Source organism: Geotrypetes seraphini, chromosome 9 (assembly GCF_902459505.1).
Source record: "Geotrypetes seraphini chromosome 9, aGeoSer1.1, whole genome shotgun sequence".
Lineage (NCBI taxonomy): Eukaryota > Metazoa > Chordata > Amphibia > Gymnophiona > Dermophiidae > Geotrypetes > Geotrypetes seraphini.
In genome coordinates this window covers 67,031,933-67,926,932 of record NC_047092.1, presented here as the reverse complement: position 1 = coordinate 67,926,932, position 895,000 = coordinate 67,031,933, and the positions used below count along the sequence as shown (strand labels likewise).

Sequence of the window (895,000 nt, the reverse complement as noted above, 5' to 3'; positions counted from 1 at the left end):
GACTTACCTTAGAAATGCCATCTTAGGGAGCAAGGTCAAACTGCAGAAACATCTGACATGGATACTGGAGAAAGTGCCGACACTGAGTGCTTTAGTAGGCAGTGAGGTGGACCTTCTCCTGAACAGCTGGGGTCCTTCCTCAGCATATAAAAGACATACAGCTCTGTGGTGTGCGGCTGCGGGGCATGGCCAAAGGAGTGTGCCTCTTTGGAGCTCCGTAGAAATCAGTGGAACAAATACAGGTCAGAATTTGTTTTTTCACCCCTTCCCCCCCTCTTTTTTTGTAGGTGGGATAGCAGTTTAACCATGGGTAAATGAAAAGGTAAAACCTAAAGTTTTTACTCCAAAAGTATGTACAATTGTTATACCAGGTCCCATGGATAGGCATGTAATCCCAGTAAATGTGGGTAATATAGATAGATCACAGGCGCTAATTTCATCAGAAGTTTTATTAAGTCCTCTAACTAGAACTCCACCCCCTCCTATAATTTCTCCAGAGGTAAGGGAATCCCAAGAGGTTTAAGAACATAAGAACATAAGAATTGCCACTGCTGAGTCAGACCAGTGGTCCATCATGCCCAGCAGTCCGCTCACGCGGCAGCCCTCTGGTCTAAGACCAGCACCCTAACCGAGACTAGCCCTATCAGCGCACGTTCTTGTTCAACAGAAACTTGTCTGACATAAATAGATTGCAACCTACCCTCTCTAACTGAATTCCATATGTATTTTTCATACAGTTCTTCACTGTCAGTTTAATTTCCATCCTATAAATTCACATAGAATTTTTCTTTTTTCAACCATCTTTATTTTCTCTTCTTTATTAATTTCCAGGTACTTTAGTTAGATTGTGAGCCTTCAGGACAGTAAGGGAATTTTTTAAGTACCTTCTTACTTCTCATTTATAATCTTAATGTATATTTTCTTCAAACCGCTTAGAACCTAACGGATGTAGCGGTATATAAGAAATAAATTACATTACATTGCATTACATTTGTCTTGAATCCTTGGAGGGTGTTTTCCCCTATAACAGCCTCTGGAAGGGCATTCCAGCTTTCTACCACTCTCTGGGTGAAGAAGAACTTCCTTACGTTTGTACGGAATCTATCCTCTTTCAACTTTAGTGAGTGCCCTCTTGTTCTCCCTACCTTGGAGAGGGTGAACAACCTGTCCTTATCTACTAAGTCTCTCAGGCTTTGCAAGGTAATCTTCCTAGTCATGTTACTCAATCTCAAATTGTTTCAATTTTGAAAATTCCTGAAAGAGTACATATCATTGTGGCTGGGAGTGAAACACCTAATATAGAGCCAACCAAGGAGACATTTGGAAATTAAATTTATCAATGGAGGCTATGCTTAGAAATGTAATATCTCAGACATCTACCTTCTCTAAGCAAGTATGAGAAAATTTGAAAATGAGGACTCAAATTTTATGTTACTTGATAAACATGTCTCAGTTATGGAGACTCAAGGTTACTAATCTTGAGAGCTACTTCCATCTCAGCAATTAAGGATTTTCAATCTATACATTTTTAATTGGAAATGATGAAAAATGATCGTAGATCTAAGAACCTTCATCTCCTTAATTTTCCCTCTACTTACTTATTATCTACAGAAATATTATTTAGAAATTGTTTAAAGGAAGTATTGGGATTAGTAAATTCTGATGAGATTCAACTGAGTAATTGTTACTATTTACCAATTAGAAAGAAGATAGTTGATACTTTGCAAAATATGGATTAATTGATAGCTACAGAAGTAGATCTAACAGAGTTTATGGAAGACTCTCAGGATAATATTACAACCAGATCCACTTTACTAGTTACATTTGCCCATGAACAAGATAGATCATTGGTAATGAAAACCTATTAAAAAAAAAAAAAAGATGTTCAATTTTGCGGAGGAAAAATAAATTTCTTCCCGGATGTTTCCAAAGCTACTCAGTTAAGATGTAAAGCATTTATGGCTGTAAAACCTTGAGTGTTAGCTCTGGGAGCTACTTTTTTTCTTAAGTATCCCTGCAAATGTCTTATTATTTTTCAAGAGAAGGAATATGTTTTTTGAGATTCATTGAATTTAGATGAATTTATCACTAGTCATGAGATAAAGATCTAAGCTAATTTGGAGTGGAAAAGATTATTGATCACATGAAAGTAGACAAGACTTTGTCTAGGGTTTCTTATTTTTGATTTCCTGTAACTGAGGCAAGATTTCTCTCCCAAGATGTGGGCTAATAGGCATTATTATTTGTTGATATAAGAATATTAATATATGTGTCTTTTGAATTGTCTATCCAGTCTCCGATGTGTAAATGGAAATGTTATAAAATTGTTACAAATAAATAATTGCCAACTTGTCATAACATTTAATATAGCATATACCTTCTAGACACCTTTTAGGTGAATTACTGGTCATTGCAACAGCTTTCTGCAGCATACAACGAGCACCTGAGTTTCATTAGTGCAAGGGCAAGGAAATGAGATTTTATTTAATAGACCACACCAGTTTCCTGTGTAAGCACAACTTTTGGGTTGCTGAAAAGCTGATTTAACTATAATTATACCTCTTGCATGAGGACTCTCCCTGATAAGCCTACTTTTCTAAAATACTTCTCTCCCTCACTCTATCACACTAGCTCCCAGGCAATTTTGACCACACCACCATTGTCTCACACCCCTGACTAGTCTCACCAATCTATGCTTAAGAAAATCTCTCGTATCCAGAATAAATCTTATTATCCACTAAGAGGATGCCTGGTGCTTTCCCTTCTCCCCCACCATGACTCCTGTACACCACTTCCCAGTCTCTCTCTTCACCCAAAACCATGTTACCCCCCACCACCACCACCTCACCCACTCTTTGAATTCCCTACTTTACCCTCCTGGAACATATGCAGGTAGGGCTGGTCTCAGTTAGGGCATTGGTCTTTGACCTAGGGGCCGCCGCGTGAGCGGACTGCTGGGCACAATGGACCACTGGTCTGACCCAGCAGCGGCAATTCTTATGTTCTGTCCTCCACTTTCTTCTCAGCCCTACAACTTCAACACTTTCTGCCTCTCATCCAGCCATCCCCACTCTTCCTGTGTACATCTAGACTGTGGCATGGCCTCCCCAATGCCTCTTCCACACTCATGCGTATTTTTCTACTTCTCTTGCTCTCTGCTGGGGACAGCAAGCCCAATCCTAGTGCTCCCAATCAACCCTCACCCTACTCATGGGGGTCACACAGCAATGTAACCAATCTCTGCCTTTCTCATGTGCCCTGTGGAATGCCTGCTCAGTCTCTAACAAGTTTGTCCTCATCCATGACTTCTTTATCTCTCGAACTCTTCACCTGCTGGCACTAACTGAAACCAAGGTCTGCCCTGAAGACTCTGTTTTAGCTGTCACCCTATATCATGGAGGCTACCTTTTCTCACATGCACCTTGCCCAGTTGGTCATGGAGGTGGTGTTGGGCTGTTACTCTCACCATCTTGTAGGTATCAACCCTTTCTCCCATCTCAATCCCACTGCTTTCCCTTTTTTGAAGTCCACTCCATTTATTTGCTCCTCTGCCTCTTCAGGTAGCAGCCATTTACCAGCCCCCTGATAAGTCCCTCTCTTCCTTCCTCACTGACTTTGACTCCTGGCTCTCCTTCTTTCTCAAACCCTCATCTCTTTTCCTCATCTGTGGTGATTTCAACATCCATTCTGATGATCCCTCTGACTCCTATACTTTCAGGTTACTCGCCCTAACATCCTCATACAATCTTCAGCTGTACTTCACCACCCCTGAACACCAAGATAGCCACTGCCTTGACCTTGTTTTCTCCTCCAACTGCTCTACCACCAGTTTCTGCACCTCAACTCCCTCTCTGACCCATCATCTGTTAATGTTCACAATTCATAATCTCCCCCCCCCCTCAGACCTAGCCAATCACTACCAATAAGTTTAGGAACCTTCAGGCTATTGATCCTGGTGTACTCTCCACCACTGTATCATCCCTCCCTTCAACCACTATGTCATTCAAGTCTATCAATTAAGCCATTCTCTCCTCTGCTCTAGATACCCTTGCTCCTCCCATCTCACATCCTGTAAAGCACGCCAAACCCCAGCCCTGGCTGATTTCCAACATCCGCTACCCATGCTCCTGTGCCTGATCTGCTGAACGTCTTTAGCTTAAATCCCACACACATGCTGACTTCATACACTTCAAATTCCTGCTGACATCCTTCCAGTCTGCCCTCTCACTTGCCAAACAAGAATACTATGCTCATTTAACTAAATCTCTTAGCTCTAACCTTCACCATCTCTCGCTACACTAAACTCTCTATTCCAATTGCTCTCACCTCCAATCCCCCCTTCACTTTCCCCCAGACTATGGCCAAGTTCTTCTATGACAAGGTTCAGAAAATTCACCTTGAGTTCTCAACCAGGTCACCTCTCCCCCTTTCATCTGTCCCCTCTGTCAACCTTCCTTCAACCCCTGCCACCTTTTCTGAAATCACTGAAGAGGAAACTGCACTTCTTTCTTCCTACAAACCCACTACCTGCTCCTCTGATCCAATTCCCACCAACCTATTCAGCGCTATCTCTCCCACTGTCATCCCTTCTATCTGTCACATCCTCAGCCTATCACTCTTCACTGCAACTGATCCCGATGTCTTCAAACATGTTTTAGTTACACCTCTCCTCAAAAAAATCCTCAATGGACCCCATGAAGTACATAATCGAAACAAAAATACGTCTAAAAACTTACCTAAATCAGCACTTGGATGATCAAAAAGACAGATCATCCAAGTGCCGATAATCAAAATGGGTTTTAGACATATCTAGAGGAAGGCTAGGCATTTTGACTACCGCTATGCGCCCAGAGCAAAAAGGGGCATTTTTGGAGGAGTGATTAGAGCAGGAGGTGGGCCGACCAAACTTAGCTGTCCTGCAGCAATAATTGAAAGTGTGATGGTTGCCTGGACAAAACTTATACGTTTTGATTTTGAGGAAGTCAAAACAGATATAAGTTCTGATAGGGTTGCCGCTGAGCTGATCGTGGCTGACGCGATCAGTTTAGTGGTCCAGGCAATCTGTCCCCCCCTCCCCCAAAGACTACCATCAGGAGGGATGCCCAGTCCTACTTGCCGGACATCCCCAAAGCTGCCTACAATGATCGCCAACAGGAGGGAAGCCCAGTCCCTTCTGCCGGACACCCCTGAAGACACCCGCAATGATCGCTTGCAGGAAGGATGCCCAGTCCCTCCTATCAGAACCTGCCGCGCCCCCCCCCCCCGTCAACAATCACCAGCAGTAAAGATGCCCAATCTCTTCTGCCGACACTCCCCACCCACAAAGTTCGCCGGCAGGAGGAATGCCCAGTCCCTTCTTCCAGACACCCCCACCCCCCAAAGGTAGCCCACTAAGACCCCTCAAGCCCACCCCCACCCGGACTCCCCAACATTTTTAGAAGGACGGATAGGTCCTTCCTGTGTCCAGCCGGCAGGCCCTCCCACTGAAATGGCAGGCTTGCCCCTTCCTGGTGCATCTTGGGATGCACCAGGGAGGGGCCTAAGTCCAGGGGGGTCCGGTGGGGGTGAGCTTTGGGGGGTCTGAGTGGGCTACTTTTTGGGGGGGGTGGTGTCTGGCAGGAGGGACTGGGCATACCTCCTGCCGACAAACTTTCAGGGGTGGGGGGTGTTGGCAGGAAAGATTGGGCATCCTCCTGCTGGTAATTGTGGGGTGGGGGTGTTGGCAGGAGAGATTGGGCATCTCTTCTGCCGACAATTATTGCAGGGGGGTTGCTGCGGGTTCCAGCAGGAGGGACTGGGCATCCCTCTTGCTGTGATCGTTGCGGGGAGGACGGATGGTTCCACGATTCTCTAACCGGCACTTATGACAGATGCTGGTTGGAGAATCATGGTTTTAGGAAAAGGACTGGCCCTCCCATGCCTAAAAGGTCTTGTTTTGGGCGTTTGGGACTTGGGTGAATTTTTGATCAGGAATAGGGCTTAAAGATAGATGTAGTGGCCGTCTGGATGATTAAATGCCTGAACGTACAAATAGGCGATTCTAAAAAACATTTTGGATGTTAAAAATGGACATTTCCCTGCTGCCTACTTTGGGCGCCTAGCACCTTAGGCCAAAAATAGACTTAGACTTTTTTTTTGATTATGCCCTTCCATGTATTCCTCCAATTATCACTCCATCTCCTTCCTCCCCTTCTTATCCAAGTTACTTGAGCATGCTGTATACCACCACTAGTTGTAGAAGAAAACAATAATTTGTTCAAACAAACAAAATCTGCATGTATCAGAGAACAAATTAATATCAAGTCAAATTAATTAACCAGACCTCAAATACCCAAGGCATTACTTAGTGAATTTTCATGCCCTTACTAGGGTGGTAATTCATTATTGGTCTTGGTAAGTGACAAGTGCTCAAATCTTTTAGATTCACTGACAATTAATAAATATAAAGTGCGTTTAGTGCTTAAGGTGCTAAAAAAAGGAAGGCACTTATCTTTTGTGCCTGACGGCTGCCCAACCATTTCACACTATGTTTCGTCAGGGGCTATGCCTCCTTTGGATATATGCACCAAAAATTATGTGAACTGCCCTGAATACACAAAAAATATATCCGGCACCCGCACAGCTTGTCTTATTAATTGTCAGTGAATCTAAAAGATTTGAGCACTTGTCACTTACCAAGACCAATGATGAATTACCACCCCAGTAAGGGCATGAAAATTCACTAAGTAGTGCCTTGGGTATTTGAGGACTGGTTAATTAATTTGACTTGATATTAATTTGTTCTCTGATACATGTATACCACCACTGCCTGGACTTCATTCATCTCAAGCTACTCAAACCACTTCAATCAGGCTTTAGCCCACTGCATTCCATGGAAACTGCCCTTACTAAAGTCTTCAAAGATCTGTTCCTGGCTAAATCCAAAGACCTCTACTCTATTCTCATCCATCTTGATCTATCTGCTGCTTTTGACACTGCTAATCACCACCTACTCCTTGATATGCTGCACTCACTGGGATTCCAGGGTTCTGTTCTCGCCTGGTTTTCTTCCTATCTCTCCCACTGCACTTTCAGTGTATGCTATGGTGGATCCTCCTCTGCTGTTAACCCACTATCAACTGGTGTACCTCAAGGCTCTATCATGGGACCTCTCCTTTTCTCCCTCTCTATCCGCTCCATCTGTGAACTGATCTTCTCACATGGTTTTCAGCATCATCTCTATGCTGATGACTTCCAGATCTACCTCTCTTAACCAGATATCTCTACAGGAATCCATACCCGTGTCTCAGCCTACCTGTCTGCCATTGCTGCCTGAATGTCTCTCAGTCACCTAAAATTGAATATGGCTAAGACCAAGCTTCTTATCTTTCCATCTAAATCCACTTCCCCCTCCCCCCATTCTCTATTTCTGTGGACAACATTCTCATCCTCCCTGTCTTATCTGCTCGTAACATTGGAGTCATCTTTGACTCCTCTCTTCTGCTCAGATCCAATGAACTGCTTAAGCCTTTCACTTCTTCCTGTATAATATTACCAAAATCCGACCTCTCCTCTCCAAGCACACTACCAAAATCCTTATCCAAACTCTCAGCACCTCTTGCTTAGATTACTGCAACTTGTTTCTCTCAGGTCTTCCATTCAACTATCTCTCTCCTTTTCAATTTGTCCAAAATTCTGCTGCACGACTTATACTCTGTGGAAGCCGCCATACACACATTACCCCTCACCTCAGATTACTTCATTGGCTCGCTGTCCAATGAGTGTTGGGTGGGTGTTGGGAAATGTTAGTTTGGGGGATCGATGGAGCCAGCAGCAGGAAGGAGTGGGCATCCCTCTTGCTGCAGACAGTGTCGGGGTGGCAACGGTTGGTAGTGGGCATCACTTCTGCCATGGACAGTGTTTGAGGGTTTGGGGATGGCAGCAGGAGGGAGTGAGCATGGGGGGAAGTTCCCTGTCACGACTGCTCAGCTGATTGCGGTAGTGAGATTTCTTTGCCGCAACCAGCATAGCGTCCGCGTCATTTGATATATAAACCAGCTTTTTGTTGGCCTATATTTCAGGTGCCTATCATTGCCCTAGGGCAGGGGTAGGGAACTCCGGTCCTCGAGAGCTGTATTCTAGTTGGGTTTTCAGGATTTCCTCAATGAATATGCATTGAAAGCAGTGCATGCAAATAGATCTCATGCATATTCATTGGGGAAATCCTGAAAACCCGACTGGAATACAGCTCTTGAGGACCGGAGTTCCCTACCCCTGCCCTAGGGAGACACCAAGGGCTGCTTAAGCTTACCCAAAGCCACTTCCAGGCGAAACCATACCCATGCCCAGCCTTGGGCAAGCTTAAGTGTCCCTACACATCTCCCTCAACCGCTACAGATGCCTACAGTGTAGGCGGCCTGCCTCGGGGTGCTTTATTTTATTTATTTATTTTTAAACATGCATTCCGATTGACTGGTTAAACAGTCGTAGGACACCTACCACCGCCTACAATCGGGAAACCATTTATAGAATTTGGTCCTTTAACGTCTATTTTAGCACACATTTTACATGCTAAAATTAATCACAAATGTTATAAACAAAAAAAAATCACTTTTAATGTACTTTCCATGCAAATGCATAGAAAACATATGAATCTGTTATTATTTCCATTACAGGAAAGTACAGTAAAGGCAATTTGTTTTATCTTCTGGTGGTGATTTAACTTCATCCCTACAGATGAAGTATAGCTTTAACTTCCATTCACTTCAGTGAAAGTAAACTAAAATTGGTTCTCCTGGGACCCAGTCATTATTTAGGGTTCCAATATCTCAATCTTGTGACCCTGAGCCAGAGGGAATCTGAAACAGGATCCTGAGCATTCAACTTGGACCCAAAACCCCCAATCTGGAGAGTCCCCCAGATGTGGCCTAGTGATTCCACATTGAGATGGATGAGTTGAGGTAATTAGTGGCTCACGAAGTTACCAAGAATTTCAGATCCATCTGGGGATCCCTAACTTAGAATTCATAGATTAGAAATGCTCTTGACCTTGGATTCCCAAGCCAGATAGGTACAGCTAGGGAGCATCAGATAAAGGATGAGGGAATAGTCTTAATGAGCCAAGTACTGTAAAAAAAAAAAAGTCTTCCAACACTTCCCAGATGTAAGCTTTGCTTTCATTTTTCAAAAATATGTTGTGTTCTGGTATCTTCCTGAGCTGCAACTATTAACTCACTGCAAATAGGCAAATATCTGGAGGGGCCAGGAGCAATCACAACTTTCCTAACCCACAGCAATATAAGTAGCTGAATGATATCACTTCTTCCCTCCTCTTTTTAAAAACAATAACAACACTTCTGCATAACAGTTTAATCTTTTTTAATTGCTACTTATGTGATAAATTAGTACACGTCTATCAATTAATGCTCTCTGAACGTGACTGTTAACTGACTGGCAACATTTTTCATTTATTAACTTTACAATAGGATTTTACTAAATTTATTTCAGGAAAGGTAAGAGAATTTTATATACAGTGGTACCTTGGATTACGAGCATAATCTGTTCCAGGAGCATGCTTGTAATCTAAAATGTTTATCAAAACGTTTATCAAAGCAAGTTTCCCCATAGGAAATAATGGAAACTCGCTTTGATACGTTCCCCCCCCCCCCAAGAGAACCGGCATTGCTCCACCCGAAGGCCCCCCTGCGATCCGGCACCCCCCCCCCTGCGATCTGGCAACCTCCCCCCGCGATCCAGCCCCCCCTCCCCCCGACGCGATCCGGCATCCCCCCTGCCACGATTGGGCACCCCCCCCCCCCACCGCTTCTTACAGTCATCTGGGCATCGGCATGTCCTGTGCTTGGTGCCGGTGCCCGAAGATCGTCCTCTTCCTCTGCTGGGCCTTGAGCATCTGCGCATGCTCAAGGCCTGCAAGTTCACGTTCAGAAAAGGAGCCCTATGATAAATTTATAATTTTATACTTATATATTTTTTGTTCAGGTTCTTTGTTTAAACTTCAAATATATTTTGTGGTCTATTTGTCCTAATTTTATATATAAAGAAATATACTCTGTTTCTGTAATTAATCAAATTTCTCTTTAGATTTGTTATACATAGGAGTCAGATTCTGAAATTTGGGGCCAAATTCTATAAACAGCATCCCAATTGTAGGCAGCAGTAGGTGTCCTACCATGGTCTAACCAGCCAATTGGGCTGCATGGGGTTTTTGGGGGGGATTTTAATACCTTGAGGCAGGTTGTTTATACTGTAGGTGTTTTTGCGAGCCTGGGGAGATGCGTAGAGCCGCTTAAGCTCACCCAAGGCTAGGCGTGGGCATGGTTTCACTTGGAAGTGGCCTTAGGTGAACTTAAGCAGCCCTAGGCATCTCCCTAGGGACACGATAGGTGCTTGAAATGTAGGCCAGCAAATAGATGCAGTCACTGAGCCAATTGCGGCAAGGGAATATCCCTGCTGTAATCAGTTTAGCAGCCGCAGCATGGAACATGTCCCCCCTCCTCCTATTTAGTTGGCTGGCAGGAGGGATGTCCACTCCCTCCTGCCAGAACCTCAAAAGTCCCCGTCCCCCCCGAATGTCTGTGGCAGGAGTGCCCAATTCCTCCTTCTGCGATCTCTCCCGACACAGTCTGCCACAGGAGGCATGCCCAATTCTGAAGATCACCGGTAGGAGGGATGCCTACTCCCTCCTGCCGGAACCCCCTCTCCTCCCCCGAAGACATGCTCCTACCCCGCCATCCCCAAGCCCACAAAATGGCGGGCCTTCACTTTCCCAGTTCTATATGAAAACTACAAGATAAAAAATAACTTCCATTGTGCAAAACAGATAATTATTCTTATGATTTATAAACCAATGCTGAAATCAAATATGCATTGATTATACTGTGTAAAAAGTATAACGAGTAGACTGTGCATAAAATATCCAAATGCAAGACCAAGATCAAGAAACCGTGGCTGTGAAACTTAAAATTAGATAAAAAATGATCTAAAGCCAAAAGGGTTACCATATTTAATAAGTGAAAAACAAAGGTTCAACGTGTCATAACTGAACAAGAATGCCAACAAATCTTGTGACTCTTGCCAGTTCTTAGCACTGAAATCAGTAACGAAAGATGCCACCAGTGTATTAAAAAAGGTGCTAAAAATTGGACATTGATATTAAAACAGAAATGTAAAGGTTATAACTGACTGAACAAAAACGCTCACAAATATAGTGACTCATGTTAGTTCACAGCACTAAAATCAAAATCAGAAAATTCCACTACTGCATAAAAACATCAGAAAATAAAATTTAAAGCTAAACCAAAACTCTGAATGTTTGAAAAATGTGTGAATCAAGTTAACCCTTTAATTGGCAGATGGTGAAACAGCTGCTTGATGTTGAACTTGCCACTTTCGTTAAGAAGCTTAGGCCCCTTCTTATCATTCAGAAAGGCTTTGAAGACAATTCTGTTTGTCAAGCACTTTGGAAATTAACTACTTCTACCTCTCTTGCTTTAGTTCTTTTCTCATCTAGTTCTTTGGTGTTTTTCCTTTTCTTAATGTTAACTCAGTCGAGCTCCAAATTAGCTGATGACCCGGTTTATAAAACTAAGTTTTAGTTTAGTTTAGTTTTGAACGAGAGAAACAGTGCCAAGTAACAGGCATTTAGAGATGCAGATCTCCCATAAAAACCATAGAAAACACATATTGCTTCTGAGCAACAATGCCAAATAAAGGGTTAAAAAAATGTAAAAATAAAACAACTAGTGAAACTTACAGCCAAAGTGACTCTGTTTAAAAAGCTTTCTTGTGTATCAGATTGTCAAAACGCTATGACTGATCATCAAAAAGAGAAACCATCATGGAGAAGCATTTTAAAATTATTGCCAAAGTGGGAGGAACTGACATCTATGACATCACTGACAAAACTTTAAGTGAAATCAGAAGATAGTCAAAAAAGTGATCCATTTGAAATGCTTTGTTCTAAAAAACAAACAGTACCGCCATGAAACATACTAGTATTGAAACATAATAGTATTGAAAAAAGTAAAAATGCATTATGAAGTAAAGAAGTGATTGTTAAAAATATATTGTGTGAAAAATTAAACTGGACCAGGAAGTGATGTCAGAAGGAGATCTGAGGCTGGTGTGGGCAGCAAGTTGGAGGTGCTGCTCATGCTACAACACCGCATGACAGTAGATATTTATGAGAACCCAACATTTGACACCTATTGTGGAAACCCAAATCTCTGAGAATAGATCAACTACTGAGGATATTACTGTAATCTAGCCAGGAAGAAGACACTGATATATAATTACTGGAAATATATTTTTCATGATTTTGTTGGTTCAGTGCAACTGTTTTTTATAAGAACATAAGAATATCCTTACTGGGTCAGACCAAAGGTCCATCAAGCCCAGTAGCCCATTCTCTTGGTGGCCAATCCAGGTCACCTGGCAAAAACCCAAAGAGTAGCAACATTCCATGCTACCGATCCAGGGCAAGCAGTGGCTTCCCCCATATCTTTCTCAATAACAGACTATGGACTTTTCCTCCAGGATATTGTCCAAACCTTTCTTAAAACCAGCTATGCTATCCGCTCTTACCACAAACTCTGGCAACGCGTTCCAGAGATTAACTATTCTCTGAGTGAAAAAATATTTCCTCTTATTGGTTTTAAAAATATTTCCTCTTATTGGTTTTAAAAGTATTTCCCTGTAATTTTGAGTGTCCTCTGGTCTTTGTAATTTTTGATGGAGTGAAAAATCAATCCACTTGTACCCGTTCTACTCCACTCAAGATTTTGTAGCCTTCAATCATATCTCCCCCTCAGCTTTCTCTTTTCCAAGCTGAAGAGCCCTAACCTTTTTAGTCTTTCCTCATACGAGAGGAGTTCATCCTCTTCATCATTTTGGTCGCTCTTCTTTGAACCTTTTCTAGTGCCACTATATTTTTCTTGAGATAAGGAGACCAGAAATGAACGCAATACTCCAGGTGAGGATGCACCATGGAGTGATACAGAGGCATTATAACTGAGAATCATTCAGAATGCTGCTGTCCGTCTCATTTATGGTCTCAAGAAATCGGATCATGTAAGCCCGTATTACAAAACATTACGCTGGCTGCCGGTGGAATATATATATGATGTAATTCTGTCATATTTAGAGATTGAAAAGGTTACCCTAACTGCAGGATTCTGTATTGTCTGTAGTCACTTCAACAGCCCCTTTGCACATCCCAGGTATACTATATTACAGTAATCCATCAAAGAAATTATAAGTGATTGAACTATAATTGCAAACACTCCTGTATCAAAATATTTACATACTACCCACAATTTCCATAAAAGGTCAAAAGCTTTCCTACTAACTAATTTAATCTGATGTTCCATAGTCAATAAATTATCCAATTGAGCTTTACTCTATATGTTAATTGTAAGCTGCAGCCCCTACCTATTTCCTATCCCATTCTACATTTTACAGTCAGTGCGGAAGATAGCATTTCACTGAGTGAGATATATGCTAATTCCCACATTAACTGCTTTCTAGTCTTTCTGGCCCTTAGATTGCAAGGGAAGCCATGAGAAAATGGTAATTTCTTTTTCTCTCCTGTAAAAGTTTAGATTTCCTCCCCCAGAAACCCCCATTAAAGACAAATACAGGAAAATCCTGTGGTAACTGTTGTATAAAACAACTTATGAAAGCAAGAATAAATTCTCATTAATCCCATGCTAGTTTATTTGGGATCCAGTAGCAGGAGCAGGCAAGATTCAGTAGGAGGAGCTGGTACGATGGCCCAGTGATTTGCACTATAGCCCTGATCTATAAAAGATGCCTACAGTTAGGCACCTAGATTGACACCTAATTTACACCCCCTCCCCTTTAAAAAACCACACAAGAGATTTTTAGCACCATATGGCACGCTGAATCCTCTGTGCTGCTCTGTCTCTCATAGGAACTCTATTACCGTTGGAGCAGCGCAAAGCATTCAGCGTGCCGGCCGGTGCTAAAAACCTCTTGCACGGTTTTGTAAAAGGGAGGTTAAGTTTTTTTAACTGGCTTAATCAGCACTGATGATTGAAAAAGCCAATTAAAAAAAGAATTGGCCAGTAGTCGCCTAACTCAGTAGGCGCCTACCCCGAGGCATCTGCCAGCAAGTAGACATGCTTAGGGGCAGATTCTGGGTGGAGTTTGGGTGTGGATTGACTAAGGCGCACTTACTTAGACCAAGAAAACCCTGGCCTAAATAGAGTGCACCTAAGGATTTTAATGCCTACTTGCAGTTAGACAGCCATGCCGGTTGATTGACGACCACACCAAGCGTTGCCTAGGAGTTAAGACACTGTTTATAGAATGAGGGCATGTGTATCTCTGTGTGCAGGAACCACATCAGGGAAGAGCTCATTGCACTTGCTTGGGTCAGCTGAGATTTCATTGCTTTGAGGAGAGTGTGGCATAGTGGTTAGAGCTACAGCCTCAGCACCCTGAGGTTGTGGGTTCAAACCCCATACTGCTCCCTGTGACCCTGGGCAAGTCACTTAATCCTCCACTCCCCCAGGTACATTAGATAGACTGTAAGCCTGCTGGGACAGATGAGAATACTTGATGTACCTAAATGTAAACCGCTTTGAGTGGTGTTGTATGAGGGATCTTCAAAAAGTTTCTGCACTTTTATTTTTTTTAAACACTATTAAATATCTCAAAAGCAAATTACATCACTACCTGCAAGGTGAGCCAACGTGCCTGACTGACTAGTCACATGACATTCTATGGCATGCCCTCTTACCACTTCTCCCGCCCCAACCATTTTGCGGGAAAATATGAAAGTATAGAAACTTTTTGAAGAACCCTCATATAACTACAAAAAAAGCTGAATCCAGCCCTAAATTCCAAACAACCATTTAATCTGGAATTGGGTGCAGCCATTCAAATTCTGGTCTGCAAGGACACCAGTAATGTACACCAAGCAACACATTCAGCACACAGAGCAACCTGTATTGAATATCAAAGGACAGCGCTTCACTTTTCCCCTTCACTTTTTGACATGGCACACTTTCAAGTTTGTTCTGTCCTTGTGACACACCAAACCAAATTTCACAATATTATGTTACTTTGTTTTGATTACAAATTATAACTAATGTAAGAGATCACACTACTGTGCTCATGCTGCATCTGTATTCTCCCCTGGCTGGCTTCACTCAAAAATGAAATAGGTAGGGCCCCATAACTTGTGCTGTGCCCTTATCCCTGTGCCCTTATCTGTCTCTTGCCTTTCTTTTCTGATCCTCTTCTTTTCACCTCCAACATTTTTCCTCCCTGCCCATATGATCCTTTGTTGTCTTTGGGTGGCAGAAGAGTGGTAGAGTGCCTTAGCTATATCTGCTTCCTTCACCAGCCAGCTTCACTCTGACATGTTGACAGGTGACACAAAGCTACGAGCCCTGCCTATTTTAGTTTTGAGTGAAGCCAGCCAGGGGAGGATACAAATGCAGCACGGAGCACCGTGCTTATCTCCTCTTAGCTGCAGAGAAAGGGAGAGAATCATGCAGCACACTGGCTGTGAAGTACTGTACAGCAATAAAGAACATTCAATACTGATTCCATAACATAGTAGATGACGGCAGATACTGACCTCTACAAGAAGGAAGGTTACCGTATTTTTCACTCCATAGGACACACTTTTTTCAGGTGCGTCTTATGGAGCGAAAAATACGGTATGTCCGCATCATTCAAAAATGTTTTCAGGCCTTTTCTGTAGTACAATTTAGGTATTAATTGCCTAAGTGCAACATCTTTCTTTTTCTTTATTATTGTTACATTCATTTGTTTCTAATTTTTTCCTTTCCTTTTATTATTGTCCTGCCTTTTGCTGTTTTATCATTCAAACAGTACTCCTACTATAGGTTTGCCATTATAAACACTAAGGGCTAGATTCTTAAAAACTTTGCGGCAAAAAAACGATGGGCCGCTGTTGCAGCTGTTATTGTAGCGATTTCAAAAAGGCGAGTCATTCTCTTTTTTTTTTTTTTTAATTCTTTATTTATAATTTTAATAATTGACAACAATTACAAGTCAATAAAAGAAAACATACAATGTAAGTTGAAATTAAATCAAATTTCCAAACAGCTAGAGGATATCAAACTATAAAACGCATTATTAGTCCACAATTTGGAGACGAAGCTGAAGAAAAAGACTGAAATAAATCAACCAAGAAATTTAGTATAAGGCAAACTAAAGAGGCGATTTGAGTGCTCTTGAACCAATCTTTAGAGCTTAACTAGAGAACAAAGAAGCTCATGAAGACCTTCCAAAGTACGTAGACAGTGGAGTGAATTCCCTAAACGAAGAAGTCAGACAAGAGAGTTCAGATGCATTCATGGATAAACTAGAAGGTGAAGAATGCACAGCTAACATGGTGTGAGCTGTTGAGAATTAAGAAGTGGTATGAGAACAAAAGTAAGGTATGCAGACTCTCTCTACTTTCTGGGGAAAAAATAAGGCTAAGCTAAGAGCTGTAATGTCCAAGATAGAAGTGGATAAGTATGTCACAGAACTCATTGGATTTGAGATGTTTACAGAGTCATGAGGGGTTTGATCTCTGCAAATAAGGTGGGAATAGTAATCTCTCTTAGGGCCAGATTCTCAGAACTTTTTGCATTGAACACGGTCACTAAACTGGTTCTAGTCAGTTTAGCATGCACGTACTGTATTTTAACAGCGGATTATCAAAACGGCTTACCATGGTTTTTCCCGAGCTTCCTAGCAGTCTCTGACATTGTCATGCAAATGGGCTCATCAATATTTAAATTAAATTTAAATTCTCAAATTAAATTTTCCACTACTACTGCCAATCCATTATGTACTTAAGACATTTATAGATCTTCTCTTCTTCCTTATCTGCTTTCCATAGTCATATCACACCTTTTAGAAGACTCCAACTTTGACCCTACTCTTGTATCTAATTATTGGCCAATCTCTACCTTTCCATTCAACTCTAAGGTAGTAGAAAAGATGGTCACCACTCCGTTTTATATCCTACCTTGAAAAGATCAAGGCCCTCCACCTAAGGCAGACTGGCTTTCATCCAGAATAATTCACACAGTGCTCTTCATGTATCCTGATGCATTATGCTAGAATCAATCTGGACAGAATCCAGGATGTTCTTTTGTTATGTTTATTATCATTTGTTATACTGCATATACCATATTAAAGACCTCAGTGGTTTACATTCTAAAGTACATCAAATACCAATCTCAGCGGTTTACATTCTAAATTATACTCCATATCAAAGAAAAATCAATTCCTAAAGAGAGATGAAGAAAATAAATGATAAAGACAAAAGAAATTACAAAATACAGCATCAAGGCACAAACAAAGAAGCAGCAAACAAAAGAAAGGACAAAATTAAGCCACCCCATCAAAGAAAGATATAATAAAACAAATCCCATTCAGCCTCCACAGTCTCATCTACCACCCTTCCCCCATTCCTGGCCAGTAGTTGGCAGTAGTGCTGCCCAATTCACGATTCGAATCGGTTCACCAATTCACTTCGGGTGAATTGATTTGAATCGATTTAAAACAAAAAAAAATCGGCTTCCCGATTCAGACCCTCCCCCCTCGCCCCCTAAAGCAGGAGTGGCAGTGCTGCTCTTGCTGGCCGGCCACTGCCGCACCTGCTTTAGAGGCCGAGGAGGGAGGGTCAGTCGGGAAGTGCTGCTGTGCTGCTGTCCGGCTTCATCCCCCCCCCTGGCGTCCGGTTTCCCACCCTGGCCTCCCCGCACCATTTACCTTATAGGTGCAGCCTGCAGAGAAGATCGCAGTTATAGCGTCTCTGCAAACTGCTTTGAGCTGTTTCCTCCGCCGCGATCCTGCCTCTGACGTCAGAGGAGGGGCAGGACCGCAGTAGAGGAAACAGCTCAAAGCAGTTTGCAAAGACGCTATAACCGTAATCTTCTCTGCAGGCTGCACCTATAAGATAAACGGTGCTGGGAGGCTAGGGGGAACACGGAGGCCTTCCCAGGGGGGTACGCCTAGGTGTAGGTCAGCCCACCTCCCGCCCACTGCCCGCCCTTTCCCCTCCTCTAAACACACCTCTTTTCTCTCTGTGCGTCTAGAGGCAGGGGAAAGGCCTAAGTTGGTTTTAGATACGTCTAAAAATCAGCTTTGGTTATGGGTACTTGGACGATCAGGCTTTTTGATCGTCCAAGTAGATACTTAGGACACTTTTTAGACGGTTTTTTTTTTTTATTATTACCCCCTTACTATTTTGATTTTGCATGCTGGGGTAGAAATTTGTTTTCCATAGTAATGCAAACATTTTCTTTTTATATTTTTGTATTTGTTAAAAAGGGGTTACTGTCACTTAGGGCCTCTTCTATCAAACTGTGCTAGCAGTTTGTAGCGTGGCGAGTCGCACTGAATGGCCCGCGCTGCTCCTGATGCTCATAGAGTTCCTATGAGCATCGGGAGCAGCACGGGCCATTCAGCATGGCTCTCTGCGCTGCAAACTGTTATCGCAGTTTGATAGAAGAGCGCAATTTGATAGTGAAAGACAGACATCCAATTTATGCCTTTTCATATATTTCTGAATATAAACACAGAGCTCTATTGTACTAAAGACACTTTTTGGAAAAGTGATCTACTGGGCTATGTCCCTAGTTTATCTCTGTAAATTTAAATGATTTACATTAGAATCAAATTTATAAAGCTGAAATCAAATGTGCGGTGGCAGCCAAAAAAGCAAACAGCATGCCAGGAATTATTAGGAAAGGGATGGTAAATAAGAGCAAGGATATTATAATGCCTCTGTATTGCTCCATGGTGCGATCTCACCTCGAGTATTGCATTCAGTTTTGATCGTCGTATCAAAAAAAAAAAAAAAGATATAGCAGAATTAGAGACGTTCAAAGAAGAGCGACTAAAATGCTAAAGGGAATTCCTCTCATGATGAAAAGCTAAAGAGTTTATGGCTCTTCAGCTTGGAAAAGAGGTAGCTGAGGGGGGGATATGATTGAGGTCTACAAAAGCCTGAGTGGTGTAGGACAAGTAAAAGTGAATTGATTTTTTTAAAATTACAAAGACACTCAATGAAGTTGCATGGAAATACCTTTAAAACAAATAGGAGGAAATATTTTTCACTCATTGAATAGTTAAGTTCTGGAACTCATTGCCATAACGACTAGCATTGCTGGGTTTAAAAAAAGGTTTGGACAAGTTTCTGGAGGAACAATTCATAGTTTGCTATTGAGACAGACCTGGATTAAGACACTGCTTGCCCTGGGATTGGTAGCATGGAATGTTGCCAATCCTGTTCAATATGTTTGTGAGTGACATTGCTGAAGGGTTAGAAGGAAAAGTGTGCCTTTTTGCAGATGATACCAAGATGTGTAACAGAGTAGACACCGAAGAGGGAGTGGAAAATATGAAAAAGGATCTGCAAAAGTTAGAGGAATGGTCTAATGCCTGGCAACTAAAATTCAATGCGAAGAAATGCAGAGTAATGCATTTGGGGATTAATAATCAGAAGGAACCGTATATGCTAGGAGGAGAGAAGCTGATATGCACGGATGGGGAGAGGGACCTTGGGGTGATAGTGTCCGAAGATCTAAAGGTGAAAAAACAGTGTGACAAGGCAGTGGCTGCTGCCAGAAGGATGCTGGGCTGTATAAAGAGAGGCGTAGCCAGTAGAAGGAAGAAGGTGTTGATGCCCCTGTACAGGTCATTGGAGTATTGTGTTCAGTTTTGGAGAAGGACGTATCTGGCGAAGGACGCAAGAAGACTTGAAGCGGTACAGAGGAGGGTGACAAAAATGATAGGAGGCTTGCGCCAGAAGACGTATGAGGAGAGACCGGAAGCCCTGAATATGTATACCCTAGAGGAAAGGAGAGGCAGGGGAGATATGATTCAGACGTTCAAGTACTTGAAGGGTATTAACGTAGAACATAATCTTTTCCAGAGAAAGGAAAATGGTAAAACCAGAGGACATAATTTGAGGTTGAGGGGTGGTAGATTCAAAGGCAATGTTAGGAAATTCTACTTTATGGAGAGGGTGGTGGATGCCTGGAATGCGCTCCCGAGAGAGGTGGTGGAGAGTAAAACTGTGACTGAGTTCAAAGAAGTTTGGGATGAACACAGAGGATCTAGAATCGGAAAATAATATTAAAAATTGAACTAAGGCCAGTACTGGGCAGACTTGCATGGTCTGTGTCTGTATATGGCCATTTGGTGGAGGATGGGCTGGGGAGGGCTCCAATGGCTGGAAGGGTATAGAGGGGCTGGAGTAGGTTTTAACGGAGATTTCGGCAGTAGGAACCCAAGCACAGTACCGGGTAGAGCTTTGGATTCTTGCCCAGAAATAGCTAAGAAGAAAAAATTTAAAAATTTAAATTGAATCAGGTTGGGCAGACTGGATGGACCATTCGGATCGTTATCTGCCGTCATCTACTATGTTACTATGTTACTATGTTCAGGTTTCTATCAGGTACTTGTGACCTAGATTGGCCACTGTAGAAACAGGATACTGGACCATTAGTCTGACTCAGTATGGCTATTCTTATGAACATAATATAGAAAGAGGGCCAACAACGACTCAAGTGTTTATGAGGGAAAGACTACAATTGAGCCTGTTCTGGTGCATGCCTATTTTCATGCTGATCTTAACCCCCTGAAACAGCCATTTCGTGAAACAGCCAAGTTAGGCTCTGTGTTTAAAACACTCCACTTTTGCTGCATAATAAAGGTGTACTGTTGCCTGAAAGTGTATTTATCAAGCTATATTCATGGTTCAGAGAGCTACACTGGACATGGTACAGCTTAATAAATATGCCCTGTAGTTTGACTAGTAGTTGCACAGTAGTAAACGAGTATATCCCATGAGAGAAAAGAAGCACACTTTTAAATCTCAGAATTGGAACTGGTTCAAGGGCATCAGGCACCCAAGGCAAGCCTTCAGCCTTCCACCTCACCCTTCATTTCAACTAACTTTCAGACTTATAAGCCACACTCTCTCCTTCAAGCTCAACTCCAACCCTTGGCAGAACAACCATAGAACAATTTATGCAGATCAAAGATCTTAATAAAAACTGCGCCCCCCCCCCTCCCCCTCCAAAAAAAAGGTATCTAAAGGCCAGTTTTATTTAAGTATGCTGGCTTTCAATAAAAGTGGAAGATTAAAGTTTTGAACACTCTTCAAATGTGTTTTTCAGCTGGCATCATCTTAAGTGGTCGATATGATTCAAGCCTATATTCTGAGATGCAGTCTGTTTTTCCAGTAGCATTTGCTTGAGATGCAGGCAGCTGGTTCTGCTAAGCTTTCAATTAAAGAAAATCAGCTTTCAGCTGTGTGGTACTTGCCCTTTAGAATAAGTTGCTATTGGAATTAAATCAGGATCATAATTTATTGATGCTTTGCAAGCAGCTTTAAGTCCTGGATGTTTAAGTGTTTTGGAATTTTGCTAAGTTGTTTCTGGTTTTATTTACTTTGGTTTTAAATTCTGCTTTATAAAGTTTAGATTTGTTTCAATCAATAGCAGTATTTTGTTAGTATTTATTTGGTAGACTACTGGATTTGTTTAGGTGGTATAACAGTTATAATAAAGTGCACACCGTTCAAAGGAAAACTGGTGCAAGGACCATAGGTAAAAGAAACTAGACTTTGCACCAAAATGCACAGTTCTGAAAATGACATCATTAAGGAAGTGACCATTAAGATCCGTTTTAGCAAAATGGCTTTAGTGATTTAATTTTTTGCAACAAAATAAGGCATATAGAGCAAAGCATTTGCTAAGGGAGTTTCCTAATAAAGGATGGACTAGTATATTTTCAAAGGTCATATTAAATGTTTAAACCAGAGGTCGCAAGGGCAACGCGAGTTCATCACGGGGCCCATCACGGGTTCTGCGATACACTTGCGTAGCCTTATCGTTCTCCTTGCTCCCCCGAAGCCACAAAAGCCAGGTTGGCCCGGAACTTCCTCTCCGACGCCAGAATTGACATCGGGGGAGGAGGCTTGTGGACCCGGCACTTGTGCAGTGGCTTCACCTGCCTGGCTTTTGCGGTGTTGGGGAAGCAGGAAGAAATAGGCAGCAGTAGTGGCTGAGGGAGGGGGCAGGCAGTGGTGGCTTGGGGGGACAAGGATAGAGAAAGAAAAATGATGGCTTGGAGGGGCAGGGAGAGAGAAAGAAAGACACAGAGCTTCATGCTTCCTAGAACTAAACAAGCAACTCTTCCTCTAATGACCAATTAACAGTGCTGCCTTCTCTGGAGAGAGACAAGGGAGAAAGACAGACAGAAAGAAAGAAAGGGGGCAGGGAGAGAGAGAGAGAGAAAAAAAGAAAAAAGACAGAAAGAAAGAAGGGGCAGAGAGAGAGAAAGAAAGAAAGGGGAGGAGGGACAGGGAGAGAGGAAGAAAAAGTTTGGACTCAGGAGGGAAAGAGAGATGGTTGGGGAATGGAATAAGGTCTGGAGGAGAGGAAGCATGCAGGAGGCAGAAAGAAGGGAAGAAATATTGAATGCAAAGTCTGAAGGAAGTGCAACCAGAGACTCATGAAATCACCAGACAATAAAGATAGGAAAATGATTTTATTTTCAATTTAGTGATCAAAATATGTCCATTTTTTAGAATTTATATCTGGTTCTATATTTTGCACTATGGCCCACTTTTACTAAACCGCAATAGTTGTTTTTAGCGCAGGGAACCTATGAGTGGCAGGAGCTGCGTGGGGCATTCAGCGCAGCTCCCTGTGCTACAAACCGCTATCGCAGTTTAGTAACAGGGGAGGGGGTATATTTGTCTATTTTTATATAGTTGTTACTGAGGTGACATTGCATATTTTAAAGTTATCTTCCTTGATCTCTTTGGGAAAAAAAACGAATATAAATTATAATTAACATTTTCTCTGCATACAGTGTGCTTTGTGTTTTTTTAAATTTATTTTGTTGGTAGATCATTTTGACTTGGTCATTTTAAAAGTAGCTCGCAAGCCAAAAAAGTGTGGGCACCCCCTGGTTTAAAACAATTGCAAAGTATTTAGAAACTATGTAAAGGGTCCCTTTTTCATGGACACCATGGGCCTGATTCTACAAATGGCACCTAATTCCTAGGTGCCATTTGGTGCGGTTGTCAATCAACTGCTAGGCGTTGTTTATAGAATCACACCTACTGGTGCCTAACTCAACTTAGGCATGAGTAGGCATCCTAATGTTAGGTGCCAGTATATTTTGCCAAGTTTTCCTTGGTCTAATTTACCAGCGCCTAACACAAGCTGCCTACCGACGCCTAGGTCATACAACACCTATTCTCCCCCAACCACACCTACTTTGTGGTTAGACGCACGTAGGTGCCTCATCTTAGGCAGTGTAGTTGTCTGGATGGTAATAAAGCTTTTTTTACCTTTCAAAAAGACGCCTCAGCCCCACCACTCCACCGCATATAGTGTTTCATACCGCGGGAAGCATATTGTGGTGCTTCATCATTGGTTGTCGATTTTTGAAAAAAGTTTTTACCTAAATTTTTTCTTTTTAGTATTATTGTGTAAATTATTTAGAAAATAAATGTTTCAAAATATTTTTAACTTGTTTCTCTTCGTCTGTGTCATCTTTGTAAGAAATAGATAGTACTTATCTCAGCCAAAAAACCCAGGGAGTCAGACCCGACATGTTTCACACGTCCTGGTGTTTTATCAAGGGTCTCCCAAGGGTGCCGCTGTCATCCGACTCCTATAGTTTATGAGAAAAAGGCCATATGGATCATACAAACAAGATAAAAAAGAAAAGTAAATATACATCTCAAATTGAGAAACAAAGGAAGTCCATCTAGCCCACAAAATGGGAGGAAACTTTCAATTTAGATAGGCAAATATCTGAGGTAATCAAAAAGAAAATAGATTCCTGTACTTTAAGAGCCGTGTCATATACTAAGTACCCCTTAATTTGAAAATAATAATATAAATTAACTAGGTTTTACTACCCTGCAAAAATGATTCTAGCTGCAATGGGTCCCAGAAAACATAATCTTTATCATGGATATGAAGGAGACACTTGCAAGGGAATTTAAAAAAATAAGTTGCTCCCAATTGCACTGCTTTAGGTTTTAACGCCAAAAAGGCCTTTCTCCTAAGCTGTGTAGCTCTCGATTCATCTGGGAAGATCAAAACTTTGTCTCTGCAGAATTTCTTCTCTCTATTCCTAAAATAAAGTTTCACGATAAGATCTTTATCTACTTCATTTAAACAGGTAATTAGGAGAGTAGCTCGTATTTGAATTATATCTTGGGAATCTTCGAGAAATTTAATTAAATCCAAATCTGTATTCACTAATTGATCAATTCCTTCTTCCAGAGGGAGCTTCTTTTTTTTGAGGAATATAATAATGATTGGAAAATATCATAGTATCAGCACTTACCACCTCCTAGTATCTCCTTGAGATACTTCCTAAGAAGGAGATAACAAGTGAGTGGAAAGAAAATTAACCAATCTTAAATTTTTAATTCTTAACTGGTTTTCCATCATTTCCAATTTATAATACAATTCAGTGAATCTTTAGCTGAAGTTACCGAAAAAGATTGTAAATTCACTGCCTGCTTCTCAATCACCATTAAACGTTTATCCAGTTTCCCAATATTTGAATCAACATTCGTCAATTTATCAACTACCTCTCTAGAAAAAACTGAAACCTGATTGGTAACATTTTTCAGCATTCCCTCCATCCTCATATTTAAACTCCATAGTCAAGTGTCTATCCATTGGTCCTGAAATTACCAGGGTTTAGACCCAAGATTTACCCTTTCGCTTTACCATATTTGATCAAAAACACTTGAACTGGGATATTTTATCAAACTTATCTTTAGACAGCAGTAGTCCCAATGCTTTTCTTGTCTCTTCATGGCTCTAAAGGGACTCTCAACGGGCATGACCTGCCCCTCAGGGCATACCCCTCAGGCCATGTGCCACAGGAGGGATTGCGTCTTTTCTCCCGGGCTCAGGACCCAATGTTAAGTGCAGTCCTTCCAGTGCCTGTTGGCAATTAGGCACTACAATCTCAAGGAAGCCCTCTGGGAGATAAGCAGGAAAAGTAATTGCAAGTAAGGTAATGTCAGAGCCACAACTCTCCAGCTCACTGCGCTCTCCCCAGAATGCATCCTACAAAGACTCCAGATTTGTATGTAACTCAGAACTTGCAGATTTTAAGATTCTTGCTGCATACCTCTGCTCCCAGCTGACAAAAGGGCCAGCTGCCCCTAACCAGTGTTCCCTCTAAGGTACAGCATGCACAACCGCATACTTTTTAATGCAGCCATGCATCATTCCTGACCTGCTACAGGAGAAGTATAGGAATCTATGCCACTGGAAATACTACTCAGTAAAATCAAAGCCACGACCACATTCTTAAGTATGAGTCGTACTTAAGTTGGGCGTCTGTAACTCGTGGACTGCCGGGTCTACCTAATAATTCTGTAAATCTGGAGAAGCTATTAGGGGCATCACTATATAGTGTTTTGAATCCTAGGCTGCAAAATTTGAATTCTGTTTGTTTTTCTAATCGGTAACCAGTGTGGTTTCATGAGATATCTGCTTCATTCTCATGAATGCTATTCAATTTCAGGCTTTTTTATTTTTTTAAAGTAAGAGTGTATTCATGTTTCAGTTTTATTTGTTTTGTGTGTGTTACAGATCTTTGTACCCCTGATGTTTAATATTTATGTTTGAGATTCTTGATATGCCGCTTTTCTGTGGTACAAACAAAGTAGTTTACATAATACATACAGGTACATGCAGGCAATACCTAAAACATGGCCATGTTGGGTCCTTTTGATATTTGATAAATTATACTGTGTTGGACTTCTCTTTGCGTACCAGCTCTTTTCTACTACTATAACAATAATGGCAGCACATTTACAGGGAATTTTGTGGTGGCATTATCCAGATAGTGCCATTGATATTTATGGATTGGGAACTTGTTTGTTTAGCAGCAGCTACTAATTCCATAAATCCTTTTGAACATTGAACTAAACATTTATAAATTAATGCTGGGTTTTACTAAATACAAAATTTTAAGAAAGTTCACTCTGTAAAGTCAAAATGGAATAACCAAAATGTGATTCATATCTACTCCTAATCGAACTCTGCTCAGAGACATGAAGGCAGATACCAGCATTAGTTTTTGACTCGCATTGAACACTGCAATGATTGGGTGGTAAGGCGGTGGTATCTGCCTTCATGTCTCTGAGCAGAGTTCGATTAAGAGTGGATATGAATCACATTTTGGTTATTCCATTTTGACTTTACAGAGTGACTTTTCTTAAAAATTTGCATGATCATTTTGAGTCACTTAACAGCCAAGAATCGTTGAGTCCATTGGTCATAAGAACATAAGAACATAAGCAGTGCCTCCGCCGGGTCAGACCACAGGTCCATCCTGCCCAGCAGTCCGCTCCCGCGGCGGCCCAAACAGGTCAAGACCTGTCTGAATCCCCAGAGGGGGTCCCCTTGCCACCCTGGTTTCCCATTTAAGTCCTAGCTTCCCATAGAAGTCCTAACCCTCCAGTCTTGCACATGCACGACCTGATTGGGTTTCTATACTTATTACCTGGTTAGCTTTCTATACCTGTGATACATCCCAGCACCTCTCTCAGTATCCCACGATCCCTTTATCCCTCAGGAATCCGTCCAATCCCTGTTTGAATCCTTGTATCGTACTCTGCCTGATCACTTCCTCCGGTAGCGCATTCCAAGTGTCCACGACCCTTTGGGTGAAAAAAAACTTCCTTGCATTTGTTTTGAACCTATCTCCCTTCAGTTTCTCCGAATGCCCCCTCGTACCTGTTGTCCTCTTCAGTCTGAAGAATCTGTCCCTATCCACCCTCTCCATGCCCCTCATGATCTTGAAGGTCTCTATCATATCTCCCCTGAGCCTCCTTTTTTCCAGAGAGAAGAGCCCCAGCCTATCCAACCTCTCGGCGTATGGGCAGTGTTCCAGCCCTCTTACCAGTTTGGTTGCTCTCCTTTGGACTCTCTCAAGTACCGCCATGTCCTTCTTGAGGTACGGCGACCAATACTGAACGCAGTATTCCAGATGTGGACGCACCATCGCTCAATACAATGGCATGATGACTTCCCGCGTCCTGGTTGTTATGCCTCTCTTTATGATGCCCAGCATCCTGTTGGCTTTTTTCGAGGCTTTAGTATTTTTTGACTGGGTTTTACTAAATGGCACTAGAGATTTTTAGTGTGAGCCAGTGAGGTAAATGCTCCGATGCTCATAGGAATTCTATGAGCATCAGAGCATTTACCTTGCCAGCCCATTCTAAAAACCTCTAGTGCTGTTTAGTAAAAGGAGCCCTAAAAGAAATCCATACTGCATTGGCTGAAGGTAGTCTCTGAAATGCTTGGCTGGCTGGGTTACACTAGGATATTTGCCCTTCTACTTATTCTGCAAAAAAAATCATCTTTTTTTTAATCTCCTATGTAACAGTGAAACAAATTCCCTCTATTATGAAAAACATTGCGAAGTAACTATAACCTTGCAAATAAGACATTCAAAACCCGTAAAGCAAACCTTCATGCCAAAAAACACTAACTTCTAAGACTCAAACATCAAATAAGCACATATTAGACCAGTCCCTAGAACAGTATTACTATTCTTCCCAGCAGAGAAAAGGAATTATCTAATTTAAAGCAACAGGATAAGCAACAAGAAAGGCAGTATTCAAATCCTACTGACATTCCATGTGACCTTGAACCACAGTGAGAACCATTACCTCCAAATAGAGAAGAGTGGAATAGTAGTGAATCTTCTGGGAGTGGCTGGCCTGCCAATATTACCCAATGAATGCAGCAATAATTCATCTGGGAAGTCATAAAACTCCCCCCCCCCAAAAAAAAAAAAAAATCCAAAGAACTGTAGGCCTCTCTAGCCTCAGCTAAGGTTCATGGCTCCACAATAAGAAAGAGACTGGGCAAAAATGGAATTCATAGGACATGTGATACCTATTCTGCTCATATCACTAGACCTTCCTGCAGCAGTTAACTTGATTGATCATTCTATTCTTCTTGCTTCTGGTACTGTGCAGAATTGGTTCAGATGATACAGTACTTGAACAATCGCAACTACATTGTCAACTTCAATAACTCTCTCTAGCCCATTCAGACCCATTTCAGGTATACCCTAATGATCTATCTTAACCCCTATACTGTTTAATATCTTTCTTGCCCCTTACTAACATTAGCATAGTCTCTATGTTCATTATGCAGATGCTATACAAATATTCCACACTATTGATGTAATAGACAACCATCAAAATTGAAATCATTAACACATATCTGGTTCAGATTACAAATTGGCTCAACAACAATCAACTCATATTGAACCCAGACAACCCTAAAGCTCTACTTTATATGATCAAAAATCCTTGCCTTCACCCATTCTTCTTTGTAACATACCAGTTCCTCAAGTAGACAGTAGACAACACATGAATTCTAGGAGTCATTATTGATGGAGACCTTGGTTTTAAATCTCAGATAGCCCAGGTTATCCAGCATTCCTTTTACAAGCTTCATCTAATCTGTTCCATCTGTTTCCTGTTACATGCCCTGGCACTCAGCTTCTTAATTCACTCCCTTGTAATCAGTCAACTGTACTATTGTAATTCTCTGTATAAGGGGCTTAGGGTGAAAAATCTTTGTCTTTTACAATAGATCCAGAACATTTCCTATAGGTTCATAAATAAGGCTAAGAAATATGTTCGTGTTACTCCCTACTTAAAGAATGTATATTGGCTACTTCCCTCGCACCATATCTCCTATAAAATTCTCCTGTTAGTATTTAAAATTCACACCTCTGGTGGATGGGCATATCTTTCTTGCTATCTTATACTCTACCAGCCATCCAGGTCACTTAGATGGCCAAGCAAAATTGCCTGGTTGTACCAGCTTGTAGAGAGATAGTCCACAAGGCTAATAGATGCTCTACCTTTGCAGTATAAGGCCAAGAATTGTGAAATAAGCTGCCCACATTCTTTGAATGCATTTAAAGCAGGCATTCATATTTTACTGCCTTGGCAGCAAGTCCTAACTGCACAGAGGCATATCTTGTGTAGTCTCCCCTTTTCCCCCACTATCCTATTTACATTTGTAGTTTATCCTCCTACCCAATCTTCAGCTTGTCTTATCGAAAATGGCACTTTCACCACTTCCCCTTTTTAGATTATAAACTGCCCAACAAGTTCATCTAATGGGTGGAATAGAAAGTCTCACATTTGCAGAAAAACATTCCTGGATGATCCACAAGCTGTTTGGGCTAATATTCTATGGACAGATGAGCCAATACTCTTTGGACAACATGGGTCCCATTATGTCCTTCTGTAATGCAAATACAGTATTCCACAGTTTAAAAAAAAAAAAAAATCATCATACCAACAGTCTAAAATTGTGGTGGTAGTATGATTTGCTGCCTCAGGACCTAAAAAGGAACTATTAATTCTTCACTGTACAAAAAATTGTTGAGAATGTCTGGTTATTTGTCTATGAGCTGAAGCTGAAGGCTAATTGGTTTATGCAGTAAGACAGTGATCCAGACTACAAAAGCAAATCTACATCTGAATGGCTAACGAGAAACAAAATTTTTGGATTGGCCTAGTCAGTCTTAACTTGAATCCAATAAAGAGGCTATGGCAGGGCCTCAAATGCACACAAACCTACAAGTCTGAATTAAGGCAGTTCTGCTAAGTGTGGGCTAAGATTCCTTAACAGTGATGTGAAGGACATCTATTAAACTATGGAAGACTTTGGTTGCGATTATTGCTTCTAAAGATGGTGGTGCAACCAGTTATTAAGTTTAGGGGATGGTTATTGTGACCATACCTCTCATAGCGGAAGCCCTGTCTTACTTTATCCCAGGACAAGCAGGCAGCCTATTCTCACATGTTGGTGAAGTCATCCATGGAGCCCAAATGCGGACAGCCTCGCAAGCAGACTTGCTTGAAGAAACTCAGAAGTTTCGAGTCTGCTGCACCACGCATGCGCGACTGTCTTCCCACCCAGCACAGGGTGCATCTCCTCAGTTCTCAGTTTTCCGCAGAGCCGAGAAGTCCATCTTTGATGCACTGCGCTGAGCTTAGTTCGCTTCGTGCCTTCTCTCACCGTGGCTCATATTTTATTTGTTTATTACCATGTCGCTGTGTTTTCTTTCGGTCATTGTTTTAAAAAAAAAAAAAAAGTTTAACTTTTTCGTCAAGTGACGGCGGGGCCTGTTGCGTACCCTCAGCCTGCGGATTTCGACTTTGCAGCGGCTGTTTTTCCTTCTATGTCCCAGCTGATCATGGGTTTTAAGAAATGTAGCCAGTGCCAGTGTGCAATATCCCTCACTGACCCACACCATTGGTGCCTTCAGTGTTTGAGCCCTGACCACTGCCTGGAGTCATGCGTTCGCTGTGCTATCCTTCAACCTCGAGCCCTCAAACGTTGTTGAGTTTAAGTGGACAAGATTTTCAATTTGGAAACCCCTCTCCAGCCTCAACCTCGACCTCTGATTCGGTCAAGCCTGCTACGGGGTGCCCTCCTGCCTCCTCGACCTTGACCTCGACTCTCATCAGACCTTCCTCATTTGGAACGTCCTCGAATAAATCTGCCAAGTTTTCTGAGCTTCCCTCAGGTCAGATACCTCAGCAGACAGTTCCAGCGGTGGTCCTCAAGCTACCTAAGCATCATTCCTCCAAATTGAAGCATTCTTCCTCTTCGTCCTCGAAGTATTTAGCCTCAGCAAGTGGTCCAGTTTCAGACTCGGAGCCACAATTGCATGCTACCATCCAGACCATTTTAGAGCAGGAATTTGTTCAGTTACTGACCAAATATAGTCCTGCCTCGACTCTGCTTCCTGCAGTCCAGCCTGGTCACTCAGCAGTCTCACAAGAGGTCGAGTCCTTGCCTGTGCCTCGAGATGAATCTACACACTCTATGCAAGGAGTCAAGTCTTTGCAAGTGTCTTGTCTGGAATCCTCACACTCCATACAAGGAGCCAAGTCTTTGGGAGTGCTTCGAGATTCCTCAATCCAAACCACTGAGTCTATGGGACTTCGATTTACAGCTTCCAACCCTATATCCTCACATAAGGCACTGCCTGTTTCAAGGCATAGGGCGAAGTCTCCTCAACCTTGCACAAGACCTGCTTCCAGGCAGCACTCTCATCGCCGGTCGAGGCACCCATCAAGGCACAGGTCCTCTTCAAGAGGCATTCCTCGTCCAGGCGTTCCAGCTCTTCAAGACCTCCAACTCCTCGATCCAGGACACCAATAGCAGAACCTGAGGGCTCCGCTTCTTCCAATGCCTCATCCCAGTCTGCTTATTCGCTGGGATATCAATACTCCAGAGAGGCCTCACCTTCGTTTTCCTCTCAAGGCCATCCTCTTGTGGATCAATTGTCCTTTTCCTCCTTCCTCTGTCAAATGGCTGAGGACCTGGATCTTAAATTGGACTCTGGTTCTAAGTACTCTAAGGAGTACTTAGAGGAAATGAGTATGCCTCGGCCTCTTGCGGAGTCTCTCAAACTTCCTCTTAACTGGCTTCTTTCTCAAACTTTCAGACGAAACCTGGAGACTCCTTATGCCATCCCTGCTGTTCCAGGCAAATTGGAATTGAGGTATAGAACTGTACTTTGCAAGGGCTTGGAATACTCTCATCAGTCCCTTCTTGTGGAATCTTCCTTAAACAGGAGTCATCCTTCCAGGGTCTATGTTACCACACCTCCTGGCAGAGAGGGCAGGACCATGGACAAGTTTGGCTGTCGTCATTATCAAAATTCGATGATGGCCTCCATGGTTTTGAATTATAATTTCATCTTTACTACTTATTTTAAGTATTTTATTGATATACTCCCTGGTTTTACTAAAGACCTTGCTCAGCACACACTTTTGGAGTTCCAGCAAGTCATTGCTACCTTAGCACAACTCCAGTTGCACCTTCTTCAGTCATCTTATGATGCCTTTGAACTTTCCTCGAGGGTCACTGCTTTCTCAGTAGCGATGCGCCGCCTTGCCTGGCAACGCACCATTGATATGGATCCCAACATTCAGGATCGTCTGGCCAATATTCCTTGTAATGGCAATGACCTCTTTGATGAATCTATAGAGGCCACCAACAAGAAGTTATCTGAGCATGAGAAATCTTTTGCTTCCATAGTCAGACCAAAGCCTAAGCTAGCTCCTGCCAAACTTTCTCGACCACTTCCATCCTATCAGAGGCATTATCCTCTGAGGGCAGTTCCTTACACTCGAGCACCTCCCAAGAAACTGAAACAACAGCAGAAGCAACAGACACCTCAGCCTTCTGTTGCACCAAAGGCTTCTCAGCCTTTTTGACTGTCTCAAATAGAGCATAACCTCCATCGTTCTGCCTCTGTCCTCTCCTCTTCCCATCAGAGGTCATCTCCATCATTTTTACCATCGATGGGAGACCATTACATTTGACCTCTGGGTGCTGTCAATAATCAGGGAAGGCTACTCTCTTTATTTCATGCAAATTCCACCAGAGCTTATCCCCATTCATCCGGCCTTCCGTCAGTACCTCAGATTTCGGGTGGGAAATCAGAATTTTCAGTACAGAGTGCTACCCTTGGCCTGGCATCATCTCCAAGAGTGTTCACCAAGTGCCTAGTGGTGGTTGCAGCAGCTCTGCGGAGCCATGGTCTTTAGGTGCTCCTCTACCTGGACGACTAGCTCATCAAAGATTCAACATCTCAGGGGTTACTGTAGCGACCCAACGGACTACATGGTTCCTACAAAACTTGGGATTCTAAATCAATTTTCCCAAATCCCACCTTCAGCCCTCTCAAAACCTACAGTTCATCAGAGCTGTTCTGGACGCTGTTCAACTCAGAGCATTCCTTCCTCAGCAGCATCTGGATGCTCTCCTTCAGTTCTGCCACAAAGTGTCTTCCGTTTCTTCACTCTCAGCGAGACACATGATGGTACTACTTGGTCACATGACCTCGACTGTTCACGTGACTCCTTTTGCCAGACTTCACCTCAGAATACCTCAGTGGACACTGGCATCTCAGTGGGCACAGGCTTGCGACCCACTCTCTCAACACATTACAGTCACTCCTTCGTTGATACAGTCTCTCCACTGGTGGATGCTCTCTTCCAATCTCTCCAGAGGTTTACTGTTTCAGACACCCCTCGTCAGAAGGTCCTCATGAAATATTCCTCGACCTACGCTTGGGGGGGGGGGCTCATCTCAATGGTCTCCGTACTCAAGGCCATTGGTCCAGCATGGATTGTCAGTGTCACATCAATCTGTTGGAACTCAGAGTGATCTTCAATGCTCTCAAAGCTTTTCAGCATCTTCTTCAGGACCAGGTAGTCCTTATTCAGAAAGACAATCAAGTCGCCATGTATTACGTCAACAAGCAGGGAGGAACAGGATCTCTCCCTGTTTGTCAAAAAGCTCAAAGGGTGTGAGACTGGGCGATCCATCACAACACCTTCCTGAAAGCAGTCTACATTCAAGGAGAGAAAAACTGCCTGGCGGACAAATTGAGTCATCTTCTGCAACCTCACAAATGGACACTCAATTCCTCGCCTCTTCAGCCGGTGCGGGTGGTTGCAGACACCGGGAAAGCGAGTGGAGAGGAGAGAGGAGCAGCGTGAGAGAAGGCAGGCAAGCTAGAAGGCAGGCGGACAGTGTGGGGTAGCGGCGAGAGGAAGCTCTGCCCACCCCCCAGCGTCACAGCAGCGTCAGCAAGCCCGGACTCCCCCTTAAAAGGGAGGAAATAGCAGAGCCTGGGAAGCTTTTTTTTAGCCGGTGCAGGTGGTTGCAGACACTGGGAAAGCGAGCAGAGAGGAGAGAGGAGCAGTGTGGGAGAAGGCAGGCAAGCTAGAAGGCAGGCGGACAGCGTGGGGTAGCGGTGATTGGAAGCTCCGCCCACCCCACCCCCAGCATCACAGCAGCGTCAACAAGCCCGGACTCCCCCTTAAAAGAGGGGGAGCCAACGGCGCGTTCGGGGCGCGGCGAAGGCGAGCAGCAAAGGCGCTCACCTTAGCGAGAGTGCCTTTGCGAAGGAGCCTTGAGAAGGAGCCAAGAGCCCAGGCTGCCTAGCAGCAAATTCAAACTACTAAAAAAAAAATTTAATTTAATATAATTTTTTAAAAAAAACAGGTACTTTTCTTCACTTCTCATTCTTTTCTTCTCTCTCTACTCTTTCAGCTAGCTACACGCTGGGTACACTCCAACACACCGAGGAACTTTAGGTAAGAGAAAAGATAAATGGAGGCAGCAGAAGCCCAGCGAAGCTTCCCAGTGTACTGCATCAAGTGTCATATGTATGACTACCTCCCCTACGGGAGACAGGCGTACATATGCAGTCAATGTCAGGAACTGGATAGCCAAAGAAGGAGGTCGGGAGACTGCAGGTCAAGGTCCAGGAGCTGGAGGGACTCCGCACCGTAGAGGAACCGTGGGCAACTGAAGCAACTGAGGATACCACCAGAGAGAGCCACATCAATGAGCAGGTTAGAGAGCTTGAGAGATTCATCGAGGCCTGCAAGATGGTAGAGGCACAGGATCACCAGCAATTCAGAAGGGAACCAACAGATGGAGGACAGAACCCACCAGACCCCAGGGGCGAAGGACCATGTGGAGGAACTGAGCAGGCAGAGGAGGCAGAGACCTATCAGAACCAGGAGGATGGATTGGAGGATCGAGTCACTGATACGGACCTGAGACCCAAGAGGAAGCTGAGAAAAGGGAAATCTGCAATCGTGGTGGGAGACTCAATCCTGAGAGAGGTGGACAGTCACATAGCAGGAGGCAGAGAAGACCGACTAGTGACATGTCTCCCATGGGCGAGGACAAAGGACATCTACAACAGAATCGAGAGAATCCTGAAAGGAACTGAGACAGAGGAGACAGCAGTGATAATCCACATTGGAACCAACGATGTCAGCAGAAGGAACTACAACAGGACTACACTGACCAAGCAGTTTAAGATCCTGGGGAGGAGACTGAAGCTAAGGACAAGGAAGATAGCCTTCTCAGAGATCCTGCCAGTACCGAGGACGGATGCAAGGATGCAGACCGAGCTGCAAGCAATAAACGGTTGGCTGAGGAGATGGTGCGATGAGGAGCGTTTCCACTTTGTACGGAACTGGACAACCTTCCTGGGGAAAAACAAGCTTTACAGGAGGGACGGACTGCACCTGAGCGCGGCTGGGACGAGGATGCTGGCACGCAACATCCAGACAGGCATAGACATGGCTTTAAACTGAGAACAAGGGGAAAGCCGACAGTCGATCTGACATCGACACATCGGACTACAGTATCAAACAAGGATACTGAACCGGGAAAAGGCGATAGAGGGCTTGAGACTGAGTGGACATTTAAAAAAAAAAAAAAAAAAACCATAGACGCAATGCAGGGGCCCAAGGAACTAATGAAACTAAAGAGCGGGAAAAGGAGGAAACAGCCGGAGCCAGAGGGACATCCAAAAATAGGGAAGCAGGTAGAGGATGAGATAGGCACACCACAGGAGGGGGATGAGGACGAAACAGACACACCACAGGAGGTGGATGAACGGAATGAGGCCCCAGAACTGGCAGCCCATGAAGGGGTCGGCAGGAGCACCAAACCATGAGGAAAACCAACAGAGAAGGTAAACAGCCGGGACTTAATTTGCCTATACACAAATGCTAGGAGCCTAAGAACCAAAATGGGAGAGCTAGAATTTATAACTAGTAAGGAGGACCTAGATATAATTGGAGTCACAGAAACATGGTGGTCTGAAGACAACAAATGGGATGTGGTCCTACCAGGGTACAAACTCTATAGGAGGGACAGGACACACAAGAAGGGTGGAGGAATAGCGCTATATATAAAGGACTCCATCCCTTCAACCAGGATGGAAACAACAGTAAGGGCGGACGGCTTGGAATCACTATGGGTTAAGCTGACAGGAGGAAATGGAGCAGACGTAAAATTGGGACTGTACTATCGCCCGCCAGGACAACCGGAAGCAAACAACCAGGACCTGGAGGCTGAACTGAGGCAGGTATGCAAAAGCGGAAGTGTGGTAGTAATGGGGGATTTCAACTACCCTGGAATAGACTGGAACATTGGACACTCAAATTGCACGAGAGAAACAAAATTCCTGGAGGCGACTGTTTCATGGAACAGCTGGTCACGGAACCAACACGAGGAGATGCCACTCTTGACCTAACCCTCAACGGGCTAGGGAGACCCGCAAAGGAGGTGGTAGTATTAGTGCCACTAGGAAACAGCGATCACAACATGATCCAGTGCAAGCTAAAAATAGGAACATCAAAGGTGAAAAGAACCACAACGACAGCACTCAATTTCAGAAAAGGAAATTACGAGGCTATGAGGAAAATGGTGGGAAAGAAGCTCAGCAACAGCTCAGGGAAGATGGAGACCGTAAAGGAAGCTTGGGTCCTACTCAAGGGCACGGTGCATGAAAAACAAAACCTGTACGTCCCCAGGTTTAGGAAAGGGTGCAAAAAGAATCGAACAAAATCCCGGCGTTGATAACAAATGCAGTGAAAAAGGCAATAAGGGACAAGAAAACATCTTTCAGAAAATGGAAAAGGACCCAACAAAGGACAACCAGAAGGAGCACAAAAGGTAACAAAAAGACTGTCACCGAGTGGTTAGGAAAGCAAAAAGAGAATATGAGAAGAGACTGGCGGGGGAAGCAAGAAACTTTAAACTATTTTTCAGGTATGTAAAGGGGAAACAACCAGCCAGGGAGGAAGTGGGACCATTGGACGATGGAGACAGGAAGGGAGTGGTAAAGGAGGAAAAGGAGATAGCTGACAGGTTAAACAAGTTCTTCTCGTCAGTCTTCACGAGAGAGGACACATCCAATATCCCAGAATCCGAGGAGATCATAAATGGAGACCATGATGAAAAGCTGGTCCAACTAGAGGTAAGCCGAGAGGATGTCCTCCGACAGGTAGACAGACTGAAGAGCGACAAATCACCTGGTCCAGACGGCATCCACCCAAGGGTACTAAAAGAACTGAAAAACGAAATAGCGGGAACACTTCGCCAAATATGTAACCTATCCTTAAAAACTGGGGAGATCCCAGAGGACTGGAAAATAGCAAACGTCACGCCCATCTTTAAGAAGGGATCAAGGGGTGACCCGGGAAACTACAGGCCGGTGAGCTTTACCTCGGTCCCGGGAAAGATGATGGAAGCACTGGTTAACGACACAATCTGCGAACACATAGAAAACAATGGACAACTGAAGGCGAGCCAGCACAGCTTCTGCAAGGGAAGGTCGTGGCTCACGAACCTACTGTAATAATAATAATAATAATTTATTTCTTATATACCGCTATACCATTTCTTATATACCGCTCGCACTGCAACTGACACCTCCAGGGCTCCCAGGCCACTTCTCTTCCTCCGGGGCTCGGCGTGTGAGCGAGCTCCGCCCCCCAGAAGCAGTCGGGAACCCTCCTGAACTGCGGCAGTTGAGCCGTTCGCCTTCTCCTGCCTTTTCCCTGTTCGCACCGCAACTGACACCTCCAGGGCTCCCAGGCCACCTCTCTTCCTACGGGGCTCGGCATGTGAGCGAGCTTCGCCCCCCAGAAGCAGCCGGGAACCCTCCTGAACTGCGGCAGTTGAGCCATTCACCTGCTCCTGCCTTTTGCCTGCTCCCACCGATACCGGCGAATCGCGCCATAACCGACTCATCCGGTACCAGCAGAGTAACTTTTAACTTTTACAGTTACCGCTCCAGCCGATTCAAGCTGAACAAACCCTTCGGGCAACCTGATTAGTACTCGCATGGTTATTCATTGCATGGTTAATTCATTGCATGGTTACTCTATACATGGTCATTCTATTACCTACTGTACCCAAGTCTAACCTTCCTACTCTCTGGCAATCTCCATCATTGCAGGATGGCTTCCCTTCACAATCACCTAACATAAGAACATAAGAAGTTGCCTCCGCTGAGGCAGACCAGAGGTCCATCTCGCCCAGCGGTCCGCTCCCGCGGCGGCCCATCAGGCCCATTGCCTAAGCAATGGTCCCAGACTATCCCTATAACCTACCGCTACTCTTATCTGTACCCCTCAATTCCTTTATCCTCTAGGAACCTATCCAAACCTTCTTTGAAGCCTTGTAACGTGCTCCGGCCTATCACAGCCTCCGGAAGCGCGTTCCATGTGTCCACCACCCTCTGGGTGAAAAAGAACTTTCTGGCATTTGTTTTAAACCTGTCTCCTTTTACTTTTTCCGAGTGCCCCCTTGTACTTGTGGTTCCCCGTAATCTGAAAAATCTGTCCCTGTCTACTTTTTCTATACCCTTCAGGATCTTGAAGGTTTCTATCATGTCTCCTCTAAGTCTCCGCTTTTCCAGGGAGAACAGCCCCAGCTTTTACAGTCTGTCAGTATATGAGAGGTTTTCCATACCTCTTATCAGTTTAGTTGCTCTTCTCTGGACTCTCTCAAGTACCGCCATGTCCTTTTTGAGGTACGGCGACCAATATTCCTCATGTTCTACTGGACCTATAGCAAATGCTGGTTAACCGAGGCCCTTCACGCCTCCCAGATTTCAATCCTCACAAGACCTCGCATCTTAAATCTAGACCCCTTTAGGCCAACCCAACGATTCTTTCTAAACTGCTCTGATCATGGCCCGTTCCAAATCCCAGTCATCCCCCCCTCAAGCAAAACAAAGAAACCTCGCAGTATAAAACACCGGTTGTTAAATAAAATCTCCCTCCCCTCCCCTATCGACACCCCTCTGCATAAAAAAGTACAAGGTTTCTACTTAAATATCTGATCTATCAGGAACAAAACCTAGCTGGTTAAAGATTGGCTAGAAGAGACTAAACCCGACTTTGTCCTCCTAACTGAAACGTGGTTGACCTCTGACACCGATATCTTAATTCGTGAGTGTCTCCCACCCGGGTTTAAAATCACATCACTACCCAGATCCTGGGGAAGAGGAGGAGGATTAGCCATCATAGTAAGAGATCCTTTCAAGACCACCATCCTAGCCTCGAAAACCTCCTCAGACCTTGAAATTCTCTCTTGCAAACTCCAATCTGATCAACTAGAAGATAGCCTAATTCTCACCCTATTCTACATTCCCCCCAAGAAATGGCCCACTGCTAAAGACAACTTCTCAGAATTCCTCCTCACCAAATCAATTACAGGTCCCTACAATCTTCTGATCGGGGATCTCAACATCCACCTAGATCAGATTGAACAGAATGACACAAAAGACCTACTATCCCTCATCTCCTCTCTAGACTTTTTCACTCCGACTCCGGTAAAAACCCACCACAAAGGTCACCATCTAGATCTAGTAACCTTTTTCTCCAAAGAACAATTTCATCCCAAGATTCTTTGGGAACAAGCTACCTGGACAGATTCACTATGGTCAGACCACAGACTAATAAATAAATTGGAGAAAAATTATATTCATAAATTCACCTAACTTATAATATATCAAAATAAAGTGAATGTAATTATAAATTATTCATCAAAAAATAAAAAATATATATAATAAAATATGTATTAGAGTGCTCAGTGTGAAATCTTATTCAAAACCAACAGGTTTAAGGAATAAAGATGTATTGTAACTACATCATTGCACTCACCTGCCTACCTACCCTTCAATACTGGTTAAATCAAATCTGACTCAAAAGATATCAAGCAGTGTAAAAAGTACTTAGCTGGATCTTGAAGAAGATGAGATCAGATGATAAATACAAAGTCCAATGTTGTTACACTCATCTTCACAAGATGGAAATATAAGTATGTGTACTTGTAGGTTGTTGCAGGTGCTAACAATCATGCAACGAACTAATCCATATTGGTAACGCTGGCTTTGAAAAAAGTATTATAAAAGTGAGTCCCCAAAACAAAAAAGTTGTTTTAACTGCTTCTACAAAAATCACCATGTATCCAAAAACTCCAAAACTCCACTACGTGAAAAGTTGAAATATCCAAAATCTCCTCAACACCGATCGTGTTTCACTATGAATTGCTTCATCAGGAGGAAACAATGTAAACTCCTAATGGAGGAAGCACGTCGCCATTAGGCCATTAGGCGACGTGCTTCCTCCATTAGGAGTTTACATTGTTTCCTCCTGATGAAGCAATTCATAGTGAAACACGATCGGTGTTGAGGAGATTTTGGATATTTCAACTTTTCACGTAGTGGAGTTTTGGAGTTTTTGGATACATGGTGATTTTTGTAGAAGCAGTTAAAACAACTTTTTTGTTTTGGGGACTCACTTTTATAATACTTTTTTCAAAGCCAGCGTTACCAATATGGATTAGTTCGTTGCATGATTGTTAGCACCTGCAACAACCTACAAGTACACATACTTATATTTCCATCTTGTGAAGATGAGTGTAACAACATTGGACTTTATATTTATCATCTGATCTCATCTTCTTCAGGATCCAGCTAAGTACTTTTTACACTGCTTGATATCTTTTGAGTCAGATTTGATTTAACCAGTATTGAAGGGTAGGTAGGCAGGTGAGTGCAATGATGTAGTTACAATACATTTTTATTCCTTAAACCTGTTGGTTTTGAATAAGATTTCACACTGAGTACTCTAATACATATTTTATTATATATATTTTTCATTTTTTGATGAATAATTTATAATTACATTCACTTTATTTTGATATACAGACCACAGACTATGCAACTTCCACCTCAACTGGCAAACAAGACGCCACCAACCCTACCCTAAGACAGCAAAAAGGCCTAAAAAGGTGATATCCACAAGAGGCTTTATCAACCCAGTGGAATTCTGGTCCCACTACGACATCACTTCCAACCCTGACCCTGACTCCTTTAATGTCGACGACTGGACAAACGCTAGCACACAGATCCTAAATTCATTGGCCCCCTTGAAAACAAAGAAAATGAGAAACAAAACTCTGGACGGCTGGTTTGATGCCGAACTTGGAGCAGTAAAACGAGAACTTCGAAAATTGGAAAGACTTTGGCTTAAATCCAATGACAACAAAGACAGATCCAACTGGAGAACAAAACTAAAAGATTACAAACATCTGATAACCACCAAACGCACTAACTTCTACGCCCAAAAAATCAGACCCCCTAACCCCGATATCAAAAACCTATTCAAAATAGTCAACCACCTCTACGATACTCAATCCCTTACCCGACCTTCCTCAGACTCACCCCCACCGGCCAATGACCTGGCCGCGTTCTTCAATAACAAAATCTCCAATCTCAGAACCACCCTACCTACTTCCTCCGACAACCATCTGAACTATCTGCACATTCAGTCCCATGACGACGAAACCAGGGCTGATTTTTACTGGAACAATTTCACCACCCCCACCTGGCAACAATTCTGCAAATTCTACTCAAAATACGCCAAATCCCACTGCAAACTAGATAGCTGTCCACCAAATGTAATGCAAGATGCCCCGATCTCTTTCAAAATCAAATTATATACTTGGCTCTCCTCCCAACTACAATTAGGCTCATTCCCTGTGGACCTAGGCCAGATTCTGATTACGTCTATCGTCAAAAACCCCAAAGATCCCATCTCCCTCATATCCTCATATCATTGCGAACATACCCTTCTTTACAAAGTTGATGGAAGGTCTGGTCAACCAAGATTTAACAACTTACTTGGAAAAATTCAACATCCTAAACGACAACCAGTCAGGTTTCCGCCCTGGACACAGCACTGAAACCGTCATCGCTTCTTTGGTAAATCACCTTCACAACCTGTTCAGCCAAGGCTCAAGTGCACTAGTCCTACAATTAGATCTTAGTAGCGCCTTTGACTTGGTTGATCATGCCATTCTTCTGGATTGTTTGGAGTCTCTCGGCCTCTCAGGCAACGTGTTAAAATGGTTCCAGGGTTTCCTAGGTCAACCTACCAAGTCTACCAAGTCTACAGCGACAACTCCCATTCCGCCAGCTGGGCCAACACCTAAGGAGTCCCACAGGGCTCCCCCCTGTCCCCCACGCTGTTCAGTATCAACCTGGTCGCCCTAGGGAATCTACTGCTAAACTTGAAGATCAAATTCTACATCTATGCTGACGACATCACCTTAGTCTTCCCCATCTCCAACATAACCCCCGAGATAAACAACCACCTAGCTTCAATCCTAACGCAAATCGAACTATGGATGGCCGACTTCAAACTGAAACTCAACTCAGATAAAACCAAATTCTTCCTGGCAAGCCCAAACGACAAAATCAAAGACACCTCAATCTCCCTGAATGGCCAAGACTTTCCCTTAACAAACTCCTTAAAAATACTCGGAGTGACTCTCGACCGCAACCTTACCTTCGAAGCTTACACCGACCTTCTGGACAAAAAAGGTTTCGCCACCTTATGGAAGCTAAGATCCATCAGAAAATACTTTGACGCCCCCTCATTCCGCATACTTGTGCAATCCTCCATCTTAAGTCTAATCGACTACTGCAACATCATCTACCTGGGATCTTTCAAAAAAACCACACAAAGATTGAGAATCATTCAAAACACGGCAATGCGACTGATCTTCGGACTAAAAAAATGGGAACACATAACTCCCTATTACCACAAACTTCACTGGCTACCCCTGGAAGCAAGAGTGCTATTCAAGTTCGCCTGTTTCTGCTACAAATCCATCCTTGGCTCGGCCCCCCTTTACTTAGTACCCCATTTTATCCTAGACCGCCCATCCAAACTCACACGTAGAACCCACCTGTTTAGCTACCCTACCCTAAGGACCTGCCGTTACAAAAGATATCTAAATAGAACTCTTGCCTTCCAAGCAGGTCAGCACAATAACTGGCTGGCCCACATCATCTCACGCACTTCATCCTACTTAAACTTCAGGAAACTACTAAAAACTAATCTTTTCACCCGATTCATACCCTAAGACCCCTATGCCCACCCTGGACCCTTCTATCTCTCTATGTCCTTTACGCAGATTGTCTTGACCTTCTTCCCTGTACCATTTCATTGCCATAATTGTACCCATCTTTGCTGACTGTACCATCCTTCGCTGATTGCACCACTGTTTTCTTTCTGTTTGTACCATTTTTTCTCTCTGTTGTACCATTTTTTTCTCTGATTGTAACATTGTACCATTTTCACTGATTGTCCAGCCCTTCTTCGTTGTAAACCGCCTCGAACTACTATGGCTTTGGCGGTGTATAAGAAATAAAATTATTATTATTATTATTATTATTCTATTATTCTATAAACCAGGGGTGTCCAACCTGCGGCCCCGGTCGAGGGCAATGTAGTGTTTTTCTCTGCTGCCCCTGGGTGTTTGCCGTCTTGCCGGTTCCCTCCTCTGTCTTGTTGCAGCATTTGCGTGTTTGTGTGGCCCCAGAAACACTTTTTCCGGCCAATGCGGCCCAGGGAAGCCAAAGGGTTGGACACCCCTGCTATAAACCACTCAGACTGCTCTATATAGTAGCAATCTTTCCTCCCTTCCTTTTACTTCCAAATATTATACCACAGGTGCCAGCAACCATAATACCACTTTACCTGTCCCTTAACTAACTCCTAACACAGAACTCCTACATAGATCTCTATGGCAACGCCAGCTTGGCTTATGCCACCAGACCCCTAGTGTCCAATCAATAAGAGAAACTCAGAAGTTACAGTTGCTGGAATCTCCACTTTGGCAGGTTCCAGGCTCCATTTTGGCCCATAGGCAATAACGGAGGGGAACATTTTGAGGATAATTTGGACAAATTTAAAGAAAAATGCTTCCCAGTTGGTGGATCAATTAAGCACAACTCTTTTTGATAACCCTGTGTTTTTAAAATTTTAAACCGTGCATTTTCCTGTGCGTCACACATTGTTCTTACCAAACTCTCCAAAAATCCAATAAAATTCCCAAATCATTGCATAAGTTATCTTAATAAATTTATTCTCTACCCACTTACACAGTCAGAACCATCAAATGCGTGCCCAAAACCCTCCAGGCCTTTGCAACTAGACCATTCCCTTACTGGACAAACTAAAACTTTTTACCCAACCATACCCCTCTTGATTCATCCTAAGGGACCCCCTAGGACCCCCTCTAAAATTGGACCCTGAAAAGGGCCCCAGCATGCTAGGATCTCCTGAGCTGCCCAGGAACCCTGAAGAACCCCCTTACAGACAGCAACCTCACAGGAGCCCAGAAGGCCTACCCCCACCCAAGAAGGTTAAAATTAATTTTAACCCCTGGTTACATTACTCTTTCACACTAGTATTGAATAACTTTGTCCCTTGAATGATGTAATAATTTAAAAGCTATTATATATTTACTTAGTTTCCCTTTCATATTATATAGTTTTAAAGCAGTGATAAGAGCAAAAACCTTTGCATTAATTCTATACTGCTGCTGAAAATTGACAATGAGTTTGTTTACAGCAGCTGCTGCTAAACATATTCAGACTTATAATTTAACTCTTAATACTTATTATGCACTATTTGGAGTTTATTTAAATTGGTAGTATAAAATTTGGATGTGACTAAACATTTTAAATAGAAAGATATAAACAAAATCTGAACTTTTTTTTCAGGGCTTACCCCTTCCCTTCCTATTCCTTTAAACCCCCTTTAAAGTGAGGGATGGGAATAAGATTCCAGGTCAGGTAGAAAAGTGGATAAAAACATAAGAATAGCCATACTGGGTTAGACCAATAGTTTATCATGTTTCCAACAGAAGCCAATCCAGGTCACAAATACCTGGCGGAAACCCAAATACCGTATATACTCGAATATAAACTGGGATTTTTGGGCCAAAAATGGGGGTCCTGGTTTATATTCGGGTCAATGCTCCCTCCCACAATTTTTTTTAAAGGCCGCCGCTGCCAGGATCGGCTCCCGTCTCCCTCCCTGCCCTAGCCTCATACGGTACCTCATCTTGGCGATTTGCGGTGGAGGTGCAGCGGGCAGGAGTGAACTTTCCAAGTTCCTGCCCTGCTGCTAACCAGCTGCCGCGAGTTCCTTCAGCCGCTGATTGGAATGAGCAGGAGCACGATTTGGCGCTGCTGCTCGGTACTGAGAGGCATCCTTACTGCCTCCTGCGAATTCTCAGGATAAGTGTATTAATTATTATGCACTTCTGTAGTTTAAAAATTGAATAAAGAATTAAAAAAAATAAAATAAAATCCAGTACCAAACAAGCCCATTTTTAAACTGCAAAACATCTATCGTGTTTTTTTGAAAATGACCATTTTTCAGATGTGCGTCTGTTTTTTAAACATTTTTTAACCTTCTTTATTCATTTTCAACATTACATTAAGTGTTAAAATATATTCATTCACAATAATAATAAATACATCACTTAAAAACAATCATTGATACATTTCATAAATTCTTATCCCCATCCCACCCCTTTCCCATCCCCCCTCCCATATATTCCATTATCATCTAAAACATGTAATAATCATTTCCCCCCTCCCTGCACCTAAATTGATAAATATAAGGGAAACAATTTCAAATTAATCTTTACAATACTTTGTTAATGGTTTCCATATATCCTGAAACTTCTTAAAATATCCCCGTTGCAATGCAATAAACATTTTTTAAAAAATAACCCAAACATATCCAGAAGAAAAAGGCACAAAACAAATTTCAAGTTTATTATGAATTTGATTAATCGTATATTCAAAATTCTAAGCGATGTACAAAAACAGTAAAATTACAAGTTTCTGGGGGAAACAAACCAAAAAAATAGGCTAACTTGACAAAACATATAATACAAAAGGAAAAAATGAGGAAAGAAATACAAGTTATTGATAGTAAATAAGACGAGTAAGGGAAAAAACAATAGGAGGGGGGAGAGCAGTGGGTTTTAAAAAAAATTGGGAACTAAGATTCAATTGAGGCTTCTAATCTAGATTTCTAGCTGTCAAATGCATCTTTAAAAACAAAGCATTTTAATTTGCTCTTGAATCTGTCTAAATTGCATTCTTCCCGTATGTAAATAGAGAGGGAATTCCATATTTGGGAAGCTGTGACAGAAAAGATGAATTGCCACCGTGTATTAATGTTTTTGAGTGAGGGAACTATTAATAGAAGTTGGTCGGTAGACCTGAGTAATCTTGGAGAAGTATGGGGAATCAATAATCTATGAATGAAGGCGGGAGTTTTATAAAGAAGAGATTTGAGAGTCAGCAGACTTAATTTATGTTATGCAGTGAGAACTGGGAGCCAATGCGCTTTATTAAGGAGAGGTGTCACATGGTCGAATTTCATGGCTTTCCTTATGAGTTTAATTGAAGCATTTTGAATGATCTGTAATCATCTGATTTCTTTTTGGGCAATTCCTTTAAATAGCGCATTGCAGTAGTCGATTTTTTAAATCACTAGCCATTTGGATGTGGAAGGGGCCAGCATTTTTAGTAGACTGGCTACACTGACATCCCAGCAGAGCAGTGAGGCACCTTAGGGGGCACTGCAATGAACTGCACATAAAAAGGCCTAGGTACACATAACCCCTTCATAGTGTATGGTGGACATCCTCCCAAAACAACCCAAAACCTACAACAGATGATGTGGAGGTAATGTGGTCAGCTCTGAAATCTACCCTACAGAAAGCAACCAACCTCTTTATAAGAACTGTGAATAAATGGCGGAGAAATAATAAACCCCAGTGGTTATCTGCGGAGATCTCGGAACTCGTACAACAGAAGAAAAGAGCATTTGTATCCTACAAACAATCACAATGACCAGAAGCCAAAGAAGCTTATCTAGAGAAATCTAGAACTGTTAAAACAGCGGTCAGAAACGCCAAACTCTGGATGGAAGAAAATTTAGCTAGGAATATTAAAAAAGGGGATAAATCCTTCTTCAGGTATGTTAGTGATAGAAAGAGGAATACAGACGGGATAGTGCGCCTGAGGAAACCCGACGGCAACTTTGCAGAATCGGACTCCGATAAAGCTGAACTACTGAACAAATACTTCTGCTCAGTCTTTACCTGTGAGGCACCGGTGAGTCTTTACCTGTGAGGCACAGCTGCAAACAAGGGAGAGCTCAGAAGACCCGTTCAGGAATTTTGAATTTTCTACCAGCAGCATCTACCAAGAATTGTCAAGGCTCAAAGTGAATAAAGCCATGGGACCGGATAAATTGCACCCCAGAGTGCTTAGAGAATTGAGATATGTCCTGGCAGAGCCGTTAGCCGCGCTCTTCAATCTTTCTCTGAGCACGGGAAAAGTTCCATTAGACTGGAAAACAGCTAACGTCATTCCGCTCCACAAAAAGGGATGCAGGTTAGAGACTGTAAATTACAGACCGGTAAGTCTCACGTCAATAGTGTGTAAACTTATGGAAACATTGATTAAACACAAATTAGACACGGTTCTGAATGATGAGAGACTGAGAGATCCCCACCAGCATGGATTTACAAAGGGGAGATCCTGCCAATCCAACCTGATCAGCTTCTTTGACTGGGTAACAAAAAAACTAGATAAGAGAGAGTCCCTAGATGTAGTGTATCTGGACTTCAGTAAGGCTTTTGATAGCATCCCACACCGTAGACTTTTGAACAAGATGAGTTCGTTGGGGCTAGGAGAAATATTAACTGCATAGGTTAAAGACTGGCTCAGTGGCAGACATCAAAGGGTGGTGGTAAACAGTACTCCCTCTGAAAAGTCGGAAGTGCACAGTGGAGTACCACAGGGCTCGGTCCTGGGTCCAATCCTATTTAATATCTTCATACGAGATCTGCCTCAGGGACTTCGGGGTAAAATTGCATTATTTGCCAATGATGCTAAATTATGCAACATAGTGGGCGGAGGTACCGTGCCTGACACTATGACACAGGACATACTTTTACTGGAGCACTGGTCTACCTTTTGGCAGCTGAATTTTAATGCCAAGAAGTGTAAAGTTATGCACCTTGGTAGCGGAAACCCATGCAGAACCTACACTGAATGGTGAGACCATAACTAGAACTGTTGCAGAATGGGACCTGGGAGTAATCATTGGTGAAGATATGAAGACAGTCAATCAAGTGGAGAAAGCCTCATCCAAGGCTAGACAAATACTGAGTTGCATCCGGAAAAGTTTTGTCAGCCGAAAGCCCAAAGTGGTAATGCCGCTATATAGGTCCATGGTGAGACCACATCTGGAATACTGTGTACAATTTTGGAGGCCACAATATCAGAAGGATGTGCTGAGAATAGAATCGGTTCAACGGTTGGCCACCAGGATGGTCTCGGGACTCAAGGATATCCCATATGAAGAACGTCTAGATAAGTTGCAGCTATACTCTCTCAAGGAACGCAGAGAGAGGCATGACATGATAGAGACGTTCAAATACGTTACTAGCCGTACTGAGGTGGAAGAAGACATCTTTTTCCTTACAGGACCTACTGTGACAAGAGGGAATCCGCTAAAAATCAGGGGCGGGAGATTTCATGGTGATACTAGGAAGTACTTCTTCACCAAAAGGGTGGTTGACCGTTGGAATGATCTTCCACTTCAGGTAGTTGAGGCCAATAACGTGACTGACTTTAAGAACAAATGGGATTAACATGTGGGTTCACTTCAAAGAAGAACTTAGGGGGGAGGGTTATTTGAGTGGGCAGACTTGTTGGGCCGAAGACCCTTTTCTGCCGTTATATTCTATGTTTCTACTGCACCCAACTGTACACCACACTGCCCATAACATCTGAAGCAAGCACATAGGCAGATATGTAATGTTTCATTTATATCTTTGGTGGATGGGAGGGTGTCAGTGATCACTGGAGGAGTTTGGGGGTCATGCCTACATCCCTCCAGTGATCATCTGGTCAGTTTGGGTACCTTTTTGGCACTTATTTGTTATTAAAACAGGTCTAGCCCTAAACATACAAATTGTACCCTGGACATATTCTTAAATGTTTGATCATGGCAGAAAAATATCCAAGTCATAAGCCCATCCTAGTTCTGCTCACATCACACCTCTAATGTACCCCCTTGAGATTTAGATGAACTATTAATCAACAGCATAGATGCCTGGCTAGAAAATAGGTTTTAAAAATAGTGAATTAGAAGGGTTTGGCAAGAAAAGCATCCATCTGCCACTTCTTGGATGTAATTCTTTTTTGAAAATGAACCCCTTTCTCTCTTCCTTTTCCTGAAACAGTGTTTACCAGAGAAACAGTCTTTGGCTCAGTCTTTAAACAAGATAGAAAGCTTTTTTTATTATTATTTAAAAGATTTATAATCTGAATTATCTAGAATGCCAAGCAAGGTACAGAAGAACAAATATAATAAAATCAAATACAGACTGAGATACCACAACTAACAACAAATACATAACAGAACTAGCACTGAGTATAATTGTATAATAAAATTCATTCTGCAATTTGATAAGCAGTCTGTGTCCTTCAAAAGCCTGTTGGAAAATAAATGTTTTCAAAAACTTCTTGAATGCTGTCAAGTTTTTAATTGCTGTCAAATATACTGGCAATGTGTTCCACAGTTCTGGTCCTGCAATATTAAAAAAAAACCTGCAGCTTCCCAAACAGTCTCACTCCATGAAGATGTTGGTGCAAAAAAAAGAAAAAAATACTAATCTTCCCCAAAATATCTATTTCAAATCTTCTGTTTGGCCCTTCTTACAAGCCTAGGCCAGGGGTAGGCAATTCTGGTCCTCGAGAGCCGGAGCCAGGTCAGGTTTTCAGGATATCCACAATAAATATGCATGAAATAGATTTGCATCTCAAGGAGGCAGTGCATGCAAATCCATCTCATACATATTCATTGTGGAGATCCTGAAAACCTGACCTGACTCTGGCTCTCGAGGACCGGAATTGCCCACCCCTGGCCTAGGGGGTCAAACAACTAACACATCCCTTGCACAATCACTCATAATAGAGAAAGCCTGACTTCTATTATGCTCTCCCCTCATCCGCTAGCCACAAAAAAAAACAAAAAACACTTTACTTACAAAGCAAGAGGTTGCTGAATTAACTTTCTGCTTTCATTTATCCAGGAGCAATACAATGATCTAACTGTTGGATACCATTCACAAGCCTTTCAGAGATCAGTTTCCTATTTACATTTCTTCAAGACAAAGTTAGACAAGTTCCTGCTGAACAAGAACATACGCTGGTAGGGCTAGTCTCAGTTAGGGCGCTGGTCTTTGACCAGAGGGCCAGACTGCTGGGCACAAAGGACCACTGGTCTGACCCAGCAGCGGCAATTCTTATGCTCAGATGTTATAGTGGCAGGGCTCTCAAACATGATGGGCTCCTCCCTTACTTCCTCCAGAGTATTTATTAGTTGCTTCCCTGTCCATGGGTTGGGGAGAATGTTCCTCCTTTCCCAGTGCCATGTTCTAGGGGTTTTAAAGCCTTTCCAATCTGTCTGGGTAACCAGGATTTTTCTCTGAACCTTTCTCCTCTTTTCTTGGGTGCCTAGTAACCTTTTACTAGAAGACTGTGGGCACTCTCCGTAAGTTCCAAGTTTATTTACATCTGGTTTTCCTATGCTGGCTTTATTCCATAAGGGGGGTAGGGAGTACTGGGCTTGAGGTGGCTGGTTCCTTACAATCCCTCTTCCATACAACTGACAGGGAGCCCCTGTTCAGGCAACCCCAGAAAGGTCCTTTAAGTTACTTTCAAATGCTGTAAGTGGCAGTGGCGTACCTAGGGTATGTGGCACCCGGGGCCCATCATTTTTTGACACCCTCTCCCATGTAAAAAATATTTTTTGTAATAACCACGAAACTGAATAAATGGTCAGAATAAAAACAGGCAATGAAAATTTTCTTTTGTTGTACTTCATATATGTAACCATTATTCCAAACAAAACACAATATAAATTAAGTCTGAATTGTCATGACATTAGAAGTACATATGGAGTAGTTGCAGGTGATGCTTGGGACAGTTCTGATTGTGTTAATTTTGTTTTATGTGTTTTTTGAATAGAAGGGTTTTTATTTCTTTTTTTGAAGGTTTTGTAGTCTGTGGTCGAGGTCAATAGGTTGTAGAGTTGGGGGGTCAAGTGTTGCAGCTCGAATGGCTAGGAGGTTGTCGAACAGTTTTTTTTTTTCTTTTGACGTTTTTGGTTGGAGGGTGTGTGAATGGTACATGAGTTCTCCTATGTCTGGTTGAGGTGGATTGAATTATTTAACTGAATAAATTAGTTACCCCCCCCCCATTCCACAAACATTAATTCTCTTCCATTTTTGTTCCCATTATAAAAAAAACACTGATAAGTTCCCAGAAAAAAATACATTAAAATATGAAGTGAAAACAAAGGCCCCTACAGATGAGAACATAACATAAGAATAGTCTAACTGGGTCAGACCAATGGTCCATCATGCCCAGTAGCCCATTCTCATGGCAGCCAATCCGGGTCACTAATATCTGGTCAAAACCCAAAGAGTAGCAACATTCCATGCTACTGATCCAGGGCAAGCAGACGCTACCCCCATGTCTTAATAACATACTATGGATTTTTCCTCCAGGAATTTGTCCACACCTTTCTTAAAACCAGCTACCATAACTTCTGGCCACTTCATTTTTAAGCTTAGATCTTTCCTTCCAAACAGAGACCTTGCTAGATGTCAAATACAGCAGAAGGTAACTTCACACGGATTTAGCTGTGCAGGAAATGTGAATCTCCTCATACACCCACCATAAAGTGCAAAAATGTGCAAAGGTCTGGTTTTTTCTTTCGATCAATACATAGCCTAATGCTATACAAGCAGCGCTGTTACAAACATATTCTGAAGGTCAATGCTAAGGTTAACAAAGTTTCCTTCCTTGGACCACAAGGAGATACTGACAAACCACTGGAAGAGATCCCAAAACAACTACCCAGGCACAACACCCAAAGACCCACTCAGTGTGTGAACCAGTTGAGTGGAGTGGACTAACTGGGAGGTGGAAATGGGCCCAGGGTTTGCTCAGCAGAATTTCCCAGACCACCTCTTCCTCTCAACACATTGACACGCTGCTGCCACCAAAACCACCACTAGGAACACCTCACCGGGTAGGCCAGCAATGCTTATAATAATAATAATAATAATTTTATTTCTTATATACCGCTATACCATAAGTTCAAAGCGTAAAACACATTATTATATTTTCTTATAAAACGCATATTTTAACTGAACTCTCTGACATCCTCAGTCTTGCCATTCACAAAACTAGAAGGAAGAAAAGTTCCCATTTCCTGCTGTCTCATGTCCCCGGCCCATACAATATTTTCCTACTGCAGACCCTTCAAAAGTCTAACCAAATTCTCATTTCACTTGCATTATAAAGTGCAGAGGATGCCATCTCTCCCCATTCCCAGGTCCTAAAGTCTAAGACAGTAGCGCAAACTAGTGCTGCCCGATTGAGAAAAAAAAATTTTTGATTCGATTCAGCCTATTGAATTGGTTTTTCGATTCGATTCGATTTTCCTGCCCAATTGGGTGTTTTTTTCAAATATCCTGATGGGTTTATTTTATAGCTCTTTCACCCCCTTTGGCTTCTCCTAACCACACTGGCACTGTGGTGTAAACAAAATAAAGAAATAAAAAGGACTTTTCCTCTCTCTGTTAAATCCTAGCTTACGTTTGCTAACATCAGCTCTGGCAAGATACACTTTTCAAATCTGATATATTGTAATCGCAAAACAGAAAATAAAATTATTTTTTCTACCTTTTGTTGTCTGGTCAATATTCAAATCTTGTTGGTCCTAGGCTCTGGTTGTCTTGCTTGCCAGGGACTCCTTCTTTCGCCGTGCTAACCATCCATCTGCCATCTCTGTCCTCCCCTTCCATTTCCCTTCCCTCCCCCGGAGGTCTGGCATCTTTCCTTTTTTCGTCTCCATCCACAGATTCACCTTTTCTCAACTCCCCACCACCCCAGGGTCCACCATCTCTCCCTTTCTCTTCCCAACTATCCTCCTATCCAGTATCTCTATCCCCCTCCACACCATCCCTTGTGTCCAACTTCTCTCCCTTTCTGTTCCTTCCCTCCCTAAATCCTATTATCCACCATTTTTCTCCCACTTCTCTGTTTTTAGACCCATTATTTCTTCCCCCAAAGTCTGGCATATGCACATATCTTTGAACCCCCCCTTCCCTCTCTCCTTCCGTGTACTTCTACACCAGGACCCCCTCCTCTGAAGGTCTGTCCCCCCCCAGACTGTACCTCCCCCTGAAGGTCTGTCCCCCTGAAGGCCTGCACCCCCCCGAAGGACTGCACCTCCCACCTGAAGGTCTGTCCCTCCCGAAGGCCTACCCCCCGAAGGCCTACACCCCACCCCTGAAAGACTGCACTCCCCCTGAAGGACTGTACCTCGACCCGAAGGTCTGTCCCCCCTGAAGGCCTGCACCCCCCCGAAGGACTGTACCTCCCACCCGAAGGCTTTTCCCATCTGAAGGCATACACCCCACTCCTGAAGGCCTGCACCCCCCGAAGGACTGTACCTCCCCCACCGAAAGGTCTGTCCCTCCCTGAAGGCCTACACCCCACCCCTGAAGGCCTGCACTCCCCCCCCTGAAGGACTGTACCTCCCCTGAACACCTACACCTTACCCCTGAAGGCCTGCCACCCCCCTCCCCCCCAAGGACTGTCTCTGCTGCAATCAGATAAAGGTGCGGGAGGCCACAGGAGAAGTCAGACACTGCCCGACTGACCCTCCCCCCTCGCCCCCTAAAGCAGGATTGGCAACGCTGCCTCTTGCTAGCTGGCTCCTGCTTTACAGGGCGAGGGAGGAGGGTCAGTTATAACACCACCAATGATACCTAACAAGCAGCTCAGCAGCAATACTTACGGTTCAGCTGAAACACTGCTACTCGCAGTCTCACACGCAGCTCGGGCTCCCTTTCCTGCTTCTGCCTCTGCCGCGATTCACCCCGCTGGAAACAGGAAGTTGGTGACAAAAGCGCGCCGTCAGAGTGCTATAAGCTCCGACGGGGGGTGTGGCCGTGGGGGAAGGAAGGTAAGGTAGAGAACTTAAAGCTCAGGGCAGGCTGGACCACGTCAGGGACTCGCGAAAGCCTTGGAATTGGGCCATAGGAAAGAAATTCCCGGGCCATGACTCCAAGGCCGGGAGCACCCCCCATGAGCTTGCACCTGGGGTGGACCGTCCCCCTCCCTGCTCCCCCTTGGTACGCCACTGGTAAGTGGCCTTTCTTTGGAAAAGATTGGAGATTTCTGCCTAAAAGATGATTTGCTGTGTTGGTAGCTGCTACTGCCAAAAAAGCCTTTAGTGTGAGTCATTTTGTCCTTCAGACAACAAACAGCATTGGGTAAACAGTTCTGTGTAGGATATAAAGAGTCTTGGGGTGGGAAGAAATAAAATAAGTAGCTAGTATAATCCATACCAGCATTTGTTCTCTCTTCTGCATTTCTCTGAGCACCCTCACTTCCTTCTTTTTTTATTACCAATCATAGTGAATGACTAATATGATTGCTTGCAGAAAGGATCCAGTATGACTTAAGATATCAGTTGGGTGCAGCAGCCCCAGGGCAGTCTGTATAACCTATTTTTTAAGGTTTTTCTAGCTGAAGGGCTAGTTTTCAATAAGGTGGCCAGCAGGGAAAGGATACACCTACGGTAATATTCAAAATTTAGGAAGTTGGTTGGGCTGAGAACTTTTCAGCACACCTCATACTGTTAACATCCCATCACATTGGCTTTAGGAGGCCCAATCAGGAACTCATTCAGTTAAACACTTCTGCCTTAAGCAAAACTATCTTAAATGCCTTGGGCTGCCAGCTTAGTGTTGTCATATTTTTCAATCTCCACCACTTCTGTATTCATAAATTTTGGTGGGCATTGTTCTCTATTTTCTAGCTTAGAAAGTATGTTTTGATGTGCTTGCTTTAATTTATCTGCATGGGTGTTAATTGCTGCCAGCTCCTCATCCTGCACTTCCAACAGCTGCTCTACTTCTTCTACTCAGTTCCCTCAAGTCTGCGATATCCTGCCATAGTTGTTAGGAGGTCTTTCACCACTGCCTCCAGTGCAGCCTTTAACTAATCTAATCTAATCTTTGGTTTATATCGGGTCATCTCCCAGTGCAGCTCGACTTGGTTCACATATAATTAAGCACTTTCATCTCTGCCGCTGTAACCAGGGTAGCCAGCAGGCCCACCTCACTGTCACAGTCACATTCTGAGACTGAATCTTGCATGTGTTCTGAGGCCTACACAGAAGCATACACAAGTCTCTTTAGCACGTCCCTTCCATGTATCTAAAAGAATGTTGTAAGATCAAACTCCACCTATTGGAAGAAGAAAAGAACTGTGGATGGACTCTCTGTAAAATATAAAGGATGGCTTCTGATGGAGTGCCACAATTAGCCTGCCATCTTGAAAATGAAATTGTTTTCTCCTCTTGAATATTGTATTTAAATATTAGCAATAAACAGATTTCTATACTAAAAAGCTTTCATTGTACCTCTTTTTAGTTGTTTTAACAATGAAGTTTGTTAAAATCTTGCATAGCTTTTCCATTGAATCTTATTTTCTTTCTCTTTTTAAGGTTAATCAAGATTTCAAGGCAGCTACAAGTGGTGATATCAACTGAACACTAACCTTGGACTTGTGGGAGTTCTTAAGCTAGTCAACAGCAATGCATTTCAAAAGTGGTTTGGAATTAACAGAGCTGCAGAATATGAACACACCTGAAGATGACAATATCAGTAATGATTCCAATGACTTGATAGAGGCAGACAATGGTCAGATAAGTAGGTGGGTGTTATTCTGCAGACTTCTTGCGTAGTGGAGATAGTGATGCTATGGTTCTTTCTCATCTCTCTCCAAAAAGTCATGATCTATTTGAGTTATTTAATGGTTTTCATAGCTGGCATCAGTGGATAAAGACTGGCATGGCAAATAAAGCTGCTTACAATGATCCTTTTTTTTTTTTTTTTGACAAGGCAGTTCAATCCTTAATCTTCATCTCTTCTAGCTCATCCAGTTAGGTCATTATGTTGGTAGACTTGAGCCAGAGGGCATGTAATATGGCTTCTTTGGTAACATTTAATCATCTGAGCTATGTGACTGGCCCTGAAGTGAGCTTGATATAATGGGTACAGAAAGTTCTTAACAATATCTGTCTGGGTATGAAAAGCAGAATGCATTTTAGTTGGACCTTTCTAAAGCAGATTCTAGGAACCATAAAAGAAATTACTAGTTTACCTTCATGCTTTAATCTGCTTCTGACCTGCAAAAATTATTAAACTTGGAGAGGCTTGGAGGAATAGCCAATTGGTTAGAGCAGTGGGCTAAGAACCTGGGAAGCCAGGGTTCAAATTTTACTGCTGCTGCTTGTGATTTAAACCTTCTATTTGCTAGAAGCACAAACTTAAAATGCAACAGGGAAATACATATCTTCTGTACCTGACTGCTAACTTGCCTTGAGCTATATTCAAGATTCCTTACAGGAAGATAATTACCGTAGAAGGTAAATATTGTCAATTATGAGGCAAGAGCCCAATTACATGACCTTTGTGAATCACTGAAGATCTGGCTTTTTGGTCAGGTATTTTCTTAGATTTATTTATGTGTGAGAAATGTAGTTTTAATATGTCAATGAATTTTTTATTTATGGTTACCTAGGGATGAATTTGTATTGATTTTTTTTATAGCTGGTCATGATGGTTTCACTTATCAAAATGATTGGATTTTGTTTTATTTTAACAGTGTTTCACCAGATGTTGGGATTCTGTAATGAGGGTTGTAGCAGATTGTGTGCTATTAAATTAATGTTGTATAGTTCTAGATATATTCTGTGCTTTTCAAAGGAGTTACAGTAAGTATAGTGTCTCATTTTCAGACCATGCACTGGATGCTTTGCACAGTAGTGTTTGACTAGGGTGACTATAATCTATATAGTTCTATGTCAAAGAAAACAGGCTGAGCTGCTTGGTTTCGTTCCATTGCATACATGGAGACGTAATTCTTATTTCTCAATTGGTTTTGATAAATCAAACAAATTTCTCTCCTTCTCAAACAGGATGGGACTCTGTCCCCTTGCCTCTGCTCACAAACCTACTCTCCCTCTCTGAAACAGAAAAGGGGCCTCCTGATTTCATCTGTCACCACCAAAACAGAATGGATTTTCTCCAAATTTCCTCTCCCATCCAATGTACCCTTTAGGAAAGAGCTTATAAATCTGTAACCTGCAGCTTCTTTGCTGACAATCATTTTTAGGTGTTTAACTCCATGATTAAATCCTTAGGGCTAGATTTGTAAGATACTAGCACGTTAATGCAAACTAACATGCATTAATGTGCATTATTTACTTCATGCCCCCTTTTTATGCTTTGAGACCTATTTACTACTGATTCACATTAACTGTTAGCACACATTAGTAAATCTAGACCTTAATGAATAAATCCTGATTGTGTGTACAAATCATCCAGAAAATACTCTCAAATTGTCCTCTTACCAAAAATATTTCTTTTATGTTCACTAGCTGTGAATTCTGCCACCTATAATGTATTTTCTTTTTAAAAAAGCATATTAGATTTGCCTAGTATAAGACAGTTTTCGAATCCGATGCAAAATATCACACATTGTCTTCTGATTTCCTTGTAGCAAATTCATTGCTGATCGTGAGAGCCGGAGAAGCCTTACCAACAGCCACCTGGAAAAAAGGAAATGTGATGATTATGTAAGTGTCTCTGTGGTTGAGAAAAATGAATATTTCGCATAAGTGCAAGGATAAATTATACCTTTTTGGTATGTTTTGCTAATACTGAAGGTCCTTGAATTAACTGGGCATGTAATAGTTTCAAATGCCAGTGTATTTATTTGAATGTGCTGATTATTTGAGTACATTTTTAAAGCCAGAAATCAGATTTATTTAAAGACTGGCCAAAACTAGCCACAAAAAAGTACAGATATTGAAGGTTCATTTAATAAAATACTGCTAGATCAGGGATCTCAAAGTCCCTCCTTGAGGGCCGCAATCCAGTCGGGTTTTCAGGATTTCTCCAATGAATATGCATTGAAAGCAGTGCATGCACATAGATCTCATGCATATTCATTGGGGAAATCCTGAAAACCCGACTGGATTGTGGTCCTCAAGGAGGGACTTTGAGATGCCTGTGCTAGATATTTTGCATAAAATGTCTTTTTATTAATGTATCATTGTTGAGTGTGAAAACATAAAAGTTATAGCTATAATACCAAGAAATTTGTTCCATTAAGCAAAAATAGAAAATTTTAAGAAAAATGTAGCTTTATGTATTCAATGACTTTGAGCTACCCCAGGATGGGCTTTCAAATTTATTTATTTTTTAATTTTCTAATCAAGCACAATCAAATTCAGGGGAAAAACAATTCGCACAATTTTTTCAACTTTGTTTTTTCTGGACAACTCTTTTGTTCATATTGGGTCTGATCCTAGAATGGCAATCTTATGAGACTGCTGCTGGAAGTTGTGGCAATCATTTTTACTACAGAGATGGCATGAGCAGAAGCAAATAGGGTTCACTTCTGCCCCAACATGCCACTAGACCACCAGAGCAGTATGATAGGCCTGGAGAGGGGTTCCTCTGTTGGGGAGATGGAGGGAGAAAGTAAGTAGCAGTTGTGTCAAGTGGGAGGGGGAGCAGGCAATGGTGGCGGCAACAGGACACCACAGGGAAGGAGAGAATGGGAAGGAAATAAATATAGGTCTCAAATATAAACCAAGATTCAATTTTTTGTGCCCCAAAATATTGCTTTATGTTCAAATTTATATTTTAGTCGGCAGAGCTAATATACAGTACATATTTACCGCTGACTGCAAGACATTATTTGTAGACTGAGATTCAGCCATTTCATGAGTAGCCTGTCCTCTAATTTAGTAGGCCTAAAACAAATGTATATGCTGTTCATGTATCAGCACTGTTTGAATTCATTTATGATTCCCACTCTACTCTACCCTAACTCCACCACAGCCTATTCAGGGATAATGGTACAGCAGTTATAATAGATTTTTATTCTGCTATTGTCCATACAAGGAGGTACTGAAAAGTTCTCAGCCCAACCAACTTTCTAAATTCTGAGCATTATTTTGCCACTTTAGCTAAAAAGAGAGTTACTTTATTTTGCAAAGTGCCAATTCGCAGAATCATAATGCTGTGTTTTGACATTGTTTCAGATCACTGATTAAACCATGTCAACAGAAAGTGTGGAATTTTTAAGTGTGGAACTTCAAGCCATCATGAAGTTCCTTTTCCTGCAGAAGAAACATGGAGGTATTATGCAAACATTGAGTGACAAATTCCCATCATACTCCACAGTGAATAAGTGGTGTGCAAACTTTCAGCTTCGAAATTCAAGATCGAAGATGCAGCAAGGTCTGGGAGGCCTCAAACGGTGTCAGTTCCTGAAATTGTTGGCCATGTCCATGACCCGATTTTGGCAGATCGGTGAATATCGGCTAAAACAATTGCTGAGACACTACAGATATCCAGGGAACATGTTGGTTGTATAGTCCACAAGCAACTGGGTATGCAGAAGCTGTCAGCCAAGTGGGTACCCAAATGATGGAATGCTGAAGATAAACGACTTTGAGTGGACACTTCCAAGCTGATTTTGTAGCATTTTCAGCCAACTGGTGCCAACCTTTTGGAACAACTAGATACTGTTGATGAAACATGGTTACCCCACTATGATCCTGAGACAAAAGAGCAGTCTATGCAATGGCAGCATTCAAGTTCTCCAAGGCCAAGGAAATTCAAGACCCAAAAGTCAGCAGGCAAGGTCATAGCCACAGTGTTTTGGGATCAGACAGGTATTGTAATGACTATCTTCCAAGAGGGCAGATAATTAATGCAGAATACTACTGTAACTTACTGTGCCGATTAAAAAAGGCATTGAAAGAAAAAAGGAGAGAGAAGCTCCAGAAAGGAGTTCTCTTTTTGCAAGACAATGCACCAGTTCACAAGGCTGGTAAAATGATGGATGTTATGACACAGTTGGGATTTCAGTACATAGACCATCCATCTTATTCACTAGACCTTGCTCCATCTGACTATTCTCTGTTTCCAAACCTTAAAAAGAATTTAAAGGGCAACAATTTCTGAGTGATTCAGAGGTGATTGCAGCAGCGGAGCAGTATTTCAGTGACCAGACATCAGAGTATTTTTTAGAAGGGCTATAGAAACTTGAAACACGATGTGCCAAGTGTGTTGAATTTAAGGGTGAATATGTGGAATAACTTGTAAGTTTCATGACTCCACTTCATTCCCTTCTTGGTTGGGCTAAGAACCTTTCAGCACCCCCTCATATATGGGCTGTTAATAATATACCAATAATGGATTTAGACAAATACTATTTAAATTGCTGGGGGTCCTTAGGGTCTGCATTAGGCATGATGGCGATGGCAGCATTGGAGAACAGTCCTCAGCACACACCATGTTCAGGCAAGGACCCAGAACTGGACCAGGAGGTTCAATCTGACATCAAGTAGGAGGATGGAAAGTCAGATTCCATGCCCCTTTTGTCCCAGGTTGCAGTTTCCCTGGCAGAGTCTGTTTCTCGGCATGAGAGGCAGTCAAGAAGCAGTAGTGGCCCTGGACCACAGAAAAGACTTCACGGCTGTTCAACGTATCCACATTCTAGGACTTAATTTCTAATTCTTTGTGAGAATTGAAGCTGGATATTCTGCTAGCCTCCGTGTCCCAATGCTCCATTATGAGCAGTTCAGTTATTCCAATCACATTCTTTCCCTCGCATACTAACATCACAAAGTTGGGAGTTGCCAGAGGGGTCCCTGTGAATGGCTATGACTCCGGATTTCCAACAGCTGTTTGTTCAGCTGAAGGTGGATTCGCTGATAATTCAGGTTACCAAATGAACTTCCTTGCCCAATGAAGGAGGTGTGATATTGAAGGATACTCAGGATCGCAAGGTAGATGTGGTCCTCAAGACAATATGAAGCTTTAGCCTTAGGAATCAAGGCGACAGTAGCAGCTTCCTTTGTGCCTGACTTGGGTTCCAGTCTTGGAAGAATACGAGGACCCTCAACTCATCCTTTCCTGGGTGAATTAACTTGTATATATAGTTGATGCTTTGTATGACATCATAAGTGTCATGAACAAAGTGTCAGCTTATTCTGTCTCCGCCCGACGGATGCTCTGGATCAGACAGTGGACTGGAAATTTGGCTTCTAAGGCCACATTTAGCAGGCTTCCTTTCCAGAGGCAGATGCTATTTGGAAAGGGTCTGGACGTCTTTTGGCTAATATTATGGACCATCACCTCGGGCGGCTTGGGGTTCAGGATGCTGGAATTTTTTAGGCTCTCAAAGATTTTGTTCTTACATAGGAGGCCAAGCAACATGGAGTTCCTTTCAGGGATCAAGGGAGAAGTTCAGAGAAGGCAAAAGGTAGCAAGCCTCTGGGTATTGCCCCTCTCCATCCTCCATGAAAGCACAGTGACGCCAGGTCAGTGGCCACATACCCCCAGATATAAGAGTAGGCTGTCTGCTTATTGGTCGGTCTGACCCACAGATAAGTGCAGATTATTGGGTCCTGGGGGTTGTTCAAGAAGATTAAAAAATTGTGCTCTGTGCCTCCCTCTTCGACCTTTTTGTAGATTCCCTGGCTGGCCAGAGAGCCCTCAGAGTCCCAGCAATGGTGCAAAGGCTCCTAGATCTTTGAGCCAGTTCCAGATGAAGAATTGGGCTTGAGAAGATACTCCATATACTTTATAGTGCAAAAGAAAGGCTCAGATGACTGGAGGCCAATTCTGGACCTCAAGTCAGTTAATGCTGCACTGAAAGTGTCATGCTTCCACACGGAGATCGTTTATGTGGTCATAGTGGCAGTGGTGCTGGGGGAATTTCTTGCTTCCCTTGATTTCACAGAAGTATGTCTCCACATTTCCTATTTTCTGACTCACAGGAAGTACTTGAGGTTCCTGGTGCTGGTGCAGCATTTCCAGTTTTCCACTCTCCCCTTCGGTCTAACAATGGTGCCTCGCACCTTTACCAAAGTAATGGTGGTGGTAGCAGCACACCTCCGCAAAGCTGGGATCGAGGTGCACCCATATTTGGACAATTGGATAATCAGGACCCCATCCAAAGAGGAGGGTGAATTGACAGTCTTGAGAGTGGTCCAATTCCTGCACGGCTTGGAATGGATTGTCAACTTCAAAAAGAGTCATTTGGAACTGACCCAGTGCCTGGAGTACCTGGGAGTTCTGTTTGATATGGACGTAGACCAGGTTTTTCTTTCACAGTCATGCAGGCAGAGACACCAGAAGCAGATATCAGACCTGCTACTGAGGCTGGCTCCTATGGCGTGACATTATATGCAGGTCCTGGGATCAATGGCGGTCTCCTCATACGAGCTTGTTTCATCATCCGCTTCCATGGACATGAATGAGGAACATCTTGCGGTGATAGTTGCAGATAGCTCCCCTCTCAAAGGGCATGCCACTCTGCATTTCTTCCTGTGAGATACTGATAACTGATGCCAGCCTTTATGGTTCAAGAAGTCTAGACGTAGCCAGAAAAGACTCTTATATGTGTTTCCCCCATGGCCCATGCTACTCTTTAGGTACTAGTGTCCTGGATTGGCTACCGTGAGGATGAGCTATTGGGCTTGATGGACCATTGGTCTGACCCAGTAAGGCTATTCTTATGTTCTTATTTGCAGGAACGCGAGTCATCTGGGGTTGGTAGTCTTAGTGACTCCCAATTATCCCCGCAGACTGTGGTATGTGGACCTAGTTCATCTACAGAGACACAAAGGCCTCAGATCGACAGTTTAGGTGGATCTCTTGACTTAGTTCCCATCGAGAATCCCGAACACTTTGGGCTTATGGCATGGCTCTTGAGCGGGCTGTCCTAGTAAGGAAGGGATACTCGGAGGTGATCGTTTCCACTCTTAGAGCCAAAAAGCCCTCAACAGTGCCGGCCTATGCTATGGCCTAGAACAGAGTTTCTCAACTTCTTCAAGCCAAGTACCTCCTAAGTCTAACAAATTTCAGCCAAGTGCCCCCACCCAATAATAGTGCTAATTGTAATGCAATTTCTTCCATCCATTTTTCATATACACATAATATAATATACCACATAATGGTAACCACAAAATTAAAAAAAAACACAAAGCACATTGTACACAGAGAAAATGTTAATTATCATTTATATTTGGTTTGGGGGTGGGTTCAAAGAGGTCAAGACAGATGACTTTCAAATATGCATTGTCACCTCAGTACCAACTATAGAAAAATAGACAAATATAGTACAAAATATAGACAGCAAATATAAATTCTCAAAACTAAATCACTAAATTGAAAATAAAATTATTTTTCCTACCTTTGGTGATTTCATGAGTTTCTGGTTGCACTTCCTTCTGACTGCATCCAATTTTTATTTCTTTCTGACTCCTGCATGCTTCCTCTCCTCTGGACTTCATTCCCTTCCCCAACCAACATCTCTCTCTGTCCCTCTATGAGTCCACTTTCCTTCCTCTCTCCTCCAGTCCCATTGGCAACATGTCTCCCTCTCTCTATCTGCCCTCTCATTCTCTCCCATGTTGCAAAGGGAGTGGGGAAAGAGAGAGAGAGATATAGGTACATTTCTCCCACTTCCTCTACTGCCAAATCCAACATTTCGCCCTCCTGGGGAAAGAGAGAGAGAGAGAGATAGGTACATTTCTCCTACTTCCTCTACTGCCAAATCCAACATTTCGCCCTCCTTTCCACCAGTTCAACATTTCTTTATTTCTGCCTCCTGCATGCTTTCTCTCCTCCAGTCCTCATTCCCTCCCCCAACCATCTCTCTCTCTCCCTCCATGAGTCCAACTTTTTACTCTCTGCCCTCTCCCCCTTCCCCTGAGTATGACATTTCTCCTTTCCTCCTTTCTACCCTTCCCATCCACATCTTCCTCTCCATGAGTCCAACACTTTCTGCCTCCTGCATACTTTCTCTTTCTCCTCGCCCCTTCCCTCAAGTGTGACATTCTTCCTTCCCACCTCCAATCCATCTCTCCCCAACCCTACTCACAACATAAGAATTGCCACTGCTGGGTCAGACCAGTGGTCCATCGCGCCCAGCAGTCTGCTCCCGCGGTGGCCTCCAGGTCAAAGACCAGAGCCCTTACTGAGATCAACCCTACCTACGTACGTTCCTGTTCAGCAGGAACTTGTCCAACCTTGTCTTTAATCCTTGGAGGGTGTTTTCCCCTATAACAACCTTCGGAAGACCGTTCCAGTTTTCCACCACTCTCTGGGTGAAGAAGAACTGGAACACTCTTCTGGAAGATTTATAAGGGAAAACACCCTCCATGGATTCAAGACAAGGTTGGACAAGTTCCTGCTGAACCGGAACGTACGGGGGTAGGGTTGATTTCAGTTAGGGCTCTGGTCTTTGACCTGCTCCCTCCCCATGCACCATTTCTTCCTCTCCACACCATGTCCTTTTCTCCCTTTATCACTCTCCCTCATCTTGTAACAATTTTCCTTCCTCCCCTCCCCCAACCCCGCTCACAATTAATATGCTCTCTCCCCTTGCATCATCTCACACTCCCCTCCAGCGTGCAGCACCTTTACCTTCCCCTCCCTTTCTGCCAGGTCCAGCAGCACCTCTTCTCCCTTCCCCTTCCCATTCCCTCTCCCTTGTCCAGCATCACCTCTCCCTCTTTCCATGTCCAGCAGTACCCCTTCTCCCTTCCCCCAGCCTTTCCCCATGTCCAACAGTACCTCTCCTCTCCCTTGTGGCAGCTCACTGTGTGCTTTTAACTACCCCACACAGTTGCCGCTAGCGTTAATTTAGCTGTGGTTCCATCAGGCAGCCTCAGGTCTTTACTAGGCTGGCCCGCTTCTGATGAAAGAGGAAGTTGCATCATCGGAGGCAGCCAGCTTAGCAAAGGCCTGAGGCTGCCTGATAGAATCGCCAGCTCAGCAGTAACTCTCCTCTATCTAGCGGCAGCTCACTGTATGCTTTTAACTTCCCCACACAGCTGTTGCTAGCATTAGTTTAGCCACGGTTCTATCAGGCAGCCTCGGGGCTTTTGTTAGGCCGGCCCTCCTCTGATGATGCAACTTCCTTTTTCATTGGAGGCAGGCTGGCATAGTAAAGGCCCAAGGCTGCCTGATGGAATCGCCGGTTAAACTAACGCTAGCAGTGTAAGGATTAGCAACTGCCCAAAATGTAAGGTTATGGAATGGAGGGTAATGTTGAAGCAAATAAGCCTCAATGATATAATGTGGCAGCCTTATAATCTGCCAGGCCCCGGGTTCGATATCCTCATTGAAGATTCAGTAGGAAGCACAATTACTGACAATGACAGCCCAGAATGATTGCATAAAAAATATATATTGTGCAGAAATAGGCTTAATGTTACAGAAAGGCAATGTTACAGAGAGGAAGAGTTATACATCTAGCATATACTCGGTTACTAATGTACAGAAAGAAATAGACATAAGCTTTACAAATACAGAGTGGATTCTGAGACTGCTTGGGGGGGGGTGAGAGAGAGAGCGAGAGAGAGGACAGTTTACCTGCATTAATGTGTGTTTGGATAGGTGAGAGGCTGTCTAAGAAGACAGGGAAAGTAAGCCAGGGTCCAAGTTCCAGAAAGAGAAAGAAAGGAGGGGGAATGGTCCAGGTTCCAGAGAGAGGGGAGGGTGTTGCAGAGAGGAAGCTTTTAGAGGTTGGAATCTTATTCTAAAAATAGAAACTATTGTATTTCCCAGTATCTTTCTGTTTATAATTTGTAAACTGTTTGAAATAATGGTTAGTTTAATTGATAAGGAAGGTGTAACACTTACAGGAATGGTAGATGGGATTAGTCTGTCTGGCTTCTTTGTCCCATTCAAGTAGCATACCTTCTTGATAAACAGTCCAGTCTGGCCTGATGCTTTATGTATGTGAATTCTGTGCAGGAGCTTTTAGCTGGGGCTAGTGTTCATTTTAAGTACCAGACCTTAGTACATTTTTAGAATCTCAGGAATGTTAATCATTGATACTTTAGATGTAATTTTCTGAGGCTGTCTGCACTGACATACCCCAAGGTCAGATATAACTGATATGATCTCCCATAGGCCTTTGCTGACATTGGTAAGGCCAGCAAGTTAAGGCTGGATAACTGATATGATCTCCCATAGGCCTTTGCTGACATTGGAAGGCCAGCAAATTAAGGCTGGGCTGACAAGCAGCAGCTGTGTGGGGAAGTTAAAAGCACACAGTGAGCTGCCGCTGCTGGTCCTGAGGGGGGAGGAGAGGGGGAGAAAAGACAAGGAAGATGGAAGATACGCGACAAAAGAAGAAAGTTGAGAAACATACTGCGCCGACGCCACATATATAAATTGGCAGAAGGAAGTTGGGAGACATACAGTGTGGGACGGTGTACCCCCTGTGGTATGCGTACCGCGTGTTGAGAATCTCTGGCCTAGAAGACTATCCAGCACTGGTACTCTAAGGTCAATGCAGAGCCCTTAGAAGCCTCATTAGTCCTGGAATTTTTGCAAGAGGGACTTGAGAAGGATATGTTTGTTGGATCGCTGAAAGTGCAGATAGTGGGTCTTTCATATTTCCGAGCTCAGAAGGTGGGAGTGTCTCTGGCCTCTCAAATGTCACCAGATTCCTTAAAGGGGATCTTAGGTTGTCCCCTCCAGTGCGTCTACCATTCCCATCCTGGAATCAATACCATCTTGTGAAGTCTCTTTAGAGCTCCATATGAGCCCTTACAAGAGGTTTCCCTTCTAGATACTGTTAAGATAAGGTTAAGCTGTTCCTGGTAGCTATTATGCCAGCAAGATGGGTCTCTGAGTTACAAGCGCTCTATTGCAGGGAGCCATTTCTAAAGATTACGGACACAGTGCTTTCCTTGCGCACAATTCCATCTTTCTTAATGAAAGTAGTCTCTGCCTTCCATGTCATTCAGGAAGTCTTTTTGCCCATCTTTCAGCCTATGGGGTTGAAGATAAAAGGACAATATATTACATTTGCTAGACATCAAGCGAGTGCTTCATTACCTTGAAGTTACCAATGAATTTTGGTTCTCTAATCACCTTATTATTCTGACCTGTCAGACTAAGAAAAGGAGATCTACATCTAAAACCTCGATCTTCAGATGGATTAAAATGGCAATTTCTTCCACATATGTAGAATGTGGTAAGCAGTTGCCAATCGCATTGAAAGTGCACTCCACCAGAGGGGTGGCTACCTCATAGGCAGAGGCTTGGGCAGTCATTCCTGAGGAGATTTGTAGAGCAGTTACATGGTCTACTCTTCATACCTTTTCCAGGTTCTATAGAGTGGTCATGGCAACCAGAAAGGACCCCGCCTTTGGGTTCTCTTTGTTAAAGGCAGGCTCAGTAGATCCGTCCTAGTTTCAGGGAACTGCTTTGGACTACTAGATACATTGCACTAGAATGAAAGATTAGTTTCTTACCTTGATAATCTTCTTTCTTGTAGATGTGTTTAGTAGCCCTGAAGCCCCGCCCCCATAGGTGGGCCACCTGTGTCTGAATTTGGAGAATTCTCTGTGCCTCAGCTAAGCTGAGTTGCAGAAAAAAAAAGAAAGAGAAATCAGATCTCAATTTCTGCCTGATAGTAGGACATGCGAGTAGCTTCAAGCTCCATCAATGTTAGTGTTGGTTGCATACAGTTTTTATATCAGTTTGTTACAGAGCAGAACAGAAGTGTTGTATTGGGGAGTTCCCCATTTCCCTCCTTCCGGCTATATCTTTCGTTACAGTGATGCTTGACTGTTTTTGTACAAACTGAGGAGGCAGGAGCAGCTGGCTGAGAAGGAGGCTGAATTGAAAAGATGACTGACAACATTCCTCAAGCAACTTGTGGGTTCAGACAGATAACCCTAGTGTTCAGGAGACATAGCTACAAGAAAGAAGATGATCATCAACACACGTCAAATAAACCAAAAGAGTGTTTATCACTTGGTATAATGTAAATATAAATTTTCCAAATATAAATAGTCCAAAGTGTACACTTATATGATGACAAACATCTCTGCTATCAGTGACTAAGCATGGATTTTGTCATGGCCCATGTTTAGCAAAAAATGCTTCTTCAGGGAACTGCTGAAAACAACCAGTTAAAGACTCAATAGTTTATAAGATACTGTAATCTCTCATCTTAAAATAATAGTCTTATGTTAGGAACATAAAACTCAGAAACTTTTTATTCTCTAAGGCTTCTTGTTTTAGGACTGGCAATGAAACACACGATCTTACTATGGTTACTCTGCATCAAGTATCATTTCTAATCAGAAGTGTGCAGTTATGGTCTCCCCCCCTCCCCCCTCTCCAAAAGAATATAGCACAACTAAACTAAAACAAAGTTGAGAAGGGTGACTGAAAATTATAAAGGGAGTATAATAACTCCCTTGAAGAGCCCTAACCTATTTAGCCTCTCCATCTTAGAGAAAAGTTGACTGAGGGAATAGGATAGAAGTTTATAAAATTGAGTAGAGTGGAATGGTTCACTAAGGAATGGTTCTTTTAACCTGTCAGACACAAAAATGGGAGGGCACTTTGTGAAACTAGACTGAAAATAATCATAGTTCTTTTTTTATTGCATAATTAAGCTGTTACTGGAAAATGTGGTTAAGAAGACCAATATAGCAGTATTAAAAAGAGATTGGAACAAGTGCTTGGAGGAAAAATTCATAAATTATTAGCCAGTTAGACTTAAGAATCATTTTTTTACCTGGAAATGAACTATGAAAAATAGGTCTACTTTTTAGAATCTGCTAGGTACTTGTGACCTGGACTGGCCTGTTTTGGAGATGGGTCACTAGGCTTGATCGGCCTTGGTATGACTCAGCATGGCTTTTCTGGTGCTATTTTATAGGTTAACATTTTGATCAATTTGTTTGTTTCTCAGATTCCAGGAACAACCTCCTTGGGTATGTCAATTTTTAACCTGAGCAATGCTATCATGGGCAGTGGGATTCTTGGGCTTGCCTTTGCCTTGGCTAATACTGGAATCTTTCTTTTTGTGTGAGTATCCACATTAACCTAATATTCATATTATGGTAGCAGAAAAGGTGAATGTAATGTAATGTAATGTAATTTATTTCTTATATACCGCTACATCCGTTAAGTTCTAAGCGGTTTACAGAAAATATACATTAAAATTATAAATGAGAAAGGTACTTAGAAATTCCCTAACTGTCCCGAAGGCTCACAATCTAACTGAATGAGGTGTTTAATTGAAATGTGCTTGTTTAGATTATACTTTCTATGCTTTATGAGAATTACAAAATAAACGTGGACAGAGCAGTTCCTGAGATTTGGGCCAACTTGTTGTATAGGAGCTAAAGTTTCCTAAAACCTCAATTTATGAGATGGACAAAGGTATCAGGGTAAGGAGCAGGCTACATAACGGAGGAAATTCTAAAACTGGCACCTATAATTAACTGAAACCGGCGCCTATAGTTAATTGGGAAGGCCTAGTTACCTGGGCCAATCATGGCCTTAGGTCCCTTCCTGATGTATCCTGGAATGGGCCTAATACTTTGATTGGTCCAGGCACCTATAGCCCCTCCCATAGGAGGGCCTTAGGCACCTGGACCAATCAGGACCTTAGGCCCTTCCCAGTGCCTCCCAGGGTGCACTGGGAAGGGGAAGGCCCACCATTTTGACTAAGCAGGCCTGCCGGCAGGAGGGAATGAGCATCCTTCCTGCCAATTTTTCATCAAAGGTACAAAGTGCTGTGTAGGGATTTCGGGCTCAGAGGAGGGCCTCTCAGAGGGCTATTGGATGGGGGATTACATAGTAACATAGTAAATGACAGCAGATAAAGACCCGAGTGGTCCATCCAGTCTACCCAACCATACATGCTCCATAAATTAATTTAGTTTAAATGGTCCTTTTTCTTAGATATTTCTGGGCCAGAAACCCAGAGCCCTGCCTAGTAGTGTGCTTAGGTTCCATCTACTGGAGTCTCCATCAAAGCTCACTCCAGCCCATCTTAACCATCCTAGCCATCGAAACCCTCTCCAGCCCATCCTCAACTGAATGTCCATATACGGGACACAGGCAGGGCAGGATTAACCAATAGGCCAAGTAGGCACTTGCCTAGGGCCCAAAATGGTCAGGGGGCCCGATGAAGGAGGGCATCAACATTGTTTTATCCAAACAGCGATGGGCCCCTCCAGCATCGATCGGCAACACGGCCCCCCCAATCGGCAACACAGGCCCACCCCGATCGGCAATGCGCCCTCTCCCCCCCCATCAACGGAAAGTAAGACAAGCAACAACGTGGGTAAGAAAGACAACAGGAACTGTAATTGTGCAAGCAGTGCTGCTTGCCCAAAGCTTCCCTCTGATGCAGCTTCCTGTTTCAGCCTGGGCGTATGGTGGGGTGGGGCAGGGCAGGGGGGGTCCAGTGTACTTGGGTGCCTAGGGGCCCTCGACGAATTAATCATGCCCTGGACACAGGACATGCAAGTGATGCAGGGTGCCACCGCCCTGGTGCCAACCTCCCTAGCTATGCCACTGCATCCAACAGAACAGTTAAACCAACTATGCCCAGGCCCATAATGTTACTTCCAGACTAGACTATATTATTGTGTCCCACAGTTGGTTTTCTTGTATATCTGGTGCACTAGAATTTCTGATCATTATGTTGAGAATAGAGTTAGCTATGAGTGTTCCCTCTACTGGACTTTCCTTAAATATATCTATCACGATGAGCACTTTTATAAAGGTTTCAGGTTTATTTAAAATTTGATATACCGTCTTATCAAAATTCAAAGCGGTTTTACATAGTATATATAAAAAAACAAGCAATTATAAAAATATATATTAAAAACAAATTTCATTAAAATAACATTAACAGACTGATACATTCAATGACATACTGGTACAAAAGGTGACTGGGCAGAAATACAAAATTTAAATTGGAAAGGCTGGGAAGAGGGTAAAAACAAGAAGAAAGGGAAAAGCAGGCAAATAATCTAAAATACAAAGTAAATGGAAGAGAACAAGTTTCCATCACCGTCATTATTTTATTTTATTTTATTTTTTTAAATATCCTTTTTATTAGAGTCAACCAGAGAAAGAGGTGAGTTACAGTAAAAACATATGCAGAAAGTAACAGTGCAATACAATCAGCAACAGCATATAATAGAGTGAGTGAACCAAAGACCATGATATCACAGAAATAGGAAGAGGGGCCCAATACCCACCACCGAGGACATACCAAGATAAACAAGTGCAATGGCCCAAGAGATTGTGGGGTACTGAGCAGAGCTATCTCTGCACGCCAAGAACGGAAAATCTATGATTACGCCAAGAAGCTTTTAAAGTGGAAATAGGCCTATTGTACTAACAAAGTCACTCTGGCAGACAGCTAAAGTAGTCTTAAGAGGGGACATTATTGCTGTCCACATACATAAAGAGTTGACTCAGGCCATTTTGCATTTAGAGAGATATCTGGTACAGGACTGTAGGTGATATGCCTGCCATCCTACTTCAATTGCTTGCAGTAAAGATGGCCTTAAATAATAAACTGCATGAAATGATAAGACTAATACATATTATAAATATAAACTTTATGACTATACCAATAAAGCTGATCAACTGCTCTCTAGATTAATTTTGGTTATGTCCAAGAAACAGGCTCAGTGTTGGATGAAAGGGAGCCATTATCCATTAAGGATTTTGCAGATTGCTTTAAAACTTATTTCAGTAAGCTTTATACTACACTACATGCGAGTCCAGATGTTACAACTTATGATTTACCTAGGCTCCAGCTCCCCATTTAACAGATTCTGAACTGGATTATTTAAAATGAGCTTATAACATCTGGAGAAATTCAACAAATTATTCAGTTCTATCTGCAGGACAAGATGGGTATTCTAGTGAGTTTTATCGTCTGATGGAACCACAGCTTGGATTCAAATTAGAGGCATGTTTTTTTCAGGTCATAGAACAAGGTGCTTTCCAAGAAGAAACCAACTCAACACTCATCCCAAAGCCTGGCAATGATCTCACTCAAGTTGCCTCATATAGACCCATCTCATGGCCTGCCAAGGCTTATTGATCCAGATCAAGTTGGCTTTGTAAGGCAGTGTTAGGCCATATTTAATGTCAGGAAATGCCTGGGAACATTGCATGTATAAGGGCATTGAAGTGTTGACTCTCAGCTGTGATGCAGAAAAGGCCTTTGGCCTAGTGTCTTGACCTTTTCTTTTCAATATATTAGATCACTATGGATTTAGTGGTCTTTATTTAGCAGCAGTTTGGGCAGTTTACAATATTTATTTATTTATAATTTATATTCTGCATATCCTACAATTCTATGCGGATTACAAATTATTCAGATACTCAAGCATTATTTCCTAACTGTCCCGGCGGGCTCCCACTCTATCTAATGTACCTGGGGCAATGGGAATTAAGTGACTTGCCCAGGGTCACAAGCAGCCATGCAGGATTTGAACCCACAACCTCAGGGTGCCAAGTTGTAGCTCTAACTACTGCACCACACACTCCCACAGTCCACATTTTTTGTTAACTAGGGCTATTTCTTCAGTATTTCTTATTAATAGAGGTACGAAGCAAGGCTGTCCGCTTTCACCTCTTTTGTTTGTCTTTTTTGGGGAGCATATTTTATATAGTATACAATAACAACCAGATATCCAAGATTTTAATATGCAGGATCAGACTGTCAAAATATTAGTATTTGCTGATGACATATTTTGTAATGCTCATACAACCGTATACTTCCATGCCAACCTAACTTTGTGCTTTAGACTCTTGTATGGTTTTAAATTAAACTATCACAAGACAGTTGCAATTCCTGTTATTACTCTGCTTGATATGCAAGCTATGAATTTTCCATTCCAGTGGGGCAGGAGTCTACCCTTTATTTTGGCATTCAACTGCCAAAAAAAAATCTTTCATCCTTTTATGAAGTCCATATTCAACCTTGACAACATTGTCTAGAACTTTGCTAAAAATAAAACTGGACTAACTTACCTCTTTCCATGTTAGGCTATCTTGCTTTGTATATGATGGCAATCTTGCCAAAATGGTTGTGTTTTCAAACAGCCCCACTTTTCTTAAATAGAAAGGATCATCTGTTATTACAACAAGAAATCCAGGCTTTTCTGTGGAAGGAAAGGTTCCAAAATCTTGTTTTTTCTCCATGTAATGGAGGCCTTGCACTATCTTAAGGCATGCCAAGACTGACAATTGAGTAATTGATTGGCTAAAAAGCTCAGATCATTATACTCAGATTTTGCACGAGCAAACATTTATTGCTCCTTTGACTCTTGCTTATAATTTATATATATTCCGCTTATGGTATATTCATGCTACCGAAATACAGCATATGAAGCGTAGTAATTTAATCAATCCTCTTAGAAGGATCTGGCAAGAACTTTGCAAAAGTAAAGATATTAACATACATGTTACAACATGGTTACCGTTGCATGGTAAGCTAGATTTTCCAGTGGGTATGTCTAGTAGAACCTTTTTACATTGGGCAGAGTATGGTATCAGCATGGAGGAACATTATGTTGATAAAGCATGTCAAATTCTCTCCTTGCTTCTTTGAAGAACCAATACAATATTTCCCCTTTCAACCAACTGGCTTTTTTTTTTTTGCAAACTACATAGCAACTTTACCACGGGATGCCCTTATTGAGGACATAATGGGCCACGTTGAATTGTTTTTGCTATGCAGTGAGCAAACCCCTTTTATCAAAAACTTTTATAGACCAGTCAGCCAGCTTTGAGTTATAAGAAATGGGGAGAGTCATGGTCTAGAGATTTGGGTATGATTATTTCAAAAGACAGTTTGAGACTTGATTTGTAAACCAATGGTAAAACTGACCATTTTAACATATGAACAGCAATATAAATTTGACTATAAAGCTTGTATTTCACAAAAAGGGTTACCTAATGGGGATCATACAATCAGACTGTTGTCTGAAGTGTGATGCAGAAATAGCAACTCTTGGTCATGTGTTTTGGTCTTGTACTGTGAGAACTGGTGGCAGCCATTCAGGGAGTGGCTCAAGGCCAGGCAGGAGCGCACAAAGCTCGCTCCTGCCTGGTACACTGCTGGACAGCCATTCAGGGAGGGAGGGGCTCAGTGCAGAAAGCTCGCTCCTGCCCGATACACCGCTGGGCCACTAGGGATTCAAAAAAGTGCATGGGAGGAGGCAGGAAGGAGGTAAAAAAAATTGTTAGAATCGGCCGGGACAGGAGACAGGAGGTCATATGGCAGGCTGGCGGAGGCCTTCAACAAGTCCTGGAGGGGGGCAGGTAAATGCTGACCTGAATATAAGACAAGACCCCCATTTTTGTGCCATTGTTTTGGCCAAAAAATCTCATCTTATATTCAAGTATATAAGGTAATTGAATATCTATGCCTCATCAAGCTCATAGTTGGCTTTTGATCTGTTACTCACTCGATCATTTTCTCCTTCAGATTTATCCAGAGTTGGATAAGAACCAACCAAGTCTTGTGTTTTGCCTTCAGATGGCTGGGGTACAGGTGGGTAGGGAGGAGGGTGGTTTCGGGGGGTAGAGAGGAGGGTGGCTTTTGGGGGGTAGGAGAACATGAGCCTCTGAATTTTTTTACTTTTGTAAATTGGTTATTTAGAGGCATCAAGATTATCTAAAGTAATTAAGTAGTGTTCATAAGCCCTCAGGTCACGATTTAGATTATAACCATATAACTGACCATATTTGCAGCATGTATTTTTAGCAGAAATTATAACTACTGCTTTGAAAATATACATATAAGTTCAGATGAGTAGTTACAGGTTTAGGAATTAGACATACTTTCCCATTAGCACTTTGATAAACAGTAATACTTTTGGAGGGTGATTTTATAACAGGCCAGCCAGGTTAATTAAATAGAAAAACAGTTATTTTCACCCTATTTTATAAAAACATTTAGACACATAAAATACTAGTAGCTCATAAAGATCACTTAGCTACTATTTGGGTGTCTGCCAGGTACTTGTGACCTGGATTAGCTACTGTGGAAACAGGATAATGAGCCCAGAGATGGTGTTAGCTTGAAATATGGTGTTTTCATGCTTAGATCTTTATTGCATGTTCCCAAAATATCTATTGCCAGAGAATGTGGTCAAGATGGTTAAGATAACAGAATTCAAAAGAGATTTAGATGATCTCTGGAGGAAATAGTTTTAAAAAACTATTAGCCATGTAGACTTAGGATGTACATTGCTTATCCCTAGAAATGAGCTATGAAAATTGGATTTACTTTTTGGCATATGCTGGGCACTTGTGGCCTAAATTGGCCACTGTCAGAGACAGGGTGTTAGATTCAACGGACTTTGTTTGTATCATACTGCACATAGGACAAGTACTATATAAGAGGTCTGCTGGAGGTCTAAGAATTTAACTCATTAGTAAAAATTAGACCATGGCAATATCAACTTGGTTTGTTAGGATCATTTCTCAGCGTCTTGTTCTCTTAAGATCAAACATGTGTTCTGAGCCCTGAGCCAAGGATGGTCCTTTCTTGGCTTTTTGGCTGAGACTAGGAACCCTGTACAGTACTTGGAAGGGGATAATTAAAATCCTTGCATCAATGATATTATTGTAACTTATAATATCATTGATGCAAGAAATGTTAAATGGATTGTGTCTTTGATAAGAATTTGAAACGATTCTGAGAGAGGTATTGGACTTAGAATTTGATTATCCTCTTTCTCATTCCTGCACTTGGGGTTTTTTGGTGATAATTAAAATCCTGCCATCTGATGCCTCTGGTGATGAAACTGTTGAGATTCTGACCAGCAGGGAAGGATTAAACAACATGTTTAAACAATTTGATTTATCAGGACTTAGGAAAATGGAGAAGAGTACTCATATGGATATGAATTTGAACGTCATTATTTGTATGTATGATACCTGTCTTGTAAGTCTTGATATTACATGTGATTTAGGCCACTGTTCTTCAACCGCCGGTCCGCGGACCGGTGTTGGTCCGCAGAAAATTTCTGCTGGTCCACGCAGGGCCGGCGAGATCAAGTCGGCAGTTAAATTTCCTGCCAACTGCGGTTCCTGCTGACTGCTGTTCCTCCCAGCCTCAGGCGATCAAGACAGGCTGCCGACGTCGGGGCCTTCCCTCTGTGAGTCTCGCCTGTTAGGAAACAGGAAGTTGAAACAAAATAGGCGGGACTCAGAGAGTGAAGGTCCCGACGTCGGCAGCCTGTCTTGATCGCCGCCCCTGCCGAGTTGTTGAAGAGGGCCGTGGGGAAGTTGCAAGTAGAACCGAAAGAACTGCAGATACAGTTGCAGGTGGAGGGAGATGGTCAGCATGTGTGAGCAAGATCCTGGGGAGCCTTCACAGTGGCTGTCTCCCCTCCCACCAGCTCTCCTACTTGCCAGGGCAGTGATTTACTGGCAACTTCCTGCAGGCAAGTACTGAGAGCTGCTGGAAGGGGAGGAAGCCACTGTAGGAGGCTGGGAAGCTGCTGGATAAAGGGAGAGCTGTTACTGGACTTGGAGGGAGTTAGAAGGAGAGATGCTGCTGAGAGGGGAGGAGGGAAAGAGATGGGAAGAGAGTTAATGTTGGATAGAGGGAGGAGGGAAGGGAGAAGGAAAAAAGGAAGGAGGGAAGGGAGAAAGAAAAAAGGAAGGAAACAGCTGGCAGGGAGATTACAGGAGGGGAAGGGGGTCAGGGTGGAATGGAGAGATAGATGAGGGAAAGGGGAGAAAGAGGAATGAGAAAGGGGGTCAGCAGAGAAATGAGAGAGGGATAAAGATGCTAGATCTGGTGTAGGAGAGATAAAAATGAAGAAAGCAGTGAAGCTGGAATGAATGATGTAAAAAGGAGAGAGGAGGCACAGGCTGGATGGACAGGGGAGAGGGGCATAGAAAGAAGTCAGATACATATGGAAGGGGGAGAGGGCAGACACTGAATGGAACGTGCAGATGCTGGATTGAAGAGACAGGGCAGACGCTGGAAGGAAAAGAGTGAAAAGAAGATGAAAGCAGAAACCAGAGACAACAAAAGGTAGAAAAAATTAATTTTATTTCTATTTTGTCATTAGAATATATCAGATTTGAAATATATATCCTGCTAGAGACATAACTGGGGACTGCAATATTCTGTTAACATGATATTTCTATGTAGCATTCTATAATAACTTGGCTTGTTCAGTTTTCTTGATAGTAGAGGGGATATATGTGAAGGGGAGGGGAGACAGGGGTTTTGTTGGTCCATGCTCTGTATATTTGTGTTTATAAAATCACAATTGTTCAGAATATTGTTTCTTTTTATACTTTAATAAAATACGTTCAATATAAAATCATAACTGCGGCTTGTGCAGATGGGATCAGATGGTTTGCGGGGACCGAGCTTGCGGAGATGGGGCGTAAATGGGGTTTTTTCATTTTAGTCCTAGTAGTCTGCCGGTCCACAAAATAATTATTTTATTTCTGCCGGTCCATGGGTGTAAAAAGGTTGTAAAACACTGATTTAGGCCTCTTTTATAAAACTGCAGTAGTGATTCTCCTGTGGCAAATGCACCAAAGCCCATAAGAATTGAATGGGATACGGTGCATTTGTCACAAGAGAATCACTACTATGGCTTTGTAAAAGAAGCTCTTAATCCTATATATAATGCTGCACTCACTGGTGTTGGAGCATGCTCCCAGATTGGCAAATGTATACATTTATGCTAAACAGTTCAATGCTTCTCTAGAGTCGGGAGTGGTACCAGAGAACTGGAGAAGGGTGGATGTGGTCCCTCTACACAAAAGTAGAAGTAAGGAATTAGGGAATTACAGGCCAGTAAGTCTGACGTCTGTGGTAAACAAATTAATGAAACGCTTTAAAAAACAGAGAATCGTGACGTTTCTGGAATCCGGTGGATTACAGGACCAAAGATAATATGGATTCACTAGAGGTAGGTCTTGTCAGCCAAATCTGTTGATTTCTTTGACTAAGTGACCAGAGAATTGGATAGAGGGAGTGCACTAGATGTGGTATATTTAGATTTTAGCAAAGCTTTTGACAGTGTTCCCCCACAGACGTCTAATAAATAAACCGAGTGCCTTCGGGATAGGCCCCAAAGTGACGGGCTGGGTCAGAAACTGATTGAGTGGAAGACGATAGAATGTAGTGGCCAATGGAGATTGCTCTTAGGAAAAAGATGTTACCAGTGGTGTGCTTCAAGGTTCTGTTCTTGGGCCGGTTCTTTTTAACATTTGTATAAACGATATTTCTGAAGGGCTATCAGGTAAGATTTCCCTCTTTGCGGATGATATCAAAATCTGCAATAGAATAGATATCCCGGATGGTGTGAATAACATGAAGAAAGACCTAGCGAAGCTTGAAGAATGATCTGAAATTTGGCAGCTAAAATTTAATGCTAAGAAATGCAAGGTCTTGCATTTGGGCTGCAAAAACCCAAAGGAACGGTACAGTTTAGGGGGTAAAGAACTTTTGTGCGCGTCAGAAGAGCGGGACTTGTGTGTCATTGTTTGTGATGATGCTAAGGTTGAAAAGGTGATGGCGAAAGCTATAAGGATGCTAGGGTACATAGGAAGAGGTATGGCCAGTAAGAAAAAGGAGGTATTGATGCCTCTGTATAAGACTTATGTTCTTATGACTCTGCTGAGATCTCATTTAGAATATTGTGTACAATTCTGGAGACCGCATCTTCAAAAAGATATAAAAAGGATGGAATCAGTCCAGAGGAAGGCTACTAAAATGGTGTGTGGTTTTCATCATAAGGTGTATGGGGACAGATTTAAAGATCTAATATGTATACTTTGGAGGAAATGCAGGAAAGGGGAGATATGATAGAGACATTTAAATACCTACATGGCGTAAATGCGCGTGAGTTGAGTCTCTTTATTTTGAAAGGAAGCTCTGGAATGAGAAGGCATAGGATGAAGTTAAGAGGTAATAGGCTCAGGAGTAATCTAAGTAAATACTTTTTTACAGAAAGGGTGGTAGATACATGGAACAGTCTCCCAGAAGAGGTGGTGGAGACAGAGACCGTGTGGGATAGGTATGTGGGATCTCATAGAGAGAGGAAGGTTACTGTGGATGGGCAGACTGGATGGGCTATTCGGCCTTTATCTGCCATCATATTTCTATGTAAATATTTTCTATGTAGATTGCTCTGCTATTGGCATAGCATGTTCTAAAAAAGAGAATGTTATCAAAGGCACCTCCTCCACTCCCAGGATACCCATCTGTCTGGATTGAATTTGTGCACAACTCACACTTACCGTAAGAGATTTTTTAAAATTTTAGACCCCCTTTTATCAAGCCGTGGTAGGGTTTTGGGTTTTTTTTTAATCACCAGCCGCTGCGGTAAAAGCTCCGACGCTCATAGAATTCCTATGAGCATTGGAGCTTTTACCACAGCAGCTGGCGATAAACAGTCCTAATGCAGCTTGATAAAAGGGGGCCTTAATCACATTTTTCACAAAATATATTCACTCAAACAAATTGTTCAGCATTTTATTTTTTTTTATAGGCCATGATCCACAGAGCCCTGAAGAAAGAAATAGGTATATGAAACACACAAAAACACATTCAGTTCTAGGGCAAAACCTAAAAAATGAATAAAAACAACATTATTTTATGTTAATAAATACGTATTTCACAGAATGCTTACTACTTCAGACCTGAGTCATCAATGCATTTTTTTCCCTAAGGCACGTAATGGCAAACCACTGATGAATCAGACCTTTATGTTTAAAGATTAAATAGTCTCAATTTATTCTAGTTCTGTGTTGCATTGCTGAAAATGAGCCCAAGTGAACAGGAGTAGAGCCAGGGAGCCTCCAGCTGCTCTATGGCTTTACTCTGGGTAGAGATGGAATACTCCGTCTGAATGTTGCCAGAGGCAGTGATGAACAGGGACATGGGCCAGTCATCTTATGAAAGGTACTAAGAATACTCTCCCCAGGCTACAGGGTGCAGTATATATAAAAATACTGTGACTAGTGACATGGAATGGGCACCTCAGCAGCACCTATGCTGCTTTAGGTGAAGCCATACCTCAAAATAGCACAACACACTTGTGATAATTTATACTGCTGATGATTTTGCAAATGATATATCATATTCTACTCCTTGCACCATTTGCATGTGATGTGTTTTGTGGCACTCCTTGACTTGTTACAGAATCATGCAGCATTTTCCTTTCAGATTATTTAAGAAACAGATACTATTACTCACTGTGTATAAATGTTTCAGTTAAAAGGTTATCTGTATGGTACAGTGCTATGACTGTTACTGTTGTACCTCATATACTTTGTGGTTACCCCAGAAGCGAATTAGTCACATATCAACCTGGGAAGGTTAGAGCAATCTCCCACCAAACAAACAGGAGCAAATGTGAGAACGAGAATGTACTACACCTCTGCCTTTATAGCAGCATTCAGCGGCTTTCTCCTTCCCATTGACAAATTTGTATCTTTGAGTGAACTATCACTGTCTAACCAGCCCACCAGATGTTGTCAATTTATTTAAAAATACAAAAGCCACTTAGCTTAGTATGTAATCATACAAGTCCATTAAAAAGAATAGTACTAGCTCTGAAGTATTTAGATGCTAAACAAGATTTCATGAGAATATTTATAATATGTAAATTAGATAGTTTTCTATGTATGGATCTTCAGAACGCCGTCGGGGACAAAATACTCCCAACTGCTTAGGTCTCCATCTTAATCTCTGGTTTCTCTTCAGATCGAATAAATCTTTCACTTAGGTCTCCATCAATCCAATTATTAATAAGTTTTTTTCTTTATATTTATCATTTCTTATTGTTGTACAGAAAATAATAAAACTTATACACTACTTGACTTGTTTGTTTTTTTTCAGTGCAATGTTTAATCTTCAGTTTACCACTAGAGAATGACAAGGTGACAAAATTCATCACCGTTCCCGTCCCCGCGGATAACCGCAGGAAACCATCTTCATGTCATTCTTTAAGGAGAGAGGGAAGAATCGGAGTATAATTGGGCACAACCACTGACCCGCAAGCTTTGCTTTGAAGAATGCTGGTGTAGAAGGAGTGAGGTTGAAATAGACACTAGAAAATGACATGGGATTATTTCCCGCGGTTATCTGCGGGGATGGGAATGGTGATGAATTTTGTCACCGTGTCATTCTCTATTTACCACCTCTCCCGACATGTATGTTTCAAAGGAACTTTCTTCAGGGTCAAGGGGATCTATAATGTCTGGGGGAGCATTAAACTTGGCAGTTACACAGTAGCCATCCCATTAAATAAAGTGCAATAATCACAGCTTAAAATTCTCATTAAATATGGCTCCCAAATAGTTAAAAAAAAAAGCCTCCACAAACAATTGTGTCTTCAACATCTTTCTAAATTGTAAACGGTCAGAACAGATCCTCAGGATACCAGGGAGGGAATTCCAAAATTTTACCCCTGCCACGGACAACATTGCCGCTCTGGATTTTGCATATCTGACAGTTTTCGCTGTCATGGAAGTTAATCTCATAGTACCTTCAGACCTTAGGTTAATCACCCACTGACACATCATAGGTTTCCCCTGCCAATCAGATCTGTTACTCACCGTAAAACAACAGTGCTACATGCTTGGATGAAATCTTTGAAACCAATTTTGTTGTAAATATAATTAAAGCAATAAAGAATATTATTCAGTTACTTAAAAAGATTTATAAAGCTAATGGTATACCACCATGTGATCAGTTAACTAATTCGATTAAATGTTGTGCTTCCCTTATTGTGTCGATTATGAATAAAAATTTTCTTAATAAAAACTTTAAAGGACCACTAAATGAATTTTGGCACAGAAGGTGAAATTATGTGTGTATGTGTTTTAATTATTGTTTGCAATTTTACATTTATCAATTTCTGATAAATGAATCAATGAATTTATTTAATAAAAAGGATTCCAATCAGTTCTCATTAAGTCCATTTGGATAAAACTAATTTAAATAAAAGATCCAATAAGATTTTCTTCTTTTCAAGACTAATTCCATTTTTTTGGACTCTTTTTAAAAAAACTGAAGTTCCAAAATGTGATTCATATATCAAAGATACTAAGGGGCTCATAATAAAAAAAAAACAAAAAAAAAAAACGTCTAGACAGTGGCCTAAATGGCTACTTGGACGATCAAAAAGCCTGATCGTCCAAGTACCCATAATCAAAGCTAGTTTTAGATGTATCTAAAACCAGCTTAGGCCTTTCCCCTGCCTCTAAACGCACAGAGAGAAAAGAGGCATTTTTAGAGGCGGGAGGTGGGCTGACCTAGACCTAGGCGTGCATCAGTTATAACCAAAACTTTAGGCAGGTTGCCTAGTCAGCACTTATACGTTTTGACTTAGACCAAGTCAAAACAAGTATAAGTGCTGAAAAAGGGCCGCTGAGCTGATCGTGGCTGCTGCGATCAGCTCAGCGGCCCCAGCAACCTGCCTACCCCCTACAGCAATGATCGCAGTAGGAGAGATGGCTCATCTCCCCTGCGCAATCCACCCTTCCCCCCAACGATCAGGGCAGGAGGGAGCCCAAGCCCTCTTGCCCCAGCGGCACCCCGATTACGTTTGGGGCAGGAGGGAGCCCAAGCCCTCCTGCCCCGAAATCCCCAACCCCCCCCTCAAGTCCAATGGGGCCAGGAGGGAGCCCAAGCCCTCCTGGCCACGTGACCTCCACCCCCTACAAGATTGGGCAGGAGGGAGCCCAACCCCTCCTGTCCAGGTAGACCCCCTACCCTCCACTCCCACTAAAATACGGGCAGGAGGGATCCCAGGCCCTCCTGCCCTCAAATCGAACCCCCCACGACCACCCCTCCCAAGCCCCCGATCGCCCCCCGCTGACCCACACCCCCCTCCCGGCTGACCCCATGACCCCCCCACCCCCAATCCCACCCCCCATATCTTGAAAACGGCTGAACAGAGGGGTGCCAAGCCCGCCCGTCCGGCAGGCCAGCCGGCTCTGGAATGGGGCCGGATTGGCCCAGGCGGCTCAAACCTCGCCCACAGGTGGGGCCTGAGGCACCTGGGCCAACCAGAATAGACCCGGGAGCCTTAGGCTTGTCCTGTGGGCAGGGCCTTAAGCACAAGGGCCGGGTTGGGTCCTCCTGCCCCATACGTAATCGGGGTATCACTGGGGCAAGAGGGCTTGGGCTCCCTCTTTCCCCGAATGTAGTCGGGGTGCCGCTGGGGCAAGAGGGCTTGGGCTCCCTCTTGCCCCCATCATTGTCGGTGGGGCCAGGAGGGCTTGGGTTCTCTCCTGGCCCGATCATTGTAAGGGGGGGAGATGGATTCTGTAACCGGTGTTGTTTTTGACAGACACCGGTTACAGAATCCAGCTTTTAGGCGAAGGACTGGCTCCTCCTTCACCTAAAAGCCCTTTTTTTGGACGTTTGGGGCTTAGGCTTTTTTTAGGTTGATTATAGGGTATAAGTTTAGACGTGGTGGTGGTCTGGGCGTTTAAACAGCTGAACGTAGAGGCAGGCCATTATCCTTTTGGATGTTTTTTTTTTTTATAATGGACATTTTCCCTGCTTCTACTTTCAATGTTTAAGGCCTTAGGCCAAAAGGGGACTTAGACGTTTTTTTGATTATGCCCCTCTAAGCATTTTTTATCAAAATTGAATATTGATATAAATGATGGTCCTTTTGTTTTGGTCACATACACATCCATTCCACAAGATGCATTGGAAATAATTAAAACGGTATTAAAACCACTAGACTTCATAACATACTCCGCGCCCCCATTCCAATCCAGATTCTACTTTCCTCTCTCCCCACCCCTCTAGGCCTATCTTGATACTGCCACTAGAAGTCACAGAAGCCTTTTTGAAGCAGAAGCTGTAACAGGAATGGGCATAGCTCCTGTCCATTCTCCGCTAGACTACAAGAGTTCAGCCAGGTGTTGGGGGAGGATCTACTGATATGTTGGGGAAAGGGTGGGAAGGAGGGTGGGGGTTCCTGAAGGGATCTGTTCATGTTCTGAGAGAGTGGGGGATCAGAACATTTCAGGCCACTATCTGGAAATTATGCCAGCCGATATTCAGTTCCATCACCCAGGTAGCTAAGCAGGCATAATTAAAACTGTTTTTTGGTGTGTGTGGGCTCCTATATGCCCACTTAACTATGCTAGCATCAGTTGTGTAGTAAAAGGGGGGCTGGGCCACCATGTGCGTCATCATGGTCGGGGCGCTGGCACCTCTCCTCCTCTCTTCCCCACCCCCGCTCCTTCCCATCCTTGCCTCATCACACATGTGCCTTCACTTTCCCTTCCCATACCTCTAACTGTTCGCCGATGCGAACAGCAGCTCCAAAATGCTGCTTGTGCTGGCCTTGGCTCTCCCTCTGATGTCATTTCCTGGACATCAGAGAGAAAGAGCCAAAGCCAGTGCGGGCAGCAAGTTGGAGATGCTACTCGCGCTGGGGAAATTAAGGAGGTATAGAGGAAGGGGCAGGGGCACGTGTGCGGCAGGAGGATGGGGAAGGATCAGGGGGACGGAGAAGAGGGCAGAGGGATGTCACCGCCCCGGGCGCCTCCCATCCTCGCCCACTGGCTAGCATCAGCACTGACTATTGCTAATACCCACATAACTGCAGATTCCTCTCCAAATCTGCCCCAGTATCAACTGTTAGGAAAGATTTATAAACTCTAAAGAGTTTTACCTCATGCAAAATTGTCATTTCTTTAATAAGATATTAACTATTTTTTCTGCGACCCTCACAGTTAAAGTTTAACATCTTTCTTTTCTCAAAACTGACACATTTCAATTACTATAGTGAAAATAAAATCATTTTCCCTACCTTTGTTGTCTGGTGACTTCATTTTTCTGTGCTTTTTATGTTTCCAGAGCCTTCTTGTCCTTTGACTGTTTTTCTCGCCGTCATCACTTTCTGCCTTGCATTCATGTTTGGCATTAACTTAACATTCACTTTTTCCATTTTCCTGCTTTCTTCTCAAAATCAACTTTTCCATGTCTTACCTTCCCTTCCTATTTCTCACCTTCCCTCCCTATTTCCATGGTCTGACATCTCTCTCCTTCCTTTCTCTCTCTCCCTCCTTCCTTCCTTTCCCCTGGTCTGGTATCTGTCTCCTTCACTCCCCCTCCCCCATGTCCTGGCATCTTTCCCTCCCCCATGCCCTGGTATGTATCCCTCCCCCTCCATGGTCTAGTATCTCTTTTCCTTTCCCTCCTTTGGACTTGGCATCCTTCATTCCTCTCCTCTCCCTTATCTTCCTTCTCTCTCCTTCCTTTTCTCTCCCCAGTTGGGTACAGCAGCAGCAGCATTTCCCTCCCCCCTTCCCTGTGCAGCAGCATTCTCCCCCCTTCCCTGTGCAGCAGAAGCAGCAGCATCCCCCTGTGCAGAAGCATTTCTCTTCCCCCCGTGCATCAGCAGCAGGATTTCTCTTCCCCCTCCCCCCTCTCCATGCAGCAGCAGCTGAATTTCTCCTTCCCCACACTTTCCCTAGACACGATGATCGAGTGTCGGCTCCCTTGCTGAAGTCTTTTTCCATTCAAATCTGCAGGTGGCTGCTTCTCATGCAATGCGCACCTACTTCGGAAGCCTTCTCCCTGACATCGTGACAGAGAGGCTTCCAACGAAGCCACGAGGAGCTGCCACCCATGGCTTTGAATGGAAAAAAGACCGCAGCAAGGGAGCCGACACTCGATCATCGCTTCCAGACCGCGGGCTGCAGAATAGTATCTGGGGGCTGCATGCAGCCTGCAGCCCACAAGTTTGAGACCGCTGGTATATGGTGAACTCTCCAAAACCTACTGGACCCACAGCTTCATAAAAGGGGGAGAATGTGTTTTTATCTAGTATACTTCCTATAGGTATTCCGTTTCTTGGTTATAGTTATTAATTAAGATCAGATTAATAACTAGCTACCCTCGCCCCCTTTATCAAACTGCACTGCCAAGCAGTGCAAGCTAAATGCCGAGCCACCCATAGGAATAGAATGGGCAGCATAACTTGATAAAAGAGGGGGTAGGTTTACTAAAACGCTCTTCCATGTTAGCATGCAATAATGTCATCAATGCACCTTATTTGTAAATATTCCCTATTGCATATCATTGGAACAGTGCATGTATTGTCATGGTAACCCAGTTTAATAAATCTAGATGCCAAATTGCAGAATTCTCAAAGTAACATAACATAACATTTTATTTATATCCCACAATACCTTGCAGTTCAATGCGGGTAATGAACAATAAAAGAAGCTGTTCATGTACAGCGAATTACAAGTATAACTCACACAATTAAGTAGGAATGAAGACAGTCTTTACTTCTAATTTTACATCTATTGTACTCATTCATTTTGCTGTGCTGCAGTATCATAGCTTGCTGAATGTTATAAAATAACGTGATGTGATATATTCATTATGTAGGACTTGTTAAATCTTCCCCCCATTCAGTTTTTTCCAACTGAAGGAGCAAATATTAAATGCACTGTAGAACTCGGAAGTGAAACTAATGAGATTACATACAGTGGAATATTTTTCATTAGCAAAATTGGTTCTGCAGAGTTGCACAGCTGAAGAATTTTGTTGTAGGGCAATTTCTTCTGGTTCTACTTTAAGTGAACGGTGACATAAGAACATAAGAATAGCCTTACTGGGTCAGACCAATGGTCCATCAAGCCCAGTAGCCCATTCTCACGGTGGCTAATCCAGGTCCCTAGTACCTGGCCAAAACCCAAACAGTAGCAACATTCCATGCAGAATCTCAAAGAATAGCAAGATTCCGGAACCCAAATGAGAGCAACATTCTAGAGCTGAGATTGTGATGTCATAATGCCTCATTCCACAGTGCCTCAGAGCCAACCTCATCAGTGATGTCACAATGACTTGCTTGTCCTATACTTGGCTCACATAAAAACAGCCATACTGGGTTAGACCAAAGGTACTTCAAGCCCAGTTGCCCGTTCTCATGGCCAATCCAAATCCCTAGTACCTGGCCAAAACCCCCAATAATTGCCATGTAGCTACCACCCTTCCTTCCCCTTCAATAAACCAAAAATTCTGTTAAACACTTCTAAAATTAATAGGATCTTTTCCCAATGATACCAATGATCACCAAATAGATAACATACAAGGAAATGAAATACCAGCAGACATGATCTGGAGTTCCTTTCACGATTCAGAATGGAATAATTATATCAAACTATATAACAAATAATCTAAATCATACTGCGCTCTGGACTCATGTCCCCCGGAAATTATGAAAGCGGCCCCATTAGACTTTAAACTATTTTTGCTGCATTACTTAACCCATAACCTAAAAAATGGAAAGTTCCTCACTAATAACGGTCACATAATAATAACCCCAATTCCAAAAAATAGTAAAGAATCACCAACACTGGTAACCAACTATAGACCAGTAGCATCCATTCCATTTATTGTAAAAATCATGGAAGGATTGGTACATACCCAACTGATGGAATATCTTGATCAGTTCTCTCTGTTACATGAAACTCAATCCGTTTTTAGACCTTTGTTCAGTACTGAGACAGTAATTGCGGCTATCTTAGATAATCTGCGTCTCTTGTTCAGCAAGGGCCTTAATGCCCTGATTATGCAATTTGATATGAGCTCTGCCTTTGACCTAGTGGATCATGGGAAAATGCTACAATGCCTGGATGCTATTGGTATTAGGGAAGAGATATTGAACTGGTTTTGAGGCTTCCTTATGTCCCGTACTTATCAAGTACGTTTCAATTATGATCTCTCCGATACCTGGAGCAATCCATCTGGCGTACCGCAAGGGTCACCACTATCCCCATTGCTTTTCAATGTATACATGTCCTCACTAGCTGCGCAATTGACCCAGCTGGGGATAAAATTATTCAGTTATGCAGATGACTTTACAATCAACATCCCATTAGTTAATTCTCTCTCGGAAGTTACTCCCAAGGCATCAGAAGCACTAAATTTGATGGAGCAATGGATGATTGAATTCAAAGTAAGACTTAATTCAGAAAAAAACAAAACTTTTTATAGCTTCGCCACATCCGATTGACACAAAACACCACTATGCATCAATAAACTTAGTTATCCTATTCAGACTACTATGAAAGTATTGGGTATAACATTAGATCAGTGCCTAACCACGGAAGACCAAGTAGACTCCTTAATCAGAAAGGGTTTTTTCACTCTCTGGAAACTTCGATCCATTAGAGCATATTTTGATATGTTAGCATTTAGAATTCTGGTACAATCCCTCGTACTGAGTCAACTTGATTACTGTAACATCGCCTATTTAGCAATTTCCCATAAGAATATGCGACGATTACAATTAATACAAAATGCAGCGGTCAAACTGATTTTCGGGCTAAAGAAGTTTGATCACGTGACACCTTACTACCGACAACTGCACTGGCTACCGATGGAGGCACGCAAAAAGTTTAAGTTCGCCTGTCTCTGCTTTAAAGTACTATACAGTCTAGCCCCTAAATAAATAACTGACCTTTTTTCCTTCTCAGCCAACAGACATAAGAGAAGTTCACACTTGAACTTCGTTTCCCCCCCAGTTAGAGGATATTAACTCAAAAGACACCATCAACACCTTCTTTCACACCAAGCAGCATTATGGGGTAAAGATCTAGAACAATTGCTCACACCTTCCACTTATGGGGAATTTAGGAAACACCTAAAAACATATCTGTTCCTGAAGTATCTAGACAGCTGACCGGTACAATTCTTTCTCTTCAATAACGGTTCCCTTGAGCCACTATCTTTCACCTCTGTTAAGTTCAATCAATTTGTATCATCTTTTAATCTTTGTAAACCGCATAGAACTTCACGGTCCTGCGGTATATAAACTGTTATTATTATTAAAGCTTAGCTTATGCTGACACTAGCATGCTTTAATTGTCATGTGGCCCACAAGTATAAGATAGGATGTGCAGCATTTAACATACGAAACTATTTGCTAGCATATGGTAAACTTTAGTAAAAAGGCCCTTAAGTTCTTTATTTTTACCATTATGGTGGAGAGCAAAGTGCCAATTTGGGTTAGCGCTTGGCTGAAATCAGTTTCTGAGGTCTGACTGGGCTCTATATGTATTCTGTATTAGTGTAGCGGTGAGAGAAAGCTCCGCCCAACCCCACTACGTCAGAGGTCGCTTCGGTGCCCAGGCTCCCCCTTAAAAGGGGGCGAGCCAACGGCGCGCAGCCGTTCGGCGCGCGGCAAAGGCGAGCGGTAAAGGCGCTCGCCTTAGCGAGGGCACCTTTGCGAAAGAGCCTTGAGAAGGAGCCAGGAGTCCAGGCTGCCCAGCAGCAAATTCAAACTTCTTAAATAACTACTTTAAAAAAAAAAAAAAAAAATTTTTACTTACTTTTCTTCTATTCTCATTCTTTTCTTTTCCCTACTCTTCCAGCTAGCTACATGCCGGGCACACTCCAATGCACCGAGGAACTTTAGGTACGAGAAAAGAGAAATGGAGGCAGCAGAAGCCCAGCGAAGCTTTCCAGTATACTGCATTGAGTGTCACATGAATGACTACCTCCCCTCCGGGAGGCAGGCGTACATATGCAGTCGATGTCATGAACTGGATAGCCTAAAGAAGGAGGTCGGGAGACTGCACATCAAGGTCTAGGAGCTGGAGGGACTCCGCGCCATAGAGAAACCGTGGGCAATTGAGGCAACTGAGGATACCACCTGAGAGAGCCACATCAACGAGCAGGTCAGAGAGCTCGAGAGATTCATCGAGGAGGCCTGCAAGATGGTAGAGACACAGGATCACCAGCACTTCAGAAGAGAACCAACAGATGGAAGACAGAACCCACCAGAAGCCAGGGGGGAAGGACCTTGCGGAGGAACCGAACAGGCAGAGGAAGGATTGGAGGATCGAATCACTGATACGGACCTGAGACCCAGGAGGAAGCTGAGAAAGGGGAAATCTGCAATCGTGGTGGGAGACTCAATCCTGAGAGAGGTGGACAGTCACATAGCAGGAGGCAGAGTGAACCGACTAGTGACATGTCTACCAGGTGCGAGGACAAAGGACATCTACGACAGAATCGAGAGAATCCTGGAGGGAGCTGAGACGGAGGAGACAGCAGTGATAATCCACGTTGGAACCAACGACGTCAGCAGAAGGAACTACACCAAGACTACACTGACTAAGCAGTTTAAGATCCTGGGGAGGAAACTGAAGCTGAGGACAAGGAAGATAGCTTTTCAGAAATCCTACCAGTACCGAGGGCGGATGCAAGGAGGCAGACCGAGCTGCAAGCAACAAACGGTTGGCTGAGGAGATGGTGCGATGAGGAGGGTTTCCACTTTGTACGGAACTGGACAACCTTCCTGGGGAAAAACAAGCTCTACAGGAGAGACGAACTGCACCTGAGCACGGCTGGGATGAGGATGCTGGCACGCAACATCCAGACCGGCATAGACATGATTTTAAACTGATGACAAGGAGAAAGCCAATAGTCGATCTGACCTCGACACATCGGACCACAGTATCAAACAAGGATACTGAATCGGGAAATGGCGATAGAGGGCTCGAGACTGAGTGGTCATTTTTTGGACAGAAACCCAAAGACGCATTGCAGGGACCCAAAAAACTAATAAAACTAAAGAGCGGGAAAAGGAGGAAACAGCCAGAACCAGAGGGATATCCAAAAACGGGGAAGCAGACAGAGGAGGGGATAGACACACCACAGGAGGGGGAGGAAGACAAAACAGACACACCACAGGAGGAGGATGAACAGAACGAGGCTCGAAGATAGGCAGGCTGTGAGGGGATCGGCAGGAGCACCAAACCACGAGGAGAACCTACAAAGAAGGTAACCAACCGGGACTTAAATTGCCTATACACAAATGCTAGGAACCTAAGGACCAAAATGGGAGAGCTAGAAGTTATAACCAGTAAGGAGGACCTAGACATAATAGGAGTCATAGAGACATGGTGGTCCGAGGATAACAAATGGGATGTGGCCCTACCAGGGTACAACTGTATAGGAGGGACAGGACACACAAGAAGGGTGGAGGAGTAGCGCTGTATATAAAGGACTCCATTCCTTCAACAAGGATGGAAACAAGAGTAAGGGCGGACAGCTTGGAATCACTATGGGTTAAGCTGACAGGAGGAAATGGAGCGGACATTAAATTGGGACTGTACTATCGCCCACCAGGACAACCAGAAGCAAACGACCAGGATCTGGAGGCCGAATTGAGGCAGGTATGCAAAAGTGGAAGTGTGGTGGTTATTGGGGATTTCAACTACCCTGGAATAGACTGGAGCATTGGACACTCAAATTGCACGAGAGAAACAAAATTCCCAGAGGCGATGAGGGACTGTTTCATGGAACAGCTGGTCACGGAACCAACACGAGGGGATGCCACTCTTGACCTAATCCTCAACGGGTAGGGGGTCCCGCAAAGGAGGTGGTAATACTAGCACCACTAGGAAACAGCAATCACAACATGATCCAGTACAAACTAAAAGTAGGAACATCAAAGGTGAAAAGAACCACAACGATAGCACTCAATTTCAGAAAAGAAAATTACGAGGCCATGAGGAAAATGGTGGGAAAAAAGCTCGGCAACAGCTCAAGGAAGATGAAGACCGTAGAGGAAGCCTGGGCCCTACTCAAGGACACGGTGCACAAGGCACAAGACCTGTACATCCCCAGGTTTAGGAAAGGGTGCAAAAAGAATCGACAAGAAACCCGGGGTGGATAACCAATGCAGTAAAAAAGGCGATAAGTGACAAGAAATCATCTTTCAGAAAATGGAAAAAGGACACAACAAAGGACAACCAGAAGGAGCACAAAAGGCACCAGAAAGAATGTCACTGAGTGGTTAGGAAAGCAAAAAGAGAGTATGAGGAGAGACTGGCAGGGGAAGCAAGAAACTTCAAACCATTCTTCAGGTATGTGAAGGGGAAGCAACCAGCCAGGGAGGAAGTGGGACAATTGGACGACGGAGACAGGAAAGGAGTGGTAAAGGAGGAAAAAGAGATAGCTGACAGGTTAAACAAGTTCTTCTCGTCAGTCTTCATGAGAGAGGACACATCCAATATCCCAGAACCTGAGAAGATCATAAACGGAGACCACGATGAAAAACTGATCCAACTAGAGGCGAGCCGAGAGGATGTCCTCCGACAGATAGACAGACTGAAGAGCGACAAATCACCAGGTCCGGATGGCATCCACCCAAGGGTACTAAGAGAACTGAGAAACGAAATAGCGGAAACACCGCCAAATATGTAATCTATCCTTTAAAACTGGGGAGATCCCAGAGGACTGGAAAATAGCAAATGTCACGCCCATCTTTAAGAAGGGATTAAGGAGAGACCCGGGAAATACAGGCCGGTGAGCTTGACCTCAGTCCCGGGAAAGATGATGGAAGCACTGGTTAAGGACACAATCTGCAAACACATAGAAAAAAATGGACAACTGAAGGCGAGCCAGCACGGCTTCTGCAAGGGTAGGTCGTGCCTCACGAACTTACTGTACTTCTTTGAGGGAATAAACAGCCAGATGGATAAAGGGGAAGCCATAGACATCATTTACCTTGACTTCCAAAAAGCCTTCGACAAGGTACCCCACGAAAGGCTGCTTAAGAAGCTGTGGAATCACGGGGTGCAAGGGAATGTCCACCGACGGATCAGACACTGGCTAGCAGGCAGGAAACAGAGGGTTGGAGTAAAAGGCCATTACTCAGACTGGCAATGGGTCACGAGCGGAGTTCCACAGGGATCGGTGTTGGGACCGCTCTGTTCAATATATTTATCAACCACCTGGAGACGGGGACGAAATGTGAGGTCATTAAATTTGCTGATGACACCAAACTCTGTAGCAGGGTCAAAACCACGGAAGACTGTGAAGACCTGCAAAGGGACCTGACAAGACTGGAGGAGTGGGCAAATGAGTTTCAACATAGAGAAATGCAAGGTCATGCATGTAGGGAAAAAGAACCCGATGTTCAGCTACAAAATGGGGGGAATATTGCTAGGGGTGAGCAACCTTGAAAGAGACCTGGGGGTGATGGTGGACACAACATTGAAACCATCGGCACAGTGTGCGAATGCCTCAAAGAAAGCAAATAGAATGCTGGGCATCATGAAAAAGGGTATCACAACCAGGACAAAGGAAGTCATTATGCCGCTGTATTGCGCAATGGTGCGCCCACACCTGGAGTACTGTGTCCAGTACTGGTCGCCGTACCTCAAGAAAGACATGGCAGTACTCGAGGGGGTCCAGAGAAGAGCGACTAAACTGATAAGAGGTATGGAAAATTTTTTATACGCTGACAGGTTGAAAATGCTGTGGCTGTTCTCCCTGGAGAAGAGGAGACTTAGAGGAGACATGATAGAAACCTTCAAAATCCTGAAGGGCATAGAGAAAGTGGATAAGGACAGATTCTTCAAACTGTGGGGAACCACAAGCACTAGGGGTCACTCGGAGAAATTGAAAAGGGACAGGTTTAGAACAAATGCTAGGAAGTTCTTTTTTACCCAGAGGGTGGTAGACACATGGAACGCACTTCCAGAGGTTTTGATAGGCCAGAGCACAGGTTCAAGGAAGGTTTGGATAGGTTCCTAAAGGATAAAGGGATTGAGGGGTACAGATAGAAGCAGAGGTAGGTTATAAGAATGGTCAAACCACTTCACAGGTCATGGACCTGATGGGCCACCGCGGGAGCGGACCGCTGGGCAGGATGGACTTCTGGTCTGACCCAGTGGAGGCAACTTCTTATGTTCTTATATATCACTGATAAAAGTCTCTCTGCAGTGTACAATAAAATAAAAAAAATACAATCAACATAAAACCAAGGCTTACAGTAGTGACACTGGTTTTTATTTTTTTCTAGTTTTAAAAAATAAAATCTGTAAATCATAAAAGTAGAGATAAAATAGACACAACATTCCTATAATTTAACCAGAAGGAAAAGCAAAAGCTTGTGATCTAAAAGAATAACCAAGGCGATGGTTTTTCTAACAATCAGCTCATTTCCCCCTAAACCCACCTCTCCTCTTCCCCATTCTCTATTTCTATGGATAACATTGTCATCCTCCAAGTCTCATCAACTCGCAACCTTGGGGTCATCTTTGACTCCTCTCTTTCTCTGCACAAATCCAACAGGCCACCAAAGCCTGTCATTTCTTTACCTATAATTCTGTCAAAATCTGTCTCCAAAACCCTTATCCACACTCTTCACCTCATACCTAGATTACTGCAACTTGCTTCTCACAGGTCTTCCACTAAACCAGCAGTCTCAAACAGAAAACTATTACTGTTGGGGGATTCCATCATCAGAGGCATTAACCTTGGAACACAGGGCGAGGAGACCAAAATAGTGAAATGTCTTCCAGGATCCTCAGCTACCAGGAGTTCCAGGCAAATACTGACTATAATTAAGGAAGAAACTAAGGATTTTAACACTGATGTTGTTATCCATCTGGGAACAAATGACCTGGCCAACAACTCCACACTTGCAGCACAGAAAGCTTTTCGGGAGCTTGGTGAGGGCGTGAAACCTTTTGTAAAGACTTTAGCTTTTTCTGAAATACTGCCTGCATATGGAAAGGGAGAGCAAAGAGTGAAAAACACAGAGGACTTTAATAGATGGCTCAGAGCCTGGTGTCATCAAGAAGGCTTCAGGTACATAGGAGGATGGGGAAATACATGGAAGGACAAGAAGCTATATTGCACTGATAGGCTACATATTACTACAGCAGGAAAAAGAAACCTTGCAGAGAAATTTAGACAATATTTTTCTAGGCATTTAAACTAGAAGGTGGGGGTGGTGTATGTACGAAGGACAATTATAGAGACCACCCCCGGCAAAAGAAAAGATGCGATAGTAGTAAAGGCTGCAACATAAGCAATATCAGCAACTCATTTCTTAGTATTGCAACGGAAAGTGAAACGACACAAAAATCCATACGAAAAATGAGATTATCGCTGAAAAATAGCTGGAAAGCGATGACCACAAATGCTCGCAGTCTAAGCAACAAAGTTCATGATCTGCAAGCCCTGATATTAGAGGCAGATCTAGATATTGTTGCTATCACAGAGACATGGTTCAGTGAATCACATGGATGGGATGCAAACATACCGGGATATAATCTTTTTAGGAAGGACAGAGATGGTCATAAAGGTGGAGGAGTAGCTCTCTATGTAAAGATCAATATCCAAGCGACCGAAATGCAAGGGACCTGGGGAGAGGAAGAAGCGATATGGATTGCTCTGAAAAGAGAAGATGGAACTTCTATCTACGTGGGTGTAGTCTACAGACCTCCAACTCAATCGCAGCAAATTGATAAGGATCTGATTGTGGATATCCAAAAGTTTGGAAGGAAAGAGGAGGTTCTGCTGTTGGGAGATTTCAACCTGCCGGATGCAGACTGGAATGTTCCGTCTGCGGAATCGGAAAGAAGTAGGGAGATTGTGGATGCCTTTCAAGAGGCTCTGCTCAGACAAATGGTGACGGAACCCACAAGGGAAAAAGCGATATTGGATCTGGTCCTCACAAATGGAGAGAGTATCTCTAATGTTCGAGTGGGTGCTCACCTGGGTAGTAGCGATCATCAAACGGTTTGGTTTGATATAACGGCTAAAGTGGAGAGCGGCCGCACGATACTTAAAGTCCTAGATTTCAAACGTACAGACTTTAATGCAATGGGAAAGTACCTGAAGAAAGAGCTGTTAGGATGGGAGGACATAAGAGAAATGGAAAAACAGTGGTCTAAGCTGAAAGGAGCGATAAAAATGGCTACGGACCTTTATGTGAAGAAAATCAATAAAAACAAGAGAAAAAGGAAGCCGATATGGTTCTCCAACCTAGTGGCTGAGAAAATAAAGGCGAAAGAGTTGGCATTCATGAAATATAAAAAAAACCAAGAAGATGAGAGCAGAAAGGACTACAGGGTGAAACTGAAAGAAGCCAAGAGAGAGATACGTTTGGCGAAGGCACAGGCGGAAGAACAAATGGCTAAAAATGTAAAAAAGGGAGATAAAAATTTTTTCAGATATATTAGTGAAAGGAGGAAGATAAAAAATGGAATTGCTAGGCTAAAAGATGCTGGGAACAAATATGTGGAGAGTGATGAGGAGAAAGCAAATGTGATAAACAAATACTTCTGTTCTGTGTTCACAGAAGAAAATCCTGGAGAAGGACCGAGATTGTCTGGCAAAGTTACACGAGAAAATGGAGTAGATTCTGCGCCGTTCACGGAGGAGGGTGTTTATGAGCAACTTGAAAAACTGAAGGTGGACAAAGCGATGGGACCAGACGGGATCCATCCCAGGATACTAAGAGAGCTCAGAGAGGTTCTGGCGAGTCCTATTAAAGATTTGTTCAACAAATCTCTGGAGACTGGAGTGATTCCTGGGGATTGGAGGAGAGCGGATGTGGTCCCTATTCATAAAAGTGGTCACAGGGATAAAGCAGGAAACTACAGGCGGTGAGCCTCACTTCAGTTGTTGGAAAAATAATGGAAGTGTTGCTGAAAGAAAGGATAGTGTACTTCCTTGAATCTAATGGGTTACAGGATCCGAGGCAACATGGCTTTACAAAAGGTAAATCGTGCCAAACGAACCTGATTGAATTTTTTGATTGGGTGACCAGAGAGCTGGATCGAGGACATATGCTAGATGTAATTTACTTGGATTTCAGCAAAGCCTTTGATACAGTTCCTCATAGGAGGCTGTTGAACAAACATGAAGGGCTGAAGTTAGGACCCAAAGTGGTGAACTGGGTCAGAAACTGGCTGTCGGACAGACGCCAGAGGGTGGTAGTTAATGGAAGTCGCTCGAAGGAAGGAAAGATGAGTAGTGGAGTCCCTCAGGGTTCGGTGCTGGGGCCAATCCTGTTCAATATGTATGTGAGTGACATTGCTGAAGGGTTAGAAGGAAAAGTGTGCCTTTTTGCAGATGATACCAAGATTTGTAACAAAGTAGAGGAATGGTCTAATGCCTGGCAACTAAAATTCAATGCAAAGAAATGCAGAGTAATACATTTGGGGATTAATAATAGGAAGGAACCGTATATGCTAGGAGGAGAGAAGCTGATATGCACGGACGGGGAGAAGGACCTTGGGGTGATAGTGTCCAAAGATCTAAAGGCGAAAAAACAGTGTGACAAGGCAGTGGCTGCTGCCAGAAGGATTCTGGGCTGTATAAAGAGAGGCGTAGTCAGTAGAAGGAAGAAGGTGTTGATGCCCCTGTACAGGTCATTGGTGAGGCCCCACTTGGAGTATTGTGTTCAGTTTTGGAGACCGTATCTGGCGAAAGACGTAAGAAAACGTGAGGCGGTCCAGAGGAGGGCGACGAAAATGATAGGAGGCTTGCGCCAGAAGACGTATGAGGAGAGACTGGAAGCCCTGAATATGTATACCCTAGAGGAAAGGAGAGACAGGGGAGATATGATTAAGACGTTCAAATACTTGAAGGGTATTAACGTAGAACAAAATCTTTTCCAGAGAAAGGAAAATGGTAAAACCAGAGGACATAATTTGAGGTTGAGGGGTGGTAGATTCAGGGGCAATGTTAGGAAATTCTACTTTACGGAGAGGGTAGTGGATGCCTGGAATGCGCTCCCGAGAGAGGTGGTGGAGAGTAAAACTGTGACTGAGTTCAAAGAAGCATGGGATGAACACAGAAGATTTAGAATCAGAAAATAATATTAAATATTGAACTAGGCCAGTTACTGGGCAGACTTGCATGGTCTGTGTCGGTGTATGGCCGTTTGGTGAAGGATGGGCAGGGGAGGGCTTCAATGGATGGGAGGGTGTAGATGGGCTGGAGTAAGTCTTAACAGAGATTTTGGCAGTTGGAACCCAAGCACAGTACCGGGTAAAGCTTTGGATTCTTGCCCAGAAATAGCTAAGAAGAAAAATTTTAAAAAAATTAAATTAAATTAAAAATTTTTTTAAATTGAATCAGGTTGGGCAGACTGGATGGACCATTCGGGTCTTTATCTGCCGTCATCTACTATGTTACTATGTTTACTATGTTACGCGGCCCACGGGCCGCATGTGGCTCTCCAGGTTTTATTTGCGGCCCGCAGTCTGGAGGCGATCATTCTCTTCCTTTTGGAGCAGCAGCCGGCTCGTTCGTTCAAAGCCGCGGGTTGGCGGCTCCTTGCGCTATCCACTCCTGCATCGGAAGCCTCTCTGATGTCACAACATCAGAGAGGCTTCAGACACAGGCACGGATCTCACAAGGAGCCGCCACCCGCAGCTTTGAACGAACGAGCCGGCCATACACGCTCTGCTCCAGTGGCGTACCAAGGGGGGGCGGTCCACTGTTCTCCCTAGAGTGCGGCTCGCAGCTCGTCTAGAGAAGTGGTGCCCAACCTGCTTCCCTTCCCTTCTCACTGCTGCCATCGGATATCAGGCCGGCACCGTGTTCTTTGATCTCCCTGTTTCTCTTCCCTGCGGGGCCGACCAACTCTCGCGGCCCAACGTCAATTCTGACATCAAGAGGACGTTCTGGCTAGCCAATCGCTGCCTGGCTGCCCGGAACTTCCTTTCCGACGTTAGAATTGACATCAGGCAGCGAGAGTTGGTCGGCCCCATGCAGAAGAGAAGCAGGGAGATCTTGGCCTGTTCCCGATAGCAGCAGCGGCAGCAGCCTATTCCGCGGCGGCGGTGGCATGGGGGAGGGCAGGAAGGAAAGAAGAAAGAAAGAAAGAAGGTGGGGTGGGGACAGGTAGCCAGAAAAAAAAAGCAAAAAATGGGGCACGGAGGAAGGAAGAAAGAAAGAAAGAAGGAGGGGGGACAGGGAACCAGAAACAAAGCAAAAAATGGGGCACGGAATCAGAGAAAGACAGACATAGAGAAAGAAAGAAAAAGTTGGGGGAGGTCTGGAGGAGAGGAAGCATACAGGAGGCTGAAAGAAGGGAAGAAGTATTAGATGCACAGTGAGAAGAATAAAGTGCAACCAGAGACTGATGAAATTACCAAACAAAGGTAAGAAAATGATTTTATTTTCAATTTAGTGATTGAAATGTGCCAGTTTTGAGAAAGAAAAGATATTGAACTTTAAATGTGAGTGCTGCAGAAAAAAATAGAGTAATTGGAGGGCCGCAGAAAAAATAGTTAATGTCTTATTAAAGAAATATCACAATAAAAACAAGTGGAATTGTCTTTCCTTTTAACTGTTAAAGGAAAGTTTTATAAACTATAAAGAGTTTTACCTCATGCAAAATTGTCATTTCTTTAATAAGACATTAACTATTTTTTTCTGCGGCCCTCCAAGTACCTACAAATCCAAAATGTGGCCCCGCAAAGGGTTTGAGCTTGAGAACACTGCACTAAACCATTACTCTCCCCTTCATTCTGTTCAAAATTCTGCTGCATGACTTATATTATGTTAGTGTCGCTATACTCATATTAGCCCTCTTCTCAAGTCACTTCATTGGCTCCCTATCCATATCCATATAAAGTTCACTCATTCACTCTGCAGCTCCTGCTTCTCCCCAGGAACTCCATTCATTGGGTAAAGCTCTCTTATGTGTACTCTTCTCCTCTACTGTCAACTCCAGACTCTGTATCTTCTATCTTGCTGCACTATTTACCTAGGATAGACTTGTCCCATTACATCTTTCGGTGTTACAGAGATTTATTGTAGTTTCTTTGATTCATCAGAATTAAAATACCATTTCTGGCGCTGGTATCTTCCCCACATCTTTCTCTGTGAAAACCGAAGCAAAGAATTAATTTACTCTCCACTGTGGCCTTGTCTTCCCTGAATGCCCCTTCTACTCCTCGGTCAGCTAACAGTCCTACTGATTATTTTCTTAGCTTCTTGCTTTTAATATGCCTAAAAATGTTTTTACTATATGTTTTTGCCTAAAATACAATCTTCTTTTCAAGGTCTCTCTTGGTCTTCTTCATCAGCACCTTGCATTTGGCTTGCCAAATGCTATTTCCTATTATGTTCAGTCTAGCTTCCTTTACCTTGCTTGTCAACCACACTGGCTGCTGTTTGGTCTTCCTTCTTCCTTTTTTAATACACAGAATATATCTGGTCTGAACTTCAAGAATGGTATTTTTAAATAACATAACATCCACGTCTCATATAAATTATTGACCTTTGCAGCTGCTCCTCTAAGTTTCTTTTTTACAATTCTCCTCATTTTATCATAGTTTCCTTTTTTAAAGTTAATTGCTATTGTATTGTATTTCCTGTGTGTACTTACTCCAGAGATTACCGGTATATCAAATCTGATCATGTTATGATCACTGTTATCAAGTGGCCTCAGCCAACTCTAAAATATACACAGGATAAAATGAGCAGCATGCAAAACACAGGGGAAACAAATCCACAAAAGATAGAACAATAAAAACAAGTGGAATTGTCCAATAAGAAAAGGTGCAACAAATAAAGATGTATTTTAACTCATCTGGACAATCAGGTTATTCTTTATTCTTCCCAAAATACTCGACCCGACATGTACATGTTTCGGCCCTACGGCCTGCGTCAGGAGTCTATAGATAATGTATAAAATTTATATAAACGCATATAGAGACATATGAACACTACAATAACATAATATATGCTAATAAGAATATTAAATACATACAAAATACTAGAAATATATTAAAAACATATTAAGAATATATTAAAAAAGAAACAACAATTTGCATATAAAAAATCTCATAAACCAATGCAAACAACCATATATTTAATATAAGTTTATCATATAAATATCATATAAATTTAAAATTAATCATAACAACACATAAAATTGAAATCAAACAATAATCTAGATGTCACAGCAAAACAATTTAGACATTTCATATATTAACGAATCAAAAATGAATAATCAAGTAATTAAAAGATAATAATTACTAATTAAGTAATTAAAAAATAATAAATACTAATTAAGTAATTAAAAATAATCAATGTATTATCCCATGTTTTGGCAGCTTCCACATGGAAGTGGCAATTACACAGCTTCATGTGAAAGTAGTGCTGTTTCCAAGTTTAGCTGTCCCATTATACAAGCGTATACAGTACATGTCAGTGCCACTGATTAAGTAGTGAGACTGCAATGGAGAATTAAATGGTGTGACTCCCTTAATTCCTTGTGTAAAGCTATAGCAAAAAAAAAAAAAAAAACACCACAACTACCAGAACTTTTTAAAAACCTTTGTGAGGCTTTGACCTGAAGTAAAACCCAATGGGGAAAGCAAAAGTACAATTTTGCCCTACAAAACCCCTGGCCAAACTACTCCTCCATCTCACTCTTGAAATCTTTTCATCATGTGGCTATCCACACCCAAATGGTGGCTTTCTAAAATTATTTACACACATAAATGCTGTGATCACAAGTAAATAATAGCCATTTACAGATGCTTCCAAAATAACCCCTAGACTTACAAGTAACAGCAACGCTCACAAAACTTAAAATGCTATTTTATTTCAAATGAACCTATGTAGAGCAAAGCATTATTCTATTAGATTAATGGTGTAACCTGTTCCCAGAAATAAATGGTTTGCTAATGTCAGCACTGACAACAACCTTTATCCTTCAAACAGCATAGCAAGTCTCATCAAGTCATTTATTCAGGAAATTTCATAGTTGAGTTGTTGAACAAGTAGGCATACTTGTTAGCTTTTATCAGTGTCCAAGAGACAGAGCTGCTTTGAGAGTGGGGGAAAAATCATCAGACCTTGAAGCCAGGTCTTCCTGTGACATGATTAAACAAAGCAAACATCTCCAAGAGCATGTAATACATGATTTTCTTAATGTGTCTTAATCTGATTTGCAACAGCGCAGTAGCAGAGGGGAATAGAGCATCATGGTATCTCTGATTTTTTTTTTTAATTATTATTATTTATTGAAATCTTTTTATACATGATAAGATAGATCCCCTGCAAAATAGAAAAAGGGGATAACATATTCTCCAACTACAACCACAATTATGGAGGAAGGAGCAAAGGAAAAGGCAGATAATAAATATTAAATTCTAAATAAAGGAACAAAGAAAACAGACAGAGCCCAAAGATGGACCTATTTTCTTTCATTGCGAAGACTATGCAGTTTCAAAAGAGTACGGTACTTGAAGAAGCTGCTACTTTTCCAGATATAAAATTAATTAATTGTGATGATTAAAAAAAAACCCTCAAAACAACATATCTAACTTCTTGAAGAGTAATCACACATTTACAAGGATACCTAAGCACAAATGTTGCTCCCAGTTGTAAGACCTGCAGTCTTAAAAGTTAAAATTACCCTCTCTTCTTCTGGGTAGCCCTTGATACAACCGGATACATGCAAATTTTATAAGTCATAAACAAAACATCTTAGTGGTTAAAAAACAATTTAAGCAACCAGTCTCTGTCAGAGTCTAATGCCAATTGTACTAGCAATGTGGCCAGAACCCATGCCTCTGTGTCAGATCTCTCTAGGAAATTAATCAAATCCAAACTGTCCAATGAAAGATGTTGTTGGTTAGAAACTGTTTTTCTTTTTCCCTTGAGGTAGGTAATAAATCTTGAAAAATCAGAGGATAGGTGGATTCTGAAACTTTTTGTACCTCAGATAAATATCTTTTTTTTTTTTTTTAAATCATTTTTATTAAATTTTCGGGTGTATAAATACAAGCAATACAACAACAAACCAACAACTAACAAGAGAAATAGCAGAAACAGTCAGGTCTTTCGTATCATTCCTTCACAAAGACCCACAGAAACCAAACACCCCCCCCCCCTGCATTCCAGCGCTCTAGGGGACAATCCCTCCCAAATGGGAGCCCATATTTTCCTGAATTTCCTCCATGGCCCAGGATCTCCCCTCCGAACATCCAGATATTCAAATTTCAACAAAGTAAACAATTCATTTCTTCACATAGTGAGGGTAGCACTTCAGCTTGGCGCCACATTTCTGATACATTTCTGGGCCAACAAGGAGGCCTTTTGCAATAACACATTGCTTCCTCTAGACAAATCCAAATGAACCCCCTGAGAAAAGAGCAGAACGTCTGCTCTCAAAGGACTCTGCTTGCACAGAGCAGACTGCAGGTATAGTGCTACAAAAGACCAGAATGTTTGAATGTGGTCACAAGACCAAAACATGTGAAGCAAGCCTGCAGGGGTGGACACCAAGCATGAGAGGCTTATCCAGAAACATAGGCCCGAAATGGTGAGATATGTAGCCGCAAAAGAAACTTGAAGTGCTGCTCCTGCAGCACAACAGAACGAGTCATCCAAGGAAGATATTTCATAAGAAGACGAACTCCGGGCCCGTGATATGTTTAGACGGGGAGAGATCCTGGTTCAATACAGCTGCCACCACCTCAGGATCCCAAGGTGCCACGAAGCAGCCCAAACTGACTTGATGAAAAGATAAGCTAGTCCGAATCAGGCGGGACAAAGTCAAAGTCTCGCACACCATATCCGCCCTGTCTTTGTTCAAAGTAGCAGCATCCAAAGAGTGGAGATAATGAGACACCTGGCGGTAGAAAAGCCAATCCCGGGCCTCCAAGAGACCCACCGCCTGTAGATCCTGGAAAGAACGAGGCACTCCCTCCTCCGACACCACATCTCGCACGTAGCATAGACCACAAGCACTCCAGTGCTGTAAGTATAATTTGGACGCATCAGGATCCAGGTCTCGATTACCCCACAAGGGCAACAGAACTGTGGAGGTAAATGCCTGCGTTTACACAACCATTGCCAACATTGTCTCATGGATCGCAGCAAAGGATGAGTCCTGGTGGGAAAAGTCCGGTGTGGGCGCTTAGTATGAAGATAGTACATCAAATGAGTAGGAGCCATCAACTGCTGCTCAAGAGTGACAGGTGTATAAAACTGAGTGTTTTTAATCCAGTCCACCAAGTGCCTAAGAAGGCAGGCTATGTTGTATCTCCTCAGGTCCGGAAGCGCCAGTCCACCCCATCCCACAGGTAGAGATAATTGAGCAAGTGTCATTCTGGGTTTTCTATTATTCCAAAGAAATTTACGTAAGATAGTGTGATACATATTAATATCCTTATTAGTCATGTACAATGGAAATGTCTGCATTACATAGACCCACTTAGGGAACAAAACCATTTTGTAAAGAGCAATTCGACCCCGTAAGGACAATGGAAAATGATCCCAAAGACTCAAAAGATCAATGGACCTGTTCAAGAACACTGTGAAATTTTCCTTATAGGCCCGGGATAAATTGCCAGTGATGTATACCCCCAAATATTTAAGTTTGTGTGCCACCTTTTGCAAAGGGTAGGGGATCGACCAATCCTCGTAAGTATACCCACATATAGCCAAAGCCTCAGATTTGTCCAAATGTAACTCCAAACCAGACACCCTGCCATGATCAACAACCAATTGTAACACCCTGGAAAGAGACCAACCTGGTTGGGTCAACAACAGCAAGATATCGTCTGCGAATGCCAGACAACGTACCTCCTCCCGCCCCACAGACAACCCAGAAACCAATTCATCCTCGCGAATCCACTGCAATAAGGGCTCCAAAGATAAAATAAATAATAAAGTGGAAAGAGGACAACCCTGACAGGTGCCATGCTGCACCAGAAAATAACCAGAAACTATACCATTAACTAATACTGCCGAGCTAGGAAGGTGATACAAAAGATGAACCATGGTCAGAAAAGAACCCCCCAACTCATAGCCCTCAAGCTCCGTGAACAAGTACTCCCAATCCACACAATCAAACGCTTTACTGCCATCAAGACTAAACAGTAGACCCGGGAGGGAGGGAGTAGCACTATGACCTAGAGCTGACATGACCTTCCGGACATTCCAAACTGCCTGTCTACCCCGAATGAACCCCACCTGGTCAGCCAAACGATTAGCCAGAATTTTAGCCAATAGTTTAAGCTCGAAATTAATCAAAGAAATGGGATGATAAGAATCCACAAAAGCCGGGTTCCTGTCAGGCTTGGGAATCACCACAATATGCGCCCAATTAACATGAGCATGGAAGGCTCCCGAGGACACCATCCTGGTAAAGTAAGCCTCCAAGGAACCAACTATGCGATCCTGTAAAATTTTATAAAACCATCGGGTCCCAGGGCCTTGGAAAGCGAAGAATCCTGAATGACCTGCTGGATTTCCAAAGCAGCAATGGGAGCATGCAAGACCTCAATCGTGGCCCCCAAAACCCGAGGTAATTGTAAGGAATCCAAGTAGGAAGCCACTGCACCCGGAGGCGAAGCTCTCCTAGAAAAGAACTCCTAAAAATGGTGGGGAAAAATATCAGTAAGACAATCCCTATCGGTGACTAAGGAAGTATGCTGCAAAAGCCCTTTACAAAATTGGGGGCCCTGTCAAGGATGAACCATACAGGCCAATAATTTACCAGACTGATTCCCATATCTATAGAATCTATGTTTGTAAAATTGGAAGGATTTTAAAGTGTGTTAATGAAGCTTAACCTGGAGCGCCACCCGAGCAGCCTGAAGGGACTCTCTGTCCGCCGGATTCCTAGAAGCGATCCACCAATGCTTACAGGTGTCAACCGCACGATGCAAATACAGTAGTTCCCGGGAATGTTCCTTCTGCTGTCTACTAATAATTTGTTTTGAGGCAAAAACGTGAGACTAATAATAAATATATTGAAAATACGTTTTGTCAAATTCAGTTATAAGCAGGGATTCATCCAGACCAAAAAACATATAGATAAAGCTGACATACTAAAAATCAAAAAGATGAAAAGGAGAAAAATAAACCTCAATTGAGGGTCGTTGGGACTACACAAGTACCCAACCATCCACTCATCATCACGGGTTTATAAAAAACTCCAAAACATGTATAAATAATCAATTCTCACATCTTTCATTCACACGAGGTCTTCTTTTTGTTATTTTTCACAGTCTTTTTTTATATATATAATTTCAGTTTAAATGTCAAGCAATGAAAAAGGCCCGAATCCCAAGCTTAACCACATTAATTGGCGAGGACTACAGCTGAATGTAATCAGTATAAGCAGTTTTTAGAGATATGCAGTATATATCTGAAATCGTGAAAAAATACACTCATCTGAAATCGCTGTCTAGCCATGTACGCTATAGTCTCCCCGCGAAGGACTGCCTTGGCAGCCTCCCACAACAATACTGAATCTGACATGGAGGCAGCGTTATCCAGCAGATATTGATTCCATTTCTGAAGAATGTACTCTCTGTAACACTTATCCCAATAAAGATATCTAGGGAATCTCCACTGACCAGGCATAGACCCCAATTGGACACCCTGGATTTCCACCTACACTAAAGCATGATTGGAAACAGTGGAGGTGCCAATCTCTGCACGAAACACCCTAGGGAGAAAAAAAGAAGACACCAGTATATAATCTATCTGAGACATAGTAGGATGAGCCTGAGCCACATGTGTGAAGTCCATATCTACAAGATGGTAAAGTCGCCAAATGTCCACAAAATACAGTACCTGGCAAAACTGGGTAAAGCCCCTCATCAGTGGAAGAAGCACCTCCCAGGCGATCCATATCTGGGTCAAGGACCACATTAAAGTTGCCAAACATCAGAATGGGGAACTGCTGAAAGGTGGCACACAAACCCATGATTTGTTTAAAAAGTTCCATGTTAAAAACATTTGGGGCATAGATATTCGCAATCACCATCTCCATCCCCTGCACCTCCAGATGGAGAAACAAATACTCCCCAACCCCCCCCCCCCGGGTCCTTAACCACTTTATGAACAATATAAGGAAGAAATTTACTTAAGAGGACTGTCACTCCGGCACTGTGAGTAGTGCCCGAGGAGTAGTGGACCTCCTTAACCCAACCCTTCACCAATTTATCATGCTCACTATCTGATAAATGGGTCTCCTGGAGACAGGCATTATGCATATGTTGTTTCTTTAAGGACTGTAAAATTTTGGAGAATTTGACAGGCGAATTTATACCCGCCACGGTCCATGAGCAGGCCCGTAGAGTGGACTCACCCAGTATCATACCACAAAGAAACAAATAGCAGGTTCAAGAGTGAAAACAAGAAGGTCCAGTGCCCAGCCCTTACCAGACCCCCAGCTAGCCACGGAATAAAAAATGATGCCACCAAGCCCCCCCTAAAGAAACTACCCCGACACTGGAGTGCATGCCCTGCCCTGCCCCACCCCCAAGACCCCAACCACCGAGGCCCCCCACCCCACTCTGAATACAAACCCCTGAAAAACCACTTCACAGCAAACATCCCAATCTTCTCCTCCAGGCAACAAAGAACAAAACAAACCCCCAGAAAACAATATTCAAAACCACCCCACTACCATCCAACAATCCACCACCCCAAATAGAACAAAACATAGTCATCTCAAACGACCCCCACTGACCAGCCAGTCTCCACTACACTCACCCCCCAGCCAAACCACATCCTCCCACCCTCCAGACTGTAGCCAGCAAGCTTCAGGCAAGGTGTCTGGGCTCACCGGTACATACGAACTCTTATGAGCCGCTGAGGGCTGCACAAGGAGGTAATAATATTGCGTATAATGTAAGAGATGCCATCAAATGTAATAGGCCCAGCTTCAATAAAAGCAGAAATTTTAATCTGCACAAAACAAACAGCTTCTTTGTCAGGGATCAATCTGTAGGAGCCTACTGGCTTCCAATACACATTTCAAAACTATCTCAAAACAAAATAGTCTCTGTGAGAGAAACCCAAAGAGTCCAAAATTACATAGCAGAATCTTTTCTTCACAGAGTTAAGTTTCCTTTCAGTTTATAATCCAACAAGAGTCCATAACAAAAGAAAAGAAAACTTCAAAACAAAAACAATACTTCCTGATCTGTAACCATCCAGCTCCAAGCTAGTACCGCTGTACTGACTTCTTCAGCAAGGAGCGCTGGAAAGACAGTGTGTGCCATGTGGTCTTTAAATTGCCAATAATTAGGCCCACTATCCCACCATGAAACACGGGGCAAACCCCACTGCCTCAGAGTACTACAGTTCACTTTCCCAACCAAGGAAAGAACAATATAATCTTTCAGCAAAAAGAAAAAAAAAATCACACTCCAAAATAAAGTCTTTGCCCAGTTCAACAACAGAGAAAATTCACTCATTGGCAGGAGTAAGAATTATTCAGCTCTTGAAAAAAAAACAGGCAAAACAAACTTGCAGTATTCTTTAAGCAAACCTTTAGTTAACTTGTTTTCAGGAAACAAACTTCCATGGGTGTACCTTCAGGAGCCAACACAGCACTAGTATCAGGACTCATTTCAAGATCCATGGCAAGCGGTTCCTCAACCAGATTGAGAGGCACTTCTTCCCCAGCCTCAATTAACTCCATAGATTCAGGAGTTTGGCTGCTATCAGGAGCTCCCAGCCCTGAGCGCTGTGACCTGTCCTGCTGCTGTTCCTCCACCCTCTGATTCTCCAGAAGCCTAGTTCTCAGGGGCAGAGCTTGCAGCCCCCCCCCAATCCTCAGGTGGAAAGGATTTCCAGTTAATCCCCTTGGGACATAGAGGGGGTGGGAACTTAGCACTCCTGCTCTCCTACTCCCTCTACAGGACCTAGAAGGAAATTCCGCTTCTGAGTCAGAAAATGGTTTACATGGAGGTGTATTTGAAGGGTCTGGATTAGAACTGCTACCTGCACTAGGGACACTCCTAGCAGGCATAGTCTGCCTATAACAAGACAGACCAACAACTCACACTAAACCAGACAAACCAAGGTTCAAGTGTCCCCAACAGAGAGGTCCCTGGGCCCCTGGCATGGTCGGGCATCTGCAGGCGGGACCACTATGATGCCCAGCGTAGTGACAAATGTGAGGGCTTCCGCAGGTGAATCAAAAGTCTGCATTCTGCCCTCCCGTTGGATCCGAAGGCACGCTGGGTAAAGGAGGGCAAATTTGACCTTATGATTAAACAAGGCAGAGCAGATGGGGGTAAACTCCCGCCATCGTGTGAGTAGTCCTTGAAGCACAGGATTTTTTTATTGTCATGATGCAGACCCCTGCCTTCCTGGACCGCCTGCAAAATGGTTGATTTGTGAGCAAAGTTCAAGATTTAAAATATTACCACTCGGGGTCTCGAGCCATCAGCCCCCTTAGGCCCCAAGCGGTGGGCACGCTCCACTCACAACTTGCCCAGGCGGGGATCCAGAGACAGGGACTCAGGAATCCATTGTTCCAGAAAGGCAACCAGGTCAGCCTCTGCAATCCGCTCCTGCAGCTCAACCAACCGGAGATTGTTTCTGCGGGCTCTATTTTCCATATCATCAACTTTCTCTGTCAGCTGGGCTAACTGCTTAGTCATCCGGGCCGGGCCAGACTCCAGCGGAGAGACTTTATCTTCCAAGGTATTCACGCGATTCTGGGCCTCATCCAGCTCCAGGCTCATGCTATCCAGTCGCTCATGAGCCGCATTGATTTTGTCAAAAAACAACTGTAGCTTTTTGTCGATGGCAGACTCAACAGCCGCCGTTATCTCTGCCAGGATTTCAGACGATCACATGGGGTTAGGAGGAGTGCTAGGGCTCACAGGGCTAGAAGCCGATGCCATTTTGGTGCCTGGGGGTTTGCTGCGCTCCCGCTCCTTACGTACCGGCCAGGTCACCATAAAGATCGCCAAACATCACCCCGCAGAGCTAGGTACCCGCAGGCAATGCTCCCTGTATGAAACAGACCACGACCCGGTCAAAATGCCGCTGTTTGCAGATGATAGGGGACTCGAGGACTGGAGCAGAGCCTCTCAGCATCTGCTCAACCGCATGACATCACCAGCAGTCATTAATATCTTTTAAACATATCAATAACAGAAACAGGAGAAGCTTTAAGAAAGTTTATTAATCTGAAGTTCTGGCACCTGACAGCATTCTCTAAGTTTTCCAGTTTTGAATGAATATTCCCACTACCTTTCATCCAGGTTTGACCCTGGGTTTTAATTGTTTCCAATCTGGTAACATAATCTGTAGTCTTAATTTCCAACTCTTTTATTTTATGTTTCAGAGTCAACGTATTAGTAAACACTGCATTACAGTGGGAAGATAAAGTTTATATTTGGGTTCCCAAAGAGACTTACAAAGTTGAAATAGCTTCTCAAATGGTGCAATTAAGATGCACCATCACCCCAATTATTAACTACTACAGTCCTAAGTAACTATATCAGCGGAGCCATGTTGTCCTATGGTGCTTTTAGAAAAGAAATCAAGACAATATTATTTGATAAATTTATTTCTTAATCTGTACTTTTATTTTTAAACATAACTAATCTTATTCCATCAATTTTAAACTTTTAGGGCCTGATTCTCCAAAGTGCGTCCCGATTTTAGGCAGCTGTAGACGTCCTACAGCTGTCTAATCAGCCAATCGGGATGCATGTTTTTTAAAAAATGCTCCCCAGGCAGGCCGCCTATATTGAAGGCGCCTCTGGGAGCCTAGGGAGACCCGCAAGAAGCCTAAGCTCGCCTATACTTATTGCGGCAAGGGATCTCTCTGCCGCTATAAGTATAGCGGGCCGCGGCCACCTGTCCAATCACTGGCAGGAGGGTGCCCAAACCCTCCTGCCAGAAGATGCCCCCCCCCCCCGACACTACCGACCGCCCCCACTGATACTACCGACCGCCACCGCCCCCGACATTACTAATCTCCCTCCCACCTCGACACTACCGATCGCTGGCAGGAGGGTGCCCAAACCCTCCTGCCAGAAGATGCCCCCCCGACAATATCGATCGCTGGCAGGAGGGTGCCCAATCCCTCCTGCCCGAAGACGCACCCTCCCCCCCCCGACAATATCGATCGCTGGCAAGAGGATGCCCAATCCCTCCTGCCCAAAGACACACCCTCCCCCCTGGCGCTAACAACCCCCAAACCTCCACCCCACCAAACTAACCTTTTCTTAAGGCCAGACGGGTCTTGCCCGTCCAGCTGGCAGGCCCGCCTCGTCGAAATGAGGCGGACCCGCCCCTTCCCGGCCCATCCCGCCGAAGCCTAAGGCCTGATTGGCCCAGGCTCTAGAAACCTGGACCAATTAGGCCTTAGGCATAGCGGGTCCGCCCATCCCCACTAAGTCTAAGGCCTGATTTTTTATCATTGTACTTTTTTAATTGAATTTTCAAGGTTTTATATATCAGTGTTTAATAAATTATCACAAGTATAAATGAATGCCATGTCTTACGCATGCCAATATTCTCTTTACAGTGGATGATAATGGATGCTTTGGGGGTATACAGTATTTACCACAGCTCACCTGATGGAAGGCTATACTTCCAGAGTGAACTGTCTTGCTGACTAGCTAGGTCTCTGATTACTGTATGTTTTTACTACATAAGCAAAACTATGACTTGCTGTATTTGACTTGATATGAAACACATTTGACATAAACTGCCTTTAAAATAACGCCACTGTTGCTGAATGATTTTTGCAAGCGTCTTATTCAACGACGTCCAACAGAATTGCTCAATATATTTAACATTGTAATACTTCCTGTTAGTGGGTCAAAAGATAATGATCTTGTTATAGAAATTATTACTGGACTGATAAGTAAACTTAAGTGAAACGATCTTTCTTCCTGGAAACACAGGCTTTAAAAAAAAAAAGTTTGTTAAAAATACATTCATATTGTGCCTGATATAAGATTACTTTGTTTTCTAAGTAACCCGGCCAAAAGTAGTTTATGGTTTGCCTGTCTCTGTTATCCTAAATATAACTAACTTGATAAATACAATTTTTAATGTACAAACTGTTTCTGCCTCACTAAGGGCTCCTTTTACGAAGGTGCGCTACCAGTTTTAGCGCATGCAGAAGCTGAAAATCTACCGCTTGCTTAAAAGGAGGCGGAAGCGGCTAGTGCGTGGCAATTTAGCGCGTGCTATGCCGCACGTTAAGGCCCTAATGCACCTTCGTAAAAGGAGCCCTAAGTTTTAAAAAGAATATGAGTATTGCTTAAGGACTTTTACACAAGTTGTTGGTTATTCTATCATTTCATCAAATCTATTTTGAAGACTCTTGAGCAAGAATTTTCTCGTTCCACTTTTCTGTTCTTGCACTCTCTGATTTGTTCCTCTGAAATTTGTCTGTCTTGTCACATACTTTTCCTAGTGCCGTGTTCCTACCCGTATTCTCTTCTGTTCTTCTTCATCTTTTCAATGCAGATCTCAGTTTTAACTTTCCTTCTCCTATCAGCTCTTTAACTTTTCCGTACTGTAATTTTCTCTGTTTCTGTCCCTCGGTGGATATCTTTCTCCAAAATATTGCTGAGAATGACATCTGCACTCTCTAATCCATGTTTTTGCACAATTCACCAACTTACCTTGACAAGTGAAGGGCTTCCCCCTACCACACAAGAAGCTGTTCTCTCCTTTCCCTTCCCCTGCCCTTCCTCCTCTACCTTTATCTAAATTAAGTTGTGAAGATTTAATATGTTTGAAGTAAAGCTTCCCAGATTAAAAATTAAAATCTAAACTCTAAAAAGATTTTTGTTGTAATCATACAATTGGAGAGGCCACCCTGATAATATGAGTGAACAAGTGGCATCTTGCCTCAGTGAGGTATTCTTCTTATATAATGTTCTTAACTTGAAAAAAGTGCCTTGCCAGAGTATAGTACTTGGAGTTTCAATACCAAATTTCTTCTTTTTTGTTAGGATTCTTTTGGTTTCAGTGACATTTCTATCAGTCTATTCAATCAATCTTCTGCTGACATGCTCAAAAGTAACAGGTAAATTTCATAAATCATGTTTTGCTTTTTTGAGGGTTGGGGAAAAGGTTTACAAGATAGGCTTTGGTTGGTTTCAGTTATATTTTGGGTAGTACATGATTATGGGAAACTATTAATGGTAGTATTCATACAATTTTTAGTAACATTGGTATGTTAAGTTTATTTTAGGGCTTATGTTTTGCTCTATATATGATTTTCAGCAAATAGCTAGTTTTTTAAGTAGATATTTTGAAATTTGTCTGACTGTTTGATGAAAGCCAATAGAGAGTGCAAGTAAAAGTATTGAACAGCAATCATTTGTTATTCAGCAGAAGATTGAGGATTTTATGTTGTCAGATTCTTTGTCTGTTTGAAACTTTAATTTTGTGTAGGAATTTGATTATCTTTTCCTTTAGCACTGGCAGAATACATAGCCCTTCGCTAGCAAATAACATTTCAGTCGAGTAGTCCCTGGTTTATAAAAATGTTATGCATAGGGTTACCATATAACTTCAAAAAAAGGAGGATGGATTGAAAGCAATGGAAGTAAAACCCGGATGTCTCAATCTGTCCTCTTTTTTTTCCTGGAGCCATATGGTAACTCTATGCATATGGAAAATATACAGAATTTGCATGTAGAGTGGCCCAGAGAAAAAGTAAAATCTTTGTTTCCTTTAATAACATATAGTATTGGGTGTAGTAATTTTCACTGATTTATAAATTGCCTGTCTCCCTATGTTCACCCCTAGCACCCAAGTAAATATTCATTTACTTTAAAAATGCAACAACTATCACTGCAGCAACAGCTTTCAACAAGTGAATGTATTAGAAACTGAGGGGGGAAATTCTTTAACCAGCGCCTAAATTTAGGTGTCGAAAGGCACCCTGCCAATGCCTAAGTAATTGAAAACTCAGAAACGGCAGTATCAAAGCGCCTCCCAACACCTAAATAAAATATGGCTGAAATGGCCACTGGAATCGCGGCTAGGTAGCCACTTTAGGCTGCAGAATGCCAAAGTAGGTGTGGCCAACACTGGAAGTGCCATTAGGTAGGCTAAAGTGGCTACCCAGCCACGATTCACGCCAAGATAGGCGGCTGAAATGTAGGCCCAGAAAACCCTGGCCTACATTCAGCCACCTATCTTTGCTGCTAGACCACAGCAGCCAATCCCGGCAGGGGAATTCTTCCCCTCCCCCATCAGCTGAGAGGCAGGGACTTCCCAAACTGGCGATTCTGTAGCCGGCACCCAAGTCGGATTGCCTGTCAATCATTCTATGGTGCCTGTTACAGAATCGCAGCTGCACAACTGATGGGGAGGGGGCAGGGAAACCCTGAACCATTCCACACTGTCTGCAGCAGGAGGGATGCCCACTCCCTCCTGCCAGAACCCCCCGCAACAATCCCCGGCAGGAGGAATGCCCAATTGCTCCTTCCAGCACCCCGCGTAACATCCGACTGGAAGGATGCCCACTCCCTCGGGCCAGCAGGCCCAGCTTTTCAGAATGGCAGGCCTTCCCCTTCCTGATGCATTCTGAGATGTACTGGGGAGGGACCTAAGGCCCCTCCCATAGGAGGGGCTTTAGGCGCCTGGACCAACTAGAGTTTTAGGCCTCCTTCCCAGTACATTCTGGGATGCATTGGGAGTGGCCTATGACTCTGACCAGATCCCTAAGGGGATGTTGCGCGGCATGCCAGCAGGAGGGATTGGGCATCCCTCCTGCTGGGGATTGTTGCGGGGTGCCGGCAAGAGGGAGTGAGCATCCCTCCTACCGCGGACAGTGTGAGGAGGGTTCGGGTGAATATATCCCCTAGGTGTTTGGAGTATTGAGGGTTCGGGTGTTCCCTGCGAGCCACCGACTTGGGTGCTGGTTACAGAATCCGGCCCTGAATGTGTTTCTCTTCCATTGTTGTTGCATTCTTACCTAATAATGTTTTTTGATCCCAAACTTAAGTTAACACACAGCTTTTAGAAAGGTGGAAAATTGAGCACTTTCACCTTTTTTTTTTTTTTTTAAATATAGTCCTACTGACTGGCATTAGCCAATCACATACTATTTGAACAGTAAGATCATGGCCAATTAAAAAATGTTTTTATCTTTCTAAAGAGCATTAATACAGTCCAGATTTTGTATCCTTCTATGAAACAGAATTTTAACAATTGCTAATCTGCCTGGCCTTTATTTCATAGCAGTGAATCCTGTCTTGAATTAAATCTTCCTTATATTATACCTGTTAAGTGTAAACTAAACTGTCAAAGTGCTGATTTTTGCGACCTTCATATGCAGGATGTTTTTTCGTTTCAAGAACATACATTCTAATGCCTAGTTATCAAATAATTGGCAGTTGCCTCAGGAGATATATTTTCAAATGTCTCTTCTAGAGCCCTGTGAATTTAAAGTAGGGTATAGGTCAATAAATGGAGGAATTGGAAATGGATGGACAAACTTCATGAATAAAGATGAATGTCATTGTTCTGTTTATTCCTGGCTTTCTTTTTCTTTCCTATGCATTTTTAGGCTGCATGGTATATGAAAAGCTTGGTGAACAGGCCTTTGATACCCCAGGAAAGCTGCTAGTTTTTGGATCTACATCTCTCCAGAATATTGGAGGTAAAATATGACATTTTATAAAAAGCCAAGAACAAGCTAGTTTATGCAGAGGTCTTGGTCCGGGGAAGAGCTGGAGTGAGTGTCTGTTTGCGTAAATGGTTAATGGGGTATGTCCTTGAAGAAGCATTAAGCGAAATATGTCAGATTATAGGACCCCTGACTGAGCGACATAATGTATCTAAAGCTAAGTGCTGTTTATATTTAACTTTAATGAAAGGATACTTAGAATATAAAAATATATATAAAAGAATAAGAAGATTTGAGAGGACCAGCGATGATTTGGCACATAAAGTTTTAGGGCTGCAAAAGCATTTGAGCCCTGAGTTGTCCTGGGAAGACTTACCGGTAGTGAAAATATAAAATAAGCTTGTGGAAATAGTGTGATTAATTACATACTGTAAATGCTGATATCCATACTCATGATTTCTGGCAGGATATAGAAACTTAGTTTAGGTTGGTGATGGCAAAGAAGGGTTGTTTTCCGTTCCTAGTATCGCATTTTGTAGTCCTGTAATATTGTTCAGTGAGCACATTTAGTCATAGCCAGTTGGACCGGTAGTGTCCACAATGTTCTAAGGATTAGAGAATGACACGGTGACACAATTCATCACCGTTCCTGTCCTTGTTGATAACTATGGGAAACCATCCCCATCTCATTCTTTAAGGAGAGAGGGAAGAATCAGAGTATGAATGGGCACAACCAGTGACCCTCAAGCCTATTAAAGAATGCTGGTATAGAAGGACTGAGGTTGAGATAGACACTAAAGAATGAGACGGGTTGGTTTCCCACGGTTTTCTGCGGGGTGGGAACAGTGATGAATTCTGTCATCGTGTCATTCTCTACTGAGCCATAGAACCCCTTTGAATGCAGTATTCTTACAATGGCACATCCAGTTCTACAGCAGATATAGTAACTACATATACATGTTTTAGCAATACCGTGTTTCCCCGAAAATAAGACCTAGCATGATTTTTGGGGTAGATCTTAATATAAGCCCTACCCCTGAAAGTAAGCCCTAGTTGTAGGCAGCCATGTTTCGCCCCCGCCATGCAGCAGAACCCCCCATTGACCCTCCATCCTTCCTTCCAACCAATCCCCGCCAACCGTGACCATAAATACCTTCCAGCAGAGGAGCATACACAGAAGGCCCCAATGAGAAGGCTGCAAAGCAGCCTGTGAGTGCTGCTGGCCCAACGCTCCTCTGCCGGAAGGTATTTATGGTCGCGGTCAGCGGGGATCGGTTGGGAGGGAAGGATGGAGGGTCAGTGGGGGTTCTGCGGTTCGGCTGCATGGTGGGGATGGCAGCAAGGGTTCTGCTACACAAGGGATGGTAGGAAGGAAAGGATAGAAGCTGGGCAAGGGTTCTGCTGCACAAGGGAAGGGAGGGAGGGAAGGATGGAAGCTGGGCAAGGGATGGAGAGAGAGAAAGATGCTGCAGAGGGAAGGCACAAGGGGATGGGTGAGAGGGGAGGAAAGATGTTGCACACGTGTGGGAAAAGAAAGAGGAAGAATTGAGGTGAAGGAGAGGAAGGGAGAGATGATCATGTACATGAAAAAAAATAAGCCCTACCCAAAAATAAGACCTAGTGCCTTTTTTGGGCCTCAAATGAATATATGACACAGTCTTATTTTCAGGGAAACACGATAGTTGATAACAAAAACAGCCTACAAGTCCTTCCATTTATACATTAGATGCTCTGTTTTTGCAATGTAGTGCTTTTCCATGGCATGGCATTTACTTGATTTAAAACTAAAACGTTGTATTATTCCGCAGCAATGTTAAGCTACCTCTTTATAGTCAAGAATGAGTTACCTTCTGCTATTAAGTTCCTTCTGGGAGAAGAAAATAATTCTTTGTAAGTTAAGCCTTTTATTTCCCATTATAACCTTTAATCGAAGTTCACTGAGTGGTTGATCATAGTCAAAATGTATGATAATAATCCAAGCTGAACTTGTCATTTGATATGTGGAACTAAGCAATGAAATGAAAATGAAAGCTGCTTTTCATGTAAGTTTTGTAAATAGCCCAAAAATAGGAAAACCAGGTGTAGCCCCAAGGTTTTTTTATGTCTATGGCAGAGACCATATTGTCCATGGCAGTGTCCAAAGGAAGAGTTGACACGGGGGGCTTTTTCAATAGTGCGTCTAAGTCTGACTTTGTTTCCCACAAGACTACCTATTTTTTAAACCAGTAGACATCAATTTTTTAATTATCCCTTAGGATGTCTAACTTTTTAGCCACTTTCAAATACAAAAACATCCATATTCAAAACATCCAAAATCAAGCCCATTTGGATGTGGGAGGAACCAGCATCTTACTGCACTGGCCAAGCAGACATCCCAACAAGGAAATGAGGCACCTTAGAGAGAGATCTGCTGTGAACTTCACATAAAGGGTACAAGGTACATATTTCACCAGAACCCCCATTTAATGTATAGTGAGTCCTCCAAAATTCCCCCAAATCTATCTTACCTACTTGTCTACCAATAGCCTTTATGGCTGCAGGTGTCACCTATATGGCAATAGAGTATGTATTGGGTCGGTTTGGGTGGGCTTATGCTTTCCACCATAAATTTAGTGGTTAGAGTAGCTTATGGGCCTGGGTTCTCCTCTCTATGGTTCACTAGCCCACCCACCAGGCTGCATCATACACTTGTGTGCTGCTGTACTAGGCTTTTCCATACCAGGTGCTCAGACATATATGTACTGTTTCACTTACATCTCTAGGGGGTGGAAGAGGGTCAGTGATTACTGGGAAAATGTGGGGGAGGGACATACTTTCATCTCTCCAGTGGTTATCTAGTCAGTTTGGGTACCTTTTTGGTGCTTATTCACTTTTTAAACAGGTCTAATTGTGAGCATCTAAATGACACCCTGAGCATCTTAAAAAATGTTTGATTATCCCTGCAAGATGTCCAAGAGTTAAGTCTGCCAAAATCCCACCCAAAACACACCTCTTACATGTCCGCTTAATATTTAGATGCCCTGCATGATGTCTAAATAAAACTAATTTCCAAAATCGGCACTTGGACATTTTGGCAATTAAAACATCCAAGTGCTGATTTATGCTGTTTTTTGGACATTTTTTTCTTTTGAAAATAAGCCCCACATTGTCCTTTTAATAGGATTATCTCATGAGCCAGGCAGCATCAGTGAGTAGAGAAAAAAATGTAGAGACATTCTATAAGTACTACTCTAGCCTGTCCTACCATAGAGTACCACCAGTAAATATAAAATGAAGACAAATTGTGAAATGTATTTAAAAGATTAAGAATTCTATGAGTCATCTTTGTCTTACTTTTTCTGAGAAGTTTTTGAGACTATTGTGCATATCTCTTTGTACTGCAGGGTATAAAGGCAAAAGGAAGTAATGTATAAATACTGTAATTTTAAAAGATTTTTAACTATTTGTTTCTTAAATTTTTTCCAGAGAATGGTATGTGGATGGTCGATTTCATGTGGTAATTGTGACTATTGGTATTATTTTCCCTCTCTGTCTTCTCAAGAATTTGGGTAAGAGTGTTAGAATTCTTACTAAATTAGATCATGTAAAAGCTAAACCTAAATACAAGCTATAACGTAGAATAAATCTATTATGAAAAAATATTGTTGTTAGTTTCACAAAACACAATCATACTTCCTAAACTCCTGAAAGTATTGTAATTACCCATTTAGAGTACCTTAGAGTACCAGGATTTTCTGAAAAAACATCAAAATTGTAACCTAATATAACATGAATACTAAGCTTTCTCCTAAAAACATGCAGTGAAAAACTGGTTTTCCTTGAGTTTTGGAAGAGATTTTTGGCTTTGTTTATAACCCATGGAAATGTTCAAGTAATGTTAAGAAGTACAGATCTCCCTCCATATTCGCAATTTTGGGATTTGCGAATTTGATTGTTAATGAGTCTCCAAACAGCCTCCTGCTTGCCTCTACAACTTACCTTTGGAAAAAGTCCTGGTAGTCTAGCAGTGAAGCGGGGCAGGAGCGATCTTCCTATACTCCTGCCTCATGGAGGTCTGCAATCAGAAATGGCTGCAAGTTCCTGCTTCACCACTAGACCACCCTTCTATGCTCCTCTCTCCTTCCAAACCAGCAAGGTCCCATGATGACTGCTTCTGCTTCTGCTGCCTCTGCTCCGGAAGACATAAGTGGGATGGCAGACGCAGGGAGTTACGGCAAGTTCCCGCGATGACTGCGGCTGCCAGTCCACCCCCTCCAACATCACTTACATCTTCCTCTCTTCCTCAGCAGAGCATGCAGACGCAATCATCGCGGTACCTTCCTGCACTTCAGCGCAGCTGCCGACTCTGCTTCGGAATAAGTACAGCAGCCGCGCTAAGGTGTAGGTGACATTTAGAGCAGTGCAGGAGGTTCCGGATCCGGCTGGCTGTGCACCCCCCTAGGGCTGGCACCCGGGGTGGTCCACACCCTGAGCATGGGACGCGCACTCATAAAGCAGCTCAAGGTGTGAAAAATAATTTAAAAATGCAAAATGGCGCTAACGTAAAGTTACCAAAGTAATTTTATTGTTTTAATTTTTCCAATCATGACACCAAAAGAATAAAGCATAATTGCATTCACAGTTACGTTAGCGGGAGATCGTTATAGTTGCCAAAATGCTGGCCTTCTGATAACGAGCTCAGTTTAAGATCTCAAGACACTCTATTATATACTTTTGGCTCAGTATGACATCATCAGTTTAACGGCCAATAAAAATCAACAAAGGAGGTGTTTAAAAGTTAGACAAAGAAAAAAGTTTCAAAAATCACTTTTGTTCTGTTGACATTCATTTCTGAATATACATTAACATTTTATAACATTTCCAATATTCCTTTTGTCCTTTCCAAAAAAGTATATTAAGAGAAATCTGCAAAAGTGCTGAAATGTTCTCAGCTTGCCTGTCAGCTAAGTTCCATATTACCTATAGTGCTGAAAATTTGTCAGCCTGCTTGTCATTACAATAAAGGCAAAGGAGGACGAGAAGGAGGGACTGTTTCCCCCTTTTCCCTGCTAGAGACTGCTAATTATTTCAAGATGTTGTATTCAGGATTTTTTTCTTAATATCCTTCCATTTCATTTTTAATACCAATTCTTTCATATCCACACATTCACATTTGCCTGGGCCCAAGCATTCCATACATTCATAACTTTTGATTCATATTTAATTCATATTTAATGCCTGTTATATCTTAGTTTAGGACACGTTATCCAATATGTTTTTCCTAGCCAGCCTAAAGCATATCTGGTATTAATTAACACCACGATGCTGAGAAGCGGGAACCTCTGAACAAAGACTTGACAGAAAGTCAATGGAGTCCATGCACATCCCGATTTCCTCCATGATCTAGCCCAATAGCAAAGTACACAAAAAGAATATTATTATACTTTCCCTTATATTAATCTGTAGTGTGTTTTTCTGGCCTTGGCCACATTTATATTCAGATTTTTATTTACCCGTTTTTCGTACGTTTCTATTGGGCGTGGCCTTAACTAACACATATGCTTGTATCTAACTAGAGTTACCCAGAATCATACGAAAAACCAGCACTTAATACTGCACTATCATATCCTAAGAACATAAGAACATAAGCAGTGCCTCCGCCGGGTCAGACCACAGGTCCATCCTGCCCAGCAGTCCGCTCCCGCGGTGGCCAAAAACAGGTCAAGGCCTGTCTGAATCATCAGAAGGGGCTCCCCTGCCACCTTGGTTTCCCATTTAAGTTCTGCCCTCCTATCGAAGTCCTAGCCCTCCGGTCTTGCACATGCACGACCAGGTTGGTTTACTCAGTACCCCACAATCCCTCTATCCCTCAGGAATCCATCCAATCCCTGCTTGAATCCCTGTACCGTACTCTGCCTGATCACTTCCTCCGGTAGCGCATTCCAAGTGTCCACTACCCTTTGGGTGAAAAAGAACTTCCTTGCATTTGTTTTGAACCTGTCTCCCTTCAGTTTCTCAGAATGCCCCCTCGTATTTGCTGTCCCCTTCAGTCTGAAGAATCTGTCCCTATCCACCCTCTCTATGCCCCTCATGATCTTAAAGGTCTCTATCATATCTCCCCTGAGTCTCCTTTTCTCCAGAGAGAAGAGCCCCAGCCTATCCAGCCTCTCGGCGTACGAGCAGTGTTCCAGCCCTTTTACCATTTTTGTTGCTCTCCTTTGGACTCTCTCAAGTACCGCCATGTCCTTCTTGAGGTGCGGTGACCAATACTGAACGCAGTATTCCAGATGCGGACGTACCATCGCTCGATACAATGGCATGATGACTTCCCGTGTTCTGGTTGTTATGCCCTTCTTTATGATGCCCAGCATCCTGTTGGCTTTTTTCGAGGCTGCTGCGCACTGTGCAGATGGCTTCAGTGATGCATCCACCAGCACACCCAAGTCTCTCTCGAGTCTGCTGTCTCCCAACAATACCCCCCCCCCAATTTGTAATTGAACAACGGGTTCTTTTTCCCTATATGCATGACCTTGCATTTGTCCACGTTGAAGCGCATTTGCCATTTGTTTGCCCAGTCTTCCAGCTTGTCCAGGTCCCTTTGTAGGTCCTCACACTCCTCCCTGGTCCTAACTCTGCCGCACATTTTGGTATCGTCTGCGAATTTTATAACCTCACACTTTGCCTCCTTTTCCAGGTCATTGATGAATATGTTAAAGAGTAAAGGCCCCAGCACCGATCCCTGTGGCACACCGCTCGTGACTCCCCGCCAGTCAGAATATTGGCCCTTTACTCCAACCCTCTGCAGTCTACCCGACAGCCAGTGCTTGATCCATCTGTGCACATCCCCTCCCACCCCGTGGCTCCATAGCTTCTTAAGTAGCCTTTCATGTGGCACCTTGTCGAAAGCCTTTTGAAAGTCGAGGTAAATGATGTCTATGGGCTCCCCATTGTCCATCCGACTGCTTATTCCCTCAAAGAAGTACAGAAGGTTCGTTAGGCACGACCTTCCCTTACAGAATCCGTGCTGGCTTGTTCTCAGTAGGCCATTCCTCTCGATGTGCTCACAAATGCCGTCCTTGATCATAGCTTCCACCATCTTCCCTATTATTGAAGTCAGGCTCACCGGCCTGTAGTTCCCGGGGTCACCCCTCGATCCCTTCTTGAAGATCGGTGTGACATTTGCCAATTTCCAGTCCTCTGGCACCTCACCAGTTTTCAAGGATAGGTTGCAAACATGTTGGATTGTGCCCGCTATTTCCTGTCTTAGTTCTTTCAGCACCCTTGGGTGGATCTCGTCCGGGCCCGGTGATTTGCCGCATTTTAACCTGTCTATCTGTTTGAGGACATCCTCCCTACTTACCTCTATGTGCTCTAATTTTTCAGCCTGTTCCCCACTCATGAGCTCCTCTGAGTCCGGTATATTAGATGTGTCTTCACTCGTGAAAACCGACGAGAAGAACGTGTTCAACCTCTCAGCTACCTCTTTATCCTCCTTAATCACTCCCTTCCTGTCCCCATCGTCCAACGGCCCTACCTCCTCTCTCGCTGGTCGCTTCCCTTTAACGTAACTGAAGAATGCCTTGAAGTTTTTCGCCTCCTTGGCCAGCCCCTCTTCGTATTTCTCTTTTGCTTTTCTAACCTCCCGGTGGCATTCCTTTTGGCATTTCCTGTGCGCCTGGCGATTTTCCTCTGTTGGGTCCTCTTTCCATCTCCGGAAAGATACTTTTTTGTCCTTTATCGCCCTCTTTACTTCTATTGACATCCAAACCGGGTCCTTTGATCGCTTGTTCTTGCAGCCTTTCCTGAAATTGGGGACGTACATTCTCTGTGCTTCCTGCAGGGTGTCCCTAAATAGGGTCCAGGCGCTTCCCACAGTCTCCATCCTAAAGATGTTTCTGAGCTTCCTCCCCACCATTTCCCTCATAGCAGCGTAGTTCCCTTTCTTGAAGTTCAACGCAGTTGTTGCGGTCCTCCTAACTATGGGTGTCCCTCTTTCTAATGTGAAACTGATCGTGTTATGATCACTGTTGCCTAGTGGTCCTCCCACTTCTACCCCTCTTGCAGGCCCCCCTAATCCGTTTAGGATGAGGTCAAGAGTAGCACCCCCTCGCGTCGGTTCTTTGACTAGTTGCTCCATGAAGCAGTCCTTCACAGCTTCTACAAATCCTGTCTCCCTAGTGCAGTTGGAGTGACCCGTACTCCAGTCTATCCCTGGGTAGTTGAAGTCCCCCATCACTGTTACACTTCCAGTCCTGCACTCCTGTCTCAATTCCGCTTCCAAGTCGTGTCCGACTCCCTCTGGCGTACCAGGTGGTCGATAGTACAGCCCCAGTTTAATGCTCGCACCCTTGTTTCCCGGTAATTTGACCCACAGCGATTCCAGCCCCTCTGCCTTCGTTGCCATATCCATTCCGACCGAGTGGATAGATTCCTTTATATATAGTGCTATGCCTCCCCCCTTTTTGTGGGTCCTGTCCCTCCTATAGAGCTTGTACCCTGGCAGCGCTATATCCCATTGATTTTCCTCTGTCCACCAGGTTTCTACAATTCCAATTATATCCAGGTCCTCCCCCTTGGCGACGACTTCTAGTTCACCCATCTTGGTCGTGAGGCTTCTTGCATTTGCGTATAAGCACCGCAGGTCCCGTCGTTTTTCTTCCACTTCTGCATTTACCTGGTCCACTTGCCCTTGGATTTCTGGCAGTTTTCCCGCTCTCTGTGTTTCTGTTTTACCCTCAGCCTTTACCCTCTTAGCTTTCAGCTTCCCCACATTCCTGCCACCCCACTTTCCTGCTTTTCCTCTGGGATTTTTAGCCCTACAGGCCCCCTCCTGGGCTGTCGTCCCTTGAGCCTCTGTTTGATCCCCCTTGCCTTGTGGTGCTTCTATATTACCCTTGGCTTTCGCCCTTGTGCCACCCAGTCCCCCTGTGTCCCCATGCCCCTTAGTCTTCTCCCAGCAAGCTCCCTTTACCTGATGATTCCCTCGCTGTCTGATCTGTAGATCTTCCGGTCCCTCTGTTTCCTCCCTGCAGTCATCCCGTTCAGCATCTGTTCTGGATGCTGTTGTCCGAAGCGTCAACATCAGATCTGCTGTCGGCTTTCCCCCTCTCTTCAGTTTAAAGCCCTCTCGATCTCCTTCCTCAAATTGGTTGCCAGTAGTCTGGTTCCCGCTGTGCTCAGGTGCAGGCCGTCCCGCCGGTAGAGCTTGCTCTTTCCCCAAAAGGACGTCCAGTTCCTCACAAAGCGGAAGCCCTCCTCCTGGCACCATCTCCTCAACCATGCATTCACAGCCTGGAGGTCTGCCTGTCTCTTTGCATCCGCTCTCGGTACAGGCAAGATCTCTGAGAATGCTATCCTCCGGGTACTCCGCTTCAGCTTTCGTCCCAGGACCCTGAACTGGTCAGTCAGTGCGTCCTTGCTGAAGTTCCTCCGGCTCACATCGTTTGTTCCGACGTGGATTATTACTGCAGTCTCCTCTGTCTCTGCTCCGTCCAGGATCCTCTCGATCCTATCAGTGATGTCTCGTGTCTTGGCCCCTGGGAGACAAGTCACTAGCCGGTCCTCCCTTCCTCCAGCTACGTGACTGTCTACCTCTCTCAAGATCGAGTCTCCCACCACAATAGCAGACTTCCCTTTCCTCGGCAACCTCCTCTGCCTCAGGTCCGTGTCCTCGGTGTAGTGTGGTGTCTCTCCCTCGGGGTCATGGTGAGTCGCGGTCTCCTCCTCTTGCGTTGTCCCTCCGCTAGGTCCTTCCCTGGTATCACCTTGTGGATCCTGGGTCTCGTCTACCGACATTCGTCTGTGCTGCTGCTGATCCCGTTCCTCCACCGTCCTATAGGCCTCCTCAATGAATCTCTCGAGGTCCCTCACCTGGTCCACAATGGGGCCTGCTCCGTCTGTGTTCTGGTTAGACCAGCTCGTCTCCTCCGTGGTGCGCAGTTCCTCCAGTCCCTCTAGCTCCTAGACCCTGACCCTCAATCTGCCGACCTCCATCCTCAGGCTTTCCAGTTCCTGACACCGACTGCATATGTACTCCCGCCTTCCCAAAGGGAGGTAGTCGTACATATTGCACTCTGTGCAGTATACTGGAAAGTACCTCTGGGATCCTGGGTCCTCCATCGCTCTCGTGAAGTGCTGGTGTGCTCCTGCTTTGGGTAAGAGAGAGAGTAAGGGAAAAGGAAAAAGAGAAAAGAAGAGAAAGGTGAATTGTGAATTACTGGGCGTTTCTGGCTCCCTCGCAAGGCTCCTTCGCAAAGGCGCTCTCGCTAAGGCGAGCGCCTTTGCCGCTCGCCTTCGCCGCGCGCCGAACGGCTGGGCGCCGTTGGCTCCCTTCTTAAAGGGGAGCCCGGGCGCCGACGCGACCTGTGACGCGGTGGGGGTGGGCGGAGCTACCTCTCGCTGCGACCCCGATTCCTCTTGCCTGCTCTGCCTTCCTCCCCTGGCTACCTCCTCGTGGCTTCCTCCTCCTGCCCTCCGCCGCTGAAAAAAAAAGACACAAGTCAAAGGAAAGGACCCTGCAACAGGTCTGCTTCGTGCCCTGGCTTCCCTTCTTAAAGGGGAGCCCGGGCGCCGACGCGACCTGTGACGCGGTGGGGGTGGGCGGAGCTACCTCTCGCCGCGACCCCGATTCCTCTTGCCTGCTCTGCCTTCCTCCCCTGGCTACCTCCTCGTGGCTTCCTCCTCCTGCCCTCCGCCGCTGAAAAAAAAAGACACAAGTCAAAGGAAAGGACCCTGCAACAGGTCTGCTTCGTGCCCTGGCTTCCCTTCTTAAAGGGGAGCCCGGACGCCGACGCGACCTGTGACGCGGTGGGGGTGGGCGGAGCTACCTCTCGCCGCGACCCCGATTCCTCTTGCCTGCTCTGCCTTCCTCCCCTGGCTACCTCCTCGTGGCTTCCTCCTCCTGCCCTCCGCCGCTGAAAAAAAAAGACACAAGTCAAAGGAAAGGACCCTGCAACAGGTCTGCTTCGTGCCCTGGCTTCCCTTCTTAAAGGGGAGCCCGGGCGCCGACGCGACCTGTGACGCAGTGGGGGTGGGCGGAGCTACCTCTCGCCGCGACCCCGATTCCTCTTGCCTGCTCTGCCTTCCTCCCCTGGCTACCTCCTCGTGGCTTCCTCCTCCTGCCCTCCGCCGCTGAAAAAAAAAGACACAAGTCAAAGGAAAGGACCCTGCAACAGGTCTGCTTCGTGCCCTGGCTTCCCTTCTTAAAGGGGAGCCCGGGCGCCGACGCGACCTGTGACGCGGTGGGGGTGGGCGGAGCTACCTCTCGCCGCGACCCCAATTCCTCTTGCCTGCTCTGCCTTCCTCCCCTGGCTACCTCCTCGTGGCTTCCTCCTCCTGCCCTCTGCCGCTGAAAAAAAAAGACACAAGTCAAAGGAAAGGACCCTGCAACTGACGTCCATTCCATTACCATCCCATAAACATCATCCCCTACTGGCCACAAGCCACTACTGCTCAACCCCCACCCCCGCCCTTGATACGCCACTGATGTGGATCACACATTTTCATTGATAAAAACACATAATGGAAACAAGAACACAAAATCAGATTATACATCTCAAAAACAAAAGAAGGCATATAAAAAACTTTAACAATTAAGAAAAAAAACCTGCATTGCAATGGAAATAGCACTCCGAACATTAAAGCTTTCCTAGGAAGAAAAACACTTGAAGAAAAATCAAATTTTACAGTATTCAGCTGAGCTCATATTTTGTTTGGTAATGAGTTCCATGGAATGGGCCCCTGTCAATAAAGAATGCTCAAGCGTGAACTGTAGCCTTCCTATAACTTTCAGCATTGACATATCAAGCAAGGTTTGATGAATTGATCACAAGATAAGAGAAGGTCGATAACAAGAATTTAAAAAAAATAAAATGGAGTTGACTGTTTTAATGCTTTAAAAATAACTTACAATCAAAATGAAGAGCTAAACACCTAAATATTCCCCAGTATCAGAGGGCCTTCAGATAGGTTTTCATTCAAATATGATCCATTCGTAATCTCTTTGGATCATCATTCACCTTAAATTTAAAATGTGCTGCACAGGAAGACAATGCAGCTGCTTCAAATATAGCATCATGTGCTCTTGACCCACATGTCATTGCCTGTCTCGAAGAATTATTTGCACTAGGTGTAGAGCTTTGATGGATGGACAATTGTAACAGAGTAAATTTGAATAATTCAGTAACTAGAAGGTCCATCAATTTCAAGGTGTTGCTAAAATTAACTTCAGATAAAAATGGTTTGTCTATTTTAGTAGTTGCTACTTGAATGCAGTTGAACATTTTTGCCATAAGTATTAGTTCTTAATTCTTAAATATTGCACTTTGTGATTAACAGCCATATCACCCAATGCTGATTTATCACTGGCACTTGGGGAGTAGAAATCCAAGGGAGATGTATGTACTGGGAAGTGAGAGGCTGATATACACAGATGGGGAGAGGGACCTTGGGGTGATCATGTCTGAGGATCTGAAGGTGACAAAGCAGTGTGGCATGGCAGTGACTAAAGCCAGGAGGATGCAAGTCTGTATAGAGGGAGGTGTAACTAGCAGAAGAAAAGGGTATTGATACCCCTGTTCAGGTCATTGCTAAGGCCCCTCTTGGAGTACTGTGTTCAGTTGTGGAGGCCATATCTGGCTTAGGATGTAAAAATACTTAAAGCGGTCCAGAAAAAGGCGACAAAAATGGTAGGGAGTTTGCACCAAAAGAAGTACAAGAAGAAACCAGAAGACATCAATATGTATACTCTGGAGGAGAGGAAGGAAAGGGGTGACATGATACAGACATTTAAATATTTGAAAGGTATTAATATAGGACCAAATCTTTTCCAGAGAGGGTAAAACTGGTAAAACTAGAGGACATAAATTGAAGTTGAGGGGTGGTAGACTTAAGAGTAATGTTAGGAAATTATTTTTCACGGAGAAGGTGATGGATTTCTAGAATGCCCTCCTGAGGAAGGTGGTGGAGAGGAAAACTGTAAGGGAATTCAAAAAAGCATGGGATGCACACAGAGGATCACTAATTAGAATATGAATGGGCAAGCTTTCACAGTCTGAATCCCGCAAAGTAGATGGTTTGGATAGACTGGAGTGAGCTTCAACAGCAACTCTAGTTGTTGGAACCTAAGGACAATACAGGGTAGACTTCTAAGGTCTATGGCCTAGAAATAAGAAAGAAAGTCATTTTAATTTAATCATGAAATTGTAATGCATGTGATTACAGGGTAGACTGGATGGACCATTCAGGTCTTTATCTGCCATAATCTACTATGTTACCCCATCAAAATGATCTTTTGATCCAATGAGCAGGATAGAAATGTTTTGATATAAAGGTACGAGGGGGTGATGAAAAGTTCTCAGCCCAACCAACCAACTTCATGTCACTGTAACTGAAAAGAATGTTATCTTATTTTGATAAGGGCCTGATTCTGGAAGTGGTGCCTGCCATGGCAGGTGCCTGCAAAACAGGTGCCTGCCACATGTTAATCACAATCAGACACCACATCCAGAATCGAATCTTTGTTTTAACATAGGCGCTTTAAATGTAAGCCAGCATTTTAGAGGCCTACACTTAAAGTGCCAGTCTCATGCCTACAGAAGCGCATAAGTATGCCTATGAATGCCTAAGGCCACTTCCGGTGAAAACCATGCCCATGCTGGCCTTAGCGTCTGTAGGCGTCCCTATGTGCATCTGTAGGCACGAGACAGGCACCTAAGAACAGCATATGCAATTGGTTGGGTTTTTTTTAAACATGTATCCCAATTGGTTCATTACACAGCGGTAGGCCTACCACTGCCTAACTTCAGGATGCCGTTTGAAGAATTTGGCCCTAAGTGCCAATTTGCAGAAATGAAATTCTATGTTTTGACATTGTTTCAGCCATAACTGGTGAGAATTACATCAACACAATGATCACTTTGCGGGAGTCAATCTAGGAGAAAAGATAAGGAAAACTCACAGCAGGCTTTCTGCTTCTTCATAACAATGCACTGGTACACATGTCATGACAATCACAGGCTGCCATCTGAGTACGTGGGTTTCAGCAGCTGAATCATCCACCCTACAGTCCTAACCTGGCTCCCACAAATTATTTCCTGTTCCAAGTTTTGAAGAAATCTCTCTGTGGACAGCAGTTTTCAAGTGATAAAGCCTTCAAGGAAGCTGTGATGTCCTGGTTTGAAGGTCAAACAGAATTCTTTTCAAAGGAGTTAAAGTCATTGCAGGAAAAGTGGATAAGAACATAAGAATTGCCGCTGCTGGGTCAGACCAGTGGTCCATCATGCCCAGCAGTCCGCTCCCGTGGCAGCCCTTAGGTCAAAGACCAGTGCCCTAACAGTCTAGCCTCACCTGCGTATGTTCTGGTTTAGTAGGAACTTGTCTAACTTTGTCTTGAATCCCTGGAGGGTGTTTTCCCCTATTACAGCCTCCGGAAGAGCGTTCCAGTTTTCTATCACTCTCTGGGTGAAGTACAACTTCCTTACGTTTGTACGGAATCGATCCCCTTTTAACTCTAGAGAGTGCCTCCCTACCTTGGAGAGGGTGAACAACCTGTCTTTATCTACTAAGTCTATTCCCTTCATTATCTTGAATGTTTCGATCATGTCCCCTCTCAGTCTCCTCTTTTCAAGGGAGAAGAGGCCCAGTTTCTCTAATCTCTCACTCTACAATAACTCCTTCAGAACCTTAACCATTTTAGTCGCTCTTCTCTGGACCCTTTTGAGTAGTACTGTGTCCTTCTTCAATTACGGCGACCAGTGCTGGAATGCAGTATTCCAGGTGGGGGCGTACCATGGCCCAGTACAGCGGCATGATAACCTTCTCCGATCTGTTTGTGATCCCCTTCTTAATCATTCCTAGCATTGTGTTCACCCTTTTCGCCGCCACCGCCATGCACGCCATTGCACAGACAGTTTCATCAACTTGTTGACCAGTACTCCCTAGTCTCTTTCCTGGAGAGTTTCTCCGAGTACTGCACTGGACATCCTGTACTCGTGTATAAAATTTTTGTTACCGACATGCATCACCTTACACTTATCCACGTTAAACCTCATTTACCATGTCGCAGCCCATTTCTTGAGCATGTTTATGTCACGTTGCAGGTTTTTGTAATCCTTCTGTGTCTTCACTACTCTAAATAACTTCGTATTGTCTGCAAATTTAATCATCTCGCTCATCGTACCAATTTCCAAGTCATTTATGAATATGTTGAAGACCGCTTACTGATTATTTTGCTTACATGCAAATTCACCATTATCTTAATTCTTTACCTCCTGGTTCTTTGCAGGCATCCTGCCAGGAGATACTGTCTACAGCTTTTACTACTGGCTCGCAGCTTTCAGTTCCCCTTAAATTTCATCATCGCCATTTGAAGGATGAGTCCCCCCTGTTTGATCATTCTAAATTGCGGGATGCTTGGGCTTGGGACCTAGCTGTAGAATTACCCGATGATGTGCTTTTGCAGGCTGTTCGTAGGTTACCTGCCTTTAGTAAATATACCACTTTTTGGGAACAACATTATAAGTTGATTTTCAGATTATACATTTCCCCTAAGAGGGCTTATTTTGCTGGGTTTCGTGAGTCTGCTGCTTGTATACGCTGCCAGGCACCTGAGGCGGGCTTGGGATATATGTTCTGGACTTGCCCTCATATTCGCATCTTTTGGACTGCTATTTTTCTCTTTGTAGAGCGCATTTGGCACATTACAATTCAACGCTCTCCTTTATTACTATTTGGAGCTATTCCCCATTATTCCCCTCGTCAAAGGGGGGCTGCTGCTTTCCTCAAGTGGACTATTCTTGTGGCCCTGAAATGTATTTTGCTGAAGTGGCTTGAGGGTGAAGCGCCGGATTACTCTCTCTGGCGGTGCCAGATGATTACCCTCCTGATGTGGAAATGAAGGGATGTGACGGACTTTTCCTCTCTCAGAGGGCGTGTTTTTCAACGCACCTGGGAACCATTTTGGTCTACCCTAACTCCCTTGGCTCGTAGTCGATTGCTTAACTGTTGATTTCATGCTTATTTGCATCCTTAAGTTTTTTGTTGGCCAGCCTATATCGTTTTTTATCATATCATTGCCTATATTTGTGATGTAATTGGACGGAGGACCTTGGGGGTAGGGGGACTGGGGGGAGAGTTGTGTGTGGGGGTTTGTATATCAAAAATTTGAGCTTGTTTGGGTTTCATCCTGTGTATTTGTTTAACTTTCTTGTTGAGCTCAATAAAATATATTTCAACATAAATATGTTGAAGAACATGGGTCCAAGCACCGAACCCTGCAGCACTCCATTCGTGACGCTTTTCCAGTCCTGAGTATTGTCTACTTACCCCCACTCTCTGTTTCCTATCTGCCAACCAGTTTTTAATCTATGTGAGTATTTCACCCTCAATTCCATGGCTCGCAATTTTTCGAACTAGTCGTTCATGCGGGACCTTGTCGAATGCCTTCTGAAAATCCAGATATACAATGTTGACTGGGTCACCCTTGTCTATCTGCCTGTTTACTCCCTCGAAGAAGTGCAGCAAGTTCGTCAAGCAAGATCTTCCTTTTCTGAAGCCGTGTTGGCTGGTCCTCATCAGATTGTGTCCGTCAAGGTGATCAATGATGCGGTCCTTTATCCTCTACTATCTTTCCCAGTACTGAGGTCAGACTCACCGGTCTATAGTTTCCTGGATCTCCCCTCAAAACTTTCTTGAAGATTGGCGTAACATTCGCCATTTTCCAGTCTTCTGGAATCCTTCCCGATTTGATTGACAGATTGGCTATTAGTTGAAGCAGTTCAGCTATAATCCCTTTCAGTTCCTTGATTACCCTTGGATGGATGCCATCTGGTCCAGGGGATTTATCATTTTTTAAGCCTATCAATTGGCCTGCATACCTCTTCTAGACTGACCGCCAACCCAGTCAGTTTCCCGTCTTTGTTTCCTGTGTATAGCCTGTCGGCTTCCGGTATATTGTGTATACCGTCTTCGGTAAATACAAATGCAAAAAATGTGTTCAGTTTGTCAGTTTGTTCAGTTTGTCCTCCTTTAGCACTTCCTTTATTCCATGGTCATCCAACAGCCCTACCGCTTCCTTTACGGGTCATTTCCCCTTAATATATCGAAAGAACGGCTTGAAGTTTTATGCCTCCTTGACTATTTTTTCCTCGTAGTCTTTTTGGCCCCTCTTACCGCCTTATGGCACCTGCGTTGATGTTGTTTGTGCTTTTTCCAGTTTTCATCCGTTTTTGACCTTTTCCATTCCTTAAACAAAGTCTTCTTGTCTCTGATCGCTTCTTTCACCGCTACAGTGAGCCATGCCGGTTCCTTGTTCTTTTTCCTCTTGGACCCCTTGTTGATACACGGTATATATAGATTTTGCGCCTTGGTGACTTTGTCCTTAAAAAGGGGCCATGCTTGCTCTAGCATTTTTATAGTGTTTATCCTCTTCTTAATCTTCTTCCCCACCATGAGTCTCATCCCTTCGTAATTCCCTTTTCGGAAGTTCAGTGCCATGGCCATCGTTCTGCTGACCACTGTGACCACTGCTGACCACTGTGACCACTGTTTCCCACTACTTCTATACCTTGCGCCGGTCCTCAAAGTTCATTTAGAATTAAGTCCAGAATTGCATTTCTTCTCATATTTTCCTTAACAAGTTGTTCTAGGAAGCAATCGCCTACAGCATCCAGGAACCTAGTCTTCCTACCACAGCCTAGGTTCCAGTCTATCCCCGGATAATTGAAGTCGCCCATGATAATTGCGTTGCCTCCTTTGCAGTTGCATTTAATCTCGTCCATCATTTCTCCATCAGTTTCTTTGGACTGCCCTGGGGGTCGGTAGTAGATGCCGATCTTCGTTTCCGTTCCATTTGTTCCCAGAATTTTGGCCCATAGAGATTCTACCTTTTACGTATAGGGCAATACCCCCATCTTTTTGGCCCACTCTGTCTCTGCGGTATTGCTTGTATCCCGGTAGCACAGTGTCCCAGACATTTTCCTCGTTCTACCATGTTTCCGTGATGCCGATGATGTCAAGGTTATCTTTTTGTGCTATAGCTTCCAATTCCCCCATCTTATTTTTTAGGCTCCTTTCGCTTGTGGTTTGTTACTTTCTTGCATTTCCTCCCCTCTTGTGTCCCTTTTGATCCATCAGGATTTCTGCCTTGCCTAAGATCCGGTGAGTCTTCTCTGCAATCTTCCTGCACGGTATCCTCTGGGTATACCATTTCCCAAACCATCGACTCTTGGTCGACTGTCGGCTTCCCCCTTCTTCCTAATTTAAAAACTTCTCAATTTCCCACTTGATGTTGCTTGCAAGTAGCCTCGTTCCTTCTCTGCTGAGGTGGAGTCCATCCTTCTTGTATAGCTTGCTCTTCCCCCAGAACGTCGTCCAGTTGCGCACAAAGTAGAATCCTTCTTCCTCACACCAGTGCCTCATCTACATGTTGACTACTTGCAGCTCCATCTGCCTCTTCTCATCGGCCTCGGGTATGAAGTGTATGGGCCCATGGGATGAAGTGTATGGAACTATCAAGGGACTATATTGAAAAATAAAAATTTTTTGAAAACTCTTTTCTTTCCTACCGAGATAGATAAATTATTGAATGCCACTTGTAGTTTACCCTTTCAATAAGAAAGATCTTTGTAAAAAGGTGCCCAGTTGTATATCTATTCATAGCAAAGAAAGATCTTTCTATCTGCAAAGAATTTGGAAGAAGTTTAGATACTTTAGGGTTGATGCAGAAAGTTTGCTTTAGTTGTGCTTTGATGGATTGACACACAGCTTTCTAATGCAATTTAAAAAGCTTATCAAATACATGTGCACATGGTTTTGCTGTAAAGGCAGCAGACCAGCACTCAGGTCTGAGCTCAAAAAATTATATCGCCACCCAGAGTTGCACAAACACACATCTGCACATGCACAACCACTGCCAATACGATTTTTTTGTATTCAGAGCTGTTTACAACCAGCACACTCCTCCTTTGTTTTTTGGGTTTGTTTGTTTTTTGTTTTTTTGTAAAAGTTGTGGTATTAAAGAAAAGTTGTGATATTAAAGAGAAGAAATTGGCAGGATATTGTACAAATGTGACCACAGAAGAGCAGGCTAACCTTTTATGCCTCTCCACACTTGGAGTTAAAACCCCAGTGCAGTGGCGTACCTAGGGTATGTGGCACCCGGGGCCCATCATTTTTTGACACCCCCCCCCCCCCCCCCCCATGTAAAAAAATTTTTTTTTTTTTTTTTTTTGCAATAACCATGAAATGGAATAAATGGTCAGAATAGAAACAGGCAGTGAAAATTTTCTTTTATTGAACCTCATATATGTAACCATTATTCCAAACATAACAAAACATAAATTATGTCTAAATTGTCATGACATTAGAAGTACATATGGAGTAGTTGCAGGCAGTGGCGTACTTAGAGTATGTGGCACCCAGGGCCCATCATTTTTTGACACCCCCCCCATCTATGTGAAAAATATGATTTTTAGTACCAATCTACATATCGCACCACAAGAGTGTACCTAGGAAAAGGCTGCATCTTAAACACTGCAGTGAGCACTAGAACACCAACACATACATTGTAAAACTAAACAAGCCAGATCCCGCACAGTCAATTGGTCCTGTAGTCAATGCCAACTGAAAACTATGTCTTTTTCATACACACAGAACAGAGATACACCCTCGCCCAAAATGGAATAATCACAAACTAAAAATAGAAATATGTAGACAAAAGTTAAACTGATCCGCCAAGAAACCAGACCCTGGATACAATGCAACACCACAAAAAACAGTAACACATGTCCTCTAATACAGTGCAAAATATAAAGACAGTAGATGTAAATTTGAAAAAACTGATACATAACAATCACCACTTTATAAATTAACAAATAAAAATAAAACAAATAATGAGATATAAAAAAATACAATTTTATTGGACTAATCCCCGTAAGCTCGGTCCCCATCCCCGCAAACCACCTGATTCCATCCACACAAGCCTTGAATTGTTTATATTAAAGTATAAAAGAAACAATATTCTGTACAATTGTCAATTTATAAATCAGCGTCTTCTCCCCACTCTCTTCCCCATTTCCCTTCAGCATCCTCAGCCCAGTCTCTCTCCACTTTCCTTCAGCGCACGCACATAAAAACAAGCAAGTAATTTTATATCATTTTCATTCTATTCATTCATAGAAATTAAAGTCTAGATCAGTGTTTTTCAACCTTTTTTGGGCAAAGGCACACTTGTTTCATGAAAAAAATCACGAGGCACACCACCATTAGAAAATGTTAAAAAATTTAACTCTCTGCCTATATTGACTATATATAAAGTAATTCTCTTGAATAGGAATCAAATAAACACAAAGAAAGTATTTTATAATTACTTTATTATGAAATAAAAATTATAAAAATTATAAAATACTTTATTCAGTGCGAAACCTGGGCCTGTTTGGCTGAACACAAAGCTGATATTCTGGCTGGAATGGAAGAAAGACACACACGTACCTCTTCGTCAACAGCTCTCAGTCTCTCTCTGTATTTGGTTTTTATAGCATACAAAAATAGACAAATATACCCTCCATCCTTTTTATTAAACCACAATAGCAGTTTTTAGCGCAGGGAGCTGCGCTGAATGCCCAGCGCTGCTCTTGACGCTCATAGGCTCCCTGCGCTAAAAACCACTATTGCGGTTTAGTAAAAGGTGACCATATTGTAAAATATAGACAGCAGATATAAATTCAGAACTGTGCATAGTAAGTGAAGGGAAGTTTTCATCTCTGGGAATTTACCCAGTTAACTATTAAGTTATTTGGGCAAATTCCTTTGAAAACTGTGGTAATACTGCCTCCACTTTGCTAAATTTAAAATAAAATCATTTTTCCTACCTTGTCTGGTGATTTCTGGTTGCACTTTCTTCTTCTGACTGTGCATCCAATCTTTCTTCCCTTCTATCAGCCTGTATGCTTTCTCTCCTCCACACCTCATTCCCTCCCCCAACTTTTTCTTCCTCTCTCCCTGACCTTTCTTTCTTTTTTTCTGTTTCTCTTCTTTCCTTCTGTTTCCCTGCCTGCCCCCTTTCTTTCTTTCTCCCTGCCGTTCCCCAAGCCACTGCCACTGCCGCTGCCATCGGGGAACAGGACCCACCAATGGATAACAGGCCCCAAAGCCGACGCATGCTCTCCCTGACGTCAATTCTGCAATCGGAGAGGAAGTTCCGCCCAGCCAGGCTGGTGATTTCTGGTTGCACTTTCTTCTTCTGACTGTGCATCCAATCTTTCTTCCCTTCTATCAGCCTGTATGCTTTCTCTCCTCCACACCTCATTCCCTCCCCCAACTTTTTCTTCCTCTCTCCCTGACCTTTCTTTCTTTTTTTCTGTTTCTCTTCTTTCCTTCTGTTTCCCTGCCTGTCCCCTTTCTTTCTTTCTCCCAGCCTCCTGTCCAGCAGTAACTCTCTTCCCTTCCTCCCCTCCCAGCAGCATCTCTCCGTCTCCCTCTCCAGTAGCAGCTGTCCTTTTTTTTCCTGGCCCAGCAGCTTCCCAGATTCCTTTCCCTCCTCCCCTCCCAGATGCATCTCTCCTTCTCCTTCTCCCTCTCCAGTAGCAGCTGTCCCTTTTTTTTCCTGGCCCAGCAGCTTCCCAGATTCCTTTCCCTCCTCCCCTCCCAGAAGCATCTCTCCTTCTTCTCCCTCTCCAGTAGCAGCTGTCCTTTTTTTTCCTGGCCCAGCAGCTTCCCAGATTCCTTTCCCTCCTCCCCTCCCAGATGCATCTCTCCTTCTCCTTCTCCCTCTCCAGTAGCAGCTGTCCCTTTTTTCCCCTGCCCAGCAGCTTCCCAGACTCTGATAGTGGTTTTCTCCCCTCCCAGCAGCTCTTCTTACTTCCCAGTGCAGCGATTAACGAAGGCAACCTCGGGTCCTTTGTTGGGTCGCGCCGCCTCTGAGGAAAGAGGAAGTTGCATCATCAGAGGCAGCCGCGACTCAGCAAAAGCCCCGAGGCTGCCTTCGTGAATCGCTGCGCTGGGAAGTAAAGGAGAGCTGCAGAGAGGGGAGAAAGCCACTGTCGGAGGCTCCCCAAGATCTCTCCGGCCCAGCGCACGCTTCCGATGCTGATCTTGCCGGTCCTGCGCGGACCGGCAGGAAGTTCAAATGAGTCAATCTTGCCGGTCCTGCGCGGACCGGCAAAAATTTCCTGCGGACCGGCGGTTGAAGAACTGTGGATTAGATCGCCAAGACAAAGTGAGTCCTGGGTGATCGACTCACTTTGCCTTGGCGAGCTACTGGCGCCCCTGCCTCGGGCCCCCTGTAAGCTCCGGGCCCGGCGGCCCTGCGGCACACCAGGCAACATCTCGCGGCACACTAGTGTGCCGCGGAACAGCGGTTGAAAAACACTGGTCTAGATAATGCCAGTCACATAACAAAACATGATTTTACAAAAATAATTCCCTGCAGTCAAGCCTGCAAGGATTATTAGATGTCTTTCAGCAGTTCCCCTCCCTCCCTCCCCCTTACCTTTGTGGCCAAGTCAAAATGATCTACCAACAATAAAATTTTAAAAACACAAAGCACGCTGTACGCAGAGAAAATGTTAATTATCATTTATATTCTGCGGGTTTTCAAAGAGGTCAAGGCAGATGACTTTATGCAATGTCACCTCAGTAACAACTATACAAAAATAGACAAATATTCCCCCTCCCTTTTTACTAAACTGCGATAGCGGTTTTTAGCGTAGGGAGCTGCGCTGAATGCCCCATGCTGCTCTCGACGCTCATAGGCTCCCTGCGCTAAAAAACTCTATTGCGGTTTAGTAAAAGGGGGCCATAGTGCAAAATATAGACAGCAGATATAAATTTTCAAAACGGACACATTTTGATCACTAAGTTGAAAATAAAATCATTTTTCCTACTTTTTTGTCTGGTGATTTCATGAGTCTCTGGTCCTTCTTCTGATCCTTCTTCTTTCTCTCTCCCCCTGGCTCCCCTCTTTATTTCTGCCTTTCTTTCTCTCTCCTCCTGGCCCCCCTCTTTCTTTCTGCCTTTCTTTCTCTCCCCCTTGACCCCCCTCTTTATTTCTGCCTTTCTTTCTCTCCCCCTTGACCCCCCTCTTTATTTCTGCCTTTCTTTCTCTCCCCTTGGTCCCCCTCTTTCTTTCTGCCTTTCTTTCTCTCTCCCCCTGGCCCTCCTCTTTCTTTCTGCCTTTCTTTCTCTCCCCCTTGACCCCCTCTTTATTTCTGCCTTTCTTTCTCTCCCCTTGGTCCCCCTCTTTATTTCTGCCTTTCTTTCTCTCCCCTTGGTCCCCCTCTTTCTTTCTGCCTTTCTTTCTCTCTCCCCCTGGCCCCCCCTCTTTATTTTTTCCTTTCTTTCTCTCTCCCCCTAGCCTGCACAAAGCCATCGTGCCGATTTCTCCACTTCCACGATTCTTTCCCTACCCTCACCCCCAAGCCAGCAGCCGATTTCTCCCTGCTCCTTCCCCGATGTCCTGATGTCCTGAACTTCATCGGGCAGCAGCAGCATTCACAATTCACTGATGTTGCCCGCTTCAGGCCTTCCTCTCTGTCGGGTCCTGTCTTCATGAAAACTGGAAGTAGGCAGGACCCGGCAGAGAACAAGGCCTGAAGCCGGCAACAGCAGCGAATTGTAAACGCTGCTGCTGCCCGAAGAAGGTAATGGAGCACCGAGGCAGTCCGCTTCTCCCCCCTCCCAGCCGAACCCCCGCTGACCCTCCTATCTCCCCCCCCCCCCCCCGTGAACCTTTCCGACCTTCCCAGCGAGAGCAGCAAACCTCCTTCGCGGCTTTCTCCTCCCTCTGCCGCGTTACTGATGACGTCATCAGTGATGCGGCAGAGGGAGGATAAAGCCGACGCTACTGGAGGGAGGTTTGCTGCTTTTGCTGGGAGGGTCAGAAAGGTTCACTTGGGGGGGGAGAGAGATAGGATGGTCAGCGGGGTTTCGGCTGGGAGAGGGGAGAAGCGGTCTGCCTTGGTGCTCCAAGGCCTGGCGCCATTACCTTTTTCGATAATGGCGCCGATGCTGCTTTCGCTGGGAGGGTAGGAGCGCGATAGGGACCGGGCCAGCTGTGCACCCCCCCCCTAAGGCGGCACCCGGGATGGACCTCCCCCTCGCCCCCCTTGGTACGCTACTGCCCTGGGGAAACAGCCTGCAACAAGATCGCGCGATGCCAGAGATCTTTGCCTGCTTCGGCTGTTTCCTCCGCCGCGGTCCCGCCCGGAGGGGCAGGACCGTGGCGGAGGAAACAGTCGAAGCAGGCAAAGATCTCTGGCATCGCGATCTTGCTGCAGGCTGTTTCCAGACGCGACACCCGGCGCAGGGGGGGGTAACTGGACCGGACCGGGAGCACCCCCTCAGGGCTTGGTACCCGGGGCGGACCTCCCCCCCCCCCCCCCCCCCCCCCCCCCCCCCCCCCCCTTGGTACGCCACTGCCCCAGTGAGATGTTCAGGCTTTTAGTCTTTTGTGCACTTCCCTCCTTCTGCACAGAATAGCAGCCTGCACAAAGGTTTGTACACTTTATTGCATCAGCTACTGTTTATTTAAATTGACAAGTACAAAATCTGGCATTGCAAATTATACTCTTTAAACGTTTTAAATTGACAACAAAAGCTAACTTGGATCATTTTAATTCTTTTAGGCTATCTGGGATATACCAGTGGATTTTCCTTGGCTTGTATGTTCTTTTTCCTCATAGTGGTAAGTTCTGCTTGTTGTATTAAATAGGGTAATGTTCTTCAATGTAAGGCCCAGTGGCCAGTGGTGATCACCAGAGACCTCTGGGGTGGTCACCATTGTCTTTCTGGTTTATTTCTGCTACTCTGCCTGTCTTCCCAGGCTCAGGACAGAAAGAGAAAATAAATGGGGAAGAGCCACTTGCTTGAAGGAGAAGGCATTTCTCAATCAACAAAAAAGACAATGCATTTGGAAATGCTCAAAACCTTGAAGATAACCCCAATGAAGTTTGAAGGTGAGCTGACAGAGATAGGTGTCATTGATTCACTGGTCAGCAGTTTTGTGGCACTGCATCCGGTGGCCCTTCAGCTCATTAGAATCCAAAGTAGCCCCAGCTTAAAAATCCCCTCTGAGACAGGGAATCATGCTCGATTTTAGTGATTTTTAGCTGTTGGTAAAAATAACAAATTGTTCTAAAATAGGCATCCAGCAATCAGAAGTAATAGGTGTACATCTGTACATAGAGGGGCAGATTCTATAAAAGGACGTGTGGACGTCCATTGACTTAGGCATCCAAATAAAGTGGATAATAAAGTCCAATTAATGACTTTAACAAGCATTAATTGGAACTTAGACGTCCAAACGCTGGACACAATTCTCAAAATAGACGTCCACAGTTTTGTGGATGCCCATCAGAAAAAAAGTCGCCCCTAACAGGATAGGTATGGGAGTGGCTACAGAATTGCATGCTGATGAGCACGCTAACATGTCTACCTAACGCCTAAAATGTAGGCATTGCAAAACCAGGTCTACTTTTGAGCGTGAGCTGGCGCTAGGTAGACTCAAGGTAGGTAGACGTGACTTAGGCATCCACATATAAGTGAACGGGGCTTTATTGTTTGGGCTAAAAGAGGACTCCAGTTTCATATAAAGGTCAAAATATGTTTAATAATGCGTTATTTAAGCAAAGTATAAAAAATATGAGATGTGGAGGTACTAATACTAATATCACAGCAAAAAAACCCACAACACTCCACAAAAAATCAAATCAGATTCAAACACCTGAGAAAATTGTTCGCATGAAAAAAAGCCTCAGAGCACAATTTTCTCAGATGTTTGAATCTGATTTGATTTTTTTGTGGAGCTTTGTGGGGTTTTTTTTTACTTACGCAAAGCACATGCAAAAAAAAAACAACAAAAAAAGTTTCAATGAGAGGCTTAACTAGCAGTGCTCATGCCTAGTTTTCATCCCTCAAAAACCAACCTGACAACATAAAGTAGTTAAATAGGAGGGACTTCTATAAATGACGCTCAAAATTCAGCAAACAAAGGGACCAGAAGAGTGGAGTAGCTGAACTGACAAGTCCCAGGTTTATTAACAGTAAATAAAACTAAAAACATAAAAACTTATTTTGAGCAATATTTTCCACCTTTATTGGACAAGTGATATTTATAACTGTGTTTACTGTTTGTATGTTTTAAGTTTTATTTACTGTTAATAAACCTAGAACTTGCTCGTTCTGCTACTCCACTCTTCCGGTCTCTTTGTTTGCCGGGATTGTTGTTACGCTCAAAATTCAGAACCAGAAAAAATAATCGCCAAGTGTGATTTTATAAAAAGTTTCAAGTTTTATTAAAATTTTTATGTATCACAATATCATAAATTCAAAGCGATTTACAATTAAAAACGGGGTCTCAGTTATTAACTATAACAAACACACAAACATTACGGACTTATACAAAGGGGAAGTGGGGAGAACTACAATAAGCATCGTAAAGTGAACACGAAAGGTAAGTACAATGGGAAGGTAAGAATTTTAAAAGTGTAATAAAAAAGGAAATTAAAAAGATTTTTTTTTTTTAATTTCTCGAGACCTGGAACAAAGGAAACAAAAGTTTCTGCAATGAATGGAGTCAAAAGAGAATCTGGCGATTATGTCTCAAACTAGAAAAAACAAGGAAGGCAACCAAGTCACATCAAGGTCTGTGAGGGGGAAGCTCAAAGTGCCTAACTTGGCTCACAACTTGCAAACCAAATATAGTGTAATATGTCAAAGAACATGTCACATTATATGATGTTATAGGGCGCTCTCAGTGTGAACCCTCAGTGATAGGAGCACAGCTCCGACACTTCACTTCTGGGCCAAGGCCATAAGCCTCCACCCGCACACCATCATCGAGCCCGCCCTCCAGCCTTCCTCTCTGCTTGTGTTCTGTTGGAGGCCAGGTTCCTGAAGAAGGGCTCCTCCCGAAACCAGCGCGGTTGAACCTCTCCTCCTGGCGCGGTTTTTCCGTTTGTGTGACAGTTTTGGATAAGTATTGTTTCTTTTGGACATGTTTTTCACTTTTTGGTATGGTTTTTGACTTTGTTTGTGATTTTGCGTGAGTTTTTTGAGGGGGTTTGGCTGGCAGGGTTTGTGTGGGGGTCGCTCAGGTTGCTTGTGTTGAGTTTCATTTACTCACTTTGATTGTTGATTGGTTTGATTTCTGCACACACAGGGCGCTCGATGATGGTGTGCGGGTGGAGGCTTATGGCCTTGGCCCAGAAGTGAAGTGTCGGAGCTGTGCTCCTATCACTGAGGGTTCACACTGAGAGCGCCCTATAACATCATATAATGTGACATGTTCTTTGACATATTACACTATATTTGGTTTGCAAGTTGTGAGCCAAGTTAGGCACTTTGAGCTTCCCCCTCACAGACCTTGATGTGACTTGGTTGCCTTCCTTGTTTTTTCTAGTTTAGGATTTGTTTGGCAAATTAGGAGTGTGTTGTTGTTGATTATGTCTCAAAGGCATCCTTATACAACCAGCATTTTAACAGTCCTTTAAATTTACTTAACAATTTTTCTTCCTTAATAAGTACACTTTATAGAATTATTCTTAGCAATGATTCCCATGCCTAAATTTAGACACCAGATTTACACCTGCTGAAACCTGGTGAAAATGCATCCAAGTTAGGTGAACAGATGACGTGTTCTATAACTACACATATGACTTGTCAGAATGCCCATGGCCATTCTCCCTTTGAGTTACATGCTATTAGATTGGCATCATGTCTTCTAGAACAGTGTGAAGCCAGATGCATGCACAAATTTTAATGAGCCCCAGTTAACTTCAATAATTTATTACCGCCTAATTATTCATAATTAAAGGCTCATTACTCAAATTAAATTATGTGAGCTTAAATTTGGGCACACACATCTGGGCACCGTATATAGAATCTGAGGAGGGGTACCCAATCCCTCACTTCCGGTTCACCACACGATTATTTCCTACGTATTCACCTTTATAGGACCCCCCCCCCCAGAGACCTCTGAAGAAGACTTTTTGTCGAAACGTGGACTGTGTTGGGTCCTGTATCCTTAGCTGACTAGGTCCTTTAAGGCTTTTATGTGGATAACAAGTTTCAAGTTTATTTGTTATTTGATTAATCGCCTATTCCAAATACTAAGCGATGTACACATAATAAAATAAATTTCTAAAATGTACATAAAATAGATAATAACGTTAACAAGGGTATAAAATCACCAAAACAAACTAATTGAAACAAACTAATTAAAACAAAACAAGCATACAATAGGACAGGAGGGGAAGAAATACAATTTTAGATAGGAAAGAATCAACAATTAAAGGTGAAACAAAATAGGAATGGGAGGACGAATAAGTAATTAGAGATAGGTGAACCTATTTTTATGTGGATTAATTTATTTTTATATGGATGAATTTATTTTAAGTGGATGATTTCAGTGTACCTTTGGAACTTTGACACTTTCAAATAAAGTCCATTTTGGAACATTGTCACTCCACAGAATTTTTTTGGTTTGCTCTGGATTTTCTTCTCTGTGGATATTTTGGGGTCAATTCTTTTTGTTTTTTGCCTATAACACACCAATAAATGGTACTCTAAAAATAAGTAAAAAATATCCCAACCCAAACCTCAGGCTATCCACAAAAATGGAAGGAAAACGCCTCATAGAGCTCCAGGCTTAAAAAGTCTTAAGAGATAGTAAACTCTTCATCGGCAGCATAAAAATCCTTCCATAGACTATTTATTTATATATACTCTTAAAATCTTAAAGTTCCTCTCTATTTTACTTTTTTTATATAAGTGGAAAAAGTACTTAGCTGACAACATGCTTTCTTCTTATGCAAAAATGTCCTCCATTCAACATAACCATAGCTCATGGCCAACGGTGGTCAGCATTTCGCTCTACTTCATCAGGGCCGGTGGACCATAACTATTATGTTTGCTCTTAATTTAATGGTGCTCCTTTGTAACTGGAGCTTCTGGTTCACATTCACAGAAAAATATGATGCAGCCTTATAACATGACTTTAGATGCCTAAGTTGTAACAGCCAATTTAAAGACAGCTCCCATTTGTATTCCATCTGGCTATCAAAAAAAAAGGGAACCCAAACAGACTCGATCAAAAAAAGTGACAGCACTCAATTATAGTATTCAGATTTAGGTTGAATTGTGCCTAGGTGAAAGATCCATTTTTGTTCTTGTTTTAGTATTAAAACAGGCGTTATCTGGATAAAACGTATGCACATACTTGAAGTTGTTTCAAATGATAAATGCACATCTACAATTTTGAAAACTAGGCATACATGCATAATTTTAACACTTTAGAAATATCCTCTGTAAGCCTCTAACATAGTTAGAAGAATGTGGGCTGCAAAAGCACAAACTTATTTTTGAGTGAAATAACCCTTATGTGAATTAGCCAGGCTCTGTAGCTCACTTTTTTCCCCTTGAGGATCCTAAGTCTCTAAAAACTTTCTACTCCCTTTCCCCGCAAAATATTATGATCTTGTATTTTTCCATCCTGTACAGTGTAGTCTTATGATTTTTCTAATGTCAACACTGTTCTATCCAAAAGAGAGCACTTAGTTTGTTATCATAATAAACCTCTAGACTGTCCTACCCTGCATGTTCTTTTCCTATTTCTCTTTTCTGTATGTCATTTAAATTGCATATACACAGCCCTTTGGCAGTATGAAGGTAGGGATGTCACTTTGCTAGCCTTTCCTCTTCTTTAATTTAGTTAAACTGCTCCAAAAGAATTTGTGAGGAGAATGTGTACATAGGAGGCAATTCTATAACAGGTTGACAAAATTTAGGCTTCAGTCATTGGGTAGTGAGCATTATACTCACCACCAATAGTGTTTTCCCAGATATTCAAAGCTAGGACCTGTGCAGGCTTCAGCTTTGAACATCCGGTTATATTTAAGCCAGTTAAGATATAGCCGATGTACACACACAACTTGATAAATAGCCACTGAACTGATCACAGCAAGGGAATCTCCCTGCCGCGATCAGTTTAGCGGCTGCAGCAGGGAACCTGTCCCACCGCGAAGTTGGCCAGCAGGAGGGGTGCCCAATCCCTCCTGCTGCAAACTCTGAAATAATCCCCAGATGGAGGGATGCCCACCCCCCGAGCCATCCCCCAGCACCCGACCTCCCCCCCCCTAAAGCCCACACAGCCCCTCAAGTACCTTTTTCAGTTGGCTGGCCAGAGGGATGTCTCCGGACCTTTCCCTTCTCGGTGCCTCAGGGGGGCCTGAGCCAACCGGAATCTTAGGCCTCTCTCCCAGTGCATTCTGGGATGCACTGGGAGTGGCCTGATTCCAGTTGGTCAGATCCCTCCTGCCAGAGGATGTCTCAGAGGATTTCCAGCAGGAGAGACTTGGCATCCCTCCTGCTGATGGATGTCTTGGGGGGGGGGGGGGGGTGGCAGGAGGAATTGGGCACTCTTCCTGCCGCGGACATTCGGGGGTGTGGGAGCAGCTTCGGGGGTTCTGCTAGTAGTCTTCATGGGTGGGACGGGTTCTCTGCCAAGGCCACTAAATTGATCGCAGCAGGGACATTCCCTTGCTGCAATCAGCTCAGCAGCAACTTGATTCTCTAACCGGCGCATTTGACATGGATGCCAGTTAGAGAATCGTAGTGTTAAGACGGGCTTAGGCGTGATTCTATATAGAACGCCCATGTGCGATTATCAAAAGCTGCTTAAGCAGCTTCTGAGACCAGTTGGCCTATACAGAATTAGTCCCTATATGTGTAGTAGTTGTGAATATGCATATTAATTTAAAGGCTGGAGTTTAAATTTTAAATTAAAATGCTTGCTACTGCTGAATATTACACCCTTACCCCCTCCAATATTTAGCTGGTGAAGTGCTAACAAAAAGGAGAGCAGAGATGAAGTTTACAGCACTTCCTCATTTCTGACTGTTTTTACTTAATAGAAAGAAAGGAAGAAGTAATCCCCCCCCCAAAAAAAAAAAATTCCTGGTTTATTTCTAATGTTTGTCTTTTTTGTTTTAGGTTATCTACAAGAAATTTTACATTTCCTGTTCCTTACCAGGACTCAATGAAACAATAGCAAATGTTACACATGATGAAATGTGTAAACCAAAGTATTTTACTATAAATTCCAAGGTAGGAGGATGTGTTTGTGTCACAGTGATATATGAGTAGATACTGTATATTAATTTACTGCCGGATTCTCTAAACTCTACCTTTGTTAACAGCTGCCTTAAAACCGGCTGACAATTGTGTGTTAATCATGCGACGGTGCTGTTTAGAGAATCGCACATCCGGCAAAGATAGCCACCGGAAATGTAAGCCAGGCTTTTCTAGGCCTACATTTCCGGCACCTACCTTTCATGTGAATCCTGCCTAATGCCACTTCCAGCGTTAGCAACACCTATAATGGCATTAGGCTCCAGACGCGCGATTCTGGCATGTTTGTTTAGTCGCTGGTAGGCGCTTCAAATTTTTCTTAAATACTGTTTAAAATGGTGTTTCCCTCTTAATTTAAAGTGCCCATAGGGTGCTATCGGCACCTAAGTTAAGTTTCAAGTTCAAGTTTCAAGTTTGACCTTTATTTGATGAATCGCTTATAACAATATCTAAGCGATGTACAGTGTTAAAAACCATCAGAATGTGGTAATACATTTAATTTACAAAAGTCACTCAAAAGACAAACAGAGTTGAACGAACAGGAGGGGGTGGGAGGGAGGGGGAAAAGTTACAATGTTATTCTTTGTTAGAAATTGACATCAAAGGGAAAGCACATTGGGTAATAATGGGAAGAGTATGAGAACCTAAAAAATGATGTTTCATATGTCAAACGCGTCTTGAAATAAGTATGTTTTTAGAATTTTCTTAAACGCAACGAGGTCTGATTCATTTTTAATGAAATTTGGAAGGGAGTTCCATAGTGTGGGGGCTTTTACAGAAAATATGTCGTTTCGTCTTGTACCTATGACTCTTAGTGAAGGGACTGAGAGCAATTGTGATGAAGAAGATCTTAAGGAGCGAGAAGCTTTGTGTGGGACAATCATTTTTGTAATATATTGAGGTTCATTGAAGGTCAATGTTTTGTAAACCAGAAATAAAATTTTAAAGGTAATTCGATGGGTTATAGGAAGCCAGTGTGATTTGATTAGTAAGGGGGTAACATGGTCAAATTTCTTTGCATTATGAATTAATTTGACTGCTGTATTTTGGATGATCTGGAGACGTCTATTTTCTTTTTGGGTTATGTTGATAAGGAGAGAATTACAGTAGTCTAGCTTGGGCACTTTTTATAGAATTTCCCCCTTACTGCCTAATATTAGGTTCTCTGAATGCATAATTTAGGGGTCCTTTTACTAAGGTGCGCTAAATACTAACGCATGGCAATGCATCCATTATATCCTATGGACATGTTGCCACGCGTTAGCATTTAGTACACCTTAGTAAAAGGACCCCTTAATGTTGACTGTAAAACCAAGGAGGCATTTATTCATTACAAATTTTTAATATACCGAAACATTTTAAAAAAACAACCAGATGTTATTAAGTTATACATGCTAAAAGTTGATTTTTGCCATAGAATACATAAGGATGATTTGCAATATCTTGCTTGGGTTTTTTTCCCCCCCCTTTTTTTACAATTTTCTTTAAATTATTTTCTTTTATTTCTTTGTCTATTCTTTATTTGTTTAGTACTATTTAAGCCTTCATTCTTTCACCAACCAGGAGAGGAGTTACCTCCCTGAGATTTAGGGCTCCTTTTATGAAGCCACAGTAGAGATTTCTACCACAGACCAGCAAGGTAAATGCTCTGACGCTCATAGGAATTCTGTGAGTATTGGAGCATTTACCTCACCGGCCCATGATAGAAACCTCTACCACAGCTTTATACGAGTAAAAGCCTGTGTTAGTGCTGCTGCCTCAGTTGACAGGGGCCAGCTCAGTGACCATAGTTACAGTATCTTCCTCCTTCCTCTAGGACTGAATCATCTCGCTCACAGAGCAGCTGGTCCCTAATCTATGATAAAAGAGCTTTATTTTTTTACTATTTTACTTCAGGTTATTTTCCATGGAGTTTCCTAAACTGTGCTATATTTGTCCTTCAGTTTAATAAATCACATGAGAATTTTACTTGCATTGTCACATCTGTGACAATCTCAGAGTCACATCTATGGAAATATACAATCATGCCTTGTGCTGTTTGATTTTAAAGGGATTGTAGCACCATGTCTCCCTTGTGACTAAAGGAAGAAAATTTTAAAGGGCATGGATTTGATATACCACATACACTCAAATATAAGACGATCCAAATATAAGTCGAGGTACCCTTTTCCCTAAAAAAAAGGAGGAAAAAAGGTTAACTCGAATATAAGCTGGGGGTTATTATTCATGTGCCCTGCCCTGACAGGCTCTGCACCCAGCCCCCATCACTCTCTGCCCTGCTAAGGTCTCCTCCCTGACACTCTTCCCGCCCTGTCCCTCTTCCCTCCCTGCCAAGCTCTACAACCTATCTCACCTCCCTGCCCTGTACCCTATACCCCCTGTCTCCTGATGTACCTGTCTCCCATCTCTCCCGATGTTCTGCAGGCCTCCACCGAGCCTACTGAATGACCTGGTGATCCAGTGGTAGGCCAGGACAGGAGGGATTCCTCCTGTCCCAGCCAACACTGACAATTTTTTTTACCTTCCTCCTGCATCACCTGTGTATATTTTTGAATCCCTGGTAGTTCAGTTGGGTACCAGGGAGGAGCGAGCTCTCTGCACTCCTGCCCCGTGCTGGATAGCTACCGCGTTCTCATGGGTCGCGCAAGAACTGATGGCAGCCATTCAGCAAGCGCCTCAGTGCCACGCAGGAGCGCAAAAAACTTGCTCCTGCCCAGTGCACCACTGGACCAACAGGGATTTAAAAAGGTACGTAGGGGGAGGCGGGAGGGAGATTTTAAAAATTGTCTGAGTCAGCCGGGACAGGAGATGGGCGGGATCCTTCCTGTCCCAGCCCACCAGGTCATACAGCAGGCTGGTGGAGGCCTGCAACAAGTCCAGGAGGGGGGAGCATATGGGTGCTGACCCGAATATAAGATGAAACATCCATTTTTGAGCCATTTTTTGGCTCTAAAATCTCGCCTTATTTTCGAGTACGGTATATATGGTACCACCTTTCTGTGGGAACAACGAAAATGGTATATTATGCTCTCTCCCTCCAATGCACAATACCCCCTTCTGGTTCAACCAAGCCCCACCCCAGTTGTAAACTCTTTATTAACCACTGTAAACATAAATGGAATAATAAATTGCCCACTTTCCAGTTAGACTAGATGCCCTACTGTACTGCATCTAGAAGCTGTGTTGATATTAGACAGCATATTATGCTCTAATGTGTATTATTTGAATTTATTTGACTATGCATACTGCTCTAATTGTTGCCTATATTTAGCTTATTTCTTGCTGTACACCGCCTTAGCTGAATTTCTTCAAGAAGGTGCTAAATCCAAATAAAATTATAATACTGATCTTGCCTTTTATTTTCTTGCAGACTGTTTATGCCTTGCCCACACTTGCTTTTGCATTCGTATGCCATCCATCCGTCCTTCCAATATACAGTGAACTTAAAAAGTAAGAAATTTCATGTTTTCTTTCAGTCTGATTGCTTATTTTGACCCCTAGTTTCTCACATTTAGCATGCAATAATGCTGCTGCAAAGGACATTTTATTCAGTGAGCTTTGCAGTGGATAATAAGCAATGAGATCTACTGCAATAACTATGTTGTGTCTTAAAGTTGAGTACTTCACCTTGAGGCTAAAATACTGAGTTGAGCTAAGTGGAGACCAATCTTTCAACTTGGTGGCAAGATCTGGATAAATTACAGCGATCTGATTGGGCTATACTTGCTGTCAGGAAAGCAGGCAGATAGTCTCATGCAGGAGGATGGTCCCCAACTTACATATGAGTGTATTGATTTCTAGTAGGGATGTGTATTGAAAAAAGAAGAATTTTGGTTCATTTTCAGAATTTTTCCTGTTTTTATACACATTTTTTGTCAATTTTATACCTCCTTAGCATCCAGCTACACTATTCTGCAGAAGTAAGTGTTATATCCTCCTGTCAGTAGATGTAAGTAGAGGATAAAAAAGACTAAGCTTTACCATTGACCTTACTTGTATTAGCTGATGGTATTCCCTGGAAAGATCCAATTTTTTGTCTAGCTCAGCAGATGCTGTCTGGTCATGCTGTCTGGAGCTCCTGGTCCCTGGCCTAGCTCTCCGCTCTGCTGGCCATGACCACACAGCTTGGTTAAGCCCAAGAATCGTTCCTATGTTATCTAGTCCCCAGATTGGGATTTGTCAAATGCAGAGTTTGGATCCACTATCCCCAGTCATGATTCCTAGCAGCCACTGGGTGAGGCTTGTGGCTCGGTCCATTGGAACCCTGCCTGAGGGGTGTAGATCTCCATCCCCCCACCCCCACCCCACTCCTCCTTGCATGCATATCCTGTTTTTGCTGTAATTCCCCAGGCTCCCCTACAGCTCCCAAGCATCAAAAAAAAATCCTAATTGGCTTTACCTGGCTTAACTTTATTCCCCAAAGCAGGACAAAGTTATTGCTGAAAATAAATAAAGCCAAGGCTCAAATAGCCTTGTTAAAAAAAAGAAAAGAATACAAAATGCACCCAAGAGAGCAGGGGGAGAGCAGAGATGCTAGAGCCCTGGACCCAAGTCAGCTAGAGCAATAGGGCAGGCCTACTCGTGCCGATAACATGGTCAGGCAGTGTTTGCAGGACCCAGCACATCTTCTGGCTGTTTGTCCCTCCTATGATGGCCTGTTTCTGACTTCAGAAACAGCCCCGGGAGGGCTGCCAGAGCTGCTGCTGCTTCTCCCTGTTCTGGCTCTTATGTTAGGGTATGGAAAGTTTTTGAAATTTAGTGTGTGGGATGGTCTCTGTCTCCTTTGAGGATTCAGGTTCCTAGTATTTTGGGCTTCTTGAAACAGAGTCTGGCGCTGATCTGTCTGAGTCCACGTGGCTGCTCTTTCCAGTTTTCAACCTGGCATGGGGAGGTTCCCATTTCCTGAGAGTCATGACGCTCTTGCGCACCCCCCACCCCCTCAAATGCATTCCTCTTTTCCCTCATGATACCTTAATCTGGTTCTCAGAATGCTTGCTAAGGCTCCATTTGAGCATCTGTGCTTAGCCTCTATTAAACCTCGCTCTCAACAGACTTTCTGGTAGCCTTCATCTTAACTCAGAGTTTCCAAGTTACAGGATTTGTCTTCTCAGTACCCATATCTCTCCATTGTAAAGGATTCAGTTTCTTTTCACACGTGCCCTTCCTTTTTCCCTAAGGTAGTTTCCCCATTCTGTCTGAATCAGGAATTTTACTTGTCCTCCTTTGTTTAGGAGAGCTCTATTCCTGTGGACCAGAGACTACAAATTAGATGTCCAGAGGACGTTGCTCCAACACATGAAAGAAATGAACAATTTTTGCGCCTCGAATCACCTCTTTGTTCTTTTTCATGGCCCTAGGAAGTATCAGGCAGCTTCTAAAGCCTCCATTGCAAGGTGGATCAAGGCAGCTATTGAGAATGCCTACATTTGCAAGAATTGCTTGATGCCTCAGGGTCTGAAAGTGTACTCGACATGGGCGCAAGCCACATCCTGGGCAGTGGCTTCTGAAGAGATTTTTAGAGTGGTGGTTGTTCCATTCATTTGTCAAGTACTTCAGATTGGACACGCCTGATGTTACAGTGAGTGATCATCTGGCATCCAGTGATCACTGCATGATATAGTTTAATATTAAGATGGGTATAGAGAGGGCTCATTCAAAAGTAAATGTTCTAGACTTTAAAAAAACTAACTTTGTTTGGATGGGGGATTACGTCAAGGAATTGTCTGGATGGGAACATCTGGAAGGAGTGGAAATGCAGTGGGCAAAACTGAAAGGAGTAATTGTAAGAGGCAAGTAAGTAAAAGTAAGAGGAAAAGAAGGCCACTTTGGTTCTCAAAAGTAGTAGCTGAGAAGTATACTACAAAAGATCAAAGAAAGAGGAAGACAAGCAAAAATTTCTGTAGTCAGGAAAGCAAGTTTCAAGTTTATTTAAAATTTCTTATACCGCCTAATCTGACTTCTAGGCAGTGTACAAAATCATAAAAACATACATTGGCAAAGATGCAAATGGAAGAAAAAATAGCTGACAGGGTAAAATGGGGAGACAAGACTTTTTTAGATATATTAGTGAAAGGAAGAAGTGCAAAAGTGGCATTGTGAGACTCAAAGATGAAGGGGAGAAATATGTAGAAGTTGATAAAGAAAAGGCTGAATTGCTTAACAAATATTTCTGTTCTGTGTTCACGGCTGAAGCACTGGGAGCGCAGAAGACAAACGTGAATAGGGATGGAGGAGTGGTAGACCCTGATCAATTTTGAGAGGGTGGTGTTCGTGAGGAGCTAGCTAAAATAAAGGTAGACAATGCGATGGGGCCGAAGGAACTTAGGGAAGTTCTGGTGGCTCCGCTGACTGACCTTTTTCAATGCTTCTCTAGAGTCAGGAGTAGTACCGGAGGATGGTAGATGTGATCCCTCTACACAAAAGTAGAAGTAAGGAAGAAGTAGGGAATTACAGGCCGGTAAGTCTGACTTCTGTGATAAGCAAATAAATGGAAACGCTTTTAAAACAGAGAATGGTGAAGTTTCTGAAATCCTGTGGATTGTAGGACCGGAAGCATCTACTAGAGGTAGATTTTGTCAGACAAATCTGATCAATTTCTTTGACTGGGTGACCAGAGAATTGGATAGAGGGAGTGCGCTAGATGTGGTATATTTTGATTTTAGCAAAGCCTTTGACAGTATTCCATATTGACTTCTAATAAATAAACTAAATGCCCTCACGGGCTAGGTCAATAACTGGTTGAGTCGAAGGTGACAGAGGGTAGTGATCAATGGAGATCGCTCTGAGGAAAGGGATATTGCCAGTAGTGTGCCTCAAGGTTTTGTTTTGGGGCCTGTTCTTTTTAACATTTTTATAAACGATATTGCTGAAGGACTGTCGGGTAATATTTGCCTCTATGCGGATGATATCAAATTTTGCAATAGAGTAGACACCCCGGATAGTGTGAAAGACCTAGCAAAGTTTGAAGAATGGTCTGAAATTTGGCAGCTAAAATTTAATGCTAAGAAATGCATGGTCAAGTATTTGGGCTGCAAAAATACGAGGGAACGGTACAGTTTAGGGGGTGAAAAACTTTTGTGCATGACAGAAGAGCTGGACTTGGGTGTGATTGTATGTGATAATCTTATGGTGGCCAAACAGGTTGAAAAGGTGACGGTGAAAGTTAGAAGGTTGCTAGGGTGCATAGGGAGAAGTATGGCCAGTAGGAAAAAGGAGGTATTGATGCCCCTGTATAAGACTTTGGTGAAACCTCATTTAGGCCACACCTTCAAAAAGATATAAAAAGGATGGAGTCGGTCCAGAGGAAGGCTACTAAAATGGTGCGCGGTCTTTTTCATAAGGCGTATGGGGACAGACTTAAAGATCTCAATCTGTATGCTTTGGAGGAAAGGCAGGAGAAAGGAAATATGATAAAGACGTTTAAATACTTATGTGATGACGGGGAAGTGACATCATAGCCCTTAATGGCCGCTTAGGTCTTGGGCTCCGCCGGACGTGACCTAATTTTTGCAAATATTAATGATCTTCTTGGCTCCTCCTGCCAGGTGTGTGGATGCCCTTTGCTTTAAAGAGTGCTTTGCTTTAAAGAATGCTTGGCGGGAGCATGCAAAGTAGAACCACTGCTTGCCCCGATTTGAAGATTTTTGCTTACCATCCCTCTTCTTCATTGCCACAGCTGAAATACTTGGCAGACATGCAGGAAAACCTCTCATTGGGATTGCAGCCGGTTGCAGGTTCTCCCACTCAACCTTTAATATCGGCGCTAAACGGACCCATTACAGGACTTTCACCTGTTGCTTGAAAAAATCAAAACTGACATCAAAGCAGTTCACTCTGAACTCACTGCTCTCTCTGCAGATTTCCGAGGGGGAATTGCTGAGTTGGGCGGTCGCAGAGAACTGTCTTGATGAACACCAGGAGGTTCTTGCTGCGTTGGATACATCATGGCAGGAATGTAAGACACTAATTCTTTTTTTTTTTTTTTTTTTTTTTCTTTATTTATTGGATTATTCATTACAATATCTCTGTAACAAACATACATGAATGAACACAAAAAAAATTACAAAAATACAAAATGTAAATTCCCAAATGGGAATTAACATAATATAAGAAAACTAATTCAACCGTATCCTAGTCCACATTAAAGCTGATCGCCAGTACAAATAAAACATCAAAGCAAATCTTTCTATCTACTTTCTAGGAACAGGCAAATGGCTATTATATATAATACACATCATCCTCCAAAAGTAAACCAAATTAAGGAATTAAACTTTCAACAAAGGTTTCTCTTTGATAAAATCTTCCACCTGGGCTGGATCAAAAAACACATATTTATCATTTCCATATGATATCAGGCATTTACATGGAAATTTTAAGAAGAAAGTAGCTCCGACTGCCAAGACCTTAGGCTTTAGCTGAAGGAACTGTTTCCTCTTAAACTGGGTTTGTCTAGAGACATCTGGAAAAATTATCACCCGTTGACCACAAAACATCTCTTGCTTTTTCAGGAAATATAATTTCAAAATATCTTGTTTCTCAAGTTCTGTCTTGAAGGTCACGAGAAGAGTTGCTCGTTTCTCAATTATGTCTTTAGAAGACTCCAAAAACTGTGATACATTCAGACTCTCTGGTGATACTATTCTATCCATTCCACCTTCCTCTACCTTTTCCTTGGAATCTCTTGAGATGTAATATAAATTATCGACCTCAAAGGTCTCCACTTTATTATAATGTAATATCTCCCTTAAATACATTTTCAAAAGTTCCATTGCAGAAAGGTAATGTGTGGTAGGAAAATTTAGTAAGCGAAGATTTTTAACTCTAATAGCATTTTCCATTTTTTCTAACTTAGTATGTAACATCATACTATCCTTTATATTAGAAACAGCACTAGCTTGTAAATTACCTACTGCCTGATCTAACTTTTCAACCTTTACAGCTGTTTCTCCAATTTTATTATTTTGTTCTTTAATTTTCACAGTTACATCAGATGAAAATTGACATAAATTCAAAACGGTTTTTTGCAAAGATGACTCTATTCTGTTAATACTAAGCCAAACATCATTTAGAGTGATCACCTTATCTCTGGGGAGAGCATCTGAGCTTTGCCCAGTACTCATCTGTACTGGGGTTAGTTCTTTAGCTTGCCCCAGGGACTGTTCTGAAACCTCCAGACCAGATACTGACAATGATTGAAGGGAAGAAGAAATTATTCCTTCCTTAAAAGGGGAAGGAGATTCTTCTAGCCGTAAGGAATATGATGGTTGAGGAGGTGGTGTTGGTTCCCCAGAAGATAAGGAGACAGCTTGAATATTAAATGTTACCTGTTCCTCAACAGGAGGCAAGATGGGAACCACAAGATGGCGATCCATTGGGCCTGTTGTTGCAGCAGATGGTATTGCCTTAGCTTTCCTCTTACCCATGCTGAAGAAATGGTAGTCCTGCTCCCTGCTCCTCTTAGGCTCCGAAGGGGCTCAAAAGGGGCGAGCCCCTTTAGCCACGCCCCTTCGGCTCGCGACCCGAGGCTCACGACCGCGGGCCGCGTACCGCGGCTGCTCCGAGTTTTAAGGCTCCCCGGAGGACCCAGAGGACCCTCTCAGCTGGCTGGGTCGGGCTGCTGCGGGACTGCCTGTCCCGATGAAGACAGTGCTAAACAGCACTAGCGACAGGCTCCCTCGGCGGCTGCTCCGAGTTTTAAGGCTCCCCGGAGGACCCAGAGGACCCTCTCAGCTGGCTGGGTCGGGCTGCTGCGGGACTGCCTGTCCCGATGAAGACAGTGCTAAACAGCACTAGCGACAGGCTCCCTCGGCGGCTGCTCCGAGTTTTAAGGCTCCCCGGAGGACCCAGAGGACCCTCTCAGCTGGCTGGGTCGGGCTGCTGCGGGACTGCCTGTCCCGATGAAGACAGTGCTAAACAGCACTAGCGACAGGCTCCCTCGGCGGCTGCTCCGAGTTTTAAGGCTCCCCGGAGGACCCAGAGGACCCTCTCAGCTGGCTGGGTCGGGCTGCTGCGGGACTGCCTGTCCCGATGAAGACAGTGCTAAACAGCACTAGCGACAGGCTCCCTCGGCGGCTGCTCCGAGTTTTAAGGCTCCCCGGAGGACCCAGAGGACCCTCTCAGCTGGCTGGGTCGGGCTGCTGCGGGACTGCCTGTCCCGATGAAGACAGTGCTAAACAGCACTAGCGACCAAGACACTAATTCTTATCTCATGGATAAAATTGAAGACCTGGAAAACAGGTCTCTGAGGAATAACCTGCGGATTCAGGGCTTACCAGAACTCCCTGAGTTTAATAATTGTAATTTGTTCCTTTTGGGAATTATATTTGCAATGGCATAATGTATGATTTTTCTTGAGTTTATAGGAGTGGGACGGGCTGGGAGGGGGTTTTTAGCTCTCTGATTTTCTCTATAGCATTTATTGTTAGTTGTTTGGGTTGGGAATGTTATTGACAAACTTTTTTCTGCCTTTTTTTGCATTGTTATCATGTGCTATTCTAAATAAAATCTATTTTAAAAAATACCTACGTGATGTAAATGCGCATTAGTCGAGTCTCTTTCATTTGAAAGGAAGCTCTGGAATGAGAGGGCATATAATGAAGTTAAGAGGTGATAGGCTCAGGAGTAATCTAAGGAAATACTTTTTTACAGAAAGGGTGGTAGATGTGTGGAACAGTCTCCCGAAAGAGGTGGTCGAGACAGAGACTGTGTCTGAATTCAAGAAGCCTGGGATAGGCACCTGGAATCTCTTAGAGAGAGGAAGAGATAATGGCAGACTGGATGGGCCATTTGGCCTATATCTGCTATCATGTTTCTATGTCAGCCAGGGTCCCTTCAGTGAGGAGAGGCTTGTCTTCCCCATACCCTGAATATCTCCTTTTGCACATCCCAATTGTGCAGAAAAGTGTAACTAGTCATGGATGGGCATAATAAAATTTTTTTTAAAAATCCCCTTTTGGCCTAAGGCCCTAAACATTGAAAGTAGAAGCAGGGAAAATGTCCATTATCAAAGAAACGTCCAAAAGTAAGTTTTTATTGATAATGGCCTGCCTTTACGTTCAGCTGTTTAAACGCCCAGACCACCACTGCGTCTACACTAACAACATATAATCAACCAAAAAAGCCTAAGTCCCAAACGCCCAACACACGAGCTTTTAGGTGGGACTTAGGGCCTGATTGGCTCAGGTGCCTCAAACCCCGCCCACAGGTGGGGCCTGAGGCACCTGGGCCAACCGGAATCGGCCCATAAACCTTAAGCCCCTCTTGTGGGCATCTTTCCTGCCATGGGTCGCAGCACATCAGGTAGAGGGGTGATCGTATTGTGGCAGGGGAGATGAGCCATCTCTTCTGCAGTGATGGTTGCAGTGCGGGGGTGGGTAGGATGCCGGGCCACTGAGTTGATCGTGCCAGCCGCCATCAGCTCAGCAAGCTGGCACTTATACCTGTTTTGACTTGGTCTAAGTCAAAATGTATAAGTGCCGACTAGGCAACCTGCCTAAAATTTTGGCTATACCTGCTGGATGCCTAGGTCTAGGTCGGCCCACCTCCTGCCCTTTCCCCGCCTCTAAAAACTCCTCTTTTTGCTCTATGCGTTTAGAGGCAGGGGAAAGGCCTAAGCTGGTTTTAGATAAGTCTAAAACCAGCTTTGGTTATGGGTACTTGGACGATCAGGCTTTTTGATCGTCCAAGTACCCATTTAGGCCACTTTTTAGACTTTTTTTTGGGGGGGGGGATTATTAGCCCTATAGCATATAAGTTTCAAGTTTATTTACAATTTGATTAATCGCTTATTCCAAATTCTAGGCGATGTACAAATCAGTAAAATACATAGTTAAAATGTACATAAAATAAACATACATAACTAACAAAGGGACTAAGTTTTGCAAAATATAATAAAAAACTAATTTACAGACACAATGAAACAGTAGGTAAGGCAAGGATAGAAATACAATTTATGTAATATAAGAGTCAGGAAGTTTCAAGTTTTATTTAAAATTTGATTAAATCACTTATAAAGCTTCTAAGTGATGTACAAAATTAAAAATAGTTACAAAAATTAGTATGTACAAACAATTTTGATAAAATCACAAACTAAATACAGACAAACAGAACCAATAGGTGAGAAGGGGAGAAGTACAATTGAGATAGGATAGAAAACAAAAAAGGGAAAACAATGTGAATGGGGCTAGGAAGTAAAGATAAAAAGATGAGATGAGAAGGCAAAGAATGTCTACTAAGTATTATTATTATTATTATTATTATTATTATTATTATTAGGTTCTTATATCCCGCCATACCCAAAGAGTTCTAGGCGGTTTACATTTGTTACATTAGGATCCGGTCTGAACCCGGATTTACAAAAGTTTTATCGGAATTGCAGGTAGCGCGGAAGGAGGCACAGGTTTATCGTAGTTGGGTTAGAGGGTAAAATGGAGGGAGTGGGAAACCAGAAGAGGGGGGGAGAGGGAGGTGGGGGTGGGGGGGGTTGGAGTGTGTGCGGGGAGTAAGGACTAAGGGTCTTGTTCGCGGAAGAGGTGTGTTTTGAGAAGTTTTCTGAAGTCTAGGTAGGTCGGGGCCTCTAGCATCATTTGGGCTAGCCAAGGGTTCAGCTTGGCCGCCTGGAAGGCGAAGGTTTTGTCGATGAATCTTTTGAGCTGGCATGATTTTATGGAGGGGAAGGTAAACAACTGGATTCTGCGGGATTTCTTGTTGGTGCAATACATATTGAAATGTGGGGAGAGGTATTTTGGTGAGAGACCAAATACTGTCTTGTAACAGATGCAGGCGAACTTGAAGAGGACTCGGGATTCAAAGGGTAGCCAGTGCAGTTGGTGGTAGAAGGGGGTGATGTGTTCCCATTTGTTCAGGCCGAAAATGAGGCGGACAGCTGTGTTTTGAATCAGTTTTAGTCTTCTGGTGATTTTCTTTGTGGAGCTTAGGTAAATGATATTGCAATAATCCACTTGAAGGAGTTATAAATCAAAGGCATCTTTAAATAAAAAACATTTTAAGTTACCCTTAAAGCAATCAAGAGAGCTTTCTCAACATTTTCTCTCTACCTCTATCTGTTGACCGATAGGGATAACACTCACTTGTACAGAACAGTGTAGCTGACTAAAGGAAAAAAAATTATCAGGTAAGACATAATTTCTCCATTCATGTTAATATGTTTATCAGCCAGTATTACAATTATTAATATGTTAATTAATGGGTTAATGTATGTTAAATTGATTTAGGGGCTCATTTTCAAAGCACTTAGATAAGCAACGTGCCATATAGATGCATTTTCAAAAAACTAAGACGTCTAAAAAAATGACATAAATGGGCATTTAGATGTCCAAGTGCCGATTTTCAAAACCATCTTACGAGGCATTCTACTCACTGTATATTCAAGACTAAAAGGGGTAAGGGGTTCTGGGCAGGCTTTAGTTAGACTTGAATGTCTTGTGGCAATAATCAAACATTTCCCTAGACATCCTAGATGGAACTTAGACGTCCGAGGCTAGACCTCTTTTAAAAGTGTCTAAGTGCTAAAAAGGTACCCAAACCAACCAGATGACAACTGGAGGGATTAAGTAATGACCCCCCACACTCCCCCAGTGGTCACTAACCCCCTCCCAATCCCCCCAAAACAAAATCTGAATGAAACAGTACATACCTGCCTCTAGAACAGCACCTGGTATGGAAAAGCCTAGTAGAATAGTACACAGGTGTCTTAAGTAGTCTGGTAGTGGGCTAGTGAGCCATAGAGAGGACACAGGTCCATAAGCCATTCTAACCTCTACATTTATGCTAGAAAGTGAGAGGCCACAAAAACCCTACTATACTGGGTATAGTAGGTTTGGGGGGGAGTTTTAGAAGGCTCAACATAAATTATAAGGATGTTATGGTGAGATGTACATCTGGAACCCTTTATGTGAAGTTCATAGCAGTGCCCTCTAAGGTATACCATTCCTTTGTTGGAATGCCTGTGTGGCCAGTCCATTACAATGTTGGCCCTTCCCACATCCAAATGGTCTGGATTTGGATGTTTTGCACTTGGATGTTTCTGTGGTTGAAAATGGTGAATAAAAGTTAGGCATCCTAAGGTTGGAGATCCTGTCAGCCAAGATGTCTAAATAGGTGATTTTTTTTAAAATGGGGGACGTCTGACAGTTTTGCCGGTTTCAAAAATGGACATTTTCTTGTGGGAAATGTCCAAAGTCAGAGTGAATCCATTGAGAATATTGGCATATAATTTGAGTGTGCAAAGTCAGACTTAGACATCCTGTCAAAAATGCCCCTCCACATAACCTATGGTACTTTGTGTGTCTACGTGTTTTGAAAATTAGCCCTTAAGTGTGCTAAATATTTTTAGGAATACTAATAAACTGAATGTAGATTATCAATCTTGATGTAGCCTAGAAAGGGTGACTTATTACAGGAATATAGGATAATAAACAGGGGATAAGTGGGTTTTAAAAAATATTTCTAAAACAAAGCAAATAATTTGCCCCCTTTTACCTCTTCTAAAACTCTTTAAACAAATGTGTTTATTAGGAGTCCATACATATAGGGGCAATTTTATATACGGCGTCCCAATTGTAGGTGGTGGTAGGCATCCTACCGCTGTCTAGTCAGCCAATTGGGATGCACATTTTCTTTATTTATAAAAAACCCCAAGGAGGGTTGCCTACATTGTAGGGATTTTTGCAAGCCTAGGGAAGCATGTAGGGCTGCCTAAGCTTTCCTAAGGCTAGGTGTGGTTTCTCCCAGAAGTGGCCTTAGGCGAGCTTAGGTGGCCCTAGGCGTTTCCCTAGGACCGCGTTAGGCGCCTGAAATGTAGGCCAGCAAAACGCAGCTGCTGATCTGATCGCAGCAGAGTAATATCGCTATCGTGATCATATTAGTGGCCGCAGCAGGGAACCCGTGCCCCCCGCAAAGACTACTGGTAGAAGGGATGCCCAGAACCTCCTGCCGGAACCCCCAAAGCCGCCCTCCCCTCCCCCAAATATCTGCAGCAAGAGGAGTGCCCAATTCCTCCTGCTGCCACCACCCCAAGACATCTCCCGGTAGGAGGGATGCCCAGTCCCTCCTGCCAGAACCCCCCCCCCCCACAAGACACCGGCACCTGACACCCCCCCCCCCCCCCGGATTCCATCAAGTACCTTATTGAGTTGGCCAGCCAGAGGGATGCCTACTCCTGCCGACGGGCAGGCCCGCCTCCACTGAGTGGCGGGCCTTCCCTTTCCCGGTGCATACTGGGATCCACCGGAGAGGGGCCTAAGGCCCTGATTGGCCCAGGCACTTAAGGCCCCTCCCTGGGCCAACCAGAATCTTAGGCCTCTCAGTGCATTCTGGGATGCACTGGGAGTGGCCTAACATTCCGATTGGTCAGATACCCCCCTATGGGAGTGGCCTAAGGTTCTGACCAATTGGAATGTTAGGCACTGAGAGGCCTAAGATGTTCCTAAGGCTCCTTCCCTCCTCGTGAAGGGGAAAGCCCACCATTCAGTGGAGGTGGGCCTGCTGGCTGGAGGGAGTAAGCATCCCTCTGGCCAGCCAACTCAATAAGGAACTTGAGCTGGTCTGGGTGGGGGTGGGGGTTCCATCAGGTGGGACTGGGCATCCCTCCTGCCGGTAGTCTTCTTGGGGTGGGGGGGGAACAGGTTCCCTACCACTAAACTGATCACAGCAGGGAGATTCCCTTGCCATGATCAGCTGGTTAGAGAATCATGGTGTTAGGTGGGCTTAGGCACGATTCTATATAGGACGCCTATGTGCAATTCTCAAAAGCCATGTAGTCGGCTTCTGAGACCAGGTGTCCTATACAGAATCTGGGCCATATGGTTGGTATTTGTCTGTAGTCATATTTCCAAGTACAGTGAGTTTCTAAAATTCATTTATAGCATTTGCCTATAAAATGTTATCTTTTTTTCTTGCCAGTCGCTCTCAGAAAAGAATGCGGATGGTATCGCACATTTCCTTTTTTGCTATGTTTGTCATGTATTTCTTGACTGCTCTTTTTGGCTATTTGACTTTCTATGGTAAGTTGGAAACTTTTTCTAACCTGTGTTGTCAGCCACATTTTGTTTTGCAAAATAAATGTAATTACTGTTTTGGTGCAGAATATGTATTCACTTATTTATGTGGATTTAGGACACACTTTTCTCAGTAGTACATTCAGATATTGTACGCCCTCCCTGTCCTCAGAGAGCTTACACTCTAATGCCGGCTTTTACAAAGCAGCAGTAGAGGTTTTTACAATGGGCCAGAAATCAAATGCTCCAATTCTCATAAAATTCTACTGCAGCTTTGTAAAAGAAGCCCTAACTTTGGGCCTGGGGCAATGGAGGATTAAGTGACTTACCCAAGATCACAAAGAGCTACAGTGGAATTTGAACCGTGCTTACCTGGTTATTAGCCCACTGCTTATGCTTTGCCCTGCTCCTTTAGGGCCCCTTTTACATAGCTGCAGTAGCAATGCTGCCGCAGTAAATGCACCAAAGCCCTTAGGAATTGAAAGCACAGTTACTTACCGTAACAGGTGTTATCCAGGGACAGCAGGCAGATATTCTCACATGTGGGTGACGTCATCTACGGAGCCCCGACGCAGACAGTTTTTTTTTTTTTTTTTTTTTTTTTGAAGTTTAAAATTTTTTATTAAACAAAATGAAAACAGTACACAGGCAGTATGCCAACAGCAAAAGTACAATGCCCATATGAAACAACAGAACCCCCCCCACCCCCCCCGCCGAGTGATACAATATAAGCCTAAAACAAAGGAAGATGCAAAAGAAAAATATATGAAGAGTTTCAAAGTAGACCTCGCCAGGAGCTATAACGAGACCACTGTCGATGAAACGTTCCACAGGAATCATTATTTAAAGCAGTCAATTTGGACATCAAATAAATTTGGTCAACCTTATGTAACAGTTCAGTACGAGAAGGCAAAGAGTCCCGTTTCCAATATGTAGCCACTAAAAGTCTGGCTGCCGTAGTAACCAGGGCCACAAAATGATTCTGATCCACATCCAAACTTCCCAAAGGATAGTTAAGTAAAAATGTTTCCATACGCAATAGGATGGGTAAGCGTAACACATCAATCAGCAATCGTTGAACCATCTTCCAAAAAGGTACAATCTTAATACAATCCCACCACACATGCCCAAAGGAGCCCAGACACCCACAATTGCGCCAACAGTGCCCGTTCCCACAGTGATAGAAACGATGCACCTTTTCTGGCGTGAGGTACCACTGAAATAGCATCTTATACCCCTGCTCCACTAAGGGAGATGCCAAGGAGACTCTCAGCAGTGTACCATAAAGACAGTCCCATTGTCGATAATCCAAAGCCCTCCCCAGCAAGAGTTCCCAACGATGTTCATATGTGTGAGCCTGTGGTCGAGTGTATAAAAGAGCCCTATAGAGACGGGAAATAAGGCCCACCCCAGATCCCATCCTAAAAACTTGTAAGAAAGCAGAGTCTGCCCCTTCCCACTCCGGGATCACCCTCTTCACCATAAAATCTCGAAGTTGGACATAGGCGAAAAAATCAGTCGAGGGGAGATCATATATAGATTGTAAGGCAGCAAAGGGTACCAGTTGTCCACCCACTACCAGCTGACCTAGGACCCTAAGACCCTCCATTTCCCAACGCCGAAAAATCCCAGTATCTTTAGCAGGCAGAAAATCAGGGGCAAATCTAATGGGAGTAGCATAAAAATAGCGCTGACGTGGGAACCAAGCTCGTCTAACCCGGCTCCATGCATGCAAAGTACATTCCATCCCATAAGATGTCTCAGTCTGCAGATCCCGAAGGATATCAAAAGACAGCCAGGGCACTGCTGCCAAAGGGTAAGTAGGCTGTAATGCCTGTTCTAATGAGACCCAGCGCTGGGAGGGATATGCCCAATGAAACAGTCCCTGCAGTTGGGATGCATAGTAATATGTAGAAAAATCAGGAACACCCATTCCCCCATGTAGTCTGTCCCAGTACATACGCTCCCTCCGCACCCTAGGGGGTTTACGTGTCCAGATATAAGCAAAGGCCCGCCTTTGTAGCCTAAGCAAGAACCGTTTAGGAATTGAGAGAGGTAGGCAGGAGAACAGATACAAAAAACGAGGCAGCACATTCATACGTAAAGCACTAATCCTACCCATCCAAGACAATCTCAATCCTTCCCATCGATCCAGATCAGCAAATACAGTTCTTAGCAACGGAGGGTAATTCAATTCAAAAAGGTCAGTAAGTCTTCTAGATATACGCACACCAAGGTATTTAATGGATTTAGCCGCCCATCGAAACGAGAACCTAGCACGTAAGTCCGTCACCAACAAGTCCGGAAGGGAAACGTTAAGCAATTCAGATTTTTCGATGTTAATTTTAAAGCCAGCCACCACACCAAATGTAGTCAAAACACGAAGCGCCTCCGTCAAAGAACGATGTGGGTGGGTCAAGGTAAACAAAATATCATCAGCATACAATAAAATCTTATGCTCTTCACCACCCACCACAATTCCCTGAATGTCAGCATTCGCACGTATAGAGGCTGCTAAAGGTTCCATGACCAGCGCGAAAATCAGTGGTGACAAAGGGCACCCTTGCCTAGTTCCTCTACGGATCATAAAGTTAGCAGTATATCTTCCATTAACTCTTAAACAAGCCTCCGGGGCAGCATATAGTAAAGTCACCCAATGTAGAAAAGCACCCGAAATGCCCATTTTCTTCAAGGCCGCTAACATAAACGGCCAATAAACCCTATCAAAGGCTTTTTCAGCGTCAACTGATAACAGGACTGCCGGAACAGAATTTTGATGGGCCACTCCAATGAGATCTAACACTCTTCGGATATTATCACCAGGTTGCCTCCCTGAAATAAAGCCACATTGATCTCCATGGACTAGGTAAGGCAGAAAACGTTGCAACCGGACTGCCAAAATACGAGTAAACAGCTTATAATCAACTCCTAACAATGAAATAGGGCGGTAAGACCCACAAAGGAGGGGATCTTTCCCAGGTTTAAGAAGAAGGGAGACCGCTGCCTGACGAAACGAATACGGCAGACAATCCCCCTCCAGAAAAGAATTAAACAATCTAGTCAGAGGATTGACTATATGGGCCTCCATTTTCTTGTAAAACAGGGGGGAAAAGCCATCAACACCCGGTGCCTTGGAAGCAGCCAAATGACGTATAGCCGCTACCACCTCAGCGGGTTGAATAGGGGAAGAGAGCCACTCCGCATCAACTTCCGCCAAACAAGGCAAGGTGACGCTAGATAGAAAAGCAGCAATCTCCCCCTCCGTGGATTCAATTTCCGGAGTGTACAGAGTCTGATAGAAGGATAAAAAAGCCTGATGGATGTCCCCATCATCCACACAAAGCTGACCCGAATCATTACGAATCCGGGTTATAGAGTGTTGTGCTTGAATTTGCTTGATCTGTGCGGCTAACAAGCGGCCTGCCCTACCACCCCATTCAAAAAACTGTTGTTTCCGCCTCTGCAGGGCCCAAGCCATGCCCTCTAAATCAAGTTCTTGTAAATCTCTCCGGCACTCCGTCAACGCAACCCCCCCCAGCCACCGACGGGGCTCTCTTGTGAGCATTCTCTAGGCGTCGAAGGCGAGACACTAGTTCTAATCTGCGTGCCACTCGACATTGATTTCTGTACGACCCCCTCGAGAGACAACAACCCCTAAGGGTAGCTTTAAAACTTTCCCAAAGAATTGTAACATCAATGCCTGCTATGTCGTTGAATACAAAAAATTCCTCGACATCAGTCTCTAAAAGAGTCAAGGTATTGGGATCTTTTAACAAAGAGTCATTCATACGCCACATGCGACGGCCGCCTCTAACCTGTCCAATCTGTAACTCCAGAGTCAAAGGAGCATGATCTGACCACACCCGGGGCTCAATACTGGAGGCCAGGGCTCGAGGCAAAGCAATACGAGGTAGCATCCACATATCAATTCTAGTATATGAATTATGTTTCGATGAATAAAATGTATAATCTCGCGTGCCTGGATGTAAATAACGCCACACATCTATCAAATCATGCCTACGCAGGAAGCGCAGCAAAGCTCTTCTGTCGCCTCTAGCGTAGCGAATGGAAGAATTTGAATTATCCTCCTGAGGATAGCAAGTAAGGTTAAAATCTCCACCCACAAGGAGAGTACCTTCTACATGATCCAACAGTACACGTTCTAGCAGTGTAAAGAAGGCCCCCTGACCAGCGTTGGGGGCATAGACATTCAGCAAACTATACAAGGTTCCATCCAGCTCAGCCTTGACCAATATGTAGCGGCCCTCAACATCCCGCACCACCTCTCTCAATACCACCTGGACACGTTTATGTATTAAAATACCCACCCCCTGGGTCTTTTTCCGGACCTTATTAGAAGAAAGGAAAACGTGTGGATAGTTGTGGTGTGTAAGCAATTTCTCATAATGAGATTGAAAATGGGTCTCCTGAATAAATCCAACCGCACTATTCAGGCGGCTCATTTCTTTAAATAACAAGCGTCGTTTTTGTGGAGAATTCAGTCCATGTACATTATAAGATAGCAAAGTGAGTTTATCCATTTGTACCAGAAAAGAAAAAGCACATCATTACCAAATCGACCATTAGTTCCAAAGCAGCCAAATCAACCAACCCCTGCAATCGTAACCTTAAGAGAAACATTATACAAACAGTCTTCCATACAATCATACAAGAAAGCACTCGGTCACCACTTTTCCCAGCACCAACACCCCCCCCTCCCCCCAACCCCCCAACAATACCCCACATGGTCCAGCCACCAAAGCACCTGGTAACCATGGTACAGGAAGTGTAGAGAAACAGCTCACAAAGGGACCCCCAGAACAAGCCCTATAAACAATCTTCGCGACAGATGCCGCTCAGCAAAGAGAAGAAAAAACAGTCACAGCATAAAATTTCTAAATCACAGTGCACAAATACAAATGTTCAAGTGAGTGAGGATGTAGCCGCCTCCAAAGGGCGACGAGCTGCAGCTGATCTAGCCACTCTCTGCCATCCCAGCCCTCTTCCTGGTTTGGGCACAGGTGACCTCTGAGGAAGGGGAGCCATTTCTGAGGCTGCCATCAAACTTGCTTCCACCATTCGAGCCTGAACATCCGCCACAGTTATTGCAGTGTAGGTCTTGCCTGCATGTGTAAAAGCCAGTCCGATGGGATAGATCCATCTATATCGAACACTGCGCTCCTGTAATATACGGGTACAGTCTCTATACGTGCGACGGCGGGCCAGGGTTGCTGGGGCCACATCAGGATAGACATCAATTTCTGCTTCTTCCCATTTGACGGTTCCCCCAGAGCGCCTCACCGCCCGAAGCACATGTTCCTTATCCATATAGCGATGGAAACAAGCCACAACATCTCGGGGGCGGTTCATATCACGCGGGCCAGGAATGCGGTGTGCCCTATCCAGCAAGGGTTTACCCACCTCCACAGGCAAGCCAGCAGTCTCCAGTGCCTGTATGCATATATGATCAATCACCTCCATACATCGTGGGTCAGAAACAGTGTCAGGCACTCCCCGAAAGCGAAGGTTGCACCGTCTGGAGCGGTTCTCCAGATCCTCCAGTTTTAGGGTGCTCACATCAGCTTTTTCCTCCAGCGCTGCAATTTTGTTTCTCAGCTGTGTCAATTCAGAGCCATGTGTCTCCACTACAGCTTCCGTCTCCCCCACCCGACTCCCGAGGTCACCCACCTCTCGTTTGAGCTCTGCAACTACTGCATGTATATCAGCTCGAACTGCTGTAATCTCAGTTTTTAATTCCTGGAACCAGCCACGCATTTCCAGTTGCAGATTCGGCAACGTTGCAGCATCAGGTGGGCCCTCCGCAGCCGCGGTCGGATCGGGCGCCATTTTCGGACCAGATTTAGGAGGCCCATTCGGGATCGGGGAGGAGAACGTTTTAATATCTGTCTGTTTTTTCCGCGTCGCCATCGAGACGCAGCAGTGTAGTTTCACAGACAAGTTGAGGAAGGCAGACAGTGCAGGCACTCGAGATCGCGCGAAGATCGCCAAATTTAGCCCGGGGGTCCGCGGAGCTATCGCTCTAGGCTGCCATCAGCCACGATGACGTCACTTCCTCGACGCAGACAGTTTTTTCAAGCAAACTTGATTGAAGATTCAAGTTTGCTGTGCTGCACCACGCATGAGTGCCTTCTTGCTCTACTAGAGGGCGCATCCCTTCCTTGTGGTCTCCAGTTCAGATAACCAGCTAAGAAGCCAACCTCGGGGAGGCGGGAGGGTTGCGAGAATATCTGCCTGCTGTCCCTGGATAACACCTGTTATGGTAAGTAACTGTGCTTTATCCCAGGACAAGCAGGCAGCATATTCTCACATGTGGGTGACCTCCAAGCTAACCAAAAAGGGACGGAGGGAAGTTGGCAAATCAAGAAAACAGATTACGCAAAACCGACTGGCCAAACCAGCCGTCGCTCCTGGACAGAGAATCCAGGCAGTAGTGTGAGGTGAAAGTGTGAACCGAAGACCAAGTGGCAGCTTTGCAAATCTCCTCAATAGGCGTAGACCTGAGGAAAGCGACAGAAGCCACCATCGCTCTGACTTTATGCCCCGTCACCCGACCATGCAGCGCGAGACCAGCCTGAGCGTAGCAAAAGGAAATACAAGCCGCCAACCAGTTGGACAAGGTGCGCTTGGAAACAGGACGTCCCAACCGATTAGGATCAAAGGACAAAAAAAATTGAGGAACCTTCCGATGAGACTGAGTGCGTTGAAGATAAAAAGCCAACGCCCTCTTGCAGCCAAGAGTATGAAGCACCACCTCCCCAGGATGGGAATGGGGCTTGGGAAAAAACACCGGAAGAACAATGGACTGATTGAGATGAAAATCAGACACAACCTTGGGCAAAAACTTGGGATGAGTACGGAGAACCACCTTGTCATGATGGAATACAGTAAAAGGCAGGTCCGCTACCAAGGCCTGCATCTCACTAACCCTTCGAGCAGAGGTGAGCGCAAGCAGGAAGATCACCTTCCAAGTGAGGAACTTTAGATGAGATTTATCCATGGGCTCAAGCGGAGCTTTCATAAGTTGAGCCAAAACCACATTGAGATCCCAAACCACCGGGGGAGGCTTGAGAGGAGGATGGACATTGAAGAGACCCCTTATGAAGCGAGACACCAAAGGATGGATAGAAAGGGACTTCCCATCAAGCTGCTGATGAAAGGCAGCAATCGCGCTAAGATGCACTCTAATAGAATTTGTTTTAAGACCGGACTGAGACAAATGAAGTAAATATTCCCGAACTGAGGACACGGGAGCCAACAAGGGCTCCAGATGATGCGACGAACACCAGGAAGAGAATCTAGTCCACTTTTGAGAATAGCAGAGTCTAGTCGAAACCTTACGAGAAGCCTCCAAAACCTCCCTGACCGACTGAGGTAACTGAAGAGAAGTCAGGTGGAAAGGTACCAAGCCGTCAGATGTAGGGACTGCAGATTGGGATGTAATAGTGAACCCCGACTCTGAGACAGCAGAGAGGAAAAAACCGGCAGAAGAAGAGGCTCCCTGACACTGAGTTGAAGAAGCAGGGAGAACCACAGCTGCCGAGGCCACCGAGGAGCAACCAGGATCAGAGTGGCATGCGTAGACTTGAGATGTACCAGCGTCCGCAAGATCAGAGGAAAGGGCGGAAACGCGTAAAGGAACTTCCCCTCCCAAGCGAGGAGGAAGGCTTCGGCCTCGAGGCGATCCGGGGAGTACATCCGGGAACAGAAGAGAGGCAGTTTGTGATTGAGGGGAGAAGCGAACAGATCTATCTGAGGAGTCCCCCACCGCTCGAACACCTGGCGCAAGATCTGGGAATGAAGAGACCACTCGTGCGGCTGCAGGAGGCGACTCAGCCTGTCCGCCAGACAGTTCCGCTCCCCCTGAATGTAAACCGCACAAAGAAAGATGTTGTGGGAAATCGCCCACTCCCAAAGACGAAGAGCCTCCCGACACAGGGACCAAGACCCCATGCCCCCCTGTTTGTTTACATAATACATCGCCACCTGATTGTCCGTGTGGACCAGAACCACGCGATCCTGAAGCAGATGGTGGAAAGCCACAATGGCCAAATAAATGGCCCGAAGCTCCAATACATTGATGTGACAGCAACGGTCCTCCTTCGACCACAGACCCTGAGTTCGCAGCCCGTCCAGATGAGCCCCCCAAGCATACTCGGAAGAGTCTATGGTGAGGACCTTGTGCTGTGGAGGGGCGAGAAAGAGCAAACCCCTGGAAAGATTGGAAGAGTTGGTCCACCAACGGAGCGAGCGTCTCAAAGAGGGAGTCACCACAACGGGACTGGAGACTGAGTCCCGGTCCTGACGCCACTGAGAGACCAATGTCCACTGAGGAATCCGCAGGTGCAACCGGACAAACAGTGTGACATGGACGGTGGAGGCCATGTGGCCCAAGAGAATCATCATGCGCCTCGCCGAGACCGAGGGCAGCAGAGAAACCTGTCTGCTCATATGGACGAGTGCCCCCAGCCGAAGCGGAGGGAGGAACGACCGAAGACGAACCGTGTCCAGCACAGCCCCGATGAATTGTAGAGATTGCGAGGGGCACAACTGGGATTTGGGGAAGTTTACCTCGAACCCCAGACTCTGAAGAAATATAATAGTCTGACGGGTCGCTGAGATAACCCCTTCCCTCGATGGAGCTTTGATCAACCAGTCGTCCAGATATGGGAACACCTGCAGGCCCCGCAACCGCAGGGCCGCCGCCACTACCACAAGACACTTCGTGAACACCCTCGGGGACGAAGCCAGCCCAAACAGAAGGACCCTGTACTGCAGATGGAGATCCCCCAACTGAAACCGAAGAAACCGACGATGAGCAGGGTGTACGGAACATGCGTGTAGATCTCCTTCAAATCGAGGGAGCAGAGCCAGTCCCCCTCATCCAGCAAAGGATAAAGAACCTTTAGGAGGAGTGTGTGGCGCAGTGGTTGGATCTACAGCCTCAGCACCCTGGGGTTGTGGGTTCAAACCCCGCGCTGCTCCTTGTGACCCTGGGCAAGTCACTTAATCCTCCATAGCCCCAGGTACGTTAGATAGATTGTGAGCCCACCAGGACAGATAGGGAAAATGCTTGAGTACCTGATTGTTAAAAAAACCCCGCTTAGATAACCTTGACAGGCGGTATATAAAATCCTAATAAACTTGAAACTTGAAACCTGAAGGGAAAGCATCCGGAACTTCTCCCGCACCAGGAATTTGTTGAGGCGACGCAAGTCCAGGATCGGGCGCAGGTCCCCTGTTTTCTTTGAAACTAAGAAGTAGCGGGAGTAAAACCCCCGCCCCTGTTGACAAGATGGGACTACCTCCACCACCCGCAGGCGAAGAAGAGCCTGAGCCTCCGAAAGAAGAAGGGATAACTGCGCCCGATTGGAAGGACACGCGCCTGGCGGACTGTCGGGAGGGACCTCCCGGAAGCTCAGAGAGTATCCGGAGGCAATCACGCCTAAGACCCATGCATCCGACGTGATGGTCGCCCAACGAGGGTAGAACGCTCTGAGGCGGCCCCCGATGGGAAGGAGGCCTGAGACCAGCGCGGAGGGGGCCCGCCCCCATCTGCCTGAGTCGTCAAAAAGACGGGGAAGGCTTGGCAGCGACTGGTGGCTGAGATTTGGGCAAAGCCCGAGGGTGCACCTGCTGACGTCTCGGTGGCGGACGCGAGAACGCCGGGGTCGTCTTCTGCGGATAACGCCTGGGAGGGGCCCGATAGGGCCTCAATGGAGTCGGCTTCATAAGAACATAAGCAATGCCTCCACTGGGTCAGACCCGAGGTCCATCATGCCCAGCAGTCCGCTCACGCGGCAGCCCAACAGGTCCAGGACCTGTGCAGTAGCCCTCTATCTATACCCTCACCAGGAAAGCAAAAGATCGTTCATGCTCCGAAAGGCGCTTAGTGGCAGCCTCTATGGAGTCGTCAAACAGTTCGTTCCCCATACAGGGCAAGTTGGCCAGGCGATCTTGGAGATTAGGATCCATGTCGACTAGCCGCAACCAGGCCAGCCGGCGCATGGCCACCGCAAAAGCGGAGACGCGGGACAAAAGTTCGAAAGCGTCATACGCCGCGTGAAACAGGTGGAGACGCAGTTGGGACAGATCCTCAATCAGCTGCCCAAATGCGACCTGGCGAGAGGAAGGCAAGTCCGCCTGGAACACGGGCAACGACTGCACCAGATGTTTAAGGTAGGAGGTAAAAGTGAACGAATAGTTCAACACCCTAGAGGCCATCATGGAATTTTGATACAGCCTGTGTCCAAATTTGTCGAGAGTCCTACCCTCCCTACCCGGCGGAACTGCCGCCGAGACCCAGGGTGAGATTTTTCGAGCAAAGACTCAACGAGTAAAGACTGATGAGATAGTTGAGCGCGCTCGAACCCCGGGCAGGGGACCGTCCAGTACTTGGACTCCATCTTCGAAGGAACCGCAGTGACCACATATGGGGTCTCAAGGTTGCGAATGAAAGCCTGCCGGAGCACTGGGTTCAGCAGAAGCCTGAGTGACTCACGAGGAATCAGACTGGAGGTCCAGGTGAAGCGCCCGCCCCATGTCCTGCACGAATCTCGTGAAGGACGAATGAGCCGCTCCTCTGCCCTCGGGGGGTGTCGCCGAACGGGACCGCCCCACCCCCAAAAAAGAGGGAGAAGCCTCCCGAAATATCGAGGCTCCCTCTCCGCACCATGCTCCGAGCCCCAGGAGGCACTCAAAGAGCGCACCGGGGTCGAGGACCTACTTTGTCTCGAGGAGCCCCTCGGGGACGACCCCGGGGTACGAGGCACCAACCGATGACGGGTTGGGGACCTGTCCCCGGACTCCCTCGGCAAAAGCCTGGAGCCCCGGCCTGGAGCCCCGGACCAAGGGGGAGTCCGTAACAACTGCAGGTTGGTGAGAGACAACTTGGAAACCCGCAGCGGTTCCACGGCGCGAGCCATGGGAGAACGGCCGCGCCTCGGAGGGGAATCCCGGGCGCGCTTGGCCAACCTCTGAACCGAAGTCGCCGCGGGCTTCGACCAGCGTTCTGCCCCCGGCGCCCCGAGGGCGAAGAACGCCCCAAGGCCCGGGGCGAGGACTCCGAGGAGGACGAGAGACGCCTGGATCAGCGCACCTTGCCCACAGGCGCCTCGATGCGAGGCTCAGGCTGGTCCAGCACATGCGAGGTCGGGGCCGGATGGAGATGGGCCAGCGCCGTGGACAGCTCCGAAGAGATCATCGCCCGGAGCATGTCCTGAAAAACAGGCACGGACAGCATCGAGAGCATGTCCGAGACCGTAGTGCACTCCACCGAGGTCGACCTCGACACGGAGTATTCCCGCGCGGTGGAGGCATGCCCTGCAGACTTAGAGGGCTTCGCCGGGGCTACAGGCAAGGAGCTCCCACCCTGCCCAGCCTGCGTCCCCGAGGATGGCTTCTTCGCTGGTGTGGAACCTGCTGGAGGAAGAGGGGACTTACCCGGAGCCGGCGCTTTCGACGAGGCCGAGGTCTTTGGGGCCGAGGCCATCCGAGGTGGGGCCGAGGTCAAGGCTGAGGTCAAGGCTGGGGCCAAAGCCGAGGCCGACGTCGAGGCCGAGACTGAGGGCTGGTCTACCGCGAAGAGGTCCGCCATTCGGGCCCAACAGCAGCGAAGAGCACGATGCTGGAATGTAGCACACCGGGGGCAGGACTCTGTCGGATGATCAGCCCCCAGACACAGGATGCACCACCGATGGGGGTCGGTGATCGACAGTAGCTGATCGCACTGGGTGCACTTTTTAAACCCAGACAAGGGCTGGGACATAAGAAGGAAAAACAGGCCGCGGCCGATGAGGCCACACAGCCACGACAACCCGGGAGCTCCCGGGTGTCAAAATACCGCGAACTTCGCACAGGTACAAGAAAAAGCAATAAAAGCAATCGAACAAAACGCGCACAGCGATTCACTGATAAAAAAACAATAAAGCCGCGGTGCTAGAAGGCACTTTCGGGCAGAGACCAAAAACAGGACTTTCTGGCTCCATGGAAACAAAAGAACTGGAGACCATGAGGAGGGGATGCGCCCTCTAGTGGAGCAAGAAGGCACACATGCGTGGTGCAGCACAGCAAACTTGAATCTTCAATCAAGTTTGCTTGAAAAAGCTGTCCGTGTCGGGGCTCCGTAGATGATGTCACCCACATGTGAGAATATGCTGCCTGCTTGTCCTGGGATAATAGGCTTTGGTGCATTTACCATGGCAGCATTGCTACCGCAGCTGTGTAAAAGGGGCCCTTTGTGACTTCTTGTCTGCTTCCCTTCTTCTGCCAGGAGGTGTGCAGTGCTTCTTACCTGTATCTGATGCCTCCTTTGACAGCTTCGATCTGACTTTACAAGGCTACTCACAAAGCTACAGGGTACCACAGATTTAGGCTTAAGCCATAAGGAAAAAGCAACTGGCAGTTAAACACTGCTCTCCTTCTGCCAGGGAAAAAAAGAGAAGACAGCACTGTAGAATGGGGAGAAATCAAATACATCTTGTGTGTAGGGAGGGGGAAGGAGCAAAACACATACTTTTCCCTGGACCCTAAAAACCTGATTCTGTATAGGACGCCTGGTCTCAGCAGCCACCTAAGCGGCTTTTGAGAATTACACATGAGCATCCTATATAGAATCGTGTCTGTCCACCTAACCACCTAGATTCTCTAACAGGCATCCATGTCACAGGCGCCACTTAAAGAATCGTGTTGCTGTTAAACTAATCGCGGCAAGGGAATCACCCTGCCATGATCAGTTTAGCGGCCGCAGCAGGGAACCCATCCCCTCCCCCCGCGATGTCGGATGCACTGGGAGTGGCTTAAGACCCCGATTGGCCAAGTACCTGTCAAAAGTTTGTTGGTTTTTGTTGTTGCTGTTTTTGGTTTTTGGGTTGTTGTTGTTTTTTTTTTTAAGTAATTTACATTTGCTGGTGAAACTTATTTTCTAGTATTAAACTACAGGAAAATAACATTTTACCCTTACACTTGGCATGTTCTAGAGCAGTGTCTCGCAAACTCTCCAGAGCCGTGGCATACCAAACTTGTGGCCACGGCTGGAAAGCATCCAGAAATGCACGGATGTCGATGTGATGACATCACACACATGCGTGATGACATTAAATCAACATCCACGCATGTATGGAGGCCCTCCAGAGAGGGTCCTGAGCCGCCTATGGGGGAGGGGTGCTGAAAGAGGAGAGGCACGGAGAAGTGGAGAGTTTCCGGCCGACTGCTTATAGGATGTACTTCTTGCCATGAGAGGCACATCCTGTAGGCAGTCAGCCGGTGCCTCTACTCCTTGCTGGTGTCTCGCAGCACACCAGGAATCTCGCTGCAGCATACTATCATGCTAATGCACACAGTTTGCGATACCCTGTTCTAGAGCAATGGTTCTCGACCGTTTTTCCTTCAACATATGCCTCATGGATGACACTTTTTATACATGACACTATATGTGTGACCAATGTTAATGGATAGCAAACAGAACTAAGGCTTTTTTCATAAAACTCAACCATAAAAAAAAAAAAAAACAAAGGTTGAAAAGTGTACACATTCAGGGGCAGTTTCAATATGATGTTTTAATCCAATTTTGGTTGTTTTGGGGAAAAAAAAAAAGTCCAAAACTCCAGTTAAGAAGATGACCATTTCAAAACAACAAAAAAAGTAAAAGACAGTTCCTCTACCATCAGGGGTTGCCTCACCAACTCCAGCAGTGGCGTCGGGGAACAGAACAAGCCACTCTGCCCCCCAACACTTAAGGCAACGTGCCTAGTGGAGCTGAGCCAGCGCAATGCCTAAGGCACAAGCCAAATGCACGCTTCTTTGCACAGTTCTGAAGGAGAAGCTGAAAAACACAGCAGCAATCAAGAAGAATGTGTTTATACCAAGGCCAGGACCAGCTCTATGTTGGCATAAACTCAGCCCTCATGCGCAAGCTACAACTGATACAAAACACAGCAAAAAGACTGATATTCAGACTAAAAAAAATGTGATCCCATCTCATCTTACTACCAATGTATGCCTCACATTCAAAAAATCATGTACCTAATTTTTTGCTCCATTAGACGCACTTTTTCCTCCCAAAAAAGTGGGTGGAAAAGTGGGTATGTCTTATGGAGCAAATATAATTTTATTAACACCTCCCCCCGCCCCTATACCATTTTTTAAACGCTGGTGGTCCAGCGCGGTCTCACCAGGAGCTTTCTGCGCTCCTGCTGGACAGCTGCCTCCTTTGTTGCTGCAGAGTGGCGAATAAGGCAGGAGTGCAAGCTTTTCGCTTCCTGCCTGGTCCCGCGCCGCACTGTGAATGGCTGCCGTCAGTTCTCGCAAATCATGTGACAATGCCTCCCTTCTTGACGAGTATGAATGCTGAAGTATTACTGTTAAGTAATAGAAGCAATTTAATTGTTCATAAAAAGGATGGTTTTGAATGCATAATGTGTCATCATTGGATTTGACTTTGAATTTAATGTGTTTATTAAAAGGATCTGAATGCTTTCCCCTTTTTCTTCCCTGTCTATAGGCAATGTCGATTCAGAGCTGCTCCACACATACCAGGATAAAAACGATATGCTCATTCTGACTGTACGCTTGGCTGTTATCATTGCTGTAATACTCACTGTACCAGTGCTATTCTTCACTGTAAGTAAAAGCTTCTAGTAGTTTGAAAAGAAAAGCAGACATGCTGTTTGTATGTATTGGTTGACCAGTCTGTTACTACGAGTTCAAATATACCGAGAAAGGACAGCCATGCCTTGTTAGAGTAGATGCAGTATGCTGAGGGCTTAGGCCCAGTTTTCTAGAAATCAACAAGAACTAAATCAGTGATTTTACCTATCTGACTTGGGATGTAGCATGGAGTTTTAGTAGCTGCTGTCGGTCCTATAAAAATCTACCCTTCCCTTTTATGAAGTCACATTAGGCTTTTGTATTGCCGGCCACAGCGGTATTAGCTCCAGTGCTCATAGGAATTCTATGAGCATCAGAGCTAATACCAGCTGGTGATAAAAAAAAAAAAAAGCCTAATGTGGCTTCGTAAATGGGAGGGAGGGTAGATTATTTTGTAGGTTACAGTATTGTTTGACCAGTGTAAGAATAACTTAACATTTGAAGAAGAAACTTGTATTCTTTCTTTGCGGTGTTCATTTTTTTTTTATCAGAACCTTTATAGACCATTTCCATTTAGTGAACTAATGAAGGGTATTGCTTTCATCTCAAACAGTATGGTTTATCTGATAACATAAAATCCTATCTAGTCACCAATATATCTACTAAAGTCCCTTAGGAATAGGCCAACTCAAGATCAAAAAGATCCTAGCTTGCTAGTATTGGGGATGAAGACTATAAATCTCAAGTGCCCGTGGCCAGTTACCAGAACTAATCTTGGTTGCTTGGCCTACATATGGGCATCATTGATAAAAGTCTCTCCCACTATGTGAACATTATTTGCATTAATAGTTTTATTATTGAAACAACTTGTTTATCCTTAATATGCAATAATGCTGTATGGTACTTAGCTCGGGTATTATGTATTGCCCGGCTTTCCTCCATGACGGAAGATCTCCGTTTCGCTCTCATATGAATATTGAAAGCTTCTTCAGAACAGCATTATATGTACTGATTTTTTTAATTACTGTAACCGCGAAGCGGTTCTTGCCGCATTCTGGCCATGGGCACTTGAGATTTATAGTCTTCATCCCCGATACTAGCAAGCTAGGATCTTTTTGATCTTGAGTTGGCCTATTCATAAGGGACTTTATCTAATAACATGACAAAACAAGGTTATGTAGTCTTAAATTTACATCTTGTATCACTTTTGGATTATTTGTACTGATCTGTGGAATTTCTCAGGTGCCATCTTATCTCTAAATATTCATGGGAAATGGTAAAGTTAACCCCCCCCCCCAAAAAAAAAAAATATATATATATATTTATTTATTTAAATCTTTATTCATTTTTAAAACTTTCAACAAGTGTAACATAAGATACAATCATTTTATACTTTAACTTCACTTAATATAATTTCCATGAAGATGACAGTTATCTAGTGTGGCTCTATAACCCCTGGATGTGAAGTATTGGTCATCAATATCTGCTGTTATCAGTAGCTTTTTCAGTACTGGGGCAGAGGTTATGCCAGTACCAAGGGTGCAAGAATCAAACCACACCCGAAGTGATCCAGGACAACCAGTGTAAGACTTGCTGATCTTGTTACCCCAGTAATCTTGTTGAACTGATGTAGGATGATGAACCCACTGTTAGTTCTGCAGTCAAAATTCTATTTTTAATTCTAGAAGCAGGCAGAAATGATGGCTGTAGTCTTGAATATAGTAGAATTACCATTTTAGGTATGTACTATTTATCTGAAAAAAAGCCTCTCGGAACAATTTCAAAAAAGTAGGGTTGTAAAAACATAAAAGAATTGGCAAGATGCATTTATTTCAGATGACTCAAACTGAACTTTAAGCAGCTCTGTTTGATGGTCTCTATCTTTGTAAACTTCAGCCAGTCAGTTCATTACATCCAGTTGCCCAGGAATCTAATGTAAAGGAATAAATCAGCCACATGGTAACTATAGAGTGATATTCTATAATAATACATGGCTGATTCTTTGATATTGCCTATATTTCATTAGTTAGATGAAAATAAAGATATTTTGCATGTTAATTAAAAAAAAATTATACCCCTACTGATCATAATTCTTGTTTCCCATGGAAATGAGATTTTCTAGAGGATAGTCAAAATTGCATCTCAGATTGAAAATGTAAAAATAATAAATATGTAAATTAAATAATATGTTAAAAAAAAAAAATAGTGTGGTAAGTAAGACACCCTACTGTCAGACTCAACTAATGTCCTTGGCATCTCCTGAGATTATAGAAGTAGATCTGGAGTCCAGGTCTGTGCCATGATCTACAATGTGAGCCAGACTAAAACTGAGAAGCCACCATAGACGACATGCACGTCTGCAATCTCCAGGACCATGGGCATACCTAGGGGAGGAAGGTTCCACAGTTTGGGCAGCAGTTCAAGGAGACCATGAAACATCTTCTCGGCCTACATTTGGTTTAATGAGATTTTCTATACCATCTTTTGAAATCACCAGCAAATCAGTTTATAAAATAACAATCAAAACAGGAACTCAGATGTAGGATAAGGAAGAACAAGAGTAATAATAATTTAAAAAACAGTAGATTTTGTTCATTCAGATGCAGCATATACTATCCTGGTATCCAAATTCACCCAGCATAGATACAAAAGAAGATTGGGGCTAAGTGGTAAATGCCAGTTTGATGGAATGAGTCTTTACAATACAACTTTACAGGTAGACTCAGTTCAGCAGGAAGAAGACAAGGAGTTCCAGAGAAAGGAGCCAGGTAATAAAAGGCAGATTGTCTAGTGCAGTGGTTCCCAACCCTGTCCTGGAGGAACACCAGGCCAATTGGGTTTTCAGGCTAGCCCTAATGAATATGCATGAAGCAAATTTGCATGCCTATCACTTCCATCATATGCAAATCTCTCTCATGCATATTCATTAGGGCTAGCCTGAAAACCCGATTGGCCTGGTGTTCCTCCAGGACAGGGTTGGGAATCACTGGTCTAGTGCATAGTGCAGGGGTAGGCAATTCTGATCCTCGAGAGCCACAACCAGGTCAGGTTTTCAGGATATCCACAATGAATATGTATGAGATGGAATTGCAAGCACTGCTTCCTTGAGATGCAAGTCTATCTCATGCATATTCATTGTGGATATCCTGAAAACCTGACCTGACTGCGGCTCTCGAGGACTGGAATTGCCTACCCCTGGTCTAGTGGAATCAAGACATGAATGTGCCACTGACGGAGCTATTAAAATTTTTCTACCTTGTGAGCAAAGAAGACATGAAGGGAATCAAAAAGGAGAGGTAGAATTGAATATCAATGTAAAAAACCTTTTCATTAAGAGAAGAATCTTATCCTGAAAGAAACAGGAAGTCAGTAACAGTATAACAGAACAATTTGATGGCAGTGTTTTAAATATTTTGTAAGTATCTAAGATTAGTTGCTGGATTTTACAAGTCAGAGCACCGATGTGATACAGTTATGAATCAGTTTGCCATGCATGCGACTCAGAGTTTGATGGTGCAAATTTGCCTCAGTGCTGAAAAGGAAGCACAAACTGAAGCAGAGGACCTTTGTGTCAAAACTTAGCTGATCATGAAGAATGCTGCCCAAATAGTTAAAGGAGGTTGTGGTAAGAGCGGATAGCATAGCTCGTTGTAAGAAAGGTTTGGATAATTTCCTGGAGGAAAAGTCCATAGTCTGTTATTGAGAAAGACATGGGGAAGCCACTGCTTGCCCTGGATCGGTAGCATGGAATGTTGCTACTCCTTGGGTTTTGGCCAGGTACTAGGGATCTGGATTGGCCATCATGAGAATGGGCTACTGGGCTATTCTTATGTTCTTAGGATAAGGGGGAAAACCATTAGAGAAGGAGAGCCATCTGGCTTAGAGAGCCTATCAATCTACACTGCCACTGTCCTGGATGAGTTAAATGTGAGATTATGCTTGGTTGGCCTTGAGGCACATCAAGGCAAGAGTTAAGACATCTGAGATCAGGAGGAGTCATGGGGTCAAGATAAGCAAGAAAGAGAATGTCATCAGCATTATAATAACCATTTATATTAGAATCTTAAATAACAGCAAGAGGGCATAGAAAGTGATTGACAAATAGAAGAGCAAGGATTGAACCCTGGAGGAACAGCCACAATAGATGGGGAAAGAAGTGCTGGAGGAACAAAGAACATGAAATGAACAACCTTGAAGAAATGAAGAAAAGTTGGCTGGCCAGGGTCTTCAGGGTGAGAGAGAAGCAGTGAGTAGTCAAGCAAATCAAAGATGAATAACTAAGTGAAACAAGAGCAGCCTTCCCTGTATCCAGAAAACTGGATTTTACCGAGTACAGCCACAGCAGTGGTCTCAGAGCTATGTCCCAGCCAAAAAATCCCTTGGCTAGGGTGGAGACCATTAGTCTTAGCAATAAAGTCACAAAGCTGGGAACAGAGGACTCTCACATAATTTGGAGAGAAAAGTGTGGGTTTGAAATCAGACAATTTGTGAGAGTAGAGGGATCCATGTTAAGTTTGAAATAAATACAATGTTTGTTTGTTTATCTTCTCTCACAGGTGCGTTCCTCTATTTTTGAGCTGGCTAGAAAAACAAAGTACAATACCTGGCAACATGTCACAGTCACTGTAGTTCTACTGGCTATTATCAACCTTTTGGTGATTTACATACCCTCCATGGAAGATATTTTTGGTGTTGTAGGTATGGCATACTGATTTATTTTCTTTTAGCAAACATAGTAGAAGAGCTCATGTAAACAAAGCGATAAAGAACTGTGTGATAGTTTTTAATGCAACAATTTGCCTTTTGCAGGTGTGACTTCTGCCAACATGCTGATTTTTATTCTCCCTGCATCTTTGTTTTTAAAAATCATGAAAGAAGATGAAACTAAATCAAAGCAGAGGATTTGGGTATGTATCCTCCCCGCACCCTTTAAATTGCAAATGCTAATACCCAGTGTATAGTTGCGAGGAATGCAATGCCTCATCTTATGATGCTTTTATATTAACAGATTAAGGGGGGTCTTTTGCTAAGGCACGCTAGCCAATTTAACGGACGCTAAATGCTAATGCATCCATACAATATAATAGGCGCGCTAGCATTTAACTCTGGAGTTATTTTTAAGTTTAAAGATGCTGCGGCGGCTCCGCTCACGATCCCCACCTGCATGGAAGCCTTCTCTAACGCAGGTACGGCTCGTGAGAGGAGCCGCAGCGGCAGCTTTGAACTTAAAAATAAACTTAAGGGATCCGGCCAGACCACAACATTATCTTGGTGTCCTCGAGTGTGGGGCCGTTGTAAGCGTGCATGCGTACACCTGCCGGCCACGGACCTAAGGATAATGGATCACGGAACACGCAGGTAGGAGTGTGCATGCGCGCTTAGCATTTTATTATGTTAGATAAGCACTTACACCAGTCAAAGAGCTGGTGTTAAGTGTGAGCACATAAGTGTAGCAGATACACATGCATAAATGGGAACCCCGCCTATGTCCAACCCATGTGCCACCTCTGTGTACACCCATTGTAAATATGCACTATTGTAAGTTAAGAAGGTATTTACAGACTAGTGCTTAAGGTAGCATGCTGGCATATGCACTTGTAAGTGCATACAAGAGGCCACTGAAAAGTTCTCAGCCCATCCAACAAAGCCCATTGAGGGCTATATACTTAGTCCAGTGATTTTCCTCTTTTTTTTTTTCGTTCAATTGGAAAAATTAGGAACAAAAGAAGTAGAAAATCACTGAACTATGGGGCTCATAATAAAAAAAACAAGCCCATCCAAAAAGTGGCCTTAATCGGTACTTGGACAATCAAAAAGCCAGATCGTCTAGGTATCCATAATCAAAACTGGTTTTAGATGTATCTATAACCAGCTTAGGCCTTTCTCCTGCCTCTAAATGCCTAGAGCGAAAAGAGGCGTTTGTAGAGGAAGGGAAAGGACGGGAGGTGGGCCGACCTAGACTTAGTCGTACAGTAAGTATAACCAAAAACTTGAGCAGGTTGCCCAGTCAGAACTTATACGTTTTGACTTAGACCAAGTCAAAACAGGTATAAGTTCCAAAGAGAGGCAACTGAGCTGATCGCGGCTGCCGCAGTCAGATCAGCGGCCCCAGCATTCTGCTCATCCCCCACCACAGCGATTGCGGCATGAGAAATGGCTCATCTCCCCTGCCACTATCACCCCCCAACTTGAACTGCCGTGACCCGCGGCAGGAGAAATGCCCAATCTCTCCTGCCGCGGTTTGTGGCAGTTCGGGGCAAGGGGTGATAGTGATCGCAGCAGGAGAGATTGCAATCCACCCCGCACCCCCAAACCAATACCGGCAGAAGGGAGCCCAACCCCTTCTCCTGAGATGCATGCCCCACGATCCCCCCCACCGCCTCTAAAATATGGGCAGGAGGGATCACAGGACCTCTTGCCCATAGTGACCCCCCACCCCCTCTAAAGTATGCGCAGAAAGTATCCCAGGCCCTCCTGACCACAACACGCCCCTGATTTCCAAACCCCCGATCGCCCCCCTGAACCCCCAACACCCCCTCACCCCCGACCCCCCCCCTTACTTACAGTCAGTTGGCTGGATGGACGGGTCCCAAGCCCGTCCGCCTGGCAAGCCTGCCATCCTCCAATTCCGATAGGCCCAGTTGCCTTAGGCCCCTCCTGTGGGCGGAACCTTAGGCACATGGGCTGGGTTGACCCCCATGTGCCTAAGGCCCTGCACACAGGAGGGGCCTAAGGCAACTGGGCCAATTTCAGTTGGCCCAGGCGCCTGAGGCCCCTCCTGTGGGTGGGACCTTAGATGCCTGGCCCAATCAGGCCCTAAAGCCTGCCATTCGGAGGATGGCGGGCCTGCAGGGCAGAAGGGCTTGGGACCCGGCCGGCCGGCCAACTGACTGTAAGTAAGGGGGTGTCAGGGGTTCGGGGGGTCACGGGGTTCAGGGGGCAATCAGGGGTTTGGGGGGCTGGTCGTGGGGGTGCATAGTGGGTAGGAGGGCCTGGGATCCCTTCTGCTCATATTTTAGAAGGGGGGATTGCCATGGGCAGGAGGGCCTAGGATCCCTCCTGCCCATATTTTAGAGGGAGTGGGGGAGGTCACCATGGGCAGGAGGGCCTGGGATCCCTTCTGCCCATATTTTAGAGGGAGTGGGGGAGGTCGCCATGGGCAGGAGGGCCTGGGATCCCTCCTGCCCGTATTTTAAGAGGGGGATCACGGGGCTCAGGCCTCGGCAGAAGGGGTTGGGCTCCCTCCTGCTGGTATTGGTTCAGGGTGGATCACGATCGCTGCAGGAGAGATTAGGCATCTCTCCTGTTGCGATTGCTATCACCTCTCCCCCTGAACTGCCCCGAACCGCAGCAGGAGAGATTCGGCATCTCTCCTGCCGCGGGTCACAGCAGTTTGGGGTGGGGGGCGATTCAGCAGGGGAGATGAGCCATCTCTCCTACCGCGATTGTTGCGGGGGGGGGGGAGGGGATTCTGTAACCGGTGTTGTTTTTGACAGATGCCGATTACAGAATCCAGCTTTTAGGCAAAGGACTGGCCCCTCCTTCACCTAAAAGGTCTTGTTTTGGGTGTTTGGGACTTAGGCTATTTTTTGGTTGATAACGTGTTGTAAGTTTAGACATAGTGGCTGTCTGGGCATTTAAACTGCTGAAAGTAGAGGTAGGCCATTCTCTTAAAAAAACCCCTCATTTTGGATGTTTTTTTTGAGAATAGACATTTTCCCTGCTTCTACTTTCAGCGTTTAGGGCCTTAGGCCAAAAGGGGACTTAGACCTTTTTTTTTAAATTATGCCCCTCTATGTGTATAGCCTTCGGTAGAGACTGCCCCAACTTTGTTGGTTGGGCTGAGAACTTTTCAGCGGCCCCTCTTATATATGCCCATTGTTGTTATTCATCATTTGTTATTATTTGAAAATTCTAATAAAAATTTATTGAACAAGGAAATTTAAAAAAATATATATATATATGCCCATGTATGCTAGTATTCAAAATATTTATGCACACCTAAGTCATAGAATTGCTCCCTTAACAGATGCGTTCCATATAATTGTGGTATGGGTAAGGGGCAAGGCAGAGGAAACCCTAAATATATCCATTTAGGGGCAGATTCTCAAAACTAAAATCTGCCTTTAACATGTTCGCTATACCGGTTCCAGCTGGTTGAGCATGCATGTATTTTAGCGGCGGATTATCAAAACAGCTTAACGAGGTCTTTTCCAAATTTTCTAGCAGCCTCTGATATTGCCATGCAAATGTAATACAACAAGGTCATTAATATTAAAATGATTACTCCAAGTAATTCTCTATAATTGCCGAGTGATTCTCTAACCTCACTGTGCCACATTTGCAGCCAAAATTTGCCAACAGGTCTGAGCTGTCATTGCCTTCTAATCAGTACCTGAGCGCTGATTGGCTCAGGCTCTGACAGGAAAGTAAGGTTTGGCAGCTCAGACACTCCCCCCCATGCAAATTAAAATAATTTAGAAAAAATTTTGAAGATCAGCAGGAGAAATATCCACTCTCTCCTGCGGCAATGCACAATCACCCAAAACTGCTACCCCCTCCAGCGGGAAAGATGCCCACTCCCACCGCCAAGCAACACCTCTGACACTCACCCCCACTGGCAGCAGGAGAGATGCCCACTCTCGCCACCGCTGTCAAGCAACCCGACCCCCCCCCCCCCCTGCGGGAGAGATGCCCACTCCCTCCTGCCACCAAGCAACGCATCCCCCAACACACATACCCCACCCCCCAAAGTGGGAGAAATGCCCACTCTCTATTGCTGCCACGCACGACGACCCACTGTCCCTCCTACTTATTTTATGATGACTGGCTGGAGGGATGCCTACTCCCTCCAGCCAGCAGTCCTACCTCTTCAAAATGGCGGGCCTTCCCCTATGGGATGCACCGGGGAGGGGCCTGAGGCTCTGATTGGCCCAGGTTGTTTAAGGCCCTTCCTATGAAAAGGACCTTAGGCATCTGGGTCAATCAGAGCCTAAGGCCCCTCCCATAGGAGAGGCCTTAAACAACTGGACCATTCAGAGTCTCGGGCCCTTCCCCGGTGCAGGATGAGCCAGGAAAGGGAAGGACCACCATTTTGAAGAGGCGAGCCTGCTGGCTGGAGGGAGTAGGCATCCCTCTGGCCAGCCATCATAAGAAAGGGAAGGGGAAGGGGGCATCTCTCCCGCTACCGAGGGTGTTGGAGCCGCTGAAGTCAAGCCATCTCCCACCCATTTGTTTTTTTTGTTTTTTTTTTTTGTCTTTTTTACATTTATTCTGCTCATGTGCCCATCACTATCACCAGCGATGGACACATGCAAATTTAGTGAACCTTCGCTACTCTCTGCAAACCTCATTTGCATGAGCGTTTTTTTGAGAATAACTCGCTTTTATAAATCACTACAATTACGGCTGCGACAGCGGCCCATTGGTTTTTAAAGCACAGTTACTTACCGTAACAGGTGTTATCCAGGGACAGCAGGCAGCTATTCTCACATATGGGTGACGTCATCGACGGAGCCTGGATGCGGATGCTTCACAAGCAGACTTGCTTGAAGAAACTCGAAGTTTCGAGTCGCCCGCACTGCGCATGCGCGAGTGCCTTCCCGCCCAGCACAGGGCACGTTTCCTCAGTTCAGATAGCTAGCAGAGAAGCCAATCAGGGGAGGGTGGGTGGGTTGTGAGAATAGCTGCCTGCTGTCCCCAGATAACACCTGCTACGGTAAGTAACTGTGCTTTATCCCAGGACAAGCAGGCAGGTATTCTCACATATGGGTGACCTCCAAGCTAACCAGAATGGGATGGTAGGAGTGTTAGCAATTTAGGAGAATAATAAAATAAAGGAAGAAGCGATTCGTGAGAAAAAGAAGTACAAACCGCGGTTCAGAGAAGGCATTAAGTAACAAAGTTCACGCAGAGAGTCAAAGACGGACTTCTCAGCTCCGCGGAAAACTGAGAACTGAGGAGACGCGCCCTGTGCTGGGCGGGAAGGCACTCATGCATGCGCGGTGTGGGCGACTCGAAACTTCGAGTTTCTTCAAGCAAGTCTGCTTGTGAGGCATCCGCATCCGGGCTCCGTCGATGACGTCATACAAATGTGAGAATACCTGCCTGCTTGTCCTGGGATAATGTGAATTTTTGAGAATCTAGTCCTTAGTGGCAATGTTCATCTGCTAAAAGGGAAAGAGCCATTTAAGCCTAAACTACACAGAGTGGACACTGAACTTACATATATGTTCGGCATAACTCTCTATACCAGTGTCTTCACTAATTCTTAAGTTGGGCCTCTTTGTGTTCTAAGGGGAGCCACCAAATATCTTCCCATTTGGAGCTGTGGCACTTCTGACTAGTGTCAGACATTCATTCCAATCTGTCCCTTTCCCTCAATCTTCTAATTTGGAGTATATTCAAAGAGGTGGGCATTTCCAAATGTATTCTCCATCTATTGAGAAATATCTTGTCTTTAAAAAAATGTGGCGCTTCCCTCTTTCTGTCCAGAGCTTGGGTAGAGAAGCAGAGATCAGTGGCGTAGTAAGGGGCGAACCTTCCCAGGCGCCATCATGGTGGGAGCACTGGCATCTCTCTGCCCCCCTCCCTGAAGCTCTTTATATCTACATCAGTGCGAGCAACTTCTCCTGCCCACTACTCGCACTGGACTTGTTCCCCTTTGAAATCACTTCTGGGTCATGGGGCCAGGAAGTGACATCAGAGGGAAAGCCAATGGTGGCACGAGCAGCAGACCAAAGAAGCTGCTTTTGCTGGGGAAGATTTAAAGAGGTATGGGGGAGGGAGGGCGCAAGTGTGGCATAAGGAGCAGGAAGGGCGGAGAGGCAGGCATGGGGGGGAGGGCGCCACCACCCCAGGCGCCTCCTACCCTCACAGTGCCACTGGTGGAGATAGAAAAAGAAAAAGCATAAAGACAACAGAGGCCACAGCTCCCAGGCCTTAAATTGAAGAACACAGATAAGAGTACATTCCTATTCTCCCTGTAACCTAAAACTTTAGAATATGGCACAATTTACTGAATCTTATTGGGAATATGCCTACTTCACTGGAAATGATTTGTGTATATTTTCTTGTTGCAGGCTTCTGCCTTTTTGGCCCTGGGAGTACTGTTTTCCTTAGTAAGCATTCCTCTGGTTATCTATGACTGGGCGAATCAAGCTAACAGCGGAAAAGGTCGCTAAATTCAAATTTAACAGAGAGAAGAATACATTCCTGCGTGCCCTCCACCAAAGTCACCGCTTTGTTCAATATTATCCAACCCTATCGTTTTGCCAGTTTACAGCAATAAAACCAAAATAAAGGGATAATGGTATGAGTACATAGTAAAACGGTAGGCCCAGTTAACAAACCAGTTTGTTTTTCTCACTTTGAGTGTGAGGTAACCCTAGAGTTAACCTTGGTCTTCGTAAAAGGACCTGTAAGGGATCAAATCTTGTAGTCTCACTGACAATTTCCAGTCAGAGACCTCAGGTTCCTAGGTAGCCTTGAGAGTTCAATATTTCAGAGCAGCAGAAGCTGGCATGGTAGAATTTGTAAACAACTCTGCCTTCAGCAGAGCTTAAATGTTGTCCCATGATCAGGTTATTTTATTGAGCTGTCACATAAATGTTTGATGTACACATAGCTATATGGAGCTAAAGCTGGAGGAAGTAGGAGGAACTCAGCTGATTTCCCTTTGGTTGCCTTTATTCTGTGTTTTTGAAGCAGGGACTCTAAGACGTATACAAAAATTCAGATTACCATGCTAAGTATTGCTCAGGTTTTCCAAAGGGGGCCTTCAGTACTAAAAAAAAAATTAGATTACAGGTCATTAAAATGCCACTGTATTCCCTTCCCTTTCTGGTGTACCAATAAAATATAAATATCATGAGGAAAGAACCAGTAGCATAGCCACTGGTGGGCCCAAGCCCATCCAATGACAGCACATCTATAAGGTAGTTAGTGGGGATCCCTAAGCCTCATCAACTAAAAAGTCTCCAAACTTCTCCTCCTGTTTACCTTTAAAGGGCCAATCACAGGAATCAAGCAACCTGATTGATACATGCTGCTTGTGCTGACCCCACAGCTTTTCTTCTAATGCACTTCACCTCTGTAGAACAGGGAGTTGCATCAGAAGAAAAGATGTAGGGCCTGTGCAAGCAGCATATATTATTCAAGCTGCTTGCTGCTGGTGAAGATCAGCTCCTTCAAAGATAGACAGCGGGGGGGGGGGGGGGGGGGGGGAGGGACCTGATCAGACCACCTTGCCTCACCTTGGTGGGAGAGGGAGAGATGGGATCTTCTGCCCACCTAACTGGGGTCGAGGCCCACACAAAATTGGATGTCTGGCTCCACCCCTGGAAAAAACAGCATGTTTAGAAGAAGCATAGTGATAAAACAAATATTTTTCTTATATACTGTAGATGCATCAGTATAATTTATACTTCTGTTTTCATATTGATAAGATGCAGCTTTAATGAATTTCTTCACTCAAAGTAATGAGTTTTAGAGCAGAAGTGATATGGAGGGGCATTTTTAATATGATGTCTAAACTGGATTACGCCATTTTCTAACCAGAAAAACATCCAACTTTTTGTTTCAAAAATGACCATTGGGATATAGGAGGAACCAGCATTCTTAGCAGACCCGCACAGACACCCCAGCAGTGCTCTAAGGGTTAGATTCATTAAGCCCAGGGATCCGATCCGATCCGTGGGCAGGGGGCTAATTCACGAAGTATCTCATGCAAATGAGGATGCTTGGAATCACGCCCCCCAACTGACTGCACAGATCGCTGAATAGTGATCCCAGCGTATGCGCAGACCAACTGTAAATGGTCTGCGCATGCTTACAAAGCAACAACCTTTTTTATTTTTATTTTTTACTTTTTATAGCGAGCCCATGGTTTAAACCCACTTTAAACCTGCGGGTTAAAACCACGGGTTCGCACTGCGAGGGAAAGCCAGGAGAGTCGGGACAGAAGCAGGGCGGCGATCGGGGCAGAGAGAGCTGGAAAGTCGGGGCAGAGAGAGCTGGAGAGTCGGGGCTGAAGCACGGCAGCGATCGGGGCAGAGAGCAGGAAAGTCGGGGCAGAGAGCAGGAGATGCAGTTGGAAATGATGTGAGCAACTGGTCCCCAGCAGTCGCTTGTTTGTTGATCGGCCAGCCCAGTCAGTGTTCAAGTTTTTTGTTATGGAATCGCTGCCTGCCTACTTTACATGCTGTTTCCCCTCATTTTTCATTCGCCGGTCAGATTGAATTGGAGGATGATTGGCCACGATGTTAGTGAAGTGGGTCAGAGGGAAATCGGGTCACTAAGTGGTCGCAAAGTGAACGGGACTTGATCGGTGGGCTTAGTGAATCTAGCCCTAAGTCAGAGGTATAAGCAGTCTGTGTGGAAACATAACACCCATAATCAGTTGACCCTGACCCACCCGTTTGTTTCCTGTGTCATTACTTTCTGAAACTGAAAAGGCAGCGTTCAAGGCTAAAGTTTCTCTGCCCACTTAGACAAATCTTTGTTTCACTGAGGAAGGTGACTCCCAATCACACTCTTGCCCTCCACCCACCCCCATCCCATCCAGCATAACTTCTGCCCTCCCAGCCCTGTTGTCATACACACACTTTCTATTTTAAACTTAACTCAGGATCAAAACAAACCCAAATACCAGCAAATTGTACTTTTTGTATATCATTCCTCCATGCCTTCCTCCTGCATCAAGCATTCCTGCTCAGGAGTGCAGTCCATCCCACACTCTGTGTCACCGGGGACAAAATCATATTAGTTTGTCTCCATGCAATCTGCTTCCTCACTTCCTGGTCCCCCAAAACCCTATCTGTAAGTTGAGGGGTTTCTTAGTGTTACCCCCTCCTTCTCAGACTGAGGTAAAAGGTATCCCTCTTGAAATAAGATTAATTTTGTAGTCATGCACACCGAGGGTTAAATTGATACCTTTCCCCAGGAGAAGGGGTGAATTACATAAACAAAATAATAATATATAATAATATGGTATAACCTTGGAATAAAAATAGTTATTAAACATATAATAAAATAAATATAAATAAGCACTAAAGATTCAAAATTGAATATAGAAATAAAATTTAATAAACAAATGCTATAAATCAAATCTAAACAAAGAAATTCTACTTCCCCTCTGTAAAGTTCTTCTTTTTCCCCAGATTTGAGTATTTGAGGCTTTATGTTCTTTCTATTTAGGGATACCACGTAGGCGCGCTGTTGATAGCAGAATCTCTTGCTAGTAGATTCTTTTGCTGGAACCAACCTACTACTCTGACTTAAACAAACCAATAAGGGAAAATCCTATCCTAATCTAATAACCCCAAAGTTTCCTAAAATACTTCCTAAGCTAAAAAACAAAACAGATAATTGATATACCTTAAGCTTTTTCCCTCCCAGAATTTCCTTTTTCTTAAATCACAAAAAAAAAAACAAATTCTCAATAAACTTTATAACAGATCTACTCAGAAATAGGTTTCCAAAGCAGTTTACAAAATTTCCTTTCAGCAATATTCTTTTACAACATTTCACAGGAATCTGTCACAGAATCTCTCATAAAATCTCCTCCAAAAATCAGCACCACAGAAGCCACTCAAAGATCCTCTCAAACATTTCCCAGAAGATTCTCACAGAATAGCAGATTGAAACTTTATTCAAAATCAGCACCATATATTTCTTAGTCAGGGAATCTCTCAAATATTTCCCAAAAGATTCTCACAGAACATCACAAAAAAATCTCTTCAGACTCTCAAACATTACCAGCATCAATACCAAACTTCAGACCTTAACCAGAATTTCACAATCCTTCACAAGCTCAAATAAAAACCACCATAATTACCTTCTCACCAGGCACAGAAACCAAAACACCTCCACACAAGATCCAAGTCACCCTCCCAACTGTCAAATCTGACAGTTAGAATGTTCATACAGCTGATGCTGATCTCTGCTTGAGGATAGCAAACCTGTGCAAGAGATCAGCAACAGAAAACTTCAAATCTGCACCAATACAAACAATACACAAACTAAACCTCTCAAAATAAGAAAAAATCAAAGTTCTTACATTCCAGATCCTCTCTGCTTCAAAAACCCTTCAAAATCTTCTTTAAACCCTGTTTTTTCACTCGGGTAACTATTAAACTTTTAACCCTGGTTACATTAGGGCTGGCCCCCGACTCCTCATTAGGGAAATATTCATCCCCTTCTTCTGAAGAGTTAAATTGCCAACTTAAATACCTGTATTTTCAGTCTGTCCTTTCCTGCCAGGAACTATGGAAACAATCCTGCTTGATAGTGGGGTCCATTTGCCTCTTGCTTGTGGAAGCTGCATGGGGTGGAGGTTTCTGACGGACTGCTCATCCCTGCTCTGCACAGCTGAGGGAAATTTATTCACCTGAAGCCCTGGTTCTCTCACACTATGTGCCTGAAATTTCCTGGGTCTGCTATCCCTTCTCCCTCCATTGGTTTTATATTTATCCAGCAGTGCTGCTGTAGAAACAGGCTCAATCCTATCCCAGGACATGGGAAAGGAATAATAGGGGGGGAAGTTAGTTTCTGGAGCCCTCTCCACTTGGATTCCCTGTGGCTGTGTTTTAAACATTTCTTCCTTTTCCCCAGGCTGTCCTGAAGTCCTTTTCCCCCCCTTTTAACAGAGGCTTACTTTTAGTATCACATCTGGATTTCCAGATGTGGCAGGTATTTGCCTGCCACAACATACAAGGTCCCAGGTACACATCTCAACATAACCCCCTTAAATTGTATGGTGAGCCCTAAAAAAATCACCCAAAACCCACTATACTCAACTGTATACCACCTTAATAGCTCTTATGCCTGCAGGTCTCACCTATATGTCATGTCAGTACAGTAGATTTTGGGTGAGTTTTGGAGACCTACTTCCTGCTCTAATAGGACTGGCCATAACATCTAAAGCTGTCATACAGGCTGTTTCATTCACATCTTTGAGGGAGTGGGGGGGGGGGGTCAGTGATCATTGAGGGAGTAAAGAGGGCCATACCTTCATGCCTCCAGTGGTCATCTAATCACCTTTTTAGCACTTATTAATTATTGAACCAGGACTAGCCTCAAACATCCAAGTTTTACCTTGGATGTTTTCTGCAATGTTCCATTATTGCAGAAAAATGGCCAAATCATAAGTCCATCCTAATCCCACCCAAAACACACACCCAACTTGTCCCCTCAAGATTTAGATGTACTGCAGACAAACAGCATAGAAAACCATCTAAAAAATGTATTTTGAAAATGCCATTTTTTGGGACATTTTTCTCTTTTGAATATGAGCTCCATGGGAACTTTCTCTATTGAGCTAACCCAGTTCATGTATGTTCCAAACAATTGGTACATTGCTACAAGTGATCTTGAAACCAAAGGAGTGCCTACTTCTGTCCAGGTTAGTTTGAGAAAGTCCAATGATAGTTTTCTTGGTATTTTGAAAGAAAATCATTACAAATCAAAATTTTGCCATATTTATTTATTTAAAATTTTTCTATACCGCTTAAGAACTAAATCAACAGGGGAGAATTATCTTTTCTTTTCCAAAGAACTGATAAGTCATAAGAATGCGGTGATAAACAATTGGGTTTTTAGCTGTTTCTTGAATTGAAACCAGTCAATATATTGTCGCAGCTGACCCACCAAAGCATTCCACATCTTAACACCAGCTATGCAGAATGTCATTGCTCTGGTGTCTGCATAGTAACTTTGCTTCCTTCAGGTTAATATATTTTTATTTCTAGATAGTAAAGATCTGCCTGGTTTATAGTTCGCAATGTTCACATTGATATATATATTTTTTTAATATTTATTTATAGAATTTTATAATATTACCAAGCATATATATCTTGTAGAGCAAAGAGCGCTCAAAACATAATAAACTGAGTCCAAAATTGAAATGTGAAATGTACAGTAATACACAATTAAATTTAAAAATAAAAATACATAAAGTAAAGATAATCTAATTTGATCGCACACTAGTCCTCAATAATTGAATCCAAGATTTAAAGAGTAGAACAAAATAAGTCAAATAAAGTTATCAGGAAAGCCATGTCTACTTCAGTACAGAGAGCTAATCTTCCTTAGGCGCAGTTATTCCCTTCTCAAGACGTTTCATTAAGAGAAAACTTATCAGATGAGATGGCTCTGTGAAAATGTACTTCAAGGATAAGTATCTAACGACACATTTACATGGATATCTCAAAAAGAAAATACCCCCTATTTGAGTCACTCCAGGTTTCAGAAGTAGAAATTCTTTTCTTCTCTTTTGAGTCTCTCTAGAGACATCAGGAAAGATCTGAATATGATGTCCCAGGAAGTCCTTGGATCTATTTTTAAAGAAAAGTTTTAATATCCAATCCTTGTCTGGAACCAAGGCCAAAGACAACAAGAGAGTGGCTGAAACAACCAATTCTCTATCCGATTGTTCCAGAATTGCGGAAATGTCCAATGGTCTATCCCGGGGTTCCTCAACTTTTTCTTCTTCTTAAAATGGGGATTTGGTGGGAAGATAGTACACTCTTGTAAGAGGAGGTAAAGAGCTTTCAGGAATTTCCACTATTTCCATAAAGTAACGTTTCACCATTTCTCTAGGGGAAGTTGACAAGATCTTAGGAAAATTTAGGAAAATTTATAAATCTCAAATTGTTAGCTCGACCATTGTTCTCCAGAGCTTCCAATTATATTATCTTTAACCAACAAGTCTTGATTTTGTTTTAGTGATATTAGCTCTTTACTTATATTTTGTGTCTCTGTTTTTAGCTGAAATATGTCCTGTTTTATCAATTTTATTTCTCCTTTCTGTTCTTTTAAATCTGTATCCAAACTTTTTATTTGAGGATTTAAGGAATTCCCCAAATTCACTACCAAGTCCCATAGTGCTTCAAGTGTGACTTTAGGAGGTTTGGTAGGAGAAAAAAGTTGTAATTGTGTAGTATCAGACTGTTCTGAAATTAGTTTTACCTCAGTGAGGTCTTGTACTCCCCTGACCTCAGTTGTCCCAGTCGCAGGTCCTGGCAGAGAGAGCAAGTCACTCTGAGTTGTTCCATTCGGCGAGCCTTCCATAGCACTAGCCTCTGGAGACGAGAAAGCTGCCTCTTCAGGTGCATTCTGGTCCCATGGAGAGCTGACTGCCTGCGGCGTCGGTTGAAGGGGTGGCGTCCTGACGTAAGGGCTAAGGGTGACATCAAGCCCTGAGGATTTCACCACCACACTACTCTCCGGCGGTGTCCCTAACGGGCTGGCTCCCAACATTTCCTGCTCCCGCTATAGATGCCAAAGAAAATCGTCGATAGTAACCGATGGGGCTATGGGTCGCCAGGAGGCTCCTCCAGCATTCCTGCCACGTCTTTCTGGCATTATTTTTGTAAGTAGATCTCGACGGCGTCCTCACTGCAGCAGAGATGCAGCGGACATCTTGGATCACATTGATATTTAACAAATACATCAATAGAAAAAATGGAGAAAAATGGTTTCTGCTGTACACATGGAGGGGCATAATCGAAAGGAATGTCTAAGTCCGTTTTTGTCTAAGTCGCAAGTCATCCAAAGTAAAAAACAGCTTAGGACACATTTTTGAAAAATACATCCAAATTTTTTTTTTTTTGAAAATCATCTAAGTACATGTCCTGCCAATCTGATCGTCCAAGTCGCTAAATCGTCCATCTTTATACCACATTTTCGGCCAACTTTTCGTCTAAGTCATAAACACCTAGAACAAGCCCTGTTGGACATGGGAGGAGTCTGCAAAGTGATGGACTGAACACCCAGACATGGCACCTAAATAGTGGGGTACCTTACAGGGCTCTGCTGTGACCTTCACAAAAAGGATGCCATGTCATCATCTCACTACAGCTCCCTTAGAGGTCATGGTGAGCCCCCCAAACCACCTCCAGAATCCCCTAGATCCACTTATCTACCACACCAAAAGCCCTTATGGCTGCAGGAGCCACTTATATGCCAGTAAAAAAGGGTTTTGGGGTGTATAGGGGAGTGCACGTTTCAGTATCAATGCAGTGATTACAGGGGCTTATGGGCATGGGTCCTCCTCTCCATGGGTCCCTAACCCACCCCCCAAGGTGGCTTAAGATGCCTCTTTGCAGTACGACTAGGCTTTCCTATGCCAGGCTGCCAGGTGATGATGTTCTGGAGGCACAATTTTCAAGTTGTGATTAATATTTTTATGGGGGTGGGAGTGAGTGGTCGGTGATCACTGGGGTAGTGTGTAGGGGTCTGTATTATGTGTTTGCAGTGCTTATCTGGTCACTTTAGGTGGGTTTTTGTGACTTTAAATGGTCTAAGTCACAACATCCAAGTTCCAACTATGCTGTGCTGTATAACTTTCGGTTATACATGCACTATGACTAAGTCTAAGCCTGCCCACGTCCTGCCCTCCACATTCCTCCTGACATGCCCAGTTTAGCTATGGTCATTCAGCGGCACTATGAAGGCCTAGATTGTTTATAAATACAGTGGTACCTTGGTTTACGAGCATAATTCGTTCCAGAAGCATGCTCGTAAACCAAAACACTCGTATATCAAAGCAACTTTTCCCATAAGTTAGTGTAAACTAGAAAAATTTGTTCCACATCCCCAAAAACTTAATTATCATTAGCGACGCCTCCACCGCTGCCTCTGCCACAGACCTATCCACGCGGCTCCTTCAGTTCTCCTCCTCTGCTGCTGTTCGCTGCCTCTCACTGCAGGTGGTGCTGGCTGTAAGCAAACCGCCGCTGCCGCGACAGAGCCCAACTGGACACTGTTGGCTCTGCTGCTCCCGTAGGCTGCTCCCCCCGGATGCCACTACCCCCTCTGCCGGGACTCTCAGGTGCTGGCTCACTCCTGCCGGACGCACCGCGACTCCCATGCTCCACCCGAGGCCAACAGTGCTGCTATCGCCTCTTCCTCCTGTCCTTACCCCTTCTGGATCTCACCTTCTCCGAGATTCTCATGAGATCTCGAGTCTCATGAGAATCTCGGTGAGAATGAGATCCAGAAGGCCTTGAGCACGTGCTGATGCTCAAGGCTCAGCAGCAGACTGGCGGTAGGCCCTTTCTAACTCTAGTGGCACACAGGTAAGGACAGGCCGGTCAGTAGATGGGGAGGAGACGATCGTGAAGGGAGGGAGCAGCGCCGGTGGCCTCGGGGGGAGCAATACTGTTGGTTCCCGCGGTTGGGTCGGGTCAGGTGGTGGCTCGCAAATCGAGTCAATGCTCGGTTTGTGAGTTACAGTTTGCTCGAGTGTTTTGCTCGTCTTGCAAAACACTCGCAAACCGGGTTACTCGTAAACCGAGGTTTGACTGTATGTTCAAAACACGGTTTTATTATTGGCACTTGGACGTTTTTGACTGATGATCGCCCAAGTGCCGACTTAGGCCTTCTCATCGATTATGAGCACCATAGCCTCACTTCCTGACAGCAGAAGTATACAACATGCAAACCTTTACTCCTTTCCTCTCCTGAATGTAGAACATTATATAGAAGCAACACTTATTCATGAGATACATCCGATTAAGTCAGGGAAATGGAATTTGTTCAGATTTGTTCAGATAAATTGTGAAATAACTCAGACATTTTTTTTGAGGGGGGATAGGAGAATATTGACCCTTGTCTGACATTGATTCCTTTGAGGCCCCACATCATCATACTATTCACTTCACTAGCCCTTCTGATGACTGTCATTTATCAACCCATTGATAAATCCTCCTCTTTCTTTCTTTTCTTCATTTATGAGGGTCTTTTAATATTCATATGCTGATGAACCCCTCCTCCCCCCGATTCTTATGCCTTGGAGCTCCTTGCTTTTAATCTCCTCATTGACTTACATTATTCTACTGTTTGTACACACCAGCATGGGTTCTGCCTTGCCTAGTCTTCTCAGACCAGCTGCTGTCTCTGTTGCCATCTCGTTACTTGTTTCCAGCCTTCACTAACTCTTTGCCACACTCGCCTCCCTCATCAAACTGTCTCTGCTCCCCATCCTCTTCACACGCTGCCCAAATATCTGATTATCTTTATGACAAATTTTACAGAATTAGTTTTGAATTTTCTGCAGACACAGGCATAAACTCCAAGAAGATGTCACTGATAGAGCCTGTGTGCCTGGAGCTCTCCCTTAGCTCAGATAAATCATTTTGATTTCTCCAAGCCTTTGTTAAGGTTACTGCACTGCCACAAGTCCCTCCCTCCCTAACCTCCAGTATTCAAATTCTCAACATATACAGACTGAGTCCCCTCTACCTTCACTCACCACACAAAAAAAGCCAAACAATAGATACACAAACAGCAGAGAAAGAAACTCATTACCACTATTCTCCATGGGGAACCTCCATGGATGTCGACGCAATGACATCATGTGCGCATGCATGTGACTTCATCACACTGACATCTGCGCATGCACAGAGGCCCTCCAGATGCAGCCCCGAGCTCGGGTCCTTCCAAAACCCAGACAAACTGCCAGGTTTTGGAAATTCCTCCAGGCACCTGGACAGACCTCTATAAAGAGGACATGTCTGGGTTTCCCCAGACATCTGTTAACCCTATTCATAGTGCTGCTTGTTTTTAAAGATCATTTCCATGCTTCTTAGCGCTGCTTATGTTTAGAAATCAATGCTGCCAGCGTTTCGCAGGCATTCAGCCACTGCATCAGGATGTTCTTCTTCTATTGGCTCCTTAAGTCCATATATCTGATATAACAAAAACAAAAAACAAACAATCCCAGGATGTTATCCACTGACTGTTAAAGAAATATAAATCATTCTGTTCCATATCTTCTACTCACTTTCACTTTCAAAAACTAACACACAAACGCTGATCTATTTGAAAAATGGTGATGCGTCTTTTACATTGAGCACCACAGAGAGGCCCCTTCTATCCCCATAGTTAGTGTGTCAGATAATCATTGGTTATACTCAATCAAATCTTCATTGTACTTAACATTATTATTTCAAACATTTCATAATATGTTAATAGAAATGCTGCCATTCTAAATTGATATTTAAACCCAGTGGTTCGACTGATTTCAAGCAATAGATCCATCTTTGTTCTTTTTGTGCTAGATATTTTTTTAAATCCCCAAATCGCCTCCCTCGGGGCAGCCAATCCAGAATTACAACTCTCAAATCCAAAATGTCATGATTAAATTGTCGACAATGACTTACTAAAGGAGCCCCTCGTATTTGCCTCATGATATTACTCTTGTGCTCTGTAAGTATAATATTCAACTTGCGTGATGTTTGCCCAACGTAGATCATATTACAGGGACAACCAATACAGTACACAACTCCCTTTGGATTTACAGTCCGTATTAAACTTCAAAACATACATCTTCTGATCAACTGGATTGCAAAATTCTTTGATAGTCAACATTACTCTACACATCTAGCAAGAGCCACAGCTTCTATGAATTGGGTAGGCTGCAGGTAAGACTGATGGACATAACATTTCTTTAAAATTTTTATTTCTATGGTAGGCTATCTTTAAGGATTTTCCTTGAAATATCTTAGTTGTTTCTAAAATCTGCCAGGGTTTCTGAAGAATTCTTACTGTCTGAAAACTGTTCTGTGGATGCGTAAGCAAACAAGTAGTAATTTTTTTCATCAGATTTTACTTTTGAATGTAACAGGAGATCTCTAATATTAAAGAAAGTCCTCCTATAGGCTTTTTGTACCACCTTTTCAGGATATCCATGAGAGTTAAATCTCTTGGTTGTTTCTTAAAATCTTCATCTGTAGAACAATTGTGTCATAGCCATAGAAATTGCAAGAAAGGTAAACTAGATTTTAATGGCAGTGAGTGGAAACTAGAGAAATATAACAAATGTTTCTGTCAGTTGATTTCCTGAAAACATTCATGAAAAGAAACTTTATTCACCAACCAAACTTTGACATCCAAAAAGGAGGTTTCTGAAGCACTGTATTCCATAGAAAGTTTGATCTATGACATGAATTCAGCCATTCTTTAAATGTAAATAGATGTTCTACTGAGCCATTCCCCGATTTAAAAAAAAACATTGACAATGAAGCGGACCCAAATAATAATATATTCCTTGTATTCAGAAGATTTAAAAATCCAACTTTTCTCATAGGTAGCCATACATAAGTTGGCTATCGACAGGGCCATGGTAATACCCATAGCCACTCCAGAGGTTTGGCGATACAATATATCCCCAAACAGAAAAAAAAACCTCTTTCATAGTCAATGTTACTAATTTCATAATGAACTCCATCGGTATTAGGTGCTTTTTTTAATATACCACCTATCAAGATTTTTATCTAAGCAGTTTTACAATCAGGTAATCAAGCATTTTCCCTATCTATCCCAGTGGGCTCACAATCTATCTGACATATCTGGGGCTATGGAGGACTGAGTGACTTGCCCAGGGTCACAAGGATTAGCAGAGTGCTGAGACTTTAGATCCAACCACCGCACCACACACTCCTCCTTCTGAGATTGAGGTCTCTCATCAAAACAACAGCCAGAGCCTTATCCTGAGGTATAACAGTATATAGAGAACGGACATCAAGTGTTGCCATAGAGATCTTATCCATCTCTACTTTACAACAGGATAACTTATTTAAAAAATAAGTAGTACCCCTTATGTAGGCTGGTATCTGTTGAACTATGGGATTTATAAATATATCCACATAAACTGAGATTCCAAAAAGAAACCTCTACTGGACACAATTGGACATCCTGGTGGTCTATTTATTGATTTATTCATTCTAGGAAGGATATAGAAAACTGGTATTTTTGAGTATAACACGTTTAAAAATCTATATTCCCTCCTAGTTAGAAAACCATCCTCCAAGGCTTTCTTAGTTATGCTTTGTTCTGTTTTTGTAGCTCATGAGTAGGATCCTTATCTAGTACTATATATCCTGTATTTGACAGTTGATTCAATGCCTCATCCATGTATATAGTTCAATCCATAAGTACTACACCTTTATCAGCTCTATGGATGACTAAGTTCCAATCTTTCTGTAAGAATGTATAAGCACATTTCTCTGATTTAGTCAGATTTTGTCCACATCTATAAGTGCCTCCTTCAGCAATCTATAGATCAGTTGGAACTAGCCTGTGAAATATCTCCAGAGGAGGATCCATTGGTCCTGGTGGTATCCATGTTGATTTAGGATAGACTAACAACTGATCTAAAATAAGCAAGGCTCTAAAAAGCTTTTCAAAATCAACTCTCTCTTGAAAAGGGTCACTCCTGGACATGGGTATAAAAGACAGTCCCTTTGATAATAACATATTTTGATAAATTAATTATGGGAATCGCTGATTCAGATTCCATTCAGATTGTGTTTGTACCTGAAAACTTTAAGATTAGTCTCTGGATTCTATCTGTCTCCATCTGCCTCTTCGACGTTCAAGATCTGCTGCCCCAAAAATTCCCTTCAGACAAACCCCCACTGCTGCTCATAGAATCAGAGGAATCTTCAAATGCAACTTTTCTGCTCTTTGTCTTGGCTCCTTTATCCCTCATTTCTTAGTTATCCAAGGGTAGACCCATTGATGAACATAGTTTTCTTCATATCATTTAAATTTTTTTAACTTTTCCCGTTGTTTCTCTGCACAAAATTGATCAACCTTATTCTTCATCTTAAGTTGTTGCTATTTAAAGTCATGCTCAGAATCAGATCTTTCAGCATTTTCAGTTTCTCCTCTATCTCCTCTTTCATTTTCATCCTCTGGAAAGTGGCAAATGTTTTTTTTTTATAATTTTATGTATGTAAATTATGTAAATCATTTAATGCTAAACGGTATAGAAATTATTAAAATAAATAAAAATTATTGCTTCAGGATGTCCAGGTGGAAGCCCGCCCTAATCCTGCCCATAACACACCTCCTAACATGCCCCTTTGACCTCTGGATGCACAGCAGCTTAGAAGTGCTGCTGAACGTCCAGAAAGTTTGTTTTGACTATCGACACTTGGGCATCCCTGCTATTAGTGTCAACAGGCAGGTTAAAGTTTTGATTATGCCCCTCAGTGTCTCCTTGGTGGTATGTACATCAATCTCATATTAGCAGGGCAGGTTTGGGAATCACTGTTGTAAGCTCTACAGAGCTGGTGTTGTATATTTTCAGTGGCACCATAGAAATAGTAGTAGTAGTAATAGTAGTAGAATTGATTTTTTTTTTTTTTTTTTTTTTTAGAAACTCTTAGTAAACTGTGCCTGCTTGTAGTTCCCAGACTTTCACTATCATGTCCTGATTTTTGTTGCCTATTGTACTGTAGCTGAGGATAATCAGCACCCTGTGCTAGAATCTAATGTAATCAATGCAGTTTTTTCATTTATTTATTTATTGTAAAGTACCAGAGATAGTTACTAATCCCTACCTTCACCCTTGGAATGGAACAATGGGGCGGTGGGGGAAACTTTGTGGCACGTATTTTAACTTTAAGGGCTCCTTTTACAAAGGCACGTTAGGGCCTTAACGCGCAGAATAGCGCACGCTACAATGCCACGTGAGCTAGCCTCTACCGCCTCCTCTTGAGCAGGCGGTAGTTTTTCGGCTAGCGCGCACTAATCCGGTGCGTGCACTAAAAACGCTAGCGCACCTTCATAAAAGGAGTCCTAAATCTTTTTAGAATGCAAAATGTAATTCCTAACACAGATTTTTTTTTTTTGTTAGATGATTTGAAAATTGTAAAATATAACACACAAATCACAACAGCAAAAAAAGACTTGAAAACTCCAAAGTCTAACATTTTCATTTAAACCCAATCTCCCCGAAACACCCTCCCCCCTTGCCCAGCATAGCAATCAAAATATGCGGGGTTTTAACTCTTAAACCCCACATGTGTGGCACTTATTTAAAATGAAGGGAACACTACCACCCCTTCTCTCACATTCACATTTCTACTTTAGTAAAATTTCTTCTCTAGTAAAATTCCAAATGCATGGGAAGGGGGTATACAGGACACTCCCACGAATAGCACAAATTAACTTCAAAAGAAGCAACAAGCTACATTATTTTATGTCTGTGATATTGAATATTTTTTTTAAAAAAGATAATTTTGTTGCCATACATTGGCAGAGGACTTGATCTAAAAGTATGATCTGAAAATAGCCAACCTCGATATCTCTCAAGGTAGAACTTTGGGTAATACTCGGATTGTTAAAGACTGACTTTGGAAATCAGCTAGCATATATCACAGGTTTTTGACAGGAATTTAAAGAACTCGTTAAATCATTATGAGAGTTCAACCGGTTGAATAACTAGATCCAATCCTGCACAATATTTTTTTTTAATAACTGGCGACTGCAAACTTTGTTATTGCAGTGACTTCTAAATGAGCCAAAATTGCATTCTAATTAGGAATCTCATATACCTGATTGCTTTTTAAATATTCCACAGAAGGTATCTTCACTACCTTACCGTGTGGCTCTCATCAGGGAACTGATTGCTGCTCTTTCTCAGAGCCACTCTACTAGTCTTAAACCAGGAACTACACAGTAGGTAGCTGATCAGACACACATTTTCAATTTGTCATTGTATGGTAGCACACCAGGGAGGGGTGTACAGAGAGAAGGGGATTTTTTTTCCCAGTTTTTGAACATTTGTTTCATTTTCTTCTAATATTTGGATTAATAAAATATTTTTAGCATGTGTTACAATTTTTCACATAGACAAATGAAATTTATATGCATTATTAGATGATACACATGAAATAGTTTTTACATGCACATTTTTAACTTTAAACAGGTCTTTTTGGTGAAACAACGGGGAAATACAAAACAAAGGCCTAAAAGAATCATATACAAAGATCCAGGTGAAATACAATATCAGGCCTTAGCCAACTGTAATACACTTTAGGCTCCTTTTACAAAGCTGTGGTATCGATTCCTGTGCAGCAAATATGACAAAGCCTATGCATTTCCTGTGGGCTTTGTCACATTTGCCGCACAGGAAACTACTACTGCAACTTTGTAAAAGGTGCCCTTTATTTTGTATTGATTAGCAAAGAAAATAAACTCTACCCCAACATGCCTTCCCCCCCACCTAAAAAAAAAAAATTAGCCCTAACCCTTATTTCCTAAAAATCCTCCTCCCTCTCAAAAAGAACTATACAAAAAAAAGACACCAATCAAAACTTGAAGGCAGCACATGTTTTTTAAAGCACATTAACAAATGCACATCCCAATTCCCTGCACAGGCACATTTAAGCTTCAAGAATTAAAAAAAAATTCCCATCAAACCACAATTTCAATGAGATTAAATTCTGTCAGCATGTGCTGTTTCACAGCTCTGGGGGATTTTCTTCACCAGTGAGTTTATATGTAGAGAAAGCTTTTTTTCATTGTGAAGATAGGTTGGTTTTTTAAGGGGGAGGGTTAAGAAATGATTAGGCAGCTGTAATAATGGCTTAATTTAGATCTTTGAACTAAATTGGAGATAAAAGAGAGTAAAATATTGAGCACAAATTTTAAATGTTTTCATTTCTAAATCACATAAAGGTTCTGCTAAATCCATAGAAATATAGCCCAGGATAAAGAACCAATGAAATCGTAATGGGCATTCAAGGTGAAAGTTCAAAGTTAATCAAAGACTGAATGTTTAGGGCCTTCCCCAGTATTTTGATAATTAAACTCAACAATCATGATCATCACAAAAGTCCTAGAGATATATAGGTTAAAGTATATGCTGACTGTCGGGATCTGTTATTTTTCTTTGATTGCAGCTGCTGTTTACTGCCCCCTCCCCCTCAAAAAAACAAAACAAAAACCAGAAGCTGCTGCTGCCCCAGGCAGCTGCCTAATCTTACCTAATGGTTGTATCATCCCTGCTAGAGTGTCATTTTGAAGTGTGTATACTACTAGAATGCTAACTAGGGTTACCATATGACTCCAGAAAAAGGAGGATGGATTGAGACATCTGGGTTTTACTTCCATTAATGGAAGTAAAACCCAGATGTCTCAATCCTTCCTCCTTTTTCTGGAGCCATATGGTAACCCTACTAATGTCTACGGCTGCTGCTGAGCAAAAGGTGTTCAGTGACTCACATGGGCCTATTTGTAAAACTAAGCCTCCAATGTAAAATGCAAGTACAGTGATATATTCTCACAAGGTCCTAAGTCTTTTCAGAATGTTTATGGAGACTTCTGGCTTGTCTGAGTTTCAGGGCCTATGTCAACTTTATGGCCAGGTACTTTCTAAAGACCTGGATTGGTCATGGATAGAGAGAATGCAGGGTTCAATCAATTTCTTGATCTGACCCAGCATGGTACATCTTATGTTCTTTGAGCTTTCAAGACCTCATACCTGAATCTGAAGAAAAAGTTTGTCTTAAGCTCAACACCTATTTTGTTGGTCTAAAAAACAGTGCAGCCTATAAGAACTCCCCCCCCCCCACACACACACACACCACACCACCACCACCACAAGGTTTCTTCTAGTTCAATATGGTTGCTGGAACTCTACACTACAGCCTTATGGTATGTATATCATCTTCTCAAAACTGTCAAGACTGGTTAAATGCTCTTGCTGTAGCCACTTTTTTCTGTTTTGGAAAATTCAGTAGCAAATCTTATGGTCACCAGGAAATGGTTCAGTCAGCATTATAAATCTCTATACAATTACACTTGAAAGCCTAATTATGTATGTATAGAGGAAAGAGGCATATGATAGAGAAACGTAAATACCGGAGAGGTAAAAATAGACAAGATGTAAGCATCCTTGATAGGTAAAGAAGTTCCAAACAAATGATTATGAAAGGAATACTCCTAGAGGAAAGAAAGCATTTCTTATTGTTTCTTGCATATACCATCTCCGAGTGAAGGCGGCACAATCAAAAATATGGGAATATGAGACAGGCACCATGGATCCTTAGTGGTGGGAAGTAAAGGTAAAGCCAGAGATCATATTGAAATAAGTAGGAATTTTAGTAATAGACCTTGCAGTCTTTATCTGCTGTAATATTCTGTTACATTTTACGCCTGTACAGCCAGGGGTGCACAAGTTCAGTTCTAGGGTACAGGATCGAATCCCAGTGCTGCTCCTTGTGACTCTGGGCAAGTCACTTAATCCTCCATTGTCCCGATTACAAAATAAGTACCTGTATATTTGTAAACTGATTTGAATGTGTACAAAATGGAGGTATACAAGTCCCATTCCCTTCCCCTTTCTCAAGGACCACAAAGAGGTCATGTTTTCAGGATACCCTTAATGAATATGCAGATAAGAGATTTGCCTATTACCACCTTTGTGTGTGGATCTCTCATGCATATTCATTGGGAATATCCTGTTTGTGGCCCTTCTGGACTGAACTTGTGCATCCCTGATTTAGAGGAAAAGACCACAGAAATATGTTTGTCCTTTTGTTGGTATCAATATATTTCTCAACACGCTGATGGCACCAGGAGCACTTTGTACACAATTTATCATATAACATAACATAACCCATATAAGAATCCTTTAAGTAATCAGGTAGCAAAATGTTCTTGACTGCAATCTTAGAGCCTAGTAAATGGCAAGGATCCTTGCACCTGTGCAGTATATTTCTTGCCTGATCTGGAAAACAAATTCACTGTACATATAACAGAATTTATTTGCTGTCTTATATTTTTAAAGACAGTTAAATCTATGCAGCTGTCATGCATCATGGAAAATATTCCATTATTATGTAAATATGTTGTAAGTACATAGCGCTCTGTATATTTTTGCAGTTGATAACCCTCACCCACTGTCATAGTAGTATCATGTGCATATTTAAGTATCTGTATGTCTGACTAATAGAAACATGGAAACTTTAGGTTTTGAACAAGTGAAAGGTACTTTTCCCCTCACTATAGTTGTCTTTTCAAAATTCATTATCCCACACTATGTAGATCCGTCCATTAGGGAATTATATTGTCTCAGAATATAAAGTTATGATTAAGAATACTTTTCAGTAGCAGGACACACAGAAGATATTTCCACATAGTGAAATATAGAAGACATCCTCCTGGTGTAATCCTCCTTTAGACAGTTGTGCACAAATTTAATCAAAAATATTTGACTCAATGTTCTTGTATTACAAACACTTAGATTTATTAAGCTACAACTAGAGATTGTCAAACGGGTTAAAAAATGATGCTGTGATCTGCATTTTCCAAACTTTTGTGGGTTTGGAAATGGTCAGGGCTTGAATTAACTGAATTGTCAACAAGAGCACAAACTTGATGGGTAAAATATATATTTTTAAGTGCTTTATTGTATGGTCAGTGTATTGGGTTAACCATGTTTGTCAGAGGGGTTTTTTCAGTGTTAACGTCAACAAAATGTAATAGATGTCTAAAAGTTATTTTTTCAAAAAAATAAAATAAAATCTTGAATTCAAGGTGGTTTATGAATACATAATATAGTGTTCAAATGTATTTTAGAATTCACTTGCCATGTAATACGGAAGTGTTCATGTTTTCTAGATGTATGCTTATTAAAGCAGAACTTGATTTTGGTTATTTAAACAAGTTGTGTGTAATAGTTTGCTTTAGTGATGTCACAATGTTTTCTGCTGTTCATAATAAAGGTGCTCAGCTAGAGCTGACATTATTCAGTTTTTGTGTGTGTAAAATGATTACATAAGAATGCATGTCTGACTTTAAAGATAGAGAATAAAAGGGCCTGATATTCAAAGTGATTTCAATGGCTATGAGAGGCTCCTGGCTGTTTAAATTGCTTATCCAGGGCTAAGCAACAATATTCAGTAGCAGTCAACCAGTCAGTGCCATTGAATATGCCTCTTAAAACCTAACCCTTAACTGGTGAGATTACAGGTGGGCTGGAGGCAGAGTTGAGGCAGAGCAACCACCAATTAGTGGTGATATTCAGCCCTCTAACCAGCTAGGAAACAGCATAAAGTTAGGACAGAAAAAATGCTGTCCTAACTTTTTACGGTGAAGGTAACCAGACACTGATCTGAATGTTGGCTGGTGCCTGGTTACTTTCCAGGTAGTGGCTCTGGCTATACCCTACCTCAGTTCCCCTCCCCCACTACCAAAGATATAAGATAGACCTAGGCCCCCTCCTCTTCCAGTCCTACCTTGCAGAATTCCTGGTGGTCCAATGGTGAATAGGTAGAAGTGATGCCTAGTTACTCCCCCCCAGATTTGAGGCCACCAGAAAATGGCTGCCATGACCTTCAGCAGCCTCATCCCTGGGCAGGAACGAGTGGGCATCGCTCCTACCCATTCACCACTGGACCACCAGGGATTCTGCAAGGTAGGCCCAGGGGAGATGACTTGGGGGGAATTGGGGCTCAGGCCTACCTTGAATCTGCAATAGTGGGAAGAAGGATGGAGGGGGGTTATTTCCATTCCAAGGATTGGAGGGGGGACCAGGATGGAGGGTGAGAACAATCTTGGCACAAATATCTTATGTACATCCTAGTTGATATTCAGAAGACCCTCATAAGCTCCAGGAGCCAAGGAACTGTGAGTTAGCCCTGGATATACAGTGTTGGTGCCCAGACATGGCCTGGCATTAATATCTGGGGCTAATTTAGCTGCTGACAGCATGGAAAAAAGAACCCCAGTGACCACCGCTGGCTGAATATTGACCAGAAGTTCTGTTTTTCTTTATTAGAAGGAAAATATCCTCTTAATCTCAGCCACTAAAAATATTTACAAAATAAGCATTAAAATACAAGTACAAGTACTATTAATTTGGGGGGTCAATGCACCACACTCCTATTTAGCCCTATTTCACAAAGTAGTGCTATGTATTTAAGATTATCCATACATCAACAATTAAAGAAAGGCTTATTTGGCGCAAGCCCTTTTAGTAAAAAATGTTTGGCATGCATGGGGACACAGAAGGTAGGGCAACAATCAACATTACACCAATGTCTTTGACTTCACCTCCATCCTACTGCACAAGGTGGTGTTTACTGCCCACATTTTGCAAATTTGTATTCACCTCCCAAAGACTTGTTCCAAATATATTTATTCCTGCATTGCGTAGGAGTAAGTCTAACTTGTTTTTTCAGCCTAGTTCCCAATGTAATTTGCCTTGGACTATTATTGAAAAGGCGAAAGCTAAATCAAATATGTTGGTAGCTGGGTCATATAACCTTAATGTCCTTTTTTACAAATTACATGTGAAAAGAATTAGATTTTAAAAAATCTCATAGAAGATTCTGAGGTACCATGTTAGGTCAGGTCCATCGCAAGTGCAGACAGCTTGGGTTAGATTTCCAAGTCAGGTCTGTTCTTTGACAGGCTGGGGTGCATCATGTTGTAGGGACAATGTTCACAGTCCCTGGAAGATGGACAGCCTCAGCTATTTCTCAATGGTATCACCTAGTAAAGGGTAAAGGGTAAAGGGTCATGGATTTGATATGCTGCCTTTCTGTGGTACAAGCAAAGGTCGATATAGAAACTGGACCTTCTACCTGGAATGTCCTTGGTGTGTCAATAACTGTATGCACCTACCCTGTGTTAACTACAACACAACACAACACAGGTAAATGCAAAGTTGTGTAGCACATACAGGAAATACAGGAAGTGTGCCCAGTATGTACTACACAAAGCATGTAGAGCCTCCGTAACCCTATATTCCATGATGGTGCTCCCTCTAAACCCATGTCCCCCCTCCCAGCAGATCATGACACCCCCCTCATGTCTCATCCCTCTCCTAATACCCCACCATGCCTTCCGATCCCTCCTTACATACAACTCTGACCCAGAACCAAGAGCCAGGTCCCCCAGAGCTTTACCCTCACCAACTCCCCCAACCCACAGAACCTATCTGCAAGGTAGATATCTGTTAGTGTCACTGGGCAGCAGCAGTCCCTCTCCACTGTTACCCAGGTGGGTGCCAGAATCCAAGATGGTGCCTCTGCCTTCAAGCATTATTAGAAGGCAGAGGTACTAACCCAGGAAGCAGTGGCAAGGAACCACTGCTGCCTAGGGGCAATGTAATGGGACTTCTCTCACACAGGTAGGCCCTGGTGAATTGGAGGGCAACAGTAGGGCTAGATGGTGCAGCACCAGGAGTGTGTGTAGGGGAAGTAGGAATGTGGCTCGGACACTGGGAGGAGGGAAAGGAGGTCAGGTGATACAAATATCAATATGACAACAGACATCTCCTGCTATTATGATGTTATCATATGTTCTACTCAACAATTCAATAAGCATGTGTTGGAAAAAATCAACATCTCCAATCAATGAGATGTATACATTAATTAAAGAATATGAGGGGGTGCTGAAAAGTTCTCAATACAACCAACCAACTTCCTAAATTCTGAGCATAGCTGAAAAGAGTGTTATCTTATTTCATTAAGTGCCAATTTGCAGAAATTAAATTCTATGTTTTTGACATTGTTTCAGATCATTGATTGAACCATATCCACGTCATTCTCTTCTTGGGTGGGCTAAGAACTTTTCAGCACTACCTCGCATTTAACATTACCAACAGAAAAATTAAATAGAACCCATCTATAATCAATATCATGAAGATACCTTCTGGATTAATTTTTTATGAATTGTTAATTAATATTACCACCCCTTTTCTTTTTTTCATTAATTGCAGGTACAAAGACACACTCCTTAAGCCAACCTCTAATCAATTTAGCAGATAGTGTTAAAGTGCATTTCATGCAGAAGATATAAATCTGAGTTCATTTTTTAAAGATATCTTGAAATCTATTATTTTTTTTCTTGATGGGGTGAATCAGACCATTAGTATTTAAAAAATATTTTAATACTAGCCATTATAACCAACTGGTGCTACCTTTGGGTTGTATATATTTAATACCTCACTCTTTCAGGGCATCATTCCCATACACTTGAAGTAGGCCATTCTGAAGCCACTTTTAAAAACAATCTCAGTTCTTTTTATCTCATCTCCAATTAACCTTTTGTGGAGAAAATAATAGGAAAGGTGGTATTTCAAAGACTGGTAGACTATTTTAAAGATAGAGGTGTCATCCATATGCTGTAATTAGTTTCAGAAAAGGTCATTACACCAAAACCGTTCTATTATGTTAGCTGAGCAATATTTGCATGGCTTCAGATGGGGGACTTTAACTCATTCATAGTGTTTTTGGACCTCTCCACTGCCTTCAATATAGTGGTACTTTTGGCTGTTGCATCAGTTAGGGGCAATAGGGATTCATGAACTTATATCATATGTTTCTGATTTAAGTCCAAAGTGTACTTTGATTAGAGATGAATCTGTTGAAATTGAACCTAGAAAAATGCATTATTGTGGTATAGAAAAACAGAGAGGGAAGTTAAGTATTTGTCCTTTTATAAATGATTGCTAGAGCTTCAGTTTGAAATCTGGATGAAGACTCTCGAGACTCCCATTTCTGCAGTAATACCAGCTATTTTTGCAAAATTTCACATTTTGAGGCATATACAGTACACTATTTTGTGCAGTCAGAAGATTTAGCCACACTAGTCCAAATATGTGTTAACTTCATATTAGACCCATTGTAATAGTCTGTATTGTGGATTACAAAAAAAGGAAACTTCAGTGGTTGCAGAAACTTCAGAATACCGCTGTTTGACTGCTTTTGGGTAAAAAAATGTCATGACCAATTGTGGTCTAAGAAAGGATATTAAGATATGGATATTATATGATTTTTACTTTGAATAATTTTTCTTTCCTGTGTTTCACTCAGCAAGAGTTATTCTTGTGAATTGTATTTGAAAGTAATAAATAAATTAATTTAAGAGAAAAAAAAAGTCATGACCAAATGACACCACTATTGAAAGATTTACTTTGCTAAATATGTATTATAGAATTCAGGTCAAATAACTTTATGTGACATTTAGGCTCATAACCATGAGATGCTAGATTACTTAAAGAATAAGCTTATCCCTTATGTCTTGATAAAGACTCTCCAGTCTTCTCAGCACGCCTACTTGCTTCTAAAGCCAACTTTAACTTGCAGTACCTGCATGAATTGGCATTTGGTAATATGGGACCCCACTTGAGAAATGCTGTCTCTGCTGAACTTTGGCTAGAGAAAAATTACCTAACATTATGTAAGAAAGCTAAGGTCTGTTTTTTTGGTGAGGCTTTTGGCACAGGAGCTGTGTGAAAAAAGAAGACTGTTGGGGGATTGGGATGTGAAAAGAGAGATTTTATGTTTCTGTGGGAACTGAGCTATTGCTCAATTCCCATGTACTATTGATTGTTCATTTAGGACTCCTTTTACTAAACCATGGGAGAGCTTCTATCCATGGACAGGCAAGGTAAATGCTTCGACGCTCATTCAGTTCCTAGGAGCATCAGAGCATTTACCTTGTCAGCTCACGTTAAGAAACTCTTCCACAGTCTAGTAAAACCAAGCATTAATTATGTCTGTACCTCACTCTAAACTCTTCAAGTGAATGCAATAAATATACTGCTCTCGGGCTTGAAGACAGGTGGTTGTTGGGATGTAATATTGGTTTGTTCAACCTGTAGGATTTGTATATTTGAACATTTTTGTTAACATATTTTGATGACGCTGTGTGTTATAGTACATTTACATTTAGAATAAAAATTAAAGGCAGTGGACGATTCTAACTTTGGTAGTTAGAGCTTCAGGTTGTGGCAAAACTTTAAACCAGCATGTCCTCTCTAAACAGAGGATCCCTTCAGGACCTAACAAGGAACTAGGCCACAGCCTAGGAGTGCATGTACAGGTAAGTAGCTTGTATTTCTTCTTTAAGAAACAAGAACCAACTCAGAATGTCCAAAACAAACTGAAGTTTATTTAGGCCGCCAGCCAAACTATATTTCAACAGGTTCAAAGATGCCTCATTGTCATAGCACAAAGCAAAAATAAGCAACAGAACATAACTTTCATGAACAAAAAGAAACAATTAAGTTCCTGTAATTTGGTCAGTCTGGATTATAATTCCAATAGTCCTTGGTCTGTGAATTGGCCAAGCCAGCTCAGTTTCCTTCACTAAGGTTGTCTGATGAAATCCTGACCACTGTTTTTCAATAGTGCAGAAATCATTTAAATTATAGATCAAAATAGTGCTGATACAAAAATAATTCTCAGCAAAAAAAAAAATAAACTGAGTGCCCTCGGGATGGGTCCCAAAGTGATGGGCTGGGTCAAAAACTGGTTGAGTGGAAGGCAACAGAGGGTAGTGATCAACAGAGATCACTCTGAGGAAAGGGATGTTACCAGTGGTGTGCCTCAAGGTTCTGTTCTTGGGCCTGTTCTTTTTAACATTTATATAAACCAGTGGTTCCAAAACCTGTCATGGGGGACCCCCAGCCAGTCAGGTTTTCAAGATATCCCTAATGAATATGCATGAGAGAGATTTGCATACCTGTCACTTCCATTATATGCAAATCTCTCTCATGCATATTCATTAGGGGTATCTTGAAAACCCGACTGGCTGGGGGTCCCCCAGGACAGGGTTTGGGAACCACCAATATAAACGATATTGCTGAAGAGTTGTTGGGTAAGATTTGCCTCTTTGTGGATGATACGAAAATCTGCAATAGAGTAGACACGCCGGATGCTGTGAATAGTATGAAGAAAGACCTGGCGATGAAGAATGGTCTGAAATTTGGCAGCTAAAATTTAATGCTAAGAAATGCAAGGTCATACATTTGGGCTGCAAAAACCCGAGGGAATGGTACAGATTAGGAAGTCAAGAGCGGGACTTGGGTGTGATTGTATGTGATGATCTTAAGGTGGCCAAACAAGTTGAAAAGGTGACGGCGAAAGCTAGAAGGTTGCATAGGTTGCTAGGTTGTATAGGAAGAGGTATAGCTAGTAGGAAAAAGGAGGTATTGATGCCCCTGTATAAGACTTTGGTGAGACCTCATTTAGAATATTGTGTACAATTCTGGAGACCACACCTTCAGAAAGATTTAAAAAGGATGGAGTCGGTCCAGAGGAAGGCTACTAAAATGGTATGTGGTCTTCATCATAAGGCATATGAGGTCAGTCTTAAATATCTCAATCTGTATACTTTGGAGGAAAAGCGGGATGTAAATGCGCATGAGTCAAATCTCTTTCATTTGAAAGGAAACTGCAATGAGAGGGCCTAGGATGAAGTTAAGAGGTGATAGGCTCAGGAGTAATCTGAACAAATACTTTTTTACAGAAAGGGTGATAGATGCATGGAACAATCTCCCAGAAGAGGTAGTGGAGCCAGAGACAGTGTCTGAATTCAAGAGGGCCTGGAATAGGCACGTGGGATCTCTCAGAGAGAGAAAGAGATCACGGTTACTGCAGATGGGCCAACCAGATGGGCCATTTGGCCTTTATCTGCCATCATGTTTCTATGTTTCTAAATTCCTGATTCTCTTAAATACTCTTGTGCCAGGGCAGTGCTTGAGCTGAGCTAGGGTAATGCTAGTTAGAAACTGTCAGACTTTGCCAACAATTAGCATTTCAACTAGGCAAACGGCAACTTGAGCAAAAATGGTTCAGCCACAGTTCTTTCCTTGAGCTAAATAACCACCTCATTAACATAGCAGAAAACTTCATCAGCACTGCTGCACTGAATGTCTTTGTTCCTAAACATACAGTTCATGAATAGTTCTTGGAAATAAGGGGCTTTCAAACAGAGAACTACAGATAAGCTCTTAGTAACCTTAGGGGTTAATTCTTTAGAAAGACAGCAAAGCTTAATCTCTACTATCTCCGTGACAACACCTGGAGCTGCCTCAGCTGGACAGAGTACAATGATTTGAAGCAAACAGAAAACAGGACTGCCTCAAACAAACACTATTTCATGTCATACACATTTCGAAAGATACAAAAAGAGAGGCAAAAATGTCAATAAGGACTCTATGAGTGGGTCTATCAGCCAATCACTTCTAGCAAACCAAACCACACTAATGTCAATTTAGAAATAGGGAAGCTCTCAGTGTGAGGTTATTAGCAACAGGAGAACAAACTCCAGCGCTTCCACTTACAAAGGCGAAGGTGAAGGCGAAGGCTCCTGCTTCCCTCCCAGCCGGTTCTGCTCCAGCCATATGATCCCGATGAAGGGTTCCATCCGAAACCGGTTGATCCAATGACTATTCTGGTCTCTTGCAATTTTCATTGACTTCATTTGGCTCGTTTTAAAAGCTAAGTTGGCTGTGGTTTCATTTTACATCTTGGGGATCAGGCTGGGGAGAACTCTATGAGTGGGTTTTCAGTTTGTTCACTCTCTCACTTGTTCACAGTTTGTGACTTATTTATTATATTAATTCTGCACTATTGATTTTGCACACTAGGGACGCCCGATGATGGTGTGCAGGCGGGGTGATTCACCTTTGCCTTTGTAAGTGGAAGCGCTGGAGTTTGTTCTCCCGTCACTAATAACCTCACACTGAGAGCGTCCCTATTTCTAAATTGACATTTATTATTAGTGTGGTTTGGTTTGCTAGAAGTGATTGGCTGATAGACCCACTCATAGAGTCCTTACTGACATTTTTGCCTCTCTTTTTGTATCTTTTTAAGCACCTTTTGGCAAACGTTGAGGAGTTTATAGTATTATACACATTTCGAAGACATTTCCCAAAAATGCTTTGGTTAAGTACACATGAAGAAAACTCAGCATTACAAAATCCCAGGTAAGTAAGTGTAACATGCAACACAAAAATCAACGTTCCTTTTGCAGTCAAACCAGGGCACCATTAAAGAGAGTGACACACAAAAAAATCACACTGGTTTAGTTGATCTGCATTTCCTCTGGGACATTACAAACTTCAGGCAAGCTCTCCTGGATTTCCATAGCCTCTGGCATCACAGACAAACCTTCTGCTGAGACAGGAGGAACTTCCTCCACCTCTTTCAATATCCAGTCTGAACTGTTTGAGTTGGATGCTCCTGGAGCGAGCTCCTTCTGTTTTCCAGCCTCTGCTGCTCTACCCTTTTCTCCTACTTCTGCACATCCCTGCTTATGATACCTGATCCTATCTTTAAGCAGCTGAGACCCCGCCCCCTAAGCAAGGGTGGGAGAAAAGGAAAAGGCTCTCTAGCATACTGAGCAGGCTTCAAACCCCTGCTTCTAACAGCTCTCTGCCTTAAAGGCACAGGCTCACAATTAGGTTCTAAACCCTTGGCTGAGTTTGGGCTTGCCCCAGCCAGGGCAAAGCTTTTTTGCCCCACATTCTCCTGATATTCTCCAGCATGATCTTCCTTGCTATTCAAGCAGCTCTTCCTGGGATCCAGGCACTAACCTGATCTGCCTTCCTTACAACAGGGCTTGGTGACAATCCTATCTTTACTTGGGACAAACCCTGAGCTGGCTATGGGTTTGTCACAATATAAAGAGGGTGTTGGAAAGCAGGAGGCCAGAAAGGTTCTGAGCAGAAGATGGAGAGAGAAAGAGATGAGGCAAAATAGTGCAAAGGAAGAAGTTATGTTCAGGCAGCTGAGCCCAGATGGTTATTATTATGGGGGTGGTAGTGTGTTGAGAGCTGCTGAGCTCCTTGTCCTCATCCACGAGGAGGCCATATTGTTTTGGGAGGCTGTCAAGCTCTGTCATTATCCTTGTTGACTGGTATTTGTTGTGTTGGAGCCCCCAAGCTGTCCATCATTTTTCTTCTGATCTCTTAGAGGTTCTTTTGCAAAGGTGTGCTAACTGCTTTAGTGCAAGCTAATGATCAGCACATGCTAAGTGCTAAGATACCCATCTTATCCCTTTGGGTATCTTAGCATTTAGTGCACACTAATTGTTAGCGCACCTTAGTAAAAGGAGCCCTTAGTTTGCATTTGGTGGTCTGTCTATGGTGTGACCAAGGCAGATATTTTGTGAGTGTATACTTTTCTTGTAAAAATCTGTAGCAATATTAGACTTCTCGGGTTTGGTGTAATATTACAGAGTTGCCTTTTCATAGGTCAGATTATTGATGTGTGAGTCATGGCAGTGCTCTTATGGTATGGCAGGTTTTCTACAGGATCTGAGCGTGCCTAGCTGTAAAAGGATTCTTTGTGGCTGTTAATTATGGATAATGTCCAACTATGTATTTTTTCAGGATCATTTGTGAGGAGGGAGGAGGTTGTGATCAGTGCTTTAGTACTCAGTAGCTTTATTTTAGAAATATAAATGCCACTATTTACATGTGGATATATGTGTATATAAAAAAAATAAAAATAAAAACACCAAATTGCTTGGCACTGCTCCTCCTATAGACCTCCAATACTCCCTACATACAAAGGCATTCCAATCTGACATTTGGCTGTCACCCACTCTTCCCATTTTTGTGCACTGGCTCTCTTCCACATTTTTTCTTCCACACATACATTCATGAATATTTCACTTGAATACACACATAATTTTAGTTATTCAAGGGGCACAGCTTATTTTTGTTACTTTACTCCGGTTTGCCATTTGCAATACACACAGTACTTTGTTTCATATCTTTCTGGCACATCCATCAGCATCCAGCCGCTGTGTATTTGTCGATATCACCTGGGACTGTAATTGTCCACGTCTTTCATTTTCAAACTTCAAGATCATGAGGGGCATGGAGAAGGTAGACAGGGATAGATTCTTCAAACTACAGGGAACCACAGGCACAAGAGGGCACTCGGAGAAACTGGAAGGGGACAAGTTTAGAACCAATGCAAGGAGGTTCTTCTTCACACAGAGGGTTGTGGACACATGGAACGCGCTCCCGGAGGAAGTGGTCGGGCAGAGTACGCTACGGGGATTCAAAGAGGGATTGGATGGATTCCTGAAGGATAGGGGGATTGAGGGATACAGATAAGGGTAGATAAGAGTAAAGATAAAAACAAGGGGCTATAGGGCTAAATCAAATTAACATGACAGGTCAAGGACCTGATGGACCGCCGCGGGTGCGGACTGCTGGGCGCGATGGACCTCTGGTCTGACCCAGCGGAGGCAAATTCTTATGTTCTTATGTCAGTTCCTTCATGCACTGTCTATATTTTTAAAGACACTCTTTGGACACTTTCTCCTTTTCACATTCAGTGATTGCTTTCAATTCGCTGGCTCCTAGAGTGTTTGTTGGCATATGGTTACTTTGACAGCAAGTTCGGTTTATATGGTTTTATATGAATCTTCTCTTTTATTCATTGGTTGGTTTATTCTGTTTCTTCTCAAGCACGTGTTGTAAAGATTATTTTCTGTGCTCACAAGCTGTTCTCTTGAGAATCACTGCAGTTTTAGCATTACTCTTGGTTCTCTTAGTCAATCGCTGTTTTGTTCATGGCCTCATAGTTTGTATACAATCTTGTTTTCTTTAGCACACCTTGTTTTCACTATCTCACCTTGTTTTTATTGCTATTTTCAATGTGCACAGTTCACATATAATGTCTCCTAGTTGTTTTGAAGCATTTTGAAGCATAGGAATTGAAAACACCTTAAAATCTATTTTAAAAATTAATTTTCCAGTAGATACTTAATGTAGACATCCAAGGTGACTACTGGCACCTACCCGAAAAGTAGGCATGGTTAGAGGAAGAGTTTGGGCAAGGATTGAGTTAGGTGTTGGAATTTTAGGCCAAGAAAACCCTGGCCTAATATACTGGTGCCTAGTTTTTTTATGCCTACCGGCATCTAACATGAGTTAGGCACCACTAGGTGTGATTCTATGAATGACACCTAACTTTGAATTACATCCAGTAAGTTCCATTTTCCTAAGCACCCTCCGATTTAGGCACCATTTATATAATCGGACTCTGCCTCCTAAATAATGCAGTAAGGACTCTCAAATTAACTTTTACAGGTACTGCACAATCACCATTAAAAAATGAAAAATGCCCTAAAAATGTGCCACTTTAAATCTGGGCTTAGTCCATTTGAAAGTTCCATGTTAGAATGCATTAAGCCCAAATATCAGCACACTTTAGTAGAAGGGCCTCAAAGTTAGGAATACCAAGCCAATAGCTGAACAAAACAGTGGTCCAAGTAAGGCTCTTTTTCAGCATACTTTTCCTTTCAGGCTCATATGCAAACAAACTTGCAGAATGACTCAAAAGAAAAATATGGCATCCCCTCTACCTGCTTGTCCACCCCTTGTGGTAGCTGTGAAAGTAATGATCTTGGATCCTATTTTTAGACATGTAGTATATTTTTATGTTCTTTTTGATGTCTTATTGTTGCTTGTGTAGAGGACATAGAGTCTGCTTGCTAGAGCCAACTTGGCAATAATCTACCTGCCTCTATTAAAGAAGTGTGAATTTTTGTCTTAGAAGATTCTGACATTTTCCACAGACAGCTAATGCTGCTCCTTCTAACTAACAATATCAGTAGAAGGAGACTCCTTTGGAGAGGGGAGGGAACTGCTTTTGGTTCAGATCCCTACCCACTGCACCATCATGCATTGACTCAAGAGTTCCACACCATTCCCTTAACATCCTTGTAAGGGGACTAAGATAACTTTTGACTTCCAACCTGCACCATCTTTTCACTACTAAAAGGGAGGTCATTGACTAGCAGAATCACTGACCCCAAAATGCAAGGGTTGGGAACCAGCCTCTTAACCTGAAAGGTTCATAGACAGTAACGCGGAAGACAAAGGCGCGCGCCGACAACTGAGCGCAAGACGGAGGTGTGCGCTGAAGAAAAAGACTGTTTTTAGGGACTGCGACGGGAGGTTTTGTTGGGGAGCCCCCCCACTTTACTTAATACAGATCGCGGCGGTGTTGTGGGGGGGGGGGTTGGGGGGTTGTAACCCCCCCATTTGAGTGAAAACGTAACTTTTTCCCTAAAAACAGAGAAAAAGTTAAGTTTTCAGTAAAATGTGGGGGGTTACAACCCCCCACAACGCCCCCACAATGCGGTGCGATCTGTATAAAGTAAAGTGGGGGGTTCCCCCCCCACACACCCCGTCGTAGCCCCTAAAAACAGTCTTTTTCTTTGGCACACGCCTCCGCACTGCGCTCAGTTGTCTGCTCGCGCCTTTGTCCCGGCGCGCTTTTGACCTGACACCAACCTGAAAAGCTGCTGCTGAAACATAAGCATGAGGATCCTCTCTTCTACCATAGTCTATGAATAATAATAATAACAATAATAACTTTATTTTTTCTATACCGCCATAATCTTGCGACTTCTAGGCGGTTTACAGTGAAAGAGAGCTGTACAATCAGCAAATTACAAGGTGAGAACAGGAGGAAGTCACTGAGTAATCAGTGTTTACAGGTTACAAATAGGTTACAGTATAATCTTAAACATTTTACATCAAAGGGGCTGGATGGTCAGCGAATTACAGAATACAGATGGTGAGGAAGACATTGAATAGTCAAGAAAAGAACAGAATACATTTGTGAAGAAGCGTAGTATCAGCATAAAGAGAAAGGTTTTAGGATGGGGGGCGTTGTCTGGCTGGGAAATAAATATATTGAATAGAGCGGTCTTGATTTCTTTCCGAAAGGCGCCATAGGTCTGCCTGGCTTTGTCGGTGAAGTTGCCTAGTCAGGTTTGCTGTCTGCCAGCATGAAACTTAAAAGTTCTATCCAGAAAGGTTCTGTCTTTGCAACCTATGATCTGCGGGTAGGCAAAGAGGTTGCGATTTCTGGTTGTCCTGATGGGGGTGTAAAGTTCGAAGTGAGGTAATAGGTAAATTGGGGCCATTCCCCACACCAGTTTATAGCAAAAGCAGGAAAACTTGAATAAAGTCCGTGCCTCAATTGGCAACCAGTGCAGCAGTTTGTAGTAGGGACTAATGTGGTCACTTTTCTTTAGTCCGAATATTAGTCGGACGGCCGTGTTTTGCACTATCCTTAATTTTATCAAGGTTTTTTGGGGTATACCCACATAGATGATATTGCAGTAGTCTAAGGTGGATAGGATCAGTGACTATACCAGTAGTCTAGATGGAGGGTCGAAATATTTTTTGATGGTTTTTAATTTCCAAAGTGTGTAGAAGCATTTTTTGGTCACCGAGTTTGTGTGTTCGATCAAGGTCAGGTGACTCCTAGTATTTTTATAGTTTTGGATATTGGATGATCATGACCATTTAAGTGTATTGTTGAACAGCAGAGGAAAAAGAGCTATATAATCCTTCTGGAGTAAAAACTTAACTACAGTAAAGGCTCTCACCAACAGGCATCCCTCTATACTAGCATTTCTCAACCCAGTCCTTAGGGAAACCCTAAAATAGTCTGGTTTTCATATCTGAAATTAATATGCATGAGGTACATTTGCATACAATGGAGACAGTGCCAGAAAATGTAACTCATACATATTCAATGTGGGTATCCTGAAAACCTGACTGACTTGAAGATCTCCAAGGATTAGGTTGAAAAAGAGTAGGGTTACCAGACATCCAGCTTTACTCAGACACGTCCTCTTTTTAGAGGACATCTCCAGACGGCTTTTCAAAACCCAGCACTTTGTCCGGGTTTTGAAAAGCTTCCACCTCAGGACTGTGTCAGAAAGGCATCTGTGCATGCGCGGATGTAACGCAGTCCTGAAGACGAGATCAGGTTGAGGAGGGTGGGCCTGGGGGTGGGACTATGTTACTGGATTTTACAGGAATAAAATCTGGTAACCTTAAAAAAAAGGGAACAGAAGGGAAAGGGTATGGGATATGAAATGCTTTTTCTGTGGTTACAATCAAAGCAATTTTTATATATTATATGGAGGTACTAAAACCCTGCTCTAGAGAGAAACAGCTTTACTCTAAGGCAGCCATTCCCAATACAGGAGCAGATGCACAAAACTTCAGCATTATAGAGGAACAGTGCCACAGAAACACCGGTCTGTGTTTAATGACCGAGGTTCAACACTAACAGCATGTAAATTTTATGCACTCTGTTAGTGTTAAGTATTGGTTAGTAAAGGAATTCAAGACTAACTGGCGCATGCCCATGAGCTGGGTTCATAGACAACCCCGCGAAAGACAAAGGCGCGCGCCGACAACTGAGCGCAAGATGGAGGCACGCGCCAAAGAAAATTACAGTTTTTAGGAGATCCGACGGGGGGGGGGGGGTTGTTGGGGAGCCCCCCCAGTTTACTTAATAGAGATGGCGCCGGCATTATGGGGGGTTTGGGGGGTTGTAACCGTCCACATTTTACTGTAAACTTAACTTTTTCCCTAAAAACAGGGAAAAAGTTAAGTTTTCAGTAAAATGTGGGGGGTTACAACCCCCCAAACCCCCCCACAACGCGGCACGATCTCTATTAAGTAAAGTGGGGGGTTCCCCCCCACACCCCCCCGTAAGAGCCCTAAAAACAGTAATTTTCTGTGGCACCCCCGCGCTGCACTCAATTGTCTGGGCGCGCCTTTGTCCCAGCGCGCTTTTGACCTGACACCCATGAGCTGTGCAGTAAGCATAGATGGTGTGCATACAAGGTCGTTCAATAATTTATCTACCTTAATATGAAAGAAGGTCTGTAACTTTATTTTTTTCATGTAAAATGATGTGGTTTGGACTGCTGCATTACAAATTGCTCTAACAGAATTCATTAAAACCTTTTTTTTCATGTGTCTGGTGGCTTTACTCACCTTTTCTCAAAGATAGTCACATATATCTAACTTTGTAGACTGCATATTGACTCTAAGGAGTGTGCTGAGAGTGTGACTAACCTCCTAGCTTTGCTAGTCCCAACTCTGCTTTCAAATAGTCCAAAAATATATTTGTGTGGCACATCTGATGTTCACCCAAAACATAGGGTTCCACTCGCCTAGAAATGTGTTTTAACTGGTAGGTTCTAAATGTTTTCTTAAACAGTCCTCCCCACTTTCTTATCTCTTTATGGTAACATTTAATTTCCAAGAATACTGCTGAAAGAGTACATGCACTTCCCTCTCCTTTATTCAGAGAAATTAATGCATTAGCACATCTTTTCACAACAGATCTTGTCTCTAACCACTTCTTCCTATTACTCATAAGCTTTGTCCTCCCTCTTCCAAACACATCTGACTTTGATATTCAGATCTAAAGAACAAATTTGTGTATTTCTAAAGCAGTGGGCTCCAACACGTTGCCCCCGGAGTCCATTTTTGTGGCCCTCATATCCAGTGACACCTCCCCCCCCCCCCCCCCCACACACACACTGCTTCTGCACTGTGAAGCTTTGCTGGGTTGCATGTGCCTGCATGGTCACACTGACATGCATGTACACACACGCAAGTGCTGGTCGACTTGCCTCTCCCTGTATATGCACACGTGTCTCAATGTGCCCATGCAGTCACACACAACCCAGAGAATGAAGCTTCTTGGGGCCTTTTCTCTACCTGCAGTAGGACAGTAGCAGCAAAACCTCCCAAAGGTGCACCTCTAATCAAAGTGGAATTACAGGTTCGCTGGTTGCTAGTAAACATATACCTCCCATTTTAATATTGTCTCGGTAGCTTTGAAAATTAGAGAAAAGGTCTGTGGTACTTTGAACCAAAGTGGGCTGATAGGCAGCAATGGAATGCAGTGGCTGTGTTATGTGCACCCTCATCGCTTGCACTTATTTACTTGATGTTGCACTTTTGGATGGCAGTATGCTTATAGAATCAAAATTAGTATTTAAAATTACATTTGTAAGCCTAAATTATTTTGATGACCTCCTGGATCTTTCTTGTATCCACATTGTGGTTCTTTACATAGAAAAAGTTGGAGACCACTGCTATAAAGCTTTTATACAACAGAGTTCAAACAAGCGTGGGATGAACACAGAAGATCTCTAATCAGAAAATAATGGGTATATATTGAAGGAACCAAGGCCAGTACTGGGCAGACTTGTATGGTCTGTGTCCCGTATATGGACATTCAGTTGAGGATGGGCTGGGGAGGGCTTCGATGGCTGGGGATGGTTAAGATGGGCTAGACTCTAGAGTGAGCTTTGATGGAGACCCCAGTAGATAGAACCTAAGCACACTACCGGGCAGGCCTCTGGGTTTCTGGCCCAGAAATATCTAAGAAAAAGGACCATTTAAATTAAATGATTTATGGAGCATGTATGGTTGGGCAGACTGAGTGGACTATTTAGGTCTTTATCTGCTGTCATTTATTATGTTACTATCTTAGCAATATTTCTCTGTCCATCCAGTAAAAAGGTAATAAAATTTATAAAGAACTCCATGTGCTTAGTAAACCCTACTCTACAAACAAATGCAGCAAACTTAACGTGCAATGCACTTATGGATTATTATATATTCAGAGCAAAATATGTAATTCACAATTTTATAGTAGTTTCGTTTTCATTATTTCATTCAACCAGATGCTTTTCATTTGAGCTCTTGAATAGCCCTGCAAATGAGCTGATCAAAACAGGAAGCTTGTGGTTCTCCCTTCAACAGTCACAAGCATGTATGCCCCAGCTTAAGCTCTTTATTTCAGTTAAAAAAAAAAAAAAAGAAGAAGAAGAGGTGGAGAAAAAGTGAAATCCAATCAGGGCTGTGTAAATCTTCAAGGCAAAATGTCTGCAGAGGAGCTCCCACAAATACTGATTCATTGACCCCTGATGCAGGCTCATTGAGCCGAAACACAGACTATGTTGGGTCCTAGGTTTCAACAGATCCTCATCAATAAAGATCTATTGAACGTTTGCACATCCCTGGTCGGATTTGACTTTTTCATCACTTCTTGGGGTTTTTTGTTCTATTTCCGTGGAGTTTAGTTTCCTTTCTTTGTCTGCTTTACTATCATTTAGAGCTGATACAGATTTCATTAGTGAAATAATAAGGCTTATGTTAATATATGTTTATTTAAAAGTTTTAATATACCGCCTTTCCAGTAAAATAAAACTCAAAGGGGTTCTTTTACTAAGGCGCGCTAGCTGTTTTAGTGTGCACTAAATCAGTGGTTCCCAACCCTGTCCTGGAGGAACACCAGGCCAATTGGGTTTTCAGGCTAGCCCTAATGAATATGCATGAAGCAAATTTGCATGCCTATCACTTCCATCATATGCAAATCTCTCTCATGCATATTCATTAGGGCTAGCCTGAAAACCCGATTGGCCTGGTGTTCCTCCAGGACAGGGTTGGGAATCACTGCACTAAATAGTAGTGCTCGCTAAATGCTAACGCATCCATTATATCCTATGGATGCATTAGTGTTTAGCATGTGCTAAAACAGCTAGCACACCTTAGTAAAAGGACCCCAAAGTGATTAACAATAAAAATTAATAATAATTAAAAAAAAAAAACAAAAACCTAATTGGAAAGGGATCACCAGATATCGACAGGACAGAATACAATCATACCCAGTATATTATTTACATAAAAACAGAAAGGGCACACACAAACACTTTCCCCCTCTTTTACTAAGGCTCGCTAGCCGATTTAGTGTACACTAAATCGGCTAGCACGCTTTACTAAAAGGACCCCAGTATTAGTAGTCTACTTCCTCTCAACCGTTAGTTGACTCTGTACCCCCAAACTCTAGCTGAAAAAAATGGTTATTTAATAGAATTTTAAACTTTGGAAATGAGAGCTTTGAGTGGAATACTGGGGACAAGTCATGTCATAGTTTTGGAGCAATGAAAAAAAAATAAAAGCAGAACCCCAAGTGGATTCATAATGTGCTTTTTTTCTTTTACTGAGGGAAGAACTAAACAGTAGGCATCCGAAGAATGGAGAGTGCAATTAGGCATTTAAGGGTTAATAACAGAGGAGAGATATAAAAGGGTTTCTACATGAAGTAATAATAACTTTATTTTTATATACTGCAATACCACAAACAGTTCAGAGCAGTTTACAGAGGAAGAGACTGTATACAGACAGCGATATTACAAAAAATAACTTTCAAAATTACATTAGCATGGTATAAGATTAATAAAATTTTACCTGGAAGCGTTTTAGAAGTACATCAAGGCAGAAATGGAGTCAGAGGAATTTATCAAAAAGATAAGTTTTGATTGACTTCCTAACAATTTGGTAAGAAAGTGCGTTTGAGATAAAGTTGGTTAAAAATTTATTCCATTTGCCTGCTTGGAATGGTAATGTTCGATTGAGGAATCTCTTGTAGATACAGCCCTTCAAGGATGAAAAAGCGAACAAGTAGGCACAATGGGGCTCATAATCGAAAGTGAAATACGTCCAAAAAATGGCCTAAGTCGGCACTTGGACGAACATAAATGAAAGACATCCAAGTGCTGATAATCAAACCGGGTTTTGGACGTGTTTACAAACAACCCAGGCTTTCACAGTGCTGCTGAACGACCAGAGCTAAACGGGGCGTTTCAGGAGGAGTGTCAAGGGTGGGATTTGGGCGGGACGTGGGCTGTGCTAGAATTAGGGCTCCTTTTACTAAGGTGCGCTAGCATTTTTAGTGCACGCGGGAAATTACCACGCACTACGCTTTCAGAACTAACACCAGCTCAATGCTGGTGTTAAGGTCTAGCGCGCATGGCACTATAGCGTGCGCTATTCCGCGCGTTAAAGCCCTAGAACACCTTAGTAAAAGAAGCCCTTAGTCGTGCTGCATGTATAACTGAAAGATTTATAACACAGCCTAGTAGATGGAACTTGGACGTAGTGACTTAGACCATTTAAAACATAGTCTAAGTCACAAAAACCAACCTAAAGTGACCAGATAAGCACTTCAAACACAAAGAACAGACCCCCACACACTACCCCAGTGATCACCGACCCCCCCACCCCCATAAAAATTGTAATAACAACTTTAAATATCTGTCTCCAGAACATCAGCACCTGGCAGCCTGGCATAGGAAAGCCTAGTCGAACTGCACAGAGGCGTCTTAAGTCATCTTGGGAGTGGGTTAGGGACCCATGGAGAGAAGGATTGAGGCCCATAAGCCACTGTAAGCACTTCATTCATGGTGAAACATGTGCACTCCCCAAAAAACCCCCAAACCCTTTTGTACTGCCCTATAAGTGGCTCCTGCAGACATAAGGGCTATTGGGGTGGTAGATAGGTGGGTCTAGGATATTCTGGGGGTGTTTTTGGGGGTTCACCATGACCTATAAGGTTTATAATGTGGCACCCTTTTTGTGAAGCTCACAGCAGTGCCCTGTAAGGCACCCACTATTTAGGTGCCATGTCTGGGTATCCAGTCCATCACTTTGCTGACCCCTCCCACGTCCCAAAGGTCTGTTTCTAGGCATTTTTGACTTGGACGAAAAGTTGGACGAAAATGTGGTATAAAGATGGACGATTTAGCGACTTGGACAATCATGCGGCTGGACGTATAGTTAGACAATTTTTGAAAAAAATTATTTTGGGGACATATTTTTTTAAATTGTGTCCTATGCTGTGTTTGACTTTGGACGACCTGCGACTTAGACAAAAACAGACTTATATGTTCCTTTTGATTATGCCCCTCCACGTGTACAAGTTGTGTCGGGGTGGGGGTGGGGATCGCGGCAGCAAAATACTGTAAGCAAAACACTGAAAATACTTTAAACCAAACACAGAAACTGACAGAAAGTCAATGTGGTCTATTAAGTAGAGAAGCGTGATCTCTTCAGGTATTGCAGAGGAAACTAGCAAATGTGGAAGTACATAGGCATGTTTAGTTTCTTATACTTTGCACCTGTCAGTTTGTACAGATGACCAAGGGAGGGTAAAATAACACATCTACATAGTCCCATGAACTAGACAATCCCCCATCCCCTCAAAATCAGGCAATAAGTATGTATCCAGTGGCAGCTCATGCATGCTGTTAGACATTTGGAGGAGGGTAGTTTTTATACAGGGAAATTAGGGTTCCCTTAATCCTTTTTAAAGAATGTGTTTTCTCTTAGGCTATGCTAAAGCATTTTAATGCTATCGTGTGATATCTTGATTTTCTAACACAGTGCTTTTCTACCTTCTCCTGGAGGCACAACCTCTCTTGAAGCCAGTCAGGGGTTCAGGATATTCAAAGTATGCATGAGAGACATTTGTATATATGCAGATGTTTCTCATGCATTTTCATGGTGGTAATTCTGAAAACTGGCTTGCCTCAACGAAACTGTTTGGGCACTGATGTGTTCAACAGCTTTGAAGCAATATCTTGATTTCTGTATAACAACATAAGAAGTGCCTCCGCCGGGTCAGACCATAGGTCCATCCTGCCCAGCAGTCCGCTCCCGCGGTGGCCCAAACAGGTCCGACCTGTCTGAATCACCAGAAGGGGCCCCCTTGCCACCTTGGTTTCCTATTGAGTCCTATCTTCCCATCGAAGTCCTAACCCTCCGGTCTTGCACATGCACGACCTGGTTGGGTTTCTATACTTATTACCTGGTTAGCTTTCTCAGTATCCCACGATCCCTTTATCCCTCAGGAATCCGTCCAGTCCCTGTTTGAATCCTTGTACCGTACTCTGCCTGATCACTTCCTCCGGTAGCGCATTCCAAGTGTCCACGACCCTTTGGGTGAAAAAAAACTTCCTTGCATTTGTTTTGAACCTATCTCCCTTCAGTTTCTCCGAATGCCCCCTCGTACCTGTTGTCCCCTTCAGCCTGAAGAATCTGTCCCTATCCACCCTCTCTATGCCCCTCATGATCTTGAAGGTCTCTATCATATCTCCGCTGAGCCTCCTTTTTTCCAGAGAGAAGAGCCCCAGCCTATCCAACCTCTCGGCGTATGGGCAGTATTTCAGCCCTCTTACCAGTTTCGTTGCTCTCCTTTGGACTCTCTCAAGTACTGCCATGTCCTTCTTGAGGTACGGCGACCAATATTGAACGCAGTATTCCAGATGTGGACCCACCATCGCTCGATACAATGGCATGATGACTTCCCGCGTCCTGGTTGTTATGCCCCTCTTTATGATGCCCAGCATCCTGTTGGCTTTTTTCGAGGCTGCTGCGCACTGTGCAGATGGCTTCAGTGATGCATCCACTAGCACACCCAAGTCTCTCTCAAGACTGCTGTCTCCCAACAATGTCCCCCCCAATTTGTAGTTGAACAACGGGTTCTTTTTCCCTATATGCATGACCTTGCATTTTTCCACGTTAAAGCGCATTTGCCATTTGTTTGCCCAGTCTTCCAGCTTGTCTAGGTCCCTTTGCAGGTCCTCACACTCCTCCCTGGACCTAACTCTGCCGCACAGTTTGGTATCGTCTGCAAATTTTATAACCTCGCACTTTGCCTCCTTTTCCAGGTCATTGATAAATATGTTGAAGAGTAACGGCCCCAGCATCGATCCCTGTGGCACACCGCTCGTGACTCCCCGCCAGTCAGAATATTGGCCCTTTACTCCAACCCTCTGCAGTCTACACGACAACCAGTGCTCGATCCATCTGTGCACATCCCCTCCCACCCCGTGGTTCCACAGCTTCCTAAGCAGCCTTTCATGTGGCACCTTGTCGAAAGCCTTTTGAAAATCGAGGTAAATGATGTCTATGGGTTCCCCATTGTCCGCCCGACTGCTTATTCCCTCAAAGAAGTACAGAAGGTTCGTTAAGCATGACCTTCCCTTACAGAATCCGTGCTGGCTTGTTCTCAGTAGGCCATTTCTCTCGATGTGCTCGCAAATGCCATCCTTGATCATAGCTTCCACCATCTTCCCTATAATTGAAGTCAGGCTCACCGGCCTGTAGTTCCCGGGGTCACCCCTCGATCCCTTCTTGAAGATAGGTGTGACATTCGCCAATTTCCAGTCCTCTGGTACCTCTCCAGTTTTCAAGGATAGGTTGCAGACATGCTGGATTGTGCCCGCTATTTCTTGTCTTAGTTCCTTCAGAACCCTTGGGTGGATCCCGTCCGGGCCCGGTGATTTGCTGCATTTTAACCTGTCTATCTGTTTGACGACATCCTCCTTACTTACCTCTATGTGCTCCAATTTTTCAGCCTGTTCCCCACTCATCAGCTCCTCTAAGTCCGGTATATTAGATATGTCTTCTCTCGTGAAGACCGACGAGAAGAACGTGTTCAACCTCTCAGCTACCTCTTTATCCTCCTTAATCACTCCCTTCCTATCACCATCGTCCAACGGCCCCACCTCCTCTCTCGCTGGTCTGCTTCCCCTTTACGTAACTGAAGAATGCCTTGAAGTTTTTCGCCTCCCTGGCCAGCCCCTCTTCGTATTTCCCTTTTGCTTTTCTAACCTCTCGGTGGCATTCCTTTTGGCATTTCCTGTGCGCCTGGTGATTTTCTTCCATTGGGTCCTTTTTCCATCTCCGGAAGGATACATTTTTGTCATTTATCACCCTCTTTACCTCAGTTGACATCCAAACCGGGTCCTTTGACCACTTGTTCTTGCAGCCTTTCCTGAAACTGGGGACGTACATTCTTTGTGCTTCCTGCAGGGTGTCCCTGAATAGGGTCCAGGCACTTCCTACAGTCTCCATCCTAAAGATGTTTCTGAGCTTCCTCCCCACCATTTCCCTCATAGCAACATAGTTCCCTTTCCTGAAGTTGAGCGCAGTTGTTGCGGTCCTCCTTACTATGGGTGTCCCCCTTTCTAATGTGAATCTGATCACATTGTGGTCACTGTTGCCTAGTGGTCCTCCCACTTCTACCCCTCTTGCAGGCCCCCCTAATCCGTTTAGGATGAGGTCAAGAGTAGCACTCCCTCGCGTCGGTTCCCTGACTAGTTGCTCCATGAAGCAGTCCCTCACAGCTTCTACAAATCCTGTTTCCCTAGTTCAGTTGGAGTGACCCGTACTCCACTCTATCCACGGGTAGTTGAAGTCCCCCATCACTGTTACACTTCCAGTCCTGCACTCCTGTCTCAGTTCAGCTTCCAAGTCGTGTCCGACTCCTTCCGGCGTACCAGGTGGGCGATAGTACAGCCCCAGTTTTATGCCTGCACCCTTGTTTCCCAGCAATTTGACCCATAGCGATTCCGGCCCCTCTGCCTTCGTTGCCATATCCATCCCGACTGAGTAGATAGAGTCCTTTATATATAGTGCTATGCCTCCCCCCTTCTTGTGGGTCCTGTCCCTCCTGTAGAGCTTGTACCCCGGCAGCACCACATCCCATTGATTCTCCTCTGTCCACCATGTTTCTGTAATTCCAATTATATACAGGTCTTCCCCCTTGGCCACGACCTCTAGTTCACCCATCTTGGCCATGAGGCTTCTTGCATTTGCGTATAAGCACCGCAGGTCCCGTCGTTTTTCCTCCACCTCTGCATTTACCTGGGCCGCCTCTCCTGTTCCCTGTGCTTCTGCTGTGCCCTCAGCCTTTACCCTCTTAGCTTTCAGCTTCCCCACATTCCCGCCACCCCACTTCCCCGCTTTTCCTCTGGGTTTTCTAGCCCCCTCCTGGGCCCTGGCCTCTGTTCGATCCCCCTCGCCTTGTGGCACCCCTATATTGCCCTCAGCTTTCGCCCTCGTGCCACCCAGTCCCCCTGTGTCTCCATGCCCCTTAGTCTCCTCCCAGCAAGCTCCCTTTACCTGATGTTTCCCTCGCTGTCTGATCATAAGATCCACCGGTCTCTCTACTTCCTCCTTGCAGTCAGCCCATTCAGCATCTGTTCTGGATACTGTTGTCCGAAGCGTCAACATCAGATCAGCTGTCGGCTTTCCCCCTCTCCTCAGTTTAAAGCCCTCTCGATTTCCTTCCTCACATTGGCTGCCAGTAGTCTAGTTCCCGCTGTGCTCAGGTGCAGGTCGTCCCGCCGGTAGAGCTTACTCTTTCCCCAGAAGGACGTCCAGTTCCTCACAAAGTGGAAGCCCTCCTCCTGGCACCATCTCCTCAACCATGCATTCACAACCTGGAGGTCTGCCTGCCTCTTTGCATCTGCTCTCGGTACAGGCAGGATCTCTGAGAATGCTATCCTCCGGGTACTCCGCTTCAGCTTTCGTCCCAGGACCCTGAACTGGTCAGTCAGTGTGGCCATGCTGAAGTTCCTCCGGCTCACATCATTCGTTCCAACGTGGATTATCACCGCAGTCTCCTCTGTCTCTGCTCCGTCCAGGATCCTCTCGATCCTATCAGTGACGTCTCATGTCTTGGCCCCTGGGAAACAAGTCACTAGCCGGTCCTCCCTTCCTCCAGCTACGTGACTATCTACCTCTCTCAAGATCGAGTCTCCCACCACAATAGCAGACTTCCCTTTCCTCAGCAACCTCCTCTGTCTCAGGTCCGTGTCCTCGGTGTAGTGCGGTGTCTCTCCCTCGGGGTCCCGGTGAGTCACGGTCTCCTCCTCCTGCGTGGTTCCTCCGCTAGGTCCTTCCCCGGTGTCGCCTTGTGGATCCTGGGTCTCGTCTGCCGACATCTGTCTGTGCAGCTTCTGGTCCTGTCCCTCCACCTTCCTATAGGCCTCCTCGATGAATCTCTCGAGATCCCTCACCTGGTCCATAATGGGGCCTGCTCCGTCTGTGTCCTTGGTTGACTAGCTCGTCTCCTCTGTGGTGCGCAGTCCCTCCAGTCCCTCCATTTCCTGGACCCTGACCCTCAATCTGCCGACCTCCATCCTCAGGCTTTCCAGTTCCTGACACCGACTGCATATGTACTCCCGCCTTCCCAAGGGGAGGTAGTCGTACATATTACACTCTGTGCAGTATACTGGAAAGTACCTCTGGGATCCTGGGTCCTCCATCGCTCTCGTGAAGTGCTGGTGTGTTCCTGCTGTGGGTAAGAGAGAGAGAAAAGAGAAAAGAAAGTGAATTACTTGGCGTTTCTGGCTCCCTCACAATGCTCCTTCGCAAAGGCGCTCTCGCTAAGGCGAGCACCTTTGCCGCTCGCCTTCGCCGCACGCCGAACGGCTGGGCGCCGTTGGCTCCCTTCTTCTTAAAGGGGAGCCCGGGCGCCGATGCGACCTATGACGCGGTGAGGGGGCAGAGCTATCTCTCGCCGGTCCTCCTGCCTGCTCTGGCTTACTCCCTCTCGGCCTCTCCTGCCCTCTCCGGCCCTGCAATGGAAAAAGAAAAAAAGCAAAAACAAAAGGCAGAAACCGCCAAGGTCTGCCTTGTGCCCTGGCTTCTCTTCTTCTTAAAGGGGAGCCCTGGCGCCGATGCGACCTATGACGCAGTGAGGGGGCGGAGCTATCTCTCGCCGGTCCTCCTGCCTGCTCTGGCTTCCTCCCTCTCGGCCTCTCCTGCCCTCTCCGGCCCTGCAATGGAAAAAGAAAAAAATCAAAAACAAAAGGCAGAAACATATGTCTAATGCCAGATTTACTTATATTTATATTTTTAATCTATGTCCATAGCAAAATGATACCATTATCACCTGTTTAGTGCAAAATTATCAGCCAATTTTAAGGGAAAAAAGGGATTTTGGTGGTGCTTATATTCATGGCTTTGAGCAACCCCAGGATGGGCCTAAAAAACTGTACAAAAATATTTTGTAATCAAGCACATATAAATTCATGGGAAAAACTTAAATTAGTAAAGTTTTTCCAACTTTACCCCCTCTTTTACTAAGGAGCCCTAACCGATTTAGTTTGCGCTACAGATTATCACATGCTAAATGCTAACGTGTCCATAGAATATAATGGGCATGTTAGCATTTAGCGTGCGCTAAATTGGCCAGGGCGCCTTAGTAAAAGACCCCCTTAGTTTTTTTCTGGCCAACCATGCTGTCCTTTCAACTTCACAAACTGGCATTCCTTTAAACTAAGCGTTCTAAAGCCAGTCTCATCTTTACGATAATGAAAGGGATTATAATATGGCAATCACCAGAAGAGTAGGCAAAAAATAAATAATAAATATTTTCTAAGATGAAAGAAAAATAAGATTGCTTCAAATAACTGAACCACTTGAGTATTAGAACAATCATCAGACCCTTGACTATAAACTGATGTCTTCTACAAGTAACAGAGCAACAGAATGTAGAATGCTTCATTTTAGTAGGATTTTATACTACTAAAAGAGTGTAAAAGCCTCCACATTGTTCTTCAGCACCCTAGTTGCACGTTTGAAGCTTCAGTCCACAGGTGTATGGAAACCAAACTGAAGTCATATCCATCTCAAAATAGGATTATTGTTGTAATTTAATTTACTCATCAGCTTTTTTGCAATATATACCAAAACCACAGAAGCATATCTGTAGAAATTAAGAGTGTCATGCAAATTATAGATGATATGATACCACCTAGTGGTCATACATATCATATTTTCTAGTCTCTAATCACAGAGTGTAAAGGAGGAAGTCAAGAATCCATCTTTTTTGTATAAGATGGACAAACTGAATGAAAGCAAAAGAAAATGGATGCCTTTTTACCTTGCCCATACTGATAATAAAACAAGCTAATCTTCAAAAATCTCTATAATTATAGAATGGGGGAATAGTCTAATGGTAGAGCACTGGGCTAACACCCGTGAGAAGCTCACTGCTTTGATATAAGCAAGTCAGTTAACCTTCTAGTGTCTCAGGTACAAACTTTGGGGGGGGGGGGGGGGTTATTCTATAACTTGGAACCTTAATTTAGACCCTATAATGGGTATACTTAGAGGGAAATTCTTGTAAGGACCACCTAGGTAGGCGCTGGAAGATGCCTAAAAATTGTTTTAATCAGCTTTAAGTGGTATGATAATTGATTATTGTAACATCATCTACTTGGGGATACCTAAAAAAACCGTAAGAAAACTGCGAATAGTTCAAAACACAGCCGTCCGCTTAATATTCGGACTAAAGAAAAGTGATCACGTTAGTCCCTTCTACAAACGGCTGCACTGGTTACCAATCGAAGAAATAATTCTATTCAAGTTCTCCTGCTTTTGCTATAAATTAATCTGGGGAATGGCCCCCAATTACCTTCTACCTCACTTCGAATTCTATTCCCCCATTAGATCTACCAGAAACCACAACCTGTTTGCATACCCGAAAATCGCTGGCTGCAGATATCAAACCTTCCTGGACAGAACTATCAAGTTTCAAGCTGGTAGACAGCAATCATGGCTAGGCTATCTCATCGATACAGCTAGGTTGACCTACAGCATCTTCTGGAAAGAACTAAAGACCACTTTGTTTAAGAAATTCTTGTCCTAGCCAGACACTCTCCCGCGAACATAACTTCCACACCTTATCCTGAATTTCTTCCTCACACTAGGTATCCACATTCCCTGTCTGCTAAAATTCCCTCTTCATAATTGTATCCTGATATTCGCTGGTGTCTGACTATTTTCAATTGTAAGATGAAAAATAGTTAATTTCTTATAATTCAACCTATGTATAATTTTCCTTTCAACCACCTTGTATTCATCTACTGTAATTCACTGATTGTACAGCTCTTCTTCTTTGTGAACCGCCTAGAAGTCGCAAGATTGTGGCGGTATAGAAAAACAAAAAGTTATTATTATTAAAAAAAACAATAAAAAAACACTAAAACCTAGACATCACTAGGCTCCTCCCAGGATTGGCGGCTAATACCCACATGCCTAACAGGGCTTAGTGATGCTGTACACCTAAGTAGGCATATTTAGGGGTGGAGCTGGCTTTAGGCATCATTAAGTGCTGCTAGCCGTGATTCTATTATGAACCTAGGTGCCAGAAATGCAGGCCTTTTTCCTTTTAACTAGTGGGAAGATAATCTTTATCACTGGTTTATTTTGCATAGGACCTATTTCCTTCTTTCCATCCCACAGCAGGTTTGTTTACCATGTGTTTTCTTCATTTGATTAGGACATTATTGCTATTATCCCACTGTCACACTTCTTTGGACATTCATATATATTTGTACTTTTATTTTTCACTTAATTTTTTCTAGTATACAGAACTTTGTGTGCTTCTTAGCATACCAAGACTTATGGTCAACAGTATACTGGTATGTTTATTTATTCACTTATGTTCCACATCCTTATTTGCACCACATCCCCACACTTTTTCTTATATATCTAGACACCATTTTCTTTCAGCAATATACATTTTAGTCTAATTCGCCTTATGCACCGTCACCACTCTTGTTAAAGAACATAAGAACATAAGCAGTGCCTCTGCTGGGTCAGACCAGAGGTCCATCCCGCCCAGCAGTCCGCCCCCGCGGCGGCCCAACAGGTCATGACCTGCCTTAATCACCAGAAGGGGCCCCCTTGCCCCCTAGGTTTCTCATCGAAGTCCTATCTTCCCATCAATGTCCTAATCCTCCGGCCTTGCACCTGCACGACCTGGTGAGCTGTCTATACTTATGCAACACCCCAGCACCTCCCTCAGTACCCCACGATCCCCTTTTCCCTCAGGAATCTGTCCAATCCCTGTTTGAATTCCTGTACTGTACTCTGCCGGATCACTTCCTCCGGGAGCGCATTCCATTTGTCCACGACCCTTTGGGTGAAGAAAAACTTCCTTGCATTTGATTTGAACCTATCTCCCTTCAGTTTCTCTGAGTGCCCCCTCGTACCTGTCGTCCCTTTTAGTCTGAAGAACCTGTCCCTGTCCACCCTCTCTATGCCCCTAAGTATTTTGAAGGTCTCTATCATATCCCCCCTGAGCCTCCTCTTTTCCAGAGAGAAGAGCACCAGTTTATCCAGCCTCTTGGCATATGGGCAGTTTTCCAGCCCTCTTACCAGTTTCGTTGCCCTCCTTTGGACTCTCTCAAGAACTGCCATGTCCTTCTTGAGGTGCGGTGACCAATATTGAACGCAGTATTCCAGATGTGGGCGCACCATCGCTCGATACAGCGGCATGATGACTTCCCGCGTCCTGGTTGATATGCCCCTCTTGATGATGCCCAGCATCCTGTTGGCTTTCTTCGAGGCTGCTGCACACTGTGCGGATGTTTCATGGATGGATCCACTAGCACACCCAAGTCTCTCTCAAGTCCGGTGTCTTCCAGCAATTTCCCCCCCATTTTATACTCGAATAACGGGTTCTTTTTCCCTATGTGCATGACCTTGCATTTATCTACGTTAAAGCGCATTTGCCATTTGTTTGCCCAGTCCTCCAGCTTATCGAGGTCCCTTTGCAGTTCCTCACACTCCTCCCTGGTCCTAACTCTGGCGCAGAGTTTGGTATCGTCTGCAAATTTTATAACCTCACACTGTGCCTCCGTTTCCAGGTCATTGATAAATATGTTGAAGAGTAGCGGCCCCAGCACCGATCCCTGCGGCACACCGCTCGTGACTCCCCGCCAGTCAGAATATTGGCCCTTTACTCCGACCCTCTGTAGTCTACCTGACAGCCAGTGCTTGATCCATCTGTGTACATCCCCGCCCACCCCATGGTTCCACAGCTTCCTAAGCAGCCTTTCATGTGGCACCTTGTCAAAGGCCTTTTGAAAATCGAGGTAAATGATGTCTATGGGTTCCCCTTTGTCCACCTGACTGCTTATTCCCTCAAAGAAGTACAGAAGGTTTGTCAGGCACAACCTTCCCTTACAGAATCCGTGCTGGCTTGTCTGCAGTAGGCCATTTTTCTCGATGTGCTTGCAAATGCTGTCCTTGATCATTGCTTCCACCATCTTCCCTATAACTGAAGTCAGGCTCACCGGCCTGTAGTTCCCGGGGTCACCTCTCGATCCCTTCTTAAAGATAGGTGTGACATTCGCCAGTTTCCAGTCCTCTGGTACCTCTCCAGTTTTCAAGGATAGGTTGCAAACATGCTGGATTGCGCCCCCTATTTCCTGACTTAGTTCCTTTAGAACCCTTGGGTGGATCCCGTCCGGTCCCGGTGATTTGCCGCTTTTCAGTCTGTCAATCTGCTTGAGGACATCCTCCCGACTTACCTCTATATGCCCCAATCTTTTGGCCTGCTCCCCACTCATGAGCTCCTCTGAGTCCGGTATATTGGACGTGTCCTCGCTCGTGAAGACCGACGAGAAGAACGTGTTCAACCTCTCAGCTACCTCTTTATCCTCCTTAATCACTCCCTTCCTATCCCCATCGTCCAATGGCCCCACCTCCTCTCTCACTGGTTGCTTCCCCTTTACGTAACTGAAGAATGCCTTGAAGTTTTTTGCCTCCCTGGCCAGCCCCTCCTCGTATTTCCCTTTTGCTTTTCTAACCTCTCGGTGGCATTCCTTTTGGCATTTCCTGTGCTCCTGGTGATTTTCCTCCGTTGGATCCCTCTTCCATTTCTGGAAGGACACTTTCTTGTCACTGATTGCCCTCTTTACTTCAGGTGTAATCCAAACTGGGTCTTTTGACCGCTTGTTCTTGCGGCCTTTCCTGAAACTGGGGATGTACAATTTTTGCGCTTCCTGCAGTGTGTCCCTGAGAAGGGTCCAGGCGCTCCCTACAGTCTCCATCCAAAGCCATTCCTGAGCTTCCTCCCCACCATTTTCCTCATAGCAACATAGTTCCCTTTCCTGAAGTTGAGCGCAGTCGTTGCGGTCCTCCCCATTATGGGTGACCCCCTTTCTAATGTGAATCTGATCACGTTGTGATCACTGTTGCCTAGTGTTCCTCCCACTTCTACCCCTCTTGCAGGCCCCCCTATCCGTTAAGGATGAGGTCAAGAGTAGCACCCCCTCTCGTCGGTTCCTTGACCAGTTGCTCCATGAAGCAGTCCCTCACAGCTTCTACGAATCCTGCTTCCCTCGTGGAGTTGGAGTGTCCCGTACTCCAGTCTATCCCCGGGCAGTATCATATAATCTCACAGTGTCTCCCACTTCATATTAGAATCACACTAGTCATAAAATATATATACATATCACTCTGCTCATTTCCACTTTATTTGTTGTATCCTTTCTCCTGGTTACTTACGACATATCCAGTGTTAGTTTTTTTCATACTTGTGTCACCTCTCTACTTACTATACACTTTCTTCGGTTTCCACCCTTTGCTTACACATATAGAAACATAGAAACATAAGAACATAAGAATTTGCCTCCGCTGGGTCAGACCAGAGGTCCATCCCGCCCAGCGGTCCGCTCACGCGGCGGCCTCTCAGGCCTATCACCTGTGCAGTGGTCCCTGACTATTCCTATAACCTAGCTCAACTCCTGCCTATACCCCTCAATCCCCTTATCCTCTAGGAACCTATCCAAACATGACGACAGATAAAGGCCAAATGGCCCATCTAGTCTGCCCATCCACAGTAACCATTATCTCTTTCTCTCTTAGAGTCCCACGAGCCTATCCCAGGCCCTCTTGAATCAGACACCACCTCTTCTGGGAGACTGTTCCACGCATCTACCACCCTTTCCGTAAAAAATTATTTCCTCAGATTACTCCGGAGCCTATCACCTCTTAACTTCATCCTATGCCCTCTCATTGCAGAGTTTCCTTTCAAATGAAAGAGACTCGACTCATGCACATTTATATTACGTAGGTATTTAAACATCTCTATCATATCTCCTCTCTCCTGCCTTTCCTCCAAAGATTGAGATCTTTAAGTCTGTCCCCATACTCATTATCACAAAGACCACACACCATTTTAGTAGCCTTCCTCTGGACCGACTCCATCCTTTTTATATCTTTTTGTAGGTGTGGCCTCCAGAATTGTACACAATATTTTAAATGAGGTCTCACCAGAGTCTTATAAAGAGGTATCAATATCTCCTTTTTCCTATTGGCTATACCTCTCCCTATGCAACCTAGCATCCTTCTAGCTTTTGCCCAGTGGCGTACCAAGGGGGGCCAGTCCTCCATGGGTGCACAGCTTTGGGAGGAGAGAAAGAGGGGAGCAGACGCTGGATGGAAGTGGACAGAGAGAGGAGAAGGTACTAGATGGAAGATTTGGAGAAAGAGGGTACATGATGGAAGGAGGGGATAAATAAAAGGAGGGCACATGATGGGGAGAAAAGGATTGAGTTAGGGAAACACTGGAGGGGTGAGGGAAAGAGGTGGCAAGCTTTAGGTAGACAGTAAAAAAGGACATTGATGAGAAGGTAGTAAGAACGTAATCTAGACAGATGCTGAAAAGGAAAATGACGTAAAAAGGAAACGGGATTGCAGAGGAGAGGTGTGGGAGAGGGAAGGAGAGGAGAGAGATGCCAGACCAATGGGGTGAAAGGAGAGATGGAAGGGGGAGGCATACAGTTTCTGGAAGGGGCATAGAAGGAGAGAAGATGCCATATAGGGGAAGAGAGAAGGCAGACAGTGGATGGAAGGAAGAGAGTTACAAGAAGATGAGGAAAGCAGAAACCACAGAAGACAAAGGTAAAAAAATTTTGTATTTATTTATTGCTTTAGGAGACATGTGTCACTGTTTCTGTGGTGCACTGTATGCAGAGTCCAGCTTCTTACTGGTTCAATTTAACCTTTGTCTGTGTATTTCTATTTTATTCCCCCTTTTACAAAACTGTGGAGCATTTTTTAGCGCCAGCCGTGGTGGTAGCAACTCTGATGCTCAGAATTCTATGAGTATCAGAGCTGTTACTACCATGGCTAAAATTCACACTACAGTTTTGTAAAAGGGGGAGGGGTTAGTTTGTGATGACATATTCCATACTAGGTGAAGGTGTTTTCTGTCTTCTGTGTGTTCAAAAGACATGGTTTTTTGTTAGGATTGACTGCAGGATTGATCTGTACTAGTCTGGCTTGTTTAGTTTTACAATGGGTATATTGATGTTGTACTGCTCACTGCATATGTATGATGCTGCCTTTTCCTAGGTACTCATATGTGACATGTGGCTTGTTACTAAAAATCATGTTTTTCGTACAGATGGGGGGAGGGGGTGTCAAAAAATGATGGGCCCCGGGTGTCACATATGCTAGGTACGCCACTGCTTTCGCCGTCACCTTTTCAACCTGTTTGGCCACCTTAAGATCATCACATACAATCACACCCAAGTCCCGCTCTTCTGTCGTGCACATAAAGTCAACTGACTAAACTGATAGAGAAACAATAAAGCTACTTCAAAACACTTTTAACCTTTGACGGTGCTCAGAATCCAAGGTGGAATTTAAGAACTCGGAGTGGGGACTGGACCCCTAACGAGACTCTTATGGTATCTATCATTGCACCATAGTGACTGTGAAAGGTAATTTGAAGTGCTTAATAAATAATTCATAGTATTCAATCATTGATAATTTGCAAGGTATACTCCAGCTTTAAAGTGACTTTCAACTAGTGAACTTCAAAAATAGTGACTTAACTGAAGATTGCAACTAATGTTGGTATAGCTGGGTCCTGACGCGTTTCGCCGCACTGGCTTCCTCAGAGAACCCGTTGACAATCTTCTATTAATACTTGTCCTGATGAAATAAACGAACATGATGCACATGAGTATAAATGTTATAAATATCCAAAATCATACCAAACTCTCGACGCTATCGGCGAAGTACCTGATTCAAATCAATGATTATTCTATTTCCTGTGACGTGAGCGCTCAGCTGAGCACCCGGTATTTATGCATAGGGAGAAATGTCAATCACCTAGTGGAGAAACGCCCACCACTCCACCTCTTTATTCAGACCAGAAGGAGATACTGTCTGCCAGTGAAAAATCCAGCTTTGTTCATGCTTCCATAACCACGCTTGAGAATCTCCCCCTCTTTTGCAGTGGGCCACCTCAAGGACCATAAATTGTAAATCCTGTACCTGATGCGGGATAGCTTGCCAGTGTTGTACCAAAGGGGCATTAATATCTCCCCTTCTAATTTTGCTCATGTGTTCGATAATACGAGTCTTGATGCTTCTGGTAGTATGTCCAATGTAGAGTAATTTACATGGACACAAGATCATGTAAATGACCCCTTGAGTGTCACAATCTGAGTACTGTTGTAAAACATGTTTCTTAGGTAACCTGGGATGATGAATACAAGTCGTTTCCAATACTTGCGCACATATAGTACAATGTCCACATTTATAATGTCCTTTAGATGGCAGACTCATAGTGTCCGCTGATGTACTCACAAAGTATGAAGTGGACAAACTGTCCCGTAAGTTCTTTCCTCTAGAGTAAGCAAAAAGAGGAGGTTGTACTAAACTCTGGTGTACCTGGAGAATATGCCAATACTTGTTAATGATTTGTTTGATGTTAAAGGCTTTGTACGAATAAGGGAGCGTACACACCATCCGGGGTTCAGATTGTTCAGAGGATTGTTGTAACAGATAGGTGCGATGGGCATATAAAGCCCGTCTGTAAGCTTTTTTGATAATACCATGAGGGTATCCACGATCCTTAAAACGATTCCACATGTCAACTGACCGGAGCTTAGTACTACACAATCGCCTGAGTCTTAAAAATTGGCCCACCGGTAAATTATTCCTCAAATGACGGGGGTGGTAACTATCATAATGCAGCAGAGTATTTCTATCTGTGGGCTTGCGATGTATAGATGTGACAAAAACTCCCTCATTGATGGTGATGTGGATATCCAAAAAGGCTATATGGATATACGAAGTACATGCAGTGAATTGTAAGTGTAAATTACATGTATTGAGCCAATGTAAAAATTGCTGAAACAACTCCAAGGTGTTGGTCCATATCAAAAAAACATCGTCTATATATCGTTTCCACACGTATATCTCTGAAGCATATGTGGATGAATAAACATATGTATCTTCAAAGTCAGATACATAAAGGCATGCTAGAGATGGGGCCATAGTGGCTCCCACCGCGGTCCCCTGTATTTGCAGATAAAATTGTGTATCAAACATAAAGTAATTGTGTTGCAACGCAATACTGGCAATAGTGACCAAAAAATCTTCTCTAGCTTTAGACAACTGGAGATTACCCAGATGTTTACGCACTGCTGCAATTGCACTGTTTTGAGGAATATTGGTGTATAAGGCTTGAATATCAAGAGTGACCAACAAGGCCCCCTGAGGAACGCAATGGGACTCCTGAAGCCAAGCAAGCATAGATGTAGTGTCTTTTATGTATGATCTAGCACCAGAAACTAAAGGTTTTAGATAAAAATCTACGAAGTCAGACAATGGCTCAAGCACAGAACCAATGCCTGAAACAATGGGGCGCCCTGGAGGAGTAATCGAGTTTTTATGGATTTTAGGGACAAAATAAATCACTGGGATAGTAGGATGATTTTGATGAAGAAACCGATACTCTCTATCTGTTATTGTCCCCTTCTCTAACGCTTGAAGAAGAATGTGCTGAATAAGGTCAGAAATGTCCACAGTGGGATCACAAGACAAAGCTTGATAATACTGCCTATCGCTGAGTTGTCTGCGGGCTTCAGTCACATAAGCTACTGTGTCCTGAACAACGATACCACCGCCCTTATCTGCTGCACGTATGACAATACTGGCATCTTGAGCCAGAGTACGTAACGATTGTGTCATATCAGATGTCATATTGCGTCTAATGCGCGAGGGTTGACGTTCTAAAGTGGCGATGTCCTGCTCTACTAGATTGTAAAAGACTTGTAAGTGCGGGTCCAGAATCCCCGGGGGGTTCCAAGTAGAGGGCTTACATAACCCCATAGGACCGGGGTCACTAGGCTTATCCTGAAAGAATAATTTGAGATTACATTTTCTAATGAGTTTATACAAACTAATTCTGGTATCCAAAGGGTTGTAATTCGTAAACGGGACAAATGACAACCCCTTGGACAGAACAGTCAACTTGCTTGCAGATAGACTCCTACTGGATAAGTTAAACACATTATTTACCCCCATCATGGTTTCGGAGGGCGTTTCCCTCTGGTGGTCCGAGGGCCTCCTGTTTTGTGGGAGGCTGCCCCTTGAAAATTTACAGAAGTAGACCGGGTTTGTACTGGGCCTGACGTGGTTGAGCTACTTGAATCAGAGCTAAGATCTTCCCCGCTTCTAGCACGGTCTCACTTTCAAACAGCCTGCAGAGATCGCCAGTGCTGTAGCAATCCTAAGGAGGCTGCTGTTGACGTCCGCAACACGTTCCCTCTGCACATTCCCTCTGCTGCAGTACTGCCCTTCTGTGTATATATATGATTTTTACCCCTGATTTCACTACAGTACCAGCGATCCTCTGCAGGCTGTTTGAAGGTGAGACCAGGATGGAGGGAGGGAAGAACAGAGGGCCAACTTGCGGGCCATATCTGGCCAGCGGGCCTGAATTTGACACCCCTGCCTTAGGTGATGCATTTTGAATAAAATTTTGCATCAAGATCATTGATTTGACAACTTTTGTTCTTTTTGCTGATTTCTCCTTGCTTTTCATGTGGAATTTTCTTGGTGAATTTTGTTGTTTTTCCTGTAGATTATTATAACATTTTGTATTAAGGTATTACTGTCAAACTGAGGAACAGGATACAACTATTGCAAAATATGGGTTCTCAAATGATATTTAGACAGGGTAAGTTCACTCAAGTGTCATCTTTGCTCACAGAGCTTCATTGGTTATCATTCCAAGCACGGATAGCATTTAAAACTTGCTGTTTTATTTTTAAGATTTTTTATGGGCTGACTTCACCACAGGTTTTTCAACTAATATCTTTTCCAATTAGATTGAATTCCAGGCAAACGTCTCATAGACTAGATATAGTTGCACCCTAGAAAATTAATTTAATTAATTAATTATCCTGTTCTCCTCAAAGAGCTCAGAACAGGTTACAGATTAAAGGAATTAGACTAAGAAAATATCTAGTATACTCTTTCTCTTATCATTCTGTGTAAATTTGGAACGCTTTATCTGAGTCATTGAAAAATCAGTTCTCATATATGCTCTTTCGGAAAGGTCTGAAGACATACAAAGGTGGCTTGAAAAGCTTGGTAAAAAAAGCAAGTTAAACAACATAGTCTATATCAAAGGACAAATTCTATAAACGACGTCCCGATTGTAGGCAGCGGCAGGCTTCCTACCGCTGTCTAACTAGCCCATTGGGATGGGACGCAAGTTTAAAAAAAAAAACCACCCTGAGGCAGGTCGCCTACACTGTAGGCATCTGTCACATCCCTTCTGCTGGCCAAGTTCGCGGGGTGTGTGTGTGTGTTTCATAGTTTCCCTTCTGTAGCCACTCAGTTGATTGCAGCAGGGGGATTTCCTTGCCTTGATCAGCTGATGGGAAGGGATCAGGCACGATTCTCTAACCGGTGCCTATGACTTGGGTGCTGGTTCGAGAATTGAGCCTGTTAGGCATCTATCCCTTTGGGCAGATGCGATTCTGTATAGGACGCTGGTGTGCAATTCTCATCTGTTTCTTAGGTGGCTGCAAAAACAGGCATCCTAAACAGAATTTCCCCCTTAGGCCTGGATTCTAAAACCAGTGCTGTTAGGAAGGCGCTGGTAGGTGCTCTACCGACTCCTTTGCATACTGATAACAGCTGTGTTTGAACCTTTGTATACTGATAATAGGCAAATTACTTATGTTTGGACATGTGCTATCCTGTGTGTTTTTAAAAGATAAACATTGCATGTAAAATATCACTATAATAGAAACCATTCAATGTTGTCAAGCTCATAGTAGCTCATCTGTGCAGTAAACATGTGCATTGCCCAGAAGCCCCTCCCATGGAAATGGCTCCTAGTCTGACCGTTAAAGGGTTACCTGTTTTGTGAGAGACTAAAGATGTGTCTTTTCTAATAAATATTATATGTACTGTAGTTTTAATAGAAGTTAGCGTGTGTTCTATTGTCTTTATAGCAATCGGTGGGTTGTCAAAAGTTTTGCACTGGCCTGTTGTAGAGTATGGATAGGTAGAACAATGACTACCCCCCCCCCCCCCATGAGACCAGACATACCTCCAGGCCTGCTAAAGCAGCAACAGTAGTAGTGGTGGTGGCCAGCACACAGAGGCAGCACTCTGAACAGGCTGCTTGTGGCCTGCCCCGCTGGGGCCTTTCTTCTGCCACGTCACTGATGACACAGCAGAGGGAAGGCCTGGCAGGGCAGGCCCCTAGCAGCCTGTTCATAGCGCTGCCTCTGACAGACAGCCACAGCCATCGCTGCTGCTGCTTTAGGAGGCCTGATAGCAGATAAAGATCTCACAGTGGGGGGAGGTGGAGGGAGTGGGGAGTCAGTCGGAAAGTGCTGCACAAGGGGATGGCAGGGATGGAAAGCTACTGCATAGGGTAGGAGAGAGGATGAATTGTTGGACATGGGGATGAAGAGAGGAAGGGATAGATGCAACAGAGAGGTGAAAAGGAGAAACACTGCATATGGTGGAGGGGAAGAAGATATGCATAGAGAAGAGCATGAGAAAAATGTTGGACATAGGGTGGAAGGTAGGGAGAGATGGTGCATGGGGAGAGAGAAAGAAATATTATACTTGATGGAGGGGGAGGAAGGGAGAGATTCTGCATGAAGAGGAATAGAGAGGTTTGACCCAGCACACAAGGGAGAGAGAGAGATAATGATAATCTTTATTTTTGTATACCGCCCAACCATAAGTGGTAGACAGTGCAGTGCGAAAGAAACAAAAATGTTGGATATGGCAGTTAAAGGGAAGGTACAACGATGGAAGATGGATGGTGAGCACAGAGAAAGAAGAAAATGTCAAATGGGAAGGAGACCCTTGTGAGTGAGTTAACAGAAGGCAAACAGAAACCAGAGCCTGATATCAACATGATCTGAATAATAAAATGAACACTCAACAAAAAAAAAAGAAAAAATAATTTTATTTTCTATTTGTGATTACAAATGTCAGATTTGAAATGTATATCCTGCCAGAGCTGGTGTTAAATAGCAAGCGGAGTCAGCATGAGTTCAGCCGAGGGAGATCTTGCCTCACCAATTTGCTTGACTTCTTTGAAGGTGTGAATAAACATGTGGATAAAAGTAAGCCAGTTGATGCAGACTGGAACACATTTTCAGCAACCACCAGTGGCAGCAAGAGGCTTTTGACCTCCATAAATGGTGCACAACTAAAACAGATGGTAATGGAGCCCACTAGGGCCCAGGCGATCCTTGACCTGGTACTCACCAACGGGGAAAGCGTCTCAGAGGTCTCGGTAGGAGATACGCTAGCCTCCAGCGACCATAATATGGTATGGTTCAACCTTAGGAAAGGATTCCCTAAATCAATCACAAAAACAAAGGTACTTAATTTCCGGGGCACCGACTTCACACACATGGGAGATTTCGTCCATCAGACGCTGCAGGACCAAGCAGAGACCGGTAATGTGGAAGCTATGTGGTCGTAATTGAAATCATCAATACACGAAGCTACTAATCGCTACATAAAATCGGTAGACAAACGGCAAAGAAACAATAAACCCCAATGGTTCACTGAGGAGATCTCGCACCTCATTAAGGAGAAGAAAACAGCATTTCTTTCCTACAAACGTACGCAGAGAAGGGAAACTAAAGTAGAATATAAAACCAGGTCTGCAGCGATCAAAACAGCAGTTAGGGAGGCCAAACTTCGAGTGGAAGAAACTTTGGCAAAAAACATTAAAAAAGGGGACAAGTCTTTCTTCAAGTATATTAGTGATAGGAAAAGGAACACAGACGGCATAGTACGCCTTAGAAGACCAGACGGAAACTACGCGGTGGCGGATTCCGAAAAAGCCGAAGTACTAAATGAATATTTCTGCTCAGTCTTCACCTGTGAGGCACCGGGACACGGACCACAGTTGAAGGCAAAACAAATTGCAGTAGACCCGTTTCAGAATTTTGAGTTCACACCTGAAGACGTCTACAGCGAGCTGACAAGGCTCAAGGAGAACAAGGCCATGGGACCGGACAATTTACACCCAAGAGTGCTTAGAGAATTGAGAGATGTTCTGGTGGAACCGTTGGCCGTGCTCTTCAATCTCTCACTAAGCACGGGGAAAGTTCCATTAGACTGGAAAACAGCCAACGTCGTTCCTCTGCATAAAAAAGTTGCAAGGCTGAGGCTGCGAACTGTAGACCGGTGAGTCTCACTTCAATAGTGTGTAAACTCATGGAAACACTAATTAAGCATAAATTAGATATGATCTTGAATGAGGGGAATCTCCGGGACCCCAGTCAACATGGATTCACCAAGGGTAGGTCCTGCCAGTCCAATCTTATCAGCTTCTTTGACTGGGAAACAAGAAGGCTGGACTCGGGAGAGTCCTTAGACGTCGTATACCTTGACTTCAGCAAAGCTTTTGACAGTGTCCCATACCGCAGACTGCTGAACAAGATGGAATCGATGGGGTTAGGAGTAACACTAACTACATGGGTTAAAGATTGGCTAAGTGGCAGACTTCAGAGGGTGATGGTTAATGGTACCCTCTCTAAAACGTCGGAAGTGACCAGCGGAGTGCTGCAGGGCTCAGTCCTGGGTCCACTTCTCTTCAACATATTCATTAGGGATTTGACTCAAGGGCTTCAAGGTAAGGTAACCTTATTCGCTGATGACGCCAAACTATGCAATATCGTAAACGGCTACAATCTACAGGATACTATGGAACAGGACCTCCGTACTTTAGAAAGTTGGTCCTCTATCTGGCAGCTGGGCTTCAACGCCAAGAAATGTAAGGTCATGCATCTCGGAAATGGAAATCCATGCAGAAAGTATACCTTGAATGGAGAAACTTTGACCAAGACTATGGCAGAACGAGACATGGGAGTGTTCATCAGTGCAGACATGAAGACTGCCAATCAGGTGGAGAAGGCTTCATCTAAGGCACGGCAGATGATGGGTTGTATCAAGAGAAGTTTCGTCAACAGGAAGCCTGAGGTCATGATGCCATTGTACAGAGCCATGGTGAGACCTCATCTAGAATACTGTGTGCAATTCTGGAGGCCACATTACCGTAAAGATGTGCTCAAAATTGAGTCGGTTCAGCGGATGGCCACCAGGATGGTCTCGGGGCTAAAAGGTCTCTCGTACGAAGAAAGACTGAACAAATTGCAGCTCTATACTCTCAAGGAGCGTAGGGAGAGGGGAGACATGATTGAGACATTTAAGTACATCACGGGACGGGTCATGGTGGAAGACGATATCTTTCTTCTCAAAGGACCTTCGAACACAAGAGGACATCCGCTCAAACTCAGGGGAGGGAAGTTTCATGGAGATGTCAGAAAGTACTTCTTCACGGAACGAGTGATAGAGCATTGGAACAAGCTTCCAGTACAGGTGATCGAGGTCCGCAGTATCCCAGACTTCAAGAATAAATGGGATACCTATGTGGGATCACTGCGAGGGTCATACCAATGAATAGAGTCGCTAGGATATTGACTTAATAGAGCAGGTCAGTAGAGTTAAGGGGGCCAGTAGAATTATAAGGGTGGGTCAATGGTGTGGGCAGACTTGATGGGCTGTAGCCCTTATCTGCCGTCATCTTTCTATGTTTCTATCATGATTTTCAGAAAGCTTTTGATAAAATTCCTCAAGAGAGGCTCCTGAAAAAATTAAAGTGTCATGGGATAGGTGGGATAGTTCGATTGTGGATTACAGTGTTTCCCCCAAAATAAGACAGTGTCTTATATTCATTTGGGGTCCAAAAAAGGTACTAGGTCTTATTTTCGGGTAGGGCTTATTTTTTTCATTCACATGATCATCTCTCCCTTCCTCTCCTTCATCACAATTCTTCTTCTTTCTTTCTCCCACATCTGCAACATCTTTCCTCCCCTCTCACCCATCCACTTGTGCCTTCCCTCTGCAGCATCTTTCTATCCCTCCATCCCTCCAATCCACCTATGCAGCAGAACTGTTGCCCAGCTTCTATCCTTCCTTCCCTCCCATCCCTCATGCAGCAGAACTCTTGCCCAGCTTCTATCCTTCCCTCCCTCCCATCCCTCATGCAGCAGAACCCTTGAGTACCCGCTAACATCGAACCCATGCTGACCCTCCATCCTTCTCTCCCAACCGATCCCTGCGACTGCGACCATAAGTACTTTCCAGCAGAGGAGCGTTGGGCCAGCAGCACTCACAGGCTGCTTCGCGGCCTTCTTGCTGGGGCCTTCTGTGTGCCACGTTACTGTTATTTTTAGGCTCAGCTTTTAGTTATTGATCTGCCGCCGCAAAGCGGTGGTGAAACGGGACTCCGCCCCCTTCAACTCAGGTCTGCCTTTATGCCCTTTAAAACAAGCTCCTTAGTGGTGCAAGCCTCACCAGTTGCCTTGAGCACCTCACCAACGCACTAAGCCAAAGTACTTTGTAGCAGTTGTTTATTTTATGCAAGTTTGAATTTGTTTTCTGCGGTTAACTAGGTGCTACTTGTTATTTTTAGGCTCAGCTCTTACCTATTGATCTGCTGCCGCGAAGCAGCAGCGAAATGGGACTCTGACCCCTTCAACTCAGGTCTGCCTTTATGCCCTTTAAAACAAGCTCCTTAACGGCGCATGCCGAAGGTGTGCGCCAAAAGAGCACGCTTAAGGAGCAGATTATGCTCCTTAATGCGCTCCTTTGTGCACAACTGAAGTGCGCAAATTTTGCAAACCCTAAACGTTTCACTAGAGAATGACACAGGGAAAAAATTTGTCCCAGTCACTGTACCGTCCCCGGCCCACTGTCCCCTTCACCGCCATTCCCTTCACCGCCCCGTTACCGTCATCCCATTAACCGCCCCGTTACCGTCCACGTAGCATCCATACAAGCCTCAGTACTGCAATATTTAGCTTATTCCTTCCTTATAAATCAAAGTTTTGGCTGCTGTACTGGAGAAAGTTCAGCTCACAGGGCTTTGTTTATAAATTTTTATCAACACAACTAATATACTACTTTATCCTGAAGCAAAAAAAAAAAAGGACTTTTCTACTATTCTCATTCTTCTCTCTCTCTCTCTCTACTCTTTCAGCTAGCTGCACGCCGGGCACCACTCTCAACCACCGAGGGACCATAGGAGCAAGGAGAAAGAAATGGAGGCTACAGGAACCCAGCGGAGCTACCCAGTATACTGCATCGAATGTCATATGTATGACTACCTCCCCTCCGGGAGGCGGTCATACATATGCAGTTGCTGTCAGGAACTGGATAGCCTGAAGAAGGAGGTCGGGAGACTGCAGGTTCGAGTACAGGAACTGGAGGGACTGTGCACCATAGAGGAACAGTGCTGGGCAACTGAGGACACCACCAGAGAGGACCACATCACAGAACAAGTTAGAGAGCTCGAGAAATTCATCGAGGAGGCCTGCAGGATGGTGGAGGCACAGGACCACCAGAGAGGACCACATCACGGAACAAGTTAGAGAGCTCGAGAAATTCATCGAGGTGGAGGCACAGGACCACCAGCACATCAGGGGAGAACTACCAGTCGGACGACAAAATCCACCAGACACCATGGGAGTAGGACCTTGCGGAAAATCTGGACAAGCTGATGAGGAGGAGACCCAACAGAACCCAGAGGAAGAACTAGCTGACTGCACCACTGACACAGACCTGAGACCAGAGAGATTAGCTGACTGCGCCACTGACACAGACCTGAGACCAGAGAGACAGTCGAGGAAGGGGAGATCTGTTATCGCAGTAGGAGACTCAATCCTGAGAGGAGTGGACAGTCACATAGCTGGAGGGAGAGAGGACCGACTAGTGACATGTCTCCCTGGGGCAAGAACGAAGTACGTCATCGACAGAATTGAGAGGATCCTGGAAGGGGCCGAGACGGAGGAGACAGCTGTAGTAATCCATGTTGGAACCAACGACGTCAGCAGGAGGGACTACAACAGGACTGCACTAACTGATCAGTTCAGGATCCTGGGGAGGAAACTGAAACTGAGGGCAAGAAAGATAGCCTTCTCAGAGATCCTGCCAGTTCCGAGAGTGGACGCACGGAGGCAGAGCGAACTACAAGCAATAAACGGTTGGCTCAGGAGATGGTGCGAGGAGGAGGGTTTCCTTTTTGTTCGGAACTGGACAACTTTTTTGGGAAAGAATAAGCTCTACAGGAGAGACGGACTGCACCTGAGCATGACTGGGACGAGGATGCTGGCACGCAACGTCCAGAGCGCCATAGACTTGGCTTTAAACTGAGGAAGAGGGGAAAGCCGACAGTCAATCTGACACATCGGACAAAATTATCAAATTAGGATACTGAGCAAGGACATTGTAAAAGAGGGATCGGGACTGAGTGGGAATTTTTGGAAAAAGGACCTAAGGAAGCATTACAAGGGCCCAGGGCCAAGGGCATTGAGCAAGGATGTTGTAAAAGAGGGCTCGGGACTGAAAGGAAATTTTTTGAAAAAGGACCTAAGGAAGCAATACAAAGGTCCGGGGCCAAGGACATTGAGCAAGGACATTGTAATAAAGGGATTGGGGCTGAGTGGGAATTTTTGGGAAAAGGACCTAAGGACGCAATGCAGATGCCCAGGACCAAGGACCTTGAACGAGGACACTGTAAAAGAGGGCTCAGGACTGAGTGGGAATTTTTTGAAGAAGGACCTAAGGACAAATTGCAGGGGTCTAGGACACAAATAAAACTGACAAACAGGACTAACAGAGAACAACGGAATCCAGAGGGACAACCAAAAATGAGGAAACAGGCTGAGGACGAAACAGACACACCACAGGAGGAGGATGACCGAGACGAGGCTTGGGGACTGGCAACTCACGAGGAGGTCGCCAGGAGCGCCAAACCACGAGGAAAACCAGCAAGAAAGGCGAACAACCGGGACTTACACTGCCTGTACACTAATGCTAGGAGCCTAAGGGCTAAAATGGGAGAGCTGGAAGTATTAGCCAGCACAAAGGGCCTAGACATAATTGGAGTCACAGAAACGTGGTGGACTGATGACAATGAATGGGATGTGGCTTTACCAGGGTTCAAACTCTACAGAAGAGATAGGTCACACAAAAAGGGAGGAGGAATAACGCTATATATAAAAGATTCCATACCTTCAACTAAAATGGAAACAACAATAAGGGCGGATGACTTGGAATCACTATGGGTTAAGCTACCAGGAGGAACAGGAGCGGACATAAAATTGGGTCTGTACTATCGCCCACCTGGCCAATCGGAAGAAATCGACCAGGACCTGGAGGCTGAACTGAGGCAGTTATGCAAAAGCAGAAGTGTGGTGGTGATGGGGGACTTCAAACACTCGGGAATAGACTGGAGCATCGGGCACGCGAACTGAATGAGGGAGACCAAATTCATGGAGGTCACGAGGGACTGTTTCATGGAACAGCTGGTCACGGAACCAACACGGGGAGATGCCACTCTTGACCTAATCTTCAACGGACTAGGGGGACCCACTAAGGAGGTGGCAGTACTAGCCCCATTAGGAAACAGCGATCACAACACGATCCAGTACAGGCTAGAAATTGGATCATCAAAGGTGAAAAGAACCACAACGACAGCACTCAACTTCAAAAAAGGAAATTATGATGCCATGAGGAAAATGGTGGGAAAGAAACTCAATGACACCGCAAGGAAGATGGAGTCCGTAGAAAAAGCCTGGACCCTACTCAAGGGCACGGTGCACGAAGCACAGAACCTGTGCGTCCCCAAGTTCAGGAAAGGGTGCAAAAAAAATAGAACAAAAAACCCAGTGTGGATAACAAATGCAGTGAAAAAGGCGATAAGTGATAAGAAGGCATCATTTAAAAAATGGAAAAAAGACCAGACAGAGGACAACCAAAAGGAGCATAAAAAACACCAAAAGGAGTGTCACCGAGTGGTTAGGAAAGCAAAAAGAGAGTATGAAGAGAGACTGGCAGGGGAAGCAACAAACTTCAAATCATTCTTCAGGTATGTCAAGGGGAAGCAACCAGCTAGGGAGGAAGTGGGACCCTTGGATGATGGAGACAGAAAGGGAGTGGTAAAAGAGGAAAAGGAGATAGCGGACAGGTTAAATGAGTTCTTCACGTCAGTTTTCACAAGAGAGGACACAACCAACATTCCGGAACCCGAGGAGATCGTAAAAGGAGATCAGGATGAAAATTCTGGTCCAACTAGAGGTGAGCAAGGTGGATGTCCTCAGGCAGATAGACAGGCTAAAGAGCGCCAAATTGCCAAATCCGGACGGCATTCACCCAAGGGTACTCAAGGAACTAAGGAATGAAATAGCTGAGCCACTTCGACAGATATGCAACCTATCCTTAAAAACTGGAGAGATTCCGGAGGACTGGAAAATAGCAAATGTCACGCCCATCTTCAAGAAAGGCTCAAGGGGAGACCCGGGAAACTACAGGCCGGTGAGCTTGACCTCCGTCCCGGGAAAGATGATGGAGGCGCTGATCAAGGACAGCATCTAGGAACACATCGAAAACAATGGGCAGCTAAAGTCGAGCCAGCATAGCTTCTGCAAGGGCAGATCATGCCTCACAAACTTATTATACTTCTTTGAGGGGGTAAACAGCCAGGTGGATAAAGGGGAATCCATAGACATAATTTACCTTGACTTCCAAAAAGCCTTCGACAAGGTACCACACGAAAGACTGCTAAGGAAGCTATGGAACCACGGGGTGCAAGGAGTGGTCCACCGATGGATCAAAAACTGGCTGGCGGACAGGAAACAGAGGGTTGGAGTAAAGGGCCATTACTCAGATTGGAAATGGGTCACGAGCGGAGTTCCACAAGGGTCGGTGCTGGGACCGCTTCTGTTCAATATATTTATTAACGACCTGGAGGCGGGAACAAAATGTGAGGTTATTAAATTTGCGGATGACACTAAATTATACAGCAGGGTCAAAACCAGGGAGGACTGCGAAGACCTCCAAAAAGATCTGACAACGCTGGAAGAGTGGGCCAAAAAGTGGCAGATGAGCTTCAATATAGGGAAATGCAAGGTCATGCATGCTGGGAAAAAGAACCCGATGATCACTTACAAGATGGGGGGATCACCGCTAGGGGTGAGCAACCTTGAAAGAGACCTGGGAGTGATGGTAGACACAACATTGAAGGCGTCGGCGCAGTGCGCCACAGCCTCAAGGAAAGCAAACAGAATGTTGGGTATCATTAAGAAAGGTATCACGACCAGGACGAAGGAAGTCATCCTGCCACTGTATCGTGCATTGGTGCGCCCACACCTGGAGTACTGTGTCCAGTACTGGTCGCCGTACCTCAAGAAGGACATGGCGGTACTTGAGAGAGTCCAGAGAAGAGCAACTAAGCTAATAAAGGGTATGGGGGACCTCTCATACACTGACAGATTGAAAAAGCTGGGGCTTTTCTCGCTGGAAAAGTGACGACTCAGAGGAGACATGATAGAAACCTTCAAGATCATGAAGGGCATAGAAAAAGTGGACAGGGACAGATTTTTCAAATTATGGGGAACCACAAGTACAAGGGGGCACTCAGAGAAATTGAGAGGGGAAAGGTTTAGAACAAATGCCAGGAAGTTCTTTTTCACCCAGAGGGTGGTAGATACATGGAACGCGTTACCGGAGGATGTGATAGGCAGAAGCACGCTACAGGGCTTCAAGGAGGATCTGGACAGGTACCTGGAGGACAAAGGGATTGAGGGGTACAGATAAGAGTAGAGGTAAGGTTAGAGGGATAGGATTAGAGGTAATTTGTAAAATTAGTCAGAGACCACTGTTCAGGCAGTGGGCCTGATGGGCCGCCGCGAGAGCAGACCGCTGGACGAGATGGAACTCTGGTCTGCCTCAGTGGAGGCAACTTTTTATTATGTTTGTCTTATAGATGCAGACACTGTACATCTCATCCTCCAAGTCCAGATTTTGATTAAAATAAAAGAAGACCTCTCTAATAAAAATATGGATGAGCAATTGTCTACTTGGGACAATGCAATTCAAGCATTCATCTTAAACACTGTTCCTGAGATAACAAAAGTTATCACACCTAAGATGCAAGAAAACCCTGGTTTACAAAGAAATTACAGCTCCTAAAATTACAACTCCGGAGTCTTGAACGAAGATGGAGAAAAAATAAAACTATAGATAACTTAAATAAATTTAATGCCCAAGCTTCCTTCTACAAAGCTATAATCAACCATTTCAAGAAATTATACTGTTCATCGTATATTAGTAAGACTAAAAACCCAGCCATCCTCTATATACAAAAATTTTTATCTCCCAACTCAAAGAAACAAGAATCAATTTCTACTAATCTTCCATCGGCCCAATCTTTGGCAAATTTCTTTCAACAGAATATCAAGAAAATCAGAAAACAAATAGTGTCCCAATCTAACAACAGCCTCAATATAAACACCACAGATCAACCCTTTTCTTCTAGTATTCATATACCGATGGCTAAATGTTCAACATTTAATCTTCCTACCTTACATGAAATTTGACGTATCTTTCAAGATATCAACATCAAGGAATCTAACACAGAGGTGATACCCCCTTTTATCTTAAAGAAATTTTTCTCCCAGTTTGGGATCCTTATACACACACTTGTAATCAATAGCTTAGAATCAGGAACTTTGGAAAACTTCTATCATTAACCCTATCATTAAGGATCAGAAAGTTAGTGCATCTGAAGAATATAACTACCGCCCAATAGTGAAAATTCTGTTTCTAGCAAAATTAACCGAAAAAATAGTTTTCAATCAGATTTCTGAATTTGTTGAATCTACTAACATTCTTCACCCACATCAAACGGGTTTTAGGATAAACCATTCAACTGAGCATTCACTATTAGGGATGACAACTACTTTACTTTATCATCTAGACCACTGTTCTTCAACCACCGGTCCGCGGACCGGTGCTGGCAGTTAAATTTCCTGCCAACTGCGGTTCCTGCCAGCCTCAGGCAATCAAGACAGGCTGCCGACGTTGGGGCCTTCCCTCTGTGAGTCTCGCCTGTTAGGAAACAGGAAGTTGAAACAAAATAGGCGGGACTCAGAGAGTGAAGGTCCCGACGTCGGTAGCCTGTCTTGATCGCCGCCCCTGCCAAGTTGCTGAAGAGGGCTGCGGGGGACTTGCAAGTAGAACGAGAGAGCTGCAGATACAGGTGCAGGTGGAGGGAGATGGTCAGCGTGTGCGAGCAAGATCCTAGGGAGCCTTCACAGTGGCTGTCTCCCCTCCCACTAGCTTTCCTACTTGCCAGGGCAGTGATTTACCGGCAACTTCCTGCAGGCAAATACTGAGACCTACTGGAAGGGGAGAAAGCCACTGTAGGAGGCTGGGAAGCTGCTGGATAAAGGGAGAGCTGTTACTGGACTTGGAGGGAGTTAGAAGGAGAGATGCTGCTGGGAGGGGAGGAGGGAAAGGGATGGGAAGAGAGTTAATCTTGGCTAGAGGGAGGAGGGAAGGGAGAAGGAGAGATGCTGCTAGGAGGGAAAGGGATGGGAAGAGAGTTAATGTTGGATAGAAGGAGGAGGGAAGGGAGAAGAAGGAGAGATGCTGCTGGGAGGGGAGGAGGGAAAGGGATGGGAAGAGAGTTAATGTTGGATAGGGAAGGGAGAAGGAAAAAAGGAAGGAGGGAAGGAAGAAAGAAAAAAGGAAGGAAACAGCTGGCAGGGAGATTACAGGAGGGGAAGGGGGTCAGGGTGGAATGGAGAGATCAGATGAGGGAAAGGGGAGAGAGAGGAATGAGAAAGTAGAGAGACATTGATGCTGGAAAGGGAGTCAGCAGAGAAATGAGAGAGGGATAAAGATGCTAGATCTGGTGTAGGAGAGATAAAAATGAAGAAAGCAGTGAAGCTGGAATGAATGATGTAAAAATGAGAGAGGAGGCACAGGCTGGATGGACAGGGGAGAGGGGCATAGAAAGAAGTCAGATACATTGGAAGGGGGAGAGGGCAGACATTGGATGGAACACGCAGATGCTGGATTGAAGAGACAGGGCAGACGCTGGAAGGAAAAGAATGAAAAGAAGATGAAAGCAGAAACCAGAGACAACAAAAGATAGAAAAAAATAATTTTATTTCTATTTTGTCATTAGAATATATCAGATTTGAAATATATATCCTGCTAGAGACATAACTGGGGACTGCAGTATTCTGTTAGCATGATATTTCTGTGTAGCATTCTATAATAACTTGGCTTGTTCATTTTTCTTGATATTAGAGGGAATATATGTGAAGGGGAGGGGAGACAGGGGTTTTGTTTGTCTGTGCTCTGTATATTTGTATTTATAAAATCACAATTGTTCAGAATATTGTTTCTTTTTATACTTTAATAAAATACTTTCAATATAAAATCATAACTGCGGCTTGTGCAGATGGGATCAGATGGTTTGCGGGGACCGAGCTCGCGGAGATGGGGTGTAAACGTGGTTTTTAAATCTTAGTCCTAGTAGTTTGCCGGTCCACAAAATAATTCTTTTATTTCTGCCGGTCCATGGGTGTAAAAAGGTTGAAAAACACTGATCTAGACCACCACAAATCGGTGGTCCTTATCTCCCTTGGCCTTTCTGTAGTCTTTGACACGGCAGATCACTTACTTCTCTTAGAAAGATTAGAATCCATTGGAATTACAGACCAGGTACTTAAACGGTTACAATTTTATTTTTCAAACCATCAATCTAAAGTCATTTTCAATAATACTTCATCGGATCTTTTTGCCAGTCAAAGCAGGGTACCATAAGGCTCTATTCTCTCTCCTTTATTGTTTAACATTTTCCTGTCCCCTCTGCTTACCCTCTGTCAGTCTATCGTTTTTTTAGCATTTGCTTATGCTGATGATATTCAATTATTATATCCACTAAATCCAGAAAACACTCATGAAATTATGGAGATTAACAACAAACTTAATCAGATCAGACTTTGGATGAAGGACAATATGTTAGCTTTAAATACATCAAAAACTCAAACATACTCACCATGGATGTCAAAAACTCAAACATACTCACCATGGACACCAATCCACTTCCTATTCCAGTCTTCTGGGGGAATTGACCCAGTCATCACTTTTCCTCGATTAGCCAATTCACTTCTATTCACAAGAATATCACTAAATGCTCCAAATTTTCTGGATAATTCTCCCCTTGACTGTGTTGCCTCTATAAAAATTTTAGGAGTTACCTTTGATTAAAAAAAATTGACATTCTACAATCATATAAGCTCTATAATTAAATCCTGTTTTTTTAAGCTCAATCTCTAAATTCCTAGAATGAAAATCTCTGAATATATTAGTTCACTCATTAATCATTGTAAAACTGGATTACTGCAACAGCCTATTCACAGGAATAACTCAGAAAGAACTAAGATGCCTTCAAATAATTCAAACGCTGCAATCAAACTAATAACAAAAACTAGGAAATATGACCATGTAACCCCATTAATTCAGAATGTCCATTGGTTACCAATCAATCAAAGAGTTTCTTATAAAATTTCATTAATAACGTTTAAGACGATACATTCCAAATCATCTCAATTCATCGATAAATATCTTATTCCATACGAGCCATCCCGGATTCTTAGATCATCCAACTGTAAATTGCTTACAGTCCCCTCCCTCCGAATAATAGGAACAAAAAGGCATGACATTTTTTTATTGGTGGCCCCACAACTTTGGAATACCCTTCCAGCTCCCGTAAGGGAGGAGAATAATCTACACAGGTGTTTGTTTTATACCTTTTTATTGTGGTTTATTTCACATCTTATCAACCATGGACCTCTGAAGAAGGCGTGAACCGAAACATGGACCGTGTCGGGTCCCTTGGTTTGTAATAAGGTGGTATCATTAACTGCATTAAATATTTGGTATAATAAACACTGCCTGCATCTTGTACATATCAGTCTGCAGTTTGTTTTTTGCTTTTTGCTCACTGTACTGCAGACCCTGTTGGATTCCTCTTGTTTGTAGGAGAATAACCTTGCCTATTTCAAGGGCATACTCAAGAGCCACCTATTTAAAGAAGCTTTCAACATTTGATTTTTCTTCACTCTTTTCATTTTTCAAATTCCTCTACAGAAACAAGTAGCAATGTTCCCCTTTCTTTTGTTTATTCTTTATTCGACTTTCTTTCCTATATAACTTGTAGTTCCAACCCAGCTTCCTTTCTGTCTCATGTTTGTCGTTCAATCTGTTAACCATTAGTACGCCATTTATTTGATGTTTCATTTACATTCTTTTAATTGTCCTGTTATTGGCGTTGTTTTTATTTTAGTCATGTTTTTTGTTTTCCCTATTATATTTTAACTAGTTTTTTAGCCCATTACATTAACGGGTGCTAGAATAGATGTGTAGACTTAGGCATTTCTTTCTTTCTTTCTTTATGTCTGTCTTTATTTCTCTCCCCCTACCCTCTGTCTGTCTGTCTTTCTTTCTGTCTCTCTCCCTGGCCCCCTGTCTGTCTGTCTTTCTTTCTGTCTATCCCCCCTGTCCAGCAGCAGCACTTCCCTGCTCCCCTTGTCCAGCAGCAACCCGTCTCCCTTCCTTTTACCTTCCCCCTGTCCAGCAACACCCCTTCCCTGCTCCCCCTGTCCAGCAGTAGCCCTTCTCCCTCCTTTTACTTCCCCCCTGTCCAGCAGCACCCCTTCCCTACTCCCCCTGTCCAGTGGTAGCCCTTCTCCCTTCCTTTTACCTCTCCCCTATCCAGCAGCACCCCTTCCCTGCTCCCCCTGTCCAGCAGTAGCCCTTCTCCCTGTCCAGCATCCGCTAGCCCGTGCAGCCTCAGGGCTTTTGCTAAGCCGACCCACCTTGCATTATCAAAGTAGGCTGGCCTAGCAAATGCCCCGCAGCTGCTACCTTTGCTGGTCCGGGGGCGAGAAGAGGCATCCCGGAAGTGCAGGAAGTCAGCCGGCGTTGGAGATCGGGGCAAAAGGCAGGCACTGCGCATGTGCGGCACGGAAGCATGGATCACGGATGCAGGGAGCATGAAGTTTGAAGTGCGCATGCACGCTAAGGGTTTATTATGATAGATTTGTATCTTGCTTAGAAATTGGATAAGCAGCTCAATCAAATTTTAATAAAAACTTGAAACTTCAATTACTAATTAATTCCATTTTTTTAAATTAATCTGTATCTCTGATGAATTTTCAGGGTCTAAGACATGAACTAATTGAATATCATCGGCATAGGCGTAGATTGAAAAGTCGATTGATTGTCCTAATGTTAACAGCGGTGCAAGGAAGATATTAAGGGGATAGAATTGACCCTACCGGAATCCCAAAAGAATTTTGGAACTGCTTAGATCAGGGGTGCTCACACTTTTTGGGCTTGCTTAAATGACCAAGTCAAAATGATCTACCAACAATAAAATTTTTAAAAACAAAGCACACTGTACGCAGAGAAAATGTTAATTATCATTTATATTCCGGTTTTTTTTCAAAGAGGTCAAGGTAGATGATTTTATTCAATGTCATCTCAGTTAACAACTATACAAAAGTAGACAAATATACCCCCTCCCTTGTTACTAAACCACAATAGCAGTTTTTAGCGTGGGGAGCTGCGCTGAATGCCCCCTGCTGCTCTCGACGCTCATAGGCTTCCTGTGCTAAAAACCGTTATTGCAGTTTAGTAAAAGGGAGCCATAGTGCAAAATATACACAGCAGATTTAAATTCTCAAAATGGACACATTTTGATCACTAAATTGAAAATGAAATCATTTTTCCTACCTTTGTTGTCTGGTGATTTCATGAGTCTTTGCTTGCACTTTTTTCTTCTGACTGTGCATCCAATATTTCTTCCCTTCTTTCAGCCTCCTGAATGCTTCCTCTCCTCCAGACCTTATTCCCTCCCCCAACTTTTTCTTCTTCTCTCCCTGCCCCCTCCCCTTTCTTTCTGTCTCCCTGCCACCTTTTTTTCTTTCTGTCTCTCTGCCCCTCCATTCTTTCTGTCTCCCTACCTGCCCCCTTTCTTATTTTGTCTTTCTTTCTCCCAGCCTTCCCCCAACCCACCACCGCCGCAATTGAGGAACAGGCCCCCAAGCCACCACCACCGAGTTCTGAGCTCTCCCTGCTTCCCGATGCCGTAAACAGGACGCAGAAGTGCCGGGCCAACCAGCCTTCCCCCCCCCCTCAAATCAATTCTGACGTCGGAGAGGAAGTTCTGGGCCAGCCAATCGCTGCTGGCTGGCCCGTAACTTCCTTTCTGATGTCAGAATTGACATCAAGGGGGAAGGCTGGTCGGCCCGGCGCTTCTGCATTCTGTTTATGGTGTTGGGAAGCAGGTAGAATGCGAAGGCAACGCGAGTCTATCACGAAGCCCGAGATGGGCTCCATGATCAACTTGCGTTGCATTCGCAATTTACTGGCACCTCTGGTTTAGATGATGTGTTGAGTAGCGGTGGTCTGCAAGACAAGAAGTAAACCAATCCAAAATCTGTTCTGTTATGCCAATTGATTGTAGAGGCTGCAAAAACCAAGCTGTAATCAATTAGAAACATAGAAAAAAGCGGCAGAAAAGGGCTATAGCCCACCAAGTCTGCCCATTCCAAGTATCCCCCCCCCCTGAATTATGTCGAATGCTGCAGAAAGATCAAACGAAATTAGGAAAACCAACTTATAATGGTCAAGATGATACAGAATGGAAGTTTTCAGACCTATGAGTTGAGTGGTGCTGTCTAAAACCTTAAGCTCCTGATTAGATCAGAGATATGAACAGCTACACAGTGGATGGTCTCTGAGCTCAAGAACTATAAAAGCAGGCTGGCTAGCTAGGTGTCTCCAAGGGCTGATCCTGTTAGCAGCAGACTTCCGCCGTGCAAGTCTGTGTCTTCTCCCAGACAGAGGTCTCACCAAGTAGGAACCTCTGGGCACCGAGCCTCCAAAGAACACTGAGAAAAAAATACCCCAAAATAATAAAACTGCAAAGCAGATCAAACACACTTCTGAGCAACTTGCTTTCAGAAAACAAACTTGAGGGGGCAGGAGCAGCTCTCTGGGAAGGAGATGAAGTGAAAACATGATTGACAATTTTCTGCAAGCAACTTGCTAGTTCAGATACAAGACCCTATCATTCAGGACCATAAGACACATTGCACTAGACGACTTGTTGTACCCACTAGTCTTACTTACCTCTGATACACAAAAGGGTTCTTAGGGGCTTCTACCAATTGTGGAAGCAGTTACCAAGAACCCTATGCAAATGCATTACAAAGAGCTCGTTAGCATTAAAATGACCACTTTATGTAATGCACAGCAGTGAATGCCTACCTTTTACTGTACAAAGTTTTCCAGCAGATCTGGAACTGTCAATGGCTAGAATTTTGCTTGAAGAGGAGCTGTTTGTGTGTGTGTTTTATGTGCATGTGTGGCCTGCCCCTAACAGCTTTGTTCTGACCATAGGCGCAAGACATACATGCACATAAAATAAGCACAACAGCTGCGTCCAAAAAAGTAAAAACTCTAGTGATACAGTGCTGCATTGTACTGGGCCTATGCAAAAGAGCTGTGCCTACCACTCAACTCTTGTGCACAGGTGCCAGGCACAGTTCCTCCCCCTTTCACTGGGAAAATATAACTTGCTCCCAACTCGGTGTTTCACCAGGTTGCCAGAGCTCTTCACATCTGGCCCCGAGTCAGTTCCCATTCCCTAGCTGTTCCAAGTGCTGCCTTTCAAGCACCCTTAGTGGACCTGGGAGCAGAAACCCAATCCAGGAATTGAACCCACATCTTCTGCATGGCAGGACACAGCACTTGCCACTTGATGCAATAGACCAGCCTTCAATAATACAAAGACTACAGGAGTTACTAAGTACGAAACTGAAAACAAATCAAATAAATTTTTTTTTTTCACTTAATGCATAACCTCTGGAATTGGGTGCCAGAGGATGTGGTAAAAGCATAGTTGGGTTTAAAAAAATGGTCTGAACAAAGTCCATACACTGCTATTAAGGTAAATCTGGGGAAAGCCACTTCTGCTTGGAATCATGCTTGTGTCCTGAATCTGCCACTGGTGGAAACAGGATGCTAAGCTAGACTATTGCTCTGACCCACTAGTACAGTTCTTCTGCTCTTATGAGCTGTGTATTTTTAAATATCCTGAACTTCTTATTCAAGTTGGACTCATTATCTAACTCTTCACCATCCCCAGCAGTGTAGCGAGGGTGAGAAGCGCCCAAGGTGGTGGCACCCCGTCCCCACCCTCTTCACCGTTCCCCCCCCCCAATGCCATGTACGCTTGCCCCTTCCCTTCCCCCATACCCCTTTAACTTCCCTGGTGTGAGCAGCATCACTAACTTGCTGCCCGCCCCAGCTTCGGCTCTCCCACTGACGTTATTTCCAGGACCCAGAAGTGACGTCAGAGGGAGAGCCGATGCTGGTGCGAGCAGGAGGTTGGAGTTCCTGCTCGCGTCAGTGAAGAGCCAGAGGTACGGTAGAGGGGAAGTGAAGGCATGTGTATGCAGCGGGGGAGGGGTGTAGAGGATGGGTGCCAGTGCCCCCACCAAAATGTCACCCAGGGTATACTGCCTCCCCGCCCCGCTTACTACACCATTGACCATCCCTTCATCTCCTGTTCTGCCCAGTTTCTCTACTTGCTTCTTTTTCAATTCTTACATCATCCACCCTCTCACTGACTTGAAAGCTATGCGCCTTGTAACCAGTATTATTTACAGGAGCTTAAACAAGTCAGGCTTTGAATACTATAAGCCCCAGTCACCTCTTCCACTTTCCTTTCTCTATATCTTCATGGTGATTGTTTTTATGGGCACTGTTTTAGACAATTGTTGGAGAAAATTTTATAAAATAGTAACATAGTAAATGACAGCAAATAACATAACATAAAAATAGTCTGCCCAACCGTACACACTCTATAAATTAATGATTTAATGTAAATTGTCCTTTTTCTTAGATATTTCTGGGCCAGAAACCCAGAGTTCTGCCTGGTACTGTAATTAGGTTCCATCTACTGGAGTCTCCGTCAAAGCTCACTCCAGCCCATCTAAACCATCCCAGTCATTAAAGCCCTCCCCAGCCCATCCTCAACTGAATGGTCATATACGGGACACACACTGTGCAAGTCTGTCCAGTACTGCTCTTAGGGCTCTTTTAACGAAGCTGTGTTAGCGGCTTTATCGCACGCAACTTTTTAGCGTGCGCTAACTCCCACGCTAGCCGAAAAACTACTGCCTGCTCAAGAGGAGGCGGTAGTGGCTAGCGCAGTCGGCAAATTACCGTGTACTATCACGCTCGTTAAACCACTAACGCGGCTTCGTAAAAGGAGCCCTTAGTTCTTCAATATATACCCATTATTTTCTGATTAGAGATCCTCTGTGTTCATCTCATGCTTTTTTGAACTCTGTCACCATTTTCCTCTCTACCACCTCCCTCGGGAGCACATTCCAGACATCAACTACCTTATCTGTAAAGAAGAATTTCCTAACATTACTCTTAAGTCTACCACCTCTTAACCTCAAATTATGCTCTCGGGTTTTATCATTTTTCTTTCTCTGGAAAATATTTTGTTCTATGTTAATACCTTTCAAGTATTTTAATGTCTGAATCATATCTCCTCTGTTCCTCTAAGGCAAGGGTTTCCAAACCTTTCACCACGAGGGCCACATTGGGTACTTCAGCACTTTTCAGCAGGCCGTAGTAAAAAAAAAAAAAGAAAGATAAATAACTCTAGATATATGAGTTTTATTGAAAGCAAAAATTTGTATAAATTAAATACAGTATGTGAGAGTAAATTATCATATATTAATGATGACATAAAGACATAAGAATAGCCTTACTGGGTCAGACCAATGGCCCATCAAGCTCAGTAGCCCTTTCTCATGGTGGCCAATTCAGGTCACTAATACCTGGCCAAAACCCAAGAAGTAGCAATATTCCATGCTACCAATCCAGGGCAAGCAGTGGCTTCCCCTATGTCTTTCTCAATAACAGACTATAGACTTTTTCTCCGGGAACTTGTCCAAACCTTTCTTAAAACCAGCTACGCTATCCGCTCTTACCACAACCTCTGGCAATGCATTCCAGAGCTTAACTAATCTCTGAGTGAAAAAATATTTCCTCCTATTGGTTTTAAAAGTATTTCCCTGTAACTTCATCGAGTGTCCCCTAGTCTTTGTAATTTTTGACAGAGTGAAAAATCAATCCACATGTACCCGTCCTACTCCACTCAGGATTTTGTAGATTTCAATCATATCTCCCCTCAGTAGTCTCTTTTTCAAGCTGAAGAGCCCTAACTGTTTTAGGGCTCCTTTTACTAAGGTGCGCTAGTGGTTTTAGCGTGTGCGACAATACCGCACGCACTAAACGCTAATGCCTCCATAAAGCTTGCGTTAGTATTTTTAATTTAGCGCGTGGTTAGCACACGCTAAAAAAGCTAGTGCACCTTAGTAAAAGGAGCCCTTAGTCTTTCCTCATATGAGAGGAGTTTCATCCCCTTTATCATCTTAGTTGCTCTTCTTTGAACCTTTTCTAGCGCCATTATATCTTTCTTATAAGGAGACTAGAACTGAATGCAATACTCCAGATGAAGTTGCACCAAGGAGCAATACAGGGGCATTATAACATTCTTAGGGCTCCTTTTACTAAGCTGCAGTAGCATTTTTAGTGCGCACTGCAGATTAGCGTGCGCTAACCCCCGCGCTACGCGGAGAAACTAACGCCAGCTCAATGGAGGCGTTAGCATCTAGTGCATGCTAAAACCGCTAGCGCAGCTTAGTAAAAGGAGCCCTTAGTCTTGTTAACCATCCCTTTTTTAATAATTTCCAGCATCCTGTTTGCTTTCTCATATTTTCATCACAAATTGTAATAAAACCATTAATGTGAATGATGGAACTGTTTTTGTGCTTTAAAAATCTTATTAAACTGAGGTTCGAATTTTGAAGCGCTATTTACAAGTAGAGACTTCAAATGTTCATCAGATAAATTTGCTCTGTATTTTGACTTGACATATTTCATTCGGAAAAAAGTTTGTTTGCAAAGATACGTTGTTCCAAAAAATGGAGAAAAATTTACATGCAAATTTCTTCAAATTTGGAAACTGCTCAGAGTTCAAAAATGTATAAAAATCAATCAAGTTTCCTTCCTTGTATTTATCTTGAATATGTTCATTAGCCTGAAGTTCAATAATTTCCATTTGAATTTGACTTGGGCCATCAGCAACATCATAGTCAAACGGATTTTGAAACAATCTAATTTCCCTAGCATCGGCATCCAAATCAGCATATTGCTTCTGAAATTGTTAAGATCTGAAATAACTAAATTTGTGAACGAGAAAGGAAATTCTGCTTTACCCTTTTTATGCAATTCTGCACAGTATGACATATGAACAAAGTTACAATCATATTAACTTTGCTCTGAATGCCTTGATATGAGTTAATAAATCACAAACTAACCCCCTCTTTTATGAACGCATAGCGCGGGTTTTAGCACCGGCAGCGGCGGTAACTGCTCGGTCGCTCACAGAATTCCTATGAGTGTTGGAGCAGTTACCACTGCTGCCGGCGCTAAAACCTGCACTATGGGCCTGTTTTACAAAGCCGCGCTAGCGGTTGCTGTGCGGCAACAACCCCGAAGCCCTTTAAATCTCTTTGGGCTTTGGGGCCGTTACCGCGCTGCAGCCGCTACCACAGCTTTGTAAAACAGGCCCTATACATTTGTAAAAGAAGGGGTAAGTTATTTTTACCCTGCAACTTTAATTTCAAATTGTTCATGTGGTTCACCAGATCTGCAAAAAAAAAAGCCAATTTCCAATGCCACTTAGTATCTGATAAAAGTGGTTCATAATGGTTTTTCTCAGTAAGAAATATATAAATTTCATTATTCAGATGAAAAAAGCATGAAAGAACCTTTCCACAGCTAAGCCAGATTCCTAAGGCCATTCCTTTGGGGCGTCCGGGCCAATCAGAGCCTTAGGTCCCTTCCCTGTGATCCAGGGAGGGGCCTGAGACTCTGATTGGCCCAGGTTGTAAAAGGCCCCTCCTATGGGAGGGGCCTTAATCAATCTGGGCCAATCAGAGCCTCAGGCCCTTCCCCGGTGCATTCCAGGATGCACGGGAGAGGGGAAGGCCCATTTTGGAAGAGGCAGGCCAGCTGACTGGAAGGAGTAGGCATCCCTCCGGTCAGTCATCTAAAGGTACAGGAGAAGAGTGGTTGGAGGTGGGGGGGGAGGGTTGTGATGCAGTGGGAGAGAATGGGCATCTCTCCTGCTGCTGAAGGGGGGTGGTCTTGGCGATGGGAGAGAGTGGGCATCTCTCCAGCTGTGGGTGCATGTGTGTGTTTGTTTGCAGAGGAGAGAATAGGCATCTTTCCTGCTGTGGGGGGGGGGGGAGTGGTTGTTTGGTGTTAGGAGAGAGTGGGCATCTCTCCCGCTGCAGGGGGGCATTTTGTGGCAGCGGGAGAGATTGAATATCTCTCCCGTTGTTGTGGTTTTTTTTGGGGGGGGGTTCGTGTTTTTAGCGAGTCTTCGCTACTCTCTGCCAACCTCATTTACATGAGCGTTTTTGGAGAATGACTCACGTTTTGAAATTTGCTATCAAAGCAGGAATAGTGGGAGAAGTAAACAGAGGCAGGGAAAAAGGAAGTACAACAGGTAACAGTTGATAAGTTGTCTAAGGCAGTGATTCCCAACCCTGTCCTGGAGGAACACCAGGCCAATCGGGTTTTCAGGCTAGCCCTAATGAATATGCATGAGAGAGATTTGCATATGATGGAAGTGATAGGCATGCAAATTTGCCTATCACTGGTCTAAGGATGTGAGCTACTTCTACCTTGACCAATGGATAAGTAGACAGGAGGGACCAGAATGAAAGCATAAACTAAATAATGTAAAGCTGCAGTCAGCTTTGTGTGCCTTCTCTGTGTGTATGACACCCATTCTTGCAAGAGAGTAAAATAAAACTATTTGCTATTTCACATTTGAGTTTGTCCTGAGTTCATCCAGAGAGAGATTGTTTCTCACACTCATAATCTATTTAATGTACCTGGGGCAGTAGAGGATTAAGTAGCTTGCCCAGGGTCACAAGGAACAGTGGAGGATTAAGTGGCTTGCAGAGGATCACAAGGAGCAGTGCAAGGTTTGAACTCACAACCTCAGGTAGCTCTAACCACTACATACTCTCCTCAGCATCTCATAGCACCATACAACTTTCAAAATAATAACAGAGATGCAGGCAGTGCTCATAGCTCCCTAGCAACCTAGTAGGAGCTCAGACAGTGAAATTCATGAGTCCTTTTGTGTTCAACAAAACCAATCAGATGTGAGAGACACAATTGGTGAAATAAAACTAGACAGAATAATTAAAACATTTCACAATGGCAGTGAAACAAATACCAGGTGTTTGTTTTTAAGAAATAAACCTTATTCTGAGTCTGAAGTAGAAATACAAGATGCAATGGTCAATCCCCACAAACTTTCATGGAGCATGGGGGGAGACTTGCTATTTTTGACGCTTGCAAGCGCCAAAAAAAAGACAGTGTAAAAGAAAACACAGATCCAGGGATCTTACATCATAGGTGGGGGGGGGGGGGGAGCAGGGATAGGCTTTTAAAGTGAACACTGGCGCTGGGAGTCACCCCCCCCTGTGACGCACACTGACGTCATATAGAGGCTCACAGAGGGGAAGGCTTTTAAGGTGGACACTGGAATGGAATTGCAGGAGACTCACTGAAGGAAAAATAATAATAATAAATTAAATTAAATATATCCATAGTCCACATATTTATAACAGTTAAGAAACAGCCAAAATTTATAGAGGATCCTTCCCCATACAACAGAAACACAGGTGAAAACGAAAATGGTACTTTTTAAATGGTCGTTTCCAAGTTTTTTTTTTTTTTTTTTTTTAATTATATAACCAGAACTTGCATTCTTTAGCGCGTCTCGGGCACCCTGGATAAAGTTGTGTGGTTTGCTCGTTTTTACTAATTACCGCGTTATCTGAAGCTTCGGTGATAGTACTACAGCTCCCAGGAAGCCGTTCCTCCCTCGATTTTTGGCAGGCGAAGTAGGCCTGCGCGCGTTAGTTCTCCTTGAACTATGTACCCTCGTTGAGTGCGTGAGATGAGCTCCATTTTGCAAACATTACGTTGATTCCGTTGGTACGCGCGACGCAAGCTGCAGTGTGTTAGAGCCGGTTATAGTAGCGCCATCGCCAGGTGTCTGCGAGCACATCCCCAGGAAAAACACAGCATGCGGCCGAGATCCTGAGAGAAGAGAAAACGGTGCCGAGGTGAAGCGAGGGCCGTAGCCTGCGCCTTAAATGTTTGGCTTCATCGCGTCTCTATCGCTGTGTAGGTGAGTCCTGGTGCGGTTACGACAGTTGACAAACTTGTTGGCAGAGAGATGGTTGTTGACCTGGAAATTTGTACTTAAGCTGGAGATAAAAAGGAGGTGGGTGTTTGGGGACTGAGGCGATGCGTGATCCGGAAAAATCATTTGCCCCCACCGCCGGCCCCTGCTTCAGCGGCTCTATCTGCCTTGGTTAGGATTTCTATTTCTCTTTCTTTGCGAAAGTTTCTAGTCGAGCCAGAAAGTTGTTTTTATTTTCTTAGGGTGGTCTGTCTGGAGGCCGCACGGCGGAAGTGCGGAGCCAATTGAGGCCTAGTTCGGCGTCTGAAGGCAGCGAGCAGGGAGCGGTTTCGGGAACGGAAACTGGGAAGAGAAAATTGGTTGTTAAGCTATCTCCACTCCTGCTCGTCCCGTCTTTTAAGCCAGTGCGGTGGAGGGACCCACTCACTTTCATTTACGGCCGGGTGTTACGAATACCCCTGTTATCGATCACTTTTGCCTCTTTACGGCAAGGTGGACTCTTTTGGTTGTTCCAAGTAGGATTCGGTTCTAGCAGCACATTTTGGTTTCTTGCTCTGTTTCATGCTTACAGTGCGTTGGCTTTCAGAGGGGATTTGTTTATTCATTTGTGCTCTTAGGGACAGAATAGAACCGAGGGGGAGGGGGCGGCGGCACATGTATGAGTAGACAACAAAGTCAGGTCTTTAATTTTTGCTGAGGTTTATTTTGTACATTTAGTCTTTCAGGGTTCTGGTTAATAACTTTTATTCTGTTTATTCTATCATTTACCTTGGTTGATATATGGTTTTGTCTAACTTTTACAATTGCACTTCTCTTTCTGCAGTAAGGGTTTATATGACGTTCCTAAAAATGTAAAGAAACAAAAAACAGCACCAAGGATCATCCAGATTCGGGAATAAACGTTTTATTCTTGGCACAGTTATAGGTGTTCTTTAACAAGCATAGTACCCCTTTATTTTATGTCTACAAGTGATTTGTACTTTTCATCAACTTGAATTGTCAACAATCTCAATTGACCCCTGAGGCAGTTGTTTTTACACTGAAACACTAGGATGGTGTCAGGTCTAAGAATATATCATTTATTCCTGAATCTGGATAGTCCTTGGTGCTGTTTTTTGTTTCTTTGTGTGTGCTGTACATCGACCTTATACACTTCTTCATTACTAAATATGTGCAATTCTCTGCTGCTTCTTTGGCATGTTCTTGGCAGCTGTCTTCTCATTATCCCAGGACAAGCAGGCAGCATATTCCCACACATGGGTGACGTCACCGACGGAGCCCCGCAGCGGACAGCCTCGAAAGCAAACTTGCTTGAAGATCTCGATCTTTCGAGCACTGTACCGCGCATGCGCGCGTGCCTTCCCGCCCGAACTAGGGGGCGCATCTCCTGAGAGGATCCTCAGTTCGTTTAATTCCGCGGAGACAAGAAGATACGTTTTTCTACATCTCTGCAGCATTGCCTTCTCTTCACCGCAGCTGTTTCTTTTCTTTCAGTTAAGTTCGGTCGCTGTGCTCTCCTATTTCTTTTTCGTTTTCTTTTCTTAAAAAAAATAAAAAAGTTTCAATTGTTTCTTTGATTTTGTGTCCGGCCGGTGAGCCTTGGGCCTAGGCCCATTTGCTCCTTTCGTTCTACACGGACTTTATTTTTTCCATGTCCCGGCCTCTTACCGGGTTCAAACGTTGTCGCCAGTGTAATCGTGTGATTTCGGTCACCGATCCCCACTGCTGCTGTCTACAGTGCCTGGGTCCCACTCATTCCCCAGAAGATTGTCACCGTTGTTTCACTCTTACTCCACGGGCTTTTCGACGCCGGTGCGCTCAATTTTTTCAACTTTTCGGAGACATGGAGCAACCTTCGGATTCTGCTTCGACCTCGGCGGCTGCCCCGGTGTCGAAGGCTTCGACCCAGGCTCCGGCTGGAGCTTCGGTCTCGAAGGCCTCGACCTTACCTGCTTCGGTTCCCTCGAAGACGGTGCCATCTGCGAAGTCTTCTATGGGGGGTAAGTCTCCGGGTTCTCTTTCAGGTACCGTACCCAAGAAGCCACCAGACTCCTCTGCACGTCCATCTTCCAAGCGTACCTCCAAGATAAGGGAATACTCACCTTCGAGGTCGCCCTCTTCGGAGCGTACTGCTGCACCTACGAGGTCAGAATCTTCTGTCTCGGTGCCGATGCTGGAGGGCATGCTGAAATCTATACTCGCCACTCAGATTTCCTCCTTAGTGGCTCAATTGGTCCCGTCCTCGACCTTGCCTCGGACTGATCAGCCTGTCACACAACCAGAGCTTCCAGTATCTCGAGGCCGATCCAGGACACCGAAGAAAATTTCTTCGTCTGATTCTTCTCCAGACTCGCCTCCTCCGAAGCACCGGTCGAAGCATTCGAGACCTATTGCTCCCAAGCTTCGGAGGGAGTCTTCGGCATTGGATACCGAGACTTCTCTGCCTCATTCTTCGAAGCAGAAGCACAGATCTCGACACCATCGCGCATCGACTCGAAGTCCTTCTCGACCGAAGACTCCACCATCAAAGCCACCCCGTCGAGACAGTTCACCACAGACCTCGACTCATTCTGTACCACGTACACCTGGTACTTCTCCATCCAGGAGCCTGAAGAGAAAACATTCTCTTACTCCACCTCACAGTGCAGCTTCTTCTGTGACTCTACGTCTAGACTCAGAACCACTTTCACCATATTCTAGAGAGGCTTCTCCCTCATACTCAGCTCTTCCTAAATCTCGCAGTGTATCTCCTGAGGAAGCGTCTGATTCCAAATCCATTTCTTTTGCCAAATTTATTTTTGATATGGGACAAGCTCTCAAACTGGATCTTCATTCAGATTCTAAATATACTCCTGAATATTTAGCAGATATGGAGCTTCCTCATCCACCGAAAGAGTCCCTCAGATTACCTATGACTCCTGTTCTGAAACAAACCTTTGTTCGTAATATGGAGACTCCTTATTCCATCACTGCCATTCCATCTAAATTGGAATCCCGTTATCGAACAGTTCCATGTAAAGGTTATGAAAAGTCTCAACTATCTCATCAATCCCTGGTAGTAGAATCCTCTTTAAAGAAAGCACATCCTTCCAAAATCTATGCTTCAGTTCCTCCAGGTAGAGAAGGTCGTACCATGGATAAGTTTGGTCGCCGTTTATACCAAAACTCTATGATGGCAAATAGAGTTCTTAATTACAGCTACATCTTTACGTCCTACTTCAACCATTTTCTGAAGATTTTACCATCTTTTTACCCGGATATCTCTACCACTCGTCTTTCAGAATTTAAACTCATCCTTAAGACTCTTTCTCAATTACGACTCTTCATGTTACAAGCCTCATATGATGCATTTGAACTCTCGTCTCGGGTATCGGCCTTTGCTGTAGCCATGCGTCGTTTAGCATGGTTACGTATTGTGGACATGGATCCCAACCTTCAAGATAGATTGGCAAATCTACCTTGTCAGGGAAATGAATTATTTGATGACTCTATTGAGGCAGCTGCCAAGCGTCTTTCAGAACATGAACGCTCTTTTGCTTCCCTCATTCGACCAAAACCTAAACCTGCACCAACTAGAGGTTTCAAACAGACTCCACGTCGTTATCCTCAGAAAACGACTCCTGCTTTTTCAAGACCTCCTCCTCGTCGTCCTCCTCAACAACAGCGACAACAAAAATCTCAGACTCCTGCTGCCACCAAGCCTGCTCAGTCTTTTTGACAATATCGACATGAGCATTCAAATTTCTCTGTTTCCAAATTCTCCCCTCCCCATAGGGGGTCGCCTTTCCACATTTTATCACCAGTGGGAGCTCATTACATCAGATCTCTGGGTGCTTACCATCCTACGAGAGGGATACTCTCTTCGGCTCCTTCAGGTGCCTCCAGATCGCCATCCAAGAGTGTCCTTCCAATCAGTCGCATCTTCCCCTTCTTCTCCAAGAAGCTCGAGCTCTGCTTCTCCTACGAGCTGTGGAGGAAGTTCCTCTTTCCCAAAGGAACTTGGGATTCTACTCCCGTTATTTTCTAGTTCCCAAAAAGACGGGGGATTTGCGACCGATCCTGGATCTCAGAGCTCTCAACAAATATCTAGTCAAAGAGAAATTTCGAATGCTCACACTGCCAACTTTATATTCCTTAATGGACCAAGGGGATTGGATGTGTTCCCTCGATCTCAAAGAGGCGTATACTCATATCCCTATTCATCCAGCATTTCGCAAGTACCTCAGATTCCAAGTAGGAAGCCTTCATCTGCAGTACCGAGTTCTCCCCTTCGGATTGGCTTCTTCTCCCAGGGTTTTCACAAAATGTCTCGTGGTCGTGGCTGCAGCTCTTCGCAACCAGGGTCTCCAAGTATTTCCATACCTAGACGACTGGCTCATCAAGGCTCCCTCTTTTTCAGGGGTTATTGCAGCGACCCAACAGACTATTCTTTTTCTACAAAGTTTGGGATTTCACATCAACTTTCCCAAATCTCAGTTGACTCCTTCTCAGTCTCTCCAATTCATAGGAGCAACTGTCTGGACACTATCAATCTGAGAGCATACCTTCCACAACCACGTCAGGCCGCCCTGCTTCAGATTTCTCAACAACTCTTCCAACTTTCAACTGTTCCAGCACGAAAGATGATGGTTCTGCTCGGTCACATGGCTTCTACAGTTCATGTGATTTCTTTTGCCAGACTTCACCTTCGTATTCCTCAATGGACACTGGCATCCCAATGGCAGCAATCAGTGGATCCACCAACTCGACTGATTTCCATAACTCCTTCATTGCGGAAGTCTCTCCTTGGATGCTCTCTTTAAATCTTTCCAGAGGCTTGCTGTTCCACCCTCTTCCTCATCAGAAAGTCCTCACAACCGAATCATCAATGTACGCATGGGGAACTCATGTGGACGGTCTTCGCACTCAGGGTCTCTGGACTCAAGCAGACCGTCGGTGTCATATCAATCTATTGGAACTCAGAGCGATATTCTATGCTCTCAAAGCTTTTCAACATCTCCTTCACGACATGGTGATTCTTGTACGTACCGACAACCAGGTAGCCATGTATTATGTCAACAAACAGGGAGGGACGGGCTCTCACTCCCTCTGTCAAGAAGCTCTGAAATTGTGGCATTGGGCAATTCTTCACAACATCTTCCTCAGAGCTGTTTATATTCAGGGTCAACACAATTATTTGGCGGACAAATTGAGTCGTCTTCTACAGCCTCACGAATGGACACTCAATTCTCCTACTCTTCGCCAAATCTTTGCCCGTTGGAGAACTCCACAGATAGATCTGTTTGCGTCACCTCTCAACTTCAAACTGCCTCAATTTTGCTCCCGCATCTATGCCCTCAACGTCTCGAAGCGGATGCGTTTCTACTGGACTGGAGGAATCAGTTCCTTTATGCTTTTCCTCCGTTTCCTCTGATTCTCAAGACTCTAGTCAAACTGAAGTCAGAACATGCCACCATGATTCTGATAGCTCCTCGGTGGCCCAGACAACCTTGGTTCTCCCTTCTACTTCAACTCGGCACCAGGGAGCCTCTACTTCTACCAGTATTTCCCTCTCTACTCACGCAGAGTCAAGGATCCTTGCTTCATCCCAATCTGCAGTCTCTACATTTAACAGCTTGGTACCTTTCTGCATAACAGACTTTTCTCAATTCTCTCCGTCTGTTCAAGATATCTTACTTGCTTCCAGAAAACCATCAACTAGACAATGTTATGGCCAGAAGTGGACTAGATTCTCTGCTTGGTGTTCTACACGTCACTTGCCACCCAGATCTTCCTCCTTGACATCCGTTCTGGACTACTTACTCCATTTATCACAATCTGGACTTCAAACTACATCTATTCGAGTCCATCTTAGTGCTATCGCTGCTTTTCATCAGCCTTTGGATGGAAAACCCCTTTCTGCACATCCTATCGTTTCTCGCTTTATGAAAGGACTTCTCAATCTCTATCCACCGCTTAAACCACCTCCAGTGGTTTGGGATCTCAATGTTGTTTTAGCTCAACTTATGAAACCTCCTTTTGAACCACTTGACAAAGCCCACCTCAAGTATCTCACTTGGAAAGCTGTGTTTTTGATTGCTCTCACTTCTGCTCGAAGAGTCAGTGAGCTACAAGCTTTAGTTGCAGATCCACCCTTCACAGTTTTTCACCATGACAAAGTGGTCCTCCGTACTCATCCTAAATTCTTACCTAAAGTTGTTTCAGAATTTCACATCAATCAGTCTATTGTTCTACCTGTGTTTTTTCCAAAGCCTCATTCTCATCCTGGAGAAGCCGCTCTTCATACCTTGGACTGTAAACGTGCTTTGGCTTTCTACCTCCAACGCACTCAACTTCACAGAACATCTCAACTTTTCATCTCATTTGATCCAAACAAGTTGGGACGTCCTATATCAAAATGCACAATCTCCAACTGGATGGCTGCTTGTATTTCTTTCTGCTACACTCAGGCTGGTCTTCCTCTGCAAGGTCGAGTGACGGGCCACAAAGTTAGAGCTATGGCGGCATCTGAAGCTTTCCTTCGATCAACTCCCATTGAGGAAATCTGCAAAGCTGCCACTTGGTCCTCGGTTCATACTTTCACCTCTCATTATTGTCTGGATTCCTTATCCAGGAGGGATGGCCACTTTGGCCAATCTGTTTTGCAAAATCTTTTTTCGTAAATTGCCAACTTCCCTCCATCCCTTTTTACTTAGCTTGGAGGTCACCCATGTGTGGGAATATGCTGCCTGCTTGTCCTGGGATAAAGCACAGTTACTTACCGTAACAGTTGTTATCCAGGGACAGCAGGCAGATATTCCCACAACCCTCCCACCTCCCCTGGTTGGCTTCTTGGCTAGGTATCTGAACTGAGGATCCTCTCAGGAGATGCGCCCCCTAGATCGGGCGGGAAGGCACGCGCGCATGCGCGGTACAGTGCTCGAAAGATCGAGATCTTCAAGCAAGTTTGCTTTCGAGGCTGTCCGCTGCGGGGCTCCGTCGGTGACGTCACCCATGTGTGGGAATATCTGCCTGCTGTCCCTGGATAACAACTGTTACGGTAAGTAACTGTGCTTTCTGGCTGATCGATTCAGTAAAGCTTGTCCATGCAAATGATCAAATCGTAAACACGCCCCCACGTCTCGCTGTAACATCGATCGACACGCGTGTGCACTGTCTCCTTGTTGATTTTGAAGCACATAATGCATGGGCTAGCTCTTTTGGACTTCACTGCTTAGAAATGGGGCGGGGTTTAATTGTGGACATCATTGGCGGGCTCCGTCCATTTCTCTCAGGAAAAGAACTATTAAGTTGCTAGAAGGCACAACAGTTAACAGCAGTTGAATGCGCTGGGATCACACACTGTTATATACAGCCTACGAATCCCAGGAGGCTGTGCGGCTCTTTCTGCAGTGAAGCACGAAGCAACCAAAGGCAACCCCGTGTCGTCAGATGCATGCGACAATCTACCTGGAAGAGAGGGGGGGGAGGGAAAGCTGGCCCTTAAAAATTATTTTTGATTTTTAATTTTTTAAAAAAATTTGGCATTGATATATGAAATGTACAATGCGCAAGGAGAGCACGGGGTTAATCCACGATTTTCTCACCATGCGTATTACAGATCCGAGATTCACTCCCGCGCTCGCTATGTGCATTCAAAAAAAAAAAAAATTAAATATTTCTAACGCTTATGTACATGAAAGTTTACATATATTTAAAGTTATTTTGGATTTTTTGTGGGGTAGATATATATTTTTAATGGGGTTCTTAACATGCACGTGGCAGTTGCTAGGCAGGAATAGTCGGTGAGGATGTAAAGCGACTGATCCTCAGCAATCAAAACTTTTTGGTACAGAAAGGCCAGTCATTTTGGACGAAATGGTTTCATGAATTGATGCCTTAAGAAATTTACATGCCTTTTTACTCATTTGCATGCGCAGATCGGTTAGGATGAGGATGGGGTCTGGAGGAAGGTTAGTGAAACAATTCCAGCTCTAGAGCTAAACTTGCAAGTGACGGTCAACTTTCAGTGGCATCCCCAGTGGGAGAGGAAGGAAGGCTCTCATTCTTGCAGTTACAGCCCCTTTGATTCCCCTACCACTAGCCACCCCAAGTGAAAGCTGACACATTTTGATCACTAAATTGAAAATAAAATCATTTTTCCTACCTTTGTTGTCTGCTGATTTCATGAGTCTCTGGTTGCACTTCTTCTGACTGTGCATCCAATATTTCTTTCTTTCTGCATGCTTCCTCTCCTCCAGACCTCATTCCATTCCTCAACCAACATCTCTCTCTGTCCCTCCATGAGTCCAACTTTTCTTCCTCTCTCCTCCGCCCCCATTGGCAGCATGTCTCCCTCTCTCTCTCTCATTTCCTCCTTTACTGCAAAGGGAGTAGGGAAAGAGAGAGAGAAATCCAGGTTTCATCTCTCCCACTCCCTCTACTGCCACATCCAACATTTCTCCCTCCTTTCTACCAGTCCAACATTAAGGCATGGGATCCCTGACGGTGGCGGCTTCTTTCAGCAGAGAGGGTTAGGCACCAGTGGCCATTAAGAAGGAAGGGGGCGGGAGAATTGCACAGTGTGTACCCCCAACAAGCGGCTCGTGTACCCTTATGTTAAATTCTTTTTTAGACTACTTAGAAAAAAAAGAGCTAATAGGCTTAACATACGAGGGGACCATGTCTGAAGCAGCTGATGGGGGCAAGTATTTTTGCCTTGCTGCTTTTTTTTTGTTTTTGCTGGGTTGTTGCTGCCCACAGTAGTTTACAATACAATAGAACTTGGTATGTAAACAATATAAAATGCATATATGTAAATGGGGATAGTAGATTCCCTACCTAATATCTGTAGATGCTACTGTTTTCATTCCATGAATAATCAAACAGTAAGCATCCAAAGTCCATTTGTAAAGCTGGATCTTTATTGTTTAAAGGATTTCATGTTTTTCTTGGGATTTCTTGTCATCCAGGTAATATTTTCTTCGCTGCCTTGCAGGAGCTGAAATGAGAGACGAATAACACAAAAGTGGAAAACATAAAAAAGAGAGCGAATTTGAGTCTTTTGAAGTGAACTGTAGTCCACAAAGTTCATGTCTCGTCTTTTATAGATGGCACCATCTGGGTACTTGAGTGTAGCGACAAGTTGCCACTGGTGATCCATGATTAAGCAGCATTGACAGCATTTTCTGTAAGTTATCTGCCTTGGAAAATGACAAGAGACCCCCTCTTCAGTTCAGCATGGGTGAGATGGCTACTAACTCTCAGGAGGCCACACTTGTCGATTTGAAATCCTTATAATTTAGCTGTTGATTCCCACTTTCCGCGAACTGCAGAAGGGTACCACTTTAAGGTCTTGGATTCCTCCTTTTCTGCAGTGGAGAACAGCTCCTTCAGTTTTTCCTTCTGCAAGCGAACTCAGAAGGTGTGTTCTGCTCTGCTTTTTGTTATTTTGGGGTATTTTTCCACTGTATGTTTGAATTTCTTCATGGCTTCGGTGCTCGGAGGTCCCCTTCTTGGGCTTACTCTGCCAGGGAAAGGACGCAGTCCTGCGTGGATGGAAAGATTTAAAAACTTAGTTGTTCTCACAATATCTTAAAAGTTCATCTGCTGAAGTGTTGTATTAATAGTATATTTTATTCTTTTAGTTTTAATTTTATTTCTTTAATTTTAAGTATTAATGCTGCTTCTGGAAATGATACACCAATAGCACTCTCTTTTATGCCTGCTATTATGTCTTTCTAATTTTAATCAATTGTGAACCGAGTCGAGCTCCTTCGGGAGATGACCAAGTATATAAACCGAAGATTAGATTAGATTTCATCAGAGGCTTGAGCACAAGCTGTGGAGCCCGTGTGTAACAAACCTCTGGGTATCAGGGAGATGGCTGCATAGTTTCTCCCCCCATTGCTGTGTGAGGATTCTCAGGGGTCCTGATCTGTCCGACCAACAGCCAGAAGAATTCCTTCGATGTGAAGTCTGACAATTTCTGAGGCAGAAATCCTTTTCCTGCAGACAGGTTGATTCAGACAAACAAGCACCATAAGTCACAGTGAGTACTCCCATTATTCCCTATGTTGAAAATAGGGGAGTTTGTAAATTACCATTTTAGAGGTTTCTGGGGTTAGGATTCAGTTCTCCTTCCTCTAAAACCCTAAAATTGCTATTTTAAAATTTTTGATCTAGCTCCAACAGCCCGTTTTTAACGCATTTTTCTTGAGGATGACCATCTTAGATTTTTAAGAGATTTTTTTAAACGCCATGTTTTCTGCTTCAAAACTGCTCATTTTTACTAGAGCCCACCTCTTGAATGCCCCAGGCCATTTTAGTCCCAGGTCCTGCGGGGTTTTTTTTTTTTTTTTGGTGTAGATTTGCTGGTTGAGGAGCGGCTGTTTTCGACATACCACAGGACGTGAGTGGAAGGGGCGGGAGCTTCAGGCTCAGCTCCCATTCAGTCCAAGGCCTTGGAACCCATGAAAATCCAGTCTAAGGGGAAGAGATCCTGATCAGATGACTCGAGCAGCGATGGGGCGAAATGCAATTGTGTGATGGCAGATGAACCTCCTCTTCCCCAGTCTGGTCTTCTGCAAGAAGTCTCAGGTCCCCTGATGTAAGGCTTCTCCAATTTTGTCAGTCTCTTATGGAAAGTCTAGACTTAACAGGACCAAGAAGCATCCCCACCTCGTACCACACCGGCTCCAAGTGTCAGTGACCCGTTGGAGCAGGACTGAAATGATTGGAGGTCCCTTTCCATGCCTTTAATAATCATAGGGCTCTCTTGTGATAGTGGATGACTTGGGATCCCTGATGGGGTCCAGTAGCCAGGGGGCAGGAGTGGCAACGGATCACAGTGATGATCCCTCAGTGCATCGCCTTTTCAGATCAGCTTCCGTTTCCCATGTCATATCTGATACCTTTTCTATGTTGAAGCTCGATGCCCAGCAGCCCTCCACCTTTCTGTGCTCTGTTGTGTGGTACTAATGCACAGACAAACTTTTTTCATCCTCATCCAGATATCACCTTAGTCACTGCCCAATAGGAAGCGCATGAAGGCTCTCTAAGGGTGGCCAAAGCTAAGCCTAGGCTCTATCCTATGGCTCTGGACTTCTAACAGTTGTTTGTTCAGCCAAAGGTGGACTCTAAAGTAGCACAAGTGACTAAACGCACCTCTCTTCCTAGTGAAAGTGGAGTAATGCTAAAGGGCGTACAGGACTGTAAGGTGGATGTGATCCTTAAAAGACAGTTTGAAGCGTCAGCTTTGGGTATCAAAGCTGCAGCAGTCTGGTTTCTTGGAGCTTGGGGATTCCTGTCCCCACATGTTTAAGGAGGGAGTGGATTATGTGGCCGGGTACATAGTTGAAAACGCGCAAGACAATCTAGCACCGACAATACCGAGCAGACAATCACGTGCAGAACATCAGCACGCCGGACTTAAACTTAATTTTAAAGTGCTCTGAGGGGGGGGGGGGTTGGGGAGGGAACCCCCACAGTTAAGTTAGTACTGTTTGTGCCGGTGTTGGGCGGGATCCCCTCATTATAGAGGGAAGAGGCGTTTTTCCATTTTTTTTAACAGAAAAACGTCGATTTCCTCTGTAATCGGGGGTTTTTCCCCTGCCCACACCCCCAATGGCAGCAGCAACAGTACTAACTTAAGGAGGGTTCCTCCCCCACATCCCCCTTCAAAGCACTTTAAAATTAAGTTTAAGTCCTGCGCGCTGATGTCCTGCATGCGATTGTCTGCTCGGTATTGTTGGTGCTCGATTGTCTTGCGTGCTTTTATCCCGTCACTATGTGGCAGATGCTCTTTATGACATCAGAGTCCTGAGTAAGGTTTTAGCGTACTCCATTTCTGCCTGCCGGTTGTTCTGGGTGGGCAACTCATCCTCCAAGGCCACTCTCAGTAGATTATCCTTCAAGGAGTAGATGCTGTTTGGCAAAGGTCTAGACGTCCTCATGGCTAGTGTAGCGGATCGCTGACCCAAATTCCTCCCAGCTGTTGATCTGCTGTGGGTGGCAAAGGCAATTTTCATGCCTCTAGGAGATCCTACCAATTTTCCTCCAGTTACTCTTTTCAGAGGCCCTTTCAAAGGTCCAGATAGAAATTTGGCATTTACAGGTGCCAGCAACCCATGGGTTTCCACAGTGGCTCATCCTCCAAAAAGCAATAGTGACACCAGGACAATGGCCACCTCTCATATCGGAGGGTGACTGTCAACATTCTGGGAGGAATGGGAACAGATTTCATCCGACCGCTGGTTCTGGACATTTGTGAGAGGCACAGGATCGCGTTTTCTCTGCCCCCTCCAGACTTGACTCTCCAGCCGTGTGGTTGGAGAAGGCGGCCAGAGTCTGAGCAACACCATAGAACTAGTTTCCGAAGAAGAATCAGGATCAGGCAGATACTCTTTATACTTCATAATGCCCAAGAAAAGCACAGAAGATTGGAGGCCCATTCTGGATGTGAAGTAGAGTTGCATGGGGACAGAAATCTCACCCATCCCCGCCCATCCCTGCCAGGATCCTCTCTGTCCCCACCCATCCCCGTCGGGATCCTCTCTGTCCCCACCCATCCCCGCAAGAAATTACCTCCATCCCCGCCCATCCCCATAAAAAGCAGCAATTACTTCTGACAGGATCATCAATTCCAGTGTTTGCATTGCTGTTTTCCTTGTGGAATCTCTTTGGTGGAACCCTTTTTTTGTTTTCTGTTCAGGTAATTAACTTATAAACCCCCTTTTTTACTAAAGCTGACGTGTCCATTATATTATATGGACGAACCCTGCTTCCAAAGCCTTCCATCCCCGTGGGAGTCCCATGGGCCAGAGGGGGGTCCCTGTGGGAGTCCCGTGGGCCAGAGGGGGGTCCCCGTGGGAGTCCCGTGGGTTAGGGGGGATTCCCGCGATCCCTGTTCCCGTGCAGACCTCTAATGTGAAGTCTATACAAGGCTCTAAAGTTCCTTGCTTTTGCATGGAGATAGTCTGCTCTGTCATAGCTGAGGTGGCTCCAGGAGAATTACTTTCCTCTCTGGATTTGATGGAAGTGTATCTCCACATACCCTTCTTTCTGGATCACAGGCGATATCTGAGATTTCTCGTTCTGCAGTGACGCTTCAAGTTTGTGGCATGCCCTTTGATTTGGCCATTGCTCTCCGCACCTTCACCAAGATGATGGTGGTTGTAGTGGCCCACCTGTGCAGGATGGGGATTCAGGTGCATCCTTAGACAATTGGCTAATCTGGATCCCCTCTAAAGGATGGCGAGCATGCGGTTAAGCAAGTGGGTGAATCTCTTACAGACCCTGGGCTGGTTAGTCAGCTTCCGCAAAAGTCAACTGCAGCTGACTCAGTGCTTGGAATATGTAGGAGTCTGGTTTAACACGGCACTGGACCGTGTTTTTCTTCCTGAGCTATGCAAACAGAAGTTCGGGAAGCAGATCATGGAGATCTTGACTCTACCAAGCCCCACAGTCTGGCATTATCTGCAGGTGCTGGGCTCGATGGTGGCCTCCTTGGAAGTGGTTCCCTGGATGATAGCTCACTCAAGTACTCCTTTCTGTCCAGATGGTGTCTTCATTGCCACTCTCTGCAGACACAGCTTCCCTAGACTGTGGAGGCAAAGTTCAACCTGCATTGGTGGCTCCAGGGGGAGGTCTTCGCGAGGTGTATGCCTCTCTGAATCAACAAGTGGGTGACACTCATGACCGACACCAGCCTCAGTGACTGGGAGGTTCTCTGTTGCGGTCGCCCCCTCTAGGGCATGTGGTCCCCATCGGAAAGCAAGTAGTTCATAAATTGTCTAGAACTGAGCCATTCAGTTGGCTTTGCTGGAGTTGCATTCTTTCTTGACCGAGAAGGCTGTCAGGGTGTTTTCAGACAATTCCATATGGCTTACTTGAACCAAGATGTTGTTCCAGTGGGCGGAACTTCACTTGCAGGCTCCCTCAGCTGCCCAAGTGGCAGGGATAGAGAACATCCAGCCCAACTTTCTCAGCAGACAGACTCAGGATCCTGGAGGGTGTATTCCCACATTGGGACAGACCGGATTTGGATCTCATGGCTATAGCCAAGAATGCAAAGGCAGTCCACTTCTACAGTTGAAGAGCCGAGTGGGGAAGCATAGGGCTAGATGCCCTAGTACAGCCCTGGCCAACAGAGCAGTTCCTCTATGTATTTCTGTGGTGGGCCACAGTGGGTTAGATCATCCACAGGATAGTGTCCCATCAGGGGCTTGGGATCCTTGTGGCCCTGGACTGGTCCTGCAGGCCTTGGTATGTGGATTTGGTGCATCTGCAGAGAGGCAAGTTCCTGAAACTGTCTGTTCATTCGGGGCTCCTCAAGTCAATGCCTGGTTCTGATGGAGAATCTGGAATGCTTTGGTATTACAGCTCTTGAGCATGTTGCCTTGATTTGGAAGGGTTATTCGGAGGATGTGTTTACGACTCACTTCAGAGCAAAGAAGCCTGCAATGGTTGCGTCTTACAGTAAGTCCTGGAAGACTTTCCAGTTATAGTGAACCAAAGAGTAGTTGGAGCTTGAGAGGGCTCCCGTTCTGGTGATCCTTGCTTTCCTACAAGCCTGTCTTGAAAAGGACCTTGCAGTTTCATCTCTCAAAGTGCAGATTGCCAGTATCTCATGCTTTCGAGCATGAAGTGGCCTGCGGTCTCTGGCTTCTCACCCAGATGTCACTTGGTTTGTGAGGGGTAGGGGCACTTGAACTGAGACACCTATTGCGTAGACCGTTCCCATTTTGGGACCTCAAAGGGCCTGGCCTGTGCTCCATAAGAGCCTCTTTCGGAAGCTTCCCTGTAAGACTTTACAGTTAAGACAGTGGTTTGGCGAGAAAGATCTCAGAATTGCAGGCCCTCTCATGTAGGGAGCCTTTTCTCAGTTACACAGATTCAGGTGTTTCTCTGCACACAGTTCTTTTGTTTCTTCCAAAGATGGTTTCTGCCTTCCATGTCAATCAGGAACTTCATTTGCCTGCCTTTCATCTTACAGGTTCAGCCAAACATCTCTATAGCAGCACATTTAACAAGAAGTGTAGTGACTTCCTGGGTGGAGTTACAGGCTGTCTTGCCTGATGAAATCTGTAGAGTAGCTACTTGGGCTACTCTTGATACCTTTGCAAAGTTCTACAGAGTGAATGTGGCAGCTCGAGAGGATACTGCTTTTGGGTCCTCAGTTCTGAGGGCAGGCTCATATGTTTCTCCCTAGATGTCTAGCACTGCTTTGGCATGGCTTTGCTCAGCTAAAGTACAGACTCCTCATTATTATTATTATATGTAACAAAATGACAGGTTCTTACCTCGATAATCTGGTTTCTGTTAAGATACACACTGCCCTCCCTGTGTGGACTTTTGATTCACCCGATTTCTGCCTCAAACATTGCCAGTATCCATCTTGGGACCTCTTCTACATTTCCTAAGATTAAGCAGAGACGATGTTACAGGATCAGGAGTCTTCCTATTCTCTTTCCCTTTGGAGGGTATTCTATCCCCTACTAGTTGCACTTAGCAGGTTGGGGCTTAGCTACTCATGTGCGTGATTTATTGTTCACTGTTTGCTTGTTAAATGTTTATTGATCATTATTCTCTGTTTACTAAGTTTCAGAGCAAAGCAGAATGTTTGTTGTCTGGGATTCCCTGTGTCCCTCCTTCTCTTTTTTTTCTGTTTCAGTGAAGCTTGATTACTTTGGTACTAACTGAAGAGGGAGAAGATCTCCACTGCAGAAAGGGAGGAGATCAAGATCTTAAAAGTGATACCCTTCTGCAGTTTTGCAGGAAGTGAGAATCAATAGCTAAAGTATGGACTCCTGCGTATCTGAACAGAACCCAGATTATTAAGGTAAGAACCTAATCTGTTGTTGTATGCCATGGTCACCAGAGCCCATCTTTTTAGTAGATTGACATGATAGATTTTTGCTTTGGTTCTCTTGTCTGGTTGGACCACCTTGTATTTAACAGGACCTGTCTTTTCTACTGTCACACAAGTTCTTTGCCACTTGTATAGTAGCTTAATTTCTGATGAGGGTAAGAGTACTAAGACTCGATCCCCCAGTTGAAAAGTTTTCTAGATGGTTGTGTTCCTCTGGCATCACTGGTGTGGATGTGGTCACAACAGATGCCAGCCTATCAGGTTGGGGAGCTCACTTCCTGCATTCTACTGCTCAGAGTTGCTAGTCCGCGATAGAATCCTCTCGGTCAATAAATTGTCGGTATCTCAGAGTGACTTGACTTGCATTGCTGTCTTTGAGCAGATGCTCTTAGGAAAGCTGGTGAGGATTCTGTCAGACCGACAATGTGACTGCAGTGGTCTATGTCAACAAACGGGGCGACACAAGAAGTGGTCTTCTGGCCAGGGAGGCCAGTTTGTTGTTTCGGTGGTTGGAGACTCATGTGCCCCTCATTTCAGTGGCTCATACAGCAGGGCTTTTGAATACTCAAGCGATCTTTGGATCCAGGGGAGTGGATGCTCTCATTGGAAGCATTCAAGCTCATCACTTCACAGTGGGGACTACCAGTTCAGGACCTCATGATGACAGGCTGCAGTGTTTAGGTTTGCAGATTCTTCAGCTACTGCAGGGACAGCAGGTTGGAGGGTCTGAATGCTTTGGTTCAGCCTTCACCAGTCATCTTTATATGTTCCCTCCATGGTCAGTGATAGGCTGTGTTCTTCAGTGCATCATTTATCATCCAGGTCTATTGGTTCTGGTGGTTCCAGATTGACCCAGGATGCCTTGGTATGAGGACTTAATTCAACTTCAGTTGGAGCCTCCCATTCATTTGCCATGTTGAAGGGGGCTTCTGTCTCAACGATCCATAGCTGGAGAATCCCTCACTCTTTAGTCTTACAGCTTGACTTCTGATAGACAAGATGGAGAAGGAAAGGGCATTCAGAAGAGGCAATTACTAGTCTTCAGTCATGCAAGCATTCAACATTGGCAGCATATGCCAGAGTACTGAGGGCCTTTGAACTTTGGTGTGATGTGAGAGCTAATTTTCCATTCAGTTCTTTTCTGGCAAAGATTCTGGTGTTTTTGCAGCATGGTCTTAGGAAAGGTTTAGCTCTCAATTCTCTTAAAGTTCAAGAAGCATCCTTTGGCTATTTCTGAGGACCAGGGCTGTGGAGTCAGTACATAAAACTTTTGACTCGGACTCCTTTATTTATGGTAACTCCACTCTGACTCCTTATTTATTTTTATTTATTGTATCTTTTAATGCTTTCATTTTTGTAAACTGCTTAGAAACCTCATGGTTATTAGCGGTATATAAGAATTAAATTAAATTAAAATTGTCGGTAACAAAAATCTTATACATGATTACAGGATGTCCGGTGCACTACTTGGAGAGACCCCCCCCAGGAAAGAGACTTGGGAATACTGGTAGACAAGTCAATGAAGCCGTCCGTGCAATGTGCGGCAACGGCGAAAAGGGCAAACAGAATGCTAGGAATGATTAAGAAGGGGATCACAAACAGATTGGAGAAGATTATCATGCCACTGTACCGGGCCATGGTATGCCCCCACCTGTAATACTGCGTCCAGCACTGGTCACCGTACATGAAGAGGGACATAATACTACTCGATAGGATCCAGAGAAGAGCGACTAAAATGGTTAAGGGGCTGGAGGAGTTGCCATACAGTGAGAGATTAGAGAAACTGGGCCTCTTCTCCCTCGAAAAGAGGAGACTGAGAGAGGACATGATCGGAACATTCAAGATACTGAAGGGAATAGACTTAATAGATAAAGACAGGTTGTTCACTCTCTCCAAGGTAGAGAGAACGAAAGGGCACTCCAAAGTTAAAAGGGGATAGATTCCGTACAAACGTAAGGAAGTTCTTCACCCAGAGAGTGGTAGAAAACTGGAACGCTCTTCCGGAGGCTGTTATAAGGGAAAAACACTCCAGGGATTCAAGACAAAGTTAGACAAGTTCCTGCTGAACCAGAACGTATGCAGGTAAGGCTAGTCTTAGTTAGTGCACTGGTCTTTGACCTAAGGGCCGCCGCATGAGCAGACTGCTGGGCACGATTGACCACTGGTCTGACCCAACAGCGACAATGTGTTTATACCAAGGCCAGGACCAGCTCTACGTTAGCATAAACTCAGACCTCATGCGCAAGCTACAACTGATACAAACACTGCAAAAAGACTGATATTCAGACTAAAAAAAATGTGATCCCATCTCATCTTACAACCGATGTATGCCTCGCATTAAAAAAAGCAATGTTACTTACCATAACAGTTGTTATCCAGGGACAGCAGGCAGCTATTCTCACTAGTGGGTGACATGATCCAACGGAGCCCCGATGTGGACGCCTCACAAGCAGTCTTGCTTGATGAAACTCGAAGTTTCGAGTCACCCGCACCGCACATGCGCGAGTGCCTTCCCGCCCAGCACAGGGCGCGTCTCCTTAGTTCAGATAGCTAGCAGAGAAGCCAACCCAGGGGAGGCGGGGTGGGACATGAGAATAGCTGCCTGCTGTCCTGGATGCTAAGGTCCACCTTGGGGATTTTATTTATTTATTTATTTCGATTTCCATCCCGTTCTCCTAGAAGCTCAGAGCAGGTTACCAGTAAACATTCACAATCGTTTGAAAACGGACTAGTCATGACAATAAATAGGTTACAGTAGACAATAACAGAGCTTATTCTAGAGACCAGACTGGTCATAGCGAAGAGTACTAGGAGAAGTATATTGAGGAGGCAGTTTTTAATGGCCCGATTGGCGGAAGAGGACAGTCTTTACTGCTTTGCGGTAGGTCATTAGTGAATCTAGTGTGTGGGTAGTCGATTCCATAGCTGAGGTAGGATTAGCGCCCAAGAAAAGGACCTCGGTGTCATCATAGACAATACGATGAAATCTTCCACCCAATGTGGAGCGGCGGCCAAAAAAAGTAAATAGAATGCTGGGAATTATTTAAAAAAGGATGATTAACAAGACTAAGAGCTCCTTTTACTAAGGTGCGCCAGTGTTTTTAGTGCACACAGGATATTACCACGTGCTACACCGCTTGCTACGCGGCTAGAACTAGCGCCAGTTCAATGCTAGCGTTAAGGTCTAGCGCGCAGGGCAATTCAGCGTGCGCAATTCCGCGTGTTAATGCCCTAACGCACCTTAGTAAAAGGAGCTCTAAGAATGTTATAATACCCCTGTATCGCTCCATGGTGCAACCTCATCTGGAGTATTGTGTTCATTTCTGGTCTCCTTATCTCAAGAAAGATATAGTGGCGCTAGAAAAGGTTCAAAGAAGAGCGACCAAGATGGTAAAGGGGATGGAACTCCTCTCGTATGAGGAAAGACTGAAACGGTTAGGGGTCTTCAGCTTGGAAAAGAGACGGCTGAGGGGAGATATGATTGAAGTCTACAAATTTCGGAGTGGAGTAGAATAGGTATAAGTGGATCTGTTTTTCACTCCATCAAAAATTACGAAGACTAGTGGACACTCGAAGTTACAGGGAAATACTTTTAAAACCAATAGGAGGAAATTTTTTTTCACTCAGAGAATAGTTAAGCTCTGGAATGCGTTGCCAGAGGATATGGTAAGAGCGGGTAGCGTAGCTAGTTTTAAGAAAGGTTTGGCCAAGTTCCTGGAGGAAAAGTCTATAGTCTGTTATTGAGAAGGACACTAGGGAAGGCACTGCTTGTCCTGGATCGGTAGCATGGAATATTGTTACACCTTGGATTTTGGCCAGGTACTAGTGACCTGGATTGGCCACCGTGAGAACGGGCTACTAGGCTTGATGAACCGTTTATGAGCAGTAGCATCAGCCCCCTTGCTGCCGATCTATTTTCCTAGGCCTGTTGAAGCTTTCCCTCTGCTGGAGTCCTTCCATCTAATGGTTCGCAAAATAGGAAGTTACTTCATAAGAAAGGACTTCGGGAAAGAGAATGCCTAAGCAGACCTGTGTGAGCAGATTGGCAGCAAGGTGAGCCCACATCTCCCGGGCTTCTTTTTTTACGCCTTATTTTTTTACTGGTTATTCCTTCCCAGAATCGATCTTATCACCCTTCTTCCCCCAACAGCGTTTATCTAATTTCCTGCTCCCACATCTACCTTTAATTCGATGCAAAAGTTGTTGCTGAGCGGCAGTAGCAAATGCGTTTCACAGAGCTACCCTGCTGCTAGTCCGGGTGTCTTCTCGCCATTGTGGCTGCCCCAGTGGAAGTTGTCGCTGAGGGCGGGCCGCAGTAGAGTGAAGACGGCAGGAGAGCTCTGTGGATCTCTAGATTCGCTACCACCATCGGCAACAAATTTTATAACAAAATAAAGGTAGATGCGGTGGGGGGGTGGCGGGGGAGATGATGGAGAGATGGTCTTGGGGGAGATAGGGGAGAGATGGTGGAGGAGGATAAAATAGGAAGAGGGAGAGATGAACAACACAGAGATAGCAGAGGGACGCAACAGCTGAAGGCAGTCCGCTAATGCCTGAATTCATATCAAGCCACATTTAGCAATTCAAGGGATTAGGGCAGTATATTGCAAACTGTATGCCTCCTGAGATTTCAGGTGTGCCACAGCATATTGGGGAGGAGGAGAGGAGCCGGTGCTGGTTGACTGCCTACAGCACATGCCTCTTGCTGTGAGGCATGTCCTGTAGGCCAGTGTTTTTCAACCTTTTTTGGGCAAAGGCACACTTGTTTCATGAAAAAAATCACGAGGCACACCACCATTAGAAAATGTTAAAAAATTTAACTCTGTGCCTATATTGACTATATATAAAGTAATTCTCTTGAATAGGAATCAAATAAACACAAAGGAAGTATTTTATAATGCTGCCACCGCCAACAACACCGTTGGCGGCGGTGGCACTCAAGTGGCTAAAGAGCCGCAGTTTGCCGGCCTAGGGACAACACTGGAGGGTGGCCAGCTGTGCACCCCCTTGGGACGTAAACCCGGGGTGGGGCAGACCGCCCCCCCCACCCTGGTATGCCACTATCTATACCTCACTCCCTCCCTATGACCAAAAATTCTCCTTTCTTCTATTCCCCTTGTACACAACCATCTCTTTCCCTCCCTTCCTCTCTCCAAAGTCCATGCCTTCTGTGTCCAAACACTCATTCCCTCCCTTCCTCTCTCCCAAGTCCATTTCTTCTGTGTCCAAAAACGCATTCCCTCCCCCACCTCAGCATCTCTTTCCCTCCCTTCCTCTCTCCCAAGTCCGTGCCTTCTGTGTCCAAAAACCCATTCCCTCCCCCACCTCAGCATCTCTTTCCCTCCCTTCCTCTCTCCCAAGTTCATGCCTTGTGTCCAAAACGCACTCCCTCCCCCCTTTTGTGTTCCGTGTTTGCCTCCCAGCCCATCTTTGCAACTTTCTCAGCAAAACGAAGCTCAAGCTGCAAGGCTTGTCTTCTGCTTCCTGCCTGCCCTGCCGCGCACAAATAGCCGAACGGAAGTATTCTCCGACGTCAGCGCTGACGTCGGAGGGCAGGCTTTGCTTAAGCCCTCCCTCCGACGTCAGCGCTGACATCGGGGAACGCTTGCGATCGGCTATATGTTAGCTGCAGGGCAGGCAGGAACAGAAGACGAGCCTCGCGGCTCGAGATGTATTGAACTCCGCGGGTCCCCCGTCCAGCTCTCTCCTGTCCACGTGGGGCGGACCGCCCCTCTCCCTAGACTGGTGGTACTGCCCTGATGGCGGCCCTGACCGTACGGCACACCAGGCAACATCTCGCGGCACACTAGTGTGCCGCGGAACAGCGGTTGAAAAACGCTGCTGTAGGCAATCAGCCAGCGCCTCTCCTCTCCGACCCTCTTCCCTGCTGGCACTACCCCATGTTTCAAATTAATTTTAAAACTATGTTATAGATTGGATGTTCTTATTTTTGACATGATGATATTTTTCCCTGTGTCGGTCAGCACTAGTGTCTGTCTGACCGGTGCCGGCTTTAGTGGCTACACCTGGGCCCTCTGAGGTCCCTTCGCCACCCTCCCCTGCAGTTGAGGGGTTCTGTGTTTCTCTGCCTGAATTTCATCTTTCCCATGTAAAAAAAAAAGAGACCAGCTTTTGGAAATGCAGTTGCTACACTGTCCTTTCCTGAACAACTGCAACTACCAGTGCTGACAGGGGTTGCCTAAGTAGTGCGTTTCACTTTAAATTTTTTATTGTTGTTGAGGGTTATTTTTAGATGCGGTTTCATTTTCGTGGCTGAAGTGGTTAAGTGGTGCTTGCAATGTGGGAAGCAGCGAACTCCGTCCAGGATTTTTGCAGTCAGCTGCTCTGACTTACCTGCTGAGAAGTTCATCATGGCGTAGGAGGGTGCTTCATTTTTTCCCGCAGTTGACACACATTCGTGTTCTCCTTCCCTCAGGCCTCTTCGCCGGGTGATGAGATAGTTGACTCATCGGCTGATTTTTCAGAGTTTAGGGTCGATGGTTGTACAGGTAACATCTGGCACGGATGTGTCTCAGTCAGCCAGCTTCCCTATGCTTTTTTCGCCTGAATTTGTGCTTTTGTTGCACAGAGCATTTTTGCTTCAAGGCTCTAAGCCTGCGACTGGTTTATTAGGAGTTCTTTCTCAACTCATTGCTAACCAGCCTTCTCTTAGCGCTGGACAGAGTCAGCAGGGGACTAAAGGCTGCAGGGTGGTCTCCACAGCTGAGGAGGACCCACTTTTGAGCCCAGTTCTCCCTGTATTTCCCAGGTCCTTAAATAATTTGGATGTGCAGAATTTGGATTTGGGGAGTTACTGGTGGGAAAGCCAGATGATCCCACTGCGCTGTGCCTGTTCCATAGGGAGGAATTGACCAGTTTTATTTCTAAGGCTTTGCATAGTCTTAATATTTCCAAACCTCGGTCATCTAAGGCTGCTAACCCTCTCATGGTGGACACGAGAAAACCTCCCAAGACATTCCCTGTCCATGAAGCCATGCAGGAACTCATTTCGGCCCAGTGGTCCACTCCGGGGTCTCTGAGTGGCTAAAGCTATGAGACAGTTATATCCTGTGGCTCAGTACGAGTTAGATAAGTTTAAGTTTCCAAAAGTGGATGCTCTGGTAGCTGCTGTCACTAAGAAAACCACCTTGCTCGTAGAGGGAGGGGTGGCGTTAAAGGATACCCAGGACAGAAATCTGGAGGCCTCTATGATGTTATCATTTGAGGTTGCGGCTTTAACTTTGCAGGCTGCTGTGTGTAGCTCTTATGCAGCACATGCTTGTCTTCAATGGATTCAACAGATTATGGATGGGATGGTGGACTCAGGGTTAGAGAGTTGCGCGGGGATAGAAATCCCACCCGTCCCCACCCGTCCCCGCGAGGAATCCCACCCGTCCCCGTGAGGAATCCCTCCGTCCCCACCCGTCCCCGCGAGGAATCCCCTCCGTCCCCACCCGTCCCTATAAACTTCAGAAATAGTTATTTCATTTAATTATGCTACTGAATTAAAGGCTCTGGTAGAATCCCATTTACAAATAAGCAAAAAGACTTTATTAATTTGAAAATATTAATTGGGAAGAATACATACTTTGTAAACAGGTTTCTACCAGAGCCTCTAATGTTTATAAATTTTTATCAACACAACTAATATACTACTTTATCCTGAAGCAAAAAAAAAAAGAAATAGAATTATTTTCCTACCTTTGTTCCTGGTTTTTGCTTTCCTCATGTTCTCATTCAATTCCTTCCATCCACTGTCTCTCTTCCTTCTGCATCTTCCATTTGCTCTGTTACTGTGCCTCTCCCTTTCTTCCCCCTTCCAAATTGGTCTGGCACCCATCTTCTTCTCTCCGCTCCCCCCATAGTCTGGCATCTGTCTTCTTCCCTGCCAGCGTCTTCTCCCTACTCTCTCTTCCTCATTTCCTTTCAGTGTCCTTCTCCCCCCCATCTTCCCCATGTCCTTTCAGCGTCCTTCTCCCTCTCTGTCTTTCCCATGGCCTTTCAGCGTCCTTCTCCACCCTTGTCTTCCCCATGTGCTTTCAGCATCCTTCTCCCCCCTCTGTCTTCCACAAGTGCTTTCAGAGTCCTTCCCCCCCCACCCTTCCCATGGCCTTTCAGCGTCCTTCTCCACCCCTTTGTATTCCCCCATGTGCTTTCAGCGTCCTTCTCCCTCCTCTGTCTTCAAGTGCTTTCAGAGTCCTTCCCCCTCCTCCTGTCTTCACCATGGCCTTTCAGCGTCCTTCTCCTCCCCCTCCTTCTCTACCGCCCCGGGTGCAGCACAGCCGGCCAGGTCCTCTTACTTTTGTGGCACTTCCCCGACCAACCGACAACAGCCCCGGTCTGACAAACCTCCCTGCCCTTAACCGCGAATCTAAATTACCTTCTTACAGCTGCTGTAAGAAGGTAATTTAGTTTCGCGGCTACAGGGCAGGGAGGATTGTCGGACCCGGGCTGTTATCGGTCGGTCGGGGAAGTGCCACAAAAGTAAGGGGACCTGGCCGGCTGTGCTGCAACCGGGGCGGGGCGGACCTCCCCCCTCCCTTGGTAGCCACTCGAACCGCGAGGCTACTCTCCTTCTCCTTACCTGCCCTGCCTGCAGCACAGAGCCGAACGGAAGTCTTCCTGACGTCAGCGCTGATGTCGGAGGAAGGGAGGGCTTTGTTTAAGCTTTGTTTAAGCCCTCCCTCCCCTCCGACGTCAGCGCTGACGTCGGGAATACTTCTGTTCGGCTCTGTGCTGCAAGCAGAGAAGGTAGGGAGAAGAAGAGCCGCGCGACTGAGTACATCCAGCCCCGCAGGAGTCCCGCGATCCTCGGAGGCGTCCCCATGGGATCCCCGCGACCCTAGGGGGCGTCCCCACGGGATCCCCGTGACCCGAAGGGGGAACCCGCGGGATGCCCGTCGTCCCCGTTCCCGTGCAGCTCTCTACTCAGGGTCTCATCTTCCTCCTGAATTTCCAGCTGTTGAGTCAGATCTGGCAGATGCCTTGTATGATATCTTTATGCCTTGGCTAAACAAATGTCTCTTACTGTGGTTTTTCGGAGATCATTATGGCTTCACCATTGGGTGGCGGATGCTGCTTCCAAACAATGTCTGGTACGGCTGCCTTTTAAGGGCCGCTTATTATTTGGAGAAAACTTGGAATGTTGGTTAAGGATATTGGTGATTCCAAATCACAGTGGCTGTTGGAAGACAAATTTAAGGGTCCCTTATACTCTACCTACCCGTACCCATTTCAGGGACACTCAGCGTTATAGACTAGGTAAACTGTCTTACAATTCCAAACCAAAGTTTTCGCAGAAAAATTCCTTTTGTCCTTCCAAAGCGGCTGCCTCTCAGCCAGTCTGTTCCCAGGCCTTGCAAGCCCCACAATGACGGGGTCCTGGCTCCCTCCACTGACTCTATTGGAGGACGGCTGTCTTCTTGGTGCATTGGGTCAAGATCACATCCAATCTGAGTTTTAGATATTATTTGAGAGGTTACAAGTTACAATTCTCCTCTCCCATCGCAGATTCTTCCTTGATTTCCCCATTTTCGGGAGTGGCCAAGGAGGAATCAGTAAGAAACACCCTCAATTCACTACTGGAGCGTGGGGTGATAGTCCCTGTTCCTCCAGTGCAAAGGGGCCAGGGCAGGTACTCCCATTTACTTCCTGGTGCCCAAGAAAGGGGGATCAGTCAAGCCCATTCTGGATCTCAAGAGGGTCAATCAGTTTTCAACGTCGGTACTTTCGGATGTAAGCGGTGAGATCAGTCATTGATGTGGTACAACTGGAAGAATTCCTCATGGCACTTGATCTCAAGGAAGCATATTTTGCGCATTCCCATCTGGCCACTGCATCAGCATTATCTTCGGTTTACCATTCTCGGATGGCATTTTCAGTTTTAGGCGACGCCTTTCGGCCTCGCAACAGCTCCACTTATGTTTTCTAAAGTGATGGTGGTGGTGGCGGCTTTCCTCTGGAGAGAGGGATTTCAGGCTTCACCCCTACTTGGATGATTGGTTGATTCAAGTGTCTTCTCGTCAAGAGAGTTATCAGGTAACTCAGAGTGATTTCTCTTCTGCAGTCTCTAGGTTGGGTCATCAAATTTCTCAAGAATTCTCTGATACTCTCTTAATCGTTACAACATCTGGGTATCCAATTCTATGTGGCCAAGGGGAAAGTTTTTCTACACAACTGCAGGGGTGAAAAGTTACAGTTTCAAATTCATCTCCTGCTTTATTGTCTAGTGCTGAGAGTTTGGGATTATGTGCAAGTTCTTGGCTCCATGGTAGTGGCTCTGGAAATGGTACCTTGGGCTCAATTTCACATGAGGCCATTGCAACAGTCTCTCCTTCCAGACGGTCACCGGTATCTCAGGATTACAATTGCCGACTTCGATGGACACCTCAAGCCTCTCTCATCATGTATTGGTGGCTGCACAGTCGCAATCTGTTCAGGAATGCCTCTCGTGTCCCTGGACTAGATAGTGATCACACGGGAGCGAGCCTGACAGGATGGGGGGGCTCAGTGCCTTCAGTCCTTAATGCAGGTATCTGGACTCTGGAAGAGGCTCAGTGATTCATATGACTGTTGGCATTCCAGACTGATACAGGGAAACCCAACCAGTGGTAGCATATATCAACAGGCAGGGAGGAGTGCACAAGGAGCCCTCAGCTGGCATAGGAATCACAAATATTTCTTCTTTGGGTAGAAGCTCATCTTTCTCTACTGTCTGTGGCTCACATTGTGGGAAAGTCCAATGTTCAAGTGGACTTCCTTAGCAGACATCTGTTAGATTCCGGGGAATGGGAGCTTTCGCATGAGGTATTCAGTCTCATTGTGCAAAAATGGGATCTCCTGGAGATAGCTCTCATGGCCTTGTCTCACAATGCCAAACTTCCTCACTTCTTTAGCAGGCACAAGGAATAAGATTCAGAGGGGGTAGACGCGTTAGTTCTTAGTCTTCTGTATGTTTTTCCCCCCGGCCGATGATAGGCATGGTGTTACATTGCATTGCTCACTTCCCAGGTACAGTAATCTTGGTTGCTCCGGACTGGCCATGTCCGTGGTATACATATCTGATGGAATGGGACTATCGGTGGACTATTCATTATGGTTTCCAGTAATGCCAGACTTACTCATACAGGGGCAAATTCGGAAGGAAGGACCCCTCCTGCTTTGATCTTGTGGCCTGGCTATTGAAAGGTCACGGCATAAGGGGTATTCCGAGCAGGTTATTTCTACGTCTGTGGCTTATGCCCATGTATGGAGAGTTTTCAATTCTTGATGTAGTCAACAGGGGTGTCTCACCGTTCTAGCTTCCCTGTCTCACATTCTCTCCTTCTTCCAGGATGGTGTGTCCAGAGGACTGGCGCATAATTCCCTTAAGGTTCAAGTGGCTTGTTACCGAGGCAGGGTGTCTCGCTCATCCTTGGCTTTTCAGCCATATGTGGTCCGGTTCATGAAGGAGGTTCAACATCTTTATCTGCCTTTGAAGAAACCCTATCTGGATTGGAATCTTTAGTTAGTACTTCACGGTTTGCAAACATCGCCCTTCGAACCTTTGCATAAAGCAACACTCTCAAGGGTGTTACCTTGAAAATGGTCTTTTTAGTAGCCATGGCATCAGCTCGACGGGTGTTGGAGTTGCAAGCTTTATCACGCAGAGATCCTTCTTACACTTCACGGAATCAGGGATCTCAGTTCAGATGGTACCTTCTTTTCTTCCTAAGGTGGTTTCGACTTTTCATGTCAATCAGTCTCTCTTCCGGGAGGAGGACTATGGGTCTTGATTTTGTTCCTTGCAGTTGCTCGAAGTGCATGAGCATTCTATGAACTATTTTAAGAGTACTAATGACTTTAGACGTTTGGATCACCTTTTTATGGTGGTCTCTGGATGCAACAAGGGTATGGCGGCATCCAAGGTGTTAGTAGCCCGATGGGGAAGAGAGGCTGTTGCTTCTGCTTATTTATTGCCGGCTGATCTCCATGCTCAAGCGACCAGAGCGGTAGCTACTTCATGGGCTAAGTCCAGGGGATTCTCCTTTGAAGAGATTTCTAGAGTAGAGACATAGTCCTCCGCGAACACATTTTCTAAACCAGTTGGATGTGGTGGTGCATGCAGAGGCATCTTTTGGCACTTCAGTTATTGTGGAGGCGGTGTTCACTTCCCACCCGGAATAGGGAATGCTTTGTTAAATCCCACTAGTCTCTGGATTCATCTGATGCTAAGGAAGGAAAAATTAAGTTCTTACCTGCTAATTTTCTTTCCTTTAGATGCAGCAGATGAATTCAGAGCCCCACTCATGCTTACTATCTGCTGTTGGTTCCCTCAAGGGGCATTCATGTGTCTTGTTACGGTTGGTAGTTGGTTTCATTTCTGGTGTTTTCTATTTGACATTGTTTATGGGAAAGAAGATTTTACTTGTGCAGCTTGGTTATTCCTGATGCTTTGGCAGAGTGATACTAGGCCAGGAGGAGTTCCACCCAAGAGGAGCACCTTCAAATCAGTTCTCTCTATCTTCATCTGCTGGTAGATGTGTGCTATCCCACTAGTCTCTGGATTCATCTGCTGCTTCTAAAGGAACTAAAATTAGCAGGTAAGAACATAATTTTTCTTGTATTCCCTATGGGGAAATTGGGAGGGTCTGAAAAGGCCAGATTTGAAGGTTTCTTGGTTTAGAGTCGGGTCTACTTCCAAAACCCTTTTTTCAACATTTTTTGTTTTTCAGTTAAGCTCCTACGGGCTGTTTTTGGTGAGATTTTTGTGGCAGTGGCCATCTTGGATTTTTAATGATTTTTTTTTTTCCCAAGTGCTTTTTTCTGACTCAAAACCCCTTCTAATCCCAAGCCATGTATTTTTGTGCGGATTTCCAAGATGAGGAGTGGATATGTTCCACTCGCCATGAGATGAAGGAGAAAGGGGTGAGAGCTTCTGGCTCAGCCTCTTGAGTCCTCCAGGCCGCTACCACCCCAGAAATCCCGGTCTTCAGTGAATTCCTGTCCAGAGGCCGCACACAACGAGGGGACGAAGCACAAGCGTGTGGAGGCAGAGGAGGCTCTACCATCCCAGTTGAGTGTCTTGCATGGGTCCTTGGGACCTCTGGTCCAAGGATTCTCAGATTTTACCAGTCTCCTGTGGAAAGCCTACTTAACGGGCCTGGGAAGTGCTGCACTGCCTGTGAGCGTGCCAGCTGTGATACATGGGAATTCATGTCCCATGCAGGCCTCTCCGCCTCAGAATATACTGGCTCCTAGGTGACCATTTGGAGCAGAACTGGGAGGACTGGAAGTCCTTTTCCATGCCTTTATTATTACAATGCTCCGCTGCATCCCTGGATGATTTTGGATCCCTTTTGGGGACAGGAGGTTAGGAGGCTGTGGATCATGGTGATGATCACTCAGTGAACCATCTTTTCAAATCAGTGTCTGGTTCATATGCCATTTCTGATATCCTCTGAGCGTTGAAGCTGGATCCCCAGCAACCCTCCACCTTCCAGTGTTCCATTATGAGCAGTACTAATGCACAGACTTACCTTTTTACCAGCTCATCCAGACATTACCTCCATAGTCACTGATCAATGGGAGTCACCTGAAGGCTCTCTGAAGGTGGCCAAAACTATCTCTAGGCTTTATCCTATGGCTCCTGTCTTCCAATAGCTGTTTTCACAGCCAAAAGTGGATTCCGCAGTATTGCAAGTGACTAAGCGCACCTCCCTTCCTAGTGAGGGAGGAGTGATGCTGAAAGACGCACAGGTCCTTGAAAGTTAGTTTGAAGCACTGGCTTTGGATATCAAAGCGGCAGCAGCTGCCTCCTTGGTGGCACGGGCCTGTCATACCAGATTGCGGAATAGTCTTTTGGAGCTGGGGGACGCCTATCCCCACATAATTATGGAAGGAGTGGATTATACGGCTGATGCTCTTTATGACATCATTAGAGTCATGAACAAGGTTTTGGCTTACTCTGTTTCTGCTTGCCGGATGCTCTGAATCAGGCAGTGAGCGGGCGATTCAGCTTCCAAGGACACTCTCAGCAGATTGCCCTTTAATGAAAAGGTTTAGAAGACCTTATGACCAGCATGGTGTATCACTTTCCCAAATCCCTCCTGGACAGCAAGGGTTGCCATTCCACCGGGAGTGGCAGGGGCAGTTTTCGTTCCTATTGGAGATCTCGCCAGTTTTCTTCTGGTTCCTCTTCCCAGAGGTCCTTCCAGGGGTCTAGTCAGTGATTTGACAATCACAGGTACCAGCAACCCTCAGGTTCACGCAGCAGTTCAGCCATCAAAAGGCCATGATGATGCCAGGTCAGAGGCCACCCCTCTCACATTGGTGGGCAATTGTCTGCTTTCTGGAGGGAATGGGAACAGATCTCATCAGACTGTTGGGTTCTGGACATTATTTTAATGGGGCATAACATAGAGTTTTCTTGCCCTCCTTCATATCTGTTTATTGATACCCCAGCAGATTTCCCAGATAGGAAGCCAAGATCCGAGTGATGGTACAACGTCTCTTGGACATACAGTACATGCTATGGAACCAGTCCCGAAGCAGAATCAAGCTCTGGCAGATACTCCAAATACTTCATAGTGCCCAAGAAAGGCGCAGAAGATTGGAGGCCTATCCTGGACCTCAAATCTGTGAACAGGGCACTAAAAATTCCCCGCTTTTGCATGGGGACGGTCTGCTCAGTCGTCACGTTGGTGGCTCCAGGGGATTTCCCAGCCTCCCTGGATTTAACGGAGGCATATCTTCACATTCCCATCTTTCCAGATCACAGAAAATACCTAAGATTCCATGTTCTCCAGTGACTCTTCCAGTTTGTGGTGCTCCTTTTTGGATTGACCACGGCACCACACACCTTTACCAAGGTGGTGGTATTGGTTCAACTCCACAGGATGGGCTTACAGGTGCATTCTTACCTAGACAGTTGGCTTATCTGGACCTATTCTTGTCAGGAAGACAGACACGCGGTATGGCAGGTGGTGGTTCTCCTCCAGAGACTTGGTTGGATAATTATCTTCTGAAAAAGTCAGCCACAGCTGACTCAGTGCTTGGAATATCTTGGAATCTGCTTTGACATAGTACTGGGCTGTGTCTTTCTTCCCGAGCCATACAATCAGAAGCTCAGGAAGCAGGTCTTAGAGATCCTGGCATTACCTTCAGGTGATAGGTTTGATGGTGGCTTCCTTGGAAGTTGTATTCTGGGTGAAGATCGTCTGAGCAGGCTGCGCTTATACTCGCTCGAGGAGCGCAGAGAAAGGGGGGACATGATAGAAACCTTCAAATACATAACGGGCCGCATCAAGGAGGAGGAGGAGGAAATCTTTACTCTTACGGGTCCCACGGTGACAAGAGGACATCCGCTAAAACTTAGGGGAGGAAGATTTCATGGGGACACCAGGAAATACTTCTTTACCGAGAGGGTGATTGATAGATGGAATGGTCTTCCACGTCAGGTAGTCGAGGCCAGTAGCACGCTAGGCTTCAAGAGACAATGGGACAAGCAGATTCGCTACAGAGGTATAATAGAGGATAGTTTCTCGAGGGTGGGAGGGATTTTGATTGGGAAGACTTGTTGGGCTGCCGGCCCTCTTCTGCCGTCATATTCTATGTTTCTATATGTGGCCACTCCAGGACTCTCCAGATTATCACTGCAATGGCACTCTCTACAGACACAGCTACCCTGATCATTGGGGGAAAAATGCAGCTTATGCCTTATCGAGGGCATGCCTATCAGAATCAACTCATGGTTGACCCTAATGACCGAAGCCAGCCTGAATGACTGGGGAGCCCACTGCTGCAGTTGCTGTCTTCAGATAAAATGGACTCTGTTGGAGAGTAAGTGGTCAATAACTCTCTAGAATTGAGAGCCTTTCGTTTGGCACTGAAGGAGTTGCAATTTTTCCTGACAGGGAAGGCAGACAGTGTTTTCAGACAATGCCACTACAGTAACTTATGTGAACAGACAAGGAGGCACCAGAAGCATTCCCCTATGCCTGGAAGCACAGATGTTGTTCCAGTGGGCGGAAGTTCACTTACAAGCCCCCTCAGCTGCCCATGTGGTGGGGTAGAGAACATCCAGGCTGATTTTCTCAGCAGGCAGACTCTGGACATGGGGGAGTGGTCTCTGTCCCAGAGGGTGTTCACCATAAGTATGCAGCGCTGCGGAAGACTGGAAATGGATCTCATGGTCTCGGTCAACAACGCAAAGGCATATCACTTCTACAGAGCCAAGCTGAGAAACACAGAGCTGGATGCTCTCATTCAGCCCTGGCCCACCAAATTCCTACTCTGTGTTTCCACTGTGGGCCATAGTGGGCCGGATCATGTGTAGTATAGCAAACCATCAGGGGCTGGTGATCCTGGTAGCTCCGGACTGGCCTTGGTATGTGGATCTAGTATGCCTCCGATGAGGTAGATCTCTCAGGCTGCCCGTTCATCCTGATTTTCTCAGCTAGTGTCCAGTTCTTATGGAGAATTCAGAGTGCTTTGGTCTTACGCATGGCTCTTAAGCGCATGGCCCTAATGTATAAGGGTTATTCAGAGGTAGTCTTTTCAACTCTCCTGAGAGCAAAGAAGCCATTGATGTTTGCAGCTTATGTGAAGTCCTGGAATGCTTTTCAGTTATGGTGCACCAAGGAGCAGGTGGAGCCTGAGAGGGTTCCCATTCCAGTGATTCTAGCATTCTTGCAAGTGGTTTAAAGTCTCAAGATATACAAGTAGCCAACCTCTCGTGCTTTAGTGTTCAGAGAGCTATGTAGTTGCTGGCATCTCACCCAGGCTTTACTCAGTTTTTGAGGGGCATCCCCTCTCCCCCTGCATAAGCCATTTCTGTCTTGAGTCTTTAATGTTGTTCTGAAGGGTCTCTCTCAGGCTTCGCATAAACCCATGCTAGACATGTTCTTCTTGAATCTTACGGTCAAGACTGTATTTTTGTATGCCATAGTCTCAGCGAGGTGGATGAGCAGAGTTACAGGCTCTAGTAGAGAATCGTTCCTCAGGTTTACGGAGTCTGGTATTTCGCTGTGGACATTTCCTTCATTTCTGCCAAAGGTGATTTCTGCCTTCCACATCAATTAAGAAAGTTGCTTACCTGTGTTTCACCCCACCAGTTCAGCAAACAGGACAGGATTATGCAGATGCTGGATGTGTGCAGAGTCCTACTTCGCTGCCTGGAACTAATGATTCTTGCCTCTCCGACCACCTTTTTGTTCTGACCAGTCAATCGAGATGGGGCAAGCTGGCTTCCAAGGCTAGATAGATTGTTATGACAATTTTTTCTTCCTATGTTGCTTGTGGATAACAGCCTCCTATCTCCCATTGCAACTCATTCGACTAGAGGTGTGGCTGCTTCCTCGGCGGAATCCTGGGCTGTTACTCCTAATGAAATCTGTAGAGCAGCTACTTGATCTACTCTCCATGCCTTTACAAGTGGATGTGGTGGCTTGAGAGGATAATACAAACCAAAAATCAGCTCTATCTTAATTAGTTATTGTAAGACTCACAATCCATCCAACTCAAAAAAAAAAAAAAAAAAAAAAAAAAAAAAGATAACACTAGAGTCTCTTTTAACTTTATAGACCTCAGCGGTACCACCTGTATGTATATAAATTTGTAAACATACAGAATTCGGGCACCCAAAATCGTCATTAGTCGCAACACTTTAGATACTTTCAATTCTTAAAATTATTTTATACTTATTGAAATAGTTTATAAACAAATACTCATCTTTGTCTACATGGGTGGGAGTAGGCACTCCGACATAGACCTATGTTTCGCCCATGAGGGCTTTATCAAGTAATTCCCCCTGCAAATATATAAAAATATAAATAATGTTGTGAACAACCATAATAATTTTAATAAATACTTTAAATATATCCTTAAATAATTTTAATCAGCACAGTTTTTAGTATCAAATACCTTTAATCAAATGACTCATGCTTCCCGCGTTCGTAGGTTTTAACCAGGAAACATGGCCGCGGCGTTCATGCAGTAAATAACCAAACCCTTGTAAACGTGATGACATCAATCTTAGCGTAACCATGCCCCCCCTCTCTGATTTAGCGAATGGGCTAATTCCTTTCTCTTAAATCAATGTCATCCATTCAATTTCAGCATTTAATCCCATTGGTGTAACAGAGTTCAAAGTATAAATCCATTTTTGTTCCCTGAAATTCAATCTCTCTTTATAGTTCCCACCCTCCCACCCAGCATGAACCTGATCTATGATCCGCCACTTCAAATCCGCAGGAAACATGAGTCGTATGATTTAAGGTATTTGATTCTAAAAACTGTGCTGATGGAGATTATTTAAGGATATATTTAAAGTATTTAAGATTATTATGGTTGTTCACAACATTATTTATATTTATATATATATTAACAGGGGGAATTCCTTGATAAAGCCCTCATGGGCGAAACATAGGTCTATGTCGGAGTGCCTACCCCCACCCGTGTAGATAAAGATGAGTATCTGTTTATAAACTATTTAAACAATAAGTATAAAATAATTGAAAGTATCTAAAGTGTTGAGACCAATGACGATTTTGGGTGCCCGAATTCTGTATGTTTAAAAGTTTATATACATACAGGTGGTACTGCTGAGGTCTATAAAGTTAAAAAAAGACTTTAGTGATATCTTTTTTTTTTTTGGGTTTGAGAGGATGCCATGTTTGGGTCCTCTACTGCAGGCAGGCTCATCTGTCCCTCACTAGACATCTGCCACTACTTTGGTATGTCAGCTACAATACAGAATCCTATGTCTTTGCAACAAAATGGAAGATTAGGTTCTTACCTTAATAGTCTTCTTTCTTTTTGGGGATCACAGGGAGGAGTAAGAGGTTGTGAGAAGAGGCCAGAACCTTTTCATTTTGTGTCATCTCCCATGATGACACAGGGGGAGGAGAGAACCTGTTCAAAACTGAAATAACACAAAACAAACATTTTCTGTTTGCCCATAAGAACATAAGAATTGCCACTGCTGGGTCAGACCATTGGTCCATCGCGCCCAGCAGTCCGCTCCCACGGCGGCCCTCTGGTCAAAGACCAGAGCCCTAATTGAAATCAACCCTACCTGCGTACGTTCCGGTTCAGCATGAACTTGTCCAAACTTGTCTTGAATCCTTGGAAGGTGTTTTCCCCTATAACAACCTCCGGAAGAGCATTCCAGTTTTTGACCACTCTGGGTGAAGAAGAAATTTCTTACGTTTGTATGGAATCTATCCCCTTTTAACTTTAGAGAGTGTCCTCTCATTCTTCCTACCTTGGAGAGGCTGAACAACCTGTCTTTATCTATTAAGTCTATTACCTTCAGTATCTTGAATGTTTCATAAGAACATAAGAATTGCCGCTGCTGGGTCAGACCAGTGGTCCATCGTGCCCAGCAGTCCGCTCACGCGGCGGCCCTCTGGTCAAAGACCAGCACCCTAACTGAGACTATACCTACCTGCATACGTTCTGGTTCAGCAGGAACTTGTCTAACTTTATCTTGAATCCCTGGAGGGTGTTTTCCCCTATGACAGACTCCGGAAGAGCGTTCCAGTTTTCTACCACTCTCTGGGTGAAGAAGAACTTCCTTACATTTGTACAGAATCTATCCCCCTTTCAATTTTAGAGCGTGCCTTCTCCCTACCTTGGAGAGGGTGAACAACCTGTCCTTATCTACTAAGTCTATTTCCTTCAGTACCTTGAATGTTTGTATCATGTCCCCTCTCAGCCTCTTTTCGAGGAAGAAGAGGCCCAATTTCTCTAATCTCTCACTGTATGGCAACTCCTCCAGCTCCTTAACCGTTTTAGTCGCTCTTCTCTGGACCCTTTCGAGTAGTACTGTGTCCTTCATGTACGACACCCAGTGCTTGATGCAGTATTCCAGGTGAGGGCATACCAAGGTATGATAACCTTCTCCGATCTGTACGTGATCCCCTTCTCAATCATTCCTAGCATTCTGTTTGCCCTCTTTGCTGCCGCGGCGCATTGCGCGGATGGCTTCATCGACTTGTCTACTAGTAAGTCCAATCTTTTTCCTGGGGGTCTCTCCAAGTACTGCCCCAGACATCCTGTATTCGTGTATAAGATTTTTGTTACTAACATGCACCACCTTACACTTATCAATGTTAAACCTCATTTGCCATGTTGCAGCCCATTTCTCGAGCGTGTTTATGTCCTGTTGCAGGTCTTCGCAATCCTTCTGCGTCTTCACTACGCTGAATAGCTTTGTATCGTCTGCAAATTTAATCACCTCGCTCGTCGTACCATTTTCCAGGTCATTTATAAATATGTTGCAGAGCATGGGTCCAAGCACCGAACGCTATGGCACTCTGCTCGTGACACTTTTCCAGTCTGAGTATTGTCCATTACCTCCCACTCTCTCTTTCCTATCCGCCAACCAGTTTTTTATCCACATGAGTATGTCAACCTCGATTCCATGGCTCACAATTTTTCATAGTACTCGTTAATGCGGGACCTTGTCAAACGCCTTCTGAAAATCCAGATATACAATGTCGACCAGCTCGCCCTTGTCTATCTGCCTGTTTACTCCCTTGAAGAAGTGCAACAAGTTTGTCAAGCAAGATCTCCCTTTGCGGAAGCCGTGCTGGCTGGTCCTCATCAGATTGTGTCCATCAAGGTGATCAGGTACCGAGGTCAGACTCACTGGTCTGTAGTTTCCCGGATCTCCTCTCGAAACTTTCTTGAAGATCGGCATAACATACGCCACTTTCCAGTCTTCCGGAATCCTTCCTGATTTGATCGACAGATTGGCTATCAGTTGAAGCAGTTTAGCTATAGTCCCTTTCAGTTCCTTGATTACCTTGGATGGATGCCATCCGGTCCCGGGGATTTATCATTTTTAAGCCTATCAATCTGCCTGCATACCTCTTCTAGACTGACCGTCAACCCTGTCAGTTTCCCGTCTTCGTTTCCCACGTATAGGCTGTCAGCTTCCGGTATGTTGTGTATATCCTCTTCGGTAAATACAGACGCAAAAAATGTGTTCAGTTTGTCGGCGATGGCTTTGTCCTCCTTTAGCACTCCCTTTATTCCATGGTCATCCAACGGCCCCACCACTTCCTTAGCGGGTTGTTTCCCCTTCGAAAGAACGGCTTGAAGTTTTTTGCCTCTTTGGCTATTTTTTCCTCATAGTCTCTTTTGGCCTCTCTTACCGCCTTATGGCACCTTCTTTGATGCTATTTGTGCTTTTTCCAGGTTTTGTCCGTTTTTGACCTTTTCCATTCCTTAAACAAAGTCTTCTTGTCTCTGATCGCTTCCATCACCGCTACAGTGAGCCATGCCGATTCCTTGTTCTTTTTCCTCTTGGATCCCTTGTTGATACTCAGTATATATATATATTTTGTACCTCGGTGGCTGTTTCCTTAAAAAGGGACCATGCTTGCTCTAGTGTTTTTACAGTGCTTATCCTCTTCTTAATCTTCCCCACCATGATTCTCATCCCTTCGTAATCCCCTTTTCGGAAGTTCAGTGCCGTGGCCGTTGTTCTGTCCAGGTCGAAGCGGATCATATTGTGATCACTGCTTCCCAGTGTCCCTTCTACTTCTACACCTTGCGCCGGTCCTCGTAGTCCATTTAGAATTAAGGCCAGAATTGCATTTCCACTTGTATTTTCCTTGACAAGTTTCAGGATGCAGTCGCCCACAGCATCCAGGAACTTGATCTCTCTACCGCAGCCGGAGGTGCCTAGGTTCCATTCTATCCCCGGATAATTGAAGTCACTCATGATAACTGCGTTGCCTCCCTTTCAGTTGCATTTAATCTCGTCTGTCATCTCTCCATCAATTTCTTTGGACTGCCCTTAGGGTCGGTAGTAGATGCCGATCATCGTTTCCGTTCCATTTGTTCCTGGAATTTTTACCCATAGAGACTCTTAACTTATTCTTTGTTTCCGGTGTGTTCTCTCCGGTAGACTCAAGTCCCTCTGTGACGTACATGCCCCCACCTTTTTGACCCACTCTGTCTCTGTCTCGGTATAGCTTGTATTCCAGCAGCACAGTGTCCCAGACGTTTTCCTCATTCCACCATGTTTCTGTGATGCCGATGATGTCAAGGTTATCGTTTTGTGCCATAGCTTCTAATTCACCCATCTTATTCCTTAGGCTCCTTGCGTTCATGTACATATACTTGAGTTTGTGGCCTGTTGCTTTCTTGCATTTCCTTCCCTCTTGTGTCCCTTTCGATCTGTCAGGATTTCTGTCTTGCGTATGATCCGATGAGTCTTCCCTGCTGTCTTCCTGCATGTTATCCTCTGGGAATACCGGTTCCTGAACCATTGACTCTTGGTCGACTGTTGTCTTTCCCCTTCTTCCTAGTTTAAAAACTTCTCAATTTCTCTCTTGATGTTGCTTGCAAGTAGCCTTGTTCCGTCTCCGCTGAGGTGGAGTCCATCCTTCCTGAATAGCTCTTTCCCCAGAATGTCGTCTAGTTGAGCACGAAGTGGAATCCTTCTTCACACCAGTGCCTCATCCACGCGTTGACTGCTTGCAGCTCCATCTGCCTCTTCTCACTGGCCCTGGGTACCGGCAGGATCTCTGAGAATGCTACCCTTGGCGTTCTGGTCTTCAGCTTCCTTCCTAGCATCCAGATCTGATCCTTCAGTCCTTGTTGTTTGTCCCCCACATGGATCACCACCGCCGTATCTTCCTCTTCCATGCTGTCGATGATCCTGTCGATGCGGCTCATTATGTCTTCTATCTTGGCTCCCAGTAGGCAAGTCACCAGCCAATCCTTTCTTCTTCCCATTATGTGGCTGTCGCCTTGTCTGATGATGGAGTCCCCCATGACGATTGCTGTCTTCTCTTGTCTTTTCATCCGCAAGTCCGTTTCCCTGGTGTATGTCCATATCGCCAGCCGTAGGTCTGTGTCCTCTGTACACTTCCTTCGTCCCTCTACCTGGTGTCGGCTTGCACTGGAGTCTTCTTCTTGTGGGTTCCCTCCGCTGTTTCCAGGAGTCACTGTCACCTATTTCTTCCATGTGGTTGTCCTCACTGTGGGTGTATCTTGGCAGTTCCACTGTTGCTTGTGATTTTCTATGGCCTCCCTGTATGCCTCCTCGATGAACTTCTCTAACTCACGGCCTTCTTCCTTAATGGTTTCCTCTGTCTTGAAGTTTTCAGCCTGTCTGTCCTCTTCCACTGCTCGAAGTGCTTCTAGTTCCAGTATTCTGCCTTCCAGGAGTCTAACTTGTTTCTTCAGGCCCTCCAGTTCCTCTCATCGAGTGCATACATCAGACCGAAGGGAGGTAGTCGTACATATGGCAAATGGTGCTGAAAACTGGGTAGCTCAACATCCTGCTTCTGTCTGCTGCTTCCATTGCTGTCTGCTTGTCAGTCTGCTCTCTGAAGTGGTTTCTCCCTGCGTGGTTGTTTCTTGTGTGTCCTCTGTGTCTGCTGCGGTTGCCCTCTGCTCCTTTTGCTTGCGTGTCCTCTGTGTCTGCTGCGGTTGCCCTCTGCTCTCTTTGCTTGTGTGTCCTCTGTGTCTGCTGCGGTTGCCCTCTGCTCTCTTTGCTTGTGTGTTCTCTGTGTCTGCTGCGGTTACCCTCTGCTCTGTTTGCTTGTGTGTCCTCTGTGTCTGCTGCGGTTGCCCTTTGCTCTGTTTCCTTGTGTGTCCTCTGTGTCTGCTGCGGTTGCCCTCTGCTCTGTTTGTTTGTGTGGCCTCTGTGTCTGTTGCGGTTGCCCTCTGCTCTGTTTGCTTGAGTGTCCTCTGTGTCTGCTGCGGCTGCCCTCTGCTCTTCTATGCAGTGACTCGTCCCTCCTTAAGGCCCTTCGTAAAGGCGCTCTCGCTAAGGCGAGCACCTTTAATGCTCGCCTTCGTGCACTGAACGGCTAAGCGCCATTGAACCCTCCCCTTTTAAGGGGGAGCTCTGGTAGAAGACGTCGGGGGTTGGTGGAGCTAACTTTCGCCGCTGCCCTTGCTCTCTCCTACCTGCTCTGCTCCTGGTTCCCTTCTCTCCTGCTACCCTTCCCTCCTGCTTTTCTCCTCTTCTGTCTTTTTAAACTGTACACCTAGGGTAGAATTCAGCAAAGTTCGCCTAAAGTTAATCACTGGGAAGCCACTGCTTGCCTTGGATTGGTAGCATGGAATATTGCTACTTTTTAGGTTTTTGTAAGATGCTAGTGACCTGGATTGGCCACCATGAGAACAGGCTACTGGACCATGAGAACTGGGCTTGATGGATTATTGCTCTGACCCAGTAAGGCTATTCTTATGTTCTTATGGTTCTGTGTGGACTTTTGATTCACCTGATTTCATAGAAACATAGAAAGATGACGGCAGAAAAGGGCTATAGCCCATCAAGTCTGCCCACTCTACTGACCCACCCCATTAAGTCTGAGTGCCTTACTAGACCTCTGTAGGGATCCCACGTAGATGTCCCATTTATTTTTAAAGTCAAGCATGCTGGTGGCCTTGGCCACCTGCTCCGGAAGCTTGTTCCAGTGACCTACCACTCTTTCCGTGAAGAAATACTTCCTGGTGTCACCCTTAAATTTCCCTCCTCTGAGTTTGAGCGGATGCCCTCTTGTGGCCAAGGGTCCCTTGAGAAGGAAGATGTCATTTTCCACCTCGACACGACCTGTGATGTATTTAAACGTCTCAATCATGTCCCCTCTCTCCCTGCGTTCCTCCAGAGTGTAGAGCTGCAGTTTGTTCAGTCTCTCTTCGTACAAGAGACCCTTTCGTCTCAGACTTTGACAGTGTCAGTTATAGAACTTCTCCTGTCTTTAAGATTAAGCAGAGATAAAACTACATGAGCATGAGGGCACCTATTCCCTTTATCCTTTGGGGGTTTTCTGGTTCCTCCTGGTTGCACTTAGCAGGTTGGTTTCTAGATATTCATGTGCTTACATTTGTTGTTCATTGATTGTTGTTAATCATTGTTTTTTTGTCATAAGTTACAGAGTAGAATAGAATATGGTTTTGCCACTGGGGAAGTTCCCCGTGCCCCTCCTCCTCTTATGTTTCAGTGGCATTTGATTGCTTTGGTACTGACTGAAGGGGGGAGCTATTCAAGGGGTGGAGTTGGAGGATTTGAGTGACACCCTTCTGCAAAGTTTGTGACTAAGGGGAAGTAGAAGCTACAGTACAGAATCCTGTGTCTTATAACAGAAAGAACATTAAAGAGGTAATAACTTAAACTTTCATTACTAATGGCAGACGGGCAGTGCACTCGTCTACCTACCCCTGGAAGCTGTAAACACTTTGGAATAAGGCAAAACCTGGTAAAAGCACTTATGAATCTATGTAGCAAACCTGCTAAACTAAAATAGCATTAAGTCCTAGGTTTTACACAGCACTAATTCTACCTATGAAAAGCAGCACTGCATATATTAATTACATCAGATCCTAGAACATCAGTACACCTTCGACTGGGAAAACAGGATTCATGACACAATTAAATTTTTCACTAAAAAAGTAAACAATAGTAAAAACATCTCACTTCTGACATGTAAACATAACATGCAGGTCCTCACCTAGAACAAATTAGAACAGGGGTGTCAAACTCAAATCACATAAGGGGCTGGAATCTAAAACACAGGCTGAATTTTTTTATTAAGATACTTAGGGCCTGTTTTACAAAGCCACATTAGCGGCTGCCGCACGGCAATAGCCCCGAAGCCCTTTAAATCTGTATGGGCTTCAGGGCCCTTACCATGCTGCAACCGCTAGCGCGGCTTTGTAAAACAGGCCCCTAGTCTTAATAGAAGTATAAGGATACAACCTCTCCAACCCCACGCCACTGTGGTATAAACAAAATAAATTAAAAAAGACTTTTCCTCTCTCTTTTAGGTCCTAGTTAACGCTTGCTGTCTAACACCAGCTCTGACAGGATACACATTTCAAATCTGACATTGTAATCACAAAATAGAAAATAAAATTATTTTTTTCTACCTTTTGTTTGTCTGGTCATTTTGCTTTTCCATTATCTTGGTCCCAGTTTCTCTTTCTGCTTTTTGTCTCTTCTAATTTTCTTTCCAGTGTCTGCTGTCCATTTTTCTCCTCTCTTATTCCATTCCCTACTTATGCCTGTCTCCAAATGATTTTTCCTATTCAGCTTTCAGAGGCTGCTAATTACAGACCAGTGAGTCTCGCATCAATAGTGTGTAAACTCATGGAAACTTTACTTAAAGGTAAATTGGACACGATATTGGATGAGGGAAATTTGAGGGATCCCTGTCAACATGGATTCACTAGGGGCAGGTCATGCCAATCCAATCTTATCAGCTTCTTTGACTGGGTGACAGGAAAGCTAGACTCGGGAGAGTCTCTGGACGTGGTGTACTTGGATTTCAGTAAAGCTTTTGACAGTGTCTCGCACCGTAGACTATTAAACAAGATGAAATCGATGGGGTTAGGTGAGAAACTAACTGCATGGGTCAATGATTGGCTGAGTGGAAGACTTCAGAGGGTGGTGGTCAACGGCACCCTCTCTGAGACATCGGAGGTGACTAGCGGAGTGCCGCAAGGATCAGTCCTGGGACCATCTCTTTTCAACATATTCATAAGGGATTTAACCCGGGGGCTTCAGGGTAAAGTAGCACTGTTCGCCGACGACGCCAAATTGTGTAATATAGTAAGTGAAAGCAGTCTCAAGGGTAGTATGACGCAGGATCTGATCATGTTGGAAAAATGGTCCTCAACATGGCAGCTGGGCTTCAACGCTAAGAAGTGTAAGGTCATGCATCTCGGCAGCAGAAATCCATGCAGAACATACACCTTGAATGGAGAAGCACTAGCTAGGACTTCAGAAGAACGGGACTTGGGAGTAATCATCAGTGCAGACATGAAGGCTGCCAAACAAGTAGAGAAGGCCGCATCCAATGCAAGGCAAATGATGGGATGTATCAAGAGAAGCTTCGTCAGCCGCAAGCCTGAAGTCATAATGCCACTTTACAGAACCATGGTGAGACCTCATCTGGAGTACTGTGTGCAATTCTGGAGGCCACATTACCGTAAAGATGTGCTTCGAGCCGAGTCGGTCCAGTGGATGGCCACTAGAATGGTCTCCGGACTCAAGGGTCTCTCATACAAAGAAAGACTAGGCAAATTGCAGCTCTATACTCTAGAGGAGCGCAGGGAAAGGGGGGACATGATTGAGACATTTAAATATGTCACAGGACGTGTCGAGGTGGAAGACGACATCTTCCTTCCCAAAGGACCCTCAGTCACAAGGGGGCACGCGCTCAAACTCAGAGGAGGGAACTTTAATGGTGACACCAGGAAGTACTTCTTCACAGAAAGGGTGGTGGATCACTGGAACAAACTTCCGGTGCAGGTGATCAAGGCCACCAGCATGCTAGACTTTAAGAATAAATGGGACATCCACGTGGGATCACTACGAGGGTCGAGCTAAGGAACTATGTCATCAGCACCCAAACTTAATGGGGTGGGTCAGTAGAGTGGGCAGACTTGATGGGCTGTAGCCCTTTTCTGCCGTCATCTTTCTATGTTTCTTAACTTTTTCTTTTCTTTTTTGCCTCTGCCCCCTCAAATCTTGCCCTCTTTCTCATCCTTTTTAAATTTTCAGCTACCTCTCAATTCTCCATCTCCTCTCAGTCCCTAGTTCTCCCATTTCCCATCTCACTCCTTTCCCAGCCTCCTATTGTCTTCTATCTACTCCCCATTACCACATCACTCCTCTCTCCCCTTGGTCCAATATTTTGCTCCCTCTCTTTTCGCTTGTTCTTCTTCCCTCCCCCCCTTGATGCTGAACAATGAGATGGAAGGGAAAAAAAAAAAAGAGATGCTGCATCTTTCTTTCCCTTCCACATTCAGGCCTAACATTTCTCCCTCTGTCTGTTTGCCTGCCTCCCTCCCTCCTCCCAGGTCTATCATTTCTCCCTTTATCCCAGGACAAGTAGGCAGCATATTCTCACGTATGGATGACATCACCAAAGGAGCCCAGTGCGGACCACTTTAAAAGTGCATTGCCACTGTAAGTCTTTGGAAAGTTCATGATAGCCCATACTGCACATGTGTGAGTGCCTTCCCGCCTGACGTAGGTGTGCGGTTCCTCAGTTTCTTAGTTTCTGCAGAGCTAAGAAGACACGTTTTTTCAATGGCTGTTGAAATTTTTTCTTCCGCTGCCTTCCCGCTCTTGCGGACCTTTGACTTTTCAGTCATTTTCTTTTTTCTTTTGTTTGTTCAGTTGAATTCAGTAAAAAAAAAAAAAGTAACAAGAATCCTTCCCCTACTCCTTCTGGGCCTCAGATCAAAGCAGCAGTGAGCCAAGTCCTGCCAACCTCAAAGAGGACCAAGAAGCACTCTGCTCCAATTTCGGTGAGTGCCTCGACATTGGCCTCATTGCCGGAGTGTAGAGCTGTACCAAAGGTACCACCGAAGAAACCAGTGGTACTGGTGCTTACTCTTAAGCAGAAAATAGACAATTTGCTAAGAGAGGAATTGGGTAAGCATTTTCAAATGCTGGTGCTGATCCAACTTCTGCCCACGTCGATATCGACTCTTCTGGTGCCAGTCCAATCTCAGCCCTCAACACTGGTTGCACTTGCAGTGGATCTCCATCGTTGACGCTGTTTCTTGTCAAGGAATCGACACCTATGGCTCGCCAGCACTGGTCATCTTCAACACAGACGTCACCTGAATCGACGCTGGTGCGGTCTGGATAAGCACTGCAGAAATTCAAATGTCTTGAGCCATCGACACCGAGTTCTTGGTACCGATCCTAGACTGTAAAGGATTCAGACCTATGGGGGGACTCTGAAAAAGATCCTATCCTGTCTGAAGATGAGGGTTCCCATCTCAAGAGGCTCCTCCATTGTCTGAGAAATCTTCATTCTCCAAGTTTCTTCGGGAGATGTCAGAGACTTTGTCCATTCCTCTGGAAGCTGATTCTAAAAGATCTAAGCAGTTCCTGGATGCCTTGGATTACGATCAACCACCCAAGTAACTTCTTAAGCTTCAACTTCATGACATCTTACGAGAAACTTTTTCCAAAATTTTGAGACACCACTTACTATTCCTGTGGCCCCTCATAAGTTAGATTCTTTGTATAGGGTGGTACCTATTTGGGTTTGACAAACCCCAACTTCCACACGAGTCTCTCCTGGTAGAATCTACATTGAAGAAATCCTCAGGAGCTAGTGTGTATGCCTCTGTACCTCCTGGCAGAGAGGGCAAAGCCATGGATCGGTTTGGTAAATGATTATACCAAAATGCTATGTTAGCCAACCGGTCTGGCATTTACAATTTCTATTTCTCTTTCTACCTTAAACATTTGGTCAAACAAGTTGCTACTTTCCAGAAATATCTTCCAGAATGTAAGCTTCCTGCTTTCCAGCATTTTATTTCTGACCTTTTCCAACTTCAAAAGTATATGGTTTGTTCCACATATAATACCTTTGAACTCACTTCACGTGCTGCAGCAATATCGGTGGCCATGAGACGCCAGGCTGGCTTCGGGTTTCTGAGCTAGATGTCAACTATCAAGACAGGCTAGCAAATCCACCTTATCTAGGAGACTAGTTTTTGATCCCTCCATGGGCACAGCTACCCAGAAGTTGTCTGCTCATAAGACCAGATGGAAAACTCTAGTCAAACCCAAAAAGAAGCCTCTACCTTCTCGTCCCTTCAGACCAGCTTCTTCCTATCAGAGAAGGTTTGCTGCTAAACCTGCGACTCCTGCTCAGTGTCAACCCAGGAGACAGAAACAACAACCATGTCAGCAGCAAAATCCACAGGCTGCCCCACAAAAACCAACACAGCCTTTTTGATATGTTTTTTCAGAGCATAACCAACGTCAACATTCTGCAGACTTTGCCTCAGCCCTTTCTAAGTCTTCTCCAAATTTTCATCGATCGCTGGGAGCTCATAACATCAGACCTCTGGGTCTTAATCATTATATGTCAGGGTTACACTCAATTTTCACACCCTGCCACCAGACCATCCTCCAAGAGAGACTACTTTGGACCCTATACAGTCCTCCCTTCTTCTCTAGGAGGTTCAATCCCTTCTGCTGAATGCCATTGAGGAAGTTCCTCTGAATCAGCAGAAGCAGGGATTCTACTCTCATTACTTCTTAGTTCCAAAGAACTAAGTTCCTTTTTGGGAGGAATGAGACCCATTCTGGATCTCAGAGCTATCAACAAATTTCTAGTCAAGGAGAAATTCTGGATGCTCTCCCTCGCCTTGCTTTATCTTCTCAATCAGAACGACTGGCTATGCTCTATGGATCTCGAGGAAGCCTACACACATTCCAATTCATCCAGCTTCCAGGAAGTACCTCTGTTTTCAAATCAATCAGTTTCATTACCAGTACAAGGTCCTTCCCTTCGGACTGGCATCTTCTCCCAGAATCTTCACGAAGTGTCTCATTGTAGTGGCCGCATCTCTCCGATCACATGGCCTCCAAGTCTTCCCTTACCTGGACGACTGGTTGATCAAGACTGTATTCTTTCAGGAAGTGGTCCAAGCAACATCTCTGACAATTTCTTTTCTTCAGGTTCTAGGATTCAAAGTCAACTTCCCCAAATCACATCATCTTCCAACTCAACGTCTGCAGTTCACTAGGGCAATCCTAGACACCACCCTCCGGATCGCCTTCAGGCTCTCGTCAGCAACTGTTTCTTCTTCAGTCCATCTCGGCAAGGCACATGATGGTTATTCTTGGCCACATGGCTTCCATTGTCCATGTGACACCACTGGCAAGACTACACCTTCGCACTCCTCAGTGGACCATTGCTGCTCAGTGGTCTCGCGCGATGGATCGTCTCTCACAACAAATCTGTAACATCATCTCTTCTGCAGTCGCTTCAATGGTGGATGACCTCTTCCAATCTCTCCAGAGGTCTCCTTTTTCACTTACCCCCTCATCACAAGGCCATCATGATGGATGTATCCCCTTATGCCTGGGGGACTCATATGGACGATATTCAGACTCAGGGTCTTTGGACCATCAAGGAGCGGAAATTTCACATCAATTTCCTGGAATTCAGAGCATCTATTATGCCCTCAAGGCCTTCCATCATCTACTCTGCCCCCAAGTCCTCCTCCTTCACACGGACAATCAAGTAGCAATGTACTACATTAACAAGCAATGAGGCCCAGGCTCTCTCCTGTTATGCCAGCAGACCCAAAAATTTGGACTTGGGCAACGGCTCGCAACCTTTTCGTAAAGGCTGTCTACATTCAAGGGGAGAAGAATTCCTTAGCAGACAACCTGAGCAGAATTCTTCAGCCTCACAAATGGACTCTGTACTCTGCAACCCTCCAGTCCATTTTTGCTCAATGGGGCACTCCTCAAGTGGACTTGTTTGTGGCTCCTCAAAATCATCAGTTGCCCCAATTTTGCTCCAGGTTTTACTCTTCGTCTGGAAGCCGAAGCCTTTCTCCTGGATTGGACGGGCCTCTTTCTTTATGCATTCCCTCCAATCCCTCTCATGTTGAGAACTCTATTCAAGCTCAAATGAGAGACAGCAACCATGATCCTTATTGCTCCATGGTGGCCCAGGCAGCATTGGTTCTCCCTTCTACTTCAACTCAGCTCCAGGGATCCCATATCTCTTCCAATATTTCCTGCTCTGCTTACTCAGAATTGGGACTCTTTTCTACATCCCAGCCTGCAATCACTACACCTGACAGCTTGGCTTCTCTCAGGCTGGACCCATCTGCCGTACATATTTCTCAGCCTGTTCGACATATTCTTGATGCCTCCATCTGCTTCATCTATCTGACTGGCCTCAAATCTACATCTGTCAGAGTTCATCTCAGTGCTATTACAGTTTTTTACGTACCTGTTGAGGGAAAACCTCTCACTGCTCATCCTTTGGTCTCCAGATTCATGAAAGGACTTTTCAATGTTAAACCACCTCTCAAGCCTCCGCCTGTCGTCTGGGACCTTAATGTGTTTCTTTCAAGCTTGATGAAGCCACCTTTTGAACCAGTGGCCACAGCTCATCTCAAATATCTCACCTGGAAAGTTGTCTTCCTCATTGCTTTCACCTCTGCCAGGAGGGTCAGTGAGTTACAAGCATTGGTGGCAGATCCATCCTTCACAGTTTTTCATCATGTCAAAGTGGTTCTGCGCACGGATCCAAAGTTTCTACCGAAAGTTGTCTCGGAGTTTCATCTCAATCGATCGATTGTTCTACCAGTGTTTTTTCTTAAACCTCATTCTCATCCAGGAGAAATCACTTTACACACTTTGGACTGTAAATGGGCTTTGGCCTATTACATTGACCAGCCAAAGCCACATCGAACATCTCCCCAACTGTTTGTCTCTTTTGATCCAAACAAGTTGGGGCATCCTGTTTCTAAGAGAACGATTTCCAACTGGCTAGCGACTTTTATCTCATTCTGTTATGCTCAGTCTGGACTGGCACTGGAGAGTCGTGTCACAGCCCACAAAATTAGAGCTATGGCAGCTTCTGTTGCTTTCTTTAGATCTGCTCCCATTGAGGACATCTATAAAGTTGCCACCTGGTCCTCAGTTCATACATTCATTTCTCACTACTGTTTGGAGACCTTCTCCAGACGGGATGGGCACTTCGGCCAATCTATATTGCAAAATTAATTTTCCTAAAAGCCAACACTCCCACCATCCCATTTGTTAGCTTGGAGGTCACCCATATGTGAGAATATGCTGCCTTCTTGTCTTGGGATAAAGCACTGTTACTTACCGTAACAGGTGTTATCCAGGGAGAGCAGACAGATATTCTCAAAACCCACCCACCTCCCCTGGTTGGCTTCTTAGCTGTCTTATCTTAACTGAGGGACCACGCGCCTACGTCAGGCTGGAAGGCACTCGCGCATGCGCAGTGCAGGCTATTACGAACTTTCCAAAGACTTAAAGTGGTGATGCACTTTTAAAGTAGTCCATACTGGGGCTCCATACCGGGGCTCCATCGGTGACGTCACCCATACGTGAGAATATCTGCCTGCTATCCCTAGATGATAACATGTGTTATTGTAAGTAACTGTGCTTTCTCTTACCAACAGTTCTACCTTCAAGTATCTCTCCCTCTTCCTCGACATCACTCTAGGTCAGGCGTCTCAAAGTCCCTCCTTGAGGGCCGCAATCCAGTCTATGTGCATGCACTGCTTTCAATGCATATTCATTGGGGAAATCCTGAAAACCTGAATGGATTGCTGCCCTCGAGGAGGGACTTTGAGATCCCTGCTCTAGGTCCATCCTCTCTCCCTTCATCTCTCTCTCTCTTCACAGCCCAGCATATCTTCCCTCATGTGCTCTCCTGCACCGGTCCGATGTCACCGTCAAGCTGAAAAATCTGCCCGCATTGGCAGTGATTCAGCAACATTATCCGTGGCTCCCCTTCCCCGCTTTCCGTGTGCTTTGGTCTGTCTCCAATGACATGCAACTTCCTGTTTCCGCCCAGACGGAAAGCAGGAAGGGGAGCTAAGGACTACATTGTTGAATTGCTGCTGAGGCCAGCAGATTTTTCAGTGTGATGGTGACATCAGACTGGCGTGGGAGGGAAGACATGCTGGTTTGTGAGAAGGGGAATTTCGGGAGCACTGTTGCGGGCCACGTAAAAAGCCAGGTGGTCTGGATTGTGTTTGACACATGTGAGTTAGAACCCTTGAAGTCATAATCCACATACAATGAAACACTGAATTTAAAAAAAAAAGGCAAAAACAACCCCCCGGTAATACATTTCATCATTGTGTTGAAATACAGATATCAGAAATGTGTAGTCTCAAAGCAGACATGTTCTAATTACAAAATGTAACCTGTATTCTTGGTTTTTCCCTTTGTTATGAAAGGAAATTTTAAATAAAGATTGCCATTTGAAAATGTTTTTATACAAAATAAAGTGCATTGTTTTTTTTTTCTGCCTTCAGTGTGTTCCTCTCTCCCATTTTTTCAAAACTTTCTTTTTCTATTTCTTCTCTCTCCCTGTTTGCTTCACTTTCTCCTCTAGGTTTGGCTGACATATATTTTCCCTAGGTGGGGAAGTAGATGTGTGTCCCATGGATATCAACTTCTCTCTAAAACACTAACTATTCTCTGTACTCTTTTTAAATCTCTAATCTTATAAAGCTATATGGTGCTTCTTTACATATTGTGGCTCCATATACACTGTAAAGAGATTATTGGTCTAATACTAACGTACACTTCATTATATATGTTTATATACATATTAATTCTTTATTTTTTTCATTTGTATGGACCTTCAGATATCATCTGGACCATAAATAGTGCCCAGCAATATCTTGTCTTCATCAGTCCACTTTTATTGTTTATTTACTCAAAACTCTAAAATTCATTTAATTTCATACTTATTCTTAATTTCATAACTCCATAACTATTTCTTCATTGTATTTCATTTTGGTTTATTTCATTTCCTTACTTAATGTCTTTTTCTTCTAATTAAATCTTATTAATTAGCTACTTAGCTTCGAGGTTAGCTCTCAAACGTTCAATGTCACCTCTCTGGGAAGTGTATGTTAATATTAGATCAATAATCTCTTTACAGTGTATATGGAGCCGCAATATGTAAACAGGCACCATATAGCTTTATAAGATTAGAGATTTAAAAAGAGTACAGAGAATAGTGTTTTAGAGAGAAGTGACTAAGGACTACACTAATTGGTTAAGATTTACCATGGATATCAACAACATAAAAAAAGAAGAGAGATACAAGTCAGGATTAAATGCATAGCCTTTATTCTTAATCAGTCATGGAAGTTGTGAATAGGAGACTTGCCACAAGCCATGTTTTGGCTGGTCAGCTTTGCATCAGGAGTCAATCAAACCGTACGCCAATAGACAACTCTAAAGAAATTGTCACTAAGGAAAATTAACACACAGATGTGGATTTTCTGAAACATCTAGAATATTATCAGAATAAAGTGGTGTTACCACTATGGTGATGACATCGCTAAGATAAGGAGAGGCTCAGCTTGGAATTCGCGTTTCCCTGCCTCCATTAGATAGTGCAGATTGGAGTAATGCAACAGAATCCTTCAGGCCTAGCTCCAGATTGGAGTAGTGCAACAGAATCCTTCTTCAGGCCTAGCTCTCATGGTTGATACTCTGCCCAGGTGGTACTGTCAGGTAGTAGTCTATGGACCTTTTCCCTGAGGGAGAGGACATCTCTTCCTTAGTCCCAAGCCTTGGACCCATGGGTTCTAGCTTAGTGAATCCAATCTGCCAAGGGTCCCATAGGTCCCCCTCCCCCCAGGACTCCAACATACTGATCCCAGTCTGACAAGTAGGGGTGCTTGAGACAGTTTTGGTCCACAGAGTCACTGCAAGCAGGACTCAGGCTGTCGCTCACATGTCTCTGTTCTATTTGTATCCTCTTGAGAGTGGTTCCTCTGTGGGTCCTAAGCCCCAAGACAGTGATCCTGTTTTTTTACTTAAGATTCTTTCCCAAATGAGTGACTCCTGATTCAAATTCCTTCAGATGAAGGAAACTATTTTGTCTTAGAACATAAGAATTGCCAAACTGGGCAGACTGAAGGTCCACCAAGCACAGTATCCTGTTTCTAACAGTGGCCAACCCAGGTACCAAGTATTTAGCTAGATCATAAGTAGTAAAACAGATTTTATGCTGCTTATCCTAGGAATAAACAGTGAATTTTCCCAATCCATCTCAATAATAGAAACATAGAAACATGATGGCAGATAAAGGCCAAATGGCCCATCTAGTCTGCCCATCTAGAGTAATCTCTCTCTGAGAGATCCCATGTGCCTATCCCAGGCCCTCTTGAATTCAGACACAGTCTCTGTTTCCACCACCTCTTCTGGGAGACTGTTCCACGCGTCTACCACCCTTTCCGTAAAAAAAGTATTTCCTCAGATTACTCCGGAGCCTATCACCTCTTAACTTCATCCTATGCCCTCATTGCAGAGTTTCCTTTGAAATGAAAGAGATTCGACTCATGCACATTTATATTATGTAGGTATTTAAACGACTCGATCATATCTCCCCTATCCTGCCTTTCCTCCAAAGTATACAGATTGAGATCTTTAAGTCTGTCCCCATATGCTTTATTATGAAGACCACACACCACTTTAGTAGCCTTCCTCTGGACCGACTTCATCCTTTTTATATTTTTTAAGGTGCGGCCTCCACAGAATTGTACACAATATTCTAAATGAGATCTCACCAGAGTCTTATACAGAGGCATCAATATCTCCTTTTTCCTACTGGTCATACCTCTCCCTATGCAACCCAGCATCCTTCTAGCTTTCGCCGTCACCTTTTCAACCTGTTTGGCCACCTTAAGATCATCACACACAATCACACCCAAGTCTTGCTCTTCCATCATTCACCCCCTAAACCAATGGTCTCAAACTCAAACCCTTTGCAGGACCACATTTTGGATTTGTAGGTACTTGGAGGGCTGCAGAAAAAATAGTTAATGTTTTATTAAAGAAATGACAATTTTGCATGAGGTAAAACTCTTTATAGTTTATAAATCTTTCCTTTAACATGATTTATAAACTATAAAGAGTTTTACCTCATGCAAAATTGTCATTTCTTTAATAAAACATTAACTATTTTTTTCTAGGCCCTCACAGTTAAAGTTTAACATCTTTCCTTTATCAGAATTGACACATTTCAATCACTATATTGAAAATAAAATCATTTTCCCTACCTTTGTTGTCTGGTGACGATAAAATAACTGCACAATCACTTCATTTAAACGGTCATGATTACCCAATTTCAAAAAAGATCAAAATTTTAGGAGTCTCTTTAGACTCCCACCTAACAATGGTAGAACACACAAATTTAGTGGTTAAAAAAAAAAAATGCTTTGTTTGCCCTATGGAAATTAAAAACCATCAAAAATTATTTTGACCCTCCATCCTTTAGACTATTGGTGCAAGCACTAGTATTATCTATAGTGGACTATTGCAACATAGTGTATCTGGGAGCACCAAAGAAACTATTGAGAAAACTGAGAATAGTGCAAAATATGGCTGTCCGCCTGATATTTGGGCTGAGGAAAAATGATCAAGTCAGTCCCTATTATCGATTATTACACTGGTTGCCAGTAGAAGCACGAGTAATATTTAAGTTCTCTTGTATTTGTTTTAAATTGGTCTGGGGACTGACCCCTAGCTACCTCATTTCGTGCTAGTAAACCCTACCAGGATAACTAGGAGCTGTAATTTATTTACCTACCCCAGGATCATTGGCTGTAAATACAAATCTTTTTTGGACAGGATGCTAGCATTCCAAGCAAATAAACAACAATCCTGGTTGGGCAATTATATCAACGGAACCATGCAATCTTACAGCGCATTTCGAAAAGGGATTAAGACTGCACTATTTGATAAATTAATTTCTTAACTGAAGTTTCATTATAACAATACTTTTAATCTGCCTGTATTTTAGATAACATGCTGTATTTCTATTCTCAATACTTTGTACTTCGCTGATTGACCAGTTTCTCTTCTGTGTAAACCGCCTAGAAGTCATTTGATTGTTGGCGGTATAGAAGAATAAAGTTATTATTATGTTTCCAGGGCCTTCTTGTCCATAGACTGTTTTTCTCTCTGTCTTCTTTCTGCCTTGCATCCATCTTTCCTTCTGAAATCACGGGGATAATCTAGTAAAGACTAGAAGTCAGGAAATGCTTTAGTCAAAAATATATGAACTGACCTCACTTTACAATAGTGTGATCAAGATTTTTCAAGTCACTCAGAGGCATGAAACTGTGTTCTTCCTGGCAGATTGAAAACAAGTTTGTGAAGTGAGAGCGTCTTCTAGCAGCGGTATGTACACTGTAAATCTCCTCCTGTAGTTTAGCCCTATAAGTTATTATAAGTTTTGTCACAGTGTGGGTTGTGGCTTTTTTCTCTCAAACCCGACTTTGTGATATTTTTGTTTTGTAGGAGTACTTACACATCACCAATTCTAATATTATTCATAGTTTTAAAGGACTTTTATTAAATTTATGATTGGGTCTCCTGAAAAAGAAAGCGAAACGGGGCCACGTTGGGACCCCAAACCCTTCATAAAGTTAAGTTATTATTTTACAATTCATCCAGTTTCAGTGATGTCAATTTGATAAAGTCTGTGACACATTTTCATTTATTTTTTAATTTTTTTTTTGTATCCTATCTTGAAGTGTGATCTTTATTGAAACAGTTACAATGATTGGAAGGTAAACTCTGTATCATCCTTGGGAGGGTATATCCCTTCCTTGTAGAGTTTCATACCTCTGAGTGACTTGAAAAATCTTGATCACACCATAGATAGGTTACTATTGTAAAAGTGAGGTCAGTTCATATATTTTTGCATCCATCTTTGGCATTAACTTAACATTCAGTTTTTTCAATTTATCTGCTTTCTTCTCAAAATCTACTTTGCCATGTCTTACCTTCCCTTCCTATCTCTCTCTTCTTCCCTCCCTATTTCCATGGTCAGACATCTCTCTCCTTCTCCCCCCCCAGTGTAACATTTCTCTTTCCCTTCCTCCTTTCTGGCCCCCTCCCAGTCCAACATTCTTCCCTCCTTTCCACCAGTCCAACATTTTTTCTCTTCCTCCTGCATGCTTCTCTAGTCCTCCTTCCCTCAACCAAACAACATCTCTCTCTCTCTCTCCCTCCATGAGTCCCACTTTTCACTCTCTGCCCTCTCCCCTTTCCCCAGTGTAACATTTCTCCTTCCCTCCTTTCTGTCCTCCCAATCCATCCATGAGTCCAACACTTTCTGCCTCCTGCACGCTTTCTCTCTGTCCTTGCCATCCCTCCTTCCAACCCGCAACCCAACATGCTCTCTTTCCCATGCACCATCTCACCCTCCCCTCCAATGTGTAGCACCTTTCCTTTCCCTCCTTTTCTGCCAGGTCCAGCAGCACCTCTTCTCCCTTCCTTTTACCTCCCCCCTGTCCAGCAGTACCCCTTCTCCCTTCCCTGCTCCCCTTGTCCAGCAGTCAGCAGTACCCCTTCTCCGTTCCCTGCTCCTTTTGTCCAGCAGCACCTCTTCCCCCCATCCAGCGGTACCCCTTCTCCCTTCCTTCCTCCCCTCCCCAGCAATACCTTTATTTTGCGGCCCGCAGTCTTTACGCGATCTCACACACTGGGCAGGAAGAGAGGCTCCAGCGCCAGCATCAGCTGACTTGAAACTTCCTGCTGCCGTCGTGTGTGCTGGAACTCCTGCCTTCAAGCATCTGCCGGGACTCATTACCTCCTTTCTCTAGCCTACTTCTGCTGGTCCAGGGGTGCAGAGACAAGATGAAGGCAGGAGTCCTGGCATATGCGACGGCAGCAGGAAGTTTCATGTCATCTGACGCCGACGCCTCTCTTCCTGCCCAGTGTGTGAGATCACGTACAGACCGTGGGCTGCAAAATAGGACCTGGGGGGGCTGCATGTGGCCCGTGAGTTTGAGACTGCTGCCCTAAACTGTACTGTTCCCTTGGGTTTTTACAGCCAAAATGCATGACTTTGCATTTCTTAGCATTAAATTTTAGTAATCAAATTTCATACCATTCTTCAAGCTTCGCCAGGTCTCTCTTCATGTTATTCACACCATCTGGCGTGTCTACTCTTGCAGATTTTGGTATCATCTGCAAAGAGGCAAATCTTACCCGACAACTCTTCAGCAATATCATTTATAAAAATGTTAAAAAGAACAGAACCTTGAGGTACCTCACTGGTAATATCCCTTTCATCAGAGCGATCTCCATTGATCACTACCCTCTCTTGCCTCCACTCAACCAGTTCCTGACCCAGCCTGTCACTTTGGGACCCATCCCAAGGGCACTCAATTTATTTATTAGATGTCTGTGTGGAACATTAACATAACATCATACTTCTTAACCGCGTAACCATGAGTTCTACGCGGTTTACAAAAGATTATAAACTAAAAACAATTTAAGAATGATCTAAAAAAAATGTATTTGACCAAGTATTTTGAAAAGAGATAACAATCGAAATTCTCTGTTGTGTGAAGTTGCTTGAAATGCTAAAGTATGGTCCAGAAATTTCTTACTTTTATAGCCCTGTACTGACGGAAAGGTGAATAGGTCATGAGACTTTCTACTATTTTTATACGATGCTAGAGAATATCTATTATCCATATAAAATGGAGCAGTACCATACATAACCTTATAGCAAAAGCAACCCAACTTAAGCAAAACACGAGCCTCCATTGGCAGCAATACAATTCACCATAAAATGGAGTCATATGATCATATTTTTTAAGACCGTAGATCATTCTAAACGTTGTATTCTGAATCAATATGAGTCGAACCATGTCTTTCTTGGGAATTGTTAAATACACGATATTACAATAATCCAAAAGACTCAATAATAAAGATTGTACCAGAAGTTTAAAAGCAAAAACTAAAAAAAAAAGCGTGTAATAACCCTTACATACCACAGCATCTATTTGTTTTTTCATGGTCAGATGCTGGTCCAAAATAACTCCCAATATTTTAATTGTTGGTTGAATTGTATACAAGGTAGAATTTATACTAATCGATGGCTCATGAATAATCTTATTTGATAAAACTTTGTCTTATCAGGGTTAAGCTTGAGTTTGAAATCCTGCATCCAAGAGTTCATCAATTGCAACACAGACTCAATTTTGTGAGAGATATGAGATAGACTTGTAGCACAATATATGACAATTGTAATATCGTCAGCATAGCTGAACTGTTCTATACCTAGGTTACTCAAACTGTAGCCCAAGGAGGAGAGATATACATTAAATAATGTAGGTGAGAGTGGGGAATCCTGGGAATACACCACTTGGATTTTTCCAGTTAAAGGAAAACTGATTGTTAAAGTTAACCTGATATTGTTTGAATTCCAAAAACCCTTTAAACCACAGCAGAACATTATCCTGTAGGCCAAAAGCATCCAAACAAGCCAATAATTTGGTGTGATCTACCAAATCAAAGGCGCTACTTAGGTCAAACTGAAGCACCAGCGCACTGTAACCCTTACTCAGTAGGCTATTTAAATGGTCTAATAATGTAGCCAGCACTGTCTCAGTGCTAAAATAGGTTCTGAAACCTGATTGAGAATCGTGCAGTAGGGAATGTTGCTCAATATATTTAGTGAGCTGAATTTGAACAAGACCCTCCATAATTTTTGCAAAAAAGGGAATGGATGCAATAGGTCTGTAGTTAGATGGTAATGAAATGGATTCTTTGATGTTTTTAATTATTGGCATAATAATTATATTACCTTCCTCATGTGGAAATATTCCTGCTTCTGGCCATTCAAATAATTTCAATTTAAAGCTCAAAGGGGCAACTGTCATAAGGTTAGGAGTGCAGGAATCGAGATAATATGATTTAGCATATTTACATAATTTGGAAAAATCGTCCCATTCTGGATAGTCAAATGTAGACCAATATAGATCTGCGTGAACTTCTTCTGTCATATTAAGATGATAGCCAAAAATTTGTCAAAGGCTTTATAAACTCTAAATACACCACATCTAACACACATCCTCTATCCAATTCTCTGGTCACCCAGTCAAAGAAATTGATCAGATTTGTCTGGCAAGACCTACCTCTAGTGAATCCATGTTGCCTCCAGTCCTGTAATCCACAGGATTCGGAAACTTGACCATTCTCTGTTTTAAAAGTGTTTGTTTCCATTAATTTGCTTACCATAGAAGTCAGACTTACCGGCCTGTAATTCCCTACTTCTTCCTTACTTCCACTTTTGTGGAGAGGGCCCACATCTGCCCTTCTCCAGTCCTCCGGTACCACTCCCAACTCTTAGAGACTCATTGAAAAGGTCAGTCAGCGGAGCTACCAGAACTTCCCTAAGTTCCTTCAGCACCCTTGAATGTACACCTTTGGCCTTCCCTAAGTTCCTTCAGCACCCTCGGATATACACCTTTGGCCTTCCCTAAGTTCCTTCAGCACCCTCGGATGTACACCTATGGCCTTCCCTCTTAGGAAATTGTTCAAACCTTTTTTAAACCCCACTAAGCTAACTGATTTCACTACATTCTCTGGCAGTGAATTCCAGAGTTTAATTATATGTTGTATGATATTTTCTCCGGTTTGTTTTAAATCTACTACTTAGTAGTCTCCTCGCATGTCCCTTAGTCCTACCCTTTCCACTCCACTCATTATTTTATAGACCTCTATCATATCACCCCTGAGTCGTCTCTTCTCCAAACTGTAGAGTTCTAGCCTTGGGGTGTTTAGCCACTGGTTTCAGTAGTAGAAAAGCACACAGCTCCAGTGTTACAATGTGGGTCTGGATATGTCCACAGTACTCTCTTTAGGTTGGGCAGTTGTGTTGGAGAGATCCCTTTGGGGTCTGATTAAGGCTTTCTTAAGCTCATGATCAAGTGCTTGGTGTGGTCCAGTCAAGGCAGCAGTTGGTTTTAAACTATGCCCTGTTTTGGGATTTGGTCTGTTTTCCTATTCAGCTTTGCAGTTAGCCAAAGTCTCTAGGTGCATGAGCAATAGTGCCAGTTTAGCAGAAGGCACACATCCTATGTCTCCCCTAGTTGTAGGGTGTGGTTTAATGGAGAGCTTTGGTTTCCCCCAGCCTTTTGTGGGGCCGTCTCCTCTGTCCTTTTTTTCTCGTCACTAGTCTATAGTCAACAAGCATCAGTGGTGCTGACGATCTTCCTCTGGTGAGGTTTGCATTTTACGGGCCATTCATCTTGTGGTTGTCAGTGTTGGTTTTCCTACCCAGAGTTCCTCCCTAGACAGTTTGTTCCCATAGGGTTTTGTAGTAGTTCTAGAAGTTATTTTTGAAGTTTTTATTTTTAGACTGGCTTTCCTAGTCCTTACTTATGGTCATGGTTCAGTAGTAAGCTATTTATCTGCTGGATCCTTGTAATTCTTGTGTAGAAGCCATCTCAAGTTCCTAGAGGTCCGTTTCCTTCTTACTTAGGCTATACATCATTGTCCTGCTCAGCAGACTTTAATGAAATGGAGCAGTAACAATTGTTTAGATGAGGCGGACTAGGGTAGCTGTGGAACTGTGGCTGTCTGGATTCTTTGAGAAGTCCCACAATTTGACCCCTCCATGGTAGCATGGTCGCAACCTTTGCGTGAAGTTCTGGACAGTATTTTCTTAGATGTCACTGTGCCTGTATTGGATCATTAGTGTGAATACTCCATAAAATGTGCTAGTTTACAAGACACCCCCCCCCCCTCCACTCAAGATCCAGATTTTGACACCAAAGAATCTGTTTGACTTTTACAACAAAAGTGTCTGGTATCAAATTTTTCTTTATGCCATCAGAGGAATATGATGCTTTATTGCATAAACATCAGATAAAACAGATTATATATATATATATATATATATATATATATATATATATATATATATATAGACAAACATCACCATGGCTGCCATGTCTGTCCCTCACAATCGGGAATCCTTTCAATTGATGGGTTGGCATAGTCCACGGGCCCCTTGGTTGCAACAATGGATTCAAAGTCTAGGATGTGACTTTCAGTCTTATATAGCATGAAAAATGCTGAATTCACAGTTAACAAGTTGTTTTGCAAGTCTGTCTCACATGCAGGTGGTTTTCAGATTCTGTGTCCTTAGTTTCAACTATAGCAGGATATACTCTTGATAACAGAGTTGAGACAAAGTTGAACACAGACATGAAACAGTACAGGATGCGCCCACGTATGTTCTCGGTATAACAGAGTTGAAACAAAGTTAAATCAGAGTTGAAGCAGGCATGAAGATTCATACAGACTGTTATGTACGCTATACCCTGGCCATAGTGTTCTGGAACAAGAACATTTTCCTGTCCTTCAAGTATCAAGCCTCCAACCTGGTCAGTATTCAGCTTGTATGTATAACAATTCTTGGTAGATTGGCCACATATGTGAGATCAGGAATGTGATGTGTTATCAGTGTTTTGCACCCCCAAGGCTCTGCCAGATTATATTATTGTTCACCCTGTAGAAACACCTGTTGGGTTCCAAAAGAGTGTGTTATTGTTACCCTTGATGCACTCACAACTAGAGAATGACACGGTGACAAAATTAATCACCATTCCCGTCCCCACGGATAACCGCGGGAAATAATCCCATGTCATTTTCTAGTGTCTATTTCAACCTCAGTCCTTCTACACCAGCATTCTTCAAAGCAAAGCTTGTGGGTCAGTGGTTGTGGCCATTCATACTCTGATTCTTCCCTCTCTCTTTAAAGAATGACATGAAGATGGTTAGATGGTTTCCCGCGGTTATCTGCGGGGACGGGAACGGTGATGAATTTTGTCACTGTGTCATTCTCTACTCATAACAACTTTATCAGGCAGGTAGTACATTTCTTCACAAGCCACTTTATCAGCCATTGATGGGATGTTCAAAAGCATTTGCAAGTCTGGTAAAAAAACAAAGTGAATTTTTGTAAAATCTGCAGTTTAAGCAGTTCTGTTACACTGTGCTTATTCTTTGTTTTGTGCTTAAATAAAGCTTGACAACCCATGGCTGGTACCTTGTCTGGATATTGGGGGAGGCCTGTAGGCAATGGGATTGGCAAATTTGCTGAATTGCCAGTGGCTCAGCCACCACTGACTAATTAGCATACCACAGTTTTGCAACAACTTTGATGACTAATTTATGAAAATACATCTGAGCAAAAATGTGTCTTAAGGTTAAAGCATGGTAAGCACAACAGATGCATTATAAAGTGTCACATTTTTAGCTCATTTGCTTGTTACACAATAGAGCACCAAAGATGGCTCTATATAACATCGTGTATTCATGTATGTAAATGATGTATGTCTTTGGAACCTTAATTCTGACCAAAGCAAGTTTGGATCTAAAATGCAGGGTGGCTTTGCAGCAAAAAAGATGTTCTTTCAAATGACAAAAAAAACCAAGCCTACATAATAGAGATAAAAAAATGGCAAAAGTTTGCATAAAAAGTGACATGTCATTATATCTTTGCTTTCAATTGGCTGCAAAGCCTCCTAGTGCAAATCCTAGACATACATCATGGGGGAAGCCACTGCTTGCCTTGTGTTGGTAGCATGGACTATTGCTACTCCTTGGGTTTTGGCCAGGTACTAGTGACCTGGATTGGCCACTGTGAGAATGGGCTACTGGGCTTGATGTACCATTGGTCTGACACAGTAAGGGTATTCTTATGTTCTTATCATGGGCTACTGGTCTAGTCATGGCCTGAATCAAAGTATAGGTCAGGAGTAGAGAATGACAAGGGGAAAAAAATTATCACCGTTCCCGCCCCATCTCTATGAGCTCGTCCTCATCTCTGCCCTGTCCCCATGAGCTCAGTCCCCATTCCCGCCTTGCAAGCTCAGTCCCAGTCCCTGCCCTGCAAACTGTCAGATCCCACACTCACAAGCCTCGAATAGTTATGATTTTATACTGAACTTATTTTATTGAAATATAAAAAGAGACTATTTTGTACAATTGTTATTTTATATACACAAATAAAATAATACAGAGTAAGGATCAACAAAACCCCTGTCTCTCCTCCATTATTGTGAAAACTGAACAAACCAAATTATTACAGAATGCTACATAGAAAAATCAAGCTGACAGAATATTTCAGTCCCACATGGCAGAAATAGTGTTAGGGGAGTGCAACTGCCCCCTGGTCAGAGAGAGAGAGCTCTAAGCCAGCTGGAAGCTAAAGAAGCACAGCCTGGGCTTTGTGGTCCCCAATTATGTCTAATACCAGCTCTAGCAGGATACATATTTCAAATCTGAAATATTCTAATCAGAAAATATAACATAATTTTTTTTCTAACTTTTGTTGTCTGGTAATTTTATTATTCAAATCACATTGGTCTCAGGCTTTGGTTTGAGTTCTTCTGTCTTCATCGTGGCATGGCTAGCTACTGAAGGTAAAATAGGTCCAAGAAGAGCTGGGGAGGAGATGCCGAGTCTGACACAGGCGCAATTTTTTTTACCACAGGAGAAAGACTTTTCACCACTCCCGTGGGGCGGTAATAGGTCTTGTTCCCATTCCTGCGGGGTGGTGAAAGGTCTTGTCCCCATTCCTGCGGTAAACCAGTTGCAAATATCCCCTTTACTGCAGTGACCACGATTTACCGTGGTAAATGGTCCCCTTGTCATTCTCTAGTCAGGAGCAATGAAGAATCAAAGTAGGCCTTAAGTTTCTTATTGCAATATTTTTCACATAGTTTGTTAGCCCATAAAAAGGAAGGCAAACTCGTGTTAGGTTCCAAACTTTGCAGAGGAAGTTAGTACCAAGGGTTTGTACTAATCCAGCAAATTTCAGTCTCCTACAAGTTTTGTTGGGCTGCATTGCCTGGACAAAGTGGCTGTTTTGTGCTATGAGGAGTATGACATTCTGAAGGTGACCTCCATTCAGCTGCTTGTAAGTCTCAAACTAATAGATATCCAACAAAAAAAGTGCATGATTTAGTTTGAGACCCTAGTGAATGTCCACACAAAAGTTAATTGAATTTGGAGAAGGTTGAGCATGGAAGGTTTTCAAAATGAGTCTACTTGACATGGAATGACCCTGTGGGCTGTTGCACTAGCTCACAAAATAAGTAAGTTACACCACTTGGCTGTGATGATTTTTTTCAGCAATGTAGTTCCTTGTCAGCAGCAGATGAAGCCAGAGACTTGTGAGTTATGACCACCTACCAGCAGGTGGAGATAGAGGGCACGAAACAGTACTCGTGTATAGGACTATATGCCCTTTAGTTAGACAGTATTCTCTTTCCAACAGACAGTTTTCGGTCTCTCTAAGCTCTTGGTGTCTGCTGTTTCTGAGGCTCCTGTCCCGGGTTTCCTGGTTCAAGAGAGGCATGTAGGTTGAGCTTGGGGATGTCTAGGCCAGTAGAAGTGCCTGATTGGGGTACACTTGGTAGTGCCAGGTCCCTCCCCTTCCTGTTCCTCCTCTCCTGCTGCCGCCTCCTCACAAGAAAAACAGAACAACACAAAGGGGACATACAGAGAGGTTGCTTCTATGAAAATGCAGTTTAGGTTTGTATGGCATTCTAGTGGAGGCGATGCTTCTGCCTCTGGCAGCAGTTGGTTTTATTTACCTTACTGGTGTCTTAAAAAATAAAATCCCTGAGGAAACAAAGACAGGTATACTCCGTAGGTAAGATTTTTGTACAGTGCAGCTCCCTCTCTGTCTTTGCAGTCTACATGTCTCTCTGTTTGTGAAGCTTATGTCCATCTCTGGTTGTGCAGCATAGCTTCATCGTTGATTGGGGAGCTCATCTCCATTCTGTCTTTGACCAGCTCTTTTTGTGCAGCATAGCTCCATCTCTGATGTGGAGCACATCTCCACCCTTCACAATCTCTTTCTGACAGTGGAGCATAATGTCACCTCTATCCAGCACAGATCCATTTTTGGTTGTGGAGTGCATTGACATCTGTCCAGCACAGCTCCATCTCTGTAAGTATAGCCAGCTCCATCTGTCTTTCCGGCTCAGCTGCTTCTCGGGAGGAGTCGGTACAGCACAGCTCCCTCTTTGGATGTGGAGCACTTTTGTACAGCTTGGTTTTCTCTCTGACTGTGAAGCATGACTTCACCGTTCTGTCCTGTGGGGCTCTGTCCCTGTATGTAGTGTGCAACTCCACCTATCTGCAGTGCGGTTCCATCTCTGCATGTGGAGCTCAGTTATGTTTGTCAGTACAGCACAGCGCCATTTCCACAGGTAGAGTGCATGTTCCCTGTTAATTCAGCATAGTTCCACTTTTGGATGTAGGGCACGCTTTCCTCGCTGTCTGGATAGCATGGCTCCATCAATAAAAGACATAGAGTGCAACTTGTATCATTCTATACTTCCAGTCCTGTGTCATTGTGGAGCACTTGTGCCTTTCTGAAGGTAGCCTGCAGTTCCTCCTTTGTCGGGGTAGCTGTATCTTTCTCAGCATAGGGAGCTCGGCTTCTTGAGGCACAGGGCAATTTTTTTCCATCAAGGTAAGTGGACCACTTCACTTTGTTCCACCTCTGCTTGTGCATTGCTCTATCTTTGATTATGGAGCATTTTGCCCCATCTCTGCATGTAATGCACATGTGAGTATATACCTCTTTCTATGGATGCAGATCATGTTCCAGTTTGGGATGTGTACCACTTTGCTCCATTTTTGAATATGGGGCATTTTGCTCGCTCTCTCACTAGGATCTCAAACTAAATCATGCAAAATTTTTTTGCTGGATATTTATTATTATCCCAGGACAAGCAGGCAGCATATTCTCACATGTGGGTGACGTCATCCACGGAGCCCCAGCGCGGACAGCTTTTCAAGCAAACTTGATTGAAGTTTCAAGTTTGCACACTGCACCACGCATGTGTGTGCCTTCCTGATCCACTAGAGGGCGCATACCCTCCTCATGGTCCTCAGTTCTTAGTTTTCCGCTGAGCCAGAAAGACCCTGTCTCTCTTCTCTGCGTTCTTCTAAGTGCCTTTCTGGCACCGCGGCTTCTTTATTTTGTTAAGGAGTCGCTGTGCGTTTGTTAATTGATCGTGTATTTCTTTGTTTCAAAAAAAAAAAGGACTTTTTATTGTGTTTTTCCTCCGGCAGGCCTTTCTGGGGCCTCAGCCATGCGGCTAGGCCTCATTTGCCTGCAGCTGTATTTTCTTCTTCCCTGGCCTCTCTCTGGGCTCACCTTGTGTGAGCAGAATGGCCGGGACCCTCTTCCTTCATTGGAATCGGACTGTGCAGCTTCGATCCCCGGTAAGTTTTTCTTTCTTTCCTTCTTCTAGGTGCGTTACCTTGGTAACGCCACCGGCTGAGTCTCAGGCATTCCAGGCATCGAGTGCGATCGTGCCCGCCTCGACGAGACCTCCGATGCGTGCCTCCTTTCATGGGAATACTCTTCACGAGGTTGCCCTTATGGAGCGTACTGCTGCACCTTTCTTACCAGTTTCATTGGTACGGTGCCGACTTCTGAACCTCGACTTCGGTGTGCCTCGACGTCGACTGGGGCTTCGTGCCTCGACGTCGACTGAGGCTGCGTTCGTCGACGGAGGCTTTGTGCCTCGACGTCGACTGAGGTTTGGTGCCTCGACGTCGACGGAGGCTTTGTGCCTCGACGTCGACAGAGGCTTGGTGCCTCGACGTCGACGGAGGCTTGGTGCCTCGACGTCGACGGAGGCTTGGTGCCTCGACGTCGACGGAGGCTTCGTGCCTCGACGTCGACGGAGGCTTCGTGCCTCGACGTCGACGGAGGCTTCGTGCCTCGACGTCGACGGAGGCTTCGTGCCTCGACGTCGACGGAGGCTTCGTGCCTCGACGTCGACGGAGGCTTCGTGCCTCGACGTCGACGGAGGCTTCGTGCCTCGACGTCGACGGAGGCTTCGTGCCTCGACGTCGGCTGAGGCTTCGTGCCTCGACGTCGGCTGAAGCTTCGTGCGTCGGCTGAGGTTTTTTGCCTCGACGTCGACTGGGGCTTTGTGCCTCGACGTCGACTGGGGCTTTGTGCCTCGACGTCGACGGGGGCTTTGTGCCTCGACGCCGACTGAGTCTTTCTGCCTCGACGTCGACTGAGGCTTTGTGCCTCGACGTCATCTGAGGCTTTGTGCCTGGACGTCGACGGCGGCTTTGTGCCTGGACGTCGACGGGGGCTTTGTGCCTCGACGTCGACGGAGGCTTTGTGCCGCGACGTCGACCGGGGCTTTGTGCCTCGACATCGGCTGAGTCTTCTGCCTCGACGTCGACTGAGGCTTTGTGCCTCGACGTCGTCTGAGGCTTTGTGCCTCGACGTCGACTGAGGCTTTCTGCCTTGACGTCGCCGGAGGCTTGTGCCTCGAGGTCGACTGAGGTTTTGTGCCTCGTCGTCGCCTGAGGCTTGTGCCTCGAGGTCGACTGAGGCTTTGTGCCTCGCCGTCGACTGAGGCTTTCTGCCTCGACGTCGCCTGAGGCTTGTGCCTCGAGGTCGACTGAGGCTTTGTGCCTCGCCGTCGACTGAGGCTTTCTGCCTCGACGTCGCCTGAGGCTTGTGCCTCGAGGTCGACTGAGGCTTTGTGCCTCGTCGTCGCCTGAGGCTTGTGCCTCGAGGTCGACTGAGGCTTTGTGCCTCGCCGTCGACTGAGGCTTTCTGCCTCGACGTTGCCTGAGGCTTGTGCCTCGAGGTCGACTGAGGCTTTGTGCCTCACCGTCGACTGAGGCTGTGTGCCTCGACGTCGACGACGTCGACTGAGGCTGGGTGCCTCGGCGTCGTCGGAGGCTTGGTGCCTCGGCGTCGACTGAGGCTTTGTGCCTCGAAGTCGTCTGAGGCTGGGTGCCTCGACGTCGTCTGAGGCTGGGTGCCTCGGCGTCGACTGAGGCTTGGTGCCTCGGCGTCGACTGAGGCTTGGTGCCTCGAAGTCGTCTGAGGCTTGGGGCCTCGATATCGTCTGAGGCTTTGTATCTCGGCGGCGTCGGAGGCTTGGGCGCCGGCGCGACGTCTCCTGAGACTTGTGCCTCGACATCGTCTGAGGCTTTGTGCCTTGATGTCGACTGCGGCTGAGGTTTGCTGCCTCGATGTCAACCGGGGCTTGGTGTCTCGGCATCGATGGATGCTTTGTACCTTCGACGTCGGCTGAGCCGATTGCTCCGCGTCGCCTGATGCTTGTGCTTCGGCGTCGACTGAGGCTGGGGGGCCTCATCGTCGGCTGGCGACCGAGGCTTCGTGCCTCGCCGTTAACTGAAGCTTTGTGACTGGGCGTCGCTTGGGGCTTTGTGCCTTGGGTTGACTGTGGCCTTGTGCCTCGGAGTCGACTGGGGTTTTGGGCCTCGGCGTCGACTGCGGGGTTGCGCCCCGGTTTCGACAGGGGCTTCGTGCCTCGACTTCGTCTGTGGCTCTGTCCCTCGGCGTCTCCGGCTCCTATTTGGTTGTGGTGCGGAGTTTGGTTTCCGGGTGGAGACTCTCTCCCTGCTCCCGCTCTATTGCTCCCGCCATGCGTCATCTCGCTTGGGGCAGAGTGGAGCTGTGAACCCTCCAGGTTCGTCTCACCACCCTTCCTTGCGTGAGTACTGCGTTCCTTGAGGCCTCTCTTGCCGAAGCCACTAACCACCTTTCAGACCGCGACCGGTCCTTCGCCTATCGGGACGCCTTCAGCTGAATCCCTTCTTCCTTGGTGGTTTTGACTCTTTCTCCGGAGGGGCCCTCCGGATACCTTTCTTGGGTTATCTCGGCCTCCTGCGAGGCAGTCGCTATAGCTGCAGCGGCTTCGGGTTGGGGTCCAGCCGGCTTCGGCGACTCCTGGCCGTCTTTTGGACTATTCTCGCATAGCCTCCGGGCTGCTCTCTTCTGGGGATTCCTCCCCTCCCTTCGGGAGGGGTGTCACCGTGTCTCCGCACTGGGAGTTTAGCCTCGCCTCTGTCGGTTGGGCTTTCCCATCCTCCGGGCTACGTCTGGTCCGGGCCCTTCGGGACCTGCACTAGTTTCTGATCTAGGAGCGTTTCAGTCTCTGTCCGCCCCGGTCTCAGGAGTCCGTCTGGGCGGACCTGGACCCAGTTTGTCTGCGCTCCTTCTTGTCTCGACCTCATGGAGAGGGCCTTGTCTGTTTATACCGGACGATGGTCCCTCTGTCCTCGGTCCGCCTCCGGTCTTTTCGGCCGCTGCCTCGGCAGGCCGCCTGTCTGCGCCTGAGTCAGCTGGTGACTCAGCGGTTTTCGACCTCGGCCGAGCTGATGCTTTGGGATCTTGGGTCTCCACGGTTCATGTCCCGATGTTCGCCTGGTTTCCTCTTCGTGTTCCCCACTGCACCCGAGCATTTCAGTGATGGCAGGATAGGGATCCCGCTTCCCAGCGCTTGGATCGGATTCTTTGGTCGGGTGCGGACCGTCGCAGCCGCATCAATCTGCTGCAGCTCCGGGCCATTTTCAATGCCGGGAAGGATTTTCGTTATTGGTCGATGGATTGCGGGGTCCTGGTGAGTCCCGTCATCCCGGGGGCAATGTATCCTGTGACCAAGCCAGGGTGGACAAGGTTCCCTGTTACTTTGCAGGCGAGCCCTTCGTCTTTGGCAGGGGGCGTCACCCCGCTACTTCTTTCTTTGGGCGGTGTGTTTTCGGGGCGTGCAGCATTGTCTGGTGGACACGTTGCGTCACCCCTTTTTAGCCGCATGAATGGTCGCTCCATTCTCAGACTCTGCGGCATGTGGTTGCCTGGTGGGGAACCCCACAGGTAGTTCTGTTCGCTTTGCCCCTCACTCACTGGTTGCCTCGATCTTGCTCGAGGATGTTCTCCCAGGGTTCGCATCGAGGTGGATGCTTTCCTTCTCGATTGGATAGGCAGGTTCCTCTATGGGTTCCCTTCCCTTACTTTGTTACTCCTCCTGTCGGTCTGCGCCACCATGATCTTGATGGCTCCTCGGTGGCCCTGGCAGCTGCGGTTCTCCCGGCTCCTCCAGCATGTCAGGGAGCCTCTGTTCCTACCTCTGCTCACTTCTCTGCTGTCTCAGAGTTGAGGTTTCTATTGCATTCCATTCTGCAGTCTCTACTCTTATCAGCTTCGTTCCTCGCAACGTGCCTCCCTCCTTCTGTTTCAAGTCGGTGGGGGTGTTTTCGAGGCCTCTCGAAAGATCTCCACTCGGCAATGCTATTCCCAGAAATGGTCCTGAGCACCGCATGGATCCGCTCTCTGTCTCCTTGCCTTCAGTGCTGGTTTATCTGTTTCTCTTGTCTCGGTCTGGTCTCGAATTGACATCTATTCGAGCCCACCTCTGTGCTTTTGCTGCCGGTCATCGGCCGCTTGATGGGACGCTGCTCTCCGTCCATCCGACGGTTCCCCGCTTTATGAAGGATCTCTTCAATGTACATCCTCCGCTCCGCTCCGGTGGTTTGGGATCTTTGTGTGTCCTGACTTAATGGGTGCTACCTCTATTGATTCCATTGCTAGAGCTCTTTGAATTATTTCACCAGGCAGGTGGTATTCCTGGTTGCTCTCACGTCTGCTCGCGAGTCAGTGAGCTACAAGCTTTGCTTGCGGACCCGTCTTTTCCTGTATTTTTTCATGCACGGTGGTTCTGTGTACTCAACCCCAGTTCTTGCCCAAGGTGGTTTCGGACTTTCCGCTCCCTCATTTCATTGTTCTTCTGGTCTCTTTCCTGTAGCCGCACTCGCCTCCGGGCGAGGTGGCGCTTTACACACTTGACTGTAAGAGGGCGTTGACTTTTTATCTTCAACGCGCTCAGTCTCCTCAGACGGTTCCTCAATTGTTTTTGTCCCTCGACCCTAATCGGTTGGGACGCCCAGTTCCAAGCGCAACTTGTCCTACTGGTTGGCTGCTTGTATTTCCTTTTGCTACGCTCAGGCTGGTCTCGAGCTGCATGGTCAAGTTGCGGGACATATGTCCGAGCGATGGCGGCTTCTGTAGCTTTCCTCAGGTCGACGCCTATCGAGGAGATTTGCAAGGCTGCCCCTTGGTCTTCGGTTCATATTTTCACCTCCCACTACTGCCTGGATACTCTGTCCAGGAGCGATGGCCGGTTTGGCCAGTCGGTTTTGAGTAATCTGTTTTCTTGAATTGCCAACTTCCCTCCATCCCTTTTTTGGTTAGCTTGGAGGTCACCCACATGTGAGAATATGCTGCCTGCTTGTCCTGGGATAAAGCACAGTTACTTACCGTAACAGGTGTTATCCAGGGACAGCAGGCAGATATTCTCACAACCCGCCCGCCTCCCCGAGGTTGGCTTCTTTGCTAGCTATCTGAACTGAGGACCATGAGGAGGGTATGCGCCCTCTAGTGGATCAGGAAGGCACACACATGCGTGGTGCAGTGTGCAAACTTGAAACTTCAATCAAGTTTGCTTGAAAAGCTGTCCGCGCTGGGGCTCCGTGGATGACGTCACCCACATGTGAGAATATCTGCCTGCTGTCCCTGGATAACACCTGTTACGGTAAGTAACTGTGCTGTTTGAGACTTACAAGCAGCTGAATGGAGATCACCTTCAGAATGTCATACTCCACATAACACAGAACAGCCACTTTGTCCAGGTAATGCAGTCCAACAAAACTTGTAGGAGACTGAAATTTGCTGGATTAGTACAAACCCTTGGTACTAACTTCCTCTGCAAAGTTTGGAACCTAACATGAGTTTGCCTTCATTTTTATGGGCCAGCAAACTATGTGAAAATATGGAATAATAATTTTAATTTTTATATACTGCCAAAGCCATGATAGTTAGAGGCGGTTTACAGCAAGAGGCGCTGGACAATCAGCGAAGTAGTTACAATACAAAGAGATCGAAGTAGTTACAATAAAAATTTGAAGTTACAAAGCTTTTGGTTACATAAAGTCATAATGTGGGGATATCGAGTACATGTGGATAAGAGTTCAGGAGAAGGTTTAAGAGTTCTAGGTTACAAATCAGTTAAACAGTTTGGTTTTAACTTGTTTTCTGAAGTTAAGATAGGATGAGGAGTGCTTGATGATGATGCCTAGCCAGCCGTTTTGTTGACTTGCTTGGAAGGCTAGTGTTCTGTCAAGGAATCTTTTGTATTGGCAGATTTTTATTATAGGGTGGCTGAACATATGAATTCTGCGTGAAGGCCTGATGGTGCAATCCAATTTAAAATGGGAGGCCAGATATAGGGGGGGCCATACCGAGAATAGATTTGAAACAAAGGCAGGCAAATTTGAATAGCACTCTTGCTTCTAGAGGCAGCCAATGGAGTTTTTGATAGTAGGGGGTTATGTGATCCCATTTTTTTTTTTGCCAAAAATCAGTCATACTGCTGAATTTTGTATGATTCGGAGTCTTTGAATGGTTTTTTTGAGGGACCCCAGAAAGATGATGTTACAGTAGTTGAGCAGGCTTAAGATGGAGGATTGTACCAGTAGGCGAAAGGAAGCTGCGTCGAAGAATTTTCTGATGGTTCTAAGTTTCCATAGTGTCGAGAAGCCTTTTTTGATCAATGACTCTGTGTGGATGTCTAGAGTGAGGTAACGGTCTAGTGTCACTCCCAGGATTTTTATGGAATCGATGATAGGGAAGACCTGTCTGTTCATGGAGATGGAGGTATCTTTGATTTTGTCATTCGGGCTCACCAGGAAGAATTTGGTTTTTTACGCGTTGAGTGCTCCTTCCTGTTTTTTCACCAGGTCTTTGTCAATGCATATGGTTTGAAGTGCCATGTTGGTATGTGGAGCATCTAGTCTTTCCTGCTTCTTTGTGCCGATCCAGGTTAGTTGATCCATCTCAGTCTATGGGATAAGTTCTAGGGTTGGGTTCGGCTTGTCCTATGTTTTTTCAGCTCACTGCCTCTTGTAGGCGAGGGGTGGGTTTTCTGTACGGGAGGAGGACTGTTTTCTCCCTCTGGGTTTAAATTGTGGTTACATCTATGTAGACAGTTTGTTGTCTGGCCCTAAAGATGGCTCCATCTCTAGCTGTGGAGCGCTGCTCCTTTAATGGGGATGGTAGTGCACCCATTGTCCTTTATCTTACTCTAAAATGGCTTTGTCCTTGTCATTTGTGGCCTTTCCCCTCTTTCTTATGGAGAACACGAGTCAGAGATCTGGTAGAGCATTGGTCTTCTGTAGAACACAGTTCAGCCCTTTTTGGGGGGCTCTGTTCCTAGCTAATGTTGAATTTCCACAATGTCTGAGACTCAGCCATATGGGGCAGTGAAGTCCACTTCAGCAGCTCTCTCGCTGCCTGCTCTCCCGTTTCAGATCGGCATTTTATCCCAGGACAAGCAGACAGCATATTCTCAACATGTGGGTGACGTCACTGACGGAGCCCCCTAGCAGACGTTTTTGCAAGCAGACTTGCTTGAAGACCTTCAGGCTTGCGATTGGCCCACGCATGCCCCTCCCGCCCGACCTAGGGCATGCGTCTCCTGAGCGTGGCCTCAGTTCTATGTTTTCCACGGAGCCAGAAGCACTGCTCCCTTGCTGCAAGCGATCTCGTTGTCCCTCTTGCACCGCAGCTTTCTTTGTTGTTTTCGTTTGAGTCGCTGTGCTCGCGTCTTTGTTGTTCTTTTCTTTCGTGTCTTTTTGACCGGGTCTCCGGTCTTTCTCTGGCCACCTGGCCTCATGGGGCTGCGGCCATCTTTTTTCTTATGTCCTGGCCTCACACCGGGTTCAAGAACTGCACTAAGTGCAACCGGGTTATCTCCATCACTGATCCCCATCGTTGGTGTGTGGAGTGCCTGGGTGTGGAGCACTGCGCTGAGTTGTGTCCGCGTTGTGCGACTCTGCAACCACAAACGGGCTCTTTGTCGAAGGGTGGCCAAGATTCTTCAACTTTTTGGCCTGATGGATCCTGAGGGACAGGCCTCGAGCTCGGCCTCGGCACCGGTGTTGGGTGCCTCGGCCTCGAGGTCCCCCTCATCCTCCAAGGCCCTGGCCTCGGCTCCTCCTGCTACTCCGGCCTCGGGTAAGTCTCCTCTTTCCTCCTCAGGTGTGCCGGCAAAGAAGCCTACCTCTGAGTCTCATGCGAGTGCCGCCTCGTCGGCATCTTCGAGACCTCATTCTAAGCATGCCTCCTCACGTAGGGAATACTCTTCCTCGAGGTTGCCCCCAAAGGAAACATAGAAACATAGAAATAGACGGCAGATAAGGGCCCACGGCCCATCTAGTCTGCCCACCTTAATGTCCCTCCCCTACCTTTGCCCTGTGAATAGATCCCATGTGCCGATCCCATTTGGCCTTAAAATCAGGCACGCTGCTGGCCTCAATCACCTGTAGTGGAAGACTATTCCAGCGATCAACCACTCTTTCAGTGAAAAAGAATTTCCTGGTGTCACTCGTAGTTTCCCGCCCCTGATTTTCAACGGATGCCCTCTTGTTGTCGTGGGACCCTTGAAAAAGAAGATATCTTCCTCCGCCTCGATGCGGCCCGTAAGATACTTGAACGTCTCGATCATGTCCCCCCTCTCTCTGCGCTCCTCGAGCGAGTATAGCTGTAATTTGTCAAGCCGTTTTTCGTATGGTAGATCCTTGAGTCCTGAGACCATCCGGGTGGCCATTCTTTGCACCGACTCCAGTCTCAGCACATCCTTGCGATAATGCGGCCTCCAGAATTGCACACAGTATTCCAGGTGGGGCCTCACCATGGATCTATACAATGGCATAATGACTTCTGCCTTACGACTGACGAAACCCCTTCGTATGCAGCCCATGATTTGTCTTGCCTTGGACGAAGCCTGCTCCACTTGATTGGCAGACTTCATGTCCACAGGAGCGCACTTCTGCACCTGTGACCCAGCATCCTTTGGTCTCGGTGCCTTTGTTCGAGGACATGCTTAAGGCTATCCTTACATCACAGCTTTCCTCGGTGGTGAGCCAACTGGTTCTGACCTCGACGTCTCTGACCTCAGTCTCGACCCAGCCCCGGTCTGACCAGCCTGAGCGTCCTTCTCTTGTGTCTCGGGGCTGTGCCCGCAATACTCGCAGGGTTCCCTCGAGCGATTCTTCATCTCCGGAATCGGGGCCTGTGACGTTCCAAGGACCCATGACAGGGACTCGCTTTTCACCTGCTACTTTGCCGCGGTTTGTCCCTTCTAAAAAGCTGCGGTCTGCAGGTCTCCAACCGCGAAACCTTCCAGGCACACCCTTGTCCTCAAGTGCATTCCCTCTCAGGGGTCTTCTTCAAAGCCGGTGGAGGAGTTTTCCTTTGCCCCGTCTTATCCGCGGCTCCACAAGATGGTCCCTCGGACTCCGGGATCCTCCCTGGCCCACCCTATACGGGGTTGTTCCTCGATGCCCCCGAGGTGCTTTAGTCGAACCTCCTCGATCTCCCATTCGCGGGACTCCGTTGCTCCGGCATGCTATTCGAGGGAAATTTCTCCCTCTTTCTCTGCTGACTCCAGATCTCGCTCGGGGTCTCCTCAGGAGGATGAGTCTTCTTCTCGAAACTCCTCCTTCACTCGTTTCATTTCTGACATGGGCAGGGCCTTGAACCTAGACCTCCAGTCTGAGTCCCGTTATACCTAGAAATTCCTGACGGAAATGGGTGTTGTTATCTGCCCCGTGAGGCACTGCGCTTGCCGTTGCACCAGGTTCTCTGGCAAACATTTCTACAGAACCTGGAGACCCCTTATGCGGTCCCGGCTATTCCCTCCAAATTGGAGTCCCGTTACTGGACGATCCCGGTCAAGGGGTTTGAAAGTTCTCAGCTTTTGCACCAATCCTTGGTGGTTGAACCTTCCTTGAAGAAATACAACCCCTCGAAGGTATACGCAACCGTCCCTCTGGATCGGGAGGGCCGTACGATGGACAAGTTTGGTCGCCGTCTTTATCAAAACTCGATGATGGCGAACCGTGTCCTCAACTATAACTTTATCTTCACGTCCTATCTCCGGTTCTGTATGGAAGCCCTCCACTCGTTCCGGGCAGACGTGCTGGATTCTCGACGTCAGGAGTTTCGTCTACTCAAGGAGACGCTCTCCCAGCTCCGCCTCTATATGTTTCAGGCAGCCTATGACGCCTTCGATTTGTCCTCAAGGGTCACGGCCTTTGCAATCGCCATGTGTCGCCTCGCTTGGCTCAGGATTGTGGATATGGATCCGAATCTCCAGGATCGTCTGGCCAATCTCCCTTGCGTGGGTCATGAGCTATTTGATGATTCCATTGAGGCGGCCACTAAGCGCCTCTCGGAACACGAACGGTCCTTCGCCTCTCTGGTGAGACTTAAGCCGAAGACCCCTCCGTCTCAGCAATACAAAATTCCTCCCCGGAGGCATCCGCAGAAATCTACCCCTGCGTTCTTTTGGCCTCCTTCGAAGTGGCCACAGCAACAGTAGCAGCGTCAGGCTAAGGCCCAGCCACTGGCTCCGGCAAAGCCTGGGCCGTCTTTGACAATTCCAGTCTGAGCCTTCGGGCTCCCTTCCTCCTGGAGCCTTCCCCCCTCCCCATTGGGGGTCATCTCCATCATTTCCAGTGGGACATACCCAGTGGGAAAGTCTTACCACCGACAGTTGGGTGCTTTCCATCATCCGGGAGGAATACTCCCTTCACTTCAGTCACGTGCCCCCGTACCTTCCTCCAAGAGAGTTTCCTTCTGCCCAGTCTCAGCTGCCTCTGCTTCTGCAGGAAGCTCAGGCCCTTCTTCGCCTTCGGGCGGTCGAGGAGGTTCCTCAGGCCAATGGAATACTGGATTTAATTCCCGGTACTTTCTGGTACCCAAGAAGACGGGAGATCTGCGTCTGATCTTGAACTTCTGTGCTCTGAACAAGTTTCTGGTTAAGGAACGGTTCAGAATGCTCACCCTTCCTACGTTGTACCCCCTCTTGGACGAGGGGGACTGGCTGTGCTCGCTGGACCTCAAAGAGGCGTACATGCACATTCCAATACACCCGGCCTCTCGCTGGTATCTGAGATTCCGGGTGGGGGATCTCCATCTCCAGTATCGTGTTCTTCCCTTCGGCCTGGCGGCATCTCCGAGGATGTTCACGAAATGTCTCGTTGTGGTAGCTGCGGCCCTGCGTCTCTGCGGCCTTCAGGTGTTTCCCTACCTCGACGACTGGTGGATCAAAGCGTTCTCTCGCCACAGTTCTGCGAGCGACAAATCAAACCATCTGGCTCCTTCAGTGTCTAGGTTTCAAGGTGAACTTCCCCAAGTCTCACCTCTGTCCGTCCCAGTCTCGAGTTCATCGGAGCGGTCCTGAACGCGGTTCGTCTCTGCTCCTTCTTGCCTCGGCCTCATCTGGAGGCCCTTGTTCTTTTATGCCAGCGGGTGGCCCATCTGTCTTCGGCCCCGGCTCTGCTCCTGATGGTCCTCCTAGAGCGCATGGCCTCCACGGTTCACGTGATTCCTTTTGCCAGACTTCACCTCCGTATTCCTCAATGGACTCTAGCATCCCAATGGAACCAGGATCGGGACCCTGTCTCTCGACTCATTGTCGTGTCTCCTTTGTTGAAGCAGTCTCTCTGTTGATGGATGCTCTCTTCCAATCTTTCCAGAGGTTTTCTGTTTCATGCTCCTCCTCCACAGACGGTCCTGCCGACGGACTTGTCGGCCTATGCTTGGGGGACTCATCTGGACGGTCTTCGCACTCAGGGTCTTTGGTCCAGTGCCGACCGCCTTTGTCACATCAATCTGCTGGAGCTTCGAGCGATTTTCCTCGCCCTGAAAGCTTTTTGTCACCTGCTTTGCGACCGAGTGGTGCTGATCCGCACGGACAACCAGGTCGCCATGTATTATATCAACAAACAAAGGGGCACGGGGTCCCTGTTGCTGTGCCAAGAGGTGATGCGGCTTTGGGATTGGACCATCCGTCGCAACATATTTCTTCGAGCGGTCTACATTCAGGGCCAGCGCAATTGTCTGGTGGACAAGTTAAATTGTCTTCTGCAGCCTCACGAGTGGCCCATCCATTCCTTGACCCTGTGTCAGGTGTTTGCTGGTTGGGGGACTCCGGATGTCGATCTGTTTGCGTCCCCTCTCAATCACAAGTTGCTCCGCTTCTGCTCCAGGGTTTACACCCCTCTCAGGCTCGAGGCGGATGCTTTTCTGTTGGATTGGACAAACCTGTTTCTGTATGTGTTCCCTCCATTCCCTCTGATTCTGAAGACTCTCGTCAGGCTCAAGTCCATGCGTGCCACCATGATTCTGATAGCTCCTCGGTGGCCCCGACAGCCATTGTTCTCCCTTCTGTTGCAATTCAGTTCCAGGGAGCCTCTTCTTCTGCCTGTTTTTCCTTCTCTGCTTACGCAGAGTTGAGGTTCTCTACTTCATCCCAACCTACAGTCTCTGCACTTAACAACTTGGTTCCTCGAGACTTAGTGCCCTCGTTCCAGTTCTCACAGCCTGTGCAGGATGTCCTGGAGGCGTCTCGGAAGGAGTCCACTCGCCAATGTTACCATCAGAAGTGGACCTGCTTTTCTTCCTGGTGTGCTACTCGGCAGTAGGAGCGCTATCTGCCTCCTTATCTGCTGTCCTGGATTATCTATTGCACTTGTCTGGCGCTGGACTCAAGTCCTCTTTGGTTCGAGTCCACCTTAGTGCCATTGCTGCTTTTCATCAGCCGATTGACGGGAAGCCTATCTCTGTTCATCCTGTGGTTTCCCGCTTCATGAAAGGCCTTTTCCACGTTCATCCGCCCCTTAAACCTCCTCCTGTGGTTTGGGATCTTAACGTGGTCCTTGCTCGCTTGATGAAACCCCCCTTCGAGCCGCTAGCGCGGGCTCACTTGAAGTATCTTACTTGGAAGGTTGTGTTTCTGATTGCTTCAAACCTTGGTAGCGGACCCACCTTTCACTGTCATCCATCATGATAAGGTGGTTCTCTGTACCCATCCTAAGTTCTTGCCTAAGGTTGTTTCTGAGTTTCACATCAACTAATCCATTGTTCTTCCTGTGTTTTTTCCGAAGCCCCATTCTCACCCTGGAGAGGTTGCTCTGCATTCTCTTGATTGTAAGCGTGCGCTGGCCATCTACTTGAAGCGCACCGCTCCTCATCGTTCTGATCCCCAGCTGTTTCTCTCTTTCGATCCAAATCGCTTGGGTCACTCTGTTTCTAAGCGGACCATTTCTAACTGGTTGGCCGCTTGTATCTCTTTCTGTTATGCTCAGGTTGGTCTCTCCCTGCCGGGTCGAGTCACAGGCCACAAGGTCAGAGCGATGGCGGCGTCTGTTGCTTTCCTCCGCTCAACTCCGCTTGAGGAAATCTGTAAGGCTGCCACTTGGTCCTCAGTTCATACGTTTACCTCGCACTACTGTCTGGATACTTTCTCCAGGCGTGATGGCCATTTTGGCCAGTCCGTTTTGCAAAATCTGTTCTCCTAAATTGCCAACTCTCCCTCCATCCCATTCTGGTTGGCTTGAGAATATGCTGCCTGCTTGTCGTGGGATAAAGCACAGTTACTTACTGTAACAGGTGTTATCCAGGGACAGCAGGCAGATATTCTCGCAACCCACCCACCTCCCCGTGGTTGGCCTCTTTGCTAGCTATCTGAACTGAGGCCATGCTGAGGAGATGCATGCCCTAGGTCGAGCGGGAGAGGCACGCGCTCATGTGTGGGCCAATCGCAAGCTTGAGGGTCTTCAAGCAAGTCTGCTTGCGAAAACGTCTGCTAGGGGGCTCCGTCGGTGATGTCACCCACATGTTGAGACTATCTGCCTGCTGTCCCTGGATAACACCTGTTACGGTAAGTAACTGCTTTTTTCACTGGCTCTACTTGCTACCTCAGTATTCTGACAGAGGTCTCTGCAGGTTCCCTTTTTTGGTGGTCTTGGGGTTAGGAGTATGTCCTTCATATCTCATTGTGGGAGTGTTTTGAGGTCAATGCAGGTCTTTCAGGTTCCTTCTGGCTAACAGTAGATGTCAAGGGCTCAATCTTTTGGCATGCAATTGCTCATTTTCATTTTGGGCAGAAGAGTCTATCCATATGTCTATGGTTGCTGGCTTCGGGTGGCGATTGCTATGATGGGTGCCCTCCGGGCGCATCTTCTATTCTTAGGTTTCTCAGGGGGTTCTCCTGTGAGATTTTCACCTCCTGCATTGCTTGGACCTTGTTTTGGCCTGGTTTTGACTAGGTCAAGCCTTCCTTAGGGTGTCCCTCCTTTTTATGCTTATTTCTGATTCCCTCTCTATTAATGAACTGCTTTGCTATATCCCACAAGTCTCTGGATTAGTCTACTGCTAATGACAAGGAAGGAAAAATTGAGGGCTGCATTTCTGAAGTAGGCTCTGAAAACACATTCTATTTTAGATTCTTTAATTTATAACTTATCAGCTTGTATTTCTTAACTTGTCATTACTTTTTATTCTTACTTTATTTAGGGCTTTATTTTGATTAAATTTGTACAATTAAAGGTGTTTGTTATTTTTGTTCCCACAGCAGCTCCTTGTAACTCTGGGCAATGGAGGGTTAAGTGACTTGCCCAGAGTCATAAGGAGCTGCTGTGGGGAACAAAATAAATAAAAATGATCAAAATGCAGCCCTAGAAAAATTCTTACCTGATAATTTTTTTTTCTTTTAGTTATAGCAGACTGCCCTTTTCAAGAGAGGGTCCTGCCCTTTCATAGGGTTTGCAATGTCATTTCACTTCTTCTTTCCCTAGTCGCCTGTAGATATGTTGCTGACGGGGATATACCTCTTGTCTGTGAGGAGGGGAAAATGTTGCCTTATTCTTCCTTCTACTTTGCTACAAGAAATACCGTCTGACCAAGGAGCATATTGTATATATAGAGTTCAGTTTGGTGCTCTCATCTCTACCTACTGATAGAAGGTCATAACCCAGAAGCCACTGGATTTGTCTGCTGTGACTAAAGGAAAATTATCAAATAAGACATAATTTTAACTTTTAACTTGTCTAGACCATGGATATCCAACCTTAGTCATTGAGGGCCACAATCCAGTTGGGTTTTAAGGATTTCTCTAATGAATATGCATGATCTATTTAGATGCATTGCCTCAATTGTATGCAAATGTCACGCATATTCATTGTGGAAATCAAGGCTGGCCTGGACAGGATTAAAGCTTATCAGGTTATCTTTTAAATATATTGTAATTCTTTCCCATCTCCTCCCTTATGTTTCTTGTCTTATCAAATTTGTTAATAATTTTGTCAGTCTTATTTATTGTATTATTCCCCTTACATTGTAATTTTATCAATATGTTAATCGCTTAGAATTTGGATTAAGCGATAAATCAAATCATTATTAAACTTGAAACTTGAAACTTGTTAGAGCAGCAGCCACACATCAGTGGCTCATTCCATTCAGTATCCATGAAAGAAATTTATAAGACTGCAACTTGGTCTTCCATTCACATTTTCACTTTGCACTACTGTTTAAATAATGTAATTTGGAGAAAGTTTTGACAAATGGCCCTTCTGTAGTCTATTAAAATACTATAATGGCTTCAGCTCAACATGCTGTTTCACTTTACTGCCCTTTTTTTACTTAGCAAAAAGCAGCATTCAAAGAATAAAACTATTACAGTATGTCTGTCTTATACAAAGTCTGTTTTCTGTTTCTCGTGACATATTTTCTCTGCATGTGTTAAATATCTTCCTGTGTGGTGATGGAGAATACAAAGGTGCTTACCTGTAATGGAGTACTCTGCATAGCAGGACAAATCAGATAAAATTTTTTCTACCTCTGATCTTGAAGCTAATCTACTTATTAAACAGAGATTTGTATGGAAGTGGCTGCATGGGAACTCCCATGCATGCTTTGAAAGCTTTCTAGGATTAGAGTGTAGGAGTAGCGTAATTGTTAGCGCAGTGGCCTGAGAACCAGGGGAACCATGTTCAATTCTCACTGCAGCTCCTTGTAACTTTGAGCAAATTACTCAATTTTCCATTGCTTCAGGTACAAAAGTGCCTATATAAAAATTATAAACCCACATTGATCTTAGCCATAGAAAAATGGTATATCAAATCTCATTCCTTTTCCCTATATATGGAGCTCTGTTGAACTATTCTGTTTCATTGCTGTCAAATGATTTCATCCATTTGTATAGCGGATCTAATCTGCTGTAAACCAGTAATCAACTTCATCTTTTATATATTTTTTGTGCAGTCTTAGAAAATTCAAGTACTGTATCTATATGGAGATAATTTGTTCTATAATACCTTCCAAACAGGCATTGCATTGTCTGTATTTCTTGTTACAGGTAGAGCATTGTAAGTAGAAATGAAGAACAAACGATTGTGTTGGACAGAAGAACATGGCGACAGAGAAGGTAAGAATGTAGATGGCAGTTCAGAGAAAGTTCTTCAGGTATAAAAATTAATAATAAATATTCTCTGGCAATAGGTAAAAGAAATATGGAGTTGGAAGGAGGTGTTCTAAATATAGTACTAGTTATGGACAAGTTTGGTTCTGCTGTATTTATTATGGTGGTGGTCAACTAAGCAGAATGTTAGGAAATTAATTAGAAAAGAATGGTGGAATAAAACTGAGAATATTATACACTCCTCCCTCCATATTCATGGGGGTTAGGTGCAAAGCCAGTCCGTGAATAAGAAAAATTTGGGAATAACTGTAGGGCTGACTCTGACCCACCCTTGCCGAGCCCAGACCTCTCCAAACCTTACTTTTAAAGCGTGGTGGTCTAGCGGTGACGCAGGGCAGGAGCAATCTTCCTATGATCCTGCCTCGTGCAGTGCCTTGAACAAAAATGGTTGCTGTGAGACCACAGGAATTCACGGCAGCCATCTTTGTTTGTTGCTCTGCATGGGGCAGGAGTGCAGGAATATTGATCTTGCCCCACTTCACCGTTAGACCACTGGGCTTTAAAAGTAAGGTGTGGAGAGGTCTGGGAGGTGGGAGTAGGGGTGGGTCAGGGTTAGAAACTCGCGAATAACTGAAGTCGTGAGTCCTAAATCCGTGAATATGGAGGGGGACCTATAATGCTGTGTGCTGGTCACTCCATCTCAACAAAAAGATAGTGGAATTGAAAAGATACAAAGAAGGGCAACAACCATGATAAAGGGGGTAGCTTCATTATAAAAAAAAATCTGTCTAACTTGGAGAGGAGATGACTCAGAAGTCGGGGATATGATGAAGTTGGCATTGACAAATTCTCTTTCAATCTAGGAGCCAGTCCCAAAACTTAGGAGACACAATCTGAGACATCTCATTCCTCCCTCAATTCTCTGTTACCTTGATCCAAGCTCCAGAGCAGGACGACAGTCCTCTGAGAGGTTTGCTGTAGCTCCTTTGGAGCCTAATTTACTAAGATTTTCTCATTATCACCAAAGGAAAATAAAGTTTAGTAAATTAGGCTCTTAATATACCAGTGCACAGTGCTGCCAGAAGCCAGCAGTCCTCCTCCTTTAAGTGTTGACAACATTCCATGGCCCTCTAATTGCTGTATCACTATAACGAAGACTTGTGTTTAAAGAACATTCAGGTGCTTAACTGACTCTCAGATGCCTGCTCGGGTGAATCATCAAAGATTTCTATCCCGATCTGCAGGAGAAGGTATCATTCATCGAGTACAGTTATAAGCAAAAATTATATAGTGCTCAAAAGGACTCAATAATCAAACAATATAAATGTGCCAGTGAAAGTCAAAAAATCACACTTATCTTGACTTTAAAGCAAAAGCATTGCAGTATGCTGTTAGCCCTACGGGGACCCGTTTCACCAATAACGGCTTCATCAGGGGTCAAAATCTGCAATGAAAAATCATAATATAAAGTGAATTAATTCAATGATCTAAACTCTATATTAAAACACCTTAAAAATATCTAAAATAGTATTAACTATCTGGCACTCGGATGGAAAACTTACTGTGCCGGTTAACTCTGTTGAAGAGACAAAATGGCGCTGGCATTCGACAAACGCCAGCGCATGCCCTTTTAACCTTTTGAAAAACTCAAAGTTCATTAGAGCGAACATGCGCAAAACAACTCCTCTGAAAAAAATCAGAGAACTTAAAGTGACAGTTCATTTAAGATATAGTTACTACAAAATGCTTTTTCAAAGAAATGAAGTCCACTCCACAGAGGCGTTCAAACCTATAGGTTGTAAGGTGTTTAATTTAAATATCCAGCGTGTTTCTCTTTGTAGAAGTCTTCTTTTTCTGTCACCTCCTCTAATGTTCTGTGTTTCTCTATCGATGATAAAACATTTCAAATCTTCAAACTTGTGGTGTGACAGTATGCAATGTTCTTCTAAAGGTGCATTAGTTTTTTTATTCTTAAGGTTCGATCTATGCTCAATCATCCTTGTTCGAAACATTCTTGTGGACATTCCAACGTACAGTTTCTCACAGGGACAGGAGATGACATACACAACAAAATCTGTTGAACATGTGAAAAATTATTTTATTGGATACTTTTTTCCATCATAAGGATTTACAAATTGTTTCTGTGATATAGTTATATTACAAATACTACATTTGCCGCATTTATGAAATCCAGAAGGCAAAAGTATGTTCTTGTTACTGTATGAATCACTCACCGTGGGAGTCAATATTTCTTTTAAATTTCTCTCCCTTGAAAATGCAATCCTTAAATCCACATTTTCAAAGATTTTATTTGTTTTAATTATCCTCCAGTTGTTCTTAAAAATTGAGGCTACCTCATTACTTTGACTGGAATATTTTAATACACAGGTCATTTTGTCATCATACAAGTCATCCCTTTTCTTAGATTCAGAGTTTTCCGTTTCCGGATGACAACGGTGCGCTAGGTTGTAGCGGCAGTTGCACCTGGGGAATTCTTGGCTTTACTGGATCTCACGGAAGCATACCTCCACGTTCCCATTATTTCAGAACAGGAGGTTATCCCAGGACAAGCAGGCAGGTATTCTCACATATGGGTGACATCATCCGACGGAGCCCCGATGCGGACGCTTCACAAGCAGACTTGCTTGAAGAAACCAGAAGTTTTGAGTCTCCCGCACCGCGCATGCGCGAGTGCCTTCCTGCCCAGCACAGGGTGCGTCTCCTCAGTTCTTAGCTCTTAGTTTTCCACGGAGTCGAGAAGTCCGTCTTTGACTCTCTGCGTTCAACTTCGTTCACTTTTGCCTTCTGTACAACCGCGGTTGGTGTATTTTCTTCATGAATCGGTTTTATTTTGTTTATCTAGTTAAAAAAAAAAAAAAAAAATTTTTCGTCTTCCGTTCATTCTCCGGGACGGGCCGCTCAGCCGCAGCCCACGAGCTTCGACTTTGCAGCAGCTATTTTTCGGCCTATGTCCCGGCCTGCTACAGGTTTTAAGAAGTGTAGCAAGTGTTGGCGCGCCCTCATAGACGCTGCCTCAAGTGCCTTGGGCCTACACATCATCCCAGGTCGTGCCTGCCTTGCCAAACACTTCAGCCTTGTGCTTTTAAGCATTGTTGCATTCTGGTGGACAAACTCTTCGAGATGGAGTCTTCGACTGATCCCTCGACTTCGAAGGCGTCTTCGGCCTCGACTTCCATCGAGCCTCCTTCTGCGCCTCCTGCTTCTACCTCGAGCCTCATCAAACCTTCATCGTATGCAGCGGCTCTTGCTTCGACGTCATCTGCTGTATCTTCCCCTGTTTCCTCGGTCAGATACTCAGCAGTCGGTTCCGCCGGTGGTGATTACTAAGTCGAAGCACACTCACACTGCCTCGAACGAACCTCCAGCCAAGACAGGTGGTCCGTTTTCAGACGCGGATCCCACTTTGCCGGCTTCTTTCCAGACTATATTAGAGAAGCAGTTTCTTCAGTACCTTACTATTATAGGTCCTAAACTGCTTCCTATTATTCTGCCTGGGCATTTTGCAGACTCCGTGAGGTCGAGCTGCTTCCTATGTCCCAGTTGGAGTCACACTCTTTGCAGGGAGCAAAGTCTCTGCGAGTGTCTGGTCTACTATCCAAGCATGAAAAGCAAGGAGTAGATTCTTTGCGAGTGCATCGACAGGACTCCTCACACTCTCAGCAAGGAGCAGAGTCTTTGCGAGTGCATCGAGGTTCCTCCTCCAAGCCTCTGGAGCTTCGATCTACAGCCTCTAGTCCTATTCATACATTGGCATCAGCTGTTTCCTTCTCTGAGGTGAAATCTCCTCGAGGTCTGGTTCTAGACACAGTTCTCACCATTGTTCGAGGCCTTCATCGAGACATTCTTCCAGGCATCGTTCTTCGCAGGATAAACCATCTTCCTTGAAGCCTCGCTCTACTCCAACCTCGACCAGATCACCGACTCCTCATTTGAGTTATCCGATGCCGGACCTTGAGGATATTCCGGTCTCGATTACCTCGTCCAAGTCACCAGGTTCCTATGAGACTTTTTTCCATGCCGAAGCTTCTTCTTCGATACATGCTGCCTCGACGTCCTCGAATCCTCGAGACAAGGCATCGCCAGATCAACTATCTTTCTCATCTTTCCTTCGACAGATGGCTGTAGACTTGGATGTACAATTGGATACTGGCTCCAAATATTCTAAGGAATATCTCGAAGTTATACGTTTTCCTCAGCCTCCGGCAGAGTGTCTCAAGCTTCCACTTCACAAGCTTTTGGACCAGACTTTTGCTCGATGCATGGAGACTCCCTTTTCCATACCAGCAGTTCCAGGAAAATTGGACTCGAGGTATAAGACGGTGCATCGCAAGGGATTTGACAACTCAGTTATCTCATCAATCCCTGCTAGTTGAATCTTCCTTGAAGAGATCCCATCCTTCCAAGATCTATGCCACAGTTCCTCCTGGAAGGGAGGGGAAAACTATGGACAAATTTGGACATCGCATCTACCAGAATGCTATGATGTCCTCTAAAGTCCTTAATTATAATTTTTATTTCATCACTTATTTTGAATTTCTTCTTTCTCTTCTACCGAAGTTTTGACTTATATGGATAACCACATGCATTTTGAGTTTCAAGAAGTCATTGCTTTTTTTTCTCAGTTACGTCGCCATCTCCTGCAATCATCTTACGATGCCTTTGAGTTATCTGCCCGAGTGACTGCTTGCTCTGTGGCTATGCGTCGTTTTGCATGGCTTCATACCATTGACATGGACCCTAACCTTCAAGACTGCCTGGCTAACATTCCTTGTCAAGGCAACAACCTCTTTGACGAGTCAGTCGAGGCAGCCACTAAAAAATTATCTGACCATGAAAAATCATTTGCTTCAATCGTCAGACCTAAACCAAAGCCAGCTCCTGCCAAGCCTGCATGCCCTGCTGTTATCTATCAAAGGCATTTTTCTCCAAAACCAGCTCCTTATACTCGCCCTCCTCTGAAAAAACAGCCACCTCAGAAGCAACAGAAATCTCAATCTTCTGCTACACCAGAGATCTCAAAATCCCTCCTCGAGGGCCGCAATCCAGTCGGGTTTTCAGGATTTCCCCAATGAATATGCATTGAAAGCATTGCATGCACATAGATCTCATGCATATTCATTGGAGAAATCCTGAAAATCCAACTGGATTGCGGCCCTCAAGGAGGGACTTTGAGACCCCTGTGCTACACCTAAGGCTTCTCAGCCTTTTTGACTGTTTAAAACAGAGCATAACCTCCACCGTTCTGTCTCTGTCTCCCTTTCCCCCTATAGGAGGTCGTCTTCATCATTTTTACAACAGATGGACTATAATTACCTCTGACCTCTGGGTGCTTACCATCATCAGGGAAGGATACTCTCTTCATTTCACTCAGGTTCCTCCAGAGCTTCCTCCAAGAGAGTATCCTTCCAATCCATCCCAGACTGCCCTTCTTCTTCAGGAAGCTCAAGCTCTGCTTCATCTCCATGCCATCAAACCAGTTCCCCTGGAGCAGCAGAACAGGGGGTTTTACTCCCGTTACATCCTTGTTCCGAAGAAGACGGGCGATCTGCGACCAATTTTGGATCTCGGGGCTCTCAACAAATTTCTAGTCAAAGAAAAGTTTCGAATGTTGTTCCTGGCATCCTTTTATCCCCTTCTCGAGCAGAACGACTGGTTATGCTCTCTGGAACTCAAGGAGGCCTACACTCGTATTCCCATCCATCCGGCCTCCCGTCAATACCTCAGATATCAGGTGGGGAATCTGCATTACCAATACAGAGTTCTACCCTTCGGCCTGGCCTCTTCTCCCAGATTGTTCACCAAGTGCCTGGTAGTGGTAGCAGTAGCTCTACGGAATCATGGTCTTCAGGTATTTCCCTACCTAGATGACTGGCTCATCAAAAATTCCACATCTCAAGGGGTTATTGTAGCGACCCAACGGACTACCTGGTTCCTACAAAGTTTGGGATTCGAGATGAACTTTCCCAAATCTCAACTTCAGCCCTCTCAGAATCTACAATTCATTGGAGCTGTTCTGGACATTGTCCAACTCAGAGCATTCCTTCCACAACAACGTCTGGAAGCTCTTCTTAAACTCTTGTCACACAGTGTCTTCCCACTCATCCATCTCAGCGAGACACATGATGGTACTTCTGAGTCACATGGCCTCCACAGTACACGTGACTCCTTTTGCCAGACTTCACCTCAGAATTCCTCAGTGGACCCTGGCATCTCAGTGGACGCAGATTTGCGATCCTCTTTCACGACACATCACAGTCGCTCCTTCTTTGAAGCAGTCTCTCCGTTGGTGGATGCTCTCTTCCAATCTTTCCAAAGGCTTGCTTTTTCACACACCCCCTCATCAGAAGGTCCTCACGACAGACTCTTCCACCTACGCTTGGGGCGTTAATCTCGATGGTCTCCATACTCAAGACCTCTGGACCAGTACGGATCATCAGTGTCATATCAATCAGTTGGAACTCAGAACGATCCTCAAAGCTCTCCATGCTTTTCAACATCACGACACAGAAATCCTCATTCGCACGGACAACCAAGTCGCCATGTATTACGTCAACAAACAGGGAGGAAGAGGGTCTGCCTCTCTTTGTCAGGAAGCTCTTGAAGTTTGGGACTGGGCAATCTGCCACAACATCTTCCTCAAAGCTGTCTATATTCAAGGGGCACAGAATTGCTTGGCGGACAACTTGATTCGTCTCCTGCAACCTCACGAATGGTCTCTCCATTCCTCGCCTCTTCATCACATTTTCTCACAATGGGGAACGCCTCAGATAGACCTCTTTGCAGCTCCCCACAACTACAAACTGCCTCAGTTCTGCTCCAGGATATACTCTCCTCACCGCCTCAAGGCAGATGCTTTTATTCTGGAATGGACGAATATTTTCCTCTACGCATTTCCTCCATTCCCTCTCATTCTTAAGACTCTGATCAAGCTGAAGAACGATCATGCCACCATGATTCTAATCGCTCCTCGGTGGCCGAGACAACCCTGGTACTCCTTTCTACTTCAACTCAGCAGCAGGGAGCCTTATCTTCTACCAGTTTTTCCTTCTCTGCTTACACAGAGTCAGGGATCTCTACTTCATCCCAACCTACAATCTCTACACCTGACAGCCTGGTACCTCTCAAGATAATCCCTCTTCAGTTTTCTCAATCTGTAAGAGACATTTTAGAAGCTTCTAGAAAGCTTACAACTAGACAATGGACTAGATTTTCTACATGGTGTTTTTCTCATCATAAGGAGCCTCAGCATTCCTCCTTATCTTCTGTTTTGGACTATCTTTTGCACTTATCCAATTCTGGCCTCAAGTCTACATCCATACGAGTCCATCTCAGTGCAATTGCGGCTTTTCATCAGCCTATTGAAGGGAAATCCCTCTCTGCTCATCCAGTGGTTTCCAGATTCATGAAAGGATTTTTCAATGTCAAACCTCCTCTCAAACTGCCTCCTGTGGTTTGGGACCTCAATGTTGTCTTTTCTCAACTCATGAAGCCTCCATTTGAACCAATTGATAAGGCTCATCTGAAGTATCTCACTTGGAAAATTATATTTCTCATTGCTCTCACTTCTGCTCGATGAGTCAGTGAGCTACAAGCTTTAGTTATCCCAGGACAAGCAGGCAGGTATTCTCACAAGTGGGTGACGTGATCCAACGGAGCCTCGATGCAGACGCCTCACAAGCAGTCTTGCTTGAAGAAACTCGAAGTTTTGAGTCGCCCGCACTGCGCATGCGCGAGTGCCTTCCCGCCCAGCGCAGGGCGCATCTCCTCAGTTCTTACTTTTCCGTGGAGCCGAGAAGTCCATCTTCGACTCTCTGCGTGAAGTATTTTCACTTGTGCCTTCTAAAGTCCGTGGTCTTGGGTTCTTTTTCTCTTAATCGCTGATTTTCGTCGTCCTTTTCTTGTTTTTTGTTTTTTTTTTTAAATTTTCTTCCATCCGTTCGACCGGGCACGCCACATGGCCGCAGCCCCGCGACTTCGGTCTTGCGGTGGAGCTTTTCCAGCCTATGTCCCGGCCTGCTACCGGTTTTAAAAAGTGTTCCAAGTGCCAGAGCACGATTTCACTGCTGTCTTCGTTGTCCCGGGCCTCAACACCTTCCGAAATCGTGCCGGCCTTGCTCAACACTTATAGCCCGTGCTTTCAAGCGTCGTTGCATCTTGTGGGAGCAGCTTTTCAGCATGGAGTCTTCGATGGAGCTTTCGTCATCAAAGGGTGCTTCACCATCGCCCTCACCCGAGGCTCTGCAGGCTTCCACGTCTTCTACTCCGAGCCTCATCAAACCTGCCTCGTTTGTACCGACTCCGGCTTCGACGCAGGCTGTGGTGCCTTCCTCTCTCTCTTCAGGTCAGATAGCGCAGCAGCCCATTTCCCCGGTAGTGCTTAAAGTGCCCAAGGCTTCTAAGTCCAAGCACTCTCACACTGCCTCGAGGGAACACGAAGCCCGCACAGGTGGGCCCGTTGGTGACGCGGATCCATCCTTGCCGGCTTCGTTCCAGACCTTACTTGAGAAGCAATTCATTCAGCTCTTTTCCACGATGGAGCCGAAGCTTCTCTCTCAAATCCAGCCTGGGCACGCAGAGGTCTCCCGCGAAGTCGAGCTGCCTCCGGTGCCTCAGCAGTACACACACTCTCTACAGGGAGCAGAGTCTCTGTGAGTGTCTGGTTTGGCATCGATGCATGCATCGCAAGGAGCAGAGTCTTTGCCCATGCCTTTTTTGGAACTGATTCACTCGATGCAAGGAGTAGAGTCTTTGCGAGTGCCTCCATTGGAACCTATCCACTCGATGCAAGGGCTCGAGTCTTTGCAAGTGCCTCATGGTTCTTCCAGCCAACCACTTCTGCTTCAATCCACTGCTTCCAGCCCCATCCACTCTCTGGGGGCCTCAGCGAAGACACATTCGCCTTGTTTGTCGAGGCCTGCTTTGAGGCACAGCTCGCATCATCACTCGAGGCATTCTTCGAAGCACTCATCCAGGCATGTCTCATCGGAAGCAGCCTTTTCTTCAGTATTCCCCACCGGCTACTTCGCCTCTTCCACTGCCGGATCTCGAGGACACGGTGGGGTCTTTTTCTCCATCCAGATCCCCGTCCTCGTTGGATCAAGAGGCCTCAACGTCCTCGAGTCCCTCTCGAGGCCAGGCTTTGGCTGACCAACTGTCTTTTTCTTCTTTTCTCCGTCAGATGGCAGCTAATTTGGACATTCAACTGGACACTGGGTCCAAATTTTCAAAGGAGTATCTCGAGACCATGCATCTCCCTCAACCTCCTACTGAATCCCTCAAGCTTTCTCTTCATAAGCTGCTGGATTAGACCTTTGTCCGCTGTCTGGAAACCCCCTATTCCATCCCCGCTGTTCCGGAAAAATTGGATTCCAGATATCTCACGGTTCATCATAAGGGTTTTGATGGTGCCCAGCTATCCCACCAATTCCTTTTGGTGGAATCTTCATTGAAGCGATCTCACCCCTCCCAGGTATATGCCACTGTTCTACCTGGCAGGGAGGGCAAGACGATGGACAGGTTTGGCAGGCGCATTTACCAGAACTCTATGATGACGTCCAGAGTTCTCAATTATAATTTTCATTTTATTATCTATTTTGAATTTTTCCTGTCTGTCCTTCCCAAGTTTATGCCCTACTTGGATTCTCGAGCTCACTTTGAATACCAGGAAATCCTGGCTTCTTTGTCCCAACTCCTGTTGCAAATGATGCAGTCCTCGTACGATGCCTTTGAGTTGTCTGCTCGAGCTACTGCTTGCTCAGTAGCCATGCGACGCCTTGCGTGGCTACGGACCATCGACATGGACCCCAATCTGCAGGACAGGCTGGCTAATGTGCTGTGCGCTGGTACTGACCTCTTCGATGAGTCCATTGAGGCAGCGACCAAGAAGCTTTCAGACCACGAGAAGTCTTTCCAATCTATTCTCCGTCCGAAGCCCAAGCCAGCTCCTCCTCGTCCTTCACGCCCGCCTTTGATTTACCAGCGGCGTTTTCCACCTAAACAGGCTCCTGCCATCCGTCAGCCTGTTAAGAGGCAGCATCCGCAGAAGCAGCAACAGAAGCCTCAGCCATCTGCTGTCCCCAAGGCTCCTCAGCCTTTTTGACTGTCTCTTTCAAAGTATAACGTCAGTTGTTCTGCCTTTCCCTGTTTTTCCCCCTATCGGAGGTCGTTTCCATCATTTTTACCACCGATGGACAACTATCACCTCCGACCTCTGGGTCCTTTCCATCATAAGGGAGGGATACTCTCTTCAGTTCCTTCGGAACATCCTCCAAGAGAGTATCCTTCCTCTGCCCAGACCGCCCTTCTTCTTCAGGAAGCTCAGGCTTTGCTGCAGCTCCGGGCTGTCGAGCCGGTTCCTTTGGCTCAACAGAACAAGGGTTTTTACTACCGGTACTTCCTTGTTCCGAAGAAGACAGGCGATCTGCGTCCTATTTTGGATATCAGAGTGCTCAATAAATATCTGGTCAAAGAAAAGTTTTGCATGCTGACCATTGCATCTCTGTATTCCCTCCTCGAGAACGACTGGTTATGCTCTCTGGATACAGCAACAGGTTGATAATAGTAGATAAATAAACCTAAATGGAAGAAAAGATCTCAGATACACCATTAAGGGAACATGTAAGTTTTCTCCCTTTAATCATGTGGTGATAGGTTTCTTTCATCGATCAAAAAACCCCCATTTTTATATATTTTTGTTTATATTTTAATTTATTCAAATAAAACTTGTAAAGTATGTGGTTCAATAAATATAACTAATACGCAGAAAAGAAAACATTACTTATCTGCAGCTGAAGACAGGTTAAAGTGCTCAGGTGCTCCAATCAAAAAAGTGCAAAAAGCCAAAGCTGAAAAAGATATTGCACAGAAAAGATTAAAGTGCTTAGTGCTCACCACATTGCACAATATTCAAAGATAATTTGCAGAAAAGCTACTTATCTGCTGATTGGAGAAGTAGAATAAAGTGCTATAAAGTGCTGATGCTTAATCATTAATTATGCACTTCACATGCACTCTGCGATTTAAAGTATTGCACAACCCCATCTCAGTTCATTAAACTAGCTCTCAACGGGTCCCGTTTCACCCTAAAAAGGTCTTTCCCGCAGAAGCACTCGTTTCCTTATGAAGGCCTTTTTAGGGTGAAACGGGACCCGTTGAGAGCGAGTTTAATGAACTGAGACAGGGTTGTGCAATACTTTGAATCGCAGAGTGCATGTGAAGTGCATAATTAATGATTAAGCATCAGCACTTTACACTATAGCACTTTATTCTACTTCTCCAGTCAGCAGATAAGTAGCTTTTCTGCAAATTATCTTTGAATATTGTGCAATGTGGTGAGCACTAAGCACTTTAATCTTTTCTGTGCAATATCTTTTTCAGCTTTGGCTTTTTGCACTTTTTTGATTGGAGCACCTGAGCACTTTAACCTGTCTTCAGCTGCAGATAAGTAATGTTTTCTTTTCTGCGTATTAGTTATATTTATTGAACCACATACTTTACAAGTTTTATTTGAATAAATTAAAATATAAACAAAAATATATAAAAATGGGGGTTTTTTGATCGATGAAAGAAACCTATCACCACATGATTAAAGGGAGAAAACTTACATGTTCCCTTAGTGGTGTATCTGAGATCATTTCCTCCATTTAGGTTTATTTATCTACTATTATCAACCTGTTGCTGTATCTGATTACATTGAATAGTTGATATACATCTTTTACTATCCCGTTTGATATGCTCTCTGGATCTCAAGGAGGCCTACACTCACATTCCCATTCATCCGGCCTCCCGTCAATACCTCAGATTTCGGATGGGACATCTTCATCTTCAATACTGAGTGCTCCCTTTTGGCCTGGCCTCGTCACCCAGAGTCTTCACCAAGTGTCTGGTTGTGGTGGCTGCAGCGCTCAGTGGTCTTCAGGTGTTTCCCTACCTGGACGACTGGCTCATAAAGGATTTAACGTCTCAGGGAGCCGTCCTGGCGACTCAGCGCACCATCTGGTTCCTGCTGAGGCTGGGGTTCGAGATCAACTTTCCAAAATCACATCTGCAACCTTCCCAGACTCTTCCCTTCATCGGAGCTAGTCTGAATACTATCCAACTCGGAGCGTTCCTCCCTCCACAACGTCTGGACGCTCTTCTCCATCTTTGTCAGTCAGTGTCTTCTTGCCCATCCATCTCGGCGAGACTCATGATGGTTCTTCTGGGCCACATGGCCTCTACAGTACACATGACTCCTTTTGCCAGACTTCACCTCAGAATTCCTCAGTGGACTCTGACATCTCAGTGGACGCAGGTTTCCGACCCTCTGACTCGACACATCTAGGTCACTCCTGCTCTGGCACAGTCTCTTCGCTGGTGGATGCTCTCTTCCAATCTATGCAGAGGCTTACTTTTTCACACGCCCCCCCATCAGAAGGTGCTCACGACTGACTCTTCGACTTAGGCTTGGGGGGCTCATCTGGATGGTCTCCCTACTCAAGGCTATTGGACCAGTATGGATCGACAGTGTCACATCAATCTCCTGGAACTCAGGGCGTTCTTCAATGCTCTCAATGCTTTTCAACATCTGCTTGACGACCGTGTGGTCCTCATTCACACGGACAACCAAGTCGCCATGTATTATGTCAACAAACAGGGAGGCACGGGATCAGCCTCCCTCTGTCAAGAAGCTCTGAAAGTTTGGGATTGGGCGATTCGCCACAACACCTTCCTCAAAGCTGTCTACATTCAGGGGGCGGACAATGCCTTAGCAGACAACTTGAGTTGTCTTCTCCAACGTCATGAATGGTCTCTCCATTCCACGCCCCTTCAACACATTTTCTCTCTGTGGGGAACGCCTCAGATAGACCACTTCGCAGCCCCCCACAACTTCAAGCTGCCTCAGTTCTGCTCCAGGATCTACACTCCACATCTCGAGGCAGATGCTTTTCTTCTGGTCTGGACGAATCTCCTTCTGTATGCGTTTCCTCCATTTCCTCTCATTCAAAAGACTCTGTTCAAGCTGAGGTCCGACCATGCCATCATGATTCTTGGTACTCTCTTCTACTTCAACTCAGCAGCAGAGAGTCCTTCCTTCTACCAGTGTTTCCATCGCTGCTTACATAGCATCAGGGATCTCTGCTTCATCCCAACCTGCAGTCTACACCTGACAGCTTGGTTCCTCTCAACGTAAATCCTCTCCAGTTTTCGCAAGCTGTGAGGGATGTTTTGGAAGCTTCACGGAAGCCTGCTACTAGACAATGCTATCACTAAAAATGGACTAGATTTTCTACTTGGTGTTTTTCTCATCATCAGGAGCCTCAACATTCCTCCTTATCTTCTGTCTTGGACTATCTTTTGCATCTTTCTCATTCTGGCCTCAAGTCTACATCGATACGAGTCCATCTGAGTGCAATTGCTGCTTTCCATCAGCCGCTTCAAGGGAAACCTCTCTCTGCTCATCCTGTGGTTTCCAGATTCATGAAAGGACTTTTCCATGACAATCCTCCTCTCAAACCGCCTCCAGTGGTTTGGGATCTCAATATGGTTCTTTCTCAGCTTACGAAACCTCCATTTGAACCTATTGACAAGGCTCATCTGAAGTATCTCACTTGGAAAGTTATGTTTCTCATTGGCCTCACTTCTGCTCGTCAAGTTAGTGAGCTTCAGGCATTGGTTGCGGATCCACCTTTTACAGTGTTCCATCATGACAAGGTGGTTCTTCGCACTCATCCAAAATTCCTTCCTAGAGTTGTTTCGGAATTTCATCTCAATCAATCCATTGTTCTTCCAGTGTTTTTTCCAAAGCCTCATTCTCATCCTGGAGAATCAGCTCTTCATACTCTGGACTGTAAGCATGCTTTGGCTTTCTATCTGGAACGCACCAAACTGCACAGAACTGCTCCTCAACTTTTCATCTCCTTTGATCCTAACAAGTTGGGACATCCTATCTCTAAGCGTACCATCTCCAACTGGATGGCGGCTTGTATCTCTTTCTGCTATGCCCAGGCTGGATTACCCATTCACAATAAAGTCACAGCCGATAAGGTCAGAGCAATGGCAGCTTCTGTAGCTTTCCTCAGATCTACACCTATTGAGGAAATTTGTAGAGCTGCTACATGGTCCTCGGTTCATACCTTCACTTCTCACTATTGTCTGGATGCTTTCTCCAGACGGGATGGACAGTTTGGCCAAACAATATTGCAAAATTTATTCTCCTAAGTTGCCACTCTCCCACCATCCCACTTTGGTTAGCTTGGAGGTCACCCACTTGTGAGAATACCTGCCTGCTTGTCCTGGGATAAAGCACAGTTACTTACCGTAACAGTTGTTATCCAGGAAGAGCAGGCAGATATTCTCACATCCTACCCTCCTCCCCTGGGTTGACTTCTCTGCTAGCTATCTGAACTAAGGAGACGCGCCGTGTGCTAGGCGGGAAGGCACTCGCGCAAGCGTGGTGCGGGCGACTCGAAACTTTGAAACTGCGACTCGAAACTGCTTGTGAAACGTCTGCATCGGGGCTCCGTTGGATCACGTCACCCACTTGTGAGAATAGCTGCCTACTGTCCCTGGATAACAACTGTTACAGTAAGTAACTGTGCTTTACTGACCCAACATTCACTGTGTTCCATCCTGATAAGGTGGTTCTTCGTACTCATCCGAAATTCCTTCCTAAAGGGGTCTCAGAATTTCATCTCAACCAATCCATCGTACTTCCAGTGTTTTTTCCAAAGCCTCATTCTCACCCTGGAGCTCTTCATACTCTGGACTGTAAACGTGCTTTGGCCTTCTACTTGGAACGCACCAAACCACACAGATGTGCTTCTCAACTTTTTGTCTTCTATGATCCAAATAAATTGGGACATCCAATTGGATGGCAGCTTGTATCTCTTTCTGCTATGCCCAGGCTGGATTACCCCTTCACAGTAAAGTCACAGCCCATAAAGTCAGAGCAATGGCAGCTTCAGTAGCTTTCCTCAGATCTATATTAGCAACGGCAGAGTGTATTGGAAACACCAGCGGTTCACATAAAAGATAAGTGCCGCTGAGCTATATATGCACATTTTGTATTTCAAGTCACGTATAATATATTGACTATAATAGAAAAAGTTTTATTGTATTCAAAAAGAAAAAAGCTTAATAACAAAATATGAACACCCAATGAATGAGAACTGCCCACCTGCTATTGGCTGTTATAGTAATCATACTAAACAGCGCAGGAATCTGAGGGGTTCATATTATATACTCGACTCGGGAAAGTTGTTTAACCAAGTCTTACAAGTTCTGTATAGTTGTGAACGATTCAAATTGGAACTTGACACCATTGTATTGATAGTAGTGATTCAACCTGAAGAAGAGCCACCTCGAACTGATGCAGGAATTGGAGTCCCTGGGAGTCTGGTTTCACTCGGCCAGGAACCAGGTGTTCCTGTTGGATCCCAGGAAGATCAAGTTACTGCGTTCCATTCAGGCCATGTTAATGGTTCTGGCTTCTACGGCCTGGCAATATCTGCAAGTACTGGGTCTCGGAGTGGCATCTATAGATGTGATCCAGTGGGCCAGAGCGAGGCTTTGACCTCTTCAGCAGTCTCTTTTGTTTCGGTGAAATCCCCAGCGGGATTCTCTTGAGTGTGCCACCTCCTTGGACGGTGGCAACCTGCAGCAGCATGCGGTGGTGGTTGAGTCCTGCGACCCTGGACAGAGGTCTTCATTTGTGTGACTCTTACAATGGACGTGAGTCTTTCCGGATGGGGGGGCAGATTGCAAGTTTGTCCAGGCGCTGGGTTGATGGACTACCTTGGAGAGCAGTTGGTTGATCAATTGCCTAGAACTTCAGGCATTCCGACTGGCTCTTTGGCGCTTGTACAGGTGCCTCCATCGTCCAGCTGTCTGAGTGTTCTCAGACAATGCAACGGCAGTAACCTATGTCAGCAGACAGGGGGACACAGAGTCCTCTACTGAGCCTTTAAGCTCGGATGCTTTCTTCCTGGGCGGAAAAACATCTGGTGGTCTTGTCCGTCGCTCATGTGGTGGGCATAGACGAAGTTCAGGTAGACTTTCTGAGTCGGCCGTCCAACTTTTGAACTGATGGCGCCCTCCGAATACCGAAAGGCAGACGGATTCTTCAGCCACCGTAGAGAGGTCGGCAGCGAAGGTTTGGACACCCTGGTTAAGCCTTGGCCTCCGGGGGAGCTTCTCTATGCCTTTCCTCTGTGGCCCATGATAGGGTGCGTGCTGCGCCAGGTGGCTTCTCTCATGGGCCAGGTGATCCTACTGGCCCCAGCCTAGCCCAGAAGCCCTTGGTACGCAGACCTGGTGCAGTTGAACGCAGAGAGGAGTCTACAGATTCCCTGTCTTCCGCGGCTGCTCATGCAGGGCCCCATAGCGCTCCAAGTTCTGGACCGCTTTGGTCTTGTGGCTTGGCTCTTGAGCGCGTGGCACTGATGGCTAGGGGCTATTTGTCTGCGGACATCGCTACGCTGCTCCAGAGTAAGCTGAAGTCCACTGTGACAGCCTAGACAATAGCCTGGTAGTAGTTTCGGCTTGGTGTGAGAGGGTTCAGGTGGATCTCTCAGCCCCTTCGGTGGCACAGGTCCTGGACTTCTTGCAAGTTGGCATCAGGATAGGGCTTGCGATTTCTTTGTTTCGTGTTCAGGTTGCGGGTCTTTCATGTTTGAGTCCCACTGCTCTCAGGGGTTCTATGGCATCTACCCAGACTTGGTCTATTTTTTTGCTCAGGGCCTTTGCGGCTGCCTTGTCCTACGAACCTCTGGATCAGATCTCTCTGAAAGATCTTACCATTAAAACCATTTTCCTTGTAACGGTCACTTCTGCACGTGGAGTATTGGAGCTGCAAGCTCTTTCGTGCAGAGATCCTTTTCTCCACATCACAGGTTCTGCGGTCCTCTTGAAGACGGTGCCTTCTTTTCTTCTGAAAGTGGTTTCAGCGTTCCATGTCAATGAGGAAATTCAGCTACCTGCCTTTGTTCCATCGGGCTCTAAATCCAAGGACAGTGTTTTGCGGCCTCTGGATGTGCCCCGTCTCCTGCTGAAATACCTGGAGGCCACGAATGACTTCCATCTTTCGGACCATCTGTTTGTACTGATGGACTAGGCCTTTGTCTAAGGCTACCATATCTCAATGGATTTGTGCAGCAATTGCCGCTGCCTATGTGTCGGTGGGGAAGAAGCCTCCCCTTGGGGTGAAGGCTCACTCTACCAAAAAAATGGCTTCCTCTTGGGCAGAATCTACAGCGGTTTTCAGAGGAGATTTTCAGGGTGGCCACTTGGACCTCTCTACATACTTTTACAAAGTTCTACAGACCTGATGTGGTGGCAAAGCAAGATGCAGCTTTTGGGCTTCAGTCCTGGTGGCGGGCTCATTGGGCCCCCCATGATGTGCTGAGACTGCTCTGATGTAGACTCCAGAGGTATTGTACAAGAACAAAAAATTAGGTTTCTTACCTCTACTAATCTTCTTTCTTGTAAATATCCTCTGGAGTCTACATACCCGCCTGTTTTTCTGTCCGATTCGCAGGTTGCCTGACCAGTAAGCTGGATTTCTGTCTTTGACCAGCCTCGTTGAGAAACCCATACTTTTTCCTTAACATAGGGTTTGAGTAGTTCCTGAGTAGTGGCCCCTTCTGAAACCTCAGGCTATGTCTCCTTTATCCAAATTTATACTGTTTTCAGTTTATTTACTGTTCAGATTTGATGTTTATGCAAAGTTTGGCCTTATGGCGCAAATGGTTTTGAAATTGTTTTTCATGAGCAGTATTGATATGTATCGGGTAGGCCCCACACCCCCTCTCTCTTTTTTTTGTGTTTCTATTTTTACTGTAGATCTACCTAGCTTGTGTATTTACTGGAAGTCCAGGGTTGAGTAACAGGAGATGACCACAGGAGGAGGGGCTAGAATTTGATTTTGAGTTTCCTACAGTTTAAGGCTGGAAGAGATAAACAACCTTCTAGCTGGTCAGGCAACCTGCGAATCGGACAGAAAAATGGACGGGTGTGTAGACTTCAGAGGATATTTACAAGAAAGAAGATTAGCAAAGGTAAGAAATTTAATCTTTCGTACTTCCTTCAGTCTCCCCTTCTCTCTTGTCTCCATCCCTCTTTTTTTTAAATTATCTCACCCTGTCCACTCTCAGCTGATATTGGCGATTATGAGTCCTATACTTTGAAATTCTTTGGGTATAAATCAGTATCTGAAACAGAGAAATAAGTATTTTCAAGAAAGAATATGTGCTGTAGTGAATAGACCTAAAGAATTGTTTCAAACAATAAATATTTTTGTAAATGATCAAAGGAATAGAAAAGGCTTATAGTGGTCCTAGAGGCTGAAGAATATGGAGAAGGTTGATGAAGAGGATGAGTGATACTAATAGAGTTGTCACATTCTCCTTTTGCTAGTGTGGGTTTGAGGGAAATTGTGGACATTTTATGGGAGGCATTTCATTTTTTTGGATATGAGCAGTGTAGTTGATATACTTAAGAATTGTCAACCAAGGGCAATTTAAGATCCTTGTTCTACTGCTGTAATCCAATGCAATGGTTTCAATGCTGGAGTAATATATGTGCTGCTCTAGATGTACCAAGAATTAATCTTGCAGCTAAGTTTGGATTGCCTGTAATGCCTGAAATCAAGAAGAAGCAATTCCCAAGAACAGCATGTTACAATAATCCAGTCACAATAAAACAACATTGAACTACTATTCAAAAATTAACAGCAGAAGGCATAGGTTTCAATTTACTCAAAAGCTGTAACTGGTAAAAGGAAGAAACAACTTGCTATACTTGGGATTGCATTGTCAAGCTTGCATTCAACATAATACCCAAACACTTAGCTTCTTGCTTCACAGTCAACAAGACATCCTGATATTTTATCACAGATGGCAAATTGGCATCTAAAAGTCCAACATAACTTCAGTTTTTGAAAGATTCAGTGTTAACTTATTCCCCCTCAACCAAGAATTCACCGCATCCAAAAAATGAGTCAAATATCTAAATCACTGTTATCAGCTACCGAAAGAGAAAAAAAAAAGCTGAATGTCAGTTACATAAATTAGAAGGACACCTGCAATTTCCAAAATACCTTGCCCAAAGATTTTGCATAAAAATTAAACAATAAAACGGATAGACTTCCCTCCCCCGTCATGTCCTCTGTAGCCTAAGTTAGGTGTTCTCTTGGAAAACGTAACTACATTAACACATAGTTAAACCTTGGCCTTGATGCACATGCAGAAAGTCCTTATAAATTTTATGAAATATTCTTTATTGAACAGTGAGTAAATGTACTCACATTTGGTAGATTTTCTCAGGGATTTGTGGTTCCTGGGCACAGGCTTTGTAGTTTCAGTAGGTAAAGTAAAAGATTAGAAAGGCAGAAATTTCTAGCAGAATAATAGTTGGTAAGATGAGATGATTCCAGAGGCTGGATGAAAGATCATACAAGTGTGTGAGTGGCTCAAGGTGAAAAAGGCAGTCCTCTATTTAGGGAGACCAGCCATGTGCTGCTAATGGAGGCAAGAGAGAAAGAAAGCTCTGAACAAACGGTTTGGAAAGAGCACCCACATGGCAGGGGTTGGATGCATGAGTGACCAATGGGAGCAGTGCTTGGCCAGAGGTGGCAAGGAAAGGTTCCATCTTAACTGACCTCTCAGGGCACAGGACTGTAAATGAAAGCAAGAGGCACAGAAGTAAAACCTAAGATTCAGGTTTAGCTGAGAGAAAGGGAGGAGAAAGATATGCAAGAGTGGCTGCAGTGGGTATGAGACTACAATAACCACAATACTTAGTTTACATACCATAACAGTGACTGTAGCATTAAGGAAGTGACTAGCATTAAGGTTCCATAAATGAGAATATCATTAAACACATCTTAGAGCTGAGTCATAAAACTATTGCGAGGGGGGGGGGGGGGGGCGGGCCGCGGCAGAATACTCCCTGCCTGGTATCTGTAGATACCACTGTTACTATTATTAACAACACATTATCAATATGCAAAGTTTGTTCAAAGTCTTTATATAACTGGAGCTTGAAGGCTGGCTCGCTGACTCCTGGCTTCTTTTGACCTCATAGGAGCTGAAACCAGTGGCGTACCTATATGAATGCAGATGAGGTCCATGCAGATTTGTATTGGTCCACATTCGAAAATCCAGATGAATAATTTTTCTAAATTATTTTGTAGATATGCTAAATCATACTGCATGTTGGATTCTTCCCCTTCAGACCTTATGATAGCGGCACCTTTAAGTTTCAAACTAAAATTATTAGAATAGCTATCTGACTTTTTGAATGCAGGGAAATTTCCACATGAGGAGAGCAACTTAATTATTACTACAATAATTAAAAATAAGAAAGAATCTATATCTTCGCCATCTAATTATAGACCTGTCGCATCAATCCCTTTTTTTGTAAATATTATGGAGGGATTGGTTCAAATCCAGCTAACAAAATATCTTGAACAACATTCTTTACTTCAAGATTCTCAATCTGGTTTTAGAACACATTATAGTACAGAAACAGTGTTAGCTACAATGCTAGATCATTTAAACAGTTTATTGAGTAAGGGTAGCAGTGCATTGGTTCTCCAGTTTGATCTAAGTAGTGCCTTTGATTTGGTGGATCACCCCAAACTATTGGCCTCAGTGTTCTCCCTAGAAATTTTTTCAAGCCAGGTGGGGCAGGATGGGTAAATTTGGTGGTGGGGAAAATTAAATGTGTACTATTTTTATTAGTTAATTATTATTTTCCAATGCTCAATATTACTTCCTTTTTTAAGGGTTGACACTTGTGCGAGAATATTTTTACTAAATTTAAGAAGTATCCAATTCTAGAAGTGAATAATTAGATATGCGCCCTCTTTCAAATGGTATAGAGGTTTTAAAAAAGGGAAATGCGTAAATGAAGTCATTAGGTTCAATCTAGCCATTATTTCTGCATGAATTTAAATAACTAAATAAAAAGATAAATATAGCTCATCCAGTCATAAAGAAATGGCTCTACAGCACCTCTAATAATGTTTTGATCACTAGGTTCCTTCCTGAGGTCTCACTGAGGATATGAAATAGATGTGATCCCCACTTCCAGACCTCTTCCACATAATTTAAGGAGAGGTGTTACTGAGCCTTGAAGGAGACCTATGTAATTGCACTACAGCAAAATAAAAAAGTAGCAGATAAAGATCATAGTGAAAGCTAGGCCAAAACAGTTTAGGTAAAGTTGCAGGTAATAATTAGCAATGTATTAAAAATATTTTATTTTTATTTGCTTATGTCATTTGAAAGCTGCTTGATGTTAATACAACTTTAATTTAATTCTTTATAGTGTGTGTGTGTGTGTGTGTTAGGGGGGGGGGCGGAAACACCTATGTAAACAGTAAAGTTAGAAAAGGGTCATTAAATCCAGTGGCATACCTAGTATATATGACAGCCAGTGCTGATCATTTTTTAACAACCCCGTCCTCTATATAAAAAAGATATTCTTAGTAATAATCCATGAGTTACACAATAAGGGTGCACCTAGGAAAAGGCAGCATCTTAAACACTGCAATGAGCACTAGAACACCAACACACGCATTGTAAAACTAAACAAGCCAAATCCTACACAGTCAATTGATCCTGAACAATTGATGCTAACAGAAAGCCATGTCCTTTTCATACACATAGAACACAGATACACCCTCGCCCTATATGGAATAATCACAAACTAAAAATTGAAATATGTAGACAAAAGTTAAACTGAACCAAGAAACCAGACTCTGCATACAATGCAACCCCACAGAAACAGTGACACGTCCCCTAATACTGTGCAAAATATAAAGATAGTAGATGTAAATTTGAAAAAAACTGCTACATAACAATCACCACTTTACAAATTAACAAATAGAAATAAAACAAATAATGAGAAATAAGAAAATACCATTTTATTGGACTAATACATTTTTCAGTTAGCTTTCAGAGACCAAATCTTTCTTCAAGACAGTACAGTATACAGCTGTTAGGGTATCCTGTCCTGACCTGAGGAAAGGGGTTTAGCCCCCCCCAAATTGTCTTATTTCCATTTCCTATTTATAAACTTTAATCAATACAGTTACGATACTATTTGATTCTACGTAAAGCAACAAAAACTTTTTTCTACCTTTTGTCATTTCTGCTTTAATCATCTTCTCTTCGCTCTCTTCTTTCTATTCAGCGTTTGTTCTCGCTCCCTTCCTTGCACCATCTGTTCTCTCTCTTTGCCCCTTCCACCCAGCCTCTGCCCTCTCTCTCTCTACTCCTTCCATCCACTGTCCACCCTCTCGCCCCTTTCCATCCAGTGTCCGCCCTCTCTCTGTTCCATATGGCATCTTCCCTCTTTCTATGTTCTTTCAATAAACTGTATATCCTGTGCCCTTTCTCTCCTTTGTATATGATTCATTTTAGCTTCACCCCCTCTCCATTTTTTTGTCTCCACCCCCTCCCCTATACTCTGACATCTCTCTCTTCTCCTTTCCTTCCTTCCTCCCTTCCCACTCTACCCCATGGTCTGGCATTTCTATCTCCTTCCCTTCTCTCCCCCATGCCCTGGCATATCTCTCCTATCCTATCTCTCCCTCCTTCTCTTGCACATCATCTCCTTTTTTTCCTCTAGTCTGGCATTTTATGTCTCCTTAGTTTCCCTTCCCTCCCCCCATGCCCTGGCATCTCTCTCCTCTCCTTCCATCTCCCCCTCCAACTCCATTATCCAGAATCTCTTCTTCCTTCCTTCCTCCCTCCTGGTCTGGCATCTGTCTCCTACCCCTCCCCCCATATACCCTGACATCTCCCCCCATCAGTGGTCTGGTAGTTCATTTCCTTTCTCTCCGTCCCATGGTCTTGGCATCTCTTTCCTCTCCTCTCCCTTCCCTAATCTTCCTTCCCCCCTCTCTCTCCTCAATTTGATACATCAGCAGCACTTCTCTTCCCCTATCCCCTCCCCAATTGGGTTCAACAGCAGCACTTCTCTTCCTCTCCCCCCTCCCCAATTGGGTGCAGCAGTAGCATTTCTCTTCTCATCCCTCCCATCGGCAGAGTCGCAAGCTACCCTCCATCGCTGACCTATCTTCCATAGGTCAGTGACTGAGGGAAGCTTACAACTTGCTGCTCTTGCTTGCTTCGGGCTTTCCTTGTTGCCAGGTCCTGTCTTTGCGGAAACAGAAATTAGGCAGGACCTGGAATGAAGAAGGCCTGAAGCAAGTAAAAGCAGCAAGTTGTAAGCTTCCCTCTGGGGCTCTAACGTGTGCGTGCCGGCTTCCCTTCTCTTCTCTCCCCACATGGGATATAACTTCTGGTTTCGGAGGGAAGAGAAGGGAAGCCGGCACGCACACATTAGAGCCCTGGAGCGTGGGCTCAATTCGCATGCTGGCAAAAAAAAAGACAGGAGTTAAACACAATTTTTGGTGGCGAGTCAGCCCAGGAAGGAGCATCGGCAGCAGCAGCAGGATTCATCGGGCGGTCATCTAAATAAACCGGGCAGAGCGCCCAGCTAAAAGGCCCTAGGGAGAACACTGGGCCTGCTTAGATGTTCCTTTGTGGTTTAAAGGGTTTCTTGAATCTAGATTTTATCAGGTTAAGTCTAATAATTAGCTTTCTGCGGTTTGGAAAAACCCATGTGCTGTCCTCAGGGCTCCCCACTTTCACCTACATTATTTAATGTGTATCTCTCCTCTTTGGGTTTTTATTTGAGTGAACTGGGCTCAAAGCTATTTAGTTATGCTGACGATATTACGATCATCATTCCTTGTAATACAGCTCTGCCCCATATCACCCAGATGATTGAGTCCGTATTGATTCATGGATGCAGGAATTTAAACTTAAATTAAATCATGATAAGACCAAGTTCTTTTTTGCTTCTCTGCACAAAATTTCACATGAACATAAGCATTGCCTCTGCCGGGTCAGACCAGGTGTCCATCGTGCCCAGCAGTCCGCTCCCGCGGTGGCCCCCCAGATCCTTGACCTTTAAGTTCCCACCACCTACATTGTTTATGCCCTAATCCTGAAGTACCCTGTATAGTAACCCTCTTATCTATACCCTGTAATCCCTTTCTCCTTCAAGAAGTCACCCAAGCCCTTTTTGAAACCCAACATTGTACTCTGTCCTATCACCTCTCTTGGAAGCGCATTCCAGGTGTCCACCACCCTCTGAGTGAAGAAGAACTTCCTAGCATTCGTCTTGAATCTGTCTCCTTTCAGTTTTTCTGAATGCCCTCTTGTTTTTGATGTCTCCGCTAGCCTGAAGAATCTGTCCCTCTCCACCTTCTCTATGCCTTTCATGATTTTATAAGTCTCTATCATGTCCCCTCTTAAGTCTCCACTTTTCCAGGATAAAGAGCCCCAGCTTCTCTAGCCTTTCGGTATATTCAAGGTTTTCCATGCCCTTAATCATCTTTATTGCTCTTCTCTGGATCCTCTTGAGCATCGCCATATCCTTCTTAAGGTGCGGCGACCAGTATTGGACGCAGTACTCCAGATGCGGGCGCACCATCGCTCGATACAGCGGCAGGATAACTTCTTTCGTTCTGGTAGTGATACCTTTTTTGATAATGCCCAACATTCTGTTCGCCTTTTTTGAGGCCGCTGCACATTGTGCCGCTGGCTTCATTGTAGTATACACCAATACCCCCAAGTCCTTTTCTAGGTTGCCTCCCTCCCTTCGTATAGCTGTACATTGGGTTCCCTTTCCCTATGTGCAAGACTTTACATTTCTCTACATTGAAGCTCATCTGCCATCTTTTTGCCCACTCACCCAGCTTGTTCAGGTCACTTTGTAGTTCTTTGCATTCCTCAACAGTTCTGACCCTACTGGAGAGTTTTGTGTCGTCTGCAAATTTTATAACTTCGCATTTCGTCCCTGTTTCCAGGTCATTAATGAATATATTGAACAGCAACGGCCCCAGCACTGACCCCTGTGGGACACCACTCGTGACCCCTTTCCAGTCAGAGTAGTGTGCCTTTACTCTTATCCTCTGCTTCCTGTTTGCCAGCCAATTTTTGACCCATCTGTGCACGTCCCCTTCTACCCCGTGGCTCCACAGCTTCTTTAGTAGGCGCTCGTGGGGTACTTTGTCGAAAGCTTTTTGGAAGTCCAGATATACGATGTCTATAAGGTCTCCTTTGTTCAGTTGTTTGCTTATCCCCTCAAAGAATTACAGTAGTTCGTTTGGCATGATCTTCCTTTACAGAAACCATGCTGGCTTGTTCTCAACAGATTATTTTTTTCTATGTGCTCACTGATACTTTCCTTGATCAATGATTCAGCCATCTTCCCCGGAACTGAGGTTAAGCTCACCGGTCTGTAGTTCCCCGGGTCGCCTCTCAATCCTTTTTTGAAGATAGGTGTAACATTTACTATCCTCCAGTCCTCTGGGATTACCCCTGTTCTCAAGCATAGATTACAAATCTGCCGCAGTAATTCCGATATTTTGTCTCTGAGCTCTTTCAGTATTCTTGGGTGGATTCCGTCTAGGCTTGGAGATTTGACAGTTTTTAATCTATCTTTCTGCTTGAGCACGTCTTCGAGGCTTACTTCCAAGTATGATAATTTTCCCTCTTGATCCCCCTTGAAGATTTTTTCCGATTCAGGCACGTTGGATGTGTCTTCTTTCGTAAAGACCGACGAGAAGAACGTGTTTAGTCTATCAGCCACCTCTTTTTCCTCCTTCACCACTCCCTTCCTGTCTCCCTCGTCCAAAGGTCCCACCTCCTCCCTCGCCGGCTGCTTTCCTTTCACATATCGGAAAAATAGTTTAAAATTTTGTGCTTCCTTGGCTAGTCTCTCTTCGTATTCTTTCTTTGCTTTTCTGACCACTCGGTGACATTCTTTTTGCTGCTTCCTGTGCTCCTTCCAATTTTCATCAGTTTTGTCCTTTTTCCACTTCCGAAATGATTTTTTCTTGTCTCCTATTACTTTTTTTACTTCATTGGTTATCCAAGCTGGGTTTTTTTGTTTGATTCTTCCTGCATCCTTTCCTAAATCTGGGTATATACAGATTTTGCGCCTCGTTTACCGTGTCTTTGAATAAAGACCAGGCTTGCTCCACAGTCTGAGCTTTTTTGGTGCTGTTTCTGAATTTCTTCCTCACCATTTGTCTCATGGCATCATAGTTCCCTTTCTTGAGTTAAACGCTGTTGCATTGGTTCTCTTCCCTTTGGGTAACCCCATTTCTACTTTGAACTGGATCATGTTGTGGTCACTGGTTCCTAGTGGTCCCACGACCTCCACTCCCCTTGCGGGTCCTTTCAGCCTGTTGAGGATTAGATCCAGAATCGCTGACCCTCTCGTTGGTTTCTTGACAAGATGTTCCATGAAGCAGTCCCGTACAGCCTACAGGAACTCCATTTTCTTTGTACATTTTGAATTTCCAAGACTCCAGTCTATCCCGGGATAGTTGAAATCTCCCATAACTATGGTGTTAGTATGCTTGCATTCCCGCCTCAACTAGGCTTCCATTTCTGTATCAGTTGCTTCATTTTGCCCCATCTTTATCTCGGATCCATTTCTACCTGGTATTTTAACCCATAGTGATTCCAGTTGGACATTTGTCGCTGCTACTGCGTCCACTCTGGCCGAGTGAATGGTGTCCTTTATGTATAGTGCTATTCCTCCTCCTTTCTGATACGTCCTGTCTTTTCGGTAGAGCTTGTACCCTGGCAGTACTATGTCCCATTTGTTTTCCTCGTTTCACCATGTTTCCGTAATCCATATGATGTCTAGGCTCTCATTTTTTGGCCATGACTTCCAATTCCCTCATTTTGTTTTTTAGGCTCCTTGCATTAGTGTACATGCAGTTCAAGTCCTGGTATTTTTTCGTCCTTGCTATGTTTCCTTGTGTTTCATTCTCCTTTCTGTTCCCTGCCTGATCTGCCGACTCCCCCTTGTGGTATGTTCCTGTTGTCCTTCCCTTCATCCAGTTCCAATTTGACTCCCCATGTAGTATGTTCCTCAAGTCCTCCTCTCCTTTGTCTTTCCCTTGTGATATGTTCCTACTTTCCTCCTCATGTTCCTTCCCATTCAATTCCATTTTGACTTCCCTTTGCAGTATGTTCCTCCTGACCTCTTCTTGCTTCTTCCGTCTCCCTTGTTTTTTCTGCTTCTGTTGCTTGCCATTTGTGTCTTCCCAGTGTTTTTCCCACTCAGTATCTTCGCGGGATACTGTCTTCTGAACCGTCAACACCAGGTCAACTGTCGGCTTTCCCCTTCTACTTAGTTTAAAGCTTGCTCTATTGCTCTTCTGATGTTATTTACTAGTTGTCTAGTTACCGCCGTGCTCAGGTGTAGTCCGAATTTCTTGAAGAGCTAGTTCTTACCCCAGAATGATGTCCAGTTCCTCACGAAGATAAATCCCTCTTCTTCACACCATCTCCTCATCCACGCATTTATTGATTGTAGCTCCGCCTATCTCTTCGGTTCTGCCCTCGGTACTGGTAGGATCTCTGAGAAGGCTATCCTCTGAGTCCTCATCTTCAGTTTCCTTCCTAAGATCTTGAACTGTTCAGTCAGTGCATTCTTGCTGTAGTCTTTCCTGGTGACATCGTTCGTCCCGACATGGACTCTCAATCACTATAGACTCAACACAGTATAGAATTCATCCGACTATTAAAATACTAGGAGTTGTTATTGATCAACATCTGACCATGAAAAAGCAAATAGATGCAGTGGTACAAAAGGGCTATTATACGTTATGGAAGTTACGAACCATAAAACTGTATTTTGAGTTTTTTGCTTTCAAACTTCTAGTTCAGTCGTTGTTGAGTCTTCTGGACTATTGCAATATAGTCTATTTAACATTCACCAAGAAAGAGATGGCTAGACTTAGACTAATTCAGAACATGCAGTTGAATTGATTTATGGTTTGAGTAAATATGACCATGTGATGCCCTTCTATCGTGAGTTGCACTGGCTTCCAGTGGAGGCTCGTGTTTTGTTTAAGTTGGGTTGTCTTTGTTATAAAGTTGTGTATGGTACTGCTCCAATCTATATGATTGATAGATTTCTTATAAACATAGAAGAGAATCACATGCTTTGTTTGTTTTTCCATCTGTTCAGAGTAGGAAAAGCAAGAAATCTTTGGATCATACGTTAGCATTTCAGGCTGCTTTCTTTGATAAGGAATCTCGATCTTTGTTACTTAGCGCTTGCTATTACAAACATTTTAAAACCCAACTGAAAACTTATCTTTTCTCAAAGTATTTGGCAAAATATTTTTATGTGTTTCTTATGTTATTTTTGTTATTAATCTTTTGTTAACTGCGTTGAACTTACGGTTACATGGTTTATAAGTACGATGTTATGTTTCACTCTATCTGAGTGTAGAGCATCCTTGAATTCATCTTCCCATGCTCTGTAATGTTCAGGTCTGTCATTTGAACTGGGTGAGCCCTGTAGCTCTCAGGTCCATTCAAGCCTGATGACTTGCTAAGTCTTCTTTGGAGCTTTGGGCTGAACAGTTGGGACTGCTTCTGGCTGCCGTGGGATCTGTACTAGAGAGCTGCACGGGAACGGGGACGACGGGAATCCCGCGGGACCTGCGGGTTCCCCCTTCAGGTCACGGGGATCCCGTGGGGACGCCCCCTAGGGTCGCGGGAATCCCGTGGGGACGCCTCCAAGGGTCACGGGGTTCCTGCGGGGCTGGATGTACTCAGTCGCGCGGCTCCTCTTCTCCCTACCTGCTCTGCTTGCAGCACAGAGCCAAACGGAAGTCTTCCCGACGTCAGCGCTGACGTCGGGAAGACTTCCGTTCGGCTCTGTGCTGCAGGCAGGGCAGGTAAGGAGAAGGAGAGTAGCCTCGTGGCTTGAGTGGCTACCAAGGGAGGGGGGCGGTCCGCCCCGGATGCAGCACAGCCAGCCAGGTTCCTTACTTTTGTGGCGCTTCCCCAACCGACCGACCGACAACAGCCCCGGTCTGACAAACCTCCCTGCCCTTAACCGCGAATCTAAATTACCTTCTTACAGCAGATGGGGGAGAAGGACACTGACAGGACATGGGGAAGACGGGGGGGAGAAAGACGCTGAAAGGCCATGGGGAAGACAGACAGGGAGAAGGACGCTGAAAGGACATGGGGAAGACAGAGGGGGGAGAAGGACACTGAAAGCACATGTGGAAGACAGAGGGGGGAGAAGGACGCTGACAGGACATGGGGAAGATGGGGGGGGGAGAAGGACGCTGAAAAGAAATGGGGAAGAGAGAGTGGGGAGAAGACGCTGGCAGGGAAGAAGACAGAGATTCCAGACTATGGGTGGAGCGGAGGGAAGAAGATGGGTGCCAGACCAATTTGGAAGGGGGGAGAAAGGGAGAGGCACAGTAACAGAGCAAATGGAAGACGCAGAAGGAAGAGAGACAGTGGATGGAAAGAATTGAACGAGAACATGAGGAAAGCAGAAACCAGGCAACAAAGGTAGGAAAAGAATTCTATTTCTTTTTTTTTTTTCTTCAGGATAAAGTAGTTTATTAGTTGTGTTGATAAAAATTTATAAACATTAGAGGTTCTGGTAGAAACCCATTTACAAAGTATGTATTCTTCCCAATTAATATTTCCAAATTAATAAAGTCTTTTTGCTTATTTGTAAATGGGTTTCTACCAGAGCCTTTAATTCAGTAGCATAATTAAATGAAATAACTATTTCTGAAGTTTATAGGGACGACCGGGGACGGAGGGGATTCCTCGCGGGGACGGGTGGGGATGGAGGGATTCCTCCCGGGGACGGGTGGGATTCCTCACGGGGATGGGTGGGACTTTGGCGGGGACGGGTGGGATTTCTGTCCCCGCGCAACTCTCTAATCTGTACCATGGCTGGTTGTTTGCTGTGCCTCCTTCTGAGGGCTGGTTCAGAGTGTGGCTGCTCAGGAGGCTCCTGCCTAAACAGAGGATGCTCAGCTGGTGTCCTCTGTGGGAGCAGCTACTCAACTTTTTCTTGTGCTTCATCTCTGTATAGTGCCGAACTCTAGCTGAAGCGAAGTGTCTTCCTTGATATGTATACCTGGAGCTTGAGCCGAGGGTTGTGCATCTGTATGCATCCAAGAGTGTGGAGCAATGTGGTAGCTGGTTGCCTCTAGGGTACATAGTACCATGGGTTTACTTCTTGTAGGCACTGGTGAAGATGAACGTGCAAACTTTGAATCCAAGGACTCTTCTGGTTTGGGCTGCACCTGTGTGCTGGTAGATGTTGCACTTTGCAGCTTAAGTGAAGCGTCTTCCTTGTTGTGTATGACTGGAGCGCGAGTCGAGGATAGTGCATCTGTAGGCATCTGAGCATGTGGAGCACTGTAGTGGTTGGCTGCCTCCGAGGCATGTCATACCTTAGGTTTGCTTCCTTTAGGCACTGGTGAGGATGGACCTGCATCATGCAAATCCAAAGAATCTTCAGGTTTGGGCTGCGCCTATACACTAGTAGGTACCTCAATCTGCAGCTGAAGCGAAGCATCTTCTTGGTGTGTATGACTGGAGCATTGACCAAGGGTAGTGCATCCGTATGCATCTGAGCGTGTGGAACATCATAATGACCGGTTGCCTCCGAGGCATGTTCTACCTTGGGTTTGTTTCCTTCATGCGCTGTTGAAGGATGAGCATCCTTTGAACTCAAGAACCCCTTGAGTCCATGCTGTGCCTATGCGCTACTGTTAGTTTGGCTTGACTGTATTCTATAGCAGGTTTGTTGTTTGTTTGTCTGTGCAGGGTTAAATTCTGTCATTTTGTGCTTACCTATCTTCCTTTGATGTGTAGGGAATTATTTCTTGTATTAGAGGGAGCTAGTATCGCAGGCAGGAAGGCTGGAGCAATCTTCACTAACTTCCAGGGTAGATGTGCTTTGCAGTCTGCTAGAGGAGTACTGACTCAAATTACATCAGCTTCAAAAGCCAGAAGAGTGGCGAGGGGGGATTATTCTGAGCCAGGAACCTTCCTTCTAAATCTGTCTCCTAGCAACTGGATAGTTCTCCACCCTCCTAAGCAGAGAGGGTTCTGTCTTTCCTTTGTCACATAGCAATACTTTGAGCACAGAGGGGAAGGTATTGTTCTAGTAGAGCAGGGTACTTAAGAAAACAATAACCTAACAGTCCTCCGGACTGTGGTGGAGGGGTACCTGGCCACGATATCCTGGAATGCTGGCTTTAACTTTAACATTAGCAAACATTTAAAAAGATTGCTTTAAGGCAGAAGATGCAGCTTTTCCTGGCTGCTTCTATCAAACATGTAGAAACGCCTTTTAAAGCACAATGTCTTTCAGACTGCTTTGTTGACACACACAATGCTGACTGAAAATCCCTTTTTCACTGTTGTGTCCTCTGTAGCAGTAGCCTCAGGAGCTCTCTTGGCAAACATGACTACATTAAATGTAGTTAAACCTTGGCCTCAATGCATACGCATAAAGTCCTTACAAATTTTATGGCATCTTCTTTATTGAACAGTAAGCAAATGTATTCACATTTGGTAGATTTTCTCAGGGGTTTGTGGTTCCTGGACACAGGCTTTGTATAGTTTCAGTAGTAAAGAAGGAGATTGGAAAGGAAGAAGTTTGCAGCAGACTTTTAAGAATGGTTGGTAAGGTGAGATGATTCCAGAGGCTGGATGAAGGATCATACAGGTGTGTGACGAATGGCTCAAGGTAAAAAAGGCAGTCTTCTATTCAGAGAGACCAGCCATGTGCTGCTGATGGAGGCAGGAGAGAGAGATGGAAAGAACACTCAATTGGCAGGAGGAGGATGTAGGAGAGACTAATGGGAACAGATCTTGGCCAGAGGTGGCAAGGAAAGGTTCCACCTTAACTGACCTCTCAGTGTAGAGGGCTATAAAGGAGAGCAAAGTTTGGCCAAATTCCTGGAGGAAAAGTCCATAAACTGCTGTTGAGACAGACATAGGAGAAGCCACTGCTTTCCCTGGATCAGAGGCATGAAATGCTGTTACTGTTTGGGATTTTGCTATGTATTTGTGACCTGGATTGGCCTCCGTGAAGAGGGGATTCTGAGCTAGATGGGCCATTGGTCTAATCCAGTAAGGCTATTCTTATGTTCTAAGTAAGACAAAGGATTCCAGTTTAGCAGAGAGAAAGGGGCAAGGTCTTACAGGAGAAAGACCACAAGAAAACAGAGCTTATTTGGATATACAAGAGAGCCTGCAGTGGATATGAGACTACAATGCCCAGTTTACACAGCATAACAGGAAGTGACTGTAGCATTAAGGTTCCATAAATGAGAATAACATTAAACAGATCTTATGCCTGTTCACACCTCTCTGTCTACTGGAGCAAAGTTTGGGAAACCATCTCTTCAATCCTGAATATACAGAGCCCATAAAACTGCGGATCATCATGGCCTCCGACAACTGTTGTCGGACCATAATGTGAGATTGCTTAACATATTCCAATATCTTACATTGTTGGAAGGATCTATCCCAGACAGATTATACCACTTGGTGGAGTACGGTATGCCTCAGCAAAATATGAAAGCGTTTTACCAGAAAAACAGAAGGTCCATGAGTTCCTATTTTAAGATTTGTAATCCGGTCAACTCCTATTGCAACACTGGTTGATGGCATTCAGTTATTGAGCTAGGACTTGGTTATTTGCAACAGAAATTATCTCACATCATGGCTCATGTCTCGATCTGTTACTAGATTATAGTCCTGTTGTATCTCTGTACTTTGGATATTCTAGATGCTTATGGCTGCGAATTGTGTTGATGTTCTTCTAAATAGGCTTGGAACAGCTTGTTGTATTTCATGGATTGTATTTCATGGATATTATTGTCTGTTCCTTTTTCCTTTGTACAACTTGTCTGTATTGTGTCCCATTAACATTTCTCTGTTTGTAATTCTTGTATATTAAAATCAATAAAATATTTGAACTAAACAGATCTTAGAGCTGAGTCATAAAACTAGTGCAGGGCTGCTGGGGGCAGAACACCCACCATACATTGGATACATTCTTGAAGCCATCTTTTGAACATTGCACATATACCTGAAAACTACATAAGAACATAAGAATTGCTGCTGCAGGATCAGACCGGTGGTCCATCATGCCCAGCAGTCCGCTCATGCGGCGGCCCTCTGGTCAAAGACCAGCGCCCTAACTTAGACTAGCCCTACTTGCATACGTTCTGGTTCTGTCTAACTTTGTCTTGAATCCCTGGAGGGTGTTCTCCCCTATGACAGACTCTGGAAGAGCGTTCCAGTTTTCTACCACTCTCTGGGTGAAAAAGAACTTTCTTGTGTTCGTACAGAATCTATCACCTTTCAATTTTAGAGTGTGCCCTCTCATTCCTTCTACCTTGGAGAGGGTGAACAACCTGTCCTTATCTACCAAGTCTATTCCCTTCAGTATCTTGAATGTTTCGATCATGTCCCCTCTCAGTCTCCTCTGTTCGAGAAGAGAACCAGTTTCTCTAATCTTTCACTGTACGACAACTCCTCCAGTCCCTTAACCATCTTAGTCGCTCTTCTCTGAATCCTTTCGAGTAGTACCGTGTCCTTCTTCATGTTCGGCGACCAGTGCTGGATGCAGTACTCCAGGTAAGGGTGCATCATAGCCCGGTACAATGGCATGATAACCTTTTCCGATCTGTTCGTGATCCCCTTCTTTATCATTCCTAGCATTCTGTTTGCCCTTTTTGCCACTGCCGCCGCACACTGCGTGAACATCTTCATCGACTTGTTGATCAGAACTCCCAAGTCTCATTCCTGGGAGGTCTCTCCAAGTACCGCCCCAGACTTCTTGTATTCGTGCATAAGATTTTTGTTACCTACATGCATCACTTTACACTTATCCACGTTGAACCTCATCTGCATGTCGATGCCCATTCCTCGAACCTGATTATGTCACGTTGCAGATCTTCGCAATCCCCCTGCATCTTCAGTACTCCTTGAGCGTGTTTATGTCACGTTGCAGGTCTTCACAATCCTTCTATGTCTTCACTACTCTGAATAACTTTGTATTGTCTGCAAATTTAATCACCTCACTCATCGTACCAATGTCCAGATTGTTTATAAAGATGTTGAAGAGCACGGGTCCAAGCACCGAGCCCTGCGGCACCCTACTGGTGACGCTCTTCCAGTCCACCCCTTCATATAGGGGACAAGTACTGGCTTGATTTACCTCCTGAGCCCCATCCCATACAACTTATCCAATAAAATATTAGTATCAGTATCAATCATATCAAAAGTTGAAGTCACATCTAATTGCAATCCAAATCACACATTATTTCATTAGTAGGATTCAACATACACATCTCCCTCGTTATTCGCGGGGGATAGGGGTAGAGCCGGACGGTGAATAGGGAAATACCGTGAATATCCTGCTCTGACCCACCCCCGCCTCCCTCCCGCCTTCCCCCGGCATCCCGGCCTTACCTGGTGGTCTGGCGGGCTTTTGGGGCAGGAGCAATCTTCCTACGCTCCTGCCCCGTGCAGATCGCCAATAGGAAATGACTGCCGTGAGTTCCCGTAGTCTTTCGAGACTACGGCGGGAGCTCATGGCAGCCATTTGTTATTGGCGATCTGCACAGGGCAGGAGCGTAGGAAGATCACTCCTGCCCCGAAAGCCCGCTAGACCACTAGGTAAGGCTGGGATGCCGGGGTTAAGGCAAAAATATGGGTTTTTTTTCCCCTTCCCCCCAAAAAAATCATGATTATGTGAAATCGCGAATGCGGAAACCGCGAATGGGAAGGGGGAAGTGTACAGAAACTCATCCAACAAATTTGCAACTTCATGATCCTGAAGCTGTTGTCATACTGTTTTCTCAGTCACTTTTGCCAAAAATGGTAGCACAGAAATTGGTCTGTAACTACCAGGCAAAGAAACATCTTGTACACTATTTCAATAATGGCTTAACTGTAGACCTTTTTAAAGCATCTGGAAGCATCCCTTCTTGCAATGATTTGTGCTCCCACGGTAAAAATGTGATTGCTGCAAATCGACCACTCTATGCCTGCCTCCCCACCTCCCCTCCTACCCAGTGCTATTAGAGCTTCAGTGACTGAAGAAAGAACTTTGAAAGCCTGCTCTGGGGTCTTTATTCGGCCGAGTCCCTCCTTCCAATGTAACTTCCAGCTGCTAGTTTTTTAAATTATCCCTGAATATTGAATGCTAGTGCCGGGACATGGCTTGGCACTGAATATCCAGGTCTAATTCTACAGGACCAGCAAAGTCATCAGTGGTGTAACTGATGGCCACTTCATGCCTTTATGCCAATTTTTATCCCTGGGAAGTGGCTACACTGGGGTAGGGGAAGGGAATGAAAGAAGATGTTGGACTGGAGGGGGCCCTGTACTTAGGGCTACTTTTACTTCTGGGACCTTTGTTAGGTTGGTTACTGGAGGGGGCCCTGTACTTAGGGCTACTTTTTCTTCTGGGACCTTTGTTAGGTTGGTTACATTACATTGCATTACATTAGTGGCTTTTATTCCACCTTAACCTTGCAATTCTAAATGGATTACAAAAGAGGTAAGCTGTACATTACCAGGAGAGTTACAAAATTAGGTACTAATTAGAGGACTTTGACATTCAGAAATTTTCAAGTTTGGGTATAATTTAAAGTACTGCATTAATTTGTCTTGACAAATTTTCTGAATAGCAGGGTTTTTGTTTCTTTATGGAGGGTTTTGCAATCAGGCATTATCAGTAAGTTGGAGAGGTGGTGGTCAGGTTTTGCTGCTTGAGTTGCTAGTAATAATAATAATAATAATAACTTTATTTTTATATACCGCCATACCACAAACAGTTCAAAATGGTTTACAGGGAAAGAGAATATATAGAAACATAGAAGATGACGGCAGAAAAGGGCTATAGCCCATCAAGTCTGCCCACTCTGCTTATCCACCCCCTGTCTATGCCCTAATGACCCAATTTCCTTATCTTGACCCTCATAGGGATCCCACATGGGTATCCCATTTATTCTTAAAGTCTGGCACGCTGTCTGCCTCGATCACCTGCACTGGAAGCTTGTTCAATGATCAACCACACTCTCTGTGAAGAAATACTTTCTGGTGTCGCCATTAAATTTTCCGCCCCTGAGTTTGAGTGGGTGCCCTCTTGTGGCCGAGGGTCCCTTGAGAAAGAAAATATCATCTTCCACTTCGACACGTCCCGTGAGGTACTTAAATGTTTCGATCATATCTCCCCTCTCCCTACGTTCCTCAAGAGTGAAGAGCTGCAATTTGTTCAGTCTCTCTTCGTACGAGAGACCCTTGAGCCCCGAGATCATCCTGGTGGCCATCCGTTGAACCGATTCAATTCTGCGCACATCTTTACTGTAATGTGGCCTCCAGAATTGCACACAGTACTCCAGATGAGGTCTCACCATGGCCCTGTACAACGGCATTATGACTTCAGGCTTTCGGCTGACGAAACTTCTATTGATACAACCCAATATCTGCCTTGCCTTAGATGAAGCCTTCTCCACTTGATTGGCAGTTTTCATGTCTGCACTGATGATTACTCCTAAATCTCGTTCTGCTGAAGTCCTAGTTAAAGTTTCTCCGTTCAAGAAGTACGTCCTGCATGGATTTCCGCTTCCGAGGTGCATGACCTTACATTTCTTAGCATTGAAGCCTAGCTGCCAGGTTGAGGACCAACTTTCCAATGTAAGCAGGTCCTGTGCCATATAATTCTGTAAACTGCATTCACTTACTATATTACATAGTTTGGCGTCATCGGCGAATAGTGTTATTTTACCTTGAAGCCCTTGAGTCAGATCCCCTATGAATATGTTGAAAAGGAGTGGACCCAGGACCGAGCCCTGCGGCACTCCACTGGTCACCTCCGATGTTTTAGAGAGGGTACCATTAACCACCACCCTCTGAAGTCTGCCACTCAGCCAATCATTGACCCATGCAGTTAGTGTCTCTCCTAACCCCATCGATTCCATCTTGCTTAGCAGCCTGCGGTGTGGGTCACTGTCAAAAGCTTTACTGAAGTCCAGGTACACGACGTCCAAAGACTCTCCCAAGTCCAACTTTCTTGTTACCCAGTCAAAGAAGCTGATGAGATTGGATTGGCAGGACCTACCCTTGGTGAATCCATGCTGACTGGGATCCCGAAGATTCCCTTCATTCAAGATCGTGTCCAATTTGCTTTTAATTAGTGTTTCCATGAGTTTGCACACTATTGATGTGAGACTCACCGGTCTATAATTCGCAGCCTCTGCCCTGCAACTCTTTTTATGCAGAGGAACGACATTAGCTAATTTCCAGTCCAGGGGAACTTTCCCCTTACTTAGGGAGAGATTGAATAGCTCAGCCAACGGTTTCGCCAGGACATCGCTCAATTCTCTGAGCATTCTTGGGTGCAAATTGTCTGGTCCCATGGCTTTGTTCACCTTGAGTCTTGCCAGTTCACTGTAAAACTTCACCTGGTGTGAACTCAAAATTCTGAAACGGGTCTTCTGTGCTTTGTGTTGCCTTCAACTGCGGACCGTGTCCCGGTGCCTCACAGGTGAAGACTGAGCAGAAGTAGTCATTCAGTAGTTCGGCTTTATCGGAATCTGTTTCCACGTAACTTCCGTCCGGTCTTCTAAGGCGTACTATCCCGCCTGTGTTCCTTTTTCTGTCACTAATATACCTGAAGAAGGATTTGTCCCCCTTTTTAATGTTTTTTGCCAGAATTTCTTCCACTCGAAGTTTTGCCTCCCTAACTGCCATTTTGACCGCTGTAGACCTGGTCCTATATTCTACTTTTGCCTCTCTTTTCTCCATGCGCTTGTAGGAGAGAAACGCTTTTTTCTTCTCCTTAATGAGGTGCGAGATCTCCGCAGTGAACCATTGGGGTTTATTGTTTCTTTGTCGTTTATTTACTGATTTTATGAAGCGGCTAGTTGCTTCATGTATGGTTGATTTCAGTGTTAACCACTTAGCTTCTACATCATCGGTCTCCACTTGGTCCTGCAGCGTCTGATGGACGAAATCTCCCATGCGTGCGAAGTCTGTGCCCCGGAAATTGAGTATCTTTGTTTTCGTGTTTGATCTAGGGAAGCCTTTCCTAAGGTTGAACCATACTATGTTGTGGTCGCTGGAGGCTAGCGTATCTCCTACTGAGACCTCTGAGACGCTTTCCCTGTTGGTGAGTACCAGGTCGAGGATCGCCTGGGCCCTAGTGGGCTCCGTTACCATTTGTTTGAGATGTGCTCCCTTTATGGAGGTTAAGAGCCTCCTGCTACCGCTGGTTGTCGCTGAAAATGAGTTCCAGTCTGCATCAGGCATATTGAAGTCCCCTAGCAGTACAGCTTCTCCTCGTAGAGTGATATTCTCTGTCTTCAATTAATTCTGCGTCCATGTCTTCCAGTTGTCTTGGGGGTCTGTATACCACACCTAGATACAGGCATTTTTCTCTGCCTCTTGCCAGGTTTACCCAGAGGGACTCCCCGGTGTACTTGACATCTGTGATCCTGGTGGTTTTGATGTCCTCTTTAATGTATAGAGCTACCCCCCCTCCTAACCTGCCCTCTCTGTCCTGACGAAGTAGATTGTAGCCCAGTATAGCCATATCCCACCCATGTGAGTCTGTGAACCAAGTTTCAGATATTGCCACCACATCTAGGTCTGCATTCCTTATTTCAGCCTCCAATTCTAGAATTTTGTTACCTAAACTGTGTGCATTGACATACATGGCCCTCCATATCTTGTGTTTGCTAAGTCCCTGTGAGGCGTATCCTACCCAAGTCGGTGTGACTCCCAAAGAACTGTTTGCAATGTGGGTACTTACCTTGGACATGGAAGCGGAGTTTCGACTCACCTCATCAGGATAATTCCTTTCTGCACTAATATGTGAATGGGTACCCTCCCCCGACTTACCTAGTTTAAAGCCCTGTGAAGCAGGCGGGCTAGTCGGTGTCCGAAGACGTTCTTACCCCTACTGGTCAGATGGAGTCCGTCTGGTCCCTGAAGTCCTTGTAGCGCTTCCCCATGGTTTAGGAATCCGAAGTTCATATCCCGGCACTATCCCTGTAGCCATTCGTTCGTCCTCAGCAATATTACAGAGAACTTTCAAAATTACATTGGCATGTTAAGTTTAGTCGAGTTTATTTGGAAGTTTTTTGGAAGTACATCAAGGTTGAAGTGAGGTCAGAGAAATTTGTCAGAGATAAGTTTTGATTGACTTCCTAAATGTTTGGTACGAAAATGTGTTGGGGAATGAGTAAATGGAGTCTGGGTTTTCCTTGGCCTGATTGATTTATTCCGGATAAGCCGATTGTTCAGGTAGGTGGGAGTAGCACCATTTAGGGCTTTGAATAGGAGACAGTAAAATTTGAATAATATTCTTGCTTGCATTGGGAGCTAGTGTGTGTCTAGGTATGCAGTGGTGATGTTATCATATTTGCTTAGTGAGTAGATCAGTCTGAGGGCTGTGTTGTGTACGGTCTGTAATTGTTTTATCATACCTGGGGGGCATGACAGGTAAAGGATGTTGCAGTAGAAGTCCCAGAACTAGGGATTGGACCAGGAGTTGGAATAGCTCCCCATCGAAGAATTTTCAAATTTGTCATAGGTTGCACATGACTGCAAATGACTTCTGGATGGTCTTGTTGATTTGTAGTTGCATGGTGCAGCATCTGTCTGTAATCACCCCAAGAAGTTTTAGGGCGGGTTGTATAGAGCATTTGATAGATTTTATTTCTATTTCTGTTATGATTGGAGTTTTGTCTTTTTTCGAGCAGTAGGAATTTTGTTTTGTCCGTGTTCAACTTTAGTTTGTGGTCTTTCACCCATTTTTCAACTGTTTCTAATGTCTTTTGCAGTTTTTCTGTTATGGTGGGAGCTAGTTTGTCGAAAGAAAAGAGTGATGGTGATGTCATCTGCATAGCTGTATGTTGTTATACTTAGTTTATCCAAGCTGGTACCAAGGGAGGCGGCGATGAGGTTGAAAAGCATTGGAGAGAGTTTTAACCTTGGGGTACACTGCAGGGATTGGACCAGGATTCTGATTTTTCTCTGTTTGTCTTGATTCTGTAGGTTCTAGATTGCAGGAATCCTTATGTGTACCCTGCCTGTGATTCCTGAAGCTTCCTGTATTTGTAATCGGTTGTCATGATCTACCAGGTCAAATGCTGCAGAGAGATCGAGTTGTATGACCAGCATCCTCTTGTGTTTGTTTAAGTGCTCTCGGGCTGTGTCCAGGAGAGACCCTAGAAGTGTCTCTGTGCTGTAGTTGGTCCTGAATCCAGATTGTGAGGGATGAAGTAGGCTGTAGCCTTCTAGGTAGTTTGTGAGGTATTGTGCCACTAGACCTTCCATTAGTTTAATGTATATTGGTATTGAGGCTATGGGTTTTTAATTGGAAGGAAGATCTAATGCGCCTTTTGGGTCTTTCTTGATTGGAGTGATGATTATTTCACTAAGTTCCAGTGGAAATTGGCCCTCTGCGAGCAGTGATTGTATCCATTTCATGAGGTGAGTCTGGAATTTTGGAGTGGAGGATTTTAGCAGGTAAGGGGAGCAGTTGTTAAGGTCGCATGCTGCTTGACAATATATTTTTTAGTCTGTTCAGGTCAGGCCATTGTATTATTAGAAAGTCAGACAATGTCCTATCTGCTTCAATGGATTCTACTTCTGTGGGGTTTAAGGTTACCACAGGAGGCTTGGGGTGCCATTAAAGGTGGTTCTGACAGCTGTGATCTTGTTTTTGGAGAATTCTGCTAATTTGATAGCTGAGGAAGGGGGAAGGGGGGTTGTTCCATTGGTGACCAGGTAGGGTTTGCTGTCAGTGAGGTCTCTTAATAGTTTGAATAGTTTTTTTTTGTGTCTAGAGCTTCCAAACCTATCTGTTTGGAGTAGAATGATTTCCAAGAACATAAGAATAATCATACTGGATCAGACCAATGGTCCATCAAGCCCAGTAGCCCATTCTCATAGTGGCCAATCCAGGTCACTAGTACCTAGACAAAACCCAAGGAGTAGCAATATTCCATGCTACTGATCCAGGGCAAGCAGTGGCTTCCCCATGTCTTTCTCAATAATGGACTATGGACTTTTCCTCCAGGAAAAAACTAGCTACATTGTCTGCTCTTACCACAGCCTCCAGCAATACGTTCCAGAGTTTAACTATTCTCCTTTAGTTTAACTTTGCATTGTTTGATCAGGCTTTGACATGCTGTTTTTGTATTGTCCTGGTTCTTTTTTCCCCATTCTCTTTCAAGCTGTCTGCATTGCCTTTTGAGTAGGAGAAGTTTGCTGTTGAACCTCTTGTCAGCTTGCCTGCTGATTCTATTCTTTGTATGTACTGGTGCCAACTCATCCAGATTGTTTCATTTAGCGTGCGCCATTGAGATATAAATTCTTTGGGATCTCAGGTTTTGATCATGGAATCTGCTTTGTTCCAGAATTTGAGGGGGTCGATAATTTGATGAGTTTTGTAGGTTGATCTATGGGTTTCTTGTTTGATTTTGCCTTTTACCCAGTTGATGATGAAGGTGTACATGTAGTAGTCTGACCAGAGGGAGCAGAGCCAAGCCCTGTTTGAAATGGGTTATTGGGTCATGAAAGCTGCTATTTCAAGTTGGTGACTACTTCAATCAGAGTTCATCTCAGTGCAATTAGTGCTTTTCATTCACCATTGGACAAGAAACCATTATCTGTACATCATTTAGTTTCCAGATTCATGAAAGGCTTTTACCATACCAAGCCTCTTCTTGGGCCTCCTGTTGTTGCCCGTGACCTTTAAGGTAGTACTTTCTACTCTGATGACGTTGCCCTTTGAATCACTCTTGACTTAATCCCTCAAGCATTTCACTTGGAAAGTGGTCTTCCCCATAGTTGTTAGGTTTGCATGCTGGATCAGTGAACTTCAAGTGATTGTGTCAGATCAACCTATACAACATTCTACCATGACAGCATAGTTTTTTGCAAGTTCCTTCCTGAACATATTTCCTCCTTGTTGGTGCCCCTTTCTGATTATTCTGGTGGCCCCAAACTGGTTTCTGAGGCTTTGATATGCAGACTTATCAAGAGGTCAAGGCCTCCTCCAGCAGGAGCTTGTGGAAATGGAGGATCTGTATTCCTTCTGGCCCTTAATGCAAGGGCTGTCAGCCATGGTAATTTCCATTCTTCTTAGGGTCTATAAGTCTTCTACCTCCCTGGCTTATGTTTAGGTCTTGAAGCATTGGAATGCTTGAAGTATAGAGTGATCTCTTTCTCCTTGGTGAGTATAGGTCCTGGCTGTGCTAGATTTCTTGCAGGAGGGTTTTCAGCCAGGGCTGGCCCTAAGCTCCCTGAAGGTTCAGATGGCTATACTTTTCTGTTACAGAGAGAAAGCGGATAGCCTTTCCTTGGTGGAACAGCTAGATCAGTGGTTCTTAACCTGGGTTCGACCGAACCCCAGGGGTTCGGTGAGTCAGTCTCGCAGGTTCGGCGGAGGTCAAAACACACCTCCGACTCATATAGCGCTTCGGTCACGTTCAATCATAAAAACGAAGAAAAGGAACAGATTTTGTTGCGAAAATGACATGAGAGTGGCACTTGCCAAGGTAAAGCCGCGCATTTCTGAACTGGTCTCTGAGAGGCAACAGCAGAAGTCACACTGATTTGCAGTAAATTTCATTATTATGTTATTATTATTCAAAATATAGGAGAACTTTTTTGTTTTCAAAATTGATATTATTTTTTCCCTCACTGTATACCTATGTTTTGAACTTGTAAAAATCATATTTTATTTTTCCAATAAAGAAGGGTTCGGTGAACATGCATATGAAACTGGTGGGGTTCAGTACCTCCAACAAGGTTAAGAACCACTGAGCTAGATATTTCACAGCTATTGAAGGGAATGTCACAGCTGTGGCTCCCCCTTCCTCTGTTTTTCCCTTCTCACTCATCATGGGACTTGAACCTAATACTGAATGTTCTTGCGGGCCTCCCTTGGAGCCATTGAGGGGGAACCCTCTCTAAAAGATCTTATACTGAAGACAGTTGTCCTGATTGCTATTGCCCCAATGCAGGATTTCAGAATTGCAGACTTTTTTTTTTTGGTGGATCCACACTTATGTCCATCTCAGATGACTCCGTCTCCATCTGTAGAGTTCCAGCCTTTATGCTAAAGTTGATTTCCCCAATCCATGATAATCAAGATTTTTGCCTCTCTGTGCTTGAGGACTGGGGAATGGGTGCTCAGCCCAGAAAGCTTCATAAATTGAATGTGCAGAGAGTATTGGTCCTTTACTTACAGAAAACAAATGATTTTCACCTCTTGGACCATATGTTTGTACTATTCTATGGGCCACACAATTGTATAGCAGATTCCAAGATAACAATAGCATGTTGGCTCGAGGTGGATTTTTAAAAAAATTTTTATAATTTAAGATAACATATTACAAGTAAATGCATGTTTAAGGAAAACAGAATAAATATGTATTTAAGGAAAATTCAAAGGAAAAAATAATAATTCTCTTCCTTAGACCAAAACATTGGAGGAGAGTGGACGGTATAATATTAGGAGATCAAAGCAAAAAATTAAAGGAAAGGCTATAACGTGAATTCTCCCATCTCTATTTCAAGAAAGCCTTCAGCTGCTTGGGAGCAAAGAAAACATACTGTATCCCCAAATATTTTATTATATATTTGCAAGGGTACGCGAAGTGCCTAATGTTACTTCTTGTCTTAAGACCAAAAAAAAAAAAGCTTTATTGTTTTCCTGCGTTTGCTTGGTCACATCCAAATCTTCTTATAGAATAAGGATATATCCAAATCTGTTTCCTAAAATTTCATCAAAGTATTTAAATCCTGTTCAAACACAAACGACACTAGTAACGTTGCCCTTTCAGATTCCAATGAAAGTGGTCTCCATGATTGCTGAAATATTTAAATTAGCTTTTTGTTCTTGATTTCACTGTCCTTGCTGGTTCCCAACCTTTCTAGCAACAAAAGGAATATAATATACTTCATTTAATGGAGGAATAGTTTTAGAACCTCTACAAATACCTCTTGAAAGCCTTGATAGGAGAGATTGACAGGAAAGTTTTAAAAGATGGAGATTGTCTTCTACTGACATTTTCATTCTGTTTCACCTTTTTGTCTTATTTTCCAGTTAAGTCCTTGAAGATATTTGTCATCCTCTTGAGTAGTCTTAATTTGAACTGAAAAGTCCGATTTAACCTTTCCAAACTTTTTGATATCACATCAACTTTACTTACGAGCGATGAGAGTTCTCTAGCAGACTTGCTAACAGTAGTGTCCAGCTTCTGAAGAGCAAACAAATGCTCTCTAAAGAGACCGTCATGGGTGCTTCCTCTTGAGCCAAAGTCCCTGACTGAGCTCCATTGCTCTCAGCGATGCTCTCAACATCTGTGCCTCTGGTAGAAATTTTCCGAGGAGCTTCCTTTCACATGAGTTCACCCTCTGTAGTAGCTGAGGTTGATGGGCATGGCAGTGGGTTATGAACCAGAGGATATGGCGCACTCAAGGCTTTAGGATTGGTTGTTACTCTTTCACTCGAGGTTACAGCAGGACTTCTCCGGGTCTGAACGGCATACTGGGTCAGCGTCTGCTATATTTGGGAAAAAAATGAGACTTGCCAGGGGAGTATTCTTGACTACCTCCTTCCTCTTAGTGTGAGGCATGTTGACGGATTCGTTATTGAAGAAACAGCAGTAGGTAAGCAAAACCAGGACAGTGTTAGATTCTTGGCTGCCATCTTAGCCATGCCCCTCAGATCAAGGTAGTTTTTGAGGCAGGCATACATTTGTTGGAACCAACTGGTGCCTTGGGGCCTATTCTACTCATGCACGATCAGCCTTAGGTGGAGGCATATGTGGTTGTGCCCAAATACATTTTTTGGTGATCTCTTCACTCCTTTGTGAAGCATTAGTCTTGATGTTTTAGCCAGGGGCTTCTCGACCTTTGGTTAGACAGTTATTTAGGGGTCTTGTCTTCCGTTTTCCATTGAGATTCTGCTTAGTTATATCCCACTTTTCCAGACTGGGTTGTTTGTGATGCTATGGAAGGTGAAATTTAGTTATAACTGTTCATTTTCTTTCCAGTGAGGTAAGATATTCTAGACCAGGGGTTTCAAACTTAAATCCTTTGCAGGGCCACATTTTGGATTTGTAGGTACTTGGAGGGCCTCAGAAAAAAATAGTTAATGTCTTATTAAAGAAATGACAATTTTGCATGAGGTAAAACTCTTTATAGTTTATAAATCTTTCTTTTTGGCTAAGTCTTAATAATAATATTGTAATTTATAGCTAAAAAGATATATGATCAAGAAACTGTTTTATTTTATTTTTGTGATTATGATAAATATACCGAGAGCCTCAAAATAGTACCTGGTGGGCCGTATGTGGCCCCCGGGCCGCGAGTTTGAGCCCACTGTTCTAGACAGATGGTTATATCCCCATAGCCACATGCATCTGCAGAAGGATCCACTCTGGATTTTTCCTCTTGCCTCTGCTGCACTTCACTGGGCTCCTTAGCTCCAGTTCTTTCTTTCTGCATGTGTGCCTGCAAGAGTGTTTATTCTGCCCTCCCAATTATTATTATTTTATTCGGTGTATTTTTTGTCATTGTTTGGGGATTCCAGTGCTTGGAGCGTTTTTCCAGCTCTGCCTTCTTTGAGTACACACAGACTTTGGTCTGTAGCTGACAGGCCGATCTCACTGGGTACCTGTTAACCAGCCTGCATAGTTTTCTCTGGAGCTCAGGACTGTCCCTGATGTGGTCTCACATACTGTTAAACAGGGGTCGAATGCAGGTTGTTGGATGCCCTTAGGAGACTCCGTGGTGTCTCACAGGGTACCAGTTATGTCTTCTCACCTCCACCTGTCCCGGTAGACATTTGTTGGTCCGCAGGGGTGGAGGTGCAGTCATAAGAACATAAGAATAGCCTTACTGGGTCAGACCAATGGCCCATCAAGCCCAGTAGCCCATTCTCACGGTGGCCAATCCAGGTCACTAGTACCTGGCCAAACCCAAGGTGTAGTAATATTCCATGCTACCAATACAGGGCAAGCAGTGGCTTCCTCCATGTCTTTCTCAATAAAAGACTGGAGTTTTCCTCCAGGAACTTGTCCAAACCTTTATTAAAACCAGCTATGCTATCCGCTCTTACCACATTCTCTGGCAATGCATTCCAGAGCTTAACTATTCTCTGAGTGAAAAAAAAATTTCCTCCTATTGGTTTTAAGAGTATTTCCCTGTAACTTCATCGAGTGTCCTCTAGTCTTTGTAATTTTTGATGGCATGAAAAATGGATTCACTTGTACCCATTCTATTCCGCTCAGGATTTTGTAGACTTCAATCATATCTCCCCTCAGCCGTCTCTTTTCCAAGCTGAAGAGCCCTAACCGGTTTAGTCTTTCCTCATATGAGAGGAGTTCCAGCCCCTTTACCATCTTGATTGCTCTTCTTTGAACTTTTTCTAGTGCCACTATACCTTTCTTGAGATAAGGAGACTAGAATTGAATGCAATACTCCAAATGAGGTCGCACCATGGAGCGATACAGGGGCATTATGACATTAGTCTTGTTAACCATCTCTTTTTTTAATAATTCTTAGCATCCTGTTTGCTTTTTTGGCCGCCGCCACAGATTGGCGGAAGGTTTCGTCGTATTGTCTACAATGATACCCAGATCCTTTTCTAGGGTGCTAACCCCCAAGGTGGACCCTAGCATCCAGTAATTGATTCGGGATATTCTTCCCAATGTGCATCACTTTGCATTTGTCCACATTAAATTTCATCTGCCATTTGGATACTCGGTCTTCCAATTTCCTAAGATCCGCCTGCAATTTTTCACAATCCATATGTGTTTTAATAACTTTGAATAGTTTAGTGTCACTTCAATTTCCAGATCATTTATAAATAAGTTAAATAGTACCGGTTGCAGTACAGACCCCTGCAGCACTCCACTGTTTACTCTCTTCCATTGAGAAAAATGACCATTTAACCCTACCCTCTGTTTTCTATCTGATAACCAATTCCTAATCCACAACTGAACTTTACCACCTATTCCATGACTCTTTAATTTTCTCAGAAGCCTCTCATGTGGAACTTGATTAAAAAGCTTTCTGAGAATCTAAATCAGGCATGCCCAAAAAGTCGATTGTGATTTTTGATGGTTCACCCGGGGTAGATCCTGCCAATCTAATCTGATTAGCTTTTTTGACTGGGTTACTAGACAACTGGACGCCGGAGAGTCACTGAACGTGGTATATTTGGACTTCAGTAAAGCATTTGATAGCGTCCCTCATCGAAGATTACTGAACAAGCTGAAATCGATGGGATTAGGAATTTAGGAGACATTCTAACTACATGGGTTGGGGATTGGCTGAGCGGTAGAAATCGAAATCACCAACTTCCTAATGTCACTGGACTTTCCAAATCCAGACGCAGAAATAACCCATGAAAAAGGACACAAACTAGACTTAATCACCTTCTCCCACAAAGAAACAACAGCCCCCAAAATACAATACTACCCAGGACCCTGGGAAAAATGCATCTGGTCAGACCACTACATTGGCAAATTCAACCTACACTGGCTAAAACAGAACACACAACAAAAACACAAAAACCTAAACACAAACACAATAACCAGCCGCGGCACCATCAACCCAACCGAATTCTGGACCCACTACGAGTTACATCCCATAACCAAAGAAATTCAGGATTTCCCTACAAGATGGGAAACCTACAGCAAAGAACTCCTAGACCAAATAGCACCATACAAAACATACAAAAAGAAAAATAGACCACCAAATGAATGGTTTGACTGCGAACTACTATCCACCAAACAGGAACTAAGAAAATTGGAGAGAATCTGGCTAAAAACAAACAACGAATCAGACAAGACAAGCTGGAAACAAAAAATGAAAATATACAAAAATCTGATCAAAGAAAAACGCACTAAGCACTACGCAAAAAAAATTGGTACTTCAAAAATAAACAGCAAAGAATTGTTCAAACTAGTAAAAACTATAACCGATACAACACAAATACTGAAAAAGGACAACGAGCCCACTCCATCTACACAAACCCTAGCCAACTTCTTTCAAAACAAAATCACTGAGCTAAGAGCAACTCTACCCGCAACCACAACAAATGCTCTTCAATACCTCGAACCCCACGACCAAGACACCAGAGTTGACATGATATGGAACCACCTCGAATACCCAAACTGGCATCAGTTCCTAAATTTATACAACAAGTACACCAAATCAAACTGTCTACTTGACGCATGTTCCCCAAAAATCATGACAGTTGCCCCTCTAGAATTTAAAAAGGAACTTTTCGCATGGCTAACAACCGCCCTTACAAGCGGAACATTAAACAACAATATGGGACACATACTAATCACTCCAATACCTAAAGATCAGAAAACCTCCTCAGCACTGACATCCAATTTCAGACCCATAGCAAGCATTCCCCTTTTCACAAAGATACAGGAAGGATTGGTCAACCTTCAACTAGTAAACTACCTGGACAAATTTAACATCCTTAGTGAACACCAATCAGGATTCAGGAAAGGATACAACACAGAAACTGTCTTAGCCTCCTTATTGAACCACCTCTATGATCTCTTTAGCAAAGGCAAAAGCGCACTGATTCTACAATTAGACCTCAGCAGTGCGTTCGACCTGGTAGACCATGAAATCATGCTACTGTGCCTTGAAGTAATGGGAATTTCTAGTAAGGCAAAGAAATGGTTCCAAGAATTCCTAACAAACAGATCCTACCGAGTAATCAGCAATGGAAACTACTCCAAACCATGGAAAAACCCGTCAGGCGTGCCCCAAGGATCCCCCCTATCGCCCACCCTGTTCAATATCTATATAGCCTCCTTAGGTCACCTCCTACAAAAACTAAACTTAATACACTACATTTATGCAGACGACATATCCATTCTAATTCCCCTAGACGACATCACAAATGAAATTGTAGACAACCTCTCAAACATAATGACGAAATCAATAAATGGACCACCAATTTCAAATTGAAACTAAACGCAGAGAAAACAAAAGTCTTTCTGGCCAGTCCTAACGACAAAATTACGAGAACTTCGATAAAAATAAACAATCACGAATACCCAATATCCAAAAACATAAAAATACTCGGTATCACTCTAGACACACACCTAACTATGACTGACCACACGAACTTGATAGTGAAAAAATGTTTTTACACGCTATGGAAACTAAGGACCATAAAAAAATACTTTGACCCTACATCTTTCAGGTTGCTGGTACAGGCGCAGATCCTATCCATTCTTGACTACTGCAACATCATCTACCTGGGCATCCCACAAAAAACAATAAAAAAACTGAGATTAATACAAAACACCGCCGTTCGCCTAATTTTCGGACTGAAAAAAAATGACCACATCAGCCCCTACTATAAAAAGCTGCATTGGCTGCCAATGGAAGCGCGGATATTATTCAAATTTGCGTGCACCTGTTTCAGGCAAGTCTGGGGACTAGCACCTTCTTACCTGCAAACTCACTTCATCCTACATAACCCCACGCGAGCAACCAGAAACAAATATTTCTTCACTTACCCAAAAATTACAGGCTGCAGATATAAATCATTCCTGGACAGAACCTTTAAGTTCCAAGTGAACAGACAGCAAGCCTGGCTGAAAAATTACATAAACGAACCCAATCTGACGTACAGTGCATTCCGAAAATCGATCAAAACCGCCCTTTACGTCAAATTCATTGACTAAAACAGTCCCCTTCCTCTCTAGAACTTCCCCCCTGTAACCACCTTTCTTTCTCTTAAGAAGTTCCCTTCCACGTATTAGGTACTCTCTACCCATAGAACTCCAATTAATATGTTAATACTAAAGTATTCAGATATTCATAATCCATAGAACTCCAAGTAGAGCGTAAGTTTCCCATTTAGTTTATTGTAAAATATTTAGACTCATTGTATTGTATTGTATTTAGACTCATTGTATTGTATTGTATTGTATTGTACTGTATTCAGACTCATTGTATTGTATAGTATGCAGAATTATTGTATTGCATTAAGACCTCTTGTAATTCGCTGAATGTCCAGCCTTCTTACCATGTTAACCGCCTAGAAGTTGCCTGACTATGGCGGTATAGAAAAATAAAGTTATTATTCAGAAGGTGGTGGTAAACGGTATCCCATCCAAAGCATCGGACGTGATCAGTGGAGTGCCGCAGGGATCGGTCCTGGGTCTGATTCTATTCAATTTATTCATAAGAGATATGACGAAAGGACTTAGAGGAAGGGTATCACTGTTCGCCGACGATGCCAAACTTTGTAACATAGTAGGCAGTGGCTTATCACCTAATAATATGACATACGACCTACTGCTGCTGGAACAATGGTCAAAAACTTGGCAGCTAGTCTTCAATGCTAAAAAATGCAAGATAATGCACTTGGGCAGGAGAATCCCACGTAGAACTTATGTACTAAATGGTGAGACCTTGGTTAGGACTACGGCGGAACGCGATCTAGGAGTGATCATTAGCGAGGACATGAAGGTTGCCAATCAAGTGGAGAAGGCTTCCTCCAGGGCAAGACAAATGATGGGGTGTATCCATAGAGGTTTCGTCAGCAGGAGACCTGAGGTTATGATGCCGTTGTACAGAGCCATGGTGAGGCCTCACTTAGAGTACTGTGTTCAGTTTTGGAGCCCACACTACCGAAAGGATGTGCTGAGGATCGAGTCGGTTCAACGAACGGCCACCAGGATGGTCATGGGGCTCAAGGATCTCACGTATGAAGAAAGACTAAAGAAGTTGCGGCTGTACTCACTTGAGGAAAGAAGAGAACGGGGAGATATGATTGAAACATATAAGTACATCACGGGACGCATCGAGTCAGAAGATGATATCTTCTGGCTCATGGGACCCTCAACCACCAGAGGGCATCCGCTGAAAATCAGGGGAGGGAAGTTTCATGGCGATCCCAGGAAGTACTTCTTCACCGAAAGAGTGGTGGATCATTGGAACAGACTCCCATCCCAGGTGATAAAGGCCAGCAGCGTAACGGATTTTAAGAAAAAATGGGATACTCACGTGGTATCTTTAAGGGAGTAAATTCAGGGGGGGGGATACTTGGAATGGGCAGACTTGGTGGGCTATGGCCCTTTTCTGCCGCTTTTTCTATGTTTCTATGTGATCGAAAAGTAGATCGCGAAGGCAACGCGAGACGATTGCAGAGCCCATCCTGGGCTCCATGATCTCGCGTTGCCTTCGTGATTTACCAGGCCAATCAGCCTTACTCTCCCCGACGTCAATTCTGGCGTCAAAGAGGAAGTTCCGGGCCTGCCAATTGCTGCCTGGCTGGCCCGAAACTTCCTCTCCAATGTCAGAATTGATGTCAGGGAGAGGAATGCTGATCGGCCCAACACTTGGGAAGCAGGGAGAGCTTGGGGCGGTGGCGGCTTGGGGGCCTGTTCCCCAATGGTGGCGACAGTGGCTTGGGGGATGGCAGGGAGAAAGAAAGCGGGGCAGGCGGGAGACAGAAAGAAAGAAAGGGGAGACAGAAAGAAGGGAAATGGAAAGAAAGAAAGGGGGACAGGGAGACAAAGAAAGAAGGGGGCAGGGAGACAGAAAGAAAGAAGGGGGGCAGGGAGAAAGAAAGGGGAGTGGGCAGGGAGAGAGGAAGAAAAAGTTGGGGGAGAGAATGAGGTCTGGAGGAGAGGAAGCATACAGTAGACTGAAAGAAGGGAAGAAATATTGGATGCACTGTCAGAAGACGAAAGTGCAACTAGAGACTCACGAAATTACCAGACAACAAAAGTAGGAAAAATGATTTTATTTTCAATTTAGTGATCAAAATGTGTCCATTTTGAGAATTTATATCTGCTGTCTATAATTTGCACTATGGCCCCCTTTTACTAAATCGCAATAGTGGTTTTTAGTGTAGGAAGCCTATGAGCGTCGAGAGCAGCACAGGGAATTCAGCGTAGCTCCCTGCGCTAAAAACTGCTATCACAGTTTAGTAAAAAGGGAGGGGGGTATATGTGTCTATTTTTGTATAGTTGTTACTGAGGTTACATTGCATAGAGTCATCTGTCTTGACCTCTTTGAAAAAAAAAAACGGAATATAAATGATAATTAACATTTTCTTTGCGTACAGTGTGCTTTGTGTTTTTTTAATTTTTTTTATTTTATTGCTGGTAGATCATTTTGACTTGGTCATTTTAAAAGTAGCTTGCAAGCCCAAAAAGTGTGGGCACCCCTGATCTAGATACACTATATCAACCGGCTCACCTTTATCCACATGTTTATTCACACCTTCAAAGAAGTCAAGCAAATTTATGAGGCAAGATTTCCCTCGGCTGAACCCATGCTGACTCCATCTCATTAAATCATGTTTGTCTGCGTGTTCCACAATTTTATTTTTTATAATTGTTTCTATCATTTTGCCCGGCACTGAAGTGTGTAATTTCCTGGATCTCCCCGGAGCCCTTTTTAAAAATTGGCATAATGTTGGCCATCCTCCAATTTTCAGGTACTACAGATGATTTTATCACTAACAGCAGAACAGCAATTTCATGTTTGAGTTCTTTTAGTATCCTGGGATGTATACCATCCGATCCTGGCGATTTATCACTTTTTAACTTGTCGATTTGGTTCAGCACATCTTCCAGATTCACCAAGATTTCTTTCAGTTCCTCCGCATCACCCTTGAAAACCATTTCCAGTTCAGGTAGATCTCTTACATCTTCTTCCCTAAAGATCGAAGCAAAGAATTCATTCAGTCTTTCCACTATGGCCTTATCCTCCCTGAGCACTCCTTTTTGCTCCTTGATCATCCAACAATCTCACAGATTCCCTCAAAGGTTTTTTGCTTCTGATGTACCTAAAAGAATTGCTATGAGTTTTTGCCTCTTTTGCAAGTTTCTTTTCATATTCGTTCTTAGCTGTCTTTATAAATGGGGTCTGACTGGCAGCCTGAAGATCACCTTTGCAGAAGCATTTCTAGCATTGAGGCAGTGAGTTTCTCATCCAGCTACTGTGAGAGAGCTGAGGCAGGCTACAACACAGACCTTCAGACAGGTCACAGTGAGTAAAGGATGTCAGCCTGTAAGATGAATAGGGGGAGGTTGGAAAAGTAGGGTTTTAAGTGTTTTCTGCATGTTCTACTGTGTTTTCCCCTCCCTCCTGAAAATCCTAAAATCATTGTTTTTTTGCTTTTGGAAAGTGTGAAAAAAATCACGATTTTGGCACAAATTTCATTATACCATCTTGGAATTTTTGTGATTTTCTTTCTTTTTTTTTATTCTTAAAGCTCCCTGCTTCTCTAAAACTGCACATTTTGTCTAGAAACTTGTTGGTATAGAGTCATTGAGTTCTCATGTAGATTTTTGCCAGGATTGTGTAAATTTAGCACTTTTAGAGCATCCTTGTGCCACTTGGTGCAGCTGGGGGAGGCAGCAGCAGATGACTAAACTCTCAGCTAGTCTGGTGGGGCGGCCTTTGCTTTTGGGGCTTGGCACAGCTGTTAGTTCCATCCACCTGGTTGTGGACCCTCCGCATCCTGAGAAACGCAAATTTAAGTCATCCAAGGGTGACTTTACGCCCCAGGAGCTGGACACTTTTTCAGATTTTATGAAATTTTTATGGACTGAGTTTCATATCAGGCATTCTCCCTCTGTACAGTCTCAATTCACTTCCGTGGCGGACTGACCCAGCAGCAGCAATTCTTATATTCTTTTGTTCTTTGTGGCACCATTCTTATGGGCTTGTCCTCACCTCAGCCTGCCGCTGCTTTGGTGCTACCTGACCCTGATCTGTGGGGACCCTGATGCACATATCATGCTTGCTGACCCCTTATTCGCAGGTGCAGCACTTCCAGGGCGGGAGATTAGGGACTGTGTGCTGGATCTGTGGATCCTTCTGGGGTTTTGGATCCTGGGGATGATTCCACAGTCCTGTGCTTTACTGGACCTTATTTCTGAATCTTTGCAGGAGCTGAATTTGGTCACTCATCCAGCTCCTTCCTCCTGGCTTTGTGGTATGTGCTTGCAGTCTGCTATATTTCCCTGGCACCCTGATATGAGCATTCTGGTTTCAGAGCAGTTTGACTCTCTGGAAGGTGCTCTCAAAATTACTAGAGCCATGTCACGCTTGTATCCTCTGGCACAGGAGTGTCATCAGCTTTTGGGTCAGCCTAGGGTGGATTCTTTGGTTGCACATGTGACTAAACGCACCTCTACCCAGTCAAGATGGTGTGGTGTTGAAGGATATGCAGGACTGCCGTGTGGGATGTGGTCCTTTGAAAACTTTGATGCAGCTGCTGTAAGCATCAAAGCTGCTTTGGCAATGTCCTTTGTTGCATACCTCTCTCTCTCTTGACTGCACACACTGGAGAGTAAGGTGGTGGTTACTCCTCCTCAATTTCTTTTGGCTGGGACAGATTATATTGCTGACACATTGTATGACCTTATATGAGTTTTGGCAAAGGTGTTAGCGTACTCCATCTCCGCTCACAGGATGCTCTGGATCAGACAATAGGCTGGTGATTCCACTTCCAAGGCTACTTTGCCAAGACTGCCCTTTAAATGGCAGTTATTGTTTGGCAAAGGTCTGGATGACCTTATGGATTCTGTGATGAACCATCACCCTAAGACTGCCTGATAGCAGACCCAGGACCTCTAGAGGTTCTGATTGCTCTGTTTTTCATGGTTCATAGCCACGTTGCAGAGATTTTCACAGGGCTCCCGACGGCAGTATGCTGGCTACAGGCGTTCTCAGCCTTCCACCTCTCGTTCTGTGCCCTCTGCGAAAAAGGCACAATGATGCCAGGTCGACGGATGCCCCTCTTTGGATAGGGGGCTGACTCTCAGCATTTCTTCATGCCTGGATTTGCATTACGTCCAACCATAGAAACATAGAAGATGACGGCAGAAAAGGGCTACAGCCCATCAAGTCTGCCCACTCTGCTTACCCACCCCCTGTGGGTCTTGGACATTATTTGGTAGGGCTACAAACTTGAATTTGCCCAGCCTCTGACAGATTGGTTTGTGGTCTTTCCTACAGATCACCTGGACAAAGTGCTCAAGGTTCAAGCCACCGTTCAGCGCTTGATGGATAGTCAGGCTATAGAGTCGGTGTCACCCGACCTCTGGAGCTGAGGCAGACATTTTATCGTGCCAAAGGAAAGGCTGAAAATTGGAGGCTTATTCTGGATCTTCAGGACATGAATGCTGCTCTCAATGTTCCATGCTTTCGCATGAAAACTTTGCATTTGGTCATTGCAGCAGTGGCACCAGGAGAGTTTCTTGCCTCTCTGGATCTCACAGAGGTGTTCTGTCACATTCCTGTTTTTCCATCCCACAACAAATTTTTGCGGTTTCATGTTCTGGAACAGCATTACCAATTCTTGGCTATGCCTTTTGGGCTTGCAACAGTGCCTCAGACTTTCACCAAGGTGATGGTGGTTGTGGCAGCTTACCTGCGGAGAATAGGTCTCTAGGTTCACCCTTACTTAGACGACTGGTTAATCAGAGCTCCCTCGTTGTCCGAGGGATGGCACTTGGTAGAGCAAGTGCTCCAGATGCTGGAGGACCTGGGTTGAATTGTCAACTTCAGAAAGAGCAATCTGATGCCCATGCAGTCGCTGGAATATCTGGGAGTCCTAGTCGACACAGTTGTGGGCTGTGTCTGTCTACCAGAAGCCTGAAGGCTGAAACTATGTGCCTAGACTTCTTCCTTTCTAGAGCAGCCAGCTCCTTCAGCATGGGACTATCTTCAAGTTCTGGATGTTCTTTGGGCGAGAACACACGTGTTCTCTTCAGCATGCTTTGCTGTCTCACTGGACTTCCTTGGACTCTGGAAGCTCGAGCAAGCATGGACTGGTGGCTTCTCCTGCAATCGCTCCACAGGGGCATACTGCTAGATATTGCCTCCTGGATTGTGGTGATACAGATGCCAGCCTTCAGGGCTGGGGAGCCCACTGCAATTATTGTCCTGTTCAGGGGTGTTGGACGCCCTCTCAGCGGAAATGGTCAATCAACCAGCTGGAGCTCAGAGCGATTGCGGAAGACTCTGGAGGGCCAAGCGGTCAGGGTCTTATCTGACAATATGGCAACAGTAGCCTATGTCAATCGCCAGGGAGAGACCAAAAACACTCCTCTGGCTCAGGAAGCCTACCTTTTTATTATTTGGGTGGAAAGTCACCTCCTAGCACTTAACAGCAGCACATGTAGCAGGAGTCGATAATGTTCAGGCAGATTTCCTCAGCAGACAGACTCTGGATCCAAGTGAGTGGACTATGTCCTCAGTGGTATTCCGAACCATAGTGCGATGATGTGGTCGGTCATGTTTCAACCTCATGGCCATGGTAAGAAAAAAGAAATTGGATCATTAAGCGAGTGGCTCAACACTCTGGTGCAATCATGGCCTCAAGAGATTCTCCTGTATGTTTTTCCTCCTTGGTCGATGATAGGCCTGGCCATTTGGCGGATCAAGGTCCATCTGGGCTGCGTCATTCTGATGGCTCCTGATTGGCCTTCGGCTGAGCACCCATCCGGACCTACTCACGCAGGGTCCGATCTCCATGGAGGATCCAAGTCACTTTGCTCTTAAGGCATGGCTCTTGAGTGAGCGGCTTTAGAACACAAGGGTTATTCTGATGTGGTTACCACTCTTCTTAAGTCTAAGAAGTCATCCACAGTTTCTGCTTGTGCTAAGGTGTGGAAGGCCTTCCAAAATTGGTGCGCCCAGGGTCAGGTGGACCCTTATTCAGCTCTGATATCTCTGATTCTCACCTTTCTTCAGGCTGGCCTGGATAAAGACCTCACTGTGGCATCTCTTAGGGTTCAGGTGGCCAGGCTTTCTTGTTTTAGATCCCGGGATTGTCGGTCCTCGTTTCCATCTCATTCTGATGTTGCTAGATATATGAAGGGGGCTTTTCATGTTAGACTGCCGGTTAAACAACTGTTCCTTTCCTGGGACCTTAATCTGGTGCTGTCTAGCCTTACCAAGGCTCTTTTTGAGCCACTTAGAGAGGCTTCCCTTTTGGATTTGACACTCAAGACCTGTTTTCTAGTTGCCATTACTTCAGCACGATGTGCAGAGAACCATTTCTCCGCATCTTGGAGACTGCATACAATTCTCTCCTTGCCAAAGGTAGTTTCGGTTTTCCATGTTAATCAGGAAGTGTGTTTGCCTGCCTTTCAGCCTACTGGTTCCAGGACACAAGATAATAATAATAATAATAATAACTTTATTCTTATATACCGCCAACAATCTTGCGACTTCTAGGCGGTTTATAGTGAGGTGAAACTGTACAGTCAGCGAATTACAGAGTATAACAGTGACCATCTGATATTAACAACATTAATAATAACAACAGTTTATATACTGCCGGACCGGGAAGTTCCGTGCTATTTACAATGAGTTAGAAAAGTTTCATTAATTGATTGGGACATTCATAGTTTAGAGATTAGAGGTTAACAGTTTGCAAGATCAGATATGGGTGGAATTACGAAGGGGGCTATTGTCCTTGTTCGTTACCTATGTAATTCAAGAACAGGTATGTTTTTAGGTGTCTCCTAAATTCGCTATAGTTGTTTGAGTGTGTGATTAGTTTTCCTAGGTCTTTGCCCCATAAGGCTGCTTGGTACGATAAAAGTTGTTGATGATGTCTCTTATATCTGCATCCTCTAGCCGGTGGGGAAACAAATTTCAGGTGTGTGCTTCTCTCATGTCTGTTAGTTGAGAATGAGAAGAGGTCTATTATATATTTAGGGGCTAGACCTGATAATACCTTAAAGCAGAGACATCCTAGCTTGAACTTCGTGCGAGCCTCCATTAGCATGCTAGTGCAGGAGTCGGTAGGAAGGGGTTATGTGATCGGACTTCTTCAACCCGAAGATCAACCGATGGATCAGAAACTGGTTGGAGGGTAGAAAACACAGGGTAGGAGTGAAGGGTCACTACTCCGACTGGAGGAGGGTCACGAGTGGTGTCCCGCAGGGCTCGGTGCTCGGGCCGCTGCTATTTAATATCTTCATAAATGATCTAGAAACAGGAACGAAGTGCGAGATAATAAAATTTGCAGACGACACCAAACTATTTAATGGAGCTCGGACTACAGAGGACTGCGAAAAGTTGCAAAGGGACTTGAACAAATTAGAAGAATGGGCGGCGAAATGGCAGATGAAGTTCAACATTGAAAAATGTAAAGTATTACATGTGGGGAGCAGAAACTCGAGGTACAACTATACAATGGGAGGGATGTTATTGAATAAGAGTACCCAGGAAAGGGACTTGGGGGTAATGGTGGACATGACAATGAAGCCGTCGGCACAGTGTGCAGCAGCCGCTAAGAGAGCGAATAGAATGCTTGGTATAATCAAAAAGGGTATTACAGCCAGAACGAAAGAAGTTATCCTGCCATTGTATCGGGCGATGGTGCGCCCGCATTTGGAGTACTGCGTCCAATATTGGTCGCCGTATCTTAAGAAGGATATGGCGTTAGTCGAGAGGGTTCAAAGGAGAGCAACACGTCTGATAATAGGTATGGAAAACCTGACATATTCTGAGAGATTGGAGAAGCTGGGTCTCTTTTCCCTGGAGAAGAGGAGACTTAGAGGGGATATGATAGAGACTTACAAGATCATGAAGGGCATAGAGAGAGTAGAGAGGGACAGATTCTTTGAACTTTCGAAAAATAAGAGAACAAGAGGGCATTCGGAAAAGTTGAAAGGGGACAGATTCAAAACGAATGCTAGGAAGTTCTTCTTTACCCAACTTGTGGTGGACACCTGGAATGCGCTTCCAGAGGACGTTATAAGGCAGAGTACGGTACTGGGGTTCAAGAAAGGATTGGACAAATTCCTACTGGAAATGGGGATAGAGGGGTATAGATAGAGGATTACTGCACAGGTCCTGGACTTGTTGGGCCGCCGCGTGAGCGGACTGCTGGGCACGATGGACCTCGGGTCTGACCCAGCAGAGGCATTTCTTATGTTCTTATGTTCAACCTGACTTCTGCAAGATCACCTGTTGAAGAAACTGGATATGCGCAGAGTGCTTCTGCGTTATCTTGAGGCCATTAACGAGTTTCACCTCTCTGTTTGTGATGTTTCATTTGCTTAAGCAGGGCGCTCCCGCTTCCAAGGCCACGATTTCCAGATGGATCCATAGGGCCATTTGGTCAGCCTACATTCTTTCTGGGAAACAGTCCCCTGTTTCCATCAAGCCTCATTATACTAGGAATGCGGCTTCTTCATGGGTTGAAGCTCGAACTGTCTCCTCTGAAGAGATTTGTAGCAACGTGGTCTTCACACTTTTGCAAAGTTTAACAGAGTAGATGTGGCAGCAAGACAGGACTCTGCCTTTGGGTCCTTGGTATTAAGGGTTGGAGCAGCAAGCCTTCCCTAGCTTTTTGGGGACTGCTTTTGTATGTTCCATCTGTCAAGAATGTCTCACCTATTGCACCTGGTAAGCTCTTTCTCAGTAGATAGGTGAAACATTCTAGACTCCCATCCAGCCGAGGAAGGAGAGAGGCAGCTAGCAGAGGGAGAAAAGCAAAGGGGAAAGTCAGCAGAGAAAGAGAGCTAGGGGAGGCGGCGAGAATTAGCTCCGCCCACCCTGTCATCCACCGGGCTCCGACTCATAAGGGGAGGAGCCAATGGCATTCGGCAGGCTCGGGCAAACGAGCAGGAGAAGCAGGGAGCCGAGGAAGGAGAGAAGCGGCTAGCAGAGGGAGAAAAGCAAAGGGGAAAGTCAGCAGAGAGGAGCAGAGGGCAGAGAGAGAGCTAGGGGAGGCAGCGAGAGTTAGCTCTGCCCACCTCCTGACGTCATCCACTGGGCTCTGACTCATAAGGGGAGGAGTCAATGGCGCTCAGCTGTTCGGTGCGCAATGAAGGCGAGCGTTAAAGGCGCTCGCCTTAGCGAGAGCATCTTTGCGATGGGCCTTGAGAAGGGACGAACCACCGCTAAAGGAGAAGCAGAATGAGACCAAAGCAGGTACAGAGGGCACACAACCGACACAGAGGAGAAGCAGAAGGAGACCAAAGCAGGTACAGAGGGCACACTACTGACACGGAGGAGAAGCAGAAGGAGACTGAAGCAGGTACAGAGGGCACACAACTTACACAGAGGACAGCCAGCAGACGCAGAAGACATCCACATCAGACCGGCAAGCAGATAGAAGTGGAAGCAGCAGACAGAAGCAGGAAGTTGAGCTACCCAGTTTTCTGTACCGTCTGCCATATGTATGACTACCTCCCCTCTGGGAGGAGGTCTTACATATGCACTCGATGCGGAGAACTGGAGAATCTGAAGAAGCAAGCCAGACTCCATACTGGAACTCGAGGCACTTCAAGTAATGGAGGAGGAAGGCAGAGATGCGTAGACATAGAGATGCAGAGAACTCCAAGCGGTGGAGGAGGAAGATAGAGATGCAGAGAACATCGAGACAGAGAACACCATCGAGGAAGAATTCTGAGAGCTGGAGAAGTTCATAGAGGAGGCGTACAGGGAGGCCGTGGAAAATCACCAGCAACAGTGGAACTGCCGAGACTCATCTGCAGAGAGTGTGGACCATCCGACGGACAACCACCACAAAAGAATAGGTGACACAGCAGCGAGAACGAAGGACACAGACCTATAGCTGGAGAAATGGACGTACACCAGGGACACGGACCTGCGGCTGGAGAATCAAGAGAAGATAGAGAGGACAGCAATCGTTGTGGGAGACTTCATCATTAGACAAGTCGACAGCCACATAGCGGGAGGAAGACTGGATCGGCTGGTGACCTACCTATCCAGAGCCAAGGTAGAAGACATATTGAGCCGCATCGACAGCGTGGAAGAAGAAGATACGGCAGTGGTGATCCATGTGGGGACGAACAACGTGAGCAACAGGAACTACAACAGGGAAGTACTGAAGGACCAGTTCTGGATGCTAGGAAGGAAGCCGAAGACCAGAACACAGAGGATAGCATTCTTGGAGATCCTGCCGGTACCCAGGGCCAACAAGAAGAGGCAGATGAAGCTGCAAGCAGTCAATGTGTGGATGCGGCGCAGGTATGAGGAATAAGGATTCCACTTCGTGCGCAACTGGACAACGTTCTGGGGGAAGAGCAAGCTATTCAGGAAGGACGGACTCTACCTCAGCAGAGACGGAACGAGGCTACTTGCAAGCAACATCAAGAGAGAAGTTGAGAAGTTTTTCAACTAGAAAGAAGGGGAAAACTGACAGTCGACCAAGAGAGAGAGTCGATGGTTTGGTAACCGGTATACCCGGAGGATACCGTGCAGGATGATAGAGGGGAGGACTCACCAGAGGATACCATGCAGGAAGATAGAGGGAAAGACTCGCCAGAGGATGCCGTGCAGGAAGATAGAGGAGAGGATTCACTGGATCACAGGCAAGACAGACCGAAAGAGACACAAGAGGGAAGGAAATGCAAGAAAAGAACAGGCAGAAAACTCGAGTGTATGTACATGAACGCAAGGAGCCTAAGGAATAAGATGGGTGAATTAGAAACTATGGCACAAAAAATAACGTGAACATCATCGGCATCATGGAAACATTGTGGACTGAGGAAACCGTCTGGGACACTATGCTACTGGGATACAAACTATACCTCAGAGATAGAGTGGCTCAAAAAAGTGAGGGCGTTGCCATATACGTCAAAGAGGGAATCTGCTGACGGATAAGTTAGAGTCTCTATGGGTCAAAATTCCAGGAACAAATGGAAATAAAGATTGGCATCTACTACCGACCCCCAGAGCAGTCAGAAGAAATTGATGGAGATGTGATGGACGAGATTAAGTGCAACTGCAAGGGAGGCAACACAGTTATCATGGGTGACTTCAACTATCTGGGGATAGACTGGAATCTAGGCACCTCTGGCTGCGCTAGGGAGACCAAGTTCCTGGATACTGTAGGCAACTGCTTCATGGAACAGCTTGTAAAAGAAAATACAAGAGGAAATGCAATTCTGGACTTAATTCTAAATAGACTGTGAAGACCAGCACAAGATGTAGAAGTAGAAGGGACACTGGGAGGCAGCGATCACAATATGATCCACTTCGATCTGGATGCAGGGGAGAAACATCAGTCCAGAACAAAGGCCACAGTGCTGAACTTCCAAAAAGGAAATTACGAAGGGATGAGACTCATGGTAGGGAAGAAGAAGAGGGATAAGCACTGTAAAAACGCTAGAATAAGCTTGGTCCCTTTTTAAGGACACAGTCACCGAGGCGCAAAATCTATATATACCGCGTATCAACAAAGAATCCAAGAGGAAAAAGAACAAAGGACCAGCGTGGCTCACTGTAGAGGTGAAGGAAGCAATCAGAGACAAGAAAACTTCATTTAAGGAATGGAAAAGGTCAAAAACAGACAAAAACTGGAATAAGCACTAACAGCATCAACGCAGGTGCCACAAGGCGATAAAAGGGGCTAAAAGAGACTACGAGGAAAAAATAGCTAAGCAGGCGAAAAACTTCAAGCCGTCCTTTCGATATATTAAGGGGAAACGACCCGCAAAGGAGGCTGTGGGACCTCTGGATGACTATGGCATAAAGGGAGTGCTAAAGGAGGACAAAGTAATCGCAGACAAACTGAACACATTTTTTTGTGTCTGTATTTACCAAAGAGGATCTACACAGCATACCGAAACCCATCAGGCTATATGGAGGAAACGAAGATGGGAAACTGATAGGGTTGACGGTCAGTCTAGAAGAGGTATGCAGGCAGATTGATAGGCTTAAGAGTGATAAATCCAGGGACCGGATGGCATCCATCCGAGGGTCATCAAGGAACTGAAAGGGACTATAGCCAAACTGCTTCAACTAATAGCCAATCTGTCGATCAAATCAGGAAAGATTCCAGAAGACTGGAAAGTGGCGAATGTTACGCCGATCTTCAAAAAAGATTCAAGGGGAGATCTGGGAAACTACAGACCGGTGAGTCTGACCTCGGTACCGGGAAAGATGGTAGAGGGCGCTGATAAAGGACCGCTTTATTGATCACTTTGATGAACACAGTTTAATGAGGACCAGCCAGCACGGTTTCAGCAAAGGCAGATCTTGCCTGGCAAACTTGCTGCACTTCTTTGAGGGAGTAAACCGACGGATAGACAAGGGTGACCCGGTCAACATTGTATATCGTGATTTTCAGAAGGCGTTCAATAAGGTTCCGCATAGTGCTGCCTGATTCAGGAAAAAAAAATTCGATTCGATTCAGCCTATTGAATCGATTTTCCAGTTTGATTCAATTTGATTCGATTTTCCTTCCCAATTTGGTGTTTTTTTTCCAAACATTCTGGTGGGTTTATTTTATAGCCTCTTTTCCTTTGCCCTCTCCTAATCACACTGGTCCTGTGGTGTAAACAAAACAAACAAAAATACTTTTCCTCTCTCTGTTAAATCCTAGCTCACGTTCGCGGTCTAACACCAGCTCTAGAAGGATACACATTTAAAATCTGACACATTGTAATCACAAAACAGAAAATAAAATTATTTTTCCTACCTTTTGTTGTCTGGTCATTTTTCCTCAGAAGTCATCATGCCGCTGTATCGTGCGATGGTGCGCCCGCATCTGGAGTACTGTGTCCAATATTGGTCACCGTACCTTAAGAAGGACATGGCGATACTTGAGAGGGTTCAAAGAAGAGCGACAAGAATGATAAAAGGTATGGAAAACCTTTCATACGCAGACAAGTTAGAAAGGCTGGAGCTCTTCTCCCTGGAGAAGCGGAGACTCAGAGGAAACATGATAGAGACTTACAAGATCATGAAGGGCATAGAGAAGGTGGAGAAGGACAGATTCTTCAGCCTATTGGGAACCACAAGAATAAGGGGACACTCGGAGAAATTGAAAGGGGACAGGTTTAGAACCAATGCTAGGAAATTCTTTTTCACTCAAGAGGGTGGTGGGCACCTGCAATGCGCTTCCGGAGGTTGTGATAGGACAGAGTACATTATGGGGTTTCAAAGAAGGATTGGATAAATTCCTGAAGGATTCGGGGACTGAGGTAGACATAGGATTATGAAAGGGTATAGATAGAAGGATAAAGGGGATTGAAGGGTTTTAGACAAAGGATCACCTTACAGGTCATGGACCTGATGGGCCGCCGCGGGAGCGGACTGCTGGGCGCGATGGACCTCTGGTCTGACCCAGTGGAGGCAACTTCTTATGTTCTTATGTTGGTCCCATGATGGTCTGGTTGTCTTCTGATCAGGCTCTTATTCTTTCTCTGTGCTAACCATCCATCTTCCATCTCTGTCCTTCCCTTCTGTTTCCCTTTCCACCACCCGAGGTCTGGCATCTTTCCTTTTGTTCATCTCCATCCCCCCGCAGCTGCAGCAATGGACCCTACCATCGCCAGATCCACCATCTCTCCATTTCTCAACTACCCTTTCATCCAGCATCTCTCTTCTGTATCCCTGTCCCTATGCTCCCTCCATGCCCAGCATCTTATCTCTCCCCATATCCAGCTTCTTCTTTCTCCTTTACCTCCTATATCCACTTCCCCAGGTACAGGCTTTCTCCTACTATCTCTCCTGCCATCCTGCATCCTAACCATCTACTTTGGAGCAGTATCTGTCCCTCTTGTACCCTTCCCCTTGTGGTCTTACATTTCTCTCTCCCTCTCCCTATCTCCATTAGTCCAGCACCTCTCCTCTCCTTTCCTCCCCCTCTTTTTGGTTTGGTCTCTCTCTTCCCTTCACTTCACCCCAGGTCTGGCATCTCCCCTCCCCTCTCTTACTCCTTCCTCCTCCCTCTGTACAGGTCTGTCTCCCCACTGTGAAGGCACTCTTCCTCCTGCTTCCTCTGCACAGGCCTGCTTCCTCTGCACAGGCCTGCCTCCAGCACTGGTCGCCGTACATGAAGAAAGACACGGTACTACTCGAAGGGGTCCAGAAAAGAGCGACTAAAATGGTTAAGGGGCTGGAGGAGTTGCCATACAGTGAAAGATTAGAGAAACTGGGCCTCTTCTCCCTTGAAGAGAGGAGACATGATCAAAACATTCAAAATACTGAATGGAATAGACTTAGTAGATAAAGACAGACTCTTCACACTCTCCAAGGTAGGGAGAATGAGAGGGCACTCTCTAAAGTTGAAAGGGGATAGATTCCATACAACGTAAGGAAGTTCTTCTTCACACAGAGAGTGGTGGAGAGCTGGAACGCTCTTCCGAGTCTGTTGTAGGGGGAAAACACCCTCCAGGGTTTCAAGACCAAGCTGGACAAGTTCCTGCTAAACTGGGATTTACACAGGTGAGGCTGGACTCATTTTAGAACACTGGTCTTTGACCCGGGGGCTGCCGCGTGAGCGGACTGCTGGGCACGATGGACCACTGGACTGACCCAGCAGTGGCATTTCTTATTTTCAGTCCTTCCTGTGCCTGTCTACTCTTTCTGTTTGTTTATGCTTCTCCAAGCTGATTCTTGGATGCCTGTCAGCCCTTGGGGGCTGGGAAGAGTACTGCATATTTGTTTCCGTTTTCTATGGGAGTAGTTTCTGAGTAGAGAATGACACGGTGACAAAATTCATCACCGTTCCCGTCCCTGCGGATAACCGTGGGAAACCATCTTCATGTTATTCTTTAAGGAGAGAGGGAAGAATCAGAGTATGAATGGCCACAACCAATGACCCTCAAGCTTTGCTTTGAAGAATGCTTGAGTAGAACAACCTGAGGTTGAAATAGACACTAAAAAATGACATGGGATTATTTCCCGCGGTTATCTGTGGGAACGGTGATGAATTTTGTCACCGTGTCATTCTCTATTTCTGAGCTCCTTTGATGCCTTTGTTGCCGAGTTAACATTAACATAGAAACATAGAGTATGACAGCAGAAAATGGCCATCGGCCCAACAAGTCTGCCCACTCAAAGAACCCTCCCCCTAAAAGAACCCTCCCCTTAAGCATTTCCCCGGAATGTACCCACATGCTTATCCCATCGTCTCTTGAAGTCGAGCACATTGTTGGCCTCGGCAACCTGACGTGGAAGACCATTCCAACAATCAACCACCCTTTCGGTGAAGAAGTACTTCCTGATGTCGCCATGAAGTCTCCCACCCTTGAGTTTGAGCAGATGCCCTCTTGTTGCCGTGGGACCTGTAAGGAAAAAGATATCTTCCTCCATCTCAGCATGGCCTGTAATATATTTGAACGTCTCTATCATGTCTCCCCTCTCTCTACATTCTTCGAGAGAATATAACTGCAGCCTGCTTAGACGTTCTTCATATGGGAGTTCCTTGAGTCCTGAGCCATCTTAGTGGCCATTCGCTGAACCGACTCCATCCTCTTGACATCCTTCTGATAATGCGGCCTCCAAAACTGAACACAGTACTCCAGATGAGGTCTCACCATGGACCTGTACAATGGCATTATAACTTCAGACTTTCGGCTGACAAAACTTCTTTGGATGCAACCCAGCATTTGTCTAGCTTTGGTTGAAGCTTTCTCCACTTGATTGGTAGTCTTTATATCTTCACTAATGATTACAACCAGGTCCCGTTCTGCGACAGTTCTTGTTAAGGTTTCATCTTTCAGGGTGTATGTTCTGCAAGGGTTACTGCTACCTTACACTTTTTGGCATTAAATCTCAGTTGCCAAGTACTAGACCATTTTTCCTGTAAAAGTAGGTCTGCCTCATATTGTTGAGCACGGTTGCACTGTCCACTATGTTGCATAGCTTAGCGTCATCGGCAAATAATGTAATTTGACCTTGAAGTCCCTGGGGCAGGTCTTGTTCAAAGATATTAAACAGTATTGGACCCAAGTATTGGACCCAAGACCGAGCCCTGCGGCACTCCGACGTTTCTGAGGGAGTACCATTTACCATCACCCTCTGAAGTCTACCACTGAGCCAGTCTTTAACCCATGGTTTGGCGGTTTATAAAAATAAACTACTATTATTATTATTATTCCTAGTCCCATTGCATTCATTTTGTTCAATAACCTACAGTGTGGGACACTATCAAAGGCTTTCCTGAAATCCAAATACACCACATCCAGGGACTCTCCCCTATCCAGTTGTTTCGTTACCCAGTCAAAGAAGCTTATCAGATTGGATTGACAAGACCTTCCCTTTGTAAAACCATGCTGGTGGGAATCCCTCAGCCTTTCGTCATCCAGAATCATTTCCAATCTGTTTTTAATCAACGTCTCCATAAGTTTACACACTATTAATGTTTCCAAGTTTATTATATATTTGATTAATCGCTTATATCAACTTCTAAGCGATGAACAAAAGATAAAAATATTGCGTTACAATAATCAAAGCAAAACAAATTATATAAATATGACTGACAAGACAAAATTAATTGATACAGAAGGAAGGGGGAGGTGAGACTCACCGGTCTGTAATTTTCAGCCTCTGACCTGCATCCCTTTTTGTGGAGCGGAATGAAATTAACAGTCTTCCAATCCAAGGGAACTTTTCCGTTTTTTAGGGAAAGATTGAAAAGTGCAGCTAACGGTTCTTCCAGGACATCTCTCAATTCCCAAAGTACCCTGAGGTGTAGATTATCCGGTCCCATGGCTTTGTTCACTTTTAGCCTCGATAGCTCATGGTAGACGCTGCTTGCGGTAAATTCGAAATCCCGAAACGGGTCCTCCGAGCACTCCCTTGTTTGTAGCTGCTGTCCAGATCTCGGCGCCTCACAGGTAAAGACCAAGCAGAAGTAGCCATTGAGTAGTTCTGCTTTATCTGTGTCTGAGTCTACATAGTTACCATCAGGTTTCCTGAGGCGCACAATCCTGTCTGTGTTCTTTTTTCTGTCACTAACATACCTGAAAAATGATTTGTCCCCTTTTTTAACATGCTTAGCTATTTTTTCTTCCATCTGGAGTTTGGCATCTCTGACTGCTGTTTTAACAGTTCTAGATTTCACAAGATAGGCTTCTTTAGTTTCTGGTCGTTGTGATTGTTTGTAGGATACAAATGCTCTTTTCTTCTGCTTTTACTAGTTCCGAGATCTCTGCGGAGAACCACTGGGGTCTATTATTTCTCCTTCGTTTACTCATGGTTTTTATGTAGAGGTTGGTTGCTTCCTGCAGGGTAGATTTCAGAGCCGACCACAGTACCTCCACATTGTCCGTCGTGTCCTGATTTTGCAGCGCCTCATAGACAAAATCTCCCATGCTCTAGAAGTTAGCTCCCTTAAAGTTAAGGACCTTTGTCAATGTATTTGACCTAGTGACTCCCTTCCTGAGATGAAATCGACCATTGGAGGCCAAAACATCTCCTACAGAAACCTCTGTGACACTGTCTCCATTGGTGAGTAAAAGGTCCAGAATCGCCTGAACTCTGGTGGGCTCCAATACCATCTGTTTGAGGCATGCTCCCTGTATGGAGGCTAGGAGCCTTCTGCCGCCACTGGTTGTAGCGTTAAGTTTGTTCCAGTCTACATCAGGCATATTGAAGTCTCCCAATAGCACAGTGTCTCCACGCAGAGTGATGGTCTCTATGTCTTCGATTAATCTTTTGTCTATATCAGCGGTCTCAAACACACGGGCCGCGGGCCGCATGTGGCTCTCCAGGTTTTATTTGCGGCCCGCAGTCTGGACACGATCAACAGCATTTCTCTTCCCCTTCTTTTGGAGCAGCAGCGTGTGTGGCCGGCTCGTTCCGTTCAAAGCCGCGGGTTGGCGGCTCCTCACGCTATCCACTCCTGCATCGGAAGCCTCTCTGACGTCACAACATCGGAGAGGCTTCAGACTCAGGCGCGGATCTCGCAAGGAGCTGCCACCCGTGGCTTTGAACGGAACGAGCCGGCCAGACACGCTGCTGCTCCACAAGGAAGAGAACGGAAGGGGAGGGGAAAGAGAAATGCTTCTGCTACATAAGAAAGGGGGACCCTAGGGAAATGCTGCTGCTGCTGTACAGGGAAAGGGAGAGGGAGGGAAAGAGGAAGAGAAATGCCTCTCCTGCACAGGAAAGGGGGAAGGGAAATGCTGCTTCTGTTGCTGCTGCACCCAATTGGGGAAAGAGGGAAGGAAGGAGAAGGGAGAGGAGAGGAACAAGAGAAGAAGCCAAGTTCATGGGAGGGAGGGAAGGAAAGGAGATATCAGACCATGGAGGGGAGGGAGAGATGCCAGGGCATGGGGGAAGGGAAGGAGACAGATGCCAGACCAGGGGAAAGGAAAGAAGGAGGGAGGGAGAGAAAGGAAGGAAAGAGATGCCAGACCATGGAAATAGGACGGAAGAAGAGAGAGATAGGAAGGGAAGGTAAGACATGGAAACGTAGATTTTGAAAAGAAAGCAGAAAAATTGAACATTAAGTTAATGCCAAAGATGGATGCAAGGCAGAAAGTGAAGATGGAGAGAAAAACAGTCAAAGGACAAGAAGGCCCTGGAAACATAGTTGAAAGCACAGAAAAATAAAGTCACCAGACAACAAAGGTATGGAAAATGATTTTATTTTCAATATAGTGATTGAAATGTGCCAGTTTTGAGAAAGAAAAGATATTAAACTTTAAATATGAGGGCTACAGAAAAAATAGAGTACTTGGAGGGCCGCAGAAAAAATAGTTAATGTCTTATTAAAGAAATGACAATTTTGCACGAGGTAAAACTCTTTATAGTTTATATATTTTTCCTTTTAACTGTTAAAGGAAAGTTTTATAAACTATAAAGAGTTTTACCTTATGCAAAATTGTCATTTCTTTAATAAGACATTAACTATTTTTTCTGCGGCCCTCCAAGTACCTACAAATCCAAAATGTGGCCCCGCAAAGGGTTTGAGACCACTGGTCTATATTGTCTTGTTGTCTTGGAGGTCTGTACACAACACCAAGATACAGGCATTTGTCATTGCCCCTGGCAAGGTTCACCCAGAAGGATTCCCCCGTATACTTGACGTCTATTACCCTGGTAACTTTGATGTCCTCTCTGATGTATATGGTTCCTTCTTTTCATACAGCTCACTGGGAACCCATCACACTTCAACTATTTCCAACATTGCTTACACAAAACGCAAGCTCTCTCATTAACACTCACATGGTATCTTTCTCTGACCGAGTAGACACTTTCACTTTATCTGTACTAGTGTCAGTTATCATGGAAGCTTCCAGAAAACCTTCCACACAGTACTGCTACAAATTTAAATGGATTCACTTCACCATTTGGTGTGACCATTTGTTAGATCCTATCACTTGTCCTCTACTGTTCGTCCTGGACTACCTTCTTCACCTCCCCAGTTCTGGTCTAAAACAACTTTAGTACAAGTTCATCTCAGCACAATCAGTGCATTTCACTCTCCATTGGATCACACCAAGCCTCCTACCATTTCCTGAGACCTTAATGTCATCCTATCTATATTGAAGTTTCCTTTTGAACTACTCAACTCCCTCACTAAACATCTCACTTGGAAAGTGGTCTTCATCATAGCCTTCACATCTGCACTCTGGATCAATGAGCTTCACTGTATACAAGATTCTATCATGAAAGGGTTGTACTCCGCACTCATCCAGAGTTCCTCTTAAAAGTTGTCTCTGAATTCCACATCAATCAGTCCATGGTCTACCTGTCTTTGCAAGGCCATATTCTCACCTTCTGAAGCATCTCTTCACATCTTGGACAGTAAACGTGCTTTTGCTTAATATTTGGATCGCATGAAGCTTCACAGAGGTGTACCACTCAACTATTTGTGTCATTTAATCCTAACAGACTAGGAGTTCCTATCACCAAGAGAACCATCTCTGTTTGGCTTGCGGACTGTATCTCCTTTGCATATACTCGGGCTGGGATAATGCTAGAAGGCCCTGTCATTGCTCATAAGGTTTGAACTATGGCGACTTCAGTAGCCCATTTTTGCTCTACAACCATTGAGGACATTTGTAAAGCAGCCACTTGGTCCTCAGTTTATACCTTCATTTCTGTTTGGAGCACCATTCCAGATGGGCTAGTCAATTTTGGACAAGCAGTTTTACAAAATTTATTCTCTCCTTAAATGCCAGCTCTTCCTCCAATCCTTTCAATTCTCCATGTGCATGTTTGTTAACTATAACCCTCTTCCTAGAGGCATGATCCTGGCAGCTTAGGAGCCCAATATGTGAGAAAATATGCAAATTACTTATCTTCGGAGAAAGTGGTGTTACTCACCTGTAGCAGATGTTCTCAAGGACAGCAGATAGATATTCTCACAATCTGACCACCTCCCCTAGTTGGCTTCTTTGGTTTCTTACTGACCTGCAGCTCCCTCATGCTGATGTTGGGCAGTAAGGCACCAGTACATGTGTGGTATGGGCAGTGCTAAAAAATGTAACGTGACTATACTTTTTCATTGTCCGTACCAGGTTCTGTGGATGAAATCACCCCCATGTGTGAGAATATATACTTGCTATCCTTGGCGAACACCTGCTACAAGTGAGTAATTTTGTTTTATACCTGCAGAAATGGTATAAAATTAGTATGCATACAACTATTTGTGCTGATGAAAGTATACTTCCTTTCATGTGGTCTGTGTGTAATTTGGGCAGATTTGCAATGCACACATACTGTATTTTATAAAATATGCCTGTAGAAGTTAGTGTAACAAGGGTGGTGCGGTCCACTCCAAGTGTGCAAGCAATGTGGGTATGGGGGTGTAGATGGAGTGGTTTCAGGGCCGCGGTATGCATGTGTGTTGCTGTTGGCTATGCTGGCTCCAGCCCCTCTGATGTCAATTTCCTATTCCAGGGCAGGGAACTGGCAGAGCTGACGACTGTGCATATGCAGACTTCTGCCATGGGACCACTCCACACATACCTGCCCCCACTGCCTGGAGGAGAGAGAGTGCTCCAGCTGAAGGAGGAGGTGTTCTACCTCGGCTGGCCGCCAAGTGAGATATGTCATTGCTGTTTACACTGAGAATTTCCATGATTCTACAGTCACGTCTTTATACTGTAGATCTTTAGTATGATTGATTGAATCAAGTCACTCTCGAGCCCCCCAGTTTGTCTATTAATTACCATATTTTTCGCTCATTAAGACGCATCTGACCATAAGACGCACCTACATGTAGAGGAGGAAAAATCAAGAAAAAAAATTATTCTGAACCAAATGGTATACCCTGTCTCACCGCCCTACCCTGTACCCTGTCTCCCCTCTGGTGGTCTAGTGGTAGGCCAGGACAGGGTACAGGGCAGGTCTGGTGGTAGGCATCCCCCCCAGTACCTTTTTTAAAATTCTAGTGGTTCAGTGCTGTATCAGCAGGAGCTTTCCGTGCTCCTGCCCCTCCCTTGCTGGACGGCTGCATCCTCATCTCTTGCGGCACAAAAGGCAGGCGCAAGCTTTTCGCGCTTCTGCCTGGTAACGCTTCGCTCCCTGAATGGCTGCTGTCAGTTTTCGCAACCAGGCAGGAGCACGAAAAGCTCTACCGCTCTGCAGCAAGAGATGAAGAGGCAGCTGCCAGCGAAGGAGGGGCAGGAGCACGGAAAGATCCTGCCGATACAGTGGACCACCAGAATTGTTTTTTAAAAAGTACTGGGGGGGAAGGGTATTCACTCCATAAGATGCACCTACATTTCCACTCACATTTGTGTGTGTGTGTGTGTGTGTGTGTGTGGAGGGGGGGGGGGGGGAGTGCGTCTTATGGAGCAAAAAATACAGTACATAAACTTCAGCAGAAACATTCAGCTATACAGCCTTGATTCTGTAATTGGAGATGAGGTAGCTGTCTATTCTAACACTTAAGAGTACAGTATAGTTAGAAGCTCCTGCTGTGAATGACATCTGCCTCACCACCTTTCTTTGAAGAGGGCAGCAGGGTTGCATAGTCTTCAGTAGACCAAAAAGTAACAATTTCTGGTTTGCTTTAGGATGAATAAAACCTGGCTACTTTTGCACAATTATCTGTAGCTGTTTCAGCACCGCTGCTTTATTCTCTAATGGCTCTAGCATAAAATAAGAGAAATACTGTATATACTTAAATATAAACAGAGATTTTTGGGCCCAGAAATGGGGGTCTCGGTTTATATTTGGGTCAGCGCTGATCTGCCCCCCCTTCCCAAACCTGTTTTCAGGCCTCTGCTGGGCCTGCCATGAGACCTGGTGGTCCAGTGGTGGCCAGGACAGGAGGGATCCCTACCGCCTCCTGTTCCAGCCCAGCTCTAATTATTTTTATTTCGTTCCCGCCTTCTCTGCATACGTTAAGTATCTCTGGTGGTCCAGCGGTGGCTGGGATAGAAGGGATCCCTCCAGCATCCTATCTCAGCCCATTTCTAATTATTTTTATCTCCTTCCTGCCTTCCCCGCGTACCTTAAGTATCCCTGGTGATCCAGTGGTGAATCTCAGCTGGAGCGACATTCCTTCGCTCCTGCCAGTGCAGAACCGCTAGCTAATTGGCTGCTGCGAGTTCTCATGTGACCATGAGAACTCGAGGCAGCGGCTCTGCACAGGCAGGAGCGACCTTCCTTCGCTGTCCCTCCTACCCTGGCCACCGCTTGACCATCAGGTCTCAAGGCAGTCCCGATATAGACCTGCAAGGCATTGGGAGGGAGTGGGAAAGGATACAGAACCAGGGAGGGAGGAGGGCTGGGTGTAGAGACTGGCAGGGGAGTGAGGGGGCTAGATGCAGAGCCTGCCAGAGCAGTGAACAAGGGGGAACAGGATGTAGAATCAGGCAAGGCACTGCACTTGAATATTAAACTCCCCCGGTTTATATTTGAGTCAACCTATTTCCCTCTTATTTTTTGGGAAAAAAAGGTTGCCTTGATTTATATTCGAGTCGGTTTATATTCCAGTATATACGTTAAGTAAAAGGCTGCTTCATGTAGAATACACTCAAGATTTCTTTCAGAACCTAGAAATCCTCTAAAATAACCTCCTTTTATAGCAGAATACTTTTGCTACAGTCATCCTTATCTTATTAAGAATTATCTTCATGGAGAAGCAGTCTCTGACAGTGCCCACACTGTAAAGCTTTTTCAGCTTAGTATTTATTATAAGCTTTTTAGTTTTTTCATCAAAAGTGCTCACCAGTTTTGTCTGTTGCTATCATGCGAGACCAGTTCAGTTTATATCTTTCTGTGGAGGCGGTTGGATACATGTCACTAGAGTTTCCTTGAGACATACATTTTGCCACTAAATATTTTTGTAAGTTTCTTGTGTAGTCCTGTCGCTGTCTTGAGTACTTTTTCTCAATAATTTCTTAGGCTTTTTGCTATTTTTTTAAATGAAATTCTGTTTTGTTTATTTTGTCTAATTATAATAAAGCATTCAAGGCAATATAGAACAACATATAGTCAAAATTTATACTGTATTTCTTATCCCTACAATTATATTTCCCTATACCAGCACACCTATATCTCCCTCCTGAGACCAAACTCAATCCATGAAATTACATGTTCAAGGTCACACTTGCTCTGTGAGGTAATAAATCTTAAAAATCTGTGAGGTAATAAATCTTAAAAATTGCCATTGTGCTATCTTTGCTCTGATTTTTCTCTATCTCCATCAGATCATGGAGTCCCAATCACTACTGCATAATTGATGGATTAAGGGCTTACTTAACCAGTTGGTTAAAATAATTGTATATTTCCTTTTCATCCTGCCAGAGCAATGGGTTCTTTCCCCTAGTAGGAATGCAGGCCTTCAGGGATGGTGCAGGCAGGCAGGCCTTCAGAGGTGGGGACAGGCCTACAGGGGGAACAGTGCAGGTCTTCAGGAGGGGGCTAGGCCTTCAGGGGGGACAGGCCTTTGGGGGAGGGGGGCCCTGGTGTAGAAGTACACTGAGGGAGGGAGGGAAGAGGGGTTCAAAGAGACGTGGATATGCCAGACTGGGGGGAGAAATAATGGGTCTAAAAACAGAGGAGAGGGTGGACAATGGAATTTAGGGAGGGAAGGAAGGAGCAGAAAGGGAGAGAAGTTGGACACAAGGGATGGTGTGGAGGGGGATAGAGATACTGGATAGGAGGGTAGTTGTGAAGAGAAAGAGAGAGATGGTGGACCCTGGGATGGTGGGGAAGGAGGGAAAGATGCTGGATGAAAGGGTAGTTGAGAAAAGGAAGATCTGGGGATGGAGACGAAATAAAGGAAAGATGCCAGACCTCCGGGGGAGGGAAGGGAAACGGAAGGGGAGGACAGAGATGGAAGATGGATTGTTAGCACCGAGAAAGAAGAAAAGAACAAATGGGCAGGAGACCCTGGCAAGCAAGTTATCAGAAGACAACCAGAGCCTGGAACCAATATGATTTGAATAATGATCAGACAACAAAAGGTAGAAAAATAATTTATTTTCTGTTTTGTGATTGTAATATGTCAGATTTGAAATGTGTATCCTGCCAGAGGTGGTGTTAGACCGCAAATGTGAGCTAGGATTTAACAGAGAGAGGAAAAGTCTTTTTTCTTTGTTTATTTTGTTTACACCACAGTGCCAGTCTGGGTAGGAGAGGGCAAAGGGGGTGAAGAGGCTATAAAATAAACCCACCAGGATGTTTGATAAAAATACCCAATTGGGCAAGAAAATCGAATCAATTTGAAAAATCGATTCAATAGGCTGAATCAAATCAAAACTTTTTTTTCCTGAATCAGGCAGCATTAGTGTTAGATACAAGGTCAGAAGGAAGGGGGTGGGGCTGCAACCAGTTCTACCCATGTCTTAGATCCAGGGAAGTGGAAGCTGAGTCCCCTGTCTTCCAGCTTCCTGCTGATATACTTCTGGACTACCAGAATTTAAAAATGTACCGGATGGGGTAAAAATAGTTATATTCACTATATAAGATGCACAGACATTCCCACCTACTTTTGAGGGAAAAAAGTGCGTCTTATGGAGTGAAAAATATGGCATATGGAAAATAAGCAGAGAAGGAATAATCTGAGGTTGCTGAATTTTCCAAGTCTCCATTAATTTCTGGAGTGGAAATGGTCCAGAGATATTTGAAAGAGACTTTGTCAATAGCAGTGGAAAGGTTACCACCAATAATTAGTGCTCAATATATATCCTCAGGGAATAAATGGGATAGTTCTACCCCTATGAACCAGTGGAAACTGAAAAAAGCAGAATTAATTTAACAAACTGTCTGGAGAACTCACTGGAAGTGATAACTGATAGATCTACACTTATAGTGAGTGACATTCGCATTGGAGTTTGATAGAGATTTAATTCTTTGAACTTACTTTAGGCATATGAATGATACTTTTTCAGTTCAATAATTTGAGTATTTCCTGACATGTACTGTCTATCGTTTATATGTTTCAAGATGCCTATTTTTATATTGTAAATAGCTTGGAAATTACTTATAAGCATTTTAATCAAATTTTAATAAAACTTGAAGAGAAGAAAAAGACTTCTTGGTTTATAGACCAAGGGTCTTCACTTTGGGTGCATCTTTTATTTTGAAATTTTCTTCTAAATGCTGTGTCTCATTAGAGGGGAAAATTTTTCTTTTCTTTGAACCAAAACAATTGATGGAGTTTATTGTGGCTAAAGAAGGGGGGGGGAGGGAGAGTGATTATTGGTTCAATAGTGTCACCTGCAGTTTAACGAACTGGCTGTCAGGGTTTTTTTTCTCCTAATCTGTCCTAATGATATATCTGTAATTCTTTTCTGGGGTTTTTTTTTAATTTGTTTGTTCTTGGATCATATAATTTGTTTACTAAATAATAATTAATGATTTCTTAGAATGTTTAAGGTTTTGTACTATATTGGCTATGCGTAAAAACATAAGAATTGCTGCTGCTGGGTCAGACCAGTGGTCCATCGTGCCAAGGAGTCTACTCACACGGTGGCCCTTAGGTCAAAGACCAGTGCACTAACTGAGACTAGTCTTACCTGTGTATGTTCTGGTTCAGCAGGAACTTGTCTAACTTTGTCTTGATTCCCTGAAGGGTTTTTCCCCTATAGTAGCCTTCGGAAGAGCGTTCCAGTTTTCTACCACTCTCTGGGTAAAGAAGAACTTCCTTACGTTTGTACGAAATCTATCCCCTTTTAACTTTAGAGAGTGCCCTCTCATTCTCTCTACCTTGGAGAGGGTGAACAATCTGTCTTTATCTACTAAGTCTATTCCCTTTATTATCTTGAATGTTTAGATCATGTCCCCTCTGTCTCCTCTTTTCAAGGGAGAAGAGTCCCAGTTTCACTACTCTCACGCTGTACGACAACTCCTTCAGCCCCTTAACCATTTTAGTCTCTCTTCTCTGGACCCTTTCGAGTAGTACTGTGACCTCCTTCATGTACGGCGACCAGAGCTGGTCGCAGTACCGTATTTTCGCGGATATAACGCGCGCGTTATACGTGATTTTACGTACCGCGCATACCCCTCGCGCGTTATATGCCTGAGCGCGGTATACAAAAGTTTTTAAACATAGTTCCCACCCCGCCCGACGCCCGATTCACCCCCCCAGCAGGACCGCTCGCACCCCCACCCCGAACGACCGCTCGCACGCGCTCCCACCCGCACCCGCATCCACGATCGGAGCAAGAGGGAGCCCAAGCCCTCTTGCCCGGCCGACTCCCCGACGTCCGATACATCCCCCCCCCGGCAGGACCACTCGCACCCTCACCCCGAAGGACCGCCGACTCCCCAACAATATCGGGCCAGGAGGGAGCCCAAACCCTCCTGGCCACGGCGACCCCCTAACCCCACCCCGCACTACATTACGGGCAGGAGGGATCCCAGGCCCTCCTGCCCTCGACGCAAACCCCCTCCCCCCAACGACCGCCCTCCCCAAGAACCTCCGCCCGTCCCCCAGCCGACCCGCGACCCCCCTGGCCGACCCCCACGACACCCCCACCCGCCTTCCCCGTACTTTGTGTAGTTGGGCCAGAAGGGAGCCCAAACCCTCCTGGCCACGGCGACCCCCTAACCCCACCCCGCACTACATTACGGGCAGGAGGGATCCCAGGCCCTCCTGCCCTCGACGCAAACCCCCCTCCCTCCAACGACCGCCCCCCCCCAAGAACCTCCGACCGACCCGCGACCCCCCTGGCCGACCCCCCCACCCCCCTTCCCCGTACCTTTGGAAGTTGGCCGGACAGACGGGAGCCAAACCCGCCTGTCCGGCAGGCAGCCAACGAAGGAATGAGGCCGGATTGGCCCATCCGTCCTAAAGCTCCGCCTACTGGTGGGGCCTAAGGCGCGTGGGCCAATCAGAATAGGCCCTGGAGCCTTAGGTCCCACCTGGGGGCGCGGCCTGAGGCACATGGGCCAAACCCGACCATGTGTCTCAGGCCGCGCCCCCAGGTGGGACCTAAGGCTCCAGGGCCTATTCTGATTGGCCCACGCGCCTTAGGCCCCACCAGTAGGCGGAGCTTTAGGACGGATGGGCCAATCCGGCCTCATTCCTTCGTTGGCTGCCTGCCGGACAGGCGGGTTTGGCTCCCGTCTGTCCGGCCAACTTCCAAAGGTACGGGGAAGGGGGGTGGGGGGGTCGGCCAGGGGGGTCGCGGGTCGGTCGGAGGTTCTTGGGGGGGGGCGGTCGTTGGAGGGAGGGGGGTTTGCGTCGAGGGCAGGAGGGCCTGGGATCCCTCCTGCCCGTAATGTAGTGCGGGGTGGGGTTAGGGGGTCGCCGTGGCCAGGAGGGTTTGGGCTCCCTTCTGGCCCAACTACACAAAGTACGGGGAAGGCGGGTGGGGGTGTCGTGGGGGTCGGCCAGGGGGGTCGCGGGTCGGCTGGGGGACGGGCGGAGGTTCTTGGGGGGGGGCGGTCGTTGGGGGGAGGGGGTTTGCGTCGAGGGCAGGAGGGCCTGGGATCCCTCCTGCCCGTAATGTAGTGCGGGGTGGGGTTAGGGGGTCGCCGTGGCCAGGAGGATTTGGGCTCCCTCCTGGCCCAATATTGTCGGGGAGTCGGCGGTCCTTCGGGGTGGGGGTGCGAGTGGTCCTGCCGAGGGGGGAGAAGAATCGGACGTCGAGGGGGGGCATCAGGCTTTCAGAATGGGGACAGGACTTCAAGGGGGGACAGGCAGATCTTCAAGGGGGACAGGCAGACCTTCAAGGGGGACAGGACTTCAAGGGGGGACAGGCAGACCTTCAAGGGGGGACAGGACTTCAAGGGGGACAGGCACGGAGAGGCGGGGCAGTGCACCGAAAGTCAGGGGGGTGAACGGTGAGTCGGGGCAACCAGAGGAGAGTCGGGGCAGTGCACCGAAAGTCAGGGTGAGTCGGGGCAACCAGATGAGAGTCGGGGAGGGCGAAAGGAGAGTCGGGGTGGCCAGAGGAGAGTCGGGGAGAGCGAAAGGAGAGTCGGGGTGGCCAGAGGAGAGTCGGGCAGCATGCGCGTTATATGCCTGAGCGCGGTATAGAAAAGTTTTTGTACATATCGTGATTTCTGCGCGCTATACCCCTGTGCGCGTTTTACAATGGTGCGCGTTATATCCGCGAAAATACGGTATTCCAGGTGAGGGTATACCATGGCCCGGTACAGCAGCATGACAACCTTCTCCGATCTGTTTGTGATCCCCTTCTTAATCATTCCTAGCATTCTGTTTGCCCTTTTGCTGCCGCCGTGCATTGCACGGACAGCTTCATTGACTTGTTGACCAGTACTCCCAAGTCTCTTTTCGGGGGGGGGGAGGGGGGGAAGTCTCCAAGTACTGCACCGGACATCCTGTAATCGTGTAAAAGATTTTTGTTAGCAACATGCATCACCTTACACTTATCCACGTTAAAACTCATTTGCCCTGTCGCTGTCCATTTCTCGAGCGTGTTTGTCACGTTGCAGGTCTTCGCAATCCTCCTGCTTCTTCACTACTCTGAATAACTTTGTATCATCTGCAAATTTAATCACTTTACTCGTACCAATTTCCAGGTCGTTTATAAATATGTTGAAGAGCACAGGCCCAAGCACCAAACCCTGCGGAACTCCACTTGTGATGCTTTTCCAGTCCGAGTATTGTCCATTTACCCCCACTCTCGTTTCCTATCCGCCAGCCAGTTTTTAATCCACATGAGTATTTCACCCTCGATTCCAAGGCTCACAATTTTTCGAAGTAGTCGTTCATGCGGAACCTTGTCAAATGCCTTCTGAAAATCCAGATATACAGTGTCGACCGGGTCACACTTGTCTATCTGCCTGTTTACTCCCTCGAAGAAGTGCAGCAAGTTCATCAAGCAAGATCTTCCTTTGCTGAAGCCGTGTTGGCTGGTCCTCATCAGATTGTGTCCGTCAAGGTGATCAATGATGCGGTCCTTTATCAGTGCCTCTACTTTCTTTCCCGGTACCTAGGTCAGACTCACCAGTCTGTAGTTTCTCGGATCTCCCCTCAAACATTTATTGAAGATCAGCGTAACATTCTCCATTTTCCAGTCTTCCGGTATCCTTCCTGATTTGATTGACAGATTGGCTATTAGTTGAAGCAGTTCAGCTATAGCCTCTTTCAGTTCCTTGATTACCCTTGCATGGATGCCATCCGGTCCCGGGGATTTATCATTTTTAAGCCTATCAATCTGCCTGCATACCTCTTCTAGACTGACTGACAACCCTGTCAGTTTCCCGTCTTCGTTTCCTGCGTACAGCCTGTCAGCCCTCCGGTATGTTGTATATATCCTCTTCGGTAAATGAAAAAAAAATGTGTTCAGTTTGTCGGTGATGGCTTTGTCCTCCTTTAGCACTCTCTTTATTCCATGGTCATCCAACGACCCCACCATTTCCTTCGTGGGTCGTTTCCCCTTAATATATCGAAAGAACGGCTGGAAGTTTTTTGCCTCCTGGCTATTTTTTCCTCGTAGTCTCTTTTGGCCCCCCCTTACCGCCTTATGGCACTTACTTTGATGTTGTTTGTGCTTTTTCCAGTTTTTGTACGTTTTTGCCCTTTTCCATTCCTTAAACGAAGTCTTCTTGTCTCTGATCGCTTCCTTCACCTCTACAGTGAGCCACGCCGGTTCCTTGTTCCTTTTCCTCTTGGATCCCTTGTTGATAATCGGTATATATAGATTTTGCGGCTTGGTGACTGTGCCCTTAAAAAGGGTCCAAGCTTTCTCTAGTGTTTTTACAGTGCTTATCCTCTTCTTTATCTTCTTCCCCACCATGAGTCTCATCCCTTTGTAATTCCCTTTTTGGAAGTTCAGTGCCATGGCCGTCGTTCTGAATCGACGTTTTGCCCCTGTGTCCTGGTTGAAGTGGATCATATTGTGATCACTGCTTCCCAGCGTCCCTTCTACTTCTACACCTTGTGCCGGTCCTCGTAGTCCATTTAGAATTAAGTCCAGAATTGCATTTCCTCTTGTATTTTCCTTGACAAGTTTTTCCAGGAAGCAATCGCCTACAGCATCCAGGAACTTGTTTTCCCTACTGCAGCCGGAGGTGTCTAGGTTCTAATCTATTCCTGGATAATTGAAGTCACCCATGATAACTGCGTTGCCTCCCTTGCAGTTGCGTTTAATTTTGTCCGTCATTTCTCCATCAATTTCTTCATACTGCCTTGGGGGTTGGTAGTAGATGCTGATCTTCATTTCCACTCCATTTGTTCCCGGAATTTTGACCCATAGAGATTCTACCTTATTTTCCGTTTTCAGCGTGTTCTCTCCAGTAGACTCAATTCTCTCTTTGACGTATAGGGCAATACCCCACCTTTTTGACCCACTCTTTCTCTGCGGTATAGCTTGTATCCCAGTAGCACAGTGTCCCAGATGTTTTCCTCGTTCCACCATGTTTCCGTGATGCCAATGATGTCAAGGTTATCTTTTTGTGCCATAGCTTTTAATTCCCCCATCTTATTCCTTAGTCTCTTTGCGTTTGTGTACATACACTTGAGTTTGCGGCCTGTTACTTTCTTGCATTTTCTTCCCTCTTGTGTCCGTTTCAATCCGTCAGGATTTCTGTCTTGGCTATGATCCGGTGAGTCTTTCCCGCTATCTTCCTGCACAGTATCCTCTGGGTATACCAGTTCCTGAACCATCGACTCTTGGTCGACTGGCAGCTTTCCCCTTCTTCCTAGTTTAAAAACTTCTCAATTTCTCTCTGGCCAAGAGTGGTATATTTCATTTCTAATCTGTATGCAGGTAGATTTACTTGTTTATATTTTGAAAATATATATATATTTTGAAAATATATATATATATTTAAATACTACTTTTCCTTTTTGTTCCTCAGTTGGCCCTTTGGGCCCCATTATTTTTCCACTTTGCTTGTCGTGTATTTTGTGTCAACCATTCAGTCCTTTGACTTTGCTGCCAAGATTTTTCCGTCCAAGTCTAAACCTTCAAGCAGTTTTAAAAAGTGCTGTCGGTGCCAGAGCCCTATTTTCATCACTGACCCGCACAATTGGTGCATACAGTGTTTGGGGCTGAGCATCGAATAGACACTTGTGCTTGGTATTCTACACTGCAGAAATGCTCATTAAAGGCAGGTCGTATATAGCAAGAAAAGCTGTTTGGATTGGTCAGGGACTACAATGATAAATCTGAGCCATTGATACTGGCGGTACCGGCATCGTCACCACCATCAATATCGGATGGCATTCCTCCATTCGGCAAGCCTGCTAAGAAGGCATCCTCTTCCCAGCAAGCGTCGCAGGCCTCTAAAGCATTGAGTCCCTCGATACCAGCTCTCCTCCTCCTTGACATGTCAAGAATTTGGCTGATTTTCAACAATACACACCATCTGAGAAACTTGCTGCATTCCAAGAGTCCACTCTTGTCTTCTTCAAACACAAATGTTTATGGCCTGATCAGCTTTTGATGTGGTATCCAAAGCATCAGCTATGTCAATTGCTATGAGAAGTCTTGCATGGTTAAGAGACTTTGACATGGACATGTTTAGCAAACATTCTTTATTTGGGTGAAGAACTTTTTGGAGACAAGGTCGAAGATGCTATTCAAAGACTAACCCTTCATGAACAGAGCTGGACCAAGTTGATGGGACTAAAGCTCAGTCATTTAAACCTTCACAACAGCTTCCTTCCTATACATAAAAGAGGTGCTATCCAACGACCTCCTTTTCTTTGAAACCTCCTCCTCAGAAGAGACAAGACACAAAGGCCTCAGAAGACTCAGCTTTCGGCTCCTCAAAAGCCTGCTCAGTCTTTTTGACATGCTTATAGAAAGCATAGCTGCAGTTATCCATTTTGGCCACCACCCCAACCCATTGGAGGCCTACTTCTGTTGTACCACAGACTCCTGGATCCTCAAAATCTTACAGGAGGGTTACTCTCTTCATTTCACCACCATTTCTACGAACAACCCTCCAAGAGAGTGTTCTTTCACATCTCAACAGATGTCCCTTCTTCTTTAGGAAATCAAAGCTGTACTTCAACTAAATGACATAGGAGTAGTATCCCCTTCCCAGAAAAATCAGGGGTTCTACTCCAGGTATTTCCTAATTCCAAAGACGACAAGAGGTCTTTGTCCCATTCTCAACCTACTGGGCTCTCAACAAATATCTTGTAAAAGAAATGTTTTGCATTCTATCTCTGGGTACCCTATACCCACTTCTAGAACAAAATGATTGGCTATGCTCTCTAGACCTCAAAGAGGCCTACACACATATATCCGTACATCCCGACCACAGAAGGTTTCTGCATTTTTGGATTGCTCATCAAAACTTCCAATACAAAGTTCTGCCATTTGGACTTGCTTCCTCTCCAAGATTATTCACCAAGTGCCTAGTAGTGGTGGCAGCAAACCTGAGTACACATGGGTTTCAAGTGTTTCCATATCCGGATGATTGGTTGATAAACGCTACATCTCCTCAAGTAGTGCACTCTGCAACACAGCTAATGATAACTTTCCTCTAGCTTCTAGAGTTCGAAACCAACTTCCCAAGTCTCATCTTCAACCCTCTCAAGTGCTGGAATTCATAGGAGCCCTACTTGACACCACTCTTCTATGGGCTTTCCTACCTCAACAAAGACAAAACACCTTGCTTCAACTTTCCAACCGTGTGTCCACTCTGCAAATCTTCTCAGCAAGATAAATGATTCATCTCATGGGTCACATGACATCCACAGCTCATGTAACTCCCCTTGCTCAATTTCAGTTGTCTCAGGCCATGGATTCCTTATCCCAAAGGATCAAAGTCACCTTGCCTCTTTGTCAATCTCTCCAGTGGTGGTTGAATCCAACAAATCTCTCTAGAGGTTTACTGTTTCACATCCCCCTCACATCAGAGGGTACTCACGATGGACATGTCCATGTGTGCTAGGGGATCCCACCTGGATGGTCTCAGGACTTGAGGTTTGTGGACCTCTCAAGTAAAGAAATTTCACATCAATGTGTTAGAGCTACAGGTGATTCGCAAAGCTTTCTTCACATTTCAAAATCATCTTTCCAACCAAGTCTTCCTTGTTCGTACAGACAATCAAGTGGTGATGTACTATATCAACAAACAGGGTGGCATGGGCTCTCTTCCTCTCTGTCAAGAAGCCAAGCGCATTTGAGATTGGGCAATTCCTTGCAACATATTTCTCAAAGCCATATATGCAAGGCAAATAGAATATCCTGGCAGACAATCTCAGCAGATTTCTCCATCCACACGAGTGGTCTCTCCACTCCACAGTCTTGCACCACATCTTCTGTCTTTGAGGGATTCCTCAGATAGATTTGTTTGTGTCTCCTACAATCATAAGCTGCCTCAGTTCTTCTCCAGACAGTACTTTCCTTATTGTCTCGAAGCAGATGCCTTTCTTCTAGATTGGACGAACAAGTTCCTTTATGCATTTCCACCAGTCCTTCTTATCATGAAGACTTTAAGCTCAAGCAAGAGTCAGCCACCATGATCCTGATAGCTCCTTGGTGGCCCAGGCAACCTTGGTTCTCCATTCTACTTCAACTGAGTGCCAAGGATCCAATTCCATTACAGATCTTTCCATCACTGCTCACTTTTGCATCACAATCTGCAATCTCTGCACCTAACAGTTTGGTACCTCTTGGTCTGACTTCAGCAGATTTTAATATTTCTGACTCGGTACAAGCCATTATAGCTGCTTCTAGAAAGCCTTCAACACAGCAGTGCTATCAACAGAAATAGACATGCTTCATTTTTTTGTGTAATCTCCATGACTTGGATGCTTCTTCCTCTTCTCTTCCATCAGTGTTGGACTATCTTCTTCATTTATCCAACTCTGGACTAAAACAACTTTAGTCAGAGTTCACCTCATTGCTGTTAGTGCTTACCATGCTCTTCTCAACAATAAACCTCTGGCCACTCATGTCCTAGTTACCTGGTTTATGAAAGGACTCATGAATTTCAAACCTCCACTCAAATCACTTCCAGTTGTCTGGGATTTTAATGTAATCCTAGCCAGTCTGATGAAGCCACCATCTGAATCACTAGCAACTACTCATCTTAAATTTCTCACTTAGAAAGTGGTCTTTTTGATCTCATCGAGTGAGTGAACTTCAAGCACTGGTTTGCAGCCAACCTTTCACAGTATTTAATCATGATAGGGTGGTTCTCAGGACTCATTCTAAATTCCTCCAAAAAGCAGTCTCAGAATTTCACCTGAAACAATCTATTGTTTTTCCAGTATTTTTCCCAAAGCCTCATTCTCACCCTGGAGAAACAGTTCTTCATACATTGGACTATAAGCATGCTCTGGCCTACTACATACAAAGGACTAAGCCACACAGATCTTCAACAGTTCATCTCCTTTGACCCTAACAGATTGGGCCTACCTGTCACCAAATGAACTATTTGCTTATGGTTGGCGACCTGCTTTTCCTTTTGCTATGCTCAGGCTGGGCTGCAGCTCGAGGGACGTGTTAAAACTCACAAGATTTGAGCTATGGCAGCATCAGTCACATCTTACTACTGTCAAGATTCCTATTCCAGACGAAATGGTCATTTCGGCCAAGCATTATTATAGAATTTATTTCCTTCCTAATGGCCAATTCTCTCTCCATCCCATTTTAGTAAGCTAGGGAGTCCAACTTGTGAGAATATGCTGCCTGCTTGTCCTAGGATAAAGCACAGTTACTTACTGTAATAGGTGTTATCTGGGGACAGCAGGCAGATATTCTCACATCCCTCCCACCTCCCCTGGTTGGCTTCTTAGCTTGCTTATGGCATCGTGAGCTGACATTGGATAAGAAAGCGTGTGTAAGCAGTCTCGAAGCTTCGCAAAGCTTAAAGTAATGGTAAACTTTTTACTGTCCGTACTGGGCTCTATGGATGACATCATCTGCATGTGAAAACATCTGCCTGCTGTCCCTGGATAACACTTGTTATAGTAAGTAACTGTGATTTATTGAATATAAGTCATACTGAATGATTTCTGATCTTTAAACAAAAAATATTAGTCAAAGGGAACCGGAGTAAACATATAACACAGATTTTATATTATTACATAATTTATTTAAGGAAGAAAGTTATCCAATGCGCACACATCACCCATGTGAAAAAGTGACTGCTCCTTAAATTAATAGCTGGTTGTACCATCTTTAACAGCAATAATTGGTTATCAGTCTTTTATATCACTGTTTAGAAATATTAGCCTACTCTTTGCAGAACTTCTTTAATTCAGATACATTTATAGGTTTTGTGCATGAACTGCTTGTGTTAGGTCCTACCACAGCATCTCTATTGGGTTCAAGTCAGTATTTTTAGTATTCCAGTCCAAAACACTAATTTTGTTTCTCAGTCATTTAGATGTAGACTTGTGTTTGTGTTTTGGATCATTGTCTTGCTGTATAACCCAATTTTGCTTCAGCTTCAGCTCATGGGCAGATGACTGGACAATCTCCTTTAGAATATTCTGGTACAGTGCAGAATTCGAGGTTCCTTCAATAATGGCAAGTTTTCGAGGTCCAGACAGCAAAGCATCCCCACACCACCATATTTGATTGTTGGTAGGATGTTCTTATTGTGGAATGCTCTATTTGCCAGACATAATGGATCCTGTGTTGCTCTAAGAATTCTATTTTTGACTCATCTCTCCATAGAATATCATCCCAGAAAGTTTGGTGATCAGCCAGGTGTGTTTTTGCAAATGTGACACAAAAACAGAAAATGGATCTCACTAACATGAAGCATATAAAACATTTATATAAGAGAAAAAGGTGCTCAGTAAACGATATAAACCATCTCACCAGGTAATGGTTACATCTGCCACATCATAGTACCACCCCCTGCCATGAGTGAAAATAATGAAAGAAAATAAGGTACAGCTGAGGGTGGTGACCACTGCTTGGGGATTGAAGAATTTGGTAATGGTGTGGTCACCATCCTCAGCTGTACCTTGTTTGAAGAGCGTCCTTTGAACATCAGCATGAGAAATATTTTTTTTCATTATTTTCACTCATGAACTAGGTTGGTTGGGGGTAGTGCTAGGATGTGACAGATGCAACCATTACCTGGTGAGATGGTTTATATCATTTACTGAGCACCTTTTACTCTTATATAAATTTTTGATATGTTTCATGTTAGTGAGATCCATTGTTTCATATTTTTATGGATCTAGAGTAGTTTCCTTTGAATTTTCTTGGTTTTCTTTGGATTTTGCAAATATGAGACAAACGTCGATATTTCTCTTGGATAGCAGCAGTTGCCACCTTACTACTCTCCCTGAAATCTATCCTCTTTCTTACTGTGAAATCATGAACGCTGATCTTACTTGATGTTAGAGCCGACTACAGGTTCTGGAATATTTTTTTCCAGATGAGTTGTTTCTGTGTTCTTGGAGTAATTTTGGCAGGCCAACCTTTCTTGGGAAGATTCAGCACTGTTGCAAGTCCTCTCCATTTGGAGATAGTGACTTTGTATCCTTTTCCACACTGATATATTTCACAACATGTTTTATTTATTTAAAAGCTTGATTATATAGCCATTTCCAGAAAACAGGTCAAAAGTGGTGTACAGTACAAAGTAATATTAAAATCAAATAATTGAAACAGGATAGAGAAAGGAAAAGAACACTGTTCATTTCTTCTCAAATTTCCTTTAATTGTGGCATAGTATTATTGTAGAAACTTTGTGGTGACAACTTCACTTTCACAGTGAGGTTCTGTATATGGTGAGGTCTAGACTCAAAAGAGCTGGCTATAATCAAGCCTGGATGTGTTCAATCAGCTGAATCCAATTATCAATTAAATTTGGTCCATTGTGTGACTAAGTATAGGAACATTTACTTTTTTATGTGAGTGATATTGGTATTGGATAATGTTACTATTAAGTGATCAGCTCTTAAGTAAACGACATAATTTAAAAATTGTGTTTTGTGTGTGTGTTCAGGTTCTCTTTGTCTAATATAAAATTTTGTTTAAAATCAGAAACCGTTCAATGTGACATATATACAATAATAGGGGAGATGAAGAAGAGGGGGAAGAATCTTTCACAACACTAAAAGTTTTCTAGTTCTGACATTATTACGTTGCCAAAGTGATTTGACAATCCAGTCCTCAAGTATCCCCAAGAGGTCTGATATTTGTGGTAAATATAAAAGATCTTATGTTTGTGGTAAAAATATAGTAGATGACTGCAGATAGACCAAAATGGCCCATCCAGCCTGCCTGGTAAAGTGGTTGGTTAGGGGTGTAACAGCATCTCCATGCAGCTTATCACCTTTCCCCCACTCTTTGTCACCTTGAATTTCAGTGCTGTTTGATGTACTGTTTTGAGGTGCTCAATATTTCGTTTCTAGTCTTCTTGATTTTAGGAATCGTCTGTGTATTCCCATTTCTTTTTGAATTCCATTACTATTTGTCTCCTCCGCCTTCTTTGGGAGAGCATTCTACGCATTCATTGCCTTTTTTATTTTTTTTTAATTATAGAAAAGTTAATTGACATTGTTTGAATCCACCTCCCTGTAGTTTTTAGATTAGTTCTGCAGCTTCTTTTCCTTTGGAAAATGTTTGCTTCTTTGTTCATTAATGCTTTTCAAGTATTTAAATATCTTTATCATATCTCCCTGTCCCTCCTCTTCTCTAGGATTTGCATATTTAAATCTTCAAGTATCTTCTCGTATGTCTTCTGGCACAGATCGGCACCATTTTGGTCACTTTCTTCTGAACCATCTCCAGCCACTTTATATCCTTCATGAGATATGGCCTCCAAACGTGAACACAGTATTCCAGGTGAGGCCTCACCAATAATTTGTACACTAGTATTAATGCCTCTTTTTTTTTCCTGCTGGCTATTACTCTCTATACAGCCCAGCATATCCTGGCTTTGGGTACCTCCATATCGCATCGCATTGTTTTGTTACCTTGAAATAATCAGTTATCATCCCAAGATCTCTCTTCGTGTACATGCACATCAGCCTTTTCAAACCCTCCACCCTAATACATGGAGTTCCTTTTGGATTTCTGTACAGATTCATCACTCTTCATTTCTTCACAGGAAAGCTTAACTGCTAAAAATTTAACGTGTCTTCTAGGTTTTGTAGATTAATTATTAAATTATCTTCTCCTTCCAAGATGTCTGCTCTGTTACAGATCTTCATATATTCCATAAAAATTCAAACTGTTCCTTCTGATTCTTCGGTTCATAGACAAACCCGCTGAAGACAAAGGCGCGTGCCGACAACTGAGCGCAAGACGGAAGCGCGCGCCGAAGAAAAAGAGTTTTTTTAGGGGCTCCGACAGGGGTTTTTGTTGGGGAACCCCCACACCACTTTACTTAATACAGATCGCGGCGGTGTTGTGGGAGGTTTGGGGGGTTGTAACCGCCCTCATTATACTGGAAACTTAACTGTTTCCCTGTTTTTTAGGGAAAAAGTGAAGTTTTTAGTAAAATGTGGGGGGTTACAACCCCCCAAACGCCCCCACAACGCGGCGCGATCTGTATAAAGTAAAGTGGGGGGTTCCCCTCCCACAACCCCTGTCGGAGCCCTTTAAAACAGTCATTTTCTTCGGTGCGCGCCTCCGCATCGCGCTCAGTTGTCTGCACGCGCCTTTGTCCCGGCGCACTTTTGACCTGACACCGATTCTTCAGCAGTATTGCTTTACAAAAATGTGGAATGGTGTTAGCCCCAGGATCATTCACCTTTCTTCTGAGTGAATTCCATTTACCAGTATCTTCTGTCAATCAACTATTTCTAGCTCAGTTTGCCATCTTGGGACCTGCCTCTAGGGCACTAAGCTTATTTATGAACCACATCCAGTGCAAGCCTTCAGTCTTTTTTTCTGGTCATCAAACTGAAGAAGCCAATTAGATTTATTAGGCACACCCTGCCTTTGGTTACAAAGTAATATTGCCTTGGATTTCTAACCTACTGGCTTGTATTGTTGATAATTTGCTATTCTTACCTAGCTTCCCACCTCTCTTCTGTTATCACTTCTGTTAAGAAGGGACCACAGCTGCTCTTTTCTAGTCCTGTGGAACCTCGCCCATTTCTAAAGAGTTATTAACGAAAAATATCCTTCAGCAGACTTGTTAAGACCTCTCCAAGTTTCATTATTAGTATCCTAGGATGTATCTCATCTAGCTCCATGGCTTTGTCTACTTTTAAGTTTAGCAAGTTGCTTATGAATGGTGAAATATCTACTCCATTTTTTTTTTTTTTTTTTTTTTATTAAAAGCTTTTATTGAATAGTAAAATAAACACAGTCATCATCAAACAAGGACAATACAAAGTCACAGTAAGTCCAGAAAGGGGGCATCCCCCAAAACAGAAACCAGAACAAATGAACAAACAGGTCAACCCAGGCTGAAGAACCACAGAAATGAGAACAGCAATTTACATACACCCCTCCCCCTGTGACAGATCGCAGACCCCAAATGAGAAGATCCCAGCAGAGCAAAAAACAAAACAAAACAAGCATTCTACACTGCAATAAGAAAACATCTCCAGGGGCTTCCACTAATCCCAGTCCCCCCAACCCACAGTTAAGTATGCAGATGAAAATTTTGCCAAATGTGTGCATAACCATGCGCCTACCATGTTGGAGAGCAGTGAGATGAAACATCAGCTACCTTTGATGTAACCTCTGTACCACCAATGGCCAAGTAAGAGAAGCCAGTTGGTTTCATTGGGAGGCTAATATCAACCAGGCAGCTGTGATGGCCAATTTGCAAAAAGTGGATTCTCCCCTCTCCATATTCAACTCATGCCAGAACAATAAGGCATGTCGCCAATCAGCAGGCACCTGTTTACCCAAAATGCAGGAAATTTCCCCAAAGACCAAGTATCTATTTCATTTCAATAGGTATTCTTGTTAGCGTAGATTTGCTTGCTCAGATTGTGGTCATTCCTGGAAGGAGACAGTTGGTTAGCTCTGATTTTCTTTCATTTCTTAGCTTAGCTAGACAAATCTAGGTGCTAAATTACATTACATTACATTAGAGATTTCTATTCCGCCATTACCTTGCGGTTCAAGGGGGATTACAAAAGAATTATAAACGGTGGGTTACAATGGAAGATCATTTGTCCTTTTTAGAGAGGTAAAGAGAAGTCCAGTAGATTCAATGTGGCGGGAAGAGGGAGGGAGGAAGGATGGTATATGTGATGTTAGGACTGTTTCAGGAATTTCTTGAAGAGTATAGTTTTTATTTCTTTTCTGAACATCTTGTAGTCTGGGGTAGTTATCAGTAGATTGGAAATCTGGTTAAATATGGCTATCTGGTGCTTTCCTATAGAGAATGACACAGGGACATTTTGTCCGCGTCCCCAATCTCCATCCCCATTGGTTCTGTCCCTGCCCCATCCATGCAAGCTCTGTCTTCATCTGTACAAGCCTCGATGTGACAAGGACAGAACTTGCGGGGATGGTACAGGGATGGAGATAGATCCCCGTGTCATTCTCTACAACCCATCATGAACCTCCAATTTGATACCCAGCATTTAAAAACAAAAAACCAAACCCTGCATCGCGTCTCAAAATTTATTTTTTTCCTCATCACTCTGCCTTCAGAAATTTAAACAAATAACATGCAGGCACAAGCCACCACCTTTCTTATCTCAAAAGTATTCTTCCCCCTCCCCTCTTAAGTGCCTCCATAGTCTCCCTAAGCCAAGCTTGCAAAAGAACTCAGTCTTCCCTTTTACATGTCTACCTATTATCAGAGCAGTGTTGCATGATAAGATCAAGTGGTCTAGCCAATTGAACTTGGGATGGATTTTTTTATTTTGGGGGGGGAGAAGGGACAAGTAGTTGGGGCAATATTTTTTGAGATTAGGGTTCAGATGTTTGGCTGATTTTAAATTTTTAGAGTAGAGGATCTTTGGTTTTTGGATATGAGAGAATTGGGGTTTGGGGGTACATTTTTATATTGTTGAAAGGGGAGGGATTGTCAGCTTTTAAATCTTTGGCATGCAGGGTCTAATCAACCTAATTTTAGCAGCCTTTTTTTTTTTTTTTTTTTACCTGTAAACCCTGTCAGCTGGATTTATTTGGCCATCCAAAACTTGATCATTTAAAATCTCAATCATTTTTTGTAACTAAATTCTCTTACAAATGAAAGGTAATACTAGAAACTCTTTTCTGCTAAACAACATTATAAGACCATCATTTATGTATGGATTATATGACAAATTTTGACTTATTTTAAAGTAGGTTTGCAGTGAAGCAATTAGTAGATAGAGTTGTAATATATATGAATCTTTATGCCAACAGGTGAAAAAACCCAAGAGCATGCTCGTACCAGTTCTACGTTGTACAGCGAAGCTGATAGGTGCCTGATTTGTTTTGATTGCCTTTTGGAGCAGGAAGTTGGATTCCTTGAAAACTGTTGTCATGTCTTCTGTCTGAGCTGTATACTGAAATGGGCAAAAGTGAGTATTGAACATAAAATGACTTTCTGTGCACCCTAATCAAAGATAGAGCTTAGAGCAAGGGTTCTTGGTGGAGTTCTTGGGACACATAAGAACATAAGAAGTTGCCTCTGCTGGGTCAGACCAGAGGTCCATCGCGCCCAGCAGTCCGCACCTGCGGCGGCCCATCAGGCCCATGACCTGTACGGTGATCTTTGTCTGAACCCTTAAATCCCCCTTGGTCTCTATCTATACTCTCTCTATATCCCATCTCTACCTCTGTCTGTATCCCTCAATCCCCCTATCTTTCAGGAATTTATCCAATCCTTCTTTAAAACCCCGTAGTGTACTCTGTCCTATCACAACCTCCGGCAGCACGTTCCAGGTGTCCACCACCCTCTGAGTGAAAAATAATTTCCTAGCATTGGTTCTAAACCTGTCCCCTTTCAGCTTCTCCGAGTGCCCCCTTGTACTTGTGGTCCCCAATAGTCTGAAGAATCTGTCCCTGTCTACCTTCTCGATGCCTTTCATGATCTTGAAAGTCACTATCATGTCTCCTCTGAGTCTCCGCTTTTCCAGGGAGAAGAGCCCAGCCTTTCTATCCTGTCTTCGTATGGAAGGTTTTCCATACCTTTTATCATTTTCGTCACTCTTCTCTGGACCCTCTCAAGCATCGCCATGTCCTTCTTGAGGTACGGCGACCAATACTGGACACAGTACTCCAGGTGCGGGCGCACCATCGCCCGATACAGCGGCATGATGACTTCCTTCGTCCTGGTTGTGATACCCTTCTTAATAATACCTAACATTCTATTTGCTTTCTTTGAGGCTGCTGCACATTGTGCCGTTGATTTCATTGTTGTATCCACTAGCACACCCAAGTCCTTTTCAAGGTTGCTTTCACCTAGCACCGATGCCCCCATTTTGTAGCTGAACATCGGGTTCTTTTTACCTATATGCATGACCTTGCATTTCTCTATATTAAATCGCATTTGCCATTTATTTGCCCACTCTTCCAGTTTGTTTAGGTCCCTTTGTAGGTCTTCGCATTCCTCAGCGGTTCTAACCTTGCTGCAGAGTTTGGTGTCATCCGCAAATTTTATAACTTCACACTTCGTCCCCGTTTCCAGGTCGTTTATAAATACATTGAACAGCAGTGGTCCGAGCACCGACCCCTGCGGAACACTGCTCGTGACCCTCCGCCAGTCCGAGTATTGGCCCTTCACCCCAACCCTTTGTTTTCTGCCTGCCAACCAGTGTTTAAGCCATCTGTATATGTCCCCTTCCACCCCGTGGTTACGCAGCTTCCTAAGTAGTTGCTCATGGGGTACCTTGTCAAAGGCTTTTTGGAAGTCGAGGTAAATGATGTCTATGGGTTCCCTTTTGTCCATCTGGCTGCTTATTCCTTCAAAGAAGTGCAGTAAGTTTGTTTGGCACGACCTTCCCTTGCAGAACGCTTTCAGTTGTCCGTTTGTTTCTATGTGCTCACAGATGCTGTCCTTTATCAGTGCTTCCATCATCTTGCCCGGAACTGAAGTCAAGCTTACCGGCCAGTCAGGTTTTCAGAATACTCACAATGAATATGCATGAGAGAGATTTGCATACATTGGAAGCAATGCAAGCAGATTAGTATCTTGCATATTAATTGTGGATATTTTGAAAACCAGGTTAGCTTTGTGTGTCCCAAGTACTGGGTTGAGGCCCTCTGGTCTAGAATGATACATAACTGCAAATTCCAACTTCCTCAGTCTCTCAGAGAAGTGTTCCAATTTGTGAAATATATGCAGATGCCAGAGAGAACTACAAAGAAAGCCATGAATAACAGCTAAACTGTTGTCAGAAGAAAAGTAATCCGAATTATCATAGTAATTTAATTTCAACATCATCTAAAAGTTAAAAAAAGGGAAATCCCTATGCACCCCTCCCCCCCCCCCCGAGATATCCCCTGGCAGGAGGGATCCAGTAGATATATATCTCCAGTCCTTATGAGGATAAATAGACACAAAGGGCCGGCTTCTGTATGGGACGCCCGGTCTCGGAAGCTGCCCAAGCGGCTTTTGAGAATTGCACATGGGCGTCTTATATAGAATTGCATCTGTCCTCATTGTCAGACACCTAAGCCTGCCTAACACCACGATTCTCTAACTGGCATCCATGTCACAGGCTCTGGTTAGAGAATCTGGTTGCCGCTGAGCTGATCATGGCAAGGGAATCTCCCTGCTGCAGTCAGTTTAGCGCCACAGCAAGGAGCCCATCCATCCCCCCATGAAGATGACCAGCAAGAGGAATGCCCACTCCCTTCTTCTGGAACCCCCAATGCCCCCCCACCCCCTAATGTCCGTGGTAGGAAGAATGCTGAATTCCTCCTGCCGCCACCATCCTGATACATAGGAGGGGCCTTAGGCACCTGGGCCAATTGAAATCTTAGGCCTCCCTCCCAGTGCATTCTGGGATGCCCTGGGAGTAGCCTAGGACTCCGTTTGGCCAGATCCCTTATGCTGCCATGGGAGTGGCCTAAGGGATCAGGCCATCATACATTGTGGCTGTGAACATTCGGGGGTGGGAGAGGCTTCATGGGGAGACAGACGGGATCCCTGCTACGGCCACTAAACGGATCATGGCAGGGAGATTCCATTGCCGTGATTAGTTTAGCGGCCGCATCTATTTGAAATTTCAGGCGCCTATCACGGCCCTAGGGCTGCCTAAGCTCACCTAAGGCCACTTCCAGGTGAGCCCACGCCTAGCCTTGGGGGAGCTTAGGAGGCCCTGCGCGCCTCCCTAGGCTTGCAAAAATGCCTACAATGTAGGCAGTCTGCTTTGAGGTGTTTTTAAAAAAAATGTGCATCTGATTGGCTGGTTAGACAGCAGTAGTATGCCTACTGCTGCATACAATCAAGGCGCCATTTTATAGAATTTGCCCCAGAACATATAATTTTACAAAAGGTCACCCAGGTAAGGAAGGCATATAGGTGCATATGCTGTTCCTATTTTATAGAAGCTGCATATGCACGTGTGCTTTTATAATATAGTCACGTGAAAGCTTCCCCACAGTCACACATACTCTGAGACATAAATAGCTTTTTATCCCAGGACAAGCAGGCAGCATATTCTCACATATGGGTGACGTCACCGACAGAGCCCCGCAGCGGACAGCCTCGAAAGCAGACTTGCTTGAAGATCTTTATAGAACTTTCGAGTGCTGCACCGCGCATGCGCGTGTGCCTTCCCACCCAAACTAGGGGGCACATCTCCTGTGAAGATCCTCAGTTCGTTTTCCGCGGAGCCAAGAAGTCCTCTTCGTCTTAGCTCTTCACCGCGGCTGTTTTCAGTTTTATTTAATTTCGGTCGCTGTGTTTCGGTTTATTTCTCAAAAACAAAAAAATGTTTACTTTATTTCTCTTTTTTCGTCCGGTCAACGGGCCTTGGGCCTAGGCCCAACCGCTCGCTTCATTCATCACGAGCTTTATTTTTTCTATATCCCGGCCTTTGACCGGGTTTAAGCGCTGTAGTCAGTGCAGTCGGACGCTTTCCATCACTGACCCTCACTGTCGGTGTTTGCATTGTTTGGGTCCAGGTCATTGTCCTCAAGACTGTCACCGCTGCTGGACTCTCAAATCTAGGGCCTTTCATCGTCGGTGTGCCCAATTTCAGCAACTCTTTGGCGGTATGGAGCAGCCCTCAGACAAGGCCTCGACCTCGGCTCCGAAGGCCTCGACCCCGCTTTTGACTGGGGCCTCGGTCTCCAAGGCCTCGACCTCGACTCCGGCTTCCCTTCCGGCTAAGTCCTCATCCTCGTCGGTCTCGAAGGCTTCCACGGTGCCTCCTGTGAAGACATCCTCCAGGGGTAAGTCTCCTGTCTCTCCCTCAGGTACCGTCCCTAGGAAGCTACCAGAGTCTCATTCTCAGCCAGTTCTTCCGGTCTGGTCTTCCTCTTTGAGACCTCCTCCTAAGCGTGCCTCCAAGAGTAGGGAATGCTTATCTTTGAGGTCGCCCTCTTTGAAGCGCACTACTGCACCTACGAGACTGGATCCTTTTGTCTCGGTGCCCATGTTCGAGAACATGTTAAAGGCCATCTTAACGACGCAGATTTCCTCGATAGTGGCTAACCTTGTTCCGTCCTCGACCCTGTCTCCTGGGGACCAGCCTGGGCATCAGATTTGCCTCGGCCACTGAAGCGGCTCTCTTCAAGTGACTCTTCACCTGAGCCTCCGTCAAGGTCTCCCTGGCCTCGCTCGAAGAATCGCTCGAAGCACTCAAGGCATCGTGCTTCCAAGCTTCGTCGGGAGCCGCCTGTTGTCCCTTCTACTTCCATGGATGACGAGGCTTCTATTCCTCGTTCTTCCAGAGCGAAGCACAGGTCTCGACCTCTGGATATCTCGACTCGAAGCCTATCTGGATCGAGGACTCCTCCATCGAAGCCAGCTTTACGAGACCTTTCAGCTCCTGCTTCGACACATTCGGTGCCTCCCACTCTGAGGACCTCGCCGTCGAGGAGCTTGAAGCGTAGACACTCACTGACTCCGCCTCATGCAGATAGTGCGGCTTCTTCCTTTACCATGCGTCTTGAATCAGAACCTCTCTCTCAATACTCTAGAGAGGCTTCTCCCTCCTACTCGGTGGCTCCACAGTCTCGCACTCCTTCTCCAGATGAGGCCTCATCCTCGAAGTCTACTTCCTTTGCTAAATTTGTCTTTGACATGGGACAAGTCCTTCAACTGGATCTGCATTCTGATTCCAAGTACACTCCAGAATACTTGGCTGACATGGAGCTCGCTCATCCACCTAAAGAGACTATGAGACTACCTATGACTCCAGTCCTTAAACAAACTTTCATGAGAAATATGGAAACTCCTTATTCCATTACTGCCATCCCATCAAAATTGGAATCTCGCTACCGCACAGTTCCCTGTAAGGGATTCGAGAAGTCTCAATTATCCCATCAGTCCTTGGTGGTGGAATCCTCCTTTAAAAAGGCTCATCCAGCCAAGCTGTATGCTGCAGTAGGTCCAGGCAGGGAGGGCCGTACCATGGATAAGTTTGGCCGCAGGCTCTATCAGAATTCAATGATGGCTAACAGAATTCTGAATTATAACTACATCTTTACCACCTATTTCAACCATTTTTTTGAAACTGTTGCCTTCTTTTTATCCGGATCTCTCCAAACCACGTCTTCAGGAGTTCAAACAGATCCTCAAGACTCTTTCTCAATTACGACTCTTTATGTTGCAAGCCTCTTATAATGCTTTCGAATTATCTTCCCGAGTCTCTGCCTTCGCTGTAGCCATGCATAGATTGGCTTGGCTACGTATCGTTGATATGGATCCCAATCTTCAGGATCGTTTGGCCAACTTACCTTGTCTGGGCAATGAACTGTTTGATGATTCCATTGAAGCTGCTACTAAGCGCCTCTCTGAACATGAGCGCTCTTTTGCTTCTCTAGTTCGACAGAAGCCCAAGCCTCCTCCGGTTCGGACATACAAGCAACCACAGCGTCGTTATCCTCAGAAAACGACTCCTGCTTTTTCCAGGCCTCTGCCTCGACGTCCTCAACAGCAGCAACGGCAACAAAAATCTCAAACTCCCGCTGCCATTAAACCAGCTCAGTCTTTTTGACGTTCCCAGTCTGAGCATTCCAACCTCCCTGCATCAGAATTCTCTTCTGCCCATAGGAGGTCGTCTTATTTTTATCACCAGTGGGAGACGATCACCTCAGATCTCTGGGTTCTTACTATCCTGCGAGAGGGATACTCTCTTTGCTTCCTTCAGGTACCTCCAGATCGCCCCCCCCCCCAAGAGAGTGTCTTTCCAATCAGTCGCAACTTCCTCTTCTTCTTCAGGCGGCTCAGGCTCTCTTTCGCCTTCAAGCTGTGGAGGAGATTCCTCTGTCTCAACGGAATCTTGGGTTCTATTCCCGCTAATTTCTTGCTCTGAAGAAGACAGGGGACTTGCGACCCATTCTGGACCTCAGAGCTCTCAACAAGTTCCTGGTTAAAGAGAAATTTCGGATGCTTTCGTTGCCGACCTTGTACTCCCTGATGGATCAGGGAGATTGGATGTGCTCGCTGGATCTCAAAGAGGCTTATACGCATATCCCCATCCATCCAGCCTCTCGCAAATATCTCTGATTCAAGGTGGGGACTCTTCATCTACAATACAGGGTTCTTCCTTTCGGATTGGCCTCTTCCCCCAGGGTGTTTACAAAATGTCTGGTGGTGGTGGCGGCAGCTCTTCTCTTCCAGGGTCTTCAAGTATTTCCATACCTGGACGACTGGCTTATCAAGGACCCCTCTCTTTAAGGAGTTATTTCAGCGACCCAATAGACTATTATATCTCTACAAAGTCTGGGGTTCGCAATCAACTTCCCGAAGTCTCAGCTGACCCCGTCTCAGTCTCTCCAGTTCATTGGAGCCACCCTGGATACTGTCCGTCTGAGAGCATTTCTTCCTTTACCATGTCAGGACACCCATGTCCTGCCATCTCTCTGCCCATTCCCCTAGTTTGTCCAAGTCTCTTTGCAATTCTTCGCAGTCCTCCTTTGTCCGAGCTCTACTAAATAGTTTGGTGTCGTCCGCAAATTTTATTATCTCACACTTCGTCCCTGTTTCTAGATCATTTATGAATATGTTAAAAAGCAGTGGCCCGAGCACCGAGCCCTGCGGAGCACCACTCGTGACCTTTCTCCAGTCTGAGTAGTGGCCCTTCACCCCTACCCTCTGTTTCCTACCTTCTAACCAGTTTCTGATCCATCTATGCACGTCTCCGTCCACCCCATGGTTCTTCAGTTTCCGGAGTAGACGTTCATGAGGCACCTTGTCAAAGGCTTTCTGGAAATCTAGGTATATGATGTCTATGGGGTCTCCTCTGTCCATTTGTTTGTTAATTCCTTCGAAGAAGTGCAGTAAGTTAGTCAGGCACGATCTTCCCCTGCAGAAACCATGTTGGCTGGTTTTCAGAAGTTCGTTTCTTTCAAAATGTTTATCGATGTTTTCTTTTATCAGTGCTTCCGCCATTTTCCCCGGAACCGAGGTCAGACTCACCGGTCTGTAGTTTCCCGGGTCCCCTCTTGATCCCTTTTTAAAGATGGGCGTTACGTTGGCTATCTTCCAATCCTCCGGAATCACACCTGTTTTCAGAGATAGGTTGCAAATTTGCTGCAGTAGTTCTGCTATTTCCTCCTTTAGTTCCTTCAGAACCCTTGGATGGATTCCATCCGGACCCGGCGATTTGTCAGTTTTTAGTTTTTCTATCTGCCTGCGCACCTCATCAAGGCTCACTTCCATGGATGTTAACTTTTGTGCTTGATTTCCCTTGAAGATTTGTTCAGGTTCCGGTATGTTGGTTGTGTCTTCGCTTGTAAATACCGATGAAAAGAACATGTTAAGTCTTTCTGCGACCTCTTTCTCTTCCTTCACCGCTCCCTTCCGGTCTCCGTCGTCCAGTGGTCCCACCTCTTCCCTAGCCGGCTGTTTCCCTTTAATATATCTAAAGAACGGCTTGAAATTTCGTGCTTCCCTGGCTAGCCTCTCTTCATACTCTTTTTTGGCTTTTCGAACCACACGATGACATTCTTTTTGATACTTTCTGTGATCTTTCCAGTTTCCCTCAGATTTGTCCTTCTTCCATTTTCTGAATGAGTTTTTCTTATTGCCTATCGCTTCCTTCACTATTTTAGTTATCCACGCCGGGTCTTTTGTTCGACTCTTGTTGCACCCTTTTCTGAATTTGGGGATATACAGATTTTGCGCCTCGCTCACTGTATTCCACATAAGGAATTGTGGTGTGGCTATCTTTCATTGATCAAAAAACCTTCATGATTATTATGTGACTTAATTCGTCATAAATCTTAATATTTACTACTCATCATAATTTAGATAAAATAGTCAAAAAAATTATTTTATCCTATCATTAATATATATTTTTTTACCAAAATTTATCTTACACTTTTTTTCTTTTTCAAAGAACTGTGCAAATTTGCAAATTATAACAAGTGCAAAACGGCAACTGCCAAATAGTAATTTTAACTGTGCAAATAAGCAATAGTTTTAACTGTGCAAATTAGCAAAGCACAGAAATTGCAGCAAAACTGCTGCTTTGGTGCAAATAGGCAAAATACAGCAAAGACATATCAATAAGCCAAAAGGCACTTATCTTGTGATTTAGTAGTACAAGATATATTGCTTAGTTCCCATGAGCTGTATCCACGGGAACCCATTTCGCCGCAGTCATGCGGCTTCCTCAGGGTTTTAATTTATTTACGGGCTGGAAAAAAGCACAAGAACGAAAAAATAAAGTTATAAAAGATATGTCATATTCACCAAAACATTTAAGAAGTGTAGTACTTACTTAGAGCATTTGTCGTTTGAGTTGTTATCACACAAACCTGCACTCAAAAATGGCACTTATAAGCATAAGACGCAGTAGGCAAAAAACCATTGGGACATTTTGATTGGATAAGGAATGCCCAGCATAGAAAGAACATCAGAATTTGCCACAAAGATAAACATTATATAAATACTGACCAATCTACTACAGTATTAAGCCCCATAGGGTGCATGCTGTTAAGTAAATAAATCCATCTGAGTTCACGTTGTCTTAATCTTTTGGTTCTATCACCTCCTCGTAACGTCCTGGGTTCATGATCTATCGCCAGGCAACGTAAGTTATTGAAAGTGTGTTTCAGTAGAGCACAATGTTCAACTATAACCTCTGAACTCCTATTGCGTTTAAGATTGGATTTATGCTCACAAATTCTAGTTTTTAAATCCCTTGTGGTCATACCGATATACAGCAGATTGCATGGGCAAATAACATAAATAACGAACCGACTTATGCAGTTTGTAAAATGTCTCAAAGTATATTGTTTGTTGTCTTGTGGATTAGTGAAAATCTTGGTTTGCAGTGTGATTTCACATATACTGCAAGATTGACATTTAAAATGACCAATCAAATTTTGTGACGTTGCCATAGAACTAATATTTGAAGGACATAAGATTTCTTTAAGATTGGAATTCCTAGAAAAGGCAATCCTGAGATTCTTCTTTTCAAAAATGGGATGAAGTCGCATAATTTCCCAATTGTCTCTGATGATCTGTGCTATTTTGGTGCTATTAGAAATTTAGATGAGTTATTGTAGCGACCCAACGGACTACCTGGTTCCTACAAAGTTTGGGGTTCAAAATCAATTTTCCCAAATCCCAACTTCAGCCCTCACAGAATCTACAGTTCATAGGAGCTCTTCTGGACACTGTCCAACTCAGAGCATTCCTTCCTCAACAACGTCTGGAAGCTCTTCTTCAACTCTGTCATACAATGTCTTCCCGCTCTTCCATCTCAGCGAGACACATGAAGGTACTCCTAGGTCACATGGCCTCCACAGTACACATAACTCTTTTTGCCAGACTTCACCTCAGAATTCCTCAGATGTCCCTGGCATCTCAATGGACGCAGGTTTGCGATCCACTTTCTCGACACATAACAGTCACTCCTTCATTGAAGCAGTCTCTCCGTTGGTGGATGCTCTCTTCCAATCTCTCCAGAGGCTTGCTTTTTCAAACGCCCTCCCCCCCATCAGAAGGCTCTCACGACAGATTCTTCGACCTACGCTTGGGGCGCTCATGTCGATGGTCTCCGTACCCAAGGCCACTGGACCAGTATGGATCGTCAATTTCACATCAATCTGTTGGAATTTGGAGCAATCTTCAAGGCTCTCAACGCTTTTCAACATCTTCTTCACAACCAAGTAATCCTCATTCGGACGGACAACCAAGTCGCCATGTATTATGTCAACAAACAGGGAGGGACGGGATCTTCCTCCCTTTGTCAAGAAGCTCTGAAGGTTTGGGATTGGGCATTCCGCCACAACACCTTCCTCAAAGCTGTCTACATTGAAGGGGCAAAAAATTGCTTGGCGGACAACTTGAGTCGTCTTCTGCAACCTCACGAATGGACACTCCATTCCTCGCCTCTTCATCACATTTTTTCACAGTGGGAAATGCCTCAGATAGACCTATTTGCAGCTCCCCACAACCACAAACTGCCTCAGTTCTCTTCCAGGATATATTCTCCTCATCGCCTCGAGCAGATGCTTTTCTTCTGGAATGGACGAATCTCTTCCTCTATGCATTCCCTCCATTCCCTCTCATTCTCAAGACTCTGGTCAAGTTGAAGAACGATTGTGCCACCATGATTCTGATTGCTCCTCTGGACTCTGAGTATTCAGCAATTAGCAACCCTGATTCCTCTGTCACCCAAGGTCAAGGCTTCTCTTTCTTGGGGAGCCACTCTCCGTCCGTCAGACAAGGATGTCCATTCCAGTCTCCACCTCCTGTACTCACCATCACCACAGATGCCTCAAACAAGATTAAGGAAGCACACCTCAATCACCTACAGACCCAAGGTCAGTGGTTAGACAGATCAACTTTCATATAAATCTTCTGGAACTTCGAGCAATTTACTATGCGCTATGAGCATTCAGTCCTTGGATTTGCAACACACGACTGTTGATTCAAACAGATAACCAGGGGGCAGTGTTCTATCTGAACAAACAAGGAGGCTCAGGGTCCTTATCCCTTTGCAGATCCATAAAAGGGCTTTTCCATGTCAAACCACCTCCAATAGTTTGGGATCTCAATGTTGTTCTCTCTAGACTTATGAAGCCTTCTTTTGAACCAATGTCTTCGGTTCATCTTAATTACCTCACTTGGAAAGTGGTCTTTCTCATCTCCTTTACCTCTGCTTGCAGAGTAAGTGAACTTCAAGCGCTAGTGGCAGACCTACCTTTTACAGTGTTACACCATGACAAAGTAGAGCTTCACACCCATCCAAAGTTCCTTCCAAAAGTAGTCACTGAATTCCATCTCAATCAATCCATCCTCCAGTTTTTTTTTTCCCAAGCCTCATTCTCATCCTCATCCTGGAGTATCAGCTCTTCATACTTTGGACTGTAAACAAGCTTTGGTTTATTACTTACAGCGTACTCAGTCACATAGAACATCTCCTCAACTTTTCACTGGGCTGCAACTTAGGAGTTGCGCCACAGCCCACAAAGTCTGAACTATGGCAGCTTCAGTTGTTTTCCTACGCTCTACTCCTATTGATGAAATCTGTAAAGCTGCTACTTGGTCCTCAGTTCATACATTCATATCACTATTTTCTGGAATCTTTTTCCATACAGGATGTTCACTTTGGCCAAGCAGTATTCCAAAATTTATTCTGTTAATGGCCAACACTCCCTCCATACCATTGTACTAAGCTAGGGAGTCCTACATGTGAGAATATGCTGCCTGCTTGACCTGGGATAAAGCACAGTTACTTACCGTAACAGGTGTTATCCAGGGACAGCAGGTAGATATTCTTACAACCCACCCTCCTCCCCTAGTTGGCTTTATAGCTTGCTTACGGAACTGAGGAACCACGAGCCTGCATCAGGCGGGAAGGCACTTCCGCATGCGCGGTGCAGGCAGTTTGCAAACTTTCTTAAGTTCTTAAAGCTGTCCGTACCGTGGCTCCATGGATGACATCACCCACATGTAAAAATATCTGCCTGCTGTTCCTGGATAACACCTGTTATGGTACGTAACTGTGCTATTTTAGAAAAAAAAAAATCAGCAATTAAAGTCAGACAAGAACTTTTTTAGATTTTACACCTGCTGTCCAACTAGGAGGAAATATTTGTTGGATAAGTGTCTTTTAATTATAATATGGCAGCTCACCCTTAAAAGCTGAAAGGAAAGGGAAGAGGTTTTAAAATGACATGAATAATAAGTGTTAATGAATAATAAGTGTTAATAAATAACAAGTGTTAATAATTCTTTCTCAGACAGTTGCTTCTTGTCCGATTGACCGCAAACCTTTTCAAGCAGTATATAAATTTGGTGTGTCACAGGAGTTTGTCAAGGTAGGTTCCAAATGTTATTTCTGTATATAGCACAAATTTCAACTGAATCTTTGGGATCAGTATTTGAAAAACTTGTTCAGTTAACTTTTGAAATTTCAATTACAACTGTTTTCTGACTATGTGATGTTCAGCCAAAAAATAACCATTTAAAGAGAGGAGGGTGGACTAAAGTTAACTTTAGTCTGGATGATAAATTTGCTATGCTAAAGTAAACTAACTGGTCCACTTTAGACTCACATTTCAGTGACCTAACTTTAAGTGGAAATTCAAAGAATGTAACTGGTTAAAAAAAATGGATAAGTTGTCCATAAATCTTCTAACCAGATAATCCCACCACTGAATGTTGACTTCTTGTTTTTTAAAACATACCCTAGTCACTAAATAGAAAAGATTGTTTTTCTTATGTTCTTTTAATTTGCTAAATATTATTTACTGGTAAATCTGTCTCTGTTTTGATGAGTTCTGATGTGGTACTCCATTTGATTTGATAAAATGCTATTAAACGTAGAGTGTACAAATGGCTGTTTGAGTATATAGCCAATGTTTACTTAATTCATAATCTTAACTACTAAAGTCATGTTTTATTTGAGGACAAGACTAAAATAAGACTGAGATGGTTAGTATTTTCACAGGAAGCTTCAATGTGATGGTTGTTCAAAATGTATAAAGCAGTTGGTTTTTATAGTCATAAAAATCTGTTGATTATATACTTTTTGTACATCCAGATGTTAAGATTACCAGTTTACCGTATTTTTCGCTCCATAAGACGCACCTTAGATTTAGAGGAGAAAAACAAGAAAAAAAACATTCTGAACCAAATTCTCCCTACCAGGCTCTGCACCCAACCCCACACTCCTTGCCAAGCTCTGCACCCTGTCCCCCCTCTGGTGGTCTAGTGCAGTGTTTTTCAACCTTTTTTGGGCAAAGGCACACTTGTTTCATGAAAAAAATCACGAGGCACACCACCATTAGAAAATGTTAAAAAATTTAACTCTGTGCCTATATTGACTATATATAAAGTAATTCTCTTGAATAGGAATCAAATAAACACAAAGAAAGTATTTTATAATGCTGCCACCGCCAACAACACCGTTGGCGGCAGTGGCACTCAAGTGGCTAAAGAGTTTGCCGGCCTAGGGACAACACTGGAGGGTGGCCAGCTGTGCACCCCCTTGGGACGTAAACCCGGGGTGGGGCAGACCGCCCTCCCCCCACCCTGGTATGCCACTATCTGTACCTCACTCACTCCCTATGATCAAAAATTCTCCTTTCTTCTATTCCCCGTGTACACAACCATCTCTTTCCCTCCCTTCCTCTTTCCAAAGTCCATGCCTTCTGTGTCCAAACACTCATTCCCTCCCCCACCTCAGCATCTCTTTCCCTCCCTTCCTCTCTCCCAAGTCCATTTCTTCTGTGTCCAAAAACGCATTCCCTCCCCCACCTCAGCATCTCTTTCCCTCCCTTCCTCTCTCCCTCCCTTCCTCTCTCCCAAGTCCATTTCTTCTGTGTCCAAAAACGCATTCCCTCCCCCACCTCAGCATCTCTTTCCCTCCCTTCCTCTCTCCCAAGTTCATGCCTTGTGTCCAAAATGCACTCCCTCCCCCCTTTTGTGTTCCGTGTTTGCCTCCCAGCCCATCTTTGCAACTTTCTCAGCAAAACGAAGCTCAAGCCGCGAGGCTTGTCTTCTGCTTCCTGCCTGCCCTGCCGCGCACAAATAGCCAAACGGAAGTATTCTCCGACGTCAGCGCTGACGTCGGAGGGCAGGCTTTGCTTAAGCCCTCCCTCCGACGTCAGCGCTGACATCGGGGAACGCTTGCGATCGGCTATATGTTAGCTGCAGGGCAGGCAGGAACAGAAGACGAGCCTCGCGGCTCGAGATGTATTGAACTCCGCGGGTCCCCCTTCCAGCTCTCTCCTGTCCACGTGGGACGGACCGCCCCTCTCCCTAGACTGGTGGTACTGCCCTGATGGCGGCCCTGACCGTACGGCACACCAGGCAACATCTCGTGTGCCGCGGAACTGCGGTTGAAAAACACTGGTCTAGTGGTAGGACGGGATAGGGCAGGCAGGGACAGGGCATGCAGGCCTAGTAGCTGGCAGGCAGGTAGGGACAGAGCACGCAGGCGGGCAGCCCTCCCCCTCCCAGACCTCTCCCCAGGCAGGCAGGCCCAACCTCCCCCCTCCAGGCCTCCCAGGCCCGGCCTCTCCCTCCCTATTTTTAATTCTGCAGGGCAGGCAGGCCCCGGCCTCTCCCCTCGTACCTATTTTTAATTCATCAGGGCAGCTCCTGACTTCCCTTTCCCGCCCCGTCGTTACCTTTTTTCAATTCACTGGACGCGGCTGCCTGTGTGATCCCCGCTGGTTCCCACGAGCACTGATAGCTGACGCGGCTGCCTCCAAGTCCTCTTCTTTTCCCTTGCAGCAGAATAGCGCACAAGGCTGCCCGCCTGGTCCTGCACACATGGTCTTGCATTTGGGAACAGTACAGTTTAGGGCAGGGTCTCTCAAATTGTTTTAGCTCCGGCACACTAAATGGAGCAAATGTTTTTCGTGGCACATTATATTTGAAATTACAAAATTGCAAAACCAACAAAAAATTTAATTTGAGAGTTATTTATTTAAAGTTCTTTAAGTTATTTTATGTATGGGTAATCAGTGTTCTCCCTAGCGCTTTTTAGCCGGGCGTTCCGCCCAGTTAATTTAAATGAGTTAAACCGCTTAGAAACCTCATGGTTATTAGCGGTATATAAGAATTAAATTAAATTAAAATTCCCGGCTGTCACTTAGCCGGTGCAGAGCCCTCCTCTCAAGCATAGGCTCTGCACTTTCGACCTCTTCCCGGCGCCTTGGAGCCTGTATTTTTTAGTTCCCTCTCTCCTCTCACTTTTCTGGTCCTCTCTTCCTCTTCTCACCTCCCCTGCAATTCTCCAAACTTGCTGTGGATCGCCAGCAGCAATTGTAAACAATCCAATAACGGCTGCCCCGTAGCCTTCCTTCTCCAAGCCTGCCTCCTCTGACGCAAATTCCTTTGGATGGAAACACTTCGGAGGAGCGTGGGCTGGTGGGAAGGGCTTATTACCTCTCAGGGATGCCAAAGCTCTAGTCCCAGATCTGTTTTCATTCCAGCGGTAGGAAGCAATGTAATCCAGGTTGCAAGGAGGTCAGGAAGAGAAGACGGTTCACTGGTCTAGGCATGGAGGAGCTGCCTTACTGCACACTTTAAGAGGAAAATAAGCTTTTAAATCCTAGGGATTTTTTTGTTTCGGGGTTAAGTTTGGTGATTTTAAGCATTTCCAAAATTTGTTGTAAGCACCAAAGAGATGGTTGTCTTTTTTTTGGGGGGGGGGGAAAGATTCAAAGCAATTTCACTGTCCCTAAATGGCTCCGGGTAACTGAAAACCAGGTATGTTACGGACATTCTGGGGCCGGAGTGAGCATTTAGCTAGTAAAGGACTGATATTCAAGACTGATACTGATAAGATGTTCAAGTGGTCTATTTAATATTGTTAATATAAATTTTGTACACTTGATGAAAGCTTAAAAATGAATAAAGAATTAAAAAAAAAAAAGACTTAACTTGCCAAAGTCAATTGGACTGTGTTTAAAACTCAATCCTTCCTTTATGACATTCGCCATGGTATGTTAAATACTGAATATCACACTTAACCTAGAGTTTAGCTGACTGTAAACCCATAGAGACACTGGATCTGGACATGGGGGCAAGGGAGAGGAGGAGAGAGAGGCAGAAAAGGACCTTGAGGAGGGGCGGGAAAGCAGACTTGAACCAAAAAGGAGGGGGAAGACAGAGCAGATGCTGGACTAGAGGGGGTAGAGAGGGGAAACACACTGAACCAAGGAGAGAGATATGCCAGGCCCTAGGGAGAGGGAGGACAAAGAGAGTGAGACAGATGGAAAGACCTGGAACAAAGGTGGGAGGACTTGAAATGTTAGCAGAAGGAAGATAGAGAGAGAAACCTGAAACAAAGGGAAGGCAGAAGAGGGGGGGGGAGGCAGGGCGTGCCTGCCTGGTGGGGGGGGGGGGCTGCCTAGTAGGGGGGCTGGGATCTCTGGGATCTTAAAGCTTCTCTTAGATCAAAATGATTAGCTATGCTCTCTAGATAGCACAGATATCCACATATCAGTTATTTCTGTGCCTGGACTACTTCTGTGTTTTTGATTAACCCATCAACATTTTTTACTTTAAAGTTATACCCTTTGGCCTGACATCTTCTCTTAGACTGTTTACCAGGTGCCTGATAGTTTTAGCACCAACTTTATGAGCCCAAGAGTTCCACAGACCAATTGCTATTTTATTCAATACTGAGAGATCGAAGTTGTTTTTTTCAAAAATCCCAACTTGAACCCTCTCAGGCTCTAAACTTCATGGGGGCCCTGCTCGACATGATTTACCTCAGGGCGATCCTAACTCAGCAACAAGTTAATTTGTTTCTTTTTTGCAATCAAGTTTTATTATCTTCCATCCATATAAGAAGGTAGAAAGATGTTACTATTACCTCAATCAAGCCTTAAGAGTGGTTTAGCAGTCAGTGCAATGGACATTAAATCAAGAGACATGTGTTCCAGTCCCACTTTAAACATGGTGTCTCCAATCCTTGTTTTTCTCTTCACAAATCTTCCTTGTAGATCATCTCAGTGATTCTTGACGCATTTCTAGTTTCCAGTTTGTCAACTTTTAAGTGGAAGCTATACTCCTCGTTCTTTTCTACAGGGCGGCTGTTGCAAATTCCTTCACATCTGAAAGTTCTGACCATGAACTCTTCAAATATACTTGTGAAGTTCACCTGGCCAATCTTCACACACATGGTCATATGAGGCTCTACTTAGGTGCAGAAGTTCCACTTGCACTCCTTGGACTCAAAGTGATGTTCAATACTTTGCAGATTTTTCTCTACTGTATTTTTCCTTCAAATCCTCCTAGTATACACCAAGGAGAACGTACGGGGTCTCTGATTCCTTTGTGAGAGACCGAAAGGATTGGAACTGAGCAGTTGCTCCAAACATATTTCAAAAGCTCTGTGTCCAAAGAGCACAGAATATTCTGGTGACAACTCAGCACATTTCTTCACCCACATCAGTGGACGCTTTATTTTCACAAATTGATGTCGGGTGTTCTCTCTTCTGGAGAACTCCTCTTTTTTCCCCACAATTTCACACTGCCTCTTTTCGATTCCAGACGATCCTCTCTTTATCATCTAGAGCTAGATGCCTTTCTACTGGGGTTTTTCCCAATCTGCAGTCTTTGTACTTGACAGCTTGGTACCTCCTGGGATAGCCTCAGCATTTGCTGATCTTCAAATTCTGTCAGAATCATTTTGGATACATCTGGAAAATCGTCTACTTAGTAGTGCTATTCTAAGAAGCGGATACTGTTTTCATCGTAGTGTACTTGCCATTATCAGGATGCTTCATCCTTCTCCATATATTCAGTGTTGGACATCCTTCTCCTCTTATCCAATTCAAGTCTTAAAACCTTTTCAATCACAGTTCACCTTATTGCCATCAGTGCTTTTCACATGCCAGTCAATGAAAACTCTCTGACTGCTCATTATCCCAGGACAAGCAGGCAGGTATTCTCACTAGTGGGTGATGTCATCCGACAGAGCCCGATGCAGACGTCTCACAAGCATACTTGCTTGAAGAAACTTCAGAAGTTTCGAGAAGCCCGCACAGCGCATGCGCGACTGCCTTCCCGCCCGATGCACCGGGCGTGTCTCCTCAGTTCTTTTCTTTCCGCGGAGCTGAGAAGTTTGCTTCAACTCTCTGCGTCGAGTGAACCCGTGTTCTTGCCTTCTAGTGCCGCGGTTTAGAGTTATTTTTCTCATTATCGTGTGTTTTCGTTCTGTCATTTATTATTTAAAAAAAAAATTTCTTCCAGTGATTCGACCGGGTCGGCCGCGTGGCTGAGGCCCCGCTCCTTCGATCTAGCGGCGGAGCTTTTTCAGCCTATGTCCCGGCCGATTACTGGTTTTAAAAAGTGCATCAAGTGCCAGCGCACGATTTCGTTGACGGACCAGAATTGAAGCTGCCTGCAGTGTCTTGGTCCAGAACATCTTCCGAAATCGTGCCGGCTTTGTTCCACTCTAACAGCACGTCCTTTTAAGCGTCGCTGTTTCCTGTGGGAGTCGATGTTCAAGATGGAAGCTGCTAAGGAACCTTCGGCTTCGACTTCAACTGCCGCTTCGCCTGTACCTGCGAAGTCGTCTTCTACTCCTGCTGCATCGGGTCTCTTGAAGCCGGCCTCCTTCGTCCCGGCTTCAACCCCGCCTCCTGCTCTGGTGCCTCCTTCGGTCTCCTCGGATCAGGTACCTCCTCAGACCATTCCCCCGGTGGTTATTAAAGTGCCGAAAGCTTCTAAGCCTAAGCACTCGACCACTCGGGACTGCGAAGACCGTTCAGGAGGTCCCACTTCGAGTGCAGCTCCCTCCTTGTCGGCTTCGCTGCGGTCGATCATGGAGGCCCAATTCATTGATATTATGACCACCATGGGGTCCAAGTGGCTTGCCATGATCCAGTCTGGGCAGGCAGTCCCTCCTCGAGAGGGCGAGCCGCCTCCTCCTCCTCCCCCTCGCCGCTCGCTCTCGCTGCTTGGGGAGGAAGAGCGGCGCTTGGCCACCAGTTCATCGAGGCGTGCTTCGTTTAGTGACATGCCGCCTCTGGAACCCATCCCTCCTCCAGGCGAAGACATTTGGGATGTGCCTTCAGGTGGTCGAAGCCCTGGGCATCGTCAGGAGAAATTCTTCCGCAGTCCCTTCCAGGCATGGAATGCGGCTTGAGAGGCATCGGCCCATCTTCCTCTTCGCTCTACGGCCTCCAGCCCCATCTGTTCCTTGGAGGCCTCTGGGGAACCATCTAGGCATCGCCGGTCCAGATCTCCTTCAAGACACAGGGAGGGGCATTTTTCCAGGCATTCCTCTAGGCCACAGGTGTCAAAGTCGGTCCTCGAGGGCCGGAATCCAGTCGGGTTTTCAGGATTTCCCCAATGAATATGCATGAGATCTATGTGCATGCACTGCTTTCAATGCATATTCATTGGGGAAATCCTGAAAACCCGACTGGATTACGGCCCTCGAGGAGGGACTTTGACACCCCTGCTCTAGGCATTCTACAGTCTCGCCTCAGAAGAAACTTCCTCGTGTGGGGTATTCATCTTTGGATATCTCCCCTCCTCCGGGCCCGGAGTACGAGGATGCCTATGGCTCTTTCTCTCCTTGTCGATCCCAAGTCTCCTTGGATCCGGAGGCATCGACTTCATCCAGCCCATCCCACAGGCCTGTGTTGGCGGACCAGTTGTCGTTTTCATCTTTTCTAAGGCAGATGGCGGATGATCTCGACATCACCTTGGACTCGGGTTCCCGATACTCCAAGGAATACCTGGACACCATGCATCTGCCTCATCCCCCTGCCGAGTCTCTTCGCCTGCCTCTGCTCAAGCTCCTCGACCAAACTTTCATGCGATGTTTTGAAACACCGTACTCTATTCCTGCCGTTCCTGGCAAACTGGATGCCAGGTACCGCACGGTGCATCATAAGGAATTTGAGGGCTCCCAGCTCTCCCATCAGTCCCTGTTGGTCGAGTCCTCCATCAAACGTTCTCATCCGTCCCAGGTGTATGCCTCGGTGCCACTGGGCAAAGAGGGTCGGACCATGGATAAGTTTGGGTGGCGCATCTACCAGAACTCGATGATGGCGTCCCGAGTTCTCAATTACACCTTCCATTTTGCCACCTATTTGGAGTTCTTCCTGCCCGTGCTTCGGAAGTTTACACCTTACATCGAATCTCAGGCTTGTTTTGAGTTCAAGGAGGTCATCGCCTCGCTGTCCCAGCTGCGTCTTCAACTGATGCAATCCTCCTATGATGCCTTTGAGCTCTCGGCACGGGCTGCCGCCTGTTCCGTGGCCATGCATCTCTTAGCCTGGCTTTGAACCATTGACATGGACCCGAACCTCCAGGACAGGCTTGCCAACGTCCCCTGTGCGGGTGCTGATTTGTTTGATGAATCTATTGAGACAGTGACGAAGAAGCTGTCGGACCATGAAAAATCTTTCCAGTCCATCCTTCGTCCCAAGCCTAAACCTGCTCAGTCTCGCCCTTCTCGACCACCCTTGATCTATCAGCGGCGTTATACTCCCAGGCAGGCTCCTGCTGCGAGACAACCAGCGAAGAGACAGCCACCACAGAAGGCTCAGCAAAAACCTCAGCCTTCTGCTGTTCCTAAGGCTCCTCAGCCTTTTTGATTCTCTGGTAGGGAGCATAACCAACACCGTTCTGCTATCCCCTGTCTTTCCAATTGGGAGTCACCTCCATCATTTATATCATCGATGGACGGCTATTACCACCGACCTTTGGGTCCTTACCATCATCAGGGAAGGATATTCTCTTCAGTTCCATCGGGTCTCCCCGGCCACCCTCCAAGAGAGTATCCTTCCAACTTGACCCAGACCGCCCTTCTTCTTCAGGAAGCTCAGGCTTTGCTCCGGCTTCGGGCCGTGGAGCCGGTCCCGACGGACCAACTGAACCAGGGGTTTTACTCCCGGTACTTCCTTGTTCCGAAGAAGACGGGCGACCTGCGTCCTATTCTGGATCTCAGGGTCCTGAACAAGTTCCTGGTCAAGGAGAGATTTTGCATGCTGACCCTTGCTTCTCTCTACCCCCTCCTCGAGCAGAACGACTGGTTATGCTCTCTGGATCTCAAGGAGGCCTACACTCACATTCCCATTCATCCGGCCTCTCGCAAGTTCCTCAGATTTCGGGTGGGACATCTACATCTGCAGTATCGAGTGCTTCCATTCGGTCTGTCCTCGTCTCCCAGAGTCTTCACAAAGTGTCTGGTGGTAGTGGCCGCTGCACTCCGGAACCAGGGTCTTCAGGTATTTCCCTACCTCGACGACTGACTCATCAAGGCCACCTTAGCGACCCTAAAATGATCTGGTTCCTGCAGAGTTTGGGCTTCGAGATCAACTTCCCAAAATCTCATCTGCAGCCTACCCAGGCTCTTCCCTTCATCGGGGCGGTTCTGGATACTATTCGACTCAGAGCATTCCTTCCTCCACAGCGCCTGGATGCTCTTCTTCATCTCTGCCAGTCGGTGTCTTCTCGCCAGTCCATCTCAGCGAGACACATGATGGTTCTCCTGGGCCACATGGCCTCTACAGTTCATGTGACTCCTTTTGCCAGACTTCACCTCAGAATTCCTCAGTGGACCCTAGCTTCTCAATGGACACAAGTGTCAGATCCTTTGACTCGTCACATCCTAGTCACTCCTGCTCTTCAGCAGTCTCTACATTGGTGGATGACCTCTTCAAATCTATCCAGAGGTTTGCTGTTTCACACTCCTCCCCACCAGAAGGTTCTCACAACCGATTCCTCGACCTATGCATGGGGAGCTCATCTGGACGGTCTTCGCACTCAAGGCTTCTGGACCAGTGCGGACCGGCTGTGCCATATCAATCTTCTGGAACTCAGGGCAATTTTCAATGCTCTTCAAGCTTTTCAACATCTGCTTCACGACCTGGTGGTCCTCATTCGCACGGACAATCAGGTCGCCATGTATTATGTCAACAAGCAGGGGGGCACGGGCTCGGCCTCCCTCTGCCAGGAAGCTCTCAGAGTCTGGGATTGGGCGATTTGCCACAACACCTTCCTCAAAGCTGTCTACATTCAGGGAAAGGACAATGCCTTGGCGGACAACTTAAGTCGTCTCCTCCAGCCTCACGAATGGACTCTCCATTCCAGGCCCCTTCATCAGATCTTCTCTCAGTGGGGGACGCCTCAGATAGACCTCTTTGCTGCCCCCCACAACTTCAAACTGCCTCAATTCTGCTCCAGGATCTACACTCCTCATCGCCTCGAGGCAGATGCCTTTCTGCTGGATTGGGGGAATCGCTTTCTGTATGCGTTTCCTCCATTTCCTCTCATTCAAAAGACTCTGGTCAAATTGAAATCCGACCATGCCACCATGATTCTGATAGCTCCTCGGTGGCCCAGACAGCCTTGGTACTCCCTTCTACTTCAACTCAGCAGCAGGGAGCCATTCCTTCTTCCAGTGTTTCCTTGACTGCTTACTCAGCATCAAGGATCTCTACTCCATCCCAACCTGCAGTCTCTCCACCTGACAGCTTGGTTCCTCTCAACGTGACTCCCCGCCAGTTTTCCAAAGCGGTGAGGGATGTGTTAGAGGCTTCGAGGAAGCCTGCTACTAGACAATGCTACTCCCAAAAATGGACTAGATTTTCTACCTGGTGTGTTTCTAATCGTAAGGAGCCTCAACGAGCCTCCCTGTCTTCTGTTTTGGACTATCTTTTGCACTTATCTCATTCTGGCCTCAAGTCTACATCGATACAAGTCCATCTGAGTGCAATTGCGGCTTTCCATCAGCCTCTGCAAGGGAAATCTCTCTCTGCTCATCCTGTGGTTTCCAGATTTATGAAAGGACTTTTTCATGTCAATCCTCCTCTCAAACCTTCTCCAGTGGTTTGGGATCTCAACGTTGTCCTTTTTCAACTTATGAAACCTTCTTTTGAGCCTCTCAACAAGGCTCCGCTGAAGTTTCTCACTTGGAAAGTGGTTTTTCTTGTTGCCCTCACTTCTGCTCGCAGGGTCAGTGAGCTTCAGGCCTTAGTGGCATATCCACCTTTCACAGTATTCCATCATGACAAGGTGGTCCTTCGCACTCATCCGAAATTCCTGCCTAAAGTGGTCTCTGAATTTCATCTCAACCAATCCATTGTTCTTCCTGTGTTTTTTTCAAAGCCTCATTCTCATCCTGGAGAATCAGCTCTTCACACTGTAAACGTGCTTTGGCTTTCTACCTGGATCGCACCAAACCACACAGAACTGCTCCTCAACTTTTTGTCTCCTTTGATCCGCACAATTTGGGACGCCCTGTCTCGAAGCTTACCATCTCCAACTGGATGGCGGCTTGCATTTCTTTCTGCTATGCCCAGGCTGGATTACCCCTTCCCTGTAAAGTCACAGCCCATAAGGTCAGAGCAATGGTGGCCTCTGTAGCCTTCCTCAGATCGACACAGATTGAGGAGATTTGTAAGGCTGCCACTTGGTCCTCGGTTCATGCATTCACCTCTCATTATTGTCTGGATACTTTCTCCAGACGGGATGGACAGTTTGGCCTAACAGTATTACAAAATTTATTCTCCTAAGTTGCCAACTCTCCCACCATCCCATTGAGGTTAGCTTGGAGGTCACCCACTAGTGAGAATACCTGCCTGCTTGTCCTGAGATAAAGCAATGTTACTTACCGTAACAGTTGTTATCCAGGGACAGCAGGCAGCTATTCTCACATCCCACCCACCTCCCCTGGGTTGGCTTCTCTGCTAGCTACCTGAACCGAGGAGACATGCCTGGTGCATCGGGCGGGAAGGCACTCGCGCATGCGCGGTGCGGGCCTCTCGAAACTTCTGAAGTTTCTTCAAGCAAGTATGCTTGTGAGACGTCCGCATCGGGGCTCTGTCGGATGACATCACCCACTAGTGAGAATAGCTGCTGCTGTCCCTAGATAACAACTGTTACAGTAAGTAACATTGCTTTCTTGTGTTCAAACGGTTATGCAGAAGTTTTCAATATCTAACCACCTCTCAACTGTTTTCACTGGTTTGGTGTCTTACTGTTGTTCTCACCAGACTGATGAAACCTCCATTTCAGTCAGTGTCTCATCTTGCCTATCTTACTTTCACAGTGATATTTCTTAATCCCCATCTCTCGTGCACGTCAAGTGAGTGAGCTTCAAGCATTGGTGTCGGCCCCATCTTTTAAGCTTTCTACCAGAATATTGTAGTTCTCTGCTCCTACCCTGGATTCCTACTGAAAGTAGTTACAGCATTTCATTGAAATCAATCATTTGTGCTTCCAGTTTCTTCCTAAGCCTCATTCTCACCCTGGAGAAACAACTTTTTGTACCTTACACTGTAAATGATCCGTTGGATTATCACTTTCAATGGGCTAAGCCATATACAACATCTCAACTGTTCCTCTTCTTTGATCTTCACAGTTTGGGTTGACCTGTAACTAAGAGAACTTGTTCCACATGGTTGGAAGCTTGTGTTGCCTTCTGCTGTGTTCAGGCTGGGCTGCAGCTTGTGGGTCGTGTACCAACATATGGTCCCAGCTATGACAGTTTTAGTTGCTTTTTTGCATTCCATTCCCATAGATGAAATCTGTAAAGCAGCTACTTGGTCCTCGGTTCACATCTCACTACTGTCTGGAATCCTTTCCAGATGGGATGTTCACTTTGGCCAAGCAGTATTCCAAAATTTATTCTCTTAATGGCCAACACTCCCTCCATTGTACTAAGCTAGGGAGTCCCACATGTGAGAATATTGTACCTGCTTGTCCTGGGATAGAGCACAGTTAGTTACCGTAACAGGTGTTATCCAGGGACAGCAGGCAGATATTCTTACAACCTACCCACCTCTCCTGGTTGGCTTGCGTACAGAACTGAGGTACCGTGAGCCAATGTCGGGCAGGAAGGCACTTGTGCATGCACGTTGCGGGCAGTCACAAAGTTTCTTAAAACTTAAAGTGACAGTGCACTTTTAATATTGTCCATAACGGGGCTCCGAGGATGACATCACCCATATGTGAGAATATTTGCCTGCTGTCCCTGGATAACACCTGTTACGGTTAGTAACTGCTATTTCATCTCTAGTTTTTCTTTTCTGATGCTTTGTATACTGCTGAATTATACTCGTAGCTGATCTGTACAATGTTTCATGTAACCTTTTTACTCAAATTCTGAATGGCTGTTTCCTTTTTTAGATCCAGATAAAAAGGAGCACTATAGGAAAAGAAAATTGTAGCTGCAATAAATCTATAAAACAGACTTCATGCATCCATGCAGAAAATAAATCCTGTACCAGGTCAGTCATTCAGTATAATTGAAATATGACTCCTTTATCTTTGTAGTTAAAGCTTAAGGGTTTTCATACTTTGTATTTTGGCCTCTCATTGCCTAGATTATGGAAATAATTTAGTAATAAAAATGGTTATTAGGGAACCAGACAGATTTATAGGCTGTAAAATGTAAAGCAAAAGATGAGACTTGGATGGTTGGTTCTCCAGATTTTAGGTTGAAATGCAGGCTGTGGTGATGAGCTATTTGGAAAAGTAAAAGCTGGTGAATAAAATAAATTGAGGTTGAAACTAGAGAATGACACGGTGACTGTTACCCGCAGCTAGCCCGCTGAAACGGTGAAAAAAAAACAACTGGTCCCTGCTTATACAGGGACAAGGCCATTCAGCATCCTGTGGAGCGGTGAATGGGCTTGTCTCCGCAGTAAAGTATCTGCCGTGTTGCTTGCCTTCCTACCCCTCTTAGTTAGCAGCCCTCCTTGCGATCACAACACTCGCTCTCTCCCGCCAGCAGCAAAAAACAAAACCCCAAAACATCTGGGCATCTCTTCCCCTTGTCTAGCCACCTTCTTCCCTTCCCCTCACCTTCGTGGGCACTCTTCAGAATGTTCTCTTTCTGAGGTATCCGGATATGGTAACCGTTCTCACAAGTCCCGTGCGACTGCCCCAAAGCTTCTCTTCTGACTCAAGCCGCCCAGGCAGAAATGGGAAGTACGTCAGAGGAGAAGCTTTGTGGCAGTCGCGTGGGACTTGTGAGAACTGTTACCACGTCCGGGCACCTCAGAAAGAGAACATTCTGGAGAGTGCCTGCAAAGGTGAGGGGAAGGGAGAGAGGTGGCTAGACGATGGGAAAAGGTTGAGTGGTGCTTGAAGGGAAGTGGAGGGGAGGGGGGAAGGGTAACAGATGCTGAAGGGAAGTGAAGAGAGGAGCAGATACTGGGTTGGAAGTGGGGAGAGAGAGGGGAGCAGATGCTGGTTGGAAGAGGAGAATGTGATAGGGGAACAGATGCTGAAAGTAGAGAGAGAGGGATAAGACACTAGAAGGGAGTAGGGAGGAGAGAAAGGGAAGCAGATGCTGGAGGAGAGAGAGAGAGAGGGGAACAGACCCTGGAAGGAAGTGGAGAGAAGAGAGAGACTGCATATTGGATGGAAGGAGGGGGATAAAAAAAAAAGAGCACATGCTGGATTGAGGGAAGAGGATAGATTTAGTGAGATACTGGAAAGGGTGAGGGAAAGAGTTGGTAAGCTGTAGGTAGACACAATGAAAGGGAAATTGAGGACTAGAAAATAGACAAGAGGTAGAAAACAAATTGAGAAGGAAGAGCAGAAAAGAAAAGGAAGGGAGAGGAGAGAGAGATACTAGAGCATTGGGGGAGGGAGATGAAACAGATAACAGATCTGAAGGGAGGAAAGAAGGAGAGAGATGCTAAAAACCACCTGGGGATGAGAGTGAGAGATGGAAGGGAAGAAGACAGAGATTCCAGATCATGGGGGGAGGGGAAGGAAGAAGATGGGTGCCAGACCATTGGGGGAGGGGAGGAAAACAGAGATGGAAGGGAGAGGTGGACAGTTTCTGGTAGAGGCATAGAAATAGAGCAGATGCCAGAGGCAGAGATATGGCCATGGATAGAAGGAAGAGAATGATGAGAAGATGAGGAAAGCAGAAATCAGACAAATGTAGAAAAAATTTCTATTTTTTCTTTTCTTTTTTTTTTTTTTTTTGCTTTAAGATAAAGTAGTATTGTAGCTGTGTTAATAAACCTTTATTAATTAAAAAAAAAAAAAAAAAAGCCTGCTAGCTGAAGATCTCTTCCTCTAGTTGGGCAGCCAGAACTCTGATTTATAAAATGACAATTGTACAAAATATTGTTTCTTTCTATACTTTAATAAAATTAATTCAGTATAAAACTATTCGAGGCTTGTGCGGATGGGATCAGATGGTTTGTGGGAACGGGGTGGAAATGGGGACAAAGTTCGTGGGGTCATGGTGGGGACGACAATGTTTTCCCTAGCGTCTTTTAGCTGAGCGCTCCGCTCGGCTAATTTAGGTGAGCGGCCGGCTGCTTTCCTCCAATGACATGTTTCACCTGAGGAGTAAGTAACTTTTTTTTTTTCCACAATGAAGACTTTCATGACGAGGAAACCTGATTGCCTGCCTACTGCAGCATGTCCTACTGCTGCTCCCTAACACACGCTCCCAGCTCAGGTAGCACTGTGAAAGAAACGCCCAACCTACATCTGTATACAAATATATGCAACCTTAACCTGCCCTCTGCATTACATACACGCCGCTCAGCTGGAGCAAACGAAGCAGTTTTGTTTGCTTTTAATCCCTCTTTGCAACCCAGTAGAGGATGGGTTGCTGTAGGGATGGGTAATATGCTGAGCAGTGCTCGTGTCCCTTTCCTATACCTAACCCTCGTTGGTGCGCACACCTTGCCGGCCGGTTTCTGACTAGACTAAGCAGGAATCCCCCAGCAACCCGCAGATATTCCATCACCAACCATCCACCTCTTCCCCTACCTCGTCAGCCATGCAAAGACAGAAAGAAAGCTCTATGTCCTGTCTCCCCCCACCTACAAAAAAACAAACAAGCTGCTCTCGTGGCTTGCTGCTACTGCTTCCTTGCCTGCCCAAACCTCCAGGAACCTAACAAAGCCTCCGAGAGAAACAGGAAGGAAACTTAAAAGCCTCATTATCTTCTTGAGATAGATGCACAAATGAAACCCGTACGGCCTGAAGAATGTCTACATACAGCTGTAAATAAAATGTCGAAAAGCGTGTGTTTTTTTTTTAAGCAATTTCTTCAAAATAAAAATGGAAATTCTAAAACAGTTCCCTTTGGTGCCGCAGATTCTATTCTAAACTAGTAAAATTGTTTGTCCTTTTAGAGTAGAAAGAGAAGCATCTGGCGTGCTAAATGAGAAGAGACTTCAAGATGCTTCCTTCATTCACCTCTTGCCCTCCTCTGTGCATGTGCAGGGTTCCGGTGGTGACAACAGAGAGAAGGCGGATTCAGAAATGCTTGGCCCCTTCAATTTGCCCCTGGGCATCCCCTAACATCAGCCTCTGGCTACACCCCTGCCTGTTTCAAGCTTCGAGGTGTGTGAGCACCGCTCCGCCCCTCCCCCGAGCCAGCGGAGTACATAAACATAAGAACATAAGAAGTGCCTTCACCGAATCAGACCTTAGGTCCATCTAGTCCGGTGACCCGCACACGCGGAGGCTAAGCTAAGTGTTCCCTGATGAAGACCCTGTTTTCCCGTATCTCTCAATGTGATTTGCAAGAAGGTGTGCATCCAACTTGCCCTTGAATCCCAGAATGGTGGTCTCCGTCACAACCTCCTCCGGGAGAGCACTCCAAGCGTCCACCACCGCTCCGCCCCTCCCCCGAGCCAGCGGGATAAAGATTTAAAGATTTCCATCGGGCCGCACCAGCTGTTTCGGGAGTCCGCTCCGAGGCGTGTGAACACCTCTCCGCCCCTCCCCCGAGTCAGCGGGGTAAAGATTTAAACAACAGTGCCAACGGCGCGCAGCCTTAGTGCATGCCTTTGTGAAGCGTCCTCAGTGAAGCGACCTGACAAATCGAACCCAGCACACAACAAGTCCAAGCAGACGAAGAGCCTTACGGATTTCATACTTTTCCAAGATATTCTGCAGGGCAGTCGGTTCTCCCTCCTGTCCCCACCATCTCCAACGTTCCACGTCGAGCCCAGCAATTTCAGGGCTCCCAAGCCGCCTCCCTCCTTACTAGGCCAGGCGTCTGAGCTTGCTCCATCCCCCAGAACCAACCCGGAAACCCTAGTCCCGCAGCAACTAAAGCTAACCACCTGCTACAGTCTTGCCTACTACCACCAATACCGACAGCCAGCTAAGGTTTTCACTAAGGTTTACCCATTAAGATTTCTGCCAAACTTTGCTGCCCATGCTATATCTGCCAGATTTTTAGATGCATGTTTAATTGTCAGAGGCATATGTAATTGCTAGATGCCTATGTAACTGTTAGAGGCATGTGTAACTGTTAGAGGCATGTGTAACTGTTAGAGGCATGACTGGATTGCGGCCCTCGAGGAGGGACTTTGAGATCCCTGTGCTAGAGGCATGTGTAACTGCGTAGAGGCATGTGTAACGGTTAGAGGCATGTATAACTGTTAGAGGCTTATGTAATTACCAGAGACAGGTGTAGTCATTAGAGGCATGGTAACCGTCAGAGACAGGGGTAATTGTTAAGATGCATGTGTAATTGTTAAGATGCATATATAATTGTCAAACACATCAATAAATGGCTATGGTGTCTTAACTTATATATCAGTCCAAATAATGAAGTAGTATACCACCAAGCAAGGACTAGATATTCAAAACCTCTTAACGAATTCTTCAATAACTGTATGTGGAAGACTCAGTCCCACCACTCCACCGCTTTTACCATTTGCACCTGCGGGGAGAATTACGTGGTAACCTTCATCATTGGCTATTCCGCATTCATAAATATTTGAAGCATAAATAATTTTAAATATATTTCAATGTGCGTTTAAAGTGCTATGTGCCATTCTCTTTTTATTTACTTATTTGTAATACTGTGTACTTATCTCTGCGTCCGCCAACCTGGGAGCCAGACCCTGTCATCTCACCTGGTGTCACGATATCTGGTCTGACCATTTTACCTATTATTTCAAGTTAATCTGGTCTCATCGAAAATCTAAAACACGTCCGATGACAAAAAAAGAACATCACACAAGAGGTTATATTAATCCAGAAGAATACTGGTCACAATATGAACGGCAAGCGAAGATAGATGAAGGAGTCGATTTCTGGGATCACTGGACGACATTTTAGACAAATTGCCCCTAAACGTAATAGCAAAAGCAGTACAAATAAATATAAGAAATGGTTTGATACCCAACTCCTAAAAATGAAACAACAAGCTAGACGACTGGAAAGAATTTGGAAAAAAACAGGTGAATTGGCAGACCATAAATGAAGAGCCAACATAAAAAGCTAAAAACAACTAATAAAAGACAAACATAAAGCATTCTACTCTACTAAAATCAACTTAGCTTGCAGTGGTTCACAAGGAATCAATACAAAAGAGCTGTTCAACCTGATCACAAACTTATTCGACACCACTCGCTACACTCTACCCTTACACAACATTAAGTTACCCTCTGCGAATGACTTAGCACTGCATTTCGATTCAAAAATCAAAAACCTAAGAAATAACTTTTCAACAAATGACCCCAGTGATCATCAAATAGCTAACATACAAGGAAATGAAATACCAGCAGATATGATCTGGAGTTTCTTTCAAGACTTAGAATGGAATAATTATACCAAACTATATAACAAATACTCTTAAGTCATATTGCGTTCTGGACCCATGTCCCCTGGAAATTATGAAAATGGCGCCATTAAAATTTAAACTATCGCTGCTGCACTACTTAGCCCATAACCTAAAAAATGGGAAGTTCCTCACTAACAACAGTCACATAATAACCCCAATTCTAAAAAATAGTAAAGAATCATCAGCTCTAGTAACCAATTACAGACCTGTAGCATCCATTCCATTTATTGTAAAAATCATGGAGGGATTACACACCCAACTGATGGAATATCTTAACCAGTTCTCTCTCCTACATGAAACTCAATCTGGTTTTAGACCTTTATTCAGTACGGAGATAGTAATTGCGGCTACCTTAGATAACTTGCTTCTATTGTTTAGCAAGGGCCTCAATGCTCTGATCATGCAATTTGACATGAGCTCTGCCTTTGATATAGTAGACCATGGGAAAATGCTACAATGTTTCAGGTATCAGGAATGAGGTGTTAAACTGGTTTTGTGGCTTCCTCGTGTCCCGTACCTATCAGGTACGGTTCAATTATGATCTCTCCGATACCTGGAGCAATCCATCCGGTGTGCCGCAGGGTTCACCACTGTCCCCATTGCTCTTCAATGTCTACATGTCCTCACTGGGCGCGCAATTAACCCAGCTGGGAATAAAATTATTCAGTTACGCTGATGACTTTACGATCATCATCCCATTTGCTAACTCTATCTCGGAAACCATTCCCAAGGCATCAGAAGCTGTAAATTTGATGGAGCAATGGATGACTGACTTCAAGCTCAAACTTAATTCAGAAAAAACGAAATTCTTTGTTGCTTCGCCACATCCGCTTAACAACAAAAAACCTCTATGCATCAATAACCTTAGTTACCTACCTACCTACCTACGAGGAATTCAGAAAACGCCTAAAAACTTATTTGTTCCTAAAGTATCTAGACAACTGACCCATTCATCTCTTTCTCCTTAACGGTTCTTTTGTCCTATTACCACTTTCTTTCCTTTACCTCTTTTAAATTCAATCTACTTGTACCTCTTTTAGTATTTTGTAAACCGCATAGAACTTCACGGTACTGCGGTATATAAACTGTTATTATTATTATTTCCCTCTAACCCGCACCTCTGTCATGATGGAACCCGGCAACCGCCTTCCCCTTTCTTCGCCATAGCACCAGCAGCTGCTGCAGGCGCCCTTCAATGCTGATAGAGGATGAGGGTTCTCTCCAGGAGTAAGTAACATTTTGAAAAAAAAAAGTTCCATGCTGGCATTTTCTCTTATGATACATCCCCTTCTCTCAAGGTGTCTCTCCCACATTCCCTTTTCAACACAATAAAGGGCCCTGCTTCGGGGTCTGTACGGCTGACTTGCTTCCGTGGTGCGGCACCAGCACTGCCCGATTCCCCCAAAGGCTTGCATGTTTCCCCTGGTCTCACCTTTATTTTATTTTATTTTTTTTCTATTTTTTATTTATTTATAAATTTATTGATTTGTTACAACAAATAATAATTTAGGCAATGAACAAATTAAAAAAAAAATACATCAAACTAAAAAATAATCTTATAATGTCAACATTATTATGGGGGCTGATTGTCCTATAGGAGTCACCAGGAAAGCAAAGGAAAAGACAAATAGTATACCATACCATAATCTCCTAAATCAGGCAAATAAACATTCTATTTTCACTCGAACTCAGCCTCTGTGTTAGTTAAAGGCAATATGTCTAATTTAGGTTTATCTTGAAGAAAAGTTTCTAAATGAGCTGGATCAACAAAAATATATCTAGTATTCTGATATGTCACTAAACACTTACATGGGAACTTAAAAAAAAATAAAGCTCCCTCAGCCAAGACATGAATCTTGAGTTGCAGGAACTGCTTTCTCCTGTATTGCGTCTGTTTAAAGACATCTGGAAAAATATTTATCTGTTGACCACAAAACAAGGCATTTTTATTTATAAAATATAATTTAAGAATGGCTTGTTTTTCTATTTCAGTCCTAAAGGTGACCAACAATGTTGCTCTTTTGGCTATAAAATCTTTCAATGACTCTAGGAATTGAGAAATATTTAAATTATCGGGTGACACTAATTGATTTTTCCCCCCTCTTCTGAAACCATTTTGGAACCACTAGGTATATAGTAAAGATTATCCAGAAAAAAAGTTTCTAACTGAGTGTAACAAAGTTTATCCCAGGACAAGCAGGCAGGTATTCTCACTAGTGGGTGACGTGATCCAACGAAGCCCCGATGCGGATGCCTCACAAGCAGTGTTGCTTGAAGAAACTCGAAGTTTTGAGTCGCCCGCACAGCGCATGCGCGAGTGCCTTCCCGCACAGCGTAGGGCGCGTCTCCTAAGTTCTTACTTTTCCACGGAGCCGAGAAGTCCGTCTTCGACTCTCTGCGTGAAGTATTTTCACTTGTGCCTTCTAAAGTCCGCGGTTTTGGGTTATTTTTCTCTTAATCGCTGATTTTCGTTGTACTTTTCTTGTTTAAAAAAAAAAATTTCTTCCATCTGTTCTACCGGGCAGGCCACGTGGCCGCAGCCCCGTGGCTTCGATCTTGCGGCGGAGCTTTTTCAGCCTATATCCCGGCCTGCGACCGGTTTTAAAAAGTGTTCCAAGTGCCAGCGCGCGATTTCACTGACGGACCCTCATCGACGCTGTCTTCGGTGTCTTGGGCCTCAACACCTCCCGAAATCGTGCCGGCCTTGCTCAGCACTTACAGCCCGTGCTTTCAAGCATCATTGCATCTTGTGGGAGCAGCTTTACAGCATGGAGTCTTCGAAGGAGCTTTCGTCATCGAAGGGTGCTTCACCTTCGACCTCATCCGAAGCTCTCCATCCTTCCACGTCTACTGCTCTGAGCCTCATCAAACCTGCTTCGTTTGTACCGGCTCAGCCTTCGACGCCGGCTGCGGTGCCTTCCTCTGTCTCTTCAGGTCAGATAGCGCAGCAGCCCATTCCCCCGGTAGTGCTCAAAGTGCCCAAGGCTTCTAAGTCCAAGCACTATCAAACTGCCTCAAGGGAGCATGAAGCCCGTGCAGGTGGTCCTGTTGCTGACGCGGATCCATCCTTGCCGGCTTCGTTCCAGACCTTACTTGAGAAGCAATTCATTCAGCTCTTTACCACAATGGGGCCGAAGCTTCTCTCTCAACTCCAGCCTGGGCATACGGAAGTCTCCCGCGAGGTCGAGCTGCCTCCTGTGCCTCAGCCGTACGTACACTCTCTACAGAGAGCAGAGTCTCTGCGAGTGTCTGGTCTGGCATCGATGCATGCATCGCAAGGAGCAGAGTCTTTGCACATGCCTCCATTGGAACCGATTCACTCGATGCAAGGAGTAGAGTCTTTGCGAGTGCCTCCTTTGGAACCTATCCACTTGATGCAAGGACTCGAGTCTTTGCGAGTGCCTCATGGTTCTTCCAGCAAACCACCTCTGCTTCGATCCACCGCTTCCAGCCCCATCCACTCTCTGGGAGCCTTGGCGAAGACACATTCGCCTCGTTTGACGAGGCCTGCTTCGAGACACAGCTCGCATCATCGATTGAAACATTCTTCGAAGCACTCATCCAGGCATGCCTCGCCTCATCGGAAGCAGCCTTTTCTTCAGTATTCTCCACTGGCTACTTCGCCTCCATTACCGGATCTTGAGGACACGGTGAGGTCTTTTTCCCCATCCAGATCCCCGTCCTCATTGGATCCGGAAGCCTCGACGTCCTCGAGTCCCTCTCGAGGCCCGGCTTTGGCTGACCAGCTGTCTTTTTCTTCCTTTTTGCGTCAGATGGCAGCTGATTTGGACATTCAACTGGACACTGGGTCCAAATTTTCCAAGGAGTATCTCGAGACCATACATCTCCCTCAACCTCCTGCTGAATCCCTCAAGCTTCCTCTTCATAAGCTACTGGATCAGACCTTTGTCCAATGTCTGGAAACTCCCTATTCCATCCCAGCTGTTCCGGGGAAATTGGACTCCAGGTACCAGACGGTTCATCATAAGGGGTTTGATGGTGCTCAACTATCCCATCAATCCCTTCTCGTGGAATCTTCGTTGAAGAGGTCTCACCCTTCTCAAGTATATGCCACTGTTCCACTGGGCAGAGAGGGCAAGACGATGGACAGATTTGGTCATCGAATTTACCAGAACTCCATGATGACCTCCAGAGTCCTCAACTATAATTTTCCATCCTCTCCAAGTTCATGATCTACTTGGATCCTCGGGCACATTTTGAATTCCAGGAAGTTCTGGCCTCATTGTCCCAACTTCGGCTACAATTGCTTCAGTCCTCATATGATGCCTTTGAGCTGTCTGCTCGGGCTACTGCTTGCTCGGTGGCCATGCGACGCCTGGTGTGGCTTAGGACCATCGACATGGACCCCAATCTACAGGACCGGCTGGCTAATGTCCCTTGTGCTGGCACTGATCTCTTTGATGAGTCCACAGAGGCAGCAACCAAGAAGCTTTCGGACCACGAGAAGTCCTTCCAGTCTATTCTCCGTCCTAAGCCTAAGCCTGCTCCTCCTCGTCCTTCACGCCCGCCTCTGATTTATCAACGGCGTTTTCCACCAAAACAGTCTCCTGCCACTCATCAGCCTGTCAAGAGGCAGCATCCCCAGAAGCAGCAGAAGCCTCAACCACCTGCTGTGCCCAAGACTCCTCAGCCTTTTTGACTGTCTTCTGGAGAGCATAACATCAGTCGTTCTGCCATTCCCAGTTTTTCCCCCTATCGGAAGTCGTCTCCATCATTTTTACCATCGATGGATGACTATTACCACCGACCTCTGGGTCCTTTCCATTGTGTGGGAGGGATACTCTCTTCAATTCCACCAAGTTCCTCCAGAACATCCTCCAAGAGAGTATCCTTCCACCTGTTTTTTCTCAGCTTATGAAACCTCCATTTGAACCCATTGACAAGGCTCATCTGAAGTAGCTCACTTGGAAAGTGGTGTTTCTCTTTGGCCTCACTTCTGTTCGTCGAGTCAGTTAGCTCCAGGCATTGGTTGCGGATCCACCTTTTACTGTGTTCCATCATGACAAGGTGGTTCTTCGCACTCATCCGAAGTTCCTTCCTAAAGTTGTCTCAGAATTTCATCTCAACCAATCCATTGTTCTTCCAGTGTTCTTTCCAAAGCCTCATTCTCATCCTGGAGAATCAGCTTTTCATAGTCTGGACTGTAAACGTGCTTTGGCTTTCTATTTGGAACGCACCAAACCACACAGAACTGCTCCTCAACTTTTTGTCTCCTTTGATCTGAATAAGTTGGGACGTCCTATCTCTAAGCATACCATTGCCAATTGGATGGCAGCTTGTATCTCTTTCTGCTATGCCCAGGCTGGATTGCCCCTTCACAGTAAAGTCACAGCCCATAAGGTCAGAGCAATGGCAGCCTCTGTAGCTTTCCTCAGATCGACACCGATTGAGGAGATTTGTAAAGCTGCCACTTGGTCCTCGGTTCATACCTTCACTTCTCATTATTGTCTGGATTCTTTCTCCAGACGGGATGGTCAGTTTGGCCAAACAGTATTGCAAAATTTATTCTCCTAAGTTGCCAACTCTCCCACCATCCCACTTGGGTTAGCTTGGAGGTCACTCACTTGTGAGAATACCTGTCTGCTTGTCCTGGGATAAAGCACAGTTACTTACCATAATAGTTGTTATCCAGGGACAGCAGGCAGTTATTCTCACATCCCACCCAACTCCCCTGGGTTGGCTTCTCTGCTAGCTATCTGAACTGAGGAGACGCGCCCTACGCTGGGCGGGAAGGCACGCGCGCATGCACGGTGCGGGCGACTCGAAACTTCGAGTTTCTTCAAGCAAGACTGCTTGTGAGGCGTCCACATCGGGGCTCCATTGGATCACGTCACCCACTTGTGAGAATACCTGCCTGCTGTCCCTGGATAACAACTGTTACGGTAAGTAACTGCTATATCCTTCAAATACATTTTAACATAGTTGATGACGGCAGATAGTAATTCCAAAGGAGAAAGATAATGAGAGATAGGAAAATTCAGAAATCTGAGGTTCCTAGATCTCATAGCATTTTCCATTACAGAGACTGATGCTTCTACTTTGTCCAATTTCTTTTCCATTTCAGCCAATTGAGAATCATGCTCAGCCACCTTATTTGTTATTTCAGATGAAAATTGACAAAGCTTTATTATTGTGTCCTGTAATGAGTTCTCAATTCTATTCACTACAGTCCAGACGTCTTGGAGCGTAACAGTTTTATCGCCCAACTCGGCCTAGTGATAGGTCCTGTAGGCATTGAAACAGGAGACACAGAAACAAATTGTTTTCCCATTAAATAATTTTTTGGATTCAGCTCAAAACATTGTGGAGACGGAATCATCCGTCTCTAATAAAGATAAGACGGGTTGAGGTGGAGGCGTGGGTTCGCCAGATGAAAGAGAGGCAGATTGGGATTGTAAATCAATTTTACTTTCAAAGGATGTTCCAGAATCTGGGCAAAGGTGGCGATCCATTGGTCCTGTTATGTTAGAAGAGGGAATAATCTTAGCCTTCCGTTTGCCCATACTTTCTCCCAGCTGTTCCTCACTCCTCCTGGCTCTGAAGAGGCTCAAAAGGGGCATGCGGCCTCAGCCATGCATCCACGTTCCGCAGCTCACTCAGGTTTAAATCCTGGGAGAGAGAACCTCCCCCCACCCGAACGGCAGATGCTGGGTGGTGGCTGCAGGGGTGCCTGACTGAGGGACGGAAACACCGTCATGCTCAGCCAGCCCTGTTCTCCACTGCTCACTCGGGTTTTAATCTTGGGAGAGAGGACCTCCCTTCCCGAATGGCAGATGCCGGGTGGTGGCTGCAGGGGTGTTTGACTGAAGGAAGGAAACACCGGCAGGCTCAGTCAGCCCACTGTTCTTCGCGGCTCACTCGGGTTTTAATCCTGGGAAAGAGGACCTCCCCTCCTGAATGGCAGATGCCGGGTGGTAGCTGCAGTGGTGCCTGGCTGAGGGAAGGAAACACCGGCAGGCTCAGTCAGCCCTCCTGGTCTCACCTTTACAAAAGGTAATTATGGTAGCCTCCAGAGGATTGCCGGTGCTGTAGCGAACCTAGCAGGCTGCCGATGGCCTTCCCAGCACGTTCTTATGTCGCGGACTCGCCCCCTGACATCAGAGGAGGGGCAGAACCGCGGCAGAGGGAACATGCTATGGAGGCCGCCGGCAACCTGCTAGGTTTGCTACAGCACCGGCGATCTTCTATTTGCTGCTGTAATTACCTGTTAAAGGTTGGTCCTCGACAAGTGGCGGTCACAGCGCAGAAGATGATCTCTCTCGCTGGGTGCGGGAAGCAGTGGAGGTATGGCCACGCCCGTAGCGAGGGCCCCGGCAGGATTGCCATAGAGACGCTTGATCTGGACACCGCAGGGGAGAGACAGAAAAGGACCTTGAGGAGGGGCAGGAATTAGACTTGAACCAAAAGACAAGGCAGATGCTGGACTAGAGGGGGGTAGAGAGGGGAAATACACTGAACCGAGAAGATTGAGCTGCCAGGCCCTGGGGAGGGGAAGACAAAGCGAGTGAGAGACAGAAAGACCTGAAACAAAGATGGAGGACTCAAAATGTTAGCAGAAGGTAGATAGAGAGAGAAACCTGAAACAAAGGGGAGGCAGAAGAGAAGGGGGCAGATGTTGGATTTGGTGGTGTATAGAGGGAAGAGAGAGAAAGAGACTGCAGAGGTGGAAATATTCTGGACCAAGGAGGGAGGATGGAAGGAAGGAGAGAGAGAGAGGCAGGCAGAGAAAGACCTGGAAGAAAGGAGAACAAATGCTGGACATGGGGGGGGGGTAAGCAGAAGAAAGACAGAGAGAGAGGCCTGGACCAAAGGGGAAAGACAGGAGGCAGATGCTGGACTATGGGAGGTGCAGACAGAGGGGGAGAGACCCTGAGAAAGAACAAGGGGTGGGGGGTTGTAAGCAGATGAAAGACAGAAAGAGAGGCCTGGACCAAAGGGGAAAGACAGGAGGCAGATTCTGGACTATGGGAGGTGAAGACAGAAGAGGCAGAGGGGGAGAGGCCCTGAGGAAGAACAGAGAGATGCAAGATCTAACAGAGGAGGGAGACATGTTGCCAGTAGGAGGAGAGAGGAAGAAAAGTTGGACTCATGGAGGGACAGAGAGAGATGTTATTTGGGGAGGGAATGAGGTCTGGAGGAGAGGAAGCATGCAAGAGGCAGAAAGAAAAAAAATGTTGGATGCAGTCAGAAGGAAGTTCAACGCTCCACAGTTTTGTAAAAGGGGGGATAAAATAGAAATACACAGCTTCAACGCTCTAGCTCAGGGGTGCCCAAACTTTTTGGGCTTGCGAGCTACTTTAAAATGACCAAGTCAAAATGATCTACCAACAATAAAATTAAAAAACACAAAGCACACTATACGCTGAGAAAATGTTAATTATTATTCCTATTCTGTTTTTTTTTTCAAAGAGGTCAAGGCAGATGACTCTGTGTATTGTCACCTCAGTAACAACCATACAAAAATAGACAAATACACCCCCTTCCTTTTTATTAGACCACAATAGCAGTTTTTAGTGCAGGGAACTGCGCTAAATGCCCAGCGCTGCTCTCGACGCTCGTAGGCTCCCTGCGCTAAAAAACATTATTGCGGTTTAGTAAAAGGGGGCCATAGTGCAAAATATAGACAGCATATATAAATTCAGACACATTTTGATCACTAAATTTAAAATAAAATCATTTTTCCTACCTTGTCTGGTGATTTCATGAGTCTCTGGTTGCACTTTCATCTTCTGACTGTGCATCCAATCTTTCTTCCCTTCTTTCAGCCTGTATGCTTCCTCTCCTCCAGACCTCATTCCCTCCCCTAACTTTTTCTTCCTCTCTCCCTGCCCTTTCTTTATTTTTTCTCTCTTGATGCCCCCTTTCTTTTTTTCTGTTTCCCTTCTGTCTCCCTGCCTGCCCCCTTTCTTTCTTTCTTTCTCCCTACCCTCCACAAAGCCACTGCTGCCACCATCGGGGGAAACAGGCCCCAAAGCCACCGCCGCGGCTGCCCCAAGCTCTCTCTGCTTCCCACCGTTGGGCCGACCAGCATTCCCCCGAATTCAATTCTGCCGTTGGAGAGGAAGTTCTGCCCAGCCAGGCAGCGATTGGCTGGCCTGAACTTCCTCTCCGACGGCAGCCTTAGGGAGGGTGCACAGCCGGCCAGATCCGGACCTTGCCGGCTGTGCGCCCCACCCTCCGCCCCCCCCTTGGTACGCCACTGAAGACGTGGAGGCGGCTCCTCTCACGATCCCCACCTGCGTCAGAAGTGTGTCGGGGATCTTACTCTGCAATCCTCAGTTTCTCACTGCAGTATTTTAGTGAGCAACACGAGAAAAATTATGAGCGACGCCAATGAAAATAGTGAGCGATCGCTCATGCGCTCAGCTTAGAGGGAACATTGGTCTGCACTAGTGGCAGCTATGTCTTGTGCAAAAAAATTGAATTAGCACTTGGTTAGGCTGGGCTACTGTTCTGTGCATAAAATACCAATATGCACAGATGTATTTGTATGTAGTCCGATAAGTGCCGATACCCATTTGCCAACAGACCAAGTGCTTTCCTTCTTTACTCTCTTTGTTCAACACACCTCTCTTCATCTCTTTTTTTTTTACCCATTATTTTCATGGAATCCATCAAAGCTGTGAATCCTTATGCTCCCAGTAAATGGAAGAATCAGACATGAAATCCTTACTAATGCTACTGTAGAAAATTGAGCCAACCTGTCATTCTTCCTCAAATCTATTAAAGCATGGGCATTGCGCTCTGTTTTCTTGTCGTCTGCCCATATCTCTATCTGCATATACCTTCCATCTTAGATAAAATGGTGTGGCAGATGTGTTAGTCCACTTTTGAAGGTAATAAATAGAAATAAAATACAGGAAAAAAAGATGATACCTCTTTTTTTGGACTACATTAGCTTTCAAAGCCAATATCTTATTCACATCAGAAATGAGCAAATGATGATAAATATCAGAATATGTAAGTGGCGCATTCCTTCCGCTGACAGTCTTATTGGTGGGGGTGGGAGAGGTAAGAAACCGAGAGAAATGGATGGGTTATCAGAGTGACAAAGTAGTATAATTTTATAGTGTATAATGTGATAAGAAACCCAGATCTTTGAGTCCTGTCTAGTGGGTGTCAAAAGTATTTTAGAATTTTATTTTCAAAGGTCTTAATGTTCCTAGGTTGTTTTAAAATGTCCTTTTTATCTGTGATGTTTAATATGGTGCCTGTGTAAGGTGATTCTTTTTTTAAAACAAGGGTTCCTAAATGTGTCCTAGGGCAGTGGTCCCCAACGTTTTTAACACCAAGGACCGCTTTTAGAGATGCAAATTTTTCCAGGGACTGGTAGGGGGGTAGGATTCGGAAGAAAGTTCTTAGGGCAGCTTTATACACAATATACATTGCATTTCTATTATTATTGTTATAATATCGTAATAGAAATTATACAACTTACCATAATGCAGAATCAGTTGGAGCCCTGAACTTGTTTTCCTTCACCCAAAAGATCCCATCTGGGGACTATGGAAGACAGTAACACGCGTGCAGAAGAACCCCGATGACCCCTCCAACCCATCTCCCTGCGCAGCATCTTTCCATCTCTCCCTCCCATCCCCCATGTGCAGCAGAACCCCGACGACCCTGCCAACCCATCTCCCTACACAGCACCTTTCCATCTCTCTCTCCCATCCCCTACGTGCAGCAGTACCCCAGTGATCCTCTGACTGCAAGGCCGACATACCTCCGTTCTGAAAAGCAACAGTGGCGGTAACAATGAACAGGCTTTCCCTCTGCCACTGCGTCACTGTGAAGCAGCGGGAGAGGGAAGGCTCCGGCAGCAAAGCAGCCTGTTCAGTGCTGCCGCTGCTGCTTTTTTTCAGCACAGAGGTATGTCGACCTTGCAGTCAGAGGATCATCTTGGTACTGCTGCATGTAGGGGTGGGAGCAGTGGTGTACCTAGCATATGTGACACCCGGGGCCCATCATTTTTTGACACCCTCCCATCTGTACGAAAAACATGATTTTTAGTAACAAGCCACATGTCACACATGAGTACCTAGGAAAAGGCAGCATCTTACATACTGCAGTGATCAGTACAACATCAATACACCCATTGTAAAACTAAACAAGCCAAACTAGTACAGATCAATCCTGCAGTCAAGCCTAACAAAAAACCATGTCTTTCGAACACACAGAACACAGAAAACACCTTCGCCTAGTATAGAATATGTAATCACAACCTAACCCCTCCCTCTTTTACAAAACTGTAGTGTGGATTTTAGCCATGGTGGTAACAGCTCTGACGCTCACAGAATTCTGAGCATCAGAGCTGCTAACACCACGGCTGGCGCTAAAAAACGCTCCACAGTTTTGTAAAAGGGGGGATAAAATAGAAATACATAGACAAAGGTTAAATTGAACCAGTAAGAAGCTGGACTCTGCATACAGTGCACCACAGAAACAGTGACACATGTCTCCTAAAGCAATAAATAAATAGAAAATTTTTTTCTACCTTTGTCTTCTGTGGTTTCTGCTTTCCTCATCTTCTTGTAACTCTCTTCCTTCCATCCACTGTCTGCCGTCTCTCTTCCCCTATATGGCATCTTCTCTCCTTCTATTCCCCTTCCAGAAACTGTATGCCTCCCCCTTCCATCTCTCCTTTCACCCCCATTGGTCTGGCATCTCTCTCCTCTCCTTCCCTCTCCCACACCTTTCTTCTGGAATCCCTTTCCCTTTTTTCCCCTCATTTTCCTTGTCTGCATCTGTCTAGATTACGTTCTTACTACCCTCTCATCAATGTCCTTTTTTACTATCTACCTAAAGCTTGCCACCTCTTTCCCTCACCCTTCCAGTGTTTCCCTAACTCAGTCCTTTTCTCCCCATCATGTGCCCACCTTTTATTTATCCCCTCCTTCCATCATGTACTCTTTCTCCAACCCTTCCATCTAGTACCTTCTCCTCTCTCTGTCCACTTCCATCCAGCGTCTGCTCCCCTCTTTCTCTCCTTCCATTTCCTTCCTGCATTTGCTCCCTTATCTCTCCCATCTGCACTTCCATCCACATAGGCTCCCCACTACCATCCAATGTCTGCCCTTTCTCTCGCCATCCACCCCTCTTCAATCAGCATCTGCCCCCTTTCTTTCCCTCCAATATCCTTCCCCCTTGTGTCTCTCCCCTTTCTCTGTACATCAATTCTATCAGCACCACCCTTCCATACCACCCTGCCCCCTTTCTTTCCCTCCACCACTCTTCCATTCCAGCAATCCTGCTCCTTTTCTCCCTTCATGCAGCAAGGTCGCACGATTACTGTAGCTGCCGGCTGCCAGTCCACCCCACTCCGACGTACTTGCTCTGGAGTGGACTCGGCAGCCACATGCTGGAAGGTCCTGCGATGACTCGTCTGCTGGCTCTGCTCCAGAAGAAGTAAGTTACGTCGGAGGGCGTGGACACGGCAGACGCAGGGATTTGTGGCAGAGTCTCACAATGACTGCGTCTGCTGGGTCCACCCCCTCCGACGTAACTTACTTCTTCCGGAGCAGAGCCGGCAGACGAGTCATCGTGGGACCTTTCTGCACCTCAGCGCGGCTGCCAACTCTGCTGCAGAGAAAGTAAGTCAGAAGTAACGTGACCATTTATTTTTTTTCATCAAAAGGGGACATCTATTAATTGACTGTGTATCCTTTTTTTCATTTCTTTCTTTCTGCACTCAGGCCCAACAATTGTCCCTTTCTATTCCCTCCCTCCTTCCTTCCCATGTCCTTAGTGCCCCCAGTGCCTCCGTCCTTGGTCCTTAGTGCCCCCAGTGCCTCCTTCTCATGTCCTTAGTGCCTCCATCCTGTGTCCATATGCCCCCAGTGCCCCTGCCCGTGTCCATACTGCCCCCAGTGCCTCCTTCCCGTGTCCATAGTGGCCCCAGTGCCTCCGTCCCGTGTCCAGGTTTCCTCCAATGCCTCCTTCCCGTGTCCAGGGTGCCATCAGTGCCTCCTTCCTGTGTCCAGGGTGCCCCCAGTGCCTCCTTCCCGTGTCCATACTGCCCCCAGTGCCTCCTTCCCGTGTCCATAGTGGCCCAAGTGCCTCCGTCCCGTGTCGAGGTTTCCTCCAATGCCTCCTTCCCGTGTCCAGGGTGCCATCAGTGCCTCCTTCCTGTGTCCATGGTGCCCCCAGTGCCTCCGTCCCGTACCCAGGGTGTCCCCAGTGCCTCCGCCTCGTGTCCATGGTGCCCCCAGTGCTTCTGTCCGGTGTCCATGGTGCCCCCAGTGCCTCCGTCCCGTGTCCATGGTGCCCCCAGTGCTTCCGTCCCGTGTCCATGGTGCCTCCAGTGCCTCTGTCTCGTGTCCATGGTGCCTCCAGTGCCTCCGTCTCGTGTCCATGGTGCCCCCAGTGCTTCCGTCCGGTGTCCATGGTGCCCCCAGTGCTTCCGTCCCGTGTCCATGGTGCCTCCAGTGCCTCTGTCTCGTGTCCATGGTGCCTCCAGTGCCTCCGTCTCGTGTCCATGGTGCCCCCAGTGCTTCCGTCCGGTGTCCATGGTGCCCCCAGTGCCTCCGTCCCGTGTCCATGGTGCCCCCAGTGCCTCCGTCCCGTGTCCTTAATGCCCCCTTCCCATGTCCTTGGTGCCCCCAGTGCCTCCTTATGTCCCCCCACTACCTTCCAGATTTTGTCCACCCCCAAAGACAGCCTGCCTGCCTGCCTACCTATCTCCCTCTCTTCCTGCTGCTCTAAAGCCAGCCAGCTTGCCTGCCTACATCCTTCCCTCCCTGCCGCGGAAAAAAAAAAAGCGCGTCTCGCCTTCCTTTTCCCCAGCCCGCGCCTGCAATCTTACCTCCCCCCCACCGACAAGAAGTCTTTCCGACGTCAATTCTGACGTCGGAGAAGATGTTCTGGGCCAGCCAATCACTGCCTGGCTGGCCCGGAACATCCTCTCCGACGTCAGAATTGACGTCGGAAAGACTTCTTGTCGGTGGGGGGAGGTAAGATTGTAGCGGCATGGCCGGGGGAAAGGAAGGGCAGGAGAACCTGGCCGGCTGTGCACCCCCCCAAGCCGTGCACCCGGGGCGGACTGCCCCCCCCTCCCCCGCCCCCTCCTTGGTACGCCACTGGGTGGGAGGAAATGATGGAAAAGTGCTGTGCAGGGAGATGGGTTGGCAGGGTAATCGAGGTTCTGCTGCACATGGGGGATGGGAGGGTCACAATATGCATGAGAGAGATTTGCATGCTGGCTGGGGTTCCCCTGGGACAGGTTTGGTAATCACTTCTTTAGCATCTGGCCTCTCTTTCCAATATAGTACACTTCTTCATATTTTTTTTTTTTTGCACTGGATGGTATTTACTGCATTTGGAAGATGAGCATGTGTAAGATGTTATGGTGAATACATTTCCCATGTGAATGACTGTGGGGTCCTGTGATATGTTTTAGCACAGTTTGCATGGATGTGTGCTATTTTCTTCTTTTCCATGCTCTCTTGAGAGTTTGCTTTTTACAAATTTTTGCTTCAGATTAGGTGGTGGTTGGAAGGGTAGCATTGGTAGAGCTGGGAAATACCTCTGTCAGTAATTCATCCTCATGGAATAGTGACTGTAGGTCTTTAATATTCTCCAAGGACAGGCATTATATACTCACATGTGGGTGACATCATCTATGAAATCCGGTATGGACATCCAAGTGTGCTGTCACTTTAAATCTTTTGAGGCAGTGCCCCCACTGCTTGCATGCAGGTGCCTTCCTGTCCGATGTTGTTGCAGGGATCCTCAGTCTCTAGTTTTCCACGGAGCGGAGAAACTGTGTGTTCATTCTCTCTCAGCTTGTCAAACTTTAGATATTTTGTGCCTTCCACTACTTTACTTTTTTTTTTCTTTTCTTCATAATTTCTCATTCTGTTACATCCACTCCAGATTATGTATGATAGGGATCCGAACCCAAAAACCTAGTCTTAAAGTTACACTCAAAGCTTTCTGCACCTCTCACATAGCAGTGGAATATAGTGCCCCCTTCGGTTTTTCCCTTCTGTAAGCAAACCGTGCAGAGAGGTTTCTGATCTGCTCTGATTTCTTTTTCTTCTTTTTCTCTTTTTTTAAATGAAAGTTTGATTTTTTTTTTCTTTTTCTTTCCCCTGGTGGCTTCAGTGCCCTGAGACCCCTTATGTAGGGGATTTCTGCCTGGGAAAGGAAGTAGATCCTACGGAACTGGACTGCAGCTTCACAGGGCAAGCCTTCAAGTGGCGCTTCACCTTGGAGCTCAGGATCTGTTCCCCTGGGAGCAAGCATGCGTTCTGATACTCTGAGGCTTAAGCTCAGGCTGTGGGCACCCTGAGTAAGAGCCATTGGGGTATCAGGGTGCCGCCTGCATATTTTCTTACCCCTGCCGCGCTTCGACGTTCCAAGGGAGTAGAGGTATTGGTTGGGGTCCGTCTGACTGGCAGCCCAAACATGCCAAAGATTAGACTGTTTGGACAACTTCTGAGGCAGAAAATCATTTCCCTTCACTTCAGCTTCAGGGAAAAAAGCTGACAGGTAGACACTGCACAGAACTGTGAATACAGTCCCATTATTTTCTTTGAGAAAATTGGGGGGGGGGAGGAGGTGTTTAAAATAAAGTTGTTTTTAGGGCTTCTGAGGGTAGAGATCACCTTTAAAACCCCTATTTCTGTTTTTTTTTGTTTGTTTTTTCTTTTAAGTCTCCATGGGCGGCTTTTGACACGATGTTTCTGGTGGCGGCCATTTTGGATTTCTTTTTGTGAATTGGGTCTGGATTGTCACGGCACAACATCCAGCAGTAGTCGGTCATCATACTCTCATTCCAGAAACCTTGGTAACGATGCTCCATTAACTGAATGTCCTGGTGAAAACATTCTCCTTGCTCGTCACTCACCATACCAAACTTTTCCTGAAAAAGTTAAGATGCGAGTGTAAAAAGTGTATTTTTAATGACATGTGACAGCCAAGTTTCTGATATGAATTGAGGAGATTCTGAACTCCTTCCTTGTATGAAGGAGACTTATGGTTGCCCAGAAAGTTTTCCACTAACCACTTGAATGCCTTCCAAGCTTCAAGCTCAACTGCTGAGAATGATTGGAACAACTGGTACAGATGATATGTGGAGCCCAAGACTTATCCTGGTCACCCCGAGGACAGCCAAAGTTCAATTTGTATACCTTATTCAGATCTACGGTAATTGGGCGATGACATGCTTTCATCGTGAATGAACCACAGACACTATCTTGATGATTAGTACAATGTCTTGGCATGATAAGACTGATATTAATCACCGTCTGTAGCATAAAAAAAACAGACTACTGTCATTAACCCTCCTTATACATTTATCCTATAAAAGCATAATATATTGCCCAGTTAACATTTATAATTATATATAATGATCCTCATTACAAAAATGTGAAATGCTAGTGAAAAACTAAACACATATTTGAAATCAGCATGAAAAATACTACAAAACCCACCCAACATTAACTCTGATGAAAATGATGTGTTGACCTGTGTAATTTTTCACATTTCCTCAATTGACATTGTTCATATCATAGGTACTTTTTACTTAAGACTCCATGAGGGCAGGGAGTCATATACAACCCTCCCCCACCACATAACACATTTTTCTGTGAAACATTTTAGCAAACTGAAGGTAGTTGATTGTGTCCCTTCCTCACTTCCTTTTTTTGGTTTACTTATGTGTATAAAGCAGAGGCAGGAGTGAATGCTATATGGACAGGTGTACAGGCTTGCTTCTGTTTACTTACAGCCAAATAATTGCTTCTGTTTACTTACAGCCAAATAAATAAATAACTATGGGAAATGTCATCATTACATTACTGTGTACTAGCATATCCAGAGTGCAAGCAATAGATTCTAGGATATTCTATTGAACAATCTGACCCTGAGAATGTCTGCAGATTGAGTGAATACCGTTTCCTGTGCTTGGAGATCAAACCATATATCTCCAAACTGGACCTAACTCAACTCCTTTACGCCTATGTTCTCTCCAAGATGGGTTACTGTAACTCCATCTTTAATGGAGTAACCAAAAAGGAACTCAAACACCTCAGTGAGTCCAAAATGCAGCGATCAGCCTCCTATACAACCTCAATTATCACGACCCCATCTCCCCAGCCCTCCACACAGAACACTGGCTACCAATCAACAGACGCTGCACATTCAAGGCTCTTGTAATAGCGCATAAAAGATTCCACGCCACCACCCCAGCCTACATAAGTTCCAAGCTACACCTGTATACCCCTACCCGCCCCGTCCGCTTTAGAGCAGAGAGCCAACTGTGCATCCCCCCCATGAAGGTCTCTCCTGATGGAAACCGCCCGCAAATGCTCCTAAAGCCACTTCATCCCACAGCTTTGGAACCAGCTCCCCCCACAAATCAGATCACAAAACTCATTAATGACCTTCCGAAGAGCTGTGAAGATTTTTCTCTTCAACTCTAAAGGCCCAGCCGCAAACAATGCTCTCTAAACTCTCTCTCACCAACAACCACTAGTTGGTGATCCTCTGGCCCAGTCTACTGCATTACCTTCCCAGGAATTTCCTATGAATGTCCCCACCCACTGTCATTAAGTTTCTGTACTGTATAGCCTTGTCATTGTACTACTGTACTGTATGGTATTGTATTGTAGTATATTGTATTGTAATATATTGCCAAATGTACTGTACAACGTAACATACTGTGAATGTTAGCTTGTAACCCGTTCTGAGAAATCGAATTAAATAACTCCTGCCAATCTACATGGGAGTATCCTGCAAAGCCCCGAACTTTCAAAAGATATGTTAATGACAGATGCTTGAAGTAGAGCAAAGGGTCCCATACAGACTGACTCCATCCACCAGGTCTCCACAAAAGTTATACCCCCTTGACAATTAAGGGCCATTGTTTCAAACAACAAATTGTGACAGAGGAAGATACTGGAAGATACTATTTTTCTTGGCCTGGCCGCCACCTGGGATCCCTCCCTGCCCGTCCGTAGCTGAAGCCGCGGCAAGGGATCACTTCCTGTCTGCCCACCCGATGCACTTCCCCTGAAGCTGACCCTGTTGCTTCTTTGGAGCCGGACTGGTTACCTACTCCCCCAGCAGAATTCTGTGCAGAGATGCAGGCAGCGACTTGCAAGCTGTGTAGCTGACCAGGAAATAGAGAATGACACAGGGACAAGTTTTTGCCCATCCCCGCAGGAACTCAATTTCCCCGTCCCCTCCCTGCGGGTTTTGTCGCTGTCCCTGTCCTTGCTCAATTCCTGTAAGCTCTGCCTTAACTGTACAAGCCTCGAACACATATGATTTTAAAGTGTTTGAGGCTTGTGCAGATGAGGATGGAGCTTGCAGGAATGGGGCAGGGAGAAGAAAAGATCTCGCAGGGACAGGGAAAAATTTGTCCCCATGTCATTCTCTACCTGGAACCTTCTCTCTGACGTCAGAATTGACATCAGAGGGAAGGCTTGTGGGCCACCCACATGCAGCATGTGAATTGCTGCATGTGCCGTCCCTGCACGGAGTTGCTGCTGGGGGAGGATGGAGCAAGTCCACCTCCAACAAAGTAACATGGTCAGCTTTGGGGTGGGGAGTGGTGCGGCAGGCAGGCAGGGAGGAATCCCTGGCAGCAGCTTCAGCAAGGGGCGGGCAGGGATCCTGGCAGTGCCTTCCACTTCTATGGATGGGTTGGCTTTGGGAGAGGGGGGGCGGGTGGGGCAGGCAGGGATCACTGGTGTGCGATTTAATTTTAGGACAAAGCTGGAAGGCAGGGAGGGGGCACAAACTCTACATAGAAGGAAGGGAAGGGGCATGAACATGGGACACAAGGGAGGGAATAGAAAGGGAGAATTGATGAGCATAAGTTTGTGAGAGAGATGGTGCACAAGGGGAAAAGAAGAAAGGAAAATTGGGCATAGAGAGGAGTATGGTAGAGATGCATGGGGAATAGAAGGATAAGAAGGAGAATGTTGGATATGGTGGTGGAGAGGGCAGATTGAAGGGAATACAAGAGGGAGGAATGTTGGACCTAGTGATGGAGGGAGAAATGTGGCATTGTGCTGGACAGGGATGATAGGAGAATAGGCATGGGGCTGGTGGGCAGTGGTGAAAAATGCTGCACATGATCCAGGGGATAAGAGAGAGAGAAATGTTGAATGTGGCAGTAGAGGGGATGGGTGTGATGCCTGGATCTCTCAAGATGGACCAGGGATCTCAAAGTCCCTCCTCGAGGGCCGCAATCCAGATGGGTTTTCAGGATTTCCCCAATGAATATGCATTGAAAGCAGTGCATGCACATAGATCTCATGCATATTCATTGGGGAAATCTTGAAAACCCGACTGGATTGCGGCCCTCAAGGAGGGACTTTGAGATCCCTGAGATGGACAGTGTGTGTGTTGAGAGAGGGAGCCATATTGCCAATAGGAGTGGAGGAGAGAGGAAGAAAAGTTGGACTCATAGAGGGACAGAGAGAGAGAGATGTTGGTTGGGGAAGGAAATGCGTTCTGGAAGTGTGCAGGAGGCTGAAAGAAATATTGGATGCACAGTCAGAAGGCAGTGCAACCAGAGACTCATGAAATCACCAGACAATAAAGGGAGGAAAAATGATTTTATTTTCATTTTAGTGATCATGTGTCAGTTTTGTGAAATTATATCTGCTGTCAATATTTTGCTCTATATTTTTCTATATTTGTTATTGATTGCGTATTTTAAAGTCATCTGCCTTAACCTCTTTGAAACCCCCCCCAAATATAAATGATAATTAACATTTTCTCTGCGTACAGTGTGCTTTGTATTTTTTATTTTTTTTTAATTTGTGGTTACTATTATGTATTAATAAGATTATATTGTGTGTATATGAAAATGGATGGAAGAAATTGCATTATAATTAGTACTGTTATTATGGGGGTGGATTCAGGGGCAGAGCTTTGGTGGGGGTACTCGGTTGGTATTTGTTAGTCTTAGGGGGTACTTGGTTTGAAGAAGATGAGAAACTGGACTAGACAATACAAAAACACAAAACAAAAAGATTACACCCATTTTCTCTCTACAACTATTGAGGAATCTTCTCTCTGCTGCAGTCACAAAATATGTGTATTTCATGGGCACAGACAGAATTGTAACCCATATTAGTACAACTCTTTATTTTACACTTGCAAGTGAGTATCAGAGGCCTAGATTCACTAAACTTACCGATCCTGTACCGATGGTTTTGCGATTGTTTCCCGACCCAATCCTTCCCTGACCCGATTCACTAAACTGCTGTGCGATCCTACCCTACCGATCCGATCCACTCATGCAAATGAGGGGAAATGGCATGCATAAGTAGAAAGCCATCGATTCACTAAGCAGAAGAAGAAACACCAATTGGGTTTGCCGATCTGAAATGAAGCGACTGCTGAGGCCCAATTGCTTACTGTCCTTGTCGACTCTCCTGCTCTCTTCCGCCCTGAAATCTCAGTATCAAGGTTACAACCCCATATAAAGCAACCATCAAAATAAGAAATAAAACCATAAAACATCTATACATATGCATACAAATTCCCTTTTTATATATTCTGTAAAAAGCGCAGTGCTAGCCCATGGTTTTAACCCGTGGATTTAAAGCATGTTCTGTTCCATAATCTGGCTGCACAAAAAGCGTGTTCTGTTCCATAATCTGGCTGCACAAAAATTGAAATCATTCCTTTTAAAATGTCCACTCATAGGGCCAGCAAGTAAACTGTAGCCACCCCTCCCTCTTTATTTTGAGCTCGCTTGTGCGAAGAGCAAGCGCATATGCAAATTGTATCTACAGCCAACAAGGATAATCTGCGCATGCATCTCAATCGTTCTACAACGATCCATGGGATCGCTGTAGGGCGTGCGTCCGATCAGATCATTTGCATGCAGAATCTGTTGTGAATCGGTTACTTGGCAAAACTCAGCCAAGAATTGTCCAGATCGGTAAGTTTAGTGAATCTAGGCCAGTGTGTCAAGCTTCTTCATAAATTTGTCTTTCTCCTCCAGTTTTGCTCTGCCCACAGAAACTTTGCTGGCTTATTTTCACATGGATTTCAATCTTGCTTTAATCCTAACATGGCTGTTTATAACAGGTATCAAAACCTCAAGCAACCTTAGATATTTTTAGTTTTAACCCATTTTAAGACCTCAGCCTTTCTGAGGAAACTGATGTTATCCCAGGACAAGCAGGCAGGTATTCTCACTAGTGGGTGATGTCATCCGACAGAGCCCCGATACAGACATCTTGCAAGCATGTCTTGCTTGAAGAAACTCAGAAGTTTCGAGATGCCCGCACCGCGCATGCGCCAGTGCCTTCCCGCCCGATGCTCCGGGCGTGTCTCCTCAGTTCTTTTTCTTCCGCGGAGCTGAGAAGTCTATCTTCAATTTGCGCCCATTGAATCTCTTTTTTGCCTTCTATTTTGCCGCGGGTTGAGTTCTTTTGGCTCTCCTGTGCATTTCTTTCTTTCTTTGATTTCTTTTTTCCAAAAAAAAAAAAAAAAAAAAAAATTTTTCCTTCCGATACCGGGTCGGCCGCGTGGCTGGGGCCCCGCGCCTTCGACCTTGCGGCAGAGCTTTTCCGGCCTATGTCCCGGCCGATTACCGGTTTTAAAAAGTGTAGCAAGTGCCAGCGCGCGATTTCGCTCACAGACCCTCATTGACGCTGCTTACAGTGTCTGGGACCAGATCACTTCCCGAAATCGTGCCAGCCTTGCTCCACTCTGACGGCGAGAGCGTTTAAGCGCCGCTGTCTACTGTGGGAGTCCATGTTCAAGATGGAAGCTTCATCGGATCCTGCAGCTTCGACATCGACGGGTGCTTCGACTCCTTCCGCGAAGCCCTCTGCCTCCCCGGCTGCTTCGGGCCTCCTGAAACCGGCATCGTTCACACCGGTTTCGGCCCCGGCTTCGGCGCCGGTGCCTTCCTCCGTCTCCTCGGAGCAGGTATCGACCCTGACAGTTCCACCGGTGGTGCTCAAGGTGCCGAAGACTGGCAAGCAGAAGCACGCAGCACCGAATGAGCGCGGAGACCGTGCGGAAGGGCCCCCTTTTGGTGCGGATCCCTCCATATCGGCTTCGTTGCGGTCCCTTCTGGAGGCTCAGTTCGTGGAGCTCATGCAGACCATGGGGCCTCGGCTGATTGCCACCATCCAGGGTGACCTCCCAGCTTCGGCTTCGAGGGGCGGACCGCCCCCTCCTCCTCCTCCTCGCCGCACGACCTCGTTGCTCAGCGAGGAGGAGCGGCGAGCGGTGTCCGGGTCCTCCGTTAGTGCTGTGCCTCCTTTGGAACCGATTCCCTCGAGGAGGGCCTCCCTTAGTGATATGCCTCCCTTGGAGCCCATCCCCTCGAGGAAAGCCTCGTTTAGTGACCTGCCTCCCTTGGAACCGATTACTCCGCCCCATGACTCAGTGTGGCGTCCACCTTCGAGGCCACCCAGTCCTGGGCATAGCAGGAAGCAGGACGAGTTCTTCCGAACCCCCTATCAAACCTGGGCGTCGTCGGGGGAGGCGCCGACTCTTCCGCCTCTGCGATCGACGGCATCGAGTCCAATCTGCTCCTTGGAGGCGTCTGAACCAGTTTCTCACAGACGGGCTCGATCCCCTTCCAGGCATCGGGAGGGGCATCGATCCAGACATTCTTCAAAGCATTCCTCTCGGCACTCGACCGTCTCGCCTCAGAAGAAATTGCCTCGGTTGGGGTATGCTGCTTCGACTGGGTCTCCTCCTCCGGGGCCGGAGTTCGAGGACCCTGAGGTTTTCTACTCGTCCTGTTGCTCGCAGGCCTCTCTGGAGCCTGAAGCCTCTTCTTCTTCTAGTCCGTCTCGCAGACCGGCGACGGCGGACCAACTGTCCTTTTCATCGTTCCTCAGGCAGATGGCAGATGACATGGACATTACTCTCGATGCTGGGTCTCGATACTCCAAGGAGTACCTCGATACCATGCACTTGCCTCGTCCTCCAGCGGAGTCCTTGCGGCTTCCCCTGCACAAGCTCCTCGACCAGACCTTCATGCGATGTTTCGAGTCTCCTTACTCTATCCCTGCGGTCCCTGGCAAATTGGATGCGCGGTACTGCACGGTGCATCATAAAGGCTTCGAGGGTCCTCAGCTTTCTCACCAGTCCCTCCTGGTCGAATCCTCGCTCAAGCGGTCTCATCCTGGCCAGGTCTAAGCTTCAGTGCCTCCGGGCCGCGAGGGCAGAACCATGGATAAGTTTGGTCGACGCATCTATCAGAATTCGATGATGGCGTCTCGAGTCCTGAATTACAATTTCCACTTTGCAGCCTACTTGGAATTTTTTCTACCTGTGCTTCGGAAGTTCATACCGTACATCGAGTCCCAGGCTAGGTTTGAGTTTGAGGAAGTGGTTGCTTCGCTGTCCCAACTTCGGCTTCAGTTAATGCAATCTGCCTATGATGCGTTCGAGCTCTCAGACCGAGCGGCGGCCTGCTCGGTGGCGATGCGCCGGTTGGCCTGGTTGCGGACCATTGATATGGACCCGAATCTTCAGGACCGCCTGGCGAACGTCCCGTGTGCTGGGGCAGATCTTTTTGACGAATCCATCGAGACTGTTACGAAGAAGTTGTCTGACCACGAAAAGTCCTTCCAATCTATCCGTAGGCCGAAGCCTAAGCCTCAGCAGTCTCGACCTTCTCGTCCGCCGTTGATTTATCAGCCGAGGCAAACTCCACCTGCGAGGCAACCGGCGAAGCGCCAGCCTCCCCAGAAGGGTCAGCCTAAGTCTCAGTCGCCTGCTGTCCCTAAGACCACTCAGCCTTTTTGACTGTCTCGTCGAGGGCATAACCAACCTCGTTCTGCCTCCCCCTGTTTTTCCCATCGGAGGGCGCCTCCATCATTTTTATCATTGCTGGGAGGCCATAACAACCGACCTCTGGGTCCTTACTATCATCAAGGAAGGATACTCTCTTCGTTTCCATCGGGTCCCTCCGGACCACCCTCCAAGAGAGTATCCTTCCAACTTGACTCAGACCGCCCTTCTTCTCCAGGAAGCTCAGGCTTTGCTCCGGCTTCGTGCCGTGGAGCCGGTCCCGACAGACCAACTGAACCAGGGGTTTTACTCCCGGTACTTCCTTGTTCTGAAGAAGACGGGCGACCTGCGACCCATTTTGGACCTCAGGGCCTTCAACAAATTCCTAGTCAGGGAGAGGTTTTGCATGCTGACACTTGCTTCTCTCTACCCTCTCCTCGAGCAGAACGACTGGTTATGCTCTCTGGATCTCAAGGAGGCCTGCACTCACATTCCCATTCATCCGGCCTCCCGCAAGTTCCTCAGATTTCGGGTGGGACATCTGCATCTGCAGTATCGAGTGCTTCCATTCGGCCTGTCCTCGTCTCCCAGAGTCTTCACGAAGTGTCTGGTGGTGGTGGCCGCTGCACTCCGGAACTGGGGTCTTCAGATATTTCCATACCTCGACGACTGGCTCATCAAGGCCCCGTCAGCTCCAAAGGTCGTTTCGGCGACCTTGACCACGATCTGCTTCCTGCAGAGCCTAGGCTTCGAGATCAATTTTCCCAAATCTCATCTGCAGCCTACCCAGTCCCTTCCCTTCATCGGGGCGGTACTGGACACCATTCAACTTCAGGCATTCCTTCCTCCTCAGCGCATGGATGCTCTTCTTCGTCTCTGCCAGTCTGTGTCTTCTCGCCAGTCCATCTCAGCGAGACACATGATGGTCCTCCTGGGCCACATGGCCTCTACAGTTCATGTGACACCCTTTGCCAGGCTCCATCTCAGAATTCCTCAGTGGACCCTAGCTTCTCAATGGACTCAAGTGTCAGACCCATTGACTCGACACATCATAGTCACTCCTGCTCTTCGGCAGTCTCTACTTTGGTGGATGACCTCTTCGAATCTATCCAGAGGTTTGCTGTTTCACACTCCTCCTCATCAGAAGGTTCTCACAACCGATTCCTCGACCTATGCATGGGGAGCTCATCTGGATGGGCTTCGCACTCAGGGATTCTGGACCAGTGCGGACCGCCTCCATCAGATCAATCTTCTGGAGCTCAGAGCCATCTTCTATGCTCTTCAAGCTTTTCAACATCTGCTTCACGACATGGTGGTCCTCATCCGTACAGACAACCAGGTCGCCATGTATTATGTGAACAAGCAGGGGGGCACGGGATCGGCCTCCCTCTGCCAGGAAGCTCTCAGAGTCTGGGATTGGGCAGTTCGCCACAATGCGTTCCTCAAAGCTGTCTACATTCAGGGGAAGGACAATGTCTTGGCAGACAACTTGAGTCATCTCCTCCAGCCTCACGAATGGACTCTCCATTCCAACCCCCTTCATCAGGTCTTTGCACAATGGGGGACGCCTCAAATAGACCTCTTTGCAGCTCCCCACAACTTCAAGCTGCCTCAGTTTTGCTCCAGGATCTACACTCCTCATCGCCTCGAGGCAGATGCCTTTCTGCTGGATTGGGGGAATCGATTTCTGTATGCGTTTCCTCCATTTCCTCTCATTCAAAAGACTCTGGTCAAGTTGAAATCAGACCAAGCCACCATGATTCTGATAGCTCCTCGGTGGCCCAGGCAACCTTGGTTCTCCCTTCTACTTCAACTCAGCAGCAGGGACCCGGTCCTTCTCCCAGTGTTTCCTTCTCTGCTTACTCAACATCAAGGATCACTGCTTCATCCCAACCTGCAGTCTCTCCACCTGACAGCTTGGTTCCTCTCAACGTAACCCCTCACCAGTTTTCCCAAGCGGTGAGGGATGTCTTAGAGGCTTCCAGGAAGCCTGCTACTCGACAATGCTACTCCCAAAAGTGGACTAGATTCTCTTCCTGGTGTATTTCCAATTCCAAAGAGCCTCAACGTGCTTCCCTCTCTTCTGTGTTGGACTATCTTCTACACCTGTCTCAGTCTGGTCTCAAGTCGACATCTATACGAGTCCACCTGAGTGCTATTGCGGCTTTCCATCAGCCTCTACAAGGGAAACCTCTCTCTTCTCATCCTGTGGTTTCCAGATTTATAAAAGGACTTTTTATCCCAGGACAAGCAGGCAGGTATTCTCACTAGTGGGTGATGTCATCAGACAGAGCCCGATACGGACGTCTCACAAGCACGTGTTGCTTGTAGAAACTTAAAAGTTTCGAGATGCCCGCACCGCGCATGCGCCGGTGCCTTCCCGCCCGGAGAGCCGGGCGTGTCTCCTCAGTTCTTTTCTTTCCGCGGAGCTGAGAAGTTCAACTTCATCATGCGCTAGCTGAATTCAGTTAAATTTGCCTTCCTTGTCCGCGTTTTCGCTTTCTTTTAATTCTAATAGTACCTTTCTTTTTCAGTTTAAAAAAAAAACAAGATTATTTCCTCCGGCGGGTCGAACGGGCCGGCCACGTGGCTTAGGCCTACGGGCTTCGACCTCGCAGCGGAGATTTTCTGGCCTATGTCCCGGCCAATCACCGGGTTTAAAAAGTGCAGCAAGTGCCAACGCGCGATTTCACTCACGGACCCGCACCGACGCTGTTTGCAGTGTCTTGGTCCTGACCACATTCCGAAATCGTGCAGGCCTTGCTCTACCCTTACGGCACGCTCTTTCAAACGGCGTTGCCTATTGTGGGAGTCGATGTTCAAGATGGACGCAGCTAAGGATCCTTCAGCTTCTACTTCATCTGATACCTCCCCGGTTCGTGCGAAACCGGTATCGACCCCTCCTGCATCGAGTGTGGTGAAACCGGCATAGTTCATCCCGACACCATCCACGAGCTCGACGTCGGTGCCTGCCCCGGTCTCCTCGGTTCAGGTACCTCTTCCTTCCACAGTACCACCAGTGGTCATCAAAGTGCCGAAAGCTACCAAGCAGAAGCACTCGACCTCGAAGGAACGCGATGACCGTGCAGGAGGACCCCCTTTCGGTGCGGATCCCTCCTTATCGGCTTCGCTACGGTTCATGCTGGAAGCTCAATTCGTTGAGCTCATGCAGACCATCGGACCCGGGCTCATCGCTGCCATACAGGGTGACCTCCCGGTACCGGTCCAAAGGGGCGGTCCGCCCCCTCCCCCTCCCCCACGCCGTTCGACATCGACAACCGACGAGGACGAACGGGGGAGGGCGGCGATGCCCATGCGGCAAGCCTCACTTACTGATATGCCGCCATTAGAGCCCATTACGCCTCCGCGCCAACATGGGTCCAGACCTCCGATCGATAATCAAAGCCCTGGGCATAGTCAGGAAGAGTTCTTCCGCACTCCTTACCAGACTTGGGTAGCATCGCAAGAACCTGCATCGCAACCCCAGTTGCGATCCACCGCTTCCAGCCCTGTCCATCACTTGGGGGCCTCGGGAGACCATGCGATGCACAGACGATCCCGATCTCCGTCCCGCCACCGAGAGGGACATCGATCCAGACACTCATCTTGGCACTCTTCACGCCATTCGGAGGTGTCACCGCAGAAAAAACTGCAACGTATGGGATACTCCTCAGATGTATCCCCGCCGGAGGGACCGGAGTACGAGGAACCACCCGTACCCGATTCTCCTTGCCATTCCCCGATGTCCATGGACCCGGAGGCCTCTTCCTCCTCCAGCCCGTCTCACAAACCGACGCTGGCGGATCAATTGTCTTTCTCATCATTCCTCCGACAAATGGCGGATGATCTGGATGTGACTCTTGACACGGGCTCCCGATACTCCAAAGAGTATCTGGATACCATGCATTTGCCTAACCCTCCAACGGAGTCACTTCGGCTCCCTCTGCATAAATTGCTGGATCAGACCTTCATGCAGTGTTTTGAAACACCGTACTCCATACCGGCGATTCCCAGCAAACTCGATGCTCGATACCGCATCGTGCACCATAAAGGGTTCGAGGGCCCTCAACTCTCTCACCAATCCCTACTGGTCGAGAACTCTCTTAAACGCTCTCATCCCTCTCAGGTCTACGCCTCTGTACCGCCGGGCCGAGAGGGGAGAACGATGGACAAATTTGGTAGAAAATTCTATCAAAACTCCATGATGGCGTCACGGGTGCTGAACTACAATTTCTTTTTCTCTTCCTACCTGGAGTTCTTCTTGCCGGTGCTCCGCAAGTTCACTCCTTTCATAGACACCCAAGCTCGATTCGAGTTCGAGGAAGTGGTAGCCTCCCTCTCCCAGTTACGCCTCCAGCTGATGCAATCCTCCTTCGATGCATTCGAACTCTCGGCACGTGCTGCCGCAAGCGCGGTAGCCATGCGTCGCCTGGCATGGCTCCGTACAATCGATATGGATCCCAACCTCCAAGACAGACTCGCCAACGTACCATGTGCGGGAGCTGATCTGTTCGATGAGTCTATCGAAACTGTTACCAAGAAGCTGTCGGATCACGAAAAATCTTTTCAATCCATCCTGCGGCCCAAACCCAAACCTCAACAGTCTCGACCTTCCAGGCCACCCCTGATTTACCAGCGGCGTTACATGCCTCGACAAACGCCTGCTGCGAGGCAACCTGCGAAGAGACAACCTCCCCAGAAGTCTCAGCAAAAACCCCAGCCACCGGCTGCACCTAAGGCTACCCAGCCCTTTTGACTCCCTTCCTGGGAGCATAACCGACACCGTTCTGCAACCCTCAGCCTCTCCCATAGGGGGCCGCCTCCATCTTTTTTACCATCGATGGGAGGCCATAACCACGGACCTATGGGTCCTTACCATCATAAGAGACGGATACTCTCTTCACTTCCATCGGGTTCCCCCGGACCATCCTCCAAGAGAGTATCCTTCAAGCTCGACACAGACCGCCCTTCTTCTTCAGGAAGTCCAAACCTTACTTCAGCTTCGGGCCGTCGAGCCGGTCCCGTCAGACCAATTGAACCGAGGGTTTTACTCCCGGTACTTCCTCGTCCCGAAGAAAACGGGCGACCTGCGACCCATTTTAGACCTTCGGGCCCTCAACAAGTTTCTGGTCAAAGAGAAGTTTCGTATGCTGACTCTGGCTTCTCTATACCCCCTCCTCGAGCAGAACGACTGGTTATGCTCCCTGGATCTCAAGGAGGCCTACACTCACATCCCCATTCACCCGGCCTCCCGAAAGTTCTTCAGATTTCGGGTGGGAAATCTGCATCTACAGTATCAAGTGCTACCATTCGGCCTCTCTTCGTCCCCCAGAGTCTTCACAAAGTGCCTGGTGGTAGTGGCCGCGGCACTCCAGGACAGGGGTCTACAGGTGTTCCCATACCTCGACGACTGGCTCATCAAGGCCCCGTCAGCCCCAGAGGTCACTTCGGCGGTCTTGGCTACAACCTACTTCCTCCAGAATTTGGGCTTCGAGATCAACTTTTCCAAGTCTCATCTACAACCCACCCAGTCCCTCCCCTTCATCGGGGCAGTCCTGGACACCATTCGACTCCGAGCATTCCTGCCTCTTCAACGCATGGAGGCTCTTCTTCATCTCTGCCAGTCGGTGTCTACTCGCCAAACCCTACCGGCGAGACAACTGATGGTGCTCCTGGGCCACATGGCCTCCACAGTACATGTGACACCCTTTGCCAGACTCCATCTCAGAATCCCCCAGTGGACCCTGGCATCACAGTGGAATCAGACGTCCGATCCACTAACCAAACACATCGTAGTCGCACCTGCTCTTCGGCAGTCTCTACTTTGGTGGATGACCTCTTCGAATCTATCCAGAGGTTTGCTGTTGCACTCTCCCCCCCATCAGAAAGTTCTCACAACCGATTCGTCGAACTATGCATGGGGAGCCCACCTGGATGGTCTCCGCACCCAAGGATTCTGGACCAGTGCGGACAGACTACATCAAATCAATCTATTGGAGCTCAGAGCCATCTTCAATGCTCTCCAAGCTTTCCAACACCTACTTCACGACATGGTGATCCTCATTCGCACAGACAATCAGGCCGCCATGTATTATATCAACAAGCAAGGAGGCACGGGCTCGGCCCTCCTTTGCCAGGAAGCTCTACGAGTCTGGGACTGGGCGGTGCGCCACAACGCCTTCCTCAGAGCTGTCTACATTCAGGGGAAGAACAACGTCTTAGCAGACAACCTAAGTCGTCTTCTACAACCTCACGAATGGACTCTCCATTCCAGCCCCCTTCACCAAATCTTCACACAGTGGGGGACGCCTCAGATAGACCTCTTTGCGGCTCCCCACAACTCCAAACTGCCTCAGTTTTGCTCCAGGATCTACACTCCTCATCGCCTCGAGGCAGATGCTTTTCTACTGGACTGGGGGAAACGATTTCTATATGCGTTCCCACCATTCCCGCTGATCCAGAAGACTCTGGTCAAGCTGAAACTCGAACAGGCCACCATGATTCTAATAGCCCCTCGGTGGCCCAGACAACCTTGGTTCTCCCTTCTACTCCAACTCAGCAGCAGGGAACCAGTACCACTTCCAGTGTTTCCTTCACTACTTACTCAACATCAAGGATCACTACTTCATCCCAACCTGCAGTCTCTCCACCTGACAGCTTGGTTCCTCTCAACGTAACCCCTCACCAATTCTCACAAGAAGTGAGGGAGGTCTTGGAGGCTTCCAGGAAGCCCGCCACTCGACAATGCTACTCCCAGAAATGGACTAGATTCTCCTCATGGTGTGTTTCTAAATCAAAGGAACCTCAGCGAGCTTCCTTATCCTCCGTGCTGGACTATCTCCTACACCTATCTCAATCTGGGCTCAAGTCTACATCCATACGAGTCCACCTGAGCGCTATTGCGGCTTTCCACCAGCCTCTACAAGGGAAACCCCTCTCGGCCCATCCGGTGGTCGCCAGATTTATGAAAGGACTCTTTCATGTTAACCCTCCTCTCAAACCACCCCCAGTAGTTTGGGATCTCAATGTAGTCCTTTCCCGTCTCATGAAGCCCCCGTTTGAACCACTCAACAGGGCTCCTCTTAAGTATCTCACCTGGAAAGTGCTTTTTCTTGTAGCCCTTACGTCCGCTCGCAGAGTCAGCGAACTCCAGGCATTGATGGCGGATCCACCATTCACAGTATTCCATCATGACAAGGTGGTCCTCCGCACTCACCCGAAATTCCTGCCTAAAGTGGTCTCCGAATTTCATCTCAACCAATCCATCGTACTTCCAGTATTCTTTCCTAAGCCCCATTCTCACCACGGAGAATCGGCCCTTCACACTCTAGACTGTAAACGTGCTTTGGCTTTCTACCTGGATCGTACCAAGCCACACAGAACCACTCCTCAACTTTTTGTCTCCTTCGATCCTAATAAGTTGGGAAGACCCGTATCAAAGCGCACCATCTCTAATTGGATGGCGGCTTGTATCTCTTTCTGCTATGCCCAGGCGGGATTATCACTCCCCTGTAAGGTCACAGCCCATAAGGTCAGAGCAATGGCAGCCTCAGTAGCATTCCTCAGATCAACACCAATTGAGAGAGGGTGCAGAGACGAGCAACAAAACTGGTGAAGGGTATGGAGAAACTGGAATACGAGGACAGACTTATAACACTAGGATTGTTCTCCCTTGAGAAAAGGAGACTGCGTGGGGATATGATCGAGACCTTCAAAATACTGAAAGGAATCGACAAAATAGAGCAGAGAAGATTATTTACATTGTCCAATTTGACACGGACTAGAGGACATGTAATGAAGCTAAGGGGGGACAGGTTCAGGACTAATGTCAGGAAGTTCTGCTTCACTCAGAGAGTGGTTGACACCTGGAATGCCCTCCCAGAGGAGATTATGACGGAATCGACCGTCCTAGGCTTCAAGAGCAAACTAGATGCAAATCTCCTTAAGAGAGGCATATAAGGATATGGTGGACTATAAATTAATCAGAATGTATGCCAAACAAATTGAATATAAGTTTCAGTAGCTGGACCTTGTTCACACCACATTTAACTGAAGACCTTCAAGCTACACACTCTCAATAACAACACACATGAAAAATAATATAGACATAAAATAACGGAGAAAAATGAACCTCAATTGTGAGAGGCCAGGACTACACAAGTGCCTGAACCAACTCACATCATCACGGGTTCATAAAAAAACTCCGTGTACATTTAAATAATTTTCATTCATACGTTTTATCAAAAACTCTTTTTTCTTTTTCAAACTTTTTCGTGTGAGCTTAGTCAGTAATATTACTAATCTATCTTTAAGTGTGAACCGGAACCAAGCTAACCAAAAATTCTTTCTTATGAGGGCAACAGCTCAACTTCACAGGTGTAAGCAATTGTAGAAGCCTGAAAATACTGCCAATATTAAGAGCAAAAAACATTCACTCATCTGAAAAAAAGATGGTTCTGACGATTCTTCAGATCGTGTCCCAACAGAAAAGTCCTTCTGTTTCTCCTACAAGGCTACTTCAGGGGAGTATTGCATTATCCAGAATTTTCACCTCTACCAATATAGTCCATATAAAGCTGGCTCCTCTCCAAAATGGTTCTGGGACTGTGAGACGCGCCCGGCTCGAACAAAAAGCCGAACGAACCGGGCGTCATGACGTCATCACGAAAAACGTGATGCGTGATAAGCTAAACACCAGCCAATCAAATATCTCATATTCTGTTTCCCAATCTTCAAAATGTGCCACGAAAACAGAAATAAAACAGAAAAAACAGAAAAAAAACAGACCCGGGATTCAAACACTTCATAAAAATGGTTGCCATTCATGTACAGTATTCAAACCCTCAGGTTCTAATGTTCGCAATCGGTTGATCCACTGCTGCTCTTTCTGCCACAGTACTCTTCTTGTATCACCTCTCCTTAAAGATGTCATTAATTTTTCTATCACATAACATTTCAAATTTTCGAACTTATGATTTTGTTGAACACAATGAGTGACTATAGGGGCCGTTAACTTACTAGTATTCAGGCAACTTTTGTGTTCCGTCATTCTTACTGTCAGCGTTCGTGAGGTTTGGCCCACGTATAACAAGTCACATGGGCACTGAAGAACATATATAATGTTTGTTGATTGACAAGTGGAGGTGTGACGTAAACTATAACTCTTACCAGTTCTCGGATTAACAAACATAGAAGTTGTAACCATTATATTACAATTGGAACAATGGCCACACGGACCATGTCCAAGTACCATATCCGTATTCTGTGGATCAAAATTTTCTTTGGATGTGTGACATAACCAATCACTTAAATTTCTGTTTCTTGATTGAGAGAAAATAAATTTCTTTTCAGCAAAACATGGAAGGGTTTTTAATAATGGTAAATGCTTCTTGTATTTTCTAATAATCTGCTGAGACATGCGGGTTTGTTTTATGACACATGGAATTAATTTTTCTTCTACTTGAGGTCTATTGTATTCCAATAATACTTCTCTCGGATTGTGCAAAGCTCTTTTTTTTGCTTTTTATTATTATTAGCAGCAGATTATTAGAAAATACAAGAAGCATTTACCATTATTAAAAACCCTTCCATGTTTTGCTGAAAAGAAATTTATTTTCTCTCAATCAAGAAACAGAAATTTAAGTGATTGGTTATGTCACACATCCAAAGAAAATTTTGATCCACAGAATACGGATATGGTACTTGGACATGGTCCGTGTGGCCATTGTTCCAATTGTAATATAATGGTTACAACTTCTATGTTTGTTAATCCGAGAACTGGTAAGAGTTATAGTTTACGTCACACCTCCACTTGTCAATCAACAAACATTATATATGTTCTTCAGTGCCCATGTGACTTGTTATACGTGGGCCAAACCTCACGAACGCTGACAGTAAGAATGACGGAACACAAAAGTTGCCTGAATACTAGTAAGTTAACGGCCCCTATAGTCACTCATTGTGTTCAACAAAATCATAAGTTCGAAAATTTGAAATGTTATGTGATAGAAAAATTAATGACATCTTTAAGGAGAGGTGATACAAGAAGAGTACTGTGGCAGAAAGAGCAGCAGTGGATCAACCGATTGCGAACATTAGAACCTGAGGGTTTGAATACTGTACATGAATGGCAACCATTTTTATGAAGTGTTTGAATCCCGGGTCTGTTTTTTTCTGTTTTTTCTGTTTTATTTCTGTTTTCGTGGCACATTTTGAAGATTGGGAAACAGAATATGAGATATTTGATTGGCTGGTGTTTAGCTTATCACGCATCACGTTTTTCGTGATGACGTCATGACGCCCGGTTCGTTCGGCTTTTTGTTCGAGCCGGGCGCGTCTCACAGTCCCAGAACCATTTTGGAGAGGAGCCAGCTTTATATGGACTATATTGGTAGAGGTGAAAATTCTGGATAATGCAATACTCCCCTGAAGTAGCCTTGTAGGAGAAACAGAAGGACTTTTCTGTTGGGACACGATCTGAAGAATCGTCAGAACCATCTTTTTTTCAGATGAGTGAATGTTTTTTGCTCTTAATATTGGCAGTATTTTCAGGCTTCTACAATTGCTTACACCTGTGAAGTTGAGCTGTTGCCCTCATAAGAAAGAATTTTTGGTTAGCTTGGTTCCGGTTCACACTTAAAGATAGATTAGTAATATTACTGACTAAGCTCACACGAAAAAGTTTGAAAAAGAAAAAAGAGTTTTTGATAAAACGTATGAATGAAAATTATTTAAATGTACACGGAGTTTTTTTATGAACCCGTGATGATGTGAGTTGGTTCAGGCACTTGTGTAGTCCTGGCCTCTCACAATTGAGGTTCATTTTTCTCCGTTGTTTTATGTCTATATTATTTTTCATGTGTGTTGTTATTGAGAGTGTGTAGCTTGAAGGTCTTCAGTTAAATGTGGTGTGAACAAGGTCCAGCTACTGAAACTTATATTCAATTTGTTTGGCATACATTCTGATTTATTTAATTGAATCTCCTGTTACATTTAGTTGTACAACTCGGACTATAAATTAAGCCAGGTGTACACCTGGCAGGGCCTCCGCGTGTGCGGATCGCCGGACTTGATGGACCGAAGGTCTGATCCGGAGAAGGCAGTTCTTATGTTCTTATGTTCTTATGTAAGGCTGCCACTTGGTCCTTGGTTCACACTTTCACCTCACATTATTGTCTGGATACTTTCTCCAGACGGGATGGACAGTTTGGCCAAACAGTGTTGAAAAATTTATTCTCTTAAGACGCCAACTCCCCCTCCATCCCACTGAGGTTAGCTTGGAGGTCACCCACTAGTGAGAATACCTGCCTGCTTGTCCTGGGATAAAGCAATGTTACTTACCGTAACAGTTGTTATCCAGGGACAGCAGGCAGCTATTCTCACGTCCCACCCACCTCCCCTGGGTTGGCTTCTCAGGCTAGCTACCTGAACTGAGGAGACACGCCCGGCTCTCCGGGCGGGAAGGCACCGGCGCATGCGCGGTGTGGGCATCTCGAAACTTTTAAGTTTCTACAAGCAACACGTGCTTGTGAGACGTCCGTATCGGGCTCTGTCTGATGACATCACCCACTAGTGAGAATAGCTGCCTGCTGTCCCTGGATAACAACTGTTACGGTAAGTAACATTGCTTTCATGTCAATACTCCTCTCAAACCGCCTCCAGTGGTTTGGGATCTAAATGTTGTCCTTTCTCAGCTTATGAAACCTCCTTTTGAGCCTCTGAGCAAGGCTCCACTAAAGTTTCTCACTTGGAAAGTGGTTTTTCTGGTGGCCCTCACATCTGCTCGCAGGGTCAGTGAGCTTCAGGCCTTGGTGGCGGACCCACCTTTCACAGTATTTCATCATGACAAGGTGGTCCTCCGCACTCACCCGAAATTCCTGCCTAAAGTGGTCTCTGAATTTCACCTCAACCAATCCATTGTGCTTCCAGTGTTCTTTCCAAAGCCTCATTCTCATCCTGGAGAATCAGCTCTTCACACTCTGGACTGTAAACATGCTTTGGCTTTCTACTTGGATCGCACCAAACCACACAGAACTGCTCCTCAACTTTTCGTCTCCTTTGATCCAAACAAGTTGGGACGACCTATATCGAAGCGCACCATCTCCAACTGAATGGCGGCTTGTATCTCTTTCTGCTATGCCCAGGCTGGATTACCCCTTCCCTGTATGGTCACAGCCCATAAGGTCAGAGCAATGGCAGCCTCTGTAGCCTTCCTCAGATCGACACCGATTAAGGAGATTTGTAAGGCTGCCACTTGGTCCTCGGTTCATACATTCACCTCTCATTATTGTCTGGATACTTTCTCCAGAAGGGATGGACAGTTTGGCCAAACAGTGTTACAAAATTTATTCTCCTAAGTTGCCAACTCTCCCACCATCCTATTGAGGTTAGCTTGGAGGTCACCCATTAGTGAGAATACCTGCCTGCTTGTCCTGGGATAAAGCAATGTTACTTACCGTAACAGTTGTTATCCAGGGACAGCAGGCAGCTATTCTCACGTCCCACCCACCTCCCCTGGGTTGGCTTCTCTGCTAGCTACCTGAACTGAGGAGAGACGCCCGGAGCATCGGGCGGGAAGGCACTGGCGCATGCGCGGTGCGGGCATCTCGAAACTTCTGAGTTTCTTCAAGCAAGACATGCTTGCAAGATGTCCGTATCGGGGCTCTGTCGGATGACATCACCCACTAGTGAGAATAGCTGCCTGCTGTCCCTGGATAACAACTGTTACGGTAAGTAACATTGCTGTATAGCACTCATGGAACCGGCATAACTAAGGGGAAATACCTTGATAAAGCCCCCTGGACGAAACATAGCCTATGCTGGATGAAGATCCCCTGATGTGCTTCATAAAAGAGAGGAGTATTGGAATTAAATATAGAGTTAAAGAAAAAACTATATATATATATATATAAAATTATAAAAAATAGACCGATGAAGATTTTGGTGCTAATGAAATCTACACACAGTTTGCACTGCAGAGGTCTTAAAATGGGTTAAAATTAAAAATATCTAAGGTTTCTTGTGGGTTTTGATATCAGATAATAAAACCTTAGAAAAATATCATTTTATTGCCTATGCTGGATGAAGATCCCCTGATGTGCTTCATAAAAGAGAGGAGTATTGGAATTAAATATAGAGTGCCTCCCAGCACACCCCTCCCATCAAAGCAGCCCCCTTTCCCCTCCTGTGAGAATGTTTACCTGCATGGTCCATCTGCAGCACCCTCCAGCCGTTCCTCTGAGCTGAAACTCCTTCACTCGACTCCCGCCTACACTTTTTTGAAGATGCACGCCATCCCCGTGGTCTGGCCAGCTCCCCTAGTCCCTTGCCGCCGCCATCCCCTTCCCTTCCCACGGTCGACAAACCTCTTGGCTCCAGCAGCGGCCGCAGCACTGTAAACACGCTGCTTCGCGGCCTCTACTGCCTTGATTTGCTCTTCCGTGTCCCTGATGACATCATCAGAGACGCGGCAGAGCAAATCGGGGCAGTAGAGGCCGCGAAGCAGTGTGTTTACAGTGCTGCGGCCGCTGCTGGAGCCAAGAAGTTTGTCGACCGTGGGAAGGGAAGGGGGTGGTGGCGGCAAGGGACTAGGGGAGCTGGCCAGACCACGGGGATGGCGTGCATCTTCAAAAAAGTGTAGGCGGGAGTCGAGTGAAGGAGTTTCAGCTCAGAGGAACGGCTGGAGGGTGCTGCAGATGGACCATGCAGGTAAACATTCTCACAGGAGGGGAAAGGGGGCTGCTTTGATGGGAGGGGTGTGCTGGGAGGCAGATCATTTTGCTTAGGGGGGGAAGACAGAAGGGGGGCCACAGAGAGATAGGGAAGAACTGGAGCGGGAGAGGGAAAGGGGCCTGCTTTGGGGGAGGGGTGTGCTTGGAGGCAGACAGCTTTGCTTGGGAGGGGAAACAGAAGGGGGGCCACGGAGACACTGTCAGGGAGGAATTGGAGGGGTAGAGGGAAAGGGGTCTGCTTTGGGGGAGGGGTGTGCTGGGAGTCAGACAGCTTTGCTTGGGGGGGGAGACAGAAGGAGGGCCAAGGAGAGACAGTCAGGGAGGAACTGGAGGGGCAGAGGGAAAGGGGTCTGCTTTGGGGGAGGGGTGTGCTGGGAGATAGATAGCTTTGCTTGGAGGGAGACAAAATGGGGGGCCACGGAGAGACAGGGAGGAATTGGAGGGGTAGAGGGAAAGGGGTCTGCTTTGGGGGAGGGGTGTGCTGGGAGGCAGACAGCTTTGCTTGGGAGGGGAGACAGAAGGGGGGCCATGGAGACACTGTCAGGGAGGAATTGGAGGGGTAGAGGGAAAGGGGGCTGCTTCGGGAGAAGGGCTTTGCTGGGAGGCAGATCGTTTTGCTTAGGTGGGGGAAGATAGAAGGAGGGCCACGGAGAGACAGTTAGGGAGGAACTGGAGGGAGAGGGAAAGGGGCTACTTTCTAGCACCCGTTAATGTAACGGGCTTGAACACTAGTTCAGATATATTTTATTGAGCACATCAAGAATACCAAACAGAGATACAAAACGAACTGCAAACAAGCTCAAATTTTGATATTACAGAACCCAGTCTCCACACTTCTCCTCCTCCTGAGCAACCCCACCCCGGCCCCCCAACCAATCCCCCAAAACATCACCCCATGTCTTCCTTCCAAGTACAACAGCAGTACAAAGAAAATACAAAGGAAATCAGGCATGCCAACAGCAACAAGGTGAAACAGAAAACATGGAGTCAACAGTTAAGTAAATGGCTGCGAGCCAAAGGAGTCATGGTAGTCCAAAAGGGTTCCCAAATGCGTTGAAAGGTGCATCCTGAGAGAGAGGAAAAGTCCATCACATCTCTCCGTTCCCACATCAAGAGAGTAATCATCCGACAGCGCCAAATGGAGTAGTCCGGCGCGTCACCCTCAAGCCATTTCAGCAAGATACATTTCAAGGCAACTAGGACAGTCCACTTAAGGAAAGCAGCAGCACCCCTTGTGCGAGGGAAATAATGGGGAACAGCTCCAAATAAGAACAAAGGCGAGTGTTGAATTGTAATGTTCCAAATGCGCTCTACAAAAACAAATATGGTATTCCCAAAAATGTTGAACATTAGGGCAAGTCCAGAACATATGTCCCAAGCCCACATCAGGAGTCTGGCATCGAGGACAGGCAGCATTCTCACGAAAGCCAGAGAGAGAAGCCCTCTTAGGAGAAATGTACAAACAGAAGACCAACTTATAATGTTGGTCCCAAAAGGTGGTATATTTTCGAAAGGAAGGCAACCTACGAACAGCCTGCAAAAGCACATCATCAGGCAGCTCTACTGCAAGGTCACGAGCCCAAGCATCCCGTAATTTAGAATGGTCAAACAAGGGGGACTCATCCTTCAAATGGCGATGATGGAATTTAAGGGAAACAGGAAGTTGGGAACCAATTATAAAAGCCGTAGACAACATCTCTTGGCAAGAGGCCTGCAAAGAACTAGAGGGTAAAGAAGAAATTAATGTTGAATTTGCATATTAGCAAAATAATCAGTGAGTGGGAGATCAAATTCGTCCCGCAGCTGTGCAAAGGACTTAATTTTGCCATCATCATCAACCAACTGAAACACATAATGAATGCCCCTTGTTTCCCACCGAGCAAAACTCGGCCCATCTATCCTGGGGAGAAAGGAATTATTAAAGCAGATAGGCAAAAAAGGAGTTATAGAAGCAGATAGAGAGTAATATTTACAGACCCAGCGCCAAAATTTTCGCAAGGGATGGTGGAGCACCTTCATAGAGAGAGGCTCACGCAAAGAAGAAGGAATAGAATGAAGATATGTGAGTAGAATGAAAACAGGAAAGTTCCAAAGAGGTGTTGGTGAATACAGAAGTACCCCTGAAAAAAATCATTGATGTGGCGCATGCCACATCCAATAGTCAGATAACGAAGGTTCAACAAACCCAGGCCCCCCTTGTACCATGGAGCTGCCGCCCATTTGTAAGGCAGGCGAGGCCGCTTCCCAGTCCAAAGAAATCTCTGAACCAAGCGTTCCAGTCAGCGTTCATCCCGAGAAGTCAAATAAAGAGGAAGGACCTGAAAAACATATAATCAACACGGGACAATGAGCATGTTATAAAGATGCACCCTACCCAAAAGTGAAAAGGGAAGAGTTCACCAAAGCTGTAGTTTATTTTGAAGGGCCTGGAGCAACGGTTCCACATTCAAACGATACAGACTAGATAAGTCCAAAAGAATGAAGACCCCCCAAATATTTCAATGTAGAGTCGGCCCACACGAAGAGGAAAGACATCCCTCCATGTGGTACGTAACTCAGGGGAAGAAGGCAAGGCAAAGGACTTATCCAAATTAAGAGAAAGACCAGAATAAAAGCCAAATTCAGAAATGAGGTCCAATGCAGTTAAGGAATCTTCAGGCCTAGTAAGAATCAAAAACATGTCATCCGCATAGGCTAGGGTCTTTAACTCTACCCCTTCAACACAAACGCTCTGTACCTCAGCAAACCCCCGAAGAGTGCAAAATAACGATTTTAAAGAAAGTAGAAAAAGTAATGGGGAAAGGGGGCATCCCTGCCGGGTACCACAAAGGATAGGGAAGGAATCCGTTTGTATCCCATTAACCAAAAGAGAAGCCCTCGGGTTAGAGTAGAGAGAACATATTGCATTTAGATAAAAGCCACTCAACCCCACATGTTCCAGGGTGCGAAACAAGAAGGACCAATGGACACTATCAAAGGCTTTAGAAGCATCTAAACTGACAAAGCTGGAATGTGATGAGATTGACAATGGGCTAGAGCAAAAGGAACCTTGCGAACATTACAAACTGATTGACGTCTCCGGACAAAACCAACTTGATCCTCATGAATGATCTTGGGGAGATGCGGAGCGAGACGGTCAGCCAACATGCAAGAGAGGAGCTTAAGATCCACGTTGATTAAGGAGATAGGATGATAGGAATCCGGGCGTCAGCCTCCTTACCAGGCTTCAGCAACATTGAGATAAGGGATTCATTAGCATAGCGCGGAAATGATCCCTGAGCAATAGCAGTATTGAAATAAGCCAAGGGACCACAGAAATGGGAAGAAAGAAGACAATAAAAGTCTCCCGAAAAGCCATCCAGACCCAGGGCTCTACCGAAGCCAAGAGCTTTGATAGCGGATTCCAATTCTGCCGCTCTAAATGGACTATTGAGAGAAGACACTACATCCTCCAACAGGCAAGGAAGTCCAGAGGACTGAAGATAGTCTGTCAGCAATTCCGGAGAGACATCATCGGGGGCATCATATAATTGTCTAAAAAAATCAAAAAGGATTGCAGAGATGTCAGCCGTACTGGTCACCGTACCCCCACTCTGGGTCTGAAAAGACAAGATCGGTTTCTTGCAGGACTCCACTAGAGAGCTGCACGGGAACGGGGATGATGGGAATCCCGCGGGTTCCCCCTTTGGGTCACGGGGATCCCATGGGGATGCCCCCTAGGGTCACGGCTCACGGGGATCCCGTGGGGACGCCCCCTAGGGTCGCGGGGATCCCATGGGGACGCCTCCGAGGGTCGCGGGGTTGGATCGCAGTGCACGACTCGAGCCGCGAGGGTAGTCTCCTTCTCCGCCCTGCCGCAGCACACAGCCGACCGGAAGTCTTCCCGATGTTAGCGCTGACGTCGGAGGGAGGGCTTAAGCAAAGCCCTTCTTTCCTCCGATGTCAGCGCTGACATCGGGAAGACTTCCGGTCGGCTGTGTGCGGTAGGGCAGGTAGGGAGAAGGCAATGGCGTATGAAAGAGGGGGGGGGGGGGCGATCCGCCCCGGGGAATGTGCACAGCCGGTCAGGTCCCCCGATTGACCGACAACAGTCCCGGCCGACAAATCTCCCTACCCTGTAGCCGCGAACAGCAGCTTCAATACTTCAGCTGCTGTAAGAAGGTAATTTAGATTCGCGACTACAGGACAGGGAGATTTGTCCGACCGGGCCTGTTCTGTTGTTAGTCGGGTGGGGAAGCGCCACAAAGGTAAGGGGCAGGGAGGGAGAAAGGAAGGAAAGGTGGAGTGGAGAAAAAAAGACGCGTAAGGGAAATGGGTAAAACTGAGGGGGGAGAAGGCCGCTGAAAGCACTTGGGAAGACAGAGGAGAAGGACGCTGAAAGCACATGGGGAAGACGGGGGAGAAGGACGCTGAAAAGCACATGGGGAAGACGGGGGGGGGGGGGGGAGAAGGACGCTGAAAGGACATGGGGAAGGACACTGAAAGGACATGGGGAAGACAGAGGGGGGAGAAGGACGCTGAAAAGCACATGGGGAAGACGGAGGGGAGAAGGACGCTGAAAGGACATGGGGAAGACGGGGAGGACACTGAAAGGACATGGGGAAGATAGAGGGGGGAGAAGGACGCTGAAAAGACATGGGGAAGACAGGGGGGGGAGAAGGACGCTGAAAGGACATGGAGAAGGCAGAGGGGGGAGAAGGATGCTGCCTGACAGGACATGGGGAAGATGGGGGGGGGGGAGAAGGACGCTGAAAGGAAATGGGGAAGAGAGAGTGGGGAGAAGACGCTGGCAGGGAAGAAGACAGAGATGCCAGACTATGGGGGGAGCGGAGGGAAGAAGATGGGTGCCAGACCAATTTGGGAGGGGGGAGAAAGGGAGAGGCACAGTAACAGAACAAATGGAAGACACAGAGAGAAGAGAGACAGTGGATGGAAGGAATTGAATGAGAACATGAAGAAAGCAGAAACCAGGCAACAAAGGTAGGAAAAAAATTCTTTATTTTTTTTTTTGCTTCAGGATAAAGTAGTATATTAGTTGTGTTGATAAAAATTTATAAACATTAGAAGCTCTGGTAGAAAGTTTACAAAGTATGTATTCTTCCCAATTAATATTTCCAAATTAATTGTCGTTTTGCTTATTTTTAAATGGGTTTCTACCAGAGCCTTTAATTCAGTAGCATAATTAAATGAAATAACTATTTCTATAGTTTATAGGGATGGGCGGGGACGTAGGGGATTCCTCGCGGGGACGTAGGGGACGGGTGGGAGTCCTCACGGGGACGGGTGGGATTTCTGTCTCCGCGCAACTCTCTAGACTCCACCTTTACCAAGCCTGCCATAAGGCGCCCGGGCTTGTTGCCAAAATGATGGAATCTATGTTTATGAAAAGCCACCCTTTTCTGAGAATGGGAATGAAGTAATGAATTAAGAGCCTCTTTAGTAGACAAATAGCGTTCTCTAGCCTCCCTCAAAGGATTCGAATGAAACGACCGCTTAGCTACATGTAAGGCCCATTCTAAAGTAACGATACCTTGGTGAATACGTTTGTTGCGAGCACTCAGAAAGGAAATGATATGTCCCTGAATCGCTGTCTTGGTGGCCTCCCAAAACAAAATAGGATCATCCAAATGGGGCGCATTATTAGCAGAATAATCCATTGGGCCTGCAAAAAGGTTTGAAATTCCTTATCCTGAGCAAGATAGAACTGAAAACGCCAAAAAGATGTCCGAAGATATGTTGCGTTCAGATGAATATCAACCCAAATCGGGTGTGGTCAGAAATATTCAGGGGACCAATCTTGGTCGATACAACCGAAGAGAACAGAGTCGATGAGAGAAAAATATGGTCTATCCGAGACCAGGTACTATGGGCCCGAGAAAGGCGAGTATAGTCATGAACTTCAAGATGAAGAAGACGCCAAGGGTCCACCACTGAGAGAGTATCACAGAAGTCAGTAAGAAGACGACCCTTAGCTCCCAAAGAGGCTATAGAAGTACCGGATTTATCCAAAACAGGGTCCATCACTAAATTAAATTCTCCCAAAATAAGAAGTGGATCCCTAGAGAAACGAAAGCAAAGTTGAAGCAACAATTGCAAAAAAGCCAATTCTGACGAGTTAGGGCCGTAGCCCACCAGTAATAGATAGGATCGATCACCCAAAGTCAGGCACAAGAGCAGATAACTACCATCAACAGCTTTATCCAGAACCTGCACTCCAAGAGGCGAGGACTTACGGACCAACACAGCTATTCCACCATGGCGGCCCTGAGAGGAAGCAAAATACACCTTCCCCACCCAGGAACGACCCAACTTAAGATATTCTGCGTCAGTCAGTCGAGTTTCCTGTAAACAAGCAATATCCGAACGATAACGCTGTAGAGCAACCAATATTTTGGACCGCTTGATTGGTGACGTAATGCCCCTGACATTCCAGGAGGTAAGCCTAAAGGGAGTACTCGGGTCAGAAAGTCAGGAAAGAAGAAAAATAGAGAAGAAAGATGAAAAAGTATGAGACTATCCCAGGAGCCCAGCCACTCCCCAGAGCAGTGTTGCCAAACATATGGCAGAGCCTGAAAAGTTGAACAAAAGCATTGTGGGATCCTAAGAAACTGAATACATATACCAAAGGAGGACCCCCACCCCCCAAAACCCAACCCACTCCCACCCATACTCCACCCTCACCCTCCCAAACCAATCCCCCCCATAATCCCAACCACCGTTTCACACCCCGTCCCACGAACGTGGAGCGGAGAGGGAGTCATGCTATGACATGAACAGGGCCCTTCGTCCCCCAACCACAGCCACCCCAGACACTAACAACCAGAATCAAATCTGAAACAAGAACCCCACACTCACATGTGCACTGAATCAGCCATTCTACTCACTCACCCACCAGACCTCCCAAGAAAATCCCAAAGCTTCAACAAAACCAAAACAAGAGTGGAGACTAAGGTGCAATGTCACCAAAAGGCCTCCAGAAGCTACCAGAGCCCTCCAAAAAGCCCAGCTGGGCACAATCTCCAAACCTCACATGCATCCCTCAAAATCCACACACAGTGGCCAAACATACATGCCCAAGACTATACAGTTTAAAATCCACTCAGACTCAAGAAAGGAACACCTTTCAAGCAAGTAGATAGTGGATAGACAGTAGAGATTCCCCCCTCCCCCCCAGTGAAACCAAACCCCAACCTAGCATACCCAAACAATCAACCCCCAGACTCAATCAAAACCCCACAAACACACCGCAAGCACTATGAAAACAACAAAGCCCCTAAACAAGTCAGTTCAGTGAGGGCTCCAGGAAACCAAGGGCGCCCTCACTCCACCAAACTGTCAGGCACCGAAGGGACTGCATCTAGGTAGGGCCACTTCCAATAGAGCACACAGCAACCACCCGGGAGGAGAAGGAAACAGCTCCCTCAAGGTAGAACCCCCAGAAAGAAGGGCCAACCAACAATCCAGGAGAACGAAATCCTCAAAAAATATATTTGTGTTTATAGGACCACTGAATTTGGGATTTGCTTTGTACCACTGAGCAAGTCATCCAGTCGTTAAGTAATCAACCAGTTCATCAGTGGTGTAATTTCATCTGTCTTGATCACTGATGTTTCTCAAATACAACCCATATCTAATGAGATCCCTGACAGTTGGTAGTTCAGCTACAGGTAGTTCTCTGCCTGATTTCACCAAATAATGTAAATGAGTCCAAACTTGCAGTCTTGTTTTGGACATTTTCAATATTAGATTATCTCTATGACAACACTATGTTGAAAACCTGTGCATGCAAAAATGAAACTGTTAGTGTCAGTATGGGTGTATAAGTAAAATAAATTGCTTTGCATAGTAATGTCATTTGTGCTTCAATAATCAAACACATAAAAACTATAATCAGAGGAATTAAACATATTTCAGTAATTTGTATATTTTTACATAATTTCCTAGAAATTCCAAGTAGGTAAATAACATATTACACAAAATTTAAAGCTAGTTGTTGATTTTCCACATGAAATGTACCATTTTTTTTTTTTTTTACTATTGCTTTTTAAAATGATAACATCTTCAAAATTGACACACACTAATGTCCATGAATTCATATTTCACTACTTTCTGGAAAAGAACTTCTGATATGACAGTAGGCTTGGTCAGTCTATCCTCCAGAATTTCTTTGGTAGCTGTAGAGGTGTGAAAGGCTAAAAGAGAGAAGAGAGGAGGCAGGAAGTTGAAGTCTGAGTTTGAAATCCAACCTCATTCCCCCTTTGGCTTATTTTCTTCATTTCCAGGCTGTCATTTTTAAGAAAAAGAAAGAGAGCTAGATGCTCGTTGCAGCACCAATTGTGATTGTTGTTTTTCCCCTTTTGCTGTTGAAGGCAGCATGTAGGAAGGGAATCTCATTTGTTTGTACTTGGAGAAAACTAGTTTACTTAACCATAGTAGGTGTTTTCAATGGATAGCGGGGTATGAGTTTGTACATTCTCGTTCCTCTGAGAGTAGTATTCTATTCTAAGCTTTAATAGTGCTTTAGGGTGGTCTCTGAATCGTAGGAAGGGAGGCTTCTGGTTTCATCTAAATTGAAGCTTTCCCTTGCTGAATTCTGTCAGTGACATCACCTATCTTTGAAGACTGGTATTCTGCTATCCACGAAGAACATCTGATGCAGGTAAGTAACTGGGCCATATCTGGGAACACCTCGTATTAGATGTTTGTCTAGTGAAGGTCTAAATCTCTGATAGTAAATTGAGTCATAGATGTATTTCTATACCGTACTTTTGCAGCCAATGTTGATAAATGGTTAGGCCAAATTTTGGTGTACACCCACATACTGTGCTGTAGAACAGTTTCCATTTCAATTATAACCATTTCTAATCACTGAACTTACACAAAAAAATATAAAATATTAAAATAACATTTTTTTTTTTTAAAATGATAGAAGCAGTGCTTGTAAAGGATCATTGTACACAGCATTTTGTAAGACGTTCAAGATACAACATAGTAAGTTTATTTTTCATTATAAGCATGCTGTTTCTTTACCATATTTGGTGAATATTCTTTCTTAAACTCTATAGTCCTGTATATTTTTGCATATGAAGTAGAATTTGAATAACTGTTTAAGTAAGGGATCTCAAAGTCCCTCCTTGAGGGCCGCAATCCAGTCGGGTTTTCAGGATTTCCCCAATGAATATGCATGCACATAGATCTCATGTATATTCATTGGGGAAATCCTGAAAACCCGACTGGATTGCGGCCCTCAAGGAGGGGCTTTGAGACCCATGGTTTAAGTGTTCCCCAATGTGAAAAAAAAATGTTTGATTTATTATTTAATGTTATTTTGGAGAACTCATACTAATTTAGGGAAAGGGTTTGGGATTTGTATACCACCTTTTTATAGTTTTACAACCACACTCATAGCGGTTTAGTACCCTTTTGTTTGGTTGCAAAATTATTCAAAATTTGGTTATTTTGAAATTAGACCATCACACCTTTAAAAAAAAGAAGGGGGTGGGGTTCTGTTGTATGGCTGATTGTTGATAACATGAAAATTCACTCTTTAATATAAAATAATGGATGATAGTGGAAAAAGTTCATCTGCTCTATCTAGCACGCTCATTTATTTTAGTTTCCATTGCCAAAGATTATCTTATCTTTTAGCCTGTTGTAATGTGAACAAGGGTGGGCCAGAGCTCTGATAAATGGAACCATACAGTGGGTTAAATATGAGCGCAATAATAATTCTGTTATTTCCCTTCCAGATTCCATAATCTAGGTATTTAAGCTCTTTCCACAATCTGGTAGTTGCAGAAATACAAACACTTTTCTGAGCGCATGCTCCTCCCCCTTAGAGCTAGAGCCATCTGAAGTTTCAGTTTCTGTAAGCAATTCATGCAGAAGTCTTTTGGTCTGGTCTGCTTCTTTTTCTTATTTTGTTACTTAAAGTTTATCTATTTTAGTGACTTCAGTGCCTTGAGACCTCTTTCTGGTGGTTCCCTGCTGGAGGAAAGGACACAGGCCTGCGGAGCTGGACTGCTGCTTCATGGAGAAACTTTGGTGGATTTGTGGAGCTAGCCTGCTCTCTGCCACTATTCTTGGACTTGGGGTCCATTCCCCTGGAAGTTCACTTGCCCTCTGACTATGTCATAGGTTTAAGTGCAGGCTGTATGCGCCTGGAGTGAAACTTCCCTGGGTTTCAGGACGCAGGCTGCGTTTCCTGATTGTGTGGAGAAGATGCGTTGGGGTGGAGGTTACAGTCAGTGTACGGCTGACTGGCAGTTCGAAGATCTTCAAGTCTAGTCATTTTGGAGCTGTTTCTGAGGCAGAAAATCATTTTCCTCCATTCAGCTGCTGTGTAAAAGAGCTGACAAGGCTGGCACTGCAGAGCCATGAATAAACCTCCATTATTTCATATGAGAACTTCAGGGGTGGTTTGTAAAATGTGTTAAAACTCATTTTTCATAGTTTCTGAGGGTAGGGTTCAGGTCCACTGACAAGACAGGGAAGATGGTGAGCAGGATTAACTGGAAACAATCCACAGGTACATATAATCCCACCATAGAATGTATTGATAGGAGAAGGGTAAAGGGTCTCAGAAACCTACTTGACCAGAAACACCAAGGTATGATGTCAAGACTGAATGGTTGAAAGTCTCATTCATTAACCCCTATTTCCACCTTCTGATGCTAAACTGAAATCTTACTGTCAAGAATATATTTATATCGCTGACTCCCACTGAAGGTGGTTCAGGAGCTGCTCAATTGTTACTGAAGGGGGATTCTCTGGTCGCCGCAAGGCTCCTGCGGCACTTCTCCCTCTCCTCTTCGGCATTGAGGTAAGTCTCAGTCAAAACTGAGAAACAAAAAAGCAGATAAATTTTCAAAATTGTAGCAAATGCTCCAGGGTAGCCTTCCCGTGTTCAGCCACTCACAGCCATCTTGGATCAGCCAAACAACAATACTTATGATTTTAAAGTGAGGCTTGTGCAGATGAGGATGGAGCTTGCAGGAATGGGCAGGGACAGGAAAAGATCTCACTATTTAACTTATTTGTAAATGATCTGGAAATTGGAATCATGAGTGAGGTGATTAAATTTGCAGATGACATTAAACAGTTCCAAGTTGTTAAAACACACACAGATTGTGAAAAATTGCAGGCAGACCATAGGAAATTGGAAGACTGGGCATCCAAGTGGCAGATGAAATTTAATGTGGACAAATGCAAAGTGATTCACATTGGGAAGAATAACCCAAATTACAGTTACTGGATGCTGGGGTCCACCTTGGGGATTAGCACCCCCAAAAAGGGATCTAGGTGTCATTGTAGACAATACGATGAAACCTGCCCAATGTGTTGCAGCGGCCAAAAAAGCAAACAAGATGCTAGGAATTATTAAAAAAGGTATTGTTGACAAAGACTAAGAATGTTATAATGCCTCTGTATCACTCCATGGTGCAATCTCACCTGGAGTATTGCATTCAATTCTGGTCTCCTTATCTCAAGATGATAAAGGGGATGGAACTCCTTTCGTATCAGGAAAGACTAAAAAGTTTAGTTCTCTTCAGCTTGGAAAAGAGACGGCTGACGGGAGATATGATTGAAATCTACAAAATCCTGAGTGGAGTAGAACGGGTACAAGTGGATCAATTTTTCACGTTGTCAAAAATTGCAAAGACTAGGAGACACTCAAAGTTACAGGGAAATACTTTCAAAACCAATAGGAGGAAATTTTTTTTTCACTCTGAGAATAGTTAAGCTCTGGAATGCATTGTCAGAGGTTGTAGTAAGAGCAGGTAGTGTAGCTGGTTTTAAGAATGGTTTGGACATTTCCTGGAGGAAGGGTCTATAGTCTTGTTATTGAGAAAGACATAGGGGAAGCCACTGCTTGCCCTGGATCGGTAGCAGGGAATGTTGGTACTGTTTGGGATTTGGCCAGGTACTAATGACCTAAATTGACTACCATGAGAACAAGCTACTGGGCTTGATGGATCTTTGGTCTGACCCAGTAAGGCTGTTCTTATGAGGTCTGTCGGTACCAAATCCCAGACTCCTCAACGTAAATCCTCCTCGAGGCACTCAAGACATCAATCCCCATTGTCTTTATCATCAGATTGGTACCGACACAGGCATCACCATCAGACTCCTGTCTCTCCATCATCTTATAGAGAATCATTGGGTATGCCTGAGTATGATACTGATATTTTTCACCATAATATCACTGAGCCAGAGCCTGATTTATCAGCTCCAGAGTCATGTGGCTTACCTTCTGACTCATCACCTCCTGAACCTAGATGTCTTTCTTCTGCAGAAGGTCTATCCTTTACCAAATATATACGACAATTGGGGAAGGCCTTTTCTATCCACATGTAATCAGATACAGAACCAAGGGCAGAACTTCTAGAAGCCTTAGGTTTTGATGAACTCCCTGTGGACCTCCTTAAGCTGCCTTTTCATTATCTCATGAAGGATACGATGCTTAAAAACTGGGAGACGCCTTTAACTTTGCCAACAGCTCCCAAGAGAATAGATACTCTTTATAGAGTTCAGTCTTGCCCTGGTTTTGACTGGCCGAAGTTACAACACCAATCCTTACTAGTGGAATCCGCCTTGAAGAAGTCTTCTAGCACTTGAATATATACTAGTGCATCTCTGAGCAGGGAAGGCTGCACTCTTGATAAGTTCAGGGGGCATCTTTCCCAGGATTCCATGCTCACTAGTAGGGCACTAAGTTATACTTTTCATATGTCTTTCCACTTGAAACAGCTCACTAAATCTCTTTCAGACTTTGAACAATTTATCTCGTCTGACTGTCTTGAATAATTTCAGGAGGTAACACACAATTTATTTCAAATGCACAAGTTCAAGACTCGTTATGTTTGTACTTTTGAAGTGACATCTCAAGCGTCAGCCATGTCGATTGCCATGAGACAGCTGGCTTGGCTCTGAGTCTCTAACCTTGATGTTAGCATTCAAGAACTTAGCCAATATTCCCTGTTAGGGGGTGGAATTGTTTGGAGAGAAAATAGAGGTGGCCACTCAAAAGCTAACTGCACATGAGCAGAGCATATCAATCTTTGCCTTTGCTAAGTTGTCTAAGACTCAACCGTCCAAGTCTTATTTCAGACAAAGTTACCAACCATATAAGGGGTGTTATCCTGCTGCTTCTGCGTCTAATCCTCCTCCACCGAAGAAGCAAAGACAACATTTCCAAAGCAAAGACAACATTTCCAGAAACTGACTCAGCCTTTTTGTTGTGCTTCTAGAGAGCATAGCCACCACTTCTCCATTGATCCCTCCTTCTCTCCCTGTTGGAGGTCAACTTCAATCCTTTCATCAACGCTGGACTCTAATTACCACCGACTCTTGGGTCCTCCAAATTATACAGAAGGGTTATTCCCTACGGTTTCTACACAACCCTCCAGACAATCCTCCAAGAGAGTCCTCTTTAAATTTCCAGCAGACCCCTCTTCTTCTTCAAGAAATAAAGGCTCTTCTGGAACTCAACGCAATAAAACCAGTACTCCCATCACAAAGAAATCAGGAATTTTTTTCCAGATTCTTCCTTATCTCGAAGAAGATAGAAGGTCTTTGACCAAGATCTCAACAAATATTTATTCAGAGACGTTTTGCATGCTATCTATAGCAACCTTATATTCTCTACTTAACAGGGATAAGTGGCTATGCTCTCTAGACCTCAAAAAGACCACACACATCCCCATACACAGAAAATTTCTTTGATTTTGTGTGGGTCACCTTCATCTCCAATACATAGTGCTACTATTTGGCCTGGCCTCCTCTCCCAGATTATTCACCAAATGCCTCATGATGGTAGCAGCAGTTCTCTGTTCTTAAGGTTTTCAAGTCTTTCCTTACATGGACGATTGACTTATCAAGGACTCTTCACCATAAAGCGTCCAAGTGGCTTCAAAGGCTACAGTCGCCCTTCTGGAGCTTCTCGGATTTGAAATCAATTATCCAAAGTCACATCTTCATCCTACTGAGGTACTAGAATTTTTAGAAGCAGTACTTGACACATCCTGTCTGTGGGCATTTCTACCTCAACAGAGACAAACGTGATGTCCTACTAAATCTATTAGCAAAGGATCTGCAAGCTGAAATAAGTTTTTAAATTTTTCCATTCAGGAAACCCACTCTGAATAGCCTGCTTCAACTGCAACCATCTATATTGTTGAGACTTTAAAATGCCAAATGAATGCTGCAGTTGTGAAAACTCAAGCAGTTTACCATTAGATATAACGTCATCTAATGTCCTAATATTTGCCTGCATCCAATTCTTCCAAGCGATCCCAGCACTGCCTATTTGAATCTTGGAGTTTAACCATAAGGACTGTAAAGTAGAATAGAATAGATAATTCTAAATCTAATAGATGTTGGCATTGTCATATTGATATAGGGACTTTGGATCATCTGATATATTTTTGTCCATTGATACTTAGTTTTTAGAAGTCAATTTGGGGACAAATTAATCTTATTCTTGAAGCATCTATCCCCTTGCATATGAGGCGATAATATGTGGAACGATTCTCCATGTTAAACCCACTTTAGATAAAAATAAAAGTCGTTTTTTAATGATTTTGACAGGAATAGAGGTTCAAATGATTACATACAATTGGAAAAATTATGATAGGATTAATTTAAATTTTTGGTGGGCAACTGTGTGTACAATGTATAAATACGAAAGGATAATGGCAGAACGTTTAGGTACTAGCAAGTCCTTTAATGAGGTATGGGGTCCATTGACTAATTTTATTACGTTATAATTAAAATTATGATTCTCTTTCCCCCCCCCCCCCCCCCCCGTTAGATTCCTTTACACATCCAGGGAGGGTGGGGGGGTGGAATATTTATTTGGAAGAGTAAAATTAATTCTTTTTTATTATATTGTTAGTATAATATATAATTTTATTGTTTATAATTAGGATAAGAAGGGGATAAAAAATTGTTTAATGTAATAATTGTGATGATTACAATGTATTTTCATACAGTTTTTCTGATTTTCAATTGTATACATTATAAAGTTTGAAATGTCAATAAAGGTTTACAAAAAAAAAAAAAACAGAGACAAACGATGCTATTTCAACTATGCGCTCAGGTGTCCACTCTTCAGAAGATTTCAACAAAACAGTTGATGTGCCTTCTAGGTCACATGGCATCTACAGTACACATGGGGCCTTTTGCTTGACTTCATCTCAGATCTGCCCAATGGACTCTAGCATTTCAATGGTCTCAAGCGACGGATCCACTTTCTCATCAAATCAAGGTCTCCTCACCTTTCTGTTACTGTCTGCAATGGTAGTTACATCCAGTATCCAGGGGGCTACTCTTTCATGTACCTCCACATCAACAAGTGCTGACAGCGGATGCCTCCATGTATGCATGGGGAGTGCATCTCAATGGTCTCCAGACTCAAGGGGCCTGCTGTTCCTTCACGTCAATCTTCTGGAACTCCAATTTATCCGTAATGCTCTCAAAACTTTCCAGGATTGTCTTCTCAACCAAATCCTGCTTGTCAGAACGGACAATCAAGTAGCTATGTACTACATCAACAAACAGGGAGGCATGCTGTCTCATCCCCTTTGTCAGGAAGCTCTCCATATATGGAACTGGGCAATTACACGAAACATTTTTCTCAAGGCTGCCTATGTTCAGGGCAAGCAGAATGCTTTAGCGGACAAGCTTAGTAGATTTCTTCAACCACACGAGTGGACTCTAAATTCCAAAATCCAATGCCATATTTTTTCCCTCTGGGGGACTCCACAAATAGACCTGTTTGCGTCTCCCACCAATCACAAGTTACCACACTTTTGCTCCAGACAGTTCTTCCCACATTGTCTGGAAGTGGATTCATTTCTTCTGGATTGGTCACACAAGTTCATCTACACTTTTCCACCAATTCCTCTGATTCTCAAGACATTGTTCAAGCACAAGAGGGAACCAGCCAACATTATCCTCATTGTTCCATGCTGGCTCAGACAACCTTGGTTTTTCCCTTCTACTTTAACAATTGATCAAAAATTCCATTCCACTACAGATCTTCCCGTCTCTACTAATTCATAGCCAGGGCTCCCTTCTACATCCCAATCTGCAATCATTACATCTTACAGCTTGGTTCCTTTCAACTTCAACATAGAAAAAAAAGATCTGTTAGCTCCAGTTCAAGCAATCTTAGCCGCCTTTAGGAAACCACCTACTCAGCAGTGTTATCGTCTGAAATGGACTTGTTTTGCTTCATGCTGTACTCTCCATCACTTAGATCCGATAACCTCCCCGGTGTCTACAGTGCTGAACTATCTTTTATATCTCTCAGACTCTGGCCTCAAAACCTCTTAAGCCAGAGTTCATCTTAATGCTATTAGCACTTTTCATGCTTTCCTTGATAGAAAACCTCTAACTACGCAGGTTCTTGTTACAAGATTAATGAAAGGACTATTAAACCCAAAACCTCTGCTCAAGCTGCCTCCAGTTGTTTGGGACTTGAATGTGGTTCTCACCTCTCGCATCTACTCTCAAGCACCTTACTTGGAAAGTAGTCTTCCTGATTTGTATTACTTCAGCTCGATGAGTTGGTAAACTCCAAACACTAGTTTCTGATCCTTCACGTATGGTTTTTTACCATGATAAAGTTGTCTTTTGGACTCATCCAAAATTCCTTCTAAAAGTAGTCACAGAATTTCATCTTAATCAGACCATTGTACTTCATGTGTTTTTCCTGAAGCCTCATTCTAATCCTGGAGAAGCAGCTCTTCTTACTCTGGACAGTAAACGTTCCTTGGCATACTATTTACAACACACAAAACCACGCAGGACTTTTTCTCAACTGTTGTTTTGTTTTTTTTTTAAATCCTAACATACTGGGAGTTCCTGTCACCAACTGTACTATTTCAGCTTGGTTGGTGGCCTACATTTCTTTTAACTATGCTCAGGCTGGGTTGCCACTAGAAAGACGTGCAACAGCACACAAAGTCCAAGCCATGGCAACCTCAGTAGCTTTTCTCAGATCTACTCCCATTGCTGATATATGCAAAGCAGCTTCTTGGTCATCAATTCATACCTTCACATATCGTTATTGTCTGGAAACATTTTCAAGACAAAATGGGATATTTGGCCAAGAAGTATTTCAAAACTCATTCGCTTCTTGAAGACCAACTCTCCCTCCATCCCATTTTCAGTTAAGCTAGGGAGCTCCACATGTGAGACTATGCTGCCTGCTTGTCCTAGGATAAAGCACAGTTACCGTAATAGGTGTTATACAGGGACATCGGGCAGATATTCTCATATACCCTCCCACCTCCTCTGGTTGGCTTCTTAGCTTTCTTCCAGAAATGAGATACCACGAGCCGAAGTCGGGCGAGAAGACACTTACACGTGCGCAGTGCAGACGTTCATGAAGCTTCTTCAAAGCTTAAAGTGACACTACACTTTTCACCGTCTGTACTGGGCTCCATAGATGAGATATCTGCTGTCCCCAGATAACACCTGTTATGGTAAGTAATTATGCTTTCTGTCCCTGTTGGCGGCCCATGTGGCTGGAGTCAACAGTGTTCAGGTGGACTTCCTCAGCTGAGAGGTCCTAGACCCAGAAGAATGGTCCCTCTCACAGAAAGCATTCCATCTGATTGAACAGTGCTGGGGTCAGCCCCAGATGGACTCGATGGCTTCAGCAGAGAACTCAAAAGTCAGGTGCTTCTTCAATCAAAGAACACAGCGTGGAAGCCTAGGGCTGGATGCCTTGATTCAGCCCTGACTGGCCCATGAGCTCTTTTATGTGTTCCCTCTGTGGCCTCTGGTTTGTCGGGTCATCCACTAGATATTGATGCATCCCGGCCTCCTAATTCTAGTAGCTCTGGACTGGCCTTGTCGTCTGTGGTATGCGGATCTTGTATGTATTCAGTGGGACAGGAAAATCCCAATTCCCACTTCATTGCTACCTTCTCAGTTGGGCCAGTGCCCATGGAGAACCCACAGCGCTTTGGTCTTGCAGCATGGCTCTTGAGCGCTCAGCCTTGATGCAGCGTGGTTATTCAGATGTAGTTATCTCGACAACTTTTACAGACAAAGAACCCTCTACTCTGGCTTTTTATGACAAAGCCTGGAAGGCTTTCCAACAGTGGTTTGCTAAGGACCAAGTGGAGCCCGAGAGGGCTTCCATTTCAGTGGTCCTGGCTTTTCTTCAGGTGGGCCTAGAGAAGGGTTTAGCGTGGCCTTCCTTAAAGTTCAGGTTGCAGGCCTTCCGTGCTTCAGAGCACACAGAGGCTCTAGTTTGTTTACTGCTCATCCAGATGTGACCAGGTTTATGAGAGGGACGCTTCATTTATGACCTCCCTTGCATCATCCTTTCCCATTTGTGGAATCTTAACATCATTCTTCAGGGCCTTGGGGAAGCCCCATTCGAGCCACTGAAGGATGCTTCTCTCCAGAATCTAATGATCAAGACTGTTTTTCTGGTTGCCATTGTCTCGGCACGGCGTATTATCCCAGGACAAGCAGGCAGCATATTCTCACATGTGGGTGACGTCATCCACGGAGCCCCGATGCGGACAGCTTTTCAAGCAAACTTGATTGAAGATTTCAAGTTTGCTAGTGCTGCACCATGCATGTGTGTGCCTTCCTGATCCACTAGAGGGCGCATCCCCTCCTCATGGTCTTCAGTTTTTAGTTTTCTGCGGAGCCAGAAAGCCCTGTCTCTCTTCTCTGCGTTCTTATAAGTGCCTTTCTAGCACCGCGGCTTCTTTATTTTGTTAGGGAGTCGCTATGCGTTTGTTGATTGATCGTGTATTTCTTTGTTTAAAAAAAAAAAAAAAAAAGGACTTTTTATTGTGTTTCTGCTGGTTCCACCGGCAGGCCCTTCTTTGGCCTCAGCCATGCGGCTAGGCCTCATTTGGCTGCAGCTGTATTTTCTTCTTCCCTGGCCTCTCTCTGGGCTCACCTCGTGTGAGCAGGATGGCCAGGACCATTTTTCCTTCGTTGGAATCGGACTGAGTAGCTTCGATCCCCGGTAAGTCTTCTTTCTTTCTTTCTGTTCTTCTAGCTGCGTTACCTCGGTAATGCCACCGTCTGAGTCTCAGGCATTCCAGGCATCGAGTGCAGTCGTGCCCGCCTCTACGAGAACTTCAAAGCGTGCCTCCTTTCATGGGAATACTCATCTCGAGGTTGCCCTTTATGGAGTGCACTGCTGCACCTTTATTACCAGTTTCATTGGTACGGTGCCGACTTCTGAACCTCGATGTGCCTCGACGTCGACTGAGGCTTCGTGCCTCGACGTCGACTGGGGCTTCGTGCCTCGACGTCGACTGGGGCTTCGTGCCTCGACGTCGACTGGGGCTTCGTGCCTCGACGTCGACTGGGGCTTTGTGCCTCGTCGACTGAGGCTTTGTGCCTCGTCGACTGAGGCTTTGTGCCTCGTCGACTGAGGCTTGGTGCCTCGATGTCGACTGGGGCATCGTACCTCGACTGAGGCTTTGTGCCTCGACCTCGACTGGGGTTTTGTGCCTCGACGTCGACTGAGGCTTTGTGCCTCGACGTCATTTGAGGCTTTGTGCCTCGACGTCGTTTGAGGCTTTGTGCCTCGACGTCGTTTGAGGCTTTGTGCCTCGACGTCGTTTGAGGCTTTGTGCCTCGACGTCGACTGCGGCTTTGGGCCTCGACGTCGACTGCGGCTTTGGGCCTCGACGTCGACTGCGGCTTCGGGCCTCGACGTCGACTGCGGCTTCGTGCCTCGACGTCCACTGAGGCTTCGTGCCTCGACGTCCACTGAGGCTTCGTGCCTCGACGTCCACTGAGGCTTCGTGCCTCGACGTCCACTGAGGCTTCGTGCCTCGACGTCCACTGAGGCTTCGTGCCTCGACGTCCACTGAGGCTTCGTGCCTCGACGTCCACTGAGGCTTCGTGCCACGACGTCCACTGAGGCTTCGTGCCTCGACGTCCACTGAAGCTTCGTGCCTCGACGTCCACTGAAGCTTCGTGCCTCGACGTCCACTGAGGCTTCGTGCCTCGACGTCCACTGAGGCTTGGTGCCTCGACGTCCACTGAGGCTTGGTGCCTCACCGCCGCCTGAGGCCCTGTGCCTCGACGTAGGAGGTGGCTTGGTGCCTTGACGTCGTCTACGGCTTTGTGCTTCGACTTTCTGCCTCGATGTCGACTGGGGCTTGATGTCTCGATGTTGACTGAGGCTGGGTGTCTCGACGTCGACGGATGCTTTGTACCTTCGACGTCGGCTGCGGCCGTGTGCTCCGCGTCACTTGACGCTTGTGCTTCGACGGCGCCTGAGGCTTGTGCCTCGACGTCGACTGAGGCTGGGGGCCTCATTGTCGGCTGGAGATCTGTGCTTCGTCGTTGCCGAGGCTTCGTGTCTCGCCGTTGACTGGAGCTTTGTGACTTGACGTCGCTTGGGGCTTTGCCCTTTGGTTGGCGGTGGCAGCGGCTGAGGCTTTGGGCCTCGGCGTCGACTGCGGGTTTGCGCCCCGTTATCGACGGGGGCTTAGTGTCTCGACGTCGTCTGGGGCTCTGTGCCTCGGCGTCTCCGGCTCCTGTTCGAAAGGGTCCCCTGCTTTCTCTTCGGTTCATTCCGGGCAGCCGTGACGGAATCTTGTAGTATGGAGTTTGGTTGCCTGGAGGAGACTCTCTCCCTGCTCCGGCTCTATTGCTCCTGCCATGCGTTATCTCGCTTGGCGCAGAGTGTGGCTGAGGATCCGAACCTCCAGGATCGTCTCGCCACTTTTACCTGCGTGAGTTCTGCGCTTCTTGAGGCCTCTCTTGCGGTGGCCACTAACCGCCTCTCAGAACGCGACTGGTCCTTCGCCTATCGGGACGCCTTCAGCTGAATCCCGTCTGCCTTGGTGGTTTGGACTCCTTCTCCGGAGGGGCCCTCCGGATACCTTTCTTGTGTTCTCGGCCTCCTTCGCAGCAGCCGCAATAGCTGCAGCAGCACCGGGTTATGGTCCAGTCGCCGACTCCTGGCCGTCTTTTTGACTATTCTCGCATAGCCTCCGGGCTGCTCTCCTTCTGGGATTCCTCCCCTCCCTTTGGGAGGGGTGTCTCCGTGTCTACACACCGGGAGTATAGCCTCGCTTCTGTCGGTTGGGCATTCCCATCCTCCCATCTGCGTCTGGTCCAGGCCCTTCGTGACCTGCACTAGTTCTAGCCCGGGAGTGGTTCAGACTCTGCCCGCCCCAGTCTCGGGAGTCCGTCGGGGCGGACCTGGACCCAGTTTGTCTGCGCTCCTTCTTGTCTCGGCCTCAGGGGGTGGCCCTTGTTTGTTTATGCCGGAAGGTGGCCCCTCTGTCCTCGGTCCGCTCCGGTCTTTTCTGCCTCGGCAGGCCGCCTGTCTGCGCTTGAGTCAGCTGGTGTCTCCGCAGTCTTCGGCCTCGGCCGAGCTGATGTTGATCCTTTTGGGATCATGGGTCTCCACGGTTCATGTCCCGATGTTCGCCTGGTTTCATCTTCGTGTTCCCCGCTGGACCCGAGCATCTCAGTGGTGGCAGGATCGGGATCCCGCTTCCAAGCACATTGTGGTGCCTCCCTCCTTGACACGCTTGTTTCGTTGGTGTGCCACCTCTTCGTATCCCCGCATCAGAAGGTTCTGCCGATGGACTCCTCGGCATAGGCTTAGGGGTGCACCTCGACGGCCTTCGGACTCAGGGTCTTTGGTCGGGTGCGGGCCGTCGCAGCCGCATCAATCTGCTGGAGCTCCGGGCCATTTATAATGCCGGGGTGGATTTTCGTTATTGGTTGCAAGATTGCGGGGTCCTGGTGCGTCCCGACATCCCGGTGGCGATGTATTCTGTGACCAAGCCAGGGTGTACAGGTTCCCTGTTACTTTGCAGGGGAGCCCTTCGTCATTGGCAGGGGGCGTTACACCACTACTTATTTCTTTGGGCGGTGTATTTCCGGGGCGGGCAGCATTGTCTGGTGGACACGTTGAGTCGCCCTTCTCGGCCGCATGAATGGTCGCTCCATTCTCAGACTCTGCGGCATGTGGTTGTTCGGTGGGGAACCCCAAAGGTAGTTCTGTTCGCTTCGCCCCTCACTCACTGGTTGCCTCGATATTACTCGAGGATGTTCTTCCGGGCTCGCATCGAGGTGGATGCTTTCCTTCTCGATTGGATGGGCAGGTTCCTCTATGCGTTCCCTCCCTTTACTCTGATTCTCAGATCTTGGATGCACCTCCTGTCGGGCTGCGCCACCATGATCTTGCTGGCTTCTCTGTGGCCCTGACAGCTGTGGTTCTCCCTGCTCCTTCAGCGTGTCAGGGAGCCTCTGCTTCTACCTATGTTCCCTTCTCTGCTGTCTCAGTGTTGAGGTTTCTGTTGCCTCCCAATCTGCAGTCTCTACACTTATCAGCTTGGTTCCTCGCAACGTGCCTCCCTCCTTCTGTTTCTCTCAGTCGGTGGGGATATTCTCGAGGCTTCTCGTATGGGCTCCACTCGGCAATGCTTTTCCCAGAAATGCTCCTGATTTTCTGCGTGGTGTGCTGAGCACTGCATGGATCCACTCTCTGCCTCCTTCCCTTCAGTGCTGGATTTTCTGTTCCACTTGTCTCGGTCTGGTCTCAAATCGACATCTATCCGAGTCCACCTCTGTGCGATTGCTGCCTTTCCTTGGCCACTGGATGGGAAGCTGCTCTCCGTCCATCCAACGGTTTCCCGCTTTCTGAAGGGTCTCTTCAATGTTCATCCTCCGCTCAAGCCCCCTCCGGTGGTTTAGGATCTTAGGGTGGTCCTGGCTCAATTGGTGAAACCTCCGTTTGAACCCATTGATAACGCTCTTTTGATCTGTTTCACCTGGTGGGTGGTATTCCTGGTTGGTCTCACGTCTGTTCGTAGAGTCCGTGAGCTGCAACCTCTGGTTGCGGACCCGTCTTCTGCTGTATTTTATCAGGACGCATTGGTCCTGCATACTCATTACAAGTTCTTGCCCAAGAAGGTTTCGGACTTTCATCTCAATCGTTCCATTGTTCTTCCGGTCTTTTTTCCGAAGCCCCACTCTCATCCTGGCGTGGTGGCGCTTCATACAATTGACTGTAAGAGGGTGTTGGCTTTTTATCTTCAACGCACTCAGTCTCATCGGACGGTTCCTCAATTGTTTTTGTCCTTCGACCCTACTCTGGTGGGACGCCCTGTTTCCCAGCGCACCTCGTCCAACTGGTTGGCTGCTGGTTTGCTACGCTCAGGCTGGTCTCGCGCTGCATGGTCGAGTCCCGGGACATAGAGTCCGAGCGATGGCGGCTTCTGTAGCTTTCCTCAGATCAACGCCTATCGAGGAGATTTGCAAGGCTGCCACTTGGTCTTCGGTTCATTCTTTCACCTCCCACTTCTGTCTAGATACTCTGTCCAGGAGCGACGGCCGGTTTGGCCAGTCGGTTTTGCGTAATCTGTTTTCTTGAATTGCCAACTTCCCTCCGTCCCTTTTTGGTTAGCTTGGAGGTCACCCACATGTGAGAATATGCTACCTGCTTGTCCTGGGATAAAGCACAGTTACTTACCGTAACAGGTGTTATCCAGGGACAGCAGGCAGATATTCTCACAACCCGCCCGCCTCCCCAAGGTTGGCTTCTTTGCTAGCTATCTAAACTGAAGACCATGAGGAGGGGATGCGCCCTCTAGTGGATCAGGAAGGCACACACATGCGTGATGCAGCACTAGCAAACTTGAAATCTTCAATCAAGTTTGCTTGAAAAGCTGTCCGCATCGGGGCTCCGTGGATGACGTCACCCACATGTGAGAATATCTGCCTGCTGTCCCTGGATAACACCTGTTACGGTAAGTAACTGTGCTTTTCAGAGCTTCAGACTCTTTCATACAGGTAGCCCTTTCTCCGTATTACGGATGCAGGAGTTGTACTCTGTATTGTTTCTTCCTTTCTACCAAAGGTGGTTTCTGCCTTCCATGTCATCCAGGAGGTTTGTTTGCTTGCATTTCATTCCACAGGCTTGGAGCACAAGGATTAGATCTTGTTCAAGTTGGATGTCAGGAGAGTCTTGCTCCACTTTTTGGAGAGGACTAGTGATTTACGGCTACCTGATCACCTCTTTGTCCTGACTGTTGCACCTTGCCATGGTCGGCCAGTATCCAAATACTCAATCGCTCGATGGATTCAAATGGCCATTTCCATGACTTACATCGCCCACGGCAAGCGGCCACTCTTTTTTCTTATGGCCCACTCGACTAGAAGTGTTGCTGCGTCATGGGCAGAGTCTCGCGCAATTCATCCAGATGAAATTTGCAGGGCAGCTACTTGGTCCTTTCTTCATACCTTTGCCCTGTGGATGTGGTAGCTTGTTCTGATGCTGCTTTTGAGACCTTAGTGTTTAGGGAAGGCTCTTCTGTCCCTCCCTATCTGTTGACATTGTTTTGGTATGTCACCTAGTGTATGGAATCCGGAAGGGTCGTAACAGAATGGAAAATTATACTCCAGTATACTCCAGAGTCCTCTATAAATGTGCCTGCTTAGCCTTCAAGATTCTACATGGCGTCCTTCCTCCCGTTATCCCACTCCTCTGGAATTCATCAAACCCGCTCTCTTCTAGACCCTCCCAAAAACTGAAACTATCTTTCCCATCTATAAAAGGTATATCCCGCGCAGGAAAACTTGGAACATCCCTCCCCTTCAGAACCACGGAACTCTGGAACAACCTCTCATCCCCGCTCAGAAATTCTAGCTCCTTCCAATCCTTCCATAAACGCTTGAAAACTTGGCTCTTCTCAAAAATCTAATCTCCTCCCATTCTCTAGTACCCTGCCCCTCTCTATCTTCTCAGTCCCTCTCCTATATCCCTTCTTTGTAATTCCTTTCCTCTTAACCTCTGTAAACCGTACCGAGCTCTGCGCACGCGGAGATGGTGCGGTATACAAACCTAAGGTTTAGTTTAGTTTAGTAAAATTAGGTTTTTACATTCGATAATCTTCTTTCTGTTAGTCCCTGTAAGATTCCATACAACCTGACTTCTCACTTGTACACTCAGTTGTTTGGAATAGCCTGCTTCTTTCTGCCTCGGTTAGTCCCCTTATGGGCTGGAAGATTTTCCAGTCAGTTGATGGATCTTGTGGGGAGTTTCTGTGAGTATGCGCATTGCTGAAGGCTGTTTCTTTGGGTGCTTGTTGCACACAGCAAGTTATACATTGTTTACTCAATGTTTTTCTGGGTTGCCTTTGTACTTGTTTATTACTTGTTCATGTTTTGCAGAGTAGACCAGTTCAGAAATTGTTTATGTTGCTAGGGATATTCACCTGTACCCCCTTGTCATGGATTCGTTCAGGTATGTTGCTTGGCTTTGGGACTCAGCTGTAGATGGGGTAAGCAATTCCAATCCTCGAGAGCCACAGGCAGGTCAAGTTTTCAGGATATCCACAATGAATATATATGAGATGAATTTGCATGCTCTGCCTCCTTGTGATATAAATCTATCTCATGCATATATATTTATTGTGGCTATCCTGAAAACCTAACCTGCTTGTAACTCTCGAGGATTTTTTAAATATTTTTAATATTTTTTTAATATTTTTCTAGCTCCATTAATGACATTATGCCAATCAGTAGGATTTCATGTTTTTGCATATGCCGATGATATACAATTATTACACCCTCTAAATAATAATAATACAGTTGAAATTTCATCTATTAATGAGAAACTTGATCATGTATATCATTGGCTAGACAAAAACAGATTGGCTCTCAATATTAAAAAAAACAATGTTATGCTATTTCCCTGGAAAGAGAATTTTTCTCTTGTTCATCCGATTGCAATTCATAATGTTCCCCTACAATTAGTTAAAAATATAAAAATTTTAGGTGTAATTTTTGATAATAAACTAAATTTCCATGATCATATCAGTAACATTGTGAAAATCACCTTCTATAGATTACGTAAAATTTGTTCCATCTCGAAATTCCTTTGTGCTAAATCACTCACTATACTGATTCACTCTTTGGTGATTTCTAAACTTGATTACTGCAACTCTTTATTCAAAGGAATTGCACAATATGAAATAAAACGATTACAAATTATACAGAATACAGCAATAAAATTAATAAATAATTCCAAAAAATTTGATCATGTAACACCACTTCTCAAAGAGGCTCATTGGCTTCCTGTTAATTACAGAATCACTTATAAGTTATGTATAATTATCTTTAAAACTTTGATTAACAAGACCCCTGCTTTTTTATATAGATCGCTTATTCCATATTCTGCAAAGAGAATTTTACGATCTAGCGAACAAAATCTGCTAACGATCCCATCATTAAAAATTATTAATACAAGGAGACAATTTATTTTTTCGTGTACGGCACCGCAAACATGGAACGCCCTCCCTATTACTTTACGGGAGGAGAAAGACCTTGGAAAATTTAAAACTGAGTTAAAAACTTTCCTTTTTAAAGATGCCTTTTCTACATAATTTTATACTTCAGAAATTATATTTATTTGGTTAAACCTGTTTTAACTATTTCCCTTTTGTATTTTCCCTCAATGTTTCTTCTTTACTTTAAAATTGTATTTCATCCCTCCTTTCCCTTTGTTTAACAATGTTTAAATTTAAAGTATTTTAGCCATTATTTAAATTGTATGTATTGTAATGTATTGCATTGTTATTGTTCTTCGTTTTTACATTGTAAATTTTAAATGTAAATCGCTTAGAATATCCGATTAAGCGATTTATCAAGTCCCATAATAAACTTGAAACTTGAAACTTGATTGGAATTGCCTACCCCTGCTCTAGCTCTCACTCTAAGGGGGATGAGCAAGTGCTCAGAAAAGTGTTTGGATTTCTGCAACTCCGAGATTACAGGAAGGGATTGAACACCTAGCACAGTGATGGCTAACCTTTTTGAGCCCAAGTGGCCAAACTGCCGCACAAAACCAAAGAATTTCCTCAAAGTGCCAGCACGTCAATTAAACCTTAATAACAAGATTTTAGTATCTAAAAACTCTTTATAAAGTTGCCTGAACTATGTAACATCATTTTTAAAGGTTGGAATCTTTGTATTGTCAGAGAATCAATTTGATTCACAATCCTTTGGTTTTCATTTCAATTTATTGGCAATTTATAATGTTTTAATGATTTCATTCAATTTAATGAATTTAGGAAGAATTTGATTCAGTTACACAATATATTTTAAATGTATTATTCACATAACATGTCAAATGTATCCTGAGTAAAAAAAAAGATAAACTTCTTAAAACTGTTAACTGTGTCAAGACTCGGTGTGCATTCCCAAAGAGTCTATACATGTTTTTTTGTAAAATTTACAATCAAATTAGAAAATAGTTAAATCATTACATTTCTAATAATATGATGTAAAGAAAACAAAAGAGCTTTCAATTAAACCAACCGTTTTTATTGGAAATTCCAGATTGGAATACAACAGGGCCATGTAAAGTCCCTTTTTTAAATAACATCTTTAAATAATATTTAAATAACTTAGAAAGTGTCTTAACTGCAAACTGAAAACACTGCTTCATGTAAACATATGCATTGGGCATGCTCTGAAAAAAATTAATGTGATTTTTGTTGTTGCATGCATGCTGATAACTTGTCAATCCTTGGCTCATAGTGCGTTAATTTCAGAGCAACACATGCAGCACTCATGTCATCCGTTAATCTGTTTCTAGCATCAGATTTTATATGATTCAAAGCCGAAAACAGCTGCTCACAAGCATAGGATGACCCAAACAAAGTAAGAAGAGCAATCCCAAGTGCTTTCATGGACTTAAAATTGTCTGGCAGAGAATTCCACGCTTTTAGGATTTCATTTTCAGAACTGCTAGCAGTGATTTCATTTGTCACCCTTTCACACTCAATACGTTCAAGAGCCGCACGCAGGTCATTGAATTTACTTTTTCAGATAGAGCTTTCTTGAAATTACAGTAGCTCCATTTCCAAATTTTGAATATCTAACCACTGTAAGCAGGAAAGATCAAGATCTTCAAATGTGGACTTTTCTGGGGAAGTTATAAATGAAACGGTTGTCTCCATCTTACGGAACTGAGAAAATATTTTACTAAAATTCTCCTTTGCTTCGGCTACAATGGTGGAATATGCTTTGTGGATTTCCTGGTGTTTTTTATGACTGTCCACAAATGTTGTAGAATTATCCAAATGTACTTTTAGGTTGGGAAAATATTTTAGCTGTCCACTCTCAAGGTCTTTTTCAAAAACATGCAATTTTCTCTCAAAAGCTTTGATGTCACTAAACATGCTTTCTGCTGTTTTTCCCATGCCTTGTAATTTTTTGTTTAGTACATTAAAGTGGTTAGTAAAATCTGTAAAGAACATGAGGTTGGTAAGCCAGGCCATGTTGGTGAATTGAGGATAGTCTTCCCCCTTTTCGTTCATAAATAGCCTAACTTCTTCCAAGCAGGCCACAAATCTCTCTAACACTCGTCCTCTGCTCAGCCACCGGACATTATTGTACATCAGTAAAGTGTTATATTGTGCCTGAACCTCATCAAGAAGGGCTTGAAATTGTCGAAAATTAAGAGCACGCGCCATGATGAAGTTCACCATTTTTGTTACATCTTTGAGGACATCGTCAAGTTTTTTGCTGCTTTCTTTGGCGCAGAGAGACTCTTGATGTATTATGCAGTGAAATTGAATCAGTGGATGTTTTGTTCCTTAGCAAAGAAATGAATGAATCCTGATGTTGTCCCCACCATGCTAGTTGCTCCATCGCTAGTAACTGAAACTACTTTTTCTGGAATTATGTCTAGTGATGAAAAAGCCTCCATCACAGCATTGTGGATATCTATCCTTTGTGTTCTTCCAGGCAAAGACAGCAGTTTTACCAGCTCTTCTCTTATGATGTCACCAGTAACATAACGCAAAATGAGCGCTAGTCTTGCATGGTTAGTAATATCTGTACTTTCATCCAAGCACATGGAGTAGAAGGGTGCTTTTTGTAAGTCGCAAGTAAGCTGTTGACTAACATCAGCAGCCATTCGCAGAACCCTATCTTTTGCAGTATTTCTGCTTAGCGGCATCTCAGAGATGCGCTGCACAATTTTATCCTTGTTTTGGAAATCATGGAAGAGTGAATTACTCCCAGCCAAAATTGCCTTTTTGATAAAATCTCCATCAGAGAGGGGCTTACCATGTTTTGCCATGCACAGTGAAATTTGAAAGCTGGCAACTGTAAGATGATTAGTTTTTGAAAGATAGTTGCTAAAACTAAGAGACTGGGAGTGATATTTCTTTAATTTTCCTACAAGGAACTCTTTTCTTTGAACTAAATCAAGTTCAGCAACACTGTTATGGTTAGTCTCAAAGTGACGTTTGACACTTGATGTGCGAGACACAACACTTTCATTACACATAATACACAATGCTTTCCCACTGCGTTCAATCACTCCATATGTACTCTGTCCAGGCCTCTTGGAATGGTCTTCCACTATCTGTTTTTGCTTTTTTTGCTGTACTCATTTTCTTTGTTCAAGACTTCAAGTCTACAAAAAGATAAAATTTGTATAATAAAAAAAATCTAATGAAGTGCTGTATACAAATCCGTCCCCATAAAAAATATGTGATTGGGGAATTTTACTAATTGTAGACATCCGTTTTGGTCAAAAAATATACTGTCCGGGTGAAAACCGGACTTGTGCAACCTGAGTGTATGGGAAAAGGACTTTTATTTTTCATTATTGGAGCCTTTGTTATTTTATTATGATGTTTACAAAAGCACTGTGAAGGGCCACATATACACTTTACTGTTTTTTGCTATATTGAGTTTTCCATAAGGTACAGCGCAGAGGATTAGTGTGTTGGTTGTTCACAGAGAGCCCAGCCCTCCTCTCAGCTTACTGAACATCTCTATGCAATCATCATAAGCAGCTTTTTTATTTCCTCAAATTTAGCATGTCCCCCATGGAAGATGCAGAGGTTTTTACAGAGGAGCACATTATTAGACACTAACTTCCTCCCATATCCTCACCTCTCTAGCATGGGAGCACTAGGAACTGTTCCTGATTACAGATGTCACTTGTGGAGTCACACTACAGCCTCACTGAGTTCCTGTGACAGACTCAGTGTGAAGCTTCTCTTTCTCCCCCCACTTCCCCCTCACACACTGCCTGGCTCATAGGATACTAAGGGGAAGACAGGCAGGCTAAACATCCACTCACAGGACTGCAGCCAGCACAGGAGGATGGGCCGCGGCCCACCGGGACAATGCCCGGTCCTCCCAATGGCCAGTCCGGCCCTGTTGCCAGGTGAGCTGCAAAGCAGACACCAGCACACTCGCCTCCCGCCGCGCCGCATATCTTAATTGCGGACTAGAGAGTTGCGCGGGGACAGAAATCCCACCCGTCCCCGCCAAAGTCTCACCCATCCCCGTGAGGAATCCCACCCGTCCCCACCCATCCCCGCGAGGAATGTCCTCCGTCCCCGTGAGGAATCCCCTCCGTCCCCGCCTGTCCCTATAAACTTCAGAAATAGTTATTTCATTTAATTATGCTACTGAATTAAAGGCTCTGGTAGAAACCCATTTACAAATAAGCAAAAAGACTTTATTAATTTGTAAAAAATATTAATTGGGAAGAATACACACTTTGTAAACGGGTTTCTACCAGAGCCTCTTTTGTTTATAAATTTTTATCAACACAACTAATATACTACTTTATCCTGAAGCAAAAAAAAAAAGAAAAAAAGAAATAGAATTCTTTTCCTACCTTTGTTGCCTGGTTTCTGCTTTCCTCATGTTCTCATTCAGTTCCTTCCATCCACTGTCTCTCTTCCTTCTGCGTCTTCCATTTGCTCTGTTAATGTGCCTCTCCCTTTCTCCCCCCCTTCCAAATTGGTCTGGCACCCATCTTCTTCCCTCCGCTCCCCCCATAGTCTGGCATCTCTGTCTTCTTCCCTGCCAGCGTCTTCTCCCCACTCTCTCTTCCCCATTTCCTTTCAGCGTCCTTCTCCCCCCCATCTTCCCCATGTCCTGTCAGCGTCCTTCTCCCCCCTCTGTCTTCCCCATGGCCTTTCAGCATCCTTCTCCACCCCTCCCCCCCGTCTTCCCCATGGCCTTTCAGCGTCCTTCTCCACCCCACCCCCCATCTTCCCCATGTCCTTTCAGCGTCCTTCTTCACCCCTTTGTCTTCCCCATGTGCTTTCAGCGTCCTTCTCCCCCCCCCCGGTCTTCCCCATGTCCTGTCAGCGTCCTTCATCATCCCTTTGTCTTCCCCAGTGCTTTCAGCGTCCTCCCCCCTCCTTCTCTCCCGCCCCGGGTGCAGCACAGCCGGCCAGGTCCCCTTACTTTTGTGGCGCTTCCACGACCAACAGACCGACAACAGCCCCGGTCTGACAAACCTCCCTGCTCTTAACCGTGAATCTAAATTTCCTTCTTACAGCTGCTGTAAGAAGGTAATTTAGATTCGCGGTTAAGGGCAGGGAGGTTTGTCGGACCAGGGCTGTTGTCGGTCGGTCGGGTTAGCGCTACAAATGTAAGGGGACCTGACCGGCTGTGCTGCACACGGGGCGGGGCGGACCGCCCCCCTCCCTTGGAAGCCACTCGAGCCGCGAGGTTACTCCTCCTTACCTACCCTGCCTGCAGTACAGAGCCGAACGGAAGTCTTCCCAACGTCAGCACAGACGTCAGAGGGAGGGAGGGCTTTGTTTACCGACGTCAGCGCTGACATCGGGAAGACTTCCGTTCGGCTCTGTGCTGCAAGCAGAGCAGGTAGGGAGAAAAGCCGCGCGACTTAGTACATCCAGCCCCGCAGGAACCCCGCGACCCTCGGAGGCGTCCCCACGGGATCCCCGCGCCCGTGCAGCTCTCTATTGCGGACCTTCCCGCGTGCCAGCTGCAAGGCCTTCACGTGCCACAGCTGGTACGCGTGCCATACGTTCGACATCGCTGACCTAGCATATGGAATCCTACAGGGACTAACAGAACATAAGAACATAAGAAGTTGCCTCCACTGGGTCAGACCAGAGGTCCATCTCGCCCAGCGGTCCGCACCCGCGGCGGCCCATCAGGTCCACGACCTGTGAAGTGGTTTCTGAACACCTCTACAGCCTACCTCAAGTTCTATCTGTACCCCTCTATCCCCTTATCCTCCAGGAACCTATCCAAACCCTCCTTGAACCCTTGTACAGAGTTCTGGCCTATCACATCCTCTGGAAGTGCGTTCCATGTGTCCACCACCCTCTGGGTAAAAAAGAACTTCCTAGCATTTGTTCTAAACCTGTCCCCTTTCAATTTCTTCGAGTGACCCCTAGTGTTTGTGGCTCCCCACAGTTTGAAGAATCTGTCCTTATTTACTTTCTCTATGCCCTTTAGGATTTTGAAGGTTTCTATCATGTCCCCTCTAAGTCTCCTCTTCTCCAGGGAGAACAGACCCAGCATTTTTAACCTGTCAGCGTATGAAAAATTTTCCATACCTTTTATCAGTTTAGTCGCCCTCCTCTGCACTCCCTCGAGTACCGCCATGTCCTTTTTGTGGTACGGCGCCCAGTACTGCACACAGTACTCCAGGTGCGGGCGCACCATTGCGCGATATAGCGGCATGATGACTTCTTTCGTCCTGGTTGTGATACCCTTTTTGATGATGCCCAGCATTCTGTTTGCTTTCTTTGAGGCTGTCGCACACTGCGCCGATGGTTTCAGTGATGTGTCTACCATCACCCCCAGGTCCCTTTCAAGGTTACTCACCCCTAGTAGTGTTCCCCCCATTTTGTAGCTGAACATCGGGTTCTTTTTCCCTACATGCATGACCTTGCATTTCTGTACGTTAAAACTCATTTGCCACTTGTTTGCCCAGTCTTCCAGTCTCGTTAGGTCCCTTTGCAGGTCTTCACAGTCTTCCGTGTTTCTAACCCTGCTGCAGAGTTTGGTGTCATCAGCAAATTTGATAACCTCACATTTTGTCCCTGTCTCCAGATCGTTTATAAATATATTGAACAGTAGAGGTCCCAGCACCGACCCCTGCGGAACTCCGCTCGTGACCCATTGCCAGTCTGAGTATTGGCCTTTTATTCCAACCCTCTGTTTCCTGGCTGCCAACCAGTGTTTGATCCATCGGTAGATATCCCCTTGCACCCCGTGATTCCACAGCTTTTTATGTAGCCGTTCGTGAGGTACCTTGTCGAAGGCTTTTTGGAAGTCAAGGTAAATGATGTCTATGGATTCCCCCTTATCCATCTGGCTGTTTATTCCCTCAAAGAAGTGCAGCAAGTTCGTGAGGCACGACCTTCCCTTGCAGAAGCCATGCTGGCTCGCCTTCAGTTGACCATTGTTTTCTATGTGTTCGCAGATTGCATCCTTTACCATTGCTTCCATCATCTTTCCCGGAACCGAGGTCAAGCTCACAGGCCTGTAGTTTCCCGGGTCACCCCTTGATCCCTTCTTGAAGATGGGCGTGACATTTGCTATTTTCCAGTCTTCTGGGATCTCCCCAGTTTTTAGGGAGAGGTTACATATTTGTTGAAGTGTCTCTGCTATTTCATTTCTCAGTTCTTTTAGTACCCTTGGGTGGATGCCGTCCGGGCCTGGTGATTTGTCGCTCTTTAGTCTGTCTATCTGTCTGAGGACATCCTCTTTACTTACCTCTAGTTGAATCAGTCTTTCGTCGTGTTCTCCGTTTATAAACACCTCGGGTTCTGGGATATTGGATGTGTCCTCTCTGGTGAAGACTGACGAGAAGAAATTGTTTAACCTGTCAGCTATCTCTTTTTCTTCCTTTATCGCTCCTTTCCTGTCTCCATCATCCAGTGGTCCCACTTCCTCTCTGGCTGATTGTTTCCCTTTCACATACCTGAAGAAGGGTTTGAAGTTTCTTGCTTCTCCTGCCAGTCTTTCCTCATATTCTCTCTTTGCTTTCTTGACCTCTTGATGGCATTTTTTCTGGTGTCTTTTGTGTTCTTCCTGGTTTTCCTTTGTTGGTTCCTTTTTCCATTTCTTGAAGGATGATTTCTTGTCGCTTATCGCCTTTTTAACTGCAGTTGTTATCCATGCTGGGTTTCTAGTTCGATTTTTTTTGCACCCTTTCCTAAACCTTGGGACGTACAGATCTTGTGCCTCGAGCACTGTGCCTTTAAGCAGTGTCCAGGCTTCCTTTACGGTCTTCACCTTCCCTGAGCTGTTTCTGAGCTTTTTCCCTACCATTTTCCTCATGTCCTTGTATTTTCCTTTTCTGAAGTTAAGTGCTGTCGTTGTGGTTCTTTTCACCTTTGGTGTTCCCATGTTTAATTTGTACTGGATCATGTTGTGATCGCTGTTCCCTAATGGTGCTAGTACCACCACTTCCTTTGCGGGTCCCTCTAGCCCGTTGAGGATTAGGTCTAGAGTGGCCTCCCCTCGCGTTGGTTCCGTGACTAGCTGCTCCATGAAACAGTCCCTTATCACCTCTAGGAATTTAGTTTCTCTCGTGCAATTTGAGTGTCCAATGTCCCAGTCTATTCCCGGATAGTTGAAGTCTCCCATAACCACCACCCTTCCACTTTTGCACTCCTGCCTCAGTTCGGCCTCCAGGTCCAGGTCGTTAGCTTCTGGCTGTCCTGGTGGGCGATAGTACAGTCCCAATTTGATGTCAGCTCCTTCCCCTCCTGTCAGTTTAACCCATAGTGACTCCAAACTGTCTGCCCTTGTTGTTTCTGTTCTGGATGAAGGAATGGAGTCCTTTATATACAGGGCTATTCCTCCCCCCTTCTTGTGTGCCCTGTCCCTCCTGTAGAGTTTGTACCCTTGCAGGGCCACGTCCCATTTGTTGTCCTCTGACCACCATGTCTCTGTGATTCCTATTATGTCTAGGTCCTTGTTTCTGGCTATAACTTCTAGCTCCCCCATTTTAGTCCTTAGGCTCCTAGCATTTGTGTATAGGCAATTTAAGTCCCAGTTAGTTACCTTTTCTTTAGGATCTACTCTTGATTTGTTGAAGATTATTGAAGACCATTTTATTAAAGGTGTTAAGTAGAGCCCCTGTTTGTTTCAAAGGTAGGGGAGAAAATATTAATAAAAAGTTAGTTTAGATGTAATAGTCTCTTCTCAAGACCTGTTCCTGCTGGGCCACAAATTGCGCTGCTGTGTCTTAGCAAGACAACACAGTCGCTTGACTTTGGTCTGAGTCCCTAGACTCTAGTCCTATTTCTAGGAATTAATATTCACCAATATGCCCCTGGCTGGTTTAGAGAGTCAGTTCTGCAAGGTCTGAACTTAGTCAACCTGACTGATTCAGTGGAGGCTAGTGCTGCCCGATTCAGGAAAAAAAAATTTGATTTGATTCAGCCTATTGAAACGATTTTTCAGTTCGATTTTCCTGCCCAATTGGGTGGTTTATTTCAAACATCCTGGTGGGTTTATTTTATAGCCTCTTCACCCCTTTGCCCTCTCCTACCCACACTGGTGCTGTGCTGTAAACAAGAAAGACTTTTCCTCTCTCTGTTAAATCCTAGCTTACATTTGCAGTCTAACACCAGCTCTGGAAAGATATACATTTCAAATCTAACACATTGTAATCACAAAACAGAAAATAAAATTATTTTTTCCACCTTTTGTTTTCTGGTCATTTTCCAAATCATGTTAGTCCCAGGCTCTAGTTGTCTTCTTGCCTGCTTGCCAGGGTCTCCTTTCTTCTTTCTCAGTGCTAACCATCCATCTTCCATCTCTGTCATCCCCTTCTGTTTCCCTTCCCTCCCCCAGAGGTCTGGCATCTTTCCTTTTTTTTTTATCTCCATCCCACCGCAGCTGCAGCGATGGACCCCACCATCCCCAGATCCACCGTCTCTCCTTTTCTCAACTACACTTTCATTCAGCATATCTCCCTCCTTCCCCACCACCCCAGGGTCTACCAGCTCTCCCTTTCTCTTTCCAACTACCCTCCTATCCAGTATCTCTATCCCTACCCCCGCCCCCTTCACACCATCCCTTGTGTCCAACTTCTCTCCCTTCCCTCCTTAAATCCCATTGTCCATCTCTCTCCCTCTCCTCTGTTTTTAGACCCATTATTTCTTCCCCCTCCCTCCCCCCTAGTCTGGTATATGCACATCTCTTTGAACCCTCGTTCCCTCCCTCCGTGTACTTCTACATCAGGGCCCCCCTCCCCGAAAGCCTGCATGTTCTCCGAGCTTCCCTTGTCAGCCATCCATCCTCCCTCTGAATCCCTTATCTATCATATCCAGCATCTCTCTTCTGTGTCCCTGTCCCTATTCTCCTCTCCAGTAGTGCCCCCTTTGTGTCCCTGTTCCTATGCTCCCTCCATGTCCAGCATCTTTTCTCTGTTTCATGTCTCTCCCCATATCCAGCTTCTTCCTTACCTCCTGTATCCTCTTCCCCAGGTACAGGCTTTCTACTATTATCTCTTCTGCCATCCTGCACCCTGCCCATCTACTTTGGAGCAGTATCTGTCCCTCTTGTACCCTTCCGTTTGTGGTCTTGCATTTCTCTCTCCCTCTCTCCATTAGTCCAGCACCTCTCCTCTGCTTTCCTCCCCCTCTTTTTGGTTTGATATCTCTTCCCTTCAGTTCATCCTAGGTCTGGCATCTCCCCTCCCCCTCTTACTCTCTCTTGCCCCTTCCTCCTCCTCCCTCTACTCAGGCCTGGCAGGCATCTCTCAATCTTCAACATACGAGTATAGCAAATGTGTTATACCGCCCCCCACCCCCTGCCACGAAGGCCTGCCCCCTCCCCGCGAAGGCCTAACCCCCCCTGTGAAGGCCTGCCTCCCCCCAAAAGGCCTGCATGTTCCCCCAGCTTCCCCGCTTTTTACCTTAAGCTAATACGGCAGCCTGCAGGATCGCCGGTGCTGTAACGATCCTTGCCGCTGCCATCATCCTCAGCAGCACGTTCTCTCTGCTACGGTCCCGCCCCTCCTCTGACATCAGGGGCAGGATCGTGGCAGAGGGAATGTGCTGCTGAGGACGAAGGGAGCTGCAAGGATCATTACAGCACCAAAAATCCTGCAGGCTGCCGTATTAGCTTAAGGTAAGAGCGGGGAAGCTGGGGGAACATGCAGTCCTGTCTGACTGACTCTTCCCCCCTCAAGCAGGAGTGGCAGCGGACGGCCAGCTAGAGGCAGCGCTGCCGCTCCTTCTTTAGGAAGGCACGAGGGGAGGGTCGGTCATCGAATCCTGAGGCCAATTTTTTTTTTTTTTTAAATCAAATCGACTTACCAGATTCAAATTGGTGAATCGATTTGAATCGAAAATCGGGCAGCACTAGTGGAGACACATGTGGTTGGAGTTTGCATGCTTCCTTCTGAATCTCCTTAATCTGGCTGAGCCTTGAGCTTTTATAATCCCTGGGCCACACATTTCTAACTCCGTCAGGAATGTCAGGTTTAAAGTGATTCTGCCACTGTGAGGGAATGTCATTAAGAGGAAGTGATAATGTCCTATATACTTCCTCACACAGTCATATAGTGTGACCACCTAAAAAATTTCATTACTTATTTAGCTCACAGTTTTAAGATAAAACTTCTTACCATCTTATTTTGTGCCCTATCCTCATGGGTAGCTGAGAATATAAGATCCCCTTTTGAATTCACAGATCACCTGCTTTGGTCCAGTTACAAGGTCCCACATAATCAAAATGGCCATGAATATGGCTGTTATCCCAGGACAAGCAGGCAGCATATTCTTAACGCATGGGTGACGTCACCGACGCAGCCCCGGTACGGACACTTTTAACTAGAAAGTTCTAGTTGGCAGCACCGCGCATGTGCGGGTGCCTTCCCGCTCGACGGAGGAGAGCGTGGTCCCCAGTTTCTTCGTTTCCGCGGAGCGAAGAAGACGCATGTATTTTTCAACGGCCGTTGAAATATCGGATTTTGCCTTCCCGCTCGCGTTTTTGTCTTCCTTTTTCTTCTTTTACCTTCGGGTTTCTTTTTCGTTTTAAATTCCAAAAAAAAAACCCACAAAACTTTGTTTTCTCTTTATTTTTCGAACCGGCTCCGGCGGGGCCTGTTGTCACCATACAGGCCTCCGGTTTTGATTTTGCGGAGGCTGTGTTTCCCTTCATGCCCCCTCAGCCGGGCTTTAAGAAGTGCCAGCGGTGTGCACGCCCGATATCTCTCACTGACCCGCACAATTGGTGCCTAAGTGCCTTGGTCCAGAGCATCGGGCTGACACCTGCACCCGCTGTGCTACTCTTAAAAAACGTACATTAAAAAATAGACAGATCCAACAAAATATTCTTTTCGGCACCGGATCTGCCATGGAATCAGCCGCTCCGTCAACGGCATCGTAAAAGTCGGCACCGACTACTTCGACACCGCCTGATCCTTCCTCGGGGTCGCTGGCACCAGATAAGCCGGCTAAGAAGCCTTCCACTTCCCTTGAGTGCCCTCCTGCCACACCGGCGACGCCGACCCCGCAAACGGTCCGCCCCGATTTCGGTGAGTGCCTCGTCATCGGCCTCCTCATCGCCGGGGCATGGAGCGGCACCTATGGTACCGAAAAAGAAAAAAGCGGTACCGGTGCCCCCTCTGGACGACCGCATTGCGGCCATACTCCAAACCCAACTGCAGGAGCAACTACAACAACAACTCCAGCACTTGTTGCCCACACTGTTGGCCCCACTCCTTTCGGTGCCGGACCGGCCCGAGCCTCGCACCACACCACCGGTGTTGACACCATCAGTACCGTTGAACACCTCCATGCCGGTAGTCGCGGCTGAACCACTTCATCCTCCGGTGCAACCACGCTCTGATGCCGACCCTCCCCGACATCGAGACCGACACCAGTCCCCCCGAGACCAGGACCGGCACCGATCTTCCTCCCCCGGTACCGTCTCGATGCGCTCTGGCAAATCTCTCTCTAAGACTCGCCATACTGAGCCATCCGCACCACCGTCCCGTCCCGCGCATACCGACGTCAGGGACCCGGACTTATGGGAAGAATCCCCACCCGGTACCGATGATGAGGCTTCATCAACGGACGAGGAACCATCGATGGTCGATACCAGTTCCAAACCTGAACAGTCCTCATTCACAAAATTTCTACGAGAAATGTCGGCAGCTCTGTCTATCCCTTTGGAGTCCGACTCTAAGAAGTCCCAGGCTTTCCTTGACGCCCTGGACTTCGAACAACCCCCCAAAGAATTTTTAAAGTTACCCGTCCACGACATCTTACGGGAAACTTTTTACAAAAATTGGGAAAACCCTCTCACGGTACCGGGTGCACCTCGAAAACTGGATAGTTTATATAGGGTCATTCCTATCCCGGGGTTCGACAAACCTCAACTACCCCATGACTCCCTTCTAGTGGAGTCCACTTTAAAGAAAACCCAGGGCTCCAGTGTTTATGCCTCTACTCCTCCTGGCAGAGAGGGCAGAACGATGGATAAATTTGGCAAGCGCCTTTATCAGAATTCCATGCTTGCCAACAAAGCTAATAATTACACCTTCCACTTCTCCTTCTATATGAAGCATTTGGTGCAACAACTCTCCTCCTTCCAAAAGTACATCCCTGAACGCAAGGTCCCGGTTTTTCAACAACAACTTTCCAGTTTGCTCCAACTCAGGAAATTTATGGTGCGCTCCATTTATGACTCTTTTGAGCTGACCTCTTGTGCATCTGCCATGGCTGTTGCCATGAGGCGCTTGGCCTGGCTGAGAGTTTCTGACCTCGATATTAATCACCAAGACCGCCTAGCCAACGCACCTTGTCTTGGTGATGAACTCTTTGGGGAGTCCCTGGACTCAACTACCCAGAAACTCTCGGCACACGAGACCAGGTGGGATACCCTGATCAAACCTAAGAAGAAAACTCCTCCTGCTCGCCCCTACAAACAGCAGTCTTCCTATCAACGCAGGTTCTCGGCCAGACCTCTCAACCCACCTCAACAACAACAGTCTCGCCGGCCTCGTCAGCAGCACCAGACTCAGGCACGTTCACAGTCTCACCCACCGACCAAGCCTCTCCCGCAGTCAAAACCATCTCAGCCCTTTTGACTCTTTTCTCCAGGGCATAGCCAGTCTCCCACCATCCTTGCCTCTTCCTCAGCCGATAGGAGGACGTCTTCAACTCTTCCTCAACCGTTGGGTGGTCATCACATCAGACCTGTGGGTCCTCAACATCATTTGCCATGGCTACTCTCTCAATTTCCAGACTCTTCCACCGGACAATCCTCCCATAGAGTCTGTTTCTCACTCCTCTCAATCCCCCCTCCTCCTGAGGGAGGTCCAATCCCTCCTTCTTCTCAATGCCATCGAAGAGGTACCCCCAGACCAAAGGGGTCGGGGATTCTACTCCCGCTACTTCCTGGTTCCCAAGAAGACAGGAGACCTCCGTCCCATCCTCGATCTCCGGAACCTCAACAAGTGTCTGGTCAAGGAAAAGTTCAGAATGCTCTCCCTTGCCACGCTTTACCCGCTTCTCTCTCAACACGACTGGCTATGTTCCCTAGACCTCAAAGAGGCCTACACTCACATTCCAATCCATCTGACTTCACGTCGCTACCTCCGATTTCAGGTACAGCACCGCCACTACCGTGTTTCCCCGATGATAAGGCAGGGCCATCAAATAAGACAGCCCCCCCTTTTTAGAAAAAATTGTAAAATAAGGCCCCCCCCCCCCGCAAATAAGCCACCCATCGATACCTGCGCTTACCCGAATCGGGTGGTACGGTGGGTGACTCCGTGTGGTCCCTCCGTCTACCGCGGGGGTCGGCAACCCGCGGCTCCAGAGCCGCAAGTGGCTCTTTTCCACCTTTGCCGTGGCTCCGGTAGTGTGTCACGCAGGCATGCAACTTACAAGTCCGGCGTCGCGGCGGGAAATAGCCATGCTGAGCAGTGAGCTCAGCACGTACACAGATGAAAGCCTTGCTTGCTGATTGGTCCGGCGGCCGTGCCGCCGGACCAATCAGCAAGCAAGGCTTTCATCTGTGTAGTGCTGAGCTCACTGCTCAGCATGGCTATTTCCCGCCGCGACGCCGGACTTGTAAGATGCACACCTGAAAAAGAAATCATCCTGGCCGGGGTCGGTGTCATGCTCCGGAGATCTACAGCCTTCCTATCTCCCTCTCCCTTCTACCTGCTTCCGGCCACATCCCCTGCTCCGCGGCTCTCTTCGGCAACTCAGCAGCAGCGATCGACACAAGCTTCTGACATCGGGGCCTACCCTCTGCGAGTCCCGCTTGTTTCAACTTCCTTTTTCCACAAAGGCGGGACTCGTAGAGGGAAGGCCTCGATGTCGGTAGCTTGTCTTGATCACCGCTGCTGACAAGTTGCTGAAGAGAGCCGCGGAGCAGGGGGGTGTTGCCAGGTGCAGGTAGAAGGGAGAGGGCCAGATGCAGGACTCGTGGGTGAGGGAGCAGAAGAGAGAGAGAAAGAGAGAGGGGAGGGAAACAAAAGGAAATATTTCATACTGGGCTGGGCCGGAGTGGAGGGAGGGTGGAAAGATTCTAGCTACAGGGTGCAGTAACAAAGGAAAAGGGGGGGAAAGCTGAAAATGGAGATAGTGACACAAAGAAGAGAAAGGGTAAGCAGGACCTACTGAATAAGGATAGAGATACAGAGGGGACATGAAAGGGTAAATAAGGCATCCCCCCGAAAATAAGCCCTAGAGCATATTTTGGCCTTCCAAAAAAAATAAGACAGTGTCTTACCATCGGGGAAACACGGTATCAGTACAAAGTGCTACCCTTTGGCCTCGCATCATCACCCAGGGTGTTCACCAAGTGCCTTATTGTGGTGGCGGCCTTCCTCAGGTCTCACAACCTCCAGGTGTTCCCGTACTTGGACGATTGGTTGGTGAAAGCTCCTACGTCTCCGCTTGTGCTACAAGCCACACAACACACCATCTCTTTCCTCCATCTCCTGGGATTCGAGATCAACTACCCCAAGTCGCATCTGCTTCCCACACAGCGACTTCAATTCATTGGAGCAGTTCTCGACACCACTCTGATGAGGGCGTTTCTTCCCGCCGACCGACAACGGACCCTGCTCCATCTCTGTCGTCAGGTGCTCCTACATCACTCCATCCCAGCTCGGCAGATGATGGTCCTCCTGGGCCACATGGCCTCGACGGTCCATGTACTTCCTCTGGCACGACTCCACCTCAGGACACCTCAGTGGACTCTAGCCAACCAATGGTCACAGACCTCGGATCCTCTTTCTCATCCCATCTCTGTGACATCGTCTCTTCAGAAATCTCTTCAATGGTGGTTGAACTCCTCAAATCTTTCCAGGGGTCTACTCTTTCATCTGCCCCCTCACTCCATGACCATCACCACGGATGCCTCCCCCTATGCGTGGGGAGCTCACCTGGGAGATCTTCGCACTCAGGGTCTCTGGACCCCTCAGGAGCGTCTACATCACATCAATTTCCTGGAACTCAGAGCCATGCTCTATGCTCTCAAAGCCTTCCAGCACCTTCTCTACCCTCAGGTCCTTCTTCTGTGCACAGACAACCAGGTCGCCATGTACTACATAAACAAGCAAGGCAGCACCGGATCTCCCCATCTCTGTCAGGAGGCCATCCGCATCTGGTCCTGGGCCACGGCCCACAGTCTCTTCCTCAAGGCTGTATTTATCCAGGGCGAACAGAACTCCCTGGCCGACAATCTCAGCCGCATCCTTCAACCTCACGAGTGGACTCTGGATCCTCCCACACTCCGCTCCATCTTTGCGCGCTGGGGCACTCCGCAAGTGGACCTCTTTGCAGCTCCTCACAACCATCAGCTGCCCCAGTTCTGTTCCAGACTCTTCTCTCCTCACCATCTGGACCCGGATGCATTCCTGCTCGACTGGACGGATCGGTTCCTCTATGCCTTTCCTCCACTACCTCTGATGTTGCGGACATTGTTCAAACTCCGCAGGAACAGAGCCACCATGATTCTCATCGCTCCTCGGTGGCCTCGCCAACACTGGTTCTCCCTCCTGCTCCAGCTCAGCTCCAGGGAGCCCATTCCTCTTCCTGTGTTTCCTACTCTACTTACACAGCAGCATCAGTCTCTACTGCATCCCAATCTGTCCTCGCTCCACCTGACAGCTTGGTTTCTCTCGGGCTGACCTCTCCAAAGAACCTGTCTCAGCCTGTCCGTCGTATTTTGGATGCCTCCAGGAAACCGGCCACCCTCCAATGTTACCATCAGAAGTGGACCCGGTTCTCCTCTTGGTGTCTACTTCATCATCACGATCCCACCTCATTGGCGGTAGAAACTGTACTGGACTATTTGCTTTCTCTCTCTGACGCTGGTCTCAAGTCTACCTCAATCAGAGTCCACCTCAGTGCCATCACTGCGTTTCATGAGCCTATCCTCGGAAAACCTCTCAGGGCTCATGAGAGGCCCTGGTTTCCCGGTTCATGAGAGGCCTCTTCAATGTCAAACCACCGCTGAAGCCTCCTCCAGTCGTCTGGGACCTGAACGTGGTTCTCTCAGCCCTCATGAAACCTCCATTTGAGCCTCTTGCCACAACTTCACTCAAATTTCTGACATGGAAGGTGCTTTTCCTCATTGCCATCACCTCTGCCAGGAGGGTTAGTGAACTACATGCACTGGTCGCTGACCCACCTTTCACGGTTTTTCACCATGACAAGGTAGTTCTGCGTACCCATCCTAAATTTCTTCCCAAGGTGGTCTCGGACTTCCACCTCAACCAATCCATTGTGTTACCTGTCTTTTTCCCTAAGCCCCATTCTCATCCTGGGGAACAGGTATTACACACGCTGGACTGTAAGCGTGCCCTTGCATACTACCTAGACCGTACCAGGGCTCACCGCTCATACCCTCAGCTCTTTTTGTCCTTCGACCCTAACCGTCTAGGTCGCCCTGTCTCTAAACAGATGCTTTCTAACTGGCTTGCTGCCTGCATTGCGTTCTGTTATGCTTGGGCCGGTCTCTCACTGGAAGGTGCTGTCACGGCCCACAGGGTCAGAGCTATGGCTGCTTCTGTGGCTTTCCTCCGCTCCACGCCCATCGAGGAGATCTGCAAAGCTGCCACTTGGTCCTCAGTTCACACATTCACTTCTCACTACTGTCTGGATGCCTTCTCCAGACGGGATGGGCACTTCGGCCAATCTGTGTTACAAAATTTGTTTTCCTAATGGCCAACCATCCCTCCTCCCTCTCTGTTAGCTTGGAGGTCACCCATGCGTTAAGAATATGCTGCCTGCTTGTCTTGGGATAAAGCACAGTTACTTACCGTAACAGGTGTTATCCAGGGACAGCAGGCAGATATTCTTTCGACCCACCCTCCTCCCCGGGTTGGCTTCTTAGCTGGCTTATCTTAACTGGGGACCACACTCTCCTCCGTCGAGCGGGAAGGCACCCGCGCATGCGCGGTGCGGCCAACTAGAACTTTCTAATTAAAAGTGTCCGTACCGGGGCTCCGTCGGTGACGTCACTCATGCGTTAAGAATATCTGCCTGCTGTCCCTGGATAACACCTGTTACGGTAAGTAACTGTGCTTTACCTGAACATCTGGCTTCCTAAACACTTTCAGAATGTTTTTATCACATTAATGTTGCAATGCTGTTTTTGCCATTGTAAGAATGATTGTTGAACTAATTTGGTTCTTGCATGATTTTCTAGTATACATTATAAAACACAATTCTTCAACAAAAATATGCAATGAATCAGCATCCAAGTTCCAATCAGTTTATATTTATTCTCTTGTCCGGGAACCCCTTTCTCCTCTACTGCCAACTCCAGATTCTGTCCCTTCTATCTTGTTGCATCATCTGCCTGGAACAGACTACCTGAGTTGGTATATCAAGCTCCTCCTCTGGCAGCGTTCAAATCCAGTCTAAATTCTCACTTTTTGAGGCTGCTTTTAACTCCTAACTCTGGCCCACTAGTAAAGTACACATGTCTATTTTGTTACTCCCTCTGTAATTCCCTACCCCAGTTGTCCTGTTTGTCTGATAGATTGTAAGCTCTGTTGACCATAGATTCTCTCTTACATGATTATATCATGTAATGTACAGCGAGCGCAGCATGCATCTGGCAGTTCTATAGAAATGATAAATAGTAGTAGATGCATGGAATAGTCTCCCGGTAGAGGTAGTGGAGACTGTCTGTCTGAATTTAAGAGAGTGTGGGACAGGCACATGGGATTTCTTGAGGAGAAACTGAATGTACCATTTAGCCTTTATATTTCTTTGTAACAGATTTGCCTGTTTTCTATTATATTGTGGTCAAACTTGCGTCCTTCTGACTGACTCATCAGATTAAAGCAACTGCCACTGCAATAATTCATTTCATGAAATTTGCTTCACACATTTTGCTTCAGTTAGTACCTGGACCAATACTCGGAGGCATTGGCCTTGATAGAACAGCACTGAAGAATTTGTCCAGATTTTCACACAAACATTTCAATGAGTCACTACAAAACATTGGGACAGTTATCATGATTATCCTAGGACAAGCAGGCAGCATATTCTCACATGTGGGTGACGTCATCCACACAGCCCAGTGTGGACAATATTAAAGTGTATTGCCATTTAAAAAATTTTTCAAAGTCTCGAGACTGCCCATACCATGTATGCACCCAACATTGGCTCATAGAACCATCAGTTCTTAGTTTTCTGCTGAGCTAAGAGGCTGTGTTTCTGGGACTCTCTCCAAGCGTGCCAAACTTTTCAATTTTTTTGCCTTCCCGTTTCATTTCTTTGTCATTATTTTGACTTTTATTCTATTTTCTTTCATTGGGTTAGAAATTTTTGATTTCTAGCCATATTTTGTTTGGGGCCTTCAGGCTTCTCTTGGCCTGTTTTCAGGCTGGGAGCGTCAAGTCATTATTGGAGTAGCATTCACTCAACCATTGAGTCATTTGACCTTGCATCGGTGGTGTTCTCCTTTATGTCCAAGGCTCCAAGCGGCTTTAAGCAGTGCACCCAGTCTAATCGGACTATTTTGGTAACTGACTCACATAGTTGGTGTATACCAGTGGTTCCCAAACCTGTCCTGGGGAATCCCCAGCCAGTCAGGTTTTCAAGATATCCCTAATGAATATGCACGAGAGAGATTTGCATATAATGGAAGTGACAGGTATGTAAATCTCTCTCATGCATATTCATTAGGGGGATATCTTGAAAACCTGACTGACTGGGGGTCCCCCAGGACAGGTTTGGGAACCACTGGTGTACACAGTGCCTAGATTCGGAGCACTGTGATATTTCTTGCACTCTTTGTTCCAAACTTCAAAAGAAGTTGCTAAAAGCCAGACAAGTTCAGTCTGAAAATCTTTTTGGGACACTGGGAACATTGACCATGTCAGCTGCCTCTGATGCTCATCAACCACCATCAACATCGACAGAGCATCGATGCTTCCAGCGACTGCTACTTTGTCTCCTTTGCCTTCATCTGGAGAAGCTCGTAAAAAAGTAAGACGCACAAACATCTTTCTCCCTCTAGGCATGCCTCTCAGTCATCTAAGGTGTCTACACCATAGACACACACAAAGTATAGGTATATCAAGGCTAGGTCACCATCTTTACAGTTGGTGTCTCTTCAGAGGTATGCCTTGATATCGAAGTCACCAATGCCTCAACACCAGGTGCACTCCGTGCCCTATGTACTGACTATGACATCAGTACTGCCACCGTCTTTGCAGGCCCAGATAAAATAGCTGGTGGAAAAGGAATTGGCTGTGATGCTGAAGTCACACATGGTATATGTACCAACTTCCTTGTATCCGACATCAGCACAGTCTGAGCAATTCCCACATCGACCATCAAAGGCCCAATCTTGAACTCCACCTCATTGATGCTCGACACCGAGCAGACCTTTGTCTTCTAGAGAGTGTAGTTCATCTCATTTGAGACATTCATCAGCTCAACATCCAGGCACATCTCGCTGAACATCCAGAGAACACAACCAACGCTTCCTGTCGACTCAACCAATGCTCCCCAAGACATTTGTCTCGAGGCCTCCATAGGCTATCACCTTGTCGTCCTTCTAGACGCTCACCATCTCCGAGGCAGGACACTTAAGAGTATGACTCCAACTTGTCTGACTTCTTAGCCCTTTCAGGACCAAGGGACATATTTGTCCCATAACTTTAAAATCCTATAAATTTTGATTGGGATAGTCTACAGTTCTAAATTTGATATGTACGGATTCCATATGATACTGCCTTTATGTAAACAAACTGGTTCCGACATTCATTCATTAGCGTCGTTGCCAGATTGTCGAGAAGATTCACTTGCCACACTGTCCATAAGCCAGAAGTGTGATTTTTTTAAAAAAAAATAATGATATTTCACAAAAAAAAATCAATTTTTTGGCATCTGCAAGCCCTTTTTACCATAAAAATGTCGTCAAAACCACAAAAATTGGCCTACGATCCTTATGGTCCTGAAAGGGTTAAGAGTATCCAGAACTGTTTGCAGAGGACTCCTATGGAATACCATCGGATCAATCTCCATCACCTTCTCGCAGGTCTCCATCTGAAAGTTTGTCTTTCACAACATTCATCAGACAAATGGGTGATGCTCTTCCCATTAAAATGGAGTCAAAAGCAGAGCCAAGAGTTGAATTGATGGATGCTTTGAACTACAAACAGAGGCTAAAAGACTGTTTATGCTACCCTTTCTTAATTTAATGAAAGACATGATGCTTAAGAACTGGAAAATGCCACTTTTAATCCCACCTGCACCACATAAATTGGACACCTTGTACTGAGTCCAATCTTGTCCATGCTTTGATAGGCCTCAGCTGCAGCAACAGTCCCTACTGGTGGAATCTATACTAAAGAAAGTTAACAGTAACAGGACTTACTATAGCAACCCATCTGAACAAGAGTGTATAACTCTGGACAGGTTTGGCCGCAGGATCTTCCAAAGCGCCATACTGTATAGTAGTATTCTTAATTATAATTTTTTATATCACATTCTACTTCAGATCTCTTGTTCAACTGTCTCACTACATGTAAATTCATGGCACGATCAGACTTTGACGCATTTGATGTCACATCAAGAACATCAAAGAAAAAAAGGGGGAAGTCAATTATCTATTTAATTTAATTCAAACAACTTTAAATGGTTAAGATGTTATTCATTTAGGTAATCAGATCATAAGATCTCTTATAATGCCCAGTTATTTCTGATCCCCATCCCGAGATCTAATCTTTAATCATACATCCCCACTGTCTATCCCTACTAAGTTAAAATACTTCACTTCTGAATATTACAAAACACACATAATAATTTTTAGTCTGAAATATCACATAGTCTCTTTTCAGTAGTATTCAAAAGTCCAAAGTGGCAACACTTATCTTAATGGTCTTATGTAGATTCCAGCAATGGCCTAGCTCCCTTACCTTCCGACGCTCATTATCTTAATAAAGTGTTTCGATCATCATGACCTTCTTTGGGGAACTTCACCAAAAGTTGCCAATCTGGAAAACATAAATACAATATAACACAACTAATAAAAATAAAAACCAAATGACAAAACCAAAAAATAACAATGTCACAAACTAAATGAAAAGGAGGCGCACCACACATATCATCCAAACTACTGATGCAATAAGAACCGGCAAGTACTCACTGTTCAATCTGACGCATGCTCTTATTGTCTATATATGATGCCTCAAAGAACCTAATGTCATCCCTGCAAATTCCCACCCCTCAACATCCAAAAATAACTAATCTACTTGAGCAATGTCACAAAAAGCTGCCATTCCCAAAATCATCCAAAAGCTTTCAAAAATCATACAAAGAGCATACAAAACCCGCCAATTTACAGAACTAGTCATATAACTTAAATGTGAATCTTATGATTCAAACTCCTGGAAACCAGACTAATCAGATGGAAAATCCATCACTTTTCCTTCCTTACCAAAATAGCATTAAGATACCTTCCTGGGGTAAAGGCGGTTCTACTTACAATGCCACAAAGTGCAAATCACTGAAAGAGTGACTTGAGGTCAAACAATGGGATGCTAAATGAGCATTAGTGTCTTGCAAATTCAAACGGAAATGGTGTTTGATAAGGCATGTTTCCACCACAGATGACAAGGATACCAGATTGCATACACTACTTAACAAGTAGAATAATGCTTCAACACGATTATTCGTTTATTCAAAATCAATTGAGAACCTGAAAATGGGTGTTCACACATGGTGCACTGCCCACACAGAAAATGTCCTTTAACCTGATCCATTCTCATTGCATGCCGTATGAGGGTGCTAAATATTCTTTTAAATTTCTACCCTCTTGTAAAGGAACCAAGGAGGAGGATCTTGGAAGACTTGATGTAATTGTATCACATGCCAATTTTTTAAAAAATACATCGGCATACCATATGCATAGAAGAAGAATAAGGTAAAATACATGCAATCCGGTTAGTGGGGGATCTCTGCTGTGACTGCAATAAATATGTCTGTCCCGCCCATTGCACTCTTTTATAGGATTTTTAAATCACAGACAAAGGATAACCTCGAGTTGTAAATCTTTGAAATAAAACCTGAGCCTGTCTCTTAAATTCCTCAATGGTAGAATAAATCTGTTTTAAATGTAAAAATTGTCCCATTAGTATATTCTGCCACTATTTAAGTGGGTGTCAACTGTTGTAATGAAACAGTGTGTTCCTATTGAGGGTTTCCAATAGATAGTATAAGTAAAAACAAATCTTTTTGAGTAGTCCATGTAAATGTGAATTTTAAATTCCTATCACACAGTGAAAAAATCCTACAATTCCTCAACAGAGCCTTGCTATAACAGAAACACATCATCAATTAATCTTTTCCAAAACAAAATCTGAGGTACCCATGGTGCATTAGTCAAAAAAAGTGTCTCAAAGTTACTAACATAAAGGCTAGCCACATCAGAGGCAATAGTTGCCCCCATGGCTGTTCCTTTTATCTGCAAACAATAATGTCTAGAAACAAAAAAAAATTCTTCTGTAAAACAAAAATGTGCAAGGTCCAACCCCCCCCCCAAAAAAAAAAAGTAGGTGTTTGTCGTGGTAAATCACAGGACTCTAATGTCTCAGTAATCTGGAGAGCTGTCTTCTTGCAGGATGTTATGTTAGTATAAAGTGCCTCTATATTGGCTGTCACCAGTAGAAAAAATTAAGACCCCAAAACACAGGCATCCAGTTGTAACATGATCTTTAATAATAGAAGTTGTCCTGGTTATAAATGGCTGTAAAAAAGTGTCCACATAAATGGATAGTTTTCTCCTATTAGCTCTAGTTTTTGAGATATACCATATACAGTGGTGCCTCGCATAACAGACGCCTCGCACAACGAACGCTGCACACAACGAACTTCATGTCTTGATTCACACAACGAACTTCGTTTCACACAACGAACTTCACACAACGAACTTCGTTTCACACAACGAAGTCGCCCGAGCTGCCGATGTATTGCATCCTTCCGCGCAGGCACTGCAGGCAGTCGTTAGTCACTGCGCTTAACTGCCCTCTCTCACTGTATACAGTCGTCCTTTTAAGATAAACTCAATATTTTTTATATATCATGGCTTCTAAAAAAAGCAGGAAGGTGATTTCTGTTGAAATGAAACGGGAAATAATTAGAAGGAGTGAATGTGGGGTAAAACAGTGTGACCTCGTCAAAGAGTTTGGCCTCAGCAAGACCACCATTTTCACCATTTTGACAAATTTATCTTTTTTTATGTCATCTTAGCATATTTTATGCTGCAGAACGAATTATTTTTTTTAATATGTATTGTTATGGGAAAACGCGTTTCACATAACGAACTTTTCGCATAACAAACTTGCTCCTGGAACGAATTAAGTTCGTTGTGTGAGGCACCACTGTACCATGCTTCACTCTGCTCGTTGATTAAAAAATCAGGATATTTTAATGTAGTGTTTAAATTAATATCTTTTAAAGATGAAGGAAATATATTAAAAATTAAAAGAAAAGTGTACAACATGAAAATCTATTTATTGCATACCATAGCCCAAGTTTATAATACAAATTTTACAGTCATTCGATACACAAGAAGCTTCTTTTGTAAGACTTCCGAGAGTGGGATCTGCCAGGACAATCCCGCATAAGATTCCAATATTCTGCCATTATGTATGTATCCCATCTTCCTTGGTATCTGGCTTTCATTGTTTTTATGTCTTGGTGAAATCTTTCACCTTGCTCTTCGCTTAAGTCACCAAGGTTCTCTGGAAAGCAATCTAAGTGACTGTGCAGATAATGGACTTTAATATTCATTTTACAGCCAAGCCTGTTGAAATTAAAGAGCATATCTTCTACTAATTGTGTGTAGTTGTCTGCCTTCTTGTTGCCAATAATTTTTTCACAACAAGAACAAATGAAGACCAAAATTATTTGATTTCATTCACTGATGCTATGAAATGTGGGTCACTTATGTTTAAATCTGTTTTTTATTATATATGAAAAGGCAATAAACATAAGATACAAGTCAAACAATGCACAGTACTCAAGAAAAAAAACCCCTCCTCCCCTTCCAATCCCCCCCTCCCCCCTCCCCAAGGGAACAGCCACTGTTATACATGCCAGAAATTAATCAATCCAATAATCGAGCTTTCGCCACAGGAGACAAAGTAGAACAAAAGGGTCTCCAACAACGGAGAAATAAAACACCTTTTTTGGAATGTAAATCAAAAACATCTTGTCTTTCATAACCAGCCCAATAAATCATTTGAGTCCTCCAATGTGAAATAGTAGGCGTTTGCGATGATAACCAGCATTGTAGAATAGTTTTTATACCCACCAGGATAGCCCTTTGAACAAAAGCATTCACCCCTGGCTTAACTGGGTTCAGTGAGAATTTCAACGTAAAAAGAAAGGTCGACGTCTGTGTCCAGGAGCAGTTCCACAAGGACTGTATGATGAGTCCTATTTGTCGCCAGTAGGCTTGAATACCAGGGCATAGCCAAAACATATGTCCAAGAGTAGCCCTGGCAGCCGCGCATCTAGGGCAACCTGCTGAAGAACTAATGTGGGCTTGATATGCTCGTATGGGTGCCATATAAGCGCGAACTAAAAATTTGTAGTATCGTTCCCTTTCAGTCGCTGCCACCAGGATAGTTGAGCCCAATTTAAAGCTCCTCTTTAACATGGTCTCAGAGACTGTGGTTTGTAAATCCAAGGACCAGGATCCGGCCAATGTTCTATAATCCAAGTCCCCAGCCAGCCCTTGCAAAAAACGATGGTAAATACGGAGCGGTGTGGGGTCTTGTGCTGTTAGGCAGAGGGCTTCAGATAATGTTTCTTGGACAGTGTCTAATAAAGCCTGTCGAGGGATAGATTTCACATAATACAACAGTTGCCCATAACTCAGCCAATCATTAACAGTTAATATATGTGCATCCAACAACGTCTGAAATGATTGAAGAGTGCCATCCGTGTGAAGTACCTGAGACAGATAAAACATCCCCCCCTGAGCCCACTTCGAAGGGGCCCTCAGGTCAAATCCGGGTGCAAAATCAGCATTGCCATGAATAGGCAAACATGGTGTCACGTCTGACCTAATATGTAGTTGTTTGCATAATTTTTTCCAAGTTTTCCTTATGGGAACCAATAAGAAATCCCCATAGTGCTGAGTACGCAAAGGCAATGAAGGAACATGTAGCAAATAGCTAAAGTGAAAGGGAGCAAATGCAAGGCACTCAACCTCGGTCGCTGAGAAATGGGAGGTCCCACACAGCCAGTCATTCATGTGTCGAAGTTGGCTCGCTAAATTCAATCTCCCCAGGTGTAACAGTCCTAGGCCACCCTGAGACACAGGTAAGAAAAGTGTACGGAGGGGAATCCGAGAGCGTTTGCCACCCCACAAATATCCATTTAATGATTTGTGAAGATTACAAAGATGATGATGTTTTAGCAACAAGGGCAATGTCTGTAATAAATACAACCATTGGGGGATAATCATCATGTTGTACAGGGCTATTCGTCCAAACAGGGACAGAGGATAAGAACGCCAAGCTCGAAGTCTCTGTCCCGTTTGTTGAAGCCGTGGAAGAACATTGATCTTGTATAATTGAGTTAAGTCCTGCGGGATCCAAATCCCCAGATAACGTAAGGATTTCGAAGCCCATTCCAATGGAAAGGGTCCCTGCCAGGAATTTCGGATCTCATCCTGTAAGGGTAGGACTAAAGATTTCTGCTTGTTCAAGATTAGGCCAGAAAAAAGATGAAACTCGTCCAGTAACTCAAGGGCTCTAATCAGGGACTGTTGCGGGCGAGCCAGGGTCAGCAAGACGTCATCTGCAAATGCTAGCACCCGTAATTGTGATGTTCCCTCTGTTAATCCGACTAGGATGTCATCTCTCTGAATTGTTCTGAGGAGTGGTTCCAAATATAATAAGAATAGTAACGGCGACAACGGGCAACCCTGGCGCGTCCCCCTGCCCACCTCAAAGGACGACGTGAAAATCCTATTCACCAATATGGATGCAGTAGGGGATGTATATAATGCTCGCAATGCGGCCAAAAAGTGCCCTCCAATACCCACATATTCAAGAACTGAAAACAAATAGGGCCAGAGAACATAAGAACATAAGAACATAAGAAATGCCTCTACTGGGTCAGACCTGAGGTCCATCGTGCCCAGCAGTCCGCTCACGCGGCAGCCCAACAGGTCCAGGACCTGTGCAGTAATCCTCTATCTATACCCCTCTATTCCCTTTTCCAGCAGAAAGTTGTCCAATTCCCTCTTGAACCCCAGTACCGTACTCTGCCCTATCACGCCTATCAGTTGCCTCTCCAACTGTTCTTATGTAAGCTCTGATGATGGTTGCATAGTCTTATTTATGTAGTCTGCAGCTGCCGAGGCCTCGGTAAACACGTGCCAGGAGCCTCCATGTTGGATCTTCAGAACCGCTGGGTAGATAAATTGAAAACGATGTTTGTACTCCTCCAATTTAGAACCTGATCAAATGCTTTGGCCGCATCCAGGCTCACCAATATGCCCCCAACGTCGGATGCCTGCGCTCTAGCCATTGCCAGAAGAGCCCGGCGAACATTGAGAACAGAGTGGCGACCCCGAACAAAGCCAACCTGCGTTGACGATATGATGTGTGGCAAAAGCGGTGTCAACCTATGTGCCAACAAGCGAGATAGGATTTTTATGTCTACATTGAGCAGAGATATAGGTCTGTAAGATTCGACCTCCTCCCTAGATTTGTTCGGTTTAGGAATCAATGTGATAGTAGCCGAATTAGCATAGGCTGGGAAAGCCCCAGTCTCCATCACCTCCTCATAGTATGACATCAGTGACTCACAGAGCTGGGGTGACATCATCTTATAGAATTCCGCCGAAAACCCATCCGGGCCCGGGGCTGTACAGGAACGCAGAGTCTTAATGGCTTTTTGTATCTCTAAGCCCTGTAATGGTCTGTTCAGAGTTTCTCGTTGTCGTTCAGTGAAACTAGGCAGGCCAGCATCTATCAAATAATCTAGCACGTCAGGGCCTGAATATGGTCCGGGACTCGAGTAAAATGTTGAGAAATGTCGATAGAACGCATCCGCAATGTCCTTTGGTGCGGTTTGAAAAGTAGAGGGACCCTGCCTAATTTTCGAAATGTATCTGGTGTCCTGCCAATTCTTGGTTAAAGAAGCTAGCAACCGGCCTGGTTTATTCCCGTACTTATGGAATTTGTATTTACGGTAAATAAGAGAGCGTTTGGTACGATCGTGTATTAATGTATTAAGAGATACTTGAGCTACATGAAGTTCTTCCCCTAATGCAGTAGTAGGTGTACGTAAATAATCTACCTTCAAGGAAGAGCATTTTCTTTCCAAGTTAATAATGCTCGCGGATATGCGTTTGTTCCGTGCCACAATAAAGGCGATGATCTCCCCCCTTAGAACCGATTTAGCCGTTTCCCAAAACAGGCACGGATCAGTACGGTGTTGCGTATTATTCATCACAAAATCATCCCAACATGCCCGGAGGTGTGCCCCAAATTCAGGGTCTTCATGAAGATATGATGGGAATCTCCACCGACGAGCTCCTAGAGGAGGCAGCCCCCAAGTCAGGTCTATCCAAATAGGACAGTGATCTGACACTTCCAGAGGGCCTATGGTGGTTTCAGAGACTCGGGCAAATAGAGATTCTGAAACTAGCACGTAATCTAAACGTGAGAAAGACCCATGAGCATGAGATTGGTGCGTATAATCTCGTTCCATTGGGTGGAGAAGTCTCCATGGGTCCACCAGGCCCAATGATTGACAGAGAAAGGGGATACCTTTGTTTAAATGTGGCGTGGACAATACTGTAGAACCAGAACGGTCCAAAGAATTATCCATCACTTGGTTAAGGTCTCCCGCTATTACCAAAGGCAATGATGTGTCCTGCAGACCCAATGATACTAAATTATCAAAGAAAACCTGGGAATATGTGTTCGGCCCATATACAATCAACAGCCGGAAGTCTGTGCCCTGCAAAGAAATCTTTAAGAGCAAATACCTTCCCTCAGGGTATTCGGTAATTATTGTTACAGAACATTGTAACCCCTTGCGTATCAACAGACATATCCCAGCTCTTTTCCCAGAGGATGAAGCCGAATAAACTGAACCCACCCAGCCTCTTTGTAACTTTGAATGTTCTTCCCGGGTCAATTTAGTTTCCTGTAGGCATGCTAAATCTGCCCTATGATGTTTTATCTGTCTCAAAAGCTTTGTGCGTTTAACTGGAGACGAAATTCCCGACACATTCCATGACAGGATACGGAGAGAGTGATCACCCAGGGTCAAAGCAACAACAACATGTAATATCTTGCTGCAAGTAACTGACACCCGGGTGCCCAGCCTCGCCCGAGTTAACAGTAATGTCTCTGTAGCTTCTAATAAGCAGGCATATATTAATAAACATTATCCCAATCAGCAAGTCAGTGAGCTGTTCCCCACACCCCAAGATAACCCAAAAACCATATCCCAAAGGAATATGCAAGAGGTCCGAAAATGGCGCCTCACAAGACCCCACCCCTCCCACTACAAACAGTAAATCAACAGTGCTTCTTCCGCATCAAACTTTAAACATTTCTATTGTGTGCAACTTTACGATTGCAGGAACCACCAACTGATGGAAACAGCGTTGCCTCTCCAACTGTTCTTATGTAAGCTCTGATGATGGTTGCATAGTCTTATTTATGTAGTCTGCAGCTGCCGAGGCCTCGGTAAACACGTGCCAGGAGCCTCCATGATGGATCTTCAGAACCGCTGGGTAGATAAATTAAAAACGATGTTTGTACTCCTCCAATTTAGAACATAGCGGATAGAAGGCTTTTCTACGGTCTGTTAGAGCTGCTGAATAATCCTGGCTTATTCGGATAGCCGAACCCCGAAACTTCACAGTATCTCGTTTAGCACGATACTGCCTCAGGATCTCCATTTTGTGTCTATAGTTGAGGATTTTTACAATCACCACCCGGGGTCTAGAATCTTTGGTCGGGCGTGGGCCAAGGCGATGTGCTCGTTCCAGGCAGAGCGGGCCAAGAGACGTCGTGTCTGGAAACTCTAATTCCAGCCAACCCTCCAGCTCGGCAGTCAGTTGGTTGTCCGGTATATTTTCAGGCACTCCCATAAAGCGCAAATTCCCTCGGCGAGAGCGGTTCTCCAGATCATCTATTTTAGCAGCTTGGAGCTGTACTGTTTCCTGAAGAGCCGAGAGATCCATTTCATGTAAGTTTAGGGAGTCTTCTGCTGTTGAAACACGTTGCTCCAGCTCTGTTGTTCGAGCCGTCGTGTCGAACATGAGCTGCTCTAGCCGGGTTATTTGGGTCGTCAAGGCATCCATCTGGGGGCCCAAAACTTGCGCTACCGCCGCTTTCAATTCTAGCAGCGCCCCAGCTGAAAACTCCGTGACTGCCGTTCCGGATGCGGCCGCCATCTTGCCCGCCCCCAGGCTCGCACGCTCCTTATCTTTGCGCGTTGTTTTCATGCGCGCCTTCTCCTGAGACCGGGTTAAGTATCTGTCCATAAGAACCGGCACCCGTTGCTAAGCGATCCGCGGCCGCGTGAGGTCTGAAAGCCAGCGGTAAACGCGAGGGTAGAGGTGGGGTCTCGGAGCTGAGCAGGAACACGTCCTCACTCACTCATGGCGTCGGGTCCTCTCTCTTGTGGGTCACTTATAGATTTTCTGATCTGTGGATCATCAAAAATTCCTGCCTTTAGTTTTTCCATGATAAGTCCAGGTAGCATATGTGCAATGTATTCAATGCACAAACCATCTTTATTCAAAGCTTTTACGAATTGTTTCATCAGACCTAGCTTTATTGGTAGTGGTAGCAGTATGATTCTATCTCGTGCTGCCAAAAGTTAATTGATTACATTTTGTCCTCCAACCACCGTATATTCCCTCGGAGGCCAATCTTTTTTTTGTCCAATATTCATGTTTGACAAAGACATAAAAAACATGGATACTTTCAGCCTGTTTTACAAAGCCGCACAGCAACAGACCCGAACCCTATTAAATCTCTGTGGGCTTTGGGGCCGTTACCATGCAGCAGCCGCTAGCGCAGCTTTGTAAAACAGGCCCTTTGTGTAGCACTTTGTTGACCAAGAAGAAAATTAACCATCTTCAAGTCTTCACAAATCACTCATTGATGTTCTTAGTAATTTATCTTTTCCAAGACTAAAGAGATGGCCTTGTACTCTTCTTTCATCCTGGTGGAGTGACCGATTGGATTAGAACCATATTTGTTGCCATTATTGAAAAGAACACATTTCAAACTACGTTTTGAACTGTCGCTGAAAAGACCCCACTCACTTGGGTTATATTCTGAAAGACCAATTTTTGCCAGAAGGTTTACAAAGTCATTGCAGAATACTAAGGTAAAGAATGGCAGCAAGTCCTTTACTCTCCTTCGATAAAATGTAATTTTCGTTCCAGACTGAAATACATTCTTTTTCTTTAGTTTGGAGGCAAGCAATTCAGAAGACTCCTTGGAAAGATTTAAGTCCCTGATCAGATCATTCAATTCATTCTGGTCAAAACATTCACTATGTGAAATTGTTTGGGAAACACTGTCACTGCCCCCACTTTCTTTAATTTGTACGATATCGGATATGCAAGACTCATCCTCTGAGAGCTGTAGTAGTTTACGGAAAGATGGAACGGGTACAAGACCCGAGTGTGGAACAGGTCTCCTGGCCAAAGGTAGATCATGTTAAGACTACTTGTCATGATTATTTTGATTGATGCCTATGATATTAACAATACAAAAATAACAGTCATCGAAGTGGTTTTTCGGTTCCCTCCAAGCCATTGGTACTCCAAATTTCAGGCAGCTTCTCTTTCCATTTGTTCACTGACACAAATGCTCCATACAAGTTTTGCATACAACACGAAGAGCCCATGGCTTATCTTGATCTTCATGCTTAACACCAAAATAACCTACATATACTCTTTATACAAACTTAGAAATAGGTTTCCTACTTGCTTTCAGTATGTACTCCCCACAAATATATCAAAATGTCAAGATGTTTCAAGCAGCTCCGTCTTGAAGTAGCCATAACCTCTATGGTGTTCGATCTGCAAAAATGAAATATGAGTGGGAATATATATACATCTCTTATATAATCATAACTATTATACAGTTAAGTTACTTACCTTTTACAATCCAATGTTTTGGATGTAAACTACAGTTGGAAATGCATAAACACTTTCATTATATTTGCTAACTAGTACGCAAAAACACAAACAAGGCAAAGTTGAAAAACCCATTAGAATTTAAATCTATGTTTTAAACAGATCAGGTTGAGAAACCTGTGAAATACAAATTTATGTAGTCTAAGGAAACCATGTTTACCATCTATATTTTTTTGCACATAATTATGTAATATAAAAGAACAGGCGATTTTGTCATTTGAGCTTTACATTTTTATGCTAGTATGCATTATAGGAAAAGAAGTAAACAAATAGTTGTGAAACAAAGGTCATTATACACAAAAAAAAGTGGGTAATTTAAATTTCCATTCAAAAAAGAAAGCTTGTCATAACATCTCAATTCTGCAGAAGAGATCATTTAAATAGCAGTAAAAAAAAATTAATAAATTCAACCATACTGTCAGCCTATAGCGCTGATACGGTCTATACAAGCAATTTTCTGAATCAATGCCCCAAATAACCTCAGGAACAAGTCAAAAAACCCAAGGCACCAATAAAAATTTATTATTTTTTATTGGCCTGTGTAATTGGTGTTACTGGAAATGGAACAGTTAAGAATTATTTACTAGTGATAAACCCTTGTGACAAAGCCTCCAATAAAACCACATCAACCTCCAATTTAATCTCAGTAGTGGGATCACCTTCTAAAGGGAGGTACAAATGTATTGTCCGCTAATTGCCTTTCTACTTCTATAATATACGTGGAATAATCTATCACTACAATTGAACCTCCCTTATCGGCAAGCTTAATTATTATTGAAAATCATTTTACAAATCCTGCAATGCTTTCCATTCCTTTGTGGACAAATTAGAATGACGGGACGATCGCAACAGGACAACATTCAATTCTTTCATTACCAATTTTTGGAACATTTCAATAGATGAATCAATGACACCTGGTGGTGTCCGCTGTGATGGCAGTTTACATATGAAGAGTCCACTTGTATTGTCATGTTTGTCCCATGCCACCCTGCCACATTCTCCTCATCACTTGAACTGTTCAAACTTATATCAAAGGTAACCTTTAGCTTTGTTTCCACTATTAGCAGTAGATTGCATCCAATTATATACTCTGTTTTTGTTGGTAATCTTGTTCATTTCTCTTAAATTTATCAAACTTAACCTTTTTGACAGAATTCTTAAAATCCTGTAACTGGCTGGTCATTTGATCTATTTTAACTGCATCCTCAGGTGGTAATGCTGAGGAAAAAGTTGAAAGAACTTGTTAAATCTCCAACTTAAGCACCCCCAATATCTTCTGGGCTTGTTTAATTATCAGGATCATTAGATCCATTGAGCATTTATTCAAAATTTTGTTCCATCATGAAACAAACTGCATTTTTCTGATATAAGTGAGGCTCTTTTAAAATCTGTAAACCACGAAGGATGTGTTTCACTCACAAATATTCAATTAATGTAGATGCATGTAACTCAGTACGAACTGCCCGTTTTTGTAACCGTTCCAGCTTTAACTAAACGTCTTGGCTAGTAACATCTCCTTGTGTGCCAGAAAGAGGAGGTGCCAACAGCAACTGCTAAAGACAAGTCTCTGAAAAGCTTAAAACATGATCATTGCTTCCTTGATTCATCTTTGGATTGTGCTGATACTCCACCTCAGCACAATAAACACATTACTGCTCTCCACTATTATCAGTCATCAAACATAAAAATCCAAATAATAATCAAAAACCTAACCCTCATCAAACTTCAGTCAAAGAAAAAAGAGAAGGGTATTAACAAAATCTTTCACCCACAGCTGCTGTTAATATCAAAGATAAAAAGTGGGAAGTCAACCATCTATTTAATTTAATTCAAACAACTTCAAATGGTGAGAACTTCATATTCATTTAAGCAGTCAGATCATAGGAGCTCAAGTAGTGTATTCAATCTGGTGGTCCTTTTCATCTAGTATTTGTGGAAGAAACATATCGGGATTTGAAGACCAGACTTATCAAACACCGTTCCCGTTTGAATTTGCAAGACACTAATGCTCTTTTAGTAACCCATTATTTGGCCACACATCACTCTTTCGGTGATTTGCACTTTGTAGCATTGGAAGTAGTACCGTCTTTGCCCCAGGGAGGGGATCTTAATGCTATTTTGGTAAGGAAGGAAAAAAAGCAATGGATTTTCCATATGAGCAGTCTGGCTTCCAAGGGTTTGAATCATGAGTGTCACATTTAAGTTATATGACTAGTTCTGTAAATCGGGGGTTTTTTTGTATGCCCTTTGTATAATTTTTGAAAGCTTTTTTAATGATTTTGGGAATGGCAGCTTTTGGTGACGTTGATTAAGTAGATTGGTTGTTTTTGGATGTTGAGGGGTGGAGATTTTGCAGGGATCATATATAGACAATAGGTTCTTTGAGGCATTAGGTTCTTTGAGGCATCATATATAGACAATAAGAGCATGCGTCGTTTGAACAGTGAGTACTTGCCGGTTTTTATTGCGTCAGTAGTTTGGATGATATGTGTGGTGCGCCTCCTTTTCATTTAGTTTGTCGCATTATTTTGTTGTTTTGTCATTTGGTTTTTATTTGTATTAGTTGTGTGAGATTGTATTTATGTTTTCCAGATTGGCAATTTTTGGTGAAAGGTCCCCCAAAGAAGATCATGGTGATCGAAGCGCTTTATTAAGATAATAATGAGAGTCAGAAGGTAAGGGAGTTACGCCAGCGCTGGAGTCTACATAAGACCATTAAGATAAGTGTTGCCACTTTGGACTTTTGAATACTATTGAAAGTGACTAAGCAATATTTCAGACTAAAATGTTTTGTAAGATTCAGAGGGGAAGTATTTTAACTTAGTGGGGATATATGATTTAAGATTAGATCTCAGGATGGGGATCTGAAATAACTGGGCGTTATAAGAGATCCTATGATCTGATTGTTAAATGAATATGATGTCTTCACTGTTTGTAGTTGTTTTGAATTAAATAGATGGTTGAGTTCCCCTTTTTTTCTTTGATATTAATAGCAGTTGTCGGTGAGAGATTTTGTTAATACCCTTCTCTTTTATCTTTGACATCATGAACATTGGTAGATCTATGACTGTCTTTACTAGATTGTAAGTTCTTTTGTGTAGGCACTTTCTCTTCTATGTTTTGATGTACATCACTGCGTATGTCTAGTAATATTATAGAAATGATTAGCAGTAGTAGTATCTATAGTCATGAGGAGATGGACATAGCTCAATGTATCAGACCTTGATGCCAATGTGTAGGAATGACTGGCTAATATTCCCTGTCTCAGAGTGGACTTTTGAGGGGCTAAAATAGAGGAAGTGACCTAAAAAAGACATGAAGATTCCATGGTAACCTTATTTTCAAAAACTTCCAAACCTCAAATGTCTAAGAGGTTTTACACTCCAAGACATTCTTCTTACTACACCAAGAGAAGGTTCACATAACCAACTACACTCCCTGAATTATTAAAACAAAGATGTTCCAGACAACAGGATTAAAACAAAACAAACAACCTTAACCCAATATTCAACAGAAATCCCAACAGTCTTTTTGACTCCATACTAGGGAACCTAGCCAACATGTCTTACCTACTCCCTCAAACTCTCTATAGGAGGCTGTCTCACTTGCCTTTACAACTGATGGACCCTTATAACAACCAGTCATTGGGTTCTGCAAATAGTGAGACAAGGCTATGCCCTTTGATTTCCAGGAAAAAAAACCCTCCAAATCATCCTCCAAGAAAGTTGGATTTCTGCTCCCAGCAGAAGACTCTCCTGCAGTGGGAACTCTCAAACCTTTTTCAACTCAGTGCCATAGAACCTGTTCCTTTGCAGTAGAAAGGTGGAGGGTTCTACTCCAAATACTTCCTCATCATTAAAAATACCCGAGATCTCCATCCAATTCTAGACTTCTGTGCTCTCAATAAATATTTGGTGAAGGAGAAATTTTGAATGGTCTCTCTGGGAACACTATTACCCTTATTTGAAAAGAATGACTGGATTTGTTCTCTAGACCTCAAAGAAGCCTACACACAAATTCCAATCTTTCCAACCCACAAGAAATATCTTTGCTTTCAAGTGGGAACATGTCAGTACCAATACAAAATGCTCTCATTTGGACTGGTTTCAGCACCCAGAGTGTTTACGAAATGCTTAGTGGTAGTGGCTGCCATTCTCCGGTCTTGTGGCTTTCATGTGTTCCCTTATCAAGACAACTGGTTGATCAAAGCCCCTACACTTGAAACAGCTCAGCTGTCCATGGATTCAACTATATGTCTTTTAGAAATTCTCAGATTTGCAGTAAATTATGACAAATCCCACTTACAGTCCACTCAAACTTTAGAATTTATTGAGGTAGAAAGCTCGTGCCTTTCTACCTCAACACATGCTCAACAGTCTAATTCATATCTGTCAAAATGTCTCCAGTCTTCAGCACATCACTCACGCCAAATGATGCATCTTCTGGGCTACATGGCATTCACAGTTCACGTGATTCCATTTGCCCATGTACATATCGGGGAACTTCAATGGACTTTCTTGACCCGATGTTTTCAGTCCTTCAAAAGACTTTCCCAAAAAATACAAGTAACCTCAGACCTTAGTCAGTTTCTTCAGTGGTGGCTGTTACCAACCAGTCTTTCCAGAGGTCTTCTATTTCATGTTTGGTTGGGGCGCTCACCTAGATAGCCTTCATACTCAAGGTAGCTGGTGTTCTTATGAGAAAACTTGCCACATCAATTTCCTCTAGCTAATGTTCTGTGCATATTCCAGGATCACTTCCTCAATCAAGTAGTACTCATTCGAACAGACAACAAAGTAGCCATATATTATGTGAACAAACAAGGAAGCATAGGGTCTTGCCCACTTTGTTAGGAAGTGATCCAGATTTGGTCCTGGGCTATACCTCACAACATATTCCTCAAAGTAATTTAGCAGGAAAACAGAATACCTTAGTGGACAGGTTGAGCAAACTCCATCAACTTCATGAGTGGTCACTCAATTCAACTGTTTTATGTCAAATACTCAAAGACTGGGGGACTCCACAACTGGATCTTTTTGCGTCCCACCTAATCACAAGCTTCCAGTCTTATGTTTCAGAATCTACACTCCCAATTGTCTGGAGTTGGATACCTTCTCACCTGGCAAGGCAGTTTCTTTAAGCTTTCCCTCTAATTCCTCTACTTTGGAAGACTCTACTCAAACTTTGCTAGAAACAAGCTACTATGATACTCATAGCACCTCGGTGGCCCTGTCAACAATGGTTCCCTCTTCTCCTGCAGTACAGTTTGTGGGAACCCATCACACTGCAAATCTTTCCAACCTTGCAGATTTAGATTGAAGGATCTCTGCCCCATCCCAATCTACGTTCGTTAGCACTCAAAACATAGAATCTATCTCACAGGTAGAAGATGCTTTCGTATTTTCTGCACCAGTGACAGTCATCATTGACGCTTCTAGAAAACCTCCACTCAACACTACTTTTGATTCAAGTTGACTCATTCCACAGACTGGTGTAATCTGCATTCACTAGATCCAATCACTTAGCCTTGCCCTTTGGTTCTAGACTACCTTCTACACTTTCAAACTCTGGTCTCAGAACTGCTTCAGTCAGAGTTCATCTCAGTGCTATTACAGCTTTTCATATACTTCTGGATAAAAAACATTATCAGTACATCCTTAAGTCTCCAGATTCATGAACAACCTTTTTCAAACCAAATCACCAATCAGGCCTCCTCCAGTTGCTTGGGATCTTAATGTTATACTTTCCACTTTAATAAAGTCTCCATTTGCACTACTTTTGTCTACTCAAACTTCTAACTTGCAAAGTAGTATTTCTAGTCTGCATCACATCTGCACGTTGAGTTAATGAGCTTCAAGCTAGAGAATGACACGGGGAAAAAATCTGTCACCGCCCCGTCCCCGGCCCACCATCCTCTGCACCGCTCCGTCACCGCCATTCCCTTCACCGCCCCGTCACTGTCACCGCCATCTCTTTCACCGCCCTGTCACCGCCACTGCCATCCCATTCACCGCCCCGTTACCGTCCCCGCAGCATCCATATAAGCCTTAGTACTGTAATATTTAGCTTATTCCTTTCTTATAAATCAAAGTTCCTGCTGCTGAACTAGAGAAAGAGATGTTCAGCTGGCAGGGCTTTGTTTATAAATTTTTATCAACACAACTAATATACTACTTTATCCTAAAGCAAAAAATAAATAAATAAATATAATTTTTTTCTACCTTTGTTGTCTGGTTTCTGCTTTCCACATCTTCTCATTCAATTCCTTCCATCCACTGTGTGTCTTCTCTCTGTGTCTTCCATTTGCTGTTACTGTGCCTCTCCCTTCACCCTCCCCCAATTGGTCTAGCACCCATCTTCTTCCCTCCGCTCCCCCATAGTCTGGCATCTGTCTTCTTCCCTTCCAGCATCTTCTCCCCACTCTGTCTTCCACATTTCCCTTCAGGGTCTGTTCTTCTCTACCCTCTTTCAATGTCTGTTCTATTCCTTTCCACCACCACCCTTCCCTCCCTCCTTTACAATCTGTTCCTTTCTACCACCCTTCAGCTCCTCTCGCGTGGCCTATCTATCTACCTCCCTCCCTCTTATTTTTGTGGCACGTTACATTGTAATTTGTGCAAGCCGCTGGAGCCTGCGAGCTCTGTCCCTGTCCCATTCCCACAAACTATCTCGCTTCTGTGTTCCTATTTTCCCCATTTCTAATATCTCTCCTATGTATCTGCCATTGCCCCCCCTGTGTCCATATACCATCCCCATGGCATGTCCCCTTTATGTCTCTGTCCCTATGCCCCATTCACATAATTTCCCCTCTTTCTGTTACCTTCCTCTGTCCAGATTTCCCCTATCTTCCTCTTCCATACCAGCGTGTCTCTTCTTTTCAACCCCATCTAGCTTCTTTCCCTCTTTATCCCCCCCCCCTGCTTCCAGCATCTGGCTCACCTGCCTGTCTTCCCCTTTCTTTCCTGCTGTGGGTTTCTTTCTTTCCCTCTTCATCCCCTTGGCCCAGAATTTTTTTTCCTTTCACTCCCTCCTTCCTAGTATGAGCCGGGAACAAACGCGATCTCCCGGTCTAGCAGCCCCCACCTACCCGATCGCAGCGTTTAGCCAGCTCCCTCCCTCCACCTCACCTTACATTCTGAGTTTGCCGGCTTCCTTTTTCCCCAAGCCGCACGCGTTTAAAAAGACGCGCAGCGCGGCTGTGCGAGTCCATCAAGCTTCTCCTCTCCTGCAACTTCCTGTTTCTGGTTGCGTCAGAGGAGAAGCTTAATGGACTCGTGCAGCCGCGCGTGCACGGCTTTTTGAACGCGTGCGGCTCAGGAAAATGGAAGCTGGCAAACTCAGAATTTAAGGTGAGGTAGAGGGAGGGAGCTGGCTAAACGCTACGGGCGGGCGGTGGCTGCGGGGACCGCGCAATCCTAAATGCCTCATTGCGGAGACAAGACCATTCACCGCTCCACGGGCGGTGAATGGCCTTGTCCCCGTCCCCGCAGCGACTGTTATTTTTCATTCCCCGTTCCGGCGGGTTACCCGCGGCTAAATGCGGCTAGCAGTGGGTAACCGCCACCGTGTCATTCTCTACTTCAAGCACTTGTCAGATCCACCTTATACAATATTTTATGATGATGGGGTGGTTCTTCGTATTCATCCAAAGTTCCTCCTGAAAGTTGTTTCCGAATATTATCTGAATCAATCCATTGTGATTCCTGTCTTCTTTCCAAGACTATATTCTCATCCTGGTGAAGCTGCCTTCACACACTGAACTGTAAACATGCTCTTGCTTATTATTTAGATCGGTCTAAACCTCACAAATCATTGATCCTAACAGACTTGGAGCTCCCGTCACCAAGAGAACCATCTCAACATTGGCAGAATGTATGGGCTGTTGTTAGAAAGACATGTCACTGCACATAAAGTTAGAGCAATGGCAACTTAAGTAGCTCATCCATGTTCCACTCCCATTGAGGGCATCTGTAAAGCAGCCATCTGATCCTCATTTCACACCTTTATATTCTACTACTGTTTGGAGAATCATTCCTGATGGGATGGTCGGTTTGGTCAAGCAGTTCCTCAAAGTTTATTCTCCATTTAGATGTCAACTTCCCTCCATTCCTTTTACTTATACCAGACTCTGAAGCATGACCCTGGCAGCTAGAGAGTCCTACATATGAAAATATGCTGCCTGTGAGGAGAGCAGGCAGATATTCTCACAACCTTCCATCTAGTTGACTTCTTAGCATTTTTATGGAACTGGTGGTCCCACGAGCTGACGGGCAGGAAAGCATCAAGGCATGCACCTTATAGGCAGTCTTGATACTTTGAAAATTTTTTTAAAGTGACAGTACATTTTAATACTGTCCTTAGGCTCTGTGGATGACACCACTCACGTGTGAGAATATCTGCCTGATGTCCTTCTATAACACCTGTTATGTGGGAGCAACTCCTGAACTTAGGAGTTACTCACTTGTGTGAATATTGACATTCTGCTTGCTGACAGAGAAAGCAAAGTTACTTACTTAAACAGGTGTTCTCCTTTTATTTGTAGAATTTATAGTCTGCAGATTTGGGAACCACCATGATATGTTACACATTTAGTAATGTCATGGAATTTAAAAACATAAAGCAAGAACAATAAGAAGCATACCCCTTTGAGGGCTACAAAGCAAGAGCAAAGGAGATACACAGACACAAAATGGCAGGATTGCATGGCACAACAATAATTTACCAGACATATCAGCGGCAGACAAGAGAGACCAGAATATAACAGCTCTGCAGTTAAAAATGGAAGTTAAGAATAAGGGCTGAGGATATGGCACTGGACTAGAGCTAGGGATGAGAAAAGGTATGGAGTAGGAAAGGAATGATTAGAAGTGGTAAGACAGCAAAGTTGCTATTTATAACAGATGTTCTTTGTAAACAACAGTATTGATTACATTTAATGGCACCAGAAAATAACAGCTCTCCCACACCTCAAAAAATGTATAGCACTTCCTATATGCAACACTCTTTGCAGGCTTCTCAGTTGGTTTTAAAAGAAAACCAGCTGTTTTTATCTGGATTGAAGACTCTTTAGTACTCAAGAGGTCCCCAGTAGTCCTGGGGCAATTCTGCTTAGGAGGTTACAGACTCTCTGAGATGGAATGGGATGATTTATCTTGGCCATTTTATCACGGCCACGATGAAACAGCCTCAATGAATTGAACTCTCCATGACAGCTGCGATGAACCACGATGAATTGTGCCTCTGTCACTCATTCCCCCACCCCCACCCCCGCCCTTGCTTTTCCTCTTCTCCATACCCCCTCATCGGTGCGTCTTTTATCTCAGGACAAGCAAGCAGCATATATATTCTCACTAATGGGTGACGTCACCGACGGAGCCCCGATACAAACCACTTCAAAAATGCATCGCCACTTTAAGTGTTTAGAAAGTTTGCAATAGCCTGCAACGTGCATGCGTGAGTGCCTTCCTGCCCAACGTAGGCGCGCGGTCCCTTCAGTTTCTTAGTTTCCGTGGAGCTAAGAAGTCGCGTTTCAACAACTGTTGAAATTTTTTCTTTTTCGCTGCCTTCCTGCTCTCGCGGTTTGTGACTTTTTTGTCATTTTTTCTTTATATTTTCTTTGGGGAAAAAAAAGATTTAACAATTTTTTTTTTTTCTTTTGCAAGTTCGGCCCAGCAGGGCCTGTTCTATCACCTTGGCCTCCAATTTCTATCTTGCCAGGGAGGTCGTCCCTTCGATGTCCCGCCCACAGTGCAATCACTGTGCTCGGCCCGTATCGGTAACTGACCCGCACCACTGGTATCTCCAGTGTTTGGGGCCTGAGCACCGCCCGGAGACTTGTACCCGGTATTTTTCTCTTCAGAAGGGGACTCTGAAAAACCGCCTTCTTCAGCAAAAACTTATTTTTGATGCCATTGTGGAGGGGGAGCCGACATCACTACCGACTTTGGCACCGACCAAAGTGACACCGCATCTTTCGACACTGGTGGAAACATCTCCGGTGTTGCAATCTTATGTGGGTAAGCTGGCTAAGAAGCCTTCCCCTAACCTATCTGTGACTCAGGTCAAGAAGGCATTGAGCCAAATCATACAGACCTCGAAGAAGTCTCATAAGCGCCCGGTCATGATCTCGGTGAGTGCCTCGACATCGCCCTCCTCATCGCCGGGCCGGAGTGCGGCACCAATGGTATCGGCTAAAAAGCAAATGGTACCAGTGCTTTCACTAAAGCAAAAAATTGACAATTTGCTTAGGGAGGAATTGGGTGAGCATTTTCAAATGCTGGTACCTACCCAACTCATGTCCATATGGATACCGGTTGGCCAAGCTGCGTCAACACTGGCTCTCCAGGTGACGGTTCAGTCTGAACACATGGCACCGTCCGCATGATACTCCACTGGTGTGGAGACTATCGACACAGGAGTCGATTGATCCTGTCGATTGATCCTGTCCCACGGCACCAGTTGTCTTCTACATAGACATCTGGAGAAGTGACTCCGATGAGGTCTCGGAAGTCCTCTTCTAAGATGAAACATCTTGAGACTTCAACACTGAATCTTCGGCACTGGCCTCGCTCCATTCAGGATTCAGACTTGTTTGGAGACTTGGAGCAGGAACCACTCTCGTCTGATAATGAGGACTCAGCCAGTTCAGATTCACCTCAATGTTCTTCTCAACCTGCTGCTTTTTCTGAGAGATCCTCTTTTTTTCAGATTTCTTAGGAAGATGTCTGAGGACCTGTCTAGTCCACTGGAGGCGGACTCCAAATATAGTAAGCAGTTTTTGGAGGCTGTAAGACCGGGGGTGTCCAACCTGTGGCCCGAGGGCCGCATGCGGCCCCGTGAAGGATTTTGTGTGGCCCTGGTCGAGGGCGATGCAGTGTTTTCCTCTGCTGCCCCTGGGTTTTACCATCTTGCCAGCTCCCTCCTCTGTCTTGCTGCAGCGTTTGTGCATTTGTGCGGCCTCAGAAACATTTTTTTCAGCCAATGCGGCCCAGGGAAGCTAAAAGGTTTGACACCCCTACTCTAGACTATGACCAGCCACCAAAGGAGCTGTTGAAGCTTCCCATCTATGACATTCTGCGTGAAACTTTCTATAAAAATCTGGAGATTCCACTTTCCATTCCTATAGCTCCTAGAAAGCTTGATTCATTGTATAGAGTGGTTTCTATACCTGGGTTTAATAAACCTCAGTTTCTTCATGAGTCTCTTGTTGTAGAATCGACCTTGAAGAAGTCTGCAGACGCTAGTGTCTATGCTTTTGTACCACCTGGCAGAGAAGGTAAAGCAATGGACAAATTCAGTAAACTCCTTTACCAAAATGCAATGCTGGCAAACTGAGCTGGAAACTATAATTTCCACTTTTCATTTTACCTGAAACATCTGGTTAAACAGTTTTCATCTTAAATATATTCCGTCACACAAAACTTAAGCTTTTCAAAATCTTATTGCTTCAGTTCTACAATTGAGGAAATATATGGTCCGCTCTACCTATGACATGTTCGAGCTTATATCACGAGCGGCAGCCATGTTGGTGGCTATGAGATGACTTGCCTGGCTCTGTGTCTCCGACCTGGATGTCAACCATCAAGATCATTTAGCTAATGCTCCGTGTCTTGGGGATGAACTTTTTGGACCATCCATGGATACTGCTACCCAAAAACTGTCTGCCCATGAGACCAGGTGGGATACTTTGGTCAAACCTAAGAAAAAGCCTCCGCCACCTCGTGCCTTCAGGCCTACACCTTATCAATGCATATTTTCTGCTAAGCCTGTTACTCCTGCTCCTGCTCAGCCCAGGAAGCAACAGCAACGTCAACAACCTAAGCAACAGGCTGCTCAGCAAAAACCCACGCAGCCTTTTTGACGTGTTCCTTAAGAGCATAGCCACAGTTCCCATTCTCCAACAATTACCTCAGCCGATTGGAGGACGTCTTCAGCATTACGTAACTCGTTGGGAGCTCATCACTACAGATCTCTGGGTGTTGACCATCATTCGTCAGGGTTACACTGTTCATTTTCACACCGTGCCTCCAGATCATCCTCCGAGAGAGTCTATTTCAGACCCTGCGCAGTCCTCTCTTCTTCAGGAGGTTCAATCCCTTCTTCTGCTGATTGCCATCAAGGAAGTTCCTCCCTCTCAGTGAACTCAGGGATTCTACTCCCATTACTTCTTAGTTCCCAAGAAGACGGGAGGACTGCAACCCATTCTGGATCTCAGATCTCAACAAATTTCTAGTCAAGGAGAAATTCCGGATGCTCTCCCTCACTCTTTTTTATCTTCTTCTGGATCAGAACGACTGGCTATGCTCTCTGGATCTCAAGAAGCCTATATCCACATACCAATCCATATGGCTCCCCGCAAATATCTTCATTTTCAAGTCAATCAGCACCATTACCAGCACAAAGTTCTTGCTTTCAGCCTGGCATCGTCTCCCAAGGTCTTCACAAAATGCCTGATTGTGGTGGCTGCATCACTTCGTTTGCACAGCCTGCAAGTCTTTCCTTATCTGGACGACTGGCTGATTAAGGCTGTCTTCTCTCAGGAAGTGCTCCTCCATACATCTTGGACCATCTCCTTCCTACAGGTTCTGTGATTCGAAGTCAACTTTCCCAAATCACATCTTGTTCCTACTCAGCGTCTACAATTCATAGGGGCGATCCTGGACACCACTCTAATGAGAGCGTTTCTTCCTATAGATCGCATGAACATACTGCTTCGCCTCTGTCAGCAGATGTTTCAAATTCAGTCTATCTCAGCGAGACGCATGATGGTTCTTCTAGGCCACATGGCATCCACAGTTCATGTGACGTCCTTAGCAAGACTACATCTTTGCACTCCTCAATGGGTCCTTGCTTCTCAGTGGTCTCAAGTGAGAGATCGACTCTCCAAACACATTTCTTTGTCATTATCTCTTCTGGAGTCGCTTCATTGGTGGTTGACATCTTCCAATCTCTCCAGAGGTCTCTTATTCCATTTGCTCCCTCATCAACAGGTAATAACAACGGATGCATCCCCTTATGCATAGGGGGCGCACTTGGACGGTCTTCAGACCCAGGGCTTTTGATCTGTGACAGAGAAGAAATTTCACATCAATCTCCTCAAGCTCAGAGCGATGTGTTACGCCCTCAAAGCTTTTCAGCATCGTCTATGCCCTCAAGTCCTCCTCCTTCACACGGACAATCAAGTAGCAATGTACTACATAAACAAGCAAGGAGGCATGGGCTCTCTCCTGCTATGCAAGGAAGCCCAAAAAATTTGGACTTGGGCAACTGCTTGCAACCTTTTCTTGAAGGCTGTCTACATTCAAGGGGAGAAGAATTCCCTAGCAGACAACCTCAGCAGAATTCTTCAGCTTCATGAATGGACTCTCAACTCTGCAGCTCTCCAGTCCATATTTGCTCAATGGAGCACTCTACAAGTGGGCTTGTTTGCAGCTCCTCACAATCACAACTTGCCCCAGTTTTGCTCCAGATTCTACTCTCCTCACCACCTGGAGGCCAATGCATTTTTGTTGGATTGGATGGGCCTGTTTCTGTATGCATTCCCTCCAACTCCTCTCATGTTGAAGACTCTTTTCAAACTCAAACGAGAGGCGGCCACCATGATTCTCATTCTTCCTCGGTGGCCCAGGCAATATTTGTTCTCCCTTCAACTCAGCACCAGGGAGCCAATTCCTCTGTCAATCTTTCCTACTCTGCTTACTCAGAATCAAGGATCTCTTCTACATCCCAACCTGCAAACGTTATACCTGACAGCTTGGTTTCTCTTGGGCTAAATCCATCTACTTTACATCTCTCTCAGCCTGTACGCAATATTATTGACGCCTCCAGGAAACCAGCCACTCAACAATGTTATTAACAAAAGTGGACTAGCTTTACTTCTTAGTGACTCCTTCATCATTACAATCCAACTTCCTTGTCAGTAGAGTTGATTTTGTATTATCTACTTTCTCTGTCTGACTCTGGACTCAAATCTACATCCATCAGAGTTCATCTCAGTGCTATTACAGATTTTCACATGCCAGTTGGAGGAAAGCCTCTTACTGCTCATCCTTTGGTCTCCAGATTCATGAAAGGGCTTTAAATGTGAAACTACCTCTCAAACCTCCTCCTGTAATCTGGGACCTTAATGTAGTTCTTTCCAGGTTGATGAATCCACCATTGGAACCAATGCCCACAGCTCAGCTCAAGTTTCTCACCTGGAAAGTGGTCTTTCTCATCGCCCTTACCTCTGCAAGGATGGTCAGAGAGTTAACAAGCCTTGGTGGTAGTTCCACTTTTCACAGTTTTTCACCATGACAAAGTGGTTCTGTGTACTCACCCAAAGTTTCTTCCGAAAGTTGTCACAGAGTTTCATCTCAATCATTCGATTGTTCTGCCAGTGTTCTTTCCTAAGCCTCATTCTCATGCAGGAGAAACTGCATTGCACACTCTGGACTGTAAACATGCTTTGGTCTATTACATTGACAGGACAAAACCTCATCGTACTTCTCCACAACTCTTCGTCTCTTTTGATCCTAATAAGTTGGGACTTCCTGTTTCCAAAAGAACGATTTCCACCTGGCTAGCTGTATGTATATCATTCTGCTATTCTCAGACTGGACTGCCCCTGGAGAGTCATATCAAAACCTACAGAATTAGAGCTATGGCAGCTTCTGTTGCATTCCTTAGATCTACTCCCATTGAGGAAATCTGTAAAGCTGCCACCTGGTCCTCAGTTCATACATTCACTTCTCACTATTGTCTGGAGTCTTTGTCCAGACGGGATGGGCACTTCGGCCAATCTGTATTACAACATTTATTTTCCTAAAGGCTAAGTTTCCCACCATCCCATTCTTGTTAACTTGGAGGTCACCCATTAGTGAGAATATGCTGACTGCTTGTCCTCGGATAAAACAGTTACTTACTGTAACAGGTATTATCAAGGGACAGCAGGCAAATATTCTCACAATCCACCCACCTTTCCGGGTTTGCTTCTTAGCTGGCTTATCTTAACTGAAGGGACTGCCTATCTACGTCGGGTGGGAAGGCACTCGCACATCTGCGGTGTGGACTATTGCAAACTTTCTAAACACTTAAAGTGGCGCTGCACTTTTGAAGTGGTCCGTACCGGGGCTCGTCGGTGACTTTACCAATTAGTGAGAATATCTGTCTGCTGTCCCTGGATAACATCTGTTACAGTAAGTAACTGTGCTTTCTTCTCCACCCCCAATGCCAATGCTTCTCTTCCTCTGCCCCAAACCCCACTCTAATGCCTCACCTCCTCTCTGCCCCACCTCCACCATGCCTCTCCTCTTCCTCTGACCCCTCCCCCCCTTGCATACCTCTTGAAAAGTTCTCTGGCAAGAGCTGCATCTTCAACCCCCTGCTTGGCCAGCCTTGGCTCCCTTCTGACATCACTTCCTAGTCGCGGGACCAGGACATGATGTCAGAGGGGAGCTGAGGCTGGCGCAAGCAGGAGGTGGAAGAAGTTACTCACACCGGCAAACTTTTCAAGAGGTATGTGAAGTGGGGAGAGTGCTCCTACTATGAGGGTGCTCCTTTGGGGAGGCATAGCCCCTCCATACAAGGTCAGATGCTGTCACGGACAACTTAGCTATGAAATGGCAGTGCTAAATCAGCCATGATGAATCATCCTAGACCCCCCTGAACAGAAGTCTGTAGCTAACAGGGCAACCCTTTTACAGGGAACCTATTTAGCTAGTCTGCATTAACAACTGTAGAGCTCGGGGTCCATTCTTCTAGTATCTTGGCTGTCTCCTGGTTGGTCTGGAGCTTGAGCACAGTCTTTTTGGCCCCATTGCAGTCCAGTGGGCTTTAATGTGTGTCGGCTGCATTTCCTTCCCCTAACGACACGTGTGGAGCTGTGGGGATCTGAGGTCTTAGTCTGACTTCAGTCCAGCTGGCAGCCCAGAGATTGCAGCATTTAAACCCTTCTACGTTGTCTGAAGCAGGAGTCTGCTCCATACTCCAGCTGCTGTGTGAACTGAAGCAGACACAGCACCAACACATAGAAGTGAGTATAAGCTATTATAGCCTATGGGAGAATGGGGGTGGGGGGGGAGAGGGAAAGACTGAAAATTTTTGTTTTACGGGTTGCTGGGGCTTGGTTTAGGATCCCCCATCTTCAAAATTGTTGAACATTGATTTTGCTCTCTCAAGCCATTTGTTTTGTGCCACCATGCTGCTGTGGTGGCTGCCGTGGTGGCCATCATGGATTTCCTGGTTTGAATTAAAAAGCTTCCATCTGCCTCAAAGCTCCTTGATTTTGCTTAAAATTGATAGAAATTTACTTCTCAGGCTGTTTTACCCCAATTCATGCCACATTTGTGCTGGATGGCTGGCTGAAGAACATCTGTGTTCCATGTGCCGTGAGACACTTGTGGGGGTGCAGAGTGACAGGCTTAGACACTATGGTCCCTCTAAGCTTGAGAGTCGCAAATGGCTTGTGTTTCAGGGAAAATTCCTCCCAGAGCCCTCAGATAGTGTCGTGGTGAATCACAGATGCATGGACACCTCAGAGCCCACGAGGAAGTAAGGGGAGTCCCTGCAGGGGTCCTCTGGGTATCCTGTTTAGGGCTTTACCCCTGATTTGGTAAGCCTTATATGGAAGCCTGTTGGAATTATCAGGAGCTGTATACACCGTCTGGAGTCACTCTGGGAGTTGCGTATAGGGGTTTACCCTCAGAGTGCACCTTTCTCAAAGAAGAACCATGGATAATCCACAGAGGTCCAATCAGAGAAAGACTGGAGGTTAGAGTCGCTACCTTTACTGCCCCAGAGTGAATCTTAATTTTTAGAAGACTCAGGGTCTCAGGTGGAGGCTGGTAGCCCTTGTCCTGGGAGAAGACCCAATGGTGCGCCTTCCTTTTAAGCCAGCGGCTTTGCTGGAATTTATTGCAGACTCACTGCAGGAATTAAGGCTAGTATCCCCACTGCCTTTTGCTGCACAGTATTTAGTCATGAGCAGCTGTAAGGCTCAGAATACATCTTTTCCTTCACATCCAGACCTCATAATACTGTTCACGGAGCATGGTGAGACCTGGAGGATCCTTGCAAGTTGCCTGGAATATGACAAAGTTGTGCCCGATGACTATTAATTTGCAACAGTTGCCTGCTTAAGGTAGATGCATTGGTAACTCAAGTTACTAAAGGTACTTCTCTGCCTAATTTAGGGTGGAGTGATTTTAGAGATGTGCAGGGTCACAGAATGAGGCCCTGGCTTTGTGTCTAAAGGTGGCGGCTGCAGCGTCTTTGGTTGCACACGCCTGCCATACCAGATTGCATCAAGACCCGCTGGTGGAGGACGACGCATACTCACAGTTCCTAATTTCAGGCATGGATTATGTAGCAGATGCTTTATGCAATGTTTTCAGAGTTATGAGCAAGGTTTTTGCTTATTTGATCTTTGCCTGTGGAATGCTCTGGATCAGACAGTGGGCAGGAGATTCTGTGTCCAAGGCCACTTTGATCAGGCTTATATTCTAGGTCCAAATGCTTTTTGGAAAAGGACTAAATGATCTTATGATCAGTGTGGCAGATCATTGCTCAAAGTCTTTGCCTGATAGACCACAGATCCCTGGGTGGGTGGGGGGTCAGGTTGTGATTCCTTTTCGGGGTTCTCGATGATTCATCAGTCCTTGCGGGGTCCTCTGCCCAAAGATTGTTTCAAGGTTCTCAGCAGTTTTGGAAGCATCAGGATAGCAGCCTTAAAAAAGGCCAATGATTCCAGGTCAATAGCCAAACACCTCCCCCCCCCCCCCCCCCCCCAATTGGAGGGAAGTTGTCTGCTTATTGAGAGGCTTAGGCAAGGATTTCCTTGGACCGCTGTGTTCTGTACATCATTCGAGAAGAATACAAGCTTAGATATCTCTCTCTCTTTACTGGACATATTCATGGACTCTCTGGCTGGCTGGTCCCAGGCTCTGGTTGTCTTCTGATGACTCGCTTGTCAGGGTCTCCTTCTTTCTCCGTGCTAACCATCCATCTTTCATCTCTGTCCTCCTCTTCCGTTTCCCTTCCCTACCCCGGAAGTCTGGCATCTTTCCCTTTGGCTCGAAATTTGGCCCTCTGTTTCTTCCCTCCCTCCATTCCAGCTTCCCAGTCTCACATTAAAGCAGCCTGCAGAGGTTCACCGGTCAGCTGTAGAGATCCTAGCAGGCTGCCGTAGCCTCAGCAGCACGTTCCCTCTTCAGCGGTCCCGTACATCAGAGGAGGCCGATGGTCCCGTAAGTGCTGCGATGGCCGATGGCAGCCTTCTAGGATCGCTACAGTTGACCAGTGATCCTCTGCAGGCTGCTTTAATGTGAGACCAGAAAGCCGAGATGGAGGGAGGGAAGAAACGGAGGGCTAAATCTCGGGTCAAAAGGAAAGATGACAGACCTCCGGGGGAGGGGAGGGAAATGGAAGAGGAGGACAGAGATGGCAGATGGATGGTTAGCACGGAGAAAGAGGGAGACCCTGACAAGCGAATTACCAGAAGACAACCAGAGCCTGGGACCAACATGATTTGAATAATGACTAGACAACAAAAGGTAGAAAAATAATTTTATTTTCTGTTTTATGATTACAATACATCAGATTTGAAATGTGTATCCTGCCAGACCGGGTGTTAGACAGCAAGTGTGAACTAGGACCTAAAAGAGAGAGGAAAAGTCTTTTTTATTTATTTTGTTTACATCACAGAGCCAGCGTGGGGTTGGAGAGTTTGTAACCATATACTTCTACTAAGACTAAGGGATCCTTTTATTAAGGTGTGCAGCGTGCGTTAAATCGGTTAGCGTACCTTAATAAAAGGACCCCTAAGTATCTTAATAAAAAATTTGGCCCGAGACAAAGCCTATATTTTAGATTTCGGCCCCTTATGTGATTGAGTTTGACACCCCTGCCCTAGAGGATCCGGAATGCTTTAAGCTTCCAGCATGGCTCTTGAGCACAACCTTAAGGTGGAACGGCTACTCTTTGACTAGTTGCTCCATGAAGCAGTCCCTCACAACTTCTACAAATCCTGTTTCCCTAGTGCAGTTGGAGTGACCCGTACTCCAGTCTATTCCCGGGTAGTTGAAGTCCCCCATCACTGTTACACTTCCAGTCCTGCATTCCTGAAGATCTGCAGAGTTTGTGTTTTGTCTTTTCTGGGGCTAGACCATTCAGGGTTGTTTCGCTCAGAGAGCGCCACTGGTGAATGAATACATCGTGGTCTATGGAGACGATTGATGGGTCTACTGTGGTCCAGAATGTAGAAGGGTCGATTTTTGGTCGGGTTTTGAAGGAGGTTTTGTGGGTTTCGTGCTTGTTTGTGCTTTGAGTCCAGTTGATGTTGAAGGTGAATTTGAAGTGGTCAGACCAGAGGGAAGGATGCCAGGCCCCATTGGAGATATGAATGTTCGGTGCGTGGGGGTGTTGTGACATGTAGGCTGCAATATCAAGTTGGTGGCCTTTTTCATGTGTGGGTTGATGATGTAGAATTTGGTAAGAGAGTGCGTTGAGGTATGAAATTATGCCAGAAGCTTGTTTGGAGGAGGTGTCTTCTAGGTGGAGATTTATATCTCCGAGGAGCAGGTTGTGTGTTGAGGTTAATGAGTTCCGGAAGATGAAATCTTCAAGATCGTGTTTTGTGGTGTTCCATTTTCCTGGAACTATGTAGCAGAGGATGCAGGTAAGGGTGTCTTTGAGTGACTTACTGGAAAGTTGGACGGCTAGCAGGTCTGATTGTGGGGAGGAGTGTTTGTCTAGGACAGTGATGGTAAGGTTGTTTTTTACTAGGATGGCCAAACCGCCCCCTCGCTTTTTTTCTCGGCAGACTAATTCAAGTTTGTGTCCCTTGGGGCAAAATTCTGTAATGCTAGGGTCCGAGTAGGAGGATAGCCAGGTTTCGGATAGGAAAAGGCAGCCTAGTTGTTCATTAACTATCCAGTCTTTTATTAGGTCTGCCTTTGGGCTGATTGATCTTATGTTCATGTATGCACAGGGGATTGAGAAAAGATGTTTGTGGTAGCTGGGGCTAATCTGTGGGTGAAGGAGGTTCTTGGGTGTATGGGGGAGTTTGTGACCCGACTTCTTTGTGTTAGGGGGTGGTTTTCGTCCCCATGTGGGTGGGATGCTTTCTTGTGAGGCTGTTGTGCATTCTATTAGGTTTCTTGTCTGGTGAAGTTTCTTGGGTGATTGTGTCTGCCTGTATGTTGTTGTCACTATTGGTATTGGTGAAAAGTGGTGGCCTGCTGTTCTCCAGTTTGTTGTGAGTAGGGAAGAGAAGTAATAGTGTGCATAGGAGTTTGGTAGTGGGGGGTGACATGTTGTTGGTTAGCGGCTGGAGAGTGACTGAAAGGTTCAATGCAGGAGCAAAAGAAGAGAGCTGTGGGAGAGCTGGGACTGAGGGCGGTTGAAAACCGGCCAGTAGCCTTTCTCTGGGTGAGATCCGCGTGGTTTCAGTGATCTGGGGGGGGCGGCAGAACTGGGTCACAACACCCAGTAAAAGTTGGGCAGAGGCAGTCAGGTAAGTAACCTGCACTGGCAGGAGGCTTTCAGCGATCCCCGGTGAGTGGAGGAAGCAGGGGCTCTAAGAGAGAGCAGAGTCCTCCTGCTTGAACGGCGTCGGGCGGAGAAAGGAGGGACAAGATGGCAGAAACTTCCTCCTTCCTCTGCCTAGTAAGTCGCTGGAGGGAGAGGCTTTCGGTGGCCCTCAAGGGCTGAAGAAAAAAATCCGACTCAAAAGTCGGGCTGCGTCGGCGATCCCCGGTGGCTGGAGAAGCAGGGGCTCTAAGAGAGAGCAGAGTCCTCCTGCTTGAACGGCGTTGGGCGGAGGAAGGAGGGACAAGATGGCAGAAACTTCCTCCTTCCTCTGCCTAGGAAGTCGCTGGGGGGGGGGGGAGGCTTTCGGTGGCCCTCAAGGGCTGAAGAAAAAAATCTGACTCAAAAGTCGGGCTGTGTCGGCGATCCCCGGTGGCTGGAGAAGCAGGGGCTCTAAGAGAGAGCAGAGTCCTCCTGCTTGAACGGCGTCGGGCGGAGGAAGGAGGGACAAGATGGCAGAAACTTCCTCCTTCCTTTGCCTAGGAAGTCGCTGGGGGGGGAGGCTTTCGGTGGCCCTCAAGGGCTGAAGAAAAAAATCCGACTCAAAAGTCGGGCTGCGTCGGCGATCCCCGGTGGCTGGAGAAGCAGGGGCTCTAAGAGAGAGCAGAGTCCTCCTGCTTGAACGGCGTCGGGCGGAGGAAGGAGGGACAAGATGGCAGAAACTTCCTCCTTCCTCTGCCTAGGAAGTCGCTGGGGGGAGAGGCTTTATAAAGTTAAGAACCTAACCTTTCCTTCATGGAGAGATTAACCCAAAGCGGTTTACAATATATTGAATAGTAATCAGGTACTCTTAAGTATTTTCCCTATCTGTTCCAGCAGGCTCACAATCTAACTGTGGTACCTGGGGCAATGGAGGTATTAAATAACTTGCCTAGAGTCACAAGGAGCAGGCTAGGATCGAACTCACAACCTCAGGGTGCTGAGGCAGCAGTTCTAATCACTAGCTCACTCCTCCACTTCTAGGTCTGAAGAAACAGTATAGCATAAAATTTGATTCTCGTACCTTTTGCCTTTTTATCAGTAAATTTAGGTGTAATATTCATTAATAGAGGTAAATTAAATTTCATATTGATCATCATTAAGGGGTGATGTTTTTCTTCTATTAGTAGTTCATTTAAATAATCTTAAGTCAAAGAGAAAATATGAAGTCAGCTGCCGCAACGAATGTAACTCTACTTGTGGTGTAAGCATTAGACCTTAGAATATCTATTTTACTATTTGTTTTTAGTTATGCCTTACACAGACTGCACAAACAGTGATAAGTAAGCTAAAACAAAAAATATATTTGAGTTGAACGCTTAGAAGTATAGGGTATCTATATAGGAAGATGATATAGGGTCAGGGCTGGGGAGTTCACAGACTAGAAGTAGTTCAGTCTGGGACTGAGTTTCGATAGTGATGGCCATGCAGTTGCAGATGCTGGCTTGTGCAGGCAGTTGTTCAGAGAGAATTTTGTGTGGGGTTGGGGCTGATCATCTGACTGACTGGTACTTAGATAACATGTCCTGAAGATGGGAAAGTACAAGAACCAATTGCCTGTAAGATAGATGGGCTATCAGTAGGATAGGTAATGATTTGCACATGATTTATTGTTTTCAAAATCCTATTGAATTTTACTGTATATAAAAGTGTTGAATTCCCATGTGTCAAGTGTATTGTTTAATATTGTATAGTTTAATATGTATAAAATAGTGGACATACCTGCATTCACCTGATCATGTGTAATGTTATACCTTTATAATTCATAGGATAATTCTCCTTTTTTTTCTTCCAGGAAATGAATTGAACATCCAAAATGATAAAAAGGAAAGCACATCTGTGAAAATAAATGAGGTTTGTTAAAATGACTGAATATATTTTTGTTGAACTATAAATTTCTGGTTTAAAGTTTGTATGATATACTTTTAAATGTCTTTGCTCCTTATAGTATTCATATAAAAAATGCTGGCCTTGAAATTTATGGTTTAAAAAATACAGTTCATATTAGAACGAGGGTAGACAACCTTTTTACACAGATAGCTGCATGAATGTCAGTACTATTCCTAGAGGGCCACACACACACAAAGTTAACAAATGTACCATATAATTTACTGTCCAAAGAAAATGCCCTGCCCTTTCGCTGGCATCCACTTCTCCCGCACGCCGCGTGTCTAGTTTTAATTTTTTAGAAAAGCACTGCGGTCCCGGTGTTTGCTCTCCACTGCAGCCAGCCCTAGTGGAAACAGAAGTTGTCAGAGAGGGCGGGCCGCAGTGGAGAATGTCGGCTGCGGCAGCAACTCTAAAACACAGCTTGCGACCTCCCTTCGTGCTTTCCTTGTGCCACGCTCCACCCACTAATGACGCTACTTCCGTTTTCAGCTTAGGCGGAGCACGGCACAAGGAAAGCACGAAGGAAGGTCGCAGGCTGCATTTTAGAGTTGCTGCCAAGCTGACATTCCCCTGCCACAAAAACGGATGTGAGCGGAGGTGAAGGGGGAGGATGTGCCGGACCAGGAAGCCCCCTAGACTGTTTTCTTCAAAGGTAGAATGGGGATAGGTTTCCAAACATGCTAGACTAGTGGTGGGTAGTGAAGGGAAAGAACTTACAGGGCTAGGAAGATAAGGTACCAGAGAGAGAGATGGTGGGCAATGTTGTGGAGGGAGAGTAGTTGGGCATGGGGTGCTGTGAAGGAAAAAGGAATGAGAAACTTGAAGGGAAGATGGAAAGAGGCAGAGATGGTGGACCTGGGGGTGTGTACAGGGAGGCAGATATATAGAATAGGAGAATAGGATAGTTGGAAAGGGAGAGATATGGTATGGGAGGGCAGTTGGGAAGAGAAAGGGACTTGGGGATGGAAGGAGGGAGAAATGTTAGATCTGGGGGTAGAAGGGAAAGAGATGGTGTACATGGGGAAAGGAAGAAAGGAGAATTATTGGACATGATGATGGAAGAGGAGCGAGGTAAAGAGAGATAAGAGGGAGAAATGTTGGATTTGTTGGTGGAGAGGAAACAATGGAACAGATGGAAATGAATGCAAGAGGGAGGAATGTTGGACATGGTGTAGAGGGAATGGAGGAAGAAATGTGGCATGGAGCTGGAGAGGGGTGATAGAAGCAGAAATGCTGGACATGAGGCTGGTGGGCAGGGGCGAAAGATGCGGCACACAGTCCGGGGGATAAGAGAGGGAGAAATATTGGATGTGGCAGTAGAGGGGGTGGGAGAGAAGCATCCTGGATTCCTGTCTCTCTCTTACCCCACTTCCTTTGCAGCAAAGGAGGGAATGAGAGAGAGAGAGAGGAAGACGTTGCACATGGGGGGTGGAGGAGAGAGAAGAAAAGCTGTGCAGTGGTGGGGAGGGGAAAAAGAGTGCACTTTGTGTAGTTTAATTTTGTGGTTACCATTGTGTATTATTAATAAGATTATATTGTGTGTATATGAAAAATTAATGGAAAAAATGGCATTTACAATTAGTACTTTTATTATAGGGGTGGGGTCTGGGGCGGAGCTTGTACAGGTCTGGGGGGGGTCTAGGGTGGAGCTTTTTGCCCCTCCTCCAAAGCAAAAAAGCGTTCTGCTGCCTATGATTTCAACCATATACCCCTAACCACCAATCACTGAGATTTTGAAGTTGCCATTTTATTATAAAACAGTTAATTAATCTAGCAACATACATAACAAATATTTGTCATTGGAAATAGCATACAGAATAAGACACAGTCGGAATGATGTGTTACATTTCATTCCTATATACAGTATATTCTCTGGCCCCTTGACAAGGTGGTATGTTCTTACGAACTGAGTAAAAACAAGTAATGAGATTTACAGATGGGACCTATTCATAAAGACAGGAGAAAAAAAAGGTAAAATTTGATTGAGCAACTTCTCCAATTTGTGAAGAACTTTTTTTTAGGGCGAAGGGGAGGTAAACAGATAGGCCTCTGTGAACCAAGGCATCTTTCTATCCGCATATCAAATGAAAACTAAAAATAAATATTACATTGTTTGCACTTTTGTGTTACTTCTTGTCTTCAGAATATACAAATAATGTAACCACAGCCACTTAAATTCAAAATGTAACCTGTTACTCCTTTTAATGATTAGTGCTTAGAAAATTTAGACATTAACATGGTTAGCATGATTTGTTTTGTTTTATGCTCATGTGTAACACCAGCTCTGGAAGATGTACATTCAAAAACTGACATATTCTAATCACGACATAGAAATAAAATGACCTTTTCTACTTTTTGGTCATTTTTTGTAATCATTTTGGTCTCAGACTCTGGTTTAAACTTTCCTCTTGCTGTTTCTGTGAAGACGGGAGGGTCCCATCACCCAGAAACATACCAAGAAGGGCTCAGAGGCCTCAACATATCACCCCCAGGGCAACAAGAAGAAAAACTTGGTGACCCCTACATATCACCTCCAATCCCCAGAGAAACAGCAAGAGAGGCTCAGTGGCTCCATCATATTACCTCTCAGTGGGAGCTTATAGATTGGGGCCGCCAAACCCCTCTCGAGACGGCCTATACTGCGTATGTGCCAGGTCCTTCCTGCCCAGTGTCGGCTCGCGTGACCATTGCATTAACTTTTCTCTTTTTTCATTCCCATTTTTTATTTTCCTCAGTGTATCGCTTTTTTTTCTTCATTTTTTTTTTCCCTTCAATTTTATTAACTTTTGGGTTTTGGGGGCTCTTCTAGCCCATGCACCTGTTTTCAGGTTAGGAGAGTCAACCCATTTTAGGGTTTTCACCTAGTTGATCTCTCAGGACCATCGAGTCGTTCGACTAGGCATTGGCGGTTTTTCCTTTGATGTCTAAGCCTTCTAGTGGGTTCAAGCAGTGCACCAGGACTATCTCAGATACTGATCCATTCAATTGGTGCCTCCAGTGTCTGGGACCTGACCACCAGGCTGAGTCCTGTAAGCACTGCTCCCAACTACAAGAAAGATCTTTGAAAGCTAGACAACGCCAGCACAAGAAACTTTTTGGGTCCTCGTCCAGATCATTGAAGATGTCCACCCTATCTGATTTGGAAGCCCGTAGTGAGGTATCGGTATTGAAGCTGACACCACCTTTGGTCAGCACCAGCATCGACAACCCGCTCAACGTCAACTTCATCTCCCTTGCCTCCATCAGGGATACCTTCTGAAAAAGCTAAGAAGCAAGAGTACACTTCCCCTACCCAATAAGTGTCTGAGTCTTCAAGAGCTTCCACTCCATCGATGTATGCTAAGCGTTGACGCCTGGTCACCAACACCTCAACCCACCTTGGCACCTAGAGTACCAATGAACAGCATGGTACCATCCATTCAGGACCAGATCAGGGAACCTCTACAAAGGGAGTTGGCTATTATGCTGCAAACCCAGACAGCTCGTGACACCACCAGTACTGACCCAGCCTAAGCAACGATTCTCAGGGGCCTCAAGGACCAGGTCAAGCACTCCCAGTTGAGAACCAAGACCACCAGACATCGGAGCTCTTCTTCTTAGTTAACGTCGGATCAACATCGTTGTTCCTGGAGCATTTCCAGATGCTCACATTGTTGACACCACCGACATTCTTCTCATTCAAGCATACCTAGACATCGAACATCAAAGCAGTCTTCCTCACCTTTAGGCATCGAGGAGTATGACTTGGATTTATCACAACATACCTACTCTGCTCTAACATCTCAGCTAGAGTCTTATGGACTTTTTTTGGATAAGAACATAAGAATTGCCGCTGCTGGGATCAGACCAGTGGTCCATCTTGCCCAGCAGTCCGCTCATATGGCGGCCCCCAGGTCAAAGACCAGTGCTCTAAATGAGTCCAGCCTCACCTGCGTACATTCCAGTTTAGCAGGAAATTGTCCAACATTGTCTTGAATCCCTGGAGGGTGTTTTCCCCTATAACAGACTCCAGAAGAGTGTTCCAGTTTTCTACCACTCTCTGGGTGAAGAAGAACTTCCTATCCCTTATCAACTTTAGAGAATGCCCTCTCATTCTCCCTACCTTGGAAAGGGTGAACAATCTGTCTTTATCTGCTAAGTCTATTCCCTTCAGTATTTTGAATATTTCGATCATTTCCCCTCTCAGTCTCCTCTTTTCAAGGGAGAAGAGGCCCAGTTTCTCCAATCTCTCACTGTACGGCAACTCCTCCAGCCCCTTAACCATTTTAGTCGCTCTTTTCTGGACCCTTTTGAATAGTACCGTGTCCTTCTTCATGTATGGCGACAAGTGCTGGTCGCAGTACTCCTGGTGAGGGCGCACCATGGCTTGGTACAGCGGCATGATAACCTTCTCTGATCTGTTCGTGATCCCCTTCTTTATCATTCCTAGCATTCTTTTTGCCCTTTTTGCTACCGCCGCACATTGCATGGATGGCTTCATCGACTTGTCGATTAGAACTCCCAAGTCCCTTTCCTGGGAGGTCTCTGCAAGTACCGCCCCGGACATCCTGTATTCGTGCATGAGATTTTTGTTACCGACATGCATCACTGTACACTTATCCACGTTGAACTTCATCTGCCATGTCGATGCCTATTCCTCGAGCCTGATTATATCACGTTGCAGATCTTCGCAATCCCCCTGTGTTTTCACTACTCAGAATAACTTCGTATCATCCACAAATTTAATCACCTCACTCGTACCAATGTCCAGATCGTTTATAAAGATGTTGAAAAGCACGGGTCCAAGCACCAAGCCCTGCGGCACCCCACTGGTGACGCTCTTCCAGTCTGAGTATTGTCCATTTACCCCCACTCTCTGTTTCCTATGCTCCAGCCAGTTTTTAAACCACTTGAGTATTTCACCCTTGATTCCATGGCTCGCAATTTTCCGAAGTAGTTGTTGATGTGGAACCTTGTCGAACGCCTTCTGAAAATCCAGATATATAATGTCGATCGGGTCGCCCTTGTCTATCTGCCTGTTTACTCCCTCGAAGAAGTGCAGCAAGTTCATCAAACAATATCCGGCTTTGCTGAAACCATGTTGGCTGGTCCTCATCAGACCATGTCAGTCAAGGTGATCAGTGATGCTGTCCTTTATCAGTGCCTCTACCATCTTTCCTGGTACCGAGGTCAGACTCACAGGTCTGTAGTTTCCCAGATCTCCCCTTGAACCTTTTTAAGAACATAAGAACTGCCATCTCCGGATCAGACCCATGGTCCATCAAGTCCGGCGATCCGCACACGCGGAGGCCCAGTCAGGTATACACCTGATGTAGTTTTAGTCACCCATATCCCTCTATGCCTCTCATAAGGAGATGTGCATCTAATTTGCCTTTGAATCCCAGCACAGTGGATTCCTTGATAACCTCCTTTGGGAGAGCATTCCAGGCGTCTACCACTCGCTGTGTAAAACAGAACTTCCTGACATTTGTCCTGGACTTGTCCCCCCTTAGCTTCAAACCATGTCCTCTTGTCCGTGTCGTGTTGGACAATGTAAATAATTTATTTTCCTGCTCTATTTTATCGATGCCTTTCAGCATTTTGAACGTCTCGATCATGTCCCCTCGCAGCCTTCTCTTCTCAAGGGAGAACAGTCCTAGTTTCTTGAGTCGTTCCTCATATTCCAAGTTCTCCATACCTCTTATTAACTTCGTTGCTCGTCTCTGCACCCTCTCTAACAGTTTTATATCCTTCTTTAGGTTGGGAGACCAATGTTGGACACAGTATTCCAAGTGTGGTCTGACCATTGCTCTATAAAGCGGTATTATGACTTTCTCCGATCTACTCGTGATTCCTTTCTTTATCATGCCTAACATTCTGTTTGCTTTCTTTGCCGCTGCCGCGCATTGTGCCGATGGCTTCAGGGTCCTATCTATCAGTACACCCAGGTCCTTTTCTTGTTCGCTCTTACCCAGAGTTGCGCCTGACATTCTATACTCGTATTCCTTATTCTTACTACCTAAATGCATTACTTTGCATTTCTCCACGTTGAACTTCATCTGCCATTGATCTGCCCATTTCTCTAACTGATACAAGTCGCTCTGGAGTTCCTCGCTATCCTCCTGCGATCTGATTGCCCGGCATAGCTTTGTGTCGTCTGCAAACTTAATGATCTCACTGGATATTCCGTCTTCCAGGTCATTGATATAAATATTAAATAGGATCGGCCCAAGCACGGAGCCCTGGGGCACACCACTAGTCACTTTCTCCCAGTCTGAGAACTTTCCATTTATGCCCACTCTCTGCTTTCTGTTTTCCAACCATTTGCCTATCCACCTTTGTATATCTCCCTCTATTCCATGGCTTTGTAGTTTCCTGAGAAGCCTTTCATGTGGAACTTTGTCGAATGCTTTCTGGAAGTCCAAATATATTATGTCCACCGGCATTCCACTATCAATTTGCTTGTTCACGGTCTCGAAAAATTGAAGTAAATTCGTCAAACATGATTTCCCTTTCCTGAACCCATGTTGACTGGGTTTCATCAAGTCGTGTGTATCTAGGTGCCGGACTATGCTATCCTTGATCAGTGCTTCAACCATCTTTCCAGGGACAGACGTAAGACTCACAGGTCTGTAGTTGCCCGGTTCCCCTCTCGATCCTTTTTTGAAAATTGGCGTGACATTCGCTATCTTCCAGTCTTCTGGTATCTGTCCAGTTCTGATTGTCAGATTGGCAAGTTTCTGCAATAGCTCTCCGATTTCAACCTTCAATTCCTTTAAAACTCTCGGGTGAATTCCATCCGGTCCAGGGGATTTGTCACTTTTAAGTTTGTCGATCTGGTAGTATATCTGGTCCAACTCCACTTCAACTGTGGTGAGGCTGTCTTCTATTACTCCTCTAAACACTTTCACTGCTTCTGGTATTTTAGCGGTATCCTCCTCCGTAAAGACGGACGCAAAGAAGGAATTTAGTTTGTCAGCAATTTGTTTATCTTCCTTGATGTACCCTTTTCTTCCCTGGTCGTCCAGGGGTCCCACCGCCTCTTTTGCGGGTTTTTTCCCTTTCACGTATCTAAAGAAGGGTTTGAAGTTTTTGGCTTCTTGCGCTATTTTTTCCTCATAGTCCTTTTTGGCATCCCTCACCGCCTTGTGACATTTCTTTTGATCATCTTTATGTATTTTCCATGCTTCGGTTGTTTTCATGTGTTTCCATTTTTTGAAAGAGTCCTTCTTTTCTTTTATGGCTACCCTCACCTGTCTGGTAAGGGTAGCCATAAAAGAAAAGAAGGACTCTTTCAAAAAATCTTTTTTAAAGATTGGTGTAACATTCGCCACCTTCTAGTCTTCCGGAATCTTTCCCGATTTGATCGACAAATTGGCTATTAGTTGAAGCAGTTTGGCTATAGTCCCTTTCAGTTCCTTGATGACCCTCGGATGGATGTCATCCGGTCCCGGAGATTTATCACTCTTAAGCCTATCGATCTGCCTGCATACCTCTTCTAGATTGACCGTCAACCCTGACAGTTTCCCGTCTTCGTTTCCAGCATATAGGTTGATGGGTTCTGGTATGCTGTATCCTCTTCAGTAAATACAGACGCAAAAAAAATGTGTTCAGTTTGTCAGCGATTGTTTTGTCCTCCTTCAGCACTCCCTTTATTCCATGGTCATCCAACGGTCCCACCGCTTCCTTTGCGGGTCGTTTCCCCTTAATACATCGAAAGAATGGCTTGAAGTTTTTCAATTCCTTGGCTATTTTTTCCTCGTAGTCTCTTTGGCTCCTTTTACCGCCTTATGGCACCTGCGTTGATGTTGTTTGTACTTATTCCAATTTTCATCCGTTCTTGAACTTTTCCATTCCTTAAATGAAGTTTTCTTGTCTCTGATCGCTTCCTTCACCTCTACAGTGAGCCACGCCGGATCCCTTGTTGATACGCGGTATATATAGATTTTGCGCTCGGTGACTGTGTCCTTAAAAAGGGACCAAGCTTGCTCTAACGTTTTTACAGTGCTTATCCTCCTCTTAATCTTCTTCCCCACTATGAGTCTCATCTCTTCGTAATTCCCTTTTTGGAAGTTTAGTGCCGTGGCTGCCGTTCTGGACCGATATTTTGCCCCTGCATCCAGGTCGAAGCGGATCATTTTGTGATCGCAGTTTCCCAGCCTCCGTTCTACTTCTACACCTTGTGCCGGTCTTCGCAGTCCATTTCCCCCACCACCTCAAAGGAGATCTACACTAGAGTCCTTCATTACACGAAGGGTGAGGCTCCTCCTGTCAGAATGGAATCAGAATCTGAGCCTAGGATGGAACTCTTCAGTGCCTTGGACTAAGATTCCCAAAGACTGCCTAAAACTGCCCTCATGATGAATGTGATGTTCAGGGAATAGGAAAAAAAAACCTTCTTCAAGTAGCTCCCAGAAAGCTGGATAATCATGTATAGAGTACAATTTAGTGGAATCTGAACTAAAAAAAAGTCTATAGTAAAGAAATGGGGTACCTAGATAATGAAGATAAGATTCTTAATAATCAATTTCTAATCAAATTTTAACCGTTATGATAAAGTCTGTAGAGTTATGATATGCCCACCACAGGTTTCCTTGCTTGAAGAGGAAATAAGAAAAATACCAAATAAGATGTATAGTAAAAATTGACATCAGGAATTGATGATGGAAGTCTATTTGTTATTATAACGGTTAAAATTTGATTAGAAATTGGTTATTATGAATCTTATCTTTATCATCTAGGTACCCCATTTTTTTTACTATAAACTGTCTTACATGGGGTGGATGTCTCAAGGATTTATTCTGTAATATCTTTATGCTATAAAAAAAAGTCTAGCAGTTCTAGATTTTATGCTAGCACACCTCCTGGAAGAGGGGAGAATCCTGGAGAAGTTTAGAAAATGTCTCCATGCTTACCAGTCGCATTCTCAGCTATAGCTTCTATATGACTTTTTATATGACGTTGTTAGCACAATGACTCTCAAAGTTTGAACAGTTTTTGCCTTTGAACCAGCTTTCTGACTTCTAGTATGTTAGAAATGGTGGAAACGAGGAAGTTTTCAATGCTTTTGATGTGACTTCCAGGGCATCTGCCTTTTCCATCGCCATGAGGAGGCAGGCTTTGCTCTGCATCTCATAACTGTACTAAAACATTGAAGATCGACTTGCCAGTATCCTATGCCTGGGTTATGAACTATTTGGAGAGAAAATAGAGGATGCTATGCAGAAAATTACAAGACATGAGCAAAATATGTCCACCCTTGCAGCTTCCAAACCTGCTAAACTGCCAAACTCTACTATCACTCCTGTTATTCCTCTTCATATACCAAGAAAAGATGCTTTCCATCCTCCACTACCTCTAGAGTTCCTATACAGAGGAGGCCTAGGCTTCAGGAAGCTCAAAAGTCAAAACCTCTACCACTACAAAAGACCCAACAGTCATTTTGACCAGTTGCTAGAGAGCTTAGTCAATGCTCCTTCCCACCCACCCCCCACCCCTATCCTCCATTCCAATTGGAGGTTGACTACACCACTACCATCATCGTTGGATCCTTATAACAACAGACACTGGGGTACTCCAAATTGTTCAACATGGATATGCTCTTTGTTTCCGTTGCCTACCTCCAAACAATCCTCCAGAAAAGTCTTCTTGTGTTTCCCATCAGACTATCGTCCTTCTACAGGAACTATGAGTCCTTCTGCTCAAAGGCATTGAACTAGTACCTCCACTACAGAGAGGTCAGGTTTCTACTCCAAATATTTCCTCATACCGAAAAAGACCAGTGGTCTGTGTCTAATTATAGATCTCTGTGCCTTCAACAAGTACTTATTGAAGAAGAAATTCTGGATTATCTCTCATGCATGTTCCCATACCTCCAGCCCACAGAAAATATCTTTGTTTTCTAATAGGAACACATCACTTCTAATACAGGGTGCTTCTATTCAGTCTAGCATTAGCACCCAAAGTGTTCACAAAATGTTTAGCTGAAGTAGCTGCAATACTCCGCTCCTACTGCTTCCAAATGTTCCCTTATCTTGGCAATTGGTTAGTCAAGGCATCACCTCAAGCTGCTCATTCAACCATCAATTCAGCCATACATCTAGAACTTCTAGGATTTGTAGTCAGTTACCAGAAGAATCATCTCCAACCAACCCAAAATCTGGAATTCATTGGAGTTCTACTGGACACAACTCAAACTCATGCTGCCTGCTCATCCTGGGATAAAGCACAGTTACTTAACTTTAACAGATCTTATCCAGGAACAGGAGACTGATATTCTTACAACCCTCCTTCCTCCCCTAGTTGGCAGGAAGGCACCAGCACATGCGTAGTATGGGCATTCTCGAGACTTTTGAAGTTTAAAGTAACATAGTAACAAAGTAGATGATGGCAGAAAAAGACCTGAATGGTCCATCCAGTCTGCCCAACCTGATTCAATTTAAATTTTTTAATTTTTTTTTCTTAGCTGTTTCTAGGCAAGAATCCAAAGCTTTACCCGGTACTGTGCTTGGGTTCCAACTGCCGAAATCTCTGTTAAGACTTACTCCACCCATCTCCACCCTCCCAGCCATTGAAGCCCTCCCCAGCCCATCCTCCACCAAATGGCCATATATAGACACAGACAGTGCAAGTCTGCCCAGTACTGGCCTTAGTTCAATATTTAATATTATTTTCTAATTCTAAATCCTCTGTGTTCATCCCACGCTTCTTTGAACTCAGTCACAGTTTTACTCTCCACCACCTCTCTCGGGAGCGCATTCCAGGCATCCACTACCCTCTCCATAAAGTAGAATTTCCTAACATTGCCCCTGAATCTACCACCCCTCAACCTCAAATTATGTCCTCTGGTTTTACCATTTTCCTTTCTCTGGAAAAGATTTTGTTCTACGTTAATACCCTTTAAGTATTTGAACGTCTGAATCATATCTCCCCAATCTCTCCTTTCCTCTAGGGTATACATATTCAGGGCTTCCAGTCTCTCCTCATATGTCTTCTGGCGCAAGCCTCCTATCATTTTCGTCGCCCTCCTCTGGACCGCCTCAAGTCTTCTTACATCCTTCGCCAGATACGGTCTCCAAAACTGAACACAATACTTCAAGTGGGGCCTTACCAATGACCTGTACAGGGGCATCAACACCTTCTTCCTTCTACTGACTACGCCTCTCTTTGTACAGCCCAGCATCCTTCTGGCAGCAGCCACTGCCTTGTCACACTGTTTTTTCGCCTTTAGATCATTTTCTCGTGTAACTTTGCCAGACAATCTCGGTCCTTCTCCAGGATTTTCTTCTGTGAACACAGAACAGAAGTATTTGTTTAGCACATTTGCTTTCTCCTCATCACTCTCCACATATTGGTTCCCAGCATCTTTTAGCCTAGCAATTCAATTTTTCATCTTCCTCCTTTCACTAATATATCTGAAAAAATTTTTGTCTCCCTTTTTTACATTTTTAGCCATTTGTTCTTCTGCCAGTGCTTTCGCCAGACGTATCTCTCTCTTGGCTTCTTTCAGTTTCACCCTGTAGTCCTTTCTGCTCTCCTCTTCTTGGGTTTTTTAATATTTCACGAACGCCAACTCTTTCGCCTTTATTTTCTCAGCCATTAGGTTGGAGAACCATATTGGCTTCCTTTTTCTCTTGTTTTTATTGATTTTCTTCTCAAAAAGGTCCATAGCCATTTTTATCGCTCCTTTCAGCTTAGACCACTGTCTTTCCACTTCTCTTATGTCCTCCCATCCTAACAGCTCTTTCTTCATGTACTCTCCCATTGCATTAAAGTCCGTACGTTTGAAATCTAGGACTTTAAGTATCGTGCAGCCGCTCTCCACTTTAGCCATTATATCAAACCAAACCGTTTGATGATCGCTACTTCCCAGCTGAGCATCCACTCGAACATTAGAGATACTCTCTCCTTTTGTGAGGACCAGATCCAATATCGCTTTTTCCCTTGTGGGTTCCGTCACCATTTGTCTGAGCAGAGCCTCTTGAAAGGCATCCACAATCTCCCTACTTCTTTCCGATTCTGCAGACGGAACATTCCAGTCCGCATCCAGCAGTTTGAAATCTCCCAACAGCAGAACCTCCTCTTTCCTTCCAAACTTTTGGATATCCACAATCAGATTCTTATCAATTTGCTGTGATTGAGTCGGAGGTCTGTAGACTACACCCACGTAGATAGAAGTTCCATCTTCTCTTTTCAGAGCAATCCATATCGCTTCTTTCTCTCCCCAGGTCCCTTGCATTTCGGTCGCTTGGATATTGATCTTTACATAGAGAGCTACTCCTCCATCTTTTTGACCATCTCTGTCCTTCCTAAAAAGATTATATCCCGGTATGTTTGCATCCCATGCATGTGATTTACTGAACCATGTCTCTGTGATAGTGACAATATCTGGATCTGCCTCTAACATCAGGGCTTGCAGATCATGAACTTTGTTGCTTAGACTGCGAGCATTTGTGGTCATCGCTTTCCAGCTATTTTTCAGCAATAATCTTCTTTTTCGTATGGATTTTTGTTTCGTTTCACTTTCCGTTGCAATACTAAGAAATGAGTTGCTGATATTGTTTATGTTGCAGTCTTTACTACTATCACATCTTTTCTTTTGCCGGGGGTGGTCTCTATAATTGTCCTTCGTACATACACCACCCCCACCTTCTAGTTTAAATGCCTAGAAAAATATTGTCTAAATTTCTCTGCAAGGTATCTTTTTCCTGCTGTAGTAATATGTAGGCCATCAGTGCAATATAGCTTCTTGTCCTTACATGTATTTCCTCACCCTCCTATGTACCTGAAGCCTTCTTGATGACACCAGGCTTTGAGCCATCTATTAAAGTCCTCTGTGTTTTTCACTCTTTGCTCTCCCTTTCCATATGCAGGCAGTATTTCAGAAAAAGCTAAAGTCTTTACAAAAGGTTTCACGCCCTCACCAAACTCCCGAAAAGCTTTCTGTGCTGCAAGTGTGGAGTTGTTGGCCAGGTCATTTGTTCCCAGATGGATAACAACATCAGTATTAAAATCCTTAGTTTCTTCCCTAATTATAGTCTGTATTTGCCTAGAACTCCTGGTAGCTGAGGATCCTGGAAGACATTTCACTATTTTGGTCTCCTCGCCTTGTGTTCCAAGGTTAATTCCTCTGATGATGGAATCCCCCAACAGTAATAGTTTTCTGTTTTTGGCTTTTTTATTTGTGCTTAGGGTGCGCTTGTTCTCTTGAGTTACCTTCATTGGTTCCAGTCCCACCTCCCTTCTGTTTTCTTGAGTATCGCAGTGCACTAGTGGAGCGAAGGAATTCTGTAGAGGTAATATTTGTGAAGGTGGATGTTTCTGTGTTACATGTCGCAGTCTTCCTGAGCCTACTGTGACCATTTATTCCTGGGCTGTTTTATTCTGTGAGGTAGAGGTGGTAAGTTGATATGATTTTGTGGAGTGATGGAAGCTGCTTTAATTGTATTGCATTCCTGTTTAAGTTTGCAGAGCTCCTCCTTAATACTAGCAAGTTGAAGACAGATGGGGCAAGCCTTAAGCCTCCAAATAGTATGTCTTGGAATTAAAGCACCACAGTGATTGCATAGAATAAAGGTCATCTTGATTGGTTGTGAAGTGACTTGATTTGAGTGTCCTGATTATTTGGGTCTCTATATATGAAAAGTGGTCCCTGGGGTTGGTGGGACTATAAGTCTTACCCTTATTCCTATGAAGGGAAAGGGAAAGAGGAAATACAATTTACAAAGGAAAGACAAGGGTTTATTTTTTTGTGCTTTTTTTGTTTTTTTAAATAAGAAACAGGGAGGAGAAGAGAAATTAAGCAGATATAATGCTGAAAAACTGTGAAAAGAGCAGAATATGAAATGCCGATTAACTTAGCTTTTAGAAGTTCACAGGGCAGCCTTGTTCACAGCACTGTTCCAAAGATAATGCAGTTAACCTTAGGAGTAAATCAGAGCCCCTCCCTTCTCTACCTAATCAGCAGACACAATGGCTAAAAACTAGTAAGTCAGAAATACAGGCTCTATACCACTCTAAAACACAGTATTTTAAACAAAAATGCAGGCTCTATAACAAATCAGTGGCTACCCTAAAACACAGGATTTATAACAGGATTTTCCCTACTTTAGTCACCCTGTGCCACAGGCACCAGGATTTAATTAGAGTTAATAAAGTCCTACCCTTATTCCTATGAAGAGGAAGAGGAAATAAGATTTAACAGAGGAAAGAGAAGGGTTTATTTTTTTGTGCTTTTTTTGTTTTGTTTTTTAAGTAAGAAACAGGAAGGAGAAGAGAAATTAAGCAGATATAATGCTGAAAAACAGTGAAAAGAGCAGAATATAAAATGCTGAGTAACTTAGCTTTTAGAAGTTCACAGGGCTGGATAAGATTTAAATAGGAGAAAATATTTATTCACTCCAATGTGTAGTGAAATTCTGGAGTTCATTTCCAGAGAATGTGGTGAAAGTGGTTAGCTTAGCAGAATTTAAAAGACTTGGATGGTTTCCTAAAAGAACCATTGTAAGAATGGCTAGGGGAAATCTGATTATTCCTAGGATAAGCACCATAAAATCTGTTTTTCTCCTTGGGATCTTGGCAGGTACTTGTGACCTTGATTGGCCAATGTTGGAAACAGGATACTGGGCTTGATGAACTTTCAATCTGTCCCAGTATGGCAATTCTTATGTTCTTATGTACTCTTAAGTATTTTCCCTATCTGTTCTGGTGAGCTCACAATCTAGCTATGGTACCTGGGATAATGGAGGGTGAAGTGACTTTCCCAGAGTCACAAGGAGCAGCACTGGGCTTCAACCTACAACCTCAGGGTGCTGAGGCAGCAGCTCTAACCACTAGGCTACATGGGGCACAAGCTTATCTTCTCTTGCCCCATATAACTTTTGCACCTGCCCTAAATTCATGTCACCACTGATGGACTGCATAAATGGGGGAGAGAGCAAGAAGGATCCATTTTCTTTTTACTGCATATCCCCTGTGGATGTCTCACTAGAGAGAGCTCTTCTGCATGTATCCTGTGTATCTTCTGTGTCTGCTCCAAATTGAACTGCACCGCTGAAGGACTCACAAATGGGAGAGGGAACAACAATTAGTTTTCATTTGGTTGATTGCCACATACCCCTATTTGACAAAAAGGCCTGCTCCTAGAAAATATGCAAACAGTGCTCCTGGCATATGCCAAATCATATAGATGAAAAAGTGAAACAAAGAATTATTGCGACTATGAGTGGAGAAAAAAACCTCAGGCTTCATGGGTTTTGAAGAAAAAAAAAAATCCACTCACATTCCAGTTCTCAATGATTCAATAGTACACTTTCAAGACTTATGAATAACACAGGCAACTTGTACCAGGAAAACACTTAAAAGGCATAAAAATACACCACTGCCAAATCTGTAATGTAAAGCCAGGACTTATCTGTTCTGACTGAAGCGTGACGTCCAGCGCTTCTCAGGGCTGTCGCATGGAAATACAGCTGTCCAATATCCCACCCAAATAAGGTACTGTTAAAGATTGTCTATCTGGTACAGACCAGCAGAGCTAGGTCAAAAGCGGCATTCTGTTACTCTCCTGAGCCTGGACCAAACTCGGCCTGGAAAAAGCAAGTTTTGAGTTTATTTTCATGTTGTGACTTGTCTTGCTATTTTTATATTAGTTTTTTTGCCACTCTCACTGTATTGTTACACTTAAAATATTGCTGGGGAAATATTCTATCTGGAGAAAGAGCAGAAGAAAGATTCCTGGGATGAAGAAGGTTACAATACAACGTTACCTGATATAGATCTGACGTAGTACCCTCTATGATTCAGTCTAGCAACAGAAGTTCTTTAATTATAGACTTTGTTTAGAATGTTGATTTTAAGATGGTCTTTCTGGAGTTTATTACTGTCTGATCTAATATGTGTGTCACCAAGTTTACACTGTTATTAAATATGTGGGGTGGGTGGGTTTGGGGGAGGGTAGGGTTATGGGTTTGGGGGTTTGCTGGATTCAGAGGTATTGCATTTTTAATAGATGAGGGGATATACTTAACAGGTGTGGTGGTGTCTGATCATTTCACTCATATCAAATTTACAGATTGGTTTTTATTTGACATTTTAGATGGATTTTAAGGTTTTTTTCTTTAAACGTCAATGGCCTAAATCATCCAGTCAAAAAGAGGAAAATGTTAGCTTTTCTGCAGAAGCAGAATGCGGATGTATATTTTATTCAAGAGACACATCTGTCATTAATAGAATCTAAGAAACTGATAGGAGGTTGGGTCTCTAAGTGTTTGTTTGCCCCAGTAGTGGGGAAAAAGGCTGGGGTTGCTATTCTAATAAGTAGAAAATGTTTAGCTGATTTTCAATTAATTGCTTCGGACCCTTTAGGAAGATGGGTACATGTTAAAATGGTTATGGGAAGTACTACCCTGGATTTATTCAATGTGTATGCTCCGAATTCGAATCAAATTGAGTTTTTAAAAAATATTCAGCAGTTGTTACTACCACTGGCTGCTTCTAATTTAGTAGTGGCTGGAGATTTCAATGCTGTAATGGATCCAATTATTGATAAAAAACCAAGTAAAATTATGAAATCGCTAGGGCTAGATAACTTAATACAATCTTGTGATTTAGTTGATATATGGCGTATTCTTCATTTTAATGATCGAGAATTTTCCTTTTGTTCACAGGTCCATAATTCCTTTTCAAGAATTGATTATATTTTTGTTTCTAATAGCATAGTTCAGCGTGTGACAAAAGCAATTATAGATCCTATAGTTTTATCTGATCATGGTGGTGTGTGGATTGAGTTGCAATCTGATGAACAAGTTTGTCCTAAACTAGTGTGGAGATTTGATAATGCTTTGCTTGCTGATTTAAACTTTCTTGATGATTGAATTTTTTCAGATTAATACTTCTGATGATATAAGTATTGAAACATTATGGGATGCTTTTAAAGTAACTATGAGAGGAAATATTATTTCTTATTCGGCATATATTAAAAAACAACTTAAAAAACAATTTTCTGATTTAGAAAAATTGAAAAATAAATTAATTAATAGGTGAGAACAATATACTTTACAAAGATTATTAAAAGCAAAAGCCAAATATAATGAGATATCTTCTCAATTTGTAAGGAAAGATTTGTTTTCTCAGCAAGCTCAATGTTATGATAACTCAAATAAGGCAGGAAGATTACTAGCAAATTTTCTTAAAGCAAAAAAGAGGAAAACTAAAATTATTGCAATTAAAGATATACAAGGAGGTACACACACTAAAATTGAACATATTTTGAAGCAATTTCTTACTTTTTATAAGGATTTGTATTCTTCCAAGTCTTATGAAAATAAAGAACAGGATGGTTTAGATTTTTTTAAATCTAATTATTGGACCGAAGGTTCCTGATCATATAAAAAGGAGTTTAGAAGATCCTATATCTTTAAAAGAATTAGAAATAGCATTGAAATCTCTTAGAGTTGGATCTACTCCAGGTGGTGATGGTTATACTGTTGAGTTTTATAAATCATTTCAAAGTACTCTTTTGCCATATCTGTTAAAATTATATCAATATCAACTGAATAAAGGTTGTATTACAGGTTCTATGGTTGATTCTTTAATTATTGTTTTGCCAAAACCAAACAGAGATTCTACTTTGGTTTCAAACTATAGGCCTATCTCATTAATAAATGTAGATGGAAAACTTATTGCTAAAATATTGGCTTTGCGTTTAGCTAAAGCTCTTCCTTTTATTATTGATACTCACCAAACAGGATTTGTTGCTAAGAGACATTATTCAAATAATACCAGACTAGCTTTTCACTCTCTAAATTTAACAAAAAATATGAATGATCCGGCTTTTCTGATATCTTTGGATGCAGAAAAAGCCTTTGATAGAGTTGAGTGGACTTTTATGTACCAGGCTTTAGAATGGTTTGGTATAGGTTCTGGTTTTATTCAAATGATTCAGACATTGTATAGTTCTCCTAGTGCAAGATTATATATTAATAATAGTATGTCAGATAGATTTAACTTGCTAAGGGGGGTTAGACAAGGTTGTCCTTTATCTCCTTTGATCTTTGATGTTGTTCTTGAACCCTTGTTAATAGCCATCAATCAGGCAAAAGGGATACGAGGCATTCCTTATTCGAATTGGGAATTTAAACTCTCTGCTTATGTGGATGATATTCTGCTTTATTTGAGGGAACCAGAAATTACCATTCCATGTTTAATTGAATTAATAGAGAAGTTTGGAAAATTTTCTGGATATAAGATCAATTGGAGTAAGTCTGAAGTTCTCCCGCTTAATGTTCACTGTACCAAAGGATTATTCGACTCATTCTCATTTATTTGGAAAGAAGATGGATTAAAATACTTAGGTATTATTATTAAAAATACAATAGAAGACACAGTGAAGGAGAATAAAAAACTTTTATTAAGAAAAATAACAGATGTGTGAGCAAAGGAATCCTTTACATCTTTCTTGGTGGGGGAGAGTTCAAACGATCAAAATGATGATATTGCCTGTGGTTTGTTATCAAATGAGTATATCATCAATTTTTTTCCAGGGGTCATTTTACAAAAGGTTAAATGGTATCCTTACTAAATTTGTTTGGTTGGGTAAAAGACCTATAATAATAATAATAATAATTTTATTTCTTATATACCGCCAAAGCCATAGTAGTTCGAAGCGGTTTACAATGAAGAAGGGCTGGACAATCAGCGAAATTGGTACAATGATACAAACAGAGAAAAATGTACAAACAGAGAAAAATAGAACAATCAGCGAACGATGGTACAATCGGCGAAGAATGGTACAATCAGCGAGGATAGGTACTATCAGGGTAATAAATGGTGCAGAGAAGAAGGTCAAGACGATCTGCGTAAAGGACATGGTGAGATAGAAGGGGCCAGGGTATGGCAAAGGGGGTTAGGGTGTGATTCGGGTGAAGAGATTACTTTTTAGTAATTTCCTGAAATTTAAGTAGGATGAAGTGCGTGAGATGATGTGGGCCAGCCAGTCATTGAGCTGACCTGCTTGGAAGGCAAGAGTTCTATTTAGATATCTTTTGTAACAGCAGGCCTTTAGGGTAGGATAGCTAAACAGGTGGGTTTTACGTGTGAGTTTGGATGGGTGGTCTAGGCTGAAATGGGATACCAAGTAAAGGGGGGCCGAGCCAAGGATGGATTTGTAACAGAAACAGGCGAACTTGAATTGCACTCTTGCTTCCAGGGGTAGCCAGTGAAGTTTGTGGTAGTAGGGAGTTAAGTGTTCCCATTTTTTTAGTCCGAAGATCAGGCGGATTGCTGTGTTTTGGATGATTTGCAGTCTTTGTATGGTTTTTTTGAAAGATCCCAGGTAGATGATGTTGCAATAGTTGAGTAGACTTAAGATGGAGGATTGCACTAGTAGGCGGAATGAGGGAGCGTTGAAGTATTTTCTGATGGATCTTAGCTTCCATAGGGTGGCGAAGCCTTTTTTGACCAGAAGGTCGGTGTGAGCTTCAAAGGTAAGGTTGTGGTCGAGGGTCACTCCAAGTATTTTTAAGGAGTTTGTTATGGGAAAGACTTGGCCATTCAGGGGGATTGAGGTGTCTTTGATTTTGTCATTTGGACTTGCCAGGAAGAATTTGGTTTTATTTGAGTTGAGCTTCAGTCTGAAGTCGGTCATCCATAGCTCGATTTGCGTTAGGATTGAAGCTAGGTGATTATTTATCTCGGGGGTTATGTTGGATAGGGGGAAGACTAAGGTGATGTCATCGGCATAGATGTAGAATTTGATCTTCAGGTTTAGCAGTAGGTTACCTAGAGCGACCAGGTAGATGTTGAACAGCGTGGGGGACAGGGGGGGAGCCCTGTGGGACTCCACAGGTGTTGACCCAGCTGGCGGACTGGGAGTTGTCACTGTAAACTTGGTAGGAGCGTTGACCTAGGAAACCCTGGAACCATTTTAATATGTTGCCTGAGAGACCAATAGACTCCAAACAGTCCAGGAGAATGGCATGATCGACCAAGTCAAAGGCGCTACAAAGATCAAATTGCAGGACTAGTGCACTTGTGCCCAGGCTGAACAGGTTCTGAAGGTAGTCTACCAGAGAAGCAATGACGGTTTCAGTGCTGTGTCTGGAGCGGAAACCTGACTGGTTGTCGTTTAGAATGTTGAATTTGTCCAGTTAGGTTGTTAAATCTTGGTTGACCAGGCCTTCCATCATCTTTGTAAAGAAGGGTATATTCGCAATGGGTCTGTAGTTAGATATAAGGAAGATGGGATCTTTGGGGTTTTTGACAATTGGAGTGATGAGAATTTGGCCTAGGTCCACAGGGAATGAGCCTGATTGTAGTTGGGAGGAGATCCAGGTATACAATTTGGTTTTGAAGGAGATCGGGGCAACTTTCATTACATTTGGTGGACAGCTATCTAGTTTGCAGTGGGAATTGGCATATTTTGAGTAGAATTTACAGAATTGTTGCCAGGTGGGAGTGGTGAATTTGTTCCAGTATAAATCAGCCCTGGTTTCGTCGTTGTGGGACTGGCTGTCCAGATAGTTCAGATGGTTGTTGGAGGTAGTAGGTAGGGTGGATCTGAGATTGGAGATTTTGTTATTGAAGAACGCGGCCAGATTGTTGGCCAGTGGGGGTGAATCTGAGGAAGGGCGGGTAAGGGATTGAGTATCGTAGAGGTGGTTAACTATTTTGAATAGGTTTTTGATATCGGGGTTAGGGGATCCGATTTTTTGGGCGTAGAAGTTAGTGCATTTGGTGGTAATCAGATGTTTGTAATCTTTTAGTTTTGTTCTCCAGTTGGATCTGTCTTTATTGTCATTGGATTTCAGCCAAAGTCTTTCCAGTTTTTGAAGTTCCCGCTTTACTGATCCAAGTTCGGCATCAAACCACCCGTCCAGGATTTTGTTTCTCATTTTCTTTGTTTTAAAGGGGCCCATTGTATTTAGGATCTGTGTGCTTGTGTTTGTCCAGTCGTCGACTGTAAAGGAGTCAGGGTCAGGATTGGAAGAGATGTCGTAGTGGGACCAAAATTCCACTGGGTTGATTAAGCCTCTTGTGGATATTACCTTTTTAGGCCTTTTTGCTGTCTTTGTGTAGGGTAGGTTGTGTCTTGTTTGCCAGTTGAGGTGGAAATTGCATAGTCTGTGGTCTGACCATAGTGAATCTGTCCAGGTAGCTTGTTCCCAAAGAAACTTGGGATGGAATTGTTCTTTGGAGGAAAAGTTTACTAGATCTAGATGGTGACCTTTGTGGTGGATTTTTACCGGAGTTGGAGTGAAAAAGTCTAGGGAGGAGATGAGGGATAGTAGGTCTTTTGTGTCATTCTGTTCAATTTGTTCTAGGTGGATGTTCAGATCCCCGATCAGAAGATTGAAGGGGCCTGTGATTGAGTTGGTGAGGAGGAATTCTGAAAAGTTGTCTTTAGCAGTGGGCCATTTCTTGGGAGGAATGTAGAATAGGATGAGAATTAGGCCATCTTCTAGTTGGTCAGATTGGAGTTTGCAAGAAAGAATTTCGAGGTCTGAGGAGGTTTTCGAGGCTAAGATGGTGGTCTTGAATGGATCTCTTACTATGACGGCTAATCCTCCACCTCGTCCCCAGGATCTGGGTAGTGATGTGATTTTAAACCCGGGTGGGAGACACTCGCGAATTATGATATCGGTGTCAGAGATCAACCATGTTTCAGTTAGGAGGACAAAGTCGGGTTTAGTCTCTTCTAGCCAGTCTTTAACCAGCTGGGTTTTGTTCCTGATAGATCAGATGTTTAGGTAGAAACCTTGCACTTTTTTTTTGTAGTGGGGAGTCGATGGGGGAGGGGAGGGAGATTTTCTTTAATAATCGGTGTTTTATGGTATGAGGTTTCTTTTTTTTGCTAGAGGGGGGGGGACAACCGGGATTTTGAACGGGCCATGATCAGAGCAGTTAAGAGTGAAGCGTTGGGTTGGCCTAAAGGGGTCTAGGTTTAAGAGGCGAGGTCTTGTGAGGATTGGAATTTGGGAGGCGTAAAGGACCTCGGTAAACCTGCATTTGCAATAGGTCCAGTAGAACATGAGGAATAGGGTGAGGTAGTTGTGCAGGGAAGCCATCCTGCAGTGATGGAGATTGCAGAGAGTATGAAAGGTTTGACTCGGCTACAGTAGGTATTAGAAAGACCATACAAAGAGTAACCATGCAAGAATAACCATGTAGAGTACTTATCGGATTGTCCGAAGGGTTTGTTCAGCTTGAGTTGGAGAAGACTTTGGGTTGGAGGAGTCTTCAGGTTGGAGTGGAGATAGGTGAGGCAAGCGACAATCGGTGGGAGGGCGGACTGGATGAGAAAGACACCGGCAGCGCCGCGGGTATCGGTGAAGGGGGGAAGGAGGGCTGGTTTCCCACTAGCTGCTGGAGCTTCTGTAAAAGTTCCCCTGTTGGTTCGGGGGAGGGGCGGAGCAGTGCTCCCACGCTCCGCTCCCCTGGAGAGGCCCCAAAGATGCTGGATGCGCCGCTGGTATCGGTGCAGGGGGAAGGAGGGCTGGTTTCCCGCTGGTCGCTGGGGCTTCTCTAAAAGTAAAGTAAAAGTTCCCCTGTTGGTTCGGGGGAGGGGCGGAGCACTGCTCCCACGCTCCGCTCCCTTGGAGAGGCCCCGAAGATGCTGGATGCACCGCTGGTATCGGTGCAGGGGGAAGGAGGGCTGGTTTCCCGCTGGCCGCTGGAGCTTCTCTAAAAGTAAAGTAAAAGTTCCCCTGCTGGTTCGGGGGATGGGCGGAGCAGTGCTCCCACGCTCCGCTCCCTTGGAGAGGCCCCGGAGATGCTGGATGCGCCGCTGGTATCGGTGCAGGGGGAAGGATTGCTTTAGTATCTCTACAAAAGACAATTGTGGAGGGAGGGGTAAATTTTCCAAATTTTTATAGGTACTATCAAGCCTATATTTTAAGACAGGGTATGTATTGGATCCTCCCAGATCTTATGGAAAATGTTCCAGATTGGTTATATTTAGAATGGCGGCTCCTGTTTCCTTTACATTTGTCTCATCTTATTAGTATAAATTTGCCCAGGAAATATTTAAAGAAATTAGAATTTTGATTGATACCTGGAAGACTTTACGTTATGTTAGTAATTTATCACCAGATCCAATTTCTAAATCATTAAATCAATCCATTTGGATAAACTCCAAGATTAAAATTGGCAGATTTAAAATCGTTTGGAAGCATTGGATTATTGCAGGTATACGGAGTTTAAATGATGTTATTCTAAATGGGTCACTGCTTAGTTTTTCACAATTGCAAGTGGTTGCAATTGAAGCAGGCTATTCAGGAGGGGTTCCCTGAATGGAAAGTTCTTAACTCTCAGTATAGTTTGGAATTCCTATGCTTTCAGGCGGATCTTGTATCACCAAGCCGCACAGTGGTATAAATTGTTGTATGGGTATTTGAATAAAAAATGGAAAACTGGTCTTAGGGATATTTGGAGCATTGAGATTGGGCACCAAATTTCTGCCTCTCAATGGCCACGATTTTGGTCTTGGAGAATAAGAACTACAAGGTCAGCATCTTTTTTTTTTTTTTTTTTTTTAGTTCAATAATTTTTATTGAGTATTTTGAAAAATACAGGGAGCATTTCAAATACATAAAAACAAAATAAAGCTTTGTGTATAAAGAATCTGCAAATATATATTTAACTGTAGAGGACCATAGCAGTAAGAAAAGCTCCAAGTATTGGAACTGCTTGTGAAGACTATATGAGAAAAAGATGAGGGAGAACAGAAATATAAATTAAAAGAGAAAGGAAAGAAAGAAGAAAAGAGAAGAAAAGGAAGGGAAGACAGGAGTGTCTACGAAGCAGAGCGTACATAGGAATCCAGGAATGACCAGGGTGATTTTTTGCTCTTCAAATTCATGGAGGTTCGGAGTGTAATTTTATTCTCATATGCATAGGATTCAAATCTATGATACATACACAGAGAGTTCCACCAAAAAGTATAGTCTAGTAGCGAAGATGATTTCCAATTTTTCAGAATGTGCATGAGAGCAGTCACAAACATGGTATTGATAAGCTTAGGCGGACAGTTTGATTGTGCGAAACAGGGATGTTGAGAGCGAAGGATTATAATGTCCATAGAGATCTCTTCCGAGCAGTTAGTGATAGATTGTATGGTGTTCCAAATTTGAGTCCAAAAGGAGCGGACCAAAGTACAATGAAAAAACATATGATCAAGAGTTCCCTCCTCTTTCAAACAGTTCCAGCAAACAGAGTCTTGCTTTAAGTTGGCTTTCCACATGCGAAATGGGGTCCATACTACATTCCACATAATAAAGAACATTGATTGTAAAACTCTAGAAGATAAAAGCGGGCGGTTTGTTGAAGACCAAAAGAGTTCCCAATCAATGTCAGAAAGCGGAGTGGTGAGTATAACATCCCAGTGTTTCATAGATTGAGGTGAAAAAGTGAAGGAATGATCTCTCAAAATATTATAGAAAAAAGATATAGCCTTGCCTTTTAATAGAGTCAATAAAGACCAATGGCGGATAGTATTTTTGGAAGTCATGAAGTCAAAACGTATATGCACAGAAGACAGCACTCCAATGAGTGAGAGCCACTGTGAATAAACAGAATGTGGAGTATGGTATGTGGAGTAAAGTATATCAAAAGGAACTGACGCAGTAAGAGTAGACAATTGATGGGCAAACCATATACCTGCCCGCTGCCACCGATTCCATGAGAGGGATTTGCCATGGTTTTGGATTTTGGGATTATTCCAAAGAGACATGAGTGGGCTAACATTAACTGAGATCTCAGCTAATGTATCTAAAAGATGAAGAGCATGCTGCGTTGAACCCAACAAAGAGTACCTTCTCAAATGTCTGGGTACTGACACCGTTAGTAAGCAGGAGATGTGTAAAGGCGTGCATAAAAAGCACTCCATTTCAAACCAAGCAGGAGGCTCTTGGGGATAGGAGTCAGTAACCCAGTAAGTTCCATATTTAGCTAGTGAAGCAATATAATAATGATAGAAATCCGGGAAGTTAAGACCACCGTTAATCTTAGAGGCTTTCAGCTTGGCGAGAGCAATTCGAGGTTTTTTCTTGTTCCAAATGAATTCAGATAGCTTCCTATTTAGCCAATGAAAAAACGACTTCCGGCATAGAAGAGGAAGCATAGAGAGAGTGTAATTAATTTGAGGTGCTAGGGTCATTTTGATGGATGCTATTCTACCCCACCAAGACAAAAAAAGTGGAGACCATCGAGATGTAGTATTTAGAACTAGATTTTTGACTTTAGATATATTAAGATCTTGAGCAAGAACCGGATCCTTATGTATTAAAATCCCCAAGTATTTCACAGCTTCATGTGACCAGCATCTATGAGGCAGACTTGGTTCTTTTTGTTGCATAGAGCTTTTTGGACCCCAGTTCGTTTACAAAAGTTGGATAGCTCTAGATCTAATAGATGCTGGCATTGTAGTTTAGAAGCTGGGACTTTAGATCATTTAATTTTTTTCTGTCCCTATATAAATGCCTTTTGGAAGTTAATTTGGTCCCAAATTAATTCATTGTTAGAAAATCAAGTTGCCCTTTCATATGATACTATATTATTTGGTACATCTATGAGATTTAAGAGTCGAATTTCAGCAAATAATAATAAACTTTTATTAATACTGACGGGGGTTGCCATTCAACATATTACTGGAAATTGGAAGGATTATACTAAACTTAATTATACCTTTTGGTGGAATTCAGTTTGTCATATTTATAAAATGGAGAGGGTGCTTGCTATACAGCAAGGAAATTATCATAATTTTAAAAAGACTTGGGGGCCATTGATTACATATTCTAATGATCAGACACCTTAATCACCTTGTTATTATATAAGATATAGGTGGGGTGGGATTGGGAAATATGATATTTGATAATTGATTTATTGTTAATGGGTGGGGTGGGTGGGAAGGGATTCTTTTATATTTTAATGATTATAAGTAAGATTGTCAAGTGATTTGTAAAAATTATTTTGATTGATTATTATACACTTGTTGTAAGAGATGAAAATGAATAAAGATTTACAAACGGGGAAAAAAAAAAAAGTTATAGACATTTAGGAATGAAGATTTTCACTCCTGTTTTTATTATTGCAGCCCAGAAGATTGGCATCATCACATCAGCACTTCAGAAATGATTTCTACTGTTTCTCTCCTTTAAGTCATCTGTCAGGCAATTCTTCCTGTAGCTTTAGAAGTTTGAGGTTTGTATTTAATTTTTCCCAGGTTATTTACTGCATGGTCTTAAACCTTCATGATTTTAATTATTTTGAAACATATTTTTATTATATAGAGGAAAAATTTTAAATTTGCTAAATTAAGGATCTGAGGTGCTAAGATGCTTTTTTGTGTTTTCTAGGGGTGAGGGGGGGGAAGCATAGTAAATTGGCAAAGTCTAGCAATTGTAGCATTCTTTTTACAAAGGTAATACTTGACTTGAATATTAACACTGGCTTTTACAAAGCTGCAGTAAAAGTTTCTACCGCAGGCTGGTGAGGAAATGCTATGATGCTCATAGAATTCCTATAAGCATCGAAGCATTTACTGTATATACTCGAATATAAGTTAATCCAATTATAAGTTGAGACCCCCATTTTTCCCCCCCAAAAAGGAGGAAAAATGGTTGAATCGAATATAAGATGGGGGCTTAATATTCAAGTGTCATGCCCTGCCAGGATCTGCATCCAGTTTCCCCTCCCTCATGCCCTCCCCTGCCAGGTTCTGCACTCAGCCCTATTTCCTGCCTGCCCTGCAAGACTCTGTACTCAGCCCCCTGCCCTACCAGGCTCTGAACCCAGTCGCCTTCCCTGCCAGGCTCTGAACCCAACCCCACTCACTCCATGCCAGGCTCTGCACCCTGTCCCCCCTCCCTGTCAGGCTCTGCACCCTGTCCCACCTTCCTTCCCTGTACCCTCTTCCCCCTCTAGTTGTCTAGTGGTAGATCAGAACAGGAGGGATCCCTCCCTTGTCCCGGCCGATACTAACAATTTTTTATACACCTCCTCCCCTGCATACCTTTTCTCTGGTGGACCAGCATTGTATCCCGCAAAGATCCTCTCCTGCCGATCTCACAGCCAGCGGCGCACCCTATCTGGCACGCAGGAGTGAGCTTTTTGAGCTCCGGCCCTGCACTGCTATCTGAATCAGAAGTCCTGCGAGAACTGGTGGCAACTTTTCAGGGAGCAGCGCAGGGCCATGCAGAAGCTCAAAAAGCTCGCTCCTGTATGCCGGCCCAGGTGCATAGCTGGCCGCAAGATCGGCAGGAAGGACTCTGCACGGGATACACTGCTGGACTACCGGGGGGAGGGGGAAATTGTTAGTATTGGCTGGGATGGGAGACAAGAGGGATCCCTCCTGTCCCAGGCTAATGGCAGGCCTGCTGTAAGTCCAGGAGGGTGTCGGGTGGTCACTGGGTGATACCCAAATATAGGATGAGACCCCCATTATTGGGCCATTTTTTTGATCCAAAAATCTCATCCTATATTCAAGTATATACGGTACCTTGACAATCTGCAGAAGAAACCTCTACCGCGGCTTTGTAAAAGGATCCCTAAGTTTGTACCTAAATGAAGACATGGGATAATATGTACAAAGCAGCAGCTATACCCCAGATGGTATTTTACTAGGCAGACCAGATGGGCCATTTTGATCATTACACAGGTCAACACATCATTTTCATCATAGTTAATTTTGGGTGGGTTTTGTAGTATTTTTCATTCTGATTTCAAATCTGTGTTTAGTTTTTCACTAAAGGGAGAAAGAAAATCCAACGTAGTCTGCAGTAAACAACAGCAACCAGAAAACGACAAACAGACTGCAGACAATGTACAAGATGTAGGCGTTGTTTATTAGTAAATGCAGTAACATATACAACCTTATAGCCAACCATAAGTCTCCTTCATACAAGGAAGGAGTTCAGAATCTCCTTGACTCATATCAGAAACTTGGCCGTCGCATGTCATTAAAAATATACTTTTTGCACTCACATCTTGACTTTTTTCCAGAAAATCTTGATATGGTGAGTGACGAGCAAGGAAACGTTTTCACCAGAACAGTCAGTTAATGGAGCGTCAGTACCAAGGTTTCTGGAATGAGAGTTTGATGGCCGACTACTGCTGGATGTTGTGCCTTGACAATACAGACACAACTCACAAAAAGAAATCATACTCTAAGCATTTTTGAAGAAATATTGGCTGCTAAGTGACACAGTCCGATATAATTGTGCTATGCTGTGTGCTTATTTGACTTTGGACTGAAGATACTGCAACATTTCTTTAAATTGATGCTGCAATTCTTAAAACCCTATATGCTAAAACGTTATAAACTAACATTAATCATAACTTTAAAAGTTTACGTGATTGAAAAAAATAACAGATCTGAAATCAGTGTGAAAAACTGATTTAGAAAAGTGTGTTGCATTGTCAGATGATTCTGAAAAAAAATTTTTGTTGCCTTTTGTTATTTGCTGTCATCTGCTATGCTTATGTGGACCAGTTTCTTTTATTTTTTCAAATTTTATTTTTAATCAGATTATATAAAAAGTAATATCAATATTGAAAAATGGGGAAAAATAACATAGCAAGCAAGAATCATCTAAATCAGATTAAGGGAAAAAATAAATAAATAGCTAAATCTTTCTCAATAAACCACTAAAAATGAAAAGGGGCAACCCACAGAAGTAAGGGGAGATTTTAGCACAATTATCTTATAACAATTTATACATTTAGTGGATCAAGATCTGTCCATTAACCTGAAACTTCTTCAGCACTGGGAACAGAATTAGAGGGGGAGGGGGGATTCATCAAGGTATGCTAACTGTAACCAATTTAACATATGCTAAATCAGTGTCTCTCAAACTGTATGTCATGGCACAGTGGTATGCCCTGAAGAGATTCCAGAATTTTACTTTATTTTTAAAAATTCTCTTTGCACTCAAAAACAAGCACATTCATCGCATTGATTAGTAATTCTATTCTATCTACTTTAGTTTCACCATTGTTACAATTACCCATAACTTTAAGAACTTTAAATAAATAACTCTCAAATTTAATTTGTTGGTTTTGCAATTTTCTGACTTCAGTTATAATGTGCCTTGAAAAATATTTGTTCCGTTTAGTGTGCCACCTCCGTTTGGTATTCCACCTCCAGTCTGGTAGCCCCTATGCTGCCTTGGAGGAGAGAGGTCTCCTAGAATGAGAGCATCACCCTGGTGAAGTAGGAAATAATCCTTTAGCTAGGACCTGCCCACCAGGAAATCCAATAGCCTTTTGCTCCGAGGATGTCTCTCCAAGGGCTTTTGCCCAGGAGGAAAAAGTTAGGACAGCAGTTGTAGTTGGTGATTCGATCATTAGGCATGTAGATAGCTGGGTGGCTGGTGGGCGTGAGGATTGCCTGGTCACTTGCCTGCCTGGTGCAAAGGTGGCAGACCTCACGCGTCACATAGATAGGATTTTAGATAGTGCCGTGGGAAAATGACCTCACACTCATAGATCCTATAAAATTAAAAGAATCCATATTACAAACAGTTGAAACAGTTAAAATCTTAGGAGTTGTAATAGACCAGAAGTTAAATTACCATGACCAGATCAGCACAGTAGTTAGGAACTGTTTTTGAAAATTAAGAATGATTAGATCCATATCAAAAGTCTTAGAACCTGCCATCTTTAACATCCTAATTCACTCATTAATCATATCAAGACTGGACTATTTTAATGCCCTCTAAAAAGGCATATCCCAAGAAGAAATAAGGTGTTTGCAAATTGTTCAAAGCACAGCAATAAAAATAATTACTACCATATTTTTTGCTCCATAAGACGCACCCTAGATTTAGTGGTGGACTGAGGAAAACAACTGTGCTACCGGTATACAAACTATACCGCAGAGATAGAGTGGCTCAAAAAGGTGGGGGTTTTGTCATATACGTCAAAGAGGAAATTGAATCTATTGGAGAGAACACGCCACAACTGACTGATAAGTTAGAGTCTCTATGGGTCAAAATTCCAGGAACAAATGGCCTGGAAACAAAGATCGGCATCTACTATCGACCCCCAGGGCAGTCCGAAGAAATTGACGGAGAAATGACAGACGAGATTAAACACAGCTTCAAAGAGGCAACATAGTTATCATGGGTGACTTCAACTATCCGGGAATAGACTGGAACCTAGGCACCTCCAGCTGCATTAGAGAGACCAAGTTCCTAGGTGCTGCAGGCGATTGCTTCCTGGAACAACTTGTCAAGGAAAATACTAGAGGAAATGCAATTCTGGACTTAATTCTAAATGGCCTGCGAGGACCGGCACAAGATGTAGAAGGGACGCTGGGAAGCAGCGATCACAATATGATCCGCTTTGATCTGGACTCAGGGGAGAAACATTGGTCCAAAACGACAGCCACGGCACTGAACTTCCGAATAGGGAATTACGAAGGGATGAGACTCATGGTAGGGAAGAAGATTAAGAAGAGAATAAGCACTGTAAAAACGTTAGAGCAAGCTTAGTCCCTTTTTAAGGACACAGTCACCAAGGCGCAAAATCTATATATACCGCGTATCAACAAGGGATCCAAGAGGAAAAAGAACAAAGAACCGGTGTGGCTCACTGTAGAGGTGAAGGAAGCGATCAGAGACAAGAAAACTTCATTTAAGGAATGGAAAAGGTCAAAAACGGATGAAAACTGGAACAAGCACAAACAACATCAACGCAGGTGGCATAAGGTGGTAAAAGGGGCCAAAAGAGACTATGAGGAAAAAATAGCTAAGAAGGCGAAGAACTTCAAGCTGTTCTTTTGATATATTAAGGGGAAACGACCCGCGAAGGAAGCGGTGGCACTGTTGGATGACCATGGAATAAAGGGAGCGCTAAAAGAGGATAAAGCAATTGCCGACAAACTGAACACATTTTTTGCATCTGTATTTACCGAAGAAGATGTACACAGCATACCGGAACCCATCAGGCTATATGCTTGAAATGAAGACGGAAAGCTGACAGGATTGACGGTCAGTCTAGAGGAGGTGTGTAGGCAGATTGATAGGCTTAAGAGCGATAAATCCCTGGGACCGGATTGCATTCATCCGAGGGTCATCAAGGAACTGAAAGGGACCATAGCTGATCTGCTTCAACTAATAGCCAATCTGTCGATCAAATCGGGAAAGATTCCGGAAGACTGGAAGGTGATGAATGTTACGCCGATCTTCAAGAAAGGTTCGAGGGGAGATCCGGGAAACTACAGACCTGTGAATCTGACCTCGGTACCGGGAAAGATGGTAGAGTCACTGATAAAGGACAGCATCATTAATCATCTTGAAGGACACGGGCTGATGAGGACCAGTCAGCACGGTTTTAGCAAAGACAGATCGTGTTTGACGAACTTGCTGCACTTCTTTGAGGGAATAAACAGACAGATAGACAAGGGCGATCCGGTCGACATTGTATATCTGGATTTTCAGAAGGCGTTCAACAAGATTCTGCATGAACGACTACTTCGTAAAATTGTGAGCCATGGAATCGAGGGTGAAATACTCACGTGGATTAAAAACTGGCTGGAGCATAGGAAACAGAGAGTGGGGATAAATGGACAATACTCGGACTGGAAGAGCGTCACCAGTGGGGTGTCGCAGGGCTCGGTGCTTGGACCCGTGCTCTTTAACATCTTTATAAATGATTTGGACATAGGTACGACGAGCAAGGTGATTAAATTTGCGGACGATATGAAGTTATTCCGAGTAGTGAAGATGCAGGGGGATTGCGAAGATCTGCAACGTGACATAATCAGGCTCGAGAAATGGGCACCGACATGGCAGATGAGATTCAACGTGGATAAGTGTACAGTGATGCATGTCGGTAACAAAAATCTCATGCACGAATATAGGATGTCTGGGGCAGTACTTGGAGAGACCTTCCAGGAAAGGGACTTGGGAGTTCTGATCGACAAGTCGATGAAGCTGTCCACGTAATGTGCGGCGGCAGCAAAAAGGGCAAACAGAATGCTAGGAATGATAAAGAAGGAGATCACGAACAGATCAAAGAAGGTTATCATGCTGCTTTACAGGGCCATGGTGCGCTCTCACCTGGAGTACTGCGTCCAGTATTGGTCACTGTACATGAAGAAGGACACGGTACTACTCGAAAGGGTCCAGAGAAGAGCGACTAAGATGGTTAAGAGTTTGGAGGAACTGCCGTACAGCGAAAGATTAGAGAAACTGGGCCTCTTCTCCCTCGAACAGAGGAGATTGAGAGGGGACATGATCGAAACATTCAAGGTACTGAAGGGGATAAACTTAGTAGATAAGGACAGGTTGTTCATCCTCTCCAAGGTAGGGAGAACATGAGGGCACTCTCTAAAGTTGAAAGGGGATAGATTCCGTACAATCGTAAGGAAGTTCTTCTTTACCCAGAGAGTGGTAGAAAGCTGGAACGCTCTTCCTGAGGCGGTTATAGGGGAAAACACCCTCCAAGGATTCAAGACTAAGTTAGACAAGTTCCTGCTGAACAAGAACGTGCGCTGTTTGGGCTAGTCTCAGTTAAGGTGCTGGTCTCTGACCAGAGGCCGCCGCATAAGCAGACTGCTGGGCATGATGGACCACTGGTCTGACCCAGCAGCGGCAATTCCTATGTTCTAGAGGAGGAAAACAAGAAAAAAACCATTCTGAACCAAATTCTCCCTGCCAGGCTCTGCATCCAAACTCACACTCATTGCCAAGCTCTGCACCCTGTCCCCCCTCTGGTGGTCTAGTGGTGAGCAGGCAGGTAGGGACAGGGCAGCAGGCCTCCCCCTCCCAGGCAGGCAGACAGGCACACCTTCCCCTCCACCCAGGCAGGCAGGAGCACTCCCCCCTCCCAGGCCTACCACCCTCCCAGGTAGCCCCTCCAGGCAGGCAGGCCTCCCTCTTCCAGGCCTTGATGCAGAAAGGCAGGCCCAACCTCACCCTCCTTATTTTTTAATTCAGCAGGCCCCCGCCCCCGTACCTATTTTTAATTAGGCAGGGCAGCTCCTGGCCTCCCTCCCCCCTACCGTTACCTTTTTTAATTTCTGAGGCCCTCCCTCGCTGGAGGCAGCTGCCTGGAGCACTGACAGCTGACGCAGCTTCCTCGGAGTCCTCTTCCCTTGTGGCAGAGTGGTGCACAAGGCTGCCAGCTGGTCCTGCGCCACTCCCGCAAGAACTCTTCTATTAAGAACTCTCGTGGGAAGCGGCACGGGACCAGGCCGGCAGCCTTGTGCACCGCTCTGCCGCAAGAGAAGAGGACTCAGAGGCAGCCGTGTCAGCTGTCAGTGCTCCAGGCAGCCACGTCCAGCGAGGGAGGGCCTCATAATTTTAAAAAGGTAACAGGAGGGGTTTGGGTATTCATTCCATAAGATGCATCCTTATTTCCACCCCCTTTTTGGAGGTGGAAAAGTGCGTCTTATGGAGCGAAGAATATGGTAATTCAAAGAAATATGATCATGTCACTCCTCTCCTTCAAAACGCCTACTGGCTTCCAGTTCAACACAAAATTTCATACAAACTGGCCCTTTTAGCATTCAAAATCAGACAAACAAAATTGCTGGCATTTTTGGGCAGGCTTTTCATTCCTCACACTACTTCAAGAACTCTAAGATCCACTAATCAGCAACTTTTTACAATTCCATAAAGATTATAAGCAGAAGGCGAAACAAAATCGTTTCAGTTACAGCTCTACAGGAATGGAATCACCTTCCCATTCATCTCAGAGAAGAAACGGTGTTAGAAAATTCAAATGTTCTCTCAAAAGCTTCCTTTTTACTGACGCCTTTGGGAAATAGCTTAAATCCCAATAAACAGCTTTATATCCCCCAAACAATCCTTTTTTACTGTCACTTATGGGAAATAAGGGTTATACTACTGTCCCCTTTGGACAAAAATGAGCAGACAGATGAAGGAATGTTTTCAGAGATTAGGAAAGCTGGAGAATTGGATGATTTCAATGGTGACCCGTCATAACCGTGTAGGACAAACACGCGCTGACAATGGCGCGCAGGACTTAAGCACCAGACTCATACAGTTACTGTAAGCGCTCTGAGAGGGTGTGTGGGGGGAAACCCCCCCTCACTAAACTTAGAAGTGTTCGCGCTCCTGTTGGGGGTGTGTGTGAGGGGAATCCCCTCCATTTCAGAGGAAACTGCCGATTACCCCCAGAACGAGATAAAACGGCAGTTTCCTCTGTAATGGGGGGGTTTACCCCCCTCCACCCCCCAAAGGGAGCGTGAACACTTCTAAGTTTAATGGGAGGGTTCCCCCCATCCCCCTTGCAGCGCTTACTGTAACTTTTAATCTGGCATGTATAAGTCCTGCGTGCGTTTGTCCCACACGTTTTAGTTAGTGTACCGTTTTCAATTACCTCAACATTGTTACATCGGGGAGTGCTAGGGAGGTAAAATTCCTAGTAGTCATAAATGACTGCTTCTTGGAGCAACTGGTCCATGAACCGAGAAGAGGGGGAGCTAGTTTAGATTTGGTCCTTAGTGGAATGCAAGGCATAGTACAGGAGTTAACTGTGTTAAGTCTGCTGGGAAATTGTGATCACAACGTGATCAAATTTGAGCTGATACCAGGAGTGACAGCGCAAAAGAAATCTACTGTAGAGGCATTTAATTTTTGAAAGGGTGACTGTGATAAAATGAGGAAAATGGTTAAAAAGAAGCTAAAAGGATCAGTTGCAAAGATTAGGACTGTAGCAGGCGTGGATGTCATTTAAAAATACCATCGTGGAAGCCCAGACAAGATGTATTTCACGTATCAGCAAAGGTGGAAAGAAGAAGAAATGAGAGCCGGCGTGGTTAAAAGGTGAAGTGAAACAGGCTATTAGAACCAGAAAAAAACATTTACAGAATGGAAAAAGGATCTGAATAAATAAAATAAGGAAGATACACAAGCACTGGCAAGTTAGATGCAAAGCATTGATAAAGACAGCTAAGAAAGAATATGAAAAGAAACTTGCAAAAGAGGCAAAAACTCGTAACAATTTTTTTAGGTACATCAGAAGCAGAAAATCTGTGAGGGAATCTGTGGGACCGTTGGATGATCAAGGAGCAAAAGGGGCGCTCAGGGAGGATAAGGCCATAGCGGAGATACTGAATAAATTATTTGTTTCGGTCTTTACGGAAGAAGATGTAAGAGATATACCTGAACCAGAAATGGTTTTCAAAGGTGGTGATGCGGAGGAACTAGATGAAATCTTAGTGAATCTGGAAGATGTGCTGAACCAAATTGACAAGTTAAAAAGTGATAAATTGCCAGGATTGTGGATTAGGAATTGATTATCGGATAGAAAACAGAGGGTAGGGTTAAATGGTAAACAGTGGAGTGCCGCAGGGGTCTATACTCGGACTGGTGCTATTTAACTTATTTATAAATGATCTGGAAATTGGAACGACGAGTGAGGTGATTAAATTTGCAGATGACACTAAACTGTCCATGCATTTCAACAACTTTGCGGATTATGAAAAATTGCAGGCGGACCTTGGCAAATTGGAAGACTGGGCGTCGAAATGGCAGATGAAATTTAATGTGGACAAATGCAAAGTGATGCACATTGGGAAGAATAACCTGAATCACAGTTACCGGATGCTAGAGTCAACCTTGGGGATTTGCACCCAAGAAAAGGATCTGGATATCATCGTAGACAATATGATGAAACCTTCCACCCAATGTGCGGTGGCGGTGAAAAAAGTAAACAGGATTATTAAAAAAGGGATGGTTAATAAGACTAAGAATGTTATAATGCCCCTGGTGTGACCTTATCTGGAATATTGCATTCAATTCTGGTCTCCTTATCTCAAGAAAGATATAGTGGCACTAGAAAAGGTTCAAAGAAGAACGACCAAGATCGTAAAGGGGATGGAACTCCTCTCTTATGAGGAAAGACTACAATGGTTAGGGCTCTTTTAGCTTGGTAAAGAGACGGCTGAGGGGAGATATGATTGAAGTCTACAATATTCTGAGTGGAGTAGAACGGGTACAAGTGGATCGATTTTTCACTCTATCAAAAATTACAAAGACTAGGACACACTTGATGAAGTTACAGGGAAATACTTTTAAAACCAATAGGAGGAAATTTTTTTCTCTCTCAGAAAATGGTTAAGCTCTAGAACTCGTTGCCAGAGGATGTGGTAAGAGTGAATAGCGTAGCTGGTTTTAAGAAAGGTTTGGACAAGTTCCTGGAGGAAAAGTCCATAGTCTGTTATTGAGAAAGACATGGGGGAAGCCACTGCTTGCCCTGGATTGGTAGCATGGAATGTTGCTACTGCGTGGGTTTTGGCCAGGTACTAGTGACCTGGATTGGCCACTGTGAGAATGGGCTACTGGGCTTGATGGACCATTGGTCTGACCCAGTAACGCTATTCTTATGTTCTTATGCTATGAATAATTTGCTCTGTTTAGTGTGCCTGAGCTAAATAATTTGAGAGAGAGAATGTTAAGATGTGAGTCCTTTGGGTATTTTAGCATACTAATCATTAGCATGCGCTAAATCGGTTAGTGCCCCTTGATGAATTCCCCTTTATGTTCTAGAAATACTTAATTGTTCTGAGTCAAAGAAAATAAAACAAGAAATAATTTCCTGTGTTGCTGAGTTAATTTATTAACATCAGGAAACACCCATTTCTAGTGCAGTAGGTGAGACATTCTAGACAATAGGGTTATTTCCCTTTACTCGCATGGGTTGCAGAAGAGAACTGTAAGTTTTTCACTCTGACTGTAGGGTACATCACAGGCTAGCTTAGCTCCTCCCATCAGTCTTTCCCTTCTGCATGTGTTTGCAGGGTGTTAGTTCTGCTTGCTCCAATTTATTATTTTTAATTCAATGTAGTTTTGTTCCCTTTCGCATTCTATGGACATTTGAAGTACTACCTGCTTGAGAATTCACAAACTTCGATCTGTAGCTGACAGGCCAATCCCTGATCACTTCAGGGTACTTGTCAGCTAATTTGCTAGTCTTCCTTGGATGTCAGGGCCGTCGCTGACCTTATCTTACTCCCTGTTAAGCGGGGAGTCTGCAGACTGTTCAGCACACTTAGGAGGCTCAGCGGTGTTCTGCACCATGCAGGCTGCGTTTTTGCACCTCTGCCCATCTCCGTGCGCAGTTGTTGGTCCACAGGGGTGGAGGCATTGTCAGACAGTGGAGTCTGATCAGCAGCCTAAAGATCATCTTGAGGACACCTTTTCCAGCAGTGTGGCAGTGAATTCTCGCTCTGGCTCTTAATCAGGGTTAGACAGCAGTTGCAGTTTCTGTGACCAGCATTTGTGAGTAAGAGGAGCTGACAGGATCCAACAACAATTTCTAAAACTTAAATTTTGAAGGGTTTTGAGTGCTTTCCAGTGATCTTCTGTGTTCCCCCACCTGAAAAATGCTATTTTGGTAATTTTGGGAAGTGTTGTTTTTGGCGCAAATTCGTGTCCATCGGCCATCTTGGATTTTCAGCGATCTTTTTTTCAACTTCTCCCTGCTTCTTTAAAATTTGGATTTTTGCCAGGAAAACTGCTGGAATGGAGTCCTCAGGGTCTCCTAGCTTGGATTCATGTCAAATTTGTCCAGATTTGCCGCTGTTTGAGCGTTTGTGCACCATGTGGTGAGATTGGGGGGGGGGGGCATAATTACTGGTTCAGCCTCCCCCTCACAGAAGCTAGCCATTTTTGCTGACTGCACCTGGAACCACTCCCTCTGCCTGGGTAACATTTTCTGCCTGCACAGAGACAGAAGTTGTAACCTGAGCAGCAGCTTTGGTGATAAGATGTTTATCCCAGGAAAAGCAGGCAGCATATTCTTAACACATGGGTGACGTCACCGACGGAGCCCCGGTACGGACACTTTTAACTAGAAAGTTCTAGTTGGCCGCACCGCACATGCGCGAGTGCCTTCCCGCCCGACGGAGGAGTGCGTGGTCCCCAGTTTCTTCGTTTCCGCGGAGCGAAGAAGACGCATGTGTTTTCAACGGCTGTTGAAAAACTAGTTTCTGCCTTCCCGCTCGCATACTTTTTCGTTTTTCTTCTATTTTTTCCATCGGATTACTTTATTTTTTACTTTAAAAAAAAAAAAAAAAAAAACTCGTCGAGTTTTCCTTCTTTTTTCAGGCCGGTCCCGGCGGGGCCTGTTGCCACCATACAGGCCTCCGGCTTCGATTTTGCGGAGGCCGTGTTTCCCTTCATGTCCCCTCAACCGGGCTTTAAGAAGTGCCAGCGGTGTGCACGCCCGATCTCTCTCACCGACCCGCACAATTGGTGCCTGCAGTGCTTGGGTCCGGAACGTCCGGAGCATCGGGCTGACACCTGCACCCGCTGTGCTACTCTTAAAAAGCGCACATTGAAAAATAGGCAGATCCAGCAAAATATTATTTTCGGTACCGGATCTGCTATGGAACCTGCTGCGACGTTGATGGCACCTCAAAAGTCGGCACCGACTACTTCGACGCCACCGGATCCTTCTTCGGGGTCGCTGGCCCCAGGTAAGCCGGCTAAGAAGCCTTCCACTTCCCTTGAGCGCCCTTCTGCCACGGTTGCGACACCGGTCCTCGCAGCACCGCACCGACCCCGCAAACGCTCCGCTCCAATATCGGTGAGTGCCTCGTCATTGGCCTCCTCATCGCCAGACCGTAGAGCGGCACCTATGGTACCGAAGAAGAAAAAAGCGGTACCGGTGCCTCCCCTGGACGACCGCATCGCGGCCATACTCCAAGCCCAATTACAAGAGCAGCTGCAGCAGCAACTCCAACAACTGTTGCCGGCGATGCTGGCCCCACACCTTCCGGTACAGGACCGGTCCGAGCCTCGCACGATCCCGTCGGTGTCGACCCCCTCGGTACCGCTTAACACTTCCATGCCGGTGCTCTCGGCTGAACCACACCGTTCCCAACCTACGGTGCAGGCCCGCTCTGATACCGACCCTCCCCGGTACCAGGAACGGCACCGGTCTTCCTCTCCCGGTACCGCCTCGGTACGCTCTGGCAAGTCTATCTCCAAGACCCGCCATGCCGAGCCCTCCACACCGATGTTCCGCCGTGCGCACCCCGACATCAGGGACCCAGACTTATGGGAAGAATCCCCGCACGGTACCGAGGAAGACGCTTCGTCGACGGACGAGGAACCCTCGGTGGCTGATACCGTTTCAAAACCTGAACAGTCCTCTTTCACCAAATTCCTCAGGGAGATGTCAACAGCTCTTTCCATTCCCTTAGAGTCCAACTCTAAAAAGTCCCAGGCTTTTCTCGATGCCCTAGACTTTGAGCAACCTCCCAAAGAATTTCTTAAGTTACCCGTCCACGACATCCTACGGGAAACTTTTTACAAAAATTGGGAGAACCCCCTCACTGTCCCCAGGGCCCCTCGCAAACAGGATAGCTTGTACCGGGTCATTCCAATCCCAGGGTTTGACAAGCCTCAATTGCCCCATGAATCTCTCCTGGTAGAGTCCACCTTGAAGAAAACTCAGGGCTCCAGTGTCTATGCCTCCACCCCTCCTGGCAGAGAGGGAAAAACTATGGATAAGTTTGGCAAGCGCCTTTTCCAGAATGCAATGCTGGCCAACAGGGCAAATAATTACACCTTTCACTTCTCCTTCTACATGAAGCATCTGGTGCAACAACTCTCCTCCTTACAGAAATACATTCCTGAACGTAAGGTCCCCCTCTTCCAACAGCAAATTTCCAGTCTACTCCAACTCCAGAAATTCATGGTGCGCTCCATTTATGACTCATTTGAGCTGACCTCTCGAGCATCTGCCATGGCTGTTGCCATGCGGCGTTTGGTCTGGCTGAGAGTTTCTGACCTCGACATTAACCACCAAGACCGCCTGGCTAACGCACCTTGTCTTGGTGACGAGCTCTTCGGGGAGTCCCTGGACTCAACAACCCAGAAACTCTCAGCGCACGAGACCAGGTGGGATACTCTGGTGAAACCTAAAAAGAAGACTCCGCCTGCTCGCCCCTACAGACAGCAGTACTCCTACCAGCGCAGGTTCTCGGCCAGACCTCTCAACCCGCCTCAACAGCAACCTCACCGTCCTCGTCACCAGCATCAAACTCAGGCTCGCTCCCAGTCTCATCAACCTGCCAAGCCTCTCCCTCCGTCAAAACCATCTCAACCCTTTTGACTCTTTTCTCCAGGGCATAGCCAGTCTCCCACCATCATTGCCTCTTCCTCAGCCTATCGGAGGATGCCTCCAACTCTTCCTCAGCCGTTGGGAGGTCATCACATCAGACCAATGGGTCCTCAACATCATTCGCCACGGCTACTCTCTAAATTTTCAGACTCTTCCACCAGACAATCCTCCCATAGAGTCTGCTTCCCACTCCTCCCACTCCCCCCTCCTCCTGAGGGAGGTCCACTCCCTCCTTCTTCTCAATGCCATCGAAGAGGTACCCTCAGACCAAAGGGGTCAGGGATTCTACTCCCGCTACTTCCTGGTTCCCAAGAAAACAGGAGACCTCCGTCCCATCCTCGATCTCCGGGACCTCAACAAGTGTCTGGTCAAGGAAAAGTTCAGAATGCTCTCCCTTGCCACGCTTTACCCGCTTCTCTCTCAACACGACTGGCTATGTTCCCTAGACCTCAAAGAGGCCTACACTCACATTCCAATCAATCTGACTTCACGTCGCTACCTCCGATTTCAGATACAGCACCGTCACTGTCAGTACAAAGTGCTATCCTTTGGCCTGGCATCATCGCCCAGGGTGTTCACCAAGTGCCTTATTGTGGTGGCGGCTTTTCTCAGGTCTCACAACCTCCAGGTGTTCCCCTACTTGGACGATTGGTTGGTGAAAGCACCTACGTCTTCACTCGTGCTACAAGCCACTCAGCACACCATCTCCTTCCTCCATCTCCTGGGGTTCGAGATCAACTACCCCAAGTCGCATCTGCTTCCCACACAGCGACTTCAGTTCATTGGAGCCGTTCTCGACACCACTCTGATGAGGGCGTTTCTCCCCTCAGACCGCCAACGGACCCTGCTCCACCTCTGCCATCAGGTGCTCCTTCGTTGCTCCATTCCAGCTCGGCAAATGATTGTCCTCCTGGGCCACATGGCTTCGACGGTCCATGTGCTTCCTCTGGCGCGACTCCACCTCAGGACACCTCAATTGACTCTGGCCAACCAATGGTCACAGACCACGGATCCTCTTTCTCATCCCATCTCTGTGACATCGTCTCTTCAGCAATCTCTTCAATGGTGGTTGAACTCCTCCAATCTTTCCAGGGATCTACTCTTTCATCTACCCCCTCACTCCATGATTATAACAACGGATGCCTCCCCCTATGCATGGGGAGCTCATCTGGGAGATCTTCGCACCCAGGGGCTCTGGACCCCTCAGGAACGTCAACCCCACATCAATTTTCTGGAACTCGGGGCCATGTTCTATGCTCTCAAGGCCTTCCAGCACCTTCTCTATCCTCAGGTTCTTCTCCTGTGCACAGACAACCAAGTCGCCATGTACTACATAAACAAGCAAGGCGGCACCGGCTCTCCCCTCCTCTGTCAGGAGGCCATCCGCATCTGGACCTGGGCCACGGCCCACAGTCTCTTCCTCAAGGCTGTCTATATCCAGGGCGAACAGAACTCCCTGGCCGACAATCTCAGCCGCATCCTTCAACCTCACGAGTGGACTCTGGATCCTCCCACACTCCGCTCCATCTTTGCTCGGTGGGGCACTCCTCAGGTGGACCTCTTTGCAGCGCCTCACAACCATCAGCTACCCCTTTTCTGTTCCAGACTCTTCTCTCCTCATTGTCTGGCCCCGGATGCATTCCTGCTCAACTGGACGGATCGGGTCCTCTATGCCTTTCCTCCACTACCTCTGATGTTGCGGACGTTATTCAAACTTGCAGGGACAGAGCCACCATGATTCTCATCGCCCCTCAGTGGCCCCGCCAACACTGGTTCTCCCTCCTGCTCCAGCTAAGCTCCAGAGAACCCATTCCTCTTCCTGTGTTTCCTACTCTACTTACACAGCAGCATCAGTCTCTACTGCATCCCAATCTGTCCTCGCTCCACCTGACAGCTTGGTTTCTCTCGGGCTGACCTCTCCAGAGAATCTGTCTCAGCCTATCCGTCGCATTTTGGATGCCTCCAGGAAACCGGCCACCCTCCAATGTTATCATCAGAAGTGGACCCGGTTCTCCTCTTGGTGTCTACTACATCACCACGATCCCACCTCATTGGCGGTGGAAACTGTACTGGACTATTTGCTCTCTCTGTCCGATGCTGGCCTCAAGTCTACCTCAATCAGAGTCCACCTCAGTGCCATCACTGCGTTTCATGAGCCTATCCTCGGAAAACCTCTTACGGCTCATCTCCTGGTTTCTCGGTTCATGAGAGGCCTCTTCAATGTCAAACCGCCTCTGAAGCCTCCTCCAGTCGTCTGGGACCTGAATGTGGTTTTATCAGCCCTCATGAAACCTCCGTTTGAGCCTCTTGCCACAACTTCACTCAAATTTCTTACATGGAAGGTGCTTTTCCTCATTGCCATCACCTCTGCCAGGAGGGTTAGTGAGCTGCATGCACTGGTTGCCGACCCACCTTTCACTGTTTTTCACCATGACAAGGTGGGTCTGCGTACCCATCCTAAATTCCTTCCCAAGGTGGTCTCGGAATTTCACCTCAACCAGTCCATTGTGTTGCCTGTCTTTTTCCCGAAACCCCATTCTCATCCGGGGGAACAGGCGTTGCACACGCTGGACTGTAAGCGTGCCCTTGCATACTACCTTGACCGTACCAGGGCTCACCGCTCGTCCCCTCAGCTCTTTTTGTCCTTCGACCCTAACCGCTTAGGTCGTCCTGTCTCTAAACGGACGCTTTCCAACTGGCTTGCTGCCTGCATTGCGTTCTGTTATGCTCGGGCCGGTCTCTCACTGGAAGGTGCTGTCACGGCCCACAGAGTCAGAGCTATGGCTGCTTCTGTGGCTTTCCTCCGTTCCACGCCCATCGAGGAAATCTGCAAGGCTGCCACTTGGTCCTCAGTTCACACGTTCACTACTCACTACTGTCTGGATACCTTCTCCAGACGGGATGGACACTTCGGCCAATCTGTGTTACATAATTTATTTTCCTAATGGCCAACCATCCCTCCTCCCTCTCTGTTAGCTTAGAGGTCACCCATGCGTTAAGAATATGCTGCCTGCTTGTCCTGGGATAAAGCACAGTTACTTACCCTAACAGGTGTTATCCAGGGACAGCAGGCAGATATTCTTACGTCCCACCCTCCTCCCCGGGTTGGCTTCTTAGCTGGCTTATCTTAAGTGGGGACTATGCACTCCTCCGTCGGGCGGGAAGGCACTCGCGCATGCGCGGTGCGGCCAACTAGAACTTTCTAGTTAAAAGTGTCCGTACCGGGGCTCCGTCGGTGACATCACCCATGCGTTAAGAATATCTGCCTGCTGTCCCTGGATAACACCTGTTACGGTAAGTAACTGTGCTTTCACAGCCATACTGTGGTGCAGAATTACTTACACCTGGAAGAATAAAGAAAGAGCAGAAAAATCCTTTCCAAAGTAATGCCCTGTTCGTGTTTGACTGAAGAGCCTATAAATCAAAAAGTTCTGCCTTGGGGAGGGCGAGAGGCAATTAAATTGACACCAGAGTTTTTCCTTAACAGATATGTGTGCCCTAATCTGATATTATGCCCTGAAATGCAACCTAAAACACTGTTTTGTAGTAATCTAGGCTAAAACACTGTTTTGTAGTAAATCCTAACAGAGACTCTAAAGGCCACACTATTGCCTAACTGATTTTGCTGAGCTAAAAAAGAGAACTACAATAGTATAACCTACTGAAACCCAAATTTATCTTTCCCAGACAGTAGTTCACAGGTTGCTGTGAAAAACTATCTTTAATGCTGAGCCTCTACAACCTCTCTTTTGGAACCAGGCTTACTAAGTGTTAAGCACTAGGCTAGCATTCCTCCCCTCAAAAGTCCTCAGAGTTCAGGATATGTATGAATTAGTTTTCCTGCTTGTCCTCTGAGAAAGCAAAGTAACATAGTAGATGACGGCAGATAAAGACCCGAATGGTCCATCCAGTCTGCCCAAAGTTTTTCAGCTGTGGTAGGTATTCTCCGAGGATAGCAGGACATATATTCTGCCCACCTCTCCTTGGAGTTGTATTGTCTTTACTGTTGTAATAAAATAGCTGGCCTCGTATGGCAGCAATGGTAGGGAAGGTATATGTGTGTATGATGGGACTCTCAAAAGTTCCTGAGAAAGAAGCTAGGGAGTTTTCCTGCATTGTGCTCCATCATATGATGCCATCTATATATGTGAATGTGTTCTGCTATAGGTAAGTACAGTAGCTTTGCTTTCATTCCTCAAAGGCCATAAACAGTTTGGTGTCTAAGCTGTATTACATTACATTAGTGACTTCTATTCCGCCTGTACCTTGCAGTTTTAGGTGGATTACGGTACATCAGAAGATAACTGGACATTTCAAGGAAAAATTACAGTTTAGGGAGCTAGTTATATAAATTGAGTCTTTGGGAAAACTTAAGGGATGGGTAGAAATTTGAGGATTACATCAGAAGAAAAACTGGACATTTACGGGGAAATTACAATTTAGGGGGCTGGTTACATAGTTGAGTCTATGAAGGGGAGTTACAAGAGGAGTAAAAATTTGAAGGGGAATTTTACAGGGGAGGGGGAAGGACAAGTGGGGTTAAGATATCTGGATGAATTTTTTGAATAGCAGGGTTTTGATTTCTTTTCGAAATGATTTGAAGTCGCTTGTTGCTGTCAGCAAGTTAGAGATGGAGGGGTCTAGTTTCGCTGCCTGCGTTACTAATAGGTTGTCATACATCTTCTTGTGTTGCATTCCTTTGAATGAGGGATAGGCAAATGGGGTCTGAGTTCTCCTTTGTCTGGTTGTAAGGGTCCGATTTAGGTGATTTGTTTAGGTAGTTGGGTGCAGTACCGTTTATTACTTTGAATAATGTACAGTATAATTTGAATTGAATTCGAGCTTGTATAGGTAGCCAGTGTGAATCTAGGTAGGCATTGGTGATGTGGTCAAATTTTCCAAGTGAATAGATCAGTCTGAGGGTTGTGTTTTGTACAGTCTGTAATTGTTTTATTAAGTTTGTGGGGCATGGAAGGTAGAGGATATTGCAGTAGTCCACTAGAACTAGGACTAGGGATTGGACTATGAGCCTATATTGCTCTTTGTCGAAGAATTTTCTTATTTTTCGTAGATTGCGCATGGTTAGAAATGCTTTTTGAGTAGTCTTGTCGATTTTGACCTGCAGTGTGCAGCATCTATCTATCGTCACTCCTAAGAGTTTGCGAGCGGACTGTATAGGGTATTTGGTGGCATTTATTTCTAATTCTGTTATGGATGGGGTTTTGTCCTTTTCAAGCAGTAGAAATTTTGTTTTTTTCGAGTTCAGCTTCAATTTATGGTCTAACATCCATTTTTCCACTGCTTCTAGTGTTTTTTTCAGGTTATCTGTTGAAGTGGGATCTGGTGAGTCTTTGTTCTTATAATATTAGTATACAGATAAATATGAATTTTAGTTGAAGTCTCTTGAAAACATTTATTCCTGCTCAGATCCAGTGGTTTAATATGGTTCACAATTTTGTCTTTTAGCTTAGATGCTGCTGAAATTAGTGACATCAGTGCAATAATCAGACAGAAGAGACAAGAACTAGATTCCTTATGGTCCTATACTATGCCAATGAGAACTGAAAGGTAGGTTTCCTTCATAGAACTTTCTAACTGGGAATTTTCTGCATATTGTTTGTTTTCTTTTCTCTTCTCTGAATGCAAGCAGAGTCACCATGTTGTAGAAATATATGATTACATACCCAGCAAAATTTCCAACCTGTCTGGAAAATAATAAAAGTCCTCTGTTGCCTTTCAGCTTTTCTTTTTCCCCCTAAAGGTCAGTCTTATATGATTCAGCAAGTTTCTTGATTTCATTTCAATGTTCACCTTTTCCATCCTTCCCTCAATGAAGAATTTTATTGTTTTCTCCTTTTAGTTCCCAAGTCTTTTTTTCTTTTTTTTTGTGTGTGTGTGTATGTGTGTGAGAGAATGTGTGTGTGTGAGAGAATTAGGATGTCAGGCGAGTTTCTATTTAATATTTTTCTTACTTTTTTCTTCTTTTGATTTGGTGATAGGTTTTCTTCACTTTGTCAAAGAAGCAAGACAGTGGTTTCAAAATTACCGTATTTTCTCACATATAACGTGCGCGTTATACGTGGTTTTTACGTACCGCGCATACCCTTGCACGTTATACGCGTGAGCGCGTTGTACAAAATTTTTTTTACATAGTTCCCCCCCCCGACGTCCGATTCACCCCCCCCCCCCGCAGGACCGCTCGCACCCCCACCCCGAAGGACCGCTCGCACGCACCCGCACCCCCACCCCAAAGGACCGCTCGCACGCACTCCCACCCACACCCCCACCCTGAAGGACCGCTCACACCCCCACAGCCTCCCGACCCCCCCCATCATGTAGAAGCTCCTAACGGTGTCCTGCTGCTTCCTCTTGGCGGTCCCGACACCCGACACGATTGGGGCAAGAGGGAGCTCAAGCCCTCTTGCCCCAGCCAACCGCGACACCCCCCCGATACGATCGGGGCAAGAGGGAGCTCAAGCCCTCTTGCCCCAGCCAACCGCGGCACCCCTGACACGATCGGGGCAAGAGGGAGCTCAAGCCCTCTTGCCCCCCCCCCCCGACTCCCCGACACGATCGGGGCAAAAGGGAGCCCAAGCCCTCTTGCCCCGCCGACTCCCCAACTCCCCGACAATATCGGGCCAGGAGGGAGCCCAAGTCCTCCTGGCCCTGGCGACCCCCTCCCTCCCCCCCGCTAGTTGTTCGGGCCAGGAGGGAGCCCAAACTCTCCTGGCCACGGCGACCCCCTACCCCCACCCCGCACTATATTACGGGCAGGAGGGATCCCAGGCCCTCCTGCCCTCGACGCAAACCCCCCTCCCCCCAACGACCGCCCCCCCAGCCGACCCGCGACCCTCCTGGCCGACCCCCACGACACCCCCACCCCCCTTCCCCGTACCTTTGTGTAGTTGGCCGGACAGAAGGTAGTTGGCTGGACAGACGGGAGTCAAACTCGCCTGTCCGGCAGGCAGCCAACGACGGAATGAGGCCGGATTGGCCCATCCGTCCCAAAGCTCCGCCTACTGGTGGGGCCTAAGGCGCCTGGGCCAATCAGAATAGGCCCGGGAGCCTTAGGTCCCACCTGGGGGCGGGGCCTGAGGCACATGGGCCCAACCCGACCATGTGCCCAAGGCCCCGCCCCCAGGAGGGACCTAAGGCTCCCGGGCCTATTCTGATTGGCCCAGGCGCTTTAGGCCCCACCAGTAGGCGGAGCTTTGGGACGGATGGGCCAATCAGGCCTCATTCCGTCGTTGGCTGCCTGCCGGACAGGCGGGTTTGGCTCCCGTCTGTCCGGCCAACTACACAAAGGTACGGGGAAGGGGGGTGGGGGTGTCGTGGGGGTCGGCCAGGAGGGTCGCGGGTCGGCTGGGGGGGCGGTCGGAGGTTCTTGGGGGGGAGCGGTCGTTGGGGGGAGGGGGGTTTGCGTCGAGGGCAGGAGGGCCTGGGATCCCTCCTGCCCGTAATGTAGTGCGGGGTGGGGGTAGGGGGTCGCCGTGGCCAGGAGGGTTTGGGCTCCCTCCTGGCCCAAACAACTAGCGGGGGGGGGGGGTCTCCAGGGCCAGGAGGACTTGGGCTCCCTCCTGGCCCGATATTGTCGGGGAGTTGGGGAGTCAGCGGGGCAAGAGGGCTTGGGCTTCCTTTTGCCCCGATTGTGTTGGGGGTGCCGCGGTTGGCTGGGGCAAGAGGGCTTGAGCTCCCTCTTGCCCCGATCGTGTCGGGGAGTCTGGACCGCCAAGAGGAAGCAGCAGGACACCGGTAGGAGCTTCTACATGATGGGGGGGTCGAGAGGCTGTGGGGGTGCGAGCGGTCCTTCGGGGTGGGGGTGCGGGTGCGTGCGAGCGGTCCTTCGGGGTGGGGCTGCGAGCGGTCCTGCGGGGGGGGGGTGAATCGGACATCGGGGGGGGGGCATCAGGCTTTCAGGGTGGGGACAGGACTTCAAGGGGGAGAGGAGAGTCGGGGCGGGCGAAAGGAGAGTCGGGGTGGCCAGAGGAGAGTCGGGGCGGGCGAAAGGAGAGTCGGGCAGCATGCGCGGTATACGGGTGTGTGCGGTATATAAAAATTTCTGTACATAAATTTGTGTTTTTCGCGTGCTATACCCGTGTGCGCGTTTTACACGGGTGCGCGTTATCTATGTGAAAATACGGTATTTAAAATATTCATGGAAGATGTCTTGCTGACCATCAGAAAAGTATGTTGCATTTTTCATAGGAAAAATGCAAAATGGTTATAAAATCTTTTTCAGTGTGTTGACCAAAGCATTTCATTCCTAAAAGGACAAGCTTGGTGCCTTAGCTGCCAGTGAAATTAAACCCTGGCTTTGAAGTTGCTAAATATATGATCGGGAGCAATGACAGCATCTTTAGCCTCTAGTTCAGTGGTGCCCACACTTTTTGGGCTTGCGAGATACTTTTTAAATGACCAAGTCAAAATGATCTACCAACAATAAAATAAAAAAAAAAAACACAAAGCACATTGTACGCATAGAAAATGTTAATTATCATTCCTATTCCAGGGTTTTTCAAAGAGGTCAAAGCAGATGACTCTATGCACTATCACCTCAGTAACAACCATACAAAATAGACAAATATACCCCCCCTCCCTTTTTACTAAACCACGATAGCAGTTTTTAGCGCAGGGAGCTGTGCTGAATGCCTAGCGATGCTCTCGACACTCATAGGCTCCCTGCGCTAAAAACCTCTATTGCGGTTTAGTAAAAGGGGACCTTAGTGTAAAATATAGACAGCAGATATAAATTCAGACACATTTTGATCACTAAATTGAAAATAAAATCATTTTTCCTACCTTGTCTGGTGATTTCATGAGTCTCTGGTAGCACTTTCTTCTTCTGACTGTGCATACAATCTTTCTTCCCTTCTTTTAGCCTGTATGCTTCCTCTCTTCCAGACCTCATTCCTTCCCCCAACTTTTCCTTCCTCTTCCCTGCCCTTTCTTTCTCTCTGCCTCCCTTTCTTTTTTTTCTGTTTCTCTTCTTTCCTTCTGTCTCCCTGCCTGCCCTTTTTCTTTCTTTCTCCCTGCCCTCCCCCAAGCCACTGCCACTGCCATTGCCATCGGGGATCAGGACCCAAACCCCACCAATAACAGGCCCCAAGTTCTCCCTGCTTCGGCCAACCAGCATTCCTCTCCCCGACATCAATTCTGCCGTCAGGAAGAGGAAGGCTGATCAGCCCAAGATCGTGATCAACCTACTGGGGGAAATGCTGCCGGGTCCTGCCTTCGCGGAAACAGAAAGTAGGCAGGACCCGGCAGGAAGAAGAACAAATGCTTCACTAACCTGTCTCCCGCATTAGCCCGTAGCGAACGCTTGCTTCAGGGTCTCTCAACATGTTCGTGCCGGCTTTCCTTCCCCCCCCCCCAGGACATAACTTCCGGTTTCGGAGAGAAGAGGAGCAGGCACACACACGTTAGAGCCCGGAGCATAAGTTCGCTACGAGCTGAAATCTCCAAGCTGTTTTTTTGGGTGCAGCAGCAGATGACAGCTGGGCGGACCGCCCAGCTAAAAGGCCCTAGGGAGAACACTGGAGAGGAAGGCTGATCGGCCCATAGATCAGGACGGCAACACGAGTCTATCACGGAGCCCGGGATGGGCTCCGCAATCGACTCACGTTGCCTTCCTGAGCTACTGGTCGATCGCGATCAACGTATTGGGCACCCCTGTTCTAGTTCTTAAGACTAGATTTAGAGTCAAATTAGGTATCAGTCTCTCTGAGCAATGACTCTGAAGACTTACCCAAAGGTAATAAGCAGGAGTCTAGAGTAGAGGCTACAGTGAATTGGCACAGCTCCAAGAACCTGGAAAATGTCAAGGCTGTATATGATCTGAAGCAGGTATGCCTGGAAATTTCCCTGTGAAACCACTCTGTGGTTATCTCCTAAGGGTCATATAAAAGCCTTTTGAATTGTTCTGTATAGCTAGGTAAGCTATACAGTATACAAGATTTATCCCAGCCTTGTTATCTACACAGAATTAGAAAGAAACATTTTTCTTTCATTTACTTAGTGCACTTGTAGTGCCAGGGTTTGAACATCAGTCACTTAATTTCAATGTAGGTCTTTCCATTAGCTTAGATGTTGCTGGAGATGAAAAAAAAACAACCAATATATACTGTACTAAAGTATTTATCTGAGCCAGCTACTGCAAGGTTTAAAGCTATAACGAAAGTGTAGAAAGCTGAATGAATTTATTTATTTCTTTGGCAACATCAGTTTATGGGTCTATGCTAGCTTGACACTCTATAGTGTCTCAGTATATGAGTGTTTAAGATAGTTCTCTGATAGTAGTTTTGAAGAGAATTGTTCTTCAATTAAGCACCTTTCCTTCCTATGCTTTGTACAAGAAATTGAGTACGTTCCTTTAATTTGTAGATACAGGAAGAATTTGAGGAGCATTGTTTTATTTAGCTTGCCATCCTAAACAAGCTACGTGTAGCACCAGTTTGCCCTCTTTCTCAGTCTGTATGGGTGGAATTAAGAAAATTTACAAATCATCTGAGAAAGGTAGTGGACAAGAAGCTACAGGATTCAGCTAGCTCCCACCTGCCATACCATTGGTGCCTATAACTATGGACCTTTGAGTGTACGTAGTCTCACATAGTTTCTTACCAAATCTGCATGGCTGAAAATTTTCCTACTAGTCTTGAAAATACTGGGGACTTCTTAAAATTTTCCATTAGAGATGAGTTGTTTTACACCCTTATGGAAAAATTCTTAGGATAAGCAGCATAAAATCTGTTTTACTCCTTGGGATCTTGCCAGGTACCTGTGACCTGGGTTGGCCACTTTTGGAAACAGGATACTGGACTTGATGGACCTTCAGTCTTTTCCAGTATAGCAATTCTTATGTTCTTATGGTTATGAGCTTGAAATCTTTTTTTTTTAATTATTATTTATTTATTGATATTTGCTAGGTTAATAACAAAAAATCAGGAATTTATGAAATCACATTACAAGAAAATCCAGCTATAAAACAAAATTAAATTCCAGTCCACATAACACATAGCACATAGCAAAAATTAAATAAAGAATTTAAAAAGGAAAAATTACTAATTTAATGGCAGGTAAATATGGTCTAATTCTTTCTTTTGTCACTAATTCTCTACAACCTAAACATTAGAATCTGAATTTTTCAAAACAGATTTGTCCTTCAAAAAAGTATCCAACTGTAATGGGTCCACAAATACATATTTATCATTTCCATAAGTATTGAGACACAAGGGAATTTTAGGAAGAAACTTGCTCCCACCGCCAATACCTTAGGCTTGGACAGTAGGAAAAGTTTCCTCCTAACTTGTGTCTGCATAGACACGTCAGTTATTTGTTGTCCACAGAACAAAGTCTGTTTTTTCTCAAAGTAGAGCTTAAGAATACTTTGCTTTTCAATTTCCGATTTAAAGATCACCAATAAAGTGGCTCTCTTTTTTAATCACATCTTTGGAGGACTCTAAAAATTGAGAAATGTTTAAACTATCTGGAGATACCAGCCTGTCTATAGCTCCTTCTCTAATTACTTTAGTACTCCTGGTTATATTGTAAAACATCTCTTAAATATATTTTCAGGAGTTCTAAGGGGGCCAAATAATGTGAAATTGGAAAATTTAAGAGTCTGCTCTCAATGAATTCTCCATTTTTTCCAATTGCATATGAAGCAACATATTATCTTTCATATTCAAAGTAGCTGATTGCTGCAAACCTTTTGTTGAACCATCTAGTTTATCCACTTTACTAGTCAAAATCATCATCTGTTCATTAACTTTAGTAGCTACGAGGGCTGACTGAACTTGCTGGCGATTCTTTCAGTCAGGCACCCCTGCAGCCACCACCCGGCATTTGCCGACTTGGAAAGAGGTCCTCCAACCCTTTAAAATCCTGAGTGTGCCGCGGAGAAAGAGGGCTGACTGAACTTGCTGGCGATTCTTTCAGTCAGGCACCCCTGCAGCCACCACCCGGCATTTGCCGACTTGGAAAGAGGTCCTCCAACCCTTTAAAATCCTGAGTGTGCCGCGGAGAAAGAGGGCTGACTGAACTTGCTGGCGATTCTTTCAGTCAGGCACCCCTGCAGCCACCACCCGGCATTTGCCGACTTGGAAAGAGGTCCTCCAACCCTTTAAAATCCTGAGTGTGCCGCGGAGAAAGAGGGCTGACTGAACTTGCTGGCGATTCTTTCAGTCAGGCACCCCTGCAGCCACCACCCGGCATTTGCCGACTTGGAAAGAGGTCCTCCAACCCTTTAAAATCCTGAGTGTGCCGCGGAGAAAGAGGGCTGACTGAACTTGCTGGCGATTCTTTCAGTCAGGCACCCCTGCAGCCACCACCCGGCATTTGCCGACTTGGAAAGAGGTCCTCCAACCCTTTAAAATCCTGAGTGTGCCGCGGAGAAAGAGGGCTGACTGAACTTGCTGGCGATTCTTTCAGTCAGGCACCCCTGCAGCCACCACCCGGCATTTGCCGACTTGGAAAGAGGTCCTCCAACCCTTTAAAATCCTGAGTGTGCCGCGGAGAAAGAGGGCTGACTGAACTTGCTGGCGATTCTTTCAGTCAGGCACCCCTGCAGCCACCACCCGGCATTTGCCGACTTGGAAAGAGGTCCTCCAACCCTTTAAAATCCTGAGTGTGCCGCGGAACGCGGCCCGCGGATGCGTGCCTAAGGCCGCGTGGCCGAAGGGGCGTGGCCAAAGGGGCAGGACACGCCCCTTTGGTGCCCCTTCGGAGCCAGGAGGAGCGAGGAGCATTTGGGAAGAAGAATAATGGGGAAGCGCAAAGCTAAAATTATTTCCTCATTACCATCTAATGTACTTGGACCAATGGATCGTCATCTTTCTGTGTTAACAATGACATCTGAAGGTAGGACTGATTTTCGATCTCAATCTGCCTCTCTATCATCCGGTGAACCCACGCCTCCACCTCAACCTCTAACTCCTTTACCAGAGAAGGCTGACTCCATTTCCCAATCGGGATCGGACTTAGCCTCCCCATTACCTTTAGAGTTGGATTCCAAAAATACTTTAAAGGGGGAACGACCTTTCACAGTGTCTCCTGTTTCTATGCCCACAGGCTCTAATTTTAGGCCTGAGGAGGGTAATAAGACAATTACATTGCAAGATGTCTGGACTGTAGTGAATAGAATTGAAAGTTCATTGCAGGGCACAGTAGTCAAATTGTGTCAATTTTCTTCAGAAATAACAAATAAAGTGGCTGAGCATGATACTCAATTGGTAGATATGGGAAAGAAATTAGATAAATTAGAAACATCTGTTTCTGTAATTCAGTCATGTGTTGTATCCCAAGTTAAAGACAATACGCTATTACACCTACAGATGGAGAAAATGGAGAATGCTTTAAGATCTAGGAACCTCAGATTTCTGAATTTTCCTTTATCTCATTTTCTTTCACCCTTAGAACTACTCAAAATGTACTTAAAAGATGTATTATCATATAATGGCTTAGAAAATTTTTCCCCAGATAATCTTTACTATTTGCCTAGTAGTATTACAAAGATTTCAGAGGAAGGGGGGAAAGATCAATTAGTGTCTCCTGATAGCTTGAATATTTCCCAATTTCTTGAGTCATCTAAGGATTATATAGCCAAAAGAGCAACATTACTAGTCACATTTAGGACTGAGATGGAAAAACAAGATATTCTAAGATTGTATTTCTTGAATAAAAATGCTGTGTTCTGTGGACAACAGATTAATGTTTTTCCAGATGTCTCTAGGCAAACACAATACAGGAGGAAGCAATTCCTACAACTTAAGGATAAAACCTTGGGTGTAGGTGCTTTATTTTTTCTTAAGTTTCCCTGCAAATGTTTGGTGGTATTTCAAGATACCAAATATACTTTTTTGGATCCAACTCACTTAGAGAATTTTCTTATAGATAAACCTAAGTTAGATATTTTACCTGTTATTAGTGCAGAGGTTGTGATGGAATGATGAAAATGATGATTGCTATTTTGCCTGACTTTAAGAATGTTTTAAGTTAAAGATGTTGATGCTTATTATTGCTTTGGTATGTTCCAGCAGGAAATAGCCAGCCCTTAATAATGTGGACTTGATGATTACTATTGTTTTAATTCTGAGAATATTTTTTTTCTTTATATTGTTTAATTTGCCTACATTGTTATATGTTGTAACAATTGATAAAATTCAATAAAGAAATAAAAAAAAAAAAAAAAAACTTTAGTAGCTACTTCTGATGAAAATTGACACAGTTTTAAAACAGTGCCCTGTAATGAGGATTCTATCCTTTTAATTGCTAACCAAACATCCTTTAAAGTAATTATTTTATGCTTAGGGAGGCAGTCTACACTTGGCTCCGTTAACATTTGAACAGGAGCCAAGGGCTGCTCTCCCTGAGCCCCAGTATCTCTTTGAATTGGTCCCGTATTTGCCATTGGAGTTACAAATTGTAAGGAAGAAGATATAACCGTCCCCAACTCCAGAGGCAGGTTCTACCAGTCCTATTAAGTTCAAAGAAGGTTGAAGTGGTGATGGCTCACCGGAAGACAAATGAGATGATAAAATTACCTAGTCACCCATTAACGGAGAGGATAGGGACTGCAGATGACAATCCATAGGCCCTACAAACGACAAAGATTGTACAGTCTTTGCCTTTCTCTTATCCATAGTGGATCACAGCAATAATTTCCTGCCCTCTGCTCCTTGTGGCTCATAAAGGGCATGTGACCGCGGGCCACGTATCGCGGCTCCCAGATCTTTTTAAAGGTGGCCTCCTCAGACACTGGACACCGGGCTGCTGCAGGGACTGCCTGCCCAAATGTCAAAATTAGTGCTGCTGGTGACTCCTATGAGCATAAAATCATAAAAGCTTCTTGAGCTGCTATGGGGCAGGGGCAGTGTCTTTGAAAATAAGGTCAGGAGAGTGATGGATTTAGTTAAGGATATCCAATGATACTCTAGAATAGATCATTTCCACTTTGGTACCCCAAAGATACTGTGTAATTTCTTTCTCTTATTTTTTTTTTTTTAATTTAACAATGAATGTTTATTGAAAGCACAAATTACAGAAAGAAAAAGTACAACTATACCACAGGAGTCTATATGTTTGGTGATCAATCTGTGCTCGTGAACTGTTTGCAGAAAGGTGTCAAACACATCTTTCAGCTTCTCCTCGTTCACCAGTGGACTTAGTGCCCTTTTCAGTTTTTCCTTCTGTAAGCAAACTGAGAAGTTGTGTTCTTATCTGCTCTGTTCATTTTTTATTATTTTCAGGTATTTTTCTTCTGTTTTGTGAGGCTTTGGAGCCAGAGGACCCTATTTTGGGGGCTACTCTGCCTGGGAGAAGACACAGACTCTGCAAGGCAAGGGGGGTTGCAACCCCAAGGTATATCTGTTGAGCAGGTATACCTGCAGAAGGGGCAAGGTATACCTGCAGAGGGGGCAACTCTCTGCAGCTTGCAGAGTAATGTCCAGGTATACCTATTGAGCTTGCCTGCTTTGTGCTTCTTTGAGGCTCAGGGTCCATTCCTCTGGGAACCAGCTTGCTTTCTGATTTATCAGAGGCTTAAGCACAGGCTGTGGGGCTCTTATGTGAATCCCTTTGTGCTTCAGGGAGCCGGCTGCATTTTAATCTCCTCCCGTCGCGCCTCAAGGACCTGTGGTGGTGTAGTCCTAAGTTGGCGTTTATCCGACTTGTAGCCCAAAGATCTCCAGTTGTGGACTGTTTCCTGCATTGGCTCCCCTTCTCCAAAATCCCTTTCCCTAAGTTTTTTAAAACTTCATGGGAGCTCCCACAGGCCATTTTTTGAGTGAATTCACTGGTGGCGGCCTTCTTGGGATTTTAAACAATCTTTTTTTATTTCTAAAGCCTCTATCTGCCTGAAAACCCCTCAATTTGGCTCAAAATTGACTGGGATGGACTCAGGCTGTTCTGCCCCTATATAATGCCAGTTTTGCACTGGATGGTCAGTTGAGGAGTATCCGCGTGCCGCAGGACATGTGAGGGAGGGGCAGGAGCCTTGGACTTAGTCTCTGAACCATCTAGGGCTCGGAAACTGCAGGGATTCTGAGTGGTAAGGAGGAAATCCTTCCTGGAGACCTCAAACAACGAAGGCAAAAAATGGAATTGTGTGGACGCTGCAGAGCCCAAGAGAAGCCAGTCTGAGGTCCTGCAGGAGTCTATGGGGCCACATGTTCAAGGATTTACCCCAGAGTCTGTGAATCTCCTGTGGAAAGCTTATTTGATGGGTCCAGGACACGCTGAGCTCCTGAGGGTGCCCCGACAGTAAACTAGGGTGAGATCCCTCTTCTAGAACTACCCCTGTTATGAAGAAAGCTGGCGCTCATCCTAAGTGAACAAGCAGAACAGGTCTGGGAGGATTGGAGGATAGACTCCATGACTTTTATCCCAGGGCTCAACAGCTTTCCTGGTGTCAAGAGGCAATAGTTACCCTCGAACATCAATGTGGCAGCTTTTCAAGTCAGCTACTGTACCACATGTTATTACAGATGCGGTCAGGGAGTTAAAGTTGGAGCCCCAGCAGCCATCCACTTCACAGTGCACAGTCATGAGCAGCTCAAATGCTCAGACCAACTTTTTCCCTGTGCATCTGGACATCAACTTGCTGGTCACTGAGCAATGGGAGAATCTAGAAGGCTCCCTAAATGAGGCAAAGACTGTGTCCAAACTTTATCCTATGGCCCTGGACTTTCAGCAACTGTTTGGTCAGCCAAAGGTGGATTTCATGGTGACTCAAGTGACTAAACATACCTCTCTCCCTAGCGAGGGGGGTTTGATGTTATGTTCAAATGTTTTTATTTCAACAAATAACAAATAAAACAAATAGCATAGTCAGGAAATAATATTGAATACACTCCCCCTCCCTCCCTTCCCCTCCCTCCCCTAAATATTGGATAATGAGACACCAAAGAACGCATTTGTGGATTCGCCACATGTAAGAAATAGCTCACATGAAATGGAGCCAACAAAGACAACTCCAGTGACGTTGCAGTGAAATCAGATGTCCCCTTAAACCAATCATTAATGTGTCTCATCTGGCATGCCATAGAGTACCAACGCACATTCAATAAACCATAACCCCCCCTATCCTTAGGTAAACACATCCTAAGGAATGACATTCGGGATCGTTTACCAGCCCAAAGGAAGCGTCGTAAACCTTTAGTTAATCGAGCATTATGTGTATAAGATAAGAGCAGAGGCAGGACCTGAAAACGATATAACCATTTGGGAAATATCACCATATTGAAAAGAGCTACCCTTCCCGCTACTGTGAGAGGAAAAGTGAACCAGTTTTGTAAACTATGTAAGGTGTCATGTAACAATGAGGAAATATTGCTATCATAAAGAGTCCTAAGATCTCTAGGGATCCAAACACCCAAGTAACGAATCGAGGACACTGCCCATGTAAAAGGAAAGTGTCCCCTCCAAGATTGCTGCAGTGTCACTGGACTGGCTAATGCAACAGACTTCTGGTAATTCAAAGTGAAACCTGAGTAAAATCTATATTCATTAAGCGCCTGCAAAAGTTTTTCAACAGAATGATGTGGGTTAGTGAGCATAAATAAAATGTCATCTGCATAGGCTAACACTTTTAAAGAGTGATCCCCAAAGTCCACCCCTACAATATCAGAGTCCAGAGACACTGTGCGAAGAAATGGTTCTAAGTAAAGCAAAAATAATAAAGGGGATAAGGGACACCCCTGACGGGTACCTCTTTCAATTAGTATAGGTTCAGTAATAATGTCATTTACAAGTATTCTCGCCTTCGGTGTTGAGTATAACGTACGTACCGCTGACGCGTACCAACCCGAAATTCCAATAAAGTTCAACACTTCAAATAGAAACGTCCAATCAACTTGATCAAAGGCCTGCGCGGCATCCAAACTAAGTAATATCATCGGGGTATCATGAAATTGTGTATGAGCCAACGATAAGAGCGCCTTGCGGACATTAAGTACCGCCTGTCTGCCCTTTACAAAGCCCACCTGTGTTGAAGCAATGATGTTCGGGAGAAGAATTGCTAATCTTTCAGCTAATATTTTAGAGAGAATTTTAATATCCACATTTAATAAAGAAATAGGACGATAGGACTCAGGAGCCGTATTGTCTTTACCAGGCTTCAAAATCAAAGTAATCAAAGCCTCATTCGCTTCAACAGGAAAATGTTCATCCTGTATTACCTGAGAATAATAATTCCTAAGAAAAGGACTTAACTGTTCTGATAATAGCTTATAAAATTCTACCTCAATAACATCCAAGATTAGCATTTGCAAATATTGTGTACTTTGTTCCAGGGGATCTCTTGCTATTGTGCCTCCATACTGTTAGTGCAGGCTGAGTCTCCTTGTTTTTAGTGTTTTATCGTTTATTATGTTTACAAAACCTGTTTGATTATTGTTATGAGGTTTATTAATAAGAGCAGATTAGACTTGTTTACTCAGGGATTTTCTCCGTACCCATTTCTTTTCTGTGTCCTCTACAGGAATGGCTATCTTCTTTGTCAATATTGCAAACGGTGAAGTGGAGAAATATAAATAAAGTAGTGCAAAAAACTCCACTTAAAAGTAGCTGAGAGTCTGCTCAAATGGAAGAAAAAGCCTCAGGTTTTATTGGCAGAGCTCAAGCTCAAACCACCACCTCCACATCATTGGCTAAAAAACTTCCATAAAGTGGCAACTCGCTATTGAGGTTTAAAATAATTGAGGACTGAGATATTTTGCAACTGAAACCACTGTGAGTGTTTAAACTCAAGCCCGATTGCGATGACTGGTAGAAAAACTGAGCCAGTGGCATCAAACACATGTGTAGTGAAGTTTGATCCAAAATCACACCAATTGAGCAAGATTCTACACAAACACTGGTCCCTGGTTACAATGCTTCCTCCTTTTAAAAATCATGAATTAAGATTAGCTTATAGAAGAGGCAGTAATTTGAAAGAAGAACTGAGTCCAGCAGTATTACATGACAGTAACCCGGAGAGCATTATTTCACTGTTGCATACTGCCTGTGGACACTGTAAAAACTGTGCCATTATGACCATAACATCTGAATTCATAAATCCATTGAACCAAAAAAAGTATGTGTTTAAACATAGGACCACCTGTGAGACCAGCTTTGTAGTTTACTGCATTGTTTGTCCTTGTTCTAAAGTGTATGTTGGTCAGATTTCCAGGCAGCTGAGATTACGTTTGAATGAACACAAGAGTGCACTTAAAAGGCTATTTCGACAAGCCCCTATAGTGCAGCACTACTTGGATTTGAAACATGATTTTTTCCAGTTGAAGTATTGTGTTTTAGACCACATACGACAGGTACCATGTGGAGGAAATAGAGTGTTATACCTCCAGCAGAGAGAGCAATGCTGGATTTTTGAACTAGATACTGCTAGTCCAAAAGGATTAAACACAAGTCTGGATTGGTTTTATTTTTATTAGTCCATTGTCTTCTCCTCTCTCATTTATTTATATATAATAATAAACCTAAGAAAGATAAATAGAAAAAAAAAAAGAATATTTTTCTCTGTTTCACTGCTAGTAGGATTAACATGCCCACTGTAGAATGACTGAGCCTGTCATCCAGTGAGGAGAGGCTAGCAGTTCCCCTGTTGCTGACATAGGAGAGGTGTGGTTGGCTGTTCTTCTTTTGAAAACTGAGACACTGAGGTTCAGCATGCAGGACACTGGTAAGATTGTTAGCACAACGCTGTCAGTAAGTGAACATTTCTAATGAATGCTATCCTGTAAAAACAATAGGATAGAAAGTGACACAGATTAATTACTTTTACGGCTCTGTGAAGATTCAAGCAAGGTCATATTAGCCCTGAAGAAATGGCTTAGTGCTGTGAAACGTTGGCATTTTAACAGACTGCTTTAAACACTCACAGTGGTGTCAGTTGCAAAATATCTCAGTCCTCAATTATTTTAAACCTCAACAGCGAGTTGTCACTCTATGGAAGTTTTTTAGCCAATGATGTAGAGGTGGTGGTTTGAGCTTGAGCTCTGCTAATAAAACCTGAGGCTTTTTCTTCCATTTGAGCAGACTCTCAGCTACCTTTAAGTGGAGTTTTTTTGCATTATCTTCTTTGTCACACACTGGAAGTTGGAGGGCAGTCTAGAATGTAAGAGAGGAAGAGCAAAAAGCTATGCTAATGAGGGTTCCTACAAGAAATCTTGTGAGATGGGATTGACCACTTGAGTGTTCAGGAATAGAGTGAGATTACCAAGAAAGAAAGAAGATTACCAAGGTAAGAACCTAATCTTTCCATACAACTGAGAGAGATTACAAATGGTGCCAAAAAATTGTGATAGGCAGCACGAATATAGATTGCACATAGTAGGAGAGAGAATGTGTAAGGATTAATGTAATGTTTCTTTCTTACTTATGCACCTGTTTTATCATGTGACAGTTTATTGGTTAGAGTTCAGCTTTTCACCATCCATTTTGCTGGGTTTTTTTGTTTATTTTTTTGCAGAATTTCTTCCCTCTGTAGTGGATTTCAAACAGAAATTCTTTCAGTAACTCTTTCCTTGATCAGAGGAAATATGTGTCTAGTCAATCCAGTATCTCCAGAAAATCTTGGTAACTTTTCTGTTTTCTACAACTCACCTATAATATTTGTTAATGTTACTGCTTTAATATTATAGTAATGAAAGTATTGTACTAATTATTTTTATTATCTCAGTTTAAAGAACTAAGAAGGGATGATACAATTTGTTATCTGGCTAGCGATAGGCACACACATTATGCAGCATGTTTTTCCTACTTCAGTTTTTGTTCAAGGGGAATCTGAAGTATATACAGTGGTACCTCGGTTTACGAGTGCACCGGTTTGTGAGTGTTTTGCAAGTCGAGCAAAACATGTGCAAAATTGGCACCTCGGAAACCAAGCATGGCGATCTGGCACCCCCCACCCCCCCCCCGGCGATCCGGCACCCTCCCCCTGCGATCCGGCACTCCCCACCCCCCCGCCGCGATCGGGCACCCCCCCTGCCGCTTCTTACAGTCATCGGCACCGGCATGTCCTGTGCTTGGTGCCGGTGCCCGAAGATCGGCCTCCTCTTCTGCTGGGCCTTGAGCATCTGCGCATGCTCAAGGCCTGTGAGTTCACGTGTGTTGTCAGTAAATTTACTCAACTAGATACTCAACTAGATAGGGAAAAAACCTCATCGGCACTCTGTTATTCACTTCCTTCTTGTTTCGTCTTTGCCTGGTCCATACCTGCTAACGTAAAGCTAGCTGGCGTTTCGCTGTGTAGCTGCATCAGGGCAGTGGACTCTCGGCAAAATTGTTAACGTTCAGATTAACAATTTCACCGAGAGTCCACCGCCCTGACTCAGCTACATAACAAAACGCCAGCTAGCTTTACGTTGGCAGGTACGGACCAGGCAAAGACGAAATAAGAAGGAAGTAATAACAGAACAACAAGAATTCCCTGCCTAATAGAGCTAAGTTCTTTATATGAATCATATAAGAATATTTTTGAACATTTATGTGGTACCAATAGGCAGGAGGGGGGAGAATGCCGATGAGGTTTTTTCCCTATCTAGTATGGTTGTTGAGTAAATTTACTGACAACACACGGGGATCTGAGGCCTCTCTTCTTTACTAAAACAATTAACTTTGTAAGCATTAGTTTATCAGAGATAAATGTAATAGCTGAACACTTGTCACTGTATTCATTTATTTTTTGAAATTATTGAGATCATACATGAGAGGTATTTTTGTGAATTCATAGATTAATCTCTCTGGTCCTATATATATATATGACACTTCCAATAGTCACCTTGTTTTCTTTATATAAAACAATGTTTACTTAAACTGTCAGCTGATGCTGCATAGTGAACACTTTTACCTACAGCTTAGGTCTCAGTGAAAATTCACGGAGCAACTGTATGAGAGACCATCATTGTTGTTCACAGTCTCACCCACCATATTGCAAATATTAAATAACATAAAATAAAATGAAACAAAAAACCAACTTAGCTTTAAACTGATGTGGATAATTCACACAACTGTTCCGGGCTCCTCCTTTAATTCATATTACCGCATACAGATACACAGCTGACACCCCAACCTAGGTTTCACCCGTTGGCTTCTTCAGGAGGGGTGCTAAAAATACAAAATAGCTAGAATCAACACTAAGCACATCAGCTTACCTACTACCTCCTGAACTTACTTTTAAACTCTTCAAATGCACATTACAATCACTCACTCTACAGCTTACTGGGACAGGCACTCCAAACTGCACACAGACACGCTACTGGCAACGGATTGCACACCGGCAGGCCCCGCCCTTTATACACACCACCCTCTGAATCGTCACTGACAACGTCAAGACAGGGAGACACTCCCCTTATAGTTGAAACCAATCGATTTCGTTGTTTAACCCCGCAGGGGCCAAGGTATGCCACTGAAAAATAAACTTCTGCTCCAAATACAATAAGTGCTGAGTAACATTTCCTGTTTCCCTATAGGCACGCACTAATATAGTATACTTCAAGTCCTCTATCAAGTGCTGCTGCTCCAGCTAATGGCTCACCAATGGAGCCGAAACACGTTTATATCTAATGTTACTCAAATGCTTGGCGATGCGAATTTGAACTGCCCGCCGAGTATGCCCTATGTAGTATAAACCACAAGGGCATATAATACAGTACACTACTGCTTGAGATTGACAATTAGTGCCAGTTCTTAAATAAAACTTCCTACTCCCTGATTGAGGAATTAACAATTGGTCAGTGTTGAGGACATGGGAGCAATATACACATTGATGACAACATACATGAGAACCCCCTCTAACCTGCTGGGAAGGATCACGATGTTTAAGAATTTGACCCAAATTATGACCCCGAGTATAGGCAAACAAGGGACTTTCCCTCATGCTCTCATGAACCTGCAACACCGACCAATGCTTTAAAATAATTTGTCTAATCTGTTGACTCCGACTGGAGTAAGGGAGTACGCATACCAAGGCCCCACCTCTCCTATTTTCTTGAGGATGGAATAACCACTCCCTCCGACAATTGCGAGCTCTTTTCCATGCCAACCTGACTACCCTTGAAGGATAGCCCCGCTCTATGAACTTTCAATATAATAGCATGGCCTGCTGGTGGAAATCCAACTCATCAGAACAGATCCTCCGCAATCTTAGAAATTGCCCCACCGGTATGCTATCACGGAGGAGTTTTGGATGAAAACTGTGGTAATGAAGGAGCGTGTTACGATCGGAGGGTTTCCTATATAAAATGGTATCATAATGCACCTGAGAATTAATATTAGATTTCACTACTTGAATATCCAAAAAGGATACCATATTACTGCTCACATCATAAGTGAGCATTATGTTGGAATCTACTTGATTCAACTCCTTAAGGAATTCCTCCAATTCGTCACGCTCCCCATTCCACATGAAAAAGATATCGTCTGTATATCTTCTTCACAGGCCAACTTTACTAAACCACCGAGATGTATAAACATGCTTTTCTTCATATTCAGACATATAGAGGCAAGCGACAGAAGGGGCCACTGTAGCCCCCATCGCTACCCCTTTAGTCTGAATGAAGAACCTATTCTCAAAATGGAAATAATTCTGACAAACGACAAATTAAGTCAATGTCCCCACCAGTTCCTTCTTTTGTGCTGAAACATTGGATTTATTCACTGCCTGCCTAATAATTGCCAAAGCTGCCGATTGTGGGACATTGGTGTACAGAGCTGAAACATCTGCAGTAACTAAAAATCTACAGTCTTGACCTTCACTCTCCTGTAAACTTTGGAGGAAGTGAGAGGAATCACGTACATAAGACTGAGCAGTACACACTTGTTCACAGAAGAAACTGTCTATATACCTGGAAAGAGGCTCCAGCACAGACCCAATGCCCGCCACAATCGGACGGCCCGGAGGGCACGTGAGGGACTTATGGATTTTAGGGATGAAGTATATATAGGGAGTTTCAGGGAATTCCACATTCAAACATTTAAACTCCCTGCCTGTGATGACTTAAGCTTGACGAGCTGTATTTAATACAGTGTCAATTGCGTCCTTGATGTCTTTAGTAGGATCATTGTCAATCTCCCTAAAGAAACCAACATCCTGCAACTGCCTTAGAGCTTCTACACAATATTGATCATGATCCTATATCATTATCCTGCCGCTTTTATCGGCGCGCTGGATAATGATAGTAGGATCTTGCTGCAATGACCGTAACATGCTAAACTGCTACAAAGATAAATTTGAACCACATTTTATATGCAAAGTCTCAGATAGTTCAGCATCCTGTAACACTGCTTTTTCAAAAGCTGCCACGGAAACGTCTGGTGCTCCAGGGGGAATCCACTTGGATTTCAACTTCATTCCTCTTGGTAATTCTAAAGGATCTGATGCAGGGGACTTATCAGAAAAGAAAGTTTTTAACGTATTGCCCGAAAAACCTATGTAGGGACGCTCGAGTTTGAAATGCGTCATATTTATTAAAAGGTACAAACGACAGTCCTTTGGCCAGTAGATCCTCCTCAGCCCTGGTGAGTACTCGCGATGATAAATTGAACACCCCCATGTTCACTTGCGGGTTGATTTCTTGGATCTGTTGACCTTGGGTCTCACCACTGGATCCACTGTTTCCATCGCCTCTGCTGGTAGTTGAATTGGTAAGCGTAAAAAAGAATCCGATAAAAGAGGCTGAGATTCTACTGTCTTAACTGCACTCTTTCCTTTTGAAATTAAATTGTCCTCAATATCAGAAGAGGACCCACTAGTAGATAACTTGAACAGCACCTTCTTTCCCGTTTGGCGGCTTTTCCGAATGTTAACTTTCTTGTTCATCCATGGATATACATATCCACGTGTATAATCAATATGATCACGGTGATAGTTTTTGATCTTTATAGCTCTTTGTTCACTAGTATAATTCTTTATCTGTACCTCTAAATCTTGCATACTTTGGGCAAAGGCTTCCTCTGAGACCTAAGCTGTAGGTCTGAGTGTTCACTAAGCAGCATCAGCTGACAGTTGATTTAAGTAAACATTGTTTTATATAAAGAAAACAAGGTGACTATTGAAAGTGTCTGATATAAGTTATCACCTTGGATAAGTGAATTCCCTTGCAGTTTTAACCTATATATATGTATATCTATCTATCTATCTATCTATGTCTATGTCTATATATTTATGTCTATTTATATATATGTCTATATATATATATGTCTATATATATAGACATAGACATATAGACATAGATATATAGACATAGATATATAGACATAGATATATAGATATATAGATATAGATATATAGATATAGACATATATATAGATATAGACATATATATAGATATAGACATATATATAGATATAGATATATAGATATAGATATATATAGACATGTTGTAGAGAAGTCCCACCCCTGTACTGCTTTGGAGGAGAGAGGTCTAAAAGGAGAGCATCATCCTTGTGAAGTAGGAAATAGTCCTGTAGCCAGGACCTGCCCACTAGGGGATGCAATATCCTCTCACACTGAGGATGTGTCTCCAAGGGCTTCTGCTCTGGAGGGAAACTAAACTAAACCTTAGGTTTTTATACCGTGCCATCTCCATGGTCGTGGAGCTCGGCACGGTTTACAAGGATTGTAATGAGAAAGGAACTCCAGGGAAAGGGTTAGATGAAGATCGTAGTGAAGAAGAATGTTAGACAGCTGTTGTAGTTGGTAATTCGATCATTAGGCATGTAGATAGCTGGGTGGCTGGTGGGCATGAGGATCGCCTGGTCACTTGCCTGCCTGGTACGAAGATGGCAGACCTCACACATCACAAAGATAAGATTTTAGATAGTGCTGGGGAGGAGCTAGCTGTCTTGGTACATGTGACATAGGAAAATATAGGAGGGAGGTTCTGGAAGCCAAATTTAGGCTCTTAATTAGAAAGCTGAAATCCAGATCCTCCAGAGTAGTGTTTTCAGAAATGCTCCTAGTTTCACGCACAGGAACCAGGAGGCAAACAGAGCTCCGAAGTCTCAATGCGTGGTTGAGTCGGTGGTGCGGGGATGAGGGATTTAAATTTGTTAGGAACTGGGCAACCTTCTGGGAAAGGGGGAGCTTGTTACGAAAGGATGGATGCCACCTTAACTGGGATGGAACCAGGTTTCTAGTGCTAACATTTAAAAAGGAGATAGAGCAGCTTTTAAATTGAGATGGGGGGGGGGAAGCTGACAGTCGCCAAGGAGCAGATGGTTCGGTGTGAAGGATACTATTGAAGGATTGAAGGATACTATTGAAACAGGATATTTAGGGAGTCCCAGTAGAGAGGTTGCAATAATGGTTAAAGAAAGCCAGAGTAAAAAACTCTAATTTTCCTTGTCATGTCAACACCCTGTAGATAAAAGGAAAAAGTACAATTTGAAGTGTCTGTATACAAATGCTAGAAGCCTAAAAATTAAAATAGGAGAGTTGGAGTATATAGCATTGAACAATGAGGTAGATATAATAGGCATTTCAGAGACCTGGTGGAAGGAGGACAATCAATGGGACACTATATTAACCTGGATACAAATTATATTGCAAGAATAGAGTAAATCAAATTGGAGGAGGGGGAATTTTGCTATATGTTAGAGGGAATTTGATTAAATAAAATAATCATTCTGCATGACATAGATAGCAGTGTGGAATCCATATGGATAGAAATTCCATGTATGAGGTGGGGAAATAGATATGCTTACTGTCAGCTGAAGCATTATTGGGCCACTTTAGATCAGGAACACTTAGGTAAGCATATGGGAGAGCAATTGCATGCATTTTTAGGGGGTAGAGATTCCACCTGTAAAGAAAGGGGAGGGAGTTCAAAGAATCTGTATGCTGCTTCTTTAATAAAAAAAGATTTAAACATAAGCGAGAAATACAAAAATGTTATTCCAAAGTGTTTTCATATTAAGTTAAAACACAGCTTAATTGCTTTCATGCTGGTTTGTTCTAAGTTACTTATTTTACTAAAGATAGCATTGAAAAGCAGTTAAATTTTATTTGTCTCTTTTACAGGTAGAGCATGTGTGCTCACACATACTCAAGATGGGGTGGAAAAAAAGCAGGCATCTGGTTCATCTGGTAATAAAGGAAGTAGGAAAAAGCCTGCAAATACAACCGAGAGAAGGAGATCTACACGGAACAGCAAAACTAAGGAGACTAGCCAGCTTCCAAGCCCACCTAAATCAAGTAACTCTGGGAGTGATACCCCCAATGGCAATAATTCATCTGTAAATATTGAGACTCCTACAGGTTCTAAAAAACAACATCCTAAACAAAGAGGTAAAAGGGCAGCTAAGAAAACCCCACCAGCTAAAAAAAGATCATCTTCATATCTTGAAGAATTATCATCTAGTGATACACAGAGTGGTGATACTGTTGAGCCTGAAACAGTACCAAAATTCCTTCTCCAGGAAAAAAAAAATCAGTCGGATGGTGAGCTCTCTCCAGCCCATTCTGTGATTGCTCTGGCAACAGCTCCAGAGCAGAACTTTGGTATTGAGATGTCTACAGAACCCACCTGTTTGCAATTAAATGCCCATCTATCTTTGGTACCAGACATAGAGCAGCAGTCTGATGCAGACCTTTCTTCTGTACCAGATCTTCAGCTGCAACCAGATCCAGAATTCCCTCTGACACTGATAGAAAAGCAATATTTGGATGCAGAACACTCTCCAGCACCTGTCTTAGAACGTCAAATTGATACAGAGCTCCTTCCAGCACCAGATCTAGAGCAGCAGATGGATGATGAGTTCTATCCAGCACCAGATCTAGAACGACAAACGGATCTGGCACCGTCCCTTGAGCGGGAGACAGATATTGATCTCTCTCCGGCACCACCCCTTGAGCGGGAGATCGATGTCGAGATCTCTGTAGCACCAACCCTCAAGCGGCAGCCAGGTGCCAAGCTCTCTCCGGTGCTGCCCCTCAAGTGGCATCCAGATTCCAAGCTCTCTCCAGCATTGCCCCTTGAGCGGCAGCCGGATGCTGAGCTTTCTCCGGCACCATCCCTCGAGCGGCAGCTGGATGCTGAGCTCTCTCTGGCGCCACCTCTCGAGCGGCAGCCGGATGCTGAGCTTTCTTCAGCACCTTCCCTCGAGCGGCAACCGGATGCTGAGCTCTCTCCGGCGCCATCCCTCGAACGTCAGCCAGATGCTGAGCTCTCTCCGGCGCCACCCCTTGAGCGGCAACTAGATAATGAGCTTTCTCCGGCGCCACCCCTCGAGAAGCAGCCAGATGCTGAGCTCTCTCCGGCGTCACCCCTCAAGCAGCAGCCAGATGCTGAACTCTCTCCAGCACCACCCCTCGAGCGGCAGATGGATGTACAGCTCTCTCCCGCACCACCTCTTGAGCAGCAGATGGATGTCCAACTCTCTCCTGCACCACCTCTAGAGCGGCAGCCAGATATCAACTGTGTAATTACTAAAGAGACTGCTGTTGACTTTTCAAAGTGTGACCTTGGAAGGCACGAGGAATTTACAGAAAACTGTTCTACAGTACACTGCTCTTTAAAAGACTCAGACATTTGCAGTAGAGAACCTCCTGTATTGTCTCGTGAGGAATATGTTCAAAAAATTGAATCCAGAAGTATAAATGAAAATGTTATTGATTTTGAGAGAGTACTTGCACAGAGTTCTACTGTTGCAGAGAACAGAATGCCATTACATACAGCTGTCAGTAAACTTTTTGAGCATCCAGAATTTGAAACTTCTGAAAGCATATCAAAAGATGTACCAGAATGTATTGTGGAAGAATCTGAACATATTAATTCTGAAAAATTAAGTCATTCTGTGGGTGAAGAATCTTTATTTCTGACTGAGAAGCTGAAAAGTAGGGAACCATGTGAGATAAATACAGAACAATTAAAAGAGTCAGAGAGCAGTACTAAAACAGTCTCAATTCTACATGACTCATTATGCAGTGATCCAAATGAATCTGAGAATGACATGAAAATTAGTATAAAGCAAGAAAAAACAAAAGATCAGATTTCCTCTTTATGCAGTTCTGACAAGAAAGATGAAACGAGAGTACAAGATACAGAGACAAGCCCTGCCTCCATAATGGAAAAAAAAGGTGTCAAAAAGGAGACTCGAACTCGAAAATCTAGATTTCACTCTCCATCTACAACTTGGTCTCCAGATAAGGATAATAGAAGAGAAAATAAGAGATCCCGATCCCGATCAAGACCCCGAGACTTTTCACCAAAACAAAAATCTAGATCTCAAAGCAAAGACAAAGATAATAAAGAAGAACAATGGAGGGATCGCAATAGGGATCGAAGAAACAGGAGGCATTCCAGGTCAAGATCTAGGAGCAGGTCCCAATCTAGATCAAGAACAAGGTGGAGAGATTCTACATTTGAGAGGAACGAGAGAGATGATCGTCCTCTGATTTACAGAGGTTGGTGGAAAAATGACAGCTGGAGAAGTTCTAGAGGAAACTTTAGAGGAAATGACAGATACACAAGAAATGACCAGGAGAGACAAAATGAAAATTTCAGAAAAGAAAGATATGATTTTAACAGAGATGTTGCTGAACATTATTTAGCAGAGAAAAGCAAAAATGACTATCCAGACTGGATAATGGAAAGAATAGAATCTGAAACAGATAGCAGAAATGTAGAAACGTTTAAAGGTTCTCATTGGGAAGGAAACAGATATAATTCAAGAGATTCTTGGACTCAAAATATTAGTTCAGGTTCAAATTGGAATCGTGGTCGAGGTGGCAATCGTGGTCATAGCAAGTTCAGAGGTGGCTTTGGTTATAGAAATCAGAATGAAAATCGGTGGCAAAGCAGACAGCCCCTCTCAGGGAATTTAAACAGTTCAGGAAATGAATCATCGAGGTTCCCAGAACATCAAAACTTCAGGCGTAGAAATGAACACGATTATTTTGACGCACCCAGTGATCGTTCTGGATGGACATCTGCCTCTAGTTGGGCTGTTAGAAAGACTTTACCTGCTGATGTTCAGAATTACTATTCAAAAAGAGGAAAAAACTCTTCAAGTCCGCAAGCTGGATGGTCAAGGCCTGAAGATGAGATATCTGAGCAAGGTATTCAATGCTTTTATGTCTTTTTCAAATGATGTATCATAATCCATTGATCCTGAAATGTTGCAGTTCTTTGTTCAAACTTAAAGGGTCCCTCTCCTCAGTATGGCCTCCTGTCCTCTTTTTATCATTTTATGGATGATAGAGGTCCAAAAATCATTTTTTTACCATATATACTTGACTAAACTGAGATATTTGGGACCAAACATAAGCCCAAAAATTGAGGTCTCAGCTTATAGTCAAATTAAAGAATTTCTGTGTGTCTCCTTCCTCAGTGTTGACTGGTATGTCATGGCCCCTTCCCCCCCTCCCAACCTGTGGTGACCGGAATCCTGGTGTCTCCGTCCCCTGCCTGAATGAGCCGGCGATCTGCTAAATCAAAATCTCCCCCGCTAGACGCTGCCACTAGTACGAAGTATGTTAAAGGTCAAATCTTTACTGGCCGTGAGCAGCGTGCAATGTACTTTCCATTTTCGAAAACCTTACTTCCTATGCAGTAAGGGTATTAGCATTGAAAAATCTGCAGTAAAATATTGCACTGTAGGATAACATCAAAGAGGTTTAATTAGGGTTACCAGGTTTTCCAAATGGAAAATCAGGACCCCCTAGACCCGCCCCCCAGTACCACCCATCCCCACCCTGTTATGCCCCAGCCCTGCCCCCCCACTGCCTGCTCTTATTGGGCAGGAGGGCATCCACACAAGGGCGGATGCCCTCCTGCCCAACGGCGATTTGTTAGAAGCTTTTCAGAACCCGGACAAAGTGCCGGATTTTGAAAAGCTGTCCAGACCTCCGGACATGTCCTCAAAAGGAGGACATGTCTAGGGAAATCCGGACGTCTGGTAACCCTAGGTTTAATTAATAGGAGATAGTGTCAAATGACAGTGCTTAAGCCATCTCCTCACACTGCCACCATCTTGATACTCTCAATACATAGTCTGATTGGTGCAGACTCCTGTCAGTTAAACCTCCTTGTTTTCTAATAGGCTGTTTTGGATGAACCAATATGACAACAAGCTCCATCTACTAGCTTCATGTTAGATAATGGACCAAGCCCACTCTTGCTATCTCCTGTTACTTAAACCTCCTTGAGTAGCATGATCATCATGCAAACCGCATGCAAACTCATCAAATCAGGAATTGTTTCTGATGTACAAAACCACACTAACATTTAACGTGTTTCTTTTTAATTTGGCTTTATAATTTGCTTTAGCACAGGATCTTCTGCTCAGTGCTCAAATAAAGATCCTGTGCAGGAGCAACAGGATCATCTGAGGTAACATATAATAACATAGAGGTCTTTTTATTAAGGTGTGGTAAGAAGTGGGCATAGCGTGCCCTTATGCAGCTTTTTTCTCTAAGGCCATTTTTACCACAACCATAAACATGGCCTTTATCTATTTTTTTTTTTTTTAATTAATGTTCATGCACTAATGTTGCCATTAGTGTGCATCCATTAAAAAAAAGTTTTGTGTGTAATTACCATACCCCATTAAAAAGGCGTTAAGGGCTCATGCTGTTTCTGTGCTAATCAGTATATAATAGACCACAAACTGAAGCTCATCCCAGACAAAACAAAATTTCTATTGCTTGAAAAGGACAAAACCCCTTCTACTTGGCTCTTTTCAAAAATATAACACTTCCCGCTTTTTGGTTCCCTGTCCCTCTTTATCTTCCTAGCTCCTTTCCTATAACCCTTCATTGTAGCTCCTTTTCAACCTAACCTTGTAAACCGGGCCGAGCTCTACGCTTGTGGAAATGGCGCGGTATATAAACCTAAGGTTTAGTTTAGTTTAGTTCTATAACCAAACTAGAAATAAATGCCACCAAATATCCCATATAGCCCGTTCTCAAACTCCTAGGAGTAACAATAGATAGATGCTGCACTCTTCAGGTGCAAATCAACAAAATCACACAAAAAGCATTTTTTACCATGTGCAACCTATGCAAAATAAGAAAATTCTTCGACAAAGAATAATACAGACTCATAGTCCAATCCCTAGTCCTAAGTCTAATGGACTACTGCAATATCCTCTACCTACCTTGCTCCACCTACTTAATAAAACAATTACAGACCGTACAGAACACAGCCCTCAGACTGATCTATTCTCTTGGAAAATTTGATGACATCACCAACGCCTACCTAGATTCACACTGGCTACCTATACAAGCCCACATTCTATTCAAACTATACTGCCTATTATTCAAAGCATTAAACGGAACGGAACCCACTCACCTAAGTCTCAAAGAATATACATATGAACGGATAGCTTTATTTTAACTTGGGGGAAAGATGGAGGACAGGAACTAGGCAGCCATCTGGAACTGTGACATCACTTCCTCTCCTATTCCATGCAATTTTGGTCACTGGTTTTGTTCTTACCTCCCCCAGGAGGATATTCCATGCATCCTCTACCCTCTCCATGAAAAAAATGTTTCTTAATGTTATTCTTAAGTCTACCACCCTTCAACTTCAGTTCCTTTTCTCATCTCTGAAAAAGATCTGTTGTATACAAATGCATCTCAAGTATTCAAATGGCTGTATCATATCTTATCCCAGAACAAGCAGGCAGCCTATTCTCACATATGGGTGACGTCATCCACGGAACCCGGATGCGGACAGCCTCGCAAGCAGACTTGCTTGTAGAAATGTAGAAGTTTCGAGTTAGCTGCACCGCACATGCACGAGTGCCTTCCCGCCCAGCGCAGGGCGAGTCTCCTCAGTTCTCAGTTTTCCGAGGAGCTGAGAAGTCCGTCTTTGACACTCTGCGCTTAACTTTGTTACTTCGTGCCTTCTCTCACCGCGCTTTGTGTTTCTTTTCACGAATCGCTGTGTTAATTTATTTCTTTTCAGGTTTTGTTTTTTTTTTAGACTTTTTTTTTTCTCTCCGTTCAACTGGCGGGGCAGGCCGCAACCTGTGGGCTTCAACTTTTCTGCGGCTATCTTCCCTCCTATGTCCCGGCCAGCAACAGGCTTCAAGAAGTGTAGCCAGTGCCAGTGTGCGATTTCCCTCATGGACTCACACCGTTGGTGCCTCAAGTGCCTTGGGCCTGGCCATAATCCGAAGTCGTGCGAGCGCTGAGCTACTCTTCAACCTTGAGCCCTTAAACATCATCAGATTTTAGTGGAGAAACTTTTCGGAATGGACTCTTCAGTCACACCCTTGACTTTGAGTGCGGCCTTGGTTCCATCTTCCACCGAGGGTCCTCCTGCTTTCACGACTCCGACCTCGAGTCTCATCAGACCTTCCTTGTTTGGGACGTCTCTCACCTCGAGTAAACCTGCTGTATCTTCCCCTGAACCCTCAGGTCAGATAGCTCAGCAGAAAGTTCCGGCAATGGTCTTCAAGCTTTCCATGACTTCTAAGTCGAACCACATTTCTACTGCCACCTTGGAGCATATAGCCGCAGCTATTGGTCCGGTTTCAGATGCGGATCCATCTTTGCCAGCTTCTTTCCAGACCATGTTAGAGAAGCAATTTGTTCAGTTACTGACCAAATTTGGACCGACACTGTCTTCTCTAATCCAGCCTGGGCAACCTGCAGACTACCACAAGGTCGAGCCTCTACCTATGCCTCGAGCTGAACCTTTACACTCTATGCAGGGATCCGAGTCTTTGTGATTGTCTGGTCTGGCATCTATGCACTCTATGCAAGGAGTAGATTCTTTGTGAGTGCCTCGACAGGAATCCTCATACTCCATACAAGGAGCAGAGTCTTTGGGAGTGCTTCAAGATTCCTCCATCAAACCTCCTGAGTTTCGATCTACAGCTTCTAGCCCTATCCATTTACCGGTAGCATTGCCTGCTTCCATCTCTAGGGCGAAGTCTCCTCGATCCTCGATACCTGCTTCTAAACACCACTCTCGTCGTCGATCGAGGCCTTCATCAAGGCACACTTACAGGCATAGCTCTTTTTCCAAAGAGTGTCCTTCTTCATCTAAGCCTCATTCCACACCTGCTAGCTCTTCTAGACCACCGACTCCTTGATCGAGGTCTCCGCTGCTTCCATTGCCTCGTCCAAGTCTCCATATTCTTTTGATGATCATTTCCCTGGTGAGGCTTCACCTCTGACCCAGGCCGCCTTGAGGTCATTGAGTCCCTCTCGAGGCAAGGCCTTGGCGGATCAGCTGTCTTTCTCTTTGTTTCTTCGCCTGATGACCTGGAACTTCAATTAGATGCTGGTTCTAAATACTCTAAGGAGTATCTCAAGGTCATGCATCTCCCTCAACCTCCTGAAGAGTCACTTAAGCTTCCTCTTCACAAGCTTTTGTCTCAGACTTTCACATGCTGCCTGAAGACTCCTTATACCATTCCTGCTGTTCCAGGCAAATTGGACTCCAGGTATAGAACTCTGTATTTCAAAGGATTTGGGAATTTGCAGTTGTCTCTGTCCTCTCTTCCACCCCATAGGAGGTTGTCTCCATCATTTTTATCACCAATGGGAGACCATTACATCTGACCTCTGGGTGCTGTCAATCATCAGAGAAGGATACTCTCTTCATTTCACTCAGGTTCCACCAGAGCTTCCTCCAAGAGAGTATCCTTCGAGTCCATCCCAGACCGCCCTTCTTCTTCAGGAAGCTCAAGCTCTGCTTCGTCTCCGTGCCATCGAACCAGTTCCTTTGGAACAGCAGAACAGGGGGTTTTTCTCCCGTTACTTCCTAGATCTGAAGAAGACGGGCGATCTTCGACCCATTCTGGATCTCAGGGCGCTCAATAAATTTTTAGTCAAAGAAAAATTTTGCATGTTATCCCTGGCGTCCCTATACCCCCTTCTAGATCAGAATGATTGGTTATGTTCTCTGGATCTCAAGGAGGCGTATACCCATATTTCCATTCATCTGGCCTCTCATCAATTTCTCAGATTTTGGGTAGGGAATATGCATTACCAATACAGATTGCTACCCTTTGGCCTGACTTCATCTCCCAGAGTGTTCACCAAGTGCCTGGTGGTGATAGCAGCAGCTCTAAGGAACCATGGTCTTCAGGTGTTTCCCTACCTAGACGACTGGCTCATCACTAATTCAACATATCAGGGGGTTATTGTAGCGACCCAACAGACTACGTGGTTCCTACAAAGCTTGGGTTTCGAAATCAACTTTCCCAAATCCCAACTTCAGCCCTCTCAGAATCTACAGTTCATCGGAGCTGTTCTAGATACTATCCAACTAAGAGCATTCCTTCTGCAACAACGTCTGGAGGCTGTTCTTCAACTATCATGCAGTGTCTTCCCGCTCTTCAATATCAGTGAGACACATGATGACACTCCTAGGTCACATGGCCTCTACAGTACACATGACTCCTTTTGCCAGACTTCACCTGAGAATTCCTCAGTGGACCCTGGCATCTCAGTGGACGCAGGCTTGTGACCCAGTCTCTCGACACATTACAGACACTCCTTCGTTGAGACAGTCTCTCCACTGGTGGATGCTCTCTTCCAATCTCTCCAGAGGCTTGCTGTTTCAAATGCCCCCTCATCAGAAGGTCCTCACAACAGATTCCTCGACCTACGCTTAGGGGGCTCATCTCAGTGGTCTCCGTACTCAAGGCCACTGGACCAGTAAGGATCGTCAATGCCACATCAATCTGTTGGAACTCAGAGAGATCTTCAATGCTCTCAAAGCTTTTCAACATCTTCTTTATAACCAGGTAGTCCTCATTCGGATGGACAACCAAGTCGCCATGTACTATGTCAACAAACAGGGGGGGACGGGATCTCCCTCTCTTTGTCAAAAAGCTCTGAAGGTTTGGGACTGGGAAATCCTCCACAACACCTTCCTCAAAGCTGTTTACTTCCAAGGGGCGAAAAACTGTTTGGTGGACAAATTGAGTTATCTTCTGCTACCTCATGAATAGACACTCAATTTCTTCACATGAAGACACGTCTTCATCACATTTTTTCACAGTGGGGAACGCTTCAGATAGATCTCTTTGCAGCTCCCCATAACCCCAAACTGCCTCAATTCTGCTCCAGGATATATTCTCCTCATCGCCTCAAGGCAGATGTTTTTCTACTGGAATGGACAAATCTTTTTCTTTATGCATTCCCTCCATTCCCTCTCATTCTCAACACTCTTGTCAAGTTGAAGAACGATTATGCCACCATGATTCTGATAGCTCCTCGGTGGCCGAGATAATCTTGGTACTCCCTTCTACTTCAACTCAGCAGCAGGGTGCCATACCTTCTACCAGTCTTTCTCTCTCTGCCTACACAGAGTCAAGGATCTCTACTTCATCCCAACCTACAGCCTCTACACCTGACAGCTTGGTAGTGGTACCTCTCAACATAACTCCTCTTCAGTTTTCTCAACTTGTAAGAGACATTTTAGAGCAAGGGTCCCCAAAGTCCCTCCTTGAGGGCAGAATCCAGTCGGGTTTTCAGGATTTCCTCAATGAATATGCATTGAAAGCAGTGCATGCACATAGATCTCATGCATATTCATTGGGGAAATCTTGAAAACCTGACTGGATTCGGCCCTCAAGGAGGGACTTTGGAGACCCCTGTTTTAGAGTCTTCTAGAAAGCCTGCCACTAGACAATGCTACTACCAAAAATGGACTAGATTTTCTACGTGGTGCATCTCTCATGATAAAGAGTCTTAAGATTCCTCCTTAATACTAACATTTTATTTGTATATTTTATTAGTATATGTTTTTATTGCTGTACATCGCCTAGCAATTTGAATAGGCGATTCATCAAGAACAAATAAACCTGAACCTTATCTTCTGTTCTAGATTATCTTTTGCACTTATCCAACTCTGGCCTGAAGTCTACATTGATCCGAGTCCATCTCAGTGCAATTGCTGCTTTCCATCAGCCTATTGAAGGGAAACCCCTCTTTGCTCATCTGGTGGTTTCCAGATTTATGAAAGGCCTTTTCAATGTCAAACCTCCTCTCAAACCGCCTCCAGTGGTTTGGAATCTCAATGTTGTTCTTGCTCAATTGATGAAGCCTCCATTTGAGCCAATGTCTATGGCTCATCTTAAGTATCTTACTTGGAAAGTGGTCTTTCTCATTGCCCTCACATCTTCTCGACGAGTCAGTGAGCTGCAAGGGTTGGTTTTCCATCATGACAAGGTGGTCCTCCGTACTCATCTTAAATTCATACATAAAGTGGTTTCAGAATTTTATCTCAACCAATCTATTGTACTTCCAGTGTTTTTTCCAAGACCTCATTCTCATCCTGGAGAATCAGTTCTTCATACTCTGGACTGTAAGCGTGCTTTGGCCTTCTACTTGGAACACACCAAACCACAAAGAACTGCTCCTCAACTGTTTGTTTCCTTTGATCCGAACAAGTTGGGACATCCAATCTCTAATCATACCATCTCCAACTGGATGGCTGCTTGTATCTCTGCTATGCCCAGGCTGGATTACAACTACAGAGTTGAGTCACAGCCCACAGTCAGAGCAATGGCAGCTTCAGTGGCCTTCCTCAGATCTACACCTATTGAAGAAATTTGCAAAGCTGCTACCTGGTCCTCGGTTCATACTTTCACTTCTCACTATTGTCTGGATGTTTTTTCCAGACGGGATGGCCATTTTGGCCAGAGAGTATTACAAAATTTATTCTCCTAAGTTGCCAACATTCCCACCATCTCATTCTGGTTAGCTTGGAGGTTACCCATATGTGAGAATAGGCTGCCTGCTTGTCCTGGGATAAAGCACAGTTGCTTACCCTAACAGTTGTTATCCAGGGACAGCAGGCAGCCATTCTCACAACCCACCCACCTCCCCTGGTTGGCTTCTCTGCTAGCTATCTGAACTGAGGAGACTCGCCCTGCACTGGACGGGAAGGCACTCACGCATGCGTGGTGCGGCTAACTCGAAACTTCTACGTTTCTACAAGCAAGTCTGCTTGCGAGGCTGTCCGTATCCGGGCTCCGTGGATGACGTCACCCATATGTGAGAATAGCTGCTCGCTGTCCCTGGATAACATTTGTTAGGAAGTAACTGTGCTTTCCCTATCCCTCCTTTCCTCTAGAGCAGGGGTGTGCAACCGTAATCATGAAGACATAATCCAGTTAGATTTTCAGAATTTCCCCAATGAATATTGTCACCAGGCGCAGTCTTGCCAATGCGGATTTGGCCAGTAGAGTCCGAAGCATACATTGCTGACCGAGCGGTTATCAGTTTTTTGGAGTGGTGGTCAAGTGATACTATTTGATTGCACAGTTTCTTTAAATTCAAAATCAGTCTTTATTTCAAAAGAAAATAGTCAAAATCATTCTCAACAGTTGATTATGCAAGCACTGTTAAAATTGTTCACAAAACTCAAGAAAATCAAAGATCAAAATTCTTCACCAAAGAGATTTATTTTCACCGAGGATTCTCTCTTATTAGTGACACAAAGCTTTTCCAATGCTTTATCAGTGCTTAAGTCCAACACCAAAACTTCATTAGTCCAAACAAGAATCCAAAAAATCAAAATGGCTTCCAAAAATAGGCCTAATAGGCCTGGGCCTACCCTAAGGCAGGTCTTCAGTTTAGTTCACTTCCATCTGGGTGCTAAACCTTCCAGACTGGGAGCACATTCAATTATCTTTCATAAACTTCCATTTCAGTTATGCTTCAAAAGGCAGTGCCTGCACTGGATTTGCCTCACTGAGTTTTCCTTCGCTAGCCAAACTCAGGGGCAGAAAGGTACCTCCTCCCATACTGACCGATGGCTGTGGTCCCTCCCCTAAAATCCAACTACACAGTTAGAGGTCACTGCCCTTGCTGTGCAGTACTAATTGCCCCATTATTAGAGGAAAAAAATAACTTTCTCTTCTAGTTTCACACTCATAAGAACATAAGAAGTTGCCTCCGCTGAGGCAGACCAGAGGTCCATCTCGCCCAGCGGTCCGCTCCCGCGGCGTCTCATCAGGCCCATTGCCTGAGCAGTGGTCCCAGACTATCCCTATAACCTACCTCTACTCCTATCTGTACCCCTCAATTCCTTTATCCTCTAGGAACCTATCCAAACCTTCTTTGAAGCCTTGTAACGTGCTCCGGCCTATCACAGCTTCCGGAAGCGCATTCCATGTATCCACCACCCTCTGGGTGAAAAAGAACTTTCTGGCATTTGTTCTAAACCTGTCCCCTTTTAATTTCTCCGAGTGCCCCCTTGTACTTGTGGTTCCCCATAATCTGAAAAATCTGTCCCTATCTACCTTTTCTATACCCTTCAGGATCTTGAAGGTTTCTATCATGTCTCCTCTAAGTCTCCGCTTTTCCAGGGAGAACAGCCCCAGCTTTTTCAATCTGTCAGTAAATGAGAGGTTTTCCATACCCCTTATCAGTTTAGTTGCTCTTCTCTGGACTCCCTCAAGTACCGCCATGTCCTTCTTGAGGTACGGCGACCAGTACTGGACACAGTACTCCAGATGCGGTCGCACCATTGCACGATACAGTGGCAGGATGACCTCCTTCGTCCTGGTCGCGATACCCTTCTTAATGATACCCAACATTTTGTTTGCTTTTCTTGAGGCTGTGGCGCACTGTGCCGACGCCTTCAAAGTTGTGTCTACCATCACTCCCAGGTCTCTTTCAAGGTTACTTACCCCTAGCAGTGATCCCCCCATTTTGTAGCTGAACATCGGGTTCTTTTTCCCTACATGCATGACCTTGCATTTCCCTACGTTAAAGTTCATTTGCCACTTTTTGGCCCATTCTTCTAGTGTCGTTAGGTCCCTTTGCAGATCTTCACAGTCTTCCATGGTTTCAACCCTGCGGTAGAGTTTGGTGTCATCCGCAAATTTAATAACTTCGCAATTTGTTCCCGCCTCCAAAGGATTTTAAAGTTCTAGAACAGCAGAATATAACACCTAATTTCTTTGGGCAGCCTGCCACAGTCAATACTGGTAGAAAGCAAACATTGCGTTCCTGCCAAACTACAAGTTTATTATAATGTCCAGGTTCAACATAGCCTTAATTCAAACACAGTCTGTTTCCATGGCATAATCCACTGCCTCTTGAATTAGCTTCATCAAATTCCATGACTTCTTCTGGCCACACGTTTTCAGCCATATCAGCCAGGTAATCATCAAGCATCTCAGTATCAAAATTATTACTAACAACATTAGTATCAGTCCTGCCCTGTGTCTTGAATTGTGGTGTGCTCCTTCTTGCTCTAGGCATAGGTTTTTCCACTTTGCTCCATTCTCCTTCACGATTGTGGTGGTTCTGTGGTTGCCTCCCTTCTGCTTCAACCTGCCTGTTCTTATAGGGACTTTGGTAAGAAACACCAGGTGAGGGAGTGTTCTCTAGAATGTACTGGATGTTGCACTAAAATCAGTTCTCCCATGGCTGTTATGTGTATCCCGATGAACATCCACAGTAGGAACAGTAACTCTGACTCTGCTGGTTCCTACCATTTCTTTTTCCCCCTTTCTCAACCCAGAGCTAGGAGAATACAAAAGGGAAACCTGCTGTTCATAGTTATGACTTCCCAGTTTATTCCTGGTTCTAGGCTGGGGTGTAGGGGAGCGAGCCAACGGGAACAGCTGCAGGAGGTCTGAGCAAGGCAGGAGCAGGCAAGAGAGAGAGAGAAGTTAGGAGCAGGGGAGAGGAGTACAACGCGAGGCAAGCGCGTGCTGCAGGACCAAGGAGAGAGGAACATCGGGGCAGCTGCGAGAGTAGCTTATCCCACCCCCAGCAAGTCAGCAGCCAGCGTCCGGGTTCCTCCATAAAAGGAGGCGAGCCAACGGGAGCAGCTGCAGGAGGCCTGAGCAAGGCAGGAGCAGGCGAGAGAGAGAGAAGTTAGGAACAGGGGAGAGGAGTACAGCGCGAGGCAAGCGCATGCTGCAGGACCAGGAGAGAGGAACATTGGGGCAGCGGAGAGAGTAGCTACGCCCAACCCCATCGAGTCAGCAGCCAGCGTCCGGGCTCCTCCATAAAAGGAGGCAAGCCATCGGCGCGCAGCAGTTCGGTGTGCGGCGAAGGCGAGCGGCAAAGGTGCCCGCCTTAGCGAGAGCGCCTTTGCGAAGGCCTTAAGAAGGGCCGAGTCGTCAACACAGGGACACCCAGAAGGCAGCAAGGTAAGAACTAAGTTAACACAAAGCTAACACAACCTAACAGGCTAAAGGACAGACCAACTTGCACACCGCCCAACACTTAGCTAGCTAGCAACAGACAACACCCAGTAGAGACAAGTAGCCTGCTCCACCAGGCAGGCCCCAAAGACACAGCCAGGGGCCGCATATACAGATAGCTTAGCAACAGATATTACCCAGCCGAGAGCGTAGTTAGAACAGAAAGCACCCAGCAAAGACACACACAACCAGCAAACAGACAGACCCCAGCAGAAACAAAGCCGGACCTCCATACAGGCCCCACAGACACAGCCAGGCAAACCCAGTCAAAAACACGCAAAACCAGCCCAAAACAGAAAAAAAAAGGCAAGCAGGTAGAAAACTAAACAAAGTAGGCAGACTAACCTACAGTCAGATAACCAGCTACCAGGCAAACCAACACACAGTTAACAAGTCAGCAGCAGGCAAACCAACACACAGATAACCAGTCAGCAAGCAAACCAACTAACACAGACAACCACAGTTTAAGCCCTAGCGGAAGGACAAGAACAGGAATGACTAGAAGTGCCAAGACTTCAATCAAAACCAGCGCCCCGGCAGCAGAAGGGATCCAGATGAAGACCACGGTTTCCATTCAGACTGAAGAGGACTCTGCCCGAGGAATGAAGGAGGTCTCGGTGCAGACCGAAGCTGTGCCCCAGCTGAAGACTTGTCTTTGGTCTCTGTGCAGACAAGAGGACTTCCAACAACTTCATAATGAAGACATCCTGCAAGAACTGACGAGTCTGAGGGAAGAAGTGCAGAGGCTGAGGAGTATCCGGGAGGACGAGGCATTCATCGACGAAGTCTACAGGAACTGTCTCAAGTCTCCAAGCAAGTGCACGAAGACGAGTCCATCCTAGAGTCACCAGAACAGACCAGACATGAAGCATTCGAAGAGGATGGGGTACAAGAAGAGACTCGAGACGACGATACCTGGCAACTAGTCACCTCAGCAAGCAAACACAGAAGGCTGTCCTCCTCTCAGTTCTCTACAAGCAAGCACAGCAACATCACATCGACACCGCAGATCACCTTGAGCAATAGATTCCAGCCTCTACAGGAAGGAGCCACCAACGAAACTGAGGAAGACATTCAGGAGGACATCCAGGTGACCCGACAGATGACTCCCAACTCAAGAAGCAACATATCAGCACCCCCCCAAGAAGCGAAGAGTGGTTGTCATTGGGGACTCTATGCTACGGGGAACCGAAGGACCAGTTTTCAGACCAGATCTTCAATCAAGAGAGGTTTGCTGTCTACCAGGAGCCAGGATTCATGATGTGACTTCTGCATAGGAAAAATAATCAAGCCTCAAGACCACCACCCTATGCTTCTCATCCACATTGGGACAAACGACGCTGCCAGAAACGCACCGGAGAAGATACCAGAAGACTTCAGAGCCCTCGGAGAGAAGCTGAAGCAGTTGGATGCGCAGATGGTCTTCTCCTCCATTCTACCAGTAAGAGACAAGGGGAGAGCAAGAGAAGAACGGATCCAGAGGACTAACCTATGGCTAAGAGGATGGTGCAAAGAAATGAACTTCGGCTTCATGGACCACGGAGAAGCACTTCAGGGAATGCAGGGACCAGATGGACTACACCTAACCGCAAGAGGGAAGAATGTCCTGGGACGACGCCTGGCAAACTTGCTCCAGAAGGCTTTAAACTAGGTGAGTTGGGGGAGGGGACCCACTCTCACACTAGTAGGGTAAGTAAATCCATCACCAAAGGAGACAGAGACAATACTGGAGGGGATGAAGGCACAACCGAGGAAAGCAACTTACCTCGCGTCAATACAGAGGGAGAAAAAGCGAGAGACAGAGATTTTACCTTGGGGTCTGAGGTGGTAAATCGTGCAAATACTAAAGGGGACATAGGATATCTTAAGGGCGACAAGGACAAGACTAATGAGGACAAACTGCCTTGGTTAGAAAACGATACATGTAAGCAAAAAGAATGGAAAGCCATGTATGCTAATGCCCGTAGCTTAGACAATAAAATCCTGGAACTGGAAACGGAAATGAGAAACGTATACCTTGATGTGGTGGCGATATCAGAAACATGGTTCTCCGAATCCCACGTATGGGACATGGTTATACCAGGGTACAACTTACTCTGTCGCGACAGGGAAGGCAAATCAGGAGGAGGAGTAGTTCTATATATTAGAGAAGACATTAAGGTTACTATAATCACAGACATCAAATACAAGGGAGAATCCCTCTGGGTGAACCTTGCCAGGGGCACTAATAAATGCCTGTATCTTGGTGTTGTATATAGACTACCAAGGCAAGGGGATGATACGGATGACGGACTAGTCAAAGACATTGAGAACATCACACTGCGTGGGGACAAGGTGCTGTTGGGAGATTTCAATATGCCTGATGTAGATTGGGACAAACTTAACGCTACAACCAGCATCAGCAAGAGGCTACTAGACTCCATGCGAGGAGCAAGCCTCTAGCAGTTGGTACTAGAACCCACCAGGGATCGGGCAATCCTGGACCTGTTACTCACCAACGGAGACAGCGTCACAGAATTAGTGGTGGGAGAAACCTTAGGCTCCAGCGACCATAACATGGTGTGGTTCCACCTGAAGAAAGGAGCCACTAGATCAAATACTTCGACTAAGGTCCTAAACTTTAAAAGAACCGATTTTCAGAGCATGGGAGACTATGTCCGCAAAAAACTACAAACCCAAAACAAGACGGACAGTGTGGAGGTACTATGGTCGGACCTAAAATCAACCCTACAAGAAGCCTTCCCCTCCCTAAAACTCTGTCACTCCAATAAATTCCTCGACAAAACCTTCACCTTCCAAGCTGCCAAACTAAACCCATCGCTAGCTCAAATGATCCTCGAGGCCCCCCACCTACCTCGGCTTTAGAAAATTACTCAAAACTCACCTCTTCCAAGGCCAGGACCCTTAATGCCCCTCCTCAAAGAACCAAAACATCCACCCCCTCCCCCTATTGTACTGCCCTACCCACTCCCCCTTGACCCACTCTTTCCTACTCCTTCCAACCTCAACTACTTCGTTGCCTTCAACTTTGATCAATTGGTATTGAACCGTTTGTAACTCAGATTAATTGATGTGAACCGCCTAGAACTCCCAGGGTATGGCGGTATACAAAAATAAAGTTATTATTATTATTATATATATAAAAATCGTGAGCAAGCGACGCAGCAAAATTAAACCACAGTGGTTCTTCGAAGAAATTTCAGAGCTAGTAAAACAAAAGAAAAAAGCTTTCGTGACCTACAAACAGTCACAACTACCAGAAGCAAAAGAAACATATTTGACAAAATCTAGGAAAGTCAAAACATCGGTCAGGGTCGCCAAACTCCGGATGGAAGAAGATATAGCTAAGCGGGATAAATCCTTTTTTAAGTACGTCAATGACAAGAAGAAGAACACAAACGGTATTGAGCGCATAAAGAAACCCGACGGAAATTTTGCAGACTTGGATGCAGACAAAGCGGAGCTGCTCAATAACTACTTCTGCTCAGTCTTCACTTGTGAAGCACCAGGATCTGGACCTCAGCTACAGACAAAGGGGAGCTTGGAGGATCCATTCCGGGAATTTGAATTTACCTCGAGCAGTGTCTACCAAGAACTGTCAAAATTAAAGGTTAACAAAGCTATGGGCCCGGATAATCTACACCCCAGAGTGCTTCAAGAATTGAGGGATGTCCTGGCAGAGCCGTTAGCCGAGATTTTCAATCTTTCCCTTAGCGAGGGAAGAGTTCCCTTGGACTGGAAAATCGCCAACGTTATCCCGCTTCACAAAAAGGGATGCAAGTCAGAGGCTGAGAACTACAGACAGGTAAGTCTCACATCAATAGTGTGTAAACTAATGGAAACGATGATCAAAAACAGATTAGACACGTTTCTGGATGAGGAAAAATTAAGGGACCTCACCAACATGGCTTCACGAAGGGTAGGTCCTGTCAATCTAACCTGATAGGGTTCTTTGACTGGGTAACAAAAAACCTGAACTGGGGGGGGGGGGGAGTCCCTTGACATCGTGTACTTGGACTTCAGTAAAACTTTTGATAGTGTTCCACACCACAGGTTATTGAACAAGATGAACGCAATGGGACTAGGAGAAACGCTGACTGCATGGGTAGAAGAATGGCTCAGCGGCAGACTTCAAAGGGTAATGGTAAACGGTCAAGAGTAACCAGTGGAGTGCCGCAGGGCTCAGTCTTGGGACCGATGCTATTTAACATTTTTGTAAGTGATCTGACTCAAGGACTTCAAGACAAAATTACGTTATTTGCCGACGACGCTAAACTGTGTAATGTCGTTGGCCGGGCAACAGAACCTAACTGCGCAACCGCGCAAAGCACTATGGAGCAAGACTTACTTTTACTCGAACAATGGGCCAGTACTTGGCAACTAAATTTCAATGCCAAAAAATGTAAGGTGATGCATCTTGGTAGCGGGAATCCTTGCACTAGTTACACCTTAAATGGAAAAAAATTAACAAGAACTGAAGCAGAAAGGGACTTGGGAGTAATCATCTGTGAAGACATGAAGGCTACAAATCAGGTGGAAAAAGCCTCAGCAAAGGTTAGACAAATGCTTGGCTGCATCAGAAGAAGCTTTATCAGCCAAAAGTCCGAAGTTATAATGCCATTATACAGATCCATGGTGAGACCGCACCTGGAGTACTGCGTCCAGTTTTGGAGGCCAGACTACCAAAAGGATATGAAGAGAATTGAGTCGGTTCAGAGAACGGCCACAAGGATGGTCTCAGGACTCAAAAATCTTCCATATGAAGATCGTCTGAGCAGGCTGCGCTTATATTCGCTCGAGGAGCGCAGAGAAAGGGGGGACATGATAGAAACCTTCAAATACATAACGGGCCGCATTGAGGAGAAGGAGGAAATCTTTACTCTTACGGGTCCCACGGTGACAAGAGGACATCCGTTAAAACTTAGGGGAGGAAGATTTCATGGGGACATCAGGAAGTACTTCTTTACCGAGAGGGTGATTGATAGATGGAATGGTCTTCCACGTCAGGTGGTCGAGGCCAGTAGTACGCTAGACTTCAAGAGAAGATGGGACAAGCAGATGGGGTCGCTACAGAGGTATAACAGAGGATAGTTTCTCGAGGGTGGGAGGGATCTTGATTGGGCAGACTTGTTGGGCTGCCGGCCCTTTTCTGCCGTCATATTCTATGTAACTTAGGAAATGTTTTTATTTTTCTTGCCTGTTTCTGGGAGCAGGCTTTTCTTGGTGCTAACATCCACAGGCACAGGGGCTTCCCTGTGACAATATGCATGAGATCTTTTTGTATACAATGGAGGCAGTGCATGCAAATGGATCTCATGCATATTCATTGGTGAAATCCTGAAAACCTGACTGGGTTGCAGCCCTCTAGGAATGAGGTTGCCCAATCCTGTTCTAGGGTATACTTCAGAGCTGCTTGATTCAGGGAAAATTTTTTGATTTGATTTGGCCTATTGAATCGATTTTTCAATTCAGTTTGCTTTCAATGACATAACTTTTTAAGTTTAAACTTGAATCAATTTTTATTGTAAAACTAAACAAGCCAGATTAATACAGATTGATCCAGCACAGTCAATGCTAACAGAAAACCATGCCCTTTTTCTTACACCCAGAACATAGATACACCTTCACCCAGTATGGAATAAGTAATCACAATCTAAAAGTAGAAATACAAAGACAAAAGTTAAACTAAACGGCCAAGAAGCCAACATACAATTCAATCCCACTTTATTCCGAGACTAGTAGGCTAATGCCATCTGCCCATCAGGACTTGTAGGAATTCGCAGGGTCTGACCTCTGGAGAACTTCCTCAGGCCATCCTCCTGTTGCTCCCTCACAGATTTCCCCGGCTAGTTGTTCCACCTCACTAGGGGAAGAAAGAAGTGGCTCCATTTCCTTCTTATACTTTGATTGCTACATTTGCTTCAGATGTTGAAACAGATATTTTGAAAGTATATAGGTGCAGAAATCTTCATTTTTTATGGGTGTCTGGATGTTCTCAGACCATATCTATAATCAAAGGAGACATGGACAATAGGACTGTGTTTCCTGTTAAAATTTTCTTGCAAATTTATGATTTTTCATGGTAAGGTTGACCATATTAGGGTTTGTACTAGAATAATTGGGCAGATTGGCTTATCCATGAGAAATAGCTTTTAGTGCTAGATCAGTGACTGAAAAGGTAATGTTATTTAAGCCATATTGAGGATGAATGTCATGTGGATATAGTATTACAACTGTTGTTGTCTTTACCTGCAGCTCAGCATCTGGTAGGAGTTTCCCTCCAACAGCCTCTAGAGAGTCATCCTGTCATCCCACAGGATCCCCAAGGAGTACTGGAGAGCAAACCTCCTTTCCCAGGTAAGGGATATACCCATTTCTATTTTCCTATATTTGTTTCAAGTGCAAAAGGCATACAAGTCTTGAACTAGTGGATTATTCACCTCTAATCGTGAGTTATGTAGAAAGCATCATCTACGTTTTTCAGCTTCACCTCCTGTATCACTGGGCCGTGCTGTAGCTCCCCATTTTCTCCTACCACATATGAGTTCAAGGTGTCTTTTTGATCTGCTCTGATTTTAGTAGGGGCCATTTTTCCTGGGGCTGCTCTGCCTGGGAGAAGACACAGACTCTTGTGGTCAGAAGTTTGTAGCTGGGAGGGCAATCCTTTTACAGGGCACCTACTTAGCCAACCTGCTTTAATAACTTTGGTGATAAGGCTTACTCCTGTTGTTACCAGAGCTTGCGCACAGGCTGTGTAACCCCGTGTCAGTCCTGAGCACTTTTATCAGGTGCCGACTGCATTCTCCCCACGACACATGGTTGTCTGGGGTCTCAGGCTGCGGTGGCCATCTTTGATATTTCAATCTGATTTTAAAAACCTCTATCTGCGTCAAACACACCTCAAATTTGATTAAAATCTGAAGTGATAATAGTGAGTAATGATCAGGTTGAGAACCTTCCTGCTAAAATTCAGGTTCAAGGTGTGAACCTGAAAGTAAAAAGGGAGATGGTGATCTTGGGTGTATGTTAATAGAATATACTCTCTCAATGGAGAAACAGGTCCTCAGGGTAAGCCAGGATGGATACTCACAACTGCGGACACTTTATCGATTGAAGCTGATGCTGGCCTCAGGGTGATCCAGGGTGGATACTCACAACTGCGGACACTTTCACAACTGTGGACACTTTATCGATTGAAGACTATGCTCCTTCCATATGATTTTTGATCAGCAGTACAGGCATTGATTCTGACACTGTTTGATTACTGTAATGCGCTCTACCTGGCATTAGCAAAGATCAAATGTAAAGCCTTGCAGCAATCGATGAACTCTGCAGCAAGGCTGATTTCGGGAATCCCACATAGAGAGCTCTGGCTCCAGTGGCACAAAGGATCTGCTTCAAGGTTCTATCAGTGGTGCATCAGAGTTTGTATGGTTTTGTTCCTCTGAATTTTCAAACTCTATGGGAGGTAAACCAACTGAGGAGATGCTTAAGGTGTGAAGGCACAGCGATATTAATTTCGAGGAAGGAAAATACTGTCCAGTATGAAAAGTCAAGAATAGCATTGATTTCTGTGGCAGGAGTGAAACAATGGAATCTCCTCCCTGGCATCCAGAGGACCTGTTTGGATCGATTACAGTTTAAGCGAATGCTAGAAACTCAATTGTATATAGATGCCTTCCTCTGATGTTATGTAGAAGGGAGACGTTTAAGAAGGAATCTGAACTATGAATAATGCTCTCGATTCATTAATGTTTGAACATAAGAATTGCCGCTGCTGGGTCAGACCAGTGGTCCATCATGCCCAACAGTCCGTTCACGCGGTGGCCCCCAGGTCAAAGACCAGTGCCCTACCAGAGCCTTCTGGGTATGTTCGGTTCAGCAGGAACTTGTCTAACTTTGTCTTGAATCCCTGGAGGGTGTTTTCCCCTATAACAGCCTCCGGAAGTGCGTTTCAGTTCTCCACCACCCTCTGGGTGAAGAAGAACTTACTTACTTTTGTACAGAATGTATCCCCTTTTAACTTTAGAGAGTGCCTCTCGTTCTCCCTACCTTGGATAGGGTGAACAACCTGTCTTTATCTACTAAGTCTCTTCCCTTCAGTATCTTGAATGTTTCGATCATGTCCCCTCTCAGTCTCCTCTTTTCAAGGGAGAAGAGGCCCACTTTCTCTAATCTCTCGCTGTATGGCAACTCCTCCAGCCCCTTAACCATTTTAGTCGCTCTTCTCTGGACCTTTTCAAGTAGTACCATGTCCTTCTTCGTGTATGGTGACCAGTGCTGGACGCAGTATTCCAAGTGAGGGTGTACCATGGGCTGGTACAGCGGCATGATAACCTTCTCCGATCTGTTTGTGATCCCTTTCTTAATCATTTCTAGCATTCTGTTCGCCCTTTTCGCCACCGCACATTGCGCGGACGGCTTCATCGACTTGTCGACTAGTACTCCCAAGTCCCTTTCCTGGGGGGTCTCTCCAAGTACTGCACCGGACATCCTGTATTCATGTATAAGATTTTTGTTACCGGCATGTATCGCCTTACACTTATCCACATTGAACCTCATTTGCCATATCGCAGCCCATCTCTCGAGTGTGTTTGTCACGTTGCGGATCTTCGCAATCCTCCTGTGTCTTCACTACTCTGAATAACTTCTTATCGTCCACAAATTTAATCACCTCACTCGTTGTACCAATTTCCAGATTGTTTATAAATATGTTGAAGAGCACAGGTCCAAGCACCGAACCCTGAGGCACTCCATTAGTGAAGCTTTTCCAGTCCGAATATTGTCCATTTACCCCCACTCTGTTTCCTATCCGCCAGCCAGTTTTTAATCCATGTGAGTATTTCACCCTCGATTCCTTGGCTCGCAATTTTTCAAAGTAGTCATTCATGCAGAACCTTGTCGAACGCTTTCTGAAAATCCAGATATACAATGTCAACCGGGTCACCCTTGTCTATCTGCCTGTTTACGCCCTTCAAAGAAGTGCAGTAAGTTCGTTAAGCAAGATCTTCCTTTGCTGAAGCTATGCTGGCTGGTGCTCAATGATGCGGTCCTTTATCAGCTCCTCGACTATCATTCCCGGTACCGAGGTCAGACTCACCGGGGTCTGTAGTTTCCCGGATCACCCTTCGAACCTTTCTTGAAGATTGGCGTAACATTCGCCACCTTCCAGTCTTTCAGAATCCTTCCCGATTTGATCGACAGATTGGCTATTAGTTGAAGCAGTTCAGCTATAGTCCCTTTCAGTTCCTTGATTACCCTCGGATGGATGCCAACTGGTCCCAGGGATTTATCATTTTTAAGCCTATCAATCTGCCTGCATACCTAGACTGACCGTCAACCCTGTCAGTTTCCCGTCTTCTTTTCCCATGTATAGCCTGTTGGTGTCTGATATGTTGTGTATATCCTCTTTGGTAAACACAGACGCAAAAAATGTGTTCAGTTTGTCGGCGATGGCTTTGTCCTCCTTTAGCACTCCCTTTATTCCATGGTCATCCAACGGCCCCACCGCTTCCTTCACGGGTCGTTTCCCCTTAATATATCGAAAGAACGGCTTGAAGTTTTTCACTTCCTTGGCTATTTTTTCCTCATTGTCTCTTTTGGCCCCTCTTACCGCCTTATGGCACCTGCTTTGATGCTGTTTGTGCTTTTTCCAGTTTTTGCCTGTTTTTGACCTTTTCCATTCCTTAAACAAAGTCTTCTTGTTTCTGATCGCTTCCTTCACCGCTACAGTGAGCCACGCCGGTTCCTGTTGATACGCGGTATATATAGATTTTGCGCCTCAGTGACTGTGTCCTTTAAAATGGACCATGCTTGCTCTAATGTCCTGATGATATGTAATCCTACTGTAGTTCCCTGCTATTTTTTGTGGGTTAAATGTGTGTACTGTAAGTATTGTTATATGTTGCTCTTTGAATCATTGTGAATGTTTTATGATGTAAACTACTTAGTTATAGGCTGTTAAGAAATAAATAAATAAATCATTAGAGGTGGACTCCTCAGGCTCTTTTACCCCTGATTCATGCCACAGTTGCACTAGTTGGCCATCTGAGTAGCGTCCTTGTTCCATATGCCCCAGGGTGTTTGAGGTAGGGGTGGGAGCACTGGGCTTAGCCCCCTCTAGTTCCTCTAGGGCGAGACATTTGCAGGTGGCTCATTTTTCTGGGAAAAAAATCCCTCTGGGAGCCCTTGGATAGTGACTTGGCATCTTCGGCATAGCACAGATGCCTCTGGGCCCACGAGTCTAACAAATGACCAGTGTGCCCTGAGGACACCCGCAGGGACTCCTTTTGTCTCCTAGTGAGCCCAGAGGCATCTGCACATCTGTGGTACTCTGAAGATGCCAAGTCGCTATCCTAAGGCTCCAGGAGGGATTTTGGTCCTAAAAAATGTGCCAAAAAAACAAACAGGCAACCGATCTGTAAGATCCAGTCTGAACAAAAACACAGTAGATCACAGTGATGAAAATATAAACAATATTTATTAAAACACTCCTATTAGCCTGACATGACCATGTTTTGCCCCTCTTGGGGCTGAATCACACTGTAAAATAAATAAATACATAAATTATTATAGGTATAACAAAACCATAATAGCTCTACTTAAAATATCAATTATGATATAGAATATTACATCATTATACACAATCCCCAGAAAATTAATCCAAGATCTCATTAATCTGGCAGTAACTGGCTGTTCTCATATCTGGCAGTTATTAAAAAGAAATACATTGGTACCTCAGAATCCGAATGCCCCAGAAATCGAACAACTTGGAATCCGAACTTTTTTTTTCTTCATTTTTGCCCCGGAATCCGAACACTGGTTTGAAATCCAAACATAGCTTCCTGGCTCCCCTCTGCAAATCCTTTCCAATCCTTAACATGTGCTTATCCATTAATAGTAAAAGAAACTCGGATATGTGAAATATTGATAATATAATGTGCCACACTTTCACAAAAAATGATGATAAGGTCACAGATAAGTGTAGGCAGTACTGCTTCAGTTTGAAGGGGTGTATATTTCAAAAAATGGAGGAAAAAGCCTCAGACAAATGCCCTCCCACCACCACAATGGTGGATAAAGGTGGTTGGGTGGTAACCTCATTGGCAGAAAACCTCCATTGCACTCCCTATTGAAAAACTATAAGCAGGGCTGTCTATGCAATTGATAGATGAAAAACTTTCAACTTATCTCTATTGATCGGTACACCCAGCGTTTCACCAACTTGCTGCCTCAGGGTGTAACAGAATCCGATCAAACTAAGGCCAGAAAAGAAAATTACATCAGAAACTGGACTTATGCATAACTTCAAACAAATCTAAAGAAGCCACTCTGACATACCTTTTAACCGGGACGTGGAAAACGTCTCCTCTGATCAAAAAAGAAGATGGCCACATCACGACTGTACGGGGTTAAAAGCTCCCGGGAGATGACGTCAAAACCCGGAAGTGGTTATTCAGTAAAAATTGCTGATCAGGCTGCTGACACGTAGTGGAGGTTTTCTGCCAATGAGGTTACCACCCAACCACCTTTATCCACCATTGTGGTGGTGGGAGGGCATTTGTCTGAAGTTTTTTCCTCCATTTTTTGAAATATACACCCCTTCAAACTGAAGCAGTACTGCCTACACTTATCTGTGACCTTATCCATTAATAGTGACATCTTCCGAGGAGGAGACGGACCCCGCTGGCCCATCTGGAGAGTCCGATTGAAAAGTGACATCCCATACCTCGTCGAGGCCAGGATCTCCCTCAGCCTGGGTGCAGATAGGATGACCTGGTCTTTACCAGCCTTCCCTCGCCTTCCCTTCTACCTTCTTTTCTCTGGTCAGACGCGCGCTTCGGTGTGTACTGGGAGAGTGTGCGAGGAGTCGCTACTGGCCGTAGTAGCCGCACGCGCATGTACCCTGCTTCTCCCTCATCTCGCACGGTGCTGCCAGTTGGGACCAAAGAGCTCTGTCGGGTTCTCATAACCGTTTCGGGAAGCAATTTCTTTTATTTCTTTTTTTTCTTTCTTTGGTTAGTTTTGGAGAGTAGGAGGAGCAGAGAATGAGCTGCTGGCGCTCTTTCCTCCCCTCTGCGGAAGAGGGATGGAGTGCACCGAGTTGCAATGGGCTGCTGCCGGGACCTGGGTTTGCCACTGTTGGAAACAAGATACTGGACTTCATGGACCTTTGGTCTGTCCCAGGATGGCAGTTTTTATGTTGATCCCAATTTCTGCTTTCCTTTGTTTTCTCTTAAATCTCATGCCAGGGTTTCATGTCCATTTGTCATTTTTCTCTCTCCTGTCGTCTTCATGTCCTATACTACTTCCATCTCCAACATTGATCATTTCCTCTCAGCTTCTACAAATTTGTCTCCTTCTTTTCATTTATTCTTAATGTACAGCCTTCAAATTCCCTCTCTTTTGTGCCCATCTATGACTTTCCATCACCCCAATCCTCAAATTCTCCTTCCTCCTATTCCTCCTTTCACTAATTCTATCCCCTTCCATTCAGCATGTCCTCTCCCTCCTCTATTCAAGGTCTCCTCTCTCTGCTCCCTTTCATCCTGTTTCTCCTCTCTCTCTCTCTCTCTCTCCCCTCCAATTCTATCCAGTGGCTCCCCTTCTCTGTACCCTCCCTTCCATCCCATCCCTTTCTCCCTCCCAGTAGCTGGTTTTAAGAAAGGTTTGGTCAAGATCATAGAAACATAGAAAAAAGCAGCAGAAAAGGGCTATAGCCCACCAAGTCTGCCCATTCCAAGTATCCCCTCCCCTGAATTTACTCCCTTAAAGATCCCACATGAGTATCCCATTTTCTCTTAAAATCCGTCACGCTGCTGGCCTTTATCACCTGGAGTGGGAGTCTGTTCCAATGATCCACTACTCTTTCGGTGAAGAAGTACTTCCTGGAGTCGCCATGAAACTTCCCTCCCCTGATTTTCAGCGGATGCCCTCTGGTGGTTGAGGGTCCCATGAGCCAGAAGATATCATCTTCTGACTCGATGTGTCCCGTGATGTTTCAATCATATCTCCCCGTTCTCTTCTTTCCTCAAGTGAGTACAGCCGCAATTTTTTTAATCTTTCTTCATACGTGAGATCCTTGAGCCCCAAGACCATCCTGGTGGCCGTTCGCTGAACCGACTCGATCCTCAGCACGTCCTTTCGGTAGTGTGGTCTCCAAAACTGAACACAGTACTCCAAGTGAGGCCTCACCATGGCTCTGTACAACGGCATCATAACTTCAGGTCTCCTGCTGACGAAACCTCTGCGGATACACCCCATCATTTGTCTTGCCCTGGAGGAAGCCTTCTCCACTTGATTGGCAACCTTCATGTCCTCACTAATGATCACCCCTAGGTCGCGTTCCGCCGTGGTCCTAACCAAGGTCTCACCATTTAGTACATAAGTTCTACGCGGGTTTCTCTTACCCAGATGCATTATCTTGCATTTTTTAGCATTGAAGCCTAGCTGCCAAGTAGTTGACCATTGTTCCAGCAACAGTAGGTCGTGTGTTATATTATCAGGTAATAAGCTTTTGCCTACTATGTTGCAAAGTTTGGCTTCGTCGGTGAACAGTGATACCCTTCCTCTAAGTCCTTGAGTCATATCTCTTATGAATAAGTTAAATAGAATCGGGCCCAGGACCGAGCCCTGCGGCACTCCACTGATCACATCAGATGCTTCGGATGGGGTACCGTTCACCACCACCTTCTGAAGTCTACCGCTCAGCCAATCCCCAACCCATGTAGTTAGAGTGTCTCCTAATCCTATCAATTTCAGCTTGTTCAGTAATCTTCGATGAGGGACGCTATCAAATGCTTTACTGAAGTCCAAATATACCACGTCCAGTGACTCTCCGGCGTCCAGTTGTCTAGTAACCCAGTCAAAAAAGCTAATCAGATTAGATTGGCAGGATCTGCCCTGGGTGAACCCGTGTTAGTGTGGATCACGCAGTTTTTCTTCGTCTAGGATTGTGTCAAGATTCTGTTTGATCAGTGTTTCCATGAGTTTACACACTATAGACGTGAGACTCACTGGTCTGTAGTTTGTTGTCTCTGTCCTGCAGCCCTTTTTGTGGAGTGGGATTACGTTGGCGGTTTTCCAGTCCAAGGGGACCCTTCCTGTGCTTGGGGAAAGATTGAAAAGAACAGATAATGGTTCTGCCAAGACTTCCCTTAACTCCCTGAGCATTCTGTGGTGTAGGTTATCCGGTCCCATGGCTTTGTTTACCTTGAGTCTTGATAGTTCGTCATAGACGCTACTGGGCGTAAATTCAAAATCTTGAAACGGGTCTTTCTGATTATCTCCTGTCTGCAGCTGTGGACCAGCTCCCGGCGCTTCGCGGGTGAACACTGAACAGAAGTATTTGTTTAGTAGTTCTGCCTTCTCAGAATCTGATTCCGCAAAGTTACCGTCCGATTGCTTCAGGCGTACTATCCCATCTTTGTTTCTTTTCCTAATATAGCTGAAGAAAGATTTATCCCCTTTCTTAATTTTCCGTGCTAGCTCTTCCTCCATTCGGAGTTTGGCTTCTCTGACTGCTGTTTTGACAGCTTTAGATCTGTCTAGATAGTCCTCTTTCGCCCCATCTCTGCCTAAATGTTTGTAGGTGATAAATGCGTCTTTTTTCTGTTTAACTAGGTCTGAAATTTCTTTACTGAACCATTAGGGTCTTTTGTTTCTCCTGCGTTTACTTACTGTCTTTATGTATCGGTCTGTTGCTTCGTGTAGGATGGACTTCAGAGACGACCACATATCCTCCACATTGTCAGATATTGCTTGTTTATGTAGCTCCTGATGGACAAAATCTCCCATGCGGTTGAAGTCTGTGCCTCTAAAGTTGAGAACCCTTGTTGCTGTGTTTGTCTTAGGGAAACCTTTCTTGAGGTTGAGCCATACCATATTATTGTCGCTGGAGGCCAGTGTGTCTCCTACTGAGACTTCCGTGACGCTATCTCCGTTGGTGAGAACTAGGTCTAGTAACGCCTGGTCCCTGGTGGGCTCCAATACCAATTGCTTGAGACGTGCACCCTTTATGGAGGTTAATATTCTTTTGCTGCTACCCGTAGTCGCGGAGAGTGTGTTCCAATCTGCATCTGGCATGTTGAAGTCTCCTAGCATTACTGTGTCCCCGCGCAGTGTGATGTTCTCTATGTCCTCGATTAATTCCATGTCTTTGTCCTCTTGTTGCCTGGGAGGTCTATATATCACCCCAAGGTATAGGCATTTTTCATTCCCTCTGGCCAGGTTCACCCAGAGGGGATTCCCCGGTGTATCTAACATCTGTGATTCTGGTGGTTTTGATGCTTTCCTTAGTGTATAGCGCTACTCCTCCTCCCAATTTACCCTCTCGATCGCAACGAAGTAGGTTGTACCCTGGTATAACCATATCCCACCCATGCGATTCCGTGAACCAGGTTTCGGATATCGCTATCACGTCAAGATCGGCGTTTGTTATCTCAGTCTCTAATGCTAGAATTTTATTGCCCAAGCTGTGTGCATTAACATACATAGCCCTCCATATCTGTGAAGAGATTCCTTTACGAGCTAGTGTGGCTCCTAAATTATCAGTGATATTTCTCCCTGAATTATTGTGGATATCATTGGTACTTACCTTAGACTTGGTAGTGTGAGTGCGACTTGCCTCCTCAGGGTGGTTTCTTACTGCTCTAGGATATAAGTATGTACCCTCCCCCAACTTACCTAGTTTAAAGCCCTATGGAGTAGGCGGGCCAATCGATGTCCAAATACGTTTCTACCTCTTCTGGTTAGGTGGAGTCCGTCTGGTCCTTGTAGTCCCTGGAGCGTCTCGCCGTGGTTTAGGAATCCAAAGTTCATTTCTATGCACCATTCTCTGAGCCATTCGTTAGTCCGTTGAATACGCTCTTCTCTAGCTCTGCCTTTGTTTCTTACTGGAAGAATTGATGAAAAGACCACCTGTGCTCCTATCTGTTTCAACTTCTTTCCCAGCACTCCAAAATCTCTGGGGATGTTCTCTGTGGCATTCCTAGCAGTGTCGTTTGTGCCTACATGGATGAGAAACATGGGAAAATGATCATTAGGTTTTAGAATTTTGTCTAGGCTAGTGGTAATATCCTGGATCCTGGCTCCAGGGAGACAGCAGACCTCTCTTGACTGCAAATTAGGCCTGCAAATTGGTCCCTCGGTGCCCCTTAGCATGGAGTCACCAATGACTACCACTCTTCGTTCCTTCTGAGGGGGCCGGTCTGCGTGCTCTGGATTTGACGTTGTGAGCTGGGTATCCTCATGAGTCCCTTCTGCTATTTCCTCGGTGGTTCCATCCTGTAATATCTGAAATCTATTTCTGAGAGTTAGCTGTGGTATTGATGAACGGCTATCCTGTTGAAGAGAAAGAGAAAAAGAAGAAGAAGAAGAGAGTGAGAATGAGGTGGGTTTACTTCGCTTGCCCGTAGAGGATGTTACTAGTTGCCAGGGGCCAGCATTTCCAATCATCTCCTTTACTCCAATCGTTGTGTTTAGTGCTGTAGGTTTGGGCGTGTCGAGGGTGGACCTGTCGTGGGTTCTCTCTGTGATGTGTGACAGTTCCAGGATGGCGTCGTCGATGAAGGCCTCGTCATCCCTGATGCTCCTCAGGCGCTTTACCTCCTCCCTGAGGCTCAGTAGTTCCTGCAAGATATCCTCACTTAAGTTTCCTAGCTCCTCTGTCTGCGTAGAGACTGTAGTGCACTTTGGGAGGGGGGGAAGGTCTCGGTCTGCACTGAGACCTCTGCCCTCTGATCCATGTCGCCCTCTGCCTTTTGTGTACAGACCTTGACCATCCCCTGGGTCCCTCCGGATGCTGGAGTGTCGATCTTGATAGTAGCTTTGGTACTCCGTGTCCTCCCTGCCATTTCCAAGTTAGAGGGATTTATTTTTGTAAAGAGAAAGGTTTACATGTCAGAGAGTATGCAAGTTAGAGAGATTTATTTCTGTATAGAGAAAGGTTGAGATGTCAGAGAGTATGCAAGGAGAAAGAGGAAGATAGAGATACTAGAGAGTTTGTGAGTGTGTTTGATTGTATATGAGAATGAAAAGTTTAGATTAGGCCTTGTACAAGGCCCTTCTCAAGGCTCTTCGCAAAGGCGCTCGTCCGTTGGCTCGTCCCCTTTTATGGGGGGAGTTTGGCTGGTGACGTCAGGGGTGGGCGGAGTTAGCTCTCGCCTCTTCCCCTGCTAGCACCGCCTTCTCTGCTCCTCTCTCTGCTTCTTCCTGCTAGCACACTCTCCGCTCACTGTTCTGCCATGTGCTCAGGACTCTTCCACCATGTGCTCAGGATTAGGCACAGCTCCTACAGTCTCCCTTCGGCTGGCCTTGCACTGTGGACTCTCTGCTGTTGGCTCGTCCCCTTTTATGGGGGGAGTTTGGCTGGTGACGTCAGGGGTGGGCGGAGTTAGCTCTCGCCTCTTCCCCTGCTAGCACCGCCTTCTCTGCTCCTCTCTCTGCTTCTTCCTGCTAGCACACTCTCCGCTCACTGTTCTGCCATGTGCTCAGGACTCTTCCACCATGTGCTCAGGACTAGGCACAGCTCCTACAGTCTCCCTTCGGCTGGCCTTGCACTGTGGACCAGATCCTGGAGGAAAAGTCCATAGTTTATTATTGAGAAAGACATGGGGGAAGCCATTGCTTGCCCTGGATCGGTAGCAAGGAATATTGCTACTCCTTGGGTTTTGGCCAGATACTAGTGACCTGGGTTGGCTACCATGAGAACTTGCTACTGGGCTTGATGGACCATTGATCTTACCTAGTAAGGCTGTTCTTATGTTCCCTCTATCTATCTTACCTTCATCCAGCATGCACACTTTCTCTCTCCTCCTTCCATCTTTTTCTTCATCCTCCTGTCCAGTGTCTCCCTTTTCTCTATCCCCTTCTATCCAACATATTTGCTGTCTCCTCTATTCAACATTCTCTCTCTCTCTCTTTCTCTATCTCCCTCTCCCTCTCTCCCCATATCTCTCTCTCCATCTCCCTCTCCATCTCAAAGGCTGCTGTTTTCCAGGTCCAGCTGTTATGCTGCATTATTGTCTGGCTCTCTGATACAGAAAATGATGTTGGAGGGAGGTTGGAGCAGCAGAGCCGGCATTACAGCTATATAAGCTGCAGCCCCTGTGGCTCTTTTCTGTTCCTTTGCTAGTTTTTATAAGCAGTGGAGAGGGTAGCAGCGAAGAAGCTCATTGTTGGGCCTGGGGAGGCTTAGCCTGATCCTTGAACTTCCAGCTTCATTGTAGCTGCTGGGCTATAGTGGCATGAAACTTCATTTGCAATTATACAAGGATTTTTCTACATTTTATCTCTCTCCGGACACTTATCCCAGTCATTCGCATTGACAGTCCTCAGATAGGAGGACCCATATGCCAGAGCTTTCTCCAAAATGTGTCCAATATTAGGCTTTCTTTGTGCAAGGACAGAAGTTTGACTTGAAGATTGTCACCAGATTCTTTTCTGGTAGCTTTTGGGTTTTTTGTTTAGTTTTTACTTTTTTTTCTTTGTTTTAACCTTGATGAACTTGTAAAATATCGCTGAACTGCTGCTAAATGACTAGTGGGAATCAAGTGCAAGTATGTACAAAAACCAATTTTAACAAGACTATGAATTTTTGTAAAATTGTAAAAAAAACAAAAAAAACCCCCATATACCAGGCATTTAGTCACTTTGGCCCAGATTCTCAAACTGGTGCTGATTACGTGTCAATCACACATTGGCGCCAGTTTTGGAATCGCACCAACACAAATAATAATAATAATTTATTTCTTATATACCGCTATACCGTGAAGTTCGAAGCGGTTTACAATAAAGATACATTTGACAGTACATGGGATAGAAACGGTTTACAATAAAGATACGTTTAGTCAATACATGGGATGCAAGTGGTTTACATTAAAGATTCATTTTGTCAGTACATGGGATACAAGTGAGTTACAGTAAAGGTATATTTTGTCAGTACATAGGATGCAAGTGGGTTACAATACAAGTGGTTTACTATCAAGGTGCATTTTGTCAGTGTATGGGATATAGGTGGGTTACCATAAAGATACATTTAGTCAGTACATGGGTTACAATAAAGATACGTTTGTCAGTACATGGGGTGCAGATGGGTTACAATAAAGATACATTATGTCAGTACATGAGATTCAAGGTGGAAAGTATAATTAGTTTCGGGCTTTGGAATTAGGGGGCGAGGTGGAAGGGTCATGGCGAGGAAGAGTTGGGTATGGGAATTTAGAATTTGTTAAACAGTCGAGTTTTCAAGGATTTTCTAAAATCTGCGTATGTAGTGGCCTCAAGTATGGGCTTTCCAAGCCATGTGTTCAGCCTAGCTGCCTGGAATGATAACATTCTATCTAGAAACTTTTTGTATTGGTAAGATTTCAAGGAGGGGTAATTAAATAGGTTTGTTCTGCGAGTGCTCTTGTTGGACTCGTTGGGGGAGAACTGGGAAATTAGGTAAGCTGGAAGAATTCCAAAGACAGCTTTGTAGCAAAAACAAGCAAACTTGAAGAGAACTCTGGATTCTGCGGGTAACCAGTGGAGTTTCTGATAATAAGGGGAAATGTGTTCCCATTTTTTAAAACCGTGGATTAGTCGGATTACGGTGTTCTGAATTAATCTCAGCTTGTTAAGGTTCTTTTTATAAGCTCCTAGGTATATGATGTTACAGTAATCTAGGGTGCTTAAGATGGATGATTGTACTAGTAAATGGAAGGACTTTTCATCAAAGAATTTTTTAATAGTGCGAAGTTTCCAGAGGACCGAAATACATTTTTTAAACAGTAGGTTTGTGTGGTTTTCTAGGGTTAGGTGTTTGTCAAGTGTTACCCCCAGAATCTTTATGGTTTGGTCAATTTTGTATTCTTGGCTCTGTAGGTGAATTGAATTTTCTTTTATCTTTTCATTGGGTGATGCCAGGAAAAATTTGGTTTTTTCTGTGTTGAGTTTCAGTTTGAAGGCCATCATCCAGCGCTCTATTTGATTTAGGATGTTGGTTAAGGAGTTGGAGAATTGTGACGTTAGGGCGGTTAGCGGAATCACTACAGTAATGTCATCTGCGTAGATGTAGAAGGTGAGCCCTAGGCTTTATAGCAGGTTTCCTAATGAGCTGAGATAGATATTAAAGAGGGTTGGGGATAGGGGGGAACCCTGAGGTAATCCGCAGTTGTTATTCCAGCTATGGGAAAGTTTGTTATCTTTGAATACCTGGTAGGATCTGTTCCTGAGGAATCCATGGAACCAATTGTGAGCGTAGCCTGTGATGCCTGTGGTTTCTAGGCAGTTCAAAAGAATGGTGTGATCTACTAGGTCAAAGGCGCTACTTAGGTCCAGTTGTAGGATCATGGCGCTGGTACCTTGGGGTGAGGAGGGCGTGAAGGTGGTTAAGTAGTGAGGCCATGATTGTTTCGGTGCTGTGACCAGGTCTGAAGTCTGACTGGTTGTTGTGCAGTAAGTTGAATTTGTCTAAATATGAGTTTAGTTCAGCTTTTACTATCTCTTCCATTATTTTGACCGTGAGAGGGATGTTTGCGATAGGTCTGAAATTGGTTAGGTTGTTGGATGTTCTTTGTTGTTCTTTTTAATGGGTGTTATTACAATTTGACCTAAGTTTTTTGGAAATATTCCTGCGGTTAGTTGTAGGTTGACCCAGTTGAGTAGTTTGGCTTTGAAGATGATTGGGGCTGCTTTCATTACATCTGGGGGGGCAAGTGTCCAATCTGCAGTATGATTTGACGTATTTGTTGTAGAATTTGTTAAATGTTTGCCAATCGGTCTCACTAAAGTTGGACCAGTTCATGTCTGCTTTGGCAGCGACTAGGTCTTCTGGAATGGAGTAGTCCCAGTGGGAGTCTGGAGAGTCTGTTATAGAGTGTCTTAAGTTATTTACTTTGGTGTTGAAGAAGTCCACCAGGTTGTCGGCTGTCACTGTGGATTCTTCTGTCAGGTTTGTGTGAGATTGAATGTCATATAAGTCATGGACCAGTCTGAAAAGTTTGCTGCTGTTTATGGAAGTGTTACCAATTATGTTGGCGTAGAAGGTTCTTTTCTTTTCTTTGGCTGAGATTTTATAGCTTTCAGCTTTGGTGCCAGGCATTTCTAGTCTCTGGGGTTCCTAGTTTTGACCATTTTCTTTCTAGCTTTCTTAATTCTCTCTTTATCTCTAGGAGCTCTGGGTCGAACCAGCCTGTATCTAGGTCTCTTCCTTCTTTTTTTCAGTGGGGCTAAGATAGGTACTGAAAATGTATGCCAGGGTTTTCAATGCCTACATTTCCAGCACCTATCTTCACATAAATCGCGCCTACATAGACTTTTTAGGCCACCTAACGCCATGCCTACTTTTGCATTTGGAGGCCTAACGTGTCTATGTAGGTGCGATTCCAGTGCAGATTTTCGAGGTGCCGATATGTGCCTCAATTCTCGGTTAAAAACGCCATATGTAATGTGTTTTTAATGGAGGTATGGGTGCCTAGAGACACCTAGAAAATTTGCTCTGGTTCGAGAATCTGGGCCTGTGTGTATATTTGCATGTATACATTTTGATATGTACTTTTAATACCAGAAGAAAAATAATAGTTTTAGAAAGCAGAATAAGATGCAGAATTTTTTAGAACTGAAGTATCTTTGATTAAAGCATTCTGCCTGTCAATCACAGTCTGGCACTGAGTGGCAGGATAACAATATGGTGCACTTAATCAAAGTTGGCATTTTTATACATATGTTTATATACAGTAGAGTTGAAATATAGTTCTTTTCTTAATTTTATAGATCCAACTATCAATGACCAAGCAAATCAACAAGATGATGGCTCTCAGATACCTGTAAATATGATGCAGCCACAACTGAATGTAATGCCGCCACAAATGAATGCACAGCACCAGCCTATGAATATCTTTCCATATCCTGTGGGTGTTCCTCCTCCCCCTCCTCCTCCATTGATGAACATCCAGCACACTCCATTTAACCTTCATCCTCAGCTACCTATGCATCTTCATCCAGCAGTGCCTCTCATGCAGGTATCTGCACCTACCAGTGCACCTCAGGGATTACCACCACCACCACCCCCTCCTCCACCATCTCAGCAAGTCAGCTACATTACATCCCAGCCAGAAGGAAAACAGCTACAGGTATGTTTCTTAGACTTGAGTTTTGAGTGTATAAGTACTGAATTCATTGTGTCTTGTATGATAGGTGCATTTTAACATCACTCATAGGAGCATGTTCTTGCACCAAAAAAGCAAAATAGCCAATATTCAAACTTTTCCTGGCCTCACGTCAGTTAAATTTTTTTTAAATTATTATTTTATTTCTTTATTGAATTTTCATATAATTCACAAGATATCCTTGCACAAGATAAACAGATGAAACAACCCTATATTGTATAAAAAGTCCAAAGGTAATAAAATAAACTTTCTTAGATCACTATGAATGAGTAGGAAGGATCCAAAAAATAGTGAAGAGAAACTAATATCAATAAAAATCATAAGATGAAAGGAAAAGGCTTAACAGAGGTTCATGTTACATAGTATGTGTTCCAAACATTAAACACTAACAGTACCCAACTTCTTCATATCAAGAAATGCTCGCAAGTGTTCAGGCACAAAAAAACCATATTTGACTCCAAGGTACTTTACTAAATATTTACATGGGTAGGCTAAAAGAAAAGTTGCCCCAAGTGTCAGAGTCTCAGACCTCATCATCAGGAAAAGTTTCCGCCTGTCTTGTGTTTGTCTCATGACATCTGGGTAGACCCAGACTCTTTTCCCCAGAAATAGAGATTGAGAGTTCTGAAAATATATTTGTAAGACAGAAATTGTGTCTTGCTCAAAAACAAAGGAAATTAATAAAGTAGCTCGCTCTGTGGTCTCTGAAACAGAAGTTTCAAGTATTTCAGTGAGGTTCTGTAAATCCGTAGGTCCAGTTCCTTGATCAGGAGCAACCCCTATTGCCTTCTTTGGGAGGATATAGTAGATACGGTTAATTGGTGGAATTAAGTCTGAGGAATACTTCAAGATTTCTATAAGGTATTTTTTAAACATTTCTATAGGGGACGTTCCCACTAATCTTGGAAAATTAAGAATACGCATATTCAATCTTCTATTGTAATTTTCCAATTGCTCCATTTTCCTATTTAAATTAGTTTTGTCCTTAACCATTTCTTTGGATAGAGTCTGTAAGTCCGTCACCTTACTCTTAACCTGGTTAAGTTCTGCGTTAAAATGTTCTGTGGTGCCTTGGAACTTTTCTGAAAGAGTATTAACAGTACTCACAAGTGTCGCAATTTCTTGAGATTTGTTCACTGTAGAGTTGATCTTCATGAGAGCTTCCCAAATGCTCTCTAATGACACCGCTGACGATTTTCTACTTTGAGAAGAAACCTCCCTGGTTTCTCTTGCCTCCGGGGATTCTATCGCAGCTACAACCCCTGCTGCAGGTGTCTACCTCAGAGAAAGCATAGCGGGAGATACTTCCTGCTCAGCCACAGTAGTCTCTGGGCGTGGCGGTGGAACGAACATGGGGGGGGGGGAGAGAGAAACCTCCCAGTCCAAGGCCCCAACCTCTCTTCCGGTCAGGGAACTGCCAGACATTCCTCCGATGTCACCATGGGAACCTGCTCCAACGAAATCCAGCATGGAGCACTGTGTAGGGGTAGAAGTTCGAGCCGCAGGGGGCTCGGCTCAAACAATTCCCTTTCATTTAGAACGCGGCATACCGCTGCAAAAGGTAAGAGCTAAGGAAATAAAGAATAGCTTCTGCAGCAGATAGAATAGAGACGCCGGAGTTAAGCTGCCGCCATCTTGGATCCCCTCACGTCAGTTAAATTTTAATGACTAGACTTTATTTTAATGTACTAATTTATTCTTATGTTAATCTAAGTAGAGTGACAGACGATTGTTTCCAAGTTTTATTAAAATTTGATATTCTGCCAATCATAAAAAGTCTAAGCAGCTTACAATCTTAATTATAGAAATAAGGAGTGTATGAAAACATAACATGAATGTGCAGAAAAAGGGAGGAAGTACATTAAAAGAACCCCATGTAAGGGAACAGAAGGTCTTAAAAACTCAGTCCAACTTTTAGCCATATGAAAATAATTTAAGAATAAGCATCTGAAAACAGAAAAGTTTTATGATGTTTTTAAAAAAGATTTAGAGAGGTCTGGGGTTTGAAATGACTTGGAAGTAAATTCCATAATTTGGTCCTTGAACAGAAAAAATAAAGTATGAATGGTGTTTAAAAAAATTTCTCTAAATGGTAGGAACCATCAAATATAAGGGGAACATAAGGAGTTAGATATCTACTAAGATAAGAGGGAGCATCTTCGGCACAGAAGTTAAAAACTAATATAAGTATTTTATAAATAATACGATGAGAAATGGGTAACCAATGTGCTGTTTTAAAAAGAGGTGTAACCTGATCAAATTTTCTATGGCCAGTAATCAACTTTATCCCAGGACAAGCAAGCAGCATATTCTCACATCTGGGTGATGTCATCTATGGAGCCTCAGTACGGACACTTTAAAAGTGCATCGTCACTTTAAGATTTTTAGAAAGTTCTTGATAGCCTGCACTGCGCATGCGCGAGTGCCTTCCCGCCCGACATAGCTCACGGCTCCTCGGTTTTTAGTTTTCCACAGAGCTAAGAAGTGGCATTTTTGAACATAGTTCAAATTTTTGCCTTTTCCTTCCCACTCACACATATTTTTAATGCATATTTTTTATACTCGTATTATCTATGTTTTATTTGCGTAAATATATTTTTTTTAAATGTAATTATCAGTTGAGGTAATTTTTTCCTCATTGTTCTTTCCTCACAGGCTTTGCCCGTCGAGGCCTTTCTGTTTTTCTCAGCCATTGAATTCAATTTGGTTGATGTTGTTTTTCCTAGCTGTTAACTGGTTTTAAAAAGTGTTGCAGGTGCCAACAGCAGATTTCTATCACTGACCCACATAGTTGGTGTTTACAGTGTCAAATCCTGTGCGCGGTGTTCTACCTTGCAAAAATGTTTATTTAAGTCGAAAACTCCAAGAAAAGTTATTCGGCACCAGAATGGACACCGAGACTACATCACAGCCTTCATCATTGAAAACATCAACATCAGTGTCGACGTCGGGTGACATCGCTCCATCAGATAAGCCAGCTAAAAAGCCACCAGCTTCCCAAAAGGTCTTTCAGGTCACTATTGCATTGAGTCCCTTGATGCTGACCAAGTAACCACTGCTCTTACGTCTGGCCTCTCCTGCATCAATGTGTGCATCCTCTTCTTGGTCACCCTCGCCAAACAGTACCAGTGCCCTCGTACTGTGAGAAGCTTGAAGCACTTTTCCAAGTCAGTGACATGTTCAAGCTTCTTGCTCCGACACTAGCTCCATCAGCACCAGCCCAGCCTGAGCATAAGGCCACCAGGTCCTACGGTACCAATACTGGATCTCTGGTACCACGTCAGTGTTCCACGCTCTTCCTCATGGTGTCGATACAGCTCATCAAGACATCAGCGTCGTTCATCTTCTTCTCGATGATCCAAGTCTTCTCAACGTCGTCCATCTTCAGCTGCTTCGAAGTGTCCACACCACCACTCTCCTTCCTGCTCTTCAAAGCATAAAAGGAAATCACATCATACATTGTCATCTTCATCAGATGGACACCGGTCTCGACGCTGTCATTGATCGCAACATACTCCTTCACCAAAGGACTTTTATGATTTGGACTTAGTCTGATTCCTTGGATGATATCCCTGAGTCTACTACAGAGGCTTATGACACTCTTCTGAGAAGTCTCCACAAAGAGCTAAGTCTCCTACCAAAAGACTGTCTTTCACAAATTCATTTGGCAATTGGGTAAAGAGCTTCCAGTCAAGTTAGAAGCTGATTCTGCTCTTAGTGCTGAATAATTGAAGGCTTTGGACTATGATGAGCCTCCTAAAGAACTTCTTCGTCTCCCATTACATGGTATTCTCAAGGAGACTCTTCATAAGAACTGGGAGACCTCTCTTACAATTGCTGTGGCTCCCAGAAAATTGAACTCTATACAAAATAATTTCTTCTCCTGGTTTTGACAAACAGCAGCTTCAGCATCAGTCCCTGGTGGTAGATTCAACTACCAGCTTCAGCATCAGTCTCTGGTGGTAAATTTGACTTTGAAAAAATCTATCCCATCGAGGGTTTATGACTCAGTGCCCCCGGGGCGAGAGGGCGCACTATGGACAAATTTGGCCGTTGCCTATACCAAAACACAATGTTGGCTAACAAGAGTCCTCAACTACAATTACTATATTTCCTGCTATGCCTAGCATTTGGTTAAAAAATTGTCCTCTTTTGATAGATACATTCCTTCAAACAATTATAGGAATTTTCTCACGCTCTTACCCTGGCTAGAAAGTATATAGCAAGATCAGCTTATGATTCCTTTGAATTGTCTTCCAGAGCCTCGGCGATGTCAGTGGCAATGAGAAGTCTAGCATGATTCAGAGTCTCTGATATAGATATCAACCTCCAGGATAGATTGGCAAACATTCCATGCTTGGGTGATGAGCTATTTGGTGACTCTATTAAAAATGCCACTCAAAAGCTTACTGACCGTGAAAAACATTGGGATGCCTTAGTGAAATCCAAGTCTAAGCTTTTAAGTCTTCCCATCAAAGGCGTTTTTCTTCTAGACCTGCTGCTTCTGCTCAACCACAGCAGAAGAAACAGTAAGCCAACAGCATCCTCAAAAAGCCCAGGCTGAAGCTCCACAGAAGACTACTCAGTCCTTTTGACGTGCTTCTCGAGAGCATAGCCACTGTTCTTGTATCTCAGCATCTCCTTCAACCCATCGGAGAATGGCTTCAACTCTATTACCCTCGCTGGGAACTGATTGCTGAAACGACCAGGTCCCAATTTGTATTAGCCTCGTTCTGCTGTCCTCACTACAGATGCACCCGGGGACACCTCTTTAGAAAGAAATCACACACACACAAAAACGCACATGCAAATATGCCAAGGGATATCTCCTTTATTCAGAGTACTGTAATATATATATATATATATATATATATATATATATATATATATATATAGCATTTCACATGGGTCAGTTTTTTTAGCATATGACAGTAGGAAAGACCATATATGGTAACAGGATACATAAAAGCAACTAGAAAAAGGTAGCAAACATAAGGGGGGTAACTATGGCATATAATACTGTCCTTTTGTCTAAATTCGAGCAAATGTTTCTTTCTTAGCAAATGTTTCTTATCTAAATGAGAAGCAGAATCGCTCAGCTAAAACACAAGCTGGCTTACAGAACAAAGTGAGGACACAGAGCTCAGAACACAAAGAGAAAAGACCTTGTAACTTCTTGGCCCGCAGTTCTTTTCTTTTATATGCTACACAAGCAGGAAAAAAAAAACTTACAAGGAATATATGTGCCCCTTCAATCCTATCTTACGTCATGAAAATGATATCATTAGTGCACAGCAAGAGCGTGGCCTGAGGCACATGGTCGGGTTGGGCCCATGTGCCTCAGGCCGCGCCCCCAGGTGGGACCTAAGGCTCCAGGGCCTATTCTGATTGGCCCACGTGCCTTAGGCCCCACCAGTAGGCGGAGCTTTAGGATGGATGGGCCAATCCGGCCTCATTCCTTTGTTGGCTGCCTGCCGGACAGGCGGGTTTGGCTCCCGTCTGTCCGGCCAACTACCAAAGGTACGGGGAAGGGGGGTGGGGGGGTCGTGGGGGTCGCTAGGGGGATCACGGGTCGGCTGGGGGGGCGGTCGGAGGTTCTTGGGGGGGGCGGTCGTTGGGGGGAGGGGGGTTTGCGTCGAGGGCAGGAGGGCCTAGGATCCCTCCTGCCCGTAATGTAGTGCGAGGTGGGGGTAGGGGGTCGCCGTGGCCAGGAGGGTTTGGGCTCCCTCCTGGCCCGATATTGTAGGGGAGTCGGCGGTCCTTCGGGGTGGGGGTGCGAGCGGTGGGGGTGCGAGCATCCTTCCGGATGATGAATCGGGCGTCGGGCGGGGTGTGAAATATGTAAAAAAAATTTTGTATACCGCGCTCAGGCATATAACGCGCGAAGGGTATGCGCGGTACGTAAAAACGCGTATAACGCGCGCGTTATATCCGCGAAAATACGGTAATCTAGGGACAGGTGATTCTGGTACATGGCAGTGCAAAAGTTCAAGAACAGCCTGCAAGTGAAGTATGCAGTTGAGCAGGTAGATTGGGGTCCGACAACCCCAGGAGCCATCTTTGGCCCACGTAGCAGGTCCATAAGCAGCAATGGTTCGTTCAGCAGGCCAGTAGTCACCCCATTTTCTAATCTTTATGGGGTGGAGAGTGCTAACCACTTTTGGCGACCCCTAGTGTCGAACACAGGAGCTCCCAGGCATTCACCGTCGGCCAGCAGTAGCAGAAAGGAGCTGGGTCGGATCCAAGTACACATGTACCAGTCTGGTGAGCAGGCAGCCAAGGGTAAGCAAACAGGCCACAGAGCCAATATCAACCATCAGGAGCTGGCCATCGGGCTTAGGAAGTTCCATGGAGCAGGTGCTGAAGAGGAGGTCCTGGTAAATTGGAGATGCAATAATAGAAGTCCGCAAGGCCCACAGTGGAAGTCGTGGGGCTGACCTGAAAGAGAGGTTCTGTGAAGGCAGATCTAGCATATCCAGCTCTGTTCATGGCCACTGTTCTCCCATACTGGTCCCACCACAGACAAAACAATTGCTGACATTAAGAGTCTGGTCTATAGATTCAGCAAACTGTCCTAGTTGTGACAGGAAAAACAAAATCTACTTTCATATGTGCAGAAAAAATGGGGAAAACATAACATAAAATAGCACACGAGACACATTCCCATAAAGGACAGGCTCCTCCATGAGTGAAGGCAGGGCCGCCATCAGAAATTTCTGGGCCCCTTACTGAGCAATCCTATTGGCCCCCCCCACGCACCCCTTCCCCCCCACTTTTGTCCGGGGGGGGGGTGCTATCAGGAAATCGGCAGGGGACAAAAAAAAGTATGACAGCAGTGTTTATTGTTGTGCACAGCAGAAGCATAATACAGGAATTTGTGCTATGTGGCCTAGGACCAATGTTTCCTCTAAGGATTGATGAGATGTGTGCAAAAAAAAAATATGCATGAGCGACAAGTTACATACTCCACAAATTTATGAGCAGGCACGGAGGACGCATTTTTAAACAAATGTAGTTTATCCTTGTACTCCTTATGTATTTTTAATCATCTATGGATATGTTTGTATGTTTATTGTTCAAATGATTTTATTTATTTCCCCAAATTTATTTTTGTTATACGCATTGAAAATATTTGATATTGCGTTTAAATCAAAATCTCAATAAACTTGAAACGAGTGCCCGTGAGATTGTGGGAGGGTTAAATACTCAAAACTTAGAAGAATAACAATTTACTTAAAGTTTTTGCTACGCCAGCTTTCTGGTATCTTTACATACAGTGGCATACCTAGCATATGTAACACCCGGGGCCCATCATTTTTTGGCACCCCCATCCATCTGTAAGAAAAACATGATTTTTAGTAACAAACCACACGTCACATATGAGTACCTAGGAAAAGGCAGCATCTTACATATTGCAGTGAGCAGTACATCAATACACCCATTGTAAAACTAAACAAGCCAGACCAGCACAGATCAATCCTACACCGTCAATTCTAACAGAAAACCATGTCTATCGAACACACAGAACACAGAAAACACCTTCGCCTAGTATGGAATATGTCATCACAAACGAACCCCTCCCCCTTTTGCAAAACTGTAGTGTGGATTTTAGCCACGGTGGTAACAGCCCTGACGCTCATAGAATTCTGAGCATCAGAGCTGCTAAAAAAAATGCTCCACAGTTTTGTAAAAGGGGGGATAAAATAGAAATACACAGTTTCAACGCTCTAGCTCAGAGATGCCCAAACTTTTTGGGCTTGCGAGCTTCTTTAAAATAACCAAGTCAAAATGATCTACCAAAAATAAAATTAAAAAACACAAAGCACACTATATGCTGAGAAAATGTTAATTATCATTCCTATTCTGGGTTTTTTTTCAAAGAGGTCAAGGCAAATGACTCTATGCATTGTCACCTCAGTAACAACCATACAAAAATAGACAAATATACCCCCCATCCTTTTTATTAAACCACAATAGCAGTTTTTAGCGCAGGGAACTGCGCTAAATGCCCAGCGCTGCTCTCGACGCTCATAGGCTCCCTGCACTAAAAAACACTATTGCGATTTAGTAAAAGGGGGCCATAGTGCAAAATATAGACAGTATATATAAATTCAGACACATTTTGATCACTAAATTGAAAATAAAATCATTTTCCTACCTTTGTTTGGTAATTTCATCAGTCTCTGGTTGCACTTTATTCTTCTGACTGTGCATCCAATACTTCTTCCCTTCTTTCAGCCTCCTGTATGCTTCCTCTCCTCCAGACCTCATTCCCTCCCCCAACTTTTTCTTTCTTTCTCTATGTCTGTCTTTCTCTGATTCTGTGCCCCGTTTTTTTGCTTTGTTTCTGGTTCCCTGTTCCCCCCCACACACACACCTTTCTTTCTTTCTTCCTTCCTGCCTCCCTCATGCCACCACCGCCGCGGAATAGGCTGCTGCTGCTGCTGCCGCTATCGGGAACAAGCCATCTCCCTGCTTCTCTTCTGCACGGGGCCGATCAACTCTCGCCGCCCTACGTCAATTCTAACGTCGGAAAGGACGTTCCGGGCAGCCAGGCAGCGATTGGCTAGCCAGAACGTCCTCTCGACGTCAGAATTGACGTCGGGGTGCGAGAGTTGGTCGGCCCTGCAGGGAAGAGAAGCAGGGAGATCAAAAAACACGGTGCCAGCCTGATCCCCGATGGCAGCAGTGAGAAGGGAAGGGAAGCAGGTTGGGCACCACTGCTCTAGACGAGCCGCATTCTAGGGAGAACAGTGGACCGCCCCCCCCTTGGTACGCCACTGGAGCAGCAGCGTGTCTGGCCAGATCGTTCGTTCAAAGCCGCAGGTGGCGGCTCCTTGCGAGATCCGCGCCTGCATCTGAAGCCTCTCTAATGTTGTGACATCAGAGAGGCTTCCGATGCAGGAGTGGATAGCGCAAGGAGCCGCCAACCCGTGGCTTTGAACGAACGAGCCGGCTGCTGCTCCAAAAGGAAGAGAATGATGCCTCCAGACCGCGGGCCACAAATAAAACCTGGAGAGCCACACGCGGGCCGCGTGTTTGAGACCGCTGCCTTAGAGAGAACACTGCCTAGGACCCTGGGGGAGCCCAGGCCTCCTGTCACCTCCGGGCCCCTGAATGCAGGACTGGTAGTACTGCCCTGATGGTGACCCTGAGTGAAGGTGTCCTCATAGGGGCATTGCTTGAAAGGCATTAAGCTATAGAACACATTTGATATAATAATGCCAATCGAGGAACAGTATGAGGGTCAGTACCATGACTGTAAGCAAACATCAAATAACATGCATGCATCAAAATACAAAGGCACTGGGCGAGGAGGGTAATGAGGGGGCCCTCAGCACCCGCTAAAGGCACTAGGTGGGGGTTGCGATAAACCACAAGCTGCCAGTTACACTCAAACACTTGTAAACAATTCCGGTCCAAGAAAGTAAAAGGTCAGGATATGGCGTTTCAGGTGTATCAGTCTCTTTAAACTGGTAAGGTGCATACTCAGAGAGAAAGGTGTCTGCACAGACAGGGAGGGACACACCAGCTTGAAAGGAGTTCAGGTATCATCATCCAGCAGCGAAGTCCAGGGAAAACATTGACTTGGTATAAGTACGGAAATGAGAGACAATAGGCAGATACACAATGTTCATAAGAGGACAGGGTGATAAGTTGGTGTAGGTTGCGCACAACTAATAAGGCATTCAAGAGAGACCATAAGGATATACTCAGTGTAGGGCACACAAAAAAAGAAAAGAAAAAAACATGTCAGAAAGTGTGAATTGAGCATATCCAGTGAGCACCATGGAATAAACACTGTATAGAACCTTTGTCTTAATAATATAACCCCTAACTAAGCAGCGCTCAGGCCATGAAAACAAGAACTAAAAAGATATTGTACAATTTAGATAGGAAAAAACAAAAATGCAAAAAATGGGGATAAAAAAACTCCCAAAATGGCCAATGGTATGTTTTCCGGGGTACCCCACAAACCAAACATATAGACAATACAGAGATTACATGGCACAAACAAACATAGAGTTCCAGTGGCCTTAAACTTGCTTTCATCCGTCAAGGAGTCAGGGCTGAACTTAAATCTACAAATAAACACAATTATACAAAAAGAAGAATTAAAACAACATCATAGAACATAGCACTAGCAAAGTAAATTTCCATGTAACACATGGCACAATAATCAGAAAAGGCATAATCAAAGGGTCTGGAGTCTAAATGTATGCTTGAACTTCTGAAAGAGAAAACAAAAAATTTAGTCAATGGGCTCCATTGCTCTGCTTATTTTATTCATAGGGCATGTCTTCAGTCAAGGTACACAGTCATAAGAGACCATGCAATCAGGGATACAACTGGCTAGTTTGTGCTTCAATCTACAGAAATATGAAGATCTTACTAGGTAAAGCAAGATACAGTGTCCAGGGTTATGTACAGAGGTAGTATGAAGTATTGCAGTGGCAATGCTAAGAGGAAAAGAAACATTTTAAATCTTAAAGGGCAAGGTCATTTCAAGGTTACTTGAAGCACAACTTTTTCTTCCTGTTTATTTTGTTTCGGTTCAGCAAAAGATTCTTTGTGTCAAAACTGATCCAAGATAGCTATGTATGTATTCCAATTGACTGCTAAGAGAGAGAAGAAACATTTTAGAAAAAAGAAAAGTGATAGGGGAAACGCCCCTTGCCAGATACCGGTGGTAAATCGGCTGCCAACAATCGGCATCTCTCAGACCTGTTAAAGAGACTTGTATTGTAAAACAAAAAAAAAAGTGAAACGTTACAACGAGGATAATGCAGATCCACTGGTCTTAACAGATTAAAGTAGTAAATTGCACTTACCACTAGAACATATGAATTAGTGTCAATTCATAGTTGCTTTATACAGTTCCTACCCCAAAGAGCTTACCTAAACAAAAAGAACTTGGAACTTTACTCATACCTGCCTATTCCAACTAGAATGTCCCTTATAATAAGGACATAATACATGCACATACTTTCAAACACATGACACACACCCTGTTTATCAACGTACACTATCCTGGCTGCAATGTTCGGCAACAATCATGCTTCCTTGCTTCACCAAATCCACATTAGCCACAAAGCAAACCTGAATCTGCAACCTTTCCCATGTTTCTAACCCAAATTATTTTTTTTCCATCTGCCCTGGAAAATTTCTCAACATCACCAATTTCTCTTTCTCTGTATCTTGTCTTGTTTCCCCAGAGCTTTCTTTGACCAAGTTTCCAAGTTTGTTAAAAACTCGATTAAATTCCAAATACTAAGCCTTTGACTTTTTTTTTTCTTGTATTTAAAGCTCCTTTGAATTTATCTAAATGTCACTAAACTATAAGATTAGGAGAGTTAATCCAGTCCAAGCATGACTGTGTAAAGCCTGAACCAATTCAGAACTAATTAGCATACCTTATTTTTTATTTTAGGCAAAATACATTTCAATCCCTAAAACCATAAACTAAGAACAATGTGCTTGGCTCCTATTCTTCAAACCTCAAAATGTGCACAGTGCTGTAACTTTTGGCAATAATCCTATTCTTAGATATATATATATATTTTTATTCAGACGACAGTGTTTGTTTTTCCTGTCACATCAAAATCTAATCTAAATAAGAACATACATTACGGTGCACAGTATTTCTGCCACCTTATATTGGTGCTAGCAAAAGTCACACACCCACAGCTTTATAAAATAATTCTAATGTCTCCTAAAGCCAAAAGATATCCTAAAACTATTAATTCATAAATTGTTTATGTAGATCAGAAAACTAGTTCTTGGCTCCTACAATCACAGGTCTACCTAGCTAAGTTATCACACAGTGTTGGGTTTTGTTTATTTTTATTATTAGTAGTATTCAAACTCAGTTAACATTGATTCTCCATAATTACCCAAGCAGTGTTTGCTAATAATTCCTTGTTCCTTTCTGCTAAGCACAACATAAACAAAAAATTGACAATCTCCTTTCAAATATGCAAAATGGGTCCTAAGCACTAGTAAAAATTATTGAATTCCAAAGCAAACACTTTCTTCCTTGCTTTAGGAAATTCTGTTCATATTAGCTCAACTACTCTCTTTCTTCCTGAGTCTTATCTATTTCAGCTTACTGCTCCCCCTTCCTATTCTGAATTTGAGAAAGTTTTAATAAGTTTCAACTCTAGTCAGATGTGCTGTATAGATTCTGACTTTTTAAAATCTAAACGAGGAAATGTTTTCTCTCCCCCTGACTCGTTCAGCTCCTCCCATCTCTGTTTAAGGTACCGTCTCAAATTATTTTCTCCTAACATCCCCTCTTCCCCGAGGGTTGTATAGGGAGGAGATAAATAGTTTAAGGGGTCTCATGGGCAGATATTTTGCAATCCCCTTTGGTTTTTTTTTTTTTCAACAGGAAACATTTCTAGCTTCCTTAGTGTTGCTTGTAAAATTTGACATAGCCAATTTGTCCTCCGTACTAAACTTTGGCCAGAAGCTAGGTGGAGTCTCAATACTTATCATTTGCTTCTTATCTTTTCTCTTTTCACTGTCATTATCACTGCAGGATCCTCTCTAAGGGCTTTTCCAGAGGATTGTTGTCTGGGGAGGTCTCTCACTTCTGCTTTACTCCCCATTCTGGCCCCTTGAGCCACCCTTCATTCAACGGAAATCTTTTTCTTCGTCCATTTCTGGCCATGCCCTTCGCAGGACAATGGAAACGCAAATAAGGACTCCCTCTCGCTTCGTGCCCCTGGCACATCTCACACAATTGCAGGGTGCTCACAGAAGAAACTCAAGCCAGATCTGGACTCAACCCTATTCTTTCCCCTAATATAGATATATACAGTATATATACAAAGGTACAATGTCTACTTTCTTTCCCTATTACAAAACACAGTGTGGTAATACACAAATCTTACTTACCTGACTTTATAAACAAGACACCGTAATATACAATGCGATTGAAAGAAAAAGCACATGCAAGAAAGTTTTCCCAGAACAGCAGAACAGGCGAGTCTGTACAGATTTGAATTAGTTATATCAGTCCTTCCCAAAAGGACAGACAATCTGTGGGGTTGCCAAAACTACCACTATGGACTTCACAAAAGCCCAATATAAACTCAGGAAGGGCCAAAAGCCTCAATAATCAAATAAGGGCGTGGAAGAGGGCAGAGACCAGTGAGCACTAGAAAACAGATACTCACTAGACCGGCACCGATCTCCAATCCCGGACGAGCCCCCAGCTGAAACGGCCAGGTCCCAATTTGTATTAGCCTTGTTCTGCTGTCCTCACTACAGATGCATCCGGGGACATCTCTTTAGAAAGAAATCACACACATGCAAATATGCCAAGGGATATCTCCTTTATTCAGAGTACTGTAACATATATATATATATATATATATATATATATATATATATATATATATATATATATATATATATATATATATATAGCATTTCACATGGGTCAGTTCGAGCAAATGTTTCTTTCTTAGCAAATGTTTCTTATCTAAATGAGAAGCAGAATCGCTCAGCTAAAACACAAGCTGGCTTACAGAACAAAATGAGGACACAGACCTCAGAACACAAAGAGAAAAGACCTTGTAACTTCTTGGCCAGCAGTTCTTTTCTTTTATATGCTACACAAGCAGGAAAAGAAAAACTTACAAGGAATATATGTGCCCCTTCAATTACCACAGTCCTCTGGATTCTAAAAGTCATTTGAGAGGGATACTTTCTTCACATTATCAACATCCCTTCAGATCATCCTTCAAGAAAGGAGTCTTCTCACCCTCAGCAGATGTCCCTTCTTCAGGAGGTAGAATCCCTTCTCCTTCTCAATCGAGAAGGTTCCTCCAGGTCAGAGGAACCGGGGGTTTTACTCCCAGTATTTTCTTTTTCCAAAGAATACAACAGGAGGTCTTTGTCCAATTTTGGTCTCAACAAGTTTCTAGTGAAGGAAAAGTTTCTGATGTTATCCCTGGCAACTTTATATCCTCTCTTAGATCACAACGACTGGATATGCTCTCTGGATCTGAAAGAAGCCTATACTCACATTCTAGTGCATCCGTCCTCCAGGAAATTCCTCTGATTTCAAGTGGCTCACCACCATTATCAGTGTAAAGTACTACCCTTTGGCCTTGCATCCTCTTCCAGATTATTCACCAAGTGCCTGGTGGTAGTGGCAGCCGCACTATGGTCTCAGGGCCTTCAAATCTTTCCTTACCTGGATGACTGGCTGATCAATGACCCTACTTCGCAGGGGGTGACAGTAGTGACTTGTATGACAATTGTCTTTCTTCAACAGTTGGGTTTCGAAATCAACTTTCCCAGATCTCAACTTCAACCATCTTAGACTTCACTTCATAGGAGCTCTGCTCGACACCATTCATCTTGGAGCGTTTCTACCACAGCAAAGACAAGACAATTTGATTCAACTTTGCACTCAGACTTCTCATCTGTCATCAATCTCAGCCAGACAAATTATGGTAATACTAGGTCACATGGCTTCCACAATGCATGTTACTCTGTTTGTGAAACTTCATCTCAGGATACCTCAATGGACTCTTGCATCTCAGTGGTCTCAAGTGCTCGACCCACTCTTTCAACCCATTACTGTCACTCCTTCGCTTCAACAGTCGCTGCAGTGATGGATGAACTCTTCCAGTCAGTCCAGAGGGTTGTTGTTCCACACACCTCCTCATCAGAAAGTTCTGACCACAGATTTATCCACTTTTTCTTGGGGAGCTCATCTGGATGGTCTTCACATACAAGATCACTGGTCTGCCCAGAATCGCCTTTGTCATAGTAACAAAGTAAATGATGGTAGATAAAGACCTGAACGGTCCATCCAGTCTGCCCATAAGTTATACTCATTAAAAAATACATAATTAGATTAACTTGTCTCTTCTTTGATATTTTTGGGCCGTAGACTGTAAAATCTGGTATTGTTCTAGGTCCAAGCTCACTCAAGCCTATCCAACCATCCAGCTGTTTGCAGGACTTCTACCGTAAAGTCTGGCCAGTAGCATCCTCCTGTTCCATATTAATGGAGTTCACATTGATGCCCACCCCAGCCCATTCTACACTGAATCGCCATATATGGAACACAGACCATGCAGGTCTGTCCAATGCCAGCCTTAGTTCTTTAATTTACATGCTTCGTTTTCTAATTAGAGATCCTCTATTTTTATCCCATGTTTTTTTTTTTATTCCATCACCATTTTCCTCTCCACCACTTCCCTCGGGAAAGCATTCCAGGCATCTACCACCCTCTCCGTGAAGAAGAATTTCCTAACATTGCTCCTAAGTCTTCCTCCCTGTAACCTCAAATTATGCCCTCTAATTTTACCATTATTTCTTCTCTGGAAAAGATTTGGTTCTATATTAATGCCTTTCAAGTATTTAAACTTCTGTATTATATCTCCTCTGTCCCTCCTCTCCTCCAGAGTATACATATTTAGGTCTTCCAGTCTCTTCTCATACTTCTTTTGGTTCAAAGCTCTTACCGTTTCCGTTGCCTTCCTCTGGACCCGCTTCAAGTCTTTTTATATCCTTTGCCAGATACAGCCTCCAAAACTAAACACAATACTCTAAGTGCAGCCGCACCAAGGACCTATACAGGGGCATCAATACCTCCCTTCTGCTGGTTACTCCTCTTTCTAGACGGTCTAGCATCCTTCTGGCTACAGCCACCGCCTTATCACACTGTTTAGATGCCTTTAGGTCAGTGGTCTCAAGCTCAAACCCTTTGCAGGGCCACATTTTGGATTTGTAGGTACTTGGAGGGCCTCAGAAAAAACTAGTTAATGTCTTATTAAAGAAATGAGAATTTTGCATGAAGTAAAACTCTTTATAGTTTATAAATCTTTCCTTTTGGCTAAGTCTTAATAATAATATTGTAATGTATAGCTAAAGAGACATATGATCAAGAAACTGTATTATTTTACTTTTGTGATTATGATAAACATACCGAGGGCCTCAAAATAGTACCTGGCAGGCCGCATGTGGCTCCCGGGCCACAGGTTTGAGACCACTGTTTTAGATCATATAAATCTGTTGGCACTCAGTGATCTACAATAATCTCAGAGATTTTCAGCACATTGTGACCAACACTGTCCTTATCCGTACGGACAATCAGGTCGCCATGTATTATATAAACAAACAAGGAGGCACGGGGTCCCTCTGTTTTTGTTAAGGGGCCCAGAAAATCTAGAAATGGGCCATTGCTCAAAATATACATTCAAGGGGAACAGAATTCTCTTGCAGACAAACTCAGCAGGTTTCTGCAACCACACTGATGGACACTCAACTCTGCAGCTCTGTGTCCCATATTTTCTCAGTAGGGGACTCCTCAGATAGACTTGTTTGCATTTCTCCTCAACCACAAACTGTCTCAGTTTTGCTCCCATCAGTACTTGCCTCATCGTCTGGAAGCGGATGCTTTTCTGCTGGATTAGACTCGCAAGTTTCTCTATGCTTTTCCTCCAGTTCCTCTCATTCTCAAAACGTTTGTCAAACTCAAGAGGGAATCGGCCACCATGATTCTTATAGTTCCTCGGTGGCCCAGAGAACCCGTCTCTTCTCACACAAATCATGGGTCCCTTCTGCATCCCAATCATGCAGCGTTGCTATCTCGCTGCCTAATGGTTGATTTTCATCTTTCTCAGCCTGTCAAACTAATATTAGAAACATCCAGAAAATATATCCATGCAGCAGTGTTACCAGCATAAATGGACATGGTTTTCTACCTGGTGTATTCTTCATCATCATGCGGCTATATCCACTTTTGTATCGTTAGTATTGGAGTATCTTCTACACACTTTCTTTCTTACCAACATGGTAGAGTATGTATCTCAATAACAGATGCAATTATAACAAGTAACTGTGCAAATTGTGCTAACATGTGCAAACAGTACAAATTGTGCTAACATGTGCAAATTGTGCCAACATGGCAGAATATAATCTGTTGATAGTCTGTTGTATCTGATTTTGGCTAATAGTCTTGATCAGCTAGTTCAGGTATTGGTGTCCTTTGCTGTGTCTGTTTTGGTCACCAATCGTAATATGTTGAGGCCAAAGTCATTGGAGGTCTGCAGTGAGCGATCCAGGCAATAGTGTCTGGTGAAGGTGTGTGGGGTAGACCATGTGGCTGCTCTGCAAATGTCCTGGAGTGGCGTGTTGCTGAGGTTTGCCAATGTAGCGGCCATGGCTCTTAGTTGGTGTGCTGTGGCCTTTTCCTCAAGGGACGCTCCCTCCTGCTCGTAGCAGAAGGCGATGCAGTTTGAGATCCAATTGGAAATAGTGCGTTTTCCCACTGGTGATCCTGGTTTGTTGGGATCAAAGGAGACAAACAGTTGTACTGCCTTTCGCCAGGATTGTGTTTGTTGAATGTATAGGCGGAGAGCACGGGTGCAGTCCAAAGTGTGTAGGAGTTGTTCCGTGCTGTTGTTATGTGGTCCCGGGTAGAAGGAGGGAAGTACTATTGCTTGGTTTATGTGGAAAGGTGAGACTACCTTTGGTAGGAACTTCGGGTGAGTTCTCAGCACTGCATGATCATAAAGGATCTGTGTGTATGGTGGGTATGTCACCAGGGCCTGTAGCTCGCTAATGCGTCTTGCTGATGTGATGGCGATGAGAAAAACTACTTTCCAGGTGAGGAATTTGATTGGCGCCTCCTCCAATGGCCTCTTCTCTTCAGGGCAGCCCCACTGAAAGCGGGAGCTGCCCCAACGAAAAACAGACCTCCTGCCGCAGGGTAGGAACTTCGGGCCGCGTGGGAGTCCAGCTCCGCCTCCCGAAGCCCCCTGCAGAGCAGCTTACACAGCCTCTTCTCTTCAGGGCAGCCCCACTGAAACCGGGAGCTGCCCCAACGAAAAACAGACCTCCTGCCGTAGGGTAGGAACTTCGGGCCGCGTGGGAGTCCAGCTCCGCCTCCCGAAGCCCCCTGCAGAGCAGTTTACACAGCCTCTTCTCTTCAGGGCAGCCCCACTGAAACTGGGAGCTGCCCCAATGAAAAACAGACCTCCTGCCGCAGGGTAGGAACTTCGGGCCGCGTGGGAGTCCAGCTCCGCCTCCCGAAGCCCCCTGCAGAGCAGCTTACACAGCCTCTTCTCTTCAGGGCAGCCCCACTGAAACCGGGAGCTGCCCCAATGAAAAACAGACCTCCTGCCACAGAGTAGGAACTTCGGGCCGCGTGGGAGTCCAGCTCTGCCTCCCGAAGCCCCCTGCAGAGCAGCTTACACAGCCTCTTCTCTTCAGGGCAGCCCCACTGAAACCGGGAGCTGCCCCAACGAAAAACAGACCTCCTGCCGCAGGGTAGGAACTTTGGGCCGTGTGGGAGTCCAGCTCGCCTCCCGAAGCCCCCTGCAGAGCAGCTTACACAGCCTCTTCTCTTCAGGGCAGCCCCACTGAAACTGGGAGCTGCCCCAATGAAAAACAGACCTCCTGCCGCAGGGTAGGAACTTTGGGCCGCGTGGGAGTCCAGCTCTGCCTCCCGAAGCCCCCTGCAGACCAGCTTACACAGCCTCTTCTCTTCAGGGCAGCCCCACTGAAACCGGGAGCTGCACCAACGAAAAACTGATCTCCTGCCGCAGGGAAGGAACATCGGGCCACGTGGGAGTCCAACTCCGCCCCCCCCCCAAAGTCCCCAACAGGTCAATCATTTGATCAGACAAATAGCAGAACCCATCTACCACAAAACAGCAAGATCTATCTCCCTCACCAATAACAACAGGACAAAAGGCTTTCAGAACCAGTCCAGACCCCCACCCACTGCCACCAAAGATGAAGCTATCCCCACAAACACATACTCAAGCCACCCTAATAATAATCCTCCTCATTACCAGCTGGAAAGTAGTAGCTAACAACTTATCCACCACACCCACAAGCTCATCTGTAAACAATTTCCAACTCCACAACAGGAGAACCCTTTTAACAAGAAACTCGAACCACCAGACCAGCACCCAACATCCCATCACCATAACCTGGAGAAAAAGAACAACACTTCCCAAAACCAAACCTCAACCTCTTCCTAAAACACTCATCTACCCTGAAACGACCTACAAGAATCAAACAGAAATCACTACTCTAACTTGTGCCTATGTAAACATCAGAGCCTTAGGATCTAAAACAGAACATATAAAAAATTGGATAAAAACCGAAAACCTAGACTGTCTCTTCCTCTCAGAAGCCTGGTTAACCTCAGACGCAGACCCCAGAATAACAGAGGTATGCCCGCAGGGATACAAAATAACAGTGACCTGCAGAGAGAAAAAAAGAGGAGGAGGACTAGCAATAATATTCAAAGACTCCCTAACCCTAAATGTACAAGAAAAAACATCCACCACACAAATGGACTTCCTTGCCTGTCATCTCACAAGCTCAACACTAAAAAAACTCACTAAACTGCATGCTCTGTTACATAACACCAGGTAACTGGACCACAGCGAGACCTGAATTTGAAAACTTCATCTACCAAAACTCCTTAACAGCAAAATATAACCTTATCCTAGGAGATCTAAACCTCCATCTAGAAGACCCAAAATCCACACCAGCAAAAAACTGTCTAGCATTTCTCAATGCCTTATCCTTCCAAATCCTAAACCCACAAACCACTCATGAAAAAGGTCATCAACTTGACATTGCAGCCTTCATGACCCACCAACCAGCCACCCCAGTAATTCAAACACTCAATGGAACCTGGTCCCCATCCCTCTGGTCAGACCACTACACTTACAATTTCAGCATTAACTGGACCAAGAACAAAACCACACCTAAATCCCAAAAAATAACATACACCTTACGCAAACATATCGAGCCAACCGTATTCTGGACAAAAATAGATGAAACACTCCAGGACTGCGACCCAAAAGACTTCATCTCTCACTGGAATATTCTAGCCACCAACATCCAGGACGAACTAGCCCCACTACAAACCAAAACTAGAACCAGTAGAAGATCAGACCAATGGTTTGACAACGATCTGCTCCAACTTAAAAGACAATGCAGAAGATTAAAAAGAAAATGGAGAAAAACAAACCTAGATCAAACGAAAATTGCCTGGAAAAAAATTAACAAACAATATAAACTCCTACTAAAAGACAAGAGGAAAACTCACTACACAAATCTTATAGGCACAGAAACCCAAGATACCAAAAAATTATTCCAAATATTAAAAGACCTAACTGACACCAAACCCTACACGACCACTAACAACACCCCACCCCCCTCAGCTACCCTCTTAGCAGATTATTTCAAGAACAAAATCACTAATGCCAGAGCCACCCTCAACTTTACCCCATCCCACCTAAACGAAATTACAACTCTCCCCACAGAAAAAGAATCTACTGCAGCGGACAGAACATGGTCTCAATTCCCCATCATACAATGGTCCGAATTCAATAAACTCTACAATAAATACAGCCACGCCTCCTGTGACCTCAACCACTGCCCAGCATATCTCCTTACCACCTCCAGTGTAAAATTCCGTACTCTACTTCTGCAATGGATACAAACTACACTCACAGATGGCTTTTTCCCTACTGACCTCAGCGAAATCATCGTCACCCCAATTCAAAAAGACCCAAAAGGACCAATGGATCAACCATCCAACTTCAGACCAATTGCATCAATACCGCTATATGTCAAAATTACAGAAGGCCTAGTAGCCAAACTCCTCACAAACTATCTAGATGACCATAACCTACTCCACCCCATGCAATCAGGATTCCGAACCAACTTCAGCACAGAGACACTCCTAGGCTCCCTTATGGACACAGCCAGACAACATCTCAGCACAGGAAAAAAAATGCTTCTCATACAACTAGACCTGACTGCAGCATTTGACCTAGTTGATCATAACATCCTTCTTCAAATCTTGGATGCAATAGGTATCTCAGATACAGTATATTCTTGGTTTGAAGGCTTCCTAAAATCCAGAACCTACAGAGTAAAATCAAACAAAGAAAAATCAGATCCTTGGTCAAACCCTTGCGGCGTACCACAGGGATCCCCACTATCCCCTACTCTCTTCAACCTATACACTGCCTCTCTCGGAGCATACCTGGATAACCTAGGCATAACTACCTATAGTTATGCGGATGACATCACCATCCTCATACCATATGATCAGCCAAAGACCACCATGACAAACATAATACGTCGAACAATAGAAACAGTCACGACCTGGATGAAAGAACACAAACAGAAACTCAACCCAGATAAAACTAAATTCATCCTCCTCGAAAATGACAAAGTCCCAACTATAACCAATTTAGAACTAAATTTAATCAACTATCCAATCCAAACCACTATAAAACTACTAGGAGTGACAATAGACAGATGCTGTACTATGCAACTGCAAATAAATAAAACCATACAGAAATCCTTCGCAATAATGAGAAACCTGAGACAAGTCCGGAAATTCTTTGAAAGAACACAATTCCAGCTTATAGTGCAATCCCTAATCCTAGGATTGCTAGACTACTGCAACATCCTCTACCTCCCCTGCCCTGCCACGATGACCAAGCAACTACAAACAATCCAAAATACTGCTCTGAGACTCATCTACTCACTGAGGAAACATGATCATATCACAGAGGCCTACATCAACTCACACTGGCTACCAATCCAAGAAAGAATATTATTTAAATTCTACTGCATGATATTCAAAACCCTAAATGGAAACAGCCCAGCCTACCTAAACAATCGCCTCATCCAAGCAACCTCAACCAGACATAGAAAAACGCACTCCCCTTTCACACCTCCCCCGATCAAGGAAGTAAAACGGTCAAAACAATATGATGGCCTCCTAGCCACTCGAGCTGCAAAACTAGATAACCAAATCTCCAACCTACTGTTAACCACCCCAGACTACAAGATTTTCAGAAAAGAAATAAAAACTATACTCTTCAAGAAAGCCCTGAAACAGTCCTAACCACACCTACTCTTAAAATCTCTTACTCCTAACAACACTTACTCTTAACAACTCTAGAAATGATAATAGATCGACTCTTTCCAACTCTCTACAAATGATCTACTCTGTACAACGCTAGAAATGACTACTATTCTTCCATTGTAACCCCCATTCTTTATATCTTTTGTAACCCCCATTTTATATCTTTTGTAATCCGCCTTGAACCGCAAGGTAATGGCGGAATAGAAATCTCTAATGTAATGTAATGTAATGTAATTTATCCAATTCAAGTCTCAAAACCACTTCAGTTAGAGTTCATCTCAGTGCTATCAGTATTTTCCATGAACTAGTTGATGGTAAACCTCTCACTGCTCATCCTTGTGTCTAGATTCATGAAAGGACTTTTCAATGTCAAACCATCTCTTAAACTACCTCCAGTGGTTTGCGATCATAGTTCTTGCTGCTTTAATGAAGCCTCCTTTTGTACCATTGGCTACAACTCTTCTCAAGTACAGTAAAGCCTTGGTTTGCAAGCATAATTCGTTCCAGAAGCATGTTTGTAATCCAAAGCACTCGTATATTAAAGCAAATATCCCCATTGGAAATAATGGAAACTCAGACGATTCGTTCCACAACCTAAAAATTTTAATACAAAATACTATACATACTTGTATTGCAAGACCTCACTCATTTACACTCCCGCAGCGTCAGAGAGAGAAGAACCATCGGCTCAGTTGTGATACACGTGACGTGTGTATACTGCATGTACTCGTATTGCAAAACTTTGCTCGTATACTACACTTTTGCAGTGTCAGAGAGAGAAGAACCATCGGCTCAGTTGTGATGTGTGTATACTGTATGTACTTGTATTGCAAGACATTGCTTATATATCAAGTTAAAATTTAATAAAATTTTTGCTTGTCTTGCAAAACGCTTGCAAACCAAGTTACTTGCAATCCAAGGTTTTACTGCACCTTACTTGGAAGGTGGTCTTTCTCATCTCCCTTACTTCAGCTCGAAGAGTTAGTGAACTTCAAGCACTGGTGGCAGATCTTCCTTTCACAGTGTTCCACCATGACAAAGTGGTGCTTTGCACCTATCCCAAAAGTTGTCACTGAATTCCACCTTAATCAATCTATTGTACTTCCAGTGTTCTCTCCTAAGTCTCATTCTCATCCTGGAGAGACGGCTCTTCACTCTCTAGACTGCAAAAGGGCTTTTCTCTACAATTTGCAGAGAACTCAATCTCATAGAACATCTCCTCAACTGTTCGTCTCCTTTCATCCTAACAAGTTGGGACGTCCAGTATTAAAGAGAACAATTTCCGCATGGTTGGCCTCTTGTATCTCCTTCTGTTATGCTCAGGCTGGGCTATAACTGGGGAGTCGTGTCACAGCCCACAAAGTCAGAGCTATGGCGACTTCAGTTGCTCCACTCCTATTGATTAAATCTGTAAAGCTGCTACTTGGTCCTCAGTTCACACATTCACAGCACACTACTGTCTGGAATCTTATTCGAGATGGGACAGTCACTTCAACCAAGCAGTTTTGCAAAATTTATTTTCTTAATTGGCCAGCTCTCCCTCCATCCCATTCTTGTAAGATAGGGAGTTCCACATGTGAGAATATGCTGCCTGCCTTATCCTGGGCTAAAGCATAGTTACTTATTGTAAGAGGTGTTTTACATGGACAGCAGGCAGATATTATCACAACCTACCCATCTCCCATGGTTGCCTTCTTAGATTGCTTAACGGAACTGAGGAGCCGCGAGCTATGTCAGGTGGGAAGGCACTCGCGCATGTGTGGTGCGGGCTATCACAAACTTTCTAAAAATCTTAAAGTAGCGATGCACTTTTAAAATGTCCATACAGAGGCTCCATGGATGACGTCGCCCACATAAGAACATAAACATAAGAACGGCCATCTCAGATACTTTTCTTGTTCGCTCTTACCCAGAGTTGCACCTGACATTCTATACTCGTGTTCCTTGTTCTTCCTGCCTAAATGCATTATTTGCACTTTTCCACATTAAACTTCATCTGCCATTTTTCCGCCCTTAACTGACACAAGTCACTCTGGAGTTCCTCGCTATCCTTCTTCGATCTGATTGCCCGGCATATCTTTGTGTCGTCTGCAAACTTGATGCTCTCACTGGATGTTCCTTCTTCTAGGTCATTGATGAAAATATTAAATAAGATGGGCCCAAGTACTGAGCCCTGGGGCACACCGCTAGTCACTTTCTCCCAGTCTGAGAACTTCCTATTTATGCCCACTCTCTGCTTTCTGTTCTCCAGACATTTGCCTATCCATCTTCGTATATCTCCCTCTATTCTATGGCTTTATAGTTTCCTGAGAAGTCTTTCATGTGGAACCTTGTCGAATGCTTTCTGGAAGTCCAAGTATATTATGTCCACCAGTTCTCCACTATCAATTTGTTTGTTCACGGTCTCAAAAAATTGAAGTAAATTTGTCAAAAATGATTTCCCTTTCCTGAAGCCATGTTGACTGGCTCTCATCAGGTCGTGTGTATCCAAATGCCGGACTATGCTATCTTTAATCAGTGCTTCAACCATCTTTCCAGGAACAGACGTAAGACTCACAGGTCTGTAATTGCCCGGTTCTCCTCTTGATCCTTTTTTGAAAATTGCCGTGACGTTCGCTATCTTCCAATCATCTGATATCTGTCCAGTTCTAATTGACAAGATGGCAAGTTTTTGCAAAAGCTCTCCTATTTCAACCTTCAGTTCTTTTAAGACTCTCGGGTGAATTCCATCAGGTCCAGGGGATTTGTCGCTTTTAAGATTGTTGATCTGGTAGTATGTCTGGTCCAAGTCTACTTCTTCTGTGGTGAGACTGTCCTCTATTACTCCTTTGAACACTTTCACTGCTTCTGGTATTGTTGCGGTGTCCTCCTTCGTAAAGACAGACGCAAAGAAGGAATTTAGTCTGTCTGCAATTTGTTTGTCTTCCTTGATGTACCCTTTTCTTCCCTGGTCATCCAACGGTCCCACCGCCTCTTTTGCAGGTTTTTTTTATTTTACGTATTTGAAGAAGGGCTTGAAATTTTTGGCCTCTTGCGCTATTTTCTCCTCATAGTCCTTTTTGGCATCCCTCACTGCCTTATGACATTTCTTCTGATCATCTTTGTGTTTGTTCCAAGTTTTGGATGTTTTTGTGCATTTCCATTTTTTAAAGGAGTCCTTTTCTTTTATGACTTCCTTCACCTCTCTAGTAAGCCATGCCGGTTTAAGGTCGTGGTTAAGGTTTTGATACGTTTCCCTTTCCCAATGTCAAATTTAAAGTTGATCATGTTGTGATCGCTCGTCCCCAGTGGGACCTTGACTTCTACTTCTTTTGTCGGTCCCGTAATGCCATTTAGGAACAAGTCCAAGGTGGCCTTTCCTCTCGTCGGCTCTCCCACCATTTGTTCCAGGAAGCAGTCCCCTAGCGTTTCCAGGAACTTGACCTCCTTGCCGCGGTTCGAGGTTTCCAGGTTTCAGTCTATCCCCGGGAAATTGAAGTCTCCCATGATTATTACATTACCTGTCTTACATTCTTGTTTAATTTCCTCTATCATTTCTGAGTCTGTCTCCTCCGTCTGTCCTGGGGGTCAATAGTAAAGGCCAATTTTTGTGTCTGCACCATTGTGTCTAGGAATCTTGATCTAGAGGGACTCCAGCTTCTCTGTTCTTTCCGTCGTAGCCTCTCTTAACAGTTTCTACTCCATCCTGAACATATAGGGCAATACCTCCACCTTTCTGTCCTACTCTATCTATTCTGTATAGTTTGTATCCCTGTAGTACTGTGTCCCATTTGTTTTCATCATTCTACCATGTTTCTGTTATGCCAATGATTTCCAGTTCATCGTGTCTTGCTATTGTCTCTAATTCTCCCATTTTGTTTCTCAGTTTATCTGCCTGCTGTTCTTGAATAACACCTGTTATGCTAAGTAACTATGCTTTATAGCAGTATTTTTAATTAATTGTAATCTTTTAAGTTCTTTAATCCTAATATCCTATATAATAAAACCCTAGCCGCGCATGCGCACTCAACTCTGTGCTTCCGTGATCTCTGATCTGTGAGATGTAGGTCCGTGGCTGCAGGAGTGCGCATGCGCGAGTCCCCAGCCTTACTGCTTCCCAGCACCTACCTATAAAGGACTGGCCGCCAGCGTTGGACTCCCTGCTCTCCAGATCGCGGTGTCGGCTCCTCTCATGAACCGCACCAGCATCGGAGAAGGCTTCCGACGCTGGCGGGGATCGAGAGGAGCCACTGCGACACTCGCCCGGAGCAGGCCAGACCGCGGGCCGGGCAGCGAAGCGCCGAAAGAGATTCCAACCATGAGCCATTGAATGGGACTAGGCAGGCAGCCACGCGAGGGAGGGAAACAGAAACAAAAAAGGGTATGTGCAGGGAGAAGCTGGGCCTGCCTGCGGGAAACACAATAATGGAAAGGGGGGCCCTTGGAGCAGGCTACACCGTGGGAGGGAAGGGGGAGGGGCCAAAAGGAGCAGGCCACATCGTGCTAAGAGTAGGGAAGGGGGTGGGGGGAAAATGCTGATACTGCTGCACAGGAAAATGGAAGGGGAGGGAAATGCTGTTGCAGCTGCACAGGGAAATGCAGGGAATGAATGACAGACAGACAGACAGCAGGAGGGAGGGAGACAGAAAGAAAGGAGGAAAGACACAGGGGCAGGGAGAGGGACAGAAAGACAGAGAAAAAGGGGGCCAGGGAGAGAGAGAGACAGTGGGAGGGAGAAAGACAGACAAGACATATATTCTAGCACCCGTTAATGTAACGGGCTTAATGACTAGTCTTTATATAAAGAATTACAGTAGTCTAAATCAGTGTTCTTCAACCACCAGTCTGTGGACTGGTGCCAGTCTGCAGAAATTTGCTGCCGGTCCACATGGCTGACATGTGCATCTGCTGTCTATATTTTTTACTGTTCAGGAAGAAATGCATTTGTTTCTTTTTCTCTGGGGTGGTACTGCATGCAGAGTATTGCATCTTAGGGTTTTGTTTGTATATATTAGTAATTTTAGTTTTTGGTCCCGTATTTGCAAAGAGGTTATCTGTTTTCTGGTAGGTATGAATGTTGAGAAGCATATAGTGTGCTTTGTGTACTTAATGATCAAACAATTTTTTTTATTGATGCAGAAAACAAATATAATCACCAATGGCAAATTTAGGAATATAGCTTTGTGTAGCTTAATTTTGTGGTTAACCATTATGTGTTAATAAGATTATGTTGTGTGTGTATATATGAAAAATAAATGGAAAAAATTATGTTATAATTAGTACTATTATGGGGGCGGGGTCTGGCCCAGAACTTGGCCAGGTGTTCTTCAACCACCGGTCGGCGGACTGGTGCCGGTCCACAAAATAATTCTTTTATTTCCACTGGTCCATAGGTATAAAAAGGTTGAAAAACACTGGTCTAGATGACTAATTAGAAGAGAGTGAGCAAAAGCATTAATTCTTGAAGATGTTAGAAATGGATGAATAGAACGAATATGTCTTAAGTTAAAAAAAGAACTACGAATAGCTGAAGAGACATGAGAAGAATAAGTAAGAGCAGAGTCTAGAGCAGTGTTTCTCAACCTTTTCAAGCCAAGTACCCCCTAAGCCTAACAAATCCAACCGAGTACCCCCGCCCAAGTTCCACCCCAGAACTGCCCAAACTCTGACTTCACCCCCATAATAATAGTACTAATTGTAATGCCATTTCTTCTATTTATTTTTATAAACAACCAATTTCAGCCAAGGTCTTGGGAAATGCTAATTAAACTTTTCATACAACATCAGATACGTAATTACTGATTAGTCACTATGAGCAAGTTCTCTCACATGCATCCCCTCCCCCTTCCAGTGGTCTGACATCTCCCCTCCCTTCCTTTCTGGGCCCCCCTCCCAGTCCAATATTTCTCCCTCTCTCATCCTCCAGATTATGTGCAGCATTGGTTCACCACTGCCCACTGGCCCCCATGCTCAGTCCTATCGCCTCTCTCCAGCACCATTCCCCAACCTTGCATACCCTTCAATCTGTCCCTCTATTCCCTCTCCACCACCATATCCAACTCAATAAACAATTAATCTGTGGAATTTCTTGTCAAATCATCCACCCATGCCATGCCCCCTAACACAAAAGGCACTTAAACCACAGCAGAACCAGGTTTGATTTCCACTGTGATTCCTTGTGACTTTGGGCAAGACACTTAACCTTCCATTGCCCCACATATAAAAGTTGATTGAAAGTCCACTAACGACAGAGGAAGTACCTGTATGTAATATAAATATGCAAACTACTTCAGCTGCAATGTAACACAAAGCTCTGTTTCTAGTAGTACTAAGTCAATTATTATCCAACCCCAAATATAAGAACATAAGAAGTTGCCTCCACTAGGTCAGACCAGAGGTCCATTGCGCCCAGCGGTCCGCTCCTGCGGCGGCCCATCAGGCCTATGACCTGTGAAGTGGTCCCTGACTATTCCTATAACCTACCTCTACTTCTATCTGTACCCCTCAATCCCAATGGAGGTTGGGAATGTTCCCTCATGAGTGACCAGCGGCCGTAATCCGCCTCTTTTCCTGATCATCCTGATGTTCGGATTCTTACGGAAATTTCAGAGGTACCTGAGGGTCCCTTGAAATATTCTCACACCATGTCTTGGCTGTATCCCAAGGCAGACAGTTTTAATAAGGGTTTCATTTCCCCGAACGAAGATTTCCTGGTATTTCACCAAATGCACTTTTCATCCCAGTGACAGAGGAGTAGTCCTGAAGGATATCCAGGACCGACATGTTTATTTCATACTTAAGTGCCTGTTTGATTCAGCGGCAGTTAGCATAAAGGTGGCATCTGCCTCTTTCATTGTGGCTAGGGCATTCCATTGCAAACTCCACTAAGATTCTGACACTATTGTGTTCTGGGACCTGGATATCCTGGTTTCGGGTGTGAGCTATTTTGCTGATACCCTGTATGACATGTTGAAGGTTTACTCTAAGCTGTCTGCCTATTTCATCTCAGCTCATCAGATGTTGTGGATCTGTTGGTGGTCCGGTGATTTCATCATCTAAGGTGACCTTGAGCCGTTTGCCCTTCAAGAGTCAATTTTAGTTTGGCCAGGGGTTGGATGACATTATGGCCAGTATGCAGGACTGCAGACCTAAGTGTGAACAGGTCTTGCCCCTCCAGGGGTTTAGGGCACTCTAATTTTCATCACTTCTAGCATTCTATTCAGTACTCAGGACCTCCAGCTAATCAGCGTCCCTTCTCATCTGCCAGGTCATGATTTGGTGGTTCTTGGTGCCAGCTGACCATGGGGAGTCGTCCAATGGTGCCTGTGAAGAAACAATTATTTTTCTTCTAGGAGATCTACCAAACAACCTCTTTCACATCGGAGAAATTCTCCTTCTACACCTTCTGTTTCTGGGCAGCCACTGAAATAGCAGCAAATTTGTTAGAGGCCTTGAACTGATTCAGTGGAACTTGTTCATAACGCTGCCCAATTCTTCTGGATCAATTGGAGTTTGCCGTCACTATACCATCAACATTGGTCTCATCAACCGACCTATTACTTTTCACAGTCCTTATGGAAGGTTTCGCTTTTCATTTTATGCCCATAACAGCCTAAAAAAATTTAAAAAAACAACTTCAGTTGGTCGCGACACGGGTTCTTATACAGTATGATCCCTGAATTCTTTAAGAACAAGATAACTAGTTACCAACCGAAAAGATCATTGCATTTTGGAAAATTCTGCGCTGCTGAAAGCAAATGTTAATACAAAATTCATGGAAACTAATGCAATGACCTTTTGTTGTGTAGCAGTAAGATTGTGAAACTCCTTTGTTGGGCAAATAGCAAAAATGTAGTGATAGGAGTACATTTAGAAAACTACTTAAAACACAATTGTTTGTAAATGCGTTTCTTTAAGTAGTGATTTTCCCTGTTCACTGATCTTCTGAAGATTCGATTACTTGTGTTCATCTGTTTTTTTTCTGTTGCAAAATTTTATGTGTGTAACACTTTTGTAAACCGTTTTTGCAAAAGACTCCCTTATATGGTTTATCCCAGGACAAGCAGGCATGATATTCTCACATGTGGGTGACGTCATCTACGAGCCCCGATGCGGACAGCATCTCAAGCAAACTTGATTGAAGATTCAAGCTTGCTATGCTGCATCACGCATGTGTGCCTCCTGCTCCACTAGAGGGCGCATCCCCTCCTCGTGGTCTCCAGTTTGTTTTTTTCCACAGTGCTAAGAAGACACGTTTTTTTTCTTAGCTCTGCCCCAAGTGCCTTCTTACACCGCGATTTTTTATTTTTTTCCTTGTTCAAAGTCGCTGTGCGTATTAATCTTTCTTTTTCCTGCTTATCGCGCTTAACGCGCCCTTTTCTCGCAATCCGGGGGCTCCCGGGTCGTCGCGGCCGCGCGACCTGATTGGCTGCAGCCGCCTGAAATTCCTATGTCCCGGCCCGTTTCGGGCTTTAAAAAGTGCACTGGGTGCGAGCGTCTTCTATCACTCACAGACCCGCATCGCTGGTGCATCCTCTGCCTGGGGGCCGACCATCCAACAGAAACATGCCCCCGGTGCGCAACCTTCCAACACCGGGCGCTCCGCCAACGATGGGCCCGCATGGCTGAACTATTTGCCGCCGATCAACCCTTGACCTCGGCCTCGAGATCGGCCCCGGCCTCGATCTCGGCCTCGAGGACCTCGGCCCCGCCTCGGGACTCGATGTCGAAGACCCCGAGCTCCCAGAAGTCTTCGGCTCCAGGTAAGTCCCCTCTTCCCTCCTCAGGTTCCATACCTCCGAAGAAGCCAACCTCGGGGACAATAGCGGGACAAGGGGGGAGTTCCCTACCCACAGCCCCGGCAAAACCCCCGAAGACCTCGGGACGTGCCTCCACCACTTGGGAATGCTCTGAATCGAGATCGCCCTCGGTGGAGTGCACCGCGGCCTCGGACATGCCATCGATGCTGTCCGTGCCGGTATTCCAGGAGCTGCTCCGAGCAATGATCACAACGGAGCTATCCGCTGCCATGGCTCACCTTCAACCGGCCTCGACCTCGGCCTCGCGTGCGCCGGACCAGCCTGAGCGATGCGTCGAGACCCCTCGGGGCAAAGCACGCCGTTTCCACCGCCTCTCATCTTCCTCGGACTCCTCTCCGAGGCACTCGAGGCGCACATCCCCGACGGAGCTCCGCGCGGCGAAACAAAGATCGAAGCCCCTCTCAAAAAAGGCCCGGAGTTCCCCTCCGGCCCGAGGCCGCTCCCCCTCGACTCGATCGGGGGAACCGCTACGGGTTACCGAGCTGTCTCTCACTAACCCACAGCTCTTACTGACTCCTCCTCGGTCTGGGGCTCCGGTCCGAGGCAACAGGCTTTCGCCGAGGGAGTCCGGGGAGGGGTCCCCGATCCGACATCGATCGGTACCCCGAACCCCGGCGGCGTCCCCGAAGGGCTCCTCGAGGCGACGCAGGTCCTCAACCCCGGTGTCGGATCGAGAGTCCGAACGAGAACCTCGCTATTCGAGGGAGGCTTCTCCTTCCTTCTCGGCGAGACAAAGGTCTCGATCACCGTCCCCGCAAGGGGCCACGGGATCCCACCGACCTTCCTTCACGAGGTTCGTCCAGGACATGGGACATGCCCTTGACTTGGACTTACAATCTGACTCGAGGTACTCCAAGGAATACCTGGCGGAGCTGGATATGCCTTCCCCGCCCCGAGAGTCCCTCCGGCTGCCGTTGAACCCGGTACTCCGGCAGACCCTTATCAGGAACCTCGAGACTCCCTACATGGTGACGGCTGTCCAATCTAAAATGGAGTCTAAATACCGAACAGTACTTTGCCCGGGGTTTGAGCAGCCACAGCTGTCCCACCAATCCTTACTGGTGGAGTCTTCTCTGAAGAAAGCTCACCCCTCTAGGGTGTCCGTGGCAGTCCCTCCTGGACGCGAAGGCCGGACACTAGACAAATTTGGACGCCGTTTGTATCAGAACTCTATGATGGCATCTAGGGTCCTGAACTACACCTTCACTTTTTCATCTTACCTGAAACACCTCATTGGACTATTGACCTCTTTCTCGGGGGATCTACCTGCCCCTCGTCAAGCAGCATTCGGCCTCCTTCTCAAGGATTTTTCCAGCCTCCGGCTACACTTGTTCCATGCCGCTTACGATGGCTTTGAACTATCCTCCAGGGTCGCAGCCTTCGCGGTGGCCATGCGCCGGCTGGCGTGGCTAAGGCTCGTCGACATGGACCCTAACCTGCAAGATCGGTTAGCGAACCTCCCTTGCGTCGGGAAAGAACTGTTCGACGACACCATCGAGGCAGCTACAAAATGATTGTCAGAGCACGAACGTTCCTTCGCGTCTCTTGTACGACAAAAACCTAAACCACAGGCCTCTCATCCTTTCCGGGGATTGCCTCGCCGCTACCCCCAGAAATCTACCCCGGCCTTTTCTAGACCGCTGCCGCGACGCCCTCAGGCTCACTCTAGGGTTCCACCAAAATCACAGCCCACTGCGCCTGCGAAGCCGTCTCCGTCCTTTTGACGGGATGAGCGGACGGGGGCGGGCCCCCTCCGCACCTCCACCTGGCCTCCTTCCCATCGGGGGCCACCTACGAGCCTACTACCCTCGCTGGGAAGCCATTACGTCGGACTCATGGGTCCTTGGCGTGATCTCATTGGGATACTCGCTCAACTTTCGAGAGGTCCCTCCCGACAGCCCGCCGAGTGCGTGTCCCCCCAATCGAGCGCAGCTGTCCCTCCTCCTCTCCGAGGCACAGGACCTCCTTCGCCTGAGGGCGGTGGAACCGGTCCCCCAAACCCAAAGGGGCCAAGGGTTTTACTCCTGATACTTCCTGGTACCGAAGAAGACGGGAGACCTGCGCTCGATCCTGGACTTGCGGCACCTGAACAAATTTCTGAAGCGGGAAAAGTTTCGGATGCTTTCCCTTCCGATTCTTTACCCCCTGATCAACGAGGGCGATTGGCTCTGCTCCCTCGATCTGAAGGAGGCCTACACTCATGTTCCGGTGCACCCTGCTTGTCGCAGATTCCTGCGCTTTCAGGTGGGAGATCTCCACCTTCAATACCGGGTCCCCCCCTTCGGCCTATCATCGTCCCCCCGAGTCTTCACGAAGTGCCTCGTAGTGGTCGCGGCTGCCCTACGCTCCCAGGGCCTGCAAGTGTTCCCCTACCTGGACGATTGGCTAATCAAAGCCCCGACCAGGGAGGGGGTTATCTCAGCGACCCGACAGACTATTACTTCTCTCCAGTGTCTGGGCTTCGAGATAAACTTTTCAAAATCCCAGCTATGCCCCTCTCAGTCCTTACAATTCATCGGGGCCGTGCTAGACACGGTCCGTCTTCGTTCCTTCCTCCCTCCGCAATGCCGGGAGGCGTTGGTAAATCTGAGCCGACAAGTCTCGAGATCGACCACGGTCTCGGCGCAACAAATGATGACGCTCCTCGGCCACGTGGCCTCCACAGTCCACGTTACCCCGCTTGCCCGCCTTCATCTGCGGTTACCACAGTGGACTTTGGCTTCACAATGACGTCAGGATCGGGACCCGATCAACCGCCTCGTGACAGTGACTCCTTCCTTGTAAAAATCGCTCCGTTGGTGGGCCGACTCTTCGAATCTTTCCAAGGGTTTGCTCTTTCTCGCCCCTCCACACCACAAGGTCCTAACCACGGACTCGTTAGAGTACGCTTGGGGGGCTCACGTAGACGGTCTCCGCACTCAAGGCCTGTAGTCCACGGAGGACCGTCGCTGCCACATCAACGTGCTGGAGCTTCGGGCCATTTACCTCGCCGCGGTGGCCTTCCAACACCTGCTTCACGACCGGGTGGTTCTCGTCCACATGGACAACCAGGTGGCGATGTACTACGTAAACAAGCAAGGAGGGACGGGGTCCTGGTCCGTCTGCCAGGAGGCCTTGCGGCTCTGGAAGTGGGCGGTCTCCCAAAACATCTCCCTTCGGGCGGTTTACATCCAAGGAGAACAAAACTGCCTGGCGGACAGGCTCAGCCGCCTCCGACAGCTGCACGAGTGGTCCCTGCATTCTCAGGTACTACGACAGGTGTTCGGCACGTGGGGGACTCCACAGATAGACCTGTTCGCCTCCCCCGACAATCAAAAACTGCCTTTCTTCTGTTCGAGGATATACTTCCCGGACCGTCTCGAGGCCGATGCCTTCCTCCTAGATTGGGAGGGGAAGTTCCTCTATGCGTTCCCGCCGTTTCCTCTGATTCTGAGGACGCTGGTCCATCTAAAATCGGTACGGGCCACTCTGATCTTGATCGCTCCTCGATGGCCCCGCCAACCTTGGTTTTCCCTACTACTTCAACTCAGTGTCAGGGAACCTATACCTCTACCTGTCTTTCCCTCTCTGCTATCTCAGAGTCGGGGTTCACTGTTACATCCCCAATCTTCAGTCTCTTCATCTGACTGCTTGGTTCCTTTCTCCTTGACTTCCTTCCCCATATCCCAGTCAGTCAGGGAAGTGTTGGAAGCTTCCCGGAAAGAATCGACTAGACTCTGCTATTCTCAGAAGTGGACTAGATTCTCATCCTGGTGCTCCACTCACCACCAGGACCCGGTGTCGGTCCCTGTGTCTTGGGTTCTGGAGTATTTGCTTCATTTATCTCACTCTGGCCTGAAGACCAACTCCATTCGAGTGCACCTTAGTGCGATTGCTGCCTTTCATCAACCCCTGGAAGGGAAGGCCCTTTCACTCCACCCCTTGGTTTCTCGTTTCATGAAGGGTCTTTTGAATGTTCATCCTCCCCTCAAACCGCCTCCGGTGGTTTGGGATCTTAATGTGGTTCTAGCTCAACTGATGAAACCTCCATTTGAGCCTATGGATAAGTGTCATCTTAAATTTCTCACTTGGAAAGTGATCTTCCTACTCGCCCTCACGTCAGCTCGAAGAGTGAGTGAGCTGCAGGCCTTGGTGGCGGACCCACCTTTCACTGTATTCCATCATGACAAAGTGGTTCTACGCACTCACCCTAAGTTCCTACCTAAGGTGGTGTCTGATTTTCATCTCAATCAGTCCATTACTCTACCGGTGTTTTTTCCCAAGCCTCACTCTCACCCTGGAGAGGTGGCGCTCCACACTCTTGATTGCAAAAGGGCGTTGGCCTTTTACCTTCAACGCACTCAGCCTCATCGGAAAGTCCCCCAATTGTTTTTGTCCTTCGACCCAAACAGATTGGGGCACCCAGTTTCCAAGCGCACCCTGTCAAACTGGTTGGCTGCTTGTATTTCTTTCTGCTACGCTCAGGCTGGTCTCGCGCTGCATGGTCGTGTTACGGGACACAAAGTCCGAGCTATGGCAGCCTCGATAGCCTTTCTCAGGTCTACGCCGATTGAGGATATCTGCAAGGCTGCCACGTGGTCTTCGGTTCATACTTTCACCTCTCACTACTGCCTGGATACACTGTCCAGGAGCGATGGCCGGTTCGGCCAATCAGTGTTACGAAATCTGTTTTCTTAAATTCGCCAACTTCCCTCCACCCCTCCGTTATTAGCTTGGAGGTCACCCACATGTGAGAATATCATGCCTGCTTGTCCTGGGATAAAGCACAGTTACTTACCGTAACAGGTGTTATCCAGGGACAACAGGCATATATTCACACAACCCGCCCACCTCCCCGGGGTTAGCTTCTTTGCTAGATATGTGAACTGGAGACCACGAGGAGGGGATGCACCCTCTAGTGGAGCAGGAGGCCCACATGCGTGATGCAGCATAGCAAGCTTGAATCTTCAATCAAGTTTGCTTGAGATGCTGTCCGCATCGGGGCTCCGTAGATGACGTCACCCACATGTGAGAATATATGCTTGCTGTCCCTGGATAACACCTGTTACGGTAAGTAACTGTGCTGTTTGGCCTGACCATGCTTTTTTAAAGTTAATGAAAAATCTTCAGGTTCATACAGTCATGTGAAAATATTAGAACACCCCATGAAATATTTATTTCTTAAGAAATGTTCACATATTAATGTCAAATCTTTTTTTTTTTTATTTATCTCTGGAAAAGAAAGTGATGTAATTGCAGGTAAACAACAAAAATGTTCCAAATGAAAGATATCCACAAAAATATGTATTCTAACTGAGAAATAAATTAGAACACCCTACACCATAATAGCTAGTGTTACCCCCTTTGGCGGAAATAACTGCAGTGAGATGCTTCTTGTAGCCATCTACCAGTCTCTGACATTGGTCTTGGGAAAGTTTGGTCCACTCTTCAATGCAGAATTTTTTCAGCTGTGAGATGTTTGAGGGGTTTCTTGCATGTACAGCCCGTTTCAAATCACCCCACAGCATCTCAATGGGATTAAGATAGAGGCTTTGACATAGCCACTCTAGGACTCTCCATTTCTTAGTTTTCAGCCAATCTTTGGTGGATTTACTGGTATGTTTTGAGTCATTGTCATGTTGCAGCTTTAATTTTCTTACAGATGGTCTCACGTGTTCCTCAAGCACCGTCTGATACACTGTAGAATTCATGGTGGATTCTATGATGGTGGCCAGGTCCTGCTGCAGCAAAGCATCCCCAAACTATGACACTTCCACCTCCATGCTTCACAGTTGGTATGAGGTTCTTTTCCTGGAATGCTGTGTTTGGTGTATGCCAAACATGTCCTCTTTTGTGGTGTCCAAATAATTCAACTCTAGACTCATCTGTCCATAGAACACTATTCCAGAAGTCCTGGTGTTTGTCTACATTCTCTCTGGCAAACTTCATTCTGGCCTTGATGTTTCTCTTAGAGGGCAAAGGTTTCCTCCTTGCACACATCCCATGCAAGTTAAATTTGTGCAGTCTCTTTCTGATTGTAGAGGCATGCACTTTCACATCAACAGTAGCAAGAGCTTGCTGTAGGTCCTGTGATGACATTTTAGGGTTTTTGGAGACTTCTTTTAGCATCTTGTGGTCTTCTCTAGGGGTCAACTTGCTTGGACGGCCAAACCTGGGCATGTTGGCAGTTGTTTGGAAAGTCCTCCACTTGTACACTATTTTCCGGACCGTGGAATGGCTAATGTCAAATTCTTTTGAGATCTTTTTAAATCCCTTACCAGACTTTTAAGCTGCTACAATCTTCTTTCTGAAGGCCTCAGACAGCTCTTCTGATCTCACCATGGTGTTCACTCTCACCGCAACTGTCATGAGCACACCAAACTAAATGTCTGAGGTTTAAGTAGGGCAAACCTCCTTCAAAATGCTGAGTAATGATGATCTAATCATGTGCACCTTATGTGATACACCTGTGTGTGATTTGAGCCACTTTAAGTGGGAGGATATGTGGGGGTGTCCTAGTTTATTCCTAAGTTAGAATACACATTTTTGTGGATATCTTTTGTTTCATGAGTAAATCAAGGAAAATTTGTTTACCTGCAATTACATCACTTTCTTTTCCAGAGATAAATAAAAAATAAAGATTTGACTTTGATTTGTGGACATTCCTTAAGAAAGAACCGAATAGTTCATGGGGAATCCTAATTTTTCATATGAGTGTAGGTCGATGGTAGTTGATCCATAGCATTTTCATGAAATTGATCCTTCAGATTGTTGATGAATATTAATCCACAGATTAAAATCATAGTAGTTATGGGATAAGTAGATGTAATTCCCCCTCCCCCCTCAGTCTTCACTCAGTTTATTTTTCCTCACCTGGCTTCAGCTGCAGAATAAATGGGATTCCTGCGTCCTCACTACAACTTGGCTTTCTACAGACTTGAGCCAGGAGTTCAGATTGGTGTGGTCTCAAGTCAACCTGAACTTTCAGCACCGTGCAGCTTATGCTTACAGAAAACTGAGTTGAAGCTGGGAAGCAGGAATCCCACAAGACTAGCCAAGCTTCTGAAGGCTAGAAAAAAGCACTTGGTGGGCCAAATTCTGGCCCGCAGGACTATAGGTTGGACAAGCCTGCTGTAACCAGTATATTCAGATCTTATTAGCTTGTTTGAACCAGTCCTTAATGAGAAAGAGTGTTCTTGGTTGACCAATAGTCAGTAATTTACAGTGCTTCTCGAAACCGCAGGGATGGGGATAAACTTTGTCCCCATGTCATTCTGAATTGCACAGCATTTAGCGCATGTTAATGTTGATAGCGTATTCTAAGCTTTGATATATGTGGTCCTAAATATGGTATTGAGAAAAAGAATATAGTTTGAATTAGAAAAGCACTTTATTTTAACATTAGCAATTTCTATGGAACTGTAGAGAATTAAGACATTGTAGAATTAAGACATTGGTTGTTGTTGTTTTTTTTACTATGACTTTGAGTTCTATTATTCAAAAATTAATACATTATTAATTGCCAATAATTTTTTTAAACAGGGTACTTCTAGTGCACCTCCTGTCAGTAATAGCATGAATACACCACTATTGTCTGCTTCAGTATCAGTTGTGGAAAATGAGGGAACAGTTCAAGGACCAAGTTCTGGTAATACATCATCTTCAAGTTACAACAAAACAACTAATGCAGCAATAAAACCTGCAGTACGCAAGGAACCTGTAACTATGGAAATCAGCACAGATAATTTCAAGAAGGACAAGGCAAGTATAAAGGGGGAGGGAAGCAATATCAATAAAAATTCACTGGTGAACAGTATAGTTATAAAATAAGAAATTATAATACATGAAGGTACGGCTTACATATTTGTAGCTATGTGTATATATATACATATATACATATGTGTATATATACATATATACACATATGTATGCCGTATATTTATACACCCACCCACCATATTCTCTCTAATTATAGCCCGGCCTATCATTAGAAACACTGGGATTTTCTGAAGTCTAGGGTTGGACTATGAATGGAGGTATCCGTTTTGTCTTCCAATCTTCCTCCCCATGATGACCGTTTCTCTCCTCTGGATTTCCTCCCCATGATGACCATTTCTCTCCTCCACTCTACCCCACGAAAATCATCATTTCTAGTGCAAAGCACATATGAGTTCTGACAGTAGGTGATATTCTCATACTTGTGAGTTTATTGCAGAAGGATAACATTTATATTCTTCAGCTCCACTTCCTTCTCCAGTGCTGTAGAGCTAGCTCGCATCCTGATTTATTAGATGCTTGAGCCCAGGCTGTTTGGCCCTGGTTTCAATCCAATAGGGCTTAATGGCCACCGACTGCATAAATTACTCCCCCCACCTCACATATAGATCTGTGGGAATTTCGGTCTCGCTGGCAACCCAAAGATCCCAGCCTGTTGACTGGTTTGCTGAGCAAGAGGCAGTGTTTTCTCTATTTTCAGCTTTTGTGGCCTCTGCAGCAGGCCAACCCAACAGAGGCAGTGAGTACTGCCAGTTGGAGTCTGTGGAGAAATTGGGAGGGGGGGTTGTATGATTTTGTTATTTTTAAGTGTTTCTGGGCTATGTCTAGAGTCCCCCACTTCCAAAATTCCCTTCCCCAAATTATTTGATCCTTTAGGGCAGTGGTTCCCAACTCTGTCCTGGAGGAACACCAGGCCAATTGGGTTTTCAGGATAGCCCTAATGAATATGCATGGAGAACATTTGCATGCCTGTCACTTCCATTATATGTAAATCTCTCTCATGCATATTTATTAGGGCTAGCTTGAAAACCTGATTGGCCTAGTGGTCCTCCAGGACAGGGTTGGGAACTACTGCTTTAGGGAGTTTTCCCAGGCCATTTTTAGTGCAACCACTCTGCCATGGCAGCCATCTGGATTTTCCTGATTTTGAATAAAAGCCTCCATCTGCCTCAAAATCCCCTCAATTTGGATTAAAAACACTTGGGATGTATTCCTCCAGTGGAGATACCTCTATATCATGCCAGATTTGTGATGGATGGCCAACTGAACAGTGGCTGTGTGCCACAGGACACATGAGGGAGGGGCAGGAGCCTTGGGCTTAGTCTCATGTGGCATATTTAATGAAAATCTTTTTTATTAACAAGAAATTACCACAAAACACGAACATTGAGACAAGCAAGTAATTTACAATCAAAGCTACCTACCATAGAGGACTGTACTCTGATATTCTCCATGGCCCCAACACAATCACCCAGGCCCCCAACTTGAAAGCCCTACCCATTCCCCCCTCCCCCCATTGTCCAATGTCTGGAAAAGTGAATCATCTCTTAATAGCCAATAAGAAAACCATAAACAGTACAAAGTATTCAATTAAAAAAAGGGCAAAAACTGACAATCTCACCCTCCTGTCCCCCCATCCCATAGGTCCCAAATACAGCAACATGACAAGAAACCACAAGCACCTGGAGGTATATGCAAACATATGCCAAAACAGTAAACAGCCAAGTAACCAATTCCCCACCCCCACTCCCCAACCTTCCCAACACAACCAATCACAAGTCTGGGAACACATGACCAACAGAGAAATGTAAAGTCCCAGTGGGGGTCTCCACCGATCCAAAAACACTAGTGCAGGGGATACCCATGCAGAGACAAACGCCACACAAATCAAAAGATCCATTTAGAAAAAGAGAAATAAAAAAGGGACCTTGGCAGCCCTATAGGGACGTATCCCCTAACGTGTTCAAAAAATGACTGCGCACGCTCTGGGACAAGAATCGTAAATATGGATCCCAGATAATTTTAAAAAAAACTTCCTCCATTTGTATGTATGTCACGCATCTTGCACTTCCCAAGCAATCAGTCTAGCAATATGAGCTCGCCAAGCCCAATAAGAAGGGGCAGAGGAAGTGGTCCATACCTGCAAAATTGTTTTGCAGCCCATGAGACAGACTTTTCAAATCCATCTGAGGGTGCCCCGCCGAGAGAGAGTAAAAGCCTCTGAAAAGCCCAATAAAAAAAGAATGGGATTGCAAGGTATCAGCCGCCCTAACACACGACGTATATGTGCACAAACTCTTTTCCAAAAAAAACATGGACCACTGGACAGGTCCAAAACACATGAATATAATTAGCGCTGTCCAAGAACACTTAGCACAAACATCGCTATCTAGAAAGCCCATACGATGGAGCTGCACTGGAGTGATATAAGCCCAATTAAGGAAATGATAATGACATTCGCAGAGAGAAGCACTGTAAACAAAGCAAGGAATACAACGCAAACTGGCCCCAACATCCCAAGCTTGAAGAGAGACCAAAATCTTGTTCCCAAGTAGCTTTCAAAGACGAAAAATTCAGGGGCAGGCCCAAAGAAAGCAAGGCTCTATGGATCCCGGCAATAGAAGGACGATCCGGGTCCACATCATCAAAGAACTTGTGAAGCTGACAACCCACCAAAAAGGTCACGGGATCAACAGCTAGAGAACCAAAATAGTGTTTAAGTTGATGGAAAGCAAAGCAATACCCCCATACATAGAAGCTGAGCATGGATGTGAGCAGTTGGAGCACTTGGAGAGCCTCAACAGTTGCTGGTGGAGTAAGCTGGAATCATTCCCCTGACACAGCTCAGCGAAACGGAGGTTTCCCCGTCGTTTGTTTTTCCCTGCTTACCACTGACTGTGTTTGAGACTCATATGTGCTGCTTGCTTTACTCACAATTTTTTAAGTTTTGTAATTTGGCGTGCTAGATTTTTTTTGAGGTGGTTCCTACGAGAGGGCTACTATAGTGTTTCTCACTGCTGAGTGAACTGATACATTTTGGACCTTGCTTAATGGTTGTTTAAAAGTGGAGTTTTTTGCCATATGAAGATGAACTGAGGCTTTTTCTCCACTTTTTTCCTTTTTCTTGTTTTTTGTGTGTTAAGTGAATGAGTGGATCTTTGTATGAGTGCAGTGGGTAGACCTTGTAGTGTCTAGGTAGGTCCCTCCTATGGTTTCCAATAGGGCATAATTCATTAGTTTTAGGAGTTTTGTATGTCCTTCCTGAGATTTTTTTGGGGATCACAGAGGATCCCTTGTCTGGGGAAAAACCTCTCCAGAGTTTTGGGATGGAAAATAGGTGAAGCACAGGTGCCTGGATGCTGCAGAGCCCAGGAATTGGCAAAGTGAAGCTCAGAAGTACGCCTTGGGGATCCTTAGTCAAGGATTTACCCCAAATTATGTCAGTTTGTTCTGGAAGGCTTCCTTAAACTGGTGGGAGCAATGCTGTTTGTTCAAGGAGACGTGTCTTCTCCAAGTACGCTTGCTTCAGCAGAAATTCCTGAGCAGGAGTTAAAGGAACAGTCTTATAATGACTAGGGGACTGGAAGTCAGATTCTGTGCCTTTACTGTCCCAAAGTGAATCATCCCTTCTGAGGGATTCAGGGTCACAAACAGGGACTGAAGGTCAGGAGAATGTAGTTCCCGTTGAACAAGGGAAAGACCTGACAGTACGTCACCTATTTAAAGCAATGGCATTACTGGAGCTTATCCCAGAGTCACTATGAGAGTTAAACTTGGAGTCTCCGCAAACTACGTCAATGCAGTGCTCGATTATGAGTGCTTCCCAGGCGCAGACTTCATTTTTTCCATTGCATCCGGATCTTATAGCCCTAATTACGGAGCATTGGTAGACCCTGGAGGGTTACTTAAGGGGAGCCAAGTCAATGACAAGGCTGTAACCCATGGCTCTTGAATTTCAGCAGTTATTTGTCCAGCCTAAGGTGGACTTGATGGTAGCTCAGATTACTAAGCAGACTTAAGAATTGCCACTGCTGAGTCAGACCAGTAGTCTATCGTGCCCAGAAAGCCGCTCACCAGTGCCCTATTAGAGTCTAGCCTTACTTGTGTATGTTCTGTTCCAGTAGGAACTTATCCAACCTTGTCTTGAATCCTTGAAGGGTGTTTTCCCCTATAAAAGCCTCCGGAAGAGCATTCCAGGTTTCTACCACTCTCTGGGTGAAGAAAAACTTCCCTACGTTTGTACGGAATCTTTTCCCTTCTAACTTCAGCGAGTGCCCTCTCATTCTCTTTACCTTGGAGAGGGTTAGTCAATTCTCTTCAATATCTTGAATGTTTCGATCATGTCCCCTCTTTCTTCTCTTCTCAAGGGAGAAAAAGCCCAGTTTCTCTAGCCTCTCATTGTACGGCAACTCCCCCAGTCCCTTAACCATTTTTGTCGCTCTTCTCTGGAACCTTTCCAGGAGTACTTATGTCTTTTTTCATGTACGGCAACCAGTGTTGGATACAGTATTCCAGGTGGGAGTGTACCATGGCCCGGTATAAAGGCATGTTAACCTTTTCAGATCTATTCATGATCCCCTTCTTAATCATTCCTAGCATTCTGTTAGCCCTTTTCGCCGCCGCCGAGCATTGCACGGACGGTTTCATTGACTTGTCTACAAGTACTCCCAAATCTTTTTCCTGGAGGCTGTCTTCGAGTACAGCTCATGATATCCTGTATTCATGCATACGATTTTTGTTATCGACATGCATCACCTTGCATTTATCCATGTTGAACCTCATTTGCCATTTCATAGCCCATTCCTCGAGCGTATTTATGTCTCTTTGTAGGTCTTCGCAATCCTTCTGTGTCTTCACTACTCTGAATAACTTTGTATCGTCTGCAAATTTAATCACCTCACTCATCATGCCAAGTTCTAGGTCATTTATAAATATGTTGAAGAGCACAGGCCTAAGCACCGAACCCTGCGGCACTCCACTTGTGAGTATTGTCCATTCACCCCCACTCTCTGCTTCCTATCCGCCAACCAGTTTTTAATCCACGTGAATATATTACCCTCGATCCCGTGGCTCGCAATTTTCCAAAGTAGGCTTTCATGCGGAACCTTGTCGAACATCTTCTGTAAATCTAAATATACGATGTCGACCAGGTCACCTTTGTCTGTTTGCCTTAGTAAGGGGGTGTAGTCTTGAAGGATGCATAGGACCATAGAAAGGGAGGAATATGTAGAAGCTGATGAAGAAAAGGCCGAATTGCTTACAAATATTTCTGTTCTGTGTTCACAGCTGAAACGCCGGGAGCAGGGTTGCAGAAGACAAACATGAATAGAGATGGAGAAGTAATAGACCCTGATTGATTTTCAGAGGGTTGTGTTTGTGAGAAGCTAGCTAAAATAAAAGTAGACAAAACTATGGGGCTGGATGGTGTACATCCGAGGGTGCTGAAGGAACTTAGGGAAGTTCTGGTAGCTCTGCTGACCGACCTTTTCAACGAGTCTTTAAAGTCAGGAATGGTACCGGAGATCTGGAGAAGGACGGATGTGGTCTGACTTCTGTGGTAAGCAAATTAATGGAAATGTTTTTAAAACAGAGAATGGTGAAGTTTCTGGAATCCTGTGGATTACAGGACCGGAGGCAACATGGATTCACTAGAGGTAGGTCTTGTCAGACAAATCTGATCAATTTCTTTGACTGGGTGACCATAGAATTGGATAGAGTATGTGTGCTAGATGTGGTGTATTTAGATTTTAGCAAAGCCTTTGACAGTATTCCACTCAGACGTCTAATAAATAAACTGAGTGACCTTGGAATGGGTCCCAAAGTGACGGGCTGGGTCAGGAACTGGTTGAATGGAAGGCGACATAGGGTAGATCAGTGAAGATCTCTCTGAGGAAAGGGATGTTACCAGTGGTGTGCCTCAAGGTTCTGTTCTTGGTCTGTTCTTTTTAACATTTTTATAAACAATATTACTGAAGGTTTGTCGGGTAAAATTTGCCTTTTTGTGGATGTAACCAAACTCTGCAATAAAGTAGACACGCCAGATGGTGTGAATAACATGAAGAAAGACCTGGAGAAGCTTGAAGAATAGTCTGAAATTTGGCAGCTAAATTTTAATGCTAAGAAATGCAAGGTCATGCATTTGGGCTGCAAAAACCCAAGGGAACGGTACAGTTTATGGGGTGAAGAACTTATGTGCATGACAGAAGAGTGGGACTTGGGTGTGATTGTATGTGGTGATCTTAAGGTTGCCAAACAGGTTGAAAAGGTGACGGTGAAAGTTAGAAGGATGCTAAGGTGCATAGGGAGAGGTATGGCCAGTAGGAAAAAAGAGGTATTGATGCTGCTATATAAGATTTTGGTGAGATAATTCTGGAGGCTGCACCTTCAAAAAGATATAAAATGGATGGAGTCGGTCCAGAAAAAGGGTATGGGGACAGACTTAAAGATCTCAGTCTATATACTTTGGAGGTAAGGTGAGAAAGGGAAGATATGATAGAAACATTTAAATACCTACGTAATGTAAATGTTCATGAGTTGAGTCTCTTTCATTTGAAAGGAAACTCTGCAGTGAGAGGGCATAGGATGAAGTTAAGAGGTCTTAGGCTCCAAAGTAATCTGAGGAAATACATTTTTACAGAAAGGGTGGTAGATGCGTGGAACAGTCTCCCAAAAGAGGTGATGGAGACAGACTGTGTCTGAATACCCAGTCCTCCGGACCATGCTCTGCCTTGGCCTCCAAGAAGTCCCAATGACACCAGCACTGTAGCCAAACTCCCACAAATAGGAAGAAAGCTAATGCAGTTCTGGGATGCTTTTCAACTCAGACCGCTGCATGCTGGATGTAATCTGGGATGGATATAAACTCAAATTCAGCTACCCGTTGGATCATTTTGTGGATTTGTCGATCAGACAGCCAGAAAAAGTGGTCAGAGTCCAAGCAACAGTAGACAGGCTGATAGACATTCAATCCATGGAACCCATTCTGTCTGCAGAATCGGGCTTGGGCAGTTACATAGTGTCCAAAAAAGACTCGAAGAATGAAGGCTGATCCTGAATCAGTCAATGCAGCCTTGAGGGTGCTGCGCTTCCGCATGGAGACCAGTCAGTCATTCTTATATGTTACATTCAGTTATAGGTTAAAATCTTATTGTGTCTGTTGGGGGCCTAAAGGAGTGTTTCTGTTCTGCTCTCCCCTTTTTCTTATTTTCTTTGATTTTTTTTTTTTTTTAACCTTTTTCAGTGGGGGGGGGAGGGTTGTGCTCAGAGCATTCTCTTCAGCTCTGCCTGCATAGACAAGATGCAGACTCTGGTCTGCAGCTGACAGGCCGATCCCTGGTGTTACCTGTTGGCCAGCCTGCATTAGTTTCTTTGGAGCTCAGGTCCGCCCATGCTTTTCCTCACCCAATGTTTAGGAGGTATTTGGGCGCAGGCTGTTAGGCAACCTTAGGAGGGGTTCCAGGTGAATTCTTCAACTCCACCCGTCTGTTTGTGCATCAGTTGGTCTGTGGGAGTGCGGTCAGGCATGGTGTATGATCAGCAGCCCGAAGATCAGCGTCATTGAGGCATTCCCAGCATGAAGTGGTGATTCTTCTCCTTCCAGCTGCACAGTTCACTGTGAGGTGAATTGGGGGGAGGGGGTTCTGAAATGTGAAAATTCAAGAGTTTCTGCATGATCCCCTGAGTTCCCCCACATGTAAAATTCTAAAATCACCATTTTTAGATTTAGATTTTTAGGTTGAAATCACGATTTTTGGTGCAAATTTCTTAGTGGCAGCGTCTTAGATTTTAGCAATCTTTTTTTCTAAAGTGCCCTGCACTTCTAAAACTGCAATTTTTGCCTTAAAACTTATTGGAATGGAGTCCTTGGGCTCTTCTATACCAAATTCATGCCAGGATTGTGCAAATTTAGCATCTCAGGAGCGTCCTTGTGCCGCGTGGCATAACTGGGAGAGGCAGCAGTGCCATGCTTAGCTTCTCCCCTGAATAAGCAGGTGACAAAACGGGCGGCTTTCCCTCCTTTCAGGGCCGGCATTGCTGACAGTTCCGCACGAAAGGATATGGATATCCTGCAGCCCAAGAAACGCAAGATTAAGTCATCTGAGGATATGACTACGCTCCAAGGACCGGAGGCTGCCTCAGATTTTATGAAATATTTGTGGAATGCATTTCAGGACAACCATGCTTTGTCTGCGCAGTCCTTATTTGCCTTGGACTTCTCTTTCAGCAGCTTTGCTGCTTCAGGCACATCATCTTCTGTCAGCTGTTGTTCTTGATCTGGGTGATTCTTATTTCTGGGGATGTTCTTCCTGTGGCTGGGGTGCCGGGACAGTATGCCAGATAGTCGGATCCTTCTCTGGATTCAAAACTGGGGTTGATCCCACGGTTCTGCGTTTTTCAGTCTGAGGTCTTGCCAGATATCATTTTGAAGTCTCTGCACAAATTGGATTTCGTTGCTCAACCGGCTCCTTCTACCTCCTCCTCCTCTTTCCTGAGTAGAGTGAGAGCTCAATCTTCGGTATTTCTCTGGCATCCTGATATGAGCATTCTGATCTCGGAACAGTGGGACTCTGCAAGAAGTCACAAACTCAAGGTGGCGAGAACCATATCCCATTTGTATCCTATGACACAGTAGTACTAGTGGCTTTTGCGTCAGTCTAAAGTAGACTCCTTTGTTGCGCAGGTGGCTAAGTGCATCTTCTTTCCCAGTAAGGGTAGGGTGGTATGTTGCTCAAGGACATGCAGGACCACCATGTGGTTGTGCTTCTCAGGAGACTCTTTGATGTCTGGGAGTCAAAGCTGCCTTGGCAGCATTCTTTGTCACTCGCACTTGTTTGTCCAGGTTGTGCACTTTAGAGAATGAGGACATAGAGCCTCCTCAGCTTCTCTTGTCTGGTGTGGATTATGTTGCTGACGCTCTGTATGACCTTATAAGGTCCTGAGTAAAGCGTCGTCATATTTGATTTCTGCTCGCAGAATGCTCTGGATCAGATAATGGTAAAAAAAAGAAATGATTCCACCTCTAAGGCTTCTCTTGAGAGGCTACCTTTTTTTTTATTTATTTTATTTAAAGTAATGTTTATTATACCAGAACGTCAATACAAAGGATACAGAAATCAAGAGTATTTTGTTAAGCCACAATACCACCCCAAACCCTCCCAGTCACCCCTCCCCCCCCCCACCTGGGCAGCAGCAGCGGAAGCAAACAGTCCCAAGTGAAAACTGGCAACATAGGGGTAATATTCAAGTCATACATCCCAAAGTTATTGTTGAACAGTCAAAATAAAGGTCAAACTAAACGGATACCAGCATTGACGGAACAACCGACCTTTTTTTGCTGCCATGTCCACAATGTCTTTTCGTTCCAGTAACATTTGCTGTAACATTAATGTTCTCCACTGTTGAATAGAAGGTGGTTGAGGTGAAAGCCACTGTGTAAGAATACATTTCCTGCCCATGAGCACTGTCTTCCTAATGAAAGTCGCACACCCCGGTCTAGGTGGATGAAAACGAATTTGTAAGTGAAAAGAAAACTGGGGTGCATCCTCCAGGAACATCCCCAAAGCTGAGCCACCATGGACACCAATCGCAACCAAAATGCAGATACCAAGGGGCAAGTCCAAAACATATGTCGAAAAGACGCCATAGGGTGCGCACATTTTCCACAACAATGTCCTATGCTAATCCCCATTACCTGAGCTCTCTTAGGTGGATAAAAAGCTCGCAACACGAACTTGTAATTGCGCTCCTTCTCCACCGAGGACAGTGTAGAGTCATTCCCCAAACGAAGTCCCCTACGTAGCATATCATCAGAGATAGGCACTTGAAGGTCAGCCGACCATTTCTGAGCCAGGGCAATAAAGTCCAGTTCTCCGGAAAGGTCCTGTAAGAACCTATGATAAATTTTCAACTGTATAGGGTCCTGTTCAGTGAGACAAAGAGCTTCCCGTAAACTGTTTTGAACCTCCTCTCTCAATGGCACTGAGGTCAAAGTCTGCAAATAATGTTGAAGTTGTCGGTAAGCAAACCAGTCCATAGGGGAAAGATGAAACTGAGTCTGCAGTTCAGTAAAAGAAGCAGGAACACCCATGTCCTGGACCACTTGAGACACATAGTGAAGACCCACAGAGGTCCAACGCCGGAAAACTGCAGAGTCCAAGCCAGGTAGGAAGTCTCCGTTACCAGCAATGGGGAGACAAGGTGTTGCACTGGGGGAAATTTTCAACAACCTACACAACATTTTCCAAGCTTTACGCATTACAGGCAAAAAGGGGTGTGATTGTAACAATGGCAAATCAGGTAAATGGCTAGCATGTAAAAGATAGCTGAAGTGATAAGGTCTAAAAGCGAAGCATTCATTCTCAGGCAAGGAAAAACAGGTAGAATTACAAAACCAGTCATGGATATGCCTTAGTTGACATGCAAGGTTAAATCTTGAAACACTCAGCAGACCCAACCCCCCCTGATTTCTTGGCAACATCAATTTGGACAACGCTATCCTAGCCCGTTTGGAGAGGCTCCCTTTTAAGGGGCAGTTATTATTTGGCAAAGGCCTGTACATCCTCAAGAATTCTGTGATGGACTGTCATCCTAAGACCCTGCCTGACAGCAGACCTAGAACCTTGAGAGGTTCAGGAGACTCTAATTTTGTGGCTTCAGGCATTCTCGCCTGTATTCCAGTTCCACAATTCAGAGATTTTCACAGGAATACAGGCAGAGGTTCTCTAGCTGCAGGCATTATCAGTCTTTTGCCTCCCATACTGCTTCCTCTGCAAGAAATCACAATGATGCCAGGCCGATGGAGCCCCCTTTGCATGCAGGAGGCAAGCTTTCAGCGTTCCTGCAGACCTGGGTTCAAATTACATCCGACCAGTGGGTTCTGGACATTATTCAGACCAGATACAAGCTGGAATTTGCTCGGCCTCTGACAGATTGGTTGGTGGGCTCTCTTGCGGGGCGCTCAGACAAGGTGGTCAAAGTATAGGCCCTTGTACAGTGCTTATTGGACATTCCAGCCATAGAACTGGTGCCACCCAAGGACTCGGGCTCGGACAGATACTCTATATACTTCATTGTGCCAAAGAAAGACTCAGATGATTGGTGGCCCATCCTAGATCTTACACACATAGAGAAACATAGAAACATAGAGTATGATGGCAGAAAAGGGCCGTCGGCCCAACATGTCTGCCCACTCAAAAGAACCCTCCCCTTAAAAGAACACTCCCCTAAGCAATTCCCTGAAGTGAACCCACATGTTTATCCCATTGTTTTTTGAAGTCGAGCACGTTGCTGGCTTCAACTACCTGACGTGGAAGGCCATTCCAATGATCAACTGCCCTTTCGATGAAGAAGTATTTCCTGATGTCACCATGAAATATCTCACCCTTGAGTTTGAGCGGATGCCCTCTTGTTGCCGTGGGACCCGTAAGAAAAAGGATATCTTCCTCCACCTCGGTACGGCCTGTAAGATATTTGAACGTCTCTATCATGTCTCCCCTCTCTCTGCGTTCTTCGAGAGAATATAACTGCAGCCTGCTTAGACGTTCTTCATATGGGAGATCCTTGAGTCCTGAAATCTTAGTGGCCATTCGCTGAACCAATTCCATTCTCTTCACATCCTTTTGATAATGCGGCCTCCAAAATTGAACACAGTACTCCAGATGAGGTCTCACCATGGTCCTGTACAATGGCATTATGACTTCAGGCTTTCGGCTGACAAAACTTCTTTGGATGCAACCCAGCATTTGTCTAGCCTTGGCCGAGGCTTTCTCCACTTGAGTGATAGTCTTCATATCTTCGCTAATGATTACACCCAGGTCTCGTTCTGTGACAGTTTTTGTTAAGGTTTCACCATTCAGGGTGTATGTTCCACTGGGGATACCACTACCAAGGTGCATAACCTTACACTTTTTGGCGTTAAAACTCAGTTGCCAAGTATTTGACCATTGTTCCAGTAAAAGTAGGTCCTGCCTCATAGTGTCGGGCACGGTTGCGCTGTCAACCACGTTGCATAGCTTAGCATCATCGGCGAATAGTGTAATTTTACCTCAAAAGACCCTGAGGCAGGTCTCATACAAAGATATTGAACAGTATCGGACCCAAGACCGAGCCCTGCGGCACTCCACTGGTCACTTCCTATGTTTCTGAGGGGGTACCATTTACCACCACCCTCTGAAGTCTACCACTGAGCCAGTCTTTAACCCATGCAGTCAATGTTTCTCTTAGTCCCATCGTTTTCATCTTGTTTAATAACCTACAGTGTGGGACACTATCAAAAGCCTTACTGAAGTCCAAATACACGATATCCAGGAACTCTTCCCCTCTCCAGTTGTTTTGTTACCCAGTCAAAGAAGCTTATCAGATTGGATTGACAAGACCTTCCCTTCGTGAATCCATGTTGTTGGGGATCCCTCAGCCTCTCGTCATCTAGAATTGTATCCAATCTGTTTTTAATCAATGTTTCCATAAGTTTGCACACTATTGATGTGAGACTAACCAGTCTGTAATTTTCAGCCTCTGACCTGCATCCCTTTTGGTGGAGCAGAATGATGTTAGCAGTTTTCCAGTCCAAGGGGACCTTTCCCTTGTTTAGGGAAAGATTGAAAAGCGCAGTCAACGGCTCTGCCAGGACATTTCTCAATTCCCGAAGCACTCTGCGGTATAGATTATCCGGTCCCATGGCTTTGTTCACTTTTAGCCTCGATAGCTCATGGTATACATCACTGCAGCTCTCCAGATCCTGTGTTTTCACATGGAGTCAGTGCGATCTCCCACAGTGGCAGTAGTCCCAGGAGGGTTTCTGGCCTCTGGATCTTACAGAGACTTACTTTCATATTCTATTTTTCCCAGCGCACCGCAAGTTTCTCCAGTTTCATGTTTTAGAAAATCATTACCAATTTTCAGCTCTGCCTTTTGGCCTGACAACAGCTTGTCGTACCTTCCCCAAGGTGATGGTTGTCATGGCAGCTCATTGACCGAAGATGGGGCTGCAGGTACATCCCTACTTGGACGATTGGTTGATTAGAGCCCCCTCATTCCTGAGGGTCAGTGCACAGTGGATCAGTTGCTCCAGGTTCTGGAAGAGCTGGGTGTGTTGTTCAACATGGCCGCAGGCCGTGTCTATCTTCCAGAGGCATACAGACAGTAGTTGTGCTTTCAGATTTCTTGTCTCCTAGACAAGACAGCTCCATCTTCAAGTACAGTCAAACCTCGGTTTACGAGTGCACCGGTTTGCGAGTGTTTTGCAAGACGAGCAAAACATTCGCAAAATCGGCGCCTCGGAAACCGAGTTTGACTCAATTTACGAGCGCCACTCCCCATGATCCGGCATCCCCCGCCCCCCCAGCGATCTGGAATCACCCTCACTCGCATCGTCTCCCAACTCTGTGATCCTACATCCCCCCGCGAGCACCTAAATAACATCCCTTACCCCAATTTGCCACCGGCACCAGCACCAATGCACAGGACATGCCGGTGCCCGAAGATCCTCCCTCTTGGCTGGGCTGGGCGGTGCGTTGGAGATCCTCCCTCTTGCCTGTGCTGGGCTGGACTTGGCCTTGAGCATTTACGCATGCTCAAGGCCTTCTGGTCTCGCTCTCTCTGAGAATCTGAGAATCTCGGGGAGAGCGAGATCAGAAGGCCTTGAGCATGTGAAAATGCTCAAGGCCCAGTCCAGCACAGGCAAGAGGGAGGATCTCCTACGCACCGCCCAGCCCAGCCAGGAGGGAGGATTTTCAGGCACCGACACCAGCATGTCCTATGCATTGGTGCTGGTGCCGATGCCAAATTAGGATAAGGGATGTTATTTTGGTGCTCGGGGGTGGGGGGGTAAATAGGATCGCGGGGGAGGGGGGGCGATGCGAGCGGGGGGGAGGATGCCGGTTTGCAGGGGGGATGCCGGATTGTGGAATGAATCAAAGCGAGTTTCCCTTACTTCCTATAGGGAAACTCGCTTTGATATACGAGGAATTTGGTTTACGAGCATACTTCTGGAACGAATTATGCTCGTAAACCAAGGTTCCACTGTATTACGGTCCATGGCAGCCACAATAGATGTGGTGCTTTGGTTATCGGGTAGAAAACAGAGGGTAGGGATAAATGGTCATTTTTCTCAATGGAGGAGAGTAAACAGGGATCTGAACTGGGACTGGTGCTATTTAATTTAACTTATTTATAAATGATCTGGAAATTGGAATGACGAGTGAGGTGATTAAATTTGCAGATGACATTAAACTGTTCAAAGTTGTTAAAATGCCTGCAGATTGTGAAAAATTGCAGGCATACCTTAGGAAATCGGAAGACTGGACGTCCAAGTGGCAGATGAAATTTAATGTGGACAAATGCAAAGTGATGCACATTGGGAAGAATAACGCAAATCACAGTTATCGGATGCTAAGGTCTACCTTGGGGGCTAGCACCCAAGAAAAGGATCTGGGTATCATTGTAGACCGGGGGTCGGCAACCCGCGGCTCCAGAGCCGCATGCGGCTCTTTTCCACCTCTGCTGCGGCTCCGGTAGTGTGTCACGCAGGAATGCAGCTTACAAGTCCGGCGTCGCAGCGGGAAATAGCCATGCTGAGCAGTGAGCTCAGCACACACAGATGAAAGCCTTGCTTGCTGATTGGTCCGGCGGCCCCGCCCCGCCGTGCCGCCGGACCAATCAGCAAGCAAGGCTTTCATCTGTGTAGTGCTGAGCTCACTGCTCAGCGTGGCTATTTCCCGCCGCGACGCTGGACTTGTAAGGTGCCTGAAAAAGAAATCATCCTGGCCGGGGTCGGTGTCATGCTCCGGAGATCTACAGCCTTCCTATCTCCCTCTCCCTTCTACCTGCTTCCGGCCACATCCCCTGCTCCGCGGCTCTCTTCGGCAACTCAGCAGCAGCTTCTGACGTCGGGGCCTACCCTCTGCGAGTCCCGCTTGTTTCAACTTCCTTTTTCCACAAAGGCGGGACTCGTAGAGGGAAGGCCTCGATGTCGGCAGCTTGTCTTGATCACTGCTGCTGACGAGTTGCTGAAGAGAGCCGCGGAGCAGGGGGGTGTTGCCAGGTGCAGGTAGAAGGGAGAGGGCCAGATGCAGGACTTGTGGGTGAGGGAGGAGAAGAGAGAGAGAAAGAGAGAGGGGAGGGAAACAAAAGGAAATCTTTCATACTGGGCTGGGCCGGAGTGGAGGGAGGGTGGAAAGATTCTGGCTACAGGGTGCATTAACAATGGAAAAGGGGGGAAAGCTGAAAATGGAGATAGTGACACAAAGAAGAGAAAGGGTAAGCAGGACCTACTGAATAAGGATAGAGATACAGAGGGGACATGAAGAGGAGGTGAAATAGAGACATAGAAGTAATGCTGAAAAAGTGTGGGGGGGGGGAGATAGACATTGAAAGGGCAAATGGTGAACATGGGGTAAAGACAAGGATAGAGACAAATGAAGATTCTGAAAAAGTGGTGAGATAGGGATATAGGTGAGATGGACACAAAGAAGGGGGATGCTGGAAAATAGGTGGAATGGTAATTCTGACAGACACAGAAGGGAAATGCTGGATCAAGGAGAGATGGGGCTCAGGCTGGATGGAATGAGGAGAAATGCCTTGTTGGCCCGGAACTTCCTCTCCTACATCAGAATTGACGTCAGGGAGCGGAATGCTGGTCAGCGCAACACTTCTGCAGGGAAAGCTTGGGACGGTGGTGGCTTGGGGGCTGTTCCCCGATTGCGGTGGCAGCAAACCGAGTGGCTTGGGGGACGGCACGGAGACAGAAAGAAGGGGGAACAGGGAGACAGAAAGAAAAAGTTGGGGGAGAGAATGAGGTCTGGAGGAGAGGAAACATACAGGAGGCTGAAAGAAAGGAAGAAAGATTGGATACACAGTCAGAAGAAGAAAGTACAACCAGAGACTCATGAAATCACCAAATAGCAAAGGTAGGAAAAATGATTTTATTTTCAATTTAGTGATCCTGTATATAGCATTAAGATAAGAAACAATATATGCAGTGTTAGATTTGTTTTATAATGGTTTTGCGGCTCCAAGTTTTTTTTTCTTTTCGAAAACGGGTCCAAGTGGCTCTTTATGTCTTAAAGGTTGCAGACCCCTGTTGTAGACAATATGATGAAACCTTCCGCTCAATATGTGGAAGTGGCCAAAAAACATACAAAATGCTAGGAATTATTTAAAAAGGAATGGTTAACAAGATTAAGAATGTTATAATGCTTCTGCATTGCTCCATGGTACGACCTCACCTGGAGTATTATGTTCAGTTCTGGTCTCCTTATCTCAAGAAAGATATTACGGCATTAGAAAAGGTTCAAAGAAGAGCGACCAAGATGATAAAGGGGATGGAACTCATGTATGAGGAAAGACTAAAAAGGGTAGGGTTCTTCAGCTTGGAAAAGAGATGGCTGAGAGAAGATATTACTGAAGTCTACAAGATCCTGAGTGGAGTAGAGAGGGTACAAGTGGATCAATTTTTCACTCCATCAAAAATTACACAGACCTAGGGGACACTCGATGAGGGTATAGGGAAATGGTTTTAAAACCAATAGGAGGAAATATTTTTTCACTCAGAGAATAGTTAAGCTCTGGAACGCATTGGCAGAGGTTGTGGTAAGAACAGATAGTGTTGCTGGTTTTAAGAAGGGTTTAGACAATTTCCTGGAGGAAAAGTCCATAGTCTGTTATTGAGAAAGACATGGGGCAAGCCACTGCTTGCCCTGGATCCGTAATATGGAATGTTGCTACTGTTTGGGTTTTGACCTGGATTGGCCTCTATAAGAACAGGCTACTGGGCTTGATGGACCTTTTGTCTGACCAAATAAGGCTGTTTTTATGTTCTCTTCCATCATGCTTTGCTCTCGCACTGGGCTCCTCAGTCAAGTTTTCCCTTGACTCTGAAGGCCCATGCCTATGTGATATGGTGGCTCCTTCTGCAGTCCCTCTCCAGGGGCATGCTGCCTCTTGTTTGTGACGACAGATGCCAGTCTCCTAGGCTGGGAAGCCCATTGCAACCGACTTTCCATTCACGGGCATTAGTCATCCTACCAACAGACTTGGTCAGTAACCCAGTTGGTACTGAGGGCCATTCGTTTGGCTCTGGTGAACTTGCACAGGGACTCTGGAGGGCCAAGTGATAAAGAGTCTTCTCTAACAATGTGTCAGTGATGGTATACATCAGTCGCCAGGGAAGAACCCATAGTGCATCTCTGGCTCAGGAAACCCGCCTCCTTTTTCATTGGGTGAATCGTCATCTCTAGGCGCTCTCCCTGGCCCAGGATAGGTCGTGTTCTTCGATGGTTTGAGGCTCATCAAGAAGTACAATTCTGGTGACTCCAGATTGGCCTTGCAGTCTGTGGTATGCAGATCTGATGCTTCGCATGGGTTGCGGCCCTCAGTTTCGGGCTCTTCCAGACTTCCTCTCTCAGGGTCCTGTCTGCATGGAAGATCCAGAACACTTTGCTCTTACGGCATGGCTATTGAGCGAACAGCATCAGAGTGCAAGGGATATTCTGATGTCCTTTCTCCTCTTTTGAAATCTAGGAAGTTGACTACTGTGTCTGGCTACGCTAAGGCATTGAAGTATTTCCATCATTGGTGCGACCAGGAAAGTGTTGAGCCATGTTTCCTCTGTCTTCAGTGGTACTAGCTCAAAAAAATAAAACCCTAAAGACAATCTTGTTGCCAATAATGTCCAATCTAATATCCAATATATAATTAGCTAACACTCATGATCCCTTGGGGAGAATGTTTGGACTTAATTAAGTATTAACTGTTAAAGAAAAATTAATATAATGGACATCAGTGGTACTAGCCTTTCTCCAAGCGGGCCTTCTAAGGGCCTCACCATGGCTTTCCTTTGGGTCCAAGTTGCTGGGCTCTCTTGTTTCAGATCCTGGGACCATAATTCTTCACTTGCATGTAGCCAGATTTCTGTAAAGGTGCTCTTCACTATAGACCACCAATCAAACTACTGTTCCTTTCAGAGGACCTTAACATGGTTTTGTCTGGTCTCACCAAAGCTCCGTTTGAACCTCTGAAGAATGCTTTCCTCTTGGACCTAACGCTAAAGGCAGACTTTTTTACTGATCACCATTACCTCAGTGAGATGTGTCTTGGCTCTAGGCTCTATCTTATAGAGAGCCTTTTCTGAGTATCTTGGAGACTGGGATCTTTCTCCACATGGTTCTGGAAAAGGCAGACTGCTAGACCCTTTCCGTAAACTGACTCAATCCACACCAGGAATGCTGTTGCATAAAAGTACAAATTTTTTATAAAATAAAAGGCAGCATAGACGAACAGATTACCAGCATTCAGAAGTGTCACAGAGGAGATAAAACTCCACACCCAGCAGGTATGTGGAAAATACCCCATCTGTGTCATTTCCTTGCTTACATGAATTGATATATTATTAGCCATGCATTACAATCTATTAGAAAGTTTCTGATTGGTTATTAGCATTATCACAAGTGATCAGTTGCTAATCTGATTTGTTAGCATCATTAGCAGAATTAATTCAGTGGTTGCAAACAGTGGCGTACCTAGGGTATGTGGCACCCAGGGCCCATAATTTTTTGACACTCCCCCCATGTAAAAAAATATTTTTTGTAATAACCATGAAACTGAATAAATGGTCATAATAGAAACAGGCAGTGAAAATTTTCTTTTATTGAACCTCATATATGTAACAATTATTCCAAACATACCATAACATAACATAAATTATGTCTGAATTGTCATGACATCAGAAGTACATATGGAGTAGTTGCAGGTGATGCTTGGGACAGTTCTGATTGTGTTAGTTCGGTTTTATGTGTTTTTTGAATAGAAGGGTTTTTATTTCTTTTTTGAAGGTTTGTAGTTTGTGGTCGAGGTCAATAGGTTGTAGAGTTGGGGGTCGAGTGTTGCAGCTCGAATGGCTAGGAGGTTGTCTGTTTTTTTTCTTTTGACGTTTTTGGTTGGAGGGTGTGTGAATGGTGTGCGAGTTCTCCTATGTCTGGTTGAGATGGATTTAATTATTTAGCTGAAGAAATTAGTTACCCCCTCATTCCACACACATTAATTCTCTTCCATTTTTGTTCCCATTATAAAAAACACTGATAAGTTCTCAGAAAAAAAATACATTAAAATAAGAAGTGAAAACAAAGGCCCCTACAGATGAGAACATAACATAAGAATAGCCTAACTGGGTCAGACCAATGGTCCATCATGCTCAGTAACCCATTCTCATGGAAGCCAATCCAGGTCACTAGTACCTGGTCAAAACCCAAAGAGTAGCAACATTCCATGCTACCGATCCAGGGCAAGCAGATGTTTCCCCCATGTCTTAATAACAGACTATGGACTTTTCCTCCAGGAATTTGTCCAAACCTTTCTTAAAACCAGCTACGCTATCTGCTTTTACCATAACTTCTGGCCCCTTCATTTTTAAGCTGAGATCTTTCCTTCCAAACAGAGACTTTGCTAGATGTCAAATACAGCACAAGGTAACTTCACACGGACTTAGCTGTGCAGGAAATGTGAATCTCCTCATACACCCATCATATAGTGCAAAAATGTGCAAAGGTCTGTTTTTTTCTTTCGATCACTACATAGACTAATGCCACACAAGCAGCGCTGTTACAAACATATTCTGTAGGTCAGTGCTAAGGTTAACAAAGTTTCCTTCCTTGGACCAGAAGGAGATACTGACAAACAACTACCCAGGAACAACACCCAAAGACCCATTCAGTGTGTGAACCAGTTGAGTGGAGTGGACTAACTGGGGGGTGGAAATGGGCCTGGAGTTTGCTCAGCAGAATTTCCCAGATCACCTCTTCCTCTCAACACATTGACACGCTGCTGCCACCACCACTAGGAACACCTCACCGGGTAGGCCAGCAATGCTATAAACTTTATAAAACACATTATTATATTTTCTTATAAAGCACATATTTTAACTGAACTCTCTGACATCCTCAGCCTTTCCATTCACAAAAATAGAAGAAAGAAAAGTTCCCGTTTCTGCTGTCTCACGTCCCCGGCCTATACAATATTTTTCTTCTGCAGAGTGCAGACCCTTCAAAAATCTGACCAAATCCTCATTTCACTTGCATTATAAAGTACTGAGGATGCCATCTCTCCCCAATCCCAGGTCCTAAAGTCTAAGACATTAGCGCAAACTAGTGCTGCCAGATTCAGGAAAAAAAATTTCGATTCAATTCAGCCTATTGAATTGGTTTATCGATTCGATTTTCCTGCCTAATTGGGTGTTTTTTTCAAACATCCTGGTGGGTTTATTTTATAGCTTTTTCACCCCCCTTTGGCTTCTCCTAACCACACTGGCGCTGTGGTGTAAATAAAATAAAGAAACAAAAGGACTTTTCCTCTCTCTGTTAAATCCTAGCTCATGTTTTCGGTCTAACACCAGCTCTGGCAGGATACACATTTCAAATCTGACATATTGTAATCACAGAAAATAAAATTAGTTTTTCTACCTTTTTGTTGTCTGGTTATTTTTCAAATCTTGTTGGTCCAAGGCTCTGGTTGTCTTCTGATAACTTGCTTGCCAGGGTCTCCTTCTTTCTTCGTGCTAACCATCCATCTGCCATCTCTGTCCTCCCCTTCCGTTTCCCTTCCCTCCCCCAGATGTCTGGCATCTTTCCTTTTTTTGTCTCCCTCCACAGATCTACCTTTTCTTAACTACCCTTTCACCCAGCAGCTATCCCTCCTTCCCCACCACCCCAGGGTCCACCATCTCTCCCTTTCTTTTCCCAACTACCCTCCTAACCAGTATCTCTATCCCCCCTCCACACCATCCCTTGTGTCCAACATCCCTTTCTGTTCCTTCCCTCCCTAAAACCCATGTCCATCATCTCTCTCTCTCTCCTCTATTTTCAGACCCATTATTTCTTCCCATCCAAAGTCCGGCATATGCACGTCTCTTTGAACCCCTCCCCCTTCCCTCAGTGTACTTCTACACCAGGGCCCCCCCTCCCCTGAAGGCCTGTTCCCCCCTTAAAGGTCTGCATCCCACCCCTGAAGGCCTGTCTCCCCCTTGAAGGCCTGCCTCCCCTGAAGGCCTGTGCCCCCCCTTGAAGGTCTGCACCCCCCCCCCGAAGGCCTGTCCCCCCCTTGAAGGCCTGCCTGCCTGTTCCCCTTGAAGGCCTGTCCCCCCCTTGAAGGCCTGCCTGCCTGTTCCCCTTGAAGGCCTGTCCCCCCCTTGAAGGCCTGTCCCCCCCTTGAAGGCCTGTGCCCTCCCTGGAAGGCCTGTCCCCCCCCTAAGGCCTGTCCCCCCCTAAGGCCTGCACCCCCCCGAAGGCTTGTCCCCCCCTTTGAAGGCTTGCCTGCCTGTTCTCCATGAAGGCCTGTCTCCTCCCCTCCACAAGGCCTGCTGCCCCCCTCCCCCCCACCAACCTCGAAGAACCACTCGGCCCCGCCACCACCACCACGAAGCACTGCTTATTCCCCCGGCCTCCCCGCTTCATTTCCCTGGGGAAACAGCCTGCAGCAAAATCGCGCGATGCAAGCGATCTTTGCTTGCTTCGGCTATTTCCTCCGCCGCTGTCCCGCCCCCTCCTCTGATGTCAGAGGAGGGTGGGACCGTGGCGGAGGAAACGGCCGAAGCAGGAAAAGATCGCTGGCATCGCGATCTTGCTGCAGGCTGTTTCCAGACGCGAAACCCGGCGCAGGGGGTGGAGAACCGGACCAGGAGCACCCCCTCAGGGCTTGGCATCCAGGGCGGACCACCCCCCACGCCCCCCCTTTGGTACGCCACTGGTTGCAAATGCATATAATTGGCTATATCCCTAATTGATGTAAAAGCTATTAACATCTGCATATGTCCTTAAAGCAATTTTCCACTTACGTATGTCCAGAAACCATCTAAAATTATCTGCCTTTGACACCCTTCTGCTTGGGGCTTTTTTAGAGGTTATCTATGCATGCCCTCTGCCCATTTCTGAGAACGGCCCCCCACTCTGTCCTCCAGGTGCTGCGGTTTGTGCATACGTGCTGTCGCACCCCCGGTATCGGGTTCTGAGTTGGATACCGGGCAGAGCGCAAATCACTGACTCTGACGTGCCTTCAAAAGTTGAAAGCCCTGCTGGGATAATAATGTTCTGAGAGAATAATAGTCAGAATGGTCACAGATCTCTCAACACAATAAGGCTCACCTTCAGCCACGGTTACAAAAAGAAAGGCTTTATTTAGTAGTGTAGCCAATGTTCAAAATATATCCAAAATAAGAAGAAAACAAACTCAAATAAGTACACTTGTTCTGGCTATTAGCCCTGCAGTTCTTCTGGCTGCCAAATCAGCACATGGCTGGTCACACCCTTGCCTCAGGGTAAGTATTAGAAGTTCCTCACCGGCTTCTTTCAAGCAAACAAAAACATCAAAAATGGGTAAGTTTTGCACAGTCCTGCAAACACCAACTTGTCCTTGTAAAGTACACTGTGCCTGCCTAAGCTTAGTCAGGCTTCCCCCTACCAACCTGAGTAAGTTGGTGGGGGTGGGGAATTGCCGAATCCACTCTCAAAAAATAGCCTAATTGGCCCCACAATCCCAACCCTGTGGATCTAATGTGGATTCTGCCCCACAATCCCCACTGTAGCTCCCAGTGACTTTACCTTCTCAAAACAGGAAAAAAAACCCCACAATACAAAGTCCTTTCCTGGTAAAGCAGCCTTCCCTACAATGGACTTTAAAAGTCTCAAACAGCCAGCAAATATATAGCTCCTTTCTTCCATAACTCAGTGCAGTGGAAAGTTTTTTCAAGCAAAAGAAATCAAAAAGAAGACAACTTTCGTCTATCTGTTCATCAACTGGATCCAGAACAATGTCCATGGCTTCCTCTGGCCTCAGGCAGCCTGGCTGATTTCCAGAAAAGATTCCTCTGAATCTTGCATTTCCACTTCATTGGCCTCTGGATCACCCAGCCATGAGTCTGCTTCCTCTGCTGGCTCAGCTCTCTCTCTCCCTGGCTTGCACTGATCCACCTGACTTGCTCTGTGAGAGCCACGCCCCAGCCTGTGTGGGGGATGGGCAGGCTTCCGCTTTCCCTGAGCTCTCTCCTGCTCTTCAGTCAGTTTCAGCAAGTGTGCGCCTAAAGGACTTGGAGCCTGTTTCCTAAGCTGTGTCTAGATTTAAAGGAGTGTTTGTCTTCATCCTGCTCTCACTCCTCCCAGGGCTCCTGCTCTTGGGAAATCTCTCCAGAAACAGGGTCTTGTTCCATGTTAGTTGGAGAGCTGCTACACTGATCAGCTCTCTTCAGCTTCAGAGTTAATTTTCTCTGCTTTTTGGCTGGAACAAGGCTGGCTATAGTGCTGGGCTTGTGACAGTGCAGGCCATGAAGTAAGGCAACTGTAGCTCTGTGTTATCTGCATTATCTGATGTCCAAAAGGTTGTTACTTCATCTGCAGTGGCAACTGTCAGAAGGACAACCTTGTCATTTGTCCAAGCTTTGCATTTTGTGCATACAATACATAGGCCTCATGCCTGGCCTGCTGTCCATTATTTCACCTCTGGTCAGGGAATATAGGAAACACAGGAATCATTGCTGACTGCTTTATACCTGCAGCCCTGTCTCTGTCTTCTGCTAAGCACCGGGATTATAATTTTCTTTTTATACAGCAATCACTGATCTGTGCGGTGTAACAGTCATCTGTGCTGTAACCTCTGCACTGTGTACTGTATCTTCCTTATCTCGAACAACAGAGGAGGTATGGGGAAATTGCAACATCAACGGCTTCTGTTCCAGAGTTCTTGGAAAGATGAAGTTATACAGAAATCAAGCTTGGCCTGTTTTTTTAAGTCCTATAGTCATATCCCGAGGGTCCGCAGGAAAGGGGTCCAACTGGAATTCTCCTTCAGTTCCTTTGTTTCTGCCAAAGTTGGTGCCAGCATTTCATGTTAATCAGGAAGTGCATTTGCCTGTTTTTCAGCCTACTTGTCTAAGCAACAGGACCGCATTTTAAAGAACTGGATGTTGCCAGAGTTCTTTTGCATTATCTAGAAGTCACAAATGAGTTTTGCCTCTTACCATCTATTTGTACTGACTCATTCTTCTCACTGGGGCACTCCCGCTTCCAAGGTCACTATTTCCATATGGATCCATAAGGCCATTTTGTCAGCCTATATTCTATTCAGTAAACAGTCCTTTGTTTCTGTTAAGGCACATTCTACCAAGCGTATAGCTTCCTTGTGGGCCGAGGCTAGGGCAATCTCCCCTGAGGAGATTTGTAGAGCAGCTACATAGTCTTCTCTGCGCACGTTTGCCAAATTTTACACAGTGGATGTGGTGGCAAGACATGACTCTGCTTTGGCTCCTCGGTCTTGAGGGTTGGCGCAATCAGCCCAACCTAGGAATTTGGCACCCATTGCACTGGAAAAAGAGATTAAGTCCTTACCTTTATATCTTTTTCAGTAAATAGGTAAGTCATTCTAGACTCCCGCCCTGTCCTTCCTGCGCCTGCCTACTGTCCCATTCTCTTTATGCTTCTCCAAATTTGATTCTTGAATGCCAGTCAGCCTTTGGGCCTTGACGTATACTGTATATGTGTTAAAAATTGCATACAGGGGTTGTTCCTGAGCTCTTTTGATGCGTATGTAGGCTGTTTTAATATTTGTTCTCAGGTTACTTTATTTAAGCAAAACAGTTGATACTTGATAAACTTCCCATTGTTGTCCCTACTTCACATACTGATGAAGAAGCTCTTTATGCTTGGGTACTAACTATAGGTGATAGAATTCCCAGTGAAGTAGAGGAGGGACACAGAAAAAAATCCGGAGTGGATTCCTTCTGCAGATGGCTTTTGGCCATTGGGAGATAACCCCACTTGTTTAGAATGATTCACCTATCTACTGAAAAAGATATTGTCAAGGAAAGGACATAAATTTAAAAATAATAGTTCTACTTAAAACAGAAATAAGGATTAAATTTAAAACAAAGCAACATTAAACTATAAACTCTTATCACTACAAGGTCTGACAGTTAAGTTCATGAACTTGCTTCCAATGCACTTATGTTGGCAGCACTGTACAAACAGCTCAGTAAGGTTTCATAACCTTGGTATATCAGTGTCTCACAGCTGTGTTTGTGTCGATGTGTGGCAGTGTCTTACTGAGTGGCTTTACAGAAAGGGTGGTGGATCACTGGAATAAACTACCGGTGCAGGTGATCAAGGCCACTAGCGTACTTGACTTTTTTTTTTTTTTTTTTTTTAAATCTTTATTCCTTTTTATTTCTTTCAACAAGTGTATAGTATTATTACAATTAATTTACATAACACACTTGGCATTCTTAAACAATATTATTATACATGTTTTTATTCCCCCCCACCTCCCACCCTTTTCCATATCAATAAAATATTCCTTCCAAATTTATATATAATTATACATCCCTTTTTGATAATACAATTAATCTGACATGAAATCTGTCCCTCCCCCATCCTTCTTCCTCAAACACTTTAAACATTTTATTATACCCAGTAATGCACAACAATAAATATCCCATCCTATTACATATATCTCCTTATTTTTCATAACAACATCTTTCCAATATTTTTCCCTCCCTATCCCTCCCATCCCATCCCATTTCTATATATTATTCCCTAAGGAAAAAGAATAAACTTTACTCGTTATAATATTCAATTAATGGCCTCCACACCTCTTGAAATCTTTTAAAATACCCCCTCTGTATCGCAAAAAATCTTTCCATCTTATACATATGACAAACTGAGTTCCACCAAAAATTACAATTCAATCTAGAACAGTCTTTCCAATTAGTTGTTATCTGTTGAATTCCCACTCGCGTAAGAATCAACAATAATTTATTGTTTGCTGCAGATATTTGGCTTTTAAGAATAAATGGGACATCCAGTGGGATCTCTACGTGGGTCGAGCAGCACTCTGACTTAATGGGGTGGGACAGTAGAGTAGGCAGACTTGATGGGCTATAGCCCTTTTCTGCCGTCATCTTTCTATGTTTCTATGTTTTTGTATGCCGTCGCAAGAATGTTGAAGCTTGAATTAGAGCAATGAACAAACATTAAATTTCTTGTTAAACTTAGCAAGAGTGGAAGTGAAATCAGGGACATATTAGTCCAAGTTTATGGGAATAATACCATGAAGAAAACAGCAGTGTACAAATGGATTAAATGTTTTTCTTTGGGAAAAGAAAGCGTCACTGATGAAAAGAAGTCAGGGTGGCCAGTAACGAGCAGAACTGATGGAAATATTGCAAAAATTCATCAAATTGTACGTTAAAATTGTTGGCTGACTGTGAGAAGCATAGCAGACCAAGTAAACATTGATAGAGAAACAGGAAAATCTTGGCATGAGAAAGGTTTATGGAAAAATGGTTCTGAAGGAGCTCACCAATGAACAAAAGCAAAGGAGAGTCAAAATTTGCCAAGACCTATTGGAGAGGCAAGACAATGTTTTGGGCCTTGTTATCACTGGTGATGAAACATGGGTGTACTAAGATATGACTCTGAAACAAAGCATCAAAGTGCACAATGGAAGTCAGCCAGTTCTTCATGACCAAAAAAGTTCCATCAGTCCAAATCAAAAGTCAAAATGATGTTGCTAACCTTTTGTGATAGAGGGATTTTTCATTATGAATTTGTACCAACTGAACAAACAGTTAACAAAGTTAACTATTTGGAAGTGCTGAAAAGGCTGTGTGAAAAAGTTAGATGAAAATGGCCTGAACTTTTTTTCAACAACTCATGGCTCTTTTTATCCCGACAATGCACCAACTCACACACCACTGTCTATGAGGGAGTTTTTAGCCAGTAAACAAATAACTGTATTGGAACACCCTCCCTACTCATCTGATCTGGCTCCCAATGGCTTTTTTCTTTACCCAAAGATAAAGGAAATATTGAAAGGAAGACATTTTGATGACATTCAAGACATCAAGGGTAATACAATGACAGCTCTGATGGGTATTCCAGAAAAATAGTTCCAAAATTGCCTTGGACTAAGTGCTGGCATCAGTACATAGCTTCCCAAGGTGAGCACTTAAAAAGTGACCATAGTGATATTCAGCAATGGGGTATGTAACACTTTTTCTAGGATGAGTTCATGAACTTAATTGTCAGACCTCCTATAACAATTAAAAGCACATAATACAGTGTCTGAATCAGTTGCAAGAAAGCTTAGGTGTTAGCTGAGCAGATCTGCAGTGACTTAGGAGTTCATTGCACAAGAGATGTAGCATTTAGAAAAATAAGTCATTCAAGGGTTCATCATTTACTATCTAGTAAAATGCTATTTTGGTATGTATTACATTACATTACATAACTGATTTCTATTCCACCTCAACCTTGCAGTTCTGGGCGGATTACAAAAGAGACATCTGGACATTTCCAGGATGATTACAAAGAGACTTCTGGACTTTTCCAGAAGAATTACAAGAAGAAGAACATTTCCAGAGGAGATACAAGAAGAATGGTGTAGTATAGTTTAGGGAATGGGATACGGCAAGGAGGATTGGGCTATTCCAGTGGATATACAATTCGGGATGCTGTACAGATAGGATATAGGATATGTATCATAAGTTCCAAACTAAAGGCAAGAATGTCATGGAATTGGAATTCTGGTTGCCTCTTAATTTCCATTCTGTTAATGTCTGGACCAACCATCTGAATTCATCTTGCTTAAAGGAGGTGACTGATTTTGGACTGTACATTTTTTTAGTTGGAAAGCTGGAATCAGAATGGCATAGGTGTTGATAGTTCAAAGTTTCACAAGATCAAAAGCCTCCTTAATATGATACATATTTATGTGAGTTTGTGAATCTCTGATTGCTTTGCAATTAAATTCAAATTGTAAGTGATTTTTAATATATGCTATAAATCTGTTATTTCTAAAGAAAAGAAGAATGTTTTCTCCTTTGGTTTTAGAAACTTCAAATACAAGAAAAAGCTGCAGAAGAGGTAAAGTTGGCTATTAAACCTTTCTACCAGAACAAAGATATTACTAAGGAAGAATATAAAGAGATTGTCCGAAAAGCAGTAGATAAAGTAAGTGGTTTTTATTTTTATATTTGTATTATATATTAATATATTAAATATTATATAATTTTGTAATATATTTGCATTTTAACTTGCAGTTAAAATGAGTAAAATCAGGAGAACTCATTTGTTTTAGGCAATATTAATGTTTCATATCTTTGAAAGGTCTTTCTAATTATGTATGTTGTCCACTATGAGTGTAATTAAATTGGGATGCTAATCTCTTATCAGGAGCCTACAATGTGAATATGTGAAAATCATAAATATAACACAAACTGCTAGAATAATGAAGTGTGTTTTTTTAACTTGGTCATAGACAGATTCATTGGCTATGGCCTTGCAATGCACCTCCATGCAGATAACCAGGGTTCATTTTGGAAAGTGTTCACCGTCCCTGAGGGAGGAATGCCTAATACAGTACCCAAGGGGATTGGTAGATGCCAGATAAATGTGATTTATCCCAGGACAAGCAGGCAGCATATTCTTAACGCATGGGTGACGTCACCGACGGAGCCCCGGTACGGACCTTTTTAACTAGAAAGTTCTAGTTGGCCGCACCGCGCATGTGCGAGTGCCTTCCCGCCCGACGGAGGAGAGCGTGGTCCCCAGTTTCTTCGTTTCCGCAGAGCGAAGAAGACGCATGTGTTTTCAACGGCCGTTGAAAAACTAATTTTTGCCTTCCCGCTCGCGTATTTTTTCACTTTTTTTCCTTTTTTCTTATCGGATTCCCTTTATTTTTGTTAAAAAAAAAAAAACTCGTCGAGTTTTCCTTATTTTTTCAGGCCGGCCCCGGCGGGGCCTGTTGCCACCATACAGGCCTCCAGGTTCGATTTTGCGGAGGCCATGTTTCCATTCATGCCCCCTCAACCGGGTTTTAAGAAGTGCCAGCGGTGTGCACGCCCGATCTCCCTCACCGACCCACACAATTGGTGCCTCCAGTGCTTGGGTCCAGAGCATCGGGCTGACACCTGCACCCGCTGTGTTACGCTTAAAAAGCGTACTTTGAAAAATCGGCAGATCCAGCAAAATATTTTGTTTGGTACCGGATCTGCCATGGAACCGGCTGCGATGTCGACGGCACCACAAAAGTCAGCACCGACGACATCAACACCACCGGACCCTTCCTCGGGGTCGTTGGGCCCAGGTAAGCCGGCTAAGAAGCCTCCCACTTCCCTTGAGCGCCCTCCTGCCACGGTTGCGACACCGGCCCTCCTGGCACCGCACCGGCCCCGCAAACGCTCTGCTCCGATCTCGGTGAGTGCCTCATCATCGGCCTCCTCATCGCCGGAGCGTAGAGCAGCACCTATGGTACCGAAGAAGAAAAAAGCGGTACCGGTGCCTCTCCTGGACGACCGCATCGCGGCCATACTCCAAACACAGTTACAGGAGCAGCTGCAACAACAGCTCCAACAACTGTTGCCGGCGTTGCTGGCACCGCACCTTCCGGTACGGGACCGGTCCGAGCCTCACACTGTCCCATCGGTGTCGACCCCCTCGGTACAGATTAATACTTCCATGCCGGTGCTCTTGGCAGAAACACCTACAGTATATACCCGTGATGCTGCCGCCCCTGTCCGGTCCCAGGAGCGACATCGGTCTTCCTCACCCGGTACCGCCTCGGTGCGCTCAGGCAAATCTCTTTCAAAGACTCGCCATGCCGAGCCCTCCACACCGATGTCCAAATGTACGCACCCCGACGTTAGGGACCCAGATTTGTGGGAAGACTCCCCTCACGGTACCGAGGAGGACGCTTCGTCAACCGACGAAGAACCCTCCATGACCGACACCGTCTCCAAACCAGAGCAATCCTCTTTCTCCAAATTCCTTAGGGAGATGTCAGCAGCTCTTTCCATTCCCTTAGAGTCCGACTCTAAAAAGTCTCAGGCTTTCCTCGATGCCCTAGACTTTGAGAAACCTCCCAAAGAATTTCTGAAGTTGCCCGTCCACGACATCTTACGGGAAACTTTCTATAAAAACTGGGAAGCTCCCCTCACGGTTCCTGGAGCCCCTCGTAAATTGGATAGCTTGTACCGGGTTATTCCAATCCCAGGGTTTGATAAACCTCAATTGCCCCACGAGTCCCTCCTGGTGGAATCTACTTTGAAAAAATCTCAGGGTTCCAGTGTATATGCCTCCACCCCTCCTGGCAGAGAGGGAAAAACCATGGATAAATTTGGTAAGCGCCTTTTCCAAAATGCCATGTTAGCCAATACAGCCAACAACTACACCTTCCACTTCTCCTTCTACATGAAGCATCTGGTGCAACAGCTCTCCTCCTTACAGAAATACCTTCCTGAACGTAAGGTCCCTCTTTTCCAGCAACATATTTCCGGCCTCCTCCAACTCAGGAAATTCATGGTTCGCTCCATCTACGACTCATTTGAGCTGACCTCTCGCGCATCTGCCATGGCGGTGGCCATGCGACGTTTGGCATGGCTGAGAGTCTCTGACCTGGACATTAACCACCAGGACCGCCTGGCTAACGCACCTTGTCTGGGTGATGAACTCTTCGGAGAGTCCCTGGACTCAACAACCCAGAAACTCTTAGCACATGAGACCAGGTGGGACACTCTGATTAAACCTAAAAAGAAGACTCCACCTGCTCGCACCTACAGACAGCAGTTTTCCTACCAGCGCAGGTTCTCGGCCAGACCTCTCAACCCGCCTCAACAGCAGCCTCGCCGACCTCGTCAACAGCATCAATCTCAGGCTCGCTCACAGTCTCACCAACCTGCCAAGCCTCTCCCTCCGTCAAAACCATCTCAGCCCTTTTGACTTTTTCCTCCAGGGCATAGCCAGACTCCCATCATCATTGCCTCTTCCTCAGCCTATCGGAGGTCGCCTCCAAATCTTCCTCAGCCGTTGGGAGGTCATCACATCAGACCAATGGGTCCTCAACATCATTCGCCACGGCTACTCTCTCAACTTCCAGACTCTTCCACCAGACAATCCTCCCGTAGAGTCTGCTTCTCACTCCTCCCAACCCCCCCTCCTCCTGAGGGAGGTCCAATCCCTCCTTCTTCTCAATGCCATCGAAGAGGTGCCTCCGGACCAAAGGGGTCAGGGATTCTACTCCTGCTACTTCCTGGTTCCCAAGAAGACAGGAGACCTTCGTCCCATCCTCGATCTCAAGAACCTCAACAAGTGTCTGGTCAAGGAGAAGTTCAGAATGCTCTCCTTTGCCACGCTTTACCCTCTTCTCTCTCAACATGACTGGCTATGTTCCCTGGACCTCAAAGAGGCCTACACTCACATCCCAATCAATCCGACTTCACGTCGCTACCTACGGTTTCAGATACAGCACCGTCACTATCAGTACAAAGTGCTACCTTTTGGCCTTGCTTCATCGCCCAGGGTGTTCACCAAGTGCCTTATTGTGGTGGCGGCCTTCCTCAGGTCTCACAACCTCCAGGTGTTCCCCTACTTGGACTGGTTGGTGAAAGCACCTACGTCTCCACTTGTGCTACAAGCCACTCATCACACCATCTCTTTCCTCCATCTCCTGGGGTTCGAGATCAACTACCCCAAGTCGCATCTGCTTCCCACACAGCGACTTCAGTTCATTGGAGCAGTTCTCGACACCACACTAATGAGGGCGTTTCTCCCCTCCGACCGTCAACGGACCCTGCTCCACCTCTGTCGTCAGGTGCTCCTTCATCACTCCATTCCTGCCTTACAGATGATGGTCCTCCTGGGCCACATGGCTTCGACGGTCCATGTGCTTCCTCTGGCACGACTCCACCTCAGGACACCTCAATGGACTCTTGCCAACCAATGGTCACAGACCACGGATCTTCTTTCTCATCCCATCTCTGTGACATCGTCTCTTCAGCAATCTCTTCAATGGTGGTTGAACTCCTCAAATCTTTCCAGGGGTCTACTCTTTCATCTACCCCCTCACTCCATGATCATAACCACGGATGCCTCCCCCTATGCGTGGGGAGCTCACCTGGGAGATCTACGCACCCAGGGACTCTGGACCCCTCAGGAGTGTCAACATCACATCAATTTCCTGGAACTCAGAGCCATGTTCTATGCTCTCAAGGCCTTCCAGCACCTTCTCTGCCCTCAGGTTCTTCTCCTGTGCACAGACAACCAAGTCGCCATGTACTACATAAACAAGCAAGGCGGCACCGGATCTCGCCTCCTTTGTCAGGAGGCTCTCAGCATCTGGACCTGGGCCACGGCCCGCAATCTCTTCCTCAAGGCTGTCTATATCCAGGGCGAACAGAACTCCCTGGCCGACAATCTCAGCCGCATCCTTCAACCTCACGAGTGGACTCTGGATCCTTCAACATTCCACTCCATCTTTGCTCGCTGGGGCACTCCGCAGGTGGACCTCTTTGCAGCGCCTCACAATCATCAGCTGCCCCAGTTCTGTTCCAGACTCTTCTCTCCTCATCGTCTGACCCCAGATGCATTCCTGCTCGACTGGACGGATTGGTTCCTCTATGCCTTTCCTCCACTACCTCTGATGTTGCGGACGTTATCCAAACTCCGCAGGGACAGGGCCACCATGATTTTCATCGCTCCTCGGTGGCCTCGCCAACACTGGTTCTCCCTCCTGCTTCAGCTCAGCTCCAGGGAGCCCATTCCTCTTCCTGTGTTTCCTACTCTACTTACGCAGCAACGTCAGTCTCTACTGCATCCCAATCTGTCTTCGCTCCACCTGACAGCTTGGTTTCTCTCGGGCTGACCTCTCCAGAGAATCTGTCTCAGCCTGTCCTTCGCATTTTGGATGCCTCCAGGAAACCGGCCACCCTCCAATGTTACCATCAGAAGTGGACCAGGTTCTCCTCTTGGTGTCTACTGCATCATCACGATCCCACCTCATTAGCGGTGGAAACTGTACTGGACTATTTGCTCTCTCTGTCCGACGCTGGCCTCAAGTCTACCTCAATCAGAATCCACCTCAGTACCATCACTGCGTTTCATGAGCCTATCCTCGGAAAACCTCTCACGGCTCATCCACTGGTTTCCCGGTTCATGAGAGGCCTCTTCAATGTCAAACCACCTCTGAAGCCTCCTTCTGTCGTCTGGGACCTGAATGTGGTTTTATCAGCCCTCATGAAACCCCCTTTTGAGCCTCTTGCCACAACTTCGCTCAAACTTCTAACATGGAAGGTGCTTTTCCTCATTGCCATCACCTTTGCGAGGAGGGTTAGTGAGATGCATGCACTGGTCGCCGATCCACCGTTCACTGTTTTTCACCATGACAAGGTGGTTCTGCGTACCCATCCTAAATTCCTTCCCAAGGTGGTCTCGGCTTTTCACCTCAACCAGTCCATTGTGTTGCCTATCTTTCTTTTTCCCTAAACCCCATTCTCATCCTGGGGAACAGGCGTTGCACACGCTGGATTGTAAGCGTGCCCTTGCATACTACCTTGACCGTACCAGGGCTCACCGCTCGTCCCCTCAGCTCTTCCTGACCTTCGATCTAACCGTCTAGGTCGTCCTGTCTCTAAACGGACACTTTCCAACTGGCTTGCTGCCTGTATTGCGTTCTGTTATGCTCGGGCCGGTCTCTCACTGGAAGGTGCTGTCCCGGCCCACAGGGTCAGAGCTATGGCTGCTTCTGTGGCTTTCCTCCGTTCCACACCCATCGAGGAAATCTGCAAGGCTGCCATTTGGTCCTCAGTTCACACGTTCACTACTCACTACTGTCTGGATGCCTTCTCCAGACGGGATGGACACTTCGGCCAATCTGTGTTACAAAATTTATTTTCCTAATGGCCAACCATCCCTCCTCCCTCTCTGTTAACTTGGAGGTCACCCATGCGTTAAGAATATGCTGCCTGCTTGTCCTGGGATAAAGCACAGTTACTTACCGTAACAGGTGTTATCCAGGGGCAGCAGGCAGATATTCTTACGTCCCACCCTCCTCCCCGGGTTGGCTTCTTAGCTGGCTTATCTTAACTGGGGACCACGCTCTCCTCCGTCGGGCGGGAAGGCACTCGCGCATGTGCGGTGCGGCCAACTAGAACTTTCTAGTTAAAAAGGTCCGTACCGGGGCTCCGTCGGTGACGTCACCCATGCGTTAAGAATATCTGCTTGCTGTCCCTGGATAACACCTGTTACGGTAAGTAACTGTGCTTTCTGGTTGCTTCAGAGTTACCATTAAAAACAGGCCATGGAAACCCAAATTTTATTTTTTTTCCTATGTTTCTGGTTTTCTGTTTTTCTTCATGCTTCTCTATTTTCTTTCTCTTATCCTTGGGAATATAAGAGTCCAGTTCCTTGGGGAGGTAATTTAAATATTGCTTTCAGTTGATATGGTTAGCTTGGTTTGGGAAGGGGGTTAGCATGGGAGTATGTTGTATTTTCCAGTTTGTATTATGTTGTGGTTTATGTTTTAAACATTAATAAAAATCATTTCAACATAAAAACAGACCTAAGTAATACTATACTCTGTACCATACCATAAACTCTGTATTGACGTGATATTAATATTGAAATACAATAAATAAAAAGCAAAGAATTCCTCTATCCTAAGGCCTGAAATTCCTTTCTGCCTTTTCCTTCTCAGGTTCTAGCCTCCTCCGTTCTCTCTCTCACTTCAACTGCAGTTTTGTCTCCCTACCACCTCCCCCTTCTGGTCTGAGTCACTCTGTTAGAAAGAAACATAGAAAGATGGCAGAAAAGGGCTATAGCCCATCAAGTCTGCCCACTCTACTGACCCACCCCAATAAGTCTAGATGCTAGTGACTCGTCCTACGTAGGGATCCAACGTAAAAGTCCCATTTACTCTTAAAGTCGAGCACGCTGGTGGCCTCGACCACCTGCACTGGAAGTTTATTCCAGTGGTCTACCACCCTCTCCGTGAAAAAATACTTCCTGGTGTCACTACTAAATTCCCCCCCTCTAAGTTTAAGCTGATGCCCTCTTGTGGTCTAGGGTCCTTTGGGGAAGAGGATGTCATCTTCCACCTCGACATGTCCTGTGATGAATTTAAATGTCTCAATCATGTCCCCCCTCTCCCTTCGTTCCTCTAGAGTGTAGAGCCGCAGTCTGCTCAGTCTCTCTTCGTACGAGAGACCCTTGAACCCCAAGATCATCCTAGTGGCCATCCGCTGAACCGACTCGACTCTAAGCACGTCTTTACGGTAATGTGGCCTCCAGAATTGCACACAGTATTCCAGATGAGGTCTCACCATGGTTCTGTACAGCGGCATTATGACTTCTGGTTTCCGACTGACGAAATCTCTATTGATACATCCCATCATTTGCCTTGCCTTGGATGTGGCCTTCTCCACCTGTTTGGCAGCCTTCATGTCTGCACTGATGATTACTCCCAAATCTCGTTCTACTGAGGTCCTAGCTAATGTTACTCCATTTAAGGTGTAAGTTCTGCACGGATTTCTGCTACCGAGGTGCATGACCTTACATTTCATAGCTGCCATGTCGAGGACCAGTTTTCCAACGTACGAAGGTCCTGTGTCATACTATCCTGTAAAAAGCTTCCACTTACTATGTTGCACAGTTTTGCGTCATCGGCGAATAATGTTACTTTACCCTGTAGTCCTCGTGTCAAGTCCCTTATGAATATGTTAAAAAGGAGAGGACCCAGGACCGAGCCCTGAGGCACTCCGCTGGTCACTTCTGTTGTTTCAGAGAGGGTACCGTTGACCACCACCCTCTGAAGTCTACCACTCAGCCAATCATTGACCCATGCAGTTATCGTCTCACCCAACCCCATTGATTTCATCTTGTTTAGTAGCCTGCGGTGTGGGACGCTGTCAAAAGCTTTGCTGAAATCCAAATATACTATGTCTAGAGACTCTCCTGAGTCCAACTTTCCTGTTACCCAATCAAAGAAGCTGATGAGGTTGGATTGACACGACCTACCCTTAGTGAATCCATGCTGACTAGGATCCGTAAGATTCCCCTCATTCAAGATCGTGTCCAACTTAGGTTTAATTAGTGTTTCCATGAGTTTACATACTATCGATGTAAGACTCACTGGACGGTAATTCGCAGCCTCCGCTCTGCAACCCTTCTTGTGCAGAGGAACAACATTCGCTGTTTTCCAGTCCAGGGGGACTCTCCCCTTTTTTAGGGAGAGATTGAAGAGCATGGCTAATGGTTCCGCCAGGACATCGCACAGCTCTCTGAGCACTCTTGGGTGCAATTCGTCTGGACCCATGGCTTTGCTCACCTTGAGTCTTGACAATTCGCTGTAGACATCAGCTGGTGTGAACTCAAAATTCTGAAATGGGTCTTCCACGCTTGACATTGCTTCCAGATGTGGCCCTTGCCCCAGTGCCTCGCAGGTAAAAACCGAGCAGAAGTACTCATTCAGTAGTTTGGCTTTATCGGAATCTGTTTCCGCGTAGTTCCCATCCGGTGTTCTGAGGCGTACTATCCCGTTTGTGTTTTTTTTCCTGTCACTAATGTATCTGAAGAAGGATTTGTCCCCTTTCTTAATGTTCTTTGCTAGAGTTTCTTCCACTGCAAGTTTGGCCTCCCTGACTGCTGTTTTGACTGCTGCAGACCTGGTCCTATATTCAATGTTAGCTTCACCTGTTCCCGTACGTTTGTATGAAAGAAACGCTCTTTTTTTCTCCTTGACGAGGTACGCGACCTCTTCAGTGAACCATTGGGGTTTTTTGTTTCTTTGTTGTTTATTTGCCGATTTTATGTAGCGGATAGTTGCCTCGTGTAGGGTCAATTTCAGGTTTGACCACATGGCTTCCACATTATCAATTGCTTCTTGATCCTGCAGTGTCTGATGGACGAAATCTCCCATACGTGCGAAATCAGTGCCCCGGAAATTGAGTACCCTTGTTTTTGTTTGTGATTTAGGGAAGCCTTTCCTGAGGTTGAACCATACCATGTTATGGTCACTGGTAGCTAGCGTTTCTCCCACTGAGACCTCCGAGACACTCTCGCCGTTTGTAAGTACGAGGTCTAGGATGGCCTCGGCCCTAGTGGGCTCTAGCACCATTTGTTTGAGCTGTACTCCCATCATGGACGTCAAAATCCTCCTACTACCACAAGTTGTCGCTGAGAGTGTGTTCCAGTCTACATCGGGCATGTTGAAGTCCCCTAGCAGAACAGTGTCCCCCCCGTAGTGTAATATTTTCAATGTCTTCAATCAATTCGTTATCCTTGTCCTCTGTTTGTCTTGGGGGTCTGTATACCACACCAAGGTACAGGCACTTTTCTCCACCTCTGGCCAGGTTGACCCAGATGGATTCCCCGGTGTACTTAACATCTGTGATCATGGTTATTTTGATGTTCTCTTTGATGTAAAGTGCTACCCCTCCTCCTAGCTTACCCTTCCTGTCTTGTCGAATCAGGTTGTATCCTGGTATAGTTGTATCCCACCCATGGGAGTCCGTGAACCATGTTTCTGATATTGCCACCACATCTAGGTCGGCATTCACAATTTCTGTTTCCAGTTCTAGAAATTTATTCCCTAAACTATGTGCGTTAACATACATAGCTCTCCACTCTGTGCGTTTGTTTAACCCCTGTAGAGAGTTTCCTATCTGACTCAAAGTGTCTCCTAATGAACTTTTAGCAGTGAGGGTACTTATCTCGGACTTAGAAGCGCAGTTTTGGATCACCACATCAGGATTGTTTCTTACTGCACTGGTATATAAGTGGGTGCCCTCCCCTGACTTACCTAGTTTAAAGCCCTTCGAAGCAGGCGGGCTTAACGGTGTCCGAAGACGTTCTTACCTCTGCTGGTCAGGTGAAGTCCGTCTGGTTCCTGGAGTCCCTGTAGTGCCTCTCCATGATTTAGGAATCCGAAGTTCAATTCTCGGCACCATCGCTGTAGCCATTCGTTTGTCTTCAGGATGCGTTTGTCTCTATCTCTTCCCTTGCCCCTAACAGGAAGAATAGAGGAGAATACTACCTGTGCTCCTGTCTGCTTCAGCTTTTCCCCCAGAGCTCCGAAGTCTCTAGCTATGTCCTCCGGCGCGTTCCTGGCAGTGTCATTTGTTCCGACGTGGATGAGCAGCATGGGAAAGTGGTCTCGGGGCCTGAGAAGTCTATCAAGTCTGGCGGTCACGTCCCGTATTCTGGCTCCCGGCAGGCAGCAGACCTCCCTCAACTGCATATCCGGTCTGCATATTGGTCCCTCGGTGCCTCTCAGCATGGAATCCCCGATGACTATTACTCTGCGCTTCTTTTGGGGGGGTCGATCTGTTGTGGCCGGAGATGGAGTCGTGTGTTGAACGTCGGTAGTCTCTTCCTGTTTCAAGTCGATAGTCTCTTCTTGCAAGACCTGGAATCTGTTCCTCAGGTTGAGTTGTGGAGTCGATGTGGAGCTACCCTGGTAAGAGAAAGAATAAGAAGGTGAAGAGATTGTAGATGGGGGGGGGGGGGTCTCCTACGTTTACCTGTGGAGGAGGTCACTAGCTGCCAGGAGTCAGCATCTCCAGCCATCTCCTGGATTCCAACAGTAGGACTCATCGTCGACGGCCCTGGTGTCTCAGTGAGGGACCTGTCATGGGCCTGTTCGGTGATTTGGGACAGCTCCTGCACTAGTCCACCGATGTAGGCCTTATCCTCTCTAATGTCTCTCAGGCGTTTCACCTCCTCCCTGAGGCTCTGTAATTCCTCCATGATGACGTCGTCCTGTTGGACGACCTCCTCTGTTTGTGTAGAGGCCGTGTTGTACTGCTGCGGGATGGCCTCGGTCTGGACGGAGACCTCCTTCCCCGGTGTTGTGTCCTCCTCCGTCTGTGCGTAGGCTGAGGTCACCTCCCGAATCACCTCCATGTGGGGAATTCCAATCTTGCTTGTAGGCTTCACACTTCTTGTGCGCCCTGCCATACTTAGATAATGTAAGTGATCTGCCTGCAAATGAGTAAATGAGAGAGATTAATGTCAATGAGTAAATGAGAGAGAATAAGTGAGAGATAGTAGGTGAGAGAGAGTAAATGAGAGAGAAAGATAGTATGTTAGGGTAGGGCGTCTGATGGATAGAGTTGAAAGTTAGGATGTCAGAGTTGAGAGTTAGGATGTCAGAGTTGAAAGTTAGGATGTCAGAGATCTAAGCAGTAGGGTGCTTAGGGTGAATGATTTGGAGGAACGATTATAGGGTAAAAGATGTGTGGTGTAAGATTATGGTGCTTGTAGGATGTAAGATTGAGGTTAGGGTGCCTGTAGGACCGCTAGTGTCCTGTTGTCCTAGAATTGGCTCTCCTGTAAGGCTCTCCTTAAGGCTCTTCGCAAAGGCGCTCTCGCTAAGGCGAGCGCCTTTGCCGCTCGCCGAATGGCTGCGCGCCGTTGGCTCACCTCCTTTAATGGAGGAGCCCGGACGCTGACTGCTGACGCGGTGGGGTGGGCGGAGCTTCCTCTCGCCGCAACCCCGCAAGCCCCACTAGGTTTCTGGTGCTGCTAGCGCCTTGCTCTGCCTCCCGCTGCGTTTACCAGCTCCTCTCCTCTCCTCTCTGATCCTCTAGCGTCTCCTGTACGCCGCGATTAGAGCAGCACCTGTTGGCTCGCCTCCTTTAATGGAGGAGCCCGGACGCTGACTGCTGATGTGATGGGGTGGGCGGAGCTTCCTCTCGCCGCGACCCCGCAAGCCCCACTAGGTTTCTGGCGCTGCTAGCGCCTTGCTCTGCCTCCTGCTGTGTTTACCAGCTCCTCTCCTCTCCTCTCCGATCCTCTAGCGTCTCCTGCACGCCGCTGTTCCTCCAGCATTCATCCATCTCCTCTCTCATACATTTCCTATTCAACAGCAGCAGATGAATCCAGAGACCAGTGGGATAGCAGACATCTACCAGTAGGTGGAGATAGAGAAACTGATTAACAGGTGGTCCTATCATTTGGCACTCCTCCTATATCTCCAGTATGCTCTATCTCCCAGCAGGTGATGGTCACTATTCAACTAGTTCCTGAATTCTGGCTGTGCCTGAGGAATTTTGGTGCAATAATCATTTTCTGCTGTTGAGAGTATTTCTCTTCAGACAGAAAGGGATGACTGGCTGAACGGTGTCAGCATTGGGAGTTACACTTGGGCCACCCCAGGTCCCTGCTCTACCCTCCCCTCCAGTGGATTGAGGAGTTTACTTTGGGCTCTATATTTTCTTCTTTCCTTTAAAAAAAAAAAGAGCCTCACAGTGAGTGATCTGTGCTGTACTTCCCTGTCAGCTTTCAGCTTACAACTACCAGCCATAACTTATTTCCTGTTCGATCGGGTAAGGAGTGTTTTTGGTGAGTAAAAATTTTCTTTCTCGGTTGCCTTGTGCTGAATTCGGGTTTCCAGACGGTTTTGTGTACGGGGTGGTGTTGTCTGTCGTACTTGCTGCTCTGTGGTGCTTTTGCTTTAAATAAAAATAAATAAATAAATAAAAATGGCGGCAGAAACGGTTAAGAGGTGTTCGCGCTGTGGGAAGTGCAGAACACCGTCGGAGCTATGTACCACTTGGTGTACCGATGCTTCGACGGAAGATATTTCATTGCCGGCGAGCGAGTCTGTTTTTTCCCGTGCTGGTGAAGCACGGCCGAGCTCCCCTTCGTTCGTGGTAGAGCCCGCCACGCTTCAGTGCACGTCGACGGCTGGGAAGAGTTTAGCAGCTGTCGGCGGTTCTGGTGAGCTTGGGGGGGCCGCGGTTTCGCTGCAGGACACTATACAGGCAGTGCTGGCAGGGTTGGTTCAGGGCTCTTTTTCTCCTGAATTCGTTATGTTAATGCACCGTGCCTTTTTATTGCAGAGCTCTCAGCCTGCACAGACAATGGATGTGAATGTTTCTTTGCTCCAGCCTACTTCTTCCAATCTGAGGCAGTCTCAGACAGCTAAACGTCGCAGGCTGGCTCTTGCAGATGATGGGGATTCTGCTTCGGTCTCCCCCTTGTCTCTGGCTCTTCCTGAGTCTTTGGAAGAGGGCGAGGTGCCTGATTTGGACACGGAGTAGGCGCTTGGTAGAGAAGTAGATGATCCTATGGCGCTCCGTCTTTTTCACAGGGAAGAACTTTCCTCATTGATATCTAAGGCATTACAAGGGTTGAACATCTCTCACGGGGATCCCATAGTATCAGGGTCTGCTAACCCTCTTATGGCGGGTAAGCGGAAACCACCTAGATCCTTTCCAGTTCATGAAGCCATGCAGGAGCTTATTATGGCTCAATGGGATACGCCGGAAGCCGGTCTCTGGGTGACGAAAGCCATGAGGCAGTTGTACCCTCTCGCTCAGGATGAGCTGGAAAAGTTTAAGCTCCCGAGGGTGGACGCTTTGGTGGCTGCGGTTACCAAAAAGACTACATTGCCAGTTGAGGGAGGTATTGCGCTAAAAGACATCCAGGATCGGAAGATAGAATCTTCACAAGATGTCCTTTGAAGTAGCAGCGGTTACATTGCAGGCGGCTGTGTGCAGTTCCTATGCGGCACGGGCATGTCTGCAGTGGACCCAACAGATGGAATTTTCCTTTCCTGTCGCAGATTCTTTCTTGGTATCCCCTTGCACTGGAGCAACCAAAAGAGCCTCAGTGCAGCTCACCCTTCAAGTGCTTCTGGATCTCTGGGCGGTGGTTCCAGTTCCTCCTGTGGAAATGGGCAAGGGCAGATATTCCATTTACTTCGTTGTGCCCAAGAAGGGAGGGTCGGTCAGACCAGTGCTGGAACTCAAACGGGTTAACAAATTTCTCCATGTCCAACATTTCCGGATGGAAACGGTCCGCTCGGTCATTGCAGCAGTTCAACCAGGGGAGTTCCTGACGTCCCTCGATCTCAAAGAGGCTTACTTGCATATCCCTATTTGGCCTCCGCATCAACGATTTCTTCGGTTTGCGGTTCTAGGCCACCATTATCAGTTTTGGGCGATGCCTTTTGGTCTCGCCACAGCTCCACGCACCTTTTCAAAGGTAATGGTAGTGGTGGCGGCATTTCTTTGCAAAGAGGGGATTCGAGTTCATCTTTACTTGGATGAGTGGTTGATCCGTGCATCTTCCAGACAAGAGAGTTTGTCAGTAACCCGGAGGGTGATTTCTCTTCTTAAATCTTTGGGGTGGGTCATCAACTTTCCAAAGAGCTCGCTTACCTCATCCCAATCGTTGGAGCATCTGGGAGTGCGGTTTGACACAAGTCTGAGGAAGGTGTTTCTACCCAGGGACCGGGGAGTGAAGTTGCAGTCGCCTACTTCTCCAGTCACCCAGGCCAAGACTTTGGGATTATGTGCAAGTTCTGGGGTCGATGGTGGCGGCTCTGGAGATGATGCCCTGGGCTCGCTTTCACATGAGACCGTTGCAGCAGTCCCTTCTTTCACGGTGGTCCCCGGTGTCTCAGGACTACAGTTGTCACCTTCAGTGGAATTCTCTCACTTCACTCAGCATACATTGGTGGCTCAATGAGATCAATCTGTTCAAAGGCATGCCGCTTGTGACTCTGGACTGATTACGACAGATGCAGTCTGCTGGGATGGGGTGCTCAGTGCCTTCAATCCTCAGCGCAGGGAGTATGGTCTCAGGAGGAGGCTCAGTGGTCAATCAATATGCTAGAGTTGAGGGTGATCAGGCTTGCGCTTCAGGTGTTTCAATCCATGATTCAAGACCGACCGACAAGGGTCTTTTCGGACAGTGTCAAGGCGGTGGCCTATATCAACTTGCAAGGAGGAACAAGAAATCCTCAATTAGCAAGCGAGGCAATGGTCCTACTTCAATGGATGGAAGTTCATCTTCCTCTTCTTTCGGCGGCGCACATTGCGGGACACGCAACTGTTAAGGCAGACTTCCTTAGCAGAAATCTTCTAGATCCTGGAGAATGGGGACTCTCCACTCAGGCGTTCGACCTGATAGTTCAGAAGTGGGATCTTCCGGAGATGGATCTCATGGCCTCATCTCGAAATGCGAAACTCCCTCGGTTCTTCAGTAGGCACAGCGAGCGGGAGTCAGAGGGGGTAGACACTTTGGTGCTTCCATGGCCTCCAGATTGTCTCCTTTATGTGTTTCCTCCTTGGCCGATGATAGGTAGGGTCTTACATCGCATAACTCACTTTCCGGGCAGGGTGATCCTGGTGGCTCCGGATTGGCCGCGTCATCCCTGGTATGTGGACGTGATACGACTGTCAACGGGCGATCGGTTGACGTTTCCGGTGACTCCGGACTTGCTGTCGCAGGGTCCGATCTACATGGAAAATCCGTCCCACTTTGGTTTTACGGCCTAGCTCTTGAAAGGTCGAGGCTGAGGCGTAGGGGATATTCAGAGCAGGTTATTTCCACTCTTCAAGTCAAAAAGAGATCTACTTCTACCTCATATGCTAGAGTCTGGCGGGTTTTCGAGTCTTGGTGTGCTACTCGGGGACTATCGCCCTTCCTGGCTTCTCTGTCTGATATTCTTTCGTTTTTGCAGGACTGCGTTGCCAAAGGGTTGGCCTATAATTCCCTTAAGATTCAGGTGGCGGCCATTGCATGTTACAGAGGCCGGGTATCTCATTCTACCCTGATGTCTCAGCCTGATGTGGTTCGTTTCCTGAAAGGTGTATACCATATTCGGACCAGAGTGGAGTCTTAACATTGTCCTTTGGGGGGTTGCGGAAGGCCCCACTTGCACCATTATCTAAAGCAACTATAAAGGCTGTCACGTTGAAGGCGGTGTTTTTGGTGGCCATGGCTTCTGCCCATCGGGTTTCAGAGTTGCAGGCGTTGTCTTGCAGGGATCCTTTTTTGCGCATTTCAGATTCTGGAGTCTCCTTTCAGATGGTACCTTCGTTTCTTCCTAAGGTGGTGTCTTCCTTCCTTGTGAACCGGTCTCTCTTCCTTCCTGCTTTTCGGCGGGAGGACTGGGGGGAGTGATTCTCTTCATTGTGTTTCCTTGATGTGCGTAGAATTCTTTTACATTATTTGCAGGTTACTAACGACTTTCTTCGTTCAGACCACATCTTTGTGTTATTCGCAGGACGCAACAAGGGTTTGGCAGCGTCCAAGGCTTCCATCACTCGTTGGATCAGAGAGGCCATTGCTTCCACTTACTTGATAGCAGGGAAGCTCTTGCCAGACAAGCTTTGTGCCCACTCAACCCGAGCGATGGCTACCTCTTGGGCCAAGTCCAGGGGTCTGTCCTTGGAGGAGATTTGTCGTGCGGCTACTTGGTCTTCTAAGACTACATTTGCTAGGCATTACCGGTTGGATGTCGCTGCGCGTGCGGAGGCTAGATTTGGTGCTTCGGTTATTGCGGAGGCTGCTTTTGCTTCCCACCCAGATTGAGGATTGCTTTGCTACATCCCACTGGTCTCTGGATTCATCTGCTGCTGTTGAATAGGAAGGAAAAATTATGTTCTTACCTGTTAATTTTCTCTCCTTTAGACGCAGCAGATGAATCCAGAACCCCACCCTTTCCGAAGATGGTCTGTCAGTTTCTTTGTTGCACATTTCAGTTTTGTTATTGTTGGTAGTTGTATTCTGTATTTTGCCCTTGGCAATTGATTGATGGAAAGAAGTTTTTACATGCTCAATATTTCCTAGTTCCGGATGCTTGGGCAAGGAGCAATACTGGAGATACAGGAGGAGTGCCAACTGATAGGACCACCTGTTAATCAGTTTCTCTATCTCCACCTACTGGTAGATGTCTGCTATCCCACTGGTCTCTGGATTCATCTGCTGCGTCTAAAGGAAAGAAAATTAACAGGTAAGAACATAATTTTTCCTTCATCTGCAGGTCCAGCATCCATTTCCCTTCTTTCCCTCCACATACACTTGTGATCCACCTCCTCCCCCCCCCCCCCCCCACCACACTCCCGGATATGCTCTCCCTCCCTCAGTGCCTGCAGCTCTCCCGAAGCATCATTGGCAGCCACAAACCTCCCTCCCTCTGGCCTCTGAAGCAGCAGCGGCAGCTGGTCCTGACAAACCCTTCCCCCTCACTTAATTGAAGCAGTAATGGCAACCGGTGAGCAGAGGCAGCACCATAAACAGGCTGCTTCTGGACAGCCCCGGCTGGGCCTTTCCCAGGGCAGGATTAATTCGTTGAGGGTCCCTAGACACACAAGTACACTGGGGCCCCCTGCCCCGCCCCACCATGCCCCGCCCAATGCCCCACCCCCATTTATTTACTTACTTCTTTGTTTCCACTTTATTTTTTTTAAAATTCAAAACAAACAACAAAGATTACTATACCAGTGCCAGTGTACAGTTTTTCTTCTATGATTCCTCCAAACATCTTTAAACAAATCTCCCCTTCCTTCCTAGAGGAAGAGATCTTCAGCTGGCAGAGCTTTGGGAAACCCACCAATTTATATTTTGCATTTGAGTAGGAGGCATGGGGCAAGATGGGAAGAAAATTTAGTGCCTGTCATTTTAGCTTTCAGAGGTTAAAACCTCTTTCTTCAGGTCAGTAAACTATACTGCTGTTACAGTATCCCTCTCCTGACCTGAGGAAAGGAGTTATGGTTTCTGAATTAGTATAAAATATATTAAAATTAGTCCAATAAACAGGATCACCTTATTTCCATTTTCTATTAATAAACGATTATCAAAACAGCTACAATACTACTTTATCTTAAAGCAAAAAGAAATAAATAAAACAAATAGAAATATTTTTCTACCTTTGTTGTCTGGTTTCTGTTTTCCTCATCTTCTCATCATTCTCTACATTCCATTCACTGTCTGCCGTCTTTCTGCCTCTTCCATATGGCATCTGCTCTCTTTTTAATGCCGCTTCCAGAAATTCTCTGCTCTCCCTTCCATCTCTTCCCCCCCATTGGTGTGGCATCCATCATCTTCCCTTCCTTCCTCCAATGGTCTGGCATCTCTCTCCTCTCCTTCCCTTCCCTTCTCTCTCTCACACCCCCATGGTCAGGCATTTCACTCTCTCCTCTCCCTTCCATCAGCATCTGCCCCCTTTCCCTTCAACCCAATTCTATCCAGTATCCTTCCCCCTTATCTCTCTCTCCCCTTTCCCTGCACACCAATTCCATCAGCGTCTGCCCCCTTTCTCTCCTTCCACCACTCTTCCATACCACCCTGCCCCCTTTCTCTCCCTCCACCAACACCCTTCCATACCACCCTAGCCCCTTTCTCTCCCTCCACCACCCTTCTACGTCAGAGGGGGCCCGCTGAAGAAAGAGGCCTCAAGTGTTTGTTTTTTTCTTTTGGCAACATGCCCCCCTGGGAGATCGACAATGCTGCCCTCCTCCTTGCATCAACAGCAACAAACCAGAATGTGACGTTGGAGGAGGTGGACCAGCAGATGCAAGGATTTGCTGCAAGGTCCCGCGATGACTGCGTCTACTGGCTTTGCTCAGGGAAGAACTAAGTGATGTCGGAGGGGTTGGACCAGCAGACGCAGTAATCACGGGATCTTGTAGCAACTCCTTGCGTCTGCCAATCCACCCCCTCCGACGTCACATTCCAGTTTGTTGTTGTCGATGCAAGGAGAAGGACAGTGTTGTTGATCTCCCGGGGGGGGGGAGATAGCGCTGCCGGTCTTTCCCAGGGGGGGGGGGGTGTAGCGCCGCTGATCTTTCCCAGGGGAGCCCTTGTTGCCCAAGGAAAAAAAACAAACAAACACTTGAGGCCTCTTTCTTCAGCGGACCCCCCCCCCTGACAAATTTGGGACCTAGGTACGTGCCTACTGGGCCTATCCATTAATCCGGCCCTGGCCTTTCCTCTGCTGTGTTGGAAGCATTTGTTCCAAACCCCTCAAACCGGGTTTTGCAGAAGGGTGATTCTCACAGCTTTCAGAACCTCCCACATTGGCAGTGGAGAATAGTGCCCCCCTTCAGTTTTTCCTTCTTCTTTCTAACCGTGCAGAGGTGTTTCTGGTCTGCTCTGCTCAATTTTTCTTTTCAAAAGTTCACTTTTTCGCTGGCTTCGGTGCATTGAGACCCCTTACTTAGGGTTCTCCCCAGAATTTGTCCAACTCATGTGCAAAGCATTTTCAGCAGACCCGGGCCATAATTTGCAGCCAAAGAGCATGCCACAGTGTTTTCAGAGAATGTCTTCACTTCTAGGGGTAAGTGATCTGTTTCCCAGTACCAGCGACCACTAAACCCAGACTAGCTGAGTAGGCAGTCAGATTCCATGCCTCCTTTTTCTTGGGGCTCTGGACTAATCCTGGATAACTCCGGTTCCAATTTTAGTTCTGTCGAGCAGGATGCCTTTGTGGCCCTCGATCAGGGTGATGGTCCCTACATTTACTGGCTGTTTAAGTCTGTTTCAATCCACCATTTTATTGCAGCTACGGTCAAAGAATTGAATCTACAAGTACAATCTTCCAGGAAATCACTGCTCTAGTCATAGAACAGTGGGAGACCCTAGAAAGCTCTTTAAAGGTGGTAATAGCTATGTCCAGGCTTTATTCCATGGCCCCAGAGTTTGAGCATCTGTTTTATCAGCCAAAGGTAGACTGTATAGTGGCTCCAGTCCCCAAGCGCACAGCCCTCCTTTATGAAGGAGGAGTGATGCTGATTGATATGCAGAATCACAGGATGGCCATGGTCTTGAAAGAACAGTTTGAAGTGTGTCCGGGCCAATCAGAGCCTTAGGCCCCTTCACGATGCATCTGGGGAGGGAACTGAGGCTGTGATTGGCTCAGATTGTATAAGGCCCCTCCCATAGAGCAGACATGGTCCCTTTTTAAGGACAAAGTCACCGAAGCGCAAAATCTATATATACTGCATATCAACAAGGGATTACAAGAGTAAAAAGAACAAGGAACTGGCGTGGCTTACTGTAGCGGTGAAGGAAGCAATCAGAGATGAAATTTGTTAACTAAGAATCTACTCAGCACTTCTTATTCAATTCTGTAACCCTTTGAACCTTTTAGCATTCATATACTTTATTATGTAAGATTGTATTGCTGACTTTGATTGTAACCTCTTCGCTGATTGTCCAGCGCCTCTTGCTGTAAACCGCCTTCAACTTATTTGGCTTTGGCGGTATCTAATATAATAAAACGCTAGGCCGCGCATGCGCAGTTCCATCGCGTGGGTCCGTTTTCCGTGAGATGTACAGCATCTCAGATAGGAGTGCGCCGGAAACACTCTCTCTCTCCTCCCCCGAGACGGATGTCGGACACGGAGGCTGTCGGCCCGTGCTGTTTTTTGACCTGCCCTGCTCCTTGCCTGAAGTCCTCTCTCCTCCCCCGAGGCTCATGTCGGACGCGGCGGTTGTCTCCCCCGAGGCGGATGATCTTATGGGAATCAATGTTCTTCGCTCTGCCCTGCTCATTGCCTTACTATATTTTTAAGTTGAAAGACCAGGCAGCGGCTCCTCTCCCGATCCCCACCTGCGTCAGAAGTCCAATGCAGTCGGGGATCTTGAGAGGAGCCGCCGCCGCTGTGTCTTTCAACTTAAAAATATACTAAGGCAAGGAGCAGGGCAGAACGATCTTCAAAATGGCGGCAAATCGATCTCCGTTCCTCCGGGGGGGGGGGGGGTCTGGGAGGAGAGAGATCGCGGCCACTCAGCGCCACCACCAATGAGCCCAGCAACTTTCCGCTGTCCGGGACCCGACTCATTTGCCGCCGCCCTCTTCCCTTACCGCGGGCCCGACTGGCGATTTAAGCAGCGTGTCAGCACTCTTAACACGCTGCTTCAGGCCCTTCTACTGCCCTGATTTACTCTGGCACGTCCGGAGCAAATCAGGGCAGTAGAAGGGCCTGAAGCAGCGTGTGAAGACTGCTGACACGCTGCTTAAATCGCCAGTCGGGCCCGCGGTAAGGGAAGAGGGGGGCCGACAAATGACTCGGGCCCGAGACTGTTTGTAGTCGCGACTGTGGGAAGGGAAAGAGGGTACAGGAAACGCTAATGCAGGCACAGGGAGCTGGTGGGGGAGGGAATGCAGCTTTGCACAGACAGACAGAGGGAGGAAGGGACACAGAAAGACAAGAAGAAAGACACAGGGGCAGGTGCACAGGGAACTGGTGGGGGAGGAAATGCTGCTTTGGACAGACAGACGGAGGGAGGGACACAGAAAGACAAGAAGAAAGACACAGGGGCAGGTGCGGGACAGCGGGAGTCACGTCAGGAGGGGTGTGGGATGCCGCAGAGGGAACTTTTCCAATGGGTGCAACTGGGCGGCTGTCGGGAGCCTCTGATCACGGGCAGAGCAAGGTAAGTGTATCATAGGGATAAGAAGGAGGAGGGGGGAGAAAAAGGAAGGGACGCCTACTGCTGGATAGGGGGAGAAGGAAAGAGGTGCTGATGGACGGGGGGTGAAGAAAAAGGAATGGAGGCCTAATGTTGGACAGGGGGAGAAGGAAGGTGCTGCTGGACAGGGGAGAGGTAAAACAAAGGGAGAAGGGCTGCTGCTGCATAAGGAGAGCAGTGAAGGGGTGGTGGTGGTGGACACAGGGGAGGTAAAAGGAAGGGAGAATGGACAGGGGGAGCAGGCAAGGGGTGGTGATGGACAGCCAAGATAAAAGAAAGACAGAAAGAAAGAAAGCGGCTAAGGAGAGAGAGAGAGAGAAAGAAATAAAGAGAGACACACACATATATTCTAGCACCCGTTAATGTAACGGGCTATAAAACTAGTATAAGAATAAAATTATTATTTATTATTATTATTATTGTTTAAGGAATGGAAAAGGTCAAAAACGGACAAAAACTGGAAAAAGCACAAACAACATCAAAGCAGGTGCCATAAGGTAGTAAGGAGGGCCAAAAGAGACTATGAGGAAAAAATAGCCAAGGAGGCGAAAAACTTCAAGCCGTTCTTTCGATATATTAAGGGGAAACGACCCGCGAAGGAAGCAGTGGGGCTGTTGGATGACTATGGAATAAAGGGAATGCTAGAGGAGGACAAAGCCATCACCGACAAACTGAACACATTTTTTGCGTCTGTATTTACCGAAGAGGATATACACAACATACCGGAAGCCGACAGGCTATATGCAGGAAACGAAGACAGGAAACTGACAGGGTTGACAGTCAGTCTAGAAGAGGTATGCAGGCAGATTGATAGGCTTAAAAACGATAAATCCCCTGGACCGGATGGCATCCATCCGAGGGTAATCAAGGAACTGAAAGGGGCTATAGCTGAACTGCTTCAACTAATAGCCAAAATGTCGATCAAATCGGGAAGGATTCCGGAAGATTGGAAAGGGGTGAATGTTACACCAATCTTCAAGAAAGGTTTGAGAGGAGATCTGGGAAACTACAGACTGGTGAGTCTGACCTTGGTACCAGGAAAAATGGGGAATGCCTCATATAGATCTCTTTGCAGCTCCCCAAAACCACAAACTGCCTCAGTTTTGCTCCAGGATTTATTCTCCTCATCGCCTCGAGGCAGATGCTTTCCTATTGGAATGGACAAATCTCTTCCTGTATGCATTTCCTCCGTTCCCTCTCATTCTCAAGATTCTTGTCAAGTTGAAGAACGCTCATGCCACCATGATTCTGATTGCTCCTCGAAGGCCGAGATAACCTTGGTACTCCCTTCTACTTCAACTCAGCAGCAGTGAGCCATACCTTCTACCAGTTTTTCTGTCTCTGCTTACACAGAGTCAAGGATCTCTACTTCATTCCAACCTGCAGTCTCTACATCTGACAGCTCAACATAACTCCTCTTCAGTTTTCTCAACTTGTAAGAGACATTTTAGAGGCTTCTAGGAAGCCTACCACTAGACAGTGCTACCACCAAAAATGGACTAGATTTTCTATGTGGTGCATCTCTCGCGATAAGGAGCCTCAACATTCCTCCTTATCTTCTGTGCTAGATTATCTTTTCACTTATCCACCTCTGGCCTCAAGTCTACATTGATTCGAGTCCATCAGTGCAATTTCTGCTTTCCATCAGCCTATTGAAGGGAAACCCCTCTCTGCTCATTTGGTGGACTTTTCAATGTCAAACCTTCTCTCAAACCGCCTCCAGTGGTTTGGAATCTCAATGTTGTTCTTGCTCAATTGATGAAGCATCCATTTGAATCAATGTCTTCGGCTCATCTGAAGTATCTCACTTGGAAAGTGGTGTTTCTCATTGCCCTCACATCTGCTCGAAGAGTCAGTGAGCTGCAAGCTTTAGTTGCTGATCCACCTTTCACTGTGTTCCATCATGACAAGATGGTCCTTCGTACTCATCCTAAATTCCTACCTAAAGTGGTTTCAGAATTTCATCTCAACCAATTGTTCTTCCAGTGTTCTTTTCTAAGCTTCATTCTCACCCTGCAGAATCAGCTCTTCATACTCTGGACTGTAAACATGCTTTGGCCTTCTACTTGGAACGCACAAATCCACACAGAACTGCTCCTCAACTTTTTGTCTCCTTCAATCTGAACAAGTTGGGGCATCCAATCTCTAAGCGTACCATCTCCAACTGTATGGCTGCTTGTATTTCTTTCTGCTATGCCCAGGCTGGATTACAACTACAGAGTCGAGTCACAGCCCATAAAGTCAGAGCAATGGCAGCTTTCTTCAGATCTACACATATTGAGGAAATTTGCAAAGCTGCTACTTGGTCCTCGGTTCATATTTTCACTTCTCACTATTGTCTGGATGTTTTCTCCAGACGGGATGGCCATTTTGGCCAGATAGTATTACAAAATTTATTCTCCTAAGTTGCCAACGCTCCCACCATCCCATTTTGGTTAGCTTGGAGGTCACCCATATGTGAGAATAAGCTGCTTGCTTGTCCTGGAATAAAGCACAGTTACTTACTGTAACAGTTGTTATCCAGGGACAGTAGGCAGCTATTCTCACAACCCACCCACCTCCCCTGGTTGGCTTCTCTGCTAGCTATCTGAACTGAGGAGACTCGCTCTGTGCTGGGCGGGAAGGCACTCGCACATACGCGGTGCGGCTGTCTCAAAACTTCTGAGTTTCTACAAGCAAGTCTACATAAGAACATAAGAAGTTGCCTCCACTGGGTCAGACCGGAGGTCCATCTCGCCCAGCGGCCTGCTCCCGCGGCGGCCCACCAGATCCTTGACCTGTGAAGTGAATATTTGCCTTTATAATCTACCTCTACTTCTATAACCCACCTCTGCTGCTATCTGTATCCCTCAATCCCTTTATCCTTTAGGTACCTATCCAAACCTTCCTTGAACCCCTTTACTGTGCTCTCGCCTACTACAACCTCCGGAAGAGCATTCCATGCGTCCACCACCCTCTGGGTAAAAAATAACTTCCTAGCGTTGGTTCTAAACCTGTCCCCTTTCAATTTCTCCGAGTGACCCCCTGGTGCTCGTGGTCCCTCGCAGTTCGAAGAATCGGTCCTTATCCACTTTCTCTATGCCCTTCAGGATCTTGAAGGTTTCTATCATGTCTCCTCTTCTCCAGGGAGAACAGCCCCAGCATTTTCAACCTGTCGGCGTATGTAAAATTTTTCCATTCCTCTTATCAGTTTAGTCGCTCTTCTCTGGACCCCCTCAAGTACTGCCATGTCCTTCTTGAGGTACGGCGACCAGTACTGGACACAGTACTCCAGGTGCGGGCGCACCATTGCACGATACAGCGGCATGATAACTTCCTTTGTCCTGGTAGTGATACCCTTTTTGATGATGCCCAGCATTCTGTTTGCTCTCTTTGAGGCTGTCGCACACTGCGCTGATGGTTTCAAGGTTGTGTCCACCATCACCCCCAGGTCTCTTTCAAGGTTGCTCGCCCCTAGCAATATTCCCCCCATTTTGTAGCTGAACATCGGGTTCTTTTTTCCTACGTGCATGACCTTGCATTTCTCTATGTTGAAACTCATTTGCCACTTTTTTGCCCACTTCTCCAGTCTCGTCAGGTCCCTTTGCAGGTCCTCACAATCCTCCATGGTTTTGACCCTGTTGCAGAGTTTGGTGTCATCAGCAAATTTAATGACCTCACATTTCGTCCCCATCTCCAGGTCGTTGATAAACACGTTGAATAGGAGCGGTCCTAACACCAATCCCTGTGGAACTCCGCTCGTGACCCATTGCCAGTCTGAGTAATGCCCTTTTACTCCAACCCTCTGTTTTCTGCCCGCCAACCAGTGTCTAATCCATCGGTGGACATCCCCTTGCACGCCGTGATTCCACAGCTTCTTTAGCAGCCTTTCGTGGGGTACCTTGTCGAAGGCTTTTTGGAAGTCAAGATATATGATGTCTATGGCTTCCCCTTTATCCATCCGGCTGCTTATCCCCTCAAAGAAGTGCAGTAGGTTCGTGAAGCATGACCTACCCTTGCAGAAGCCGTGTTGGCTCTCCTTCAGTTGTCCATTTTTTTCTATGCGCTCACAGATTGTGTCCTTGACCAGTGCTTCCATCATCTTTCCCGGGACCGAGATCAGGCTTACCGGCCTGTAGTTTCCTGGGTCTCCCCTTGATCCCTTCGATCTTGCGTCGGAGCTTTTCCGGCCTATGTCCCGGCCTATCACCAGTTTTAAAAAGTGTGCCAAGTGCCAGTGCGCGATTTTGCTAACGGACACTCATCGACGCTATCTTCGGTGTCTCGGGCCTCAACACCTTCCGAAATCGTGCCGGCCTTGCTCCACACTCACCGCACGTGCTTTCAAGCGCTATTCATGGAGTCCTCGGCGGAGCCATCCTCATCGAAGGGACCCTCGCCTTCGATATCACCCACACACCAGTCTTCCACCTCTGCGGCCTCGAGTCTCCTCAAGCCCGCTTCGTTTGTGCCGGCTCAGACTCCAGCGCCCGCTGCGATGCCTTCCTCGGTCTCTTCAGGTCAGCTAGCACAGCAGCCCATTCCACCAGTAGTGCTAAAAGTGCCCAAGCACTCACACACTGCCTCTAAGGAGCGCAAGGCCCGTGCAGGTGGTCATTGCTGAGGCCATTGCTGATGCAGATCTATCCTTGCCGGCCTCGTTCCAGACCTTACTGGAGAAGCAATTCATTCAGCTCTTCACCACCATGGGGCCTAAGCTTCTCTCCCAAATCCAGCCTGGGCACGCGGAGGCCTCCCGTGAGATCGAACCCCCTCCGGTGCCTCAGCAATACACACACTCCTGCGATGTCTGGTCTGGCATTGATGCATGCATCGCAAGGAGCAGAGTCTTTGCTCATGCCTCCGTTGGAACCGATTCACTCGATGCAAGGAGTAGAGTCTTTGCGAGTGCCTCCATTGGAACCGATCCACTCGATGCAAGGAGCAGAGTCTTTGCAAATGCCTACATTGGAGCCGATTCACCTGATACAAGGGCTCGAGCCTCTACGAGTCCCTCGGGGCGAGCCCAGCCAACCACCTCTGCTTCAATCAACCGCTTCCAGCCCCATCCACTATCTAGAGGCCTCAGCGAAGACCCACTCACCTCGTCCATCGAGGCCGGTTTCCAAGCACAGCTCGCATCATCGTTTGAGGCATTCATCGAGGCACTCTTCCAGGCACGCCTCGCCTCATCAGAAGCAGCCTTTTCTCGAGTATTCACCACCGGCTACTTCACCCCCCTCCAATGCCGGAGCTCGAGGACACACTGGGGTCTTTATCATCACCACGATCCCCGTCCTCATTGGATCCAGAGGCCTCAACGTCCTCGAGTCCTTCTCGAGGCCCTGCATTGGCTGACCAGCTGTCCTTCTCCTCGTTCTTCCGGCAGATGGCAACTGATTTAGACATACACCTGGACACGGGGTCTAAATTTTTGAAGGAATACCTGGAGACTATGCACCTTCCTCAACTTCCGGCTGAATCCCTCAAGCTCCCCTTACACAAGCTGCTGGACCAAACCTTTGTGCGGTGCCTTGAAACACCTTATTCCATCCCCGCTGTGCTGGAAAAATTGGATGCCAGGTACCGCACGGTTCACTACAAAGGGTTTGATGGCTCCCAACTCTCCCATCAATCCCTTTTGGTGGTGTCCTCACTGAAGCGGTCTCACCCCTCCCAGGTCTACGCCACCGTTCCACCTGGTAGTGAGGGCAAGACCATGGACCGATTTGGCAGGAGAATTTATCAGAACTCCATTTATGACTTCCAGAGTTCTGAATTATAACTTCCATTTCATCAGCTATTTTGAATTCTTCCTGTCTGTACTCCAGAAGTTCATGCCCTATCTGGACCCTAGAGCACAGTTTGAGTACCAGGAGGTTCTGGTCTCGTTGTCCCAACTCCGGCTTCAATTGATGCAGTCCTCCTATGATGCCTTTGAGCTCTCGGCTCGGGCCACAGCATGCTCGGTGGCCATGCGCCGGCTGGCATAGCTCAGGACCATCGACATGGACCCCAATCTCCAGGACAGGCTAGCCAATGTGCCATGCGCTGGTACCGACCTCTTCGACGAGTCCATCGAGGCGGCAACCAAGAAGCTCTCGGACCACAAAAAGTCCTTTCAGTCCATCCTGCGTCCGAAGCCTAAGCCTGCTCCTCGTCCATCATGCCCATCGTTGATTTACCAGCAGCATTATCCTCTGAAACAGGTTCCACCCATCCGACAGCCTGTGAAGAGGCAGCATTCCCAAAAGCAGTATCAGAAGCCTCAACCATCAACGGTCCCTAAGGCTCCTCAGCCCTTTTGACTGCCTCATAGAGGGCATAACATCTGTCGTTCTGCCATTCTCAGTTGCTCCACCGATTGGAGGTCATCTCCATCACTTTTACCACTGATGGACGACTATCACCACAGACCTATGGGTCCTCTCCATCGTCAAGGAGGGATACTCTCTTCAGTTCCATCAAATTCCTCCAGAACACCATCCAAGAGAGTATCCTTCCAACTTGACCCAGACCGCCCTTCTTCTTCAGGAAGCCCAGGCCTTGTTACAGCTCGGGGCTGTCGAGCCGGTTCCTTTGTCACAACACAGATTCAGGGTGGGACATCTTCATCTTCAATACCGAGTGCTCCCCTTCGGCCTGGTCTCATCACTCAGAGTCTTCACCAAGTGTCTGATAGTAGTGGCCACAGCACTCAGGAACCATGGCCTCCAGGTGTTCCCCTACCTGGACGACTGGCTCAAGGATTCAACATCTCAGGGAGTCGTCCTCGTGACCTAGAAGACGATTTGGTTGCTGCAGCATCTAGGATTCGAGATAAACTTCCCAAAATCCCATCTTCAGCCTTCCCAGACTCTCCCCTTCATCGGAGCTGTCCTGAACACTACCCAACTCAGAGCGTTCCTCCCTCCACACCGGGAAGCTCTCCTCCACCTCTGTCACTCGGTGTCCTCTCGCCCGTCCATCTCGGCGAGACACATGATGATCCTTCTAGGCCACATGGCCTCTACAGTTCACATGACTCCTTTTGCCAGACTTCACCTCAGGATTCCTCAGTGGACCCTGGCATCTCAGTGGACGCAGGTGTCCGACCCTCTGTCTCAACACATCCAGGTCACTCCTGCTCTGCAACAGTCTCTTCGTTGGTGGATGCTATCATCCAATCTATCCAGAGGTTTACTGTTCACCGCGCCCCGTCACCAGAAAGTCCTCACGACCGACTCGTCGACTTATGCTTGGGGGGCTCATCTGGATGGCCTCCGCACCCAGGGTTACTGGACCAGCACGGACCGCCACATCAATCTCCTGGAACTCAGGGTGATCTTCAACGCTCTCACAAACAGGGAGGGACGGGATCGGCCTCCCTCTGCCAGGAAGCTCTGAAAGTGTAGGATTGGGCAATTCGCCACAACACCTTCCTCAAAGCTGTCTACATTCAGGGGGCGGACAATGCCTTAGCGGACAACTTGAGTCGCCTTCTGCAACCGCATGAATGGACTGTCCACTCCACGCCCCTTCATCAGATCTTCACTTAGTGGGGAACGCCTCAGATAGACCTGTTTGCGGCCCCCCCACAACTTCAAACTGCCTCAGTTCTGCTCCCGGATCTACACTTCTCAGCGCCTCGAGGCAGATGCTTTTCTTCTGGACTGGATGAATCTCTTCCTATATGCGTTTCCTCCATTCCCTCTCATTCAGAAGACTCCAGTCAAACTGAAGTCAAACCGGGCCACCATGATTCTGATTGCTCCACGATGGCCCAGGCAACCTTGGTACTCCCTTCTCCTTCAACTCAGCACCAGGGAGCCGTACTCTCTACCTGTTTTTCCCTCGCTACTTACACAGCATCAGGGATCTCTGCTTCATCCCAACCTGCAGTCCCTACACCTGACAGCTTGGTTCCTCTCAACATAACTCCTCTCCAGTTTTCCCAACCTGTGCGAAACATCTTGGAAGCTTCACGGAAGCCTGCCACTCGACAATCCTACCACCAAAAGTGGACCAGATTCTCTACTTGGTGTTTCTCTCATCATCATGAGCCACAACACTCCTCCTTGTCTTCGGTTTTGGACTATCTTTTGCACCTTTCTCATTCTGGCCTCAAATCTACATCGATAGAAGTCCATCTTAGTGCAATTGCTGCTTTCCATCAGCCACTTCAAGGGAAACCTCTCTCTGCTCATCCTGTGGTTTCCAGATTCATGAAAGGACTTTTCCATGTCAGTCCTCCTCTCAAACCGCCTCCAGTGGTTTGGGACCTCAATGTTGTTCTTTCTCAACTTATGAAACCTCCCTTTGAATCTCTTCACAAGGCTCAGCTGAAGTATCTCACTTGGAAAGTTGTCTTCCTCATTGGTCTCACTTCTGCTAGATGAGTCAGTGAGCTCCAAGCCTTGGTAGCTGATCCACCTTTTACAGTGTTTCATCATGACAAGGTGGTGCTTCGCACTCATCCCAAATTCCTTCCTAAAGTTGTTTCGGAATTTCATCTCAACCAATCCATTGTTCTTCCAGTGTTTTTTCCAAAGCCTCATTCTCACCCTGGTGAATCAGCTCTTCATACTCTGGACTGTAAGCGTGCTTTGGCTTTCTACCTGGAACGCACCAAACCACACAGAACTGCTCCTCAACTTTTCATCTCCTTTGATCCGAACATGTTGGGACGTCCTATCTCTAAGCGCACCATCTCCAACTGGATGACGGCTTGTATCTCTTTCTGCTACGCCCAGGCTGGATTACCCCTTCACAGTAAAGTCACAGCCCATAAGGTCAGAGCAATGGCAGCTTCTGTGGCTTTCCTCAGATCTACACCTATTGAGGAAATTTGTAAGGCTACCACTTGGTCCTCGGTTCATACCTTCACTTCTCATTATTGTCTGGATACATTCTCCAGACGGGATGGACAGTTTGGCCAAACAGTGTTGCAAAATTTATTCTCCTAAGTTGCCAACTCTCCCACCATCCCATTATGGTTAGCTTGGAGGTCACCCATTAGTGAGAATACCTGCCTGCTTGTCCTGGGATAAAGCAATGTTACTTACCGTAACAGTTGTTATCCAGGGACAGCAGGCAGCTATTCTCACGTCCCATCCACCTCCCCTGGTTGGCTTCTCTGCTAGCTATCTGAACTGAGGAGACGCGTTCTGCATGAGGCGAGAAGGCACATGCGCGGTGCGGGCGATTTGAAACTTCGAGTTTCTTCAAGCAAAACTGCTTGTGAGGCATCCGCATCGGGGCTCCGTTGGATCACGTCACCCATTAGTGAGAATACCTGCCTGCTGTCCCTGGATAACAACTGTTACGGTAAGTAACATTGCTTCCTCTACCCTCCCCCAAAAAAGAAAAGGGCAGGAGGGATGCCCTTGCCCTCCTGCTACCAGATGTTCCCCCGAACCCCACCCCCGTACTTTTGCTAGCTGTTGGAGCTGGAGGGATCTAAGCCCGATCTATGGAAATTGACGGGCCTTCTCCTCCCTGGTGTACCAAGTGATGAACAGGGAGGAGCCTAAGGCCCAGATTGGCTCAGACACCTAAGGCCCGTTCTCTTATGTGTCTGAGCCAGTCAGGGCCTTAGGCTTCTCCCCGTGCATCACTTGGTGCACAAGGGAGTAGAAGGCCCGTCATTTTCCATAGATCGGGCTTAGAGCTGGAGAGATGTGTTTGCCTCCAGCTCCCAACGGCTAGCAAAGGTACAGGGGTGGGTTCGGGGTAAAAACATCTGGTGGCAGGAGGGCAAGGGCATCCCTCCTGTCCTTTTCTTTTTTGGGGGAGGGTAGAGGATGGTTGGGGGGGCTTGTTGGCAGGAGGGAGTGGGCATCTCTCCTGCTAATTTTCTCTGGAGGGGCGATGACATCATGGCAGGATGGGGAGTGGGCACCCCTCCTGCCAAATTTCTCTCAGGGAAGGGATTCCCGGTGCCGCGTTTGTCATGAGTCGTTAGGGAGGGCAATCATCGGTGGTGGGGGACTTTTTTAATTTTTTTTTTTTAAGACACACATTTTGAGTGTGTAACACATAAAATATTTGTGCCATTGAAAAAAAAGAAAAAACAGGCAGATCTGTTGGTAACACAGTTACTGACAGGTCTACTAGACCAGTCGTATTTTTTCCGTTAGCTAAAACTCCTGTTGTTGTTGTTTTTGCATTGCTAAGTGATTAGTACATCAATCACTTAGCTACTTTACAAGGGTTTTAGCTAATTTGCATGGCTGGATTGGAAAATGGGCGATCGAGGGGAAAAAGAGCCATTTTGTTCATTGAGTCAGTGAAAGCGATCGTTGCTAAAGCTGTGAAAACAGGTTTAGCGACAATCGCTGACGTTAGTGCATCTAGCCCTATATCAAGTGGGTAAGTTTGAAATTAAAACATTTACATGAAGAGAATTTCAGCCAACTGGTTGAGGACTTCAATGTAAGACTTTGGGAGCTTCTTGCAGCCCTGGGGCCATACAGAGATCATTGGTCTAGGAGTTTGAACTAGGTATCAGTGTTAAGAAGCACAAGTATAGGCACACCCTTGCTTGAGATAAAAAATTCACTATTTTTTATTTATGCAGATTTTTATATTTAAATCAAACATACAAAGTTCTTTTGAAAATAAATCTAGTAAACTAAGAAACTTTCGGAAACTCCCTCTTTAAAAAAAAGAATTTCCTTATTTAGCCCACAATTATAGGTGGGCTGACCAGAGAGCTGGATCGAGGACATATGCTAGATGTAATTTACTTGGATTTCAGCAAAGCCTTTGATACATTTCCTCATAGGAGGCTGTTGAACAAACTTGAAGGGCTGAAGTTAGGACCCAAAGTGGTGAACCTGGGTCAGAAACTGGCTGTCGGACAGACGCCATAGGGTGGTGGTTAATGGAAGTCGCTCGAAGGAAGGAAAGGTGACTAGTGGAGTCCCTTAGGGTTCGGTGCTGGGGCCAATCCTGTTCAATATGTTTATGAGTGACATTGCTGAAGGGTTAGAAGGAAAAGTGTGCCTTTTTGCAGATGATACCAAGATTTGTAACGGAGTAGACACCGAAGAGGGAGTGGAAAATATGAAAAAGGATCTGCAAAAGTTAGAGGAATGGTCTAATGCCTGGCAACTAAAATTCAATTCAAAGAAATGCAGAGTAATGCATTTGGGGATTAATAATAGGAAGGAACCATATATGCTGGGAGGAGAGAAGCTGATATGCACGGACGGGGAGAGGGACCTTGGGGTGATAGTGTCCGAAGATCTAAAGGTGAAAAAACAGCGTGACAAGGCAGTGGCTGCTGCCAGAAGGATGCTGGGCTGTATAAAGAGAGGCGTAGTCAGTAGAAGGAAGAAGGTGTTGATGCCCCTGTACAGGTCATTGGTAAGGCCCCACTTGGAGTATTGTGTTCAATTTTGGAGACCGTATCTGGCGAAGGACGTAAGAAGACTTGAGGCGGTCCAGAGGAGGGCAACGAAAATGATAGGAGGCTTGCGCCAGAAGACGTATGAGGAGAGACTGGAAGCCCTGAATATGTATACCCTAGACCAGGGGTGTCCAATGTCGGTCCTCGAGGGCCGCAGTCCAGTCGGATTTTCAGGATTTCCCCAATGAATATACATGAGGTCTATTTGCATGCACTGCTTTCATTGTATGCTAATAGATCTCATGCATATTCATTGGGGAAATCCTGAAAACCCGACTGGATTGCGGCCCTCGAGGACCGACATTGGACACCCCTGCTCTAGACAGAGGAAAGGAGAGACAGGGGAGATATGATTCAGACGTTCAAATACTTGAAGGGTATTAACGTAGAACAAAATCTTTTTCAGAGAAAGGAAAATGGTAAAACCAGAGGACATAATTTGAGGTTGAGGGGTGGTAGATTCAAAGGCAATGTTAGGAAATTCTACTTTACGGAGAGGGTGGTGGATGCCTGGAATGCACTCCCGAGAGAGGTGGTGGAGAGTAAAACTGTGACTGAGTTCAAAGAAGCGTGGGATGAACACAAAGGATCTAGAATCAGAAAATAAGATTAAATATTGAACTAAGGCCAGTACTGGGCAGACTTGCACGGTCTGTGTCTGTATATGGCCGTTTGGTGGAGGGTATAGATGGGCTGGAGTAAGTCTTAACAGAGATTTCGGCAGGTGGAACCCAAGCACAGTACTGGGTAAAGCTAAGAAGAAAAAATTAAAAAATTTAAATTGAATCAGGTTGGGCAGACTGGATGGACCATTCGGGTCTTTATCTGCCGTCATCTACTATGTTACTATGTTAACCAGAAAGAGCAATAAGAAACAAATATCTGAGGACAAGTATGTAGCATATTCTCACATGTGGGTGGCGTCATCCACGGAGCCTGGTACGGATAGTGCAAAAGTGTACTGTCACTTTAAAAATCTTGAGACTGCCCGAACCGTGCATGTGCAAGTGCCTTCCCGTCTGAATTGGATTGCAGAACCTTCAGTTCTTAGTTTTCCGGAGTGCAAAGAAACTGTTCTCAGAGATTCTCTAGTGTGTGTATTTTCTATGTGTTTTTTGTGCATATTTTTTGTGCCTTCCATTATTTTAGTCATAATCTTCTGTTTTCAATATTTCTCTTTTGTTTCAAGTTGAAATTTTCAATTTTTTATTAACTTTTGATTTTGGACCTAGAAACTCTTTTCAGCCTGTTCTTAGGCAAGAAGTGTATACTCATTTTCGGTATACCATTTACTCAACCTCCCTGGACCATTGAATCCATTGACCTTTTGTTGGCGTTATTTTTCTTCCCTGTCCAAAGTGCCTAGCAGCTTCAAGCGGTGTACTTGATGCTGCAGAGCCATTTTGGGCAAGGATCCACATAACTTGTGTCTCCAGTGCCTAGGTCCTCATCATTGAGATACTTCTTGCACACACTGCTTAAAGTTGCAGAAGAGGTCACTTAAGGCCAGGAAATTGCATTTTGAAAAACAGTTTGGATCAACTCTGACACTGATGTTCAATATTGCTCAACCCTGTCATCAACACTGGTACTGATGGCGTCAATAACATCTTTTATCGGGGGAACTTTGTAAAAAAGCTAAAAAGCATAAACATCTCTCCAATACAAAACAAGCATCAGCATCATTGACGTGCTCTAAACGCCAACATGCTGATGCCAGATTGCCATCTCTGCAATTAGTGTCTCTGAGGTGTGCCTCAACATCGAGGTCCCCAATGCCTTGACACCTGACGCAGACTGTGCTTAATGTACACTTGCTAATATCGGTACCGGTGCCTTCTCTGCAAGAACAGCTGAATGTGCTGTTGCAGAAGGAACTAGCTGAAATGTTGCGGTCACACTATGCAAATTACTACATTAACACACCCAGTTTCAGCTCAGTCCAAGCAATGCCTCAAACTCCAACAGGGCACCAATCTCAGACTAAGTCAAGGAGACTTCCATCTTTTTCTATGGAGCACACCTCATCATCTTGATGCTCCTCCTCGCTTATCTCGATGCTCTTCTTGACATTAGACAACTGCAAAGGATGACATCGAGAAGTATGACTCAACTTGTCACCACACTTTTCTAGCAATTTTCCTGACTTGTCTGCAGATAAGTCCTACAGGAATCCTTCTGATTCATCTCCACCTCTTAAACAAATATTACCTCCAGAAAGTCTGTCTCTTACAAAGTTTATCGGACAAATGGGGTAGGCACTTCCAATGAATATGGAATCTTGAGTCAGAGTTCATGGATGCTCTTAACTATAAGGAGTGGCCTAAGGATTGTATAAAAGTCCCTCTGCACAATCTTATGAAGGAAGCCTTATTCAAAAACTGGTAATCTCCACTTTCCCAATGGCTCCACAAAATTAAATACTTTCTACAGACTCCAATCATGCCCAGGTTTTAACAATCCACAGTTACAACACTAGTCCTAATGGAATGTGCTTTGAAGCGAGCTAATAGTTCCTGAACTTATGCAAGTATTCCACCAGGCAGAGAAGGCAGAACACTAGATACATTTGGGAACAAAGTGTTCGAATGTGCCATGCTGGCTAAAAGAATATTAAATAATAAATATGAATACTCAACTATCTGATTTGAGAGCACTATCTCAATGGAAGAAAAGCCTCAGGTTTTTATTTAGGTAGAGCACAAATGTTCAAACCTCCTCCACCCACATCATTGGCAAAAACTTCCGAGGAGAATGTGCAACAACCACTATTCAATTTTAATGCAGGACTCGGATAACAGCTGCCTCTGTATTTTGAGGAAATAAGTGATTTTTAAGCAAGAGCCAATGTTTCACGGTAAAAAACCCATTTCTTCAGGGCATATCAACTTCCATTCTCCCCATACACTTTGAGTTGCTCGCTTGTTCGTTCTCAGATGCATGATCTTGGCAGCTAGGGAGTCTCACATGTGAGAATATGCTGCCTGCTTATTCTCAGATAAAACATAGATAACACCTGTTGCAGGTGTTATCGGAGGTAGCAGGCAGATATTCTCACGACCCTCCCATCTACCCTAGTTGGTTTCTTAGCTTTGTTGCTGAACTGAAGGTCCTGTGAGCTGACGGGTGGGGAGGCATTCACGCATGTATGGTATGGGCAGTCTCGAGATTTTGTGCTGTCTGTACCAGGCTCCGTGGATGACATCACCCACATGTGAGAGTATCTGCTGCTGCCCTCGGATAACACCTATTACAGGTGAATAACTATGCTTTACACCAGGGGTGTCCAACCTTTTGGCTTCCCTAGGCAACATGGATGTTAAAATATCCCAAAACAAGGAGGTTGGAAAATCAAAATGAGAGAGTTCTTCCTTGCATTCCTTAAAAGGAGAGGGAAGAAGGTACAGCAATAAGATAAATGAGAGAGAAGTCGGGCCTCAAGAGGAAGAGAAGGGTATCATGGGTAAACTGAGATGAGTAATTTAGAAAAGAATAGGGCTACCCTTCAACCTGTCCTGCCTACCCTATCCTTGTGGGGAAAGGGTGGCAAGACTGGTGGAGGTAGCAGACCATGGTGGATAAAAATCAATTATTTTTTATTTAACTTGGATATTTAAAATTTAACTTGGATTTTTTTAAATAGGTTTTTCCTCAAAAAAGCATTTATCTAAACATCAAGTTTTATGTTTTTGTCAAAATTTGATATACCACCCATGAATCTTAGCCATCCAAGTGGTTTACAATACAGCTCAAACTCATGTAACAAACATTAAAAAAAATTAAAAGGAGGATCTCCATTTCAATTAAAACAGTAATAGGAAATAATTATTTTGCCAATGAGAACATGCTGTCAAAGAGACAGAACACCCATGCCTGAGAGAAGAGAAAGGAGAGGTTAAATGCAAAAAGAATCTTTAAATAAATAGGTTTTTTAGAGCTAAATGGAATTCTTAATATGAATGTTGTGTTGTAATATCAAGGGGTAGTGAATCATACAAAGTAGGGCCTATAATATTAAAGATCTTTGAATGGATTGAGTCATTGCGAATTTGACGAACGGAAGAAATATACAACTGTTCTGATTTTGAAGAACGTGGACATTTGGTTAGTATCAGTAAGTCCCCCAAATCGCAAGCTGTTGCAGAAGGATTCAGTACTTGTTCTTCAGCTCTGCTTCCTTCCTCAATGGGCTGTACTACCACTCTTCTGTTTTTCCTTTTGCAAGCAAGCTAGGAGGTGTCTTTCTCTGAGAAGCTTTTATTCAGGTTTTTTATAAAATTTTGAAGCTAGCAGTGCTTAATAGGTTCCCCGTGGCCCTGGAGCAGCTCTGCCTGAGAGAGGACGCAGATCCTCTTGACAAGCTATCTGCTGCTGGCAGGGCAACTGAAAAGGAATCTGTCTAGCTAGCCTGCACTAACAGTCAAGGAGCTCTGGGGTCGTTCCCCTTGGAATAAGGCTCACCCCTGATTTATCAGTCACTTGTGAATAGGCTGTTTGCCCCCTGGTGTTTCAGGATGGTTTTGACAGGTGCCGGCATCATTTTCCTCTTCCTGGGGGTTCATGGGGGTTCATGGGGGTCTGAAGCCTCGGTCTGGTGTTGACCCAACTTGGCAGCCCTGGACTTAGGATTTACTTTTTAGAGGCAAGAGTCTTCTTCACTACGTAGCTGCAGTGAGAGCTGAAGCAGGCGATAGCATCAGTACAGCAAAGAACAGTAAGTAAAGTCATTACAGCCTATGGGAAAATCAGGGAAGGTCTCTAAAAGTCAGTTTTGGAGGTTTCTGAGGCTAGATATAGGATACCCCACCTCCAAAATTCCCTTCTCTGAATTTTTTTGGAACTTGCTGTAACTTTCCCGAGCCGTTTTCTGCACCAAAAATGCTGTCATGTTGGCCATTTTCAATTTCCTAATTTTAATTAAAAAGCCTCTCTGTCTCAAAACACCTCAATTTTGCTTAAAATCGATTATTATCCTAAGACAAGCAGGCCACATATTTTCACATGTGTTTGATATTATCCAAGGAGCCCGGTAGACAGTAGTAAAAGTGTATTGCCACGTTAAGTTTTTAAAAACTTTGCGACTGCCTGCACCACACATGTACGAGTGCCTTCCTGCCTGATGACGACTCGCGGTACCTCAGTTCTTCATTATCTGTGGAGTGAAGAAGTGCTTTTTTCTGGACTGTCCATTTTGTGTTGCCTTCCCATCAACATTTTTTCTTTTTAGCCTTTCGGCTACTATTTCTTTTCTTTTATTATATTTGTTCTTAAGTCTGTGCCCCCCCCCCCCCATTACATTTTTCTTTTTTGCTGAGTGTACCTCTGTCAAGCCTTTTGACCTTTTTTTCTGACCTCGGTGGGCTTTTTCTTTTCCTCATCATTGAGTTTGACTTAACCGCCTAGATTTTTCTGTCAATGTCAAACCTTCAAGCGGGTTCAAAAAGTGCTGTCTGTGCCAGTGCCCTATCTTAATCACTGACCCACACAGTTGGTGTTTGGGCCCTGAGCACCATGTAGGCACTTGTGCTCGTACTTGTTCTACTTTGCAGAAATGTTCCCTGAAGGCTCGTCGCATCCAGCAGGAGAAGCTGTTTGGCTCCACTATGAACTCGGTGCTAAATCCGGATCCTTGGTATCAGTAGTACCATCATCAGCTTTGGCAAGCCTGCTAAGAAGCCATCTTCTTTCCAGCAAGTGTTGCAGGCCTCTACCACATCAAGTTCCTCGATGCAGGCCAAATGTCGACGCAAACGCTCTCCTGTGGCTGTCTCTCCTTCAGGGCCTGCATCCTCTTCGAGGTCACCCACCCCTCAATACCCTGCCACACTAATGGTACCAGGTGTTGAGCCAAGGATACTGGTGCAAACCTTCAAAGAATAACTCGACACCGGTGCCTGCATCGACTCCCTCGGTACTGGCCCAGCCTAAGCATAGCACTCCAAGGCCACATGGTACCGTTTCCAGGTCTACATCAAGACGCTGTTCTCCTTCCTGTGTCTCCTGTCGGCGTTCCTCATCAAAGCATTGTCACTCTACATCGAGACATAGAAATCACTAATGTAATGTAATGTAATCACCTCTGCATCGAAGTATAGAGGCTCTACATTGAAGTATCACTATACTTCGTATCTCATGCTTCCAGATCCAAATGCTCATCGCGTCGCTCATCCTCATCATCAGATCGGTACAGACACCAACGAGGCCATTCTCGATGTTCTCACAGGAAATCTTCTTTATACAGAGACTCACCTCGATGTCACAAAGCAGATTCTGACCTCTCTTGTCACTATACTGGTTCTAAATGTGAGCCTACATTGGCAGCTCTTGAATCTTATGGTATTCCTGCAGATCCGTCTCCCCCTTCTAGAAGAAGATCTCCTCCCAAAGGACTTTCATTTACTAAGTATATTAGACAGGAAAGGCACTACCTGAGAAATTGGAGGCTGGCACTGATGTATTGGACTTTGATGATTCCCCAAAAGAGCTTCTTAAGTTGCCTTTACACAATTTACTAAAAGAAGCGCTCTTTAAAAACTGGGAGACTCCTATTTCTATTACTATAGCTCCAAGAAAGATTGACTCCCTCTGCAGAATAATATCTTGTTTTGGCTTTGACAAAACATAACTGCCACATCAGTCGTTGCTTGTGGAATCTACACTTAAAAAGTCTTCCAGCTCCAGGGTTTATGCCACTGTGCTTCCAGGACTTGAGGGGCGCACTATGGATAGGTTTGGCCAACATCTTTACCAGAACTCTATTTTGGCCAAACAAGTCATAAATTACAACTTCTACATGTTTTTTTTACCTTAAACAGCTCATAAAAAAGTTGGCTGATTTTTTTAGCAACATATTCCATAAGACCACTTAACCGACTTTCAACATATCACTCACAGTCTTCTTCAGACATGAAAATATATGGCCAGAATGTCATTTGATGCTGTTGAAATGGCATCCAGAGCATCCGCCATGTCTTTTGCTATGAGGCGTCTTGCTTGGCTGCAAGTCTCCGACCTTCAAGATCAGGTAGCCAACATCCCTTATCTCAGTGAAGAACTCTTCAGTGACAGGATAGAGGCTGCTACTCAAAAGCTTACTTAGCATGAGCAGAATTGGAACTCTCTAAAAAGATCTAAGACTAATGCTCAACCATCTAGCCTGCTCTGAAAACTACTACTTATTCATATAAGAGGTGATACCCTTCCACAACATCTTCTTCTAAGCATCCACCACAGAAGAGGCAGAAACATCAGAGGCCTCAGAAGTCCCAGTCTTTGGCTTCTCAAAATCCAACTCAGTCTTTTTGATGTGCTGCTAGAAAGCATGACCAAAATACCTCCCTCTCAGCCTCTTCCCCAACCCATCGGAAATTGTCTTCAATTGAATCATCAATGTTGGACTCTCATCACTACAGACTCCTGGGTCCTCAAAGTAATACAGGAAGGTTACTCTCTCCATTTCCTAACCATTCCCCCAAACCACCCTCCAAGAGAGTCATCTTTTACATCTCAGTAGACGTCCGTTCTTCAGGAAATCAAAGCTCTACTTCAACTAAACGCTATAGAAAAAGTTCCCCTTCTCAGAAAATTCAGGGTTTCTACTCCAGATACTTCCTAATAGAGACAGACAAGGGGACAAATTTTTCCCTGTCCCTGCCCCTGCCCCTGCCCCATTCCTGCAAGTTCCATCCTCATTTGCACAAGCCTCAAATACTTTAAAATCATAAGTGTTTGAGGCTTACACAATTAAGGCAGAGCTTTCAGGAAAGGGACAGCAACAAAACTCATGGGGACGGGACAGGAAAATTGATTTCCTGCGGGAACGGGGACATATTTTGTCCCCGTGTCATTCTCTACTTCCTAATTCCAAAGAAGACGGGAGGTCTTTGTCCAATTCTTGACCTCTGAGCTTTAAACAAATATCTAGTCAAAGAAAAGTTTTGCATGCTGTCTTTAGGGACACTATACCCTCTTCTAGAATGAAACAGTTGGCTATGCTCTATGGACCTCAAAGAGGCCTACATCCTGATCACAGAAAATTTCTGCGTTTTCAAATAGCTCATCAACCCTTCCAGTACAAAGGTATGCGATTCAGCCTAGTTTCTTCTCCAAGAGTATTCACCAAGTGCTTAGTGGTTGTGGCAGCAACCCTATGTACTCATGGGATGATTGGCTGATAAAAGCTACATCTCCTCAAGCAGTCCACTCAGTAGCATGGTTGACAATAACTTTTCTTCAGCTTCTAGGGTTTGAAGTCAACTTTTAGAATCAGAAAATAATATTAAATATTGAACTAAGGCCAGTACTGGGCAGACTTGCATGGTCTGTGTCTGTATATGGCCGTTTGGTGGAGGATTGGCTGGGGAGGGCTTCAATGGCTGGGAGGATGTAGATGAACTGGAGTAAGTTTTAACAGAGATTTCTTCAGTTGGAACCTAAGCACAGTACAGGGTAAAGCTTTGGATTCTTGCCCAGAAATAGCTAAGAAGAAAAAAATGGAAAAATTTAAATTGAATCAGGTTGGGCAGACTGGATGGACAATTCGGGGTCTTTATCTGTCGTCATCTACTATGTTACTATGTTCCCAAAGTCGCAGCTTCACCCCTCTCAACTGGTACATTTCATAGGAGCCATACTCGACACTACTCGTCTACAGGCGTTTTAACAAAGACAAGACACCTTACTTCATCTCTACAAACCATCTCAGAAAAACAGATGATGTGCCTCATAGGTCACATGGCATCCACTGTTCATGTTACCCCCTTCACATGACTTTATCTCAGAACAGCTCAGTGGACCCTAGCATCTTAATTGTCCCAAGATCTCGATACCTTATATCAACGGATTACAGTCACCTCATCTCTTCATCAGTCTCTTCAGTGGTGGATGGATGCAACAAATCTCTTCAAGGGTCTGCTGTTTTCAGGTTCCCCCACATCAAAAAGTACTCACCATTGACAAATCTATGTATGCTTGGGGGGCTCACCTTGACAGTCTCAGAACACAAGGTCCACTCAAGAAAAGACATTACACAGCAACCTGTTAGAGCTGCGAATAATCTGAAATGCTCTCAAACCCTTTCAAGGGAGTCTTTCCAACCAAATTCTTTTTGTTTGCACAGACAATCAAGTAGCGATGTACTACATCAACAAACAAGGAGGAACAGTTTCTCCCCCTCTGTATCAAGAATCCAAGTACATTTGGAGCTGGGCAATTGTTTGAAACATATTCCTCAAACCCATATATGTTCAAGGGAAATGGAATACTCTAGCCTACATGCTCAGCAGATTTCTTCGGCCACACGAGTGGGAATTTGCTCCAAAATATCGAGCCACATCTTCTCAATATGGGGGACTCCTTAGATAGGCCTATTTGTATCTCCCCACTACCACAAGCTGCTTCAATTCTGATCCAGACTACTCTCCTCATTGTCTTGATGCAGATACCTTTCTTCTGAACTGGATGAACAAGTTCCTCTATGCATTTCCGCATTCTCAAGACTCTAGTCAAGCTCAAGTACATATCAGCCACCATGATCCTAATAGCTTCTCGGTGGCCTAGACAACCTTTGTTTTCCCTTCTCCTTCAACTGAGTGCCAAAAATCCAATCCCTTTACAAATCTTTCCATCTTTGCTCACTCAGAGTCGAGGATCTCTTTTACATTCCAAACTGCAATCCCTGCCTCTGATAGCTTGGTACCTCTCGATCTGAATTCAGCAGATTTTAATCTTTCTGGCTCAGTACAAGCCATTATAACTGCCTCCTGAAAACTTCCTCTTCGGCAATGTTTTCAACAAGTTTCTTTAGAAGTTTGGCTGTCAGTACTTCTTTCAGTACATTCCTAAAGGTCTTTTTCAAGACTGCCTGAAATAAGAGATACCACTATAATATCCTGTTATCAGTGTGGTATGTTCCCCTGAGGAAGGCAGTATTCTGCCGAAACCAGGATCGTAATTGGCACTTCTCATAGGAACTTTCAATGAAATCCCTTGTGTTGTATTGTGACATCAGATTTGCATTTCTTTTGTTTTGCTTCTTGCTGTGCTGGGCAAAGGAAGACTCCTCTTTTTCTGTCTTCTGTAAGGTTTAAAGATTTCCATATCAATAAATAAGAGCGCTGTAATTATAAATGAAGAATTTTTTAAACTATCTGCCATGCTTTTTACCACAAAGATTGAATATTGGCACACAGGAATAAAATATGATCTAGGATCCTTAATTCCATAAGGAAAAACTAACAAAGGTTTAATTTAAAGAGGTTAACCTTATGTAACTTGATCACATGCTAAGTTACTGCCTAAGGTGTTTGTGGACTTGGCCTTAACCAGGTGATTATCTTTCTTTCATTTTAAGTTCAATCTGTTTATTGAATATTTCAAATATACAAAAGAACAGTGAACAAAACTATCAGGAGATATCAAGCCATAATCAAATTAACAGCTAGACATGTCATAAGAGCAAAGAATATTATGATAACTAGTCTTTAAGCCCGTTACATTAACAGGTGCTAGAATAGATGTGGGCGCTTTCTGTCTGTCTCTCCCTGGCTGCTTTCTGTCTGTCTGTCTTTCTTTTTCTCTGTTTCCTTGGCTGTCCACCACCCCCCCCCCCCCTTGCCTGCTTCCCCTGTCCATCAGTAGCCCTTCTCCCTTCCTTTTACCTCCCCCCTGTCTAGCAGCACCTCTTCCCCATGTCCAGCAGTAGGCCTCCCTGTTACCTCCCTCCCTGGCTTCCCTCAGAGTTTCTGCTGCTGCCGCCAGTGCTGCTGCTGCTCTTCCTCTGCCACCTGTCACCTCGCGGCAATTCCCCGGTCGCACTCCCCTCAGAGTTCCTGCTCCGCTGCCACCTGTCGGCCTGTACCGCCTCTGTCGCTGCCGCTCCTCTGCGCTCCGGAGGCCCCGGTCATTTCCTCCCAAAGTAATAGAACCCTAAGCGCGCATGCGCACTCCTACCTATCATGGACCTACGGATCACAGATCATGCAGGTAGGAATGCGCATGTGCGCTTAGGGTTTTATTATTATTGATAATGATAAATTACAATTTTTGTGCAGTTACAAAATCGTCAGTGGGAGTCCATAATTGATTCTGTGGGTGATGTAGTAGTGGATAACGTTTCTCAACAGCATATTGTTCGAATCGTTTGAATAAGCACACTGAGTTCCACCAAAAGGGATGGTTGAGCCTAGAAGTCGATTTCCAAAGTTGTAAGGCCAATAGATATCAGCAAATCAATTAGTTTTGGTTTACATTTTGAATTATCAAAACAGTTATGTAGGGAACACAAAATAATGATATCATGATATATCAGCAGTACAATTCGTGATCACTTTAATGGCGCCAATATAGCTTCCCAAAAGGGGTGACTAGTGTCACATTCAAAAAGCATATGTGGCAAATTACCCTCAGATGAGAGGCAATGCCAACATTTATCATTATCTCTAAGTGTAACTTTTTTCATACTAGAGGGAGTCCAAGTGACTGTCCACATAAGAAAATAAATGGACTGTGATAAGCTAGCTGACAGGAGAGAGAGGCCTGTTTGTCTTTGACCAAAATGTATTCCTGTCAGAATGTGTTAAAGAGACATTAAGGTTTTTGGACCATTTATCTTCTGCACTCACAAAATAAGAATCCCTTAGGAGCTGATAGTATTGGTATAGCTTTACCTTTCTTTTTGACCTTGGTGCACCAATTAATCATACAAGCAGTTAACAATAGTTGCGTCTTTGATAATATATTCGTTAGTAATGTCCATTGTTGATATTTGCTATTCAATGATGAGAATATCACCATCATATAATTGATTAACAGTCCACACCCCATGTTTTTGCCATAATCTCCAAGATAAAGATTTTTTTAGCATGTTTGATAACTGAGTTGTTCCAGAGTGGCATATCTCGGTGTCTATATATGGAGTTTGTGGCAAGTTTATCAAGAAAACCGAAGAGCCAATTGGGTAGCCTTCATAATAGGGAAATGTTTGAGATTGGATAGAAGAGACATTGTAGGAAGAACTTGGATTAGGTATTGGGAACATATGTGTTACTCTAATTCCAACCAGGTTGGAGGTTGAAATGAAATGCACATGTCGATTCGGAACCATTGTGTACTATATTGTAGTAAAGAGGCAAGGTGATATCTATAGAAATCTGGTAGATTAATACCTCCATTTATCTTGGCAGCTTTCAATTTTTTCTGGGAAATTCTAGGTTTCTTGTTTTGCCATAGGAAAGATTATATTTTCTGATCAATCCAACCATATATGGAAGCCCTACACAAGGATAGTAACATTGCAAGTTGGTAATTTAATTGAGGCGCCAAAGTCAAAGTTTAATTGAGATCCTGCTCTACCAAGTGAGATATAGTGGAGACCATTTGGTAAATTGTGATGTAATCGGGGTCTTAAGTTTAGTAATATTAAATTCTATATTACAGTTAAAGTCTTTTTGTATATAAGTGTTGAGGTATTTTATTTCTTTTGTGGTCCAAGTAAATCCGAAGTGACTTACATCACTTTCCGTGATTTGGTCGTTCAGTGGAAATGTAACTGATTTTTCCCAGTTAACTTTGTACCCTGATAGTTGAGAATAATAGTAAACCAGTTGTTGAAAAGCTGGTATGGATGTTTGAGGGTTACGTAGAAAGAGAAGAATATCATTAGCATAAGCCACTATTTAATTTCTGTGGTCAGGGATGAAATGCCTAAAATTTGGGAGGATTGGCGTATACTAGATAGTAAGAGTTCTAGTGAAAGATCGAATAAAAGTGGCGAAATAAGACAACCATGTCTGGTGCCTCTATGCAGTTGGAGAAGGTTAGTTAATGAATTATTAATGAGGACTTGAGGTAGGGTTAGAACATAAGAAGCGCCATCTCCGGATCAGACCTTCGGTCCATCAAGTCCGGCGATCCGCACATGCGGAGGCCCAGCCAGGTGTACACCTAGCGTAATTTTTAGTCACCAATATCCCTCTATGCCTCTTGTAAGGAGATGTGCATCTAGTTTGCTTTTAAATCCTAGGACGGTCAATTCCGCTATAACCTCCTCTGGGAGAGCATTCCAGGTGTCAACCACTCTTTGCGTGAAACAGAACTTCCTGATATTTGTCCTGGACTTGTCCCCCTTTAGCTTCATTCCGTGTCCTCTTGTCTGTGTTAAATTGGACATTGTAAATAATTTTTTTTTCTGCTCTATTTTGTCAATTCCTTTCAGTATTTTGAAGGTCTCGATCATATCCCCTCGCAGTCTCCTTTTCTCAAGGGAGAGCAATCCCAGTCTCTTAAGTCGTTCCTCGTATTCCAGTTTCTCCATACCTTTTACTAGCTTCATTGCTCGTCTCTGCACTCTCTCCAGCAGTTTTATATCCTTCTTTAGGTTGGGAGACCAATGTTGGACACAGTATTCCAAGTGTGGTCTGACCATTGTTCTATAAAGCGGCAATATAACCCTCTCCGATCTACTTGGAGAGAGTGGATCCAAGAAATAAAGGACTCACCAAAGTTAAACCATCGTAGAACCTGCAACAGGAAAGGCCATTCTACTCTGTCAAAAGCTTTTTCAGCATTGATGGCCAATCCCACTGCAGGTTCCAGGAGGCGCTTCGAGCAACTGTTTATATCGTGGAATAGCCTGAGATTATCACCTATTACTCTGTGTTTGATGAATCCCACTTGATCTGGTGGAATCAGAAGTTCAATAACTTTATTGAGACAGTTAGCAAGAAGTTTTGTTAAAATTTTATAGTCAACATTTAACAGCGATATGGGTCTATAATTCTTGACTAATGTGGGGTCTCGATCTGGTTTTGGGAATAATATTATCGTAGCTTCCATAAAGTTTCGTTGTTGATCGGGAAAGGTATGAATATGATTAAAATAAGTGAGTAAATGAGGGGTGAGTTGTACAGCAAATTTTTGATAAAATTCAATGGTCAGACCGTGTGCAGCTAGGGAGGAAATAGCATCATGGATTTCTTGGGCTGTTATTGGAAGTTCCAGTTCCTGTTTCAGTTGTTGTGATAAGGTGGGATGTTGAATTGAGTGTAACATGTGCATAATATCCTGTTGTGATGGGGAGACTTCGGAGGCATAGAGTTGAGAATAGAAGGATTCAAACTCATTCTTGGTTTCCATAGTATTGGTTAATGTAAGATTATTTGAATCTCTTATAGAAGATATAAGGAGACATTCATTCTTTCCCTTGAGATATTTTGCTAAAGATCGTCCAATATTGTTATCACCAATATAATGGCCAGATTTTTGTACAAATCTATCTTGGCGAGCAATACCTGAATATATGTAGTTGAGTTTATATTTGAGTTTATGGAGCTGTGAAAATGTGTTTTTGTTCCTGATTGGATCATTACTGTATCTAATATCTAAGTCTTTGATGTTAGTTTCCAAAAGTTTAATGTGTTCAGAAGTCTGTTTCTTTTTCTAGGCTACCATACTGATAATCTCTCCTCTCAAAGTAGCTTTATATGCTTCCCAATTAGTGGTGGGGGGAGATATCAGAGTTGGGGATATTATTGTGAAAGAATTTGGTGGTAAATCTAGCCAGCTTTTCAACTAATTTTTCATCAGTAAGGATACTGTTGTTAAATCTCCATGTATGTTGTGAACGAGACATTGGAAAGAGATGTAATAATAGTGAGACAGGAGCGTGGTCTGAAAGTGTAATAGCATGAATGATGGAATTACTAAGAAAAGTAGTAAGAGTGGAGAAGAGAAAATAGTTAAGTCTGGCGTACGAATCATCTGGAGCTGAGTAATGTGTATAGTCTTGAGTTGGGTTTAAAATCCGCCAAATATCTATAAGATAAAAATTAGATATCATAGATTGTATCTCAGTTAGAGTTTTAGATTTGAAAGAACGGCAAAGTGAGGTACGATCTAGTATCAAATCTAGTGGTTGATTATAATCTCCTCCAATAATCAAGGGGGAGGCAGAGTACGGTATTAATGCTGCTCGTAAGGATCTAAAGAAATTTGGAGAATCTGATACTGGTGCACATATGTTAATTAGGGTTAAGGGTTTATCTTGAATCAAAACATGTAATAAACACCATCTACTTTCCTTATCCTCTGAGATTTAGGGCTCCTTTTACAAAACCGTGCTAGGGCCTTAACGCGTGGAATAGCGCGCGCTAAATTGCTGCTTGTGCTAGCCACTACCGCCTCCTCTTGAGCAGGCGTTAGATTTTCGGCTAGCGTGTGCTAATCCGGTGTGTGTACTAAAACCGCTAGCATAAAAGGAGCCCATAATCTGGATCGGTAAGGATGTTCTAATATAAATGGAAACTTCATTCTTTTTCCTGATGGTTAGAGAAAAAAAAGGAGGGGAATAACCCTTAATTATAGTTTTGGCAGCATCAGAAGCTGAAAGGTGAGTCTCCTGAAACATTGATATGTCAAGAGCAAGTGAGTGAATATAGTGCAATTTTCTTACGTTTTATGCAATTATTCATTAACATTAAATGATAAAATATGTAAATCTAACATTCAGACCTTAAAGGAAGAACTATGTTCTTTAACATCTGAAATATAAGCTGTGAAGAAAAAGAAATAGTTAATGGACATGCATGTCTAACAAAATACTTAGATAAATTGGTATGACATCCTTATATAAAAAAACCACCAACAATGACACATTTAGAAAAACCAGCAAGATTAGCAATGTGTCATTAATAGAACAATAAAGTATATATGGGTGGGAATGAAACCACAGTGGTCAAGCTGGAGCACATTCTGGCCTACTCCGGGACAGCAGGCATGCTGAAAGTCGCTGAGCTGCTATTTTGACCATATTGCCAAATGGGGAAGTGGAAAAAGCTCTTCATCACTGCATTTTAGTAGAGTCAATGAATTTTTGTAGCTCCGCTGGATCAGAATAGGTAGATGTCTTATTCTTTTATGTGATTTTCATCCAGGCTGGGTATAGAAGGCCAAATCTTGCACCGATATCTTTTAGATCTTGTCGTTGTTGTAGGAATATTTTTCTCTTGGCTGCAGTTGTCTTCGCCAGATCCGGAACAAAAAGGATTTTCTGGCCTTAATATAAAAGTTCTTTCTTAGATTTCATTGCATTCAGGATCACCAGCGCATGTTGTATTGCAGGATTTTTGCAACAATGGGCCTTGGCGATTTCTGGTTGGGTATGAGCCTGGATGGGACCCGGTGCACTCGTTCAGTCTCAATAGGTGCAGTGAACGTAAGCTGAGTAGGGACGGGATGAGATCCGTCAGAAAGAGAATAGTGTCCGACCCCTCAGAAGACTGCCCAGAATACGAATATTGCTTCGGCGGCTCCTCTTTGCCATATCTTCTAAATCTGTTTGAAGCTGAAGTATGGATTTCTCCTGGCTGAGAGCACGTGTAATATTTTGAGAATGGGATTTAGTCAAGTATTTGAGCACATCTATGTGATATCTAGCATCTGTAAATTGAGAATTCAAAGCTTCAATTTTGGTGCGTATCATCTGAGTTTCTGCAACTTGTTTATGCATAATTCCTTTAAATTCTCTTATTTTTGATATGAGCAGTTCAATTTGAGAGTCTAGCGATTTTGGTGCCATTTTGTCTGGCGAGCACGGATCATGCTTGGGTCTCTTATCGCTTGGCAGAGGGGATTAGAGTGGATCCGGTTTACCTGGCTTAGATAGCGACATCAGTATAATGTATGGTTCTTAAGGGCTGACAGAGAGTCTCAGATTTGGGCAGAAAAGCAGTCTGATTATCTGTATTAGTTGCTGTCTGTGAAGAGAGCTCACAAAACGCGTCGGGCCACCATGTTTGTCAAGCCACGCCCTAGGTGATCATCTTTCTTACACAGTTTTCCAGTCCACATGTCCACGAATCTGGACATGCCTTTCATAGGTCCAGTTGCAAAAGAACTGGATTGAAATTATTTGAAATGGATTAACACATTTAGAAAGTGTGCCAAACTTTTTGTTTATTTGATCCCAATAAACCTAGCAGTACTATTACTTTGAGTAGCAGATAAACATCTCTTTTTATTAAGAAATCTGCAGGGCTGCAGTGTGGTATCCCTTTCACATTTTCACATCCCATTACTGTCTGTAGAAGGGCTCCTAACATGACAGTGATTTGGTGATCTGTCCTGCAAGGTCTGTTTGAGAGTTAGAAACCAATTATATCCTGCTTTAGGTCCATTATTTTTATTATTTTCTGGGGTCCTTCATTTAAAAAAATAGGAAAAACCAATTTAATAATAATAACTTTATTTTTGTATACCGCCATACCCAGGGAGTTCTAGGCAGTTCACATTAATTAATCAGATTTACAAGCAACGAAGTCGTTGAGGTAAGCATGATGGGAATGTACAAGTCTGGAGTTTAGGTTGGGAGTGAACAATAAGAAGGAGTAAGAGGAGAGTTCAGATCATTGGTGGAAGGGATGAGAGAAGTGGAAGATGGGGGATTAGGGATTCTGTCCGTGGAATAAATGAGTTTTGAGTAGTTTTCTGAAGTCGAGGTAGGTGGGGGCCTCAAGCACAATTTGGGCTAGCCATGGGTTCTGTTTGGCCGCCTGGAAGGCGAAGGTTTTGTCGAAGAACCTTTTGAGCTGACATAGTTTTAGGGAGGGGAAGGCGAATAGATTGATTCTGCAGGAGTTCTTATTGTTGCAATTCAGGTTGAAGTGTGGGTTGAGGTAGCTCGGAGATAAACCAAATACAGTTTTGTAGCAGAAGCACGCAAACTTGAATAGGATTCTAGATTCAAATGGTAGCCAATGTAGTTTGTGGTAGAAAGGGGTGATGTGTTCCCATTTGTTCAAGCCAAATATAAGGCGGATGGCGGTATTCTGGAACAGTTTCAGTCTCCTGATGGTTTTCTTCGTGGAGCCCAAGTAAATGATATTGCAGTAGTCTAGGATGCTGAGAATGGAGGATTTAACTAACAGGCGGAATGAGGTGTCGTCGAAGTATTTTTTTATGGTGCGGAGTTTCCAGAGCACCGAGATGCATTTCCTGACTGTAATATCAGTATGTCTTTCTAGGGATAGATGTTTGTCTAGGGTGACTCCCAATACTTTTAAGGTTTGTTCGAGGGGGAAAACTGTTCCTTTCACTTGAATTGTGGTGTCTTTGATTTTGTCGTAGGGGGTAGCTAGGAAGAATTTGGTTTTGTCAGGGTTTAATTTTAGTCTGTAGGATAGCATCCAGAGTTCTATCTGAATAAGTGAGCTTGAAAGAGACGTGAGCAACTCTGGTGTGAAACTGATTAGTGGGATGACTATTGTAATGTCATCTGCGTAGATGAAGAATTTGAGCTTGAGGCTTTGCAGGAGGTTTCACAGGGAGGTGGCTAGTTGCCTTCAGAAACATGTTTGCTTTGCCATTTGTATTTGTTTCCTTTTTTTCTTATTTTTATTTAAAAGTCAGCCTGTAGCAAAGGGTTCCCATTTGTCTTTTGAGAAAGTAAAGTTACTTACCTGTAACATATTCTCCAAAGACAGCAGGATATCGGTTCTTAGATAAAGAGTTGTCTTTTCCTTATCTGAACTGATCTTGCACAAGTACACTAACATGAGAACTCATGCTCAGTAGAACACACTGGGCAACTCAATAGCTTTGATAGCTTGCAACTACCACTCCAACCTTGGGCTGTTAGATGATGATACCTCTTAAAATGATTATATCTTTCTGTAATTGTTTTTCCTGAATAATAGGTTTGTTGTTTTTTATGTTTCATATAATAGTACTACTTGTTCAAAGTTACTTAACATAAAAGTAATCACTGAAAAATGTTTGAAATAATATACTATATATACTCGAATATAAGTCGAGACCCTCATTTTTCCCCCCAAAAGGAGGAAAAATGGTTGACTCAACTATAAGTTGGATGACTTAATATTCAGCATAGCTTAAAAATATTTAATATAATTAGGCAAAAAGAAAAATTTATTGTGTTTGCAAGACTTTTTATTTTGTAAGGCCTGATGTATGACACAGTTTTTAATGTGTATAGTAATCTCATTGAAATGGAGTTTAGAATATTACATTTGCTCTAAATTAAATATAATACATATTTTTCTTCAAACTTAGGTTTGTCACAGTAAGAGTGGAGAAGTGGATTCAGCTAAAGTGGCAAATCTGGTGAAAGCCTATGTAGATAAGTACAAGCATTCCCGGAAGGGAATCTTAAAGAAAAATGCAGAATAACCCATCTCTACTGGAAGGGGAAAAAAATAGGACTCACAATATAATCATGTTTGCCAAGTGCAATTTCAGTATATACCATTAAAAGAAACTTCTACACAACTATGATTGGAATCAAGCTTTGATGAAATTTATTTTTCAATGTAGCATATGTTTTGTTTGAATAAAATTACATTTATGCTGCAGCTTCTTTATCCTTTTCCAAAAACTAAAATGCTTACAAGAATAAAAAAAGGTTTAAAGGAGTGTGTGTTTTGTTAGGTGTTTTCAATTGTGTGGATACTAGGAGATGTACAGAATTTTGATTTGAAACAAATAGAGTGATTAAAGTTAGTAAAGTCTGTCCAAGTACAGTCTTGGAACAGCTGTGTACAGTACATGTAATCCATAAAGTTAAAGCTATTTCTTAAAATATTTTCTGTCTCTGATTTCCTCTTAATTGTAGTAAAGGTAAAAATTATGTACTGCCTTGATCAGTTTTTCTAGTATTAAACTGGGCACATTGGATAAAAATGTTTAAAAATTACTTTATCTGAATAAAGTGTTTAGAAGATGACATTTACATATTAACAATACAACAGCAAGATCCAGTGTCCAAAACCATTTAAGAAAATGTAGTCAGTGTAACTCCAATAAATATTCTGCTGCTTGCTTTTGTTTTAGTGCTGCTTTTTTAAATATTTTTAATTGTTAGGTTGTTTATCACATGTCATACTGGAGTGTTTATAATAGAACTAGTTTGGGTGTTTTTATCAAATGCTCACCCATATGAAATAACCACAGCAAAATCAGAAAATACGGGGTTGAGACAGACATCTTTTTACCAAAAATTAAATAATTATCTCCTGGGGGAAGGACATCATACAATGTTGAGTGTATCAGATCATAGGATCTCTTATAACACACAGTTATTCCAGATCCCCATATTGTGATTTATTTGTGTAATCGTCTGTCCACCCCCCACCTCCAACTAACTTGATCAACAGTCTTTTACACAGTTGTGTTCGTTGGTGTGTCTTGGCAACAGATGCATTAATCCCTCGAACCAGACAACATGCTATCTTTTAAATCTCAGATCAGCTCTGTGGTACAAAAATGTTTCTTCAAATTAAAAATGAGCAGATCTCTCAAATCACTTCTTAATCCGAATTCAATCAATATACTTATCCATTCTTTAGTAATTTCAACTTTAGATTATTGTAACTCACTTTTATCAGGGCATCACTCAAAAGAAGATCAGGAGATTGCAAATCATTCAGAATACTGCTGTAAAAATCATTTTTAACGCTAAAAAATTCGACCATGTAACACCATTCCTCAGAAAAGCTCACCGGCTACCCATTTCACATAGGATTACTTTCAAAATACTACTTCTTACTTTTAAACTTCAATCTAATCACATTCCATCCTTTATAGATAGGATGTTAATCCCACATGATCCACATAGGACACTACGTTCTTCCCAACAATATCTTCTAGCGGTCCCTTCAGTCTGCCAATTGTTCTGTACTACAATACGTAAAACAATCTTTTCTGCAACCGCTCCTACACTGTGGAATGCTTTACCTCTGATCTTAAGACAAGAAAAGAATCTCAATAATTTTAAATCTAATCTTAAAACATTTCTTTTCAGAGATTCTTTTGAGATTTTTACTAAATTGTTATTCAAAACTTCAGACGTCAGATTCCCTTTTTATCTTTTGGTTTTTACCTCTCCTTTCTTTTATTTTATGCCATGTATCTTCCCCATTTGCCCATGTGTATCATGTTATGTCTGTATGGTAACTGTATTTGTTCTCTTTATTTTATATTTTTTTAATATTTTGTATTCATTGGAAACCGCTTTGACTATAAAAGCGGTGTATCAAGACTCAAATATACTGGAAACTGCTAGCGCTGGAATAAAGATGTGCCTATAAGTTAAGTGTTGCCATTCAAAAATTATACATTTTTTAAAGAAGTTTTTTGAAAATATTTTTGGGTACTTTATATATGTTGATTAACTTGATCAACAGTCTGTTTGTTAGTTGGAGGTGGAGGTGACAGATGAATTGCAAGATGGGGATCTTGAATAACTATGTGTTATAAGAGATCCTATGATCTGATACACTCAACATTGTATGATGTCCTTCCCCCAGGAGATATAATTAATTAATTTTTAGTGAAAGGTGTCTGTCTTAACCCATATTATCTGATTATACTGGAGTGTTTAGCATCACTGGGAATCCGAAGCTTTATATTCTCATATCAGTCAATTCTTCTATTAAAACATGAAAAAGCTACCCAAAAATCTTAGCAAACTGACTTTTTGATGGGCTATTTTTCTGCTCTTGTGACCATTAGTTAGGTCAACATTCTTGATTATGACAGCTATTTTAAATTATACCTCATGAGTTTAAAGAAATAACTGTTCAATTCCAATATGTACTACAGTTCTTAATAAAATTAGTTCAACTGGAATATTCCAGGTAAAATTATCAATATTTGTTTAGTTTCATCATTATTTGTTCATCATGGAACATAATTTTAACATGGGTTTAATTTTCCTAGAACCATAAAACTGAACTTCTCCAGTTATACTTTTAATAGTTCTAAAATTAAAGATATTGCAACATTTTTAATGAGTTTGGAATAAAATTAGGCAAATTCAGTATAACAAAAAAAGAGATTGTTCTTGTTTATTTTTTTCCACATCCATGATGTGTTTATCCACTAACACTGATTTATGTCTGCTTCTGTGAACAATGAATAAAGTAAAGTAGCTCACCTGCACCAGATGATGTATTCTCATATGATGGAACCCAGTGCAGATGTTACACATTGTTCTATAACTTTTAAAAATCTTTTGGCTGCATCATACCAAGCATGATTGAGAGGCTTGCTGCCTAGCATGAGTGCACAAGACCAGCAGTTCAGTAACAAAGAATACAACTCCTAGGAGAGGCAGGAAGGGATGTAATAATACATGTTCTGTTGTCCTCAGGAAACACCTGCTTCAGGTGAGTAACTTTGCTTTCTCTGATTACAAGCAGAACAATGTTCTCAGAAATGGGAATCCTTAGCTACCAGGCTTATAGAAAACTACCGCTCAAGGACAACAGGGACTTGCAACAGCAAGGCCAACCAGGAACTAATCAACCTGAACTTATATACAGTCCTGTTATAGGGTGCAGCCTGGAACAAAATAAACATGGGCCTAGGAGGGTAGAGTTGGCTTCTAGACAGCAAACAAATTCTGCAGAACTGTCTGAACCAACTGTTGCTTCAGATATGCCGCTCAAAGCAATAAAGAGATGTGAATGTGTGAACTGAAGACCACTTTGCAAATCTTTTCAATGGAGGCTAATCTAAGGGCCTCTGCATTTCCTTCACTGATGTCCATGCTGGGCTGACTCTTGAGGGTCATGTCAAGAATCATCAATCTGCCAGCCAATTAGACAGATTGGTCTGATAACTGATTTCCAGTTTGTGGGCACTGAGTCTGATTGTAGGGAGGTGTTGATGAGAGGAAGGATTTATTTTTTTATTGTATTAAAAAAGGTCTAATCCTTTTAAATTTAAGTGATTTACATAAAAACAATCAGCACCTAACACATAGGTAAATAGATAACCACATCTGAAGCATTTACAATCAGAAACATAATTCAATGAAGAGAATGCCTTCACAAAGCTGTTTTCAACAATTTCTTAATTTTTTGAATATCAGAAAGCAGCCTCAACTGTCTTGTCAACATATTCCACAATAATACACCTGCAACTGATAATTACAGATGCTCTCATAATACATAACATAATGTAACATAACATAACACACATAGCAAAAGTACATAGCATAATGTACTTTTGTTAATTCATTTGTTGATAAAACATTCCTTCTGATATTAATTATCTAGGAAGCTGGTAAAACTTCATCAATTGTGTCAAGTACCTTGGGATGTTATAGTGAATAACTTTAAGTCAGAACTAGGGATTTTGGGGTTTTTGAGGATTTTATTCTTTCCCTTTTTCTTGCTTTTCTCCCTTTTGATCTCTGTTTCCTGGGGAAGGCTGGGCTCCTGGGGTTCTCTTTTTTTTTATTTTTTTTTTAATTATTTTTAACATTATTACATTCATTCAAACATAATAAGATATCTATATATATAAAATCGGATGTATGTATGTATGTGCCGCGATAACGCAAAAACGGCTTGACCGATTTGAACGAAACTTGGTATGCAGATCCCTCACTACCCGGGATGATATGTTCTGGGGGTCTCGCAGCCCACCTGCACACGTGGCCGGAGCTACAAACAGATAATCGGATTTCACCCATTCATGTCAATGGAAAAAATGTAAAGAGCTGCCAACGCAAAAACGGCTTGCCCGATTTGAATGAAACTTGGTATGCTGATCCCTCACTACCTGGGGTGATATGTTCTGGGGGTCTCACGGCCCACCTGCACATGTGGGCGGAGCTACAAACATAAAATCAGATTTCATCCATTCATGTCAATGGAAAAAATGTAAAACAGCTGCCAACGCAAAAACGGCTTGCCCGATTTGAACAAAACTTGGTATGCAGATCCCTCACTACCTGGGGTGATAGGTTCTGGGGGAATCGCGGCCAACCTGCACACCTGGGCGGAGCTACAAACAGAAAATCTGATTTCACCCATTCATGTCTTGGAAAAAATGTAAAAACTGCCTCCGCAAAACCGGCTTGCCCGATTTGAACAAAACTTGGTATGCGGATCCCTCACTACCTGGGGTGATATGTTCTGGGGGTCTCACGGCCCACCTGCACATGTGGGCGGAGCTACAAACATAAAATCAGATTTCACCCATTCATGTCAATGGAAAAAATGTAAAACAGCTGCCCACGCAAAAACGGCTTGCCCGATTTGAACGAAACTTGGTATGCAGATCCCTCACTACCTGGGGTGATATGTTCTGGGGGTCTCGCGGCCCTCCTGCACACGTGGGCGGAGCTACAAACAGAAAATCAGATTTCACCCATTCATGTCAATGGAAAAAATGTAAAAAGCTGCCATTCTCACTGTGACCAATTTGGACGAAACTTGATATGCAGATCCCTCACTACCTGGGGTGATATGTTCTGGGGGTCTCGCGGCCCTCCTGCACACGTGGGCGGAGCTACAAACAGAAAATCGGATTTCACCCATTCATGTCAATGGAAAAAATGTAAAACGCTGTGGGACCGATTTGAACGAAAATTGGTATGCAGATCCCTCACTACCGGGGGTGATATGTTCTGGGGGTCTTGCGGCCCACATGCACACGTGAGCGGAGCTACAAACAGAAAATCTGATTTCACCCATTCATGTCTTGGAAAAAATGTAAAAACTGCCTCCGCAAAACCGGCTTGCCCGATTTGAACGAAACTTGGTATGCAGATCCCTCACTACCTGAGGTGATATGTTCTTGGGGTCTCGCGACCCCCCTGCACACGTGGGCGGAGCTACAAACAGAAAATCCGATTTCACCCATTCATGTCAATGGAAAAAATGTAAAAAGCTGCCATTCTCACAGTAATTCACAAACGGCTTGACCGATTTGAACGAAACTTTGTATGCAGATCCCTCACTACCTGGGGTGATATGTTCTGGGGGTCTCGCGGCCCTCCTGCACACGTGGGCGGAGCTACAAACAGAAAATCAGATTTCACCCATTCATGTCAATGGAAAAAATGTAAAAAGCTGCCATTCTCACTGTGACCAATTTGGACGAAACTTGATATGCAGATCCCTCACTACCTGGGGTGATATGTTCTGGGGGTATCGCGACCCACCTGTACACGTGGGCGGAGCTACAAACTGAAATTCAGATTTCACCCATTCATGTCAATGGAAAAAATGTAAAAAGCTGCCATTCTCACAGTAATTCACAAACGGCTTAACCGATTTAAACGAAACTTGGTATGCAGATCCCTCACTACCTGGGGTGATATGTTCTGGGGGTCTCGCGGCCCTCCTGCACACATGGGCGGAGCTACAAACAGAAAATCTGATTTCACCCATTCATGTCTTGGAAAAAATGTAAAAACTGCCTCCGCAAAACCGGCTTGCCCGATTTGAACAAAACTTGGTATGCGGATCCCTCACTACCGGGGGTGATATGTTCTGGGGGGTCTTGCGGCCCACATGCACACGTGAGCGGAGCTACAAACAGAAAATCTGATTTCACCCATTCATGTCTTGGAAAAAATGTAAAAACTGCCTCCGCAAAACCGGCTTGCCCGATTTGAACAAAACTTGGTATGCGGATCCATCACTACCTGGGGTGATATGTTCTGGGGGTCTCACTGCCCACCTGCACATGTGGGCGGAGCTACAAACATAAAATCAGATTTCACCCATTCATGTCAATGGAAAAAATGTAAAACAGCTGCCAACGCAAAAACGGCTTGCCCGATTTGAACGAAACTTGGTATGCAGATCCCTCACTACCTGGGGTGATATGTTCTGCGGGTATCGCGGCCAACCTGCACACCTGGGCGGAGCTACAAACAGAAAATCAGATTTCACCCATTCATGTCAATGGAAAAAATGTAAAAACTGCCTCCGCAAAACCGGCTTGCCCGATTTCAACGAAACTTGGTATGCGGATCCCTCACTACCTGGGGTGATATGTTCTTGGGGTCTCGCGACCCCCCTACACACGTGGGCGGAGCTACAAACAGAAAATCCGATTTCACCCATTCATGTCAATGGAAAAAATGTAAAAAGCTGCCATTCTCACAGTAATTCACAAACGGCTTGACCGATTTGAACGAAACTTGGTATGCAGATCCCTCACTACCTGGGATGATATGTTCTGTTGGTCTCGCGGCCCACCTGCACATGTGGGCGGAGCTACAAACAGAAAATCAGATTTCACCCATTCATGTCAATGGAAAAAATGTAAAAAGCTGCCATTCTCACAGTAATTCACAAACGGCTTGACCGATTTGAACGAAACTTTGTATGCAGATCCCTCACTACCTGGGGTGATATGTTCTGGGGGTCTCGCGGCCCTCCTGCACACGTGGGCGGAGCTACAAACAGAAAATCAGATTTCACCCATTCATGTCAATGGAAAAAATGTAAAAAGCTGCCATTCTCACTGTGACCAATTTGGACGAAACTTGATATGCATATCCCTCACTACCTGGGGTGATATGTTCTGGGGGTCTCGCGACCCACCTGCACACGTGGGCGGAGCTACAAACTGAAATTCAGATTTCACCCATTCATGTCAATGGAAAAAATGTAAAAAGCTGCCATTCTCACAGTAATTCACAAACGGCTTGACCGATTTGAACGAAACTTGGTATGCAGATCCCTCACTACCTGGGGTGATATGTTCTGGGGGTCTCGTGGCCCTCCTGCACACGTGGGCGGAGCTACAAACAGAAAATCGGATTTCACCCATTCATGTCAATGGAAAAAATGTAAAACGCTGTGGGACCGATTTGAACGAAAATTGGTATGCAGATCCCTTACTACCGGGGGTGATATGTTCTGGGGTCTTGCGGCCCACATGCACACGTGAGCGGAGCTACAAACAGAAAATCTGATTTCACCCATTCAAGTCAATGGAAAAAATGTAAAAAGCTGTGGGACCGATTTGAATGAAAATTGGTATGCAGATCCCTCACTACCGGGAGTGATATGTTCTGGGGGTCTCGCGGCCCACCTGCACACGTGGGCGGAGCTACAAATAGAAAATCAGATTTCACCCATTCAAGTCAATGGAAAAAATGTAAGAAGCTGTGGGACCGATTTGAACAAAACTTGGTATGCAGATCCCTCACTACCTGGGGTGATATGTTCTGGGGGTCTCGCGGCCCACCTGCACACGTGGGAAGGGTGGGTTCACCCAAGAATGTATATGTCCTTGCTCCGGGAGGTGAAACTAAAAATGTTGTTTATAATCAATTTTTGTGTTAGTTGAATTGTATTCATTTTGTCAAATATTTCACATTATACTTTGAATATTGTACTTTTTATAAAGCTGTAACAAAATTATTTCATTCACCACTATAAAGTATCTTTATTTAAATCCATTTACAGTGGTATTGCTATAATTAAATACCCGTGCAACGCCGGGGCATCAGCTAGTGGATTATAAAGAAATTATACACTATCCAAAAACCAAATTTTACGCCCTTAGGTACATATCCATCTAGCCCACTAATGAAGGAAGACATCTCATTTTTCATATAAACTTAACAGGAAATACAAAATAGGTATGGAGGAAGGAAGAAAAAAGAACAGACTTACCCTCCTTCAGTAACCTATATACCTCTTTGGATGCTATTATATAAACCCCCCCACTAAAGAAAGCTAGTAATTAGTCTTGTTTCCTTCCTTTAAGAAAAGGTTCTAATTGGGAAGGTTCCCAAAACACATAATCTTTGTCTTGAAGATGCAGAATACATTTACAGGGAAATTTAAGAAAAAACGTTGCACCCAATTCAAGAACTTTAGGACGTAAAGCCAAAAAAGCTTTCCTCCTATATTGAGTAGCCCTTGCCACATCAGGGAACATTAAGACCTTATCTCCACAGAATTTTGCCTCTCTATTCTGGAAATATAACTTCAACATTAAAGTTTTATCTAGTTCATTAACACAGGTAATTAAAAGAGTAGCCCGGGTTTGGATCAAATCTTGAGAATCTTCAAGAAATTTTGTTAAATCTACTTCTACAGTACTCAATTGATCCATTCCCCCTTCTACTGGAAACTTTTTCTTTTGAGGAATATAAAAGAAGTTAGAGAACATCATGGTGTCAGAATTAGTGACCCCTAATATCTCCTTGAGATACTTTCTCAATAGTATCTCGGGAGATAATAAGTGAGTCACTGGAAAATTAACTAATCTCAGATTCCTTGATCTAACCTGATTCTCACTCATTTCCAACTTATAGTGAATATTCAAGGAGTCTTTTGTTACTGCCACCATAGATGACTGTCAGTTCTTTATCTGCTTTCCAAGAGAAAGCGTACGTTGATCTAAATTCCTGATGTTAGCATCTACATTTCCCAATTTATCAACAACTTCATTGGAGAAAACTTGAACATGATTAGTAACTTTCCTTAACATCACCTCCATCCTCGTATTCAAAGTCCACAAGTCTTTTAAGTTAACTTCCTCTGGGTTTTCTTCCAACTCCTCTGACTAATTATTCCAGGAAAAACTTGAGGCATCTGTGAAAAAAACAATCTCCGCAGTTTGTTGGAGGTCGGAGGCTTCAAAAGAAGCCCCTTGCGAACCTATAGGTTCCAAGTTCCTGGGAAGATCAGGAGAGAGGAGAGGGGTACGCTCTGGATAACTCAAGGAAGCTCCTGAAAATGAGTCAGGTTTATCTACTGACCTCATAGTACCTGGTAACAACAAATGTTTATTCATAGGTCCAACACTAACTGGTGTTGAGACCCGAGGTTTCCCCTTGCGTTTCCCCATATCAATCAGGAAACAAACATATAGCACAATTAGGTAATTAAATTCAACTTAACTTAAAGCTGTTCACACTCCAGAGGCTCCAGTGGCTCTCAAGGGGCTCGTAAGGGGCATGACCTGCCCCTCAGGGCACGCCCCATCGGCCACGCCCTGTGGCCGCGCCACAGGAGCAGGCACTTCTTATCTCCCGGGCCGCAGGACCCGATGTTGTGGGTGTCCAGTTTCAGTGCCTGTTAGCAATAGGCACTGCAGTATCGGGAGAGACACTCCGGGAGAACAGAAAGCAAACAGCTCACAAACAACTCCCTGGTCTCCTTTCACTGCGCCCTCCAGGAAATGCTTCCCCGATATGCCACAGGAGCAGGCACTTCTTATCTCCCGGGCTGCAGGACCCGATGTTGTGGGTGTCCAGTTTCAGTGCCTGTTAGCAATAGGCACTGCAGTATCGGGAGAGACACTCCGGGGGAACAGAAAGCAAACAGCTCACAAACAACTCCCTGGTCGCCTGTCACTACGCCCTCCAGGAAATGCTTCCCCCAGGATTCTCTTATTTCTAATCTCACTTTTGTTTAGTAAACCTTTTTTGTTTAATAGGCCTATTTTGGAGTTTTTTTTATTAAGCCTGTTTTGGGGGGGATTTTATTATTTTCCTTTTTCTTGCTTTGCTCCCTTTTGATCTCTGTGTCCTGGGGGAGGCTGGGCTCCTGGGGTTCTATTATTTTCCTAATCTCACTTTTGTTTAGTAAGCCTTGACTGTTGTCCTATGAGTACACCATTTCAAATCCTTTCCTGGAATGTTGGAGGGATCACATCTATTAAGAGATTCAAAATTTTAGCGGCTTTTCAACGTTATCGCACAGACATTGCATGTTTACAAGAGACTAGGCTCATTGATGCTGAACTTCTTAAGTTACGTCGTTCCTAGGTGGGTGAAGTGTATTATGCTTCCCCACCTGGATGACATGGTGGAATTGCAGTACTGGTTTGTAAGTCTTCTCCGCTTGGAGTTCAAGTTTAAGAAGCTGATTCGGATGGGCGAGTTCTGCTTTTGCCCTTAACACTGAGGGATAGATGTTATTTGTTGCTAGTTGTCTATGGTCCTAATTCATCGGAGGCTTCCTTTTTACAGGGCCTCCTACTCTTTTGTTCCTGTTATTCTGGGGACCCTGTTATTTTGTTAGGAGATTTTAATCTGGTTTTTTATCCTATTTGTGATAAATATGTAACACCATCCACACCTCTTGGGGTTAAAGGACACTTGTTAGCTGACTTTTGTGATTCTCTTTCCGTAGTTGATCCTTGGCGTTTATTACATCCGGAGGTTAGAGATTATACTCACTTTTCTCGCCCATCACACCTGGTCCCATATTGACTATTTCTTTTTGGCTCCTGAACTGTTTCCTTCTGTCTTATCGGCAGAAATAGGACCCTTGAATATTTCAGACCACACCCCAATTTGGATGGATATTCATTTAGATGTTAAGTAAAATCTCCATTTTGGTGTGTCCCTTTTTATCTAGTTCATGATGCTGAGTTCAAGAAGTTTCTTCATTCTCAGTGGGAGGATTACTTAGAGCAGGGGTGTCCAATGTCGGTCCTCGAGGGCCGCAGTCCAGTCGGGTTTTCAGGATTTCCCCAATGAACATGCATGAGATCTATTTGCATGCACTGCTTTCAATGCATATTCATTGGGGAAATCCTGAAAACCCGACTGGATTGCGGCCCTTGAGGACCAACATTGGACACCCCTGACTTAGAGAGTGGGAGGATTACTTAGAGCAGGGGTAGAGAACTCCGGTCCTCGAGAGCCATATTCCAGTCGGGTTTCGGATTTCCCCAATGAATATGCATTGAAAGCAGTGCATGCAAACAGATCTCATGCATATTCATTGGGGAAATCCTGAAAACCCGACTGGAATACAGCTCTCGAGGACCGGAGTTCCCTACCCCTGACTTAGAGCATAATGGCCAACATCAGGATAACCCTGTTTTATTCTGGGAAGCTGCAAAAATGGTACTTCGGGGTCATATCTCCTTTACATGTGCCCGCACTAAACGTATCCATAAGGGTATTATCACCTTGGAGAAAGCTTTACGTATAGCCAAGTGGACCTTTCTCTCGAATTCCATGGCGGAAAATAGAGAACTTTATTTGTCCTCTCAGGGGGCCCTTAACTCTCTCATCCATTCTTGCTCTCAGAAATGGGTGGCTTTTCATAAACACCACTTTCATCGCTTTGGCAATAAACTGGGGCATATTTTGGCCCGCCTAGTAGATGTTAAGACTAGCCTTAGGCCTATTTTGGCACTCCGGACACCTGTGGGGAGCCGCGTTACGGGTACTCCTGAGGTGTCTTGAGTTCTTTACGACTATTTTGCTAAACGTTATGGTTCCCCAGAGGCTGTTTCTTCTGAACTGTTAATGGACTACATTCAATCCTCTGGTTTACCTCGACTATCCGAGGAGGTGGTGGCTAGATTAACCTTTTCCTATCGTGTGTCCTGGATGATGGGACATTCCAAAAAATGTCGTTGCCATCGTATGTCCCATGGCATGGGATATATAGTACACCTTCTACCTATCATTTGTCCCATCTATTGGGCCATTGTGTTTACAATAGCCGTAAATGATAACGGTGAATAACATAAAACTTTGCTAAAATAATTACGATTGGAATCAGTGTAACATAAAATTTATTACAATAGGAAAAGGTTAAATTGTCCCTTCCAGGCTAAGGAATTGCAAACTGCAATCCAGGCATTGAAATCCGGGAAAGCTGGACCAGATGGGTTTTCTGGAGAGTTTTACCGGCTTCTGTCACCACACCTTTGTGGACTGTAGTTATCTTATTAGAACGACGCTATTTCTACCGGCTCATTTCCTCGTTATACTAATGAAGCCCTTATTAACTTGCTATTGAAGCCGGGAAAGCTGGAGGATGATCCTGGTTTTTATCACCCTATTTCCTTGCTCAATGTTGATCTTAAACTCCTGTCTCGTATCCTCGTGGATCGGTTAGCTCCTCATCTTCCTACCCTGATCCATTAGGATCAGGTAGGGTTTGGTCATGGCCGACAGTCGTTTTGCAATGTTAGAAAAGTTATTTTTGCTATGGCTCATTGTCAATAGCATCGTATTCCTGCTCTCTTTGTTAGCTTGGATGTCTCCAAGGTGTTTGATAGTGTTCACTGGTCCTTTTTGTTTAGTATTCTAGATTATGTTGGCCTTTGGGATTTCTACCTTAATGCAATCAGCACTCTTTATGCTAATCCCAGGACGTCTCTACTAGTTAATGGAACTTGTTCAGATTCTTTCCCTATCCTGCGAGGTACTAGGCAGGGTTGCCCCCTTTCTCATTTTCTTCTCTCTTTAGAACCCCTGCTTTGTACTTTGCAATCCTTTGATGCAGTGAGTGGTTTGCATGTGGCAGGTGGAGAATTTATAACTGTAGCCTTTGCTGATGACATGTTTTTGGTTCTAACTCATCCAGAGGTTTCATTGCTGTCAGCTTTGGCTCTTATTTCTGAATATGGGTTTTATTCCGGATTGTCTCTTAATTTGGTTAAATCAGTTGCTCTGCCCTCTTTTCCTGAGATCAGAACTGCTTGGGTCGGGTCATTCCCATTACAGTGGGCTGAATCATCCTTGAGATATTTAGGAGTTCTTATCTCTAGTGACCTCTCTTGCATATATTCTTTGAATATAGAACCTCTGTTTCTGTCTCTCACAAATAAACTGCATCTGGAGGGTCTACATCTTTCTTTTCTTGGTAGAGTGAGTTTATACAATATGCTCATTGTCTCTTGTTAGCTATATGTATTTCAGGTCCTGCCCCTTTACTTGATACATAAAGATGAAACTCGGTTAATCCTGTTAGTCCAAGAGTATCTTTGAGTGGATAGATGTGCTCGTCTGCCTTATAGCCTTGCTGCTACGCCATGGTATAAAGGTGGTTTGAGCCTGTTGAATATATGCTTTCTGACGGTTGCAGAGAACTTCTGATTTCAATAACATTGCTTTAGAACTTTCTTGCTTTTGCACTACTCATTTTAGTGCTTATCTCCATTCTGTTCCTTCATAAAATCCTGTATCGTCCTCTCCCCCGGTTGTAGCAGTGGGTCTGTAAGTTCCACTCCTTCCACTCCAAGGAATCTCCTTTTCTTCCTATCTGTTTTAATGGTAACTTCTCCCCTGGAGTGGATGCTGCTATCTTTGTCAGATGCGAAGCAAGGGGGATTCATTACTTTTATCACCTGCTTGCAGAGGATGGGAAACTCAAGTCTTTTGCTCAGTTACAACAGGGCTATGACCTCTCTCCCACTGGTGGCTTTGCATTTATGCAAATCCATCATTAGTTAACTTCTCTGCTGCTGGCTAATCTACTGTTCTGCACTCAAGAATTGTCCACTGCTTATACTTTTGGTTCCCAACTCCCAGTATCACTTAAATTTCACCATCATCATGTGAAAGATGAATCCCCCTTGCTTGATCATAATAGATTGTGGGCCGCCTGGTCCTGTGATTTACATACTGATTTGCCTGAAGATGTAATATTGTTAGCAGTTAAGAAATTGCCTGCTTACTGCAAATATGTTACCTTTTAGGTAACATACACTATAAGTTGGTATTGAGACTCTATGTTTCACCTAAATGTGCCTTTCTTTCCCGATTTCGGGTATCTGAGTGTCCTCATTGTGACCCCGAGGCGGGTCTGGGCCACATGTTTTGGTCTTGCCCTAATATCCAAGTTCACTGGGACCAAGGTTTTACATTTGTGGAACACATTTGGAATATTACCATTCAGCGTTCTCCCCTTCTGTTTGGACTTCCTCTACATTATTGCCCTCGTCGGCAGGAAGTGGCACCTTTCCTCAAGTGGACTATCTTGGTTGCTTTGAAATGTATTCTTCTTAAATGGTTGGAGGCTGATGCTCTGGATATTTCTCTCTGGAGTCTGATCATTCTTCTGATGTGGGAACGGAGAGATGTTATGGATCTTTCATCTTGTGACAAACAGATGTTGGTCCCAAGGTTTGCCACAGGGATAGGAAGGAAAATATACAAACCCCAGTGCAGAAGGGCTGACCAGGTCAGTGCCCAGGACAATAAATTAGCTGACTACCTGGTGAGTGACAGTGAAGAAATGGAAATAGAACAGGAAGGCTTAGACTTACCTGAAGCAGTCCCAAAGCCAGGCAGGAAGAAGCTGCCTTGCTTTTGTCCAATGCCTGTAAGGCAGAAAGCTCTCAAGTAGTTTCCCCTCAGAGAAACGGCATGGAAGGAAGGAATTCCCTTCCCCCATCCAAAGCCCAGGGGGAGTGGTTCTTTCCCTCAGCTTAAAGCCAGGCTCATCAGAGAGCAGAGGGAGGAAGGAGGAGAGCAGAACGAGGCTTGGCAGTAGAGCAGTAGAGGCAGGACGGGGCTGAGCAGTTCCTCAGCACTGACTGGGAAATGACTGAGGAACAGGCTGGTAATTTGGCCACCGAATTCCTTCCCCCAGAGCCAATGGTGTTGGAGGAAAGTGGGGTTATACAGGAAAGCTGGTCAGAGGAAATGGAGAGCTGAATATCCTGGAAAAGGTCTGTGAACAGAGGTTTTGTTTTGGCTGTATTTCTCTGTTTGCTCTTTGAACTAATGACTGTGGGAGTTACTAGGGAAAATAATCCTGTACTGCAATTTCACATGCTAGTGTGCTGGAATTTGTAAAGGATACAGTAATCTCCTCTTCAGGTTATGTTCACAGCTGAATCAAACACCAGGCTGTAATGCTGGCTAGTTTAAACCCCAGAGTTTCCTGGCTTCAGGTCTCCGTGAAAATGCCCAGCTGTAAAAAGATTGCCATAGCAACTAACTAAATTAGTCTGCCTGCCTCGTAGGGAGAAGGAGATTAACCCTCTCAGGGAAAAGCCTGCTCGGGACTAGGGAGAAAGTCCAGCCCAGCTGGAGAGAGTAAGTGCACTGCAGGACAGCACAGAATATTTCTCAGACATGAACAGGAATGTCTCTTCTGTAAAGCTACAGTGGAAAGTTATTTGTGTTAACTGTTTCACCTCCTAGCCTCATGAAATACTAATGACTGTATGTGGTTTATCATGCGAGCTCAGAGCTGATTACTGAGTGATCATGAGTGAAAGGAACTTTTTCTTTTTGGTTTTTGTATGATGTTCATGCTACCAGGAAAACCTGGAGTGGCACAGTGATTCCACGGCCGGTGGCCAAATAAAAGCTTATGTTTTGCACCAAGGCCATTCTGACAAAGCGTGATTTTTTTCAAAGCCCTTGGGGAATAAGCTTAGTTGGGCATTTGCCAGCGGCTACCAACTTGAAAGGAGACCCTAATTCTAAAGGGACCATGCCAGTAACAAACTTTGTGTCACTACCCGACAGCTCAGGGTATTCGCAGAGAGCGTGGGTGTGACAGAGTGGTATCAGAGTGGGATACAATCCCTTTCAAAGTTGGGAGAAGGATACAACTTTGGTCAAGTTCCTGGAGGAATTTTTGGTTGGTTTCTGGAGGAAAAGTGTTTTTTTTACAAGCACAGTATGAATGCAGTGAACTAATTAATTGGATGCCATTGTCGGGAGTACCGGTTACAACATGATACAGCTTCCGGGTCCAGGGAGGAGCTTGCTCAACTGCGGAGGATTCCACAGGCAGGCAACCGACAGCAGTGTTCCAGCACAGGAGCCAGGACACAGATGGTGCAGGGTGTTCCTGAGGAACCAGAGGGAACCAGGAAGTTCCAAAAGAAGGGCGGTACACCCTGTTAAGGAGCACGCAGGCGCAGACTCGTCAGTTCCGCAGTAAGCGCGCTATACGTGGGGTCTGGCGAGGGTGGTACTGGGAGGCCAAGCTAAGTTATCACACTTGGATAGTGTACTTTCTTCCCCAGTCTCTGCAGGTCCAAGATGGAGACAGCGGCGGCAGTGGCAGCTGAATGGCAGCGGCAGAACAAGGAGCTCAAGAGAGTCCTAGAGACCAACCAAGGACTTTGGCAAGCCAGCCAGGAGGCAGCAGAGCGTCACCATAAGGACTTTGTCAAGTTAATGGAGACACAGTCACAAATAATGGGACAGCTGTTGCACGTGATGGAGACATATTTGGATGCCCAATGTATGGTAGATATAAGATCTACATTTAAAGCACACTCACCCACACCCGCCCCAACACACACACCTGGGGATATGACACCAAGGGAGAATAGGGTGCCCAGAACCCAGGGGAGACCTGCTCAGAGAAGGTTTACACCATCCACTGAGATTCAATGCTTTAAGTGTGGGGGTAAAGGGCATCGTCGGGGGGAGTGCAGGCAGAAAGGAGACTTCACCATAACTAGTGGGGTGAAGCAGAAAGCTCAGGGGGAGTATCTCCGGAAGGTATGGATCAAGGGTAGACCAGTGACTCCCTTGATCGATACTGGAGCAGAACAGAGCGCTATAGCCAGGGAGCTGTGGCATAAGATTAAAGGGGATAATCCAGACCGCACAAGCCTTGAGGAGGTGGAAATAGGGTGTGTGCATGGTGACACAAAAAAATATCCTGTTCACAGGGTGAATGTAAAGATCGAAGGGGCAGTGAGGACATTGCAAGTCGCCCTAGTGCATAGTCTGCCCTACCCTATAGTACTGGGGCAGGATTGGTTAAGGACCCGGGGAGGAGAAGCCCAGGCAGGAGAATTTAACAACAAAGTTAAAGGGCATGTTCGCCAGGTATTTGGGACTTGGCCCAAAAAGAAACAGAACCGCCCCAGGAGGTTACGTAAAGGCTGGCAGCCTACAGTAAGGTGGGCGCCAATCTCAGACAGAGCCAAGGCTCCGACTAGAGCCTATGAGCGGGCAGCAGGTTATGACTTGTACGTGGCCCAGGATATGCTGATACCCACTTGTGGGAGAGCAGTAGTGTGTACCGACATCCAAGTTTCACCACCCCCAGGTTCCTACTTAAGACTTGCCTCACGCTCAGGATTGGCAGTAAGGAAGGCGATAGAGGTAGGCGCAGGGGTTATTGACCCTGATTATCGGGGTAATGGCACGGAACCGTATAAGGTCCAGTACGGGGACTGTATAGCGCAGATGATATGCGAGAGGATTTGGCCAGCAAATTTGGAAAGGTGGATACAGCTACTGGGAACAGGTAGGGGGCATAAAGGATTTGGCTCAACGGATAGGACGGGCCCTATAGTTCAAACACAACAGGAAACTATGGCAACTTATCCAGGAGAAAAACCCCTATTGGAAACCCAAAGGGGGGGGGGGTGATTCAGTAATAGAACATGAGCTTAAACGGGAATTGAGGCGCAGTTGCAGACTCTTAGAGCTGAGAAGGAAATGGTCAGCAAGGAAGGGAAACAGGAACTGTTGAACCATACACAACAGACTGCGGATTCCTTCAGTAAGGCTCTGATGAAACTATCTAGTCAGGTAACGCAAATAGGTATACAGGTATCTGACAATCAACAGCAACAAAAAGAACTAGGCAAGATTATGGAAACCCTATCCGGTAAATGGAAAGACAGGGAGGGAGAGAGTGCTACGGTGGGCAAACAAACACAAACATTTGAAGCTCAAATAGCACAGCAGAGGGCCCAGCTCAGCAAAATAGAGGATACTCTGAAGGACATTCAAACCCAAGTGGGGAGAGTTAAACAAGAAAGTCTGGAGGAGATGGCTGAGGTGGTAGCGGCCTTAGCTCAGAGGGTGGACGGTGTAGAGGTTCAAGAGCCTACCCAACCACCAGTTCTACATTGGCCTGAAGATTTTCAGGACCCACCAGCTACTACCCAGGGGCCTGGAAAGGAATGTAAAAATACTAGGATAAGTGAGGAGGCTGGAATGAATAGGGTAGAGGAAGATCTATCCCTACCGGACCCAGTGATGATAGGAGAGGAGGTGGTACTCTCTCCTCAGCAGTGGGCACAGTTTTTTCCTCATCTAACCCCTAGTCACCCTGAAGGGGGGAATCCACAGGGGACCGAACTCACTCAATCCACAGGACAAAAAAGGAAAAATAAAAAACACCATTGAGGTGTCTTGCCTACAACAGGTAGTCAGCTTTTAAGTGTGGGGGAATGTGACAAACAGACGTCGGTCCCAAGGTTTGCCACAGGGATAGGAAGGAAAATATACAAACCCCAGTGCAGAAGGGCTGACCAGGTCAGTGCCCAGGACAATAAATTAGCTGACTACCTGGTGAGTGACAGTGAAGAAATGGAAATAGAACAGGAAGGCTTAGACTTATCTGAAGCAGTCCCAAAGCCAGGCAGGAAGAAGCTGCCTTGCTTTTGTCCAATGCCTGTAAGGCAGAAAGCTCTCAAGTAGTTTCCCCTCAGAGAAACGGCATGGGCTGAGGAAGGAATTCCCTTCCCCCATCCAAAGCCAAGGGGGAGTGGTTCTTTCCCTCAGCTTAAAGCCAGGCTCATCAGAGAGCAGAGGGAGGAAGGAAGAGGAGCAGAACGAGGCTTGGCAGTAGAGCAGAGGCAGGACGGGGCTGAGCAGTTCCTCAGCACTGACTGGGAAATGACTGAGGAACAGACTGGTAATTTGGCCACCAAATTCCTTCCCCCAGAGCCAATGGTGTTGGAGGAAAGTGGGGCTATACAGGAAAGCTGGTCAGAAGAAATGGAGAGCTGAATATCCTGGAAAAGGTCTGTGAACAGAGGTTTTGTTTTGGCTGTATTTCTCTGTTTGCTCTTTGAACTAATGACTGTGGGAGTTACTAGGGAAAATAATCCTGTACTGCAATTTCACATGCTAGTGTGCTGGAATTTGTAAAGGATACAGTAATCTCCTCTTCAGGTTATGTTCACAGCTGAACCAAAAGCTCAGCTGTAATGCTGGCTAGTTTAAACCCCAGAGTTTCCTGGCTTCAGGTCTCCATGAAAATGCCCAGCTGTAAAGAGATTGCCATAGCAACTAACTAACTCAATTAGTCTGCCTGCCTCGTAGGGAGAAGGAGATTAACCCTCTCAGGGAAAAGCCTGCTCGGGACTAGGGAGAAAGTCCAGCCCAGCTGGAGAGAGTAAGTGCATTGCAGGACAGCACAGAATATTTCTCAGACATGAACAGGAATGTCTCTTCTGTAAAGCTACAATGGAAAGTTATTTGTGTTAACTGTTTCACCTCCTAGCCTCATGAAATACTAATGACTGTATGTGGTTTATCAGACGAGCTCAGAGCTGATTACTGAGTGATCATGAGTGAAAGGAACTTTTTCTTTTTGGTTTTTGTATGATGCTCATGCTACCAGGAAAACCTGGTGGCCGAATAAAAGCTTATGTTTTGCACCAAGGCCATTCTGACAAAGCGTGATTTTTTTTCAAAGCCCTTGGGGAATAAGCTTAGTTGGACATTTGCCAGTGGCTACCAACTTGAAAGGAGACCCTAATTCTAAAGGGACCATGCCAGTAACTTTGTGTCACTACCCGACGGCTCAGGGTGTTCGCAGAGAGCATGGGTGTGACAATCTTTACTGGGATGCTCCTTTCAGCGCACATGGGAACCTTTGTGGAATACTGGCTCCCTTGTCTCAGAGTCGTCTACTTCCCCAGATTCTTTTAGTTCTTTTTGGTGTAACTTTTGCTTTCTTCAACCTTTTTGCTTGGCTTGACGGAGGGGTGGGGTGGGATTGTTTTAATTTTGTTGTCTTATTTGAAAAGTTGAGCCTGTCTTTCCTCGGTTGAGATTCTTGTATCTTTTTTACTTTTGTGCTCAATAAAAATTATTTGAAAATAAAAGTCAGAACCAAGACCTTGTAGACAATGCAAAATTTAATAGACAACCAGTTTTCTCAAACTTGGTGTAACATGTTCGGACCTGCTTCCACCGCATATCAAACGTGGCTACATTTTGCTCTGCACCATGATGACAAAATCCCTAAAGTGCATTAATTCAATTATTATAGTTTGAACCACCACACAGAAATAATAACCTGACAGCATAAGCTTTAATCTACTCTGTAATCTCATTTGGAAAAACAGATTTCTCCACTGCCAACACCTGATCTTTCATACTTAACATCGCATCCAACCAGACACCCAAAATCTTCAACTGTCTATGAATTTGTAAGTCTCATGTTGTGAACTTTTACATATAAGGACCACTGTGGATCTTCATTCCATCCAATCAGCATCACATCTGTCTTAGCAAGATTCAATGCTAATTTGTATTCAGTCATCCATGTATCTACAGCTTGCAGACATTTCAGCAATGTCCTTTGTAGATCAACTTTCCAGTCATCCATAGGAAAAAAAGAATTAAATATTAGCATAAAAATGATAGCTGACATTCAATTCTCAAAAAATGTTCCCTAAATGTAGAGATTAAAAAGTAGAGCGGAAAGTGCTGATCCATGCAGGATGTACCTATATATAGGTCCTTGATACTTGACCATTTCTGATAACTCAAATTACCTGATTTTGAAAATATGACAAAAAAACAGGCATGAACCTGGATGGCGCTTACAAAGGCTTCTTTCATAGTAACTAGATGTGCAGTGAGCAGAGGTCCAGGATGGAGCTAGAGGGGCAGAGTGTCTAGTATCTTGGTGAGGTCATCATGTCATATAGGTTCAAAGTGAGTTAGGTTTCCCATTTGTGGATTTAAGTATCCTGTCTGGGTCATTGGGTGTTGGTATGGTAGTGCAATGGATTTGAGTTGGGATTGTATCGTATCTACTTTATCAGCAAAGAAGTCAGAGTGTTTAGTGTTAAGGTTTTAGTTATCTATCTCCTTGTGATGCTGTGAATATCTGTTTTGTTAGTTTAAAAAGGGTTTTTTGATCTATTTGGGGGTCTTCAGTAAACCAGAGGGAGGAGAGTTTATGGAGCTAGTATCTGATTTCTTTGGTTGGTGCTAAGGCTTTATAGAGGGCTCTTACTTCAGTGTGCAAGTCCTTGGCTGCCACATAAGGGAGTATAATTGGGTTTTAATATTTGTGCTAGGTTGGAAAGGCCTGAGGAGAGGCCTCCTAAGTCGATAGCGTCATTGTTGTATATTTTCTTGAGCAGAATTTGCTTCCTGATTGATGGTTGTTTTGTTAAGTAGATATGGTTGAGTGGTTTGATGGATAAATTCCTGAAGGATACGGGGATTGAGGGATACAGATAGAGGTAGAGATAGGATTATGAAAAGGTATAGATAGAAGAATAAAGGGGAGTGAAGGGTTTTAGACAAAGGATCACCTTACAGGTCATGGATGGGCCGCCATGGGATTGGACTGCTGGGCGCGATGGACCTCTGCTCTGACCCAGCGGAGGCAACTTCTTATGTTCTTACTTTACCAGGAGCTCTACTGCCACCTGCGGTTTTTCCCATCTGCACACGAGCTGGAAGGAGTGTTTCTCCTCTCTCACCTTTTTATTTTATTAATTGTTTTTAAGTGCTTGGAGCTTGTCACCTTTAGTGCCAGCTCTGCCTGCATAGAGAAGAAGCAGACTGAGGTCTGTAGCTGACAGGCCGATCCCTGGTGGTATCTGTTAACCAGCCTGCACAAGTATTGTTGATTTCGGGGCCATCCCCACTTACTTTCCCTCACTGCTTAGCAGGGGTTTGAGTTCAGGCTGTTAGGCTTCCATAAGAAGCTCAGCAATGTCTTACAAGGGGGCCAGCTGCATTTTTTACCTCTTCTGCTAGCACATCCGTTGGTCCATGGGGGTGCAGTCAGGCGCTGAGTCTGGCAATCCAAAGATCAGCATTGAAGAGGAATTTTCAGCATGAGGCAGTGATTCTTTCCAGCTACTGTAAAGAGCTGAGGCAGGCTGCAGCACATTTCCAGCACAGGTCACTGTGAGTAAAGCTGTTACAGCCTCTGATGTGAATCAGTGTGTGTGTGTGTGTGTGGGGGGGGGTCTGAAAATTAGATTTTTGAAGATTCTTGCATGTTTCTCCTCCTCAAAAATACTAAATTCACCAATTTATGTCTTTAGTAGGTCAGTTATTTTAGTGATTTTAAGCGTGAAAATCTTGATGGTGACCCTCTTTGATTTTTAAAGATCTTTTTTTGAAAAGTTCCCTGCATTTCCAAAACTCAATTTTTTGCTTCAAAACTGGTTGGGATGGAATTCTTGGGCTTATACCCCAGATTCATGCCAGGATTGTTCAAATTCTGTTCCTCAGGAGCATTCTTGCAGCATGTGCTATGCTGCCACGGACCAGAGAGGTGAGAGTGACCAGCTTAACCTCTCCTCTGTGTGCTCAGCTGACAAAAAGGGCAGCTAGCCCACTGGGGCTGCCTTTTCTGTTTTCAGGGTCTGAAAATATGGACCATTCTGCGCAAAAGGATGTGGATAACTTGCAGCCCAAGAAATGCAAGGTAGTGTCATCACTCCCTGGTATGGCTTTCTTCTCAGAATTTATAAATTTTATATTGAAAGCCTTTCAAGAGAGCCGTTCTCTTGCGTAGTCCCGCTGTGTGTCAGACTTGCTTCTAAGGGCACATCTGCTTCTCAGTCTACCACTGTTCGGGACTCAGGAGACCTGTTTCCAGGGACTGCCAAGGATGAGGATAATTTTACTGCTCCTTTATTGTCTATGGATGCACCTCCCATAGCAGGGGACCAGGGAATGTTTGCTGGCACTTTGGACCCTATTTTGCCTCTAGAACCTGGGAATAAAAACATAAGAATTGCCGCTGCTGGGTCAGACCAGTGGTCCATCGTGCCTAGCAGTCCGCTTCTCCAGCGGCCCCTGTCCTAACTGAGACCAGCCCTACCTGCTTACGTTCCTGTTGAGCAGGAACTTGTCTAACTGTCTTGAATCCCTGGAGGGTGTTTTCCCCTATAACAGCCTCCGGAAGAGCGTTCCAGTTTTCCACCACTCTGGGTGAAGAACTTCCTTATGTTTGTACGGAATCTATCCCCTTTTAACTTCAGGGTGTGCCCTCTTGTTCTCCCTACTTTCTATTAAGTCTATTCCCTTCAGTATCTTGAATGTTTCGATCATGTGCCCTCTCAGTCTCCTCTTTTCAAGGGAGAAGAGGCCCAGTTTCTCTAATCTCTCGCTGTACGGCAACGCCTCCAGCCCCTTAACCATTTTAGTCGCTCTTCGCTGGACCCTTTCGAGTAGTACCGTGCCCTTCTTCATGTACGGTGACCAGTGCTGCACGCAGTATTCCAGGTGAGGGCATACCATGGCCCGGTACAGCAGCATGATAACCTTCTCCGATCTGTTCGTGATCCCCTTCTTAATCTTTCCTAGCATGCTATTCGCCCTTTTCGCCACCACGGCATATTGCGCGGATGGCTTCATCGACCACTCCCAAGTCTCTTTCCTGGGGGGGTCTCTCCAAGTAACGCCCCAGACATCCTATATTTGTGTATAAGATTTTTGTTAATGACATGCATCACCTTACACTTATCCACGTTGAACCTCATTTGCCATGTCGCGGACCATTGCTCAAGCATATTTATTTCACGTTGCAGATCTTCACAATCCTCCTGTGTCTTCACTACTCTGAATAACAGTATCATCTGCAAATTTAATCACCTCACTCTTTGTACCACTTTTCAGATCGTTTATAAATATATTGAAGAGCACGGATCCAAGCACCGAACCCTGCGGCACTCCACTCGTGACGCTTTTCCAGTCTGAGTATTGTCCATTTATCCCCACTCTCTATTTCCTATCCGCCAGCTTTTTTTAATCCACGTGAGTATTTCACCCTCAATCCCATGGCTTGCAATTTTTCGAAGTAGTCATTCATGCGGAACCTTGTCAAACACCTTCTGAAAATCCAGATATACAATGTTGACCGGGCACGGTCCACAGTTGCAGGCAAGGCCCAGCGTGGAAGACCCGTTTCAGAATTTCGAGTTCACACCTGGCGACGTCTACTATGAACTGGCAAGACTCAAGGTGAACAAAGCCATAGGACCAGACAATCTACACCCCATGGTGCTCAGTGAGCTGCGTGATGTCCTGGCAGAACCGCTATCAGGACTCTTCAATCTCTCCCTAAGTTCGGGGAGAGTCCCCATAAACTGGAAAACAGCTAACGTCGTTCCACTGCACAAAAAGGGTTGCAGGGCAGAGGCTGCAAACTACAGACCAGTGAGTCTCACATCAATAGTATGCAAACTCATGGTAACACTAATCAAAAGTAAATTAGACGCAATCTTGGATGAGGAGAATCTACGGGATCTCAGTCAACACGGATTCACCAAGGGTAGGTCCTGCCAATCCAATCTCATCAGTTTCTTTGACTGGGTAACAAAACAGCTAGACTTGGGAGAATCCGTGGACGTCCTATACCTAGATTTCAGCAAAGCTTTTGATAGTGTCCCGCATCGCAGGATGTTGAGCAAGATGAAATCAATGGGGCTGGGAGAAACACTAACTACATGGGTCAATGACTGGCTGAGTGGCAGACTTCAGAGGGTGGTAGTTATACGGTACCCTCTCTAAAACATCGGAGGTGACCAGTGGAGTACCGCAGGGCTCAGTCTTGGGCCCGCTGCTTTTCAATATATTCATAGGGGACCTAACTCAGGGGCTTCAAGGTAAGATAACATTATTCGCTGACGACGCCAAACTATGCAATATAGTGAGAGACGGCAATTCACCCGATAGTATGACACAGGACCTACATTTGTTGGAGCTTTGGTCCTCGACCTGGCAGGTGGGCTTCAACGCTAAGATATGCAAGATCATGCACCTCGGCAGCAGAAATCTGTGCAGAACTTACACCTTGAATGGTGAGACCTTAGCTAGCACTTCAACAGAACGAGACTTGGGAGTGATCATCAGCGCAGACATGAAAACTGCTGATTATGTGGAGAAGGCTTCATCTAAGGCAAGACAGTTGTTAGGTTGCATCTGCAGGAGTTTCGTCAGCCGGAAGCCTGAAGTCATAATGCCATTATACAGAACCATGGTGAGACCTCATTTGGAATACTGTGTGCAATTCTGGAGGCCACACTACCGAAAAGATGTGCTGAGAGTAGAGTCAGTGTAACGGATGGCCACCAGGATGGTCTCGGGGCTCAAGGATCTATCGTACGAGGAAAGGCTGAAAAATTTGCGGCTGTACTTACTCGAGGAACGTAGGGAGAGTGGAGACATGATTGAGACGTTTAATTATATTACTGGCCGTATCGAGATGGAAAAAGAGATTCTCTTTCTCAAAGGACCCTCAGCCACAAGAGGGCATCCGCTCAAACTCAGGGGCGGGAAATTTCATGGCGACACCAGGAAATATTTCTTCACCGAGAGTGGTTGATCCTTGGAACGAGCTCCCGGTGCAGGTGATCGAGGCAAACAGTGTGCAAAAATTTAAGAGCAAATGGGATGCCCATGTGGGATCCCTTAGAGGGTTAAGCCAAGGGAACCTGTCACCAGGAGTGGGATCCCTAGGATAGTAGACTTGGGGGTGGGTCAGTAGAGTGGGCAGACCTGATGGGCTATGGCCCTTATCTGCCGTCATCTATGTTTCTATGACCGGGTCACCCATGTCTATCTGCCTGTTTACTCCCTCGAAGAAGTGCAGCAAGTTCGTCAAGCAAGATCTTCCTTTGCTGAAGCCATGCTGGCTGGTCCTCAAATCATGTCCATCAGCGTGCTCAATGATGTGGTCCTTTATCAGCACCTCTACCATCTTTCCCGGTACTGAGGTCAGACTCACTGGTCTGTAGTTTCCCGGATCACCCCTCGAACCTTTCTTTAAGATTGGCATAACATTCGCCACTTTCCAGTCTTCTGGAATCCTTCCCGATTTGATCAACATATTGGCTATTAGTTGAAGCAGTTCGGCCCTTTTTCAATTATTTGATTACCCTTGGATGGATGCCATCCGGTCCTGGAATGATTCCACGGTTCAGCGTTTATTTCTGTCTGCTGCCTTACCAGATCTCATTTCGAAGTCTCTGCATGAGCTGAATTTGGACATTCAGACAGCCCCTTAAACCTCCTCCCCCCTCATGTGTGTGGTGAGGGTTCAGTCCTCTGTATTTCCCTGGTATGAAGGGTCTCTCAAAGTAGCAAGAGCAAAGTCCAGGCTGTATCCTATAGCACAGGAGTGTCAGCAACTTTTTAGTCAGCCTAAAGTAGCTTGGTTGCACACCTCCCTTCCAAGCGAAGGCAGTGTGCTTAAAGAGACTGAGGCAGTGGCTTTGGGATTCAAAGGTACTTCAACAGCGTCCTTTGTTACATGTGCTTGTCTGTCCAGACTGCACTCTTAGGAGAGTGAGGGAGATGAACCTCCTTCTCAGCTGCTTTTATCTGGTGTGGATTATGTAGCTGATGCTGTATATGATCCTGGGTAAAGAATCGGTTTATTCAATTTCTGCTTGTAGAATGCTCTGGATCAAACAATGGGCTAGTGATTCCACCTCTAAAGCTACTCTTGTCAGACTCCTTTTAAGGGGCAATTAGTATTTGGTAAAAGCCTGGATGATCTCATAAACTGAGTGGTAGATGGCCACCCTAAGACCCTGCCTGATAGTTGACCCAGAATCTCTAGAGGCTCAGGGCACTCTAATTTTTGTGGCTTCAGGCACTCTCACCAATATTCCAGTTCTCTTTCACAGAGATTCTCCCGGGGCTATAGGCAGAGGTTTGCCAGATCCAGGTGCAACCAGGTCTCTGCATCCCATACTGCTCCATCCAACAAGAAATAGCAATGACGCCAGGCCGAAGGTCCTTCATATCAGGGGCAGACTCTCACCATTTCTGAAGCCAGGGTTCAGATTTCATATGAACGATGGATCCTGGACCTTATTCGATCCAGCTACAAGCTAGAATTTGCCAGGCCATTAACAGATTGGTTTGTGGACTCTCCCACTGGGCGCCCAGAAAAGGTGGACAAGGTACAAGCCACTGTGAGAAAGTTGCTCAATATTCAGGCCATAGAGCCTGTGCTGACCAAAGACGGGCTCATAGAGATACTCCATCTACTCTATCGTGTTCCAATTATTGGAACCTTACATTTAAAATTCCACGCTTTCGCATGGAGATAATTCAATCTGTCATAGCAACGGTGAACTCGGGAGAGTTCCAAGCCTCTCATGCTTGCATATTCCTATTTTCTCAGACCACTAAAAGGTTTCTCAGATTTCATGTTCTGGAAAATTATTATAAATTTTCAGCTCTACCCTTTAACCTGGTGACAGCTTCTTGCAGCTTCACCAAAGTGATGGTTGTGGTAGCAGCTTACCTGCACAAGATGGCGCTGCAAGTGCATCCATACCTTGATGACTGACTGATCAGGGCCTCCTCCTCCGAGTGTCAGCGCACAAATGATCCAAATGATTCGAGTCCTGGAAAATCTGGGTTGGATTGTAAATTACCGAAAGAGCAATTTGATGCCAACTCAATCCCTGGAGTCTTGTTCAATAAAGCTGCTGGGCATATCTATCTACCAGAGGCATGCAGACAGAAGCTGTGCTCTCAGATTTCTTAACTCTTGGACAAGTCAGCACCATCGGTGTGGGACTATCTTCAAGTTCTGGGGTCCACGGCAACCACAATAGACGGCATACCTGTTTAGATTGCTTCCTGGGTGATTATAATGACAGATGCCAGTCTCCTAGGCTGGGGAGCTTATTGCAACCGTTGAATTCATGGGTGTTGAATGCCTCTCAGAAGAATTGTCAATCAACAGACTAGAACTGCATGCCATTCAGTTGGCTCTGATCGTTTGACCTTTGAGCATCTTCTGCAATTTCACCAGAGTCTTCAACAATGCTACAATGTTGGCATATGTCATTTGCAAGGGAGGCACCAAGAGTGCATCTCTATGTCTAGAAACCCACATGCTCTTCCACAAGGGATGGAACGTTATCTTCAGGGTGTGAACATTATTCAAGCAGACTTCCTCAGCAGACAAACCTTGGATTCAGGAGAGTGGATGCTATCGATGATGGTGTTTCATGCCATTGTTCAGCACTGGGGTCATCCACACTTTGACCTCATGGCAACAGTGAAAAACAAGAAAGTAGACAGGTTCTTCAATCGAAGACTCGAGATGGAAGCGAAGGTCTAGACCAGGGGTAGGGAACTCCAGTCCTCAAGAGCCATATTCCAGTCGGGTTTCAGGATTTCCCCAATGAATATGCATGAGATCTATTTGCATGCACTGCTTTCAATGCATATTCATTGGGGAAATCCTGAAAACCCAACTGGAATATGGCTCTCGAGGACCGGAGTTCCCTACCCCTGGTCTAGACACTAGTCCAGCCATGGCCTCAGGACATCCTGTTGTACATCTTTCCTCCCTAGCACAAGGTAGGTAGAAAGAGAGGGCACTCTCTAAAGTTGAAAGGGGATAGATTCTGTACAAATGTAAGGAAGTTCTTCTTCACCCAGAGTGGTAGAAAGCTGGAACGCTCTTCCAGAGGCTGTAATAGGGGAAAACACCCTGCAGGATATCCCGGCAGCGTCGGCACCCCCACTGGAGACGCCTCAGAGGGGCGGAAATGAGGTGATCTCCCTGGGGCTAGACACAACGCTGAGCCCCGACGCTAGGACACCTCCCCCACCTCCTCAGGTTACCAGCTCCCCACGAGTGGAGGAGCTGCCGGGAGAAGGCAGGCATCTACCCTCGGAGGCCAGGGAGAACAATGAGGGGAGCGTGGAGATGGACTCCCTGAGTTTTCAGGTGAGTCCAAGAAACACCGAGGACTTGGAAACATCAGGGTCTACTTCAGGCCAGCAGAAGGATTGCCAGGAACTGCTGAAAACTGGTGAGACTATTCAAACTTTTAATCCTTCATATATTATTGAAAAACCCAGAGAAGTAACACTGGATTCAATTTGGGATTTAGTGGCTGACCTGGCCAAGTCGGTTAAGCCCCAGCTTTTGCAGCTGGAAAATAAAATTACTTTTCAAGAAACTGAGATAAAAAACATAAAAGTTGAAATTGGTGAATCTAAGAATTCTATTGAGAATATACAACAGGAGTTAAAAGTATCAAAACAGCTTAATGAAGCAATAATAAAAGATAATACAAATATGCGTAGAAAACTGGAATCTTTGGAGAATTTTTCTCGTAATAATAATCTCCGACTGATTAACTTTCCTAGGATAGCCTCGGTGACACCTAGGAATATGTTGAAACGTTATATGTGGAGATTTTGGGTATTCCAGAGGATACATTACCACCACTTACTCAAGTATATTACCTACCAATGAAAGCTATTAAATCACCATCTAAACAACAGGAGAATAATCAACCACTTAATGTTTCAGCAATCTTGGAACTTTCGGATAGAGAGCTTGCATCTCCGGCAACATTGCTCCTTACTGTGGCTCTTGCTCCAGATAAAAAATTGGTTGCTTAGATTGTTCTTTAGAAATAAAATGAAATAATTTCTTGGACAAAAAATATTAATGTTCCCAGACTTGGCACGGGAAACCCAGAGGAGAAGGCGAGAGTTTCTTTTGATGAAACCAGGTGTTACATCTATTGGTGGGACTTTTTTACTTCGACACCCTTGTAAATGTGTAATACAATACCATATGAAGAAATATGTATTCTTTGAATCATTCCAGTTGACAGCTTTTTTGGCAGGAACTCGGCTGGATGAAGGAAAATCAAAATCAAAGTGAAGTGCATTTGAATAATGATATCCTTTCTCAGCCAAGGGATCTTGTTTTCCTAATAATTGAATTGATAGTTGTTAGCAGTTGTTAGCATTTGTTAATATGTCCGCCTTATCCTTCTTGGATCTATTGTTGAGGACTTGAGCTGAATTTAAGCTAACATTTATTTTATTTTATTTGATTATTATGTATTTTACCTTTGAGTATCATTTTCTTGCTTTTCTTCAACTTTCTGTACAAGTGGATACTTGATTTATAACATGTAAAAATTTGATAAATAAATTAAAAAAAAAAAAAAAAAAAGAAAGGGGATAGATTCTGTACAAATGTAAGGAAGTTCTTCTTCACCCAGAGTGGTAGAAAGCTGGAACGCTCTTCCAGAGGCTGTAATAGGGGAAAACACCCTGCAGGGACAGGGATTCAAGACAAAGTTAGACAAGTTCCTGCTAAACAAGAACGGGCGCTGATAGGGCTAGTCTCAGGGTGCTGGTCTTTGACCAGAGGGCCGCTGCATAAACGGACTGCTGGGCATGATGGACCACTGGTCTGACTCAGCAGCGGCAATTCTTTTGTTCTTATGTTAGAATGCAAAGGATATGCAGAAGTGGTCATTGTCACACTTCCTAGGTCTAAGAAATCGATCACAGTCACTGCCCATGCTAAAGCATGGAAGACTTTCCAGGATTGGTGTGCCCAAGAACGTGTGGAGCAGTTTTCAGCTCTTGTTTCAGTGGTGTTGGCTTTTTTTTCAAGCTGGCCTTGGCACCATGGCTTCCCTTCAGGTCTAAGTAGCAGGGCTCTCTTATTTCAGGGATCGGGACCACAAACCTAAACTGGCATTTCATTCTTCAGACATTGCCATATGTCTTAAGGGTGCTCTCTGCATCAGACCACCGATCCCTTTGTGGGATCTTAATGCTCTGCAAGGTCTCAGCACAGCTCCATTTGAGCCGCTGAAAGAAGCATCCCTCTTGGACTTGATGCTAAAGACGGTTTTTCTGGTAGCAGTGACCTCAGCGAGATGAGTCTCGGAGCTCCAGGGTCTTGTAGAGAGCCAGAGCCTTTCCTTAAAATCTTGGAAGCTGGAGTCTTCCTACTCACTGTTCCTTCTTTTTTGCCAAAGGTGATTTCAGTATTTCATGTTAATTAGGAAGACCGCTTACCTGTATTCTGATTCAGTGTTGTTCAACCTTTTGACACCTATGGATCGGCGGAAATAAAAGAATTATTTTGTGGACTGGCACTGGTCAACGGACCGGTGATTAAAGAACACTGGGCTAAGTCGTGGGTCAGACCCTGCCCATCTCTGCCCCAGACCTCGCCTCCATAATAGTACTAATTGTAACTATTTTTTCCATTCATTTTTCATATACAATATACACACAATATAATCTTATTGACAACACATAATGGTTAACCACAAAATTAAACTACACAAAGCACACTGTATGCTTCTCAACATTCATTCCTACCAGAAAACAGATAACCCCTATGCAAATATGGGACCAAAAACTAAAAGTACTAATATATACAAACCCTAAGATGCAAGACTCTGCATGCAGTACAACCTCAGAGAAAAAGAAACAAATGCATTTCTTCCTGAACAGTGCAAAATATAGACACAGCAGATGTAAATTCTCAAAACTGACACAATTCAATCACTAAATTAAAAAATAAAATCATTCCCTCTACCTTTGTTGTTTCCCTCCATGCTGTGCCTTACCTTCTGGCCTGCTCCCATCTGGCTGTTTTAAGCCGCCCCCAGTGTTATATTCAGGACGCCTCCCTGTTCCTCACTACCGCAGTGCACAAAGCCGCGGGCAGCGGCTTCTCGCACACTGGAAGCCTTCCCACTGACACTGTGATATCAGAGAGGCTTCCAGTTCAGGCGCAGGATGTGCGTAGGAGCTGCTGCCCGTGGCTTTGTGCAGTGAGGAAAAGGGAGCTGGCCCGAAGATAACGCCGCAAGTATGGATCTTGGATGCCAGTCAGCCCTTTGGGCCCTGAAGAAATCTGTATAATATATTTAGCATCTACAGAGGTACCTAAGCTCCTTTGATGCTTCTGTTGGCTGTTACTTGTTCACTGAATGTTCAAGTGTTATATTTGAGCACAACAGTTCATTAGTTTGGGAAGTTTCCCATTTTCCCTTACTTCACATAAATTCTTTTTTTTCTTTCAAAAATGCATTTATAAACAGGAAACTGATCACACTACAATCAAGCAGTCAAATATCACAAATGGAATATAACAGTGAAAGGAATGTAAATCCCTCCCATCCCCAAAATCAAAAGCATGGAAAGAAAAAGAAAAAAAAAACCTCTATAGCAGTGTTTCCCAACATTTTTGTGCTATGCCCCACCTAAGCCTTTCTAAAATTTTTATGCCCCCTACGTTACATATACATAATTTTTAATATTCAAAAATTGAATTGTTCACTAAAGAAACTTAAATGATAGGTTATAGGACGAAATCACTAGGAAATTGTTGAGCAAACACAGTAAGTAAATTTTCAAAACATATAATGGAGAACTGAAATTCAAGTACAAAATAATTTGAATGAAATATGTTTCTATATTATTTTAATTATTAGTAATTATTATTTAAATTTAGTGAGATCCTTGCGCTTGATGCTTGCTTCAAAGAGATTTTATGTAAGGTTCCAATTTAGTTAGCTTCAGTCTAAAGTCTCCCCGTTGTGTTATATCCAACAGATTTCTTTTTTTAGCAGCAAATCATTTATCACACTAAATCCACATTCAGCTAAATGTGAAGATGGAAACGGTAACAATAGTTTTCTTGCACATTTGGTTGTATTTGGATATTTGATTTTGGTTTCCTCAGAAAGCCATGCCATCGCTCCTTTTATATTAAATAAAGTTTTAATTGACTCATCATTTTGCATTTCTGCGAGTTCTTGATACTGCATATTTGAAATATCAGACAATTATCCCAGGACAAGCAGGCAGTATATTCTCACACATGGGTGACGTCACCGACAGAGCCCCGCAGCGGACAGCCTCGAAAGCAGACTTGCTTGAAGATCTTTATAAGAGCTTCCGAGTGCTGCACTGCGCATGCGCGCATGCCTTCCTGCCCGAACTAGGGGGCGCATCTCCTGTGAGGATCCTCAGTTCAACGTTTTCCGTGGAGCAAGAAGTCCTCTTCATCTTCGCTCTGCAGCATACTTCGTTGCCTTCCTTCACCGCGGCTGTTTTTTTGTTTTATTTTCGGTCGCTGTGCTTCTCTTCTCTTCTCTTTTTTTCCATTAAAAAAAATAAATATTGTTTCTTCTTTTTTCGTCCGGTCCACGGGCTTTGGGCCTAGGCCCACTCGCTCGTTTCGGTCGACACAGACTTTATTTTTTCTATGTCCCAGCCCCTTATAGGGTTTAAACGCTGTCGCCAGTGTAAAAAGACAATTTCCCTTACCGACCCTCATTCTCTGTGTCTGGGGCCTTCTCATTCCCCTGAAGAGTGTACATCTTGTTGGACTATTCAGTCTAGGGCCTTTCGTCGGTGCGACCAGTTCCAGCATCTTTTTGGCGGCATGGAGCCAGCCCCTGACAAGGCCTCGACCTCAGCCTCGGGATTGGACTCGGCTTCGACCTCGGTCTCGAAGGCCTCGACCGTGACTTCGGCACCCGCCTCGGTCTCGAAGGCCTCAACCTCGGCTTCAGCTGGAGCTTCGATCTCAAAGGCCTCGACCTCGACCACGACTTACTTCGGTCTTGAAGGCCTCGACGGTGCCTCCAGTGAAATTGTCCTTGCTGGGTACGTCTCATAGAAGATGACGGCAGAAAAGGGCCATAGCCCATCAAGTCTGCCCACTCTAACGACCCCACCCCCTTGATTTTACCCCCCTAGAGATACCACATGTGTATCCCATTTCCTTTTAAAATCTGGCACGCTGCTGGCCTCAATCACCTGAAGTGGAAGTTCATTCCAATGATCGACCACCCTTTCGGTGAAGAAGAACTTCCTGGTGTCGCCATGAAATTTCCCACCCCTGATTTTCAGCGGATGCCCTCTTGTGGCCGAGGGACCTCTAAGAAAGAAGATATCCTCCTCCACTTCAATACGCCCCGTGATATATTTAAACGTCTCTATCATGTCTTCTCTCTCTACGTTCCTCGAGTGAGTATAGCTGCAATTTATTCAGCCTTTCTTCATACGGGAAGTCTTTGAGTCCTGAGACCATCCTGGTGGCCATTCGCTGAACCGACTCAACTCTCAGCACATCTTTTTGGTAATGTGGCCTCCAGAATTATACACAATATTCCAGATGAGGCCTCACCATGGATCTGTACAACGGCATTATAACTTCGGGCTTCTGGCTGATAAAACTTCTACGGATACAACCCATCATTTGTCTTGCTTTTGATGAAGCCTTCTCCACTTGATTGGCAGTCTTCATGTCTTCGCTAATGATCACCCCCAAATCACGTTCCGCCTTTGTCCTAAGGTCTCACCATTAAGTGTTGTGACAGGGAAGCTCCTGTCCCAGCCAAAAGAACCACGAAACCCAGCATGCATCCTGCCCTGGTCCCAGGAAAACCCGGCATGGAGCCGGAACAGCCGACACAGCCCGGAAGGGTAGAGAAAAGACAGGTGATAGCTCAGCCTAAGAGTCAGAGGGGGAGGGCACTAGAACCTAATTATTCCCCTATTACTCCTTTCCTCCCTCTCTGAAGCCCAAAACCAATCCAGGAGGGGGTGGGGTTAAGCCCCAGGGTTTGCCGGTAAAAAAACCTCAAATACAAACTAGAGAGAAGCAGCAGGGAGGCTCAGCTGTGGCTAATGCCAATCAACCTTCAGCCAGGGAGGATTGCAGCCAGGGAGGTGTGCCTGAGCCCCAGTCTAGAACCTTGGCCCAGAGGCAGCCCAGCAGGAGGGAAATTGGAAACCCTGGGAGGTATCTCGCCCGGCCGGACAAACCCTGGGAGGGTGATCCAAGAGATGTGCAAGGAAGAAGTCAGGTTAGCCAGGAGCTAACCCATAGGCAAGGAGGGGGCTGGGAGGAACAGCCTGAGGCTACCGAGTGGAGAGACAGCCGGTGCTACGGGGCTAATGACTGGGAAATGAACAGTCTTACTGGAGGGAGTGAACCTGGGGAGGATATGGATGTAGGAGAGAGTGGGATATAGTAGGGCCTGCTGACTCTCCCAGAAATCCAGTCCAGGTTAATTAAAACCCTGAACACAAGCAGGCCTTGAAGCAGGGCAGAGGCAGTCCTGTCCAATTCTGAGAAGTCACTTTAAGTTGCCTTACCTCCAGAGGACTTGTAAAAGGAAGGTAATTGATTTTGTTTTTCTCTGGGGGATGACTTCTAGTGATTGAAGCATATGACGGGGAGCTTGGCCTCCCCAAACCTTTTTGTTTTCCTCTTTTTGGTTTTATATGAGCTTGCTTTGTTTATTGGACCTGGAAGCTCCAGGCAGGACAAGGACTTGAGCATATACTTGGCTCTGGAGAGTGTGCAAAAATAACTACATGTTCTCAGTTGTTTTTTTTTCTTTTGGAAAACTTTAATAAAGCTGAATCCAGTTCCTAGACAATCCGTCTTCCAGGTTTGTCATTTCTCCAGCCACATAAAAGGCGCTACAATAAATCTGCCTGTGGTCCGAACTTGGCCTCCCACCTACTCGGGGACGGGCCCGGCAACAGTGTGTAAGTTTTGCACGGATTCCTGCTGCCAAGGTGCATGACCTTACATTTTCTAGCACTGAAGTTTAGCTGCCAAGTCGAGGACCAGTGTTCCAATAGAAGTAGGTCCTGCGTCATACTGTCTGGTAAAGTGTTCTCACTTACTATGTTGCATAGTTTGGCGTCATCGGCGAATAATGTGATTTTACCCTGAAGCCCCTGAGTCAGATCTCCCACAAATATGTTGAAGAGGATCGGGCCCAAGACCGAGCCCTGCGGCACTCCACCGATCACCTCTGACGTTTTTGAAGGGGCACCGTTCACCACCACTCTCTGAAGTCTACCATTTAGCCAATCACTGACCCATGCAGTTAATGTTTCTCCCAGTCCCATTGATTTCATTTTGCTCAATAGTCTGCGGTGTGGGACGCTATCAAAAGCTTTACTAAAGTCCAAGTACACGACGTCTAGGGACTCACCCACATCCAGTTTCCTTGTTATCCAAAGAAACTAATTAGATTAGATTGGCAGGACCTACCCTTGGTAAATCCATGTTGGCAGGGATCCCGTAGATTCTTCTTGTCCAAGATCGTATCTAATTTATGCTTAATTAGTGTTTCCATGAGTTTACTCACTATGGATGTGAGACTCACCGGTCTGTAATTCTCAGCCTCTGTCCTGCAGCCCCTCTTTGTGGAGTGGGATTACATTTCAGTTTTCCAGTCCAAGGGGACTCTTTCCACCCTTAAGGAAAGATTGAAGAGCACAGATAATGGCTCTGCCAGGACATCACAGAGCTCTCTAAGCACTCTGGGCTGTAGATTGTCCGGTCCCATGGCTTTGTTCACTTGGAGTCTTGATAGTTCACAGTAGACACTGCTGGAAGTAAACTCGAAATTCCAGAACGGGTCTTCTGATCTTTGCCTTGCTTGCAACTGTGGACCGGACCCCGGCGCCTCGCAGGTAAAGACTGAGCAGAAGTATTCGTTTAGTAGTTCGGTTTTATTGGAATCTGATTCTGCATAAGTCCCATCTGCTTTCCTCAGGCGTACTATCCCATTTGTGTTTCTTTTCCTATCACTGATGTACCTGAAGAAGGATTTATCCCCTTTCTTAATGTCCTTTGCTAGATTCTCTTCTATTCGAAGCTTGGCCTCTCTGACTGCCGTTTTGACAGCTCTGGACCTGGCCAGATAGTCTTCTTTTACCTCTCCTCTTCCTGTCTCTCTTCAGGTACCGTGCCTAAGAAGCCACCAGACTCTTCTTTGAGACCTCCTCCTAAGCGTGCCTCCAAGAGTAGGGAATACTCATCTTTGAGGTCGCCCTCTTTGGAGCGCACTGTGGCACCTACGAGACCGGATCCCCCTGTCTCGGTGCCTCTGTTCGAGGACATGTTGAAGACCATTTTAACCATGCAGATTTCCTCGATAGTGGCTCAACTTCTTCCTTCCTCGACCCTGCCTCCTAGGGACCAGCCTGAGCATCAATCTGAGCTTCCAGTGGTGTTGCCTCGAGGCAGGTCTCGTAAGCCGAAGCGAGTCTCTTCCAGTGACTCTTCACCGGAGCCTCCATCGAAGTCTTTCCCGTCTCGCCCGAAGCATCGCTCGAGGCCTCGAGACATTTTTCTTTGAAGCTTTGTGCAGAGGCGTCTGTGTCCCAGTCTCCTACAGCGAAACACGTCTCGATCTCGAGAGGCCTTGACTCGGAGTTTCTCAAGATCAAGAACTCCTCCATCGAAGCCTACTGTACGAGCCTCTTCTGCATCGACACATTCTGTGCCTCAAACTCCAGGAACGTCACCTGTGCGGAGTCTGAAGTGCAAACATTCAATGACTCCACCTCAGGTAAAGTGCAGCTTCTTCCATTACCATGCGTCTCGAGTCCGAACCTCTGTCTCAATACTCTAGAGAGGCATCTCCTTCCTATTCTGTGGCTCCGAGGTCTCGTACTCCTTCACCTGATGAGTCCTCCACCTCCAAGTCTACTTCTTTTGCTAAGTTTGTTTTTTATATGGGCCAGGCCCTCAAATTGGATCTTCATTCAGATTCTAAGTATACTCCAGAATACTTAGCCGACATGGAACTTCTTCATCCTCCCAAGGAGACTTTGAGATTACCTATGACTCCAGTACTTAAACAGACTTTCATACGAAATATGGAAACTCCCTATTCTATTACGGCTATTCTTTCCAAATTGGAATCCAGATACCATACTGTCCCCTGTAAGGGATTTGAGAAATCTCAATTATCCCATCAATCCCTGGTGGTGGAATCATCTTTGAAAAAGGCAGGGAGGGTCGTACCATGGACAAGTTTGGCCGTCGTTTATACTAAAACTCGATGATGGCCAACAGGGTTCTTAATTATAATTACACTTTTTCTACCTATTTCAACCATTTTTTGAAATTGTTGCCTTCCTTTTATCCTGACATTTCCAAAGCACGTCTTCCGGAGTTTAAACAAATCCTCAAGACTCTTTCTGAATTGAGACTCTTCATGTTACAGGCTTCCTATGATGCTTTTGGGTTATCATCTCGAGTATATGCCTTTGCTGTAGCCATGCGTAGACTGGCTTGGCTACGTATTGTTGACATGGATCCCAATCTTCAAGATCGATTGGCCAACTTACCTTGTCAGGGGAACAAATTATTTGATGATTCCATTGAAGCAGAGCATGAGCGCTATTTTGCTTCTCTCATTTGACCAAAGCCCAAGATACCTCCAGCTCGGGCTTACAAACAGACACAACGTCGTTATCCTCAGAAAACGACTCCTGCTTTTTCCAGGCCTCCGCCTCGTCGTCCTCAGCAGCAGCAACGTCAACAGAAATCTCAAACTCCTATTGCCACCAAGCCAGCTCAGTCTTTTTGACATTCCCAACTTGAGCATTCCAACCTCCCTGCATCGGAATTCTCTTCTGCCCATAGGAGGTCGTCTTTCCCATTTTTACCATCAGTGGGAAATGATCACATCTGACCTCTGGGTTCTTGCCATTCTGTGAGAGGGATACTCTCTTCATTTCCTTCAAGTGCCTCCAGATCACCCTCCAAGAGAGTGTCCTTCCAATCGGTCGCAACTTCCTCTTCTTCAGGAAGCTCACGCTCTTCTTCGCCTTCGAGCTGTCGAGGAGATTCCTCTCTCTCAGCGGAACTTGGGATTTTACTCCCGTTACTTTCTGGTTTCAAAGAAGGGGGATCTGCGACCCATTCTGGAGCTCAACAAGTTCCTGGTCAAAGAGAAATTTTGGATGCTCTCATTGCCCACCTTGTATTCCCTGATGAATCAGGGAGATTGGATGTGCTCGCTGGATCTCAAAGAGACTTATACCCATATCCCCATTCACCCAGCCTCTCGCAAATATCTCAGATTCCAGGTGGGAAATCTTCATCTACAGTACAGAGTCCTTCTTTTTGGATTAGCCTCTTCTCCCAGAGTCTTCACAAAATGTCTCGTAGTGGTGGCTGCAGCTCTGCGCACTCAAGATCTTCAAGTTTTTCCATACCTCGACGACTAGCTAATCAAAGCCCCCTCTCAACAAGGGGTTATTGCAGCGACCCAACAGACTATTCTATTCCTCCAAAGTCTGGACTTCGAAATCAACTTTCCAAAATCCCAGTTGACCCCATCTCAATCAATCCAATTCATTGGGGCCACCCTGGATACTGTCCACCTCAGAGCATTTCTACCTCCATCACGTCGAGATACCCTCATTCGCCTTTGTCATCAGGTGTATCGTCTTCCATCTATTTCTGCAAGGCAAATGATTCTACTCGGCCACATGGCTTCTACAGTTCATGTGACTCCTTTTGCCAGACTTCACCTTCGTATTCCTCAGTGGACTCTGGCATCCCAGTGGCAAAAGGCGATTGACCCGCCTTCTCAACCGATTACAGTAACTCCTTTATTCAAGCAGTCTCTCCACTGTTGGATGCTCTTTTCCAATCTTGCCAGAGGTTTGCTGTTCCACACTCTACTTCATCAGAAAGTGCTCTTCACGGACTCATCCACTTACGCTTGGGGAGCCCATGTCGACGGCTTTCATACACAGGGTTTGTGGACGTCGCAGGACTATCGTTGTCATATCAATCTGTTGGAACTCAGAGCGATTTTCAATGCTCTCAAAGCCTTTCAACACCTGCATGACACTGTGGTTCTCGTGCAGACCAGGTGGCCATGTATTATGTCAACAAACAGGGAGGAATGGGTTCTCATTCCCTGTGCCAGGAGGCTCAGAGGATGTGGACTTGGGCGATTCATCGCAACATTTTTCTTAGAGTTGTCTGCATTGAAGGTCAACACAACTGGCAGACAACTTGAGTCGCCTTCAACCTCACGAGTGGACACTCAATTCTCCCACACTTTGTCAAGTTTTTGCTCGCTGGGGGACCCCACAGATAGATCTCTTTGCGTCCCCCTCAACTACAAGCTGCCTTAATTTTGCTCCCGGATATACTCCCCTCAGCGTCTGGAGGCAGATGCTTTTCTCCTGGACTGGAGGGATCAGTTTCTTTATGCCTTCCCTCCGTTTCCGCTCATTCTCAGGACTCTTGTAAACCTCAAGTCAACACATGCCACCATGATTCTCATAGCTCCTCGGTGGCCCAGACAACCATGGTACTCCCTTCTACTTCAACTCAGCATCAGGGAGCCTCTACTTCTACCAGATTTTCCCTCTGCTTACTCAGAGTCAGGATTTCTTACTCCATCCCAACCTGCAGTCGCTACACTTAACAGTTTGGTTCCTTTCAACCAAAATGACTCTTTCCAGTTCTCTCAGTCTGTACAAGATATTTTAGTGGCTTCAAGAAAGCCGTCCACTCGCTAGTGTTACGGCCAGAAATGGACTAGATTTTCTACCTGGTGTTCCACCCATCAGTTAGAGCCAACATCTACCTCCTTGGCTTCTGTTTTGGATTATTTACTTCACTTATCGCAATCTGGACTTCAGTCTACATCTATTCGAGTCATCTCAGTGCGATTGCTGCTTTTCATCAGCCTCTTGATGGGAAACCTCTCTTTGCACATCCTATGGTTTCCCAATTTATAAAAGGTCTCTTTTATGTTCATCCGCCACTTAGACCACCTCCAGTGGTCTGGGATCTCAATGTTGTTTTAGCTCAACTCATGAAACCTCCATTTGAACCAATTGATAAAGCTCACCTCAAGTATCTCACTTGGAAGGCAGTGTTCCTGATTGCTCTCACGTCTGCTTGACGAGTCAGTGAATTACGAGCTTTAGTTGCAGACCCACCTTTCACAATTTTCCATCATGACAAGGTGGTCCTCCATACTCATCCAAAATTCTTACCTAAAGTTTCAGAATTTCATCCCAATCAATCTATTGTTCTGCCAATATTTTTTCCTAAGCCTCATTCTCATCCTGGAGAAGTGGCGCTTCATACTTTGGACTGCAAACGTGCCTTGGCTTTCTACCTACAACGCACTCAACCTCACAGAACTCCTCCTCAACTTTTCGTCTCCTTTGATCTAAATAAGTTGCGAACCATCTCCAACTGGATGGCTACTTGCATCTCTTTTTGCTATGCTCAGGCTGGTTTTCCTCTGCAGGGTCGAGTCACAGGCCATAAAGTTTGAGCGATGGCAGCATCGGTAGCTTTCCTCAGATCAACTCCTATTGAGGAAATCTGCAAGGCCTGCTACCTGGTCCTCGGTTCATACTTTCACCTCTCATTACTGTCTGGATACTTTCTCCAGGAGGGATGGCCATTTTGGCCAATCTGTTTTGCAAAATCTTTTTTGTTAAATTGCCAACTCTCCCTCCATCCCTTATGCTTAGCTTGGAGGTCACCCATGTGTGAGAATATGCTGCCTGCTTGTCCTGGGATAAAGCACAGTTACTTACCGTAACAGATGTTGTCCAGGGACAGCAGGCAGATATTCTCACGACCCTCCCACCTCCCCTGGTTGGCTTCTTGGCTAGGTATCTGAACTGAGGATCCTCACAGGAGATGCGCTCCCTAGTTCGGGCGGGAAGGCACGCGCGCATGCGCGGTGCAGCACTCGGAAGTTTTTATAAAGATCTTCAAGCAAGTCTGCTGTCGAGGCTGTCCGCTGTGGGGCTCCGTCGGTGACATCACCCATGTGTGAGAATATCTGCCTGCTGTCCATGGATAACAACTGTTACGATAAGTAACTGTGCTATCCACTAACATTGGCTGCATCATCCAAGTTGGGAAATCAATTTGTTTCAAATCAGAAAATCTTTCTGTTAAATCAGCTGATAAAGTTTTCAGATGATCAACAATAACAAGTATAACAGTATCAAATCAATTCACATTTTTGGAGCCAATGAAACTTCAAAATTTTTGTTGTAAATATAGGTAATGAAACCAAATATCTTCACTTTTGCATCAAGAGTTTTATTTGTTCCTTGAAGTTGTTTAATATATTTAGTTTTTCAAAGATATCGGCTAAATAACTCACAAATACCTTACCATCGACCGTTAAGATACTTCATTTCAGGTTTGTCACTTAAAAAATCACCAAGAGTATCAAATAGTTTCATAAATCTTTTCATGCAGTTCCCTTTCGAGAGCCATCTTACTTTACTGTGAAGTAAAAGTCTCACATGGTCTGCATTTTGTTCTTCATAAAATATCTTGAAGAGACGCTCACATTTGGTATTAGCTTTAATAGCATTGATACACTTTATAACTAAATTTAGTACTTCATTTAGAACAGTCGAAATGTTTTTAGTTACCAAGTTTTCCCTGTGAATAACAATGCACAAGAAGCATTTCTGAATTCTCATCCTTCATCAATTTTAAGCAGCCATTTTTCTTACCCATCATATTAGGAACACCATCTGCAGCACAAGATTTTATATTTTTCATTGGTATATTATTGACATCTAAGTAGTTTTTTTTAGCTTATTATATATATCTTTGGAGGTAGTAGTGCTTTCTAATGATTTACAGAACATTTCTTCAGCAAAATCCCCTTTATCAATATATCTTACGTAAGTTATCAATACGGCCTCACTGTCTCTCAAAGTTGATTCATCCATTTGCACCGAGAATTTTCTTATTTTCAGCTTTTCAACAAGTTGTATTTCAATATCTTCACTCATTTCGTCTATTCTTCTGCTAATAGTATTGTTACTGAGTGACATAGCTTTCACATCTTTGTCATCTTTTTCCAGAACCGCTTTAAGAAATGCTAATATTGATGGTTTGATTAAATTCTCTCCTAGCATATGACTTTTCCCAGATTTAGCGATGAGTAATGAAATTTGATAACTAGCCTCAAGAGTACGATTGACAGTTGCATTATGAGCAGTAAATAGAGACTTTAATGTTACTCTTTCAAAATTTTTCTTTAAAGTTTAAAAGTAATTCAAATCTGAATTAATATGAGCATTATGTTTCATCTTCAAATGCGCCTCAAGATGACCTCGTTTCATTGATTCATTGGTCAAGCATTGTTGGCATAAAAGACAAAAAGGTGACTGTTCATCATGGATAGCGGGTATGAAACCAAATTTTAAATATTCCTCCGAATACTGACAAATTTTTTTCTTGCTTGCACCACTCATTTTACTGTGGGCTGAAAGAAATAAATATAAGATCAATTAAAAACTAAAAATAGTATGCAAGTATGTGTTAAAATTAATGTGAAGTGGAGTAAACATTGACTAAAAAATGCATATTTAAATGTATGACCAATTTACCCCACCGCAAAACAACATTTTTTCATTTGACTAATTTTTCTGAAAAATGATGCAAACTGAAATTAATAAAAATTATCACTTACCATTTATATTTATATACTACTTATATATCACTTATATTTATACAATGTATATATTTTTTAAAACAATGAGACTTTTACAACAGTTTAACGGATGCTTATTTCAAATTAACGGTGACTGCTGAGCGTTACTGCGAAACACTGCAGAAACTGTGACGGGCCATTCAGAAAAAAAGGCGCGATATGCTTAGTGCCGGTATTGTTGATGACCCTCCTAGCGCCAAATAGTGAAATCACGGATACAAACATGGCGGACAGAAGTTACCTATACTGGACATTTACCATAGAATAGGAAGTTATAGAAAGGACACTGTAATGTTAAGTTACCGACCGTGAGTTTCAGCGCCTCAAGTGTTGCAGTTAGAAACTAATGGCATATATACCGGGTACATTCAAAAGGTATTGTACCTATAAATAAATTATGGGTGCTGAATCATAGCTAATATTAAACTTTTACAAAAATAACCAAGTTAAATTAATCTGTATCTGTTGACATCTGCGTAATATCTTTTTCGTTCAAACAATTTTATTGATCAAACCACAGATCAACAAACAGACAGATGATATCAAAATCAAGAAAAGAACACTGGAACAATATCCACAACAGAAGAACAGTCATCAACATTTTGTCATCCATGGGGACATAATACATGTCTCCTACCTACCATATTCCCCAACAGACTTAGGTCCAAGAACACAATAGAACCAGGGCCCTGGACATTGATGAGCCCTGGAGCAAGCCATCCATCATCCACCTCCCAATGAACTCAGAAACAGTGACCTGGAACGATATGTGTAAACCTTATAATCCCCTCCCCCACCCAAAAGCCCAATCCAAATGCAACCACCAAAAAGACCCAACCCCCAGGTACTCTCCACCCCTCCCCCTGAAAACTCCCCACCCCGTGAATTGTAAACTGCCCAGATTAGGACAACCACCTTAATATGGCATTACGTCCCTTTGGGTTCAAAGACTGCAAATAGGGTTCCCAGGGGTTCAGAAACAAAAACTTCCTCTTCCTTGACCCTCCGGCATCCCTTGTCTCCCAAGTAGCCAACTGATGCGACTGATTCCGCCAATGCCAGAACGCCGGAGGGTCCTGAACCGTCCAGTATTGAAGGATACATTTATTGGCCAACAGGCTCATCTTCCTACATAAAGTCAAATGGCTCCAGGGCAAATGGCCATAAGCTTCTGGTAAATCCAGAACCAGCTGGCCCGGTGTGCTCCGCAGTACTCTCCCTATCAAGCCTGACATGTAAGAGACTATACGGCTCCAGAAGCACTGTATTATAGGGCAGAACCAGAATGCATGGCCCAAGGTGTGCTCCGCCTGTCCACACTTATGACATATTGGTGTAGGGAGACTCCCACTGTAATATAATTGTTTGTGAGTTTAATATGCTCGTAATGTCACCCTATAATATGTTTTCCGCAACTATGCACACGGTGTCACCCCTGTTGTCGCCTGGAGAGTGCGGGCTACATCCCAATGTCCCAAAGCAACCTGTAACTCCTGTTCCCAGCGACCATTAATTGATTGGTAGTCTTTATTGGACTGCAAATCCTGCAAACTGGTATGTATGCTCGAAACCGACAGAGGGGTCCCCCTCCTCCCTAAGGAAAAACCTCCACAAACTAGCCCCTATACATTTCCCCAATTGTGCTCTATCGAGGGATCCCACATAATGTTCCACTTGATGATATGCATACTGCGCCCCCAGTAATCTCCCACCAGTGCCTGCAAGTCCTCAAGGGCTAACATCTCCCCGTCCTCCCCCAAGAGGTGTTCCAACCGGGAAACACCTTTCGCTTCCCAGGTCAAATAAGCCTGGGATTCCTGACCCAGCTGAAAAGTTGGATTGCCCCTTAAAGGCAAGAGATCAGTGACCCTCGGGTTCCCCCCAAAATCTCAATAGCCATCGCCAAGCCTCTTGCAGAGAACCAAATACCACACTCCCTCTGATATCCACCGGAAGCACACTTCTGGAACTATGGAGCAATGCAAACACATCAAAGAGAGCAAAAAACTCCCGTTCCATCAAAATAGGGGTATAACAACTAGACTGATTCACCCAATCCACCAAATGTCGGAGCAAACATGCATAATTATAAACCTGAACATCCGGCAAACCTACCCTCCATCTCGACCAATTCCCCAAGAGCTGTGGTAGCTTCAACTTAGGTTTCTTTGTTGTCCAACAAAATCGAGCGATACCTCTGTATAATCTTCACAGATCCTTCCCCATCAAGCGCAACGGGAGGGTTTGCAACACATACAGCCACTTAGGAGCATCCAGACCAGACCAACGCAACCCAACAGGGAGAGTAGGTAGAGCGTGCCAGGTATCCAACAAGAGCTCCGTGTGCTGGTGTAGTAAATCTACATTAATGCTATAAAGACTGGAAACTGCCATGGACATCTGAACCCCCAGATATCTGAACTTCCCTGGCACCCAGGTGAGCAGAAACCATGTCCCCCAGAGAGCTCTAACCTCCACCGAAGAGGCCAACGCTTCAGACTTCTCCAAGTTTAAACGAAACCCAGCAAAATCTCCATATTCTTTAACTCCAACAAAGTTGACAATGAGGGTTGAGGGTCCGCCAGATGAACCAGGATATCATCTGCGAAAGTCGACAGCTTGAATGTAGTACCCCCTATGCGAATCCCCTGTATAGTTGACATGGCATGAATATCCTGTATGAGGGAATCCAGGGTAAGCACAAATAACAAGGGCGACAATGAGCAGCCCTGTCTTGTGCCCCGAAGGATCAAAAAACGATCTGTTTCAAAATCTTTCAACACTAATTTAGCTTGGTGCATACAAGGCCCGCACAGCGGAAACAAAGTACCCATCAAACCCATATGCGGTTAATGTAGCTTAGAGAAAATCCGACCGCACCCTATCAAACGCCTTTTCGGCATTGAAACTAATCATCAATACCAAAGGGATATTCCAAGCTGTCCTCTGTTCCAATGACAGAAGTAATTTCTCACGTTCTTTGTTATTGTCCGACCCTTCATAAATCCCACCTGAGCTTCGTGAATAAGGTCCGGCAGCAACGCTGCCATTCTATTTGCCAAGATTTTTGCTAACAATTTGACCTCTGTATTCAAAAGAGAAATGGGTAGATACAAACCATCTCACAAAATTTCTCAAGATTTATACTGTATCAATGATCAGGGAAGGTATCAATGAGCATATAGAAAAAAATAATCTGATGAGATCGAGCCAGCATGGTTTCTGTAAAGGCCGATCATGCCAGACAAATCTACTGCATTTCTTTGAGGGGATAAGTAAACAATTGGACCAAGGTGACCCAGTAGACATTATATATCTAGATTTCCAAAAAGCCTTTGACAAGGTGCCCCATGAACGCTTACTGAAGAAACTGTGGAGTCACGGGGTGGAAGGGGACGTGTACAGATGGATCAAGAATTGGCTGGCGGACAGGAAACAGAGGGTTGGAGTAAAGGGGCACTACTCTGACTGGATAGGGGTCACAAGTGGTGTTCCGCAAGGGTCAGTGCTGGGACCATTGCTGTTCAATATATTTATTAATGATCTAGAAACGGGGACAAAGTGCGAAGTTATCAAGTTCGCAGATGACACAAAACTCTCCAGCAGGGCCAGAACTGTTGAGGAATGCAAAGAATTGCAAAGCGACCTGAACAAACTGAGTGAGTGGGCAAAGAAATGGCAGATGAGCTTCAATGTGGAGAAATGCAAGGTCTTGCACATAGGGAAGGGGAACTCCATGTACAGCTATACGATGGGAGGGAGGGTACTCGGGAAAGGCAGCCAAGAAAAAGATCTGGGGGTATTGGTAGATAACACAATGAAGCCGGCGGCACAATGTGCAGCGGCCTCAAAAAAAGCAAACAGAATGTTGGGCATTATCAAAAAAGGTATCACTACCAGAACAAAAGAAGTTATCCTGCCACTGTATCGAGCAATGGTGCGCCCACATCTGGAATACTGCGTCCAATACTGGTCGCCATACCTCAAGAAGGACATGGCAATACTCGAAAGGGTCCAGAGGAGGGCAACGAGGATGATAAAGGGTATGGAGAACCTTTCATATGCCGAACGGTTAGACAGGCTGGGGCTCTTTACCCTGGAGAAGCGGAGACTGAGAGGGGACATGATAGAAACTTATAAAATCATGAAAGGCATAGAGAAGGTGGAGAGGGACAGATTCTTTAGACTAGCAGGGACAACTAAAACAAGAGGTCATTCAGAAAAACTGAGAGGAGACAGATTCATAACGAATGCAAGGAGGTTCTTCTTCACTCAGAGGGTGGTGGACACCTGGAACGCGCTTCCCGGAGAGGTAATAAGACAGAGTACAATTCTGGGGTTCAAAAAGGGACTAGATGACTTCCTGGAAGCGAAAGGGATAACAGGGTACAGATAGAGGTTTACCGTACAGGACATTGAGCGAATAGGGTATGGATATTTTAGGTTAGGTAGGGAACACTTTCAGGTCATGGACCTGGGGGGCCGCCGCGGGAGCGGACTGCCGGGCATGATGGACCCCTGGTCTGACCCGGCAGAGGCAACGCTTATGTTCTTATGTTCTTATGTATATCAAAAATAAATACAAATAAACAAAATATATGAACAAAATACTAATCTAAATATAAGTGTAAGTGCTCAGTCACCAACCATACAGTGTCATATAAAATGCCAGCTTTGGTTGTTTAGAGGGACCATCATCGCACATTGAGAGTCCCTTTACCTGCCCTCCACAAATAATTGTATAAATATATAATAAGTTTTTATAATAGCAACAAATGCTCTGATTGAATTATCAACAATCACTTATCTGTCTTTGACGACATCCCATATAGAGGCAGGAGCTTGGCAATACAAACGAAATTTGTGATAAAAATATGTCCGTTTCAAGTGCTATGAAACCTGTGAACTCCGTGTTCAAAAAAAGAACTTAAGGCCTCCCTTCAACTCGAGATTCGCTTTTGCAGCGGCTGTTTTTAGGCCTATGGCCTGGCCTGCTAAAGGCTTTAAGAAGTGTAGCAATTGTCAGCGCGCAATCTCTCTCACGGACCCTCATGGACGCTGCCTCAAGAGTCTTGGGCCTAAACATCATCCCACGTCGTTCCTGCCTTGCCAAACACTTCAGCCTCGTGTTTTTAAGCGATGTTGCATTCAAGTAGACAAGCTCTTCGAGATGGAGTCTTCGACTGATCCCTCGACTTTGAAGGCATCTTCGGCTTCGACTTCCATCGAGCCTCCTTCCGCGCCTCCTGCTTCTACCTCGAGCCTCATCAAGCCTTCATCGTTTGCTTCGACGTCATCTGCTGTATCTTCCCCTGTTTCCTCAGGTCAGATAGCTCAGCAGTCAGTTCCGCTGGTGGTGATTAAAGTGTCTAAGACTACTAAGTCGAAGTACACTCACACTGCCTAGAAGGAACCTCCAGCCAAGGCAGGTGGACCGGTTTCAGACGCAGATCCCACCTTGCCGGCTTCTTTCCAGACCATTTTAGAGAAGCAGTTTCTTCAGTACCTTACCATTATGGGTCCTAAACTGCTTCCTATTATACTGCCTGGGCATTCAGCAGACTCCCACGAGGTCGAGCCGCTTCCTATGCCCCCGTTGGAGCCTCACTCTTTGCAGGGAGCAGTCTCTGCGAGTGTTTGGTCTGCTTTCTAAGCACAAAAGGCAAGGAGTAGATTATTTGCGAGTGCATCAACAGGATTCCTCACACTCTCAGCAAGGAGCAGAGTCTTCGAGTGCATCGAAGTTCCTCCTCCAAGCCTCTGGAGCTTTGATCTACAGCCTCTAGTCCTATTCATACATTGGCATCGGCTGCTTCCGTCTCCGAGGCAAAATCTCGATCCTCGAGGTCTGGTTCTAGACACAGTTCTCACCATCGTTCGAGACCTTCATTGAGGCATTCTTCATGGCATCGTTCCTCGCAGGATATTCCATCTTCCTCGAAGCCTCGTTCTCCTCCGACTTCAACCAGACCACCGACTCCTCATTCCAGGTCTCTGATGCCGGACATCGAGGATATCCCAGCCTCGATTGCTTCGACCACCAGGTTCCTATGAGACTTTTTTCCATGCCGAAGCTTCTTCTTCAACACATGCTGCCTCGACGTCCTCAAGTCCTTCTCGAGACAAAGCATTGCCAGATCAGCTGTCTTTTTCATCTTTCCTACTACAGATGGCTGTATATTTGGATGTTAAATTGGATACTGGCTCCAAATATTCTAAGGAATATCTTGAAGTCATGCGTCTTCCTCAGCTTCTGCCAGAGAGTCTCAAGCTTCCACTTCACAAGCTTTTGGACCAGACTTTTACTCGATGCATGGAGACTTCATTTTCCATACCAGCAGTTCCTGGAAAATTGGACTTGAGGTATAAAACGGTGCATCACAAGGGATTTGACAACTCACAGTTATCTCATCAATCCCTACTAGTTGAATCTTCCTTGAAGAGATCCCATCCTTCCAAGGTCTATGCTACAGTCCCCCCTGCAAGGGAGGGGAAAACTATGGACAAATTTGGACGTCGCATCTACCAGAATGCTATGATGTCCTCTAAAGTCCTCAATTATAATTTTTATTTCATTACTTATTTTGAATTTCTTCTTTCTCTACTGCCGAAATTTTTGACTTAAATGGATAATCACATGCATTTTGAGTTTCAAGAAGTCATTGCTTCTTTTTCTTAGTTGTGTCTCCATCTCCTGCAATCATCTTACAATGCCTTTGAGTTATCTGCCCGAGCGGCTGCTTGCTCTGTGGCTATGCGTCGTCTTGAATGGCTTCATACCATTGACATGGACCCTAATCTTCAAGACCGCCTGGCTAACATCCCTTATCAAGGCAATGACCTTTTTGACGAGTCCATCGAGGCAACCACTAAAAAAATTATCTGACCATGAAAAGTCATATGCTTCAATTGTCAGACCTAAACTGAAGCCAACACCTGCCAAGCCTGCACGTCCAGCTGTTATCTATCAAAGACGTTTTGCTCCAAAGTCAGCTCCTTATACTCGCCCTCATCTGAAAAAACAGCCACCTCAGAAGCAACAGAAATCCCAACCTTCTGCTGCACCTAAGGCTTCTCAGCCTTTTTGACTGTTTAAAACAGAGCATAACCTCCACCGTTCTGTCTCCCTTTCCCCCTATAGGAGGTCATCTCCATCATTTTTACACCAGATGGACCTTAATTACATCAGACCTCTGGGTACTTACCATCATCAGAGAAGGATACTCTCTTCATTTCACTCAGATTCCACCGGAGCTTCCTCCAAGAGAGTATCCTTCCAATCCATCCCAGACCGCCCTTCTTCAGGAAGCTCAAGCTCTGCTTCGTCTCCATGCCATCGAACCAGTTCCTTTGGACCAGAACAGAACTATTATTTCCTTGTTCCGAAGAAGACGGGCGATCTGGGACCCATTCTGGATCTCAGGGCTCTCAACAAATTTCTAGTCATGGAAAAATTTTGAATGTTGTCCCTGGCATCCCGTTATCCCCTTCTCGAGAACGATTGGTTATGCTCTTTGGATCTCAAGGAGGCCTACACTCATATTCCCATCCATCCGGCCTCACGTCAATACATCAGATTTCGGGTGGGGAATCTGCACTACCAATACAGAGTTCTACCCTTCGGCCTGACATCATCTCTCAGAGTTTTCACCAAGTGCCTGGTAGTGGTAGCAGCAGCTCTACAGAATCATGGTCTTCAGGTGTTTCCCTACCTCGATGACTGGCTTATCAAAGATTCTACATCTCAAGGGGTTATTGTAGTGACCCAATGGACTACCTGGTTCCTACAAAGTTTGGGATTCAAAATCAACTTTCCCAAATCTCAACTTCAGCCCTCTCAGAATCTACAGTTCATTGGAGCTATTCTGGACACTGTCCAACTCAGAGCATTCCTTCCACAACAATGCCTGGAAGCTCTTCTTCAACTCTGTCACACTGTGTCTTCCCGCTCTTCCATCTCAGTGAGACACATGATGGTGCATCTGGGTCACATGGCCTCCACAGTACACGTGACTCCTTTTGCCAGACTTCACCTCAGAATTCCTCAATGGAGCCTGGCATCTCAGTGGACGCAGGCTTGTGATCCTCTTTCTCGACACATCACAGTCACTCCTTCTTTGAAGAAGTCTCTCCATTGGTGGATGCTCTCTTCCAATCTTTCCAGAGGCTTGCTTTTTCAAACACCCCCTCATCAGAAGGTCCTAATGACAGACTCTTCGACTTATGCTTGGGGCGCTCATCTTGATGGTCTCCATACTCAAAGCTTTTCACTATTGTCTGGATACTTTCTCTAGACGGGATGGACAGTTTGGCCAAACAGTATTACAAAATTTATTCTCCTAAATTGCCAATACTCCCATCATCCCATTCTGGTTAGCTTGGAGGTCACCCATACGTGAGAATACCTGCCTGCTTGTCCTGGGATAAAGCACAGTTACTTACCGTAACAGGTGTTATCCAGGGACAGCAGGCAGCTATTCTCACAACCCATCCACCTCCCCTGGTTGGCTTCTCTGCTAGCTATCTGAACTGAGGAGATGCGCCCTGTGCTGGGCGGGAAGGCACTCGCGCATGCGCGGGGCGGGCGACTCAAAACTTCTAGTTTCTTCAAGCAAGTCTGCTTGTGAGGCGTCCGCATTGGGGCTCCATCGGATGATGTCACCCATACGTGATAATAGCTGCCTGCTGTCCCTGGATAACACCTGTTACGGTAAGTAACTGTGCTTTTCATCTCCATGTAACACCCTCCAAGCATTATGTAATTCTAAGTTGTCACTAAATTTTCGCAGCTCCCTCTCCCCTGCTTGACACGAGGCCCCAACTGCCCCAGTACAATCCAGGTGGGGATCACAGACTGCATTAAAATCCCCTCCCCCCAATTATGAGAGAATTCTGAGAGAATGACAACAGCAAGCGTGTCAGTTTGGCATAAAATTCCGAATGATATTCATTGGGGGCATAGACACAGCAGAACACCATGTCTCTTTGCTCAAGCTCCCCGCCGACTGAGCACATATCTGCCTTCCCCATCCCTAGCCAAAATTTGCAGATTTTCAATAAGACCCTTACGAAACAATATCGCCACTCCCCCTACGTTTCATCTGTGCTTAGGCCGCCACACACTCCCCTACCCACCAGTTTCAGTTTTGCATGCTCTATATCGTTTAAATGTGTCTTCTGAAAGAGCACATCTACTTTGTGACGCTGCAACTGCTATAAAATTTTGAAGCACTTAATCGAGAATTAATCTCCCCCCACATTCCAGGTTACCAAATTAACCAGGATCCACAAGCATTAGCCACTCTGCATACACCTCCACCAAGATCCGTGCGGCCCGGCCATCCCAGCCCCTGACCAGGCCCCACCAGTGTATCAGTTTGCCACCCACTACCAAAGAGGGGCAGAGAGTACCAGCCCTCAAAGAACCCCCTTCCCCATCCCCCTCCTCAACACCCCTCCAATTCCACACCTAACCTTCTAATCCCCCTACCCCTAAACCCCCTCCCTATTCCAAATCTCAAGATCATCAAACCAGACCCCGAGATCCCTCAGAGAGAAGCGACACCTCCCCCTCCAGCCACCCCCAAACTTACATAAACCACCCCAAAAATAACTGAACAGTAGAATTGTCAAGGGAAGGGTTCAAGGTTAAATTAAAGTCACCTCCAAACAATATAGAACCTGTAGTGTTTCAATAAAACCTCATTGAGGTGCTTATAAAAAGCTTCCTGATGGTCATTGAACACATAAATATTAAGCAGGGTATATTCCATTTCTCTATCCCTCACTATTTTTAATAGGAACCTTCCTTCCTTATCCTTTACCTCATGCAGTATCTCCCAGTGCAGTGCATTGGAAAACAGAATACCCACCCTATATATTCTCCGATATCTACTATGGGAAAGAAAATGTTCCCCAGAGGGCAACAAATAAAACTCCTGTATAAAGCATATATCCACTTTTAAATGTAACATTTCTCAAAATAATGAGCGACACTTTTGGGGGATTTAAACCTCTGACATTAAGGGACATCCACTTAGTCTCCATTGTTAATTAGAAACAGAGAAACCAGAAAATGATTGGTTACAGTACAATTTTACAAACATTGTCACATCATAATGCTTACCATACAAAGACCCCATAGAAAATAACAACAATAACAAAAAAATCCCCAGCTCCCCCTCCCACCCACGTGACCCGATAAACCAAAGGGCTTGGACAAAGAAAAAATCTACTCCCTTTGCCTTGCCGAGAGGAGAAAACAATGTCCGCAGCACATGGCCTAATATTCTTCTTAGTCCAGTGTTTGGAAATATAAAATTATCCATCTGCGTCCCACCTATCTTGGCTGAAATAGCCCTTCATAGTTAGATTATCAGGTTGAAGCTAATTTTAGATCCTATGTTTGTCATTTTAAACGTTTCTTACCACCTCCCATCTATTGCCATTTAGGAAAAGACTTCAGCCTAGGCATCTCCAAAGGTGTTGTTGTGGCCTCCACTCCTTCAATGTCATCCAAATTTGTTTTGCTTCCTCACATGTTTTAACTTAAAATAGCTTTCCTTGATAGTAAAATGACAAAATCAAAGACACTTCAATGACAAAATCAAAGACAATCCAATTTCCCTGAACGGACAAACCTTCCTCATTGTCGATTCCATAAAAATCCTGGGTGTGCACTAGACCACTACCTCACTCTAGATATTCACACAGAGTCACTGATCAAAAAAGGCTTCTCAACACTATGGAAACTCAGAACCATCAGAAAGTATTTTGATGCAGCATCCTTTCGCCTGCTGGTACAATCCTCCATCTTGAGCCTACTCGACTACTGTAAAATCATCTATCTGGGGTCCCTCAAGAAAACCTTACATAGACTCTGAATCATACAAAATTCTGCAGTGCGACTGATCTATGGCATAAAAAAATGGGACCACATAACCCCCTACTACCAAAAACTCCACTGGCTACCACTAGAAGCAAAAGTGCTATTCAAATTTGCCTGCCTTTGTTTCAAATCTGTCCTTGGCATGGCCCCGCTATACCTGGTCTCCCACTTTAAATTTGATTGTTCCACCAGACCCATACGTAGAATACATTTGTTCAGCCACCCTTCAATAAAAACCTGCCAATACAAAAGATTCCTAAACAGAACGCTAGCCTTCAAAGCAAGTCAACCAAACAACTGGTTAGGCAACTTCATCAATCTCTCCTCATCCTACCTTAACTTCAGAAAACTAATTAAAACAAACCTGTTCAACCGATTTGTAACCAAGAACCCTTAAACCCTCTACTGCACTCCTTTTCACATCTTCTTGTTTCCCCACATTGTGACTTTATGTAACCAAAATCCTCACTGTTATTTTTTTCTTCTTTGCTGTATCCAAAATCTCCATTGTTATTTTCCTTCGCTGACTGTCCAGCTCTTCTTGTTGTAAACCACCTCGAACTACTATGGCTTTGGCGGTATATACAAATAAAATTATTATTACATTATTATTATTATTAAAATGACAATGCAAAAGGATACTTCCATTTACATTTAATGTTATTAGACCGTAGATGTTGGGTAACCAGTCAGAGACCACGCCTGCGCATCAAAGTTGCAGCTGCTATATCTTAGTAAACTTCTATGGAATATGTATCCCAGATGAGATTCTCCATAGTGCGGACCTCATGTAAAATCGATTCTTTGAGTTTAAATTCAGAAAAACAAGCAATAATATCCTTTGCACATTGGACCGAGTAGAACCCAAAGCTTGATGCGCTCGATCTATTTTGATCCAATCTGGTACCAAAGACACCCCAACTTCAGCCAAAATGTGGCCCACTGTTTTTTTAACAACTTCTTTTGTATTAGTGTACTCCTGCGTTTCAGGGAAACCCTGAAAGCGTAAATTTGATCTTCGACTCCTATTTTCCAAGTCTTCCAGAGAGGTCACAACCACTGTTCCCTCTAAGCTATGCGCTTGTGCGCGTGCACACAACTTGCCAAACCCGCGCACACAAATTAAAATAGCGCGCACAAAAAAATAAATTTTTGCCTAAAATGATTTTCACTGCTAAAATGAAATGTTGCAGAAGACCAGCTGTTCCGATTTCACATTTATTACATTTATTGAAGCGCTATAATATAAATTTTAAGTCATTTACGTGATTCCATTATCTTTGGCAGTTGAACTTGACACGTCACGTGCCCTATAGGGCCATAGCCCATAGGATATGAAACACTTCCGATTCTTTGACTTCCTGAAGTTCCGCCATATTGTTTATTTCGTGGAATCGTAGTGTGCAGTGTGGTACTGCGGTTGTATAACTGTATTCGTTTATTAAATTGCAACCAGATATAACTCTTAAAATGTCTAAACCGCAAATGGTGAAAAGTGTAAAACGCAAGAGAGCTGCAACAGCTTTTAGGTCTGAATGGCTTGAAGAAATTGTTGAAACGGAGATACCGGAATCTCGAAATACAATGCGTGTTCAACTGTGTGAAATATTTACCTATGACGAAGACGATGGAGTTGTGTGTTGTTATTGTCAAGATGCCAAAGCAACTGGAAAATTCTCTACTGGAAAAATATGGGATGATGTTTGGAAACTGGACTTTCTGAAACACCATCTATCAAGTAAATCTCATATCGACAGTATTAGGAAACTCAGAAGTAAAAATCCAAATTTAAGAGGGAGACTGGTTAACATGTTGCTTGAAAGCCCAACCAAAAAAGAAAACAGGCAAATTAATAATGAACGGAAGCATTCCAGTCCTGATGAAATTAAGGTTCTTGTCGACAGTGTTGTGCTGGCCATTAAGATGAATATCTCAATGCTCTCTGTTCAAGATATCAATGAGCACATGGCGAAGTATGTTAGTATACCTGATAGCTGGAGAAGCAAAAACTATGCATTTGAATTTCTTGGAATTATCAATGGCATCGTGCAAGATGATCGTATGGCAGACATTAAATTAGCAACGTATCATACGTTAACTGTTGATGAAAGCAGACATTTCTATCAACAAGTACTTAATACTCTATTTTAAGTATTGGCCAGTCAATTCAAATGAGTATAGGACATCATTTGATGGGATGCTACAGTTGGAAGCATGTGATGCTACATCAATAGTAACAGCAATTAGGGAATTCTATAGGAAACATGAACTTGACCTAAATAAAATGGTTATGTTCACCTCTGATGGTGCCTCTGTTATGTTGGGCAAAAAAGATGGGGTTGCAGCACAGCTGAGAAAAGACATTCCACATTTAGTGCAGCAACATTGTGCTGCACATCGGGAAGATTTGGGACTTTCTGATTCATGGAAAGAAGTAAAATTGATGAAAGAAGTAGAAACTGTAATGAGAACTGTGTACACGGTGTTCTGTCAGTCTTCTACTAAACGATGCAAATTTCAAGAAATAGCAGATGCATCTGAATGTGAATCAATTGCTTTCAGACCTCTGAATGGAGTGTGCTGGTTATCTAGACACTTTGGCCCTGATTCTCCAAAAGTGCGTCCCGATTTTAGGCAGCTGTAGGCATCCTACAGCTGTCTAATCAGCCAATCGGGATGCACTTTTTAAAAAAATGCTCCCCAGGCAGGCCGCCTATATTGAAGGCGAGGCCCGCAAGACACCTAGGCCCTGATTCTGTATAGGACGCCCGGGAGAGACGTCCTATTCAGAATCGGCCTACACTAAACCCCGATTCTGTAACCGGCGTCCATGTTACAGACGCTGGTTAGAGAATCGGATTAGATTAGACACGGCCCGCTACACTATCGTGGCAAGGGATCTCTCTGCCGCTATAAGTATAGTGGGCCGTGGCCCCCTGACCGATCGCTGGCAGGAGGGTGCCCAAACCCTCCTGCCAGAAGATGCCCCCCGACACTACCGACCGCCCCCCCCGACACTACCAACCGCCCCCCCTCCCGACATTACCGATCTCCCTCCCACCCCGACACTACTGATCGCTGGCAGGAGGGTGCCCAATCCCTCCTGCCCGAAGACCCACCCTCCCCCCTGGCGCTAACAACCCCCAATCCTCCACCCCACCAAACTAACTTTTTTTAAGGCCAGACGGTTCTTGCCCGTCCAGCTGGCAGGCCTGCCTCGTCGAAATGAGGCAGGCCCGCCCCTTCCCGGCCCATCCCGCCGAAGCCTAAGGCCTGATTGGCCCAGGCTCTAGAAGCCTGGACCAATCAGGCCTTAGGCATAGCAGGTCCACCCATCCCCACTTAATCTAAGGCCTGATTGGCCAATCAGACCTTAGACTTAGTGGGGATGGGTGGACCCGCTATGCCTAAGGCCTGATTGGTCCAGGCTTCTAGAGCCTTGGCCAATCAGGCCTTAGGCTTTGGCGGGATGGGCCGGGAAGGGGCGGGCCCGCCTCATTTCGACGAGGCAGGCCTGCCGGCTGGACGGGCAAGAACCGTCTGGCCTTAAAAAAGGTTAGTTTGGTGGGGTGGAGGTTTGGGGGTTGTTAGCGCCGGAGGGAGGGTGCGTCTTCGGGCAGGAGGGATTGGGCACCCTCCTGCCAGCGATCGGTAGTGTCGGAGTGGGAGGGAGATCGGTAATGTCGGGGGGGGGGGGGCGGGCGGTAGTGTCGGGGGGGGCATCTTCTGGCAGGAGGGTTTGGGCCCCTCTTGCCAGCGATCGAACAGGCCACGGCCCACTATACTTATAGCGGCAGAGAGATCCCTTGCCTCAATAAGTATAGCGGCCGCGTCTACTTACAATGTAGACCAGCATTTTGCTGGCCTACATTTTAGCGTTTCTCCTCTACTAGGGAGACGCGTAGGGCCGCCTAGGTTAGCCTAAGGCCCTTAGGCGAGCTTAGGCATCTTGCAGGTCTCCCTAGGCTCCTGGAGGCACCTTCAGGCCTGCCTGGGGATCATTTTTTTAAAAAAACGTGCATCCCGATTGGCTGATTAGACAGCTGTAGGACGCCTACAGCTGCCTAAAATCAGGATACACTTTGGAGAATCAGGCCCTTTGTACTTAAAGCAATTATTCGAAATTATGATCCCCTGTTAAAATATTTTGAAGAAGACATAGATAATGATCCTATTGAAAAGTACTGCTATAAGAAGCTGAACAGTGAACAATTTCATATTACACTTGAAGTTTTGAATGATGTCTTGTCAGAACTGGCTTCCTTAACCATGGCATTTCAAAAACGTGGTTTGACACCATTGGAAGCTTATCATCTTGCACAGGGTAAATTGAACAAACTTCGAATGCAATACTTAGGCGACAAAGTTAAGTGGAGTGATAAAGTCAACAGTCTTCTTGACAACAGGATGAGGGCTGGAGAAAAAGTTTCAGTGGATACTAATTCCATATTAACCTTCATCAATATCCTATGTTTGCATCTGGGTGAAAGATTTCCTGAAAATGAAGTTGAGAAATGGTGTGCTTTTGACTGTACAGCAATATCACAATGCGACTATGACTTCGGAAATGGACATATCAGATCTCTTTGTTTAAAGTATAAACAATTTCTTCCGGAGGAAAGTGTTATTCAGCAATACAATGAATTTAAATTCCTTGTTGCAGAAAAAATCAAAAGCAATCTGATAAACAGCTTTCCAGATATGACGAAATTTGCATTTCAGAATGATCCATTTGCAGATTTAGCAAAATTGATGGATATTGGTGCCACATTCTTAGCATCTAGTTCAGATTGTGAGCGTGGTTTTAGTCTAATGAACAATTTGAAGACTAAACAAAGGAATCGTTTACATTTAGAGCATTTGGAAATGCTGATGCGTGTTAAGAGTCACCTTCAAGATGGAGGCTCAACAGATCTTGACAGAATTTATTCGGACTGGATAAATATGAAAGATCCCAGGGAAAAACTTTGAAAACTAAATTGCATTTAGTACTATGATACCTTATTTATAGGTAGCGCTCAATGAAACATTTCAATGAAACATAATTTATGTTTATTGAAATGAGACTTTATGTTACATAAAATGTAACTAACATGAAGTGTAACTAAAATTACATTGTGTTTTCGTTAATTCAGACTAAACTCAAAGACCTGCCCATAAATGCCCATAACTGAACTCCGGGCCCTCTGGCAATCATTTTTATAGCGCACACAAATTATTTTTTCTTTAAAATGCGCACAGATTAAATATTTTGCGCACACAGCCTATGAAAAATTAGAGGGAACATTGGTCACAACCCCTTTCATATGATCGCACAGCGTTGTCATCGCCGAGTGCTGTTCCTCCAAGTGTGATTCAGCTTTGTCCAAAATCGAACCCCCAGGTCCTTGATTTCGGACTGGAGATCCGTTGCTAAAGATGATAAATCAGAACGGATGGCCACCAAGTTGGTATGAATCTCCTGCATCAACAAGCAAATCTTATCTAGGGGTTCCGGAGGTACTGACTCTGTGCCCGCTAAAGTTCCATCAAGAATCACACGTGGTTGCGTTCCCGACAGCACCCATTTTGAGTCCCTGTATCTACTGCTATTGTTTCCCAGGGTGAAAGGCGTATTCTTGCAATTTCTTATGGGTGCCCAGATCGGATAACATCACAGCAGTTACTCGGCGATAAAGAATCCACTTTATTTGATCCAAACACTGGAAATGCTTAGTTTATTGCTAGGCCAGCACAGAGTTAAGTGTTAAGTCTGCCATTCAGGGTGCTGACGTCACTTCCTCTCACTTCACATAATTTCAATGGTGCTACACCTGCTCGCTTGCCCTTTAAAGGGCCGAAGATTAAAGCTCCTTGTCGGGTGGTGGGGGAGTGTCTGGTCTGATGTGAAGGGGGACAAAGATCTGGGCTTCTTTGTTTGCTGGACAGTGTCCAGGCACTTTAAAGGGCCGAAGATTGAAGCTCCTTGTGTTGGGAGGTGGGGGCAGGGCTTCTTGTCAAAAACCATCTGGTCTGGTGAGGGGGGAACAAAGAGCTGACCCTTCCCACTCATCTTGCTGGGCTTACTCCTTAAACATAATATTTCCTCTTCTCAATACTACAAGTATTTCTCCCTAATACAATTTTACATTATAATATACAATCACCTTCCTTTGTTTTTCTCTCTTCTTGCTCTCATTTTTTTCACTATAGCATAACGCAAGTATTCAATCTGTCATATCAACTTATAAAATTCCTCACATCTTCAACCAGTTTATCTTAGTTAACACTTTATAACCAGAATTTATCTCTTATAGAGTGATATACAAAGGTATTATAATATTTTCATCTTCATTTTCCATTCCTTTCCTGATAATTCCTAACATTCTATTTGCACACTTGCAATTTCTTACGGGCACCGGATCAGATAACATCACAGCAGAGTACACAAGTTATTTGGCGATAAAGAATCCACTTTATTCAATCCAAACACTGGAAACGCTTCGTTTATTGTTAGGCCAGCATGGAGCTCCATGTTCAGGCTACCATTCAGGGTGCTGACCTCACTTCCTCCCACTTCACATAATTTCAATGGTGCTCTTGCAGGCTTGGGTACTAACTGCAGGTGGCAGTAAAGCTCCTGGTGAAGTAGGAGTGGATTCCTTCTGCATAGGCTTGTGGCCATGGCGAGATAGCCTGCTTGTCCAGAATGACACACCTATCTATTGGCAAAGATATTATGAAGGTAAGAACATAATCTCTTCTTATTTACAATATATTGCAATGTATCTAATGGTGTACAATAAAAAGAAAAAAGGAATTAAAACAAGGCAGGGCTAAAAAGGCAGGAAGGAGAGTCGGACAGTAGAGAAGTATTAGGCGTGAGGGAGACCAAAAGTCTCATGGGAAAGATGGGTCTTGACAAAAGATTTAAAATTACAAAAAGAGGGTTCAGGCCTGAGGTAAAGAGGGAGAGATTTCTACAACTTTGGTCTGATGTAGCCTAAGGCCATTTCGCATGAGATGATGAGGTGAAAAGAAGAAAGAGATGGCAGGGTGAGTAAATTATGGTTGGCCAACAGAGATAATGACTTGGGGAATAAGGAATCAAAAGGTCATTGATTTAGTCAGGGCCTTTGAAGACAAGAACCAAAATCTTAAATTTGATCTTGAAAGAAAGGGAACGCCAGTGCATGGAAATCAAGAGGAGGGTGACATGGTCAAAACAGTGTGCCTGCTGGAGTAACTTAACAACAGTGGACTTGATTGGAGGCATTTCAGGCAATGAAGGAGCAAGCCAGCTTAAAGCGAGTTAAGGTAATTGAGAAGTGAGATCCCCAAAGACAGGGGAAGAGTACGAATAAGATCAGAAGAAAAGAGAATGGACAGAACAGATTCATTGAAGTGCAACAGTATCAATTTGAGATCAGAGAGAATTTTGGTTTGTTTGTTTTTTAATCAAAAATGACACCCAAGATTTTCAGAGAATCAACATAAGGAGTAAGAGGCTATCAATGGAAGAGCAAGGGGAGAGTGGGGATTATGGGAAGATCGACTCACATTTGGACACACTGAAAAACAAGGTTTGCTTTCAGCCAATTGGAAACTTGAGAGAGACAGGTATTAAGAGTATTGATGGCTGGGGGATGACATGATGGTCAGCTAGAGAGAAGGCGTGTTCCACTGAAGCTCCTAACATTACTGAGAAAACTGCTCAATTTGTTAAGGCTCAGAGACATCATCAATCCTCTATTTTATCTTGTGAAATCTGATGGGGTAAGAGATGAAAAAGATCTCCAGGGTTGCTCAGACTCTGCAGAAAACACTGAAATCCATGAGGCAGCAAACTAAGATGGAATACATACAAATTCAAGATGGTGGCACCAGCAGCTCAGCACCAAACTACCCACAAAGTGTGGGAAATGTTTATAGAAACATGATCTTACAACAGAATGTCACAGAGTTCACAGAGTAATAAACCCAAAATCATGAGTTTATATTAGAGGTTCGCCAGGGTATCAGACCGCCCTACAAGCTGATGCAGCTTGAAGGGAAAACCATTCCTCATATACCCGCGATTCCTCCTCCTCCGTATTAATGTTTTTTCAATGATTTCTTTATTTTACTTTTTATGTTATTATCTTTTTATGTTATTATCTTTTTTCTCATTTTTCTACAACATATTGTAACTGCTGGAGCTGTTTAGTAAATACTTAGCTTTCAGCCTTGTTACCAGTCCCCTGAACGCCAACGCGTTTCGAGTTCTTTATCAAGGCGACATGGGGAAAGCTGAAACCCAAAAGATATAATAATCATTAGTACACTAATAAAGGATTCTAACTACTCAAAAAAACAGCCCTACTCACATTTCAATATCACAGCTTACCTATTGGCATAAATATACTCTGCATATCGTAGTACAGCTTATCAAAAGACAAGCCGCCGCGTCTACACTCTGGACTTAAAAACCCCCCTTGCAAATGACGACCTAATTTGGGGAGGAGCTACTTACAACTTCCCACTTCAGAATTTAAAGGGACCATTCTGCTTAAATATCCAACTGTGCTAACCAATCGGACGACTCATTGAGCCCCTTAGGTGACATCGTGTCTAGAATGAACATCCACCGGAGTTCACATCGGTTTAATCTCCGGGCCTGAATCAGCATGAACTTTGCAAAGTGCAGCAGTTCTTGCAGGTGCATCTTCTCACCACAGTGCCATCTTGGGTTTTCTAAGTTTCTTTTTTTTTTAAATAAAAGCTTTTATTGAGATATACACCAAGTATAAGATATACATAGTAGATGCAGCAACAATAAAACAAAGATCAATACACAACACTCCAGAAAACCCCCGAAGTGCTGCCAACAACAAAAGCATGTGTAATCCCTTTATTCTAACAATAACAAACTACAATACCCACCAGAACGCAGCCAATACCCCCCCTCCCTCCCCCCAGGGACGAAGCGCAGTACCAACAACACCCGATAAGGTTGAGAATCATCCAATCCCATACAAAGCAAAGAATGGAAGAGGAATATGGTTATAGGATCCCCCTAATCCCAGCCCCCCCAGTCCAGCCCCAAACTCAACTTAGAGCCCCGGTCCACCCCTACCACAAACCCCCACAGAAGCCCGAAATCGACGCCAAATACGAGCATAGCCATGTTGTTTGCCATGCCACAAGGCCGTTAAGTGGTAAAGAAGTTGCCAAGTAAGCAAGCGCTGCTCCACCATTGACCACGTGGGAGGGAGCGCTTGATTCCATAAGGAGGCTAAAGCCAACCTAGCAGCAGTGAATGCCAACTTGCAAAACATAGAATCTCCCCAGGCTAGGTCTAAGTGGTGCCAAAACAATAAGGCATGCCGCCAATCAACTGGAATCTGGATATCAAGGATCCGGGACACCCGAGAGAAGACCCCAGTCCAGAACCCACGCACCCGCCCACACTGCCACCACATATGAAGGTAGGTACCCACCTCCCCACAACCCCGCCAGCAAAGAACACTCGCACCCCCCTGCCAACGAGCCACAACCTGAGGTGTATAGTACCAACGAAAAAGGACCTTATATCCATTCTCAATCAACAAAGCAGCTATACCCGCCGAGGAAACCTCTGTCCAGATGTCCCCCCAGGTGTCCCAGGAAATAGCAGAGCCCCAATCACCCTCCCAAGCCCTCATGTAGGGATGCGGGGCCCCCCCGACAATTTAGGCACCTGTATACAGCAGACAGAGCTCCCTTTCGGAGCACCGGACCCAACAACAGCTCAAAGGGAGTCTTGCCACCCCTCAAGTCCCCCAGGAGGCCCGAGGTCCTGATATAGTGGACAACTTGTAGGTAAGGAAACAGATCTCGGACTCCAAAGCCAAACCTGCTCCGGAGCTCTACAAAGGGTCGAATACGGCCCAAAACTGGATCCCACAATTGTCCCACACAAACCAAGCCGCGAGACTCCCAAGCAGCAAACACTCCCCCACCCCTTCCCGGTAGAAAATCTGGATTATGTCTCAACGGGGTATACCAGGAATGGCGCCTACCCAACAATAAACCACCTCAGGTCTGATTCCAAACCCTCAGAGAAGTTCCAACCGAAGACAACTCACCCACAAGCCGCACCCTGCCAGGCAACCATGGCCGATGCAACAAAGGCACCCCATCATTTAAACTTTGCTCTATCTCCACCCACAGTTTCGGTATCTGCGTCTGCCACTCTAAAAGGGCACGCAACTGAGCAGCCTGGTAATATTTTACCACATTGGGAACCCCCAACCCCCCGTCACTCCTCCCCATACATAAGACCTTCCTGCTCACTCGAGGTCTCCGGCCTGCCCAAATAAAATCAAAGATATGCCGTTGAACCCCCTCCAACGTGCTCCTGCTCACCCAGAGCGGCAACACCTGAAATAAAAACAAAAGACGAGGTAAGATCATCATCTTCACAATTTCCACCCTACCCAACCAAGAGAAATACTGATCTTTCCAACTAAACAAATCCTGGCGAATGCGACGAAAAGCGGAGGGAAATTAAGATCATAAAGATCCACTCCCGGCGGTCCGAAATAAACCCCAAGGTAATGTAGAGAATGCTGAACCCACCGAAACGAGAACCAGTCCCGGAGGTGAGTCACTTGGTCTACAGACAAGTTATTATTAAGGAGCTCAGATTTTCCAACGTTAACGCGAAACCCCGACACCTTACCAAAATCATCCAACTCCCGTAATATAGCAGGCAAAGAACTCTCAGGATCCTCCACCGTAAACAAAAGATCATCCGCGAACAGAGCCAATTTATAATCCCCTCCCGGCACCGTAACCCCCTTGATATCCCGATTCATCCGCACCCGCTGTGCCAGGGGTTCCACCGTCAGGGCAAAGAGGAGCGGGGAAAGAAGGCACCCCTGACGTGTTCCCCGTGCTAGAGAAAAAGTCTCCGAATAACCCCCATTCACCTTAATACAACCGAGAGGGCAAGTATAAAGGACCCGAATCCAGTCCCGCATGTGCGGACCCAAACCCACAGAATCCAAGACCCGAAACAAAAAAGGCCAGGAGACCCTATCAAATGCCTTTTCAGCGTCGATAGATAGAAACACCGTGTCCCGCACCCCCCCTGGCCCGTTCAAACAAGTTATAGACCCGACGTGTGTTATCGCCCACCTGTCTTCCCGCTACAAAACCCGACTGATCTGGATGGATCAACCGGGGAATCCAGCTCATCAATCTGTCCGCCAAAATCCTAGTGAAGATCTTAGTGTCTACCCCCAACAGCAAGATCGGCCTATAGGAAGCACATTGAAGGGGATCCTTCCCCTCCTTAGCTAACACCGTAACACCCGCCAATCGCATGAAGAAGGGAAGGGCACTATTCTCTTGCAAAGAATTAAGAAAGCGCAACAAAGGAGGCAGCAAAATATCCTGAAAGCGTTTATAGTACCGAACAGTAAAGCCATCCAACCCAGGCGATTTACCGAGTTTCATAGAGCGCAGTGCTCCATGAGCCTCAACCAACGAGAGAGGACGGTCCAACCGCGCCACATCATCTTGCGCAATCTTGGGCAGTGCCGCCGAAGTTAGATAGGCGTCCAGGTCCTGCAAGGACCCAGGAGCTTCCGGAGTATAGAGATGGGAGTAGAACTCCACGAAGCGTGCACGAATAGCATCCTCTTTCTGCAACAACTCACCAGAAGCCGCCCAAATCGAGAGAATCTGATTGCGCGTCTGCTGCACTTTCAGACGATGGGCAACCAGTCAACTAGCTTTATTGGAAAACTCAAAATATCTCTGTTGTAGAAGCTGCAAATTATGGTGCAATCGCTCCAAGTCTAATGCTTGGAGATCACGGCGTGCTTGAAACAATCGCCCACGCAGCTCTATATCCCAAGGGCTACGCTTATGTAAGCTCTCCAACCGACCAATCAAAATCAACAAAGCCGCCGCATCTTCCCATCTTTTACGCTGCCGGGCAGAGGCCAGAGCAATCAATCTGCCCCTAAGGGTAGCCTTTAACCCCTCCCAAACCGCTTCCAACGATGCTCCACACTCCTCATTCACGTCCAAATATTCCTGCAGCCACCCCTCTATCTGTGCTCCCACCTCCGGGTCATCTAGGAGACTATCATTGAAATGCCAGAATTTCTGTCCCGAACCACCCCCCTCCCCCAAAAACCGCAACCAAACAGGAGCATAATCCGACCACGTAAGTGATTCAATCCCCGCTGACTCCACCCGATAAAGCAATCCCCGCTCCACAAAGACATAATCGATTCTAGAGTAAGTGGAATGTATCCCCGAAAAGTAAGTATAGCCCTAACCGATGGATGCAGCCACCGCCAACAATCCACCACATTAAGGGTAGTCAATGCCTCTCGCAACAGTTTACGATCCTTTCTCCCATAATGATCGGCCCTCCTCGAATTATCCAAATGAGGGGTCACTGTAAGATTAAAATCCCCACCCAAAACCAGGGCGCCCCCCTTAAACCGGAGAATTCGAGGCACCAACTCACGAAAGAAGGCCCCCTGACCCTCGTTAGGGGCATAGATATTAACCAGGGAGTACAAGACCCCCTCGATCAGAGCCTCCAACATTATATATCTACCCTGAGGATCCCGCACCACCCTAAGCACTTCACAACGAATCCCCTTACGAATAAGAATGCCCACCCCTCCCCTCTTGGAAGTACCCACCCGGGAAGCCCAAAAGGCCTGAGGAAACCTAGTATCCTTAACCAGGGATTCATGGGACTGAAGTAGATGAGTTTCCTGGACAAAACAGACATCTGCCCTCAGGCGAAGCAGCTCTCTATAAAAAGCCCGTTTCTTATTGGGGGATTTAAGACCCCTAATATTATAAGAGACCAACCTAAACCCCTCCATAATCCAAATAAAGCAAGGACAATGCAGACCCAACCCCTCCATACTCGTCCCCATATCCCCCTCTCCCCCCCACCATCCCACCCCTCCACCCCCCTCCCCCAAAGTGAGAGTCCTCAGATATCCCACCAACATACAAGGAAGTGAACCATCCCCATGGCCCCTTACTCAAACCCCACAACCAAATGCCAACTATCAAAACAGCACCCACAATCCCCATAAGTAAACCCACCAACCCAAAATCCCCCCATACAATAATTCTCACTCCCCCCTCCCCCACACATCACTGCACCCCCACATATCACAAGTACAACCTACCGACCCCCCCCTCCCACCACACCCCAGAACCAGTCCATGGGCTTCCCCCACAAAACTCCCATCCAAAACTCAAGATCCAGGAATATATCCTCAAGGAGGGAGTCCAGAAACACCCCACACAAGTATGAAGGGTACAAAAGAAACAGTAACAAAACAAACACAGTCAGTCAGCCCTCAGGGGGGGCCACTCGAGGAAGAAGCGGTAGCTCGAAGAGGGGGTCCTCCCCCTCGGCCTCCCCTCCCGCTCCTGGATCCACTCTCTGCCATCGGGATGAGGCGGGATGCCCCACTCAGTTGGACACTGCTCCCACCGCAGGAACAGCCTCCTCCGGGATCTCAATACCCTTTTGTTGCAGCAGACCACGGGCCTCCTGAACGGTGGTAACTTTAGTGTGTACTCCATTGATGGAAATGACCCCCCTAAAAGGGTAAGTCCAGCGGTAGCGCAAATTGCTGCGTTGCAGAGCTTTAGTCACTTCCCTGAATGCCCAACGTTTCTGGAGCGTGCCTGCAGCCAGGTCCTGATAGAACTCCAACCGATGACCTTCCCAAGTAACTGTGTCCAACTCCCGGGCTCTGCGGAAGATCTGCTCCTTAAGCACAAAGCTCTGAAGGCATAGCACAATGTCTTTAGGTCGATCTGTGGTCCGGGGTCCCAGAGCTCGATGTGCACGCTCAAGACCCGGCTCCAGAGTGTCATCCTGTAGAAGCCAACGAATCAGCTTGATAGTGGTAGCACGAACATCTTTATACTCTGGCAGATCCGGTAAGCCCCACACTCTCAAGTTATTACGCCGGGTGCGGTTCTCCAGGTCCTCGACCTTATCCAGGAGGAGTTTTTAATCAGCAGAAGCAGTTTCCAGAGATCTTTGCACACCAGTCACATTTTCCTCACAGCTATCCAGCCGCATCTCCACCACCTCCACCCTCGTGCCCACCTCCACCAGGTCAGTACGCAGCTCCTGCACCGCTTCCCGGACTTGTACAGCCACAGCCGATATTTCAGATTTTACCTCCGTAATCCAGCGCTGCATGTCCGCTTTCGTAAGCGGTTCCGGCGAGGCACCTTCCTGCATGGGCTCTGCCACCATGTTGGCGACCGCCGCGATAGCGCCAATCTCGCCGCCTCCCCACTACTGGTCTCCGGGCCCACGCCGCCACGTGCAGCCCGGCCCAGCGCCTGCTCCATTGTGCACTGGCCGGGTTTATCGCCGGGTAATTTTTTGCACGTTGCCATGGGGTTCCCCGACCCTTCGCACACCTCACCACCACCTGGGGAGAGAAAAATCGCGCCGTTTGCACAACTTTAGATAGTTAGAACGCTGGGCCCGAACGGAGCTCTCAGCTCAAGCTCCCATCCGCGGCAATGACATCACTTCCTCCATCGGGTCTTCTAAATTTCTGACTCCTTTTGGAACCTGCCAAACCTTCATTTATTGCTATTTCTGACAGTATAAGAAGTCCACAATAGAAGCCTCATGGATCTTAATTTTAACTGATTAATACATTCAGTCATTATTGACCTGACTTTCCTGTTCTGTGCTTGTTATCATGGTAACAATCCTCAAGTTAAGAGGCAATGGTAATAGTCTTCTCAGAAACCCAACAATTTTTTTTTGCTGTATAATGCAAAACTATTCAGTCTAGAAAAATGATTGGAATACTATTCTTCTTGGGATCTGTGAATGCTAAGTTCAGAATCTCCCAAAGAAGTACATCAAAGTCTAAAAATTGAATACAAGGCCTTGGCGCTCTGCAGCTGTTAGATTACAGAGCCTATCCAGATGACATCTTCATTATGGGAGTGATTTAATAACAACGTATTGTATCTGTTGCAGAGTCCATTTTATTCCTACAATTTTTGTGCCACATAACAAAAACTAACCCCTGTATGTTTTAAAATCAAGAACAGTGCATTGCATAAGTCATCAATTAATGCAGTGGTTTAATAGGCAACACATCATGCCACAGCTCATTCCCTTCCCCCTGCAGTGGCAGGACATCTGACTTGCTGCAGTTCACCTTAAGTCCCGAAAATGTTCCAAAGAGATGCACCAAGCGTAAGAACTTGGGCAAGTTGGCAGGGGCTTGAGAGACATAAAGGAGCACGTCATCAGCAAATAAACTGAGCCTGAGTTCCCTAGAGGCCACCCTTATCCCTTCTAATTCAGGGTCCTGGCATATCCGAGCTGCTAATGGTTCCACTACTAGCACAAACAGTAAAGGGGATAGAGGGCACCCCTGGCGTATTCCCCTTTGAAGCTTGAATGGTGGGGTTACCTTGCCATTTATCATAATTTGTGCCTGAGGTTGGTGGTACAACCCCCTTACCCATTCCACAAATCTGCCTGCAATCCCAAATTTGGCTAATGTCCAAAAAAGATGGGGCCATGAAACACTATCAAAAGCCTTTTCTATGTCCAGACTAGCCAAAACAGCTTTTGAATCTCTACCCTTGGACGCATTCATGGCTAACAGGGCCTTACAGAGATTTAGGGAGGCATACCTGCCCGGTACATTCACCAAAAGGGGTAAATAAGCATTTAGCCTTTTCGCCAGAATGGCCGCAAGAGTTTTACATCTTGGTTTAAAAGCGATATGGGTTTATAAGACCCTGGCTGCTCAACATCCTTGCCTGGTTTGGGGAGCATAATAATGTGGGCCAGGTTACTTCTCCCTACATTCCCTTCCACACAAACATCAGCAAACATGGATTGCAGTGGGCAGACCACCATATCACTTAAAATTTTATAAAACTCTGGGCCCATCCAAGCCGGTCCAGGAGCCTTAGTAAGAGCCAGTCTGCGGACAGAGGACAGCAGGGACTGGGATGGAAGCAGATAATCTAAGCACAGGTGGGAGTAAAAAGAATAAACATACTCATCAGGGCGCAGCACCCTCCAAGCATCCACAGTGCCTAACTGATCCATCAGAAAAATTAATCTCTTTATTAGAATGCTGTGCATCCCCCAGTCCTTGAGGGTTTACGATCCAGCAAAGGGTTGGCCATTATTGAAGTCTCCCCCCAACAGGAGCTTGTTATGTGGGTAATGAGACAGGAGTGCCACCAGATCAGTAAAAAAACTATGACTGTAGACATTGGGTGCATACACGTTGCACAATACTAGTGCCATACCCCACAGCTCCCCCACCACCACCACATTACTCCCCATCCTTATCAGAGACTACTTTGTGTACATGGAAGGGCAGGTGTTTATTCTGGAGAATAAATACACCCCGCTGCCTCCCATTAAAGGAGGCATACCAAAGATCTCCCACCCATCCCCGCTGCAGCTTGGCATGCTCTGTTGCAGTGAGATGCATTTCTTGCAAAAAATGCAATATCAGTATGCATCATCTGCAGCAAAATTAGTATTTTGTTCTTTTTACTGGAGAGTGAATGCCATCTACATTGAGAGATACAAGTTTCAAATTAACCATAATCCCATATTTGAACTGGAATATCGTCAGTAACAAACCAGGCAGAAGGTGAGAAAGGGGTCTCCCAGCTAAATCCCCAGAAAGACCCATGTCACACATTTCTTCCCATAGGTACCTGCAGGCAGCAAGATGACCAAGTTCCCCTTCTCCCACCCCAAAACCTCCCTACATACACACACACACACTCAAATGCACAATAAGCCAAAAGATCACCCCCCAAGTTACCCATCCCCACGCCTTTCCCACTTCCCCCTTCTCTCAGATAAAGCAAATTAAAAAAATCAATCAGTGACCTCCCAGAGCCTCCCCAAAGAAAAGAAGAAATGAAAACTGGCTACAAAAAACAAATGTAAAGATGCGGGCTGAGCCATAGACCATAAAAATCAACAGGCCTGGAAATAATAAGCACGCCACTGACAGCAAGGAGGCCACCCACAGAGGTCTTGCGCAGAGGCAAAGTCTATCAGCCAGTCAGGGAGAGCATGAAGCAAACCAGGTAGTGCTGTGCCTGTCCAAAGCAAAAGATATCCAGCGCTGGCAGCCAGAGACCCAAAAGTACAAACTCAGCAAAAGGTGCATTCAGCACAGTAACTTACTGTAACAGGTGTTATCCAGGGAGAGCAGGCAGCTATTCTCACATATGGGTGACGTCATCTGACAGAGCCTCGATGCGGATGCCTCACAAGCAGACTTGCTTGAAGAAACTAGAAGTTTCGAGTCGCCCGCACCGCACATGCGCGAGTGCCTTCCTGCCCAGTGCACAGGGCACGTCTCCTCAGTTCAGATAGCTAGCAGAGAAGTCAACCAGGGGAGGTGGGTGGGTTGTGAGAATAGCTGTCTGCTGTCCCTGGATAACACCTGTTACGGTAAGTAACTGTGCTTTATCCCAGGACAAGCAGGCAGGTATTCTCACATATGGGTGACCTCCAAGCTAACTAGAATGGGGTGGTGGGAGTGTTGGCAATTTAGGAGAATAAATTTTGTAATACTGTTTGACCAAACTGTCCATCCCGTCTGGAGAAAGTATCCAGACAATAGTGAGAAGTGAATGTATGAACCGAGGACCAAGTAGCAGCCTTGCAATCGGTGTCGATCTGAGGAAAGCTAAAAAAGCTGCCATTGCTCTGACTTTATGGGCTGTGACTTTACTGTGAAGTGGTAATCCAGCCTGGGCATAGCAGAAAGAGATACAAGCCGCCATCCAATTAGAGATGGTGCGTTTAGAAATTGGATGACCCAACTTATTTGGATCAAAAGAGACAAAAAGTTGAGGAGTTCTGTGTGGTTTGGTGCGTTCCAAGTAGAAGGCTAAAGCACGTTTACAGTCCAGAGTATGAAGAGCTGATTCTCCAGGGTGAGAATGAGGCTTTGGAAAAAACACAGGAAGTACGATAGACTGGTTGAGATGAAATTCTGAAACCACTTTAGGTAGGAATTTCGGATGAGTACGAAGAACCACCTTGTCATGATGGAACACAGTGAATGATGGATCAGTAACTAAAGCTTGCAGCTCGTAGAGCAGAAGTGAGGGCAATGAGAAACACCACTTTCCAAGTGAGATACTTCATATGAGCGTTATCAAATGGTTCAAATGGAGGCTTCATGAGATGAGAAAGGACAACATTGAGGTCCCAAACCACAGGAAGCGGTTTGAGAGGAGGTTTAACATTGAAAGTCCTTTCGTGAATCTGGAAACCACCGGATGAGCAGAGAGGGGTTTCCTTTCATTAGGCTGATGAAAAGCTGCAATTGCACTGAGATGGACTCGAATGGATGTAGACTTGAGTCCAGAGTTGGATAGGTGCAAAAGATAATCCAAAACAGATGATAAGGAGGAATGTTGAGGCTCCTTATGAGAGAAACACCGTGTAGAAAATCTAGTCCATTTTTTGTGTTAGCATTGTCTAGTTGTAAGCTTTCTAGAAGCTTCTAGAACATCTCTGACAGATTGAGAAAACTGAAGAGGAGTTATGTTAAAAGGAACCAGGCTGTCAGGTGTAGAGACTACAGGATGAAGCAGCGATCCTTGACTCTGTGTAAGCAGAGAAGGAAAACTGGTAGAAGGTATGGCTCCCTGCTGCTGAGTTGAAGTAGAAGGGAGTACCACAGTTGTCTCGGCCACCGAGGAGCAATTACAATCATGGTGGCATAATCGTTTTTCAATTTGATTAGAGTTTTGAGAATGAGAGGGAATGGAGGAAATGCGTAGAGGAATAGATTTGTCCATTGTAGAAGAAAAGCATCTGCCTTGAGGTGGTGAGGATAGTATATCCTGAAACAGAACTAAGGCAGTTTGAAGTTGTGGGGAGCTGCAAAGAGGTCTATCTGAGGTGTTCCCCACTATGAGAAAATTTGATGAAGAGATGAGGAATGGAGAGTCCATTCGTGAGGTTGCAGAAGACGACTCAAGTTGATCGCCAAGGAATTCTGAGCCCCTTGAATGTAGACAGCTTTGAGGAAGGGGTTATGACAGATTGCCCAGTCCCAAACTTCCAGAGCTTCTTGACAAAGGGAGGCAGATCCCATCCCTCCCTGTTTGTTGACATAATACATGGCGACTTGGTTGTCCGTGCGGACGAGGACTATGTGTCGTGAAGGAGATATTGAAAAGCATGGAGAGCTTTGAGGATCGCTCTGTGTTTCAACTGATTGATATGACATTGACGATCCGTATTGGTCCAGTGGCCTTGAGTACGGAGACCATGGAGATGAGCACCCCAAGCATAGGTCGACGAGTCTGTTGTGAGGACCTTCTGTTGAGGGGGCATGTGAAAAAGCAAGCCTCTGGAAAGATTGGAAGAGAGCATCCACCAACGGAGAGACTTCTTCAAAAAAGGAGTGGACTGTGATGTGTCGAGAAAGAGTATCGCAAACCTGCGTCCATTGAGATGCCAGGGTCCACTGAGGAATTCTGAGGTGAAGTCTGGCAAAAGGAGTCATGTGTACTGTGTAGGCCATGTGACCTAGAAGTACCATCATGTGTCTTGCTGAGATGGAAGAGCGGGAAGACACTGTATGACAGAGTTAAAGAAGAGCTTCCAGACGTTGTTGTGGAAGGAATGCTCTGAGTTGGACAGTGTCCAGAACAGCTCCAATGAATTGTAGATTCTGAGAGGGTTGAAGTTGAGATTTGTGAGAGTTGATTTCGAATCCCAAACTTTGTAGAAACCAGGTAGTCCGTTGGGTCGCTACAATAACCCCTTGAGAGGTGGAATGTTTGATGAGCCAGTCGTCGAGGTAAGGAAATACCTCGACCATGATTCCATAGAGCTGCCGCTACCACTACCAGGCACTTGGTGAACACTCTGGGAGACAAGGCCAGGCCGAAGAGCAATACTCTGTATTGAAAATGCAGATTCCCCACCCGAAATCTGAGGTATTGACAGGAGGCCAGATGAAAGGGGATAGGCCTCCTTGAGATCCAGAGAGCATAACCAATCGTTCTGCTCGAGAAGGGGATAGAGAGATGCCAGGGACAACATTCAAAACTTTTCTTTGACCAAAAATTTGTTGAGAGCCTTGAGATTCAAAATGAATCGCAGATCGCCCGTCTTCTTCGGAACAAGGAAGTAACGGGAGTAAAAACCCCTGCTCTGCTGTTTCAAGGGAACTGGTTCGATGGCATGGAGATGAAGCAGAGCTTGAGCTTCCTGAAGAAGGGCGGTCTGGGATGGACTGGAAGGATACTTTCTTGGAGGAAGCTCTGGTGGAACCTGATTGAAATGAAGAGAGTATCCTTCTCTGATGATAGAAAGGACCCAGAGGTCGGATGTTATGACCGTCCATCTGTTGTAAAAAAGATGGAGACGACCTCATAGATTGAAAAGGAATCAGAGACAGAACGATGGATGTTATGCTCTGGTGTAAACAGTCAAAAAGGCTGAGAAGCCTTAGGTGGAGCAGAAGGTTGAGGCTTCTGTTGCTTCTGAGGTGGCTGTTTCTTCAAAGGAGTGCGAGTGTAAGGCGCCGGCTTTGGAGGAAAACGCCTCTGGTAGATAACAGGAGGACGTGCAGGCCTAGAAGGAACTGGCTTAGGCTTTGGTCTGACTATGGAGGCAAAAGATTTAGCATGGTCAGACAACTTTTTGGTGGCTGCCTCGATGGACTCATCAAAAAGGTCATTACCTTCACAAGGGATGTTCGCCAGGCGATCCTGGAGATTAGAGTCCATGTCTATGGTGCAAAGCCAGACTAGACAACGCATGGCCACAGAGCAAGTTGCTGCTTAGTCAGAGAGCTCAAAGGCGTCATAAGAGGATTGCAAAAGATGGAGATGTAACTGAGAGAAAGAAGGAATGACTTCTTGAAATTCAAAATGTATGCTATCATCCAAGTAACTCAAAAATTTTGGCAGAAGAGACAAAAATTCAAAATAAGTGATAAAATAAAAATTATAATTGAGGACCCTCGAGGACATCATAGCATTTTGGTAAATGTGACATCCAAATTTATCCATAGTTTTTCCCTCCCGGCCAGGAGGAACTGTGGCATACACTCTGGAAGGATGGGATCTCTTTAAAGAGGATTCCACGAGCAAGGATTGATGTGACAATTAGGAATTGTCAAAACCTTTATGATGCACCGTTTTATATCTGGCATCCAACTTTCCTGGAACTGCTGGAATGGAAAAAGGAGTCTCCATGCATCGAGTAAAAGTCTGATCAAGAAGCTTGTGTAGTGGCAGCTTGAGAAACTCAGCCGGAGGTTGAGGAAGGTGCATGACCTAGAGGTATTCTTTAGAGTACTTGGATCCAGTGTCCAGTGGAACGCTCAAGTCCATAGCCATCTGACTCAAAAAAGAGTAAAAAGATAACTGGTCTGCAGTTGCACAGCCTCGAGAAGGACTAGAGGACGTTGAGGCAGCTGGAGTCGAAGAAGTAGAAGCCTCGGCAGGAAACCATGGGACGAAGGAACGAGACTTGGACGAGGCACTGGACATCGGGATATCCTTGAGAGCCGGTATCGGAGACTTGGAATGAGGAGTTGGAGGTCTTGTTGAGGCCGGAGAGGACCGAGGTTTTGAGGTATGATGTCTCGAAGAATGCCTCGAAGTAGGCCTCGAGTGATGTCGAGAACTGTGTCTCGAGCTGGATCTCGAAGATCGAGCAGAGATTGCCTCAGAAGCAGTAGATCGAAGATCTATAGGTGTGGAGGAGCCCTGAAGGAACTTCGAAGACTGGACCCCCTTGGTAGAATGGGAGGTATCCTGTCGATGCACTCGCACAGACTCTACTCTATGCGTTTCGTGCATGGAAGCCCGACCAGACACTCGCAGAGACTCCGCTCCCTGCATCGAGTGTGGAGGATCAGACCGGGGCAAAGGCGGCTCGACCTCGTGGGAGACTTCTGCATGCCCAGGCTGAAGTAGAGTGAGCAGTGAGGTCCTATGGTAGTAAGGACCTTAATAATCTGCTCCTCCAAAAGGTCTGGGACATAGCCGGCAAGGAGGGTACTGCGTCTGAAACCGGCCCACCTGCCTTGGCTGAAGGGTCCCACACAATGGTGTGAGAGTTTCGACTTGGGAGGCTTCGACACCTTAATCACCACTGGCAGAACCGAGTGCTGAGTTATCTGACCTGAGAGACAGGAGAAGATATGGCAGCCGAAGACGTCGAAGCAAGAGCCGCTCCAAAAGACGAAGGTCTGATGAGGTTCGAGGTGGAAGCAGCAGAAGGGGAGGCTTCGACGAGGGTTGATGCCGAAGACACCTTCGATGCAGAAAGATTAGTAGACTCCATCTCGAAGAGGCTATCCACCAGGAAGCAACGACGCTTAAAAGCACGAGGCTTAAGTGTTTGGCAAGGCAGGCACTAGGTAGGATGATGTTTCGGCCCAAGGTACTTGAGACAGCGTCCGTGAGGGTCCGTAAGAGATATTGTGTGCTTGTACTTGCTACACCGTTTGAAACTGGTAACAGGCCGGGGCATAGACAAAAATACAGCTGACGCAAAGTCGAAGCCCGCGGGCCGTGGCCGAGTGGCCTGTACCGGACGAACGGACGGAAGTAAAATTTTTTTTTTTTTTTTGAAAGAAAGAAAAAGACGAACACAGCGATTCGTGAGAAAAACAAAACACAAACCGCGGTGAGAGAAGGCCCGAACGACGAAGTTGCCGGAGAGAGCCAAAAAGACAGACTTCTCGGCTCCGCAGAAAACTAAGAACTGAGGAGACACGCCCTGTGCACTGGGCGGGAATGCACTCGCGCATGCGCAGTGCGGGTGACTCAAAACTTCTAGTTTCTTCAAGCAAGTCTGCTTGTGAGGCGTCCGCATCGAGGCTCCGTCGGATGATGTCACCCATATGTGAGAATACCTGCCTGCTTGTCCTGGGATAAATGGTATATTGGGCAAGCATAAAAAGTTAAGCTCAGGGTCCTGGAGTTGCATCAGGGGGCAGCCGTTGGATGAAGACTTCCAACTCCTGTGGTTTATCAAAGAAGAGGTTTTTCCTCTGGAACTGGAGATGCACTCGTGCTGGATATTGAAAAATAGCCTTATGCCCCCGCTTATACAGCGCAGAGCAATGAAGAGCCAGCGCTCTCTGGCGCTCCGCCACAGCTGAGAAGTCCTGGAACAGCAAAATGGTGTGATTTTCATACCGGAGTTGTCTGATCTCTCGATACTGGCGTAAAAGCAGCTCCTTGTCCACATAGTTAAGAAACCACATAATCACCAACTGAGGTCTGTTAACCTGGTCCTTGGGCGGGCCGACCCGGTACGCTCATTCTAGATGATAGGCAGATGGTCCCACTCCTACATTAAGCACCTTCAGCAGCCAGTTCTTAAGCCAGGTGCCGCAAAGTCCCCTCCAGAATAGAGTCAGGCAGGCCCACCATCCTAAGATTATTACGTCTCGCCCTATTCTCTGATCTTCCACCTTATCCACAGTTGCAATGCAGTGCACTCCAAGGCTTGCATGTGGGTGACTGAAGAATCAGATGCAGCCTCCTGCTGCACCAGTCTATCCTCCAACTGCAGCACATGATTGTTAAAGGCCCCCACACTGTCTTTTATCTCCTGAATAGTCATCTGCAAGCCAGCCAGCTTATCATTCATGATAGCTGTCAGATGTTTTTTGAGTTCCTGCACTGCTGCAGTATGAGAACAGGCCTGTTGCTGGTTCCAAGCACATTTTCCAATGCCATTTTGGTGTGGGGATGGCCCGAGTTGGAGCGAGAACCTTGCGATCCTCTATGTGGCATAACCTTCTACCAGAGAAGAAAATCACTGTAGTGGGGTGGTCCCCCTAACCTTCAGATAAGTATTTATGCGCTGATAGCTCCGATAGGTAGGCTAGGACAGGAGAAAAAGAAGTTTGGTCGGGGCAGCTCCCAGAGTCTCACCTCGAGGCGTCTTACTAGAACGTGCACATCACGTGACTCCTACTGCCTCCTAAATAGAAGACACTAAAGGCCTGATTCTATAAATGGCGCCAAACTTGATAGATGCCTAGAAAAGCAGCAACTACTGCATGTCAACCAAAGGCACCGTTTGTAGAATTGTGCCTGATGCCTAAATTGTCAGACACTAGTAGGTGTGTACACCTTAGGCACTGGTATATTAAGCCAGGGTTTTCTTGGTCTAAAATACTGGCACCCAACTCTGCCCTAAACCATTCCTATTTGTCAGCGCCTTGGTGTAGGATGCCTATATTGATGTGATAGGAGTCTACTGGCTAACTGATTTTTAAAATAGTTTTTTTAATGGTGATTTTAATTATCAGCACCAATTAAAAAAAATAAAATAACTTAAGTGTTTAGATCAGCTAGGCACATAGATCTAGGCCCCAAATGCACTAAAGTCAGCAATCGTTGCTAAACCAGTTTTCATAGCTTTAGTGACGATCGCTATTACCGACCTGATTCACAAAATGACTCACCGTGTGTTTTTGCCCTTGATCACCCAAATATCAATCTGGCCATGCAAATTAACTAAAACCCCTGCAAAGTAACTAAGTGATTTATGCAAGAACATCGCTTGGCTATACAAAAAAAAAAAAATCCCAAACCCTGGGGTTTTAGCTGTTGGAAAACACTGACAGGCCAGCTTGTTTTTTTTTTCCAATGGCAAAAATATTTTGCTTTTGTCCCCTAAAAAAAAGCACCCCCTACCAGCAATGACGGCCCTCCCTCCCCAATGAACCATTACTGCAAAATTCACCCGCGTCAGCAAAAACGACACAAGGAATGGCCACTTCCTCCTTCCATGCCGAATCCCCCCAAAAGAAAAGTGGCAGGAGGGATGCCAACTCCCTCCTTCCACCGAAGGCTCGCTCCCCATGCCAGGTGCCCCCCAAACCTTCTCTACCCTCTCCCTGCCCCCTGAAAAAAGGCAGGAGGGATGCCCACTGTCACCATTTTTCCTCTCCACCACCTCTCTTGGGGGCGCATTCAAGGTATACACCATCCTCTGTGTGATGGATGCCTGGAATGCGCTCCCGAGGGAGGTGGTGGAGAGGAAAACGGTGATAAAGTTAAAAAAAGGATGGAATGAATTCAGAGGATCTTGAATCAGAAAATAAAGTTATACCTATATATTGTGACAGGGAGAGTCCTGTCATGCTGGAAGAAACCCTGCAGTGCTCAAAAACTATCCCTAAACCTACCCCTAGAAGCAGGCAGGTTAGGGAAACTGCCCTGCAGAATTTATCTCCAGTGAAAGGTAACCTAAAAGAAGGAACCCAATTATACTTGCCTAATGCAGGGAATGCTTAAAGCAAAGAACTACAAAGACCAGCATGCACCAGGCAGGTGATAGCAAAACCCACAAAGGGATTAGCTCCTGCAATCAGCTCTGCTGGGGGCAGGGTTCATGAGCACAGAAGCTACCCAGGCTCATTAGCAAAGTACCAGAGAACCACAGGTTTTGAGGGGCAATCAGCCCATGCTAGGGAAAAGGGTGTGTTCTCTAGGCCATAGGAGGCAGAGGAAGCAGACCTGTGCCAGCCAGGATTCAGAGGACAGAAACCAGCATTCCCCACAGAAAGCAAGGAGTAAACCTCAGGACTGAAACTTCTAATCATTCTTCTGGAGGTAATGATGAATGTGATACAGAGATGCCAGAAGAAATGCTTGTAAATGATGTTGAAATGGAACCTGAGTAGTCATGCTTGTTTGAGAGCATGATTACAGACTAAAGTTTTGGGAAAGTAAAAATGCTGTTTCTGATAAGGTGGTGTTGCCTCACAAAACTAAGAATAACAGAGGAGTTAAGAATTAAAGCCTCTGATTGAATTAAGAATACCAGAAGGATCAGGAATTGCTGCTTCTGATGTAATTAAGAACAGAAGAGTTAAGAATCACTGCTTCTGAATTTTCATAATCACAGGAGAACTGTGGGGAACCTGTCCAAGTTGTGCAAGTAGGTTGCAGGTTCCACGACTTGAAATTGAAAAGTTATTTTTGTGTTTTTCATGAACTTTAGTAATGAATAAAACATGGTGGGCTGTTTAGCCACCGATGAGAATTTTTGTTTGTATGTTTTTGGAATTGCACTACCAGAAAACAAAGTCATCTTAAAATTCACACTAAACACCTATACTGGACCTTTTTATTTTAATGCTGACACCCCTCTACACCTCCAAGCCTCATTCAACCGCTCGGTTGAGGCTTGGATGACCCAGGTCAGGGCTCTGGCTACTCCAGTCCACAATGTTGAAGAACTAAGGCCAGTACTGGCAGACTTGCATGCTCAGTGACAGTATTAGAGAGTTGCACGTGGACAGAAATCAAACCAGTCCCCGGTAGAATCAAACCCGTCCCCGCTAGGAGTCAAACCCATCCTTGCTGGAATCAAATCCGTCCCCGCCCATCAACACTGGTATCAAATCCATCCCCGCTCATCAACACTGGAATCAAATCTGTCCCCCGCCCATTCCTATAAACTTCAGAAGTAGTTATTTCATTTAATTATGCTACTGAATTAAAGGTTCTGGTAGAGACCCATTTACAAATAAGCAGAGACACTATTAATTTGGAAATATTAATTGGGAAGAATACATACTTTGTAAACGGGCTTCTACCACAACCTCTAATGTAAATATAAATATTCAGCTGAGGACCCCCAAGCATTGTCAGCTGAGGACTTCCTCTGCAGGTAGCTGGGAGTACCTTTTGCCAATTTTGGCAAGCAGCAGTAGCATCCCTGAGTCACAGACGCTGGCACCTCAGTGGCTCATAGATGCTGAAAGCGACTGCTGCGCTTGGTGGAGGGGAGTTCTGGCCGTCTCTAGAGGAGGTCCTCTGTTGGCGGTGCTTGGGGATCCCCACCAGCACACAGCAAGGGTCAGCAAGTACTTCAACAATGTAGAAATAAAACCAGAAATGCATTTCCTTTTCTTTTGAACACAATACAAAGACATATGCTATATACATTTCCCAAAGCTAACATATTTTAGTCATTAAATTCCATTTTTTTACCTTTGTTGTCTGGAGACTTATTTTTCCATCAAGTTTGTCCCAGTTTCTTTTTTCTGCTTTCCCGTCTTCTACAGATTCTTCTGTTGCTGTCCATTGGTTCTTCCTACCATAGTCCAGCATTTATCCCTCTCTTATCCCCTGGACCATGTGCAGCATCATTCACCCCTACTCACCAGCCCCATGCCCAACATTTCTCCTTCTATCACCACTCTCCAGCACCATGCCACATCTCTCCCTCCATTCCCTTCACCACTATGTCCAACATTCTTCCCTCTTGCATCCCTTTCAATCTGTCCCACTGTTCCCTTTCCACCCTCTCATCTTTCTTTTCCCTATCATCTGTACCTCACTCCCTCCCTATGACCAAAAATTCTTTCTTCCATTCCCCATGTATACCATCTTTCTTTCCCTCTTACTGACACACTCATGCCCAATTCTCCCTTTCTATTCCCTCCCCCACCTCAGCATCTCTTTCCCTCTCTTCCTCCATCTTCTCTCCTAAGTTCATGCCTTCTATGTCCCTCCCTTCTGTATCCCGCATTTGGGCTCCTCCCATGTCCCAACGCGCTTCCTCCTTGTTGCAACGCGTGCATGCCTGCTTGCTCGCTCCAACTTTTTCTGCCCCCTCCCACAAGACTGTACCTTCCAGCCGCACTTCTTCGCAGGGCAGCGAGCCCTGTATGCTGCATGTGGCTGACATGAAGCCTTCCCTTCGTCAGCTCTGACATCAGGGTAAGACTTCTGGGTTGGCTACGGGTGGCGTGCTGGGAGCATTGCACGCTAATAGAGAAGCCAGATGGAGGGCAAGAAAAGGAGGCATGTGCACCAACCCCACGGGATCCCCGCGACCACAAGGGAGATCCCCACGGGATCCCCATGACCCGAAGGGGGAACCCACAAGATCCCCGCAGGTCCTACGGGATTTCCATCATCTCCATTCCTGTGCAGCTCTCTAATCCATATATGGCCATTTGGTTGATGATGGGCTGGGGAGGGCTTTGACAGCTGGGATGGTTTAGATGGGCTGGAATGAGCTTTGAAGGAGAATTCAGTAGATGGAACCTAAGCACAGTACAGGGCAGAGCTTTGGGTTCTGGCCAGGAATAGCTAAAAAGGAAAATTTAAATTAAATTAGTAATTTAAAGAGAGGATAAGGTTGGGCAGACTGGATGGGCCATTTAGGTCTTTATCTGCCATCATCTACTATGTTAGGTCCCCCACTGTCCCCCAATCCTCCCCCCCTTCTCAGAGATGTTGGAGCAGGATGCCTTAGAAGTCTGAGCCTATCAGGGCCTTAGGACCCTCCCCGTGCATCACATGATGCAACGAGGGAAAGCCCCACCATTCTGGAGTGGCAAAACTAAGAGCAGGATGGACTGAGCTTCTGTCCTGCTCTGTCTCTAAGAAGGTATTGGGGGGGGGAGGGGAGTTCTGGAGACGTCTGGTGGCAGGAGGGAGTGGGCATCCCTCCTGCCTTTTTTTCAGGGAGGGGAAGGGGGAGAGTAGAGTATGTTTGGGGGGGGGCACCTGGTGTGGAAGCAGGCATATTGCTGTTGTGGGGGGAGGGGGAAGTCACAATGGCAGAAGGGAGTAGGTATCCCTTCTGCCATTTTTGCTGCCATGGGGGTGCATGTGTATCGCATTACCCTAACAGCAGTGACAGGAAGCTGCTTCCCCTGTCACTGCTGTTAGGGCTCTGCGCATGTGTCAGTCGCTTACTGAGCAATTGATCTTTCGCATGCAAATGATTTGAACCTCCATGCAAATCATTTGCATGCAAACTTGATAGCGCATCGATCACTGTTGGAGAATCGGCCAGAGAATCGACCAACAGCGATTGAGTTGGTATCTTTAGTGCATCTAGCCCTAGGTGCCTAACTGTAGGCATCTTTTATAGAATCAGGGCCTAAGTGCTTCTGTGTTAGCTGTTGGCAAATACTATTTGCAAATGGGAATAT

At 45.0% G+C, this 895,000-nt stretch overlaps 2 protein-coding genes and 1 long non-coding RNA gene across 7 annotated transcripts in view; 2 read left to right on the top strand and 1 right to left on the bottom strand.

Annotated features, from left to right (window-relative positions):
- Window positions 1-188,723, top strand: part of SLC38A1 (solute carrier family 38 member 1) — a 193,130-nt gene extending 4,407 nt beyond the window's left edge. Inside the window, exons 2-16 of the mRNA XM_033957586.1 lie at window positions 55,424-55,632; window positions 57,484-57,559; window positions 68,737-68,852; window positions 112,359-112,432; window positions 114,929-115,021; window positions 116,797-116,878; window positions 118,454-118,536; window positions 139,588-139,646; window positions 145,952-146,065; window positions 149,460-149,539; window positions 162,011-162,111; window positions 176,624-176,742; window positions 181,266-181,407; window positions 181,519-181,616; window positions 187,791-188,723. Of these exons, the coding sequence (XP_033813477.1) occupies window positions 55,514-55,632; window positions 57,484-57,559; window positions 68,737-68,852; window positions 112,359-112,432; window positions 114,929-115,021; window positions 116,797-116,878; window positions 118,454-118,536; window positions 139,588-139,646; window positions 145,952-146,065; window positions 149,460-149,539; window positions 162,011-162,111; window positions 176,624-176,742; window positions 181,266-181,407; window positions 181,519-181,616; window positions 187,791-187,892 (1,458 nt within the window). The 5' untranslated portion in view covers window positions 55,424-55,513 and the 3' untranslated portion in view covers window positions 187,893-188,723. The remainder of the gene's footprint in view (window positions 1-55,423; window positions 55,633-57,483; window positions 57,560-68,736; window positions 68,853-112,358; window positions 112,433-114,928; window positions 115,022-116,796; window positions 116,879-118,453; window positions 118,537-139,587; window positions 139,647-145,951; window positions 146,066-149,459; window positions 149,540-162,010; window positions 162,112-176,623; window positions 176,743-181,265; window positions 181,408-181,518; window positions 181,617-187,790) is intronic.
- Window positions 188,724-240,255: 51,532 nt separating this feature from the next.
- On the bottom strand, window positions 240,256-268,823 carry LOC117366841. The gene is made up of 3 exons (XR_004540654.1): window positions 268,693-268,823; window positions 257,772-257,921; window positions 240,256-240,472 (listed from the first exon to the last, which is right to left on the bottom strand). It is a non-coding gene; the product is annotated as an uncharacterized LOC117366841 (long non-coding RNA).
- SCAF11 (SR-related CTD associated factor 11) lies at window positions 268,415-812,368 on the top strand. Of its 5 annotated transcripts, none has more exons than XM_033958787.1 (17): window positions 268,869-269,057; window positions 349,309-349,377; window positions 420,936-421,077; window positions 441,665-441,822; window positions 453,620-453,697; window positions 466,491-466,591; window positions 518,332-518,393; window positions 590,212-590,270; window positions 616,375-616,481; window positions 635,850-635,951; window positions 650,845-650,951; window positions 657,397-660,435; window positions 677,766-677,867; window positions 693,264-693,622; window positions 731,915-732,133; window positions 760,012-760,131; window positions 811,598-812,362. In XM_033958787.1, exons 2-17 carry the CDS (start codon window positions 349,363-349,365, stop codon window positions 811,712-811,714), a joined length of 4,887 nt encoding a protein of 1,628 aa, XP_033814678.1. In that variant the 5' UTR covers window positions 268,869-269,057; window positions 349,309-349,362; the 3' UTR covers window positions 811,715-812,362. The 5 variants fall into 5 exon arrangements, with proteins under 5 accessions (XP_033814681.1, XP_033814678.1, XP_033814679.1 ...); XM_033958788.1 differs by lacking the exon at window positions 420,936-421,077 and adding an exon at window positions 420,554-420,623; XM_033958791.1 differs by lacking the exon at window positions 420,936-421,077 and adding an exon at window positions 438,039-438,184 and having other exon boundaries at window positions 268,870-269,057.
- Window positions 812,369-895,000: the final 82,632 nt, after the last annotated feature.

Excerpts from the sequence above, each read along its gene's own strand:
- SCAF11 (XM_033958787.1), top strand. Across the intron at positions 441,823-453,619 it reads GTATACTGAAATGGGCAAAA|ACAGTTGCTTCTTGTCCGAT; the intron begins GTGAGTATTGAA and ends ATTCTTTCTCAG. Across the intron at positions 650,952-657,396 it reads AGTATCTCCAGAAAATCTTG|GTAGAGCATGTGTGCTCACA; the intron begins GTAACTTTTCTG and ends TCTCTTTTACAG.